This window comes from Myiozetetes cayanensis, unplaced genomic scaffold (assembly GCF_022539395.1).
Source record: "Myiozetetes cayanensis isolate MyiCay16 unplaced genomic scaffold, myiCay2020 scf4, whole genome shotgun sequence".
Lineage (NCBI taxonomy): Eukaryota > Metazoa > Chordata > Aves > Passeriformes > Tyrannidae > Myiozetetes > Myiozetetes cayanensis.
In genome coordinates, this window is record NW_026087631.1 from 9,936,528 (window position 1) to 11,089,960 (window position 1,153,433).

At 38.1% G+C, this 1,153,433-nt stretch overlaps 9 protein-coding genes across 19 annotated transcripts; 6 read left to right on the top strand and 3 right to left on the bottom strand.

Moving 5' to 3' along the window:
* The first annotated feature begins 184,416 nt into the window (after positions 1 to 184,416).
* Positions 184,417 to 674,887, top strand: LINGO2 (leucine rich repeat and Ig domain containing 2). 6 transcript variants are annotated; one of them, XR_007630550.1, is made up of 7 exons: positions 184,417 to 184,870; positions 359,605 to 359,682; positions 442,531 to 442,614; positions 499,797 to 499,839; positions 506,303 to 506,460; positions 665,016 to 671,829; positions 672,105 to 674,887. XR_007630550.1 is itself a non-coding variant. In XM_050329379.1 (7 exons), the coding sequence occupies exon 7, from the start codon at positions 665,052 to 665,054 to the stop codon at positions 666,870 to 666,872; it is 1,821 nt and encodes a 606-aa protein (XP_050185336.1). In that variant the 5' UTR covers positions 184,417 to 184,870; positions 229,425 to 229,481; positions 359,605 to 359,682; positions 442,531 to 442,614; positions 499,797 to 499,839; positions 506,303 to 506,460; positions 665,016 to 665,051; the 3' UTR covers positions 666,873 to 674,887. The 6 variants fall into 6 exon arrangements, 5 of the variants coding, with proteins under 5 accessions (XP_050185336.1, XP_050185334.1, XP_050185337.1 ...); XM_050329379.1 differs by adding an exon at positions 229,425 to 229,481 and having other exon boundaries at positions 665,016 to 674,887; XM_050329377.1 differs by having other exon boundaries at positions 665,016 to 674,887.
* A 108,849-nt stretch (positions 674,888 to 783,736) lies between these two features.
* C9orf72 (C9orf72-SMCR8 complex subunit) lies at positions 783,737 to 800,092 on the top strand. Of its 2 annotated transcripts, none has more exons than XM_050329386.1 (11): positions 783,737 to 783,784; positions 785,261 to 785,746; positions 788,588 to 788,647; positions 789,538 to 789,633; positions 790,271 to 790,335; positions 791,093 to 791,165; positions 793,507 to 793,623; positions 794,322 to 794,557; positions 795,047 to 795,104; positions 795,651 to 795,760; positions 795,843 to 800,092. In XM_050329386.1, exons 2-11 carry the CDS (start codon positions 785,303 to 785,305, stop codon positions 796,027 to 796,029), a joined length of 1,446 nt encoding a protein of 481 aa, XP_050185343.1. In that variant the 5' UTR covers positions 783,737 to 783,784; positions 785,261 to 785,302; the 3' UTR covers positions 796,030 to 800,092. The 2 variants fall into 2 exon arrangements, with proteins under 2 accessions (XP_050185343.1, XP_050185342.1); XM_050329385.1 differs by lacking the exon at positions 783,737 to 783,784 and adding an exon at positions 784,335 to 784,683.
* Positions 800,093 to 823,550: 23,458 nt separating this feature from the next.
* On the bottom strand, positions 823,551 to 832,687 carry LOC126647054 (interferon omega-1-like). The gene is made up of 2 exons (XM_050328912.1): positions 832,308 to 832,687; positions 823,551 to 823,773 (listed from the first exon to the last, which is right to left on the bottom strand). The coding sequence occupies exons 1-2, from the start codon at positions 832,685 to 832,687 to the stop codon at positions 823,551 to 823,553; spliced, it is 603 nt and encodes a 200-aa protein (XP_050184869.1).
* Positions 825,297 to 911,275, top strand: MOB3B (MOB kinase activator 3B). 4 transcript variants are annotated; one of them, XR_007630552.1, is made up of 7 exons: positions 825,297 to 825,430; positions 842,537 to 842,633; positions 853,306 to 853,404; positions 861,319 to 861,925; positions 888,738 to 888,940; positions 906,636 to 907,878; positions 908,377 to 911,275. XR_007630552.1 is itself a non-coding variant. In XM_050329415.1 (6 exons), exons 4-6 carry the CDS (start codon positions 861,508 to 861,510, stop codon positions 906,663 to 906,665), a joined length of 651 nt encoding a protein of 216 aa, XP_050185372.1. In that variant the 5' UTR covers positions 825,297 to 825,430; positions 842,537 to 842,633; positions 853,306 to 853,404; positions 861,319 to 861,507; the 3' UTR covers positions 906,666 to 911,275. The 4 variants fall into 4 exon arrangements, 2 of the variants coding, with proteins under 2 accessions (XP_050185372.1, XP_050185373.1); XR_007630551.1 differs by having other exon boundaries at positions 906,636 to 907,559; positions 907,676 to 911,275; XM_050329415.1 differs by having other exon boundaries at positions 906,636 to 911,275.
* A 13,026-nt stretch (positions 911,276 to 924,301) lies between these two features.
* On the bottom strand, positions 924,302 to 965,546 carry TEK (TEK receptor tyrosine kinase). 2 transcript variants are annotated; one of them, XM_050329363.1, is made up of 24 exons: positions 964,975 to 965,546; positions 961,639 to 962,231; positions 950,915 to 951,226; positions 945,609 to 945,719; positions 942,239 to 942,384; positions 941,276 to 941,407; positions 939,988 to 940,128; positions 939,648 to 939,786; positions 938,507 to 938,661; positions 938,085 to 938,226; positions 937,526 to 937,687; positions 936,600 to 936,734; positions 935,574 to 935,867; positions 933,994 to 934,293; positions 933,346 to 933,503; positions 931,714 to 931,924; positions 930,695 to 930,805; positions 930,188 to 930,378; positions 929,704 to 929,817; positions 928,720 to 928,790; positions 928,110 to 928,150; positions 926,924 to 927,020; positions 926,565 to 926,664; positions 924,302 to 926,454 (listed from the first exon to the last, which is right to left on the bottom strand). In XM_050329363.1, the coding sequence occupies exons 2-24, from the start codon at positions 961,688 to 961,690 to the stop codon at positions 926,380 to 926,382; spliced, it is 3,390 nt and encodes a 1,129-aa protein (XP_050185320.1). In that variant the 5' UTR covers positions 961,691 to 962,231; positions 964,975 to 965,546; the 3' UTR covers positions 924,302 to 926,379. The 2 variants fall into 2 exon arrangements, with proteins under 2 accessions (XP_050185320.1, XP_050185321.1); XM_050329364.1 differs by having other exon boundaries at positions 924,304 to 926,454; positions 939,658 to 939,786; positions 942,232 to 942,384; positions 961,639 to 965,539.
* Positions 965,547 to 968,781: 3,235 nt separating this feature from the next.
* Positions 968,782 to 1,003,857, bottom strand: IFT74 (intraflagellar transport 74). Its single transcript, XM_050329420.1, has 20 exons — positions 1,003,312 to 1,003,857; positions 1,002,748 to 1,002,883; positions 1,002,210 to 1,002,258; positions 1,001,275 to 1,001,373; positions 1,001,028 to 1,001,088; positions 1,000,518 to 1,000,577; positions 999,483 to 999,544; positions 991,658 to 991,796; positions 990,617 to 990,679; positions 989,530 to 989,673; positions 988,412 to 988,452; positions 987,085 to 987,164; positions 985,990 to 985,992; positions 984,016 to 984,069; positions 980,622 to 980,719; positions 979,607 to 979,733; positions 975,763 to 975,926; positions 975,064 to 975,189; positions 972,621 to 972,681; positions 968,782 to 970,877 (listed from the first exon to the last, which is right to left on the bottom strand). The coding sequence occupies exons 1-20, from the start codon at positions 1,003,426 to 1,003,428 to the stop codon at positions 970,762 to 970,764; spliced, it is 1,800 nt and encodes a 599-aa protein (XP_050185377.1). The 5' UTR covers positions 1,003,429 to 1,003,857; the 3' UTR covers positions 968,782 to 970,761.
* Positions 1,003,858 to 1,004,133: 276 nt separating this feature from the next.
* On the top strand, positions 1,004,134 to 1,021,630 carry PLAA (phospholipase A2 activating protein). Its single transcript, XM_050329376.1, has 14 exons — positions 1,004,134 to 1,004,318; positions 1,006,542 to 1,006,735; positions 1,007,692 to 1,007,792; positions 1,007,890 to 1,008,010; positions 1,008,333 to 1,008,500; positions 1,010,010 to 1,010,145; positions 1,010,656 to 1,010,825; positions 1,012,131 to 1,012,288; positions 1,013,344 to 1,013,563; positions 1,014,505 to 1,014,573; positions 1,016,093 to 1,016,164; positions 1,016,746 to 1,016,847; positions 1,019,283 to 1,019,447; positions 1,020,936 to 1,021,630. Exons 1-14 carry the CDS (start codon positions 1,004,170 to 1,004,172, stop codon positions 1,021,499 to 1,021,501), a joined length of 2,391 nt encoding a protein of 796 aa, XP_050185333.1. The 5' UTR covers positions 1,004,134 to 1,004,169; the 3' UTR covers positions 1,021,502 to 1,021,630.
* A 5,300-nt stretch (positions 1,021,631 to 1,026,930) lies between these two features.
* CAAP1 (caspase activity and apoptosis inhibitor 1) lies at positions 1,026,931 to 1,042,555 on the top strand. Its single transcript, XM_050329410.1, has 6 exons — positions 1,026,931 to 1,027,098; positions 1,028,061 to 1,028,261; positions 1,029,750 to 1,029,834; positions 1,030,007 to 1,030,082; positions 1,037,941 to 1,038,014; positions 1,041,610 to 1,042,555. Exons 1-6 carry the CDS (start codon positions 1,026,967 to 1,026,969, stop codon positions 1,041,951 to 1,041,953), a joined length of 912 nt encoding a protein of 303 aa, XP_050185367.1. The 5' UTR covers positions 1,026,931 to 1,026,966; the 3' UTR covers positions 1,041,954 to 1,042,555.
* A 66,122-nt stretch (positions 1,042,556 to 1,108,677) lies between these two features.
* On the top strand, positions 1,108,678 to 1,116,930 carry LOC126647294 (uncharacterized). Its single transcript, XM_050329414.1, has 2 exons — positions 1,108,678 to 1,109,323; positions 1,116,394 to 1,116,930. The coding sequence occupies exons 1-2, from the start codon at positions 1,109,162 to 1,109,164 to the stop codon at positions 1,116,928 to 1,116,930; spliced, it is 699 nt and encodes a 232-aa protein (XP_050185371.1). The 5' UTR covers positions 1,108,678 to 1,109,161.
* The last annotated feature ends 36,503 nt before the right edge of the window (positions 1,116,931 to 1,153,433 follow it).

Genomic DNA, 1,153,433 nt, shown 5'->3' on the forward strand with positions numbered 1-1,153,433 from the left:
GGGGGTCCAAATCAATTAGAACTTCAGAAATTCCACCTCGTGACACAGGAGAAATCCAGATCTAGATTGAGGATCCTAAAATGAGGGAGACCAGGTGCCGTGCAGAGCAAACTCACGGTAGTCTCTGGATTTCTTTTAGGGTTCAGGTTAACGAACACACTTGCCATCCAGCAGATACCAGGTTTGGTAGTCCACAACATCAAAACCCAAAACGTTTTTGTTGTGGTCCTTAATTGCAAAGCAAGTAGATGACATCCATTTCCCACTCAGGAGCTATAAATTAGCCTTAGTGGATTTGCAGATAACACTTGTTCTGTTTACTCCAGTGGTTTTAACTTTTTGCAAATTGGGTTGTACACCCAGCTTCTAGGGGTGTAATGATACTCATAGCTGTCTTCCCATATCTATTAGAAATGTTATTAATTATTGATGAGAACCAACAGAAATCCAAATGTATGGGTCATTGTTATTTCTGCATTCCTAGGATTCTATTTGCTGGATTTCAGTATCACCCAGTTTATGGCCATAATGCTCTTGCAAATCAGTCACCTGAATTGGAATCTGTACAATGCTGGGTGAATTGGCAGCTGACTTAAGCATCACTCTACCTTTTCTTCATTTTTTGTTTTTAATCCTTGTCCTCTGTAACTGTTTCTACATCTGCTCAGTTTTCAGTTACAGTAATAATTCAACTGCTTTTTTTGTCCTCACCCTTTACTCCCTGAGAAAACAAGGCCTGTGTTAACATAAATCATAGTCTTTGACATTCAGTTTCCTGTCAGATGTTGCAGCAGAGAAAAATCCTTCAACTTACAAAGACCTCCCCATATTATGGTCCATATTTTGGCAACACAATCACATTGGTAGTCCAGTATTCACTCTACATCCTCCATAACCTAGAGTGTATTTTTCAGATAAATGGTTTAGTTGAGCATTTTGCATTTGGTTTTTCCTTTATTTATGTATCATTTTTTACTTTTCTTTGCTCTTTCATATTAGTAATTTCAAATAGTTTTGGCAATTTCTCAACAGTTTCAACTGAAATATTTCTTTCAAAATCCTTGCAACTATTTCCAATGCAAATTAACTATATATATATTATAGGCACACAGTCTTTTACATCATCCAAATCAATGACCAAAGCTACACAACCATCTATTACAACTGCCATTGTCTACTCAGGCTTAGCTAAGACTTGGGACACTGTCTCCCGTACGAACATCACAGAGCAGCTGCTGCTGTACAGGATGATTAAGCCGATGGTGGAAACTGACTGAATGACCAGGCCCAGAGGGTGGTGATCCATGGCTAAGAGTCTATAGCAGTGTACCTTAGTGGATCAGTACTGAGTCCAGTCTCATTTAATATCTTTACTAACAAACTAGATGACAGGGTACAGTGACCCCTCGTATTGTCTGCAAACAGCACCAAGCTGGGAGGAGTAGCTGATTGATAGACCCAAGAGTTGTATCCCTGCAATCCAAAGGGACATTCACAGGCTGGAGAAATATACTGACATAAAGGGACCCCATGAAGTTGGAAATTCAACAAATGGAAATGCAGAGTCCAGAACTTGGGGAGAAACAACCCCATGAACCATTACATGCTGGAGGCTAGCCGGCTGGAAAGCAGATGCAAATAAAAGCACCTGGGATTCTGGAGGATACCAGTTTGAACATGAACCAGTCATGCGCCCTTACCACAAAAACAAAACAGATGTTATCCTCAGCTACAGTAGATAAAGTATTGTCAGCAGGTCTGAGGGACATGATGTTTTCCCTTTATTCAGCACCTGAAGTGCTGGGTCTAGTTCTGGGCTCTTTTATTGAACATACTTAAAAGAGTCCACTGAAGAACCACAAGGATAATTAAGGTTCTGGAACATCTTTCCCATGAGGAAGAACTGAAAGAGCTAGTACCCTTTAGCCTAGAGAACAGAAACCTCAGGAGAATATCACTGATGTATATAAATACCTGAAAGGGGGGTGTGCAAAGAGAACTGAGCCAGGGTCCGTCCAGAGGTACCCAGTGACAGGACAAGAGACAATGGGAACACAGTGAAACACATGAGGTTCTGCCTGAACATCAGGAAAGTCTTTTTTGCTCTGAGGGTGGCTAAACACTGGGATAAGTTGCTCGTGGAGGTTACAGAGTCTCTGTCTTCAGCTCTACTAAGAAATTGCCTCTACACAGTTGAGGGCAACTGGTTCTAGGTGTCCCTGTTTGACAAGGTGAAGGGACCTCCAGAGGTTCCCTCCAAATTTAACCTCACTGTGATCCTGGGACACAGTTGAAGGGAAACAACTTTTGTGGAAGTAGAAAAACAGATCTTGCCAGGAAATTTCAAAATTATCTGTAATGGGTAAGTGTGTGGATGTAAGCATTTTAGGAGACCAATTCCCTAAAACCTGGAATGACACCTGTTTTCTGATTTCTGCATATAGGTGAAATACATGAATTCTCAAGCTCCCACTGCCACAGCAAGACTGCATACTGGCTTTGAAGACTTTTGATGGAACTGATTGATTTCCCTGCAGAAAAAAATAACATGTCCAAAACCCCAATAACAAAACCAGAAGCCCCAAACTCCTCTCCAGCAAAACCAAAAAACAACCAAACCAAACCAAACCAGATCAGCCAAACCCACAAGCATAGCAATACCGAATGTGTATCGGATTATCATAAATTGTGTTTATAAGTGGTAGGGAAGGTGCTACTTGATATCATCCCTTTTGTGCATATATATGTCTATTTTTTTTCTCTGATTCTTCTCGTATCTTGGAATAAGATTTAATATAAAGTTATAGACCTACAGCTATATTCATGCAACAATTGCATTCCTAACTGTGGTTGACTACTATATATATTTATTTAAAGTATTCTTTTGAGTTCTTCTCAGCTCTTTCACCTGGCCTTTTCTAGTCAGACCTAGCCTACGATTTTGGAAGTACATCAAATTTAGCTAACTGACCAGATATTCTAAGTTATTATAGAAAACCAAACTTCTAGATAAAATGTATGTATATACAAATATAATGTGCATATATACCAAATTTCCCCTCTTTTTTTCTCTTCTACATTCTGCCTTCCTGAACCTTTGTAATGCTGTAAAATTTCTTATATTCTAGATGTGAAATATTCCCAAAAGTAGATTACAGTGCTAAACTGTGTCAGTTTAGTAAGATGAAGTTCAACTCAAGTGAGAGAAGACAGATAAAATTTTTTCACTTGTTTGAAAACCAAGATCAAAGTATATGTCATGTTGATGTATTTTTAAATAGCAGATTAATGGAAAATGTATATATAGTACATAAATTTTCTTCCTGCTTTACACTAAGTAAAAATAGGGATTTACTGTCCTCAACAACTTGTCCTGTCAGACCTGTATTTGAGGTACAACTAAGGATCACAAGTATCTTAAGAGAGGGATGCAAATACTTGGCAATATATATGAATGTGCCGGTGGACCTAACTCTGTTTCTGATGGGACAAATGTTATTTGTTCACTGATTTCTGTTAATATATTCCTTGATTATTTTTCAGGATGTAGCACTTCTAAAATCAAGGCTGCAGAGTCTCAGACTAGCCACAAAGCAAAAATACCAGACACAGCATCAAGTAAGTGAAAGAGGATGTTATACAAACAAGACAATTCCTGTAGTACAATATGGCAGACAAATATGAAAAAAATTCTTTTACGCTTGAAGTGAAGATGTATCAGTGACTCTTAAAAAACTGAGTAACACAAGATTTTGGGGGAACTTCCAAACTCTGCTGGAGATCTACTATACTTGACTGATACTGTTTTCTGACATAAACTGGTGTGAAGAAAAGTAATGGAGACACAGTCTACTTTCAAGTATTCTTAACTGTGTCCTCTTTTTTTTCCTCAATTTAGCACGTTTCATCACATGTGAAGCTACCATGACACCTTATTATTAGACACTGACAGGAAGAAATGCAACTAACAGAGTATATAAGCTGTCTTCTATTTGGAGCTTCTTTATTGACCACAGCACACGGGAGATGTACAGAGCTTGTAATGCAATCAATAACTGCCTTAAGAGTCTGAGAACAGTAAAAGGTCACTATTGGGCTTGCCTAACAGGGAAAGTTTTAAGACTATGCTGCAGTAGCATAGCTGTGCCTTGCCCTACACACCTCAAGGCTCCAGACGGTACTGAACATGCATTGGCTTCCTGTTCCTACAGGGTGCTCTTCACCAGCTCGGGTACAGGCGTGTAGCACAGTCTGCCACAGGAAGGCTGAATAGAAAAAGAAACAAAATGCTGTTTAAAAATCTTTGTACTTAATTCAAGGATTATAAATTCCTATGGAAAGTGATGGTGAACAAACAGTGGTAGGAAAAGTAAGGAACTGACTATTATGATAATACAAAGAAAGGAATGCAATGGTCTTTTAAGACGGTTGTTTTCATCTTTTCATCTAACTGAGCTGCAGTATTTAACTATCATTCTCATACTGATTGTACCCTTACAGCTAAATAGAAATATACCTATGACTGTCAGAAACACTCTTTTTAAGTCCAATCAGTAGAGAAATGGTTCTCTCATGTTTACTGCACAGTATCCTTTTTTGAAGTTTTTGAAGGTCTACTCAGTCACTGTACATCTATGATCACTGACATCCTGCTCAGAAATACCAATGAGTACCATTTTAAAGTATGTGAATATTTTACTGTGAATTCTGGACAATAAAAACCAAACATAGAATTGAAAACTGAGAAGTTATATCAACAAATGTGTCTTACATTTAGTACTTTGAATCAGATTCATGAATGACCTAAATGTATTAAATTTGTGTTTTTCTACAACATGATGTTCCACAGATTTCACTTTTAACTCACAGCAGGTTGACAAGGACATTTTTAAGCTATCTTCAATATGTGTTTTATTGTAGCAATACTTTGGTACATTTGCTTAAGGCTAAAATTTTCCCATGGATCTCCCCAGATGTGTTCTGCTAACAGCACAGAGGGGCACTGAAGGAAGCAGACTTTCATTTAACCTTCAGAGTGCCTGTGTTTATAACTTCATGCAAAATCCCTATGCTTTTTTCATTAGACTTCAAATCCCAGAATGACTGTGTAGCTTCTTCTGGACTAGCTGTGATTTAAAGGCAGAAGAAGATGGCATATTTCTCTGTGCTACGGGACTACAGCAGACATATGTAACAACAAATTCATTTTTTTTCTATTATTTAGCTACCAGATCCAGTGCTCATGGACAATTAATTCTAAGCCGAGTCAAGTGAACTTGGCGACAAATCCTGCAATTTTTTCAGTCTGCCTTTTCTCTCAGTTTCACTGACCTTGAATATGGGACAAAGTAAAGAAAGCAAGAACTCAAAATACATCTAAGTTATTTGCTTAATCAACACTTCCTAATTTCTCTGTTTCAGTAGCTAATTCATTGCAGTATTGAGACTGTGTTTTTGTTCCAAAACACTATGAATCTAGGGGACACAGTATATATTAGACTATATAATACTAAATCACCTTCTTCACAGTGAATAGAAAAAACAATATTATCTACCAGGAATATAGTTCAGGAGTCTTATGCAACTCCTTGTGTTGGTTCTGTTAAGCCAAAAGTACAAGAAATGGATAAAAACTGGCCTAAAGACACAAAACCTGTTTTTAAAAGTGGACTGAGTACTACCTTTAAGTTTTTCTAAAATGCTTTTAAAACTCTGTTTGGATACACTGAAAATAAACATTGGTCAAAGTAACAATGTTATAACTCTTTCTTGGGCACTGAAAAATTAGATTTAGATTTCTCATATAGGTAGAAAAATTTTCAAAATCATTCCACGGTTTCTAAGTGCCTCCAGTCATATAATGGTTACATTAGTATCTATGTCTGTAGTGAGCAGGAGTTATTAGAAAAGCTACATGACTTAGGAGCATCTTGTAGAAAAATACACCTTTCTCTGTCACAGAGAATCTAAAGGCCTGTGTGGTAAATCCTGCAAACATGCTGGTGTTGCATGTAAATTACATTACCAGCTCTATTTGAGATAATGGTAGGTACAAGCTGTAATGTGCATGCGGTTTCTTTGCTGAAAGCTCATTCATCAGTTTTCACACACAGTTTACAAGAAGAAAGCCGTCAAAGCTAGTCCAATATTGTTTAAGAAACAAATTATTCAATTCATAGATTTTTTTTATCTTCTATTGCTGCAAGCCACAGTTCAGTTTGATTTTAAGATGAAAGGTTATGCTAACAACTATTAGGCTGCTATGAATTTTTGTCTTTGTCAGAAAGGCAAACAGGAGCTTAATAGCACTGACTTTTTGACTCAAACAGCTAAATTCAGATGAAAAGTCATTAATGTGACACAAGTACATTCTTGCTGCATTTATCCTCTTCCTCTTCCCAAAACTTCCTAAGGTGTCACATTTCCCAAACACTCCAAAAGTGAACAAAGATGATGCAAATCTCTTTTCCAGAAATCCTGAAGTTATCTTTCCAGGATTCTTCAAGCCCAGGAAGAGCTTGCTTCTTGTTCCTTTGTAAACAAACTTTTCTTTTGTATAGTTTGGAGAAAACAAGGGGCAACCACATTGCTCTCTATAGGTTCCTGAGGAAGGGACATGGAGAGGGAGCTGCCAAGCTGTTCTCCCCGAGATCCAGTGACAGGACTCATGGGAATGGGTCAAAGCTGCGTCTGGGAAGGTTCTTCAGATTAGGCAACATTTTTAGTGGCAGAAAGGTCAAGCACTGGAACAGACCTCCTAGAGAGGTGTTTGATGCCCAGAATCTGTCAGTATTTAGGAGGCATTTGGGCAACATTATGAAAAACATGCATTATATTTTGGTCAGCCCTGAAATGCTCAGGCAGTTGGACTGGATGATCATTGAGATGTCCCTTCCAACTGAAATTTCTATTCTATTCTATTCTATTCTATTCTATTCTATTCTATTCTATTCTATTCTATTCTATTCTATTCTATTCTATTCTATTCTATTCTATTCTATTCTATTCTATTCTATTCTATTCCTGTAGTGGTTTTGAGTCTAGTCCTTCCTTGGTGACCAGGTTGTAACCAAGGAACCAAGGACATGTTCCCAGTATTCCATACGATTTTTACATAAGCAGGAGCATAAATAAAAAGAGAGAGGAAGCTCTCACTCTTTTTCTTCCGGCTGACCGAAGGCAAAGGTTCTTTGCTGTCACTCTGCCCGGGCAAAGGAGAGAGGTCTAGTACTCCTACTTGGCCTTGAGAGGCAGAGAGTGCCGTCGGTTGTTTGGTGCGGTTTGATGCTCTCTTGAGGGAAGTATTTGCTTTTTATCTCTTTTTGCCGTTTTCCCTTTCCCTTCCTTTTTTCCCTTTTGAGAGGTTCCCTGTAACTCTATTTATACATATATATATATATATATATATATAAATGTCTTTCACTTGAAATTCAGTTTGGTTTGGGTTCTTTTGGTTTTTTTCGTGATCTTTTCAGTCTGTCTGAGAGAGGAAGAGGGAGGGGGAAGGTTCTGACCCTGTGGTCCGGGCACTTGGCTGGGAGGCAAGTCCAACCTAGGACTATTCTATTCTATTCTATTCTATTCTATTCTATTCTATTCTATTCTATTCTATTCTATTCTATTCTATTCTATTCTATTCTATTCTATTCTATTCTACTCTATCCTATTCTGCTATTTTAAAAATTATACTGAAAATTCATTTTCCCACCTTTGTGCCATAAACAAATGTGTAGAGTAATTCCAAGCTCTTAAAACCCACAAGGCTTTTCCCGAGCATAAAACCCACCTTCTGGCAACCTGTAGCACAAGCATTTAAGTCTAGCCAAGCCATACAGATTTTGCAGTAAAATTTATTTAATTAGATTACTTGTTACAACAACAATACAATTCTATCTGATTTCAGATGGAAAAGGAACCCTTTTTAAACTCTTTATCAAGGTCTTCTATGTTTGTTAATTTAGATGCTGATGTCAAGTTCAGGCAGTTTAATGTGAAAATTAGCTTTTTCAATTATACATTCAGTAAAACATCCTTGCAATTACAAGCTTGATTAATTTTAGGTGAATAAGAGCGTCTGCCTGTACATACACACCTATAAAAATCTATACATTTGTGTGTATTTGCATGAAAAGATGAAACAATGTATGCAAATAAATACATGGTGTCACAGAATCACAGTATATGTTGAATTGGAAGGGACCCACACCATTGACTGTGTTTATGTTCCTTTTTTCAACTTTAATAAAATAAAATTTAGTTTGAAGCAATAAAAGGTAATGACAAGCTTTGGCAATATTTTAAAGGACAGACACCAAGATTGTGCAGTTATTTCATTATTCATTACATCTGAAAATATTAGGTGCTTTTTGTAGTTCTGTAGGAAGGTTTAGAATCAACAGCCAGGACCAGATCAAGGATTTCTCTGCCACGAATTATATTTTTTGATCATATTCTATGGCGTTTAAATCATTATCAGACACTGCACAGCTCAGATATGGCTGATCAAGGCGAAATTATCCTCGTTAAAAGAAGATCTAGTTCTGGTGGCCACGCTTGGCTCTTTAAATACTTGCAGAAATTGCTGGCTAATGTGACTGTCCATAACCTTGCCTCAGAGATAAAGTAAGGCAGAAAGGCTGTCTAGGGTAGCGTTGTGATATCGCATTAGGACTGGAGGACTTTGTCCCGCAAAAGGTGTGATGGTACTGCCACTGCTATTGTCTTTTTGGATTCTGGTCAGTCCTGGAGCTCAGGAGGGATTCTGCATTCCAGTACAGTTGCATGAAGCAGCATCCTTTCATGTTAAATACCTGTCTTGTAAGTTACCAGGCATACCTGTTCTGCTGGTATTCACAGTCAGCATGAAATAAGAAAGATCTGAAATATGAAAGACAAAAAAGTCCTATATTTTCCGGAATACAGTCAAACCTCTAGAGGTGAGACCTATATCACCACCAGATCAGATGCAGATGACACACATCTGCAAGTAGAACAGACTATTACAGTGCAGGTATACTGATAAATCATCACAGGTCTGAAATTCAATGTTTCAATTCAAATTTAGGCCAGTATGTGTTGTTCCAATATGGTACTGCTTAATGCAATATATAGTATTGAAGACCAAAAAGGTAGTAATCGTACCAAGCTCTTCACACGGAAACCACAGTGAAAAATATCCTCAAAATTTGCTTTATAATTTCCAGTACTTCAACTAGTCAGACAAGAACTTGACAATGGTGACAAGAAGTAAACATGTTTTTAACATCATCTCTCTCTGAACCATGTGGTCACGAAAGAACATAAATAGTCAGAAATCCTAAAGCATGTTTAGAGACCTCAGGGTTTACATACACATATTTAATTACTAATATTCTGAATAAAGTAGAACGTTTTCAAACAAGGACTTTTTGTTGTCTGAGGTATAGTAAAATGTGTAAATTCCTAGGTTGGAAATGAGAGTAAAGAATATCAAGTCTGGTTCTCAAATCTTAATTGGAAAAAAAAAAAAAGAAACAAAACACAAAAAACAGGAAAGAAAACCTGCATTTACGTGTAAAGATAACAATTTTTTAAAAGCAAACAGATAATCAGATTAAGTGCTTTGGATATGTCTAAGTACAATACCTTTCAGGTTCAGTCTAAGACAATTTAGAAACTAGAAAATTGGTAGCAGCTATCCATCACGCAAGGACATTATCATTATTTTTCTACTCCAACACTGTTACCTGTGTAGTCATTTCCTTCCTATTAATGTGTCTGCCCCCTCTCTTGGTTGTAGAACACCACAGATAGTTACCAGATACTTGTGGGATATCCTGTTTTAACTCATGCTTTTGTGCTAGGTGTACTGTCGCAGAATTATTTAAAAAAAAAAAAATTCATTTTTACAGATTTTTCTAACTAGAGCAGACATACTACAGAGTGCTTTAACTTCCTCTATGTGATACAGAAAATGTAATTCTGTCCCTGATGTTTTAAATGGTAGATCAGAAGGCAATTAAAGGCATTTCTCTTCCACATCTCTGAGAATTTCAACAGTGATGAAAGAGATTATAGCTGTGACATGATGTGGGTATGGCAATCAGATCTTAATAGAACTGGGTTTGTGCGAAGTATGATCACTCTGGGGTATTTTGTCATGTTGGAGAGAGACTGGATCTTGTTGAAACAACATTATTTCAGAAGAGAATATTCAGTCATCACATGGTCTGTATAGACACTTGTATTTTCTCAATGTATTGAAGCTATTATGTTATTCTGAAGCCTCTGTAAATTAGAGATGCATTTGAGGCCAAAATGCAATACAATAACCCTTTTGAAACTGTCAGTTGTCTTATGTTGAATTTGGTATTTTAAGCAATACAAGAAGAGGAGGGGCAGGGGTGTTCAAGTAGAGGAGGGAGAAACAGAATTTATTTGTAAAGCAGTGGTTGGAATTCAGTGTCAGGACCAGATTTTCCAAGTACCTGGAAGAGGTCATAGTGGATAAAATTAGAAGATACATCGAAAATCCTGGGTAGCCTTCACATTATTAAGATTATATAGCAATTAAAATTTTGCTTTCCCCATTCAAATTTAAAAATCAGTTTTTGCACCTGATGAATAGTATTGGCTTACACTCATATCACTAAAAGAGGATGTTTTAAAATAAATGTGAAGGGTCATGAACATTTACTTTGTAGATTCTTAGACATTAATTTTTCACTGACAAGTATTAACAAGCGCTTTAAATATCAATTTAAATATTTTAACAATATTGAATTCAGTTGCTTTCTTTGGCTCATCTCTGAAAAAAAATAATTTCTTTAAATAATTCCTAAATCTTGTTAGCAAAGAAGAGCAGTTGCCCTTTAAAGCGCAGTGAACAAAATTAAATGAACAAAATTAATTTTTATTCAAAAGATAAACCTGATATCTCATTTCAAATTGAGTGTGGATTATATTCATGTGGTCATATTTGGTGTTCACTGGTTCTCTCAGTTTACCCATCAGATTCAATCACTTTTTAAAACTTGTGCTCCTTCCCTTTTCTCACTGCTGTTGCTACTGTCAATTTTAGTTCTTTAATAGAAGAGTTCCCTCATATTTTTGAGTGTTGACATTTGTACGTTTGCTCTCTGAGAGTGTTGTGAATGAGTGGTTTGACCACTTAAAGAAACACTGTCAAAGATCTTGGCAAAAGCAGGGTTTAATATAATTTGTGAAAAGGTGACTTTACAGAGTTTGATGGCAAGGTTCACTCTATTACTTACTGTACAGGTTAAAACATACAAAGGAAGATCAAATTAGAAGCAATTTAGAATGATATACACAGAAGCTGTGAATAACAAAGGGGGAAGGGTGCAAAGGATATGAATGCAAAGAAAAGGGTGTAAAAGGCTTTAGCAGCACTTAATCATTGAGTACTTTAATATTTACAAAGCAATTCGACAGGGTTTATTACAATTATAACAATCTCTTAACTATAGATTTGAGATAGTAACATTCATTCCACAATCAGTTCACACATACAGAGGTAAAATGATGTGTACTTCGATTTTTAGTGCATTCTCTTTACATGAATTCAAGTTATTAAAGAACTAAAGGCTCTGCAAAAGTTCAGTGGGTAAACTCATGGAATGAAATATAAAACTCCTTGGGCAGTGTGTGGCTTAGACCCAGGGCCTTACAGGGCAGGCAAGGATATTAGCCTTATTATCAGTGATGATTCTTTGAGTATCAGAGACTTGAGGGTTTGAAAACTCTGAGAGGCACCCCACTCAGATGGAGGTGCTGGCCCAGTCTGCTGCAGCCAACAAGAACTCAAAGAGCCTCCCTTAGGACTTTGGCTCATAGGGTTGCAAAGTGATTGTATTGTTCATCAGTAAGTATCCATTCTGTCCATAACCCAAGTCAGTAATTACTGGCTTTTTTCCCAAAGTGCAGTAACAGTGTTGAGTGCTTTTGCAGGTGTTACAGAATCACTGAATGTCTGAGGTTGGAAGGGACCTCCGAAAATCATCTTGCCCAAGCCCCCCTGCTCAAGCAGGATCACCTAGAACAGGTTGCCCAGGACCATGTATAGTATGATTTTATTATCTTCAAGGATAGTGACTCCACAAAACCTCTAGAAAATTTGTTGCTGTGCTCAGTCAACTTCAGAGTAAAAAGATTCTTTTAGGATGGCATGCTAAACATCAAGGTATAAAATACTCAGTTCTCCCCTCAGCTGCCAAGACAACCATACCATCATAAGAGGCTATCAGGCTGGTTGATATGAATTCTTGTTGGTAAGGCCATGTTGACTACTCCTGAACACCTTCTTCTCCTTCATGTGCTTAGGAATGTTTTCAAGGATTAGTTGAATACTAACTTTCCCACAGATGGAGGTTAAGCTGACTGGGCTGTAGTTCCCTGGGACATACCACCTGCCCTTCTGAAAGACATGAGTGACATGTGCTTTCCTTTAATTCCCCAAATCTCCATGATCATTCAAAGTTTATTTAGAGTGGCCTTGAAATTATTTCATCCAAATCTGTCATGTGTTCATCATATCAGGATTTACATATGTCTAGTTTGCTCCAGTATCCCCTAATCTGATCCTATTCCAGCAAGCATAACCTTTCCAAAACTTTTGTGCTGGTCCAGCTTGGCCTTGAACCCTTCCAGCTATGGGGCAACCACAACTTCCCTGGGCAACCTGTCTCACTATTCTCATGGTAAAAAATAATTATTCCTTATGTCCAATTTAAATTGACCCTCCTTCTGTTTAAAACTTCTGCTTATTGCAACAGACTCTGCTAAAACATTTGTTCCCATCTTGCTTTTAAGCTGCCTTCAAGTACCAAAAGGCCACAATACACAACAAGGTCTCCCCTGAGCCTTCTCCTCTTCAGGCTGAACAACGCCTACTATCTCAGACTTTCCTCATGGGAGGGGTGGAGTAGAGTGACAAAACCACCTCCCTGGACTTTCTGGCCATATTTCTTTTGATGCAACCTAGGGTACTATTGCCTTTCTAAGCATATTGATAGTTCATGTCCAGCCTCATCCACCAGCACCCCCAAGTCCTTCTCAGTAGGGTTGCTCCCAATCTACTCATCCCTCAGCCTGTACTGATTTCAGGTGTTGCTCCAACTGAGAAGCGGCACCTTGGACTTGGCCATGTTGAACCTCATAAGGTTCCCATGGACCCACTTCTCAAGCTTGTCCAAGTGTCTCTGGATGGCATCCCATGCTTCAGGTGTGTAAACTGTGTCACACAACTTGGTATTCTCTGTAAACTTGATGAGGGTGCACTTAATCCTATTGTCCATGTCATCGACGAAGTCAGTAAACAGGACTTGTCCCAGTGAGTACCCCTGAGGGACAGCACTCATCACTCACCATCACTCACATCCATCAGGATACATTCAGCCTACTTAAAAATTAAACCCTCAAAAGACAGAATTTTCGCAGAGATATTTCTACTCCTTGGATAGAAAACTAATATTGAAAAATATTATAATTAAACCTTGCAAAACCTTGGCCTTGTTTTTCTTCCATCAGACCTACTTCATATGTTCCTTCTTAAACTCTTTATTTGTTCTGTTCTTTACAATAAAAAGCTAAGAGAAGAAAAGGATAGTTTGGGCTCCTTTATCAGAAGCTTCCTATAAAAAGACTAGTGGTTCTTCTAGAAACATAATATAGTGTTTATTTTGATTTTAGAACCTGCTCCAGAAGTAGAATAAACAGATCCACTGGGAGGTGGATGATACGGAAGGTTGGATCTTCACTGACAACCTGTGGAAGATTTTTGCTATGAAAATGTAACAAATAAATAATGAGAAATGTGACACTGCATTGCTGTGGTTTGTTGCAGTACATTATTCATGCAACTAAAGAAAGACACCCTATAGTATAAGTATATATTCATTCCAGAGGATGTCTCTTGTTCCAGAGGTCCTGACCTTATCCTCAAAAGCAGATGAATAGTATCATCAAGAAAGATTTATTTTTCAAGTTATTTTTAACAGCCTTAATTGTTAAGGAAGGGAGCGAAAAAAAGGGCTTGAAAAATGAGAAATGGAATTCTGAGATGATACAACAGCTGCAGCAATTGCATATGGCCACTATCTAGGACCTTCCAGGTGAGCGCAGGGACAGAGAAACTTGCCAACTGATTCTCACAGAAAGGTGAATTGAACTGTTTGCTGTTTCTTGATTTAAATGTCTTCATTCAGTTTCTCTGATTCCTTTTTAGTGACCCTCTTGTTGTCAAGTTTCCATGCGAACAGCTACAGTGGTGGGGTTTACCCTATTGGCCAGATGTCTTCTCTTAAAGAGTTTGGGCTTGTTTTCTTAGTGCCAGAAGCTGAAATTTCTTTTACTGTCTCCCACTTTCCTTGCTAAATTTTTCCTTTGAAAATTATTTGTTAATCCTGATTCCTTACTTCATCACTAACTCCATTTATCTTCCTCACAGCTGAAATTTTTGCTGTATACCACTGAATGTCCCCTGTCCGTGAAGCCCAATGAAACAATCAATCTATTCTATATATCTTCCCTGTTGAAGCCCTTTAGGAATCTGTTCATTTTTGTCTGGGAAGTGATAATGACCAAAGAAGAGAGGAAATAACTCAATAACTGTGCCTCTCACACAGCAAAAGCCAACATATAGTGCAATTTTTTATTGGTAGAGTGTACCTAGAACTCTCAATGTTTTCTAAAGCCTTTTTAACTTCCCATAGGTATCTTCATTGGTAATAGGCAGCATTAAAATAGTAGTGACTTTTCCTAGCTACCATTACTGGGAAAAAAGAAATGAGACCACTATTATGAAACAATAAAAAGTAATCTAATATTTTATATTTACATATTTAGGTGTTTATTATTATCTTTATCAATCAAGTTTCTGACCATTTTTTGTTAGTGTAAGCAAGCACAGTGAGAATACAGTGAGAATTAAAATTTTCTGACAAACACAAAGTCTGTTAATGTAGAAAAACAGAAAGGGCAATCAAGTCGTACTTAATATGGATATCTAAGAAAGTCAGAGTATGATCTCAGTGTATATGGCACATCAATAGAATGATTTGTTTAATGCATTATGTTCAAAGATTTCATGAGCTGAGTAAGAAAAAGCATCTGCCCCTCCTATTTTGTAAATCTGATAGGATATTTAACCCTGCAGAACTACTCTTCTGTTTTTGAGATCTCTTTCTCATTTTGCACTCCACAGTATCATCAGAGCATAAAATCTTGATTATTTTTTTGATGTCACAAATTAAACAGTAAGATGAGGGTTTTTTTCTCCTTTCAGTCACAATAAATTCCACTTCTATGAGTAGAAAACAGAATAAAAATTAATAACATGTAACAATCTGAAGTGTGAGAGGAAGGCAACTAGGGTCATCTGGCAATTTTTTGTTGCAGAGTAAAAAAATTTCATTTAAAACAATTTTTATGGGTTTGAGCATTCAGATTTCAGAGTAATTTTTCATTGTAATTATTTTCTTTATTTGTTTTAGTGAGTTACAAATTTTTAAGCAGCACTTCAATATTCTTTATTTTAGAGTATTTTTTTTTTCCAAATATCGTTTTTTCTATAAGTGGTTTTTCACAACTGGACAGTTCTCTGCAGAAAAAATTCTGCTCCATGTAATGTACCTCTGCTCTTAATACTCCACTTGTCTCTATGGGAAAATATTGTTACCTCTCAGTGAGGTCTGTTCTCTGAATGCACATGGGTGACTTGCCCACTGGCAACTAGATTGGCATTCATCCTTGAAGGATTTCCTGTTGTGGTTGCTCTTCCTTTCAACTCCAGTGCCCATGCTGCTGGGGCAGAGGCAGGTTTTCCAACCCACTTCCTCATGTCCTGTCTGTGGTCATGCAGGTAAAACCACAGGTTACCTCATGGTATGTACCCTCTCTCTTGAGCAGGGCAGGCATCTTGCTCCCAATAGCAGTGATTTGGTCCATACAGGTGGGGTATGGGACATTTCCTCTCTAATTTGCTCAAGCCTTTCAATTCTGTTCACAGTCTTGGACAGTCTCTCCACAGCCGAGGCACAGGTTGGTAGGGAGGAAAAAAGGTGACCTTCATAGTACCAGAGTCACCTGAAGCACTGTTTGTTCTCCTTCTTTCACTGGCATCAATGCTAATGAGCTGGTGTACAATGATGGAGTGCTCCATACAGATTTCTGCCACATGGATTGTGTACACTGGCCCTCATCTGGATCTGCATGGGGTTGCTCTGAGGGCCCTGCTTCCTCTTCCTCCCTCGCTGTAAACAGATTTGGTCTTATATTTCTCCTTCTCTTTAGGGATAACTGCTACCAACATGGTTTATTCTTCTGGTTCAGCTACTGTCTGAGTACCCATGGTGCCTGTTGGCCTGCTTTCCTCCTCCTCCTCCGCTGAGAGTGCTGTCTAGTAATGAACAGTCTGATAAATAATAACCAGCTCTCAGCACACTGCAATAAATTACTCCACAGCATTCTCCTTGCAAATATTCTGCCACTTTAGTAGGGTTGTGTAGTTGTTCAGGGGTGAACTTCTAAATGACTGGAGCAGAGAACTTCTCCAAAAATTGCCGTATTTTCTCCACAGTCTATACCACCCCTGACCATCCACCCTCGTGGCAGATCTCTGAATAACCTTCATAGAAAACTCTTTTGTAACATCCCTTTTCCTGCCACAGGCTGGATATAATTCTTACTGAGTTCCCAGAGGTAGCACCCAAGACAGAGCCAGGAGAGTAACACTGAATTCAGATCCCAAATGACTCTCACTGTCCTTGACATCATCATGTCATAAACTGATATCACACAGTACATCAACAAAGCAGTCCTGATCTCTCTCCCTGCTATGAAAAAGAATCCCACAAGGAATACATCATACCTACTCCCATATGAAAAGACCAAGCAACATTGAGATCAGTGGCTCCATTCCTAATACAAAATGCTTAGATCAAAATTTTTTCCAACCCACACTGGGCAGATCTATTGTTATCCCAACCCTTCATGCCCCACACTGGGCACCAATTAAGGCTGTCATGTTTTAGGAATGGTATTCCCCAATCTATTACTCCCAATAATAAGACTCCTTTCTGCCACTGAATTAGAGGCACAAAAGGCAGAGATCACAGATTGCAATTAACTGGAATAATTTAGAGCAATTTTCTGGAAACAGTAATGAGATAAGAAAATGAACAATAACATTAACAATATTAATAACAGAAGTATACAAAAGAGAGGGTGATTCATATGTAAAAGTGCTCACCAGGGACCCCATGCCACAATGATCAGTGGCGGTTGGGTTCCCTACCCTGACATGCTTTGTTCAATCAGAAAATCACCCCCTTCTTCTCAGAGGCCAGAGAGTCCCTTACCACTATCTCCAGCAGTTACATGAGGTGATGTCGAATAATGACCTAGACATGTCAACACAGCTCCAGACTCTGCCTGCTCATGGACACTGTAAAAATTAAATCTGTCGTAGATGGAATCAGGACTGGGACTATTTCTGGTCTGTGACCTGACCTGTTCTGTAATACTTTTGTAAATTATTTGCATGTGGGAGATGAACACACCGTTAAAGTTTATGCTGATGACACAAAACTGGGAGATGCTTTTGACTCTTTTGTGAGGTATAAGAGGTCTTGCAGAGGGATCTATGTACATTGGAGCATTGGGCAATCACCAGTGGGATGAAATTTAACAAGACCAAATGCTGGACTTTGCACGTGGGAAAGAGGCGGCACAAGTATGGACTAGGAGGGGAGAGGCTGGAGATCAGCCCTGCAGTAGCGGACTTGGGGGTCCTGGTCATCAGCCAACTCACTATGAGTCAGCAGTGTGCCCGGGCAGCCAAGAGTGCAAGCTGCATCCTGGGGTGCAGTAGAAGCAGGCAGCCAAAAATGATGATTACCGTTCAAGAAATTGTTCTTCCAAGAAAATAATAGGGAATCTGATCCAAGAAATCAAATACTGTCTGTTATTTAACAGATGTAGATACTGGTGGTGAGTGCTGGTGATCCATTTGTTTAAAAGGACATAGAAATAATTTAGCATTAAACAGAAATGGTGTCAGAAATTATGATCTGTGTTCAGGAGAAAAATACTTAATTCTTGTACAGACTGTCTATAAGGTTATTAGATTTCCTGGCAATAATCTTATGGAAGGCAAATACCTTCCAACCACAAGACTGTGTTCCTACTATTCTTCCATTGCTGCTTACTTATTACCTATCTGTTAGCAGTCACTAGAAAGACACTGTGACATCTTGGTGTTAATTGGTGACATCTTTCAAAGACCATTGAGCAAGATTTTTTCTTTTATGACCAGATATTCTGGCCTGACTTAGTAGAAATTGACTTCTACTGAAAGCAATAATGACCACTGAGAAGAAAATCCTGAAGGTGATACAGTGAAAGTGAAATTATTATTTTGTAATCTATAAAGTGGATCATTGATTTCTATTGGAATTTATTTCTAACGAGGAAGTTTCAAACAGACGGAATACTGGTATAGGAGAGAATGACTTGCTTATAGAAGAAATTGGTGCTAAAATTCATGAGTCTGTTAATTGACAGGGGATTGTGAGAGGGGTTTTTGTCCATTTAGGTTTTTCCAACTATGTTTTGGCAGGCATATGGAATGCTGACCCTGAATTGTAGTAGCACTAACAAGATAACAGTATGAAAAATTACAAGTTGTAACAGATAGCAAAGAAGGGGTACAAGATATACAACTTTAAACAATGTTCATTAGTGGTTAGACTAACAACAGAACAACATAGAAAAAGGCAGAAATAAGAAACAGTGAAATAGAAGAAATTACATGAATTTCTGGTCAAGACAGAAAGTACAAGGACAACTTTATTGCAGGTAGTAATTAGGGATATAATTCACGAAAATTAGGACCTAGAGTGAAAGAATAAACAGATCAGAGCTGTTTTAAAGAAATTACAGTGGTGATTGTGAAGAACTTGGAACGTGCAAAAAAAGGGGAATAAAGAAATAACAAGGTTTAGGTTTCCAGTTCCTAATCAGTGCTTCTGAAGAGGAAAATAATCCTGTTCTTGTGCCTCAGTCTGAATCACTTTTGCAGTCAAGGGACTCCTGGAGGGTGTGGAGTGCTTGGAAATGCTTTGATGGCAGTGATGGAGCATCCTGACTATTTTAACACCACATGCAGTCTATAAGCATTACTGTACCCTATTGCTACTACCTACACTTTTAAGAAACCTGAAGATTTTCAGCCTCCATCTTCTTCCTCTTGTATGTATGTCCTTGACAATGAGAATATAGGGTTTCATCTCCCTTGTTCATTTATGGGAATATCAGCAAGACTGAAAAGTACCTAAAAAGTAGAAATATCAATGCTTTATTGTTATCATTTAGGTGTGTTGCAGAAGAATAGCTATACCTACAGAATGTGAACTAAAGCTTAAAATTGTCTGAGATAGCAATAATTCCTGTAAGGAATATATGATTCATGGAAAGAAAATGCCAACAAAAAACCCTATCAACCCACAGTTTTTCTGCAAAATATACTCATAACACTGACTTTGGCAGCTATTTACACCAGACTAGACTAGTAAGTCTTTTCCCTTGATGTATCTTAGATATTGTCTCTGTATCAAAGCACCACAGAAGCATGACGATTTAAGGTCTTATAAAGTTTAGATACAAACACTATTTGCAATAAAACTTTGAATTATGGTCTTACTTTAATTTGTCTTCTGGACAATTTAATCCAGAATAGAAATAATTCAGTTATCTTTGAAAATTGCTCAGCTAAAAAGCTCTTTAGACAAGATTCTGAACTATTGAATTCAGATGTCATTTCTCCTCTGAAGGTCATTAGTCCAGTATGCATAAATATGTGTCAGTTTGTTTTTCACAGTAATGGTTGATATGTTAGAAAGGACATATCTATCATATTTTTAAGAAAAGGGAATGTGTAGAACATAGTGCTACATTCTGTATTTTCATTTTTTCCTTATTCCCTGCAAGGTCCAGTGAAAAAGACAATGGTGGAAAAATCACGCCAAGCCTATTCTGCTGAGAACAGTCCTACAGTGAAGAAGAAAAAAATGAAAATATTTAATTTAAGGATCTATGGTTTTGGGTCTATTCCTTTGTTCTTACTGTTCGGCCATCTCTTTATTAGTCTATGATTTGAGGGTATGCATGCAGACTTCCAGTGTTGTCAGATAAAACAGTTTCTGCTCTAAAAGCAAGGAAGTCATGGTAAATGTTACTTCTCCTAAATCCATAACAACAACACTGTTCACTGTTGACTACAATTTAATAGTGAAATAATGATCTTATGGAAAAAGAGGATACATTTTTGTATTTGAGGTAATAAAAAAATGTTAGCATGAAAAAGAAAGACAAGAAAAAAGTTGTCGTAAGCTGTTTTAAAATAAGGTGGTACTTTCACTTAAAAAAAAAAAAAAAAAAAAAAAGAGAGAGAATTGTGAGAATATTGACAGTCCAGGAGCTATTTATTTTCTTTCATAGACATTATATTTATGCTCCAAAGACTGAAGAAAGTATAGAAGAATAGGGGGAAAAAATAGTTAATTTAAGGTGAAGGTTGGGGCATATTTTCACCATTAGTTTGACTGAGGAATATAAAAGATGGAGACATTTTCCCTTGTCATTTCATCTCTAAACAACTCCTGGCATAAACCTCCAATGCAAAATCCCTGAATTTAAGGGTTAATGTTTTCATAAGATGTCTAAACTGTTGGGTTCTTTTGGATTGCTTCCTAATTAAGAGCATAGAAAACAGAATTGATTTTTCAATTGCTACCTAATTCAAATGAGAAATAAACATCAACTTCTGTTTTTCAGTAGAGCAACTGTTTAATGGTTCCTGCTCACAGAACAAGGGTACCACAATCTTTCTTCAATATTATAGGTTGCTATGTGCATTACAACACAGAAAGAGTTATTACTTATCTATTTTGTCTCAAGATAGAAGTAATATTGGTTTAGAAATGTATCATAAACACTTCCCTTCTCCAGCTAATCTCTCATCTTTACATTAATAGTCACTTTTTACTTATAAATATAACAACAAAAAAATGTAAACTCTTTCCTTTGTTTTTGTATTTTCCCCCTTCCTCTCTAGACCTTACCACTCTATGCAGCACTGACAAGCCTTAATGCTGGGCATTTAATTGGTGTCTTGCATGTAATCAATAGCTGAAATCCATTTATATTTTACATTAGGGAATGTTTTCAAACACATTTGGGCATATTCTACATATGAACCTGACATGAAAAGTTTATCTCTAAATTATCACTGGGTGTTAAATTTCATATTTGAGAAACATGATGTGTGAAAAAACTAGATTTTTAATAAAAGAATAGCTAACTAGTAAACATTAATCAAATTATTCATTCAGTGACTAACCTAAGTGTGAAGAAATTAGCTCTTCCAGAGAATATTCCAGCTATAGAAGTCATGAATACTATTTCTTCCCAATTTACCTGAAAAAGACTAGTATTTTCCAAATGAATTAATTAATTTGTGAAGCAATTTGAGCAGCTATGATTAGAAGTGGATAAGGAAGTTTGGTTTTTTCTGCTTGCAGTCAGAAAAGTAGGTTGTAGTGCTCTGCATATATACATAAGAGGTGACAACAGGTGATGGGTTGTTTTATTAAGCAGAACAACATTATTTCCCCTACTATATAGATAAAATGTATCCTTATTTCTCTAACTGATCTTTCATTTCAGAGAAGTGTTACTTTTTTTTTTTTTCTTTTTAATGAAAGTAGAAAGTTATTTCCAGGTAATCACCTTTGTGTTTCTAAGAATATATTTGGATCATTAAAAGTTTGTGTGGCTGAAGTTTCCATTTTTATTTGTATAAAAATTGGAAGCATAGGCAGCAGAGTGAGCCGGCAGAAGCAGGATTTTGTACAGTAGCTTCTGAGCTGTTTGTTGGGATCTTTTAGATGAGCTGGTAATGGGAGAGAAGACAGCTGAAGGCATATGGGTCAGGGCTAAGAAGGCAGACAGACGTGAGTGGTGTTGTGAATGTCTACCATGACCTCCTAATCAAGAAGTAGGTAAGGTTCTCTTCAGATAACCAGAAAACACATTCACTTCTCAGGACCTAGTTTCCATTGTAGTGGTGTAAGGGTTTAAAGAGCACAGTTGCCTGTCTCAAACACTGTTAAGACCACAGAGGGACTTTACCATGTGAGAAGTATGGAATCAAGAGACAGGATATCACTAACTCCAGGCCTGGCAGAGGTGAGATCTGGTTAGCACATCCTGCTTAGTGCATCCAGACAAAAATTCCCACTGTGCCAAACAGTGTAAAGAAGAAACTGCTCATGCACATGTAACAGGTCAAACAAAAGTCACTCCAAGTGACAGACAACATCTGTGTCCCTCGGAATAAGCCTCAGTGGATACCTGGGACTAGGACTTTGGCACCATAACAGGACCTTGAAATAAGATACAGTGGTACAATTGTCCACGTGCCATCTCAGACCTAGGGGAAGTTTAAAAAAGCTTAAGGACAAGCTAATGGACACAAAGAATGGAGAATTTATGGGCTACAAAGAAAGACAACTCATCAACTGTGCTGAAATCAGCTCTGACTGGGTAGAAGGTAATTCTGGTAGGGAGAGATCACAGCAACCAGTTCACAGCCCAGCAACCCAGGCAACCCACCAACTCAAAAGAAGATAAAGACTGAGCATGCAGAATAATTAGCATCAGAAGTGAGGGAATCATTAGACCTGTGTAGCTAATGAGCATGAATTCCTTTGTTTTCTAAAATGCATAAATAGTGAAAAGTTTTGAATGACATTGGGATTCCCCAACATGGAGAAGACTAGGGTGAAGAAGGACTAATGAGATGCTGCTGGATCCACAGATGGTGACTATCTTCTGCTTGATCTCTCCCTCTCTCTTTCTCTCTCCTCTCTTTTCTATTTCCTTCTCTCTACCTCACGTTTATTATTGTATAAAATCCATATCATTGACTTCAGCATGTGGTCTCACTTGAACCTTAATTTGTGTAGAGGCATCTCTCACTAATCAGAACTTAACAGGTGGTTCTAGTCCGCCATGTCTCTGGAGGGAGATTACAACAGGGTACAAGGAGTCTTCAGGAGTGCCTTCATGATATCAAACACAGCAGCTGTGAGTGAGATGCTCTTCAGGGTGTGGGTCTTATAAACCAGAAAGAAATGAACAGAGAGGGCTGGTAGTAACCAGCTGTAGTGACCATGAAATGGTGTAATACAGGTTCCTGAGAGGAAGTATCAGGGCAAAAGGCAGGACCACAATCCCAGACTGCAGAGGAGGAGCTTGAGGCAGGGAACCACTTAGAAATATCCAAGGGGAAACATTCCTGGAGTGGAGTGGTCCAGGAGAAGTTGTTTGGTTTTCAATGCTCATATCCTCCAAGTTTAAGAATGGTCTACTCTATCCTTGAGCTTAAATGGAGAAATTCAGGTAATCAAACAAAGGCAGAAGGAGGCCTCCTGACAAAACTCAGGCACAAAAAGGAGTTATGTGAGAATGAGAAGTAGGGTAAGATGTCCTAGGAGAAATATAGACATTGCTGGAAGATGCGGAGAGGGAGATAAGACAGACAAACTTAATCAGATTTAGATTGAACGAGGAACATAAAAGGCAACGAGAAAGGTTTCTTTAGGAACATCAGCAACAAAAGAAAGACCAATGCACAAGAAAATGTTGAAGGCTAACTGTGTGGAAAGGAGCTCTGCAGCAAAGGACCTGGGTTTTCTTGTGGACAGGGAGATGAACATTTGCAAGTAAGGTGCCCTTGCAGCCAAGACTTCCAACAGCCTCATGAGCTGCATTAGGAGGACTGCTGCCGACAGGTGGAGGTGATCCTTCACCTCTGCCCAGCAGAGGTGGCCTCTAGTGAGACCACATCTGGAGTTCTGAACTCAGTTCCAGGCTTCGCAGTATAAGAGATATAAACATACTGAAATCAGTCCAGCAGTCACAAAGATGATGAAGGGACAGGGACATCTCTATTATGAAGACAGGCTGAGAGGTTTACAGCTGTTCAGCCTGGAGAAGGCTCAGAGGGAGAACTTATCCATGTGTATAAGTACCTGAGGGGCAGGCCAGGCTTTTCACAGGGGTTAGGGATTAACAGTATTGGACAAATATTGAAATAGAAGTAATTGCATTTAAATGTCTGAGTACTGGTGCAGGTTGCCAAGAGAGGTTGTGGAGTCTCCTTGAGCATATTTAAAACCTGAACACTGCTGAAGAGAATTTACTGTAGGTGATCTTTCTTTGAACAGGGTTTGATTAGATGATCTCCAGATGATATGCCATTCTCAGCTGTTCTGCAGCCCTGTGCAGCCCATATACCTGAATTCTGTGAGAATCAAAGACTTTCTAAAAGACAGCATACAGTGTTGAGGCAGTGCATGCCTTGTAACTTCTTTACTATAAGAATGTCTTAAATTGGTCTTTTTTGTCTCCCCAGAAGTGTACACGTACATAGTTGTTTATTTTTAACATGTTTGTGTATACTTGAAATATAGAAAAGTCATTTGAATTCTTGAAGCAAGAATCACATCATGGCAAGGTAAGGCCCAAAAGATAACTGTGGGCTTGGTTACTTTCCAATGTAACTTAGATTTTCACATAGTTTATTTAACTGTGAATGAAGATTATCTAAAGAAATACCTGCATAGTGGTAATAGACAGTCATGACAGGGGAATAGAGGAGCTGATAACATTGGAGGGGTATGAGGAGAGGGGAGGGTTCGCTTTAAAAACTGTTTCATTATAGATAAAATGAATTCAGTGAACCTTCACTGAATTACTCCTGGAAGGATTTGGTCCTAAACATTGAAGTATTTGGGACTTCTGAAACTGTATCCCCAACTAGACCTTCTGCAAAATGTCATTATTTCTTTTATCTCCTCTTGAACATTCTCTTCTTCTTTGCTACTTGATTTGTGCAGCTTGCTTAAACTCTCAGCTTTTCTGAAGTTCGTATAACTTTGTCAATTGTTACTGAGATTTTTAAAAAGGGAAGATTCCTAGTGTCTGCTTAAGACACACTATATGTGCCTGCTTCTCTGTCTAACTTTTTCAACAGCAATATGCATTATTTTACAGGACATTGTGATGTCATCACATTAACCATTTTGAATTAACAATTCAAGTAAATTATACACTTTTAACTAAATGTGCAAATATTTGCAGGGCCCAATGTTTCAGGAATATTTTAAGTAATATACACCTCTTAAATGTTCTTATAAGATACTCTCTCATGTATGATGTTGTTTTATAGCAGGCAAGATTAAATTTAAAAATTATATAGAAAATAATTCTAAATACTGACCTAAATTCTATATAAAAATAATGACTGAAACCCTAAAACCTTAAAAAAGGATATGAATGAACCCTCACCCAGTTAAGAAAATAACTGAAAGATAAAAAACAGGAATCTGAGACATAGTGAACGTTTTCCATACTCTGTTAGCAACATAACAGGAACATAACATTTTTCAAGCTTTTTTAATAAAGTCCAAAGTGATTAAAATTTTCTAATCTATTAAATATCAAGGGTTCATTTTCATTTTATTATAAGAATGATAGAACTGCCTCTTTTAAAAACAGATAAATTAACTGAGAAAATAGGATTTGTTGATTCTGGAACTGATTATTAAAGTGCATGAACTAATGGTGACTGACTAGTGCTAGAATTAATTAATACAGCTTTTGATAAAGTTTCTGCATCATATGATCAGATTGCTGTGACTGTAAAACATTTTGTTTGTTTGTTTGTTTTCAAAAGTAATATTGCAGGGAAGATTCTTTACACATAAATTGCTATATCCTTTGTGGAGTGAGTTTGTAAATAACAGCTGAACAACACTCTCTTTTTTCTATTAACTGTGTGTAGACTAGCTGTAAATGGCCTAAATGGGTAGGTATTGTCTTTACCTCTACAAAATACAAACTAAAACTATCATTCTCTAAACAATTGAAAAATATTTCTAGTTGTACCACATGGTAAGAATTAGCTATATGATTTGTTTGCTGGGCTGAAATGTCACAAGGATATGTATTTCTTACCCATTCCAGTATGGACGTGATCATTTCTGACAGTATTAATTCACAAATCCACACCTTAGAGAAGACTGAATCATATTTTTTAAAATACCTAAATAAATAAAATTCAGACACTAATGTTTATGTCAGATTCCTGATGTGTATTACCCCATCAGAGATCCATAGACTATGAATATGTTAGATGTCTGTTAGCATGGGTGATTTGAAGCAACTTAGAATGAGAAACTTTGAAACTGCAACCTCTTAGAACTCTAATGAGTAGCATATCCTTTGGATTAATTCTTATAATTTTGTAAACTGCTTCCTTTCCAAATGAGCCTACTCTGGATTTTTAAGTCTCAAACCTCTATTCTCAGGTGCCATGAACCGCATTTGAGAACAACCTTGTAAATAGAGTAAATTATTTGTGCACTTCATATGACTATTTGTTTTTCAAGCAAAGGGTAAAGTTACAGGTTCTGGTGGATAGCATAGAATAGTAATTGTTCCAATATTTATTTATTTATTTATTTATTTATTTATTTATTTATTTATTTAATCTATGTTTTTAAAGCAGCGTGAGATGATACCTAATTTATAAAAACATAGAGGAGGTATCTGTGAGCTATGATGGTATCTCACTGTGCAGCATAACTTCTCCAAGAAAACATGTAGGAGACTAAAACTTATATGAAATTTAATAACAGATTTTAGCTGGCTGCTGTGATTGTTTTTATGATATTGTTCCTATGTGACCAGACACTTTTGCATATTGAGCAATTACAAGGGAAAAGCAATGAAAGGAGAACATGTCTCAGGGTATTTCTTAGGCACTCAGGATTTAGAAGTAATTAAATCCCCAAATATGTAATTTTATTCTTTTTTTTTTTTACTACTAAATGCAAGGGAATGAATTGATTGAAATTATAACTATACCAAGAAAAAAATACCAGCTCAGATAAGAGTTAGTCAGATTTACTGGTCCAAGAAAGAAGGTAATGTTAATGCAACCATTTTTTAGTGATAGTCTTGCATTCTACCTAAACTAGTTACAACACGTCCTCACTCTGTCAGACAAATAACATGCATTTATCAAGCCTTTCAGGATTAACATTATATTTGGCTTTGATAGCATGCAGCACTAACATATGTTATAGTGGCTTATTATGTTCATGGTAGGTCAGCATTTCGGTTTTCAGTGGACAAAGAGAGAAGTCCCTTCCCAAGGAGGGTTAGCCCTAGCACATTCATCTGTTAGAAAGCAGCAGCAATGCCTTCCCATCCCTCATCTCCACAGACATATTTTTTTTCTGTTTAGTTTGTTGATGTCAAGAAAAGTGCCTCTTCATATCTGCGGCAGAGTTCTGATCAGTTTAGTTGGTATGATTTTTGTTGTCATAATTTTCCTTTCTACATTCCATCGGTGATCTCTGAGAATTATAATTTCCAAGTTTAAGATGGAGGAAAGAACAGCAGTGAGATGAGATTAATAACTGCTCAAGCATGGCAGGCAAGAATTTCTGGATGCTTTATGGCAATGAAAACATTTTAATAGTTGTCTGTTTAAAGTTTTTGAAATTTTAATAGCTGTCTTCAAAACCATGTTTTCATTGTAATGGAAAGATATAGGCATATCTTTTATGAAAGAAGCCACAGATTTTATAAGTAATGAGAGACTAGAAGCCTAATATATCCTCCAATTTTCAGTGACTTTATCAAATCTACTTAACAGATGTTTTGCTAATCATCAAAGAGAGAGAAATCCTTTAAAATGTGTATGTGCTTTTTAATCTGTTGAAGACCATTATAAGGATTTACCCAGATTACCAAAACCCACCTCTCTCCCACATAAATTCAACCAAAGAACAACTTTATTATCATACAAATTTCTCTAAAGCCTAATGCGTATTGCTGTTGTTATTCTGTTTACAGATTCTGCTGCTCAAAAAGGACTGCACAAACATAAGAGAGACAGAAGACTCAAAGGCTGCATTTTCACTGAAAGCTTTGTCTCCCCTTAGGCAGGCTATCCCTTCTAACCATGAGCCATTTCTATTGTTCTGCACACTCACCACCCTTCCCACAGCCACTGTTTCTTTTACAGGACCAGGAGATTCCAGTATCACCGAGACCAACCCCATTTCTCTGAAGTAATACCAGTTTCACCAGCCTGATATTTCTGTCAAAGCTTCTTGACAGAGTACATCTCCGCAGAGCCATCTTCCAGTGGTTTACTAAACTCTGTAGCCTTTAGATGCATTCTTCATCATACACTTTTGTAGATGAAATTATTTTAAAATAAAAAAAAATATTATCTAAAAACCTGCATCTAACAATATTTTCATCTGCATAACTTTCTCTGAAAATACACACTGATGAAACAAAATGGTAAGAATTTTATCTAGTGGTACCACAGGGTCATGAGAGTCAGAGATCAAAATAATTTGACAAGTGACACAGAGGCTACTGGTGTCTCATTTATAGATTTATATAATGTTAGTGATGAGAGACATAACCTCTCTACTATTGTTACACTGATACTTCATTGTAGACCTCCTGTTTTACCAGGAGAATTGTCTAATTATGCTTTGATGGGAAAGTAGAAGTACCCAGGGTGATCTGGAGGGCATGATAACACTGGCATTTGATTTGTTTGGCCTTCAACTCCACTTGCTTGAAGGTGAGTGAATATAAAATAACTCTTAATTTAATATGACCTGAATATTGTATCTTGTCTTTTACTCCACTTTGAAATCCTGCAAGATGTCTTTTCGGGTTAGCTGTGCTGTTTTCACTCTGGTCAGTTCAAACGCTTTACCTTTATTTCCTATCACAATCTATAAAAAATTAAAAAAAAAATCAAAACCCTTAAATTAAGTTTACGTGTCAAAGTTCTGGTAGTGAGGGTGCTACAGGGGTGAATTCTCTGAGAAAATTCTAGAAACTTCCCACATCTGATAGAACCAATGCCATATATCTCCAAGAAGGACCCAACACTGGCCAGGGTTGAGCCCATCAGTGATGGTGTAGCACCTCTGTGATAACATACTGTAGAACAGGGAAAACATTACTGCACATCAGCAACAGCAGCCAGAGAAAAGAGGAGTGAGAATATGTGAGGGAAACAGCCCTGCTGACACTCAGGCCAGTAAAGGAGGAGGAGTAGGAGGTTCTCCAGGTACCAAAGCAGAGATTCCCCTGCAACCTGTGGTGAAGACCACGGTGAGGCTGGCTGTCTTCCTTCAGCCTCTGGAGTCCACTGTGAAGCAGAGATCCAGCTGCAGACTGTGGAGGACTCCATGTCAGGGTGGGTGAGTGCCTGAAGGAAATTGTAACTCCCTGGGAAGACTACCCTGGAGCAGGCTCCTGACAGGGCCTGTGGACCCATGAAGAAAGAAGCCCATGCTGGAGCAGCCTTTTCATTAGGACTGTAAACATTATGTCAGCTGATAATTATGTCAGCAGTGAAAAGGTTTAGGCTCAAAGGTTTAGACTCAAACCAGAGAATGAAAACAAAGATAAACATGAATTGATGCATAAAAGAGCCATGAGCTTCTGATATCCACTTCTACATTTTCCAGATTTTCCCTTAGCTATAAAACAGAGACATGAATACAGCAGTGCATTCATTCTTTGTGAGATGGAAGGAGATTTAGGGGGTTTTTTGTAAAGTAAATACAGATGTCATGGCCAGAGAAAAAAAACAAATGACAGTGTGAAACAACCAATATAACAAGTTTTTACTAATTTGTAATTGAACTTAAGCTTGTTAAACCAGTTTCTGTATTACACATGAAGTTTTTCTGTAGTCACTACCACTTTATGAATATATAAAGATATTTTTAAAAGAGCATAAAATTATCAGAAGAAAAATGTTATTTTCTTAAGCAATACAATAGCTTGAAGCAGAATAGTTTAATGTGTTAATAGTATATTACTGTTCAAATATAAATTTGATTTGATTTTTTTTACTGTTCTCATTTTCAACTTTATTCTCTTTTATTGTTCCTTTATTCTTCCAAGAAGAACAGTTTTGGGGTTTACAGAATTGTTTTGAGTTTTGTTTGTTTGTTTGGGGAGGGGGTGTTCTGATTTTTAAAATTGGGTTCTATGAGAAATACAGTAGAACTTTATTGTAAAAACATTATTTTATAGTCGTCTTTGATTTTTTGCATACTTGTAGATCTATGAAAACCAGAAAATCCATGTTATTAGAAAAACCTATACTATTAGATAACCTGTAGTATTAGAAAATCTACGGTATTAATTCTCTAGATTATTAGAATCATAGAATCATAAAATCAGCTGAGTTGGAAAGGACCTCTGAGATCATCAAGTTCAACCCTTGATCCACTACTACCATGATTTCTAGACCATGGTACTAAGTTCCACATCCAATCTCATCTTAAAAACCTCCAGGGATGGTGAATCCACCACCTCCCACCACTTCCCAGAGCAGCCAGGTCCAATTCCTGACCACCCTTTCTGGGAAGAATTTTTCCTAATATCCAATCTAAATCTCCTCTAGTTCAATTTGAGGATGTTTCCTCTGGTTCTGTCACTTGTTACTTCATAAAAGAAACTAACCTCCACCTCTCTACAACCTCCTTTCAGGTAGCTAAAGAAAGAGAGAAAGTCCACCCTGAGCCTTCCCTTCTCCAGGAAGAGAATTCCTTCACCATAATTCCCTCAGCCCCTCTTTGTAAGAGTTGTGCCCTTCACCAGCTTTGTTGCTCTTCTTTGGACACACATCAGCACCCCAATGTCTTTTGAATGCAGCACTTCATTACCTCTTCTATGTTCCTAGATGAAATTTTGGTCTAAAAAATTAATTAAACTAAGATGTTTATTCCAATCTAGCAGGAGGAAATGAAAACTACTCCAAACACTGCTCTAAGGATTAATTATGTATCTCACTAGTATAAAAATATTTAAGTAGAGTATATCTAGGTCTTTTAAGTATCCCATAAGAGTGCTATCAACATTGAGTAACATTTATTGTGTTTGCAAGTGCTTTACTCAGTGATACACTATTTCCAGTGAAAAGTGTTAATGTCCTGCTTTTGCCTGGTACGTGGTGAACCAATGTTCCTGAACAACTCTTAGACTTATATGAAGGCATTAAATTGGAATATGAACAACAGAATCAGGCGTGACATGCATTTTATTTCCCTGTTCTTTGGGAGGGAGAGAGAGAAAGCATTTTAAAATAAGAAAAATCCTTTTTTACCAAAGAGGTAATGGGGAAATACAGTCAATCTTCGTTAGTGTTGCTCTAGTTTCAGCCTTTTCTTTCTGGTTAACTTACAAAGAGAAGCCATTAGCTCTGCTTTAAAGCATGTCAATAATGAAGATTTGTAATGGGCAGAAAAGATATAAAGAGTAATATAAAAGTGTTGAAGTTTAGCAATTTCCTGAATTTCTCATGGAATTGGTCATATCCCTTAATATTCACTGAAGGGGTAAATCCTACTTCAAATCCTTCTTCAAAGTGCATTTTCACTTGTAGAATGCTGGAATTCTGGGAAATTCCAAAATTCAAAAAAGTATGAATGTTGAACATGAATTTAAAAAGAAAAGTGACCTTAATATTTCCAGCATACAGTCAGTCTAATGAAAAGGAAAATCATGCAATGCTGATGATTTAGTGTAGAAGGAAACCTATATTCAATTAGAAGAGTTAGTTTAACACATTTCATACCCTCTTGCACTTAAAAAATCTAGAGAGTTTGGATTATATCTTCAGATGTATCGACATAACCTTGTAAGAGGCTACATTCTGAGATTTTAACACCATATCTTATCAAGATAGACATAAAATAAAAGAAGTACAAAATCACAGAAAACAGAAAAGAAAAAACATCTTGATCTTAATGCAACAGTGCAACTGTTCTTTGCTGTGCATTTTATTGGATAAAATATGCATACAGCATAAATGAAGATCACTAGTTCCTCTGCCCTAAAAATCTGAGTTATGAAATTTTGCGGTGGTGAATTGGGAAAGGGAGGGGGCTCCAGGACCTGGAGTTTTTAGCCCATTACCTGGAAGGGAAAATGCTCCCCCCTGTCCCCGCACCACGTAGTCCCCATGGAGCCCACAGAGACCACAGCACAGCAGAGGACGAGCGAGAGAATGATTTATTGTATAGGTAGGGATATATAGGGGGTTTGAGGGGATTGCAGAATAACCAATTAAAAGTTCAGAGGGTCTTACAGAATTACCAATGGTAAGAAAGGGTTAACAACCAATAGACAAGGAGCTAACAAAGCCAATGAGAAAACTTTCAGTTATCTCCCAGAGTAGAGATAATGCTGGGAACTTTGGGAAGAAGAAGGTGAGTTAGCAAAAAGACTACAAAAAACCATCTTGAAAACACGTTCATTTACACAACATTTAAAACTTCTGTTTTCTCTTATATACTGCAGATCCATTGCAACAAAATTTCACCTAGAGTTCCATCATGTAGATAACTAGCATTTAATCTTGAATTTTGAAACTAAACACCAAAGCACGTTCTTCTTTTCTTTCATTTGAATCTTTAAATAAAATGTGGATCTTGCTGGAGCACAGACAGAAAAAAATTATTGTGTTACTGCAAGACTTGGTTTATGTTTTACAGAAGTTTAGCCTAGATCACTGTTAATTCTTCCTTTTGAATCTAATAGTCTTGAAGTTTTTCCCTGAAGTACACAAGTCACTGGCACAAGTCACTATAGATTGCTAGTATTTTACTTTTGATAACAGAAAAAAGTAACTGAGAAAAACTATAAAAAACTGAAAAACTTTACCTTTGCTTCCGAGTGGGATTTTCAGGTGATTCAGAAAAGATTACACTATTTTGATAATAAGATTGAAGACCTGGAAAACAGGTCACGATGTTCACATCCAAAGAATTACAGCTATTACAGAAGCAAGCAAAGATGAAGAATGATTGGATTAATAAGCATAAGCAGAGTAATCAGGGGATGTGTTTTCCCACGCAAATGGGAAATGACATCACCACATGGAGTCATTAATCTGAAATGCAGATAACAGGATAAACCATGTGTTACTTTTATAAAAATGATGTCACTTGTACAAAATGTTTAAAAAGTTTCTAATGCATCAAGGGAAATGTAGACTTAAGCCCAATATTTTTATTACTTTTTCATGGACAAAAATTTGAAGAACAGTGAAAAGTAATCTCCTGGAGAGAATGCATACTGTTTCTTTAATTACATAAAAAAAAAGTTGAAAGGACAGTGAATTACAGAAAAACTGTGCCAAATATATTCACCAAACTACGTGGAGCTACATCAGATATCATCAATACTGATAGTAATATTAATTGAGTACAGGTACTGATCTAAATTATAAGATTACAAAATTTTACCAATTTATGGTTTTGTCACTCAATTTTTAAAAGTAGCTTAGACGTTAAAAGAAAGTTACTGTTTAACTGTTACCCAAGCACTGTCAGGTCTTGTATCTCAGAAAACAACAGTCAACTTGGTCTCAACTAAATCCACACATAACTGCCCCACACTCCCAGTCAGGAGGATGTTTTATGGAAATAAAACAAGATTCTGCCCTCTTTATCTGCATCTGTATGTGCAAATATATTTGAAGACTAAGAAACTGCTCCAACATGTTTTTGAGGTTTTTCCCCTAGTCTTGTCTGTGTATTTTATAGTATATGTCCTTTAACTGCCCATAACAGTTCAAGACAGAGGAGATGAACAGAATACCTAGTCTCACAAACATTTCTGTTTAGCATCTTCTTTTTTTTATGAAAAAGTAGGAGGTGAATAAAAGGTAACTCCTTTTATAAAAGGATTCCAGTGGAACAATGTCACTTTATATCAGTAACGTATCACAAAATCATGCTACCTCTTACTTGCTATCACAGTTTCAAGTTTATCGGTACCCAGAACTCTTATGAATTTTGCAAATCATAAAAAAAAGACCTCAATGAAAACTTCTGATTCAGAAATACTTAGGAAAACAAAATGGTGGGAGGGGAGAGTCAAGTGGATTACAAGTCTACAAAGTAAAGGACATAAAATATTTTTTTGTTACATAGAAAAACTACTGTTGACTGAATGAATATCAGCCTATAAATATTTGGGATTTTCCCTGACACAGAGATAAATGTAACACTCCTGAAAGAGTCAATCTTTTGAGAGTTTGGAACTGGGTGGGATGCACCTGAGAGTACTGAAGGAGGTGACGGAAGAGCTTGTCAAGCTACTTTCAATCATTTAACAGTGGTCCTGACATACTGGTGTGGTCCCAGTTGAAGATCCAGGGAATTGTAGCCCTGCTAGCCTGACCTTGGTGCCAGAGAAAGTCATGAAGCAGATCATCTTGAGTGCCATCATAAGGTATGTGCAGGACAGTCAGGGGATTAGGCCCAGGCAGCAGTGGTTAATGGAAGGCAGGTGCTGTTTGATCAACCCAATCTCCTATGACCAGGCCACCTGCTTATTCACTGAGGGAAAGGTCATGGATGTTGTTTACCTGTACTTTAGTGAAGCCTTTGATGCAGTTTCCGTCAGTATTCTCCTGGAGAAACTGGCAGCTCATGGCTTGGACAGGTGCATTCTTTTCTAGGTTAAAAGCTGACTATATGGCCAGGCCCAGAGGGTGATGAAGGGAATTCAGTCCAGCTGGTGGCCAGTCACTAGTGGGATTGCCCAAGGCTCAGTATGGGGGCCAGTTCTGTTAAATATTTTTATCAATGATCCAGACGAAGGACTTGAGTGCACTCTCAGCCATTTTGCAGACATCATCAAGCTGGGCAGGAGTGAAGTTTCTTTCCATTACTCCTTGGTCACTTCATTTAGCCCATTTCCAACCTAAAAAATGGGGAAAATTGGTATAATATTTCATTATCTTTTGTCTATTTAAACTGGAAGTCTTTGAAATGAAAATTGGGTTGTGTTCTCGCAGTTTCCACAGGACTTTTGTTTCATCTGAAATGTTCAGATTGTGACTTCTCCCCAAACAGCATCTATAATAAAAACAACATAAAATTGTTATTTTCTGCACGTGTCCCCAGGAATTAAATCAGTGACTGCAATTGTTTTGTTATTTCTAAAATGAAAATATATTCCTAAACATTCTTTCTTCATTTATTAAAAGAATTTTTAAAACAAAAAAAATATTTTTGTCTTTCTTTTTTATCAGTACCTCAAACTCAAACATACTTGATACATTATTGTCCTATAAATTTATACTAATAAAATTATATCCTCAGTTGATAATATATTAGTTTAGTAGCCAGAAACATCAGATGTTGAAAATAAAAATTAAAAAGTCAGGGAACCCACATTGTACCCTTAAATTTTCATAACACTACAGTGCTGAAGGAATGACTCCTGCAGTCCATTCAGGCTAAAATCAAGGAACAAACGGTGAGCTTAAAAAAATTTACAGTGTTCCGAATCAACCATGACCTTCTCATTTATAAAGAATAAATCATCTTTAACAGGTCATCTGTCTGCATATATAGGGAGGAAAAGTTGTATGTTGAGTAGGTATGTCCCAACCTACAGCTTTTAAGATCCGAAAGGTGTCCTATTCCTACCGTCAACTATGCTCAAAAGTTTTAAAACTCATAGCATAGATATACTGTTAGTTGCACAAGCACAGGTATTTTACACTTGGTGTGATGACACAAGCATGTATTTCCCCTTGCAACAGTAAACAGGTATACATTCACCTGCGTAGAAATTGTCCCAGTGAATCCAAATGCAGGGCTGAAATTCAGAGGTTTAACTTCATATCATAATACCATTTAACTGAGATTTCAAGAAAAATATACTTGCTATTTACATTGTTGAGTCAGTGATTTGTTCCAGTTTTTGATTTAGTAAAATATATTTTAAGGCTATTCTCAGAATAGTGGAAAAAAACACAATAAACATTACTGTCAATTTTGATGAAGCCTTGTGCATGTGGCAAAAAATGACAGACTGACATTAGTAACCAGGTATTTCATAGCTGTAGTCTAAAATGTACAACAGCTGTAATTCATTTCCCAAGATAATGAGGTAACTTCAGATTCCAAAATCTGTTTTGTTTTTTGGTTTTTGTTTTTGCATAATATATCAAATCTTTAAAAAAGAACCTGCAGTTTGACAGTGTTACAATTTTGCCTGAAATGAAGATAGGTTAGTCCTAAATTACTCCTTGCATGAAACGTCCTATTATTTTCTCTCTAATGTCTAAGACAATAACATAAGTGATTAATCAGTGCTTTCTAGCATGAGTGTGAAATGTTGAAAAGCAGTTTGTTTCATATGCAAAACAACATACATTAGGATTGCCATATTCAATAGTCTTAGCAGTCTTACAAAAACAGGATAAGGAAGAGCTTTGCTTAGTATAGAGTTGGAAAAGACAAAGCTTCCGAGTGGTGCCTCAGTTTTCTGAATCCAAAGGAATTTAGATATAATTGAAAGTCCCTTCTTCAATAAAACAAAAATACCATGAGAAAATTCCGCCCATTCAATCTGCTAATACTGTGCTTATCTCTTTCCTGAGTATAAAGGGAATTGACGGACATTTTCTTCATTTGGCAAATGTTTATTCTTATCCTAATTTTGTGCATATTAATGCATACATGTGGTGGTGTGTGCCTTCCCCATGTTTAAGTCATTACCACCAGTGGGGGTTGTGAGGACCACGTCCAGCTTACTCTGGACTTTGGGAAATGGATGGCAATATAATAATCAAGCACTGTCTGGTGCTGCTAAGAAAATATGGATGTAAGTCATATTACTTCATAAGTAATATGTAAGTCATGTAACATGTAAGTCATAAGTCACATGTGAGTCATCTTACTTCATAAATAGGGGACAGCCAAGACCATGTTTCCCTTATGGAAGTGGGCTACACACCCCAGAGGATGTCCACTTGAGTAAAGGCTCCCTCTCAAGATTACACCTCAAGGCTGAGATATACCTTGCCACAACATATTCTTGGTAAGTGATTACTTGCGTGCTAAACCTTGAAATCTTAGCTGAGTGATATAAAGGATTGATTACACATATATAATTCTTTTGACATAAACCATTGACCAAGTCTGGGGTTAGGCTTGGAATCAACCACCACTAGACCCTTCTGTGAGAAGGAGTTTAGAAAGTGTTGGGGTCCTTTCTGAATACTCAATGGGACAGTCAACCTGACACTTTGTCTGACCCTGACTTCTCTGCAGTAACTGAATAAGGTACACTTTGATATCAAATCTTGTTAAACCACTATTAAAAAATTCACTATATTAATAAAAGTATGTTATTGCTTGTCTCTTATGAGTGCATAATGCTATCCACGCCAAATATTACCATTCCTTTTTTACAATCCACGGAAATTGCGTACTTTTCCAATAGCTGACAAAACTGACAGTAAATAGGTCTTTTAAACAGGGAGGAAGGTCCTCTCCTGGTCAAGTGCCTGTTGGGAAAGCATCCCTCATGAATACCTTGGACCATCCTTGAGAGGCAGTCAAGACAGACTCTAAGTTTCAGGTTTACTACTGTGATACCAGGGGACAAACATGGAATTTCATCTCTGCCAACTTTGTTTCATTGCACATATTGCCCATTTTGCAGGATTTGACATGTGAGAGTATATTTAGAAAGCCAGTGAAAGCACTGTCAGTGTTAGCAGCCAAGATAGCACTGGTGACCATTCCCATTGACAGGGCAAAGTTCTCCAACATGGGACATCCCTGCAGTAGCAAACATGAGGAAACATCTGTACAACCCATCAGAGAGCAGACGAAAATCAGCATGAGGACATCCTATTTTCTCTTGCATTTCTGTGCAATTGGATTTGATATCTTTCAGAACTAATTTTTGTCTCCAGTGGACAGAATTCCCATTTGCTTTTTTATGTCAAAATATGACTCCATAGGTAATTTTTTCCCCTAAGCCTTTTGGTCCTAGGAATATCACCTTATCTTAGCTCAGAAGAGTGTGAGCCTATCAAAGACTTTGGTGCCATTGTTTCCCCTGATCACAACCACAGAACTAGACCTCTTAATTGCTTTGAAGGAAGATGAAAGTGGGTATAGAGGATTTTATTCCTCACTGCTTTCTGTTCACTCTATAAAATCTGTGTCCTAAGCTTTCAATTAACTGATATTTTCAGAGTAAAATAAAGCAAAATAAAATACAATAGCAAATAAAAAAGTACAAAACTAATATTTTTAAACTCTATCACTAGCGCAACAAAAAAATTACCTGCTCTACTTTGCTTTTGAGCAAAGAAGAAAATGCTTGCCACCTTGCCTGGTATGTTGGGAAGGTAGAGAGGTTCCTAAGGCATAATTAGGCCTCCTGACCTTCAACACTTACCTTAGAGTGAGGCAAGTAGCTTTCTGTAATGTGCTGAATTACATTGATTATATAGGCAGAGCTAACTGCACTGGTTAGGGTATACAAATAACCGTCAGGTGCTCCTGGAGAAGAAAAAGGAATAGGGTATCACACAGTAGTCTTGTTTGGTTTTGTTCTTCCAGGAGAATTGTTCCAGAAAATGCCAGACAATCCAACCCCAGATGGCTTTCGAGTACCCTCTAGCTTTTGAAATCTTACCAATTTACCAAAAAACAGCACTAGGAGAGTTGGTTTAAAAGATCAGTTTAGGTCTCTGAACTGTCCTATTCTGTTCTGTGACCTACACAAACTCTCAGTCACCAAGGCTCTAGTGTCTGTGAGTGAAAGCAAGTCCAGTGGGTGAGATCCAGCTTTACAGGGCAGTTCCTGGCTTCACGAACACCTGCAGCAATCCCACAACCCAAAAGCTGTCAGCAGCCAGCCAGGTGAGGAGGATGCAGTGCCAGGAACAACTGAAGGACATTTAAACAGCTCCAGGGAGCACAAGCGACCCAGAGCATGGCAAACAGGAGTGGCCAAAAAGGGTTGGGGCACAGCAGTGAGGGAATGGCAAGGTAGTTTGTATGGCAGTTCAAGCAGGAAGGGCTAGCAGGAAGGTCCTCTCTCACCATCTGGGAGTAGCCAATAGAGTCAGACTCTGTAGATGTGAGGAAGAGCAAAGAGATCCTTTCAGCCCCAGTATTTTTAGCCTATGAGTTTAAACTTTCTCAGTTATGATGTTGATGTACTGTAAAGCTCAGTCAGTCCCCTGCAGGAGTCACTGTACCAGTGGTGTCAGAGACCACCAGCCAGCCAGACCTGCTGATGGCAAATGCAGCTTTCCAGTTCCAGCACTTACCAGGAGTGCCTGATGCTTTTGTGAGGCTGAGGCCAACAAACAGAAGGCGTGCTCTGGTTGAAGAGCCATGCCACCAGGCGAAGGGAGCTACAGGATGAAGTAAACAGGCTTCATAGTATTCAGGCAAATAAGCAAGACAGACACCAATTATTTTCAGAGATTCTACAGTTTCAAGACTCTTGGGAATCTCAAACCTCATTGTGGTGGAGAAGCAAGTGGATTTGGAACCCTACAGTGTAATTAGCCAAAGGACTGTTGGTCAAGGGTCTGCTAAAGACGAAGGATGGAAGCTGGTCACTGCACATACCAGGAGGAAGGTTCCTCCCCTTTCTCAGAATTTGACAAGTAGGACTGGTACCTTCTACAACAGGTATGAGACTCTGGACCTGGAGGACCATAAAACTGAGAGGTGGGCAAACGTCCTTTTGGAGTAGTGGAGACTCCTAAATCACCACCTACATCAAGACCTCGCTGTTAAGAGGAAAAGAAGGGTAGTTATAATAGGACACTTCCTTCTAAGGGTAACTCATTCCCTTCTAAGGGTAACAGAAGCCTGATATGCAGACCAGACCCAACTCACAGGGAAGCCTTCCGTCTCCCAAGAACTCAGATAAGAGACATTACTGGAAAACTCTCCAGTCTAGTACCACCCTCTGACTACTATCCACTATTGGGTGTTCAAACTGGCAGTGACAAAATAACAAATAGATGTCCAAGGGCAATCAAAAGAGACATCAATGCCCTGGGATGACTGGGTGGAGGGATCAGGAGCACAGGTAGTGATTTCCTCAATCCTTCCGATAGCAAGGGATAATACTGGTGGGAATAGGCAGATCCATCAGGTCAATGAGTGGCTCTGAGGCTGGTGAAATCAGAAAAATTTGGGGTTTTTTGACCATGAGATGACCTAATCAACACCTTGTCTACTGATTCCTGATGAGATGCATCAATCTCCGAGGGGAAAAAGAGGTTTAGTGCAGCAGCTGGTGGGGTTTGTTGACAGAGCTTTAAAATAGATTGCAAGGTGGAAAGGGACAAAACCAGGCTAGCCAGTGATGAGTAAATTACCCTATTTTCAGGAAGGTTGACCTGAAGTTAGACCCAGTGCTCTTCAACATGTTCATAAATTACTTGATCACAGGACTAGAAGGAATACGAAGTGAGTTTGCAGATGACACAAAACTGGGAGGAGCTGTTGACTCCCTCAAAGTCAGGGAGGCCCTGCAGAGAGACTGACAAGTTAGAGGACTGGGCAATCACCAAACATATGAAGTTCAACAAGGGAAAGTAACAGATTCTGCATCTGGGATGGAGCAACCCTGAATGTACATACAGACAGGGGAATGAGATGTTGGAAAGCAGTGCCAAGTAAGGGACCTGGGGGTCCTGGTGGATGGCAGGTTGAATGTGAGCCAGCAGTGCCCTGGCAGCCAGGAGGGCCAACCCTGTCCTGGGGGGCATCAGGCACAGCATCTCCAGCTGGTCGAGGGAGTGGATTGTCCTGCTCTGCTCTGCGCTGCAGTGGCCTCACCTTGAATATTGTGTGCAGTTTGGGCACCCCAATGTAAGAAAGACATTAGGCTACTAGAGGTTGTCTAAAGGAGGAGAAAAAAGATGATGAAGGGTCTTGAGGGGAAGCGGTATGAGGAGGGGGCTGAGATAACTTGGTCTGTTCAGCCTGGAGAAGAGGGGACTGAGTAAAGACCTCACTGCAGTTATAACTTCCTCTTGAGGGGAAGAGGACCAACAGGCACTGATCTCTTCTCTATGGTGACCAGTGACAGGACCTGAGTGAATGACCTGAAGTTGTGTCCGGGAAGGTTTAGGTTGGTATTAAAATGAGGTTCTTCACCCAGAGGGAGGTTGGGAACTGGAACTGGCTTCCCAGAGAACTGGTCACAACACCAAGCCTGACAGAATTCAAGAACCATTTGGAAAATACTTTCAGGCACATGGTGTGACTCTTGGGGCCTCCTGTGTAAGGCCAGGAGTTGGACTTGAATGTCCTTGTGGGTCACTTCCAACACAGCATGCATGTTCCATGATTCTGATTCTGGGAGAAAGGGCAGTGTCACTTGCCGGGGGCAAACTGGGAATGTTCCCTGGAAATATATCCGTTACACTGGTAAAAACTTGTGAAAAAAAGTGATGACACTGACAACTCTTTGACAAAAGAGATCTGTAATGTACAGAGAACTGAATAACCACCAAACTGGACTAATACTGTTTCTCAAAGCCTCTGGACCCTTTTTCTGTTTGACAAAATACTGAAGTTTCATCTTGTATATATCTATAATGCTCTTTTGAAAGACTACTTTGAAGTCATACTTTGGGGTCCAAAGAATTGCATGCAGTCTGTAATTCCCTGGTGTCTAGCACAGTGTCACTGAAATTCCCCACCCCCGTGCCTCAGCATTTGTGCTGACTTCAGAGCCATCAGACGGAAGTTCAGCCACCAACAATACACACGTAAACGCTAGAATATTACTGCCCAGTCTTAAGTCCATGTTGCTTTGATCTTTGCTGCTATTGTTGTTTCAAAAGTCTCCTAGAAAGTATTCGACTGCAGTAGTATGTCTTTCTGGGCAGTTTTCATCACAGCTAGGCTTTACGAATGAAGATTTAAGAAGGGCTCTACCCATGCTTACTACAAGTGTGCTGATGGCTAAAAAGGCCAATGTGAGATAGACAAGGCCAGTTGCATGATATTTCATCAATCTCTTATTTTTCATGTTGTAGTGTATTTACTCAGACATTAAGATCTTATTAATGCATAACTGTATTGCTTGCACTAAGTAATATGCCTTCCCATGGTCTACATTATCTTCTGAGAATACCCTGCATTATTTTGTTTCAGGAATCGATGTATTTTTAAATAGCTATTTACCAAATGTATTGGTCCTTATTTACATAGAGTCACTGATTTTTCCATGAGATTTACACAAAGTACAGTGTAAAGATTTGTTTTAAAAATCAAAAAGCTCTGCCAAACCTGCAAAATAATATCATCAGTAACACAGGTAAATCCACTTTATTAGTTTGAAATCAGATGCCTTACCCACATATCTTTTATATTTCATTGATTTTCACCATTGCTGTATCATACCAAAAGAAACTACAACGTGTCAAAAGCCTAGCTTCCACCACTTCCCCTTGTCAAATTACAGCTAATGCAGCAGGCCTAAATATGTAATTCTGAATCAAGACTAGGTACATGAAATGCCTGTAGGCAGACCAATCTTCAGAATGCCAAATCACTGTCTCAGACTTAAAGTTCAAAAATGCTGTGACAGTCAGAGAAGATTGAAATAGAAGGAGCTTAAACTCCACAGAAAACCACAGGATGAAATCAAGTAAATGATGCTGGGATCTGACTTTCAAATATTTCAAAAGAAATGTTTCATAAGAACTATTTTAGTGACATTGAAAATATTTTATGGTTTATTCTTAAGGAAATATTGCTCACAAAAAAAAAAAAGGAAAGGAGCTGGGGCTCTCTACAAACTCTTAAAGACCAGCCAATAATTTGCATTAAATATCTAAAAGTCTAAAGTGTCATGGGTATGTGACGTGGTTTTAGAATGCTGAGCTCTTTTTAAATTGTTTTCAAGATTTAACATTTGTTAATGCCTTTGAAGTACTCTTATGATGAATGTACTTCAGGTTATATAATACTTCTTATGTAGATGGGATAGCAGAAAGTGTTTAGCACACAGACAGGGTACTCTGAAAAATTTCCAGATTCTTAGTACATTGCCTATGTTGGACAATGTCTATGAGACTGTAACTACACAGAAAGGGAGTCCATCACCTGGACTCAGAAAAAAGGTAGTCAAGGTATCAAAGTCTTACAGTGTATACTTGCCACAGGTATTTTTCTTTTAAAGACCCTTCTTCAAGGACCTCTGCAAAACCAGGTTTATATCATATTTGACAACTGTTTTCTCCTTTCTAACTAAGGTTTTCTCAACACAGAATAAATTTCTCCTCTCTTCCTCAAGTAAGATCCACCAAAGATCTGCTTACTCATATCCTTCTTTGTATAAGCTCCCCAAGAAACAGACACAGGCACAGACAAAATGAGACTAAGGCAGCAGTATGTAACCATGTGTCAATCATAGCTCATGAGAAATCCACAGCCTGAATTCATGACAGGGAAATATCTTCAGCACTGAAGCTTTCTGACTGAAGCTGCCTGTTGCACTGCAGTAGCTTGCATCACGCAGTGAGTGAAACAGCCCAGTAGCTTTTACTTGCTTTATGTGTCTTAAGGCTGCCTGGGACACAAATAACTCTCTGCTGCCTGAATGGCAAGGACCATTACAAAGGAGTAAATAAAAATGCAAATGTCAGTTTCAGTATACAGAAGGATCCACAGCAAGTGGAAAGTGGACGACCTGTATCTGCCAGCTGCAGTGATTGTGAAATCACAGACCTAAAACAAAACAAAACAATAAAAATGAAAAAACAAAACCCACCAAAACAAACAGAAACAAACGAAAACCAAAATACCTGAATGCAGCAAGTTGTCTTTGGCCAAGGAAGGGCAACAGGTTCCTGTTACAGCTGTGATGGGATGGGGCAAAAGGGATTTGTACAAAGATGAATGAGATTCTGGTGTCTGAGTGCAGAACTTGGGCTTTGGGCTTCCTTCTGCTTCCTTTGTAGTGTGTGAGGTACATATAACCTCTCTGAAAATCTGGACTCTCTCCTGCATATATCTTCACCCCAGAGTCCATTTTCCCCAGATAAGAGTTAATGAAGACTTCAAAGAAAAATGGTCTCACATTCTAATCACATTGTATTATCTAGAATCAGACACTGCCAACAAGCAGTGAGAACCTTGTAATGATTAGGGCTGTATTAACATAATTTCCGCCATTTCAGTGATAAACATACTACCGTAACCCTTGATCCATTTAGAACTGTGTGAAACAACAGAAAAGGTGTGGAAAGTAATTTCTGGAGATTTTGTGTTTCTGAAACTGAGCCACTGTCATTTGTAAGTAGCCTGGAACAACTCCATAGCTGTGCTGATGGACAGTGATATCTGAACTGGATTTTAAACCATCTCCACAATATAGAATCATGCTCTATTTCAGCTGAGCATAGATACTGTGCACAACTGAGAAGAAAAAGGTGGGGTAAATCCTCATAATGGAAATTAATAAGAAATTTTAACAGAGTAATTTGAAGTGAATTGGTAATATTCACACTTCTGGTTTGGGTTTTTTTTTTAGATCAAAGAGGGATGTATTTTATTTGTCTGAAAATTTATTTGACTCAAAATTAATGTTGTTCTTGAAAGTGATTTGTTTAGGAAATTTCGTAGAAGATCTGTTGGAAACTAGTCAGCTACTATATTACAATGCAACAGAAAGTAAAATTGTAACATGAGATGAGAGCTTAAAGTAGTTATTTGCTAATATCTGTCAAAGACACTCACTGCTCTTATTGCCAAGTAAATCTGTAATGTATTTGTCATCACTACGTGCCAGGTAATCATTCAGAAACCATTGTATATAAAAAAGCTTTCTCTTTTCTATTAATCACTTACAGAATCATGCACAAGATTGACAGTTTACTTTGAATCCCCACCACAACGTTTTCTCTTTACTTTCTGGTCTCAGAAAGTCTCTGCTTGATATACTGTCAAACCAAAAGTAAAACCAAAAAAGTACCAAACTAAAAATAAACACCTCTGGAATACTCAGTTATTTAAAAAAGCTTACAAGTAAGTTAAGTCCTGTTCTTCACCTCCAGAACATTATATTGTTGTTGACTGTTATTGGCTATACATATTATTGACTGAATATCCAGAGTCATGTAATTTATTGTACCACAAACCCAGCAGTTGCTATAGGCACAAGGAAAAGTAGTGCAGAACTGGTAACAACACTCTAGAGATGACTGTGTGCAAATCAGAGTAAGTGTACTGAGCTGTGTGGACAAAGGTAAACTCCTTGCTTTGAAAAGCAGCTTTTATCTTCAATAACATACTAGGACCTCCTCCTTTCACTGTCAGAAGTGACTGACATGTTTTACTAGAATTTGCAAATATAATTGTTCTTGTAAGACTTCCCAACACGATTTAAGCTCAAGATAAATGTCATTACTTTGCCCACCTTATTCACCTGAAGTACCCAAAAGAAGCAATTGTGAATGTGGTGTGATTTTGTTTTGTGCCATGAACCAAAGAACCTGTGTTGTAGAAGCTTTATATGTAGAACCTGAAGCACTTCTGCTAGGATTCCCAAGCTAAGTATTTATTAAGCATCACTTGTACTTGAAGTTTCTCCATACTATCTCACAGGTTTAAGCCTGCACTTAAACCTGAAGTAATATTTGGAAGACATCTTTAAGACTTTTGTCCAATGTTTGGAAAACCTAAATAAAGTTTTTTGCTCTGCCACAGACTTCCTGTGAGTGATTTGGTGTTTCTTTAACACAGGTAGAATAAGATCAAAGAACAACTTTATTCACTAGTCTTCTAATTCTCCTTATAATTTTAAACAAGGTTCTTGGCAAGGTTTGGCCAGCTGCATGTTCACAGATACATTCCAGGGACTATTAATCATAAGCAGAATGGATGAGTTAAAATTCACTATAGTCTTTACCACCTTGCATAGTCCTGCAATATTAATCAAAAAGGTTTTGTGTGCCTCTTCATGCCTTCATGAATATAATACATACTCATTTTATACTACTCTGAAGGACTACTGTGCTGACTCACGCTGTCTCAGACACTTTGAAAAAAAAAGCAAAATCAATCATTAAATCTTATGCTCATAAGGTCACTAAGGTCTATAAGACACAAAAGACTAGATTCACTGTAGTGCAGACATGGCCTTCCCACCATTCAGCTTCACAAAAAGAAAAGTGCTACATACTGTTCTACTTAGAGATGTAGATTTAACTGTGTTCCACTTCCCTATGTGTAATACGAGTATAAAACTTCTTAACCTCAGAGACTTTATGTGCAGCTATGTCGGTTTCAGACTATCAAATGTTTCAATACTATTCTAGTGTCCTTCTTTATCTAAGAAGGTAGAATTCTGAAATTTCTTGTTTGACTTCTGTAAAATCACTGATTCAGAAAATGTTCCTTTGCTAATTTATTTAACAAGAATACTTGTGCATCATAATTACAAGCACAACATTGACTAGTTTATGCAAATTCTTTCAAGTGTTCAGGTAAAGATTGACAATATTTGACAAATACTATTCTGAAGCATTGATTGTACTTACACCAACATAATCAGAGCTTTTTCCAGAATAAGTGGGTTTCTGTAAATGTTCAAAGAAATGAGAAGAAGAACAATGAAGACTAACTGACACGATGTTTTAAACATGGACTATGAGAAAATCTGAAATTAAGAGAATCCTTGTGTAGACAGGAGACTAAAGCATAAACATCAAAATCAAGGTAGCATGTTGCTATGGAGAGCTTTGAAAATGACAGAGAAGCTTGGGTTTGAAGCAAGAAAAAAATTAAGTAATATAGAGATTTAAGAATAAAGAGGAAGGGGAAAAACTAATGGTCTGAATAAACTAAAAAGGGATGTTTCATTAAAAGTATTATTTGTGCATAATTCTGTAAAAGAAATTACCAGAATGAAAGCAGTTTTTTTTCATTCACAATTATGAAGATTAAAGCAGTTTTCTAGGAGAGGAAAATCAGGGGGAATCTACAAATATTAAAGCATTTTATCTAGGGGAGGGAAATATTAAAATCTGGAATATGATCTCTGTGAGTCTTGTTACTTTTACAGTTTAATTTTCCTTAATGTGACCAATTTTTTTAATTCAATACCTACATGCAGAATACAATTTATGTATAAAAGTGAATCAATCTTTTAAGACCAGTTCTTAGAAAATATTTAAGGAAAAAAAATATATCAGCTGAGGAGACTGTGAGTTCTCCGTCCTTGGAGACATTCAACAGCCTATTGGACACAGCTCTAATCAGACTGCCATAAGAGACCTTTCTTGAGCACTGAAGTTGGTCTAGAGATCTCAAGGGCTTCCTGCCAATCTTGTTGATTTTGTGATTCTACCAAGAGTAGAAACAGGATAAAAACATTTTCCAGACAGTCACAACTGATACATTTCTTATGTATCTTTTTTAATAAGTTTAATGTAAATAGAGGAGGGCCATTATAAGACTAAAATAAATCATAAGGATCTGAACAATTTGATGTTTCAAAGATACAGGTTCTTCTCAAAATAAGGGTAATTTTTCATGCTTCACTTCTGAGAATTACTTATTCCTACAGTGCTACACACCAGAGCATTTAAAAAATACATGTCAAAAAACAACCCAAAGAAGAAAAAATCCTCACCCTGAAAAGTTATGATATTTTGAGCAGAGAGCAGTGGAATTTTTTTTATACAACTGGGGCATGAATTTACCAACATAGTTTGCAGCTTATTAAATTTCTTTGCATGTGAATATTAATTTAACCATTTAAAATAATGAAATAAGAACAAAATCAGATCAATTTTTATTTGCAGTGAAAATTAAACAGCATATTTACATTCGTATCAGGAAGGTCTCCCAAAACAGAAATCTCTCTGTTTTGGCAGTCCTAAAAATGAATGAAAAATGACTGAATCCACAGGTGTTAAGATTCTTCAGTAATAGAAAGATGTTAATTCCAAGTGGCATAGGTTGATATTTTTTTATTTTGAGATGATGGTCATCTGGCAAAGGTCAGCACAGATGTGAGCCACTGTGTATATCACAGATAGTAAAATTCACTGTAAATGAGTTTTTAGTCTGCTTTATAATTCTAAAACCACAGTTTGATTTAATTCTTAGAAATGATATTGTGTAACTCAATATGAGAAGCCCTCTCATTATTTTGAAGTAATTGTTGTTTTTAAGAGTGCTGGAATAAAACTTTCTCCTACATTTGGATATCTGTATAATTAAGAAGACTGTAATGTCCTAACTCAGACCTTTCCCAAGGTGGTCATCTCTAAAATTCTTATGGAATAAACAGATGATGCTTGAAATATAATTTATTGTATGTAAAAAAATTGAGAAAGAAGTCAAGTTTTAATGCAATGCTTTTATTTCCCTTTAGATTACCCTGTTTTTCTTTCAAATGAATTCACTTTTTCAGAAAGATGCTTTCTTTTAAAACTTAATCCTAATTTACAAGATTGAAACCCAGGATTTACTTTAAATGTCTTCAGTGAGGGTACTTTGGGATCTGGGTTCTTCACAGAAAATAACTAGTTGTTTCAACATCACAGCTGCAAAATAGGAGTTCAGAAGTTTCCAGAAGTCCAAGAATAGGGTAAAACAAAGGTTGATCCAAGTACTCGTCACAAAGAGCTTTATTTTGAAAATGAATTTTCGATTGATGCATTTTGCCTTCCACAAATGCTGCAATTAAGTCAGAAATACTCATATCTACATTTTGGCAAGTATAACCCCCAATCTTAAAAATACTATTATCTAAAAAGAATGTTTAAACAAACCCATGCAAGATTGGATGTAGACAACATTTGAAGTCAGATGTAGGGTATTACTTCAGACAGAGGGAAGGCTCAAGGGATGCTCAAGGAATTATAGAGAAGGGCAGAAAATGACACTTATTTGTGATCTTTAATGTCTTCATTGTGTAGCCTGAACTACTGAATACCCATTTTTTACACTACTGATAAAAAAGCAGTAACTTGCTGTTACACATGTTAAAGTCAGAGACCACTTGCTTCTTTTAAAATCAGAGGGCACTGTTTTTCCTTTAGCAGCACTCCTGCAGTAGCGAGATCATACAGATTTTATTATATATTTAGAGATACTAGTTTTAAGCATCTGCACTGACACATCTGAATAAGCACCACATTATGTTGACCCCTTCTTGGAATGGTTTTGAAGACCAAATTGCTCCTGTATAAATTTGTGCAGGAAACAAAAACTGTGAAGATGAAAGAAAACCCATAGTTTTTATTTTAACAAGCATTTTGAAAAACCTTCTTTTCAGGTTAAATTAGATTAGATTAGATTATGTTAAAGGGAATTAAAGATTAAAGCTAGAGTTGTAGGATGTAGATAAAAAGAAATTGTTTGTACCTATGTTTGTCTAAGTACAAAACAAGCACATTCCTTATAGAAAAGAGAACAAAACTGTTGCTTACAAAGATTGGTTTTCAAGACCACACTTGAGAAACTATTTCCTCTGTAAAACTGAAAACTGCCATTGACAACTTCTTAATACACTCTTGTTTTGTTTGAACTCTGACTTTCATGACGAAAATTAGAGATTTGATGGCAAGAAACACTAAACCAGAACTTTAAGAAAAATATGATGTGTAGCCATGAATTCAATGCATTTCTATGAATGAATATGAACAAAAGTGAAAGAAAATGACAATGGCTAAAGCACAGATGGAGCAGGATAGTTCGTAGATGAAACCCTGTCAAGGGAGCAATGACAGATTAAGAAACAAGGCAGAAGGAACAACAACTATTCAAAGTAAACTGGCATCAAATTGCAAGCTTTGGATTAGCTAATAAAAAGAAGTATTGAACTAGAGCAGTTTAGTTCAGAGAAAGAGTCATCATGCAGAATAGCAAAAGATTTCTTGTTTTGTCTGTATTTCAAAAGACAAGGATAAATAAGAAGAGATTGCAAGGATGAATTGCAGTAAAACATTACTGCTAAGAGGAAAATACAGTTAGGAAAAGTCTGTCATTCCTAGAAAGTCTTAACAACACTAAGCTTCAGGAAAACTTACCAACAGGAGTAGCAGAACCCTCTTTTCTTTTTTAACAAGATCTGAAGTAAGGTAAGTTAAACTATAGTTTTGGAATTTATCACAGTAGTTTTGCACTGCTTTATCTCAAATGTCCTTCAGCAGATAAAGAACAGTGATAAAATTAATGGCACTGTCATTTCACATCCAGACTTGACAGTATGATAACAGAATTTCAGCTTAAAAAGGATCTCACCATCTTAGACTGTAACATTTTCTATAAAGATTCAGATATATTAATTCTACCTTTAATATTTGCAGCTCAGTATAACTACAAACAGAAAGTGAGGTTTGAGGAAGTTCTAATTTTCATTATCAGATTTTTCATTCCCAGGTACCATAAATCAAACCTAGTAGATGGAAAGAAAAAAGATTTACAAGTTTTGTCAATGGTGTAATCACAGACCATTTGTAGGACCTTAGCAAATAAGCCATTTTTTTCCTCCTTAAATTGCTGTTTGCCATGTTGTGTTTGGCCTGCCACTTGTATGATATCATGCAGTGTTATATTATAATCTTGTCTTTATACAGAAGTAAGAGTGAACTGTGTTTTCATCTGTTTGTTAGGACAGCTTTGGAGGTTGCCTCCAACCAGTGCAATTTTTTAGTAGCTTTTAGATTTCTCTGAAGCAACTGACATACAGCTGAAAAAACCTACTATTTTCAATTACTTATGACTGTATATCTGCAGAGACTCTTCATGCTGACTTCTACCACTTCTAAATTCCTGGAGGTACTGTGCAATACTGAACTACACTGGAGAGATAAACAGTGTGATTTTAAAAAAGTAGGTGAAGGTAACTTCTCTTGAGGCAGACTAGGAATCACTCATCAGCCCTGAGATTTGGGTGTTTTCCATACAGTGAAAAAAAACACACGCTTGTTAAGGTGGTATTGCTGTCAGATAATATAGACAGATCAGGAAAATTACATCTGCTGTAATGGTTGTAAAATGTGCTCTAAACCAATGATTCAGATAGATCTATTGTGACTTCAAAATGTGTGGAATTATTGATCATTTTTAATAATAAAAGGATTAATTTAAAAATTAACAACAAATTTAATAAAATTTTACATTAACAGCTAAAAAAATAGATTCATTTTAGCTTATGAAATAGTATTCTTTTGCTAACGTTAACACTCACTTTTTAATTGAAGACAAGGTGTTGATTAGAGCAATCATTCAGTTTTTCTGAAAATACATTATATCAGTTGAGAAAAAAAATAATTTTTGATACTATATCATCCTTCCCATACCCCTCTACCCCCACTCTCACCAGAAATATTTGTGATTTGTTCAAACTAATAAGGCTATCCTCTAGACAGTCAGTGATAACATCTTATGTTCAGGTACGATTGCCAATCATGATATCCATCATTTTCACCCAGAAGAAACAATTGTTTGCAAAATTAAAATTTAGAAAAGGAAAAAGCCTTTCAATGAACTGTACAAAATTCCACTCACCTTCCTTTTTGAAATGTCAATAAGATAAATAAGTAAATGAGATGAATCACTGCTTTGAGGGAGTGGGCAGTGGATTTAAAACAAATGTCTCACTTATGGAGCTGTGTGCCGTTTTGAAAGCTGGGCTGTGCTCACTAATTAAGGAATGGAAGTAAAGTTTCAGGCATTAAAAGACCTTTCCAAAGACTTATTTGATTACTAGTTTCACATACAAGTTACTCCTTGAAACTTCAGCTAACTTTCCTATGGTTTTTTTTAGATTTGTTAAGGAGAAGGCACACCTGTTTTCTTTGCCTTCTTGGTTTTCCTTCCCTTTGTAGCCTTTCTAAGAGGTCAAAGCAATCAGATTGAATGGTCCCACCCCTTGAAAACGGTTTAGTTGTGAAAGTACTAAGTCTATTGAATAGACTTATTCAATTTTGTAGGCACCCGAGATTACTTGTACCTGTGCTCAACAAAAGTGGATGTTTCTGGCAGAGAATGGAACTGGGACTTAAAAAAAGTAATCTCCATAAATCATTCCTTTGGGTTTATTATTACATGAAGAAGAGAAGACAAAGCTTTTCCACACGTAAGATCATTTAGTGGAAATCACAAGGGAAGGGAATCATTTTCTTCCTTAGACTCTGATTACCTAAAGGCTCAGATAGTTAGGATAACTTTGTATGTTTATGCAAATTAAACCTTCTTTAGAAGTTCATTCGCAATTAATTTTTCATTTGAAAACCTTCTCAACACTCTGCTAGTAATTGATAGCAGCAAAATCTCATGACATAAGCCCAATCTTTTCATTATTTCTCAGTGCTGGACTTGGTGGATATGTGGATTTGTGAGGTTTCATGTGTCTAACTTTCTTTGAGTTTCATCTCTGTGGTGGCTTGTGTAAATCCTTTACATTAGTGCAAGTCCTGTTAAAACTTCCTATTAAAGAAAAAAAAATGGATGAGATCTTCTAAACCTATTAGATTTTCCCTTATCTTAATTATGTAATGTTCCATTTCATATATGGAAATGTCATGATAGTGTTATGAAATTAAATTTTTATATATATGACCCTTTGAAGATAGACAATTTTGGTAGTAAGGCTGGTTAAAATTATTGTGAGTGGGGTACAGGTTTTTTTATTATTTTACTTTATATAAATTCAGATTTTCAGAGGAATAATTAAATAATAAATCTCTGAATCAGCTTCTAAGAACTGTTGTCAGCATCTCACAATTGTTATTGTGTCAACCCAACAGAACTAATTGTATACCTAGAGATTTAAGTGACACCCACATACACACACACACACAAAGAAATAAAATTCAGGAATCACAGACACTAGTATTGCTTTTCTGTAAAATCAACCTTCCCAGCAATTGCTTGTTTCTTGTGGACAGAACAAAGGGAGTGGGAAACAAAATTATAAAATCATAGAAAAGACTGAGTTGAAACAGACCCATCAGGATCATCAAGTCCAGCTCCTGATACGGAACACCCAAAAAATCAAACCATGTGCTTAAGAAGTCTAGAGTATCCTAAACTCACATAGGCTTGGTACTGTAACTACTAGTCCCCAGGGAACCTGTTCCAGTGCCCGTCCACTCCGTAGGTGAAGAACCTTTTCCTGATATCCAGCCTAAAACTTCTCTCAGTTTCATGCTGTTTCCTCAAGTTCCTGTCACTGGCTGCAAAAGTGAAGAGATCAGTGTCTGCTGCTCCACTTCTCCTTGGGAAGATGTTGAAGACCACAGTGAGGTCACCTCTCAGTCCCCTCTTGTCCAGGCTGAACAGACCCAATGACCTCAACCACTCCTTGTACAGCTTTCCCTCAAACCCATTCACCATCTTTGTTGACCTCTTTTGAATACCCTCTAACAGCTTAGTGTTTCTTTTATATTGTGGTGCCCAAAACTGCATGCAGGACTCAAGGTGAGAGTGCATCAGCACAGAGCAGAGTGGGACAATCGCCCCCCTCAATGAGCCGGTGATGCTGTAACCTCATAAAGGGCTTTCATAGAAGGAAACCAGGTTCAACAAGAAAGATTTTCACTACATTGTCCTTCAGGTGTTTTTCATTACCCCTAATAACAATCTTTTCCATGATTTTATCAGGCACTGAAGTGAGACTGAAAGGCCTATAGTTTCCAGGGTCCTCCTTCTTGCCCTTCCTGAAAACAATGTTCACCAGCTCCCAGTCAGCTGGGAGCTCTCTGGATTCTCAAGACCTCTCAAAAATTATCAAGGGAGGTTGTGCAAAGACATCAGCCAGCCCTCTGAGGATTCTTGGATGAATCCCATCAGATCCCCATTCTAGGGATCCACCTGGAAGAGCAGATCCCTCAAAAGTTCAGGGTCAACTGGGAATTTATCATTATCCTCATGGTCCTCCAGCTCAGGGCACTGCCTTCCTCAGTATTGCCCTATGCTTTTACTGATAAACCAAACAAATCCAGTACTGTGTGTGGATTGGACACAAAAAAGTGTTTTGACTGCGTTTTATGATTTGCTTTTCCATCTCTGTATACAAGTATATGTCGCCCCCAAAAAATGGGCCACTACTATATGTATTACAGACAGCTGATCTGTGAAAAAAAAGAAACATTCTCAATGGTGAGAACTTTGCTGCCTTTCATTTTTCACTACAGAAGATTTGCTTAAAGTGTAAAATTAATGTCTTATTGAGTACTTTAATAAAGGATGCATATTTCTTTAACAGATATTTTCAACATAGGAAGGGAAAAGTAAATTTCATAAAAGTTGTACAAAGGTGGGAACAAAGATAACTTTGTAAGCAGCCCTGAGCTATTTATCTTCTCCCATAAAAGGTTACATTCTAATCCCAAGGTAAGTGGTCTGACTTTACTGTAGTTCGGACAGATTTACAGGAGTCTGCCTGAGATAAGATCTCTTCATATGTGTTTATCACAGAAAAAGAAAAAAGTCCTTTTTTTTGTATTCATCCATCAAAAGATCAATCAATTGTTCTATAAAGTGAAGCTAACAGATCTGAACTTCTCTATCAGTCTTACTGCATATTATACCAATTACTCTTGCTGTCATGAGAAATAAAATCTGATACCCGTTGAGTTTACATGTGTCAAATGTATCCCTCAAGAATATAATACAGGTTGCAGTTTTAAAAACAGAATGCAGGCTGCAATTTCCAACCACTGCTGGGATGTGCAGTCATCCGAGTCTCAACTTTCACAGTAAGCAGAGAAATGGCATAAATATGCCATGCAGAAAGGTGGATCACAAGTTGGGAGTGAGAGACAGTGTATTGTCTTGCACACCTTGGCCACATGCACAAAACAAGGAGGTATGACTACCTGTTTGATATTTTCTACTGACAGGGTTCAGATAGCTCATTGTTGAAGATGTCTTCTCCCTACAGTTAACTCCTTCACTAGTTTAGTTGCCTCCACCAATTTTTTCAGTCTTTATTTTGCCAGAAAGATTTTAAGAGTCTGAGTTGAAGGGCTTATAATACTGGAAAACTACTAAATATTTCTGCATCTTATCTCTATTACCTTGGGTCTGTCCTTTTCCTCAAAGAGGGACAATGTAAATCATAACATAGGTCAGTTGGAGCAGTAGAAATGCACCTCAGAATTTACTTACATTTCCATTTATTTTCATTTTTTCTTATTTTTTGAGTTTCAACATAAGAAAAGTGCTAAATATTAAACTGGTACTCAAAACACAGTGAAAGAAAAAGTGTGCATCTCTTGCTAGATACAAGAAATCTTGGTCTTTCCATTTCCTTCTCTTCAAGTGGGGATTCATCAAAGCTCTGTTTTCCAGCTCTTAAGTCAGGGGCCTGGTCTAGTGAAGATAAACAGTTCAAACAAAGGGACTCTGTCACACTTTGGGTGGTGTGTGGCAGCACTATTCTCCTTCCCAATTCTACTGAGAGCAAAGCAGAATGAAAGACAGTCTCCAAATAAAAACAACAGATTCAATCAGCTATGCTTAAATTCCATAGAATAAACAATAGAATATCTAAAAAGAAAAGGAAAACCAACAAATTAACAGGCAAATCAAAAATATTATCTGTCTCCATTTTGATGAAATAATAATAATAATAAAATAAATAATAATAAAAAATAATAATGTTTAAGTTTTGAAGAAAAGGACCTTTTATTTTTAAACCATAATGTTAGCTCCACTACAGTAAAAAAATTACCTTTCATATCTTACTTATTTAATGCAAATTAAAACAACATTTTAAGCATTTAGCAGCAAAGAACTTTTAGAGAGATACATTTAATATTAAGTTAATATTTCTGCTTTCCCAAAGTGTTTTGCAAGCATGATCACTGAAGTATTCATCAAGTTTATAAAAGCTTGTGATGACTTATTACTGTTAAGGTATTAGGAATTTTTTTCTAAGAAGAAACATTTCTGGAATGGTACAGAAACATCAAAAAAATACTTAATGAGCTATTTAGTGGAAATTAAGAGAGGGAGTAAACTATTTTTGTTATCTTCTAGTCTTCTACATGCTTTTTTATTGTCTTATTATTGTCTGACTAATAATTAAATTGGCTCAAATCTGTTGTAAATATATGCTCAGCATCTTGGTAAGCATGGGGATTAAGATTCTTCATTAAGTATATATTACATATATAAATATATATATATAGGTACATACTTGGAACAAAGAGACCAAACTGGTGTGAAAACCTCTCAATTAACATTTTGTATGAGCTGAATGTCCTTTTTCTCTTGATAATCTTACTTTATTTGCAGCTATATACTCATAATTGTCTTCAGGAACAAACTGGAGAAGATAAGTGGGAGGGCAGAGCAGAGTATATATCTGTACAACAGGGACAGCAGACAGCAACAAGCAGAACAGGAATTTCAGCTCCCAAGATCAAGACTTAGATAATGCGTGAAAAATCAGTTTACCTTCATGAAGAAATAAACCTTTTATACTGTTGTGCTGGTTTTGGCTGGGATGGAGTTTATTTTCTTCATGGTAGCTCATACTGTGCTGTACTTTAGATTTCTGACTCCCCACAGGGATTGAGCAAGTGACTGCCTGGGGTTTGGCCACCTACTAAAGTTAAACCACAACAATTTTCAGAATAACACAGCAAACTGTTAAATATTTCTTTTTCTTTTTTTTTTTCCCCTTCTATTTTATCCTTTTCTTTTTTTTCCAGTAAAGCAGAGGATAACCAGTTCAAAGGGGAAACCCTTGCTGCAGTTAGCTGTTGCTGTCTGAAATCTCAAACACCAAAAATATAATTAGCCTCTAGTCTAGTAAAGGGGTGGTCTTCTTGCTTGTTAGGCATGCAGAATTTAAGACAATTCCTAGAGTCTTTTTCAGTCAACACAACCAATCCATGCAGTAAATCCAGGGCACTGGGGTTTTGGGTTCACATGCCATTGCTTATCTCCACATTCAGACTGCTTGAGCAGTATTTAGATTAGTGAATAAGTGAATACTGATCATATGTACATCTAAGCTTCAAATCTGGAAGGAAACTGGGACATGGAGACCTAACAACATGCGTAGCAGGCTCACACTGATATTTTTCGATCTTTCTGATCTAGAGAGTAGGAACACCACACCAAGAAAGAAGGTTGGTGGTTTGGGTGCTGGTTAGAAATTGTTTCATTCCCTCTGAAGACATGAAAAAAAAAAATCCAGAGGCTGGAGGAGACAGATGCATGGCATAGTTTGCCTTCTGTCCATTTTTTCATATGACGAAATGAACATTTTGCTGTCACAAGTACTAGGAGACTTGTTCTTTAATTTCAGAAGGTAAAGAGAACAGAGCTGAGCTATATTCCCCTAAAAAGTTTGGTCCTCCATACACATATTCCACTTCTCTGTGAATATCCATACTAGCTTCTACTGGTAGATATGACTACACTCAAATAGTGGTGTCTGAGCTTGACATATCATACCTTCCTTCTTGATAAGACATACTGCCCTGGGCACAGTCCCGTCTTAAACATATGTTTCAACCACATTCTGAGTCAAGAATATGTGTCTCCTCCTTGATGTAAGCAAAGAAAACACTGTTCTGCTTGAAAAAGGCTCACCTGGCATTGATGGACAAGGCTAACCTCTGGAAGGGGGTCATATCTGCTGCAGCAGTTTCAGCACAGCCTGGTATCTGGAAAAGCAGAAATAATTAAATCTGTTTGGATCTCTTAATTTCACTTAATCTGCTGAAATATTTTGAATTTTCACAAAGTGAATATGCAAAGATTCATTATAAAAGTCTACAATGTGCAGCACCCATGTTGCTAAGCAGGAGGTAGCAATGTTTGAATCATAACTTAGAAAACACCCCTTTTTCCTGTAATAAAATGGGACTTTTAAGTTAAGGTAGGGCCTAGAAACTTTATGGGTTCCTTATAAACACAAAATAAAACCTAACTCTACCTCTGAATGTATCCTGATGAAATCATGCTTGACTCTACCAACTACAGAATTAAATATAACACAAAAAGGAGCTGCTGATTAAGCAACTGTAAAGAGTTTTGAGGAAGTGTGTTCACCGTAAAACTCAAGTATTGGGAAAGAGCTTTTGCCATGAGAACAACCAGGAAGGACCAGGTCAAGGGATGTGGTGCCAAGGTTTCCAACCTCCATGGGATGAAGCCCTGAGCAACTTGATCTGACCACGCAGCTGAGCCTCCACTGGGAACTGAGTTAGTCTAGAGACCCCCTGAGTCCTTACCACCCTAAACTGTCTTATGATGCTACGGTCACACATGATTCTGTGAAGACCCATTTTCCTTTTTATATTGAACAAAAATCCATCCCACGTTTTATTGGACAGTTCCCAACAGCATTAAAACGCAATCTCTATGAAAACCTGTTTGAAAAGACTGATGTAGTCCTTGTGTTTGCCTTGTTTGTCTCTGTATAAGTAAGAACCTGGCATGAGGCATAGGTTTTGTAAATAATTGTATGGCACTCCTCCTGTGACTGTCTGAGATTATGAGTTTAAATTCTGTTGTCTGTAGATCTTTATGCAACTGTTGCCCAAATACTTAAATTTTTACTATTGTGATAGTAAACCTGAAAAGGAGACTTGAGTGGGAGTGCTCATCACTAGATGTACACATTTTTGCGTTACTGTGTTCCACTGTTAAAACACAGTGACACATGTTTTATGATGAGAGACATTTATCTGCTAACTTTGACTGTCTAGAATGTTTGATTCATTGTAAAGTAAATTCCCCTAGTCTTTCCAAAGAACTTTCCTCCTTTGAATTTGAAATAGAAGAGAAATTTTATTGGCTTTAAGCCCCTCCAAAAATATTTTTCTCATAAAAGTGTTTTAGACAATTTTAAATATAATTTTAAGTATAAAATTTATATTCCCAAATAACAAAAAGTGTCTCAAGTAAATAATCCCAAATTATAATGTGAGTTTTCATTACAGTGTCTTTTACAACTGAGTTATTCAAATGACCCATACTGATCATCTTATTTTAAAATATAGTGTCATTATGGAAAGCATAGTTTATGGAATTATACTATTATACTTCTTAGAACATTCTCAGTATATTTTTCTACAGGAAATTCTTAGAAATTTTCTGCTAATAATATTTGATGGAAAGGTGATTTTACAGATTTGAAATATAAATTCTTTTTTCATTTAACAAAAAATCTTAGCAGAACTAAAACATGTTGTTTTATTCCAATGTGACTCTTGTGTTGCTAGGATATCACAGTTTGAATGATCCGACTAATTTAATTCAATGGAATTACAAATCACTGAATCACTTTGACTATAAACTTCATGAATATCTATAATAGTTTTCTGCATTTATTCCCAAATACTAATGGACGTGATAGACTTTAAACACAACCAGAAAAATGCTGTTCTATTTATCTGCATATTTTCTCTATGTGCTAAATCAATAAAGCTGCCTTACAGAAGTTTTTGAAGGATGTAGCTCTTAGTTAGCTGTTAATGTAGGAGTCAATAGATTAGTAATGATTTTTGTAGGTCTGGCTCTAGCTGTTTTGCATATTTTGCTTTTTTGTAGTATTCTAAATCATTGACAGACACCTAGACTATATAATACCGTAATTTAAATCAAGATCTGAGAATGTCTTAATAATTTCCTTTGTTAAAGTACACAGTGTGGTGCTTCTTAATATTTATATTCTCTGTATAGGAATAATGAGTAAATGAGTTTTATTTTTATCATTCCTCTCCTTCCTGTTTAAATTACAGTATCTGTTCTGCTGCTTTATCCTCAGAGAAGGAGCAATCCCTTTCATTTCATGTGCCTCTCTTCCCCTTTATACCACTTCATTTGTGATCAGCCACAACTTCCTCAACACATAGCAGAAGCCTGCGTTGTTGGAGGAGAGTTCAATGCCTTAAGAAGGAAAATGGAGGGAGTCAAGAGTTTCAAGGAAACTGACAGCACAAGATCAGCTTGCCCTGTTGCTTTCCTGACTGGAAATATTTTCATGGCCATTTTCTGGCCATCTTCTGTTACTATTGCATATTTCTGACAGGAAGCAAGCATTTGGATAACAAACAAAAGTAATCTCTGTCACATGAAAGCATACCCCTCTTGATGAAAACTTGGACCTTTAAAAAACACAATCCTCCCTTTGATGTGAGAAAACTGCAAGGAAAATAAATACACTCCTGAGAATGAATTAAACAAAGTCTGTGTGACCTAAGAAAATACGGGTTTTAAATGGTCAGTGTGCCCTTGTCACTTCCATCTGTTGCTGCTCCTTGAATGCTCAAAAACATCACTATCATTTGAACCCTTCAGCCCCTGAATAAAGAGTAACAACAAGAAAGACTTTGGAATGTAACTACAGAGGCAGAGGACGTTTTTGTGTACAGAAACAAATAGCTGAAACCATCAATTAAATAATTATCTGTGAATTATTTTCTCATCTGCAACACAAAACAATCTGTTCCTGCTGATAGTCCTGATGCCACCACATCTGTTAATCTAAGAACTGCTTCTTTGACATCTATATATCAGTGTCATTTATTAGTGTTATGTTTCCCATAAAGACCCTTATTTATCATTTATTTCTGACATCAAGGACATAATTGGAACAGAAGCTGGACTGATTTGGTACAATACTGTGGATTAGATGTGTAACCAGTGAAAATCTTTTGGTACCAGCAAAGTGAAATATTATGCAGGTATTTGGTAGGCACCAGTAAAGCCTAGAAGCACTACAATTTCTATTTTAAGTTAGATGTCTCATTTTCAAAGTATTTTTTATATACATAATTTCATGCATGTCATTTGTGTTAAACATATCCAGTAAAACCCTAAAATTTTTAGGGCAAGATTGGTACAGATTTAGTCAAAAAGAAACTTCCCAGAGAAAACATTGACTCTAAGCCTTTACTCAAAAACTTCCTTCAAGAATTCATTTCATTAAGGGCAAATGCTCTGAGCATAAAATATGTTGATTCATGAAATTTTTTTTGTTGTTGTTTTAAAGGTACCCAGAAGTTATAATCTCATGTTTTACTTGTCTTAATTTCAGGATTTTTAGTTAAGCTACACCTTTTAGGTTTCAGCTGCAGTGAAATTCATTTTACCCATGGAAATATCTAGAGAATTATAAGGAAAACTTGAGGCCAAAATTTTCCTGATGTATGGCTATATTTTTACACAACACACTTATAATTCATCATGCTTACTCATTAAGGTCACAAAATTTAATGAAACTGTACAGGTTTGAAAAAATCAAACATGGCTTCTATTAAGTTGAAAGGTTTGCTATAACTAATATCATATAATCAACCAAGATACACTTGGTTAATAAGGAACTGAAAATTCCACTGTAAAGATACGGTCATACAAAAGGAAGGTGCCATGAAAGGGATATCTTTAGCCAGTCGGAATCTTATACTATTGTATTTCTCCAATATGACAACACAACAGGATATAAAAGGTATGCTTTAAAAGAGTGATTTTTTTTTTTTTTTTACTTTTCTTCAGAGCTGTGCATGTGCTAAATACATCACTTTGCTTCTTCCATATTTTCTTATAATAAATAGTGAACAACTACTTTCTTCTGCATTTTAGCAAAGATATCACTTTTGATTAAGGAAGTCTGAACTTCCATATATTTTATCAAGACCAACTGAAATTTAAAAAAACCCCAGCCATCAGAAATCTTACTCTAATGCTCACTGAAACAGGTAACTGTAGTGATGAAGGACTTCCCATTGGCTTTAACCATTAATCAACTGAACAAATACATCAATTTCTATCAAATAATAAAATTTTTAATTTTTTTAAGCTATGCTAACCAAATTAGGTTTTATTTTGCCTTTTCGATTCTTGGTTTTCAAAGCATCCATTTTATTGCACCATAAAAACGAAAACAGAGTTCTGCTGTGTGTAATGTTCACAAAGCAGCATCAGAGGTTAAAAAAAGGCTTCCAAAGTTCTGATTAGGACTATATTAATTAATTTTTTTCAGGAAAAAAAGCTTAATGCATTTCTTAAAAATGAGAAACACTGCTACAAAAACCAAAACAAAAAGTACTTCTACCATTCCCAGGTTTTTGGTTTTTTTGTACCAATTAGTTTAATATTCCTTAGACTTTTCAAGTATATACCGTGCAGAAGTAGTAGCAGTGTCTTTTGACTGCATGAGGAAGAGTGATCAGCAGCAAGTGTAAAACGATCCTACCCCACAGCTTGGCATTGTTAAGACCATTCCTGATGTTCTGTTCCATAACTTGGGCTTCTGGTGCAGGAGAGACCCTGATGTACAGCAGTGAGTTCAGCAGAGGGTCCACTTGACAGTCACTATTGAAACACAGGAGGCATAGGGGGAAACAGATGGTACTGAGCTTGTTTAGGCTGGGGAAGACTATGGGAAGGAGAAACCTCACTTCTGTCTGTAAGTATAGGGTTGGAGTGTGTAGGTAAGTTTGGGAGTGTGTGGAGTGCCTGCACCCACTCAGAAGTCCATGGCTGAGGGCTGGAAAGCCATAGCCAGGAGGTAGAGCATGGGAAAAAATATGTCACAAAATGCCTCACAAGTCTTCACCGCAGTGACAGTGATCAAACAGGGTCCAAGAAAGACTGAGACTTCCATTCTTGAAGGTGATCAAGATTCAGCCGGTTATGACACTGAGAAACCTGGTCCAACTAGCCTTGCTTTGAGCGGCACCTTGGACCCTAGAGGTCATGTCCAACCTACCTAATGATGTGATTCAATGATTAATGGTCAAGTCGCATGTGCATTTTGCAGCTATCCAAGCAAGTGGAATGAATTATCGTTTTTTTTAAGGTGTTTTTTTCTTTTTTTTCTCTATGCAGTTGTGAATGAAGCATAACTCAATGTTTTTCTTCTAAATGGTTCAAAATATTAGACCAACAACAAAAGCTTTCTTCTCTTACCTACCTATGCAGCTTGACTATTTATACCAGAAATGCAATTCGATTTTAAAGCATCCATCTGAGGAGTGAGCATTGTAATTCTCTCTCCATTGTGACACGGTCCTTAACGTAGAGCTTCGCAATGGTGCTAAGAACTTATTTGGAAGATTAAGACTATGTCTTAGTAATTCAATACTCTTCTGTACTAGGTCAGATAGTCGGATATCAGAGGTTAAACTTACCATGTTGCCAAGGCTATAGGTTACACTAATTTAAACAAGTAAGAAGCTTCTTCTGTTCTCCATTTTACAGTGGAAACTGCTTTGACTTTAGTCAAGGTTGTCTTTTCTTTCATTATTAAAGGATAAGAGTTTACCAAATTATATGCCAAAGTCGATTTCAAGATTTTTCTCCACTGGAGTGGTATTAACTGAAACTACACTTGTTAGAAACAAAAAAGAGTTTGCTTGAACACTAAACACACATTGAATCTACCTATCTGAGAGATTTGTGTTTTCAACTATTTTCCCTAAAACAAATTCTCATTTTAAGCTAATTTTCTTGCCTGCACTGTAGTAAATATCTTTGCCCTCATATTTTAAGTCTCTGAGTTTTTCCTGTGGTGTTTTTCGAGCATAACATCTTACAAAGACATGCCTTTGATTTTTTAAAGGACTTCCTTTGTTGTTTCCCTAGGTACAGTTTTACCTCTGATGAAGCCAAGGTGAAAAAAGATACTCCAAAATGACTGTAGTATATAGCTCCTTTGAAAGTAGGTGTGTGTCAAATCCCAAATCCAGAAACAGAATTTTGTATGATGAAGTTCAAAACATTGCCTTTCAGATCTTTTATTCTTCTTGCTGAAAACAAGGAGTGAAGAGGCAAATCCTAAAACCTGCAAAACCTCTGCCTCCTGACTTTAAGAAATATGGCTTTAATTTAACCATTACTTTTTTTCTCTTTTATCAATCTAAACTTAGATCAAATGTCAGCCCAAGAAAAGGTGCTGAAGTCCTCTTATCCATATGAATGTAAACATGGAGATCCACTTAGCTGCAAGAGTGCACAGCTCTTCTGGGAGTTGAACTACTGTATGTGTGCCTGCAATACTTTCTGTGCTGATGCAGATGCATATATATGCTTTTGATAAATGTTAGGAATTGGAGGGTTGTAAATCAGCCAATGTTTATAACCACTTGTATTTGACTGACTTAAGTATTTCTGAGCTTTCTCTCAAATGATATTTCTTGAAAAAAACATTTTTCAACCTCTAAGATGTCTGTAACAGAAACTGTGGTTATAATAAAAAAGCTGGGTTTTTTAAGACCCTTGTATAGCAGGTGGCTATGGTCAGAGGGGCTGTCAAAAACAAGGTCTCTGAATGCAAATTGTCTTCATGTATGTCAAACCCTAAGCAATGAGTCTCATTTCTATTTAGAACTGTCCTTTGACAGTAAGCTTTGTACTGTACCTGTGTAATGGCTTAATTGAAAACATAGGATCATAGAATAATTTGGGTTGGAATGGACCTCAGCTAGTTGAGATTGGACTTAACTAGTCCAATCTCCAAAACCTTATGTTCCCATGAAAAAATTATTCAATAAGTTATTTAAAAATAATTTCTTTTAACAAAAAAAAACCAGTCTATAATAGACCCAGTGGTAATTTCATTACCTCTTGGTAATGAGGTAAAATTTAGTGGATGAATATGTTCACTATGGAAGATGTTACTGCTAGAAAGAGTTCCTTCATAAGAAACTATTCACTTTGAAGTAATGAGAAAAAGGTCATACACTGTCATAGACAGTCAAGAGGTTCTTGGACTTTATATGAATTAAGCTCAGTAAAGCCTTTTCGAAGGCAAGCTGAAATAAACCATGAGGAGCAGGTGGGAATATACCTGATGGTTTGACATATTTTTGCAGATATTCTATATTTTGCTGATTGCATATGATTCTTAAGAAGAAAATCTGCATGCCCAAATAATAGCTAGAATTACTGAAAATTTTCATCAATTGTTAGCACCAATCCTTGCATCTCACTTCAGTGAACACACATACAGATACATTCTTACTTTCTTTTTGCTAAAATAAGAGTTAGCTGGTAGGAAATTGCCTAAAGCAAGAAACAAAATCAGTGCCAGGCTTTGGAGGTGATGGAATGGAGGTGCTCCTAGGCATGCAGAGAAGACTGTAGAATAAGTTGAACTAAAAAAAATGCTTAGAATCAATAGATTAAAAAGCATCTGCAAGTTGCCCTTTTGCAAGGATACAGAGGCTTTTCATGTTTTTGTCTGTGATAGGTAATGTCAAAAATATATTTTTGAACCCTCTTTCCATGCTACAAACCTGAAACACTAGTGCCTTGGTTATCTAAGCCTTTCTGGAGGAGGGGAAAGACACTTCTCACTTTAGGATCCTATGAATGGAAAGAAAGTTTTAAAGGATTTGTAAGAAAAAGAGGTTGACACAATTACAGCACCAAGCAAGAGAACTGTTCTTCAAGGTAAACAGAGAAACTGTTGAGATGAGCAGACTGCTAAATCTCAGCAGCTGCAGACTTCATGGTGAACAGAGGACACCAGCCAGAGATTATAATAAGCCAGATGCAAAAATATAATCAAACCATGCACAAGTGGAAGAACACAATAGATGAAGCATTAAAAGTCTTAAAATAAAAAATAAAAATGCCATAAAAGAGTTTTATCTTTTTTGAGGACATACCTATGAGAAGAAAATCACATCTACCTTTGAAGTCTTGTTCATAACATGTCCAATCACAGTGTCTAGTGTGTTTTTTTTTTCTCAGAGTTTTCTTGTTCATTCAAGTTTATTTCCCCTATTATTTTTTTCTCTCAAAAACTGAGAGATTGGAAGCATTGATGAAAGAGAGACAACTAACACTCTACAAAGGCATAGGGAAACTCTGCTTCAGGGCTGGTTTACATATCAGATATACATATAACTTCACTTAGAGAATAGATGAGCAAACTAATAATATAATGGCCAGTCTTCGCGAGCGAAGATCCGGGGAAGGTCTTTCCACCTTCCAGCCTGCGCATTGGATTTTTTAGGTGAGACACAGTGTGCGCGGAACTGAGCCCACCCTTTAATCCTAAGGTTCATCTGCCGGGGCCAAGCGAGCTTGGACAGTGGCAGCGAGGTCCTCAGGACGTAGGTGGGTTGCCTTTAAGGGCTAACGAGCCCCACCTGCCCGGGAGTGGCCCTGACCGGGAATCGAACCCGGGTCTCCGCGGTGATAGCGCCGCGCCTTTACCCCTAGACCACCAGGGGCTCCTGGGTTAGATGAGCAAACTACTAATAAAAAGATGAAACGAATGGTGTTTTGCAATGGTTACACCCTTAAGAACATCATAGATCTGGATGACTGGAAAGTCATCCAGTTCTTACAGTGTTAATCTTGCTATAGTGAATTATTTCCCTATTCATCATTTCTTCCATTCCCCCTATTCCCAAGTACTGCAGAATAAACAGGGCATTTTTTCTGATGCCCAAGGAGGGCATTTTTTCTAGATGAGTGAGGTGTCTTTCTAGTTCTTCATGAACATGAACTCAGCAAAGCTTCCTAATCAACAGTATAAATCAGAAACATCTAAATTAATTGTAAAAATCAACAGACTAAATTATTATTTTTATAGAAATGACAAAAATAAGAACATCTAGGAGAACCATATGAAACAGCAGTCTGGTTTCATATTAAGTTCACTACATGGAGGAAGAGTTCATTCTTTCCCCTTAAAGAAAACTTCAAAGGAAACTTAGGTCAGTTCCAGATAAAAACAGAGCTCTACTGAATAAATAGTACTTGATTGAAGAGGAGGTTAGAAGAGCACGTTCTACTGTGTACTGAAAAATGTTATGCTTAATTCCTTTATGACTGAAAGGTAAATAGTGCTTGTGAGTATACTGTCTGCCAGTAGCTGAATTAGTATTGTTCAACAATTTTATTGTGATACAGGTTGTGGAAGAAATCATTCAGTGCAAGCTGAGGCCACAGATAACATTTGCATCCTATAGATCTAATAAATACTTATTTCTGTAAACTTTGCCTTCTATGCCATGAATAAACATTTTCAAATATGTTCAATATCCCTCATGGGGGAAAAAATAGACAATTGTAAAAGCCATAAACTTGCTGAGAAAAATCTGAAATTACTTAATGTTTATGATAAGAACAACCCTGTAGTGGAGCCTAAGAGAGTCTGGTCAGCCATAGCACTGTCCCAAAAGTCACTACAGTCCTTCACAGCTATTCCACTCTTTTTTCAAACCATCTTTGACTTAACTTTAAAATATACCTTTCATTTTTCCCAAAAAGTAATTAGCAACTGCTGGATGATCAATGTTTTTAACTATTTACCATCAAACAGTAAGCTTTTAAGGAAAATATTTAACTGTCTTAAAGATAGAAACACTTTACATATATATCGACTTATGGATCACAGCTAAGCTCTTTATGCTGTGATAAAACACTTTTTTTTTTAACACGGAAAGAATAATGGGCCACATTGTGTCATCTACCTTTTAAGGGTACTTCCCCCTAATCTCATGGTCTGCTTTCAAAACAGATAACACATCTTTTTTACATGATGGTGTCTTATTAAGATTGAATTAACAGGTGGGGGTGGGCTGGGAAGTTTTTTGAGTTTTTGTTTTTGTATTTGGGGTGTTTTTTTTAAGTTTAAAGCATTTTCAGTATTGTAAGTTATGTACCAGGTAATTATTTTTCCACATAGGAACTGAGTTGTTTCTGATTTTTCTTAGAGTAATTTTTAAATTGTCTTTTGCAAAAGTCAGTACCCCACCAACTAGAAGTTTCAGCTCCTCTTAGCAAAACTCAGAGAGAAAAGTGGTTTATTTTTTTGCTTTTCTATATGTATATATATAGTCATCTTCATCCAGCCTGCTAAGTAGCCCTGAGGCTAGGCCATTTAAAATATACAGAGAATATGTTCATTGAGTTAAGGAGGCTCTGTAGTAATCCACTTCATGTATTTATTCATTCTCAGCATTGCATTATTTTTATCACTAAATATTTTTTTGATTGTCAGAGTGATGAAGCACTAATTTAGGATAAATGTACTTTCCCCACTTTTGCACAGTTTTGGCAGGAGAATAAAGAACTTAAGCCCCCTTCTCATTATAATCTCCATGTTAAATATACGATATTCTTTGAAAAAATTATGAATGGAAGGGATCTGAATGAAGGTTAGCCATTCATGTTTAACACTAATTAATACAGAGCAGAGGCAATATATGCACAGAGGAACATATATACTCACCACCTAAATACTGTTTTTCCTATGTTATGTACAACTAGCAATAGAGTATATTGGTAGCAGATGTGTGTTTGTAAGATCTCTGAGACCAAAAGGATTTTTCTTTTCTAAATGGGGGGTTAAAATATTCACAACCCTGGCTTCAGTCCACCACATGCATTGATTTCATTACTTTCCCTCCTTGGATTCTACTGCAGTGGCTGGGGAGTCAGGCCAACTGCTTTGGGAGCTGAAGTGCAAGACCAAATCAAACTCATTGCTCAAACCAAGGCTTTCCAAAAGCCAAGTAAAAGTTTACCAAAAGCCAGATTCCCAGGGTACAGAAAAGCAGTTTTGTACCAGCTACACTTTCAACTATAGGTAGCAGAAATAATTTCCTTGTGCAAAATGCTCACAGTGGTAGCAATAAAGTAACATTTTTATGGAAAGTAATGTAGGCTTTTACAGCAGACTGAGCAATTTGCCAGCTAAGAACCAAAAGGCTTAATAATACTATATTCTAAATGGTATTTGTAGCATCTGTGATTATTTTCATAAAAGTTCCAAAGTAATTTAAAACATAAAGTTTAAAGATTCTTCCATCTGTGAGGAAGAAAAGACTGGGGAAAAAAGGAGCTATTTCTCCTCTATTTCAGTAGCAGTAGAAGTACTAAGATTCTAATTGTTAGCTCACAGTCATTTATTTCACAGTCAACTTTCCAAAGTGTCTTTTATCTTCCTACAGTTTCATTAAGTTAATTCCACACACTGGTAGGAGATTAGTTTAGTCTTCAGCTGGAAGCAGGACTTTTCTGAGAAGGGTCACCAGATGTAGTGTCAAAGAGAGAATGATAAAGACTATTCTAAAATAACATTTGGTCAGAAATCTTGTCATCAGTTTTGATTGACATTTCTACCAGAAACACTGCAAATCACACTGACTCCTTCACTGAGCATCCTATCGACTTAGTTTGTTGCAGTCTGTTCAGGCTGGTGTGCACTGAAGCATATTTGAAAGGCCCTTCATCTCAGCTACAATATATTATTTAAAAATGTCAAGCCTGTTTTGCTGTTGCTGGAAAATAAATGATTCTGTCTGAGTTCCTAACATGTATTCAGAATCTTCTCTCGCTAATTTTCTTAAATTATGAATTACATTGCTGTCTGCTGCAGATATAGGGTTACTGTATCATTTTCTTCTAGCCCAGTATTTCCATATTCACATTCTTCATTTGACTGTAGCTTTGAAATGCATTTATCCTTTGGTATAATTTTGTTAGGGATATATTTGTATTATATTTGACTATATATATATATATATATATATCAGACAGAGTTTATTGACCCTTCTATTTCTTCTTTTTTAGCAAATAGCTTCAGTCTTTTAAAGGATGTCTTCTTGCTTCAAATTAGCACTCTTTGCTAGGAGACCTTATTATATTTCTTTTGTCTTTCCTCAAACCTTTGATGATAGACATTAAGCATTAGACCAATATGTGCTATGTGGGGCTAGTATAAGGTGGTTTTGAAAATCACCCACACTTTCTTAAAGATTTTGAGGTATTAACTCCTTTTTAATGAGATTCCTTCTTCTTATTATTTTTTTTCCCCCTTCTTTTTTTAATATCAGAACTGTGGTGGCTTTTAAACTGTACATCAGTATTACCATTCTTATCAGTGGAACAGTATGAAAGGTAAGTACTCATCTCTCCTCCCAGGTTCTTTACTCTCCAGGAATTTCCTAATATTCACCGAAGTGGTCAGTTTCTTTGAACGATAGGGATATTCCACAGACACAGAAAAATATTCAACATCAGAAGGATCTATTTTGAAGATATATTTATTTTTTTTAGGTCAGCATTGGAATAGCTGAATGATTATACATTCCTTCCACCACTTTTATAGTATGCGTAGTGTTTTTTATTCAGGACCAAATAGTTAGTTCTCCTGTGAAGTATTTTAAGATATTGCAGTACATGTGTATACAGAAGTATACGTATCACTCTTTTGGTTTCTATGCTAAACCACGACAAAAACCAACCAAACAAAACCAAACCCAAGACCCCAAAGAAACAAACAAACAAAATCCCCACTAGTATTTTTACCCATAGTAGAAGTATTATCCCAAACTGAGCAGCATTCTTCAAAGCTAAAGATCCCCTACTTCTGCATTTGTAATTGAATCAATGATCAAATTTTTTTCTTGGAAAATACATGAAAGGAGAGAAAGGGCGTTCTTTATACTGCTTTAGTAAAGACTTTTGTGATCTGTTTGAAAATGCAGAGAGGAGGCAGTGGAAGTATCAAGTTGTGTTGGAACACACTACATTGAAATGTAATTTCAGAATAGCAGAATTTCTAAACTATATGAAACGTTTTAGAAAAGAATATGACAAAATGAAGAAATAATCAGACCACTAGAGATCTGGTATCTCAAATCCAGCCAAAAGGAGTTGGAGAAGAAAGCAGTAATACAAAAGGAAGGGGAATACCCTGTGTAGAGTGAAGGAGAGGTTAGAGTGTCATCCAAACATTTTCTGCAGCTGCAGATATCATTCTCTCCTTCAGACTAAGAGGTTCCTTTTGCCATAGAGACTTTGAAGTATTTTTTCTATTTTCAGACCTGTCAGAGATTTGCTATATTACCTGACAAAAGGAGAACAAAATATGCAATTCTACATATATAAAAGTTACATTTCTAAACTTTTCTTACCCTATTTGTTTAAAATAACTTCAAATTGAAAAATTTAGCTTACAGGTATGTGAAGAAATACCTGTAGTTCTTCTGGAGAGGTCACTTATCCTCTAGTCACCCTCAGAAGGTCCACATGCTATGCATTTTGCATTTCCTAATATACTGTCTTGAATCTTTCCTGCTTCTTCACTTCTTGTAGTCTTATGCTTTAAAATTCAAAACATGGAAGAACTTATCCAATGCATCAAATTTCTCATTATCTTGTAAATAAAGACATATGGTAGCAGAAAAGATTTTTACCTGTCAGTGTTCTTAAACTGTCAAATATGATACAATCAAAGTAGCACACTTTAAATGTTAGTACAATATTATTACAATTTCTGAAGACCTAAATACGTTATTTTTACAGGAAAAGATCTTTAAAAAATAGTTCTTTGGTCTTAGTACACACATCTAATAAGTGGGGGAGGGGGTGTTTACGATTAAAAGATTTATTAAATAAATAAAAGCTGTCACTTTTTATTTTATTTTCCCATATATCTGCTCCTTTGAAGCACTCTGTGGAGAAGTGAAAAATTGGGTGAACCTGACTCTCTGTTAGCCATCTTATTGTCATGATCATGTCTTCTACAACTAACTAAAATGTTACCAATTCTCAGAAAGATGTGACGTTTCACTTGTTTACACTGCAGTTTAAAGACTGAATGACTTAAATTTCAGTAGACTTCCTGAGTCATAATCAGGTATGGATTTTTCAGTGGGCTCAGAAAGCCTCAGTCAGTAATTTCCCCATCCTCACAACTCTTCCTCTTGGTGAGTTTTCCTCCTTTTACCCTTTACAGGGAGTATGATTAGAGCCAAAGGAACTCACTGTCAAAAAATTGCTGATACAAAGCTGTTTTTGGAGGCTTGTTTATTAAATATTGTTAATAAACTTCTGTATGATAGTCACAAAGATACTGCGGGTAAAACTGTGTTCATACAAATGATTTGAAATTCATTTATACATTTGAAGAGTGTAAGGGACCCAACTGTAAGCACCAAATTTGATTTACTTTATGACATAAAACAGCAATTTCCATAACAGCTCCATAATTTCTCATTGAAATTGAAATCTAGTTTAGAAAAAGCCCTCTGCAGGTCACCTTTGTGAAAAGACAAACTTATCCTGATCAATCGATGAATCATGGATATGAAATATTTGATTCTTTAACTTATGTTGTGAATATATGTATTAATATTGCTTGGTATACAGATGAAATTAAGTAAATACTATAACAGCATTCTAGCATCTTTTATGCATGTGGTCTTCACAAAGTTCAAGCCAAAATTGTTTACCTTAAGCTGTCCTGAATTATTAGCTTGGATTGTTTTTTAATTTATTTACATGAAACTGCCCAACTACTTAAATGAAATTTTCAACTAATTTCAAGTAATTTATTGCTCTAGGTGTTTTCTCTGCAATCTCTGAATTAAATTCTGAATAAATATATCTACTCAAAGGGTTTTTTTACTATTTAGACTTTAAATATTAGTATCACAATTTTAAAACTTGAGAAATGGGAAAATAACTTCAACATCTCAAGACCTGTCTATTCTCCAGACGGAGTTGCTCATTATCTGTATCCTCTCGTATGAATATTGGAAGTAAGTTCTCTGATAAACAGCAATATTGTCTTGTCCCACATATAATTTCAAGAAGTGGAATTACAGATGTTATTCTTTATAAATTCCTCTAAATGCTCAATGGTAAAGGCTGGAAATTTTCTCTTGTTAATTTTTTTCAGTATCAATTGCCATATCTCAGTTGAACAGATATATTTCATCGTTAAAAGCTTTATTCATACCACCACTGAAGATAATTAAAAAGTTATTTTTCATAGAAGATAAAGTATTATTTCTGGATGTAGATATTTTATAGTATATATTAGATAATACATTTTCCCTTTATACAAAGTGCAATATTGTTTTTTGTTCAGGAGAGTACTTCAGAACTTTTATCTTCATATAAGCTTTTTTATGTGGCTTTTTTAATTATCTGAAAAGATTTTCAGTTCTGATAAATAAAATAAGAATGAACATAGCATGTTTTCTAGCCACTCAAGATTTAAAAGATTCTTTAGAAGTATAACTAAACCATTTTCAGAGAAAGTATTTAGACTTACAAGTATAGCTTTTTAAGGCAGATTTTCTTATGACTTTTTGCAAAATCCATCCCAGTATTTGTTGTATTTTCCTGAGTTGATGTTGACTTGGATTTTTGGAAAAAAAAAATAAATTTTTCATCTTTAATTTAACTGACAAAGCTTCTTAAGGAGGTAGTTGTTCTAGAAAAGTGATTTGATAAGATCTGATCATATTTCTCATGTATGCCATGCATTTTGTTCCAGGAATAAAATTACCAGGAAAGTTTTAAGAATACAAGTAATTTCCATTATGTTGATTGATCTGTTTGTCTCCGAAGATGTGAAACCCTATAGTTGCAAGCCTGAAATTCAAAATGTATGACAATGCCATCTTATAAAGGGGAGAAGTTAATTTCACCGAGTATTATGTTTCTATAGTGCAGTATGGCCTTTGTATAAAGGTTCTTTACTCAGTTTTTGCTAAGAAGGCCATCAGGCAGCAGCAAATAGTTAGGACAAATTTACTAAGCACTGCCATTTTACGCAGTATCTCCACAAGTGCTGCCATGTGAAGAGCTCAGCTCTGACACAATTTCTTTAGTCTACCTACTAGAGGTGTTACTGGCTCTCAGGTACCTATTTTTCAATGGTTGATACTGACCCAGACTCTCAGTCTTTAACCCATTTAACTTACATTGCACGTCTTGGCTGCTGTTTTGGGATACCCTTCACATACGTATCATCTCCTGGTTTTTTTTCGTGTACATACGTTATCTATATAGCACTTTTTGTATTCTCTCTCATACCTTCGATTACCTAAAGTGTAGTGTTAAAATATCCATCTGTGTAGATTTTAACTCGTGAAAAGCTAGTTCTGTTTTCCATTGATTTTATAGTATTTTTAAAGCACAAAATTGTTATTTAGATATTCTGCAGAAAGTGTGATCCTTCCTCTCCAGCTCACTACATTTTTTTCTGCATATTTGTTGGCTGCAGCCTCCTAAACTTGTCAAATGAAGGAAATCATGGTGACTTTTCTAAAAAGGCTATAAAATGTCATTAGAACTAGGTTCTAAATGCAGTCTATATTTATTTGAAGGTTTGATTTTTCTTTTTCTTTTTTTTTTTCCCCATAGTTTTTTCTGTTTTAACTAGTTCTTTCTAAAGGTTACTCTGGTTTTAGTGACCTTTTGAAAATTGGCTTTGCAAGTGTGGAAATACAGTGCTTAAAAGAAAAAATAAGAAAAATTAAACTGTTCTCAATTATGGCTAGATGTAAAGATCTGATTTAGATGAGGATTAGTAAGAAAAATAAAACAGATTCTTTACTGGTTTTCCTAACTATTACAAACTTGTAACCTATTTATGATCTACTTCAGTGAGAAACATTCTCAGAATAAATTTATTGAGTTCTAGCTAAGAGTAAGCAAAAAATGCCCATTGCAATCATTCAAAACAAACACACAAAATAAAAACCACTTCAATTTGGTGAGTTCCATTTTTCAGTGCTGTGGGAGATGCCTACATGCCACAACCATTTACTGCAGTCCTTGCTTATGTGCTCATGCGCCATTTGGCAGATATAACCTCTGTCTCCGTAGGCATTCCTCGGTTTTATGACAGCCTGTTGTTGCTGCTAACTTTAGGGCAGAAACTGAGTGATTATCAACCTTTGGTAAATCTCCTCCCACAGGCAGTTGGAGTTTTCGGCTTGCAAGTGTTCACTGTTAACTGAGTGGGCACAGCACTTATGGAAACAAGTCTCATGTAATGAGAAGTTAATTGGAAACAAGAACCTGAAGAAATTAAGTCAATATAAGTTGATTACCCAAATACTGTCTTCAGATAAAGAAAGATACAAAATAAAGGTGAAGGAAGTGACTCCACATGTATTTTCCATGTCATCCTGAAGAACAGGCTCGAAGCCACACCTTGCAAGTTTTTTTGCCTGTATTATATGAATTAAAAATTTAAAAACAAACTGCACAGATCTGCTGCTGCAACTGAAGTTTTCATGCTGTCTTCTAGTCAACATTTAATGAGTTATTTCATTCCATCAGCTTTTAGATTTTGTGTGATAGCAACCCAGGTTTTAAGAGTAGACAACGCAAGGAACAATACTAACAAAAAAAAAAAATCCAATAACTAACTCAGGCTTATCTTTTAATTTTTCTCTAGCTATTTCTCCAAGAAAACAGGTAATCAAACAGCAGTACTTAGTAAATTAAAACTGATGTTATACTGAGGAAGAATGCAGAGCATATTTAACAAAGTTGTATGTACAACATGTTTATTATTGTAACTGAAAAACATCAGTAGAGCAATACAACAGATACATAAAAGTCTGTCATGAAATAGTAAATCCACGTAAAAATGAGTAGCGTAGAGAAAACTCTTTTAAATCATTTCTCTGAGGAGATGATGAAAGTTAAGTTTGGACATCAAAAGAAGGGATAGGGATGAAAAATGGACATTCTTTGGCAAGATGAAATGAAAGATATTGATTTAGAAAGAGGAAAGTAGCAATGCTCTAAAAGCCTGGAGCACTTCAGTACTGTGTGTGTTTTAGCCAAAGGAGAACTAGAGCATAACAAACCAACTTTTGAGGCCTGTTCCAAGGACTGCAACACATGTGACCTTGTATAGACAAAAGTTCTGAGCCATTTCTCACTGTTCTATGCTTCAACAGGCTCAGCCATATTACCTACACATTCTCGGAGTATTCCCTGAGTGCTTGAGCAAGGACACCAATTCTAAAGTCCCTCTCACCCATAGTCTTTGGTGACATTGATTGACTTTGGCAATGGTATCAGCAAGCATCAGAATAGTGATTCATAGACGGGAGAGCTAAAAAGGTGAGCAATTCTCATCATACCTAACTTGCAGATGAATTACTGTGAAATTATATTTTAGTAATTCTGACAAGACTTTGTTTGCGGCCTCTATCCTGTAGATTTGAGAATCCCATATTTTCCTGTCAATCACATTTATTTAAAAAAAAAAAAAAAAAAGGAAAAAGCAAAGACAGACTGTTTACTGGATAAGTGCTAGTGTTGGTAACATTTTTGACTTAGCTTGCTGGGTAAGTACCTTTTTTTTTCCTCCAACATCTTTCTTCTGTTTGACCCCAGTTGGGCTAAGGGTTTCCACTTGGAGTACCTGACACCACAAAAGGTGTTCAGTTTATCTATTTAAAGGTTTTTTTCACTTTTATTAGGTGCATATGTTTCAAGGTAAGATCCAGGTAAAAACTATGATTTAGGAAATTTTTTTTTCCTTCATGATACACAGAACTTTTCCTGCAAGCAAAAAAAAGCTTGCTGAGTTTTGCTTCATTTAAATTTATTAACAAAGTACAATTTGTAATTAAAGTATTAAGTAAAAAGTTCAAACAATTGAATTAGAGAGGACGTATTACACAACTTGAACCTAAATTCATTGGTGACAGTAGGAGACTTTTTGTTCATTATCAGGGAAGTAAGATTAGACTTGTGAGGATGAGGTTTCTGAGGTGCTTTTTATAATTTTTTCCTCTTTTTTTCTTCTAAGTGGATGCCATCAGTTAAACTGTTTCCAAAATTCCTGTTGTGTTTTATATTCATTCCTTGAAATAACCGTTTTCTTTTGCAAACCAACTAGTCAACACAAAGTAAATAAAAAGAAATAGAGAAAAAATCTGAAGTTGAACATCTTTATTGATTCTTTCTGTCCCAGAATTCATAGACAATGTCAAATTAAATGCAGGATGTCCAACTCTATTTCCAGTTCTGCTCTAGGTATCTGTCCTGGACTCCTTAAATATCTGTGAAAAGTTCTAAACCATGGACAAGCTAGAAACAAATATCTGCTCAAAATTTTGTAGCTAGATCACAATTATATAGTGAATCTAGAAAGTTTCTTTCATTAATCAACTCTGAATTTTGAAGTGGTTACTTGAAATGTGAAAGGGAGGTTCAGTTGTCAAAGTGCCCTTGGTCTCTGACTGTCAGGAGTTATTGTGATTTAAATGACAAAGCAGTGCTGGAGTTCTAAAGAGCAAAAGCCTTACAAGAGTTATATTTTGATTGACGAGTAACATTATGACTGTTATTTTAGCAGAGGTCTGGAAAACTGTAATAATTAGCCTGTCAGCTCAATTGTTACTCTTCATTAAAAATGAGTATGGGAGAGCAATTAATCTCACATCTTTAGCGTCATTAGGCTGTTCTGTTACTGCAGTTGTGTGCAGTTCAATATGTCAATTAATCTTCAGAACAGTATTATTTTCTAATTTAAGGCTTCACTTTCCTTATTTTGATGATGTACTTGAAGGACAACATTTCGATTTTAACATACACCAGACAAAACAAAATTATTGAAATGGAACCACAGTTGAAAATTCTGTCTTAGGGTGTAAAATCTAACATGGACCACATGATTATCTCTCAAATCAGGCTTCATACTTGCCTGAAGGACTAAAACCGCCAAAATGTTTTTGGTAATACAGAAACAGCTCAGAGTTACATAAATGAGGGAACAACTGTTTATCTTTCTCTGCCTTTCTTATTGTTTGACTTTGCAGTTGTACCAAGTGGTGGTGGAGGAAACTTTGCAATGCCAGAAAGCTTAAACATGAAGTTGGATGCATTAAGTCCTGTCAAGTTATGGCCATGAGATGGTGGGACTCAGGATCCTGCATGGAGGAAGCTAAGCAGTACAAGTGGGACTAGAAGCCTGAACCTCCAAAGAGCTAATTTTGACCTCTTCAAAGACCTACTTAGACGAAACTCAATGGGATAAGGCTCTAGAAGAAGGGAGTCTAAGAGAGCTGGGCAATATTCAAGCATCATATCCTCCAAGTTCAACACCAGAGTATCCCTGTGATGAAGAAATGAGGCAAAGGCAGGGAGCAGACCTGCATGGATGGGCAGAGAGCTTCTAGCAAATCCCAAATGGAAGAAAGATACTTATGAGATGTGGAAAAAGCAACAAGCCATGTGGGAGGACTATAAGAATATCATCACTGTATGCAGAGATGCAACAAGGGAGGCCACTTGGAACTAAGCCTGACGAGATATCAAGGGCTTCTATAAGTACATCAGTAGGAAAAGTAAGACTAGGGAAAATGTGGGGCCACTGTTGAATCAGATGGACGTGCTTGTGACAGAAGACACAGGGAGGGTAGAACTACTGAAAACTTTCTTTGCCACAATCTTTATTAGTGAGGTTGGCCCTCAGGAGTCACAGACCTTGAAGGTAAGAGAAGAAAGATGGAGTAAGGAAGACTTCCCTTGGTAGTAGAGACTTGGGTTAGAGATTGGCTAGAGAGAAGACTTAAAAGCCACAAATCCATTGGCCCTGATGGGATACACCCACAGATGCTGAGGGAGCTGGCAGATCTTATTGCTAAGGCACTCTCCATCACTGAAAAATCACGAAAAACAAGAGGTACGCCTGATGCCTGATTTGACCAGATGATCTCTGGAGGTCCCTTCCAACCCTAACTATTCCCTGATTCTGTGAATTTCCAAATGAAAATGAACACAGTTCAAACAGCAAACTTGTGTTTGTTCTGCAATGACTACAGAATATTTTTTATTAAATGTATTAATCAAATCATTCACTGGTTTTAATTAATAATTTATACATATTTTTTTCATGTCTTCCTGAACTACAAACCTTTTTTCTGATTCCAGAAACAGGTGGTCTGTTAAGATCTTATTTGAGGAAATTACTCCTGTCACTGTTAGTTACAAGACCTGGGGTTAGCTGAACTGCCTACAATTACCAAATGCCATTTTTTCCAAGAAATTAAGACATACGTTAAACAATTTATCCTAAATACCTGCATAAATAATGTCCAAGTCTTCAAGTTATTTTGAACTCCTAAAGACTCTACAATGATCTACTAACTAGTTCAGTAACAGAGAATCTCTTCTCATGTCATTGTCATTTTATGCTATTGAAATAAATATTCAATATTCCTGTTTGTATGTAGCACACACTCAGCAAAGTACAATTCAGAAGTATATCTGAATTAACACAAAAATAAATTCTGAACTAGAAACCCCACAAAGTTTTGATAAAAAAGCATTTTGAACAAATTAAAAAGAAATAACGATCAATTACCCTTTAAGATATTTTGAATTTTAATATTCATTCAATTTAGGTGTCCATTCTTACTTTAGCTCTGCAGGAAGCCAAGAAATCAATTCACCTTTTCTGTCAGCTAAAGAAATATCTATGGAATTGTTTTCTGTGTTCAACAGATGTTACCTTCCATGTGGGTCATGTCTCAATTATCTGAGGAGCTGCTGAAGAACAGAGAAGATTTGTCTATGACTGTATACATTAGTATTTTGTTCCTGGTGTCTACTTCTAAAGTGAACTGATTAAAACAGAAACAAACAAAGCTTTCTTTGGCAGAATTGCAAAACACCTCAAGTTCACTGTCATCCAGGTGACACACCAAAAAGGGGAAAAAATAAAACTAATTTCAGATGTTTATGCATGCTATTTTTCAGGGAAAAACCAAACTAAACCAAACCAAAAGTTTATCTATACAGTAGAAATATCAGTATTCTTCCCCCAGAAATTTTCTAAGTATTCTATTTCCATTAACAGATAGGGAAGCTCCAAGTTAGATCTCTTGAATAAAGAATGTGAAGTTGTCTTTTCACTAAAAGAGAAGCAGAGCAAACTTAATTTTCCAATTAAGATGAGGTGGAAGGGGTTTGATCAGTTTGTGAAATGGGCAACATATTCAACATTTTTCTCTACTGTGAATTAGTGGAATCACAGTTTCTGGAGATAAAGGGCAGGTACATACAAATACCATAGACAATACAGTGGCACGAGAGTGCAGGTAACAATGGCTAGCACAGAAATGCTGATATCTTCCCCTCTGCATGTAGGGCCTGGATAGTCAATACAGTAATATAAGACAGTAAGTAATTCATTATGTCTCAGTCAAGACTGCTGAATCAAAAGCTAAAAAAGAGAATCTGTGCTCTTGGTATAATTGCCAGAGACTGAAAAAATATTCATAACGACAAAAGTAATAATGAACTGAATATTCTTCTTTTTTTTTTTTTTTCTTTCTCTAATGATGAAGTAAACAATTCCATGAAGCTGAATTTGAAATGGCCTTTTATCTGGGTAAAACCCAAACACTGTTCTAGTATCAGATAACTGATTTTGAAAACAGAGTAATCAAAATGGAAAGATACAAATGAATACTTTTTACTTACATAAAAATAGAAATGTAAATTGCAATCTCCACCTCATAGCTAATGAGTAGGCAAGATTATACATGTTGTGCGGCTTATTTAGGATCAAAGTAGTAGGAGGCTGATTTTTCAGAAAGGAATTACAGGTTATTTTCTTTGACAAGTATTTTTAGACTGAATAATATACATACTTATTAAATGTGCATCGTTTGTGAATCAGAGCTTAATTAAATACTGACTTCATAAAAGATACTCACTTTGAAGTTTGGTGTGTTTTTTTTTTAATAGTAAGTAAACATTTCCTGTTAAGAATGAAATGTTGAAAGGGAGATAGGTAAAGATTATGATAAACTGTATTTTCTTGAGAGTTACAACACTCAGGTCTTGCTGTTTTGCCCATTCCTTTGTTAAATCATAGGCATATGAATTCATATAATTAAAAATAATCCTTACTGAGCATGTAAATTCAGCATTCAATTAATTTTTTGTAAGTTATATTCAACATAGCTGAAATTTGAATAAATGGAGAAATGGATTATGTCTTTGTACTTGTAGAATTTTGGAGTGTTTGTCTTGTTTCAGGTGGGTTTAGACTTTCTCTCAGTTGTCTTCCTTGGGTCTGGGTTGGGCAGAGGATATTTTAAGAAGCACAGAAACTGAGAATCTTATTTCTAAGAGCCAGTAAAGAAAAAAGTCATTAATATACTCACCTGTTATTCCTGGGTTTTTACAGATCTGTTGGGAGAGGTGTGAGGACTTTGTGGGGATAAAAAAAGTAATTATTTCTTTTGTCTTAGTTTACCTTCCATCAGCCTTCTGTCTTTTGATGGGAGTGCACTACAGAGGATTCTTGACAGGCCTGTGAAATTACAAGGAATTCCACATGAAAGGCTTGGCAGCCAGTGAATTGATTTGCATGCATTGTCAAGTGACTACAAAAAATCCAAGCTGATAATGAAGGTGGTTATATAGTAGCAACAAGTTAACAGAAAGTTAAATCCTTCAAAATGCTACAGTGGGGCAGACAGATTAGAGTATAAGAGTTAACACTAACAGCAGACACCTCACTGCTCTCACATTTATTTGTAATTCCCAGCACAGTATTAAATACAGTATTGAGATTAAGATTTACTTTCTTAAGTTTAATTTTAAATAATGTTCACAGTACTACTTTGTAATTTAGTGACGCTCCCCTCTGTTGAACTTTCTGTCTGTTTTCTCATTGTTAAGCTGCTGAGATAAACATAATAATAAAATTATTCTATGTACTTGTCTGGTTATTAAAACAGAGACACAAATGAATAAATGTTGGTTTCTCCAGTACTGCAATGCTGTTTGCAGACTATCACAGTGTTTACCTTATTAGAATAGGACCATTCAAGCTTTGAAATACATAGTTATGGGATTTGTCAGTTTAATATCAAATACACAGTCTGAGTCAACAGTGCATGGCAATGGAGATTTTAAAATAAGGCAGGAATTAGGAATACAGACATACCCTTCTATAAACTTGTCTTTGTAACCATACGTAGTGCTTCATTTAAAAGGAAGCAGATGTGGGTTACTCCAGTTTTCCTCTCAATTTAGTAATTCAAATGTACATTCATTGATTCTGAAACAGAGTCTGTGATGCAGAGTAATGTTGAAAGAGTCATTGCTGAAGTAAATCCTTTAAAGTAAAATAAAATCAGGTTTACTCCTCAGGAAATCTGGAGAACACAAAGGTTGTTTTTTAGTCTGTGTATTTGGGGGTTTTTGGTAGTTCATTTTGTGATTTGTTTGTCAGATTTTTTTATTAATATTACCAAACAAAGTATCAGGACATCAATATATTTGTCCAGAGTGATTAGGCAGTTTTCTAATTTTCTCTTTTGTTCAATCACAAACAAGGGTTTGCACATCCTCTGAGGCAACTGAGGCAACTTAGGCAGTTGCACAGGAAAGAAGTATAGAAAGATAGAAAAAAAAATATTGTAAAAGTGGGAAAAAAGACTTTGTACATAATAGGTAAAGGAACACGGGCAGAGCAATAAGAAAAATAATGGGAACTAAAATGGTGATAAATTAAATTAAAGGAACAAAAAGTTCTTTGCTTCTACAAAGAATAAAATATCCATTTTGGATGTTTTTTGTTTGTTTCTTTTTTAAATGACATAAAAACCCCAAAAAACAACACACAGAGAGTACTATATTAAACTACTAGTGAAAGGTTATTGAGGTGTACAGTCTTATCCAGGTTCCCTGGGGGAAGGGCAGAATGATGAGCCATAAAAGATTTCCTTTCGAAATTTCTTTTATTGCCTGAATAGCTCAACATGCAGCAAGATTCAGGAGGTGGAAGGATAATCCAAATGCATTAGTACAACACTAAGAAATAAAACTCAGTTACATAAAGATAGGTCCTTATGGGCACACTTTATGAATACCATCATTCTAGTACAGTGAAAGTGGACTTGAATCATTAAAAGTCATTTTCACCTCCTGATTTGTTTTGCTGAAATGTAAGATCTTGTTCTCAACAATCGCTTGCTGAGCAGTGTTCAAGATCATAAAAAATGAACTTTTGACAATTGCATTTACAAGCAATCTTCATTTTCGTAGTAAAATGCTGCCCTTAAAACCAAAATCTACATATTAATTGATTTCTGTTCACTTACCAAGATGTTTAGGCTAGATTCCTGTTGACAAAATGTTACACGTGTTTATCAAAGAGACAACAAAACCTAATGAAACAAATACTAATTGCTAGATTTCTTTGTGTCACTTCTCACTACAATGTGCCAGAACTCTTGGGTGGTGTGTTATAACATAGATCTTTCCTCGGTGATGTCCAGGGTGAGATATATTCCCTGTGCTGTTAATTTGGGTGCATAGTAGTTTCCTGTCTAGGTTTTTTCTGACAAAAACCCTCATTTATTTCTGAACAGGGGGAGAGAAGTATGACAAGCATATATAAACTTCATTGCTGAGATCTGAATACTGAGTGTATGTGACAATTTAAAACAGAAGATATGCAGTAGACTCTAAGTAGACTCTAAGTTACCCAAAATTGAGAAACAAGATTCTTAACTGCCATTTACCTTCTTTTTACCTTTTGCTTATTTTTCTTATCATTTTCTGTTTTGTTTGAAAACAAGGCCACCTGATCCATCTTCTCTGACAATTTGCTAGTCATGACTGTGTCCAGCTTTATGGAACTTTTCATCTATTAAGCTCTGTTGTATTGTAAAGAGCTTACACTCCTGATTTGAATACAGAATAAAACACTAGCAACAAAACCAGTCTGAGAAGTTAAAAAAAAAAAAAACAAAACAAACAAAAAAACAAACACAAAAAAAACAAAACCAAAACCAAAAACAAAAACAAACCACACCACAACAACAACAACCAACAAACAAAGAGTGAAGGATTTAAACCTCAAAATTAAACAATTAATTTGGTGTCATGTTACAACTGTAGGTATTTAATGTAACAATGACATCTTTTAACTCAAGAATTCTTTTACTCCAAGACTCCTTTTATCCCTTCAAATCATCAGTGTAGAAAGCAATGCGTAACTAAAATATAGTCTGAAAATGTCACAGGATATATTGCAGACGAAAGATTCACGGAAGCCTGCTGGTACAAAAGTTATGTATTTTCAGTGAGTTTCCTTGCAATGCAAAATTTTGGAGAGCATGTGTGCTTATTTTTTTAAACATATATACCAATTGCCCAAAACAAAATTAAAGAGTTCTTACCTGGTTCATTATCTGACTTTGCTGTCTGGCTCCCTGAAACTTGGAGCATGGAGCAGCCTCCCAGTGAGAAATATCAAACAGTAAAGTATAATACACTTCAATACTTTCATTCAACTACAATGAAAGATCCCTTGGGGCTACCATTAAGTTAGTTCATATTCACTTCACCACAATCCCTTTTGATAAGTGCATTTTTCTTGATGTTATTTTATCTGTGATATCATTCCAGAGTGAAGGATTTCATCTGTTTCACACATTTCTTAGAGTAGCTGACTTCTGACTTTGATGCAGGCAATTATTAAATTGCCATTTAGGACTGTATCTGAAGATGCCTCTTGCATTTTTTTCTTTTGAGGAAATTGCATTTCCATTCCATTTTTACTTTTCTTCTTCTTCTTCAGTAATAACTGATCTGCATTCAATTGGAACTACCAAAACTCTCCGAAAATGCACTTGTAATTTTTGGAGTCCTGGGCTGGTGCATCCTGAAGCACTCAAACAATTCCATTTTCATTTATTGGAATTCTCTTAATATTTTTAGTTCAATTAAACTAACAATTTTCATTTTCCTCCTCTATGTGCATGCACTTCTACTGTACAAAATGCATGTGGTATGGCTTGCCTGAAACTTTACTATCCTCACAGTGTATTTTTGCATCTAGATATTGAAAATGAGACTTATTTCTATGCATCTGTGCTTGCTAAAGAGGTCCTGTGCAGTGAATAGTATTCTGAGAAAATATGAAGGTGATTGATCATATCTGCTTTCAAACCTTTAGCATTTATTGTTTCACAACCCTTTCATAAATCTAGTACTAAATCTCTTTGAACTATGGAAGTAGTGCTGTGGACTTGAGTATTCTGTGCACATCTTCATGCTGGTATAATGTGAAAACAAAGGGGAAAGATCTGGATTTTATTTAGAGTTTTTGTAACTTGCTAGATTTGGGGTAGGGAGTGGGGGATCATCGTACCTTTGGAGAGCAAACCATGGGTGCAGAAAGTATGTTCTTTGAACTTACAGTTCCACTTTGCTCATTTCAGTTTTACTATTGTTCTGTTTTGCTCATTTGACATTTAATAACTGTAGGTATAAATCAAAGCATCCTTGTGTCCATCTTTTTAATCAGAAAGTTCTTGTGATAGCTATAAAACAGTACAATACAGTTTAAAGAATAGCCATCCCTAAAGGAATTTTATGTGGAATAAAATAGTGGTAACTTCCTAGAGATAAATGTGTAGAAATATTAGACAGTAGAGCAAATTCATTTTTTTCTTACGTATCTGTATCTCAGAGCAACCATACTGGAGAGTGCTGTGTTGATGATCCAGGCTGCCATTATTCTTGAGCAGGTGTGTAGCAGAACTAAATACTTGTGAATGAGTACTCACCTCGAAGGTGTCTCTGCCTAGGATATTCTTCTGGAAGCTTGTCTTGCTGTAACAGGTCTATGGTTTTCCTCCACCATCTGCAAAATAGATGAATTCCCAGAGCGATGTTTACACATGAGAATAAAGTGTTAGTTAATATCTTTAAAAAGTGTGAAATGGAAATAAATTAGTATAAAAATGTGCAAAGACTGTTGCTTCCTTAACAGGATCTATTAATTACAATGCAATTATGAGAATGGAATTTTACATTTAAGTACTTTGTCTTTTTATGTTTAAGTACCATTTGTCTTTTCTGACATTCATTCACCCACAGTACTAATTCAGCATATCAGCTTGTTTACATCTTTCTTTTTAGCTTGCAGTGTTCTCCATCTAACCTTCATAAATAAATATAGTTATGTGGAAAAAAAATACTTGGGCCAAAATTAAGGAAAATTGGAACCTATCATTTCAGCAGACAGAAATTGTGGTCAGCCTGTCTGACTCCCCACACACAATACACACTAAGGGGTATGAAAAGGAGGATGGAGCAGAATGGAAAGATACAGTTCAGTTATAGCAGTATGGAAATTACAGGGGAAAATATGGTTGCTTCTCCCTGGATGAAATGTGATCAGCATGCCTGACTTCCCACACACAACATATGTTAAGATGGAATGAAAGAGAGAGTGGAGTGGATTGGAAACACTGTGGCCAGGCTCTGCTGAAATCCTTGCAGAAGGGGGAATTGGTGGTTCCTTGTAGCTCATAAGCTGCATAGGACCTGTCAACCAAGGGATATAAAAGATGATGTCTCTCTGTTGAATCAGCAGCCATGGCAAAATCACTCTCTTCAGATGCATATGTCCATCCTGAAGTTACCTGCCTCCAAGGTGCGATCACCCCACACTGAGTATGTGCACTATATTTTATCGACTAATGAACTGGGAAAATTTTACATTAATCAGTAACAAAGGTACATACAACTAGCGTCACTCAAGCTTCACCTAAACAGGATGAAGTAGTATAAAAGTATAAAGTAAAACATATAAGAATATTGATATGTTAGGAAAAAGAAAGAGAGAAAGAGAGAGAGAGAGAAAGAGAGAGAGAAGAGAGAGAGAAAGAAAGAGAGAAAGAAAGAAAGAAAGAAAGAAAGAAAGAAAGAAAGAAAGAAAGAAAGAAAGAAAGAAAGAAAGAAAGAAAGAAAGAAAGAAAGAAAGAAAGAAAGAAAGAAAGAAAGATGATAAATTACATAGCATTTTGATGACTGCCATGATCAGTATTCATGTTGTTAATGAGTGATAAAGTTTTCAAGATATGTCAGTTTGTCTGCAGCTGTTACTGTATGTAATATATAAACGTTTTACTTTTGCCTTCAATGTAGTATGCATAATGTATTCACCTAAGAGTATATTTTCCTGAAGATAATCTCTTCATGTCTAAATTTTATTTCACAATATTAAATTCAGTTTGGAGACATATGTCTGAAGATGACATTACCATTTTTAAGCATTTTGGAAAGACATGCATGCTTTTTTTTTTTTCTCAGTGATGTATTTAGCATAATAATAAGGATACTCAGATTTTCACACTGAAATTTGTCCTTCTTCACTGGTTTTGTTTTTACTTTTGGCAATGTTTGTGGTGTGACCCCCTGCATGCTTCTACAAAATTAAAATTTCCATGTTAAATGTTTAAATTTACAATTTTCTTTATAATATTTTAAAAACCCTGACACTTTAAAATGTTAGAGTTTCTTCTGAATACATCTTAATGATGTCAGTTGTTGCCTTTTAAAACCTGAGGAATTGAAACAGTAAGAAAGGCAGTGGTTTACAAAACTGTATTTTACATTTTTTGAAAGATTCGCAAAAATGAAAATTCAAGAAAAAGCAAGTTTAAAAGAGAAGAATATAGATCTTCAGACTAGTAACTACAGTCAAAAGATTGTGAAAATTAAGTAGTTTAATTATTTATTTATTCATTTTTTTGGTTTTAGCTTGATTTACAGTTTTGAAATGCACATTATTACTCATCTAATTTTAATACCAAATGTTTCATCACACACCTTAACTAAGAAGAACCTTCAAAAAATATGAAAATCTATCATTATGTAAAGTTTAAAAATTTAGTCTGCTCTTGACTGGTGCTCATTTCAGTATAGAAGAGATCTTAGTAAACATACTCGGATGCTTGCAGTTAGCAAATTAATATAATTTTTAAATGCACAGTAATGGAAGGAAATGACAGTGATGGAAACTATTCAAACTGTTATTACATTCTTATTGAGGACAGTGTCCTGTCACAATACACCCAGAAAAAGTGCTTGCTGCAGGTATGTTAATTTCTTTTCAAAAAAAAGAAAAGAGTTAAAAACACTGAAGAAAAAGCATAAATTGAACCATTAATAGACCATAGATCTTCTAAGTCCCAACCAAATGCCTCATTTTTTCTGTCAAAAAAGCTGTGACTTCCATACTAGTCAATAATACTCTTAACTGTAAATAAGCCAAGTGAAAAAATTGTGAAATTTAGTCTAGAAGAACATACACAGGAAACAAAATCTTATCTTTTGGCTTATGATGAAGCCTGTCATAATAATGACTGCAGAAAACATTACATAGCTTTTTCTAGATAAAATCTGTGTTTAGCATCCCCAACTTCAATAAAGATCACGTATCATGACAAATGTACTAACAAAAACTTAAGAAAAAACCCTAAACTTTCTCACCTTTCAAGGTCTTTCTGTAGATTTTATAACAAATGAAAAAGGAGATAGAGTCAGAAAACTGCTGCAGCAGATAGGAAATTCACAAATGTTCGTGGCCTTTTTTAAACTCATTTTAACCGTGAGATACATGATTTATTTCAGAGTAACAAGATTAGTAAATATCTTTTGGTTGGCAGATGCAAAAAAACCCCTTCCATAAACCCATTTGTCACTCCTATTTGGCAACTCTAAAATTATCTGAAAAACAGCCTATGGAGTAATGGATGAACATGATACAGAAATATATTTAGCCAGGTATTATATCTACATCAATGCTCTTCTGACAATGAGAACACTGAACACAGAGAATTTGATCTTAGATCAGCTTAGATACCTGGCCTGTGATTTCTTTAGCCTATGGCTCAGTATGTCAGACCCTCTGATACCATTCCACTATGGGAATCTTTTAAACCCAAACAGTTGAAGATAAATAACTAATGGAAAAGCCTACTTTCTTCAACGTTTATACTTTCATCCCACACAATATTTTTCTACCTGCATTCAAGCGCATATGCCCCTGGGCAAGGGGCATATAAAGGTAGCTCAGGACCTGGAGACAGCCTAGCTAGACCAGCATTGTTCTCCAGAGGATCTGTGCCATGCCAGATTTCTGGATTTCTCCTTTGGCAAGCAGGAAATAAGCCCAGATTAAACATTTCTAACTTAAGCACGGACATATTCAAATGAGAGAGCAGAGTATGCTAAAATATACTGGGTCCTCCTCCACAGTCTCGTTGCGTCAGTGTCTGCAGGAGGTGACAGCGCTGTGTAGCTGCATTGAGGTCAGCAAGGCAGTTCCACCTCCTCAGCAGAAGAGAGGAAGAGGTCTGCAGCCTCTGGATGTCACACAGGGGCACAGCCACATTACCCAGTATTAAAGCTGACAGTAATGCAATCAGTCGTGCAAGGAAGGAGAAATGTTTGTTCACTTAACCTCTGAGTAACGTGCTTTATTGAATTTGGATATACATATATAAACACATGCATACATCTTTAAAACCAAGTAGCTATAAACTTGTTTTGAGAAAATTAAAAATTGCCATTGTTTTGGTTTTTGTTTGGTTTTGTTTGTTTGTTTATTTGGTTTTTAATGGTTAGTATTTTCTCTGCTTGCACATCTGCGCAATGTTTTGCTAGTCAAACTTTGTGTAAGGCAGGTACCTTTTTCTGAAAAAGGCATGCTTTAAATTACCCTAAACATGAGACCAGTCACAGATCTTTACAATTTCTTTACTTGTGTCATTTCAGAAAAAATACTCCTTTCCACTCCATTAGACTACCCATGATGAGAGGCATTTTAAGGGGTTAGTCAACCATTTAAGAGAATATGGCTCCTTTTCTCTACAGCCTCTTTACACCAAGAAAAGATTTGATTTTTAATTGGATTTCTAGAAACAAAACGATAATTTTAATCTCAAAACTCTTTTAATATCATTTGGTACAAAAAAAAGAAAAAAATTCATTCAAAGTGTGTTGAATTTTCCAAAGTTCTTTGTTGTATTCAAATAAAGATATTGAAATACGATTGCATTTACCGCAATTTTCAGTTAAATTTTTTATGTCTGTGATAATTTGGCCTGGTCTTTTTTTTTTCTAGAACTGTTGTTATTAAAACATTTTTCTGTTAAGTGTGTAAATTAAAAAATCCAACTGGACACCTCTTTATTTAAATATATAACCCAAACATATTAAAATGTATATCTTTCTATTTTCAGAACTCCGTCCCCAAAAAGTAAGCTAAAAATTTCAGGGGGATATACTTCATATAGTGGTTTAGCTAAGGTGAATTTATATGAGTAATTTAATTATTATATATTCATTTAGGTGCATTTCCCCTTGCATGTATTCAATTTTATCCAATATAATTGAATATAATGTATTTCAGGGATTATAAATCTTTGTGAAAGAAGTTTGTGACATTTTGTAGTAGTGTAATCTCTCACAATTCATGTGTAACTAAATTTTTGGTTGAAGCATCAGATTTAGATTTTAGAACTACTGGTTACTACAGAAGAATACTGGAAGTTGATGGTTATTCTTTCTTGACAAACAAATAGAACTGATTTTTAACTTTTAAGATACGAAATATTCTTAATTATTGATCAGTCACAAAGAGACTCTTTCAGTCACAGTTTGGCGTCACATTATTCTGTTGTGGAAATGCTTCATTGTTATATTCTTCCATGTTTGCTTATTGCAGGAATGCTCATTTTGACAATTAAGAGATGCTATTTTCCCATTCCATGTTTTCCATTTTCTCTCTTTCTTTGTTAATGAGTAAGAGAGAGTTATAAGGGATCACATACTTAATATTTGTCTAGATGGATCATACACTACAAAATCTCTGTGAAAATTAGTGCATTTGTTACAGAAAAAGTCACTTTCCCTGGCAGGCTTGGTGACATGTACATGCCTTCTGTCCATTTCAGCACTGAAAAAGAAACACAGTTGCATAGTAAAAGATTCTTCAATGACCAGATTATTTGGAAAAGTGGAGAGGCAGGTTCTTGATAATTATATGAACAGGAGAAAAGACTGAATTAAGGTGTCACTTTTCCTCTGGCACTGAAAGTGACGTGCATGTCTCTCTGATTAAAGTGGTAGAGGGAACAAACAGCCTTTCACTTCAAGGTGCTGAAATTAAGGGTCTTCAACTTTCTTTTGGAACTGTTGAGACACTTCTCATCAAGTTGTAAAATACAGCAAAATAGTATGCAGAAACCAAAAGAGAAATATAAGAGGTCATGCCTGTGGGGAAAAGAAAAAAAGAAAGAAAAACCCCAATCTTTTCTTATATATATGTGATAATTTATTTGGTGTGCAACTACCTTTACTGTATAACAGTGCATAAAAATTAACATGAGGAGAGAGAGGCCAAAGCAGACGACACAGACTTTTGATTGGATACACTGGCTTGAAGTTCTAGCACCATTTATGTAGCAAAAGTCAATAGTGCCTGTCCTAGAAATCACTCCATGTTATTCCTGAATATGAAAAATTTGGTTTTCTTATTTAGAAAAATTCTTACTAATTTTCTTTTTATTTTTTTAATAATAATACTACAGGGTAAGTAAATACCTATAAATATGCTGCTCCTAATTCACCAGGTTGCTGCTTCTGTTAATCAGCAGAATGGGTAAAATAAAATCCACAGCAAAAATGTATGAAATCACTGCTGCCACTTCCCTATGCCTTGTCTCAGTAGAAAAGGTGAAATAAGATGATACTAATGCACAACTGGCATTAGAATGAATTGGTGAACAAATCTCTTGCTTATACAATTAAAATTAGATGGGAACAGCTCCCTTATTATATCTGCAGTCTCCTAAGAAGTATGCCCTGCTCTGTGTTGCTTAACATTTTGAACATAGTCTTACCACCCCTGGGCATTACTGAAACTGTGATTCACAGGCTGATATGTTAAAAACTGAGCTGATGATACATTTATTGATCTGCCTCAATTCCATAAGGAAATAGAAAGCCACATCCTTGTTTATTGTACAATACAATAATTTCATTGGTCTAGGAGGAAAAAAAAAAATAGAAAGACTAAAGACTAATATTTCACTATTCATAGTGTTTAGTTCTATGTTTCATGTCTTCTATTTCAGAAAAAGTTCTATCAACAAAGACAAAGAAACAAATGGAAAGGACATATGACCTGAACTAAGTCTTGAGAAATAAAAGTAATTCATAGTAATGACTAGAAGTGTGCTGTTTTCAAGAACAGTGGTGAAAGTTTCATAAAACAGTAGAATAGTTGCACTGGTTAGTCTAACGGGTTGAGTAGCTCGGAGTCTTTGTTTCTAGCAATGTTCAAGATAAGGTGTCTATAAAGAATAGCAAGAAGATAGCAAGCACTACAGCAAATTTCTCTTGATCTTTCTCCCAACCCCTAACAATGTGTGACAGAAACTGCGTGTGAGGTGAATTCCATGTGTCCTTATTCTATGTAGGTCCTTTCTGCCTCAAAAAATTTTCTAGCATTTTAATGATGAATAGCAGAGCTTGTCAAAACTGATGATTAATTTTCCATGCCAACGTCTGTTCTAGATTTAAGATATTTTACTTGAATCAGACAAATGGAAGGGGTAAGTTCCCTGTTACTGATGTCCCAAGTTGTAATGATTCTTAAAATTTAATAATAATCATTAAAAAAATAAAGATTATATGTGTTTTATCACAGTATTTTCAGAGCAAATATTTGAAACAATAGTATTGAAATAATTGAAGATATATCTAGAACACTTGAATAACACAATTACAGAATTGAGGGATTACATCATTACTGCTACTATTTCTATTACTATTACTAACAAACACAAACACCACAACATTAACAATAGCAACAATAACAACAGCAACAAGTGATGATGATGATGATGACGATGACATGAGAAATAGCTCTGTTCCCATAGAAGGTTTCCTTTGTAAATGCTGGCAATTTCCAGTAAAAAATGTAACAGAAATTCCCAGACACTGAAGTGAAAAGCTTTTATCCTTGATGGGGCATTCTGTAATCCCTTAGAACTACCTTATTTTTCCTTATTTTATTTAAGTGGTAGCTACTGCTTTGTTCTTTTCTGTTTAATGCAAAAACATTTTGATGAAACCAATTGTTTGGTTTGTTGTGGGGCTTTTTTTGTTTGTTTTTTTGTTTTGGTTTGGTTTTTTAACATTTTGGTATAACACAATCAAAAGAAATGTTCTTGCTTTCCAGCATCACGGCACAATTACCTCGGCTTTAAGAACAAGGATACTTTTGTACTCATTGATTCTGCCTTTAGGTAAGCGCTATTTCCGATGAGTACAATTTGGTTGAAGTTTGAATGAGGGTTAGAGATCTCAAAAGTGATTCCTTCACAATGAGTGACTTAAAGTGGAAAACAGAAACAAAGTATTGCCAAATGAAGAAATGAGTGACACATGAGCTCAGTCATATCATGAGACAACAGAAACTCCTCCCAAGGCAGCAGTAAAGGGAAACCAAGATTTTACAGTTGCCAGTAACAGCACAAGATGCTGTTCTGTTCAAACTGACATTTAAACAGTCTGTCTTCATTTTCTTGTTAAGGCAGTTTGCATTTTATGTCTCAGCAATATCTGGCTAAACCAGTTTTTTCTCTACCAACAGTAAACCAAATACCCTTGCATTTCACAGCTCTTTTAAACCTTTCATAAGTTTGAGGCAACAATAAGAAAAATATTTTTTTTTCCTCTGCTCTTTTTTTTTAGATGTTTCTCCTTAATTGCTAAGGCATCAGCTGCCTGATAGATCAATCCCAAATATGATTTTTTTTTTCCTCCTGGTTAAGTAATATATAAAGATTTTCATGAAAAATCTAGCACCAAGTCTACTCTGAGTGATTTTAAAATTCCAGATTTCTGCTGTCAGATTTGGCTTCTCATGACATATATTCCCAAAGTCAGTTTTTTGTGGTCTTCAGATGGATAGTGTGTCTAACTTAAGTGGTCATGTTCTGTAAAACAGTTTTTAGCCTCACCAGGGTCTTCTTCCATACCTACATTATCATTTGGGAAAGGAAACCCCACTAATTTCAGTTTTAGTTTATCAGAAGGCTCTATAAACAGTGTAAGGATCTTCTGTATGCATGTAAAATTCTTTCTACACATAAAATCTCTTAGACTTACTTCTGACACACTCATGACTTTTACAGTAGTCAGTGACTGGTTTAGGAGAGTTCTAGGACAGAATCTGTCACTTCTTGCAAAGAGTGTTGAGATTATGTTTGCAAAGCTCAAGAAACACAGCTTTCAAAAATGTATGGATGACAGTGATAAAATTTCTCAAACATACAAAAAAAACCTGTTAGGGATTAGATTTTTGTACCACAAATCAACAGTGTTGATGAAGTTTCTTTCTTTTTTTTTTTTTTTAAGTCTTCATTTATTTAATAAGTAACATTGCTTGAATAGATCTCTTATTCTACCCATAGCTTTAAAGAAAGCAGGGAGAATTTTCTGATCATAAATTGTCCCTGTTCTGAATGACTCCTGAATGCCATCAGAACTTGGCCCATGGTACACAATGGAGATATAACAAAATTTGTCATTGTTGTTACATTCTTGTGACAGGAAAAACAAAAAGGTAACTGACTGTCTACTGCAGTGTATGCTCAGATTTCAGTGGTTGTCCAGTCACTAATGTTAGTCTCATAAGGTAATTACATTATCTTTAAAATCAAGTTAAAATAATACACCATAAACAGGACTAGTTGGAATCTAACAGACCAAATAATTTCCTAAATAAGAGAGGGGACAAAAGATAGGCTGGTTTTTTAACCTTTCTCACTTCAGCTACAAAAAGGAAACAAACCACACAGCCAAGACTGCCACTGAGAGACTAAAAGTACTTCTCTACCAACCTCTAGCCAGTGCAGAAATACTTTCCACACTAAGAAACTCAGTGGATGAGATAGACAGTCAGTATGAGCATGTCCTCACGGCACCCAGCAGTAACGCTGTGTCATACATGTGAGTTTATTACATGGTTACTAGTGGTACTTGCATATTGAAGGATCATGTCAGTGAAAGGCTAAAGCCTGCATTGCCCTCTGTTCTATCAGTATAGCCCATGAAGTCAGTGTGATTACTGTAGTGTAACGTTCTCTGTCTCAGAACCTTGCAGATTGGTTCTTGGAAATTTTAGAGTATGCACTAAACCATACTCTGCAGCAGGGAATTCCCAATCTTTTTGTACAGGTGGGAGAATAAACCTGCACATAGATTGTCTTTCTCACATTCACATGCAAGTGAGTGATGGTGTCACAAATAAGACAGGATTTCCCAGGCACGGTGAAAGCCTGGGGTGCAGAGTCTCAGGCTGCAGTGAACTGACACGTTAACTCCAACACAGGCACACACATGTTAGGATGTTAAGAACAGCATCAGATCACCAAGGATGGACTTTCAGAGACTTCTTTATTGCAACAAAGTGGTGCAAAAATTAATGCTACTCTGGGCAAATTTTTTGAATTCATTAATAGGGACTGTTGTCCAGCCTGACCTCTACTTAACTCTGATTCTCAACCAATTCATTTGGAAAAGCAACTCTGGCTCCAGGAGGAAAGTGAGTCAAATTATAACCTTATGTCTTCCTTCCTAAGGTATAAAAAAATCACAGGTTTCAATCTCAGGCAGATAGAATGGTTTTGAAACTTCCTTAATTAATACAGTATATTTATAACTGTCACCTATTCCTCCCATTTTTCTCAAAATTTCCTAGCAAAATTTGTAGAGGGACTCTTTTTAGACTGTTGCAGAGAGAGCTGATAACCTTTCACAGCTACAAATAACCTGCATAGACCTCCTTTTTCCACAACTCTAAAGCAGTGTTAAAGTTGAGAAAAAGGTATAATCATAATTGCTTTGTAATAAGATGCTAATAAACAATGGTCTGGAGCAAAATACGTGATTCTAGACATTGTGAGAAACATGATAAATAAACCCTGTAGAGTGAAAACACGTAGAGATGAATTGAGTCATCAGTCAGTGGTAGCAGAAAAGGGAGATGGGAGGAATTAGTAGAGAAGGGACAGTGAAATGAGTACACTTAAACTGCCAGTGTCTCACCTGAAAGATACCACATTTAGTGACTGAAGACAGGCAGTAATAGATCAGCAAAAAGAATGCAGTATGTTAGAGTAGCGCAGCGAGAAATGAGAACACAGACACTCATTTCATCACAGTTCAGGAAGCATCACTCAGACCAGTCGTTCCCTACTGCAGTGTCATGAAGGTGGCAGATGGTAGAGCACTAACTGCACCAGAAGGCTTTAAGAAATACTGTGGAGAAAGGAAAATAAGCATTTGGAGACAACCCAAGATTAAAGCTAATGAGTTATTACTGGGAGAAGAGAGGCCTTCAACTCTTGCAGCGAAGAAATTAAAACTACAGTAGGGAGGGGGGAAAAACTTTTAAGCTACAAGAGGCCCTTGGTGGTGGTAGTACTGTGACTGATTTCATAAATGAGACTGACAACTGTGCAGTTAGCATGTTTTCAAAAAAACTAATCCATGCAAATGAAAGAGTGGGGTGCACCCTGAAGACTGTAACAAATCAGTCCACACAGAAAGGAAGCCTTAGGTCAGACTGTGAGACCTGCAGAACCAACGCGTTTGCCTCACCAGTTCTTTTGCTTCTGTTGTTACTGTACATCACTCTAAACTGTGCCTTATGCTAGATGAAGTCATGCTAAATGAAGTTGTGGTAATGTTACAAAATAAAGAGAAGAAATTAGGATTGGGGAAACAGCACTCCACCCCCCAGTCTCCAGCAGAATATTCCTGATAGAAAGGCCAAGAAATGATTCACCCATCCTCTATGTGCATCACCTATTGCAGATGCATTTCACATTTCCTTAGATAAAGATTGCAGGTGATATAGCGATAGTATTTCTGGGATGTTTCCTTACCCCCTTTCTCCACTCAGGTTTAATGAACCACCACCATCTAACTTTTCAACCTGAATTCCTTCCTCATGTCTTTCAGAAACTTGGGACTGCAGCCCCAAACTATCTGGGTAACACTATCTGCCTATGCAGATGCTTGAATCAGAAAACTGTATCCCCTGCCGCTCAGCATTGTACCTCAGTCTGTGGAATCTCCTTCCATTACTTCTTCATATGTTGGTCCTTTCAACCTGTGTCAATATGTTCTCTTATGCATCCATGGTAAAGAGCCCTAATTTAATATCTATTAGCTTAATAACAAACAGTTTAATTATGGAAGTATGAGCTGTTACACAAGAGAATCAGCATAGCTTACCAGTTAAGTGCTGGCTAACTTCAACCTTGTGATGGCACAACATGTTTGGGGAATATTAGCTAAAAGCACTAGGAGTGGCGGGTCTGCTTTATGGATATATGTTGTTTCCAAACAGTTCTGCCCATCTGGCCTATGTGCTGTTTGCTACACACATAACTGGTTAGTGATGCAGGGTACATCCCCTCAGTAGTCTAAAGAAATGCCTGCAGTTCTGGCAGATGCACTCAGCATTGTGCAGGAGCTACCTATGGTCTTGACAGCAGCAGAGCCACCACAGAATGGACCGTAGGACAGACTACACCGCCACAAAGTCTCAGATTAATTTTGCAGTCAATTTCATCACAGACTGCAGAGCTATCATCAGAGGTAGAACAAGCTAATGCAAAGTTGGATGAAGTAGATTTCCATAAATCATAGAGATTCTTCTAGACTGCAGGAAATAAGTATTTTGGACAGCTACCAAAACTGACTTGTAATAACTTTTGTCAAATTCTATGTTTTTTAGCAGGAACGTTTAGAGCCACCATAATTATTGCTGCAAGGGTCAGAACAATGTGCCTGGAGAGATGGACAATGAAGAATAGTGATTTGTATCAGGCAGGCACTGTGAAAAAAATCTTTATTTCTGGTCCTGCTCCTGCTGGCAAACACTATTAGCGTATGCTGACAACTTCTACTGGTGAAGAATTAATCCTTTTGCCAGTTATGTTTCTTCACACGCTTCCCCTCAGTGCTTGATTAGCAAGGAAAAAAAGAAAAGATCAGAAATTACAGGGAGATTTAGTCAAGACTTTGACCACAGCTTCCTGGGCAGTATTGACTGGAAATAAAAATATTTTCTTTATTTGAAAGAGAAAATTTTAAAGGGAACTGAACAAATTGATTGACTTGCTATGACAGAGGCAGGATGAGATGGAGGAAGAATGGGAATGACTATATAATAAATCTTTCCTTTAGAAAGAAGCTAGGTCAGGTTTAAAAGCATAACAACACAAGGCTACTTAAAACAGTTATGTAAGTAGTTAAAAAATAGAATTTTGCCAAAATATACTGTTGGATTCAATGGGTAAATATTTTCAATAGTGACATTCACTAAAAAATCTTGTCTTTACAAATATATGTTTACAAACATATAATATTTTTATTTATATCTCCTATGGTAATTTATTGTATCTGAAACATTCTTCTCCTTTTTTTCTGTCTATTCCCTTTTGTCTTCCACAAACAAATAAATTCTGTATGTTTTATTAATTTCCTTATATTTTCTGATTTGTTAAATCTTACACTAAATGAAAAGACATTATCTGATTTGATTATGTCAATAATATAATTGTTCTATGCAGATTTTCATCAATAGAGGCCGCTTTAGTTGACTTGGATAATCCAGGAACTTCTGTATCTTCAAATACTTTGTGTCTGGAGAGTTCCAAACCCTGACATTTGCATAGAAATTCATTCTGATATTAAGACTTAACTGGAAGCTCTGTCAGCTTCAGGATCAGGACCTGTTATGAATTTCCTTTTGTCCATTGGTTGACTTATAAAATATGATGGAGAATGTAAGAATTAATTTGCCAAAAAGGGATGGATATATTAAATAATTGTTGTCTTTAATTGCATCATTGGTTTTGGAAATGAAATCTCTTTTCAAAAATTTATATGAGTCATAAACAAAATAACTATAGAGTAACAAAAGAGGTGTTACTCTTGGGAATGGTCCTGGGCAGAGCTAAGAGCTGGACTTGATGATCCTTGTGGGTCCCTTCCAACTCAGCACATTCTGTGATTTTGTGATTCTGTGACTCTGTGAAAAACTGGTGAAGAAATTCAGATATATAAACAAATACATGACCTGAATTCACACTATGCTGGGTGGTGTAAAGCATGATTAAGTTACAACACTCAATGCCTTCCTTTTGAGGTATGTGTTTAGTTTGACATTTATACTGCCTATGATCATCAAGAACAAATTTTGCACAAATTTTATTATAGTAGTATTTTGAATACTTTGGGGTAAAGTACAACTTTACCCCAACAATACTTTACAACATTTACCAACAATATGCTTCAAGAAATATGGGACTTGTGTGCCTTTTAATAAGACTAGGAATTTCTTTGGATGCAATATAACACTTGAGTTTCAGTGTTTGCAAGCAGTATTTTAACCTCTGCAGATTTTGAGTGACTATCAAACTACTTTTCTGTCAGTGGTCAAAAACTGGTGTACTCTTTTACTAAAAAAGCTGAGAACTTCTTAAGCCTCAGACTTCCGAATATTTTGTTTTATTTTTATTCTACTTTTAAAGATAAAATGGTGATGGAAATCTAGAAATGCTACTAGTATGTTAGAAAAAATGAAATCTCTTCCAAAACTGTTTTAGTATTATTAAGATCAAACATTTTAAGTACAACCAACATACATTAGCTGTCATTTACAGTGAATCTTAGAATCAGATGTAAAACCTTTGCTGGATAATGGAAATACTCCCCAGAGACTCCTACGTATTTTGTGTCAGGTCACTGCAGAACAATTTGTCATGCTGTTCATTTGCAGGAGTGAATCAGAAGTAAAGACAGTATTTTAAAGTGTGACATTTTTAATTATCACATTTTAATGACTTGTCAATTTAAAAATATTTTGTGATTAGTAACTTTAATACAAGAAAATCTTTGTAAAACTGAGAGGCTGAAAGGTTATCATGAAAATCCACAGCATTCCTACACAGCTGACTATGACGACACTTCCTGAAGTTTACCAGAATTATAAGAGAGCCTCAGAGTTATAGAAGCACTGTGTATTAGATGGTTGTTCATATTTCTTTCCTGTATGCTACAACAAACTTTCTCAGTATATTAAAAAAAAAAAAGTTTTGGTGGTTACTCCACATTTATGGAAACTTTTGCGTATGTAGTGCACATCAAAAACAGATGTGCTGACCTCTGGTTTGCTTGTAGCTGTGGGAACTGAAACTGTACCTGGTACCAAAGGTATTACTTGCTTGCAAATTTATATTAGATATGGTCAAAGAGAATGGCAAGCCTTGCAGTGATTTCACTCTGTATATTTATCTTCATTAAATTAGTGGGAAGAGTAGAACAACAAAGATTTTTTCATCTTAGGACACAGTTGCAAAAGCTGATGCCAGGCTACCTTTACTGCTGCTAAACACAGGATACTAATATGGTGCTGAATCTGAGTTTATAACTCTAATGAGATGAATTAGGAAGAAATATCAGAAGAAAATTGTTGTGAGAGAGGGAGAAGGATCTGTGTCATTATTAAGGTGTTGGCCAGCTAGACCATGATCTTAATCAATGGGTTCCAAGACTTGTATTTCAACCCAATCCTCTTGAAGAAAAACTTCTTAAACAAATATAGATATGTGTTTTATAATATTAATAAATTCTTCAGGTACTGTGTTTATAGAAAAGGTTTCACTAAAACCAACAGCAATGGCCAAAAAGAATTCAATTATTGATTGTTAAATATGAATCAGTAACAAGATATCTTGATTGAACATGAACATTTATTTTTCCTTTTTGGCATTTGAAAACATCAGAATATTCATTTTTTACTCTTATTAGCGCTTTTTTTTTTTCTGAAAAATAATTTACCACAACTTATTGACTCCAGTGTTATGCAATTAATTAAAAGGAAGGAAGGAGGGAATACAATTTCCCAAAGTGGGAGCTTTTTTGTCTGGTCTTCACAATGCATGATTGCTGGAAAATATGATAGTCTTCAAGATATGCATTGTTGTTTGTAACTTCTGTTGAATAATTCAGTCAGAAGTTTTTTAACAGTTATTATGTAAAACTATTTTCACTATGGATACTGCATCATCAAAAGTTGCCCCTATAACTTAGGGTTTCATTTCTCAAATTGCTACAAAAAGAAACAAAACGCAAATCGTTATAGAACCCTATTTTTGAAGTGTTCCTGAAGTTGCAGCAGCAAACAGAACAATAATTTTCATATTGTCTTGCACTAAAAACAGTATCAATTGAAGTGCTTCCTGCATGTGTGTGTGGTCCCCTGCCAATATATACACGTTATCTCCTAATACCCTGGGGGGGAAAAAAAAAAAAAAAAAGGTGAGCAAACAAACATGAACCTGTCGAGATTATGAAATAATTCTTGCCAGTTTCATTCACTGGTTTCTTGCGCTTGTTTTTGTGTGGAGAAGCAGCTCGTGAAACAGTTGGGATCTAGAACACTGCACGTTTTAACTACTTCTACAAACCATTAGCTCTGACCCTCAGGAGACCTCTAGGACAAGGGTAGCTAAACTTGCTTTAGGAGAGACACTAATGTTTGTGATCCTGTTTCCAGTCAAAGGAACTGTGTGAGAAAATATCTTGATTTGTCTGGTCCAGTATTTGCCACCACCTAATTTATTGAAATAGAAACATACAATAGCATCTGCTCCCCAGGCTCTTTACCATGAGGGAAGTGAAGCAAGCCTTAGCAGTTAAGTACCTGCACATCATGTAGAGGTACATGGTCTAATTAAAGTGCTAATCTTCCAGTAGGATGTTCCCCTGATTTCCCCCTTAACATCTATATTTCTGCCTCAGCAGTTGAGTTCCCCCATTAACAATGAGTGGTTTTCAACTGTAGTTATTATAGGAGACTGGAATACACATCAAATAAAAATACAACAACTGATAATTCCACACTAAAATGTGGCATAAAAATTTCAGATTACAAAATCCTCAAATTCAATGAGGTATTAATCTTATTCTGTTGTCTGATTATCACTCAAAGAGTCCTGGAGGCCTTCTGACAGATCAAATTGTTGCTCCTGCTACAAATAATCTTCTTTCTCTTGTAGTGGGAAGAGCTTGGGAAAGATCTGTAACACAGAGTACGAAAGATCCCAAAGTTTCTGAAACCATTTTGGAGTGGAAACAATGAAAGAGCCTTTAAATTATCCTTTGTCAAATACTAGGACTATTTACAGTTCAAGGCCTACAGATTTAAAGCCTGAAAGGTAAAATAAAATGTAATTAGATATTTTCTCTCTTATTTAACTCACTAAATCTACAAACAAAGTAACATTTGCAAGATTACTAAAAATATCTTTACTTCCACACTTTTTTATGCCATACTTTTGCCTACTTTTACACTGTATAGTGTAAATTTTTTTAAGTCACACTATCAATATTCATCCTTGTGTAAAGATCTTGACATATGTTATTGTTTGACAACATATGAACTAAAATTCCATGGAAAGGATATTATTAAACTTAATATTTATTAAACTCATTGAATCTCTCTCAAAACTTTGTTTCATAAGTTTATTTTATATAATGTTTTTTCTTAAGTAGAGTGGGAAAATTAGTTAACTGCTTTTTTTTTTTTTTTCAAATAAGGCTATTTCTGTGGGTCTTTCTTCTTGTTTACTAAAAGATTATTAAAATAATAAAACCTTATATATGGGAATCAGAGGGTTGGACCCTATTTCCTAGAAAGAAATAGAGAGCTGTTCAGGGGCGGCTGTTCAGCCTGGAGAGAAGACCCAGGAAGGCCTTATATCACCCTCCAGTACCTAAAGAGTCCATCAAGAGAGCTGGAGAGGGACTTTTGACCAGGTCATGCAATTATAGAACATTGGGGAATGGCTCTAAATTGAAGGAGGGTAGAATAAGATCAGATATAATGATGAAATTCTTTACTGTCAAGGTGGTAAGGCAGTGGCACAGGTTACTCAGAGAAGCTGTGAATGTCCCATCCCTGAAAGTGTTCAAGCCCGGGTTGGATGGGGCTCAGAGCAACCTGGTCTAGTGGAATGTGTCCCATTGGAAACAGACAATTTTTAAGGTCCCTTCCAGCCCAAACCACTCTATGATTCCATGAAAATGAGGAAAATAAAATATAACAATAATATCTATATTCTAGAGGAAAAAATCTAACCCTTAATCCTGAAAAGAGTTGAAATTGATCTTGGTAAGGCCTGAGCTAGAGTTATTTGGTCCATGTTTGCCATCATTGTTAGAATGAGTAATATTTAGGTCCACAGTTAGAATATAATTTTATATATGTGTGAGGTAATTGCCTGTCCTCAAAAACATTTATATATATCACAGCAGTCTGATAAGAGGAAAAGCTGATGGTCCACAGTGTTCATGACTTCTATTGAAAAAATAGATCTCTTTTGTGATCCAAAATAATGTAGCTATTGTTCTTTCTGTCCATGGCTTTTTCTGTCCATGGGTTTGTCCATATTTATCCCTACCTTTTCAAGACTTTCCACAGAACATTATTTCTTACTTAAAATGTGTCCCTTTGCATGTGTAGAGAAAGGGATATTTTCAACAAATAATTGTAAGAAAAGCACAGATGTTATAACTACTATTATCTGTTGTACGCGTATCATATGACACATCTTATCCAACTGTGATGATGATATATCTATGTAAAAATTCAGCATAAAACTCATTGTTGAAATGCTATTGTTCAACTTTGGCTTTGTAGGAGTGTGTAGGCTCCACCTCTCTCTTCTGATGTTAGAAAACACTTATTTATCACGCTTTTCTTTAATACAGTATCACAATAAGAAAGTATTTTATATCCTATTTTCTTTCTTTTGAAAGAATGTTTGCTTAAGCAATAAGCACTTGTTTATTGTTGATGAGTATGATTTGATAACTGATGAATTTAATTGTATTCAAATTTACATTGTGTCAAACCAGGTGAAACACAGTCGTGGTTTAAGGAAGTACGAGTGGGAATTCACCAGAGACATAAAAAAAAATACAAAATTATTTACACTTCCAATTTCGTGATGTCTGTCTCTGACAATAACTTATGTAAAATTTGCTTTACAACTTGTATTAATTATGTTTTTAATTCACAAACTGGTCAAGTGATGACAACAGAAAAAATATTTTCTCTTTGATAAAATGAAGGAAAAATCATTAATCGACAATTTCTTATAGTTTTGAAAATTAATATAAAATTATTTCGAGGAAATACACAAAGGTGGAAGTATACCTATCTGGCTATTTTTGATTTTTGAATCCATCAATCTATCATGGAGCTGTCTATAATAAGTAATTTAGGGTGATTACTTATAAGCAAGTAAATAAAGGACTCTGGAGGATAACTTTTGCAGTTACACTTCTACAGCATAAACTGCAAACAAAAAAAGAACTGAAGGTTTAATTGTCATCCTTCATTAAATGCAATTCACAGAATACACAGCTTATATGTGCATTTTCAACATCAGGAGATGATTCTGAGTAGGTACCACCTTGAGGTCACTGCCTCCATCAGTTCAAATAACTTTGCAGTATTGGTGTCGTCACCTCCTTAATGATATACCTGACCTGAGAAAATTTACCATTGAAACTAATGTAATTATTAAGTAATTCACATGACTGTCTGGGACCTGAGCAAGCTTATTTACCTCAAGTCTTCCCACGCTGCTATAATTTTCAAAACAAACCAACAATCTTATTCAATTGCTCACTGTTTTTTTGGTGATAATGGTTTCTTAGAAAATACCCATTAAAATGTATATGACTCAGTTGGTTCTCTCAGAATTTCTGACAAGATAAACTGACCAGTTAGGCTCCTAATAGACTGTAGTTTCTATTCATGGAAATTTTTAGAGGGGCTTTCAGTTGGATGACCGCATTTGAGAGACTTTACTGACACAGCTAATCTGTGATTCCTTAGTGACTATGAAAGTCTAGTTAAGTATCAAAGTTCTTTGAGTTTGAAAGTATTTTCTATTTTTTTTTCGTTAAATGATTACAAAATCACTCCCAGTAACCATATAATTTTTGTATCCCATTTCAGCTGACACAATTTTATTGTTCCATTTTGTTTATGTATTAGTAAAGTAAATATTTGTTTGCTTTGAATTACTTTCTTAAACACTTTCCAAAATATATCCCTAGTCTGTGTCTGATATAAGTTGTAGGAATTAACATTACATTTCACAGCAATTTGAATTTATTGAATTTGTTTATGAACATAATTCTGAGTATTGATGTCTCAGAGCTTTTTGGATTTTTAAACTTTTGTTAATTTGAGTTTTCAAGGCAGATAATAAGCAGATAATATCTATTTATACAAAGAAATAAGATGCATGCACATTTTCTGGAATGCTTTGAAGAGCTCAGCAGCAATCATGTTTTTATTAGACCAATACCTGTGGGAAAATAGCTGTCTTTTTTCATGGGTCACAGTCAATACAGTGCCCATTTTGGAATACAAAAGCTAGTTTTCATCCATAAGGTGATCATTTTGAGAAAGTTGGCTTCAAATGCCATTTCCAAAAGGTGTGAGTGGATATTTCATTGTAGATTCTGTATTTGTATCTGCGGTAGAAGAATCTGATGCTCTGAGATGGATCAAAGGGGTAAAGAGTGCCCTTGCCAATCTGAACTTGTTTAGTATTTCTTTGAAGTAGGAGTAATATCGGGTCCTGTTGCTGAATTAGAACTGTTATTTTCTTTTTAGTTTGCTTGCAAAAGAAAAATGGCAGCAATTGTATTTTTCTCTGAAGGCAAATATTACAAGGTTTTTACGGTAATGCAGGCAGACTGAGTGTTTTCAAAGGACTGTGAAGGAAGAAAGGGATTTTGCTATTCAATTAGCAGTTTAGAATTTTTTTTAAGCCTAATTACCTGAAGAACCACAAAACTAGCACAGGTTTGGAGACCGACTAATGACTATCAGTTCGCATAAAGAATGACCTCAACACACAGACCTTTTTTAAGTGCGTTAAAGAAATAATAAAAGAGAAGTTGAGCCTCTGCTCCATCAGTATGCAGAGCTCACTGAGATCTGGATAATTGCAACTGACCAGTGGGATGTAACCTTCCAGTGACAGCAAAAGAGGATGGCATTTCCAGACATCATCGACATACCGGTTCCACAAGATGAGCATTCTAGTTATTTCAGCCACCAGTTTTCAGTGGTATGTTGGTTTTAGCTGGAATAAAGCTCATTTTCTTCATAGTGGCTTCTATTTGTGTTTTGGATTTGTGCTAAAATGATGATGATAATATAGAGATGCTTTTGTTACAGCTGAACAGAATTTGCACAGCATCAAGGCATCCAATCCACCAGTGAGAAGGATGGGTGTGCACAAGGAGTTGGGAAGGAACACAGCTGGGAAAGCTGATTCCAACTGACTCAAGGGATATCCTATGTCATATGACATCATGCTCAGCATATAAAATGCTGAGAAGGGGGGAAAAGGAGGAAGGGCTGAACATTGAGAGTGTTGGGGTTTGTCTGCCCAAGCCATTGTTATACATGATGGGACCCTTTTTTCCTGGAGATGGGTGAACACGTGCCTGCCCATGGGAAGAGGTGATTGAATTCCTTGATTTGCTTTGCTTGAGGGCATGGTTTTTGCTTTGCCTATTAAAATGTCTTTATCTCAATCCATGAGGTTTTTTTTGTTTTAACTCTTCCAGTTCTCTCTCCAGTCCCACTGCGACTGTGTGGTATTTAGCTGTCGGCTGGGGATAAGCCACAACAATTCTTGTTGGTGCCCAAGATGGGGCACAGAGGTAATGACAGGTTCAGTTGAGATGTGTTAGACTGCATTTATAGCTGTTACTGCAGTTTAGCAGTAGGGTAAACAGGAAGCTCCTGTCCTTGCAACAGGGATCTCTTACCTGGCTGTACGTTGGAGTCTAGTGCTTGTCAGTGGCTACTTTTTGCTTTTGCCACTGGCTGCAGTGCTGTGCTGGTGACAACCTCACTCTGCTGAGCCTGGGAACATTTTGATAACAGCCTGGCAATGCTCCTGGGCTGGCAGGTGGCCAGGGCACTGCTGCTGTGCCTGTGCTCCTGTCCTGGACAGGCTGGAACTCCAATGTGAACCTGAGTCAAAGGGACTGTGACCTGTGGGTGAGTTCACAGTGGAGCACCTGTTTACCTGCAGTGCATGGAGGACCCCACACTGTGGATGTGGGGGTGGATGCAACCAAAGGGGGATGTGATCCCCTGGGTGCAGGAGCAAGTTTGCTGGCATGACTTGTGACCCCATGAGGGACCTATGCTGGAGCAGTCTGCTGGAGTAGTCTGTTCCTGAGTGATTTCACCTCACGGAAGGGATGCACATGGAGCACTTTATGAAGAATTGCAGCCCATGGGAAGGAATCATATTCAAGAAATTCAAGGAGGACTGTCTCCTGTGGGAGGGACCCCACACTGGAGCAGGGGAAGAAGAGGTTCTCCCGCAGCCCTTGGTGGATACCATGGTGAGGCAGGCTGTCCCCTGCAATCCATGGATGTTAGTGGTGAACTACAGCAGAAACCCCTTATTGGTAGCCAAGCTGGGAGCAAGGACAAGAGTTTGCTGCAATGTTAAACCAAATGGTTTAACCCAAAGGGGCAAGTGGTGGAGTGAATATATCTTTTTAAGGCACTGCTCAAGGCCTGATGGGATAAGGCCTTGGGCAGCCTGGCCTAGTGGGAGGTGTCCTTGTCCATGGCAGGAGGGATTGGGACTAGATAATCTTTAAGACCTGTCCAACCCCTTAACATTCTGCTGTTCTATGATTCTAAGTTGTTGTAACCTACAACTTGAGTTGTAAGTTATAGGAAAAACTTTAACTGGAACCCTCTGACTCAGTGGAGAAGACTTAAAAGAAGCATTTCAAGCGCAACAGTGAAGCAACCGGGTTTGTTCCGGTATCTACACAAAAAATGTGAAAGTGTTGCAAGTGATCACCATGCCTGATCACCCACAGGCGACTTAATGAACTAATGTAGCACAAAGTTAAATATTAAACTGTCCACAACATCTTTGTAACACTACTGATACCTGAGGTGAGATACACTTATCTATTCTGAAAACACAACAAAACAATCCTAGCAGTACAGCAACTTAGACATACAAAGCCTAATTATAGAAATCCACTGGTGGATATGTTCTGTAAGTCAGAGTGAATTTCTGTCCTACTGGAATTAAAACATTTTCAGGATTTTAAGCAATGTGAAAACTGAAATGCTATGTCTTTCTAAATGAGTAATGTCTGATCTTTTCTTCTTTGCTAATAAGGCTGAGTTACAGCTTATATAACTCAAATCAAATGTTACAAACCAAAGGTGACGGCACCTTTGAGTCTTCTGGAATATATAGTAAGCACTGAAATACACAGGAAAATGTGACATCTGGAAAAAATATTGCTGTGTATGCAGTTAAGTAGAAGAACAACTTATGTTAAACCATTCTTTCTTTGGAAATTCCCTGAAAAGGACAGGTACTGCTATGCTCACTGATGATACATTCTTCTGTACTGCCATCCCACACTGGCACCATTCAGGTTTCCCACTGAAACAGTACAGTATCACAAATCCATTTTCTTTATAATTAAGATAATAGTCAGGATGACACTCATACAACGTTGTTACCTCCTCCAGGCTAAAAGACAAGGCTTATAATCCTCTGTTCAGAAATGTCAGAATCAAGTTATTAACCATAAAAATTAACTACAGCAGCTTGCCTTAATCTTTGCACGCAGATGTACGCACTTTTATCACAGCTAGGTAGTGGTAGAGGCAACATACAGAAGAAAAGCAAAGCTTTGTTCTTCCCTCTCAAAGCATATAGAAAACCTTGCAAAATTAACTGATGCAGATCTGTGCAGGAGGCAGGATTTTTTAACTGCCACAGTAATGGATACTGCTACTAGAGTCAATAGAAGCAGAGTCCTTAAAGATATATTATGCTATTACATCACAAAGTTGAGGAGATATGGCAATGTGGTGGGAATGTAGATTTTCCATCCCTTTCCTCCTTGACCATCCAATCTCCAACAGCCTAATTCTGCTCTACAATCTTACTCAGTACAGGATAATAAGAGAATGGTAGTAGGGATAATTGTATAAATCCAAATCTGTCTCCAGATTTATAAATCCAATTGCTTGTCTGGAAGACAAAAGTAGCTTTCTATTCTATACACAGTAATTTTTTAGAAGACAAACCCCAGAGAGAACCAGCTTGACAAAAACTACCAAAGGTAGGGGATGCAGTCATTTCTCATGGTTATTACGGCAACTAGCAAAAGTTACAGAAAAAATATTACCAATCTTGACTGTCAGTATTTGTTGTGGACTGCATTTGCTCCAACAGTTTCAACTTAAAACGACTCATGGCTCCAATACTTACCTGATAGTATACTGAAAAATTCAGAACATATTTTGTCTCAAGAATTTCTTCAGAGGGTATTCCTGGAACAATAGCTTGACTTTACATCTTCTTCCAGAAAAAAAATATGCTCTTAAACCACTTTTTGCATCTCTATTAATTTGCCAACCTTCACATCTTTTTACACACTTTAACATGACAGGTAATAATACCCTGACCAAATATGTTTTAATGAAGTTTGGCTGTCTCCTTATAAGAATATGAGAAGAATTATTGATATGGATTAAGTGTTTCTTGTGACACTCATTTTCTTTCAGTTTTAAATTCTATCATTAGATCACCTAATTAACACTACCAGATTTAAAAAAAAAAAAAAAAAAAAAAAAAAAATTCCTTTTCACTCATTCTCTCTTCTTTTATCTTTAATCAGGTATGAACAATAGTACTAATTTTCTGCATGTTCTATTCTATTTCTTCATCTGAGAGTGTTAAGTCACATTGTTTAGGAAAGACAAGAAATTTCAAGTTTGCTACTCAGATTGTTATGAATCCCATAACCTGTCAAACATTCACTGGAAATGAACTGTGTGATCTTACAAATGTGGGCTGATTGCACCATCATCTACACATCTTCTAGACAGTTGATCTTGATTCTCCATCCCTTTGTTCCTTGAGTCATCACCCCTAGAGACATAGAAACCAAAGTGTTTATTAGTGTACAGACATGGACACCCCACTCATCATTTCCATCACTCTGATTTCTGAGGTATAAACAGACATCAGAAGAAAGTGGTCTACCAATCATATTAATCAAGGACAGGGGAGAGGGTATAAAAAGAGAAAGCAAAGGAGTTTCCAACAGAAAACTTTCACAGAAGGTGTCTGCATAGTCTGTTTATTATACTAACCACAAAGATATGAAGATGTTGGTTAGGAATGAGGGGCAGATATTCACTCACCATGAATATCCATACACTTCTGAAGAGACTTCCATGTTTTTAATGGAAATATCAGAGGTCTTCCATCCCTTACCATCACATATGATAGCATAAATTAAGTTTCTTTGTATTAGAAACAAGGAGAGTGAAGACCAGAAAGATCAAATGAATGAATGTATATATAGTGACTAAGGTAAAAGATTTGCAGGCAATTATATGTCTGCATGATTTAACTTCATATTTCTGTATATATAAACTACAATGAAAATATTCAGTAAACAAGATTATTTGTTCCTTTAAGCCCATGCGTTTCAATTCAGTATACATAGGTTTTTGTGTTTATGTGTCTAAATAGAGTTTGATTTATTTGATTTGATTAAGTTTACATAATACATATAGTTCATATTATTTGTGTTCACACATAATAATAATAATAATAATGGCCAGTCTTCGCGAGCGAAGATCCGGGGAAGGTCTTTCCACCTTCCAGCCTGCGCATTGGATTTTTTAGGTGAGACACAGTGTGCGTGGAACTGAGCCCACCCTTTAATCCTAAGGTTCATCTGCCGGGGCCAAGCGAGCTTGGACGGTGGCAGCGAGGTCCTTAGGACGTAGGTGGGTTGCCTTTAAGGGCTAACGAGCCCCACCTGCCCGGGAGTGGCCCTGACCGGGAATCGAACCCGGGTCTCGGCAGTGATAGCGCCGCGCCCTTAACCACTAGACCACCAGGGGCTCCCATCACATTATTATTTATTATTTATTATTATTTTTTATTATTATTATTTTTTTCACACATAGATACATAATATATAAATATATATTAACGATGAGGTAGTAAAAATTAGTGCAAATATTGTTTGTGTCTATAGTTTCTCATAAAATTAATAAATGTTTTTTCTCTGTCTCATTCCTTTTTAAATTTTTGCTTTGCTTTTTAACCAGAGGATCTAGAAATATTATTGCTCACAGAATTCCTCACTAGGTCTACAAGAAGAACAGAATGTATAGATTAGTTTCACTCTTGTCATGACTCTGTGAACTGAGGTTCCACTCTGACAAAAAGGAAAAAGAGACCAAAAAGAATCATTGCAGAGTGCTGCCCCTTTTCCAAGACACTCTCACACTGGAATTAAGTTTACACTGGAAGCTGATTCACCTTTACATCTTCAGTGTCCTTATGGCAAACCAATTCTACTTCAAGGCTCTTCTTGTATCTGTAGACCTGCAGACAGACCAAGAGGATAATACACTAATTTCTGAGTGGTAGAAATTTTATCTTGACATTTTAGCCCTGTGGTTTTCTGAGAACAAGTTTAATTGTCCCTAGCATTAATGACCAGAAAATTATTGTCTCTAGTTTTCCAACAAGTTATAGCAAGCCTGTTGTTAACAAGAGGGAGAAATTAATTATTTTATACCATTAATAGGATGCCTTATTTAGTCCATTAAATATTCCTAGTTTTGTTCTGGTACATTGTAACAAAAAAACAAACAAACCAACCACGAAAAAAACCCACAAAAAAAAAAAGACAACAAAAAAAAAACAAACAAAAAAACAACAACCAAACCAAAACCAAACCAAACAAACAAAAACCCCACACATTTTCTTTTATCACTCCTAGTTTTCTGGACTGCTTTGTGTCAAGAAAGCATTTAACACTGTAACAACTGAACACTGAAATATTACATGTCAAGGAAATATTGTCACTGCTTTAAGCTCACAGAATTGAGGGAAAGACTGATTTAGGAGAATATCTTCAGTCAGGTACATTTTTACAAGCCCCTATTTTAACAATCTTTGCTTTAATTGTAACTAAATGTGTTTACATATAGAGTATGTGCTTGTGTACTATAGTATGAAGATACTATACTGTGGGGTATGTGTATTTTTCTATATGAATAAAATACAAATACACTTGAAATGTAGTAAACTTTGAAACAAAAGTTGTTGATCTAATGTCTGTTAACTTCATCAGTAGAGAAGGATAACTTTATTTTTTTACATACCAAACATATATTAAAGGCTTTACTATTAAATGAGGAGGGGGAGTGGGGGCTGGGAAAGATAACAAATACTACAGCAGAATTTATAAAACAACCTGGAGCAAAGATAAGTGTATAAGTGTGGTGGAGACCTCAAATTGTGTCAAATTTTGATCATATTTTGTGGAGTTTGATGCATATACATGTTTATCTTGCTTGGTTATTGTAAGGTCTTAATGGAACATTGTAGAAGCAGAGACTGGAATGTTTTTTGTCTTTTTTTTTTCTTGTTTGTGGACTTAATATCTTTAACCATTATGCTGCTAGGAAGTACATTACCTTAATAATTCATAGTTAATAACAACTTACTCAGATGTTTTGATGACAAACATGCCTGCCTGTAATTTTCACTTTTTTTAAATAAGTAAACATTTGCAGCAAGTATATTGCTCAAGTAAAACAAGGAAGGTAAATCTGATTTCAGCTGTTTTAAAATTTTAGCCTTCTCAAGAGAGTAGGCCTATATCTCATACCAGTGACACATCTCTACTGTGACCTTTTATCATATTTAGATGTAAGTTTGAAATGCTAAGGTCAGTCCTTTTGATGTCAATTTAAATTATATCAGCATGGTTTTTCCTTAATATGAGTATAAACAGCCATATTTTTGATGCAGCTTGGATCAGAAACTTGTGGCTGTTTCTTCCTGATTCAAGATGCCTTAGTATTTTGCCATTGGCCTCCAACAGAATCCCATTTCATGCAGAGGCAAACAAATTACTTGTCTCATATGACTGGAAGGTACTCTTAAATGTCTATTCTAAACCACCACTGTTTACATTTCCTTGGTACCTGCAAAGCCACTCATGGTGTTCAGACTGAAGTGAAAGTCTGTTTCATCAGTGTCGTAATACAATTTTCTAAAGCCTTGAAAAACATGAATTCTAGAGACTGTATCTTGGCAGCTGTCATTCTGACAGCTGGAAAATTAAACTTCCAGATATATTGCTGGTTAAGCACTTGCAGACTAGGGTTTCTACTGAAATAAGATTTTTACAGGTGAAAATATGAAAATTCAAGACCACTTGAGGCAAGACTTGTGGTACACTGGCACAGGATCACTGGAGTTTACTGAACAATGTCATATATTGAGCATCTGACTGGTGGGAAATCTATTGTACTGGAATTTGTTGATAGGCAGACACTTATTTACTTCCATCGTGTCACATCCCAGTGGTATTTATTATAAAGGAAACTTATAATTTTTTACAATCTGAGTCATTCCTTATTTGTATCCCAAATGGATTTCAAAAGAAGTCCCGAGGGTTGTATTCCTTCATTCACATTTGTAGTATAAGCTCATACAGGTACACTATGGAAAGGTCACAGAAATATGCATTCAGAAGTTGTTTTCTTTTGCATCCTATGCTACAGGCAAATTGCTTCCTCTTAATTAATAGCTGTAACACACTATTAGCTAACGCACCATCGTCATATGAGCAACTCATTATCTCCCCCAAGTGGATCACTACATCTTATTACCAATAGAATGTTCTAGGTCTATTTTAATATTTTTTTTCTATGTGCTGATTTAATATGAAACTTGCTTGATGAAACTGTTTCATGTCAAAACCAAGTTACTGAGAAATGTAAATGAACTTATCACTGAAGAGAAGTGGTTTATTTGCAGGTTTTTTTCCACACAGCAAATTTAACCTGTATTCATGGAGGTGCAACAATATATATAATAGAAATTAAAAGGTGGACAAGGAAACAAGCACAAGAAGAGGCACAATGCTCCCAAAACACAGGAAGTTCTTTGAGAATACCAAGTAGTACTTCATATTGTAAGGGTGAGTAAGCACTGGCACAGTTTTCTCAGAGAGGCTGTGCAGTTTCCACTCCTGGAAATATTCAAAAGCTGTCTGGACTTGGTTCTCAATACTGGTTCAAAGTGACCCTGCTTGAGCAGTTGCACTGGACCAGACAGCCTCCAATGTCCCTTTCCTTTCGCAGCCATAAAGATCACTGTGATTCTCACTCTGTGATTCTTTGATTCTATGAATACCCATCCCAGGTCTTTTAGCACATAATAATACATGTAATTGATTCTAGAAGGGCATGTCACTGTAAGTAAAAACTGACACAGACTTAACTGCATCACATTAATACATCACTCCTCTGTTACCTATGCCTTTCTCTAAGAGCTACAAAAAAGTTTGTGTCAGCATACCCTTCTGATATTCCACTCAGATATTCCCCTCTTTACATCTGTCAGTGCACTTTGCCTTGGAAAGTGTTAGTTGGAGCTGCTGCGGTTTATCTATCGCCATTACTCTTCAAAATAATTTTCTGAGTGCTCTCAGAGGAAACAAGTACATGTACCTTTTTCATTGCATGACACAGGATACTAGGAAGGTAGAAGAAGAATACAGGTAAGATAGTCACTGAGACATAAGAAAGTCATCAGCCATATTGAACTCTTCTTTGATTAGCTGCCATATGGATAAAACCGTCAAGTGTAAGGATTAAACAGTTTATAACACCAGACATTATCTTCAAGATATTGCAGTGATTAAGAATCTTTTGAAGTGATCTTAGATGTGTGGAGAAACATGTTCTCCCTGTATGTCTAGAACTGTATTTAACAATGAACGGTCAGTGTTATTGTCAGGTGAAAATAACACATGAAAACATTAGCTTTAGATTTAGTTGAAATTTTAAAATGTTAACCCTTTAAAATGATTCAGAAATTCAAATGGCAAAGAGTAAGCAAAATGTTGGAGTACATGTTTGTTATTTTGGAAATAGACAAAGATAAATAAGTGGTGTACGAAAAGTATGACAGTGTTGGAGCCAAAGCCTGATGAAGTATATGAGGAAAAAAGAATGACTCTTAATCAATTTCAGTTTAGACTGCTGTTGGATCAGTATGTCCTTGGTAAAAAATTTAATGTCCCTTACTAGTCCTGAAATTGAAATACCCCTCACACACTTAAAAGGGGACTTTAAAGGCAGAACCTGTAAGTGACCCTTAAAGACTGCACATAATCTTGTATTACCTCACTCTGTATACTACATTTTTTCCAAAGTGGCAATCTAGCACTTTTTCTGTGGTTTCACATTCATCTGTAATTTGCACTTGAAGAGAGGACTTGGAATAGCAAAGAGCAAATTGGAGCAGCAGAACTCAGATGTGCTTTGCTTGGCTCTAAATGATCATGTAAGGCAGTAAAGACTCAAAAGATTGAATACTGCTGGGGAAAGGCAACGAATATAGTCTGATTTTTGTCTATGACAAATTTAAATGAAGTATGATGAAAATAAAACCTTGCTTCTCTAACCTGTAAAAGGTAAGCAGATTACATTTGTTTCTTGAAGTTACTAAAAGCTCTTTTCATCTCTGGCAGATGAGGAATTCCCATTCCAATTCTAGAGATTTTTGCTTAAAAGCTTTTCCTTTCACTGCAGTTACAGATGTGAGTGGTCAGGTGAAACTGTTCCTTTTGGTTTCTCTTGAGGTAAAGAAATTTTTGTCTCAAAGGATATTTGATGATACAGAGAGAAAAGAGAGATGGTTTAGTGTTTTTATTTCTCTGGTGGAAGCTACTATATTCATCTCTTAGTACTAAGCATTACCATCAGTTTTGCAAGGATAATAGATATAACAGACTGAGAGGCAGAATAAATAAATCTGTGCCAGTGTTTAGACTGCTGGATCTGCTTTAATTAATTATCTCATAGAAATTGATAAAAAGGAGAAAAATGTTGACTAAAACCTATGGACACCTGCAGCACTGTTTTGAAGTAAATTTTGAAGTAATATTTAGGTTGGGACTTTAGTTATTCAGTTGTATACTAGAAACTGTTCATACAAAATAGATATATTGCAGAAACAGCCTACAGTCTGTTATTTAAAAAGTAATTTTTCATCAAAACACTGTTGATTTAAAAAAAAAAAAAGACAACATAACCTAGTATTACAGATTGTTCAAGCATTGCTTTTCAACCATTTTGGAAATAAATATCTACTCTAGTATAATGTGGATAAAGTCTGTATCCACAACCAACTGAATATAGAAATAAAACTCAATTTTTTTTTTCTTTTTTATTCATCATGCCATCTGTCAGACATATAAAATGGAATATTCACATGAACTGTTTTCTTCTATAAAGGATATTTTTCATAGCATTCAGAATTTTTCAGAGGACAGAATGATACGGTTGCTGTGGTCAGAAAAGTAACAATGACAATTTTGTGTAGAACAGAGTGGTTTTCTGGGTTAGATATTCCTTCAGGAAAAATGTATGTAGTTGATTATATTGGGTTATATTGATTTATGTCATTATTAGGCTTTCTGGGTATTCAACCTATATAATTTTCTTTTACTGATAAAACCAAATGTACTTTGAACACTTTGAAAATAAAACTGGGCACAAAATCATGTGAGAGTGATGCTGGAAATCATTACATATTTTGTAATTAACCTATGCTTCTTAAGCAAGATAAGATTGAAAGATCTTGAATTTATGTTCCGAGGAAAGAAAAAGGAGAAAAAGGCCAGACTTTTCTACAGCTGAAACAGTAGGTGTTGCATTAACAGGCTAGCACATGGATTTCTGAATGGAGTTTAAACTACCTTGTTTATTGAACAATGTTGCGGGGTTTTTTTAAACTGTGAAAATTAGAGTAATCCTTCTACAGAAGAGAGTTCTTGACTGATTTGGGTATGTGCATATACACAGAGAAATATACAGAGTGAGTATGCTACATTATCACCTGTATTGCATTAAACACAGAGGAGAAATGTACAACTAGGAGTAATCACTTAGAATGCCGAGAGATTTATTTGGCATCAATATTTGCCGTATTTTTTTTCAAATTCTGTATGTATAAAATATTTGTGTATGACAAGTAGAAATGAAGTATAATGTAAATGCTTAAAAAAGTAGATTTTTTCTCTAATCAATAAGCAATCACAGAATAAGTTTATACTAGCTTTATCATGGAAACGTACATTAGTATATTCCTAACTTCATCTATATTCAAGTTGTCTTCTCCTTGTTTTTGTATTAGAAAACTTTCTTCAATCATGTAGAAGAAAAAACTCCTTTGGATAAAAAAGACAACTTTTTACTGTCAAAATCAAATTAATGTTCTATTCCTTTAATTTAAACCCTATAACAACAATCAAGTAGACTGGAATTGTGTCATGGTAAAGCAAATGTTGTTGTACAGACCATCTCACAACCACTTTCTAATGAATATTTAAATGTCTATGTGCAAGCAGTTTTACTGCAATACAACTTAATGCAAGTAGAGGCTTGTACTTTTCTCTCACATTATGCATGATTTTACTTGGGAAGAAATACAGTTTTATGTCTTTAGAAGATCCTAAAAGTGTTTAGGAATTTCTACCAAAGTGATATTGAACTCTTCATGATCTGAGCCCTTCAAGATGTGAATTGAACTCTGCAATATTTTTTTTTTCATTTGTTAATCAGTAGTTGTAGCTGGACAGTTATGATTAAGCAATTGCACTGTGGATGTGGTATTCTTGGTTATCCTTTTTCTTTAAGGGAAAGGGAAGACAATCCCAAGAAAAAATGGGCTGTCTGGACGAGAGCTACCAGGAGTGATGTCAGCAGGACTGAACAGTAACTGGGGAGAAGTAATTCCAACAGTGGGAGATTGTGACCACTGACTCATTGATCATTTATTCAAAATGGAACCCAGATAGATCAAATGGAGGGAAGAACTGTTCCTGAAGACCAATTGGCATGAGAAGTGAGAGATATAATCAGCAAATAGGAGGTGAGTAAAAATGAATGGAAAAGTTACATAATTTGTAACCAATGAGTGCTGATGTCTTTGTTTGTTAAAATGCATAAATACTGTGTAATTTTGATGATCAGGGAGCCAGACTTTTATGGGCTACCACCCAGCTCCCTACTTTGTGCAGTCTAGGATAAAACACAGCAACACTTTGACTCAGTGTGTGAACTGGCACGGGACAATGAGCCTGCTTTCAGGACAGCAGCAAAGAGTTCCTTTGAATTATGGTGAAATACATGTTTGCATTCCCAATGAGATTTAATCAGTATAAATTTTGAAACCAAGAACATTCTAGGTGGAAAAAAATCTCTGAAAGATTTTCGTGCTCAAATCATCCGCCTCTGAGAGAACTTATTTTGCTAAGCAGCTCAAATGTAGCTTTGGAGACAACATTCCAACACTTCCCTGTTCCAGCCCTGTCTTTCTTCTTGGAATAATTTTAGTTAATTTCTTCATTCGCCATCAAACTCCTTTTATACAAGATGGGCATAAAAATGTGCTTTTTCAGTTACTCATTTTGTAGAGATGGAAATGTGTTATGCATGGGAAATATGTATTGATAAGGCTGTTTTTAAAGAACACATAATATGATTAGGTATTTGTAATAGATTCTGGTGGTCTGAAAGCTGTATGACCTGAGTATCCAAAACAACAGTCTCCTGAAGTGTCTTATTCAGTTACAGTCAGGAAAGTAAAGACTAGAAGCATAGCAGATTCCAGGAAGAGAAGAAAAATCTCGAATTTTGGAAAAGCAGGTACCTTTGTCCCTCCTTTTGTTTGCTTTCAGTATTGAAAACTTTACTACCGTTCTTTATTTTGGATTAACTTGATGCAGTGCTGCTTTCAGATTTATAGTGTTTTTTTGGTTCCATATATAAGAAAGTACTATTTTTATGACATCACATTTGTCAATACCCCATAATTATAGAATATTGAAAATGTCATAATACTCATAATACACTGTGCAGCATATCCTCTTGGTTATCAGTTAAAATTACAACTAATATTAGCCAAATTTATTCATAAATAATGATCCATACCTGTACACTTAATGCTTGTCAAATTAAACATGCATTTCTGCCCGTTAGAGCATGATTTTATTTCCACCAGGTTTGGTGTTTTATTTTTCATTTAGTTTTTTTGTTAGTTTTGTATAAAAATAATAGTTGTTTAATAAAAGTATTTAAAGGGCTACTTGCATTATATTACATTTTTATTTCAACAAGCGGTATTAAATGTAAAAAATTTCTATTAAAAATCCATATGCACGTTGAAGAAAAGTTTTTCTTTTTCCTGACTACAAATTTTTAGGTCAGTGGAAGACAAATTCAGTCATTTGTTCAACTCTTAATATGTAACAATTGCAATCAATTTTTACGCGTCATGGAAACGAACCACAAAGCATAGTTCTTTAAGAATTCTTTAAGGTGTGATGTGGTATCTGCTATTATAAACGTGTTTTATTGACTATTGAAACTAATATAATATAATAATGGCCAGTCTTCGTGAGCGAAGATCCGGGGAAGGTCTTTCCACCTTCCAGCCTGCGCATTGGATTTTTTAGGTGAGACACAGTGTGCGCGGAACTGAGCCCACCCTTTAATCCTAAGGTTCATCTGCCGGGGCCAAGCGAGCTTGGACGGTGGCAGCGAGGTCCTTAGGACGTAGATGGATTACCTTTACAGGGTTAACGAGCTCCATCTGCCCGGGAGTGGCCCTGACCAGGAATCGAACCCGGGCCTCGGTGGTGAGCCCCTGGTGGTCTAGTGAAACTAATACAGTTGATACATAAAATGCTCATAAAATGACTGTATCTGTACTCCCAGTGATGTCCATGGGCTGCAAATGTACCTCATTCCATCCATTTTTTTTCAGATAAACAGTTTACTATCACATTTGTATTTGTTTTATTTAAAGATGTGTATCTTCATGAACTGGTTTACACAACACAATATTGGTAATTTTTAAGCTTATCAGCTGTGAAATTCTATGTATCCTATTTTTCCTAATCTCTCACAAGTTTTCATAGTATTATTCTGGGATGATCTTAGAAGATCCTATTCTCTTGCTGGTTTTATTTTTAATCTAGCACCTGAAGTCTTACCTCCAGATATCAAAGCTCTTTTAGGAATTAAGAAATTAAACAACTCTGTTTTGTGAGTTCGATAGCAATTGGGAGTTTTGAGGCCAAAAGTAAAAGACTGAACTACTAACTCAGGCAATGCTGATAAATTTGAAATTGCCTAGTTGGAGATTTCAAGAACTGAACAAGAGCATTTTTCTTCGATCACATGTGGTGGAAGGACAGAAGGTATAAACATCATTGCTATGTCAACTCCTTCCATCCCTAGGATGGCCTTTAGCACTTCATGAATTCCCTCTGGACACTGAACAGGTCTAGTGATTAGAAAAGGGATGCCAAAGGAAGGTTAGACATCAAGTAAAAGTTTCAGAGGAAGTTTCAGATTGAGGTACTTTATTGCATGCTATGATAAGCTAGGGGTAAGTATGAAAAGTTGGTGCCCATTTCATTAAAACAGTGCAAAAAGATTAAATAAAAGTATAATCTTACTATATAAATAGAAGGCTATCTTTAATCAGGGCAGAAAACAAACACACATTAAGAAAATCAAGACAATTACAAGATATGACTAGAAGACAGGAAAAGATGAGCTACCAAGAAAGACTGACTTATGAATTATGTTGTTTTTAAATTTTCACTGTAAAATCACATAGTGTTGATAAATCCCATCTCAAAAAGTTATATTTAATTTTGATTAGTGAAAATTTAAAAACTTTCTAGTGTACTGTAGCAGCTCAGGGAAATTTTTGCCAGATGATGCTTGATTTAACAACAAACATGAACTTTAAAAATAAACAAGATATAAAATATGTATATTTTCAAAACTGTTTGATGGAACTGTTTTTGAAAAATTATTTCATTGTCATCTACACAACTTTTAAATATCTCCTTCATCTTCTAGAAGTAAGGTAGAACTATCTAGAAAAAGGTTGTGGCAGAAATGCAACAGTTAGCAAAGGATTTTTTTATGTCAACAAACTGTTTTTTCTGGGGAAAAAAATTAATCTCACGTTGTGTGCTTAAGCATACCACAATCCATGGAGTGGGAAGAAGCTATCACAGTACCAAAGCTAGCTTCCAAGGTCCTAGTGCCTTAGAAGTACCCGCCTTGGTTCACTTTTTTTTCAGTTCTCAGCAAGTAGTGCCTGAGTGGACGCCAGAGGACCTCCAGTGCCTTCTCCTTTCCAGCTTGTGGCAGTGACAAAGACAGTGCTCTCATGAGTCCTCCACACAAAGACACACTCCCTCTCTCTGATGAGCAGCATGACTTGTCCTACGCTGAGAACACCAAGTGGGAATTGTCCAAAGATAAGATAACTCATACTCTAATCATTACAATTAGATGTATTGACAATGCAGCATCTAAATATTGCCAATGCAGTATGTAATACAGGCGGGTATAAAGGGTTATGACATTAAGCAGGTTCACTGAAATTCTGGTTTACATCCTTTGGCCATTCAGAGTGCACAATTACAAAGCAGCAAAGGACATATGGAACTACTTCAGGATTCTGTCTGTGCATGTTATCAGATCTTAGTCAGCGTGGTGCTGCAGGGAGGACAGACCGCCCAGAAGCTGCCTGCAGTTTGCCCAGCTGGTCTAGTCTCCAGCAGTGTTTTGTGCCCTTTTGAAGTCCAATATGACAAAGTCAATCACAACCATTAAAGCTCACCCACCTCCAGAATGCAAGCCTCTGGACAGTTCCTCCTGCAATTCCCACTTGGTGTTCTTCTCTTAGGAAAAATCATACTGACCATCAATGACAACAAGGACAAAGCGTCAGTGTAGGGGAAGGACAAATATGAAGACCTGACTCTCTGGTTTTGCCATCACACATCTCTGTGCTCCAATTCTATTTAGCAGTGTATAATAAAAATTTGTAGTCTGTAGCTGCCTTCAAGATCTTTGATAAACCATTGATAGCTCAGTGATTGATTGAAATTAGCAGCTCGAAAAGATGAGCAAATATGGCACTTCAGAAACATGGAACATTAAATGCATCAGGGCAGCACTTAGGACAGTGATATTTACATGCTTCTGATCCTGTTGTGGATTATTCTAATTGAAATTACCTGGCTTGTGACCAAGGAGGAAAAGCCATACTCCAGAGGTTATATACTATGGATGCTTGCTAAAAAGCTAGCTAAAATGCTAGCTTTTTACTACCTAATTTTATTAAAATTTTTCTTGCAAGATATACTTATTTCTTAATGCATGAACCTTTACCCAGAAGTGGATAAAAGTGTATTAGTGAGTACCAGGTATGTGAAAGAGAGGATAGTTTCATTTGATTGATAACTTGTTTGTTCATTTTTGTAATGGGAGATCTACTTTGAATGACAAAAAAATTGAGGGAGAATATGAAATGTGTATACAAGGTGGAATTATTAGGGTGACCTTTTCTCTGTTAAATACACATTTTTCTTTTTCACATATGAGAATACATTGTTTGACTGATACTAGATATGTATGCGCACATGCAGGGGACTAGAAGGCAATTGTTGAAAAACTTATGATTCTTGTTTTTCTTGCTATAATTTATAATTATGGCATGCTTTCCTAAATAATTCAGTCATGACGTTAGGGCTTACCTCTCACTGGTCAACCAAGTAAATTAGAAAATATTTAATTTCATCATTCTATAGACTATTCACTCATGCATTACCGATTTCTACTCAGTCTTCATTGATTTAATTACAATATTACAGTGACATAGAGAAAAACAGAAAACTATCTCAAAGGGAAATTTGTATGAACTAAATAGGGAAGGTAGGCTAGTAAACCAAACTCAGCACATAATAACCAAAATTATTTTGATTGTAGTTGACAACACCAGATATCACAACACCGATTTCTTACAAAAATCTTCTTAGACTCTGGATTCCTGATTAAGTAATATTTATGGCCTTTGTGTCAAAGACCTGGAAGGGTAGTAGAAATAACATCAAAGGTAATATTTATGAAGCAAATATTAGTAAAATTCCCTAGGTGTTAACTTTATATTTTAAAATAAGAATTTTTGAGTAGGTGAGTTTGTGAATTTCATCTTTGTATCAAAACCAAGAACTGAGCTCAAAGTAGCTCATTTGCGCACCCGGCATGGCAACAACTTCTCATCTCCTTTGCAGGTAAAATGTATGAGTGAATCTTCAACCCTATCTGTGTTATGTGGCCCCCATTATTTATAATCTTCAATAAGGGATATTAGACATACATTCCTGTCTATTCCTTTCAGTAACTGATTTCAAATCCTACCAATTTGTCTATTTTTTTTCAAAAGTTTTTGACACTGTCTCACTTCATACTGTCCAGTCTAAAAATTTGCCAGTTCACTATTCACTGACAAAAAAAAAAAAAAAAATTTCTTTTTAACATGGTTCCATGTGTCAATAAATGCTGTATTATTCTAGAATAACAATTACGCATTCATCTGTATCACTACTATCATGACTTTTTAAAATGATTTTTAGTTTTTTGCTTGTTTCCTCAAGGGGATTGCATTCGTTTCCAGGTAGACCCTTGAGAAACCTGTTAGAGGCCAGCTGAAAAACATTATTGGCAACTAATCCATTTTCCTCTGCTTATGCCAGTGAAGTTGTTACAGGTGATAGATATTTTCTCCACAACACTAGTCGAAGGGGAAATTGGAAGTTGTTATTACTGAAAATGACAAATAATCAGGAATTTTAGAATATCCTGAGGTGGAAGGGACCCATACGGATCACAGAAATTCAACTCCTGTCCCTGCACAGACAACCCCAAGAATCAACCCCTGTGCCTGAGAGCACTGTCCAAACAAACAAAGATGTTCATTGAGACTCTCTCTTACAGTAAAGCAAGAGACTGAAGAGAGGTTAGGCCCTGTCTGCTTTACTGTTGTGGCTGGTTTCAAACATTAAGCTAGACGTGAAAGAGAATTTTCACATTTAGCATGAAACAGGTTGCCGCTTTTCCATGTTTTACAGAACCAGTATGGTTACTAGCAAATCTTCTGTCTTTAGCTACATGACTTTTTTACATGTTTATCATACTGTGGTACTGAGTACAAATTCAGTCCTGAGAAAATTTGGTGTGCATACCTGTTTATATTGCTGTAGGCATCACTCATTTCATCATTTCTGTTCTGTGGTATGAGTAGAATTTCTGCTGGAAATGTCCCTTGAATTTTTTTAAATAATGTCACCACGATAGCATGGGGAATATATCTTTGATATTGTTACTCTCCACTACAAAACAGTGGAGCTATCATTGAAAGGGATTTCTCTACAGTTGCTTCTCTTAAGAAATTGTCATGCAGGTAGTATGGTGAAGGTGGTGATAGAGAAGACAAAGATGTAAAATCTGTGCAGTATACAGGTGTCTTCCCTCTTTGCTATGAACCAGCAGACATTTGGTTCAGAATCTGGCCACTGGCCACTGACTGCAGATTTACTGTAAGTGCCAATACCTAAAGAAATAAAAAAGGCTGCAAGTCTTCTTTCCAACAAAAGGCAATGAATGTCTGAGAAGCACCATGTCTTACAAATATACGTCTTCCAGTCTTTTAATAAAATCTTTATTATTATGTTACAGCATTCACTTCCTTTCATGAACTAGTTTCCTATATCTGCCCCAACAGTTAGTTTGGTTGTGAAAATAAGTTTGTCTTTGCATTCATGTGGTTGTTAATAGACAAAAGATGGAGGAGATAAACGGTACCATGATTATAGGAATGATATTCAAAACACATATATATGAAGTTTTATCTCAACCTGTATCAAATGCATGGGTACCCATACTGGGAACTTACATTAAATGTTACCAACAGCTTGGAGAAACCCAGACAGGGAAGTAAGTTTTACAATTCTTGCCATAAGTCACCCCAGGCTGGGGTATATAAGTATGTAGATGATGAGGTAAAAGAACATCATAGTCACCAGCATTTTCGTGTACAATAATTTGCTTGGGTTCTTCATAAAAGCACACCTCACAGAATAAGAGACATCATGTTCTGTTACTCCTGAGGTTCGTGGGTTATATGTTGCTCACAGACTACGTGCTCTGTGCCCTCTGTATGTGAGGTCAACACCACTGATGAATAGGAAAAAACACATACACTTTAAAAACTCCAGTGATTAAACTGTAATATAAGTGGCAAAAAAACATAGTTTCAAATGGAGTCATCTTGCTTTTTGGTTGCTGAGAACCAACTACAGCAGGACATCTGATAGGATGATTTTCTCCCCTATTTAGATCATATAGAATGTCTTTTTACTGCCTGAAATTGGAAAATATATTTTGTCATTTTACCTAGAGAAATTTTGTTTTCTCAGATGACCAAAAATTCTTACCTGTTAGAGTGTCCAGATAGTATTGTACATACTGTTTTGTAAGAAGAAGCTTAAAAAGTTAGATGTTTGTTTATGTTTGGGGGACTCCAAAACTACAGTGTTACTAAATCATTATTTCTCACTGAATATTCTTGTTCAGCAGGTCCTTCTATTTTATAGGAACTTTCATCAAATTGAATTGTATCCCCAGTGTAAAGTGTATAATAATAATGGCCAGTCTTTGCAAGCGAAGATCCGGTCAGTGTAAAGTGTACGTGCATAACTAAAGCGCTAGACAACTAACTTGAAAAAATGTTTTACTTACTTTTCTTAATTTATAACATTTGTACTTTATCATTTCCTAAGCACAGCTAAGCATTATTCTGTTGATACCATATTTGTTCTACCAGTAAGCTTACTGTCAAACATTTGTAAAGAGACACTCGCAAGTAATGAGATTTCATTATTAAAGCTCTATATTTTTTTTGTGCTGAAAGGTATTGTCTATGATATGTAGAAACCTGAAAATACTTGTTTATGTATGAGGTAATTATTTTCATGTCAGCAGTCCCATTGAGTTAATGAGATTATTAACAAGAGAAAGTTGTTCCTATTTTGGTGTTTTCAGAATTAGACTATGTACTCTGTTTCTATGTTTTCAAAATCTTAGAAGCTGTTTAAGCAGCTCTTTCCTCCCTAGATTTGCTCAACCCTAATTCTTAGACCTATATGTTACTGAGAAGTGATATCCAAGTCCTTTAAGCAGCTTTAAGGATCTAAGCCTAATATACTTGATAGATGCCTATGCTAATATCATCACTTTCCCTGTCTCTGCACTGATTTCTGTAAGCATTGCTAATCAGTATGACAGAACAATATGATTTCTTTTTTTAATCTCAGGAGTTCTTACCCTGTTTTATATGTGGTCCCACATTGTGAAACATAAAAACCCCACACGATTATCTCCCTCCTTTCACAAAGAGTATTTCTTATATGTGAATCATTTTTTTCCTTTGGCATCTGCTGCTGGAAGAAGTGGGATTGTGTGGCTCCTGCTGTGACCTAATATAGGTTTTTTCTTCCTTTATTTTTTAAGGAGGTCTTCAATTTCCAAAATGTTCTGAAACTCTGTGTTCATTTTGTTGCCTGGATACCCATTCAACATAATATACCCTAATTATGAATTCAAGGTGAAATTACTTCATGGCAAATTTGCAAATCGAAAATAATATCCAATATTCTGCAATTACTGCATTGAGGAAAATTTATGCTTCAAATACCCACAGATACCCTGAAAATTAGACTTTTATTATCGGTGATAAAATAGTGGACTTTTTCCCCACAGAGAAATTTTGCACATGATTGCTTGCTTACACAACAGATAAGAGAAAAATGTCTCACTATCATACATTAGCTTGCATCTCTCAATGCTTTAAAGATCAGTGTTGGCTGCTCTCTTGTTATGCTTACAGATAGACACTTTGGTATAACTTATTTTCTCTTGCCCTCAGAAAGAACTCCTTTCACCATTTTCCCTTCACTAGCAAGGTCTGCCAGACCTTTCTCCTAGAGGCAAGTTTCAAAGATAAGAACAGTTAGTAATGGACAAGAACTTGGTTGTGAGTCACTTGAATAAATTCAAACTCTGAAGTTTCATGGGACCTCATGGACTATATCTCAGACTGCACAGACAACTGGCAAATGTCCTCGAAAGACTGCACTCTCCATCATCTTTGAAGGTCGTGGAGAGTGTAGGCAATCTTTAACAACTGCAGAAAGGGAAATGTCACATCCATATTCAAAAAGTCCTAGAGAACCGTGCTGGAAACTGCAGACCACTCAGCTTCACTTGGATGCCTGGGGGAAAAAAAAAAAAAAAAAAAAAAAGCAAGTCCTCTTGGAGCACATTTCTGGGCACATGAAGAACAAAACATTGATGAGAGACACTCAGTGTGGGACACTCAGTATGAATCATACTGCAGCTTGTGATAAAATGGCTGGATTTTTAGATAAACAGGTGAATATAATCGATCTCTATTGGTTCAGGATGTGATGTTGTTGGTGTGCAAACAAAAAGAAGAGACAAAATTAACTGGATCATTGCAGTGGTTACTGGTTCATATGTCACCTAGGGGTAGTTACAGGTGAGGTTCCCCAAGAGTCTGTCCTGAAAAATATGCTGTTTAAAAACCTTATACTAACATGAATGAGCTGAAAGGGTGCACACTCACCAAGTTCTTTTAAGACTTAAATCTTAGAGCATCAGTCAACACACTAGAGAGTTGGACTGCCATTCAGAGGGATGTGACAGGCAAGGAGGAAGAGACCAACAGGAAGCCCATGAAATTCATCCAAGACAATTGCAAAATCATGCACTTGAGATGAAATAATCATTCCTTCTGGTATGATATAGACTAAGGACTCACCAACCAAGACCAGCTCTGCAGCTTTAGGGTAAGAAAATATCAGCCAGCAGTGTCTCTAGACAGCAATTAAGACTACAGTTGTCTTGGATTGCACGAACAGCACAAAGAGACTTGGGGAAGTGATTATGCCCAATTGCTAGTCTCTATGTGGTTACCAAATTCAGTTTTCAGTCTCCCAGCAAGGGAATGATGATTACAGTCTAGAGGAGGTCAGGGATGGTCACTGGACAGAGGGGTTGGAACACTCACCCTGTGAAAAGATGCAGTGAGGCCAGGACTTGTTTAGTCTGAAGAAGAGACAGTTTCAGAGCACCTAACAGCAACACCTAACAGCCTATAGGGAATGGATCAAGGGGATGGGATCTTCACTGAATTGCCTGCAAGGAGGTAGACAGTAGACATAAATAAAAATGGGGAATGTTCCAAGTGGACATACAGAAAAAATTAACTTTAAGTATAATTCAATTCAAAGCAGGTTTCCAAGAGGGGTTGTAGACTGCCTGTTCTTAAAGGGTTTCAGGACTGGGTGTATACTGGTACCCCAAGTACCTTCATCTGAAATTTCAGTGCTGATCTTTCTTTTAAGTAAGAGACTTTACTAAAGACAGACTCTAATTCTCTGATTAAATACAATTATGAGGTAAAGAGGGGAGGGAGTTGATCATTCTTAGTGGAAAAATCACGTGACAGGCTGTAGTATTCTAGATTAGTGTGGGCTGATTCATTGATGTATAACAAGAATACCATAAAATAGAATAGTGCACATTAGAAGCAATTTCTGGAGTTCCCGCAGTTCAATCCTCAACTCAAAACAGGTCCAGCTAGATCACACTGTACAGGACATTTTTGAGACAAAAATTGACTGAAAAAAGATGCTAAATATGTATTTTAGGCTAAGAAAAATGTATCCCTGCCTACTTATGCTAAATAATAAATACGAGTTCTGACTACTGATGATGACAGTGAGTCATCATGGCCCAGTTTTTATTTTGAGAGTAAGCATTTGTGGTCATAGTGAGTCTGCGTAGACCCCACCAAAACCAATTCATCTGACAAAATTTCTTGGCAAGTTGGAAATAAAATATCAGGAAAGGGCCTTTAGTTCACAGATAAAGTCAAATAAACAGTACTTGTCTCTGAAACACAAGTGCTCTATTACTAAAATGCAGCAGCAATCCCAATGCTTTATAGCTTCTTCTCAGGCTTTGCTTTCAAAATGTAACCAGTTCAAATTTGGGTTATACTTTGTGTATGTTTTTCTTTCTAAGCAGGTCCTCTGGCAGTTGGCTCAGCTTATTCTACTAATAGTAGTAAATTTAGTCTACATTTCTCTGGGATGTTTTAGAGTCAACAAAAGAAATTACAGACAAGATCTTTATAGGCCTTCCCAATTTATCAGACATTCCCTTAAAATAACTGAACAGATACAGGGCTGGAGTAAAATCCAACTTCAAAGGATATCTTTCCTTTCTTCTCAGGAAAGAAATGGCCTTTAAGAGACAGCAGGGAAAGATCTGCTCTAGATCTCACAGAAAAGCTGGGTAAAGGATCTTCTTTGAACAGCTACAGCAAGAAAGCCACTACCTCCAAGAGAAGTGAAGAAGAAGTCATATCATCACGGTTATGCAAGAAAATGTTTTCAAAGATCAGTATTGTTTCTGTGGAGTTCAATACATGTTTACACTGCAGAGTAAGAAATTTGTACTTCTTCTTCAATGTAAACTGGTATGTTTATGGTGTTTACCATGCCTTCTGAGCTAACTTCCATATCTTTAAAACAATACTGCATCAAATATTTTAATTTTTCTTCACTTAGAATTGATCCACTGAGATCAGACTAGTTTGCCTGGCTACCTCCCATGTCTGCTGTTTGTTTTACACAGTTATCCTGAAATGTCTGCAAGGGGTTAATCAAGACAACACTGTGAGGCACTACAGGAACTGACTGCTTGGGGTGTTTTAGAAACAATATAGAGAGATTTCCCCAAGGGCTCTGGTTTTTCAGTTTGAAGACTGAAAGAATAGAGCTACTGCTGTGAAGAGATGAGGACCGAGTGAAAAGACACTCTAGAAGTGCTGGTCCCACTTGAAATAGCTTCAGCAATTAAATTTTTCAGCCTGCATGTGTCTGGAAATTACAGTGTTATCCTACTGTCCGATTTACCAGTTATGTGGGGAATAGAGGAATTAGGACCATGATAAAAATTTTGAAAAAAAATTTTTTTTTAAGTTGGAGGCCTGAATCTCACCAATACCATTTAAATACACTTCTGCTATTATGCTACATGTTTTTTTAATGTAGTTTGAGGAAAGCAAACAAAAGAACAAAAAATGAGAAAAAAACTCACAAAAAAACCCCACAAGACAAAACAAAGCAAAATGGGTCTTTTGATAAATTACCTTGAACAGTAAAAGTCCTAAGTGCTCTACGTCATTCACTAGCCAAAAACCAAGCACTCCAGCAATTTATTTCTTTAGCTTTATGCCCACTTCACCTCAAGGTCCTATCTTGTCTAAATATTGCAGACCTTTAATGCATACCAAGTAGATTTTTCCCCATAGCAGCATCAATTTTTAAGTTTCCATTTGCATCTGTGTTAAATATTACTAACTATATGCTAAAAATATGGTAGATTTCTTCAGTCTAGAATTTCCTAGTGAAAGGAATTTTTTTTAATTTTCACAGAATAAAAAACATTCTAACTTGCAATTGAAAAAAAAATCATTTCAGTGTAAAAATCTGTTCTTAAACATCAAGGTACAGTCCAAATTAATTATTTTGAATTTCCTTAGCATCTCTTCAAGCTCAGTTCAAACTAGGGAGTTAAAGTCCTAGCTTAAGGTAAATACCGTCTTTTCCTGCACTACTCTATAGTGAATAAGCAACACTGCCAGTGATTTATGCCAAATTTATGGATGGGGTATGTTGATTACCACCCTGCTTTACACCAGTGACAGCATGAAGGATGAAGAGAACCATAAGGCCACAGGAAAGGTAAGAAAAGAAGAGAAAAAATAGTAGTAGAGGGCTGGAAGTAAAGATTTAGGAACAAAAGTTCAAATAGCAGCCCAATAAAGCAGTAATCCATTTAAGAGAACTTCAAAATGTATTTGAAGAAGTTTTGGTATTTATTTTCACTGCATGACTTGCAAGGTTAATGCCCTTTTCGTAGTTATGGCTAGCTGTAGGTCAGGTAGTAGATTATGAGATCTTAAAATCTCTGCTACAAATGATACAATGATCAGTAAAACTTCAAGATCTGCATGTGTCATGATTTTGCCCTCTTTATCCAGGATGACAAAAGAGTCATGTCTCACATCAGTTTCATGTCAGAGGATTCTATACAATTTCAAAAATGTGTCTTAAATACTATAGTCAAAAGGAGGTGTTACAGTGAGCATATTTAGTTTCATCAGGCCTTTCTAAAATAAATAGATAATAAAAAAAAATCATGTAAAATTCTAACATCATGTTCCTAATTGTTGTGGATCACCACAAAAATCTGACATCTACCCTACACAGTTTCACTGGCGAGAAATTTGTAGCAAATTATGTCTTAAGTTCTCTTAAGAATATATTTTTGGAGGTTATTTTGTGCACTCAAGGAAAGTAAAGAGCTAAGAAGCTACTTCAGAAAACCCCAAAAATTAGGATCTCTATGGTTACTAGCAGTAAGGCAGGACGTCCCTATTAATAAAAAACAAGGGACAGCAAAGAAACTGCATCTTCTCCATGATCTGGTAAGGGATGGTCACTGAGATGAAGGAAAAAATACAAATGGCCTAATTAATTTCACAGTGTGTGTTTGGCAAGATTTTTCTTCTTTTCCTTTCGCTGTGCCACTAGCACAGGTAGACACAGCATACACTCAGTACAGGAGGGAAACCACCATATTTATTTAGCAGCCATGTGGTACGAATAGCAGGGTTTTGTTTCTTCAGCCTTCCCTTCATATTCACTAATAATGGCTGGCTCTGATGAGCTGTGTACTTTGCTCTCCTGCTGCCTCTTATTTACAGCACTCTGCTCGCCACTGCAACGGCAAGTTCAAGCCTGTGATGTTTCTGCTGTGGTTTTGTTTGCTTCCTGAACAGGACAGAGAAAAAAGCTCATTAAGATCCCCATGCAACACATCAGAAGGCAAAAGCACTTAGTAGTGTCTCTTTGGACTTTTGTAAGAGATGATAACTCCCAGGGATGATGAATACAAATAAAGTCAATATTGCTGCAAAAATGCAGTCTAGCTTTCTTTTCTTTTTTCTTCCCCCACAGTCACATCAGGTGAACTTCTCCACTTTCATGCATGCAATACATTGAACTTAGAAAGAAAAATGTCCTATTTAGAAGAATTTAGAACTGGAATGAAAATAAGTCTGCCATCATTGTATCATCAATCATTTATGTGCCCTTGGCAATTTTGTTTAGTCATACGTCAAAACTAAGTGAACCAGAAGCAAACTGAGCTGAACGAATAATAAAGTCGAATGAGAACAACAAAACAAAAGCAGATGAAAAGAGCTGAAAAGCTTAGAAAAACTTGCACGTGTCTTATTTCTCCACAATAAATTGTTCCAGTGTCACTCTATTGTTTTCCTATTCAATTCTTTTAATTGTTTCCTGTTGAAATACTCTGGCAATGTCTAGATCACAGCACCATCCCTAGTCTCACTTAAGTAGTTAATACAGGAGACTGTAGATACAAGGAATTTATCCACTACAAGACTCAATAATGAAGCTGAGCTTTCAGGATATTATCATGTGTTATTAAAAGTTAGATCAACTAAAATGTTTCTTCTCCCTCACTCTGAATGAGTAAATGGTTAAGGTTTGAGAGTACAAAAGACACATTTTCCCTAGGTACATTTTTTTATTTCCAACATCACTAAACTTCTCCTGGAGAAGAAACTGGAAAGGGAAATTTTCTGAATTACTGACCATTTTGTCTAACAGTCCTTAACTTCTAGATTTCCAGAGCATCTGTTTTCTTCCTACTCTGATCTTGAAAGCTGGCCTTGGGAACCAGAGCACCACAGCTGTCTAGTGATGCGTGATCTTAAGAATGATCACTCATTCCTCCCTGGAAAGTTTCATTGACTCTACTTGCTACCACCTCTTTGCTGCTGTCTCCAGGTGTCAGTTCTGTTTTGTTGGAGTATCCCATATGATGTTCAGGTAAAACTTTCTCTGTTGTGTCTTACTCCAGATTGGTCCTTGTTTAGGAGTTAGGGCCTGAAGGCCCTCTCAGATTGGAAAAGAAAATCCTCCTTGGGAGCAAAAAAATACCTGCCTGGTTGAGAGAGGCCTATTTGCCTTACTCTCATCCACTGAACATGGAAAGCAGGTAGGGCTGCCATCCTGCTTTTCAGTGACGTGAAATGAGGAACAGTCTTCCTACTCTGGAGCCTTTATTGTTCTTGGTCAGAATTACGTGTGGTTCCTGCACTGCCCTCTCTCAGTGATCCTTTAATAATAAGTGGGATATCTTGACAATTAAGGATCTTCTGAGGAGGTTTAAGTTTGGAAAATTAAGTCATTTCACTCTTGCCCTTTTCTGTGACAAATTCCATTGGCATTTCTTGTGGAAATGCTGCAGATGACATGGAGATTTAGACCATGGGTGATGGGAGGAAACTGTTATTCAGTGAGCAGGATGAGAGGCCATCATGTTGAAATCTCTCACTAAATCCTCACAATTTTCTTTTAACATCTAATTTCATGTATGTGTGTAAAAGTGTATGTGCATTGCAGAAATATGTTGCTGACCTGAAGATTTTAGATGGCTAATTAGAGCCCTTTTTTGTTATTGGTATTCCACTGCACTGATGTATCCTTTTCTTAATGAACCACAGCAAATAAATATCTGTGTTAAGAACAGTCCTTAAAAGTAGTGACTGAGGAATTCAATAGCTGGCATGAAAAGTGCTAGAAGTGCAACAGGTAAGAAATCTCTTCCAGTCAAAGCAATGGAGAATTGGGAAGCTAGTTTTAGCCCCTAACTCTGGCAGAGGACCCATAGTAATCTGCATTCACTATGGATTTTCTTAGGCTAAATGGAAAAAGGTGTTTCTTTATCTTTCCACTTGTTTTGTTCCTATTTTAAATTCTTTTGAGCAAAGGTTCTCATTTATCACGTCTGTATGCTGCTTAGAACAGATACTGGTCTAGATTTACCCTGTAGACATTCACAGCATTTGAACAATTTAAGTATTGTTACTTTTTAATTATTATTTTAGTGCAATGCATTCCCTTGTACTGTTCTTGCATTTCTTCTTCCTATTATGGCTAATTCTTAATCCACTTGAGTTTCACTCCATTAAGCTGCATATTCGAAGTCACAAATGATTACACCTAGCAGTGACATCCTCTTTTACCTACTGTTTTCCTGTTTATTTATTTATTAATATTAAGACTGTGTGATTGTGTCAAAAAATTAATAGCTAGAAGTCAGTGGCTGTTACCAGGGGATATGTACCTACCCTTCTCTGCAATGGAGGAAAACAATTTATCTGTGCTAACTGTTGCTTGGTGACTTTTATGTTTGTAGCAGAGAAAAACGCAGCACTCTGGAACCACAAGTAAATAGATTTACACATTGTGTCAGGTTACAGGGTTTTCAGTTGTTCTCTGCCTGAAGCTGGATACAGTTACCAAATAGGAAATAATAATTTGGCCAATAAGTATTTAAATATATGTGGTCCTTGCACAGCAAATACCTTTTTCTCCAAATATAGATAAAGGTATTCTCTATAACGAGGACACATTCTGAATGATCTATGGTTTGCGTGGAGACCTTTACACAACACCAAACCTGTTTTACCTCTGGAGCACCAGATGGGACTGAACTCAGTATCACTAGCTGATTTGAGAGTTTCTGTTGTAGTACTTTCACCTGTTAGGTTAACACAGACCTAGAGGAAGGGGATAGTCATTTGCTGAAATCTCAGCCCTTTGCAACACGTCATAGAATTAAGTCATCCACACGTGGCCTGGCATGTTTTTAAGGCCCCTGGGTTTGCATTGCTTAGAGAGTGAATGTGTAAACTTCTGGGCAGCCTAGCAGAAAAAGAAGAGAGGATAATACTTGAAAACCAACAGATGAAATATCCTTCTGAGGTGTTGGGAGCATTTCTTTACCCTACAGATGTTGTGTTTCAGATGAATAAGCACAAATGGTATCAGCTAGGCCTTAGGGATGGTGCTTGCATTTCCAGTTGGTCTGGTTTTAACCAAGTACCTAACGTGATACAACTTGTTGCAAGCAGAGGACGTGGTTTCTCATGTGGGTCAGCTTGCACTGGTGATGCAGGGCTACTTTTTGGATCCAGCAGGATGTAAAGGTAAGAACATGGGGTCAGACTAATTTTTTCAGATCCTTCCTTAGCTGCCAAAACTAACTCCAAAAATTCACAAACAGGACACATTCCGTAAGTCTATCTTGCTTAGCAAGTGCAGCAATTTTCTCGTGGTTTTGCTAAGGGAATAGTTATTATGATGAAGGTAACAGATCCCAGAATTTGTTTTGTGAAAACAGAAGCTGGTAGTGATGAGGGAGATCATGTTCTGTCATGTTTGATTTCTTTGCTACATTATAGGTGGTAGATGTACTTGAACTCCTGTAAAGAGAAAAAATTTACATATTACACAAGTTCCAAATTCCAAAACAGGTATTAAAAGGAAAAAAGGAATGCAGGAGGTTTCCTTTTAGTATATGATGTAATATTTCACCTGAATATTCTGCTATCTTTTTTACCAATAATATACAATCAATTTCTGTCTATTCTGCAGAAGTTATGTAATGTTGTATGTTTTTCTTCATTTCATAAACTATTATTTTTCAGTGATTCAGAATGATCTCTGTACACAATTTTAACTTTGCCACATACAGATGGAAGCTCTTGTTTAAAACTATTAAAAGAACGAATTTAATATTATTTCCCACCCTGCTTATCTGTAATATTCATATGTTATCACAAGTCACCAGGTAATTCAAACTCCATGATACATACGAGGAAATTAATATCCTACTTCCATGAAACTCATGAAATTACTTGTTCGGCAGGTTTGTGCATTATTTTTTTTCCCTTGATACTTCCTACTAACATGCTTACTCCAAATGAAAAGCAGTCAGTTACCAGTCTAATAATGTTGGCACTGAAGTAGAATTTGTAATACATTGATGATTATTTTATTTGGGGAGGTAGGACAAATTAGCCAAAGTCGTGAAACAATATGCATAAGTTACAGCATATTAAGGCTTCATGTGGATTCTCTGTTTCACAAGGAAAGCAACCATCACTAGTCTAATCCCTAAGAGATTTCATTCAGCACTACTGGACTGAAGCCGTGTGACTTCCAAATTAAAGCATCTACACAGGGATTCAATAAATGCCTGCAGTGGGATTAACCTCTGGTGAAATAAAGCATTAACTTCACTTTTTTCCAGAGGATCTCCGTGTAGAAATACTGTCTTACAACTGTAGATGAAACCAAAAACACAGAAGCAGAATTACTCTTTCAAATGACTGCTGACATAAATGTGGTCAGACCCTGTCAGTCAGCAAATAACAAGGAACCCTGGTTCTCAATTTCTAATTTTTCTAATTTTGAAGTTTCTATAGAAAACATAACTCAGAAAAGAGGGGTTTGTATTGCTTAAAATGATTAAATTATATTAGGCTGAAAATACTTTTTGTATGTCCATGTGGAATGAAGCTGTGAGTTATATCAGAGGCCTGATCTCTTGAACAGATAAGAGGAATAATATAAAAATCTCAAAATTATAGGAATAGAGACAAAAAAGTACAAACTGTGTGACTTGTGAAAACTATCTGGAATAAGTGCAATACTGTGAGTGTTTACATCATAATTTAAAATATAAACTAGAAGCAATGTATGTAGAAAAATAATTTTAAAATTTTAGGTTATTGCAGTTGCTGAAGTTGTTGAGTCCCCATACAGGCAGTACAGTATTTCAGCTTTGTTTAGGTAAACAAGAGATATGTTTTGGGTAGCTCATCTCCTAAATATGTAAGATACATATTTTTGGTTTTGGCTTTTTTTTCTCTTTTTTCTTTTCTCTCTTTTTTTTTTTTTCCCCCTCTTAATTTAGGCATATTAAATGTGGAGCTACTTTGTGAAGCTGTGAACTTACCAGTCTTGCTGACACCATTCAGAGCAGCTGGAACTCAAGATATGGATTTTGTGATTATTCTAGCAAAAATACGTCAATTTTTTCAAAAGTCATTTACAATGGACCATACAGGAACAACTAGCTCTGCGAGTTCAAGCAGGAATCTGCAATGATTTGCATACAGTTCAGAAAGCCAGGGAAAATAATGAGCCATTGGCAGACCATTAGACCCGGTGGTCTGTGACAGAGATGCCAGTACATCCATTTCACACACCTGTGTGTTGAAACAGCAGCATGCCAGGAGCAGAGAGCAGCTCCACGTATGAAATCACTCACCACGCTTCCCTACAGATGTTACAAGAAGCCTGCAGCTCATTTTCATAGAAACAAATTTGCACCTTCAGTTGTCCATACCGAATTTGAGTTCAGTCAGCTATTTTTGCAGTACCCAGCACTGCTCCATGAAAAGATTCTCTGCCCAGCTGGGGCCAATCTGGTGGTAGAAGAGGAGGCTAGGACCTTGAAGCATCATTCCCACAATAACCAGTTCTCAGGTGCCACACAGACCTGGGGCAAGCTTTCCATATGGCATGGAAGTCACTTTACCAGCCATGTGTGACATCATCTTGCCTACAATTAGCTGGATTAGCACTAAATCCCATCTTTCAGGTGCCAGCTGAAACCAGTTCTCAGAGCTTTATAATTCATGCAGTCATATATGACACCAGACAAGCTGATAGCCCAAAGTCTGCTTCCAGTTATTGCTGTAGCAAGGCTCAGCAAGGAGTTTAGTGCACCAGCAAAATCATCAACTGACCTCTGCATTATTAAGAGGAAAAAGTGTCATGCACTTCCTGGCATATCTGTGATGCTCTTTGTCCTGACAGATTGCAATTTTTGAAGTAAAGAACTTTAGGACCATTCACTCTTTCACAAAGCAAGCTCTACCTAACCTCTAACAATGTCTTTTTCTGACAGTAATGTTTTCCTGCACAGTTAATAGGAAAAGATAACATAAATTACATGCTGAAAATTCAATTTAAAGTAGTTAAGAGGAAGAGCTGAATGTGGCCTGATTCAAATGCATATGTAGACTAGTTTTTAAACCAATTTACTTGGCTGTACAGAAATTGGCAAATAGAAAATTTAAATATAACCCAACAGGTCAGATTATATGGCCTTCATTGTTGAGTTTATGTTACCAATACTTAAATACTTCCTTTAACTATAGGAATATTTACATATCAAAACTATTGAATATTTTAGTGACTGTTCTGCTAACTGAAGTCTGCATCATGCTTAAAATTCATATATCTGAATGATTATTAGACAGAAGTATGAAAGAACAAACATTCAGGTCAATCTTACATGAAAAGCTTGCAATTTTAAAAACACATTTATAGGCCCTACTTACTTTATTTATCTAATAAGAAAACCAATCATGGTCACATAACAAAATAAGAGCTATCAGTATTTTTAAAAGTCTACCTAATGTTGTAAACCTCCTAACACTGTAACACTGTTAGAAGTTAATATTGAAATTTTGATAATGTGTTGAGTCCACTGAAATTGGGACATTTATGCTGCTGATCCTATTGAAACTAATATTTATTTTAGTAAGGGTTGGATTTTTTTCCCATAAAATATGATAAATAAAAAAATCTAAAACAATGTTGTAAATTTTCCTCTTGTTGCAAAGTATTTGCAAATTCTTGTGTGTGTGTGTGTGTGTGTGTGTGTGTGTGTGAAAATTTGAGTTGAACTGAAAATGAGAAAGTTATAATTTTTCTTTGTCTCAGTCAGTAATCTTTTCCCTCCCTTGAAATACCTTGAAATTAACAAAAGCAAAGCAAAAACAAAAACAAACAAAAGCTTTTGTACTTTTCAAGCAAATGTCAGAATCAATAGAATCAAGTTGTATGTGTAATTGTACTGCTGTGTGCTCATTATTAAAATAAGTTGAAGAATAAACTATGATTTAGGTAATCCATGAAAGAAAATCATGTTCTTCAGAAATTAAGGAATCTGTACCAGCATTTTGGCCATCAGCAACTTAGTCTAGTAAAAAAGAATCTAAGAAATATCATCTTTTTATGTTCAAAGAGTATTAAACCTGAAAATCACTGAAGTTTGTATCCAATATATTCAGTTGCCTTCAAATATTGAAGATCTCACCAGGAAGAGCCATATCATGCAAATGTGTATTTAATAACTTCTACAAAGCCTAGTATCAAAAAAGTCTTCATCATCAGAGCTGATTGTCTGTCCACTTGAACACAGAATTATGTGGCTTAGCATTGCATTCAATAAATACAATGAGCCTTGAAATTTGTGGACAGTACCAGAAATAAACTGCCTTAGATGCAGTTTCACTGAAAAATTGAGGCTAAACTGGGTCTGTTGGAGGAGCAACCAAGCTACAAGGAGATGAATTATCTATTAACATGCTTACAAGAAAAATTGCTTGGGGCAGAAGATTAAATACAGTATAATATATGATATGACAACTATTCTTAACAGAAAATAAAAGGCTGATAAGTACTGTTGCATTGGCATTTAGCACTCTCCATTAGATAAATACTATTAATTGATTTGGATTTCATATGGTCATTAACATGTAGCCTGCTTCTACTTTTACATCCTTATTAACTAGGATTAGATCTAGCCAAGTCAGTAGCATATGCAGCGTTTTCAGTCTCCCAAACATCAAATTACACAAGGTGAGTTATTAATGGAAAAAAAGGCAAATAATTCATTTTTACTACTGAAGCCTCTGTCCTGAAGAGCATGAAGTGTGTGAAAAACCTTTTGCATATGGGTTCTTCAAGAAAAAAGTTAGACACTTGTTATTGAAAACTAAAGAAATGAAATCTTCTGCTGCAGAATCTGCCATGGACTTGACTATAGTTCTCCAGCCAAGATTTTGATTTTTGTAGCACATGTTTCATTAGCAGGATGGAGTACCTCTTCTATTAGAAAAGGCTAAGAGAATTGGGATTGTTTATCCTGGAGAAGATAAGGCTCTAGGGTGATCTAATTCAGGCTTTTCAATACCTGAAGTCTACAAGAAAGATGGAGAGAGACTATTTACAAGGGCATGTAGTGAAAGAACAAGAGGATATGGCTTCAAACTGAAAAGAAGGTAGGCTTAGGTTAGATATTAAAAAAAAATTCTTTACTGTGAGCATGGTGAGGCACTGGAACAGGTTACCTAGAGAAGTTGTGGCTGCTCCATCCCTGGAAGTGTTCAAGGCCAGGCTGGATAGGACTTTGAGTAACCTGATCTAGTGGAAATGGCAGGGAGATTGGAACTGGTTGATCTTTAAGATCTCTTCCAATCCAAATCATTCTATGACTCTGTGATTCTATACGTCACTAGAGAAAAATTATGGGAAAATGCATGGATTTAATACTGTATGTTTTTAAGGGCAGTCATTATCAAATTAGTATGAAATTGTCTTAAAGTCTTCTGATTTGGGATTACTAGATTTTGGGTATCAAAATGTATGATTGTTTCCCAAAACTAGCAGAGTCGGGAATACATATGAAGGGTGAGATTTGATTACCATGTGGCTAATGGAGCTGGCTGTTATTTTAAGCAGAAATCTGTTATATTGGTATTAAGGGGTATGGAAATTAGAATAAATATTAGAAATCAGTATCATTAGGTATCAGAGTTAACAAATCATTTGAATGGATAAAATAGCTAAATTTCTTGAGCCTTCAGGTTGTGTACAGATATTGGAACACTGCTCCTACACCTAAGTTGTGAAGAAACACTTGTAAAACTAGAAGCCAGTTTTTACTAGAAGATTTGGCTACAAAACAAATGCCTCTCAAGGAGGGAATAATGGAATAGATGTATCACTAAGAGTATAGAAGTCTGCTTCCCATTGTTTTGGTACAGCTGGTCATTGTTCTACAGGCAATTACATGGTTATTGTCAGAACCTGTTACAATCACTCAGTATGTAGAGTTTTCAAGAGGAATGCTGTTGATACTCATTGCTGTTGAGGATCAGTAGTAGAATCTGTATGTAATTAACGTGAGACAAAATCCTGACTGAGTGGAGGGTACAGGGTGGGAAAAGTCAGGAAATGCAAAAAGTCTGTAATTTAAAAGTAAATGCAATTTAAGGACTAGTAGAAATATTTATTTCACCAACATGTTAAAGACTACTGAATACTCCAATTTATATATCCTTTGCTTCATAAAGCAAATATATTAGACAAAATTATGAACGATATTACAAAAATCCCTTATGATAACGTAAAGCAACTGGGTTTAAACTTTCTGCTCCCCATTTTTCCCCCACTAAGTTTCAACTTTTTCAGCAGCAAGAAGTCTACAATTGGACATATCAACTCAGTAGATCTGTGTTTTCTATACAATGTAATTTCAAAACAGAAAATAACTGTACTTAAGGAAAATGCCTGTGTTTTTTTTAGTTTGGTTGGTTTGGGGTTTTTTTGGTGGGGTTTTGTGGGGTTTTTTTCTTATTTTATGTCTTCCAACAAGTTTTTACTATATTTGACATACTGTTGCAAGTATCGCTTTGTTTTTCTACTTCTAATAATTAACTGGAGTTTTTATCACTTTTAAAAATATTGTTTATATTTCAACAGCTGCCTCATAGGAAGACAGCCTGAGAGATATTTTGGCTCTAGTGATATAAGAGCTTTTTACTACCATTTTGTAGAGAGCACTGGATATTTGTATATTTCCCACAGGCAGCTTGCTTGCATAGTCTGGGGTTTTATTAACATTCAGCTTTCCTGGCCTGCTTGCAGCTTGTCAGCTTGTGTGTCGTTACACCTTGAGTTCCTGTAGGACTGTTTGGTTATGGTGAAACAAGGTAGTGGTGGGTGATGCCTACCGTCAGCTTTGAAAATATCTGAATGAGTCTGGTGAATGTGCTGAGGTGACTTGATATGGTAGGGTAATTTGTGTAAAGTAACAGTGTGGAAGCATGCCCAACTTCCCTCCCTCCTTCCCAAGTTTATTTGTATTGCAGAGCTAAGAAACACTTTGATTGTGTGCAGTTTATTTCCACTGGTGCTTGTGAGGTGGTTGTCATGTTGCTCTGGGGTAGCTGTGAAGCGTTGTTTCGTGACCACCCACACTGCCTCCTTCTTTACTCCTGGACACACTGTGAAAGTCTTGGCAAGAGACTGGGGAATGAAGAGAGAGCTTCAGCTGGTGTTTTCAGGATCCTCCAATACCTGGGCATGGTTAGCTCTGGGCTCCCCACATGGGTTCATGGCACTTTTCCAGCACACAATTGCTGTCACAAACAGACACCTGCGAGTAACACTTCTGCCTTGTACTCTTCAGCCTAGGCACCCTTCCCATACCTCAGGGGCTGGTGAGTTACCTGGACTACTGCTGAGGCACAGTGTTCTGTTTCCAAATAGGTGGCCTCTAGTGCTGCAGAGTGATTTTCTGCAGAAGTCCATAATTAATTCTTGGACTACCTCATATCCATTTAGCCTTCAGCTTGGATAAGCACCTCTTTCGTGGTTTTCTCAACTACCAGATCCAAATAGCTCTTCTCTCCCCTTACACTGCTATTGACTTGTAGGGATAAATCTGTAAGTAATAAACAGAAAAGCTGTTGATGTAAGTGTCTGGCTGGCCATAGCTCTGCAGAGTGCTTAGATGCCCTATGTCACATACAAAAGTGATTAATCTTCCCCCTCATCGGCAGGCACCATCTGATGCCGTGTACTTCACTCTTCTGCAGCCAGCAGCCTGTCACCTGTGCAGTCATTGTTTTTCCTAACAAGCAATGGAGCCTCCACCAGAATGTGCAGATACAAAGGTGTTTGTAGAAGGAAGGAAACCTAAACAGAAAGGTTTTAATTTAAGTGCATTGCATAGTCTGCAATGCAGGGTAATGTGTTACCATATGCAGTCCTTAAAGGTTTCTTCAAGCAGTACCTTATTACAGGACTCAGCAGTGTCTAAATATTTACAGGGTAACCTGGCTGATTGCTGGAAGGAATAAAACCCAAGAAACAGTGATCAGGTTTTGTCCCATGAATGCAGATGACTCATATTCTTCATCTATTTCATTGGTCTTTTACTGTTATAAACGTCATGTTACCTATCTTCTTGTTCAGTTTGGCTTTTGTACTTTAAGCACAACTACAGCTTCTTGGAACAGGGGATCTGTTTAGGAAGTGAACTTGGAAAAGCAATTTGCAAAAGTGAACCAAGGAGAGTTTAGAAAAGTGGATAGGGTTGGTCCTCATCACACCCTCTGAGGGGCTTGGTCACTCTGCTGCAAGAAGATCAGTGTCACTTTGACTGGTAGTGCTCTCGGTGTTGGCTCTTCACAGAGTAGTTCTGCTACAAAAGATGTTTCCTTCCATTGTGAGAGTTGCCTGTTTGAGTCCTCAGGTACCCAAGCCTCCTCAGCCCAACCCTGGCAATCTGGAGGAACAGAGGGTGTCATAGACACTTTGCTGCACATAAGAAATCACCTGACACTTCGTTTCTTGGAGACATTAAAAAACCGTGTCTTACAGCTGAAGGGAAGAACAACAAACCTCTTCTGGTGCCAGCTTTCTGAGCCTCTCTGTCCCAATGAAATACTTTCTCTTAACCAAATAACAAAGTTTTGCCTTGGAGATTGAAATGGAGGAACACTATAGTAAAATGTCTTGTCAAAGACTCTTGACCTTTCGTGTTTTTCAAAGAACTGATGCCTTAGGTTTGGCCCAACTGACTGTTGTTAGGTGCCCAGCTTCAAAATGGAGGAGGAAAGTATCCTCTTAGCCCAGAGTCTGAATGGCTTTCAGAGCTGCTGGAGTTGCAGGACTGGAGTGTCACTCATAGCAGGTGAAAGCATTTTTGCTTGGTTAGCTCAAAGGACAATCAGCTCTTAATAGGGGCATAATGGTTTTCTTATGATGACATATTTTACAGGAAAACTCTCTGATGTCTAGTTTATTATTTTTATTTCCATTACAGAAGAATCTGCTAATGTTGGTATGGAACATGCAAGAAAAATCTAAAAATGAACAAACATATGTTGAGTGAATAAGAACTAGAAAAGCATAAACTTACAAACAGTACAAGTTGAGTAAAGTACTCCATTACACCTCTCTCTCTGAAATTTACATGAATTGCTTGAAGTTAAGGCTGTCATGCTCTGTTTACGAATTTCTTTTCTTGAGCATTTAAAAAAATATATTTGGAGAGAGTTCCATTTTCAGTGTTGAGCTCTTTAGATTTCTGCTTGGATTACACAGTACAGTTTAAACTACTTTGAAACTAAAATTTTGATGCATGAAAATGGGAAAATGTAAAAAGAGCTTCAGCTTTTGTTTTTCTCCCAGAATAAAAACAACATGTAATCCTATCATTGTATAACAGTAAAGCAAATAATTGGACATCTGCCAGTAAACAAAAGGGAACAACCCCAGTATTGCTATTTTACAATGGTCAGAAGTAATCTTGCAGTGATAACAACTATGCTGTATTTTACATTTGAATTAAACTGAATTGACCTATTGACCAGAATTAGGAAATGTTTTTGTGATTATGTCTTTTGCAATACCTAAGTAAACTCATGATTTGTCATTCACTTTCCTGCAAAATATGTACATGTTCTACTCCTAAAAAACAAAATAATAAAAAAAAAATTTTAAACTTGAGGGTACAAGGGTTTAACCAGCAAAAGTCACTGCAGGTCTTCTTCTTCTTCTTCTTCTTCCAAGGAAGTAACACTTATTGCTCCAGACAACAAAACCATTTCAAAAAATGTGTGCTTTAAACACAAAAGAAATATCTCTTCTCTTTAGTACATAAAAGGTATTCTTATTTAAGGTAAGTGCTGAACACATTTGTTGGACTGGGACTCTAAATCCAAGTTTCTGTGAATGATTTAAGTTTCATCCTGCCACCACAACTGTTCTGCTTTCATTTGTTAATGGCTATGACACAACTGCCGGCTTGACGATGACAGGTACTTCTGTTATGTCTTTCCATGGTTTGAGATGTCCCAAGAGAAGCAGAGTTACCTAATCTGTCAGTTCTGTGAATTACTTCTTCTAAACAAAAGCTTTTGCTCTTTGTTCTGCAGAAAGCAACTCTCAGAAGTTCAAAAGTACGTATGTCTGATATATGCATTTTAATAGTAACAAGCCTTGAGCCTGAGTAGTTATAATACATTTAAAATGGAAGGATGAGCTGTTTAACATTGCTGTGCTAATCCATGATTGGGTGTACAGTTTTCTTCTCTTCAAACATGCTTGTGTGAACTTCAAACTTCAGGGTGAAAAACTACAACATGCAAAAAGTATGTATATCTAAATTTAGATTAGGAATGTAGAAGCTAAAAATATTCTCTTAGAAAAATACCCTGAAAATGTTTTAAACCACCATTTAAATATGTCTACACTACTTTCAAGTCTGTGTGCGTACAACGGTATCATGATGGATGTTTTGTTTTTAAAGAGTTGTCTCAGGTGCAATACCATTGATAAATGATTATATTTGAATTACTGTATTGTTTAATGATGTCTTTTTTTGCTGCTGTTGTACAGAGCGAAAATATTTTCTGTACAATGTTTGCTACAGAACTGACAGTCGTGACAACCATCTTTTAAGACCCTAGCATTGTGCCTGGCAAGTGTAGGTGTTGGGCTATTATGTTTCTTTCACCTCGTAATCAGTGACAAATCTCTACTGATTTAGTAATTAGAGTGAGTCTCTCCAGAAGGAACACAGAACAACTAATTCCTCTGCCCTGAATCTCATATTGAGTCCTATTCCCTGAGCAGTTCTACCATGATGGTAACTTTCTGCATTGCTACATGGCTCTTAAATGTATCACTTACAATGCTCCCCTACATTAACTGGAGACTTGAAAGCATCTGTTAAAAATTTTGCTACAAAATATCTGATTGTGATCACAGTAGCACGCGTTCAGTGATGGGCTTGTTCAGGGCATTTGCCTTGAGAAAACTCTAAAAGCTCGGTATCTTTGAAAGTTCTAATTTAATTACACTTCACATCAAGAAATCCTTTCTGAAGTGTTTATATTATAATTACTTCTTCAATGGCAATAGAACTATTATTTTTTTAATTATCTATTTTATGTAAAAATGCTCATTTGCAAGTCTATGTTTTTAGATTCCTCTGTATTGGATAAGCAGGTCATGTTTTGTTGCTTGGTGTTGCTAGTGTTTTTTGTTTGTTTGTTTTGGTTTTGGTTTGTTTTTTTTTTTTTTTTTAAGTAAACTGTGCACTTTTAAGCTTTATTTTCCTCCTATGATATGAAATCACCAAAGCACAGAAAGAATATATGTAGTGTGTATTCTATTTGCTGAAAGTTTAAATTCTTGCTTAAATCTAGACTATTACTGAAACATTAAAGGACAAAAATCCACTGTGAACATATAGTCTAATTAAAATATACCTCAGCTATGTTACCAGCTCAAACACAGGCAACCCAATTCATCAAATGAAGAGATTCTCATCTGTGGATGAGAACACTGGCAAAACCAATCTTGTATGGGTGTCTTTGTGAACCGTTGTGTAGCTGTCATCCTTTATCTAAGAATAGCAGTCTAACACAGCTGATAAGATCATATGTGAATATATTTATCATTTCACTGAATGTTTGAGTTGAAGCAAAACTGTTTATGGAAAAGCAAAAGGACAAAGAGTTTCAGGATGATGTAAGTACTGGAAGGAAAGGTTTATCTACTGGAGTTGTCAAATAGAAAAAGATTACATGCTCGATAAGCTTATATATTTACATAGCCTATTTAATTTTATTTTTTTTTAACATCTCTTCTCTCAGTCAAGTAATATTGCCCTTTATGAGAATTTTGCATTTGTCTATCTCACTCACTGTTCCTGAAAAAAAAAAGAAGTACAGTCAGGCCACACAAGCTAACTGGTATTGATCTCAAAATATACCCTCTGGCAATCAGAATGGATCAAAAGTACAATTATCCCAGGGACTCTGATGTATGCACTACCATAATTTGCAGCTTGTCGAGAAAAGTAGAAATTAACATCTCCACTTTCTCTTCTGCAAAAGAAAGATAGCACTTTTATATGCCTACTTCTCTAGGGATATTGCTGACGGATTATGATAGTCTAATTAATTTGCATCCCTGTACATTGTGTGGTATAGTTTTTTTCAAAGGTTTCTATATAATATCCGTCTGCCTCTTCATACAAAAAGCAGTAGCTAGTAACATCACATTATGTGACTTCTCATATGAACAGTCAACTGAAGCTGCAGGCTTGTAAAGAAACTACTATTGCAAGATTCAAGTCTATTGTCATAACCTTGAGAGTCATGAGTCTCTTCTATGCTTTAAAGTCGAAAAGAGCAGAAAAAACTTTTAACATATGTTAACTATCACGTGATCATCTTAGAAAGTGGTGTACAAGTATTCTTCCATTAGAGGTTGTTTTCTTCTTTAGAGAATCTCTTGTATTACACTTAATCATTATTAATTAATTAATTATTAATGACTAGATGAAAGTGCTGTTTACTGCATTTAAAAACCTAATTCAGTAAACATTTTCCAGAGATGTTCTATGTCTGTACTTCTTAAACCCTTTTTTATAGTTAAAGGTGTATTGAAGCATTAAAGTTGGAATCTTAACATGAACCACAGTTAAGAACACTGACTGACTTACTCAGTGGGGAGGTCCCAGATGATTGGAAGTTGCCAAATGTCATGCCAGTCCACAAAAAAGGGCTGGAAGGAGGACCTGGAAAACTCCAGGCTCATCAACCTGACCTCAGTGCCTGGCAAGGTTATGGAGCAGATCATCCTGAGTGCAATCACACGGCACCTACAGGATGGACAAGGGATCAGACCCAGCCAACGTGGGTTTAGGAGGGACAGAAAAGCTGTGCATGTGTCTATCTGGATTTCAGCAAAGCCTTGGACACTGTCTCCCACAGCATACTCCTGGAAAAGCTGGCATCCCGTGCCTTGGACAGGGGCACTCTCTGCTGGATTAGGAACTGGTTGGAGTGCTGGGCCCAGAGAGTGCTGGTGAACGGGGCTGCCTCCAGCTGGCGGCCGGTCACCAGTGGTGTCCCCCAGGGGTCAGTGCTGGGTCCAGTTCTGTTTAATATCTTTACTGATGATCTGGATGAGGGGATTGAGTCCACCATTAGCAATTTGCAGATTACAACAAGTTGGGAGGGAGTATCAACCTGTTGGAAGGCAGGAGGACTCTGCAGAGGGATCTGGATAGGCTGGAGAGTTGGGCTGATTCCAGTGGGATGAGGTTCAACAAGGCCAAGTGCCGGGTCCTGCACTTTGGCCACAACAACCCCTGCAGCGCTACAGGCTGGGCACAGAGTGGCTGGAGAGCAGCCAGGCAGAAAGGGACCTGGGAGTTTGGATTGACAAGAATCTGAACATGAGCCAGAGTGTTCCCAAGTGGCCAAGAAGGCCAATGGCATCCTGGCCTGCATCAAGAACAGTGTGGCCAGCAGGAGCAGGGAAGTGATCCTTCCCCTGTACTCAGCACTGGTGAGGCCACACCTGGAGTGCTGTGTCCAGTTCTGGGCCCCTCAGTTCAGGAAGGATATTGAGGGTCTGGAGCAGGTCCAGAGAAGAGCAACCAGGCTGGTGAAGGGACTTGAACACAAATCCTATAAGGAGAGGCTGAGAGAGCTGGGGTTGTTTAGTCTGGAGAAGAGGAGGCTCAGGGTTGACCTCATCACTCTCTACAACTCCCTGAGAGGAGGTTGTAGTCAGGCGGGCATCAGTCCCTTCTCTCAGGTAACCAGGAGTAGGACAAGAGGGCACCATCTTAAGATCTTCCAGGGGAAGTTTAGGTTGGATATTAGGAAGAAATTTTTTCCAGAGAGAGTAATCAAGACACTGAAATGGGTTACCCAGAGAGGTGGTGGATTCATCGTCCCTGGAGGTTGTGGGTGTGGCACTGAGTGCCATGGTCTGGTAACCACAGTGGTGTTGGATCAACAGTTAGACATGTTGATCTCAGAGGTCTTTTCCAACCCAGCTGATTCTATGATTCTATCAAGTAATCTTGTCAAGAGGCAGAAGTAAGAATTAAATATCTGTGCTTGGCAGAAATATCAAATGACAAAACTGTCATATGAAGGGTGGTGGGGGGGGTTAGCATCCTTAGGCATAGACATTAGACTTTGTAAAGGCATGGTTCTAAAAAAAAGTCTTGCATTAAAGGAGATGCATACTGAATCAATTAGAATGATGTAGAACCATGACATTGATGCTACAAGGGTTGAGGAGGTAACGATTACTGAATTTTTTCCCTAATACTTTTCTATAATTTTCTGTAGGGTTTCTATCCTTGCTTTGATTGAGTCTATTATTTCTGAGAAGTTGAAAATTTTTATGGTGATCAGATCCTTTAAGAAATTTTTAATGGGATATAAGCATGTGAGAATGGCAAAACGCCTGTCTCACACTACTCTCCCGAGGCTGTTACAGAATGCTTACTCTGAATTTCTACCACTGTGTTATTCAGCTGGGTCACTTCTTATCCTACATCTGGCAGTAAAACCTCACCATCTACAGAATGCTGATATATCTGCATCTACGAATGCTTCCAAATTAGCAGTACTTTATAGAAATTCAGTCTTTAATTATTTTAGGTAAGGAAGAAGGCAAGGAATCTTAGGACAAGACTGCTAGAAGATAGTCTCTGGGGTCAAGTTTTACTGAAGTCAAGACTGGCCTTGTGTACATGCTTATTTGTTACTTAAGCTTCAGAAAATCTTCTTGCATTGACTTAAAGATGTCTGTCTGGTTGTATTTGCTTATTAATGTCTTGTGAAAATTTAATATTTTTGTAAACTTGTGAATATTTTTCTTCAGAGTATGCAAATGGAGCACTCAGATAGGAAAATGGACAGTTTTAGAGTTAACAAGCCTGAATTTGAGAAAAATTTAGGTAACAATATTTAAACACAGTGCACCAATATGCAACCCAGAGACAAGTGTTTTCCTATATTTGAAACTCTTACACATAACTTATATCACTCTGTGTGTTCTACAAATCAGTCTTTCACTCACAGGTATGTTTGCCAGAGCACAGAAGGAAGTTATGAACTAGTGCATTTAAATCCCAGTGCATGATACAGAGGAACAAAGAAAATTTTTTAAAAATTTTCTACCATAATTAATTCATTGATTAATTAATAAAATTGTCTACCATGATTAATTCATTGATGTATAAAGTACTCCATGTATAAAATAATTCTACCATATATAAAATACCCATGTATAAAATAATTCTATTCCTTTTCAGAGGAATGCTAGACTAAATTTATTACATGATGTATTTAGCTAGAATACTGCTAAATGTATCCTTTAGTGAAATGGAAACTGGGTAAAATCTACTTAGAGTTATTCAGAGGGTTGAGAAATGCCCTCTGCCCCCTAGGGTCCTTATATTAAGTTGAAAGTAAAATTTTGCAAACATTCTTGAGAATTCATTCAAAACTCCATCCTACATTTTCATATAACATTAAAACATTGCAGCTGAATTGAAATTTAGGTTGAGCCAGCTAGACATCCTTCTCTTTACAGGTATATGAAAATGTCTTATGCACCTTCCTCTGGAAAGCATGAATTACATTCTGCAGTTCTATAGTGGTCGGACTTATGGATGGGAATCGAGCCATACCTTGGCCTGTCCCTTGGTCACTCAGAGTCACACTAGACCTCAATACTGTACTGGTGTAAAGATGCCAGTGTTCATTTACATCCTGAAACAATCATTTAGAACCACAAGAAACAGGGAAACTCTGTGATTTCTACATTTTAAACAGCTTCTTTTTGCATTTGTGTTTGTTCAATGGATAGGTAAATGATCTTTTCCAATTGCTGAAATGCAGAATCTAAAATACAATTTACTGAAGAATGACATGTGGGCTCACATTCACTGTGCTTTGCAATACAAGTGCTAGGCACTGAAAATTTTCAGACTAGTAGTAAAATTATTATTTCTTTAGCTACCAACATTGCAAAGTCAGGAGAATTAATTCTGTTTCAAACTTCACCATCCACAGTATGCATTTTTGTGGCTGTAACTAAGGTAATATAATGGTTGATGTGTATCCACAATGGAGTCCAATATGTCTCCCAAGCCTCCACTCTTAAAATCTTGCACAGAATTAGTTTGAATTTGCTTGTGTCAGGGAAATAAGCATGACTAAATGCTCAGCTACTGCTGAGCTGCTTTGCTTCTTAACCATCTACAGCCTCTTGTGTATAATGCTGGGTGTAACAGACTCAAAATGAAGGCCATATGGAAAACTTCAACATCTTCAAGATTTGTCCCTTTTGTAGATAACTTGTTTTATAATGTGCTTCTATGTTCTGCAGTTCTGACATAAAGCCCAGTAAGGCTTCTGTTGTTTTCATTATTATTAACTCTTTTCGTTTACAGGTTTTACTCTCTCATATGAGGAAAAGACCCGTAAAAAAATATAAAAATATTTAAATTATTTAAAAATGCAAGTAACTTTTGTTATTTCTGTCACCAAATTCTATTTTTAACTTAGCCTTTCTTTTAAAATTATTTTTTTGTAATAACACAGCTTTTTTATGCATTTCATTAACTTGTCACTTCACTGGAAAAAAGTAGCAAAGTAAAACTGTGAAATGTATGGGATTCTCTCCTATGCTGTGCTGCTGTAAGATATAAGCTGCACAGCACCAGAGATCTGAGAGTCAATATAAAGGATTGCTCTAGAGGAACTCCTATAAACCTCTTCTCAAAGTCGCAGAATTGAAGTAAAAGAAGTGTTTGAGTGATTTCTCTGCTTTTGCTGTGACAGATACCTTTTCAGACAGTGCTAACCAGTCATGCTAGATATTAGGTTCTCCAGTGTTCCTCAAAAAGTTTTTTTGATAATATGGAGCTTGTGATTTTGGTGTTTTTGTTCAGTGGCTTGGGTGCTTTTTTGAATGAATAAATAACGTTTAATTTATTTGAAACATTTTCAGATGAAGAATTTGGACTCACAACCATTCCTTCTCATCTTGTGCAGTCTCATTTAAGCCAGTGCAGTCTGATATTAGTTTATTCAGTCTGCTAGTTAGGTATAAAGAATGGAGATTTCTGTCAAAAGCTGTCAGAGGTTAACTTGCCAAGTATTATTACTCACTACCTTGATTATGATTTCAATGGTATTTACCACGCAGTTTACTTAATGGAATTTCCTTGTTCTCATTTCTTAAAAAGTAATCCTATAGTCAGCTGAGCTACTGTCACACTAGCAGAGGACTCACGATGTGACAGCTTCTTGGTCAATTGCTCATCCAGATGCTCAGTGCACAGTGTTCCTGTTCATGCTGTGAAAGTGTGTGTGTTAAAAATATACTGCTGCCTGATTGTTTTGAAGTGAATGGGAACAATAAGATAGTATGCTAATTTAAACTCGTGGTTATAAATTACTGGTCTCTTGACAAATGACCAAGAACACCTAGCAACTATGTAAAGGAAAGTATGCATAGTAATGAGAGCATAGCTATTTAAGTTGCTTGGTTATCCCTTGGCTGAGGAAAATCATTTCAGTTAAAGTAGAAAACAATCAGGAGAAGAGAATTGTTTTGATAAAATATAGAAAAAAAGCCCCTTTCATATTTGCAGAAAAAAACCTAAGTATTGGTCACCACAATGTAAGAAAGACACTAAGCTACTAGAGAACATCCAAAGGAGGGTTACAAAAATGTCAAAGGACCCTGAGGGGAAGCTGTATGAGGAGTGCCTGAGCTCACTTGGTCTGTTTAGCTGGAGAAGAGGAGGCTGAGTGGAGACCTCATTGCAGTTACATCTTCCTTGTGAGGAGAAGAGGAGGGGCAGGCACTGATCTCTTCTCTGTGGTGACCAGTGACAGGACCTGGGGGAATGTCCTGAACTTAGATCAGCAAGGGTTTAGATCGGATACTAGAAGGAGGTCCTTCCCCCAGAGAGTGGTTGAACACTGAACAGGCACCCCAGGAAAGTCATCCAGAACCCCAGAATCAAGCCTGACAGAGTTCTAGAAGAGTTTGGACAGTACCCTCTGGTACATGGTGTGACTCTTGGGGATGGTCCTGTGCAGGACTAGGAATTGGACTTGATGAACCTCGTGAATCCCTTCCAACTCAGCGTATTTTGTGATTCTGTGAAATTTCACATTATGACTCTTCTCATGTTAAAATTGTTAGTTGATAACAAAATAACACCAGTTAATCAAAAAGATTTAGAATTGGAAACCTTGGAGAAGAAGAAATTCTTTTCTTGGGGCAAATGACCCAGCTATTAACATCTCCTAGAAGCCCTACATCCTTCTAAAGAAAACATGACAACATCCTATAATACCCAGTTTTTGAAAGTTTGATATTACTGTCTTAAGAGTACTGTGTTGGCAATATAGTTTGGTTTTACATTTTTATGATCATTGCAGCAAGTTCCACATTAAAAAAACTACATTAATTTTAAATTCCTAAGTTAATAATATCGCTGTAATGTAGGTCAGGTATTTTCTCAAAAACTCGAAGTCTACCTATACACAAATGTCATAACTTGTCAAGTGTTCTTTGAATGTTTAGAAAAAAGCAGTTTCTGCAATATTGAAAATCTCTTGTGGCCAGAGAGCATATTGTCTAGTCCCTACCTTTTCCTCTCTGTTCGGTATTTTTGCTATGATGAAAATGATAAAAAGCAATGTTTCTTGCTGTATTTAAGAAATATGCAAGTGTACAGTCTAACTGTTGTTTCCATAGCCAAGGGCTGTGGTATGACCATCAGTGTACTGCTGTGCAGGGAGAGGACCGCAAGCATCTGATGAGTACATTTGTCAGTACAAATCTGTTCAGTTCTGCTGTTTCCAGAACTTCCTAGATGTGTGTTGAAGGAAAGATGATGTCCTGAACTAATATTTAGTCTTTGTTAAGCTGCATGCAGCTATGAGAAAACAAACCTCTCCTCTCTACTACTCAACACAGCAGAACTACTCAACTACAGTACAGCACTTGAAATGCTCCCAAGTCAGGTTTACAAGGACTGGGCTTCCACTATGCAATTGTATTAGTATAATATAAAATAAAATGGGATTTTGAATACAAATATCCTACCAAAAGGTTAACAGCAAGCAGAAATGTCTTCTTCTGTGTTATTATTCTATATGTGTTTATTGAGAGAGATTAATACAAGTCCCAGTGTACAAACTTTCAGTCTAAAAGGAAAGAGCATACACAGTAGTTACTGTGTTCACTGACAGAAAAATGCACATACAAAATGAAGCCTCAGTATGTGCTGTGTAACATAGCATAGACATCTTTTGAGTGTCTGCCACTGAGCAGAAGCTCTAAAATGTAGTTAGAAAATACTGGGAAAGCCCAATTTTTTTTCCCATTAGCCTTCCCTTTGGCCTGACAGTGTTGAAGTGATGTAGAGAATTTTAACTGTAGTCTTTCTTTCTTTTCAAGCTCTTTAGAAATGCAGTCTTGCTACAAGGAACTGTCACCCTAGTTTTGATATTAAATTCACTAGACAAAGAGAAAATCTACTTTTGTACCAGACTCTCTCTAGTCCCACCTTTTTTATGAGCTCTCATGCAATAACTATTTCTCAGTGAACAAAAAACTATATTGATTTCCTGATGTCTCCTAGAATGAACCTACTTGCAAACCTATGAAGTGTTTGTAAATAGCTCATTGATACAGACTGTGGTAAGAGGTTAAATGCACTCATACTACTTACCCGGGAACTTCTTCCAAAGTTTGTGCTCTACTGAGTGTCCCTACTACATATGTGGTCCCTCTGTGCATTAAGCAAATCTGTTACTACATAAAATTAAGAAACATTCAGGTAATGTCAACACAGAACTCACAAAAGTAGCAGCAAATGAGAATTAACACTATTACCTGATAGAAAATACTAGATAATATTGGTTTCTAAAATGCCCATACTTGAAGAAAACAATTATTTCATCCCATTCCCCCCAAAATTTAAGAAAACAGAAAAAGAAATGGAAAATTAACAGATAATGCAGCAGACAGTGTCTTTATGGCTCTTCAGAGCTTATGATGTCAAGTGATTTCCTGCAACCTCATACTTTTTTACTATAAAACACTTAAAAATAACTAGTCTAAGTCTGTTAAGACATAGAAGCTCACACTCAAACCCAGAGTCCCAAAGTCCCTAACTTCTGCCTAACTTACAGCATTAGATAAAATTTTCTGTACTTAATATTGTGTACAGATGCAAATACACACATTAGTTTCTTTCCTAGATTTTAGCTTTGATTCTAGCTTCTAAATAATTTGTATCTTTCTTTCCTTTCTCTATCTGTATTCTCAAATTCTTTTAGAAATGAAGTCTTGGACCACAAAACAAAGGAAATGTTCTACCACTCATACTATTTGACCTGTTACTACTATCACAAAAACAACAAACAAACAAAACCAAAATAAATCAAAAACAACAAAACCAAAACAACAACAACAAAAATCAACAAAAACAACAGAACAAAACAAAAATACAAACAAAAACCGGAAAACCAAACCAAACCAAAACCAAAACAAACCACACAAAACAAACAAAAAAACCCCAAACCAAAACCAAACAAAAAACCCCAACAAAACAAAGCAAAAAACACCAACTCTGAGTTCTTCCCAGCAATTCAGGTATTGCTTTTGACAAGAATACAAAAGTCTAGAAGCTGCTGCTAACAAGAGTCTTGGGTTTAGATGCTTATTATTAACCCCCTATTTCTATTACTATAGTATAATCAGAAACTGAAACTAGTTGATCCTAAATGCTGGGATTTTATTAGTGATCTGTACAATTTTGCCCTAAAACTCCAATATTGTGGGTCTTACTGTTTTAATGCTGCTGTAGGAGTTACTGACACAGGAATAATCCCTCTTCAGGGGAATATATACTGGCACAGGTACAGATGCGAAAATATAGAAAAAAAATGCTTCTAAACCATATTGAGATCAAGAATCCATATGGTAAAACATGTTAGACATTGCATTTTTGAAGGATTATGCCACTAGTAAACCAAAGACCTTTTCCAAAATCCTCTGTTGGACAGATCAGACGTTTAATCTTCCTGACTTAAGAATCACTATATTTTCTCTTTATACAGCTCACCTTGCTTTTTACTCCAGTTATATTCTGACATGGAAGTTTCAGAATTTTCCATGACACAGTAGTTACAGGTACAATGAAACTAAGGAAAGGAGATTTTGTAGAGCATACACTTGTGTCATTCGGACAATGAATGCTTGACTTATCAGGTTATTTGTTTGGGTTAAACTCTTCTAGGAGGAGGAGGACGAGGAAGAAGTCACATACACCTTCTGGCCAGGCTGTGCTCTTTGCCATGAGTCTGCCCCAGGAGAGAAATTTTCTGGAGCAGAGCACATAAATCTGAATCTAATGTAGAAAAGAGCCTCTTCTTTTTCAGAAAATCTGAGAAACCCTGGGGAGAAGCCATTCAGGCCTTTGAAAAGGATGAAAAATCCTTTCTGATGACCTGACATGACTGGATGAAGGTTGCTGCCACTTAGGAAGGTGGATCATCTTGAGTCAAGCCTGCAAGAATGAACCTTCAAGGGAGGACTAAGGGAAAGAATTGTGAATAACACTTTTCCATTTCATTTAGTCAACATATCTGTTGTCTCTGTGAGGTTTGTGTCAAAAATGGCCTTCAGATTTTCAAAACTTTTCAGTCTTCTCTGGAAAATTCACTACAGAAAATGTAAGAAAGTTCACCTCTGGGTTTGGAATGATTCGAAAACCTGTGAATATTATTTCTTTCAGAATATTTTCATAACCTATTTGTAAAAACACTCCCAAATCTGTATCAACTTCATGTCCAGTGTGTATACTCCTGCACTCAAAAGCAGGAAGGTCTTGAGCCAAAGGACATTGTTCTCTGCTCTCATAATTTATTCTTCACTGACAGAAAGTCTCTGAGAATGCGTGGCACTGCATAAGTAATAATAAAATTTTCATACCTTTCCATAAATTTGTCTGACCTCTTGTTCAAACATGTTCTCAGTGGCCGTGTTGAATGAGAATGTAGGTCTGTAAGAAACAATACAACAACAGCCTCACATGAGTGGAATGTCTGAATTTTCATTTGTTTGCAGAGCATCATGAATAACCTGCTATTATAAATTAATGACTAACACTGACTCCAATATAGCTGCGACATTGTTCCTCAGTGGAAAGTCTTGTTCCTAAACCTAAGAGAAAGTAAATACTGTTCTTAAGTGTTCTTGGAGGATTTTCTTAAACAATTTTTCCTTTCTTTGCAAAATCCAGCAAAATTCAATCTTTAACACCAGCTGTTCACTGAATAATACTAGAATGTTGTGGTGGTTTGACCCTGGCTAAATGCCAGGATACCCACCAAACCTCTCTCTTACCCTCCCTGTGCAAAGTAGCAGAGGAGAGAAAAAAACAGCAAGGAATTCATGAGGATAGATAAGGGTTAAACATACTCAACCTAGGGAATAAAACTTAAATCTACTACTAACAAGATAAAACTAAAAGAGTGAGAAATAAAACAGTTTTAAACAAACACCTTCCCTCACCCACCCACCCCTGCTTTCTTCCAAGTTTTCCCTTCTCCCCCCAGCAGTGCAGGGGCATGGGAAGAGGGTTTGCAATCAGTTTGAGTCCACTCCTCAGACAGCAGTTCTTGCCAATCTGCTGCCCTGTGGGTTACTCCTCCATCAAGTGCAGGGGGGGTTGATCTTTGCACCCCAATGGTCCTCTATGGGCTGCAGGGGGACAACCAGCTCCACCATAGTCTTCACCACAGATTACAGGGGGATGGATCATGGCTCTGGGTCCTTCCCCTGGTCCTGTGGGCTCCCTTCCCACAGTCTTTGGTGGACCTCTCCCCGTGGGTCCATCCATGCCTCAGGCAACAGTTCTCTTCAATCTGTTGCCCCATTGGTCATTCCATACAAGTCCTACCCAGGAGAACTTGTTTCAGCGTGGGTTTCCCTCTCCACAGGCCACAGGTCTCCTGAAGGACTTTGCTCCATTCTTAGGCCTCCCACAGGATCAGTTTCCTTCATGTCTCCACTTACTTCAGCATGGGTTCTTTCATGAGTTGCAGGGGGATCTCTGCACCCCAGTGGTTTTCCACACGTGGCAGGGTCCTCAGCTTTCAATCTTTCCCCTGCTGCAGGGGGAGAGGAAGGCCTCTCTCTGGCCTCTCCTCCCCCTTCCTTCTACGCTGATCTTGGAGTCTGTTTTTATCCCATGTCCTTCGCTCTTTTCCAGGATGGAATTTCTTCTGCAGGTTCATCTTCCTCCATTTTTAAATATGTTATCACAGAAGCGCATTTCATTGGCTTAGCTTTGGCCATCACCAAGGAAGTCCCTCCTGGAGCTGGTTGTCATTGGTTTCTTTCATAGGACAGTGAAACTTCTAGCAGCTACTAACTGAAACCACCTTATAGCCCTCCCCCTGCTACTAAACCCATGACAAATGTAAACTTACGTTGCTTTGATTCTTTTCTGCTTCTCCATATACCAAGAGTTTACAGTCATTCTACAGAATATAATAGGTTGTTATCTCCTGCTAAGTACACTGCCAAGATAATTCCTGTTTGGAGTATTCCCATCCTCACTGGCTAGTCAACATACAAGGAAGCTGTATCTCTTTTTCTTGTAATCTCATAATCTGAAAGTTAATTATGATATACACTTATTTTTCTTACATAGCACAAATACTTTTAACCTTCCCTTCCCTTAGGGTAATACCACTTGTGAAATTTTAGTCAATAAAGCTCTATGAAGTTGATCTTAACAAAAAAAGGGAATATAAAAACATAATCATATAACTATATTGTAATATTATTTGTGTGAAAAATATAATACAAATTATGAGTAATTATTATAATCATATAATCATAATTTTAATTATTTTACCAAAGCAACTGCTGTGTTAATTTAAAATTACAACTTTACATTATAACTTTAAAGTTACAACTTTGTACATATGTTCTTACCATTCTGAAGTAGAAATGGTTGTAAGTCAAGGTGGAGTCCATTTACTTTTTAGGAAAATATGAAGCCATCATCCATGCTATTTTCAACAACAAAGTATTTATTTTCATTGTTAGAATTTTAGAAAAGTAATGTAACTCTTACTATTATGTAGTTTACATACTCTTTCCCAGTGAGATGAAAGCACCTGTGTTCATGCTCAGTATGGTCCCTTTAATGAGCAGTGGGCAGGGGGTGAAGGAGTAGAACATTTCACAGTTGTTGGCAGCAAAACATTTGCATAATTTAAGCTATATTGTGTAAGTTGTCATACACCATTGACCCTTAGGTTGATATTATAAGTGAATTGAAATACTGCATACTTTCAGTTCCTTGATAAAGTTATTTGTATGCAAAACCAATCACACATGTGTCCAGGAGAGGATTTATACACATAATTTATACAGATAATATATTCAGAAGTTCCAAAATTGTGGAACATTTATTCTAAAGAAAACAGTAACTGAAATTCCACATTAATTCTGAAGAAAGCAACTCAAATGGTATGAATCAGGCAGATTATTGTCCATAAGCAGTAGTGGTTTTCTGCTTCCTCAAGGATGGAGAGCCAAGGATGCAGGACATTCCCAGTGGCAGCTGTGTCTGCCTCAACATGCAGTTTGAAGGTGTTCAGAAATGGGACTGCTGGGCCAAGGGCCATGGTGAGATCCACTAAGGTTTGTGAGCTTTCACAAGGCCCTGACAGGATGAATTTCTTCTGCTACCCCTAAAAAAATGGAACAACCCTAACAATTAGGTAATGTTGCTGATTCTGCTCCAAGGAAAATTTTGAGTTAATAGCAAGATTTTACCATGCTCATTCTTCTTATCAAGTTAATGGAGAAATAGTAGCGTGTGTACTCACAGTGAAGGGAAAACTGTAGAAAAGAGACAACTCCAGCTGGAAGTAATATTTTTTTTATATATATTACACGCACACACACAAACCCCACAATTGAATTTTTGTTCAGATGGAAAGGGCCAGGATTTAGAGTAGTGGATTTAAGTTTTGGAGCTATTATATGACACTGTTGCCCAAAGAAAATCTTTCAACAAGCTACGAATAGAGTGCATGTTTTCAGCCACACGTTGAGCACTAGCGCATATGACCAAAGAAGAAGTCGTCAGGTCCACAGATCTGTAATCTGGCAGATATCTGAAGTCTTGCTTTGGGTCAGGATACACAGTTCTGATAATAATGCTGATATTGGTTCTTCCAGATATGAAGGTTCATGGCTGAGTTTACAGTAGCTTTAGCTTTTGAATTTCCTGTGATGTGTCATTACAAAATAATAACTTTTGCACCAACAGAAGCAAAGATGTACCAGGGCTACTGTGGCACAAGAATAGAGCTGTTCAGGTATTTTGGAAGAGCTGTGTATCTGGTGTTTAGCTACTGTACGCACTATTGAAAAAAAAAAAAAAAAACCAGTTCATGATTTCAAAAAAAATAAAATCACTTCTAGCTCTAACAGTACATTTTTCCTCTTCTGTCATTATTGCAGAATACAACCCAGCTATTTTTATCTGGAAAATTGTTTGCCTCAGACTCTGGGTTCAGTTGTCTACATTTTGTTTAGCTTTTTTGACATTTCTGAGAGAGACCCATCTCCAAAGGGTGAATTCAGCAGACCACAGAAGCAAACACTGATAATGGATACGACATGGAAATGATTTAAAATGAAAGGTACACTTGAATCTGTAGAAATAACTTAAGAATGAGAATTTGCTCATACTGTACAGTTATAAAAGCTCATGGTTACCACTGAAAACAAGATTTTCCAGACACTGAAAAGTTTTGATGCGGGTTTTTTTTTCAGATGTTCAGTTGTTTATTTTTTACTTCTTTATTAGTCCCTTTAAAAACAAACAAATAAACAAAAAATCAACTTCAATCTCTCATTTGGATAAAACATATATAGTTGCATTTTCAAAATATGCAGACTGTAGCATGCTGCACAATTTTATGAATGTGGGGGCCATTATTTTAATGTCTAAAATGGGAAACCAACTGCTTTGGAAGCCTGTCTGCCATTGTGTCTACTGAGTTTTTTTTGACGTGTGTTTCAAGGGATCTGGGAGTTCTTCAGATTCCAGTAAGCTAAATATTTCCCAGCACTTTTGTGTATTAGCATAGTTCTGGGGAAAAAAAAAGGATCTCTTAATATTTCCTATGACAAATACACAAATAATCCAAGGCCAACAGAGGAAAAGCCGAGGTTCAAGACATCTGTTAAAGCCTGGGCTGCTTCAGGTATGACAGTACACTCTCATTGGATCAATTAACTGGAGTAGCCATGTGAAAATAGTTGGTAGAATGTACACAGATGAATAAGTTCTTTAATTTGTCATTCAGCTGCAAGCAGAAAGATATTTATAAGAGACAGAGAATACAGTCAAGCTTGGCTACATAGCAGATTTGAAGAAGAACGAAGGTTTCTGCCAATCCAAGCAGAGACACCACAGGAATGGGAAAATCTGGGAAACTACTTAAGGTTTTGTTCCAATTCACTTCATCACCAAAATGGCTCGTTCTTTAATATTACTCCTTCCTTTGCACAAGGTCCCATACACCAGAAACACATTGACTCACCAATCTTGGATGGGCAAAGACTGATTTCTTTTGAAAATGACTGAGATCCTTTTCCTTAAAGTCAGCATTGCCAGATGAGCTGCCAGAAGGCTTGCTTATGTCATCAGAAATTTATTTGAGCAGTAGTTTTAATAAACCTGTGCTTGTATAGAATGCTCTGCATTGTTTGGGTTTGTTTCTTGGCTTTTGCTTATTTCCTTTGCTGGTGTAAGAGACAAAACACTGTTGTTACTATCTCACACATAAGACCTTCCAAATGTGGTTACAGATCTCTGATGCTTCAAGTGCTAGCTAAATGATCCACAGACATCAAAAGTTTGGTTTTAAAGACTTTTTCCTGAAGGTTTCTTTTTCTTTCTTTCTTTTCTTTCTTTTCTTTCTTTCTTTCTTTCTTTCTTTCTTTCTTTCTTTCTTTCTTTCTTTCTTTCTTTCTTTCTTTCTTTCTTTCTTTCTTTCTTTCTTTCTTTCTTTCTTTCTTTCTATCTTTCTTTCTCTTTCTTTCTTTCTTCTTTCTTTCTTTCTTTCCTTCTTTCTTTCTTTCTTTCTTTCTTTCTTTCTTTCTTTCTTTCTTTCTTTCTTTCTTTCTTTCTTTCTTTCTTTCTTTCTTTCTTTCTTTCTTTCTTTCTTTCTTTCTTTCTTTCTTCCTTCCTTCCTTCCTTCCTTCCTTCCTTCCTTCCTTCCTTCCTTCCTTCCTTCCTTTCTTTCTTTCTTTCTTCCTTCCTTCCTTCCTTTCTTTCTTCCTTTCTTTTTTTTCTTTCTTTCTTCCTTTCTTTCTTACTTTCTTCCTTCCTTCCTTCCTTTCTTTCTTCCTTTCTTTCTTTTTCTTTCTTTTTCTTTCTTTTTCTTTCTTTCTTCCTTTCTTTCTTTTTCTTTCTTTCTTTCTTCCTTTCTTCCTTTTTCTTTCTTTCTTTCTTCCTTCCTTCCTTCCTTCCTTCCTTCCTTCCTTCCTTCCTTCCTTCCTTCCTTCCTTCCTTCCTTCCTTCCTTTCTCTCTTTTTCTAATGTCCATCCTCATATTGTAAATGCTCAGTACCTCCATAAGTCAGGCCCCAGGTAATTCAATATAAAATCCCAAACACCAAGAGTTAACTGACATTCTCAAAGTCTACATGTGAGGGCTAGTGTAGGCCTGTATGGTTTTTAAGAAACCAGGAGAGCCTTTAGAGTTTTCTATGGAGGAGTTAATTGGACCTATTGCTGCTTTGCCCAAGGGAAGAGAACAAATACATAGAAAGGCATGTTTAATGACACGGACTATAAATACCTGAGGACAAAGCAACAATAGCTTTTCCCCTCATATTACACAGTAGAGGTAAAAAAATGGTATTACTGGCTTTCAGTGATTTGCAACACTCATATTTGAAAGATGGTATAACCCATACTTGCCATTCCCATTCATCTTCTGAATATACGATATTCATCAACAGTAATTAGTCCAAAGATGAGTTCTGAGCAACAACTAGATATACAGTTAATATATGTAAGAACACCATGATAGAATTATTTTGAGGGTAACTTTTAAGTGTCTTCAGGTACTATACAATTGCATTATCAACACATGAAATCTAATTCTGTGATTCTGTGTTGTGGAGATACAAAAGCACTGTTATAGTGAGAATTTCAGAATTCCAAGTGTGGCATAGCGCTGGGTATTTGTTCACTCTTATCTAGTGACATAGTTTGCTGCACATTTGAATACTCAACATTCTGTTTGCACGTTATATATATAGATATAAATATTTAAAAACTAGAATAATTTTAATTATTAAAGAAAAAAAAACACTACATAAGCTAAATTTACCTCAAAGAAAAATGAGATTGAAGTTCAAAATAAGTGTACGATTTATGTGTTACACAAAACAGTGGTTTGCCAATTAAATGTTTGGTCGTATATTTGCAGCTGTATTATCGTGAGGGAATGTATCATACTTTGTGTTAAGCTTACAGGAATGCCTGTAAGTTGCAGAATTTTGTAATAAGAGAGATCCTTATGTGCTACAAATTAAAAATACCATCTACTTCTTTGGAAGACCACTATGGCTCAGACCTCACCCAAAGTGCAGTGAAATGAGATGGTTGTTCACCCTCCCTTTTCTCCTCCTTTAAACGATGAATCAAAAGGGTATTTGAGTGGGTCTGATATAACAAGGATGGATAAAAAGCACTGAGTCTGTAGGTCTTCCTAGGGGTCACCACTTGGACCAGTATGATTCTGTCACCAATCTCTAGGGATCATCAGAGCTAATTCTGGTGTAACGTTCCACAACAGCAAATAACTTGAGCCTGTGGAAAGTAGAGGATGCAAGTCCTGTGAAGTGACAGCCCAAGAACAAGAGTTAAACAGTCCTGTTTGTTGTCCTGAGAAAAATGATTATCTGGGATGAATAACAGAGAGAGAGCAGGGTAGAAAGAACAGGGACATTTAGAAATGCTGAACTCATGCCAACGGTAGTGGCATGCCACACAGTGTGTGTTCAGTTGCCATTGCAAGTGCTTTCCAGTCATTTCTGGCACAAACTATATTTTTTCTGAATTTTTTAATAAATCAGTAATATTGTATACAAGTTAGGCAGTATTTTCTGTTAGAAATCCTGCAGTGGTACAAATATTCTATTGAGGACCTTTTCATGCACTCAGCAACACTATGGCATCACTATTTGCAAACTCATTATAATTTTGTGAAGATCAGTATTATGTTATGACAGGTAACTGGAGGTGGATACTTTGGATTAGCCTTTTGAACAGTCACACACCCAAACTGTATTCCTGGAGAAAAACTGAACTCCTGAGAAAAATATTAACTAAGATGTTATATTATTTGACACTCTCCATCTGTTAACTTTATACTACTGTGATATTCCACAAGTGGTATTTACACAAGACATTTGAGGATTTTAAGCCAAGTCAAGTCTTCATAAGCCTTATTGAATATGATGCTCTAAATGAAACAGATTGTCCATGTAGAGGCAGTAAGTAGTTTGGACACATTTGGCCAGATGGAGTTTGATTGAGTGTGGGGTGTGATGGTTTGAGTGGTGTGGGGGGAGGGGCTCATTCATCCCCAGCTACTAATTGCTGATGGCAAACCACACAACTTATCTGAGCAGTGATCATATTGTGGTTCAGATCTTGAAACATAACATTATGTACACTAAATTGCTGGATATATGTGAGGTTTTCACTCTTTTAAAGCAAGTGTTCACAATTTTTTAAATGGAAATCTTTTACATGGAAATCTTTCAGTTCTATAGAAAGAATACATTCTTGAATGTTTTGTGGTTCATATTTTTATTTAAATTTTTTTAGCCTATATTTAGTGAAAACTCTGAGTCTTGTGAACAGTTAGTCACACAAGTCTGATACTTACTCACAATACTCTTTTATGTGCATTTAGCATGCAATTTACCCCTACAGACAAAGTCAGTGAGAGTTTTATATCATCCTTCAGTGATGAATGAACCTTGTGCATTTCTTTGAAAAGTTTCCATTTCAAAGATGCAAAATAGAAAATGAGATATGTAGATACTTGGAATTATTTTCTGGAACAAAATAAAATCATCTTGCACTGAAAAGTATAGAAATTGTTTTGCAAACTGTGTTGCTTGTTTAAGTCTATAATTACCCTGGTAACATGATGTGTTTATAAGTCAGTTGCAGCACAAGCACATTATTCTGTATGTGTGGAAACCTGCCAACCGAAATACAGTCTACTGTTGGCAGCAAAACTACTGTACGCTAAAGACAGAAATTTGTCAGTTTAAACAGGTGCTGGAGCCTGTGACCTTGACATCTAATTTATATTCTTTGTCAGGTGTATCAGAATTCACAGGCAAAGTGTGTATGTAGACCAGCTGGCTTCATATGGCACTTTTAATGAACTCCATCTCTTAAAAGGCAGGCATTTTGCACTTAAACACCAACAAACAAAATCCTATCCATAGTCTATATTACCTTTCTGTGTGTATTGGAGAGGGAGGGATCCCCTTTTTATTTCTGAGCAGACTGAAGGAAGGACATTTCTGAAAGGCACTGATTGTTCGGGCACTTTCCACATAAGGATACACTATTGTTGCCATAAGAAGAGTGTAACAGAAACCTACATGTTGCTCTGTGCTTCAGACTGAAATCATATGTGATTATGGCTATTAATTTCATCTCTCCAGGACTCCTGAGAAGAGACTAAATTAATTCAGCTCTATTCTGTTTTGGGGGACTACAGACTGCTGCTAATCATAGACCGAAAAGGTGCCAAACCGCCTAACTACTTTCAGGATGCTGGATTCCTAATTGACTTCATTGAACTTGTAAATCTAGTCAATCTTCCTCAGTGGTGAGTTAGAAATAAATCTGACTTGGATGCTGCCATGACTAGAAATGAGAGGCTGGACAGAACAGACTTCACAAGCCAGCTTTTTTTCCTTCAAGCTGTTCATCAGCTAACAAGTGAGATATTGAGAAAATAAAAGCAGTAATCAATCCAGGCAATTTTAATTTAATAGTTAGAATATAGCAAAGGTTCAAGCAAACAAAATAAGAACCTCAAGATCTTCTGACTCTAACTAGAAGTAGAGTCTAGATGTAGAGAAGCAATGGAAAAGGAACATTTTTTCGCTGATAAAGATGATCAAACACTCTTTCAGTTCTTTCCTTTCCTTGCATATTCTTAATCATCCAAGGAATCATAAAACATAAATGAAGGAATATTTTATTCCAAATGTATGTAATAAGCTTATACCAAATACATATAGGACAGTTTTCTGGATGTTTTCTGTACTCATACTACACACTGATTCCAGGACTACTGCAAAGACCACCTACTACCAGTTTTGCATAAGTAACCTCCTTATACACAAAAAAAAAAAAAAAAAAAAAAAGTATGGAAAATGCAGTAACAAGAAAACTACAGTTTGTGATAAAAGAAGAAATTCAGCAGAGAGATGCCAATGGTTTGTCATTTGATCTAACCTTCACACTACAGTTACTTTGTTTTTCATGACTCAGTTACTGTTTAAGTCATAATGGCTGGCTAAAAGCTATTTAAGTGGGAGAGAAGAATCAACCGTCAAAATAGCATTTTGAGGAATAGACTGGGAGAGTGGCTGATGACCTGTGTCAGAATCTGCTGTGTGGAAGGAATCCTTCATGACAAAAAAAGTGTGGATATTTACTGAATATTAATTTGCTCTGTGCCCAACCAGATAAGCAAAGCTAACTGGAATTTTTATTGTTCCTTTCATTAAAAAAAAAATGAAGATTAGTTATGCCTTTTACTGAAAGGTCTCTCAATTTATTTGCCATATTACCTATTCCTATTCACCATACAAATGTGGGCTTCAATATTTCAGCATTTTCATATTATGTGAAGGATAAAGGTGAGGATGTTGAGATTGTTTATGCTGAGAGATGGATTTACACAACAGATTTTCAGTCGTTCCCTCATTTAGGATCTGTCACTCAGGCACGAAATTGATAAAATGGTTTATATTCATACCTTACAGTCCAGTTTGCCAAATTACATGGTATCTGTGCACCAGCAGGTGACTTCCCTAGGCATATGTTTATCCCATGCCTACACACATTTTGCATAAGATTAATGACCTGGGTCTTTTTTAACACATAAGTAGTTCTTTCAAAGTGCTTTACATTACTGTAGAGATGTCCAGGAAAAATCCTTCCACATCTGCCTTAACTGATGTCAAGCATTTTTCACCATAGCTGAAAAAATTTTCACGTGTAAACAGTCTCTGGGATCTTCTTCCGTACAGCACCCCAGCAGAATGAGTCTTCAGTACAAAATTTGATGAAAGTCAGCCTTTAAAACAGAAATATTTACTCTCAGTTTTAGTGTGAATTTCACAGAGGCTTTAAATCCTTTGCAGACCTCACCAGTTAAGAAACACAAATCAGCATGAAATGACAGATTCAGTACAAATTAACAAAGCAGTGAGTTATTTGTAAAAAATGTTTCTGCCGAGAGGTTATTTCCTACTTCCTTCTGCTTACTTCCTTATCTGACTGCCTACTCTTATTCTGGAGCCTACCTGTATGAACTAACCCACATGCTACTGCTTTTTATTGCAATGTACTAAAGTCCTACTTATTGACAGGGTATGGTAAAGAATGGACTATACATCCTACCAGTATATAAACCCTGTAACTCTGCAACAGTTATTGTAATAAACTGCTCTGCTCTGACCTCAGCTAAATTGAATTTCTGCTATTTCTGTGTCCATAAGATGATCGCAAATTCTCTCTTTGAAACTTAAAATCATTCCATATTTTATAAAGGCCAGGTTTTATTGCTTTCCTTAGGCAAAACTCCTGACAAAGTTTAATGACTGTTTAACCTGAAGACTATGAACCAAACAGTTTATTATAAATGATAGTTTTGTAAGAATAAATTAATGTCAATCTACGAATCGGAATGAAAAATGTAAAATAATAATTTATCTGTCTTCAGTTTTCAAAGATACCATGATTCAAAACAATTCCATCTTAAGAAAATCTGAGTTTCTGAGAGCAAATATGGATACAGTTTTACTTGTCTCTTACAGGTATTGTGTGACGAAAAGCTGTGACCACTCAATTCTGTATTATTTTATTTTTTGTGTCCAGCTGTGTATAAGTAGTCATTTATTTAAAAGAAAAGGAAGAAATTTTTCTGCTGTTACAGTCTCATTAATCTTCTCCGTTTACTGACTGTTAAGTTTTGGATAGTTAAGGATAGTTAAAGGTTGCATCTCTGCTGCTTTGTCTTTCCTCTAACTTTTCTATTTTTAGTTAAAGAGAAGGAGGCTAAATCTAACCCAGTGTTTACGAAACCCTCATACAGCCCAATGGGAATTACATACCTCCAGAAAGGCATCTGTGGCACAGTAATAACTGGGATTGTCTTCTAACATGCAGCATGTTTCCTTCCTGAGTGAATCCTTAAGCCAAAGTTGTCAGTCAAAATATTTCAGGCCCTGTGGGAAAACCTGATTTCCCACCACTAATGCAGTGCTATCCAGCAGCTCTAAAAATTTCCATTCACTAAACAGTAGCAAAGCTCCATTATTTTCCTCTTTGTTCTCATTATAAAAATGTAGCTCACATATGGTGTGGGAGGGAAATGCAACAGAGTGCTCTTAGAGGACAAATATTGTTGAATTAGCACTGCCACTAAAAGTACATTTTAAAAGTCACTGAAAACAGAGTAAACCTCTATCAGCTAATGTGTTAGATAGTGATCTGGTCTGATTCCCACACAGACATCATAATAGTCACAAATGCAGATAAAATATTCTTTGTTTATCTTTTTTTTTTTTTTTCACTGTAACCACAGTTATCAAGGTGTGTTTTCTGATCTTCTACAACAGCACCAGCATCCAGCCTCTATCCTTGACTATGCAGATTTTTCAAGTGCTATAAACCAGCTGTAGATTTCTAAGGTTTATTTGTCATCTTTATCTTCCTATATGGAATGCCAGTTGGTGCACACAACCAACTTGACTTTCGAGAAGATACAGTTCTAGTTCCTGGTCTTGCCGGACATTCATGAAGTCACAACTGGATCACTACTATTGAAAAGACTGGTATCTGAACTCTATCTTTTTAATTTTATGCAGAACTTTAGGCAAGATTTTTAAAAATTTATTTGTATATAAAATTAATTGATCATACTTTCTAGGATGCTTCATAGGGTTGTTATTTCTGCAGATGATAAATTCATAGGGTGAGCAGCAAAGCAGAATAATGAAAATGCACTGCTATAAATTCGAAGTCCTTTAACTACCCAAACAAACCAACTGCATTTCTAGACACTCTGTTCTGAAAATTTTAAATACAAAACAAAGCTTTCTTTGGATAAGGGGTTACCCTTGGATATGAAAGAGATGTAGTTTTGCTTTTGACATTGACCTGCTGTAGCTGAAAAACATGTTGTATTCATCATAAAAAATTGTTTGACTTGGGTCAGATATTACAGATAGAAAATTTCTTTTTGCAGACTTTTATTTCATGTATTGCTCTTTGATTTTTTTTTTTTTAATTTTTTATCTCTTGATGATCCTTAGAATGATAGAAGCCTTCATTTCATATGAGCAAATGCTTAAACTATCTCTTTTTCTCTCTTCTCCTCATGTAGCTTCTGAGGACTGACAGGTACCTAACAAGTCTCTGTGTGAAGACCAAACACTTCTACGTCCCTTAATGCTCATTCTTCTGCTGTGTGGTGTATTGCTCCCAGTTATTCTGAACACTGAATTCAGGCCTCAGAAAAGATCATACTGCCCTGTTGAGTGCTGCTTGAAGTGACTCTTTAAGGGTATCCATTAACCCTCCAAATCAACTGAGGAGTCAGAAACTATCCCTAGTGATGGGCCCTTTGCTATTCTGAAAGGTAAGCTTTATATGTTCAGAAAGGCATTTCAGGAAATGTGTGGTGTGTTCCTCTTACTGTGTATGCTTCCACACTTGTTCCTGTCATGACCAACTTATAAGGCTAAGTCCTCTCCAGAGTACCTTTTGTTGAGTTCAGGAAACAGAGGATGGAAGAAAAATCTGTGACCACTCCAGAGTCCTGTAAAAGGCAGAGTCTGACACTGGGAAGATGAACTGATTAGGTAAAAGAAGCCACAGCAGATGAAAACCAGCATAACGGTTGGGTCCAAGAACACTATGGTGCTGCTTCCAAAAACATTTGTTATGCATTCATTATTAATTTAAAAAGACCACTGAGAGCCTCTGTGCCATACATGGGCAGCCTTGAAATACTTTAACTCCCTGGGAAAGAGGAGAAAAAGCAACACCCAATCACCTGACAGGTGCACAGAGCAAGAATAGGGTGAAGAAAGAATGGCCTCTCTTCATTTTCCTGACCACTTTGTTACAATCAGTACAAAGAAGTGGGAAATGGGAGGATGTCAGCCTTCAACAGAGTAACTGTGGATAATATCAAGTAGTTAAATGCACTACAAAAAACCATCAGTCTAAAGGAGAAGACAACTGCTGCCTGACAGCAGTGATTGTCACCATCTCAAATGACTTTACCTGTGTTCTCACCTAGACTGAGAATCATTTGTTAAAGAAAATGGAGAAAATTAGGTGTTCTGGTGGAAATGACTGAACTTTGAGAAAGACCATGCATCAGATATTAAATATGCATGTGACTCTCTTATTCCCGGGCTTCTTCCGGTAAAGATAAGAATTTAAAAGACAAAAAAGTCTGCAAAATCTAGTATACCAATACAATTCACATAAGAATTCATGGATTATAATAATTCACAAAACATAAAATCCTTGTTCGGGTATCAGTTTGAAAATATTCCTGGATTCCACAATTACATTTTTCCCTGTAGATGTACCAGAAATTAACTTTTTGCTGGGTGAAGTATCACATCTGGCTCATTTTTTGTTTTGATTTGTTTTGTTTTGTTTTGTTTTTTGTTTTGTTTTTTTTTTTAGTATTCTTCCACCATATCGAGGGTTCAAGCAACTGCTGCTGGAGAGATGACTGATTGACAATGGGCATGCACTAAAAACAATGGGAATTCCAGGCTGCACAGGATGTCTTTGATGAGAGTTGAAGCAGGTGTGCAGGGTGTCTACTGGGCTTGATCTTGGCAGACTAGGATTATCTGGGGACAGTCTTTTTTTAAAGAGTCCGGAGTAGAGGGAACCTGGAAAGCTGAGGTGCTGGTCATGGATAGTAAGAACAGAGTGCACATGCTGTGCTGTGCCATGAGTATAACGGATGGAGAAAGTAGATGTGAGGTTGCACATATTGGTGTTGCTCAAGATTAAAAGATTAAAACAGAATCTTTATTTGTTCAGGTTTTGTACTAGTAAGTAAGAATAACACGTCTAGGGGAATTTTCAGTTACCTATACTAGCTTTAAGTTCCTTTTCAACAGTATTTTAAATGGCTGAAATATTTTCTTCATGGACAAATAATAAAATTTATTACAAAAAACCCTGTTCTACATAAGCAGTCATGCATTAAATTAAAGACTTAATAAATCTTCTGTAGTTCACATCTAAAATGTACAGAAGGAGAGATGCCTTAGCTCTTAACCCTTGAGATGAAATTATAACAAATATACATGGCAAGGTAGAGAAGAAAATTTTATGATGGATTTGGTCTTGCATTTTTCTCCAGCTAATCATCCATGAATGCAGCCTTACCTACTTGGCCATTTCCTCAAAAATTAGTCTCAATTTCCAGATGCCTTTGTAGTATCTAACAGGTACTGTTCTGAATACCACACTCTTAGAACAGATGTGTCTTTCACTTTGAAAAAAAGGAAATCCCGACTTCTTGCTGGGAACTATGTCACTTACTGTAAGCTGTAGAAGAGCCATATCACCCTTCCTCATACTATGGCATAGAAAACAAATTTTAGGTCATTATTTTTAAATATTGCACATCTTTCTTTCTATATATTCTTCTTTCTGCCTATAGGGGTTTATGCTGAAAACACTGTTTCAAGACAGAATACAAGATATATTTAAACTAGTTACATGACAGGTTTGTTGTTGTTTTGTTTTTTTTTTTCCCCCAGTTGTATTTGGTTTCTGAAAAATGGTTACTGGTTGTGATGAGGACTAAGTTTCTGTCAGCATTTGATAGAGGCAAATGTAGTAAGGGTGGTTAGCACTTGAGTGACTTAAAGTCATGAAACTGTGGTGTTGGATTTTTTTGAGTGTAATTATTTGGGCAAGTAAAGTTATGAAGTTTTAGAGTTTGGGGGAAGATGGGTGTGTCTCCGCTTACTAACTACCTGGATAATAGCAGTTCACACAACAGAGCTGAGACTTGTTTCTGGCAGGCTGAATTCCTCCATCACCCCATGGGCCACTACCAATTATAACCCAGTGTATGGGTTCACCTCCATCACTGCTCCATTTGTACCACCTAAAATGCACTGACTGCCTGTATGGCTCTGCTATTCTGTCTTGCATCCATGTTTTGGTAATTAGAGGAAAAGACACAAAATGAAGGTTATAGATTACACAAAAAAAACTTCTCTGCACGTCCTGATAAAAGTTGTTGGGGTTGTGATTCCAAATAATACCATGCCCTTACTGCTCTTAAGCTCCTTGCAGGAGTCAGCAGCCCATTGCAGGTGTATCTGCATGAGAACAGGACTGGGGGGCCCATGTGCAGTGATTTAGAGTTGAGCAGTACAGGGGTGCGAGTGAGTGTGTGATCACTAGCAAGGATCAAGATGGACATGGCAGTGAGTAGGTGAGATGACCTGGGAGTGAGGGGGTAAGAGGTTCCCCACAGGCCAGCTATGGGTGTTAGAGTGTCAGCATGTCCCTAGGGGCAAGAGCACACTGGAGTTGGTTGTTGGACCAAGGGAGTCCTGGTCAGCTCTGGGGGTCTGTGTATGTACACAACAGTCTGAAAAAGCCAATGGAGTGGGGCTGTGGCTTTGGAGTTCATGTGTCCGGGTGCCAGCAACTGGAGACACTGGGATCCAAGTGTAGCTACTGGGTAGACTGAGAGTTTAAGCACCAGTGTTGGGGAGATCCACTTTGTGTGTACATATCCATGTACAAATATATACACATATATACACATACATACCACTTTGTGTGTATGTGTGTTGTACACATACATGTATAATAAATACACACACATACACACACACATGCATGTACACACACATATATTCTCCCTAGTGAACCTCCATCCTACTCAGCCAGAGAGGGGACAGGAGAGGCAATGTCTCTCTGTGATCTGTGCCTGTTCATGTGTAAGTATGTATATACTGTGCTCTCTGTGTGTGCCTACTGTAAACACATCTTGGACCTTCCTACTGGTTGGACCAGGACACATGAATCTGCAGAAGCCTCATCTTCTTCACACTGTCAAATCTGGCATGATAAATTTTCCCTCAACAGTTGGCACTGTTGTGGGATCCGTATCCACCTCTACGTTGCTGGTAGCATTATCACTCATGACCAGTACGATGTTTTAATAAAGAAATCTGGGTGCATTCTAAGTTATGGATACACAGTGAGTATGCAAACATTTAACCTTTCAGTACCAGCTAACAGTGTTGAATGTTTCTTGCTTTAAATATTTGATTATATTTAAATATATTGATTTGGGTTTTAAATAGTAACTATATATTGAAAGACTACTCCTTAGTAGTTAGTTAAAACACAGGACCGTAAATACATATCTTTTCCTGAAAATACAAGACTTTTACAAATAATACTGATACCTTGGAGTTTTGATGTTTTGATTTTTTTAATTTTTGTAGATCTTAGAAGTAGTTATGTAGTAAATGTAGATTTTAGAGTAGCAGTATATTATCCCTTTACCCTTAACACACCAGCTCAAACCCCTGTTACCCATTCCCATATCAATTCCCCTAAATTCCACTGGCCTGTTTTGTCTCTTTTTCAAGGTAGAATTACAGGGAACATCTTAACCCTACGGAAGAAGATACAGCCATAGACGCAACAACCTTCAGGCCTAGAATTAGGGAAGGCCTCCAAGGACATTACGTGCTCTGAGGAAGATGAAGATGAAAAAGAGGGGGTCCCAAAACACCCCCAGACCCAATTCCCAAGAGGCGTGGCAGGGGCAGAACCTGGGTGATGGCTGGACAGGGATTGGGTGAAAATCATTATAAAAACTGTGAACATCTGTATTCTGGAGCGCATTGGGGTATTCCAGAAAGCCTGGGGGCTCATTAAAGCCTTTGTATCCTTACCTTATCTCCTATCTAATTTGGCTTGGAGTCTTTTTTTCCCCACAGCCATGCAGGCAACAATAAAAACAATAAGGCAGACACAAAAACCAAAAGAATACAAATAACCTCATTGTTTGATTGACTCATATGCTTTCATGACTCACATGACCACATTGCCTCTGAGAACAGAGAAGTTACCTGAATGCAATTCCAATGTCTTTTTCCTGATTACTCTGCAATTTCCCCAATAAATCCAGTCACGAATGAACTTGTCAACATATGAGAATAATAGTTATTTGCTAAAGAATTTTTGAAGTAATGTGCATTTAGAAAATGTTGTGCATAGCTGCAAGGTTCAACTGAAATTGCTTTGACGATTATTGTAAGAAATTCTTCTTTGAAATTATATGTTGCTATGTGTCACCATATCCCTTTTGCCCTTAAACTATGGCCATTTAAGGAGTTCTTTCAGGTTTGTTTGTGCATTTGCATGGGTATGGAGATAATAAAGGCCAGTTCAGTAGACCAAACATAGTTTATCTTCACACATTCATAAGTGGTTTCTCTAATAAAGTGCTACAGGTTAGCTCTTACCTATAGCACAAGAAATTCTATGGAAAACAAAACCAGTGCTTAGGTGTGGCATTTCAGTACTAATTACTGCTAAAGAGTTTGTCACCATTCCAGTTCCTTCCAGCCAGCAAACCTGGCTTTTCAGGGAAAAAATAATAAAACACACTTAAAAAAAAAAAAAAAAGGTTTTACCTTACTGATGAACTTGTTACCACATGTGTATTTCAACTAGACAAGCTGCATCTGGAAGACACCAAAGGACTAGCTGATCAGGATCAGTCTTTGTATGTGCAGATCCACGGACAGTTTAGGCAAGCTTGAGTTTTGAGCCTGACCTATTCTCTTCAAAAGTTACTCAGAGGTGAGCTGGGAATGAAGGGGAATTCACACAGATAAGATGTCTCTCTTTTCTGCAATTAGCAGCTGAATCAGAAGACTTCTGTTATGCCTTGGGAAAGACTTGTAGGGGAACACTATGCCTTTTCACTGAATTTAGTTTTGTGTGTGACTTCTCTTCAGTGGTCTGTGCTAGCCAAGGTCTGTGTCTCCAAGTCAAGGATGCTTTGATACCTTCCTAAATTTTGAGCAAGGTATCCTTCTACTGCTAAGGGTAAATCTATTCACCTTATTTAGGAATTACACAGCTTTCTCTTTCAAATTTGGACCATGAACCCAAATATCTGTATATTCAAATATTGCACAAACTTTAGTTCAATTTAAAGTGGATGTAAGTATACAGAGAAAGCATTTCTTATCCTCATCAAGCAGTTTGTTTTTGAGAAGTTCTCGTTTTTTTAATTAAAAATCATTTGCATGATGGACACACCATGTAACTTCAGTAATTTGATTAAAATTATTCAAACTACTGAAGGAGCTCTTTTCAGGCAAGTATTTGCTTTGTGTCTTCGCTTAGAGTACTGCAAGACACTACCTAGCACATCCCCCTGCAAAGGAGGCACAACAAGGTTCAATTTTTACCTCACACACAGTGTGTGCCTAAAACATTCTACTCATCTCAGTGAGGGCGAATTTCATCCTAGGTCCTGGAATGCACAGGACTGCAAAAAGTCAGAGAACAGTTCTCCCTTTTTTACAGAATCAAATAAAATGAAATATAAAATTACCAGGTGCAGCTTTTAGTGCATCAATAATATTTTTTTAATAGCTAGATTTGTAGATAAATATATGTAATGTTGGTACCCTTTTTATGAATAAGAACAACACTGATCATTTAATGAAAGCAGTTAGTTAATTATTTCTCTGTCCTTGAGTTACAAATTTATTTATGGAAATTAATGTAATTTTAAATAATCAGCAAAACATTTTCTGGGCTTTTTTCTTTTGTCTCACTGTCTGCTTGCCAACTTCAGCTTTTGTTTAATGTCTACAATCATTGTTTTACTTTGGTGGTGCAACCGGTGCAACCACTGATGACTGGTGAAAACTTTCTCATGCAAAGTAAATCAAAACAGTAAACTCAGATAAATTTTCCTAGAAGAGTTTCTTATAATAATTGTCAAAGTAATTTCAGTTGACTCTCACAGCTATGCACATTTTCTAAGCCAACATTGCTTCCACAGTTCTTTAGCGAATAACTATTATTCACATATGTTGACCTGTTTACAGATATTTAGAGATAAAAGTTCAGCTTTCATTTCATTAAATGTGAAATCATAGATGACAAGACATCTAGTAGATCATTTCCATTTTATTCTGTTAATACTGAGGATTTGTCTGCCCCTATGAAACATAAGACTGCTGTTAGTTGCAGAAATTCAGATATTTTCATTTTCTGACAAAAAATGGATTTAAAATTGCATCTTATTTATTACTCTAATATACTTTGAAACTTAGAAAGTTTGCTAGTGTTTGCACCTGTTGCAGTTTCAGAAGTTTGTGTTCAAAAAAGCTGCACGATAAAATATGAGTAATGTTTGAACAGATGGATTTTCAGTTCCATAGCAATATCTGGAAATCTGAGGCAGAGTAGGGCAGGGATGTATTATTGTTTTCCCTCTATCAGCCTTAGTATCACCATCTGGCTTTCAATTATGGAACTGCAACAAAGCCTATTTTCTCTTTATCACCATCTGGTACCTCACAGTCAAGTGACAGAGTCACAGGACAAATTTAACTGAAGGTTTTAAGATTTTCAGCTATTCAACTTGTAAGGTAAACAGAAGCTGAAGTGCTGCATATGAAGTACTAAAAGAAGCAGTCTAAGGATGCAGGCACTGGAACTTGATCAGCTGCACCTTCAGAGAGGAGAGAGTGGCAATGGCCTGGTTTTGGTCTGGTTCAACCAACATTCCAGATGATTTCTGGGATCACTCAGAGTTTGGATGTGGCCACCCTTGAGACGCCACCTTTGGATGAGGCAGTGAGATTTTGATAGGAGTGTGGATAGGCCATTTAGTTGCCATCTAGGCCACAGAATAACACTCAGGACGATTTATGACAATAGCACAAGAATCCTGCTGTTTGAGAAAAGTAGTGCTACTGTTCCTACGCATCCAAAATGTGAGAAAACACCAATGTGCCTTTGTTTACCAAGTGACCAAAGTATTTGGTTATCTGCTGTTTCTAGTTGCTACCATGGGAGTATTATGTAATGCACTGATGTTTCTGGAATCTTTCCATCTATGTGTGAAAAATCTCTGTGGTGGCAGGAATGGTTGTGTGTTAGGAAACTGTTCTGGATGCATGACAATTTTTTTAATAGCTTCAATACTATGCAGTGAAATACTGAAAAAAAGATGGATGCTTAATTAAACCTAAGTTATTTTCAGATAAAACTATGTGATATTTTGGCTGGGATAGTGTTAATTTTCTCCACAGTAGCTACCATAGGGTTATGTTTTGTATTTGTGATTGAAACAGGGTTGACTGCACAGGAATGTTTTCATTTCTGCTGAGTAGGGCTTAAACAGAGTCAAGGTTTTTGCAGCTCCTTGCCCCACCTCACCAGTGAGGAGGCTGGAGATGCACAAGGATTAGGGAGGGGACACAGCCAAGACAGCTGATCCCAACTGACCCAAGGAATATCCCACAGCAACAACATCATGCTCAGCATATGAAGATGGAGGAAGAAGGAGGAAGGGGTGGACTTTCTTAGTGATGGCATTTGTCTTCCCAAGTCACCATTATATGTGACGGAGCCCGGCTTTTCTTGAGATGACTAAACACTTGCCTGAGGATGGGAAGCAGTGAATTAATGCCGTGTTCTTCTTTGCTTATGCTCACAGCTTTTGCTTTACCTATTAAACTGTCCTTACCTCAACCCATGAGTTTTCTCCATTCTGCTGTTCCAATTCTCTCCCCCAAACTGACTCTGGGGGAGTGAGCAAGTGGGTGTGTGGTACTTAGTTGCTGCCTTGGGTTAAATCAAAACACAGTGAAAAGAAACCACATTTATTCATTACAGCATTTGAAAATTCATGCCATAAGCCCTTGTTTCTACCATACTAGAAACGTAGACTCAGCTATTTATCCACTGACATCATGCATGGGACTTTCATGCAATTACAAAGCATTTTCTGTTAGCTTTTGTTCACAATGTGTTTTCTTGCATGTATTTCATGTTCTTCAAATTGTATATGTGTACTTTAATTAAAAGTACTGATAGGTCAACTAACTAATATATCAGGGTTTAAAAAGAAGCCAACAGAAGATGTTTAATAATGGTTGGAAGTAATGGTACATACTACTGGCCTTAAGCTGCCCACTTAAACTGCCCTCTTTTAAGAAAAAACAAATCATGTCACAAATTTTTTTATTCTTTGTCCGTCAACAAAATTATTATTCTTCCTGCTTTATGTGTATGACAAGTACTAGACCTTTGGTAAAATTACCCCTAAATCACATTTTATGATTTAGTAGCTTTTGGACAGCAGCAATAGTTACATCCTGTTCTTTAAAGAATATGAATGTTCTGTAGCTGAGAGAAATCACTGAGAGAAAATGTTAATTTTGAAAATTCAGGTTGCCTTCACCTGTGAGATGCTCCTATTTTACACTGGTAAATTGCACCCTCTTAATGCTATTGACATCATACTTTTCATAGAAATTGGAGTAAAGTACCAGTGAATAAGATCTAGAAAACATTAAGAAAATGATAAGATAGTTTTCTTTCGGCTAGATTTCATATGATTGTTTCTCAAATTTATGACTTTTCTGAAAGTCTTTCTACCTCCAACATTCATGTAATCCTCAAATAAAATGAAAGTATATAATGCCCCTTTAGGTTGATACCTTGGAGTTTTGATGTTTTGATTTTTTTAATTTTTGTAGATCTTAGAAGTAGTTATGTAGTAAATGTAGATTTTAGAGTAGCAGCATATTATCCCTTAACCCTTTAACACACCAGCTCAAACCCCTGTTACCCATTCCCATATCAATTCCCCTAAATTCCACTGGCCTGTTTTGTCTCTTTTTCAAGGTAGAATTACAGGGAACATCTTAACCCTACGGAAGAAGATACAGCCATAGAAGCAACAACCTTCAGGCCTAGAATTCTGGAAGGCCTCCAAGGACATTACGTGCTCTGAGGAAGATGAAGATGAAGAAGAGGGGGTCCCAAAACACCCCCAGACCCAATTCCCAAGAGGTGTGGCAGGGGCAGAACCTGGTGGTGGCTGGACGGGGATTGGGTGAAAATCATCATAAAAACTGTGGACATCTGTATTCCAGGAGTGCACGTTGGGGTATTCCAGAAAGCCTGGGGGCTCATTAAAGCCTTTGTATCCTTATCTTATCTCCTACCTAATTTGGCTTGGAGTCTTTTTTCCCCACAGCCATTTAGGCAACAAGGTCCATCTTCTAAAACCTAGAGCAGGTAAAAAGGAATACATCATAACTTTACTTTTGTGAGTTTATGTTCATTATGGTCCTGCTTCTGGAGAAATAAAGTGGATAATTAAGCACAGAAGACAATGTGTTGTTTCCATATGTGTAATTCTGGTCTTTATAGCTTTTAAGAAAAAAAATAATGTTTATCTGCCATCTTTTGGGAACTGAATGTGTAGTAAATGTCCATTACAGTTATTTTGCTAGATTTCCTACTGGTATTTAAGAGAACTGCTTCTCATCCAGAATTGTTTGGTGTCCTCTAAAAACTTTTTAAAAAATTCTGATTTGTAGTTTCTACAGACATGACACACTTGGTGAATATTGTTTAATATAACAGGAACACCCTATAGGTGATTAGAAAGTATAAGATAGTGAAATATTTGCCTCTGTGATGAAATAAGCAGAACAGACTATTTATTGGGTTTGACTTTATTAACAGTAAGTAGTGATATATACACATATACCACTCCTTTCCCAGCGAGTGATGCTTGGGGCATGTGAAAACTTGCATGGTTAGGAAGTACTCATTGATTCCCACAGGGGAGTTACTGCAGCATGTACAAAAGCTAAGCAGAACTGCAGAATGGCATTATTTTGGTAAACATCATGATTTGAATTCACAGATATGTGACTGTGATGGTTCTCACACAGCACACCTCATGCCACTAAGCTCTAAATTGCACCTATCTTGGCACAAATATGCAGGTCCTATTCATGCAGCAAATGTACTTTCAGAACAGGTCCTTTTCTCATTCAGAAAACTGAGAGCATCACCTTTAGCATGCACCGGCAACAGTCGCATCTCTACCACCTGCTGGGCAATGCACCCCTTCACAATCGAAAAGCTACACAACTTCGAGGTGCCTGCCCTTCAACTTCGGAGATGTAATCACTCTTTGCAGGTTTCACCTTACATGCAGAGACACTGCAAGTAGGGGTTTTAAATGAACGAAGCAAAGTCATCTTATAATCCACTGGCCAACTTTTAACTCAACAGAACATATTTTAATTCCATTCAAACCATTTCTCAAACAACCAAATGGAGGAGTATGTTTGTAAAAGAAGTTGAACTAAGAAGATATTAGATCTTGAGTAAAATTAGTGGCAATGTAAAAAGTCTGTAATGAAAAAACTATTGGTGATTTCCAATTTATTTTTGATTTCTCTTTCAGGGTTAGGAATAATTTTATATTGTAAAAGGAATATTAATATTTTTCAAAATATAATTTTTCACAAGAAATTGTCAATTATTATATGAACAGAATTTTTTAAAAACATATTTTGAAAATGTTTACAATCTGAAGTTTTGATTTCAGTTAGCATTGAAAGTACTTTTTTGGAAACTTTAAATTGTATACATGAGATGTGACTATACATCATATAAATGATATATGTATGTGGGTGCTAAACCACGTTTTATTTTTAAATTTTTAAAATATGTTTATTTCTGTTTCTAGATAGAGACACACTTAATGATAAGGTCCAAATCATAATTCAGCCATTGATTTCATCCTACCTGGATGCCAAATAATATGCTAAATACTGGGGCAAAGAAAACACAAGAACACCAGTGTGAACCCAACTCCTCAGAAGTTCATAAGGTTAAGCATTTTCATATATCTGAAAAAACTTATTGTACATGTTAAACCCAGTAGGAACAGCACTGTTTGAATTCTTGTGACAGAAGCCTTTAAGTCCTAGTACAGTAACTAAAGGAAATGTTTTCAAGACAATTAGAAATGGCTGAAGCATTTTTGATATATTTAATATTTCTTGTTAAATGATCAGTGATTCAAAGATTATTTAATTTCACTTGAAGAGGCACTGTAATCTTCACTTACAATAGAGTTAAAGGTAAATGCATAACCCTTCTTGTTTCTATAGGAACTGCATTTTCAGAGCTAATTACTAAGTATAGTTGTGATCTTCTTATTCCTTCCTTTTCCAGACCTTATGGCAAAATAGAAGTACAACACCCTTTCAAAGGGCCTTTACAATTAAAGAGTTAATAGGCTCTTTTAAAAGTGCTTTTAGATTGTGATATGCACATAATTCCCCAGAGCAAAGATGAGAAAAAAGTCTCATCAGCTTTAATGTTTATATGGAGACCTGCCTGAATGGTCAGCAGTACAGAAACATTTGATTTCTTGTTTTGCATTGTTGTTTTACCTCTTCCGAAAGCCAAATGCCTACAACTGAAAGAAAATGGTAAGCTCCTCAAGCTGCACTAAGTTCTGCACCTTACTTTAGAAGTACCTTTTGAGATTCACAAAATATGTATAATTGCTCAGCACAACTGATAGTTGAAGAGATGCAGGAGAGTTCTTAAAATTTTCTATTGCTTCATTGTTTGAAGAAGTTCCCTTTGGTGATCCATCCTCCTTGAGTTTCAATCTCTAATTTTTTTCAGATTACCTTGTAGCATCTTCTTACTTTAGAAACAACTCTGAAGATACCTTAGTGATAACCTTAGTATTTTCCTATTTTCAGTCCATAGTAATTCAGTCTTTATGTATAGCTATCCTGCTTTATCTTCCACCTAGATTAACACTCATAAGGCAGCACTATTCAGAAGAGATTCCCATTTCTTCTTGTCAGGACATTTCTTGGAGTAGTTCTTTATCATGCTGTTTATAAACCTTCAGTGAAAGCACACTTAACTGGCAAATTCTAGATATTGCTGTATGCAATTTCCAATGGTGATGAAAATATCGGTTCAATTTTCTCAGAACAGCAATCTGTTTGTGTTACTAGCAGTCTACAGAAATCCCAGTAATGTTTGGGGGCTTTTGGTTTTTTTTCAATTAACTACAGTTCAAGACCTGGGACCCAGTGTTAACTTATTTGGATACTCAGTTTGAGACCAGCTGGAGGAAACTTGTATTATGTGTCAGTACTTTCTAAAAATTGGTTGACTTGAAAAAGTCAGTGAGAGAACTGCTTTTTAATCCACATAATAGGGAGTTTATTTTATGAAAATAGTTTTACCAGGTATTGTTTATTTCTGTTTCTTCTCCAAATTTTGCAGGAACTCTCAATCCTTTTATTATAGATTATCCCTTCCTACTGTTTCTTTTCAATCCTAAGATATTCCATATAATGTAGTATAAGCCATAGTTCTCCTGTGCGGATGTTTGGCACATGATTCTGGATTAGCAGTGCTTCCCTTTATTGATAAGTGCATTATGTGTATTACAGCATCATCAGAGGTAGGGCCAAGGTCAAGATGCTGTTCTTCATATTTATCAGTGGCTAAAAGCAGCTAGCTGCTCTTCTTTGGTTTCAGCCTCCCTATGTGGGTGCCTTATGCCAGAGAAGGAGCCAATAGAAAACAGGAAGTCTTGATAACCACCGAAACTGACCACTGAAGCTGAAGGGAAAAGCTTCTGTTGTGAAGACAAGTTTTCGTAGCTCTGAAGTATGGCTACCAGGGCTATCACTTGAAAGAAGAAGGAGAAACACATAACCTTGGACAAAACATTGCTGGTAAAAGAATAAAGAACTATGCTTCATTTGGGCTAGCTTCCCTTATTCTAAATTATCCACTCCAACACATCTGGGTTTTGAAGAATGTGTTATGTGTGTTTTCCTCCCACCCTGCTATGTTGGCAAAAAGCAACTCACCATTATCATTCAATTATTTGTGACTTTCAAATTACTGCTCCTATTGGTACGAGAAATTCCTTAAATGTACCAATATTTCATTGGTTTTGTAACATAGATTTCTGAGGATTGCAGCCTCCAGCCAGTTTTCCACAGAAAGAGATATGATTTGCTGCCAGTAAAAAAATTAAAAAGAAATAAAAGATCATTCTAAGACTCATCTTAGGCACTTGACATCGCTGCTCCTGAGTTGCTCAGTACGAACCTGACACTCCATGTACTCAGTTAAAAAATGTGTTAAACGCAACTAATTCAAAGAGTACAAAGAACACAGACGGGGGTACTGATCTCCAAAACCCATGCAGCACTGACTTCTGCGAGCGCAAGGAGGAACAGGGGCAGCAACAGCCATCCCAGCAGCAAGTGCAAGCCAAGCAAGTAGCGAAGAGGCTGGAGACACCCTCACACCGCCAAAGGTCACCGTCCCCTCCGCAGCACGGCCTCGAGGACGCCGAGGACGCGGCCACCTGCAGAACACAAGGCCGACGGTCACCGCTCGGTAGCCGTCCCACCCGCCCTGTCGGGCCCCTGCCCGCCGCCGAGCCGCGCCAGACTCCAGCGCTCGCCCGCCGGGGCCTCCCCGAGGAGCCGGCGCCCCCTCGACCCGCCGGACAGCGCTCTCCGTTCTCCCGGAGGGTTCCCGGTGCTGCCCCGAGCGGCGCCGTCGGGCGGGCACCGGGACGGTCCCACAGCAAGCGGCGGTTCCACGGTCCGCGCCCTCCCCCCGCACCGCCCCTGAAATGGCCGCCCCGCCGCGCGGGTTTCTACCTCCTCCGCGCCCCCCCGGCTCCCGGGGGAGACACACCCCCAAACCGCGGCACCCCGCGGAGGCGGTGACGCTGCGACCTCTGAGCTGCGGCGCTGCCCCGGCCTTCCCGGGAAGCGGCGAGGCGGGAGGACGGGTGGAAACAGAGGGCGATCGGCCGCGCCACCGCCCGCGCCGGGGCGGCGGGGGAGCCGCGACTCGCGGGGCTGCGGGGGCGCTGCGCGCGCCCCCTCCTCACGGCGCGGGAGGGCAAATAAGGGCCGGCCGGTGCCGGCCCGCGGCGCGGCCGCTTCTCCGCAGCCCACCGGAGACTGGGGCCCCGGGTGGCACGGCCGCCGCTCCGCGAACCGCTCTGCCTCCCCGAGGTACAGCCGCTGCCTCGGCGGGACTCGCCGGCGTGTGAGCCGCCGCGCGGAAGGAGCCGCTCCGCCTCTGACAGAGACGCTCCCCTCCTCCCCACCTCCCGCCCCCTCACCTCGAGCTGGCGCTGCCTCCCGCGCTGCCGGAGCCACCGCCTCGCCTGCCCGCCCGCCCGCCACCGCGCCCCGCTGCTGTCCCCCTGGTGCCTGGCCCCACCGAGGGGCAGGCGGCCAGCCCAGCCCTCGCCCCCGCCGCCCGGCTGCGGCTGCCGCGTCTCTCGCCCCCCGCTGCAGAGAAGGGGCAGCGGCGACTGCCAGGCGGGAGGAGAAGAGAGGGGCCGCCAGCGGCTCGGGCAGCGCGCTGCGTCTTGGTCTCCGGGGATGGACTGGGCTTCGCCCTGCGCCTCAGCCTGCTCGCGGAGAGGAGGGCGGTGATCGACCGCCCAGCCCGCCAGGAAGGACAGGTACCCCCGCCTGCGCCGCGGGGCCGGCACGACCCTGCTGACGCCCGGTTAAATGTCACGGCTCGCCGTCCGCTCCCCGCCGCCGCCCCGCGCATTGTTCACCTCGGGAGGGGGCTGTGAAGGTGGCGGCAGAGGCAGCCTCGGCTGCGGCGCGCCCCGCCGCCGCTCGCCGTGAGGGAGCGTCCAGGCAGCCGCCAGGTAAGCGGTGGGGGAACCCCCGGTGCCGTCGGGGGTGGCGGCCGCGGCGAGCCCGCCCGTGAGGGTAGAGTAACTTTCGGGGAGCCTCCGGGGGAAGAAGAGGAGACCGCGGCGCGGGTCTGCGCCCCCCTGCCCCGGCGTGCGCCCCCGGTGAGTGGGGTTGAGGGGGCGACAGCCGTCGGGACGCGGCGCAGCGGACCCTCCACCACCGCCCGCCCGACCGCCCGGCCTCGTCCCTGGCCCCCCCAGGGCTGTGGGTGCGCGGCGGACGGCGCTGCCCTCCCGGCAGCGGGCGGTGTGGGGAGAGAGGGTGTCGGGGTGCCCTAGTCGCGGGCTGAGAGGACGGGACGCCGTGCCCAGCGTCACACCTCCCCTGGGGAAGAGCTTTCCCTGTCGGGCTGCAAACCGTACGATGGGAGCAGGAGTCCTCCAGGGGCTCCGAGCGACGTGACACAAACACAATAGACCTTTGTCGCCAGTGCAGGGATGCTTCCACACCTGTGTCCACTGCCATGGTGGATGTGCTCGCTGGAGTACGTGCATCAGTAAAGTGGGGCTTTGGGGGCGAGGGGCGTGGGGGCTGGTATCGGTGGTGTGCGGTGAGGGCACTGTTTTACCTTTGCACGGCATATTCAAAATAGCTCCCGTTTTAAGGAAGCAAAGAGAAGTACATGCAGGTGCTCTTGAACATACCTGGGGAACAAATAACGGCAAGAAAAACATCTACTGTTATATCATTTCTCCAGTCTCTTGTCTCTAAATTATAAGGTTTTTTAAGTTCTGTTCCGTGGTTGCTGGAGTAAAAAGCAAATGTTCTTAAGCATTTCGCCCCTATAGCTTTCCTTGCCAAGCAAAGAGCTGCAGTGGTTTTTTAGTACGTGCTGCTGTCTCAAAATACTGTTCTTTCAAAAGACTTTCTCATTTAAAAAGAGAAACGTCTCATATAGAAAGGAAAACGTCTGAACGCTGAACGTTTCAAAAATAAATCATATCTGAACTTGCATTGCTTTTCAAGTGCTGAGGGAAGGGGGGAGGCAGAAAGGAGCACACAGCTTTTTTGTGCCTTTGTCATGAAAATGAGCCATGCAGTCTTTATTTCAGTCGAAACTATAGCACGAAGGGAATGGAAGTGAAAATTAGTTTTGTAGTGTTCAGAGAGGTAAGCCATAACCTGTAAAGCGTGGACACATTAGTTCTGAAGCCTTACCCCACTTTTTACAGTGACGCATCTGGAATTGACAGATCTACAATGTAAAGTATAGGTAAGAAGATTTCATCTCAAACTGATGTATATGCCCTAAACTAATTATATACCATTTAACTCATTGTTCAGGAACTACAACAGCTGTTTCCACATGGAAAAAAAAATGATAGGAGATGGAATAAAAGGATATACTTTCTTGAGCTTCTGCCTTCCAATGGAAAGGACAAAATTAAAAGAGATGGTCAGTCTTCCTGCCATATGCAATCAAAGCACCAGCAGTTCCATTAGAGGCTACACCCTTTCCAGGAAGTGCTTCCTTGTAGAGGTGAAGCTGTTTTGTGGTCTACTTTGCTGTATAATGGACCACACAGAGGAGTGCACTAACATCAGTATATTCCTACTCCCACTACGTATATACGTGTAAACACCCCAGTCAAAAATGTACTTTGAGGGTTTTTTTTTCAGATCAGCACTTTAAAATGATTGACCCCCCCAACTACTGTGCCACCTTATTTTTCTTACTTGAAAAGTAGTGATTTTGATAGTAGCTAATATATGTGCATCAGAACAGTGATACTGTTCCTTTTAGTTAAACAGAATATCTCTGAAAACTGTTCTTAGTGCTCTGAATTCCCTCTTGAGAGAGTAGGAATAACACCTACGTAGACTGAACAACAAAGGTGTGATCGGATACATATGAACAGTGTGGTTTGGTAGTATAACAATATCAGATTTTTTTGTTACTGTTCTAGAATCCAGGCATTCACTGAAAGGGCTCTAGGAGGAAATGTTACCCTGAGTAGTAGCAGCAAGAGGTGAAGAAATACAAAGTATTAGAGAAGCTCGTTAGTTTAAGCGGCTGTCCACAAATACTGTGATTACTACTGCTGTGTCGGTATGCCACTGTGAAGTAATATCAGAATTTGAGTATCCTGCCGTTGGGAAAAAAAAAAAAAAAAAAAAAGACCAAAGTATCTTACCCTTTATAGTTCTGAAGCTGTATCATTATCCTTCAATACAGACAGTTAAGGAAGTCTGGAATCTGGAATATTAGTGACTCTGTGTTGAGTTTAGCAATGTAAATCTATGTTTGTGCCTTTTTCATATCTTTTATTAAGACCATTCAAATCACACAAACACAGGGTGGGTGTGGTTTTTGGAGAGGATGTTGATGAGGATTCTAGGAGGATTCCTGTGGTGGTTTTTATAAGTCATGCTAGTATGATTGTTTGTTTTTAGGGGCTTTGTTTGTTTATATACATTTTGACTATCTAAACCTCAGTGAATAAAGCAGGGAAAAAAAGGTTAAGGAGTTCTGAAGGCTCTGTATGTAGCTGTCTGTTGTTTCATTGGCTCGTCCTTTGTGGGAAGGTGGATTTTCTTCTAGCTGTTGCTGATAATTAAAAATCCAGATGAGGGATGAGTGGATCAGAGTCAGTAAATTTATATAATACTGGGTATGTGTATTGCCGCATTCTCCTATTGCGAAGGAGCTTACTTGGCTACTGTTGCTTATATTAAATACATTCTGATTTTCTGTGCTTGCTCTTCCCATTTTGTACAGATATTCAGGACATTTAAGAAAATTCTAATTCTAATTAGTTACTGATTGACATCCCTGTGTCATAAGGCTGATTTGGTTAAGCTGTCTCTAATTATGAATCTTTACAAATTATTGCTTATTTCTAATTAGTGCAGTGACTAGATTAACTGTTCATTTTCCAGAATGTTTTCACCTCATGAATTTTCAGCCAGAAACTTTTTTTCCCACCTAATTTTGAAAGCATAAAATTAAGATTTTTTTTTTCCTTTCTTTTCTGGAGACAGTAGCTTCTCTGTTGCATTAGAAAAATACTCAAATAAATGAGATAACTCTATAAAGAATGGAATGGAAATATTTTAAATTTATAGACATTACTCCTCAAGACATGCAGTATATCAATCAGTGTTTTCTGTGCTGAGATATCAATATTATTCCCATGAGATATGCTGAGTGGAGTTCATGTTTGAATTGCTTGCTGTCTCATAAGCCTTTTTATTCCTGGGGACAATTCCATTCCATAGTGATGAGAATCTGTGACGGGAGGAAGCACAGAAGATAAACTGTCATCAGTGTTGTATAATGACATTTTGGTGGTCCGTTTTCTGGTTTTTGGTTGGTTGGTTGGGTTTGGTTTTGGTGTTTTGTTTTGGTTTGTTTTTTTTTTCCTCTCTTTCTCAGCAAGTATCCTGTGAAACAGGAGTTCGTGACATTATTTCTAATCATACTGATGAGAGTTGTTATTTGATTAAAATCTAATGTCTCACTCCCTTTGAAACTGGAAGTAGATAGTTGTATCAGCAGATTGTAGGCAAGTCTTATTATATATTGATATACCTTTTGTGTTTCCATCTTGGTTATTATTATGTAAGTCCTATTAGGTCAGTGTGGATATTTAGTGAACATCTCTTTTATGAACTGGAATTAGTGAACTGTTTAACTCATTTTCCAGAAATACTCCCAATTACATACAAATAGAATTAAGGGTGCATTGAAAGTAATACTTAAGGTAGAAGTATTTTAAACTGCTTCTTACTATTGAGCAGCACTTCAGCTAATATTTTTGTTATTCCCTTCCTAGTAGGCAAGAAATTTCTTCTAGTTTTGCATTACAAGGAAAGGCCAAATTATACATGACTTGGTGGGTTTTAAGTGGTATAGTCACAGTAGGGGATGTTTTAAAAAAAATATTTCAGAAGACTAAATGTGTCTGAAGGAAATGGGCATGTGAATTTTCGTCTTGACGGACCAATTACATTTTCTAAAAAGAAATAAAACTGAGAAAATTGAGTTTTAGTTATATGACAGTAACTGTGATTAATATTTTATAACTTTTAATAAATGTATGTTCCATTTTTACCTTTTTTTTTTTTAATAAAAATTACATGCCTTCTTAAAGCCATTATTCTTCAGGTCAAGACAGGTTCTTTTCAATGGTAAAAAATCAGATGTATCCTGTAAGACTAGAGGTAAGATATCTTAGCTCTTACTTTTTATATATCAAGTTATAATGTAAAAAATTACATTTTTTTCTGATATTTAGGTTTAATGCTTAGGAGCAACCAGTGGTCACTAGTTCAGTTTATAGAAACTTAGTAGGACACCACACTGCTCACTTCTTCTCCCCTCCAGGCCCCAATAATTTTAAGTATATCTTCAGTGTTGAAAACTTATAAGAGCCATGGGGTGGCATTTACTGAAGCAAGGCAAAGACCATCCTTGAGCTGTACAAATGCAGAGCCTCATCTCTAGCAAAGAGTGAGGTTTCACTGGAGTCCCTTCTCTTGACAGTTTTCTTGTAACTGAGAGTGTGATGTGGGGAATCACAACACTAGAGAAACCAAATAGACTGTCTTTAGAACAGGACAGCTACATAGACCATCATCCTGTCCACTTTCCAACTTTCAGGTTACTCTTTCCTTCTATTATTTCCTTCACTTTATCTTGTTTCTGCAAAAAACACAAAATTTTTGTCAAATGGTATTTAACTCTTGATTGGTATAATTCATAACTGCATTTCAACTTGTGTTTTGGTGAAGTCTTTGTAGAATAGCAGTAGGTACTGGCTGTGAAGACCTTTGTAAGACAGATTCTTTTGAGTAAAACCTCAGTTCGACATTTTATGTTACTCTATGACAAGTCATGAGTAAGTTCCCATTCACATCATACTCAGCCTCAGCACTGATATTTTCCCATGACCGCCTTTTGCAGACCAATGTGTATCAAAGTCAATCAAAATCATAACAGCTCCCCCATCTCTGGAATGAATCAGTTATGCAAGCATCCAGAGAGTTCATCCTGCAATTCCCACCTCCTGTTCTTGTCTTAGGACGAATCATATTGCCCACAAGAGACAATTTGCAAGGGAGAGGAGATGTGTGTATATGTGTAGGACACATGCGAAGACCTAACTATCTTTTGTTGCAGTCATAATGACTGCTGATAACATCAGGAGAGACACAAAAAGAGAAACAAGCTCCTTGGGAAGAAGAAATTCTGCTTCCCTGTAGGTCTTGGAGGGAAAAGGAAGAAAAAGATTTCAAGATTATGACTTTGCAACTTTCAAGTCCCTTATTTGGGTCTGGAACAACTGTAAGCCCCAGTTATACAGGAGGTAGACCTTGTCCCTGCTTGTGACAAAAATCCCGTATTTCTGAAGGGGAAAGAAATAGAGGGGGCTGAATCTCGAACAATGGTGGTGAGTGATTGGGAATGAGAGAGGCAGACAGGCCCCTGGCCTCTCAGCATCAACGTGTCTGGCTGTTCTCAGAAGTAACTGAGTGCACTTATGCTTAAACATTGTGATTCAGTTCTCCAGGCATAGCAGTAATTCTCCTGAAAGGAGAGACTATGTTGCTATTCCTGACAAGGGTGTTAGAAAGCGCTAAGAGATTCAGAAACTAACCACTCATCTTCAATGGTCACATTTGAGTACAAGACTTGCTGTAGATGTTGCTTTAAATGCCTCCAATGCTATATGTAACTATCCAAACGGGGCAATTTTATACAACATAACATGACATTTATAATTTTATTTAAAAAAAATTATATTCACTAGTGGTAACAGGAATAGATTTTTTTATTAGAAAGCCATGAAAAATTTAGTGTTATTAAGGTATGTGGGGAGGAATGAATGAGAAATGCATTGTGTTTATATCAGCACATGAGGTAGTCTGGAAGAATATGCAGAATTTTACATCAGCATATGGCTTTATATAATTGCTTTCGTGCTTTTTTTTTTTTTTTTAATATTTTGGACTACTGAGTGGGACCAACCAAATCTGTTGAAAAAATTTCTGTGTCATGCCAGCTTTTGACTGTTTCCCAGTGTAAACTGGCACACCTTGCCATGAGAAAGAAGCAATTTGTGCTATAGGCAAATATGAAAACAAAATATGTTCATTTATTGCAGTCTGAGTAGTGAAAGCCTTTAAAAAATGAGTGGATCAGTTTAATTTAAGATAAAAGTTTCTCTGCACTCACTGCATAAACAGACCCTTGTGCAAACAAGAATTAGTTCCAATTGGGAATGGACTGAGTTTTCTAGACTAAGTATAAAGTAGATAAGTAGATTCACAAAAGCTTAAAACTCAAGACATTTTTGTTTCCATTGCCTCCATAGATGATGATGAGGAAGTAATTACCTTAGAGATACTGCAAAGGTAGTGAAGAGAGGTATCAGGATAAAAAGCAGTGGAACAATTGTAAGAATTAAACTGCAGTAAATCATAAGCTTGCAATCACTTGCTTCCAGGATTCCTGAAGGAAATACATAACTGAACATCTGAGTGACTTCTGAATTTGTAATTTATTTTTAAATATTATGTCTTACCTGGAGGATAGCCAACTATTAGGAATAAAATTATGTTAGGAATTAATAAGCAGAAGTCAGACCACAAAGAAGTAATTGAGAAAAATAAGTGAAGTCAACGTTGCAAAACATCTAGATAAACATATGAGGAGGATATAAGGCTGCTGCTTACTTTAGGGGCACAAGTGTACAGATCTGCTGGTGGAAAGAATCTGGTCCAACCTCCTTCTCACTGTCAGCATAACTTAAAGTGAGTATACAGTTGCAGACATTATCAAACACGTCTCTTACTGATAATATATTTCCTCAAGCTGTTCATTTATTTTTATTAAAAGCTTGATTAAAGGAACAAAGTTGCATGTGTGTTCTTAAAAAAAAAAGTAAATAATTTGACATTGTTATACTTTACAACAAACTTTTCTGTGGTTTTCTCAGACCATGTTCTGAAAATGGAAGTTGTGTTGAGCCACTGCGTCTTTCCTATTCCTTGATGGATGGAGTTTTCTGGAGATAAGTCATTTGGGACTTTGAAAAAACTAGTTCTTATAAGAGATAGATATAATTTCTACTTTGATATAGAAGTAATTAAGTATTGGGCAGTGTTATGCCTTGGGGATGGCAAAATAAGTCATCAAGTTACTCCTGTCAAACAATGACAAGACAAGTTAAGAAGTTTTGTGCATTAGAATAATAAATAAAAAATAAGGACACAGAAATTTTACTTAGATCTACTTCAGTTATTATTTTGGACTTTCCCTATATGAACAGTGTTGTAGTTTTGAAAAAAAGGGGGAAAATCCTTATGATATGTAGATAATTAAAATCCTACATATACATTTAGCCATCAGCGCGCTTGTAGCAAGCGTGGGTAGAGCCCTTTCAAATCTTCGTTCGCGAAGCCTAGCCATGATGATGACATATACATTAACATGTAAAAACTTTGAAATGAAAAGGTAGAGATACAATGAGGGTATTTAATAACTCACATCCTAGTTTCTATGATTTTTTTCCCATTAGACAAACAAAAAGCCAAATAGGTAAAGAAATTTGAATCACTAAATGTTTATTAATTAATAATCTTTTTACCAAACAATGGGGAAATGAGAATTTAAAGAGTGTTTTTCCCCAAAATACAGAGGTATTATATCCAGGCCTTATTTATTTATTTATTTATTTGTTTGTTTGGGTTTTTAAATTTTTTTTTTATTTTAACCACAATAGAAGAGCAAGAAAAGAGTAAAATATATATTTATATATTTTATATATAATATATATATATACTCAATATGGTTAAAAAAATCTTTTTAATTGTGTCATGTTACACAATTACTTGTTTTTGTTTGAGGACTTTAGCTTTTCTGCTGAAGCAATTTACATTGCTCTAAAGGAGGGATACTAGACAGTAAGAACCATCAATTTAATTTTTGCTCCATTGGTTACTGCACCACTAACCAGCTTGACTTAAGTGTCTGTTTGACCAGTACATGCTACTCTTCATAATCTCACTTAAAAACTGGTGAGATATTACTTTGCAATGTGGGTAAACAGTAGCCTCCAAATGATTACGTTAGCACCTGGTTATAATAATTTAGTATGTCTTAGCAATACACTATCTTGATATTAGATTATAAAATAACCCAATTTGAATTCTTTACTTCTGCTTAGTATTGCTTGGTTTTACTTTAAAGCAGCTTGTTATGAGTATATGAGATATTCTGTCTCATTTGTATATATGTCAGGTGAGAGCTGCAGAAAACAGATCATGGTTAGATTGAACAGCTACCAGACTTCAACAGTTCATTGCTCATTCATTAGGGTAACAGTACTGAATATTTGGTGTACCTAAAAATAATAGCTTTTTGTCATTGTTGCCTTTTATAAAGTAATAAAGCTATCGCTTAGTTTGCAGTTGAAAGACACTGTAGTTTAGTTGGAAAATTGAGTTTTTCTGGAAGTAAGGAGATATTTCATACAGAAGAATCAATCTTCATCATTGTAGGTGTTCTGTAAAAATATAAGGAATCTGTATCATGTCCATGGCTGCTGGAATTTATATGTTTAATCAAGATCACAGTTTTATGCTAGCTAGGTATTAACAATATAAGGAAGGACACTAAATAAGTGCCTGTGATATCTCAGGAGCTTACATTTCTGCTTTAATTATATTCATCTTAACTGTATGGTGTTTCTCTTGGTACTAGTAATATTTCTTATGCTTTCTGGACATGTGAAAAAAACACTGTACCAGTATGATAGAGAATAGGACATACAGATAACCGGTATATTTTTTAAATTTTCTGCTTTTGATTAAAAGAGATTTCATTATTATTTTCTTCGAGTACATTCACTCTGGACATGCCCTTGGATCAGCATGGAGGTAGAAAAGGAGAACAAAGAGATATTGAAGTAAGACATACCTAGAAATTTCTAAAGCCTCTTCAAAGATGGTGTCAGACACGCAAAGTCAGTTTGCAGTATATGCTCTCTTTAGCAGCTGCCAAAATAGAACCTGTTCTGCTGTAAGGCAATATGATCATATCTCTTATTTGAAATTGTGAATAACTCTGAAAATTAAGTAATGGCTTTGGCCTGTGACAAGTTACCAGTACATTCTGTTCCATATAGGCTATTCAGCTAACAAAACTATAATTTACTGTTTGTTGTGTCTTTCTGAAGCAAACAGAAAACTGCAGAAAATATTCCTGTAACATATACATAATAGTATGGTCCTTTTTGTTGATTTAAGTTAGAGCAATTACATTTTGAACTCACCAGTAGGATTTACGGCTCACTGAAATTTACAGTAAAGAGATAGGTACATAGTTTGAAGTTCTTTTGAAACTTCTCCTATATGATTCTATGGTCACACTTGCAGAAATGACCTATTACTCATTTCTTAATACAAACTGATGTCCATTTGAAAGGAGTTGTGCCCAATTTTGCATGCATTTTTGTGCAATTTTGGAATCTGAGTTCCAAAATAATATTTCAGAGATTTGGGGCTGTTACTTAGCTACTCTAGAAGAAACCACACCAAAAATATTTGAAGAACAGGTGCTGATCATTAAATATTTAATAAACTGAAAAATAACCATTATTTCTGATTTTTGCATTATCTCCTGTGCTTGGATAAGAATTTTTATATAAGCATTCCAATATTTAAAAATGTTTACGGTCAGGGTTCACTCTGAGTTCAATAGGCCATTTTCTGCAGCTGTCAGGAAAATAATTTATACCTATATATGAACTATATACCTTCCTCTTTCACTTGTAGTTTAGTTCCAGTTAAAAATTATCAGCACATCCTTCAATGGTAATAACAGAGATACTGCTCACTGATACTTCTCTGTTACTCATAGAGTATTGAAAATATTAGCTCCTCCTTAACACTGCATAGTTAGGAGTGATGGTAGATTCTTCCTGTGAATCTACTACCACTACAATTTAAATGCAAATGCTGAGATCTCTTAAAATGGTAGGTACATGATCTCTGATATAACTCATAATTTCCTTTGTAGCCGGTTTCACAAATGTTTTGCCTCAGAAAATAAGACAGGAATGAAGCTCAGTTACTGATAATACTTACTTTGTTTGCATTACATGTTAATGCAAACTTTTTTATTTATGGTGGCAATCACTAGATGGCAGTGCTCTATGGTCTTTTTAAGTTGCATTTTGATTTTCTTAAAATACTAATTCTCTTCTCTGATACATGGTTTAATGAATTGTTACTGGGTTTGTGGTATTATTTGTCTGGTATTTGTGGCAAATGGCAAAAAAAAAATTGATGAATTTAATTTTTGAGGATGGTTAAATCCCTGAACATGTTGGTGTTTTGGGTAAGTGTTTGACATGAGGAGAAACATACTGTTTGATAGTCTCTGTTCCAGAAGTAGTAAATAGAAAATGTCAGACAAAAAAGCTATAATAAGAACGCTCTTCAATTTCTGTGTTCCTGGTATCTTTGCCAGTTGTAAGTCAGCATGTTAAGTCTATCTTTTATTTCTTGGCAGGAAAGTGATCATGTAATCCTGAACTTGCTAGCTGGCAATTCTAGCTTTTCTAATCTTAAATTACTCCATTGTCAATACAGTCAATGCAGTCTTTAGCCAAGTGCATGAGGAAAAAGAAGATGGGAGACATCTTAATCCCTTCTGTCACTGAAGTGGTAGCAAGTTGTGTGGCTGATGCTGTTTATGCAACAAACTTCTGTGAATAGACTGCTCTAACAACTCTACCCCCATGTCTAAAGCGTACTTAGGACATCATCACTGCAACAACACAGTTACTAGACAGGAACTACAAAGCTCAAGAGCCTGAAACCATCAGCAGCAATACCCTGACACAACAAGGAAGCAGGAGCTGTTCTTTGTGTGTGGCATCTTTTCTGAGTTTAGGATACCATGACTGAGTTTATTACTAAAATTGAATGTGCTCTGGTAGCAAAGTTTTGTAGGACTTCTGCAAAGAATTGTGTCTTAAAAGTCCTTGTGCATTGCTCTGTTTTACTCCTGGATTTTGTGTGTTATTTTGCTATTATGGCACTGTGGCACAATGGGGCTCCTTCTTTATTAGAAGAACAGTATGAAGAGTATGTGTGTCTAATGACTCCATAAATGGAACTCCTTTTGATCTCCAGTAAAGTTGTCTCAGGAGTGTCTTCAGTTCTTCTGTCTTGTACTGTAAGGCATTTTTTAACTAAAAGTTGACTGAGATTCTCTTAATATCAAACTCACTGTGGAATTCCTTCAAGAGTAGGTGCCAATACTGTCAGCAATGGCCAGCCAGTAGGCATTTTCTGTTGTCAATTTTTGAATGATTAAAGAATTAGACCCTAATTTTTGAGTTTATCATTTGCAAAGGATTCTAACCTTTGGAATTATAATGGTAGTTGGAACTGTGTTCACACTGTGTAGCATAAAGACTGTGAAGTTTTAAATGAAAGCCTTTTCTCCAGCTTGGCAATTTTAATGCTCTTCTTTTAAAATTTCATTTACATAAAGGCAACAGTAGTTAGACCTAGATTTTCAGAAACTGTTTTTAGGAGACAAAACTATAAATTCTTTGACAGAAAAATGTTGATGTTATTACATTAACTGCTTTTCAAGAATTTGCATGTGTTTGTTTTTTTTAAATAGCAAAAATGAGATGAAATTACTTCAAAAATGAGGATTATACATGTTATTATGCATTTAGTTAGTGTGGTTACTCTTTGAAATTATAATTATAAATAATCTGCAAATTTGATTTTGGTGATGGTAACTTGCTTTAGAGAGAGCTAAAAGAAAATTAATTTTGCAGGACTTATCCATTAATAATTTTGGAACTTTTTGAAGGGTTACCAGAAAAACCCATAAAGTCTAGTTTATTTCATAGTCCACCATTTTTGTTGTGAAGATTCATGAGGCCTGAGTTTGGTGTTGGAATGGTAATAGTCTGCTCAAGGGGCTGTTAGTTTATATATGATTTTAATTGTCAGTTTCAAATTCAAGTAGAATGCAGGATGAGGTAATAGTGATGCTAGCTTTAAACTGGAAGATCTAGGTTAAAGAATTATTTGCCCTATATAATGAGACTGTTGTAGATGTCTTCATCCTGCAATCAATTGTTTGATATAGGCACATCAGTACAGGAATTTTTATCACCTGCTGTTTTTTATAACAATATGTTTGAGGCTGATTTCCAAGTTTGCTGCTATGTTTAAATAATTAAATTTGTGGACTTTGACTATGTTGTGGTGGGGAATAAGGAGTCCTGTTTACAAGTGTGTTTCACCAGTCATTGGAATCTGAAACTGATTCTTTAATAATTTCTGAGTACAATTCAATGAATTGGTGAATATCTCAGGAGGGGCTGAACAAACTGCGACTGAACTATACAAGAATTCTGTCGTACAGACTGTTCTGTAACAACAGAAATGTCTTAAAATTAGTTGCTTTCTTATAGTGCTAGGAAAGTGATTTTAGTAACACAGAATAATAGTGCTATGCCTGAGGCTGTTCTTGACTTGAGTCAAACTAAGTTTACTAAGTTTCCTTCCCTGACTCCCCTCACTGCCTTGCTTCCAGTTATAGCTATAAAAGAACAGGCAACCATTTTATACGCTCTGTGGAAGGAGAATGAGGCTGCCACATTTATGCCACATTTATTTCCTTGTGAAAAGCTTCTTGACAATAAGGACCCTCTTTTAATAAAAATCTGGGGGAAAAAAACGTACACAATTTTTTGAAAATAACCTCTTGATTTGTTCTTTGGTGAAGTAGTAATCGAGTTACTTAGAAAACATGCAGTAGTGGTTATCTACAAAGTCCTAGAAGATTGTGGAAGTTTCACGTATTTCGTGGTTTTTATTTCAAAATTACTGAAAACTGGCTACTTTGTTTCACAATTGATATTAGGATTTAAAAATGAAAAATAGAAAATGGCAAAGTTCACTTCTGAACATGTACACAGTTATGAAACCACTACTTTGCAGTGTAAATAGTGTTACAGTCACAATAGTAATGTTGGGCTATTCTTTCTATGAGGATAGAATATATTTATATATAAATATACATCAATATTTATATATAAAATAGATTTAACTTTGAATATTATAGATAGATAGATAGATAGATAGATAGATAGATAGATAGATAGATAGATAGATAAATAGATAGACAGACAGACAGACAGCTCCTTTATAGGAGTGGGCAGAAGGAAAGATTTGAACAAGGTTTATTGTAGAGATCCTACCACTGAGTCATGAGGCTCAGAAAGGACCCCCTTACTTAACTCTTTCTCAGAGAAGAGTCTAGATGCAGCTGAATACAATCCTAGTCACAGACTTGGTCAACGGTTTAGGTTTAAAGGATAACGTAGGTGTAAGCAAGTCTTTATATGATTTTGTCCCACAGGAATGACTAAACAAATGTATTTACAAGGATAAAAGAAATGATTTATTTAAATTGATAATCATGTTAATTATTAGACCAAAGACTATTCAGAATTATTATCTACAGAGTATAGACAGTTATAACTACGAGTATAGTGAACTATTTTTGAAGTAATATTGAAGCAATTGTATTAAAGCTAGCAAAATAATTCCTAAGTAGAGATTGAGGTAACTCACTCATACCAATGACTGTGGGCATATCTCTTACACTCCACCTGGAGGAGCAACCTTGAGCCATGTCCCCATTCAAGGGAGGAATCTCCATGGACACTCTCAAAGAAGGGGTGTGTTAGAAGACTCTGCCATTAAAAAGTGGAACTGGCTTTCCGTAGTATAAAGTGATTAATGGTCAGTCAGATGCCTCCAGACCAGCTGTGTCAGTTCAGCAGCTCTAGATAAGTCATCCCTGCTATCACTTTTGGTTCTGTTATCAGGAATTTTGTCTGCCACACCTCACCCATGCAGGTTTCCTTCAGGAAGCACATTGTTCTTCATGTCCTCAGAGTGTTTGGCTTTGTGACTGATGAGTCAGGGTGGTCTCCCTCTTCAGTACTGTGGTGGTTTTAATCTAGGCCTTCCTTGGTTACCAGTTTGTAGCCAAGGAAGAGGCAGTGTTCCCAGTATTCCATACGTTTTTTACGTAAATCGGGGTATAAATAAGAAGGGAAGAGAGGCCTTCACTCTCTTCTCTTCCAGCGGGTTACGGGAACAGTGGGTCCCTGCGTTGGTCTCGCTTATCTAAGGCTGAGGCCTGCAGCGACCGCTGGCCTGCCACGTGGAGGATAGCAGAGTGCTGGCCATGTGTGCCAATCTTACTTCTTTCTAAGGGACGTGGTGAGATTTGTTTTACTAGTTATTTTACTAGTTCTCAAGTTTGATTACGTATATCTGCTCGGTGTCCCTTCGTCTCCTTTTGTTCCTTTTCCCCTTTCCCTATCCCTTCGGGGGGTGTTTGGATTCCTTTTTGCTGTGTACTTAGCATCTCAACTGTAATATACATCAAATATATATATTTTTTATATAACTAGTTGGATTTTCGGGTTCTTCAATTAACATAGTTTTTTATCTTTGCTCTGGGAGAAGAAGGAAGGGGGAAGGGAGGGGAGGCTGCTACTGGGATTTGGGCATTTGGCAGGGAGCCAAGTTTGAACCATCACAAGTACCAAAAGTGGTGTGACCTTCCTTCCTTGGTTGACCACTGACAGGTTGTGCAAAATAGGGTTAAGTTTGAACTGTTTTACCCCTGTTGAGGCAGAGCATCCTTCTACTCTGCACCCTGTGACTGCAGTCAATCTAACAATATTTTGCAGTTTTGTACGTACAAAATTGCAGCTAGAACTTCACAAATGCACTTGTCAAATCTTTTAAGTTACCATGGGCAGTTATTGCTTTATAGCATATAACATTACAAAGCTGTAGAAAACCTTGCAGTTTTGTTATATAAGCTAAATACAAATGCTTCTATTGGTGAACCACATGAAATGGTATATAGCTTGGTACATTACAAGAACATCTAAAGATGTCTTAGAGGCATTTGATGAGCTTTCCAAGAGTTTGTACTCAGTACATTGCACAGTAACCTGGAATTTCAAACATGATTAATTTATGCTTACTATATCACATGAATTATTCCATCTAACAAAGCTGTGCTTTATATAAGTCTCGGGGGCTTAACTGAATTGTCTCAAATGAGTAGGATAAGTTGTACTGAATAAGCATGTTGTTTTTGTGTTATACATGTTTTTTTGTTGTTGTAGTAGTAATTTAGTGAATGTATCTCTACAGAGGCTTTATCAATGCCGAATCCTTGACAATCAGTAAAAGTCAGACCAAGATGTCACTTTACAGATATTTTAGAAAAAGGAGACTCTTCCAAAGGAACAGTGGGTCTTTTTCTATGAATTAACATGTATAAACCAACTATGAATATTGGGTATGTAAGCTCAACACTTATAGATTGTATTACAAGGAAAACAATTAAAAAGAGCTCTAAGATGGGTGAAAATAAGACCACATTATCTTAATTACAAGCAAATAATCTATCCCCTCTTTAAGCACTACTTTCTTGGATACGGCAAAACAGAAATTAGAGTTTTTAACAACCACATGTATACATATTCATACAGAACATTCTCTTATTTTTGTTAAGAAATTTAAGATTTCTTGGAGAACTTTTATTTTTATTTTAGGAACATGATTTTTTTACTGCTGTCATAGCAAGTTCTTCAAAGCTTCTGTCACTAAGAGAGGAAATTGGTTATTCCCTATATGGAAATAAAAGGTTTATTGAATAATAATTATAACAATGGATATATTTTAATTATTTTTTTTTTTAGCAATTAACTTCGCAATAACATTGGACTGAAAAACATTTTTGCAGGTCTTCTATATAGGTACAATATGAAGAATTCCAGAAATTACTCTTATCTGAAAGATACCTGTTGTCTAATGAGGCAAGGAAGGAATTCTTGAAGGGAGCCCTTGGAAGAAGTAGACCAGCATGTCAGATTGGTAGATTAATACTTGAATAGAAGTGTAAATAAGTAGTACTGAAGATTGCAAGTAGTGGTTGAGTTCTTCCTTCTTTTTTTTTTTTTTTTTCTTAAATTATTTAAAGGAAAATAACCAAGAAGGACTTTGTAAGTAATGCTACCATGTTTTTATTTTACTTCAGTTAAACAGGCTGTGTACTGAAATACTGTTGTAATTCAGTTGGACTGGAGCAGTCACTCAAGTGGTACAAACTATTGTATTAAAACGATCATGTAAACCAGCTCAAGATACACTCAATAATTTAATAGCATTCCTGCTTTGATTTGACATGAGAGCTTGCTTGTATTGTTAGTGGAAAATCCATGAAGCTTTTAACTTTAGAAAATGTTCAGTCATTACAAAAAGGCATTACACGTGCTTTTCAGCTCTTTCCCAAACTTTACGTCACTGATGATCTTTTGGTTTTGTCTTTTGTTTCCATTTAAGCCCACTCTGTAGGCCTTGGGATACTCCTTTTTGTCTTGATGTCACCCAAATTGTGTAATGATTACAAAATTTGGGTGTGTTTTGATAGAACTTGCTATTTTTTCCCAGGAGGAGTGTAGGTATTCACACAAGAAGCAAGGCTACTGCAAAATAAAATTTAAAAAATGGATCTTAAGGTCAGTAAATTTAACAAAAGTATGTTTACTCAGCCTCTTGTTTCACAGCACTTTTTTTTCAACATGGTGTTTGAACTATTTTTATTTTTTGATACTGTTACTTAACAGGAGGTTTAGTAACTTTTTGTTACCACAAGATGCTGCTTTTGGAAGACAGATCTCTTCTTTCTATAGATCTCTACAAGAGGGACTGGTTTGAAAACTGTCATGCCAATAAAATTATATTCTTTCTTCAGAGCAGTTTTCAATTCAGTATGAAGCATGCCATCTGCTGAAAGTGACTGAATCACTCTTACTTCTGCCCAAAGGAGCAAAATGTGTTTCAGGTTAAAAAAAAAAAAAAAAAAAAAAAGAAGGGAAGTAGGGCTAGAACCCACAGATTCCTAGGGGAATTTTTTTTTTTAGAACTTTTGCTGTAAGTGATGAGGTTGTGTTTTTTATGAAGCAAAAACCTGGCTTACTAGTGTAAAATTTTGTATGGTATTATGAACATTTAATCAATGTTCACTTGCTCTGTTAGCATGATGTTAGAACTAATAGACAAAACCAAATAGGATATATGAAATCTGTATTTTACAGCTAACAGTAGATTTGAAATCACTTTTTGGTGTTGCATCCAAAGACTCTTTATGTAAGGATCATATAAAAATGTGTTTCCTTGACACATCATGTGCCACTGCCTTTTGTTTTCCATATGGACAAAATTTCTTAGAAAAATAAGTTATTTACCCCAAATGCAGTTTTAACTGAGTTCAGCTGATGGTTTTGACTTTGTGTCCAAAGCAGCCACAGCATTTCACTTAAATGTTCTTCAAATAAAAGAAACCTCTTTTGTCTTCAAAAAGAGACTTTGAAATTATATTTGTTTCATTTGCTTTTTAAGTAGATTAAAAAAAAAAATCAGGAAATGTATGAATTCACTCTGAGATTTTTGCAAAGGGAAGTCATCAACAGTTAGAGTTACTCACAAAGTCATTCAAGGCTGTTCCAGAACTGACCAGTATTTTCTCTTGGAAATGAAAGGAACTTAAAAAAAAAAAAAATTAAGAAAAAAAAAAAGTTTCAGCATGACATTCAGGTGAAGGGTTAAGTCTTTATCTCTTATCCTTTCCATTAAGGCAGCATTTCTGTGACACTGCTGGATTACTTAAGTGTCTTAAGGGAGACTGAGTATTGGTGTTGTCATTAGATTCTGGATACTGAGGAACAGGTGTGGCTGCCAGATGAGTACAGTTGAAATCGATAACTGATATACTTGAATTTGTGAAAAGGCAAGTAAACATGGATATGTTTGACAAATCAGTCTCTTCAGGTTCACAATCAAAGATTGTCAGTGACACTGTATGTTGGTCATTTTGTTCCTAAGCTCTTACTTTGCATGACAGATCCAACATGTCCCACTGAAAGATGTTTGAAGATAAATTCATGGGGGTTTCCTTTCACATGGTACAGCCTGAATAGTGTTCCTAATAGAAAAGCTTACTTCTATCAGTCTTTCTCTTCCAGTTACCTTCTTTGCCCTTCATTATCTATAGTCTACTGTTCCTATTGTTTCCAACTTCCCTGCATGGCTGCGTTAGGCACCAGTCAAAAAGACTGTCAGTATTTGAGGGTTTTAAGTCTCAAATCATGAGTCTGAATTATACGAGAGGCAGATAATTACCTGGTTTAAGGTATTTGGATCGTAAAGACTACCATAAACTATCTAAAGAAGAAATTAAGTAATCCCATTCTTAATCCAGAGATTGACACCAGAATTTTTCATTGTTGGATGTTGAAGCTAAGAACAGCATGTTACTTTGACATATCACTGTAGTAGAGTCAGAGAATCTTTTAGGTTCTAAAAAACCTCTAAGATCATCAAGGCCATCCATTTAATGGGTACTGCCAAGTCCATGGCTAAACCATGTCCCTAAGTGGCACATCTACACATTTTTTAAGTACCTCTATGAATGGTGACTCAACCACTTTCCTGAGCAGCCTGTTGCACAAAACCCTTTCAGTGAAGAAATTTTTCCTAATATCCCACCTAAACCTTCCCTGGTGTATCTTCAGGCCATTTCCAAGAGACATAATTGACCGTTTGATTGAAAAATGGAGCAAAAGAAGTTTTCCTTCTTTTAAGTTGAGGCTTTTGAAGTACTTTGGTTCTTAAACATCTGACCTGTTACTCCATCTGGTACCTACCTTGTCCTTGTTCCTTCCTTTGTGTAATGTGCAGTGGCAGAAATACAGACTTCTTGTTCCAGAGACCATAAAGAAAACTAAGATTTTAACACATCTCTTGGAAGAGGATTTTCTTGAGAGATTTAGTACCAGTCCCCTATCTAAAAAATTTTACTTAACTGTAAATATGCACAGATTTTAGATGTTTAGACATTTAGTAATCATCCATTTCCTTAGGGTTACCATGTTACTTCCTGCTACTGAAAGAGTTTGTTCAGTTTGTTCTTCAACACTGAAGAGCAAACTTCTTTCTCCTCTAACTCAGAGAAGTTTAAAACTAACAGATAAATAAATGCACTCTGATCACATTCACCTAGGATGGATTGACCCAGTGTTAAGCAAACGTTCTAATTGACTTCCCCTGTAAATAGTCCCCAGGGCATAGTTCTCTGATCAACCCAAACTGGGTTGATCTAAATGAAAAAGGAAAATGTTTTTATTTAACTCAGTTTGGTTTGCAAATAGGCCAAGTGTTTGGTCTTGTTGACCGTGAGGCTGTGTGAGCATTATTCTAGGTGAAAATGAGCTGCCATATCATTCATGTAGCCTTAAAACCAAACTGGGTCAGATGATCTTGGAACCATGAAAGTGGTGAACAAGGACTTAACATTCTGAACTGATATTTGTTTGCTAATAGTGTCCTGTGTACCTAGAGCTACATGATTTTCCTTTGTAAACTTTTAGTGATGTTTGGTTTTAGTTTGGGGTTGGTTTTTTTGTTGTTGTTTTTTTTTGTTTTATTTTTTTTTCATTGTCTGTTTTTGCTTTCCAGAATTCAAGCCCTGTGAGGTAGTAAGTGACATTGACGATATTTGTGTGCTGCGGCATGCAGTATGGACAAAAAATCTGGTAGACATGAAGGTACATCTTCAACATGAAAACACCTCTGAGCTGGCTCTGTCTTATGTGAACTGTTTGTCCTGTGGTAGTGATGCTTCCTCACTTTGATATGATGATACTATCGTCCTGCAGCAGCAGCATATACCAAATATATTATATACCTGCACATTAAATGCATTCAGTACTGTGGCTTTGTAAGGTCACTTTCTGAGTATCATTGTTCTAATGTCAATAAATATGAATATACTTGGAATATAATGAAAAGCAGATCAAATCAATTACTTTATTATGGACATATTCCTTTTTTTTTTTTTTTAAAGTGAGTCCAGAGCACTTATTGATTAGTTTTCCAGGTGTGTTTGCTTCATCTGAGTTAAAAAAACCCACCAAATAACAACAAACCAAACAAAACAACAACAATAAAAATCCAACAGCAAACAACAACCAACCAACCAACCAATCAACCCATCAAGTCCCCCAAAAGACAAAACCCAAAGCACCAATAACTTCAAAATAGTTTAGGTATTTTCCACCATTTAGAACTTCAATAGCTGTAGATCAGCTGTGATGAAGCTGTCACACTTGGAAAGTCTAAAAGATTTAGCAGACAATGTCAAGGTTAAAAAAAGACTGGGGGGCATGGGAATAATCAATAGAGGTTGAAAGGTCTGACCATAAATTTTGCCTAGATTTGTAGCAGATGTTACCAAGATAGTACTAAGATTTAGTTGCGCAATTAAAGATGAACAAATGATCATAAAACTATACCTCGAGCTTCTTTACAGGGGAAACAAGTGAGAATGGTATGATTATTCCAGTCTACACAAGTTTGAGAGTTAATGGTAAGTGTATATCACCTGCTCAGAGAGGAGACAATCTCAAATTCTTGAAGAAGAACGAACTCTAGGTATGCTTGTAACTGGCTGCAAGAAGACACTGTCTCCTAGCACAGCATGTAGTTTACAGGTACTAGATGACCTTTTATTTCTGAAAGCTTTTAAAGCTTCCCTCTTAAACTCTTTAGTTTTTACAAATTCTGAAAGATTTTGCATCTTACTATGCCTCTAAGTGTTTAGGATTTCAGTTTAAATTTCTTCTGAAGATTTCAACTGCATTATTTAAATGGAACCCCAAAATCCATGATGAATGAACATAACATGTACGTTTTATCCAGATGATTTTTTAGGAAAAAAAGAAACCTAAAAGCAGAGGGAACATGACTTAGAAAATAAGGAAAGTAGAAAATAATCTGTAAGTATTTAAAACCAGATGTACAAGACTTTGTCTTGAGAGTTAAATTACCATCTCTGCCAATACGACATTGTTATCTGTTACACAGACTCTAAGGAAATAATAAATTAAGGAGATGTACTATACTGTGTTGTCTTCTGGAATAGACTGATACATCTTTGTTGTCTGACAGTGGAAAACAGACATTCATTTTTGCAATTCAAGTCACTTGGGTTATTTTGTAATTCATGTTGGGAACAGTAAACTGAAGACCAGATTCTGAAATGTGGTCTGCAGTAAGGTGCATGCAGTGCAAGAGGAAGGCACTGGGATTTATTTTTCAGATTTCTATAAAAAATGTTTTATGGCTTCTTTCCTTAAGGAAAGGACATCAAAACAAACTCAAATATTAAAATCCTAGTTTACATAGATATTTAGAAAGTGAAATCTGTTACTGCTTCATCCTAGGCATGAGTTTGTTTGCTTAAATGAAAGAGTGTGTTCTTGGAGACTTAATGCTCACTCTTTATTTGTGGATTCAGCTGTACCATCCAGTAATGCTCCAGAATAATGCATTCTGTCTGACAACTTCAAACTGACATATTTGATTTCCTTCCAAATAAACCCATTTTTCCTCGACTTGTTATTTTCCAGGGGACAACTAAAAAAGAATCAATAGCAGTTGATCCAAAATGTTTTGTGTTGTCTTTGGTTTCTATTTCATCTTCATGTTTTCATGTGTCATAATACAAATTAGTATAAGCAAAATTTGAAAGGAGAAGTAATTTGGAAGCAGAATAACTTTGACATTGTCAGAACATATTTTCCTTTTGTCTCCAAAGTGAACCTCCCACCTGAAAACAACTGGATTCTAACAAATGCATCTTGTGATGGAATATAGTTGTGGCACAGTATTTTTTTCTAGTTTACTGTATTTTCTGCTTCAAGTCTGTCATATTTGATGTCAGGGGTGTGTAAAAATGTCCAGAGCATTTGAAAACAAGATCAATAAAATAGAGTTGTGTGGGGATTTGTGGAAAAAAAATGATGTAGTATTAAAGAGGGAAAAAGAAAAAGCTCCTTGAGATTTAGTGTGCAACAAACATGTTGTAATGTACATCATTGTCCACAGCATAAATGAGACTTCAGAGATCAGTTAATCTGAAAACTCAGTGTTTGTGTAATGTAATTTGAACTAGGACATTTTGGATTGCCTAATTAATGTGTAGTGGAAATGATATCATTCAAGAAAAGTGTTTTGTGAGCACTTTTTCTTTTTAAAATATTAATTTTGAGTTGATTGTTTTTTGTAGTTTTTTTTTTTTTACTTTATGTGTGTGTCAAGGAATATCTGTGTGTATATGTTGTTCCTAAAGAATGGTGATTTTCTTTCTTTGTGTTGAAGACATTGTAACACAGTATTCCTGTGGGTATATAGATAATAAAATTCCTAATTTAAACATTTTTTCATTACTTAGTTGTGAATTTTCTATGTGAGCAGTCTTGGGCCTCAGGTATTAAGAGTAAGAATAGCTTCTATGAATTCTTTAGCAAGTTGAAGATTTCAGCAACACTGAGACCTGTTTTATGTTTCTTTATCAATTCCTCTTCTTTCCTTTTCCTGTTGTATCATGGAGAACTGTCTGCTGCTGCTGCTGTTCAGTTTAATGTAAGCCACTTGCCTTGTTTGAGTGACAGACGAGACTAACCACTCTGACAAACCTTAGCATGGCATTTGCATAGTTTACTTAACCTGGGCAACTGTCCAGAATAGATTCACAGAGAAAATCAATGTTCTAACCCTTTTAATTGAGATGAGACAAATATAACAAGAAGAAATAGTTATTTTTAATGGCATTAACTTTGCACAGTCATGTAGCTCCTTTAATGCCTGCTCAAATATAGGCAAAGAGGTCAGTGCTGCATGTTATGACCATAAAATCTTATCAGTATATCTGTTCTTGGGTCACTGAATCTCACGGGAATAGTCTGAGCCACTTAAAAAGTAGGTAGAAGGTATATGCTGCATGACTAATTTTGCACACATACTGATTTGGAAAGTTAAATTTGGACATACTCAGACGCTCTTCATCAAAAGATAAGTTACTGTTCTTGAGGTTTCTGGACATAAACATGGTACTGGGTAATATATGGGGAAAATACACAACTTGGGCAGTGGACAAAGGACATCTCAAAATGAATATCCATTTTTTTGATAATTTTAAATTCCCACTCGAAGTCTGATGAAAAATGTTGTTGACTGTGATAAATATAAAGACATTAGTAAAGGGAGTTTTGTGTTAGCTACTCTACTATTTCCATATTGCCTTAAATTATAAGTGAGATTGACCTTTGAGTGCAGTATGCAGCTCCAATTTCTGCTCACAATGGGATGACATATTCTTTCTTTAATACTGTGCTATTAGCAGTAGTTTTAGTAGAATCTTTAAATTGCCAGTTGAGGCTTTTTTAGGGACCTCACTTTGTAGTAGTTGTTTTAATTTGTAAAGAATAATTTCTTTAGCAGGGAAATAAAATGCTTTGTATTTTCAGTTAGAAGTACTTGCCTTAGAGGTATCAAGAACACAAAATTGAGAAGTTGGTCATCCTACTTCTTCCTAGTGTTAGTATAAAATCGTTACTCTGGTAGTAGACCATCAGCTCCCTACTTGTCTTTACCCACTGTTAAAATTATCCACTCATTTTCAGGCAGAGACTTTTCACAAATATTTTGAAGAATATTCTTCTGTACCTGACTGTACTTTCTTCTGTGAAAGCTATATGGAAGGTGATATTCTGAAATGTTACGTATTCATTGTTTGAAGTGAAGCTGAGCTTATTGCTACTGATATTAGTGGACACAATTCCACAAATTTTCCCATCCAGTTCTAGCTACAATAGATGAATTATTCTATGCACCTTTAGTTTCTGTGCTATTTCTGGATCACAGTACCTTCTTGCAGAAAAGGTCTGCTGCTTTGCCAGTTCTTAAACAGTTATTGTTGTAAAACAATTTCATGCCTCTGTTTTGTGTAAGGCCATTGATTGATTTTGTATGATTTTAAAATCTACATAAGTAGATTTTACATAAGTCTGAACATACTAGCCTGGTTGTAGCCAGGTGGGGGTCGGTCTCTTTTCCCAGGCAATCAGCAGCAGGACAAGAGGGCATGGGCTCAAGTTCTGTCAGGGGAGGTTTCGGCTGGATGTTAGAAAGAAGTTCTTTCCAAAGAGAGTGATCAGGCACTGAAATGACCTGCCCTGAGAGGTGGTGGATTCACCGTCCCTGGAGGTTTTTAAGATGAGGCTGGATGTGGCACTGAGTGCCATGATCTGGTATTCACAGTGGGATTGGATCAAGGGTTGGACTTGATGATCTTGGAGGTCTCTTCCAATCCAGTTAATTCCATGATTCTATGATTCTATATACAATCAGTCCAAATTGATTCCCCTCCATAAGTCTATGATCCCAGAGGATTATTTTTTCTTTCAAAGACTAGTGCATACATAATTTTGTCCTTGTTATCATTACTTAAATATTTATGTTCTTGATGCAGGATGTATGAATGGTTGGTTCTATCACAAAGTAACTTGAGTTAGAGGAAGCCTATGCCTCTTTAATCCACTGCTTGCCCTGTCTTTAGTCCAAGGTTTCCTTAGAAAAAAGTAATAACTACTTGAAATATGCTAGTGTGCTTCTGCTGTATGCTTCCATTTCTCCAGTTTCTTTACAATGTTCTTTACAATGTTTTCTAAGAGCAGTACACTACAAAATACAGTAGGTTGATTTTTTAAATCTTCTATATTAATAATATCACTCCATTTTGTATATAGTTACAGCAGAATTAATTACCTTTTTTTTTATTTATTTCAAATTTCATAGAATATTCCTAGTTGGAAGGGACCCATGAGGATCATCGAGTCCAGCTCTTTGGTGAATGGCCCATATGTAGATCAAACCCACAATCTTGGGGTTATTTACAACAGGCTTTAACCAACTGAGCTAATCTCAGATTATTTATTTCCATTTTGTCACTAGGAGAACCACTATCCCTCTCTAGTCTATAGAAATCACTCATTAGAGAACAAAATCCATTTTTGTTGACAATGAAATGTTTTTTCTTTTGAAAACAAAAGGCCTGTTCTCTGATTCAGTTAAGATAAATTGTTTCTAGTTACATCTTTTTATCATGAGTTCCTGTAATTAAATCTTAATCTAAAAGTATCTTCTTTCATATTGTTGTGGGTTAACTCTGGTTAGCCGCTAAACCCCACAGAGCTTCTAAATAATTTCCCCCTAGTGGGATGGAGTACAGAATTGGGAGAGTAAAAGTGGAAAACTTTGTGTTTTAACATCAAGACAATTAATAAGTAAAGCAAAGACATGCCCACGAGCAAAGCAAATCAAAAAATTCATTCACTGCTTCCCATGGACAGGCAGGTGTTCAGCCACCTCTGGGAAAGAAGGGCTCCATCATGTGTCATGTTTACTTGTGAATACAAATGCTATAACTCCAAATGCTCCTTCCTTCTTCCTAGCTTTTACTGAACACAACGTCATATGGCATGGGATATCCTGTGGGCCAGCTGTAGTCAGCTGTGTGTCCTCCTGGCTTTTGCCTCCCCAGCCCTACTTGCTGTCATGACAGTGTGAGAAAAAAAGGGCTTTGATGTTGTGCAAACATTTACGTTGTTCAGTAATAGCTATAACATGAGTGTGTTATCAACACATACAAAACATGGCACCCTGTGATCTACAATGAGAAAATTATCTCTATCCTAGCCAAAACCAGTGCACCTATCTTGACAAAGGATAACTGATCATTCCCTTTTCAAATTTCTCCTTTTGCTTTTTAATGTCTATAGTTTTATTTCTTTCATGAAGAGCTTTTTTCTTTGGGTTTTGGGACTCTACTCTTTCTGAACTTTACCTATTTTCTATGAATTGATTAATTGGCTTGTGTGTCACTTGGTCAGCATTACCTCTGGCTCACTGAGGTCTTCTCCTTCAGACACTGCAGCTGAATCATTATAAAGGACAGGGAAGCATTGCTAAAATAAATGAGTTTCACTATCTGCTCCTCTCTTCAAGAAAAAAAAGTAAATTAACCTTTTGATACAAAGGTTTTATTTCGCAAGATCCATAAGATCTCACAACAAACCTAAGAAAAACATTAATTCCTAAAATTTGTTTCTATGCCTCCTATTCTGAGCATTGGAATATTTGTGTTATTTATTAAAACCAAAAGAGATGTTCCAGCATGATTAACAACTAGATTGTAAACATCTTGTATCTAATGTGAAACAATGAATTAACACGTCTAGGAATTTTCTGGATCATGCACTGCAAAAAACATCTATATTTCTAGATTCCATTTATTTAGCAGCTTGAAAAAATTACACGAAGTTTAGTAAAAGGGAAAGTGGGGAGCGACTTTCTCTTCCAAGATCTTTGAATAACTCTCTGTGTTAATGCTATTAGAGTTCTCAACAGAAAAATGGCATATCAGTATCTCACAAAATTAACTGCAGCAGTTATAGGTCTTTGACCTGGCCAGAAAGAGGTCAAAAGGAAGATGAACACAGAAGAGAAGAGTCTAAAAAAAAAAAAAAAACACAACTTGTTGAGTTTTAGGTTTTCTTTTCATATCATTAGCTAGTAGAAAATTTTCATACTCTAAGTTGAAGATTCATAATGTTTAAACATATTAAATTCTTAGAATATTTCTACTATTCTGACCAAATGCTTTACTGACCATTATAGTCAGTAATTTTGCAAATAATAACATGCAGTATCAATTCTCCTTTACAGTCCTTCAGTCTCTTCTTTATACCAAATATCTGTACAGAAAAGTGATTTACGAGGGAGAAAATTTATTCCGGATTCTAGTGAGGCTGTATATAAGATAACCACATAAGAACTATTCAGTGCTTTCCTGTTAGTTTATAGTTACTTGTTTCTTAAATCACTTTTTCATATCTTATCAGGTGAATTATTAGTGTCAACATCTTGCATCACATTTCCTGCTCTTACTGTTACCTTTGTAATAATTCTCTCTCTCGGTGACACGGTCTGGAAGGCGCAGCAAGAAATGAAGGTGGTAGAAAATGGCACAGCGTAAAAAGAACAAAGGTTTCAGCAGTTGTTGTCCCTATATTTGGATCACTGCTTGGCAGAGCTCAGAGGTGTTAGTTCACTGTCTTTGCTGATTGAAACATCAAGCATTCTGCTTCCCTGAAAGCAATGCTGCCAACTGAATAGCTCAGAATTCATTTGTCAACATGTATTAGCATGACTAAAATGATATATAGTGTAGTCTTAGAACTGTTGCTCTGCACAGCAAAGTAGTCACCCTTGTGGGAACGGGTTACTTAAATTGTCCTCTTCCATAAGTGCCCAGTAATGAGTAGCCTGCTGGTTAAGTATATGCCAAGTCTTTCATTAAGTACTCAGTTTAACAGTTCTCCTAATTTCAGTGTTTTCTCCAATAATAATAATAATTTGAACATATACATTAGGTAGCTCTGAAAGAAAGAGACCAAGTTAAATGGCAATAATTAAAAATGAAATTATGGCTCAAAGTGAAAGGTTAAGACCTATTTGGCACAAGATCACAGATAACGTGAGACTTCCAAATCACATAACCTCAGATATTTCATCACCATGGCTAGGCTTCGTGAACGAAGATTTGAGAAGGGCTCTACCCACGCTTGCTACAAGCGCTCTGATGGCTAAAAAGGCCAATGCGAGATAGACAAGTCCGGTTGCAGAAGGCACAGCCGAAAGGCTCCCCAGGTGATACCGAAAAGACGCGGTTCTTTCTGTGTTGTCTTTTCTCCTCGAGAGTGATCCTGCGTGTGTTCTCAAAAGCAGCAGCAGCGTTATAGATGGTGTGTCTCCAGGCCTCCCGATTGGAGGCCAGAGTAGACCAATGGTGGTGATCAATATGGCCAAGGATGAGGGATTGTTTCAGGGACTCCTTGTATCTCCTCTTCAGGGCTCCTCTCTTGCAGCAGCCAGTGTTTTGAAATTTTCTTCATTTTCTAACCTGACAGTAGATGAAATCAGTTTTACACTCCCTTTAAAAAAATGCTTGTGCTAAACGCAGGTGTTTAGTGAGAAAGAGGGGAGTAACAAATATTTGGGCTAGAATTATGGCTTTTGAGAGTTTTGCAAACTTAAAAAAATTAATAAAAAAATATTTTTCTATTATATTATCTACTGAAGATTTTAATTTCCAAGAGTAATGTCTCAGATACACAAAGGATTTCAGGACCTTTCTTTGAATCCCTTTTTCCCAAATAAATTAGTTAAACCTTCATTTTGTTAGCCATACAAGTAGTCTGGATAGTTAGTGTGTTTATTAAGGACATTATGTTTTAGCAGACATTTTTTATGGAAACTCACAGATGACCCTTCTAATTTATGAAGGTATAGCTTTAATTGCAGAGTCATTTTAGACAATATACATTTAGTATATGCCTTGTTTCATTGGCATTTACCAAATGGTATGTCTCTTCTCTTGAAAAATAGAGTAGGCACATCCCCTTTTGTATCATGAATTATAACTGCTTACTCTCTTCTTTGCACTATTGGTTAACCTCTACAGGCTGCTTTAATTCAAGAGTTGCCTGATCAGAAACTACATTTTGCTTGGAGACCTTGTAAAGTAAGTTGTGGTTTCTCAGCATCATCAGAATAATTTCTACAGAGAAGCTTGTAAGTTCTTTGGGCAGAACTTTCAAAGCACTAGAAGAATAAACCCCCTCAAAATGCATTATTTGCTTGTACAGTTAGGACATTCTTAGAATATCTTTATGAAGGCAATTTCTAATCAAAATACTAATGAAAGCAATACTCAGTTTTGCTTCTCTTATATTCTTTGTCACAAAATGATTTCCACTGGCTTTTTGCTACCTTTTAGAGACAAAACACCAATTTCACCTTCCTTTCTCTCCCAAACCAAACTAAACCCACCCACACCTCTCCCTCTCTAAACTTATATACAGTAGGTTCCAGCTCTGAGTTTTAAAACTGAGCAACTGGCCAAAAACACTGTTTAAAATATTAAGTATAACGAGAAGCCATAAAGATCATTATTTCCTTTTAGACTGATTCTCTATTAATTACTAATATATGTAGTCCTAATAGTGCAAATTTTTAAGCCATTTTTAACTTCCAAAACTGATAGAGAAATGTGATCTTAAAATTTAAGTATCATATGATGTTCAATAGACATAAAACATTGTACACACCATAGTAATTGCCTTTTTTCCTTTCAAATAGGTAAATGAGGTTGGGGAATATATAAAGTTAAAACTGCAACACTTTTGTGAATTAATTTCTGTACCTTCTGTGCTGTGTTCCCATAAAAGGTACATAGGCCTAGTCAGAATCTGACTGTAAAGACTTGGTATAAATGAACACAAAAACACATTTGAAATTAGGAGTGTACTCCTAGGCTTAAATTTACCAGTTTAGAATATGTAAACAAGGATTAACTCCAAAAAAAATCAAACCTCTAACATTTTAAGAATAATTAGAAGTATCTTAGCACAACATAATATATTGTTCAGCCTGCAATGGCTGAATTGAAACACATTTCTTAATTTTGTGTATTGATGATTTTTTACAAGGATAAACCTTCTCTGCAATGAAGACATCAATGAAAAAAATAAATATATGTGGTGTAGGGAATCCTGCTTTTGTGATTCCCTATGCACAACAGGGAGAAAACTCCAGAATATTTACTACTTTATTTGCAAGCTCTTTGGAAACAAATTATGTGTGTCAAAATGAGATGACTTGAGAATTGCAGGATTGTTACCCCAATGCTGGACTTTGTGCTGTGGCACAACTTTCCAAAGTCTATAAACCTGCACAGTTTTCATTCAGATGTGTGATAATAATCCTTAATGTTTTTAAGATGAGACATATTTGGATTCAGCATACATACAGTACACAAAAATTCGTCAGAATTAGATTACCCTCCCGTAAGGCTAGTTTAAAAACTTGGCTAACTGTGGCTGTATATTTAAGTGTACCTGAGTCATTAAAACTTGAACGGTGAAAAAAGGTGATGAAAATCTGGATACTTATTATATCACATGGTTTAACCTTTCTCTAGAAAATTCCACTTTGGTGCAGAAATTTATAGTCTGGTTTGCATTATTATAAGGATTCTTCTGCTTCACATACATTTCCTTTTGATAACATGAAATTTACCACAATAAACCAACAGAATGAAGCAAGTAGGTTGTCCAGTTAATATTTAATTCTTGTATTTGTTTGTTTGTTTGTTTGTTTGTTTCCTATGTGTGGAATTCCATTGTTTGGGAAAAATGTATCAGCAACAAGCTAGAATATTTTTCTTCTCATTGGTTTGAGACTTGGTAACTGTGGATAATATTCTGCACAGAGGTAATGCTTTTCTGTAGTAATTTTCTTTTCCACAGAAAAATATATTTCCTGACTGCTCTAATGTTGTCCTCTGTATAAATGAATAGTATTTTAAAATGTTTTAAGGACAATTTGTATTCAATAGCAGAACTTAAAGGAGTATTATGGAAGCAATGCCAAACCCTGCTGAGCAATTTCTCCTAGATGTAGGTAGAAATACTCCATTTCTTACTGATAATTTTAGACACAGCACATAAAAGTGCTAGTTTTTTCTCTCTGTTACTGGAATGACATCCTGATGAAAGATTTTTGTAACAAAACATTAACTTTTAAAGTAATTGTATTGATCTGAACCGTCCTCAGTTAATAAATGGTTAGAAAATAACCATACTACATGTCAAAGAGAGGGCATAATAAACCAACTGAAGGAGTACCTTTCAGTGACTGAAGTGATCTTTAAGAAGAGCTTTTATGATTTTTTCCTGATCTATCTTTTAACTTTATCCTAGGGAAACATGGTGTCTTGGGATGATACAGGCATCATCAGTCATTAAAACATGATTTTAGTAGTTTTGACTGAAAACTAACTTAGAAATATTTCAATTTGTGCACTTACCTACTGTATTATATGTAAATAGTCAGCATCATTGTATTTTGTACTGAATATGATATGAGAGATAAATCAGATTAAAGTAAAATATATGGTTTCTGGCAGTCTTACTGTGATAATTTATGCTTTTTCTTTCATTTTCTGCAATGAGAAAATAATCCTTCTACTGCATTCATTGTACAAGATAAAAATTTTGTTTCTGACATATAAGGTGATCTAGTGATTTTACCTGGAACCTTCAAATGCCGAAGATGAGATTTGGTTCTAGCACACTTTTAACCTTAGTCAAGGCCTTTATGTGCCAATTTTCAGTCATCTCTTAATAGTCATCTCTTGCTCCTAATTGCAAGCACTGGGAGCGTGGAGAATAAGAATATTAGTACACTTTCTTTCATCATTGAAATAGATTTACTCATTTTGCCTTTATCATACAACACTTTCTTAGTTTGATTTGTATGACATTGTGCTGCATTTGGTTATTGCCAGTTTCTGTGATTTTCTCTTGTTTCCATTATAATAAAATTACAGAAAATGGAAGCAATTTTTATAAAGTTAGTTTTAAAGTTAGGGTAACGAACGTGCCTTGAAAACTTTCAGTATTCTATTTGCTTTCTAAGTAGAATCAAGATAAAAATATACCAGGTACTGCTGGCATATTAAATAAACAGAAATATTTCTCTGCATGTATATACTGCATCAAAATCAATTTTAAAAAAGAATACTCTGGTTTTGCTGTCAAGTCCATGTGAGTTCTTAGACAACCCTAGATTTATCATCCACTTTGAGAATGTTAGTCTCTTTTTATTGTTCTGAATCTCCAGTATTGTAAATTTATCTATAAAATACTCAAATAGAGAAATAAGATTAAGTAAAATTTAAAAATGCCGTTCACAATTAAGTGCATCTAACCTACCTCAGAGTAACAATTTTCTAACATATTTATTGTAGAATTCTTTCTCAAAAAGGTCTAGTTAAACAAGATATCTGTTATGGATGGTATTGTATCTATCTCATTTTTACCTTGACACTAATATATTATGGGAAACTAATACATTCTGTTTAGATCCTGCATGGCAGAAGGCATGTAAAGGAACTTTGCCTGCTAGTAATTTATATGGAAACACAGTGCCTAGTTTTCTTAAAACAGTGAATAATGTTTCTTCTACAAATCATTCAAAAACAACCAGAACAGAATCTAAATTTCATGAATGTTGTATTTTTACCTGCCATTGATTCTGAGCAAATGGAGCACCCTAACTAATGCAAATGATACACAGAAACCATGTGATACTTTTGGCAGCCTTCTCCTCCTCTTGAGGAATTTGATCTATAAATGACTTCCCAATTTGAGAGAAGCTGTAATAGGTAGTTAATATCATGCTTCTGTATTTCATAAGCTACGGATAAATTTGGTCTACATAATAGGTTGTCTTGAAGCACAAAATAGTATATTTTTCAGTAATGTGTTTACTACCAGTCTTTTAAAAATCATGGAACAGTTCATAAACACAGATGTGTTGGATACTAGTTTCTGTGCATAGTGTATCTTAGTGTTCTTGCCCGTGCTGGGAAGGCTGAAACTAGATGGTCCCTTCCAACACAACCCATTCTATCAATATTGCCTAGTGTTTGACCCTGAAATATTTTAAATTTATTTGATTTATATTGGAACTTCTCTTTGGACTAGAATCACTAAGTTTTACTTTCTGCCATCTTGGGATGTGTGTGCCCTGATCTGATTGTTTGGATTTGGAGTGTGACTTTTTTTGGAAGCAAAGCTCATAGCTTCGTCCAGTTGTCATTCTTTATTTCAGCCCATCTGGGCACAGCAGTCTCAGGACATATGACCTGATTAAGATTTTTGGGCAATCACACTCATGGCCAGGTAAGACCAAGGCTGAAGTGTAGTTTCCTGAAATATAAGACGTGGATTATTTTCCTGTACAGATTCACTACAGTACTAGTTAAAGTAGTATAGGCAGTGTGTACAACTCAAAACTGATGGTTTTGAAGTCACAAAAAAGCTTTTTAATGTCCTTGCCATTGACGGTCTTGGGAGATTAATTTTTATAGGAATATTTCATTCCAAAGATAAACTTATCAGTCCTACTAAATATGATTGTGTTTGGTTTCATGTACATACCCAGTGTAACTGTTGTGTTACAGTTCAGCGCTTCTGCCTTCAAAGAATTGACTAATTCATCTTCAACTGACTCATTTTCAAGATTACCTGTGAATTTTTCTGGGTTTTTTCTCTTTGTAAACCCTGCGAAATCACGTTTAGTTTTTGTTTTGTTTTGTTTTCAATTATAGCACGTTGAATGTAGTAACACTGATGTCAACAGATGCCTTTTTGGACTGAGAATAAATCAGAATTACTTTTCTTACCACCTCCTTTATCCTGTGATAGCACCTAATCTTAGTGCCTAATGGATAAGTGTTAAAAGTATTTGTGTTAAGGAAACAAGAAAGATATGTAGCTGAAATAACACTTCCTCTCATAGAGACTGCTTTCTCTAAGTTAGACAGATGGGTTTTGCCCACTTTCAACTGAAAGTCATGATTCATCTATGAACAGCAAAGCTCATCCTACACAGAAACTCATAAATATATAAAACAACAGTTTAAAACTGCATGATTCAGCGCTCCTTTAGATGAAAAATAGTCATGGACAATATAAACCTGTAGAAGGTGAATTATCTACTGTGTTCATTTTAGAGGACACATCAAAATCTGTAAATTCAATAGAACTTTCCAGGAATTCTGCTTGGCTAATCAAGCAAGAAAAATAAGATTATTTTGATGATTCGTATTTACCCTGGAGTCTTGGGCTATATAGCTAATGAATGGTGACAGGGAAATTATTAGTAGTAAAAGAGATATTTAATTTATATAATCTTATAAGCTAACAGCTGTAATATTTTCTCTTTAAAAAATGCTATTGATAACTTGACAATAAGCAGAAGAATTAGGATAGTTCTTAATTAGCTGTCAATTTGCTGTAGATATACTACTTAACCAAGGATACAAATAAGTGTAGGAAGATCTTCATACTTAAGCATTATCAAGGATAGATTTGGTGTTCAAGCTACATTCTACCTCTTGCTTCAAACTGAGAAAGCTGTAAGCTTAAGTGAAAGCCATTTGCTTTATCTTCTTTTGCCTAAAGCTCTTTTAGAGTGTCAACTATATAATGAAACACAGGAAATGCAAAAAAAAAAAAGTTTCTCCTGTGGAATATCTGTTGTGACTCATTAAAATGAAATTGAAACACTGCTTTTTAATTAGTATATTCTGAAGTGTACAAAACCTATTTTGTTTTTCCAGTCCACCAAGGACAACTGGCTAATTCTTTATCTCCTAGAATGCTTTGTAATTAACCTGTCATGGTGAGGAGTAGCACTGTGGAGCTGTATCTCAAGATAGGTTCGTGGCATAATATGTCATTATAGTGTATGTTTACAAAAACAATTTACAGAGATATTAGACTATTGAAACTGCACTTACATATGTGGTTTCTAAACCGTGACATTCAATCAATTTTTTTAAAAGAAACACTGAGATAAGTACCAGATAAATTAGTCCTGAAGTTTATATTCGTACTTCACTGCTCACTTACTATGTTTTTAATTAGACACTGGTTGCATATTTGTTGAGACAGTAACTGAAATAAATAATGCAAAAGTTATTTATTCTACTTTACATTCTTGAGATGGCAGTGCAAACAATATGAGATTCCTTCTCAAATGGAATAAGGTTCAACTATATGAGGTAATTGTGGCAGTGCTGTGAAAATGGGTCTTTTGAGATTTAGACATTACATGAAACAATTAGGTTTTAATTATTTCTTATAATAGTGGTAGAAGTATGTGAATACAGCAATGAAAAGGGAAAACATTTTTCCTTCTATCTTTTTTTTTATTTATTTTTCTATGAATATAAAGAATTATTATTCCAGTCAAAACTAAAACCTTCAGTTTCCATTGGATTCTCCTATTTACGTTATTGTTTATCCTTTCTGCTATACTTTCCCTTCATTTTGGGGAAGTATTTAATTTTAGTCCTGAAGCATATTACTGCAAAATTGAAAGACTCATCTGTATCCTTTATTTTTTTTTTTTGTATCCTGTTAAACCAAACTACTATCAAAAAAATATCAGCTTAGAATAGAAACAACCCCCTAAAATAATGTATTACACTAATTTATGTTGTAAAATTATAAAGCTGTCATATAGCCTTGTTTGTTTTGAAACACTTCTGATGTAAATTTAGATAAAAGTTGAAATAAGCAAATCTACCACGGAGAAAAAGTGGCCAGATGGACTTCCAGTTTTACAACAGGGTCATGAGGTAGAGATGGAGCTGTTAGAATACAAGAATGAGAGATGGATAAAGTTGGAAAAATCCGAAGTTAAAATTACACATAAGAGCTTCTTAGAATAATTTACTACCATGAGTTACAGCTGCTAGACCCTCAGGTTTTCCTCTTGGAAGTTATATAAAAGCATAACTGAGTTTATAAACGCTTACAAATGCACCAGTTTGGCAAAAAGAAAAATGAAGAAATGCAATCGTATATTTTTTATTACCTTCTGAATCTCTTATTTGCTACTGATTACCTTCTTTCTTTGGATGTGTACTGAACAACATGAGCTTTTCCCCCCAGATTATTCATGTGTTTCCTTACGGATATTTGCATGGATTTTCTGATATTGTCTATCTCCCTTACTCATTGCCATCTTCTAATAGGCTCTGAGAATTGATGGAGTTAAAGAGGCACAAATCAAATCTAAATGCATAATTTAGTTAATAAGTGTGGTGAGTGAAACCATGTGTTCTAAATCAGCACCAGGTTCAGAATTTCCTGATAAAAGTCTTGCATTGGGAAATATCTGGGTTATAAATTTAAAAATTTTGCTGGAAGACTGGTACAAATTACTTGAAGAAGATTGAAGTGGTAGTCTCGGATTCTCTTTACATTTCCACTGGTGGCATAAATAGCTACACAGGAACTGTAGTGGCTTAACATAAAAATTGAATCTGAACGTTTAAATAAGAAAAATCTTTTGAATGTTAGCATTTAGTTCCAGTCTATTTCTTAAAACCTAATTTATAGATAAGAGATTAGGGTACATTTTACAAACATTAGCCTGTGTTTTTTTTGTTGTTGTTTTTTTCTTTTTCTTTTTCTTTTTTTTTTTTTTTTTGTTGTTGGTTGGTTGGTTGGTTTTTTTTGGTGTGTTTTTTGTTTGTTTGGTTGGTTGGTTTTGGTTTTGGTTTTAAATTTTTATGTATTATAAATAACTGAGTCTTCATTAGAACTTTTGGACTGTTCTAGGAATAATTTGATTTAATTAATTAATTAATTAAAGAATCCAGAAGGGAATAATCTGTACAATATATAAAGCGATGAGATATGAGATTAAATTTGAATTGTCCTTTTTGGACTTTTTATTCCCAAATGAATTCTCATGGAAATAGAAATACTTCAAGCATATTTAAGTGAATAGTAGAAATCAGAGTTGTTTGGGTTGGAAGGAATCTTAAAGATCATAAGTACCAAACCCCCTTCTTAGAATTTAGTTCAGGAGTAATGTACAGGATTACCATGGTCCTGTTTTCTAGCACAAGATTGCCATCCTATGCTGGTTGGTTTTTTTTGTGGTTTTTTTTTTTTTTTTTGGGAGAGTGTCCCTTTTAGTGCTGGAACCACAGATAGTGATGTGATATACTTACCCCATACCTTTGGTCCCTATCCCAAAGAACTTACATCCTTGAAGTCTGCTAGACAGCTCTAATGGATGTATTGTCTCATTAACCTAAACACTTTCAAATGGAGATGACACTTAAAGAAAAGTTTAAACAGGATGGAAAAATATAGTTAGCAGAATTAAAAAATATAGAACAGTCTTCATTTCACAGTGATTGCAGAGGTCTGTAAGAGGACACTTGAGCTGCAGTTGTTTGGAGCTTCCAACCCCAATTCCAGCCCTTACTAAAACCCCCAAGTATAACTTATAGCAGATACAGAAGTTCAAGACTTCAAAACTTTCCTTATCCTAATCAGTCAGTTTTACAGTGAATGAGACACAATCCCTTCATTTTGCAACATAGCTTGTGGTGGCTTTTATAGCATCTTTTTAGTATTTCTGGCTTCTAATGCATCTTACTAAAGGTTAGGAGCAATTTTTTAAAGGTTCAAGATTTCTCATGACCAACAAACAAAACTAACAATCTTTCATCTTACCCTGGCTTTCTGTTGTACTGTTTCAGAATACATTTTTCATTTTATCTTTTAAATGTTGGACAATTGCACTGCATTACATTCTAGTACTAACTAGTAGAAAAGGATTTAATTTCCTCTAACTTTGCTTATTTCAAAGATGTGATATAAATTCCATTCCTTCCTAAAGGAAAAGATTTAAAATCATCTTTCATTTTTATTTTCTATGTATGTCTCTTGTTCCTGCTTAAAGAAGTAGAAGTACAAGGCAGACAGGGAATTTTTATGTGTCTGAAGGCACAGCTTTAAAACATTGATGGTATTGCAGTATATCCAAACCATTTATAAAATCTTGCAGGATTTTGAGCCTTTCATGATATTTTTTCACCTGAAGGTGTAACATTCGAAATATTGATCCAAATTTTGAGAAAAGAAGAACATCATAGTTTCATTCTTCTTTGCAATACCAAGTAGATGCCAAGATTAATATATACTTGTTTGTCAGTATATATTCACCACAGAGAATTGAAGAAAAGTTACCTCATTCTTTTCTGCTAAAATTCCCTGTTGAACCTAGTTGAAATACTGTAAGACTATGCTGTTGAAAATACCAGTGATACATTAAAAATAAGTAAGAATTTGAAAAAAAATATATTACAGCTTGTGGTCATAGTAATCAACTCCATCACAAAAAACTTAAAAAAACCCTGTTGAACCCCAGAGGAAAAAAAAAAGTAAAATTGTCCTTAAACATGCATTTATGAATAAATATTGCAAGTAATACTATATCTGTCAATGTTCTTTTTATATAGGTTCTACTTTTGAAATCTTGTTTTTTAATGATAGTCACAGTATGGACATAGACGAGAAACTCATGAAGCTGTCACATATGTAGAGTTGCATGATATGAAAATACTGATTTACAGATGCATACTATGCTTTGCAAGAATCTTTGAAATTCTTCTCTTTTTATTGGAATAGTTATTCTTAATTTTATTGAGATAGTTAGTCTTAATTTCTGTCACTTTAAGTGGTTTACGAATTTTTAAGACGTCATTTCAGGAAACTAGTGAAAGAAAATATGGATTTTCTGATCTAAAAATGCCTTCCTTTTGGGAAGATCTACTCCCTTGGATCTCAAGGACATTCACCTGAATCAGGTTCTCCACAGGGATATGAAGAAGTTTCTCTTTAGGTCTCTGCATAATTTAGTCTCTCGATAGAATTAAAGAGACAGAACAAAATTCATGATTGCAGCTAAAGCTTTTTATCAGGGCTGGGACTCAACATAAGGAGTTTACAAAAGAATTATGAGCTCTTTCCTTGTGTTTTATGACCTATATGAATAATTGTAGAGACCAAAATTATAATGTAGTTAATCTTACATCATTAATTTCACTGCTAATGAATTTGCTTTGTCCATTTTCCTGCAGTACTAACTAATAGAAAAGGATTTAATTTCCTCTAACTTTGCTTATTTCAAAGATGTGATATAAATTGAATATCACAATGAGTAAAATTATCCTTGGTATGAACTCATGCAAAGTAGGACTTATGTCATAATTTTGAGGAATATGTTTGAATAGGGCACTGTGAGTCTTTTAACAGTATTTTAACATGGCATGTTCGGCAGAGATGAGATAATCAAAATCTGTCACAGTTTTATCTGTAAAAATGCATTTGATTTTAGAGGCAGGAGAAAGAAGCACACAAATGATTAATTTTCCATTTTCTCTTCTTTGAGTTCCTGTCTCCAGTATTCAAATTTAAAAAAAAAAAAAAAAAGAAAGAAAGAAAGAAAAAAAAAGTTGTGAGTTAGTTTTTATGTTGCTAGTTTTCATTCCCGTAAGACAAGAGTGAAACATACTTTTTTTTTTTGGTTTGCCTTTTCACTCACTTATTCCTTAAAAATATTTTACTATATTCTCTGTACTTAGGTGGTCCAGTTTTCTGTATAAAGTATGCTTTTTCATTTCTTACACGAAGTAGTATACAACATTACTGGAGTTAATATTGCATTTTAGTAGATTTGCCCAACACAGCAGTGAAGGAGTTAGGTATGGTGGAGAAGGAGGGATGTCTGTAACCAAGGGAACAATGGGGATTTAACAATTTTTTTTTTCCCAATAAATAATACTACATACAAGATATCATACATATATCAAATATCATTAAAGGATCAATATGGAATTTGAGTATTTGACCTAAATACAGGAGTGACCTTGGTACTATTGTATGTTAAATGTACATGGCTATTTCCATCTAAATTTAAGGCAACAGCATTGTAGCCTTCCTCAAGTGTAGTTTTTTAACATTTTCACAATTTGAAATTTCTGAATCTATAGATGGCAAGAAGCTGAGAAATACTGCAAGTGTGCTGGGACTAGATTTCCAGCTGTTCTTAAAGAAAATAAATTACTTGAAAGAAGTACAGGGGAATTTCATAGACATGACTGCAGTGTACTGCAGTTAGTCATGAACAGCCAGCTATATAAACACAAATAATGACCAGTTCTTTAGAGAAGGGCCATGGTGAATCATAAGCTTGAACAAGGTTAATGAATAAAATACCCTTTTTGATACATGAGTAGAAAAATTATCAGCTAGTAATGACACGGTTCGGTGTGTCAAGGAAGGGAGCAGTCCAGCTCCAGGGTTCGTTGCTCTTCAGTGAGGTGATTAAATGAAGAAGCAACCAGCTAGCCTAAGCACACACACTCTCACTCACTCACACAGCTCAGTAATGAGAGGCAAGGAGACACGATATGTGTGGAGCAAAGAACAGCACAAGGCTGAACTGATTTATTAGACAAAATGGAGGGTTTTTATAGGGTTTTGAGAGGAAGGTTCTGGAAAGTGGGTGGCACATGGGAGGAGCATGCAAATCTTCAAGCTTGAATTGGGTATGGGGAAATACATAAACATAGGGAAGTTGGAACTGGGTGGTAACGAGGGAGTGGCTTAGGCCAGAGCCTGCCAAACAACTGGATTTGTTGGTACCACACGGTAGCTCAACCTATCAGGGAATTGTTGCTGCCTAGGGGCAGACAAGTCCATAAAGAAGTGTAACACAAAATGGAGGACAAATCTACTTATAGATTCATCTCCCAAACATAAGCTTGGTGGTATACAGTCTTAAGTGGTGAAATTCTTTTCCTCCAAGTTTTCTTCTCTGAGCTCCTCGATATATTTCGCTCTCCACTCCTGATACGATGCCTCGTCTCTGCTCAAAGTTGATCTCTTATTTACAACATTAACCCCAACATAGTAACACTACTTTCATCAACATATATAGTGTTTTGGGGATGTGATGTGTCCAGTTTCCCAAAATACCTTAGGGAACAAAGCTTTAAGCAAACACTACAGCAGTTTGCCAAGGGAGGCTGTAGTATTCTTGACACTGGATATGAGCATGGCTGATCTTGGCTACAGGGAGGAGAAAAGGAAATACCACCCTGAAAGGTTTTTTTCCAGTCTGACGTTTTCAAGTGTCAGTAATATCATCCTTAGAAACATGTTTCCTGTAATTTTGAAACCCATTCTCTTTAGATCCTTTCTCTCAGTTCTTTTTCCCTCCATTCATCTCTTTATAATGTTAAAAAAAAAGGTCCTTCCTTTTTGCTAATGTTATGTTTTTGCTGAAGTTGTTTCAAAGACTCCATTCCCACTGGAGGTGTTAAGTGCATTTGGGTGTATGATTGAGATGCAAGTTCCACACATAATGATATAAAAGTTCATAAAGGAAGATAAGAGAATAATATTGAAAGGTCTTTTGTTTAATGTCATTTGAATGTAGTTTAAATGGCCTTATCCTATTTCAGTAGGGGATATCCTGACATATAGAACAGTGTGACATGAGAAGAATAAGATTATGAGCCTTGCAGATGATGGAAGATCTGCTCTGTGTGTGGGAATGTTCTCTCCTGTTGATGAGAAAAAAACAAACCAAATTTTCCTTACGTGAAAATAGATTTTAAGATTAAAAAAGCATAAATTTGCAGAGTTTCAGATAATTTTATTTTCCTAATGACTTCCAATTTTTTTTTTGAAAATGCAAAATGCTGGTCTAGGTTTTTTTAAAAGGAAGATCCATCAATAAATAAAGGCCTGTGTGCTCTCAGAGATAAGGAAAAAAGAATGCCTGGAAGTCAGATTGTTTTTCATGGTAGTTATGATGCTCAGGGTCCTTGATCTAAAGGTGAAAGCCTAGAGTAAGGTAAGGGATTTCATAGTTTAAAAAGGAGGTTTTTGATCTTACTAAGATTAGGGTAACACTGTAAATGCATAACAACGTCAGCTGGTCCATTACTGTGTGACCTTTAAGGTATGCATGTATTTAGATGAACTACCTATGCTTTTATATGAGTGGCAGTGGTAATTTGTCATCTTTCTAAGGACTGACATGGACAAAGTGCTAGACCAGAAGTCAATTTTTATTACTGTAATCATACCTTCCTCGGGGCATTTAATTTACACAACTGATAAAAAACTTTCAGAAGCAGTTTTAGGTGTGCAAAAATATTTACACTGCTACCAGCTTCTATCCCTGCCTGTTCTCTGTTGAGGCAAAGGCCTCTACACTTTCTGTCACTTCTTTTGTTTGGAAACTCTTGAGTGCATGCACTCAAAAACATACTGTGATGGTTTTGGTCTAGGCCTTCCTGGTAACCAGTTTGTAACCAAGGAAGTAGCCAAGTACCCAATATTCCATACGATTTTTACATAAACCAGAGTATAAAAAAGTTGGAGATTAGAGACCTCTCTCTCTTCTCTTCCAGCGAGGGTCGGGAACTGTAGGTCCTTGCGTTGGTCTCGCTTATCTAAAGCTGAGGCCTGCAGCGACCGCTGGCCTGCCACATGGGGGGTTCGGAGAGTGCTGGCTGTGTCTGCCAATCCTGCTTTTCTAAGGGAAGTGGTGAGATCTGTTTTGTTAGTTACTAGTATAGTTGTTGAGTTTGATCGGGTATACCTGTTCAGTGCCCCTTTTGTCCCTTTTTTCCCCTTTCCCTATCCCTTCGGGGGGTGGATCCCCTTTTACTGTGTATATAGCATCTTAACTGTATATAACTATAATTTACGTAAATATATATATATATTTTTATATAAGTGGCTTGACTTTGGGTTCTTTAATTTTTTATAGTTTTTTTTCTTTGCCCTAAGAGGAGAAGGGAGGGGGGAAGGGGGCTGCTGTCATGACTTTCGGGCATTTGGCAGGAAGCCAGGTCCAAACTATCACACATACGCTATTGTATTCTTTTAAATCCTTGCCTAAAACTCTCCTTTTCTTCAACACATTTTTGTGAGAAAAAGTAATCTGACAGAACCCAAAGCTGAGGGAAAATCTTGGCTGCCACTATTTTTCACTGCAATTGTCAGAATCCATCATTGTGAATTGTCTTAACCTTTGCGTATTTCACAAGGGATATATATATAGACAGGGATATTTTTCATTCTTTTGCTAAGGGTCTATCTAGCATGTGACTTCTTCATGTCTAAGTAATGGTTCAAAGCTGTAAATATTGTAATCATTACCTTTGTCATAGAGAAAGGTGTATCCAAAGAGTAAGGGAAAGAACAGATATTTTAAAAATCCTTACAGATACCTTCAGACTCCTATTTCCTTGTCAAACTGCAATAGGTAATACTGATCCCTTTCTACCCCTTTCATATATGAATTTATAGTTCAAGCCTCAGCCTTGTACTATTGCTTTCAGTAATATTGCTTTAGTCACACAGGGACTTACTTTGTTTTACCTCATGGATTATTATTTACTTTATCCCAATATTTTTTTTCTAACTTTTTCTTGCTCTGGGCCGCTGTATGATGAGTTGTTGCCTCTTCTGTTGCTACCTTTTTCTCCCTTGTCTCTACTGTAATAAAGAAAATAATTGCATAGAGGCTGTCTATATAATGTTTTTGTATTAGGGAGCTCTTTGTTTTCATTTGTTTTGAAGAGTGCTTTATTTCTAAATAAGTTGCTGATTCACTTCAGTTGTTGGAGCCTGTTCAATCAAGGCTCAAAACAGTTTAAAAAGTAAATCTATAAATGGGATGTAACTGTCATAAGTTAACTGGCCAGCAGAAAAGTGTTACAGTATGTGGTTTGGCAAAATGAGTTTTTCTTGGGAATTAGATCTACTTTTATTTAGGCATCAAGAATGCCTTTTCATCATATTACATTTTTGTAATGAAAATGTAAAAGCTGTCTCTTGCCAGTTTTACCTAGAAGCAAATGGTATGTCTCCTATTATTATATAGGAAAAAAAAAAAGAAAATAAAAGGAAAAAAAAAAGAAAAGGAAAAAACCATTTCTGCTGCAATGAAAGAGGCTTTTAACATGACATTCTTTTTAATGACTGGATATCTTCATACCTAAAATTAGTTTGGGCATTGTGTATGAACAATGAAATCAAATTCTGGTCTGTCACTTTGAAAGTCTCCTATCCATTGTCCTGTGCATTTGTAAGTCGCTCAGGCTTTGTAAAAGAACTTTATAGTCTGAAAATTTCCTACTCTGCTTTTTTAAAAGATCTAAATCCAGTTCCCATTTTTACAGATTAGTAAAAATCAAACTCTGAATGTCCACTTTGTAAATTTGTTCTGCTTTGTATATGTGTGCTACAATTCATCACAAATAGAGCTTGGTAGTAAGAAAAATCATCAGAAAGATCTGCTCTCCGAGGCAGCATGTTTTTATTTCCAGTATTTTAGATTTGCATTGAGGTGCTTTGTATTAACTTTATTTCTGAGGAAGTTAAAAATCTGCCCCCTTCTCCATGAAGCTGATAGGAATCAACTGGATGCCCTTTGAGGTACACTGAGAACATGCTAGCATGCAGCCAGCAGAGTGCTGATATTAACAGAAAAAGTTATGGAGAAAAAGCAAAAATGCTATAGATACTTGAGGCTATTGATTCTGCCTCATGAAGAGGTATAGAAAAACTGATTAATTTAAAATGTGTAAATACCCAGAAATATGATAATTAAAATCATAGATTAAGATCTTTAGAAAATTATTTAAAAAGGGGACCTAAGCAAGTTATGTTCTCTGCTGTCTCAATCTTATTCTTTCTTGGGAAGTAATTAGTGTCCAGGAATGGAAACAACAGTGATCTATATAAGTAACCTATGTAAGTAATCTACTCCAGTACCTGTCTACAAGGGGATAAGTTTCTTATTACCTTGAACATATGTCGCTGCTGGTGTAAAGGAGGTGATACTTTTACTATTTCCTATCTTGCTTGTAGCAGGAATACAAAGCAGGTTTTTCATCTCCTTTTGTATCTGCTATTTACTTTTTTGAAGACGATTATCATGTAGTGGTCCTGGATATTTTTTCCTTGAGACTAAACCATCTTTTTATTCTGTTAATTTCCCTAGACAGTGATTTGGTTTCACAATTCTCTCCTCTTTGGTCTGCATCTTTCTCCAGTATAGGTAAGTTTATGGGGGGTTTATTTGTTTGGTTGGTTTTTTGGCCTGTTTTAGTTTTATTTTTAAGGTTTTTTTGGTCTTGTTTTTAGCTGAGGACCATACTAAAGTTCAAAAGATCTTCATGGGTTATATTCAGTTAAGCACTGGGGTTTTTTTATAAAAAAAGATTCAGTTTTTGAAATTAAGAGCACAGAAATGGAAAAGATACAACTATCCTTGGAAAACCTCCACTTAAAAATTGAAACGTCACCCCAGGATCTAAGATAATATAAAGCAACACCTGACCAGTTTAGCTGCCTATCTAAGGCTAAAAGCCTCAATTTTTCTAAGAAAAAGAGAAAGCAGGCAGAAATTACTTAAAATCATTTATATGGGCTTCAAAATGTTTATATTCAATAACAATTATTTACCTCTGGAAATGTGAATGAAAACTTCTTGAGATTGGCACATCAATTTTGCTGGAACTGTGAAAGGAAATTGCTTGTTAATATAATTTCAAATAATATTGAAATTGCTAAGCGTAACAAGGAAAACAGTTTTATTCTGTGTATTAGATGTACATCAAAAAAATACTAGTAGAAAGGTATAATGAATTGCAAGCCACAACTGCAAAACTGCGGTGTTTTTTGTTTGATAGGCACCATGTTGTCTCTTTTAAAGGCATCAGAGGTCACAGTGCAGTTTCCCTGTGGACTTCAGTTGGTACAACTTCCATGGGAATAATTTGAAGTGTAAAGTCTGCATTCCGTCTCTCCTCCTTATGGTATTCAGGGGGAATTCTCATCAACATCTTCATGAGAAACTGCACCAAAAAAGAGTTTCTTTTTTGTTTCTTCTGATTACTCGTGCCCCTGCTACAGTGTAACATGTAATCATCAGGTAGGTAGTTTCATGAGAAATAGTTATGACGGTGCTAATAACACCAAGGTGATGGGTTTGATCCCTGCAGAGGCGTCTCACTCAAGAGTTGGACTTGATGATCCTTGTGGATCCCTTCCAACTCAGAATATTCTGTGACTCTGTGACTCCTCAATTAATCACCTTGTAAGGGTATTTGGGAGAGGAAACATTGCTCCGCACATGACTGAATTTCTGACACCTACAGAGAGAAGGAAAATTAGTTTTAGTGAAAGTGATATCCTGGTAGGTCTGGATATGGAAATCTTTTACTTATTCGCAGAAGAGGCAGAATTCTGCTTTGAGTGTGCCTTCAGTGAGATCCTGGAGCCATATCACAGCAAAAGTAAAGAGTTCAGACATTATCTGTGACAATTGTTTCCACATTTTTTTTCTTCTAGTTTATTTGGAATTCAGGCTGATGATACTGTGGATTTTCTTTCACTTATTTTAATCCCTGATAAATATTTTATTCTTATGTCAGGTTTTACTTTATTTTTTTTGTAAATACGTGAACTTTGAAGGCCTCTTTATGACTGCCATGTATCTTTGTCTCCTGACCTAATGTGTGTAAGCCCATATTTTAATTAAAATCAGTCTTTAAGAATTCATTGTTATTAGCATTTTCTTTTTTTTTTTCCTACCTTATTTCTTTTTATATATATATAGATATATTTTGTCATTTGTTAAGATTTTTCAAATTTGACTTATAGGGGTATATTCTTTAATAGGAATACAGATGTTATAGTCAGACAATGGTATGTCCCCTGCATTTAAAAGACAACTAATTACTTTTGTATAGCAAAGCATAATTTTTTTTTCTTTACTGTAGCTGACCAAACCACCTGCTCTAAGAAGCAGCTGCATATCAACAAATTGCTTCTGCAGTGTACATAAGAATGCATTATTAGAATAATAATAACTGCATTAAAACACTGGAACTAGGTACAATCATACGATCAAATAGCTAAATATAGTCATCACTTTTAAGAGTCTCTTAACCGTGATTCAAGTTTATATGCCTTTATACGGATTATCCATCCCAGACACCTTAGGGACCATATGAATTCTGTTATGTACCACTCTTGTCTTTCAGATGCAAGAAGAATCCATACCTCTTCTAAACGCTGGAAGGGACTTTGTTCTTCTCTGACCTTCCTGGTATGGGTTCTTCTGGTCCTCATGGCCCTGCCAATGTCTGGGCATGTTCTGCTGTCCTATGCTTTATTGTCCTGCAGAGTTTAAGAATACCTCGTTATTAGCTAGGTACCTTGGGATTGTACTTCATTTCAGCCAAGGAGATTAAATTTTACAGTTTATTGTCAGCCTTTGAAATAGACAGTACATCTAGAAATATTTCTGAAAAATTTCACCAAACAACCAAATAAAAAGCCAAGTTTTTTGTGTTTAATATGGAGTTTGAACTTGAAAATCTCTTCTGCCTGTTCAGCTGATGTGCTGTAGTTGCTGTTTGGGAGCATATCTGTACATGCATGCTCCAGGGTGTCAGAGATTACCCATTCTCACTGGGCCATTTTTAGCTTTTATCTCCAGTCATCCTTTGCTCTGGATGATGTCTTTTTCCCTGAAGCAAATTTACTTTTCTGATCTTGGAGACACTGTGGCCATTCATCATATAAGTATTATTGCACTTTCTTGGAAGTGCAAAATTCCCTTTATTTGACTGGGTGTCATTTCCTGTGCTTTTCTGTTCACTCATTTATTACATTTCCGGCAAGGTGTACAACCTTCTTCCTGCATCTCAGTGATTGCAGATGTGGTTGGATAACATACATCAGCAATTTACCAGGTACCTGCCCTGAAAATCTTTGGCTGTCATGGTGAGCTAAGTAAGGGCAGTGAATTAGACAAAGATTGACTCTGTCTGCAGTCAAGATGAGCAGTGTTCTGTCAGATATGCTTTGGAAAATTGTTTCCCCTGGATACTAATGTTGGCATAGGTGGCATAGGAGAATACTGCCAGAATGTAAAGGATAGAAAGGGGAAAACTGGAAAGAAACCAATGGTAGCAAGTGTACCTGGTGTCTGTTTCTCTGTTACCATTTAAGGCAAATGCTAAACATGGTTGTTGCAGTCTATCTCTTAAGACCAATCTCATATTTTGTTTTAACAGTCTCACTGAAATCTAAATGAGACAAGCATACACAGTATGTTACCTGTTCTAAAGGTGAAACTCAGCACTTGATGTTTTTAGGGTTAGCAATAAGGACTACTGTTCTGTTTGTTTAAAGAGAATGTGCTGCTATGCTCCTCCGTGTGCATTTTACACAGCAACATTATTTTGCTCCTGATTATCTGTAAATTTGAAAATTACTAAAGAAAATGTGCAAAGAATTTCCTGTTTGGTCAAACTTCCTTGTTAATTTTGTACTGTACAGGCTACATTTTGCCTAAGGTGTATATTACTCTTAACTTTCTGTTACCAAGGGAATGGTAAAATGTGTGTAGGTGTTAGACATCTTCTGCAGTGAAGCACAGTGTTACAGTAGTAACTTATATCCTCCCTAGAATTATAATCAGTGCCATTATGAGTGTAGAAAACCTGAGATTTATGTAGCTATATTGTACATCACGGATGTCAGTGTTGAAATGATGCCTGTCCTGGGCTTTCTAAGCAGTCATTTAAACTTGTGACATATTAAATTTAATGTAGTCATTTCAAAACATTATCGCTTTGTTGTATTAATTAAGAGGAACATTATCCACAGGACTTAAATTTCTTTTTACAATAGTTTTTAATTTCCCTTACTAATCAATACATCACACAGCCACATTATGTGTATAACAGACTCCTGATTCTCATATTTAAAAAAAAAAAAAAAAAAAAAGTGGGGGGTGATGCTGAGAGAGCGTCAACATTAGATGAGCACTGTTGGTTGTTTTTTTAAAAAGTTGTGTGTTCCCCATCTCTGTGCACTTTTTACAGCTTAAAGGAGTATTTGAAGGAGGTGAACATCATTCTTCAGCAAAATCCTGAAGACAGGGAACCCTTGAATCCTCTTTTGTGTTCAGAGTGTGTAAGGGTAGTTTGCTTTTCAGAAGAATTTATAACTAAAAGCTAGAACTAGTCTCCCTTAGGAAGATGGTGAAATGCCTTCTCAAATGGGTTAGATGTTTATTTTTTTCGTTTCTTCTGCATTTCAGAGAAAGTCTCAGGGAGAAGCTGTGAGCAAGCTGTTTCTGTCCCTGGTATACACAGAGATAACATGTTTGCAGACAAGAACAAGGCCTCTCAGGGCCAGTAAGGGTGGGGGAGGAGAGAGAAGATTCAAAGAGCCTTAGAGGAGGTGGGGCATTGCCTTTTTCCCCGGACCATCGTTAAGAAAAGGTCTTTGCACCTGAAATAAACCCTATTTTTAATCCTTCCACTGCCTTGGCATTCTTGGGAAGAATACCTATGTATTTTTTACCTTACAAGACCTAACATTTAATGCATGAGGGAGTTGGGCTTCCTTCCTGATGGGATACTTTCAAAAGTCTGCAGCTCATCCTGAGTTGTGCTTCCCTTTCAAGCAGGAGAATACTCTCCCCTCTTTCCTCTCAGAGGGATTTCCTGCACCCGAAGAGAACAAGTGATTAATTTCTGATGACTGCACTACAAGAGCTGAAATTGCCATTTTCATCAGATTCAGCTGACTCGACTTTGCTCATAGCACAGGTTAAGACCACATACACTGTATTTCAGCTTTAAGAAATCTTATCCCCATGGCTATGGCAGGGCAGAATCTATTATCCAAGACTCTTCCACCACACCACCAGGCAGCAGGACAGCCTTTGGGCAGCTCCAACCCTGGGCAGTGGGCACTTTCCTGGGGGTGGGGAGTGGTTGCCCTAACACTGGTAGCCAAATCCTGACAGCAGGTAATAGTCTCAGAGTCCTTACACTAGTTTCCTTATCACTCCTGAAAGGAAATAAAGATATATATCTAAATATGTATCCAAAATAAGATATACCTCTAAAATGCATAAAATATTTTGAATCTCAGTAAAATATTTTAGACCCTGGGTAACAAAGGTAGTGCCTCCTCTGCGCTGTCATATTCATGTTTTGATATGATAAAACACTTGAATAAGAAAGTAATGAATTCCTAATATCTTCAAAGCTTGCTATTCTAATTTACATGCTGACATGTCAATAAGCCAGTGATTGCTGAATCACATTTCTAATGAGTGACATGGTGTCAGGGAATGTTACTAACAAGGTCCCATGGTACAAGAGAAAATGTATATTTGTGTGTGTGTGTGTGTGTAAGATAAGTGATGTTCACATGCACAGTGATTCCTAGCCTGGCATAACTTACTATTTGTGAAATGGTGATATTCAATTGACTTTATACAGGTAGAAAAGCAGTCTTAGAATTTGTCAATCCTCCTGTATTTTTTACCAACTTTACATGTTAGCCTGCAGCTAAGGTAACTTTTTTTTCCCGGTTTTTGTTTCCCATTGTGAAATATCTGGTGTTTTGAAAGGGGGAAGTTTGGTCTCCAACTCTTAGTGAGGTCTCCTACCTAGTGGCTATTGATTTTCATCTAAGCTTTAGGAACTTAGTATCTTTGAAATATCTGTTCTTCTGTCCTCAGAGAGAGCAGTTATTGGTAGCATGTCCTGGTGCAGACATCTAATTTAGACATGATCACAAGTCCTTTATTTGCTTTGGGAATCCAGCTAATAATTGGAATATAGGTTTGTAGTTTAATAGAGTTTTTTTGTGATTATCTGAATATAGGTAGTGACTTTTTAAAGTACCACACAGAATTGATTTCTTTCTAAATTATGTACACACACAAACTAGGAACATAGGTACATTGTAATGACAAGATTTTTTATTTCCTCATAAAAAAGACTATTATTAGGATAATATAATGGCAATGTTTATATGGCTATCAGGAAATAGATTGTATCATGCAGAAGTGTGAAACAAAGACCCCCACTAAGCTTTTACAGTCTGCACAGCATAATTTTGTTGACTTGTGTTAAGGTCTGTTACTTGAATATACCAAGGAATACAGTTTCAAGAGTAAAAAGTCTCATACGATTATTTGGCATATTGAAACTGTTATCAGACAAACAAAGTGGAGATGGATCTGCCACCATGTAACGTCCCTTGTTTTCTAATTCATCAGAGTAATTAAAATTCTGATTAAATATCAGCATTACAACTTCTTCATGAGACTAGCAATTCAGAAATGCTATAAAAATTACTATTTTAAAAATTATTTTTATTTAAAGGAACCCTTTTTTGGGGTTCTTCAGCAGCCTGTATACAAAAAAGTATAGTCTTTTAATTAAATTGTATTTTTCTATTTCTGGTACTGTTATGAAATCATTCATATATGTGCTACTTAATGAATAATGTTTCAGTTTTTTTCTCCTTGAATTGAGTCCCTGGCCAGGAAATCCTTGCATTTATACTTACTATTTAGAATTCATTTAAAATGTATATGGTTTCTCTTTTTATCTGTCTTTCTTACTTCCCCTGCTGGGTGAAGCTGGGGAAAATAAAATCTAGATGAAAATAAATCCTGAAGAACAACAGGAATCTAACAGTTAAAGAGAGTTCAAGTAGTCTGACATTAACAATCCTGAACTTGAGTCATAGACATAAACTTTCCAGTGATCATATCATCTTGTTCTTCCATAGGTGTGATCTCCTGTCAAAAAGAGCTTTAACAAAAAACTATGCTGTGTTACAACTACAATATTTGATCAATGAAGTGTAGATTGTAAGACCTGTGATACTGCAGTCACCTGTCCGAATGATTAAATTCTGACTATGCCAGTACATGGTACTATTCATTGATTCTGATCATACTAACTTCATACTGTTTCCCATTGGATGAACTTCCATTAGCAAATGTTATAGTCTTCAATTTGTATCTTAATGCTAAGCAAGAAATTTGTAGAGGCTGTAAAAGCATATAAAGGCTCTGCAGATGTAAATCTAGGGGAGAACACAACAATGAGTTGCTTATTTATGTTCCTGCATCTCAATGCTTTTCTGACAACTTCCACTTTTGCATCAAGTTCAAATACATAATAAGTATTAGGAACAATTTAAATACATGACTTCCCAGAATGTAGCTGGGAATAACAATTTACATTCAAAGGAAAAGGTGAGCAGAAAAACTGAATTGATTTACTGTAGTTAAATGAAAACATTTTTATTACAGCTCATGTCAGGTATTATTTCAAATTGGTGGAACACTAGCTGAACTGGAGGAGGTGAACCTTGCCATTGACCTTGATATTGAACCAAAGTTTAAGAGGTTAAACCTGCAACCATATGGCATTAAAATCTCAACCAGTAATGTCAGAAATAAGGAAACACATAGTTTAAAGTCATTATCTACTGACCTTGAAACCAGTAGGACTGAAGATAATATTATTGGATAGTATTCTACATTTGAAAGCATCATGCTATTGTATTGTAAAGACTAATTCTACAGTTGCTCATTAGCAATACATGACACTCACTCAGATCCTGTGAAGAGCTACTAGCCAAACTAACCTTTATTGAGGGCACCCTCACCCTTATTTAACGGGAAAAATAAAAATGTTGTGGTGGGGAGCAGGGTATGTGTGAATTTGTTAACATGGCTGGTCTCACTTCAGATACTGGTGGACTTGGGCTGACTGCAGAACCAAAGCAGTGGTTATTTTGTCCTCATGTGAGAGCTGACATGTATAAAAGAAGCAGTGTACACATGTAGCCAAGAGCTTTTTGGAATGGTTTCTTCAGCAAGGCCTCTAAAACAGCTGATTCCTGAACTGCAGCATCTCTCTCAGCTCCACCTACCCTGTCTCTTCCATGTACGTGAATATGCATGTACACAACACATTGCTACTTGAAATATACTTGCTGTCTATCTGCATACAGATGGACTCAAAATCAAAGTTTTAGCTGATGGTCAGGACTTTCATAAGAGAACTACCATTTATTTCATGGTTTATTTAGGAAATAATAACAGTGTCAGGTGAAAGCATGATGGCTTTCACCTTTACTGTTTGAAGCACAAAGCTCACTTCTGCAAAATTTATAAATACAATTCTGCTCCTTAAAAGGGGAGAGCTGTTTTGACCTCAGGGAAAATAGCTCATATATGACTGACTGGCTTTTTCAGTGCTTAAGTGAAAATCCTTTCTCAGTACAGTAGGTCAGTGTTAAATTCACCTGGAATTCCTATGAATATGGGTTCCTATGTGTAGTGGTGTAGTGGGCTGACCTATGCTGGCCACCAGACCCCCACCCAGCAGGGGAGACGTGGGAAAATAAATTAAAAAGCTTATTGGTTGAAATAAGAAGAGGGAGATCCCTAGCTGATTATTATCATAGACAAAAGAGACTCAACTTGGAGAAAATGAATGTAATGTATTACCAGTTAAAATATATTTGGATCATGAGAAACAAAGACAGAATTTAAAAACCACCTTCCTCCCGCCTCTCCACTCCTTTTTTCCCAGGATGCATGTCACTTCCTCATTCCCAAATCGTCTACCTACTCCCCATCCTATGTCCCAAACAGCAGAGCAGAATAGGTAATAGGTGTTGGGGTCAGTCCATAACAGATATTCTCTGCCAGTTCTTCCTTCTCACCCTGTTTCCCAGCTCCAGTGTGGAGTTCCTACTACTGGCTAAAATCCTTCAGGAAATACTCACCTGTCCACAGTGTTTGTCACCAGGCTCTTTTATGGGCCACAGGTAGTCTCCACTCTCCTTTCCTAGAGGAACACCTCCTTTACTTTCTCTCTGCCTGGGGTTGTTTCTCACAATTGTTTACTCACTCTTCTCTGCCTGTACCGTGTTCTGCCCTTTCTAAAATGTGTTCTCTCGGAGGCAGCCCTAGCACCACTGACAGGCTTGTCTGTGGCCAGTGGGATTGTTGCAAAGTCCCCTACACTACCAATGTCTTACCATTTACACCCACTGTACATGGAAACATCAGTGTTTCACAGTTAGTTTGAAGCTAAGTCAGTGTTTGGAGTTTGATAATGGTAGGTTCCAACTTAATTCTTTTTGGCAGTCACTTTGCAGTGTTAACCTTTGTAATTCCTGATAGGTCTTTCTATGTATAATAGTTGTGCTCTCTTCTCACACAGTCCTTTTTTTTTTTTTGCACTTTGCTTTGTTGATTTTTTTGTTTGTTTGCTTGCTTGGGGGTTTTGTTTACATTTTTTTGTTTTGTTTTTTCGGGGTTTTTTTTTTTTGGTTATTGTTTTGAAGTTAAAAAATGGTGAGGAAAGGCATCAGAGGGGCAGAGGAGGAAGGATAGTGGTAGCTGGGACCGTACAAAAGGGGAAAAATAAAGTTTTTGTAAACTGCTAAAGATACCAGTGATATTTAAACATTGAACTCAAATATATTTTAATGAGCACTTAGTCTTGATAACTGAAGAAATGGAGGTTAACTAATATTTATTTTGCTAATCTAGATGGCAATGTTTCAAAATATTTTGCTTTTATTGTGCAGTACTGCTGAGATAAAAGAAATAGAATTACTTGATGTTGAAAAAAGTCAGTGATTACATTTTGAGCTTGAAATGTTGAATTACAGTTTCAGATGTGGTTAATTCACATTAATCTGCTGAGAAAATAACTTTTATAGTTGACCTCTACTCTTGAACTGATTCTTTTACATCCAGAGTGACACTTTGGAATTAACTGGAGTAGTATCACTAAAAAAGAAAAAAATATTTTCTGAAGTTCTACAAAGTAAATCTCCTTCTTGTCTTCTGCAGTGAATTGATAAATTCATTACCTTCTGTGAGTTCTCAGTTCACTAGTCCTTCTCCTCTCTGGCAATTTCTTACTCTTGAGGTCTCTTTTTTGAGAGCCCTGAACATTCCTTCTTGTTCCTTTCAAGGATCATGTTGAATCATGATCATATTTAACTTTATGCTCCTATAAAACGCTTAGTTTTCTTCAACTTAAAGAGGCAATGATGTATGCTACGTTAGAAAATTTTACTTGATTAGCCCTGACACTTGTGCAGTTGAGAGAAATTATTTTAGAAGAAACAGATGTAAAAGATAGTAGAATTTGCATTTTTATCTGCTTTCCCTGGTACTTCCTGGTATTTTTTTCCTCCTGTACAAAAAGCAGATAAGTTGCAATAATCAGGGAGATCAATCAGTTGATTCTTAGCAAATATTACTGACTTTATGCTACCAAAAATTCCCCTAGCTCACTCAAAAGTTTTTCTAATGATCACTTGGAATGATTGTAGCTTTAGTTTTAACAGGATGCTATCTGCCAAAATGTCCTTCACATTGGTACATTTCTGTATCTTTTTTGTTTGTTTGTTGTTTGTTTTTTTGTTGTTTTTTTTTTTACTTTGTTGAGGAAATGTAATCTTTAATTTGATTTTGAATTTGGTATCAGTGCTGCCTCCAAAAGCTGCTAATGACCAGGCTTTTCAGAGGGAAGAACTGGGCAGGCTTTGTTAGAACATATGTTTTATCTTTTTAGAATCATAGAATCATTGTCTCTTCAGACGTATAAAATGGATTTTTATACTTGTGCAAATAGGACGTCACATTAGCAGTAATACCATGTCCATTAGTAACTGCAGAGGCTTGAAAAGTTCTGATTAATTTTTTGTTTATGGTGGCAATATTAACCCTTCATTTATTGTTAAAATCATCCTCAAAGTCATGCTAAAATGACACTGAAAACCATATTCCGTTGAAAAAGTCAACTTGGGATGAAAGTGGAACATCTGGAGACTGGGACTTAAAACATTAGGAACATAGGAAATACTTCAGGAAAAAGTGAAAATTAAAATTTGGAAATATCATTAATATTTCTCTGTTTATTGTAGTTCAGGTATTCATTTCCCTAAATGGGTGAGGATCTGCACACCAATAAATTTGGGAGAGTCGTTGCAAGGGTAACATATTTCTGGGATATATACACTGATGACAGAAATAATTAAAGAAATTGAATTGTCTAGTATTCAGAAAAAAGAGATTGCATGAAAACTTCTTCATTTTTACCACTTTATTCAAGGAAAAGATGTGATTTATAATTTGAAGTGTCCACTTGTATTGGAGTGCTTTTCTTGAGCAGTTTCTGAAACCTGTATGTTAGGCATTAAATCCTTAGCATTCATCTGCTAAGGATGACTGAATATTGCTCACAGATTTGTGGTTGGTCCATTGTTGCATTGTTTTTAAAAACTGGCTGAACACGTATCTTTCTGATGCTGTATGACATACATAGCTGATTCTGCCCTCAGGTAGAGAAAAAGGTGAGGTCTCTTGCTGAGGTCCTTTCCAAGCTTCCATGGTTACAGTATGTTCGTGAGGTACTTAAAAAATGAAATGACAACAACAGTAAAAAAAGGCAGGGTGTGGGGAAATAGGGAGAATGAAGTACCTGAATTAGTGTACTGTGAAACAGCAAATGTGGCATATCTCTCTTCCAAGGCAAAGGAAACAGAACCTGGGCATATGTTTTGGGTTTGTGTGGTATGGGTTTTGTTTGTTTGTTTTTGTGTGGGGCTTGTTTTTGTTTGCTTGTTTGTTTCTTATAATTGTATTATTAAAGTATATATGTACCTGTATTACCTCATTCAATACAGTAATTAAAAAGCAAAACCAAATAGAATTTTCCTGTGTTTTTAAAGAATTACTTCCGAAGTTAAAAATTCTGTGTAAGGTGTTGCTATAAGTCAAAGGACACTATGTGTGAATTGTCTCCCTTTGCTGCCCCCGGGGTTGACTTATCATAGCTGAGTCATTTGTGTAAGGACAAAGAAACATTATCCTACCTTGCAGGATCTGCCTTTTTCTTATCTTACCCAGCATGTAGCCTGAGGTGGCGGGTGTGTGTGCCCTCAGCACCTGGGTGGTTACTTCGCATATCATCAGCTTGCACCTTGATTGTCTGAGCAATCATCATTCCAGTCATTCGCAGCTATGGATACATTCTTCTGGGATAATGGGACAATAGTACCACCGTTATCTTAAGTTCTCATCACAGTCCTTTTTAGTATGTGTATTTGGGAAGGTACAGAACCATTGTACTGTCTGTACTGTCTACTCTTTTATATGGATCCAAATCATGGGTCGTTTACCACCACCACTTGTGTCTCTCTAGAAGGCTTCCATCAGCGCTGCCTCCATTCAATTCTAAACATCCACTGGACGGATTATGTGACCAACAAGTCTGTCCTTGAACAGGCAGCAGTCACAAGCATTGAGGCCGTGCTGCTGAGAACACAGCTGCGCTGGGCAGGGCACGTCTCCAGGATGCAGGACTGCCGCCTCCCTAAGATCGTGCTCTATGGGGAACTTGCCACTGACTGACACAAGAGAGGAGCCCCAAAGAGGAGATACAAGGACTTCCTGAAACAATCCCTCACCCTTGGCCATATTGATCACCACCACTGGTCTACCCTGGCCTCCAATCGTGAGGCCTGGAGACACACCATCTATAACGCTGCTGCTGCTTTTGAGAACACACCCAGGATCACTCTCGAGGAGAAAAGACAACGCAGAAAGAATCGCGTCTTGTCGATATCACCTGGGGAGTCTTTCTGCTGTGCCTTCTGCAACCGGACTTGTCTATCTCGCATTGGCCTTTTTAGCCATCAGCGCGCTTGTAGCAAGCGTGGGTAGAGCCCTTCTCAAATCTTCGTTCGCGAAGCCTAGCCATGATTTGGGAAGGGGTGGGTTTCCTTGAGGAGCTGCTTCTTTGCACAGTTTGATACAATGGACAAAAGTCCTTCAGTGATTTTAACAATGTCCAAGCCATAAACCATTCCAGTGTCTCATATCTTGTCTACAAGTAGGTGGTGGGAGAAAGGAAATAAAATGATACATTTTTGTACATCCTAAAGTGGATGTTCTAAACTATATCAAAAATATACACAGAATAATTGTTCAGTTCTTCAGAGTTCTTGATGTCAAACTGATTTCCTTGCTGGAGTTTGTCTGTTAATTTTTACACAGAAGAAAGGCAAAAAAAAAAAATTATGGAAAAAAAATTTGTTTAAATGAAAGCTTAAAACTTTTTTTGTTCACTTTCAAATTTCAATATCAGTAATTCATTATTTCATTTTTGCTGCAGAATTTTCACCCTAAGCCTTAAAATATCCCCAGGTCTTTTATACTCTCATTATGTCTTTTGCTGTATTTTTCTCCAGGGCTAAAATATGGTTTATTTGTCACTGAAGTAGAATCAGGGTAGCCTTCTTATCTATATGATGCTGCTATGAATTTGCAGTCATACCAGCACACACAGACTCCCTGGTTCATTCCAGGAAACAGTGCTAACTAGTGGTCTTGATTCTGTAAAGTGTTGAATACTTGACAAACTTGCCTTCAAGAATAGTTCCATTTACCATTTCTTCTTTCACTTCCAGTTACTCCTTCTCCCACCCACAAAATGGTCTAAAAATAAGACTGCTATGAAATTAACCAAGTGAGCATTTTTGGTCTGGTCAATGCTGCCCAAATCTTATGGTATTTGAGCCTTGTGTCTAGAAGTAACAGCATGCCACTTGCTGACCATCAGTTGTTCTGTGTAGTCAAGTCTGCTGTTATCAGCTCCAGATATCAGCTCCAGAAAAACCTCAAAAAGGGTGAAAGAAGGTTATTGCTGATAACAGTTTTTGTGCTGTGAAGATTATATTCCACTGCTGAGAAATTTAGTATAAGACTAGATCATGGCCTTGCATGCAATTCAGCTCTTAAAAAAAATAAAGTTTCTTTTTTAGAGAGATAGAAATTGATCCTTGAATATTAGTTTTGGAAGCAGATGTGGGAATAAATCATTTTAGCTAAAAGGTTGTTAGTTAAGGTTTAAATTATGGTTTTTTGAGATAGAGTCATAGCAAAGAATCATAGAATCATTAAGGTTAGAAAAGATCTCTAAGATCATCAAGTCCCACCCTTGACCAAACATCACCATGTCAACTAAACCACAGCACTAACTGCCATGTCCAGTTGTTTCTTTAACATTTCCAGGGACGGTGACTACACTACTTCCATGAGCATCCCATTCCAATGCTCAATTTCTTCAGTGAAGAAATTCTTCCAGATAACCAACTAGAACTTTCCCTGGTTCAGCTTGAGGCCATTTCCTCTCGTCCTGACTGTGAGAAGAGGCCATCCTGCACCTGGATACAACCTCCTTTCAGGCAGTCATAGACAGCAATAATGTCACCCCTGGGCCTTCCGTTCTCCAGGCTAAAGAACCACAGATCCCTCAGCTGACTCAATTCCTCTTATGGCTCACTCTCCAGACCTTTTACCAGCTTCACTGTTCTTCTCTGGAGACACTCCAGCACCTCAATGTCCCTGAACTGAGGGGCCCAGAACTGGACACAGAATTTGAGGTGTGGCCTCATCAGTGCCAAGTACAGGGGGACAATCACTGCCCTAGTTTTGCTGGCCACGCTATTTCTGATACAATCCAGGATGCCATTGGCCGTCTTGCCCACCTGAGCACACTGCTGGCTCATATTCAGCCAGCTGCCGACGAGCACCTCAGGTCCTTTTCCACTGTTTTGCTTCCCAACCACTCTTTCCCAAGCCTTTAGTGATGTACGGCATTGAAAACACTGAATCCTGGTATAATTAGAATCAACTTCGGTAAAGCCCTCGGAAAACTTAATTATATATTTATGAGTATGAGGAATGCAGAGAATTTCGTTGTCTTGTTTTCAGTGTGAATGCCAAAATATCTCTGAATGATCCATTTGAGCATTGTGAACATGAAATATAGCCAAACCCATTGAGTTTGCTCAGACACACACAAAGATTACTGTTTTTTGAGTCGGGCACAGGTGTATTCTCATATTTATTGAATGATGAATCATACTTTTATTCATTTTTGGTTTTGACCAACCATTTTAGGTTCTCTGTAGACTGATTATGGGTTGTTCTGTACACCTGCTACTCCTTCAGAAATGCATTTTAGTTTAAGTGGATAAGAACTGGTGGTAGTTGACATGGTTTGTGTTAAGGCTGAAAGGTACATTTGCTTTCTCTCCCCCTTGAAAAAGCAAAAGCTTAATATGAATTTTCTATTCATATGATTAGACTGCTTAATCTGTTAATATTTTAAAGGGTAACAGTTGTTTCTATGATGTTACAAGATCTATTTTTTAGTTAAATTAACGACGTTAAGGTATGTTTTGCGCAGAAGTGAAATAAGATGAAAGTTCTGATTAGAACATTCAAACGTTCTTCAGCACAGTCTAGGCCACCAGCATTGGCAGATAATTTTTTCCCTTCCATGCTTTGATTTTAATTACAAAAGAAATTCAGAAGAGCACATAAACTCTAGGTAAAACCTTTGCTGCACAGCAGAGCACATTTCCATTCTTCTCTTTCAAAGAACCAGCCAGTCCTTATGATTGTATTTTCAGGAAGACACATACTAGAAGATAAAGGTTCTCTTGCAGTCTCTACTGATTACCTTCTTTGAGAATCTCTTTCTTCATTTATATTATTTACCATATTTTTTTAAAAGTCCGTTATGATGTATGATTTCTTCTTTTTGTTTGTTTGTTTAGTTTTTTTTTTCCATTGGTTATAAGAGGATACAGAAGTACCCAGATTAAATACAATGACACTTTAATGGTACGGGGCAGTGTAGCAATTGTCATTTCCTCATAAAATAATCTTTGGCATCCATTTCTAAGTTATTGTAAAATATTTTTTTAAACTGACTTACTGACAGAGCATTGAATTCAGATGTTAAAGATGAGGAAATGCAAAAATGAGCTTTACTACATTGTCCTATATCATTAAAGTCCAAGAGATATATGGCACATAGATGATCATGTTATTAGAAAAATGTATTAATGAAAGCAACACAGTAGTGCATTGGGGCAAATTCCTCTCCAGCTTCAGACTGGATCTAAGGCATTTTGTTCCTCCATTTATTTGGTTATGAATGTCTTCTTTTTGAATATTAAAATTGACCTTTTGAATATTGGTTGTACCTAATTCAGGCTTTGTTATTTTCAATGTTAAGTAATTTTGTTTCAGTGGCTTACTCTCATTTTAAAAATTCACCTTCCCACTTCTCAGCCTATATTTCGATAATACAGGTGTCAAATGCTGCCAGGTCTTTTATTTATACTAAATACCTCTATCCCTTTAGGAACCCTTTGAAATCTGATTCGGTGCTTATAGCCTGATCTGGTTACATATTTAAGGTATTTTGAGGTTAATGTAGAGGTTTTCATAAGTCAGTCAGGAGTATACTAATTATTAGAAGTGAATCACTCTTGTCTGGATCTGAGTAGGTGGTAAAAAAATCATACCTGTAGATTTAATTTAGTTATTTTTTAGATTTCACTTCTGTTAGTTTTAATTTCCTTTATTTCATGGAATAGGCAAAATAGGCAAAAGTTTGAGGATTTGGACTGCTTTTCAATTTGATATAATTTTTTAATTATAAAATTCCATGGAATATTTTTTGTTCTGAATCCATGTTTCAAAAAATAAAAAAAAAGAAAAGAAAATATAATGCTGTAAAAACCAATAGTTGTGTTAACATAAGGGATTTAATTTAATGTATTTTTACTGAGACAATGATTTAATCTTACATATTTTCAATTACACACTTATTTAAGTAGTTAATTATAATGAGGATGTTTCTTTCCTTCAGTCATAAAGAACTAACTTACAGAGTAGGCCCCTGTCCTGTAAACTACAATGGTATTTGTAGGAAGTGTTTGAGATTGGGCTGAATTCTCTTTCACATTACAATTTGAGAGAAAGAATGCAATTCTTAATTTATTATTTCATTATTTCTCACAAGAATTCCTAGTAAATAGGTGGTGTCAACTGAATCTTGTGGATTATGACTGAGGGGAATGACATATGTTTTATCAATTTAGGTTTGAATTGCATACACTTTTAGGAAGCCTTCAAAACATTGTGACATTTGGATACAGAATATCTTAGTATCTTTCTGTTGAATGAAATCCTTGCTTCTGCCATAGTGTGGTCCTAAGAAACTGTGTTGACAGGTGGGTAAAAAATAATTGTATTTCTGAAAGTTAGTGTTTACATTTTTTTTGCCATCTGTTAAACATGATGTATAGATTGTCAGGAACATCATCAAGAACATAATGCATTTGTGTTTTTTGTTCCCTGTCACTTAATTGCCTAATGACAATTGTTAATTAGTGTCTTCACCAGCTTTTGTTTGTACAATTACAAGCATGATGATTTTTGTCCAGTGGCAGTCATCATATCTGTTGCAGCAGCTTGTTTCTGTTCTTCTAAGAATATTCGGTAGCAGAAATGTAAAAATGTAAAAATCCTATGGGAGAGGTTGATATGGGCCATAGAATTCAGATTTAAATTCCAGTTCTGTACATTTGTAACAGTTGTTTGCATGTGCAGCTGCATGAGCAACTGTGTTCATTTAGAAAAAGTCATCTCTATTCTGTGAAAGGAAGGCTAAGTGAAAATCAGTTCCTCTGTGTGTATGCAAAAGGTCACCCTCTGAAATTCATGCCTTCTCATAAACATATTTAACCAGACAAACTGAAGACAAATTAAATCACACCCATGTCCTTTCTTTTATAGTTTTGTTCTGTGTGACTAACAAAGTAAAATACATTGAACTTAGCATGATCCTTTATAATTTTAATATTTAATATAATTTTCTTATATTAATGTGCTTCCCTACATGTGTGGAAATACTTGTGGTGTTTTCACTGAATCTTCTATCTTTCTTACCGTGAATAATTTGGACGTATGAATGTGATTATGCTTATTGCCTGTGGACCAGAATTAAATCACTGTTGCTTTAGATCTAAAACCATCAGTCTTCCCGTTCTGGAGAGTAAATGGGCATAACAAACTAGGTTAGCTCTGTGCTTAAAATATGTTGGGAGAGTATGGAAAACTTTAACCTTTTGTGCTCATAAGTATTTTACCATTCTGTTTTCTCTTTGGATAACTTTGTAATGAAAAAAAAAATTAACAGGTATTTGTCTGGCATAGCGTGTGTCTTGTGCAACAGAAATCTCTAATGTTTCTTTGTGTTCTTTTTCTTAATGAAAAGATTTTTCTGAAGCAATTAACTAGGAAAAAGATGTATGAGCTAATGAACTTTCACCCTATATTTATTTCTCCCTCTGATTTCAAGCAGGAGCAACGACATAGACTTAGCGGCCTTCAAAATGCGCAGGGAGTATCTTCTGGAAGAAACTTTAGAACCTTTATTGAATCCTACACAGCAAAACCATCTGGAATTCAGATGAGAATTTAAAGGGAGAGAGAAAACTGTATTTTTTTTTACTGTAGTAGTTAGAACTTCAGTGTTCAGCCTGAGGTTTGACTGTATAACAATAAGGCAAATTGTATGAACAAAAGATAGGACTCCTATGTAAAAGCAACTTGCCATAGTTGCTGCTACAAACTGGTGATTTCAGTTCTCCGCTTAACATTTCTGAGGTACAAGTTGTTATTGCTGTAAGCTAATTTGAATGCACATGATGTCTTAACCTAGTCGTGCAAAAATTGAGCTGGGAAACCCTTTGTTCCTCAATCCACTTAGCTTTCCAGGTGCAAATTTTGAAGCTTAATTGGGATACTTTAAATACAAGAACATTTAAAGGTGCCATTAAGGTCAAAAGAAAAGTGTTTATTCTGAGGAATCAGGTCTATATAGTGTTGAGCATCAAAATGAACACACCCAAATTAACCTAAAATAACACTTAAATGAACATAAATATCAAAGTGAAAAACACTGCATTAAAAGAAAAAATATATCAAAATTTGTGTCACCACATCAATGAGAAGTGGCATAATGTTATAGTGTTAAAATAATTGTCTTTGCTGATCTAATTTTAATTAGGAATAGGAAAATTCACACCTCCCCCTAAAAGGAAAATATAAAGATTTTTTTTTTCTTCCCAAAAATGTGCTTATTAGTAGAAGAATTATTGGTGAATTTATTACACATAAAAAATTTAATATGTTTAATATCCATTAAATGACTGGTCTTTGATATTGCTTGTATGGGGCATATATCCCTTACCTGTAGGTTTTGATTTATGTATTTGTGAATATCTGTGCTCGGGGTATATTTTGTTGGCTGCAATGAAAGTAATGCTTTTCGAATCACCGCAGATTCTTAGAACTTAATCTGTAGGTATGAACTCCTGTTCTTCTGAGGAAAATAACAGACATTACTGTAGCTGTACATCAAACTGCAGGTCAGCCCACATGGATCAGAACAGTCTTGGATCAATACCTAATGGCTGTGGTTTACATCAGCTGCTAATCCTCCACCCTCCAATCAAAGTGGATTCTTTTCAACAAAGTTCAGTACAGAGCCTGCTGGAAGCAGATGTGAAATTCCTAGCAATTTTATTTAATCACTTTTAAGTCTGACTTTGTTACTAAATTTATATTGAAAATCCTGAATATCTCTGGTAGTTGTTGTCACTGCTCAACTCTAAACCAGAAAGAACTATACTGTAATTACACTGGTGACTCAAACATTGAATTGCCATTATCTTTGATAACAAATACCCCCTTATCTTAAACAAAAAGACCCTTATACTAGTCCAAATATGTGTATTCATGTAACATGCACATATTTAGCTGTTTTTTTTAGTTCTAAGCTCACATAGCTATCTCAGCTTGACATTGCAAATGAAAGCTTATAAGGTGAAAAGTTACATTTAAGTGTATTAAAACGGGGGAAGAAATAATTGTACCTTTTAGCAGCATATATGGAATCTTACTTGAAAGTATATATGGAATAAGAGAAAGGTAAAGGGAGAAAATATATTTATTGCAGTGGTTATCTGAGTATCTCTACCATTGGCTGAAGATAATATGTCATAAAAGAAGGCAGTTTCCACTGAGTTTTGCTGATACTTGTAGTTGATTTAGAAGAAATAAATGTTTAATTAACATAATGGATGCAGGTGCCATGTTGACAGAGAGTGCTATTTTTGGTGTGGAAAGAAGTAAAATATTTCTAACAGAAGAGTTCATTTGGGCAGTTCAGTCTGAAGTTTTTTTGACACTGCAACACTAGCGTTGGCAATTTAAGATGAGAGTTTATTTGTGTATTTTAAAATGTAAATTTGCAGATATAATCAGAATGTTTGATACGTCAGTGAGATTTCAAGGAATGTTCCATCAGTCTTATTCTGTTTGCAGTATACAGTAGAAACAAAATACTCCGTGCAGATATTGTTTGAGAAATACTGTCATCAAGGCTCTGATTTTAAAAGTTGCCATAAATGTAGAGGTGTCTATGCTTTATAAATATTCTAGTCTGATACTAATATATCCAGACAGAGAATCACAAAAATCTGATTTGCATAATGTAGATCAGTGTTGTCTCTTTTCTTTAGTTGAACTTGTAGGCCTCTCTATGTTTTATTAATGTTTATCTGAGAACTAAGCTTTATCAATCTGTTATTAATGATCTGACATTTCAAACCAGTTTCTGTGACAGCTAAAGTGATAAATTGGCAACTCAGTTATCCAGAGACAAAGCTCAGAAATGTGGGAAATGTTATGTTGGTGGTGTTTTGTTTTTTTTTTTTTCCCTAGCAGTGGCATCTGGGTTCTCATCTGGCTTTTTGGCCCATCTCCTGTTGCTTCTGCTGGTCTAACTGCATTGCTGGCTGATAAACTCACTGTAAACCTGCCCTGGAGGCTGGCATGTATTGACCCTATTCCTAGCCATTCTTGCATCTTTGGATGCCATTTTTTTTGGTTCCTCTGCAGTGGAAAGAAGTCTGCCAAGCTGCAATGCATAGTGTAATACTAAGGGAGCATTCCAGGTAAAGCATCCCAAGCAGATAGGAAGAATACAGGCTCCTCAGTACACTTTGTGTCATTTGCCCTACTAAAGAATGCCAGATACTGCTAAAAGCATGGCAGCACCAAGATAACAGAGCAGAGAAGCTTCCAGTATAGTTAAGAAAAAATCCACAGTAGAAAGTAATAGTGATCCTGGGGCATAAGTGACAATTGAAGTGGGTGCAATCTGGAGCTATTAGCCCACACTTGTCAATATTCCCTTGAAATATCTTTGAAGTAAACTGTGATTTTATTCAGTGTGAAGGAAGAAGTAATGTCCTGATAGGTATAAAATAAAATAGATGTGAGGTTTGATCTGTTTAGGTTAGTTGGATGCTTATTTTTGTGGGTTTGTTTGTTTGTTTGTTTGTTTAAGTTGGTTGGTTTGTTTTGGTTGGATGTTTGGTGTGGTTAGGGGGTTTGTTTGCAAGGCCTTTATGAAAAACAATCCATTATATCAGTATATTAGCTAATGAGGTTGCTCAAAGCAACTGTCAGCATTCCATATATCCTACAATACCATGTGTGCCTGCTCTGTTGTAGTCTTCTAGTAAAATGAGCTGTCAGTACCATACATTCTGTCAAGAACAATTCACTTTTATGTGAACTTGTGAGTATTACACCTTTGTACTTTTCTCAGGTAAAAAGCAATTTGGCTATAAATAAATCTTTACAAAAATGTTTTTCATTTTCTTTAGCTGGTAGCTTCCCACTCATCTTGCAAAATATCTTCATCTCTCACTGTATAAGAATTTCACAGAATTTACAAATATACCTTATAATAATTTTTTTTTCAGTTACTAGAAACAAAGTGTTGGAATAAATAATTCACACATTTACAATATAAATACCAGCAAAATCCCCAAAGTAACACTTAACTTAATACAATAAAATATGTGCTAACAAATTGTGCTAGCAGCTGCTGATAATGCAGGAAAATCAAATTTAGTCTGGTAATTTTTGGTTTCAGGTGATACTTTGTCATCCTTGTGAGTGGTAAAAGCAGGTCTTTAGAATAAATATTAGGTGAGAGCAGGAACAGCACTCTGGAAGGAATACTGCAAAAAAATTTTCCCTCTTTCTTGAAAATTCCTTCTCAGAATCATTCTAAATCTTGTAATACCGATCAGTTCTGAACTAGTTCTCTCATACTACCTTTAATACTTGCTGACACAAAGAGCCAAATCTAACAAGATGACACACTTGTCTAGCCACCTGTGGGCAGTGAGGATAGGAAAAAAAAAATGTCCTTCTTCATTTGCATTTTAGAACCATATTAAGATTTTTTTAATTATTTTTTTTGGCAGTATAACCAAGTGTTGACAATGAAGTACTAATTGTATAATATTTAGCATGTTAATCACAGAATCATAGGATAGTCTGGGTTGGAACAGACCTTACAGATCATTTAGTTCCAAGCTCCCTGTGGTGGACAGGAACACCAGGTTGCTCAGAGCCCCAGCCAACCCGACCTTGAACCCTTCCAGGGACTGGTCATCCACCACTTTGGGCAACTTGTTGCAGTGCCTCACCACCCTCACAGTAAAGAATTTCTTAATATCTAATCTAAACCTACTTTCAGTTTGAAGTCATTTTTCTTTGTCCTATCACTCCAGACTCTTCTAAATAGTGTCACTCCATCTGTCTTGCAGGCTCCCTACAGGTACTGCAAGGCCACAGTTAGGTCACCCCAAAAGCATCTGTTTTCCAGGATGAACAATCCCAATTCTCTTCTCTTTTTTTCATAGAAGAGATGCTCCATCCTTCTAATCCTATTTTGTCCATTTGGAGCACTCTCTCCTCATGTTCACTTTTGTCATGAATTAAAATTCCCTCATTTGTATCAGACATTTAGTTCATGTTCCTGATTGTTACTTTTCTCATACGACCTTTATATTTTACCGAAACCTTCTTTTGAGCACACTGTGTGTAGAAAATGTAATATTAGTCCTTGCAGATATCTAGTCTTAAGGAACAGAAAAACACTTTTTACTAGCTGACTGATACCTTATGTTTTTAGCTGGTAACAGCAACAGAAACCCTCCTGTCTGAAAGTTGACAACAGCCAAGGAAGAAAAAGTTTGTGTGAATTCATTTCTGTTCACAGCCATCCCTCTTAAGATCCAGACTCAACCATACAAAAATAGAATTGGACAGTGTCAGCTTTAGTATTGGAGAAGAAACTGAGCATGAATTTTTCACCTCAGTCTCCAATGGCAACCTTTCTTCCCACACCTCTCCAGTGGATGGACTGGGGGAGCAAAATGCCTCCCACTGTATGAGAAGATCAGTTTCATGACCACCTGAGGAATCTGAACAAACACATCTATGGGACTCGAACAGGTGCATTTCAAGGTCCTGCAGGAAGTAGCTGATGTACTTGCTAATTGCTCTTCATGACATTTAAAAAGTCGTGACAACCAAGTGAAGTCCCAGGTGACTGGAAAGTGGGCAACATTGCACCCAGCTTTAAAAAGTATAGAAAGGAGGACCCTGGTAGCTACTGACCTGTCAGCCTCACCTCTGTGCCTGGAAAGATCATAGAACAGATCCTTTTGGAAGCTGTGCTGAGGCACAAGAAGGATAAGGCGGTAATTGGAGACAGTCAGCATGGTTTCACCAAGGGCAAATGCTGCCTGACCAACCAGGTGGCCTTCTGTGATGGAGTGACTGCATCAGTGGACAAGGGAAGGGCTACAGATGTCATTTTTCTGGGCTTCTCTAAGGTGAAGTCCCCCACATTCTTCCCTATACATTTTAGAGAGATGGACTGGATGGGGGGGACTATTAGATGGATAAGAAAGTAATTGGATGGTTGCATTCAGGGGTAGCGGTTAACAGCTCAGAGTCCCAGTGAACATCAGTGACAAGTGCTCTCCCTCAGGGGTCTGTACTGGGACCAGTGTTATTTAATATCTTCATCAATGACATAGACAAAGAGATCAAGTGTGTTCTCACCAAATTTGCAGATGACGCCAAACTGAGTGGTGCAACTGCCACACCTGAAGGATGTGATGGCATCCAGAGGGACCTGAACAACCATGACAAGTGGGCCCATGTGAATCTCATGTGGTTTAACAAGACCACATGCAAGGTGCTGCACCTGAGTCAGGACAATTCCTGGTATCAGTACAGGCTGGGGGATGAACAGATGGCGAGCAGCCCTGCTGAGAAGGACCTGGGGGTGCTGATGGATGAGAGGCTGGACATGTCCCAACAATGTGCACTTGCAGCCCAGAAAGCCAATTGTATCCTGGGCAGCAGGAGGAGGGAGGGTATTCTGTTCAGCTCTGGTGAGACCCACCTGGAATACTGCATCCAGGACTGGAGACCCCTGCACAGGAAGGACACTGACTTGTTAGAATCCAGAGAAGGGCCACCAAGAGTATTAGCTTATTAGACAAGATGCTATTCAGGAAATTTGATAATTAGTGAGAAAATAACTTGCATAGGGTTCAGTGAGAAATGTAGTTCAATATATATAACTGTGTAGATGCCACAATTTACTCAGAAACACTGGAAAAATGTCCAGTAAAGAAAAATGGTATTTTGTCCATGTGCCTGAGGCAGGTGTTACATGAATTCTCATAACCAAAGACTGGTAAAAGAAAACAAGGGAAAAGGGCCTTGAGGGAAGCTGTATGAGGAGCAGCTGAGGTCACTTGTTCTGATAAGCCTGGAGAAGAGGACACTGAGGGAAGGCCTCACTGCAGTCTACAGTTTCCCCATGAGGGGAAAAGAGTAAGGGCAGACACTGATCTCTTCTCTGTGGTGACCAGTGACAGAATCCACGGCATGAAGTTGTGCCAGGGGAGGTTTAATTTGGATATTAGAAAAATGTTCTTCACCCAGAGGGTGGTTGGGCACTCTAACAGTGTGCCCAGGGAAGTGGTCACAGCACCAAGTCTGACAGAGTTCAAGAAATATTTGGACAATGCTCTCAGGTACTTGGCGTGACTCTTGGGGATGGTCCTGTGCAGGGCTATGGGTTGGACTCGATGATCCTTGTGGGTCCCTTCCAATAAGCATATTCTGTGATTTTGTGACTTTATTGTAACTCATGACTGAATTTGCCAGTGCCCCTCTGAGTTCCAAGACACCTGAAATCAGATGATGCACAGTTGGTTGGTTTGGAAATGTTAAACCTCTAGTATTTCAGATTGCTGTTAAAGGTACAAGTAGTATTCAAAGCATCCAAGGTTTGCTAGTCATCTAAATGTGGTTAAAGTAATTTTTTTGTGGACTTAATTTCATACACCACTTCTCCATCAGGTTTCATCTTATATTTTTACTCAAAATTATTATCAGAATTATAATGCATATTTCCATCATGCAAATAACTTAGTAGCATTTAATGCAGTATTTTTTATAGTTTTTGACATTACATGCTCTTGGCTTAGTATGGGATTATTAATTTGATAAAGCTTACTTTGCAAAGGGGTAACTCATGTGTTAAGCAATAACTGAAAATTGAGTGCTTGCTTTTTAAAGATGAAATTGAGCTGGGTTTAGCACCACCAGGTTGTAAAGTGCATAACTGAATTCTGTGTATATTTAAATGGATTCCTTTGAAAGAGGCATAATGAATGCTGCATTTGACACTGTCTGGGGAATCTGTCTTACACTCGGGGCTATGTCTGTGGGTAAGGTGTTTAAACTTGCCAAATAGATTTAATATTTGGAGGGACAAATTGAAGTGAATAGCGCTACTTTCTTGCAGAATGATTTAATGACAAGTGTTGATCCCTGGCAAATTGGACTAAATTCTGGTCTTAAGTGTGATAAAACAACAAAATAATTCCTGTCAAAATAATGCTGCTACATTTGTACCTTAACAGTGACAGAGACCAGATGTCATTCTTCTCTACTTACGTGGATTTTTCTGCCCGTTTTGACACCATGAGAATTCACAGTGTTTACTGTAAGTCCCCACTGTTATGAAATCCACAATCAGGGAACTAATGTCATTGAGTAGAAAGAAAATTCAGATCTGTGTTCAGTCTGGGGAGATCCCTTTTTTGCATATCAAGCCCAGTATGAAATATTTTCCTTTAATAAATAAAGGTAATAATCTAGAAAAAAAAATTATAGTATTCCTTGTTTGCATGTTATCTCATTAAAACAGCAATATTATTAGAGTGAGAAAGAGAAAAGAAATAACCTCTGATGTTTGTATCCCTGTGGTGTTGGAACTGCTTTGTTGAACATAATTTCAATGTACCAGAGCCTGGTGGGGAGGCTGCTGATAATTTCAGAAAAATATTATTAATTTTTTAATTTTTTATTACTTTTTTGACACAAATAAATTCTTATTGATATATTAGAATTTCTGGCATAAAGACAATAAAAATATACAAGTGGAATTTTAAAATTTAAACAAAAATTAACAAAAATATTTCTAAGCTATCAAAATTTTTGGAAGAAGTTATGGATATGTATGGACACAACTGTGTTAAAATACTTTTTATAAGTATGGCACTTAACGTGCTTGGCTTGTAAGTAAAACTATTGACAGCCTTACTTTTTGCAAGTTTGGGGTTTTTTTTATATATATATGTCAAAGTTTGAGACTTAGGATAAGCCACGGATCCAAATATTTCAAGAGGAAAGTATCTTCTTATGGATGACATTTTCCATGTTTCTTTTACATTTTTTTTAAATCCAAAATATGAGTTTTTAATTTACTTTTCTAGAACAACAACTGATAAATTCAGTATCTGATTCATGCCTGCAGTATATTCTGGGCATTCATTATACAGCAATAAATTGCCACCAGATTGCTGCTATCACACCTAGCATGAGCTGTTGCGTTATTTAGTTCTTTTTCTCTTCATAGCAGTTCTTCCTTAATCTTCTTGGTGGACTGCTAGTGCAGTCGTGCAGCTTGCACATTAATGTTCTTTTCAGAGGGATTACTGTGTTTTCTTCAGTTGGTAGCTGGGGCTTGGATTAAAAAAGATTTAGAAGTTCATGTTACACTAACCACTGTCGTGAAGTTTTGGTCCAAAAAGCACTGACATTATAATGGTGGCACTAAGGATGCTAGAAGCTTCCTATGTCAAATTAAAAGGAATTTTGTCTAATCTGCATGAAATTAATGTCAGGCTCAGGTCTGGCTTTTGGAAGTTGAAAGGAAATCTTTTGGGCACTATACACGTTGTATACCTGTATAGGAGTAGCTGTGCCTGTGTAAAGCTAGCAGTGTCATCCTTTCTATAACTTCATTCCTCCTTTCTGTCTTCATCTTTCATTATTTAGCCCCTCTTTGCTTATAACTTTCTGAATATTGTATTGACTTGTAGCATCAAATTCAGTTTTCTGTGTCCACAGTGTTTCTTTAGGAAAAATTGCACCATAGTTTGTAAAATATTATAAAATTTCTCTAAAAATTCAGGAAAACAACATTTCAATATTATTTATTATCTGAAGACTTGTTATTTCCCTTGTCATAATAGTCAAAGGAGCATTGCTGACACCCCATCATACAAAACACAGCAAACATTATGTTTCATCTAAGTTCACTCATAATTATTTATGTTAAATTGTCAATAGGAATGGGTTGCAAGACAGGTTCTTCATGTCACTGTCCTCTGGGAACTTTAATGCAATACTGTTAACGTGTTGTGGTCCAAATATGGCAAGCTTCTTATACCACCCTTTTGAAGACGACATGGATTTTACAGTGATTTTTTGTTTGTTCATTTTTGTTTGGTTTGGGGGATTTTGTTTGTTTGTTTTGCTTGTTGATTTGGTTTGCTTTTACTTACTACAGATTATGGGCAGCTCCTTGGGAGTGCAGTGCTTGCCCAAGTGTAACATAGTAACTGCTCTTCAAGCTATTACACCAACTTGCAGCACATTGTCTCTCAGTTAATAACTCAAATCGACTTAAAGTTTAAAACAACTTCATTTTGTGGGTTACTTCACATTCTTCATGCTCTTTTACAGTTATCTCCATTTCTCCACCTGAAATGAATTTGTCTGAAACACAAAGCAGCAGAAGTCTCTAGCTGCTTGCTTTTACATGGTTATCTAAGCCCTCTGCAATGTGATGGGACTAGAAACTTGTATTGGTTTAAGGTTTTGAAGCCTTTGACCAATTTAATCATTCTAGTAGATACAGTATTTGGCCTTGTTTTGTTTGTTTTTGAAAACCCGGTCAGAGTTTCAAAACTATCTATTGGAAGAAAGAGTAGAAAGAGGAGAGGCAACGGTGGGGTATCACATGAGATGAAGTGATCGATGTATGGGAACACTGGGACCCACTTTCTTGAGAAATGCATAGTGTCTGTACAAGAAGAGAAACAGGGGACCAAATAAGCTTCCTCCTGTCTATAGTTTTGTACAGTCCAATAGTATCATACATTATGTACAGAAGTCCTACATTTAATGAAGTCACTCTTTACTAACCATTTTAATTTCAGTTTTCTGGATCATTATAATACATTTTATATAATAATTTTGTATAATCAAGTTTTCTGTGATGTAATCTTCATGTCTTAGTATCTGTTAAACTGACCGATGCTGGAACTTGTCCCAACACTACCAGGTGCTTACAGCTCTTCAGTGGTCATTGTCAGGGCTAGTGAACTGTTTTCCATAAGTTATTTGCATATCATAAGCTTGGAGTTCTTAGGGTAGGCATTTGTTATTAAACAAAAAAAAGCGCTCTTTCATCACACAGGAACATCTTCAATGAGGGAGGCTCCACAACCTCTCTGGGCAATCTGTTTCAGGGCACAGTCACTCGCACAGAAAGGATGTTCTTCCTCATATTCAGGTGGAACTTCCCATGCATCAGTTTTTGCCATTGCCTGTTGTCCTGTTGCTTAGCAGCACTGAGAAGAGCCTGGAGCCATAGTGAAGATATTCCATTCTGCTTTCATCTGTTGGTCTCTGATTCTAGAGTACACCAACTCCCACTCCCCTTTTTTCATGTAAAATATGAATGAAATAGAGATGCTTCCTAGCATTGTTATTAAGTAGGGTCTGAAAAAAATTAAGACTTATGAGATGCTCTCTTTAATTTATTTTGAGTTCCATCAGTGTGTGTGTAATGTTGTAGTAGCATGTCTCTACTGTAAATCAGCAGTCATCCCCATTTGTGTTCCTTTATTGAGGAGAGGGAGGTTTAGTTTTTGTTCTAATTTAGAATTTAATCAATTGTTTGGTGTTTTTTTCTGAGATCAGATGAGGATTTTTTCTCAACTTAGATTTGTCCTCAGTTTTCTTTGTAAGTAAAGATTTCTAACTGTGTTGATTGCTAAAGTACTGGACATTTTATATTCAAAATTGAGCTACATTAATTAATCCTAACTGGTCATAGAAATCACTGTTTCAAGTCATTAATAGTCAGGCTCTGTACTCAGACTCTATCTCATTGTTCTAAATAGCAAATCCCTCCAATGGTGCTTTTATACTTAATATGATATATTATTATATATATAATGATACTTTTATACTTAATATGATGAATAAAGTAAAACTGTGGTTGCCATTGGTACAGTCTTATGTGGTAAGGAACAACATAAGCCTCCTGCTCTGCTATTGCCACATGAATTTGGAAAGCTTTTGTCCCACCTGTGAGGACCTAGTACAACAAATGCAGAAACTAGTAGATGGATACCAATGAAACTGAAGGATGAGATTTCAACTTTCGTATAATTAGGACACCAAAGAATCCATTGTGGCTGTGAATCTTTGAAGAGAAATGGCAGTTTGAGGGAAGATGGCAGATTGTGATTTTTTAAAGCTGTTTCTTGCATGTGCAACATATATTATGCTCCAGCCACTTGCCATCCTCTGAGGGTAAGGCTGAGATTTCCAATGCACTGAAAGTCAAAAATCTGGCAGTTGTTACAGCTTCAAGGTAAGCTGAAGGTCTGAAATAAATGTATTTATTAATTTATTTATTTTCAAGGGCTACACAATATCTGGGTAAAAAGTTGAAATTGAAAATTCATCCTGACCCACTGTGTGCATTTGTCTCTCTAGCCCTGTAGTCTCTGTGATCTAATCCTTGTCAGGCACATGGAGTTCCCTGTATGCAGTGTTTCTTAAGACTACTCTTATTCATTGCACAGGGTAACACTGTTAGTATAATTATACAAACCACTGTCTCTGTTCATCAATGAAAGTTTTACCTGCTGGAAAGCTATATGAGAGAGATCAGTTTCTTAAATCAGTCCACTAACATGAATATTTGCGATCTCTTTTTTTTTTTTTTTATTAAAGTAGAATTATAGTTATACCTTACTGTTTTTTTTAAATCTGGTTGTTTTTGGTTTTGGTTTTTTTCACAGGATAAAGGGAGGGTGTTTGATACATATAGGAGGAAGTTATTTAGCTGTTCTTATATTTGTACGTTTGAAAACATTTACAGAGGCTGTTGTAATAAATAGTTTTATTGTGATTGTGAAATGAAAGCCTCACCACTGCAGGTTTATTTTGCATTCCTCTCTTCAGATTTCATTATTTCAGTTTCATTGTTGTTTGGTGTTTATTTTTTCATGTAAAGTGGGGTAAAGCAAAAAAGAAGTGAAACAGCTTGTAATGTCTAATTTAACTTAATTTTAAATTCTCCTTTTAAATTCAGTTTGCTTTATAGCATAGTGCTATAGTAGTAGTGGACAGGAACCCTGAAAGATGTTTTGTCTTTTGTACACTGATCCTCACATCACATGATTTCCTCATGGGCAACTGCACCACCTTCCTGACACCTGCACATTTGTGCTTGTCCAAAGACAGGGCAGATGCCCTGTAACAAGCAGGACCCAAAAACAAATGAAAGAGCCCAAACCCTCAAACTGACTCTTGGGATAGAAAGTATTGGCACATGCATAAAAGAAGTACCTTTTAGCAAAAAATCACAGAGGGCAGAATGATCAGTGGGAGACTGAATTGTACCACCTGAGGCACCACTGTTAGTCAAGTACTCTTGTTATCACAAATGTGGAAGGATGTGATTTTGGAGGTCATTCCAGACCAACCATGGATCAGCTAAACAGTATAGTTCCTTCTGAACTTTTTCAGACAGAAGAAGGTATGTGTTGTGGGTTTACTTTGGGTCAATTTTTTTCATCCTCCCCACAGAATTGCTATAAGTTGAGAGAAGGTTTATGCAGACAAAAGGGATCTGATGTGGGGAGAATAATATTAGGATTTATTACTAGCAAGATTAAAAAAAAAAAAAAAGAACTATATATACAATAATTCTAACTAGGTAAAAGTGCTATGTATTTACAGAAGTACCCCTCCCCCCTTGTATCAGTTGAGGAGAAGAAGTAGGGATAATCACTTTTGAGTCCACCCCTGTTTCCTGTGGGGTCCCTTCTCACGAGAGACAGTCCTTGATGGACCTTTCTAACATGAGTCACCTTCGGGCAACAGTTCTTCCTTCTCTGCTGTCCCTTAGGGTCACAAATTCAGCTGCACCAGCATGGATCCCTCACTGGGCTCACAAATCCTATCCTGGCCAACTTGCTCCAGTGTAGATCTCTCTCTCCATGGGCCTCAGGTCTCCAGAAGGACTCTGTTTTATCTTAGGCCTCCCATGAAGTAACGTCTTCTTCATGCACTCCTCTGCTCCAGCGTGGACTCTTTCATGAGCTGCAGAGGGTCTTCTCACTCAGTAATCTTCCACAGATGACAGAGGTTTTTAGTTTTCGGTCTCTTCCCTGCTGAAGGGAGAGAAGGAGAGAGAGGGGAGAGAGAAGGAGCCCCCCCCCTTCAGGCTTCTCTACTCTCTCCTCTGGCTGTGAGCTTTGACCTTGGAGGTTCCATTATCTCTCTCTGCCTGGAATTCCTTCTGCAGTATTTCTCGTCCAGGTAGTCTTCCTTTAGAGTTTTTCCTCCACTCTGTTACATGTTTCAGCCAGGGGGGCTTCAGTGCCACACCTGTCTCTGCCCCGGGGCCGGGAGAGAATGGAGGCCTGGCCCACACTTGGGGCCTGCCTCTCTCCCTACATACTTCCTAATTTCTTGGGCGCAACAACTTCTCTTCTGTTTTCTTAAATATGTAATTGGCAGAGGCTTTAGTAAAACTTTTGATTGGCTTTGCTCCGGAAATCCACCTGGAAAAAACTATTTTCAGCCCCAGGGGGGCTGGTCAGAAAACCCACGACAGTATGTTAAGAGAATCTTCTGGGAAATGCAAGAATATGTCTTTTTTTGGTGTGGTTGGCAGATGATGCTTTAATACTACACGCTACAGGCTTTTGTTTTGGTTTTAGTTTTGTTTGTTTTTTGTTTGTTTTTTTGGTTGTTTTTTGTTTTGTATTTTTTGTTTGTTTTTTTTATATGTGACAATTCTCATATCTAAATTGTGCCAGGCATTGCATCTGCGTGCCATGGCACAGTAACTTGCTACTCATGCTGGTCATGAAGCCAGAGAAGTTGTATTCACCTGAGTATCACTGCATCCAGCATTTTTTGAGGTGTGAAGCACTCTGACAAATATTAAAAGAAAACAGTAAAACACTCTCAAAATATTGGTGGGGTTTAATTTGGGGGGGTTAAATTTGGGGGGGGTTTATTTGTCCTGTAGTATTTGACACTGTGATGTGTAAGTTGAGGACTTTCAAGCTGTATAGCAGGGCTGAAAGCCTGGTATTTATTAGAGATTGTCAAATAATGCCTATAGTTTATTGGAGCCAAGACTTGAAAGAAATATGACTTTCTATAAGATCTTCATGACAATAAAATATGTTAAAGATAGAAGAAGCAGTTCTCTTGCTTTGCCTTCTCAGGAAAGCTAAAATCATTGAGTCAGCAAATGTGCCCAAAACCTGTAGAACCTAGGGAATATTTAACTGTTACAATTACAACAGTGGCAGAGATGTTGTGTCATTCTTTCAATTTTACCTGGAGTTTTTAAATTATGTGGGGTAATGTGGCTGTACTGATTATTGCAGTGGTTTAATATATTCATGTAAAGTTCATTACTTTGGTAATATCTGTAAATAGCTTGGACTGATAGGAATAGTTCCACAAGGGGTAATTTAATGTGAATGTTTGTGATTGAAAATGTAACGATCAGTCTTTGTTGTACTAAAAAGGTACTAATTTTCCCAATATTTCTGGACAGACTCTGAGCAAATTTCAGAAAGTGTCAGGATTTTTTGTTTCATAAGATATCTTCATTTCAATTATGTACCCAGGGATATTGAAAAAGAAGGATGACAACCTAGCCCCACTGAAGTCTATAGTAGGATTCAATATTGCGAGTTGAATACTCAGTAGGGCATAGTCAGTAAGGCTCCATGATGAAAAAAGTATAACTGCTGTTGAAGAAGCATCCTGGGGGAACTCATGGCTTTATTGCTGGAAAAGAACATGAGTTCCAAAATGAATATGGGGACAGATTTTTCCAATATAAATAGTTGAAACAAAAATAAAATCCCATTATATCATTAGCACTTTGCATAAAATCTTTGACTATAACCTCTGTTAACCATAAGTATACTATTGTATATATGGATTTTTTTTTCTCTTAGAGACACATGTACATACACATACATACAAATATCCTATATATAGGTCTGTATGTATGTATTTCCATGTGAAAAAAATTATGAGTTTACTTTTAGACTATTGACTCAAAAGCAACTCTATTTAAAGCACATTAAGCTATTCTAGTTCTGTTCAGTGTTGGAATAGACACATATGCATTTATTTCCTTACTTTGTGGAATTATTATTATATGTCCATTTAATTTTTAATTGTGCAACCACATGGTAATGGCTTTGAAATTACTTTTAAGTTTTGAAGCTCAAAGTAAAGAAAAAAACAGAAGAGAACTCTCCATTTCCTAGGAAAGATTGTAGCTTAGTAAGTTTCTATGGAAGTATTTTTTCTCAGTTTTCCACAGTGACAGCCTAGGTCCTAGGCTAAGGCTTACTATGGTGAGATACAAAGCAAAGCAACAATGTTGTTCTATCTGATAAAAAAATTTACTCAAACAGAAGAGTGGTCTCTCCTAGAAACAGTCATTTGACTAAAATAAACTCCAAATGCTCCTTTATCACCCTACTTGCCATAAAAACGTCTCCAAAATACTATAACGTTTTTTCAATTTAATAAGCAAACATACTGTTGTGTATCTGTATATCAGTTTTATGTCACATTATTCCTGAGCCTGATGAAATTGTCTTTTGTCTGCTTCATAAAAAAGGAAGAGAAAAATTTTATTAATAAATAATAGTGTATCTGTAGTTTTGAAGAAGCGCAGACTCTAATATTTTTCAGATTCTCAAACCTTTGACATTTTTTTTTACTAGAAATGATAGAGAGAGATGCCATGTAGGAATTTAGGTACAGTACCTACAAGAACAGAACCATACCATTCAGTGACTGAAAAAGTTAAATTTATTTAGTAAATGGAAAGAGTTGTGAAATTTGTGAGATTTCTATCCAGAAGGTGTCCACTGCATACCTTCCTAAAGAGGAACCCCAGCCCCTCCACAGAGGAGGATGTCCATTCTGAGCACCTCTATATTATCACTTGAACATTATCTGTTGGAAAGCAAGTCACACAATTGCAGTTGTTGTGATGTTAGTTCAGCAGAAGCAGTACATAGAATCACACAGAATGGCTGTGGTTGAAAGGGTCTTCTGTAGAACATCTCGTCCATGCCCCTGCTAAAGCAGTTTCACCTAGAGCAGGTGGCACAGGACTGCATCCAGGCAGGTTTTGAATATTTACAGAGAAGAAGTTTCTACAACTTCTCTGTGTACCCTGTTCCAGTGCTCTGCCACCCTCAAAGTAAAGAAGTCTTTCCTCATATTCAGACAGAACTTCCTGTATTTCACTTTGTGCCCGTTGACCCTTATATTGTTGTTGGCACCACCAAAAAGAGTATGGCCCCATCCTATTGACAACCACCCTTAGGATATTTCTAGACACTGGTAAGACCCCTCTCAGTAGTCCCTTCTCCAGGCTAAACAGGCCCATCTCCCTCTGCTTTTCCTCATAAGAGAGGTACTACAGTCCTCTTACCTTCGTAGTCCTCCTCTTGACCCTCTTCAGTAAGTTCTTTTTCTTTCATGAACTGTGGAGCCCAGAACTGGATGGACTACTCCAGTACTACTACAACCTCACTAGGGCTGAGCAGATACCTCCTGTGACCTCCTGGCGGTGGTTTTCCTGATGCAGCCCAGGAGATCGTTGACCTTCTTGGCCACAAGGATGAAGTGCTGGCTCATGGACAGCATATTGTCCCTCACGACGCTCCTGTCCTTCTCCACAGAGCTCTTTCCCAGCAGGTTGACCCTCAGCCTGTGTTGGTGCCCGGGATTAGGTTGAGGACCCTTCATTTGCCTTTGTTGAACTTCATTAGTTTCTTCTCTGCCCAGCTTTAAAAGTGTCTATCCATATGTCATGGTTTTGCCCACCAGCCCATCCCTGGGGCTGAGGATGGTTTTGTCCAGGTGATTTCTGGACAAAAAAAAACGATCAAAACTTTCAGTGATGCCTTTGCTAATTACATATTTAAGAAAACGGAAGAGAAGGGTTGTGTCGCAGTTGAAGTTAAGCAGCCATGTAGGAAAGGCGGCGGTGGACTCTGAAGTGGGCCAAGGCCTCCTCCTCCCCTGGCCCTGAGCCGGGGGGGGGCAGGTGCGGCACTGAAACTCCCCTTCTCTGTTGTAAGAGAGTGAAGGAAAAAAAAAACTTTAGAGGACTGCTTGCTTGGACGAGAAACTGCTGCAAAGAAATTCCAGCGAAGAGACAAGGGACTTCCAACATCAAAGCTAGCAGCCGGAGGAGAAAGAAATGCAAAGGGGGGCCTGCTTTTTCCCCCCTTTCGCTTTCTCCCTTTAGCAGGGAAAAGACTAAAAAATAAAATCCCTGCTACCTGTAAAAGTTTGTTGGAGTGAAAAGACTACCCATGCAGCTCATAGAGGAGCTTGTAAATGATGTACCAGGAAGCCAAGACTTCATGAAAAGGACTGAAAATAAAGCAGAGACTTGTCAAAGATTTGTGACTCTAAATATGACCCTGAAGAGGATAAGACTGATGCTGAAGCGAGACGACTCAGGTGAAATACTGGGATCTGTGTGTGGGATCCATATTGCTACTGAAGATTTGTGACTTTGAAAGAGAGAGAAAGCCTTACACTGGAGCAGAAATGGCTCAGCTAAGAATGTTGGAATCCATACTAGACTCATGCTGAAAAAGACTGTTCTCCCGTGGAGAAGAACCTCCATAGGGAAACAAAGGTGGACTCAAAAACCATTATCCCCTGTAACCCTGTGAAAGAAGATCCATAGTAACAAGTGTCCCCTTGCAAACCTATGGAAAAAAAGACCTTCAGGGCTTAAGTAACCCCCAACCTCCGATCTTAACTAGGAAGGGGCTAGGCCCAATCCTAGAGGCCAACACAAAGCGAGAAAAAGAGATGAAAGAGTTTCAACTGCAACGAGAGTACTGCGAAATTGCTAAGGAAACCTGGAACTCTGAGAATAAAGAAAAGGACTACTTCTCCTCCTTGAAGTAATATAAAAAAAGAAGAAGAAGTATTTTTCTATAAATACATAACACCTTTTACTTAAATAGAATTGTTGTAAATATAATTCTTTAATTTTAACTTATTAATAATAAATACTCATACCTTTTTTCCCAATCCAATTTCTTTTGTCTACATAAACTTTCTCTCAACTAATTAATAATTTTATGAGGGGTGTAAAAGCAAATCAACCCAAAACAAAACCACAACACCATACCATAGTGTAAAGCAATCAGCAGGTTTTTTAAGACTTACAGTAGAAATCAGCAAAACATGCAGTTTCCTTTTAAAAGGTATACATTACATTGCAGAGAGCTATTATCTCAGCCATTCTTTTTGGGAGGAGAATCATAAAATCAGTAAAGTTGGAAAAAACTTCCATGATCACTGAGTCCAGCCATTAACTTAACACTCCCATGTTCACCACCAATCCATGTCCCTAAGCATCACATCTACATGTTTTTTTGAACACTTTCAGGAATGGTGATTCTACCAGTTCTATGCACAGCCTGTTCAAAGAGGGTATTTATGGTTTTGAATTGGATTTTTTTTGAAAGCATTTGGTTATTCAACACCCAGACAACAGCTCATACTTTTTCATAAAACCTTATTTGTCATATACTAAGTTCAAACTAGCTGCATTAGGTTATGATTTCATAACTTTATGAAGTACTTCATACATCTGCCTCTGTTTCAGTGTACTAGGTTGAAAAAATTTAAAAGACTTGTTTATTCTTCACAGTCAAGATGCAGGCCTGAAAGTTTCTCATGGAAAATGGCATATGCTTCTGGTGAACAGGTAGTTCCCATGCCAACCACTTCAAGATGCTGAATTCTACTATGTAACACATATGCATATCTGCAAGCTGAGAACACATTTTTTAATTTCAATTTCTGCCATATGGAAGTCACACAGTCAAATAATTCATCTCCATTCCAGTTTTTCTAGCAATGAACAGTCTAAACACCTCAAAGCAAAGAAAGAATTAGGCTAACACATAGAGAAGATAAATGAACGCCTTGCATAATGTTGTAAGAGGGGATTAAAAGAGAACAGTGGTTTCAATTAGAATTTTTTTAAGTCTCAGTCAATTGTCATAATCAGAAGCCCACATTTCCTCCTGAATGTTGGATCTCTTAAGTAGTCAATATAATTTTCTTCATGGTATTATGCTGTAGTGTACTGGATCTGGTATATTTTCCTTTTCCTCTTTTTCCTTTTTCCTTTCCAAGTTTCACTGACATATTACTTTAGTGGATGGAATATATAAAACAAATATACAGTAAATATGTTTTTAAAAATAGTTATTAAATCCTGCAATATAGAATCTTTTCAAAGCAGTAAAATATGAAGAAATCACAATTATTTTAGCAGAATTTAACATAGTGCCTGCAAGTTAAAGTAACAGTGAAACACTTCAGATGCATTTAAATTTAAAAATGTGAGCATACTCTTTCTTTCTTCGCAGTTCTATATGGGTTGATGTTATTTTGCTTTCACAGCTGTAGAGCTCAAAAATTTTGTTAAGTTCAAGGCAGTCATTCCAGCTGCAGTGAGATGATGTCCCTCATCTCTCAGGACATTTAAACATTCTTTTAGATCTACTTTCTTAAAATACTCCTTATTTAAGGATGATGTAAAAGAATCTGGTGGATTTTGTGAACATAAATAGCACTAAATCTTTATTTTCTCATGTCAATGCTTTCTTTTGCTTCATAAGTTCTTGGAAAATCACCTGTGCAAAACATGGGTCTTTTCAGATGTGGTATCATTGCTTATTCAGTAGAAAATGCCTTTGTTTTAGTAGTTTTGGACATTCTTACTCTCTTTACCCCTTTGCTAAGGGTTTTTTCAAGATAAAACAAAAGATAAGATAAAAATATTGTAAAATAAAGATGCTGTTGAGATAATTATATTCAGTTTCACAGTGTTACATAAATATTAAATAATTCCAAATTTAGAATCAATAAAACAGTGAACCAAGAGAAAATAAAAACCTGTTTCTTACTTATGCCAAGCTCTGAACATATTTTCTAACATTCTGTCTGAATAATCTGTGTTTAAAATTAAATCCTCAGATATTATGCAGCTGCTGAAGTGCACTTTTGCAGATGGGTAGTTGGCCAGTGTCAGAGCTGAGATTGCATATGTACTCCTTAAATGCTGTCTGGCACTTTCCTGTTTTATGAAATAGTCATCAGCTACAGTACATGTTGATCAGTAGGACTTCCTTAACTGTGAAGACATTTTGACTATCCAACCCCAGTTTTTTCTGTTCTCAAGACAAATGCATACTAATGCCCTTTTCATGCCACTCTGGTAATCAGAAAAAAAAAAAAAAATTGAATGGCATATGACTGTGTCACTTGAAGACAAGGGGACTGTAACCTGAAGTTAAGTTCTTCATCCCCATCTGTTCAATGACAAGGTACCAAGTGAATTTAAAGATATAAGATCATCTTTTTGTGTAATGAGCAGCTGAATAACTATCTAACTGATTTGGAAAATGAAGCAACTTTCCTTCCTCTTACAGGCAGGAAAGTACAGATAGAATGAACCCCTAAAATCTAGGAAAGGATAAGGAACACTGTATCTGTGTGTTGAATAGATAAATTGTGTCCATCACAAATATGAATCTGTGCTCACAGGAAGACTTCTTTAAATAAAATAGAAAGGACAAATAGTGGAAGGGTTTTTTTGAGTCTTGTTCCTGCATTTTCCTGAGCTGTATTTTATTAGACATGCTCATAAGAGCTGTCTTACTCGTGTGAGTAACGTTTTTCATGATCAGAAACCTACTCAGTTAATACCATGGTAAAGGTAGATCACACAAGGGTTTCTTTTACACTGAATGTCAGTTTGTTCAGATTAAAATTGCAAATCCTGTTATTTAGTAACTGCATGATGTGTACACAGTAAAATTTCAAGGGAATGCATTTAGACACAGTTCACAAATATCACTGATTATTAATTTTCGCTTAACAAACACAAATGTCATGTTTTATAAAGTTCTGCTTAAATTAGTGTGGATATTGATGGATTGAACAATCTATGGCTCTTGCCATTGAGAAAGACAAGGGTGGCTGGATGGTTTTTCCCCCTTCCATCTGATAGTCAATGAGCCTGATTATTGCTTTTATTAATTTTTACTATAGTATACCTCTTGGTTAAACCTTCTGTCCACACTTCTCTCTACTTCCTCACTGTCTCTACTGCATCTCAAGGCAGTCAATTAGCAGGATATTTTCTTCTCTCTGCTCCAATACCCCTTGGCTGCATTGTTGTGCTGTGGTCAGAACATTATTGAAAAATGTGTCTGTTTTGTGCTGGATGACAGTTTTGGTGTGGGGCTGTGGCTATGGTAAGGGATTGTTAGCTTTCAAGGTAGTAGACTTGCTACTGATTAATTCTAAACATTGGCTATTATTTCCTAATTGTACAAAATAAGAAAGAGGTACTGTCAATTTTTTTATCTCCTTTTCACAGTTTGCTGTTCCCAATTGTGGTTTATAGAGAGATTTGATATTTTTCCTTGGTTCCATAATCTGAATCATGTGATTAGTCATGACCTTCTATTGGAAAGGGAAAGGAAGGGAGGAATACTTCAGTTGGAAGGGACCTGACAGTGATCATCCAGCTCAAATGCCTGATCACTTCCAGGCCGAGCAAAAGGGAAAGCCTCATAATAAGGTCTTTGTCCAAACACCTCTTAAAAACTGACAGACATGGGATATTGACCATCTAGGAAGCCTGTTCCTTTGCACATGCTCTCCATAAAAATGTCAAGTCTGAACCTCCCCCGATGCAGCTTTGAGCCATTCCTATGCATCCTACATCTGGATCCCAGGGAGAAGGGGTCAACACCTCCCTCTTCACTTGCCCTCCCCGGAAAGCTGTAGAGAGCAATGAGTGACCCCTCAGCTTCCTTTTCCTCAAACAAGACACACCCAGAGTTCTCAAGCACTCCTCATAGAAGCAATAGCTTTGTTGCTCTTGTCTGGACAATTTGAGTACATTCAGTTTCTTTATAGATTGTCAGGCTCAGCACTATATAAAACACTCATGGTGAGGTGACACCAACGTCAATACATCAGGATTATTTCCTCTTTTGACCACCTGGTTATACAGTGTTTGATGTACCTCAGGATGCAGTTTGCCTTCTTGTCTGCCTGGGAACACTGCTGCCTCATAGTGAACCTGCTACCAACCAGCATCCCCAGATCCTGTTCTGCAGGCCTGGTCCTCAGCCTCTCCTCTCTCAGTTCCTACTTGTGTCCAGAGTTAGTCCATTCTAGGTGCAGAACACAGTGTTAAATTTCATGCCACGGATGATTGCCCAATGCCCCAACCTATCTAGATCCTTCTGCAAGGCCTCTTTTCCCATGAGAGAGTCAACAGCAAATCTCAGATTGTTATCAGCAGCATAATTGTAAATGGGGCATTAAACTCCTGAATCTTGATAATTGATAAAAATCTTGAGCAGAACTGGCCCTAGAATTGACCCTGAAGAAAACTGCTGGTGTCCAATCGCCAGCCACATGTAGGCCCTTTCAGTACAACCCTTTGAGCCCTTTTCTTCACCCAGTTCTTCAGAATCATGAACCTGCTCATGCCACACCTGGATAACTTGTCCAGAGGGATGATTTGGGAGATCGTGTCAAAAGCCTTGCTAAAATCCAGAAGAAACACCCTTCCCTTCATCCATTATGCCAATGTCAAAAGCAAGGTAAAGAAGGGTATTATTTAGTTAAATTTTCCCTTTATGACACTGTGCAGAGAGTGCCTGATGATTACAGTCATTTAGATGCCTTTCAATAGCATTCAGTGTCATCTTCTCCGTAATTTTTCCAGGTGCTGAGATTAGATTCACAGGTCTATAGTTTCCTGGGTTTTCTTCGTACTCTTCATTGGAATGTAATTAGAATAACATTGGCTAGCTTCCAGTTAGCAGGGACCTCCCAGACTCTTACTCTTCTTGCAAAGAAACCAAAAAGAGTAACTGAAAAGCATATATACAGGAATAAATTTAAAAAGTATTTTGTGCCTTTTTATAAAACTTAGTAGCTAGAAAGCAAAGAAGCTATACTTGTTTGTAAATTAATCTCAGGGGGAAAGGTAACTGAACCATGATTTTTAATTATTAGAAACTTAAGATACTGTAAATAGCAGCAACAGGAGGAGGGCAGGGAAAAACCCAGTTTTGATTGTTTGTTTTTGTGCTTGCTTTGTTTGGTTTCCATTTTAATGAAACATGCTAAGTCTATGCATAAATTAGTTCCATATTCATTTTAGATTAAAAAATAATAGAAATGGCTGCATAAGAAACATGAAGATAGTGATTTCAGCAATGTAATGAAGATTAAGAAACCTTTCATCAAGTCTGAGATGAGAAGTGTTTGAGTAATCAGCAGTTTCAGATGTTATTTCCACAGTTAGTAGGAGTTTGGTGGGAGGAAACAAAGGAGTAGATTGAAACAGAGAAGTGGAAGGAAAAGCAGCTTCTGGACAGTGTGTAAAATACCTAGCAGTTGCACTGGAGTTTGTGTCTTTCATGCCATTGATTCTTGGGTCTCTTTTAATTGTGATGGTTCTTGTGCTTTGAGTTCTCTCGCTTTCCGACACCTTTCCTCATCTCAAAGGGTTTCTGATGCAGTGTTAAGTTCTAATTCTTGTCTCATGACATACTACCGCATGTTCATCTAATAAGGAAGTATGCTTGTTTTGGTAATGATCTCGTAAGGTTGGGACACATACAGGCATCTTTCAGATAAGAAACACACAGGGAAACATATCAAGTAGCTTTGCAGGCATCAGGAGTCTCAAAGAAAACATGCAACATTTCCACTTAGATTTGTATGTAACTATGAAGGGGTTAGTATGAGTTAATGCGAGTTGTGGAAGTTATACCATGACCATGGCCATGTATTAATTACTTTTCTTATAGGAAAGATCTCAAGGCACTGTAGAATAAGCAGGATCCTAAATCCAATCTTCACCGTCCTCAGAACTGTTACACTATTACCCTCAGTTTTTGCTAAGTTAGCTGAGCTGCCATCCTTGATTTTATTTTACAATTTATTCTGTAAAAAGGTCACATAGTGGGATTTGGAATTGCAGTGTTTTCCAGCTCTGTATCTCTCTTCAAGACTATCCTTTGAAGTTGTCCCCACTGAATATTACTTCTCTTAGATTCTGTGATTAAATGGGCTATTCAGAATTAGTTCAGCTTTTATTTTTTTCATAGAAATAGGTAAAGCTTTGCCAAGCAGTAGGCTTTCTCTTAAACAGAAAAAGTGCACAGAGCTTTAAAATTGAATATGTAGTATCAAACGACTGTTGATGTTTTTTCAAGCACAGTGGAAGGAACAGCTAATAATTAGTGCTTGATTTCTTATTCTTCTGTCTCTTGGTGAATGTAAACTGCTCCAGGCTTACTGAGATATTAATGATTGACAAAAGACTGCACAGCAAGCATGCAGGGAGGGGACATGCAGAGAAGGCCATGTGAGATGATTTTAGTACTATTACATTAGGTAGGCAGCAAGAACAGAAATACCCCGTTGCATCCCAAGACCAGCAGAAGGTAACATGTTTGCTCTGATATCCATGAAAGATATGTGCAGAAGACTCTGGAATACATGTGCATTTGAGTTTTATGACTCTGGCATGTTGTGTGTGGCAACGGGATTGTACAGCATGTCCCTGTGATTCTAATAGAACTTTCTTTAGGATAAAAACCCTGACTACCATTAAGGATAAACTCAGTCCTCGTGAACAGAAATACATTAGATGTAAGTGTGCCTCAGCAAAGGACTAGACATTGGGTCATACGATCCTCTAGAGTCCTGTTTCTTAATATAAAGTGAAGATGGGATTGAGCTGTCTTCCTCTTTGCTGCAGTTGTTCTGGTACATGGAATCCTTGGAGCAGGCTTTGCCAGAGGCATTGCCTTAGCTGAACTTTAACTGGTTGTAAAGGACTTTCTTTAATATGCTTTTGGTCCTCTGCATCCTCCTGTGCAATTTTACTTTTTATAACATTTTTAATGAAACTTTTTTTTTTGCCCTTATCTTTATAGAGTCTCTGAAATGCCAGAGAAAAAAAAGTAATTAAGTAGAGTAATGGCCTTAAATGCAGTTCACAGTTCTTTGTCGATACATTTTAAAGAATGCTTTCTGCAGAGCAAAATTCCACAGGAGAATTAATGTGCTCCAAAGGATATTACCTATACTATTTTATTATTTTATAAGAAAACAAAAAGAAGGAAATGTTGGGGTTTTGGTCATATAGCAAGGCTGAAAGAAGTATTAGCTTTGTCTTTGCCATCTCTTTCACAGTAGTACTTTCTTAAAAGCTAAAAGATTTAGCTCAAATCTAAAGAGAAGTTCATGTGAAGAAAAGACCTGTGTGCAATTCAGTCACCTCAGTCTCAAACTGCAATCCTCAGAACTTGCCCAATGGCCACCTGATTATTGGCATGTCTTACCTTTGTGGTCACATCACTTTCTCAGAGCAAAGTTTCCTTATGGCCTCAGACTTTATGGATGCCCCCAAGTGCTTCAGGTTCTGATTTCACCTTAGAGTCTACAGAAAGTGCAAAACAACACATACCAATTTTCTGAAGTCATTACAGCTGAAACTATCCACCTTCTCTCCTTTTATTTAGAACATACTCTTGGATTTGTATCCTTGTTCTGAATGTTTCTATTTCCCAGGCTAGGTCTTCACCCATCCTCCTTTCTGTGTACCAGAGTGAGGGGATGAAAAATTAATTCAAAGAGGTTCAAAGGAATGTGAGAAGGGTCACAACCCTGAAGATTATTGGATATTTTACAGAAAGGACGAACACATTTCCTGGGACACAAATGGGAAGTCCTTCTTCATTTCTGATCTTGGACATCGTTTTACCTCCTTAGACTGTCCATTTTGTGTTTCCTTTTTTTTTTTTTTGCAGAACAAAACAACCTGAGCAGGAAATGTCATCTGCTTTACTGCTAAGAGGCAGAGAGCAGGAATGACACCCCTAAGGATGCTGAACTAAGATATGTGTTTCCTTTTCATGCGTTTGAGAACTGGGAAGGTGGTAATGAAGGCCCCTAAAAATACAGGATACCTCTTTGTAATTACACAGACAGAAGGATATCTGCATCTAATTATAATAACAGATTGTCCAACCTTTTTTTGTGATACTGTGATTCCCAAATGCAGGCGAGTATCTATGGTTTAATATTGCACTTTTTGCAAGAAGTAATCCATACACAGAAGTTTTCTACATGAAAATATACACTTTTTCTGTCCTTATAGACATTTAGAAAACATACAGAGATTCAAAAGCTTTGTGTTTTTCATCTCACTATTAAAAATTATAAAAAATACTGTGCCTGCTTTGCATGAACACACAAGATTTTTGTAAATATGTGACTAAATATCTAAGCAAACACAGGATTGTTCTCTGCTGTTAAATTTTTTCTCTGTTTCCTTATGCAGAAGGCAACAATCTGCTACTCTGTCTTCTAACTCAGCAGCTAACTGTTATCTAACTAGCTGTGGAGGTAGCTGGTTATAACCAAGACAGTGAGTAGTACATGCATAATGAGTCCTGCAGAAATCTCAGTGAATTTCCCATGGCATCAAAAATCTGAAAATACTGATTTACGTTACTGACCATGATTTTTTCTAGGTCTGTTCATATATTGTTAATTTTCAATTGAAAAAAGGAAACATAAGTTTAAGAAATATGATTAGAAATGAAAAGTACTGGAAGAAATGCTCAATTATGTCACAAGAAATATGTCATAAGAGGTTACCAAACCAAAAAGAAGTCATGAATACACTGAGAATGCCTTCTGCAGCCTAGTTACTCTTAGCTACACTTTTCATTAATTATTGTATTTCTTTCCAGAAATGAAACAAAAATTAACTCCTTGCTTTTATTGGCTTATCTTATTTGATGCTTTTTGCTGCCATATCCTTTAGTTCTATGTGATGTAAAAAAAAAAAAATGATGACTTTGTTGCTTATCAAAGATCTGTTATTGTATTGGTAAAACTGCGTTACTACAACTCACTAAATTACAAATTAGTGACAAAATTCTTCCAGGTATACTTTTCTGTATTAGAGTATAATGTGTTAGTTTTAGTCAGTCTTTTTTGTGGTCTGTGGCTTGTGAGTTTTCCTTCTGTCCCAGATCCTTTTATTACAAAAAGTACTAAAATGAATTTTACTGAAGAGAAACTATATTGATAGACTGTGTAATTGGTTAGCAGATGCTCTGGGTTAGAATATAATATCTGTTTATGTAACAGTTACAAAAGACTTGGCTAATCTTTCACATGGTTGCTTGTGAAGCAAATTAGCTTTCAGAGTGAAGATTTGTGCATTCCTACAAACTAACCCATGTATTTGCCACTTGGGCTATTTTATTAACAGATGTGTCCTTCTTATGACTATCGGGTTGCAAGTTCATTTCCTAGGGGGATGTAGTAAAGGCTTTTTTTCTTTCCTAGCACATATTTTTTGTTAGCTAATATGGTCAGCTACAGCCTGTCTACTGAATTTTTTTATATTTTATTTCATTATAGAAAATACATTATAAAAATTGATTTTTGGCCAATGTTCCTGACTAGCTACAACCATACTAATTGAGCCTCCTCTTATTTTCAAAGTTTAAAATAAATATCAATTTAATAATTGAATAAAAAAATTATCTTCTTTTAAAATATAACATTTCAGCTTTTATTTTTTAAATTATTTGAATTTCTATTAATTTACAACTCCACTGCACAATTCTCATCTCATTTGGTGTTAATGACAAAGGTGTGCAGTCATACCTTTTTGTACAAGTTTCATGCATCATGGCAGTGTAGACATAACTTGAGAATCCCAGGGTTGAAAATATTCACCCTACTTAGTCTCCTGGTTCACTGCATGCAAGTGCAGGATTTCTGGGACATTGCAGAGTATTCTGTATAAAAGGCATTCCAGCCTCTGCCTAAAAGAGAAAGAGAACATTTTGTGTTGTCCATCCCCCAAGTTCCTGTAAGAATTTCAAATGGAAGAGGTTTGTTCAGAAGCTGATGCTTGACAAGTCTTGACAGCTGGCTTGGTGATAGATCTTGTTTGTCAAAAATTTTGAGCTCTTGCATCCTAAATCACAGCTCTTGTGTTATACCTACTTTAGCACAAGTTTTGGATCTTCTTTCAGTAAGAAATGCGAGTCCAAGCTCCTACCTCCAACAAAGGCAAGATTTATTTCCAGCTAGATCAGTTGTTTCTGATCTCCATCTCTCACTGAGCTGGGAAGACACAGGAAGTACACTTGTCCTTCACAGTCAGGGCCAGATTTTTAATATCTTGCTCCTGATGTGTGTTAAAGTAGACTTTACTCCCTTGAGGGTGATCATGATCTCTGTTTTGGTGAACCACAAGGATCAACTTTTTTTTTTCTCAGAATGTTCCTTTAAGAGTCAATTGCTCTTAGTGAAAACTTATTTTAATAAAAGCTTCAATTCTGAGCAAGCCCATACCATGTTTTCTACTTTGTTCTCTCCATTTTCTAAGTGGTATGGCATAGAAAATGACAGGAAAGCTAGGCAAGTATATTTTACACATTTTGCTTTTTAAAAAGATAACTTTATGTGCAATGGTTTCACAGATAAAAGGTTTGAAGGGGTATAGTTGCTTTGTTGTTCACGTTTCTACTCATAGGAAATTTCCAAAAATTCCCACAAAACCATAAAACCATTAGAACATTGTCCAATAAGAACAAAATTTTATGATTATTCTGTTTGGAACAAAGCTTCAAAGTGATTGTCCACACTTGGGTGAAGCTGTCATAGAGGATAGATGACCAAGAGCAGGAGGGAACTCTGGATCTGATCTGTACAGCAGGGCTGACTGAGGACCACACCAAGTCTGGCAAGTGAAAGGCAGCCTTGGTGCATTTGATCTCACCTCGAAAAATATTGATTTAAAAATTATTACTTATGTAGTGATGAGTGCAAACAAAGTCATTTGATAACACTGTCCTCAAAGTCTCTGTGGGGCCAGGGATGCCTTTGCTGATGTTTTAAGGAGTTAGGAAGGGTGTCAGCATCTTCCTTAAAGTGCAGCAGCACAGCCTCAGTGGTGATGCTGGACCTGTGCATCCATCCATTCCCGGCCTCTCTTCAGATGTAATCATGAGCAAAAAGGGATAAAGGTTTTTGTCTTGCAGAACCACTCATTGATGTCAGTTTGGTGACAATTCATGATTTATTGAAAGATGTTGAGTGCTAAGAATACTCTTATTTATAAAGAAGAAAAGTTGCTAAAAAGCAACAGTAAGGAGAGAAGTTTTCCCCCATGAAGTTATATAAGAAAATAGAAAAGTCAAATTGTACTGGGAAGTCAAATTGTACAGCCGCCTCTGTGATAAATGGTTGTGCCAGGAAGCACAGTGAGCACTTATCTTGTATTTTTTATTTCTCTTAAAAATTATTCCTATAACTTAGTATGCATATTATTGGTTTATTTTTAGTTAGTGATGAAAAATTTGTTCCACATCATATATTATTTCATAAGCAAATTTTTTTTTGCATCATTCCTTTGTCCTTAATGTAACTGCAGTATCTTTCTTATAACAGGACACTCAGTTCCAGTAATAACATCACATCCTAAATATGTGGAGAAAGGAAAAAAGTGTGCATTTGTTTTGGAGCAATTTTCTTTTTTCTTTTTTTTTTTTTTTCTCACTGTTCATATCATAAGTTCAACAAAAGATTACTAAGATTTACTTAAGATTACAAAATATTTACTTCCATAAAATTGATTTGTTAACTATCAGCATGTTTATTTCAACACATTGTATGGAAATACTCTGAGAAAAAGTGGAAATAAAGTTGATACTTTGGAAATAGACTCAGCATGCAAAGCAGAATATCTGGGGAAACTGTCTTTGAAATTGTTTTATGTTGTATTAGTTCTGTTCATTTAAGAAATACTTAATATACAGGTAATTACTTTTTTTGTAACCTCAAAGAAGAATATGTTATAGTTGTATAAAATATCAAAGGGAATACTTTGTGTGTCATATAATTTTGAACAAATGTTTTTTGTGCAATTTCCTTTCCTCTGTGTTAAAATGAGAATGCGACATTTGGCTTCCTTTTTCTAGAAGCATTTAATCTTGCAATTAAAACCAGTATTTTTTTCCCTAGAAATTTACTGTGACATTTTTGCATACATGTTAGAATTTTTTGCATCGCAATACTTGCATTTACACTATTTGTTTTTTAAAGTGAAAAGCATAAGCACAGCTTCCAAGTTGCTAGTTCCAAAATCAGTCTCTTTTCATGTGCTTCAAACCAGCTCCACAATTTTCTGAGCTGCATATCAAAGTCTTACACTTCTTACTTCAATTAAGATTTTTCACCTATCTCCTTTGCTTATAAGAAAGAAATAGAAGATGTTTTTTAAAGTGTTAATGAGTAATGATGCCATCGTTTCAGTAAGCACTAGATGACACCACAGACCTTCTGGACATAATTATCTTTTGAGTTGCTTATAATTTTTCTGTTCAAAAATCTAATTAGAGTTACAATATTTTTTCATCACTATTTACACAGTGGACAACTAGGCCCTGTTTCAGCAAACCATCTCAGAATAAGTTTTCAAACAGGTGGGTGTTTGCTTTATGGCCTTGTTGCCTTATTGCTTGTCTCTTTCTTTCTTTCTTTCTTTCTTTCCTTTCTCAGCATTTTAACCTTTTTCACTTCCCTCATGAGTCACTCTTATGACTTATCAATCCCAACCTTTCTGGTGCCTCCCTCTCTTCTCTTCATTGATTTGGTCATAAAATACTTCCCCTGGTTCTTGTTGCACACTTGTATCTGCTCTAACCTGTTCCAGTGTTGCAGTTCTTTTTGTGGCCTTCAAGAGAGTCATCATTACCAGGCAGACTTTCTCCATTCATACTCTCACTGCTATTGTACTACCTCTTCTAGAAATTTAGGCCAGCAACTACCACTTAGTATTTTGCAGAGCTATTTTAACCAAGCTGTCTCAGACACATTTGAAATGCCATGTCTCACACAAGAACTTAGAAATGAGAACTTAATGACTTGTTTCATGTCAGAATGACGAGTCTGCAGTTCTTATCTTCATAGCAACCATAGCGCCTTTATAACATCTTTTTTTTTTGGCCATGTTGACTGCTCTGTCCTCAGGGCTTCCACAGTCTCTCTTTACTTCTTCCCAGCTCTACATTTCTGTGTTTTCTACCAACATTTTATCTGGTTACTGCATTTGCTATATGAAAATGTTTCCTCCTTCTCCAGTTGTTGTTTCTGTCAGAAATTTCACTCAGACTTCTTGCAATTCCTCTACACTCCTCTCAAATTCAGATTTTACCCTGTCTCATCACTGAAAGCTTCCACTCTCTTAGGCTTCAGGTAACCTCTTCACAGTCAATGTGCAGGATATCTGCATCTCCTTGGCTGTTTTCTTCCATCTCAAAATCTTGTTTCAAGAGTGTTCTATCTCCTCCTCAGTAGTTACTGCTATGGCTTACTTAAGTATTGTTTTTTTGGGGATTTGTAAACTGGATTCAGGCAAGTGCTGTAGATAAGTATCAGAGAACTCTGACTCAAGTCTTAGATGGAAAGTTGTGCATCTGCTTTGGTTGATGACAGTCTAAGATTTTGGAAATAAAATGAAAGCTGAGGATGAGTATCTGTAACTCTGAATGCTCATCTTTTGGTAAGTGAGTTGATAATGTGAAGAGCAAAAATATAAAAATGGACATTCTTATTTGACTGAAAGTAATTACCAAAAATATTTAATCCTTAGTTACCCTGATGTCTAAGTCATTTACCAAAGAACCTAGCAGCTACCTTCATTCTAGATTAAGTAGGATTTACTGCTTTTTATATTCTTTTTCCTAATAAGTTATGTTTAGAAATAAATATAGTTTAACTAAAGAATTTTAAAAATATTTGTCACTTCTGCTCCACAATTTAAAGTCGAAGTGTAAAATGTTATATATATAAATACTGAAACTTTCTAGTTTCAATAGTGTTTCTAATATTTCTTATATATCAAGGAAGCAAAGATTCATGGAATGATTTGATTTGGAAGGGACCTTTAAAGATTATCTAGTTCAACCCTCCCTGAAATAAGCAGATACATCATAAACTAGATCAGGTTGCTCAAAGCCTCATCCACCCTGACCCTGAATGGCTGAGGTCAACCACCTCTCTGGGCAACCTGTGTCAATGTTTCACCACCCTCATTCTAAAATAGTTCTTCATTGTAGCTAGTCTAAATCTACCTTCTTTAAGATTAAAATAATTTCAGATTAAAATCCTTTGTACTACAGGCCTTGTAAAAAGTTTTGCTTCATCTATCTTGTACGCTCCCTTCAGGTGCTGGAAGGACATAATTAGGTCACATGGGATCCGTCTCTTCTCCAGGCTAAACAATTCCAGCTCTCTCGGCCTTTCCTCAAAGGAGAGATGTTTCAGACCTCTGATGATTTTTATGTCCCTCCTCTGGAACCACTCCAACAGGCCCATGTCTTTCCTGTGCTGGGGACTCCAGAGCTGGATGCAGCACTCCATGTGGGGTCTCACCAGAGCAGAGTAGTGGTGCGGAATCACCTCCCTCTCCGTGCTGGCCACGCTGCTGTTGATGCAGCCCAGGATACACTTGGCTGTCTGGGCTGCAAGTGCACATTGCTGGGTCCTGTCCAGCCTGTCATCCACCAGCACCCCCAAGTCCTTGGCAGGGCTGCTTTCCGTCAGTTCGTCCCCCAGGCTGTGCTGGTGCCGGCGGGTTTTCCCTGACCCAGGTACAGCACCTTGCATTTGACCTTGTGAACCTCATGAGCTTCTCGAGCTTGTCCTGGTCCCTCTGGATGACATCCCAGCTCTTGAGCCTGTCAATTGCATCAAGTAGCTTGGTGTTATCTAAAAATTTGCTGAAAGTGCACCCTGTGACAGAATGTTTTCTGTCTACTCTTTTTCTTTCCAGTACTCAGAAACACATCCATTTGCATATAACTGACATCACTATTTCTCTTCTGCTCTTCTACCCTTCTGTTTACTTCACATGTACACAGAGGAGGATAAAGTAAAATTTATACTGGTTTCAGCAAAACTAGGTATTTTTTAGCTCAGTTGAATGTTTTGTGACATCAAGCCTACATGGAACTAATTTTTCTTCATTATAAATGAATATTTTGAATTCAAATTTTATGGTAAAACTGAAAGACATTCACACTAGTATTTGCAGCAGTGCACATTGTGAATCATTGTGCATGTGTATTAATTATACATACTAGAATTATTTTGTACATCATGTGGTTAGATGAAAACCTCATATGTTTTTTAATCTTGAAGAACAGGCTGGTAATTGCAACTTCAGTAGGTGCCCACTATATCTGTGATTTGCAGACAGATTTATCACTAAGAACTGTAATATTTTACAGAGAAAACAACCAAAACAAAACAAATTCTTCTTTCTCCCTATTATGACTTCTAACAGATCATTCAGTTTTTTTCTTTTAGAGGGAAGAAGAATGAAATTAATCTTACAGCCCACAAAGAAGGAAAAAATGCCTTCACTGCTGGCCAGTGGCATGGGATGTGATCCTGGCATGTTTTTATCTCATGGCATTATGCTATTCTAAAAGGAGGAGTATGTAATTTTTGTCCTAAATTACATATCTTTTGAAGTCAGCAAAGTAGATCTTGTTACCTAATGTGAAGACTAATAGTTTACTCAATGAAAAGTGAGCACTTCACATACCTGCATCTTACACACTTCATGGCAAAATGATTCAAGGAAGTCTCAAGGCTCTGGAAAAGAGAAGTGCTTAGTTGAGGTGCCATTTCACAGGAAATTATTTGAGATAGGAATTGAAAAAAAGAGGAAGGTGTGAGCATACAGTGGCAAATGGCATCACAGAAGCTAAACTTCTCTTTCTCAGTGTGCTCATTCATCAGTGACATTACAGTTTAGTGGAATGTCTTAATTAGGTGTAATCAGCTGCCTGTTGATGAGCATAATACTCGGTTTGCATTTATTGGAGCACTAATGAATGATCCTTATCATGCTTACACTGACCATAAGATTGTAAAAATTATAGGTTATTTCACATTTCGCCTTTATTATGTTCATAAGGCTCCTGCATGACGTTTTAAATAAATGCTGTCTTCACAAGCCTGGGAATGCCAACCTTGGGCTGTGGTCAACATAGACCAAATGTGCAACACTTATTGCTAGTTTGAAAAACAAGCACACAAAAGTCAAGTTAAGCTAATTATTCTTCCTTTAATTTTGGTAAAAACTGTCGAAAAGTCTACTATCCAAATTCAGAATTTCCACAAAAAAGTTACCTGGTACTTGAGGGGTTTCATTCTCACATTTCTTAATCTCTGGTTACAATTCTGCCATTTCTTCATAACTGAATCCCTGAAAATGGAGAATAGGAGGAAGAAGAAACTGTGTTCTTTTATACGAGCATTTTTATGTTGCCTGATTACGCGTTGACACTCTAAGGAAAAGTGATAATATAGATTCCTTGTAGCAGACTTATGTTATCTGCAGTGAAAAGGTAAAGCATCAAAGGTAAACAAGATGGAAGTGAAGAAAGTTGTTACAGAAAGTGGTAGTGAACAACTGTCATACCGCCTTTGCCTTGAGGGTTTTAGTTCTTTTGGAAATGCTCTGTGGTATTGTTGGCATCAGTTAGCATCATTTATCTCAGTGGGAGATGCTTCTGAGGTAAGCCAAAGCTGCAGTGCAGCTAGTATGTCAGAACTGGCAGCTGTGTCCTGAGATCATCTCTGCAGCTCAGCTGTTCAGAAAAATATTTTAATATCCCTGAAGGTTTGAGTCTTCCTGTTTGTATCAGGTAAAGATGTTTTGTTTATGAGTGAGGCAAGAATACAGGACTTCATCTGTGATGCTGTTGTTTTCTGCACAGACAACATTGCCTTTTGGTTTGTTTTTTTGGTTTTTTTTTGTGGTTTTTTTTTGGTGTTTTTTGGTTTTTTTTTTTTTTTTTGTTTGTTTGTTTTTTTGGTTTTTTTTGTGGTTGTTTTTTTTTTTTTTTTTTTTAACTTAGACAACTGTCCAGAGCATCATCAGAGCCCTGGTGATTATTCATGTGAATAAAGGATTTATTAGCACATCATTTTGGAAGGGCAGTGAGTGTTTTTGAGATGTGTATATGACATCTTTCCAACTACCATACATCTCTAAGGAGCCATGCAGTTGGCAATGTTCCCACAGGCCATATTTAGACAATGGCAGTAGCACCGTATTACATAACTGCATCCCAAGATGGGATGTCTTTGAAGCAGGAGAATATATGTATATACACATACGCATACACATATATATTTATATGTAGTCTGTGTAGGGTTCATATCTTTATATCACATCTCACAAGCTAGTTTCCTGAGAGCACTCTTAGTATATCAGATAAGAGTTACTGGCTTAACAGTCTGGATTACCATTCTGGATTCTGGCATCTTTAATGTCTCCAGGAAGTGAATGATCCTAGTACTTTCTGAAAAATCACCACAGATCTTCTTTCCAAACTCTTCTCTACAAGTTCTTATGAAGAAAGTGGGTTTAGATATAGAAGAGGATGTAAAAAATTGCAGGCCAGATCACAGCTGGTTCTGTGACTTCAGAAGAGCTTCAGAGTCTTCCCTGAACTCTGTTAGGACTGCTTCTATTTCTGGAATAGTTCAGAATAGGGTCACGCTTCGTCTTTGGCCTCCTATCATGGGAATTTGGTATTGCACATTGAGACTAAGCTGCATAAAAAGTCATACTGTCTTTCACAGGTTAGAGACCCATGTTTCATGAGCTTCATATTCTTCCAGAAGAAGACTCAAAATCTGTGTGTTGGACTGTCATCTGTTACCTTCTGTCATTCCAGATGCCACTAAAGAAAAAAAGAAGGAAATGTGATGTGCAATATTTTTCAGCTGTCACAAATAGCTGTCTAACCACTAGCAAGGTAACAAGTAATATCCTTATTCTGGTATTGTGTCATCTTTTAGAGATTTTGATCTTAAAAATCTCAGGTGGTCTTGTCCTCTTTTTCTTTATTTTCAAGACATAATTTGTTAGCATAGAGAGAAGAAGACGAGACTAAAATGTCTAGGAGAAGGATAGTAAAGAAGTTGGCCATTTCAAGATAGTTTATCAACTGTGTACATGATGTTCTTTATTAATATTTACTCAAAACATGTTTTTTTGAAAAGTCACTTCATTTTCCAGGAAGCAAATTATTGTGACTTCCTTGTTTTTGTTTAAAAAGATCACTTTTCCTGGTGCCTTCTCTGTTTTTTACTGATACAACCTGATACAAAGATTAATCCCTAAAGCAGTACAAGAAAATTGAAATTGATTTTCATCACAGCAGTGAATAGTATTCCTAGTATAGGTTTGCAAGATGACTTTCTGACATGCTAAGTGAACAGCATAAACCTCATGAAGCATAGTCTTTGTCTCTTGAAGTTTTTAATTGGGGGGGTTCCATTTTATTTAACTAATGGTAGGACTAAATAATTTTACAGGAATGTCTAACAAATAAGCTAACTACTGGGTCCTACACAGGCACTGAGCAGCTGTAGTTTCCTAGTTGAATGGTACCATTTTGAAGACTTGCCAGAAATATTCAGTCTATTTTCTTGGGGAAATATCAGCAGGATCACAAGTCAGTTTGCATATTAAAGAGTAAATTGGGGAGCATTATTGCTAGAGAGGATTAAACATTAATAATCCCTTTGAGAAATCAAAATTTCAAGATGCATACTGTGGAGAAAAATTTAGCTTTGACATTTGATTTCAAGCTTCACATATTTTATTGGACTGAGGGCATAAAGTATTTTCAAACTTGTCAATGATTATTTTGGCTTCTTTGGAAAGTTAGGTATATTGTGATTATCATGAATAAATGTTAAATATAATTTGATTTCTTTTAAAGAAATGTCATGGTAGCTAACTTTTAATTACATTACCTGGTAATTAGGAGAATAGAAAATGAAATTGTGGAAGCCAACATGAGACATACCTAGGATCAGTATTTTAATATTGATTAGATTATAGCATGTCTGATGAAGCTATATGTTCAAATAACATTTATAGATGGAAATATTACCATATGATATTCAAAGTTCTCCTGTCTAGAGTAACACTTGGCACATACTATTCAGAGACTGTTGTTAGAAATAAAAAATAACATGGTTTTATACTTTGTATTCTCTCATGGAGAAGGCTGAGGTACTCAGCAACACATTTTTGCCTCAGTCTTCAGGGGCAACCTCTCTTCTGGAGTGTGGGATGGGGACAGGAGGAGCAAAGTCCCTCCCACTGTTCAAGTTCATGACCATTTGAGCAACCTGAGAGTACATATGTCTGTGGGACCTAATGAGATGCATCCCAGAGTTATGAGGATACTAGCTCATATATTTACCAAGCCACTCTCCATGACAGTCTTGGCAGCCAGGTGAAGTCTCAGGGGACTGGAAAAGAGAAACAGTGCCCATCTTTAAAAATGGTAGAAAGGATATTGCTTGCTTGTGGGCAGTAGGGAATTACATCTCTTTTTTTTTTTAACCTTTGTGCATACACAGCCTTTCTCTTTTGCTTTAATAAACTACCTTATCTCAACCTACGAGTTTTCCACTATTCTCTTCCCTATCCAGCTGAGGAGAGGGAGTGATGGAGTGTCTTGGTGGGCACATGCCATCCAGCTATTGTCAACACACCACACAATATTTGTGTTATGCTACATACTACATTATGTTTTGTTAAATTATATTATTTTTACCAATTTCTTTCATCCAGACACTTAAAATTTACATATACATAGTGCTACAATTTAATACCAGCCAGGAGCTAAGCACACCACAGCCAGTCACTCAAACTACTCTGGTGGAGTGGCAGAAAAAATCAGAATGGTAAAAGGAAGAAAACTCATAGGTTGAGATAAAGACAGTTTAATAGGTAGAGTAAAAGCTGCACCAAACGAGTAATTCAGTCACCACTTCCAGTCTGCAGGCCATCTCCAGCAAAGTAGGGCTCTATCAGGCATAACAGTTATTTGGGAAGACAAACACCATTGCTTGGAATGTCCCCTCCTTTCCTCTCCTCCCAGCTTTATATGTGGAGCATAATGCCCTATGATGTGGGATATCTCTTGGGGTCAGTTGCCCCAACTGTGTCCCCTCCCAGCTCCTTGTGCAAGCCCAACCTCCTCGCTGGTGCTCTGGGCTGAGCAGCAGCAAAGGCCTTGGCTCTGTGGAAACCCTGCTCAGCAATAGTAGTGAAAACATCCCTGTGTTATCAGTCCTTTTTCCAGCAGGAATACAGTGCACAGCCCCATAGTAGACTGAAGAAAATCAACTCTATCTCTGCCAAAACCAGCACAAGTAACTATTGATTTCCTGTCACTATGGGAGTGGGACAGAATTATTGAAATTCTGCTGGGATCGCAATGTGGCTGGTGCACAACATGGTGCACAACATGCACAACTGTACCCACTTAGTGGTTTCTCCCAATGCAGCAAACCCAGGGGAGCTGTGCTGCTCCTCTCATCTCCTTCATAGCACTTAGTGCCTCCTACTTCTAGTGCAGTCCAGCCCAGGGATCCCAAAAGTGTTTTGTCAGACCATTGACTTGAAACATGAAAATTTCCAGGCAGGTCTCTATGTGTCATCTCACACACCAGATGACAAAGAAAGCTCTGCATGCCTTAGCTCAGGTGGCACGTGGGTTTTGGCACACCAGAGGCCATGCTCACCATCAGCTACTGGGTTTTTTTTCATTGCCTAACAAGAACATGATTAATTCAGGCAATGCATTTATTACTGCCAAGTTGAGGAGGAGTAAAATCCTTCTGTATTCACTGGTGTATGTTTTGTTGGGAGTCTGAAAATGACTGCGTATGATTGATAATGATTAGAGACAGTGATGGTTATTATATACTGCCCCGCCACAGGTGTCATTCCCTTGTCATGCTGGATTCAAACTCATAAATTCAGTCTTTAGAAACTGGAATAAGAGATTTCTAAGAGTATGTTTGATCGTGTGAGGGTGTCTTTAACTGGTGGATAGTACAGGAAGGGCACATTTTATTTATTTTTTTAACTAGTTTTTCAATAATTGTTATATTTTTGGAGGACAAAAACAAAAAAAAAAGAATGACCATACAGGAAAACTTAAATGAGTACTTGCCCTTCCTTCTGAAGGTGGTTAAGAGCGAGTTGCCCATTGTTTTGCTGGTACTTAAATTGCTGTTGTCAGTCTCTGGCTTTTAATTAGGGCATCAACACATTGGATTTTTGCTGCCTTAGCTGTCAGAATGAGAGGAGGGAGGGTGGCTGTCAAAGTGTGCATGTGAGTGCTGCTCAGCCACTGTACTGGCAACATCTCTCACCTCCCGAGAGACTGAGTGGGCAGAGTAAAGCAGAGGTAACTGGCTGTGGAGAAAGTCAGTCCTCTGTAAAAACAGCCAGTGACACAGTGGCATATATAGGCACTATCAGCAAGGTCCATCTTGGACCCCTAGGAATGAACCATTTTTGGTGGTGTTTGTCTTGAGTTTTTCATCCTAAATAAATTGGTTCCAGTTAGCTGGAAAGGGTTACTTAGCAAAGTTTTGTACCTTTTTGATTTACCATTTTTGCATGGTATAATGCAGAGTCTGAGAGAAGAAGTAAAAGAAGTGACAAATCCATGTTATTTTTAAAGTCTTTCAAACATATAGTTTCCTCCTTGAAACTCATAATGAAATTTTTCAGTTTGCCCATTCCCTTTTCTGTGCCTTGCTTCTGCTCACCTCACCTCTCATCTGACAAAGCATGAAGAAAAGTCACTACACTTTTAGTTCAGGTTCTTGTGTATTTCACGGAAAATTTCAGGTTCTGTTGGAGGGAGTAAATCTTCTTGCTACAAATATACTACCCATTAGAAGTAAACAAGGTTTCTAATGAGATTAGTAGGAAGCAGACATGCTATCGAGAAGAGAAAACAATTTCCTGTGTGTCATACCTAGTGAGCTAGAGTTTTACAAAATGGGTCTTAACTTATACCTTCAGGATAACAAAAAACTGTTATGTCTTCTTCAAATTTAAACACCCTCTCAATTGCTGAAATTTTAGACATAAAAAGCAGTGGGAAAGTTCTTTTGCAAATTGATGTTTAGGATACAAACAACAGTTGAATAAGCTCCATCAAAATACTTAGATTCAATTTTGATCCTTAAAGTGATTTTAAACTGTTCTGAAGTATTAACTAACATTAGATAAATAAGGAACAAAGAACACATATAAACCCTAAGTTTTCCTCTAGAAAGTAGCATAACAGCCTTCTTCCAGAAAGAAAAACTTCCTTCTTCTCACTCCCCAATCAAGCTACTGAAACAAAAACAACTCCCATCAGCCTTGTGGTGTCTTTTTAAGGACATAGGTTTGTATTACTCACTTTGCATGTTATGGAGCCCCAGTAAAGGACAAAATCACTTGGCAGAGTAGAATGGCAGTGGCCACGGGGAAGAAATGGGGAGCATTCATCAGCTGCATTTGAGTGTGCATTCATGCTTCAAAGTGGAATAAGAAGCAGTGGATCCATGCTAGAATTCAGTTAATTAGTATTGTTTTGGCTAATAGATTGATTGATTGATTGATTAATTGCATGGGGCAAGTTTATATTACTAAAGCTAAACTTCATAAGGAATTGTACTGTTAATCACAAAATAAAAAAAAGCTTTGTGTTAATCAGAAAAGAAAAAACAAAGCTTTGTCTTTTGCAGTACTTAACCATAGCCTAGAATAGAGGCAACTATTGTGTATGTATTTATTATGTAGAATGAAAAGGAAGATGAAAAAGTTTTTAAAATTAAGAAATATGCTGAATTCTATCAAAGAAATCTTTAAATACCAGGACAAGATGGAGGGGACAAGCAAAAGGACAATTGAAAATACAATCCTACTATACAGAAACAATCTTCTTCAATGTGAAAACTGTGTCTTTAAAAAGCAATTTGTATAAATTGTATTTCTACAAAGCTACATCTGTGGATCACTGGTTATTTACAGAGCAGTTCACTTTTACCACTCTGTAGAGCCTTTGAACATCAAGCAGATGGATGCTCCTGCCCAACTTGGTGTCATCTGCAAACTGGCTGAAGCTGCACTCAGTCTCCACATACAGATGGTTGATAAAGACATTAAACTGCAGTGATCCATTAGCGTACATTGCAGCAGGGAAACTTACTACATTTATGTTACTAATAATTAAAAAAACAATCAGTCATTTAATATTGCTATCACTGATTTATAAAAGATCTTTCTGTGTGTTTGAGCACACAAATGCCAAGGTTTTTCTCAAAAATAAAGACCATTACTTTAGGTATTCACTAACATAAACTCTAAAATAGTAGCAAGGAAGTGTTGGGAGTGGTTTTTGGTCTTGCTTTTTCCACCTTAATTCCAACAAGGAAGCAATAACTTTGGACAAAATCTGTGTTCTTCTAAGATCTACCTCTTTATCATGTCTACCGTGGTTCAGAATTACACTAAACTCTGTATCAAACATGCAGCCTCAAGAGCAGAACCATGGTTTGTATAGCTAGACAATGGCCCATATCTGGTGTGCTGCACAGAGAATGGCACAGGTTATGTGATGATTTTTACGCAGATGAGGATGTTCCCTCAGTAAACTCGCAACCCTTCCTCAGGCTCTTCTTTATCTGACATACTGAATAGTATATGCTGTTATTCACGTCTCTAAAATAGCGGGGCAATACCTACCAGGGAGGGAGGTCCGTGTAGTGGCAATTCTATTAAAAATGTTCAGAAACAGGGAAGCCTCAGTATGTGCACACATTTGTACACAAAATGAGCAAATTCATTTTACTTCAGTTGTCAACGTGAGACCTAAAGCAAGAGTTTTTGTGACAGCCTGTGAAGTGCAAGTTATAACTAGCTGATAACAAGATATTTCACTGAAAATATTTATGCAACTTCAATTGAGTAGTCATGCCTAATGTTTTGTACACTCTATGTTGAATTATGCATCAAATATCTATCTGCCAAAGATAGTAAATTCAGAATAACAAAGGCTAGTGAATCATCTGGAACTATCAGTGTGTGCATACCCCAGTATGGAGAGACAAGGGAGATCCCAGGTGGTGAGGATGGGTAAGAAGTTAGAGAGCTAGTACTTACCTTCAATTCTCAATGAAAAAAAAGTGTATCTGAGTAGGAAATTTCTGGAGATAATTTTGAGAGTGAAACCCTTTAACAGAACAATATCTGCACGTATACTTGAAGGATCATAATGAAAACTTACTTTGCATTATGGTAAGGCCAAGAAGATTTTCCTGGATTTCTAGATAAATGTTAAATATCCATCAAATACATAAAAATATTTTCATTTATTTGTAACGCTACTGTTGTACAAGGTTAGTTGAGTCACACAGCAAATTTATAGCCACTTGATCTTCCACCATTTGTACTTGCAATCATTTGTTGGTAAGTGCACTACTTGGCATTTGAATAATGAAAATGGTTAAGACTCTTCACAGAAGTTCTGAGAAATAATGTCTCTTTCTAATATGGTGGCGCTGAAGGCAGCATTTAAGCCTTTTGTAGCTCTAAGCATCTTTTCACTCTTGGAGTGTAGTTTGCCTTGACATCACACCAAATGGTGACTATCCTGTTTTATCATTTAGAAATGAAAATGGAATACTTCAGTAAGATAAAGAAGTGAAATTTAGGGATATTTTTTCCTGTTCTGTGCACCAGTTAGGTACAGCACCTTCATTCTGCATTTAGAATACTTCCCTCCAATGGTCAGATAAGAAGTCCCTCTGTTCAGGTGGCAGGGAGGAAGAATTTGGATTCTTACTGCATTGCTTACTGAGCTTTATGGTGTAAATATTTTTGTATATGCAGAGACATGTACATGTAAGGTAGGTATAGTTTTTCTTTTTCCTCCAACCTAAGGTTTAAATGTAGCTGGGCAAAAATATCAGCCAAATTATTGCTTATCCTGTATGAATAATATTTTGATAAAAAACAACTTTTGGTTAAAACTTGGCTTGAATATTCACTTGATATAGAGAAAGCATTTGCAGCCACACAGATTACAGTGCAACTGACTGAGAGCTCTGTTGTGTTGGATAGGGTTTTTTTTCTGTAGGTGTTGTATGACCAGTGACTATTTGAGGGTGAGAAGCTGAGCTCCTGCACGGATGAGTTTCTGAGCAGCCTTTCTGCATCAAGCCATGCATACACACATGTGCACACTCACACAGTCCGAGTCAATAGTCTCAGCAAAAGGTTGCAAACCCCTTGTATGCCTTTTAGTGAAAAACATTGATGCTACAGAGAAACCTACCCAAAACCAGACTGCAATAATGTAAAAATAGCTGGAAGAAGCTAGTGAACTGGATCATCTGTAACGGGACCATGTGCAGGTTACATTGCATAAAGACACAAGGGATGATTTTATTTTCTGTTAGAGAGGATGGCTGACGTTTGTCTGTCTGTTTTTGTTTCTTTTTAAAACCTCAGTTCCAGAATTAATTGATACGATTTTCCTTCTGTAATTGTTGGGTTCCCTAGCTTAGTGGCTTGGAAGATCATGCTGCTGATTTAGAAGCTTAATTCAAAACATTTAAATATAAATTGTGATGTCATGAATTTTAACTTGAAGAAGGTCCCACCTTTCTCATCTTTCCCTTCTGATCCCCAAATACCTTAAAGATTTGTAAAGAAATAACTTCACAAAAACTGAATAGCCAAGAGATTTTTGGCATCCTGTAGAAAATGTGGGCACTGTGTTGTTCCTTCATCTGTGGTTTTTCTGCAACTTAATGATGATTAGAGTATTTCTAAGCCTGATGTGAAATATTACTGAAGAATAATTACATTTTCTTGCTCAAATGCACAGCCATTTAAAATAGTTATTATAATTTGGGAATCTGTTTATTACAGAGAAGTTGCTGAGGAAAAAAAATTACTTGGCTCTGTGGTGTTTTCAATTCAAGAAAAACAGTAACAACCTACTGTTGGGTTTATTGTACTTTTCATTAAAGCAGCTGGTATTGGCCATTCTCAGAGTAAGGATATGAACCATTGTTCTGATGCAATAATTACTGCCTTCATATGGAACCATCTGGTTTTACCTCTGTTCTCAGTATTTTTAACATGGTGAGAAAAAAATCAGTATTCATAAAAGCTCTGAGTTTTTATGTAAGTTTCAAATAATGAGGTTTATGTGTTTTGGCTCAGTTAATTTAATACAGGAGATTAAAATTAATTTCTAACATTGTCTCCAACACAAAATTAAGATTTTTTAAGGACAGTTTCTGAATATAATTGGATGGTCTAGCAGAAACTCACTCTAATTGGTGCCATTCTGTTAGAGCGAGGGTTTTTTTTTGTCAGTTTGTTTCTTTAATTTTGGTGAGGTTTGGGATTTTTTTGTGTGTGCTTTGGTGTTTGGGTTTTTTTTGTTGTTGTTGTTTGGGTTTTTTTTGTGTTTTTGGTTTTTTTAACTTAAATTGAAGCATTGTGTTTTGACATTAGAAGTGCACCTCATAGTGTGCCCAGCACTTTACGTCAAATAGTCATGTAGTACTTTTTTCACAGTTTCACCAGAAATAAGCACACAGGTGAGTCAGATTAATAAGTGTCTTCTTTAAAATGGATTTAGAATCTGTCTTAGATCAAAAGATGTAAAAATGTAACTTCTCCATTCACAAGTTTATAGAGTGGTACCAAAATTTTGATTTCAAGATTCTGATAATAATTGATTTCCTCACTCAGAATGTAAATGCAGTCCCTAATCTCTCAGGCTTGGTTGGATGAATGAGGAATATGTCAAGGCTTTTTGCTTTTTCCAGCACTAGTCACAAATATCTGAAATTGCTGTAGTTAAAATACCACTAATGACTAATTACCTTCAAAAGGATTTTGCTGCTTCACAGTTTAACATTTTAAGATAGCCCTGGTTATCAAATGAGCTCCTCTTCCTGGTCTTTTAGTGTTTATCCTTCCCAGATACAGTAGGGAATATTTCATAGTTTCAAGGGCATTCCTGGCAGAAAGTACATAATAATATTAATTGAAAAACTCTCCAGGCACTTGTCAAAGTCCTGAAGAGATCAGCCTGCAGTGGCATTGTGTATTCAGATAAAGCTCTGCAAGCAACAGGATGCTTGGATTTACTCCTGCTGCCAGAAAGCAGAGACCATCTAGTGCTAATGGTTTGTCAACAGTGCTGTTTTGGAAGCTGCTGATAATTTTATTTTATATTTTACCTAAGGTTTTTGGGCATTAAGATGACAAAAATAAATCAACCTTGATAGATCCACATACTTGGGAGTTTTATGCTGAAAGTTATGTTCCAACATGAAAGTTAAAGTTTTGCATATGTCCAAAATGTATGGATCTGTTCTGCAATTGAGATAACTAAATAGTCTTCTCCTAATGGTAATTTAGACACAGCATTTTACTGAAGAAGATAGAGGATCTCAAGTTAATAAATTTACCCAAATTTTCAAATTAGGAAAGATGAGTCATACTGATACCTAGAGGTTTACTGTTCTAAAAATATTCACCCTGGAAATTCAGTTTACCACATCGTCTTGGTGTGTTAAAGTGCATCTGAAGAAAAACTGTGGTGAAAGACTCCCAAAGGTGCTTCTCCACGGTGGTACTTGAAGCTTCGTCTCTTGAGCTTGTCCAGGAGCCTGGACAGATGGGTCTAGCCAACTAGAGCTGAATGGCTCTAGTGCTGTTCAGTTTTTGGCTTCTGGAAGTCTGAAAATCTTGCAAGGAACACTGACGATGTAGTTATCTTTCGAATCTGAAAATATGATGTAACATTGTTTTGTGCAATATTAACTATGTTTCGTTTTAACTACTAAATCTGGTTTATCTTGGTATACCCTTGAGAAAAAGAGAATCAGTCTACAAATACTTTCCCAATTTGTGTGAGAATTTTCAGAGTTCACAGTAAAGTTTAGTGGTATATTAGTCACTTCAAACCCAAGATCATTTGTTACTGCTTTCTGATTTTTCTGGATGGCTCCAGATGATTAGGAATTGATACTTTTATTACCACTGCTCAACTTATTTCCTAACACTTGCTATAATAGAAATTTTACTCTCCTAAAACTAGTTTTTAAAGGTGTTAAACCCTATTCTGTCACCTGTCATTTGCATGTTTCTTAAAGGAGTTTTAGTCTCTGTGAAAAAAAGTCACATAAAAGTCCTAATTTATTTTCTTCCCTGTCCAACATATTTCTTTTTTAGTGTTGATAAACTAAACTTCACTTTGTTTCACACTGGCTTCAGCAATCATAAGGAAAATTTTTTCGATTTAAGGAAAAATTCCACTAAGTTTCTTCTAATCAAATCTTTAACAATAATGAAATTAAGAAAATATGAAAAAGCAAATCTGGTTTTATGGACAGAAGGTGACTTAGGAAGGAGTTTATTTGGAAATCAAAAACATACAAGAGGTTTCTTTAAGAAATAAAGGGAAAACCAGGGATCATTCAAGGCATTGTTTAAATTTATCTTGTGCTCTTTTTGATCAACATGCAGCAATTAAAACATAGATAAAATAATAATTAAAAAATCTTTAATATTTTAAAATAAGTAATGCAAATTGCATGTATTCTTCAAAGCAAAACTCTGTATTTTATGTGATGGTGTGGTATGGGTGTCTTAGCCTAGTTATTTGGATAGTAGTTATGAGGAAACACCATATCATTCTCTATGTAAACGTTGCAATTAATTGACAGTGTCATTTTTATCTCAGGATATAACTGTTGCTGGTCTTTTGGAAAATGATAGTAATATGATAATTGGTGCTGATATTTACTTATAGCATGTACGCAGATTTAGTGGCTGTACTGAATTGCTTTGTGACGGGGAGACTTAAGACACCATTAGGCACATTTGAATTTGTTTTATGCAAATACTTGGGAGGCAGTCCATCCAAAAAAAAAAAAAAAAAAAAAAAAATTGAATTGTTACAGCAATTCTTGTGCAGATTTTTAATTTCAGTTAGAAATCTTTGAAAACATATGTAGTCTTAGATCCTTTCATACCTGGCACTGAGGAAGCAGAATTTCCTTTCCAAGACTCATGAATGGAGATTGTTACAGAAGTGACACTTTTGCCATTCAACCCTAGAGAAGTTCCAACCTTCACAGTTGTTAGCCAGGTTAGAGGACTCTGATCTGTCAATTGAATGAAGCATCTGTGAAAGCAGTACTATAAAGCTACCTAGAAAGCCCCTCTTGTAAAACATGTCATCATTATGGTCGGATCTCCAGGCAGCAATGCTTTATGTGCAGTAGTGGAGTTTCTTCTTAGTGACATCTTCAGTTAATACAGAACACAAACATTGCACTCCTTGGTTTGCATAAGAAGCAGATAATGAAATACTAATTTATAGGCAGAATCCAACACACTGTCAGTAGGGGGTAAATTGCTTTTTGTTGTCGTGTGAAGCTGAAAATTGTGTGTATCCTTCTGTAAGAAAACCTGTGTTTAATGACCACACTGGTTTTTTACTCTTTCTGTGAGTAGGTACATTCAGATTTATTTCTTTTCATTACCAATACAATTCAAAAGTGACCTTAATACAAGTAGGTCTATAAGTGAAAACAACAGTCAAGTGGGAGTAGCCTACAATGTTATTTACAAAAATACTTTATGACTAAAGTAAATTGTTTTACAAGATAAGATATTAGTGAGTTTCACTGAGTTTCAACACAAATTTGGTGGACTGGATAAATGCTTAAATTTAAAATACTAGAAAGCATAAATAGAGATTTTCTTATAGGAATCATGCTTAGGTGCTTCTTTGGAACACTGGATAAATCTAATCCATCATTTGAAAGCACATCTCTGAAAACAGCATTCAAGTAGATACAGAAATACTTGGTGATGAGTTTTTGGATCATCATGCCCTATAGACTTGACCAAATTATTTGAAGTGGTATAGAAAAATGTCCTGAATGAGACTGTTAAATGTCATTGAAACTGACTTCCAAGGAAAATAGAGTGGAATACATTTAATTTACTGCTATTTCCTTAAATTAAGACATTAAAAAATTGTAAATATATTAATTATTCTTTTCAAATATGGGAGGGTGGGAGTGAAACCATAATGCTGTGTTACAGGACAGAGTAGTCCAGTTGGAGAACATTCCAGGTCAATGAACAAGAAGAACTGAGAGTTGTAGGAAGCATTTCTTCTTAGAGCAATTTGTTCCCTTTAGCCTAAATGAAATGGCCATAAAAGAAGACATCTTTTGTAAAAGCTACTGAAGGGAACAGAATAATTTGTTGACTGTGTTTGTGTTAAATAAGAAAAGTACAAATAGGTTCAAAATTCACTGAAGAGATCAGAAAGGGACAGATATGTTTTCATGACAGACTTTTACCTTGATAAAAACGTTCTTTCTTCAGGTATAAGTAAATTTATATGATTATGAGAAGTGGTAACAAAGAGCTAACAAGGAAAACCTTTTTGTGCACTTGTCGCTGGAGATGGGTGTACATACATTTCTATACAATGTTCTTCTTCCTCCTCTTCCTGGAAAATACAACACCACTTGTGGCGGTCAGAAGTGCTCAGGACTTGGAAAACGGTATTTGGGTTGATGTCTGTTTTTGAAGAGGGAAGGCAGTTTTACTTCAGCTTTTGCAAAGAATAATTCTTTTGTTACTTTTTTTTTTTTTTTCTGTTTTATGCAAGGAGGGAGTTGTTCTTGCAGCTTGATCAATGGTGCTGAAATAGAACCAGGAAAATAGTATACTCCTTGGCCACCAAAGCTACAATTGTTCTGGGTCATGGCTGTTCTCAGCTAAGTAATTTTGCTCCTCAGACCCTGTGTAGAGAAACCTTGTGCAGGCAATCCGTCTGGTGACGAAGAACACAGTAATAAAATCCCTCACAGAAACTATTCAAAAAGTCAAAATGTGAGAATATTTTTTATACTGTTATTTCTTCATTATTTAGCTCTGTAACTGTTCTCTTTGATTTTCTGATTAAAGCCTTGCAACTGGCAGTAGACTTCACAAAGACAGAACTGTAACCCCACTTTTTGGAGGAGAAGAGCTTCTTTATGCATTTGTAGACTTTCATACTGACCTGAATATACATTGTCAAAAAAACTCGTTTTTGAGGACCTTTGCTAGAAAACTTAATTTCTAGTAGTTACTGGAGAAAGTGGGACATAAACCCAGGTGTATGTAGTGTCATACAATAGTTTTTGAATATGGGCAACATGAAGGTGCTTCGTTTTCTTCTCTATTTTGTGATTAGAAAGAAGAGCTGATTGGATTGTCTTGTAGTTACAGGATGTGCCTAAGATTTATTAGATCTATTCCTCCCTAGCCTTTGTCAAGCTATATAAACTTCCAATCCTTTATTTCTGTGTTTCAAGACTGGGAAGTTTCAAAACTTGTCTGTTTATATAAGCTTTCCCAAATAATGTTGTTTTTGGGTTGTTGAACTTGAGTTCAAGGACTAAATAGAATGATTAAAATAATATAGAAATATATGGATGAAAAAGAAAAAATATGTTTTACTATTTTGAAAATGTTATATTGGAAAACTGTTTGAGTAAATTATTTATAATCAAATATACCAAGAGTACAACATAAGTTTCAATGAAAATTTGCATTATAATTGGTAGAGGAAGAAGGGAGAAGAATAAGGTTTTTTGTAGTATTTTATTCTTGGGTAACAAAACAAGACATAGTTGAATTCAGTGCTATTTGTTTATCATAAACAGAAATGTCAGCACCTGGGCAAAATTTTTACCATAATTTGGATCTCTCACTCTCATAAAGACTGGAGAAGTAGAACAGATATTAAACCTGGAGGTAAAGAGTCTCTCTAATTGTCAGAAGCCTAAATAAAATAAGTACCTCTTTTTATTCAAATAACTGCTTGAGAAGCTACATTTTGTGTTTTGTGAAATTTACACCATTTTCATCACATAATTTATCAGAATTTAGCAGAAAAACTGTACCAGAAATGTCAGTGGAATACATACCTTTTCTCAGAGTTTATGAGAAATATGAGAAATGCCTGAATTTTTCTCACCTTCTGTACCTAGATCCAAACTTTTTTTCCTTAATAAATGTGACTTTTAAAAAATCCTTCATATTTTTTCAGTCTTCATCACTGACCATGTGGATTGACTATGGATATGTCTATGTACTTCTATTGCAGGATACAGATGTTTAAAAATAATGACTGAATTTGAAACCCTTCTAATACATCAGCCTTACTAATGAGACTAATTATTTTTTCAGATATACTCTCTGCATAATTTTCTTGGTCAGCAGTAGCTCTATGATTGGCATAAGTAAAAATACAAGCTATCCACTTTTGCTGTTTCTTGCTCCTGTCATTGCTTCAGATGATGAAGTAACTAGAAGAGAAATGACCAAGCTTGCAGAAAATGTTGAACTGTTCACTTGCATTGAAACAAGTCCCAGGAGATGTCAGTAACCTTTGCAGAAAAGATAGTAAAGGGCAAGATGTTGACTGTAGCTCTTAGGTTGGCAGTTATCAAGAGCTGCAGTAATGTCTAGGTTTATGTGCTCCATTTGCTCTCATTGAAAATGCAGTCCAGGCATATCACATACTTAGCATTCAGCAAGAGTGGAATCACTGCGTCTTACAAGAAGTTACTCTGTCTTACAAGGAAATGCCTGTTAACAATGTGTTAAGCTGAACTTGGGAGGAGAAAAGGACATCTGAATTATGAAAATCTAGTCTTTCCATAATATTACAGCAGTAATACCCCTAAGTGAGTCAGTCTTTTTTCCAACAAGGCCAAGTCCTTGTCTTTACACATGCCAATGACTTCGATATCTGGCTTATATTGACAGCTATATTAATTTTTAAATTTTTTAATACACACTCCATTTTCATCTTGTCCTCTGAGAAGATGGTACAGCTTTTTATAGCAGTTAAGGAATGAGAGCAGCAGTCCCCATCTCTCTTCAGTGTTATGTTTTTCAACTTCAAATTCCTTCTAGGCCTAATATCAAAGAATGCAAGCTCGCTAACAAGACCAATCTGGCTGTGATGAGGGAAAACCTTGATTAATAATTGAACGTATATTTTAGGCAGTGTTGTGGCCTAATGTTGTTGTAGATTGTGAGACTTTTTTCTTAATACAAAATACTGTGATATGAGATAGAACTGTGCTGATTGGAAATTACAATTACATGGGGTACTGAATTCATAAACTGAACACTAACATTAATCTCTTCTTTATGATGGAGATGATTCACAATTGAAACAAAACCTGTTTCTGAGTTACTAAGATACAGGACAGACTGTTTGAAATTTTTTCCCGTCATCTTCTTGGAGCCTCCAAAACAATGTTAAATATTACAGCTCACCATTCTTATAAATTCTAGTACATTTAGAGGAAGCCTGCATTTCCATCTCGATTTTTTTAAATTATATTTTTTATTATTATTTTTCTCTCTGATAATGAAATTTCAGTAATCAGTTATGTGTTTTCCAGAGGCTAATTTTAAAAACTAACTTTTTACCTTTTTACAGTGATAAAAATCTCCTTGCCAGAGTCAAACCCTGACTTTTTAGTACCTTGTAAGCATTTTTGCAGGAAGGTAATGACGTGATGAGTATACTGAAGAAGGTGCAGATAGTATTTCTTAAATTTTCTGTTTCATCTGCATTTCCATATGCATTTCCTGCATAAGCTAATTTGATGGAATAAAAGATGTAAAACAGTAACAATGAATGTGCATGCCACAGACAGAATAAATTATGGGTTATTAGACTATAAGAAACATACTTCTTTTAGTTACCTCATATACACTATAAAAACCTGAGACAAAGTGGGGATTTCTTGAGATTTAATATAACTACAATTTTTAAACAGCTCAGAAACCTTTTTTACCCCCAAATGAAGATGGTTTTAATCTATTCTCCTAGAGTACCCACAATAAATTAGGAATATGAAGATTTTCCCTTCCAGATCACACCTGAGTTTTCTCAGGACACCAACTTTCAAGCCTGGAAAATTAGTATTCCTGTCAGACCAGTTGCACTTAGTTTAATCAGAAATACTGAATTATCAAAAGTAGAAGTCATCTATCTAATTTATTTTACCTTATAATTGCTTCTGTATTGAAGTGTTCATATTTGCATAAAATGCTGAAAGTTTATTATAATGCTACTTTTTCATATTTTCCCTCTTGTGCAAGGAAATGGCAATCACTTCAGTAAGCATTTGTGTCAGTTATATGAAGACATTTCAGATTGTGTTATAATATGTTCTAGCTTTACACTGATTTAGATAAGCAGAATTTCACATTCTCCATTTTCTGTTCACTATAAATCAGTTATTTAAATAAATTAGGAGACTGTTGTTGTAATAGAGAACACCAGGGACTCGAAACACTGCTGGTTAAGTAATTGGTGATGAATTGGTGATGAGTGTGTTTTAGTCTTCACCAGTATGGACAGTGCCTGACATCATGACCATCTGTACTGAATAATGTTTCAAGAAGAGAAATTAAGTAAAACAACACCTCTACATGACAAAAATAATGCACTTCTGAATGTAGAACAAGAGCAAGTCCTCTAATTTGTAATGCCTATAGGAAAAAATTGAACAAAATGCAGGGGAAGGTAAACACATTTTAATTTAACTTGAGGAATCCAGAATGATAGGATTAATCCTGCTTAATGGATGTGTGTATTCCTGAAAATATTAAAATATGTGTCAGCCTTTATACTTTGTGAAATGCTATTAGATTGTACAAATTGTATCAGTAGTTCCTTTCTTATGATATACTGGTGGAAATGTTTCCAACTCCTCTTTAGAACATTTCTCTGTATAAAAAACAAATAAACAAATTCTTTTGAAGAGAAAGTTTCCGACACCTTTTGGGAAGACCATATATGACTAAACAGTCAGAAAAATATTTTTTAACATTTAATTTTCCACAACTAGTTTAGAAAGCCAAAATTTTTCTGTGCTAAACCATTTAGATTAGGAAAAAGTACAGAATTTCTTGGCAGATTTGAAGACTGGAACTTTACAGAGGCACAGGCAGTTATTCAGTTCTGGGAGGAACTGGGAAATAACAGATGCAACATACTAAAATATAGTTTTTGAGTTCCTCAGACTATCTCAATTTTTTTGGTGCTGAGAAGTGAAAAGTGAATTTTTTTTTTAAACTAGAATTTCATTAATAAATGATTCAGTGCAGAATTGACACTCTCGAATCAGCAGGTATACTTTAGAATGTAGAGGAACTGCAGCTGGAGTAGACATCAGGAAAAAAATGTTAGCAGGTTCATTTAATCAGACTGCAGATGTTCCACAAATAAATGATCTGTAATTCCTTACCACCCCCCCACCAAAAAAAAAAAAAAATTAGATCTTTCTGTGTAAATTAGGGAGTATGGATTCTCCTGACTTGAGCACTACTCCAGATCAAAATGCTTGTTATCAAATTGCAAATTATTCCTTCCTGCCTCCCTAATAAATTCTGGATTTTATTTCAAGTCAGAATTTTATTTTAATCCTGAAACTTTTTATGTTTCTCTAGTTAAGACTACACTAAAAGTCACTTTAAATGCATTTGTCATCGCTATTTGCTTATGTATAAAAAAACTAAAATATCTTCTAAGAAGTCAAAACCTCTGTTACTAGAACAGAGCAGTCAGATATTTGCTATATGAAAAGTCATAGACAAGTGTTTTTCCTGTCACTCTTGAGGTGCCATATCCTTACATTTATATGAGGAATACCATAGTGTCTCTCTTCACACAGTCTACAGTTATATGAAAAAGAAATACTTCCTTTAGGTAATCATGTTGAAGATTACTCTTTTTATATATATATATAATGGCCAGTCTTCGCGAGCGAAGATCCGGGGAAGGTCTTTCCACCTTCCAGCCTGCGCATTGGATTTTTTAGGTGAGACACAGTGTGCGCGGAACTGAGCCCACCCTTTAATCCTAAGGTTCATCTGCCGGGGCCAAGCGAGCTTGGACGGTGGCAGCGAGGTCCTTAGCCAAAAGTTAAAGCATGTTGTTAAGGTTACTGTCCAAATGCCTCTTGAACACTAACAGACATGGGGCATTGGGCACCTCTCTATAAGCCTGTTTCAGTGTTTGACCACCTTTTTGGTAAAGAAATGCTTCCTAATGTCAAGTCCAAACCTCCCCTGGCATATCTTTGAGCCTCTCCCATGCCTCCTGCTGCTGGGTATCAGTAGGTTCAGCAGTTTCTCAGGCATTTGTTCTTTACTTGTATTTAGGTTCTTTCAAGTGCTATGTCTTTCTATCAAAATTGCTGGGTTTACCATCATACTTTCCACAGTTTTTTCTCTACACTAATAATTTCTTTTTTTTTTCGGTATGTTCATGTGTGTTCTCATTTAGAGCCACTTCCAGCAATACCACCTGTCTGTAGATCACAAATGGGAGACAAGTACCATATAATGAATATTCTTTTTCTCTTGTTTCTTATGCAACCCAAACAGCACTCTATAATTGACCCTTGTCTTTCTTCTCTGTTCTATCACTTTTGATTCAGAAAATAATGGAGTCACTTAAGTAATTTCTAATCTTTCATTGGATCTCCCTTCTATGAAACAAGTAACAGCAGTAGACTTCTCCTAGATACTACTGCTTTGGTTATAACAAACTTATGTATAAGCCAAGCCAAGGCTTTAGAATGGAGAGACCTACAAATTCCTCAGGAGCCAGTGAGAATTACAGATACTTTTTTCTGGGGACAGACTATTACTGGTATCAAATTGATAATATTGTGGTGTAAACTCTAAAATTAATCACATACTTCTTCCCTTTCCTTCTGTCAAATGATTATGTCCTTATTTTTAAGATAGGGTGAAAGAGTAAGTTCTATGATTTTCAAATAAGAAAACACTTACTACAAAAAGAAAAGGGAGGATAGACCAGTGGCTCCTTCATATATATCAGTTCTGCCTATTTGCTCTCTGAGATACAAGTTGAGCAATCTGTAGCCCTGTAACAACTCTCACCAAGACTATAGACATCTTCAGCTGGAAATCAGAATACCTTTATCTAGATATCTGGAAGGTTGTGATACGTGACATTTTAAATAAAGATTCACGCATAAGCAAGTTGATGTTTAACAGAATAAAGAGGATAGTAGGGGAATTAACAATGGAATGATGAACTGTTATGGATCTTTAGGTCATGATTCCCTGCCACATGTACACATATGGTCCTGGAAGATTGTTTAATTTCATTTTGTTTAATTTTTAATTTACAAAAACTAAGCTAAGTTCAGGGAGTATGCCTGACAGAATGGGAATCTTCTTTCTGTTGTGTCAACACCTAATGCAAATGGCTATGTTTCCTACTCACTTCCTGTTCTACTACAGTAGTGATTTCGAAAACTGAATTGACTTCCAAGCAGCTTTGAAAAACGATAGATAGTGGCATAGGAATTGTAATAATCTGAGTAAGAAAAAAATTACTATTCATATATCAGGCTACATTTTTATATTTGCTTTTATGAGAAAAATGAAAAGCAATGTGACTTCATAAATTGATTTATTCCCATTTAGGCATTTTATGAAAGTGCTATATAAATATGCTTCAAATTAAATATTGGTTGTATGGAATTAACTTAGTAAAATGCTTACACTGCTTAAGTACTAAAGAGAGGAAGATTAAAACACGGCACTTGCCAGTTCCTTCGTAGTACAAGGCAGCATGAGTTTTGCTGCTTTGTTCAAAATCAATAGCACTTTTTTGGGAGGATACATCACGTTTCATTAAATTGAGCTCTGATTTCCTAGAGTCATTTATTTTTCCACACTGAAAAATTGAGAAATATAAGCAGATTTCAAACACTTTTTGTTTCCTTTAGTGTTCGGCCTCAGAAAGTCTTAAAAATACATGATATATTTAAAATATTTATAAATAGCTGAGAAACTAATTAGTTTTATCAGAGGATATAGCAATACATAAAACTGAAGAGGTCTATAGTTTAAGAGTTCAGTCCTACTACAACAGCTACAATCATTTGAAATTCCTATCTTTATTTCAGCAGCACCAAGGTTAAATCTTAAAAATTATTCAGTGCATGCTGTTCAGAAACTAGAAAATCTCTGAGGGATTTATGTCTGAGGATTTTCTGAAGACTTCAGATCTCTTTTTACTTTGGAGTTCTGTTGAGTCTTCAGAGAAGATGACAGATCTCAGCTGAGATCTGAGAAGAAATTAACTCCATGGAACTTTTGGAGTGTCAGTCTACCCTATTTCTTCACAGATACCTTGACCAGTGTTTCTGATGTTTTGGTTTAGTAATGTTTATTCAGGTGTTTAAAAGTGAAGTGCTTTATGGACTCTAAGTATCAACTTAAATCCAGACCAGACATATAATTAATCTAAATCATGAGAATGCAATAATACTGCTCAATCAAGAACATAATATGTAAACTCATGGTCAGATACCAATTCTTTTTACTATTAGAAGAGAATTAACTACTCTTAAAATAAGTATGGAGAACCAGATAGCATGGATTAAGTAGTTAGATTTCCCATACTGCTTTTGTAGAATTTTAGATATACAGTCTTAAATGTCCAGATGTACCTACATATATCTAGGTACCAAACATATTGCTACAATCACTTCTAAAGATTTAGCAAAAACCATAATAAATTTTATCCAATATTTCTAATATTTTCTTCAGTTCAATCTGTGAAAATCAACTAGAAAATGTTCCTGCCTTTTAAGTCTGACTTGGATCTACTACTCCAAAAATAATACCCCTCTGAAAATACACCATCATAATCTTCAAAATCAGGAAATGCTGAATACCAGATTTTATTTATTAGAGTTTTGGAAAAATATCCATTATTTTTGAAGAAATAATTTCTTGTAAAAGTAGTCCTTTCAGCCAGTTTGAGTGTCTAAAAACTCTACAACCTGAAGTCCTTGAGTGTTGATACTTAACCCTGTACCTAGGAATGTTTTCTATAAAACCAAGGGAATTGTTTTTCGTTTTGTTTGTTTGTTTGTTTTGTGGCTAAAATATCGGGAAACAATGATCAAGGTCTCTAGGACAAGCTGGAATTCTGTATCCATACAACATATTGAGAATTTCATTTTACATGCATTTTGGGGAAACTGTCTAAATGTATTGAAGGTGGTGTATGAAGGAGAAATACACCCATACATCTGTAACACCTCGAGATTAGAGATTTAGTTAAGTTTAAACTGAAACAAAAACCCTGGATCATTTTGGTTCTTAAGCTTATCTCTCATGACATATTAAAGATGGTACCAACTAGCAAAATGCTGAGTAATTTCTTGTTTAGGTAAAAAAAGGTCTTAAAAGTTGTTACATGCCTCTTGTCACCACTTAACACCAAAACATAAAACTTTTTTTGCAGAAAGTATCTATTAAGCATACTGTTGTTCAGTATGATGTTTAGAGGTGTGAATTAATAGGAGCTAAATGATTCTACTGAGTCTCTTCAGACACAACATTCCTATGTGGTGACTTGGCAGTGCTGGGCAAGGATCAGGTGTTCTCAAACATTTTTTTTTAATTCTAAATTTTATATCATAAAGAGTCTTTGTATTTTACAAATGGATTTGGAGTGTATGCTGCATTATTTTAGCATTATTTTAGCTAAGGTTTCCTTCCATAAGGCTTGTAATTTTCTGCTCTGTTCATGTCATCTGCAGTTGTTCAAATGGACTGCTCATGAGGCAATCAACCTGCTATTCAAAATGCCTGCAGTATCTGTACTGATAAGGCAGACTGCTCACTGAAAGAAACCTGCCAGTATCTGAAGAGAAGAATAAGTTATTGAATCTTCTGCATGCTCACTAATTAACTGACTGACTAGGTTTACATCCTTAACACTGGCAGAAACCCTTATTTTCTATGCATTTAAAACCTAGTGTTAGCAGCACTTTGCTGAACATTCAGCTGGCTCTTTCATATAATGTTATAATGATTATTAGGTTATTAGAGAGTGATTAAACTTTTTTTTGTATGTATACAAACTCTATCACTTTGGTTAATTTACTTGATTACAGAAAGTGAGGTACAGTCTGCAAATATTAGCACCCAATGATATGAAATCATACTAAATCTGCTTCATTTGGATTTTTAAAATGCCCGTTTTGTTGGGTTGTTCAGTTCTAAGAAAAAATGCACCAAACTTGAATTTCAAAAGCAGCAGATACTATTTTCTTTTATTTGTGATCTTTTTCTCTCGGCTTTGCTGAGAAAATTGTGCACTCCTTTTGCATCATCTCATGTCAACAGATCTGACCTGACCCTTGGCAGCAGTGATTGTATGGAAAAAAGGACAATTCTTTAGCTAAGAAATATTTTGGGTCCTCATTTTGAAAAGGCAACTTGACTGTTCCAGACCCATAAATAAATTTAGACTTTATTTGTCCATGTTAAAAAAATACAGGCAAAAACCCCTCATTGAAACAATGACATTGGGATTTGCACAGAAAACTTACAGGAAAACATTTTACACAAAATATCTGAGTATAATTTCAGTCAAATGAAATCTGCTTTAAAAATCAGGGCAATCAGGATCTCTTTTCCATTTCATTGATGCCACAGTACCTGCGTAGCTCCCAGATATAATGAATTTTCTCATTTCACTTGGAGTATCAGGAAAATGTGTGAGTCAGGTTGGTGGTTGGAATCCTAGATAACTTGAGCTTGTGACTTTTCCTGCCCATGCAGAACCAAGCTTTCAACATCCAGAATGGAATTTATGCCTGAAAATCTGAGTCAGGATCAGACTTTTTGCACTGTAGCTAAAAGCAGAGCAAAAATGTTTTACCTAGCATTCTAATAAACACAAACTACGGCCACTTTCCCAAGTCCAGAAATTTTAGTTTAAAATCCTTCACTAAAATAAACACATTGAGATGCTGGTGCTTACCCAGGGAAGGAAAACAAGGCTGATGAAGGCTCTGGAGCTCAGGTCTTGTAAAGAATGGCTGAGGGAGCTGGGGGTGTTTAGTCTGGAGAAGAGGAGGCTCAGAGGGGACCTTATTGCTCTCTACAACTACCTGAAAGGAGGCTGTAGTGAGGTGCATGTCAGTCTCCTCTGCCAGGTAACAGGCAACAGGATGAAAGCAAATGGCTTTAGATGCTCCGGGGGAGGTTTAGATTGGATACTAGGAAAATTTCTTTGCAGAAAGGGTTTTCAAGCGCTGAAGAGGTTGCCCAGGGAAGTGGTTGAGTCACCATCCCTGTTAGATGTGGTGCTTAGGGACGTGGTTTAGTGGTGGACTTAGGCAGTGGTGGGAACTGAATTTGATGAGCTTATAGAATGCAGTACTTTTTTTTTTTGACACTACTAAAGTGTATCTATTTTTGTTCAGAAAGGAACAAAAAAGAGAAAAAAAATTGAGCTAATACGAGTGGATATGATGATATTCATTATTCTTTCAAAGTGTTTTCATCTGATCATGACTGAACTTGTTTAGCTACTGCCAGTCTGTGTTCTTTGAAGAAAACTGCCTACTAGCAAAGAAGGGAGTTGTGTCAGAAAATCGTTGTGGAATTAGGGTGACAGGAATAGAAATATGACCCTGAAACAGAAACAGACAACAGCACTGGTATTTATTGCATTCTCTATCTCCTGCATATTCCAATATAAATATTTATAACTTTCCTGTTGACTGAGTTTTGTTTAGTACAGATTTATGCCAGGACTAAGGGGCTGGTGGTTCCTGGTTTTTTGTTTTTTTTTTTCCCCTTGGTACCTACTGCTAAATCTAAAAGTCTGTCCATCTTTAACTGAGGGGAAGTTTCAAAGATATCACTGTTAATCACACTTGTGTTTTCAGCAGGAACAGCAGTACCGTGAGTTAAACATAAAACATTGCCTTCATTACCTTCTTAAGTACTTTATGAAATAGGACTGTCTGCCAGTACTAATGTAGGCTTAGAAAAGGCTACAATGTGAAGACATAAAGAATGGGTATAATCTCTGGATCTTGTGTTTTGTCATTACATGGCAAAAATGATTCTGTTCTAAGGATACAAGTAATAAATGGATAAATTCATTGTCAGCTATGTCTTTGCTTTGCAAATTACAGAAGTATACCTGATAATTGCATTATTTACTTAGAATCTCAGACTACTGGAGGTTTCAAATACATGATCAGTAAAATTTTGGATTTGTTCGCTTCACGAAGTTCAACATCAGTGGTTTATTTTTTGTTTCCATATATTTCTAAGATATTGCTAACAGACCTGATTTGCAGGTAAAAGTGGGAGACAGAGAACTATCGAGAAAGTACCAAATGTGACTTACTCATGATCCTTCAAAGAAGTCACAACTTGCCTTCTGTGGATTAAAATCAGACACTATTCAACATACATACTTAAAATACATACTCAAAACATATTGCTGTGGGCGTTTTCTTCTGTTTGCTGTTAAGTTCAAAAGCATCTTTATATTTCAACAGTCACACCAGTTTTTTATAGTCAATGCTGGAGGCATTATCTTGTTTTAAGAGTGTTGGCCTATCTCTTCTAGGTAGGTTTATCCTCAGGTCATAAGTGCACAGTATTTGTCTGTTTGTGAAAACATTGCAAACAGAGGGCAAATGTTTAGCATAAATTTAATTCCTTATAAAATAAAATGGCTGGTTTTAAAAAATATTTTTTTAAATAAAACATTAGGAATAATCTTGAGTTACTCAAATGATTTTTTGTTTCTTGGAGTAGAAACAGTGTTTGTCGTGGCTGCAATAATTTTCTTTATTTCTCATGCTAGACAATTAATTTTTTATGAAATACCACAGACAATTGTTCTGGAATAAAATTAAAAATAAAAGTAAAAATAAAAATAAAATTTTGGGCATTTCATTGAGCTTAAAAAACAATGCAGAGTCAAACCTGGACTCAGTAACAAAGACCAGGTTTTAGGAAGTTATTTTATTGAGCTCTTTCACAAAACACCACTGAGTCACCCTAGGGAAATAAACCACAAAATTTCAATTCTTTCTATCAAGTCGTGTGGCCTAGAAAATCTCAGAAATAAAAAAACCTGTGCAAAGCCACTATGACTTTTTGGAAGGCCCTGAAATGTAAGTATATCTCTTTTAAGATGATGTAGAATTTTGACACACAAAATACAGAAGACCTATAATACACTGACATCAACTTCACCCTTATTTATTAATCTGAAGAAAAAGAAGAAGAAGAAAAAAAAGAAGGGGAAGAAGAAGCAGTAGAAGAAGAAGAGGAAGAAAATGACCCATACTTTTGCCTTCTGTAGAAAATAAATCTACTGGGCAGGTGAACAAATGAATTTCAGTTAATAGTATGGATATTTCTCTTTATTTATTTATCTTTATTTATGGTTCCTAAAACCTTTAAGATATCATTTATCTGTTCATTAATTTTAAAACTTCAATTTTACATAGAATTCTGAACTTTTGACTTTACTTCTAACACGTTAGTTCAGAAACTAAAAAAAAAGTAAGAAGTAAACCCTGACAAATGCTACTGAAATAAACTTAAATTTATAATTCATCTAAGAGGATGTGTCTGAATAGAAAATTCTAGCATTTAGGGAAATAAGATTTTTAGATGAATACTGGTAACAGCAGAATTAACTTATGTTGAAGTGCTTGTTGTACTGATGAGCTATAATTATGCAGTAACCAATCATTAATTTTTTAGTTCTAAATGCTAATATTCTATCAAGATAATTAAGCTGACCTGTGATGATATCAGTCTCAAACTCCAATTTTAAATAATGACAGCAATTTTAAAGAATAAAACCTAATAAGTGTGGTTTAAAATGTCATCAGTGTCATAAAAACACTAACACAAAATAGAGCAGGATTTAGATTTTGGTTTAGCCCAAAAAAGAAAATTCTTTCTATATGTAAATGTAATCTCTTCCCCCAAATTATGTATTTTATGGTACATGAGGTGGGACCTTCAAACCTTCAAGCAGATCAACGTTCCCACACAACACGGTGTCCCCTGCAAGCTGACTGAGGGTGCACTTAATCCCTTTTTCCTAATCCTTGTTAGAGATATTAAACAGAACTGGCCCTGGCACTGAGCCCTGGAGAGCAGCACTATTTCCAACTGGATTTGACTCCATTCATAACCACTCTTCAGTCTGGGCCAACCCGCCATTTTTTTTACCCAGTGAAGATTACAAACATCCAAAGACAACTTATTAACTTCCCCTCTCTCCTCCCCCCTACCCTCCCTCGTAGAAAAAACCCTTTTTCTGCTACGTTAAAGTAATACTGTATCTGGTCCTCTGTAAATAAGAATTTGGTATAGAATATATGGTGGTTGTCAAAAATTCTACTGTAATATTCATGTCCAAAAAAGTCATTCAAAATGTTTAATTAATATTAGACTAAAATCATGAATATTTTGACAAGTTACATTACACTACTTAATGAAAAAAAACACACAATACATGGCAGATATCAACTACTAAATTGATGCAGAAGTGTTGTCAATTCCAAATCAAACATTTTTAATTAGTTTCTTTCTAAGTGTTAATTTAGCAGATATTTTCAGTTGATTTGTAGTTTTGAAATATTAGTGTGGCTGAAAGCAGTAAAGATTTTATTTACTCTCTATATGTGTTCTTTTGGAGGTTATGGTTTTGTGAGTTCATAATGGTTTCTAGTCTGGATGGAACATTTATCTGTTTCATTTAAATGTGTATCCACAATTGATGCATTTGCATTAAATAATTCAAATGTACAAAATATTATCTGCTTCTGGAAGCTCTCAGATATCCCTTTTATAGGTACCCTAGAGATGAGATTCAGAGCTATACTTAACTAGCACAATATTTAGTTTTTTAGGGAGCACAGCTTCTGAGGCCACAATGGTCTTACTGACAAGTATATGTGGTCACAGATATATACAGTGTTGGATTTAGTTCAAGTAAAAACAGACTTCAGACTTTAGGAAAATAATTGCAGGTCAAAAGACTGGTCTAGTAGGTGCTGTAGTTTTTATTCAACTTTTTGCTACTCTTAATCTCCTAAGTAAAGGATGTAGGTTGTTTCCTGCAGCTTTGAAATTTTACTTTCTACCACAAATCAATTCTGAGCAAAACAAATCATGGAATCATAGAATCAACCAGGTTGGAAAAGACCTCTGAGATCATCAAGTCCAACTCTTGATCCACTACCGCCACGGTTACCAGACCATGGCACTGAGTGCCACATCCAGTCTCATCTTAAAAACCTACAGGGATGGAGAAAACCTCCAGGGACACAAAGATGTGTTGACAATGCTGGCATTTGCAATAAACTTCAATTTCTCTTTTCTTTTTCCCCTGATTATGAATTTAAGTAAATTTGTAAAAGTGAAGAACTCTGAAAATGTTTATGTTTAAAAGCTACAAAATCTTAATCATTTTTTCATAGCTTGAATATATTAGCTTCATAACCAATTTTAATAGATTTAATTAAGCTCAAAGAATAGGATAGTGAATCTTTAAATGCTCCAGTTAACTAGAAAATGGCATCATCTTCCTTTCACTCTCCCACACCACTTTTAATTATTCCCCTTGAATTACTATTTGCTGTAATTAATTTTTTTCTTGCAGAGGTGCCACTGTATAAAGTAGGGGAAAATGCATGACTATTACACATGAATACAGTTCATCTCATAACTAATTTCTGAAGACATATGACTGAATGTAATATAAAAGTGTTGCTTATAATAGACCTATTTTAACCCCAGAGGAAGTGGAGAGTACTGAAGTTTATGGCATATTCATTTCAAGAGGCAATTAAGGATTTAAATCTTCCTTCCCTTTCTTACCCTCCCGTCTCCAAATCCCAAAATATTCTGTGAATTCTTACCTTAAAGGAGGGAAGTGACAAAGCTGAACTCAGTACATCAGGTTTGTCTGGGCATTTCTTAGTATAGCTCTTAGTTTTTCCGTACAAATTAATTATTTTTCACAACATTTATTCTGTGCTTAAATTTAGCATCTAAACTTAGATTTTAGCCACTCACACACAATGGGTAAAGACAAAGATACCCAAAGAGTAACTGTGTGAGTTGAACAAATTCTATACTTTTAATAATTTTCAAATGAGAGACTTACAGATAAATCAGCTCATTTTGCTTATTAGTTAGGTTTTTTGGCTACTAGGGCACTCTGTATTTACCAGAATTTCCACTTCAATAAATACAGTTGCAAAGAGCTTTAGTTATAGGATTTTGTTTTAAAACTCATATCATGTCAGTTACCATCATGTACCTTCTATGATTCAGCATATGATTGTATATGGTCTTTTTTATCCCCAGCTGTTCACCTGATAGGCCTCTAGGATACCAGATCATCTTAACTGCCTTACTTGAAAATAAGCACCAAAGTATCCAGCATTTGAATCCTGTAAATGGCTGTTTGGTATCCTAAGAGTAAGATTAGAAATGGTACAAAGCAAGTTCTTACTTTCTGAGAAGACATATTTGTAAGATTAGTGTAAAGGACAATATAATCCTAACTCTACTGCCCAATAATAAGGGAATTTTTGTAATCACCAGTAGTGGTGGTGGGATTCTCCCAGGAAGCGTGGGGAAATTAAAATAAATATTTAGTTATTAATAGTTATTAACAGGAAATTACTGCCCTATGAGATCTAGTTGAGTTGTTTCACTACTGCTGATAGCAATGACTAGTCTTGATCATGAAATTGGGTTTTTTATCTATTTTGTGTATATGTTGCCTCACAGAGTCAACCATAATGGAATACCACTAAGCTTAAAAAAATGCATAGAGTATATACAACACTAGAAGCATTAGTAGCACAGGTTAGTTCACATGTTGGATTTTGTTTTTCTAATGACATGTCTGTGAAATCTCATTAAAATGAAATGACATGTCAAAAATCTCTTGATTATTGGTAAATTTCAAGTGTGTTTGGCTGCAAGGGGAGATTTTCTGCAGTGAAATTATATGATGTAGCTGATCATTTTGGCTGTGGTAGTATAAGGAAGATGAATTTGATTTGAAGGCATAAGGCACAGATTCTGCTTTGGAACAGTAGCAGCAGACAGGAAAAAAAGACATCTTGAGAATTTAGCAAATGGAGTAATAAAAATTACAGGGGGAGGTGTGTTTAATGATACCATACAATTAGTGTTGTTTTATTTTATAACAGACCAATAGGAATTATACCAGAGCAGAGGGGGAAAAAACACCAAAAAAACCCAAATAAGCCAAAACAGAGGGTTGGTTGCTTTTCAAACAATGTTTATAATTAAAGCTGTGCAGGGACATGCCTTATGGCTATTCAGATCTTCTGGGAGGTGACAGAGACAAGATTCTTGCTGGTAACTTCATTAATCTAAATTTCTAGATGGCAGAAAGTAGTCCTGTTACAGAGTTCAAGTTGTTAGCTTTGCATGTTATAACTGAATGTCTTTATTTTCTCATTTTAATTACTATCTTTCTTGTGTATACATTTTGGGAGTTCATAAAAATTATTATCATTATGTTGCAGAATTTTTGAATGTAAGCGACTTTTTACAGTTCCCACAAATGTGATTTTTTTATGTTTTGTTTTGTTCTTTTTTTCCCCTACAGATTATAATCATCTTATTATATTAAAAATCTGATTAGAAGTCTAGTGTACACAGCATCAAAGTTTTACATATTTTAGTACTTGTATTTACATTTTTTAGCTGATTTACATCAAGGAATCCTTATCAAATAGGGAGGTAATTTCAACTTGCAAGAAAAAAGCCATTGGCAAATGATTTCAAAGTAGTTTAACAAAGTCTTTTAGACATCTTAGATATTCGTTAATACTCTTACTGGGTTTAATGTACATTACTTGAGAGCCATGACATTTGTTAATGGTTTGGGTAAAATTACTTATTTTCTTTAAACAATCGTAAAATAATGAATGCTAAATTAGTTAACGATCATAAGCTACTGCACTAATGTGATTCCTAATTATTTAAAAGTTTTCCTTAGTTACTTGAAGAAACCATTATTTCCGGTAATTTATTAATACTTGTCATTCAAATAGTAATTTGAAACTTTTTATACAGATGTACATTTCAGGTGTAGAGTGGGTCTGCTCGATTATTACTAAAGATCAAGCATATTTTATGTTGAGTTTAATTTTTTTGAAGTGTTTCTTTAAACCATAGACTCAAATGGTTTGAGACTATAGACAAACATGGTTTGTTTTCAATATTCACTTGGATAATTCAAACTTCTGTACATTAACATAGGAATTCAAGAGTTCTATTTCTGACTGACAGGAAGTGAACAGCTTTAGGTGTAGAAAACTTTTAATTTCCCAGAAAGAAGCTCTGAGTAATTTCAGCTTCACCTAGATGTCTGGATTCCCAACTAAGCTCCACTCTGACAATTTAAGCTCCAGCTGTTGGTACTACAGGTGACATCAGGAGAAACAACAAGTACCAGAGTGCAGCATTAGGAGTAAGTCTGCTTTTGTACCTTGGCCCATCATTCCCTGACCAACTCTCTGGTCCTGTTTTATCTCACAGTGAGCTCTGTAAATGCTGTCTGTGCTTTTATGGACAGCTTCTTTTAGCCCTGGGTCAGTTACTGATGGTCCTGCTCCTCAGACTGGTAAAAGTCTTTGTGTAGAGGATGAGTCCCAGTAATCTTCTACTGAGTTAATAGTAGTAGTAGTAGTAAACTACAAGAGTGATCTTTAAATTTGAGCTTTAGACAACACTTTTTCTTTAGCTTTGATCTTTGTGGTAAGTGCTGGGGAAATTGCTTCTAAATCCTTTTTTTAAAAGGTTGATCAACTGTAACCCATTTTGAATTCATGGAGACTTAACTTTAAAGGAAAACCATTTTGATAAATCCAGATTAAAATATTTCAAAATTGCTCTGATTGCAGTTATTTGAACCTTTTAATTGCTTGTATGCTCCCTGTTAGCTAATTATATTGCATTAGACAATTTGTGATTTCCTTATTTTACCTAAACACATCAAAAGATGAATTATTGGAGAATATTGCCTATGAGGATAATGAATTAATGAGAACTGTGAGTGGTTAATAGCTTTACAAATCACACACACAAAACCAGAATTTATTTCAACACCTCATTGGCTACCCTTGCTAAGCCAACAGTTCCCATATCTTTTTTTTTTCCTTCTGTCAGCTTAGCTAGTGAAAAATGTACTTGCCTTCTTTATATACCAAAATATTATTTTTGCATTGGCTTATTTATTATTAAAATAGAAATCATAGAATAATTGTGGAATGGTTTGGGTTGGAAGGAATCTTAAAGATCATTTATTTCCAGCCCCCCTGCCATGGGCAGGAACACCTTTCACTAGACCAAGTTACTCAGAGCCCCATCCAACTTGGCCTTTAACACCTTCAGAGATGGGCCACCCACACCTTCTCTGGGCAACCTGTTCTAGTGCATCACCATCTTCACAGAAAAAAACTTCCTCCTAAATAGACGCTTGTTGCATACATGGTTCTTGCATCCTTTATGCTCTTATATTGTATCGTCCTTTCTTATTTGAAAAATTGCTGGGGATCTTACAGAAACTTGGAAACGCATTTTCAGTGAAATGAGGCACAGAAAAATGCAGATAGACTTGCGTCCTGAAAAGAAAACATTGTGATGGATAAGACAATGATTTAATAGATCAAATGAATGAGAAGATGGTAATCAAAGGGACTTTCTGACAAGCCTTAGTGCATAGAATTTGTTGATCTGACTCATGTAAGCCCATCATCTGGCTGCTGTTTAGCAGTAATCCACTTCCACAGCAAGAGAACATGGGTCAATAGAGAAGGAGCCATGGTTTGGCTGTACAACCAAACCTTGAGTTACAACACTTTTTTAACAAACGGAGCAACTTAGTAGAAGTCGTATCACTGACCCTGACTTGTCACTGTCTTAATGATACCCATGAGTGTATTGGGGTATATTTTACCTGTTCTGCTGTCACGTGGACTTCACAGCCCTATGCACCAAATTAAAAATAAGTGTGTAAAACCAAAATTAGGTTGTTGTTATATTGTATGGGAGTAGATGTAGAGGGTTTTCTGCTTTATTATGAAGTTCCTCCTGGCCTTCATGCACGCCAGCTGCAGTGCAGAATTGTAGGTGACCCACACTGCTTTACCTATGGGGAGGGCAATGACTTTTGTGTCATCCTCAGCAGTGCTTTGTTCTTACCCAGGTATAGTGTGAGGCATGCTCTGCTGTTGACAGTTCAGGAAAACTCAGTGGGAATAGACACACAGAAAGGGGTGCTGGGAAGAGGAAAAGACTTCAAACCTATCTGTCTGAAAATTTTATGAATATGACTGAGTTGAAGATCCACTTAAAACAGTTCACTGGTCAGACAGATATTGTGATTTCTAGTCATTGCTCATTTCAAAACCTTATTCTGGGTGTTATAAAGCAAAATACAATACTAATTATAGAAACAACTTTTTAATTAAAAACCGTAACTTTTATGTGTTGATTAACTATCCAAAGAGGATGCATATTTGGAGAAATATAGTGGTTTTGTCTTGATGCTTCTCTCAGTTTTTAAAAAAAAAAAAAAGTTAATGGATCATTTCTTGGTAATAAGCAAGAATTTGTTGGAAAAGTTATTATTTTAGCAAATAAAAAACTCCAAACAGCAAATAAACAAACAGCAATTTTCTCTGTAAGGAAAAAAATATTAACACATATTTAAGTGGTATCATTTTCAGGGATCTTCACAGAAATTTCTCTGACTCTGCAGTTACTGGGAGGAGAATTAATAAAGTGGCTATTCTCTCTGTATACATCTTATTTAGTCTAGGCAGAGCTTTTCTTTAAATTAATAATTTGAAGAGACATACATATTTACATTTGGGAGGGTAAATACTTCATAGGTAGCATATTAATAAACACAGGGCACAGAGAATGAATTTTAATAGACAGAGGGACAGTCGCTGTTCTGAGGATACATTTGGCTTTTAAGGAACAGTAGTCACTAGGAAAGTGACTAGGAATGTGACTGTTCATTCCAGCTTCCCATTCATTTTGATGGATGTTCTTGTGACATCAATATTCTTGTCAAATGGAGATGTTAAATCCAGTCCCAGAGCACAATCAATTTGAATGACTGAAAAATGGAGGGCTACAAATATATTCTGTCATTAAGCAGTTGTCAAATCTCCACCATAATCTGTTTTCATCCATGATTTCGAATAGACTGGAATACTGTTCTCACCCTTTGACTGTTTAATTAGAATTGGGGGGAGTTTATTTATTTGATTTGGTTTCTTGTCAGTTCTTTCACAGTAAAAGTTAACTTTCTTCTATGTAAGTTCTAAATTAGATTCTGTATTCATAGACCACATGAGCAAATGCTTAATATTTTTTAAGCATATAATTTAAATGCAAATGATTCCTAGGCTTTAAATGAGTCATGTGCTTTACTAAATACGAACCAAAACAGTGAGCAGGGGCATGAGAGGTGGGAGGAAGCTGTTCTGTTAGAAGCATGTGTTAACTCTTGTCTTCTTTCTGTGGTCTTAGGGCTGACTAACGTGGTGTACTACACTATGAAATAATAAATTTTAATTGTTTTGTTTACAGCACAGTGGCTTTGTGAATTAAGCATAATTTATGTGAAACTATTGGGTGAGGCATGAGGATGTGGACAGTAGGTAGACTAAATAGATTGTATTACTGAATCTAGAAAACAGCATTCAATTAAATGAAAATTAAATTTTCAAGAAACACGATGATTGGTTATAGAAATGTGATTAACTCATTGCTTGTAATACTATCATTGGGAAAAAACACTTGTAATACAATTATAGTAAATGAAGCTAAATTATTGTGTACTTAAAGGTTTAGAAACATTGTGTGTCTTCTTAACTGACCAGATTTTTTTTAAATAAATTCATCCCTAAGATGTAAAAAATAGAAAGCTGTACTTTTCAAAATGAGAAAAAGTTTCTGATTTTAAGTATATTTAGAAAAGAAAAATATTACTAAAATTTTAGGAGAATTTATTTTGCAGAAGGTAAATAATTATTATATTTTTTAATATTCCTATTAAAAAGTACAGTTTCAGCTCAAGATTAAAAATATGCCAAATATAACACATTCAAAATAAATCAGTATTAAAATATATTTCATGATTTAACTGGGTGAATGTATTTTCACAGGCCAGAAAACTGACTGTACCAGTTTGCTTTACACCTTGAAGACAGCAATGCATGACTGCAGTCAGTTTAAATTTATAAAGATCTGCATTCAGATCTTGTAGATGAATAGTTCCCATTCATGCAAATGACAGGAGTTGGCATAAATATTTTAAAATGTGTCTCTTAGTTAGTAGTCCATTAAAACAATTGCATACCCAGCCAGTCCAAGAAATTACCCTTCCTAATCTTCTACCTAAAGAGCACTGTTATGAATTCACCAGAAGTGCAGGAGGTCATGATGGCCTCTAGCAACTCTGGGGTACTGTCTAGTAACAACATGAAAAATCAACTTTGCAGTTCTTTGAGAAGGATAAGGTTTGAGAAGTCCTTTGAGAAGGATTGAGAAGGTTCATCTTGGAGATGAACCAGAAGGTACACAAGATAGGTAAGAAATTTAGGCATACAGAGATCTCGTAGGCCACTGAGTTTTGGGACAAATGAAGGCACCAATGTATGAAAGGGAGTGGTAGCCAGTGAAAGTCCTAAATATAAAGGATTTGAAGAACACAAGATACCACAGCATGAAAAATATGTATGGCAAGAAGGTCATATTTGGGTCCCTACTGGTAAGTGTAGATGACAAAGAATGCAAAGGAGTAGTCAAGTTTAGGATTATCTGCCACTTACAGGAAAGCAAACAAAATACTAGAAAGGGAGCAATACAAGTGTCAAAGTCTTTTCATAGCGGAAAAAAAATGCCTACAAGAGGAAGAGATTACCTTTCCAGGAGCTGTTGGAAGCTCAATTTCTTTTCAGCTTCCACTGAGAACAGAAGAAAGTCTCTTGCAATAGTTAGGGACAAAATGGTTAAAACACACTGCTTAACTGCCAGGCTCAAGACTAACTGCAGCGTTGTGTCAAAGGAGGCCTCACCAGAGCCAGCTGCTAATGAGAACTATTTTTGTTTCAAATAAACCTTCTCTGGATTTCCAAGCTACTACAAGGGCGGGAGCTAATATCCCTCTCCTCCCTTCATACCCTTATGCCAACTCTTATGCTCATCTGATAGTATAGCAAGCAAATTGTAAACCCTAACCCAGAATAAGGTTTCTTTCATCTTTCAACCCCCCCACCCCCAAACTGTGGCAGAAGAAAACAGGTTACTGTAGTCCTGTTATAGTGATAGGGATGAACATTCTGTTTGGCAAAAATGCTCCAAATGCTTTTAAAGGAAAGGGAGAAGACAAAGTAAAAGAAGCTACCTGGACTTTCCTCATTTTGGTTGGCAATGACCTATTAATCCTTCTGAAGCCTTCTCATGACACTCTTCAGGAAAGCCTGTCCTCAAGCAAATGAAAAAGGGTGATCTGTATCAGCCAGCTACCTCTGAATGCTATTAGCAGCTCTCTCTACTTGCTAATAGCTGCAGAGAAGGTGTGTTTTAGCTGTTAGCTGCATGGGTCATTTACTTTTGACCTTGATAATAGTAATTTTTAGCAGTTTCCATGTATATTTATAAAACAAATTCATTTGCTTCATTGCTTCTGAATCCTTTATAATACAAACATCTCAAAGGAGTGATGAATATCTTCAATTTTTCCAGCACTGTTGGAAAGAAGATTTCCTTCTGTTTCAGTATAATAAAGATATTTTTTATTTTGTAAATAAAAATCCATTTGAATTCTGAAAGTGTTTTTCCTGTGTGCCTTAATATCTGTCTGATAATATCCCCTTGATGGTCAAAAAGACCACTTAGCCCATGTAATATGGTCAATTTACAACTGCTGTAGGCGTTCACTCACAGCTGTAAGATTTTTTTTTTTTAATAGATGTGATTGATCAACCATTTTACTGCTTACCATTTTTTTGGTGACAAATAGCATGAAGATGTGCTGAATTTAATTTTCAATAGAGAAACACTGTCAAGGCTGCACAGTCGCACTCTGAGAGTTGTCCTTTACTGCATCTATGCATTAGCATTTTTTTCCACAAGCAATCCCTGAAAGACTGCTTCCATCTAATGTCTTTTTTCTACCTTTATTATAGGTACTGCCAAAAGTCTCTGAGATTATAGTTATTCTGAATGCATTCTTTTTCAGTTGAAATGGCAACTCTTCTAAGTGTACAAAACATCTTACATGTATCCATATTGAAAACATCTTACATATATCCATACTGGAATACAATATAAGCACTTTCTCAGTTTGGTGTTTTGTGCTTTTTTTGTGGTTTTTTTTTTGTTTGTTTGTTTGTTTGTTTGTTTTTAATTGCTTGGGTTTTTGTTTGTTTGGTTTTGTTTGGGGATTTGTTTGTTTTTGTTATTTTAGTTTAGTTTAGGTTAGGTTTTGTTTCCTTGGTTTTTTTTTTTTAGTTTTCCTCCCTTATGTGATTTCTTTTATGTGTCTCTTCATAGCTAAAGGGAATACTTTCACATTCATGCCGTTTCTTTTTCACTACTTAAAATTGACTGAAAGATACAAACTTGCAACAGTGTGTTTATGGCTGGAGACAGATAATAGGCCAAAAATGACTCCTGCTACAATGTACAGTTTGCAATGATAGTTCAGCTTCTGGGAATGATGCAGGTATGGGAAGTACTGTCATCAGGACGGTGTTTCTGGGTGTATACCTTCAGTGTAAAAAGCCCAGATGTAGAACTCTCCAGGCTAAGCTCTCTAGAGGTGACAGTGATAGAAATCTCCACAAGCAGAGCCTTAAGAGTCTTTATAAGTAAGAATGAGCATCACAACCAGCTTTGCATTTTTCTGGAACACATGGCTCAGGACACTTGAACTGCTCTGAAAAGGATCTGTAGAGGACCACGGCTCTAGCCAAGTGAAAGTGGAAAGGAATAATTTAATACCATGTTAAGAAACTCAGATTTGTGAGGAATTTCTAGTATACTCAAAAAGTGGTGGAGTTTGTACAAGAAAACCTGTTCTCCAGAGGGGATTCAGAACTTGGAATGCATCTTACGTATTGGTCTCAAATGTATACTGAGTGGGTAACATGGGACAAAAAAAGCACTGTTTAACTTTCCAGAAGGTCAAGAAATTAGATGTATGTTATGTGTGGTGGAATGCCAGATGATCCTCATGATGGAAGCCAAGCTTTCTGCATTATGTAAAATGCTGTTGCTATGGGTTTAAATTTCTTTTTGACCTAAAATCTTCTTCAGCCTTGGCAGAAGAAGGAACTCATTCCTTAGTGCCTTTTTTTTTTTTTTTTTTTTTTTTTTTTTTTTAGCCTTGATGATATGGGCTTTGAAATAAAAATAGAAAGTAATATAAGGGTTTCTTTAAAAAAAGGAACATAATAATAAAGTGACAGGAAAAAAGCAAAAAAAAATATGAATGAGGGAAGCTGCAGTTATGCAAGGAGATAGAGTTTTGTTAACATACAATAGAACCTGGGAGTTTTCAGCAGAATTCAGATTGATTTAAGATCAGGAATTTTGTTTCTCTTTGTCTCCAAAATATTAATTTTTTACACAGAAATTTTCAATAATTTAAATAACTGTGTTCCATTAAACCTATTACAGGTTTATGCAGACCTTGAAACCAACTAGAAATGGTGAAGTCTGAATGTATTTAACCAGGACAAGTGTCAGATTTTGCACCTGGGGTGGGGCAAGTCCCTTGATGGGGACTTGCCATCAAGTAACCTGATAGTCCAGGTTAATGGCAAGTTAAATCTAAGTCAGGAGTGCCCTGGCAGTCAGGAGGGCCAGCTGTGTCCTGGGGGGCATCAGGCAAAGCATCACCAGCCGGTAATGGGAGGGGAGGGGATTGTCCTGCTCTGCTCTGACCTGGGGCAGCCTCACCTTGAATATTGTGGCAGTTTGGGCACCACAATATAAAAAAGGATATTAAGCCAATAGAGAGTGTCCAAAGGAGGGCAACAAAGATGGTGAAGGGTCTGAAGACCATACAAAAAGCAGCTGAGGTCACTTGGTCTTTTCAGCCTGGAGAAGAGGAGACTGAGGGGAGACCTCATTGCAGTTACAACTTCCTCACGAGAGGAAAGTGGAGGTGCAGGCACTGATTTCTTCACTGTGTTGGCCAGTGACAGTACCCAAAAATATATCATAAAGCTGTGTCAGGGTTTAGATTAGATATTAGGAAAAGGTTCTTCACCCACGTGGTGGTTGGGCGCTGGAACAGGCTCTCCAGGGAAATGGTCACAGCACCAAGCAGTGGCAGATTTCAAGAAACATTTGGACAATGTTCTCAGGCACATGGTGTGATTCTGGGGTCTGTCCTGTGCAGCGACAGGAATTTGATGATCCTTGTGGGTCTCTTCCAACTCAGAATATCCACTGATTATATGACATAGTAATAGCTATAAAAATTTGTCTTATGTAAATGAAAATTTGAATTGTGAAGTTTTCAACAATTCCTGCATAAAACACATCAGGAATTCTATTTGCAACTAAAACATGATCATGGTTTTCTAGTTTCATGATCTGTCCTGTTTAGTTTAATGCAGTGCTGGCTAAGACTTATCTGACCTGCAAAGATGTTACTGGTTTAGTCTAGATTAATATTTAGTGCTCATGTATGTTGGGAATGCCATAATTAAAAAAGCAGTCATATCACCACTGCAGATACAGAGGCCATAAACAGACAAACAAGCAAACAAATGCTTTTGTTTCATGAACCCCACAAAAACGCAGCTGAAGAAACTGTATGAGTTTCATTGGGAGTACTATTCTTGCAGGATCTTCATTTCCTGGCACTGCTCAGAACTGAGATCAGTAAGGGAGATTTCTTACTGTCCTCTGACCCACATCATTTTCAATCACTGCAGTCAACCAGGCAGCAGATGCAGACAAACCTGGGAAGGAGGCATTCATGAAAACAAACAAAAAAGAGGGCTGCTAACATTTTTTCCAACCATGATTTCTGGTGGTTTGTTTTTTTATTTATATGTTTCAAACTTTATTGTCTCATTAACTTCAGAAATACCTTTTGTTTTTACATTTGGAATCAACTTTTAATTCTCTTTGAAGAACTAAACACACTAGGAAACATTTGTCTTCCAGGAATGCAATACTTTCTCTATGAGGATGACACATAACTTGAAATCATAAGATGACCTGTGGAAAGATGAAAGGATTTGCCTCTCTATCTCATGCAATTTTTCTTGGTCTAATTAATGGTGAGGCTTCACAAGATGGCAGAGATGATCTAACAAATCACAGTTGTCAAAGGCCTCCCCTTTCTCTTTCATGTAGTCTGCCAGCTGCCTTCTGATGCCAAGCTCCATGCTGGTTTTTTTTTTCCCATGCAGTAATTTCAGTGCTCATTTGACTACTCAGTGTATTGATTCATCTTGCTAAACTGTCAGGATGTTAACCTGACAAGAAAGGCAAATTGCTTTATTTGAGGTGCGTGAGTCTTATTTGGTTTACCTGAGATCTGAGAGAAGTATCAGAGCTGGTCCATGTGGCATCACAAGGGTCTAGGGATGTACCTGTGTAAGTGAGCAATTAGACCAATGCAGTTGTAACAGGAAAAGCTTCACTTGGTTTTCTTTTGTTTTTCTTTCTCTCCAATACAATACTCCTAACTACCTCTTTTGGCTGTTTTCTTGAACAAAGCTGGTGAGAATGTACTGTGGAAATAGCAAAACACATTTAATTATTTGTGAGGAACAAATTTAATCATTAAAGCATGCAAATCATACATTTAGTAAGAATGTCACAAAATCAAAAAGCATAAATATCAGCTTGCATAGAAATAGAAGAAAAATGACAGGTTTTTCCAACTGTTAATATAATACAGAAAAGGTTTATTTATCTTACCAGTGTATTAATTGCTTATCAGTGTTTTGTATGGGATAGCTTTTTTTCCACCATAAAACAATTTTACTACAATGACCCTTTGCTTGTCCTTACTTCTTTACTATACGTCTCTACTATACCGTGCTATTGTATCATCAGATTTCCAGGACAAAGACTTTTTGTTTAGACACCTTTCTCCTATTATTTAATGCTGTGTATGCTAGGATTGTTCTGACTGTATAAATAGCAGTTGACTCTGTGTGTGCATGTGTGTGTGAGAGATGGAGAAAGAGGGAGAGAGATGGAGAAAGATAGGGAGAGGGAGGGTGCAGAGGGGAAGGAGGAAGAGAAAGGTTACACTCAGACTGTAGCTAAAAATCAATAGGGTTCCCCAAAACAGTGTGGTAATAGTTTTGCTACCTGGCTTGACCATATGGAAATTGGACACAATATTTACCATAATCTGCTAGTGCTTAATTTTTCATTTGGAAAGGAGACGGCAGCTTTGGATCTACCTAAGAGCTGAATGTTTTTTAATGCTGTGTGCTGAGAAGGAATGAGAAGAGATTTAAATATCAAAAATGAAGAAACAACCCAGCCTTTACCTGCCAAAGCTGACATGCTGTTAGTTCTGTGGAGAAAGAATATTCAAATCTACCTACTGCTTCTAATGAATCCTGAGATGTTTGCTACAGACATGGGTATCAGATCAAGTGCTGACTAAATGAATACTGACCATCACAGAGCTGCTGATTAAACACCTGTTTACTAGGTTGGTCTAATTTAGCACACTGCATTTTGGTGACACTTTGATACTCCTTTTCTGTAGCAGCAGTATGGTAAATGTAAATAGTTAATTCCAGCTTTGTGACTGGACTGTAAAAAAGTTGCCCTGCTCTGTCAGCCATGTAAATAATACATGAATGCTAGCATAAGACCAAGAAAACCTTGATATCTTTCTTTATTATCAGCTTTCACAGGAAGGATGTTCTCACCTGGTTACTCTCACCTTCAGTTACTCAGATTTCTTGTTTTGATGCTGAAGATTTTGGAACTAAATAAAGAATTTTTGACTCTCATTTTCTATGTTACTGTGGAATAGAGTATGATAATGCAATAAGACGTAGTAAGAGACAGAGGTGATACCTGTTAGGAAGAAGCCATTATATGAGTTAATAAAATTATAAGGCAATTTTTTTTTTAATTCCTGTAATATTTACATTCATACTACATAATCTTGTACTTTAGACCACTGACATATATGAACTGCTTGTATATAGACATAGTTTTGGTTTAGTAGTGTAAATCACAGATTCTATAAGGAAATTAGTATTGCATCAAATGAAAACTACTCATCAGTATTCCAGTAATAATATATCTCGGGGGAACTTTAAGAAAACAGTAAAAGGCAGAATAAAAATTAAAAAGAATCAAAATATTTTTGTACATGGAAGTAACTGCTGCTGGTGGATATCTCTGTTTACTGTGTGGTTACTGGGTTTATGTAGTTGTTTGGTTTTTTCTTTCTTTTCTACTTTTCTAGCTACAAGAGTGAATTTTGCCCACCAAGATTCAAACATTGCTTTAGGGTTTGTTACAACCCAGATGTTGTCCTAGAGCTGTGGGGTGTCATACATAACCATGACAACTTCATGCAGTGATTGGCAAATAGCATGGATAGGTTTGTACATCTAATTGTTTCTCCAGTTTCAGACCACCTATAATGAACACAGTAGTAAGCATATATAAGCGAAAAAGAAAAGAGCTGAGGGAAGCATATGGGATTAGGTAGAAATGTCACCCCTTATTCACACCCTGACGCACAGGCTCAGAGATGAAGTTAACAACAGGGCCAGGATGAACAAACTGTCCATTTTGCAGCTGACAGAGCTGATGTTCTTGTCCTTGAAAGAAATGCCACAGAGCACTAGCAGCTGTCTTTCTTCTGCTAATCAGTTTCCAAACTCTCCTCTGACTTGCAGCCCTCAGAGAATTTTTTATTGTCATTTCATTTTTTCTTTTTTTCTTGCTGGTTTCCCCTTTTCTACTCCTTCATGGATTTTTGCCATTTACCTCAACTCTGTCCCATGGAAAGCACTGAGGATACTTTAATGTGACAATGATTCATCACATTAAAATATCTGTCATGCTGTTAGATTGCTGTACAGAAAATAAAAAATTAACAACATCTTTTCAGTGTTGTTCATTTCCAGTAAAGTGGTTCTACCTTGAGAATTGTTTTTTTAGTGATAGGTTGGCAAAATTTACAGGAATTTTTATGGACAAATAGTTTTACTTGTTATAACAACATGATGGCTTTTATTTGAATGGATTTTATTAAAAAAAATGAAAATAGTCTGTACAGCTAAAGCAGATCTCAACTAGAAATTGTTGAACTATAAATAAGAAGAGTACTAAGTATTTTTTCAATTGATGCCTTCAGAACAACCATCACATTGGACACAGAGAATGAAGCAGCCTTAAGGTTGCATTACACATTGATACATCAATAACATAAGCTCTGCCCTCCTTTCTTTTTCCCTCTCCTCTCCCTTTTTGGCTCATAGGAGACCTGACATGAAACAGAAGGGTTACTGACTTTGCTGCAGTAATAAAAGTCAGACAGAGAACCTTCTGATACTGTGTTTTTTAACCTGAGTGTGGATGAGTTATCTCATCCCCCACTCTCATTCTGTTCAGTCTCAGCTTATGCAGGAAGAACTGAAATGCATAAATTTCTATTATAGATTTCCCCAATGCAAGGGGACCATTTAAAGGAAATTCTTATTTCACAGCCTTCTACATGAAGTCTTTGCTAACTTCTTTGTGTGCATATATAGCTGTTAGGCTTACTGTTAGATCAGCAGTAATACAAGGAAAAGTGCTTCTTAGCCTTCTGCACTTATTTCACTTTTCATCATGCTAGATCTTACATATTCACCAAACAAAAGACATGCTCTTGCCTTGGTAGTTGTGCAGTCCTTAGCCACCAGAACCTGATAAAATTTGCTAAAAACTACCTTTGTCCCTCTCTCTCACTGTGGATTTGTAATAGTTCTGTTAAAACTACTAAAAGTTCAGTATAATAACAACATCCAAACTCAAGAATAATATAGATTATTTTTTATCAGGAAAACAGAAACAAGGTTAAATGTTTAATTCTTACACACTGAAACCCAGAAAAAAGTGGCCTTTATATTTCTATCTTTCTCATTTTAACTCCTTTTTTTTTTTTACTCTGTAGTGCCTATAACTGATATCCAGTAAAATCTCCACTGAGATTTTTGTAGATAAATGACAATGTAAGAACTTTATGATGTGTTTCAACATTGTTAAAAATATATGTATCTATGGAAACTTGTTAAAGCAGCAGACAAGATGTTGTTACAAGATGGGAGGTGAGATATAGTCCCTTCAGGCAAAAGCCCACAGTTGCTTGGGTGTACATCAGACTGCACCAAAAGCAGTACCTGTTTGTGTTTTTTTAATGGATAACCATAATAGAGGTGTTTGTCTAGTAAAGTAAGAACTTTGCTTCTGTCCTGTGCAACAATAACCAGTATTTCTTACTTGATTTAATTTTTCTCTGTTGAATTAGTTCTGTGAATGGGTGTCACAAATTAGTGCCATGAAAGTTGTAGGGTAGTAAGTCTAGTGTTTGAAAGAATGGAGTTAAGGGAATCATTGCACCCTGGCTTTGGCTTCCTATTTGACTCCCATTTTTAACTTTTTTCACAACACCAAAAAAAAAAAAAAAAAAAAAAAAGATATTTCACTATGGCTAACCCTAAGTGATATTCCCATGTTCCAACTTACACTAAGTTCATTACTTTACCCAGTTGTCACATAATCTAGTGATGTGACTTTTTTATCAATTACATATCTATAGAGGGTAAAAAGCAGGTAAAAGGCCAATGATATTTGCATTATATTTCCTCATCAACATTGGAAATTTTTTATATATTTCATATAATCTCCCATGTTCAGTCACTGTGTTTCATCCATTTTTATTATGGTCGGTATTGTAAATGGAACCTATGGAAACACAGTGTCATAAAATTAGAGCAACAACTGGAGTAACTGCTATATAACAAGGTCTACTTCCTTTTAATGGCCATTTGGGATAATTTTCATCCCACATTAAAGGGAATTGCTAGTCCGTAATAATATCTGTAGCTAGTTACGCTGCGATAGCTTTACTGAGGCTGTAACACCTCCTTGTAGCAAACCATTGTCTGTGACAATAGCTAACCTTGCTGGGCTAGGAACTGGCTGGAGGGCCGGGCCCAGAGAGTGCTGGTGAACGGGGCTGCATCCAGCTGGTGACCAGTCTCTAGTGCTGGGCCCAGTCCTGTTTAACATCTTTACTGATGATCTGGATGAGGGGATTGAGTCTACCATTAACAAGTTTTCAGATGACACCAAGCTGAGGGGAAGTGTCAGTCTTCAGGAGGGTAGGAGGCCTCTGCAGAGGAACATGGACAGGCTGGGTGTTTAACAAGACCAGGTACCAGGTCCTGCACTTTGGCCATAACTCCCTGCAGTGCTATAGGCTGGGCACAGAGTGACACAGAGTGGCCTGGAGAGCAACCAGGCAGAAAGGGACCTGGGAGTTTGGGTTGACAGGAGGCTGAAGATGAGCCAGCAGTGTGCCCAGGTGGCCAAGAAGGCCAATGGATCCTGGCCTGGATCAGGAACAGTGTGGCCAGCAGGAGCAGGGAAGTGATCCTTCCCCTGAACTCAGCACTGATGAGGCCACACCTTGAGCATTGTGTTCAGCTCTGGGCCCCTCAGTTCAGGAAGGATATTGAGGTTCTGGAGCAGGTCCAGAGAAGAGCAACCAGGCTGGTGAAGGGACTTGAGCACAAGTCCTATAAGGAGAGGCTGAGGGAGCTGGGGTTGTTTAGCCTGGAGAAGAGGAGGCTCAGGGGTGACCTCATCACTCTCTACAACTCCCTGAGAGGAGGTTGTAGCCAGGTGGAGATTGTTCTCTTCTCCCAGACAATCAGCAGCAGGACAAGAGGGCACAGTCTTAATCTGTGCCAAGGGAGGTCTAGGTTAGATATTAGAAAGAAGTTCTTTACAGAGTGATCAGGCATTGGAATGGGCTGCCTGGGAAGGTGATGGAGTCACTGTCTCTGGTGGTATTTAAGAAGAGGCTGGATGTGGCACTGAGTGCCATGGCCGAGTTGACAGGGTAGTATTTGGTCATGAGTTGGACTCGATGATCTCAGAGGTCTTTTCCAACCTGGTTGATTCTATGATTCTGTGATTGTTATGGCCTAAGCTAGACAAGGAACAGTATATTCAAGAATACATACTGCAATGCTAGGGCTTATTTTTTCAAATAAGGTAATCCTTTACCTGACAAGAAGATCAGGAATGAATTCTGTTGTCCTCAGAACAAATTCAGATGTACTACTTTTTTTTGTCAGGGTACTGAAGGATCAGTATGAAGCCATGTCTGGCCTGATAAACTTTGCAATCTTGCAGCAAGATTTATTAGTTGTCTACCTGTCTGTACATATGATATTTGTTTGTCCAGGTATTTTTAAGTCTTCAGTCTTTTAGTGCATTCAGAATCCTAGTTCTAGCCTGAATATTACTGTCAGCAGTCTTGCCCTCTATTGCTATTTGTAGTTAATTAGGATAGACTTAACAGACTATTCACCCAGAATTTAAGAATCAGGAGTTGTCTTAGTGTTGGCTTATTCTTCTCCTTCATTTGATAAATGTCTGCTGTCATGGCTCAATTAGGTATGAGCTGCAGTCTGTTAATTTTGGCAGTTTGTATTTGCTGAGGAGGCTTGGCTTGGCCTCCCAAATATTCACCTAATTCCACTTAATTTATTTACTTTCATTAATTTCTTGCATAATTCTGTGATCAACCATGTGGCCATTATTAACACTAATTAGACACATAGCTGAATGCAAATTTTTTTTTTAAGTTAAAGAGAGGAAAATTCTGATTTAGGCTTTTTTCAATTAACCTGACAAATGCATAGATAACACTAGAAGGGTAGATTCAAAGAACAAAAAATGCTGGCCTAGACATAGTGTCATTACTTTTTCAAATTTACATCTGATGAGGTATTTTCGTATAAAAGACCTAATCACTCTCAATTTGATGCAGGGACACTTGTGTCTGAGATTTTAGTTTTAAAAAAGTACATGAAACAAACTGAAGAAGCATGAAGGGGCTCATTAACAGAGATACACAATTTCGATCAAGCCCCTTGCTAATAATATTTTCCAGTAAAATGGGAGACTTGGGGCCTAGCTGTTTTCCTTTGTCACTTTGAAACGTAAATATAAATATTTTGATAATACTCTGGAATACTAAGTATGTTCCTTTGAAGAGCTGTGCATCATACTTGGATGAAAGACATGTTTAGGTACTCACTACTGTCCTGATGACCGAGGCATTGTGCCATGTGATAAAATACCATTGGCAGGGTGGGGAAAAAGGACCCTCTCTCTTGCTTCTGGGAAGGAGAGACATCCCTTTCCAGTAGAATAAAAGCACAGCTGTCTGTCGAAGCCATTGACTGATGTTCATTATCTTGGAGGTCTTTGGTGAGCATTTTTACATGTGAATGTAAATGCTCCCTATGCATACTTTTGTTATTAATATTGTTGCTGTTACTGTTCATTTTCTTATCTCATTGCTGTTTCTGGTAAATTTTTCTTATCTCAAACTGTGGTCTTAGCCTTTTGTGCCTCCAGTTATGCTCTCCAGCTATCTGAAGCAGGGGAGGCAGAAGACAGGGGAGAGGGGGATCAAACAGGCAGCAGTTTGGAAAGTCTCAGTGAGAGAACTAGATTGGTAAGCACCATTCCTAAAGCATGACAACTACTCAGTTGTTTTACTCCTGTTATATGAAGAATAATGTGTCTCCTTATGCTCTTTCCAGGCCACTTAGAATTTGTTTTCAATTCAAAAAACCCCCAAGCCTTCTCCACCTTTTTTGCTAATATACATTCTTTGGGCCTGGCATAAAATCCTATTGTTTTGTTCAGAATCCTTGTCATTAATAAAATCTTTTTTTATGAGAGAGGGAAATATATCAGTAAGCAACTTTATCTCTTCTACCTTGTGTATTGAATTTGTGTTTATGCAATCCAATGAGTCCAATATCTTGTTATTTTCGCAGCAGGTATGCACATAAGCACATGCTTTCTGTGGTCTTTGAGCAGTAACCAGTATTATCCACTTATAGTTAAATTACTTAATTGTTTCGTTCAGTTCATCATTCTTAAGTTGACTTTTTTGTTCATATGCTATGTGATAAAAGGTAAATGGAAGACTGATCATAGAAATTTAAGCTTCATGGTTGATAACCATAGTTTAATTTCTAAAATGCCATGCAACATGAAGCTTTTGAAATTAACTGCAGTTTCTTCTGGTAAAGGGGTCATATAGCTAAAATCTGGGTTGAAAAAGACAGGGCTATATCCAAAGGTAGGTGTGAAACAAAGATAATTAAAGATCTGAATCCTTTAAAGAAAGCCCAGTGATGGGTTAGTTACTTGTTTCATTATTACAAATTTTTTTTTACTAGGTATAATTGTATGGGATAGACAGCAGAAAGTGATTGTCTGTCAGTATGTTACTCTGGTGGCCTTCCTGAATTTCTTGGCCCAACCACCAATAAACTTTTAGCATTTGACACACAGCTTAATACATGCAGCTGCATGCCAAGTTTCTGCAACCAAAACAGAGCATCATGTACAGTAAAAGGAAATAAATGTCTAAAAGCATGACAAAAATATCCTCTGCAGCTGTATGACAATGATAAGCTCATTCTCTTCAGAAAGGAAAGATTTCTTATTTCAAGTTCAATATTCTTTAATGTTTTGGACAAAAGACCCAAAAGGACATCAGCCAAGTAATGAGAGGAGTTCTGTTTGGACAGACTACTAAAAATTATTTTGAAGACTGTCAGTTTTAATGTACTGAAATACATATAATGTTGGAAGTGGAGCTCTGTCTTTCTGACATTGTATTACTGATCATAAACCAGACAGAAAAAAAGGACATATGGAGAGATGAACCATATCTTGATGAACATCAAAAGTTCTAATTCTTCAGCTACATTTTAAGACAAAACAGGAAAGAAATACTGTTTTTTCATGCCTTGAAAGTTCAGCAAGGTACTTTGTTTTAGAAGATTCCTAAGAGTTTCCTTTACAAATGAAAGACAATAAGAAAGACAACAAAAGAGGAACCCATATTACTGATTCCGTATGGGAAGATGAATTGAGACTATCAAAAATTATCAAGTTTTGCTAATAAAAAGAGATCTCCATCTCACTCCTCTGCATCGAGCTTTTGATTCATGTGGAGTTTTGCCTTCTACTTTTGATGATGTTGATCTTATTCTTACAGGATAACACATTAGCATGAAGAACCTGGTCTTTGTGCTTCATTGTAGAGATACAGTAATACAAATATTATCTTCCCAGTACCTGAGTTAAAACAGGATGAAAGTAGTCTTTGTTTGTTTAAGTCACACTATGTACTCTGTCTACACAAATCTGTATAGCAGTCTTTGGGAACAAGAAAAACCTTTCTCACGGCGGTTTGCCATGTGCCCACAGTCAATGAGAACAAACACAATGAAATCACTCTGCAATGTAATTTTTAAAATATATTAAAAAATAAATTGCAACTGTACAAATAAGGAAGTACTTGATTAGAACACCTGTGTGAAGTACCTTAGTCAGTCAAGTAAGTTGTAAGTGCAGCTAATTTCCATTAAGGTAATGGGATTAATGAATGACTCTGAGGTCTCTTTGGATCATACTTTTCACTGAGTCACCCCCATTTAAAAAAAATTCTCCTCTTCAGGAGGAAATTTTCAACTGGGGAAATGTAGAACCACTCAGAAAATAGAAGAAAATATTTTAATTGGAGAATTTGTTCTGCCATATTTATCTTTTAAAGATGATGGTGAGAATTACAGTAATCCTTAGGTTTTATATACACTAAAATTGTGATTCTACATTACTGTACTTATACATAGGTATAACAAGTATAGTAATGTAAATTGAGAAACCTTTCAAATGTAGTCAGTGGAGTTTGGATTGCCTCAGTTTTTTCTGTTACTTGAAGTTCATGTGCAAATAAAGCTTTTGCTTTAAGAAACCCCTGTGGTATTAGCTGTAAGTTCAGAAAACCTGTAGACATGAGGATTGAAGGCATGACAGAAATAAATACAAAATAATAATTCTCTGATTCAATACTGATAATAATAGCATAATAATAGCAAGAGAGCAAGTCACTTTCTTAATTTATTTAACATTCATCTTTTTTTGTGTGTGTGTGTTTGTGCAATGCACTAGAGAATATTTTACATAGGGAAGATGTTAAGACAGTATATATACAGGCTTAGAATTCTTCATTGTAGTATTTTCTACAATTCAATGCAGATTGAATTTTCTAGTAGTTCTTCATTGTGTGCAATATACACCAATCTAATCAAGACCAGATAACATCTGCCCTTCTGTCAAGCATTCTGGTGCTTTCTCGGACTTCATTAGACCAGTGTGAGTGGTAAAAACAGTTGGGTTTTATGGGTTTCATGGCGGCTTCTGAGCCACATACAACTGTAATACTTTCCTGTTAAAAAAGTACCACATAAATATAAAGGGAAGCCTAGTAATGCTCTGATGAGGCAAATTAGAAGTATTTTCTACACAATTTATGTGGAAGAAGAGAGAAGTTCTATACCTGGAGGTACAGAAAACCAGATTAACTTAGCTTTGGTTGGGTTTGTCATTAGACATTTCTGTTTCCAGTGACAACTCAGCCATTTGGGCATTTTTCACTTAAGAAAGAACTGACAATAATAAAATTCTTCTGACCCTATGTAATAGTATGAGTATGACCCTGTTCCCTTCAGAACTGGGAATTCAGTGCATGAAGGCATTCAGAGCCAGCTGTACATGTTGTATCTGGCCTTCTACCCAAGGTGGGATCTCTTGGAGCCATCATCCATTTACTTGTTCCCAAGCATCCCAGATTTTAATATCTTATTGTGCAAACAAGCAACAGATGAAAATGTCACCATAGTTGGAGCTGTCTCTGCACCTCACCTTAAAAATATTCCCTCTGGAGCCCATAGGAAGCTGCACCAAGCTGGTCTGTAGGCCAGTCCAAATTCTACATGGTTTGCATGAACTGGAACAACTAGGTCAGGCTGGATCTTAGCTTGTCCAAGTAACCAAGGTTTAACTGGTTGAACATAAGCTGATTCAGCCTTGTCTGGATTTTTCTAGAGACACTGAATGTGGTTGCACCAAAAATTACAGTTTGTTCTCTAGGATCCTGGATAGCCTGGATTTTCAGTTACCTCCTTATTATCTGAGTTAATAGGGTTGGCCATTAACACTGACACCATAGAATCATAGGATCTGTTGGGCAAGATCCTATGGAATCTTTCCATAGGAAAGTGGAACAAACCAGGATTTTCATCCTTTGAGTACTAAGTATCTCCTATATTCTTCTTCTCAAGCAGTGGGATGGAGGCATAAAGAGTACAGGGAAGGTCAATAGTGTAGAACATCTTTTGTATGAAAAAAAAAAAGTGAATAGGTTATGATCTAGACATACTGTAAAACTGAATAGTGTGAAGGCAAGGAGAGCATAATTTTTCTCTTTTTCCCAGAACACAAAACCAAAAAAGCATCAGATGGTATTGTTGGATAAGCTTTTTAGAATGATTGAAAGGTACTTATTCCTACAGTATTCCCATGTAGATACGGGCTTTATGTTGCAAAAATAATCATTGCAATCATGTCCAGTGCAGACAAACAAAACTGTTGCTGTTTCAAAGCTCACCAGTTTTCCCAAAGTTCACATTTTTTAGTCTTTACATCGATACTATCTTCATTTGGAAGTGATAGAAATACTGAATATCTGTGTCTGAGTTTCTTTTTGCCACATTATAAGTTTTTTAAAGGATTTTTTTAAAGGATTTTTTTTAAGTTTCCAGTTAAGGACAAAGTGCAAATCTGAAATAGCAACACTATGAAGCAAAGCTCTTACAGTGAGGTTCCATTTATAATTTTAAAGCAACTGCTGAACTGCTTCATTGCTGCATGATTGGATATGACAAGTGCTGGGTGGCTGACAGTCTTATCAGAAAACACATCCCACTTCAGCCAACAACTCTTGGGTGTGTGGTAGCAATTTCTTTGTGTATCTACCCACCTCTGGTAGATAAGAATTAGATTGAAATACATTAAATTTATTTAGGTGATCACAATGTGAGTCAGTTTGCTGGACTGTGCTACCAGAATATCATAAAATGCAATGGGTATTTCAGAGGTGTAGTGTTTTCACCTGGATTTAACACCTTCCTTAGCCATGATCCATCATCAAATGGCATCTATCCCTTTAACAGATTTCCATTTTTTAGGTTAAGAAATTCCTTAAAATTCATTCTGCTGTGTCTTGCCAGTTTTCTCTTTTCAGTGAGGCAGCTTGTATAAAACCATCAGTTGCTACAAAAAAAATAAGTTATTTGTATGGCTGTGATAAATTCTTTAAATTGCCACTAACCCCAAAAACAGCAGGGTCCCTGCTGTTTTAATCTGGTCTGTCCTTGCCACTCAACACAGTCCCATCCTTTCAATAAATTTTAATCTAGTTTTTCATATCTATGAAATGCATGTTTAGAAAGTTCCCTTTGTTGGATCATATCTGTGTATTGACATATATGTATTTGTCTATGTAGAGATATATATACACACAGATACATATGTATGTTTGTCATGTATGCATTTAGGTGTATATGTATTTAGGCCAAGCCTAGTCTACACAGCTTTGTAAAAGTTTACACATAGCTGATATAAGATAGAATAGCAATTACAAATAGCAAGAGTCCTCATTTGTGTTCATGCAATGATAATTATGGTGAAGACCTTTTTTTTTTTTTTTGTGTGGTCTGCACAGACTTTTTCTTGAATTTGTTGTTCAAAGTTAAACATTTTTATAAATAAAGAGGAAAATGTTCCCTTTTTAAAGGAATACAGTTATGGAATTATTTTTGGTCACTAGTTTTCTGGATTTGGAACATGGACTCTCCATGTACTCTAGCAGTACAATACTTGCCGTGGATCAATTCATAGGTTACTCATGTGTTGGTTAACCTTCTGTATATATTCATGGATCTTCATTGATACAGGTTTCATAACATAGATCACTTGTTTTAGTATCCTAAGGACTCCACAAGCACTGGTGAAAGCTCATTGTTCGCAACACCCTTGTAGATGGGGATGTCAAAAAGGAAATACAGAAATGTATTCACTGTGGTTACATAAAAGATCTGAATTGTGTTACACACTTCTGAAAGAAATAAAGCTCCCAGCAGAAGCTTTGTGAACATGTATGTTTCTGTTCTAAATATATTAATTCTAAAATCAGGTTATCCTTGACCATTATGATTTGGAACTTCTATCTTTCTTTAGGGCTATTGTGAATAAAGGCCAAAGTGCAGTAGTAAGTGCTAATATTTATAAAACAGAACATTAAACTTATTTCCATTACTTTCCTACTGCGAAGAAAGAAAGTGCAACCTGAGTACTATCAAGAATTACACTCATTTTGTCCTATGTCTCGGTCTTGTTTAGAAATTCCATTTAATTTTCAGGTATTGATTACTCTTCACATGTCTCTGCAAGTTAAACAAATACAGCATTAATGTCACATTTAAGTAGCTTAGAATGGAAACCACAAAGATATATGTTTAAAGAATTTTTTATTTTTTTAATTTTTTTTCTATAATGAACCAGATACGGGACCAAGAATAGAATTAAAATTTTGATTCAGTTTTCTATGAGATATTATACTGTTTCATAGTATTTTATGGTTTTTTTTTTCTTGGGAGCGTAGGGGCAGGGGTTTTTTTGTTTAGATAGGTTTTGGTTTTGTTTAGATAGGTTTGGGTTTTTTTCCTTTTGCAAATTGGAAAAACAGGAAGTGTCAGGAATGTTACACAAACTCATGTGTTTATTCTAAAAATGTTTGCACTTTGTTACAAACTAGCAGTAATTGATGAAAATTGGTGGCGCTCCCTCATTCTTTCACCTCTGTTGGGATGCCCTGTAGTTCTTTCAATCTTGTGCCCAGTCTGTCAGCCCAAACCAGAGTCAACTGTGTAGAGACTGTTGGTCAGCAGTGGGGGGTTATTTCTTCAGGTACAAACAAATGCTGGCAAAACTTCTTGGTTACTTTTTAGTACATAGTTAAGCATGTTCAACACACTTGTTTACAGAAGTTTAGTCTCTCAATATGTTCATGCATTTCCACAGCATACAAAAGACTTCATAGGTCTTATTCATTACATTCAGGACATGTCAATGCTGTAATGCTAGCTGGAATAAGAAGAAATTTCTTAGGATTTAATTAGAGATTGTTGGAAAGAGTAAAATGCCTGACTGCTGTGTTGCAACCGACAAGTGTCCTTAATCTAGTGTGAAAATATTTATGCAAGGTTATCCTTGAGCTTTGTATTTGAATTTGGGTTTTGGCTTAGGGTCTTCCTAGTCATGGGCTTCCTCTGCTTCTATATAATATTTTTGCTTAAACACCTTCAAATCACAGTATTTCTGAGCCTACTTTTTTTTTTTTTTTTTTTTTTTTAGAAATGAGCAGTTTTTTCAAAAGCTGTTATTAGTCATTAATAGATTTACTACCGCAATTCAGGTTTTAAAACTCATATGTTGCCATTGCAATTTTCTTAGTCTTCAGGTATACCCTTTAACTTTCTTTAATCCAGCTGTTCTTTGCTTCTGTGTATGAAAGATACGTCATTCTTTTCATTGTACACTCATTCCTTATATTTCTCTTACATAGAACTACAAGTTGCTGCCTTCTAGTTGTCACAAAGCCTCAGTTTCCTGGTGCCTTAATTGGCAGGCTCATGCAAGTTCGTGAACACCTTCTCTGTATTGGAATTAAGTTATTTTAATGCTTTCAAGTGCTTATATTATTTTTCCTCCTGGGTTCATTTCCTTTTTCCCATGTCATTTTTTAGAGGAGCAGGATTTGTTGTTGGTTTTCTGTATAATTCATCCTGTGTTCCAATAAAACACAGGCTTTTAGCTGGCTTGTAGGTATGGGGACATGCTTATAACTAAGCACATATTTACTAAGCTTGCTACATTTGGAAGATTGGGATCATTATGTTGGGTAGTTTCCAAAGTGTTCTATATGCCTAAAATTTAATGGCCCAGAACTGAAATTGCCACTCTTCTTTGTAGACAGCAAATTAACTGCAAACTCAGTGTACTATAGAACATGAAAGATAAAACTAAAAAATAGTAGTAGTAAGTGAGATAAGTAATATGCTGGATTATATTTTTTATGGAGAATGGCGCTAGGTTACTGTAAAAGGTGTGTGGTTGCACCTCGTTAACTTTCTGAATGTTACCTTTTCTGTAGCTATGGCTCTTTTCCTTCAGATTGTGTTCCTACTGGTAAGTTAGAACTGTCTTCTGTTTAAGAAATTTTTATGAGTATTACAATTATTATGAAGGTTTTAAATAATTATTTATAAGACACAGAATTGTACTCTTCTTAGAATCTGAATCAATGTCGTCTTGTCTCTCTAAACTGAACCTGTGGATTTTGGACAACAGCTACATTTACCTCTCCTAAGAAGGCCTTGATAATCTGTGAGACAGGGCTTGGTAATGTAATGAATTTTGGCTACCATTATTTCTCTTTCTTCTCCTTGTTAGATTTTCACTGGAGTGAAAGGAGCATCGTTGGTATTGTGATAACTATGTGGGGTTTGATAGCTTTTAGGCAGAACAACACATATGCTACAGCAGCCTGAAGTCCCAAGCCAACTCACTCTCAACTTCTCAGTCCCTAGCATCAGCACCAAAAAGGAGTTCTCTGGGTGTCAGTATGTTAATTTATTTCTTTTGAACTCCTATTTGTTTGAGTAACTTAAAAATCATTCACAAGTAAGAAATAAAGGCAGTAGTTTGAAATTCTCCTTTAAAAAAGTTTGACATATAGGAGAGGCCCTATTCATGGGGAAAACACAGTTACTGCACTTAGTCCTCTTGTTATCATAAAATATTACACTACAGCATCTGTTGGAAATGAATATACAAATTTTGAGGGGCTGATATTAAAAGCAAAATCTACATTCACACAGACAGTTTTTCTAATGGCTTTATATTGAAAATCACAGAATCACAGAACCAGTTAGGCTGGAAGGGACCACAGTGGGTCATCTACTTCAACCTCCCTGATAAAGCATGGTCGTCTCAGACTGAGTAGAGGGCCAGGATCACCTTCCTCAACCTACTGACCGTGCATTTTCTACTGCATCCCAGGCTTCCATTACCTTTCTTGGCCAGAAGGGCAAGCTGCTGGCTCATGGACAGTTTGTTGTCCACCAGGACTCCCCGGCCTTTCTCCACAGAGCTACTTTACAGCAAGCCATGTTTTCTATTCTCTTAGTCTTTGAATAGTAATAATTGGACTGCCAATATTGTAATTCATAAGAGTACTTAGCTGGGATTCAATTCACACCATGTACAGAAGACATTAATCAGCTCATGATCAGTTATAAGGCAGACAATAAAAGAATTTATCATGAAAAAGCCCTAAAAATGAGAATTGTCTTCCAGCTGCACATTGAAGAACACAATGAGTCCATTTAAGCAAACACAGAAATTAGCAAAACACACACACTCTATGCTGTTAGACCTGGAGTTTTCATCTGGAAACAGAGTATAAACAAAGTGCAAAACTAACTACTTTATATTTGTCCCAATAATTCCTGGCCTGGTTTGATAGGTAAGTGTTTTAGATATGGTAAGCACAATGACAGACTTTTTTGACAAATTACAACAGGTTGCACTGAGAAAGGGTGTAATTAATACTTTTGTAGTTTGATTTCTGTAACACTAAATGCATTATTTTGACTTTATGTCAGTTGCATAGTGTGCTGCAAGAATTTGGGGGTTTACCTGAAGTTGTTCAATTTCTGCCTTCCCCCCAAAAAAAAACAAATCATGAAAAAGCCAATGTACCCTGCTATTCTGCCAAAAAAATTACTAATCTCCTCAGAAGTGATCCTATTGAGGGGTCATGCAGAGGTACAGTTTGATTCATGATCTCCCACATGCCTCCTAAGCTGCAGGTAGGCTGCTCTTCATCTAACTAATTGCCTTTGAAGAAAGTGTGTTGCAATACTTCCAGCTTTATTGTCTGTTTGAATAACAGACAAGCTGCAATCTAGAAAGAATTTTAGTTTATGCTTGTGAAATCAAAACATTAAAGTTCTTGAATTGTAAAGTTCCAGAAGAGAAACATGAGGTGAGAAAATGAACATAACTCTTCTTTCTCAGTTTCTTTCACATCCTTGAAATGCATTTTGACTGGATTACTCAAAGGCAATAACTCACCAAGCAGCATCCTGCCTTCTGATTTCTGTCCCTTAGAGAAAAACCTGAGTTAGTATAGTGTTGGATTAGAGCTAGCAAATTTTGCTGCTCTCATCCTCCCATTTGGTCTTGAACAGCTGCTCATGACAGTACAGAGTTGCTCCTCTAGTTCCAATTACATTCAATTAGTCTTTTTTAAAATAAATTAGTTTCATGATTTTTTCATCAAGCTGATTTGCTATCCTCCATCTTTTATGCCATGTTGCTACAGACAGTTTGATTTTTGGCCCAAGACTGATGCAGGGTAAATCAGCAGGCCTGAACAGAATGTATTCAAAATGCTTGGCATACTTTATGGATTGTAGCACTGCAGAGCAATTCAGGATGATGGGGATCTCCAAAGGTCTCTAGTCCAACACTGCCCAGGACAGGCTCAGCTGTGGGTCAGACAAATTGCTGGGGGCTTTATTCTCTGGCAGCTGGAAACCTTCTGCCTACCTAGGAAAGGGCTGCCCTTTGTTCCTGCCCTGGTTACCTGAGGGGCTCACTGACCTCTCCATCCCACGGTCTGTACAGAAGGCCTGCCCACACACATATGGACTTATGTGCTGCCCCAGTTTGGTGTCACCTGCAAACCTGAAGGTGCATTTCGCTGGTCATGGATACAGATGTTAAACAGAACAAACCCCAGGGCAGACCCTGTGAGACCCCACAGGACACCAGCATCCAGGCAGACGCAGCCCAGTGACCATCACCTCAGAGACCAACCACCCACCCCATAGTTCCCCTGGCATGGGGCATCCACCCACAGCTTGCCTACAGGGACACTGTGGGAAAGTGCTGGAAGCCTTGCTGAAGTTAACCTAAATAGCCCCTGTTTTCCCCATGTCCACAAATTCAGTCAATTTATCCCAGAAGGTAACCAGCGGATTTAGGCATGAGTCACTTTTGGTCAAACCACCACAACAGTTCCCCATCACCTTCTTCTCCCTCATGTTCAGAAACGTGCTCCAAGAGGATCCCTTCCATAATTTTCCCAGGTACAAAAGTAAAGCTTTTAGGGTGATCTATCATTAGCTTTCTCTCTGTGGATAGAGTTCTCCCACAGTCTCCAGGACTTTTCTTGTTGAAGAATGGCCTTGCAAGCACATCAGCCAGCTTTCTTGGCACAGCTGGGTGCAGCACATGAGCTCACAAATAATTCTGGACTCATCCTTCTCTAGTTATCCTCCTGTGGTCATCCTCCTTGCTCTTGAATCTCATCCTTAAGTACAGAGAGATACCTTGGTAATGAATACCAAGACAAAAGACATTCCCTTGTTAAACTGGGCTCGTGTTCCACTTTGTGGGAGCCCTATGTGTTTGGGCTGTTCCATCACAATGAGAATGAACTACATGTCATCTTCTTCTCTGCCTACCTGTACTGCAGGGTTTTTACTCATCCACTGGTTGCTTCAGTTTGAGCTTTCCCTCCAGAACTTAGTCACTGTAGTTTTGTTTCCCCATCCATGTGAATCCCCTGGGGTGGGAGCCCTGACACCCTTCAGTACTGTTCTTTGGGTCTCTTTTGCTCCCATTTCACAGCACCCTTTCCTTTCCACTCTATCCATCATCTCTTTACTAGTCTCTGGGTTGTCATCTGTCTTCCTTATTATTTCTATTTAAAAGATTTCTAAGTGTGATTTAATCTTTCCACAGAAATCATACGTTCCACATTATTAACACCAAGGAGAGATTTGGTTTCTGTACAGTTTCCTCCCTCCTACTGGGAGACTGCTGGAGATGTTGTTCCCCACCTGAAATCTTGTTTATGGCTTCTGAAGTCATGATGCCACCCTGTGTACAGCAGCAATATTTAGAATTTTAGAAGAGATGTAAACTCAGGAGAGGAGGAAAGACTGTGAGTAATTGTTTATAGCTGATAAAACCTGACAATCATTTCTTGAAAACCTTCTGATTCTGTCATATTTTTGTGATTATAGTCTTGAAACTCTAAACCTTTCATTGCTGTGTGAATTTTTAATAGGTTATGTAGAGGTTTGTCTTTATAATTTCCTGTCTAGAAGTTTGTTTTCATAGTTTAAACTTTTTTAATTTCTTTACTTCTTTTTTTCCTGCTGAAATGGAATATTTATAAGTTCTTATTAAGAAGTAACATGGAAAATTTAAGCAATACGCATAATTTTAAGGTCTTTGTAATTTGAAGTATGGTCACTGCCATGATATTCTCATTTTTTTCCATATATAGATCTATGCACAGGATTTCCTTCTTTGTACTGAAAATCTCATGGACAGGGTTAATGAGTTAATTCTCAGTTGACTACCAAGCTGAGCACTAAAGTTTTAGTTTTGAAATTACATTTACAGAAATCCTGTGCCAAGTATTACCATTAAAAATTTCCTATTTCTTGAAACATCAGACAATGTTTTAGCTAAATCCCCTGCCTTACTCAAAGAATGTCAATAGAAAGTGTTCTAGTGGCCCAGCTGCCCCTACAAAATCAGCTGGTTCTGCATACTTATGTCTTAGATCAGCAACTCTGGAAAATCTTGAACATTTCGGACTTCAGTTAGGTGGCCATTCTCAACTAGAAGTCAGAAAACTACTATATCAAAACTCCTGTTTCATAACTTGTGGAACCTCGGTGGGTTCTGGCATTAAAAATGTTTTGAATGAAAATTTGAGTTGTTTTACAGCTAGTTCCATTTTTTTATTTATTTTTTATTTTTCTTTCTCATTTTGACATTACAGTTGCAGTAGAAGTTCGGGAGGAAAGACTTCTAGCTTCCATTTTATATTTTACCTGTAATGTCTTCAGCTAAGTCAGGAAGTTCTCTTAGTTTTAAATCACTTACAGCGTAGATTATACTCAAAATGTTGGAATCAACTTCCAGCTGAAGTAACCACACCAAGTGATTTCAGCAAAGAGAGTGCTTTTGTGAGTTCATGGGTTTGAGCTCAGCCTCCATGCTGTCTTACTGACTACAGAAATTTTCACCTGCATTCATGCACACTCACAGCTACAGGAAAGCCCTGTTTAAAAGGCATTTGTGACCTTAAAAGTTTAGCAGTCCTAATGTGAAATTAGAGTGACTGTGTTCCTGCCCGTAAGAAGAGGATAAAGACTCGACATTGGAAGACCGAGATTAATATGTCTGAACTTTGTGGAAGGTTGTTGATTCTTCCACTTTAATAAGCTGAATAAGGTCTGCAGAGTGGTTCAAATATAAAATAGCAAGAATTATTTCCAGTTCTAATAGTATGCTGTTGTTGTCAATTGTTTCATGAATGGAGTAGCTTATTTCAGGCAATAAATTGCTCCCACACTCTTTGTTATACTCCAGGTGTCCTGTACTCAAGCATGTTTTTATGGCCCCTAAGGAATTATGATATATTTCTGTTACTTAACTGAATGAATAGAGCAGCTCTTTCAATCATGTTCCCTATGTGAATTATGAATTGAGAACTTCCCTTCTGCTGCATTTGCAGGAAATCATTCCTGTGAGCAAACAGAAATCTGCAGAAAGTGATTACAACTAATATGAAAACAATGGGACTTGTTTGAATAGTAATTTAAATAATTGAAAATTTTTGGTCTTTGCTCCCTGTGCCTTCCTGTGGAATGTGAGATTTATGTATTTAATCTCAGAAGAACTGGGAGGATTTATTTGTGTAATGTCTGCTGATGCTGTAACCACTAGTGCTAATAGTTATTGTTATTGTGTTAGATGGGTTGGTTGAGTTCTCCCTTTATACAAGCTATTGTAAGCTGTGGCACAGTCATCTTCTGTCTCTTCCATTTTATCCTTTTGACCTTTTAATAATTAGATGGTCTAGAGTACTTACATGAAATATTACACCCATGCTGGGTGTATAGAGCGATGGTGTGTTCGATCATGACACTGCAGTTATGTGAAATAGAGCAAGGCAGTTTAGTGACCCAGAGCTGCAGAAGGGGGCAACTCCTTTACAGGCTTTCCTACACTAATCCTGCCTTTCCAAAGTTACCTGTTCTGAGAGCTTACCTCCTGCAACTTCCAATTGCCATTGATTTTCTGGCTCTGCTCCTCATCAGATCCCTCCACAGGCTGGTACAGTTTACTAATCTATTAGAAAACTAACCCAGCTGACCTTCTCAGCAGAGTTTATTCACCAGACTTGTTAACAGGGATCTTCAGCTGAAGGAAGGTTGGTGCCATGGATGCACAGCTGTGAACGCTGGGAAGCAGGAAAGGAAGAAAGGGGAGGAAGTGGAAACGGACCCTTTCCCATGCAAGTAGCTGTGAGCTGGTAACCAGCTTCTGATGAGCAATGTGGATCTGTACATGTTTGGGGACAACCTGCTGCACGAGGGCCATATCTCCTCCAGTGGAGAGGTCATTACAAAGTAAATTTACATGGTAACATGCAAATCAGTATTTAAATTTTGTGTCTTGCAAGGACCCAGTACCTTTGTTTTGACCTAATATTTTATCAGCCAGATTTGAATAATATAATACCTTCTTAACACCTGTGTTCTTTCTGTACATCAAGTGTCAGACAAGATTTCCAGTGCTCCTCTGGTGTGTGCTTATTTCAATCCCAGGAAGAACTGAGTTATACATCCTACTGCAACATAATCAAGAAGTGAGGACTGAAGCAAAAAAATTACATTGTGATTTATATCTCTGTCAGCCCAGTCTTGGTGTATCAGGTTGATACAGTGATCACAAAAGGCACATTTTTCAGATGCTGCAATAAATATTTAGGACTGACATCATGTTGCTTTTATTTTCCTTGTAGATAATTCTTTCTGAGGGGATAACTGTAATCTGAGTGCATCTCTTTTCTTGTGTTTCGCTGGTCATTCTTCTGTGCACTGTTTCTTCTTTCTCTCTATGACTTTCTTGTTTGTGATTATTTGCAAAGTGAAAAAACACCTTTATTCTCCACAGCAAATATGCATAAATTTTCTTTTTCTTGTAAAAACCCATTCTTACTCAAACTAACTATATTTCGTTATTTATAATCTGTGGTACATGTATAAAGCACTCCACAAAACAAATAAGGCAAAATCTTTGCACTTAAAAGAGAACTATTTTATGATCTCCAACAAGTTACAAAAAAGAAACAAGGTGTTGTTAGGAGCCTACAGCTGTAATCCTACAGCAGTAAGGTTATTATGAACTTTGTCATTAATTTAAATGAATCAAAAATTAGCTCCTAAAGACTTAGGATGGAACTCAGAGGAGACGAAGTAAAGTAAGTTTCGTTTCTTGTGGTTTTCTTAGGAACTGTGTAACAAGATTTCTTGTGAACTAAAATAAATTAGGGATGTTAGCATTTTGGCAGACTAGGCTAGTTTTACCAAAAGTAATCTGTATAACTTCAGGTGAATTCAAGTTGCAGTCAGTCCTTTAAAGTTAACTTGATACCATGTTTCTGCTAGGCATAAGTTCTCAGTACTTTCATCAACCAGTCCTAAAAGCTGACTTTTTTTCCATTCCATTTTCCATCTTAATCTCACTAAAACACCTTGTAGCTAGTTTCTGAGAATTCAAACAAAGATTTAGGAGGATTTTAATTAATACTACAAATGTGTAATATATGGGTAGATATATATGGAAACTAGAGATGGTTTTGTACCAGTGTATCTGCACTGAAAATAGATTTGTCTCAGATACAGAAATGGAGGTGACTGAAGAGACCTTGAAGGGTTTCAAGCCCTGGCTTGAATAAAGGTTTGTGCAACCTGGTCTGACCCCACAGTTGACCCTTGTCTGGACAGTGGGTTATACTGGATACTTCCTGTGAGCCCATATACCAAAATAACCCCAGAGGGTGGTTGGGAACTGGAACAGGCTCCCCAGGGAAGTGGTCACAGCACCAAACCTGATAGATTTCAAGAAGCATTTGGACAAAGCTCTCAGGCACATGGTGTGACTCTTGGGGATGGTCCTGTGCAGGGCTAAGAGCTGGACTTGATGATCCTTGTGGGTCCCTTCTAACTTGGCATATTCTGTGATTCTGTGATAACGTTTTCTTTAAGCTGTGTTGTGGTCAACATATTGGAGTGAAGGGATGCCATCCAGAAGGACCCTGACAAGCTTGAGGAGTGACCCCATACAAACCTCTTGATGTTCAACAAGGTCAAGTGCAAAGTTCTACACCTGGGTCAGGGCAACCCCCAGCATCAGTACAGGCTGAGTGATGAAAAGACTGAGCAACGCGGCCAAGAACGGATACTTGTGGATGCAAAATTGGACATGACTCACCAAAGTGTACTCCCAGTCCAGAAAACCAACCGTATCTTGGACTGCATCAAAAACAGCATGACCAGCAGGTTGAAGGAGATCATTTCACTCTGGTGAGACCCCATCTGGAGTACTGCATCCACCTCTGGTGTCCCCAACACAAGAAAGATGTGAACCTGTTGGAGCAGGTCCAGTGGAGGGTCATGAAAATGATCGGAGGGATGGAGCACCTCTTCTGTGAGAACAGTTTGAGAGAGTTGAGCCTGCAGAAGAGAAGGTTCTGGGAAAATCTCATTTCAGTCTCTCAGTACTTAAAGGCAGTCTGTAGGAAAGGGACTTTTTAGTAAGGCCCGTGGTGACAGGACAAGGGACAATGGCTTTAAACAGAAAGAGGGTAGATTTAGATTGAAAGCAAGAAATAATTTATTTTTTTTTTTTTATGAGGGAGGTGAAACACTGGAATAGGCTACTTTGAGAACTTGTTGATGTCCCGTTCCTGGAAGTCTTCAAAGTCAGGCTGGATGGGACTTTGAGCAACTTGACCTAGAAAAAGATCCACCATGACAGGTGGGTTGGACTACATGATTTTGGAAGTTGAATCCCTTCTGATCCCCACCATTCTATGATTCTATGGTGCTTTCCTATAGAGAGAAAAATGCTAATTAATTTCCTGTCTTGCAGTAATCTTTACTTACTTTGAGAATTTTCAAATCTGGCTGCACATTAAGACCTGATTTTGGTGTAGCCAAGCTGGCAGTATGAATATGCTCTGTTGTCTTCTCCTTTCACTCACTCACAAGCTTCTTCCTCACTGCTCCTCATATGCATATTTTTCATTTTTCCAATGCCACAATTGCTTGGAGTTTTGTCCCTAATCCTCTGCTCTTCTCACACTGCTCTTTTCTTTTTAAGAGCCATCACACAGGTCTTCTTTTCCTCATATTTTTTGAAATAATATATATGCTACTGAAAAATAAAACATGGTCTCTGAACTCACATCACACCATTAAATAAGTTTTCTGATTTCACGTTTGACAGAAAACCTTAAAAAGTTTACCACAGTCCATTTCAGAGTTTGTACCCAAATGGTCAGGGATGTCGACTTCGGTGCTAGGCACAGTTAGAGTAAGTTTACTTACTTCAGGTTTTACATATTATTTGTTATAAATATCTTTCTAGGTGAGATTGCTCTCTAAAAGAATAGCACAAAACAGCCATGCATCAGGGCTGCCTGTTGGTCTTCATTTTTCTCTTTGTTCTGTGGGACATCAACAGAGATACCACACTTCTTTGTATTTCTCTCTTCTTAAGGGTAGATGGAAAAAACTTCGAAGAAAACTGGAGGGGGGAAGGGAGTGTGTGGTTGTATGGGGGTGTGTCCATTCTCCCTTTTGGCCTCAGTAACTTCTTAAGTCTTCTGAAACAAAAGAGACCCTAGAAGGTGCAAATGGCACTGATGGGAAAGGAACTATGAATGAAAAGTTGATCACAGTAAATCTCATTGGTTTTTGTACACAAAGTAATATCTTACATTCTTCGTGCATTTTTTGAACACAAAAAGACAAGTAAATCCTCTCTATAGCTTAACTCCAGCATGTTTTGAGTATATTTGTTTGTTCTCTGCAATAAATACTGCAGTTATGATACAAAATCTGTTAAGTAGCTAGCAATCATTTTATGTAAACCCACATTTTGTAGAGAATATCAGACTCTGTTGTTTATTATGATGACAAATAAGCTTATTTGAAAAATTTTAGAAAGAAACATTCTTAGTTCTTTTTGCAAGCACACTGAATTTGAACTGGTTTTAATTTTTTTTTTTTTCTTTTTTTGCTTCACATAAAAATGTTTTCAGAAAGGTTTCTTTATTTTGGCATATTATAGGCTTTCAAGCATGATTGGAATTCTGCGCAGCATCATAGTTCTGATTTGCATGTCCTCTTAGAGACACTATTCAACTGTAAATTAATTATGGAAAATAATGGGACTCTATAATTAAGATTTGGCAAAAGTCAGTAAGACTATTTTCTATTGTATTTTAAAACATTTTCTATATTAACTGAATATACTTGAAAAAGGGGGTTGTATTTTTCTGTGCCTGCATTTCTGAGTCATTCCTATGCTGCTAAACAAGCTTCTGAAGTGTCTAGTTACATTGTGACTCTGGAAAATATGACCTTGTCTGAAAAGGAGTCATTCCTTACCTAAGTGTTCTGCTTCCTATCACAGCTGATACAAATCAGCAATAGAACAGCAACAGTGCTTCTTGTTAGGCTTTATTAGCTATGGAAAGATAGTCTTAACTGTGGAGTGTCAATCACTGAGTCTCAGCTCATTTCTGGTTCTTCTAGGCAATGTGGAGAAGCCAATCACAGTTGTTATCCTTGCAAACAATTAAAAAATATATCACAAAGAGAGTGCCTGTTTTTTACCCAAATCATTACAACCTAATAAATCCATGTTTGTTTGTCATAGGGAAAATAATGCACAATGATATTTTGTGAAATTAATTGTTATTTTGTTTTAAACACAGATGTCTGAGACATACTGACAGTATTATTAGCTTTTCAGGCATAGTGGTAGAAAATACAGCAGCAGCATAAAACCACTTATTTTTACTTATGCAAATGTTAAGCAGATGGCTTAGCTTCTTCTCTGTGATGGTTATGTGCTTTCTGGTTTTGACATTGTACAGTGATAAAGACTACAGCACAGACAGGACATAGATGTATCACCCTGCATTTTCACTCTATGCATGATAAGCAATGGGTGCATAAATAATATTAATGAAATACCGTTCTTAGTAAAATAGTTGCTTATTAGTATTTAGCCATAAAACTTAAATGCATTGTTGAAAGTCTCTTGTACTCATTTTTTTACGGGAGACTAGACAAACAAACCCAATGTTTTTAGAAAAATATAAAGCCTACTAATTTATTTGCATTAAAAAAATGCCAGTTAGCAGTTCTTTACCTAAAATTTTGCCTGTGATTCAAGTTCATCATGAATGCTAAATGTGGTCTGTCTTCTGTATGGTCTTTGCATGGTGTCTCTTTCAATTGCTGTCCCCAAGTATTCAGATATTAAAAATGTGGAGAATACCTGTTTCTCCCAAAATATTCCAAGTGTGTAAAAACCCTAAGGACAGGGTCCCTAAGGACCCTTTTGCAGGCAAAGGAGGTAAAAAATAGTTTTGCAATGTTTCTTGAAATAGCTGTAACAGGTTATTTCTTCCAGGGTTACACCTGCGTTCCATGTTTCTTTCTGCCCTCCAAATGCCACAATATCCAGATGCTCTTAAAGTGAAAATCCTGTTTACACCCCAGTTGCTGCTTCCAGTTGTTATTTTTCTAAGATATGAACCCTCTTTAATATCACCTGGTTCATCTACCTGGCCAAGTAAAAGTGGAATATTAACTTGGAATACTGTCTGCTGTATCTCATATTAAAATGCCTTATTCTCTGCCTAGTGTTGCAAACACTTTTTTTAGACTGTTGACTTCATTCTAGAAAAAAATGAAATGTACTAGTGGTTTAAATCATTGCAAGCAAATATTCACATGATTTGAAGAAAGTTTAACAAAGCCAAATGGTGTGAAGAAATTGATATGTGCAGATCAAGGAAATCATATTACTTAGAGAGTTATAATTCTTAATTTTATTAACCTAATATTGTTAACCTTTTTTTACACTTGAAAATTTCAGTTCTGATTACCAAATCTTTTTCTAATAAATATCATTGCACATAACATATTCTTTTCTGAATTCAGTCTTTGAAGTTATATACTGTAAAATATGAACTTCTGTTTGTGAACGTTTGGAAATGTTAATCCTATTTCAAAGACATGGTTGTAGATTTTTTAATAGAGAATAATTTTTTGTCAAATCAGAGCAATTCTTTCTTGAAAAAATTAAAATTTGTCAATCCATTATTATTCTGAGCTTTCCATGCTAAAATTTAAATTAAATATGTATTAACTAATTTTAATTGGAATCCAAATGCTTTAGTTCACTGAATTAAAATGAACATTTCTTTTTACTTAACCTAAGTGTTAGTTTGTATTTCCCACCATGAAGGCAATTCAATTCTGATTTGGTTACATTCCAGAAGTGAACAGATTACTTTTTGGATTACACTTGCCTTTGGACAAATTTGTTTCATTATAGGAGTTAAATAGCCCTTAGTACCTAATGGAGGACAGTTAAATGTTTTGCTCACTGAAAATAGCAGGAAACAAGATCAATACAGCACTAAGAACATAGTACAGTTTTTAAAGAAGAAAGATTTAATTTTAATTTAACACTGGCAGCTGATGTTGATGACCTGAAAAGAAACATATATTTTTGGTAAAAATTTCATCTTTTTGTAAAAAAAAAAAAAAAAAAAAAAGAGTAATTAAACTTCCAAATAGATTTTTTTTGGCACTGTTTATTTTTTTTATTATTATTATTCCGAGACACCATTTGCAGTTAAAGAATAAATTCTTCAGTTCTACTGTAAGATGCCATAGAGTTCATTCTGTTTCTTTTAGTTGCTGATAAATTTGGAAGACTGTCATCTGCTTACTTACATTTTTTCAATAGGTCATGCCTATCCTTTGCATTTTTCTTTTCTCTCATAATTTTAGAAGAAAGCAGACACTGTAGCTATAGAGTCACAGCCCATCAAGCTTCATATTGCAACAACCAGCTTAAAAATTATAGTGGGAGTCAATCTCTGTGGTATCACAGGGTCTATTACATGAACCTTTTTCTGTGCCAGTTGGTGTCATTAAATGTCTACAGCTCTGTCTCAGATTGTAATCTCAATTTCATAGCCTTCTCTCTAAAGTCAGGGAATGTGATTGTGGATTTGGTGTAGTGATCCTGTCTCCACAAGGCTTGAAAGCTATAGACTTTTCCAGACCTGTTCTGGTAGTCCATTTAATTTGTAAGTTCAAAGGGACTTTGAACAATCATAGAAAAGACTATAATTGCTGAGAACTTGCTGAAAATAAGGGGAAAAAAAGTTCACAAGTAGATAATCTCTAGTAGAAATTATGTTAGTATTTAAAAAAAAAAAAATGGAAGGGGTCTTAGATTAGCATAGAATAGAAACTCCAGCATTTCATTTTAGTATCTGAGTCCAGCAGAATTAAACTCATGTTCATGCTGTGTTATGCTAAAGGTAATGAACGTAAACTGAAAACTCAAGAAACCCACAGTGTGCACTGCAGAGATGATCAAAACTCTGCCAGTTTTGAACCGTGCTAGCCTCTTACAGGAATGTGAGGAGTGTTCACATCATGAACACCAGAGAATTTGCAGGAACTGTATTACTGTGAACATAGAGATCTCATATGAATGGAATCTCTGCATACCCCAAACAGAAAGTACCTTCCCTAAGACAGCACCTGGAACACTGGTAAGTGGTAGAGATTCCAGTGGAATTAGCTCGAACCCAGTGTACTTGCAGTAACAAATCTGTCAACTGGTTAAGTGACTCTGCCTCAAGCCTTTCCATCCTTGTGTCAGGATTCCCTTGTCTTCTTTATCTGGCAAGACAGTGGAAAATATCTGCATCCAAAGTGACTGCTGTGAGTTTTTGTGTGGAGGAAAAATGCAGCTATCTTGTTTCCTGAACAGAGTTCACTCCTCAGACAGTATTTGCTACTGATTTTGCCCTGTGTTGCAGACAACAAGCACATCCCTGGTATAAAAGTACATGAAAGCTTTCAGTCTACATGATTCCTGACATTTCAGATTCTTGTCTGCAATTAAATATCTTTCTGTGGAAAAAAAAAATATTAAAAGCTAGAACCTGTGGAAGTTTTTCTGTATGGTCTTTTTAGGTCCAAAATTTCATAATACATTTTAGAAACCTTATGAAAAACCTTCAGTTTGCCAAGAAGAGTGATGTGCATACATGTAGAAGTCATTGAGAAAGATTTTATGATCTTTCTATGATATGGAAGTATTTATAGTGAGAGCTTTTAACCTCTATAAAGATAAGAAGAGGGTTTGTAAAAGCCACTCAGGGAAATGAGTTCAATTTGTTTGGGCAGTTACAGTTAATTCTTTTAAGTAATGTGTTTTAAATAACCTCAATATGTTTTCCAAATATCTGAAATTGTGAATAATAATTGGAAAAATAAATCACTAGTCTGGATACTATCAGTAGCATTGGGTCATTTTCTTTATTTCCTTGGAGTACTTATCAGCTGACTTAAAGCATTTTATATTTTATCCAAAATATCAGCTCAGCATGATACTAGTATCTCAAATACCATTTAGGTGGAATACATTTCTAATTCCTAGTATGTTGGCTCAAACTACACACACTGTATTCACAAGCACAGGCTACTTTAAGTGTATATTTTATCTTTTTGCTTCGTATGCCCAGATGGTATTCTGTTTGCTTTGGGGTAAATTCATGAAATGAAGCATCTGGAGTTTAGGGTGTTTTGATTTGCTTCACTAGCTTCACCAAGCTCTGACTACGTTACAGAATATTTGCTGCTAAAGCTCTTATCCTGAAAGTAATGTTGCCAAAGGGTAAGGAAATCATAAATGTGTTGGTACTGTTTTCCAGATTACAATTCTGCCAAGATTACTGAAAACCTTAAGTGCAAGAGAGCAGTTTACCAATCTGAAGATGAATGTCATGTGTTTTATAAACACAGTCCTCTAAAATGAAGCAGGTCTGCACTTCAATCACCCATCAAGTTACAACTGCAAGGTCAAACAGCGCTTTGCTTAGTGTAAGAACTTTCATAAAAAATTGATTTAGTTATAGTGACAGTCCCATGTTTTCTTTTATATTGCAAAAAGATATGAATTACGTTGCAGGTAAATTACAGCTCTAAAAGGTAGTAACTCTTATGTATGCATGCTGGAGATTTATTTTATAGGTGTAACATTTTAAATTCAGGTTCCTGTTTCTGTATATGACTATGAATAGGGATAAATCCAGGGTATGGAAGAGAAAGAGAAAATCTCAGAGGCAACTTGATTTCGTTTCAGAGTAAGCCAGAGAAACAGTAAGCTAAGTAATTCCTTCATTAGTTCTTCCTCCTTTGGTAATCCCCATGAATTTTAGCAGCACTTGTCAAGCCGTACCACTGGCACTGAAACTGCTCTGTGTATCCATAGCTGAAGAAAACAGCATATTTCTTATCTTTTCCAGGCATAGAAATGATGCAGTGCAGCTTCGAGTAACAAAAGATTAAACATGCTTAACCACCAAATCTAACACCGTACCTTTACTCTAGGATTTGTTGTCTCATGCTGAGTGTTGTGACTAGGTACTACATCTGTTTTTTGGTGGTGTTGAAATTAAACTTTTCTTTTTCCTTTTTTTTTCATCATGAACTTATCCTTAAGTTCTGGCAGTAGGTTATCCTTGCTTTTGAATTACCAAAAGCAAAATACTCATTTTTCCGCAAGAAACTAGCATTATGTCTTGGAAAGCAATGTTGCTATTGTAAATAATAGAGGCAAAAAAAGAGGGGTGGGTGGCACCTGAAAAACAAAGATTATGCTCACCTGCAGAAAATACAAGAGTACTATTGGATTTATTCTCAAACAAGTTCATACTGTTCTTGTAATTTCTCATCTCTTCCTGTCCCAGCAAGTACCTGATTGAAATGGGAAACATTCCTGAAAATAAAGGGCTTATTCCTTCACTTTGTCAGAACGCAAGGAAAAATTACGAAATGAGCTGTTGCAACAGTCCATTATTACACCATGCAATTTCATTAACTCTCTTTTTTCTGTTAAAAAGTGGTTTCTTTGAATTAACTATCATGCAACAAAATAAAGCAGTCCGCTAAACGTCGTTTATTCAACTTCACAATTGAAACTTACAGTTAAGAGTGATAGCTGAATGTTAAATGGTGCAAGTGGGTATTGAGCATTCTAGATGTTTGGGTTGTATTTTTCCCATTCAGTGTGACGTGTTTGGTCTGTATCTCTAGCTCTGGTGATTTTGAGTTGTTATTTAATGTAGTTTTATCAAGTCTTGGTTCATAAAAGACTGTATGTCTACCCACTATCCATGATAAAATGAGATGATTTCTGATAAGAGATTAATGTAGTAATTTCAGCTATTGTAACCACTTATTCCTAAATGTGTCCAAAATTTTAAACAAAATTAAGGGTGATTCTGAGAACATTGGTCACCGTGGAGTATTCAACAACTGTAAGAGGACACATCTGATATGTTTTGATGTTACAGATTATTGGAAGTGAGTTGATCATTTCATTGTAAAGAAATAATCAGAATATTTGTCTGTCCTTAGGGAATTCTTAATAGCTGATGTGTAACACACCAAACAGTGTTTCATCCACCATGCAAGGAGGTGGGATGGGATGCATGAGAGATTTGAGTAGGAGGCATATGTCTATATTAGTTACCTTTATGTTTGGAATAGTACAGATTAAAATAAAAAGCTAGAGATCACATATATACATATATATATATATATATATATATATATATATATGTATATATAGTCAAGACATAACAAAACTGCCTTCTGGTTTTCCAGATATGTGTAACAAGATTTTGGTAGATGGCTGTAAACCTGGGGAGCACTTGAGGGGTATGAAGAGGAATCAAACCAACAATTGTGTAGTCTTTATGGAGGAGTGCTGTTGGTTGCAGAGAACAAACACTGAGAGAGTCAGGTGATTATCTGATTAGTTTTAATCAGGTCACACTTTGATATTTATCCTGAAGTGAAGGGTTTGTGCTTTCATGTGTTTATAATTTTAATTTTGCATGTTATTTTTGACATTTTGATAGTGACAAATTACTTTGATTTCCAGTGGAAAAATGAATAATTTTCTAAAGTCATAAAACATAAATGTTTGGGAGTACGGATTTTAAAAAGACCATAAGTTAATTCACATCACTTTTTCTCGTAATGGTTCTTAAACATTAAACTTAGTCAAAATTCATTTTAATTGAAGGTTCTGTGATTATGAAAAATGAAGAGAATGACAGAATTTAATTATTTTATTGCAGAATGCCTCCATATTTTGACTTTGAACAAAAGCATCAATAAATTTGTATGAGCTCTGTGGAAAGGAAAAGAGATAATATATCATTTGAATTAAAAAGTCTGAAATTGTTTAGTTTTCAAAAATCTCATGCATAATCATTCAAATAGAAAATGGAGTAATGAATGATGATAAAACTCGAGTATAGCTGAACAGGGAAGTTTTACCATCTTTTTTTTCCATTTTTCTCATGAATTTAAACCTGAAAATATTGCCTTTATTCATATTTGATCACTAGTGATAACAGAAATAAAGTGATGAGGGATATATATCTTAGATCAGATGATAAAGTGTAAACCCAAGACTATATCCAGTTTCTACTGGTTTAATATTGGAAATTATTGAAAAGATTATGGGAGAAAAGTTTTATAGGTCCTCAAGAGCATATAACCCCAGTGCTGCCTCTGGTTGTATATGTGAATTCTCACAGATGTTTACCCATGCTTCATCATGGCAGAAACACTGAATGTTCCACAGCTGCAATAGTGCTAAATTCAGTGCTAAAGTATCCCTAGGATTTTTCCATAGGAAGTTTAACCTCTTCTGCAACCTAAACTCAGTACTTTCAGCTGTGTCAGTTTTAACATCTGATTTTTCTATTTCTATTTCCAGTATTTTCTTGTGTAGTAATCTGAAATGCTAATACGCAATTACATATCTAGAGAATACAGTATGCCCTTTAACTCCACATAGGAAGCAGTGAGTATTTCAGAAAAATGTCTACCCTCACAAAGCTACATTTCCACTGTCTTGATCTGGAACTCCTCTTACCTGGGAAGAGTGGAATGAAGTCAGGAGAAGAGGTGCCTATAGGTTGCAGTGGTCTGGTACAACTTACCAACTGTACTAAAAGCAGCAAAGTTTTGGAAAGTTTTATTACCTATTGCTAAAGCTGACTCTCAAAGGTCTTGTTTGAAGATTTCAGCATGCAGCAGACATTTTTGAATTAACTTCTTCAATACCAATTTCTTTCTGTCAGGGAGAGTGTGATATCTGTGACCAACATGGTTTAGTTTTTTCTTAGCTAGTTCATATAAGTTTTTAAAAAACTGACTCTAAGCTAGCTCAACATGATCCAGCAGTGTGCCCAGGTGGCCAAGAAGGCCAATGGCATCCTGGCTTGTATCAGAAAGTGTGGCCAGCAGGACCAGAGCAGGGGTTGTCCCCCTACACTCACCACTGGTGAGGCCCCACCTCAAAACCTCTGTTTAGTTCTGGGCCCCTCACTAAAAGAAAAACATTGAGGTTCTGGGGTGTGTCCAGAGAAGGGCAATGAAGCTGATGAAGAGTGGCTGAGGGAGCTGGGTTTGTTAAACCTGGAGATAAGGAGGCTCAGAGGGGTTTTTATCACTTTCTGCAACTACCTGAAAGGAGACTGTAGTGAGGTGGGGCCTCTTCTCCCAGATAACAAGACAGGATGACAAGATATGGCCTCAAGTTGCACCAGGGCAGGTTCAGATTAGATATTAGGAAGTTAATTTCTTCATGGAAAGGATGATCAAGTAGTAGAACGAGTTGCCCAAGGAAGTGATGGAGTCACCATCCCTGGAAGTGTTCAGAACATGTGTGGGTTTGGTATTTTGGTGTATGGTTTAGTGGTGAACATAGTGGCACTCAGTTAATGGTTGGATTTGATGATTTTAGAGGTCTTTTCCCCTTCCTTAAGAGGACAGGGGGAGAAAATTAGGTAAGATAGTTTAAAGGTCAAGCTAAGGTCCAGGAGACCATTTATCGAGTATTGCCATGGGCAAAACAAATTCAATTTACAGAAAATGAATTTAATTTATTGCCAGTTAATAATAGAGTAGATTGATAAGAAACAAAAACAAAGTAGAAAACACCTTCCCCTCATCCCACACCCCACCCCTCCACCTTTCTAGTCATAACTTCACTTTCTTTGATGCCCAACTTATCTATATTCAGGGTTATATCTATCAGTTGCTGGGTGTTTTCTTATGATTTCTCATTATTTCATTTCTTATAATTTCATCATAAAGATAAATAAACTGTCTAGGAATGTTCTGCCTGTTAACAGAACATTTCTTTTGTCAGTCTTATACATTCAGAAAATGCAGTCCTAGTGGTTCTTTCTTCCTGTTTTCTTGTATCATTAGTTATTTTCATTTCTTCAAAAAATAATTTGACATCTTTATTAATAGAAGATAGTATTGGAATTTCAAAATATTTCACTGTCTCTGGGAGATGCAAAAATAAAAGCAGTACAATTGGATTTATGCATGAATCTGAGTTTCCATCAAGAAGAAAATGTTTAAGCTTTTCCAGATTCAGAGTCTGGAGTGTTCTTGTTTCAGCAAAATAATGGAATCTAAAGTTTTTATTCCATAACAATTGCTTCAAAAAAATTCCATGGCAAATTTTCTGCCTGCACGTTTTAATCTTCTCACTTAAGCAATGGGGTGAGGGTGGAGGATACTTGGTGGGTTTTTTTTTGTGATACAAACATACAGGTCCTACAGAACAATAGAAGGCCAAGAAAATTGCATAAAGCAGGTCCAGAAGCCCAAGACCTGAATTTCTAGAAAATTTGCCTAATCTGTCCCTTCTCTCAAACTAATTATTTCAAAGGTAGAATATTTTCAGTTACATCCCATTGTGACCTGCATTACTAGAAAAAAAAAAAAAAACAAACCACCAAAAAACCAAAAGTCCAACCAAACAAGAAACTGCTATATAAAAGTGAGGATTTGGTCTTGTTTCCTTTTTCTTTTTTGGGTTTGTTTGGGGTTTGTTCCCCACAAAAGAAGCTGACTGAAAATTATCTGCTGCTGGGGAGATAACAGAGAACTGTAGCAAATCTCATGTCAAAATTACTGCTTTGGCAAATGGGCCACCCAACTTCTTCTCTAGGGAAGCAACTGTGTTTATTGGAGACAGTACTCTCTGGAGTGCTGGCACCTCATCACTGCCTTCCAAGACCCCTTCAGCAAATTGCATAAATTCCTTATGTTGTAGTTTCATTCTGCAGTTCAGCTATTGGTCCTTCTAATTTGTTCATGACAAACATGTATAATATCATATAAATTATATAAATATAAAAAATATAAAATCATTTAATTAACTCATATATTTGTAAACCACATAGCAAGTTAGTTGAATAAGTTGGATAAAACATTATATTTCTTCATGAAGTTTGTATTTGCTTGTAATATCTGATCTTTCCTATAACTACAGTGTTATTCATGGTGGTAGTGGGTCAAGGGTTGGACTTGATCTCACAGGTCCTTTCCAACCCAGTTGATTCTATGATTCCATGATTATTATATCCTAAGAATATTTTAACTAATATTTTTCATTCTTTTTATTTTATTTGGTTGGTTTTGTTGATGGAATAATCTCTATCAGATCAAGATGTGGTTTTTGTAGACACGTAGGGCCGTCTTTTTTCAACCATTGTGGAAGATCTTGGAAAAGTCATTTCCATGAGGCAAGAAGATGAATAATTTTGTTCTTTTGGTTTGTTTTTCTGAGAAGCTTATAAGGACATGTTGATTCGAAGAGTCTAGTATTTTTTTTCAGATTAATTTTGAAATAGCACAGTTCTGGATTATCGTATAATCTGTAGTTCTTTTAGGCATATTCTAGTCCTGAAACACACACAGTTCCAAACTTTTGTTAACTTCTCAACCATCACTGTGTAAGACGTGTTTTTTCATGTGTCCAGTGAAAATAAATGGAAAGTTCAGATTTTAATTCAATATGGTAAAACAATATGTTTCTAAAAATCTCCTTTCTTACTGCAGAGTTGGAGACATGGACAGAGAAATCTGTGGAGGTGCTGAATTCCACCACCAGCAGAGAGTATTTAATCCTGCTGTTGAAGAGAATTTTTTTCTTTGTCTCCATTCTAGTTTTAATGCTTTGTTGGCTTCATCTTAAGATCCTTTAGTAAATGTCTCTCTAATCTAATGTAGGCAACAACTTCTTGCTCCCCTTGAGTGCCAGCGAGTGCACACTATTTTTTGGTGTTATTAGGAGGTTTCAGTAGCCTCTAACCATATTTATCTCAGCAGACACACTTATGGCTCTGACAATCTTTTCCATTCCTTTTTTATAAGAGCTAAATATCATTCTAAAACATCTCAAGGCATTTCACTGAAAACATCACCATTTCAAAAAGCTTAGTAAAACTGACAAGACTAAATATATTTTCTTCTTTTTGTTTTCTAGTAAGTGAGCAGTGGAACTGGAAAACTTGGCAGAACTCTTTGTCTTTCCTGCTTGTATCTGTGGAAACTGGTTTGCAAGGTAAATATTCCATTTTAATTGACTGTAATTGTATGCTATTATAGTTTCAGATGTCTAAAATGACCTCATAATACCTCTAGGTTTTAAAGAAAATACCCATGCTTAGGCTTTCATCTACCCTTTTAGTAGTGAATTGTATTAGAATAGTCTTGCAACTTAAAATAAATGCAATTAGTTCCTTTGGATTCATTAACAAATACACCTCCCCCTCAAGAAGAAAGTAAAAGTATGCCAAGATCTAGGTTATTTGTGAGTTTCTGGGCTATTGCTCCTGAATTGCTATCAATCTGAGTGAAAGAACAATTAAGATGATGTGAATGCATTTATTGTCTCAAGATGTAGTCTCTGTATTGAGTCTTTATTGGTGATGTTATGTATATTGATGGTTTTGTTAGAAGAAGACTGAAGGTGATTCTTGAGATCCCTGGCTATGTTTACAGTCTTGCTTTACATTTTTTAAAATAAGAGATTCTTATGATTGCTCCTAAACATAGGTTTCAAATAATGATATTGGAAAGGTAGTCATGTTATATATTTGGACCATTTAATTTTCTAGGGTTTAAAAATACCTCAGAAAAACTGGCTTGTTTTGAGAATTAATCACATTATCATGGAAGGCTACTGTTTCTATAGAGAGAAATAAGTCCCTGAATACCTTCCTTGGCTTTGGTTAAGGGTCTAAGCTCAATATTACTCTTTCCTTTGACACTTTCTTTGTCCCATTCCTGAATTTTGTCTTTGAAGTTGTCTTAGTTGCCTGGGGGAAAGAATATTCCTCTCTAGTCACTCTGCCATTGAAACTGGATCTTTTAGTTATACTGAAAAAAAGAGTTTTCAAAAACTCTCCTCTTATATGTCATAAAGAATTGAACCAGAAGCTATGCAAAAGCTGCTCCAAATTCATGCTTTTAAATGGAGTGCTGAGCAGAAGAATTACCCCCTCTTGACAGAAGTGCCACTATTAGCTGTATGTTCAAAGTGGAAAATTGGCCCCTTTGAAAAATAAAATCAGCAGCCTTCTTGGCACCTGAAATGGGGGAGTGAATGTTCTGCTCTTCAGCATTTGTTTAACAAGCTGAACGCCGAAGCTGTGCATTTAAATATATTGTATTTCTTAAGCAGAGTGAGGAAAAAAAAATGAATCAGCCTTTGCTGTGAGTGAAACCACGCTATGAGATGGTTATTGGTGATTGTGGAAAAAAAAAGTAGCAGTATTTCTTTCAGGGCTCCTTCTGAGGATGGAAGCCATTTGTAAATACAGAACAAGGGTGGCTGGTGTTACGATCTGCCCTTGAAGGTGAGTGGTTAATAGATCCTTTGGGACAGATTAGAGTGAAACAACATTGAATGATCAGTGTTTATAGGTATATATGTGTGTGTGTATATATATATAAAATATACATAGATGTAGATAATATATACATACATGTATATGTAGGTTTTATTTTAGAACAATTTGGCTGCAATGGAAAAGAGGTATGTAGCTGTTTTTGTTATCTATAGAAATATAGCAATATAAAAGCATAAAAATAACCCTTAAGAAACTGTATAAGGGAAAGAAAGAAAGAGAGGATAAGAATACAAAGATCTGACCTCCCGTGGATCCAGTATCAAGACTTAGTAGCAGTAATTTCCACTTCCAGTGGTCGCCATTGGGAACCCCATAGAACACAAAGTTCTATGGGTGATAATATAACACCCAGTACCTGACCCAGGGAAGGAGAGAGGAGTTTCCACTCTCTGTTACCACACTGTGAATCAGGAGTAGGCCTCTCGTGGAAGGCCCCAGAAATGAGTCTCGGGGTGCTTTGGGGGTCTTTGGTGGTTTATGACACCTTCTAAGATAATGGCCAGTCTTCGCGAGCGAAGATCCGGGGAAGGTCTTTCCACCTTCCAGCCTGCGCATTGGATTTTTTAGGTGAGACACAGTGTGCGCGGAACTGAGCCCACCCTTTAATCCTAAGGTTCATCTGCCGGGGCCAAGCGAGCTTGGACGGTGGCAGCGAGGTCCTTAGGACGTAGGTGGGTTGCCTTTAAGGGCTAACGAGCCCCACCTGCCCGGGAGTGGCCCTGACCGGGAATCGAACCCGGGTCTCCGCGGTGATAGCGCGGCGCCTTTACCCCCTAGACCACCAGGGGCTCCACCTTCTAAGAACTGACAGCTGATTCTCATGGCAGTGTAGTTGAGCCAGTTATACTCCATCAGAAGGGATGGATAAATTCAGGCCTACCTATGAATGTCCTGATACCTCCCCGGGGAGAGGTGTTTCAACTGAGCCAGTTGTGTAAAGGAGGACATTCCCATGATAAGAAACACTATCCCACCTCCACAGGGTCTGCTTCTTATCAGCCTTCTCCCTTATCTGGCTCAAAACCCAGCTTGTAAACTCCTGTGGTGATTGCTCAACCCTTCTCTCTTATGCAGATCAGAGGTTTTGTCACCACACACCCAAACCCTCCTCCTCCTCCCCTCTGGCTAAGGGATGCAAACCTGGCCCCAGCAAAGCACCCTGCTGCCTCTGCAAATGACCCATTGTTTGAGTCGTTTACCAGTCTCCCGTAGCTGGCCTGTCTTGCCAAGTCTCTTTTAACTACTAGAAATGGCAGAAAATTTGCAGCTGTGATGAAGAGCCCAAACACAATGATTTCCACACAATGCAGATGCTAAGTCATTGAACAATCAGACTTACCAGAAAAGTGTGGGTAGTGTTGCATTTCAAAGTGGTGCTGGTGCAACTCCCCACACTTCATGTTGTGTTACATAGGTCTCTTCTATCTTGAGTTTGCAAACCCAGCAGAAATGGGAAAGCACTAGCAATCAGAAGTCTGATGGCTAAAGCCATAATTTTACAAGAACTTAATAGTAATTTTCATGATTATGTTTTGCATTGTGTTTAATGAAAAGTTAGTCACGTACTTAAACACTTGTGGAACAGGGATACATTTGGCTCAATGGCAGCTAAAGAAGTGAGGGTGAAAATGATAAGTAAAATTTCCAAATCATCTATGTGACATAGCAGCAGGCATGAGCTGGTTTTTCTGCGTCATGTATGATAATTTGGTATCTTAAGCAAGATAGAAAGGACAAAAAAAAATAAATGTGATGTTTTAAAATACCATTGAAAAAAGATATTTAATTTTATTCCAAAATACTCTTATTATGATTTTTTATCCACAATAACCACCTCTGACCTAGTGGGCTTCCTTTGGCTGTATGTGTAATTAAATCTGAAGATGCCAGTGATTCTAATGAGTTATGTGCAATTTTTGACATTGACATTTCAATAGCAAAACACCAATCTTCAGTTTGGAGTTAGCAATACATTACTGACAGTGAGAATAGATTAATCTGTCTTTATGATGATGATGTTGTATGGGGTAATGAGATGTTTTTCATCAGCCAAAAGGTTTAGAGTTGTAATTTGAACATTCGCTTTTTAAAAAGGTTTGGAGAATTATTGTGAAGTAAATTTCTTCCCTTGTGTCTTTTGTTTTCCTCCTTCTGAAAAGATTAATTACTGCCTATTAAACTTGTTTTCCTAGTGTTGACCATCACTGCTATAAGAACTGATTTTTACTGGTGCATCAACCCCTCAGTTTCAGCCTACCAGGGTGTTGGGTAATTTATGTATTACCAGATATTGGCAAACATTGTATCAATGCAGTACTTGTCTAGAAATTATTAACTATTATTCAAAAATCTTCTGTATTCACTCATATTTCTGTGCTTAAGGATCTATTTCTTGAGTAACTTCCCTGAATCTTATATTGAAGAAAAAATAAATCTCTTTAGTGTAATAGAAGGGTTAACTTTGTTTGTAAAATCTTATGTGTATGAGGGAGTCAGAAACTTTTTGTTGTAATTAAACAAGAGGAGTTTCACAGACAGCTTGCTAATCAAGCAAGTGTCAATAAACAACTGATAAGAACTGCACCTTTTCATCTCTGACAAATACCAGACTACCACTTACCCAGCCACCGAACTCAAGCAACAAACAAATTTACATCCGAAAAGCCAATGCCAGACACCACTTAACATGTACTTAAGAACCACGAACATGTATAAAAAGAGACACTGACTTCATTTCGGTGTGTGCCTCGGCAGGGCACTGCCCTCCAGGCCACCCAGCGCTGTTTTGCTTTATTATCGCTTACTTAATAAATTTATCAATGTTTAATTGGAATTGAGTTGTCTAAATTCTTATACTAACTTATAACATTTAGCACTCTTAGAGGAAAAAAAAAAAAAATTCTGCATGATTTTATGTTTTCCTGCTCTTTATTCCATGAATCTAGATTTTTAAAAGTACTTATCCAGGGGTGTGATAATATAAGTAGTTAAGGTTTCTCATATCTCTGATGGTTACCAGGCCTGCTTACCTAAAAATAAGTAAAGACTATCATAACTCCTATGCTTTTGAGATAGGAAGCTGCTGTTCTCCAGTCTAAAAAGGAAAATTTTAATAGTTCTGTTAAAATTACTATAAGTACATACAATACGATGTGTAAATAAAAAGAGCAAATCCCCTCAGGTTTAAAGCATCTACATTATAATACACATGCATGAATAATCTCTGACAATTCAATCTAGTACCTTTAAAAGTAACAGGTGACTTCAAATAGTCAAATTAAACAACCTTAAGGGATCTAATTTTCACTAAATTCTGACCACTCCTTTTATGAAATTCAGTATTTTTCTAAACTCAAAATGCACACCCATAAAGTCACTTAGAGAGATCTTTTCTTACAGTGGATCTACAAGACTTGTTGATTCTTGAAACTGCAGGAATAAATTAAAACAATATGTTTCATCCTTTTGGAGTGTTATCTTGATCTGTTATGTTTGCAGTCATCTGCATATTTTTCTCTGAGTTGTAATTGGAGTTTTATTCTAATTACAATTGGACTTTAAATATGTGTCAGGATTTATTTGGGAGTCCTTACGTTTACTGAATATGAGTCTTGATTTTCCAGATGAAATTCAGAAATAAGTTTTGGAGTATGAACTTGTGTGATCTACACTCCAGTAGAATCAAAAACTGTTTAAAATTGATGTACAAGCAAACCAGACCTTTCTCTGGAGACGTGGTTCACTCAGTGAAGACACTCCAGTTTCTTTCCTGGTCTCTACAAACATTAAGTCATGTCTACATTCACAGGGGACTAGAATTGTTGTTTGGAAAATAGAAACTTCACCTCAGAATTCTTTGTTTTAGAAAAGTAAGAATGTCAAGCAGAGCTGAACCAAAATCTTAGAGAAAAAATCTGCTGGAAAAAGTAAAGCCACAATCCACAAGCAAAAAGCTGTTTTCTTATGGGTTGAAATGTTGCAAGGCTTTGTCATACAACCACCCTGAAGGCACTTCCTACGTTTTGCAGAGGATAAAGAAGCCATAAGAAAAGCTAAATCTGTTGTCTTCTTTTAATATCAACCCTTCCATTTTCTGTCTTAAGCAATACAGCATTTTAAATTGTGTAATTTCCTTGAAACAATGAATTCAGTCCTTCCTTGAGTTTCCTTCATGCCTCACTCATAGTTCTCCTGTGCAGCTTTAAATCTTTCCGGTTTGCATTTTCATCATTGCAGCCCAATCTTGGGCATGGAATTTTAAAATGAGAGCTCATCATAGTAGAGTACTGTGCTGCATTTCATTAATCAGAAAGTATATGAACAGGAAAAAAAGCAATAACTTTGTATACGATTACTGTCAAGGGGGACACTTGAGCTACAGCAATAATAAGAGGTGAAAGGAGACTTTAGCAAGATAATATACGTAACTGTTGAAAACTGAACTGAATGAGTTGGTTTATTTGAATTTGGAAGAAGAATTTTCATGCCTAAAACTAGTTTTCTGTTTCTGACTGGGAAATATCAAACCAAAACAGATCAAATCATAAATGATGATCCTTAAGGTCCCTTCCAGCCCAAGCTGTTCTACGATTCTATGATTAAAAAATATGTTGTATAACAGCAGCCTGCTGATATACAGATTTTTAATAACTATATAACTAATCACATTTTTATGCTTTGAATTCTTTTACATTTATTTTTAATGTAGCTGTGATTTCTGGTGTATTTTTTCAGTACCAGTAGAAATTGTATAGAAGCTTTTGACACGAACATTAAGTCTCATTCTTGAAAAACAAGTTTCAGAGCTTTATTTCATCCTTGTTTACTGCATCAGTATGAATTAAATCATCCCTAGACTAGAAGATCATTCCCAGACTAACTGTATATTTAGGTCTAATCATGAAGGCGACATTTTAACCTCATTTTAACCATATGCACAAGATTTTTTGCCAACCAGGGGATGTTTTAGCAGGTGAAGCCTCAGGCTGGAAGGTCCAAGCTGAAAAACTGCAGTCAAGTGATAGATGTTGAGGAGCTCTGCCAGCTCTCTGTTGAGACTTGCTTCAAATCTGTTAAAAAGCCTTTGAGTGTGCAAGGAAGAACAGGTCACCCAGTCAGGTGAATGAGAATAATTATAGGTCAATAGAGCTTTAAAATAATACAATTTGACATATGTTGAGAAAACACTTAAGGGGAGAGGCCATGTAGCACAGTGTGTGTGCTGTCCTAGAACCTGGAAAAGGAGTTAAGGGTACACCAAAGGTAGGAAAAGGTATTTTTTGCAAGTGATTCTTCAAAAGTGGTTTCTGTCACGGTAAATATTACTGGAAATATCACAGGAGGAAATTCAACTGTCATCACATTAGTAAAAGCTTAAAAGCATGAAGGAGTGAATGTAGAAAAATAACAAATATATCACCTCAGTAAAATATGAATATTTTTATGATAAATCTGGGGTAGAGAATCATTGTGTTCCTTTCTTTATATATAAATAGCAGACTAAGAAAAAGAGTATCTTCAGAGTTTCCAGAGTGTCGTCAAGGTGTTGTCAAGATTACTCTTTCATTTATTAATTTGCTTAGGTAGAGTCCCTGTGGTGACTCTGGTGTTCTGTCTCTGAAGCATACTGATACTTCTTCAAAGGCCATTATTTGAACTCACTGTAGTCAGTATGCAGAATAAGTGTGTGCAAAATTCATTTTTTTTCACACTTAACGCTGTTTCTACCTTTGCAAATGGGAGCATAGATTTGAAATATTTCTGGAATAATTTCTCTATAAATTTAACATTCTAATGGGGAAAAATATTTGGAAACAATTGCACAAAATCAGAACAGCAATAATTGAAAGATTTAAAGTAACTACTATTCACCTTCATCCACTACAAGAAAAGAAGAACTCTCTCATACCATTTATGTATTCACTCTACAAATAATCACATACATTAAGAAAGCAGCCACCATTTCAGTTTCTCTATGTCTTGTGACTCAGTCAGACACAAAGGTCCATTCAGAAGATGGAGTGAATGGAGAGAAGGGAGTGAGCTGAGAACTGTATTATTGTAGTTTTAGTTTGGACATTAGGGGGTTTGGAATGGGATGATCTTTATGACCTGTCCAACCAAAGTCTTTCTGCGATTCTGTGATTACAAAAGCAGTGATGCTTTTCCAAATCAAAGATCCAGCATTATGGGACAAAGTAGGCTGTTTCTGCAGGATTCGTGCATATATAAAAATGGGTCATTTCTAATGCAGTTCCTATACCTCTGATTTTTATTAAGGTCAAATCCATATCATCTGGCAAGAAAATAAAGGTCGTATGCTAAGCTAATGTAAATCACGTTATCTCTGAAGTTATATTAATTTACAAGAAATTATGATAATTCTTAGGCCTGTTTTGGAAATTCTGCCCATTCTATATTGGAGCTTATGGAAGAAATATTTTGAAAATTTTTTGATGGAAGTTGCTGCTTTTTTTCATTTGAACATTTTCCAAGTGAAGATGTTTATGATTTTTTTTCATATAACATATTCTTTACTTTTGATATGCCTAAAAAAAATAAAGATATTGAAATTCAGGAGAAGCTTGTTTCATGCAGTAAGAGCCTTCACATGGTATTCAGGAACCAAAAATACATCTATTTTAATTTCAGTTATGAAATATTAGGATCGCCTACACTACGCTAGCAAATCAGTTATTATTTAACAAATGTTATGAAGAGAGAAGAAAAAAACCTGACAGCTATGTTGTTCATGCTTTAAAAAGTAGATGTTTACAGGATCCATAGAAAGCTAACAGCTACTTAAATCTTATAAAAAGTAAAAAAATAAAACAAAACCAAAATCAAACTTAAACCAAATGCACAAAACTCATTCATTTTCATACAAAAAAACCCTGGTGTACTTACAATTGTATATATGGAAGAAAGTTGAGGACCCACAGTTTAAAAGTAGGTAAACATTTTATATCTGTGTATTTGTTTACAACTCACAGAATAGTTTTCATATATTTTTATTAATTATGGTGTTTGCACTGAATGTTTTCTTTCAGAATAATAAAGTAAGTCAGGTGGCTTGATCTTGTCATCACCAGACTGCTTGGGTGGTCCTAACATAATTGCAATACCTGGGCCACTAAAGTTACCCATATGGTCAGCTAGTTCTAAAAACACACTTATCTTATGCACTGCCTGATTGTTGTTGTCATACTTTTCCAAACAAATAAATAGAGTGAATCTAGGATGACTTTTTTTAACTTCCTTTTTCCCCTTTTATTTGAAAAGTACTCTCTTTTTAAAGAGCGTTTACTATTAGTGATGAGCTTTTCTCATTTCCTCTCAAAATGTCACAATCGATCACATCCATATTTATCTGCCAAGCTACTTAGTGCTATTTACAGTGTCTCACTTTCCCACTTTTTCATGAGCCATACTATAACATCAGGTAGCTCTTCACAATTAGAAAATTTCACACTTGTGAAACACGACTGCTTGTTGCAAGAACAGAACTGTGGCACTTGTAGCTTTATTCAGAATTTTCAAAGAACCTGTGGTGTCTGAAGCAGCAGACACCAATAATATAAACCTTTCTGCTAATATAAACCTTTCTTCTTTCAAATTAAGGCCATTATGCCTTGTCCTATCACTGTATGCCCTTGTACAAAATCATGCTTATTTGCAATGCAGTGTTCACATGATGCAAAACATTAAAAAAAAAATCAATAAGTAAAACTTCAGAAGGGAGTGAGATCATACCTTTTAAGCTTGGATAACTCTGGTGAAAAAAATAGTTTTAGCAGAGCTGTGTGCAGGAGCTAAAGAAGCTACATAGCATCCCAAAAAGCAAAAATCATGTCAGTGAAGGTGAAAGCGATCAGAAGTTTGAAAGTGGGGGTAATAGACAGAAGACAGGATATAGAGGAAATGTGGAATTAAGTTGTAGTATGAAAGAAGTGCCCGGGGTTTCAAGTGAGAGTCAATTTTGGCAAAACTGACCAAGATGACAGGTAGATAAACCTGAAGAGTAAATCTATCAGGGGAAAAAAAAATTACTTTTGAATTTTGAGTGGAAACTATGCACTTCATCCATTTGCATTAAGATTCTGATCCTAACTACTCAAAAGTTCCTTCACATTTTTTGAACTGTACAGCTATGAAGGCTACTCCATAGAAGGATGTGAGGAGCTTACATGTTTTAAGCTGTAAATTATGTAATGTGAGAATATTTCAGCTTCATTTAATCATATTATAGAGCTTCTCGGCTCTGCTGAGCATGTTAATTACAGGAATTCATTTTACCAAAGTGGTATACAATGTGCAGAAAAAGAATAAAATAAAACACTTACTGTTGCTGTTGTTAGCAAAATGTGTGTTTTGTGAGTAGCAGCAGGTAGATGGATAGCAGAACTGCATCCTGTGGAGAAAGACACATTTTCTGGGTCACTAAATAGTCAGCTTGCTCAGTTTAAGTATAATAGTAATTGAAGGGTAGAAGATTTACGGTGGCAGTGGATTGGTGATTCTAGTTCACTAAATAAAACACAGTTTTTGGTAGTCAGAAGAGATTTTTTTTTTTTTTCCTTTCAGGACTGACCAGGTCCTGCTGTTTGAATTCCATTTTTACCTGAAGTTCATTTATTCCTCAGGGAGCACAATCTCAGGTAACAGTCCATACGTCTGTCAGGTGGAGGGATGCTGTGAGGGCTGTCATGTTCTGTCTTTCATTTCTTTCCCTTCAGTTACATAAATAACAAGAATTTCAAACCTGTTGCTCCAGGATTATGTGAACCCGTGAACGTAGCCAACAGTGATTGGGGGCAGCATTGGGTACTACAAGCTCTGAGGCATTTGTTTTTTCCATCTTCAGCCAAGAATGGGTCAGCCTTATTTCAAAGAAGTTGTGAGTAAAGCTGAAGTCCTCTGAAGCACTCTCTCACAGATATGTGTTTGCCCCATTGGGGTCTGACTGCAGGAATGGTATTGCCTTTGCACTTGTGCTCCTGTCCAACTCACCTCAGAGCTAGACATGGAAAGTTGGTTTTGTACTTGTGTCATGGGTTTGCTCTGGGTCAATTTTTCTCACCCCCCACACAATTGCTATAAATTGAGAGAAGTTTTATGCAGACAAAAGAGACCTGATTGGGGAGAATAATGTTAAGATTTATTATTAGCAAGATAAAAACTAAAGAACTATATCTACAACAATTATAATTAGGCAAAAATGCTATGTATTTACAGAAATACTCTTCCTCCCTTTGTATCAGTTCAGGAGGAGAAGCAGTCTCTTTCCCTCTTTCCGGAGCTCCAGATCTTTTAAATAACTTTGCAGCACTCTAAAATTTTTCTTATATTATCTCTAGGACGACAACTCTGATTCGTTGCAGTTGGAACTGTTTCTTTTTCTCTCTCTCTTCTATGTCGGCCCCAGGGCTGGGCCTACCCCCCTCCTGGGCTAAAGCCGGAGACTGGGGGGTTACCCAAGTCCTGTAGGGTCTTCCATGGACTGCAAGGGGACACTTGCCTACCATGGATCTTCACCACAGGGTCACAGGGGATAATGGCTTTTGAGTCCACCCCTGTTTCCTGTTCTTGATAGACCTCTCCAACGTGGGTCCATCTCTTGGGCAAGAGTTCTTCTGTTCTCTGCTGTCCCTCAGGGTCACAAATTCAGCTGCACCAGCATGGATCCCTCACTCGGATCCCAGCATCTTACCCGAGCCGTTCTGCTCCAGCGTAAGTCTTTCTTCATGGGCTACAAGTCTCCAGCAGGACTCTGTTTCTTTTCAGGCCTTTCACGAAGTCTCAGCTTCCTCGTGCATCCACTTACTTCAGTGTAATCTCCTCTATGAGCTTCATGGGGGTCTCCTAACCCCAATAATCTTCCACAGGTAGCAGAGATTTTTGGTTTTTGGTCTTTTCCCTCCTGAAGGGAGAGAGAGCGAGAGAGTGAGAGAGGGGGAAGAAGCAGCCCGTGCCTTCGAACTTCTCTCTCCTGCTGCCGCCAGCTTTGACCATGGAGGTCCCTTATCTGTCTGCTGGAATTCCTTCTGCAGCATTTCTCGTTCAATCAGTCTTTCTTTAGAGATTTTTTTTTTTCTCTTCTCTGTTACGTGAGAGAAGGGGGGCTTCAGTGCCACACCTGCCCCAGGGCCCAGGGGAGGAGGGGGCCCTGGCCCGCTTGGGGCCTGCCACCTCTCCTGCATGGCTACTAATTTCATCTGCACAAGCAACTTTCTCTTCTGTTTTCTTAAATACGTAATTGGCAGAGGTGTTACTAAAACTTTTGATTGGATTTTTCACTGGTTATCTACCTGGAAAAAAACATTTTCAGCCCCAGCGGCGTGGGGGGGGTGTGGTTTGGCAAAGCCACGGCAACTTGTAAGCAAATGAATGCCAGCCAAACGTGAGTGCCAGTTTCAAAACCAACTCCCCAGAGAGATTAGCACAAGCCTTGCCTAAGGACTGAAGAGGAAAATTGTTAAGTTCACTGACCAGAGGAAAGATTTTTCCTTTTCAACCAGACCAGGGTTTGTTTTCAAAATACTGCCTTATTCTTGAAGATGCTGCATAAAGGAAAAGGCTAGATACTTCAAAGAAAAACCCAGGTGGACAGTTATCCTGGCATTACAGTAGGTTCTTTCTTTACTACAATGCCTAGTGTTCTAATTCAATTAAAGTTCCATGCTTGCCTTACACACTCTTCTAATTATATATTTCAGGTTAAAATGCTGGGATTTTTATCTCCACTCAGAAATTAGCATTATGATTTAAAACCAATATTTTTATTATACACAAAAAGGAAAAAGATTACTGGAATCAGATGGAAAATTATTTCTCAAATAAGTATTTAGCAGAGCAATGAACTTTGAATTAATATCTGACAGAAAATAACATTTAGATCATTTTTCCTTTGAAGGCAGTCTTACTGAGGTGTTTAAATTAGGCACATTGTACTTTTAATATAGTTTATGTTTTTAAACAATTTATCCTGCTTTTTGACATAATTCTCAGATCTCAATTACATACAGAAATAGTGTTAAAAAAATGCAAAACCAAACAACCAAAACCAAACCCCACAAAATTTCCTTGGCTAGTTTTGTTTACTAAGCTGCATGATTACATTCCAGGAATATAACTGTATTTTCAGTTGAAATTGAGACTATGAGACAGAAAGGCTTCACACTGTTGTAGCCATAGTTTAAAGGTCAGGAAGGACTAGGCAAGTGCGGGGCTTTTATGAGTCTTCTGGCTGTGTCCTATGTGGTGACAGGAAACACCACTGTGAGGATATTGTGTCTTTTGGAGTTTTAGTCCATATAATCCTGAATAAACTGTGATTGTTGCATATATTAAAAGTGAAACAAATTAAATTTATTATGTCTTTAAGTGACAGTCCTCAGGGGGAAAAAAATAATTATTATACTTATTTTTATATTTTCCGGCTACTCCTCCCCTTTCTCCACCCTTGTCACACACTTTTTAAAGAGTATTTATTGCAATAGCATCTTCTGGCATTTATTTATTTAAATGGTAAACAAAAGAATTAGAAAGAGTTTCAAAAATTCAAGAAAATTTGAAACTATTTTGAGGTAAGCCTTTAAGTTAAGCATCACTGACATTTCTGGCTAACTAGAGAGTCTGTGCTGAACTGCAGAAGACAGATCTGCAGAGTTCTGGAATGGTACAAAGAACAGCCTGTTCTCTTTGCAGTGATTTTGCTTCCCTTCTTCTCCCAGGTAATAGTAGAAGGTGTTTCTTCTTTGGTCTTCATCCCTCATTAGTGCATAACTTTGTTTAAATCTTCAGGAGCAGTTCTTGGACATTTTGATGCTCTGCATCTCACCAGCCGTGTTATAGAATGACAGTATATTATAAGCATGAACAATTTGAACTTAGTGTGAAGGACAAAATAAAAGTCTTTGTTGGTGCCAAATTGCAAAAGTTTAGTTGTTTGCTAGGTCTTTTCAAAAACCTGTCACTCACACTTATCATCTAGATTTTCTTGTGATTGTTAGTAGCAGAGACAAGTCAGTGCTGCTCTGAATTTCATTCAAATTATGGCAATGCCTCCTCTTAAAGAGATTCTACATTGACCTTCACCATAAAAATAATACAGAAATGTGGCTTTATACTTTTTGGTCATATATGGACACTTGTTTCTTTCAGTTCTTTAAGGAAATCAATAACAATGTTGGTAGATGGTAAAGTTAACTATGGAATCACAAACTACTTTTCCTGGTTTTCCTTCTCTTTTGATACACAGCTAGGACAGACTTAGTTAACAAGACAACTTGAACAGTAGTTGCCATGCCTTTTTTACTTGTTTCAGTTTGCAACCTAATTGCACTGTCTTCCAATGAATGTAAGGGCATAGGGAAAGGATATGGTTTTGGGTGTTTGTACATTCATTATTTCATAAACTAGAATCATTAATATTCCTGAAGTTCAAAATAGAATCATAAATCATTGCCTTTAGGAAGTGAGATACTGTGCTTCTAATAATGTTCATTTGAAGATTAATTTGCAAATCAGGAGCCAATGCGTATGTTTTAGAGGTCAGAGACGGATAACCAAGTCTGAAGGCTTTGTGAAAATATTTGAATATGTGTCAAACCATAATCAGAAAATCCAATTTACCATTGGATAAATAATTAAAAAAAAAAACGAAGACTTTTTTATTTATTACAACTTTTTTTTTTTTAATGTCTCTTTTGCTGCTTCAATAATACCATAACACAATTGCCAGACCTGTAGTTTGGATTGTGTTACTGCTGTAGGTTATGTGATGCCTTTCTTTATGTTAGGAAAGTGTCACAAAATATTGAGCTTCAAATAGGACTGATTCTGTAGATAGACCTTGAATCTTGTTATTTTTTACTTTTTTTTTTTCTCAAGTGCTGTGCATACAAACAGAGCATGAGTAAAAGTAGGGATTGATGGAGAGCTTTAAATTACTGATTTTGGAGAGAGATTCTCTAACAAAAAGCATTCATTCTTCTCTGACTAGTATTAACTAAATTATGCAGTAACTGTCCCCGATAAAACCACCTTGGAGGTGTCACATTAATTTTTTTATGGGGGCACAAAAATGAAATAAGGTCAGCAATAAAACTGTCCAAATTAAATCGTTTAAATTTTTCTGACAATGTCAGAGAAGGATTGTTCAACAAGTAATTGGTTTAAAGCAAACTAAATAGGTCATGGTGGAAAAATTAATCTAAAAAAAATGCTTCTATTTAATTTTGAGGTTTTTTTCTCCTAAAAATAAAACTGCAAGAGGCTATAAACACAAATCAAAACATATAGTGGAAAAGAACACTCAAATTACAATTTCTTTCACATTATTTAATTTAATTTTTTTTTTTTAAATTATTTAATTACCAAAGCATCTGCCAGGATCAAAAATTAGTTCATAAAATATCTGTTTAACTGAAATTGTTTTAAATTACAAGTAGGGCCAAAAATTCCCAAGTGCTTCCCTCTGTATGAGAAAATTTTTGTCACACTCAGAGGAAATGAACTTTGTTTGTTTGTTTGTTTTTTTCTGTTTAATTAACAGGTATCAACCTAGATAAAAATATGTCTTGCCTGCACTCAGCATCTTGCAAAGGCAAAATTATTATGCTATTTTTCTCAGGTTTTATTCATTAGTATGTATTAAAACCAGTAAGAAATAATAGACTGATCAGATATATTGAAGACTGCATCTGTTTCACTTGACAAAAAGATATTTGAGGGAATGTGGGAGACTTCAATACATTATCAGTGGGAATAAATAAGCACTTCCTCTCAGAAGAATAGGGACAACCAAAGAAATACTCTGGAAGAAAGCTGAGAGCTCCGAAGGGAATATTTTCACAGAATGGAAAATGTATGGAAATTTATTTCCTGGAATTTGTAAAGGACAATTTATATCCAGGTTGAGGAACGTATCAGGAAAGTGAAACAGAGCAGAAGTTTTTTGATGTCATCAAAATGATGCAACGCCTGACCTGGAAAACCCATCAATCTCTTGCTCTGGCTAAAAGTGCTTGTAGGGAATAATAGCAAGTACTCACTTGTGAACATCTTTCTAGTGCTTCCCAACAGAGACATAATGTCTCAGTAGTCACTTGGTTTTACCAAACAGTGGACTACCATTATAGGAAGCATTTTAGTTCGAGTTTTTCTGGTTTTGTTTTTGGTTGTTTGGGTTTTTTTGGGGGGTTTTTTTTTGGTCTTTGTTTTGGTTTGTGGGTTTTTGTTTTGTTTTAGGGGGGTTTTGTTTGTTTGTTTTTTGTTATGTTTTGTTGGTTTTTGGTGGTGTTTGTTGTTGTGGTTTTGTTTTTTTTTTTTTTTTTTTTTGAGAAATGCTTATAGTAATCTCTTCTGTAAGCTAAAGGCCCAACTGTTTTTCAGAAATAAATTCTACCAAGAGTCATATTCATGGAAAAAGTGGTCTTGAGAGGTCAATAAGATATAGAGGTTAGAAATAAAATAAATAAAAATTGGGTTTAAATTATGAAATTACTGTTTAAACACTTTATTGTTGATAGTTTCATATTTTTAATAAAATTATTATTTACATATATGTTTGCTATGCAAGAAATTACTTCTCTAACTCCACTAAGATAATGTAAAGGTCTTACTTACAGATGCAGTAAAATTTTAAAAATAAGAACTAATTAGTAACTTGTCAGTTTACAGTCAGTGTTGAAATAAGAATACGAAGCAATTTTACATCAATTTTTTTTTATTCACCTTTCCTTTACCAGTCAAAATTAAGCCAAATAGTACTCTGAAGTGTTACTTTTAGAATAGCCCATACTTCTAGGGCATAATTTCCCAAAGGTCTAAAATTTATGTGAATACTTTTAATTGACCAATCATGTTATCCTAAAAAATATTCTCTCCTAACTAGTTTGTACTCTCAGTTTGCAAAATTCTGCTCTTATTTATTTGTGTTTAAAAATCTTACAGGCTGGGTGTGGGGTTTGGTCTTTGTAGTTTTGTTTTATTTTTGGGGGTAGAAGTTTTTTTGCTTGTTAGGGATTTTTTTTTTTTTTTTAATTACTAAATCCTACTTCAACTTACCACTTTAAGACAGAATGCAGAACTGGATTTTGCAATTATACATATTTAAAGGTGCATGAAAGACCATAAATTAATGATGAAAGTTAAATGATTATACATGATTTATCTTCCTCTGGGCTGCAAGTAACTAATCAGTGATGAGGAATACCTGGAATAAAATTGCTAGGGTTCACAATGTATTATTGCAGATTTATTCTATACTGATTCCATACATAATTTGGGCCCAGATCTGCATGTCTTGTCTATCTTCACATCAGCCAAAATGAATTTCAACTTTGGGATGATGGAAAACAGCTACTCAGGAAGCCCAAGTCCTCTTCTGTCTGGCAGAGAGCTGACAGGGTGACCCACTGCAAAGAGGCATTCAGGAGAGAGTAACTGCACAGCACATTCCCTCAGAACAGTCTTTATGGACTTTTTTGTTTATTTTCTTTGTTCTTCTGCATCACATCCAAAAAGTGTGAGTACAGTTTTCTGCTGAGGGTAGGAACTGACTAGGGATTGCATCCCAAATCTGAGACCTGTTTCCCACAGCTGCAGAGCTGGTACATATTGCACATTTTGCACTCCAGATTATTCAATAAGAATAAAAGGTCATTTTTTTCTTAATTAAACCTTAAGTATAGATTTTCATCATGTTTCCAAACTGTGAGATATCAAGAAATGGCAGAGGAAAATAAATTTTTCTTCAAAATTGAGAATGCCCTGATGGAAAATCAATCAACACAGAAATAAATGTCACCATCTTTTGGGGTAATTTTTTTTTGTTCATCTTTGGTTACACCACCCATGTACATTCTCTCATGCAGGGAGAACTGAATATGTGGCTTGGAGATATCTACTTTTTTAGCTGTTGTAGCAGGCTTATTGGATCCAGAGTACCTCTGTTCAAAAACTGAGCATCTCAAGAAGCAGGAGCACCTTACCAGAGCCAGGGCAGAGGTGCAGAAGGGTGTTATGGCCTGGGGGTCTCATGTCTGTGCATGCAAGCACAAGTGATTGCTTTGCAGCACTGCTGTGCAGTTCCAGTAACACTGTATGGCAGCCAAGGTGGCTGCTTGCCTAAGGGAGTCAGAGGAGGGAGGATTTCAGCCATTTCTTGTCGCTTTGCAAAGCATCATTTTAGACTGTCTTGCTAATAAATGAAGTGTAGCTTAGGGCAGAGAGACTTACCCTTCAGATATAATTTAAGTCTGAAAACTTTGGGGATTCCCATATCTATTACTTGTGTATTTGAGTTTGGAATGCGATTTGGAATGTTTATTTAGTGATGTTCAACCATGAAATGGTTCTGGTTGTTACTAAGACATTAGTAGAATTGACTTTTGCATTCAGGACTTTTTTCTTTTCCTTTCTAATAATAAGAAATTTTCTAGACCATTATGCTTAAGATAGAAAGACTTTTCAATTTCTTTTTTTATATTGAGATAAAAGGCAACAAGTTTTCTGAGATTATGTATCAGGCTGCTAAAAGCTACTGCCAAGTCCTAATCTAACTATTTATATATTTATAGATATTATATATTTATTTATATAACTGAACAACATAATTGTCTTTTGGGAAGACACATTGTCCACAGAAAGCTGAATCATAGAATGGCCTTGGTTGGAAACAACCCAGCTTCCAAGATCATCCAGTCCAACCCACCTGCCATGGTCAGGGACATTTCTCACCAGATCAGGTTGCTCAGAGGCCCATCCAACATGAAGCGATCCAGGGGTGGGGTATCCAGGGTAACCTGTGCCACTGTTTTGCCACCCTCATTGTAAAAAATATTCTCCTTATGCTCAGTCTATCCTCTTTCAGCTCAAAACTCTTGTTCCTTGTCCTATCTCTGAAGACCTTAGAAAAAATTTCTGGTTTTTTGTATAAGCTCACTTTTAAGTATTATAAGGCCGTGTTTCATATGCTTCAACATAACTTCCAGCAGAATCTGCACTTTACAAAGCACTGAGGTGAGGCTGACTGATTGGTAGTTCCCAGGGTCCTTCTTATTACCCTCCTATTACTTACTTATTATTATGTCAGAACTACTTTTATTTTTTAATTCTCTTGTGAGAGAATTGGGGTATTTATTCCTTGCTCAGGAATGTAAAGATGATTTGCATAGTGAGAGAATAGAAAAGAGTATAACATGTCTTAATTTATTCTGAAATTACTTTGGCCTAAGGTAATAGCTTGCTTTTCATGATTTTGTGCAGCTAGGTCCAAGAAAAGCTAAGGAAAGCCCCCTGACTGAGGTCAGAATTTTCAAACATTATAGTTACAAAAATATATATCCAGTAAACTTCTATAAAGCAGTAACAATTGCAAAACATACAAGTTGCTAATGATTTATGGCAACATCTCATTGAAGGTAACAGAAGCAGCTTATGAAGCTGCTTCATGGATCTTGATTTTCTTCTCATGTTCTTCAATTACAGAAGAAAACACTTTCAGTTATTAGCTCCCCTATAATAAAGCCACTCCATAATGTAGTGTGTCTTCACATGTGGAGAACAGCTGCCCCAAGTTGCTAATGTCATATACCATAACACTTGCTCTAGGGCCAGTGAGTATTTCCTTGGAAAATGTGTTCTGTAGGGACAGAATATTAGTTGCCGATAGCTACTTTGTCATTTGAAAAGACAGTGATTTTAGGGTTACCAGTTAGTGGTTTATTAACAAGCTGGTGCAAGACCTCTAATTAAAGGAAGACTCACATCTGCTTTTGTGTACAGCAAGGATCATTAATAATGACAAAAATATTGCTGCCTTACAAGCATTGCCTGTTTTTCTGTTGTGTGGAAAATTACATAGTTTATTTCTTAGGAAGCCCCTTTCCCCTGAACCAGATGTCAAGACATTTGAGAAAATAGACACTTTCTGTATTGAATGGATATTTTGTGAAAACATTTGGTTATGAAATGTCTTGCTGGCTGGCAGTTGTACAGATTCATGACACTATATTAGACATAGATCCTGTAAAACACACATGCCCTTGTTTAATAAGAGTATAAACAAAAAAAACAAATGTAAAATCAAAAATATTGTGCTTTTTTTTTTCTTCCATGCACATGATTCTTACTGTTACAAGTTCTTGGCAATTTTTGGCAAATTATGTATGTGAAAACTGAACACAAATAATCCACTTGGTTCTAATTGTTGTAAACAGTTACTAGTAGAAACTGCTTTTTGTAGAAGCAGCATTCAAATTATTAAAAAAAAAAAAAAAAAGACAAAATTAACCAGTAATATATTCAAAAGTTTTTCATTCTCTTATTTTTAAGTTAATCTCTTGAGGTTAAATCTGGCAAAGTAAAATCAATTACATACTTCAGCCTAAAGAATTTTTTATAGAATATTTTTATTTAATAAGCTACCAATTTCCCACAAGACAGTAAAAGTCATTGATATTTATATATAAGTGACATAAAATTGGTTCTCTGGCTCTTCTGTTTAAATATCTTTAATAGGACTTTGCACACTAAAAATAAATTTTAGTGTTAAACAAAGTCAATTTTGCTATCTGTCTATGGCTTCCTAAGGGGAAGTAGATGTATGAATAATACAACCCATTATTAGTAGTCACAGTGTGAATAAAACACACACTATTTATACATATGGCCGGAGAAAGGGTACTCAGCTGGATAACTTTTGGAAGGCCATTTAATGCTTTGAACTAAACTTACTGACAGGGTAAACTGGGGTCATCAGTCCATTTGATGCTCTACTGAGCCTAAGTAAAAAATTTGTGGGAAAGTTCATAGGTGAAAAATAGCAGATAAAGACTATAATTTTCACAAACCATAGAAAACAACTCAGTGTTAGACCTTGCACTTCCAAGTAAATAGGAATGCAAAAGGAAACCAGATAGTCTATTGACATCTGATTTTAATCCTTGTTAGAGAGATCATTTCACAACTGTTTTGTGCTAAATCAAGCTACTTTGAGAAATAGGATTTTTTTCCTTTTTTTTTTTTTTTTTCCTCCAAACATATTAAGGAGAAATTGCTGAAAATCTTTGCTGAAAAACTGATGTTTCTCATATAAAAGTATTTCAAAGGTTTGGTATATTTTCTTGTTTCACCATTCCTTTACAACATTTTTGTGTGCAAAATTAAAAATTAAGATTTATATCACTTTCCTAAAAGATCATAAAGGTAAGCAGAAGAAGTAGAATTTCAGTTGTAGCAGACATTCAGAAGAAACTTTGAAAGAGAGGTCATAGTTTAACTCTAACCAGCAACTAAAGACCTCACAGCCACTCACTCATTTCCCTCTGGTAGGATGGGGGAGAGAATCAAAAGGGTACAAGAAAAATTCTGGGCTGAAATAAAACCAGGTTATTAAATAAAATATAATAATAAAAAATGTAATAACGAAGGAAACAAACAAAACAAAAGTAACAAAGAGAGAAATAAACCCCAAGAAAAACAAGCAGTGCAAATGAAAAACAACACCAACCATCAATGACCAGCCAGTTCCCAAGCAGCAGCCCCTGGCCAGCTTTCCCTGTAGTTTACGTGTTGAGCACGATGCCATATGGCCAGCTGGGTCAGCTGTCCTGCCTGTGTTCTCTCCCAGCTATTCATGCACCACCAACCCTTTTTGGCAATGTGAGCAACTGAAAAGTCCTTGACTTACTGTAAACACTGCTTGGCAACAACTAAACCATCAGTGTGTTATCAACACAGCATTGTACCTGCTACTAGGAAGAAAATAATTCTATCCCAAACGAAACAGGACAGAAGGAACATTGACTTGTTTCATTTATTTGTTTTCCCCTTTTTTCTGCTTCACTCTCTAAGGCAGACATCTCCTCCCTATTTCACAGCCTGACTGTGAAACTTTATGATGAACTTATAAATGGAAAGCAAAAATTCGTGCCACTTGTTCAGATTACAATAGGATGTTCACTCATTAAAACAGACTCATTGGTCTGAATGCTGTATATTACTGAGTTTACTGTTTAGAAAAATACATAAAATACTTCAATACAATGAAGAAGAACAGTAAGGGCTATTAGACTTGGAGAAGGTATGAGTCCTTCATTATCATCTCCTCTATAGTTGTGTTTAGCTGTCCCCAAATATGAACCAAATAACTTCCTAGTCTTGTTACAGTTAAAAAAAAATAATCTCTCGGTACTAATAGAACTTTCTGCTCTATCCAGTGGAGTAGAATGAGATACTAAACTAATATAAAATAATAGAATACGATCTAATAGAATTAGTATCCTGATACTAATTATTCATCTTCTGAGAACAAAAGATAATTGTGCTGATGCTTCCCTAAAAGCTTACTTTTTCCTTTTGACAGGATGAGTTCAGAGGTGGAAATTATGTAGTAGGAGAAAACAGTTAGGATTAAAAGGAAAAAAGATTGGATTAATTAATTGACAGACTGGGAAATATTCAAGGTTCATGTCAAAAAGGGTAACTACTCCTGAGCAGAGATTTTATAACAGTATTGCTAACTTCTAATGGACTGTGATGTTCCTTCTTGTTTTTGTGTGGTTTTAATTGAACATGGTTTAGATATTGTTAAAGGAATTTTCTCATTCTATTTTTTTTATTTTCCTCATTATATAGTCTGGGTTAATTAATTGGTTCAAAATAAATGAAAAGACAAACAAAATTAAGTGCGCTGCTGAGCTAAACCAAAATTTTGCATGGTAGCTCTACAAAATGGTGTCAGGTATCATAGTCCCAAATTCAGCGGACAGAAATCTCTTGGCTGGTAGGGAGCTCACATAATTCAATAGTGAGATTAATTCCCAAACTAGCTGTTTTAGCAATGTTTGAAGAAAAGCAACAGTTAGTGACTAGGGGAGGGGACCATTACCTTTTCTTATTTTGTTTTGAATGTTTTAAGGCCAGCACACAAGTCATTCAGAGGAATGAGAAGAAAAAACCAAAAAAACCGAAAGCAAAAACAGCAACAAAATTTTCATTTCCATGTAAATAAAATCTTTATAGCCTCTACTATTGTAAAGGAATCTGTGGACTCTTAATTTGAAATAATGCATTCATTAAAGCAGTTGCATGTGTAGACATTTGTTACTATATGTATTGGACATTGCTTTTATTACAGGATTAGTTCACCAATGGTAAAACAAATATGTTGTTATAAGTTTCACAAGTTATTCATACTTTCTACACAAGTTCTGATAGTCAGATTTTTACAGATTTGTTTCACACAGTTTAATCACATCTTTCATCTTAATATTATTGAGGTATCCAGTGTTTTAGCCTGTCTCTCTCTCAGATAGACTTTGGTCCAGACAAAGTGAGATGTGCTTATATTCCCAGTGATTCTGATTGCATCCATCATCTCTAATTCTCAAATTTTCCTTTTCTCAATAAATTTTAGATTCTATTCAAAATTATTGATACATTACAAATTATGCAAGTTATGGAGTCAGGTTAAAGAAGTTGTGGTATGAGTCCCTTCACAAACACCTCAGGTTTTTTACACCTCAGCCCGTAAATTTATTGTGAGGCTAACTTACCATTTGGGACCTTTTCCCCTTTCTACTTTCCTTTCTTCCCCTGAGGAGATCCGTGGTTTTAACAAAACAAGAATGTACTGCTATTTCATTGTAACTAACTCTCAGTAATTTTCTGAATTGCAGTGTTCAAAAAGCATTGTGAAAACTTTTTATTTTCCTTCCTAATATAGCTCTTAGGAGAACAATTCAAAAGTCCCAGAAAGACAGAGATATAAATGAAATGGCTGGAGAGCTACCCCTTTGAGAATTACAGTGTGAAGTATGCAAGAATACCCACTAACATCAAAATCATGCCTTCTTAAATGTATGTCTTTTGATTAAAAAAAAAAAAAGAAAAAAAAAGAAAATTAAACACTGAAGATTTCAAGTATTTTCTTTCACCTGGCAACATCCTAGGTTAAAGACAAAAAGGACAAGGCAGGAATCAAAGCATTTTAATAAATTTCTAATTCATTTGTGTGACAGTGGAAAGGATTTTATCTGAAGCAAATGGTTGAAATCTAGAAGTGCAGGGCTGTCGTTTTCTGTGATATTCCTCCCTATCAATTCACTCTTCTTTGGGAACCTGTGAGCAGACATTAGTCAGGCAGTTTAGAAAACGACAGTGTGCTTCATTGTTGAGTAGGCTACTTAATGAACTCACACAGCTTCTTCCCAGACATAAATGGAGCACTGTCTACTGTCACTGCGGCACACGCTGAATATAAGTAAAGAACTATGCAGACCCTTCATAGCCTCTGTGTTGCATGTTCTCTATAGCAGAATACTAAAAATCCCAGGAAAACTGGTTTTTTTTAGTCCTATGACCACTTTTTTTATCTTGCCATCGTAGATAAAGGGACTCTCTAATCTACTACTGACAGAAGAGTATCATTTTTCTGTGCTTTTGGATTATGCAGACAGTCCTTGATAATCACCATATGCAGTAACAATTTCATTTATGAGTTTGAAACAGAATAGTAAGTGTGCTAGATATGCATATATTTGCAGTTAATATATGATTTTATAAATGATAGTTGGGTTTATTCATCAAATTGCACCACACACACGGGTACTATGCTCAATTATATTAGTTGTATGCAATAGTTACTTGCAAGATCTGTAAATACCACTGTCAAAATCTGTATATGCAAATACTAGCAGGTTCTCTTGCACAATGTAAATAGACTTGAACTATGTATGTAACCTGAATATCCTCGGTGGGAATGGGCAATTCACAATTTTTTCTGAGGTTGGTAGCTTGGACATGCTTTATTCATATTCTGTGTCTTTGGCTGCAAAGATCTGTGAAGTTCTTCTGCAGTTCCCAAAGGGGTTAATTAAAATATTTGGTCTATTTAGCTTCATGTAAGTTTCATCATCTCGAGTTTTAGATTTAAATGAACTCAGAAACAGCTCTGTTTGTCCATGACTTTGATCTGAGGCCATCAGGGCCTGTATGAGTTTCTCCAGATTTGGCTGAGGGTCAGCTCCAAGCTGACTCAGTCAAGTTTATGAACTCAAGTCAAGTTTCCAGACTGCCATAGTGCTGTTTGTACACAAGTGATATTTTCAAGAAGAGTTTTCAAAGTTGATACTTAACAAAGGGAAATAATTTCTTCTACCATTCTGACACATATGTAAATATAGACCTGAAATATATCTGAAAGGCAAAAGGAAAAAAAGTAAAATGAAAGTAGCATCAGTTTATCTTCGAGCTCAGAAAAAAACAAATATACAATATATTCACAATAAAAATATCTGGATATTTATTGGTGTTTGTCTAATAAGTTTATTAAGCTCCTGGTGGAAAATTGCTGTATTAAAAGGTACACTAAAAGTAGACATTACATAAATAATTTAACACAAGAAGAATAATGAAATTAATATTTAATAATTAATTAACTTTTAATATTCTAATTTATATATTCTATATATAATTGATATATTTATATTCTAATTTTTGTATTCTAATTTATTGTAAGCAATGCTACAAAACACGACATCATTGAAAAGAGAGAAAAAAAAAAAGACACTTCATAATAAGTGTATGCATCCTTTCCGTGTCACCTTATGCTGATCTAGAGGACAATACAGTCTAAAACATATATTTGTGAGTTTTGGTTTACAAGAAACTCCTGAGATCAATGTATGTGGGATTGAATCATGGCAAGACTGTTTTTTTCCTCTGTATACATAAAATTAGGTGTCTGCTTCATAGGTTGGTCAATACAGAAGGTCTGGAACACATATGTGAAGTGCACTTAGCTAAAAAAGATAAATTAAAACTGCATGCCAATAGAAGGTAGATACATTTTTCTTGGTTTTTTACCTTTATTTTGGATTTTGTCTTGCTTTTTTTTCTTATTCTTTTGGGTTTTGGTCACTGGCATCTTTTCTTTCTGTGTAATCTTCCCTAAGTAGTGAAACACTATCTAGCTTCCAATCTCCTAGGAGCAGCAGAGCCAATCCCCTTGGCTCAGTTTCTCCCTGCACCCTGGGCTAGAAGTGCTCACCTGTGTTGCAGCACAGCACTGTCTGGGGAAAATGCAGAAAAATGAGCCCCAGGGGATTTGTGACAGCCATGTTTCCTCGTTTGAATGGGAGTACATCCTGATAAAAGTGTGTCTTACCCACTCTGTGTATGTGGTTGGTCCAGAAACATCCAGAGATGCCTTCCGGAGCAGTCCTCTCTTTCTGTAACTCTAATTGGAGAAAAGTATCACAGGAAACTGATTAAGGAGGAAGAATGGAATTATCAGTTCAATAGGAAATACCATCACTACCAGTATGAAGCTCTAGGCAACATCATTATTCATCCCTACACTGAGGGATGATTCTGGGAACCCAAGTCTGTCAGTAGTTAACAACACAACAAACAAACAAATGATACATGCTGGTTATTAAAACCACTTCAAGAACAATAATTTAAAAAAAAATCCTAAGCTGTATATTATTTCCCAGTGAATCTCTCTGTGACTTTGAGGGAGGTGCACATTGATTGTTTTCTGATTATGACCTTCAAAATTAACTTAGTGTGAAAGGGAATCAGAGAATTATCTTTTCTCTCTCTTGTACATCCAGGAATGTGGTTGAGTTACAGGAGAGATGACAGACACTGTGGCAGCTGGAGTTAAATGTGCCAGTAGAGTTTTGTCATTTTAAATGGAAGGTCCCAGAGTCAACGACTGTCAGTGGTATCCAGTCCAGGAAACAAACTTTGTCCTCAGCAAATTGCTGTTCATCTTGCAGAGAAGAGCACACTGTATCTGAGTGCACAATCTTTAGAAGTTAGATGATAACATATATTGGACTGTGCAGCAAAAAAATGTGTAAAGTATTCTAAAGAAGATGCTGTTATCTGACACTCAAGATGATGTTATTACTAAGACTCACAGGATTGGAGCCCTTACACTATTGACTTTGATTATGCCTTGCTAATGGCTTCTTCCTTTTCCATCTCACTGACAATAGCTTCATTTTCTTACCTATACCTTTTTATTGAGTCATTTAGAAAAAGTCAAAGTCATATTCCACTGCTGAAAAATGGGAATTATTCTCCCTCTCTGAAGAACTGATAAGTATCATGTCTTCAAAAGAGATGTTCAAAAAATCAAGACTTATTTCATTCTTCTTTTGCGATTGCTGAGAGGAGCCATGCAATGCTGTTCTCCCAGACCACTGGGAGGCTCAGGAGCTCTGCTGTCTCACAGCAGAATGAAGTGTTGCTGAAATTGGTAAGACACTGTCAGAAAGGCCACAGCTACTCAGGACTATTTTTTTCATTCCTACTCTTCTGCAAACAAAGATTGGGATTCCTTATTTTCTGTGAAAGAGCATTATTGCATCATAGAATCAGAATGGTTTGAGTTGGAAGAGACCTTAAAGATAATCTGTTCTAATCACCTTTCCATGGGCAGGGACAACTTCCACTAGACCCAATTCCTCAGAGCCCGATCTAACCTGATCTTGAACACTTCCAGGGATGGAACCCCTTCCAGTGCCTCATGACTATCACAGTAAATTTCTTCCTAATATCTAATATAAACATACCCTGCTTCAGCTTAAGGTCATTCTGCCCCATCATATCACTACATGCCTGTGTTTCAAGTCCCTCTCTAGTTTTCTTGTAGCCCTCTTCAGGTAGTGAAAGGCCTGAAATAAGAAATAAGGTCTCTCCGGAGCCTTCAGTTTTCCAGGCTGAACATTCCTAATTCTATCAGTATTTGCTCATAGGAGAGGTGCTCCCTCCCTCTAATCATCTTATGGCTCTCCTCTGGACTCACTCCAACTGGTCTATGTCCCTCCTGTGCTGAGAATGCTGGATCCCAGAGCTGGATGCAGTTATGAAATCATTGTCTGTCATTATTTTGATTTCTCAGTAAACTGATAGTGGCTCAAGCCTGGACAGTATTTAATGTTGTTTTTTTTCTAGGATTCCTTCTGCTGCAGGACACTGCAAAAAGGTTGCCCTAAACACAAGCATCAGGAAAGTGCTTTATATCAAAAACTTCAAAGAATATTTGGCACTATTTATGAAGAAAATCTTATAGTCCTTTTATGCAGGATAGGAAAAGTGGTATTTTCTTGAATGAGTTCATCTTATCTGTTATTTTGATGTCAATCTTATAGGCTGTGTTAGTAGGATTTTTACGTGTGGTATATTAGAACAGAATAGAATGGAATAGTTCAATTGGAAGAACCTACAAACAATCACGCAGTCCAATTGGCTGGCCTGTTCAGGGCTGACCTTTTGGCCAGGTAAAGCATGCTTTTAAAGACATTGTCCAAATGCCTCTTGAACACAGGGAGGTATAAGAAATTGACCACTTCTCTAGGAAGCTGATTCCAGTGTATGACCACCCTCTCAGTAAAGAAATGTTTCATGCTAGTCTTAACCTCCCCTGATACAGCTTTGACCCATTCCTATGCATCCTGTCACTGCATCCCAGGGGGACGACCTCAGCATCTCCCTCTCCACATCCCCCACTCAAGAAGATGTAGAGGAATGAGGTCACCACTCAACTCCTCCTCAGAAGACATCCCTTTCAGTCCTTTCTCCAGATTTTTTAGATCTCCCATAGATGTACTCGAGTACCTTCATACCCTTATTAAACTATGGGGCCCAGAACTGCCACAAGCCACTGAAGGTGAGACAGCACCAATGCTATTCACTTAATAGGTGAAAAATCTGCTACACCTGAGATTACTATCCCATCCCCTTTTTTGGTAACGTAACCTTTCCATCTGCACACTTAAATGGACCTTTTCTGTCTTTTTTTCAATGTTAGCCATTTTTTCAGATATAGAAAATGCCAGTTTTGCTAAGAAATGGAAAATTATTTGATGATTTGATGTCAAAGTCATTTTATTATAGGATCATAGAATATACTGAGTTGAAAGGGATCCATCAGGATAATTTAGTCCTTCTCCTGACTGCACAGGACTGTCCTCAAGAATCATACCATGAACCTAAAAGTGTTATCAAACACTTCTTTAACTCAGACAGGCTTGATGCTGTGACCACTTCCCTGGGCAGCCTGTTCCTACTACCAACTCCTCTGTGTGAAAACTCTTTTCCTGATATCCAGTCTAGCCCTCCCTTGACTCAACTTCATACTGTCTCCTTGAGTCCTGCCACTGGTCACAAGAGTGAAGAAGTCTGTACTTCCCCTTCACTTCCCTTCATGAAAGACCAAAATGAGGTTTTCCTTCAGTGTCCTCTTCTCCAGGATGAACAGACCAAGTGATCTCAGCTGCTTCTCATATGGCTTCCCCTCCAGACCCTTCACCATCCTCCTCATGGCTCTCCTTTGAATGATCTCTAATAGCTATATTTTTTTTTATATTATGGTGCCCAAAACTGCACACAATATTCAAGTAGAAGGCATCTGTAATGCAGTACTGGCAGTGTTGAGGTGCAGAAATGAACTGAAAATATCTGACTTTGTGCTGGTTATGTGAAGACCTGTTCATAGGAAATCTTAACCAACAAAAGGTGATATCACTTACACTTTATGAAAGCTGAAATACAGGTCTATCTTATAAGCTTTGCAAGACAATAGACCCTTTTGAAACAGCCCACTACTATGTGAGGATATAATCATTAAGTGAAAGAATAGTTATTATTGAACTTGGTCAACAATACAAGGAACGATGTTAGTGAACTGGAGACATAAATAGCAGCTGCAAATTTGTTCTTACATACAGTGTGGATTCAGCTCAGCCTTGCTGCAGTTATTAAGAAAAATTTTAACAAGAATGTGAAAAAAATTCAATATTTTCGCCCACCACTATTTTCAGTAGCTGTCTGTAGTGAGTAAACAATGGGAGAAATTGAATCATATAGAAGAGTCTCACACTTTCTTAATAGAAATACACCTATTAGATTAAAATGTACTCTATCAGGAAATAAAGCAAAAGAGAAAGTAAATTCTTCAGGCAATAGACTAGTCTCCAAGAAGTGTATCAGAATTTAATTCTCCAGATTCCTCAACCCTTAGTCCTGGTTATTTGGCTGTAAAATGAACACTTTCCTGGAGAAGTGGCTGTTAAATTACATTCTTGAAATGGAAGAATGCTAACAGGAAAAACTGAAAAGTTATGCCTGTAATGTGGTTGTACTAACATATTGGGATCAAACTAAGATCCTAATCCTGGTCATGTTGGCTATTCTCAGACTACCATATCACCTTAATCTTTTCATGAATGAAAATCCTAGCAGCTTTGTTGTCTTTCTGTGATGAGGAAAGTGTTTCAAATTCAGAACTTTATAGGAAACCATATTTTTGAGAAATAGCTGTTCTTTCTGAGTCTTTAGATTGATTCAAAGCCGCAGAATAGCACCTGCAAAAGAAGTTGGTACCTATTACTAGCAATTGAGAACATACTGCTTGATTTATCCGGGCAGCTTTTGTAACAGAAAAGTGGTAATCTGTTGCATTTGATAAAAGGTTCATTAAAGACGTAGTAAGGGCATGTGAATATACTGAAAAGGAATATTCTCTGTGCTTTGGAATGAAATCATCACATCAGGTAGGTTTGATCATGAGCTTCAGAGAGCATCAAGAAAAAGCCACTACTGAAAGCATCCCGACGACCAAAACGCATATAATTCAGCTTCCAGAGCTGTCAATTGAAAATGAGTCCTTACACCTCAAATCACCAGAAAAGTCACAATATAGTGGCCAAGATCATGTTCTAGCTCACAACAGAGATGCCACTCCCTACCAAGAACATGAGATAGACTTTTAAAATGCAGTGATGTAATGGGAGACTGTACCTGATCCAAAAACATCATTGAGATGACAGATAAATACAAAGTAGATGGAGGAGGTATCCTATATGTCACATACTATTTCAGTTGTTCTAGTGCTCTGACAGTATCTTAGAAAACAGAATAGACAGTAAAAACCAGGTTCTATCCTATTTTATCTCTTCCTGTCCTACAGAAGGGATAAAATGAGAGTAAAATAGGGAAATAATAAAATTAGGAACAGCAAAGCAATGTATCAACCCAGTACAAAAAAGATGAAAAAGGTCTGAATCCATGATAACAAATTGTTTTGGCTTGCCTTTGAAAAATACATAATGATGCAGGAAAATATCTAAAGTGTTCTAAAACATAGAATACATTCTGCAGCCATCTGGAACAGAGAAACAAAGTTAGAAAAGTGAACATATGGTAGTGTAGCCAGACAGCTTTAGCTTCTCTGAAAACCTTCATTGTCTGTTGGACTCAGTTAAAAGAATTGGAAGAAAACTAAAGAGTATAGAAAATATAGCAATGAAAAGAACGTATCATAAAGAAAAGAAATTTAAATTTCTTAGAAACCACAGTGACACAAATAAGAAACGTAAATTTTTTAAAGGTCATGTACTGGAGGATGACCAGACCTTACAAGATACAGCAAAAAGACGTAACTTTTATGTTCCTGAGATGAGTGTGAAAATAAATTAAAAAAAAAAACAAACAAGAAGGCAGCAACACAAAAAAGGAAAATAAAACATTCTGCAATCCATCAGAAATTTAGAGATGGCATCCAGCAGTCAGTTATGCAAACCATAGTACGTGGAGCTTCTCTCCACAGATCACAGCACTGCACCTGGGCAAAGACCTCTGTAATTTCTTTGTACATGGTATAAGAAACAAAGCAATTATCAAACATATAGAGGCCATGTACTAAACTGATGTTTCTAATCATGTGTGTTTGTCCTCTAAAAATTAATTCTGGTGTATCCATAGCTGGATTTTAACCTACAATATGGGGCACAGGAAGGAGTTTACTGAATATTTCCTAGTGAAGTTTTTTTATCTCTATTGAAAATTTTGTAATTTTCCTTTTCAGTAAATTGTCAGAATATAATATCTGATTGACAATATTATATTGCCCAAGTTGTATTTGGAGACCAAATTCTCCAACTTTGTCCACAAGGTGAATAGGGTAATATGAAAATTAAACAATCCTCAGAAAATGATTTGGGGCTTTAGGAAATACAGAACTTCTGCTAAAGAGTCTACAAGTAGTCTTCTTCCCACTGTACATCTTGGACTGTCCAAGGACTACTCTTAACTGATCATTTTTATAAATAATTGATTGCATATGTAAAAGGAGGTGGGAAGGAATTTGCTCAGAGACATTGTAAGCATAAGGCAACTGAAGGTGGCCTTAATTAAAAATGTGTGTTTTATCTAGTCAATATTGCTTTACTGTCACTTCACTGTACAAAAAACAAGCCACTTTGCATTAACTTCTGTCAAATGTCCACGTGAAGAGTAAATAGTTTCGTTTTTAGTCCTGGGAGCAACTGAACTCCACCACCCCTGTCAGGGAGCAGCAAGTGTGGAGCAGCTTTGCAACCAGCTGGTAGCTGGGGAGGTCATGTCAGCAGAAGCTGGAGGCAAGAGTGGAAACAGTCAGGGAGGGGAAGACAACAGTCTTGCTGTTGTACTTCAACAGTACAACTGTTCAGGCGTCTGGATGCAGGCAAGACTGAGAAATGGCAATTCTTGGTGTGGGCACAGAACAGTCAGACACCATCTCTTATGTTAACAGCCTGAAAATGTGGTTACCAGTCTCCACAGAGAGTTGTAGCAGCTGCTTTGTTCTTTTACAGGGACTCTGCAGTATCCTTCAGAAGACTCTAGCACACTGTACACTAAGAGAAAGACCTTGAGATGGCTAGTACGATACTGCAGGCAGTTCACCTCTTTTTTTGGAGTTGGAGTATATTGTTTCTATAGGCCCTGCTGGAAACGGAGCATTATCTCGAGTTGTACTCCTCTTACCTAAAGCCTTGTGAAGGTCCATAAGTGCAACAAGAACTAGAAAAGGCGGATTCTGCATTTTTTCTCCTGTCTTCAAAGGGCCTCTCTAGAAAGGCATCTTTGCAGAAAATTCATATGAGCATGTGAAAGTACCTAGCAGTGAAAAAACTGTACAACAGTCTCTGAAAGTTTCTCTGTGGGGGAGTAGGGACAAGTTGAACCGCTGTCATGAAAAAGTTTCCGAGTGCTTCACCTGACAGGAGCAGTCAAGCCATTTGATAATAGAAGAATTCGTGCACAATAAAATTCAACTGGAAACTTTGGCTCTGAAGAGTCAGCTGATATTCATTACTACATCAGAGCTTTTTTATTGAAAGGTAACTTGGAGATGTCATGCTGTGAGCAGAAAATGTTTTAAAACTGTAATGTCTATGTCAGCTTAAAATATTTTAACCAAATGGCTCTCAGTAACAAAATGGATCTGAATATTCTGTATTACTTTATGGAATACTTATTGGCATTTTTTGCAAACATTAGGAATATTAAAAGTAACTTTTCTAATTGAGCTTATCAGAGCTCTATATGAAGACTCAGACATTCATATACTCAATGGCTTTGAGCCATATATAAAAAATTATAGTAACATGTTTTTATACATCTAAATGTATGTTAGGAATAGAATAATTACTTAGACATATTGTATGCTCCAAAACACAGGTAATAAGAATCATCAAGAAAATTATTTTAATGTAGTTCTAACTATTTTGATATGTGACCAGAAAGAATAAACTAATAGAATTATAACAGTAGTATGTTCATAAGTTGTCATGCTTTGTTTAATCATAGCTAAAACATAAAGGAGAAAATACAAACAGGCATAGATGAGAGAGGTACTCAGGATGTGTTCAGTTGTAAATAGCAGCAATAAAATATAAATCTTGTAATGAAAAACAGTAATTCCTGTTAATTTTAATTTAAATTGTTAATTTAATATTATTGTTAAATTCAAACCTTAGAGTTTCAACAGATGAAAAATGGGAACATGCTGAAGTCTTTATTGCATTACCTGAGAACCTGAAAGGTTTGAATTTTATTTTTTTTTCTTTCTCTGCAAGAAAGTAAAAACTACTTGAAAATGGATTTCCCAATACTCTAAATTCCTAGTCAGCCTTCAATTATTTGGTGATAAATTGCAATTCAAGAAAATAACAAAATTATAAACTTGTTCAGAACTAGTATAAGTCGAGCATCTTTCTATTATGTTTTCACAATAATAAACACTGTGAGCCAGTATATCACTGTAAAAAAATTCATGTAAGTGTAAGCACTATTTGAAATACTAGTGTTAAAAATTCAGAGAAAGGTTAAGAAAAGGTAGACAATGGACAGATACAGAAATTCTAAGAGTGATGTTCATTTTCCTAAAAGGTTGTATTGTTATGTAGTCTATAAAGATATTATACTGTTCTACCATACCTGATCATCTAGGAAGAATAAATGAGAATAAATAAGACTATTCTCTAATGTCATAGGACTCTACTCATAACTTTTTGGATAAGCATGAATGAAAAATTAAACACAGATGTTTATATGCATGTGTGTCTGATGATGTTGTTGAATAGAGAAACAATATTTCCAGTGTAACTCTAACTTAGAACAGTTTCTTAACTGTGCAAAAAATCCTAATTTTCCCTTTTGCAAGCAGCCTTTTTGCCCGGGTAAAAGCTATTGTGTTTTGTATGTTCATGGTGTTCCTCACACAACAAAACCATCCTGTATTGGTAAACAATTTAAATCAAAACTGATCTGATAAAGGCTCTGTAAATTAGTAGTTCATTTCCTTAAAAAAAGAAAATCATCATTATTTTATGTTTGTTTCAATCTTTTAATTTATTCCAAATTTACCCTTGAACTGAGAGTTCTGACTTCTGCTTCTTTTACAGCATCCTCTGCGGTATTCTCAATCTTACCTAGATTACATTTCAGAGACAAAAAAATTTGTGAATCAGGCTCTACCAGCCTCCGTTACATCACTGAAGGATATTTCAACTTAACATGCTGCAGTATGGTTATATGTAGCATACATAATATTGAGTGGCTTAATGTTTTCATTAGATTCTGCAGTTTATTTCGGTCCTTCTTCCCAACTACACATCATTGTGCATGTCAGTCGGGAAGTTTTTTATTTTTTTATGTTTCTTCTCTTTCAGAAATCAACATGGTCTTAGTAAAATAAGAAATGACTCGTGGAGTTAACTGTTTGTTATCAGAGTGTTCACTGAAAGATGAAGCCAAAAGACAAGAATTCAGATACACTGTTTTCCACCTGTAACATTTGGATCCTATTCCCACTGAAATGTCTTGAAGTTTTGGAATTAGGACAAGTTGGACAAAGATTTTCTAATATTCAAGAAAGTACTTGATTTGTTAGAAGCCTTGTTTTTCTATAGGCAGAGATTTTGAATTGTTTCCCCTTCTGAAATGTAACCATTGTAATTATGGGGGATATTACTCACGTGTATGTTACCTTTCTAACTAAGCTAAAACCTTACCTAACCCTGTTTAGGTTAGTCTGCAGATTGAATATTTTTCCTTGTTGTTAAAGTAGTTATGGAGGTGAAATCAAAGGGGGAATGTGAAGTTATATCTAACTAAAGTTCTTTGAAATTGACATCTTTCATTAAAGTTCCTGGAAACTGTCATTTGAGGTTCACTCAGATAAGGCAGAGAAAACTCAGTAAATTTAAACTTTCTGATTTTTCATTTCATAATAATTTTTTTTTGTTTCAAAATGAAAATAAAATGAAAAAGTTAGGCAACACTATAGAGAGGCAAAATGTGTTTCTAGGGTTAGAATGTTTGCTGGTCCAGAAATACATTTATTTGCCATCTTTCTGCCTAAGAAGTTACCCAGCATGACATTGATTCAAATTTTAACTTGTTTGTTAGTTGTTTTTTTTTAGTCTGAAGTGCATTTGGAAATCCATTATTCAAGTAACTCCATCTGAAATTGCTCCTTCTTGATTTCTTTGTAGATGGCCATACACTAATAGAAGTTATGTTTGTTTATAATAGATAATTTTAAAACACAAATCAGTTCTCTAGTCTGTTTTGTAAGCAGTGTTAGTGTGTTTATTCAGAGACACGAAGAGTAGATTTTTGTTGTTCTTTTAAGAATTTGTCAGACTATCAAGAGAACTGTGTTGTATACAGGAACCTGTGTTATGGTCATCTTTGTCATGGCTACCAAGGATAGATCTTTCCTCTTTTTTCCAAAAATGAGTGGCAACCTGAATTATACATTCATTATATTAGCTGAGAGATTGACTTTTTTGTACTGCTCAGAGTTCCAGCATTTCAAAACATGATGGTCAAGAACAAGGACAAACTAAAATATTGAGAAATTTTCTAATGAAAAATTTATCTGAGTAGAACCAAAAATGTTCAAGTACTGTAGTTACCGCTTTTGTTAATATAAAAACTTAGGAGCAAATTGTACAGAATGAAGAGAGAACATTTCCACTGAATTTCACTGCATTTGCTGGGATAGCACTTTTTCTATCAGCTCTGGGTTATTAAATGCAAATTACAAGCCCATTTGTTGCAATGATATTTTTCTATCTTCTCTGCAGGGGTTATTAGTGCTTCCATGTCAGTGGTAATTGTTGCATAGAACAGCACTAAGCACGTTCTGGTGAAATGAACGATGGAGGAACTGTGCGCATCCACAAAGAGCAGACAAGTACTAAGGGGAACACCAGAGATGGTTAATGTTCCTTTAAGCTTAACTACCAGAACTGCTCAGGCAGCAGAGTTTGACAAGAAAGGTTTTTGATCAGTTTTTACTCCTGATAGGCTCCCTTGCCATTTACAGACAGGCTACTTTAAAGATAGTACTGCTGCTTTCAAAGTGTCAGGAGATGCTGCAACTGAGAAGAGGAACAACAGCATTTTCTGAACAAGTGACTGAGCTGTGGGAGGAAAAGACAGAACAGGCAAATATTGTGTGAAATGTATCATATACAAACATTGAAATATGTGAAAGTATTTTTGAGAATAAAGAGTAAATTAGAAAGGTCAGAAATAGGGGTAAAGATGCTTTCTTAGCCATGCTTTTTTTTGTTCCTTCTCTAAATAACCAATTCTTCTGCTCATAATCCTTTCATAATGAAACTCTGAAATATACCTCTGCAGAAGTAATCTATTGAAAATATGCTTTAAAGGTACAACTTGTTACATAGTTTGACATCCAAATTACTGTATTTTCTCTGCTCATGTATTTTAAGCCTGTAGAAGGATTGTGACAGAGATAAAAGATGAATAAATGAACTGAAGGTAGTTCTTCTGGAAGATATTTAATGTCATCAGCTCTCACATCTGTAAACAGCTGTGGCTTATTTGCTGTATTTTACCATGGTGTCAGGAAAGTGTTCTACATACACTATCTTGTCAGATATGAGTGAGCTTGTGAGAGCTGACAAGGCGTTAATGTACCTCTTATAATTTGCTTACCTTGTTTTTGTACAAGCTTTGGGAAGTCACTAGCTTCTGAAGATCCTGGTAGTAAGGTCCTCAGACACACTGAGGATGGAAACAAACAAAATTAATACAGAAGAGAAAAACTGATCTAGAGAAAAGTTTGGAGTCTGACAGTTCATCCAGATTTGCTGAACAAATCTGGAGTTGTTTTGATATGTTTGCTTTCCTTGTCATTTTTAAAATATTCAAGATGGCAGGTGAGGTCATTAAGCAAGAGGAAAATCTCTGGCTTTCTGTTTTATTACAGGGTAAGTTTAGATCACAGTTCAGAGTGATATTGCTTCAGGTCAATGGATCTACTGTTTTGTTTTACTGATTTGGTTTTGTTTTCTTCTTATTCATTGATACTCCATGTTTAACTCTGGTCTAATAAGCACACTGACATTTTTCAAACAAGACTGGAGAATTTTCAAACAAGGAAAGGAGAATTTCCCCCTCCATAAGACTTTCCTTTCAGGCTAAGTGTAGGGATAGTACTACAGATTCTTCACTGTGTCAGTCTCCCTGAGTCTCATTCAATAAGGAAGTTGCTGCTATCTGAATGTCCAATTTCTTTGGAGTTGTTTCTCTCACTCCATGCTAAGGCCTATCCAGCTAAGGACAAGGGTGCTAATACAATGAAGAGGTCTATGTAGCCACCCCTTCTACTTCAGCGTTGCAGCAGAGTTCAAGTTGCTCTAAGCAACCTGATCCAGTTGAAGATGTCCCTGCCCGTGGGGGGAATGTCAAAGTCCCTTCCAACACAAACCCTTCTGTGATTCTCTCCCCTGCATTTGGGCACTGGTCAGCCTCACCTTTTTCTCAAAGCTGGAATGAGTAACATGTTACCTCCTTTTTGACATAAGATGAAGGTTGTAACAGCGTTGCACTCACTTTCAGCTGTAGTCAAGAGAGAAGGCAAGACTTGCCTGGTGAGAAACAGACTAAGTCTGGCTACTCCCTTTCGGAGGGGAATTTAAACTCAAATAGTGGATAATGTAGAATTTGATTGAATGAAAGGGGAGGATGGGTAAAGGGATATTTTGTCATCCCTGAGGACATGTATAGGATTTAGGAGATCTTTTCTTAGCAACCCATATATAGATAAAAGCCTTAATCCCTTCTGCAGTCCTGAAAGGTAAATCTTTTAACTTTACCCAGATTCCTACCTGCTTTCATGCAGGGGGCCAAGCCTCAGCTCATCCATTGACTCTTAGAGAAATAAAGATTTTAAATGTTTATACAAACATGTACCATGCCAGAGAAGCAATTAGCCTTCAGCAATAGCATTATTTACTTTAATATTTGAGTGGATAGTCTTCTAATACAGCTATACCCATTTACTCTCAGGCACTCAGCTTCAGACCCATTAATTTTAGTGTACTCTGACACTATAATTTATTCTTCCAAAGATTTACATGCATCTGCACTACCATTAGTTGTTTTTGTTGTGCTGTTAGCTTTAAACATTTATAAATACCACAGAGATGGCAAATAAAGTGTCAAGGAAAGTGGCTGATGTATGAAAGAGTGTTCGTATCTGTCAGGAAAGATGCACAAAATTTCTTCAGGGAATATTTCAGCTCCCATAATATAACTGTTAAGGTTATCTCGGGATTTGAGGCTTATTCCTGAACTGTATTGATTCTTCATAGTGTTTATAGTCCTTTAGGCACAAAAATTGATGTTACCAGGAGAGTTGTAACTCACATCCCTCTCTGCTGATGCTGCTGTCTACGTTCTGTATAAATTAAAGACACTAGGAGAGGAGACCTACTTATCACCCTCTGAGACTTTCACTGAAGCTTGTCTGTGAGGAAGAAATGTTCTTTCTTCCCTAGGAGTGACAGCATCTTTTATTTTGTGATGCACAAAATACAAAAACTGGTATCTCAGTTGTCATGCATGAAAGTGCTAAATAACACAGAAGTTGATATCTCCCAAGTCTATGTAATTTTTTCAATTCTGTTTTGATTTTTTGGGGGAAATGGGAGGCAGGTAGCACCGCAAAGGTGAAAGCAAATGACAGTCTTAGTAACTTAGTAACTTAGGAATAACTCTACTAAGTTACCAATGCAGATGGAACAGTGAGAACAGTGGCTTTCTAATTCAAATCTTAAAATAGTATTTAAAGAGCATTGATCCTCCTAACCTTATCTTTCTTTTTTTTTTTTTTTTTTAAATAAATACAAAAGTGGATAAAAAGGGGAAAAATAAAATGAGATCAATAAATCCTTAATATGAATAATAATGTGAATGCTTAGGAAATTATATAACTCTTGGTTTGTATTCTTGCACAGACTAGAAATTTAATTAGAATCTATGTACCTCATTCTTGTAAAACACCTACAAACCTAAAATTTTGATTCTTCTGCCCCCAGAAAAAGTTTTCATCTCTTTCCTTTTTTTTTTTTTTTTTTTGTTATTTATCTGTGTACACCTGAATTTGTTCTTTTGACATTTGATTGGCTCCATACTGAAATCTCAATGATGTAAATAAAGCAGAGGAAAATTAAGCACAAGTAATAATAATAATAATGGCCAGTCTTCATGAGCGAAGATCCGGGGAAGGTCTTTCCACCTTCCAGCCTGCACATTGGATTTTTTAGGTGAGACACAGTGTGCGCGGAACTGAGCCCACCCTTTAATCCTAAGGTTCATCTGCCGGGGCCAAGCGAGCTTGGACGGTGGCAGCGAGGTCCTCAGGATGTAGATGGATTACCTTACATGGCTAACGAGCTCCATCTGCCCGGGGAGTGTCCCTGACCGGGAATCGAACCTGGGCCTCGGCTGCGCCCTTAACCACTAGACCACCAGGGGCTCCCTAAGCACAAGTGATGTAGCATAAACACACTTTCAAATTTATTTGACAAATAAATGAGCTTTCAAGCTGTCTGCATAGGTACACCATTATATTTCATACAAAAGCACTCTTGATAAGTGTTTCAGATCTCAGGTTCTGGTTCACACTCAGTTGTGTCTCCAGGTAAATTTTAAAATGCAGTCAGTTCTATGCATTATTAAAATGATGAAAAATATGACCATTTTTTCATGTCTTAAAAAAACCCATACACTTAGCTGCCTTCCTGTGCCATTTAACACAAACTGGTGAAGGGGATTTCTTTTAGCATCACAACATCAGGGATTGGCACCTGTGACCCCACAGCACAAACCTTAAGTGCATAACAAAGTTTTGCAGAAACATGGGCAACTGCAAATTAAGGCTTATTCTGTATGGCAAACAGTGACAGTGTAATTGATGGATAGCATAACATCAGGAATTGTTGTTCAGGCTTGATCCTACTTCCTAGCAGACTGGTATCCATGGGATTCTTGCAATTGAGGAGAGGAATCTCAAGATCTAGCCCTGTTTCTGCCACAGAGCAACAATAACAGACTTACTTTTGGTACTTAAAGGTGGGTAACCCAATGCTTGTAGGTTCTGATAATTTTCTGATTTACTAACTGATAAAATTTTCTGATTATAGTAACTAGTTATCCTGTTAAAAAGAAGGTAAGCTCCATTCCTCAAACATGACTGTGAAATATTGTCTTACACATTATAATAGTCCAAGGAAAGGGTTCTGTTCTGTGCTTTGAACTTGCACTTGCAGACATGTTTAATCATAATTTTTGAGAAACAATTTTTTGAAATAAATACAGCATTATGCACAGTCAAGTAGTGCCAATGCAGATAGTTCATGCTTTGAGAATTCAGGAAAACAAGGGTAAATTGATCTTGCAGGTCATCATCCCACTTGATCTCTTCATCTGGTGATGTAAAGAAACCTTAAGGTTAACAAATTGTTATTTAAAACAACTCAGTTTTGGCAGATTATGTGTCTAAGCTTTCACCTGAGTGCAGATATATTAAACTTTATGAAGCTCAGAGATGTGGTTGGAGAGGGTCACAGAATAAGGATCAGACACTGTTTTACATCTGAGAGACTGTGATGTCTTTGGTCCTTTTTTTGCACAGTCCTACAGATATTCATACAGTCTAAGAATCCTTTTTTTGGACAGAAACTGAAAGGAAATGTGACTTTAGTTCACATTTTTTTATCTTTGCTTAATTTTCTTAGTATTTAACCATCCTAGATATAAAAACACACACATACGAAGTCTCACAAAACAAGAAGAAGAAAATGAAAAAAAAAAGAAAATATTTTCACTCTCAACAGATTTCTAACAAACAGTTTGATCTAGCAGCCATTTTCATTACTGTGACTTGAGGAACTACCCTAATGCAGATGTGTCCTTAAAGTGGTTTTTCTAAGTGTTCACAAAGATGAAGACCCAGAACTTTGAGAAAACAATAATCAGTGTCAACAAATTTATGCTATTGTCATAGCATAAAGCTGAACGGGTCATTTGCCTACATCAAGATAGATGTTGCCAAAATATAACTGGCAACAAGAATAGAAGGAAAAAAGTGAAGAGATACTTCAAAGGTTTCTTGTTTTTTGTTTTCTTTTGATTTTAATTGTTTGTTGAAGGGTTCTATTCCATGCTGAGAGATGGTGGATGAAAAAATAGCTACACTACTTCCAGTAACATCATGAAACAGACCCTAAGACATTCTATCAATTTATCTTTTTAAAAAAAAAAGGCAAAAAGATGGAAAGAGACGGGTTGTGGATCCTGCATAGTATTCCTTTTTAGTTTTCAAAATGCACTTAAGTCTTGCAGCTTGCAGGACTTATTTTAGGAGTTTTTAGCTCTTCATAGAGGTTGTAAGAAAACTCAGGGATTTTTTTTTCCATTTTAATTCATAATTAATATATTAGATGCTAAATTTGCTTCGTGGAATACCTGTGATACAAACAGGAATATCACTACAAAAATAAGCACTGATGTACATAATCTCTACTACTTATTACTTTGTATTCTATTCTTGTCAGTTGGATGATTCTCTTCAAATCAAATTTACCTGTCTCAGAAATCATGTGGTTATTATAATTAGGGTTCAAAAGTGAGTTCCCTAACAGAGAAAATCAGCACTGAGAAAAATCAGGCCAACCCATTTGAATGACACCGTCTTATGCTTTAATTTTATGTCTCTGTTAATAGTTACATAATAATGAAAAGAGAAGGATCACTGTTTGTAGTCAATTCTCTACAGCTATCACTTCTTTTGGCAAGGAGGAAGATTTGAGGCTTCATGTAATGTCCAAAAAATTTCCTTCAGTGAAATAGCACTAGCAACACACAATGTCAGTTTATACTTTCTCCTTCCTTGGCTTCCTTCCAGTCAAGCTCACCTAAAATACCCTGACAAATGCATCATGTAATCCTCTAATATGCATTTCCTCCTGAAAGATGCAGTGGTACATCCGCTCTTATATTACTTAAAAATATGTTGATAGAAGTTAAACAAGGTTTATGTTGTTCTGAAATATTGTGGGATTAAAAATAGTGAGAGAATGAAATTCTCATGTGCTGTGGGTTGATGTAGATGCACTGGGTATGAAACCAAGAAAATATTTAAGTTGCTCAAAAACAAAAAAGAGAGCTGCCATTCTCTGAAATTTGGAACTAATGTAGAGCAGACTGTCTTCATCACAGTAAAACTGATGTATCCCAGAGAGATAACCTTGACCTGAACATATTTAATGACATTGTTTATCACTTTGCTGTTTTTAAATTCAAAGACACTCGGCTACATGAGGGAGAACGCCCTCGAAAGAAAACACAGGACACGGGACTAGACAGTGATATTTCTTAGTCTTTACAACTAGATATTGATCTCCATAAGGTAGGCACCTTTTATAGATGAAGGAAATCTTAGTTATTATCCATGTATTTTTATGCATTTTTCTGAGCCTATTTGTCCCGCAATGCAATCTTCTAACAAAGGAAACGGTGTGGGATACTGGCCTAGCCCAGGTAGAAAGGGCACAGTCAGGGGCTCTCCTTTGTTAAATGGGGTCAAACCACGAAGAGCTTTGCTGGTCTTGAAAACGATAAAAATTCCATTCCAGGGAACTATTATCACCCTCCTCAGCCTGGAGCAAGGTAGAATCATGAGTGGTGACTCTTTTTGCAATACCTGCTCTGAGATCATCTCTCTACCTTGGCACTTCTCTGAGTCTGAGCTTGCAGAGCCCTGTAAATAGTCTTTCTACCTAGAATTTTCCTAGATTGAGTTTGCTGATGATAGAAAATCTAACCTCCTTGTTTCCTCTAGCTGGGAGCACAGGTCAGGGGATGTTCTCTCTCGGAAGTTGCCTTGTGGCCATGATTGTGGCTGGAGTACTGAAGTGTCTTGACCTCTGTCAAAAAGACTTGAGGCTGGACCTACACTTATGCCTGCAAGCTTCATGGATGACTTGAAGGAATCTGAGAGGAGCTGGACTGCAGGCAACCAGGTCCTTTAGGCGAGTGAATCTTTTCATCCAGGAGATGAAGCTATATAATAATAATAATGGCCAGTCTTCGCGAGCGAAGATCCGGGGAAGGTCTTTCCACCTTCCAGCCTGCGCATTGGATTTTTTAGGTGAGACACAGTGTGCGCGGAACTGAGCCCACCCTTTAATCCTAAAGTTCATCTGCCGGGGCCAAACGAGCTTGGACGGTGGCAGTGAGGTCCTTAGGACGTAGGTGGGTTGCCTTTAAGGGCTAACGAGCCCCACCTGCCCGGGAGTGGCCCTGACCGGGAATCGAACCCGGGTCTCCGCGGTGATAGCGCGGCGCCTTTACCACTAGACCACCAGGGGCTCTAAATAAGGCACTTCCTGTAATGCAGTTCATAAGACACTGTCAGTCCCAGACAAAGCTGATAATAAAAATATCCTGGTTTTCATTCCTCCAAGCAAAAAGGTTGGTATTTTTTTGTCGTAAACCATTTTGCATTGTTTAATGAAAGCAAGGCATTTTTCACAGCTGAAGAGCAGTCATCTTAATGCACATTTGATAGATGCGTCAAACAAAAATTAGTCATTATTCTAGTCAATATTCTTATTTTACTACCCACTGAACATAATATAATTTAGCTTAACAGCATGTCCAACTACTGAATCCACATGGGTTTTTCCAAGTAGCAGAAATTATCAGAGGGCTGGAGAAAGCTTTTCTCATTCATTCATTCATTCATGTTTATTTTTTATTTGGTGTTACCTTTCCTCTATGTGAGTGGTTAAGCATTGTAGTAATTCAGCTTCAAAATGCATCACTGTAATGTTTCTTGCCTTCTTGCCATGGGGAGCCAGCATAAAAGAGTATTTCTGCCCTACTTATTACTTAAGAGCTGCAAAACTTGGGCTGATTGGGTAAAAAATTATGACTTTTGGCCTCTTCAATACTTTAGTAGATATCAGACTCATTTACTGTTGTAGTTAGGCCTCATTAGGGTCACATACACACTCTACCATCATACAAATAAAAATCTCAGTTCTTCTTTATTTACAGACATTAAAATTCTCAAGCAAGACAAAATTACCACAGTTGGGAGTTTCAAAATATACCAAACTTGTGAGAGCTGACAAAGCTGTAGCTACCTACAGCAGGAAAGCAAGATCCTGTATTTAAAATGACTGTAACATCACACCTGAAAAATGGGGTACAGGCATCCTTTCACAAAGCCTCTTGTATAAGCTCCCTCTGCATACTGCTTTAGATTCAGTGGGAGCACTGCTGACTGTAAAAGTTCAAGAATATGTTGTGTTCTTCATCTGATCCATATTGTTTCATACACAAATTACATGTTTAATTATTTCATATATGTCCATCCCCTACTCACAGACACTTTGGTAGTGATAATGTAGCAACATAAAAGCCTGGCTGCTGTAATAATTTGATGTTAGCTATCCACCACATCCAGTCTTCCCTTTCACATGCATCAGACAGATGGGTTTTCATATGCAAAAAGATGCCTGTATGTATAAAAAATGCAAGCCAGTTTTTAGAGGAGGTACATTATTTTTGGCATTGTCTTCGAAGTAGTTTATGGGAAAGACACTGGCAAGAAAAAATGCTCAGTAGTAAATGTCAAATAAATGTTAGTATGTAGTATAGGTGGCAGTGTCCTGACACCTTGACATAATGAAGGTGCTTCTCTCCTTAATCCGACTCTGACCTGTGCAAACACAGCAAAGTGGGCAAAAGCAGTTTACTTTCTGAGCTAGTCCACACTCTTCTCATCTTACCAGGAGCAGCAGCTGCTGCACATGGTTGTGATTTGAATGCTTAATGAGTGATCACTGGGATTGAACTCACAGGAACAACTAGAATGGACAACAATTACAACCGTAGGTTTTTTGTGGGAATAGCACACCATTTCATTATCCTATGAGAAAACTTTGAAGCAGAACATTACACAGGTGTGAGTTACAGGATGTGAAGGTGTAATCACAGGTTTCCTAGGAAAAGATTATCTCCCTTCAGAGAGAGTTTTAGAGTAATGTTTGGGCAAACTTATAGCAATCTCCCTTTAGCAAAATGCAAATAAACAGTCAAAAACAGACACTCCCTAATGTCTGCTTCCACTCTTGCTGCCCTTACTTCCCTGTGTGATGATGACAGCAGACATCTCCCTTGCTAGAGACAAATATTCCAGCTCTTGTGCATCTGGCTTGAAACTGCTGTGTTACCTTCACTACCCTGGGCAAGCAGCGGCCAAAGTCAGAGATGAGCATCTGAATCAACACCTTTTGCTTATCCTCCCAGAGCTGCCAGGTGCCCAAATGCCAGGCAGTGGCATGGAAGTCAGCAAATATGCCAAATGTGCTGATCTTTACTGGGTCCCAGGCTGAGTCCTGTGAGTCCTGAGCTCTGGCAAACTCGCATTTCTTTAAGCAAGACACTTGCATTAAGTATGCAGAGAAGATGTTTTATTTGCATAAAAGACCAGGTTTTAATTTTTTGTTTTGACCTGCACAATCACTATGTTTACTTCCTCTTTGAAACCTGGAAGGAAAATTGGTGTCTCAAATACTGTTCTGGTAATTTGCTAGTTACTGATTTTTTATGGTGATATCTTCTGTGACACCAGAAAATGCCCTTTGTGATCATTCACTTTATGTTTGTTGTCAGCAAGTCAAAGTTCAGTTTTTACATCAAGTTGTTTTATAGAAGGGTATCTAATGTCTGAATCCTGCACGTAGCTTCAGACATACTGCTTTTCCCACACAGCTGATTGAAATAAATGGTAAAGGTTATCAAGTTATCCTGCTGTAATGATTGCGAAGTTTTTTCTAATGTGATTGTGGCCAGGTTTAATTAAAGGTTTGGGATGAGTCTGCACATGCACCAGAAGCTTTTTTCCTGATCCCACTAAGTGTGTTACAAAATCCTATGTCATAGACCTGAATGTCTCCTATTATTAGGAAAAGTAGGAAGACCCCCCAGAAAAAAGTTATTTTAGGAGAAAGATCGTAATCTATTTCATTTTTGCCATTCCTTCAGATGAGTTTCAATTGCATATGTCATTTAAATATATAAACCAGAGTCTTTAGTGGAAGTGGGGGCTCTTCTCAGTAAAGGATAATTATTTATCATGCAATTCAGCCAGCCAATGGCCCAGTGACTCCACGTGGCTTCCTTTTGTACCTTGTCTAGCCAACATGCCTCTGAACTATGTACCTAAAAAATGCTTGTGAATAGCCGTTTCCTTTGTAGCTGTCATTCCTACAAAAAGACAGTACAGTCACTTATCCTTTTGAGACTGGACTGAGAAAGCAATGACCTGCTCAGTCCTCTGGCAGTTTCAGTGGGGCATCAATGTTCAAGGATGAGAGCACTTGAAGGAGAATCTTTCTTGGCTCTTGCTAAGGCTGGTGCCTGGGTGATTTGAAACTGAGTCTGTATTTACCCACCTCATGAGAGTTACCTTTAGTTTAACAACTTTTTATTTCCATCTACAGCTCTTATGTCTTTACCATCATTATAGAAGACCAGTAAAATATTTGGATATATTCATTCTCATAGCAGAGAGCAATAAACAGAGATTTTAAAGTACATTTTTATACATTTTCATTCTAAACACCAGTTCTTTATTCCAGTTACAGTTTTCTCATTTCTTGCTAGTTCATAACATACTGGTCATCGCATCCTTCCAACAGTTTTATATAAGGAAAGAAAAATATTATTTATAAAAAAAAGAGTCCTGGGTATGATAGTCTTGATAATGGCTGTATTAAAGTGAAATAGGGGAACATAAAACTCTGTAATAAGTATAAAGAGGAGAAATCACTGGAAAAAAAACCCGACACGTTGCTTGTAAATGACCATTGAATACCACACAATTGTACTCAGTTTTGATTATAATAAGTATGTATATTATGCTTGCTGGAGGGTAACCCGCAGGTGTTCCTGAAGCAGAAGCAATAGGAAGCAACTGCAGCATTTAGCAAACTGAATATTATTTAACTTAATTACAGCAGATACTAAAATTGAACCATATATAAAGCAGGTAACTGGATTTTTCAAATATAAGTAATTTGCTTTAACAATGTTAAAGCTATTAATCAGAAGTCACGGACAGTTTTCAATTTATATATTTATAAAATAATTTCTCATTGGAGTCTTATTACTAATAATGATATGTCTGTAATGAATGCCACTTTTTATCTGATGATAAAAAGGTGGAGAGGTGGGATATTACAATGAATTACAAGAAGCTTGCTGAAAAAAAACCTGGCCATTTTCTTTATATATGCTAGGTCTATGCAGGCAGTAAATCAATGTTCCCTGCCCATTTACTTTTACAAGCATAATGTGGCATGCTTTCTGAAGTTAACTTTTTGACAACAAACATCACTAGGTTATACAATGCAAAAAATAAATTTAGTGCAAAAAACTGGAAGATTCCCATTCTTGATCCACCAATAGGAAAGAGAGAGGGGGAAAAAAAAAAAAAAAAAAAGTTCTTATTTTGGAAAAAGAGGATATTCCAGAAACTGTAGTCTGAATAGTACAGACATTTGTGCAATAATAAGGGATAGAGAAAGGAAAATGTCCATGTTACTGATAGATCTGCAAGAATCCCTATCCGAAAAGAGAGTCTTTCGTTTTCCTTGGACATTCCCTAGACTGGCTATCCTGTGTATACTCAATGATGTGTAAAAAAGTTACTCTCATTTTCTCATTCTCTGCTGTTTATCCTACCTATAATATTAGTGAAAATGAAGTAACTTTTTGGCTATGTCTACTTTCTTGTATCTGTTCTTTGTTGTGGATGATTTTCCCTGTCTTAATTTCTGTTTCTTGGAGCTGTATGGTAAACTCTGTCATTGAGAAGGATCTAGCAAACAAATACATGGGGTTTGAAACATCCAAAGCTGAATGAAAAAGGGAAGGACACAGAGACTGGATAGCTTGTTCAAATCACACAGTATTATGACTTTTTAACTATATTTTTTGAGAAAAATGCCTTTGAATGTTTAAGTAAAGTGTAATTTGATAACATTTAAACCCACAATGACTGAAGAGAAATTAAAGGATCAGTGCACGGTATCTTTTAAAACTACTTTTTTAGAAACAGTCATCTTAAAAGATAGCTGACAGGTTAAGTTTCTGTAACAGAAGAATAAGATAAATAAGACACACTGAGAAACAAAATATTGAATCTTCCTCCAAGTTTTTTTTCATTTCATCTTTCTTAAGGAAAACAAAGGTATTGTACTTCTTTATGCAGTTACACACCATATGACTAAACACCTAGGATATTTTTTGGACATTCTATTATTGTAGAAAGGAGAAAGATAGCAAAAACTCAGTATAAAATTAGGAAGACTGACAGAAGACTAAGGAAGAAGATTTATCTCTATTTAAACGAAACTGTGTTAGTATTTCTGTGCTAATTTAATCAGTACATTTATGCTATGAAATAGAGCAGATATGGATATCTCTTAACTAGGTACTACTGAGCTAGTTTGAAAGTGTGAAGCAGGTACATAAGTGTCAAAGGTTACACTGGGCACTGACTGTCAATGTTTCTGCTTGACTCAGGGAAATGTATATCATGCTGTGTGGGGTGCTGACAATAAATCTGTTAGCTTCTTGAAAACCTGACATACATACAAATATATAAACAGATTACACATGTATATATGAATGTGTATAAAGGTGTGTGCAAGTGAAGTATGTCCTGCAGAGAAACTTTGTTTTGCTAAAATACAGGTATCCTAGATGTTCCATGTAGGTTTTCTCCTGCATGCTGTCTTTTTGCTGTCTCTGGCACAGTGAGATAAATTATCTAGCAAATGCCAGTCGGACTTGGAGAATCAAAGAAGCATTTTCAGCTGTTTTGTCAATTCTCTGAATTGGACAGCAGAAGCTGCAATGCTCACTGAGAGCCAAGTGTCTGATTCCTTCTCATACCACTGCCTCAGCAAGGCCTAGGGATATTGCAGTAAATTGTTTTGTTAAAACCAGCTACCTGATACTCAGAAATGCTTATATTAACATTAAAGCATGCTTGAATGTGTTTGTATCTAAATGTATATGTGGAATGAAGCTTATAATTCATGGAAGCTCTAAGCAGAAATTGCTCAGGAACATATTAATGTTTCATATATGCTAGCATGCAATTATAGTGATATAAACAGCTTTAATTATGATCCTACCAAAACATAAATGTTAAAAATATTTCTAATTAAAAAGGTCGTGAAATACATGTTTTGGAACAATAAAGAAAGAATAAGAACAAATTGATCATCAACTATAAGGCATTTTTATTTTAAACTTCAAAGGGTGATGTTTCTACAAAGGTCTGAAGGCAGGACAACATGAAGAATTTTTTTATGTAATGTTGTGATAAATGCATATTATTTTCAACTAATCTTTTTTACTTTTCCCCTTTCTATGTAGGACATAAGCTAAAACGTACATTTATAATACCTGGAAAATATTATTTGTTACCCTATTGTCCTCCTTCTGAGAGACAAACTATGAAAAAGCTGCTCAATCATGTTCTTTGATGTCTGACTTGTTAACAAGAGTAAGGGTCACTTAGTCTTTTAGATAATGTCACATTTTCTGAATTACTTTCTTATTAACATTATTTTCAAATGAAAAAACATATTTTACTTTGTTGTTTTGACATAAAACAGTGAATAGTGTTGTTGAGTACCGTGAAAAAAACTTCTACATTTCTCCCCTGCAGTTCTTTTCTTCTGAATTATTTTCCCTCAAATGAAAATTTTGTTAAATAAATTTATTTCTGTGAGATCTACTGAACATATATTGGGACTATACTCAAAACCTGTCACTCCTTCTGAAAGTACTGCTGATAATGTGTTTATGCGATATTTCTGACACTTTCAAAATGCATTACACTGACCCACTTTGCCAACATATATCAGGATATTATGTATGCAGTGATAGTGATGTCTCAGAAGCATTGATTTTATGCATATGCTATCTATAGACAACTGATACCTGAATAGCAAATCCAAAGCATTCTTCAATTTCATATATGTGTAATTCCTACATGTATGTTACTGATACACTACACGGTACATGCCCATCTCTTTCTGGTACAAATGAGGGCAACTCTATAGCCCTTAAATCAATGATGCTCTTAATATGGGACCTGTATCTTTGGGTCATTTTCAACTGACATTAATATGACAAACCTTTAAAGTTTGTGGAGCTTTGCATAGTATAGGGTTGAAGAATTTATCTCCTAGATAGTTAAGTAAACTAATCTTTAAACTTTGTTCACTTCTTATTGTAGGGGAGCATGATATAAATGCAAATTATGGCCATCAGAAACTCTGAAAGATTAATATACCCTAGAAAAGAAGTTAGAAATGGCTTAATTTACCTGAAGATTTAAGTAGATAATCTTTTTTAATAGGCCTTTACACCATTCCTAACTCCAGTATTCAGAAGTCAGGTTATGTTAGAATTACCCTCAGATGGGATTGGAGACCATTGCAAATTTGAGGGTTGTCAGTTTTTGAGGCAAGACTGGTATTGACTGATGTGAAACAGAAAATAGGAACAAGTACATCTCACAGTTTTCTTTCCCATACATTTAGCTCATTAACTGAAAAGAACTTTATGAAAACCACACATAAGTAGTTTTCACATATCATTGTGCTATGAATATAAATTGCAATTTCAAATCATTCTGGCAGCCTGCTGATTTTTTTAAGATCCCTCCAGGACTGTATAATGTTAATCCATCTGGGTAGAGGGAAAAAAAAGTCAATAAAGATGGTGCAGAAAGGTGGAAATTACACCTTCCTATGTTAGCAACAACTTACCCCCTAAGAAGAGCTTATTTTCAGCAGTTTTTGCTGGGAACTTTGACAAGGGTGGAAGGGACCCAATTACAATTACCAGAGGACATCTGCTAGTTAGTTTTGCAGCAGACAGATGCAGAATTTCTGCATGCTTCAGGTGCCTTCAGTTGCCCTTTTACACTTCTTACCTATTTCATAAATAGAATTACAGCTGTTGAATATACTCACAATCTGTCGGCCGATCTAGGGTAGGTGAGGAGCAGAGAATGAGAAACTCCACTTGGCTTTCTGCTAGCACATCCTGGTGTGGTCTGAGGCAAAATCTATTACATGCTCATCATACAGAGCTCATGGAGAAATCCTGAACTAATCCTGAATAGAGTTTTGTATCCTGAGTACTTTATGGGACAAACTGAGTGGCCCAAATATTCTCCAGTAAAAATTAATTTTAAAAAAATTCGCATTGAAGAAGGAAATGAAAGCATCTGATTATGCTCCCTGGCTGTAAAGAGGGTCTTCTAAGGAATCCTTTCCTGCCTTCTCCTTTATTAGGAACTCAGGTTAGCCACAAGTTTTGTGTCAGAATTTGCACATGACAATGCTAACCAGATAACTGGTCTTTGATCTTGTTGGGACATTAGTTGCAGTCATTGGGAACCTCCCAGTGACTTTCAGAGGAGAAAACTGACTTGTGTTCTGATGTAAAAAGTTGCAAACCAGAAAATGAACAAGTATGTCTTCAAAGTTTATTTCCTCTATCTTTACCTCATTAACTGGGAAGGTGAAGAACACAGATGCGTTGGGCACTGCTAGAATACGAGGAGAGAGGAGATCTCTGGGTTCAATTTTGGAGCTATGTGGGATTTTTTGGGATACTCATGCTACTGAGACCCACCCTTAGCACTGAGGCCATTTCACTCTAGGAAACTGTCTGTGACTCCTGTTCCCACTGCTCAGGGATCCCCACACAGACAGTCAGCTGGTCACAGCTCTGACTGAGTGGTCTCCTGCATCTCAGCTCAGCTGGGTGACCTCGGTTAGTGAGGCAGCCTGGAAACAAATGCCTTCCCTCCCCTGCAAACTGTTTTTCAGAGCACTATAATGTTTAACTGTTAACAAGGTGTCAGGATGACTGCCCCTTCGCACATCCCCAACACAGTCTTCCAAGTGAGATTTTTTCAGAACAACTGCCTGGGCACTGCAGAGGGCTGAGAGCTACTGCAGGAAAAACTAGCAGCCCTAGCCCCACATCTCTGGGAATGGGGACAGGCAAGACCAGGACAGGACATCTGCCTGTGGGTGGTGGGCAGGATTGGGCCTGGAGTGGTTGATCAGGTAGGACTCCAGCACCACAGACTCAGGGAAAGTAGATCCAGGAGTCAGGGTCAACCCATAACATTTACACAGCGGTTAGTCACTTTGGTAAGCAAGAGACAAAAGTAATTAGGGGAATAACTTAAAAAGAAAAGGGAACAGAAAAACAGGTGAAACTGAAGCATTAAAAAAAAAGCGCTAAATACAGTGTTTATTTATTTTGCTGTCTATATGTGAATGAGTTGAATACAGATTTGGCAAAATAGCTTTCTTGATGCCTCAAGGAAAGATTTCTTCTCTTGATGGAACTTGACTGCAGATTTTAAAGAAATTATTTTTCAGAACAACATGTTTTTGTGATCTTCTCAAAAGGGGATTTTCTTTTCCTATCACAAAGTTGCCAGAGACATATTTTCCTTTTTAAATATGATTAAGAACTCTTTTCCAAAAATTAATCCCTTTAAAGATAAAATACTTTACCCTGCAATATGAGGCAGGTGGGGATTTCCACTGAACACGGATTGCTGGTGAATGTGGGTAACCCCCATGGTCACCCTTGATTACTCTCCTGTACAAATGAGTGGAAAGGGTCAGTGATGGTGCTTTGAGCCACCCACGTTCACTGAGCTGGAAGAGAGGGGTCAATAAGTAAGAGAAATCTTGAGAGTATGTTTTAGGTGTTTGGCCTTGAGAGGTACAGCATGAACTCTGCCACTCAGATTGTGGTTCTTTCCCTGAGCTGATCCCAGAGTAAGAGATAAATCTAGATATGACAGTGCAGTGTACTATTTAATTAGTAATTAATTAGTTTTTAATATAATGCTTTTCATGTAGCTTTGTCTTTGGATACTGTGATATTGTCACAATGATCACTAAAAATGGTGAAATGGTTGAGGTGTGGCAAGCACTCCTGTACTGATAGTTCCATTACACCTGAACATGGCAACTTAAACCATTAATTCATAAGTCACCATAAACCTAAAAGTTGGGGTTTTTTGTAAGTAGCACCAGGCACAAGTTGATAAATAGCACACTCCTTTCCTGAAAAGCTTTGGATCGTTTCTGTCAGGTACTGAAAACCAGAAAATTGCTATTAGATAACTAGAGAGAAGTTTCAATCTTTGTCAAGAACAGAAATTATGATAATCATGATATCTCTGTTGTTATATTTTTGCTTAGACTGAACTCCTGTGTAGTCTCTCTATGGTCTTAAGTGCCTCAGGAGCAACCATTTCATTACTTTTTGTAAGTGACATCTGTCATAGGCCAGTTTTCCTCTAGAAGATTCATTGTTCGTCTTATATCAGTGGTTTTACTCAAGATGCATCTAGCTAAGCTGATTAAAACTGTTATATTTAAAGATGTTTAGGCCAAATATTTAACCACTAAATACCCAAAATTATCATGGATGGGTTTTCCAAGATTTTTTGGGTGTAAAAAAAGGGACCTGAAATATGTTGTCCTTGGGAGCCATAAAGAAAATAATAGCCAGATACCTCTCAAATATGGGAGGAATTTTGCACAGTCTTTTTGATTTTACCTTGCCACACAGAACGAGTGTGATGATTAGGATTTCCTGAAGGGTGGGTAAATCTTTTCTTCTTTTCTTTCTCCATGTGAAACTACAGAAGCAAATATCACAAAGGTGTAGTCTGCTTGAGGTGAATAGCAATGCCCATACATAATTTTATCCATATTCTCATGCTGTCAATTACATAATATTTTCATCAAAATATAAATTTCATGGAGGAATCCATAGTATCACTTGGGTTTTGAATTTCTTTTTTTTCTCTTTTTGTTTTGTTATTGTTGTTTGTTTGTTTTTGGTTTGAGGTGTTTTGTTTGTTTAACAGATCCCTACTTGTTTGAAAGTACTATCTTTGCTGGTACATTAAAAAAGGGTAAACTGTTCCTGGTAGTCCTGGTATTAGGAAACAGTGTTTAAAATGTGGTAAGATACAAGTATACAGAATATTTTTGCCTTAGTAGAAGAATAACAGCCTGAGCTTTTTAATTTTCTGAGTAACATGAAATGAAAGAATAACATTTAAAAATTAGAGTTTTAAAACACTTTCTTAAATGTTAAGCCAAATTTATCCAAGCCCCACGTAATATTCAAACAAGTCTTTGTAGTCCCAGACAATTTTTGCAAAGAAAAAATTGAAAGCAAGTTTTACTATTGGTATTGTTAAGCAAGGAACTTTTGTTCTGCCTGTGTCCAGAGTTTATATTTTCACTTACACCATTCATAAATCATCCTGGTCCATTACCTGTTGTGTTCTTGCCCAGTGCTTGGATGGGGCTGTTACCAGTGTACACAAAGAGTTGCCGAGTGTCTTTCAGTAAATGGAGTTAACAACATTTTACAGTGACCCGAGTGTCATGCATTGATGTGGAAGCTGACAAGCACATGGCATTGGATAACTGCTGCATCTGTGGAGAAAAATGTTTGGTTGTTGTTTTTTTTTTTTTTTTTCATGGTGTATAGTGTATTGTTAAGTTAAGGAAGTCACTCTCTTGAAGATATGTGGTCTCCAGAGGGTCCTTCATAAAAGAGGATAGATCATTTCATGGAGAATATGCCTAGAAGTGACTCTTAAATGCAGTAAAAAGATTTAGTGTTTAGCTTTTTCTAGTTGTCAGAAACTGAGAGTATAGGATATAATGCAAAGGATAAGCTTTACTCTGTCACATTCATAAAATCTTTTACTCAGTACAACCTGTCACTGGTAGTAGGTAATAGAGCAGGAGGTCTGATTTAGGCAAACCTTATGTTCCTCTGATAGTATGGCCTGGGTTACATGGGTTAGAAGTATCAATAATAATCTGTAGAACTTTTTTCCTGTGTATGAATTTAATTTAAACTTAGGTCTAAATTACTGTTTTTTGTTTTTACGTATTTTGGCTGTTGTTTGTTATGCTGGTGAAAGGTATTTCAGTTCCTAATTTCAGAGAAGTTCTTTCAGACTTAGCCTTGAAATAGTAGTAGTAAAAAGAACAAGGGTTTTCTGAGAAATACCCCCAAAGTATATTCAGTGGATCAGACTAGTCAAATTCACTGCTTTACCAACTGGTCTCATGCTCTTTCCGGAATGTGGACTAATTTTAGAGCTTAAAGATGAATTAGGAAGTCACAGTGCATGCTTACCAGATGCTGTTGACACGTGAATAAAACAGCAACACAGTCTGTTTGAAAACAATTTTTGAAGATCACCTTGTGCCTAATGACAGTCACCTAATGACAAATTAGCCAAGCTGAGGCAGTGGACATAATAACACTACAGAAGTCTTTTATTAGTATGAGTCTCAGTACCCATAATTTAGCAAAAAAATTGTGTAATTCTGGCAGATGATTCCATCTGGATGCTCAAAGTGAAAGTTTCCCAATGCTGGACTTGGTTATTTGCAAATTATGCATCTTATTTCCATACATTTTGTGAGTCCATCAAATGACTGTTCTAAAGAAGATAAAGACATATTTTTTGTGAAAAAATGATGCATGCCTTTTTGCAAGACAGCAAGTCTGTTTTAAAGTAAGCTACTGTCCCAGGCACTCCATATTGGCTTTTTTTCAGTCCCTGTCTTTTTTAAGATGGAGGGCAACGATGGATTTCCCAAAGGGTCCATCCCATATTGTTAAAGCTCAGAATCTGAATATGGTCATGTTCAGTTTTGGTATTTTATTTTGCTTCTGCCAGAATACACTGTGTAGGTTTTTTTAGGCCATACACAGAAACAACTGAAACCGAAGGGGGGGTAGAGTGTTACCCAAGTTTCTGATTCTTCTTGTGTGCCTTATTGTGTGCCTATTTATCTTATTGTGTGCCATCCCTCTCTTGAGAAAGGGAATCTGAAACAAAGGTGTTAGTCTCACTGGGATGAAAAGCTGAGTGTTTTAGGGGTTTTTTTGTGGAAACTATAGAAAAGCTACTAAATAGATAGCTGCTATGTCTAACATTTTATTCTCACTCAAATTGCCCATGGTTGTTTATTGTGTAGGATCCATGGTTACATGTAAGAGTGATTAGCAATGAAAACTGAACTGTAATTTAGCAGATATGTACAGTATGTTACTTGGATCTTGTGTTCTCTTGCTACTAGAATGGCCATAGGAGTGGTTGTCATAAGTAGAGAAGAAAGGGATAGAATCCAGCCCCCCAGAATTTAGTCAAATAGCAAAACTGAAATAAACTACTATAAACCTTACTAGAAAATTTGTTCAGATATTAAGATACTGAGATTTCAGCTATTGTAATTTTCAGTATTATTTTGATTCAACTTCCATCATCGTTTTCTGATTCTCTTTCTATCCTGCAAAACTCTCCCCCTTCTGTGTATTTTTATAGTGGATGATTTCCCCCGGCATTAGATCATGCCTATTCCTAAAATATTTGCCTGAGAGCTTTTGCTTTTCCATTGGGAAGAGACATCAAAGAGTTATCATCTAATTGATTTTGTGTTTTGTCTTTTTCTTCCATGAAAAATTAGGTCATTGCAACATAGCACAAGAAAAAAAAAAATTTAAATCAAGACACAGCCTATAGCTTCACCAAGACCTATTCATAAATACTGTAAACATTTCATTATTTTTTTTCTTAAAAGATATTTACTTAATAGGAATCTTAGGGGGGTTTTTTTGTTGTTGTTTTGTTTTACTTTTTAACCTAAAGTGTCAAGAGGTTTGAACATTGAAATACAGTGGCATAGATCACTAGAACACAGAGATTAAATAAATTGTCCAGCTGAAATGGAAGCTTTGAAACTCCCTCAAGATTTATGGTTCGGTAGACTCCATTCTTTCTGAGTTAAGGCTGAAAAACTAACAACTTAACTGCAAACATATGGACTCCCTGTGCTGCCATTTCAAATGATGTTTAACTCAAATTAGCCAAACTCTGAAAACTGAGAGAGGAAGATCTTCAGCTATCTTAATTCTTTTGTTGAATGTGGATCTATTTGATTTTATATTGCTATGTGAATAAAAGAGAGTTCAGTGTTCTGATAATTTTATATATCTGTCAGTTACATTTCCCAGTGAAACCAAGTGGATTTCCACATAGAAAGGTGAATACATTGTTACATGTAAGCAACAAGTTCAAAATCCATAATCTTATAATGATTTTTTTATTGTTAGTTATCAAAATGTGCTTGTGTTCACAGTAAAACTACTGAGAACAGATACAGGACTGTAAAGTGAAAAGAGAAGAGGGGGAAAAACAGCTGTGTGCAATGAAAAATGATACTTCAAGGGCAAGACAGTACCATTAAAATAGTATTTCTAGTGGAACAATCACCATGAATTTGATAAGCTTGTGATATAATTTCTTTCTGAATTATTCTAGAAGAAAATTTTGAAACCTTTTTTATGTTTTTGTAGTAAAACCTGAGCCCTTTTATCTTCAGTTAGTGGCCCTGCTTTGTGTTTCTGATGATGTCCCCTCCCTGGAAATGTTCAAGCCAGCTTGGATGAGGTTTTGAGCAACCCAGGCTAGTGAAAAGAGTCCCTACCCATGAAATGTCATCTGGTTGGAACAGATGATCTTTAAGCTCCCTTTCACTTCATGAAACTTCATAGAGTCTATGAAGAGAGAAATTTGACCAATTAATGCATTATCTGAAGTTTCACTCAGCTCCTTAAGCAAGCTTTAATGAATTGGTTGACAAACTAAAAACCAAATGAATATTTCCAAATCTGTATCTTCAGCTGATATATTTACACTGTGCAGACTAAAAATGCTAGAATTCAGAATATAAAATAACTAATTCCTGAGTTAGAGTGGATGTTTATTTAAATGCTGAGACTGGCACAGCTCTGTGTCAGCTCTTTCTCAGTAGCCAAGTAATTCAGTAATATTTTCAAGGTGAATTAATTGTCCTGCTAGGAATTTTTAATCCCAACCTACCCAGTCTCTCGTATCATTGCTGCTATGTAGTCAGGATGTACACTGAAATTCATTCCAATGTCTGGACTTCTCCCATGCTGGCGACTCACTTCATCCAGATTTCAGAGCCCGAAAGATAGATCCAGGTTTTGCATTAGACCTCATGATGTTTCTGCAACTTCAGTTTTATAAATAGATTTATCGAGTCTAGCTCCTTCTGAGCTGATATTGCAGTGCAAATGGATATAAATGGAACATATGTAATCCACTACTAGTTTGTGTTTGCTTTTAAGTAGCAACTGATTTCTTCTAGAATATGGCAATAGAGAACCAATTGTAGAGAAAAGTTGTTTACTTAATTCATGCAATAAAGCTTAAGGGTTTTTTGTGAATTCAGGATGCCTTTATTGTATATTATGTGGTAGCAGACAGCCGATGGGCTGAATTTGCCTCACAAGATGTTTCTATTTGACTTACCAATTTTTCAGGTGAAAGAAAGCAAACAGTTATACTATTACTCAGACTAAAAAAAGCTAAAGGAATTCTCACTCACCATAAAGTGGTTGGGGAGGGTTAGCAAGATCACTTTTAGATGGGAAGAGAAAACATCCCCACATTGTTGCTGCCTTTGCATTGGCTACACCATGAACTCAGAGTGGAACAGTCATCCCTCATCATTCTACCTGCTTTCTTCCTCATCTCTTCAGATGGAAGTGCTCCTATAAATGTTGAGATAGGGACATCAGTGAAAAAGATATATGGCTGCCTGCATAGGAATCATCCAGTGCTGCCACCAGAGGAAACATAGCAAAGTCTTCTAGGAAAACCACTGCTCTTTGGCTACGGAAAGAGCAAGGATAGGTCTGAGTTTAACACCTCCAGAAAAAGGGGGAAAAGGTCTGGCAAAGCGGGATCTCCTTTCCACACAGTCAAAGGCAACCTCCGCTGCCTGCATGCTAAGGATCTGTGTGCAGGTTCTACAAATGAACCAAACATTTACTCTTTTCTCTGAGTTCTAGGTGAAACAGTTAGTGACATCTGCAGAATTTTGTCTCACTTTGTCATACTTGACCATATTATGGTGTGCTTAACCAACTTATAAAGCTTCTACAATGAGATGTCTGGTGTGATAGACAAAGGGAGAACAGATGGCTTCAGTAAGGCCTTTGATACTGCTCCCATAACATCCTCACAGAGAAGACAATGATACATAGGTTGGATGATCAGATTGAAAAATGGCTGAATGGCCAGGCTCAGATGTGATCAACTGCACAAACTCTAACTGGAGGCCAGTAACTAGTGGTGTACTCCAGTGGTCAGTGCTGTGCCTAATCCTGTTTCTAATCCTCTTCATTAATGATCTGGATGATGGGACAGAGCATACCCTCAGCAGTTTTCCTGATGACACAAAGCTGGGCAAAGTAGCTGATATGTCAGAGAAACATGCTGCCATCCAGTGGAATCTCAACAGGCTGGAGAAATGGTCTGACAGGAACCTCTTGAAGTTCAGTGAGGGAAAGTGCAACATCCTGCATATGGGGAGGAACAACCCTGAGCACCAGCACAGACAAGGCGCCACCCAGATGGGAAGCAGCTAAGTGAAGAAGGGCTGAGGTGCTCTGGTGGACACTAAGTTGAACATGAGCCAGCAGAATGCTGCTGTGGAGAAGGCGGCTGATGGTATCCTGGGCTGCATTAGGAGAGCTGTTGCCAGCTAGCCCAAGGGAGGTGATCCTACCCCTCTACTCAGCCCTGGGGAGGCCCCAGCCAGAGTATTGTGTTCAGTCCTGAGCTATATAAAGTCTAGTGAAGGGCTGAAAGGGTGAAGAAAGAACTAGAGCGTTTCTCATCAGAGGGAAGGCTGAGTGAGCTGTGACTGTTTAGGCTGGAGAACAGGCTCAGGATGATTTTATCAATGCATAGAATGATTATAATGGAGTCAGGTTGATTTCAGGGGTACCCTGTGACAGAACAAGAGGCAATGGGCTCAAAGTGAAACACAGAAGATTCCTTGTGGACATGAGGTATATCAGGTTATGTGTGAGAGTGACAGAGCCATGACACAGGTTGCCAGTGAGGTGCTGGGGCCATCCTTAAAGATATTCAAAAGCCATCTGGACATGGTCCTGGGCAACTGTCTTTAGGCAGTACTATTTAAACAAAAGATTTGGACTAGTTTTCTCTCAGATTTACCTTCCAACCCCAGCCATTCATTAATTCTGTGAAAGCAGAAAGATTAGTTGCCAGTCTAGTTTCTAAGCTCTGCTTCCTGTTTTCATATATCTCAATTGACTATAATAGGAGCTTAGATATCTGCATGTAAAAAGGCAAATACAGGTATAGTCTTAAATTATCTGAAACCCAGGTTATCTTGTTTTAACATAAAGTGTAACACAAGTATCTAATTTATTTGTTAAGGGGTGTGATTTGAACCACTTAACTTTTCTTAGCTCTTACAAAATTTTCTCTAGTCCATTGAAATTCTTCCAGTTCTTTCTAAGAAACGCAGTAGAAATTTAAATTTGCATTTATAATCTCCATATAATCTCAGAAAATTATCCCAGAGAAAGACCTCCCAACTAATACTTCTCTGTCTCTAGAAAATACACCTACTTCTTTAAAATCTGTGCAAAGGTAATGATTTCTAGCCAATTTCTGTACTGCACTGCTCAGGACTGTGTAAGACAAGGTTATTACTCTTTTGTATATGGTGCATTAGTTTGAATATTGCCCTTATTTTATTTTTGGTTTGGTTTGGATTTTAGTTTTCTACTTGTATGCTAAACATTTATTTCAAAATCATACCCTTCATTAAAGAAAAGGTTTGAGTCCAAATGATTCAGAAATAAGTTGAATTCCTTAAAGATTTAATATTGAAGAATCAATAGCAAGAATAAAAAATTGTTAAAAAGTCAGTATTAAAACATTGTTATTACATGACTTTCACTGTGCCCTGATTGCTGCCTTTGAATGCTTGGGATTGACCATTTTAGCTCTGTAGATTTACAGGCGTTTAATCACATAAAAATGTGTCTAAAATAATGTCTGAGCAAAAATATTAATTGTTAGAGGGCAAGAGGCAGTGGTACTTCTCAAGGCACTTAGGTTAAGTAGAAGATCTTCAAGCAGAAATTTTGCATGAAAAAGGCAAATGTTTGGGAGTCCTCACAGTTTGTTAGTGTTGTGCAATTGTTAACCATCATCAACAATACATGAGATATTTTGTGCATAAGTGGATGTACTCCAGAGGTACTGAAAAGGTAGATTATAACTTTTCTTGACATTTCTTTTCTTTTTTTCTTTTTTTTTGCAGTCTCACTTTTTCCTACATAGCTGATGTCCTGATGACTTTGAAACAAGTAGTATGGTGGCTTTAATTCCTCCTTACCTGGTTATTTACTATGTATTAGTGTATAAAATTTCAGATAAAGAAAACCCCTCATGTTTTATTCTGGTATGATGACTTTCCAATTTGGTAGATTCTTCATCAGCTCATTCTGCACACATCCTTTTCTTTAGTGGAGGGAGTGGAAATTACCTGATTTGTATTGCAGTGTAAAATATGACACTGCTGCCAATATTTTCATGAAGAAATAATAGTTGTCATGTCTTTAGTACTACATATATACATCTTTTCAAAGTGGAGAACTCCGGCAGAAACTGACTCAGTTCCCCAAAACTGTGACCCAGAAAATGTGTCTGCCTCTGTTTAGCTCTGATTGTAGAAAGCTAAAAACATGTGTAGTTCTGTCATGAACCACTTAGCTGCAAAATAATGGCCCAAAATGTGGGAGAATAATAGCCATAAGGAAACATTTATGTCATCAGAGCAACGTGTGCATAAGGAGAGTAATTCTTGATTTGTTTGTTTTCCGACTGTATTGGTTACTTTACAGCAAGTACCTATTTCTTGAAATGACCTTACTTAACTAATACCTGTGGTCTGTAACAAAGTACAGTATTAACAACTAAAGGTATGGCTTTCTTTTTTGATTTTAACCTGTTAAGAAAGTAGTTCAGTGTCCCCTTCAGGTCTGACAGGTTTGTCAGGCTTGGTTCAAACTGAAAGGCTTGTCATATTAGAAATATTTAAGTAAACCTGGCCAAACCTGAGTAACTGTCAAATTTACAAGCAGTCCTGTGAAAAACATAAAGTTTATAAGCTGGAGAAGAGGCAAAAAAACCCTTCTCAGCTGCATAATCTTAATTGTTATTTAAGATATTAGAAAATAATTCTTGAATTAACAGGCATTATTTTAACTCACACTGTCTCTTTAATAATGAACTCCAACAGACAGAAAAAGGCATTCCAAAGCTGGAGCTCTTCTTTCTTGTAGTCAAGTCTGCTTTCATCACTTTTCCCTTGATGTTGGATTATAGAGCGAAGTTAAAAAAAGAAAAGTGAACCTCAAGCCAGATTTTTAAATCCAGAGATAGGCAACAAATTTAAGTGCCCTGATTCTGAAATGCTGAGCCTCTGCAAACTTGCATCTACTTTAAAGGGAGCTGCCAGGGGCTCAGCACCTGAAAATAAGGTCAGTTATTGAGGCACTTCACTGAAGATTGATAATTCAGACAAGAGATACATAACCACAGCATAGAATGATTGTTCCCTTTTGCAAGGAAAGAAAATTCTGAACTAAAAACCAGTCATATTCCTACTGTTACTAAGCAGTAAGTGCAGTATCCACAGGATAAATCAAAGTATATCTATTTTACAACATTGACACCTTTGACACACAAAAAAAAAAAAAAATCCAAACCAAATCAAACCAAACCAACAAACGAAATAAAGAACAAAACACTGGAACAAAGGAGTAGGGTGGGAATTTTAGGGAACAGCATGATTTGAAAAATCCCAAAATCAAACCCAGTGTGCAAGAAGCCAATCAACATGCAGAGTTGAGGTACTTGATTTATTTACTGTTCTGCAAATCCACAGAGGCTAACAAAAGCAGGCATACTTATATGGTTACCTATATATATATATATATACACATTCTTATATGGTTACAGTCTTATGCTGTTAGCATATCTCATTGAAGTCATTACTTGGCAAAGCTGCTATTGCTTCATTCTTTCCTGCTTTGATTTAAAGGAAGATGTGTCACAAGAAGTAATGTCACGTGCTCGGTCCTTTTGTGGTCAGAGGCTAAGGGTGTGGTTTCTACTATTATAATGAACAAAGGTTATTTTTTGGGCAAATCTTCACCCTAAAGCTGGTTAGAACTGGAGCTCTTGTTGCATCATGCAACATTCTGATTGAAAAGGGTGTTGTCTTTCAGTTCTCTCCCTTCAAGGATATATGTCATCAGCTTTCTGTTTTGTACATTCCTGTGGTTATTTCTTTCGTTGCTTATCCACTTTTTTCTTTAACTTGTTATTTAGAACTTGGATCCCATTATTCAACAATACAACCCCATTGTTTTTCTCTCTTACCACCCCCTCCACCCCCCCGCCCCCTTCCATTCAGATAGAAATTCTGTAGGTAGTTTTGATCCTGTCAAAAGCATGAATGTGGGATCAGGAGATTCCATTAAAACTAATTTTCTCTCTACCTTAGTTGTGTCCTCAAGCTGATTATATTAGTACCATGATGTGTTTTGTCTGGGAAATTAAAAATGTTGAAAAGAGGGAAATAAAAAAGAATTTCCAGGAGTTCTGTCAAGTTACATTGCTCTGACACTTTATTTTCTTTTAGCTCCAGCATGTATTTTTTATCAGATTTTTCCTCTTAATTTTTAGTCTTCTGCATCTCCACAGTACAAAGCTATCTTGTGGTAGGAGCTGTGCTAACACTCACATTAAAAACAGTAATTTTCAAGGATTCGTTACTGAGCCATGAAAATTTGCTCTAGGCAGACACATGCCTCGAGGCAAGAAGAAGGATGCAGAAGGAGAATTGTGCAGTTTCCAAGGCCATTTTGTAGCACTGTTTGTTTCCCCCTAAAATTCCAACCTGAAAATTCCAGGAGCTTCTTTATTTTTGTGTCCTGATCTGCTGAAACTCTGCAGAGTTCTGCCTAGTTACTCCAGGAATTCAGAGGAGTTTTATGTCAAGGAGCACCAGCCAGCTCAGAGAATCCCAGCTGGGCCTTTCTCACTGCAAGACATGCTGGTGTGCATTAAAACCACGCATCAAATCAGCCTGCTTCTTCAGCCTCACACAGCTTGAAGTAGCCCAGATGTCCATAGTGACCTGCCTCAAAGGCCCTCATTTACATAAGTTAGCATGTCAGCAAATCCGCTTTTCCCCTCAGAAACTTGTTTATAAACTTGCTGGAATCTGCTGCTTGAGATAGTCATTAGATTTGTGTATGTGTGAAAAGTTAACAGTCTGGGAAGTGTAAAACATCCAGACGTAAAAAAAACCGGACACTGCTAGAAAAATGAACATGATGAAATTAAGTGATGTAAAATTCTTGATTTAATATCTTCCTGCTTTGTTATGATAGTTTAAGGCTGTGTTGTAATGCTCTTGGATCGAGCACTCTCAAATGTAGGGCAGTACTGAGCTAGAGCTTCTAGACAATCCTATGGGAATTTTACAGGAGCTGAAGAGCAGGTGGCTGTAGCAGTCATTACTTTACAAAAATTAGACTTTTCCTAGGGTTAACTGTAGTGGGAGCTTTGTAAAAAGGTTGTATGTGTCCTGCTGGGATAGAGTTAATTTTTCACTTGTAGCTAATATAGTGGTGTGTTTTGGATTGAATATGACAATGATATTTGTATCAGTCCTAGATATTTGTATAGCATGATGTATAGTGAGACTATAATAATAATGGCCAGTCTTTGTGAGCGAAGATCCAGGGAAGGTCTTTCCACCTTCCAGCCTGCGCATTGGATTTTTTAGGTGAGACACAGTGTGCGCGGAACTGAGCCCACCCTTTAATCCTAAGGTTCATCTGCCGGGGCCAAGCGAGCTTGGACGGTGGCAGCGAGGTCCTTAGGACGTAGGTGGGTTGCCTTTAAGGGCTAACGAGCCCCACCTGCCCGGGAATCGAACCCGGGTCTCGGGGGTGACAGCGCCGCGCCCTTACCACTAGACCACCAGGGGCTCCAGTGAGATTATATGTGGTCTGTTAATTCACACTTGTATTGTTATTCACTCCACTGAGACTAGCAAGACTGGGTTTTTAAAAGAAAGAAAGAAAGAAGGAAAGGAAGAATCTCTAGTGGTGTTTCCTGTAGAAGTGACATGGTGGGACAAGATTTCTGTTTGAAGTCAAGTGAGCCAACACAGAAATTAAGGCAGTGGTTGTGACTGTTCTGGTTTTTTTCAGAGCAGAGTAAAATACCCGAGTTATGACTCTAGGCAGATAAAAACAAGAGAGAGTAGGCGAATCTGTGCGTTTCATTTACGTAGTATCCAAACACAAGGACAGAAGGTACTAAGGGTACACACAAACACTAGAAATTTAAGAACTAAAGAAGCTGGTGAAAATGCTTGTTTACCTGACCTACTTAAGGTCAGACAGTGGCCTCCCAATGCTCCCCAGGTGCTAAATAAGGCAACATTATCACTGAAAGTGCTGGTTAACACACCATCCTTATGGCCTGTAGGGAGAACAGTCTTCTTCCTCACAAATTACATCATAGAATCATACGCAACTAAGCTTGTTCTTATATTCTGCCAGATTAGCTTTGCCAAGCACAGCACTGATGTATAGAGCTTTTATAGAAAGCATAAAAAATTGTGTTGTAAAGCATAGCTTGCAGGTATGTAGTCCAACCTTTTTCTCAAAGCAGGGCTAACTTCAAAGTTAGGACCAAATTCCTAATGGCTTTTCTTCGGTAGCTTTGGAAATTTCAAAGGATGTTAATTCTTCAGCTTTTCTGTACCTACTGCACTTCTGAACAACTCTTACTATGAACCACTCTTATGTTTCATTATGCCCATTTAAAATTCCTTTGCTTCTTCCCCAAAGCAAGAACTACCTCAGAAATGGATTATTCCAAGTCCCAAACAATATCTCTGATCTTTTTCTTGTATTTAACTGGAATATATATTTTCTGGCACAATTTTTTGCAGCTTACGAAATTCAGTCTTAACAAAAATTTTCTATGCAATATAAATTCTATCAATCATTTTATAAGCTGGCCATATTTTCTTTATTGTTGAAATCTAAATATTAACCTATTAAATCTGATTCTTTTTTTGTTTGGTTTATTGTGTTTGTTTTTAAAACAGTTTTAAAACTATTGTCATTGAAAACTACAAGCTTAGTAAAACAGTCTTCTGTTCTTTTTATTCGTATTAAAGTGCTTTGATAGCAATTTTTTATAACCACTGTTTTTTGGAAGGCATGCAAGGAGTACTGGTACTGATATTCTGTTACACTGTTAGACAATCAACTCCTAAAACATAGCTATGAAAAATTTTTTACTTTCAAAATTGCTTCAAATATTAGTTGCTAAATCTGACACCAGAAAATATAGATAGTAATATATGTTTATAGTAATATATGTTTATACCACCTCTAGCACTTCAGTTTTTACTGACCTTGTACTATGTGTGAAAAATTAGCTTTTATTAAGAGTTTAGATAGATAAAAAGAGGCACAAAAGAATTTGCAGTATAAAAAACACCTTTTTGTTGTGATAATTTGAAATATGTTGTTAATGATCTCCTTAAAGGCACATTTGTGTTAATTGTGGCAATGTGAAGTCAAGTACACAGAAATTAGATAACTATTACATACTAATTCAGCAAAATAAATGTGTTATAGGCTGCTAAAGTCTTGTAGCACAGGTGACTAAGTCTTGATATAATAATATACTGTACAGGAAAAATCACTAGAAAAATAGGCAATATCTTTCCTGTTGGTAACCTTGTATAAAGTTAAATAAATTTAATTAGTAATGAGTTTAACTGTGACAATTTAGTTAAAATTTTCTAAAATTCCACTGAAAACTACTGTAATATCTTTTGAAAACTTTGGGCTAAAATTCTTCATCTTAAGAATGAGGATGGTAGTTAATTGGTAATGGCTGAAAGAACATACCATTGGAGGTCTGTGTATTCCTTGGAGGTTTGCATAAATAACCAGTAAAGGAGAGTCTTTGGGTTTACATTTTGAGTATGGTGTCATTCTGTCAAGTTTTCCAGGCAGAAGCATGGCCACATTTACTAAAGCAAACTAATGCCAGAGTATATTTGTTTTAAAAAATATTTCCAAAAGTAACTTTACAAGCAATGAAAGAGTATGTCCCTTTTACAAAACATATATTTTAAGTGGGAATATGTTGTTTTAGGATAGCAGGACTATTGGACCTACATATGCTCAGGAGGTGCTTAGAAGAAAAATCCATATAAGACTGTCTTGGTTTAAGACAAATGCTGGTGTGTGCATGTCTGACCAAAAACATGGTCAAAAAATGGAGAGAGTTCCGCTTCCATTGTGATGGTGTCTTCCTCTTTTCCCCCCACTCCCTGGCTCTGACAAAGCAGGGGGTTCATTCTAAAAGAAACAGTTATTCCAAAAGAATGTCAGAAAAAGGAAATTAAATACAAAACCTTCTTTAATCACAACAGACTGATAAATCGGAGGATTGTACTTTTATTTAGGATGTCTATGAACAATACATTTCTAGAAACTTGGAGAGAATATAAGCCTACTGTATAGACACAGATATGTTTGCATCATCCTTATAATCTTCCCTAATTGCCTGTCTTTGCCCCCAGTCAGAGGGATTTTTGCTCTGGTTGGGTTTAGCCACTCTCATATCCTTTGGTACAAAAGCAGTTAACTATTATCTCCGTTCTTGACAAAAGTGAATATTGCAAATCTGATCCCCAAACTATTGTGGTGAAAAAAAATGGACATACAGTTTTTGCTATATATAATCAAACCTTGGTATTTACTAGAAGCAATCACAAGAATTCAATAACAACTTCAACTTTATTTACAGCACAAGGACAAACAAGCAGAATCTCTTTTGATGCAAAAATATTTCTTTACTAAGAAGAATTATTTGGTTTTGTTTGCTTTTTTTACTTTCAGCTACATAAAATACAGAGCACTAGTGCTCAGTTTCTGAAGATGTCAGACTGAAAACATAAAAGTTTATGTTTAAATGAACCTGAATCTGTGTTCTAGACCTCAGCTGGAAATGGATTTCAAATTGACAAACATAATAGCTGAACGTTATGTGCACTTCTTTGAAATGGCCAACTTCAGATGGTCTCAACATCCTCTACACCCTTAAAGATAATAGACCAGATAAAAACAGAGATTCTAAATTGTGCAGAGCTTTAGACTGTAGGTTGTCATATAGCAATTTTAAAATCAATTTGGTGTTGAACAGTAAGCCTATGCAATTCTCTTTGAATACAAGTTTCCTACTGAGACCTCCTTGTGCATGCTAAATCACAGCATCTGTATTTTGTATGCTTAGGAAAAAATTGCATTTAGGGGAAATAGTCAGAAACTCATGAAGCAACCTAATTCTGTATGGGAAGATATTTAAACAACATATGGTAGTATACACAGTAATGGCATTTTGTGAGCTGTAGCTCAGTAAACTAAATTTGGACTTGGAGTTCCAAGGTCATATTCTTGACTATGTTTCTTATACAGTGTGTCCCTTTAAAGTAGCATTTCCTACTTAAACAGTCTAAAGCCCATGCTGTGGGTAACTCCCAGCATTCTTATGTCTGCTTACTAATGTCTTATTTTTCAAAAAGTCTTCCCAGTGTTTGATTCAGACCAACTTGTGATGAAATTCCCTGTGTTTTAAATGCTAGATGAAGAAAAGATGTGGGAAACTAGGTATGCACATTTTCTTCTAAAAGAGTTTTGTGTCACTCTATTTAAAGCAGTATTTATTATTTGAAGAGAGGAACTCTTATTTTATTGGTTTCCTTGTATATTGTTCCCTCTATCTGTAAGAGAGAAGTGTTTATCTATAATAAAGAGCTTACATTTTATTAAAATTAAATGCAAAGCTCCAAAACCCATTTATAGATACTATTACAGATGCTGGCTGTTGTGCTTTTTTAGAAGCTTTACATTTTAAGCAATGTAGATGATAACGTTATAACTTAGATCCAAATTTTAAAGTAAATGAAGAGAATTTAGGAAAATATTGGTTAATGCTTGCCTACTGACCCAAAAAAAAACAAAACAAAAACAAACAAACAAAAAACCAACCAAACAAAAACAAACAAACAAACAAAACCACAAAAAAAAACCAAAAAACCCCAACAACAACAACAAAAAAAACTAAGAAAAAATATGTAAAATTTCTTTATGAATTGTGTTACTCAACTGAGACAATTTCTGTCATTTACCATCATTTTTGTGCAATTCATTGTGTCTTTATTTTGACATTTTTATTTGACTATTCAGGATGCACAGCTTCAACCAACTGAATGTGAGATATAAGGATCTGTCTTCTTTAAATGAGACTTTATGATAAGGACACATCATACTAGTGAATAAGAAATAATAAAATAAAATAGAAAAAGGGTTTTTTTAAAGCAAAAGCAGTACTTGAAACTATGTTGTTTGGAAGATTGAATACCACTTCTTAATCAAATTTCTTTGTGCTTGAATCTTAGTGTATTTTTTACCGTCTTCTTAAGTGCTACAGAATTACACTAGAAAAGTTGAAGTATCTGTCCTTCTAAAGTTCTTTAAGAACATCCAGTGTGTTTCTCTTTTTTCAAGTTGTTAATAGTAAATTGAGAACTTATGCATCACGATTCAGAATCACTACAGCAATTCTCCTGATATGTTTCAGAAGACATGCATGTTTTCAGATGACATATAGTGCAACAAAGACACAGTTCTTTGTTCTTTCTATTTTTAGACTAAATAGTTCAAGTAGTAATCAAAAGTAACAAACATGCTTAAACTTTTAAGGTCACAATTAATTCCTTTTATAATTAAACAATACTGGTGAATTGTTTAGATTTCTCCCTTCAGTTTTGCTCATTTTTCACTGAAAAACTGATTGATAGTTTTGCTTATATCTACTCTGAGGACAAGGTGAAGTTTTTAGTTTATTTCTTTAAACAATTCACATAATATTAGATTATATTCCTTTGGCATAAAGGAACACTGAAGTGTTCTAATCATATTAAAGCTTTTGTGGCATTACCACCTGTTTATTTTAGCCATTTCCTTAAATGCTGGCTTTTAAAGAAATCCAGCGTTGAACAGAAGGAATTGAAATGATCAAAAATGTATCAGTTGAGGATGGTAAAATATTTGATAGAAGGACATAAAAACCTGTTTGACTAAGTGTTACAGCTATTTACGAGATATTAAAACTTTTCATGCCTATATTCATGATACATTATATCCCTATCTGCAGCTCTTAAAAATAATTCCCAGTACATCAAAGGCCTATTAGGAGTTCTTGTGATGGCCAGTAAAATAATTATTTTTTCATTCTACCTTACCTACACTTCAGGCTGAAATTATGCATTTGTGCATTAATCAACACGAAAACTCAAGAGTAGAAAATTTAAAGAGAATTGAAAAAGTAGTATAAGACATTTAACTGACACTTAGTATAAAAATTCTTTCCATTTTTGTTTTCAAAGGCAGGTATTAAAAGTCTGCTCCAGGATTTGCATATATTTAATACTCACAGTTCAGTCTGTGGTAAGGAGCTACCTGCATAACGGAAGCGAAATGCTGGGACAACATTTGAGATCCTGTTTCAACACTCAGTGTGAAGGTATTATAAAAGACTGGGTTGGAGCCAAGTGAATACCCCAGAGCTGTAGACAGGAACTCATCTACCAAGAAGGTTTTTGCATTATAACTTAAATATTTTCCAATTTCTTTGAAATTTGCATCAAGCCTAGGAAGCATTATTTAGTTTAAAATGCTAGGAAAGATTTCATTAGCACAACTGATAAGGATTTAAAAAAAAAAAAATTTTATTGTGATCATCACTGTTATTTAAGTATTTTTAAATGCTTCCTGATAGCTTTTGTTCCTGCATCTTTTACCTCCTGTTTACCTCTTGGTTTCTGCCAGTTCAGGGTTAATTTTTGCAGTACCCAAGAGGTGCATGACCAGGACCTGTGGGTTATTCTACACCACCTCCATCCTTTTGCAGGGGGCACTGTGAAAGAGGTCCCTTCCAGTCAGGGTAGCGTGGTGTTCTGCATGATCAGCACTCATGGGGGACTCACTTATCTCTCTTGCACACTCTGTTATTAAAATTGGTGTAATTCTGTTCATTTCTTATTTTACTGCCATTTCCATTAAATTGTTCTTACCACAACCTGTGATCTTTACCTTTTGTGACTCCAGTTCTCCTCTCCATCCCTCTTCATGGGGGAAGTGAGTGGGCGAGTAGCATGTGGTTTGGAGTGTTTCATTGGGAACACTAAACTGTGGAATACCATTCCAAACCATAACAGTATAGTAGCTGTAAATTCTTTTCCTATGCATAAGAAGGAACATATTAGATTTAAAGTAGATGGTCATTATTTTCTGGTTTTCTTTCATTACTTTTATCCCATGATACCCTGCAGAGTAGCTATACTACTAAATATTATCTGGCAATACAAAAGGGGTTTCCAGGGAAATTATTTATGTCCTTTGGTTGTAGCACTATCAGAGAGGTAACAGGTACTGCTGATATATTCTCTCTCATTCTTTCTTGCTTCTCTCTTTTTATAAGCGTCTTGTCCTGTCATGGGAAAGATATTGTCCACAGAATTTCTTTCAGATCCATAATTTAGGAATACACAAGCAGCAATACATAAAATATTGCAAAGGAAGTGGATTTTGTGTATCTTTAAAGATTTTTAATGGAAACTATATCAGATTCTTTTGTCTGTCTGGCAGTTTGTAAGACAGCATCCTTCTTCCATTTCAACTTCAGATTACGATTGTCATTGGATGCAAGTCCAAAATCTTCTTTCAACCTTAACTCTCAGTCTTGACTTATATATTTTCTTTCAACCTAAGCATACAAATTCTCTAGCAATTTATATGAAACAGAAAAATATATTTTAGAACATCCATTTCTCTCTGTTGAAGCCCTGACAGTCAAGAAATCTCCAGGGAGATATAAACTAAAAGTCCTCATTGCTGTAGAAAAAGCTGCAGTTCTGAGATACTGTATTTAAAAAGTAGCTCTGTTCTTTGTAAACCTGTGAGCCACAGGACTCCACTAATGGCAAGTTCTATGAGGCTTTCCACGGAGATATATAAAATATTTCAGTTTATTATAATTACAAAGGTTTTGCTAGGTTAACACTGAAGTGCTTATTTTTTGCCTCTCAAAATATTTTTAATCTATAAGCTTTAAATTAAAATATTTGTGGAAACAACTCCATGAATGACTTATCCTCATCATTCATTACCACCAAATTTTGGTGTGACTGGATTCAGTGAGAGCACATTCAAGATGTACTTTATGTTTGGGTGTCTAGTGTGCCAAAGTGGAAGAGTCAAATTCACTTTCTCTGTAATTTTAAATGAGGAAAAATTGTAAAAGTGAATACATTTACTTTGAGTAGGAAGAAATATTAGGCAATAAGTCTGAAAAGTTGGTGTTTTCTTCAAGATTTGAATCTACTTTAGGAGGTAGATGACAGAAACTTCCACTATAAATTCTGATCAGCAGAATTTTAATGGTCCTAGAACAATATACACCCAAAGTTCTTATGATCCCCTAGTTGCAGTGTTCAGTGTTACCTTGTGCACATGCTTGGAGGAGTTTATCAGTTATAGGTGGCCTCTAGTGACTTCTGTCTGTGCTGCACTTTGTACAAACTCTGTACTCTGTAAGGATCATTTACCTTGCTGTGAAATAGCAGCTTTCCTTTGTTGATTTAACTCTGATCATAAAAAAGGTAAAGCACAAGTAAAAGACAATATAATTTTAACTTGTGATACTAATTTCCTTCATGAACCTAAAAAAATCACTATTCTATAATACTATATGGGTTAGCAAATATATTAGTAATGCAGTTTGACTTTTGAGCAGTAGTGAAACCTGTCATAAAGAGGAGGTCAAATCTTATCCTTATACTTGATTACTGGACTGTGTACCTGTAGTGACTATTTTCCTTGGAGAATGATAAAAACAGTGGCACTACCAAGTATGTTAAAAGAGTGAAGCCAGTCTGTTAAAGACATTAATGTAAAGGCTTACAGGATCAGACTGTTTCCTGTTACCCATACTTCTAAATATACAGGAGAACTGCAGAGAGAACACTGTGAAAGTCCAAACCATTTCTTACTTCTCTTAAATTTAGGATAAGCTTTACTGTTTCATTTAAGCTATTGTTGTTAGCTAAAACTGTTACATAGGTGACTTAACCAGTTTCTATCTTGCTATCTTGAATATGATAAAATGGCTCCATTGTGTGTTTTTAGAAGAACAGGATGAAATGCTCTATTTTTTCCAGTACACTTTTTTCTTAAATTTTCTTTCATGTATTGGCTCTCCCTGTTCTGTTTGTAGTACAGCATGTGTGTTTCTAAGCACTGTATCTGACTGAGGTAGTAAGGAATTTAAACATGGTGGTAAGACTGTCACACAAAATCACATTTAAACAACTTTAAATAATTGTTAAAACACCCTGAAAGAGACATTGAAAAACTTACCTATTTTAATCTTATTTTATGGTTAGGAGTAGCTGCACAGACTGTAAAGGTTAGTCTTATTTATTAAAGTTTTTAATGTGATATTTAAATTATTGACATATTTTATGTAATTTTATATTATGTTTATGATCCTTTGGATTGATTGCTTGGGTCATTTCGATGACTAACCAAATTAGTAGGCCAATGGGATTTTTAATAGACTAATGAAGTAGGTGTTACCTTTCTTATTAGGAAAAAATAAGCACATACCATTTTAATATAAATTCATATGAATTGCATCTTAATATGCAAATATGTGTTGTCATTACTGATGCAGGTCTGTGAAGTCAAACAGAATAGAAAATACTAAGATTTTGTCTTTAAGTGTTCAAGGCCATAAAATAAATGAGGCATGGGTATTGATTGTCTTCACCCTACATTATCTGCACAGGAACCATTAAGAAGATTTTTCTATCTTCCTTTTATGCCTTATTTTCTCATACTATCTGATGAAGAGCTTTTCTTAAACTAGAATGCGTTACTGTCTTGGAAGTACATCACTATGGTACTAAAATGCTAACATTATGTATTATAGTCTTTTTAGTGCTGCTTTTTAGTGGTGTGTTGCATTGTACAGAATAAAATTTTGTAGTGTGGGAGTTACTTGTTTAATTAATTTTTACTTTTAAATTGTGTATTGTCCACTTTTAAAACTACCCAGAATCCTGATCTCAAAAAGCAGATAGCTCTGGATTTCAGCTTGTCACACTGTTAGACTGTTATCAGTAATTTAGAACTGTGGAACAGTCCACATTATTTTTTCCTTTGGAAGTGTTACTAAAGTTTCAATACATACCTTTTTGGACTACAAATTAAAATGTTCCTCCTATACTGGAGAAACTATATTTTGATGTTACTTTGTTGAAATTCAAGTAACCTTGTAGATGAAAACTGATTTAGTGGCAAAAGCCTTGTGTCAAGGAGAAGAAACAAAATTAAAGTATTTTAATGAAAAGCAAATAAACAAACAAAAACCAGCAACAAAACCCCCTGAAATTTAGTTTTGTCTATTTAGAACCTATTTGCATGCACTAAAATATTTAATCAAACTTACATGTTTTAATGTTCTGACTGCAGGAGGTGATAGAACTTAATCTTTGCAAACTACTTTGAGGTAGTCTACAGACTCTTGCTATGGGCTCTGTAATGTGCTGTGCTCTCTAAGTACTTATCTAAAATGCCCTTCAGTGCTGGATTCTAAAATCTGCTACTGGTCACCTCTAGGTTATCACTAGAATTTTCAGAATGTAGTCTGAAGGACTCAAGATTTTGAAGCAACATAAGGCCTTCATCTAGAAGAAAATTCTATAAACTGATCAAAAGAAGAAAGATGAGAGAGGCATTTGTATTTATAAATGAAATCCCTTTTCTCTGTTGCTTTTTTTTCTTTCCTTTTTCAAAGTACAGATATTTTGTTTTCATGTAATGTATCATTAGATCTTCTATGTAAGTTAAAAAAATAAAATCTGCACAGTTTGATTACAGAGAAAAATCTCTAGGTACCCCAGCAAAGTTTGAATTTTGAACCTGAGCTGTTGGATTTTCTGACACTTACCTCTTGTGGACATTATAAAATCCCTGTCTATGCACCTTCCTGAGAGTGCAATGAGTGACATGTCCATATTTCTCAGCCTTACTTGGAGCAAAGCTATTTCACTTGGAAAAAGGTAGTTTTTGAGCATGCACATTTTAGGTTGCTTAAGGCAGAGTGCAAAACACGGTCTCAGAATTTGTTTTCAAGGCTCAAAAAAAAAAAAAAAGACGTATGAGTTGCTAATTCAATTATACCAACAAAATTTTGTCTTGCATAAGCTTTCTAAGTTAAACCAATGCAAGGCTGGCATGCATTTGTTTTGTTAGATTTTCTTTCTAATAATTACATGTTTTACTTGCAAGGTCATTGCTGAATTTTGCTAGGTCTATCTAATACATGTGCATGTGCATCACAGCTAAATTTTTGGAGAATAAACTCAAATTTTTGTTACCACAGACACAGCTTCAAAAAGGGGTTTGTAAAAAGCCATTTGTTTTTATGCATGTTCAGGCACAATATAATAATAAACTTCAGTTTTATTCTCACAAATTCTGCTGTTGCTGAATCTATATTTAATTTCTTGGGTAGATTTTTATTACTAAGAAACATAAAATGGGTAGATACAGGTGTCCAAAATCTCGAGGTAGACTTTGTTAAAGCCAGGTTATTCCTATGTCCAAGTTGCTAAATTTATTCAAGACAGAAGTCCTCTACATCCCAGGTATAATTTTTATTTAACTACCCAAGGAGTTTGTTTTTGCTAGGTGTTCAACATTTCCTGCCTGGCTTGCAGTGGAACTTGAAAACAGTTAGTCATTAATCTTGATGTCTTAATGTCATCTCTGTTGTTGACCAAAATAATTTACTTATCATAGCCCATATCTGTAGATCATGTTTTCTAAACCTTTCAGGATTCTTGTTTCTCTCCTGGATCCTCCCTTTCTTTTATAAATTGAGAGTTTATAATATCTTAATTAATATCAGTAATGTATAAAATATTTGAAAAATATTGCATGTCGGGGGTGGACCAGAAGAGGCCTACTGAGAGTGGAGAGAGATGCAAAAGAGCTACAAGGAAGGCTCAGAAGAAGAGATCTCTATCAAAGTCTCCTAGTAACTGTAGCTGCGCAGAACTGCTTGGGACCCAGCTACAAGGCCGTAGCCTTGCAGCTTCTGCAGATTCCCATGTCTCTGCCCCCAGGACAGTCCTTCCATTCTTCCCTAAGCTCTCCCTTCCCCCTGCGTGACCAGACATACTCTATGCAGCCTATCCCTCCAAGTTCACTTATCACTAGCTCACAGGATTCGAGGTTCCCTAGTAAGAAACCCACCTCTGTTCCTGAACCTTCTGTGTCCCCCTGTATATAAACTGTCTTCTTGTTTTAATAAACGCCATTTTGTGGGTCACAACTCATCTGTGTCCCATCTCCCGTACAAGATGTGCCACTGGGTCTATCGCGGGATGAAACCCCACCCACGATAATTGCACATATAAATAATAATAATTACATATATAATAATTATATAATTATATATATATATTATATATATAATTATATAATTATATATATTACATATATATACATATATACATATATATTACATATATACATATATATACATATATATACACATATATATATACACATATATACATATATATTACATATATACATATATATACATATATTACATATTATATATTACATATATAATAATTATATAATAATTACATTTCTATTATAACATAATATTTCTAGTATAATATAAGTATAGTAAAATGTAATATACAGAAATATTTGTAGCTCTTTTTATTAAAGAAATTTAGGCAGAGGGAGAACAGAACAGAATGGAACTGATCTAGACATGAAAACTTGCAAAATATAAGAAAGTTTCCTGGTCTAGTGGGAGGTGCCCCTTCCCATGGCAGGGGGATTGGAGCTAGCTGATCTTTAGGGTCCCTTCCATCCTAAACCATTTGATGGTGTTACAATTCTATACTGCTAAATCTGATTAGTTTTTAAATTTTGAGTGAAAATGTTCCTAAAGTCATGCATTACCAAGGTACTAATGGTACTAATGGTTTGTTCTGCCTATTACTAAATACTATCATTACAGACAAAACTATTATGTTAGAGTAGCTGTGCCTACAGTGTCGCTGTGATGCAACTGTGTTTAGGGCTGGTGGCTGGGCCCTCCTTCATTGTGGAGGGTGAATTATTCAGAAGCACTAGCCCAACTGAACCTGTAAGATCCCCTATGCTGCTTCCTTTATTCAAAGAATTGGTAGCAGGTTTTATTTATTTTTTTAGTAACTGTGTTGATGTACCATCAGCAAGTTGCTAATAGGTTAGAAACAAGCACAACACATCCTGCAGAGGCATGAGAAGTTTAAATTGCCAGAAGGATCAACTTTTCATTGAGGGAATTTGAAGACTGGTGTGCATTTGATGGTGAAATTCTCCCTTTTGATGCTTGGGTTTAAGTTACCTTGTCATTAATGGGAAATATGCATCTCAAAAATTAAGATGACTTTTTACTAACCAATTATGCTTTTACTTATGTTTTGATAGTGGAGACCAAAAAAATCTCAAAATTTTATCTTCCCTACTTAGAATTCTCAAGCAGTTTAAATCATAATTGTCTTCAGGATAAAATTCTGACTTTCCTTCCATTTATGTTATTGTTGAGTTGATGGGAGAAAGCCAACACTGGAAGAAAGGTAAAGGTATCCAGTGAAAAGAAGAAAAATCATTATGTTCAGCTAGTATCATTGATATAGTCCTGAAGACAAAATCTGTCAAGTTAAGAAGATAAAGGTGATTCAAAAGGTTAAAGAAGCATAAAATCCTAAGCACTCTAAGTAGATGAAGACTGGATTTTGAACTTGACTTAAAGGCAAATATATAGTTGGATATTGAGATAGACTTGAGCACCATTTAGATTACTAGACTAGAAGAGGATAAAATAATCCATGCTTTAAAGACACTTTTTAGTCATTGTAGTACCTGATGTAACAGATCAATGTGTATTCTTAATACTCTAGTTACTATAATTAAAATAATTGGGAATCTAAGATGACAGCTCTGTCTGAAATAACTGTAACTTTTCTAGTTGAATGTAACTTATTGTGTTTCTCTGTACATGAAATGTAGGAACAACTGCTATCATCACTGCGGGAACCAGTATAAACTAAGTAGTCTGCTTAGAAAATCATTGTTGCACAGCTTAAACTGGTTGAAGGCTAAGACACCCCTGAGGAAGGGATTTTTCAAAAATGCTCTGGTATCTTTTAGAGTTGTCGTTGTGGGAAATATCAGAAAAGGAAACATGAAAAATCCAAACTCTAAATGTGGGGGAAGCTTATTTTGTGCAGTGAAGTATTTGGCAGTATGAGCTGTGAATGAGTAGAAATTTCTGCATCTGCCCCATCTACCATTTCCCCAGGGACAGAACAGTCACTACTCATGACTGCCTCCAGTGAGACCCCACACTTCTCCATGTCAGAGAATTTTACAGTATTTGCACTTTCCCTATATTTCTAAGGAAAGACGATATCTCTTGGGATAAAAATAATGCACTTGTTTAGTAAATGGGGACTGTAACTAGGAGACAATGATGAGCAGGAATAAAAGGCTCTGAAATTTTAAAAGGGCTGAAATAAGGCCTGATATAATATTCTGTGTAATCATAATACAAGTAAAATACCAGTAATCAAAACACAAGTAAAATACCAGTATATTTTTTTCCTCTTCCACTGGACAAACTAGAAAGGGTAGATTTAACATGATTTCTTGTAATTTCAGCATTACTAAGAACGATGTTTGATGTAGGATTTTTCTTCCTCCAGTCTCCCCAATACAGTACCACCAGCAGTAAAAGCTTATAGTTGAGGTTTAATACCAGTTTTTTGAGTATAAGCTCCATAATGTAACAAATTTTCTTAGATTTTTTACTTGCATTACAGTGATTCATTGTTCTATGTCTGGTTACCCCAGCCTGCTTAATACAGGTTCTTTATTTCTTTATTTACATTGAAACTCATTTAGTTTTATCCCAAAGCTCTTTTCAAAATTCCTGCAGTACACAAAAAAGCATTTTATCAACTGATAGTCTATTGACTTGCAAATAGGTACACCGTCCTTATGGTGTGAGGATGTAATCTATTAGAGCAATAAAAGTTTCAATGTGAAACAATCCCAAGAAAAACATTTTTTATTAAATGTATCCATCTATTTATAGATACACTAACATATGTCCCTTTCAAACACTGTCAGTAAAGGCTCTATTTTTTCACAGATAATTTATTGCTCTTGCTTTCTGCTCTCCAGAAACAGAAATCCCAGGAACTGGTGCATTAATCCCAAGGACAAATTTCTTGAAATTTTCTTGTTTCTAACAAGATTATTGTCATGTCAAATGGCAACTGGCTTTTTAGAATATAAAATCACAGGTAAGAAGGCCCTGTATTTCTGAATTGAGGAACATTTTGTTGACAATAATAGAAAAACTAATTTAGTACTTATAGAAAATCTTGTTTCACTGTTTTCTAACATTAGGTTGAATCCTTCACTTGTGGTCAAAGAAACCATGCAAACCATGTGATGCTTCTAGTAAAAAATGTTCTTACATGAGATCAATTTAATAAAATACTCAGTTTTCAAGTTCACTGCCCACAGGATCTTTATTGTGTCTTGTTCAAGTCATAAATTGAGGCTGCATTTCAGTTGTGGGTAGAGTCAGCATCTCATCCTTACGGCTGAAATGTATATCTGTGCACAGCATCCTTTCTGAAAATATGCCATTTAATTTTAATGTAATGAGTGGGATCTTTTCTGTGGTGTGGAATACCACTCCATTTAATGTATGCATTTTGACATATGAATTTTGACACTTTTTTTGGTAGTGATGGGGATTTCAGACCACAGACACATGCCAGTCTGTTAATCGGTTAATAGCTTAATAGTAGATTTACTGCTGAGAGCTGCTGTTTCTGCAGGTGCCATCTCAATTTTTTCTGTGTCACACAATTAAAATCAAGCCTCAACGTTCTTTGATTACACTGGAAAAGTGGTTTTGTTTATAAATAGTCCCTTTGAAATCAATAGGTACTGTTTAGTGAGTAAGATAACAGATTACTACTCAACACTCCTAGTTGTGATAAGGTAAAAAATAAAATGACAGCATAGCAAATAAAAAACTCAAAAATTAAAATTATGGCTCCTGATTCAAATGTTTATCATGCCATCAGTAATTTTTTTCACATTGCTTTATGGTAAGATATTTCTGATTTCTCAGCTGGGAAGACACTTAAATGGTTTAGCAAAAAATGTGATTTTTTTCACTCTGAGAATTTATTTGTTCAGACCAGATGTTAAGCTCAACAGTAGTCTGTTTCCAGTATTGCTAAGGGAAAGTGAGGATTCTTGTATAAACTGAGCAAGCTCTTGGTAAATGCTCCTTGATTCCGAAGCTGGTAGTTTAAAGGTCTGAGCTGAATGTCACCTGTACATTTAGTAAACTTTTAAAAGTCATAAGCAATTATCTTATTTCTCAACCAGTCATGTCTTTACATCTTTATGGAAAAATCTGAAGTATGGTTTGGTATCGAGGTTTTCTGCTGCTGGTTTTTTGTTTGATTTTGTGTGGTTTTTTTCTTTATCTCCATAAAGAAAAGAAAAGAAAGAAAAAGTTCTTGTAGTGCCAGTATATACTCTCATTCACCTAAGATGCTAAAAATTCTGCTTTATGTCATGAATGAATTCTGAACTATACTATAACACATATTTCTGAAACGACTGATTACAAACCTTTTTAAGGGCTTGCAGTCTATACTAATGCTGCTTCTTGACTCTGCTACCTTTCTGGGCTCTGAGGAGTTTGTGCTTTTTTGCTTTTATTTCATTACTTTCTGATTATTCTGATCTCTTCTTTTAATCTGCTCAATTCCAGTCACATATTAGGAAGAGATTTGGATCTTTTTCTATTTGCAAGAGTTATACTAAGTATATTCAGGAACAAATGAGTATTAATTGGCCTCAGACACATGTAAACTTTAAAATAGATATCTAATATGATAAAAGCGTGGATCTGGAACAGTGCTTCCATTATTGCTATTTGTCTGGAGACTTTATTATTTATATAGACCATATAACATGGTTACTCAGACTTGAGGATTGGAGGAAATTCCCTCTATTGCTGTATCTGTTAGGTCACTAGGAAAGTATCATGGAAGTTATCTTGTGTCTTTGGATAGGTGGTTCTAGTGAAAGAGCTGGGGGAGGTTTCTACACTGAAACTTCGCTCTAGAGGAAATAGATTTTGAGAAAATACCTCAAATGCCAGTGTTTGTGAAAGAGAACTAAATAAAGCTAAATAACATAGAATATGTAAGATTTACAGAGTTGCAAAGTTACTGAAATTACGCTACTGAACTACACGCCACAGTAGTAAACCAGTGGTGTAATAATAAGTCAAACTCAGCAGGAAAATATCAGATCTATTTTCAAATAGTCATAAACTGTACCAAAAAAGAAGATGCCCTTCCACAGCGTAAGTTTGAACCCACATTGAGTACTGCATCCAGCTCTGAGGACCCCATCATAAGTACTTGGACCTGTTAAAGTGAGTGCAGACTAGGGTAGTGAAAATGATCCAAGGGCTGGAAGACCTCTTCTGGGAAGACAGGCTGAGAGAGTTGACGTTGTTCAGCCTGGAGAAGATGAGGAGGCCTTAGAGCATCTTTGACTACCTAAAAGAGGCAACTTATGCTGAAGAGGGACTTCTTACACTGCCATGTAGTGATAGAAAGAGAGGTAATTGCTGGAAACCAAAGGAGGGTCACCCTAAATTAAATATAGGAAAGAACTGTTATACTATGAGGGTGCTAAAACACTGGAACAGGTTTTGCAGAGAGGTGGTAGATGCCCCATGCTGGGAAGGGGAGGGGGTTTGATGTTGAAGTTTGACAGGTCTCTGATCAGCCTGATCTAGTTGAAGATGTCCCTCCACATTGAAGAGGGATTGGACTAGATGACCTTCAAAGGTCCCTTCCAGTTTCTCTCTTCCTTCTGCCCCAAACTATTCCATGATTCTGTGATATAGCATAAGCTAGTGTTAAAATTGTCAAGTAAAATGTATTTGAAGAAAAATCTCTCTTTCTATGAAAGCAGTCGTGGTTTCTATACTAGACTTTAACAAAAGGATAGAACTCTCACAGGTTTGCTCTGAATATTGGCAATCAATGATTCTTCTTTTCATTTTTTTCCCCCATTGTTTCTCCTACAGTTTGACAGCCTCATTTCTGTGGGTTCACTGTACATTGTATTATTAGTAGTAAATGCTTTTAGTAAGAATATGCCTTTTTGGAAATCCTGGCAATCTTTAGGACAGGATGTGATAGGAGAGGAGAGAAGGAGTTTCTGTTTTCTTTTTAGTGAAAAGTACACACCGAAAGCATGGCATACAGTTCATAAAAATTGAACTACCATTTCTTGTGTATCCATATGATAATCTTGCTTCCAGGGTATATCTTCTTTTTTTTGAACTATTTTTAATTTGTTAATAGTTTTGTTTTATTTTATATTGTTTTATTTGTTGAGGGTTATGTTTTTTATTTTCTTATCAGATTGATATGAAGATAAATTGTCTGAATGAGGGAAGTAGTGGAGGACTTTAACCACAAGTGTGAAAAATGAGCAGTGCCGACCTCGTAAGTTTTGGGTTTTTTTCCATTGGTGATGGTTTTCCCACTGGTGTTCACATTATGTTTGTAGTAAGATCTCTGTTGGTTTTGTTCTTGAAGTAATATTTCTGTGTTTTAACATCTTAAACTTTGTCTTCTGTGTTAACAAGACAAAAGTGCTCAATATCTCAGTAACATTTTGAGATGTAGTTTTGTCATGAATTCCATGATTCAGTCTCCAGCCAAAGTAGTTAGCACATAAAATTATTTTATAACCCTTTAAGAGTGTATGCAATGCTCACATATTTTGCCCTGTCTTGTCAAGGCTAGATTTTGCAATTTAAAAAATTTTATCAACTGAGGAGTCTGTTTTTAAAATGTTATTTTTCGGCTTTATTTATTCTATCAATGGCTGTGGAATGGCACTCTAAACCACAACCATTCCTCCACCATCCCTCAGGTGGAACACAAAAGTCAAAGATTATGGTTTGAGATAATAACAATTGCTGGAAGTAGTAATGAGATATGAAAAACAGTAACAGCAAAAATATTAATAACAAAAGTGCACAAAAGAGGGTGATTTACATGCAAAATGCTCACCAAGCCTGAGAATGAAAAACAATGGTGGATGGACCTCTGCCCACCACGCTTTTCCCTGACCACAAGCCATGCCCACCTTCTTCTCAGAAGCCTTTGCTACCACCCTGCAGCAGTGAAATGGTGCAGAATAACCTCGGGGTCCTGACCATGCCTCTTCTGCCCTTCTGGTGCCTGCAAAAATTAACCTTGTCCTGGCTGGAACTAAGACACTTCCTCAAAAAATGAAGGTCATGACTTTCTTGTGATCACTGGGAGGTGGCAGAGACATAAAAATATTAATAGTGAAACACAACAAACACTGCTTTATCACTTATGAAGTATATTTCCTTTCCTATTGTATCAACTTGGACTGTTTGAGCTCTCCAAACTGAATTGTAAGTCCATTAATATTATAATACTGCTGTCTCAAAACCACCTCCTGTCCTATAAACACAGTCACTGTCACTTTCATTTCTGACTCACTGTGTGATTCACTTTTTCTTTTACTGGATCCCCCGAAATCTCACTTGGACTACATAGTGGTATTTGCAATTTTTCTCCTTGTATATTCATGACAAAGTTACTGATTCTGGAAACTGCACATAAATGCACATAATGGAGGATGGTCTACTATAGGCTCCTGCAAGAGCAACTTTTCCTTGGGTGCATTTGTCTTGTTTCTGCAGGTCTGAGAGTGCTTTCTGATCGAAGTTTAGACTTGCCCTAGAACTTGGGGTTTTCTTACCTTAACATCACCACCTCTTAGTCATGCTTCAGGTACAACAGGAATAGAGTGTTTTTCCTTCAGTGTGTTTGAATGCCAGCTGTTAAGTCCTTCTTGAAATTTTCTACCCTCCAGAAAGTGAAAATACATCTAGAGGATACCTTTAGAGGAGGAAAAACTTGTAATTCTTTTATACAGAACAGATAATTTTGTGTAAACTTGCCTGCATGCCTCACTTTAGGCATACTTTAGGGTATGTCTAGAATGTACCTTTTAGAATTTTTTGAATATATAACATTTTTTTAATCTTCTGAAGACTTTGTGTCTTCTACAGTTAGGTGAAATTACTGCAATGGTGAATAATAATAATAGTAAAGCAATCTTCCTATAGCTGGCTTTCTGCTTTGATTCCCATCAGAAATAAGATTTTTGGTAGTTCAGTTGTTGGTTGTCTGTTTTTTATCCATGAGGGTAATTAGATACTGAAGCAGACTTTCTCAGAGAACTTATGAAATATCTGTCCTTGGAGGTGTTAAAGAATAAATTGGACTTGATCCTGAGCTGCTTGATTTAAGTAGACTTTAGAAGTCTATATTTTTAGAGGAAGGTTGGAGTAGATGACCTCCAAAGGGTGTTTCTTTTCAAAATCATTCTGTAGATTTGTGATTCTATGTTTAACATTATCCCCAAGAAGAAGGAGCAAAGTCTTATCAACTGTTTGTCTTAATTTCACTAACCATTTCAAGGAATTTTGATGAAACTCACATGAAATATCAGTAGATTTAGTTTGGGGAATTTATCAAGGGAGTTAAACTCTGAAGAAAAGTAGTTCAGCTTTGAGAAGACCACATGCACTTAGGTATCAAGATTTTGCACAACTGTACACAAACTTTGTATATAGATATTTGAAAATCTGTTTATGCATTGGCAGAAATCCTTTGGGAAGTCTGAAGCTGAGATAAAAACTGAACTGCAAACATCTGAGATTCCCTCTTATTTCTGTTTTACTCTGGTTCTTACTGTCGTCTTTTCCAAAGACAGCTTATAGTAACTGATACATAACTGTAAAAGTTAGTAGTATGGTTAGTTTAGTTTACTGCTGTACTTGCTGGTTGTTTTACATAGAGGAAACTAAGAAAGACTTTATGAGTGTAATTTCTTCATTTTCCAGGAGCAGAATAGTAGAGTACTGTCTTAATGTTATAGGTACAATGACCAAGGCAATAATCCAACCGTGGTGTAGTTTATTAGAAGTCAAAGGAATTGCATCAGAGATGAATCTGGCCAATTTATATTTAAAGGAAACAGAGAAATTTGATTGAAAAACTATCCCACACTGTAAAAGTGATTCATTACTTAAAAAACACTGGTCTTAAAAGCAGTGCTAACAATAAGTCATGAAATAGGTTGAAAGTATTACTATTGACTTTTTAAGCCCTTTTTTTTAACTGCTTCAAAATACCATAAAGTTTCTGTCACTGTTTTCTCTTACTGCCTGTATTATTAACTGGTAACTCTTTTCCTGACCTTGATCTTCTTTTAGCATTTCTAAAACACCTTAATTTAATAAGGATTCACTTGCAGCTGTAACAGTTATTTATAGTCATTAGCTTTTTTGCTATCAATGGGTTTTTCGGCATGCTAATTGGAATGGGAAAGAAAAGATGATTTGGGGAAACTGCATCAGTATACTGCATATTTATAATTAAATATAGTATATTATTTATTTTTGTAGTGTAAAAAATTACTATCAGTTTTGTGAACAATATTTCAAACATACTCTAACATTAAACATTTCTGGGAGAAATTAGAAATTTTCATCCTAATATATCTATAGTCTTCTGACATACAAAAATTTGTACATTACTTTAGCAACCAGTATCATCAAGATGAAATCTTGTCTGTTAATTCCTCATTCTACTCTGATAAAATAGAAATAGTAAAGTTAGGTGCCTTTCCATAGGTATAGGCACAGTTTTATAAATAGCTTTTACACTGGGAAGGAACCTATCTCAGAAAGTGCTGTCCTGAGCTGGGTTTTATGTATACCTTGCCTCCCTTGTGTTGTTCTGGCAGGAAAAGGTTCCATTTAGTGTGAAGGTTTTCCCCAAACCAAATGTTACTGTGATTCTTTTGGGTATTCTAGAATTGTATCCTGTCATTAGTTGAAATGTAGAAGAGTAAATATTACTGGAGCTATTATATCACATCCCTTAGCTGAAAAGAGTTGGATGAGCCTACTTGACTATGTATCAACTATACGATTATATGTCTTCAAATCAGTTTCACGGGATTAGAATCATAATACCTACCTTCATGTTGAAGATCTCCTTTTATTCCTGTATTAGTAAACTGAGTGTTGTTTGATCTAATTCTGGAATAAAGATGCATGTCCTGTTCATGTCACTGTGTTATTTCAATATAGCAGTTATCGGACACTTCTTTTAGGTTGTTATGCTTCTTCATATTAACTTTCAGAAGATACTTCTAGATGTGTCCAGTTTCTCAGTTAGTATGTGTTATCAGATTCAATTTGATCAGATAAGCTAAACAACTTCAGGATGGCAGTTCTCTGTTCCCTTATTTTAATGAAAATTTCTAGGGCTTTTCTTGTATGTTCAGATGTTTTAGGAGTAGAGCTGAGGAATCTCCTGATTTTTCAGATTCTTTGTTGCTTCAGGTTTGTTTCTTCAAATCAGTTTTCTCTAGTTATCTGCGAGATATCTCTGGCAGTGAAAGTGTTATAAAATCAGTGGGGGACAGATTGCTCTTTGATCTGCTAATTTAGTAGAGGGATGAAAAGATGTTTTTTGGGATGTTTCAAAAACAGTAGATATGGGTGGGTGGAAGGGTAATGAAAGACAGCGAGAGTACAGGAGCTAAGAAAGTAGGGCAGGCGTTGTAGCAAGAGGAAGTGAAATGGAATACAGCTGGAAAGACAATGAAAATGACTATCAAAATATTACAAAGGTGGTGAGAAAGGAAGAGAGAAACTCTGACGTTAGTGCGTAGTGTATCTTTGGTATTACTTTGTGATTACTTTGTGATTACTTCTGCAAATTCACAGACATTTAGCTGTGTATTAGTCCTATCATAAACATCTTAAATCAAAACATCTTATAAACAAGCAAATGAAAAATTCTGTTTAAGTTACGTAGTGACATTTATCCATTCCCCTCTCTTTAAAAAAGATCCATGACCCCTGTCCAACTTGTGCTGAAGCTGTAACTCACCAAAAAAGCTATATCAGCATTCCGTTCCCTGACGTCATAAGAAATGTATGATTCTCTTCCCTTCATAATATTTTGTTTTAGTTTTGGGATATCATAAAGATTTCTTTGTCTGTAAGTATTACCCATATTAATTTATCATGGGGAGGGGGTTTGTCCCCCAAGGATTAGACCCTCGTGGCACACCTTGTAAGGAGACAGTCACACGGGAGTGACCCACAAAATGGTGTTTATTAAAACAAGATGTCAGTTTATATACAGGGGAATATGGAAGAATCGGGAACAAAGGAGGGATTCTTACCAGGAACATCAAATCCTGAGGGTCAGTGATAAGAGAAATGGAGGGATTGGCCACAGAGGATATGTCTGGCCATATAGGGAGAAGGGAAGAGTTGGGGAGGAAAGGAAGGAGTGGTCTGGGGTACAAACAGGGGAGTTCTACAGAGGTTTTTGAGGCTGCATCCTGTAGCTGGGTCTCACAGCTGCAGCTGTTAGAGAATTTCCAGATAAACTTCTTCCTCTGAGGCTTCCTCGCAGCCTTTTCACATCTTTCTCCATTCTCTGTAGGCTCCTGTTGGCCCACCTATGACATTAATTCTTGGTCTCTTTGTTCAGCTGATACCCCTTTCTCGAGGGAGATTTTGTGATATTCATGAGATAGGACAATAAGCTAATTCTGGACTTTTAATCAGACCACAGGACAGTGGAGGAGGTCCAGTGTCCTCCAGTGGAGGATGACTGGAGGACAGGATGCAGGTCTCTGAGAGAGCTATTCTCAGCAAATGCCAAATTTGTGAAGTCCCTTATAGAATCATGATTTGCTTAAAACCATTATCCTTTGTCCTATCACCAGAGATCGTCCTAAAAGGTTTGTCCCAGTCTTTCTTACTAGTCTCCTTTAAATATTAAAAGGCCGCTATTAAATCTTCTTGGAGTCTCCTCTTCTCCAGGCTAAACAACTTCAAATGTCTCAGCCTTTCTTCACTGGGGAGGTATTCCATCTCTATGCCATTTTTAAGCATTCCAGTTAACTGTATTAAGACTTCAAACTGTCAGTTCTTCTCTTTTTTGTTGTTTCACTTTTTCTTATCCTCTAATCTTCCCTCCCTACTTCTGTGGGTCTTGGTCGAAGTCATCAAGCATTATTCCTGCTATTTCTTTTCATACTTAGGGGCATTCCAAGACATTACAAATAAAGTTCATTTTTCTATTAACATAACTTTTTTTTCCTTGATCTAGTACAGCCTCTTGCTGGAATCTCTTTCCTTTCTAATGGCCATATCATAATCAAAATTACAAATCTACCTCAACTAAAAGTAAAATAATTAATTTAGTTAATGCAGGACTGGATTGATAATGTGTAATAATTATGGCTAATGTGTCACAAGAGGCAATAAATATGGATAGGAAGACATACAACAGCCATTTTCAGTAATGTGAAACCCACAGAATATATTGCCCCTATCACTTCTAGTTTTTTCATTATGTAAATTTATCCATTTAAGGCTATGCAGCTGTTGTCAGATTAAAAATTTATCTGCAGCCTACCAAGATACAGCAGAATTTTCCAGCAGGAAACTTCACCGAGAGGAAACAAATAAAATTAATAAAATCAGAATATTCATTGGAAATAACACATCAATCCTTATGAAACTACAGACATCTAAAGCATATACAAACATACCTACATTCATGAATGCATGCATTTTTACTTTTGTAAAGAACCAGCTGCTCTCCAGGGTGGGGATGTGCCTTTAGGAAGCTGATCAGAGTCCATTTCTTCTCTGCCCATTGATTGTGGGAAAAGTATCAAATAAAACAAAAGAAGTCTCTCCTCATTATGCATTATTATGAATTTCAAACCCAAAGTTAGAATTGTATCTGAAGTATATGGGTGAAATCCTTTGAGACTTTTTCACCAGCATGTAATTTCATTAGAATTCATTAAATCACTGGATAGAAAAAGAGAAGAAGAAAAAAAAAAAGCAACCCCAGGGAGAGTTGTTCATTTTAGCTTTCTTTTTTCTTCCTTTGAATTACACACTTGCAAGATTTTTTTAAATATTTCTGTCTTGTTTTTCATCATGGTTTGCATTACCATTTCCAATGTACTGATAGTAAGGCAGCATGATTGGGTCTAAAATTTCAATCAATATATTCTCAAGTTCTGAAGAAGTACAAGTATAGCTTTGTATCTTATCTCTACACTGTACTGAATGTGTTTTATTTCTGTTAAAAATTGTGGCTGCTAAACACTGAAGGATTCTCACATATTAAATATTTACTCCACTATCAAAAAATTAAATCCTTCTCTGGATCTTGGCATGCCAAAGCATTAACATTTGACTGCAAAAGTTCAATAGCTTCTCAGAGTTTTGGGATGTTTTGTTCATTTTTTTTTTCTTATTATTACACTGCTGTTATGCTCAGACAATGTTGAAATTTGAGGAAACTCTATGTAATCTCAATATTAATATTCTGTGCATTCTATTTTTTGTTTTTTATATTGAATTTTAATTCTTCTAGAACCTAAGACAGGTGACTGAGTCACAATGCTAATAGTGATTAAGATTTGGACTGTGTGACGTGTAAGTAATGCAATTCTTACGTAATACTTCATCTTCTAGAAAGAGAAAAGTTTGGAAATAAGTAGTCAGTATGTCTTTTGAGAAAGTCCTTTTCAGCTTCAGATTTAAGGAAGTTTTTCCTGTGCTACAGTAGAGAAAAAATGGCTTATATTTTTTGAATAGTGTGTCTATAGAAATTCAGGATGTTGAGGGGCAAGGGACTTGATTTCACAAAACTGACTTTGTAGTAACTCCTCTGCATTTCTGTTAAACTTTCTTTATTATCTTCAGAATACAGCAAATTACCTGACAGGTTTGATAGGGTTACCAAGGAAAAAGAGGGGATTTGATTGTTGTTTCTTTTTTTTAGGGAGACATTTGAGTTTGACAAATACTTAGCTCTTGTACACCTCAGCATGCTCCTTCCTTAAATTGAAGTCAGGTTGTTTTATTGTAGAGAATAAGAGCTCCAGAGAGAGTTGCTTCGTTTCTGGACTTGAGCAATGAAATTGTGCAAATTTCTGCAATGGGACATCTTGGAGACAGACATGAATTTTGTTTTATAATTCTGCGAGTACTGGTCTATCCATACCCAGTATGTTTTTTAGTATAAGCTGGAGAAGATGAAAAAAAGGGGGGTGGGGGTTTAGAGAAAGAAAAAAACCCAACTATGAATCTTTAAGAAATATATATTTGGAAACTGCCTGATTCTGTTATTCCTTCTGGAAGTATAGAGGTTCTGTTGTGCATCTAGGATGAACTATCATGATGTTTGAATTCATTAGTAGTCTAGAACTGATTAAAAAGTACTAGAGACAGACAAAAGATAACAGAATGACACAGGAAGTTTAAATCAGGTAGAAGAGATTACAGGTTTTGTCGTACTCCTCCCTAAAGAAAAATGTGATATTTTTGCAAAAATATTTTAAAGCTTTTTTTTTTTTTTTTAATCAGAAAGCCATTTCATCAGCCACTTTCTGATTAACATTATCTATAACATCAATTTAGGTGAGAAGGCAGCAGTTAGATGCACTTGTCTTTTATTTCTGTATGGTCAATATCTATAAATTCTTGAGTCTATGACCTCTTCTGAAACTGCATGAATTATTTTTTTAAGTTTCACTTTCCAAACCATACAAAACCAATAGTGAGGCCCAGGCAGAATGTCTACCACGTCTGTAGAAATGTAATACAAGATCTGGCAAAAATATTTCGACAAAAACCCTTACTGCCTGTAAGTGCTGATTTTACATCTTCATAGTGCACCTTACAGAATTTTGTCACCATAGTAAATAGAGAAATATTTTTTCATCTCCGTGTATGATTTGAAGTGATAGACTACAGAGTATGATATTTGTCCTTAATCACAGGTATAACTCTCCTTTGGCATTCTTGCCAGCTTATTTTTCAGGCTTTATGAAGGGTCAACAAATCACAATTAACTTCTCAAATAGGGCCACTCAGGAGAATCCCAGGGACTAAAATTAGACCATACGTTAAAAAATCTTGCCTCAAAACCTGACTTTCCTTTGCTGCTAGTAATGTTAATAATAAACCTCAGGGCCTTAAGGTCTCTTCTCATTTACAGTTTCTCTTCTTCTCCTCTCTGAATAGTGTGTTCCAGATGAATCCTCTCGCTTTATCAGGAATATACCCACTGCATTCCTTTATTATAACAGACTGCAGTGCAACTTCACTAATTGCTAGAGGCAGCTAGGCTGTTTAAAATGCTAGGTGTGGAAGCAAAGCCTCCTGACAATACTCTGCTTATTCTCTCATCACATTTTTATGGCTGCAGTTCTTTTAGAATTAGGGCCGTGTTTTTTGGTGAGGTTCTTTCTTAATGTTTGTTTTTTGTGTTTGGTCTTCTTTTTTGTTCTTGTGGTAGTTTTTAGTGTTTGAGTAATACTGTTATCATATGCTGCCCTAATGACATTTCTGTAGTCAACTAGTATTTGAGTTAGGTCAGAAGTAAGAAGTCTATTTGCAAGCATTGTTTTGGTTGGTTAGTTGGTTTTCTTTTTGGAGATTTTTTCTGATTAGGAGTCTTTTTTTGTATGCCTATGTCATTCACCCTTCAGAGGTATTGTTTTAAATTACAAAAAAAAAAAAAAGACCCCCTTGTTAAATGTGGAGGATATGTAGTTAAGCTGTGATCTCACGAGCAGCCTTTGTGCCCCTGAACTAATTAGCTTTTTCAAGTTCAACCTGGGGAAGGTGTGGTTCTATTTTCTGTGGTTCTATTTTAAACAGAGCAGAAATTATAGCTTGGAATTGCAGTTAATCTACGAAAATGGGAATGACCTGAAAGGCATTCATCTTATTGATAGTAAAAGTAGTTAGGCTAAAGTAAGCTTCAGTTATCTATTGTATTGAGTTATGAAAATGAAAATAATCTGAAATAAATTCAAACACCAGAATCCCCTTTTGTTAAAAATGCAAATATCTGGCTTCAAATGTATTTCATACAGAATTTTCCCATTTTATATCTATGAATTATATGACTATAAATGTAGTAAAAATAAGGAGAGACACCAGTTCTGAAAGCACTTAAACTCTTCTGCATTACCTCCAAAGATATAATTCCATTAGTATATGTGCACTCATTTATTGTGTATGGATTTGAGCTGTCATGAAATCATTCACAATTAATCTGAGCTGGAAAAGCTGAGAGGTGTCACTCTTGAGCAATAACAGCATAAATTGCAGTACAGAGACTTCTAAATTGACAGGTTCCTCTTTCTAAATGCAAAAAACCCGTGACATTAAGACACAATTAGGCATATGAAAAGTATAGAATACACTGAAAACTTCTGAATATTTTTCTAAGAATGTACATTTTCTACTTACCTTTTTGTTTTTAAAAAATTTAAAAAATTTTAAAAAGGAACAAGCATAGTCATGGGATCATGGAGTCCATCCTAGGGTGATGAGGGAGCTGGCGGAAGAGCTTGCCAAGCTGCTCTCCATCATTTACCGACAGTCCTGGCTCTCTGGGGAAGTCCCAGACTATTGGAAGTTGGCGAATGTCACACCCATCTACAAAAAGGGCTGCAAGGAGGACCCAGGAAAGTCCAGGCCTGTCAGCCTGACCTCAGTGCCTGGCAAGGTTATGGAGCAGATCATCCTGTGTGCAATCACACAGCACCTACAGGATGGACAAGGGATCAGACCCAGCCAACACGGGTTTAGGAGGGGCAGATCCTGTCTGACCAACCTGATCTCCTTTTACGATCAGGTGACCCTCCTGGTGGATGAGGGAAAGGCTGTGGATGTGGTCTATCTGGACTTCAGCAAAGCCTTTGACACTGTCTCCCATAACATACTCCTGGAAAAGCTGGCAGCCCACAGCTTGGACAGGGGCACTCTGTGCTGGGTCAGGAACCGGCTGGAGGGCCGGGCCCGGAGAGTGCTGGTGAACGGGGCTGCCTCCAGCTGGCGGCCGGTCACCAGTGGTGTCCCCCCGGGGTCAGTGCTGGGTCCAGTCCTTTTTAACATCTTTATCGATGATTTAGATGAGGGGATTGAGTCCACCATTAGCAAATTTGCAGATGACACCAAGCTGGGAGGGAGTGTCAATCTGCTGGAAGGTAGGAAGGCTCTGCAGAGGGATCTGGATAGACTGGAGAGATGGGCTGACTTCGATGGAATGAAGATCAACAAGGCCAAGTGCCGGGTCCTGCACTTTGGCCACAACAACCCCCTGCAGCACTACAGGCTGGGCACAGAGTGGCTGGAGAGCAGCCAGGCAGAAAGGGACCTGGGGGTGCTGATCGACAGGAGGCTGAACACGAACCAGCAGTTTGCCCAGGTGGCCAAGAAGGCCAATGGCATCCTGGCCTGCATCAAGAACAGTGTGGCCAGCAGGAACAGGGAAGTGATCCTTCCCCTGGACTCAGTGCTGGTGAGGCCACACCTTGAGCATTGTGTTCAGCTCTGGGCCCCTCAGTTCAGGAAGGATATTGAGGTGCTGGAGCGGGTCCAGAGAAGAGCAACTGGTGGAGGCTGGTGAAGGGACTTGAGCACAAGTCCTGTGAGGAGAGGCTGAGGGAGCTGGGGTTGTTTAGTCTGGAGAAGAGGAGGCTCAGGAGACCTCATCACTCTCTACAACTCCCTGAGAGGAGGTTGTAGCCAGGTGGGGGTTGGTCTCTTCTCCCAGACAACCAACGGTAGGACAAGGGGACATGGGCTCAAGCTCTGCCAGAAGAGGTTTAGGTTGGATATTAGAAAGAAGTTCTTTCCAGAGAGAGTGATCAGGCATTGGAATGGCCTGCCCAGAGAGGTGGTGGATTCACCGTCCCTGGAGGTTTTTAAGACCAGTCTGGATGTGGCACTGAGTGCCATGATCTGGTAATCACAGTGGGGTTGGATCAAGGGTTGGACTTGATGATCTTGGAGGTCTCTTCCAACCCAGTAAATTCTATGATTCTATGATTCTATGGCACCAAATTAGTTTGAATTATTTGTAAATATATTTGTCTCTTAATTTTCAGAGACTATTCATGAACTACTTATTTTTCACCAAGCGAAAGTTCTTTAACTTGATTCTTCTATATTTAGACAACACCATAACAAAGAATGTGGGTGAACAGGCTTTATTTGAGGGAGAATCAGTGTTAAGGCTTTTTTAAAGGAAAAGCTTCTGAAGCTGGTTTTTGAAGACTCCACTGACTTTGGAAGGCTCTTTTTTTTTTCCAGGCTTGAAGTAGGTGTATTTAGCTGGGTATAGTGTAGAGGTAAAGGTGGATTGTAAGGCAGCCCCTTACAGTCTGGTCACACACTGCTCCACAACTCCTCTTTCAGTGGGCCCTGCTTAAGGTACCCTGGTAATTTTCCTCATATTGAATTTTTCTGCCTCTGAAGTGACAGTTTACCTAAGGAAAAAAAAAAATCCTTGAGAATTACCTTGTCTGGGTTGTGTTCTGCCCTTAAAAAAGAAGAAGAGCTTTTGCTTGTGCATCTTCATCGAAAGTTTGAAATCAATATTTATTGTGTTAAATTCTAATAGATATCAAGTACCCTGATCTCGAACCATTAAAGTCCATTTACCCAAGTAATCACTAAGGTCAAATGAATTATGTGCTGAACCTCAAAATTTTTAAGGACTCCCTGTATTTGTCTCTAGATATGAACACTCTGAAGTATCATTTTTGTCAGTGAACATCTATATAGGAATTCAACCTTCACATATAGTCATTTTATTACCATATCATCATAAGAATTTTCAAAGGTTTAACTAAAACATAGTGTTGAAAGTCTCAGTTTTCTTAACAAAGGGGAATATAGTAATTTTGACTGTTGTTTAAAATACTACATATAATAATGTTCATGCTTACTGAAGAAAAAATTACCACAAAAATGTGGGTTTAAATTTTGAGATTAATTCTTTGGGGGGGGGCGGTGTTTGTTTGGGGTTTTGTTTTTTTTTTTTGGTTTGGTTTGGCTTGGTTTTGGGGGTTGGTTTTGTTTGAGGTTTTTTTTGTTTTGTTTCCATTGTTTGTTGTTTTATCCTTTCTTTTGCTACTGTTTTATTAATATGAATAAAAATTAGAATTATGATTCATAAAAATGTATTACATAAGCATTTCATAAATTTGAGTTATTTCTAATAATAACTGCCTAACAGCAGGTCTGTGATTTCCCCATCTTTTGAAATCACCATGGTATTTTGTATTTTGAAGCATGCTTTAGTCTAAGCATTGTCATATTCCTGTATTGGTTCATAAAAGATGGAATTTATGGTAAATATGTAAAACTATTCAGCTGTTTCTGCTACCATAGCATGTTTGGTGGGCCACCAAATAGATTTATAATACAGTATAATTATTTTGGGGTTATAGACAAATAAAATGAATGATGTGCAAATTAAGTCAGATTTGCACAGTCAGATGAATTGCTGAAATTGTATATTTCAGTATACCTTCTGCCTTTCTCCTCTGTGAAAGACTGAATAAAAACTATGATTTTCCCGTGGGGTTTGCATGCTTGTTGGCTGGTACCTTTAAACTTGATGAGCTTTTTTTTGATTTTGTGATAGTGGAGCCTAAAAATGATACATGATCAGTATAATTCTATGGACAGAAGAAATCCAGGTCTTTCTGGAGAGTGTAAATCCAGTGTTTTGCAGAACTGGGATTTTTTTTCTTGGAGAAGTAATACGAACAGATTAGTTTTTAATTCCAAACACACATGAACAAAGATTTTGAGTTTACACCATTATTCTGTGTTACTGCCACGTATCCTCATTCACTGCAAGAAGAAGGACTTGCCTTTGTGAATTTGATTTTGTCAAGAGTTGGGCCTGCTGAAGTTGCATATTGGTATTAGAGCTGGTTGTGATTTATGTGCAAATATATAAGTAGATTATTTTTTCTGGTGTACTACTTTTCATTTCAGCTTTTCTATTTCATGCATAATTTTTGTGCAAATGGTTTCATTTAATTATTGTTGGAAATGGATGAATTGCCTTAGGAACCATTAAGCAAAAGTTTAATTTAATTCAATTGAATTTATATAATATTACCTGTCTGAGATGAAATTTCAAATACCATTGAGAACAAAGAAATGAGACAATGGGACAAAAAGACGCTCTTAAACTGAGCAAAACCAGGAAAAATAGTTCTTATTAATTTAGAGGGAAAATAATTGAAGCAATAAGTGTTTTTCCAGCAGCAGATCTGGATTTTGGTGAAATGGTAAGACTGGCATAAACCTAAGATAATGAACAAACACAAACCAAGACAAGAAATATCAGCTAAAGTGGTAATAAAGAGAACAATGCAAAATTATATTGGTATGAAACAACCAGGTGATAATTGTGTGTCTCAGTTTTAACTGCACTTCTCTCTATATCATCCTGTTTTCTCTTGCTTTTTGCCTTCTGACCACTATCTGAAAAGCTATAACTGCTTCCTAAATGTTCACTTCCATTACTGCTGTTTCAGGCAATGCTAATACAGCAAGGGGTATCAGCCAAGTTCAGTGCTCAGCCTGGTAAACAGTTCAGGGACCAAAGGGGTTTAGTCCACTAGAAGACAGTAAAGTGATAAGTATGTCCCACCTGTCCAATGGTTTGAGAGTGAAGATAAAAGACAAAGATGAAAGCAGATTGTCTGAGTTTAATGAGGCTTACAGTAGAAGGAGAAACCAGTTAAGTAACCTCACCTTTCAATACCTAAAAATTATGTTAAAAAATAGTGATAAGGGCATCACTTCACCAAGGCAAACAGGTCAATGTCCCAGGGTAGTCAGGGTAAAATGAAGTGAAATAAAAGAATTAGATTCACTTTTTGATGTTCTCTTGATGAGACTTAATGATAGCACTAATTTCTTTTACTGGTAATTTAAATGATGAACTATTTAAACCTAGCTTGTGAGACAGTCCACTTCTTTGTCTTCTATGATGAAACGCAATGAGAGAGAGGTGAGGAGAGGTATTAGGCTTTCTCATTTTAGCCCTTAAATGGTTATGGGCCATGATTGCAACAAGGTTTTGGAAAAGACATCTTTAACTGGAAAACTTAGTTCAGGTTTCTTAATTTCATGCAAACTTGTGTTTAAGTTCCAATTGTGAAACAGTTAGTATTCAGTTAGTATATTTATTATATGTATGTTTTCATGTGGAAAATAAAAAAACTACAACATCTTGCCCCAAATTTTAGAAGAGTTTAGTAGTGTTCTTTACTGTCATCCGCTCTTTTAATTACATCACATCAACATTGCTTCAAGGAGATGAATGAAGACATAGTAATATATACCTCATGAGAGTCATACATGCACACATATCTTTATTTTCTGTTTGTTGTCTCTTCACATTTTTAGTTTGTGATTTAAACTTTGATACATAACTCGATAAATAATACAACACATAAAATGTATATTTTATAAAAATATATATATTTATGAAAACATTTTATTTAAGCATGTGGTATGAAATACTATGGGTATGAAACATTGCCACTCAATGTATAAACATTTCAGGATTCCTTATTTTGTGCCAGCAAACTCCTGATATTGAATCTAAGAAAACTGTAAATCTCTCTTCAATCATTTGCTCTTTTGCTTCATGCAGCCTACATTTAAGTTTTGCATATAACTTAATCTGGTCTTCTATCCAGTGGAATTGCTTCTTTGTGTCTCACAGTTATTACTAGGTGTTTTTGCTTTGTGTAACTTTGTGTATGTAGCCAACAGGATTGTATTATAGGACATAGTTGTTTCAATTATCTTTTTTCGATGTGCTACTGTAGTAAAGGGGTTTTGTTATAGTTAACTAACACAGTCACCACATTAATGCCCTCACAAACTCTTCATTTTGGTGATTATTCCTAAGCAACTCAAGACTTACAGAAAACAAGATGGAAACAAACAATAGTAATACTGTTCCAATTTTTTTTATAATTACTATAAATTAAGTAAAAATCTATGATAAACAGGTTTATTGTCAAGTCTTGAATTCCAGAAAATTGAGTGTTCTAAAGCACAAGTCGTATGATGAGTAGCTGAGGGAGCTGGGGTTGTTTAGCCTGGAGAAAAGGAGACTCAGGGGAGATCTTGTCACTTTCTACATCTGAAAGGAGGTTGTAAGCAAGGTGGGGTTTGGTCTCTTCTCCCAGGTAACAAGAAGTAGGACAAGAGGCAATATTCTCAAGTTGCACCAGGGCAGGTTTAACTGGGTATTAGGAAAAATGTTTTCATCAAACTTTGCCAAGCACTGTAAGTTCCCAAGCAGTGACCCAGGAAGTGGTTGAATCACCATCCCTACAGGTATTTAAAAGATGCATAGATGTGGCACCAAGGGAGATACTTTAGTGGTAGACTTAGCAACACAGGTTAATGATTGGACTTGATAGTCTTAGAAGTATTTTCCAATCTAAATGATGCTATGGTATTATGTTTGTCTGTGTGAAACAGTTTATTTCACTGACTTTTGTATTGATTTTTGGCTCTTCTTTCTAGTACTATAATATTAGTACGTTTTCAAGCTTTAATCTAATCCAGAAACTTGTGGTCCTTCAAAGCAGGCCAGAATTTCAGGAGTAAACTGTATCAGGATCTTACAAAAATGAATAAAATCTACCTTAAACTAGAGAAAGGATTTTTAAGGCATTCTTGCCCAAGAAAATCATAGTGCAAGGTTTCCCAAACTTTTTTCTCTTTAAATCTGGTTGTATGCATACTGATTATATGGTAATTCTATAGGGACTTGTTTGGTTTTGAATGTAAGCTTCTGGTTCTCCTGCATTTCAGAATTCTCCTACTGCATCAGAATTACAGACTCAAAACTGTCTGTGATGTGTTTGGCAACTCTGTTATACTCATTTCCCCTGAATCATGGAATGTCTTAAAGAAGAGTTGAAAAAAATGTGTACTTTTGTTCATTACTTAGGAATTGTTATATTAAGAAGATGTCTGATTAACCTAAAAATAACAAGAAGTCAAAAAGTGCTGTCAACACTAGCATTTATTTGCAATTGATACATACTAGCTTAAGGAAATTGTGGGTTGTGGCAGGTCAGTCTTGTTTTTTGTGTCTGTTAAAAATTTTAGCTTGCTAGATTTAAAAATTCAAGTCTTATGTTCTGATTTTTTTGTTTCATTTTTTGCGGGGAAGAGGTAAAAAAATAGGTGAAGATCAACATTAGACCTCCAATATATATGTTTAGAATAAGTCAATGTAATATTTTTTCTGCTTTTATTTACAATGAAGAAATAATTCTTTTATATTTCTATTATGTCCTTGATTGATGTGTTTTCCCAAGGTATATATTATAATATCTGTATTGTAGAATATAATATATGTAGTGTGCATGACTTATATCCCACGACACAGGGACTTCAAACTATATCAGTAATCCATCTAATCACAGCTATTGAACAATAACAACTTCCAAGCATTAGAGACTAATCACAATTACAAAGGAGTGACAAAAATTTAGACACCATATGATTCAAAGGTAGAATCATATTTCCTTGGACATTTATGCAGTATTCCTTTCAGTATGGATACAGTTTCACTTTTTGCTGCAAAACATAAAAAAAGAAAAAAATAAAAAGATAATTAAGATTTTACCTAATTTAAAATTTAAAATGGTGAAATTGTAGATTGATGGACTTATCAAAGAGGAATAAAGGAAATATCAGAATTTTTTCAGGACACTGTTATGTTATATCAGGTTTGAGTTAAGTAATTTTATTTCTGGACTTTTTTAATACATCTCTAATTTGAAGCTTTGAATTTCATAGTAACTTGGAAACTTGCATATTTGAAGTTGCTTTTTAAATTTTTCTCAGAACCAGTAAACTTCTTGGTAGGTAGAAGGATTCTTTTGCAAACAGCTGCAACATAACCAAAGACTTGACTTTTGTTTTTATTTCTTTTGTTTCCTTTTCTTCTTCATATCCTGTAATATTTCATACAGTGAAAAAATAGGAACAGTGAGCAATGAAAACATAGTCTGGAAAGTGTGTCTATAGGACAAAACCCCTGGATTTTAGTATTTGACATTTCTCTTGGTCTACATCTTTTCAAAGTATTTGCTGTCTCCCAGGTTTTTATAGACTAGACTAATTTCAGAAGTGCAGACCAACCTGTGAGAGTATTCCTTGGAAAAGCAAAGGTGATTTTTATGTGATAGATTGAAGAAAGATATGTGTTTCTGAATGTGAACTGAATTGAGGAGAAAATAGAATTAACTTTGTTGACAAAAATTGATTTGCAACATTAAAGTACATAGCTATATTAAGAATAAACCTTGGAAGAATGTTTTTTTGATAAATCATTTAGAATTTCTAAGAACTTGTAAGAAACTACATTGGTGATCAGATTTAGCCTAAGGCAGGATAATATAATCCTACCATAAAAATTTTGGACATTTTTTTCGTTTATATTTGATTCGATGTCATTGTCAGCATTGAATCAATGTTTCCATTTGTGAAAATGGTGTATCTCTAAACCATTGTGAAATACAGATGCATCTTTAACAAATTTTTTTAATCCATCAGGATTTAAAGCATTTTTTTAATCTAAAAATCTGTTGTATTCTAAGCTTGAACAGAGATTTCTTGTTGGGATCAGTTACTTACTGGACTAAACATCTGACGTGTTCATGCATAAGATACAGAAGGATAAACTTGGTGAAAGTCTCATAAAGCTTTTCTTTTCCACTTCTGAACCTTTAAATGCAGCAGAGAGTGTATTTATTAAAACATTGATAAAGACTACTGTATTCAAAATTAAAATTTTACATAAATAGGAAAAAACTGCAAACTAACAGAAAAAAATCACACAGATTTTTGGTACATGTGGTAATTAATGAAAATCAATTGCATTTTCTTTAGCTTGAAATTAAGTCTTCCTAAAATAGAAATGTTTTCATACCCCTTATTTCCATCCTACACTAGCAACAATTTCATTCTGTGAAATGCTCAGTGCTGTGGGATAGAAATTAATAGGCAATTTTCAGTAAATTGGTAGGTGCTGGCAACAGGTTACCACTCTCCTACTCATATTAGGAGAAGGCAAATTCTCATCTGAAGTCTGCAGAAACAATTTCTGTCTTTTTTCAACACACAATGTTGTGAATACATGCAACAGACAAAAAGGTTCCTTATATAATATGTGACTTCTCATAATTCAACAGTAAAGCTTGCCTCCCATGTAGTATTCATTTCTAGTGGGGCAAGAGAAAGAGCATTTTTATTTCCAAGCAAAAATGATACCTTTCTTTGAATTTTAAATAACTTTAAAATTAATGCTGCTAATTTTGGTTTTCTTTGTCTCAGAATCATAGAAAGAAGCGTGAGATCTCTTTGGCTTTGAAAGGCACTTTTACAGGGGAGATTCAGATTAGACATTAGGAAAAAAGTTCGCTATCAGGGTGATGAGGCATTGGAATAGGTTTCCCAGGGAGGTGGTGGAGTCACCATCCCTGGAGGTGTATAGGAGGCATCTCGATCTGGAGCTGGCTGATGTGATTTAGTGGTTTAGGGGTTACCATGGCAGTGCTGGGCTGATGGTTGTGTTTGATGTTGGGGTTCTCTTCCAACCTTGATTATTCTATGATTCTCTGATGTTATGGTTTGCTTGGCAATGCGTTCTACCAAAAGTGCATCCAAATGAGCTAGAGGGAATAGTAATGAGGGATAGAAACGTAAGCAATCCAAATAAGGTGTTAATACTTTATCTCTGACGGGAGTAAATGAAAGTCCACAACACTGACAGGACATTTGGTACCCCATCCATAAAGTTTTAAAACTAAAGAAAACTGTCAACAGTATTCAGCATCAGTTTCGGTATTTCCTGCCCCCTATAGTGGCAGACAAGCTGGGAAGTTGTAAGGATGCAGGATTTGTGTTTCCTGGTTCTTGCAGAAAGCTATGGTGGATCAGCACTGGAAATCTGGAAATATCCCTGGCCATACAATACCTGAAAATTATTACATTATATGAAATAACCCTGATAATATAAGAACTTGTCTTTTAATGATCTGAAAGAAATATGTCTTATGCCAACTTTTCTCAGGACAGTTAACTTTGCCCTCTCTAATAGATTTAGGGCTTTAAAGAAAAGGCGTAGAGCTCTGCCTCATGTTTTAAAATTCAAAGAGAGCTTAACTTTGTAGAAAAAGGGGGCAACCTAAATAGTAGAAGAAAGAATGAGAAACCATTATCACAGGCAAGTTATCATGATGAAAAAAGTGAAGTACTAAGGAAAGGGTCAGTATCAGGAACGAGATCTCACTGACTCTTGATTTGTGAACTAGAGAATAAAAGAATTGCTGGAAAAAAAATATTTCTCTGTTGGATGTAGCTCTGTTGAATGTAACTCATTGCAGAACAGTTAGACAAATTATAATCAACTCCCAGTCAACCCTGAAATGGTGTGGGATCTGCTGCTGAAGACGGATACCTATAAATCTATGGGGCCTGAAAGAATTCATCCAAGAATCCTCAAAGAGCTGGCTGATGTCATAGCAAAACCTCTGTCAATGATTTTTGAATGGTCTTGGGAATCTGGAGAGGTCCCAGCTAGCTGAAAGCAGGCAAATGTTGTCTTGATTTGCAAGAAGGACAAGAAGGAGGACCCTGGACAATACAGGCCCATCAGTGTGTATACTGCAACTTTCAGTGCCTGGTAAATTTATGGAGAAGATTGTTCTGGGAGATATTGAAAAACACTGAAATACAATGCACTCATCAGTCATAGCCAGCACGGCTTCATGAGAGGAAAGTCCTACTTATCCAATCTGATTTCCTTTTACGACCAGGTAACCCACATAGCTGATCAAGGGAAGCCAGTTGATGTAATCTTTTTGGATTTCAATAAAATGTGAAGGTTCAGACTTGGCTCCCTGCCAAATGCCCAAAGACTCAGTAGCAGCCCCACCTTTCCCCTCCCTTCTTCTCCCAGAGCAAAGGAAAAAAAAAAACTATGTAGCTTGAAGAACCCGAAAATACAGCTAGTTATATAAAACAATATATATTTGATGTATATTACAGTTAAGATGCTATGTACACAGCAAAAAGGAATTCAAACACCCCCCAAAGGGATAGGAAAAGGGGAAAGGGGAACAAAAGGGGACAAACAAGGGACACTGAGCAGATATACGCAATCAAACCCGAGAATTAGTAAAATAACTAGTAAAACAAATCTCACCACATCCCTTAGAAAAAAGTAGGATTGGCACACATGGCCAGCACTCTGCTATCCTCCACGTGGCAGGCCAGCGGTCGCTGCAGGCCTCAGCCTTAGATAAGCGAGACCAATGCAAGGAGCCACTGTTCCCATACCCCACCGGAGGAGAAGAGAGTGAAGGTCTCTCTTCCCTTCTTATTTATACCCCAATTTACGTAAAAATCGTATGGAATGCTGGGAAAAAATCGTATAAATAAATAAATATAAAATCGTATGGAATACTGGGAACACTGCCTCTTCCTTGGTTACAAACTGGTAACCAAGGAAGGCCTAGATTAAAACCACCACATAAGGCTTTTGGCATTGTCTCTCCTGGAATACTTCTGGACAAACTGTCCAGCTTGGATAAACACAGCTGGATAAACACATCATGTGGTGGGTGAGCAATTGGCTCACGCACTGGGCACAGAGGGTAACAATGAGTGGGGTGTCATGAGACTGGTGACCTGTCACTGGTGGGGTTCCACAGGGCTCCATCTTAAGCTCTGTGCTCTTCAACAGTGCTGGGTTTCTGTGGCTGGGTTTTTGTAGCAGAGGGGCTACAGGGGTAGAAGCTGTTAGAAGCTGCCAGAAGCTTCCCCTGTCCTGTGGAGCCATGGCCAGCCAAGGCCGAGCCATCAGGAGTGACAGTAACACCTCTGTGATAACATATTTAAGAACAGTGGATTGTTGCACAGAAAGAATTCCAGCCAGGGAAGAGTGGAGGAGCAGAGTGAGAACATGGGAACAACAAGGTAGACCCCAAGGTCAGTGCAGAAGGAGGTGCAGGAGGTGCTCCAGGAGCTGAGGCCCTGCAGCCCGTGGTGCAGACCATGGTGGGGCAGCTGTGCCCCTGCAGCCCATGGGGGACCATTGGGGTGCAGAGACCCCCCTGCAGCCCAGGGAGGAGTCCATGTTGGAGCAGGGGGATGCAGGAAGGAGGCTGTGACCCCGTGGGAGGTCCAGGATGGAGAGAAGCCCTACCAGAGACCTGCAACCCATGGAGAGGGAAGCCCAGGCTGGAGCAGGTTTTTCCCAGGTAGGACTTGTGGCCCCTGTGGGGGACCCACATCGGTACAGCTCATTGGTGAAGGACTGCACCCCATGGAGGAGTGACCCGTGGGACAGCAGTTTAGGAAGAGCTGCTGCCCGAGGGATGGACTCACACTGGAGAGGTCAATCAAGGACTGTCTCCCGTGGGAGGGACCCCAGAGGAGCAGGGGAAGGACTCCTCTCTCTGAGCAGTGGCAGAAACAACAACTGACCATAAACCCCATTCCCGTCCCCCTGTACTGCTGGAGGGGAGGAAGGAGAACATGGAAGGAAGGAGGCGAGGGTGGGGGAGTGTTTTTAAGACTGTTTTATTTCTCACTCTTTGGCTTTTATCCTGTTAGTAATAAATTTAAGTACTGTCCCCACTTTGAGTCTGTTTTGCCCATGAAGGTAATCAGCAAGTGACCTATCCCAACTCTTATCTCTACTCATAAATGCTTAGCTTTTTTTTTTTTTTTCCTCTCTCTCTCCTCTGTCCAGGTGCAGAAGGAGGGTGATAGAGCGGCCTTAGTGGGTATCTGGTATTTATTCAAGGTCAGCCCTGTGCTCTTCAACATCTTTGTGAATTACTTGGAGGACTGGGCAATCACCAACCATAAGAAGTTCAACAAAGGAAAGGGTCGGATTCTGTACCCGGAATGGGGCAACCCTGGATGTTTGTACAGGTTGGGGAATGAGATGCTGGAAAGCAGTGCCAGGAAAGGGACCTGGGGGTCCTGGTTGATGACCAGTTGAACATGAGTCAGCAGTCCCCTGGTAGCCAGGAGGGCCAACCATGTCCTGGGGGACATCAGGCAAAAGGATCCTCAGTCGGTTAAGGGAAGGGGTTGTCTCACCCTGCTCTGCACTGGGGTTGCCTCACCTTAAATGTTGTGTGCAGTTTGGGACACCACAATATACAAAAGACATTAAGCTATTAGAGGGTGTCCAAAGGAGGGCAGTGAAGATGGTGAAGGACTTTGAGGGGAAGCTGTATGAGGGCACTTGATCTGTTCAGCTGGAGAAGAGGAGACTGAGGGAAGACCTCATTGCAGTTACAACTTCCTCGTGAGGGGAAGAGGAGGGGCAGACACTGATCTCTTCTCTGTGGTGACCAGTGACAGAACCCAAAGGGATGGCCAGAAGTTGTGTCAGGGGAGGTTTTGGTTAGATATTAGAAAGATATTCTTCCCCTAGAAGGTGGTTGGGCACTGGAACAGGCTCCCCAGGGAAGTAGTCACAGCACCAAGCCTGACCGAGTTCAAGAAGCGTTTAGATTATACTCTGAGGCACATGGTGTGACTCGTGGACACGGTCCTGTTCAAGACCAGGAGCCGGACTCGACGATCCTGATGGGTCCCTTCCAACTCAGCATATTCTGAGATTCTGTGATATTTAAAATTATGTGTGCAGATGACCAAGATTTTTTCCTAATTTCCCCCTTAAATTCAGTGGTTTGACTTTTAAATATTCACTATTCAGTTGTCACCTACACATAAATTTGGTAGAATACATGGTTCCAAACAATTTTCTGCTGCAGCATTCTGTGTTGATAATTTCATCATTCAAGTAGGTTGAGGATTGAAAACAATAAAGCCAGCTTGAATCCACAAAGAAAGCTCACAGCAGCCAGTACAAACTGTTTTGATGTTTTAAGGGGTGCTTCTGGTTTTGGACAAAGACCTTTCTTTTTGTCCTTTGTCTAAATGACAGAAGAAAACAAATTTTGTGTGGTGTTATCACTGTCCATAGAAATTTCTGTATTCCTTGCAGAGCATACATGGTATGTTCTGCAGATGGATTATAATACACTGATTATGCAGGTTTTCTTGCAGGTGTGGAGTAGGCAGAATATTCCAAGGTGCTGATAAATGCTCAGAAAACAGATGTTTCTCCACACACCATCTGTGTTGACATCTTTCAGTCACCTTGAATACTGGTGTTTTTTTAAGTGTCAGTTACTATACCTACCAGTAGATACTTGATCCAGTCTGATCACTTTCTGAGGAAACTACGTGAAAAAAGCGTACATGATTTATTCTGAATATATGTGATAAGCCTTGTAATTTTTTTTAGGCTGAGAATCCCAGTGGTATTTTAGCACTAAATGCTGACTCAAGTAGCTAATTTAACAGCAGATTAGCTTTATGCATGCAAATGTTCCCATTAACATCTGCAGGCTTGATTGCAGGTTTACATTTAAACAAATAGGAGCACTTTTATGCATCAGAGACCAATAGATGTTATTTATGTCTTCAACTTTGTAATTACTAGTAGCTATTATTTCCATGTATTCTTGTTTGCCCCCCAGGTATAGTCTGGAAAGATATATTTGAAATTTGATGTATTTCTGCAATATTCGATAAATTTCTAGTTATGACACACTGTTCTCCTCTCTGTACACTGAATTTTATAGCCTTTTGCAAATTGCAACATAAAAAGAGACTCAATTTTGATGCTTACCGATAATTTATCATTTCAAAGTAAGACAAAGAGAGGGAAAGAATGAGTCAGGATAATATCTGAAATATCAAATTTTGTGTGTATCATTTTTACCAACATAAGAGTCATGGCATATCCTTCTTCCAGTGCAGCCTCTAGATATGTAGGCTCCGTGAGCAGATGCACATAAGTCTCTTTATCCTGGATTCTCTTTACCTCACTCTGAAACAGCTGAGATTGATAAACTGGCTTGGAAGTTGTACTCTGCTTCTGTGCCAGTATTGAAAATGCATGTATAGTGTTCCCATATACTTATAGTAAGGGCTGATATAACAAGAGGTTTGTAACTACAAAGTAATGATGATGAACTATTCTTATGTAATCAGTCACACTTAGGTTACTAAATGATACCTTAGGCTTTTCCATAACTCTTTAATTCTATATATGACCTTTTCAATCTCATGTCACATTATGCTCTGAAAAATGAAGACACAAATTTCTTGACCGTAAATAACACTGAATTACATTCTAGCTATGCAGAATACTCCAACATAAAAGCAATCCAGTAAAAATATTTTAATTTTGCACTTTTTCTGTCAAACACAGTGTATAAATATTATTTGTTAAATTCTGATAACAAACACTAAGTTCTTTTATTCATTGGAGAGAATAGAAATGTGTAGCATAGTTTTTCAAGGTGTCTTTAAGCTACCAGGATTAAAAAAATTGCTAGACTTGAGGTTTGGTCCAGAATCTAATTCACTGTTAAAACATACGAAATGCATTTTTCTATAAGTAGTGCAGATCAAATAACTTTAACCAGTGAAGAGATACATCCACATTTCCAACTATTTTAAAAAATTGATGTAGTGGTAAAGTTCTTAGCTTTGATCTTTCAGCTGTACTACAGCCACAGATCTAAAATTCAGAAGTAGCTAATTGAAAAATATAGGCATGTCTATTTCATTTTCAAGGTAGTATTATGCTGACTTTCTGTATACGTCAAACCAACAAACTTCTAAAGTTCTTTTGTGATATAGACAGTAGAGTGTGGGTATACCAAGAATAATATATGTTTGTGTCATTTTAATCATAAGGTGAGGTAGAAAACTACTCAGTAATGTTTCTCCACGCTGTGAAATGATCTAATTAAATATTTTTCATTTCTTTTCTCTATGGCATTTTTGTGTTTGAAGAAGATAGCCTTGCCTAGATGAGCACATTTGTGATACCTCAGTGTTTCCACAATGCAACGAAAAAATAATTTGCAGATCCTTCAAAAAGAAATTATAGTCTGTGGCTAAAAAGGAAAATTATTGCCATTTTTTTTGTCCAAATAAAATTCATGATGGAGTTCAGAACTTGTTAGTAGAGATGAATGTTATGCTTCATGTCTCTAGATGTATTAACGTCGCCTTCAAAAATATAATGGAATAAAAATAATCTTACCTACCCTGTTGACATATCCCACAAAGGTATAAGAGCATGCATTCACAAAATCACAGAAGTACTGAATTTGGCAGCACCTCTTGACATTATCTGATCCCTCTGCTCAAATTAGTCAGCTGGAGCAAGTTGCTCAGTAGTGTGTTCTGTCAAGTTTTGCATACCTCCAGAGTTGGAGACACAACAACTTCTCTGGGAAATTGGTTCCTGTTTTCAGTAGAAAGCAATTTTTTTTTGTTCAGAGGTGAAACCTCATGTGTTTTAATTTGCACTTATCACCTGTTGTCCCATCAGTGCACACCACCATGGGAATCTTATTTCTTTTTCAGTCCCTCTCATCAGTTGTTCATAATCAGAGAAGATGCCCCTCATCCTTCTCTTCTACAGGATGAATAATTGCAGGTCTCAGTCTCTTCTTATATGAGAGATACTCCAGCACTTTTATCCTCTCCGTGGGTTTCTGCTGGATTCACTCCAGCAAATCCATATTTTTTTTTTACTGGAAAGCCCAGAGCTGGATTCAGGGTTTAGCAGAGAGGAAGAATCACCTCTGTCAACCTGCTGGCAAACTTCTTCCTGATGCAATCTTTGTATCTTCTTCACGTCTCTGCTGCAAATGTGGCTCATGATCAACTTACCCAGCTGGACCCCTTTTATACTGGTGTATGGAGTTATTTCTCCCTAGGTGCAGAACTTTTCATTTCCTTTTATTGGGCTTGTTTCCCTTTTCTGAACTTATAATTTAATTTTTAAAAATAATTTCCTTTTCCTTTATATTACTTTGTAGTGTCATCTTCATTTGAAGAATGAAGATATTTAATTTTGTGTATGAATGACTTCTGAAAATGCCGTGTTTGGGTATACTCTTCTGTGAAGTCTTTTAAAATCATTTCTTAGATATGGGAAATCATGCATTTACAAAATAGTGAGAATTTATAAATTGTAAACCCTGTAATTTAAAATATATCATTTAGTCTGAGTTCTACACATCACAATTTTAATACTTAGTGAAAGCGTTGTTTATTCTCTAAACTATTTTGCTTAGAAGTGAGTGCTTAGGAATATCACCAAAGCTAGTGAAACGGTAGAAACTTTGATCTGTAAGTGTAACAAAGAGTCATTAAAGTCGATGAAACATAATGCTTCTACCCAAAGAAGTTCTGGCTGATGGCTGTGGTGTTTCTTTACTGTTTTGCTTTGTGGTTGGGTTTTGTTTTGTTTTGTTTTGTTTTGTTTTTCCCTCGGTTAAGATGAACAAAAATAAAATACCCTATAGGTTATATTTACGGGATTTTCTAAGAGAATATTTTATAGTTTAGAGAAGAAAGTTTGGCTTTTAAGACTTTCTAGAGTAAGTTTTGTGACTTCTGGGTGTTTTTCCCTTGTTTTTATTTTATAATTGAGTTTTTAACATACATTCCTCTTTTTAACATCCAGTCCAGAGACAAATTTTTATAGGCTCTGTTACTTTATCAGGCCATAGGAAATATGAAGGGGCTTGGTTTTCAAAGGAAAGAAAAGAAAAAAATGAGAACTTTTTCTCATCTAAAACCACTGTTTAATGGAACTTCAATCTACTTCTCCTGGGAAAGATTCGAGTATAGATAATGTTACTTTCTTTCTTAATATTTAAGGGAGTTATCCACAATGCTGGCACTGCCTACCATGTTAAGAAGTCTAATCTTGGGATTTGGACAAAAATTGCAGTTTACCAATGCAATTACAAATTCACGGAGACTTAAAAATATATGGGGTGTGTATGTAGTGGCACGGAGAGCAGAATTCTTGCCAAAAATGTTCTGAACAGAAATGTTCTGTACTGAATTCCTTGTAGCAATGACTATGCTGTTGGACGTCAGGCCAGTGTGGTTCTGTGGGTGTCTTTTTTTCTCATTCCCTATAGTGTCTTCACTGAAGTAGTTACAATAGCAGTTCTTTCTCTTGGATCTTAGTGTGTTAATCCACAAAACAGAAGGAAACACACGAAGATCTCTTCTTGTATTACTGCTGTCTTTTCCAGGAAGACTGCAAGAAGAGTTTTGGTGGATGGCTGAGTTTCTTTCTCTCTCAAGAGATCATTAAAAATGTTTATGTAAATCTTTTCAGATGTCTGATAGACTAAGTCAGCAAAAGTGAGAGGGTATAATACAGTCATGAGGGGAGGGAAAGGTTAATCTTATTTGTGAAATACCAAGTTGTAAGCAGTATGCTATTGCTCAACAGATACAATGTGCAGTCTTGCGTTTGGCTTGTGTGGAGTACAGAACAGAAGAACAGAAGACTTTGGATATATATTTGTGCTAATCATCAAGGGATTATCCTTCCTTGCTCTACAAAGTCTTCAAGATGTAACAGATGTAAGCAAGTAAATTGCAGAATTTCTGTTCCTAATGTGTTCTGCTTGTCATTTTCCCCATGTCCTTTTTTTTTTTTTTTTAAGGAAATACATATTTGAGTAATGAAACTGTCTAGTTCATTAATGATAGTATAACCTATCTTAGCTGAAACCTTTAGGAAAAAGTGTAGTCAGAAACCCATTAAAGACAATATATGGTGTTAGAATAAAGCAAAGGATTTAGTTGAGGAATGGCTATTCTGATGATTATGTCAATTTGCATTTTGACTCTTCATTCAACTAATATCAACTGGTTTATTACTTTGGAACTACTAGAATGAGAAGTCACATTTTTTACCCATTTATTAAAGCCTTTGGCTGACTCCTTTCCTCCCTTCCTTCATGTTAGATGGCACATTCTGCTGAGGCACAAAGGAAAATATCTGCAGTGCTATGCAGTTGGCCGTGAGCTGATAGGAGAAACACCTGGTCTTTTCCCTGTTGTAGCTAAGTGACATTGGTGAAGGAGGTCTCATAGTGGTATCTTCCAATAACACCTGCTGAAGTAGAAAGGTATATACTGATGAAATAAGTCAGAGTCATCTTTGCAAGGAACTTGTAACAGCCCCTTGTCTTTAGGTTTTGGTTTGGTTTTGTTTGTTACTTTTTCCCCTTTGAAAAGACACTCAATAGAGTGATTCTACCAAATGGGTTTAATGAAGTATATTGTGTACTGTGCTTGCCATACAAACATGCAATATCCAAACCATTTACTCTCAGAAAACTGACTTACCAGTTAGAATGAAAAAAAGTATTATAATAATTGCTATTGAGGTAAAAAATAAAGACAAATGTAGACAGCTGAAAATTTTCACCTTTTTTAATGTCTGTCCTACCCATGATGCACCACAGTTTAAATGCATAGTACTCTGATAAGGACAGCAAATTCATTTACTGGGTTGAATCATGCAAAGGGCAGTTACAACAGTCACAAAATATACTAAAGAACATCAATCAAAACTAAGAAGTGAGTAAGGTTGCAAGAATCTTAGATATTTTTATCAGTTTGACTGTGTTGCTCAGGGCCTCGTTTCATTAAGGTTTAAGCATCTCCAAGGATGGAGGTTCCACAACTTCCACAGATATCTTGTTCCACTCCTTGACAACCCTCATAGGAGTCAAAGAAACTTTCTTTATTTTGAGTTTGAATTTCTCATATTCCAAACTGTGCTTTTTGCCTCCCATACTGAGAAGAGACCGGCTTCATCTTCCTTATGCCTCCTCATCCCTCAGCAACAGAAGAATCTCTCTTCAGTGTCTTTCTAAGGATTAAAGAAACCCAGATCGCTCATCCACATGCTCCAGCCCTGGCCATCAGGGTAAACTCCACTGACTCTCTCATCTACATTAGTGTCAGTCCTGTGCCAGAAATCCAGGACTGGACTCCCTGTGTAGTGTCACCAGTGCTGAGCAGTGGGGCAGGATCAGTGCCTGACCCTGCTGCTGTGCCTGTGCAGGTTCATCATGACATGCAGGGGCTGCTTTGCTGGGAAGGATTTGCTGCCTTCCAGGAGCTTGCTCCTTGCAGATCTGTTTCTGTTCAGTGATCCCTAGACAGTCCTACTGCAGGGGTGAGTTCTTTCCAAGACTTTGAAGAACTCTGTGAGGAGTTCATTGCTATGAACTTCAGCCCATTTCTTCATCTTGTCTAAATTCCTCTAAATAACAGTATTAACCTTCAGCATGCTGTCCATTTCCCTCAATATTGTGCCCCCCAAATTAATTGCTGGCATTGTCTTCAGATCAAGCAGCTGATGAGAGCACTAAGGTGCTTTGGACCCCGTATCAGTCTGGGAGGGATGTCACTCTTAACCAACCACTATTTGAGCATTGCAAAACTGACCCCCACCATTTAAACGCATTTTTCCACAGCATCTTCTTCTCAGTGTTTTCATGCCCATACACAGCCTAGACATCCCCTAGGCTACAAGGAGTCTACATGTGATCATGCTAAGGGTCTTGCTAAAGTCAAGGCATGAAAGATCCACTGCTGTCCCCTACACACTGTGCCAGTCATCTGTTACTGAACATGGTCAGGGTGGCTCATGGCAGATTTCCGTGAGCACAAGGCCACTGAGGCTAACTTGTCTGTCTTCCAGAATGAAGGTCTGATTGTACCATGTGTGATCAAAGCAATAGCAGGTTAGCATTGGTAGAAGAGTTAACTAGCTAATTCTTAGGCAGTAGCACGTGACAGCAATCAGAGCAAGAATTTTTCTCATGATCAGTTTTCTACTTAAATGGGATATCTCTTTTATGTTTTGTTTTGCCTTGTATAAATGAAAAACTATTTTTATAAGGCACAGATACTTTTCTTAGGTAAAAAATTATGAAACAAGTTAAACTGGAAGAAATTCTGCTCCCTCGACTTAAGTTTCTGGAAATAAGATTTCAAATTTCTTGAAAAGTTCATATATCTTACAAGGTGCTATTAGGTCAGATGAGACTGACTGGCCTCAACTGATTTGTCCTAAAGCCTATTAAATTGTCTCCTGCTTGGCTTTAGAAATAATGTCAGCCTGAGAGTGGGATTTTCTTTCCTTTCTGCAAATGGGTTATGTATGACGTGAAAGAGTCATTGTATTATATTCTATGTTAAAGTGCATCTTTTTATTACTTTATCCATAAAGAACATTAAGTTTCCCCCCACTTCAGGTTTCATTATTAGGATTTTATACTTCCCTATCCATAAGCATATCAATACACAGACTTTCAGCATGGTAAGTATTGTTAGTCATGACTTTTATCTTTGAATTCTGTTTCTGTCATAAGTATATAGACAATGGTCAGATAAGAATACATGATAATATTGTTGGTGAAGTGTGACTGATGAGGTGGTCAGTGATAAACACCTGTGTTTTCTTCTGTCATTACTCTGTTACAGCCTAATGCATTTGGAGAAAATAATTCTCTAGTCTCTCTAAGCTGCTTGTGTTTCTTCTGAAGACAATTAACTACTACTGTCAATTTGAGTTCTCAGAAGGGCTGGTGCAGTGCTATTTTATTAATGATACTCTGCAGTAAAATGTGTGATGAATTGCGCTGTTTCATTAAACAGATAATCCTTCTGCTTGCTAAAGGTGTTTCTCTAGTAAACTTATACTGAGGGTAGCTACTTCACTAAATGTCCCTTAATTTTTTATATTATTAGTGTGAATATATAAATATATATTTACATATATACATTACAGATTATATACATATTTATAAATGTACATACTTAATATATAGATTATATACATATTTATAAATGTACAGACATAACATTTTTAACTGCTTGTAAATCTTAGGTTAGTGAAAAATTTTGTCATTCGTCTTCTCTATAGCATAATCAGGAGGTCTCCAACACTGAACTTTTTGTAAATGTATGTGTATTGTCTGTTTTTTATATTAAGTTGGTCCTTTGTTCAGTTGTTTACTATTTCTCTCCAAAACGAAATTCATTTTGCTGGACCTCTTTCATCTTCCTTACTACATCAAAACAGACCATACCTGGCCATTCCTCTGTAGACCTCACTATCCTAGAAATGAGTGGTAACTTTTACTTCTCTCCATTACTTGCATTCAGTAGAAACTATGAAATGAAGAGGAAAGAGTGTTTCACACTTTATTAAGAAATCTGAAGGCTAAGGTTACCAACTGGTTTGCTATTTTCTGCTTCAATACCCAATTAATATTTGAGGAGTTTGGACTTAAATATACCAAAATCATCCCTTCTTTGGGGCAAACCCTGTGCATGATATCTCTTTCTTGGTTGTGAAAAGAATATAAAGCATTTCTGAATCAGAAAGCTTTATATGATCTGGACACTGAACAGTAAATTCCTGTGTCCTGCTCTACTGTGTCCAGGTGCTGTGACACTGTTGGAGTGCTACTTTTCAGAACTAGAGAAGTCAAGATTTGGGTAAATAGTGAGGTTTAAATCTCTGAATGTATTAAACTACCCAGTTGCATTGGACTTTTTCAATATGCAATTTGAAATGTTGCTGGACAATCTCATCCAGGCTGCCTTTCCCATGAGAGCTAGACCAGATAATTTTTTGAGATTCCTTTGAACCTGGGCTAGTCTTTGAATTTATGATCCTGTGACTTGTTTCCAGGTACTGAGTATGTGGATTGGTGTACAAGGAAGCAAGAATAAGTCAGACATTTGAGAAATATGCAAAATATATAAACAAAAGCAGATGCAAACAATCTCAGATTCACCCAAAAGGTCCATCCATCTCTAAAACTTGGTAGGTGAATTATAATGAAGTCCAGTGTATGTCTCATAGACTACTCTAAAAAATTACACTGGAGTAGCACAGTAAGGCATGACCTTATAGTGTGTAAATTCTGATTTACCAATATGAAAGAGTTTGTTGTCATAAAATTTGTCATTTTGCTTGTTTTATGAAGAGTTATGGCTTCTAATGATTTTCCCTAACACATTCATATCGTATATAAAAAGCCATAAGATGATAATTATATACCTATAATTTAAGCTACGCCTGTTAGTGATTAATTTTTTGTGGGTTTTTTTTTTTCAAAAAATAGTAGAAACTCCATGGGGTTTGTTTGTTTGTTTGTTTATTTGTTTGGTTTTATTATTTTAATTGCTTTTTGTTCCAAGAAAGCAATTGAGTAGTCACACTGAATTTATAAATGTTTGGGGTTTTCCCTTACCAGCTTTGTTTTAGCAGAATGAGAAAGTTTTAATAATGTAGGATCAAGTCTGTCATTTTGATGCATGGCTTCCAGGAACAAGCTGCACTGAAAGTGTTCCACAGCAAGTTCTGAGTGCAGTCAGTGAAGACGAATGCCACACCATGTAAAATTCAGTGATGTTATCTAATTTATATTTCCAAAGTATATATGCAAATGGTCAAATATATGTAGATATTTTTGATGAATATTCCAGTGCCAAATTGGAATGGTTTTGTATGATAAAGCATAGACTGCAACTCTGGCTTTATAATAGTGTTTTAAAACTTCTTCCACTAGTGTTTTCTACTGCAACAGTTTTCAGTATTGTTCTGTGTATGTAGTGGAATTAGTATAAATGATAAACATTGCTGAAGTTTCTTTGCAATTTTTAAAACCTTAGACTTCTTTTTTTTCCTTATTATTAAGCATGACCAAAGGCTACATATCCATCTGTGTTTTACAACCAGCAATCTTATGAATGTCTTTGGACCAATAGATTGCAGAGGGATAGTGGAATGCACTTTATTAAAAACTCCAGAAGGAAAATGCAAGAACAATATGAGAAATGCACTGAGAATGCAGCACATCTGGGAACAAACTAATTATCAAATTCAACATGTAATGCTAACTGTATGCTCAGCCAGTCCTTTTTACAGCAGGGACATTACATGAGCAGTGCAATAACAGAAGGAAAAGTCCCTTGAGGACTATTTTGGTCATCTGCAAATTTTGGGATGAGAAATTCTTTTTCTTTCTTTCTTTCTTTCTTTCTTTCTTTCTTTCTTTCTTTCTTTCTTTCTTTCTTTCTTTCTTTCTTTCTTTCTTTCTTTCTTTCTTTCTTTCTTTCTTTCTTTCTTTCTTTTTTTTTGCTTGCTTGCTTGCTTGCTTGCTTGCTTACTTTCTTGCTTTCTTGCTTTCTTGCTTTCTTTCTTGCTTTCTTGCTTTCTTTCTCTTTCTTTCTTTCTTTCTTTCTTTCTTTCTTTCTTTCTTTCTTTCTTTTGCTTTCTTGCTTTCTTGCTTTCTTACTTTCTTTCTTGCTTTCTTGCTTGCTTTCTTGCTTTCTTTGTTTCCTTCCTTCCTTCTTTCCTTCATTCCTTCTTTCCTTTCTTTTCTTCCTTCCTTCCTTCCTTCCTTGTCTTTCTTTCTGATCTCATACATACTGATCTGAATGGCTCGGTCCTGTATGATGCAGGACTGTATCTCCTGCATTACTGAGAAACTGTACTACTTTTCTGTCAACTGTTATAGTTGTATTGGGTTTATTAAACCTTTTCTGGTTTCTTTAAAGATCTGAAAAGATAGGATGCCATCACATTTCAATAATATGATATATACAGAATGTCATGTGATAAATTCTTTCTTGTCAGTTGTAATATATACCTTGTCAGGTTGAATTATTACTGGGATGAATTTGATTCAAATATGGTTCCATAATTTTATGACAGAATCTACTTAGCACTTTCAAGGTAAACACTATAATAATGAGGCTTTCCACTAGAAAAATGAATTTATATTACGCTACTGATCATCATGATTATAACCTTGGTAACAAAGTGTTGATATTATGGTCAGCTGCATAGTTTGCCATTGAGGACCTTGAGGACTGCTATCTCTAGTGTATTATTGACACCTAGATGCCACACTTTTGTGTACATCTGGCAAACTAAAGTAGACTTTGCTATAAAAGACTTGAAATAAAAATGATTTTCCAGTGCATTTTTTATTTACCTTCTAACCAAGTTTGCTTTCAAATATATACCCACTTCTGAAACACATTGAAAATATGCAACTTAAGCAAACGTTCTTCTCCTGGAACTAGAAGTGTTTCTGCAGGTAGATTAGAACCTTGAGTCCACTAGGCTGTGTAAAGGTGGTATTTCATCTGCTGAAAATATACCTCTCCTGGAAAAGTGTATTATATCTCTTTACTTCCTTTTACTACAGAAAAAAATTGTAGGAAATTTAACTTCCAATAAATCTACAGAAGGAACATTACATCCACATAAAGATGTAAAGTCAGTCAATAGTGAATGTGACCTGAGAACCACACACTGGTCAGTCATATCCAAAACTATAAAGTCTGAAGAAAATGTGAATGGGAGTAACAGTACACAGCAAGGGTGAGTGGCCAGGGATAAACTATTGTATTATACACGGCTCATTTCAGTGCTGAAGAGATAGAACTGATATCTGAAATTATAATTCAAAGAAAGTAGATGGAGGTAAAGTGTAATGGATGTTCTACTACTATCCTCTGATACAGATCTTTCTGAATAATGTATTTGAAATGACAGACCAGAGGAGACAGTTCTCCTTTCTAGTGAAAACTCAACTAGATAATAACAGTACAACTAGGTGAATATAAATTAGTTAATCTAAAACTCATATCAATTGCAAAAATAAAGGTCTCCTGTCAATTTTTATTTCTTGAGCAAACAATACTCTTGGGAATAATTTTTAAAAGTGCAGGCAGTGAATTCAGTGAAAAGAGTAATAGAAGTTCAGAGACTAGATATCAGATCATAAAAACAGTAAAAAAAAAAAATCCTTTTAAATCCCAGCACTAAAGAATCGTAAATTAATGATTAATCTGATTATATCAAGTCATTGATTGTCTTGCTACGACGTTTGCTGTGGTTTTAGTTGTTATAAATAATTTGAATAGCTCCAAAGAGTAGTGTTTGCTTAAAGAGACGTGAAAATGAAAAACTGAAAATTGTTACAACTAAATCACATAATGACAAATCTATTCTTTTGTTATTTAGTAATATATGTTTATTCAGAATTACATCTGTCTAGCAACAAAATATTAATTAACAAATAATACTTACCTTTTGAACATTGAATTTTGAGTGTAGTAGAAAACCTCCCTATATTAAATTCTATTGCTATTTACATATTTGAGATATGTTATGCCACATGAACTTCTAAAAATTAAAAATTAACTTATAGCACTTACAATATTTTAAATAATTTTTTTAGAGAAAATGTAGAATTTTTTTGTTTCCATTACAAGGGGTAATCTTGAGATAAGAGCATTTTGTGAAATCTTGCAGAAAAAAAAAAAAGTCATGAAAGCACAGAACAGAAATGGTACAGGCAACGTCAATATTTATTTTTTCACTCGTGTCATTATAAGATGTGAAGGTAGTGGCAGGGACAGAAGCCTCAAGACAGTTGCATGAAGGTTTTGCCTGGTAACAGATTATCTGCTCACACTCAAAGATACTGATATATATGGATAAAATTCTCTCCTTTATTTAATCTATTTCTACTGTTTGAAGCAGGTACGTGATGCTGTTATTTTTCAGACTGTCCTTGTGGTTTATTGGTACTTATTTTAATACAGTTGGAGAAAGTAATACCCTATAAATTTTCTTCAGAGGTTACAAACCCCACAAAGGTGATGTATACTGTTGTTTTGGTTTCTTTCAATTTTCGGAACAACAGTAGTTTGGTGATGGACTGAATCTATTTTAACAGAAAATGTTGTAGGCTTTGTGGGCTAATATTTGTCTGATTGTCACGTTTTGGAGAGGGTTCACAGCCTGCTATGTAATACCTGCTTTCCTATCCTTGTATGGTCTGTGTTGCTAGCTGGACAATTATCTCAAGTCATTGTGTAGATTTAAATACTTCTCTAACTCTACTTGTCTCACTCTGCAGGGTGTACCTTAAGACAAATTACCCATGCTTCAACCTTCCTAATTATGACCCTATTCATCTTCTGGTTGGCATAATCACAGTTGGGCATGGAAAAAATTAGTGTGTTAGATGTTAGCAGGTTATAAACTTTCTGTTAGCTTCTGCAATTGGTTTTCACTTTCTGGGGAAGAAAATAACACTCAGGATGCTCATACTTTAATTTTTTTCTCCTCCCATTTGTTATGTTTTTCTGTGCTCAGGGTTCCTTCTAATCTAATCCATCACAAGTGCCCAGATGTTTGTACCTTTCACACACGTTAGCCTTTCTTGATGCCCTTTTCTCCAAAGGCATTGCCTATCCATCATTTTTTCTCGCTGATTTCTTCAATTTGTGTGTGTGTTTCTTTTGCAATACTATGTCTCTTCTTTCTAATATCTATTCCTGTTTTTTCATAGTAGTTTGTGACAAGCTGCTACCTTGTGCCTTATGTGATTGACTGACAGCAGGGACTATGCTTTGCTTTCTGCAGCCACTTGTTTCTGGCTCTCTATTTCATTCATGGCAAATTAGTTGTCCTGGAGGATGTAGCTAAGATGGCTCCTTTCACTGTTTTTTTTTAATGTACTCTACTTTTCCTAGACTTCTATAAAACTCTTTTTTTTTAATAGAAAATCATCATCTTTCTGTGCACCGTTCACTATTTAAGAATTGATTCTAAGTTCCTGCAACATATCATTATCACTGACTGGAGATTTGATTTCAGTTTTAAAGGGTAGTTAGCAAGAGCTCCACAACTTTAACTGTAAATAATTGTATTTCCAGTACATCACAAAGTTAAGTAACTATAAATTAATGGATTAATGGTGATCTACACCAGACAGGATTCTGGGCCCTACAAGATGACTTTAAATCAAACATGCTTGGAAAAGGGTATCTCTAGCAGTGTCCTTTTGCTGAGGTTATTTCTCAATTCTCACAATCTGTTTTGATTCCAAGTGTAAAACATCCCACTGTGAGTCAAATTGTCTAGTAGATTCCGTGTTCTGAGTGGATTTAGAGAGAAGGACTTTTGCTGATAAGAATTTTAGAGAGTGTTTGAACTGTTAGAGTTTATGTGAATCCTGCTAATGTTATCAGTAATTCCCTAATCTATTGCAGAATCAACATCTTTTACCAAGTTCTGCAAGTGACTAAATGCCTAACTAAAGGTTATAAATGGCATTGTAACTTCATTGGACCTTGATCATTATTCACTCAGTAATCACCCAGTTCCTTTTTATCATTTTCAGTGAACCCTAATTTTCAAGGCTCCGTAGAGTCTTTGTTACTAGTATGTACAACTTACAAGTCCCAGCATGTTCTTTAATAAAAAACTTGATAATGGAATTCCTCACTCAATGCAATACTTTGTTAATGGGAATGAAATCTCTATGGGTACATATCCTTTGAATAGTACCATCTTCAAGTACCTCTTTCCAAAACTGATATTCCTGGCATTCTTCAGTCTGTAGCCACATCCAATGAAAGACGGGGGACATTCTCTACTGTGTTTCTCTAGTCTAAATTGTAATTTTGTGATAGCCTTCTTTGGGACTTTGCTGTTACAGAACTTGAAGTAAATCATGGAATCTCTAGTTATGCAACTTCTTTCAAAAAATGAACTGCAAAAGCCTTTCTTAAATCATTGGGAAGTTCATTGAGGAAGTTTGCATTTGGAAATCAGTATGCATCTTGTGATTAAATGTTCATCAAGATGATGAACAGGACTGACGAACTAGCTCAAGAAAAATCATCTAAAGCACTGGGAGCTCTCTGTTTGTCAGAAAACTGTATACTTGATTTCTATTCTTCCATCTTTACCTCTTCTTTTGAAGAAATTTGAAAGTCTTCAATATTTTATATGCAGAAATACTACAACCTCTGTAGACCTGCTGGATAGGAAAATATGAATTACCATACAGTTGTTCAAAAGATTTTGAAGGAGATTTATGTCCAAAAAGGACTTTTCAAGGAAGTCAGTATAGTTGAAGCACTGTAATGTCAACTGGAAACTGATATCTTCTGGAGAAAAATTTATTACTAATTCCATTTATGTTAAGTCTGTTTCTATTTACCTTTCCTGGTTTAGGTTCATTTTTGTAACATATACACTGTTACCCACTATTTCCTCTCTGGTTCTGTCTAGAGAGTCCTTTGAATTTCCTGTTCTAGAAAATATTTTTTTCTAGTTACTTCAAGAAAGAATTTTTTCTTTTCTTCCATATTGTGTAGCATAGAATAAAAGATTTCATGTAGCATTTTGAATTGGTTTTGATTGAAATCTTTGGTGGTTTGTTTGGTTTTGGTTTTGTTTTTTTTTTTTTTAGTTTGGCTTAAATTGTTTTTTTTTTTTTAATGAGTAATAAATCATCTCAGTCCTCCAAATCCTAATTTTATTTATGTTTACTGTATTCTGTTTAAATTTCTGTCAGAGGGAATTTTGTGAATTATACCTAAATTTGTATTTAAGCATCTATCCTGAACATAAATGGGATGTTTCCTCCAGGAAGAAAAGCATTGAAAATTTAATACAAATAAGGAAAAAAATTTTAAACAAAGAAGTGTTGGTGTGATTAAACAGAGTCTTTTGATTTCTTTGAATCAAGTTTAAATCAATTTAACTTACAGTCTTATAGGGTAGATAACATCATATGTACCTTGCTGCATTTTTCCAATAAAGGTCACATTTTCCTGCAATTCATTGCTGGTGTTGAAGACACATTCAGGAGACTGCAGATGCATCCTCCTTGTAATGTGCCTTACGATGTTTCAACCCTTGAAATTTCAGGAAATTTGCAGATGCAGAAAATTTAGATAAGGATAAATAAACTTAAGATAAGCATCCAGATCTTTGATACTGGTTCTAATTAAATATTTCATCCTTTAATATTTTGACTAATTATGATTTCAATATTTAATAGTCTTTCTTTCATTAACAGTTTAAAAATTCCCTACTTTGTTTTGGAAGTTTGAATCTTTGGAAGAAAATTTTTTTACAATTGGCAGCTGTCTCTATTTCTATGTATCTTACTAAATTGGTCTCCGATCTGAGAATGAAGGAGATTTCTAACTACTACTTTGTTAAGAAATTAAGTTTGAAATTGAGTCATGGGTAACCATGAAACAAAATTATTAATCAGAAAATATTTTATGCAGTGGAGGAGAAGTGTCCAATTATGTCTAGTTTTCTACTGTAAAACAAATTGACACATCATACAGCTTTCTTCATAGCTTTGCTGATCCCCTTTATCTCTTTAGATGATAGAGGGGATTGAGGGAGCTGCCCCTGCCCAGAGCAGGGGTTTGAATCTAGATGATCTTTAAGGTCCCTTCCAACCCAAATAATTCTATGATTCTGTGATAATCTGCAAATAGTTTTAGTCTTTTCTTACACAGTGTTGTTAGCCCATGCTTAGTAACGTCTTCCCATAGTTCTGATTGGTGATATATTACTCTTTTCTTCACAATATTCTTTGAAAATAAATAAAAATTTATATACTTTCCCATATCCTTAGGCAGCTGAAGCTGGCATATACCAGTTACTGTTGACATGAGTTACTGCTGAAGAGTGCCAAAGATACAAACTAAGTGCTAAAATCCAGTTTTTTAAATGTTTTATTGACATAATGAAAATAGTTGGCCCTCCTGAGGCTATGACAGAGCCAGCAATATACATTCACAGCCCAGAAAGCCAACTGTATCCGGGGCTGCACAAAAAGATGTGTGGCCAGCTGGTGAAGGGAGTTGATTCTCCCTCTTTACTCTGCTTTCGTGAGACCCCACCTGAATCCAGTTCTGAGGCCCCAGCACAAGAAAGACAGAGACATGTTAGAGTGGATCCAGAGAAGGGGCGCAACAATGATCAGAGGTCTGGAGCACCTCTTCTATGAAGAAAGTCTGAGAGGTTTGAGTTTATTCAGCCTGGAAAAGAAAAGGCTTCACAGAGAATTTATTACAGTTTTTAAACGTATGAAGGAGACATAAAAAAAACCACCAACCAACAAAAAACCACAAAAAAAAACCAACCTGAGAAAGACTTTTTACCACAGCCACTAGTGACAGAACAAGGGGCAATGGTTTTAAACTGAAAAAGGGTAAATTCAGATGGGATATAAAGAAGAATTTTTTTATCACAGACATTGTGGTTGCCACATCATTGCAAGCATCAAGGCCACACTGGATGGGACACTGAGCAATGTGATCTAGTGAAAGATACTCCTTCCCATGGTGTGAGGCTTGAACTAGATGATCTTCAAAAGTCCCTGTCAACCCAAAGAATTCTATGATTCTTCAAAAAGAATTCTTCCCAAGAAAGTATTTCTCATATTTTAGACTGAAATATCTGGGTTTAGTTACCTCACCTACCATGATCTGAAAAGTGACCAAAATGTTTGCTTATCAATTCAGCTATATTTTGGAAAAGCTATTATCTTCAAAACAAAACAAAAAATTGCTCTAGAAACCTTTAATTAGGACACTGATTGGTCTAGGAAATATCTCCTTTACTCTTGAGCTGAAAATTCATGAAATGAAGAGGGACTCAGACTAATTTACACTTTGTTGCATGTCTTTCATGTAGTTGTAGTGAATAGTTGTCAATTCCTTTTATCTTCCAGTGAAACATTAACTGTGTTAATGTTAATTGAAATAGAGCTTGTTTTCCATGAACTGCAATAACTCAATGCCTTTATATCACTGAGAACTATTAGCTTAAAATACTTGACATTCCATAATCCATGTGTGCAATACTGGCAAGTTTACTCTAGCTTGTCCCTCCAGAGTCAGGTCTGATGGTAGTTAACATAGATATGCAGAGCAGGAAGACAAGCGTATCACCCATAATTGCAATGATATTGTAAGTCATTTCTCCAGGGACTGCTTTCTATGTTCCTCATGCAACTATGGAAGTAGTTTGGAAAATAGTCTTCTACTGTAAAGTTTGCCAAGAAGAATTACAGTACCTGGCTCAAAACAGGCTTAGCTATACTTCTTACCTTCCTTTTGTGTAAGACACACAGTTAGGTCAAAATGTAGGCAAAGATCCTTCTTCAGATATAATAAAAAGTGTTACATTTCCTTTCAGGGAGCATAGCAACATAAATCCTCTGCTGTGAATGATGAGAGATACAGGAAGTGCACTGATTAATTCTGTTTACTGTGCTGATCACAAGGCACAACACAGTTCAGTAAGCCAAGTTTCTGCCAGCCTCTTCCTCCAATGGTGATGGAAGTTGTATGGACCACATTTCTAAGTGCTGACTTCGTGAGAGCGAGAGAGGAAAGTCTTAAAGGACAGGCTGGAGAGAGAGTGTTTATTTTCAAAACCAGTTAGGTGCATCTTTTGAAATAAAAAGAAGGCAGATTCTTAAGGGAGCTTGGGGATTTCTTTGGTTTGCTTTTTTTTGTTTGTTTGTTTGTTTGTTTTTAAATTTGTGTGTCTTTCTGAACCTCTAATTTTCCAAAGGCTTTGATATCACAGTAACATAGAGTCACCGAATGACTTGGGTTTGAATGAACCTTAAACATCATCTAATGTAAACAGGCTTCTAAGTGCCATACTGGCGTGTAAATGTCATTGGCTTGTAAGTGCCACTACCTTGGACTTTTTATGACTTTTTCTTTCCTTTTGAAATTTTCCCCATTTCAGATGTTCAGAAGTCCGTAGATTCCCTTGCACTTTATTATGCAGATAGAATCAAAGCCCATATTTATAACCATAATCCACCACTTCTATCCAACTGAGAATTATTATTGCAATCACCACTCCATTCCCCATGTACAGATATCATAACCTTAATCCAGGTTAATAAAACTTCTCATCTGTAGAATGAGGCTAGTAGACTGCTTTCCCGTATTATTAGAGGATTTAAAACAAATGAGAAAATATGCACAACTGAATCCTCGTGGCACTTTAAGCCACCAGAAAGCGCTTACCTGAGGTGTTTTGATGTTCTTCTCAAAACCTGCATTTACCTATAAATATCACTTTACAGTTTAATAAGACTTCAAAAGCAAATGATGAACGACCTAGTCCAAGAAGGGATTCAGGATCTGAGTATTTACTGGATCTTTCTTTTTCTTCTTTGTTAAAGAATTATATAAGAGATTTTTTAAAATCAAATACTACTTCATTGCCATGTGTGTGACATGCTAATAGTTAAACAGTTTCTTTTTCTGTGCTGCTCTGCATAATTTCTGTGGGCCTTCTGTTATTTTGTCAGGCCAAGGATTTTTTTTTTCCTTGAGAAAAATAAAGTTATTGTAGTTTGAATGGAAACACACTGGGAAAAAAAAAAAAAAAAAAAACCAAAAAAAACAAACCACAATTGACTAAACCAGTGCATAGTATTGAATATTTTTATTCTACCTAGAGAGTGGGAAAAGATTTTAATTTATTCAAGAAACATAAGTGTGGTGCTTCTGGAATAAGAGTAATATATTGGTAGCAAATAATCTCTTCCTTACAGATTATAGTTCTTGCCTGAACAAACAAATCGGGTGAAATGAGGCTGTAGTATTTCTAAGGGAGAGACTACAGGCTGGCATTTGTTCCTCAGCTGTGCTGATTGTCACAGGCTGAATGCTGTTCCCCTCCTTTTCCTTGTTTCCTTCACAGTCATCTGTTGTGTCCATTCCAAATGTTTAGTTTCCCCATGCTTGACACAATATTATCTTGGGTTTTGTGTCCCTCTGGAACAAATAGTGAATAAGAATGAAAGAGTAAGAGTGGTAGGCAAGAGCAAGTTTTTGAAATATATGTAGATGCAAAGGGTAATATTAAGGTAATTACCTAGGTAGTGCCCGTGAAATCTGATACTAGGTCATCTTGGACTTTTTTTTTTTTGATTGCACTAGATTGTATCTCCTTGCTGTTTTCTTCCAGCCAGTATTTCTGTATTGTTTTCCTATCTTAGATAGCTGTCTTTTAGTATATTTCTTTAGTATATTTCTCCTCCTCACTGCAGTCGTCATGCTATTATTTGTACTATTTCAACTGAGACAAAATTGACAACCATTGAGGGTGGATAGGGAGGGGAACTCCAGGCTAGAGGCTTTTCCTTTAACCCCTAGTCCTGGAGAGGAGTGGTGCTCCCTCCTCCTCTCCCCAGCATGAGGCATCCCATGGCTCTCACAGAGACCACAGGACAGCAGTAGAAGGGACAGAAGGCAGAGAGAGTTTATTGTTCTGGGAAGTGACTTAAATACCTCCTGGGGCAATTACAAGGTGACCAGTGGGTCTTCAGGAGGTCTTACAACCAACCAATGACAATAAGGGGGTAACAACCAATAGGTAAGCTCTCAGTTATTTCTCAGACATTCCAAAGGTATAGGTAACACTAAGGAACCTTGGGAAGAAGAAGGGTTTACACAAAGAGTTACAAAACCATTTTGAAAGCATGTTCACTTTAACAACATTAAGAATTCTGCCTCCTTTTATATACAGCAACACAAAATAAGACACTAACTTAACTCCATAAGTTCGCAAATAGGGTTGATGTTGGAATGGGAACTGAAGGTTATATTCCCACATTCTTTGTTGTGCATTTTTAAATTCATAACTTCTATATAGATGAGCTACTACTGCTTATCTGTTACTCTTTGGGGATGTTGGGGGAAGTCATCTGCCTGTCCCTTCTTGGAGAAGAAATTACTCTGTTAACAATTCAGTCTAAATAAGAGATGTTTCTTCTTCGTGCCTGGACTCCCCTTGGGAAGTCGAATATGCTGATATTTCCTACAAAAAAATATAATATAAAGAAATATTCATATTAGTTTTTCTGCAGCATAAAATCTTCCCTAATTATTTTGTGTCTGAAATATGTACTGGAGATTCAAGAAAGTTTAGTTTTGTCATAAGTTACCTAACAAATTTTTTTCTTGCTTTTTCATTCATTAGCATTGTCAACACTGTGTTTCTTCTGAGCTTCAGTTCAATTCATCACTCTTGCTTAAGGAAATTTATGAATGTATGTAATAGCAACCAGAGTCAATTGAAACCAAGCAAGTATTTAACTGTTTATTCAAAAATAAGACTTTCATTTATTCTTACAGTTGATGTACTCTTCCTTTGTGAGTTGAAGAAAAGGATTACAGTGCTTCAGTTTCACCCTCTATGATTATTGGTGTTTCCAGATCCAGTTTAAGTGGCTTCAGCTTTGAGAACACACAGCCAAGGTGTTTCAAAGATAGCATTTGGTGGCAAGTTCCAGGAAAATTAACAGAACGTTTTAAGAGAAAGAAAATATTCTCTTTGAACCATCACAGTTTATTTAAAAAATAATTCTGTCCTTGCCTAGTGTCTTAGTAGCCTTATTAATATGTAATATTCTTTGCTTACAGAAGTCAGTGTTGCACAAATTCTAAAAATAGCATGATGATGTAAAGAAGAGTTATAAGGGTGCAAAATTGCAGGAGTTGAAGGAAAAAGCTGAGGACTCTAGGAATGAAAGAGGAACAGTGATTACTAGAGGAGTTAGTTTAAGTAGGGTAAAAAGGACAAAATTCAAGTTCTGTTTTTCTTCCCACTCTATTTTCTCTAATAAATATTTATAATTTTTTTTCTTAATTTCCATGGAGATCATATACAAGTATCCAGATGCAATAAGTGCCATTTAGAAGAGTAGCTGTTAGTAGACCTCTATTTCTTAAGTCATCCAAAATTATTGTTCCTAAGATATTCCACTATACAGAAATCAGGATACATGATAACTTTGAATTCTGTTTATGTGTTTTATAAATTATTACAAAAAAAAAATAGTGGTGATCTGTAAAGTTACTTCATTGCATCGTTTCTGAGTTGTATATTTGAAGCAAATATTAAATAGTGTCCTTTTGTTATGAATTTCTTTTTTTCCTTTAAATAGGAATTAATTAGTATAACCTTAATTGAATTTTCTCCAGCATGATCCATGATGGCAAATAAACCCAATGTCATATTTTAATATGATTACTTAGTTAGCTCCCTGTATAAAAAATTGTGTCTTCAGAGCTCTTGGAGAGCACATCAGTCTAGTTAAGACCATGAACCACCTAGTGTAGACTCATTTACTAGTCTAGCGTGGACTTATTTACTAGTCTACAGTAGTGCTTATGCTGTTATAACTTATATGAGCTAATTCTATTAAAATAAACTGTCTCCAAATCAGATAAGCCTTCTGTACCACAGATGACACTGATTTAACTTTGTTTTGATTTTTAATACAATATGTCTATGTTGAGAAATCCTATGTAATCCCAATATATCACAAACCTTAAGTGGCCATTCAATATATCTAACAAAGGAGGTAGGCTCTGAATATTTGTAGACTTCAGAGTGACATTTCTTTGCATGTGCACTTAAAATAAAAATTAAGCCATATGAGTAAATAAGAAATAAAATAATTCAGTGGTATTTCCCCCTTTAGCTGTTACAAGAGCATTCCATAAGCTTTTTTTGGTTTTAAGAAACAAGAACAATTTTCTCTTCATAAAGAAAAGCAGCTGATTTTTTGGCCAAAAAATTCTCTGAGAGATTCATCTCCAACATAAACCAATTTTTTTTATATCTAACCAGTCCCCCAAAAAACCCTCAAAGTACAGCCTCTTTGCTTTATACAGCATGTAACCTCTTTGGTAACATCCTAGCAATGGAAATGGACATCCTGTACTCGTCTTTTTTTCTTTTTTTGTGTTCATCTGTATTATTGTACAACATTATTCTACTTAATATTATTCTCCAACATGTCTTCTTCTTTTCTGTTTTCCACTTAAATGAGTTTCTAAAATCCCCTTGTCTTCATCTGGTTTTCAGAGAAATGCTTTCTGCTGTATGTATATCAACCCTTCTCTTGTACTTCCTTTAAAAGACTGACTTGTGACTGAATTTCTTACACCTTTGCTGGTGCCACCTTCTTACTGTAGTCTTTTCCAATAGATGGGAAACCCAGATGATTTTCTTTCCACTCCTGGTTAGCAGATTGTAGTCATTCCTTATTTCTACTTTAGTGCTTCCAAGTAAATAGTAATAACAAAGGCAAATGGTAGTCAGAATCAATCCATTAAAAAGCATATTAGAGTATAAAAACATCATAGACAGAGTATATAACAACTATAAATTTTTCTCTTGCTAAGCAGAATTTCTAGTTTAAGCTGTTGGTTTGAAAGAGATGTCATTTATGTATGCCATGTACCATTAAAAAAAAAACAAACCAAAAACAAAAACAGAAGAGAGGAAAATCTCTCTCTGTAACTACACAGAATATTTTGTTTAAAAGCATTAAAGGAATTATTTTTGTATTAGCAATTTTAATTATTCATCTACAGTCTTTGTTTTATGTATTAGAATGAGAAAGTTTATATTTTAGTGAGTATGTATAGACAGACACCACACATTAACGTATGCAGGATCTGAAAAGAATGACAGAAAGCCTATTTAGCTGTATTATTCTTTCAAAAGCTTTTATCAGTGTAGCAGTTGCATACCATTTCATCACTGATAGAATGTATACTTGACCTTCAATCATGTGGAACATTATCATTACACTTGGTTTCACAAAGCATAAAGCGGCTGCATCTGAAATTACACAGCAATTGTATCTGGTTACAGAGCAAACTATATGTTCATTTCTTGTACTGGAGGTGTTAAGACAGTGTGTGTATTTGTACTGTGGACTTTTTGTTTCAAGTTGAGTCATTCTGATCTGACAAAAGAAAGGCATTAGACGATCTGAGAGAAAAATTGTTCTGTTGAAGTGGTTTAAATCAAATCAGTATCAAAATTGTTTGTTAACAGCACAGAATTAAGTGGTAGTCAGTGAATTATACAGTTGGGACCAATAGCAACAACAAAAACATATAGCCCACAACACTAAACACTTACAAAAGCTTAGTAAACACCTGCAAATTTCTGGGCACCTTTTGTAGCAAATCCCAAGACAATACATTTCCCACCTACACATACTTGCACACACAGCTGCACTCACACCACCTCCTCTTACAGGCTCTGAGTGTTGCAAACCTCTTTTCTGGCTCTCTGGGCCCCCACCACACACTTACCCCTCCTGCTACAGAGTGTTGCAAACCTCTTTTCTGGCTCTCTGGGCCCCCACCACACACTTACCCCTCCTGCTACAGAGCAGGCACTGCAGCTTTACCTGCCCCTGTGCTGCCCTGCAGCCCACAAACCCACACACCAGTGGGGAATCCCTTTGCACAGGTCACACAGGCACACCTAGGGGTGTGGTCCTTCCTCTGTGTCCTCCACTGAAATGGTCCACAATGGGGTGCATGTGCCCTGCAGCAAGACTGTCCTGCTCAGGGTTGTTCTTCTACATACAGCAGTTCCGCGTTACTTTCATGAGGGGCCTGCAGTTATCACAGACACTATCGAAAAAAAGGAATGGTTTCCTTCCAGATATTAAAAAAACAAACAAACAAACAAAAAAAAAACCAAAAACAAAAACAACAAAAAAACCAAAAAACAAAAACAAAAAACAACACCAAAACAACAAATAAACAAACATAAAGTCATTTATCTCAAATATTTTTTAGATCAGAGAAGATGAGAAATAATGGCTGCACAAAATAAAATGTGCAACAGGAATGTTTCTTTTTTCAAAGCATTCTGACAGGATTTTAGTTTGGTATGCTAAAAATCAACATATACAAAACAGTAAGAGATTATTTTACACACTACCAGTATTTGGGAGCCCATGTGATCTTGGGTTTAGGGCATAAATATGGATTTAGTAACATTCCTTTCTTTGTCTTTATAGTGGAAGAGATACCACATGTAAGATTGATGCAATGTAGTGTGGTGGGACAATACGTGTATCTTCCTCTAAAAAGGCAATGAAATTTAATTGTACTGTTATACATTGATCTTTGTCTACCAAAAAATATATATGCCTTCCCTGGAAATCCTGATACATGCAGTTACTTTCTAAATAACATAATTATTTATACAGAAATATCACCCTTTAAAAGGATATTGAGCATTCCAGGGAGACAATGAACAACAATAGCAAGTGTAATCCTGTTCAGCAATTTTAATTAGAAGGCTATCTTTTAATTAGTTATTATTGTTTTCAAATAATGCCTGTTAATAATAGAAACTCTCATTCACTGATATGGTCTTCCTCAGTTCATCTTGTTAATGTTTAGAAGTTATTCACACTGTTTTTTCAGGTACAGACAGCAATGAACTTTGATTAATTATTGCTTCTAACATGTTACCATCCCCATTGTTCTCTGATAACTCATTTGCTTAAAATTGAAATCTTGAGTTGTTTGCAATGTTGTTGTTTCTGTTTTAAGAATGATTTTCTTTTATTCAGCATTTTTTTTCTTTCTTCTTTTTGTCCACTATTTCCTCTCTTCATTAAAGTAAAATATATTTAACTGGGCTGCTTCCATAAACAGCTTTAGTTTTAATGCCATTGCCATTCAATCTCACCCATGTGTTGATTTGTGTTAAGAATTCATTTCTAATAAGCAAACAATTCATTTTACAGGTCCAAATAAAAGTGTATTCAGGAGGACTGAATGTTTTTGCATGTTCAGCTTTTCATTTCAAATCTTTCAAATTCAATATGTATCTGTGTGGGCAAGTTTGAACATGGCATTCTATGTTTTCTAGTTGTCCTATATGGTAAACTGTCAGAAGCCAGACAACTTCATTCAGCTTGAGTTTTTTTGTTTGGTTGGTTTTTGTTTGGTTTTTTTTGTTTGGTTGGTTGGGGTTTTTTTTTTGGGGGGGTGGGTATTTTTAAAATTTTTTTTTTTTTTTTTATTCCAGGTGTTACTTTCAGAAATACAGGGATGAAAGACTCTTTAGTTCTGTAAGTTCTTCTGAAAGTGGGGATGGCTTATTATTCAAAATGGGCAAATTTCATTCAAATAGCACTTTTCACTTGGATAACATCATATAAATTTGAAGCACTATCTTTCCAATTCTGAGACCCTCACATATTTTACTTGGTTAAGAGTAGGGTAGGGAGGGTACATATATCTAGATTAAAATTTCTGGGAAGTCAAATTAATGTCTTGACTGCCTCTTAAGAGCCTCATATACTAAGAAGCAAAGAGTAAGTGGATTATCAGACCAGACCCTTTTTCTAAACTAGCTAATGTTATTTACATTACTACAATTATTACATTATGTTACAAGACCTCTTCTCTACCTGAAGTTGTCCTCAATAGGAGAACATCTTAGAATTAAATGGGATTTCTTCTCCCCATGGGCACTAGCACCTAATTCTCTATCACAGAGGAGGCTCTCAAAAGCTTGATAAAGCAACCTACCTTGTTAATATAATATTACAGGAGAAAAAATTGTCTTTTGTTTGAAGTCATGTGAAAAGAAACAGAGTTGAGATTCAGCAATTCTCAGTTCTCCATTCTGTGCTTAATAAAACACATCAACTATGAAATAGCTTGTTTCCTGAAAGAATACTGTAACATTAAGCATCAAATAAGGACAGTAAGTAAAAATACACTACTTCTTAATTTGGTGCCTGATTTCAGCTCAATTTGCCTGTTTCAGACTTTCCTATCATCATATAATTTCATATCATTCTAGTCCCAGGAAAAAATCTTGCGTGTTTGTTTCTCATAAACTAATGGAACATTTGCAGATATAAGAAAAAAATAAAATTAAAAAAAAAATCAAACCAGGGAATAGATATGCATTTATAATTTTGTATGAAACTGACAAGATTTCAGGTGAGGAAATATTTATTCCTTCTTCTGCACTCTCAGTATAGACCACATTAAAAACCTTGGCTGCGTTTTCAGCTATGCTGAAGTATCTACAGTAGGGTTATTCTTATTTATATCTTCCTATGCACAATGCTATTAGGACTGTTATTTCTGCTTCTTCATCGGCTAAATTAGAATGAATCCAACTGTACTGAGCTGGTCAAAAAAGGAACAGAATTAAAATTGCTGAGGTGTGTGTAACCCATGTTCATATTCCTCTTCTGCTGATTTGGAGAGATAAGAGGTGGAGAGACTGATCTAAATGAGTCAGCGAAACTATTTATAGTCAGACTGCTTTAAACTACTTATACTGAAGCTGTTGGCTAGCCATCAGTCTGTTGACTGACACATTGAAGAAATTACAGCTAAGCAAAATTTTAACTTCACTTAATACAGACTTCATCTCTGTTTTGAAAAAAAGAACATTCAGACAGCTTTAGTTTTCATTCTAAAGCAGAATGAAAAGCAAACTGTGGAACCTCAAAAATGATTGTTGAATGGGATCATTGTTCCCTGGTACTCTTTGCTAATGACATTACTAATTATACCTTCTTGAAACCAGTTTAAAGGAACACAGGTAGGATGTTGATAATACTTCCATCCATTAGTTGAACTCTGCTGTGAAAAGAATTTGAAGCTTAGCTCTTTCTAAACTGTCTTTAGAAACCAAGCTTACCAGAAAACCTGTGAAAGGCAGTTATTGTTAGCATAATTACTGCATGTGTAGTTTGGAAGGGACGATTGCAATATTAGTCCTGCTGGCACACACTACTGAAACAGTTGTTCTCATAACCAGCTGCTGGAGGGCATTGTCTTTAACCTGCTTTAATAACTCTCAAGCCAAGCACACCTCATTCCATCAAGTTCTTTGTTCTGGTTTTCAACATAGCATAAGATTCATATTGACAACAAAGAAAGTATTGAGTAGCTCTAAGTTTCAGCAGTTTCTTGCAGCCTCAAAATATGTGTTGATGCCTGTCAAACTCTGGTGTAACTGAGCAGGATGTGTTTCTGACAGCACTTGTAGAGGAAGAATTATGAAGGTATCCTAGAAACAAAAAGCTTTACTGATTTCTTAAAGTACACTGGTAAGTAATAGGAAGATCTACATTTGAAAGCATTGGGATGGCTATGGCAGTCTTTTGATTTCCACCATAAATAGCAGATTATACTTCTCCCAGTCACAACGGCCAACAAGTAATCCAAATGGATTACTTGAATTCTGGAATGCTAATAAAGGAGGCAAGAGAGGTGCAGTGGATTCTTTTTAAATAGTTTGAACTGGCCTAGTATGAGGTGTAAATGTGTAAATTAAAGGTCAATAGGGAATTGTTACAACTTGCCAACTCAAATAACCTTTTGTTAACTGAATTTTTGGCCACACCTTTATTTTTCTGGTTCCTCATCTTTGCTTGCTACAATTTAGGATATGTAGGATGCTTATGGAAATTTATTTGTTGCCTTCCTCCAAATTTCTGGCTCAGTTACAGTTAAATTACTCTGATAAAAATGTTCTCAAAAATAGGTTAGCTGAAGAATAACGTGAAAAAGCTTTATAGCAGTTTTCATTCATTGTCCTCTTGGGTCATCTGCAATACTGCTTGAGGAAAAGGTTCTAGAAATTTGTTTGGACTTTCTTTTATTGAAAATCCATATAAGAAAAAAACAGATGCCATAAGAAACAGTTTCCACTGCAGAACATTATGCAAGCTTGGCTGTGACACTGTGAGCCTCTCATACTTTGCTGCAAGACCCTGGGGTCATTTTATGAAGAGCTAAAACTTGTAGTCTGTAAGGGAAACCTGCATGCACAAAAGGCCTTTATCCTCCCTGAGTGCATTTCTTTCCAGCTGCTGAAAAGCACTGCTGTGCAGGCACTGGTGAGCAGGGGAGGTACCTGATCTTATCAGGCAGTCACATTAACGCTGTGCAGAACAAGTAGCACAAGTGAAAGTTGTCTGCTCCTCTTTTGGTATTCAGGTATTCTTTCGTGGCTGTGACCCAGACAAAATTTTGGATAAATTAAGTACAATTTCAGTCTTTCCTCTCAAAAAATTCCATAGAAACATAATTGCTCGCAGTGGCATACCACATTCTGATAAAGGTATGAATTTTGAAATACTCACTGTTATTCTCATGGACTCTACTTTTCTTCATTTTCTGCTACTATTATTGATGCTTTTTCAGTGTCCCATAAGGTTCACTGCTATCATTTTCCATAACCTTGGCCTAAACACAAAGTTACCTGCACGAAGGTAAGTCTTGGCTTTTCAGTATTAATGCTATAATTAACTCAGTGCAAATCCATCTGTAGCATACTGCAGACTAAGCAGGTGCAGTTTTCTTGGTAAAAGATGGAATTTTTTAGGTGTAGTGAAGATAGATGAACATACAATTTTTTTGTTCAATCTAATAGTGACATGTCAGTGACATTTTGTCAACCTCATGTCAAGAAACATAGATGTTCAAATAACAACCGAAATATCACTTCAGAGATCTTTTAAAATATGAGAAGCAGCTGTCAGTGAAGAATGTGACTATACCACTAAGAATGAAGAAGTGATGGAGATTATTGTATGAGTCAAGAAAAATAAAGAACTTATACTACTTAAGACAGGACATCATGAAAAGGGACGTAATGAGACTAGCATGAGGATCTGCTGGTTATATACCTTCCTACAGCACATTCTTCCAGGACTGTATTCTACCAGGAATGTATTCATGCTTAATTTCATGCAAAATTTTTCTGTGGATATAGGTGAGTTCATTGGGGCTGATTAATTTTCGTCTTCCTATAACTGCAAGACTGTATCTGTCTTTGTGTGCTAAAAGTGAATCCCCATTGTTAGTCCTTGAAATAAACATGCAAGATTCTGTTTTTTCTTGCTTTTGCAATTAGTGTGCTAGACATGATTGTATATAAAATGCAGATAAAAATTCATTCATCTGTAATTATATGATCTCATTTGGCATCTAAATTTAGGACAAGAAATCAGTGATTAAATTTTCTTTCAAAGTCTTTGTTTATCAGCTACAGAACAAGCTTAGTAATTACCTCTTAGTTATTGTGAGAACTGTGACTTCAATATTACATTCCTAATTGGTTTTAGTTAAGGAAATTTATTTTTATAGATCACTTAGCCGACTCTTTCAGGCTGAGTGATTCTCCATTGTTTTCAATGTATAAAAGGAGGGCCTATAGATTACGTTAAAAGAAATTCATATTGTCCTACTGGTACATACAATAGTATACATACAATGAGCATACCTGAGTACACATTATCTTTTATTCTTATACGAGAAAATTCAATCCAAAATGTTGTATAAATATTCACAGATCATCCCAGCAGAGATCTGCAGTGTGCTGGAAACTGCAAAGAGCTTCATTGTCAAATTAAAATTAATTTAACATTATAACTGTGGTGGGATAAATCCACAGTTGTGGGAATGTCATGTTTATCTTCCAGTCTATTGTGCAGTCAGAATCTGAATATTTTTAACCACTACCTCACAAGTCTCTTGTAAGGGGAATTGTATGCCTGGAGCTGAATTAAACACAAGTTTGTGCTTAAATATAAAAGATTTAATATACGATGCACTGAACAGTCTTACCACCATAAGCCATTCGACAGGGAGTCTGCAAAGGTGAGGCAAAAGCTGATTCCTTTTGCACACTTGCAGCAGCACCAATCCTGTGATTGTCAGCATGGAACGCTCAGCCCAGCGTTGGATTCATTCCCCAGCCCAGCTCCGCTGCCTGAAGTGGCCTCTGAGCATTCATGTCAGTGTCCGATGGATTGCTACAAGATAACGCTGTGATACGCCTCACGCCCAAGGGAAACTTCACTCCCTATAGGAAGTCCTTCTGTCCTGTCATTCCTGTGTCCAGTCAGTTAAACCCTTTCCTGTCCTCCACATCAGGTCATTCCTTGATCACAAATTACCAATGCTGAACAGCTACAATTTGATTTTCCCCTTCACTCTGTTGGGTATGCAAATAACTCTTGTAACCTGACCACATTTACCAGATTTTCAGATGATCATCAAAATGGCAACTTTGTGGCAGAAGATTGTTCTTTCATCTTTGAAGCATAGGAACACAAGAACCTGACAACACTTGACAGAAACTTTCGACCAACTACTTAATAACATAAGCTTTTTTTTTTCCTCCCCCACTGTGTCTCAGTTATCTGAAGCAGTTTCATTATTTGCATAGAAATTTTTAAAACCCTGTGATTTTAAGCCAGGCTTTCTTCTGCTGTCCTCCTTTCAGACTGGTGAGATCTGAAAAACCTTTACCAGCTGAACAGTCTTACTTTGGATAGTTCTTGATTCATCAAAGTTCCTCTTATTTTGCAACTGATACTGATTTGTCTCTACTCCATCATTGGTATAATTTTTTTCAAAGAGTTATTTGGTCTTTATTGGCAGACAGAAGAAAATCCAGTGACAGTCCATGAACACTGCTCCTTGGAATAAACTAATCCCACCACCTGATGTGTTGATATATGTAACTGCTGCCCTTACTTTACAAATTTGTTTTACAAATCAGGATTTCTATTTTTGCATTTGAACAAACTGTACCAAAAATGAATTAATTAGTTCTTGAGATGAAATAAATTGACTAGGTGCATGAAGTATGTTGGTCTCTTGCGAGATCATTCTAAGTGCATGAAAGTTGTGAGGTTTATTTTTATCAAATAAATATTTCAAAATATATGCAAATTTTAACAAATGATGTACCTCAGTGAAGTGTAGTGGAGTCATCACTGAAGGGTTTCAGTTACTTTCACATCAGTGATTAATGGAATGGATAGTCCTGAATTCAATGTGGTTGTGTCAACAATCCAACAAATCCATAATTGTCAAAAATAAGGGAATTGGAGATTAAGGACCAGGAGTGGTGAGGTCACTGGTAATCTTTATCTCCATTGACTTCAACTAGAAACAAACAAAGTTGGCATTTTTTTAATCATTAGATGTTATATCAGCTGGAGTCTAAACCACCATTATGGTGCTAGTTCTGAATGATTGAAGAGCATTTTATAGGTAATATATGAAATGGGAGTTGTGGGTTTTTTAAAAGGACATCAGCAAAAGACCTGCTTGGGAATATGGACTTAAAATAAGAGGTCTGTAACGTATTGCAGAAAGAAACCTTAAAAGGAAGAAGCTTGACAATACAATGAATTCTCTGTTTATGGGGTTGGAGAGAATATGTATTCTATTAAGTATGAATTACAACTTAAAAATTATATTCTGCAAATGTTTCCTATATTTTGTAGTGGAAGTAATTTTTCATACTATTGCAAAAACTATTAGTATGCTTACTCAAATGATTCCACTTGGAAGGATGATATGCTTCTTTGAAATTTATACACTTGTTTCAGATTTATTTTCAAGGTGACTAATTCAAATAAGCAAATTTTAGTGGGTTTTTTTTATTTTTATTTTTTATTTTTCTGAAACAATACTTATCTAAATTTGCTTTCTTATGTGCAGGTTAATGCAGTTGAAAATATTTGTCAGTGTCTTTAAAATTAAATAAATGCTGGCATGTTGATCTGTACACACAGAAAATTATAATTTCAGCACACCAAAAAACCCCACAGAACTTAACTCTAGTAAGCCACAAGTCAAGTTGTTAAAGGTAGGAAAACACACTTTTCTTTGTACTAGCCAATAAAACAACAGGTGTAGAAATAAGGTTACTTTGATGTTTACATCATGTGTAAGAAGTGATGGCTTCTACAGAGACCATTTAATGACATGAACCTAAATAAAATATCTTGGTTGATCCCTGTAAACTTTGTGTTTTGCTATAAAGCAGATAAACTTGTGAAAATAAGGTGAATAGGATGGTTGTACTGCCTATATTGTAATAAAGCAATCTCTGTAGTAGAATAACAGAAGAATAGTTGGACTAGAGCTTTATCATATTTCAAGGGCAACAGGTAAATTCACACTTCCAGAAAAATGGATGTAGTAAGTCCAAAGTGTTACGAATTAAGACATTTCCAAAGGGATGGGGAATAAACAAATATTTTCAGGCAGTAATAAAAAATAAATATATGCCAATGCTATATACATACATACATAGGTCTGTATAGATATACAAAGATATAATTAGATGTTTATAAATATATATCTAGAGAAAAGCAAGGGATGGCAAGGACAGGATACCATAAGAATAAGTCTCTAATCACTCAGAAAAAAATATGCTGGCATTGTCTGTTTGTCAACGGGGCTTTGATATCTTGAACTCAAGGGGTAAGATAATTAAATACTATAAATTGCTATTACTTTTCTGAAATCATTGTAGGCATAGAGGAGAAAAGGATCTGCTTCGGTGATTCTTCCACAATCAAGTATGAAAGAGTGTGATATCTTTCACATACGTGCAAAACAGGAGTTAGAAGAAGAAAAGGCTTATCAATGTGTTCCCCTGCAAAACAAACTGTTCCCAGTGCTCTGTGTATAATGCTTTGTCTAATGTGCTGACACCAGTATTGTTAAAACGAAAGTCCAACTGTTATATTCCCCTTCATTCCAAAAAAGCTGAGTAAGAGGTTGGTGCTAGGTATTTATTTTCTGTCATCTGTAAGATTAGTATTTATTTTTTAACAGTTTTTTGGTTAACTGTCACAGTTCCCAGAATCAGTGCTACAGAGAGACTACAAAATACAGTTGATACCTGCTTCATAAAGTAGTTGCTTAAGAAAGATTTCTTGCTAGGCTCTTTAATACAAAAAGAGGTGAAATCCAGACAGGAAAGCTGGAGTGGGGAGGAACGTATATTACAGTGAACCTGCTTCTTGGAAACCTCAAAAAAGGAATTGAGGGACTGAAAAAATTGCACTCATCTCTTGAACATATCTGGAAATCAGAAAGGAACATGCTGCTTGGCACTAAGGAAGCTTGAAAAGTGTACTAAGTAAAATATTTCAAATGACAGGAATTTTTAGCCTAAACTAAATTAATAATTCTAACAGGTGGCTTTTATTCCCAAAGGTGCAGTGATCATCTCTAGGACTTGAACCCACAAAGTCTTAAGGTATGTTATTTATAATTTCCATAGTAGAACAAATAGAATATGTCTTCCATTACAGTTTGTAGTTATGTTGCAAGAAAGTTAAAAATTAAATAGTTTAAGTCTTATGTTTACAAATGTTAGGATTTTTTTTTCTTCATGGAAAAGGTGGGATGTATGTATATTTTATTCTTTTGGTTAGCAAGTGGGTCACAGATCATATATGTCACCATTCTTAAGTGGATGGAATAGCTTTAACTAATTCATGGACTGATAAGTCTTGTCCTATTTGTCACTTCTACTCTTAAATCATGAAATCTGAAAAAGAATAATGCAATCTCTGCATAATTATATGAAACCTTTTTTTACTGAACCATCATTTTGACACATTGTGTAGCAAAGTTCACGTTCCTGTAACTCATTATTTTAGAACTTCATCTTTCCATTTTTTTAAAAAATCAGGCTTCAGATCCAACACTGTGGAGGGAAAAATTTAAAAAAATAAGAAAAGCAGAGAGGAGGGGAGGGAAGGGATTCATCCATTGGAAACAATAATTACACCTTTTACCTTCTCTCCTTGGAGAACCAACATATGGAGGGAAGACATCTTCCTGCATTTTCCTTCCTTCCTTTCTTCCGTCCCTCCTTCTTTCCTTCCTACCTTTCCTGCCTTCCTGCCTTCCTGCCTTCCTGCCTTCCTTCCTCCCTCCCTCCACAGGGATTACACTAGTTTTAGACAATATTGAAGATTTCTAATATCCTCTGAATACCCTTGAAAATAAACTGGTCATTGTGCTAGAATCCATTATGTTGCTGAATAAGGATCAGGTCTTTGCTTCACCTTCCTTACACTATGGCTTCAAAAAGTCTACCAAACTGTAAGGAAAGATCATGATGGTACCATCACAGTACTTTCTATGCTTAAAGTTCCCAGTCTCTGTTCTAGCACATTTTAACTTTCTTTGTTTTGTTGCTATGCTACCTCTGTAATCACCTCTGTCACAAACCTGCTGAAAGAACTGAAAATTCAGTACCAACATTTAAAACAAGTCATCAGAACTGATGTTCATTGCATCATCTGTGTTCCTTTCTCTCCACTAGCTCTTTTTCTTCACCTTTTTTTTTTTTTTTTTTTTTGCCTGTGCTCTTGATTTAAGTGGTAAACCCTTGGGTCAGTTAATGGTCCATACCATTTATGCAGTATGATACAGCTCGAAACTCCTGTTATGCTGTCCTCTTTTTCCATTAGCACTACTAAAAAAAATATGATAAATAATAGAGGGATATCTCCCCACAGATTATACAGAATGAACCAAAGAGCAGTTCTCCACCTCTCTCATTTCTTTCTTCTATGAGACCTAGGCATAGTCATGACATCAAAAAGCAAGACTGGCAAAATGCTAATACTGCAATTAGCAGTGTAGTTCTCAAACCTTAGTGGGATTTCAGACCATCAGAGAGTCTAGGCTCCCAAAGCATACAGAAATGGCAGAGTGCTGTCACCAGGAATATCACAAAACCTTATATATAGAAATTAGATTCTGCTTCAATCAAACATATCTGAACAAAGAAAGTGCAAAACATAGCCACTTCATTTACTGATTTTGTTTTCACAATGGTAGAAATGCAAAAGAATGTGTAGCCTTGTTGTGGCTTTACTTTTTTTGATTCTACTAGCCTCTATTAAGAAGCAAACTATTAGGTATTTGTTCTGGGGTTATGCTTTTAAAACTATCCTCCAGACTTTAGCTTTACTGTTTCTCCAGTGTTATTATCTCAATTCACTTTCAAAAATTGGACTGCAGTAATGGTAAAAATGATCAAGTAGAGAACATAATTGATGTTAAATATTAAACCTGTCTACTTAAATAGGGTTCTGGGGGGTTTAGATATAGTGGCATGTTCTTCTTGTGCAGATTCTTTATTTAAATGCCAGTTTTGATGAATGTCTGTGACTTCAAAAGTCACTGCTAATATTATTGCACTAAAACCATTGCCTTCGCAGAGTAGAAAAAAAGTAAGCTTTCATTTTTTTACTATCATAAAACAGTATACTGTTATAATACAGTTCAAGCTGATATGTCTCAAGGTACTGTGAAGCAAGTAGAAGTTGTTGACTATTTCTTTCATTCTTTCAACTGTTTTATAGGACTTCATGGAATTACAGAATGGATGAGGATGGTAGGAGTCTCTGGAGACAGTCTAGTTCAGTGCCCCTACTCTAAGTAGGATCAGCTAAAGTAGGTTGCTTAGGAATTTGCACAGGCAGATTTTGAATGTCTTCAAAGATGACAACTCCACAGTCTCCTGGGCAACATACTCCAGTGTTCAAACAATCTCACAGTAAAAATTGTTTTCTTGTGTTCAGATAGAATTTCATTTATTCCAGTTTGTGGATGTGTCTTGTCTTGCCATTTGGCACTACTGCAGAGAGTTTAACTTCACCTTCTTCATTCCCTTCCAATGTGTGTTTATACACATGGATATAAGATCCCATTGAACTTTTTTTCCCCAAGATAAACAGTCCCAGCCACTGTTAGTCATTCCTCATATGAGAGATACTCCAATCCATCACCTTTCTGACCCTGTACTGAAGTTACTGTAGTATGTCCATGTCACTTGTATTAGAGAGAGCAGAGCTGTGCACAACCCTCCAGATCTGTCTCACCAGGGAGGAGGGACCAGTTGCCTCAAACTGCAAGCAACACCCCTCCTAATGCAGACCCTCCTCTTTCCTCCAATGGCAGTGTGCTGGAATATGGTCAGCTTATCTCCCAGGAACTCCAGGTTCTTCTCTGCAGATCTGGGTGCTAGCCAGTCAATTCCTGCCATACACTGGCTCTGGAAGTGTCATTCCTCCCCCAGTTTGCATTTCCCTTTGTTGAACTTTGTAAAGTTCCTGTTGACCATTGCTGCAGCTTGTTGACACTCCTCTAAATGTCAGTACATCCATCGGATGTATTAACCCCTCCTTCCTGTTTTGAGTCATCAAATTACTGAAGGTGAACTCTTTCCTGTTTTCCAGGTCTTCAAAAATGAATTAAAGGGTTTTGGCCCCAGTATCTACCCCTGAAGTGAACCAATAGTGATTTCTCATGGATCTTGGGCTACTAACTGAAATATTTCCAGCAGTTTAAACAATTTTCAGTTCACTGTAGTATGCGCTTATCTAACCCATTATACATCAGTTTTTACATGGGGATATCATGGGAAACAATGATTAAAATTTTAATAAAGTTGGGGTAAACTACATCCGCTGCTCACCCTTCATCCACCAAGGTCATCATCTCATCATATAAAAAATACAAGTTTTGCTGAATGTCTCTGACCCTCAAAATAATATTATTTCATATCATGTCCCCTCCATAAATCTATGATGACTACTCCCAATGAACTTCTTATCATTTAGGTTTGGAAAAGATTTCCAGGATTTCTTTTTATAATTTGCTTGTAGTATCCCTAGATACTTCTCTTGAAGATAGGGATGATCTTTACATTCTCCCATTCTTTAGGGACCTCTCCTGTGAGCACCCTGCCAGGCCTCTTGCACTGCTATTGTCCTTCACCAAAGGTAACTCTTCATTCTCTTCATTGCTCCAGGCATTTCCTCTGGTCTCGTGGGTTTGAGACTCCTGAGGACTCCTCTTGCCAGTAAAAAATGAGGGTGAAGGAGACACCAAGTCAGACTTGACTGTGTTCTTTGTCATGAGAGCCCCTTACCCATTTGAATGTAGGCCCACATTTTCCCTAGTTTTCTATTTACTATTAATCTACTTGTTGTAGCTTGTCTTGTTACCTTTCAAATCCCTTGAGAGGTATAAGTTCAGATGGGCTTTTGCTGTTCTAACCCTACACCAGCACCCCCTGAGAGTGTCCCTGCTTCTACTCTCGGCATGCTTCCTGCTTATGTTTGCTTTTATTAAGGAGTTAATCTATCAAGGCTTCTCACCCACCTGTATTTAACTTCTGCATGTGGTGATGGACCACCCCTGTGCTGGGGGGCAGATGGTCCTTGCAAAAATCAATCAGCTTTTTCCCCCGAAAAGTAAGGAAAAGAGTGAACATGAGTGGATCTACGACAAGAACTCTTCAGAAAATGAGAAAAAAAGTAATTCCTAAATAATAAATGATTTTATTTTTACTCTTCACAATAATCTAGATTTCATTTATGAGCCTTGTGTACAATCTACTCCATATTCTTTGTCACTTTCTGTAGGTGTGTGTGTAAACTGTCTTTAAAGAACTGGCCTATGTTTTACCCTCAACTCTAGCTTTTACTCAGGTAAAGATGAAATGTACTTACTCAGGTAGGATGAAAGGAGGCTTTGGAACATCTTGAAGGAGGAATCTTCCTCTGTGTTGTCCTGACCCAGTAGGTGATCTCCATTTGTCAGCACAGATATATGGATTTGGGTTAGCATGTTTGCAGGAATTTTGCCTTTTCCTCCATCACTGGCATTAAGAGACAAGTGTACACTGGGTTAGGTACTGTTCCTGGCTACTTTTTTACTCCAAATTATTCTAGTTTTGAGGAGTTTTTTCTTTCTCCAGAGAAATGATTGGTCAACACCAGGCATCAGTGTTTGTCTTGATAGTAATTTCAGCCCAGTTTTCCTTATTCTGACTCAGAAATGCCACTAGAATATTAACAAATTTTAGTTTCTGGAGATCTTGACCTTTATCCAGCTGATTTATCCCTTCATCATATCACCTTCTGTCTTTCTCACTTACATTAAAGATCAAAGTTGTTTCAATTTGGTCTTACAATCCTCATGCATCAAAATCTAAAATCTTTGTTAATCTTCTTCTTTACACTGTAAGATGCAAAAATACCACTCAATTTTATGTAATTATCCTGAGTATTTAACTTTGGTCATACACAATCTAGCAGATGCTGAGAATTTTAAGGCAATAATTGAATAAAAATTTTCCATTGTTTTTTCTAGGAGATAGTCATAAAACCTTTATTTTTTGTTTAGACTCCTTCATGATCTATGATGTTACATTTCTGGGGAAAACTTTCTTATTACTATGGAAATCACAAACAAAGAAAATCACTCTTTCTCATATATTTTGAGTTCTGTAGTAGGTATTCTGGATATATTAGTGTCTTCCTCTGTCTTGCTAAAATTCAGTTCTGCATCTGATCGTGAAAACCCATGCATCAGTCAGTGACTGATCTGTCTGCACTGGATTAGATAAAAAATCCATCAATATCTCAAAGCGACCTATTCAGTGGATTTTCAAAATACGTTCCACTAATCTATCACATATCCTGCATTCATCTGACCTGGTGTATAAGTACATTCGTAAAATCCTGGATATCCTTTATCTTCCATTTGAAGTCATTGTTGATAAATTTTGTACACTTGGAAACTGTTTTTAATGGTTATGCATCATGCTTCAGATGCACTGAACTCTGAACTGGGCTAAGTGCAATCTTGTCTCTTTTTTAGAAATACCTTCTGTTTGTGTAACTTTTGGAAAACCTGCTAATGTGGAGGAAGACTGAGCAACAGCTGATCCACTTGTTGCAGTCTAACAAATTTTAAGGTTCCATACTATATGCTAACTATTGAAGCACCTTGAAAAATTAGACAAGAAATTTACTGGTATTTTACTTCAGATATTTCTCAGTGTGGATGCTTTTTATCTTACATACATAGATGTTCCACTAGCATTCACCCCTGTGCCCATATTTTCCTGTTCCATATTAAAAATCATATGCAGCACTTTTGAAAAATGGCCATTCATAATTTTGGGGATGTTAAGGACTAGTGCTCTGTCACTGTGTAAATTTCAACAGGGACTGAAATAACAAAATTATTAAGGAAAGCCCTGTTCAGTGTATCTTCTGGATGGACTGACCATTATCTGGTTGCCACCTGGTACTCTCTTTAAAAATCTTTAAAAATTCTAAATTTCCATGGCTTCAGTATAAACATCGTGTAATACGCCACCTGAGTTCTTTATCTGTTTATGTGCCTTTTTGCACTAAAGAGAAGAGCATGCTATTGGTGTGAGTTAGCACTGCATCTGGTTACGTTACATTTTTCCATTAAAGAAAGATACTGTAAAGAATGGTACTCAGAAAAGTTCTTATGGAACAGCTAACTATAATTTTAGTGAGATCTTGCCATGACCTTTCTCAGATAAGATTCTCTTTGGTTCAGAAGAAGATATTCATTTTTGTACAAAAAAGGACTTACAGGTCTATGTATGAAAAGATGCAGTTTAAAAAAAATATAAATACTATTTATTAATGCTGACAGTTTTATTGGGTCAATAAGTACAACAGAGCTGCATACTCAGCAAAAACACATTGCCTGGATCGTGAGCTTCTCAGTCTCTGTCTTGTTTACCAGGTGATATTTATGGCTTTATACTCCTTTATAATGTAGTCACTGATTCAGTGCTCATGTTTCCTTATCCTAAGACACAGTTGAGTATATTTCAATAAAAATGAAAGAAAATCTGTGTTTTCCAGGTTCACTGCAAGCATTCTGAGTGTGGTGTCGTGAGAGATGCTGTTGTCCATGAGAGGCTGGGATTATCATGATCAAGTGCTGTATTTTGATTTCATCCAGTGGCTGAGAGATTTGTGGGGTAAAGAGGAAGTACTGAACTTTTAAAACTATTAAACAGGTAAGTCTATTAAAATAAGTTGGGGGGGGGGGTTTGACAGTTTTCAGGCTTATTTCAATTGCAGGTCCTATTTAACTGCTTCTTCCCCCCCCCCCCCCCCCCCCCCCCAAAAAAAAAATCTGCATTTCACAACCTCAAATGACCATTGCAATTTCTGTTCTACACAGCTCTTTATTTCATGTAGAAAGCTGTTTTCTTTACAGAAAACATGATTTTTACAAAAGGAAACTGCTATTTCCTTATGCTGTGATAGCAAGAAGAACCTATGTTATAGACAGTAGCATGTCACTACTATGAAAGCAAAAATGTAAGTAACTAGGCTAACAGAGGAGTTTAGTAGCTTCTATTGCAAGCTATTATATTCAAATACTGTTACATGTTACCTGTATGAATTTTGGGGCTGATTTCCTGTTTATGTCAAGGGGTTTTTTACCATAATATTTTGTTTTATTATTAGATATTGAGAATTCTCTCTCCCCTAAGTAAGATACCTGTTTAAACAATACATCTCATTCCTTAGAGCAATTTGTAGAACTTAACTGACCTAACATAAAGCAATTTGCTATGGGTAGATTTAAACAAAGTACAAAGATCAAAAGCCTATCTTGTCTGACTTTGATGGATGGTTCACAAAAAAAGTGAGGAGAGCATGAACAGTTTATGGGTTTTTTGGTTGGGTTTTTTTTGTGTTGTTGTTTTTTTTTTCCTGTATGTTGCTGTAGTTTTAATCTTTTCAAGTCAAGATCTTAGAAACTATACAGGAACATGGTGCTCTGGCAGAAAATAAACTGCTCTATCAAGATTATTTCATGAACTCAGACTCAATCAACTTATGTCTGATTAAGGTGGATCATACTCATGTTTTCATCTTTTGTTTGGTAAAGAGTAAGGAATGATATTTAATAAAAGTATTCAGGTCTGTCTTGGAGTGTGTCTAGGGCAGCAGTAGATACTGGTGCACAAATTCCAGCCTTATGCCAGCGTGAATTGCACATTACAAATATACAGTTTGGCTGAGGAAACAACAGAGCAATGTTCAGGTGACACTGTACCTTGTTATCCTGACTGTGCAACTTACAGATGTTGTCTTCACATGCATTTCTCCAGACTTCTGGGTTAAGAGTACACTCAGGTAGATGCAGGTCACCTATAGCTGTATCTATATCACAGCTGCACTCCCATTGTTTCTGGGAGTGTTTCTTCCCGTTGCTCTGCCTGTTTTCAAAACAAATATTTCCGACCAAATTATTTTTGTAACAGTCAGAAAAAGTATATTTTCTTGACCATGTAGCTCTGCAACTGAATTGTCCTCTGAATTCAAAACTAGTGATTTGAGACATAGATTATTTAAAAAAATATTTTCACTAAATTATGTTCTTCAAAAAAAAAAAAGGGGTGGGAACCAATGACTGAAAAAAAGATGACTAACAAATTAATAAACCAAATACAGTGTTCCATGTTATCTCTGAGATAAAAAATTCAGTAATTTTAATGATAATATAGAGTGATAAAATAGAAATGTGTTTAAAAATAGTATTTTATGTTTCTAATTTCCCATTATTTTCCTACAGAAACTTTAAGTCTGGTAAAATATTTTCTTCATATGTCTATGGTAGCTTTATTCTGATGACATTAATGTAGTGTTGAAGTCAACTGTTGAATCAGGATTGTTTATGCTTTGCTAATATTTATCTCCTTTTGACTTAGTTTTTTATCCATTTTTAAAAGAAATTGTTTGTAGTATTTAATTGAAGGGTTAGCTATTAAGTAGAAGTCGACAATGATAACACTGTCAATCATAGTTCAAAGCTCTGGGACTGTGTTTTATGTGGAACACAAGAAGCAAAATGAAAATTAATTCCTTATTTTGCCTTTCAGAAAGTATTGCTTTTTCTTTCTGCTGTCCCTCATTTGTAGAAGTCTTTTGTAATCTGTATTGTAAAAACTAAGTATACTTAAAACCTTGTTACATTTGTTATCTCAATAAGGGTTCAAATTTTTCACTGTTTGCTTCAGAGGTAACCTGTGTTTCCAGCTGCATAGCTTTCCATGATACTATGCTGACCAAATAAATGGGCAGAAAATTAGGAGCTGTACAAACAGGTTGTGGGAGGAAACATTTCTCAAAAGACTTAAAACTGAATTATTGAACACTGAAAAATTTTTGCTAAATTAAGAGCTGTCATGGCTTCCAAAAAATTGTTTTCTACGCTCTACAAAACCTTTCCCTTCAAACTTCATCCTTAGAGTTTTGTGTCTGGGGTTTTTTTGTTTGGGATTTTTGTTGTTGCTGCATTGTTTGGGTTTTTTTGTTTGGTTGATTTGGTTTGGTTTTTTGTTTGGGGGAGGAGGTTGTTTCTTTTGTGGGTTTTTTTTTGTTTCAGGATTTTGTTTGGTTTGGGCTGGGGGTTTTTTGGGGGGTGGTTTTGTTTGCTTGTTTTTATTTTGTTATGAACTCACAAAAAAACTTCAAAATGAAGTGAGAAAATTACCTACCAAATCAAGATCTTCCTATTTCCACCTCTAATTTTGTTTGGTGGCACTATGCACTCAGTATCCTATCAAGGCCCAGTGCTCTTTTAGGTACTGGAGAGAGAACAAGAGCAACCTTAGTCACTTAGTGAACAACTCAGATGATTTTGTAAGACACTCTTTTCAGTTCATGGAAGCTTAAAGCAGCTCCTCGAACAGTAAAAATAAGACACTATTTGTATGAGAGGTAAAATCTTTTTCAGGAAATTTCAATTCTCTTTCTAGGTTCTTATGATATGGTTATAATCTGATTCCATGAAGCCAAGCCTAGCTCAGATTGTCTTATGCTGTTTTAAACAAACGCTGTGTACCTTTATAAGTTTCTGCATAACAGAACTCTAAATATAATACTCATATATGTGTCAAACTCATAATATTTCCATGACTATTAACAAAAAATGAAAACGTTCCAAAAGGTGTGAGTTCACATCATGAAAACTTTGCATTTACCATTCACAACAAAGCTGAATGTGATATGCAAACTGGGTGACTGTGCTGTGTTTTCTGCAAAAACCTGGGGGCAATTATAAGTTTTAGTTCTGGAGACTTTATGTGACTGACAATACTACCACGTCCTTTCTTCAGGGTCATTGTGGATGTGCAAAGATTTGAAACCTTTAAATTTTTATTTTTAATTCTCATTATATCGTTATTCTCACCTTTTGATTTTTGAGTCCTAAATTATATAATACTTTCTGAAAGAAAATAAATTTATATAAATCTTTTTTTCCTTTCCATTTGAGGTCAGGTAATTAATTTTATTAGATTTTTTTTTTTCATAAATCTTATAGGGAAAATCTGTTTACACAGTTAAGTGAGGGAAAGAATATTCAATAAACTTCTGAGAAAAAAAAATCACTTTTCCTGTGTAAACACTGAGGGAACAGGACCCACACTTTACTGATCTTTTAGTTAATATACTTAAAATGGAGGATTATTTCTTCCTCTTATTTTTTTCTCTTCTACTCCTCTTTCCCTCTGCAGTTCTTTAACAGATTTTTCTGCATCTCATAGCTCATGATGTAAGTAAATGGATTGTGTTGGCAGTGATGCTTTCTGGCACCCCAAGTGGGAAATAAGTGAGTATGCTGTCATGGAAGGGTGTGAAAAGGGCCAGGAGGAGGAACAACAGGAAAAGAAAGCTAATTTGATGCCTTCCATTAAGTCATTAAATGAAAATGGAAAAGTGAAAGGCTGAGGAAAGATTCCACAATAGGAGGAAAGAAAGTTTTGACCGAGTAAGAAAACAGTCCAAACCTATCCTCTTGAACAGAGGACATGGACAGTGTGGACAAAAAAAGTCACAAGTCATCTCCAAACACGGCCCATTAAGACTGTCACTTTACACTGGTTGATCCTACTATTGTGCAGCATGGGCACTGAGGATGTACAGGAGGCAAATTAAGAGGTGCAGCTCCAACCCAGCCTTCCCGAGAGCTAGAGAGAGAGATTAGACCTGCTCTTATCTACTCTTCCGGGAGACCCTTCTCCCTGAAGTCAAATAAACATAAATTTCATCCAGCTTGGTCAGCTTCATCTGCTAATATGAAGAAGAATGGATTAGGTAGTGCTTGCTTTAAATAGAATAGTGCATAATGGAACTGCTCATTTCTCTTCTTTGTACTCTAGATTGTCAACCCCATCGGTCTTTACTGCCCGTAGATTACTTAAACACAACTTTGCACAATGGGCAATATCAGCCCAGAATGGGTTAAAATACAGAGATTTTATATCTCAAAACTCACTCCCATATGCATTTGTAAAAATGAAATCTCATAATCCTTTCTCAAATTTATGTTTCAATTAGAAACAAAATCTCTTCTTCTAAACTTTATTTCTGTTATTCAGTTTCTATCCATCAGGTTTTATCCTTCTATTCATAATTTTATCACCTCATCAATAAATAAATTTCAATTGTCTAGCAAGTACAGCAGGCAGACAACAGAAATCAAATGTACCAAATGTCACCATGCTTGCTTATAAAAAAAATTACCTCCTAGGGAAAGTTACAAAAATTGTTTCATTACAGATGATCTTACAAAAATATGAGACAAAGAAATCACAAATACAGAGAAAGGCTCGGGGAGATCATGAGTGTGCCAATACAAGTATCCTGTTGCTGATAAGAGGAGCCAAAGTCCCATAAGACTGACTTCTTCAATAAAACCTTACGTCTCACAAATCAAGGTGCAACTGAAAACTGGAAATTATACAATCTTGAGCAGATTAACAAACAAGGCCCTGAATCTTAGCCTTCTTGTAATATTTTTCACATGTTTTTAAAACCTGTAAATCCTCTTGAATGTTTATGACTTCACAGAAATAGATAAATGGAAAAGAAGTGAAAAAAAAAAACCAAAACAACAAACCAACAACTAAAAAGCGGATCTCGGTGTCAAAAGAAGTACCAGGTTATTTGAGTAATTCCTTCTAGTTTCCAACCCTTTGCTACACAGTGTGTGGATAGATGAAAATTTATATAAAGGCCTCATCTTATTTCTCCTTTTTCTCAGAGTATCCTACTCTGGTTAGAGTGCTATCTTACTGCAGGCACATTTCAAAAAAGGTCCAGTCTTTTTCAAGGACATTTCTACATAACAGTAGTTCAGGCTATACTCTGATTGTCTGGGGATTTTGTCAAATTCAAATGGCACTTTGAACTTTCTGTCTTTACAATTCTGTGATTTTATAGTTCAAGTTTTATGAAAGTTTTCTTTTCTCCTCTTATTGGCTGATCTGTTGTGGCATTGTAAAGAAACATGTGCTTGCACATATCTAAGATTGCAAGAGCGTCATCCTGTGATGAGATGTGAATGAACAAGGGACTTAGTGTGATGCAGTTTGATGATGCTATTCGAGTTGGAGACAGTTCAATGCAGATCAGAAAAGCAAACATACTTAGCAGACAGTCTACATCGAGATATAAAGCTCCTAAACTAGATGTGCACAGCATCTCACTGTCTGTCAAATAATTAGTATGTATTTTAAGAAATCTCTAAATGAGCATTGGAAATGATACATTTTAGCAGCTTCAGATGAGCTGTCCAAGTCTGTTGAACAATATCCATCTTTTCTTCCCACGAAAGGCAGGAGGTAGAAGGGAAATCTTTTAATACACAGTCATACAATAAAATGACTTTTAAAATGTCCTCTTCAACCTCTCTAGCTTGACAAGTGAAATTTCACATCTCTTTTATCAAATTCAGTATTCAGGAGGTTTTCTGAGTGAAAATAACTTCCTGTGAAAAGCTGAAACAATACTAATAATGTAATTTTTAATATTGAAATGTAACTTTTTTTTCTTTAAACCTATGAATTCAGGGAAATATATTTGTTATTAACATTATTAACCATCCGTATTATTTTTGAAAGTTAAGATCAAGGTTATAAGATACTGTAAGACATTAGTGCATAAGACATTTTGTATGATGTACATTGGACAGCTATATTTTTTTTCTACTAGTTATATTTCAGTCATTCAAATAAGATTTAAGTGATGTTTCTAGAAACCTCAGGCTAGGATCCAACACTTGAAAATTGCTTTGCCACATGGATTGCCGCAATTAAATTGGAATCAGCAGACTACAATGATAATGCCAGTCATCATATCAAATAACCATTCATCATGAACAGTGACATATGTTTAGTATTAATGAAGTTCAGTATTATGGGTTCCTCTTTTTAATGAGATATGTTCAAGGAATGACAGGTCAAAGAAGTATTTTGAGAACGTTACACACCTCTATTGCTGTAGAATCAACTTAAGACATTACTGAAACTAGATGTGCCTTTTATTTGGTATATGTATGTTTTATATACTTATATGGACATCTTTCTACATTGTTTCTATATGGACATTGCATTCAAATGCATGCATGACAGTGTTAGAAATTTTGCCTACAGACTATATATGTATACATATACAGAAGATAAGTTTAATTAAGTGATGATGTGAACTTTGACTTCCTCTGTCAACTTTTTGTGTTACAGTAATAACCATGTTTACAACTGAAAGACAAAGTAATGATTCCTTGTAACTGATTCCATCAAAATAGAACATTAATCTTACTCTGACTTTCCTGTAGTATTTTTTTCTCTAGCAAAGTAGATGAGCATGTTGAATTTTATTTTGTATTTGGGAATGTATTCTGCTCTCTGATTCTGTTAGTTGTACTACTGCTTCACATATTGGGGAGGAGCACCTCTGGAGTTTCTCCAAAGGTGAAAGTTGCTCCAAAGCTAATCTACAGTGTTCTGTGAGCTGGTCTTGTCTGGATAACAGACACTCACCCAGGCACTCTCCAACTCTTCCTCCTCAACTGGACAGGGTGGGAAAATAAAATAAAAAACTCATAGGTTGATACAAACACAGGGAGATCACTTGCCAGTTACAGTCACGGGTAAAACAGATTCAACTTAAAACAGATTGTTTTAATTTATTGATAATTTCAAATAGAGTAGAATAGTCAGAAACAATGACAAATTTAAAACCCCTATCCCCTCTCTCCAACCCCCCCCAACACACCCACTGTCTTCCCAGGCTCATCCATCCCCAAATCTTCTACCTCCTCTCCAAGTGGGACACTCTTTACATTGTTTCCCTGCTTCAACAGGATACATTCCTTTAAGAACTGCTCCACTCCACAGAATATAGTCCTCCAGAAATGGACTGCTCCAGCAAGAATCCCCCACCAACCACAGTTTCTTCCCTAAACCCTGCTTCTCCTGCAGCTCCTACCAGGAACCTGGTCCAGCACAAGCTTTCTACAGGGTCACAGCCTCCTTCAGGCTTCATACCCCTGCTATGGCATGGGGACCCCACAGACTGAAAGTGAATAACTAACTGAACAACCTACATCACCATAGTCTTCTGCAGGGGCTGTCAGGGAATTTCTTCTCCAGCATCTGGGGCATCTCCTACTCTCCCCCTTTTTCTGACCTTGGTTTCTAAAGGGCTGTTTCACATTTTTTCGCTCCTCTCTGTCACAACATGTGCACAGGATTTTTTTTCTTACCCTTTCTTAGAAAGTTATCACAGAGGCAACACCACCGTTATGAACAATGGGCTCAGCAATGACCAGACACAGGTCCACTTTTCAGTCTGCTGGAACAGGCAGTTTTTGGCATGGACAGCCCTGCTTTCTACTCACAGAGGCTACCCCAGCAGCTCCCCGGCCACCAAAATGTTGAAACTTAAATAGAATGAAAAATTTACTGAGTTGTAATGTAACACAGATCATAGGCACCCTTGAATATTGAAAGCTTTAGGAAGAAGTAAACAGTAGAGGTGACAACTTTTTATTTCACTAAGAACACAAGAGAATAAGAAATTCCTTTTCTGAATCTCTTACCACCTGCCCCTGAAAGTGAGGGTAACTCAGGCTCCTGTTAATAGATCTCCTGTGGCAGAGTAGAGTGAAATTACACTGAATGATCAGTGTTTACAAATATATATGTGTATATATGTAGGGTTTATTTTTGAAATAATTTTGACTGCAATGAAAAGGAGATATGTAAACATTTTCATTGATATCTATAGAAATATAGCAATATAAAAACATAAAAATAACACTTAAGGTAGTGTATAAGGAAAAGAAAGAGAAAGGAAGAATAAAAGTAGAAAGGTCTCACCACTCATGGATCCAGCACAAACACTTGATTGTTGCAATTTCAGTGTCCATTTGTCAAAGCAATGTTCCCAGTCTTGATCCATCAGGGGTGGGAGAAGCCCAAAAAACACAGAATTCACTGGGTTAATATACATTCAGGCTTATGTGGGTACCTCGCCTTTGTTGGGGGAGGAGCTTTACACTCTCAGGTGTAACGCTGTGGATCATGAGCAATCCGCTGTAATGAGTCTCAGGGTGCTTTGGGGGTCTTTGATGGTTTATGACATCTACTAAGACCTGACAGCTGCCTCTCATGGCAGCATAACTGAGCCAGTTATGCCCCATCAGAAGGCATGAATATCTTTATGCTTACGTGAGAGTGTCCCAGTATCTCACCTTGGAGGAGATTTTTACAACTGAGCCAGTGGTGTGAGAGAGGACATCAGCAGGATGAAAAGCACTATCCTGCCTCCACAGGGTCTGCTTCTTATCAGCCTTCTCCCTTATCCGGCTCAAAATCCCATTTGTAGCCTCTGGTGGTGGGTGCTCACCCTTTCTCTCCTATGTAGTTTAGATGTTTTGTCACCACGCACCCAAAAACCTCCTCCTTTCCTTCAGTTGAGGAGGGTTGTGCAAACCTGGCCCCAGCAAAGCACCCTACTGCCTCTGCAAATGGCTGATCATTTGGGTCATTAACCATTAACATTTCAGTTTCTCATGGAAACATAGGTAGGATATATATATAATTTTTATAATTTCATGTAGAATATCAGTTGATCTGCATTTTGAAAGAGTATGATAAATTCTTTCAAACTGGAGATAATACATTTGAAAGCTTTCAGATATCTGAGTAATGCAGGGTACAGAAATCACTAACTCCTTAAATAAAAATAAATATATAAATAATAATAATTAATAGTAAAAAATATTCACTCCAAGAAAGGAAAAACACTGAATTCCTTAGTTATAAAGGTTCAAAAGAAATGAACCCTGGGTTCTCAGCATTGCTGGATTAACAGCTAGAGCCAATCTTAATATGTCATCTACTTAGATTTCCATAAGACCTTTACATAGTTCCATACAACATCCTTATCTCCAATTGGAGATAAATGAATTTGAAGGATGTGTGTCCCAGGTTGGACTTGGCTCCCAGTCAAGTGCCCGGACCACAGGGAATGCCCCAAAAGGGAAAAGGGAAGGGAAAGGGAAAAAGGATTAAAAGGGATAAAAAGCAAATACTTCCCTCGAGAGAACACCAAAGAACCGCTGGCACTCTCTGCCTCTCAAGGCCAAGTAGGTGCACCTGGCCTCACTCCCTCGCCTGGGCAGAGTGACAGCAAAGAACCTTTGCCTGCGGTCCACCGGAAGAAAGAGAGAGAGAGAGAGCTTCCTCTCTCTTCTTATTTATACTCTTGCTTACGTAAAAATCGTTTGGAATACTGGGAACATGATCTTGGTTCCTTGGTTACAACCTGGTCACCAAGGAAGGCCTAGACTCAAAACCAGTACAATGTGGTATTCAAAGAATCAGAGATTGGATTGATGGACACAGACAGAGAGTTGTGGTTAATGGCTCTAATCCAGGTGGAAGGCAGGTGACAAGTGCTGTCTCTCAGGGCTCAGTCTTGGGACCAGTGCTCTTCAGTATTTTCATCAGTGACATAGGCAGTGGGATTTTGTGCATGCTCAGCAAGTTAGCAGATGACATAAATCTGAGTGGTACAGCTGACACAGCAGAAGGAAGGGATATCATACAGGGGAAGCTGGACAAGCTTGAGAAGTAGGTCCATGGGAACCTTGAGAAGCTAATCAAATCCAGTTGCAAGATGCTGTTAGAAGGTTGTGGCAAGCCCAAGCATGAAGAGACCGTGAGGTGAACTTACTGAGGGCAGCCCTACAGAGAAGGACTTGGGGGTTCTTGTGAATGAAAAGCTGGACATGGGCCGCCAATGTGCACTTGCTGCTCAGAAACCCAGTTGTATCCTGGACTGCATCAAAAGGACCTGGACTAGCAGATGAAGGGAGGGAATCCTTGCCCTCCAATCTGCCCTCCTAAGACCCACCTAGAGTACTGTTTTCAGCTCTGGGGTCCTCAGCACAGAACATACCTAGAGTTGTTAGAGTTGTCCGGGAGGAGGGCCACAAAGATGATCAAGGGGCTGGAGCACCTCTCCTGCAGAAACAGGCTGAGAGAGTTGTGAGGGTGGCAAGGCACTGGAACAGGTTGCCCAATGAAATTGTGGATGGCCCATTTCTGGAAGTATTCAAGGCCAGTTTAGGTGGGGCACTGAGGAACATGATCTAGTGGGTGGCAACCTGCTCATGGTGGAGTGGCTGGAATTATACAGTCTTTAAAGTCCCTTCCAAGCAAAACCATTCTATGATTCTAAATGATTCTATGATTCTATAAATCTTTTCCTTTTGCAAAGTGAGACAACTGATAAAGAAATACATTGTTTTTAACCTCATGAAATGTAAGACTAGTAAAACACATTTCTTGTCTTTAGAGGAAAAGGCAGAGGGATTGTATAAGTTCCAGTTTGAGGTTGCTTATTATGCTTCATCTGAGCATTTGCATAATTTCCTCAAGGTTTCTTTGATCTTTCTTTGTTTACCTCAGGTCATTTCAAGAGTAATGCTTGAAATGCTTCAGTCCACTGGAAAAGCAGTGTTGTGAATTTTTGCTGCTGCACAGATTTTCTTAGAGTTGAAGCTGTACTGCAATGTCTAAGACAAGCAGACATAGCCCATGCTCTATAAATGGGGACAAAAGAGGGTGAGAAGGCTAATTCTGTCCAGTCAAGAATAGCTACCAGCATGAACATCTACTCTGTTCTGTCTCAATCCTCACTAGCTCAGAAGAAGCACTTTTAACGGTGCATTGTGTAGCATCAGTCTCTTTTTTTTTGTTGTTATTTTTAATAGTCTGACATTTTTAAATGCTAATCAATGTATGTGTTTACCACTACCCATATTTTACATAGTCAGTGCAAACTGACCTTTCTGCTGTGAAATAAACAGCTGGGAACAGGAGTTTTGGGTTGTCTCCCAGCACATGAAATCTCTCATAAGATTCAAGAACAGCTGCTTAAGTAAAATCTTCTGATATGGTTTTGTCTGGGATACCATTTAGCCAATCACAGATACTTTAAGCAAGGGCAAGAAGTGATTTTTTTTTCCTTACCTCCAAATGTCTCAAAACCTTCCTCATTTCCATTGAACAACAGTAATGCTAGAATGACGTCAAACACATGGACACTCATGAACAGTTTCACTGAGGTGGTACCACAATCAAAAGGTGTAAAGTATCTGTGTGACCCAGAACGAGGTGGCTTTAACTCACTTTTATAGCCATGACCCGGGCTTCTGTTTTGACTCCATTCTCTGCCACACATTAGCTGTGTGATCTTAGATTTATTACATTGTCTCACTGAGCCTCATGTCGTGTCTGTCAAACACTGGTAATGGTGCTTCTTGGCTCCCACATCTGTCACGTTTGTTTTCATGGCAGGCAATTTGGAGAGTGGACTGTTGAGCACAGCACCTACACAGCATTTAGCATGACAGTACCACACTATCTGAAATCTTGCATGCTTCTGGAGTGCAATCGGTAAAGAATGATATGTAATAAATCTTCCTAAACCTTCCCAGAGGACTTGCCTTTTCTATTTCATCTTAAGTAGAGGCAGTGAAGGTACTGACATTTAGTAGGAAAGACAAAGTTTCTATCTGTAGAGTGAGCAAAAAGAGGTGCATATTTCTCAGTCTAGTGTGCATCTCACCTCTGGCTCAGAGGATTGACTTTTCTGGGTTGAAGGGCAGTTTATTTTCAAGGCTCATTCAGCCTTGGCCTCTCAGCCATGGTTGCAATCAAAGATGTCTATCAGCATTAGCTGTAATTGTTTTATGATAGAGAACTGGAATGAGGCCACCAATTCATTTCCTATAGGCCACAAAGCAGCCATCTAATTGTCACAATTTTCAGTCATTGCTGACCTCAGGCAATTTCATGCTGTTATCTGGAGGTTAAAAGCTCCCCATATCATTACCTGGCAATAAAGCCATCTATGCCTTCAAATTCTCATTTCCGAGAAGATCTTTGGTCTGCCTACACTTCCTGCCGTGTTTACAGAAGCCACTGGTCCCAGAACAGAGAAGTCACTGGCAATGTCCAGGTTTAACCAGTCCAGCTGCCACCTGTACCTGTGCACAGCTGATTTTCACTGTGTGGCCCGAGGAACCACAATGGTTTCAAACCAGCTGAATCTCACCCAAAAAGAGAGTCAATATTTACAAAAACATACCAAAAAGTAAATGCATTGGTTTTTATTGCCACTGGGTACTTTATTCCAGAAGCATAGAGAGCATTAGATGGCCTCTTTCCATTAACTCAATATTAACTTGATAGTAACTTGATATTGGCTTGATGTTGCATTTAGAAGCATGTACTATTTTGGGAGTGAGGGTCAGGCCATGGGTTTTGTATAGGTGTTGGTTTTGTTGTTTGTTTGTTTTTTCTCATAGTGAAATGTTTGCTGAATGTTTGCATTTACATTGTTTTCCATTTTACTTAGAAAGACTCATAGAAAATTTCACTCTGAGAGACAGTCTTGCAGTAACCCATGATACTGTCTTCTTCTTCTACTGCATTTATATGATGCAGCTATCAAAATTTCCTCAACCAAATTTATCTGGTTTTAAAGGTAGAAATGCCAGTATCTCTGGCTTTATTTACTAGTATTTTGTTGCAAAAAGAGATCCAAGAAAATGGAAAAGTTTGAGAAGGAACTTATGTTATTATGGAAATAAACATAGCTGGATTTGAGCTTCAAATTATTTTGGATAAAAATCAGACTGAAGTTGACATTATATTTTCAGTTTTTCTGTAACAGGGAAAAAGAAATTCAGCTTAATCATAGAATATAATATGGCTTGGGTTGGAAGGGACCTAAAGATCATCTCACTCCAAGCCCCCTGTCATGGGCAGGGACATCTTTCACCAGACCGGATTTCTCAGAACATGGCCTTGAACATCTCCAGGAACGGGGCATCCATGACTTCTATGGGCAACCTGTTCCAGTACCTCACCACCCTCACAGTACAGAACTTTCTCCTAATGTGAAATCTCAACCTACTCCCTTTCATTTTTGTTTTTAATAAACTCTTAGAACATGATTTCATGTGTATGTGTGCATGTCTGTGTGTGTGTGTGTGTATTTATACATGTATTTCAGCCTATCATTATTTTAGGTCAGTGTTTTGTCTCCCTTATGAGTAATTAAAATAAGAGTGGAATAGCTTGTAGGAACTCTTGCAAAAAACCTGAAAAAACAAACCAGAATGTCATAATAATTTTCTCTGGTTTGTTAAATAAGCATATACTTAATATCAGACATAGCACCATGTTTTTCCTTTATCTGCTTTTTTCTGGTTTGCATAATTCATTAAACTAAGTGAATAAGATGACACTAAGAAATTATTAACATCAAATTAAGAACAAATCACACTCCTGTCCCCCAGAAAACACTTTTAAGTCAAAGTCTCTGTTTTGCAACACCAAACATTCATTGCTAAAATATTATTTGAAAGAATTAAGCTACATTGGTCTCAGCAAATGTTTAAATAGCTGGAAGGGGGTAGAAAGGGAGGTACTAATCCACTGCCTATGGATGTGAGGAGAACACAGCTGCATAGTATCCATTCACTTATTCTTCTTACAGCCACTTCCAGAGGGAGAATTGTGGACCTAGATGTACTATTGGGCTGACCTAACAGGACACTTTCAGAGTATAAGTAACAGAAACTTTTTAAGACTTCACAGCACTAATTTCTAAAATTAAAGTGCACATTTACTTGATTTACTTTCATGCATTTTATTAGGTAAAAATATTCCTAATTCTCCAGTCCACACAGATTCCATCTCTTTATTTATTGTCTAGAATTTCTTTCTAGATTTTTTTTGCCTTTAATCATGAGTTACTTCTTTTTTAAAAAAAGAAAAAAAGCAGATTCAAAACAGGAAACAAACCTTATACCTTTTTAGAATATAATATAGCTTCATATCTAATAACTCAACCCACTGAAACTGAACTTCTACAGGAAAGCAAATATGTCACAATACAGCATTCAGACCATTAGAAGCAGTTATAATTGGATCACTAAGTTATGTATTTATTTTGAAAATATTTACTATCTCATCCCAGAATAAATTCTTTATAACTTTTGATGGAAAAATAGAAACTCCAACTAATTTCTCCTAAACCTGTAAGGCGCAGAGTGATTACTGGTTGACAGGGATGAATGAGGAGTCAGAAATCAGATTAAACAGTGTTTTTAATGTCTCAAGTCACCCTTAGTCTAGTCCTTTTTTTCTTGTGCTTCCTCTCCACTGTGTTCTCTGTCAGATGTGTAGAAATTGAAGCCTGAGTGGCTTTTCTTGAATCAAATTTTTAAAAGGTATAAGCAGCTTTAAGTGTCACTGTATTGAGAGGCTGAAGAGTGAGAAAAGGGAAGAGTGTGAATTCAGCTTTTCAGTCCTTTTTAAGAAAGTGAAAGGGATTCCTACTGATTTCATCAACAAGGTGTTCATAAGTCTGATATAGTAGCACTGTACAACAGTGGGAATGAGAAATGCTCATTTTCCTACCTGAAGCCTTGTCTTTTGAATGTTTTTCTTGCTTGAAATTTGAAACCTTTGAGACTAAATCTCTGAGCTTTCTCTAGCTCAGAAAACTCATCCTGATTTAGGATCTGTTAAAATGTATCAATTAACAATCATAAAATGAGAAAGATGAGAAGGAATGATAGGGACATCTAAAGGGACTATCTTTACTGCATCACCTGGATCTCAGGAACACAAGTGTAGTCTTGGCAGTGATCTGAGAAAAAATAGCAATGTGCTTTATAATGCTAGCCTAAGTTGTGCTCACTCAAACTTTCTACCCCATCTATTTTGTGACCTTCTAACCCAGACTGTTGCATCATTTATTATTAAAGATGCTCTGGGGCTGCAAGTATCTAAGATTTTGCACCTGTGAATTGTAGTTTACATTCCTAATTTCCGCTCACATAGGCAAAACCTGTCACTCCCAAGTTGAAAGTCTCTTTCCATGACTTCAGCATTTCTTTGGTTAAGCTCAGTAGCAACACAGTATCTGTAAAAAAAAAAAAAAAAAAAAAAAAAAAAAAAAGTGACTGAATGAGGAAATATGTTTTACATTAGGAAGATCATCGATTTCTTTGTCAGGACTGAAAGGATATGTATTTGTAGTTTTCTTTGTCTTTATTTTACTTTCTACAAACACAAAAATTCCCCCAATGATCAGTGAAAAATGAGATCTTCTTCTCTCAGTGTAGTGATTATTGGACTTCCCATTTATGCAGTCCTTTATACCCAGATAAAAGCAGGTATGAAATGCAATCAGTCCAGTCTTGTTCTCTTACATCTGTTATATACAGACATAAATCATGCATAAGTTGCTTAGTAGGGAAGAATCAAGTCCAAAATATCCATGTTTTATGAACTTCTGTAGTTTCCTGTGAGTCAAAACTAGGCTGGGAGGAAAAGAAAACCAATACTTCAAGGAACCTCAAGCAGGTAATTGTTCCAATCTGTAGTTTAATGTATCATATGGGCTTTATCAGCAGCGATCTGAAACTTTACCTGCCCAAGTTCTCAGTCCTTTGGCATTAATTCTCTCTGTGGTGGGGCAATGTTAACCACCACCTTCCTTGGCCTCCCCAAGGACAGAACAGATTACGAGTGCATGAGCACTTTTTTATGTAGCACAAGACAAATGTAGCTGACATAGTACGAGTTACTGCCATACAAGTCACTTCTCATACATATGAAAGGTAATTTTGAAGAGTGGGAGGTGAACCAGGAGAGAAGAAATGGGAGGGCAGAGACTTAGCCTTCCTTTGGAGTCTCTTTCATGGAAGTGACTAAGCATCATACCCTATAAAATATTCATCACGTTGTTTGAAGAATAAAACAACATGTATGTGTCTTCTCCAAGCCTTTAGGAAAGAGAGGAATTCCTCATGGATATGATTTATATTCATTGTGTAAGCTTTTGTGTGGTTGGCAAGTCAGTGAAAATAAAGATCATGTGAAAAAAATGGTTTGAAAAAGATGTTCTGTGTTGTAGCTCACAGCTCTCATTGTGATGCAGAAATCTGATTTATTTTCATACTTCACTAATAAGACTCTCTGGTGAGAGGGATGTTAATCTCCACAGACTGCTCTTCCCCTGGAAAAAAAATATTCCTAGAAGACATTTTTTAATGAGCTATAGGAACAGCATATCCTTATCTATGCCACATATTAAAATAAAGGCAACAACTTCTGAAGACTGTTTTACTGAATGTTAAAAAGGAACAGGCATTCAAAAATAAGGAGTACTTGTAGAAATATTCGAACATATTACTACCTTTAAATTCAAAAAGTTTCCTTCTGACTTCCTTTCTGCTTCCTTCTGCTAGGTGGGAGGAGGAAGAATAAGAAGGCCTCAGAAACAGTAGTGACTGAAACATTGGCACAATGTCCCTGCCTGTTGTTCAGTCCTCCCTAGACACTAGACTTCAGTAGCTCCAGATCTTTCATAACTTCTTTAACAAAATAGTCTTTTGTGTGCTGTCCTCTTAAATTTTCTTCATGAGAAAATAAAGACATTTTTGAATTTTTAACATCAGACACTTTCACAAGATAAGGTCCAATAGTTTGTAAGTTTTTTCTTTGTTGATTTTATATCCTATACTGTATTCAGTCATTTTTACGGAATTTAATGAAAAAATCTTGGTGACCATATTTTTGTTCCTGCCTTTAATCTTCTCTTCCAAGCAGTGCCTTATGCTGTCCTTAATCCTGAGATAACTAAACTAACTTTTGTCACATCATTTAGCTCCTGTCATCCTTCAAACTTCTCTTGCCAAAATCTGTTTTACTCTCAAGGCTAAACCTTTTTTTTTTTTTTTTAGGATATAACTAGGTCTTCTCTCCTAGCTAAAAAGCATTTTCAAATGATAAAGATGATGTGGATCTCCTAAAGATCAGTATTACCTCACAGATATATATTTGGGGATATATAAGCACATGGTTCTTGAGTTGGTACCATTCATCATAATGACACATACCATAAGCTGACCTATGTCACAGTTAGCATCAATGACATGGACTTGGGAATGTGATTTCTGGTGCTGACTGTTTTCTTCTAGCAGTTTCTCATGGCCACCATGACTACCTAAATACTATTTTGAATTCGGGGTGGTGATACGTTCCTAATCTATGGTTGTCCTCAAGTAGAGGAAACATGAAATCCTTCTGTAATTATTTCCACCGTTAGACAGCTGCAATTCCAGTTTTATTCTTCCATTGTAATTGGAATGATAGAGCAGCTTGCTTTGGGAAAACTAATTCTGTGCAGATATAAATACTCAGTAATAACTATTGGGAGATATTTCTAACAGAAAATGTCATGTTGGGAAGAAGGGATATTGCTTGTATAATCTGAAAGAATCAGGGTCTAACTAGATTGTGGTCTTTAGGAATACAATCAAAATAATTACCTGCTTCAGAAATATTCTGCTTTGTGACACTTTTTAATGGCTTTTTCATGTAATATATTGCTATTTGCACTGTCATTAGACCTTGGCCATGGTTCAACACTCTCTTACACTAGGTGGTATATGAAAAAAGAGTAAGAACTCTCTTTCCTGGAGTGTTTACAACGTATGTTAAAGATGAGACAGCAGCTGGAACCAGACATACCAGGGGAGTGCAAGACTGAGGCAGTACTGATCAATATGCTGGGCTATGATCTCAGCAGTACCTAATTGATGTTTGTTTTGTGCAAGCAGCACAACAAGAGAGTGTTTTGAGGAGACTTTGAAAGAATTTATAGGCAGTTCTGAAGTAGTGAGAGGAAGCATAGAAACAGATATGCATCTGTTATAAAGTGTCAAATCTGTAAGTGGGGAGATAATTATGTTGCATTTGAAAAATTTTCTGTAGTGCTAGAGCAATGCAACAAGCAATCTGAACTGCAATGTTCTCCATCTAACCATAGAAGGTCTTGGCATAAATAATTTTTAAACTTTCAGAGTTTTATAGGACATAGAAGTTTACAAAGGAGGTTCATTTCAACTGTCCTTTTCTGTAGAAATCCGTCAGCTATAGAATACCTGAAAAGCTCTGCAAGATATTCTGCCTGAAGACAGGATGGCATTATGCTCTTTATTCTAGAATTTCACTGAAGTGATATGCCCATGAGTAAATTTTATTATGTATAATCAAAAAATTGGAGAATTGTGCTTCCATTTTCAGTCCAGGGAGCAGATCTCTAGTTTCAGAATAATAGTTTTATTGACAGTTAATTGATTTAAAAAAAAAAAAAAGTCAAACCTTTATGCAAAAGAAAAATACAGAAGAAATAACTGTGCACGCCCACAGGTTCACTAGGCAATCTGTTCCAGTCTTGTCACCCTCATAACTAAAAATGTCTTCCCTATATCCAAACTAAATCTACCCTGCTTCAGCTTAAAACCACTGCCAGTTGTCTTGTCAATACAGGCCATGGTGAAAAGTTCTTCTCCATCATTGATATAAACCTCCTTTAACTATTGGAAGGCCATGGGATTATATCTTCTTTTTTCTCAACAAAATACTAAATGCTACAATTTTATGGAAAATGTGTGTGCTAATTTTTTTTTAGTACTTCTCTGGTTTACAGCTGTGTCAGAGTGACAGCCTTTGGGAACCTTCAATTTTTAGACAAAAAAAAAATTCACCACAGAAGAAGATATCTTGAGCTCTTTGTATGTATGCAAACTATAGCACAGCTACAGAAGAAAAAAAGAGGCTCCCATTGCTACAGGGATTGAAATGCAGATTTAAAGGCATCGAGTTCAACAAAATAGGACATATTAGTCACTTAATGCCAAAATTCATATACTTGTTCACTAGTATTTACTCCACACTGAGATTTAACTTATTCAATGTCAGTGCAACGTGTTCACCTTAAAAATTGTTAAAAAGTGTACTGAGACTTCTGAACTTCCACACTAAATTTTGGACTTGCTGACAATATAACTGTTACCACAGAAAAACTGAAATCGTTTCCCAGATGAGGTCTGAAAAAAATCAATTACACTTCCAAGAATGGTGAGGTTTTTCTGATTTGTTTGTTTGTTTGTTTGTTTGTTTGTTTTTCCACCATAACCATTATACACTTTAAAAAGAACTAAAATTGTTATACAGAGAAGAGAGGGAAAACCATTAATTTCATTACAGATATTTATTCTTCCTGTTTGAAGCTCAATTTAAATGTACTAGTTAGTTTCTTTGAATAAAAATAAAAAGCTAATTTAATGTTACTGATCAAGGGAGAATTTTTATTTCTGACTGAAAGAATTATAGCTCATCTTTAATAGAAACAGTAAGTAAAAATAATTATTCATGCATGCTTACCGTCTCATTAGCCATTTGATGTAAAAAAGTATCCAATAAAAATGCTAAGTAGGTTGTGGGATTTTTTTATTTTATTTTATTTTATTTTTGAAAGGTTAGACTGAATAAGGTTTATTATTTCCATTAGGCTTTAGAATTTGATTATTCAATCAACCTACTTCAATCCAGGAAGTCACTTATTGTCCATCAATTTAGTGATGCTCTTTGGTTTCTGACATGATTGTTTAATGAGAAAAAAGGTTCTAAATAAATAAATAAATAAATACACAAATAAAGATTGTTAGTTTCTTTTGGCTTCTTTCACTCTTGCAGCAAGCCTCATATGCAGTGGAGGTGCAGAATACTAAAAAATATGAGCAAGTTAGAGAGCCAAGGCATACTTGGAATTTTTCCTTTAGTAACTATGTTAGGATCTATCTAACTATCTTGTTAGGATAAATTAGGAATTTTTTTTCTTTCGCATTTAAAGGCAACTTTTTATAATTTCTGCAGTCTTGAAGAATTATTCTGGAAATGGACTTATTTTTTTCTCCTAGTCTTGAGAAGAGTGCACACTGGGACTGTAAGCACATTAGGAGACTTCTCACCTACCAGTTCCCAAAATCTTTGTGATTGGTTCATATGAGCCTGAAGTCTTTGTAAGGGAATGCTTATAAGATTTACTTTACATAGCTGAGATGCTAGCTGCTTATGGTTTGTTTTCTGAAATGTCCTTGAAGGGACTAAGTTATGCTAAAACTAACAAAACTTTAAAGTGTCTAAATAATCTTGTAGAACTGTTCCAATGAGGCTCTGAAATAACCACGGACTATACGGCCTGACCTCAACAGGCAATTGCGTATTAATAACAACACTTGCAATGTCCATTTTCAGGTAGCATTTATGGTTTCTTAACGTAGATTTATTCTGAGGAAAATTGATAGCACAGTACAGAAATTTCATGAGTCCACCCTGTGGTTACAACAGGATTCCTGAGAGGGAATCCTAATCTGCTTTTGTTTCTTGAGCTAAGCTCTTCTACCATGGGAAGTAAATCTATTGAATCTGCTAGTCACTTTTGTTGATTCTGAAGTCTGGAATAGCGATGAGATGAAGAAATGGGGTAAAAGAACTCCTGTGGTCCCTCTCCACTTACCTGTTGTATAGCTCTGGGGGCCTTCTATATAATTTAATTCAACTTGCCCTGAGTACCAGAGCTGACTAAATACAGTGATCTAAAATCAAAGTGCTGAAGAGTATGAGGATCTCATGTAAATCATAAGAACCATATAAGATGCTGAGAATGGAAGGAGTTCACCTCTTATATTTGTCATGCTGCATTTCTAAGTAAACTAACTAGTAGAACTAAATCTGAGTAACCAAATTAGTATTTTGTTCCTTAGTCTGTAATTAAGAACATATTCAAATTTAGGCTCATAGATTTTAGAAAGGGAGTAAAACAAAATCTTTTCCTTTTAAGAGGTTGAGATGAACAAATTTTCCAAACTTCTTGTTGAGTGTGGCTTGGGATTTTTTAGACTAGTCTTGTCCCAGCTACAACCTCACTTTATTTTGACTGTTTTGGAAGATGTATTTAAATACAAGAGGAAACCTGATGTTTTGAAAACCTGATGTTTTAAGTACCGACATTTCATTTAGTTCCTTCTTAGATCAGCTTTCTGGTCCCTTTTTTTTTTATGAAGTCTCTGTCAGTTGATCCTTTTACCTTTAGAATCTGCTTTGCTTATTCTAGAGGATTGCAGTTAAAACAGAGATACTGTTTTCAGTACAGGCTTTGATGTTCAGGTGGTAGAAATTTCCAACAGGGTTGATCTAAATCAAATTTCCACTTCTACCATGTCATTGAAAAGGTATCAGAATTCATCAGTAGTCTTTGGATCTGATTTGTATTAATATGAATCTTAAAATCTTCCTGGAACTCTGTAAAGGAATTTGAAGCTATACTGACAAACTGTTACAAATTATCTTAGTTGAAAAAAAAATCTATTTTGATTTCTTTGATTTTTAATCCTATCTGGCTTCCTTTTTTTTAACTGATATACTACTAAATTTGAAAATTAAATTTTATTGCATGCATTTTAGCAATGATTAAGTGAAATATTTGTTCATTAGCAAATAGCTTACCATCCATGCAAATGAATACCTATGTCAAAATTATAGTTATCATTAGCCTTAAGAAAACTCTATGAATAAAATGAAACTTGTCACGGACTCTCTATGAACATTTTCAATCCTTATACAGTTGTTGACAATGAAACATGTCTTTCATTGTGAATTAATAGGATTAAAATAATAATAATTTTAAAAACCCAAACTTGCTTGTGCTTTCCTAATGTTGGTGTCTTCCTGCTGTTACAGCTGAAGAGTTTTCTGTTTCAGTGGATCACATCTGACATAAACATGAAGATTTTTCTTATTCAATGCATCTCAGCCGTGGTTTGTTAGGAATGGTAAAGACTTTCTCACAATTGAATCTAAAACACCAGGTGGAAGTTTGTCTTCTTTCTATGCATTGAGGGATGTTTTTGGAGTAGGGAAGTCAAACTTTCTTAATGCCTGATATATATTATAAAAAGCATTGTACTCCATCAACACTTGTGCCAGCCTTAGTCATTTTTCATGTATTTGATTTATGATCAGTGCACAGGCAGCTGCGTAGCACATGAGCTGGGCTGGTACTAACACACCATAGAAAAATTTTTGCCAGAGCTACACAAATCATAGGTTCCCATTCAGATCTAATGAAAACGCATTTTGCAGACTTCACCACGCTCCTGGATGCCCTGTTTCCTCTGTTCATTTTTAGGAGTCAGCTGCACATGGCTTGATGCTGCACTGACATGGACAGATTCTGTGCAATGTTTGGGCTTCATATCAGAGTAAAAGGTGGTGTACTGCTTCTTACAGGGCATCCTGTCTGACTATAAATAGGCATAATCCAGCATTCATTTGTTCTTCCCGCTATAATCTTTTTAAATAGAAAAATACTGTGCCTCACTTGGTTCAGGTTTCACCACTAACTATCTTGATGTTATAGTACTGCTTATTAATTCATCATTATCCTACGAGGCCAGGCAAGGAAGCTGTTCTTTGAAGTTACTCCTCCAAGCACAGTTTGAAGCTGCTATTAGGTTATCAGAGAAGACAAACAAAACAAAACAAAACAAAACCACACAAAAAACCTCAACAACAACAAACAAACAAACAAAACAAAACAAAAACCGCTTTCATTTCAGTTTCTTTGCAAAACTATTTAAAAAACAGTAGAATTTGTGAAACCACGGAGGTGACTGACTGCAGATGTGATTTCTAAGGTGCTGTGGGGAACATGATTGTACTACTCGAAAGTGAGAGTTTAATAAACTGCTGTGGGTTGACCCTGATGGGATGTCAGATGCCCACCAAAGCTACTCTATCACTACCCTTCTCAGCTGGACAGGGGAAAGTGTAACAAAAGTGAAATAAGGACTGGAAGAGATCACTCACCGGTTACCAACATGGGCAAAACAGGCCTGACTTGGAGAAATTAGTTTAATCATTGCCAATCAAATCAAAGTAGGGTAATGAGAAATAAACCGAAATCTTAGACACCTTTTCACCCCATTCTCCCTTCTTCCTGAGCATAGTTTCACTCCTGAACTCTCTCCCCCCTCTCTCCACAGCAGCATGGGGGGGACAGGGAACAGAGACTGTGATCAGTTCATCACGTATTGTCACTGCCACTCTTTCCACTTCAGGGGGGGACTCCTCACGCTCTCCCTGGCTCCAGTGTGGCATCTCTTCCATGGGAGACAGTCTTTCATGAATTTCTTCAATGAATTCATTCCCAGAGGGTGCAGTTCTGCAGCCAGATGAACTGCTCCAGCATGGATCCCTTCCATGGGGTGAAGTCCTAACCCTGTAGGAACTTCCAAAGTGGGTTCCCCACAAGGTCAGAAGCCCTACCAATAAACCTACTCCATTATGAGCTCCTATCTCCTCGGGGACACAGGTCCTGCTGGGAGCCTGTTCCTGCACAGGTTTCCCGCAAGTTTACAACCTCCCTCAGAGACACTCTTCTGTTCCAGCACGGGATCCCTCATGGGCTGCAGGTGGATATCTGCTTCACCATGAGCCTCTGTGAGCTGCAGGATGACAGCCTGCTTCACCACAGTCTTCATCAGGGGCTACCAGGTAATCTCTTCCTGGAGCATCTCCTCTCGCTTCTTCACTGCCCTTGGTGGCTGCAGGGCTGTTTCTCTCACATATTCTCACTCTTCTTTTCTCTGGCTGCAGTTGTTGTGCAGTAATTTTTTTCTCTTTCTATAATTTGTTATCCCAGAGGTGCTACCTCTGTTGCTGATGGGCTTGGCCTCAGCCAAGAACTGGTCCATCTTGGAGCTGACTTGCATTAGCTCCACTGGTCATGGGCAAAGCTTCTAGGAGATTCTCACAGCAGCCACCTTTGTAGCCCCTCTGCAACTAAAACCTTGTCATGCAAACACAATACACAAACCAAAGTGATGGGACTGCAAGAGACCATTCCTGCTGTAATCATCTCTGCTAGGTGGAAAAAAAGTGATGTTATTCTCACTTTCTGATTAGGTGTTCTATTTAGCTAATGCTCTAAGAAATTTCAATTCAGGCCAGCAGTTTGGCCACTGTGCAGCAATTGTATTTCTATTACATGAACCAGTTTGTTTGTTGTCCTGAACTGCTGGACAACAAGGATTTTCTTGCTTCTACACAACTTAGTACATGTGAGCACACAGCTACTGCTGAGGAGAATGACTGAGGACATACTGTTGTAACAGCAATGATTGGAGACGGATCTCTCTGTGAAGCGGTGCATGAGGACAGCGTACATTTCTTGAAGCTTTTAAATTAAATCATGTGTAGTGCATTCTTCATGAGAACAGTGCTCATTGCAAAAACATTCACTCCCCAGAACAGCATAAGCAATTCATCTACAGGCTAGCAATGTTTTACCTATTGCTTTTTAGACAGAAGATCAATAAATATGAGTAACTTGAAAAACTAACAACCTTTTGATGTCCACTGTTGAGGAGAGTTGGGGAATTGACTTTGCACTGAGATTATCACAGGAGAAAGTTGGTATCTGCCTTAATTAATTACTGGTATCAGTGGGCAGCCAGTGGGAAATAATGGTGCTTTATATAACCATTCCCATCTTCAGTGTCAAGTCTCTAGACTTCATGTAGCTCATTTATGTCTGATAAGCTAGATAAGTTGTCCCAAATTGCTTCTCTGTTATGAGTAAACAACCAGAATGCCTCTTGGCAATCAATACCTTTCTTCAGCACCAGATGAGAGACAAAATAGTACTTATTAAGGATGCATGGAAATAAATTGGTAGCACACCTCTATACTTGTAAGGCTGGCCTTTCCAATTGCACATCATTCCAGGGAAGGATCCATTTGTGTCACAGTACCATAAATTGATCTGCCTCTGGCCTATTTGATTTTTTATGAAGGATTTTGATCTATTAAAAAAAATAATTATTTCGGAGTACTATTACTGTGTTCATTGGGAGCTGCTAAATGTTAAACAGTTTTGAAAATATTGGTCTACAAAGTCAGTACTCAAGTTTTATTCTGACCTAGAGTGTTTTTTACAACCACCTTTATAAGATCCCGTGCATATAATCATAGAAAACAATTTTTTAAAAGTCCATTGTTTTACTATTTGTATTCTCTATTCTGTTATAATACTCATTAATATGTTATAGTAGGGGTTTAGTCATATAAAATACAGTCAATTAGTATATGATATAAAACCCCCCATTTTGTTCTTTTTAAGGAACATTTGGGATATTATACAGTGCTATGATTCTTTTTAAATATGCAGTGAAATACTAGTTTTTAATTGGAGTGAGGGATACACTGAAGAAAACAGCAAAATAACTGTTGTGCTAAACCAAAACTTTAATAAAAACTAAAAAAATTACAGATATCAATTGTTTTTCAGTCTCACTGGCAACTCTTCTAACTCAGAAAGACTTCTAACAAGAGACTAAAGCTGCTCGTTCAATTACATGCCTTGGAAAAGAAAAATACACTCATTTATGATTGTGCAGTTAATTATTGTTTCTTCGTTGCATATTTCCTCAATGTGCTCCCAGGTGCAGTTTAGAAGTGAATAAGGAATCCTTGCTTCACTGCATTACCCTGTAATTTTGCCACTGGTTTCACTGAGGAAGTGTGTCACAGGTTTTCCCAGAAAAGCACAACTGTCAAGTCTGATTAGTGAGATTTCACTTTCATTTTTGCTTGGTTGCACAAATCCCAAAGATTGTGAAAACTGGGCCTGGATTTTTACCTTGAATACAGTAATAGTGGTAATCTGCCTAACAGAAATGTGTGATATCAAAGTGAAAAAATTGCTGAAATTACTGTAAAGTGACATTGATAAATGAAATTTACAATCCCAAAACCAACAAGTGCAGGTAAAATTATTCATCCCTCTGAATATAATTCAAATTAAGTTATTATTAATAGGTATGGTTAAAAAAAGTTGCTAGAAACAATGAAAAATATTTAGAAAAATGCTACATGAATAAGTGACAGAATTAAGAATTTGCCTTATTATTTTTTATTCCAGATGCAGTATTAGAAATAGAATTACATATGCCTACATAAATGTATTTAATAAAACTATTTTTAATAGATAATTCTTAATAGACAAAATGGTAGAAAACAACTTCCAGTAAATTTAGAACAGAAATACTTTTAATGAGAAACGTAGTTAGGGATAATTAATATAAATTACAACCTAATGACTTAATAGGGAATGACTCTGCACTCACTTACTCAAATTTTATTTTTTTCTTTAACTGTGCTTATATAAAAAGCAGGATGTAGTTTAAAACAAATAAGTAGAATGAAGTTTAAAACAAATAAGGAATCTAATATGCAAATTGCTACGAAGCCTTTTGGTATACTGTGAGCAAGTAATACATGCAGCCTGTTAAACTAACTACTAAATGACCTGCTTAGGGTTGGGTTTGTAGTTTTTGGTGTTTTTTTTTGATTCGGGTAACACTTGATACTTTGAAAATACAGTATTTCTCAAATGATTTCTCACAAAAACATTGTACTGTAAACTTTTTCAAAGTGAGTTCTTCCATCTTCCAAATTCTCTATACCTGTTGCATGTGGTTTCATAACTAATATCAAATACTGAAATAACTATTTGGAAAAAACTAGTACATTTGAGTCTTCCATTGATAATCCAAAATTATTTTAATATTCCCAAAAGGAAAGGAAAACAACTCCAATTTTTAAATAGTGTGAAACAATATACAAAACTTCATAGAAAAATGTTTCTGAAGAACTGTATAGCTTGCCTATTAAACTAACTTTAGAAAATAAAGGTAGACACCAGAATACTGCTTGGTTACATTTGTGTATTCTTGGTTACATTTGAATGAAAAGGAGGCATTTTGTTGACTTGAAGGACACCCAGGTTTTTATCTGACAGAGGGAAACAATTTTAGCTTTTCAACACATTTGTCACATCCCTCTTTTAGGAAAGGAAAAAACACAAACAAAAAACAATCAACACAATCCAGAAATCTAATTCAGATTTAACATTAGAATGCGATCTATTGCTTATCAACTATTGTTGAAGTAAATCGATACATTTTTCTGGAGTTGTGCATATCAGAAAGAGATATTAATAATTGTGTCACAGTTTCAGATAGTACAAAGTCCATCTAAATGTCATATGAGCATAGGGTTTTTTGGTGGTTTTTTTTTAATCTTTTACAAATAATTATAACATTTTTGTAACTTTTCTTCTAGGAAAATAATAAAATAACATCCTAAATCCTCAGAAGAGAAGAGACCATAAAATTGTGGGGGGTGCTGGCTATTTTAGAATAGTTGTATTTGATACACTGCAAAATTATATTTATTTAGTAGTATTATAATTTTAGATAAGCTCATTATTATATTGTAGTCTTTTGGCAGAATTGCTTTCAAAGATATCTGTAGTACAAGAAAGTAGTATTACATATTCATTTTTGCATATAAACATATTGAAGTATAGCTAGAAGTAGGTAAATGAAAATAAAAATATTAAATAGTCCAACAGTTCCTACTCTTAATTTATACTATAGATATTCTGGATCACTGATCTCTGGAAAACAAAAATCACCAAGAAATTATTATCTCATCTCACATGTATGATATTAGTGAATTTTGCTAAGCCTCTGAGAATCAACAGCTAAAGAAGGCATAAGGCTTAATAACGAAACCAGACAGATTGGCTATGGTAATGCTAACCATGGCAAAAGAGTGGATTCTGTAATAGAAAAACAGAGATAATAGCAGTAAATTCTTGGGAGTACATGATATTCATCTAAGAAATCACAAGAAAATGAGTAATAAGCCTTATCTTCCAAAGGATATGACTTTCTCTTAAAATTATCTCCTTTCATACAACTTTCCCCAATGGGCTTTGTTAACCTCCACTGACTTTTTAATAACGTTATTAGATAGTGTACTAGTATCCAGTATGCTCGTACAGCACTGAGAAAACTGCATTTATTTTTCCTGAAAATTTTGCACCCTGAAAGAGTAACATGTGTTTAACCTGCTGAGGGGAAGCCAAATCTTTTCGTTTTTTTGCCTAGGAGAAAGACATTTCTTCCTGCATATATATTTACAAGGCAATTTACAACAGCAGCCGAAAGAACATCAGAAAATCTGATGCAAGAGGAAAAGAAAAAGTAATCAATAAGGGCACAGATGAAGTTGATAAATGTACTGCTCAGCAAACCATTATTCCAAATAGTCTGCAGAGCTCAGCAGAATCTTGAAGTCCTTGTATTAGCCTGTTCATATTAAATGTGAAATGTTATTTGTCGAAGTCACGTTCAAACAATGCACTCTACATATAATTACTGTGACCTTACTTATCTATTTATTTTGCTTGAGTTTTGTAGGTAGCATGAAAATTTTTAAAGCACATTTTTATTTGTTGCATATGAAGTGTTTCCCCCGTGAAACACCCATGTAGAGAGATAAAAAAAAAAAATCCTTTATTAGTATGGGACCCCACACAGGGTCTCAGCACAACTCTGTCCAGAGGAGGACACCATAAAAAAAAAAAATCCTTTATTAGTATGGGACCCCACACAGGGTCTCAGCACAACTCTGTCCAGAGGAGGACACCCTGCAATGAGTTCTTTCAGATGTTGCCTGAACATCTAGTGTATGTTTATGTGTGGTCCTTCTCAAAATAAAATGAGAAGTCCAAACTCATGTTGATGTCACAAAGAGTTTCTCAGTTTGATTCACCTCGCTGTTTCCAGAAATGGCTTTATTTATAAATTAATTATGCATTTTGTATGTCTCCTCCTCTACCCAAGGGGTTTTTTATTTCTCTCCCTGAAAAGTTAATTTTTCCAATTTCTTCCCTGATGCAAGCTGCCTGTCTCCTTCCTCCAGACTAAAAGCTTTTCAATCTGCTTTGGACAGTTCACTTTGCAAAATGTATTATGTGACAATTTCATTGAGTATGAACATTGCCTCCCACTTAGAGTGAAAATACTTTCTATGTCACTGCCACAGCTGTTTCTCAGGTTTGTCTGAGCTGTGATCATTCACTGTAATCTCTGAAGAATTGTTTTAACCAAATTAAACTGGCCTATTTGTTTGTTTATTTGTCTTTTTCTGACAATTTTTAAATAAAATCTTGTGGAGATCTTGGTGAACAAAACCAAAAACAAAAACCAAAACAAAGTAAAAAAACCAAACAAAACCCCCACAAAACAACAAAACCCACAAAACAAACAAAAAGAAAACAAACAAAAAACCAAACCAAAACAAAGAAAACCCCAAAACTTTAAAGTGTAAGTCAGTATGAAATTTCTGTGGTTTTCCTGCTGATGATCGAACAAATGTGTTTGGATGGGTTGACATGGAAGACTGGGCCTGAGGAAATGAACCCATGACTCAGAATAAAAACAGTCTATTTTCTAGCCTTCATCTTTGAATTGGCAATAGGTTAAAAGGACAAATACAAATATGTCCAACATTGCTTTTGCACAAAAAATTAACATTCATTAAAGATCCATCAATTGACTGAGATGCAGGATTTAATAAATTTTTGAGATGAAACTTTCAGACACACTTTGAGCTAGACCTTCAGTCTTCCATTTGCATCATAGCCATGTGGTTATTTTTTTGAATGTGCACAATTTCCTATGCCAGTATGGCAGATATTTCACACATGACATCACTGCAGTAAGAGTCCTTACAATGCAATTATGAGTTAATATTGATTTTTTCTATTTAAATTTTCAAAGAGATGCATGTGTTCTATTAAATAGAAATACTTCATGATAGCTTTAGAAGTTTTTCCACATTTTCCTGTTCCTCCCAGCCTACAGCCATGTAGTTTATACAAAGTTTACTTTATTATTAGCTGCATCACTAGAATATCTTTCTTTCACTTGCATCAGTGCACCCTAAGAAGAAAATGTGGCCCAAAGCATAAACTTTAAAAGTCATGAAATTGAGAATCCAACATCTCCAAAATTTGCGCTCAGATTTTGTTTCCACTTATTATTAGAGCAGCATGAAAAAAAAAGCAAAATACAAACAAACAAACAAACAAACAAAAAACCCAACAGGAACAACAAAATCCCAAACAACCAAAAAACCCCAACCAGTAAAACAAAACAAAGCAAAAAAAGGATTAGATCAGCCTCTCTGATTCTATTTTCTGTTTTAAAGTGTGGGAGTAAAAAGTAACACTAGGTACCGAAACACTACCAGATCTCACAAAATTTTAATTTTCTCAATAATTTTTTTTTGAGATCCAGGACTGAAAAAAATTGAAAACATTTTTACCAACTAGAATTTTTGCAGGATAAGTTCCTTTATGTGAACTGAAATGTTTAGGTTAATCATGTAAAAAGATATAGATAGAATGGAAACGGATTATCTGACTTAGAAGATATCCTGACATATCAGAAACAACAACAACAAAAAAAAAAAAACAAACAAAAAAAAAACAAACTTACATTCATTTGAATAAGAAATGCCTACACAGTGATTGTGTAAGAAATTCTGATATTGAAATTCTGTAGATTTCTTACCTGAAGCAATCCATGTAGTATGGTCCTCTTCTGCAAAACAAAATTATAATAGCTTCTTTTGGAGATGTATGTTTAAGGATAAACATTGTCTACAATATCAGACACTCAAATATTATACTTATGTTAAATGACTAAAACATAAACCGTCAAAGAGACAGTTGCTGTAAAATTCTGAACTGAAGCATATAGTGCAAGAAAGTCTTCGTATACATCATGTTTCAGCAGTTTTCTGTCAGTTCCATCCCTTTTCTGCTCTAATCATGAAAAACTTTTCTTCCTTCTCTCTGATAATGTTTTGAAGCCTACCCAAATAGTTGTTACATATTCACTAGAAGGAAATCAGGCTCTCTGTTGCCACAATGTAGTTTACTTTATCTGTTGAAAGTCCTATAATATTACCACTGATATAGGTAATGGTGTAGTACCTTAGAAATAAACTGGGCCAAGGATCTAAAACAAGAGGGCTAGGCATGGCATCTCATTTTAGATTCAGTCTTACTGGATTTTATAATGTTACTGTTTATCCACGGTATTTAAGGTGTTGTGTGTAGGACTTTTGCATGTGACTGAGAGTCACATGTACACTCAGAAACAGTCAGAACTGGAACAGGAACATGAATGTACAAGCATACATATTTTGTTAATGATTTACTTAAAGCCAGTTGTTGTTAAAACAGATTTTCTATTACAAATGAAGAATCCCGTTTTTGATCAGTCATTTGCTAACTTAGAAACTCTCCTTTTCATCAAATGGGGCTGTATTCCCACAAATTAGTCTGACAAAATGCATACACATAAGAATGACCAAGGATAGATGTCCCTGATAATATTAGAAAAAGAGAAAGTGTGAGACAATGTGTATGTGTGTGTGAGAGACCATTTCACTTCTCATATAAGTGAACTGAGAGGGTTGTGACTGTCCTTAAGCTTAATGGTGAGCAGAGGCAAGGTATAGGTGTTGGATTTGGACCTGCTTGCTCTCCTTCTTTTCTTCTTTTCCTCTACTTCTCTCTGCTTTTGTGGCAGACCCCATATTTACATCAAAAGTTTGCACTGATTTTCGTGGAACCTTTTGTTTCTACCCTCTGCTGGTACTGCCCTCAGTCTCCTCCTGGCTGAATAGACCAAATGACCTCAGCCACTCTTCGTATGGCATCTAGACTCTTCACTATCTTCATAGCCCTCCTTTGGATACTTTTGATGTTTTTTATTGTTTTTAAACTTTGGCAGCCAAAACTGCCACAATATTCAAGGTCAGGCCACCCCAGGTCAGAGCAGAGCAGGACAATCCCCTCCCTCCACCAGCTGATGATACTTTGGCTGATGCCCCCCAGGACATGATTGGCCCTCCTGGTTGCCAGGGCACTGCTGATTCACATTCAACTTGCTCTTCACCAGGACGCCCAGGTCTTTTTCTACAGGGCTGTCCTCCACTGCCACATTCTCCTGTCTACAAACACATCCAGGGTTGCTCCATTCCAGGTGCAGAATCCAGCACTTTTTTTTGTTAAATGTCATACACTTGGTGATTGCCCAGTCCTTTAATTTGTCAAGGTCTCTCTACAAGGACTCTTTGCCTTTGAGGGAGCCAACAGCTCCTCCAAATTTAGTGTCACTGGCAAATTACTAAGTATCCGTTTGAGTTCTGCATCCAAGTCAGCCCACAGGGCCTAAGATGGAGGAGCCCTGTGGAACCCCACTAGTGACAGGTCACCAGTCTGATGTTACCCCATTCACTGTAAATCTCTGTGCCTGATCCACGGGCTGATTGCTCATCCATCGCATGATGTGTTTATGCAGCTGCCCAACGGTGTGCCTGACATTTTTTTCTGGAAGGCTACTGGAAGAGATGGTATCAAAATCTTGACTGCAATCCAAAAAGATTGCATCAGCTGGCTTCACTTCACCATCTGAATGTGTTAACCATGTCATGAAAGAAAATTGAGTTGAACAAACAAGACTTTCCCATTGTGACCAATTGCTGTCAGCAATCTTTACTGCTAACAATTCCTACCCAACTCACCTGTAGGAATGGCTGGACAAACCTCCCTGTTTAGTTCTTGGATCCTTGGATGTACTTCAGCCAGCATGGCTGTGAGTCGCTGTATTACCTGGGAACAAGCAGAGAGCTCTTGCTCCTGCCAAGAAGGTTAAGGCTTTTTCTGAATTATCTTTTCTTGACTAAAATTTAATGTCTTTAAAATAATGAACAGTAAGGATTTCTTGTTTAGGTATTGCTATTAGCCTATTGTGCTTTTTTACCAGTTTGAATAATGATGTATTCAATATTTTAAACAGAGCTCAATATAACTATTACAAAGGGGTAACTTTGAGAATTCAAAAGGTCAGAGTTCAAAACAAGTATTGTGGTTTTGCCATTGCATTACATTTTTACTTTCATGCTTGTAAACTGTATGGTGCAGCATCTTACAGATGTGTAGATGTTTTGGGAAACTCAAGGGAGAAGGGACATAATAATAATAATCAGTAAAAGGTCTTCTTCTCACAGGACATAATTAAAAGCAAATTGAACTTTCCAGACTCCAAAACTTGGTATCCCTCATACTAAAGCTGTAACAAAACATTGTCTGTATATTCCTGCAACACAAGAATGTTATTGCTTTGTGTGAATGACTGTAAAATGCTTAACCTGACCTCTTTTGATCTTTACAACTCCAGTAAAATGGAACCGTAGTCATTTAAACAATTTGATGGCAATTCTCTACAGTTGTACATCCAGTAATAAGCTGAGGAAAAGAAGGTGGCTGAGTCCCTTGTTCCTGTACTTTTGAAGAGCAACTTTGTAAGAAAAGACCAAATTACAGAGGTCCAGATTAGGATTGAGTGTAGTATAAGAAAATCATCATAAATATCTCAGTACATACTATCATAATTCACATAACTAAAAGACAGCTGTAAAATAAGTTACATATATTCTCATGTAAGCACACGTATGAGTGTATATGCTTCTTTGAATAGATATAGACAGAATACTCAGCCTCCAAAAACCATTAGATTGTATAATGTTTTCTACAAGGTAGTAATAAGAGGTCAGCTTTCTCTTATAGGCCAGACAAGTTCAACTACTCCTGTGTTTTGATATTCATTATACATGCATCACTGGAAGGAAATATTAGTCATGAACACTGAAAAAAAAAGGTTCCTTTTGCCATTTTCCCCATTTTCAGAAGTTATTCCGTTAGGCAACTGAATTTTCAAAATGAGCCATCATTTTTGCTGTGGGATGTTCACTGAGTATTTCTGCTGTCATTCAGAATCACATCCATGCAGGGTGAAGTAAACCTAGAAATTATATTTTGACCCCACAGAGTGCTTTTCAGTCAGCATCACATAAGACGTGAATGTTACACTAAAGGAGTTAAAAGAGTAGCTTCCGTAAAGCTCAGTGAAGTGATGAATGCCACATGCTTGAGAAGAGTTCAATGTCATTTAGTGTTCTGTCACACACAACTGAAATAAGAAAGAGAAGGACCAGTTATTTAAACAGTCTCAAAGTATATATATATCTGTTTCACAGAACCTCCAGGCTTCTGATGCACTGCATTCAGATGATATGTAATAAAAAACATTAAAGCTAACTTCATAGCTTCAGTCTCAGAGTATTTATGCCTTCAAGTGTTTGTTTTCACCAGCTTATCGTCTTCTCTTTGTTCACAATGATTTTTCAAATAGCAGAATAGCTGTCTTCAATGTGCTTTACATGTATTTCTTCAGCATCTGTTTACCTACATACCTGATAATACATACACTTTAGTTGAATAAAATTCTAGCTGAAAACACTCAGGGATTTATGATGCTAATAAAGAGAAGGGTATAAAATATTTACTGTCTGGAAAGGGTGTACATTACCTTTTTATTTATGTCCATCTAATTTTTTAGTTCTTCTTAGTTTTCTTTTCTAACTTTACTTTCTCATGTTCTGTGTGGCCCAAATTAAAAGAATTTTTATGTTGATATGGTAAAATGAAAGAGAAAGAAATGAAGATATTGAAATGCCATCCATGTCTGAGTGTTTCACTTTTTCAACACACTCACAATACTCTTACAAGATAAAGAAATTATATTATACTCATTTAATACATAGGAGGCTGAAAATGAATAGATAGAAGACCAAATACAGAATGCTAATTAAGGTGTAATGATCTCCAGTGATTTTATTTACAATTAAAAAACCTCAGTCTTTGATCATCCAGTGTATGGGGTTTACCAGGAAAAACTATATATCTACAGCAGAGCAAGCAACTTAACCCTGGCCTGCTCACTTAACAAATAGGACATATTTATCTTCTGAAAGTAAACCAACTGTTTTTTTATTACTACTGTACTGAATGTAAAGAATAAATTAGAACTGAAAACCAAAAAAAAGCTTTCTAGGAAGATTTATATCTTGAAAAAATTTCTGTAATATAGAAAAATATCTAAGGACAGAATGTTTTGTAATTATGGAAAATTAATTTCTTTAAATTGAAGAAGGAAAAGTTTTAGAAGAGTTAAGTAAGTAAAGGTCATGAGGAAGCACTTACAAGAGTTCTGCACCTGCATTTTAATACAAGGCAAACTAAAATTGTAAAATTGCTGAAGAATCTAACCTTCCTGTTGAAAGATACTTCTTCGAACTAACTTGATTTTGTGTGCTGGCTAACAAATACGCTTTTATGTCTCCGTGCTGTAATTCAAATGACTGCAATTTAAATTAGGTAGTCGTATACAACATTTTTTGTGAAGGGAAAATAAACAGATGGACTCTTACCAAGGTTTGTATCTGAAATCAATACTCTCATTTAACTAATATTGAAAGAAGAATTGATTTTGCTAATTTCTCCGTGAAGCATAATCGTGTCCTTCCTGTTTGCTCTACTAGTAGAATTGTGACTGGGTTCAGAAGCAAAGTATGTTCTTTCAGACATAATATCTTTACTAAAGTGGGTCTTACTGGGCTCAAATTAATGAAAATTCTGATTGCAAGACTTGAAATTTAAAATTCCGAGAGATGCCTGCAGGTGTTTTGCTGGAGAGATGTTGATCCCCATCTGCATTTGCTCAGTTTTCTACTTAAGTATTGATTTAGCAAATTCTGGCAATTTGGCTACTCATACTTGTTGTGGTACGATGGTGTGCAATACTCTGAGAAATTTTCCTGTCCCACATGGAAAGAAGCACAAGTGTGAGGGAAATGTATTGATTAACAATAAGCACTGGATTGACTGCAACTAGGCAGCTCGAGTGGCAAATCTGGAAGATAGTGACAGAGATGGGAGCGACATGGTTGGCCTGGCTTCATAGCCAACAAGCCAAAAGATAGTGGTGCTGAGAGATGTCAGCTCAGAGCACATTGAGATGGCATTGTGGATGTCCTCAGAGGAGTCTGACCAAGCCTTTGGAGCAAATAGCACCTTGCCACTGCGGCAGGCTGAGCCTACTTTCTTCATGTACAGAGCTTAGGGGCTCTTCTAGCCACTTAGTGTTGTCACCAGGCAGACAGCTAGGCTACTGGCTTAGCTGGCCTTTTGTAACAGGTGTTAATAGGAAGATGAATTTGTCACAGAAAACTTAGAGACTGGGGGAGTAAGAAAAAAATAGACAGGATTTGTGCAGGGCATAAGAAGGCGACCTTGTCATATCAAGCACAGGATATGTGCTAAGCTGCTGATAGTATTTTTTCACCATGGGACTGGAAAAGGTCCTCACAACAAGATGTTGCTTTATTGAGCGAGAGATAAAGGATTCCCTTTCTCAGGAAGAGGAAAGGTGAGTTTGTACCTGAGCTGAGCAATGTTTGTCAGGGTATGCAATCTGAGAATGCCTCTGTGGTCCTGCATGAGACCTTTATGGGTGTCTAGACTTTTCAGAGTGGAAGTCCTGCAGGTCATCATCTTGACAAGGAGTGAAGTCTTGACCTTCTCAAGTATCTTATAGTACCTAAGAGTGTGTAGAATACCCACTTTCCTTCCCTGATTTCCCCAGATAATGAACAGCTGACGTACAGAAAAGCTGAGAGTGTACAGACCTTTGCTTTTGGATCTTCCCTTAACCTAGCACCTTCCACAAAACCTCACTGAATTTCTAAAGCTCTTCTACTGACCTCATTTTATTATCACTTGATCCACTTCACTTGACACTCAACTCAAGACTTGTCAAAGGATCTGAGACCTTGTGACAGTCTCCATCAAAATAGAAGTGCTTTAAAATTCTAATCAAAGCTCAGACATATTGATCCTTCTCTCTGCTATCACTCATAAGGAAAAGGGATTAGAAGCATTTAATCTCCAGGGAGACTGAACCATCATGTTTTCGTAAGCAATAAATTCTAAAAGGAGAAGAAAAAGTATTTTGGGTGCAATAAGTAACTTGAAAAATGGGAATGAAAAGCAAAGTTAATAATTTCTAATTGTAAATTAATACGTATTCAACACCTGTAATAAGAAAAAGAATCTGCTAAAAGTCTTAGTCGATTATTTTCAAATAAGAAAACAGTTGAGATGGACTGACTGTGTAGGGTTTAGAAGTTTTTTCTACCTATAGGAACAATTGATATGATAAGTTCTGAACCTATGCAAATTGATATGATAAGTTCTGAACCTGTTACATTATATATGACCTACTAGATCATATCTAAGATAATTGGAGATTTTGGAAGTGTTTTCAGCAAATTTCAGGTAATGTTTTCAAACTAACATTTTGAAAAGTTTTCCATACAGCTGGAGAAAAAATATGTATGAGGTGAATTCCTGAGTTTGATTTAGATTTCATTCACATCATTCCTCAGTTATTTCAAGAGTGATTTATTGATTTAACTACATTCATTGAAGTGTGGAGGCTCACTCTGTGTTTGTACTTATTTCAGAGTGATAGAGATCTGTCCTAGTAAGTGAATTGCAAGTTGATAGCACTCTTTTCCAACTTCCACATTTCTGCTATAGGAAACCTGTCCTTCAAAAAGGACATTGATGTGCTGGAGTGTGTCCAGTGAAGGCCAACAAGGCTTGTGAAAGTTCTAGAAAACATATCTTATGAGGAATAGCTGAGGGAGCTGGGTTTGTTTAGTCCCAAGAAAGGAGGCTCAGGGGGCACCTCATCATTCTCTACACGCACCTGAAAGGAGGCTGTAGCCAGGTGGGGACTGGTCTCTTCTGCCATGGCTTCAGGGAGAGGACAAGAGGAAATGGCCTTAAGCTGAGACTTGGTCAGGCATTGGAATGGATTACCTGGGGAGGTGGTAGACTTGGTGGACTCACCATTCCTGGAGGTGTTTAAGAGACATCTGGATCTGGCACTGGGTGATGTGGTTTAATGGTTTAGGTGACAGTGGGTTCATGGTCAGACTGGATGATCTTAAAGGTCTCTTCTAACCTTGATGGTTCTGTGAGTCTATGTAGCAAAGTGTATACTGTCAATGAATACACACCTTCCAGTGTCTCCAGTGACCAGCTTCTTTTTTCTTAGCTCTTCTTTTGTCGATTTTAAGATTTGAGCTGTATGAACTTAGACAGTAAATAATACCAAGCAGATACATAGAGAAGGAAATATAAATTACACTGTGGTGGGTTGACCCTGGCTGCAAAACAGTAAATTATAGGCATTGAGGCTAAGATACTTAACAAGGAATAGTCTGTGTTTTTTCAAATGTAGACTCATTTAAATTGAAAAATATGAATTTATTTCTTAGCTCCTTAATCACTTTTAAAATGCCTAGAGTAAAAACAATAAAAATGTTTAGTTGCGTTCAGAATTAAAACCTGATCATAAACACAGTTTATGAATTAAAAATGTAATTAATAAATTGTCAGCCATAAACTGACACTCCCTATTTAACTCCCAGGGAGATTATAAATCATTCTGAAATAATGTTGACACACCTGTGCTCAACTTGTATGTCAGCTTAACATCCTGCTGTATACAATGCCTTCCAAACTGGGTATTTATTTTAGTATGTACAGAACTTCCTATGGCAGTTTGTGCTGGACTGCATACTTGGAGGAAGTCAGGAACTTTGCTGTGAAGTACTTTTTCCTTTCTTTTGCCCTTAGGAATGACAAGGATTTCTGAAGAGCATGTAGCCAGACCAAGCCTACACAAAAAAGCAAAATGCTAAACCAAATAAAAGTTTCTCTTCAATGGTATAAAATAACATTTGTGGCAGTAAGGAGACCCACAGAGCTCAGGTTTGTTACTGCCTTACATAACAACCTAAGGGAGTTGTCAGCCTGTTGGCATAATTAATTTATTTTTCCACTAATTTTCTGTGTTCTTTACCTTTATCCATGCATCATCCTTCAAGATAATGATTGTTATTCAGGCCTATTTTTTATTAGTATAGCATAAATCAAATTCAGATAAAGATGAGCATTCTGGATGGCCTCTTTAGAAGCTTTTTCGAGGATAGTATCCGACATACTCCAGGTTTCCTAGGATTTTCAAAGTTCCTGAAAATCCTAATTATGTAACAGATATACACATACCCCCTCCATACTCACTATATTTCTAAGTACTTGTTATAACAATTATAACTGTGTAACAATTGTATATGCTTGAATTTTCTTATTTTCAGGTTACAAAACTTAGCAGGCTTCATTAAGATAGAACATTATGTAATAATGTTGTTCAATTGTTGTTCTTATTGGTCCACAAGGGAAAGAATTATATTCTTCCAAGATTATTTTTTAGCTAGCATTTAGAAAATGTAGCACAAGGGAACCAAAGTAAGTGAACCATTTTATAAAAACCCTATAACAGGTGGCAACACAACACACGAGTAGCTGCTTCTATATTCAGAAAGCTGTGTTCTTGTGTAACTTTTTTTGCATGCAAATATGTCATTATATGGTAGGTATGACACCTGTCAGGGTCAAAGTTATATCATATGCATGTGGGGTGGCAGTAGCACATACCTCTCTCTTAAAACTTGGAATTTACATAAGTATCTATGAGATTTTTCATTTTCAGAAAGCCAAACTATGAGCTTAACCTAGTTCCTGAGTGAGATGTACCAATCACTAGGCTGACTGGTATAACTTTTAGGTAGAAGTTTTACAGAAATTTGCAGCATTTAGAGGGGAAACTCTGGAAAAGTGAAGTTTGTTTGATGGAAACCACTGAGAGGTACCCTTTAGCCACTGAGAGGAAGCTTTAGCCATTTAAAAAGTTATTCAGCTTTCTGTTCTGGAGGGGAACTGAATGAAGACAAAGGAGTACAATCTATGTTTACTTTTCAAGCAAAACCTGGAATTCTAGGTGTTGTCTGTCAGGTATAGATCTCATGATACATTGGTTATAGTTTTCTGGAAACAAATGGGAGGTAAGAGTGGAGACCTGTGCACAGCTGAAGACATTTCTTTTCACTCTTTCACTTGAATTCTTTATATTTAGGTATTGTTTCCTTTATGAATATCTTATGAAAGATACAAAGCTATATGGATATCTTATGCTGTTATTGTATATCGTGTTCCAAAATATAATAGCAATAGTTATAGTGAAGCCTTGCAATTTGTCATGAATAATACTTGACATGATTTCAGAAGTCTTGTAGTGTCTTTGTTTTATAGCCTGATTTTAATCCCTGATTACAACACACCTTATCTATATTTACTCTATGCCCTCTAGCTAATGCTTCCCTGTAAGTACAGCATTTGGCATAGAACTAGAAATGTGATGAGGGAGAATATCTTATATGGCAGAGGTATGTAAAGTTATTAGACTCTTTTCAGGACATGGTGCATACTCACACTGGTATGTACTGGTTTTGGGGTTTTTTTCCCCGATAGTTTGTCTTTATGTACAATTACCTACTTTGACTTTTTCTCATTACTGCTAAAGTTAGTCACTAATTTTCTTACTTCAACTTCAATTCCATGGACTGAAAACTTGGTTTATATTTCATCTTTTTCCTTTCTTCCAAGACCCCAAACTGTCTCAGAGAATAACACCATCAGTCTAAGTGGGCATTTTGATATACTTCCCAATCACATCTTCTTAGCAGTCCAAATGCATGTGAAAGCATTAGATTATAGTTTTGTTGTCATACAGCTCTTGATAACCTTTAAAAATGCATTGTGATGGACACCTTTCCCATGGATATGCAGACACGGACTACTCTGTCACTTAATGCCATCATTTCTCCAGTTACTCATTCCTGAACTGCAGCTCCTTGATTCATATGAAACCCTGTATCTTTTGCATAGCCTTCTTGACTTTTTGCTGCCAGGTATTGCATAACTAAATACTGATAGAGAGAAAGATGAATGAGTTCAACAAGAATTGTGTCATTCTTCTTCCTCAGGCATGTTCAGGAAAATCTCCCACTGATTTCAGTTGCTGGAAAATAGAAAATTATATTCTTTATGAAAGATTCTTCATGAAAAATTGTAGTGAAAGTGATATTGTGTGGATTTTATTGTTCCTTAATGTGCTTTTATTTCAGCAACCAACTCTAGAAACTTTGATAGGCTTGGTAGTAGAATCTAGCTGAACAGGTCTTATGATTGACATATTTGTCTATATGGACTTCAAAGTATATTTCTACATTCTGTTCTCTACACAGAAAGCTTTCTAGAGGTGGCCAACAAATTAACAGGCCCACAGGAACAGGAATATTGCACTGACAGGAATGAGGCTCAGGCAGCAGATTTTAATACTTTAGGAGCCCAGAAGTTTACTTGATTCTTGACTCTCACATAGAGTTGTTCCAAAATAGATGAGTGGTACTCTTAGTGGAGTAGGCCAAGTTGCGGCTGCAAAAAAAGAGATGTTAGAGGATGTGAGGTTTTGGGACATTTCATTTCTGTTTGTTATTCTTGTTGCTAAAGCCACACTGGTTTGTTTTTTATATTTGATAGGGGAAAAAATGTGTGTGTAGAGTCTGTAACATTCATTTTCCAAGCTAGTAGCAGGCACAGGAAGTCACAAACACCTTAGCTTTTAGACTATCCTTATGCAATTCAGAATTATGGAAACTATAGCTGCATTTATTAGGTCTTTTAAGCCAAAAAGATCTATTTATCTGTCTGTGGGGCAAATACAGCCCAGGAGAAGCATCAGCTGGATTTTCCCCCTATTCTAGAAAGTACATTGTGGCATGTAAATGCCATAATTTTCACTTGGACAAAAACTTTAACACCTTGTGAAAGGATGGGTTGGTGGTGAGAAGGTAGGTAGCTTTTTTGCAGCAATTTCCTGAACTGTCTTCTGGCTTGTGTGTGGCTTTTTTCCTTACTTTCCAGAATTATATCTGTCATTTGCTCACTTAGCTCAGTCCTCATCCTGTGTTGTCTTCCAGCTGACTTTGGAACAGGCATCTTTGTCTCTCTGCATTGACAAAAAATGTCCTCAAATGAGGACATGTTACATCCTCAAATGAGGACCCACTTACATGCTTTCAAAGAGAAACTAAATACATCACCTAATTTGAAATGTGAAAGCCATGTTAAGTCTGTTCTTCACTGTTGTTATGTAAAGATGCAGCATCTGGGGCATAAGAAAAAGTCAAGAGAGATGAAAGTGTCAGAACAACTCAATGCTTATTCTCTTGTTCTGCCTGGCAAATTTGTATAAAGTAGAGATTTAAATAGGAAAAACTTTAAATTGCAGAACTCTTGAAGTGATACTCTGTATTTCTCTTGAAAGATTTTACATGTACAGGCAATTGGAAATGACTCCCTCAAACATGGGAACAGCTTTAATAACTGTCAAGTGTCAGTGAAGTAGACACATAAACAGAAGAAATGTCACAGTCCATCAGCTTTTCCTTACTTCTCCAAATCGCTTTCCATTGCTTAGTGACCTAGGCATATATAAAGACTCTGTGTGTCAGTTCTGCACTTTATCTAAGCTGCAGAAAAATGTCGGTACATCTCTTTGCACCTTTCCTGTCTGCACAGCTCCCTCCTAGCATTCAAATTGGATTTTCGGTTTAAAACTTAAGAATAATCTGTCCTTGAGATATGATTATGGTAAAAAAAAAAACTGATGCCTTGATATTTCAGATGTGTTCTCCTTCAGTGATTTCTATAGTGAATCTGCTCAATGCACATCCAAACCCAAAAGCTTTTTAGCTGTTGTGCAGGCAAACCCAATTTGGTACATGAAAGTAATGCCAGAGGCTTGATTACCAGTCTCCACCAATTTCATCAGTGGAAAACATGATCTTTAGTGACAGTTTAAAACTGTAAAAGTAGAGAGGGATCAGAGACACACATTTCAAACATCTGAGAAAAAGAGGAAAGTAAGTCACACCAGAAACAGAGGCCATACATACCCAGTGCAGTTTCACAGACACAGGGTACTCACTTGCTTCATACAAGAGCAAGGACTACAGAACTGCACTTTTAGTGTAGGGAAACTGCTGGAGGCGGGGGTTGAGTCAAAGATGTTTGTCATGAATAGAGATCAACTTTAAAAGAAAAAAAAAACAATAGAAGTATACTACTGCATTATTCTGATCAATAAGTAAACTGAGAAAGTTTGTTTTGGGGTACTTAGCATTCTGCTATACCATTCTGATTTGGTTTCATTAAATGCTTTACTCCACCCTTTGACAAGCACTCAATATCAGGCTCAAGCACTCAATATCAACATCCCTAAGGATGTGCTCTGGGAGAGAAAAAGAGTTAATCCCATAATTCTGAAGAGTAAAAGAGCATATTTCTACTGTATGTTTAGTGCTTATTCCCATCAAAGGAATAGAAAAGTATTTCAGCTCTTCTGCAGAAGGTACTGGTAGTCTGCTACTACTATTCCAGAGTCTGAACTGCTGGCTCAGCCTTTTAGGCTCCTGGAGAGCCCATTTGTTTCAATTCCAACTTCTGACAGCCTATTAGAGACAGTGAGGTCACATTTATTTCTGTTCTTCTAAGGGTGAAGAAAAGGAAAAGTTACATCAGCTGAGTAGGCAAAAATAAATTATCTTATTACATATAGAATATAGATACCAAATATATATAAATCATGAAGGAGCTAGCTTGTTAGGGACTCAGGGGACAATCACCATTAAAAATAAAAGAGAACACAGTCCTAAGAGAAATGTAATACTTTTTCTTAAAACATGACAGGCTTTTGTCTGCTTCAGAGTTGTAGGAAAACCTGAAAATAAGCTGCAAATAGTTTTCATACAATTCCTATTGCAGGACTGTGGATTTTTTATATTTATTATCTATGTAAATACTACGCAATAGCCCAGTCTAGACAACATGGAAGACAGACTCTCTCAAAATTCAGAGGTTTAATCCTTAGAGACTAAGATAATCACATTTTAATTTTCTTGCACTATTCATGGAGCAGATATTGTAAGGTGTAATAGAAATGTCTCATAACAGTGCAACTCAATTTAAATAGTCTTACCTTTGGGGCAAGAGGAAGAAGGGGGAAGGGGTGGGAGAAAAAGAGATTTTTTCAATTATTTGAAGCTGGGTATAAGGACTCAAAGAAACATGAGGAAAGATAACACTGTATTAAATAAAAACTCAGATCTGAAGTATGAGATAGACCAATGTTATGCAATCCTTTTCAAAAGTAAAATAAATTCAGTTTTTCTGGTGAAATAAATGTTACATATATTTGTATGCTTATCTTTATGCCCCCTATTTTTTCCACCCACACAAGTGACTCTTACCTTAAGAAGGAGCGTGAGTGTGTCCAGGTTTGCTTAGAATTTCTCCTAATCAAAATTCAATTTATTTTGGGTAGAAATTAATTTCCCCCAAAAAATAATAGTAAAGAAAATACTGTGTTGGGCAATGCAATTTGTGTAGAACTTAAGAAAGAACTGCTGAGGCTTACTGATGCCAAACACTCTAGAGCAGGAAAGGCCTTTAAATCAAAGAAAAATCTGTTTCATTACAGTGTCAACAAGGTAAGTATTAGATAAGTTTTGACTTAAAGAAAGCTTAAAAATACTACTTCAGACAGATAGATGCATATAAGTAATGCTTCTACATTAGCTGTTTCCCTGCTTACTGTGTATTTCTAAAGGTTGATCCATGCTTTTTGTTAACTCATGATTTTCCAAATGGCTGAGAATTTCTTGTCCTTAGAGACAATACTTTCTAAACTGTTATAGGCTTTTTTATTTGCTCCTCACTTTAGTTTGTCTGTCTCTTTACAAGTTGTAGTTTTCCAGCTTCAGGCTGGGATTCTTCTGTTTGCTGAACTCCAAAGTTTCAACTGCATTCTCTCAAGGCAGTGTCCAAAGGTTTGGTTTGGATTACTTTCTTCTGAAAGAAACATGACAGAGACCACACAAATAAAACACACTGTATTGCGTAATGTTGCATCACTTATTTTAAAGTGGACTAATTAACCACTGTTTTAAAAACTCTTCTTTGTCTTGGAAGTCTGAGAAGCTATGTAAATAACGCCATAGGAAATCTTGTGGAGTAGCCATTTTTCTGGTTTTTTTACAGAATTTGGAAAACTATTTAATTTACTGAGTTCTGGTTTTTGTGTTTGGAAGACAGAAAGACCACAATTCCTTCAAAATGACACTTGAAAAATTAGGAATTAAATTAATTCCTTGTAAAGCTTTTTCAGACCTCAAATGAATATCCCATTCTGTTTGGTATGTTTAGGTATATTAAAAACCCAGGAAGTCTGTAATATGCTTAGATGTATTTTTAACATGTCTGTTTATTTCCTAGTAATTGTTTAACTGTTACGGCTTATTGATTTGATTTAATTTCATAGTAGAAATATCTCTTGTGGATATGCATCTGAACATTCTCACATCTTAATAATTTCAACTAGAACATTATGTATAGGTGCTAAATTATTTTCTTCCCTCTCTTTCCCACGTTGTACTTTCCCTGGAGAAATCAACTCTACAGGGCATTTAAACAATGAGGAAGACTGATACAGTGGTAGCCCCAGGAGTGTTATGTAGCAGATTGTCTGAGTATGATTAGATTGGGATGAACTCTGAGCATGACAAAACATGCTGATACTGTAAGTATGACAACCAGATGCTTTGAAAACTGCTTAAACCTCGAGTTGCCTTACTATTATACAATTGTCTCTGTGTAACAATCCAAAAGTGAACTGGGCCAGGTTTTGAATTTTGTTCAGCTTGAATGATTTCCTGGGCTGGTCTCATACCATTTCAAATTACTTTTAGGAAGAAATGTATGTTATTGCTCTTCTTTAAACAGGTACTTGAACTCAAATACAGCTTGCTTAGCTGCTCTTGGAAGGACAAGTCCTCCTTGCACTGCTCAAACTCTGTGCTCTTCAGAGGTTTTTAATTACAATATTTTACTTACCTTACAAGATAAAAACAAAATTTCACTCATCTACTCTCTAAATCCCATAGTCAATGCATAGTCCCCATAACAGCAAAATTTTACATAATGTGGCATCAAAAACTAAATGTCAGTGTATGCCACTTCCTAATTTTGAAGAAATAAAATAACACTTGTCACAATTATTCTTCTGTACTGATAAGAAAGAGAAGAAATCAAGTTTGATTGTACTAGATCAATCTATTCCCATTATGAAGATCATCTTGCCAAGTAGGTCATGTATCAGCAGGAATTGTATCCCCAGAATATGTTTAATAGATTACTTGAATGATCCTACATCACAAAATCTGCTGTTGTCGGAAGAGAGCAACAGGTCCCTGGAAGATCTCCAAAACGGGGACTTTCCTGTGCTTACACTAACCCCAGATCAACAAATATAGATATTAATGCCAATCTGGGTTATTGAAAAGTCAAATTTTAATACATTCTTAAATATATGGGTCCCCTAAAAGAAAGAAGAAGTGGTAGGCAGTTCTGATGACCAGCACTGGAGAAATGAAACAGCAAGTGCTCTGATTTTTTTCTCTACAATAGTTAAGTGTTTGTGGTGAAAATGTCATAAAATATAATTTTGTGGGCATTTTCAGAAAAAGTATTAAGTTTGTTCAGTCTCTACATTGCTTCATCTCTGTGCAAAACAGTAATAGACAATTAAGAAGTGCCTGAAAACATTTAAATAGTTCATGAACTGCTATCTTATGACCTTGTGCTGTGCATCATTATCCCTGGCATTGTGTGTGTCTGAGGAAACAATTGTACAGAATTAGTTGCTTTTCCTCATCCTTATTTCTCCAGTAACATGGAGCTGACCAGTTTGAATCAAATACAACAGGGCAGATGCCTCAAAGATTCAAATTTCTACAGTTTTTTTTTAAGTCAGTGGTGGGTAGAGGGAAGAGTCCCAGAACGATGCCCCGACAGAGACAAAGGCTGTCGTCTGAGCATAGTGGACATCTGCTTTGGTTGTTACAGTGCATATTCAGGTATGGTGAGCTGCAAGGCTTCAGCTTTTTTCGGTTGAAATCTTCAGACTGATGGGAATAAATATGGGACAGGTATGTAGGACAGGGAAGGATCAAAAAGTGGACAAATACTGGAAAGAGTATTGTAGTGGCAGCAGGCTTTAGGTGAGAGATAGAGTTTCTAAAGTAAAAGAAGTGAATAAGGCATCAAATAGAAATCATGTTTCACTGACTAAATAGCTTTTATTTTGTTTTATCTCTGTTCAGTGAATTTCACTTTTATTTTGTATTTTACAGAGTGTGAAAGTGATAATAATAAAAATTTGCATTGAACTTTTTAAAAAAGGATTTGAAACATTTGCACAGAAGACAGAAGAATTACTTTAATTGCTTTTATAATGGTTTTGTTTTATCTGTATACATTCAAGTTTCCCTTCACTCATCCAGCCTCCAAGGTGCAGAAAATATTGTTTGATATTTTGTTTTTAGCCATGCATCTTCAGTCATAGTCTGTCTTGTGAGAACTAGCTCAAAGCTATCTGAAAACCTGAAACCAGTTAGAAGACATAGTGTGACAAATAGATAATTCACTTCTGGGATTGGTATGGCATCATATTAAGTATATTGCTGATGTTTTGACTGAAAGTCTGCTCTTATGGGAAGAGAAAACCCACTAGGTTCCTTTCTACCACAGTAAGACTTCACTGATGCCAAGCTATCACTACCCATTTCCTGAATTACCCACCCATTGAGATTTATCTCTGGACCTACACAGAACATACTGGAGGGGAAGTAGAAGTAATCTTCCATGTATGAACTGTACATTTAGCCTGTCCCTTTAAACCTTCTCAGAAATATAAGATAGATTCACATAAAATTGTTCTTCATTCAGTTATTCATCACCCGGGTTTGACTTGCACACCTAGAGATGGTCTTCTGCAAACCCATAAAAGCATGCAGTTGTCTTGTGTTTTACACAAATATGCAGGTGACTTCTCTCAGATAAGACATTTTTTGTAGGCTAATGAGAGGAGGATTAGTACCTCTTGACACATAAATTGACAGGCACAAGGTTGCTCTGTACATCTCCTCCATAAGAAAACTCTTAATGTTTAGTTCCCTGTGGTGTAAAACAAACTTTATCTCTTAGGCTACCTGGGCATCTTTCCTGCCTCTTAGAACATCAGCATGCCATCATGGTGAATCCACTGCTGACAACAGGATCTACAAGACTGTTCCTAAGCCAGGATCTGAAGCAGACCCCTCACTGCCAAAATAGCTCTGCTGATCACCCGTTCACTTTTAGGTGTGCTATTCATAGCTGTGCCTCACTTGCATAATTAATAATATCAAACCAGAGTTACCTTTTTATGAGAAGGTTGAAAGTTCTATACAAAGAACATATGTAAAGAACTAAACTGGTACAGGCTTAACCTACTCTAACCTTCTATTCAGATATATGCAGGTGTGAAGCATGCCACGGATAAAATCCCCTTAGAGATGGGGAAATTTTGTATCTCTTTCCACTGTACAATAAAGCCGGACAATGCACAGAAATGCCCTTCTTGAGTGGATGAGAAGCAAAAGATCTATGTGCAAGGAATAGAGTAGTAGACAATGATTTGTCTTAGCAAAACCTACAACACCTTAAGCCACATAAATATTGAAATAATTTTTACATTCCTCTGAAGCTCACCAGTCATCAATGTATGCCCTTAATTTTCATTTGATGCCTACTACATTAAAAACTGAAAAACACAAATTCCACTTAAATATAGCCATTTTTCAAGAGAAAATTATTCTGACAGCAGTTAGGAATTAGTGACACATGCATACATTGTTAAAAATGCTTTTTGAGTAGCTGTTCTTCAAGCAATTATTTCTTTTATCTCTTCATGTAGAGTTTCACTGTTTGAAAATTTGAAGGGGAAAGTTATTTCCTATTGTCTCTTTTATGAATAGCTTATGTGCTTGGCAATTTCCCTATCAATTCAAGAACAATCTGACTTTTAAAATTTTTATTAAATTTGTGGGAAAAATAAAACCCCAAACCCACAAACAAACAAACAAATAAACAAAAAACCCCAAACTCCAAAATAATAGAACAAAATTGTGATTTGACCCAAAATTTAGACTCAACTCTTTCGCAGAGAAAGATGGGGAGAAAATTTTTTAAAAGTACAAAATTCAATTATAATCTATAAATATAGTATTTTATTAATATCTGTGGCTGTGTTTTGTGAAAATTATGTTAGAGGACCAAGTAGAAACATCCTCTCTCCTGTATAATACTGTTCTCACTGTAATGAGAAAATCTCCTGTTATTTCCTGGTTTTATGCTTACCCCATGGTGAAAAATGTAATGAAATTAGTATTACCCATCATTCCGTAGAACATATTAAGAATTGAAGAAGTTCTCTACAAATCAAAATACATAAATAGGTTACTGTATGTGTAAATATTTGGACTTGCAGATAAAATTGTTAATTTACAAATTTATTTTCTTGATGAGAGCAGAGAATTCTGCATGTGGGCCTGCATGTGCAGACTGATTGAATTATTTCAAACTTGTCTAAGGATTTGTAGTGAGGTATTGCATGGAAAGGAAATTCGGTATATATAGTACATTATCTTGAGAAATAAAACAGTATGTGCAATACACTTCCACAATGTGGAAAAAAAAAAAAATTGCCTGAGATGAGCCTGATTTCCAATGAAACACATAGGTTGTAAAAGTAACTATTGTATTCCAGTAACAAGGTATGAATACCTTGTCAACTTCGTGGCAACAATGAGATCACTTAGGGTAGTAGGAAGATTCCTCTGCATAACATGTCGTGCAGAACAGGGAATGTCCTCAAGTCATATGAATAAACTTTTATGAGCCCTGTAGATTTCATATTGAATAAAGGACAATGGCAGTGACATATGATGAGACTCTGATAAACAAATTAATCTTGTGAACAATCTAATAAAAGAAGAATAGAATTACAATGTATAAAAAGTCAGAAAAACTGAAACAAATGTGAGACTGTAAGAATAGATAAACAAGGTCATATTGAAGAATGCCCTCTCCCAAAATTCCATTCCTAGTGATGACCAAAAAATAATTTCTCAGGAAGAATATAGACTCTGAAGAACAACATACAATGCTTCCCTGAGTATTTGCCCAGCCTCCAAACAGATGCAATTTAGGAATAGCATGAGGTGAAGATATCCTGTATTTGTTTAGCAACCCATAGTGGACTTGAAGCAGTGTAAACCTTTGATCACCCATAACATCTGGTGGGAAAGCTGTCATAACTTAGGTAGTTTTCATATTCTCAAAACAATCACTTCTTTTTTTTTGCTTGGCACCTGTTAAGTACAAACTGTGTAGGTTGCCTCCTACAAGTGTGAAGTTACACCAACATTTTTGCAAGATGAGTATACAGAGCTTTCAGAAAACCAGACATATTTATTTTTATCATATGTTTTGCATTAAAATAATTCAGATATTGAAAATCATGTATGATGGGGAAATCTTTGCCATTATTAACACTATCTTCCAAATCCCTCCTATCCCATCTTCTGCAGGCTTTCTTTCTATCAGAAGTCAGATAAAGGACTTGCAACATTCTTGTTTGTTTGAAGCATGTTGCTCTAGACATGACTATAGTTTGGTATTTGTAAGAGACGTAATACTCTTTTTTCTCTACAGAATATTTACAAAAACTACAAAGGTAGGTTGATAAGTCCACCTGATCACAGTAATTAAAATCCTAAACAGCTACATACCCTGAGTTATCTTTGATACCAAATAACTTAAATTGGTTTATTTCCTAGCTGCTGCAGATTAAATAAAATATTCCAAATGCTAAGACGTTGCTCCAGAACATGTAGCCCTTAATGAGACGAGTTTGCTGTCTTTCTATGGAGCCAATAGGGTAGATGTAGAGAGATGAAATGCATGTAAAGCTAAGCTCTGGGTAAGAAACAAGATGTTGCCATACTCCAGCAAGAAACTTTAATTGCTTTTCTCCTTTTTACTGTTTTCTCATTCATTCTTGATAGATTGTGTTTGCCAGACTTCTTGATGACTCTTGTTGATTTGTCCTCTTCAGTTGCTTGCCTCAGCTTTCTCTTAATCCTGCATCAGTGAATGAGCACTGGTTGCAAAAAGGGGCATGGCCAAGCTATTTCTTAACTCATCATTTAGAAAGGTTAAATATATTTCCCAAACTGAGTAAGTGGAAGGATGAATGACCTCCTATCAGTCACGTAAAACACATCATACTGTAACTAACTTAAGTGAGTAAACTTCCAGACCCTACCTCTGTGCTGTCCCCAGCTTTATCTGAGATTGAACACCCAGTTTCTCACTGCTTATCTTTTGTCTTTCACAGTACTGTTATTCCTATGGTGAAAAAAAACAAGTGTGGGATTTTTTTTCACAATGTAGAACTATTCAGCTGTTTTGTGTTTCTAATCACACTGTGTCAAATTTTAATGAAATAACAGTGTCTTATCAAATTAATTATTTTACACATTTAGTATTTTAATAAAATGTATACATGCAGTAGTAAATAACACAGTAAACTACAAGTTATAACACAAGGACATTAGAAACAAAAAAAATGCTTTGAATTTGTAGGACCATACCACAGAGTTATATGTCACAGTCAGAGCTGAAGTCATGTTCATTTTTTCAAAGTACAGTGGAGACCCAGTCAGACAGTTTATTGCAGCATGAGCCCCACACAAAATGCCAGTTCATTACAGGAACTGCATGGATTCTCTGGTCTTTGAGGGGTCATTCAAAGAGAGGGGGGAAAAAAAAAAAAAGAGAGATGATATCTATGTTGAAGTCATGCTTATATGAAATGACATGATAAGCTTCCTTTGGAAATGTTTATATAACATGAATATATTCCATTTTGAATCTTCACTGGTTAAAAAATGAACCTCAGCAATATCACCCTTTTTCTATAAACCTCAGAGTCTACTTAATTAAAAGCTCCTCATTAAATTCACTGTCCAAATCTATTTGTCAGTTAACTGGTTTTGCTTGTTTGTCAAAATTCAGGTCCCACAAATCTGTATCATTTTCTGCCAAGTAAGGACTTATTCAGGTTAGTGACTTTAATGATGGCTATTTTAAGATAACTTCCTGTGAAGTCCTCCAAATGTCAGAATTAATTTCTCTTATCAGTCTGTAAAATAAAAATCCAAAAGTAATTAGGATATACTGAAGATTTCTTTTTCACCACTCTAAGAAAACTCCTGTAGAAAATAACTACTTTTCCTGATCTATTGCTTCCTAGCAGAGAATAATGGGATATATATAGGATAGCCAGCAGTGAGCTCATTTATCAGAGAAGAAAAGTCTTAGTTTAGTTAGCACTGCTGAGCTTTGTCTACAATGAAAAGCTTAACCAGTGCTGACAATGTTTGTGAGAAGTGTATGTAATAGGAATGGTGCTAAAAATAGTTGAGCTGCAAGAATAGATGCGGTAAAATGCATTGCACACATATCTAAGACTCCCTCTAAATTTCCAAAGCAAGTAAATTTTCATTCACACACTGAAGATAGTGAGGTGAGGATCACATCATGAAGACTTTTTGAAGACTTCCCACCATTTTAGAAATACTGTATAAAGTTTTGCAAAGAAACCGTTCTTACAGCTTTCTCAAACACTAAATGAGGTTTAACAACAAATTGTATTATGACTCTTGGTTTGAAAAAGAATGGGGGAAACCCCTTCCTTTTACATGCTTTATTATATAAATTCACTGAATTTTCTTCCAAAATTATTCTCATTGCAACAGTTTTCCAAAACAGTAAAAAAACTTTGCCATCACACTTGCTCTTCTACTGGTCTTATACAGTTATAAAGTCTCTGAAAAAAAGAACTCTATCCCACACAATTGGGTTTTACTCTCTTGTTGATGAAAATGAAAAACATTTGAGACACTGCAGAAGTAATACTACAACATTTGTCCTAATATCCATTGAAGAAAGAATCTGAGGTTTTTTCTCTCTTGCCAGGTATGTAAGTGCAACTGGTTTGATCCATTTACTTCTCACTTGGAGTCACCCTTAGAAAAAACAAAACAAATCAAATCAACCAAACAGCCAAACAAAAACCACTAAAACAAAACAAAACAAAACAAAACACAAAAAACCAAACCAAACAAAAACAAACAAACAAACAAACAACACAAAACAAAACAAAAAGAGAAGAGAAGACACGTTTTACAGAATCACAGAATATGCTGAGTGGGAAAGGACCCACAAAGATCACTGAGTCCAACCCTTGGCTCTGCACAGGACAGTCCCCAAGAGTCCTACCATGTGCCTGAGAGTATCATCCAAGTGCTTCTTGAAGCCTTAACCTCTTATTGTGCAGATTGTAAAGTCAAATTTCCCCTTAAGTGCTGTTTCTGTGTTATCTTTTACAAAATAAAGGGACAGAGCTGACACTTTGTCACTCCTGACATTAAGAGTTAAATCCATTAAACAAGTATTTTTACTCAAATCTCTATTTCTAAAAAAAAGTGTTTCCTGTCCTGTCAGAAACCTTTTTTTTTTTTTTTTTCCCCACCAGTCCTGCATTTTCAGTCATTTTTATCTGTGAAATACTTGTCCAACTGAGTATTCACAATTTTTTTTCTAAACCTGGGTCTCAATCTACTAGTTAGTTTTGGAGCTTATTCACTGAAATCAGTTTGATAAACCAATGATTCATGTATTATTTAGAATTCAAAGGGTAAAAATAAGGACTTGGATCTAATGTATGATACTATTAAAGTGTTTCTAAAAAACTTTCAAAGTTTTCCTTCTAAGGAAAACTCTTCTTACTTGTTTTTGGCACTTCAACCTGTTTGTTAAGCTTCCTGTAGGTTCACTTATTTCAGTAATGCTGCTAACATATTAGCCAGTTCTGGGGGTTCATTTTCTGCATTTTTTGTTGTACTATTGCAGTCCTAGGAAAATAACTTCTGTTCTTTATGGTTTGAAACAAAGTACTTTATCCATCAGTACTACAAAGGACTGTTTCTTTTCCTACAAAAGGAGGCTTTCCGTTCTTCTCCCCTGGCATTTCGAAGTCATTAGATTTAAGTGTCCTTTGAGAATTAGTGGTGCTGGCTGAAGAGAGAAAAGGAGTTGCCGAGTAGGGGGAAAACACTCTGCCTTTTGCAGAAGGGTGAGACCATGGCAATTGGCTAGGCTAGTGCTAAGAGCTTATTGATGTAGGAGTGATGTTGGAGGCGTGAGATGCCAATCACAAGGTGAGTGGACTTCAGAAGAATACAAAACAGATAACAGGTAAAAATGGCTTTTCAAGAGGGTGACTGCACAGTGATCAGAATCTCAGCTGGGAATACAGGGAGAGTTTCCCAAATGAGAGGATGATGTTTTGACTGCTTAGCAAAGGCCTGAGGCAGCCAGCCCCAGGTGCTTAGTGGAAACATTTTCATTATGTACAGTTGTGCCTTTCACAGAGTGTCTTCAGTAGAAGTCTACTGTGCCTTTCAATCCTAGAAAGAAGTTTTTCATTTATAGATGATTTTCCTTTTCTTTTTATCCTTGCAATAGTGCATGTAACAGAGTAAAGTATATGTCTTGATTGTAAGAAGAAAGGAAAAATGTCCTGTGGGTTTGGAATTCACTATTCAGTCAATAATTGATCAATTCACTGATCAATATTCTCATCATATAAAAGGAAGATGCGCAGTTAAAAAAGCAGCAAGCTAGAGGAGGAAATCAATTTCAATCAGTGCAGTCCAGTCAGGTAGCTGAAAGGGGCTTTTCCTCTACCTTAACAAAATAAGGAAGATGTCTCCTAGTTTTTCAGAGGAAAAGAAAAGGAAGTAAATATTTTCTAGTAGGAATACACTCTCTAGAATGGAGAAAAACAGTATGGTGGCTGAAAGTTGAAATTAAAAGTCTTACTTTTGTTCCCAAACTGAAGTTAGGAGGAAGACGAATTGTACTTAATTGTTTTTCATAGCTGAATTTTAAGAAATAAAGATGTGGAAGTTGGAAAAAACCAGTAATCAAAATGCTAAGAAATTGGGGTAAATTACAGATACAGTCTATCTCCATTCATAACCACTTTGTTGCTGCATGTAATGTCTTTTTCATTTAAAATTCATTGCTAGATAATGTTCAGAAGTATTTCAGGTTTTATTCTCTAATTGTATATAGCAGTGAGTAATAAGGTAGACTTTCCATCATCAAAACACGGTTGCATGTTTATGACATACATTCATGGTTGTTGGAAAGGGATGAGAAGTTAATCTGATAAGAAGTGCACATTTACTTGGGTTCCTCACTTTTTCATCTTATTTGCCATAAACACTATGGCAGTCTGGAGACATTAAATGCAAATTTCACTTTTCACTTCATCTTACCTGGATATAATTTATTTTTAGGACGACATACTTATATTAAGGGAGTGCTGAATCATTAAATAGAAAAGGAAAAACAGTATATTGATTTACCTTCTTTTTGTGTGGAATTCATAAACTAAATTGAAGTTCTTCACTTTGGAGGTTTGAAGGTTTTTGACTTATTTCTAGTATACTGACCAAACAGTTTATTTATTTATTTTATTCTACTTGTAAAAGAAACAGCACTGCCTTTCATCCTTGTCCATTTTCTGCTTTTCCCTGTTGGTCCAAGTGCCTAAATAGATTGGAGATGCAATTCTGGGAAAGCTTGAGACTGTGACAGCAGGTACTTATCTGCTCATGACCAACATGCAATGTGTCTGAATTTTTATCCCTTGCACTCTTATACATGTGACTCATGCTTAATTTATGTAGTGTTTTTAATTTGAATGAGGAAGAGATACAAAGTGTTTATGTATTTCCTGTCATGTTTCAGGTTGACACATGATTAAAACCTCATAATCAAGAAATAATTTTTCACATTTATAGGGTGCTTGTGCTGCTGCTCAGGACCTATTTTTAATTAAAAATCTGAGCTCTGGTATATATGAAAATATCATTACGTTATAATTATAACCATGAAAACATGAAAGACTCATCAACTGTCTCAGTAGAGCAGAAGGGAAAAGCAGTGGGATATCTTACACCTTCCTTAACTTCACAAAATGAATTGTATTGGACACAGTATAAGATGAGCTTTTCACAAGGTTAGCCCTCCCTTGGTGATTTGCTGTCTGAACGTGTAAGGCAGAACTGGAAAACTTTAACACTTTCTTGCTTTTCCATGGGAAAACTTTAACATTTTAATTGCAGATCTAAACTAAAAAACACTGAATGTTTTACTTTTTGAAACAGCGTAGAAATGTGGTAAAATAGCACAAAATGCAAAATGAGAGTCTAACCAATTTATCCATAAACTGCTTTGTGTCATACTGGAGTCCCTTGTTTCAGTGGTGGAGAGTGGATGAGAAGTTCTTTTTAGCTTTTATCCTTAGGAAGGATTAATATACAAAAGTCAAGCTTATAATGCAAGAGTGCTGAACTTCTTCTGAAGAATCACAGAGAAGCTATCCACAGCATGGATTTTTCTGATGATCAGCACTCACTGCACCCACACTCTGTTTCTACAGATCTTACTAAGCCACGTGGTAAAGCAAAATCCCATCAGAGTCTTGACAAACCACTAGTCATTAGGAGCCCCTGGTGGTCTAGTGGTAAAGGCGCGGCGCTATCACCGCGGAGACCCGGGTTCGATTCCCGGTCAGGGCCACTCCCGGGCAGGTGGGGCTCGTTAGCCCTTAAAGGCAACCCACCTACGTCCTAAGGACCTCACTGCCACCGTCCAAGCTCGCTTGGCCCCGGCAGATGAACCTTAGGATTAAAGGGTGGGCTCAGTTCCGCGCACACTGTGTCTCACCTAAAAAATCCAATGCGCAGGCTGGAAGGTGTAAAGACCTTCCCCGGATCTTCGCTCGCGAAGACTGGCCATTCTTATTAGATAAGTGTGGTTTTGTGTCAGTCCATACACGAGTTTGTTGGACATTCTTCCTTTATAATTATATATATGGTTATTTATTTATATTCCTTTGGTTACACCTTGTTATTGTTCATTCTGCAGAACTTGATTTTACAAAATCTACTGTCATATGGCCAGCCATTGCATATAGGGAAGTATACTTGATTTGCATGGGTTGCTTGTTACTGTATGACTATTTGCCTTAGAAGGGAAGTTAAGTGGAGGTGAAGTTGTCACAACTGTATTATATGCAAATACTCTCACTCCAAAGTAAATGCCAGACTGAATCTCGTAGGATCCATTGCAGTCACACTACACAGAGATGCAGAACATTTGGCTGAAAGCATTGTCTTTGCCTCTCTCCAAATGCCTTTTTCAGAATGATGAAATAATTGTACAGTTGAACAAACAAGTAGGTATGGATTACCTAAGAGGTAGGTATTGAATTGGAGATTAACACAGCACAGGAAAAACACTTTAGTTTTTATTCTGTATATTCTAATGGCTGGTGAATATTCCCATTTATGAATATATGGGTTGGTCCAGTCAGCTCAGAAACATGCTGTTTTGCGTATTTTTCTTGCACAAGATCATGTTAGCAGATATTGGTACTTAACTTCTCTGTCTTCCTCCTTCTTTTCTTTTCCTGTTCAAAGATGAGGTCTCTTGCTCATTCTCATTTCAAAATGCTCTCCATTTAACAAAACAGATGTTCTCTGCAAATAGGCTTCAGGTAATTTGGGCATCTCTGCCTTTCCTTAATGAATCCGTAGGAACCAAATTACATATGCATAAATGCAGCCCAAGTCCTTCAAGGACATACTCATTAGCTGTGTCATTTTGGATTCACTCTTTGGAATAAATATGCCCCTGTGGCTCTTAGAAGCATTTAGATTCACGAATTCTATTTGAAAATAGCCATTTGATATATATTAACTATGTATTGCTATGTACACAGAGATAAAAAGAGACAAGATAGTTATTCACAAAGGTGTGAAAAAGTCGATTTATTGCACAATCCTGTATCCTTTCATACACATAAAAGATGAGAATCTGATCAATCATCTATAATACTCCTAATTTATTCACAGTAATATATCTTGGCTAACTGGATTTTCCTTATTTAAAATGAAGTGAGAGAAAATATTTCTAGATACAGTAATTCACAAATACAGGGGGTTTTGATTTCTGTCATTGCAGGTAGATATTTCTAATATATGGCACACAGTAACATAGCTCAAGGTAAAGCATGTTCAGAGGAATGTCTGATATACAGAAAACCTATAGTGATATCCATCAACATCAGAAAAGCTATCAAGGGCTAAAGTATTTTTCCTAAGAGATCTTAAACCAAGTTTAGAGTGAAGTAGTCAAAATACGCAGTATGAGTTTGGATGACCAGATACAGTAAAGAGATAATAGGTTATTCTCAGCTGTTCAAACTTCATGACACAAGTCTATCTAATTAATCAGTTGTGCCACTTTAAGTTACAGTTTTTACACTGGTTTTTAAAAGTGTACAAATCTGGTGTGACAAATGAGAAACCATAGTTACAAAAATGTCCCCCAGAGTTGATATTAACCATTGTACTGTTGAAATCAATGAGAAACTGTCTTTCCTTTTCTCTTTTTTCTACTGGCAACGTTCAAACTTATCTGGTTATTAAGGTTTTGTTCATCTTTGTTGTAATATAAGGAACTTGGGAAACAAACACCTGCACTTTTGTCAGTCTCTAGAGAACATGAAACGGACAACTGCATGTACCTTGGCTGTACGAAATCTCCAGCAGGCTGGAGTGACAGATCCACCAGAAATAAAGTTATGCTTTGTGTTGCAAACTGTTGTGTGGGCATAGGGAATGTAGCAATTGCAGATTCATAATGTTGGATTATAAATTATGCCTGAGTGCTCATTAAGGCACAAGAGCATGCATTTCATTGGAAAAACACACAGATTTAATACAGGTAAAAAGTCATTATGGCACTCAAGGGCATAATAAACTGTAAGCAATGCAGCATTCCTTCATAACAGTAAACTAATATGTATTCTGTTTCAAACTTTACCCTAATAAATAGGCCCTAATGCCAGACAGTGATCCAAATAACTGAGAAATAGAAACACAGTGTTTACAGGTTGGCATTTCTCCCCTCCTTTGCTTGGCCTGTTCTCAAATTTTAACTAAAGATCCTTTTTTATTGAAAGTTGGTCCGAGGAGAGTTTGACACCTTTAATACTGATTTGATAGAAGTCACATAAGGTACCAATAATGTGACCAAAGCACAATTCTGCTTCCCCTGCCCCCCCCTCCAAAAAAATTGGAGGTTCTTCATACCATTGTTATAAAACAGATTATACAGTCAGACTGAAAGCACATATTAAAGCAGTATTTTGGGCCTTTGCTCCTGTTGTAGAGTGTGTTAAAAATGCATCTTTCCACTTTCAGTAAAGTTCCTCTCATGTTCTCTGGGAAATCATTACACTGATGACTCCATTGTGCAGATTTTTTTAAGTCAGTCTGAAAACCTACATAACTGTAGCCCTGCAGAGCTCTGTGGTACTTTTCCAAAAGGCTAATTATCTGGTGTCAAGTGTGCTGCTAGTGGAGTGGTCCTAATTACCTTTTTTTCTCTATTTGTTCAACTAATGAACTTAATTAGTTTCAACTTAGGCCCATTGTTTTTCACATGTTCTTAGCTTGAAACTTGCTGCTGCTTTGTCAGTTCTAATGAAGAAACTTACCTATTTTTTCCAAACATATTAATTGTGTCATTTAAACATGTTAGCTCTCTGAGAGCTGGCAGGGGTGCAAAAGACTAAGTGGATAGTACAGCCTCACTAGAGCTGCTAGAATATTCACAGACCAAGGCCTTTTGGAGCACATCTCTGGGCACATGAGACAAAAGGATGTGATGGGGAACTTTCAGCAGGCTTAGCTAAGGGTGAATCATCAGTCTAGGTTCAGGCATCAGGAGAAACATCAGCAAACTGGAGGATCTCACTGGAACAGCAGGGTTGGAACACACCCTGAAAAGGGACACTGTGAGGCTGGTTCAGGGAAAGCAGAGATGGCTTCACAACACCTGACTGTACCCCAGTACATAGAGAAGTGGTTCACAGAATGAAGCTGTGATGGATGGTGGGAGAATCACAGAAGCATAGAATTAACTGGGTTAGAAGAGACCTCTGAGATCATCAAGTCCAACCCTTGATCCAACCCCACTGTGATTACCAGATCATGGCACTCAGTGCCACATCCACCCTCATCTTAAAAACCTCCAGGGACAGTGAATCCACCACCTCCCTGGGCAGGCCATTGCAATGCCTGATCACTCTCTCTAGAAAGAACTTCTTTCTAATATCCAGCCTAAACCTCCCCTGGGCACAGTTTAAGCCCGTGCCCTCTTGTCCTACTGCTGATTGCCTGGGAGAAGAGACCGACCCCCACCTGGCTACAACCTCCTCTCAGGGAGTTGTAGAGAGTGATGAGGTCACCCCTGAGCCTCTTCTAAAGCCTCCTCTTCTCCAGACTAAACAACCCCAGCTCCCTCAGCCTCTCCTCATGAAACTTGTGCTCAAGTCCCTTCACCAGCCTCGTTGCTCTCCTCTAGACCTGCTCCAGACCCTCAATGTCTTTCCTGAACTGAGGGGCCCAGAACTGAACACAATGCTCAAGGTGTGGCCTCACCAGCACTGAGTCCAGGGGAAGGATCACTTCCCTGCTCCTGCTGGTCACACTGTTCTTCATGCAGGCCAGGATGCCATTGGCCTTCTTGGCCACCTGGGCAAACTGCTGGTTCGTGTTCAGCCTCCTGTCGATCAACACCCCCAGGTCCCTTTCTGCCTGCCTGCTCTCCAGCCACTCTGTGCCCAGCCTGTAGCGCTGCAGGGGTTGTTGTGGCCAAAGTGCAGGACCCGGCACTTGGCCTTGTTGAACTTCATTCCATCGAAGTCAGCCCATCTCTCCAGTCTATCCAGATCCCTCTGCAGAGCCCTCCTGCCTTCCGGCAGGTCGACACTCCCTCCCAACTTGGTGTCATCTGCAAATTTGCTGATGATGGTCTCAATCCCCTCACCTAAATCATCGATAAAGATGTTAAAAAGGACTGGGCCCAGCACTGACCCCTGGGGGACACCACTGGTGACCGGCCGCCAGCTGGAGGCAGCCCCGTTCACCAGCACTCTCCGGGCCCGGCCCTCCAGCCGGTTCCTGACCCAGCACAGAGTGCCCCTGTCCAAGCCGTGGGTTGCCAGCTTTTCCGGGAGTATGTTATGGGAGACAGTGTCAAAGGCTTTGCTGAAGTCCAGATAGACACATCCACAGCCTTCCCCTCATCCACCAGCTGGGTCACCTGATCGTAAAAGGAGATCAGGTTGGTCAAACAGGATCTGCCCCTCCTAAACCCGTGCTGGCTGGCTCTGATCCCTTGTCCGTCCTGGAGCTGCTGTGTGATTGCACACAGGATGATCTGCTCCATAACCTTGCCAGGCACTGAGGTGAGGCTGTCATATCTGGAGTTTCCCGGGTCTCCTTGTAGCCCTTTTTGTAGATCGTTGTGACATTCACCAACTTCCAAGCATCTGGGACCTCCCCAGAGAGCCAGGACTGATGAGAGACCCTGGACAAAACAAGAGGAGTTTTAAGGTTTAAGACAAGCATTTTTTCCACAAGGACAACCAGGGAGCAGGGCTAGGGCGCAGGGTGGTATGTTGCTGCCTTTCTGCTTAGAGGGTTTCCAAACTCCGTGCAATAAAGCTCTGAGCAACCTGGTCAAACACCGCGCCTGAGCCTGTTCTGAATTAGGACCTCCTGAGGTCCCTGCTGGCCTGATATATTGTGCTGTTCTTTGATCCCCTCCGCAGCATTTCATCACTGTGTTCCTCTGGCTTATTCGTTATTACCCAAAGATCAACCTGGAGCACTGTAAATCACATACAATTTGAAGACCTGCCTTCAGCAAAAGAAAGCAACAGAAATAATACCAGTAGAAATAATACTACTAAGATATTAATCCTAGCAGTGGATTTCCCCTACTTTCCACAAACATTCATTTTACTTAAAATAAAAATGGTTCAGAAAGAGAAATCCTATTCAAATACAAAATAACTTTTGTTTTTATTATAATATGGAAAAATAGTAGGGGTTCCAAGCTTTGTGCTTTAAATTTTTACATTTAGGTTTGATTTTTGACTCTTCCAGTATCATGAGATATATCTTTCATCACAACATTTTCAGTAACATCCACAAAAACTCTGAAAGTCAAGACCTCTACAAAGGATTAAGGACTACTCTACAGGAAAAGCATCAGTTCTACTATATTTCAACTATGAAATATGATACTTGCAAGCAAATGCAATCCTTGAATCTATTGTAATATAAAAACTGAGTAATATATCACCTTGGGCACAGAAATAGTTCTAGAAATATAATGAATGTGATCACTTCCTGATATTAGGAAATGAAGATTCCCTCCCATGTAAAGAAGAAAAAGGTTACATTCCTTAGTGAAGGGTATGTGTCCACATCAGCTACTGACAGATAATTTTTTGCAACTGCAGATAAAGTGGGTGAACCAGGGTAAATGTGTCCTCACTTCTACCTTTGAAATTTTGCCAGTTTTAAGGGTTCTGCTTGGTTCTACATAACAGAAATTTCCAAGGAGAGTAATCATAGAAGAGAGTCTATTTTTGAGTTTTTGCACCACCTATTCATGGGCATTTGAAAAAAATAAAATTATTGATTGAATAAGTAAATCAAAGGTGGTGAAATCTACAGCATGGAGTTATACTGCATTGCAGATATACTATTTCCAGTCAAACCCACATGCTCAGCACATTTATTATATGAGGTGGAACAGTGTGTGAGAGAAAAAAAGAAGGAATATGAAATATTATCTGTAATATTCAGTAACCTTTTAAGCAATGGAATAGTGTACTGTAGATTTTCTGTTTAAGATCCTGGTATGAGTTAATAGGTAGATAGAATTCAGCCCATAAGTTGTTTTACTTCAGTATTTCCAGAATTTCAAATAGGGGTTCTTCTCCAGCTGCATGATGCAGTTTTAGATAAGCCAGTCAAGATACACTTCTCTACTTGTCCTGGAATTAATAAAGTTCTATTTTTTTTAAGATTTGTACATTTAGGCTCAGTGGTATTCAGAGTCTGAAGTGGAAAATATTGGGTTCTTCAAACTAAGCTTTCCATATGTTGCCATTATTGTCGATTGAGCTACATTTGCCCTGCTGTCTTCTTTACCTATTGTCATAAATTGACATAATTTTCTCTTTTTTAAATGTAGTTTTGGTACAGATTTTTACTATATCTGTAATCTCACTAGTATGCACTAAAAATGCATAAGGATGTTGTTAAAATTAATCTCCTTAAAATATAGTATCATAGCTTTCATTCTTGAACACAAATATCCCTTAATTTCTCAGCTTTCAAGAGCAAATGAATCTGAACTACAGATATCTGAAGTCAAGGACTTCATGATGCCTAAATGAGCCTTGGATAATAGTTTCTTGCTATGAAAGGAATTTAACAGTAGCACAAATAGACATATGAATTTTATGTTGAGTGCGAATTAGAGCATGGGATGCAACAGTAAGAAGTAGACAAAAGAACTGAGACTGGTTTTGAGAAATGGAAGATTATAATAGGCTGAATGTTTGATTGCATGAGATCTGTTGCTTTCTTTACATCATCCCTTTAGTTCTCACATCTACCTTTTCTGTTAAATTGTTCTACCTGCCTTTCCTTCCCTTGGCATACAAAATTTTTGCACACTAGATGCCTGAGTAGGTCATGTTACATTTTTTCACATACTTCAGGCAGTACACTTTCTGATATCCCATTATGTTGGGATTCTCTTTTTCAATTTTGGTTATTTTTCCTGTCTTTCTGTTGGTGATTTGGTTGCTTGGGTCTTTTTCTTTTGAGTGGAGCACGTGGGGGTGTTGTTGCTTTTTCTTTTCTTTTTTTTTTTTCAATTTTCATTGTCACAGTCCTTCCTACCAAGTTAGAATAATTTTTGAGCCACTCAATTTATACTAACTCAGAATAAGCCTTTACTATATTCTGGTTAGGTATTTACCTGCAGTAAGAAATAATTTCTGTCTAGCAAATAATTTGTAGGTCTGACTGTCATTATATATGTCAATCACTTCTGTGCACATAGTTCTATAGGTACAGAGTAGATTATAGATACACTAGAGATTTCCCTCTGAAACACATTGTTCTCAGGTACCTCTTCATATAGGTTGGACTTTTCCTTCTAGCCTAAAAGTATTTCAAAACAGTGATCTTTAGTGTATTGGTTTTCTTTAGTTCGTTCATTGCCAGACTAATTCTAATTTAAACTCTACATCATGCCCCAAATTCCACTATGCTGGTCTCTAGGCAAAACAAAGAAATCAGACAAAAATCTTATTTATTCAGCATTTAGAGACAAATTCTACCACATTTATTCAGTGTGAGTTGTAACCAAGAGAATGAGTAGCTTAATGGGTCTCCTTTAAAAGGCATTGTGCAGCCTATGAAAGGAAAGTGTATTTGGACCATAAATTAGAACTCTTTGTTTGGAAATGTGGCTACAAGAGCCATCACTTGATCAGTAGTTCTCCTTATATCTTCATATCTGCTCCATTGTCTTGTCTTTTACTGTTGAACAGAAACAGTGCAGTTTCCTAGAACTGACCTGTAGAAAACTGTCACAACACAAATCAGATGATCACTGACACGACAACCTGAGTCATGTCAGAAAGTCACTGCCCTGCCAAATCTGTTTTAGAAATCCCTGAGGAGCTGACATAATGAATCAGTTTTCCTTGATGAGGTTCGCTGTGGGGTGTTTTTTTTTTACTTTTATTGTGGTTTGTTGCTGTTGTTGTTGGGGGTTTGCTTGTTGGTTGGTTGGGTTGGGGTTTTTTGGGTTTTTTTTTGGTAGGGCATGGAAGTAGGTTTTACCTAAATGCTAAGCATCTGTCTGGTTTTTTTCTTTGTTAAAAAAAGACTGGGATATGTGCATGAAGAGTGCATAGCACTGTTAGTTCACTTCAGGAACTCCAAAGTTGCCACTTGACCAACAGAAATGTCAGCATGAATGAACATAATGTCATACAATGGTTACAGTTAGCTCCTCTGCACTTACTGTGCATCGCTTATTCCATTTCTTTTTGCCTGCTTCACATGGAATATTTTTTAACATCTCAGCAGAAGAGAAGTTTCAAATAATTAGATTTAAAAAAGTTTATCAAAAAATTAGCAAAAGATTTGGCTAGAGAAAATAGAGGGAAGACTATTTTTTTTGTTTATATATTAATATTGTTTTACATTATTACATCCTTACAGATGCAGACAAATATTAATAATTTATCATGTCATCAGCATTCTCTGTCTCCAGCTTTTGTATGCTTTTGCTTTTCCAGGAGTGAATTGACTCAGCAGACTCAATATGATGACTTAGATGTCTTTGGTCTTGTGTAGGAAATACAGAAAGGATCATCAATTATGGAAGTCTGTAAGAGAAGATTAAACCTTTGGAATTTGAACCTAAAAGACAGCTACACAGATACAGAGAAGAGTTTTTTATTAGGTTTTCTGTTTAGGAGAATACCAGAGCAAGCTGCAGAAGGAATTTGCTTCCTGAAATTGGGGTGAAACCAATCTCCCAAACTTCTCATTAAAAAATAAATTAAAGGAACTAATCTAGCATAGTCTGTCTTTATTAGTCAGTTGGTTCAATCATACAAAGGCCCTATTCCAAATCACTGCTTGTGATACTTTTGCAAACCAGCAAAGTACCATTATTTTGTAAGAAAGTCTTCTGTCCTTCATTGAATTTTCCCACCTCTGTATTAATAATTAAAAAGTACTAGACAGGAATTTATAAGGCAAAGCTGATGAACCATGTTAATAACTTTCTCAGTGTTGGACTCCTTGCCTGCTAAACAAGTCCTGTACTTGAACAACTGTTTTTTAAAAGTTTTATCTGAAATTCCATGTTCCTTTCAACAGGTTCTAGTTTCAAGAGTATATTTGGTTTTGATATAAACTTTTGGGTTAAAAAATTACTTGACATCCCCTATGCAGAATCATGTCTGCATCTCTAATATGCCTAGAAACATGATGGGTATATTTAAAAAAATTAATAATACAACTAAACACATTTGTTCCTGAAACATCTTTGCTCTGCATCCGAGTTTGATTAAACTTGCCTTAAGAATCTAGACTATAATAATTTATTACCTCCTTTGAAGTTTTTTTTTTTTAGTTTGAGGGGTGGAGGGAGCCATTGATCACTATATTTTTCGGTTTAGGAAAAATTAAGTTTTAGTGGTACTTCCGCTGAAAATTATGTGGTTTTAGTTGCATCTTGCCATCTGCAATTAGAATAATCTTCTGCAAAATAATGAAGTGTAATTTGTAAATGAACTGTTTGTTTCTCTGTAAGGATTACTCCAGTCATCTAACTGTCAAGTCTCCTCCAAATGGATGCTTTGTTAATCACAGATGTCAGAGTCTATCCTTTTTGAATTAGATTGGCTTTCTGGAGTTGTCACTTGGCTTGGCTCTTTGACAAAGGCTAGGGAGAGCAGGAAAGGCTTACGTTTCTGTTTTTCCTCAAAACCACAACAGTGCAGAGGTGCAGGCTACTATATGTCTTCTATCTATCATTTGAGAGTGTTAAAAGAGTCTTTGTGATTAGATCGCTTTACACATATTTTCCTGTTACACATTCATGATGTTGTGGCATGACAGCTAAGATTTGCTAAGAAAAATTGCTTTATGATTATAAGAAAATATCCAATATGAAAATTATATGCTTTACTTACACTTTGCACAGTAATTACAACATGATATAGAGCCCTGGGATTGGTTCACCCTGAAGAGCTTTAAATTACCCCTTTTTTTGTAATTTCTTTCTTATGTTTCCCCTAGTAGTGGCTTCTGGTTGTAGAAATATCAGGTTTTAACGATTCTTTAAACATTTAGGTAGGTAAACTTTCCTCATTCTTCTCAAGATATATTCTTCTCGCAGACTCTGATATGCTTCTGTGTGTATGTGTTTTGGGTTTTGGGTTTGCAGAAGGGAGGGGGCTGTTGGGGTCTTTTCCACTTCTCAACAGCAGCAGCTAATCTTGTTCTGAGCACATGTGTGCTCCTGACAATAAAGCTGAGCTGTTTTGTACAATTCCAGTAGCATATATCTAAAGGGTTGAACTGAGCTAACAGTTGTGGTTTGTGAAACTGCAGATGCATGCAGAATGCACAGTTCAGGATGGCAAAGCTAATATTCAGATCACACCTCTTATGTAAGTTCCATATTTCTTATTTTCCTCATGCTTCTAAACTTTGAGAATGAAATGCCTTACTGCAAGCTCTGTTGTTTGCATCCTGATTTGTGCCAGTGTGTACAAGCTCCAGAGCATCATTGCATACTCTTCTGGGTTTGAGTGAACAAACAAGTTCATCAAATGAGGTTCAAATTTTGCAAGGTTTTTTTAAGACTCTCAAGTAGTTTATTCCTATTTTTGATTAGAGTCATTGTGGCTGACCATTTTACTCACAGAGAAGGATAGATTTGAAAGCAGACATAGCAAGTTAGTAAGGACAAATAATACAGCAAGAGCTGAAATACCAGTACTTGAAATTTCGGCCACGTATATCTTTAAATTTTTTGTGATACTGCTAGTCAAAATCAGAAAAGAGACCAGGAAGCGATGTGTCAGAAAACATAGAACCTATTAATATATTTTATATTAATTAATAATATAATTAATATGTTCTCATTTGATCATATTAAATTAATAGAATAATTAATATAACATAATATCAAATAATAATTATTACAATAATTAATGCTAATATAAAATCTCCTTTAATAATAAATTACACTTGTTTTATTTTGTAATAATTAAAAACATTCTAATGAATTTTTTATATTTCCTTTCTATTAGCTTCTTAATTGCTATAAGTTATAGTATGCTCATCTCTACCCTTCAAATCTGTATTTTTCCCATGCATGTTTTTGTTTATGTGCTGGTAGCTTTAATGTCATTTTGGAAGAGTTAATTTTTAGCTATCCAGCTCACAAGTCACTTATTCCCCCCACCCCAATACTCCTGACCATGATTATATTATTTTGGCAATATGCAACAAGGAATGAACAGTAAATCTTAAAATCAAATATGTATTTCAAACATATGAGGAATGAAGTTTACATTTTACTTGTGTTTTTCTCATGTTAAAATGCTTTGAGAGCTAAGAACTCTGCAGAAAGCAAACAAAAGGCACTGCAAACATGACAAAGTGAAAATTAGTTTTGCATTCGAACAGACATTAGTGAAAAATGTTCCAATACCACTCACTTTGCTCTGCATCCTTTGGCAGTTTCACCACATTCCTCTGCAATGCTGAATATAATCTTTATGTTCCAGGAAAGCCAACCCAACTTTCCTGATGGTCATCCCACTTCAGAGCTTGTATCTGTCGTACCAGTCTCACATCTCTCACCTGAAGTTCTGCTGGTGTCAAGATATCTTAAGAATCACATTTGTGATAAGCATATAATAACTTCTTCAGGAGCAGATGTTCTGATTAGATAAAGGCAATGTGTGAATTGGTGACAATTTTTTTCCTTCTCTTCATCTCCATTTTACTCTGGTGTGCAAGGGGACAGAACAAGTTATCTTCCTTGTCTTCCTTTATCTTACCATGACATAGCTTATTTCCTTCCTGTGTTCAAAGGCAGCTACTCATAAGAAAGAAGGCTCCACCTTTTCCCACTTCCCAGCCACCTTCTTCTGCAAAAGGACCTTAAACAGGCATTCCCTGTTTTCCCCATCAGATTCAACCCCTAAATAGCATTTGTAAACAAAGCTAAATAACGTTTCTAATGGGGATGGGCAAAAAGTATGAAAAAAGAGCTGTTATATAAGTCTGAATGGCTAAGATTTATGAAAATCTCAATTCAGCTCTATTTTGCTAGAATGAGATCACATCCAGGGGCCAGCTGATGAGTGCAGGGATTTTCACAAGAGAACATTTACTGCAAATGAAGGACTAAGTGTGTTGGCAATTAGAGACTTCGGGGGAATATAAAAGATCGGCCCCTGGAATTGGATTTAGATGTGACTGTTCTGTTTTCTGTGATTGATCGGGCTTCATTAATGTCAATGGATAAATTCATGGATCTGCCACTTCAGAGGAGGGAAGGCTACTCAAATTCCTCTTTCATTCTCCTTTTTCTTATTTACCTGGAGTACAAGGGTCAGCAACCAAAATTACATCAATAAGCTGAAACTTTTTCTGTGTCACTGAGCAGACTCAGAAAAAACCCTGTTTATATGGACTATTTTTACTACTCTTTGCCATTGCTACTTATCTTAGAAAACAACGCCGAAATCCATCATCTGCATTAGTCCTAGCATCCTGTATGATATTATTTCTCATGTCTCAGGAGGTACGTACCTGTATCATATGTTTATCCTATTAAAAGTTATGATTTCTGTAGTGCATGTGTCATTCCAATACATGTAAATACTCTTCAGCTAGAGTGAAAGAGCTGTCTGAGGTCAAGGGTGATCTTCATTTACAGAAGAGACTGTGAGTCATTTTTTTCCCCATAAGCAAAAGGATTGTCATGCTTATTGGACCATTGAAGGCCTCTCAGAATTTATTGCTAGAACTTCCCTTGGGTTTTATGAAAACTTTAATCATGACAACATCTTAAAAACAAAACAAACAAAAAAACCCAAACAAACAAAAGGAAAAACAGACCAACAGTAACAAAAACAACAACAAAAGTAGCATTTGACTGATAAGTCAGGAAATATCCTTCTCAAAGTTTCTGGAAGTCAGTTGGCTAAAACTGGAGGAAAATGGAACTCTGGCTTTTTTTTGCCATCTACCCCATTCTTTTTTTACTTACGGTTAGTATGAATATATATAGATCTCATATGGATATACAGGACATTTTCTTATCTATTGCACTTGAATTAGAAATAATACATGGCTAACTTTAAGGTCCCTTCCAACCCCAACCATTCTATGATTCTATGATTCTCTGATCTTTTCTGACACAACATGACATCATCTTCTAAAGAAATTTCACAATACCACTGTTAAGAAAAGTACAACTTATTTAGGCACCACATGATACTTGGTTGAATGAAGCTGAGCAATGGGAAATGACATGTTACGAGCACCAGAAATGGCTTGTAAAGTGATACATCCACTTATTCTTTTTTTTCTGTTTTTCTCTAGACCAGCTGCCTCCAGCAACTGCCCCTTGCTTTGTGTTATTTCTCCAGTTTGGACACTGTTGATGAAAGCAGCAGATTTTAAGAGGCATGCATTTTCACCTTCATGGTGTGGTTGAGCTCTGCCTGCCAACAATCTGTAAAAAGGAATCCACAACTCAAATTACCGGCCTAATGTTTTATTTTATTTAGGCAAATACACACACAGGCATACAAGCTTGTCAGACCTTTTCCACCCCACCCCCCCTTAGTAAAAAAAGAGAGTACACAGTTCAATATGCATTTATATAAAAGCTGTAATTTCTAGAAGGGATTAGATATATTGCAAGGGAGAAGGCAGGCAAACTGTCTGTGCATGGAGTAATTTCTGTTTACTCTCGCTTCTGTGGTTGATGTTTTATTTAGATGATCTCCAAAGACATTTAATTACTACAAGGAAACTATAAGAAGTTTAAGTTAAGTCAGGTAATGAGGTCTGCAGTTTCAGTTGGCTTCCCTGGGTGGTTTAGCAGAACAGCATTATGTTTTCTCTTGGCCTTGGAATTCCTCAGGCTTGACTCCCAGACTTTCACTTGAGAACTCACAAAATCTGCTATCTAACTGATAAATTAAAAATGACAGAAGATGAAAAATGGAGAGTGAGTTGGCTATTCTGAGTTCAGCACTAAAGGACAGTAACTCAGATAATTCACCTTCAAGGACCAAAGGCAGAAAAAGCCTTTCAAAGTTGAGTGCTCTCCCTGGAGGTATCTACAACCCAGAGTGAATTTAAGGGATATACCATCGAAGGCTTGATTTCCACTGAAGCATGAGGGTCAGTGCCAAGCAGTTGGGAAGAGACTCCTGCCAGCAGGAGTCCATCAGGCAGCTGGCAGAGGCTGAGCAGTGCAGGCAAAAACGCTGCTTGGGTCATCACGGACACACAGTGTTTGCACACGGGCCCGTGCTGCCAATTACACCATTGTTGCGACACTGTACGAAAACAGAAATTAATCTTATTTTCAGCAATACAGCAGCAAACAGTTCCTTTGCTTCTTTTTTTTTTTTTTTTTTTCCAGTGAATGTTATTTACAAAAATGCAGACTATGGAAACATGATTAGCCTGTGTTCATACCATTAGCCCAATTTGTGTTTTAAATCCCTAAGGAATTCTACCTATTTTCTCCTTTTGTTGATCAGTAGAATATACCATATCCACTACTGCTACAGTTTCTTCTGCTGCTTTTTCCATTTTTTATTTTCTTTTTAATTTTCTTTTTTTTTCTGTACTGCAGGACTTGTCTCTTTTGTCAGGTGTTGCAAATTATTTAATATTTTAGCTTAAATATGGCATAATTTGCCTTTTCTCTAGAGAGAGTGGAAGCAAAAATATGAAACAAAGCAATGTTTTCACCAATTTGTTAGGGAGAATACAGGATAAAATAGTTTATTTTTCATGTAAGAATGAATCAAGAAAGGTTATGACCAAATAAAGGAATATTCAGAAACAGAATATATTTGCAGAACATAACTTTTACATTGTTCTCCAGTCAGGACTTGCGTTATGTATTTAGTCACATAAAATTTACCTCAGAAAAAAAAATAAATTGGAAATTGGATTTCCCAGACAAGAAACAATATCATTATCATAACTTATATTAATTTCACTGTGGTCATTTCAATTTTTTTTTTTTTTTTTAATGAAAAAGAAGATAAATGCATTTTCTATGTGGGGATGTGTAAGTGATGCCTATCAGTGCAGTATTAGTGGTTATAAATCATTGCAGTTCCCAACACCATGCTTGCCTAGTACTCCTTTCCAGGCTTCAGAGTTCTTTCCTACTCTGGCGTTGAAATCACCAAGGATAATGATCTTATCATCTGCAGGAACCTTTTGGATAAGGTGGCGTAGGTCGTTGTAGAATTTATCTTTTTCAGCAGGGTCAGCTTGGAGGGTTGGGGCATATATACTAAAGAGAACAGCATGCTGCTTGTTGTGTAGTGGGAGGCGTAGGGAGATGATACGATCAGAATGACCAGTTGGCAGATTTTCGAGTTTAGAGGCAATAGAGCTTTTAATCATGAAGCCAACTCCTGAGAGATGCCTTTCAGAACTGGGTTTACCTGACCAGTAGAGTGTATAACCGGCACCATGTTCTCTAAGGCTGCCTTCCTCTGAAGACGAACTTCACTGAGAGCAGCGATGTCGATGTTGAGTCGTGACAGTTCATGGGCAATTAGAGCGGAGCGACGCTCAGGACGGCCACTGTTTGCAGTATCGAGCATGGTTCTGATGTTCCAGCATGCGAGTGATAATTTGAGTACACCTTTGGAGGCAGGTGTGTGCCTTTTGCTCTTAATCTTTATTTGACCGCATCAGAAGGTGCCTGTTGGCCGCGGCTAGCCAACCAGGTGAAGGATGGAGATGAGCTTTGGTTAGGTCACCTTTTCTAGGCCCCTCTCCGTGTGGAGCAAGCAGTGCTCTCCTTGGAAAAGGCTGCTTGGTCATTCAGGATGCTGCCGAGTGAGTCTGTCATCTCCAGGGTCAGACTCAGGCGACCAATGTCCTGAACCGCCTGCATGCAGGGTTAGGACTGCAGCTTCCAGTGCACCTTATCACCTGCCGTTTCGTCCCTCACCTGTCGCTGCAGGACTTTACAAGTGTGGGTATAACCCTAGAGCCTGCGCAGTGGATTTTTTAGGTGAGGCTCAGCTTGCGCAGAACTGATCCCACCCTTTACTCCTGAGGTTCATCTGCCAGGGCCTAGCAAGCTTGGACGGTGACAGTGAGGTCCTCAGGGCGTAGGTTTGATTAGAGTATCCTTCTCTTGGATGGATGACCTTACAGGGCTAAGCGAGCTCCATCTGCCCGGGTTTGAAATTAGAGTTGTCCTTCTCCTAGGATGACTGCCGGAAGGCTAGTGAGCTCATCCTGCCCACGGATACATTTGACCTTTCAGTTTTGACCTGTCTGGCATGGGAGACCCTACCGGAGGCAAGCATGGTGTTGGGAACTGCAATGATAATGGTCGCCTTCTGCTAGAGTTTTGTGCTGAGCAGCAGCTTACCATCACCAACACTATCTTTCAGCAGAAAGATAGTCTGAAGACAACCTGGATGCATCCCAGGTCCAAGCACTGGCACCTCATTGATTATATCCTGGTCAGACAGAGAGATATCCGCGATGTTCGTCACACCCGCGTGATGCCTAGTGCAGAATGTCAAACGGATCATCGTCTTGTGCGCTGTAAACTTAACCTCCACCTTAAATTCAAACCTAAAAAGGGCAGCATTCCTAGAAGGAGACTTCAAGTTAACAGTCTTCAATCAGCTACAGTGAGGACAGATTCCAGGCAAATCTTCAATCCAGGCTCAAAGTTCATTCCACAGACTCCTCTCCCGAAGCACTTTGGCAACTTATTAAAAGTAGCATTCTGCAGTCCTCTGAAGAATCCTTAGGGTTCTCCTTCAAGAAAAACAAGGACTGGTTTGATGAAAACAATCTTGAGATCCAGGAATTGTTGAGGAAGAAGAGAACTGCTCACCAAGCACACCTTGCTCAGCCATCTTGTCATATAAGAAAAGCAGCCTTTCGACTCGCATGCAGCAAGCTGCAACAGAAACCGTGACATCCAGAACAAGTGGTGGACCAATCTAGCGGAAAAAATCCAATTATGCGCAGATACAGGTGACTACAGGGGATTCTATGAGGCTCTGAAAACAGCCTACGGTCCTACACGCCAGGTTCAAAGCCCATTACTCAGTGCAGATGGCCAAATGCTTCTCACAGATAAAGCTTCCATCTTGAACCGATGGTCTGAACACTTTCAGACCCTCTTCAGTACTAACCGTGTAGTTCAAGACTCAGCATTGCAGTTCATCTCACAACAACCCGTGAAAACTGAACTGGATACCGCCCCCACCATGGGAGAAACTCTTAAAGCAATACAGCAGGTGAAAATTGGCAAGGCAGCTGGGGTTGACGGAATCCCACCTGAAATCTGGAAGTACGGTGGCCAAGCACTCTGTGCTAAGTTTCATGAATTTGTGGTGCGCTGCTGGGTACGAGGTGAGCTACCTTCAGACCTTCGTGACGCTGTCATCGTCACCTTGTACAAGAGGAAAGGAGATAAATCAGACTGCTCAAATTACCGAGGTATTACTCTGCTCTCCATTGCTGGTAAAATCCTTGCAAGAATTCTGTTGAACAGATTAATACCCACCATAGCAGAAGATCTTCTACCTGAAAGCCAGTGTGGTTTCCGAGCCAACAGAGGTACCACAGACATGGTATTTGTTCTCAGACAACTGCAAGAGAAGTGCAGGGAACAGAACAAAGGACTCTATGTTACCTTTGTTGATCTCACCAAGGCTTTCGACACTGTGAGCAGAAAAGGTCTGTGGCAGATTTTGGAACGTTTAGGATGTCCTCCCAAGTTCCTCAAAATGATCATCTTGCTTCATGAGGACCAGCGCGGCCAAGTGAGACATGGTGACGCACTTTCTGAGCCGTTTCCAATAGCCAATGGTGTGAAGCAAGGCTGCGTCCTCGCACCAACTTTATTCACAGTCTTCTTCAGCATGATGCTCCAAAGGGCCACGGCAGACCTCGATGATGAAAACGGTGTCTACATTCGATATCGTACGGACGGGAGCCTGTTCAACCTAAGGCGACTGAAGGCCCACACTAAGACCTTAAATTGTCTTATCCGTGAGCTGCTTTACGCTGATGATGCCGCCCTTGTTGCTCACACAGAAGTAGCTCTGCAGCGTCTAACATCCTGCTTTGCAGAGGCTGCTGAGCTGTTTGGACTGGAAGTCAGCTTGAAGAAGACAGAAGTTTTATACCAGCCTGCACCTCAGGAAGTCTCCCATCATCCCCATATCACCATTGGTGAAACAGAACTCAAATCAGTCCAGCAGTTTAGCTACCTGGGTAGCATCATCTCCTCAGACGGTAAGATTGATGCAGAAATAGACAACAGGTTAGCAAAGGCATACAGAGCTTTCGGTAAACTCCATAAAAGAGTCTGGCAAAACAAACACCTGAAGAAAAGTACAAAGATCAGTGTGTACAGAGCCATTGTACTGTCTACTCTTTTGTATGGGTCCGAATCATGGGTCATTTACCGGCACCACTTGCGTCTCTTAGAACGCTTCCATCAGCGCTGCCTCCGCACAATTCTAAACATCCACTGGACTGACTATGTGACCAACACGTCTGTCCTTGAACAGGCAGCAGTCACGAGCATTGAGGCCATGCTGCTGAGAACACAGCTGCGCTGGGCAGGGCACATCTCCAGGATGCAGGACTACCACCTCCCTAAGATCGTACTCTATGGGGAACTTGCCACTGGTTGCCGTAAGAGAGGAGCCCCGAAGAGGAGGTTCAAGGACTCCCTGAAACAATCCCTCATCCTTGGCCATATTGATCATCACCATTGGTCTACCCTGGCCTCCAATCGGGAGGCCTGGAGACACACCATCTATAACGCTGCTGCTGCTTTTGAGAACACACGCAGGATCACTCTCGAGGAGAAAAGACAACGCAGAAAGAATCGCGTCTCGTCTGTATCACCTGGGGAGTCTTTCTGCTGTGCCTTCTGCAACCGGACTTGTCTATCTCGCATTGGCCTTTTTAGCCATCAGCGCGCTTGTAGCAAGCGTGGGTAGAGCCCTTTCAAATCTTCGTTCGCGAAGCCTAGCCATGATGATGATGAGTGGTTATAAATATTCTCAAGAGTGTCAGACTACTGAGTCAGCTAAAAGCTATGTTGATTAGATGCTTGATGCAGTCTAGCAATATAGGAATGATGCTGAGCAAAGATTCACTCATTCTCATCTAGGTGTATTTCCAGTGTACAACTGTACTCTGCAATGCAACATAATTTCCAGTGCTAAAGGTATTTTAGTTATGTGAGACAACACTATACAACATCAAAAAGGTAATACTTCAGATCTCTGCTGGATTTCTTAAAATCAGAATATCTCTGGCCTTTTGCAGAGTCAGCAGTACCCTGGCAGCCCACGTCCTGGGGGGCGTCAGGCAAAAGTTTGCCAGCCAGATGAGGTGGGGGATTGTCCTGCTCTGTTCTGCAATGGGGCAGCCTCACCTTTAGGTCTGAGTGCAGTTTTGTGTGCCTCAGTATAAGGACTATGTTAAATTATTACAGAGTGTGCAAAATGGGGCTACAAATATGATGAATTATCGAGAGGAGAAGCCCTGTGATGAGCAGTGGAAGTCGACTGGCCTGTTCAGCCTGGAGAAGAGGAGACTGAGGGGAGACTTCACCGCAGGCTACAATTTCCTCGTGAGGGGAACAGGAGGGGAAGTCACTGATCTCTACTCCGTGGTGACCAGTGATGGGACCCAAGGGAACAGCCTGAAGCTGTGTCAGGGGAGGTTTAGGTTGGATATTAGGAAAAGCATCTTCACCTAGAGGGTTGATGGACACTAGAACAGGTTCCCCAGGGAAGTGGTCACAGCATCGAGCCTGACAGAATTCCAGACATGTTTGGAAAATACTCTCAGGCGCATGGTGTGATTCTTGAGGTTGTCCTGTGCAGGTCCAGGAGTGGGGCCTGGCAATCCTTTTGGGTCTATGATTCCATGAAATGTATCATGGAAGTGTATGTGTGTGAAAAGTCATAGGTAGGACTGACACTGATGAATGATTATTCTACCTGTGACACTTTCTTCCACTTACAAAATACACATTAGTATAGAATCATAGAATCACTAAGGTTGAAAAAGACTTCTAAGATCTTCAATTCTAACTATGGGTCAGAAATATATGTGTGACTAGATACATAAATATATTTAGGGTATGAGTATTTATATGCATGGCTATAGGTATGAAGTTAGCAACAGCCATCCTGCTACCACCTTTTAACCAAGGTTTTGTATAAAACCTCTGTATTTGGATCATCAAGGCTTGGAAGGAGAGGATTGGGTTTTTTTCACTTCTGCCTCAGGTGCTGTCTAAAGATTTGTTGCAAATGGCATTCCATCAAATTTAATAATAACCGAAGTATTGTAGAATGCCCCATTTGAGTAATAAGTATAGAAGAAGACCTACTTACGTGTGCATAAAATGTTTTGTCAAATACTTCAGAACATTGTGCTGGGTTTGGGTGCTCAGGTGTTGGTGCCAGGGGGGCTACAGAGGTGGCTTCTGTGAGCAAGAAACCAGAAGCTTCCCCCATGTGCAACAGAGACAGTGCCAGCTGGCTCCAGGACAGAACCACCACTGTCCAAGGCCAAGCCAACCAGAGATGGTGTAATGCCTCTGTCAGAACATATTTAAGAAAGCAAATAAAGTTATTGTGAGGATGTAATCGGGGCTGGAGAAAAGCAGAGGGATAATATGTGATAGGAACAACTCTGCAGACACCAAAGTCACTGGAGAAGGAGGGGAAGGAGGTGCTCCAGGCACTAGAACTGAGATTCCCCTGCAGCCCATGTAGAGACCATGGTGAGGCAGCTGTGCCACTGCAGCCTATGGAGGTCAGCAGGGATGCAGGGATCCACCTGCAGTCCACGGAGGAGATCCATGCTGGGCCAGGTGAATGCCTGAAAGGAGGCTGTGAATCCACAGGAAGCCCATGCTGTAACAGAATTTTGGCAGGAACCTGCAGACCTGTGGAGAGAGCAGCCCATTCTGGAGCAGATTTCCTGGTAGAATTTGTGACTCCATGGGACACCCAGGCTGGAGCAGGCTGTGCCTGAAGGACTGTACCCCATGGAAAAGTGACCCATATTGGAGCAGTTAACTGAGAACTGTTTCCCACTGGGTGAACTCACACTGGAGAAATTTGGGGAGGACTGTGTCCCATGGGAGGGACCACACACTGGAGAAGGACTTTTCTCCCTGAACAGTGGTAGGAACAACATGTGATGAACAGATCATAAAACCACCATTCCCCATCTCCCTGCACTACTGTTAGAGGAGAAAGTAGAGTCCAGGAAGAAGAGATAGGTAGGAGGAAGGACTTTTTAAGATTTTTTTTTACTGCTCGTTGTCCTGCTCTGATTTTGTTGGTAATAACTTTAGTTAATATCCTCAAGTTCAGTCTGTTTTGCCTATGACAGTTATAAATGAGTGATGTCTCCCAGTCCTTAAATCAACTCATGAACCTTTTTCTTTATTTTCTATCCTCTGTGCAATTGCAGAGGGGAGCACTAGAGAGGCTTTGGTGGATACCTGGCATCCAGCCATATTAAAACCACCACAAGCAACAATAGTCATGCAAACTGGAATGGAGTGGAATTTGTCACATTAGAGACACATCTCTATACTTTTAGTACCAACTTTGAGAACCAGTCACAGGAGGTGTATTGAAAAAGAGAGTGTGGACCCAATTCCTCCAAAGTAATTTTTTTCATCTGAACAGTCAAGTAACATGTTCCTTTAGAAATTATTTATAATTATTTCCAAGATAATTAGCACCTTCTGCTTTTAAAAATATACCATACAGAAATAAAATGGAGTGTATGGGATCTGCAGACTTGAACTTGGCTATGTTGCCTTTCTTGGCTTGACTTCTCCAACAATGTTTAGTACCCAAAATATACACTTATTTCCCGTTTGGGCAGTGTTCCTTCTCCCTGTACTTTGGAGGATATGCAAAATGAGGGACAAGGCAGTTTAATCTTTTGGGTAGAAACTACCTATCTTTTTGATTTCTTGTAGAGCAAAAATTAGTGCTGCTAATCAAAGAGGTAAAAATAATTAATAATAAGTAATAAATATTTATAGATATAATTAATTACATGTTGTATAATTGATTGTGTACTGTATCATAAATAATAAAACTCTGCATTGTAGCTCTCTACAATACATAATTTATATTATACAATTATAATTAGACTTAATTATAGTCATTCTGGTAAAAACTCCTCTCAATCTATGTACTTTGACTGCTCTAATTTATAATTCGGCTATTTTATCATGGCTGTATATTCAATATCATTTCAATACATTTTGAAGGCAGTCAAAAGTTATGATTTTGCACTTAAGAGTCACTTCTCAAGGGCCAGATGTTAAACCTCTCTTATTTTCTGTGGAACTTTTCTGAAGGAAAGAAGTGTCCATGGAGTTGAAGGCTGCTGAAAACTGATACTTTAACTCCCTTTGCTATGGCTGGAATGCCAGCCATTCCCTCCTAATACAAATAGCTCAGATGGCTATAATACATCTGTCTGAGAGAGAAGTCCAAGGACCTTTGGAGACTTTCCAAATATGGGAAATTCTCAAGAGAGAGAAGGTGTCATTTAAGTTTCCAGATATAAATATTGTTAAAATAATTTAACAAATTTAAACTGAGATTAAGGTATGCACTATCCAAGTTCCAAAAAGCCGTGAGAAGCTGCACACTGTTTTGCTTGATTTTCTTCAAATGTTCTCAATGACTAAGGTGTTCTGCTTTCAAACCTACAAAGAATTTTTTTTTTTTTTAAAGATGGTGGAGGTGTCTGACCTTAAACAGTTGCCATATAGTGTTACTTGTCTACAAACAGCAACTCAGGGTTTGTCAGACATTTGTGTTTAGTATGGAAAGGACAAAATACTGAGGCAAAACTAGCAAGCTCAGGAAAGAAGTCATAGTAGTCTGAGCACTGATAATTTAAAGCTTTCTTGGCACCAAGCGCAAACATGGTCAATGCTGAAGTCAAATACAGCTTTTATAAGTAAAATTTCAGCTCCCTTGGATCAAGACAGATGACTTTTGGCAGTGCTCTCCAATTTTAGCAGATAAGCACATTTCTGATTGACAGAACTTCTTTGACTGGAGGACTTAATAGGGCCTCTGCTTGGCTAGTGATAAATTAAGTGGTTATTGATAAATTCTTTTGTGTCATGTCTTATAGAGTGCAGAAGGAAATCAGTATATATAAAGGCTAGTTATATCCCTTTCCATCAATTATGTTACTTTTCAGTACATTCTATTACCCCTAGTGCTCTTTTGAAATAGTCTTCTCTCTGATAAAAACCACTCTAAAAATGGAAACATAAAAACAGGGACTGAAGTATTGCAATCATTAGGATTTCTCTATACATCTTTGAAAGAATGTCCACCCTTATTCTTTAAGAGGGCCTGATTTTTTATACAAGAATCAACTTTTTCATCAAATCTGTGTAATTCTGAGAAGGGTTGAATTCCCTTCAAATCTTACTCCTTTCTGACATTTTATTTACAATTATATCAATATAAGGATCTTCAGCACATTTAAGAAATTAGTTACTTCATCCCTGTGACGAAGGGATCCTCTGCTGACTTCATCTTCTATGCTGCATGCTGTTTCTGCAGAAAACAGTGAAAATTGCAAGTGAATTTTTTGTGGGATTTCCTTACAGCACTCTGAGTCTGGTGCTTATGGGTTTCTTTCTGTCTTCCTGCTCTCAGTTTTCTAAAGTATTGGGGTGGTGAGGCAGAAATGAAGTATCAGTTTCCCTGGAAACAGCAACCATATGAGACGTTACATAACTTCTGGAGGAGAGGATTGTAGAAGAGGTGGCTTCTATCCTTTCTAAACTGCTAAATGAAAGCTGGGGATAGAGTTACCATGGTAGGAGTGTGACTTCAGGACATACAGACTGGCATAACAGACACTGTGACTTGGTCACATGAACCAATTCCAGCTTAATGAACTTCCAGTCCCATCATAAGCCTACCAGTGCTTTGGTTTCAGCTAACGGAGTGGCTACTGCCACATCCCCTCTCTTTACAAGGAAATGTGGAAAGGCGAACATATCCTGGTTTTTTTTTTTTTCTATAAACAATAGAAATGTTTGTTCTGACACGGCAGTAGAACTGGAACTTTAGGTTTTTTTCCTTTTTTGAATTCTTGTATGTTCCTTCCTTCTCTTCAAACCTCTTAGAAACCAAGTATTTCTGCACTTCTGCTATAAAGAAGATCCTAAGCACATAAAAGTAGTCAATATTTTCCTGTCTATGGTATTATACAAATCTATTTTGTCCCGTTGGATAGAGTGTGCAATACCAAAAATAAATGGTGAGGAGGAAAGGACTCTACTCTGCTGGTAATCAAACATTTGGAGACTTTCTGAGGCACTCTGCAAGCAATATGCAGCCAAGAAATTACGTTATACCTCATTACCCCAAGGAAGGCGAATAGACTCCATAAGTCTGCACTCATTAAACTAAACTATCAAGAAGACTGTAACAGGAGTGCAGAAATTTCTTTATATTTTTCACAGCATGGGGAAGTGCAGGTTGTCAAAAGGCAGTATTGACAATGATTTTGAACAAGGCTGCATGACATCAGGGCTGGAGAGGTTCTCTCAGGCACTCCTAACCCCACTCTTTTTATCTGAACACAGGGAAATATTGGAGCCCAATCTACCAAATCAGCTGCCACTTTGAAAACAAATTTTTTCCATTATGCTTTCTTGAAGGTGTATGATATACCAGAAAACTAGGTTTTGTGTGAACTACACACTGCTCCAGTAATTGTACATTTCAGGCTTTCTAAGCTCTCTTCAATTTATTAGATGTTCTTAACTAACCTGAGAGTCATTTTGATCACCTTACAGTTTCTGCCTACAAATCTGTCAAATCATTACCTAACTCCCATTTTTGTTACACTGCCAAAGTTGGTTTTGCCCACTTGGACAGCTTTATGTTACCTTGTATTATGTAAGTATGCACATCACTCTTATGATTCAGTGCATGTACAGCAAATTACAATATGACTCAGATGTGAATTATCTAGGTCCATCTCAAATAGACTCTGAATGTGCCCCTGGCTTTTTAGTTGTCTCTCTGTAAGCAGTGACAGTGAAATCTTGTCTCCATTAATCTCATAGCAGCAAGCCCTGCAGTAAGATTTAAGGGAGAGTCCAACAGAACCAGATTCCTAGTTAAGACTTCAGTGCCTGAAATAGTAATTGGGTACCCATAATTGTTTGTTTCCTGTTACATAAGAAGAATTGAAAAAAATATAATTTCTTGAGAAAGCACGTAAAGATGTAGGGACTGGGAAAAAGTATTTTTTCCCATAAAATAAATGAAACCTGAAGTTACGAGAGGAATTTATCCTGCATATGTATGTACAAATTTATGCAACCCATTAAAATTTACCATAGAAATATACACTCAGATTTCTTTGATCTTTCATTAATATCATTCCTTGGAAAGGAATTTGCTGTGAAACTTACTGATGCTGTTACAGAATTGCACCTTTCCTCTGAGTTGTTGTGTAGGATGTGCAAATCAGTCTCAGTTTTGGTGATAGCTAAATTTTAATTCCGACACCCTACTCTTCAAATGTATGTTTGAAGTACCTTGGGCTTAGATTTTTTACAGGGGTCATTAAAACGCTCTCTGTCTCAAACTGAAACACATGAACAAAAGGGAAAGCCAGTGAACAGAAGGGTAAAATGTCATGAAAGAAATTAAAACCAGGAGATGACATGAAGTAAAAAATTTAACAGGACATATGAGTGGTGACTTGATTTGTTCTGCTAGAAATAATTATGTTTTACTCCTTTGTCTTGGAAGGATTGTGCTACCTTTTCTGGTTTTGATGGTGTGTCTGAGTAGGAAGTATTGACAACTCTCAGCATCCTTCCAGCTCTACTGGCAAGTACGGAAGGTCTTCTATGGCGTATCAAATACTCGGAGCTCTCTTTAGGCAAGGGCATTTGCAAGATTGGTCATGACATTCTTTATCAGCTTTTGAAGATCTTTCAGGCAGAAGAAAGAAAAGGATTTTTTTTTTTTTTTAGACAAATATAATGTATAAATATTAGGCCTTAGGTAGATAAATGTATTCTTGAACTTTTTTCATGTCTATATATCAAAATAACATAAAATACGTATGTTTTCCTTTAAAAGTTTCATTTTTGGTAGTTTTACTAGAGAGTGAGTGATTTGAGTGCCATTCTCTGATCAATTTTTACCATTACTCTCAGCAAACGTTTTGGAGTTTTTTAATATTTTGCTTCCTTTCGCCAAGGTGATTTCCTCTTTCTTTAACAATAGCTGAAGTGGAAGGGCTATTCATAGAAATTACTTAGGACTTATGAGCATAATTTAGAATGGTGGCATAAATGTGGCAATTGCAAGACATTTCAATGAAGGCTACAAATCTTCTCTTCACAACCTTTTTGATATTTTTATGGTTGAATTTAAGTGAGATGGAGAATGTAGACAGATGTATATAGTTCCTTGTTTTTCTTATTGCTTCACCACAGTGAAAAGAAGAAAATTTTTTTAAAAAGTTAACCAAAATTTCTGCTTTTAACTTCATTAGGAATGATGGAAATTAATTAGTGTTTTTTAATTCACTAGTTCATACATTTTGTTGGTGTCAATAACTGAAGTGCTGTGCAAGGAGCTTTTTATTCACTGTGAAATGATACATTCCTATTTCTTCCTGGTTTATGTTGTGTGCTTGGAGGTTCAGGTACAAAGTCAAAAGCAATTATGTGAAAAAAAATTAACATCAAACCTGCACTCGCATATTCCTCATACCTGTTCCTTCTCATGGCAATTAGTTAATTGCTTAGTTAGATAACCATGAATAGGTTGATCACATGTATATCTACTGTTCTAGTTTCTCCAGCTCACCAATTATATCTGTGTCAAAAGCAACTAGATGAACGAAATTAATTCTTTCAGGGGCTGAATTAAGGTTGATTTGATTCTTTTTTTTTTAGCTGCTTTTACAAATGTAAGAATAACAGTAAGAATGGCTTTTTTTTCCTATCCACGAAAGTAAAAAGGAAATGCACCTGTCAGCAGTTCCACTGGGACAGGTTTCTACCTGTGACTGAAATGGGCAGCTTTTACTTCTCAGCCTTATTTTAGGTTATCATAAGCAGATTCTTCAAGGTCTTTACATGAGTTAAAAACACATTATCTCTTTTCAAGATTCTTGAGCAATTCGAGTCTGGAACATGGCTTTGTAATTTTTTCTATCTGGTGTCTCTTAATCATGAGAGATATGTAATTTAGCTTTGGAAAATAAAAATAAATTGAACTATGATCAGGTCTTCTCTGAAAGACCTCGGTATTATTGCTGCTCAAGTCTTAAAACAAATGTTCTTTCCTAGCTCCTTCAGATGCCCTATCTGAACAGACAGAGAACCTCATCTACAGAGTAGTTGTTTTCTGAAGGTAGGAGTTAATCATTTCTATTTGTTTCTCTTTTTAACTTTTACAATTAGAGAACAGCCAAACTAAGACTAGACCATCCCACAAAACCTGGTCTTCTTAAAATGCAACATGTGGCACAAAACCAAGATCCTAGTCATCTTTTTTAGGAGCAATATGAGGAGGAAACATTGATGTTTCCTTTTCTCCATCACATCATCAGAGATGTTGAGTGCTTGAAAAGGCCCTTGGGTGAACACAAAGCACCTCCGTGATGAAGTTCAGCACATTAGCCAGAGAAATGTATAACTGAATACCTCTGCCTCGTGGCAATTTATACTGAGACTCCTGCCCTTGGCAGTACCTGAAGACAAATGGATATTTTTAACTAAGTTCATTGAGGGCTCTGTACAGAGAATTACACAACAATGTGGGTAGTTTGCTAAATCTGGGGCATGTCTTCCTCTCTCTTGCTGTAGGCATAATCTGTTTTGTAATGAAGATATTCTGAACACTCAAAGGAAGAGGTCACTTCCCCTCTAGCCTCTTATTTATTTAATTTTTCTTTTTGGCTGTGATTGACCATGGAACAGACTGCTGTGTCTGTCCCAGTGAGAGGTTACTGTCTCCAGGAGGCAGAGTACTAAGTGACTCAGCAGGCAATACTTTCTGTTCTGCTTACATTTTATCTCTGTGGTGAGTACAGTGTATTGTTCTCTCCAAGCAAGAAAAGCAATCATTTATATTTTTAATCAATCTCCCGAAGAGCCTTAACTATGAAACTATCACAGCAATACCCTGGGCAGTATATCCATAATGAGTCTGGCATCTCTTTAATAATAAAAATGTGTCTGTCTCTAGCTCTGACCTTCATTTCACACATAAAAGTCGCTTTTTGGCAGCACCAATTATACATGTCTGTCTATCTATCTGTATCTATGCAAATTTGATTCTAATGACTCAGACTTCATTAAATAAGGATTAATTTATATTAAATACATGATTAATTGGTAGGGATAAGGACTGTTTCACCTTTAGTCATGACCAATCCGTCTTCAGCATGTTTCAACATGGTGGCAAGAGAGTTTTAAATTGAGTTCTGAACTTTTTTTTCTTTTATCTTCTATGACTTTTTAAATGAAATGGCAATAGAGAACACAGTTTTTTCAAAAGCAGTGAAATTACCTCTTTCAAGTTCACTGTCTATACAGCAGACTAACATAGCCACAGTAAAAATGGCTGGAATAATGAAAGAATCTTACAGTATTTAACAATTTTCTCTTCTTCATAAACAGGGATATTTTAATTATTTCTTCCCAGCATTGCATTTTGCAATGGAGGTTTTGAAACAAACCTCTAAGAATTCAAGTAGAAAATCTACCAGTCCAAGGTAAATACATAATGATCATGGTGGACATTAGGACTTTGGTTCCTAAACTAAATTATCATTAAGGAAACTGATGCTCCCTTTTTGAAAACACATGAAAGTTTAAGGAGGTACTTGGAACTCTTTTTACTCTACAAGTTTTGAAACAGCACCAAGACAGTGAGCAACAGAGAGGTTTTTCCTTTGTTCTTTAATGTTTGTAAAAATCCTTACTCAGCTATGTCCTGAGGAATGGTAGGAGCACTAAAAATGCTTCCTTTTTTCTCTTAAGCACACCATAATTATTAAGAAGACACAGTTTTGTGCTAACTTTTGGTGTGTTAGACCTCACTAACCTTTTCAGGTGGGAATGTCTAGTTACTTTAAAAAAATGTTTGTGTCTGCTTTGATGTTCTTTTGAGAGACTTCTACTCTGACACTGGAGTGAAGGTAGTTTGTTTGGGAAAAACACAATAAAAAGAAATTATCTTATACATTTGACTCTTAAGCTACAAGATTTAATTTCTGCTTTCTACTTGCACTCAAATATGTACATATATTTTAGTTAAAGTAATAAAGATTTTTCTTTTAGCTTACCTGTTTTATTTTGTTTGAAAGCTTTATTTCTGTTTTAAAGAGAAATGTTGTTTCTTAACATGGCCTATTTTTTAAATTTAGTTAACTTTGATCCTGATATGATGACAAAATTCTTCTATACCTGAATTTTTACCTTCTATATCCTAATTTTTATCTTCCTACTGGCTGTAGAATCTTAGTCAACAATTTTCAGAAATAATGGCAGCAACAATTAGAACTAAATAATTTTTTACCATTACTTGAATACCATTTAATTCAGAGTCTTACTAGGGACTTATTTTGCCCGGGCTGTATAAAAGTGTTATTTCCAAAATCGAATTAACTTAGAGAGTATAAATAGGAATGAATGAGTTTGAGTTCATTGTATGGACAACGTACTTGTTAGCAAACAAGGTAAATCTGTGGGAGGAAAATGGGGTCAAATTCCTTTCCATGGGCAATAGAATAGAATAGAACCATTTTGGTTGGATGCTACCTACAGTGATCTTCTAGTCCAACTGACTGAACAATTCAGGGCTGACAAAGTATTAAAACTGACAGGCTTGGTTGTTGTGGTTTAACCCCGTCAGCTACTAAGCACCCCACAATCACTCAATCACTCTGCCCCAGTGCGATGGGGGAGAGAATCAAAAAACTAAAACTGAGAAGACTCGTGGGTTGAGATAAAGACAGTTCAATAGGTAAAGCAAAAGCTGCACAGATAAGCAAAACAAAACAATTCATCACATCCCATGTGCAGGTAGGTGTTCAGCCACATCCAGGAGAGCAGGGCCTCATCACATAACCACAACAGTTACTGGAAGACAAAAGTCAGAATTTCTCCCCCCTCCTCCTTCTTCTCCACAGTTTATGTGCTGAGCATGATGCCATATGGTACAGGATATCCCTTGGTCATCTGGGGTCAGCTGTGCTGGCTGTGTCCCCTCCCAGCACCTTGTGCACCCCCAATCTACTTGTTGGTGGAGTGAGGAACAGCAAAAGCACTGGCTCCATGTAAGCGCTGCTCAGCAGTAACAAAAATATCCCTTTGTTATCAACCCCGTTTCCAGCACAAATCCAAACCAGCTCCATAATAGTTTCTATGGAGAAAATTAACTCTATCCAAGACAAAATAAGCACAATGGAGCATCAACCATCACTCCAGGAAGCCTGCTCCACCGTTTGATCACCCTTTTAGTAAAAAAATGTTTCCTAACGTCAGATCTGAACTTCCCTTGACGCAGCTTTGAGCCTTTCACACAGGTCCAGTCGTTGGATCCCAGGGAGAAGAGCTCAGCACCTCTTTCTCCACTTCCTCTCCTCAGGAAGCTGAAGAGAGCAATGAGGTTGCCCATCAGTCTGCTTTTCTCCAAACAAGACAAACTCAGAGTGTTCAGATGCTCCTTACAAGACGTAAGACCTTCACATCCTTCTTAAATTGTGGGGCCCAGCACTGCACACAGCATTCAGTCGAGGCCACACCAACACTGAATACAATGGGATCATCACCACTTTTGGCTGTCTGGTTGTGCTGTGTTTGAGGCGCCACAAGATGTAGTTTGCCTTCTTGGTTGCCCTAGCACACTGCTAACTCACAGTGAGCCTGCTGCCAGCCAGCAGCTCTAGATACTTTGCTGTAGAGATGAGCCCCAACCACTCCTCTCCCAATTTGTACTTGTGTACAGAAGCACTTGGCGTTAGCCATCCCACCTTCCTTCATTCCAGTCCACTCAACATGTTACTCATTCCACCCTCTCATTTGTTTTTCTCTACAGTGTCCTTTTTTTTTTTTTTTTTAATTTTCTTTTTACATACACAGCTCTACTACACAGTGCTTCTCTGTCTTCACAGGAAGCTTTTACCCTCACACTTCTATTCATTATTCATTATTCAGACTCTTTAGCCATTCAATCAAAAAGCTATTCCTCTACTCTCTAAAATCCTTCTCACAAATCTCATTTTTTATCAGCAACAATCTGTCATGGCTGTTAATTTATGCCACATTCCTTTAATTTACTTCCCACTATATAATAATAATAGTAGTAATAATAATAATAATAGTATTTTAGCATCTTGGAAAAACCTCTGCCCTCAAAATTTTTTTTGTGTTTGTGTCAACCACCTTGTTCCTTCTCTGTATACCTTCTATACCTTAACAAGGCAGATGTGATGTACAAGGTGCTATTTAGCCCATAAATCTTTATAAACAGTATCAAAGAATAGTAAATCTGCAGTACAAGCAAATAAAATTAAATTTAGTCCATCCCAAAGTTATTTACTTTAGCTGCCTCATTAGCTTTCAGCCTTTGCCTATCTTCCGTTTCATTTTCTTAATCCTGACATTTTTACCCCACTGTTCCTCGTTCAGCTCCTTTTCTCGTCTTCTGTTTCTCTGTCATTTCCCTTCATTTTGACATCTAATTGTCTTATGCTGCCACATCTATCTGCCCCGTTTTTTCATTTGCCTATCTCTCTTCTGTGCTCCATATTCTTTCCCACATACTTTTTCTTTCCAATCTGGCATCTCAGCACCAGTCAATTTTGTTTTCTTCTCAGTTTGAAATTCTCTTCCACCCCACCCAGTTAAAAAGTCTCCCTTTACATTTCTCCTTTTATGAAAACAGTCTTCCTTCCGTGTAAAATTACATTTTTTTTCCCCTTTCTTGCAACCTACCCCATGTTTGGAGGAGTTGGAAGGTTTTTTTTGCAAAACCATTCTAATAATAATGGCCAGACTTCGCGAGTGAAGATCCGGGGAAGGTCTTTACACCTTCCAGCCTGCGCATTGGATTTTTTAGGTGAGACACAGTGTGCGCGGAACTGAGCCCACCCTTTAATCCTAAGGTTCATCTGCCGGGGCCAAGCGAGCTTGGACGGTGGCAGCGAGGTCCTCAGGATGTAGATGCGTTGCCTTTAAGGGCTAACGAGCTCCATCAGCCTGGGAGTGTCCCTGACCGGGAATCGAACCTGGGACTTGGCGGTGAAAGTGCCGCGCCCTTACACTAGACCACCAGGGGCTCCCTTTCCCACTCTGTTTCTCTGACATCACATAAATGTGGGACCAGTGCAAAAGGCTGATGGTGGGATTTCCAAAACAAGAGGACAAATGTGGGCACCCAGTCAAACCTGAGTAGAGGATGCCATATGGATTGCAGGTATTTGTATAAACCCAAGTTGCAGTTTTCCCTTTCACCTTTGTATGTACCCCTCTCCAAAAGGGTTGGCCAGATAATATTAATTCAGGACTGGCAGGTGAGTTGAAGGCATGGGTGTGTCCGACATTCCAGTGCTGAAGCACTGGACACAGGCAGCAAGGAGTAGGAGAGAAGGAAGACAGACTGTGACTGGCTCTAGCCACTGTTTGGCAGGACCAGAACATTCTGAAAAGCCCTTCAGGGGTAGAAAAACCCATGCACATTCTGGTTGTGCTTTTTTTTTTCCATCTTCACACCCACAGAAGGAACTGGAGGATGGTCTGACAGGGTAATTGACAGGTTAAGATGCTGGTATGAATTCTTGCCAGCCTAAAGTGACTTGCTCACTAGAGTTTGAATTGCCTGTGAACAGCTCTCAGCTACTCTCATTTAAACCACAGAAATGTCAAAATATTTTATTCTGTGAAAAACATAAGTGAGTTACCAGGGCTGACTGTTTCTGAGTTCATGTCTTTTAGCAAACAACTTTTAAAATGAGTTCTCCCTCCTCCCCACAAGTAGCAGTAAACGATTCATATGTTTTAAGGTTGTGAAGGGGCTTTTTTAATTTCTTTCTTAAAACTCAACTTCAAAATAAGCGGTTCTCAGATAGAGGGATTGATTCTTTTCCTAGTACAGTGAATGATAAAACTACTGTGGACTATGAAAAGGCAGCATAGCAGTCTCTATCTTCAGCTGTGTAACATGTCTGGAATCCATCCATTCTACTAGTGGAAACAGAAAGATTTGAAGACATTAAGGTATGAAAGAAAAATTGCAAGCAGGAATGAAGAGAAATTGCTGTGATTAGAACTAAATCACTTATTGCCACATGCCTTCCCTACAGAGAAAACTGTTTAGACACCCATTACATAAAAGGGCCCAGATAAGCCTTTCCCTGGAAATCTACTTACATAGAAGCTAGACAAAATAATGTTTATAATTTATCAGCAGTTCTTCTGCCCATTAATTTCACTGGACTGATCAAAGACTCTTCAGAACTTGAAATATAAATACTGACTTCTGATTAATTCTCAGCTACAAGAGGTGAAAAATGGTGGAAAAAGATGTTGCTTTATTTCTTTTTCTTATGCTTATTCTTGCTCTTAATTTTATTCTTATGCACATTCTTAATTTTTGTTCCCAGTCTCATTCTTATTGAACTCTGTTTCTCCCTGTCTCTGAAGCTTTGATCATTCACTGGAGTATTTAGGAATTCTAGGAACCATAAATGCTGAAATTTATTTCAGAATCATGTCATCAAGGCATCTTGTATTTTAAGGTTAGGTGTTAAACAATGCAGAAAATTCTGTCCATGCTTTAAGTTATCTGTGCTTGTTTTGAAGTATATTGTAATGTAAATGTAAAAGAAGTTTTGAGTATGCTCTATTTTGCTCTAGATATGTGAGGCTGAAAACAAAGGATTTGTTCAGAAAAGCTTACATATTTTTATGTTTCTCATTGGAATAATCCAAATTTTTCCTTTTTAATAAGAGCTTTTGAAAGATCAATTGATTCACCTAAGAATAGTAACCATTATCAATTTAAACGCCGCAACAAAAAAATTTGTAGCATCAGTACTTGTTTTGCATATTATATTCAGTGTGAATTAAAACACATACCAAAAATAGCCCAAATACAATCATCCTACAAACACCTGTGAACCTCATTATCCTCCTTCAAATGCATCCATAATTGTCATGACAACTTTCTAGCAGAGGGAATACTCACATAGTTGTAAAAACCTTCCTATTCCCCGACCAGTTCTTCAGAGCTGTCTTTTTGAGCACCCTCACTTGCCAAAGACCTTTGCTGTTTTTCAAAAAGTACACTCCTTGCAAGAGGCAGGTATGATAACCTCAGTTCCTAAATGAAGGAGGCCGTAGTAGCCAACAAACTTTGAACAACCTCCTCAGTTTCAGCCAGATCAAATTTGTCAGAGAGTTGTATCTCAAAAGCTGGTAGTGTCATATTAATTTTGTGCAAACAAGCCTATAAGAAGAGAAGGATCCTAATAAAGCCTTCAGTAAAATGGTCTTCAGACAGTATCAATTTTTCTAGTCCTTGAAGGATGCACATGGGAACTCAAACACTGAAAGAAAACACTGCTTGTTAGACACTTCACTCATTCTCAAGGTCAGGGAATTGCTTGTTCCATGTTTCAATAGACCACAACACAGTAAGATCCTGATTTGTCTCTATAATGTGTAGGTAGTACACTACCAAAAACCAGTAACATGGGAGAATATGTCAATATGTTCTGCAAAACATAATTCATTGAAAGTGAAAACAGTATGAAGTAAAAAAACTCCTTTGATTTTATGGGAATCTCCCAACACCATATGTAGGCAAACCATGACAGCATGCTGAAATGTAGGGAAACACATTGATCCGTTCTAATATACTGTTGCAAAGTTGATAATAGATGACATTTCCTTTTCATGTTGGTATAGAAATTTCTATCATCACACTGTGGAACAGCAGGCCCTGTTCATGTCCCTGTCCAATAAGCTTCTGTATCAAATATCTTCTCTTACCCACATTTCCTGTATTGAAGTCCCTTAGGCACAGCAATCCACCACATTTGAAAGGTCTCATGCAGTATCTCAACCAAGTCTGGATATTGTTAAAATTTCACAGTATCATTGTGTCACTCATATTTTGGTAAAATGAAGATTCTAATTTTTCATCACACTTCAGTCAATATAAAATTTCTGTTTACTTACTTCAGCAGAAAAATGCTGCAAGTCAGGGAAAGCCTACCAGACTCACAGCATAAAAAGTTCAAATTTATTCTTAGTGCCATAAACTTGAGCATTACTCTTCTTTCTTTCCTTAGCATGCCTACTAATTATGTTAAACTGAATTCTTTCTAATCCTGTGACAGAATAAAGATAGCTAGTACCACCTTTCCAAACGATATTACTTTTGTGAAAAGGAGAAAAACATCCTTAATTTTTAAGAAGCAATGCTTATCCTACCACTTATATCTCATTGAATTTGAAAGGGCTTTTATTATTATAATTGTGTTCTTATTGATTTTTTCAGATGACTATGATTACAGTAACACAGCTTTTATTTTCTTTCAAACCATAAATTTTACAAAGACATACACAATGGCTGGGACAAAAAAAAAAAAAAAGCTAGAAAAAAAAGGTTTGTTTTTGTTTTACTTTCTCTATTTGCAAAGAAAACATTTTTGTTAATAAGAAAACAGGAAATGATAGTACACTGTCTTGAAATCTTACATTGTGCTTTGAAAACTACAGCCCATTTGGGAAAATGGATTTAATAATGGAATTATCACTGTACTTTGGACACTTTGTGTCCCCTCTCTGCCAAACCAGTCAAAGGTCTTCTAAGTTATGTTTCATGTTTTGGTGTACAGTTAGTTAATAGTATCCATTTCCAGATTAAAGAAAAAAAAAAATCACTGTCCTCTAGTTTTGGGTAACTGTGCTTCCCAGCAGAGTAAGTCACTCAGCAAAGTTTTTCAGATGGAAAGCCATGGGACATGCAGCAGAGATGCAAGCAGTGGGACCTCTGGCTGTGGCTGCAAGGAAAGAGACAACAGTGACCCCAAGGCAGTTTGCAACACTTGCAGACAGAAAACAACCTGATGCATATCTCATGCACCTGCATTTCAAAGACATCTGGTTGACTTGTTTGTCCACAACACAAGCGTTCAATCTATTTAGAAACTTTGACTCTTACAAAGCCACACTGCCAATACACTTCAATACAGAAGTGTACTTAATTCTGCATCATCTTGAACATCTAGTTAAATTTCAGTTCATGTAGTAAGTGAAATGCAATACCACCCAATGCTGTTTATCTTTTGCTTTGCTTTTAAATCTCTCTTTCCTTTTCCAATAACCTCTTGGCATCAGAGTTTATATTTGTAATTTTTTTTTTTAAATCTTTGTGAGGAATCAAAGTGATCTTAGAAATTAACTCACGTAAAAATATGTGAAAGGAGAAACTATGTCATTGACAATCAAAATATAAAATTGAGGACAATAGAAAGTCTACTCTATGTAGAGCAGACTAGACTATACTAGATTAGATTAGACTAGACTAGAATAGTTTAGTTGGAAGGACCTACAATGATCACCCAGTCCAACTGCCTGTCCTCTTCATGGCTGACTGAAAGTTAAAGAGTGTTATTTAGGGCATTGTTCAAATGCCTCTTAAACACTGATGGTCTTGAGGCATTGTCCACTTATTTAGGAAGCCTGTTGCAGCATTTGACCACCTTCTCAGTAAGGGAGAGCTTCCAAATGTCAAGTCCAAAGGTACAAACCTACCCTGATGAAACTTTGATCCATTCCCACACTTGCTATCACTGGATCTCAGGGAGAAGGGCTCAGCATCTACTATCCCACTTCCCCTCCTCAGGAAGCTATAGAGAACAGTGAGGTTGCCTGTCAGCCTCTTTGTCTCTTAACTAGGCAAACCCAGAGTCCTCTGCTGCATCTCATAGGACATGACTTCCAGCACTGACATCAGCTTTGTTGCCTTCCTCATGGCATAACCAACAGGGTAATATTTTGTTGAAACTTATATATCTTCCTTTGTTCATTATGTGATTCTGACTGACCTTCATCAAAAAGGGGGGGGGGGGAATTAATAACAGATTTTTCTTTCTTTGTTTTAATGACTCATCAAAGTCTATAGATATCTTTCTGCAAGAAACATCTCTGCAGTATTTTACTCAGTCCACAGAAGATCTGTTCCATTTCTATGAAATACTGCATATGTTGACATAATAGAATGACATAAGAAAATCCTGTGGCAGGTCCAGATGCAAATTCTTCAAGGTGCTGAGTGAATTATAGAAGCCATGAACTTCTGAATTTTATATGTGGATTCTTTTTTACATCCACAGTCTATTTTTTTGTGAAAATCTATGTTTACAACTCTGTCTATTTATTAAATCTTACAAGTTTGCCTTCCTTTTGTGCTTGGTATTGAAATATTGATGTTCTCTTTTTCAGAGTAACTTTTGGAGGTAAATTCTATAGGGCATCACAATAACAGCAGCACCATGTTATTTATATTATCATTCCTATGGCATTTGAAGATTCACAGACATCTTTCTAGGCACCAGGTTTCAGAATAAAAACATTCCTGAGCTTGGGTGTACCTGGAGAATGTCCTTCAGAAATTCTCTGCTGTTTGCGGTGTAAACATCTTGACTACAGAGATTCACAACAGAATTATACATGGAGCTAAGCTGTCAGACCCTGAAAACAAGAGGGAGTGGTAGGAACAGAGATAACAGATCTTGGCAGTGTATTGCTCTTTTCTGTGGAATTTCATCCTCAAATAAGATGTCAGAGAGGACTTGTGCAGTTTTCACACTAAACATACTCTATCTGCCACACCACTAAGAAACTAGTTGACAGAGCAAAGATTATCACACCCTCAAAAATCCCAAGGTAACCATTTCTCATGGCTGGACTGGAAGAACTAAAACCTGATTTTATTCCTCTGGTTTACTTTCAAACATTAACTCTTCACTCCTGGAGCATTAAATGTCCTTCTTATCTGCATATTTTAAACGCAGGTTAAGGTCAGCACTTGCACGGTTGTTTTTGACATGGTGCAGCTGACTTGCAAGTGCAAACCTGAGAAAACTTCTCTGGACTCATGAAGCACAGCAACATCATGAGAAATTGTGGGTATAACTTTTATAACATGCTTCCCATTAGGCCACGTAAACAATGGAGTTGTAGCATGGCAAACCTAAAAAGATGCACAGTTGTTAACCAAGACCCTAAAAATCAAACCTGCCCATGTTCATCAGATAAATTACCTATTTAGCAGATGGCGTAGAGATGACAAACTGTAATGTTTCCTTGGACTGTGAACTGTGTCAGGGAACAGTAACTGAGAAGCTGATGCAGAACCTATGTACCATAAGCAGTTCCTCTCTGCTGCTATTCTGTGTGTAACTTACGAAAATTTGTCCCAAATTAACACATAAATCCAGTGCACTCTTTATACAAAAGCAATATAAATAGAGAAAAGATTGCATTTACTATGAAATAAAGCAAGGATAGCTAGTCATTTTGTTAGTCAGTTTTATTCTAAAACCTTTGAATGGAAGAGTTAACTTAAATAGATCTCTTTTTTACTTCTGAATCCAATGTATTTCAGTCTCTAAGTTCTGAAATTAAAATAAGAAAAATTCTTTTTATATTTTCATGAAGCATAGTTGGAGAACCTGCAACATTTATGTATCATGGATAATGCAGACATAAGCCTGTCAATTATGGTTTTTTAAATATTTGTTTCCTGTTACATAAAATATAAAAATGAAAATATCTCTAAATAATATCTTTTGATGTACATTTTTTGGTACCTAAGATGCTATCCAGCAAAAGATGAAGGTTGAAGAACTTGTAATATACAATTTTTTAGTCTGTTCTTGCCTCAGGATACTTGATCTCATGTATGCATGAGAGGATGAATGCAGGTCTGCACACTGTGCTGAACAGACAACACAGTAGGAAAAAATTCCATTCCTCCTGTACAGTGAAATCAGACAAAACTGGAGCATTTGATTTGGGTTTTGCTAGGGCAGCCTGCCCTGGAAAATACTTTATTATAATCCTTTAGCACTTTAAATTAACTTTCTTGTCTATGAAAAATCAGTCCTGTGTCAGTCCTTATTTCTATAGTTCTCTATGTCAGTGTACAAGCAGATATCACTATGACATCATCAAGGTTTAGATAAAAGCAGTTTTACACACTACAAAAGAGGGGCTTGTCTCCCTGCTTTCTTATTCCACTGTTGACATTAGATTCGTAATTCCATATTTACACTGGTGAGACGTGATCACAAATGAATCTCTATCAGGAGTTAAAGCCAGACCATGGAAGGAAAACTGTTCCTTTGAAGGGAGCATCTGAGCAATTCTGCATTAGAAAGTATTATTTAAAAAACAGCTAAGTGAGTACAGAGTGTTATTGTGCTTTAAATCCCTGGAGGAAAGGTGATTAGAGGTAGTTGCTATTTTTTTCTGTAATATATTTGAATAGAATATGTTACTTGCATACGCTGCAAAAGCTGAGCACAAATTGCCTCACTAAGGTCTATTATTCTGGGGAAGAGTGAGAATAACAAGCTGAGATACTGATGAACTCAGAGAAATATGAATAACACATTAACGCCCAGGATGTATCAATAGCATGCTGCCTGACACTGGGGACAAGCATCTCGAGGATACAAGGAAGCGCAAGAATGGGTCATCAAAAGCATGCCTGGAGATGGGAGATTTTCAAGATCACTTCTCTAGGGAGGAGAGATTCAGCTGCAGGGGGTAAGAAATCTTGTCAATAAAGGAAAAAAAAGGGTGGATTTGTTTCTCAGGTATCATTAGCCTTCATGTGAAAACTGGGGGGAGGCTAAGCAGGAGCAGGGACTTTTATTTTCACACACAAAGAACACAGTATGGGGATGTTTATGATACTCAGATGATTATATCTCAGCCTTACTGCTCTTCCAACCTAATTTCCGGCTTAAAGCTCGGGAGAATGCGATGCATGAGAGCTTCAGGGGAGGGAGGGCGAAATACTGTTGAGAAACGCTCCCCAGTTGGCCTCGTTCTAAGATATCACAGCACAATATAGTCAATGCTGCTGCAAAGACTTGCAGACATGGAAAAAAAAAAAAGAAAAAGCATTCTTTATTGAGTGCACAAAGAGGATTTTTTTTTTCTTTTGAGAGATTTTTTTCGTCTGCATTTGGTGCAGTCTGTTGGATTAACAACACTTACACCAAAAAAGCAGCCTGCTCCTTTTTTAGAGTGATGGGCTCTTTAGCCATCGGGGATTAGCTCTATCTGTCAAGTTTCAGTTGGTCCTTCTGAAATTGCCCAGCAGGATTCAGCAGTAGCTGGACTAAGCACACCAGCTTAAATCATGTACCTTACAAAATAGCTGCAGTAATGACAGCTTTGTTACTTTCAGCCCATCAGTAATTTGCTCTGATTAAGGAGGAATTTGCAAAATTAAAGAACTGAATATGTATGTAATGAGAATTTAAGATGTTGCATGCTATAATTTGCCACTGATTATAATCAATCAGAGAAAATTCAGTTTCCACCCTTGATCGCTGTTGAAAGCTGGGCTATACGGGGCAATTGAAGATACTACTGAAGGAGAGCAGCAGGAAATTGTACTGTACTTCACTGGTACAACCAATTCATTTAAGGAATCCAGTAGGAGCCAATAAACTCATAGCTCTGATGTAATTATTAGCCTGAATGCAGTCTGAGAATTTCTGGGATTATAAAAAGCCTATTAAACTTAATGTTAGTCTACTATTATAGACTAAAAAGTGGTATGACATTGCACATTCTACTTCTCAACTCTGCTCTTGTAAGACCCCACCCTGGGTACTGCATTGATGTCTGGGATGTTTTGCACAATAAGGGTATGGACCTGTTGGAGCAGGTTCAGAGAAGAGTCATAAAGATAAACAGAGCGATGGAATGTCACTTCTGTGAAGACAGCCTAAGAAAACACTGTCCAGTGTGGAGAAGAGAAGGCTTCAAGAGACTTCATTGCAGCCTTTCAGTATTTTAAGGGAACTTATGAAAAAGAGGAAGAGTGACTTTTTACAAGGGCATGGAGTGATAGGACAAAGGATGAATGGTTTTAAACTAATAGAGGAGAGAGAAATTTAGATTAGATGGCAGGAAAAAAATTCTTTTTGCAGAGAGTAGTGAGGCACTGGCATAGATTTCCCACAGAAGCTGTGGATACCCCAACCCTGGCAGTGTTAAGGACCAGGTTGGATGGGGCCCTAAACAACCTGACCTTGTGGGTGACATTCCATGGCAGCAGGATTGGAAATAGACGACCTTTAAGGTCCCTTTCAATCCAAGCCATTTTGTTAACTCTATCATTCTGTTCTACTTAGAAAATAATTGTTTCTGTATCCTAAATTATTATATCTGAGGCACAAAGAATATTGTATAGCTTCAGAAACTTCTTCAGAACTCAGAAAATTCTTCATTCAGAGTGTCATTGAGCACTAGAACAGACTCCCCAGGGGAGTGCTCATAGCACCAAGCCTACCAGGGTTCAAGAAGAATTTGGACAATGTTCTCAGGCACATGGTGGAATTCTTGGGTTGTCCTGTGCAAGGCCAGGAGTTGGATTTGTGGGTGCCTTCCAACTCAAGATATTCTATGATTCTATGAAACCAAAAGCCCTGTGTCTGTACAAGGAGAAGTATGTGAGATGTGGTGGCATCCTATGAATGGGGTCCAACCTTGACAAGCAAGAAGTGTAGGTTTTGCTGGTTTTACCACTGAGGTGGCAGTCCACTTATGTTTTGTGCCCAAACTGTGCTGACCAAAAGAGAGAGAGCTGTGTTTTCATCTTTACCAACACAGAATTATGCTTTTGTAAGTGTAAAAGAGGGCTCTGCACTGGCTTGAGAAAATCTTGGCCTGTTGGGATGTCTATGACCTTCAAAGAAATCAAGTACCATCTGGAGCTTTTATTCCTTGGTAGATGAGACCGTCTATATATTCCAGGAAAGCCTTTGATCACTCCTAATGCTACTAAAGCTGGAAAAGTTTTAACAGGGGTGTAAAATACCAAGTCAAAATAAAACAAAAATAAACACCCATATATAACCCTAGTCACAGTCTTTGGAAACATGACAATGAAACAGTGAGTTGGTAGGCTTTGGTTTTCCTTAAGATTGTGGAAAGCATTATGTGGCTTCAGTTACAAGTTAGAAATATAAAAATCAGTTTTGTCCATTAGTTATAAGTGTGGAGTTCTAGGGTGGTTCCTGTGCAAACACACATTGCAGTAGATTCATTCATGTGGGGGAAGTGAGTGCAGGAGCAGCCAGCTGTCAGGAGACATGGCACAATGGCCTGCCTGGACATGATAGACACAGTTACAACCGGGTTACTGGCTAAACTTTCTCAGTGAAGTCTTTGGCTGATTGGTACAGGGGCCCTACAGGTGGGAATTTCAGGCAAGTATCCAGATTTTCCCCAAGGAAGCTCTTGCTGTGTCTGCTCTTACTTGTATGATTAAACATGTTCAATTAACTTCCTAGGTGGTATGAATCAAAGATTTGCCTGGGCTGTTCCTTCTGTAGAAGTGATCAACTCAGTCATTTATAAATGGTCAATAGAAACTCTCTCTTCAGAAGTGGTCATGTAAAATACTATTTCATATGTAACTGTGATAATATGTGCCAGCAGAGATCAACAAAAAGAGAAAATGCTTCTGCTGGGATGGTTTTATAGGATAGTTAGCTGGATTTCAAGAACTGTGAAAGACAAAATTTGGGGGAGGAACTCTTCATCCAGTTGAAGACATCTCTGTGAGGACACTTGCCATGGAGACTCCTGTTGCCACCAGGCAGAAAAGATAGCCCTCTTACTCAGGACGTTACATTTCCATGTGAACATTATTGCATGTCAGGATCTTAATACATTAGGGTGTGGTTTTTTCCTTTTTAGGAAACTTTCTTGAATTTGCAACAACATATTCCCTTATCACCTATCAGACTGCAAAATCAGTCTAACAACAAGGGTAACTCACAAAGCTACAGCCGTCCTTAGGTGTCAAGCTCTTCTGCATCACCCCAGAAATTAAACCTCAGTACTAGAAAACACCTTTAGAGAAACATTCACTTTGTTGATTTGTGAGTGAGGAGGGAGGCACCATTTGTGTCTACTTCTTGCTGAAAGGAGCCATGACTTGCTTTTCTATTTTTCCGGAACTGACCTCATATGGGAGTTTGAATAGGCATGTCTCTGCTGCATCAGCTTGCACATGTGGAAAATGGGAGTTAAAAGTTGCTCAGTTTTGAATAAATGTTTAGATTAACGTGATTAATATGTTCAGTGAAAACTGGAGAGAATGAGAATAGAAACAGAGGGCTCCTACCATCAATGGCTAGACTTGGTGATCTTAGAGGTATTTTCCAACCTGAACAATTCTATGACTCTATGAGTTTTGTACTCTTGTAAAAGCACCTGTGCGATAATGGATTATTGAATTAACTATTGTCTTGGACCAACTCACCTGTGTATGTACTGGGGGCAAGGAACAGGTCGAATTTCAGTAAGGTGAGGTGATGCCCTAAGCCACACCTAGCACGTCAGTGCTTTGTGGAATGCTATATTTTGAATGTTACACTTTAAACTTTTGCCAAGATGTCTTATTTTCCAAAGTTTAGCAGTAAAAGTACCTCCTGAGAAAATGCGTGCGGCTTTTCTCCTTTGCACTCTCTCTTAAGGCATTACAAAATCTGAGGAGTCTTCCAATAATTCAGTGGGCAAATTTTTGTAGCCTTGTATATTTTTAAGTAAATCCCTTAGGTAACACATAGTTTGAGACTTGGGGTCTTACAGGACCAAGACTTTCTAATTTTTGTAGCCTTGTATATTTTTAAGTAAATCCCTTAGGTAACACATAGTTTGAGACTTGGGGTCTTACAGGACCAAGACTTTCTTCTTCCAGTGAGGCTGATCTGGTTGTGTGTTGTGTATGTAGAATATACATATTTTATAGGACTCTGGAGCCCCTGGTGGTCCAGTGGTAAAGGCGCCGCGCTATCACCGCGGAGACCCGGGTTCGATTCCCGGTCAGGGCCACTCCCGGGCAGGTGGGGCTCGTTAGCCCTTAAAGGCAACCCACCTACGTCCTAAGGACCTCGCTGCCACCGTCCAAGCTCGCTTGGCCCCGGCAGATGAACCTTAGGATTAAAGGGTGGGCTCAGTTCCGCGCACACTGTGTCTCACCTAAAAAATCCAATGCGCAGGCTGGAAGGTGGAAAGACCTTCCCCGGATCTTCGCTCGCGAAGACTGGCCATTAAATATAGGACTCTATTCAAGTGTGCTTTCCACCACCACTGAGTTAAATGCCATTAACAGAACTAGTTAGCTCTTTTTTATGCTCAAAAGTTGAGATCAAACATTTAAATACTGATATTAAATTAAAGGTATTTATGCATCTACAAGCAAAACCAAATTTCCAAACAAATAGACATTCTTCTACTTTTAGGTACATGCTAATACCCAAAAATCACATAAATAGAATGTAATTTGCTGTCACCAAACTCCATCCTCCTTCAGTGAAGTAGCTTGGTAACCTTTCTCATAAATTCTCTTGTCACCAAAGACATGCTTTATGGAAGATCATGTCACTGTGAGCATTTTTTTCTCCCTGATGCCATTACATCATGTCACATGTGGTACCTTTGGGAATGATGTCATGTCACAGCAGCTTGGCATATAGGGAGAAGCATTTATTTCTAGGAGGGTACTATGGTGATGAAATGGATACCCATGTGAAAACCTTTCATTACCAGCAAGCCTTGAAGCACAAGTAAAACACTTTTGCACATTAGGAAAAGCCTTGTTGAGGAAAAGCTAATACTTCAGTTCTCTGTGGACTAATTAGAAAAGGAGCCCCATCCAGGACCCACAATTGTTTACTTGAATGGTTTTCAAGGAAACTACAGTGTTTCAGCTGGGCTCTAATTGTGCCTGATGGACCCATTACTTCGTAATTTGAGCAGTGTTGTAGAATTTTCCCCAGTGGTTAATTAAGCTGATGAGATAGTGCCAGATCTTGATAGAAAGCAAGACCACTTACATTTTTCACATCATCTCTACCAGAGGTGATGCACATATATTATTCAAAGCCAGTGGGGTCTTCTACCCCTCACTTGGTTTACAAAGCCAAGACAATCCAGACTGGTGCTTGTCTTTGTTCCTCATCATGGCTCTGCCCTGCAGTTGGCCACAGGGGATCTCATAAGTCTCTGGAAATCTCAACTGCTTTTCACTTAGGCTTATTTCCTACAAAGGAAGTTTTCTGAATAAGGTTAAATGTGCAGCACTTGTGAAAAACCCTGTGCCTGTAGCCAAAGGCACTTAGAAGACAGGAAAGCTGTCACTTAACTGCTGTCCACTTCAGAAACCACTGAGGGCAGCAGGAAGCAAAAATGAATAGTATGATTGCATCTTCTACAATTTCTTTTCATTGCTGCTACTGCTAGTGTCCTCTCAGTGATCTGACCTTTTATTATTCGATCTTTTTTTCCCTTCTTTTAATGCTGAGTGTTTTTCTGAGAAAGGATCACCCCAGCAAATTTGCCTTGTATGAGTGCAGCAAAGGTAGGGAAGGAAGGGAGGGATGGGGAAAAGAGAGCTTCTTAAAACTTTGCATGAGGCTCACATATAGCTCAGGAAAAATAGAGAAAAGTCACAATTTAAAGCCTGCTCTGTGGGGTTTAATACTTTTCTGAGATGAAAGGGTGAATATTTGGACTTTGTAGGTTCTGAGTGAGAAGTTAATATCCCTGCAGTCTCTAACTGACATTGTTTCAATATTTGAATTGAATCTATGTGTTTCCACATTTAATGTGTATAGAACTGTCTTTCTACAATACCCCTTTCCATGCCTGAAGTAGCTTGAGTATTTACTTTTGAGGAGTGTCGGAGCTATTTTTACTGTAGATCTATTAGTAACTTCATATGAGGTCCAGTGTGCTTAGGCACATTATTGTTTGTAAACACAGCCACTGCTAATCAGTAAAGCATTAAATGAAGTCTTCACTCACAGAGAAGCTGATGAAGACAAAAAGTCTCTCTTGACAATTGATCAATGCTAAGTGCAGCTGAGCCAAGGCTGGTGGTGTTACGATTTGTACCAATTATGGAATTGGTATTCTTGTCCCCACTCCATTTGTCTTTCTGTGTGATTTTTCTACAAAACACCATACAGAATCCAAAATTACAGACACACTGCATCCTAAAATGCATTACAGGCTACCCCAAAGTTACTAAGTCTACACTGAGCTATATACTCATCTGCCTGCATTACTTGCAGGACTGAAACTACATACAGGTTCATTATCATGCAGTTTCATTCCAATATGGAATATTATGGTGTTGATCTACTCAAATTTCAGAGGGCACCTGTAAGATCAAAAAAAGAGAAAAAACATCTGGGAAATGTTTTTTGTCTTGTTTGCATTGCATAATGGAGTAATAGAAACACAAGGTAGGAAAAAGCCCCATGAATGATTAGGGCTTTTCCTATCACCCAAAAAAAATGGTGGAAACATTTTAAATTGCTCTGAAAATTTTGACAGAAGGTTTGGTTAATGAAAAAGGTTTTCACAGAAGTGACTACATTTTATGCAGAACTCTGATACCAAAGATAAAATTTGCAAGGAATATCAATGTTTTATCTGAAGATCCAGGCTGAAGGTACTCTACGTTGGTAAATACATATAAAAGAAAAACAGCCCATTGTGAAAAGTTTCAGAGAGAGGCCATTAGAGAAAGCTGCAAATGATGGTACACTCTTTTGGGACAGACTCACAGAAGCCCTCACAGTGCTGTGCTTTGTACTTGTAGCTGTAGAAAGGTGTTGATAGCACACCAGTGTTTTTGGCTACTACTGAGCAGTGCTCGCACACCAGCATCAAGGATGTTCCTCCAACATTCCACCCCCCACCAGTAGGCTGGGGGTGGGCAAGATCTTGGGAAGGGACATAACTAGACCAGCTGACCCAAACTGATCAGAGGGATATTCCATACTATATGGTGTCAGCTCAGGTACAAAAGCTAAGAAAAGGAGGAATGAGGGAGGACATTCATTATTTAAAGGGTTTGACTTCCAGAGTAACACTTATGAGTGCTTGTCAATGGAAAATAGAGAATAAAATCCTTTTATTTACCTCTTTGCTTGCACATGCATAACCTTTCACTTTTGCTTTATTAAACTGCCTTATCTCAACCTACAAGTCGTTTTCCATCCTATTCTCTCTCCCCTGTGCAGCTGAGGAGGAGGAGTGATAGGGAGGCTTGGTGGGCACCTGGTGTTCTGCTAAAGTCAACCCACCATTCATACAAACTAAAAAACAAAATATATCTTACAATCCTATTTTATTCTTCAAAAACACTGCTTTTGTCCAGTGTTTAATTATGGCACTCATACGAATAATTATTTATTTGTAACAGAAAGCTTAGAAGTAATACCCATGGATGAGGTTTTCTTTACAAGGTTAAATGAATCCTCTTGACAACCTAAATTTCCTTAGGAAGCTCAGTTTCAGTGACTCCCTTTACTCAATAAAGATGAATTGATCTGCAAAGAGTTAGAACAAGAAATAAAATTGTAATCTGAATTCAGAATCTGAAGTTTGATTTGGTTTACTTAGGCTTTTCAGATTCTGAAATTAAAATCAATATGCATATTCTTTCTGTCCATAGAAAACTATGAAATTACTATGAAAGCCTGGTCATTGTAGAAATTTGCTAATGTAGTAAAAAGAAGAACATGAGAAACCACTCAAAATTACAAATATAAAATATTAATAAATATTTTATAAGTAGTACAATCAACTTTTGCCAGACTGAACTTCTTAAGCATGGGGGTTTTTTGTGTGCTCTCTTTTACCTGGGGTGAAAAAAAGTAGATTCAAAAAAGACCATAATGTTTGAATAGTACCCCACAGGTGTGGGAAAAAAACGTGCTTTGAAATCACTAATATTTGTGAAACCTCAAAAACCATAAAAACTTTCCCTCTATAATAATAAATTAATCAGTGAGACAGGCTGGGAATTCCACAGTACATTTTTCCACATGGGGCACAGTGTTAATCTTTCAATCATTAAAAATAATTTATTTATTAAAATATTATTATTCATAATCTGTCACCACGTAAAGTTCCCAGTCCAAACCAACTGGTTTCAGTATTGCACAGTACACATAACAACCGGCAATCCCTCCAAAGAACTTGCTCTTGAAATGTACAGTGAACACATTAAGGGTTATAGGCAAAAACTGTGGGAGTGTTGAAGATAGAAATGTGAATTCCATTGAGGCCTAGTAGAAACTGCTGAATTAAAATGTGTGCTCTTACTTTAACCTCTGTCCATACCTTGAACCACAAGTCTATCTGGCCTGGATATTTGCAATACTTTAGAAGCCATTTCCATTTATATTTCCATTTATACCACTTCTCTACTGCAGAACCAGCAGCTTCTGCTTTGCTGTCTTGCTCACCACAAGGCTGGTCAGCTACATCAGTGGGAATGGGAAGTAGATGCAGGCAAGCCCAACTAGTGATTTTGCTTGTAACTGTCCTCCTTCACGAACAGATTGATTTTTGCAGGTTTTTGGTGTGGTTTTGGTTTCTTGTTTTTCAAATTTGTGAATGGATGCTACCTCTCCACCTATAAGTCAAATATGGCAACATTGTCTAGGCAGTATTGTCAGGCTCAGTAGGACTGACTTAGATCTGCTGGTGAGTGCAGTTATCTCATTTCAAGGTTAGATTGGCACAGTTTCTCTTTGTCCCAATTTGTTATCTCAAGGATACAGATCCATCTGAGTGTTCAACTATCCATGTTTGCAGTCATTTGAGGTAGTCCTGCCATTTCATAGCCAGATTTTACTGACTTCTTTCATGCAAGAGTCTGATGTGCATTGTTATGATAGTTTGCATCCTTAGAGAGAGGGAATGTGAGAAGTGACAGCCCAGGTAACCCTAGAGTACTTTTTTACCAAAACCAAGAATTTGTGAGAGCTGTGCCCCCTCCCACAGCATGATTCAAATTGAGTCTCTTTTGCAACAGGACTCTGATGAGGAGGAAAATGGGAAACAGCATCCTGGGTGGGTTTGGGGAAGGGATTTCCCAGGCTTGTGGAAGTGAGCCTTACAAACCTTGCCAGAAAGCAAGGCTTAGCTAGTGAACTAGCAACTGCCCAGTCCTATGCATAGCAAGGGAGAAGCAGTTTGAGTGATCTCATACAATCGATTTGCTGCTGTTTCCTGACAAATGAGCCTGCTCTTTATTAGCCCTGCTCATAGTCTCAAAAGGCAAAGTACTGCTCGTGTAATTCTTCCCTGCACTTGCAAAGTGCACTTGTTATCATTCAAAGTGTTCTGTTCTTTTACAGCTTTTAAAAATTAATGATTTAATTTGTTCTCTTCCCTCACAATTTTTTTTTATCTTTTTATTTCCCTTTTACAATTAAGATGTCCACAGACATAGTGGAAATGTGCACAGAACCTGAAAAATTTCAGATTGTATCACACGGTCTCTAAATTTATTGTGATTTTGCTGCAGTTTAAGAAATACATTCTCCATGTTACAGAAAATTGGAGGAACCATCTTGGTGGAGTCTCATTTTACCCCTAGTATCACTGCACTCCTTATCCACCTGTTAGGTAGATGGAGAAGAAGCTTGGAGAGACAAAATGCTCCCATTTTCCCATTTTCATGGCTACTTGTATCTTTAGATTTCCTCCTCTGATTTTAGTTTAACTTCTCTGGAAAGACTGTAATACTGCTAAAGGACTGGACATAATTCTCCTATTTTTACTTAATCCCCTAGGCAGGCCCACCTGCATCCTTAAAAAATTTTCCACCTTTTGCTTTGATACCTGCCTATGTCAATAAAGATGACAAGATCTGAATTTCAGCTGCTGAGAAATAAGCATCCCACTGAAAGCCATAGCAGGATTCCTTGTTTCTTGAAAAACATAATTGCAAAAAGACTGTTTTTTGAGAACAGTGAGTGTAGACCACATACTGTCCTTGGCTGTGCTGTAACCCCTGTCCTCCCTCAAATAAGGACCAAAATGTAAACAAAATTTTAACTCCAAAACTTTATCCTATTACTGTTATATCAGGTTTGGGGGTTAAAAAAACATAAACAACAAGCCAACGTGAATGACTTTCTAGTGTCTTCAGAATCTATTATTAGAGTTCAATAGAACAAAGTGTTGTAGAAAGATTACAATCCACAATAAGAGCTAAAGCCCAACAGCCAAGTGCCCCTGAGAAAAGGAAGTACACTCTTCTATTTTTTTGAGCTATCTTAGAGCAGAGTAACACCAGATCACTTCAAATTAGTCACAGGAATGGCAAGAAAAATAAGTGGTACAATCTTAACATGAGAAGATGCAGAGAATGAACTTCCTAGAAGCTGTTTGCTGGATTAAAAAATTATGATAAAAAGTTCTGACATCTTAAAATTACTGGAAATTATGAATGAATCATGTTAACTGCCTGCATTTGATAACAGTAATTAATCTTGAGAAACATGAATTAAGACTCTCATATAAGTTTTTCAAGGATACTTGAGCCTTGATTTGGCATTCAGTGCTTTCAGATTAGTCTCGTACCTGGCACAGAATTGGGAAGCAGTTCTGCTTTAAAGCTCTGCTTTAAAGTCTGTGGGTATATAACAAATATTTTTACATTTACTCTGGGATGAAGACTCTCAGTTCTTTCACATTTTCACTGGCACCCTAATCATTGAATGAAATCTGGGGGAGCATAAAGGAACAAATAGAAACTGGGAACAAAAAAACTGATGAAGAAGTGCAGCAAAGTCTTAAATCAGGGATTTGTGACAGCAGTCCGTAATGTAAATAACAATTAAAAATTTTAGCCCTGTTTTAAAGAGACTCATTAAAAAATATTTAGTGGAAAAAGAAATGCTTGTGTTGTGAGTAAATCTTGTGTATGTTGAAACCCAAGGTCCGTGGGGATTCACATTATCTAAAAAGTTGAAGTCAAAACAAAACATAGAATAGGTGGTCTTAAAGGAAGAATTTATTTCTTGTTTCCTGAGTGGTCAATATTCTTTTTGGGGAAAAGCATCATGTATTTAAAGGCTGTCATAACACATATACCTAAAATGGAGGAGGTATTCTATTCTGACAACCTTGATTCTGGTATTTTCCAGCTTTTTACTTTATTTCTTTGCGATGTTAATTTCTTCTTTAAATGAAGTGAGTGTTAAAATTAATCTAACTCTTTCCTCTTCAAAATGCCACAGGTTGGGTTTGATTTTGATCAAAATTGAATGTAAAGTATACTTGTACAAGTAGAAGTCTGTATGTGTGTTAGGGGTATTCATATATTAACTTCGGAATCAAAGTTTAGAGTAAGTAATTTGCCCTACCAAAAAATATCTCTTACATATAGTAATGGCATCTTGGAGCTTGAAACAAACTATTTGAGAAGCAATCTGACATCACAAAAGCATGAATGGGAAAAGTATTATTAGATGAAACATGACAGCAAGCTCAGAACAAGGGGTTTTTTGTTTTTGTCCTGGTGTTTTTAAGGAATAATGTATTCACAGCAAGGTGAATTTTTCTGAACTTGTAGCACATGAGACATAAGGGACTACATGTCAGAGAGAATCAATTAAGCAAAACATTAGTGCTCAGAGATATTTGATTTTAAAGACCATATTCTTGAAATTTTAAAGTGGGTAAAATGTATTTCACTGTTTCCAGTATGTAAGCCACAATGCCTTGGAGAGAAGGATGACATAAGGAATTGCGGTTTAAGAACATGGTTGATTTTTCATGAGGCATAAAGAAGTAGCAATTAGTCTAAATGCCTAAAAGTTTGCACAGCTACACTAGCTTCTGAAGATAGTTTGATTCTTCTCTTATTCAGAATGTATGCTTTCAGTATTAAGTTGAAGACCTTCTGCCATCTCAGCTCAGTCAGAGTGGGGCTGAAGAGTCAAAGTTTATCGGATTCTGCCCAATTTTCAAAGACTTAAAAAGTTTAGACCTGTCAAAGTAAAACAGCAGTGTCCAACTGATCCTGTGGCTCCAGAGGGGCCCATGTGAAAAACAGACTTCCAAAGCAGCTGACACAGCCTCCCCTAGGACAACCTTGCGGAGTACCTATATAAGGACTGAAAAAGAAAGAAAACTGGAGAGACAAACACAGGGATGAATTAGGAAAGACATTTTGGCTGTCTACTAGGCATCTGCATCTAGTAAATAGAGTTGAAGTTGTGGTATAATTACAGGACACGCAATCCCTTCCCCCGGGCTCTTTTATAAGTGGCCTGGGCTCCTTTCATCCGTTTTCAGCTTAATCATATAGAACTTGGGCCTGGCATGACAAGAAACTGAAAGCAAAATCACCTTTATTTGGTCACCAGCACTCATTATTTTTGATGCATATGACCAGGTTTTGTGAACAGATGCAGAGCATGGCTGTGAAGAGGTGGATATGACCTAAATTGTCCTCAGGTTACTAAACAACCAGTAGCATCTGTTAGCACTACTATGATCTGCACTACCCAAGCTCTTTAGTGGGGATATGTCTTCATATTTTCCATCACTCTATCCATAATCTTTGCATTAGTCAAAAATGAATCCTGCTTATAGTCATCATGGGCATAACCAGCCCCAGTTATTCATTATTGTTGATTTATACTAAATTTGACTCAGCTGTAGTAGTAATCTTGTCTTGGCATTTATGCTCAGAAAAAGAGAACAATGATGGAAAATAATAGATGAAGTGGGTTAATAGGGTCAATAAGCTTGTAATAATAAAAATAATAACAATCCTGATAGGCATGCAATTTTACCTTTAAGAGAAGGCTGAGTAATAGTTGCCTAGTAATTAAGAGAGGCCAGGTTAGGAGCTCCATTCTGTAGCACGAACAGCTATGTGAATGGAGTCTGGTACATAGAGGTTAAGCCTCTGACCAAGAGTTGCTTTCATACGCTGGAAATAACCTGCTGGACGAGCAGCAGCAGCATGTGGTTCCTCAAAGGGATTTTTCAGACTGCAAAGTGGGATGGTGGTTTGTTTTTGATGAGATTAGGTATCATGTGGTGGAGCTTTATTAGCACAGTGAAACCAACTCTTTAGCTCAAAGTTCAACACTGATATACTATGCTGCCCTTTGGATTTCCAGTGTTATTATTTGATCTTTATGAAGATCTTTCCTAATGAGCAGCAAATTGCTCCTGGACTCCTCCAGCATCATTTCATCTAGGCTTTCTCTTTGATCTGGTTTTTGGATTTTTTTTTTCCTTTCCACATTTTAGACCTAAATTAAAAATAATCAGAAGGTGGAAAAGCATGAAAACAAAGAAAAAAATTGTATATCCTCCCTGTTTCTTAGTAGAGAGGTCCACGGATAATAAGCTCTAAAATCTGCAATCCCAAAGGTGTGTGTCATTAGAAATTACTGCTTGTCTATTTCATTATTTAAAAATGAGATTTTTTTTTTTTTAAGGGAGTTCTTACTGGTCATCCAGGTCTCTCAAGCTCAGAAGAATAACATGACTTCAAAAGGAAATGAAATAATAACCAAAACTGATTTCCCAGTGCACTTTTTCTATCATATCTTTTTGAGTCTTTTTTTCTGGCCAACACTACTGATTATAAAGCTAAGCTTATACCCCTTTCTTTTTAGGTTCTCTGGTGTGTTTCACAAGCTCCCCTTAGATTATACTTTTAATATTAATTTTCTTACCAGATACTTGGAAGCCATGACTTTTACTGTCATGTTATTCTCAGGACTTCAGTAACTGTTTCCATCAAGCAAAAAAGTATTTACGCATGTGTCCTGTTTTGAAGACAAATATTGGAACAGCCACCTCCCTCGGCACTGGTGCTGCCCACTTGTCTCTGCTGGGCTTGGGCTCTGCATGTCCACGCAGAGACGGCTTCTGGCGGCAGCCGAGCCCCAGGAACAACTTCTACCTGCAGCAAACCCCTGCCCTTCAGATGACATAATGGTATGAATTTTCATCACTATAGCTCCCTCCCTTGCCACCATAATAGCATGTGTGTACCACTGTAGTATTTAACATCGCCAGCTGGCACCTGATTTCACTCATGGTCATTACTAGGTGTGGCTGGAAGTCAGCAGTCCATTATCCTGTAGGCCAAAACCAAAATCCCAAAAGTTTTAGAAACCCCCCATATGTGTTACACATCAAATATTTGCCCAGTGGAGAAGATACAACACCATGGGACAGCCTGCTCACTCTACAAATGTCATGGGAGTCTGTAAAGAAGAAGTTTATGTAGTGGTCTGGTAGTTTCAGAGCTGCCCAGGCAACCTCTGAAATCTCATCAGGAAGGGACAAAAATCACATGATTTTGTAGTGTTTTCCTGGCCAGGCACACACATATGCCTGAAGACACACACAAATGCACATCCTTTGTTTTTTTTTGGTTTTTTTGGTTGTTTTTTTTTTTTTTTTGGTTGGTTGGTTTGGTTTTTTTTGTTTTGTGGGGGGTTTTTTGTTTGTTTTTGTTTTTGTGGGTTTTTTGTTGCTGTTTTTGTTTTTTTCTGGGTTTTTTGTTTGTTTATTTGTTTTGTTGTTGTTGTTGTTTTGTTGTTTTTTAAAGTCTGTGCTACTGAGCCATGTAATTAGTTATCCTGTACTTACTGGAATGATGGGCAATGATATTTCTTTAATTGTATCTTCACAATGGTATTCCAAGTAGTTCACGATCTAATTGCTGATACATCTTAGGAGAAGGAGAGACTGAATGGATGAGAGGTGTTCTTTGTGTTACAAGACACTGTCACAGTGGCAGTGGAGACTGTGAGAGGGGTTTTAAGTAGATCACAGGAGGAGGATAGAACAAACATAATAATAGCTCTTGAGCAATAGCTCTTTCTCGTAATGGTAGAAGGCACAATATATGTGTTCCATTTCCAGGCCTTACCTTTCATGTGTGCCTTGTTTAGAAGAGAGGTGGGTCAGTTGAGACAGCATTCCATTCATTCCCTGGCAAATATATTTATGGACATTTCAGAGTCAATCTCTCCCTCTGGGTGACTGGCTCATCTGTTCAGTTTACCAAGCACTATGGGTGACAGTTTTCTTAGAGATGAAAACGCAGTTATATGCATGTTATGAGAGAGAAGGAGGCACAGTAAGAGAAGATAAATTGTAGGTTTTTAGTAAAACTTATTTCACTGTCTTCAAGCAAATGCTGAGAGTCTGTTCAGTCTTGTACCTTCTAAGCACAGGCATGCAAACCAGCATTACAGCAATGTCAAACACTTATATCTGGCATTGTCCAAATTTTGATGTATTTCACAGCAATAAGTAGTCATTGCCTGGTTTGGTTAAAGGAGACACACATATGGCCTTAGGTTTCTGACTTTCCACAATTCTTTCTAGCAAGTAATACTTCTCATCGTGTAATTAAATGACATGCTGTAAAATGGCCAAAGAAATTGAGAAATTAAGAAATAAGTTTAAAAAATTACAATAAAGAATAATCTAACAAAGTATAATCTAATAAAGCAAAATCTGGAACTTTTTCCACATTTAATTTGTCATTGTATGTCTTAGCCATTATCCATTCATCCTTATAGTGAAATGTATCTTCACACACTCTCAATAATATTTTTCATCTTGGTTCTGCAATTATTTGGTAGAAATATTTTAATTATTGTAAAATTCAAGGTTGAATTTTAAAACATATAGCTGCAAAAATATAAAAGAATATAGAGGAGATATTTTTAACACCTCAAATATGACATTTGCAGATTTTAGGAAATTTAGATCTTTCACAGAATCATAGAATTAACTGGGTTGGAAGAGACCTCCGAGATCATAAAGTCCAACCCTTGATCCAACCCCACTGTGATTACCAGATCATGGCACTCAGTGCCACATCCAGTCTCATCTTAAAAACCTCCAGGGATGGTGAATTCACCACCTCTCTGGGCAGGCCGTTCCAATGCCTGATCACTCTCTCTGGAAAGAACTTCTTTCTAATATCCAACCTAAACCTCCTCTGGCAGAGCTTAAGCCTGTGCCCTCTTGTCCAGCTGCTGATTGTCTGGGAGAAGAGACCGACCCCCATCTGGCTACAACCTCCTCTCAGGGAGTTGAAGAGAGTGATGAGGTCACCTCTAAGCCTTCTCTTCTCCAGGCTAAACAACCCCAGCTCCCTCAGCCTCTCCTCATGAAACTTGTGCTCAAGTCCCTTCACCAGCGTTGTTGCTCTTCTCTGGACCCGCTCCAGCACCTCAATATCCTTCCTGAACTGAGGGGCCCAGAGCTGAACACAATGCTCAAGGTGTGGCCTCACCAGCACTGAGTCCAGGGGAAGGATCACTTCCCTGCTCCTGCTGGCCACACTGTTCTTGATGCAGGCCAGGATGCCATTGGCCTTCTTGGCCACCTGGGCAAACTGCTGGTTCGTGTTCAGCCTCCTGTCGATCAGCACCCCCAGGTCCCTTTCTGCCTGCCTGCTCTCCAGCCACTCTGTGCCCAGCCTGTAGCGCTGCAGGGGGTTGTTGTGGCCAAAGTGCAGGACCCGGCACTTGGTCTTGTTGATCTTCATTCCATCGAAGTCAGCCCATCTCTCCAGTCTATCCAGATCCCTCTGCAGAGCCCTCCTGCCTTCCGGCAGGTTGACACTCCCTTCCAACTTGGTGTCATCTGCAAATTTGCTGATGATGGACTCAATCCCCTCATCTAAATCATCGATAAAGATGTTAAACAGGACTGGGCCCAGCACTGACCCCTTGGGGGACACCACTGGTGACCGGCCGCCAGCTGGAGGCAGCCCCGTTCACCAGCACTCTCCGGGCCCAGCCCTCCAGCCGGTTCCTGACCCAACACAGAGTGCCCCTGTCCAAGCCGTGGGTTGCCAGCTTTTCCAGGAGTATGTTATGGGAGACAGTATCAAAGGCTTTGCTGAAGTCCAGATAGACCACATCCACAACCTTTCCCTCATCCACCAGGTGAGCCAGTAGATCAGGTTGGGCAGACAGGACTTGCCCTTCCTAAACCCGTTCTGGCTGGCTCTGGTTCCTTGTCCATCCTGTAGCTGCTGTGTGATTGCACTCAGGATGATCTGCTCCATAACTCTGCCAGGCACCCAGGTCAGGCTGACAGGCTTGGAGTTTCCGGGTCCTCCTTGCAGCCCTTTTTGTAGATGGGTGTGACATTCACCAACTTCCAATCGTCTGGGACCTCCCCAGTGAGCCAGGACTGTTGGCAAATGATGGAGAGCAGCTTGGTAAGCTCTTCTGCCAGCTCTCTCATCACTCTAGGATGGATCCCATCTGGTCCCATGGACTTGTGTGGATCCAGGTGGCTCAGTAAGTCACTGACTATTTCCTCCTGGAATACAGGGGGGCTATTTGGCTTCCTGTCCCTGTCTACCAACTCCAGAGGACAATTGCCCCAAGGGCTACCTGTCCTACTGGTGAATACTGAGGCAAAGTAGGTGTTAAGTACCTCAGCCTTCTCCTCATCCATGTTAACTCTGTTCCTCCCCAAGTCCAAATAGGAATGGAGGTTTTCCTTGCCCTCCTTTTGTTATTAATGTAGTTATAGAAGCGTTTTTTGTTATCTTTAACAGAAGTAGCCAAATTGACTTCAAATTGCACTTTTGTCTCTCTAATTTTCTTTCTGCATGACCTAGTTATATTCCTAAACTCATCCTGAGTAGCCAGCCCTATTTTCCATAGTCTGTAAACTCTCTTTTTATCCCTGATTTCCTTCAGAATCTCCCTGTTCAACCAAGCTGGTCGTCTACCTCGCCGGCTTGCCTTTTGGCACACTGGTACAACCTGTTCCTGTGCACTCAAAATTTCCTACTTGAAGCACGTCCATTCCTCCTGTAGCCCCTTGTTTTCAAGGGTTTTTTCCCAGGGTATGCTCTGGACCAGTGTTCTGAACAGGCCAAAATCTGCCCTCCAGAAGTCCAGTGTGGAGGTTTTATTGATGGCCTTCCTTGTATCCCTGAGTATTGCAAACTCTATTATTTCATGGTCACTGTGGCCCAGACAACCACTACATCTCCCACCAGCCCCTCTCTGTTTGTAAACACCGGGTCTAGTGGGGCCCCACCCCTGGTAGGTTCATTTACTAGCTGGAGCAGGAAATTATCCTCTATACACTCCACGAATCTCTTAGACTGCCTCTTCTCCACCATGTTGAGCTCCCAGCAGATATCTGGCAGGTTGAAGTCGTCCACAAGAACAAGGGCTGGTGATTTTGAGACATCTGACAGCTGCTTGTAGAAAACTTCATCCCCTTCATCATCCTGGTTGGATGGTCTATAACAGACTCCCATTAGGATGTCAGCCTTGTTGGCTTTCCCCCTGATTCTGATCCACAGGCACTCAACCTTATCATTGGTGACCTCAAGTTCTACAGAGTCAGTTCACCTCATACTAAGCTATCACATACACAGTGCTTTTCTTTTAAAGGAAGAGTGAATAAGAAACAACTGTATACACATGCAAGTTCGACATGTATGCAAACCCTATAAAAACAATGTTTTTAAAACTGGATATGAGCTGGAACACATTGTAATAGAAAGAAAATAAGTACCTTGTACAGCACGGAAATACACTTTCAAAAACCTTTATATGATTAAAAAATTATGAACAGTTTTTACTATTCCATATGAAATTACAAAATCTTGTCTGTGTTTTTTTATAAAAGCATATACATGTCTTCCCTGGATATGTCCTTTGCCTATCATAGCTGCTAGGCAATTTCCAGATAAACACTATAATCTTTCAGATAGTATCAAAAAGCAAAAATTGGGCAATTACTTAAGAAATAACTTGAGAGATTTCTTGAGGATATTTTTTTAAATTATCTATTGTTATCTGCTAGCTTTTCCTAGCTTCTGCCTTTTTGAGCACTTTAGCAGTTTGCTTGTGGAACTTACAGCTCCAAGCCCAAACCTGGAAGCAGCTAGCTTTTAGTGGGGGTGTAGGGAATGGCAGCTGGATGTTTAGCTTGTAGACCAGTTGCAGTTGTGCTTCTCCTTAGTCTCTGCAGGTAGTGTTGATATATATACAGATCTGAATATATATTATTGCACATATCATTACTTTCAAACTGAAGAAAAAAAGTGATTTTCAAATATATAATCAGGACAGATGTCAGAGTTTATTTTAAAATTTTCCCTATGTTTCAGGCTAACTTGAAGGAATTTTTTAAGTGCAGAAATAACCACTAAATGGTCTAAGTTTTATTTAGTATTGGCCAAATGAAGCAATGTTACTTAATAAAGCACTATCCTATGATAATAAGCACAATTTGGACATATAAGTAGATGTTTATTTGACTACAGGCTCAAGCTGATGCACAGAAAGACCCACTTAAACATGAGGCAGAACTTCTTTACTGTGTAGGTGACTGGGACCAGATTGCCCAGAGAAGTTGTGGAGTCTCCATCTTTGGAGATATCCAAAAAGCATCTGGACACCATACCAAGTAGCATGCTCTAGGGACCCTGCTTGGGCAGGAAGGTTGGACAGGATGACCCACTGTGATCCCTTCCAATTTTACCCAATCCCTGATTCTGCAAAGAATTCATTTTTTTCCTAGGAAGTCTTTTCTATCTCCTATCTCTCAAGTCCACAGCTATGGAACACAGCCTCCCATTTTATATACAAAATCATTGAAAGTAGTTGAAGGTACAAACTAGCTAAGGATTTGCAGACATTCAGCTAACTTTTGAAGAATTAATCTGCCTTGACAGATAAAAAACCCCAACATAATTGAGAAAACAGTGTTATGAACTTTGGAGGAGGTAAAAGTTGCCTTAAAAAAAAATATCAAAACCTGATCAAATCTGAATCCACTGTGTCCACAGTCACACTGCATTGTTGGATAGAAGCTTAGTGTAGACTCCTTTGCTTTGCCTGAGATACTTGAATACCAGCTGCATGCAGCCCCGTTCACCAGCACTCTCTTGGCCCTCCAGCCAGTTCTTAACCCAGCAGAGAGTGAACCTGTCCAAGGCATGGGCTGCCAGCTTTTCCAGGAGAAAAGACATGTTGAACAGTCTTAATGTTTTGAAAGCTTTGACATCTGTAAACTTAGAACTCACCCTTTACTTTGCTCCATTTGAAAAAAGAGAAACACCAAAAACAAGATGTCAGTGAACTATGACCACTGAGTTTTCCTGAGCAACTTCATACTTCTGATTTGTTCTTCAGAGAGATTTATGGAACTGGACTGAAAGAACTTTATGAGAGCTGGCAGGACTTCTTCCTATCACGGGCTTTGAACTGGTGAATTTTACGGCAAAAATCTGAGAGTTCAAATTTGGTCCAATAAATACTCTAAAAGGACATAAACTCAATTAATTGTAAGTTTTCTAAGCTCCTAGGAGAGCCAAGTGGGAAAACACGAAGTGCTTCTCCATTTATTTATTTATTTATTTATTTATTTATTTACTTACTTACTTACTTACTTACTTACTTGGGTAATCCTTCAAAAGCTTTTAAGCCACTTTAAACTCAGTATTGAGACTTACAATTTTCATTCATGAGAAGACTGAAGTGCAAGTAGAACAAGACTTCTGACAGAGAGCACCTATATGTTTTCCTCTGATTGCAGAGTATTGTCCTTTCCTGTTGGTCAGTGCTGAGAACAGCAATGTCTGTTGTTCAGAGCACACACAATAGTGTGCTCACTCTTTACAATAGCATACAGCTAAGAAGTAAGTGTACCTTGAGTATTGTGTTCAGTTCTGGGCCCCTCAGTTCAGGAAAGATATTGAGGTGCTGGAGCAGGTCCAGAGAAGAGCAACGAGGCTGGTGAAGGGACTTGAGCACAAGTTTCATGAGGAGAGGCTGAGGGAGCTGGGGTTGTTTAGTCTGGAGAACAGAAATCTCAGGGGTGACCTCATCACTCTCTGCAACTGCCAGGTTGTAGCCAGGTGGGGGTCGATCTCTCCTCCCAGGCAGTCAGCAGTAGGCCAAGAGGACGTGGGCTTAAGCTCTGTCAGGGAGGTTTAGGTTGGATATTAGAAAGTTCTTTCCAGAGAGAGTGATCAGGCACTGGAATGGCCTGCCCAGAGAGGTGGTGGATTCACTGTCCCTGGAGGTTTTTAAGATGAGGCTGGGTGTGGCACTGAGTGCCATGGTCTGGTAATCACAGTGGGGTTGGATCAAGGGTTGGACTTGATGATCTCGGAGGTCTCTTCCAACCCAGTTAATTCTATGATTCTGTGATTCTATGATTCTCAAGAAAACCAAATAAGTAATAATGGTAAAAGCAGAGCATTACTTGACCGATGATAAAAACGAACTCATAGTTATTATTGCACTGTAAGGAAACTAAAAAATGTAGATTTCTTGGCTCAAAGGTAGGCTTCATTCAGAAAATTGAAACAACCATTTGTTTTACCTTGGTGTCTGTTCTAAGACCTGTAAAGTGAAGATAAGAGAATTATGTTTCACACATCACTTGTTTTAGTTTTGTGAAAGGAGGGTGTGTAGCCTGAGTAGCATAAAACATAAATACTGATGGAGCAACAAGAATTTTGATGAAGAGGTTCATGCTAAAAACTTTTGGTGCAGTCTCCCCAAATCTGTGTATTACCTGTTCATTATCAAACTGTAAATAAACTAAAACTTGAGAGGATTTTAAAATGACCTGCACTAAAGTTTAAGATTAACCCAGATATGACAGTTGTTTGAGAGAACCTGAACCTGAAAAGAGGTTCAGATAATTCAGTAAATGCTCTGCTGCTAATTGTCATCCCAGCTCTAACTCTCGCCTGACCTACATCAGCCATATATCAAGGTAATGCAGAACAAGGGGTGACAAAGCCTAACTTACTTTCTTAGGATATGAAACCTGTTAAGAAATTTGTTTCGCTGGAATTTATAGGATATAACAGAAGTGATTTAAAGGTCATAATGGTCTTTACCTTTCTTTAAAATTTAAGTTCCACCTGACACATTAAAAACAAGGTAGCAGGGGCTTTACATGCAAGTAATTAGCTAAGAAAGATCCAAATACAAATTCAAAGGCTTCAAATAATAAGGGATTTCCTGTACACTGCTTAATGAAGGTAGAGGTTGATCCTCATTAATGTTCCAATGTATGACTTAGTATGGTAACTTTAAGCTTCCTATTTCAAGGTTGATGTTTTTTTAACAAGCTGACCACATCATAATATATAACTTATTGAAAATTGATACTGACATTGTTTGGAAAAAATTCAGAGGTTAATAGTGTCAATTGTCTGTTTTCAGAAGTGCTGTATTTTGTTTGTTTTGTTGTTGTTGTTCTTTTTGTTGGGGTTTTTGGTTACTCATAAAAAGACACAATTTCCTTATAAAATCATTTCAAATCCCATTATTAGATGAGATAAAGGCTTTTCTTTTAAAGAGATTGTTTTGTTTTGTCTTGTTTTCAATTAAAATGGTGAACACTGATGTATTAGTACATACCATTAGTTTACAAAAGAAACCTCCTCTGTAATTTCTATGATGTCCTTCTTACATTTTACATCACTTTTCTTTATTAAATCATGACAATATAATTAAAGAAATAACATAGCAGTGTTGCTAGAGAATTTCATTACTTCACAGCACTCCTTCAATGCTGGCACTTGAGGTTTTAGTTAATATCAGCTGAGAAAGTGCAGAGAAGAGAAAAAAACCACCGTGCCTCATTTAATCAGTATACTGTCAAAGAAATCTTCAGCTAGACTCACCCTAAAGTGTAATGTTTTCAGAAGGTTCTGGTTTAGGTTTGAGGGTTTTCCTGCCATATCTAAGGTGTTGATTGGAATTTATGCTAATTCTGTGTTTTAGTGAAAGCACAGTTCAAATATTCTTCTGTCTTTGCAGCACCTCTGTGCTTTCTTCTTTCTAAAGTTAACACTCTGGATTTACTCTGCTCATAGTCAGTATTCTCTTGATCTCTGGCCCTTGGTCACTAGCAGAGACTTAGTAGCTTCTCTCTTCCCTCTCTGTGATTGACTATCTTTGTAGGAAGTGGAGACTGGTGGGAGTAGGTGGATTACAATAAGATATGACCTTGCCAAATCTTATTACCAGGTCACTTTAGAACCCCTAATATCAACTTTAAATGGATTTTCTGTGATGGATGGTTATCATTCTTATGCCATGGTAGTACCCTAGCATTGCAGAAGACTGGATTTATTCCTCTCACTCAAGAGTACTAATCAGGTGTGGCAGAAAAGGGTATAAAAACCCCTGAATGTCTCTACATAGTAACTGAGCTACCTGAAATCTGAAAAAATATCATGTCATCAAACAGGTGCCATGAATGCAGTCACTGTTAGGGTCAGACTCACTGGGAAATGTATAATTTCATACTTGTACAGATAATAAGTCCACTGCTCTTCAATCTTAATAAGGTTGCTGGATTTTCTCTTTGTACCTTTCCTGCAATTATAGGTTTCTCTCTCTTTCAATCTCACTTTGCCCTATCAAATGCTGTCCACTCAGCGCTGTCCACTCAGCACTGTCCTTGAAGTTCAAAATATGATTCTCTGAACTGCAGAGCATTTCTTCTCTCTGAATAGGTAATAAAACTAGAAAGATTTGACTTGGCCTATTTATCTTCGAGACTATAGAAAAAGTGGACCCATGCATGAAGGAGTTGCAAAAAAAACAGGTTTTCAATGCTTCATGGTATCTTTCATTTGTAATTAACTACCACAGGAATTCACACATGTCTTAGCTGTGATAGCTGTGGCAAACACAAGATTAGGAGGTAAGAGAAGTAGAGACCAGCTTGAGCAGCAGTGGCCTAATGTGTATATCTAAAAGGATTTTATGTACAAAATAGCCATTTGTTCACCATAGCATAAAGAGATTGTTCATATATGCAACCTTATAAAAACAAATTTTCACTACAGCAGTTTAGGAAAGTAATTTATATTGCACTTCTATCACTTTGTTATAGTATCCTGTGGTTATGTGTGTCTTTGTGGTAAGCAAGTTCTCCTGGTCATTAATGTCTTAACTTCATCACTACAGAAAGGACATGATTTGATACCTGCCATTTATGTGCCTAGCTGGTTCCATACAATTAAACCACCCTGGATCTTTCTTCCCTCTCTACCCCTTAAATACCATAATTTTCTTATCCTTCTTCCCCGTCTAAGTAGCTTTTCTCTCACCACAGTGATCTCCACACCAATCTTCTGCTGAATTTCTCAGATGTTCTTTCAGGTGCTCAAAATACTGCCACTATAGAAAGTAGGTCCCATATTACACTCATATACTTTTTTGATTTTTCAAAGCTCTTGATCATACTTTCAAGTCTGTATATTGTACCTGTGTTTCCTGTTTTATTTTCTTTCATCTGCTCCTACTTAACAACAAACACTTAATTTTTTTGTATTATTTCTGTATCTCCTTCCATGATGTCCCACTACCTAGAAATAATAATTCCTGAATCTCTTTGCCTTGCAGTCATATGTGCTTTGTCAAAATCTACAGATGATAATGTCTCCTCTTTCTTTGCATCCACATGAAGGAGATTAGGAGAAGGAGCAAACCCAACAAAATATACTTAATTTTTGAGTAGCTGTGAAATTCTTTGCTGTCTTATCCCATACATTTGCCTTCCAGGGTCTCACCTGCCTTGTAACTTCAAATTCTTAGAGTGAATTGAATCAATGGATCTGTGCAGAGAACCTAACCAAAATTCTCTTCTCCAGGATGAAAATGTTTCTGTGTAAATTTGCCTCTTTTAAATTTGCCTATGAGGATAAATTGTGATAAATTTGACCCCCCACTCTCAAATAATCATTGTTTCAGTTAAATACTTCTCAGCTTCATGAATGTTTTTCCTCCTCTGGTTAAGCAAAAAATTCCTTGCACTATCAATTACGAGCTCATGCAGCATTATTTTTTATGCAGAATTGGACATAAGGTGCAAACCTTTTGGGAGGTAGTCTGTATTTATGGTCAGCTACTGCTAGCAGACCAAAAGGAAATTGCATGGAATAATATAAGGTTTAACATACCTATTTACTGAAAAGATTGCTGGAGTATTTTCAGCTACCTATAATTAAAATGAGTAGAGCTTGAATTATCATAAGTAAATCCTCAAACCAAGTCAGGGCCCAGTGGATTTAGCTATTTCATTTCTGAACATTTCCATAGGTCACAGTGGCTTACCTAATCCTTTACCTCATCTTTACCTTCTGAATTCTTTCAGTTAGAACTTACTGGACACTATTAAGACTTTTGGTTTTAGTAAGGTTTCTCAACCCAGGGGAAAATAAAGCAATTATCCAGAATACCTTTAAGGTATTCTCATCCCTTAAAAGGAGCAAAAGGAAAACATGTACCCCAATAAAAATGTATATACAGTATATTCAGCGACTTGAACTTTTGAGCATCATCTGTAGAGGTGCAAGTAATTGTTGCATGATGATTATTCTCATCAGCCTAAAGCATGAAAGCAATTGAGTGAAAAAAATCCTCATGTTACATAAAATGATTACTGCCTGTGAGCCATAATAAACAATGTTGTTCTCACAGTGATGATGTTAAGCAGCAGAACAAATGAATACAGCCTGCTGATTGTGCAATGTCTTGATCATTACCAATACCTGTAAATCCCAGTAAGTAAATGATTCAATTATTGGGGTGTCTTCATGATCTGTGTCTAAAAGGAACAAAGACTAAAGCTGAGAATACACCACAGTCACCTTTGACTGCAAGAGACTTAGACATCTACAGCTAGGTGTTTCTCCTTGTTGAGTTTTGCTTCTGCTCTGCAGGATGTCCAGGAGCTGTGTTAAAATGCAACCACAAAGGAATTTGAAGCCAATTTATATTCAGGAGATAAGAAATAAGGATCCAAAGAATAGTGGAATAAAAAAACTTCAGGAGAGTAGAAGGGAAGAGATAGGAGGAAAGTCTAGGGTTTATGCATACAATGCACAGCAGTAGCATCACCGTAACTTCACAGATTTTATTGCTTTACCATTCCTACAGACCTGGGCTTCATCCAGAAATTCATAGATTTAACAGTGTGATCACTATATTTATAAATTTAACTAAATGCTAGTCAGAGAGCTGTAAAATGTTGAGTCCATGCAGAAAACAGACTTCCCCTGTATTCCATGAGAATCTTCCTGTATGCGAAGTGGGTGGGTGAGTATGATTTACAAGTTGAATAACAAGATATCAGTTTACATCTATGGTGATACAAATTGTCAGCTTCGTTGAAGAATGAGTTCTGAGTATGAATTAAAAAAAAAAATCATTATATGACTAAGGGAAATTTGCACTAGGAGCTGCAATATAGCGCTTAGAAGCCTGCCCTTAATTTTAGCTGCTTCTACCCATATGAGAGTCAGATCAACTGTCTCAGTACTGTATTGTAGCTGGTAGTGTGCACACATACCACATAGCTTACAAACAGTAGTCCTATTTTCAGAAGGCCATTCAGCACTTATGAACTGAAGACTCCCTGGAAGTCAGACAACCCTCTTCATTTCACTTTTTCTCTTCTGGTCAATGTGAGATCACCTCCTAAGTGCAGAATACATCCTTGCAAATATAGGTCCTGAAATCACAAGGTTTTGAAAACACCTTTGAAAATCTTATTGGTCTGCCTACTGTGTGGATTTAAATAATATAAAAAGGAAAACGCACTAAAGTTTCAGTTTTCAGGACAGCTCTTTGAGGCAGGAACTGTCTCCCTGTGCATGGAAAATGTTTAGCACCAGCTGATGGTTTAGCTGCCAACACATTGGATATTTTGTTGTCTTTCCAGGTTGGTAACATGCATATAAGATGGCTTTATCAGTCCCAAGGAATACTACTTTCTCTCTCTTACTCATTTTGAGTATATTGCACCATTCTTCCTCATTAGACTGTAATTGCTCTGTAATTATTTTAACTACAGCTGGGACAATAAGTCTTGATGGAACACTACCTTAAAAGGAGCACTGAGGATTCAAAAAATCATCCTCTCACTTGATTTTTATTACTTCTCACCTCCTCCTGCTGTAAGTACCACAAAAGGTCACAATAGCAAAAAGGAAAAGGAAAGATTAAATAATTTGAGCCAGGATGATCTCCCACGTACCCGTCAAGCAACATATCCCCTTCAGAAAAGGTACATTTGCTGGACACATTCTGAAAAATAAACAAACAACAACAACAACAAAGGCAGATTCTGAGATTTAGGACTTAGATATGCACCCATAGGCACCTCACTCAAGCAACTGTCCAAGGACAAAGAATATAAAATAAGAAAAAAAGATTATATTGCAAAGCCACTTTCTGTTTTCTCTATTAGTATTTTCTGCTTTCTTCTATAAGCTTTTGCAGGAGTTTCCTGACTGCTTTTTTTCTTGTTTGTTAGAAGAAAGAAATCTCTTTAGCCTTACTCCTTTTTGCACACAGCATGTACAGTGTTTCAGGATATGGCCCAGACAGACCATTAAACTTCACATTATATTTCTTTTCACTCAGAAAAAAAAAAGATTTTTCTTTCTTTGACCTTGTTCAGAATCTGTGCCTATTGGATCAGTTCTCAAAGAATCAGTTACCTGTAGCCATCTATTTCACAAGAAACACTTTCCTGAAGTAGAAATCTGCCCAATAAAGGTTGCAAGATAGTTTTGTAAACACTGACAATTTAAAAAATGAAGTAAATGTACATTATCAGGATTATTATATTTTGTAAAGTTCAGTTCTACATGTCTTTGAAGAGAAATTGTAGATTTTGAAGGAAATTGTAGATTATTCTAATTTTGTCCATTTTTATGTGGCCTAATCTAGTACTCTTCAATTCACCATTCATTCTTTTTTCTTATCTGTTGTATTCAATCCTGCCTGCATCCACTGTGCTGTTTCAGTTTGTACATATGATTTGAAAAAATCATATTGCAGAAATCAGCAATGTTTCTTCCAAAGTCCTCATGATAAAATTAATACAAAACTGACAACCTATCCCTTTGTGTCAGATGTTTTCCACTTCTGAGTAAAAATCCAGGAATTTCTTATCACAATTTTTCTTTTATCTATTTTATTATCACATTTCAGCTTTCCTTGGAGAACTACCTGTAATGGGTTGGCTTTGCAAGGTTTTGGTTGCACAGGGGTTACAGGGGTGTCTTCTGTGAGAAGCTACCAGAAGCCCCAAGACAGGCTTCAAGACCAAGACCATATCATTAAATAGGATAACATATTGAAGGGTGCAGAGGGGGGGAAATTACTGTGCAACAACTGCAGCCAGAGAGGAAAGGAGTGAGAATATGTGAGAGGAACAGCCCTGCAGACAGTAAGGCCACTGAAGAAGAAATGAGAAGAGGTGCTTCCAGAGCCAGAGTAGAAATTCCCTTGTAACCTGTGGTGAAGACCATGGTGAGGCAGTTGTCCCCCTGCAGCACATACAGGTTCGTTGTGGAGAAGAGGTCCACTTGCAGCCCGTGGAGGAGCCCAGTATGGGGTAGGAGGATGTCTGAAGGAGGTTGTGACCCTATGGGAAGCCTGGACTGGAGCTGGATTTCTGACAGAATTTGTGACCCCCACTTGTGCAGTTTGTTCCTGAAGGCCTGCACCATGGAAGGGACCCATGCTAGAACAGATCATAAGGTTCTTCCATGGGCAAGACCCTCAGTGGAGCAGTTTGGGAAGGACTACTGAGGGAGAGACCCTACGCTGGAGCAAGGAAGGAGTACAATGGGTCTTTCCACTGAGAGGGTAGGGGCATCGTGCTAAACTGGTCACAGACCCCATTCCTTGTCCCCCTGTACCATCATGGAGAGAACAAACAAAAAGCTGGGAATAAAGCTGAGCCCAAGAAGAAGGGAGGGTGAGGGATGACATTTTTAAGATTTGGGTTTATTTCTCATTACCCTACTCTGATTTGATTGTGGACAAATTAAACTAATTTCCCCCAGTCGAGTCTGTTGTGCCTAAGACAGTAACTGGTGAGTGGTCTCTTCATATCCTTATGTCAATCCACAAGCCTTTTGCTATATTTTCTCTCCTCTGTTCAGCTGGGGAGGGCAGTGTCAGAGCAGCTTGCATGCAGCCAGGGTCAGCCCATCACAACAACCTCACATGCACCCAGGACAGACAGTCACAAGCTTTTTAACTGTGTACAGCAGTCAAGAGGAACTCATTCTTGTGCTCCTTTTCTTATTTCCATAAAGTAATAATTTGCACTCATGTAATATGGATTTTATTTTCTTTATAACAAGCACAAACAAGCCCTCTAAAGTGAATCTTGCAATGTGTTCTGTCTTCTACCCACCTGCCATGTTTTAAAATTCTGTTTGTGCAGAATAGTTGTCTTCTGAGTGCCCCAATTTCTCCCCTTTTATTCCCATCTCATTCATTAAATGCAGTACAATACCTGTGCTTGAACTCAATTCCTAATTTAATGAGCCTTCTTTAGAAAACCTGCACATCAGGAACACACATTTGTACAAAGCTGTCAGGTAACTTTGCAATCTGAATCTCTTAGTAGCAGATTTCTTCTAAGTGATTTGCTTCTGAAAGTAGTGTGTTTACAATACATTATTTAATTACTTGAATAAGTCTTTCATTTACAACTTATTTCAGGCACCAGATTCATTTCTGGGATAACTCCACAGGTATTAGTGATGAATTGGCCTAGATAGCTTGTAATAATTATATTCAGCTCTACTTCTCCAGTAAAATGGAAGATCATGTTCAGAAAGCTATGGTGAAACGAGCTTTAAAATGATAATGCAATTGCAATTACTTCAGACATCTTGTTTTTCTTCTGTGGTACTATCACAAAAAGAACTATGCAGAAGTAATATCAGTAGAAAAGGTCCTTCTAATTACTGTTTCTTTGTTGTGATGCAGACATGCCTTTAAATGGCTACTGAGATGAGCCTGCTGTGGCATACCACCTGTTAATTCACCAGATATTCTGCCTGGGAAAACAATTAAATTTACCAACTTTCTGCTTATGTGGCTTTATTGGTTTTGCATGGCAATTTCTGGGTAATAGGGTGGGCTACAGGGGTGACAGCTTCTTTGGAAAGCTACTAGAAGTTTCCCCTGTGTCCAGTGGAGCCAATGCCACATAGCTCCAAGCCAGAGAGCTCCAAGCCAGACCTGCTGCTGAGCCCATCAGTGATGGTGGTATTGCTGCTGGGATATCCTATTATAGAAGAGGAAAACAAAAACCCAACAACTTCCTCCAGAAGAAGAGTAAGAATGTGTGAGAGGAAAAGCTGTGCAGACACCAAGGCCAGTGAAGAAGAAGGGATAGGAGGTTCTCCAGCTGCTGGAGCAGAGGCTTCCCTGCAGACCAGGATGAAGACCATGGTGAGGCAGGCTGTCCCCCTGCAGCCCATGGAGCTCCATGGTAGAGCAGAGATCCTCCTGTGGCCTGTGGAGACCTCCCGTGCTGCAGCAAGCACACATGTGAAGGAGGCAGTTACCCTTTGGAAAGCCTACCCTGGAGCAGGCTCCTGGCAGGATCAGTGGCCCCAGGCAGAGAGGAGTCCATGTGGGAGTAGGTTTTCTGGTAGGAATTGTGTTCCTACGGGGGAGCCACACTTGTGCAGTCAGCTCCTGGAGGACTGCTCCCCAAGGGACTCTTTTTTTTCCTGCTAATAAATTAATTCCTGTAGTTAAGTCCACTTTTCAGTTTCTCCTTTCTTCCACTTGATTCTTATTTGTGTGTGCTGTGCAATCAGTGCATGTTCACCAGTCCATGCTATATTAAGTTTCATGGAGGATGTGTCCTTCCTGTTGCACAAAAAGGTGGTTTCAGACCTTCCTTGACCATGTTTCACGGGCACTTGGTATATCCAAATTAGCAGAGTACACAGGGCCCCAGAAGCTGTCTTTAACCTACCCACCTACCCACCTAACTAAAAAGTAGTAACTGCTAAGCCATTGTGCACTCAAAGGGGAACATATTTGAAAAGTATTTTGACTAACACTGGCACACTTAGTACAAGGGAACTCACGGTGGAAGAATGACGTTTTTGAAGAGCAGGTGTGTGCCCCAGATGTCATGTGTGCCTAGTCACTGTATCAAGTACCAGGGAAGAGAAGCCAGCCACTAACTGTGCCATAGTAGAAACAGACTTGTAGTGTGGTAAGAAAGATGCCTCAAAACAACCTACAAAGCTTTAGTCAATGCTACGGGAAAAGAAGTTGTTTGCTTCCTTCCTCACATTGTTTTCTTGAAAAACTGCTGCAAAACACACAGTCTGAGAAGCCAGCAGTGAGATCCTCTTGAAAACCCTCTCTAGGCTGGGTGCTGGATGCAAACCAGCAAGACAAAATCATAGCTGATGCAGATGCTTTTTGTGTTGGATGTGCTGTTCTACTTTATGCATCACATTTCAGTCAACATGTAAATGTGTAGTGTTGCTCTTTTAGTAAGAATGACAATGATAAAACCTTGTCTTTATCAGTATGTGCCAGGTGTCACAGAGAATCCCTATTGTCTGATAAATGTCCTTCCCATAGCGGAGATGCTGCCAGCTGAGAAAATAAGTATCCATAGAGACTCTTCTTACTCAAATGGTTTGATGAAGATTCGCAAGTAACAGACATAGCAGTTCTTTGACAGTGTCAGTTATTAGGGAGGAGTTTTTATGGGTGGCAGAAAACAGGATAGAAAGACATGGATAATTAAAAGCATGAGTTTTCTGCTGATTCTTGCCTTGTGAGATTAGGGGAAGAGAAAAGGTTGCTCACTACCTGCAGTTATCACTGGACAGTGATAAGTCCTTTTAAATGTATATGATTATGCCTCACAGACAGAATGTGGTCTACAAACACTGGACGTGATAAGGCTTACAGTAGTCCTTGATCCAAAGCCAATTAAAGTCATCATGGGTCTCTAGTAAAATCAAAGTACTGAATCTTGCTTACAGTTTATGACTGAAACTAAGCTCTGCTATGACTGAATTATTCCTACCCCTTTCTCTTTGTGATGAAGTACTGGTAAATTCTGAGAGCATTAATGAACTAATTCTCTTTCCAATTATTCAGTCCTCTAGAGCCTACATAGGACCTGAGCATTTACACCCAATTACCTTGCATTAAATTGTGAGGAAAAAATAGCTGTATTAGCCAAACTGCTTGATGTTTTTCTAGGCTAAGAAACAGTTTTATTTCCATACAGCTAAGTTTTAGCTTTGCTAAAACAGTTGATTTTTTTTTTAATTAAATTGTGTTCACAAAAGATGAATCAAAAAAATGTGGCCTCCCATAGCTGCATTACAGATTGATGTGAAATTCCTACTTGAGAGAAAACCTCTGGCTTTGTAGAGTAAAGAAACAGGCTGGTTTGTGCTGATGAAATCCCTCCAGGATTCTGAAGGGCACCACCTCATTTTTTTGCATACATATTATGTTCTCCTACTGATTCCATTAGTGATTCATGGAAATTATACCTATTAAACACAAAAATATTCATGGATCTGATTGCTGACATGAATATATTGGTTACAAAGACACTAAGATACAAGCTGTAAATTGAATGAGACTTTATTTTGTGAAGTTAAAACATGATAATAGGATGGTGTTTTCTTTAGACTTTTGAATCCCTGCAAGGTAAAACTATTTCTGCTATAAACCAGAATATATTGATTTAATGTGCTTTTGTTGTGATAGTAGGTGATAGAGAAGCAGATTTCTTAGCTAGGATAAACAACACGGATCTGTAGGATTCAGTGGGTTTCCATCTTTTCACATAAGCTGGAGATGCGTTCATTTGTATCCACAATCAGTGTATGTAGATTTTTACAGCCTAGAATCTGCAGCCTGAGCTCTTAGCACAGTACCAGCAGCATCTCTTATTTTCAGAGTAGCACAAACGGCATGTGAGAGTGTAAAAGAAGGGATGGGAAGAAAGAATTGAAGTATTAATACAGTAAGCTCTTGTCAGGTCGAAGGTAGAAGGTCAGTAAGATTATAATAGACAGACTGAGTAAGCGGCATTGCATTTAATATGCTAAGGGACAACTGCCTAGTAGGAAACTCTGGCTGATATTTCCTTATCCCATCTTCTGGGAAGATCTTCTGTTTGTTTGGCTCTCTTATCTTGGTTCAATATGGAGATGCTATCAGGGTTAGCAAGATGACCTTGGCTTCCAGGCTGACTCGGTGTCTACATCTGAAATTTCAAACATTGCAACAAAGTACACTCCTCATTTTTCATTTTGGGAGTTTGAGTCCATTGCAGAAGTAGAGATTCACAGTGAAAGCCATCTTCATAGTATCTCAGTTACCTGCTAGGTAATTGCAGCTCCACCACCTTTTCTAACCTGAAGATCTTGTGGAATAGATTCTGCTAGCACGAATGATTTGTGTTCAAAAATCAGATTAGACTAAAGATAATTAACCAAATTTAAAATGACAGATTTTGCAAAGCTCAAGACAGAAATTCAGAGAATTATTAAACTAATGATAGCCTCAAGTTGATAAACTAGGTGTTCCTTTAGATAGATAGGGAGAAAGAGAGAGAGCTCTAAAAATCACTGTCTCTGGACTTATTTGTATTGATAAGCACACTACTGAAGCTAAGTCCATCATATGTGACTGCCCCAGTGACACTGAATGCTGGGATCCTGGTTTACCTTGCTCAGATGTCCTTACATATGCCTGTGGTTGTTCAGTTCTGCTGACCTTGCGTATAAAAAACTGCTGCCTGAGCAGCAGATTTTCTGGCAGTACATCTTGAGAAGAAACATTTAGATAATGATACCAAATCATTAACTGCAATCAAAGGTATAATCAGTTTTCTGAACTAAGCATAATATTCTTACTGAAAGTGCTCTCTAGGAAGTAGATGGCTGAAGTTCTGCACCATTTCTGTAAATGCAAATAATCATATGTGGATTTTTCATGTGTTGACCCCTCTTATTAATAGGACATTGGGCCCAACTATCACAGCAGATAGCTAGAGATGACTGGTGGTGCACAGACTGCGGTGATGTTTAATGGTTTTACTCAGGAGAAAGTGTGATATTGTAGGAGAAAAACTTTCTAGATCTTACTCAGCTCTGAAGCTACCTACAGGAAAACAGTTTCTGAGTTCGTTTTTTGTTTTGTTTTGTTTTCTTTTTTTGCCTCATTTCTTTGGTGTCAGAGGCTGGTGTTAATAATTAGGCATAGGTATTTTCATTTTGAAAGGAACAGAGGTTTGAGATAGAATGTGGCCATTATCACGTGTAGCCATACTGTGACGTCTCATTGGAGGAATCACAGGGACACACAGATGAAAGCAAAGTAATTTAAACAGAAAGAAAGGAATATGCACTAATACCTGTGCAACAAATTGTCTTACATTAACTGTACATTTAAATTTTGTCTTGAAAACCTTGCTGAGCTTTCCAAGTTAAGCATTATGTTATTTGCTTGACATGACTTTGATAAAAGCCAAATCTCTGAGTGCACTTCCATAAACCTTCTAACTTGCTGTCCTTTTCTAAGTATTAGCTGTATAAAATACTTAAATTTTTATGAGTTCTTTTTCTCATGACATGAATTTCTTTTCACATCCTTTTTCCTCTCTCCATCCTTTTTATTAGCCATCTGTCCCATGTGCTCAGACTGTTGCTAGAGATTGACACTGTTTTTATAAAGTCCAGAGGAATTTTGTTATTAAAGCTCATGAAAATGTGCTAATGGATTCCTTTCTTTGTGGATGTATTTAATTTGCATTCAGGCTCCTTATTATATTAGATAAATATGTTCAAGCAATTTAACTTCCAATGTGTTTGCTCCTCAGAAATAACTACTCTGACATACTTGATAACACTGAGGTGAATGGCACTGTCTTTCTGTCTTATCTTCCCTCCTTTCATCCCAGTGATAATTGCTTATCAAGAGAAGTAGGTTTCTTGGTGTGAATCTGAGGCCACCACACTCATAGTCCCCAACAAAGACATAGTAAGAGCTGGTTTCAGTATATAAGTTATAGTGGTTTTAATAGTGAATTTTGATGGCATACTGTACATGGATGATTGTGGTCTCTGAGGTTGATAAGCCCTTTCCATGGGCTTGTTTGCTGAAGCCAACATGAGATGAAAAAATGAAAAATATTCTCAAACTAAACAAAAATTAATATTGCATTCTTCATTTTTCCTTCAAGAGTGCTTCCAAGTGGAGCACAACTTTTACCCCCTCACAGGATCAAAGGCACAAAGGTAAGAAACATCAGAGTATATGTGATTCATATTAATAAATACGGTCTCCTAGCACTGCATGCCACAAAAGCAAGAGCAACACTAGCTTTGGTGGAACTAAACAATAAACTACAGAAATAATCTAACTGTCCCACTCTACTCTGCACTGGTGTGGCCCCACCTTGAGTACTGTGTGCAGTTTTGGGCACCATAATATAAAAAAGATGTTAAGCTATTAGGGTGAGTCCAAAGAGGGCCATGAGGATGGTGAAGGGTCTGCAGGGGAAGCTGTATGAGGAGTGGCTGAAGTCACTTGGTCTATTCAGCCTGGAAGAGACTGAGGGGAGACTTCACTCAGGTCTTCAATGTCCTCACAATGGGAAGTGGAGGGGCAGACACTGATCTCTTCACTCTCGTGAGCAGTGACAGGACTCAAGGAAATGGCATGAAGCTGAGTCAGGTAGCTTAGGTTGGATATGAGGAAAAGGTTTTCCACCCAGAGGGTGGTTGAGCACCAGAACAGACTCCCCAGGGAAGTAGTCACAGCATCAAGCCTGACAGAGTTCAAGAAACTTGGAAATTAAAATGTCTGGAATTTTTCCTTCCACATTCATTAGTTAGCCAGGAGACATGACCCCATGACACAGGAGCTCAGTCATGGGGAAACTTGCTACACAGGAGGGAACTGTGCCTTCCCCTTGTGCCACACCCTTGTGCAGTCAGACATCCCTTCCCTAACTCTCAGCTGGCTGCAGCAGCTCTGGTTGGCCCTCACTATACAAGGGAGGGGAAGAGCCAGGACCCACAGCACCATTCAGAGAGAAGACGCTGAATGTAGCTGGTCAGCACACAGGAGACAGGCTGGAAACATAGTACCATCTGCACATAAGTGGTTGGAGACAGCAGAGCACTCAGTACTGCACATACACACACACTGAACCATGGTACCAGTCCACAGGCCATTGCCATATGTGTGGCACAACATGCTGAGCAGAGAGAAAATCAAAAGTAATTTTTATGTGAGTTACGAGTTTGTGAAGAGGCAGCAGCTAACACTTGACTGAGAGCTAAAAAGCTGTCAGCAGTTCATGCTCTTATGGCAAGAGCCTGTCGGTTCCCAAGGGTCTTACAGATCAATTACACAAATGAGGAAAGTGGTGAAAGGAAGTCAGTATTGAACTGAGAATTACATGAGACCAGGAACTGAGAATGACTCTGACCCAAGCTGAGCATTGGACACAGAGGCCAGGTATGTTCTTGTATTTCCTGAATCTCAGTCTGAGCATTAAAACCTTTCTGCACATACCAGTGGCCTTGCTATGAGACTCCACCTCTTTTTCCATGTAAAGATTTGCTGTTTAATGAAAAGGATTAGCATGATTTTTCTCCTGTTTGAATACAGATTTTACCACAAACAATTTGCTGTTAAGCTATATGTTCCTTTTTTTTCTTGTTTAATTTAGCTAAGGTGGCAAGTCCTACTTTATTCATGGATTAATAAGTTACTAAAACAGAAATAGATTGTTCAGCAGAGTAATAAATGAAGAACTGAACCTGGAAAAATAAAGTATCTTCCATCTTTCATCTCTATCCTTCTCTTCTGATTTTTTTTTTTTTGTATTTTAGGAGTACAGACATTATTTTCTTTCTGGCTTTCCTTTTCCCCTAAGTCCTCTATTTTTTTGTCATCATCCTGTGGTACTGTATTTTTGCTTCCACCCCCTCCATCTCTTCCTTTTGCTATTTTGTTCTCCTGTTGCATCCTGTTGTTTGTTATTATACAGATTCATTCTTGCAGAAAGATTGCCTCCTGCAGACACTGGCCTGTCCTTCCCTATATCTCAGTCTCTCCCCACAGAGCTGGTCCAGTGAAGGCCCAAGACATCCTCCTGATCTTTGAAACACAGCATCACTGGGAAGTTGTCAATCATGTCTTACTGTGTGCATGTTAACTGGAACAGCAAAGCAAAAGAAAGGAAGAGGAAAGAGAAAAGAAAAATAAAAAAGGCTTCTGAGCCTGATGTTTGTAGAACAATTCCTCTGTGTCAAGGCTAACAGTTTTCTTTACAGTGATAAAGCTGAGTCTCAGAGAGAATTGTGTTGATTTCAGGCTACATGCTACACTAATAACACGTGAGGCCTTGTGCTATGCCTTGTGGTCACCCATCTGCTGAGACTTCATTCTATTCTTTATTGGTTTATATTATTCTGACCTGAACGTTATTTGCATTTGAAAGTATTACAGTTAAAATATTCTTCCTAAATGTCTAGGATTAGCAATGCTGGCATTGAACTGAGTTGGCAATGAACTGAGAGGACAGCTTTGGCCAGTGGTAGGGGAGGCTGTACCAGGTTGTTTGCTTGTACCATAATACATTGTATGCAGCACTTTAAACAAAGGAGGGTCACAACAGCATGCTGTGCTATAAATATCCATCAGGAGCAGAACAATCCTACTGGCCTTGGCTGTAAATTAAGCATCATCAACCAAAGTAGGTAATGGTAAAAATTTTTCATAAATAATAGTGATTTCTTAAAAATTTCAGTATTCCTGTTTTGCCTAAGAACTATATGTTGCATTAAGTCGGTATTGAAAACCTGACAGCCCTCATTAAGAACTTACCTCCATCACTTCTCAGTCTTGTACATGCATTAAAGAAGGCCAAGAGGGGAACTAACAGTAGTGAGTAAAAATCTAATGTGTTTTTTGCTTTTATAGCCATGGTATCAGGCTGTACTGCCTTGGAGATTTAAAGGGCTCAAATGTTTTAGAAGGAGTCGGTCATTGAATCTTGAAAAATTCACACTGAATTTCTTCAGAATATCCACAGCAAACCAAGTGTGAAAAAACTTTGGTAGTGAAAATGGGGAGATTTTTCTATTGGATTAAGTGCAGTATAAAACTAAGAATCATCACCAGTGAGGAAAAAATGAACAGATTATCTTCTGAGGCCTGGTATCAAAGATCTGAAAGTTTAAAACCAAATGACTACATAAAAGTGGCAAGGAAAAAAACAAAACAAACAAACAAACAAACAAAAACATGAAAAAGCCTACCATTTAAGTATTTTTGTGGAAAAAAAAAATCCAGAATATAATATGCATTCTAAATAGCATGTGTGTATTTTTAGGTGCCCTATATAAGAACACTTTCAGCAAACTACTGAATATTATCTTTTGAGGGGGAGGGGGCAAATGAGTTGTAGCATTCTGTTGTGCTATACTGCAATGATTTTTTTGTATCTTCATCTTTCTGGCAGAACTATTCCTATTGCCGTATAACATCATTTATTATACTTATAAAATAAATCCCCCCTTTTCAGGAAGGGATAGTGATGCTTCATAGAAGGAAGCACTCCAGCTTGTAAAAATCCCACCTCTCTGAATAGAATATAGTCAGGTGATAATTCCAGTGAGCCACCATCGCACTCAGGCATTTGGGACATCTGTAAAGGTGCCACAAACTTGAGAGAGAGAAGTTCTTTGGGTTTTATTCTGTTTGCTAGTTTTTTTCAATTCTTTGCTGAAGAAGAGTTCTTTCCTAGGGCGAAAAAAAGACCAAGTGCAACCTGTGAATAAAATATTTGGGTCTGCGAAGCTCTGCTTTGTAAAAATCAAGTTAGAGAGAGTTATTTGTCACCATATGAAACTGGAAACACTACATTCATAGAGTAAACCTTTTTTTCTTTCAATACCAAAAGAAGCATAAAATCACTGAATCATTAAGGTTGGAGAAGACCTCTAAGATCATCAAGTCCAACCACATACCTAATACTTCACAGGCCACTCAGTGGTGGTGGCTGCATAGAGAAGCCCCTAGAATGGGGACTAAGTGGAACATTGGGTGAGAACTGTTCCCAGTAATGCTGATAATAAACATCTTATTTATCTGAATGTGAAAGAATCTCTTTAAAAACAAGATGCTGTAATTTCTTACAGCTGCTTGAAGAGTTCCTAAACCTGAATCTGATATTCTGCAAAAACTGTCCCTTCCTAAAAATGAACTTTTAAATAAAGTTCACAGACTTTCAAATAAGAGAATGGAAAAAAATGGACCAGGAAAACAAACAAACAAACAAACAAAAACCAAGCAAACAAAAAAGAAAAACCACAAAACAACAACAACAACAAAAACCACCAAGTATGGCCTTTTAATATATTTGTCTTAGTCAGTACCAAAAATCCAGCATCTGTGCCCTTTTCAATAAATGATGCATTATTCACTTCGATGCACCTGCTGATACGGACACCACAGAAAGCTTCCTGGCTTTTGATTGAGAACTGTGTGGTCTCAGGAAGCTTCCAGTCTCAAAACACATTTGCCAGGGAGATACCTGTATTATTTAATGAACAGGAAACAGTACAACTGACTAGTAGTGACCTTGTCTGCACGTATCACATCCCTGAAAGCCTGCAAGGTAAATGGAATGGACAATACAAAGAAGTGATGCACAGCTGGGCAGGTGATGCTACAAAGAGCAGTTGCCTGATTTGGTAGTGCTGTGTTTTCTTTGAGCAGGTTTATGAAGTGTGCTTGTATCTTCCAATAGGGCTAGAGCATGCTGCTGCTGCCATAGGTTAGCAGGGACACCTAGTGGCTCTGGTAAATGAAACTGGGGTTGCTTCTCCCTCTTGCTGATAACTTGCAAGATTTTACAGGATAGGCTTTCAGTGCCTCCCGGCTTCAGTGTTATGTCTCAAAGCATTTTGCACCACAGCCCCTCTCTGTACTTTTTTCTCTATTCAATGAAGCAGGGGGGAAAAAAGACCCACGTGTGTGTTTTAAGTACTGTGACAGGCTTTCAGAAGAAACAGGGTTGTTGCTTATTGCATGAATACTATAGTCAAGGTTTTCATAAACAAAGCAGGAGGTCACTTAAATCATGATTTCCATATAACTTTATCATTTTATCACCATTAAAGCAGGGAAATTCTGTTTATGACTGTTGTTCTGTTTTTTTCAAGTTAACCATTTTAAAACGCAATGCAAATAAGGTTTTCTTTTGTCATTTAAGTATTATATATTACCACATTTTTATTTCTTCTGGGACTAAATAATTCCCATTAAATCAATAATTCTTATGAAAGTGAGACATTTAAATGACATTGGAGCAATCCATACATGTAAAACTCTTTTTCTCTAAAGCCACAGATCAACTTCTATGTGAAATTTAAACCAGTACATACCCAGTGTACAAGGTCACCTTGTACTGCAGCATATAAAAGCAGCGATAGACAGGGATCTATCTCACCCAGTATTGTGTCTCATTTGTTGGTGGCATTAACATCAGAAGTGTACCTGTGATTAATGTCAAGGATCTGCAGTTTGTCAGAGTCCTGGACACCTCCTGAAGAAACCAGAAAAAAAATCTAAAAGTGTCAGAAGGTTAGAAAAGTTCACCAAGGTCAAAACAAGGCTCTCCATGTTGAGCTGCTGCTCTGCACTGGAGCTTCATCCTGTGCTTATCACTGTCACAGACACCAGCAGCCACTGCAGCTGCCAGCACAGAACAGCATTACACAGACATTTGGCAAAGACTCCTGAAGATTTACCAGGAGACCATCAAGACAGTAAAGCAAAAACAGAATAGGTAGCCCATACCTGCTAGTGAAGAACTTAGTATCCAACTGCAGGGGGGTCAGTCCCTTCAGTCAAGTACTGTGATATGCAATCCATAGCAGAGCAAAATATAGCTCATAGGCTTTTAAATCAAAAAAGAGAAACAGGGGCTGACCCCATACAGCTGGGACAGGATTTAGTAAAGGGTTGTTGAGATGCTATGTGGATGAATTTCAAATGATCTTTCTCAACAGGTAGTGTTCTCTGCACCAATGTTTCAGGGATTAGCAGTTATGTCACAGTGATTAATAAATTACTAGAGAACTTTGAGGCCATTCCCTTCCCACACAAAATACATTTATCGAAATAGAAATAGCCAATATAAATTATTCTCCCACAATTTCAGCTAGATATGACATAGTCCATAGTTGATGCAAGCCTTGTTACAAAAGCTCTTTTCAGAGGTAACAAACCAGTTAGCTATGATTTTCTCTTCTCTGGCTTCATTAGATGACATAACACAGACCCTCTGAATCCTATTCTTTCAACATATGCATATTAATGCTAGATTGAATAAATTATGATCACTCTCTTTTTTCGAACAGCTGACACTGAACAGACATGCCTTTGATGGGTTCCAAGACTGTTGATTTCCACTGGTTCTCATAAGCCCATTTTTCTCTTTTAAAGTACTTCAGTATCTTGTTATCTTGTTATACAGCTTCATAAAGATCTGTCGGTTCCATTTAAGGGAGAGAGGCTTTTTTCCTAGTTCTGTTCCAAAACTTTCCCATGTCCCTTGAATATTTGTGATTAATGATCAAAGAATCATAGAATCACTGGGCTTGGAAAAGACATCCAAGATCATTGAGTGCAATCTTTGACCAAACGACGCCATGACAACTAAACCATGTACCATGTCCAGTCATATCTTGAACACCTCCAGGGACGGTGACTCCACCACCTCCCTGAGCAGCCCATTTCAATGCCTTACCACCCTTTCAGTGAAAAAAATTCTTCCTGATGTCCAAACTGAACATCCCTTGGCACAGTACAGTTGAAGATATGTCCTCTTGTCCTGTCAGTAGCTGCCTAGGAGAAGAGACGATCCCCGACCTGGCTACAACCTCCTTTCAGGTAGTTGTAGAGAATGATGAGGTCTCCCCACAAGCTTCCTCTTCTCTAGGCTAAACAAGCCCAGCTCCCTCAGCCAATCCTCATAGGAATTACCCTCCAGACACTTCATAAGTTTTGGTACTCTTCTCTGGACATACTCCAGCACCTCAATGTCTTTCCTGTAGTGAGGAGCCCAAAACTGAACAAAGGACTCAAGGTGCAGCCTCACCAGTGCTGAGTACAGGGGAACAGTCCTGCTGGCCACACTGTTGCTGATACAGGACAGGATGCCATTTTCCTTCTTGTCCACCTGGGCACACTGCTGGCTCATGTTCAGTCCATGCCGCCCTTTCCAGCCACCCTTCCCCCAGCCTGTGATGCTACCTGGAGTTACTGTGATCCAAGAGCAGGACCTGGCACTTGTTCTTGTTGAACTTCAAACCACTGGCCTTGGGCCATCGATCCAGCCTGTCCATATCCCTCTGCAGAGCCTTCCTACCTTCCAGCAGATCAACACTCCCACGCAACTTAGTGTCATTGGGTTTTGCACCTTTAAACCTCAGCCTTTGCTGCTTTTCATGGTTGTACTCTCAAATCAGTTTTACTGTGTATAGGATGATGAAGGGTTCCACATATCATCACTTAACCAATTATCAGAGTTTAAGAAGCACAACTTCAAAGTGCTAGTATCATAATATTGTACAAAGACGCTATCTTGTGCCCTGAATTATGGCTCTTTTTTCCTTGTGTCTCCCAGAATGTGCTCTGAAAGGAGTCCTGTGAGTAAACATTTGGGAAAGAGATTGTGAAAAGTTTTTTACTCTGATTTCTTACTTTGCCTATATCCAGAACTGTTTTAAAACTCCTCCTTTTTTTTCAAATTGCAGTAAATATGCTTCTTTCATTATCTATTCGGTTAGCAACATTTTGCTCCAATATTAATTTTTATTTTTAATATGAAGAAGGTTCCATGTGCTACTGCACCATTGCTATCCAATAATACATAATTCATAAAATTATGGATATTTGTGTCTGAGTTGTACTTTAGAGATTTTTATATTCATTATTAAATGGTATTAGCAAATGAAATATATTCAGTTATTGGCAGTAGTCCTTGTTCATACACGAGCAATTCCTACTTTTTGCTGAAGTTGTCATTAGTAACGTGACTTGATTCTGGTTTTACTGTACTGTGTGAGAGTCAAAAACTTTTCTAGATGTCATTGCCAAATAATGAATGGCTTCTTTGCATTAAATATTTAATTTCCTAGACTTGAACTCGAGAAAACAACTTCCAATAGCATGGGGGTTTTGAGACTTCTTTATTCTTCTTACTCTGAAGGACTCATTTACTTGTTTGCTTCTCTCTCATTTTTTTTTCCATTTACCTTAAAACTTTCTGGCTTCACCAGTGGTGTAAAGAGATTTTGAAGTCTCATAAGAACAAGGCTGAATGGAAACACTTATTCATCAGTGTCTTGCTAAGTTAATGATCAAGATATTTCAAGTAGTATAGCAGCTGCTTTGAGAAATAGGGTCTAAATCAGAACTGAGAATGATATATTCAGTATTTGCCCAAATGGCACATATAATTTCATGCAGATAAAGGTGTATATTTCCAGGTAATTTTTCATGTAACAGTTACTTAAATATATAGCAGATTTTTTATTTTTTTGCATCATTTCCGGAATTTATGGTAGGGGACAGATTCTGTTGGTATATTAATAGTATGGTTCAAACAGAATATGATACAAGGAAAAGTTTATAATGTACCAATATTACCCTACAGGGTTGTGCAGCGATGAAAAGGACAATGGAATGGAAATGTGACATGCTGTCCTCCAGTGCTATCTGAATTAAAATTGTCTCTGTTAAAATCCTTGTACTTCCAGGAACTGACTTCATACACACTTCATACTTCATATTGTTCAAGTGTAATTCAAAATTTGAGACAAGGGAGCAAATTTCTCAGTTCCTCTGGAAAAACTATGAATCATATGAACACATAAGTACAAAAATCAAATCAAATTAAGGTGGTAGATTGGCTTCTTGGGTCTCTATTACAGTTGATTAGTCAATTTTATTCATCATACCTGAAACTAGCAGGTGCAGTACATACTTATACCCATCTACAACAGTTCCTGAATGCCTGGCAAATGCTTTGACTAAACAACCAGCTAGCACCAGATGGTGGTGAACTAAACTGCAAAGACTTGTGTTTCTGCAAAGAAGGACATACCTAAAACTCCTCAAGTAAATTCAAATAAATACTTAATTATAAGGTGCTCCTTAGAAGTCTTTTTTGAACTATAACTTGCTAATGTTTGCCCCTTTCATCTTAGGTCTGTGCATTATTGAAATTGCAACCTCAGTGTTAACCCACTTACCCAGTTTTGAGACTCTATGAATTTGAAATATATATGTCAAAGAGGTTGGGCTTGTTTTTTTCTAGAGCAATTACATATGCTTGACTTATTTGTGTTACAGGATTTGTACAAGGCTTGATATTTCAGAAAGAACACATTTCATGTTTATATTAGTTTCAATATTTTAATTTTTAGAGGGTTTTCCTGGGAAGGACAAGGAAGAATAAAGACAACTTTTCTCTCTCAGGATATTAGGCAAGTTTCACAACTCATTTTGGGTCATCCTTCTGAGAAACGATAGAGGTAGAATTTACGAGTCAGATACCGTTGTGTACCTACCACACATACCATGCTTGGTCCTTAAAATGGCATCATCAGGACATTTTACAGTGTTGTGAGTGCTGAAAGCCACTCCATCAGAGAGAGTTTGAACATGCCTGAAATGTCACTGAGCGCAACTTTTCTGTCTAGGTTTGTTTCATGAAGTGACATTGTGATTTATTTCCATAACTAAATAAAACATTTACATTGTTAAAAAAATTAATAATACAGGCACTGTATTATTCCTTGAAATGGTGACTCAGTGAAGCAGACAGATTTGGGAAAGCTGCTCATACAGCAGCAGTTCCCAACCAGAAGTTCCTCCCACCAGCACCACAGATTGTGTGAAGGGATACAGAGAACATGCTTGCTAGCTGGCATTGGGAAGTGGATCAGAGACTGACGTGCTTAACCTACTCTGCATCCACCTCCCTCGTGTTTTTTTAAGGATACACAACCTTTCCAAATCACAGCCTTTAGCCAAAATGCTGTTTGGAACTGTTTGAAAGATTACTGGTCTGGATTTAGAATGCCATTCCTCTCCCCTCTGTGCATTTTTTCCATTCATCCTACCCTGTGTGAAGTCAGTGATTCACTGTCTTTTTTTACTCTATATGGCAGGATGTTAAAGAAGGAGAAATGATCAATCAGGACATACTCTTTCAGTCTCAGAAGAGGCAGAGGTTAAAAAACAGCATTTGCACTTTATTTTCTTCTCTCTGTATTTGTGAATAAGTTGGAAGGTTTGGGTAGTTTCTTTTCCCTTCCAGTGACAAGTCTTGGTCAGTGAGTCCCAATGGTACACTTGTTTTGTGTGCTAAGCAGATAGCAGCACTCTTTGCAACTACCTACAATATTTTTCTGTGCAGCTGATAGTGCAGAATTCAGTAAAATGTTGCTCAAACTCCAACTCTCTAAACATCTGTCTGATGTGAACTTCATCTTATAAATTTTTGTTCAGGAGATTTTTACAGTCAGCAGTTACAGTGTTTGGATGTAGTTGCCATACAGAAAATAAGACAAATTAGTATGCTGAATATATCTTAAATGAAAGCATATCAATGTTCATAAAGTATCAATATAAGTCAATTCAAGCAAAGTTAGACAGAGCAATGTTGTAAAAGAAAGAACACACTTTTTTTACTGACAGTTAATATATATCAATCAAGAGCAACAATGAAAATTTACCAGCATAATTCCCTTTCACTAAAACAGCAAGGCAGATATTGACCAACTGTCTCAGTTCATTCAGGCATTATGTTTCCTGATTGTGAACAAAACTGGCAGCCAAGTGGCACTTGTTTAAAAGGTTTAAAAAGAAAATGGAGGTGCTGGTATGGAAGAACCAACTATGCCCACAGATTTGTAGATAGACATAGCACATTTTCTTCATTAATGATAATTAAATGAAAATCCACAAGAATTTGAGTCAAAACTCCATAAAATAAAAGAAGCAATCATACTGTTGCTCATTTTTACGTGGTGTTCTCATGGTTCTGTCTCAGATGTCACAGTAGTAATCTAAAAATTCTCATTTCATTAAGGATCAAAATGATCTTCCCACTGGCAGATTTTAAGTAGAACATCTTTGAAATAAAATAATATCCCAGAATCTTGTAGGCTTCATAAATTTATGTGTTGCATTTAAAAGGTGATGCACAGTAAGAACCTACAAGTAGTCTGTTGCAGAAGCTCAACTGTAAAGGTGTCACCTTTTCAGCCACAAAACTGAACTTCAGTTGATAATGCAACTGCATGTGTAGATTTTTCCAAGCCTTTGTTGCATTTGGGTGGAAGGCTGGATTTCAAATTCACTTAAGCATGATGATCTCTAATTGTACATAATTAATCTACCCTTCCTTAAATGTAAACTGAAAATATGTTTAACAGGTGAGTTATTTTAATTTCCAAATTATCTGTGAGTTACTTCAAAGTTATAAATGCATACACACTAAAATAATTCATAGGAAAATGGGTCAGCTTCAAATTACTTTGGTTTTAATTAAGACTCAGTAAGAGCTATTCACCACATGAACCCCGAAAGGGGAAAAAACCAATCTACACAAACGTGTTACCTGGTATTTAGCTCTCTCAGCCATTTAACTGTATGTTTCTTTCGTTTCTTCACAAAACTAAGAGACATTCTAAAGACCAGACACATGTACTGTAGCTGGTCCCATGCCAAGTCCCAGGTCAAAGTGCAAGGATCTGCCTGGATAATGTCAATGGGATGTTAACCTAGTCTGGGAACCAGTAAGAAACCTGGACAGCAGCAGTGGCAGTACCAAACACTCTTTCCTATCAAGGATTTTTCAAGGATACTGTGGTTCTTTCAATTACCAACTTCAATGCTTAGCTCTTACGAATTTTCTCTCACTTCTAGCAGCTAAGCTATCCATAAAAATTGACACTTATCTTCACAGTGAGGAATCTTAGCCTGGGACACTGCTGAAAAGTACTTGCTGAAAATAATCTACTCAGCCCTAGTGAGGCTGCACCAGGAGTGCTGTCTCCAGTTCTGGGCTCCTCAGTACAAAAGAGACATGAAGTTCCTGGAGCAGGTCCAGTGGAGAGCAATAAAGATGATGAAGGGATTGGAGCATCTCTTTTATGAGCAAAGGCTGAGGGAACTGGACCTGTTCAGCCTGGAGAAGAGAGCAGTGAGAGAGAACATCATCCATGCATACAAATGTCTGAAGGGAGGGTGTCAGGACGATGGAGCCAGGCTCTCCTCAGTGGTACCAAGCAATAGGACAAAAGACAACAGGCAGAACTTGGTACACTGAAAGTTCCACCCGAACATGAGCAAGAACTTCATTACTGTGCAGGTGACCAAGCACTGGAACAGGTTACCCATAGAGGTTGTGGAGTCTCCCTCACTGGAGATATCCAAGAACAATATGGATGTAATCCTGTGCCACACATTCTAGGACAACCTTCCTTGAGCAGGGAGATTGGACCAGATGACCCACTGTGACCCCTTCCAACCCTAGCCATTCTGTGGTTTTGTGATTCTGTGCAAATCTGTTCCCACGTTAGTAGCCAAGAACTCTTTTCCCTAATGTATGGCTTAAATATGCTTGTTAATGAAATTAAAGTGGAGCTTTAAATTAAAGTAGAGTTCTCCAAATTCAAGCAACAGTAACTGGTAAAGTTCTTCTGCATCACTCAAAATCCCAATTCATGACTTTTATAGAGAAGTTATTAAAGAAAATGTCCTAATTCACATATGAATTTCCCAGATATTGAGATCCAAGCATGGCTGGGGCACAGCAGGAAGTTACTTGCTCAACTACAACAGGCAGAGGCTTCATAGCTCACATACAGTTGTGAAGATTTGTTTTTCATGTGTAATGCTGTATAATTTGTGTAATAATTTATCCCGTCCTAATAAGAGTACTGTATTTATTTTTGTGTCATTTTATTTTAATTAAACATCACACAGGGTGGCTAACTGCCTACCGGCTCTTGGTTTTATACACTACTTTTCTTAAGTTTTTTTGGGAACACTCAGTTCATGAAGACCTGCAAGCAGAATAAGGCACTCTGAATCACTGGCTCAAAAAAATAGATAAAATACCCATTATTGACTCTGTGTTCTTCTCTGTCAGACACTGGAAGATAATTGAAGTGTGCAGTGTTCCTTACCCAAGTGATTGTCAGAGCTCCCAAACACTGAAAATGAAGCTTGGGCAGAAAGTTCTGAGTCATAGCACTGAGACTTAGCCTGTGTCATTCTCATCTATCAGGTTTCTACAGAAGAAGCTTTTATTTTATACACATACAGACAGCACAGTAATTCTCTGCTATTTACTCTCTACCAAATACACCATTACCAGTTACCAACGTGTCCCAGACTGCCACTGCTTAAGCAACAGCAGACACTCAGACTTCAGTAATCAGACCTTCCCTGCAAATCACAAATTTAGTGTGAAGTAATCTTAAAACTTTACAAAAATAATATTGTATTTTTTTTTCCTTTTCATATTTTAAAACTTTATGTGTCTTTGCTTCTGTATTTTAGAGCTCACAGTTCCTCAAACACAACATTTTGAACTTATGTCTGTAAAAGAGGGCTTGGTTTCTCTGACTGGGATACAGAAGCCTAGGTAAAAAACCAGAGGCTTGAAGTTTATCAGAATTGAATTATCACTGTGCTAAGTGCATCTATGCACTTAGAGAAGTGTGCCATTTTTTTTCTGTTTCTACCTCCTAATTGTATGCTTTGTGTGATAGTGACCAATTGATGACGGAATGTCACAACCATTTCCTTTTTTTTTTTTTTCCCCATAAGAAAGGTTTATGTGATGGAGGGAAGAATAAAAACACCAGACACTTCTAGGAAGATTAGAGAGACAGAAATGAAAAAGAAAGATAATCTATTGAGCAGTTATCCTTAACCTTAAACTGACTTCATGTATATGAGTCATCCTGTCGCATTAAATACTTAATGTGCTTTATTTATTATGTGATATTGCTGCCTTTTAGAGTGCAGGACCCTGAGTCGAAACAAAAACTCTTTTTATTTGAACTCAGTTTATGTAATATAGAAGGAAGGAAAATCCAGTTTTCTGATCTGAGATACCCACTACTGGTAATGATAAAAAAAAATAAGGTTTCTGTACCTTTCTAAATTGCCTGAGGAAGTCCCATCCAACCGCAAGAGATGATGCCAGATGCATCAAAGCTGCTGGAAAGCTTATAAGCTTAGGGAAAGCCTGACAGTGAGTAAAGTCTTACTATTATTTAGTATGAGTCTGATCATAAGTACACAAGTGCATAGACACTGGCAAAATTCTTTGCTTGAGGAAATTAATTGGAGTTTTATTCAGAGCATTTCTGCTTACAGCAACACCACTGGCAAGCTGCTTTGATTTCAGTAGAACAAGGTCTTTTTCACCCTCTTACCTAGTAAATGACTTAGCTGGAAGTGAAATTAGTCTGTGAGACCCCTCAACTGCCTTCAAAATCTGCAACATCATTTTAGGAAGTTGTGGCTGTACTGAGCAGTGGGAATGCCACCCAACAACGTGCCCACACAGACCTGAGCACAACACAAAGCGGGTCCCATATGCACAGTTGTGAGAGAAGCACACGCAGGGTTCGGGTGTCCCGGGGCACAGGTATCTCAGGGGTTGTGACCACAAGCCACAGGTTCATGTTTTGCAGCACTGCAGTCATACACAACTTCATGCATTTCAACCCAAACTCATGCACTCTGAACACTCTCCCAGCAAGAGCAGATGCAAAATGATGCACATTTATACCAAGGAGGTAGAAGATTCTTAGTGTTGAAACATCTTTTGAAACATTTTGACTTTTTGAAACTTCACCTCTTTGGCCAGGCACTTTTTCAAGTAACAAAAAATACTAGAGATATATCCTTAACATCCTAAGAGAGGGTAGTTTAGTAAATAGACATTTACTGATGCAGTCCACGGAAATTTGACAGTGCTGTAAATCTGGGCTCAGCAATTCAAAGTAATCAAAGTAAAATCATGATGAAACAATCTTTTTTTTCTTCATTCATTACAGAGATTTTGCATTTCTAGTAGTGTCTGGTCAAAAATTACACAGATATACAAGACATCTTCCACTGGAGGACTTACTGTAAGATCTCTTATATACAGCTCTGATAACATCCTTCCTGTTCATGAATCCTCCTTGTTTGCATACCCCTTCCTACTCCCATGACCAGTAATGCTGAAAATGTGCAATGCTTTTGAAAAGGAACCAAATTTGCCTTCTTTTAATTCTCCTCTTCTTTATTTTTTCCAGCTCCTTTTTGGCTTAAGTTACTTTTCAGAGCTGGAAACTAACTGAAAGGATGAAAAATTACATGCAGCTTTCATTAAGAGGCATATCAATGCTTGCTGTATACATAACTTTATTTCACACAGAAGATACAGTAGTTTTTGAATAAGTGAATTTTAGCTGATAGCATAGGTGGCTTCAGTCTTAAGATCCCAAATGATATGGTCTCATCTGGGTTTCTTACAATTGTCTTTGATGTTAATGAGCTTTTAATTAGGAATAAAATGGAGACCATTATAGATAGGTGTATTTAGACTCAAGCACTCATTTTTTATTTTGTTTTTTAACTAGACCATCTGAAAGTGCTCTGGCAACAGAAAACTATTCTAGCATTAATTTTCTTTAAGACAAGGACAACTATGTTAATCTTGTGCAGTATTATTATAGATGATATAAGCAGTGTTCTTCTTTAACGATATCTAAGTATATATGCATTTTTGTGAATCCTAGTATTCATGAACATAGAACTGGTTGAAAATTGGCACTGTTTCTTGGTAGAACATTATGGTTTTAAATAAATATAGCTGTGTAGAAAATGTCTTAAGGGAAAATAGAATTTATTGGAAAACTGTTTTCAATAAAAAAGATTATTTCAGGAGAAAAACTTTTTTTTTCTTTTCTTCTTCTTCTTTTTTTTTTTTTTTTTTTTTTGTAGATTTACTCTGTACATGTATAGGGTCAGGTAAAAATTATAAGGTAAATCTATATCTTTGAACTGAAGTCTGTAAGTCTAAACCAGGAAGAAAACTACTGCAAATATGATATGAGTATGGTTTAGGTTTACTCCTCAACTTGTAGAGGGAAAGAACTGTTGCAGGTCTTCCAAGACACAATAAGTCAATAGATGAGCTTGTAATGGGTGCAAAAGAAACTGGACAACACAGCAGTTACCCTAGCAAATATGAGTACAGATTTTAAGCAAATGGGTGACAGTAAATTCTCAGAAGAATAGGTTTCAAGTAGAATGAGTAGTCTGTAAAGCATACAAGTGTTAGCACATTTCTGACTGCATCACTTGGAAGCTACCTACAGCGCTGCTGTGACACCAAGAGCTCTGCAGTGGGCCAGGCTCAAATCAATGCCTTAATTATGAATGATCAGGCTGGAAAAAAAAACCAAACTGACCACCAAATTTCATCTACCCGGTGTTTCATATTCTGTCTCTTTCTCTTCATCTCTCTCCTAAAATAGTGACTTAGTTCAGCTCATGCTGACAGATATCTGGCGTAACATTCATGAAGTATGGTTATGAATAAAGCAGAGATTAATGGTTTGTGTCTTATCCACCTGTCAACATGTCAGATCTTATATCCAAATGCCCTACCTTGACCCTTCTGCAGGCTGATTTTGAGTCTAAAAATATTTTAAGAATGCCTTTAGAAAGCATGAAATCTCCAGGGTAGTTCAGTATTTTCTTTTTCTCTCAAATGTATGCCTTATGATCAACTCTATTTTAATTCAAAATGCAGTAGTTTTATGCAGCTGCCCCTAAGGTACCTTCCTTATCTGAGCCATTAAGTGACTACAGTAAGGTCTATCATGCAATTTCTTCACTCATAAATAGTGTTGACCAATGAATTGAAATATATCTCTTCTTTCCTTTGTGATACCTTCAAGTGCTGGCCACAATTTTCTGCTAGTGTAGCCACTCTGAATTCAAAGGCATTGTATCAACAGAGGGTCTTCTGACAAGGACTAAGAATTGTGCTTATTTCCTTTTGCTTAATTTTAGTGTTGCAAATATAATGCTGTAGCTCCTGTCCTGCTCCATCTCTCCAGATTCTGGCCACTCTCCAAAAAGAGAAGTAGCAGATAGGTCAGCAGCTTGCTGCCAGGTCATGCTTTGAAGGCCTTGTGTATGAGAGTCCCCAGAGAATATACTCCTTGTTTTGCCTGATAGGGTTTTGGTGAAACATATAAGTAGAACTGCTGCAAACATGCCTATCAAGGTGTGAAAAAACCACACCGTTGATGGGTTTAATTTTCCTTTGTATTTGCCCAACAATAGTACTGAAATTATTTGTTGCACCTTTGCAAAGTGTCTTGTTTCCCCACTACCACATGTGCTGTACCCACATACTTTCAAGATTCTTAACACAAAAGAAAATATATTAGTTTCAATTTCTTCAGATTTCACATTTAGTTTAATTTCTAGCTATTTTCAAATAGGTGGAGTTATAAGCTTTAAATTATATTTACCTCCAGCTAGGACAAATTATTATTACGCTAGTAAAATGTATTTGGGTTTGTTTCTCAGAGGTGCTTAGCTAAAATGTTTCCTAATAGTACAGTCTTAAGTATTCAGGACTTTTGGCTAAATAGCCTTTGAATTGTGTTTTGAAGCAACAACAACATTTGTAGTACTAATTAAATTATCTCTTATCTTTCCTGGGCACATTCTCTGTATACACACTTTAGCATCTGCATACCATGATTTGTCACCAGGCTCTGTAATGCTGCCATGAAAAAAACTGCAGGGACCCAAGTCAGTAATCTAAATTGTTTGAAATCTTCCTTGGTGACAGGAATCATAGGACTGTGGTCAACATTAAATTTAGCTCTACCATGCCCATACTTGCTTTTGGTTTCACTTTTGTCCTGTTCAGCATGTACACAGAGCTATTGTTTGAAGGAAACATCCCTATATAAGAGATAATATCAAGAATGTTACTTATGATGACCTAGATCCAACACAGATTTCATGTGGTGCCCTAAATGGATTATTGAAGTGGGTTTCAGGCAGGCCCTCAAAAGTCTGCTACCAGTCCAGATTTAAAGCAGCTTCCTTTTTTTCCAATAGTTTTCCATCACCGAGATCTTCACTCATTGAAGATGAGGAGTAGCTGGATGTCAGAATTAAAACTTCAGAGGGAATTCCATCCCTGTTTTTTCAATATAAGAGATACTGTCCAGGCCACAGGTGTATCATCTTTACTGCTATGCCCAGACAGTTTTAGACAAAAGACTGTTTCTTCCAAGAGGAAGAAAGATGAACTTTTAAAGTAGACTTGCTGTTGACAATAGTTTGCCTTCCTCTCTTTAGTCAATGCAGTTAGCCTTCCTACTGATTTAGTTTTCAGTTAATTTATTCAGACTTCATTATTTACAACAGATATGAAAAGCAAATACAGTATTTAACACTTTCACATTCTCTTGTCAGTGTCCTGTTCATGGTAGCAGAGCATTTTAAGATTCACCTGCCTAGACACACTCTGGAGCACAAGGTCTGCTTTGAAGTAATGAATTCTGACTTGCAAAAGACTTTTTAGTCTTTTTTTTAAATACTTTGGGTTTTTAGTCTGCTGCATTCCCCAAGAGCAACAACTTTAGCTCATTCTTTGTTGTCACATGGTTTTCCCTCCTGTTTCTTCTCCTGTGATATGTTGTTCTCAGTATGTGAAACATTAAAATCTTGCAAGAATCCTCAGTGAAACAAAACTTAATGGGAATTTGCTTTGTAACAGGATTAAAACAACATAAAAAAATATGGATATTTTTAATATGCATTGTCTTTGAAGTCACACATCACTCGGTGGACTACCATTCGTAGATACTTTACACCAGGTCTAGGTATGGAATTTATCTACAAGTTGGGTGGTCTTCTAATACTAAGCAGCCCCAACAAAATGCAGTACAAATGACCTAGGAGCTGCACTGTTTTCAGGGACAGAAATCTGTGTCTTTCTCCATTATTGCCTTATCAAATTTAGGTAAATCAACACACCTATTGTCACAGCAATTGGGCTACTCTGGTCTTTACCACCTCTTAGTGACATCATTTTTGACCAGTAAAAGAGGAATAATTTTTACTAGAGCTGAGTGAAGTTTGAAAAAGAAATTTTGTATAGCTCTGCCTTTCAAAAATCTGCTTCTGCATTCGGAAGGAATAGATGGCAGAAAAAATATGTTATTCACAGTAGTTCATTAATCTATTCAACTAAGAATTTTTTGTCAAAAAATGCAAATATTTGCAGTTTTTATGAGGTAGTTAATGATATGGGTATGATAATAGTGTTACCTTCCCTGAATGGTTGATTTATATTGTTAACCTACACAAAAGAAATCTGAATTTTATTTTACCTTCAAGCCTCTTTTACAACCTGTCACATAATTGTTCATATAAGCTTTCCATAAACCTCTTCCCCTTCAACTTACCAGCAAGGTCAGTGGAAATATAATTTTGTCTATAATTCTTGCAAACGTTTCCACTTTCTTTTCCTACTGGTTATGCATGAAATGTCTCCTGTAAGATAATCCTTAAGATTTATTATCTTTTCCTTCAAATATCTTCCCGAGGTTCACTTTCTCTGTGAGAAATGCAAGAAATTGGTAAATTCATCTTAAAAACATTGGGTTAGAAAGAAAAGGTGTACTGGTGACTTCATTTCTTTGCTTACTTTGGGCAATCTGGGTTTCTAAACCTCGTATAGATAATTTGTATAATCACACAAATTTGTCATTGTGATTTTCTTAGCTTCTGTTGTACAACACACATACTTCTTTCACTTTTATTCAAACAATAATCTATGTATTTGGGGTAAAAACTATACCCACTTGTCTATTTTCATTACACTCGGACAAAGATTTTAACCAGTCTTACAATACTACTATTGGAAAAGCAGTTAAAAAATGTTCCTCTGGTTGATATTTTTGCTTTTGTTTCCTATTTCTGTTTAATGTCTTTTGTATAGGGATACTGATCTGAGTCTCAGTCTCTTCCTCTGAAAACAAATGGAACTAGAAAGTAGTTTCTGAGTTGATGTTAGCCCATGAATCTTTTACTGAGAATGATCCTAGGACTGCAGAATAATTGAATCAAAACTTTGTACCCAATTCAATGATTTATCAGAATAGTGGTTGTTTTTGCTGCTGATCTTATTCAATGTTTCTTAAAAATCTATTAATCATTGAAATGTAGATAGGCAGCTGCTTAATGTTTAGCAGTTTATTTAAATGCTGAGATATTTAAGAGATCAATAAAGGGAGGGAGAACAAAATCTCTGCATAAGCGAAAAAAGGCTTGATCAAAGAGACAGGGGAGGTGAAATACCTAAGTTCATTTGAATCATTTGTGAGATGCTCTGATTTAAAGAAAAAATCATCCCTTTGACAGTGTGCAAGCAGGCTTGACTCAGTCTATGATAGCGCTCAGGAACAGTACAGTAAGCTTAGATGATTTGCAGGCACAAGACCTGGTGAAGCAAAGCCTTCACTGCAAATTGGCTCTTACATTGAAAGAATATATGGTGGGAACGTTCAAATTGTATAGTCTAGTCCTCCTTGTTACATTGTGTCTCACTCTAACAACATTCCTAAATGTCTAATATTTTCATGTGTCATTTGGCTACCCCTAAAACCATTTCAGTTTGTCATCTTCCCTTCACATGCATTTCCTGAGCAAAACTTCCCAATGTTTCCACGTTTGTGCAGTCCAGAAGCAAGGCTCCTCACCCTAGCTGCCCTTACCTGGCCTGGTCGGGCACCACAGGTCAACTGGTCTTCCAAAGTAATTGCAATAGGTACTTGAGAGGTCAAGCTGTGCATAAAAACCTTTCCAAACCACACTGACCTGAGCAAAAGTTTGCACCACACAGGTAAAACTTTCAGTAGTTTTAACTGCTCATATTCAGTATCTGTCTATTCAGCGCAAGAGCAAATGAGTTTTTGCTGCAAAGATTTGAACAATGGTTTTGTCTTACTGCTTGCTGAAGTGTGACGGATGATGACAGCAATGCAAAGACAGGAACATTTATACTCCTCAGTATCAGCTCCCTTCTTTAAAACATAGCAATGTTAAAATTCAGCATTCAGAGGAAAAAGAAACAGTCTTATACACAGGCAGAAAAATTTACTATCCCTAAGCACAAGCCCATAAAAATATCCCTCTCCAAGGACTGCACATCACAAAAAAGGAACTACATTGTAGCAGTTCATTAAGAAATGCAGCCCATGGGAGAAACCTAGGCTGGGGAAATTCATCTATGATGAATATCCTTCCCACAGGAGATAGTCATCTCCTGTGGGAAGGACCCCACACTACAGCAGCGCAAGAGTGTGAGTAGTCTTCGCCCTGTGGAAAGAAGTGGCAGAGACAATGTGATGAACTGACTGCAGATCCCACTTCCCAAAACCTTGCACTGCTGTACAGCGAAGGGAGAGAAGCCCAGGAAAAAGAGAGGGGAGAGGGTGTTTTCAGATTTGGGTTTGTTTCTTGTTATCTCACTCTGATTTGATTGGTAATAAAGTGAATTAATTTTTCTCAGTTGACTCTGTTTTACCTGTTATGGTAACCAGTGGGTAATCTCTTCCTTTCTTTATCTCGACCTGTGAGCCTTTTATTATATTTTCCCTACCCTGTCCAGTTGAGGAGGGTGGTGGTGGAAGCTTTGGTGGCACCTGGTGTCCAGCCAGGGTCAGTGCAGCACACACCTTTAAAACATGGACTTCACCTGGTTCTCAGGATTAGCTGGTAGCATTTAAGTGAATAATTAGTACAAGTCTGTATTGTCATGCAATGTTTAATCCTAGAACATGTGTTTAATACAGTATGGTTTTCTAAAGGGAATCTTAGAAGGTAAATTATTAAATGATCTCAACGTCAGGCAAAATTGTCACATCTGATATGATCCACTGGACATTTTTGCTTTCTCAAAGGTAGGAAAAGGGGTGGAAAAGGTGAGATCAAAACTGCCAAGTCAGAGCATCATTTGATACAAATTCAGGTGGCAACTGAAACGGATCTTTCCTTTTCTGGCTAAAGCCATGTCTATTATAGTACCAAAGAATCATATTAGACATGGAAAGGAGTGTGGTCAAGTGCACTCCAGTTTTAGCTATAAAGGCTTAAAAATTAGTCTGAGAGGGAGAAGTGAAACAATATATAACATATTTGGTTTTACACATTCCTACCTATGATATTCAGAATTGCATGGCATTCTAAGGGAGCATCAGGTTGCTTTTGTTTGTTTTTTTTTAATTTATTTTTAGTTACAGTCTTTCAGTTTAAAAGCTACAGGGCGCTGTACATTCTTGTAAAGCATTTATGGGAAGATTCAAAGCTGCAGAACTTTGTACAAACTGATTTGCATTTCAAAGCAGTAGAAATGGGTGTTTTGGGTGAGATCACATAGAACTATTAACTAATAACTTTAATGAGCTTTCATAATTGCATACTTGAACTTTGACTAGGGTCCTGTTTTAAAAAAGAGTATCAGCCAACAGTAACTTGGCTCTTGATGCTTTGGACTTATGAAACAGAGAAAGAGAAAGACAAAAATAAGGCAATTAGTTTATTTTTATTTTTTAATGAGGAATTCCTTTATATATGTAATTTCCTAGAGTTTATCAAAGCATTAAGAATACCCCAGAAAGGCTGTAGAAAGAATTTTACAGGTTCTCATTCACATTCAAGCATAGAGAAACTGTTACTTAATAATTTATTTTTTTTTTTTTTAATTTTGGCCTAACAAGCTATAATTTTAGAGAAGTACTCTCTAGTTCAAACTCACAATACAGTCACAGAGCACTAAGATTATACTTTTAGGTTACATCTATGTATATATACATATATATGTACATATTTGTATCCATGGACTTTAATTTCTTGCATGTATCATAGTGAAGAGAGCAATGCAAGGAAGGACAATGAGGTAATCCTGCAGATGTTTAGAAGGAATTTCTATACTAACAAAGGATAAAGTATGTTGTCCTGGTTGTTTAAGAAGGAATGGAAAGTATCAGGTTGAAAAATGACACTGATAATTAGCACTGTGCCAGTGAAGAAGCCAATAATTAGCATCACACAAGTTTAAAGAAATGCAGGAAATAATTTTTCACTGCAAGAAATCTATCTTTTAATGACATAATTTAACTCTGATTTTTAAGCAGTAGCATTTTTGATTAGTGGACGCATAATCACATATTATGATGGTCTCATTGTCATGAAATATACTTTAGGGATGAAGATGTATCCTGTCGAAATGTTTTCAGACTGAAGACACAAGAGAGGCGCTGCTAGTGATGTTACTGGATGCGTCCTGAAAGTACCACTTTGCGTACATTAATTTCAAATCAGATCACGTGCAATAGATGGTCACTCTAGGCTTCTCACAAAATTCACCTTGTCCTGCAGAGTCAGAAATCTTTAAGTTGCACATACTTCATTTGCTAGGCCTTTATATTTTTTGTTCATTCATTGTACAGTGATATAAAGTTAGATTTTTTCCATTTTTTAAATGAAGATAGTAATTTTTAATGAAAATAGTAATTTTTCTACAGAGCAGTCACACATTTGTTTAGCAGGAAATGTGGTAGTATCATCTGGGTCAATGTAAGTTGAAATAATAATTTATGTTTCCTTCTGACCTGTACTTATTGATCCAAGTAATCTTTACTTTTCTGACTTGCTATTTAATATAACTGATTGGTTCTCCTTATTGAAATGTAATTCACTCCAGCTTATGTCTCAGTCCTGAATCTTTCTTGCCTGCGTGTACACACACATGCACACACTATTGTAAATTAATACATATCCATCTCCAGATCTGTACATACCTTTGCTGAAGACTACTGTTAATGTCTGAAGTGCCTCATTAACACTACTTTTCTATATCCCAGACAAAGAAAAAAAAATGTTATCACCTTCTATATTGTCTGTTTTCTACTTTACAGTCCTCAGAAGTTTTAGTTACCAGGTGGACTGGATAGCTGCAAAAAGTGTTTCATATTTTTGCTATCTAAACTGACCACTCCAGGGATGCTTACCTTCCACTGAACCTGTTTGCTTTGTGCTTCATACATTAGATGGCTAAGGAAGGAAATGAAATCCCTGTGTGCTAGAAGTGTCAGTATGAAAGTACTAATTTAACAGACTGATTTCTGAAAGCAGTGATCAGAACATCCAAAAGCCTCTCTGGTCTGAATTCATTGCAAACATCTAATTCACAGACTCCTATAGATTTCCAGTTTTACCTTAGTGCCTAATGAAGTGAAGTTTACCTCTCAAAATCTTTGTCACAGCTGGACTTAACTAACAATAGTTACTTTCAAGACTACAACTTAAGGGGGAAACTAAATCTCAGAAGGTTGTCCTTCTAGAACAAAGTCAAAATGTGCTTTGTAGGTAATATCATACAGAGTAATCTTCATCCAGGTCTCCAATCCACATGTCAAAATCAGCATGCAATTTGCCTCTTTTTGTTAGTCTCTGCATTGAAGTGTCAGAATGGAAATACAAAGCCACATCAGTCAAGAGTGAGATTCTTCCATGGAGTTATGAGAGGAGTAATATATGCACCATTATGTTCAGTTGAAGAACACAATTTTTAAGTAGCTCCAAATAAATTCTTGCTCACTACATTTAGTTTTTAACAGTCAAAACACAACAGCTGTTGATTTCTCAGTACAGTTACAATAATGTTAATGCTTACAATCCAAACCACACAGTTCCTGTTGAAAATCATTAAAGTTACAATAAGATCAATGGATCCAAATATCTGCTCTTTTTCTCACATCTTGAATCTCCACTGTTCTGATCATCCACAGTCTGAGAGGGCAACCCTTCTCTGTCAGGATGATTATCATACTCCAAGTTGTGTACCAGGGGAGTGAGGTGTTACTGCAGCATAGTTATTGGTGAAATTTATTTTTCATAAGTCTGTGATTTACTCGGTATTATTTTTATGTGCTTCAAACAGCTTATTTGCTAAAATAACTTGCCTCATCAATTTGGTTATGCAATAATTCATTTAAATGTAGGTATCGTCTGTCTACAGGAGGATTTCTTTTACGTTATGATCCATATGACAGCACATAGACAAATTACTCAAATAGAAGTTGAAAACTTCTTAGGCAGTAGTCAGATGATTCTCAAAGCCCAAACACACAGATAAGGTGGTGGATGCTTGGTCATTGGGTAATTTTGTCATTATGGGTAGGACAGATGGGTGATATTCATCTGTTATTATCTGAGAGGTAGTTAAAGGCAGAAGGTACATAAACAGTTTTTCAGTAAAAATGAACACAAATTAACCAATCCAGAAAAGGCTGATGCACACCATAAGGCTTATTAATATCACGAAGCCAAAATCCCAACACTGTCACTCATCAGGTTGGCTGTACCATAGGAGTTAAGGCACTTCCATTGTCCTTCCTTGCAGTTTGCCTTAGTCTGAAAGTCTCTGAGACACACCTTCCTTTGATGAACACCCATATTGTTCTCTTCTTCTTTTGAAATGAGTTACTGTGTCTTTATTTAGTAGCTACTGGCAAAAAAGTCTCTGGCCTTCAGTGACTAAACCTGGAAAGTACAGCCTTTGGAGAAGGGGAGTTAATTTAACAGATGTTATCTTGTCTTCTATCCCCGTTTTTAACCTGAAGGCAGGAAATTAATAAATTGCTTACCAATTCTGATTTCCATTGAACCTGTGGTTTGTCTTTGGTCATTGCACTGCTTAAACACAGACAGATCGTCTTGTCTTGGTTTTTGTCCTCCTAAAACCTAGTTTACATGTCTTGCAAGTACAAAGATGTATTCTGCAAAATCTTCTCAAGTCTTGGGTTCTAAAAGTCAGATGAAATATCTCTGTGCAGTAAAAGCAAAGAATTAATTTGTCCTTATTAAAAATTCTAAACAGAGATGCACCAGTTCTTCCTTCCTCGTCTGAGCCACTGTGTACGTGTATGTGTGAACAAGCTCCATCTATTTATAGCTTTAATATATGCAGTAAATGTTAAAAGGAATCTTTTCATTGTTAAGGACCTCCTTTTCTTGATTATAATACATTATTGAGATTTGCCTTAAAACACTAATGGGAATAAGAAAGGCAAAAGCTTAGTTTCGTATCACCTCGCAGAGGTCCTCGCAGAGGTCCTGATAACCCTTTTTGCAGAGTGTGTGGTGTTTATCTCTGGGTTAATTATAACACTGTCTTGAGGAAACCCACTGAGAGTGAGAAAAGACTGAAACCTAACCTTCTTTCCTGTTTGCAGTAGGAAAAGCTGTTTTGTCTCCTCTGACATCTGGAGAAAAATGCTGGATAAACAGATCCTTTGGTTAGCCCACTGATATTGAAGGAAAAGCTGCTTTTGTGTTGGTCTTGCCATTCACAATAGACTTTACTGGTTTGCTTCAAATGAAATCTTTGAAATGGTACTGTAAAATTGGCTGAGTTCTCCTTTTTCTGCAGACTTAACTTCTCCCCTTTCCCATCCTCATCCCCACAGGCCCGTGACGGAGGGTTAGCCCAGATCAGTGGAGTCATGCGTCACACAGCTCTATCATACTGGCAGCCGTTCCTGGGTCTGGCTGTGCTGCTAATCTTCACAGGCCCCACCATGGGCTGCCCAGCCCGCTGTGAGTGCTCGGCACAGAACAAGTCTGTCAGCTGTCACCGAAGACGTCTGATGTCCATCCCAGAGGGCATTCCCATTGAGACCAAAATCTTGGACCTCAGCAAGAACCGATTGAAGAGCGTAAACCCTGAGGAATTCACTTCATACCCTTTGCTGGAGGAGATTGACCTCAGTGACAATATTGTCTCCAATGTGGAGCCTGGAGCCTTTAACAACCTTTTCAACTTGCGCTCCCTGAGGCTGAAAGGAAACCGTCTGAAACTGGTCCCCCTTGGGGTGTTCACTGGGTTATCCAACTTAACAAAGCTTGATATAAGTGAAAACAAGATTGTCATTTTGCTGGACTACATGTTCCAAGATCTGCATAACCTAAAAACGTTGGAGGTTGGGGACAATGATTTGGTGTATATATCACACAGGGCCTTCAGTGGGCTGCTTAGCTTGGAGCAGCTCACCCTGGAGAGATGCAACCTCACAGCGGTACCAACAGAAGCTCTTTCTCACCTCCACAACCTCATCAGTCTGCATCTGAAACAGCTCAACATTAACGCTTTGCCGGCGTATGCCTTTAAAAGACTGTTTCGCCTGAAAGACCTACAGATAGAGGCCTGGCCCCTCCTGGACATGCTACCTGCCAACAGTTTGTACGGTCTCAATCTTACTTCCCTCTCCATCACCAACACCAACCTGTCTGCTGTACCTTACTCTGCTTTTAAACACCTGGTTTACCTGACACATCTCAACCTGTCTTACAACCCCATCAGCACCATCGAAACAGGCATGCTGTCAGATTTAGTGCGCCTGCAGGAGCTCCACATGGTGGGGGCCCAGCTGCGCACCATTGAACCACATGCTTTCCAAGGGCTCCGATTCTTACGTGTGCTTAACGTGTCCCAAAACCTGCTAGAAACCCTAGAAGAGAATGTATTCCATTCCTCCAAAAGCCTTGAGGTCCTCTGTATTAACAACAACCCTCTGGCCTGTGACTGCCGTCTCCTTTGGATTTTGCAGCGGCAGCCTACCTTGCAGTTTGGGGGTGAGCCACCGATGTGTGCTGGCCCAGATAGTGTCAGAGAGAGGTCATTCAGAGACTTTCACAGCACAGCTCTTTCATTTTACTTCACCTGTAAGAAACCCAAGATACAAGACAAGAAGTTGCAGTACCTGGTAGTGGAGGAAGGGCAGACAGTGCAGTTGATGTGCAATGCTGACGGGGACCCACAGCCTACCATCTCCTGGGTTACCCCACGCCGGAGGCTGATCACAGCGAAATCAAATGGTAGAGCCACAGTGCTGGGAGACGGCACCCTGGAGATCCGATTTGCTCAAGACCAGGACACTGGGATCTACGTATGTATTGCAAGTAACGCAGCTGGGAATGACACCTATTCGGCCTCCCTTACGGTAAAGGGGTTTACTTCAGACCGCTTCCTTTATGCCAACAGGACCCCTATGTATATGACAGACTCCAACGACACAAGTTCCAATGGAACTAATGCGAACAGCTACTCTCTGGACCTTAAGACAATATTGGTGTCCACAGCTATGGGTTGTTTCACATTCCTTGGAGTGGTTTTATTTTGTTTCCTTCTTCTTTTTGTGTGGAGCCGAGGGAAAGGCAAACACAAAACCAGCATTGACCTTGAATATGTCCCTCGCAAAAACAATGGTGCTGTGGTTGAAGGGGAGGTTTCTGGACCACGACGGTTCAATATGAAAATGATTTGATGGTATTCTGCTAGCAGTGCTTTTTCTGTGGCATTAAAACCAATTAAAACAGCCTGGCATGTGGAACTGCTAGGCAAAAGCAGCTTAATGCAGCTGTCAGTGTATCAAAAGGTTGTAGGAAAATGGAAAGACTATTTGTGGTTATACAACAGAGCCTCCAGACCTTGAGGCAGATGTGTCAGGGCCTTTCATAGAACTGGGAAATTGTACTAACTGTTTGCATTGCAAATATTGGCATTCTGGGGATATCAGCAATGAACCACTGGCTCATGCTCATGGACAATTGTTCAACATTTTCTACTGCTACAAAAGAAAAAAGAAAAAAAACAAACAAAAACCTACAGTGTAGGATTTACATACTTAAAGAAAAAGACACATTTGTCTAAAACATACTCTACAGTGACATTTGTATCTATATATCTCATTTGGTAAAACTTTGCATCCTCCCTTCTAGTTGGTTCAACGCCATAAAAAAAATTAGTAGTTTTTTTCTTTTTAATCTACATCTATACTGTGTACATTTTAAAGCAATACAAATGAGAGGTTGTGCTTTTAGATATCCACCAATACTGACCCAAGTGTGATGTCACCCTTCTTTTAACTACCATCAAACTCAAATTAGATTCTTGTAGTTACTAATTAGAAATAACATAAGATATTTTTCTCCTCATGTAGAAGGCCAGAGCTGAACAATTGAGACTAAAACCACTCAACTCTGTTGATCTTCTCTTCGTATAAATATAAGGCATGTGCCTAGTTTTGATACAGAATGGAATATTTTTTATATCTGTGATATCACACTGGACCAGTTTACTGTAACTTAGCCCTGGTTCTCACCCAGGGAAGGCAACCCACTAGTCAATGCTGGCATAGAGGAGTTGAGTTCTACCTTGAAGAGAGAGAATCGGTTTTGTTAGCCCTGATTTTAATTTCAAAGCTACTGTTAAAATGTTAATGTGTACTGGGCAAAATAAAGAGCATAATACATTCTACAGACTCCTTGGGAAATATGGTCATCTTACTATTTATACAAATGAATTGAAACATACAAACACTCTGCTATTAGGAATGAACTCTTCTCCAATGCCAAGTAAACTACAGTTGTTCATGCATAATATGGGGATTATACTACTAAAATAATTATTAAAACATGATAGCCTCAAAAAGGCTAACATACTGCCAGATATAATGAACCTCTAGCCACTGTCATTCTCATCTTGTATATTTGTAGATAACACACAGACACAAAGCTAATTTCCAAGAACAGATTACTTAGCTATTCTTGATGCCATTTTAACAACAATGTGGTTATGTTTCTTTCAGGGGCAGTATCTTAGAGCAAGAGGGGTGAGTTATTTCAGATTTTTTAAATTATTTTTAATGGAGAGAAGTCAGAAGTGGAATATTAGTTCAGTGCGAGTAACTTATGGTTTATTTCTTTTACGTCTCTAAAAAAATTTGCAAAAGACTGAGAAATTAAACTTTATTCTTAATCATTAATATCACTATTTTTATTTGAAATTCTCAGCAATTGCAAGATATGAAATTGTTCATCCACTTCTCCCTTTTCCAACAATTAGGAGCCATAAGTTTGTCCTACATAGCTGATAGCAAATACAATTTTTAAATGATTGGCATAATCTGGAGTAAGGACAACAATGCCTATATCTATGTTTAACAAAAAAGAATAAGAAAATATTATAAGACAGAAAATTCGGATTAATGTGATTTAAGAACCCGTGTTCAATCTTAATATTAGATTTCATCACTTTGAAACCAAAGTCAGGCTGACCTATAATGGAATGCAGGTGGTTCTAAAATTAGTATCCACATTCTTTGGCAGAGATTTTCAAAGCAGGATAACAGTCTCCCACTCTTATCAAAGAAAATGTGCCAAAAATTGTAAAATCCAGCTGTGCTCCCCAGAGGTACCCATAACAAAGCTGCAGGACCCAAGGCTAGGCAGTTTTGAGAATCTCTTTTGTTAGTGGTTGATCTTTGGTTGCATTGTGCTCCATTTTATGTTGCCAAACTGAGGAGGTTGCAAGGGTTATTAGAATTTTGTTCATTTAATTTGATTTTAAGTTTAGAGATGGGTTTTCTTGCTTCCTTTTTTTTAATGCTCTGAACTAGATAGGTGGAGATTTATAGAGATGCTTGATGAGAATGCTCTTTGTTCTATGACAGTTTGTAGAACATTAGTATAATGGAATAACCCCTGACTAAATTCTAACACCAGGGAAATTATTTTTGTTGATGTAATAACCACTGCACTGATGTCCAAAACTCTACTGTACCTTAATGTGGACAGTTAAAGAAACAAATGGGGATAAAAAAAAATGTTTCTGAACTGTCCATTGAAGACATTTGCATGTGCCTTTCCCTTGTAATTGTAATTTTTTTCAACTAGTAATCCATTGCCCCTGCAGTCATTTCATGTTAAATGTTGAAATCAATGTTAGAAGCAAAAACTCTCTTAAGTTCTAGACATTTGCAGCTGATTTCTTCATATTAAATGACACAATGAAAAAAATCCTGAAAAAAAACCACCCTAGAAAAAATGTACTTTTAGGATTAATTATGAATTGCTGTATTCCCTTATTCCCTTAGAATGACTCTGATTGCATTGTTAGTGCACTGCAAGGATTTGTGAGCAGAAATATGCTTAGTTACCTTTGTGAAATGTGTGCTGGTGATGAAAATCACCGCTTGCTGTTGCTGAGCACCACCTTGCAGATCTGTCAACGTTCTGTGTATCGCCTTGAGTTCAGTCAGTATTCAGTTTTTCAGAATCAGTGTTTGCTCCCTGCCTCTAGCAGTGTTCTTCTTTTTGCAGCCTACTTTTTTCAGCATGGACTTGACAAGGCATATGGCATCTCTTAACAGAAGTGAGGACAGCAAGACTCAGAGACACACTTTTTATCCTCCTCCATGTAGTCTCCTTTTTTATGTATCTGTGGGACACACACTCATTGTGGCTCTTTTGGATGAATATGGAATACAGTGCCAAGTTCACACCTAGATAAGCACCTTTTTGGCAATTCTTTTAAGAACAGGATGGGTGAGTGCCTACGTGCTTCTGGAAGGAGTCACTTCTATTTCTCTGCTAGAGATCAAGGGGACACCACAGTTTATTTTATTGCAGGGGAGAAAAAGGACTGGGCTATGAGGAGGCCACATGGTTCCCCTATCATATATTCAGAAACAGGTGGATAGTGCATACCTGGTACTAAAAGTGGGAACAAAGGTTTTAAGCTACCTCTGACTTTTATACAGGCTGGCCCCCATGATGGCACAAGCCTGAACTTACCTGGGAGTCAGTACAAGAAAATTCTGAGGAGCAGCCACAGTTCTGCAGAAATGGAGAAAACAGAAAATGTCAAAACCGGCAAAGCAACTTGAGGAAGGTACCAAAATATCCTTGTCACAAGTCCTTTAAGAGAATGCTTGAGCCTCCCGCAAATATGTTTTGAAGTCCACTTCCACAGATCAGTACTCTTCTTTCAGAATAGATGAATGCACAGGTGTTTACAGAATCACACTGAATCATGGAATTATTTGGAAAACACGTCCAAGGTCATCGAGTTCAACCTTTGACCTTGTCAACTAGACCATGGCACTAAGTGTCTCACCCAGTCATTTACTGAACACCTCTAGGGATGCTGGCTCCACCACTTCCCTGGGCAGTGCATTCCAGTGTTTAACAACCATTTCTGTGAAGAAATTCTTGTTAATGTTCAACCTGAACCTCGCCTGGCACAGTCTGAAGTTGTGCTCTCTCATGCTGTAATTTAGTTGCCAGGGAGAAGAGACCGACCCCCATCTTGCTACAATCTCCTTTCAGGTAGTTGTAGAGAGTGATAAGGACCCCCCATGAGCCTCCTTTTCTAGCAATTTAACAATTCCTCACAGGACTTGCTCTATACATCCTCCAGGAGTTCCTTTGCCCTTCTTTGGACATGCTCCAGGACCCCAATGTCTTTCCTGTAGTGAGGGGCCCAAAACTGAACACAGCATTCAAGATGTGGCCTCACCAGTGCCAAGTACAGAGGGACAATTCCTCCCCTAGTCCTGCTGACCACACTATTGTTGATGCAGGCCAGGATGCCATTGGCCTTCTTGGCCACCTTGGAACACTGCTGGCTCACGTTCAGCCACTGTTGACCAGCACTCCCAGGTTTTATTCTTCTGAGCAGCTTTCCAGCCACTCTTCTCCTGGCCTGTTGCACTGCCTGGGGTTATTGTGACCCAAGGGCTGGACCTGGCACTTGACCTTGTTGAACCTCATATCACTGGCCTTGGCTTCTCAATCCAGCCAGTCCATAACACTCTGCAGAGCCTCCCTACCCTCCAGCAGATCCACACTGCCACCCAAATTAGTGTTGCTTGCAAACTTACTGAGGGTGCACTCAATCCCCTCATCCAGGTCATTGGCAAAGATGTGAAACAGGACTGGCTCCAATATTGAGCCTTGGGAACCCCACTAGTGACTGGACACCAGCTGGATATGGCACCATTCCCCACCACTCTCTGTGCCCAGCCATCAAACCAGGTTTTAACCTGGGCATTTTTTAACCCAGTTAAACTTTCAATAAGTGAGTTAAAAAAAAGACTGAAGCAATGTATTAACAAAAGAGTTGGAAATTATTTAAGGATGGTTAAGGCTAACCAGTACTCCATCTCTCCTTATTTTCATATTTTGAGCTGATTCTCTTTTATTTTTTTTCCCCTTCTTCTTCCTTACTAATTTTGCAACATCATTTTCAGAAAGAATTTGTTCACAAAAATCTAACTCCAGATAGATTCAGACTGGGAGGCTGCTTTTACCCTCTGTTCCTACCTCACCATTCAGACATTCCACCAGAGCTAACAGGGTCGACAGCTCCACATACAACTGAACTCAAACAGGAGACTTCGAGGTCCCTAGAGAATTATCGACACAAGCTGATGTCACTAGGTGGGTTTTTTTAAATTAATTTTTTTTTTTACTTATTGTCACACTGCCATTCAAGGTTTTCCTTATTTAGTGAATGGTAGCTATCTTTTTTTCCTAATTTCTTTTATCTTGGTATTGAATCACCTATGACAGTAACAATTAAAACACTGTAAATAAAATTAAGAAACATTACACACTACAGCCTCAGCACCACAAACTGTAATTTAGGCATATGAGATGCAGTAAGAAGTCAACATTAATATTTATTGGAATGTCTTATCTAAACCTTGTGACAGGAGAAACTGGTGAGAAGAAACTGAGGGATGTAGGCCATGTTGTGACTGAATCACATCAAAGATAAGTAGAAACAGACTTTGCTACACCATGCCTGGATATCAGTTATAGACATTGGACTTTTCCTGAAAAATTTTCAGGACGTGTGAATGCCAGAAGCCCACAGTTAACCCATAAAAAGGTGAAGTGTTGGCTGAAAATCTGGTAGAGCAAGCGGCTACTGGCTGACCAAGTACCACAGCAGCTTCCAACAAAGACAGACAAGAAACTGTAGTCAGGCAGTTATTTTGCCTCATCACTACTGCATTGTGTGAAAATATAGTCCATTATACAATAATAAAATGGACAATCCTTACCTATTTTTCTTCAAAGAAGGCAACGTTTGTATAATAAACTATAGTCTGTTACACCTCCATCCTCAGCAGTGAAACATCCAGCAAGAAGTGAGGAAGAGAAAGCCTGTTCTGACCAGTTTGCTAATTATTCTTTTCTCCTGAATAGTCCTAGTCTACCTGGGGCTAGCATGATGACTACCGTGTCCATTTCCATCGTCTCAGCTCATCAGGTGGCTTGACATGGAGTAGCAGGGAAAGAAACACATGATCAAATTGTCCATCTTCACTGAATTGTACCTCTGATCTCAAATAAAAGAAAGAGCACAACAGCAGAGTCTTAGAAAGGCCAGTCTGCTGCACCTGATTCATAGTTTTGCCATAAGACAACATGTGGGAAAACACTGTATACATGGTTTCTGACCTTTTTTCAGTATCCTCTGAGACTGATTGCTTTTTATGCTAAAAAGAACCAGGGGAAAAAAAAATGAAAAAGCTCTCATCCAGAAACTTAAAACTTAATTGTGCCTGGAGAAGTTAAAGGAACACTTTGGAAAAAGCAGAGGGCCTCATTGTTGGAGAATCTCTCAAGAAATGAATGAGATTTTTCAAGTTATCTAAGCAATTTGGATGCCCTGTTCTTATCTCCTGTAATAAGAATTAAAAACTCAGCTTCCCTTAGCAGCTTAGAAGAATCTCAGTTAGTTCAGTGACACATGCTCCTTTTGTCTGTCTCCTAGTTCTGCCCTCTTCCCTTCTCAGTTTCAAATGACTGTGATGCCAAATGAAGATCTCTGGATTTGGTTAGGTTTCACTGAATGTTCACATGGTTTTTGGAATCTGATCTCAAAGAAGAATCTTAAACCTTCTTCAAGCCAAAAATAAAAATAAGAAATCTGAGTAAACCTCCTCCTCCAAGTGAAATAAACCAGCTTCTATAAAAGCCTTGCTACTGAGATAGCTACATGCCAAAACCAATCTGCAGGGGATTTTGTTGGGGTTGGGTTTTTTTTTATTTGGTGGGTTTTTTTTTTTTTTTTTTTTTTTACTAGGAGCAGGTGGTTGGATATAAGGCCAGCTGGAAATAAAAATCTGTATTTATAGCATCAGCAGAATGAGGGAAGAGCTGTCATAGTCAAGATAAACAGTCCTTGTTATTTCAACTTAAATTGAAGAATACTTTATCTTTCATATTCAAATAGGTTATAGAAAAGTACAAAAGAACAGACTTTCACCTCATAATTTGATTATTTGTATTTATTCAGCAGATACCAAAATTGTCATGAAGCAGAAGAGTTGAAGAGACTGAAAAGAGATTTTCTACTGTAGTCAGGCAACATAAATCAGGAACACCATTCTGTTGCTCCTGGTTACACTAGAAATTTGATAAATGAGTCTAGGTTTTTTTGCTTTCTACTAAGCAGGCTGTAGTGGAAAATAAGTGTAACTTATGTTTTAATTATTTCTCACTTTGTGGCATATCTTTTTTCTGGATTGCTTTAATATTTACCACTGCTAACTGAGCTGGAGAACATGAAAATGCACATTGTAGAAGAAGAGGAAAAAAGGTAAATGGAACTCTGTAACCTTAAAGAAGTCTGCCTATTTCCAAGCATGGCATTTGCAAGTCAGCAACATTATCTCCTCATACATAAGCCAAGAACAATGGTTTAAAAGTATTGTGCATAAGCTGCTGCATATGCAGCTATGGAGATGGTTGTCAGCTTGTACACACCTTAGCAATTCTGATCTTTCAGAAAAAAAAAATATTATTGCTTCTTAAAGAATTCGTTTATGACATTTTAATACCTAAAATCAAACAGCACTTTGACTTCATTACATTGGGCACTGTATAAGTAGGAAGTAAATTATAACACTGATCTCTTGAGCTTGCAGCCATAAAGTAGGAATTTGGCTTTTGAGCAAGTACACTTGATAACAAGTCTCTCATTGTTTGTGGAGGGAATGCCATAGTGCAGGTATATTAAAATATCATCACACTTAACTAAAATCTGTTTGCAAGCACATGTAGTTCATATGTACATGTTTGTGTGTGGAAAAAAAAAAAAGTTATATTTGTTTTGTTCTTTCCTTAATTCAAGTATTAAATGTATATTGTTTTTAAAAGGTGACAAGGTTAACAAGAAAAAATTGTGCTGTAATTTATTTTAATATATATGATCATGAATATAGATGGGAAATGAAACAGCCTTGCTGTCATGATCCATGAAGCACATGAGAATTCAGATTTGTCCATAAGTTCACTTCATGTTTGAGCAAAATATACTAATATAATGGGGGGGGGGAAAAAAAAAAAAAAAAAAAAAAAGCTTTGTTTGTCAAGACAGTTGTCCTGAATGTTATTTTAAAAGTTACTTTAGGGCTTATGTCATGATGTGTATCATGCTTATCCACAATGAAACCCAAATAAATAATTCCATGGAGTGGCAAAATTTACTTGAAAAGTGAAGAGAATTTACATTGTTTCAGCTCTTGTAGTTAATCACTTTTTTTCCAAGGGTAGTTTAGGAAACGAAGATAAGAACAATACAGTTTTCTTAACATTAGACCCAAGGTCTTAGTGCAAAGTCCTCACAACAAGCTCTGTCATCTCAGACCTACCACTCTTGAACTGAGAATATAAACCATTACAGTGAGAAAAAAAAGACTCTAGCAGGTATTTTTCCTCTGCTCACTCTCCTCTTCATTGCATAGACCCCTCAAACACAGAGGAAAAACTAGGTCTCATTCAAATGTGGTTTGGGGTTTATTCTCTATACCAAGTATCAGTCAGCCTGTTCCCTCAGTTTTACTCATGCAGTGTGTTCAGGTAATTGATGGGGATACCAATTAGGATAATGCTGGAAGAAAGAAAGCCTGCCACTTATCAGCACTATGGAGAGAACAGCAGAAAGATAGATTTCACCAGCTGTGTCACTTGGAAAGCAACCAATACTGAAAATCTGCATCTGAAACATGGTTTCTGAGGAAATCACCAGTATTCAAACTCCTCTATAACTGCACTAGAAAAATTAAGTGGTGGAAAGTATATTTTGCTGAGATTGAAAGCTATTTCAACCCCCTGAGGCTTGCCACAATCCACCAAATCTACAGCAGAGATGAGCTCTGAAGAAGGACACAGGCTGTAATCTAAACTATTGCTACTGCCATTTTTCCACAACTAGGTACTTTTATCAACAGGGAATTTTGTTTATGCTTTCTGGGAGAATCTGAAATAAGATTTATCACCCATGAACCCATTATACTCTAAACCAGGGTTCTACTCACTAGAAAGGAAAACAGTTGTTTAGTGCTACCTTAGGAATTGAAGCAGCAGCTTGAAATCCTGATAGATTGCTGGGAACATAGACAGATAGGGGCTGAATCTGAGCTCTCTTGTGCCTCCAGAAATCTGTCTTATCCTTATATATTTGCTTTAAACATCCCCAAAAGATTTTGGCTGACTTGCACCACTGTAGCCTCCTCTGCAGAAGAATGTCAAATGCAAGGAATTTTTTGGCTAAATTTAACTATTTATTATTTTAATAATCCACTTTATTAATAATATTTTCATTTCCTTTAATTTTTTAATCTGATTGACAGTCCAATATACTGCAATACTGCCTTTTGTATGACATGAAAAAAGAGCCATTGCACCTACCACTGCATTGAGAACATTGCCTTTTTTTCCTCAAAAGGTTCCTCCAATTTAAGATTAGAATTTCTTTTATGCAATTGTTGTTCATTTTTTGGGCTACCTGACAGTATCTCAAAGGGTGGAACCCTTTCCTATATCATTAGATCTACTGAGTAAATTCCAGTTCTTATAGTATAAGAAGCTACTAGTTTTCTCCATGATAACCAGGTAGAGAAAACACCATCACTGGCAAACTCATTAAAACTCAAAAAAAAAAAAAATTAGAATGGTAATATTTATGGAAAACTCTTAAATGAAAAACACCACTTTAGATTTTTAAAAGCATCCAAAATTTTCTACAGCACAGTCACTTTCAAAAATTTTTAATAATATTTATACTTCTACAGATCCACTATAAAGGATTTGTCACACAGTTAGTAGCCCTGTATTGGATACCACAGGTACCTTTAAATAAATAAATCTTGGTACCCAGAGTTTATTTTAAGAAATACCTAGGTTTAATATTTTTGTATTTTAAAAAGTTAATGGGAAATGGGAAATCACACTACTTACCAAGTAATAAACACAAGTCACAAATACTAAGTTATTCTCACATGGGGGAATGCTCATAGTGAATTTTCTACATCATAAAACTTTCCAATATACAGTTGTAGATGGCATGCTACAAAAAAGGGCTTTGTTCATCTCCTGTGCTATCTGGACTGGGGGAGAGTCTGGTAATTCAGGCACAAATAAATCTGAAAATACCAGATTAAGAAGCACAGAGTTATTGTAAAGGAACTGATCTTGTCTACTGACTCAGTAGCAGTCTGGGAGATTTGGCCTAAATTCCTTCTTTCTTAGATATAGGGGCTTCCCTGTAGAAAGCCTTATTTTGCCTCTGTTCTTGGAAAGGTAAGTTTCAACCTTAGTAATCAACGGGTAATGAAATACAATAAATTAGTAAAATACAGGATTGGATAGTAGAGAATAGGAACAAATACGTGTAAAAAATTATATTACACTGGTACTTAGGACATTTTCTAAGTAACTCTGAAATTATTTGGATTTGCAGGATCTCATTTATTAATTAATAGCTAGGGGATACATTCAGCTGGTTAAAGCTGTAATCACCAGCTAGAATATCATATTTACCTCATCAGTCCCTAAGTGAAAGTTATATTTTTCTGAGCTATTTTCCAATAACTTTCCTATTTATATAACTCAAAAGCACAAGTGATGGAGAGCACACTTATTTTATTATAGGAAGACAATGATAGTAAATTTAATCTATTACTTTTGCTAAGAGAGCTCCTTGCTGTATGTACAAAGATTAATAGATTACATCCATTATCTAAGTTATTGCTATTACTGAAACCAAACAACATCTCACTATAAAAACCTATCAACCTTTTATACATCTGTGCAGTGCATCAGTTCTAATGCACTGCAAATAATACTTTGCTTTCACATAGAACAGTCATGCCATGCAAAAGGGTTAGAGACAATGCAGCCATCTGACTTATACAAACATTTGCATTTTAATGGGCCTTATTGAATTTTTTGTTGGCTTTTATGAGTTTGGCAGGCTGTCACATTTTGCTAAAGGATATCAGATCATCTTTGCCTGGCTTGAGGAAGAGCTGTCAGAAGGCTGGAACTCAGGATTTCTTGGTTGTAATAAAAACCCCTGAGCCTCTAACTCTCTGGAGAATACAATAATAATATTTACCTTTCAAAATGAAGATTCTACCATTTCCCTAAGGATTATAAAGCCCAAGAGCTATGGTTCACCCATGCCTGTGTGAGGAATGTTAATTCTGATGGAGGTTGGTATGCAGCAGTAGGCAGTGTTATAAGGTAAAAAAGCCCTTTTCTAAGAAATGCAACCCAAATGCTGCCCAAAGTGCTCCAGATGAGCACTCCACTTGGCAATGTAGTGACAGCAGTGGTCTGCCCTGTAGTCAGCATTTCCAACCATTCTAAATTAAAGGCTCTTGCAGAGCAGTGGTAGTATATAAAAGAAAATTGTCATGAGAGATGCACACCAACTAGACTCCGTCTTTTATGCAGTTCAGTGGTATATTGCATGAAAAGACCTCTTAATGCCTCACTTAATTAGTGGTTTTGCAATGCTTGAAAAATATGATTATTTCCTAAAGTATCTATGAAGATTTGTCTCTTTGCCTTTGATTATAGATGAGAAATGCTGAAATGAACGCAAACCACACATCAATTGTCAAATGTTACTCCAATTATTCAGACTCCTACTACTACTACAAAAACTTTTCTGTTTGGTCCTTATACAAGACTACCAAAACTAGGTCCTATAGTTTCTCTACTCTCTCGTCAAAATTTCTTGAAAGAAAGCTTACATTTCCACAAGTTCTCCGACTTTTTAATGGATAAAGTAATAAGCATACACTTTTCAAATTACTACTGCCAATGTTTATCATAGGGAATTTGTCCTGACACTACTCTGTTTGCCACAACACTGAGTCGTGGCCAACCTCATCTTCATCTTTTAATCAAGATTGTTTTCCTTATAAATGAGCCAAACACTTGGAACTTTCCCATTCCCAGCTTCTGCTTTAGAACTGCAGCCAGAAGACTTTGCTGTGAATGTCAGTGAAGCACATTTGATAATTAATGACTGGTTACTGCCTTGCATCCAGCAGTCACTGGGAACTATTTCTGAGGTATGGGCCTATCTGTCATGACTAAAAATAGCAACTAGTCCTTGGGAACGAGATTAACCAGTATATCCATTCTGTCATTCAAGACCATCAACTTAAGACACTGGAAGGTGTGTTCAAGTCATTGAAAACAGAAAGAAGTACTTGCTGGATGTGCATGCCATCTCAGAGAACTGTTAACAAAAAGGCATGAAAGAGGTCAAGTTCTCCTTTAAGTGTTAAATTACTGAAGCAGAAACCCAAACCATTACAAATGGGCGGAGGTAAGCATTTTTAAAAAATAAGGAAAAAAAGAAAACACATGAGAATTTTGCTCTGGTGGGGTTTATGGTGTAACAACGAAAAGTCAGAAAGATGAGTAAGAGGTATACTCATCCCTTACTCTTAATTCTATAGGGCAATTATTTTCTCAATGTGATAAAATGCTCCCTCCAGACCCTGCATTAACACAAGGATTCTCCTCTCTTCTTGTTCAAAAAGGAGAGCTACAAACCACCTCGTTTCAGTACAAATACTTCTTAACATGCATTCTCTTCTGTTCAAAACATCAACCCTTCCTGGATTTTCAACAGCTGTTGTAATTGTTTTTCATAGAAATCTATTTTAATTGTAACACTGTTCTGCTACAGCCCTATTGTCTGTGTCCTTTGAATTGTCAGTTACTTAAATGAAGAAATAAAGGCTTGAAAGCACATTGTTGTATTTGATTTCTATGTTTCAATTGTCTTATCAGAAAGAAAGTTAAGAATTTCATCTGTTGAGACACAAAAAAAAATTTCCTTAAAAAAATAATAAAATAAAGATTAAAATCCATTAGTGTTTCACTTGTGGTTTTTAAGACAAAAGTTTTAGGTTGTCATTCTAGTCCTCTGCTATAGTTTTGGAAATAAGCATAGTATTTTGGTGATTATATTGATTATAAATTAAAAAAATGTTTTCTTAAATATTCCTGCATACATAATCTAGTGTCTCCCACTAGGATAGTACTTGTCAGGTCAGTGTCATCCCTCAGCCTGCCCTTTCCTCACACTTTCCAACCAGTGTGTGACTGGTAAGTTCCACACGTGGTGTTCCCATTCAGTCCCAGGGCCATCAAATGTAAGGATTTGTCCAGTGCCTTCTTCCCTTGCAAGTATGGGCAGATGAGATCTGCGTGCTGAGGGGCTGCTGATCCAGGGGCTTTTAAGTTGGTCCTGCCACACTGCCAACTCTTTCCCTGCTGTCCTCTCTTCCTTTGTTGGTCGTCACCGACTTAGAGGAGGCACATCTGTCTCCAGAGATGAAAACCATTTTTCTTTACTTTGGAGAAGGATGAGCTCTCAGCCACCAGCTAGTCCTGTTCTGTCCAGGTACTTACACATCTGGGCTCTGGTTTTATGCTGATGTCTGGCTTCCAACCAACAGCTGGAACACTTCCAATGACAAGCAACCTATGGGGAAGGCTTCTAGTGTGGCATGGATACTGGGCAGGAGTACCTGAGGGAGAAACAAGCCTTAGGACAACTGTATTTTTGAACTATAGAGTGATTTGTAATGACAAAATCCCTTACCAAGAGATGTCAGAAGGACTTAATAGGGCTCAAGACAACTCAACCAAGTCCTTGATGATAAGTGTAAAACATGAATACTGAGCAGAAGACAAAAAAATTAGGGGAAAGAGTGGAAAGGTACCTTGCAGGAAGCCCCAGCAGGGTGTGCAGAGGTACAAGTGGTGGTGGGGTCAGAAGGCTGCCAGGGTACATGCTGTTGCCATGGTTCACTGCAATGCACTGAAACAATGAACTGAGCCACACTCGGTTCATCCCCAGGCACTAGAAGAGTGTGCCTTACCTGGTTCATGCCTGAACTCCACTGTGTCAAGGGCAACTCCCTGCAGAGTCAAGGGCAACTTTGGTTGGTGCTCGTTCCTGCTCTGGGGGTTGCAGGTGGCAGATCTTGGTGCCCATCCCCAGAGCTGTCCCCTGTGTTTCCCTGGCCCTGTATGGTGCAGGAAACCATGCTCTGCAGGGCACTTGCAGCAAGGCAATACCTTGAGCCAGCAGGAAGCCAGACTACCCTCTCTGTGAAAGTCTGTCTAGCCCATCAAGTTCTCAGCAGAAGTAGAAGCTGCCACAGAAGTCACCTGCCACAGAGCTATCAACTATTGGCACCCAGCAACGAAAAGCTCCCAGACACCCAGAAACCCCGATCTTTCATCACCCCGTGGCCTCCTGCCATCCTTTCTACAGTGCACACCATTCCCAGATGAGCAGGGACAATGTCCAGAGTTGCAGTCAGTGATCCCCAGAGTGACATCTGGGGGTCCTTCTCCACAGCCATCATGATATGCTCAATCCAGTGGTGCAGTTCAAGCTCCAGGAAGTCTATGAAGCCAAATAATTTTTGTTTCTTTCACCTTTTGTATCTGAGATCTTCCAGATGGTTAAGGCTAATGCTCTTTAAGAAGCTTTTGTGAAGTGTCTGCCATCACTGAAGAGAGAAATACTGGCTTAATAATCCCTACTACTGAGAAGTCATACCTTTGGACCAAGAGAAAGGAGTTGTAGCTTTGCAGTAGTAGCATGAAGGTAAAGGACAAAGATGTTCTCAAACAGGACTGTGAAAGAAATAATTTTACAGCACAGGGGTCCAGAGCAAGTTGGAACACAAAGGTCAACTGGAGTGAGAACAATCAAAGCCAAGAGTTCTGTACACCAGAACAAGGGACTGTAAAAAGTATATCCCAATGCTGCTATGAGAGTGCTGGAGGTTGTCAAGTAACTGCATGCTTCTTTGGTCTATGTGTATCACAAAACTTTTGAACTTGGTGTGGGTTTTATGCCAGTTAGACGAAAAGAATTATTTGATTTCTTAGAGACAAAAAAAGTCATCACAGCCCCCGCATCTGGCACACAGCAAACACAGCTAAAGCTGTTATCACCTGCAAATATTCATCATGCACCTCTGCTTGAGATTATGCAAAATTTTCTTCCAGAAAAGAAAATGTGTTCTTTAGAAGATCAAGAGGTTATGGATACATTTTTAATGTCAGAAACAATATTGTGTGCTACTGCAGTACTGCAACAGTTTTTTCTCACAACTTAAATCCAGGTTAGGAAAGCAGTATATTGCATTTCTTAACTGTCGCTTTCACTGACAGCTGGTATCTTTGTGGGAACATCTCAGAAATAAGTCAACTCTTTCTTATTCACAACTAAAACACAGTGGTGCAGAAGGTTCTTCTTTGTTGGCATTTTATTTTATAATTCATATATTTTCCTGTGTTTGGTATGCTTCATTGTTACTGTGTCCACCCTGAATGAACTTTACAAGAAAATTATGAGGAAATATTCCTCTTGTTTGTACATTTTTAGGTATATATTTCATTTGTCTACATCAAATGAAGACAGTAACAGTTTTTATCTGTATAGTCTCTTTGAGCTCTTAAAAGATTTGTCTTCTCCCCTAAAAGTGTGTCTGGCTTACGTCATGACAGACCATGTAAAGCTCCCCTCCTGGAAATGGCCTATGAAAACCACTTAAGGTCATCCATATTGCTTTTCTACATGGCTTAATTTAATTTTCATACTTGTTTAACTTTCAATGGCCAGAATCAGAAAATCAACCTCTCTTCTGAAAGATCACTAGCCTTCTCCCTTTTTTTTCCTTTTTTTAAGTAAGAAGGTACTCATTTTTGATGAGAAGAGCACCCCACTGCACCCTGAACGCACCATCTTATCTGGTGCATAGAGAAAAGAAATGGTGGCACTTTTAAGGATGCTCTAACACATGGAAAGGCAATTCACAATGCCTGTAGCCCAGTCACTTCTTCTGTATGATTTAGGAGAGAAGCAGCTATGCACCACTTCTCAGCACTATGTGAGTTTCATCTCCAGTGTTAATCCGTTTCATTGCCATGGCTCACACCACTGTCCTTCCTCCATCCCATAAACTCCTTTCTATAGTACTCATTTGTCCAAGCCAAACTCTCATTTTTTGTTTCCTACTGCTACTTTGGTAGGCTCACATCACTGAGTGCAAATTATCCTTTGCTAATACCAGTTTCATTTCCTGTCATGCCGATTCCTGTCCGCAACTTTTTGCAGTTTTATCCTTGGCATTATTGTGTCTGCATGTTGTGTTCCAAAAGAATGTGATTCTTATATTTAGAAATTCATTAATATTCAGAACCTGTGCACTGTACAATGTACTTATTAAATAATGAGCACATAGCAGGCAGAACTCCCACTCTCTCTCTTGCATTAGTAAGAGATGGTTGTGCAAGCATTAGTAAATTAAATAAAATTGTTATTACATATTCACCACATATGCCTTTGAAGCCTGTATGTGTTGTGCCATGAATGCATAACTAGCACAGGGAACACAGACCAGAACTCCACAAGTTTCTCTTTGGTAGTTTATGACACCTTTGACTACAAGAAAAAGTTCAATCGTCTCCAGTCGGTAAGAAATTCAATCAAATGAATGTCAAACGTAAGTACTTGCAGCATGCAAAGTTTGAATATAATTGTAACTGTGAGATTTAGTGTCTGTCTATAACAAATATTTGTATACAGTGATTTAAATTGTAATAGACAATACCAAATTTTGAAATTGAATTCAACTACTTATGAAAACTGTGAGTGGTATAAATCGAAACTGGGAACATTTGCATGTATGGGTCCCACTTATAAAAAGGGAGAGACAAAAATTTCAGCTCAACACCCTGCTAAAAGATTTGACTGTTTGTAACAACCAGTCTACAATTGTTGATCCCATTCTTAGCACAAGAATAATTAAGTTCCTGTTATTTGGAACAAATTCCAGGTACATTTTAGACTGGATTGGATATGGAGAAGGTTTGCAGGGCAAGGTTTTGGTAGCAAGGTGGTCTACAGAGATGGTGACTTCTTTTAGAAGCTGCTAGAAACTTCGTCTGTATCCAAGGTAGCCAATGTTATCTGGCTCCAAGAAGGACCCACCGCTGGCCAAGGCTGAGCCCATCACTGGTAGCACCTCTGGAGTAATATATTATAAAAGGAGAAAAAAGCTCTGTCAACTTCAGCCAGAGGAGGAGTGAGAACATGTGAGAGGAACAGCTCTGCAGTCACCAAAGCCAGTGAAGGAGCATGGGGAGACAGTGCTCCAGGTGATGGAGCAGAGATTCCCCTGCAGCCCATGGAGGTCCATGTTCGAGCAGATATCCGTCTGCGGCCTGTGAAGGACCCCACACTGGAGCAGATGGATGCCTGAAGGAGGCCATGACTGTGTGGGAAACGCTTGTTGGAGCGGGGTCTTGGCAGGACCTGTGGCGTCATGGAGAGAGGATTCCACACTAGGGCAGCCTTGCTGACAGGATTTGTGACCCCACAAGGGACCCTACAAGGACTGTTGGAACAGTCCATGAAAGACTGTATTCTGTGGAAAGGACTCACTTTGCAAAACCTTGTGGAAGACTGTGTCCCATGGGAGGAACTCCAAGTTGGAGCAGGGGAAGAGTGTGAGGAGTCCTCCCAGTGAGGAGGAAGGAGCATCAGAGACGTGCGATGAACTGAACACAGCCCCCATTCCCCATTGCACCACTGGGAGGGAGGAGGTAGACAAAATCAGGAGCAAAGTTAAGCCCAGGATGAAGGGAAGGGTGGAGGGAAGGTGTTTTTAAGATTCCATTCTCATTATCTCACTCTGATTTGATTGGTAATAAATTCAATTAATTTCCCCTGATCAAGTCTGTTTTGCCTGTGATGGTAATTGCTGGGTGATCTCTGCCTCTTCTCATCTCAATCCATGAGCCCTTCATTATATTTTCTCTCCCTGGTCCAGATGATGAGAGAAATGACCAGAGTGTCCTTGGTGGGCACTTGGCATTCAGCCAGGGTCAAACCAGAGAGAGAATCCACCAAATTATCTTGTAATGTGTTATGATGGAATCAATGCAGGATCATTTTGGTTTACCTAAGCAACCCTGACCAGATTCACTTGTTACTGTTTTCTCTTCTCATTGCCCAGAATTCTCCTACTTCATTACACGGAACTGTAGCCACGGCTGGCATTTTACCTCTCTATCATTTTGGAATAACTCTTTGGTCTTTAATGCTGTGAATGAACATACCTTAAGGTTCAGTGCTAACATTTTTCTGGCTGAAAGCACATCACTTTCTCTGCTTTCTCCACCAGACAGTTACCTGTATTTCATGAATAAAACAGCACTGCTTGGTTGTATATGTACCATTAAACCTGTTTTTAAATATGGGTAGTTTTAAACAAACTGTATTTGCACTGTTTCAGCTACTGAAATATCTACTGAACACAGCCCCCACTCCCCATCTCCTTGAACCACTGGAGGGAGGAGGTAGAGAAAATCAGGAGTAAGGTTAAGCCTGCGAGGAAGGGAAGGGTGGAGGGAAGGTGTTTCCCCTGAAAACAAGGAGATGATGGTCACTGTGCTGCAGGCAGGTTGGCATGTCTGTTCCTCATCCAATGAGTCTGGCTTCTTCCAATTTCCAGGGCACTTTTTAGATTCCCTCACTTGTGAAATGGTAAGGACCTCCAAAGCAAGGTCACAGGCCTCAGTGACAGCAGATCTTCATCTGTCTGCATATATTCACCATCCACCAGCCCCCAGGGCTCTGTTTTCACTGGTCTGTCGTGCACAGCCTTGCAAACACTTCATGGGATCACTGCTTTTGGCAGAAGTCTGTCATGGCTTTGTGAACACTGAGATCATATATGTATCTAAATGTTAAATGGACCATGCGTCTGATTTTTTAGAGTATTGGGGGGGGATGCCTTGTTTAGTTTGATTTCTGGAGGTCGTGTTGATGGCAGAAGAAATTGAGAAGATGTTGGTTTTGACAGCCAGCATTCCTTTGGAATAAATTTGTAGCAGAGGTTAAGGGAGAACAAATCACAGAATCACAGAAACATCAAGGTTGGAAGAGACCTTCAAGATCATCTCATCCAACCATCAGCCTAGCACCATCAAAATCTCCCCTAACCACATCCCCAAGTGTCACATCCAGACGCCTTTTGAACACGTTCAGAGATTCTGATCCCTCGACCTCCCTGGCAATTTATCCCAATGTCTAACAACTCTTCCAGTGAAAAAAAAAGTTTCAACATGTAGTCTGAATCTCCCATGGTACAGTTTTCAGAGATTTCCTCTCATCCTTTCACTTGAGACACAGCAGAAGAGACCGACACCGCCCTCACTGCAACCTCCTTTCAGATAGTTGTAGGGAACAATGAGATTCCCCCCATGAGCCTCCTTTCTTCCAGACTGAACAGTTTCCTCAGCCACTCCTCATAAGACTTATGCTCCAGACCCTTCATCAGCTTTGTTCCTTTCTTTGGATGTGCTCCAGTACCTCAGTGTCCTGCTTGTGGTGAGGTGCCCACAACTGGACACAGGACTCGAGGTGCAGTCTCACCACTGCCAATCCCTACCCTGGTCCTGCTTGACACACAATTTATGCTACAGTCTAGGATGCACTGGTGATCTTGGCCACCTGGGCACACAGAATGGTCAAGGAATTTGCATGTTAAGCCATATCACTGAAAATATGAAAATGTCAGCTTGCCTATCATCCTGTCCTTCTTTCTGTGTTGTTTATAGTGAGTGTGGGGCACTCTTATTGTATTTGAGAGGCTACATCATGTGGTCTTGGCCCAAGCTTTTAGGTATGGAAGTAACTGGTTGAGCTGTTGTTTCTATCTTCTCTGTGCAAGGGCTTTGAGACCTTTTACTGGTTTTCTTCCCTTTGTCAAGCAAACAGAAGACAGAGAGGCAGAAAATTATTAGACAGATATATCCTGCACAAACATGGTAATTTATGAACTATTCAATCAGATTTTTCCAGAGCAGCCTAAAAAATAATATTAATTCTAATGGCCAGTCTTCACGAGCGAAGATCCGGGGAAGGTCTTTACACCTTCCAGCCTGCGCATTGGATTTTTTAGGTGAGACACAGTGTGCGTGGAACTGAGCCCACCCTTTAATCCTAAGGTTCATCTGCCGGGGCCAAGCGAGCTTGGACGGTGGCAGCGAGGTCCTCAGGACGTAGGTGGGTTGCCTTTAAGGGCTAACGAGCCCCACCTGCCCGGGAGTGGCCCTGACCGGGAATCGAACCCGGGTCTCCGCGGTGATAGCGCGGCGCCTTTACCACTAGACCACCAGGGGCTCCGTTAATATTAATTCTAGAAGGGAAATAAACCCACAGCAACAAAACCCTCTCCCACACGCCCATAACCTCAGCAGATTACACTATAGGGTAGTGTGTTATCTGTTTATTGAAGTACTCAGATTAACAGAGCAAGTGGGTTAGACACAAGAGAGGAAAAAAGGGCTTTAGAAGAATTATGAGTTTATCTCAGAGGCTTAATTCTAATCATCTGTCTGTCTTTAGCTGTGTAATGCTTAACAAGAATTCAACTGATTGGGTAATTCTTAATTGCAATACTCATAGGAAGGAGTCCCAAAAATCTAAACATGTATCCAAGGCATTTCTTCTACTTAATTTTCATAACAGCTACGTTATTTTGACTATCTGGCAAACGTGTCCTTTCCTAGGTAAGGAGGCTGATCTTGTTCAAAATTCACTGGTGTTAGCACTGGAAGCACCCACTCAGCTTCTGACACGGCAACTGTCCGGTTCATTCCCTGGTTTGATCTTTGGTATGGAACAGACACAGACATGAGCCATGGCCCTGAAGTTCCCTGGCACCCAATAGCTCTTGCTCCAGTACTGTAAACCTGAAGTTTCAAGACTGGGGTTGAGTTATTGCCCACCAAGTGATGAATGTCTGGACCCCATGTGAGCACTCAGAGGGCACTTGCTAAAAGACTTATAGTACTCTCATAAGAAAGTGGACTCCTAAGAGCTGAAGGAATGCTTCTGTGATATAGCTTTACTTTAAATAGATTGAATCATCTTCCTTTCTCAGTCTGTGAATTTTATAAATGACTGTAACTGTTGTTTGTTTTGGATGTCATGAATCAATGCTTGGATTTTTATTTTTAGCTTAATCCATTTTTTTGCTAGATGTGATTTAAGTTTTCTGGATAGCAGCCCATCTACTTGGCACACAATATTGTGAACATGCCATCTGTAACCCTGGGGTTTCCCAAAACAGCACTCATCAGAGGACAGGAGAGATGAGCTGCACAGCAGGTAAAGACCTGCATGCAGGATCAGCAGTCGTGACTACTGTGACTAGTGCTGTTGCTGAAGGCTGGCTATCATGCAGTAAGATACCAAGATACTGTGCTGGATTACTGCAAATTTATCAAAATCCTCTCCTTGCTATGTGTTTATGGCTACTCATCTATCTTATCACAGCTGTGTAGGTCCAAAGAGAAGAGAAAAATAGATATTTTCTATAGAAACTTCACTGAAGGGAGGTATTGTGCTACCACAGGTCATCATCTGAACATACAGCATAGGAACTAAATTTGAACTAGATGGGGGTACACATCAATTACATTAATCCTGAATGGGGCAGACTGTGTTCACCTGTCTAGCCCACATCACACACATGCCTCACAGCAACTGATAACCTCATCTGGTTTTCTTCTTCTACCATGACTGTAATGACAAGCAAGGAGCAGGATCGGGTCCCCTGAAAATGCTTTCCAGGGGCATGCTGAATTTTTTCATCTCATGCAGCTGAACAGTAGTTTGAGAAGTGTTGCTCCTTTGAGAGAGCCCAATCCAAGAAGCAGAGGTTGGAGGCAAATCACTGCAAATTTTTTAAAACCTCAGACATGCTTTCTTTAAGCAGCAGCTGAAGGCCTCAGTGTGGTTGCAAGTAAGAATGTTTGGTTGGTGGGTCTTCTTCCAGCGTAACAGAGTGTAAGCCTGAGAAAGAATGAAGTGCACACCTGTTCAGAGAAGTGCTAGGACTTTGTGGAGCATCTGAGTAGAGACTACTCCACATGGCCTCAGAGTGACAAAAAATAGAATACTGATTTATCCCAAATTCTGACTTACAAATTGTAAGTCAAAAAAGGAATTTCAGTAAAAGAATAAGTAAAACACATTCCATGAGTTCCATGCTGCTGTCCAACTTTCTCACAGAATATCATAGAAGAGGTGTGAAATTGTTGGCTGATACAAATTCACAGAACTTCATCAAAAACAGTAAGGTTCCTCTAATTTAAACCAGATGAGGATCATGTCTCAAATCTTAGTCATAACAGCATTTTATAAGGCAAGAGAAAATTTGTAGAGGAACAAACATAAAAAAACTGGTGCTGTGATGATTTTCTGTGATAAACAACTTATCACAAATATTTAAAATCCATTATAACTTTTTATTTATTCTTAAATACAGTATGCTAATTTTGTAATGTTAAAATTGTTCAGTCAACTTAATTTCATAATTGCTGCACTGCAGTTTGGTAAAAGTTTTGATTCAAGATACTCACAAATGATAACTTTATTGTACGTTCAGTTGAATTAAGAGAAAAAAACACAAAAAAAGTAACTTTTCAATGCAAAATGCATTACAATAACTAAAATAGATAAGAGGAAAGAAAAATTGCAATTTGGTTGAGGGTAGAAAAAAGCTTCCCATAAATTAAAAGTGTCTGCTGAGTGCTAAGACATCATAATAGTCTGAGCAAACATTGAGTGAGATGCTCCTGGTACAATGAATAGTGTTGCAGTGACTAAAATATTAACTGATGGTTAACTGTAACTGGCAGCATTTTATTAAATTGATTTGTCCTGGAAATGGGAATACTGGCACCAATAAAGAAGGAAGAAAGGAAAAAAAAGAAAAGAAAAAAAAAAAAAAAAAAAAAAAAGGAAGGAAGAAGGAAATAAGGAAGGAAGAAAGAAATAAAAATGTTTTATCTGCTCTCCTCCCTATGTCCCTGTGTGTGCTCTTCACCTCTAGTAGGTGAAGTATGTCAGAGGTGAGCCCTCTGACCCACTGGCTGCTCTGGGGTCCCAGGCCACAGTGAGGGGCAGTGTTCTCACTGTGCCTGCCAGTCTGAGCTGGTTTAGGGGCTCCAGGAGGTGTGGTGTGTTATAGTTTTCCTGGGCCGTCTGTGACTAACAGCTAATCCAGGGCTTTCCCAGGTTGGCTCCAGGGACCTGCCATGAGGGATATGACACCACTCCACACACATGCTCCCCACAAGGTGGTTCTGACCCAATAATTATTGATCTGCTGTCTAACAAATGCTTTATCAGAGCTTTGTCGTTCCCCGATCTCACACATAAAAAAGAACTGTAAACCCAAGGAGACAACTGAGTCCACAAATGGGTCTAACTCTGATGACAAGTCTTGAGTCACACCTTTCCAGTGGCTGGAGGAAGCTCAAACCTGGAGCAGAACAGGCACCAATTCTTCTGTGTCACTGGAAACACACCATGTGCAAGACTAGCAGGAGCCAGCATTTCAGGGTGCCCATTTCAACCATGCTTAGAACATTTTACTGTATAATCCAGTAGTTCAGCATGGTACAGAATATGGCTGAGGAGGAGTAGGAACAATTCTTTCAAATGTTTATTCAAAAATGTTTATTTTAGAAATCTCCCTGAATACCCTTCCACCTACACTATATATCAGATAACAGTAATGTGACACATGAAGAAACAGTTCTGAGTCGAAATGCTGGTGCTCATCACACTAAAAGGGGAGTAGAATATGAAATAGAATATGAAAACAGTACTACACAACAAAAACCTTCAGAGAAATTTCATGAAAAATTCCTATGAAAAAGAGAAGGTTGCTAGACTGAAAGTCCCCCGCTGAAGCATGAGTTGCTGAATAAATATCTAAAAATCTAAACATTTTGGGGAAAAGAACTCTTTCTGCAGAAAACTGGAAGAAACAAACATCTTTTTGTATAATATCACAAAATTTATCAGAATAAGATTGCTTTACCATTTCTCTATATTTAAGGTAATGACAGATGGAAGACACCAAACTGAAAAACAAAAGCTCCCAGTATTTAATCGGGGGCACTCCTTAAACATTTAGTTAAGTGTTGCAGAAGACAATGAGAGGTGAAGAAGGAGACATGGGAAATTGAAGCCTTAGTGGTGAATGCCTTCAAGGGAGGAAGAACACCTCTTCGCTGAACGTGAAGGATGTTCAAGCTGAACTTAAAATAATTTCAGAGATTTTTACAAGCAGAAATGACGCATAGCTATGGTACCCGGCAACACCTAATGCAAACTGCAGCATCTAAGTCACAGGAAGTGGGTTCTGAGATGACCTGTAATGGTCAGCCATATAATTACATGACATGTATTGGATAGCCATGATGGGTTTTGGACATGTACAGGCATTTCTGCTCAGTCCAAAGCCTGGTTGTCAAGTCCATGTTGTGTCTAGCACCGGCAGGAATGATCATAGTTTTACAGATTTATAGCACAGAGATAGCTGGAGAACTGTAAGAGATAAAGTTCTCCAGTCTGGTGTTCTCCAGTACAGTGCTTAAGAGCATGCCTAATTCCAAAAACAAAATAAATACGTGCTTTCAAGGGTGTGTAGCTTAGGCTTCAGTTTGAAATATGACCAAAAAAATCAAAGGTGCCTCTCTGTTGGGGTGCACCTCACCCTTGAGAGGTAAAAATGGACTTTATGCGCACTCTCTCATTTAGCTGCATTATTACCTTACAGTTCACTCTATACATGTTTGTACAGCACCTGCTGCAGATAAACCTTGAACCTTGACAAATCCAGCACAAGTAAACAGATATGATGACAAATCTGGTTATACCTTGCAAAGACTGTGTTTACAGATTGTGAAGGGGCAACAACACAAAACAAAACAAAGCAAATAACCAGTGATTCTGTGGGTTCTATTTCATAATTAAGTAAAGAAAATGCCATTTCAAAGTAGTATTTAATCACACTAAAATCAACTGTGAAGGGAAGAGGATAAGAGCTGTGTAATCTGAGCTTTCTCTTCCTCACAGGTACCAGCAAGTGCAATACCCTGCTATAAGGAGCAGGGAAAGGCTGCTTTTTAGTTACTTTAATTAGTGTGTGCCTGACCCAATTCTAGTACTGAAAATTAATTACTTTTTTTTTAATGTGTTTATTTTTAAGCTACAGCCCATAGCAGCTGGGATTCAATACCTAACTGAGGCACTAAAACCTCATACCTAGAGTGCCATGCATCAAATCTGGCTTCCCAGCACAAGAGCAGTCACATAATAACTCTCCAATTCAATTGACCTTTGCAGTATAGGAAAGGAGAGCTCTAAAACACAGGTGCATGACCTGAGTACCCTGTCAGCTGATGCAGTGAAGGACTGGTCCAGTTCAGGACTGGTTGGACCCTCTCATTTTCAGACTCTACTTCATATTACAAAAGACTTGATGGCAGCTACAAGTCCAGCAGCCACCAATGTTCTGTTATCTCATAAGACTATCAAGAAAGCCTTCCATTTCCAAGTCTGTCAGGTGAGTGCTTTTCCTCAGCCCTTACTCTCTCCTATCTTTTAAAAGGTACTCAGAGAGTTTACCTAGAAACTGATAGCAATACAGGGCTTAGAAAGAAAACCAAATGTTATAGGGCTTTTTTTTTTTTTTTTTTTTTTTTACAAAAATTGGGTTCCTGTGTGCCAAAACTACCAATTCTAATTTTAATATTCTTGCTTTTCTATCAGCAGACACATTGCTTTTGGCATAAGACTCACTCAAAGCAGTATTTATCTGTTGTCTGGTGTAGTTATTGGAAGCTGCTGTTGCCTTACTTTGCACAGTGCTACCTGGTAGATGTCTCCATTTCTCAGTGAAAAGAAAATTCCTGGCTCTTCACAGCTGTCTTCTCAATGATCTTAACTCAATTATCCTCATTTGTTTTGAACATGAACAGCATTGTTCCTTGTCAAAATGCATCGCTCCTGAATTTCAGTCCGAATTTATTTCTTGGAATGGTTATCAGTGGGGTGTGTAGTCAATTCTTGTTGTAGGTAAGTAAAAACAACTTATTCCAAATTTTTAAGTGTTTTGGTTGAGTGAAGAACCATAATCCTACATCAAGGAAAACATATTCTAGATCCAAGCAACTGGTGTTTTGTGGATGTTTCACACAGTAGTTATGGTGCAGAGTCTCAGAGCTGAGAATACCTCCTGCTTCTCCAGAAAAATAATGAATCTCAAACAAACAGTAAACATTGCATGAGCTGATCATTCAGTTTAACAGGGATCTGTACATTATGGTTAGACAGAGTAGAACATAATTGCCCCCCTCTACTCTGTTCCTGTGAGACCCCAACTGGAATACTGCTTACAGTTCTGGTGGTCCTCACATAAGAAGGTCGTGGAGTTTTTGGAGCAAGTCCAGAGGAGGGCTGCAAAGTTGACAAGGGGACTAGAGCACCTCCACTGTGAAAACAGGCTGAGAAAGTTGAGGCTGTTCAGCCTGGAGAACAAAAGGTTGTGTAGAGACCTCACTGAAGCCTTCCAGTGTTTGAAGAGGGCCTACAGGGAAGCCAGAGAGGGACTCTTCATCGGGAACTGTAGTGGTAGGACAAGAAGTAATGGGTACAAACTGAAAGGGGGAATTTTGGGTTAGATTTATGGAGAAATTCTTTACTGTGAAGGGTGAGGAAGTGGAACAGGTTGCCCAGTGAAACTGTGGGTGCCCTATCCATGGAAGTGTTCAATGCCAGGAGCAATCTAGGCTAGTGGGAGGTGCCCCTGCCCATGGAAGGGGGGGTTGAAACTAAATGATTTTTGAGATCTCTTCCAATCCAAACCATTCCCTGATTCTATTCAATGATTCTATTATAATGTGGCAGATGTAAAATCCAGCTGGAATGTCCCTGCATGACAGTGCAGAGACTTGTTTACCACCTGTGAATTCCATTTGACAGAGGTATTGTTAAAGAAAACACAGTATTCTTGAATGCCTGCATAAAAGTATATTTCTAACATTTCAAATGAAGTTAGAACAAATTCCTCTTCACCATTCAACCAGGAAAGTGCATTATTAAAGCTAATAGACCACCTATAGAAACACTTTCTTGGATAAGGGATTAAATGGAGTAAGTAGAGCTGATTTTCTTTTACTCTGACTGAAGATGGAGGACTGGAGAAACAATAGAATAGTGACTGGTTTTAAAAGGAAAAAAGGAAAAAGGGAAAAAATGAATGAAGTTACATCTGAACTTTCAACAGTGAGTAAGGATACGACATAAAGAATGAGGGGTTTGGTTGTGGTTTTTTTCTGATGCTTCATTCTCCCTCATTGCCTCCACACAGCATGGGAGTACCCTGAAGAGGAAAGAAATCTACTTGTGAGAAAGAACCATGAAACGAGACAAAATGGAGAAGAGCTGCTGCATGCTGTTGAGGGGTTGTGGTATATGCAAAGGAACTGCTGAGAGCAGAATGAAGTAAGCAGGTCTCAGAGGAGAAGGGAAAGGTAGTTTCTAGTTCATGGAACTGGCTAAACAGTTTACTGCGAACCAGAAAACCTGTTAGGAACCATACTCAAATACAAAATATTTCTTCTGAAGGAAACAGCAAATTAAAAAGAACCCTTCTAGTCCTAGTCTGCCACAGCATATTATCTAGGCTTTCATACACTTATGAAGTATAATATGAGAATCCTAGCTTACATTCTAATAATATTGCTTCTACACAATAGTACTTTCATTTAAAAGCCTTTTGGTCTCCACAGGGTTGCTCCACACAAGAGATAGTTTGGGCATAGTTGTGAGAGTCACAGCAGACTTGAACAGCTTTGACAAAAAGGTATAGGGGTAGACAGGACTGAACATAAATGTGAGGATCCGGTTCCTGTAAGGGCATATGTTGGCTGAAAATGGGCCATAACTGCAAGAGAAAGGGCTGAAACTGCTCCAATAGGTGTGTCTGCAGTCACTAAGATGGAGTCTAGTCCAATTCCATGATGATTACCCAACTTGGGGAACCTCATAAGAGGTTTATGAGCAGTAGTGAGGTCTGATGGAGAATGAGGGCATGGCTGGTGGGATTCTCCATGGAAGTCCATTCCATCCCAGCTCTCATCTTCCTTTATGGCACGGCTGGCGGTATTCCTATAAATATGTTGTAGTAGGAGACACTAGTCATTTCATGGTTTCACATGTGGGAGTACAAAGTAAATCGTAGCTTATCCACTTGCAGCAAAATGCAAGCTAAAGGATGAGGGTTAGTCATAGAATCATAGAATTGTTGATTCATAGAATCACAGAATGGCTTGGCTTAGAAGGGACCTCAAATATCATTGAGTTCCACCCCTCTGCCATGGGCAAGGACACCTTCCACTAGACCAGGTTGCTCAAAGGCCCATCCAACCTGATGATCCATCTAACATTCCAGCCATAGAATCCATCTCCCTCCTATCAGAGTACTCCCAACGCTGAACCAGTTATTTATTTTTTCTCATTTTCAGACACATCCTTCAAGGTCCTGTGTAGTAAGCACAGTTGTGCATCATGACTGATTATAATTGTTTTCACTGGAGCTGAAGTAACTTCTATTCTGATAAGAGAGCCTGTTGAGGCTCCTGGTAAAGCCGGTATATAAGCAAGCTTCTATCTGTTGTGAGTGGTAAAAGTCACACAAAATTACTGTGCCTGAGAAATCTGCTTCTTGGGCTTTATAAATGAATTCTTACATTTTTATGCTTTGAGAATATGGAAAACACTTTAAACAATGTTTGTAAAGGCCTTATACAGTTTCTGTGTAAATACAAATATGTAAACCTGTATTCCTTTGAGGGCCAGGTTGTGGGGTCTGGTTATACCAGGTGCTGCAAAGCATCCTGGGAGTTGTAGTTCTAAGTACTCTGTCACACATGCTCTGTTGAATGCTTGTATGGGATTGGCTTAAGTTACCTGTGTGACGTGGCAACATTTGAAACTGCTATATAAGCTGGGACTCCTTGAATAAACTCTCTCTCTTGTTACCCACCACGTTGGTGTCGCTATAGTCCCCATGGGACTTATTATTTATTATATTAATAACTGCTACATATGGCGCCCGGAACAGGGACCTAAGCCTTATCCTGAATCAGGAAGAAATACAGACCAGACGTCAGGTACCAGCCTATATTTAACGCTGAGGGACGTCCGCCGTGAAAAAGAAAGAAACGCCAGGTACCAGAGGAAAGGAAACTCTGATGGGCGTAGGCGGGAGAAACCGCGATTGAGCTCGAAAAAAGGCCTGAATTCGGTAGGAAATTGCCTACGTTTTGAGAGGACGCTCTCGAGAAGAAAAATCTACGTCCCAGGTGAGAGGGCGGGAGAAAAAAGAAAAAGAGAAAAAATGAAAACTTTTAATTCACGTGAACCGCAGAATATTGCAAAAGCCTTAAGCTTAATATTAAAAAGACTTTGGAGACAAGTTAACAAACATAAAATAACTGGACTTTTAAAATTGATGAAAATAACTGTTTTAGGACTGCTGTTATTTACAATTCTTAGTGAAATTGCTTGGAAAGAGGGGTGGAGAAGCAGAGAGAAAACAAAAGTAAAAAAGGTGGACACTTTAAAACCCTCGCAAGAGAACTCGTCCACAGAGAGAAACTTTAAATCTTCCCCTCCCCCAAACACTGTAAAGCATGGAACTCCACGTGCTACTGCAGTGTGGAAAGGGGGAGGGGGTCCGAGAGCTAGAAAGAAAAGCCTTAGAATATACCTTTTTGTACTGAATTTTCGTGGATGCGTGAATTCCGGGAAGAAGGCGCGTGTCGCGGGTTATGTGACTGGTAAAAGGGAACAAACTTTGAATCCCCAAGCCATTAAAAACCTGCAGACACGTGGAGACCACGCCGGAGTATGGGCGGCGCCATCTTGCCCATGCCGGGAGCAGGAGGTAGTACCTTCTCTTCCTGTCTCGTGGCCATGTTGTGGACTGCCTCTGCTGGAGGCATGCATGGAACATGGTCTGTGCTGGGAGCCGGTAGCTAAGCAACAGCTGCTGTGCCTACCAGCTGCAGCGGCACGATGTTTAAAAAAGATACGTGATAGCCGCTCGACGTTGCGAGCGGCGAGGCCGGCGGCGGGCACAGAGCGCGGGGCTGTCGAGGCGCTCGGCAGCCGCAGCGAGTCAGGCCGGGGACAGAGCTGTACACGGCTCCGCAGGACTGCTGGCGGCGGGCGGCGACTCCGGCCCCCCGGGGCGGGCGGCTCCGGGACGGGGCTCGGCGGCGACGGCGACTTCCTCTCGCGGTGCCGGCTGGTGTCGACCAGGCTGCGGCGGCGGTTCCTGCGCAAACCCAGATGGCAGCGGCGGCGGCACCACCGGGAGCGGCGGGCCCGGCGCACAGCGTGGAAAGGGCCGGGCGGCCGGAGCGGCGCCGCCGCGGGGCGCCTCTGCCCGGAGCCCGCAGGCGGGCCAAGGTCCGGCCGAGGCGCGGCCGAACGGGAGGCGGCGACCCGAGCGCAGAAGCCCCGCCGCAGCTGGCGGCGACTCCGCCGACTCCCGCCGCGCCCCGACCCGCGTAGAGCTCCCGGCGGAGCTCCGCGTGGAGACCCCGGGCGGGGAGCGGCCGCCGTGCCTGAGGAGAAGCCGCTGGGGCGGCCCGCGGCCATCCCGGGCGGCCGACCAGGATTGCGCGTCGGGACTGTGGCACAAGTTTGTAAATGCAGCTGGGCGGGGGCAGGCGGGCGGGCTCGGCGAGCACGTGTCAGCGGCGCAGAACTGCGAGGCCTTCGCCGCCCACCTGCACCTGGAACGCGGGCTACCCGTGCCGGCGGCCGGGCCGGGCCGTACCTAGAGCTGACGGCCGCGTCCCACTACACGAGCCAGCCCGCCCGTGCCGCCGCTCCCCTGAAGCGGACCACGCGGCCGCAGCAGCGCGGCCCGGGACAGCCGCACATGCAGCACAACGCGGCGCTGAGCCGAGGCCCGGCGGCGATGACCAGCGACATGGCCCCCACTGTAAGCATGCCGGGCCATGGCCGCAGCGACTCCGGCTCCTCCGGGAGCGTCAACAATAACAACGCCGCCTCCCCACTCCCATGAGAGAGGCGACGACGGCGGCCCGGGCAAAGACCCGGGCCGGGTCCAAAACTATACAGACACTATATTACTAACTGTTTTTACATGTTTTACGTATAAGCCTTTAAAAATTATTACAAATGTTTTTGTCTAAAATAGTTTAGTTAACTGTCTTTAGTTTTCTATTTACACTAATAAGAGAGAAAAATTCAACATTCCCTTATTAATACATTTTTAAGTTTCTAATTTTCCTGTAGCTTTGTTTAAATTACTAATAGTCACATTTACTGAATGTTGTTTAAAATTGTTAAGTTCTTAGATATATCTAAATAAGTTTAAGTTTGTAACTATCTCGTTTAAGTAGTAATTAGCATCTTTAAGAATTTCTATTATTATTAGTTAACCCATTATAATACTTACCTACCTATTCATTTCTCTAACTACACACTCAAGTGTGTGCACACTACTTACCAGTATTATACCTTTAAATTCATTAACTTTCCATATTCACAACAAAAGAAGGGGAGTAGAGGGTAAGAATATGCATGTAATTAAGTAAGTAAATCCTGAGTCAAACAATTTTCATTCTGACCAAACACTACATAAAAGTTTAAGTTGTATAACTAGAATATGAAAACAAAATAAAGATTACATGTATGCATAAATGAAGAATGATTGGGGTGGCCACCCAAATGAGTGAAAGAGAGATTGTGTGAATGTATGAATCTATGTGAACCATTTACACCCTATACAAAATACCTGAAACGAACACACAACAAACACTACCTCTAATACATCGCCTTAATAAAAGACAACTCAAAACATGATGTTCCTCCTTTAAACTTTTCCTTGTGTTTTAATAAAGTAAGTTTTCCCCAGTTATATGTAAACCCTCAGATTGATAAAAGTTTTTATTCTACCCAATTACAAAAAACCCTTAGGTAAATAAGGTTTAATCAAGAAATAAGTTTACTATGTCAAGTGAAAAACGTTTTGTTAAGAATTCCACTGTTTTTTGAATTTACACTGTTTGTATCTTCTTATTAATAAAAATGGGGGAATTGTGGGGTCTGGTTATACCAGGTGCTGCAAAGCATCCTGGGAGTTGTAGTTCTAAGTACTCTGTCACACATGCTCTGTTGAATGCTTGTATGGGATTGGCTTAAGTTACCTGTGTGACGTGGCAGCATTTGAAACTGCTATATAAGCTGGGACTCCTTGAATAAACTCTCTCTCTTGTTACCCACCACGTTGGTGTCGCTATAGTCCCCATGGGACTTATTATTTATTATATTAATAACTGCTACACCAGGTCTTTTGAATCTGTGCAGATAAAAATTTTGTGGATGTTCTATGACTGGTACTTCTTAATGCTGGTCGGAGAAAGAGCTGTACTAGCTAAAGTGCTCCTAAGAAATTTACTAATAAACCTGGCCCCATTGTTGACATTCAGGAAGATAACAGTGAAGGTGTGACATAGGAATGTCCTTAGAAACCCTGACCTGGAAGCACTGAATCAAAACTGAAGTACTCATCCAGCTCTGGAGTCCTGAGTACATGAAAGTCATGAATCTGTTGGGAGGGGGTGAAAGGGTCTGTATGAGTGCCACGAAGAAGAGCAGAGGGGCAGAGCGCCTCTCCTTTGAAGACAGACTAAGAGAGTTTGGATTGTTCAGCCTGGAGAAGAGAAGGCTCCCAGGCAACCTCACTGAAATGTTCTAGCACCTAAAGGAGAACTAACTATAAGAAAAATGGGGAGAAAATCTTTTACTAAGGCCAATAGTGATAGGACAAGGGATAATAGTTTTAAGCTGAAAGAGATGAAATTTAGACTAGATATAAGGAAAAAATTTTATACAGCAAGGGTTGTGAAACCCTGGAACAGGTTGCCCAGGGAGGGCACCATTCCTGGAAACGTTCAAGGTCAGGTAAATGGGATTGTGAGTACCTATTCTGATTGAAGATGTCCCTGTTCTTTGTAGGGCAGTTGGATTAGTTAACCTTTAAAGATCATTTCCAATCCAAACCATTCTATGATTCTCACACAAATTTGTCAATAGTCAAAGGGTACAATTTCCCTGCAGAGTCAGTCTTGAAGTATTGTAAAGGCACATATCTCTAAATTTTCTACTATTATGAGGAACCTATGTAATGATTTCTTAATTTTCATATCACAGCCCTACATTTCTTCCTCCTAATCCAAGGAACGTCAGGTTATGCAAACTTCAAGACTGTGTTTTAATCATTCTTGGATACTTCCTTTTCACTAAAAAGGTTATTCATCAATATTTGAGTACAAATCAAGAATTCAGTGAAGCTGCACAAAAAAATCATAGGACAATTCCAATCAGATATGCTGTACAGCAGACTGACTCACAGTTCTAAGGACTTTTGATTTGGGATTTTTTTTCCTTTATTTTACTTTTGGTTTTGGCTGGTTGATTGGCTTTGGTGGGAGGTGGGGTTGTCCTTTGAAAGAACTTCTACTTTCTTCCTATGCTGAACAAGACACTTGTACTGGTAAAAAAAGGACTGGTTCCAGGAACTTCTCCTGCTTTCACTTAGTTCTATGCTATCTTTAGTTTGAAGATACAAACAATGTTTCTTGTGGAAGAAGTTGCCCGAATTAGGTCCAGTGGCTAGATAAGGCTGTTGTTCATTCTCGGATGATTTCTGTAAGATCCCTGCATTCTTAAAGCAGATCCGGGGTGTGTATGAAGCAAAAAACTCTCAGCAGCCTTTCCTAGGAGTCACCATGATTGCTTTGGAAGAGAGGATCATCACCCTTTCTTGTAACCATTCTAAAATCAGTAACTGCAGGTTTACATTGTTAAAGAGGTCTAAAAAACATAACTCGGTCACCCGCTTTGCCCTGGTCTCCCTGAGCACCCTGCTGAGCTGGACTAATATGTGGCATGTCTACTGACGCTGCCTACAGTGTTGCAGTGAGGAGGTTAGGAGCAAGACCCAGAGAGTGGAGAGCAACACCTCACGGTAACGTTAGAAGGCTTCTTGGGAAGCATTTCTGTTACAATCTTGCAAGGGGAACTCAGAAGACATCGGATGTTTCCTTTACACCCTCAGCAATTCTTTGTGAAATGAATCTGAAAACCTGTTTACCAAATAAAACTATCAACCCTCCTTGCATTGTAAACACCATTCCACACTCCCATGCAGGACTAAGCTTGTTCATGGCATGTTTCTCCAAGTTAGGGGAATCTCTGAGTTGAAAAATAACATTTAGTTTTAAAAAAATCAAAATAATTTCTTGAAAGCTTTCGGTGAGAGAACTTTCTAGGTTGAGTTCTTCTCTGCATTTGAAATGATCACTGGCTTAGCAGGCGCTTCTGGAATGCTGAAAAGCACCACAGATGTTCATGCCTTAAGATTCTTAAGATTTTTGGTATGGCTGTATGATTTCTAACACTTTAGAAAGTGTTGACAGTTACCAAACCCTGTGCTTCATATCAAATTTTCTAAATTATTCAGGTTTTGTTTTAATGTTCTTTTTGAGGGACAAGGCTCTAGCAAGCACATCTTATTCAGGACACACACCTAGAAGAGCGTAATAACATATCATTGCAGCCAAAGCAACCTTGGAAGCCCAAGAACCTTGGAGAGCTCTGAAGACAGTGCGGGCTGTGAGGAGGAGGAGGAGGAAGAAAGGGGTCTTGAGACCTCCAACTCGATTTTGGGGAGGCATGCTGAGGGGGGAGCAGATCTGGGGAGGTCCTGGGGGGAAATAATTCTTGGTTTGGGTGGATTAGTGCTATAAAATTGTAGAACCCCTGTACGCTCACATGCACTTTTATGTGTTTGCTGCATCCCAAAGTGCTTTATTAAAAGAACTGTTTTCTACCTTATCTATACTAATATTGTACAGAAAGGTTTTTTCTGTTTTAGGTAACAATGTTAAACTGCTCATTAATGAGACTGCATTTTCTATCCGCTGTGTTACATGAGTATGTTTTTCTTGAAAAATACCGTGCATTCTACTTCTGTAGAGTGCCATGCCAGTCATGCCACACCATTGTGCTCTCCCTAAGATAGTCAATAATCCCTCCATCTCGGATCTTTTCCCTTAATGGCTTGTTTACATATTAAATCATCCTCCTAACATATACTTACAGGGTGGAATGATCATCTGGTGTAAGTTAGCACCATGGTTTCTTTACATGGTATATGATGAACTAATACATGAATCTGAAGGTCAGAGGAAACTTTTTAATCAGTTTTTCTGACCTTATGAGTGGCACAGGCCGTAAGGTTTTCAAAGGCTCTTGTATTAGAAGAGAAAAAAATATGCCAAGTAGCTTGCTTAATTTCTAACTCCTTTAATTAAAAAATCTAATAAGCAAGATCTTACTAGATGTAGTGTTGATATTAATATAGTAATTAGCAGTCTGACCAGTGCATCCCTTCTAAGAAAAATAAATATTTTCTAAATTGTTACATGTGCCTAAGCACATGATAAAGTTTCTGTTTATATACCAGGAAACATTTGCATGCCAAAACTATTTTAGTCAGGGTCCAAACTAAGTATACCATTTTAATACGGTGTCACTACATTCACACAAAGCACACTCCACTTTTGTCTTCAGATATTCCATTTCTGCCTTCTGACTAGAAACAAATCACTTTGGGTTACATGGAAATATGTCATAGAGAAAAAAAATGAACATAAATTAAATATTTATCTCTCTAGGGACATTCTCCTTCGGTATGTTTATTGAAGAGACAAGAAAATAAAATTTGAGAACAGCTCCCTGTGACATGCTTTTCCTTCATCGAATTCGGATCTACAGAGAAGTCAATAAACAGATGCTAGCACAGCAGGAACATCAGATTTATGTTCTTGGTCCTTTTTTAAAAATACTGCTTCTTTTTCTGACATGAATGCACCTGGGAAATCTAGAAATAAGATTTTGAGTGTACAGAGAGTCCACTTCTACGCACTAGTCTTTAAACGATGTAGATGGCAAAGGAGTGCCAACATCCAAGAGTTTCTGTCTCAAAATACAACTCAAAAAACACAGTTCAAAGGAACTAAAACAATTTTCTTCTTCAAGTCTCCCTTCTCCCCAGCACTGCTTCCACATGCTTCAGGTTTGCTATAGGTCCAAGCTGCATGTCTCCCCAAGAGCTTGCCTGTGTGCCGAGATAAAAAAATTAAAAAGACAGGTAGAACTACTGTAACAGTCAAACCTGCAGGGCAACTCCTGATTCACACCTGTATGAGCATTACACTCATCATATATTATCTACAACAGGTAAATGCAAATCCTGAAAGCATTCCGTTTTGAAGATACAGTAAATAACATAAAATATTAATCAGACTCCCCAAAATGTATCCTGATAAGTAGCATTTAGGCTCTTCAAAGTTATACCTCTTAAATTATTCTTTTTTACTGGAAATTGAAACTACACATAAAAAACCCAATGTTTAAGTATCTCAGTAAACTTCATTGCCAAGTAATCCAAGTTGTATGCTGCTACTGGAGATGAGAATCACTGTGAAGAGAACATAAGTCTCAACATGTATCTGCATGTTAGTCCAATCTGTGTGTAGGAGGTAGCCACAGAAATTTATTCAGGCTCCTATTTTAGTTCCAAACACCAGTGTAAATTACACCACAAAGCAAAATTCAGCCTGGATAGAGAATCTTGGCAACTGTCTCAGATAATAATAAAAATAGATTTAAGCATTTTGAAAAGATACTTCTGGATGACAGGTATACAGATGTCATTTCCACATTTCTTTCTTTCTTTTTTTTTTCTTTTTTTTTTTTTTAATTTAGGTACACCTGTTTATTTCCTTTTTGTAAGCAAAGGTATACTTTTCTTAAAATAACTCTTTCAGGAGTATGCTGAGAAAAATTGTAATATGATGATATATCATGGTCAAATCCTCAACTTCTTTGCCTTTTGCTCATCACATAGTGACTGGGTATTTCAGTTATATTTCCCTTGGCCCCAGAGACACAGTATTGTCATATTACAGGAAACAGAGAATACTGAGTTTCAAAGGACTATAAAAAAAGTTTCAGGAAGGAACTACAAGCACTTAAAGATGAGGTATAGTTACACAGGAAAGAATAAAGCCAGTCAAGGTTATAAACTGAGTGAATTACTAAATCAACCACATTTGCTGAAGAATGATATTCAAGACGTCACTTTGCAAAGTGGTGAGTGGTGATGTTGCAATATAATATCCCTTCACAGGGTCTCATACAATGTTCTCTAGGGTTTTTTTCCCTATGGCAATGGATCAATAATGAAGACAGTAATGAAGAATTCTCCATTTAAACGCATAGGAAATTTACAGTCGAGTCAAAATCAATATCAGTATGTAAACTACGTAACTACTGAAATAGCTTAAGGCTTAAAGTTAAGGGTAGGAGGAGGCTACAGCTATCAAAATATTAAATGCATCATTTCACCTGTAAATTAAGAATTTTTTCTTTGGCAGATATCTTACACAAATGTTTGAGAGAAAAAATGCATTTTTTCTAGGAATTCATAAAATAACTATAATCAGTGGTCACAATTTGAAGGAGTTGCTTTAGAAATAATATAACATTATCTTCCAGATACTTATAGAAATACATAAGCCCTGTTGAAGAACTAATCCCTCCCGCATTAGCACTTAAAACCTATGTGCTAGTCTACTTAACTTGGATATGGAAGTAATTAAGCATTTAAAAGGACTAATTCTTTAGTCCTAGGTAGCATAAAGTCAAAATCTTGAATGAACAATTATTTAGAAATTGAGTATTCAAATCAATACAAAGCATTAACATTATCACACATGCAAATAGCTGGCACTTCTGTAGTGTCTTTCTGGTACTCAGGATATTTTAAAATTTCACAGCTCAGCTCTTTAAAACAATTTAGGCATGTCATTTCCTTCTCACTGGATAGAAAGGCATGATTCAATTTTGACTGAAAAGGAAAATGAGATGGACTGTTTATTGAGGTCTCATCACATGGCAGAGTTTCCATCCTGCATTTCCCCTAAAATTTGGAGTTCAGGTAATATGTCATAATATAAAGTGTCCATAACACAGTAAAAAAAGAAGTTTATACCAGAAACACTGCTTTTTCTAGTGCATGAGGCAGATCTTATAACCTGAAGTACATCACTGCTAGAATACCAGCTCAACTTTATCATTGGTTGAACATCAATTGAAATCTGATAGACATGCATAATTTTCATTTACTGGCCTTGAATATTAACCTACATTAATCCATTCTTCCGAGTTTAACAAATTCCAAGCTTAAAGTCTTTACTAACAGAAAACCAGCAATAAAATGCATCAAGAATTGTTTGATTAACTTTACCTGCTTCTCCTAATTAGAGCTGTATTATCAATTTTTAACAATTCAGGTAAACATTCAATATGTTGTTCCCTGGTACAAAAAGAGGATGATCAGGAACTCATAAGTGACTTCACCTCAGAGTGGTAAAATGGTTGTGTTTACAAAGGACAAAAGAGGGAGGAGTCAGGGCACACTAAACTCGAAGGGTCTCTTTAATACATCAATGTAGCTGAATATGCTTGTAAACAAAGGAGCTATATAAATGTAACATTTTAACAGGAGAATGAAAAGACAGTTGGTCTTTAAAAACACAGTCATACATAATAGACATTTGGGAAAGTATCTCCAGCCTGATTCCCTTGTCCATTGAAGACCTCTCTGGCTTACAGTGCTGAAAATGGGGTCCTCAGCTTCAGTAACAGAACATTGTTTGTATCTCTTCGGGAAAACCAACAATCCCCACAATGTAGTGCTTGGTTCTAGCAAACATGTATGCAGCAAAGTTTGAAAATTACATAGTTGTTAGTGTCCCATGCTTTTTGTCCACGAAATCCATTGAAATCTTTCTTAAATAAATGCATGCCTACTCTAAAAATGTCAGAAGCATTTCTGGAACCCTCTTTGCAAAACTGAAGCTTAGTTTGATGTGGCCTACATTATTTCCTTTAAGTGCATTGCTGTGTTTCAGTTTACTCTAATTACATAAGTGATTTCTGATTCTCTGTGAGGAGGTTTCCCATGGAAAATAAAATCTTTTATTTGAGCAACTGGTATCACTAGAAACAAAGGCAAGCTTTCAGATATGTAAGTTCTTTAAGTTAGTAATTTGGTAATGTTCACATCACTATCAGCTGTGAATTGCATTCCAAAACCAAATGAATATATTTTCCCAAGAAAACTGGTAAATTGAATCTTCAGGGTTTTTTTTACTAGGCTAATATATGCACAGAAACTTCAACTTAAAATCTGATTCTGCAAACACTAACAATTCTGGTGGTTTAAGTTGGGAAGCTTGGACATTTTTCATCACAAGGTGCCTTCATTTCCTATTCTGCAGTCAGATCTAAATGGCAACAGCTGAGCCTACAGAAATAGACCCTGTGAAGATCAGGATGAATTCATGTTCACCTTGCACATCACACTGGAACTTTTATTATATGAACCATTAATATCCATAACTTTATCTATTAGCATAATGGTTGTTCCAGAGATAAAACAATTCATTCAGCCATAAGATGGGTGTGTAGAACTTTTAACCTTATATTAAATACATAATATCTATTAAAGAATTACACTATTAAAAGTAGTAAATTTCATTGCTTTTATCAGCACTTGGGATTTTATTTCACTGGATTGCAAGAAGATGCTGCAAAGCAGATGGCTCACCTAGTCAGAGCACCTGGAGAAATCCAAGTGTAGTGTCTTTTTCATCATCTTTCTATATTTCAGGTCTGTTTGTGAGTAATCAAACAATTCTGTCAGAAGCACAAACTAAATTTCTGGTATGTCTTCTTTTCCTCCAGTTCCCCTTTATCCCATTCCTGTTATTACCAGATTGTTTGTTCTTTCCTCCTTGCTACAAGGGACTTAGGTTGTCCTGTAAAGAGAAATTGTCAGTGAGGATTCTGCTGGCTTGTGGACTGAAGGATTTGGTTCAGTACTTGTTTGTCTGTGGTCATCCCACTGAACTACAGTGTTCAGTAGAAACAGTGACCATAAGACTTTGCACGTGATGATTTGGCTCTGTATTGGAAAAATATAATTAACATGCTGCTAGACATGCTCTTTTTACTTACGTTGATCTGCTTTTTTGGTACAAGAGTACACAGAACACTTATGCCAGAAGTCTGGATTAAGGATGAACACAAATCAGATAATCCTAAAGATGTTGCTGGTGCTACAGGTATAGCACTACAGCTGGTGGTGTAACCCTTTCACAGGTCAGGCCAAGCCAAAGATTTCATTGTCAAATTAACATGCAGTGCTACTGACAGTTTTCATTATAGGGTACAATAAACAGAGAATTCATGAGCTTATACAGCCAGCTGAGAGAGTTACCTTTTCTCACACTGCTCCCATCACCCCTCAAAAAGAAAGCAGATTTTTGTAATATATCTGAACTCAAATTATTAATTTGTTCATATTCAACATTTTACATCCTATAGGCAAGCATTTTCACTCTAATATTAGGCTTCTAATCCTAGACATATTAGAAAATAAAATGAGGGTCCTGGAGAAGGACTGGAATGACAGCAATCTGTGGAGAAATTCATGTTTCTTTTGGGCTGGAAGAGAACTCCCTACACAAATGCTTTGTGTAAAACCCACTATATCTTTGTTTAGGAAAATTCAGCTTTTTACAGAATTGGAAGAAGACATTGAAAGAGCACAAAATTCAGCATACAAAGGTAGACAAAGAAGATGCAGCAATATTATTCTGTCTTTGGAAGCACAGTATCTGCAGGAATGGGAGTTTCTATTAAGTGTTTCTCAATTCCAGATAAATTCAGCTGCTTGGTGTCATCTCTTTTGTCTTTTTTTTTTTTTCCTAGATTAAAATGTTTTTTACAGTTGGGAATAGAGCATCAACCACTTAAATGCTGAAAAACAGAATGGATTACTGGCTACCAAAAAATTTCCGTTAGCAGCAGGCATGACAGCTGCCTGCAAAGGATACCAGTTTTTGTCAGTTTAGAAAGTGTTACTAGCCAATGAAAAATGATGAAACCAAAGCGATAAAATCCAACAAGATAAATACTAACCAGAGCAAGGGAAATTTAACATGCAGACCTAAAGTTCAGAGGTAGAAGTAAGAATTAGACAAGTGGGAGTCAGTGAAATGAGTAATGGGATTTTTCACTGTTTTAATCATGCTATAATTTCTCAAGTATTTGAGATAATGATCAAGGCTATGCTATGAGTGATTGCCCGTTAACTGCAAGGCACTTATAAGTTGTCCAGGGGCAGCTGTCTGACAGATTTGAAGGTCTTCCTTTCGCACAGTTGGGCTGATTAATAATGTTCTGAAGCTACATGGGCCGATAGCATTCTTTCTCCAGTTTATATAATTCACAATTCAATTAGTTCCTTCCCTTTTTCTGTGAGATGTATCTAACATTATCCTTTAGAATGAACATCAAGTAGTAGTTCTGAATCCATATCTCTCCTCCAGACACTGTCTTTCTTTTCTGATGTGATGAAATAAAGAAACCAGCAACCCACAACATAAAGTCAGATTTTGGATTTGCCATTTGGAACCTGCAGAATGTTTGAACAGGGTTGAATCTTTGCAAGAATCTTTGTTCTTTAGAACTGTAATGGTGAGGATAGTAAACAATGCAACAAATACAACAACAGATTTACACTCTGTGAATCTGTGTTTGGCCAAGTTTATCTGGGCTCAGGGAATGTTATACAATTATGCAAAGAATTATGCAGGGGATTAGAGAATATGACATGCATCTTTGCATGGGTCCTAGGTTACTGTGCTTCACTAGGCTGCAGTGCTCTAATTCAGTCCTGCTAATTTTGAAAAAACATCATTTTCATCTAGGCAGAGTACTTCTGGCATAAAGGTGGCCTTATCAATGATCGTGCTACAAAATGAGAACTTCATCAGCTGAATTTAAGAGAAATCCAGGAAGCATAAACTGTGTTCCTAGGCTACATGCTCTGAAATTGCCCTGAAACACTGAAAGAGAGAAGAAGGGTTACTATGCAGTAAGAACAATGAACAAGGGAACACTTTTCCTTTTAGGGATCTCAAATCTTTTGAGAAGGATGTGACAAATAGTAGTATTTATTTTATTTTCTCAAATGTAAGGAATGCAATTGTTTCTGTGCTTTCTGGAGTGTGCATTAAGAACTGCTTTTTGCACCACTACAGAAGAGGAACAGCAACAATTTTCGGTGAAAGTAATGAATACTTAACTGGGCTGGCCAATTCTGAACAACGAGTATATTAAAACCCCAGACACTCACTAATGTAATAAAACACAATAGTCTGAGCACTAAAGGGAGTAAAAAGTCCTCAGGAAATTTCTGAAGAAGAAGAGAGTCATGTTATGTCCTATCAAAAATATAAAGATAGGATTTTTTCTGGCCCAGAGTTATCTTTTAAAATTATTTAGAAAAGAGCATCTAGTACTAAACTCTGTTTTATGCACATTTGCTCTGGTCTTCATTTGGCCAGCTAGGAGTGTTGTTGGCCCAAGTCTGGACTACATGAACTTTGTTGACTTCTTCAGCAGTCATACTTGTGGAGGTGGATTTCCTTCCTTTCTGCCATAACTTTTTTAAACTAAGAGAAGAGAGTCTTTGCTACCCATGATAGTGGTAGGTTTTTCTCCTTCTACTCTTCTGAATATAAACACCCCACTTCAGCTAAATTAACTCATGAGTTATACATATGGCTTTTGTGTGGAATTAAGAGCCACATGTACACTCAGAAAATGGGTAAAACTGAAATTGATTTGGGGAAACAAGATCAAAAGGTGCCTATACATTGGGATCTGTAGGATTGAGGGTAGTAAACACATAGGCCAAATTCCCAGTGAGACACATGTAGGGGTCACAATATTCCTAAATTCATAGCCTAATTTGACAGAAAAAACCCCCATGGGAACATGAATGGACAAGCATTCATTTTATTATAGAGTTGCTTAAAGCCAGTAGCTGGTAAAAGAGAATATCTATTGTAAATAAAGAACCCTATCTTTGCTCAGTCCCTTGGTGATTTAGTAACTCTCCATTTCATCAAATGGGGCTGTATCCCCAGGGATTAGTCTGACAAAGTGCACACATATACACCATACCCATATATGGAAAATTATCATATTTAAATTTAAAGAATTTAAAACAAGAATGACTAAGGATAGATGTCTCTGATAGCATTAGAAAAAGAGAAAGAATGTGAGAGAATGTGCATGTGTGTGTGAGAGACCATTTCACTTTCTCGTATGAGTGACATGAGAGGGTTGTGATTGTCCTTAAGATTAATGGTGAGCAGGGGCAAAGTCCAGGTGATGGGTTTGGACCTGCTTGCTTTCCTTCCTTTCTTCTTTTCCTCTACTTCTCTCTCTGCTCCTGTGACAGACCCCATTCTTACATAAAAAGTTTATACTGATTCTTGTGGAACCTTTTAATATTTACATGTGTTAACAAAAAGAGGATCTTAACCAAAAGCCCTTTTTGGAGTGGTACCAGCAGACACTAAAAGGTTAGTGTTAGTACTGGGCTGTCAGGGGAGAGGTGGGCAACTTCTTCTACTGGGAATAAAAAGAGATCCCAGAAAGCCTTCAGCTTGGAAACATCCCTCCAGAGCAGGATCATCCAGGACTGAGAGTTGTCCAGAGGAGGAAGTAATTCTTATGTCTGGAAGGAGAATTGTGGCATCACGCATTGTCACCCCACAGTCATCAAAGTATTGTGCTCCCTGATCTGTCATGGGAGCATCCATTTCACACAGAAGCATTTGAAAATCATGCCCACCTGGTCTTTATTGCTAACAGCTCCTGCCCAGGTCACCCTTAGGTATGGCTGGGCAAACCCTCCTATTTAGTCTTTGTCTCTTGGCTCCACTGCAGCCTGCACAGCTGTGAGTGGGTGCCTTGTTGGGCACAACTGGGAAACTCTGCCTTTCGGGCATAGAGACTCAATCCCATTCTCAAGTGCAGCTGACATCCTTTACAAGGCTTTGGTCATCCCTGCAACTTTTTAGTTGCAAGTTCAGTCATGGATGTGTAAAAAAAGACTTCTGGTTCACACTTTGGTGACTGACTACTGCTTCAAGTTCTACTAATAACCACTACAGGAAGAAAACTAAATCTTTTAGGAAAACTGGTTTCTTTCTGCCCTGGACTGTTCCAATACAGTGTACCATATAGGGCTGAGAGAGGATGATGGCTCTAAGGTCGAAAAATTGTGGCTGGAAAAGCTTTAGGAAGTCGTTCTTTGATTTCCACTAGATGCAGAAATAAAAGCAGAAATAACACTAATGCTGGGTTGTTTCTGTATTGTTAGCAGCTTGTTTGTAGTAGTTCTACTTTGTAATCTTTGATCAACCCATCACTGTGTCCCAATAAAAACAATGACTGCTACATGCGCAGTAGTTCTGAACAGGTGTCATAGTTCCGATTTTAGCAAGGAAATTTTCTTTCCTTTCCCTCTGCTGTGTGTGTGTGTGTGTGTGTGTGTGTGCTCTGTATATGGGCCATTAGTTGAACAAGAGAATTGGCCCGAGCCCACTAATGGCTGAGATTAGTTTCCTTGACAACGAAGTGGGGGAGTTGGCTGGTGTGTGACTGGAAGGGGGTGGAGGCTGTGGGGAGAGGGGAGTCTCTCTCTCTGTCCTGAGGAGAGCCGGCTGCAGGCTGCAGACACTGCCGGGTTCCTTTGTCTCTTTCCTGTCGGAGGGGAGTTCTGGCTGCTGCTCTTGGCTCAGCTGTGGCTGGCTGCAGGTCCTGCTTACAACGGACCCTAATCAGCTGAAGTTTGTGAGTTTTCTTCCATTGGGAGAACTTTCTGTTTTATTGCTGGTTTTTTTTCCTTCCCCTTCTCCCCCCGACCTGGTGGCAGCCAAGGATCTCACAGCGCCGCCTGGTGACTACAATAGGACACTACAAGTTTTTACACCTTCAGTGACCCAACAGCGCCACCTGGTGAATGGTACAGGACATTACAAATTTTATATCTCCAGTGACCCGACGGCGCCCCCTGCTGACTGTGGTTGGAACTGCACCAAAGGGTGCAAGAAATTGAACTATTTTCCTTTTGCCGGTTTATCGGTTTTGTTCTTGAAGGGGATTATTGGTGGGTATAGGAGTATTACTTAGTGATTTTACTTGGTTTTTTTCGTGTTCCTGTTAATACACACATACCTTTTAATAAAGGGCCGTTATTTTCCCTTTTCCATAATTTGTTTTCCTTCAATCGAAGCCTCTTAATTTTGGGTTTATAATTGCTTGGAAAGAGAAGTTTGGGTCTTTTCCTCTTAATCCATCCTCAGAATACTGGAATAAAGCTTACAACATTCTGAGGGGAAAATAATCTTATAACTGGGTTTTATAACTATTAACCACATATTAAAATATTTATGAAACGAGTAAGACAAAATACACCACTGTAAATTGTCCAATAGAAGAACAGTAAGCAGTCCAAAGGAGAAAGTTCCTCAGTAACACAGGGGAACATGTCTGCACATGTCCCCAAACAAAGGCATCAACCTCACCATAGGTTTAGCCAAACAGTCTCTGTGATAAAGTCCGTAACCTGGGTCCTGCTGTATTTTCTCGGTCTTAGTTGTTCTTGGGGTTACACTCCTTCTTCCATTTCTCAAAGTCCTCCCACTGCATTTTGCCACCTCTGACACCGTCCAGATCCTTCTGCAGAGCCCTCCTGCTCTCCAGCAGATCAATGCTCCAAACCAACTTGACGTCATCCATGAATTTGCTAATGGTACACTCAATCCCCTCATCCAGATCAATAAAGATATTAAGCAGAACTGAACACCACTGGTGACCGGATCCCAGCTGGAGGCAGCCCCGTTCACCAGCACTCTCCAGGTCTGGCCCTCCAGCCGGTTCCTGACCCAGCACAGAGTGCCCCTGTCCAAGCCATGGGCTGCCAGCTTTTCCAGGAGTATGCTGTGGGAGGTGGCTTCAAAGGCTTTGCTGAAATCCAAGTAGACTACATCCACAGTCTTCCCCTCATCCACTAGGTGGGTCACCTGATCATAAAAAGAGTTGGATTCCATGATCCTTGTGGATAAATAAAAGGAGATCTGGTTAGCCAGGGAGGACCTGCCCCTCCTAACCCCATGCTGGCTGGGCCTGATCCCGTGGTTGTCCTGTATGTTCCATGTGATCACACACAAGATTATTTGTTCCATAACCTGGCCAGGCACCGAGGTCAGGCTGACAGGCTATGGTACCCCAGAACCCCCTTCCAGCCTTTCTTGTGGAAGGCCAACCTCCAGTCACCAAGAACCTCCCCAGGCAGCCAGGACTGATGATAAATGACAGAGAGTGGCTTAGTGAGCCACTAGTCCTGCATTGTATTGCACCTTAGAGATAATCCTACCAGGTAAGCATTGTTTCCATTATTTCTCTTTGATTCCACAACTAACTCCTTTTCATATAGTCATGTGATTTTGTTTTTATTCTAAATTATGAGTTAAAGCAGACACAATACAGAAGAAAGTTACATTTGGTCTCCTTACTCACTGAGAGCAAAGTATGTGTGAAAATGCTACTGGGACCTATAAACAGCAGATTAAAATGTACTATTTCACATTTAAACCCCAACAGTATAGACATCATGTGTGCAGATGGAGCCCATGCACTCATCAGAATGGTTTATTTTTCATCAATATAGCTTATTTTTTGGTGCCATGGAAAAACAGAGTTCTGTAGCAAATGGTACATTCACAGGGAATTTGCAAAGTCAGAATGAATCTCCTAGGGAGTAAATTGCAAAATATGTATGAAGAACCTTCTCCCTTGCATTTCTGTTGCTGCTTAAATATTCTTTTACTTTGTACTTCCATGATGGATGTTTTCCAAATTCAAAAAAATGGCTATGGGACTTGTATATAATCCCTCTAATCTGAACAGCAGTCTGCATGATTTTTGATGCTCAGAGACAGTAAAGATGGAAAGGCTAAGTGGGGGGGAGCGGGGGGGAGGGAGAAAAAGAAGGTAGTACAGGTTTGGAAATTGCAAACTGGAGCTTTAAGCTGAAGAAGAGTCTTGCCCAGTCCTAGTCCCTAGGCCAAGTGTCACGGCCATCAGCCAAATCTCATAATTTATTTCCCATCCTTTACTAGTCCTTTTCTGGCCACTTGACATCACAGCCATGCTCTGGGAAGAGATGAGAGGTGCAAAATCCAAGTTCTTCAAGCATAACACCACGGTTTTGCTGGAGCTACAGCAACCAACTTCCCCAACATAGTAGCAGCACCAAGATACTTCTCTGTCTTATTCCTGGTCATATGCACAGGGACTTCCCTTCACAAAAAAAACCCAAACAAACAAAACAAAAAACAAACAAAACAACAACAACAACAAAACAAAAAAACAACCAAACAAACAAAAAAAAAAAAAAAACACCACAAAACAAAAAGAAAAAAACCACCAAAGCTGTCCTTGGCAGGTTTCTGCCCCTGTGCTGCAGGAGGCTGAGTGCACTTTCACACTGTCCCCCTGGCATGCTGTATACGCTCTTACACCTCTTGCATAACACCTACAGAGAATTGTATCTCAGCCACATCCAAGACATACAACATGTGATTGGTGAAGATGTACCAGAAACTGCTCAGGGGTCATTCACCTCTGATTTTCAGAGGTTCTCTCATAAAGTGCATTGACCAAAAGGAAAGAAAGTAGAGTCACCTTCATGGCAAAAACACAACCCACCTGGAAACTGTTTACTCTGTGGTAAATAATGCCAACTGTTTTTCTGTTGCTTTTGATATTCATTCTTAGATTAGATGCTTGAAATTTTAAGGAAGTTCAGCTTATGCTAAGCTTTCTTCACTGTCAACACAGTGTGAAACTGTACACTCTGCTGCAATACACGGAGTGTCACAAGGCCAGGTTTCTGCACTGTGGAGTTCAGTCAAGTCCCTTGCTTCCATCAATCCAAATTAAGCAGTAAAGAGCAGGCATCTGTCCCTCCCCTGAAATATAATTTTGTGTTTATCAATTTATTTACATTTAATTTTAGAGCTTTATCAGCAAGCCTAGGTTCTCTCTACAGTAGTGCCCAGGTCTACCTTTTTGCCTTCATTGTAAAAATATTTTTCAGTACACTCAGATTTGCTCACAATGTATGATGGATTTGTTGATGTGAATAATACCTAAATGTATACAGCATTCATTTGAAAACTTAGATCTGAACTCTTGGACTACTGTATGTATTTTCATAGTTTAGAATGCCCTGGTAAACTTTCTATTACCGGATAAGTTTTTGAGCATTTATCCTCATTGCATGGCATTTGACTAGTCTTTTTCTTTTTTTTTTTTTTTAATCTTAAAAATTGGTGCACACAATATTATTGGCTGCTATCTGAAATTAGAGGACTAGTGTACCCAGTCACCAGTGCTTACTTGTGCTCTCTGTGATACTTCATAGGGATCTAATGCAGACATATCACAGACCCCTGAAGAGCTTTGCCTGTGCTCTCCATGCACAAGCTTTGCCAGCGCAGCCAGCTGGGTGCATGGGAAGTTGTGGAAGGTTATGTTACAGTTTCATTTTACATCTGTCCTATTCAGAAATGCTCTTTTCTTTCACTACTTGATCTTGCCTTGCTTGGAAGGAAAATCCCAGTTTTTCATGAAGCTGGCTGACTCTTCATTATTACTATTTTAGTGCATGCACCATTTGCAACAGAACTATAAACTTAGTTGTGTGGCTGTATTCCAACAAACCTAATTTCTCAACGGCTTCAAATGAATGCCACATTTTTCTGAGCTTCTTGGCCCACTCTGGACTTCAGTGGTTTGAGAACTATCTGCTCCTTTCCCCAGCCCAAAACAGCTGCAGCTTACATGATGCTATTCCAGTGCTGAGTAATGAAAAAAAAAATCGAGATCAAAAATTATATTCAAACTTCTGTTATTCATGTCATCACTGGTGCTGCTGCTAAGAGTAGTTAGCAGCTATACAGATTTGCTTTCACAGAAGCAGATGCTTTGGTTTCTTTCGTCCTTGCATGGGTATGGAGGCCTCTTTATTCTCTTTCTGGTGTGATCAAGGGCTCTGAATGGGTCTACACAGAGTTGTTATAAGGCACTGAGAGAGAGTTATTAGGCTGATAGCCGAGACTGGCTGGCAAGCACAAACAAAAACCCATCCCTCTGTGTGGCAGTCAGCTGCCAGTTCTTCAAGGGCCTTTCATGGTGTTCTTTCAACTACGTGTAAATTATCTGTTCTGCAAAACGGACTGTTCTCCTGAAGGATTAGGCAGCTTATCATTACCACATAATTTCCTCAAAGAAGAGCTGGCTCTCTGTTCCTTTTCACATCATTAATGAGTTACTTGAGCCAAAAAGCACAGCTTGTAACTATGATTGCATTAAAAAGGCTTTGTGAAGATTCCCCTGATCTTCTCTAATAAGAAAACAGACTGGACTCAAAATAAACTTTGACCTGGAAGGACATCTTCAACAGTTGTCTAGGAAGTCTGCCTAATGCAGTGAAATCTGCCACAGCTGCATTTCAGACAGATTTCTGTTGCATGCTGTTAAGTTAGGCATGAGGTGTTCAATCATGTCTCCTGATGTCCCCAAAGCCTTACATACTGATTACTGCTGAAGGGTCAGCTGTGCCTATTGCTTGTTTCTCAGCATGTTACTATTTACCTTCCTGAGGTTATAGTATACAGTCTGTTTTGATTGTCAGAGTTTAACTCAGAAAAACAAAGATACACTGGAGCCATTGGAGAATTATCCCAGGTGAATACTACCAAAATAACATAGCAGAATTTTTAACACTTGTGAAAGAATTGTGACTGATTTATACTCCTTTTCTGGGAACACATTTGTGTAACAACATCTAGTTATTATGAAGACTTGGATAAATTTGTAGGTCATCCATTTCCATAAAAGCTATGTGGCTACATATATTAAGGAAGAAAAACTTGGAATATGATTTTAGACAATGACCTTCACCTGGAAAATCTTAAATTAATTTAAAAACAAAGCACAACAACATTTTAACAACAGTATTAGAGCAACAATGTGAGTCATCACTTGCAATGGATGCATTTTCTAGACACTTGATGAAATTCAGTCCTGGTAGAACCCTAAGTCTCAGACACTGATGATATAAACTGTGTAGAGTTTCTAAATCTTTGTGAAACAACTTTGATGGTATGTTCATTATATCTGATCCACATCCATAACCTGTTCCTGCAGCTTTGGTACAGTAGCTATTTCTCTGGCTGACAGACTATTTAACCAGAGATGGAGTGCATAATAACTCTGTTCTTTCCTTCTTTATCAAAGCACAAGAATCCAAAGCAAAAACAGGTGCAGTTTTGCTGGCATCAGGCAGGATTGAGCTATTTTTTTAACTAAGCTTCTGATTCTGAAAGGACAGTTAAAAAAAATCAGTACAAATGGATGACTATTCCATAGAACGCATGAGAAAAGCCTTCCATGTTTAGGCACCCTTCAGTTGCTGAAACATCTAAATAGAGTGGCAATGAGAAGTGGCCACAGAGATCAATATATTCAAAACTACTTAAGCATTTTGGAAATGTGATACAGACAAAGTAAGAGCAATAGAAGTCCTTTGGTATTTAAAAGGTGATCAAAAGTCTAAAAGTACTCATTGTATAAATACAGATTGACTCATCTGTTATTACTGAAAAGTTTTTCTAATCCGTGTTGTCACTTGTCTCTCAAGAATATGCACAGGACAGCGAAATACAGTGTGATCACTACTCTTACCTTCTCCCTGAATGCATTTCCATGAAAACTATTTCATTTTTGGCCCAGAACTTATCTGCTTATGCCATTTGATACCTGTTCTAAAGCCAGAATCTCTATAACATCATAGGTGCTTTGAGTGAATGAGCATATATCTGGAGTTAAAGGAATGAAAGGTGGTCATAGCGACAACCTTAGGCTTGTGCAGCTGTGTTGTAACAAGAAATTATGGTTTATTGACAAATGGCTGATCTTGAACTTGGAAATAAAAACAAGTGGAAGAGGTGATGGGCTCTGTTAGACTCATTGATATTTTGAGTTTAATCATCCAGTTGAAATTGCATTACTTTGTCCTTTTATACTTAACAGTCCTCCATATTTCCCTTTTCTTTCCCCTTCTCTCCCCTCAATTACCACACAGTAGGAGCAGCCTGTCTCCTCTGAACAAGACAGGGGTCAAGCCCACGATGGATGAAATATGAATGTCATCCTGGCAGTTTCATTCAGTTGCACAGAAATCAAGATACTGAACGCAAGCTTTGGAATTTGGACAAAATCTGACATTCCTACCTGTGACATAGAGTTGCCTTTGGAGTTTCTAGATTCTTTGATATTATATTTATGTAAGCTTTAGAGAGGGAAAAGAGAAAAATAGGGCAAATCAAGACCAAATGGTTCAGCAAAACTTCTATTGCTGCATTCATTAAACTTTCTAAAGTTCAAAAATCACCCCTTGTGACAAGTCCTCCATCATAGACAAAAAGAATCTACAACAAACCTATGCTCTTTGATGCTAGACTCATAGTCTTACTGAAGTAGACAAGGACAAACAGAGGCTTACTATCAATGGCCTATTGAAGATCATGTCATACCAAAAGCAAAAACACAGAAAAGAACCACCTGGTAACTGTTTGCAATGTCTCAAAAGGACTTCAGTATTGTCAGCTAAAATTATTTCTATAGTACTTGTGATGTTTAGAGCTACAATTCGTTTTGGTTTGTTAATTGCTTTTAACTTTTTGCTGGACTCAGCACTGCAAGAGATGTTCTGCTTTTATGATTTTCAGGTTTTTCAGTTGCCCCAGCTCAGAACACAGTTTTGTCCTGCAGACTCAAAGCCCTCTCAAGTCAAAGACAAGGAGTCCCTGCTGAAGTTTCAGAAGAACTTTGGATCCGTCTTTCAATAATTTACATGTTGATTCTTGATTTTGAACTCTTCAAGATTCTCCTTTTACATACACTGTAGAGCTTCCTAACCATTTCCAATAGTAAGTTTATTATTTTTATATAATTCATTGTTAAACTTCCATCCAGAAAGTGTCAGCAAAATATTGGAAGGCCATAAAAGGCTCTGCTGCAGGGAACTGAGGGATGTCATTCACTGTCCACTGAAGCCTCCTGGATTATAGAGAACTAGGCGTTGTCTTTAGCCACCTCAGCAGTTCTTCCTATGCTGACATGGTTTTTTAGGTTGCATTTTCAGCACTTTAATATCCCCCTGCTAATGTCTTTGAACCTGGAAGAAATCTTAACTATTGTTTCAGAGAACCAGAACTAAAATGATGCAGAGGACATTTAATAACAGCCTCTTAATTCCTCTTCAAAGCCAGAATTTTTGCAGAACTTCAGTGAAACAGAAGTGTCTTGCACACATTTTCACATTCTTGGTTTAAATGTAATATTGTTGCATGAAGGATATTCTTTACACTATGATGTTGTGCATCTTTGATATACACTTGTGCTTGGTGCTCCTGTGCTTTCTGGAAAGCAATTTACAACTGTACAACAAAGATGTAAAGCAAACTGTCTGACAAGATATTTTGACTGGGTTATGTGGATACATAATATGCTAAACTCAGCAAATGAAGGACTTACTATTTTGCATCAGTAAAAAAGCTAATATCAGATAAATTGAGTGACAGAAAGTGCTGTCAGCCAGGCTGCAGTGAAAAGCAAATGTCTAATTTCCTAGCCAGAAAAGCATAAATCATTAAGTAAAGAGAGAAATAATAAGGTGTGATTCTTGCCATGGTACCCCGAAATGTTTTATTCTCTATGCTCGTAAATTTTGACTGAAATTGTACTGTAGATTAAAATTCTTTAGCCCAGGGAGGGAGGAACAGTCAGCTGTAGGCAAACACAGTGAGAATATGTATTTATCTCCTTAGGAACTTGGGCTAAGAACATTTTAGTACAGAAGTATGGGCTGTTCAAGCACAGCAACCATTTTTTTAACTCAAGGCCTTCTGAAACCTTTCTCTTGATTTATTATTTTGCTTAGTATTGAAATCTGTCACTTTTCACTAAGGCACAAAACAGAGTATCTTCCTATCTATTAATGTATAAGAACTTGTAAAGGCAGAACTGACCTAGTATAAGTTTGATTTTTTTCCCTACAGATATCTTCTATTCCCTGCCACATTATGTTTTTGTAAGAGAATTTTTTATGTTTTTTTAAATTAATATTACATATCTACTTTTTTTTTCTCTTTTCTTGTGAATAAAAAAAAATTTGGAAATTTATATATTTGCATTAGAATAATTTGATAATATTTTTTTAAAGCAATGTTTATAAGTATCTAAGACTTGCTAAAGGGTGTGATAATACCAAACACTGAAACTGACTCGTGAAAATTTGCATTCAACCATCTCAATTTTCCTTTGAATATTTGAGGTAGTCAGAGATTATATTTTATGCTTACTAGGGGAAGGAGTAACAGGAGGAGGAGTGACATGATGCTTTGGAAAATGTAATTGGTCCAATTATGTCCACTTTATCCTACTATTAGTCAACACAAGTATAAAAAGAACATAAGAAAAGTACCTAGATGCAATTGTTGGAATTGCCTTTCATTATAGAAATAAAAAAAACCCAGACCTGTTTGAAAATTCTTATAATGTTTTGGTGGTTCTGTCAGAAATGAAGTTGTTACTGTCACGTATGATAAAATATTTCAGAGACAAAATTGACAGAATTGGAGAAATTAATCCATATATTTACAAATTACATTGCATGTCACAGAAGGAAATGTCTTATAGCAAGGTCTTCAAAATGCTGTCCCATGGAGGCTTTCTCCAAACTTATAGCACCTTTTTCTGTCCAGAAAAAACTGGAATTACAGACTTGCTATCCTTTTTCATGTTTCCAGACACTGAGTATACTTCCAATCCTGTTTCTGATTTTCAGAGGTGGCTGTGCCTCTGCTCTGGGAGAGGTATGTCCATCCCAGCTTGGACCCAAGCTGGGCAAAGGGCTTCAATTCCAGTTTTAGCAAGGTTTTACTATGTCATTCATAGAGGAGTCATTTAAGTGGCTCCTCAACTTTTTGCTTTCATTTAGTCCTCTGTCATCTAAGAGGACGTTTTCAAAGCTACCTCCAGTTGAGTTGAAAGTTACTGTTCACTGAAGTGCCAGGTTCTCAACTCAGTTGAGGCACTCATTACAAAATCTTCACTCACCAGTTCTGTAAGATGATGCTTTTCTACTGCATTTAAATTATAGATCAGCATGTGATCAATTGTCTGTTGATAAATGAATGCAGCAGGAAAGAAAACTCTGCTATAAATCATACTAAGGAATACACACAAATACTACACATAGAGAAGGTATGTTTTGATCAGGAAGACAATGCTTACTAAATGAGGCCATTTGCTTATGTTTACTTTGCAACCAGGATATGAAAAACATCATTTTGCTCTGCAATGTCCTTCCTCAGACAACCCTCTTTCTCTGTCCTCATCCTTCCTCCAAAGTAAAATATATTTTACTGTCATATTTCAGTTCCTTTGACTACATCCAGGCAACTGAGTGGACAGATGATGAACGAGGGTCCATTGTGATAAAATTTTTAAATGACAGGCATCTATAACACAGCTACATTTTAGATATATCTTCATATCTATATGTACCTGAACTTTAACAGTAGAAAAAAAATGATCACTTTTACTTTCTGAGCAACTACATTTGTAAAATATAAGCACTGTGTAATGTAAGCACAGAATACCCCTACAGCATTCATCATTACTTGAACTGGAAAAGCTTTTTTTTTTTGAGAAATATACAGAAAACCAAAATCATACCAAGACTAAGCCACTGTTGTAAACATGATATGTTTTACAGTCACTTTAAATATTTTAGAGTAATTTTAAACAATCTCATGGAGTTTACATGGATTTTAGTATAAACTAAGATAACTGGCTTCTCAGGGAAGTGGCAAACTTACCAAGATGGTACTCCAGGCACTGGGTGAGATAGTAAAGGCTGGATAAAAGAATCAATAATTTCCACTGGCAGATCTGACTTTATGGCAAGTAAGGTATCTAAGTGAATTTATACCACATTCATGAACTTAAACCTATCATTGTATTGTCCATGAGTTTCGTTCATACTATGCTTACCTCTTTCCTTCTTTTTTTAAAAAGGGATAAGTTATTTTTCTATCTAGAAAGCGACACCTCATAGATGGACGGTTTTTCAAGGCATTAAAAAGTCTTTGCACCTGTATCCCTAAATAAGGTCAAATATTTGGAGTTTTCTAACTTGAGTACAGTCCTGCAGCAGAATTTCAATATCTCTGACGTGTGAAGGAAAACAGACAGGGATTCTTAAAAAGTAAGTAAGGAAATACAGCCCACTGCCAGCCAGCCTGTTCATTGTACAGGGATGTACATCATCACCAAAGGGCTGAAAAAGATTTTGAAAAATACTAATCTAAGTTAATTAAATTTCATTTTTGCAAATAAAATGTCACTGGTTTTCTTTAAGCATGATTAATGCTCCACAAAATGAACCCTCACATTCTTCACTTAGTTACACTGTGATAGGTAAGTCTCAGTGAGTTCATTACTGAAATTCTGATAACACCTGGAAAAAGCAAACATATTTTACTGAAGATTGGACTGTGCTGGTCTCACCAGCAAGAGGCTGAGGAACTTTGAACAGATAGGATTTTTGAGGAGATGTAATTAAGAAACCAATTATGTATAATGAATGATAGAACAGGATGAACAACTTAAATGTATAACGTGGCGTTTTATGACTGGCAAAGTACCTATCCTCCTTAATTTCCGAAAGATGGACTTGGTTTAGACAGAATATGGATACAAGTACTCATTACAATTTTTGATGGATTTGAAGAGCATCAGCTGAAGGTCGTCCACTGTCACACAGCAGTATTAATTGGATTCAACTGAAAGCTTCAGAACAGATAATATTAAACTATTTGACAAGTGTTCCTTCTAGGAGACTTTCTATTGCATTTGTCTTAATTACTAGTATAAAACCCCTACAGAAGTAGAATATATCTTTTAGTAAGACAAACTATAAGGAACCTGAGAATTCCTAGTAGTTTCATATTAACTTCTGAAAAGAAATAATGAAATGAAAATAGTTTCAAAGAAAAGTCTACATGTCCTTTGTCACCAGAACTGATCTTGTCTTTTCTGTGTAATAAAAAGACAGATGTACAAGGGTTGTAAATTGAAAATAAGCTATACCCAACCCAGTACTGAGTATAAGCATTCTTGAAAATAAAAGTTCAGTGTATCCTATAAACAGTCAACTGCATTTTCCGGCTAGATATTTGGGGTGAGAAAACAGTTTTAACACAATGGAAAGTATTGTGCTAAGGAAATACAAAATATTTTCCAGCAGAACTGTTCACAAGACTCCATTGTGACTCCTGTATTTTTCAATTTCTTACCCTTTAGAGTTTCAACACTACAGAACAGGAGAACTTTGAAGTTACTTTAATCCTTAAGTGTCATTAGTGTTAAGAGAGGCAGTTCAGGTTCCCACTGTGCAGGTAGAAAATTGGAATCTTAAGAAATCAGCTGCTAGAAAGAATGGTTTAAGTGGACCAGGAGCAAAAGTCCATGTAAACCAACCATAAGATGAGACAGGACTCATCCCCACATAGTGAAATATTACTATTTGTGACAGCAACTAGTTCCTCAGAAGGGGCTTTTCAGATTCATATGCTGAAATCTTTCATAAGTTGCAATACCAAAAGAATCATGGAGAAACTGAAGGTTATCCAATCACAGCATAACACAAGTTTAAACTAGCTAAAAATGTTAACTGTTCTTCTAGAAGGCAAGCCTTAAGAAGTCTGAATTAAGCAAATAATATAATAATAATTGGCTTTTCTTAAAAATATCTCTTAGCAGCTATGTGGGCTAGTGCCTCTTTGAGGTTTTAAGTGAGAGGGGAGTAAGTCTTTAGAAAGTGTGCCTAGGTAGTTTGGAATTCTGCAGGAAAACCTGGTTAATGTTTTTCTTGATTACTTAAATTTTTTCTTGTATAAGCTTACTTTCTTGCAAAAGTTTTTGTAGTGAATGACTGCCATATACCAATTTGTGTATCTGTTGCCAAAACAATAAGAAGTCTTAAGATGCTAAAGAAACAGAGAAAACAGCAAAGTTCACACAGATCCACTGGATTCTGTAAATGTGTCCTTTCAGCCTTCCAAGGAGAAACTGCTCATCTTGCTCTTCTAATCTAAGGCCAAAATTTGTAGACCTAGTTACATAAGGTTAAGCTATTAATCTCCTACACAAATGAAATTTCATGTTCACCTTTTCCTTCCAACTTTAATAAGTAATTTTCTGCTTTCTTTAGCTCTGACTTTTTTAGTGTGGATTCACAGTTTATGTTACTTACCGTATCATCAGTAATGTAAGTGAGGCTAAGCTAAATTTTAGTCCTTAGAACAAGCTGTTGAATATACATCTAAGGTTAAATTCAGCCAATCAAAACATATTTTAACCTTAACAGAAACTGATGTTTCCATTTGTAAGCTTTTTATGTATTCGTTTTTGATGTAATGCATCTTCCACTCAGATTCAGTTTTTCTTTCAGCAATCATACATTAGTTCAAATGAACAGTAGACAGTTTGCAAACTGTTCATGAAACTCCAGTTGTAGAAAACCAGTCACTTTATGACTATGTGGGAGGCATGCACACCAGAAAAGAAAGATAAGGATGTACCTTTGTTCTACAGTTCTACCACATATGCTACACATAGTACTGATAAAAATAAAAAACATTTTCATCCTTTAAAAAAAAAAAAAAAAAAGATAGAAAGTCAAATATGTAGTCAAGAGTCACAATGGTAAAAATTGCTTGAGGATTAATAAAAAGGATCTGTTTTCAGGCCTGGCACAAAGTGACTGAAAAATCTCACAGAGAGCTGAAATTATATTTTCATTAGTCTAGTGTAAGTTTTTTGTGGATAAACACAGGCAGATAGATCCCCTTAATCTTGTATGCCTGTAGAAGTGTTCCCCCTCATTAACCTTCCCTGACAATTTTTTCACTATAATTTCCACTACAGTTTTACAGTAAGAATTATTTTTTCTGGATCAGTTTGAAAATCTGGAATTCACATCTGAAAATAATCCATGCTATATAAAATGTAGAGAAATTGATCGCTGTTACATGTCAAAGGGCATTGCTTGTTGGTGCTGAATTAACACAGCTTCATCACACTAAACTCTTACCCTATAGTTGTTTTGTGACTACAGATAGGTTGCTCAGGTTAATTTTCAAACATACAAGTCACATTTCAGAAACGGACCATTCCTGATATGAACAGATTTCAGTAAAACCTCATTTAGCATCCTGACTCTCCTGTATATAAGTCACTTAAAGCAGCTTTGAAGGTCTCTGGAGACAGGCATTACACATCAGCAGTACACAAGGGTGTTTGGCCTCTGCATTGCTCCAAGAATAGCAGTGGTTATGGGATGAGTTATTCGTTTCCTGAGGTCTCTGGGAGTGAAAGTGCTTATTTACTTGGATGGTATCTTGATTGCTTCAGAGTTGTAAGTGTATCCAAAGCTGCCTATTTCTGTCTCTGTCCAACTGTTTAGGACCCTAAAGACTTTACTGAGTACAGAAAAATCTATATGACCCCTTCTTCGAGCTCTGGCCTGCTGGGATTCACAGCAGATGTGTGAATGTTCACTTTCCAAAGAGGGAAGCTATTAGCAGCACAAGCTGTTCTGCTGCTTCTCTCACCAAGGTTGTTTCTATATTTAGGAGAGTTTGTGGAGCTGTAGAAGGCCTGCTCCCTTCTGCTGTTATGACCCTACTTGTTTTAACAGTTGAAAGACAAGAGGAGAACAGTGAGAAAGCAACTCTGCTCTCTTCTCGCAGGCATCTTTAGCAGAAGACCAGGAAATCCATCACTGTCCTGCATGGCCCAGTGATCCTGAGGCAAAGGCTCAGGTGCCAAAATTGACCCAACTCTTGGGAAAGGTGGTGGTTTCCCAGGAATGATCAGTGTACACTGCCAATAAATAAGTATGAAGTGGTACGCATGTTAGTTATGGTAACTAAAGGTTTAGCCAACCCCTGTTTAAGCACTGTTCTTTTCAAACAGTAGGACTAGGACCATATCTTTGTCTTTGCAGATTAAAGGCTAATCCCTTCCTGCAGCTAAAGCTGAAATTGGCACTGTGCTCATTTTCTCTCTCTATCTTCAGTTCATTGGGAAAATTATGATGAAGTTGCAGCTAAGCCTGGACATATTCTAGTGTGCAAACAAGTTAATGGGCAGCATAGCCCTTGTAATTACATTTGCCTTATTTCCAAGTATTATTAAACCACAGGCATGTATTAGCTTCTATATAACAAAGGCTATTCATTTGCAATAAGAAACAAAATTGTGAATCTTGCATAATAGAGAGGCAATGTTATGTGTAAGTAACACTGTTCATTTCAATGCACAATAATTGTGATATTAAACCATAATAGAACTCTTATCTAAAATGGTAAGAAAAATGGGAGGGCAGGGGGGAGGGGGGCTGGGGAGGAAAAACACCCAACACAACTTATGGCTTTATTAGAGGCAGAAGTTGCTGTAAAGTTAAATACACCGTGTTAAGCATGATACCATTGAATGCAACTGAAGAAATTAAAGTTGTTGAAAGTTCAATGTGTCTGTATAATTCACATTTCTGGTAGCCTTATTTCTGGCCTCACATAAGAGCAGTGAAGGCACAGTGATGCAGGAAAGCAACCCACTCATGCTGGGTCACTGGAGAGTTTGCTAGCCAGTATCTGACTCATGCCAGTCTTTCATGCTGTATCATTGCCACTACTGTCAGCTACCTGGCCAGGCTAACTCCAGCTCTAATATGCCCACATGCTTATTTCCCAGATCCAGCCTGTTTATGAGCAGTTAGCCCAATGGCACAGTATACAGCCACTTATCACACCTCTCAAAATGCTTCCTCAGAGTGAAGTACTTGATCATCTCTTTGCTTTCAGTCTGTGGCAAACCTGAGATTAAAAAATGCAAGAAGTACCTCAAGTGGCTTTTATTACACAAGATGTTTATTTCTTGGTATTTTAACAGTTGTTAATATTCGATACTGCTATACTACTGTATTCCAGTACTGCATGCTGAAATATTGCTGTGCTAAAAGTGTCCCATCGGTGTTGGCATTTTTTTAAGACTGAACGAGTCTTAACTAAACGAGGGTGTGAAGCTCTAGTAAAAAGCATGCTTGTTATGGAAAATAAACTGACTAATTTTCTAGTGATGATCAACTGTTATAAAATGGTAGAAACACAATGCATGAGCAAGTTAAGAAATTAAATAAATTGGGCTTATTTCCAGAGCAAAAAAATCTCTATACAGTCCCACCTGAATATAACATTTTAGGTCACTAACTTAAATGTCAGAGGGAGAGTAAGCTTCATAAATCAGTATAATAACAATCCTTCCACAAGTAATGTTCCCCATTCATAGGTAAGTGCATGTAGCATACAAAGGGAGGATCCTGACCTGTTCAACAGAAGCTGGCAACAGAGAAGTTAATCTGCAGATGGCCTTGTGAACCACTGTGACTTTTCTTTTGTTCCTATTAAACTGTAGAGTCATATCTGTGACAGATCTGTGAGAAGATCTGGGACATGCTTCTATTTTTCTAAGTAACATGATATATTGTAACTCCAAACAGTATGGAGTTTTTCACTATGGAGGGTATTTCTCTCTCTCTTTTCTATCATGAGGTTATTACACCTATCATCTGGTGTAATAACCATATGAGGAGAAGTGGAACTTATTAGTATTTGCCAAAATCTTTTCCTCTTGCATCACCTCTTCAGGCTTATTATCATCACAATGGCTTCAGTTGGAGAATTGCTCTGTTTAGTTAAACTACAGAGTTACAGATTTTTTTTTTTTTGAGATGTTGTCTTAAGCAAGACTTTTTCATACTTGCCTGAACTATGTGAAAGAGAGAAATATCTGTCTTCCAGAATTGAATTTCTTGTGCCACTAATTGCCTTGGACCTCAATAGGAATGATTTCACACATTAGTCACAATATAAACACCTCAGTGCTTTCAAAAGATACCAGTGCCAGGAAACAAGGTCTCCTTTTCTGTCTTTCTTAATTGTCCCAATTTAAGGGGAACACATCAGCAATTAAGTGCCAGATCTGTTTTATCATACAGCAAACCACATGTGCATGAAACACACACCCAGGGCACAATAAAAGCTACCTGTATACTCTATTAGTCCAACAGTTTTGTAGTATCATTAAACCAAGGCACTCCAAAGCTTTATGACCTGTTAATTTTGAAGGAGTTACTGAACATGTGTTAAGGTCATGAATCTTTTAAAACATTAGTATCTTGCTCATTTTTCTGAAAAATGGGGACACAGGACTTATATTTCTATTTCTTTCTATGGCTTTTATAAAAATGAACCAAAAAAGCTTTCAGTAATAACTGAGAGGAGATAACAAAGAAAAGTGACCTCTTGGTCTCAGGGCATGGTCCTGTAGGTCACGTTACAGTGAATTTTTATGGCTGTGTCAGCCTCGTGAACCCTATATAAATAGAAATGTATATAAGAGATTATACCATCTTTAATGGCAGTAACATGGGGGTATAATTTTCTCTGCTAGTTAATCTCCTGGTACAGTAACCTATGCTGCCCTGGGAAATGTTAAATCTCTTAGCGACAGGGTGGTGAAGAGGAGGGGAGGATGTTTTCTCTTGTATATATAAAAGGAGCACCATAAACTGAATTAATGTTGGGAGTGATTTCCCAAGCTCTTTAGAGCATATTAAACCAATTATTTTCAGGTGCTAAAATACGTGGCTGTAGCATGCCTTACTCTGTGCTTCAACCCCTGCATTTTATCCAGTTATTTCACTACACAGGCAGCTGCAAACACAGCTCTTTCACCCCCCTCCTTCTAAATTGTGCTCTTGTCATGTATGTCTTGGATGTCAAGGTCATCCAAGCTAAGCTTTTACCATGTAGTGTGGGTTTCTGACTGACACAGTGCCTTGTTCTTTCTTACAAGTTATCAACATGCATCCTTAATTCTTTTTATTGTGTGTTTGAAATGAAGGTTTCTCCTCCTGTGCTGCTACACAAAGGATTTTTGGCTCACAGCAGAGTAGCAGCATTGCTGGCCAAGATGCACTAGGGCAGTGCCTTCTGCAACTATCATGCCTTGGCCTGGAAGTAGCATGTCTTTGACCCATAAAATAAGGGTTTCTGCCTAGGTTTTGATCCTCCTACCCGCTTGAGGTTTCAGGCATACCCACACACTGGTAAATGCATTGTGGCCATTGTGCAGCAGGCTGAGATTTGAACAGCTGAAGGAAAAGATAAGCATTTAGGGGTAGGCATGACTTAGTTTCCTGCATAAAACGGTTAAAAGAGTTTTTGGAGAAATGGTGAATGCTTGTTTCCTCTATTTTTTCATGTGTTTTCCTACCTACAGCATCTCTTTAGAACAGTCAGGTCTCTTTCTCTTACTGTTTCCTATCTTTACATGTTTTCCATTTCCCATTCTTCCTTTTTGCATTCTTGGGTGGTTACTTTCATTTGTATGATATGGAGCCATTTATTTCATACTGTCTCCCACCACACTGTTCTCATGTTTCCTCTTCCACTCTTCAGAGCTCTCGTCTTGAGAGCTTCAAACACAAATTGTAGAGTCAGATCTACACCTTCACTCCAGGCTTCTGTATTTTGGTTCCATGGCCTTCACGGTGAGCCAGTGAGCTATTGCACTGTGCAAGTACAAAGCCAGAGAGGAGGACAAGTCAAGTGTGAAGGTGTTTACTTCTTCTGAGTCTTAGAGACAAGGATGTATAGAGACAGGATTGTACTTTATAAAGTCAAAATGGTTTTGCAGTCTTAGTCACTGTCCTTATAGACTGTTGTGTGACTTGTGGCCTGGAAGTGGCTTTATTTGCATTCTGGGGGATCATCCACGGGAACATGGCTGTGACTGGCTTTTGTGTACACTGTGTGGCATGCAAAATTCATCCAGCATGTGGAGACTTGTCCAGCAGGTGGATGAGAGATTCATTTCTGCACCACACTGGAGGAAAACAGTATAATGGGCACATGCTCATCTGCCAAAAGGTCAAGAAGTTGAAAGGTACACTTGGTGTTCAGCTGGCCTATGAACCAATCCTTATTAATGAGGGATCACTGAGGAAAACAATTCATATAGAGAGTCCCTGTAGAATACTTATGTGGAGGAAGCAGAATGTGTTAAACAATATTGGCATTCTGCTTCAGCAGAGAAGTTCAGGATTTGGGGTTTTGAATTATTATGGTTGTTATTTTCTGCATTGTTCTACAAAGCATAAATTTATTCAACTTCCTTTTTTCTTCTTTATGACAAAGCCTCAGGCCTTCTTGAGCAACAGGTCAGTGAGTCTTGGTATTGCTTCTCATAAAAGCAGGAAGAATCTCAAGGCTTTCTTGTACCTCCTTAAGGTAAATATCTCCACAATGGCTTCTAGTGAGGGGGCTAGTCATGGTTGCTGTTTTCGTGTATTATGCTCCCTTCTTCCAAGTAATGATTCACTTCAAAAAAGAATCATTCTTTTGCAGAATAAAATCTATACCATGTTCACACACAAAGACAGGCTTGTTCTTCCCAATATAAATTCCTATAATCTGATGCAAAGTGGCAGAATTACACTCAATCTTATAGTAGTTCTCTCTCTTCCTAGTCCCAGATGAATTAAGGAAGTGGGAGTGAAGAGAAAGGTTTGCATTCACCTTGGAATTCTGCATCTTCAGCATTTACATGAGTGTCAGTCCAGTCAAACTGACCACTCATCCTGCATGTTGCAATTGTAACAGTTCTGCAATATGAAGTGCATGTCACCAAAGCACCACATGAAAAGATGCTCTACCCTGTGACTCCTTCCAAGACACTCCCATTAGTATACTCTGCTCACTCAGGAATTTCATTGTGATCCTCCCACTGCTCTTGAGCAGTTCCCAAATTTTGTTCTGTAGCTGCTAGAGGGAGAGCTTTGAGGTGAAGGATACTTTGCTATTACCAAAAACCCTTGTCTGCTAAAAGAACCAGATCAGGAATAAAGTGTACTCCCACACTATATAAAAATGTATATATATACATATATATATATTCTTTTTAATCTCTTAAGTGAATCCTGGGGTTAATTGCTGATTTAAAAAGTGCAGCCTAAGACTAAAAATATTGTTTGCACTCCCAAAAATTTTGCATGAAAACCTTGCTCTTTAAGACTCAGATGTCAACCTCAGTTAAAGAATTTTATTGGTAATAAGTACAATTCCCCCTCATCAAAATGCAGTTGGTTCTTGTTAAGTTTTGGAAGGAAGAGAATATACTCCCATTTATCACTAGAAATAATCTAGGTCATTGGTTTCCCCCAATAAATGTCTGTCTTCCCTTTCCCTAGTTACTGTTCCTAAGGTACAGAGACAGCTAGTCTCCTTTCTCAAATGTGTATTTTCGCTTGCTGGCTTCCCAAGTGAGAAAGATAAATCATGTTTATTTACAGTACTTAAAATCAGAGGCTCGATCCCTGCTACAAACTATTTTTCTTCTTGCAATTCAGGTGCAGGGAGACAATGCCTTATAAGACACAACCTTTTTCATTAAATGCAGAAGGAGGGGAATGTATGTTGTTTTAGTGGTTGCAGGGAGTTGAAACATAGTGAATAAAATGACAAAATAGTTTTAAAGGGGACACTGTACTGAGCTGTATTTCACATGGAAATCCCTTCCCTACTGTTGTGGAATCACATGTCTGCAGCAGAAGATGAGATGGGGAGTCAGCTGTTGCACTGGCTGTTCTCCTCTGGAGCAGAGGGACAGCAGGGGATACAGGAAGGACAACAGAGCCTCAGAAAAGCAGCAGAGGTGGCCATAGTAATAAGATTTATGGGAAAGGTGTGTATGCTGTCCTGTTCTTTATCACTCATCACAAGGTGCCTCTGCCCCAACTGGCAGGCAGTAGGTACGACTTCAGAGGGCAAATCAAGGTAGTGTTTTGTTACCTTTGCTTGCCCCAGCTCTGGGAATGGTTAACATAGTTTAGGCATAGGCTCAAACAGAATTTAGCCATGAACCTTCTTGTGTCTTGTGGATGCTGAACCATAGACAGCTGAACAGGATGAGGACAGAGGACTTTTTCATGTCATGGAGGCATTTGTACAATTAACCCTCAGAACCAATATATTCATTCATCCTACTGCTAAGGCTAGCTTTTCTTATCCACCCAGTACACCCCTTGGTATGTTTCCAGTTGAGGAAAATAGAAAACAGCCTCTACAGTAAACATGGCAATTCTATGGGAAATCACAGAGCTGGAGCAAACTGAAATAAATCTATTAGAAATTGGAAGATGGTGATGGGGAGGGTTGGGAATCATTTTGGCAGCTCTGTTTATTTGCCAGATGCTTAGTTGCAGTGGCCAGATTCATATGTAGAAAATTTCCTATAATGTTTTATTGTCTCATGTTTTTTTGAGAAAAGTGGTGAAAATTTATGTGACAGGGAGTATCTCAAAAGGGCATATTACAGGTTGAAAAGCCCTACTCACACATGCACTCTCAGAAGAAAATACTTTTTCTCTTTTGGTTGCAGAATAAGAAAATAATGGCCTTGGAATCTGCCCTTTCTGTATTATTTTGGCTGAAAAATTTTCTACAACGTAATAAGAGTGCAGCATTTTTTATCTCCTGTGACTCAGGAGTTTATCATGTATTGAATTAGTCCTTTATTGAGGTGGGTGAAGGATCAGGGCCTTAATTTTTGATTTCTCCATCTGGATTTTGATGTCTTGTGGACTGAAAGAAGACTTACTTGGACACCTTTTCCATTACTTCCAGAGAGCCCTGTCATTCCTTCCACTTGGGCTTCCTCAGCCCCTGAAGTACTGAAAGCCACAGACAATCATTACACTGTAAAATGTATATGTTAAAAAAAAAAAAAAGCCAGCATTTTCCTGAAAAGGTACTTTTACTTCCATCCATACATGTGTATTATTCACAAATATATTTTGCAATATCAGGTGGAAATATGGATATAAACATATCTAGTCTGGGTTTTCTTGTAGCTGGACTGGAATACAAGCTTCGGCATTGCCACAAATTCCTGCCTGCTACTCAGAATTAAAAATACCTGGTAGGATTAAATCCTAGAGGAATATCACAGTTCACTAATGACAAGTGCCTTATTTAGGTGGGTGATAAGGCCTCCTATGCTGGTATCTGCCTGTCACAGTCTCTCTGATGAAAACTTTTGTGTTTAATGTTGCGTGTTGTGTTGACTAGACTGTTAACACAATGTGACCAGCCAAATAAAGCAAATAAAAGCTGGGGAAGAGGACTAGGAGAATAAAAGAAAAGACAGAATTTTGCACCTTACAAAGTGGATGTTCTAATGACCGAGTCCCACTGTTGGTGTTAATCTGTAGTCTGGACAAATATCTCTTCAGAAACAGACAGGGGAAAAAAAAAAAAAATGCCTACATGAAATCTGTGACACTGGAAACCTCTAAGCAAAGTAAAAAGCATGAACAGATAAAACAACACTGGAAGGTAAAGGTGAGAAGGGAACCTAGCGTATTCAAGTCATAGTCTGAAATAACTCCAAAATAGAAGTGGAAGCACTACTTTCTTGTCTGCTGTCTGAAAAATGCCCTGCTTGTTCACGTCTTGAAGACTAGATGCTGGCACAATAAATTTTGTGCTACTCCTCTGACGTCTCTGAAAGTAAAAAACTTTGACTTTTATTTATTTGCCTAAAATGAATATCTATTATGAAAATATTGTTGTGCACTTGACATTTTAACATATTATCCAATTAAAAAATCGACAGCATCTGTACCCTGCAATAAACTTCCTGTAACTAAAGATGTGCAAGCCCTGGAGATTCAGCATTACGTGAAATAGATTTATTTAATATAATTGAACATAATTGTGCATGTAATGCTTTAACGTAATATTACTCAGCAGATGTGCAAATAATAGCTAGTTTATTTGCCACCAGCCATATGGTGGTGATGTGACGGCAGAAGCACTCTAATACTTAGCAAGAGGAGTTCATTAGTATGAGTGAGTAGACGAATGCACTGAACCTGAGATGCAGTGGTGACATGGGGACAGTAAGGTGTGCCCTGAGGAAATGCCAGTGTCTTAATCTGGCAAGGAATGTGCAATAACCTTTATTGCCCTCTGTTGGTAAGAGATCCTGAACACTATTTTCAAATAGCTGGTAATTCCACTGAAACAGATGTTTAAGATGAGCCTGTTATGAAACCCACAACAAGTTTATTACATAAAACAGGAACAGACAAGTCACTACTTGTCTGAATACTTTGGATTATCTCATGAAACTCATCAGAAAAGGGACAGAAAACTCAGTTTTCATTTATAAAAATTCTAGTCTGAAACATATTTCAAACAAACTTCTGTTTTAAAGAAAATTCTTATATTTGGGATTTTGAAGAAAACAGCCTTTCTACTTACAAGAGTAATTACTGTGAAGCTTGGAAAGTATACCAGTGTAAAAGAGATAGCCAAACATGAGAATATCTCTCTTAGTAGTCAAAAAAAAAAGAAAAGAAATTATACAGCTACACTACCAACATTTGACCTGCCTGCTTCTAGTCCTCTTTGCTAAACATAAAGGAATTAAAGTATTCCAGCATCTTCATGGACTAATTAAATAAGGCCCACGGACTCTTAGCCAAAATTGGGGGTGTCTCTGTATATCTTACGTGTTTAAAGACCCTGAAATATGACTTCCTAATGATCTAGTGTTTAAACTCTGATCCTGCAATACTATACTCAATAAGGTATTTTCTCTGTCAGAGCACACCTTCCAGAAGGATTAGACATCCTTCTTTTTTCCTGTTTTGGGTACATCCTGGATTTAATAGCAACTGACCGAAGAATATGAAATAAAGACGTGTATTGGTATGCTGGAGAGTCTTAAATATTTTACACCTTAAAAGAGAATATTGGCTGCTGTAAGCCTGGAGTTACCCATGATGTGTGTTTGATCTTCTACATGCCATGGGCAGCAGTTCCCATGGCCACATATCCATGGCTGCTAAGCCTCCCATCTCTGGGTTTAAAAGTGGTGTGTGAAACTGACAATACAAGAATGCAACAACTGTACTATCATATTTTTTCTTTCCTTCTTTCATGTTATTATTCTACTAAGAATAATTTAAATTAAAAAAAAAAAAAACACAACACACAGGCTTTTGGAGCAGGGAATCTTTTGAACCTTATGTTAACTGATTGGGCTCAAATGCTGACTAGATTGAAGTAAAGAATTTGTGCATGTGCATTGAATACTTCAGCACTGAGTGCTACAGTCAGAGGAATTCTTCATGCTTTAAAATTGACTAATACAGCTCAAGACCAGAAAGATTCATTATGGTTATCTAGTTTAATCTCTTGACTATCATCAGCCATGAATTTATGCCTAGAGACTTTTAGCATCAAAGAGGGAAGTTAGGCTATAGATGGACAGCAATTCTGTCTCCTGAGTCTTCTTTCATGATTTTAATAATGAAAAGTAAGACATTATTGATTTTCTTTCAGTGGTAATTTTTTTTAGGTTTTTTTTTTTTCATTTTTCTATCATCCCGTTTGCTTTTCCATAATATGTCATTTCAGGTGAGTCCAAGCATTTTAAATCTGAATCTGTATATTTCTCATTGTGGGGGGCAGTACTCAGGAACAAGATATCTGCTGCAAGGATCCTGTATAGGTGGGATGTCCACCTGGATCCCAAAGGTGTGCTATTTGGATGAAATGCTCCCTATGGCAGCTTGGACAGAGTCTGCCACTTCAGTAGACAGAAGTTCAGGCAGCTCCTGATTTCCCAGAAAAAATGTTCATGGATAGTGGGAATTTGAAACTAAAAGCTTTAAGGTCCCTTCCAACCCAAGCCACTCTCGGGGTCTATGATTTTGTGGCCTTATGAGGTTGTGTCTTCATCGCAGGTTGCAATTCATTATTCAGCTTCAGTGGCAGTGCAGTGTATGATGTCCAAACTCCTTCTGCATTATTCAGGCACTGTAAAAACAGGACACTATTGAACATGTACTAGAAAAATACAGCCTACACTTCTCACATTTTCTTTTGCAATAGGCTGAAGTGAACTTTTCCTAATGTTACAAGGTTTAATAGGCTCACCTTTGCAAGAACTGAAATTATAGTTGCTCCCTGCAGACTGAAACATAGTGTGACCCTTCATTGCTAAAGCCCTGCTTTCTGGGCAAGAAAGGAGAGTCCTATCCTTTTTATATCTGCTCCAGGATCACTGCAGGAGAATGAACTGCTGTGGTCATTCGGTTGACTGTAAATCTTTACTGTAGATCCCAGGTAGACTGTCATGCCTGGAGAAACAGTATTGTTCAGGGAGAAGTCCTGCAACAACATACTGCAATAATCTTCCTTGTCAAAATCTTCTTTGCTGGCAATCTTGTCTTCTCAGATCAGTGGTGGGTTTATGAATGCCAAACATTCCCCCTTGCATTCAGTGGATCACATCTATTTTTAGCAAACAGCCTTTAATGTGAGATTTTCAGTCCTTTGGGCTTTGGTAGGAATTGCTTAATTTATCATAATGAAATTAGGACAAATAATATATAGAGAAAGTGTTTTATGCATCAGGGCTATCTGACTCGGCTCCTTAAAGAATTCACAGCTGAAGTATATTGATTCTTTGATTCTCAGTTCTTCTACTGTTCTAGACAGACTTATTTAAGCCCACCTTACAAGTCTCCTATATATCCACTCAGTTTCTCACCTGACCATCCATTTTGTCTGGCAAATGAGTATTTCTTGTTTAATTTCACCTATCCATAAGATGGTAATTTTTGTGAATACAAGTTTTATTTAGCATATACACTGTAATGCATTAAATAATAATAAAAGCATTAATACAAAAGTTGAAATTAAGAAGAATTCATGATAGGGAACTCATATGCAGTCTTGGTCTCACTGCATATTTAGAGGGGATGGCCATTCAGATAAAAGCACTTGACTTCTTGCTCATAAGAAAATGTTAAACACATCTCCTTCCACATGAAAAAAATCTGAGATTAGTTCAGATTGTCTGCTTTATTTTATCCAGAAAAGTACCTATGCTGAGGGATTAGTAAAGTTATGATACTTTCTGTTCATCCCTGGAAGTACCTGGGGATTCTTGTGCTGAAAGGCAAAATACAAATTTAAGATATTATTAGTATTATTTCTGCTAATGATAATAATTCAACACCAGAAAAATGTTTATGGCTAAGTTATTATAATCCCCTAAACAAATGGGTTTATGCAGAAGCAGAACTGCTGACACAAGCCTCCTGTAACAAGACAGTGCCAGCAGGCATTACTATAACTCAAGCAAGGGCCAGTCAAAATGATACAGCCATTGTGTTGATGTGTTGTATATGACTGTGAGTATTGGTGCCAGCTATGTCATAAACCACTCCCTAGAAATAATAACCCTGACAGATAATAGAAATGAATCAGCATTTTCTCCTTCATAAGAATGTTTTGTGAGGCTAGCCATGCGGTCTCAAGATTCAGTGGGGAATATTTTCAGCTCCTTCCTCCTGAAAAAAAAAAAAAAAAGTCTTTATGAGGTTATGTCTTCTATTTAATAAACTTAGTGAGCTTTATTTTCTCACACCTTCTGAAGCTCTGCATGAGATACCACTCTAGGGGAGAGTGACAATTATACAGGGAATAGCAAGCTGCTTCCTCTTACTAGCCCTGATTGTTCCATGACAGTAATTCTGGAAAGAGTGTTCTGGAGCTGAAGCCTCAAGATGTAAGTCCAGCAGGGACTCAAAGTCGAATCACTTTGTTAGATCATTTGATGGGGGTAGGGAGCAGGGGGTGATTTTATAGGCATAAGTGTTATGCACTCCCTTTGGCTCATGGGAGAAGAAAGGTGAAGGAAGTTTAAGGAAGATTAAAGGTCTAACTGAGAAAATGTGTGATCACAAATTGTCTTGTCTTCACTTTTTCTGCAAGCCTCCTTCTGACTCTGCTATCTAATATACCAAAGCAAAGAGGATGTTTGTTTGAATAATACAACATGTAGTTTCTTCTCTCTTAAATTTTCCACACAAAAAAACCTACCTGCCCTTACTTTCCAAACAGAACCTGGACTGGTTTTTTGTGCCTACGCTTCAAATTTCTCCTCCTACAATCTTTTTTTTTTAATGAAAGTGAACGTAGAAAATCTGCCAGATAAGCTGTCTTGTCCTCCCTTTAGTTTACTGTAAATGGAAAGCCATTATAGTTTTCCTGTTACCTCAGCAATATGTTGTCTTTCTATTCCTTGTAAAAGCTGCATTTTTGACTTACACTGTGGGAGAGAAGAGGGAAAAAAGGTGCCTTTACAAGGTATATTTTCTGTATGGGTAGGCCAAACTGCTGTGATAGTAGATGAGCTAGCCAAGTGTTCCCTCAGTCTTTGCCCCTTGCAAAGTGAAACTCCAAATTGCAATTCTCTCCTGATTCCCTCTGGAAGGTGATATCCATCTGGAAGATTTGGCTTTGAACAGCAGGAGAGTTCATACAGTTCATATTAAATAAAGCTCTGACTTGCCGTTCAAATTGACTTGATGGTATGACCTGCTCCATTTTTCAGCTTGAGTTTTTGCTTCAGGGACACTAATTATTTTCTGAATAATTTCTAAAAGTATCAAATATCAATACAGGTGGTTATTTAATCTTTATTCATCTTTTAATTATCACTGCATTTTAGCCTGGGGTACCAAAAAGTAGTGGCTAAAGGCTAGCGTGGACTACTCAAAGAGGTACAGTTAGAATTCAGACTGTTTGTGTCACAACTCATTTTGTAAAATTAATGGAAGCATTGCTAGAGTCATCATGCCAATAGCCTAACAAAAAGTTTTCAGTTAGCCTGTTAGTACTGACAATGCCTAAGATCCACCACAGGGCCAGGGAGCTGTAATATTGATGCAGCATTTGATAATTGACTTACCTATTTATAAAATCCCCCCGCACTGATGGTAGTGACATTTCAAGTTGAGAAATGAAGGCACGTAGTTGAAGACCGAGTGAGCTGCTCCAAGGGACATATAGGGCAAGATTCTTGGCCACAGAGCACCCTAATAGCGTCAGCTTCACAACCACGGTATCCTTTCCCTTTCTCTCACACTCCAGAATGCAGAAGAGACCCTCCCTTGTCATTAGGTATAGGAGATGTCACTAGTGCTGTCCGTGCCCCTCCAACACTGGTTCTTGTTACAGATCTGATGCCCACACCATGACACAACAGATTCAATCCTATTGTATCCAAGTTTGTGGATCAGCTGCAGAATCCTAATTTCCTGCCTTTTTCCTCTGCATAAAGTCCTATATCAGGTAGATTTAGATCAGATATTAGGAAGAAATTCTTCTCTTTTTGTGAGGGTGGTGAGATGCTGGAACAGGTTGTTCAGTGAACTTGTGGAAGTCCCATTCCTGGTAGTGTTCAAGAGCACTCTGGCTAAAGCTTTGATCAGCCTGGTCTGGTAGAAGCTGTCCCTCCCCATTGCAGGGGATTTGGAACTAGATGACCTTTAAGGTCCTGTCCAATCCAAATCAGTCTATGATTCTATGCTCTTTCAAGAGTTTGTATTCTGTCCTGCCAGTTGAGTGGACTTATGGATCTGATCTTTTTACTCTCTAACTTGCCCAACCATCTGCTAAAGGCTAATTCTCCTTTGGTTTGAAGGAGAAGGGGGAAAAGGGAGAAATGCAGATGGCTGTGGTCAATTAAATTGATTCGTGGCAGTGACAGCAAATCTCCTTGTGCGCTTTCTGTCCATTTGGGAGAGGGTCATTCCGTGGTTGAAACAGGACTGACACAGGCTAGAAGTTTTTTGCAAGAGAAGCTCTGCCTTTATAAATGATCACCCCTTTAGCAGTTTCCTGTGCTTAAACAGTACAACTTTTAGCCAGTGTAAGATTTATAACATACTCTAGGCCAAACAGTGACCCATGAAGGATGCTGTCTTGCTTTAATTTGGCATCCAACCAAGATGTGTCTGCACTGTTACAGAGAAATCTGCAACCCAGTCTTTATGTGCACACTTGAAGGTGTGTGAGCACGAGCTGAGCTAATTGCTAATGCTAAGCATCACTTAAGGCTGAAATATCTGTGTCTGTATGATGATACATGAGCACCTGAAAGACTGTCAGATCCCTAATCAAAAGTCATTTGCCTTGGGGGCTGCCAGTATCCTCTCTGCAGTATTACTCATTCTGGCAGGTAGTATTCCAGTAGCTCACAAATACTGGATGTCCTGAAAAATTAGGAGGCAAAGAAACACCTTTTTATCCAAAGAAGCAGTATCAGGACTATCATTGCTCTGGCAAGCTTTGGACAGGCTTTTAGCAAGTATACCCACAAGAAGGCTTGAGTCTAAGCTGCTGAAAATCAGTACGGATCATTTTTTTCCATCATGGCATGATGAAAAGCAATGTTTCTTTATGTAGAGGGAGTTCTCAGGCATAAAATGTGTCTTAACACTGCAGACAGTGTTTAGAAGGGGAAAAAAAAAAGAAATAAAACCAAAGGTTTTATATATATGCCCTTGAAGAATATTTTTTTTTAGCCTGTGTTATCAAGCTTTTTTGCTGCAACTTAATATACACAAGAGAAATTTCAGGACTGTTGAGCATGCAGATTTTCCTAGGGGATGAGTGCAAGGTTATTTAGCACAGGTGTTTCTGTAATTGTACAACACTCCTTATTCATATGCCCACAAGCTCTTATTCCCTTGTGAATGATGCTGTTGTCTAGTATTAGAGCACCAGGTTCTAATGAAAAGCTCAAATAATATTGCTTTACAGTGACCCCTTCTGTGAGTCATCTTTCATTTCATGAATGCATGCAACTCAAGGAATAGGCACTTTTGCTGTAATTATTATTTATTAAAACAAGTGTGTGTGCACATTTCCCTCAGCATAGCATAGTTCACACACCAGGTTGTATGTACTGTGTAGAACATGACACAAAAAAAAAAAAAAAAAAAAAAAAAAAGGAAAAAAAAAAGACAGAGAGAATCCCCTTGATTTTTATTACTGAAATGGTCAGGTTGCCCCCCATGTTTGGCTACCACAACCTACATCTGGCATGTCTCCACTGAAATGAATAATATTATACTCAGGGTACTTAAGGAAGCTGGTGACCACTGTTGCGTGATTATGCTGTTGCCATGCAGATTCCATTCCAGAAAAGCTGCATGCCCTGCTACTCACCACATTCAGCACACACATCTGCCATGCCTGCAGATCTGAAACTTGTATGTGGGAATGAGCAAACAGTCAGCCTGATTCCTGATGCCCCTCCAAAACTCTAAGATACCTTTCTATGTTCTGCTAAATCTCTTGACTACTCTAGCCCAGAGACTGTAGCAAAAGACACAAAAATTACTGGTTTATGTTTGTCTGGCTTTTATTTGATTTTACAAAACCACATGTTTGTAGAGATCATTGTTTAAGGGCTATGATTTAAAAAGACAATATGATTTTTTTCCTTTTCAACTTATGCCAAGCACATGGAAATCTGTGAAGCATTAACAGGAGCTGGCTGTGCTCAGTATCTCTGATAATTATCCCATGAAGCTGGAGCTACAGTTACTGAGTTGGTCAGTGTTCTGGTATTTGCTGCTGCTCAGTACATATTTTTACAGAATGTTACCATATATTATTCATTTCAGATTTAAAAATACACAGAAATGCAGCAGAGAGCTGCCTTCATTGCTTTTCAATTCTTTTATATTGTTCCTATGTAGCTTGGATTCAGTAGTCTGAGTGAACATCAGGCTCTCTAATGAAAGATTGTTTCTCCCCTGCTCTGCTACAGAGGGTTCCCCCTGATTTTAGGTTCAAGCATCCCTAATTAATTACTAATTAGCGTTCTTACCATTTCTTCCCATGTCAATTGTGTCTGATAGTGAAAATTGCTTAGCAAGTTGACTTAGCATCCCTGTTAATTGCTTAATAATGCTGTGCTTTGATATATATTTTTTCAGAGCTTTTGAAACACATTATTTTCAGTAACCTTTTCAGGTGCACTGTTTCTATTATTGATAATTTTGTTGGTTGCAGGAGAAAGGAGTTTGTGGTCTTTGTTTTGTGTTATAAAGTGAAGCATATTATTTAAACAAATCTACTGAAGAAGAGTGAGATACCCGCTGAAGTTGCAATCTGTAAAGAGAAAGCTGAAGGTGCAAAGCTACTCAAGATGGCAGAGATTGACAGTGGAGGGCAAGAAACAGTCCAGAGTGTAATTTGGGAAACCAGAACTGAAGGTGACCTTCTTTTAAGAAAGAGCTTGCAGTTTGATTCCCTAAATGTACTGGAAAGTTTCCTAATCAAACTGCAGTTGTATGGCAGCAGCATTTTAAAAACATACGGTCTGGGTCACAATTCCCCAAGGCTCTCCTGGTGTATGTCTGAGATCTTGCATGTACAGAGGTAAGTCAGGTTTAATACCGACTGGCTTGTTAATCTTCACATTTCTTATTGCCCATTCAACTTCAAACACCAATGGGGAAAAAAACACACCAAAAACTGTGTTAGTAAATATTGGAAAGACTAAAAATCTGAAAGCAAACTTAAAAATCTAGATCTGGAATCATATAGAAAGGGAATGGGGAAGACACAGTAGAACAATAGGAATTGTTCATCTTGGTAACCTGCTGTTGCTGTGATTACATTACATCATATGCATATGCCTTTCAAGATGCTGGATGCTGCTCTTCTGGGATCCACACGCTTCCAACTGCTGCCACAGCTGTAAGCCTTCATTTGTATCCTACATGTTTTTGTTTTGTTTTGTTTTAAATTGGCAAGAAGAGCTCAGAGGAGCAGGAAATCTGTAACCATGAATCTTGATAATGGAAGAGTAACAATAGAAGAAAAACTTTGCACAATTTTTCATTAAAAACAAAAATCCTGCTCTTCAGTTCTTTTCCTCTGCACAAGAAGCAATCACTGCTTACTCACTTCACTTCTCACTCCTAAAGCCATCACTGGCCTCCAGGTCCCATCTTTTCACAGGCAGAGGACCAAAGGGAAGAGAGCAGCAGAGGCAGACAGCCTCTTTTGGCAGCAGCCTGCTGACAGCTCTGTTTGCAGGAAGAGCCCTCACTGCTGCCTGAACAGGTAGGAGGAGTCATGCAGACACCGAGCAGAGCAAAACCCCCACCAGGGTGCAGCTGAGAGGGCTAACAGTTCTGGTCAGGGATCTCTGCTCTTCTACAGGGATGGTGAGTGGCCAGCAGCCAAGGTGGACTGAGAACCAGCTGATTTTTGTCACAGCTTTGGGTGAAAGGTAGAGCCTTCCTCTGTGGAAAGCACTGCAGAAGAGGAATTACAAAAGACCATATCACTACACAGGGTTGAACTGGGGAGGAAGGCAGAAAGGTGGGCTTATAATGATCTGAAATTTAGTGGAGCAGTTTGAAAGATGAAGAAGGGTGAAAAATTAGGCAGTTGAAAGTTGTTGCTTGAACTCAAAGAAAAGAAATCTCTACTCAGAAACAAAATGATAGTCTGGAAAATGGAAAAAGTTTTAACAGAAGGTTCTATAATGTCAGGGTAAGTTACATTTGAAAGCAATTTTTCTGAACTGATCAGAATCCTTTGAATTTGTAGAGCTGTCACCTTCAGGAGGGCTCAATTCACTGCAATTAAATGACCTGAAGAATGGAGTAGTGCTTAAAGTCAATTGCATTTCTGAAAAGCAGTGGTGAAATGAGGAGCCCAGACAGTGTCAGCAAGTATAGAATAAAAGGAATGAGACCTGAAGAAATTGTATGACAAGAAGGTGAATTTGTGAAAGTATCTAAAACAGAAAGCCTCAGCTGAACTGGCCTGTGTAAGAAAATACTCTGCTTCCTAATCAGAAGAAGAGTCTTTGATATGGTTATTAAAATCAAAGAGCTCTTCTGTTAAGTATGCCTTTATCAAAATATCCATCAGAAAAATTGTCCTGTAATATTTAAGCTCTGGGCAAGTGCTGAAATGGTAAGCATAAAAGTACTTCAAGGGAACAAAGCTGAGTGCTCCTAGATGCAGGATGACAGCCACACATGCATTTCATGAGCAGTGGGAAGCCCTCCCGCAGTCTGTAGCCCTGTTTTTCACAGCCTCCAAGTACAGTCAGTATAGACAGATACCATGTGTGGCTGGCTACCCTGCATGTTTGAATATGGGTACTCTCTACACACAGGCAGCCTCCTCATGAATTGTTCTCTTCTTCAGCCTATGCTTAGGACTCTGTGGTCCTACGGATTTTACAAATCAGACGTTCAAAGCAAATCAGTTTTAAAAGTGGTCCCAAGAGATCAGATCAGGCCATTTATCTATTGCCGTAAATATCCAATTGGTGTGCCTTTTTTAAAATGCCGTTTCAGCAGGTTCACTTCAGATCCATGAGTTTCAGGTACATGTAGGTTGGACTGGCTCATCTCTCCTACCTTGTTACTGCTTTTTTTTTTTTTTTTTCCTGGGGGTGGACAGAAAAGGGATTAAAGTTTCTTAGGCCAGAAACTAAGTGTGCAGGAGAAGTCTCAAGTCATCATCTATCTGTCCCTTCTGCTGAGAAAGTATCCTGATGCCCAGCTCTGCTTACCTGCTGTCCCAGGACTTGCCCTTGGTATGCTTCTAAGCAACACAGACACAGTTTTGGGGTGGGGGCATCCCCAAGCAGGTTATCAGGCACATATCCTAACAGCAAGGAGCCCACGTCACCCAGCAGTGTGCAAAGGGGAATGCAGAACCACAGCACCGTGGTCTCTGTCTTTTCATTTTTCTAATCTAAAACCATACCTTGTGTCTCCACCATAGGAACTTCACTTTGAAGCTGAGATGCTGCAGGGGAATAAGCTTTACTAATCTGTCAGTGTATTGTTTCCTTGTAGTGAGCATGAACATGAAGAGACATTACAGTACTGCTGGCTGGATGCCGTGTGACTGAGAGTTAACAGGGAGAGCCTTTTCTGCTTGGAGAAGACTTTTTGACTGGGTTGTGAAAATTTATATTTATGCAAACTGATATAAATAGTGAAAGAAAAAACAGAGGGGATATTTTGGAACTGCAGCCTCATAATGGAGTCATAATACCCTTATGTTAAATAATCCTGTGGATTTTTTTTTTTTACTTTTCCATCACCAAAATAGATTTGACACATAGTTTTTCACAATTACTGTGCCACATGAAAATTCTTTCTCTTGCCCAAACATCAGCCATTTGTTTCCAATTACTTGGGTAATAAGCAGAATGGTGTTTTCTGAGAAAGAATAATAACTTTTGAGCCTTCTGAAACCAAGCAGGTTTGACCTTGGAACTGTTTGAACAATATTTTATGACTTTAGTGAATTGGCATTGAGTTGTTTCTCTGATAGCCTGTGTCAGCCACTTTTATGAGAAATACTTCTGCAACCACTTCCTCAACTTATTGCTCAGGAAGGAGATGGTCAAGTGACAGTGCTATTTTCAAATACATGTCATGCTGCTTCTTACGTTTGGCACAGATATGTTCAAATATGCACTTAAAAGAATGTTAATGTGCATAAAAATTGTGAGAGTAGATTCTTAATCCTTAGCATTCCCCAAAAACACAACCCATCTCTTTTGGGTTTTTTTGCAGGTTTTGTCACATTTGATCATCAAGTTTAGATGTGCAGAAGGGATGTGGAGTGACACCAGCCTGAGGTCAAGCAGTGCAACACCACATTTTATGTGTGTTAGTTGCTAAATTTTTTAACAATCAGGCACTATGATTCCACAAATCTCATACCTGCTAAAAATGAGCTGTCTCTCCTGTCTTCCGGTATCAGCTTCAAAACCTTCAGTAACATCAAATTCCATGCCTGCCTCAGTAGGGCACCATCTGCTTAACTGCCTGTCACATCACTTTAATCATTAGTTTAATTTCTGATGTTATCAGCCTTATTATATGTATCTTTGACTTCTAAAGGTGGTCACCTGAGACTTGTTCTCTTTAAACTGATACAAAACCACTTGGAACAGAACCTCTGAGTGCAAGATAGGTAAACAAGTTTCATGTAATTGTTTCATTGTAGTGGCTAAAAAAAAAATGTCTGTTTATGTTGGAAAGCTTTTATGATTGTTTCTGAATAGAACAGAGCTTGAGTAGACTGCAAACGTAGAACAATATTTTACAGGATACTTCTATCCCCCTTTCACTTTTTCATTGTTTGTACATGCTGAGGGGTCTCAGATCATCTAAAAAATCAAATGCAGTTTCACACATGCAGCTATGTAATAGAGAGATCTGACATACCTGTGCAGGTACACTGACTCCACTTACTCTAATTTAGGGGCCAAAATCAAAATATCTTTGAAGTGCAGGCAGCAGCTCTGCTGTATTATGCTAAATAAGCAAACTTTTGATCCTGGCGGGTATGTAAGAGTCTCACTCTCCTGGAAATAATTTGGGGTTGTGTTTTACACCTTCTTTCCTGGTTTTATCTTCCTTTTTCTTTTTTGTATGACTAAGATGAACATTGGAGGTAACAAAGAGAACTGATCTTGCCTAACTTACTGTTCCCAGGACTTTCTTAGAGCAAATGATGCTTTCTCAGTGCAACCATGAAAAAACCTTTGGCACTTTAGCACCCTATTGGTTTTTTTCATAGTGTTGCTATCAACATCTGCAGAGCAGGAACAGGAGTGGCCAAGGTATTGTAAGTCAGTCTTTCCCCATAGCTGCTTTTTCCATTTCCTTTGTCCTGAGACCACGATTCTCTCTCTAAAGAATGACAACCAGTTTTCTTGGCCTTGGTAGCTATTGCTTCTCGATAGTAGCTTGCCTATTTTTTTACTCTTAAAAGTTCAACTCATTTCATATAGTCATATTTTGTATTACATTCCCAATTGACTTTATCATAACTAGTTGCATATTAGCAATTTTTTTAGCTCATACCTCAAAATTTTGGGGTGTTTTTCATAAGTCAGATATTTTCTCAGTTTTTTCTGAGAACTTTCCCCTAGCCAATTACATACCAACTCTAAGACATTCTGATCTTAGCCCTACACCAGACCACTATATTGCTTCATATTTAACTTGTTATCCCTGTAATTTTGTGTGCACATTATCCTAAAATATTACCACAATATTCATGGCCTAACTCTGAAGCTAGTCTTGCTTTGAGTAGGAGGCTGGACTACATAGATCTCAGGTCCTTTCCAACCTACCTATCTTTCACATTGCAGGGCCCATAACTGAACAGAACATGTGTCTAAAGCAGAAAATTACTTTCAAACTAGTCAAATAATGTATTTATTCATTGCTTCAGGAATTCCTTTGAGCCGGGGGAGGGAGAAGCATTTAAGATATGAAGCTGTGTGGAGCTATTTACAACACAACAAGCATAGACAATTTACTAAATAAAGAAACAGTCATCATGCATGTTTGGGTTTTGAAGGAGTGCTGTGCCTGTGAGATAGATGAAATACAATGTTGGGAACTCCTGAAACCAATTATGGTAGATGACTGTGACACTGTATCCTCAGATATGCCTAATTTGCTCTTACTGCTGTAACTAATGAGGTAGATAAGAAAATAATGCCCGTATGCACATGTGAACATAGGTCTTTGTTTAGTAGCAATAGCAAAAATCATGACACTGGCTAAAAATAAAAGGCATCTCTGATAACAGAATGCCATGAAGAAAACAAAACTCTTTACTAGGTAGTAGGAAGAGTCCAGGAAAAGGCAGTGCAAAACTCTAAGCAACAAGAAGTTGCGTGTAGGAAAAAGATCCCTGATAAATGTTGGTCTGCTGGAACTGAACATACGGCAATGCGTTTTCTGGACCAAATGCAACAATGGTAGTACGACTGTATGGAGAGCTAGACCTGAACATTGGACAAGACGCAGTTTCCTATCACAATGTGAAGTAGGACAGTTGGTGCAAAAGGGGTTACCACACAGCTGTGAATCAAAAAAGCAATACTTCATGTTGATGTGTGTTTGGACTCTATCCCACGTGGGATATTTTTCAAACTTTAATTTAAAAGTAGGATTTTTGCTCTTTTGCTGTCATCCAGCCCCTTCCAGCTCATCTTGTTCTGCTGGTGCAGTATTTGAGGCTTGAAGACAGGCTCAGAGAGCTGAGGCTGCTCAGCCTGGAGAACAGAAGTCTCTGGGAAGACCTTGTTAAAGGCTCTCAGTACTTAGAGATGACTATAAAAGAGATGGAGAGTAACTTTTAACACAGGCAGATAGTGATAGGACAAGGGGGGACTGTTTTAAACCAAAGGAGGAAAGATTTAAATTAGATACCAGGAGGAATTTCTTTACTGAGATGGTGGTAAGACACTTGAACACGCTGCCTAGATTAGCTGTGGATGCCTCATCCCTGGAACCATTCAAGGCCAGGTTGGATGGTACTTTGAGCAACATGGTTGAGTGGCAGGTATCCCTGCTTAGGGCAGCAGGCATGGAACTAGATGACCTTTAAGGTCCCTTCCAACCCAAACTATTCTATGATTCTATAATGCTAAGAAATTGGGATACTTCTACTATTCGGAGCATGATAGTTCTCTAAACACCTCTGAGAATTGTCACAAGCATTGAAACCCTGCTGGGCAACTATTTTATTGCATATCTTCTTCTGGTCTTTCCTTGGAAATTTTCTTATGTCTTATTTTTTCCATACATGTTTTGTCAGGCACGTGAACAGTTAGGATTTGCCCTTAACTTTCACCCCCAAATAGATTGTGTTTTTTTGTCCTTTCTAAAAGGGCCTGTTCAGACTTTATCTACAAACAAAGCAATTTAATCATCAATTTCATTTGTTATGTCCTCAAACCTCTACTTTCCTGCCTTCTATCAACTGGCACGTGAAGCATGTAAAACCACTGTTGCAGAATGCGGGGCTGGTACCTTCAGTCACCTGCCCTAACCCCTTATTTTACATTTGGTGGAAGGAGAACACACCAGAATTTATGTCCATTCTTATGTTCTTCCACGGTTTCTCCTCAGTTCTTTCTGCCCACTCTTGCAAAACCACTGTGCACCATACGGATGTCAGCTGAATTGTCACTGAACATAACACATCACAGGTTTTATGGGCTGTGCTCCATTTCAAAGTGGTGAAGAACACAGAAAACCAGGTTTATTTATATTTCCTTATAAAAAGAGCCAACAGACTTACTTTACAAGCAGGTGGGCTTGCTGGGAGGGATAAACTAGGTTTTGGTATCTTTTTGCATGATAAAATCCCTTATCTACTCCAAACTCCATCCTCTTGGTAGGCATAGGTCCAGGTCAAGAGTGTGGATGGTCACTTAAGTGCCTCATAAACCTGCCTAGAACTTTTCATTTTGAGTTTTATATAGGATGTATTAAAAAGAGTTCTGCATGACTGAGGCCCATATACACAAGTCTTCCATGCTTTATTAAAGTGTTTCTTTCTTGAAACAGTAGAGCACCGTGGAAGAGGGGGAAAAAAGGCAAACTTACGAAGAAAAACTTACAAAAACTCTTATTTTAACCACAAAACCACAGATATTAGGGCATTGCCCAAACTACCCATGTACATCTGATGGCTTACATAGATAATTACAAGGTATTCTAGAAGAGCAAGTACTAATTCTTTACCACTTAATTCCTTAAGCAGGAATTAACCAAAACAAAAATTATTTCTCTGTGTAACTTGGGTAAGCAGATGTTTGGCTATTCTTTCACAAGGAGATCTTGACAGTTTTATGTATAGCACTGGCTGACACATAGCTGTCTATTTACCTCTTAAATGGGTTTATCTTTTCTGAATTTCAGAATAACGTAGCATAATCACAGATTATTCAGATATGATAACATAGAAATTGCAAACCATGAGTAAAAAGACATATTTTCTTCTCTTGGGAACATCCTGCATTGTCACCTTTGTATTAAGCCTAAAGATCCAGCCAGAAGCACTTCGCTAACTGGGAGAAAAAACGTTAGCACTCAAGTTTTTATCCATTTTGAATGAGATCCACTCTGCAGCTGTCCTTGGAAATCTCAAAGACAGTGTTCTGTTTGCAGTGAAGGATACAGCTATGACACATTGCCACTGAAAACGGTGACTCCTGGTATTCTCTTATTCAGTAATATGCACATATGTATGTTAAAACAGTGACTCACTTTTGAGAATTGATAGAAAGCATAAACATGACAAAAGAATGATTTCAGAGAGCAAGTCTGTATGTTTCCTTTAAAGGTACTCTTTTTGGAGAAGAAAGATATTGCTTGCCTTCACTGACATAAAATCTGCTGTGAAAACGAAAAATAAATCTTTTTCTACCCACAGGCAGGAATCCACTTGGTGGGTGTTTCTTTCAGTGATGTTTAGTACTTTCTGATGGGATGAATTTTTTTCTACAACAAAGAAAACATCAAAGCTTCATCTTAAATACTGGTGAAATTCTGCCTCAGTAAGAAGACACAGGGTGTAATAAAGCAGATGTATTCATAACCTAATGTAATCCACAGATAAACTGGTAAATCTTTCACTGATTGCAGTTGGACCTGGAGAAATGGCAGGAGTGCTTTCCGGCACGCAGTTTGTCCCATTGGATGCCTGCCCAAGGAAGAAGAAGTACTGAGTGCCTTACATCTGCACCGGGAGAGAGCTGCAGCTTTATTTGGGTTGGCGTAGGAAGACGTGTTGGGCCGTCGTCCTCTTGCTCTGTTAAGACGTGATATTGATGCAGAATGAATGCATAGAAAGACACTTTCCCTCACCATAATCATCATAGAGGCTTTGCAGCAAAGTAAAACATTCCTCCAAAATACCTGTTTGCTTCAGAGCAGTCCTGCAACGAGAAGGAGTCCTAGCACATGCTGTATCCCCAGGAAAGTAGTTTTGCCTTGTATGGCCACATGTCTCCCTGTGACACCAAGCAAGCCCACAGCATGCTGCTGTCACAGCACATACTCCATTTGTGTGTCCTAGAAGAGGGGAGATGGTGTGTTCCTGTGGGTGCCTGTTTCACGACAGGTCCTAGAGTGCCACCACAGAGAGGACCAACAGGCTGCTTGCCAAGTTGACTTGAGGCCAAATCAACTTAACGTGCTGAAAAAGGGCACTAACATGCAAAAACGTTTCTTGTGCTCCTAACAACTCCCAGGAAGAGACCAGAAGCTAACACCCAGAAATTCAGTGGAATGTTTCAATTTTTTTTTGAAAAACAGTGGCAAAAAATTCCAAATCCAAAATTCCAAACAAGAACCGCAGGGATCTGCAAACAAATCTCCCATTATTATTCAGATAATCAAGCATTTATTTAAGTATCACACACATAAACACATGTACACATGGAAGTATGATATGTACAAAAAATATATGCTGAATTATAGCTCAGCACTAGTAAAGAGTTGAGAATGTATCATAATGAAAGCATGCTTCTAAAAATACAGACATTTAGTTGCATTTAACGATATTTTATGTTAACATAAAAAAACTGAGAGGGTAGAAAAATGCAATGACAGGTTAAGTTTCAAAATTGAACAGCTTTGCAAAAGACAGTAATGCAAGCACAGATAATTAAAAAGTATATACACATTAATTATGTGGCAGCCATAGTATAGCAGCTATGGTGTAATGCATATTTTGGAATAAGTAAGCTATTTTCCATTAAGAAGACACATAGAATGTTACTTGTGCTTCTGTATGTCCACTCTACAAGCTTCATCTTGACCTCAGGTTGTCAGGTCAGGTCATGATGGTCTGAAGAAGAAAGAAGTTTGTACACCACAACTGCAATATCTTAAAGGGCTAATAGGGAATCATAGAATTTTAGTGCTCTACAGGTAGGGATATGGTTTGCTGTTAGTTTCCCTCTAAAATTCAATCAGTTTCTCTTTTGTTGAGCTTTCAGGGCCTCCTACAGATAATTTTTTACTTAAATTTTAAGGCAAGTAAGGATCTATATAGTGTGCTTTTCTGCCTAACAGAGATCACAGATCTCTATCTAACAATTTTTGTACCAGATTCAGAACCTTTGTGCTGCAGCATCTCTCTGGGAGAGAAGAACTTGATTTCAAAATGTCAAATGATACACAAATTATTTGCTGAGCACTATCATGAGTATGATATAAAATGTGAAATGAACCCTGATCTTTTATGTAGAGAACTTAGCATATCTTTGGATCAGCTGAACATATTGTAGCAGTCCATTTCTGTACCTGAAAGTCCAAGGGAAACAATTGGATTGATCAAGCTAGCGCACGAAAATTGGAGAAACAGACTGTGCACAAGATGCTATTTTTTGCTGTCAGTTCCAAGGCCCTAGAAATGGTTGCATGTATAAACACGTCTGCTTGTCATAGATCACTCCTGTGTAATGAGGCAAGCAGCACATGGTGCTGTAGAAATTTAAAATGTGCCAAGATGAAGGAACTGGCACCAACACACAAGCACAAAACAAGTCATGCAGAAGATTACCAAACAATGCTAACTGGAAGCTTAAATTTGAATCCTTTTATTAAATATATATATATAATCTGTTTTCTGTTTACTCCATTGTAGTCATATTTTACTTTATGTACACAAATTTTTCTCAACTACAGTGAATCCTGATGACAGAAGTAATTCCTAAGGGCAGGCTCTTTATATAAGGACTAGACTTTCATGGTGTCATATGCAGAACAGGGCAATTCCTATCAGAGGCAGAATTAGAAAGACAGGTAGTAATGAAAACAGACAAGTATGGTAAACTCTCTTGCTCTGTATTTGAAATAAACTACTGGCAACGTCTCCATGTCAAAAAATGTGACTAGTGGCTTTCCTATCCCACAAACAGTTCATGGGGGTGTTAGACAAGCAACCAATGCCACCAACTCTAGATTTAGAGGAACAGGCAGCTTGCCCCATAAAATTAGGGCCCATCTTCTCGAAAGATGAAGGAAGAAAACCCCACTACCACCCTTTCTCCCTTCAAACACTCATGTTCAAGTTCCTCTTCTATTCCAAATTCACTGGTCCTTCTAAAACCTCATTTTTCTTGCTTTTGCAACGCTATTTTCAAACTTGAACTCCTTCTGTTCCAACATCCCATTTCCCTACCTCTAGTCAACAAAGAGTTCCTACTGAGTGTGCTCCTCCTTCAACCAGAGCCCAACACAGACTTCCCTTACCATGTTCTCAAGCAGCTTGGCAAGCCCAGCAAAGGCATCACATTGTCCCAGGCCTCTGCTGGCCTTGGGCTGCTTGTGCTCACTCTGTAAGACCAAAAATGTCATAAAACTGCCCACATTTTCTAATCTGTTCCTAAAGAAATTACCTACTTGACTGTGTTGGACTTCCAATCACTGAAATTTAAATCATGTCTTAGGGGTTTTTTTCCCTTTCCAGTATGTTATATTCAGTGAAGACATAATTCAGGGGTCTGAATACATAATCTCTGGGGAAATTCTTGAAGGTTTTTATACCATTTTATTTGACCGCTTATTTTTAAAGAGCTGGTCATCCTCAACAGATTGTTGCCAAAGTCAAAGATGAGGTCACTTGGTTTGTTCAGGCTGGAGGAGAGGAGACTGAGAGGGGACTTCATTGCAGTTACAACTTCCTCATGAGGGGAAGCGGAGGGGCAGGCACTGATCTCTTCCCTCTGGTGACCAGTGACAGGACCTGAGGGAATGGCATGAACCCATGGCATGCCAGGGAAAGTTCAGACTGGATAAAAGGAAAAGGTTTTTCACTCAGAGTGTGGTTTGGTATTGGAACAGGTGCCTCAGGGAAGTGGTCACAGCACCAAGTCTGACAGAGCTCAAGAAGCATTTGGACAATGTTCTCAGGCATATGGTGTGATTCTTGGGGCTGTCCTGTGCAGGGCCACAAGCTGGACTTGATGAACTTTGTGGGTTTCTTCCAACTCAGGATATTCTATGATTCTATGCCAAGTAGCTATGGTGACATAAAGGAAACTAAAATATGCAAAGCAAAGTGTTTCCAAAGAAACTCCATTTAATAAGGTACATCACTTTAAGGTTCTTTTTCTTCACTCCCTCCCCAAGTCTTGTGGAAATATATGTTGTGTAGAGTCAAAAGGTGTTTCCCAGAGAAAACATTTTACATTCACCTCTGTTCTGGGGAAGATAAATAATCTACCAAAATTGCCCAACTACTTTGCAGCAAAGAATCAGACACATATGCACGTAAAACAGGCTGCAAGATTGCTGCATGTGTTTGATGTGTTAGCACTTAGTATTTCTCTAGCTTCATAACTTATAAGCTTTGTGCAAATATTTTCTAGCCATTAAACAATAATCCCAGATCTGTGCAAGGCTGGGGTGTTTTGTTCATCTACAGTCTTGAAACACACACTTATTGCCCTTCAGGTCAGCTGGGTACGTTTTAGTCAAGACTGTACATTTTAGAGCTCTTTCATGACAGGGTGTTATGCATTAGGAAAATGGAGAAAATTGAGAAAAGTAGTTACACAGATTTTTATTGCTCTGGAGGTACAGGCTCAGGCACCTGTGCTTTGCTGATGCAGATTTGGTGATGATGATTTAGCTTTCAACAGTGACCCCTTCTGGTGAGCGCAGGGAGAGTCTCCATGCTGCACACACCGGCCTGAAACTGTCGTTTCTAATATGAAATACTTTGAGTATAAAAAAATATTACTTTTCAGTCATCATTTGAGTAGTGTAAGTGGAAAAAAGCAGTCTGCCATAAAGGCCTCACTTCCTTCCTGACCTTGCATTATTAAGTCATCTCCGTATATTCTTGAATTTTTTTAACACAAAATGTCATTTAACCAAGATCAATGCCTCTTAGCAGAGCTGCATTACTTAGAGAACAGGAATCAATGTTCAAACCGATGCTAAACATAGAAAAGACTATAAGTAGGGGTGTCAGGCAATAATACCTGCCAAACAACTAATTTTCTTTCTGAGGGTGAAATACTGAAATTTCCATTCTTGCAAATCCACTCGTTCCATCCTCACTTTTTCTCCTTTCTGTCTGAATTAAGAGCCCTAATGCCTTTTAAGAATTTAATGGCTCCTTTCGAGACCATTTGACTGTAATGATCTGTGTTGTAGAGTTTTTAGTCTCTGCTCTGGCTCTGAAATAGTCTTCATTAATTTATCAGGCAGGGCCCTGTACTTTTTAAGGAGAGGGGTTATAATCCCAGTACTGCAATGAAGTTTCAAATACATGCAATGCACAACATAGTGAGAAATTAAAATCTTGAGCACACTCATTCTTGCTGAGGTCTTCATTTTTGCAGACTTTTAGCTTGCCTACTGGGCATGCTACCACTTCATTCCACTTGATAAACCTCTAAAACGTGTGCCTTTTTAGATGAAAAAGTTGTTGTTTCTTCTGGACTGGCATGAGAAATTCTGTCACATGCCTCTGCAAAGTGACAATGTTTCCTCACCAGTACAGCTTTGCTTCCTCATGCTGTTCCAGCATTTGGTTCCATTTTTTGCTAGTTTGAGTGGGGATTTTTTGGCAAGGGGTAGAGGGGCTGATCTAGTCAGATGCAGTTCCACTGGGAACACTTTACACCTTGTGATATTGAAGAGCTTCTTTTTTCTTCTACACACAATACACTTGTAAAATCATAAAACCTACCAGGAGTTGTAATCAATATAATTATTGCCCTGCTCTGAAGCTGAAGTAGCACAATCACAGTCACTCCAGCCAGGTATACAACCCACAACCTCCCAGGACAGTTTCTTCCAGGGCTTGAATAATGCCACAAGCTACTCCTGATTTCCAAGCAGATTCTCCCTTACTATTATTTAGCACTGCCGTGCTGTCAGGCTGCCCTTCATGGATGCAGAGAACAGGTATCTCCACAGTAATACCTACTTCTCAGTGACTTGGGCTCATGACTGTATTTGTCTTATAGTCGTCACTTCATCTCAGGTTTGATCAGTGGGAGCAACTATTACAACACCTCTGGCTGGGAGACAAAGAGCCACACAACAAAGCACATATGGAATACAACAAGAAACCCAGTGAGGTGGGTGGCTGGAACCTCCTGTCAGCTGAGGTGAGTTGGTCATTAGAGAAAGCACTGAGACAGTCTTTCCCACATAAAGGATGAATGTTTGTCACTGTCCTTGAACTGTGTTTCTTTCATATTTCTGTCTCTGTCTCTCCTGAGTTGCATGTTTTCCTGCTTACTTATTTTCCCCCTTTCCTGTTGTGGGTGTCAGACCCTGTCTCTGAGGTCCAAAAGGTTGTTCTTCTGTGACGGCTACAAGCAAAAGCTACAAGCTCAGACAAATGTTTTCAGTGGGAGCTGAAAGGTATCACAGTTTTTTGGAGGCCAGGACAGGCCAAAAACAGAGAGCACAACTCAGGCAGACAGATCTTTTAACTGAGGATAGGGAGAAAAATGCTAACAGGGAACACTGTGTAAGGCCTTTAACAGAAGATTTTGCCATGGCTGAGCCTAAGATGGGACAGGAGAACTGGGAAAGCTGTGATGGGGCCAGAGTAACCTGAAATGATGCTCCTGGTGACAGATTATGGGACTAGATGGGACAAATAAGAAAGGAAGAGCTCTTTATATTCCTCAAGAAAAACCCATCAGACAACAGACTTGTTGTAAACTGTTGTAAACTGACTCTTCATTGTTTATTGATTACATTCACTGTGGAAAGTATGAATATGGGGATTACTTATTCGCTGTTTCTCAGCTACTGCAGGATTACCTTTTCCCCAGACTCTTTAAGGACCTAATTCCTCTGCCAGAAAAAAAAGGAAAAGCAGCATCTCCTGAGGATCCTGTTAAGAACATCCAGTTCCTGCCAAAGGCTGTCACATGGCTTACTCATGCATGATAGACCTTCACAGCCTCTTTGCCATTCACTGAAGTTTATTTCATGACAAAAATCATTGGGAAATCCTTCTGATATGTATTCTTTTTCATATCATTAGGCCATGTAACTATACCACAACTTTCCCAAATGGAAGTATGATGAGGTTTGAAAAGGATGACAGTGCTCCTTGTAACATTACTGATGATGTTCATAGTATCACCAGAGCACCAAGAATTCTCTTTCAAAGTGTCCTTTCTTGGTTTTAAGGTTCACCAGCTTCTAGGGTTAGGATCTCATTACTTTTCATTGCTTTCCTTCAAAAGGGGAGCAGAATGGTTTCTTGAAAACAAAAAAAAAACCAACAAAAAAAAAACCCAACAAAAAAAAGCAGAAAAACATTTGAATACAGTCAAAAATTAAAAAATTAATATGACTTGTAATATTTTTCTCGTGTTTTATTTCTACCTATGTGATGATTTCCTTGTTCTGTTTGCTTCTCAAAGTCACTGCATTAGACTGTGGAACACAAAAGCTTTTAATGGAAAACCTCTTGAGAACCATGGCCAGAGAATTTTTTTAGCCCAGTATCCTCACAAGAGAAAACACAAAAAGGGGTGACCCCATACCCAACAATTTGGCTTCAGAGTTAGCTTTCCAAATTTTTTTCTTCAGGTTCCTTGACAGTACATAGTTTTTAAACAAAAATAAACAAAAATTATATAAATTATTTTAAAACCAAACAGCATTAATACTGAGGAGTTTTTTCCCATTGTTACATTTCAGGGCCCCTGATCTTGCAGTGAGACATAGGTACCCAGATACCTACAACATTTGGCAGCTTAAGGTGATCTGTACACATGAAAAAAATACTCTCTAAAAGTACAGATTGCAAAACTACTGGTGCCCACTTCCATGAGCACTGAGCCAAATGAGGAGAGAAACACAGGTGGCATAACAAAAAATGTAGTTTACCAGCACACTGACACTCTTCCCTGTACAAAGTAAGCAGTTACACAGTGAATAAGTTCATAGGTGTTTCCACTTACAAGAACCTCCCCAAGGAAGATTCAAGTTTAAGACACTACCAGCTAAGATCTTTTGTTCTCTTTTTTGAGTTTTTGCTCTGACTGTTATCAGACGTATTATAGTTCTTTCTCTTTGGTTCCTTATTCTGCATCAATCTGCAGCAGAATACAATGAACCTGTCAAGAATACTTCTAGTTGACTGACCAGTCAATGGCAACCAGCAATTTCACAAATGAACCTGTTAATCAAGGTACCTAAGGTGAAGAAGATACTTGCAGAGCTTTGCAGGAGAGGGAGACTGACTTGTCACAGCTTCTTATGTTATTCTTAAATTCAAAAGAGCAGACTAATTTAGGTCAAGGAGGAAAATCACTGAACAAGAAATAAGTCACTGAAGTGCTTTGCTGAATCAGGGTTTAAGTGTGTACTCAGGCACAGTGAAAATTGTCCATCAACTGAAGTTTGTTCAGAATGGAGCCTTTTTTAAGTTTTTCACATTCTTAACTGATATCCTGAAGCTAAATCAGTTAATTCAGTGCTTAAGACCTGGCCTTCAAGCTGCCATGTTCCCTCCACTCCTGCATAAATATCATTATGGATGTTTAAAGGGTTCGGGCTTAGAATTTTTTCCCCCAACAAAAGGTACCTGGCAAACTACTAATCTTTTTTTCCTCCCTTAATAATATAGTTGTCAGTGCTGTTGCAAGATTGCATGTTTCCTCCTTATAACTGATCTGCAGGCACTCTTGTGAATGTTCTGCAGGCAAAAAGCCCTTTCTCCCCACAGCTGCCTGACACTGTGCACTCTAGAGTGCACAAAGCCACTGAACCTTGTCAGCTCCACTTCCACCACCTTGTACAGCTTGGCAAGGGTCACAATACAAACCGATAGCATAAGAACCATGCCATGGAGGTGATTTTGAATTTAATCAGATACATATGTAAGACTGTGCCCTCCTACTTCCCTGTATAAAACCAAAAGCATTCAAATAGGACCATGCCAAAACTTGTAAAGGGAAACCTTTTTTTGCCCTTTGGAGAAAGGGCTGTTCCTTCCAAAAAGCCTGAAACACTGTTATCAAGTTCAGCATTTCCAGAGCCACAACTTTCTTGCACTATTTGTTCATGTATTTTCATCTTCATAGCTCTCCCTTGCACTTTTATAATTTGTATTAACCCCTTCTAAGCCTGGCAATGGAGAACTAATTTTATGCTAGAGAACTGAATAAGCTTGGCTTGTTTTAACCAGCAAAAAATGCCTTTAAAAAGCATGTGATTTTCTCTGAAAAGAACACAGTAAACACTAGGGAAAGATAATAACTATTTAACTATGGATGATGATGATGCAAGTTACTGTGACAGTCTATTTACAGACTTATGGGAAAACATCCCTATAGATCTTCATAATTCCTTTCCTTTTGGAAAGTTTTCTTTGTCAGCATGGCACTAGAAATTATTCCCTCTCCTTTTATTACTCTCTCTCAAAAGGGAGATTTCAGTACTCTGTGCAGGTTTGTGGCAGGTGGCCAATGCAGCAAAAGGAACAACTGTGGAATTAAGAGAATGATTAATCCAAGTCATTCTGCAAATAAGATGAGAGGATCTTTTTAACCCATGAAATTTTATAACACACTTATGTTGGCAGTGCTTATGATCCTGGTTGTTGTTATGCCTCTGGGAAGCCATATTGGCCTTATGCTTCATAACAAAATCTTTGTATGACAGAGAGCTACAGGCCTTTCAGTCCAGAGGGAAATGAACTCCAGAATAACTCACAGGTAGAAGACAACAGCTGTTTGTGATGGATCCCATCACCTGCTGCAGTATAGGATGGAGCTGGATGTGCAGAGAGACTGAAGCAAGCTGGATTCTGTCTGCAGCAGCTCTGATAGTCCACCTTTCTGCGGTGGTCAGTGATGAAGGGTGCTCATCTGCCCTTCTGCCACCACAGTTCCCCTTTCTCATGTGATATTCCAGGATGGGCATCACATTTTTCCCCCCAGCTTCATAGCAAAGACTGTGTTATTCATATAACTGCCCATTACCACTACTGTGTCAGACAATCAAAGACCTACAAGTGCTTTTTAAAGCACTCAATTGCAGAATTGAAGAGAGAAAGCACTTCATTTATAGCTGAACTGAGAAGCTACTCTTACAGAAACGATGTTGTCCATAGTAACTACAGTTCTGGCTGTCATCTGGTGCCATCAATGTCCTTTGGTCCCTTTTGGTCCTTTGGTCAACAGAGTGGCTTGGCCAGGACCATACTAGAGCAGAACCAAGGGCAGACCAGTTCCTAGCTCTCTGCAGGGCTGGTAGCACCATGACGTGTTCACCTTTTCTGTGGCCATGGTGGGGGTGGTTCCTGGGTTCACCACCCAGGATATTACACACAACGGACCACATTAGGAACACAAACACAGATCTACCCACAGGTGTACCATATGCATCTCAGAGGAGATAAATGGTACCCTTCTGCTCAGCAACAACAGGAAGTGCTGAAAAAATAAACCACCTCACTGCTAACTAACTCCGGACAGTCCTTTAAAAACAAATCTCCTACCATCTCCTTTAATGTCTAGTTGTCAGACAAGCATTTGTCTTCCTTTTGTATTGTTTCTCTGCAAATGTCCCCTGCCCTTACTTGTTTGATGATTCTTGCTACAGATGATACACTAATACCTAATTTACATACAGATCAAAAGTTACCTTGAAGCTTATTTACCCCTTGATGAGGAAAGGCAGTGGAACACCGTAAGGATATAGAGGTTCCATTAATCCCACTTGGTTCAGTTTTCTGGATCAGCACCACAAACTGGACTTTGGAAAAGGGTTGCTTGCCTATCTGTTCAGGTATAAAGCATTACTTCAACAGCCACTTCTCAACAGTTGCTATTACTTTAGAGTTAAAAAATTATTAGGTTTGCTCCGGTTATCAAAAATAACTCAGCTTGTTCTTGTACCTTGTTGCATTAACTTTAGCACATTTTATGAAACTTTCCTCTTCCGGTCTCAGATATTGTGAGCCCAATGTGCTTTCAGATCTGGCATGGTGAAAAGATCCCACCCGCCCTCCCCACTTCTCTCCCTCAGCTTTATCTCCCAGCACTGTTTCTTGTATCAGGATATTCCATGTTGATCTCCAGAGAACATTGGTCATGGCAGAGAACTGCAAAAGCCTGCCACAGCCAGTCTTACAGTGTAATTCAGTAACAATAGTGAAAGTTTTTTTCCAAAAACACACATATGGTTGAACCCCCAGCTATCACCACGTGTTCAGTAATACATTTTCTGCATAGTAAACAAGAAGTAGAGATGGAAAAAATAATATGTATCCACGTAAATCAATGAAAATTTCCCTTTTCCATTAGTTTCCTAAAGAAATTATTCAACTTTTCTGTATTAATTTACAAAGTTCTTTATATCTTCTGCCATACATTAGGCTTCATTCTCATAGAATAGTACATATCTTTTATCAACTCTGACTGCTTGTTTTTAGTTTATCAAGAATAATAATTGCTGAGAATGAGATGGGAATATATAGCATTCCTAAGATTACTAATTTTCTTTATGCCCAAAGCATTATTGAAACTTCCTAATTTCACAGCTGAAATACATCTTCTGTGAGTTGTTTTTTTTGATCCTTTTTCAGTAGAGAATGATGGATATTTTCCCTTTCGAAGAACATTGCAAGCAGAGCATGAAGCTAGTCTTTATAAATGCATCGAAAAGGCTTCCTGCATGTTGTCATAGAGCAGCTCTGGTGGAAAGGTGAGCCTGAGGCCTGACAGGGGCACTTGACAGCAACCTACTGTTGACAAGGGCCACCCCTGCCATACCCAAGCACCAGCATCTTCATCACTCGCTGGTTGATATTAGTGACATTAAGACATTAATAACAATGGTTATGCTCAGTTTTAGCATACAGTGCATGCCAGTAGACTTCTAGCTATTTTTATTCCTCTGTAACTTTAGGTCTAGCCTGCAATGGCTAGTGAAAGGAGAGTACTCACAGACTCCACAAAGAACAATAACTAAGGTTGAAGACTGTGTGATTGCACAGACTTAAAGCCATAGCTGAGTAGGAGTTAAACACTTAATCCAATATTCATTTTTTAAATTAAGTGATACTTCCTTCACAGCTAGAGGAACAGGACGCCGTGTTAAAAAAACTTGGATGAATAAAACACATTCTGTCGACTTAAGTGTTTTTTATTGAGTTTAAAATGAGACCTTAATGAAAAAGCATCTTTAATGATTTGTACATATTCCTTCAAAGAGGGTCGTATAATCAATCCTCTAGCATGTGCCAAAATGTAGGTTTAGAGCATCCTTAAACCTCGGGCATTGACTGAGTCTGTAGGCTGGAAGCCCTTGTACCTTCTCTCACTGAGAATAGTTCACCTACAACAGCATCATTTGAAACCATTGGACTAGATCAAATAAGGAGGAAGACAACATAAAAAGGCACATCAGTATCATGAAATGACTCTGTAGAGGACTCTCCAAACTCCCAGAATGGCTGCACTTAGAGCTTACTTGGTACTAATGGGGTGACTGAAGTAGGATCACTCTTCTGGGAACCAGAAGTGGGAGTGTAGTCACATCCCTTCCCAGCTCTGAAGATGCAGGTGAGAGAAGAAGCTCTCATTCCTATTCTCTCCCTCACTTCTCAATCAGCAATAAGCTCCTTTCCTGGCTTGTTTTCTGCCCCATTGCAGCCTACTTAGGTCCCTGAAATACACTACCATGCTTGCCACCACAGAACAGTAGGCATCACAGTAGAGAGGACAGGAAAGATATGAAACAGCTTTTGTTTTTAAAAAAAATTTGCTGCTATTTTTTGTTTGTCACAAACATTGCTGAAAAAATGGCCAATATCTACTGCAGAAGACAGGGTGCACAAAGAGCAGAGTTGCCTATACTGCATATATTTTTTTTCCTTCACTGTAAAATAGAAGGTATAATAAAAAGTTGCACCTTGCCTCTTCAACACAATATTGAAACTGTAAGTTGTGTCAAAAGACATGTGAAAGGCCAAATTACTGGTTTCATTAAAATCCTGCCAAAGAATATGTTTTGGGGTTTTTTTAAATTCATATATCCTCTTCATGCTATCCTTTCGCTTTGTTTATTTTGACATAAAAACATGATATAATTTTTTAACACCATTCACTATGGATCCATTGTGAGAGCAAAAAGGGAAAAGCTACTGCAGAAACTGTAGAAATCACAACTTTTTGCAGCAGTATTTTTTCTCAGTTCTCTGATCTCTTTGATTTCAAAAGAAAGGCAACGAGCTTTCTTTTTAAAAGATTGCTGCCATTTACAGCTGTTCATATACTCACCAAATCAAAGAAAAAGGTCAATTGGGTCAGCAAGAAAATAACTGAGGAAGGTCCTAACTCATAGCCTGTACATGAAGCAGTTAAAGAACAAGGATTATAAATGAGGAAGCTGCAATTTCATTTGAACTGCTGCTCAGTAGGGATAAAGGAAGAAGCACTCCCAACGCTGACCACTTGAGGACAGATGGATTGGCTGACATGGGTGTCTATAGATGGAGTGAGGTAATCCCCTGGGCAATGACATGCAGCTCTCCAGACACCACACTCGCTCCCCAAAATCTTCTGCTTTCCACATAGGTCCTTGCTGCCTGCTCCATCCTGAAGCCTCCAGCTGACAGTATCGTGATGACTGTACATGTCTCACTACTTGTGGAGCACATCTCTTAGATCAGACAATACTGTGATTTTTTTATGTTAGTGTCTCTGTAGCTTTTCCTTAAATAGCAAAATGATCTTTTACCCATGGGTAAATTAGGTATTAGTTTATAACATAAAAACTCAGCTTTTTAAAAGTTATGGCTTAGAAACACTCTGTTTTATTCCCATTTATTTGTCTCTGCAACTATTAGGGACTTGTCCTAAAGACCATTTTTCCCCTTTGAATGAGGTGACAAAAGTTACTGCAACAGCTGCAAGAGCCTCTAAAAGGGTGACTTTCAGTGTAACTTGGGCACTGAACTACTGTTGTCTTGGAAAATGTCTCCCTTAATGACATGCTTTGGCATCTGTTTTAATTTTAGTTGTGCTGACATAGCAGAGAGGAATTTGTTTCCCCTCATTATTGTGTTCTCCAGGGATTTCCACAGAATATATATCACACTCATATCCTTCTCTTACAATGCCTGTGAGATGGATAACACTAGGAGCTCCTGCATTCTTTCTATACCTCTAGTCAGATCTATTAAGAATACCTTTATTTAGTCTACGAGAAAACAAAATATTTCTTTTTTTACGGCCATCCTGAGGAACTGGTTATTTCTCTGTACCATGCTGTGCAACAGCCTTCAGTCATATCACTCTGGAAAGTACCCATGTGTTTTTTCTCTATTACGCTAAGTATAAGAAGATTAGAGTTATATATTTCATTTAAGGTGAAATTTAGTTTCACATGTTGCTAATCCAGAGTGTTTATGCTCAATTAGATACTCAGGAGGTCTTATCACTTAAAGTTCTTTCAACTAGTTTCAGAAGAGTGACATATTTTTTAGACCTAGCTAAAATTAAGACCTAAGTCGTTGCAAGTCGTTTGAATCGTGAATCACCATTTCCATGACTGGAAGTTTCCAGATGTACAGGTGCTGTGTTCTCCTTCAGAGATTTCTGAAGGGAAAGGATGCATCTCATAGATATATACCGCTCTGCATTAAAAATAGCCTGCAGTACAGGAATGGTACTGAATACTACTAGTATTCAGTGCCATGCCTTCGATCTAAATACATAAAAATAAATAAGCCATGCATCCAAATCATGGCTGAATTAGGCACACAACCAATGCAACTGCATAAGGACAGTGTGATCTCAGATGCTATTTTTTACACATGAAACAGGATTTTAAAACAATATCTAAGGATGATTAAGTTTCATTAAGTCCTAATACCTTTTGATAAACACAAAATTTCATCCACATTTTGGATTTTATTGTCTTTTCATTTTCTTAACTGATCTCAACTTGGATGAGACTTACCTAGCTCCAATTTGCATGTGTTTGTAGGTTTTTTCATTCTCTTTCAGACATATGTCTTCTTTAGGCATTTCAGTCATACTAAGGGTGGAACATATGAGAACTGTGTCATACTTTATCTGCCCTCCCCACACTGTTTCATCAAAACTCAATACAAACAAAACCAGGATCTGGTCTCAGGGCAGTCAAGGAGCACCCCTGGATTCCAGAGTGCCATTTCAAAAGCACTGCCTTTAAAGCCTATTTCCTCCTGTGTGGACTGACAAGCATGAAGTTAAAGCAGCTTTCCTTATGCCAAAATAGATGGGCATGTTGCACTAATCCTGTCTCAGAGAAACACTAAGCTCATTGTAGCCAAAGCAGAGATTTGTGACACCTAGAAAGTGAGTGCAGACACACTACCTAAGGTATAACTTTCATTAGCTTCCCTTGAAACCAATGTAAGTGTAATGAAAAATGTAACCAGAAGCAGCTCATAAGTATTTTGTGCCATTGTGATAGCATGGACATACACAGTGCATATGCATTTTACATGTGTATCTGAGTAATGTGACCACCAACAGGGAAAACAAATACACATAGAGTCACACATGGGAAACATTCAACCAAGAAAAATTTGCTGAAGGACAAGGTAAATACAAAAGGCTGCAGGAGGCAGGACATCCTGCTGCATACAAATGAAGAATGACTGACAAAACCAGGATCAAGTAGTAAGAGAAGCAGATGAGAACCCTCTTTCAGGACGCAGGCAAAGACAGGCTGTGAGAGAAAGGACATCAGGTAGTCAGAGAAAGGACAGAGAAAGAGGACAGTTTCACATATGACCAGATTTCGCTTATTGGAGAGCTGTCAACTCTGATTGCCTCCACCTCCATAAACAAGGCAGCCAAGGACTCACCCACCAGCCCTGACTTCATGGCACCAGCATCATGGTATTACGCATACAGCAGTGATTTGAGATATCCATGTTAAGGACAAACACTTCTACATATGTAGTGAAGATGATTAATATTGTTTAAGTACTAAACATTAGCACAAAATTAGTTGTTAATGAATGAATTTAATAAAGGCTTTTGAGTTTAAAATTGGCCTGCTTTATCAGTGTGCTAAAAACTCCTATCATAATGATCTCTAATTCCCTACATGTAAATATATATTTAGTTGTAAGATTACACCCTTTTTAGTTTTAATGATCACAAAGTAAGAATATGAAAAATTATCTTTTCTGGGTGCTAGGGTACTTGATCATGAAATTTAACTCATCATTGCTGTGAGGGTACTGTGCCTGAATCCTACCAGGACATGTGCCTCTTTCTTGGTGAAAATTGTTAAACAGAGGTCATTCATACAGCAATGATCAGAAAGTGGCAAACTGGCTCTTACCACTGCAGTAACCAAATGTATAAATTTTCAGTGTAATCTGACTGCTGAAATGTTGTTTGCAAGACATGTCTTTATATGGGGGAGCGGTGTGGACCACTGGTGTAAGTGGCCAGATCCATCAGACACAGCTGGTCCCACCCATGAAAGTTAATGCTTTGCAGTTTGAGCACTTTTCAAATACTTGCTAGAAAAACATACTTGTCGTTGTTTGCGAGGATGACCAAAATAATAAAACTGGGCACTAGATGATGATGGCCTAAATTCAGCTTTTATTCTTCATCCAGAATATTACATCTTGTCTTCACACAGCTGCACTCACACTCTCCGTCTGTAGAATCTTACATATTAACACTATTCTTAGCTCTGTTATCTATAATTTACCACTAGCCTTCACATATGATTGGATGTTCAACTCTTATTTACATTCTTTCCTTGCTTGCTAGGCTCCACAGCCTTGCTGCATCCTCCGACACATACTCTCTGAAAATTCTAGCAACTAATCTTCTGTCTGTCTGTGTGTCACTTTTAAGGTGTCACTACTTATGTATGTAGTATGGAATCTCCTGCTGCTGTGAACATATGCCCTACGTCATTTTTAATTAGCTTCTATTTTGCAAAAGCACACTCTTTGGCAACCCTATAGTTTTGCAGGAGATATGTGCATCTCACCGCGCTTCAATAACTGGAATTTCACCTCCTCTTGCCATTCCACTGTGATTTGTCTGAAGACTTTTTTCTTTTAACTTCTGTTCACAAACTTCAAGTGGAAATAGCAGCAACTGATTACAGCAGCCCTGTGTTTATTCAGCAGTGCTGCCTATGTGCCCAAAGCATTTGATTTGCATATTCTTTAGTTAGATGTCACATCTTCTTCAGTGTGATGCAAGAAGGATATAACCCTACTAGTCTGCACCAGATGCCATTGTTATTACATTTGTGGGCTGATGCTGGAACTGAAAAAGTTGTCTGCCTGAATGATGGGCATACAGTTTTTGTGTGTTTACTTCAAAAATTGCTCAAGTATGCCTCTAACACTGCATACAGTTCATGTTTTTTGTAATTTTCATTTTAAAAAATATAAAAATTGAAATTATACTCCACTAGGTATTAGGAAGTTGATGATATCTTAAAATACGTAATAATGTGCTCAAAGTTCAATTGAAAGTACACCTGTGACTTTGTAGGCTGAAATAGAATGACATTATACAAGATCCCCAAATAAGGTCTTTTTGAAGTAAAGGTTAGAACCAGTTATGCAATACTAGGTAGAAAAGAGTTTGTTTGAGTTTATAAGGTGATTATGCCACTCCCTTGCTCAGATTAAAGTGCTGTGGTTGTCCCATTTGAGACTCCACTGATAGTGTAGTCATTTTTCAATTCCTAGAATATACATTTGTATATGTAATGCCACTAGGCACACGCCTAACATCTCTGATCATGCATTAATCATAATTTCTGTGAGACTTCGTAGGTGTTTGTGGATCTAAAACTTATGACCTTGTGAGACACATGACATTTTGTCTGGTGCCTGCTCCCAGTGGGAGTCAGGGTCTGACTAGGATTCCTCCCTACGGGCTTGTTAAAGCTTCCTCTGCTCTTTCCTACCATCCTGTGTAATGTAATGTACAAGAGAAAGTCTAGGCAGTAACAGTTCATGATTTAAATCCCTGAGGATTCACATATGTTCTTCCATATCTCATTGCATGCCAGAGTAGTCAACCGAGACTCTGAGAGGTTGTTTCACTGATCCTAGGGATAGCAGGTCTCAGACCAGCCTGTGCTACCTACTACATTTTCTGCAGCTTATACACATTGCTAAAATGGCTCATTTTTTCAGTTTACAGATTTAACACACTGCTCCCTCATATAAGGATGCTCTTGTTATATAGTTCATTTAAAATCTTCCTTAAAATAAGCCAGCTTGCAGTGAAACAAAAAACAGCATCATAACTTATAGCATCATTACAAATGTTCTTAATAAAGTAAGCAAGTGGTTGGGGCAGAGGGGTGTTAGAGTGGATATTGAACACACTTTTATGACAATCTTCCTTATATTCCTTGTGTTTCAGGCTGCAGGCATTAGAGAAAACCTCCTAATGGAAGAGCTTTCTGCTCAAACCCAGGTCTATTAGTTGTTTTGGGCAGGAAATTGTTCTGTGATTGGACCACAAGACCTCCATTCTGTCTGCCTATGCAACTTACTCCTTGATGTCAAATAAAACTTCTTCCTCCCACCTGGGTGACGAAGGGTGCTGGTTTTGCAGAGTGAAGTACCTCCATCCTGTTGAGCAAAATATTTAAAATAATTTCCACACTGACAAAATGCTCAACAGAAATATCTGAATGGGAAAATGCAAGTGGTTTATTACCAGCTCTTGACTGAGATCAGACATGACCATAATTAATCTCTGCAAGGTGACATTCCACTTCATGTGGCTGACCTCCTCCACAATCTTTGAGAGAGCATAACAATTACCAAATGTAGGTAACAGCACGGTGTGCCTTCTTGTCTCACTCGCCTTCTGCACCGTTAGCACTGTTTACAATGTTATATTGTTTCTTCTATCACCAAAATAGCTTAAGTGGCTTTTACACGTGTCCTCTTCGCACAGGGCAATTTTCTCAGATGTTCTTATGAAGATTAGATTCATGTTTTACACAAAAACTCCTGGAGAACTGCTCATTAATATGGCTACAGAACTTACGGAGCAAGGGCTGTCAGAGTAATCTTGTATAAAAGGTCTATAGCACACAAAACTCATTCGATACAGAGCCCTTCTAGATTTGAGACCTCAAGATTTGAATCAAGCTATGTGATTTCTTTTTTTTTTTAATCGTTAATCAGTAGCTACAACTAGATAGTTATGATTAAGCAATTGCATTGTGAATATTGTATTCTTAGCTAATCCTCTAAACAAAAGGGAGGACAATCCCAAAATGATCCAGCTGCCTGGACAAAAGCCACCAGGAGTGATGTCAGCATGACTGAGCAGTAACTGCGGAAAGGTAATTTTGGCAGTGGGAGATTATGACCACAGACTCATTGACCCCTTACTCAAAATGGACCCAGATGGATCAAATAGAAGGAAGAACTGTGCCTGCAGACTAATTGGCATGAGAAGTGAGAGAGAGATATAACAAGCAAACAGGGGTTTGAATAGCAATAATGAAAAAGTTATGGAAACCGTAACCAATGAATGCTTATGCCTTTGTTTGTTAAAATATAAACACTATTTGTATAAATAGTGTACAGTTTTGATGATCAGAGAGACAGCCTTTTGTGGGTTACCACCCAGCTGCTTTGCAGAAACTAGAATAAAAAATTAGAAATACCTCTCTTCAGTATGTGAGTTGGTGCTGCACGCCAGGTAATGAGCCCCTGTTCAGGACAACAATTTACATTTTAAGTTTCAAGTGGCAATCAAAGAATTGGTGAGTTCATACCATCCCCAAAAACATGTTAACAGATTTAGCTGTAACACAATGGGAAATGGGCCAAGAAGGACTTACCTCACTTATTCAACAACTTTGTAAATAGTATTATGTCACAGATATTCTTGGATTTTTTGAATTAACTATAATAATTGTTTGTCTATTGCCTGATAGAATAGTGTGAGTCAGGTGGGGAATATTTTTTTGTCTTTATTTTCAATACACATCCTGAAAGACACTCTGGAAACTGAACTTTTATCTTCAGGAGGGGTTTAGCAATAAGCATGTCTCAACATTGTTTGAAATGTCATCTCAGAGTGAAAGCACATAACTTGGTCACAGTCATACTTAGATATGACATCTTTAGGTTGTCAGCAGCATTACCCCAGAGGCCATGGATGCTGGTGCTTGACACCTAGACATTGGAAAATCCTGCTGGGTCACACGCCAGGCCACCAAAACAACTCCCCAGACAGGACAAAAGGAGTAGATAAGAGGAAATGGAACACTCACTGCCTTTTTGCAGATAGCCCTTAAGGTCAGCAGTACTGCACCTACTCCACCAGACAGTAGAAACCTCTGCACATCAAATTGAGGTGATCTTTCTGTAAGGGAGATATCAAATGAAACCACAGTGTTTCTTCTAAATGACCTTCTTGCAATAGATGTTTCAAGCATATGAGAGCTGCTAAAGTGCAAGTGCACTTCATATAATGACATCGGTGCGTGCCAAGTGTTTGGCTCCCATATGAACTACTGTGGCAGAGATGCTAGTTCTCTGAAGTAATTTCTTCTGCTGTGTATAAGTTCCCATGGTATCTGATTGCTAATTACACAGAGAGAGTTAAACAACTGACAATGGCAATGTTACTGAATGTACCTTTGACCAGATGAGTACCTTCACTTCCATGTTTTCAAAAAAGGCACTAAAATTAAAAAATGCCTTCTTATTGTAAGGGAATTCGAGCAGAAAGGAAAGATGTGAGTCTTGAAAGTGCTCTGGGGCTTGCTAGACAAAAATAAAAGGATCCAAAGGGATGGTTTTCTGTTCTTCTTTGAGTGAAAAGCACACTCCAACCAACAGGTCACAACATACCCTGCCCTGTTTCATTAGATGTGCTGCAGCACAAGAGAGAGTGCATTCTACTTTAAAATTTTCAAAAAATAAAACTTGAAACACGACCCTGAGTATCAGAGAGTAACTGTGCAGCAGGTCGACTGTGGCTGGACACCAAGTGCCCACCAAAGGTGCTCTATCACTGCCCTCCTCAGCTGGACAGAGGACAAAATAATCAAAAGGCTCGTTGGTTGAACAGGGAGAGATCACTCACCAGTTACCAGCAAAGGCAAAGCAAACTTGCCTTGGGGCATAAATTGAATTTATTACTAATCAAATTAGAGTAGAGTAATGACAAGTAAAACCTAAACTTAAAACCCCTTGCTCCCACCCCTGGCTTCTTTCCTGGCTCTACTTTACTTCTCTTTTTCTCTGCTTCCTCCTCACCAGAGGTACAGGGACACTGGGAACGGGGGCTGTGGTCTGTTCATCACATGTTGTTTCTGCCACTCCTTCGTCCTCAGGGAGAGCACTCCTCACACTGTTCCCCTGCTCCAGCATGGGATCCCTCCCCATGGGCTACAGGTGGATATCTCCTCCACCATGGCCTTTATGGACTGTAGGGGGACAGTCTGACGCCAGTGCCTCCACCACAGGCTGCAAGCGAATCTTCTCAGAGAAACCACCACCCCTGCCGCCACCCAGCTTCCAAAACCTTGCCATCAGAATGCAGAAGAAACTGTCATAAAGAGCTGTCATTTACCCATCTACCTTACATCCTCTTAGCAGCCCAGCTGCTTTGAACTTTTGAAAGGTGTGTTATTTGCAAAGACTATTAACTCCTGCTACAGGTTCTGGTCTCAAATACTTATTTTAGTAAGAGGTGAGCATGTTCCTTGCTGCTTTTGTTACGTTTCCTGATAGAACACACTAAACATATGAGAAGGTGTCTTTCACAAGTATTAGCCTAGCACAAGGATTGCAGATTCAGCATTTCAGTGTGTCAAGTTTCTTGTAAAGTGTGCTATTAGAACAGGATAAAAACACAGGGCAATTTTCCTGTCTTGTTTCAGTAACCATGATGACTGATAGATTACTTACATCTGCCTGTGAACAGGGAAATAACTCTCAAGGTCTTTAAGTTCTTTTTTAAGCAAAATTTCAGATCTTACATGCTTATATCATTTTCAATAAACAATATAAACTATAGCCTTTCAATCCTTTTTTCCAACATCTGAGTTTATTACCTCTGACATTAATAAATCTTGAAAGAAAAAAGAACCAGTAGTGAGGAAAATGTGTCACCTTTTCCTTCAATAAATTCAGTGCTTCTCTTAGTATTTTTAGGTGTTATATTAGCGAATAAAAATTACTCTGTTTTCACTCACTACTTCTCTGGAAAGAGTTTATTTTTCAGCACCTGAACTTTAGTTCTAATACATCATCTTTCTATTACCCATTTCTGCCCAGGATACCAGCTACTTTGCCCTGCATTTTGGAAAGAAAACAATTATTAACCTCATCAGTGAGAATGTACAAATCTTACATTAAAGGTGAAAATTTAAGACATATGGGACAAATTCCTATGGAGTTAAGTGTTCCAGAAATGACAAATTCTTGTCAAAAAGTGGTAAAAAAGAGTGCTCTTAGAGCTGTAATTCTAACCTACCAGTTTTATTGCTCCCTTGATGCACTACTATTTTTAGTTCTTAATCCAAGATGCTTTCTCAGGCAAAACTGCCTCCTGAAGTTTCATCATTCTGCCAAAACAGAAAGACTGGAGACCTGATTTTGGAGTTGTGTTTCTCTTTGTTTTTTAAGAGAAAGCAATACTGTATGTTCTTTGTTGTTTCTATATGAGTATTTTCTTATATTTCTTAAATATAAACATCTGTTACACATTATGTGGTACCTAATTGCCATAATCAGTCCTTAAATTTCAGATATAGTTGATTATTTTCAGCATCATCTAAAAGTAAAGCTGCTTTTTGCAATGAGGCAATTACACTGAGGCAATAACAGTAAGGCCTCATTAGGCCCCTTCCAACAAGCCACATAGCAGAGTAGCTTTAAAATGCCTGATAAGAACTTAATCCCAAGCGGAAAATTATTGGCATGTTTCTTAAAAAAAAAAAAAAAAAAAAGGTAAGAAAGTAAGGATAAGATTCTTCAGTGATAAGACAAGAAAAAATTGAAAGCAGACCATAGAATAACTAAGGGATTGGACCTTTTAAGTGCTGGTATTTTTAACTGTCATGGACAACACCTTAGATTATTAACATCAGCAGGCAGGAGATAGCCATAGGTGTGAGGGGTGCATGTCCAAAACTAAGCACCTGCGTTCTTGAGCACAGGTCTGCTATTTTGCTAGCTACAACCTGTATGGGCTTGTTGTAAAATGTAATTAACGCCTGGACAAAATAGAATTGATGTGACCAAATCCTTCAATGAGGAAAAACACACATCACGAGGCAAACCCCTCCATTTTAAGGCACATCACATGTGTTTCTACATACATAATATTTAGATGGAGAAAAGCAAGTTTGTAAAAGTCCCTGGAAATGGGGGAAATTCCTCGGAAATGCACCCAATGGGGACTTGGCCACTGCCACCTGAGAGCAGTAACTGTAAACACCAGAAAAGCACAAAATCAACACTTTCCCCTCAACTCTCCAGGACGACAAGCAATCTCCCCAGTGAGAAGGAAGTTAAGACTGAGTGAATGTGACTTTGGGAATGAGGATGTGTGTGAAATTATCAAGGAGAATAACAGTGCCAACACCACCTGTTTTTAAAACCTCAGTATCTAAACATACTATATTTTCTTCACCATGCTCATGACAGTGATACATGAAAATAAAGTAGAAATAAAACATCTAGTAAAAGTGTATTACTAGGTTATGTAGACAGAAGCCTCTGTAAGATAATAACCTACCATAAATGACTGCAAGTTTAGCCAGTCAACCAAGCACTAAAACAAGTATTTGATGAATCACAACACATTTTTTTCCATATCGCTTGGAATATTTAAACATACCAAACAAGATCATCAAGCCTGAAAGATAAGGACAGAGAAATAAACATTGAAGTCAAGAAAGAATGGCACAGATGTGAAGTGTGAGTCTGTTATCGAGCTTTCCTTGCAATGCTTCAGAATAGGATCAATTAAAGAAGGTGCAGAAAGTTACCAAATCTTTTCTCCAGTGAAAATAATCATACACATTATGAGGCAGTGTTGTATTGTACCGACATTGTTGTTCTAAGATAAAGCTGTCATTGACAGCTGCAGTCAGCATCCTGCACTGCCTCAAGGCAAGGCTCTCCTCTCCTGCAAATCTAAAGAAATTTTGCCACTGATCCCAGTGGAAGTAAAAGCAAATGCAGAGAATGAAACAAAACACAGCAAAATAAAAACATCTCCAACACAGATTTACCTCTGCAGCCTTCATTAATACCCGAGGTTCGCCTGCATATTGTGTCACTATTTTGTTTAATTGTAAGAGATGAATGAGTATCTGTAATCATTTTAGGTATCATAAAATGCTATTTGTATTTCTAAACTGACACCACACACTGATCAGAATTCTTTACATGTAGCTCAGAGGGCTTGCTAAACGCATTTGATGTGATTGTTAGCCAGCTATGTGGGCGCTTGAAAAAACCTAGTCACCTTCAGCAGTCTTAAGATCTGTGCAGCCTGGGGTTGCTTCATCCTGTGGTTACATACTTGGCTTGCACCCACCCATAAAGAAAGACAGACTCATATGTTGCTCCTTCCAGCTGATTATAACAAAGTGCTGAGGTGTATCTGGATTTTAAGTACTTTCCCTTGCTGAAAGGCTACGTGACTCGGCAACCACCATGATCCCAAGAAACCATCATGTTTCTTCACTGCTCAGTTCAGTGCAGGAGTGGCTCCTGGGTCACATACAGTTCTGGAAAATTCAAATGCGGTATCTGTGCTGGAGTTGCAGCCAATGATGGCAGCAAGGAGACAGGAGGACGGGTTGCTGGATAATCAAGTGTCTAACTATGACAGCAAGTGCACCAGCAGGGAGTGCCAAAGTCAGCAGTCCTTCACTGCTTTGCTGTCTAGCTGAATACCCAGCTATCCCTCAATGAGCAACTACTGCCATTTTCTGATTGCAAATTACTCTCAGGGCTTCTGCTTGGAGGTAGGTGCTATGTGTCTTGTGGATCTAGGAAGACTTGGATATGCACTTTTAGTCTCGCTAAGTGGAGTGGAATATATTTCTTTGGCCTTGGAGCTGTAGGAAAACAGCTGTAGTAATTTTGTTTAGCTCAAGAGGAGGTACAAAGAAGTTTACGTACCTAAGAATTCATGAGAATGCTCTGCATGAAATCCAGCTGAAGAATCTTCTATCGCAAATGGATGGAAAAGCAGCAGAGAGGTAAACATACTGCTCTAACAACACATAAGTTTTGGATACCATACTATTTTTGTAGGAATCAAAAATCAGATTCTTCCATGCCCACAAATGTCTCAATAATGGCAAAAGAATGTAACGTGGAGATTTAAATGAGCTGGCAGTGAGACAATAAAGCCAAATAAACAGCCTGGTAGACTAGCTCAACATTTACAGCTTCATAAACTTGTGATCACCCTTCAGCTGGTGCCATTTCAGGCACAGAACACACCAGTATCACTGAGACTCTGTTGAAGTATTTTAAACAAAGGACTACATGTCAAAACACTGTCAGAGCAACAAAGACATTACCTAGCTTCTAGGAATTGCCCCCTAATCCTCTGAACAGGAAATTCCAGTAACAGTTTGCTTTTTTCTAGAAGTAGGAGCTTTGAAATCAGTGCCAGAGAGATACAGAGGGTAGCAGTAAAGCCATCCCATTAGTTGTTGGAGTTTTAATACAGAATGTTATGTCATGCATCTAAAAGGGAGAAGTTACCAGCACTCTTATGTATGGAAATGTTTTCCACCTGGAAATCAAAGTGACGGTGTGTTTTATCCAAAGTGTAAACCTGTCCTAGTTTTAAGGTGCCATGCTTTGGTTTTTACTCTGATAATGTCTTGTGCATTATAAATATACATTTAAATGTATGGACAAGTTACAAATATGCAGTCAGACAGGACAGAATTTGACTCTTCCAGATCCTCATCCTTTGAGTTACAAAAATGTCTTTCAATGGTTACTTCCCTGCTCAGATTTCAGAGACCTAGAGTATGAGAGTGATTGCTGGGATGCCTGCAATGCCCCTCTTCTGGTTCAAACAGCCAGATAACAAGAAGGGATCAGATAGGGACATCAGCATAATGGTGAATGTGAATGGGACTGTCTCGGGGTGTCCAAGACCGATAATGCTAAAGATAACTATCAGAGAGTAAAACACTAATCAGGCAATTAACAGAGACTTTGGGGAAAAAAAAAAAAAAAAAAAAAAGAGTTACCCTGAAAAGCAATATAAAAGCATCAGAAACATCTGCAGTGGGAAAGACAGCAGAGCCAGGGCAGCCCTGGGACACTCTGACAGCTTCTGGTGCAGACAGACTAGCCTTGCTGCAGGTCACCACCGGGCACTTCTCTGAGAAGGGCAAAGCTGAGGGAACCCTCCTTGGCATGTTCCCATGGGACCTTGCAGGGGGCTCCTTCTGTGGTATGTGGCTCTGGGCTGCAGGATTGGAACTGGTGTCCACACAGTTTGAATACTATGTCACACATAGTGATACTCAGCTTGTGACCTTCATATAACATCATCCACTTAACTGGGGGGAGGCAGCATACCTGGATGTCTTTGTAACTTTGCAGCAATATAGATGGGCCTATAAAAATTAGTAAGTGGCTATCAGTGTTTCAAAAGCATTTAGTATCAGTTTATCTGTGATACTGCCGACACTGATCCTGAATGCATAGTTCACTGCTAATTAATTTCAGGTTAGTAAATATAACAGAACACTTAAAATCCTGTTTGGCAAGAGAGATTTGAATATTTCTACAGCTTTAGAGCAGTGGATGAGTACAAAGTCCAGCAAGCTTTGCTTAAAAGAGCACTGTGAAACACAAGAAACATCCAAATATTCTTGTAGTGAGGATGAGGCTCATCTGCATTAGCAGGTTTTCACAACTTTCATGCAGACACCTGACTTCTGCCACATCCCCAAGCCCTCCAAATCCCCTGTAGTTCCTCACTGTAATCCTCCTTTGTAGCGATGAACAAGAAACCTAAGCCATATTTTCATGTCTGATCAGGCTGGTGAAAAATGTGTCAAAAGCAGTTGTGATACAGCTGATCCCATCTCCTTATTTGCAGCCTTGTTTGCTATGTTTTGAATCAAGCTGCACCCTAGGGTTCATTACTCCATGAGTGTGGTCATCTTGTGTGAAGCACGTATCACACTACCAAAGGTTACCACGTCAGCTTTGTACGTTGCTTTAAAGCCTTGTGATATTAAGAATATATAGATGTAGCCAAGGTAACAAGTGAAAAGCAAATGGATTCTTATTGCAAAAATACTGAAAAGCAGATGTGTAACAGTTGGTGATTTAATCAAGTTGACTGACTACAGAAAACTGCAATTACGGAGAATTCAGAGAATAGGCCTGCTTTTGTTGACAGTTGAGACCTGCTTTCAGGTGTGGAACAGACCTTGAATGACCTCCGAGGAAACCTGCTTGTCCTTTGACCAAAACCTTTAGTTTGCATGAAGTCTTATGGAAGCTGCTTCTGATTACGGAGCAATACACCAAGTATACTTGGTAGGGCTGGACAAAGAAGCAGTGATATCAGAACTACACTGCTGCTTTCCCTCAGCATAGAGTTTGACTTTAGAAAGCCCTTACCTTTTCCTCTGGAAATGATTTCACCAAACCTCTGAGTATTGGCTACAGGTACTATATGAGAAAACTTTTTACCCATGTTGGGCTTGTTAACCAGCTACTTACTAACCAGCTCCTCCTGATTCTGCAGTAAGTCTCTGACCCATTCCAAAGATAATATAGAACCAGGATCTTGCTATGCTTTTTAAGAGTGTACATTAATATTTCTTGAGAGCATATGATAGTAATTTTGTAATACATTACAGACTTCCTTCAGAAACAATAAGCATTCCTTACACCTAGCATGGTATACTAACATCTCGGACAGCAAGTAGACACCTGCCTTTGAAATCATTGTCCTCTTTTCAACTGGAAATGACATTGGAAATAATGAAGTAGAAAATCAGTGTTCTAAAAAAAATGTGTAGTTTAATATTATGTTGAAAGTGGAAGAATAAAGACTTTCAAGTATAGAAATTTCACGTCTCAAAAGTTTTTATGCTGGTGCTTGTAAAGATGCTGTGGATCCACTAAAATAGCTGGGAAAGATATTGCAAAATACCTGATTTTAAATCCAAAACATGAACAAACTACAGTCTCCATTTTCAGTTCTAGCATGAAAACCTTTGGACTTAAAAAAAAAAATAAATTATTTTTTTATGGCTTTCAGATTTCCCTTCTTCAATTTATAAAAGTACTTGTATATGAACAAACAGTAGAGTATAGAAGTGTCCCTCAAACATAACACTTGCTGACTAACCCTCTTCAGCCATACCTGATTGTGAAGGTAATGCAATTCTTTAGCACAGTCTGTTTGGTGATGGCAATTACCTGGGCTGTTTTGCTACCCAAAGTTCAAGAGTGCCTTTTATGCTAGATGGAAGGTCCATTAGAGTACTTTACACTCCACTGCTAATTGGCAGATAAAGGTTAATGCACTCATAGAGAAGATTTTAAAACATTTCCCAAATCTGACTGTCCTAATCGAGTAGATTAGGGCCATTTTCTTAAGCCTGTGAGAAAAGGACAAGACTTCCTCTGCTTAAAACTCCTAGCTGCTGGCTAGTGCTTGCTAATTGCCAGCAGCAAGCACTTCCATGGCAAACTGCAGGGGCTGTCTATCACTTTTAAAAACAGCATGTTTCCACAGATTTTCATCAATACATCTCAGAGCCTTCCCCAATAAGAGAAGCAAAACTCAAAAAAAGAAGTGAAAATGAGGAAGAAGTGGTTTACGTAATGGTCCTAACAAGTAAGGCTGCTACGGTTTCTACTGCCTTTTTCATTTGTAACATGTATTGAAGAAGCCTTCTGTTGACAGAAGTAGTTTTTTCAGCATCTTTCAGACTTGAAAATTTCCCAAAATATACATCTCCCATTTTAAAATATGGTTTTGGGTTATGACCAATTTTATTTCATTGTTAGAAGATCAATATGACATAATGATATACGCTTGCTTCTGTATAACACTATTCCCAAAGTAAGGTTTGCCTGCCTACTTGCCCAAACAAAACAGAAATTGGTTTTCAGACAGATAAGACTGATCTGTGATGCAGCTCAATTGTATCATCACACAAACATTAATACAAGCAGAAAAAGGAAAGTGGGAACACTCACCTGGGGTTGGGAAGAGGTCAAACCAGAGGAGAACAGGTGTTTTCAACAGCACAGGAAATTGGTTAATGGATACTTATATTAGCTAAGCTCTCACTGCTACCAGAAATTTGGTCTTACAAAACATATCTCATATATACTATATGTGTATATAGACAGATATATATATATCACAGGATATTACCTGCTATTTATTGAAACTGACATGTCTATTTCCACTTGCCAGCTAAACTCTGCGTGGGTAATTGTATGTTTTCTTTAACATCATTTATTATATTGTTGAGACAGTACACTTCATCAGTGGTGTTCAAATAAAACAACACAGCCTGGGTGTATCTCGAAGATGGATTCTCCTTTAGTTTTGTAATTTTTTTATTTCTAACTGATGATGCAGCAACATAGGGTGGACTCCACATTTCTAACACTTTGCAAAGTCAAAACTACCCTGGTGCTTATTATAGCAGATCCTGTCTTGCTGTGTTTTTGAAAACAGCTCTGGAATCAAGTAAACACTTAGAGCTGGTATGACCACTGCTCCATCATAAATAAAACAGCACCACGTTTGGACTTTTCTTAAGTGTTTCTAATCAATACTAGGCATCTTTTAAGACACTGAATTCGGTTTTACATTTTTCAAATTGTGACAGTTGAAGAGGAACTCTCAGGGTGATTTCAGCAGCCAAACAAGAGTTAATTATCTTTACTGCCTAAATCCACAATCTGTCTATTCAACCTGTACAGAGCTGAACTGCTGTTGTGTAAGATTTAGGGGCATTTATCCAGACAGAGGAAGCCTAGTGTTCCCCAAGCATAGCCATTTGCTGAAAGCTCTTTTGTCACACATATTCTTTGTCCCACCATCCATCTACATAGATCTTACGTAGTAATTTTACCAATCATGTGGGTTTGAAGAGATATAACACTTTTCTTCAGGGGATCGAATTACCCTTTCCGTGTGCAAAAGGTTTTTTTGGGGGGGGGGTGGAAAGGATAAAATACCTCAGCACTTCAACATTCTGGATCCCTATCTTTTCATTTTCAAAATTGTTAACTTCCACCGACTGAGTCTAGAATTGCAAGCTGCTTTCTGTCACGGTAATTAATGGGTCCCTGCGTTGTCATGTGCTGAAATGTTGTTAATGTCTTAACCATTGTCAAAATCACAGAAACACTTTTTGTCAAACTGCAAGGAAGCATCCTGCCCCCCAATATACCTCCTGACTGCAATTTGGACTGTGATGGGAACTTGAGATAGGACTATTGTCTAGTTATCTCAGGTCTAAGGAGAAGTAAACAAAGCTCAGCGAGTGGAGGAAGGCAAGGATTTTGGGGGTGTGATGGAGAAATCTCTCCACACAAAACAGGAGTAAAACCCCGCCTCCAGAAAGAACACATATATACAGGGGACATTCATATGAGAGGCAGCTGAGAAGGGGACATAAACCATGAAGGGTTCCCCCTCCTGCCCCCTTTGAGGCATTCCTGAGGCTTTCCACTACCAGAGGACTGCACTGTGATCCAAGTGATGCAACAAATCCAGAACTTGTCACAACAGACTGCAAAGTTTCCCCCCTCAGAGGAGCTGCCTGGGTATCTCTTGAACGTGTATTAATCCATTGGACTCTTATGTTTTGTGGGACCCTCACCACCAAGTAGACTAGAAGAAGAGGGCCCATGGGATGCCACTGAGTTCTACGGAGTCATGACACATATTCTATTTAATATCTGTCACTTTCTTTCTTCCCCGCTCCTCCTTTTTCCTATTTCTTTCTTTCTCTCTGCCTCGCATTTACTATTAAATAAAATCCATACTGTTGACTTTGGCATATGATCTGATTTGTACCTTAATTTGGGCAGAGACATTTCTAATAATTTTAGCAACACAGCATTCTGTGATTTAATATCATAGCATTCTGTCACTGGAGATACTCAAGATATGCCTGGACACAATCTTGTGCAATGTGCTCTGGGACGATCCTGCTTGGCCAGGGAAGTTGGACCACATGACCCACTGTGGTCCCTTCCAACCTGACTGGTTCTGTGGCTCTGTGGTCTGTGAAGTATCAACATTATGACAGCATTCAGGGATAGCACCACTCAGACACAAACATCTGGTGGGATACAGCTAGAATCAATACCACAAGTTGTGTGAAATCAATTTATGTTCACAGGTCGACCTCAAATTTGCATGGGCTACAGCACTTCATGAAGCCAGTGTTTCTAAAACCAAGTTAAAACTAGTAACAAGAGACTCGATAAACATGCAGTGACAGTGCAAGCAAGCACACTTCACTGGTTTTAATGTGGATGTGAAACTACAGCCTTAAACCTCCAACCAGAATTACTGATGAAAGTCCCATCATTCATTCTTATAGTACTGAATAGCTAGGGATAAGGGAGGGCAAGCTTTGTTTCCTCTAAACCTGCCTTCATGTTGTTTGTATGTGCAATAAACCACAATCTCAGCACCGATTTCCACACTACCACTGAGTGTTACTGCTTCTTGCAACCTCAACCAACCCTCCCCATTTGCTCTCCTTTATCTTGGGTATTAATTTTGTGACAATCTGAGCTGGCTGAAAAATATTCATTTTATTACTGTGAAATTAGCTTTATTCAAGGTCAGTTTTAGGCAGCGATGTAGACTTGTGTTAGCCTGAGTGCATGCATGATTTCACTGCAGCAAGGCAGCTAGGCAATACCTCATGCTTCCATGGCCTTTCTCCACCAGGCTGGGTACTTGAATTCCATTATATTTTGGTTTATTTCTTTCCCTTTTTGCCTACGTACTCCCTTATTTTAAAGCATGACATCAGTCACAATAATGCTTCAGGATGCCATACTAAAATCATAAATATATAAAAAAAAATTGTGATGTGTTTTTCCTTGAGCTCAGTGCCTGAGCTCATTTTCATCTTCTCTGTGTTGCATGGTCTAATTTCTTTGCAGATGTGCAGCATTAGGTTTCATAGTCAGATGTATTCTCTGTCAGGGAAAAATATCTGCTGCACTGCAGCATGTACCTTCTCTGGCATGTCCACAAAAGGCACCTGCAGAAATACTGTTAGTCTCTTCAGATTATATGCAATGGGATTGTTACTCTCTCCTTTGTGAAAAGAAAGTACGAAAAAGCTAAGGAAAAGACAATTAACATATTGCTATGACAGGCAGAAATTCCACGGTGCCAACACTAGCACTGCAGCACTTACAGAGACTGACTTATTCTACATCATCACTGACCTGATATCAACTGCACTCTCCTTACTCTAGAGCTTGGTGTCTACAACTACATGATAATCAGTTTATATCATCTTACTAAAGACACAAAACCTGTTTTTATAAACTGCACAGATTAACATTTAGACAAAACCTAAGTAGTAAAATTTCACAGTTTGATGCCTTGTCTTTGAATTCAACAAATTAAATCGCAACAACTTTTAAAACTAGAGTTTAATTCTGCTATTCCTCCAAGTTTTTGTGTAATGGGTGCATAAATTTTGTCTGGTCATTTACTTTTACTGGAGCTCTGCTTCTCGGAAGCTAAAATTACAATCCAACACGTAAGTCACTTTATGTTTAGTGTTTATTTTTAAAATAATTAATTCAAGTAACATAAAAGGCAAACTTGAGTTGGCTGAAGGTTACATTTTTCAATGTGATGCTATCCAATTGCCTATTATTAAAGTAATTTTTACAGGCTGGCCAGGAAGGCTCCTTCTCTGGAGACATTTAAAATCCACCTGGACACACCTCTGTGTAACCAGCTCTATGTGACCCTGCCTTGGTGGGGGTTGGACTAGATGATCTCCAGAGGTCCCTTCCAACCCTAACAATTCTGTGATTCTGAGAATTTTGAGGAGGGTGATTTTTGTGGATAAACTGGAGGGCATGACTCAAAAAAAGCACTCTTCAGGCCTCTTGCATGGTATTAAGACTTCCTGTATGGACATGTTCAAGCTGCTCAAGACACAACTCCTCAGGATACCTCATGGTACTACTTCTCAGGTTTCCTTTCTAGGCTGTAAATAAACACATGCCTCTTACATATGACTATGGTGACTTTAATCATAGAATCATAGCACGTGAAATGAATGAACATTTAGTCTCGATCCCCCTGCCATGGACAGGGACACCTCCCGTTAGATCAGGTTGCTCAAGGCCTTCTCCAACCTGGCCTTGAGCACTGCCAGGGATGGGGTATCCACAACCTCTCTGGGCAACTTGTTCCAGTACTTCACCACCATCACAGCAAAAAAATTCTACTTAATACGTAACCTAAATTTCCTCTTTTTTTAGTTTGTAACCATTACTCCCTGACCTATAATTCCTAACACACAGCCCTCTACTGTGTCTGCTACTACATTCCTAGTCCTCTTTGGCTTCCCTGCAGGCCTTCAGCCAGGACTGTGCAAGGAAGAGGATGGGAAGCTATTCACCCTACACCTGCAACACCAAACGAAGCTCACCCACGAGCACCGTCACTGCTCCGCATGCAGAACGTCTGGAACAGTAACCCAACGCCGACACTGCCGACTTCCTCTTTCAAAGCTTAACAGCCCCTCCAAAAATGGATGCGCCTGGCACAAAGCTTCGCCTTCCGGCGTCCTCCACGGGCCGCACTGAGCTGGGGCTCTTCTCTCCCGCAGCGACCCACGACGACGCCCTCTGGGAAGGCACCGCCCCGCACCCCGGTCTGGAGGGTACCGCCCGCCCCACCCAGGCACACCGGCCCCGCTCCCCGGTCACGGAGGGTACACCGCCCCGCTCCCCCCACCCAGGGCACACCGCCCCGCTCCCCCCACCCAGGACACACCGTCCGGGGCGGGGCCGCGCCTGCGGAGCCCGCGGGCAGCGGGCGGGGCGGCGCAGGCGCGGCGCGGCGGCCGGAGCGGAGGTGAGGCGAGGCGGGAGCGGGCGCCGGTCTCGGGCGGGCAGGGGGTGTTGGCGCTGGGGCCGGGCCAGCGGCCCCTCCGTTGTGCGGGGTGGAGAGCGGGGTCTCCTCGCAGCGGCGTCTCCGCAGCCGTTCCCGCATCCGCCTCCCCGGGAGGTTCAGACCAGACGCGGGAGGTGCGACACGGGCCTCATTCGGGCCGGGAGCGCGGAGGTGCCGCGACCATAGAGGCGGTGGGGCGAGCGAGCCTCTGGTCAGCCCCTGAGTGCGGGGAGGCAGGGGCGGCTGGCGCCCTGTCTCCCCTGAAAACCCTGAAGTCACGGTGTCAGATGGCCAAGTCAGGTGGCCTCGGCTTCCCCGGGCGGGGCACCGGCGGCTCCTGAGGAGCAGCCGGAGAGAAAGGGGCTTTACGCCCCTGCTGTGAGGAAATGCACCCGGACGATCCTGTGTGGGGCTCTCACGAGGAGAAGGAAGTTCAGATACAGAGGTCTGCTGAGTTAGAGCTGCGGTAGCTACGTGGGTGTTCCCTCTGCTGTCCTCAGGAGTGCTGCAGGCGGACGGGAAAGGAAAGCTGAGTTCTGGTCATGGGAGGGCTCCTCGAGATGACTGGGTTTGGGCTTTCCGTCCTGGGTTGCGTTTGTTTGTAAAACTTATATTTAGCGTCTTCCTGTGGCTGTAGCATGACTTCTTGGGCAGATGGAGCTTCCTGTTACCTTCTGCAGCCCCATCAGAATGGGGAACCATAGAGTTGTTGGAAGCTGCTAGAGAAAATGTTTAAAGACTGTGTGTGCACAAGATAAAGACCATCAATACATTCAAATACCATCAATACAAGTGCTGAGCATTTACCTTGTATCCAAACACCCTGCGCATCACCGTGATGAAAAGGATATATTTATCGTGTGAGTTTCCTTACAGAAGTTGTGTGTTGTGCAGGCTCCTCATACTTCTGTAGTGAGTAAAAGCTGTTTGGCGTCTGACTAACATTTGTAAAGCATACCTCTTCATTATGTGGAACATATATATACATATACACATATACACACACTTCCTGAATTAATGAAGTCTACAGTGAAATCTCAGGTGTAGAAGTCAGGTATTATTTGGTAATAAAAGAATTGTAGAAAGGCTTGGGTTGGAAGGGATGTTAAAGATCATTTAGTTCCAACCCACCCTGTCCTGGCCAAGGATGCCACCCAACAGGTCAGGTTGCACAGGGCCCAATTCAACCTGGCCTTGAACACTTTCAGGGATTGAGCATCCACTTCTCTGGGCAACTTGTGGGTGCCTCACCACCCTCACAGTAAATAATTTCTTCCTATTATCTAATCTAAATATCTCCTCTCTTGATTTAAAACATTTCCCCCTTGTCCTATCACTATCTAGTCATGTAAAAATAAGATGAGATGATAATGAGGTCTGCTCTAATTTATTGGTTTTCTCCTGCGAAAACTTTTTTTTTTTTTTTTTTTTTTTTAGGTAATGTAAGCATTTCAGTTACACACGAGAGAGGAAACAGGCATGTCAGCTCTTTGTCCACCACCGTCCCCTGCAGTTGCTAAAACAGAGATCTCTTTGAATGGCGAGTCACCTTTATTAGCTGCCACTTTTGCTTACTGGGACAATATTCTTGGCCCCCGAGTGCGGCATATCTGGGCTCCAAAGACAGAACAGGTGCTTCTCAGTGATGGTGAAATAACTTTTCTTGCCAACCACACGCTGAATGGAGAAATACTCCGGAATGCAGAAAGTGGTGCAATAGATGTGAAGTTCTTTGTTTTGGCAGAAAAAAGGGTAATCATTGTGTCATTAATCTTTGATGGAAACTGGAATGGAGACAGAAGCACATATGGACTATCAATTATACTTCCACAAAGTGAACTTGGCTTCTACCTGCCACTTCACAGAGTGTGCGTGGATAGATTAACACACATTATAAGGAAAGGAAGAATATGGATGCATAAGGTAGGTTAATTGTTCATTACTAAAATCAGTTGTTAGATTGTCACGTGCAAAAGCAAGAATTGAGATTCTGTGACACCTGTAATGTAGCAATTCAAAACTTACAAAAATTCCAAGGAGGCTAACCTCTACAAGTTCAGTTTTGAAGGTTAAAAGTTATCAAATTACTATATCAGGAAATACAAGGTTGGGATTTTTAGCCATGTGATTTATCCTTGTCATATTATATAACCTCTACGAGGCTATCTCAGGTGTCCTGTATAGTTTTTCATGTCTCTGAATTTCATATAAATAGTTGCTTTTAATTATGTCAATTTGTGTATTTAAACTAGGTGGAATTGTAAAATTCTCTGTTTCAAATCTTTGTTTTCACTGCTGAGGTCCAGAAAAGGGAACTGATGCAATTAAGTTTGTCATTGCTGTTACAGTTTTATTTTTCAAAAGGACAGTATTAACAAACAGTTTGGCAGGAGTTGAACTGTGTAGAACTCAAGGGAGAACCACAAAAATACATCTACTTGAGAAACTCAAAAAGGGAAACATGCTAAATTTTTATGAAGAATTGGAACTCTGACCTTTGGGTACACTATGGATATTTCCTTATTTTATGTATTTTTCTTTAAAATGAATAGCAGTCTAATAATAAAAATTAAAGTCTCTGTCACCTTCATGGTGTGCAAGTTGCCTTAGAACAGTAGATTGCATGTCAGCTGTAATGTGTATGGCATTGCTCATTTGTCTCATAAAGTTTTTGTACCTCTTTTGTTCTGCCACCTGCAGTCAACATACTAAAAAATTCCTTTTTGAGTGCTCTTATCAGAACTAATTAAGATTACAGAAATAACAAGCCGATGTTAATTTTTGTGGTGGTGTTTCATTTTTGCTGTATCACCTGAGGATGACTGGGAGTGCTTTCCATCATAGGCTTTTCATGCTTCTAGGGCTTACTTTTTAGTGGAAGGATAATACATAAAGTTCATTTTCAATCCAGGAGAAACACAAATATTTCATTCCTAATACAGTCTTCTAAAAGCCTGCTGGATGTTAGTGCTTTTGATGTAAGTGAATGCTGTCTCACGTTCCTGATTACATTGCTTCTGTCATTTAGTGTCCTCTGTACTGACTTCCAACATGGGTGGTCAAATAAGAATTATCCATCATTCTCAGTTTTTGGGCACTGATCCATTTCAGTATGTTTTCACAGTAGAAGTAGCCATCAAGTGGCAAAACTATGTTTTCAACCAGTTTCTTCAGAAATCAGTCATTAAGTTTTTTGTTCTTTTTCAGGTGTTCTTGAAGCAGATACATTCTGAAATAGATATTTAGTGTCTTTTTTTTTCTTTCTGGCCAAAGATCCCTGGATATATCTGCAGTTCTTAATTTTTAACTAGAGAAGAGAAAACTGCTTTGAACATGTAGATTAAAATTTAGGCATGAGTTATAGAATAATAACGAATTAAAACAGGTTCATTCTGTAGTTTGTGTTTTGAGGCAGTTCAACAACTATGGTTATATACAACAGAACAAAAAATGTTGAAATCCTGTCTGAAAGGAGCTGTCTGTCTGTTCTGGAAGTTCTTACAGTTGTAATTATCAGCTCTCACTGGTCCTGTAGAGGCAGACAGCAGTTCCAGCTAGACTTGAGATGAGAAGAAGCCTTAACTCTAGGATTAGGAGAAACATGGAGCAGTGTTCAGAGTGTCACAGAAACTCTAAAGCAAGTCGTCAGTATGGGGTTAGAAACCCCTTTCATCTACTTCAATTTATATTCTATACGTTTGTCTAATAATTTTGAAGGGTTATATTTCCAGAAAGAAGTGGTTTACACCATATGTTCAGCCTTATCTTCATGAAGACTGACTTCTTTTAAAATCACTGTCAAGGATGTCTTACTTCTGTGACACTGAACTGAAGGGTGGAGGTGATGTGAAGGATCTGGCTTGTTCCAGTATTGTTTTCCAAAGATGCATTTTTTACGTGGTTAGGGCAAGTTGCTCTAGCTTATTCCCTGTTCATCTGCTCAAAAAAAAAATCTTGAAAACTCTTTTCCTACTTGAAGTTGGTTAACTTTGAGTGGATCGGTCACAGAAAACTAATGAGTAATAAAAATGCAATAACCTGTCAACTTCTAGCAAAATATATCATTAGTTCACTCAGCATCTGCTATTTTCTATATATTGTATTGATTGCTCCAGTGATTAATGCTGAATTTTCTTTGTGAATAGTAACTTGATTCCATTGTAAGTTCATTTTTAATACAGTTTGCTACTCAGCTGCTGATGAGTCTGTTTTCAGAGCTTTATTCAGTCTGTTGTATGTTGTGGTTTGTGCATTTTGAGTTTCACGTCTCCTGTACTTGGTTATAAGACAACGTTTTGAAGACTTGTCAGTGTCTCAAGAGGTGGGGGAAAAAAGTCCTTTTTTTTCCTACCCTCCCCAGTGAAACAATTTTTCTCATTCTGAAGATCTTATTTTTCTCTTGCTGCATCAGGAACCCTCATACACAAAGTGGAATTCCTCACCATAATCCAATCATTTGGCATTTTCTTGATCTGTAATGAAGAAACTTCATGTTTTGTCATTGTCATCACACCCTCCCTATCCTGCTACTCCTGCCCAAACTTCAGAGAGGCTTGATGAGGGGCAGAGCAGGGAATGTTGATCTGTGTAGCATGACATCACTTGTTGCTAAAGTCAGCTCTGTAAAAGAAAAGAGACTTGAACATCAAAATTTGAATCTAAGAAGCATGACTCCACAGGAAAGAAGCTGTGCCCTTTGACTTGTGTGCATACATACATAAACAAATAACAGAGCGTTTATATTTAACTGCTTCTCTTGCTCAGGAGAGGCAAGAACATTTCCAGAAGATTGTCTTGGAAGGGACAGAAAGAATGGAGGATCAGGTAAGGACCACCTGGTTCATGCATATGGCACACCATCGCAAAACTGTGTGACTGCATCTGATGACTGTAGAACTGCTGCTTATTTTGGGGATCCAGGAGGATACTGTGGACTAGCTGATGATGTGCCATGCACAGGATTCAAAGTTTTTGAAGACAGGATGATGGAAGCTGTGACCAAGTAGAAGGAAAATATATTTCATCACTTTAGGGAAATCTGTGAAGAATATTACCTTTCAGAAAAGGAAAATCACGTACTTGAACGTGAAGCTCTATAAAGGCAGGAGCTTCCATAGAGTCATACCGGCTTCCTGTCAAGGTTAGTTTTTCACTAGGTTAGGTCACCTTTTTAGTTACAGAGATATACAGAGTGTCATATTGGAATGTGGTTGGAGACCTAATGGATGAGATTGAAAATAATTTGATTTCTGAAACTCTAAATGTGAAATTGTGGCTTCAGTTTCTTGTCATAGATAAAATTGGAGAAGTATTTTTGTATGTTAATAACTCCTATGCCTGCTTTTGGTTTCCTGTTACTGTTAAAACATAAGACTTAGATGTAAAATGCTTAAGAGTGGTTGCATGTAATATAGGATGATCAGATCAGCTCACTCCAAATACTTCTTGTCTAGGCCCATCAAAAGCAATTGTGAAAATTAGCATAAGACCCTGGAAATATATTTTAGACATGATGTTGAGAAGTCAAATGTGTTTCCAGTTCATATCTGTTGATGAGCAAAGCCCAAGAAGTCTGTGCATCAATTTCTGCTCATACCACCCTTCCAAATAATAGGAAGTTAAGGATATTTTGCATGTAATATGGCAAGTTCATATTAGTAACTTCTAAGACTACCCAATGTGCTTTTACTTCAAGCATTTTATTTATTGTGCAGGGTCAGAGCATCATTCCAATGCTGACAGGAGAAGTCATTCCTGTAATGGAACTCCTTTCATCTATGAAATCACACAGTGTTCCGGAAGAAATAGATGTAAGTCCTGGTTTTATTTGTATTCTGAATAAAAAAAGGTGTCTTTGGCCCTCTGGATAAAAAAGTTAATTTGGCCCTTTGGTTTGACACTCACTTTGGCAGAGAAAAAGCTGCTGTTTGCCTAAGTTCTTGTAACTTTTTTCACGTCAAGTTCTCCTAAGTGGTGTAGGGAATGGCAGTGTTTTTCATGGTCAGCACTTGGCAAAATTAACTGCTTAGGATGATACCATTTTAAGAGCGCAAAGACTATTTTATGCAAACCAAAATGAATGGACAGAGAAATAGATTTGATCTTGATACCTTTCTCAGCGCATTATAGTGTTCTCACAGAAGAAATAGAAGTGATCTCACATTCACTGATGTAAAGTGCTCTGGACAAGGTCATAGAAACAAAAAAACGCTAGGAGGAGCCTGACTTGTGACTGGTGAAGAACACGTAATAATCAAGTGACTTTCTCATTTTGAAAATTCTTTATCTGAAGTCAGAAGGTCTTTTTAAGACTGTGTTTTTTGGGGAAGTCTTGCAACTTAAAGAGTTTCCCAGAAGTTCCTGGCTATCAATGAAAGTGAAAATCAGTTAACTGGATGATGTTTCATATCCTTGTCTAACTTTTTTTTATAACTACTTGTATTTCAGATAAGTGACACAGTGCTAAATGATGATGACATTGGGGACAGTTGCCATGAAGGCTTTCTTCTCAAGTATGAAATTCAGTTTTGATTTATGCTGTAGTAAAATGGTTTAAACTTGTGTGTGCATCTAAATGTCTGTCTGTCTGTGCATGTAAACTTGTACTGGAATAGTTTAAGAGGGGGGACAATGACATGTATTTGGCTTTTTGAGATTTTTGTCTATAAAATGCTGTAAAGGCTTCTGTGGTTTTAGAATAATGGCTCTGGGCTAATAGCTGCATCTCTGTAGATGGTTGTCGAAGATACAAATATAATTTTTCTTTGATACTTTAATTTTATGAGATTGTAAGTCAAAGTCTTACATTTTTTATTAAAAAGTAAAAAAAACATGTAGAAACATGGTATGATGTACAGAGTGCTTATTGTTGAATTGTGTATTTCTCTTTTTCCCCCATTTTTAATGTTTAAGTGGAACTAGTTGAACTTGAGAGCAACTTGGTCTCTTCCTGTGGGAAAGCCTATTTCATTAGTTTTAATTGATGTTCTTTTACCTTTCATCACATCTTCTGTGTGTAACTGCATTAATTTATGTAGTGCTTAGTGCCTTCTATATATACAGCATCACAGATGCTTTCAATACTGCAGAAACTGTTGAACTTTTGGATTTCAGCAGTTATCTACACAGCTGTTGAAAGTGCCATGGTTATGGGCCTATAGGCCATATTTATTTATTTGTGGAGCACTTTATTCTTCTTGTCAAGGTGCTGATTGTTTCATTTGAAAAGTCTGATTAAATGTATTAAGTTATGTTTGTTTTTACTTGCAGTGCAATTAGTTCACACCTGCAGACCTGTGGTTGTTCGGTAGTCGTAGGAAGCAGTGCAGAAAAAGTAAATAAGGTAACGTACTTTCCAAAAACTGAACTTAAATGCTGTTAGGAGTGTTAGTGTGTTACTTGGAACAAAGTTTATTTATAAATATACTTGAGGTTGAAGGAGGAAGGAATACTGTTATCTGGCTATCTTTAGCTGACTGATCTTGCAGATGATAATTCTACCTGAAAATTGCCTTATCAACTGTATTCTGACAACCATAAGAAAACAAATTCATTTAATTGATACAGTATATGAGTAGTAAATGAGCCTGAGCTTTTAAAATTAGGTTTGTTAGCTAAAATAAACAGATTGAAGATATGTGACTGGCTTGTCCATTTCAGCTGTGTCAGAGAATCATAAAATCATCAAGGGGGGAGGAGACCTTTAAGATTGTGAAGTCGAACTGTCCACCCAGCACTGCCACTGTAACCCCTAAGCCACATCACTCAGCATTAGATCCAGACACTCTTGAACATCTCCAAGAATGGTGACTCCTCCCTAGGAAACCTATTCCAATGCCTGACCACCCTAACAGGGAAAATTTTTTTTCTAATATTAAACTTGAATCTTCCCTGCTTCAGCTTAAGCTGCAGCTTCAGCCATTTCCTCTTGTCCTCTCACTGCAGGCACAGCAGAAAAGACCAGTCCCCACCTTGCCACAACCTCCTTTCAGGTGGTTTTAGAGAGAAATGAAGTGCCCCCTGAGCCTTCTCTTCTTGAGACTAAACAAACCCAGTTCCCTCAGCCATTCCTCATAAGATGTTTCCTAAGCCCTTCACAGGCCTTGTTGCCCTTCACTGGACACGCTCCAGCTCCACAGTGTCCTTTTTAAAGTGAGTGGTCCAGAACTGGACACAGTTCTCAAGGTGTGGCCTCACCGGTGCCGAGTACAGGGGGATGATCACTTCCCTAGTCCTGCTGGCCACACTGTTCTTGATACAGGCCAAGATGCCATTGGCCTTCTTGGCCACGTGGCACACTGTTGGCTCACACTGAGCCGGCTGTTGACCAGCACCCCCAGGTCCCTTTCTGCAGAACAGCCCTCGAGCCGTTCCTCCCCCAGCCTGTAGCGCTGCAGGGGCTTGTAACCGGAGTGCAAGACCTGGCACTTCACCTTATTGAACCTCATGCAGTTGTCCTTAGTCCACTGATTGAATCTGGCCAGGCCCCTCTGCAGAGCCTTCCTACACTCAAGCAGATCAATGCTCCCACCCAGCTTATGTCAAATCAGCAGTGACTGCTGATACTCAAAGGGAAACCGGAGAAAATAAAATTCTCAGATCTTAGATGAAGTCAGCTAACCACAGTTAATATATAGGTTTTCAGAGATGTCGGATTTACACACAATTAGGTTATTGGAGATGTTATGTTACATACATACACACACACATATATATAATATAAGGAAATGTTAAAGGCTTAGGTAGTTATAAAAAGCTTACAGATCATGAAATAATTAAGGAAGAGGATTTAAGGTCTAAATGGTTATGAATATGTAAAATAATGTATCAATAAGCTAAAGACTATAGGAAAAAACAGTGTAAAAGAGTATGAGTCTCAAGATACATCCAGGGTAGATTTCACACATTAATTCTACACGTGTTCTTATCAGCAGCATGCTCCTTGTGTCACGGTACAACTGTTCTGAAGTAATTGCTTCCTTAATGGCATACTTTAGCTTGCCTTGAAATAAAAAACACCTGTGGCATCTTGTGGTGAAAAGCATCAGTCAAAAAACTCTGTTGTCGTTGTTTTAGATACTGCAGAAAGACATTGTGCAAGATGTCTTTTCAAATACCTCAGACACAGATAGGACACCGCAGGTTAAGACTTAAAGATTAGCAGAATGGAATACATGTTGTATTTGAAGTGATTACTGGTAGCTGTTTCAGGAGTTTGAAAAAGGATAATGAAGTACCTGTATTCATTTTAATTGAGAGTTTAAGGAAATTACTGAGGAAATAAGCATGGGTACTTATTTAGGAAATTGACTTGCCTGATTTGAGACAATAACTGCTATTTCAATACAGAATGAATAAGAGACTTAAAAGGCTAGGAAAGTAATCACGTTAGCTCATGTTTATGTAACAGAGGTAGAAGAAGGCAAAAGTGATTTGTTCTACATAATTGGATAAAAAACAAACTTTGCAAAAGAGTGTTGGATTTTTTCATTATTTGACTAGTTAGAGTAGCATGGCTTACACCTTAGTAATGTAAGCTTGTCATTGTTCTGTGGCCTTGGTAAAGTTTCAGCTTTTTTAATAAGGTCAACTTTTTTGTTCATCATTTGACGTGCCTAATGCAGTCTAGTTAGACTTACTTCCTTACATTTTAGTGTTTTTCAAAATTGTCCTTTTTAATGCAGATTGTGAGAACACTGTGTCTATTTCTTACACCATCTGAACGGAAGTGTTCCAGGCTCTGTAGAAATGAGTCTTCTTTCAAGTACGAGTCGGGACTTTTTGTTCAAGGCTTACTTAAAGTAAGTATACTTAGAAAGTTCTGTTCTTCTGTAGTTCAAGAGCATCCTCCAGTGTGTTTGTGCATATGATATGCATACACACATTCACATTCAAAGTAATGCGTCATCTGCCCTTGATTCTTTTCTGGTCCTGTGGCTTTCCCTGTAACTATTTGCATGCTAAAATTCCCGGCCAGTCTTTTCCCTGATACATCTGTTTCTTGAGGATTGTTCAGAAGTGTTCCTGTACTTTGAGGTACAATAATAATACTCTTTTGTCTTCTTGGGGCTGGAATCCCAAAAGGTGTTGAGTTTTCGTGTTCTACCAAAACCGAAGAAGGAAGAGTTGCATCAGTCTTGCAGTTTCCAAGTATTTTAAATAGGGTGTAACAATAGGTGAAGATTGATAAAAAAATAATGCTTCTTGCTCTGGTGAGCAGTCAGAACTTACCAGGTAAATATAGTACTGTAATGCTAATAGCCTTACAAGCCAGGTGATGCTATACACAGGTCACCTCACTGCCTGTTTTCACTGTTATGTTAAGGGAATCACCCAGTATTAAGGACTTAGTACTAGGATACAACCACCAGTTCTATTAAATAAAATGTGTTTAAACAAATGGAGTATAAAATGTAGGCATGGTGCATTAATATTGTTTTGTTCCGGTACACCTTTGCACTTTTAACTGGAAAAATGTTTTTTTTTTTCACTAAACCAGGATGCTACAGGAAGCTTCGTGCTGCCCTTCCGTCAAGTCATGTATGCCCCATACCCTACCACACATATAGACGTGGATGTCAACACAGTGAAGCAGATGCCCCCCTGTCACGAGCACATCTATAACCAACGACGATACATGAGATCGGAGCTGACAGCATTTTGGAGAGCTAATTCAGATGAAGAAATGTCTCAAGATCATATTATCCACACTGATGAGAGTTTCACACCTGATTTGTACGTACTCCTCTCACATCTCACAAAGTGACTTGATTTGGGACAGGAGAGTGACCGAGTAAAAAGCTACTTCTAATAAAGTACATGAAGGTTTTTGCTTTTGAGAAACTTTCAGCTCTGGTAGTTACATTTGACTTGGAGGAATTTACCAAGTCCTGCAGTAGTTTTGTTGCATTAAATATTATTGAAATTCATTTTTTGTGATAATTCTGACCATTTTATGTTAATTTTATTGCCTGTTTAATTAGGGTTATAACAGAGCTAAATGCAGGGCCCAATGGCTTTCCTGGGTTTATTTAATTTCATCTGAAAGTTTTGCTTTAAAATTCTGCATTAGCTTTAAAAATATCAGAAACCATTAAAGTTTTAAATTCACTTCTAATTTCAACCAGATTATAAACAGTAATGCTATTGCTGTGCTCAGATGCTGGAAGGTTATGGTCCCTTGAAGACATTACTTCACATGTTTGTTTCCTTTCTTTTCTGTAGAAATGTCTTTCAAGATATCCTGCATCGAGATACTTTAGTAAAAGCTTTTCTGGATCAGGTAATTAACTGTTGCCTTTTCAGAAAGAACAAGAGCTAGAGTTCACTAGTTTGAGCTCTAGTGACAGGTAATATAATGTAAATAGATCATTTGTTGGTTTGGTAGCTCTTCATCATACTACTGCTATGATTCTTCTCTATGTAAGTAGAAAGAAAAATATTAGTATAATACTGAAAATCCTGCTTAGGTATGAAAAACAATGCACATTTTCTATTGTTGTGCAACACTGTCAACAATTACAGTAAAAAAAGCTACCTGGCTGAGAATAATTTCAGATAATTTTAATTTAAAAGAAAAATAATACTGTATCCAAACAGTACTGTAAAACAGCTTAATGTATTTCATCTGAACAGATAAAAAACTAAGAAAGACTGTATCTAAAAATCTGCTGTTATTTGCTATAATTAAGAATTATATATATATATATAGCTTTGCTATAATTAAGAATATATTACATGTGTTTGCAATGTTTCATTATTTTACACATTCTTAACATGGTTCTCAAATTTCCATATCTACCTAATATTTTGATATAATTTTTAACAGATCTTTCACCTGAAGCCTGGCTTGTCTCTAAGGAGTACTTTCCTTGCACAATTTCTGCTGGTCTTGCACAGAAAAGCCTTAACTTTAATAAAATACATAGAGGATGACACGTAAGTGAACAGATAATAGAAATCAGGGTCTGAGAAGCTTCTTATGCTTTTTTTTACAACACACATTTTCATTTTCTTGCAGGCAAAAAGGAAAAAAACCTTTTAAGTCTCTTCGAAGCTTAAAGGTAGATCTTGACTTAACAGCAGAGGGCGATCTTAACATAATAATGGCACTGGCTGAGAAGATTAAACCAGGTCTACATTCCTTCATCTTTGGGAGGCCGTTCTATACCAGTGTACAAGAACGTGATATGCTCATGACATTTTAAAGTTCTCCATGTGTCTGATATTGCACGGAATTTGTCAGTGTGACACCACACTGGTGACAATCATTGACGACTGAGGATGTGGCCTCAGGAGCTCAGTAACACTAAGGTGTGTCCGAAGCTGGAGGGGTCTTGTTAGAGGGGATATCAGCTTAGCTAGACAAGCATGATTATTTTAATGAATTTGTGTCTTCTGTGTACTTTTTTAAATTGTAAAAGTAAATGTTACCAGAGGATCCTCAGCCATATTGGCTTAGTAGATAAATTTGAACGTGTTTTGGTGTACGATAAAGGGAAGCATTTTAATTTTTGTTCCCCAGAGACTTCCTTCAGGTATATGTCAGTTATTCCCTGTTCTGCTGTGTCCGTGTTTTCAGTGTTTCCGCACAAAACAATATGTATGTCCTCTCCAATCATGGAAGTTGCACAATAGGCACTTTCTGAGAGTTTTAAAGAGTTCTTAAAAGTGTTTGTACGTATGTGGTACAAATCTGAAATATGACTTCCCTTATCTCCCTTTTTAACACCACTGGCTCCTTCTTTTAGAGCATTTAAACATTTGGAATTTTTAACGTACTACAAGGTACTATTCTTGTGTGAAAGCTGTTAATTATTAGCAGCCTAAACAGCAGCACGCCACACATGGGAACTAGGTCATTATTGAAGCAGCTTTGTGTGTGTATATGCCAACCAGGATACTCTGTCACATGTTGTTGGGCCATCCTGCAGTGGAGTGTGCAGTGATCCAGCATTACGGAGCTCTTCCAAAACACAAAACTGAAAACTTGGTGTCATTCCACGGCACTTGTCAGTCTTTCTGTCTGTAAACTGCTACTGGTAGTTCCATTGTCAGTTTCAGTAAGATGCATAGAATCATTTGGACTGGAAAAGACCTCCCAGATCATTGAGTCCAACCATTAACCCAGCACTGCCAGGTCCACAATTAAAAGATGTTCCTAAGTGCCACATCTACACACTTTTTGTACCCTTCCAGGGACGATGATGCCACCACTTCCTTGGGGAGCCTGTTCCGGTGCTTGACAAAACATTCAAATTAAAGTATTAGACCTTCCCTGGAGCTGGTAGACAGGGACAGGAAGCCAAACAGCCCCCCTGTATTCCAGGAGGAAATAGTCAGTGACTTACTGAGCCACCTGGATCCACACTGGTCCATGGGACCAGATGGGATCCATCGTAGGGTGATGAGGGAGCTGGCGGAAGAGCTTACCAAGCTGCTCTCCATCATTTACCAACAGTCCTGGCTCACTGGGGAGGTCCCAGATGATTGGAAGTTGGCAAATGTCACACCCATCTACAAAAAGGGCTGCAAGGAGGACCTGGGAAACTCCAGGCCTGTCAGCCTGACCTCAGTGCCTGGCAGAGTTATGGAGCAGATCATCCTATGTGCAATCACACAGCAGCTCCAGGATGGACAAGGGATCAGAGCCAGCCAGCATGGGTTTAGGAGGGGCAGGTCCTCTTTGACTAACCTGATCTCCTTTTACGATCAGGTGACCCACCTGGTGGATGAGGGAAAGGCTGTGGATGTGTCTGTCTGGACTTCAGCAAAGCCTTTGATACTGTCTCCCATAACATACTCCTGGAAAAGCTGGCAACCCACGGCTTGGACAGGGGCACTCTGTGCTGGGTCAGGAACCGGCTGGAGGGCCGGACCCGGAGAGTGCTGGTGAACGGGGCTGCCTCCAGCTGGCGGCCGGTCACCAGTGGTGCCCCCCAGGGGTCAGTGCTGGGCCCAGTCCTTTTTAACATCTTTATCGATGATTTAGGTGAGGGGATTGAGACCATCATCAGCAAATTTGCAGATGACACCAAGTTGGGAGGGAGTGTCGACCTGCTGGAAGGCAAGAGGGCTCTGCAGAGGGACCTGGATAGGCTGGAGAGTCGGGCTGATTCCAGCGGTATGAGGTTCAACAAGGCCAAGTGCCGGGTCCTGCACTTTGGCCACAACAACCCCCTGCAGCGCTACAGGCTGGGCACAGAGTGGCTGGAGAGCAGCCAGGCAGAAAGGGACCTGGGGGTGCTGATCGACAGGAGGCTGAACACGAGCCAGCAGTTTGCCCAAGTGGCCAAGAAGGCCAATGGCATCCTGGCCTGCATCAAGAACAGTGTGGCCAGCAGGAGCAGGGAAGTGATCCTTCCCCTGGACTCAGCGCTGGTGAGGCCACACCTTGAGCATTGTGTTCAGCTCTGGGCCCCTCAGTTCAGGAAGGATATTGAGGTGCTGGAGCGGGTCTAGAGAAGAGCAACTGGTGGAGACTGGTGAAGGGACTTGAGCACAAGTCCTGTGAGGATAGGCTGAGGGAGCTGGGGTTGTTTAGTCTGGAGAAGAGGAGGCTCAGGGGTGACCTCATCATTCTCTACAACTGTCTGAGAGGAGGTTGTAGCCAGGTGGGGGTCGATCTCTCCTCCCAGGCAATCAGCAGCAGGACAAGAGGGCACAGGCTTGAGCTCTGTCAGGGAGGTTTAGGTTGGATATTAGAAAGTTCTTTACAGAGAGGGTGATCAGGCATTGGAATGGCCTGCCCAGAGAGGTGGTGGATTCACCATCCCTGGAGGTCTTTAAGACGAGTCTGGATGTGGCACTGAGTGCCATGATCTGGTAATCACAGTGGGGTTAGATCAATGGTTGGCCTTGATGATCTCGGAGGTCTCTTCCAACCCAGTTAATTAATTCTGTGATTCTATGATTCCCAAAGAACACACAGGTGATGGACAAACTAAAAGATAAACCAGTTTTTTTTTTTTTAATTTTACATCACAAATAATATATTTAGCAATTCTTAATTCAGAGACAAGCACAGCTATGAACTAATGTGATTAGTATTTTACAAAGTTAATTCTAGTCATTAAGCTTGACTACCTTATTAGTTCAGCTTAGCACACCTCCCAGCTTTTCTTGAAAATAAAAACACATTTTCTATTTGCATGTCTCAACCTTTTTTTCTTAATAGAAAGTAGAGTGATGTGGTGTCAGGTGAATCCAGATTTTTTTGGTGGTGTGTTCAACTGAAATCAGAGAAATCTGTCCTGCATGTTGTTGTATCTTTCTCTTTTTGGACAAACATAGGAATTTGTGTCATGCTTCAGTATAAAGCCATAACTCAATATTCATTGTGAAGGAGCTGCACTTGTAATTGGAGAAGCCACAGTTGCTTTATTGCTTACATTGTTTATAACACTCCATGGTGAACAGGTTTCTGTTTTCAAGGTATCTTTTTAGTGTTATTTTCATGCAGTGAGACATAAAAGTTAACAGAAGTTAGTTCACAACTTTTCCTGAAATGTCTAATGCTTGGATTTTAAAAAGAATACTGTCCCTTATTTAGATGCCAAAATTCCGTTACACTTCCTGAAAGACAAGGATTCTCAATTAAATGTTTAGAGCTGAAAGATGTGGAATTCAGCCCCAGCTGCACACCATTTTTGTGAATGAGCATCAGCAGCATTACCTGGTTGCAAAAGTAATTACATTTTATGGAGCCATCTTTTTGCTGCACATGCATGTAGGACTCCTGCAGTGAACTTGGCGATTCATCAAAAGAACTTGTCAGAATTATACTGACATAAGTAACTTGTGCTGAAATTCTGTTAGTCTTCCTACCATTACCATTCCCTTCTGTGTTTTCAATTAATTGAGGCATTAGAAAAGAGCCTGATTTTGCTTAAGTTTGTACTGTCATGTCTAAGACAGTGAAAGAAATTTCGTAAACACTGCCAAAACTTCTAATGTAGAAGTTGTGCCAAAATATAAGGAGCTTTAAATCTGCTGCTGAAAATTTAACCTTTTGGCTTGATAAGTATTGGAAACTTAACACTGACACTACTAACACTCAAGATACTTGTTTACTGAAGATCCCGTCACTTTGAAATTACTAAAAGCTACAAACTGTCTCAATGGCTACTTTTGTTGCACAGCTGTCACAAGTGCACTGTCACAAGTGCAGAATGTATAGCGAAGTACATTGTTAAATGCATCTGCATGTTGTGTTGTAAATCTTGCTCAGGAAACAAACTAATAAAATTCATGCACAAGTTTTGACTTTAACTGTTGCTGATTTTTTTCACAGAATTTCTGGTCTGTATCTGATAGCATCATTATCTTTTATCTTTTTAATTAAAGGAGAAATCTTTGTTCCTTCTTGTTAAATTAAAAATTTTACTGGAATGTTATCATTGATGAAACTCATGTATTGGTTAGCTTTCTCCTTTTCTGTTAAGGAATTACTTATTTCAGTCTGAAATTGATGGCACTTGCTGTACCTCTGATGTGCTCAAATATGAATTTAGCATCTACTTTTAAAAAGCTTTAATCCCATATATTTTATCTGGCATTCAGTGAATACCTTTCTTCAAGATTTTGCTTCCTTACATTTAAAAGAAAATGGCAAATTTATTTCCTCCAGTTGTTTTTGAAAGGGAAGTAGTGTTTTAGAACATTTTTAGTAGCACTTTATTCTTGGTCTTTGCATACCTATAAAGGTAGCACAGAAAGATATCCACTGGAATGTCTGGTTTCTGAGTACCACAGAGGATATTTCAAGGCTACATACCAGTGTGCTGTAATGTCAGTTTTATTCCAAAGCAGAATAGGCATTTTGGTGATGTTCTAATCCCTAAGGCAGCAGTATGATACGCCAGTATAGAATGCCAGGACTTTGGCCCTGCATTCTTTCCAGGGAAAAGGTGTTAGGGTTTTTCTATTCTCAGATCTGTGAAGATAAAGGAATGTGGTCCAAAGCATAAGGACTGTGTTACACAGGCATGTTGTTCACCTCTATTGTCTCATCAGAACTTACAAAGCATGTGCTTTGTCCTCTTGAACTGTGAGGAGCCACAAACCTTATGTGTTAGAATGCAGAGAAGGTTTTTGCACATGAATAGAACGTGGTTGTGTCCTTTATCTCTGTCCTGAGATAGAGCTCCTGTTACACCTCCTGCTTGGACAAAACACCAAGGACACTCCATAGCAGGTTGTCCTTATGTACAAAGTTCTTCACATAATATTTTGACTAAAGGAAGTAATTATCTTGCTTCTCAAAGTCATACTGTTCATGTGTATGTCTAGAGACTTCAAACACAGAAAATTTTCAGTTAAAGCTCAAAAGTATGAAAAAAAGGACACAGTCCTGGCAATGACCATCAAGTAAGTGTGACTTCAGTTCTAAGTGAAATAATAAAGCCACTCTGCAAGAACTTCTGTCTCTCAATTAACATAGGGCAAAATATCAGAGGAAAGAAATTTCTACTTCAGCAACACAGAACTGGCAACTGATAATTGTTTTCTTCTCTTAGATATTTCTCTCTTGTCATGTAGATATACGAGGCCCTAGACAACTGGAGAAGGGCCAAAAGACAGTCTGGGGAACTGTAGCTTGACCAGTTTTGGTCAGGTGCCTGAAAAAATCATGGTATGTGTCCTCTTAGAGCTCATGTCTTACCACATGAGGAAGGACAAGGTGATTGGGAACTGAGAGCACAGCTTGACAAAGGGAAAAATGCTTCACCCATCTCATTACTTTTTGTGGTGAAATGACTGGATTTGTGCACATGTGAAAAACAGGATACAATTTAGGCTGACTTCAGCAAGGCTTCCAGCATCCTAACATAATGTCCCAGTAACCAAGCTGCATGTTGGGGTGTGGGTGGGTGGCCCCCCAGGTTGGGCTCAGAGGTGATGGTCACCTGTCTGTATCTGCCAGGAGGCTGATGTCCTGTGAGATCTCACAAGGGAGAGATCTCCCTGGGGTTTGTCGTGTTTAAAAATCTCTATCTGTGACCTGGGAAGGTGACCAAGTGCATCTTTTAAGTTTGCAAGTGATGTCAAGTCATGGACCACCATTCAATGTACATGCGGGCAGGGCAGCTGTCCAAAGGGACCAGGATCAGTGGGAGGAAAGGACAAGTTTTGTGGGAGAGCCCAGCTGGTTCTGGGCTCTCTGTAAACTGAGATACCGAAGATGGAACTTCTTACACCTGGCAGAGGGTTAACCATGGACAGTAGGACTGTGACACAGAGTGGGTTTCCTGTTAGGAATGTTAACCTATTGTGTTAAGACATGTGGCTGTGTGTCCAATCATGAGTTGTTATGTTAGTGGTAAACCAATGCTGTGTATACATGTGTCACCCAGAACTGTATAAAGGTAGCTGTACTGTTGCAATAAAGCAATCTGGTATCCTGAACCAGGATAAAGCAACCAGGTATCCTGTCGCCATCCCGCTTCGACCGCGACAAAGTTTCCCATGTACTTGGGGCAGCAGGAAAGGGCAGCTCTGCCCTGGGCAGGCAGAGTTCTGGCAGCCATGCCTGTGAGACCAGGGGCAGCTCTGGGGAAAAGGCCCTGGGTCCTGGTGGGCAGAGAGCTGAGCAGAACCAGAGGGACTGGAGATAAGGAAATCTTATTCCACATGAGGACAGCTGGACAGTGGGCATGAGCCAAGGGAGGTGTGCCATCTCTGTGCTTGGATAGTTTCTAGCCCCCACAGGATAACACCCTGAGACCTGGTCTGACCCCAGGGCTGAGCCTGCTCTGGGAAGGGGTAGGAATGGAGGCCTCCTGAGGTCTCTGCCAGTCCAAGCTGTCCTGTGGTGCTGTGGTCTGGCAGACAGGCTGCAGCCATTGTTCCTTAGAAGCAGAGAAAACTGAGGTGGGCAGTGACCTCTGGAGGGTTGTGGGTCCAACCACCTGCTCAGCCTGGGCCACCTCCTGTCAACGTTGCTCATGGAATTGTCTAGTCTTTCCTGACCAGAACTTCACTGCAAAAGCTTAAAGGTGGCCCTGGATTCACGAGTGAAACTGTAGGTCTGCTAGTATATGAATCCCAAAATGAAAAGTGTAAGTATCAGGAATTCTACTATCAGTATTCCTATACAATTCCTATACAATCTACAGGGTAGAACATCTATAGGGTGTGCCATGATAAAATTAACAGCAGTTTGTCCTTTAATTGAAAGATGGAGGCTAATCAGGACATTTTGTAGAATCATCTTGATGCCCAAAAAGGCGGATAAAAAGAAAACTGCTTAAAGGCAGAATTTTGAGCCCATAAACAGCAGGTATTTATTGCGACATCAGGGTAGCTTCCAGCTCAAAGCTTTGGACAAAAAGCTCCGAAGTGGTTCAGTAAAAACAAGCAATTTATACAGTTTCCAATCATGATTACAACATAATCACATGCATATTCATATTATTGCATCATTAGATTACAATATTCATAGCAGGTGGAGTCGGGGTGGAGAATGAGGCATGGTGTCTATTTTGAGGAATAAATTAGGGCAGTTCCAGTCTTGCCTTCATCCTGGGGTCACAAATCTAATCCTCATCATCGGGTGACCTTGGGGACCTTCTGTTCTTTCCATTGTTCTATCTTCTGATCATCCAGGCTTGAAGAAACCCTTGGCTCTAGGCCTACTTTACCTATTCAAATGTCTACCTTGGCTCCTCTGGATGAGATTTATGTGTGTTGAGTTCTTTGTCTAGTCTTTGTTGTGGTTCCTTTAAGGTCTAATGCCCTTAGTACAGTACATAGCCTTCCTGTAAATACAGCTTACAGTAAACGAAGTACAGGGGGTAAGGGGGGGCTCTTATGGGTTTACAGTAAAAGTGTTTCAATTAACCCTTCCTGTTTCAATCTCTCTACAGCAAGGAAGCAAAGACTTTAAACAGAGTAATGTAGACATATGTCTCAGTTTAAATGAGACAAGGGTCTTTTGCTGAGGATGGGTTAGGAGAAAAGACCCAAACTTCTCTTTCTAAGCAATTATAAATTCAAAATTAAGAGGCTCCAATTGAAGGAAAACAAATTATGGAAAAGGGAAAATAACAGCCCTTTATTAAAAGGTATGTGTGTGTTAACAGAAACATGGAAAAAACCAAGTAAAACAACCAAACAATACTCCTATACCCACCAATAATCCCCTTCAAGAACAAAACCGATAAACCGGTAAAATGAAAATTCAATTTTTTGCACCCTTTGATGCAGTTCCAACCACAGTCAGCAGGGGGCGCCGTCGGGTCACTGGAGATGCAAAACTTGTAGTGTCCTATAGTAGCCACTAGGTAGCGCTGTTGGATCACTGGAGGAGCAGAACTTGTAATGTCCGGTGCCTGTCACCAGGCGGCGCTGTGAGATCCCTGGTTGCCACCACTTGGGTTGGGGGAAGGGGAAAAATCAACACCCCCCAGGGTATATCAGAGAAAAAAAAACAAAACAAAAAAACCCCTTGATTCCCCTTCCCTCCCCACACTGGGAAAGGAGGGGGGGGGAAGGGAAAGGAAATAAAATAAAAAAAAAACAGCAATAAAACAGAAAGTTCTCCCAATGGAAGAAAACTCACGATCTTCAAGTAGTTAGAATCCACCTCAGGCAAAAACTGCAACTGGCAATGGTTCAGGGCAAAAAGAGACAGCAGCGAGCTTCTCTGATGATACGACATGTCCTGCCGTCCCCAGCCCCAGCCACACACTGGCACACACACCCCCCAGTCCCAGCCACACCGTAGCCCCCCCCCCAAACTCCTCCCACTTTGTTGCCCAGCAGATGAGAGAAAAAAGTAAAGTGCAAGTCCTTATCTGCCTTGTCTCCTAGGAGACTAATGTCTGGCCATCAGCCATGGGGGCTAGGTCTTTTGTACTTTGAAGTGCTTATCTTGATAACCAGGGGGGAAGGGAGAAAATTCTTCACTTGGCTTATGAGAGCTAGCTAAAACTATGACAACATATAAGCAAGGGTAAGTAAGTAAAATCAAGATACTTTTGGATATTTTGGAGTTTCAAAGGAAAAGTATGATGCTCAAAGGTAAACATCTGAAGCTTCATCCCTAATCTTTATCTAATAAAAAGCCAAAATTTTTGAAATTGTACAACAGCCAAAAGCTAATGGTTGAAACTTTGAGTTCAACACCAATTTCTCTTTGATTTAGGAAATGGTCTCATAGTACCAGAGGGTGTCTTTTCCACTGTCAGTTAAACAGACTTATGGCCAGACCTTTTGTTTTCAGTAGAAGCAGCAATGTAAGAAATGTCAGGAATACTGACATTTACTACTGCTGTCTGTACATACAGGAGCCCCTGGTGGTCTAGTGGTAAGGGCGCAGCGCTGTCACCGCCGAGAACCCGGGTTCGATTCCCGGTCAGGGCCACTCCCGGGCAAGTGGAGCTCGTTAGCCTTTAAGAAGGCAACCCATCTACGTCCTAAGGACCTCACTGTCCAAGCTCGCTTGGCCCCGGCAGATGAACCTTAGGATTAAAGGGTGGGCTCAGTTCCGCGCACACTGTGTCTCACCTAAAAAATCCAATGCGCAGGCTGGAAGGTGGAAAGACCTTCCCCGGATCTTCGCTCGCGAAGACTGGCCATTATATTTATATTATCTGTACATACAATAATTCTTTATTTCTGCCAAAATGTTCAGGAGTGTAGCTGACTTATGAAACTGCAGGTCTGGCCTTCTGCATTCATCCATAGGAATGCAAAACAGTTTGTCCTTGCTGAGATTTCTGTCTGTCTCAGACTACCTCTTCACTGGAGCCTCTTCCTGCATCACTTTCATCTCCTGCTGGCATTCTCTTCCCTGTCTCTATGAAAGCAGTATTTGAAAACAATTTCTGATAACCTAGAATCTGGAGGAAGGACCTTCTGTCCTTTTGGGTTTTTTTTCTAGCCAAGGACAGCTGCACAGACAAAACAGAGAGCACAAAGGACCTGGGAGTAAGTAATTACTAATTAACTTCATGCCAATTTTTGGCAGAGAACTGGGCACTGGTAGGCTGAAAAGTATTTTGGGTTCAGTCTGCTTTTCGCATCATTACTGCCAAGGTCTGACATTTTCTCTTCAGGTTGGAGACTCGAGAGATAGCTGATGCAAACTGATTAACATATTTTTGATTAATGATCAACCTAGAAGGAAATGTGCCAATGGTCTGGGGCATGCAGGTCAGCATCACTGCTGTCTGCAGACATTCATACTCCTGTTGCTAGAGGATTCACCTTTTTTCTCTACCTGACTTCATACTTCACTCCTCATTTTTTTCTTATATTAGCTGACATTTTTGACATTTTTACATCTTCCTTACCCCACCAAGCTCCTTTCAGCACCCCACACCTGATTGTTTTTTGCCACTGATCCTCGTTTTGATACATCTACATCCAAATTTGATATTTCTGATACTGTCACTTGGGCAATACTGGGCATATGTAACTTTACCATCAGTAGAGCTCAGTTTGAGTGGTTTTGCACTCAAAGCTCCTCTACCATTATTCACCTCATGCTCGTAGTTGCTTTACTTTAGCCTCCATTCCTCTGAGTCTTTCATACTAAGCAGGAGCAGGTTGTCACTATATGCACCAACAGTTTACATACCAGATCATCAGAGTACTGTGTTTTTCACACTTCTATTTCAGTCCGTCACAGGTCCCCTGTAGGATCTTGACTGCTGTGGGACCGTGCACCCCACCTTTTTTTCAGGCAAAATTTTCACATGCATATAAAAAAATAAACAAATAAAATGTAAACTATGAAGATGCGAAAAAATACAATAAAGCCTTCAAGTCACCTTTCTGATAATGCATTTAGGAAAAAAATTAATATAAAAAAAATTTGTGGCTAACAGACTCCATTAACTTTCAGTATGTCTCTTTTCAAACTAATCACACCTTTTCGTTTCAGTCAATTTCTTTGCCCATTTTTGAGCAAACCTATCACTCTGTCACATGTGAAAAGTAATGTCTGTCTGTTGGACTGGTCTCATGGATATGGTGACAACATGATGTCTTTAATTAGTTCCAGTGATGTGTCAGCTTATAAATATGTTTATTACCAAAAAAAGGTAATGAAATCTATAGCTTTACACAGTAGTGTCAGCGTACATCTAGTTTTCTAGTTATGGAATTTTTTAAATTGAGATTATGTACGCATAAAAGAAAATTACACAGTGCTTTAGTGGATGGTTATGTTGGTGAAAGCTGCATTAAATGTTATGTGACTTTATGTGGCTTTTTTGTCTGGTAATTTTATCTGAGACTGCAAATTCACAAACTGAATACCAGAGGTGCCTTTCATTTTGCTAAAAACTTTTTTTTGTTTTGTCCCTTGGTTTTGTTAATTTCTGATGCCTGGTAATGTCACATACTACAAAACCAATGCATCGGGATAAAAGCCAAAAGGTGTGTGTTTTAGATTAAGCACAACCCTTCTACAAAGCATAATGTTTGGAAATGGCAGGAATTTTGAGGCAAGCCTGGGACTTGCTACCAGGGTGATGCTGAAGCCACAGGCTGCAATCATGGAGAAACCTGCAAGCAGCAGTTTTGGAAAGGAGCTTTAGATCCACTTCTGAGAGCTTCAGGCCAGATCCCGTCTGTGCAGGCAGGCAGAGCAGGTGCTCCCGGTGGTCTCAGCTGTTTGCTGAAGTTCCCACACCTGCCTTGTCGTCAGGCACTATGAAACACTGTGAAATGAGCTTAAAGAGGAGAAAAAAGAAGATGCTGGAGTCTGGCTTAGAAAAAGATAAGTTGTTTTGCAGAAGACTGAAAAAGAATCCAAGAGGCAACAGCTTGGAGCTCTGAGTCCCAGACTAATTGTGGCTTACCCGAGAAAGAGGAACAGGATGGGAACCCAGATCATCACCCACGAGGCCTTGTTATTCCAATTCTGCCTTTTGCCTTTACAGCTCAGAGACAGAGAGGTTTTCACTATGGAGAAATCTCCCCATGGCCTTAAAACAGTTTAAATGGGAAAGAATTAAAAATTTTTCACTTGAGACCAACTCCAAAGAGCCTGATTGTGCAGAGATTGAAAACATTTTTGCTTTTAAACCCAAACAGGGCTACTACTTTTCTTCAAAACAAGCCAGTGTTATTCTGCTGTGCAATGAAAGATCAGTTCTTTGGGTTGTGAAAGGGAGGCTTTTAGATAACTTGGGTGACAGAGGTCACAAGGCCATCCTCTGCCCTGCTCAGTGCACAGAGACCTCCTGTCTATCTGCAGGCAGCTGCTGGAAACAGCTTTGCTGCAGTTGGTCGAGCCTGTGACAACCAATCAAGGAGCAGCCAGTGGGATTTCAAATGCTCTCTGTTTGCAAAGAGATTTCTCAGAATATTTTGAGGAAGAAGCTGAGACGAACAGTACAATGACACAGCAATAACAAACTGTGTGGTTATGACTGTGCTGAAAGGGTAACATTTACTTCAGTGCCAACAAAGGATTTGGGTGGAAGGAGGAGGATTGGACTGGTTAGGCATGCAATTCTTCTCAAGTGAGGAGAGGAAAAAAAAAAAGAATCCATTTATGGAGGTCAGGGAAACTGAGTCCAAGCCTTCTTGGAAGGTAAGAAAGGGAAACTGAAGGATGCTGGAGAGGGCATAGCAGCAAGAGACCATCAGTGGTGTGCTGGGGAGCCCAGTGGTCAAGGGATACAAAAGGAAACAGAATGTCAAAGCTGTGTGTGACAACCACAGCACTGAGACAAAAACCAGCATATGAATTCACAGGACACAGAAAAACCTGTGAATTACTGTGTGCCTGTAGGATTACTCAAACACATGTGTTTTGGTTTGCTACATCATGTTAGCACTTGTGGGAGTGGTTACCTAAAGCAAAATAATTGGTGCTCAGGACCTGAAGTTCCCACTGTGCAGATTTCAGCAGTACAGTGTTTCAGACAAGCTTTAGTTCCATTCCATACCCTGACTGCTCACTAGCTGGAGTATCTCTTCCCATTCTGTTTAATGGGATGCAATCTATTTTATACAGGCCATTAGGTGAGGCAAACCACACTGAGGAAAGATAATGATCACATGAATGATTTTAGGAAAGTATTCCTGGTACAAAGTGAAACACTGCTACACATCTACCCTCTGACAAGATCACTGGTCACCAATAATGGGTGTGAGTGCACAAAAGGGGGAAATTAAAGGGTTAATTATCCAGGAAGTTCAAAAGAAGAGGAGAAAGGACTACTTACCAATTTTTATCTTCAAAGGAAGCATGGCATGGGGCAGGAAGTAATCTGCTTTGTCTCGGTTAGAAAAATGGCCTGGTTTTATCATAAATGAATTTGAATTTTCGGCACTAAAAAAATTAAATCTGAATGGTGAAAAACAGATATTAAAATGATTGCATTGATGTGCTTCTGGTTTTTTCTCCATATCTGATCTTGGTTACTATACTTTTCTTTCTTGTTGTAGAAGACTGTTGAAACGCATTTATCCAATTCCTTCCTTCTCTCTCCTCTCTTCCAGCTAATGTTGAATGTAGGCAACATTTTTATTCTTAGCAGAAAATTCAAGCAGCATACATCAAAAGAAGGAGGCAGAGACATGCCTCAGCAAATATTTCAGTATTTCTTTATTAAAAGATGAATTTTTAAAAGTATTCTGCTATATCTAAAAGCTTATAAAGACATATGACTTGTTCAGAAACAATTGAGGTAGACTGAAATATATCTATTGATATCAGCTATAGGATAAGGTTGTGGAAAAACCTAGAGTTTAAGTTTTTCACTATTTGTTTGAAAGAGTAAACAGAAAGAAAATTATTACTGTGTTAATTGCTGTAGATTCCTGTGTTTCCAATGTAGATTTAATTTCACTTCTATTTAGTTTCACAAGATTCCTCTCTAAGGGCTTTTTGTGCTGCAGCATCTTCACTTATTAGAAGTTTGGCTTCTCATTAAAAAACTCCTACAGTACAGAGAAGCCAGGCATCTTGGAGCCATCTCACACTTGCTTGTGGGCAGAAATTGTGGAATGCTGACTATTCTGCATGTCAAATCTTGCCAATGGCTGGAGAAAAATAAAGCCATTATTTAAAACAGCATTGTTATTTTTTTCCAACAAAAGCAAGACCCATCTGGTTCTTATACTCTATGAGACCATGTTAAGCAGTGCAGATTTTGCTGACTTGAGTTTAGACTTCAGAACCAGAATATTTTTAGTGTTTTATGTTTGAAATCTGCTTGGCTCCAGGCAGGGGGAGGCTGTAGGTGCGGGGAAGAAAGGAAACTAAGGGCAAGATCCCTGTGTTTCCATGACTTCTGAGGCAGGAGAAAGCTAAATGCCATCCACTACAAGCTGGAAGGATGTTGCTTACATCATGACAGCATCCCAGGGTTTCAGCTTGATGTGCTGAATGTATCCAGAAAAAACAGCTCCAGTGACTGCAAAATCATTTAGGTAGTGTGGGGTTTAGACAGCTTTTTGATGCTCTGGATTGTTAGCCTTACTTTTCTTGTTAAGAGATTGCTCTGATGAGTACAAATGATTCTACGGGCAGGCAGCTGTAGAGATAAAAGGTGATGAGGTTTATACCTCATTAATCAGTACTAAGTGATTGTGGTGAGCCACTTGAAACCAGCTAAAATGGCTCAGAACAGGAATTATTCAAGGTCTATTAGATTTTAGAACTGGTTTTCTTTATTAAGTGATTTCTCTGAATGAGACATTTGATTTGCTGTTTTCTTGGGACTATATGATAACTGTTCTGGGTTAAAGAGCGGCAGAAAACACTCATGAAAGTAGAAAATTTTACTTAACAAAACAACTGTTTTTTGCCCCGAGCATAAACGTGTCCCAAAGTTAATTTGAAGCAAATGATTTCTTGACAGTAAGAAAGCTGGTCTTTCTCTATAATGTGTATCTGCAGCACAGTATCTCACAGCCTTGATAATGCAGACACGTCATCAGCGTCTGACAGGATTGCTCATTTGGACACCCAAAACCAGCAATGAAACCTGATGGTGTTTCCATAACACTGATCTTCACGCACTAAGTGAAGGCAAAAAAGACAAGCCTAAGTCTTCCCTATCCTTATCCCTTGCAGTTAAGTCTCTCTGTTAAGCACAAAGACTTCTCTGACGGCTGTGTAGCAAAAATGCTAACGCAGTCACTCTTGAATCTTCCTGATGCAAGGTGACATGTAACTCTGATGACTAGCTTCTCTGCTCTCTTTTCTGGACATAGTGGTTTTCAGGAGAAAGGGAAGGGGAAATGGAAGTAGAAGAAGACGGTAAAGGAGAAAGTAAACAAGGTTCTTAGTAATTATCTTCCTGGAAATCTGCCATATGACTAATATTCATTAAGGCACTTAGAAACAGTGAGATGAGAACTGTAAATCATTGTAACAGTTTTTGTATAACAATTACAAGAAAAAATCCTCATGTGAACAAACAAAAAAAACCCAACAAAACAACTCAAATATGACAGAATCCTGATTTTTTTTTTTTTTTTTTTTTGTGATTCGGTTGCATAAATGCTGGTTTAGTTGGGATTATCCTGTTTGCCCTTCATTGTCTATACAGTAAGTGCTGAACTGTGAAAGTGGTAACAGAATTAACTTCTCTTAGGCTTTTTGCTCTTTCACTTCAAGGAAAGTGCAAGGACATTTTTGCACACTCTTAATTATTTCATACGATAAATGCTACGTACCATAGAAGCGGCAGTCTCACTTGCTAAAGAGCCAAACTGACAAACTAAAATTTCTCTGTTCTTTAATCTCAGGTATTCTGAATACTTCATGTTTCTGTATGCAGTTTACTACACCCTTGGTTCCCATTAAGAAAAAATGATCACAGAACTAGCTGGACTGTAGCACTCCTGATGGAATCATTTCCCACTTCAAGTAATTCATAAAAATCATTTAGTGACTAAAAAATCAGAAATACCCCTCAATTACATAGACCTGGAAAAATATACCAGGAAAACTTTCTCTCTCATGTAATACAAGAGTAATTCAAATACTTTCAGACAAGAATTGAGCTCTTCCTTTGGGTCCTCCTTCTCTGTAGGAGTTGGAGTTTGGATTTTACAGTATTAATCCTGGTTTGTGAATGGAAATCACTTTCAGAATGATTCAGATACCTCTTCTCTCTCTTTACTTTGGAGATACCTGTAAAGAATGTTTTGCCATGAGCTGTCAAGATCTTCTCTGGACAATGAAGACCTAGGTGAGTGCATTGTTTGATTGGATTAAAAAGACACATCTCTTTGGACCCAGCAGATTCAGAAAGGCTCAGATGACCATGCATAAATCTGAAAATTATGGTGGAACTTGGGGACCAAAACCAGTGGTCCCACACTGAGTTCTTAGGATCTGACACTGTGATATTGTAATCCATAATGATAGGACATTTTGGGGCTGACACTGATCTTTTTTCTCTTCAGTTACAAATCTTTTTCTAGAGTAAAAAGTCTCTGACTTAGCAGCCACTGAGAGCTTCCAGGGCCAGAAAGAACTGTCTTTTTTGTCATCTACCTATGGATAGAAGAAATTAAAGCATTACCACATTCTCTACCTTCCTGTATATCTATTGCACAGTCAGCAAGGGCAGAAAAGTGTGGACTGAACTTTCTTGGTTAAGGTGCAAAAAGGGACTAGGAACTGAAACTTTAGTTTTTTTCTTCACTTTCCTTTTATATTCAGTGTGATTTGAAGTCCTTCCCATTACACTGTTGTAAATGGGGTTTTGGCCATCTGGATATCAAACCGTGATTAGTTTATGTAGTCTGGGAATGCATTTACATAAATATTCATAACATAGCCACCCCGAAAACAAATTAAAGTGTCTGTACAGAGCTTCATGCTCAGGTCTGTAGAATCCCACTGGAGTTATACCAAGAAGATTTCTTCATGCAGGCAGGACCCACTTATGCACATTTTATTTCATTTATTTGAACCCTCTGCTTTTCATTAGAGAATAATATTTTCTAGGCAAATTGTACCACTGCAGATAATCCACAGGGATGTTTAGACTAGCTCTGTATTTTGAAATGCACTCCCCACTACCTTCCATTAGTCTTTTTTACCAGCTGTAATGCACAGTGTTATCTTGTGATGAATTAGTTCACATTTCCATAGCTCAGGGAGATGAGAAGATATGCTGCTACCTGCTCTTTAATGAATAAGCACATCATATTTTACCTATGGTCATGAAATTGGTGCTCTGAGAGATGGGACTATTATTAAAGCTAGTGTATTAATTAAAAAAAAAAAAAAAAAAAAAGCCATGTGCTTTAACATGAGATATTAGACTACAAATGTGCCTCTATTATCAAGTGAGTTCTTTGAAGGTGATAGTCACCGTGAAAAACATAAGCCTTGAGGCTTAATTGTTTTGAAGTTGTATTTTCCCTGATTCCTTTAGTTTATGAAGACTATCTTGTGTACTTTTAAAGGCAGTTCAGGACCCTTGCTGTTCCTTCAACTTCTGTGGTGGGAATAATGCTGCAAAACTTGTAGGACCGAGGTGATACTGCTGTACGTGATAATGAAGAGTGATTGTGTTCCAAAGGTGTTCCCACAGATCCACTCAGTGAAGCAGAGTGCAGAGAGAAAAAAAGTACTCTGCCCTGCTAGCCAGTGCATGTAAGGTTAGTCAACAGATCCCTGCTGAAAACTGAAATGCACTGAACCTGCAGCCTTCTGGATGAAAGAAAGAACCACCGGCAGGTAAAGAAATTACTTTAATATTTTATGCTCCCACTGCAAAATGTATTAGTCTGAGCCCTTCTTGGGGGCATCAGTTCACTCATCTTGGTGTCTGCACCCCAAGTGCAAGCATGTATATCTCTTTCTCTAAACTGACATTTTGTCCATGCTTTGGCCTGTAAGGGAACTTTCCTTGTATGGAAAACAGCAGGGTTATCTTTAGATAAGAGAGTGAATTAAGGGTATAGTAACTTTTTTTTTTTTAAGTGAAACACATGACATTGTGCTTCATGGCCTGTCTTGTCATGATAGTCTGATTTCAAATTTAAGTTATTTAGCATTCTGGATTTGTGGAGTCTTCAAAGAACTATTTCCAAGAGTATATTTTATTTAGGTATGTTTTACAGAAGTAAACAGCAGAAGTGCCTTTTCAAGGACTGTATAGTCTTACTAATTAATAATAATGTTCAAAATTACAGAATTTCATCATTCACCAGCTGATGCTATTGCACTGAGCTCCTTAACTAATTATATGCTGCAAAAAGCTTCTCCAAGCCTTCCCTCTCCCAATTGTCAGACTGGAAAATAGGCTTTAATTACACATGTGGGAGTTCAATCCGGGTATGAACAGACCTGAATATCTAAGTGCCCTTGCCATCCACTTCTCTTTTATATCAAGGCTTCTCAATGTTGAGTGCCTCTTCTGATGATAAAATAACCAGATCCAAAACAATTAAGGCCTTGAAAGCTTTGAATTTTCCCTCAGGACTTCTAGGCAGCCAGTGCAGCTGTCTGAGCAGCAGTGTAACGCTCTCCTGTCGTAAAGTCCTACTTAAGTGAGCTGCCAGGATACAAATTAGTTTTGGTGTCCAAATGGTATCATTAAATAGAAGGAGAGATTAGGGCTAGGTAGAGAATAGCCCAGCATGAATCTGAAACATTAATCCACAGCTTTTCCAGTTACATATATATCTTTCTGATAAGTGTCAAAATGCTATGTCAACACTCATCAGGTAAGACTAAGTGCTAAGCAAAAATATTTATCACTGTGTGTACGGGGACCTTTAAAAGTGTATGTTCGTACCCATATTGTTCTGATGAGTCTTTTGTAACACATGGTATCTGAAAGACATAGTGAACTTTTCTGTACTCCATATATATCGTCAAGTATTTAGGGACAAAGCATGGCAGAAGTTGGTTCATGGCTCATCTCTCTTCAAAATGTGGTTGTAATATTTTAAGAGTAGTGATATTCTGCACCACTCCCATATTTGCCCAGTAAATGGCAGGCCAAGCTAACACAGCATGGACTAAATGTTTTTTCATGAAAAATAATTCAGAATGTGTTCAAAACCAGATATAGACTCTAATAAATACTGAGATCACCAGGAACTTGGGCAAAGGGGGCAGTTTGCAGGTCTTTGCATATGATCCTTTGATGACCTGCTGTAAGCACAGATGGAGGAGGGGTCATGGCAGTTTTAAGCAGGAGCTGAGAAGTTCCTTGGGGGCTTCTAAGAGTGTAGGGAAAATAGATTAGGAAAAAACCTGGAAACAGATCTACTAGTAGCTCTGTTTAGCAGAGTATTTTAAGTAGCTCTTGTACATCAGGAAGGAGTCAGGCTGGATTCTGAGTATGAAATTTCCTCTTTCCATAGCACTGTAGCTATATCTTTCTCTCATCTCTGTGTTAAACAGAACATCTCTCTTTCTCAGTTTCCACTGTAGTAAATACTGGTGGGTAGGTCGGGCCTAAGTGAGAATGTAAGCTTGTCTGATGGTTGATAAGACCTGGAGATCTCTTTGCTTCCTCTCCTGACGAGGCTGTTTTCTGCATTGTGTCCTCTTGCAAAACCCTGGCAGCAAGGGCTGAGGGAGAGGGTTCCGCCGTTCAGGGCTTATTAGTTCATTTGATGTCCTCAGGTTAAGCAAGCACCCAGGCTGCCCTGTCTGGTGCTCTAAAGGATTTTCACCTGTTGGAGAGATATCCTTCAAGTATATGGGGCCATTGGGGTAAGCTGGTTTTGGCCATGCCTTTTCTGTTATGTGACTTGAGTTGCTGAAAACAAAATCATCCATCAAATAGCTCTTAATGGAGTCAGAAACTGAACCAATGTGTGCTTTGTGGACCTGACAGAGTCCTGTCTCTTCATGTTACTCTAACGTTACAGCCATCCCAGGAAGAGATGATTTTGCCACCAGTTCCAGAAAAGCAAAGGAGTAATTCAGTAAGATTTTAGCCCTTTCTAATCCACATATTTCTGGCAAAAAAAAAAAAAAAAAAAATCCTAAAGAGATGTTGCCACTATAAGAGCAGAAGTAAGTTCAAAGAGTATCTTGAATATAACCATTGTCCTGCGAGAAGCCTTGAGCAGTGTCTGAGTCAGAGGAAACAGAGTAATATGATTTTGCTGTTTACTTTTTGCTGCATAGGAATGGCAAACAATACTCTAATCTCAGAGGGACAAAGGGCACCAAGTTCCACTCTTGGTCACCTTCACATAAACATATAATCTTTTCATTGCTAGAAGTGGAAGATTTTCTTGGCTTATGCTGCTAAAATTGGGGAAAACTTGTTTCCATGTACTTCAAGACAAAATCTGGAAGGCAATACCTATTACCAACAGATGAGTTATATTTTGCATTGGAGAATTCTAGGGAGGTTTAGGTTGGATATTAGAAAAAGGTTCTTCACTGAAAGGATGGTTTGGTGCTGGAACAGGTTCCTCAGGGAAGTGGTCACAGCACCAAGCCTGACAGAGTTCAAAAAGCATTTGGGTGATACTCTCAGGCACATGATGTGACTCTTAAGGATGGTCCTGTGCAGGGTCAGGAGCTGGACTTGACGATCCTTGTGGGTCCCTTCCAACTCAGCATATTCTGTGATTCTGTGAAATGTTTGCTTAATGTAAAAGCAAGGCTAATAATTTGGTCACGTGTTGTCTTTTCCCTCTACGTATTGTGTTTTCCTCCTTGATTTTAGCATCACTCACGCTGCTTAGCCAACATCAAAGAGATTGTGTTACCGTAGAAATACACAAGTGTCTGCCTCTCTCCATCAACTGTCAGCCACAGAAAACCATGAGAATATCCCACAGATGAGCAGAAGCAGACAAGCAGCAAGGTAAACAAGATGATTCATGCAGGTCTCTTGACCTCAGCAGTGTTTCTTTTTCGACAGGATTGAGAGGGAAATGCTCTCTGCTATTCACCTCCCCGAGATGGAATTGCAGTGCTGTGAGCCCAGGTGCAGGACGCAGCAGTGAACACAGAGCACGCAGACAGGCAGGCAAAGAGAGCTTTATTGATCTGACAACAGCTTAAGTACCTTTTGGAGGGATCACAGGGTGACCAGTGAGAGCATAGGACGTCTTACAAACAACCAATGATGACGAGGGGTTAACAACTAATAGAGGACCTTTCAGTTATCTCTTAGACATTCCAAGGATACACTGCAGTATTTTGGGAAGAAGAAAGGTTACACAAAGGTTTAGAATCTTGGACACGTGGTCAATTTAACAATATTACAAGCTCCTGCATTCTTTTATATGTAGCAGAGTTACCCCAACACTCTTTCACTCGTGAAACCACTATCAAATGTAATTCACAGGTGTTCAGCTGCTCTCCCAACAAAACAGGACTCCTGTGAGACAGTGCCATGGGTTTTGACAGCAATAACCATATCTGAGCACCCCATCCACAGGTTAGCGCCAGAGTCAGACCTCAGATAAATATGGATTGTTTTCTTTCCCCCCCTCACAAAATTGTCAGCCCAGACACGCAATTAACTCTCAAGGCACTTGTAACAGAGTTGGAGTAAAGGCAGGCATCCAATGGCACACGTGCAGCAAAACATACTTAGGCCTCTGGCACCAAGACGAGGCCACCAAATGTTCTTGCTGATGACATTCAGCTGCTGGAAATGAATTTTTCTATGGGCAACTACAATTATTAGGACAATCAGCAGAGGGAATAGCTGTCTTTCTGAATCATTGAACCAAAAAATAGGCTTTTGACAGGATCATCATAATCTCTGGCCAACATCAACACAAAAAAACCTCCAACCCTAATAAAGCTGTCACGGGACCACCCAATGGCTTTATTCAGAATTCTTGTGCCTTCCCTGCTCATGGTCTGCCTCTTGGTAGGTCTAAGAATGATAAGATCGGATTGTGAGGAGTAGCCATTATATGGGAGCTGCTTGTGGATGCTCTGTGAGCCACCTGAAAGGATGGTAAAGCCATTATAGTGCTTTTTATAACACAATAGTTACAGCTGCTGCTTGCCACCATATTGTGTATACTGGAACATTGCAGAGAGCCATATTAAATTAAAAAAAAAAAGTAAATATATGAAAAAGCTGATTCTGTGTTCACTCATGATAGCAGGGACACTGTTTGAAATCTCACGTAACAAACCATCTTCTTTTGCCAGGTATGTCAGTGGGAGATTTGCAGGGTGATTCTTTGGAACAGTGATAAGTCAGGACTGGTGGCACAGTTCCTAAATATAACAGAGAGAAGATTTACTGCTATAATATTTCTGCTTAACACCAACAATTTAAATATATGTTCCCTATATTTAAAAAAAAAGGCAAACCAAAATAGAGTAATGTGAGTAATGTGACTCTAGGGACTTTGAAGTAGACTTTCTATTACAAATTTACACCATTTGGAAGCATATTAAATGTATTGCTATACTAAAAAAGAGAGAAGGAAGACAGGAAGAAGGAGGAAGAGAGAGAAATAAAGAAGGAAAAAAAAGAGAAAGAAAAAGAAAGAAAAAGGAAAAAAAGAAAAAAGAAAGAAAAAGAAGAAGGAAGAAGAAAGAAAGAAAGAAAAGAAAAAAAGGAAAAAGAATTCTGCATCTTCTTTTTATAGGAGAGAAACAATCTCTTTGTAATCACAGGAGCACATGCGTATGGTAGGGAAGGTAAACTGTCTATCTGTCCCACATGGTGGGAGGTGGAGACCACACTTTTGCACCTGAATTCTTCTGGCCATCTAAAGCAGGTGGCTAGAAAGAAGGCTAGTAGTGAATATGTGGAACATTTGCTTGCAGCAGCAGGTGCATCACGGTGGTACCAGATCCCAGGAAAACAGTTTTGGCCTCACTGTACTTCAGACACTCCTTCGGCAACACCAGCATCAGCTTACCTTCAGCACAGGTGCAAATATCTCTGCAAAAGCACAGCTGTTTGCAGTCCAAGCCTCTGCAGCCCAACTAACTGCCTGTTGTGGTCATGCCTACGCTGGTGAATACTCCGTATGTTGTCAGAATTATTTGAGAAGCAACTATACTAGATCTGTGCCATACATAGGAATTTCAAGGATACAGTACGGTGTGAAAGAGTGTTACTGTGTTGAACATGACCTTATCACAACAGGCCTTTACTGGGGAGTAATGTGGAGTTAGGTCAGAACTTAGTGTTCAGTACTGTGTAGAATGTAGTTATGCTGTGAACAACGAAGAACTGTTAAAAGCACAATTTTGTACCCGGAATATTGGTTTTAATAGCTTTGAAAAAGTTACTTCTTTAAAAAAAGTTATTTTATTTAACTTAAAAAACAACTTTATAACACAGTACTTCTGATAACAGCATACCTATAAGCCACTGGTTACGTACTCAGAAGCCATAGCATGGCATAGTCCCGTGGTTTCAGTAAAGCTCTGTAATTTATAGTCACATTAATACCAGCCCTAATGTACACACAACTGACTGTTGGTAAACACAAAGACTTCAATTCTTACTTCAAAACAATATGGAGTTGTTTAAGTTACATTGTAAGGCTTTTTTCAGTCACACTCATTTGAAGATTCATGTGCCTACAGGTCCTGAGATGACAGCCTGCTATAACCTTCTTCAGCACAAAAACATCTGATCTGAGCTGCCACTGATGGTGGCTGAACTAAACGAAGATGCTTTATTTTTCAGGAAAGCAAACTCAGCTTTGTGGGTGCTAGTCATCAGCAAATGGGAGGCAATAAGCTGCTGTGGACAGTAGCTTGTTAAATGCCTCAGCTGATTCTGCCAGCTGTTGTTTAGCAATGGCCTCATTTGGCTTGCTTTTAGCTGATGTACAGTTAAGTGTAGGAGAATGGTGAGGAGATAGGCAATGGGTGCCAGCATAGCAATGACCCAGATATTGCTTATAATGAAACCCTTTGTGCTTTGTCAAGATCACTATTCCACATTTTAATACATTTTTTTTCCTTATGTTGCCTTTGCCTGTTTTTCCCCAAAATGTGTTGTGTATCATGCACTTTTTGTGTGATAGCTTGCAAGATTATCCATGTAGTCATGAAACTTAGTGCTCATGTGCTACCTCACATAAAAAGCTTCATAAACTCACTTCCACTGTTCTCCACCATGGGCCATCACTTCATGGTGCCAGGGACTTCCCTTCTTGCTGCTTTCCTCTGATGCCTAAAAAATTGGAAGGAAAAAAACTCTGCAGACAATATTAGTATGGATAAGACAGAGAGCAGGTCTTTAATGAAGGCCTTTTGGTGCAAGGAGTACAAAGACGTGTCCCCATGTCCGGGGGTTCCACAGTTTATGGTCTGATCTGAGAACTATCTGCCCCCAGATCCTCCCCAAATCTGCCCCCATGGCACACCTCCCGGGAAATTGAATTGGGGGTCCCAAGACCCCTTTCTTCTTCATCTTCCTCTTCTTCACAGCACGTGCTGTCTTTGGAGCTTCTCCAGGTTTCTGGGCCTGAAGGTTGCTTTGACTAGTTGCTTTACTTTGCAACTATCTTGTTGCTCTGGCCTGGGGTGCAAATGTTCTTAAACAAGAACTATTTACAATAGTCCTACCTTGAAAGAAGACTAAACAAGCCTAACAAATTTAGAAAATTTGATACAAGGCGGGGAATAGAGTTTGGTAAGTGTTAACTACCATTCTGAAGTGTGGGGAACTATACAATTATACTAAAAATCTGTATTTATTACACAGCTACTTTAAAAATCAACAAAAAGCTAAAAATCCTAAAAATCCTGAGGCATCACCTCACTCAGGAAACTACACAAGAACTTCTGCTGGGATGCTGAGGTAATAAATTGTGATGGTTCGGACTTGGCTCCCTGCCAAATGCCCAAAGACTGAGTAGCAGCCTCTCCCCCTTCCCCCTCCTTTCTTCCCCCAGAGCAAAGGAAAAAAAAAACTATGCAAATTGAAGAACCAAAAATCCAAGTAGTTATATAAAAAAATATATATTTGATGTATATTACAGTTAAGATGCTATGTACATAGCAAAAAGGAATCCAAACACCCCCCGAAGGGATAGGGAAAGGGGAAAGGGGAACAAAAGGGAACAAAAAGGGACATCGAGCGGATATATGCAGTCAAACCCGAGAATTACCAAAGTAACTAGTAAAATTAATCTCACCACGTCCCTTAGAAAAATACTGGACTGGCACACACGGCCAGCACTCTGTTATCCTCCACGTGTCAGGCCAGCGGTCGCTGCAGGCCTCAGCCTTAGATAAGCGAGACCAACGCAAGGACCCACTGTTCCCGTACCCCGCTGGAAGAGAAGAGAGTGAAGGCCTCTCTTCCCTTCTTATTTATACCCCGATTTACGTAAAAATCGTATGGAATACTGGGAACACTGCCTCTTCCTTGGTTACAAACTGGTAACCAAGGAAGGCCTAGATTAAAACCACCACATAAATGCCTTCTGACCATTGCTGTGTGCAGTGTGCTTGTGTATCCAGCCCTGCTCAAGTCCGTGCTGACATCACAACTGGCAGAGGCCAGTCTCGTACCTCCATTTGGATAGAGCAGCTGATTCAGGGCTGAAATCAGTTAAGTCTGATGTAGAATGGAGCAAAAATTATCTCCAAGTTTAACAAAGCCACAGCAATCTCCTTTAGACTCAAATCAAAACCATAAGCTGGCCACTTGAAAAAGGAAAGAGGATGAGGCAGGCTTTAATTTTATCCTGCTTTCCCCCCAAAAAACAGAGTTTATGGTAGCATCTTGGTTTCATACATGCTTGTGTTCTCACCATTGTCCCCAGTTCAACTTTGATTTTGCTAGCCATTTTTGTAAAATCAATGAAGGGATACAAATCTCAAAAATCATATGTTCCAGCAGCTCCTATGCAAATTTCTGTCAGAGTAGACAAACAGGTGTATATAAACTTTGTGATCTATGGAGAAAATGTGAATTTAGTCTTATCAGGCACAAACCCCAAAACAAAACAAAAAAACAAGAAGACAAGGGCCACAGGGAAATAACCCTTGTAAGTTTCACTTCATAGATTCTTTTGGAATATCCATGAACATCTAGCACCGAACAGAGGAACATCACAACAGGTTGTTCCTGCTCATTTAAATTGTTTGTACCAATGTAATCAGTCCCATCTGTATTGTTCTCCATTCTGGGTTCACAACAGTGGAAGTTATTGAGCAGTCCTCATCCATTTGATGCTAAATTAAATTGCGTTTCACTTTGCTCGTAGTGACAAAAATTAATCTGAAGATAAACTTTTCCTCTTCTTTTTCTTTTTTTTCCTTGAGCTGTGTATTTTGTGCAGTGGGAAGAGGGAAGACCCTTGACTTTAGTATCTTTGCTGCATGTTCTTAGAATAATAGGCCACAGATGACTGAATTGATTCCTTGTTAAATTCCGCTGAAGTAAATTGACTGATTGGGTTCACAGTCCTGGTCTCTGGCTTCTCTCCCAGCAGCAAAGGAGCAACCTCCATCGAGTGCACTGGTGAATGTGGCCATGGCAGTGATCCAGAGTACACCATGACTACAGAGAAGGAGAGACAGGCATCTTCCTGTACAGAGAGTCAGCTGTCCTTGATGTGCTTTTAAGTACTCTAGTAATTCGTGGTGCTTAGAAAATAAAGGGTTTGTGGATTGAAGTTCAGGAAAAGAACTGTGTCTGTAGTTTGTCCTTTTTGGATTCTAGTTTGACACTGAAAAATAAATGCTTCCTAAGCAAAGCAGTCAGGTTACTGATATGCTTTAATTATTATAAATCACAGAAACAAAAATGCTGTCCTCAAAGGCACTGTCTCTCCCTGTTTCAGGTTATATAACCAAATGCATCTTGTCAACTACATCTACTGCATTTTGGAAACATAATTCCATGCTGTATTTAGAGGGATTTAAACCTTTGGGGATAATGGGAAGACTGTAGCTTGTTTTAGTTGTCCAGTTGTTCTAACAGGGAACTTGACTGAAAATTGGTTTATTGTGTCACTGGGTTTTGACCTAGCATTGTCCTAATACTATGTTTAAGTCTTTCCAAATACTTCAGGAAATTTAGGGTATGGCACTTTCTCTTTTTTTACCTACTCCTTCTTAGGGGTGTGATCCTACAAACTCTCCGTATGTATATTTTATCATCCTCAGTTTTTTACATAGGAATATGGGATACAGTAATGTCAGTGTCAAACCAGGCTGCAGCTCAGGATAAAGAAAGAACTGACTCACTGCCTGGAAGCAGGGATTGGTGAAGATTATAATAAAGCAGTTCTACCAGTGACTTAAACTAGCTCATTCAGCTATCAGAAAGAAGACTATTTCTACTGCTATTTGTTCAGACAGCTTTGTGAGAAACACCTATTGGCTGACACACTAAAACTAAAAAGTTTTGTCAAAAAGGGTGGCTTTTCAGATAGTTCTTGCTGTGTTTGCGAAGGTGCAAGGGTTACTTGCATTATCTTTATTTGCACATGTTTAGAAATAAAAGTTAATCAGTCACAATAGGGTATTTCCTTCCAAGCAACTCAGTTTCTCACCCCAGTCACAACCTGCTTGTAGCTTCTTAGTTACCCGTTCACCTTTTCTTCTCTGGTGTGGCAGACAATAGTTCCTAAACCAAGCTCCCACCCGAGAGACCACAGATTCACCTTCACTCAGGCCAGCTGAGGTTCTGCTTTTCCTCTGCGTCATGGGAACTGCTACTTCACTTCATCTCCCATGTGAAAGGAAAAAGAAGTTGGGCCCTTCCATGATGGGACAGTTGGGTCCACAGCAGGGAAGAAAGGCCACCTTCCTTTGCCTTTCACAGAGGGAAAGGAGGCATGCCGGTCTTCAACAAACCTTGTTGACTTGCTGCTATCTTCTCCAAACCTTTACAGTGGGCAGTTCTCTCCCTCGTACCTTCTGCAATATGATTCCTGCAGAGGTCAGACTGACCATCCACAGGGATGATTGTCCCTGCTTGCCATGGTGCTCTTGTTCACAGAAGAACACTTTCAATTTTGCATGATTCTGTCTTGCATCTTCATTAGGGTGTATGGTTCCTTGTAGGTTTCTGCTGCTTGAAAACAGGAGGATTTGGATTTTGTTCACTCAGTGGAAACAGGACTTACCAAACTCAGTCAGCATTGCTGTTGGGTTTGAAATTTCTCCACTTAAGAACAGAGAGTTTGGCATATAACCACTTTATTTTTAGTTGGGTGGCAGTGAACTGGGTCTCTGCTGTTACTCCCTTTCTTCCCTCCCACCTCCTGCCTTTTTTTGTTTGTCAGTGAAAAGATGGGTCAGATGGGAAGGTGTAAATCTTTGTAGGCATGAAAAAGAAAGGACTTTTTGTCAAAGCTGTATATATATATAGTCAGCTGGCAGAATGTGTGTTATTGTTGGGTTTTCTTCCCTACAGAGATAATCAAATCAATGTAACTGTGAAGGTAGATATCGCTACACAAATGGTTGTATATCAACCTACTCCCTTAAATGCCATGGGTTAGATAAACCAAAAATCCCATTAGCTGATAAAACAGCAACATGGATACTATTACTTATTTTATCCTCCAACCCTGAGGTAAGGGACTGTGGTCCATGGTGTATGCTGATGACCACCACATGAGCAGGGATACTGCTGCAGAGGGCACACTCCTACAGAACACTGTGTCTGTGAGGAGCCCTGTGAAAGGGGATCATGGGGGCTGAGTTTTTCCTGCTATTGTTACAGAGGCTCCATGTTGGGTCAAAGTTCCATATTCATTGCCTAAACTGGAGTTAAGTTTTTCCCCAAACTCTGCACAGTATAGTGTGGAATTAGACCTCTTCTGGTAGCTGTGGGAAGTAATTGTCCTGCTCTGCTATGCACTGGTGAGGCCTCACTCCTTTGTGCAGTTTTGGCTATCACAACATAAAAAAAATATTAAGGTATTAGAGAGGGTCCAAAGGAGGGCAATGAATGGTGAATTGTCTGCAGGGGAAGCTGTATAAGGAGTGGCTGAGGTCACTTGGTCTGTTCAGCATGGAGGAGACTGAAGGGAGACCTCACTGTGGTCTTCAACATCCTTACAAGAGGAAGCAGAGGGCCAGGTACAGATCTCCACTCTTGTGACCAAGTGACTCCGCTTAAGTGGCAGTACGTGAGGAAACAGCATGCAGCTCAGTCACGGGAGGTTTAGGTTGGGAGTCAGGAAAAGGTTCTTTACCCAGAGGGTGGCTGGGCACTGGAAAAGGCTCCCCAGGGAAGTGGTCACAGCACCAAGCCTGTCTGAGCTAAAGAAGTGTTTGAACAACGCTCTCAGGCACATGGTGTGATTCTTGGGGTGTTCTGGGCAGGGCCAGAAGTTGGACTCAATGATCCTTCTGGGTTCCTTCCAACCCAGGGCATTCTGCAGTTCCGTAGGGACGGGGCCAGCCCCTCGGCCGCAGGGCAGTGTGGCGGGCCCGCCTTGGTGCCCCGGCAGCTGCAGGTGCTCTGCGCCGCCATGTCCGCGCCGCCGCGGGGGCCGCCAGGGGCCGCCCTGCGCCGCGGGAGCGCGGGCCGGGCGGGCGGGGGCGGCGCCCGGGGCGGGGCAGGGGCGGCGCCCGGGGCGGGGCGGGGGCGGACAGTGCCGGGCCGGGCACAGCCGGGCAGCGCTGCGCCGGGGCCGGTGGTACGCGGGAGAGCCGTGCCGGACTGTGGCGTCCCTTCCCCGGCTGTCCTGCGGGCGAGGCACCTGGAGGGGCATCGGCGGCGCCCGGAGCGGTGCGAGGTACGGCGGCGGCGGCGGGTCGGGGCGGCGCACGCGGGGGAGTGGGGAGGGGTCGGTCCCGCCGCCTGCAAACTTCCCGCCGGCAGCGGGACGGGCTCACCCGTTCCCCGTTCCGCGCAGCCCAAGGAGAGGTGTCCCCCCGGCTCCGCTCCCCAGCTCCTCCCGACCCCGCGGGGAGGCGGCCCGGCCCGCCGCGCTGGGGGGCACGGCCGGTGCCCGCTCCCTCCGGGAAGGAGCTCCCGCTGCCCCGCCGGCCTCAGGAGGTGGCGGGGCAGGGGACGCGCTGCGGTCCCGGCCGGAGCAGCAGGTGGGCATCGTGAGAGCGGGTGGGACGGTGCCTGCGAGCGCTCGGGGCTCCGCGCAGCCCCCGGCTGGCCCGCAGCCCGCACGAAGGTGCGCTCTCCTCAGTGCTCCCCTTTTTCCCTTGCCCAGCCCGTCTTCCAGAGGTGGGTTTGCTGCGTGCTTACCTGCAGAGCCTCAGGAGCCGGCTCAGTCTCGCCGGTGAGCGGCGGGCTCTGCGGACCTGTTGCCACACGGGGGGAGCCGGGAGCGAGCGGGACGAGCTCCTGCCGCCCTGCCGCACCGTGCCCTGGCACAGGGAGGGGAGGTCCGAGCCCTGCGTGCTGCTCCTGTTGTACCCGTGCTGAGCAGAGGGATAGGAGGCTCGGCACCGCAGGAGCTTGTATTCTGGCGTGGCAAACGCTGAGACTCAGCCTGTTAAAAATGTCAATTTTCCTGCAGTTCCTTTAATCTTGGGGTCGAAGTTAGTCTGTCAGGAAACCTGCCATGCACCTGATCTGCCTGTTCTGTTAGTTGTGGCGAGTTTGCAAGGTTGCTTAAGGAAAAATGGTTTGTGTTTAACTCCTTGTTCACTATTGGAACTGAATATTTGAAATCTTTGCGAGTCTTTGCAGCATCACAATGTGATAAGCTGACAGCTGGTTTCTCAGAGGCTGACCCAGGGCTCGTTATGGACAAATGAGTAATGGCTGGTGCAAGGAGTAGCAAACCCTAGAGGTGCATGCTGTTGGCTTAAAAAAAGAAAAGCTGCAATGCAAACATAGAGCGAACCTGGTTGGCAGAGATTCCTGGAGAGTCCTACTTGAAACTGACCCTGCAGGTCATCTGTCTTTCTTCTGGCAAGACCACTGCCAACTGGCATTTAAAGATGTACAGGCCTTCCTGCTCCCATTTTGGTGGGCATATCAACATCTTCTGGGGCTGCTTGTGGGCAGCTCTCATAAGCAAAATATTCTGATTGATACAGGTGTTTGTCCTAAACCAGGTTGGAACAAGAACAAGTTAGCTGGATGATTATCAGGTGGATAAACTGTATTTGAAGATCCTTGCCACCTGTGCTTATATTGCAGTGATTTCTTACGTAAACAACAACAGGATGGTGTTTCTGTTCTCCAAGTCATTTAGTTGTACTTTAAACGCAGATATAATCTGTATATAACAAAGGATATTTGTGAGAAAATCCTCTGGACATCTCAGACTGGAGATGTGTTGCAGTAAGTAGAGGAGAACCTGTTTCTTCCCTTTCCACAGCAAAGGATGTTACTCAAGATTTGCAGACTCCTCTGAGTGGACCAACATTTGCAACAGTTGTACTTCTGCATGTCATGGGGCACAGAAAGGAGCATTCCTGGCACAAAAAATAAAAAAGGAGGCAACTGTTCTTTTTTAACAGAGAGCCTGCACATCTGAAAGAAGGGTATGGGGTAGAAAGAAGACGAATTCGAGGTAGACCAGGTACAGTAAAGCAATATTGAGTTCCAGAAAGTGCTGAAGAGAAAATGAGGTGGGTGAAGAATAGCGCGATGTTGCTTGTCATCAAGTATCTTGGAATTATGATTTTATTCAGTCTGCTGGTGTGTTGGGGTAGTAGCTGGTGCTGCTTAGAGCACATTAGTGAGTGATGTGGAACTTGGGACTGGACCAAATCACTTCAGCTCCTTTGCTGGTATTTCTCTGCTGATAAGTGGGTTTTTATCAACTGCCAGCAAAGTACTTGGCATTGTTGGGTCCCTGAGGAAGGCACTTGTGTTCTGGAACAGAAACTAGGAGAAGCAGAGAGGTCCAAGTGCGCTGAGAACAAGGATCACAGAGTGCTTTGGAACAGCAATTGTTTAAAAATGTTACAGGGAAAAATGTGGTACTTTGTTTAATATTCGGTCTTTATCACTAATTAGGTAAACAGATCTCAGATGGAATATTTTATAAATGAAACACAATGTTACTTTCATTCTTCTGCTTTAGGGTATTATCTCAGGATTGATTAGATGCTTCAGTAGTACCTTTGACAGATAAGTGTCTTGTGAGCCTCTTCTGAGCCAGAGACTTAAACAGGCCTGTGCAGATAATGTGAAGAGAGAAAGCTGAAATGAGTAACATATAACTGAAATTTTAATGCTAAGTAGTGTAGAATTTTAATTTACTTCTGAGAAATTACCACCTTACTGGTCCACTAAGCTGCTTTGGTGATGGGTAATTAGCATATTAATATATTAAAGGGAAAATGCTTACAAATGAACTGCAGGTATGCCTGAAGATGACTCAGTCATCTACAGAGTAACTCAGAGGCTCTTTTAAAAGAGTTTGGACCAGACAAGAAGAGTAGAAGAGGTTTTGCTCACTGTTATTCTGTGTTGTTACCCAGTCTTGCTGCCATGCTCCTCTTTGGTTTTTGTTCTGGTTCTTATATGCAGTGGGCATTTTTCTCTGATTTTAGATCTTTGCCTTCTCAAATCTTTGTTTGCAAAGCCTAGCAATGATGAGATCTTTGCCTTAGAACAAAAGTATGGATTTTCTTGTTTGAATTTTTTTTTCTATAAGTTCCTGTTGTTTTGAGGAGCTCAGGAAAAGGTGCAACAAGTGTTAAAGCAGCACAAGAATGTGAGATTGAAAAGCGGGGAAGGGAGGAAGAGAGGATATAAAACTGGGTCATCGTGTCTTGTGAACCATCACTGTAGTAGTTTAATTTACCCCATAAGCATAAAAGGGGACTTAGGCTAATCAAATAGCTTAATGGGAACAAAACTTTTTAAAAGCAGGGGGCTCTCTGGCTAAGATGTTCTAAGATATGTTTGATCTAGGAAATCTGTGTTCAGTTTTATTTCAAGATATGTGGTGCTTCTGCTGTTGAGGGCATTTCATTGCCACACCAATACAATCAGATGAAAAAAGATTTTCTGTTTTTATTTTGAAGATCCAATATGCCCTTATGCTATCAAAAGATGCAGGTTTTGTATCCGGAAAGAATTTAGTAAATTCTGTGGCTATAGCATGCAGTATATGTTCAGGTGCTTGGTTGTAGAGGTCCACTCTGGTCTTAAAACCAGGAGTTTTCTTTCCCTACCGGAAACTGGATTTTTGTGGCCTTTTTTTTTTTTTTTTTTTTTTTTTTGTGTGTGTGTGTAATTTGACACTCATTACTATTTGGATATAAACAAACAAACAGAAAAATCCCCAAAACAACCCGAAAAACAAACAAACAAAAACCAAAACAAAACCTCTCAAAATATATCTATCATAATTATACAGCTCTAACGTTTTAAAGCAAATTCTGTCAGCTAGATGAGTGCAGTCTCTAAATCAGAGACTGAGTAGAGTGCTGAACAAGCATTTAAAACAGTTTTTGGGAGGCTTGACACGAGGTCCTGGCTGGGTGGTACTCTCATTGTGCTGAAACTGAAGAAATGTGGGTGAGGGCTGTAAGAAAGTTCCATTTTATTTCTGACCCTCTGGTCATTAATGCCTTATTGCAGCTCTACATCGTGGAAGAATTGCATTTTATCTTTTCCAGTCTCCCAACTGTCTGTATTTCAAGTTTTCATTGACCAATACAGTATGGTACAAAGGCCAGCAGTGACCATATCAGATGGCACTTTCCAGCAAAATACGGACTTTCTTTTTTTTTACCCAGGAAAAAAGTCAAAAGCTGTCCACTTAGAGGATGTTGAAATGTAGTCACTTTTTCTTTAAAGAAATGTTAAGTGGGTTTGAATTGCTGTGCAAATTCTAAGAGTTTCGAATACCATTTTTATTTTCTCATTTTAGTGTCTTTTATTTCTGCCTTTGTTGTTGTATCTGCTAGCATGATATTAGAGTGCCTCATTAAGGTAGACATTGAAGTGGTGTTTATCCACAGGAGTATCGAAACTAACAAACTAAAACACTTAAAAGAAGACATGTTCTTGTACAATCGTGATTTTGTTTCTTTGGGTCACCAGTTACAGTAAGGACAGAAAGTTACGAAAGTTACAAAAGTTACAAAAAGTTTAATTGTAATAGTTACATGTAACAACAGCAGTCTAATTTTTTTTTATAGAAAAGTGCAGTACTTCATTTCTAAGTACTCATGTAAGGAAAAACAGTAAAGATTTAAAGTTGTTTGACTTGAAATAATAGAAGACCTTATTCAGTCTCAGAAAGTGCAACTCTTTCCACAGGAAGAGAAAGTTGCATATGTACCCTCATTGAGGGTTAACACTGAATTCCAGGTGAGAAATATGAAAATAGTGTTTATTACAGTTACTTCTTTTTTCTTCTGTAAGATGCAATTAATTTCAACTTGTAAAAGAGATTTTTTGCAGAGAGCTAGAATAAACAGTTCTTAAACACTTGTTCCCTATAAATGCTTAGTTGATATCAGTGGGTTAAGCTTACCTGGATACTCCCAATTATCACCTAATGAGGTCTCTATTTCCCCCCTTCAAAAAAACTCTGTGCATTTTGAAATGTAAGTCACAATTGACAATAAAAAATGCAAGTTAATAGGCATATCTGCTTTAGATTGATGGAATACCTCCCCAGAAGTGCAGAGGAAGGAAGTGACTGTTTCCACGCTGTCCAAGGAGGGGTTTTTTTCTGCTCATAGTGCTGTCATTACCTAATTGAAACATGCTGTGATCTCATGAAGAACTGATAGAATCTAGTAGGATGTAGAAAGTTGTGACCATCATATCTGCTGAAGTCTGTGCTAACTCTTAGCCTTTCAGAGACTGGAATTTAAGTGCAGATTTGAGCAAAGAGAAGGATGTCCAACACAGATATACGTACATACAACCTGACATCATCTTGTGTGCTGCATTGCACATAGGGAGACCTCAAGTTCATGAGCTTTGGTTCATCTGTTTCCTTAAGCTTAATATCCAAAATTGGGCCATGTTAATTCCCACAGTAACCAAACACTAAAAGCAGCAAGTTAAAAAAAAAAAATAAATAAATTCAGATTTATGTGTAGTTGAACATATTTTGCTACCATCAAAAATCACTGTGGTGTCAACATAGTTGCAAAGTGTTTAAATTAATAAAACAGATTCCAGAGATTGATTAACAAGGTTGTTGGGAATGTAACATTACCTATGTGCCAAACTGATCATATGTTCCCTAAAAAAACCAGTTAAGAACAGAGATATAATGTTGGTGATTGGAAGAAGGATTATATTCAGGAGTCTGAAACCCATTCCCTCATCCCCCGTTTCTGTAAAACAGGAGCATGTGAGAGGAGAGTTGCTGGACCTGATCTCTCTAGCCCAATGTCTAAATTAGTGCCTAAAATTAGGCAGTTGTAGGTATCCTGTTGTTACATTCCTGGAACCAGAAATAATAATTCCATTCCATTATAATAGCTAAATGGGAAGGGATTTAAAGATATATATTTCATTTGAATGAAGGAAAGGCATGGCACCAAAGTTGCTGTCCAGCCCTGAAACTTCTCAGGCAAAATATTGAGGTTCTGTCCTCAGATAATGGTAACAGCTGAATTTTTTCTCCTCAGAGTAGTTCCTTTTTCTTCCCCAGTCCGAGAAGTCACAGAAATACTTTAACTCTTTTTCTCTTACATTCAAATTTGACACAGTTCATTTATGATAAAAATATCCGTGTCAGAACTCATTCAGTCAGTCTTCTAATGTCTAGAGAGTGGTACTGAGACCCAGGATATTCAGAGTGTCTTCAGTAATAGTTAAACTGATGAAGATGATAACCTGAAGTACTGCTTTGCTTCATCCTGAGTGAAGGAAATAAAGGTGAGAGAGGAATGAAAGAAATTTGGTAGCATCTGTGTCCATATAGTAATTCTATTCAGATTAAGCTTGTCTGCTTATGAACTTAAAGTACATAGAACGGATAAATATTTTACATAGGATTGTGAATCAACATATCCTGAAAATCTGTGCTGTAGCTATTGAATATGCTGTAAACCTGTATATAAATTTATGTGCATATATATCACACATATATATATATCCATAGGATATAGAGATAAGTATACTTGCAAAATAAGGATCAAAGCATCAAAGCTGGGAATTGACTTTTCTTACTTGCAAGGACTACCTGTCATTATTTTTGAGTTTGAAAAGGTCTGTGTTAAATTCTCACCTGCTTTGTAAGTCAAGACCTCTGTAGCAAACAAGGCTGCAGAAAGATCTGTCTTCCTTATGCATGTCTACATCTTGTACTTTTTTTTCTGAATTAGTGAAGTAGTGCAAAAATAAAATCTATGAGGTGTCCACCTGCAAATTTTTCTGTTTGTAAAACTGTTGTCATATTCTGTGGACAGACTGCAAAACCTTTTTTTATAGCGCAAAGGGAGAATACAGCAATATTCACTTACGTTTTTAAAGATCTTATCTTCTACAGAAGTGGTGATACCAAGTGCCCCTTCAATTGAGTACTCTACTTGTTTAACTGAATATTTTTTGAAAACAAACCCCAGTTATCAATTTGAAAATTATTAAAATTTGGAAATTAAAAACCTATCAATAAGGGGAAAATTATTATATTCTTAAAAAGAAACAAAACGTAGATTTTACCTCTTCGTGTAGGGTTTTTTTTTATAAGACTGTCGAAAATTATATGGCACATTCTCAGTTCCATTTGGACTGCTTCCCAGGAACAGTGGCTGTATTGCTTATCTTGTAGGAAACTGGTGATTCTTTGAAAGTACTTTTTTATGCTGTATGTAGAGCTTTTAAGGATCCATGTTTGAAAGTTGTTTCTTACTTTTGATTGCTCTTCTGACAGACATGTCTCCAACTCTTCAATTTGATGATGAATTCCATTTTGGAATTTCTCAATCTTGCTTGTATTCCAAGCATCAATAGGAAGATTCTTGCTAAATAGTTGGAAGATATGTTGGAGGAACTCGTAGATGATCACTCTGCTGTTCTGTGTGATCTTGGTAATCTCCGTGGGAAATCTGAAGTCAGTTGTTTCATTGAGACATTGTTGAGATAAATAACCACCCATTTTCCATAGTAAGTTCATGTTGTGGTAGTTCATTTTGATTCCTTGGAAAACGCAAACTGGATGCGAGCTTTTGATGTACAATGCCAATATAATGCAAATTTGCAGTAGGCTTCTCTGAACCAAGATGGTCATGCTGATGAAGCAGTCAGCACTATTTTCCTTTCCTTTATGCAGAGTTGTAAGCTCTCAGTTTCATGGTTGTCTTGTCTTGCTTACATGCTTCTCTCTCACATCTCTGAATTTATTTCCTCTGTGTGACATGCTGGGTATTACTCATTTTCTAGGAATTGTGCTTTGTATCAACTGTGGTCCTGCCAGGGTTTACTGTTTATTTCAGTTCTACACAAGTGCAAAGGTTTACTCATTTCTACTTTGACTATTTAATTGAAAATAGGATAAGTCAGTCAATCTGGTGAATCAGAGGACATGGGCAGATTAGCCAGTTAGAATCTGGTAAGGGCATTTCATCTTCTTGTATTCTTATTAGAACAGGCAGTCATGTTTTGTGCTGAGAAATTTTACTTTTATGCTGAAGTTGGCAAAAACAGTAAAAATCACATCCCTGGCTAACAGATAGGCGATCAAAGCAAGATGTAATTTTATTGTTTTAAGAACAAATGTCTTTTTTGTTAGGATAAATTGTTTTGTTTGGGAAGTGGATTAAATTTTGTTAGAAGATAACCCTGTTATTGACACAAGCATTGGCTCACTAGGGGCTTATGTTGCTGTCACTATGTTGGTAAAAAGAAAACAAATGTACAACTCTTAAAACAGAAGCCTTTCTCTCCAAAATCTCTGATAGTTTACTACTCAGAGAAGCTTTGTTCTACTTTATGCCTTGATGAATCAGCCATCTAATCTAATGTTCAGAACCATTAAAAAAAGCATACTTTTATGTAAGAAAATTCCTTAAATTTCAGAGTAAGAAAATTCTTGTTCTGAAGCCTCCTCCGGTTGTCCCAAAATCAATCTTTTCACCTGGTGTGCAAGAGTCTGGCTCTGTTCATCCTCTGAAATGGAAAAGAAAGCATCTTTTAAATCTAAACCAATCAAATAAGTATTTTTCCACCATTATTTGGTTTATTGCTTTTAAATCTTTTTCCCTCTGACCCTTGTGTTCCTCTGAGGTCTGGGTCATTAGTAAACAGATTCAAGCCTCCCATGCCCTTTCTTGTGAGATGCAGAGCTTTCTGATTTGATCATTTAACTTACATAATAAATCTCATCCTACAATGGATGGGGGCATTCTGGCATATAGAAACTTGTGAGTTCAGTTTAGTATCTCCAACTGTCCACTTCATGAATTGTAAGAATGACTATAAAGCTCTTTTTTCCATTGCTGCAACAATTGGTCCTATAACTTTACTTAGCAGACCCTTGCGGATAGGTTTTACTGAATGTATGGCTCTGCTATCAATCCAAAACCTATTGTTTCATTCCCTGATTTTATTGGAACTAGAGGGTGTGATGGGGATTCCCTGATATTTTCCCCCAGCCCCCCTCATTTGTTGTAAAAAATTCTCCAGCATCATAATTCTTTACATCTTCTAAACCATCCTTCCTGCCTACAAATAAGCACATTGATTCAGACCAAAAGTAGAGGGGGGGGGGGGCAGAGGGTGAGCAGGGGCCTTTGACAACCCAAACCCCCCAGCCTGTTCTGTTTCTTTCACCTTTGTAATACCATTCTCTTTTTTCCCCACAGTAAAAAGGTATTCAGTATAGCCTACATATCTCCTCAGTTAGCATGACTGTTTCTGAAAGCTGATATGTTTCTTCAAGATTCTGTCAGTACAAACCACAGATCGCTTCAAATTCAACAAATCCAAAGTAATAAAAAGGGCATGTACAAAAACTGGCAGACTCTTTGCCCCCATTGCTTGTTCTAAAGACACCTGTGTTACTGGCTGATTATGTCCCCGAGTCTAGCTTGCAACAGGACTAAAATCCTTTCTTCCCATATGCTCTTTATTTTGATCCGTATTCTCTTTATCCATCCTCACCCCAATGTTATATGGGGAGAAAAGGAGGGAAGTAACATTCACGTCTTCCAACTCATCCCCTTCGCAACATACAATCTTCTTTTTTCTCCTTCTTAGTACATGGCATCGACATATCTCCTCCCAACATACACTTTTTTCTGAATACCTGGATCTCTATACAGTGTCATAAAAGCATCAACATAAACCAAACCTCACCCCATTTACCAAGTCAGCAACAAAATAATACTGATCCTAAGAAAATATAAAACTCTAACAATCTGTTTTCTTCATTTTCCAATTTAAAAGGTGTCCACCACTGATTACAATGTTTATTCCTTTTATCTTTAGTCTTAGGATCTTCCACAACTTATTCCAGCTGTTCAAAATACAACCCAAAGGGCTACAGGGTGGAACTGTGGACTAGTTTGCTAGTACAGAATTACTCAACTCCTTTATTCTTAGGTCCAGACCTCCAGTACTAATGTTTTATTACACTCTACTCTGACTCCTTGTCAGCAGTGAGAGGAGAGGCACTCTCTCTCATACACAGTTTTGCTTGAACAGTTCCAAAGCATAGGCATTTATTTATTTCCCAGTTCTGACCCCCATCATTACTTACACATCGCTCCGACCCTGTGCTGGCAAAGATAGGACTACCCCTCCCCCCTTCATATATTGTTACTGTTGTGTACAATCACAGCCTCTGTTACGGATTCTTCTGACTTGATTTACACAGAGCTTGCAGTTTTCCTGTACAGATTCCACTGATCAGTTACAACAAAATGAAATTTGATACTTACCAGTCCAGGAATTCACCCCACTTTTGCTCCAGTTCCTCTGGAGTGTTGCACCTTGAAGTTGCTTACTGCCCCAAAGCTGAAGAAGATTCCATGGAGTCCCCGATCAAACTGGTCAGAGTCCTATCTGAACCAATCCTCCTTTGCCGGGGGTGGGCAGCAAGATGATCCAGGCAAGGCTTTATGGCTTTTTCACCTAAGTCGCTAAGACTGCTGTCCCAAAATTTCACCTAGTGTGCAAGAGGCTGGTCTGTGCACAGAGTTAAGGTACTTACAGTTCTGTGCAGAAAGGGGTGCTGGGTGGCAAATCCACAAAGTGAGTATATAAAATTTCTGTAAAGTCTATAAAAACTTTTTACTATTTTTACATTTTAGCAAATAGAGACATTTTACTACATAGTTCTCTTATTAATTAGTATTCTTTCTTCTGTTGGTTAAATGATTCTCTCACTTCTAATTAGGCTGCGTGCTGAGTCTTTCTCTTCTTTTGAGTTGATGGGTTTCTTGAGTAAGTGGTTCATGAACTGGTGATCGTGATCTCCCCTTACCAGAACTGCCCTTTGCCCAGAGCTGAACTCAGGACCGTTGCCGAGTTGGCTTTGTTAGCTACTTCCTTATCTTGGGAGTATTGCCATTAAATGTCCTTGTGGCCCATAAATTTTACATTCTTTGTATCCACTATCAGGGGTACATCCTACTGGCCAAGCTTTGCTAACCTCCCCCTAGGTCTGAGATCATTAAAGCATGGCAAGCCCTAAACCTTAACAAGACCATTCTGCTCACAAGTAATTAATCTTTCTAGCACCTGGACATCACTCCCATAAAAACAAGCTGTCAAGGAGACTGAGTTCACTTGGGTTGGTAGTAAAATATCCCACCATCAGGACCGGACGTCTGACCAGAGTACTCCTGTGGCTGCCGTGTCTTTGGGACACATTGTAGTAGGACTGGCGGTGGCCACCAGCAGGTTAATTGCAAGTACCTGAAGCAGTCTCAGCCTTTTGTAATTACAGTTCTGAGAAAGTGCCGTACAAGCACTGTGGCTTGAAATGAAAGTGCTTGATTGGTCCCTGAATATGCCATGTTTCTAGGTACTGCTGGCTTCCTCTAGTGCTGTACCAACCTTTTTACCTGGTTCCTGTAATCACAGCATGAGAGAGAAGTCACTAATGGTTGAAAAAGAAAATTGGGTTGAACATTAAGATAAGCAGAAGTTATAAGGTGGATTTACTTTTCTTCTTGTGGGTATCTTTAAGGATTGATAAATCTAAAAGTGAACCAAAGTGATTTACTGTTATGTTGTTCAGCCTACATAATTACAGGAATATTTGAAAAATATTTGAAGATGTTGAAGCTCTGGAATATTTGATATTGTCCTGATTTTGGCTGAGGTAGAGTTAATTTTCTTCCTAGTAGCAGGTATAGTGTTGTGGTTTAGAATCAGTAGGAGTATAATGTTGATAACACACTGATGTTTTGGAAGGACTGTTGTTTCCTGTATGCTACCAGCAAGCAGGTGCAAAAAAAGCCAGGAGGGAGCAGGACAACTGACCTAAACTGGCCTGAGGGATATTCCACACCACAGAACATCATGCCCAGTATATAAACTGAGGGGAGTTGGACAAGAGCTGGAAATCTGTCACTGCTCCAGGACAGGCTGATCAGTGGGTGGTGAACAATTGTACTGTGCATCACTTGTCTGTCTTGGTTTTTTTCCTCTCATTATTATTGTTTATTATTATTATTATTTAAAATTTTTTCACTTATTAAACTGCTCTTATCTAAACCCACATGTTTTACTTTTCTTTCTGATTTTGCTTCCCACTGGGGAACGGGGTAAAGTGAGCATGTGGCTGTGTGGTACTTAGTTGCCAGCTGGGGTTAAACTAGATGGAAGCCATAAAGGAATTCCAAGATGAGATTAGAATGTATTTTGTTAAAAGAAAAATAAATCCTGTTGAATTGGGAGGACCTGCTATAATCTGACAGAGTGAAAGATTGCTATGGATAAGCAGTTTCTTTAGCAAGCTGTAGGATGACTTCAGCAGTTACACACCAGGATCCTACTAATGTAGTAATTCTCCCCTGGATATTCTTGTTTTGCTCCTACTGATGCTAATGTTGTAGTAATATTATGGTATTGTCAAAAATTATCTGTACCCAGAGGTCTTCAGAGAAGTTAATTTATGAATTAAATTGTAGGAAGGATACCTTTGTGTTTGAAAGACTGGATAGAGAAACAAGAAGGCTATGGCAGAATTAGTGCATGGATTTGTGACAGATGTCTTTTTAATTTGGTGTACGTATGCATGGCTCTTTTGCATTAAATGGAACATTGATTTAAATTGAGTGAGGACCACTACTTTCATCCACTAAAGTAACATGAGAAACAGCTTAGTACCCCATGGCAAAAATTGATCTAATTTGCTGTTCAACAGTGTTATTCTGCTTTCCTCCCACTGTCATTTCATAGGTGGTCCATGAGCTATTTGGTTGTTGTGAAGAAAAATTAAAATTTCAAGAGAAGATTAAGCAGTATGAGACAATTGTAGATGATGAATGAATATATTCATTGTGTAAGAACCTTCAGGTCAGTGGTAGGGATCAGAGACCTGTTGGCTTTGTGCTCCTTATCTAGGGACAAGTGAAGACAATTGCTTCCCAGGGTAGCTGAGTTGTCTCTGCAGAATACTGTGTTTAACCCCCCTACTTTGGGGATATTTGAGGACCCATATGAAGATTACAATGTTCTAAATTAAAACAATTCTTCCCTGAAAACAGAGAAAGGAGATACATTCTATCTTGTAGAGCAAACCACTGCCCTTGAGACCAAGCACCCCACATTGGACCTTTCTTAATCGCTCCCTGCAAGTATGGAAATACGTTGCCTGTGAGAATGAGAAGAGTGGTTTGAACAAGTGAGTCAGAAGCAATACATCTGTGCATTTGTTTCAGTGCTTCAGGCTCTTCTTTTATATTACATTCTTGCCTCCAAAACGCCTCTCTGGAGTTTGGTCAAGGGGGACCCAGAGTTGCTGAAATAACCATTTTTTTCTTCTAGTGAGATAGAATGATTGTTGAGTTGTGTTGGTTTTGGTTGGTTGTTTTGGTTTGGTTTTTTGTGGTTTTTGAGGGTTTTTTTGGGGTTAGTTGGGTCTTGTGTTTGGGCTTTTTTTAATAATAATAGTGATTTTTAAAATCACTCCATTAAAGAGTTTGTATGTCTGCAACAAGTGTGAGCATCAGAATCTCTTCTTGTGCTCTCATAGGCTGTCATGCTTCAGTGAAGGCTAAAGAACACTTGGACTGTGGATCCCATTTTGTGCCAAAGAGGATGAGGACATAAACATTTTGTGGCTCACATGGGAGCTGAAAAAAAGTTCAGAAGTTAAAGGTGAAGCAACAGGTCTAGGACAAAAGACTAGGAGTCAACTGAATGGAACTGAGATTCCAGATCTCAATTCACCTAAGTGATGCCTAAGTTCAAAGTGTCTTAGTTTTCCTGTATTTTAACTGCATCTTTACAAGGTTAATACACCTACTTACTACATGACTTGGGAGTTATTCAGCTTTACCCAGACTCTTTGTCAGGGTTGTCTAGTGAAAGCATTGTGAGGAAATGCTGAAAAAAAAGGAGAAAAAAAATGGCTGAGGCCCGATAAATGCAAATCAGTTCTGCTTCCGGATAACCCTAGATTCTGAGAAAGAGGCTACAGTAATTTCTGGATTGTCTTTGTTTCTCTCAGTATTGCCCTCTTTTCTTGCTTAAGAAGTAATGGTGGGAAACTGCATTAGTTTGTGTGATAAAAACTTGGCTGTGCTCCACAAGGTAGAGCAGAGAAACACTGGCAGGTGGAGGAGCCTCAGTAACACTTTGCCCAGCTGCCCCCAACCCTATCACAGGAGCCATCACCTTATCTCTACAAACCTGAAGGAGCACAGGGACACAGTGTCAGGCAGAAAAGCAAATGAAGGATACTGAGGAAAGGCCCCTTGCAGCATTGTCCTGGGGGAGCTTCACCTCCATGACTTGGGAGACAAATGCATTAAGATGAGTCAATGCTGAAGCACCTCACAGACTTCCTGAATTTGCTACCTGGAGGTAGGCAACACATTAGCAGATGCAGAGGAAGAGCATTTAGGGATTACAAAGGACCTATTATGGGATGTTTATGAGAGAAACCAAAGGCAGGGAAAGGAATGGATCTGGGTCGTTTGGGAAGCAAAAAGCATGTGAAAATTAAGGGATACAAAGGACTGGTCATGTTTAAAAAGCAGCTGGTCAATACACTTCTCTGTTGTGACCTGTACTTGAAGAGCAGTATGCCCTCTCAATAAACTCCATTTCTAAGTATTTTCCTGCATGAAGGACTGTTTGACTTTCCAAAGGAATTTCCATCTGGCTGCACTGTCAGACTCTGTGTTAGATTTTTGTGACTCTAGTGTTCTCATCTGCTTGCAATCAATTGTAATAAACAGTTAGACTACCATTATTGTTCATCCGTCTGTAAAAAGGTCATCTTGGCAGCTAGTGAAATAGCAGTCATGAAAACACTATGACAGTGATAGGAGATACAAAGTTCCTAATTCTTTCTTACTTGTACTAGTTAGTGCTGGTCCAGTTAAAATTGAATTTTTGTGTTGTGAAGTAAGAAACTAAAATGCCATACTAGATTTGCTTAGTTTTCCTGGTTCTTCTTTCTGGGAAGAGCACATGCATCACTATATTTCTTCTCCAGCATGTGAAAAACCCTTAGATCTAAATCACAGAATCCAGTAAAATGATAGGGAAGGCTCCACTGATTTGTTTACCCCCAACTACAGAGGAAATGTTTCATGCTGAAAGTGTTTTTAGAGATCTTTGTCAGTCAAAGTACTCCTGGGAGCAAACCTCTAATAGAGCACAGATGATATCAAACTTAAGGTGAAGTTTTACCATGCACAACCAAATTGATCTAATGGTTAGCTCCCACCAAAAGAGCCAAAGAACCAGTCCTTTTTCTCTCTTCTTTGGCCTTAGGAATATGTCAGCTTGGGAAACTAATCTGACTGAAAAACCAATCCTCTTCCCTTTCTCCAAGTTTTGATGATGGTGGTGATGATGACAATTTTTTGCCGTCATCAAATCTTGATGGCAAATCAGGATAGAGCTGGTGCTGGCACACAGGGATGACTGGAAGAACATGTCTGTAAGTATGGGAGGAGGACCTGCTTTTAAAAGGAGACATGACACTAAGAGGCTGGAAACTGGTATTCTGAGTTTAGAGCCTGTGCTGTGTAGAAGACAACCTGAAGCAGCCATGTGATCTTGTCCCATTGCGACATCCACAGAGGGAAGCATTAGTGTGGCAAAGTGTCTCAACTCCTCATTTCTGGTATCTGGATGTGAGAATGGTTACAGAATGTAGAGAAAATCAAAACCATTTCAAACCAAACCAACGAAAAGCTAAAAAACCTGATATTTCTGGCCACTGTATGTGTGCTGCAGACCTCTTTCTTACAGGGTTGATGCTAGATACAAATCAGTCTGTGTTATATATTAGGCTGTATGAGTATTAGAGGCTACAAATGTGCATTAATATTATTCCACATTAACATTATTAACATCACCTTAGCTCAGTTAGTTATAGCATGATGCTAATAACACCAAGGTTGCAGGTTCAATCCCTGTGGGCCATTCAGTTAAGAGTTGGACTGGAAGATCTTTGTGGGTCCCTTCTAACTCAGAATATCTTGTGATTTGATGGATGAACCACTCATTGGATAAAAAAATTGTCTGGATGAGTTATTCTCAAAGAATTGTGATCAACAACTCAATGGCCAAGTGGATAGCAGTGATGACCCCTCAGGGGTCAGTATTGGGCCCATCACACTTCAAAATGTTTGTCAGTGGGACAAACACAGCGGGATCAGGTGCAACCTCAGCAAGTTTGCTGATGTGGTGGGTTGACCTTGGCTGGATGCCAGGTGCCCACCCAGCCACTGTATCACTCCCCTTCCCTGCTGGACAGGGGAGAAAACAACCTATGGGTTGGGATAAGGCAGTTTATCTAATTCCCATCAGCAGCGATGTCCAACCACTCCCGCAAAACAGGACTTCAGCACACATGACGATTCCTCAGGAGGCAGCCATTGGAGACAACGAATGTCCCCCTTCCTGCTCCTTACCTTGGCTTTTGTATCTGGTTAGCTTGGGTCAGCTGGCCTACTTGTATCTTCTCCTAGGGTCTTACCTACTATGTAACAACATACTGATGAGGTTAAAACTTCGTTATAATTAGTACAGCCCGGAGCTGCTGTTCGTGCAGCAGGATTTATCTGCTATGCAACACCTCTGTATTGAAGGGTGAAGCAACTTAAATTTCTCTTGCAGGTTCTAAACCACAAGGTGTTACAAGGTGAACCTATGAAGTACACCATTGTTTTAGCAGATGTGTCAGTTTTGATTACCTGCAGCTGGTAAAAAAATCCTTGACTTGTCATCCAGGTCCTTCACAGTCTACATCATAGGAAAACAAATACTTGCACAATTCCGGTACTAACAACACATTTTCTGTCAACAAACTCTTGTGTTCATGACAAGGTGATGAAGAGAAGTAGCTTCCAGATAACCTGCATCAAATTTTTGTGGTGCTAAAAGAGTAAAGTTTCTCTTGCTTATTTCCCATTTTTTTACATTTAAAGTGTATCTTGAGAAGTAAAGGGAAAGTGCTCTTCTGGCTTTGTGGGTTTTTCTACTCTCTTGTCTCCTTGCTGTGGGCTACTTTGCTTTTTAGAGGTCTTACTTCATCCACAGAGAGATGATTGAGGATCAAAGAGATGATTGGTTAACTTGGTGTGTGATTTCTGGTTTGTTTTGTTTGTGTGTGTTTTTGGTTTTTTTTTCTCCTGTCTCTTATACAGCAACTTAATTCAAAGTTCTCCACAGGGAGGGTGTTGACAACTGTTGCTGCCTACTGAGCAATTAATAATTATGTGACGCACCTATTCAAACTCCAGCATGGGGTAAGAAGGAAGGGAAACTCCCAACACTCAGTGCTTGGCACTGATACACTTTTTTTTTCTTTTAGACAGATTTTGACCTGAAGGATTAATTCTTTGCATCTCTGTAAAGAGATTTGGGAAGAGATACATACACCTCTGGATCTTGAGCAAAGAAGATAAATGGTAAGCTGTTTCTAAGGAGTTTATTTTAAGGAATATCCTTATAAGTAATATGTACACTTATAGGGTACACTTATGTGCCCTATATGTACACTTATAGGTAATATTTTTATAAATATAATGCATGTTATTTATAACAGGGTCTTGAACATAGTAATTTCCTGGATTAAATTATTTTTTTCCTTGGTTTGTTGTTGTCAGCACCAGCAGTGTTAATGGTAAATGGATGACTGATTTATGCCTTCAACAGGATAGTGATAATTTAGATTGAGGATGCATTTTGTTTCCCTGTTCCAAAGGACTTAGTTCCAGAAAAACATTCACTGTGGTAGAGGCCAAACCTACATACAGGATGTACAGAAATCACCTGAATATGTTCAAACATTCAGAGAACTTTACTCTAGATGTCCCAAGGTAGATCAGTAACTTCCCTGTTAATCACTCATTGATGGACAGATGTGCTATGTTGAAAAGAGTCTGGCTCTTGGAATCTCAGGAGGTTTTGCATTTTCTCTCATCAACTAAATTTGCCCCTTGATACCATTTTTCTTTTTCCTTCTCAGAACTCACTGTTTTCAGATAATTATCCTAGGCAATACCATAGAAATCTCTTCAGTCTGAAATATTGCTTCTCCTTTGGAAAGTGGTGGAGTTTCCACAGCTAAGAAACAAGACAGTGAAGAAAAGGTAACTGTTGTGCAGTTAGATGAAGGACTAGAGTACTTGCAAGAGGCAAAGATGAACTCATAAAGTAAATCAAATTCATTATTTTTCATCTATCCCAAAAAATCTGAGTCATGTTTATATACTTTCCAGTAACTTGAGTTGGCATCTTCCACTTCTACTGTTTTCTGCTATGCTTGTAAGTTGAGTGTGCTAATTATGACATGCCTATTCTAGTTTAATGACATTGAGACTCTAAGAACAGTACAGTTTCTTAGCAGGCCAGAGAAAAAAACTTTGTGAGAGATTAGAAGACGTTAGGTTTGTGCTATCCGTTTTTCTGGCATCCAAATGTCCAGACATTTCGTTTCCAGTGTGAATCTATTAGATCCAAAGGAACACCATTATTCAGTGGAAATTGGGACATATGTTGTTTTGTTGAGCAGGTTCAAGCTGAGTTAAATAAAGGTGCCAAAGTCTGCATATAGAATGTGTTTGGAGTCTAGATTTATGAACAGATGGCAACTTCAAATGAGGCAACTGTGGTTTTCTTTCTTGGTCTGCTATTGGCCTGGTGTGTGACCTTGGACAAATAACTTGCTCTCATATTTCTTGCTTTCATTTGCTGTTCCCACAGCACTTGAGGAGACATTTTTTACACAAGAGACAGGGTGATTTCTTTTAATAAGGTTTTTGTGTTTATATCTTACAGCAAAGAGAGCAGTCATTTGAAAACCTCGTCTTTCACTATTACAATAAAGTAACTTCTATAATCTGGTTTGTTTTTGGTTTATTGTATCGATAAAAACACCAAACACAACTTAATGACATTAATGACCTTTATAGAATTATAAAGAAGGAAAATCCCTCTTGGATTGTACAGCTCATTATACTTGCAGGTGTAATTTCTTACCTCCTAGATTTTTCTGGTGTGTTGTGTTAGTGATGTACTGGTTTCTGCAGTGTCACCAAATGTGACAGATTGTAGGGGCAGTGTGCTTCCGTTGGGCTTGTAGGGGATGAGAGAATCCTAAAATGTAACATATAGTCTGTAAGATATTGATGGCGTTCCACTTTAAGCCCTGAACAAAATCTTAATTCAACACTACCTTTAAGAGACCTCATCTTGCAACAAAATTGCTTAGGCTGAAAAGCCTTCTGCTGAAGCATCTTGTCTGCTGACAGAGGAAAAAATAGGATGAGCTGCAAAAAGTGGAATCAGAGTATTCTGAGTTGGAAGGGGCCCACAAGGATTGTTGAAGTCTGACTCCTGGCTGATGTCTGTAGTGCACAGCACAGCGGGTACATGATTTAGTGTTCTGAGAGCAGAGGAGCAAGTAAAAAAAATTTTTGCTTGCAAAATCGTTTGCAAGTGAAGTGACTTTCCATTCCTTCCTGACAACCTATCCAGGCAGCTTTTCTCCTTCTTTTATGAGGGGTGTGGAGGATGCAGAACTGTCCTTCTGCTTTTTGCTTTAGAAAATCCTGACTTCTGGTGTGTGCTGCCTTACAAAATGCAAGCACCCAAATGAAAGTCCCAGGCCACTTTTTTTAGACATAATTACAAATTATAATGATCCATCTCTTAGCAGTACAACTGGAGTAGGAGCTGTGAGATGCTTGTGTAACCCAGCTCTCCTCCTCAAACAGATAGGTTTGCTGCAGAGCCATTCTCCAAAATTCTCAAGGCTTTTCCATTGAAACAGGCTGCAGAACCCACATGACACAAAAAAGGATCCATCTACTGTGATAATCTCAGTAACTGATATCCTCTTTTCCAAGTGCTGTGTTCTGTATCATATTGTAAACTAACATGTTAACAAAACATAACTTACTAAATAAATAATCACCTGGAGAGAGTGCTATACATCACCAATGCAGTTTTGTTTTCCAAAATCTGTCCTACCTTCCTTATCTAGGAACTAGTTAGGATTAAAAGATTGTCATAGCTTGAGGTCTCCTGAGAGAAAGTAAAGTAGATACAAGAAGTTAATTTACACTGCAATAGAAAGCTTCACACAGTAATAGGGAGTGAATGTGATTTATTAGGTAAAGGATTTAGCCTTGAGAGTCTGAATTCAACTGGTTAGACCCTTTTAATATAATACCCAGTGCCTTATGGCAACCTATTCAATACAACAAAAATAAAATAAGGTGCCTGGTAGGAGCCTGTGTTTGTAAGGGCGTGAGGGGAGGCTGTGTAAGATAACATTTCAAGCTGTCATTTGTCTTGATTCTAACTGTAATCCCTCTGTATTTTACCATTACCCAATGCCTCATCTAAGAAGAAATAAATGCCCCAGACTTATGTATTTTGCTGTGAAAATAACCACAGAGAATCACAGAATCACAAAATCAGCTAGGTTGGAAAAGACCTCTGTGATCATCAAGTCCAACCTTTGACCTAACACCACCTTGTCTATTGGACTATGGCACTAAGTGCCAAATCCAGTCTCTTCTTAAACACCTCCAGGGACAGTGACTCCATAACCTCCCTGGGCAGCCCATTCCAATGCCCAATCACTCTCTCTGTAAAGAACTTCTCCCTAATATGTAACCTAAACCTCCTCTGGTGCAGCTTAAAAGTGTGCCCTCTTATTCTACTGCTGGTTGCCTGGGTGAAGAGACCAATACCCATACAGCTTACTCAAAAGCTTTAGCTTTTGCCATTTTTTTACTCACGGCTATGGCAGCTGCACTTTTTCCTGCTAGATATTGTTTTTATCTGTGTCAGGGGCACCAGTGTTCTGTATTATGGGAGCACTGATAGCTTGAACATTATGCTAGACCAGTGTGCTCCAAGGGGCCAGAAGGCCTCTCTGGCTTTGATACTGTGGGGAGTGTAGTGCAGTGACATTTCCAGGACTGGACTGGGCTTGTAACCACAAAATCAATACATTTTTGTCCTTGTTGTGTGGTGATGAAGAATCAGTGCTGGCCAGGTCAGTTGGTGTAAGTGATAAGGCTGTGCTCAGTATGGAATTGTCTCACTGGCAGGTGATGTATTGTCCCTGTAAATCATACGGTCAAAATTTGTTCAGTCCTGTGCTGTTTCTGAATTTGGTCCATTTTCGACCATGTCAGTCCAGAAGCATAGTTGTCCTATTTTCTGTTCTTCATGAATGGCTTCCTACTGAATTAAGCTACTGATAAATAACTGAGAGTTTCTGGAGTCGCTTTTTAGGAGCTTTGTTCATGTAGTATTTTGGTTTAGTATGTGTGGTTGTTTGTTATGCCAATTTGACATATTGTCCAGAAAAGTGGAGTTGCTGAGTTACTATTGTAATCATTATGTTTCTAAGGCAGAGCCATTAGCTGTTCTTAGTATGGGCTTGTGCTCAGTAATACAGTAATAAAGCTGATGAATAGTACGTTGTTGTGTTGTTCCTATTGCCCTGTCACTTGTAAATTGTGGGATTTAATTATGTCCTAATTATTGTTTTTATATTACTGCAGTAATACTATCAGGCATTCATATTAAATTCGGCACAAACTGTACTGCTTTTAGTTATCAAAGCTAATCTTCTCTTTAGACAGGTCAGACTTGTTTTATTAGTCAAACTAAAGGAAGGGATGTACAATGATCTAGTATATTTCATCAGATGAGAAAGATTTTTTTTTTTTTCCAAATGTGTCTTAGACTCTTAAATTCCAAGATTTGTTTTCAAAAGCACCTGATGGGAAGTCCACAAAAAATCAGGTCCATTAAAAATATATTTTTGACATGACTTTTCATGTTGGAAAGCCAAATCTTTGTTTACCCTGCAGACTACTCTCTTATCTCTTACATTAGGTAGAAAGAAGACAGAATTACCATTAGTGAGCTGGTTTAGTACATTATAGAAAGGAGCAATTGCGAGCAATTCTGAAATATTAAATCATCTTTAAGAACCGTTTCTTAAAACTTCATTGTTAGGAGGTCCTTCACATCCCATTGCATCTCATGGTTGACAGATAAAGAGTTTTTTTCCTTCAACAAAAATAGGTAAAAGGGACTGTTACTATTTATGTTCCACAGAGTCATTGTCACAGTTTTCCTCCTTAACTAAGGTACGACACTGCTAGCAGATACTTTTCTCAGATCTGTAAACGTGGGAGAATGTGTATAGGTATGATAGCAGAGAAGACTGATACTCAGTTTGCAAAAACTGACATAGAAAATTAACTTGAAATTCTAAGTGAGAACATGTTTACCCACAAAAAGACATTGCATTACTTAAAGAAGGTATTAAATTGATGGTAAATTTGTCTTCTTGGGACAGTTTCATGCTATTCTGTGCTTCTTTTTACCTCCATCTTGGGAAAACAAAACATGCTTCAGTTCTTACTCTCTGCTTAGGGCAACTGCAGCTAAAATGACAATTTTTCTTTACATTCGAAGTTTATTCCTGAAGATCTTTTCTGTGTTTATGCTAGTGTTTCAACTCAAAGTAGACAGTAGAATAACAGTAGGGGTTGTTTTAGGTTTCCAGGATACTGAGGCCTGGATCAGTGAGCTGATTCCTTGTATTCCTCATAGATGTCCCCTTTCCTCTGTTGATTTCATTATACGTTCACACAAAAAAACAAGTGTAGTTGAACCAATTCACTTCTTTGGGTTGCTGCCTGCACTTTGGAATCTGTTCCAACAAAGTCTCATCTTTTAATGCTCCTGTGAACAGTAGTACAGCAGCACACCATCTGCACTCTAGCCTAATTCATCTGATAATGTCTTAGAAACCAAAATATTATGAGGTCTTAAGCAGACAAGAAGCATAAAGCTTGACGTTATGTTTCCTGCATTTTTTCAGTGAAGCTGTTCTGTAACATCTGCCTGATAGTGGAATAAATCATGCAATTAATCTAACAGTCCTAATGGTAAAGGGACAGGGCAGAAGCGAGCATATAAGGTTACCCCTTACTCCTTAGCAGCCGTATGTTGAAATCTCTTTTGTGCAAGGCACATTTCAGGTGTGGAGTATGCAGTTTCACAGCCTAGATAGAATATCTCTACCATGGAGGTGAAATATGAGTCAGTGTATTGAAAGACTACTGTCAACAATTAAGTTTTATGTCTCCAACCTGCCACAGGTAGCATCTGTTCTGTGGAGTTTTGCAGGGTATTAGGTCATTAGGCTCAAGGAATTTTGAATGGGTACCTGTGTATTAGAAATTAAGGGTTATATTCTGCCTCCACGGGTGTGTCTCCTGAAAAATTGGTGATTACGTCAAAGACACAAGCTTTGAATGAAATCTGTAAGATGTGAAGGGAACCTGTTGTATATCTGTAGGCCAGAACAGCTACATACTGCATCTACATAACTCTCTGTAGATGTAATGTGCATCATGAAATTACACTGGAATAGTGCAGTTTGCATGGGGCCTACACCGTTTTGGAAGCACCCTTACGTTTTTATTGTATTCACAAGATTTAGCATTATGTTTATAGTAAAGTGAATCTCAGTTAACCCGTTCAGAAATTTAGATGGATTTCTGAAAGTCATCTGTTTGTTGAAATGTATTGACATGACCCTTTTACTGTTGCAAGCTTAATTTAACTGGTTTTGTTCGATACAGTGATTGAACAGATATATTTGAATCTGAATGTATGCTTGCATTGCAAGTTAGATCTTTATTTTTACATATTTAGGGCATTACAAACTTTATCTGTTGGTTTGACTTTTGTTTTTTTCTTTTAGCAATTAGCGGAAAATATCGTACCAGTGTCCATATTCATTTTACAACAAAGAAGCTGGAGCTGAAAGAAACAGAGAAACGATGATGCTTAGCAGAATTTGGAAAATCCTGATTTTCTGACAGTAGTAGATTATTCCATTGTAATTATAACTGCTGTATTCAGAATTTGAAGTTTCTCCTATATTTTATCATGTTCCTATATAGTGACCATGTTCTCTAAATTTGTATATCACTTAAATTTATATAAATTTATATATCACTTATCACACTTTTCATGCCAGTTTAATCAGGTGTATTAAATAATGAATCACAGAGTAAGTAGTGGGGTTTATCTTAAAGTCCCCTGTGTGCCACATCAATCTGGCTCTGACCTAAATGGAGCTAATGTCCTTTTATTTTAGAGTAAGCAGCTGAAGAATTGCATGATAGGTTCCAGTCTTACAGGCTTTATAACTTGTAATATGTTGTCCTGTTCTTAAAACAGGAAGTCCGCAAAATAATCCTCTAATTGCATGTACTCCCACACACATGCAGTAATTTAATAACTGTACCCATCTGAACATGGTGATATAAAGGACAGCAAATGTAGGTGGTTTACACTCTCTTTGTATGTTTGCCTGATTGTTTTCCATGGTTGAAACTATGAGAATCAATAGAGACAAAATGGGGTGTAGCCAGCAGCCTTTGCTTTAGTGCCTACTGTCAGCCTTCTGAACTGGTGTTTAGCTGACAGTTAAACCAAAGCCTGATGCAGTTTCTGGATGAGTGAAGAAAAGGAGAAAAGAAAAAAAGTGCAAGGTAAATGAAGAGGGTGTTTTGAAAGGAAGACAGGAATAGAAGGGATATAAATTACTCATAGAGAAAGAACAAAAGAGGGAAGAGTTTTGGAATCTTTGTCTGATCTTACAGCATCACTGAGATGTAAGTCTGTAGCATATGAAGGGAGAAATGTCTATTAATTACCATCCCATTGACTGTAATCATGACATCTGCAGATACACCTCCAATGTTTTTCACCTTGGTACTCCCTAGATATTGCTGGTCACTCCTAAAGAAATATCTCTAGATGAAGTTTCAAGTCTTCAGAGTACTGAATTTCAAGTTAGTGGCTTCCTCAAATAGCTGCTTGCTTAGAAGCTTGGATGTTTGGCTTGCTGTCTTGGGTTCTCATTTATTTTTCTAGAGCAAATTTGGACTTCAGTCCCTGCTGTGTTAGGATAGGGATTCAGTCTTTTCAGTCTGTCACCTGGTTGTTCAGAGAACAGATGTTTTATTTGGGAGTGCTCTTCAATTCTGTGGTGATTGCTGCCTCAAATATTCTGATGGCATCTGCCTCTCTGATAGCAGGTACAGTATGTGAAACAGCTGGGTATACTTAAATAATTTGGGACTGGATCAAAAACATAAAAATATGGAAAGCATTGAGTGGCAAAAGATGTAATTGAAATGGGATAAAGAATAGCAAGGTAGCAATGCAATTTCCTAACCACTTATATATGAAGCAATCAAAACGATGAAAGCATCGTAAAGGGCAGTAGGTCTAAAGCTGTTTTAGCTTACTACCAAATTAGGAATAAATTATAAGTGCTAAAATTTTGTGAGTTTAATCACCATTCTTAGTATTGTTAAATTCTATCAAATTCTAATGGATAAAATGGAATGTTAGAATAAATATAATAAAGCTATGTTATAGAACTGCTAAATATGTAGTGGAAAAAATATCTCAACATCATTATTTTTTGTGTGTTTCTGGCAGGAAGTAGGAGAGGGAAAGAGATACAGAACCTGGGCATGGAGACATTCAACAATATAACATATACTCTTGTTTCTGTTATGATGTGAGACCTGGCATGGCATCTAGGCCATGGTCTGGATGAATGGGTGAAAAACCTGGTGCTGATCCAAGTGCTTCCCATTTGGAAGACTGTACAGAAGCGAGGGGAAGGTTGTGGTAGGGTATAAACCTCAGGTACTCTAACCTCATCTTCTAAGAATAAGCAATAACAGATGTTTTGGGAGGATATTTTTTGTTGTTGCATACAATTAACTTGAATGTATGAGTTATGATTTGGACAAGGTTCTCCAATTGTATCTTAAAGCCTTCCTGGATTTTCTTTTAAGACAGTGTTTCAGCAGCAGAATATTAATGCATAGTAAAGTGCCAAGTATTCAGATTCTCAAATTGGGGGGTGACCTATTAAAAAATAAGATAGAAGACTCAGATTAAGTGCAGGTAGGGCAGATAATACAGGGCTGTTTTATCCCAATGATTTCTCCACTATTTTGCTGGCTTTCCTACTTGCTTGTTTTCTCTCTTCAGTGATCTGTTTTTGTGTGTTTCTTTTTTCTTGTTGTTGTTGTTTTTTTTTTTGGTTTTGGTTTTTTGTTGTTGTTGGTTTTGATTGTTGTTGTTGGGTTTTTTTGTTTTGGTTTTTTGTTGTTTTTGATTTTTGTTGTTTGTTTTTGATTTTGTTTGGGGGTTTTTTTCTTTCTTGGGGGTGAGTCTTGTGCTGGGTTTTTTGTGGTTATTGGGGGTTTTTTTCCTGTTTTTTTTTCATTGCTTTGTGGTTTGTTGTTGTTGGGTTTGGTGGTGTGTTTTTTGATTTTTTTGTTTGTTTGTTTGCTACAATTACTCTGAACCAACCTCTGCTTCCGATGCCTTAAGTGTCATATAAGTACGTGAGTCTTGTGCAATATTACTTTGAGGGAATAGGAATCTTTCTGGTATACAGGTGATATGTATGTGTTTAGTGGTATACTGGCGGTTCTGTGAATCCCTCCACTGCTGTAATCATTGTAACCACCTGTTACTTTATATGTGTCTTTGATAAGACAGTCTGTCCTGCAAGGTATGCTCCCCAGCATCTACGCTTAGTTAAAAAGTGTCAAGATTTGGGACTGCCTTTTAGCAGTTTCCAAGCCATGGGATGAGGAACGGTGTAAAATGACCTTAAGGTTTCAAGGATTCATGAGGAAACATCATCACAGAACCTCCCTACTAACATTTTAATTATTCCACCAAATAAAAGTTTTTAATGGTGTTGCTCTGTTTGGGGCCTGAGATAGATGAAGACCTTCCTGTTGAGTCACAACATGTGATACACACAAAAAATGTAAGAGTAGAAACAAGAAGCTATTAGGTTTTCTTTCTTCTTAGTCAGAAATTGTTGGGGATGTGGTGTGGAAAACATGCTGCATAAAGTAGTTCTGTAGGAGGAAACTTAGCCACCTGACAACTCCCACATTCAAACTGTGCCAGCTACACAGTCGATTTTTGATAAAAATCAGCAATTGGCTCTTGGTTAAAGCTAAACTGAGCAGTGCCAGGCTGTGGGAACCCTGTAGTACAAAGCAGAGTCCTTCAAATGGACCTTCAAGAGATTGCCAGCTGTGCTTTCCCTGTGTGCTGGCAGCTGTGGCTGCACAAGTACAAGAAGTGCTCATTCATTTTGCTTCAGGGTAAACTGCTTGCTGTAGTTGTAAGGGAGAGAACCCATCTTAACCCTCCCTGCTGGTTACTTAAGTATGTTGTATGGATAATGATTTTTGTTCCTTTTTTTTTTTTTCCTGTAGTCTTGGGTATGTACTAGCCACAGCTGTGGGCAACCTGGTTTGAGAAGTGAGATTCTTAACTTACACTGAAGGAAGTTTTCCTCTTTTCATACCTTTTAAGTGCTTAGTCCTATAGTTCTGTCATAGTAAATCTTTTGTGTGCATAGTTAGAAGCTTAGTTAGTGCTGTATGAGAGTTGCTCTGACCACAAACTGTAAAGAGTGATCAAACACTACACTGTTCTTCTGCCTGTAAAGTGCTTACCACATGGACAATTTTTCAAGAAAAAACACACCCAAACCCTACTTCCAGATCAGTTTGTAATGAGTTTTATTTTCTGTGTTAAATGCTTTCTGAAGTACAATACAGGTCAAGCAGTATGCAGAGGCTTTAAAAGTAGTTTAGTACTTTAGAAAAGCAGAGTCCTAAACTGGTTACTTTCCAGTGCATAGAGGGAAGAAGGCAGTTCCACAGTTTTTGCCTAGAACATACTGCTACTGCATTTGTCCTCTAGTGCTGGTACTTTGTGGTCTGTGCAGAGCTATCCAGTCAATACGGTTCTGGTCAGTTACTGTCTGCTAAACTGCATTAAAGGGCAGCACATTTTTTTTCTGTCCTAAACTCTCTCCAGGTGAACAATCCTTACAGCAACAGTTGTATAGTGAATTGGAGAGGAGGCTGGCAGTCCTAGGAGGAGGTAGTTACTACTCTCAAGTGACCTTTCCAATATTAATTGTTTGATATATCATGTTTCTGACTTCCTTTACTTGCTTTCATATTTCAGGTATCACAGTTGGCAAAGAAAACAATTTTTTTCCTCCAAGTGAGTCCTGCAAGACTGCTGATTTAGAGCTCTGGAGAGTGGATGACTGTCCTGTCCCAGGTACTCTATTTCTATTTGGCAGATTCTGTGGTTTTCCCCCTGTGTATAGGAGTGGGTCTTCTTGGCCAAATGGTAAGGTTGAACAAGTTGCAGGGTGGTGATCAGAATTGTTCTCCACAGAAAAATCTCTTCAGCAATCAAGTCAGTTTAGACCTGTGAGTTAAGACGAACATACAAATCAACACTGTGGATGATTTATTTCTTTGAGTTTTGCAAGCACAGATCCCACAACTAGACACGTATGATCCCACCATCACTTACAGAGACTATACCATGTGATTGCATGCTGCTGAAGCATCATATCACTTGCCAAGTTGCAGGCTACAACCAGGCCCTTGAGCTACAAAACCATCATCTCTCAGACCTGTGAAATATTTTGCATTCTTCAAAAGACATGTACAAATACCTTGACTTTGTCTCCTTGGTATGTTTGAAAATGTCAGTAATCAACTGTAGTTGCTGCCATTCTTCCTACCTGCTATACTGAGTACTTTGCTCCAAACCATGGGAAACAGATTTCTTCTGTTATTTCATTCACTTAGCTTTTCTGATACTCATGCAGAGCTGTGTTTTAAGGTTAGTGGATTGGGTGCTATATCTGCTGGAGCTCTATTTCAGGGCAGGGTTTTAGATTTCAGGACAAGGTTTTAGATTTATGGTATAAATAATTGGAAGATATTCACAATTATATTATCACTTCTGAGTTCCTCGCAGGAATCCTGCACTGATTCCCACATGATTTTAGGCAAATTTTGTTTCTCAGAAACAGGGAGCTAAGGGTAATTCTTTGCATCTGAAAATCATCATGCGCATGTTATGAGTTATCAGTTTGCCAGAAAGGGTGCAGGACACCAAAGTTGTCATAGTTTCCTTGCAGATCTGTGCTTTGGAAAACACCTCTGATACCGTGAACTTCTTGGGACTGAGGCTGTGTCACCAACCTGCCTCTCTGCTGTCCCTTCTGCCCACATTAACTTGAGCTTTCATGGCAGAAACCAGACTAAGGCTTAGGAGGTCTGAATGGGTGTCAGCTGACCTTTTTGCATCATGTTTTCCATGTCTATACTTGCAGGAAGTTCTGTTTTCTTCATGGAGTGTTGGTTATTTGTTTCTGCCAGCATAGTGTTTGTAACTTGACTCTGACACTGTATCTCTGGTTTTTTGCATGCTTTCATTGGACAAGAAAATGAGTGCTTTTATCTGAAATGTCACTGAGATGGAACATATTATTTAAACTTCTTTTCTTAAAGCAGAACACATATGTGGTTTCCTAAAGCAAAGATTTAGACCAAAAATAAAACTGAGTTTGGCCACTGCATGCAGAATAGGGCACTTGAAGTTCTAGGGCATAAACTACTGGCTTCTAGCAGATAAGCCAGTTTTATTGTCTTCTACAGGAGGCCCTACATGAGGTCTAAGAGCACATTTTTGTGTGTGTATATTTTGCTGTTCCTTACCATTCACATGAACTGACTGCCATTTTCCTACAGATGTGAGTGAACTTAGTTTTAGGTTTTTATATGGGAATTGTGTGGATGATGGTGTAGGTTTGATAGTGTAGGAGTGAGCAAGAAATCCTATTTTAATGCTCTCAGTGTCTACTCAATTGTGCCAGTGCTTTTAAAAGCCAGGATGTACATTTAGGAATTAAGCTGCACAGAACAAAGAGATTTTTGAAGAGTAACCACAGTTTAATTTCACCTGTCCTTTATATACCGTTTTTAAAGGAATGAAGGATAACTGTTCTCTGTTGCAACAAATGCTGCAATGTTCATACTGCAAAAGCCTATCAACCATCCACTGTTGTGGTGAGGTCTCCATCCATAAAGACTGAGAGATTTGGGCAATGGCAGGGTTAGTGAGGTGGTTCTGTTGCTATTCATGCTGCATTAAGCTGACCCACCCAATCCACCAGTATGGTCAGCTGCGTGTATACAAGAGCTATGACTGTAACAGCATCTGAGGAGACAAGGCACATGCAAGTCACCACACTGCTTTGGTGTTGGTGGAAGGATGTAGCATGTCTCAGGGGTTTGATAATTGAAGGCAGAGGCTGTTTGTGTACTTACAGAGAATGTGGTTTAGTGACTGTGCTTGCACATGTGCTAGCCACAGCTCAGAGTAGTAAAAGCCTGTGAACCAGGGAGAGAACTGGAAAAACCTGGGTGTGTAATAAAGGATTGAAAGGGACTGTCAGAACTCCATGCTTTGCTGTGACCTGTCACTCTGTCAGACTTCAGCTTCTGTAGTTGCTTGAGCTAAAGGGAGTTTCCCATCTGCTTTAAAGGTTGGGGAGGTCTGAAATTATCATGGCAAACACTGTAATTTACTTAAGTAGCCATGGCTGAATAACCACTCCCATGGTTTTTTATTCCATCTGTCTCACCCTCTGCCTTCCACACAGACCTTTCCTTGTGTTGTCCTTTTCCCTGATCTATGTGGCCAAACATGGAATCAAAGAAGTTGATTGGGATGAAAAAATGGGAGTTTGTTTAATTATTGTGGTTTATGTCTGAGTCTCATACAGCTCCCTGCAAGGGGATATATAGGTGCCTGGGCTAGGTATCATAGGGGAAATCGCAAGAAGGTGGGAACATGAAAGGGGAGAAGGGAAAGTTGGACTGTTTTCAGGGAAAAAAATGTGATCTTCTGTACCCCTACGTGACTATCAGCTATCAGGCTATAAGAATCAAGACTTTAAATGGATGACAGGGGAGCAGAGACTGAACTACAGTGTACTCTAAGTCATGTATTTCCTGCAGCTTCTTTACTATAGTTCCAAGAGATACCTATTTCAGTTCACCTTAAACTATATGCTACAGTAAGTCCATGTTCCTGACTAGATTGCCTTGAATGCTGTAACAATATAAACTTCTAGTGAAGAAGTGCCAGGGTACTTTCAGTGTTATCATGGTGATCAGTGTACTTTTACAGAACTTCTGATGGATTTAATACTTGTAGAAGGCACTTGAATGATACTGGTTGAGAGGTCACTTCTCTGTTAAAACACAGTTATTCCCTGTTTTAAAAAACGTGCTTAAATTGCATTAAAAACCTGCACTTATCATCTAAGATTTGAGTAGTTATACCTCGTTCTGCTGCTGTCAAACAACTTCATCATAGAAGTTACCTCTTTTTAAGTCACTTCTAATTGTTTTGTACAACGAGTTTTCGTAAAAGGAAAGAGTGGCTTCTTTTTGTCTGTATAGAAGGGAACCAGGAACTTTGTCAAAAGAAGTGAAATTAAACTGTTGTAAATAAAGCACCAGGACACAAAAATGCAATCGTTCTACCTAACGTTGCCTAACGTGTTCATGGAAAATATGATGATATGTTGTTATTGTGGTTATTAGTTAAAGTAATTCCAGTAGCTTTAGAGAAAAGGAAATTGCCTCTCAACCAGCATCACTCCTGAAAGAATAAGGAATGGCGACTTAGATTTTGGAAAGAAAAATGTGAACATCAGCTGATGCAGAGTGAGTTTTCATAGTGTCCTGAGGGATAGACAATTCACTTTATTTGGTGCTGGACAAGTCAAGTTTCCTCACTTTCTGGGTTAATAAAACAGGAATTATATCAGCTACCTTCCCAGCAGATATCTAAAGCTTGTGTATTCCTCACTAGACTGCTGTGATGAAAGGTATGTGTCTGTAAACAGTGTGTCATTTAGCAGTCTTGTTACCCATTATCTAATAGAAAATATATGAAGAAATTTTATTGTATGCCTTTAACTCATCAGTGACTCCGATATGATGGTGATCACAGTGTGTGGTTTGTTGTGGATACTTTTTTTCAGTGGAATCTGCATGGGCAGGACTGGTTTATTATTTCAAGATGTTGGTATACCTGATATTTAGACTGAAGTGCTCTTTCTGTATGTGCATAAGGCTGGGGACAGTATTGATCACTGTGGTGCTGATGCCATGAATGGAGCTTGTGAGGTCTGATTCTCTGTTCTGAGCATCTCCTAATCTGTAGTTACAACTCTCATTCATGGCTCTACCAGCAGGGAAATTCACCCAATTGTATTATTTTTGGTATGTAATAGTCTGTCAGGAAAAGATGTTGATGACTGTCACAAACTTTCAGAAGCATATTACTCTGGAAAGAAAGAAAAGAAACTGAATGATTAGAAGGAGTTAACCTCTGTGGGCTACCCTTATCAGGGCAGTCATGTATTAAGCATCTAGTTCAGAAGAGCATGCAGAGCACTGTATACCGTTAAGCCAAATATCATGAGTGACAGTGTCATTCTTTATGCCCCATTGTATAGTTAGGACCTGTCATAAAAGATCAGAAGCCAGTTTCTGTCACTTTTGACACAAGTATTCAGGGGCAGTTCTGCTGATATTATGACAGTAATATCAGCAATATCTGCTGATATTATATAACAATAAACTGCAAAGTATCTGTTAGCAATAGTCAAATTTAATTTTATGTGGAATGAGGGTGGCTGTTACTGTGCCACAGATTTCAAGGAGTTGTGATCCAGCCTAACCAATACCACAATATTGTTCACTGTGTTTCAACTCTGAAGTAAGTCTCCAGACACCAAATGAGATAATGAAACTGGAACCATTTCTCATTCATGTGTTTGTCCTCCAGTACAAAGTTTTAATTGACAGTATATGATTTAGGATGGAATAACAAACCTCTCATCATTGATTGTTGATTCAAATAGTACAGCAACATGTCGGAAGTCTAATGGTGAATGAGTTCCTGCCATGGATTAGTGATTCAGTCCTAAGCAGGGGAGTGGCCGTCCTACCATTAACTCTCTCCACTTTATTACCTAAGCAGTAAAGATGCTCTTAAGAGCCCACAGACTTTGGCTAGAGCTTTTCTCTTAGCATCAGCCTCTGAAGGATCCAAAACTAAAGTCTCTGTGTTTAATCTCTTCTGAAAATTAGGTGGGCCTGTTCATTTGTCTCCTTCTTTATTCTAGGGAAGTAAAGGTGATGCTGTTTGTTCAGAAAAGCCTAAATTCTAGCTTATTTCTTCATTCATTTCTGTTAGCTTTTGTGTGAAGAGAAGGGTTAATTAGACAGCAAATACCATCAAGAAACAGGATACAAAAAGATATTTCAGAGGGCTAATTCATTGCAGTATTTTTATGAAATTCAGGTCATACACTTTTCCTATTTTGCATTCCTGCATGTGAAAATGCATGAGAGAGCAAATCTATCCATCCCCTGGCATTCCAGAGCCTTCAGCCTCATTTTGAGAGAGCTATATCTCTAAGAGAAGCTAAACAGTGACTTTGACTTCTACAAGCAAGCTTAGTAAAGATAGAATGTATTTTTGTGTTGTGTAAAGTTATAGAAAGATGAAAAAAGAAGGAACGAGGTAGAAAGATGACAGAGGAAACCCCTTAGCTTTTATTGCAAATGCTGGACAGAAAACTCTCCAGACAGGAAATGTATAGGAAATTCTTTGTCCTGATTCTGCCTTGATGAGTTAAAGAACAGTTTCACCTGGCTACACAGTAATCTTTTGGATGAGTGTTTGAGATGAATTTGACTGAGGCGTATGTGTGCTTCCACAAACAATTTCAACATGTAACTCCTGGTACACAGAAGACTTGAGATAATGAGTTATTTGCTTGATGTTTTGGTTGCATTTTTTTTTCTGTAATTAGTCTTCTGCAGACTTACTGAATGTATGGAGAGTAGTGGGAAACAATATGTATTTAATATGATTAATTATGTTTGCATATTCAGTAGAAAATGGTTTAGAAAATATAATGTTTTCTGTTTTTTTCTGGAAAAGGTTTAACAGCAGTGAGTACTATGCTTTAAAATGTCTCTTTTGAAGATGAGTTTTATTTGGTGCTCAGCCTGTTGTTGTAAATAAAAACTCCTTGCATGTTCTGGTGAATATTTGCAGTTGAGGAAGGCGGTCGAAATAGCCACACAAGAACACCGGGTATATTTAAATGAGAAAACAAGTAGTTACCTGAGCTGTAAAACTCTGGAGTTAACCTCCTTATTATTGCAAACTGGGACAATGGCTCCATGGCATCTCCAAGTGTGTCAGTCACAAGCTCAGTCTATGCAGCAGTACTCGCCTATTCTTTGAAAGGCTTTTAAGTAAACAACTGTCTGCAGCAGAGTATTTGAGAGCTGGAGGTTGTGGATCTTAGCAACAAACAACAAACTGCAGGGCAAAGTTGACTGCTGACTGTTTAAAATACCTGCATTTCCTGCCAACACTTAACTGTTCCAAGGCTAGTTTTCTTAAAAGTCTTCTTTCCATGACCTTTGTCGGGTTTCAGAATTTCTGGATTTGATAATTCAGGATCTCTGTCTTTGAACATTACTTAATGGGTGTGTCAGATATGACAGTAATCTCCCTGGAGTTCATTCCCCAACTGCTTTTATTTTGCTGGCTCAGAAAGAATGACTGTTTATAAAATCACTGTTGGAGTATCCCTTCATCATGCCATTAGCAGAAGTTAAAACAAGCGCTTCACTGCTGGTTTTCTGTAACTGCTACTTGCTGACAAAGTGGCTGAAAGCTAATCTTTCAGCTGTTCAGGAGAGGATTTTTTATGGCATTTACACCCTATTATGAGGGCACAGGGTATAGCATGCCAAATTTCTTCTTGCTTGGGAAGGTGTTGATTTCTCGTGGTGATTAAGAAAAAAGAATCACCTTTTTCTCTTCCTTTCTTCTCCCCTCGGCAAAGCTTTGGGCAACTGTCTTCAGAAGAATTAGTGCTAGGCACACACAGACTTGTAAAATTTTCATGGATATGATTTCTCTTAAATGAAACAGTGGCGCGTACAAAATCTCGTAAGAATTCATCAGCCTCTGATAGGGTGGGACTTTTGTATTTCTGTGCAAATTTAACAAATATTATGTTATTTAATTTAAATAATGCACAGAATAAAATGTTTGTTCCCTGTCTTTATTCATAAAACCTTCATTACTAAAACAAAGTCTGAGACAGCACCTATCTACCCTATCACCTACTAACTGCCTACATTTAGTGATGATATACTCTTTTTTCAAGTATAAGAGCAAACAAAGCTCTAATGCAGTAATTTATTTTTTCCACCTGGCTTGCTATTAAACCATTCTTTATTGCTAGAGTAGGTTAGATGGAACAACACAGAGTCTATGTTCTTGTTTTTGTAAGAACAACTGTGCCAAGTATTCTCCTGTAAAGAAGATGAATAGAGCTATTAAAAAAAAGTGTCAGCTTTACAATTGCTTTCTAATAATTCTATACAATACAATAGAAAACTGAGTCCACTACTGACTTTTTGAAGGTGGATCAAGAAAAGTAAAAATCTCCATGCATCTGTGGGAAATAGGAGTTACTTCTGTGCATTACTGCAGTTTTCGCTCTAACTAGGTTCTATGACATTTGCAAAAGCAAATAGCTCAGTAATTTAAAATGGAGAACAAATAAGGAGAAGTTTTGCCTGGGGATTTTGTTTCCCTACAGAGAAGAGAACCACAGATATGGCAAATTTTTGAGGCACCATTGGTCACTTTAGGAGCAGTTAGATAAACCTTCTAAATTGTCACATAGTGTTTTGTCTACTAAACTTATACACACATTTTGTATGCTATATGATCTCTGTAAAAATGCAGCAAAATGAAAAGGTTGGTTTTAAAATCAGGAGATTATACAATGTTTATTGAAATCCCAACTTTATAACTTGAGAGCCTCTATTTGGGAAGATATTTAAAAAGAACAGAGAAGTTAATTCTGTAATACTTTGAAAAATTAGACACTTTTTTTTGCTTTTAATTTGTCATCAAGTTAGTGTTTGGCCAGTTTTTAAGGCTAGCTTGTTACATACTTTCAGCTTATAATTACTAGAAAATTATGGTAAAACAGTAACAAACTGACAGGACCAGACTCGAACTTACCACTGATGTGTATTGTTTCTATATCCTTAGGGACTTCAAGCCTTTTGAGGAGGCTTTCAAGAGGAAGAGCTACTAGATTGCTCCAATTAACGCGAGCTTCACTGGGAAAAAGAGCAGAGCCTGGAGGAACTGTGATAGGGAGCAACTCTTTTCAGATACCTGCATTAAATCTCAGATGTGGTTTTCTGCCAACTGCTGCAGAGGAGAAGATTAGCAGATATGTCCATTGCACTGAAGCAAGTCTTTAATAAAGATAAGACCTTCCGTCCAAAACGCAAGTTTGAGCCTGGAACCCAGAGGTTTGAGCTTCACAAACGAGCTCAGGCATCTCTCTACTCAGGCCTGGACTTGAAAGCAGCTGTGCAGTTGCCCAGTGGAGAAGACCAAAATGACTGGGTGGCTGTTCATGTGGTTGACTTCTTCAATAGGATCAACCTAATTTATGGAACCATCTGCGAGTTCTGCACAGAGAGGACCTGCCCAGTGATGTCGGGAGGCCCTAAGTACGAGTACCGCTGGCAGGATGACCTGAAGTACAAGAAGCCCACAGCATTGCCAGCACCCCAATATATGAATCTTCTCATGGACTGGATCGAGGTGCAAATCAACAATGAGGACATATTTCCTACGAGAGTAGGTAAGTGCGAGGGAGATGTCCTAAAGCATAAACTGCCTTTCATTCTGTGTACTAAGCATGTTCTCTTCCCACCTTCATTTTTAGGGACTTAAAGTCGTTAAACAGTGGAGGGGGAAGGAGAAGGGTTCAGAAATAATGTGAAATGTATGAAGTGTTAACTGTGGCTGCTAGATAGGGTGGAGTTTGTTAGTCTTGAATATTTGTCTCTAGTGAGCCTCTGGCTTTAATCGGTGAGGGTGGTCAGCATTGCATTAATACCTTTCTGTAAACTAATCAGATTTGCATGGCTTTGCACTTTGCCTGTCCACTTAGACAGATCCAGAATGCATACAATATTTACAATGGATCAAAAGCAAAACTAAATCTTCAGCTGTGGCTACATGGAATAACAAAATACAAAAAAAAAGACAGATACCTGCCGCAGCCCACCTTAGAGATGTCAATGCACTTACATGATTTTTAGCAGTTTAAATTAGTGGGTACTAATTAACTTCTTTCAAGTGGAAAAGCTGGGAGCTTACTGTAAGATGTGAGATGTTGTATATTAGTACTTGGCCCAGCTGATACCAAAAAAGAAGATAATATGTTTGAATTGGTTCAGCCCAATATTTTGCATCGTATGTACAGATAGGGCCTGCGGCTAGTTGGTAGATGATGTGTCTATCAGTAATTCCTGACCTTTAGAATACATTATTCTCAGGCTTGACAGCTATTTGTCTAGACAAAGTTGTGGTTTGTTTCCCAGTTCCTACCAATTCTACACTGACAGGTAGAAGAATGCGGTAACTATATTTTTTAATCTGGACTTTGGCAACACAGGAAGAAGAAGGAGAATTTCAGAAGAAGCAATGTCATGTATTTTGTGTAGTGAAAAGTGAGTTTGATTTCTCAAGCATTTGTTATGTTTCGTCAAAGTGAATGATTTTTTTTTGAAATTGAATGTTGGTTGAAGATGCAGAGAAATATGTGATTTTGCTTCCACTGATATTTCTGCAGGTTTTTGTTATACCAAATTTCCACCTTGGAGTATTTCAATATTGCTCTGTTTTCTTGTGGTTTGCATATGCAGGCAGTGTGGTATGTCAGCAGATATGGGGAGCAGGTAGCACACAGGCATACTGATGGGTTTTACTGAACAAACAATCTGTAACACACAGGCTTTCAGCTCTAGATGCTCCTCCATTATATTTGTAGTAAGATACTTCCAGAGCAACTTTTATCCTGAAGGCTTACCTACTGTAAGCCTAAGAATGGAATCAGTAAATACTCTCAATCTACAGGTTTTTTCCTCCCAGCAGCTTCTGCTGTTGCCAATTAAATCAAAACTGAAGAAACTGAAGAAGGGTAGAGACCTGTGGTCTCTAGAATTGGGCTTGACTCTGATACAAGTCAAAACAGGAAAGCTTAATGTCCATAAAAATCTTTTTCTCACTCTGAACTGACCCAAAGGAAGGGGAGAACTCTGCTTAAGCCTTCTTGGAGTGTTGGACTGTTCATATTGCAGATCGAGATGACTGGAGAAGTCCCATAGAGAGATTTTCTAGATACTTTTGGAGCATTATTCCATAGAGCAGCACTTGTATGTGTATTCCCCCTCCCCTCCTCTTGAGCCTTTGTTGCAGATACCACACTGGCCCACTGCACACTTTTCATTATCTTTTCAATTCACTGGTTTTCATATGAAACTGTTGGTAAAATTGTTGAGAAGCCTTAGATCTTGCAATTTAGAGGCATATATGCTGCGTTGAATTTGTTCTTCTGGGTACCTCTTCTGTCAGCAAGTCCCTAGTTAGGCATTCAAAACAGTCGATGGACTGCCTGCCTATCTGAGTACTGTTTATAACACTATTAAAGGCAATAAGTCACTCAGCATGTATGTTGTTACACGCTTTGTATTTCACAGTTGATTAGAGAGAGAACTTTTGTTGTTGTGTTGGGTACTGTTTGTTCCTACATGTTCTGCGGCAGCCTCTGGTTAGATACACCATAGAGTTCAGAGGCACAGTACTAATGCAAACCTCTCTTGTCATTGAAAATTGTGGTTGTCCATTCCTTAAAGCAGCTGAAGGAGATCCTGAAAGCTGATATACTCAGAAAACAAAATAGGCTTATATATGTCCTTACTAATAGTGCAACAGTTTTAAAACATTGAGTGGCTTTGACTTAAAGAGATGAATTTGAATCTTTCTAGTCTGCAGATAATTGTTCTGGAAAAAATGTGTGTCTAGTGAATGGTATTTGGGCTGACTTCTCCACTGGCAAATGAGTTTGGTGAAGAGATTCAGACTGATTAATAAGAGCTAATTAGAGAAACCCTGAACACACCTTTCTCTGCTTAATCCTATTAAATTTTTCCTCTCTCATTTGACATATCCCATGCAAACTATCTAAAAAGAGATTTCAAGAACTGTGATTAAGAACAGTTCTCGCTGAGAAGCTCGTTTCAATGAAAATAATTTCGGAATAGGGATGGCCAGGTATGGTGGGAGCTTCTTTTTTGTTGTGGTGTTGTTCCACTGTGTTATAAAAAAATGACGATAGGTGCAGTTGAGTTATAAATTGTTATAGATGTTGTGTTAACCCAGTCAGTGCCTACACTGGCACAATAGCCTCTGGCCTCTTCCCAATCTCTGTACGTCCTGTTGTCTGGTGTTATTTCCTCTCTTCCTCCAGTCATTCTGGTCTATTCGTTTTCTGGTAAAGAGCCTCCTCTCACAGCCACTCTCCTACTAATACTGAACTGGCTGGCAGGAAATAAGGAGCCCACATATGGCAACAGAAGAACTGTCAAGAATTGTGTGCAGGTGACAAAAACAGGTGCTGAGTATCAGGATTCTTTGTTTATCAATTTGTGTTTGATTCTTTGTGTAGCAAATATATTCTTTGCTGTTCTTTGTATAGCAAAACTTTAAAGACTGTCCTTCTGAAATGGCCCAACAGTCTGTAGAAGATTGCAGACATTTCCGTTATCCTCAGTTTCTGTTGTCCATTTTACATGGATTTAAGGCACATAAGGGACTGACAACTCTGGAAACAGGTTCTGCCTGTAATAACCCCATACAGACCTGTCTCAGCCCTCAGTGTGTGGGAACAGAACAGAGGAGAGTCTGTATGCCTGCTCAGGTCACTCTGGTGAAGCTATCCGTATTAGTCCAGAACATGCATTTTTGTAGTGTGCTTGAGGTTAATTTGGCTTTAGGGTAAACTCTTTCTTCAGTAAATACTAATTGCTCTTCCAGGCACCTAGTAGTCTCATAATTCAAGGCATATATTTCTCAGGCTCATATAGACAACCTAAATATTCTATAGCCTCCAAAGTACCTTTTCTTATCACCCTCTACTTTTTTCCTCTGTGCTTTTTGGTAAACAGTCTGAAGAAATATTTTGGAGTTGAAAGCAGTAGATCCTTAGGACACATGCAGGTTCTTTTGAACTGTGATTGTCAACTTTCATTGTATGACTTTGGACAGTGTAAAAATGGAGTTAAGAAAGCAAGCAGCTTTCTTAACTAATTCTGTCTTGTTTGGATTTTCTACCAAGTGAAATGTTTTTTTTTTTCTGTTGTAAGAGTCACTGGGAAAAATACACAGATATTTAAGGCCACAGGGGATTATATCATTATTCTCATCTGACCTCCAGTATAACACAGTTTGGAGAACATCACGACATGTACCTGCAGGTCTAGGCCCAGTCCTTCCTCCCCAAGCCCTTCCCCCCCTACACTCACAGTGAGTTGGTTCTGATCCATATCAATAATTCAGTGAGATTTGGATCCAGGATCTCACAGTGTCATCTCCATGCTTCAGGGTTTTCAAGAGAAGGCAGAATAAAGCCCTGAGCAATCTGATTATGGCTGTATAAAGTAACATACTGGGCTGCAAACCTCCCAAAATCTGTGCCAGCCTTAATTATCCTATGACTCTCAATTCTAATTTCAGCACGGCCAGGCTACCTGAGGAACAAGAACTCAATTGATTAATAACTGGTTAGGCAGTTTAAGAAGCTGAAATCTGACATTAAAGGAAATACAAAACCACTTTTAAGTTATGAGAGTTTTTGTAGAGGAGGATCTAAAGTTATTAAGCTACTGTAGTCAAATAGCCTAATTATGGCTTATCAAAATGAAAACATACTTTTAAAATGTTTAAGCTAGAATTTCAGCTGAAAAGTTACTGTATCTTTAGAAATACACTGGCCGGTCCATGTTTGACTAGTAAACTTTGGTAACTATCAGCCTTCAGAGCTTTTACACAGAGCATATGTGTGATGCCGCTTCCAAAAGAGGAGCCTTTTAGCTTAATCCTTAAACCTGTCACATCATTGCTGGATTTGGGCTATAGAACAATTTTGGTTTGTAATGCCTATCATATTTTCCCTTTTGCTGCCCTTTCTTGATCGCTCCTTCAGCATGGATGTGCATGCTAAGAGCTTTGAATTAACCACTTTTGCCAATGAAATAAAATTCTTCAAGACATAGACTGTCCTATGACTGTAGCTTTGCTCTATTCATTAAACTTTGTGAATTCTATGCATGTATGTATGTAACAGAAAAGTTACAGCACCAGCACAGCTACCTCTTAGCCAGTTTGGTGTCTAGAAATATATGTGCCTGGAAAATATCAGATACATACTTTACTCCTAGATTATATGTCAGACCTTCCTCCTCCTCTCCAATTTTTCCAGTTCCTGTGGTTCAGGATCTAACTGATGCTTCTAAGTAAACTAAGCTGGCAGATGAACCAGCCCACAAACTTTGCATGCTTCAAGAGTACCATCACAGAAGATTGATGAAAATTGCCTTGACCCCATCTGGATGGTGAGTGATGCAGTTTACTAGAAGTTGTCTATCTGGTCTTTGTAGCATTTCATTACTTTCTTGCAGACAGATTATACTTTGGAGCAATTTGATTCCCTGTTTTTGTCTGATGTCTAAAATCCTTGAGTAGTTTAGGTATTCTACTTATACAAGAATAGGGACTGAAGGTCAGGAGTAGTCTAGACAATCCTCAAGCCCAATCATTGTTGACAGACAGGTCATTGCTTCCAAAGCTATCTTTTCCAGATGCCTTCCTTAGTGTATCCTCTTGACCTGTCGCTAGATGTGCCATTTGATGTATGTGTATCTCCACTTCCAGCTCAGACATATTAATTAACCCTTCATTAATTCCTCAGTCTAGCTCTGGTAATAATAGAAAGTATTTGCAGTAGAAAGTAAGTACAAATTCTTCAGCACATTCTTTGCTTTTCCATGAGAAGAATTTGGCACTACTGGTATGAAGGAATGCTGCCTCACCTGGACAATGTATATTAGAAGCCTGATGCCTGATATGCCATGCTTTCTGTATTATGGTAATCGTTAAGGGCTAGAAAACACTTTCTCTAATTCTTAGAAAAGCAGGTCTCAGTAGCTTTCTTCTTCCATTCTCCATGCTCCAGAAACTTGAAAAAAAAAAAAAAAAAGCTGCTATGTCCCTTGTTCTTGAGGAATTTACTTCTCCAGCACATTGTGATTGCATACGCTGTGGGACAGTACTTAAATTAGTCTCTTAGAGAATCAGCAAGTCTGCAACCACAGCTTCTACCCTAACTGAGCTTGTGACCACTTCTCTTTAGTTACCTTCACAACAGGGCTGATGTCTGCAGTGTCTTAATTCCATGGCACACTGGGGCTGAGCTTGTGCCCAACTCAGGAGTGTGAGAAATGTGGGGCCTTGGAAAGTGGGTTTGTGTGAACTGAGTACTTTGCATTCTGCAGTTGTGTGCATTTCTTTCCCTGATGAAAAAGGAGAATAGCTCCTTATTTGAAACCTTACAAAACAGACTTAATGTCATAGGCTGCAAAGCAGAATATGTGTAGGAGTAGAATTTACATACCATAATGACTTTGCTGGTTCCTTGTTTGGAACCCCAACAAAATAAGACTCACAAGTATAAGTTTTACCGGTGACTACTTTTTGGGGTTGTGGTTTTTTGTGTGGTTTTTCGTTTGTTTGTTTTTGTTTGTTTTGGTTTTTGTTTTGTTTGTGGTTTTGTTTTGGTTTTTGTTTGTGTTTTTGTTTTTGGTTTTTGGTTGTTTTGTTTTTTGGTGTTTTTTTTCCAAATTAAAATTGTTATTTAACCTCAGAAATATGGTAGAAAATACTCCCATAAAGTATTTTCATCCTTAAAGTCAGTCTTTTGAGGACAACGCTGGTACTTTGGGGGCATGTTTTAGGCAGAATCTAGACAAGGGAAGAGATGTGTGTCAGGAGGGTCTTCAGCTCCCCAGACGAATGGTAACAATCATCAGAATGAAGTATAGTCATAGAGATATAAAGTTAAAATAATTTTGTCCTGTTTAAAATACAATCTCAATTTGACTTCACTATGGAATGGCTGGAGTACCACTTAGTGTGTTTCTAAGGGAAGTTCTGGAAAGTCACAGTCAAGGACAGCATCTTTCCTTCAGCCAGAAGCACCAATATTACCGTTAAGTCTGACCATCTTTCAAACAGAATTTTGGCCTTCCAGATTCACATGGAGTATGTACGTAGAGCAAAATCAGAAGGGATTGGGAGAGTCAAAACTCATTATTTGCTTTTAAATGAGGTTCTCCTATCTTTTATAGGTATTTTTTGGAGGAAAGTCAAATACGTATGTAAAAAGTACATGGTTAAAAACCCATTGTGTGGATAAAAGCCCTGTGGGAGCCTTTTCATCATAATGGTGTGGGCAACAGGGCCAGGGCAGTGATCTTCCACCTGTACTTGGCAATGGTGAGGCCCTACCTCAAATGCTGTGTTCAGTTCCAGGCCCCTCACTACAAGAAGCACGTTGAGATGCTGGAGCATGTCCAGAGAAGGGCAATGGAGCTGGTGAAGGGTCTGGAGCACAAACCTTATGGACAGGACTGCATAAGCCATCTTGAAGCAACGAACTTCACTTTTGCATTGATGGTTAATGTACCTTCTCTGTGCCTAAGCAGTGTACTGAGGGATGCCAGATCCCCAGGTAAGGGCTCTGCAACCTGAGAGTCATTCACAGGCTCTGTGTCACAGGGATAAACAACACTTACAGTAAAAATTCTTCAGTTACAGTGCTCAAAACTTAGCTGTGCAGCATAAAGGCTGTGGAAATATCAAATAATTTTCTGTGTTTGGCATTGTTTGTATGAGACCCCAACTCTTGCAATTACACATTTAAACTTAGAGAATTGTTTTTGAGTAGAGAAAAGCCACAAAAGCCAAGGTCTAAATTGTTCAGTTTTCCCGTAAGACTAATACAAGGCACTCTCCAGGACTTGATTTACGAACTGGTAATTTGTTCCTCTGTGTGCAAATGGATTTTTGTGGTGTTTCACATGTGTCCCTCTTTAGAAGTTTTGATTCACTTGGAAAATCTTCTGAGTCATACTTAGAATCCTTGGAATATGATACCTGTTCAGTGACTGTTTTGTATGACCGAGCTGAAAAACCCCCTTGCAGGAAAGTCAGAGATTAGAAAAGACCTGATAAATGCTCAGAGCATCTCAGTAACACAGTGGAACAGGAGTGAAACAGGCTTTACAGACAATGCTGACACATGATTTTTTTTTTCTTTCCATCTTACATTGAGTAACATGTCTGAGGAACTCCAGGGAGGCTGTACCCTTTCATATGCTTGAAAATACACAGTGGAAACTTGTATTTCATTCTCATAATGTGAATCAGTGGCACTTTGGCTCATTAGAAACAAAAGGAAGGTTGCCGAGACATCTGGAATCAGATCATCAAGAAGGGAATAATCAAAGACAGTTAATAGTTGGAAGGGAAAAGGGAGGACAATGAACAGATTGCCTTTGAAAAACAAATCACTCATCTGAATGGAAAGAAACCCCTTTTCTTGTCAGAAGCTGGTGTTCAGCTGACCTGAGAAACATGATAGTTAAACAATAAATTTATACTGTCAAAATTAGCATGGTGAAATAATGGTGATTGTTGTTTGTACAGCATTGGCTCCAGTCAGCCTTAACAGAAAGAACTCAGTCCTCTAAGCATGAAGCTGTAGCCCTCAGCAGCAAATACATTTCCAAACCACGTGCTGGGTGACATCAAATCTTTTAGAAAAGTGCAAGTGAACTTTTGGGCATTAAAACAATACATCTGTTTAGAATTTATGTGCTTTAAAATTAGTTGCATACCACGACTGCCTTTCTTTTCACATCCAGACCCAAAATTTTTAAGCAAAAAACAGTGCTTAATTTAGTGTTTAGATTGTGTTGTAACTTGAGTTGGTTGAGTAGCAGTTAACTAACAGTATATATTTTTGCTGCAGAGATCACAAACATTTGTAAATGTCCCACGGTATGGCAAAAGGTGTCAAAAAACTAAAAAAACAAAAGAAGATACAGTAATTTAATTGTCTTCTGAAAAACCAACAGTAGAAAAGGAGAAAAAAAAACAAACAAGAACTTCTTGACTCAAAGAAACTGGGGTTATTCACTCATGTGAATATTTGCCACCAGGGTTGTGATAAAGTCTTAGTTCAGCACAGCTCATGCCTCCTGCAGGACATTGAGGATTTCCTTCTAAACATTCAGATGGTTGCATATGAACTGAGAGGTTTTACAGTAAAGCAAGCAATGATATGTATATTCCAGATGAAAAAATCATCGCATAGAATGTAGCCTTCAGCTAAAATAAGGGGTTTCCTTGTTAATCTCTCATGTCATCTACCCCAGCTTATCCTAGCATGTCTCCTATTATAAGACCTCAACTGTTAATGCACACAAAACTTCATTTTATTTAAAATATGTCTTTAAGAGTTCCTCTTTAAATAAAATTCAAAAATATTTTCATTCTCTACATGAATGCTGGTGACAATGCAATTTGGGTTTTTTTAAGCAGGCTTTTCTTTATTGGAGATTTTTATAGGGCTGATTTACAAAAGCTCTGTTTGTTGTATCAGGATCATCAGGTTGGGTTTCATAAATATGAGGGAAACAGAATCAGACTCTAACTGTCATTGATTTCCAGTGAGATTTCTGAATCTAAAATATGGAACAACTGGGAGCATTAAACTATTGATTTCTGTCACTGGAAGGATTTCAGAGTGCGTAGGCCAAAACAGAGAAACAGAGGAAAAAAAAAGCCCGGTTCTTTTTACCAGTTGCAGTTTGTATTCACTGCTTAGTCGAAACTGTCTTAAAGGTTTGGGAAAATGTCTCGAATAGGTGGGATCCTTAGACATACACCAGTACCACTATAGTGCACCAAACCCACTTAATGAGGCTTGTAACATGGGACAACAAAACTGGATTTCTGCTTTGACAAAGAGTCTTCTGTCAGGCAGCTGCAGAAAAAAAAAAAAAACAGAGCCACCTTTGAAAGCTATTCTGACTATTGCTTTATCCTGCAGATAATCTTTGTGGCCCTGCATGGACACAGTTCAGTTAAATCCATGTCTTTGTTCTACTGAGGAGCCCAGAACTAGACCTAAGACTCCCAAGGGCAGCCTCACCAGAGCTGAGTAGGAAGGATCACCTCCTTTGACCAGCTGCTAGTGTTCTTCCTAATACTAACACTATATACAGGAAAAAGGCCAATACTAATACTGTTGGCCTTTTTCACCCTGAGGGCATATTGATCAACTGTGGTCAGCCTGATCTGCCAGAACCCAAAGGTCCTCCTCAACAAAGCTTCTCTCCAACCGTGCAGCTGCCAGAAAGTACTAGTGCCTTGGTTTTTCTTCCTCAGAAGCAGGACTGTGCATTTACCTTTGTTGAGAGTTTTCTCTCTGGGATTTCTCTCTGCCTGTTTTTCCAACCTCTATAGGTTCCTCTGAACAGCAGCACACCCATCTGGTGTATCAGCCTCTCCTCCCAGCTTTGTGCCATTTGCAAACTTCCTTCAGAGGGTGTTCTCTGACCTATCATCCAGGTCATCAATGGAAGGGTTATACTGTGTTGGCCCCACTATTGAGCCTTGAGGTACACAGCTCCTGACTTGCATCCAACTGGACTTCATGCTGCTGGTAGAAACCCTTTGGGCCCAGCAACTCAGCCCATTTTCAATCCATATCATTGTCCACTTTTCTAACCTGTACTTTGTCAGCTTTCTGTGATGGCAGGGATACAGTGGCTTCACTAGAGGCAAGGTAAAGAACATCAACTGCTCCCTCCATTACCTGCCCAAACAGTGACCTGTTTGTAAAAGCCATCAGGTCAGACAAGTGTGTTTTTTCCCTTGTAAATCCATGTTGACTACTCCCAAAAATCTTCTTGTCTGTCATGAATTTAAAAATGTGTTCCAGTAAGACTTTCTCCCAACACCTTCCCAGAGACTGAGGTAAGGTTCAGTGTCCTGGAGTTGCCCACACTTCCTACTTAACACTTCTTGAAGATAGAAGTGATCTTTGCTTTCTCCCAGGTAGTCAAGAGTGGCCTTGCCATGACTGACAGTTCCCTCAGCACTTTTGGGTGCATCTCTTCAGGCTCCATGGACTTATGCATTTCAAGGATGCTTAACTTTTTCCTAAGCTAGTTCTCCTCCACAGAGGGTAGATACTGTTTTTTCCATAGTTTTTCTCTGTTCTCAGAGGCCTTGGATTTCTGAAGGCCAAACTTATTAGTAAAGACTGAGCTATAGGAAGGCACTGACATTTCTGTATCGTTCATCACCAGTTACTGTGCTCCATGCAGCAGCAGACACATATTTTCCTTTGCTTTCTTTTTACTGTTTACATACTTGTAAAATCCTGTTTTGTTGCTGTTCACATACCTTCCCAGATTCAACTCTTGTTAGCAGCAACTTGCTCATCCATGCAGACCTTCTGTAAGATTTTTCTGCTTGATTTCTTGTCAGAGCAGACCTTTCTTGAACTACAGAACGTCATCCTTGCTGGCTCAGCCAGCCCTACTGGAACCTTCTTCTTCACAGGATTTTCTCCTGGGATTCTTCCAAGCACATTTCTGAAGAGGTGGAAATGTGTTTTTATGCGGTCTCGAGGCTGTGGTCTTGATTTTTGCCCTCCTATTTCCTCTTAGGACCCTGACCTCCACCACTTTATAGTCACTGCAGCCAAGCCAGCCTCCAACTTTCACATTTCCCAATTGTCTTCTTCTGTTTTCTTTAAGTATCAGACCTGGCTGAACACCTTCCCTTCTTGGCTCCTCCACTATGTGTTCAAGGAGGCTTCAATGCACTTGAGAATTATCCCAATTACATGAGCCCCACTGGACAGCCCTTCCAGTAGATCTTAAGGGAGGGTTAAAGTTCCCCTAGAGGACCAGAGACTGTGATGTTAAAGTTCCATTTGTTTGCTGAATGTGTTGATCTGCTTTCTTCTGACCAGGCAGGTGATAGCAGGTACTCACTATGACAGTGCCCCTGTTGGTCTGCCACTAATCTTGACACAGAAGCTCTTGGCTGCCCCAAGGCATTTCTGTTTGCATTTCTAATGCTTTTACACATCAAGTCACTCCCCACCTCATCATCCCTGCCCTTTCATCCTTAAAAACCCTCATCTGTCCATTGCAGTCCTCTAATCATTCCACCAACGTTTATAATGCGGTTTCTTAGAACAAATGTTACAATTTCTGATGTGCTTGTAACTACATTTTAAGTGGAATTTTGTGGTATAATCATAGATGGCAAACTAGTCTGAAACTGACCCTGCCAAAAGGTTCCATGCTGTAACGAGTGGATGACAGCCCCCTTCTTTCAAAACCCCTTGAGATAGTGCAGCTGACAGCTGCTGGGAGACACAGGCAGGTGACTCTCTGGGGAGGAATAATAGAAGGTGTGGCAAGCAAAATCTGTTTCTATAAAACTGCTCAGAGTGTAGGTACTTGCACACACTCGTTCATAAACTATATCTTGGGTAATAGGCCAGTGTCTTGTAGGCAAAGAGAAAAAGATAGGATGGAAACATAGACTATGAATCAAATCACAGATAAACTTTGAATTATTTGAAACTGAAAATTGCCTTCACAGTATTGTGGCTGACTACCAAAAGTATCAGATACTGAGGATCAGGCTTCCCTTGTTACAGATTATTTTTAATTTTTTTTTTTTACCTTTAGTGATTATGATGAAAATTCCTCATAATATTTCTCCTTGAATAAAACAAATTATCTCTTTCTCTTTTTTATACTTTGTCTCTTCCTGGCTGCTACATGTCCCTGGCATTCTCCTCTATAATGTCTGTATTCATCTGGTCTAGATTTAATTACCCAGATGGAAATTCAAAGTTGTCATCTTCCAGTACCAATTCTATTACCCAGTGACTGAAGTTTTGACTAATAACCTATTTGTCAGAACGTGATCTCAAAAAGACAAGTAGTTTGTCTTCCTGTGTGAACTTCCAATACCCTTTGCGGAGCAAAATGGACACTGATTTCTCTTTTGAAGTTTCTATTGTTAATTCCTGTTGACTGAGACAGACAAAGAAATGAGTGTGAGGTCTCTCAGCTACAGACTCCAACCACCCATTCAGCCAAGCCTCTGGTTGCTTTGGGAGATAGTTCTTTCTTAAGACTGCATCTTTAATGGCCCACTTCCCCTTGCTGGCCAGGGACAAGCTGTAAAATTATCTAAAGGTATTTGAAGACACTTATCGTCTGTGTATGACATCTGAACTCCTCATGGTGCCTTTTTTCTTACATGATTATTCCAAGAGAGGCAACCACAAACCCTTCAATTTATATTTCAGTTGTTGTTTAACACTATCTGCATTTTTGATTCATTTTTTCCTATTTTTAAATTATTTTATTTATATATTTTATTTATATGTTTTATTATTTTATTTATTTTATTTTTAGCAGAAGTGCAAAACTCTCTTGATGTTTACTTTTAACTTTAACTTCTTCTCCCTCTCCTCACACCCTCTTTTTATCTCATGTGAGCATCTCCCAGGTGTGTAACTGCATTATGACAGTCTATATAACTAGTCATGATAGCATGGTTATGGTGATAGCCAACAAAAAAGGTTTCAAAAACCTGTGTCTTTTTTCAACAGACCTATCATCATAGAGTAATTTTCTTGTGTACATTAATTACCCTTTTTCTGGAAAATTTGTCTCAGGATGACTTGGTTTTCTTTGAATAACTCACTTGTCACATAAACTATCTCAGTTTACCTCCTAATATGTAGATGGTTTTTCTATGGATTTCTTTTTTCTAAGAGCCAACACAATTGGAGGACACTATATGAAGGTTTTTCCATGTCTATTCCTTGTTATTTGTCTATTCTTTATGAATTCCCTTGAAAAAAAGTGATCTCTTGATCATGCCACAACTATGATACATATAGTAAAAGCTGTTGGACAGTGTTGAGACTACAGGTCATAAATACATAAATACATAAAATACTGCCTAGAAAAAGAGGCAAGGGGTAGAGTAAATAGTTCCACTGTGGAACTGAAGAAGATTAACAGTGAATTTCTGCAACTTGACATGCTTGGACTTTAATTGCTTTACGTATTCACAGGTAAGCAGGGAAAAAGGATGAACAACATTTGCTGATGTTATGAAGTTATTCAGGATAGCAGGACAGGGTCTGACTTTGAGAGACAGCAGAAAGTAATACTATGAGATGGTAACTGAGCAATAAAAAAAAGCAGATATAATTCGGTGTAGAAAACTAAGAAAATAGTCTTGGTTTCTGTGTAAAACAATCATCTCTGAGGTGACCCTTACCATGGAGATTCAGAAAGACAGTTAGTGCCAACAAATGTTAAGAATAACTAGAAAACAAATTCGGAACAAACCAAAAAGCATAATTATACAATTGTGTAAATACCTGTTTCTCCTACACCTTTTCTTCGTATCACAAAGAAAGTAGTGTTGAAACTAGAGAAGTTTCAGAAAAGGCAATAAAATAAGGAAAATTTTAGAAATGCCTCTGAAATAGGACTAGATGAGTTGGCTTAGAGATGTCTTAGAGAGGTAGGCTGATGAGCAGGTGTCTTGATTTTGCCCCGGCTCAATTTACTTTTATACCCCCCATACAATTACTATCAGTTGAGAGAAGGTTTATGTAGACAAAAAGAGACTGAATTGAAAAAAAGTATGAGTATTTATTATTAACAAGCTAACACTAAAGAATTATATTTACAACAATTCTACTTAAGTAAAAGGTATTACATATTTACAGAAGATGCTTCTCCCCCCACCTCCCTTTATATTAGTCCAAGGAGGAGAAACAGTCCTTTTCTGTTCTCAGAATTCCAGCTCTCTCTCTCTCCAGTAACTCTGCAGCACTTTCATCGCAGCTGGAACTCCTTTATCTCTCTCTCATTCTCTGTAGGCCTCCAGGGCTGGGCCTACCCCCCTCCTGGGTTAAAACCGAAGGTTGAGGGTTACCCAGGTCTTGAAAAGTTTCTTTCCATAGGCTTGCAAGGGGACACTTGCTTACTATGGATCTTCTTCCACAGGGTTACAGGGGATAATGGTTTAAGAGTTCACCCCTGTTTCCCTATGGGGGTCCCTCCCCATGGGAGAACAGTTCTTGATTGACTTCTCAGCATGGGTCTAGTCTGGATCTCTTACTCGGATCCCAATATCCCACCTGAGCCGTTTTTTGCTCCAGCGTAGGTTCTCTCATTCCCCTCAGGGTCATAAATCTTCAACATCCCTACCCGAGCCGTTTTTCTGCTCCAGCGTAGGTTTTCTCAGGATCACAAATTTCCAGCACCAGCAGCACGGATCTCTCACTGAGATCCCAAGCTTATCTGAGCCGTCTCGCTCCAGCATAAGCATCATCCCCTTCGAGGGTCACAAAGTCTTTAACAGGACTCTGCCTCATCTGAGTTGCTTCTGCTCCAGCATAAGGCTTTCTCCCTGTTAAAGTCACAAATCTCTGGTGCATCCACAAGCTCCTCTGTGAGCCGCATGGGGGGTCTCTTCAACCCAACAAACTTTCACAAGTGGCAGGGTTTTATTTTTCAGTCTTTACCCTGCTGAAGGGAGGGAGAGCGAAAAGGAGAAAAAGCAGCTCTGCCCCCTTCGAACTTTTCTTCTCTCTCCTGCGACTGCAGCTTTGACCTTGAAAATCTTGTTATCTCATGACTGGAATTCTTCTGCAGCGGTTTCTCGTCTAAACAGTTCGTCTTTTAAACTTTTTTTTTCTTCACTCTCTTACAAGAGAGAAGAGAGGCTTCAGTGCTGCACCTGGCCCCCCTCCCCAGCCCAAGCTGGGGAGGAGGGGGCTTTGGCCCTCCTCGGGCCCGCTACCCTTCTACATGGTTGCTGTTCCTAATTTCAACTGCTCCACAACCTTCTCTTCCGTTTTCTTAAAGATGTAATTAGCAAAGGTGTCACTGAACTTTTTGATTGGTTTTTTGTCCAGAAATCACCTGGACAAAACCATCCTCAGCCCCAGGGATGGGCTGGTGGGCAAAACCACGACAGCAGGGTATAGCATGAGCACTCCAGGCAGGGTTTGCCTGTTTACTGCCTCTTCTAACCCAAGAACTCACCAGGGAGAGTGAGGCATACAAGATATACAGCCCTGGGCAGACTGTGGAGCACCTTGCTATAGGAAGCTGTTAGTGAAAGAACTACAGACAGATTTAAGGAGCAGCTGGAGAGTCAGTTTGAAGAGCAATCCATACTACTACTGAACAGACAAGCTACAGGAGGCTCAGCAAATCACTTGACCTGAAAGAGATCAAAGGCAAGAAGGGTATGAGGAGAAAGCATCTTACATAGAATACTGACCTGAACCAGAACAATTGTTTTCATGTTGCTTATGAATTAAATTTCATATCTGTGTTTAAGTCCTTTGGATGTATTCACCTCTACATCTAGTTCAGCTTGGACAAACAAATGGAAGCAACATAACCCAAGCTTCTGCTGTTCTGTGTTGTCTGTTGCACCTTTCTGACAGACAGTGCTTCCTTTGTAGCCCGCTTGTGAACCAGTGCCCAGAATGCGGCACTTTTCCTCACATTCCAGTAAACCAGCACTGATTTAACTTTTCAAGGTAGATCAGTAATATCATAATAATAGCAAACTGTGTGAAGGGAGTGGGGTGACAAGTTGAAGCGGTAATAGGCCATTGATCTGTGCATCTGAGGAGTGCAATGGGAGGTGTATGCTATTTTTCATTAAAAACTATTTTACTCATTTGTGTGGGAAACAGGAACCCTGAAGAAACATTATACAATTCTGTATTTGAATTTCTTTAAGCTTTCCATTTATGAAAATTAAGGCCCAATGACTTTTCTTTTTCTTCTTGTGAATGAAGTAATAGTTAATTCCTAAGAACTAACTTCTAGAAAAAGATTTTAAACTAAAATAATCTTTGTCCTAACTTTCCTTTCACTTCTGTGATATTCAGCAGACATGAAATAGAATAACAGTAGGTGTTTACAGACAGTTTTCAAGACCCAAAGCAGAGTTCATGAAACTGAAGGTATTGCCATATAGAAATGTTCTTTATATAGTAGCTAAAAGGTCTGCTGATAAGATGGTGTTGCCTATGACTAGTGGGGCCTGAGGTGTTTCTTCTAAAGGTAGTGTTTGAGACTGTCAAAAGTCTTTTATGTTCAAAGCTGTGGTAAATGAGAATTGGATGGTGGAAACTGAGTTAGGGAAGGGCTCAGATTGTATTAACCCTTTAATAAATCTGAGAGATATTATTACTCCGGTGAAATCAAGATACCTCCTCCCTTTCTCAGCTGAATTTGATAATAAAGCAAATCAACTTATTTTTCGCTATCTATGTCTTAAAATAGCCCTTTTATTTGTTTTCTTCAAAAACATTTGATCCAGTAGGGCATTTGATGTTTATTAACTTTTTTTTTTTTTTCAAAATTTTTCTTAGCACATGAATCTTGCAAAAGTCATTGGTTAAGGTCAAGTTAATTCAACTTTTCAAATTGTTTCTATAATTGTTCTTTGGTAATGACATTAAAAATTATTATTCTGCTTATCTTGTCTCTTTAAAAGAAGTAGGATACTCTTTCTTATTGCATTTTCAGACTAATTTTCAGTGAAATTAGTGGCAAAGCTTCCTTTGATTTCCAGGTACCAGATGGAGCCCTAGGCATCTGAAGAGCAGATCTTATCTATTCATGACATACTGGAATAATCTGTTTAAATGATAGTGGCTCCTTTTGCATGGGCAATAGTAGGTTTTGTGTGCCTTGTAAATCCAAGCATCATTTGCCTATACTTTAATAGTAGTCTTATAGAGGCATATGCATTCAAAATTTTCAAATCCCCTTTATATGACTTTAGTTCCTCTTTTGGAATTATGCTGGATCCAAAACCTGTCAGTTAATGATAGCTTTTACGTAGCCTTCACTGTAGGAGTGTGTGGGGGTGTTTCCCATGTGTGGATTTGTAAGTGTGTGCATGTGCTTGCTGACATAACCTGAAATTTCTTGGAAAGTGCTATCATCTGTGAATGTAAAGTTCTATGTACTCTGGCTCCTATTCCAGAATTATTTGAAATGGCTTTCCTTTTATGAGATGAATATTTACTTCAGATGAATGTTTACTACAAAATGCAGGAGCACTTCAGAAGCAGGACTTGACCCACTGGACTACAGAGTCATGCTATGTCTTCTTCTGCCTTCAGCCACTGCAAGTCTTCTCTTCCTTTCAGCACAGTGGCTTCAAGATGGCATGAAGAGTGCTGCCCAGATTCATCAGTTTTCTGTTGATAAGTATGCTTCCCTTCAAAATGGTAGAAAGCGATTTTGAGTGTCCTTAGCTCAGAAAATACTGCCAAAAAAAGAGTGATATGTAGAAGGCAGACAACACTACTTTGTCTGGCCCTGGTCTGGAATGAAAACAGTCACCAAAAGCCTTTGGAACTGAACGTGATGCAAGCGATACATACTGGGCATGTGCTGATCATTCCTCAGAGGAAAACTGGTTATCCTGCATAGTGTTTGGACATCCATTAGTGTTTGTATGGAAGGGAGAAACTGACTTCTTCCAGTAAGGCAATTCTGAGAAAACAAGGGAAGCAAAACTTTGGGTGGCTGGGGAGATCCTCAGTTGAACAAGAACATGGATTGGCAGTAACTGAAGACAGAGTAGCTCAGGCTGCAGTTACTCCTTCTGAGGGGTGAATCTGGCTTAGCATTCTGATGTTTGGGAGCACTTGAGTATGCTGGGAGTGGGTTGCTTGGCTCTATTTTCTTCACTGATAGGTTCATTTGGTTTTACCCCCTTTAACAATATCATAAAAGCAATATCATGCAAGCAAAAATAGTTATACATGTAAAAGCAGATTTAAAAACCCCAAGTGGTTCTTGCTCATCAACCTGCAGCATTTTCTCCGGGGACACTGGATTTTATTCTAGGCTGTGCTATTGTAAATCAGCATGGACTCAGCACCCAGTGTGGAAAGCCAAAACCACATCATTACCCAGAAATTGTCGGTCCATGGCAAGTACTGTAGGAGCAAAGCTATTAACAAGTCTCTGCCAGGTAGGGAGGAACATTTTTCTGTTAATAACTTGGCCTAGCTCCAATGTTATATGAACTTACTTTTTCCTGGTATTCTTTTATTGGGTTAATAAACTCTGTTTTCCCATCCTAAGCTGTTACACTGCCAAATGGCTGCTATATCTTCTGTCCCAGAAGAGGCTACATTTTGTTCACCTGTACTATAGTTTCTGTTCTCTAAATTATCCCAATGGATCTCTAAACTAATTTAGAATATATATATATATATGTGTGTTTATATATATGAAGGTATGTAGCCATACAAAGTTACTCCAACAGACCTCATTTTGTTACTGTGGTGAAGATGGATCTTCCAGGGCGGTTGAGTTACACTGACACATAATCGTGACTCTGCAGCTTTTTATGACAATGTTCTTATTGCCTTGAAGAGTTACAGGTCTATTCTAATGGCTTTATCAGCCTAATTATTATCTGGGTTAAAACTAGCCTTGCTTGGAACAGGCAGCAAGAGTGTTCTGCACTCTGGCATTGCAGTGCTTCTCTTCTGTTCTGCTGCAGAAGCAGAAGTAATCAGTTATGAGGAGGAGGTAAGATTGCATTCAAGTAACAACCATTGTAAATTTGCATAAAATCCAAGGGATCTGGCTTATGCAGGGCAGGAATTTAGGTCTCTGTCCTCTCATTTCAGGGAGAATCAATTCTGATGCTTTGCATACTTAGCTGTTTCACAGTATTTGCATTATAAGACTTGTCTTCTGGTGAAATTAGCAATTAAATTGAAAGTTTTAGTGCCATCACCCATTTCTTGAAATACAGCAGCAGAGAGAGCTCTTATGCATGTTCAAATACTGCAAAGCTTCCAACAGTTTTCTGATTTGTAACCTGCTCCATTTAGAGTTCTCTCCACGACAGCACATGAATATTTTTGTTGAACAACTGGCAGTGGACTTGCCTGCTGATCTATTCTCCCAAGAGTAACACTGTTAGAAGTAGTCCCACTTAAAAAGAAAGTACACCATTTTGCTTAAAAAACCATGTCATCTCAAGAGTGTTTTCCTTTCTTCTGCTCTCTCTGAATTGACAGCAGAAGGGAGGGCAGTATCATAAGGATGTAGGTGCATAGTAGTCTAGTTTATTTGTAATATTTTGCAACTTATCTATGTGAGGAACAAAGTCCAGCAAAACTGACATTGTTTTCGTTGTCCTTGAGACAGACAGTTCCTTGACTAGCACACTGCGATAACATTAAACATCGGCTTAGATCATCAGGATAGATGTTTTGCAGCAAAGGACATATTTTTCAAATTCTTGTGCTTTGGGTACATGGGATGATGAGCAGAAGGGTTTTGTGCAGCTACCTTTCCGCATTGTTAGATTCTGGTAATGCTGTTTTCTTGCTACTTATTACAAAATTAGAAATTATTCTTACTTTACCAGGTTGTTACATTTTTGAACTGTGTTTGCAATAGTATAGTGTCAATGCTTTTGCCAGTGGAGAACTCAAGTCTCTTTTTTCCCACGTGTATTTTTAAAAAAGAATGAATTATGATTGTGGCCTGAAAAAGGATTTTCAAATGTGCAGCAAAATTTCTGTGCACAGTTGCAAAAGGACTTACCAGCTTCCCTTGAGTAATGCAAAACTTCAGACCACACAAATACTGAAGATCAAAACTACTCATGCATCTGGCATCACCAAAGATTTAACTAGGGAGTCATTTTCCTTGCATGTTACAGGTAGAAGTGTGAGCCAGTTGAGAACCACATGTAACATTACAGGCAAAAGACTGAGTTGTTCTCTCTGGTTCCTCAGTATTGTCCTTCTGTGACCTTATAGGTTCTGACTCTTGTCTAGAGAAAATCAGGCAATAAAGACCAGCTGTATAATGACTTTTCTTCTGTTTCGTCTCTAACCCGTGAAATTGACCATCTTCAGGGAAATTGTGATACATACTGGAGCAAGGAGATTCAAGACTGTGGTATGTCAGATGAGAGAAACATTTGCCTGTTACATTCATGCCAGACCTTTAGTTACCCTCCTTTAGCCCCACTTAATTTAGTTGCTTTCGCTCCAGGTGTTTCTTTCTAATCCCACCATTTGTGGTTTGGGTTTTTTTGCATCTTAGAATGGTTTTTGTATCAACAGGATTTAAATTAAGACCTTCATCATGGCATTAAAACGTCTGTGTTTTAAACCAACAGACCATTAACTTACTGATAATCACTGCGTAAGATGGTCAGCACACTTTCCCATGTCATTGTGACCAGCTTTGTGAGCTGATATCAGTCATAATTGTGCCTTCAAGGAGTGAATGTCACGTGGGAAAGGCCATGACACTCTCTGCAGCTATGTACATGGAATATGCAAAGAAGTAAGAAAACAGATCAGTGTCATGATTTATTTTGGTACCACTATGCTTTATGGCTGTTTGATGATGGATAGATTAGATCTGGATGCTCACTACAGAACAGGAGAAGATCACCTGATAGCAAATTAAGAACACGTAAGAAATTAAGTCGATAGCCTCAGAGAACCATGGGTTAAATCTGACTGATTTAAGAAAGAAAAAGAAAATCTCTCTATTTTCTGATGGTTAAGAACTTCATAAGTGGATTGGGCAAGTTGAGTTTTGGAAGTTGTAACCCTGCTCATTGTGGGGAGTAGCCTTTTCCAGCAAGCCAACAAAAGCAAAAAGATTAAAGGAATATGGGGCATCAGGGGAAACAATGTGGTTTTTTCACTGTGCTGCTGTGGTGCAAAAACGCATATGATACTTTAAAGGCTTTAGATGTCCATGAACAAGGCCAAAAGGGAGAACCTGCACCAGTAGTGCATGGTGGTTACTGAAAAAGAAATGCTGAGTGGTCATCATGGTTGACTGTCTGTTAAACGTGCACTGGGATGCCCATCTGCCAGCCTGATAGAATCACAAAAAGTTTATTACCTCCTGGCAGCTGAGATTCATGATGTTGTCAAAAGGGCACCCCAAACTGTCAAAAACACGGGCTACTACCCACTAGTACTTTTTCACATGCATACAAATGACACCATAAGCCAAAAAATAGGTAGGATCAAGGAAAACCATAAAGGCCTGGCAAGGCAGATGAGAAATATCCCTGCCCTAGTCATCTTCTCATTTGTCCTCCTGTTTAGAGGAATCAAGACAGCCAGAAGCAGATGCATAGTGCAGATCAATGTCCTTGTGTCTGGTGCCACTGAGAAGGCTTTGGTTTTCGTAACAGTGGGATCCACCAGTCTGAAAACAGCAAGAGAATCTTTGGCAGCGGGCTGACCAGTTTGGTGAGATAGGCTTTCAACTGAAGGACTCAGGGTTGGGGTCCAAAGTGGAAATGCTTTTGCCGTTGCTTCCTCCTGGGGAGTAGGTCATGCCAACCAGTTCAGTGGCAGATATTCTTCCAAACTCAAGACCAGAGTATCCCCATGATGAAGAAATCAGGCAAAGGGGGCAGGAGACTTGCATGGATGAGTAGGGAGCTCCCAGTAAATCTTAAATGCGAGAAAGCAATTTACAGGAAATGGAAAATGGACAGGCCAAATGTGGTTGGTGGCTATCTTGGGCATAGTGACCACAAAATGGTTTTCAGTATGGGGTGAAATAAAGGAGTAGGACCAGCAGAACTTTCACCTTAGACTTCCAGCGGCCTGTTTAGGAGATTGATTGGCAGAGTCCCTTGGGAGTCAATCCTGAAGGGCAGAGGAGTCCAGGAAGGCTGGATGTGCTTTAAAAAGAAATCAGTAAATATTCAGGATCGGGCTGTCCCTGTGTGTAGAAAAATGAGTCATCAGGGAGTAAGACTGACCTGGTTTACCAGAGAACTTATGGGAAAAAAAAAAAAGAATCTCTTGTCTCTGGAAGGAGGATCAGATAACTCAGGAGGACTATAAGGATATTGTAAGGTCATGCAGGGAGAAGATTAGAAGGGCCAAAGCCCAGCTAGAACTTGATCTGACTGCTGCAGTTAAAAACAATAAAAAAAGTTTCTATAACTACATTGACAGCAAAAGGAAGCATGATCTGGGGAACTACAGGCCTGTCAGACTTACCTCGGCTCTAAGCAAGGTTATGGAAGAGATCATCCTGAGTGCCATTACATGGAATATGCAGGACAGTAGGACAATCAAGACCAGTCAGCATGGATTTAGGAAAGGAAGGTCCTGCTTGACCAACCTGATCTCCTTCTATGACAAAGTGACCCACTTAGTAGATGAGAGCAAGGCTGTGAATAGTTTCTATCTAGATTTCAGTAAAGCATCTGATACCATTTCCCACATTCTCCTGGAAAACCTGGCTGCTCGTGGCTTGGACAGGTGAACTCTTTGATGGCTAAATAGTTGGACCCAGTTGCCAGCCAGTCACTAGCAGTGTTCCCCAGGACTCAGGTTTAGGGCTGGTCCTGCTGAGGATCTGGACATGGGCATTGAGTGCACCCTCACTAAATTTGCAGATGACATAAGCTGGGTGGGAGTGTTGATCTGCTTGAGTGTAGGAAGGCTCTGCAGAGGGGCCTGGCCAGATTCAATCAGTGGACTAAGGACAACTGCATGAGGTTCAAAAAGGTGAAGTGCCAGGTCTTGCACTCCAGTTACAAGCCCCTGCAGCGCTACAGGCTGGGGGAGGAACGGCTCGAGGGCTGTTCTGCAGAAAGGGACCTGGGGGTGCTGGACGACAGCCGGCTCAGTGTGAGCCAACAGTGTGCCACGTGGCCAAGAAGGCCAATGGCATCTTGGCCTGTATCAAGAACAGTGTGGCCAGCAGGACTAGGGAAGTGATCATCCCCCTGTACTCGGCACTGGTGAGGCCACATCTTGAGAACTGTGTCCAGTTCTGGGCCACTCACTTCAAAGAGGACATTTTGGTGCTGGAACATGTCCAGCAGAGGGCACCAAGGCTTGTGGAGAGTCTAGAAAACATCTTATGGGGAATGGCTGAGGGAACTGGGTTTGTTTAGTCTCAAGAAAAGGAGGCTCAGGGGGCACTTCATCTCTCTCTACAACCCTCTGAAAGGAGGTTGTAGCCAGGTGGGGACTGGTCTTTTCTGCTGTGCCTGCAGAGAGAGGACAAGAGGAAATGGCCTTAAGCTGAGGTAGGGGACATTCAGATTAGATATTAGAAAAAAAATGTTGACTGTTAGGGTAGTCAGGCATTGGAATAAGTTGCCCAAGGAGGTGGTGGAGTCACCATCCTTGGAGGTGTTTAAGAGGCATCTGGGAGGTGTGGTTTAGGGATTATAGTGGCAGTGCTGGGTAGACAGTTGGACTGGTTGATCTTGAAGGTCTCTTTCAACTTCAGTGATTCTATGATTCTAAGGCAAAGGCTACTGTGGCTGAAGTGAAGGACAGAGAACAGGCTCCTTAACAAGTCAAAGATCTAAATTTAAGCTAGTCCGTTCCCAAGAGCCACTTGTAATAACTATGTTCTGTAGTTGATTTATTTATAACTATAGCAGTTGCAGTGGGAACAAAACATTAGGCCAAATTCTGACCTCAGAATATAAATCTAGAATCATTTTGCTCTGAAATTTTCAACTTTGATGACGTTACTTTGGATTCATTCTATTGTAATTGAGGTCAGAATAACATCTAGTTTTGAATGCAAAGAGCAGCAGAGTGTATGTTCAGTACAGGGCTGCAGCCACCTCCGTATGCTTGTTTGTACCTAGAGGCTGACCAGACAGTGTACCTCCTCTGTATGCCAGGGACAGAGACAGCCTGACAGGCTCTCTGAGGCTGAGGTATCTAGGAGAAAGTTTTTGACTTTTTACGACACTGTATCAGTGTCGTAAAAAGTTTTAGGGGAAGGAAGGAGATGTCAGAGAGCCATTACTGATTCTGCTATACCAAAGCAATACATCTGTGATAGTAGCAATGTTTCACTTTTTCTGAGAGTAAATGAAATAGTTTTGCAAAATTGGAGAAATTCCACTGCAGCAAACGAAGCTACACGACATCTGAAAACTTGATGCATGTGAGGAGCAGTGGGAACAGAGTTTATTAGGCATCCTAGGCTGTTCTATACAACCTTTTATTTTTTCTATGTGTTATTTACATGTCCTCAAATTTACTGCCTAGCACATCTAAAAAGCTGTCAGGTAAAAGCCCTCGCTTGCAGCAGAAGCAGTGCTCTGTGGCCTGTCCTGTAACTGTAGAGTGGGACCATAGGCTGCAGGGAAGTTAAAGAATTTGTCAGCTTCATTTATTCAGCTTGTTTCAGTCAGTTAATACAGAAGTATGTATGTCTTCATTCATGTATGCATGTATGTCTTCATTACAGGAACATTCTTCAGTAACAATCGTATGTCAACCCATAGAAGATAAAACTAATTATTCTCCATATTTGGGTCATACATGTTCTGGATCAGAAAATATAGTGCTTTCAAGAATTTTTCTCTCGGTTCAGTGAACCAGCTTGCAGTGAAAAGTGCCAACTTCCCCTTTTTTTAAGATTTAACATTTTCTTGGGTATATTTTTAAATTTCTAGTTTGGGTGGATTTTACAGAAACATAAAGCAGGCTGCCGTTGTAATCATTCCTGAATTTAACCATGCTCTGATGGCTGGTAAGTGATCCTCCTGAGTTAATAAGCAACTAACTGGAGGTTCTGTTATGCTTTTGATAAATTGTGTTTATTTTACCCTTGGAAATAACAACAGTTGTTTGTTACAATCCAGGTGCTTGGCTAATTGTGTGGAGTTGTGATTCAAATACTGCCAAAACATCTGTACATACAGTCATTTCTGTAGTTTAACCATGTTTCAGTTCATGTCTTGAGCTTTCAGGCCTTCTCCTCTATGACCTTCAATAATACTTTAGCATTTAAACGAATGAATGTGATAAGAAAAGCAAACATTTCTTAAGAAGATAAAGTAGTTGTGCTTTAATAAATGTAGCTCTTCTTCTGATCCCTACCTTGTATATTAGGAATAAGAAGGGCTGCATTGCATTTCTAAAGCTACTTGAAATTATTTCAGAAGGATTTCCCCTGGTGAACCGAGTAGAAGCCAAAATTGCCAAGACATTTCCCAACATTATCTGCACCTCAGCAATGGCAAATCAGGGATACACTGAACAGGACACTTCTGCAGGCTGATGTACTTCTCTGCTCACGTGCTAACAGACACACCAGTGCTCAAATCCACAGTATATATATACTGGTACCTCCCTGGCTAGGGATCCAAAATCAGCCATGCGTTTATGTCGAGGGGACCCAGATGGGTTACAGCCACAGTTCATAATATATGTCATCTGTGGTCAAAAATTTGTTTTCAATATGGAAATTCTCACTGTATGTTTCCATGTCACCCTCAGTGGAACTGTGCAATTTGTCTATTAATTCACCATTCTTATGAGTGCTGAGCAATATTTAGCAGGAGACTAAAATGTGAAAACTAGAAAGCTTGCAACTTGTTAGTTTAGTATCTCCACCTTCTTTCCGCAAATAATAAATGTTTTTCTTGTTCAGAGCATGAGCTGGGCTTTTAGGGAGCAAAACCAACCGGTTGGTTTCAAGGTTTATTTTTATTTTTTAAGAAGCAATAACTATATTTGTGTGGTTCAAATCCAACTAAAACATGAACTATAACTAGAAAATCAGGAGACTGCAACAAACCAAAACAGCAGTAGAGTTCTGAGCATGGCACTGAGGTCATCAAGTCTGAGGGACAGTCATGGAAGGAGATGAACCTTTAAGCTTTTTTGGGGACAGCTCAAGGGCACACAATGGCATGCAAGATCAGTCTTTTATGAAGGACAATTTTGAAGGAATTATTGGTACTATTGCGGGTACCTGGCTTTTTATTATTGTAACTGCTTTGGGTCTCCAGCTACAAAGCAGTGTAACTTCTAAGGTGTTTTTGAACTGTTCTTGTATCTCCTCAAAGAGTTTTTTTATTAAAGGAACAAGCAGATTGGTACATATAACTGGGAGGAAATTGAAAGCAAAGGGGTCTGTCCTTCAGTCAGTTATTTCAAATTTGTTATTAAATTTGATGCTGTGAGATTACACTACTGAGTAAGGTGAGCAGTGTCCATTACTTCTAGGGAGAGCTCTGTATGTATCAGCTTGGGGAACAGCCACCTCATGATGTAAAGCCATTGATGTTAATGGCTTGGTGTGCACTGCAGTGAAGATCACATTTCTGAGTTACAATACTGGATGTTCCTCCATTAAATTGTGCAAGGAAATAAAGGAGCAGTTCCTGTTAGTCTTGATCCATTAAAGTTGCTTAAACATTTGGTTATCTTTGGTGCTAACCATCAGATAAATGTGTGCATTAGGTGACCTTCTGGATTGGAAAGGAGGCCTAGGAAGCCATATCCTAGTTTGCAGTTAAAATCTCCCGCTTTGCTCCAAAGCTCTTGTCCTGCGACAATGACAGGATTTTTATGACAACCCTGCCTTCTTTATTCACAGGTGTTCCCTTTCCAAAGAACTTTCTTCAGATCTGCAAGAAGATACTCTGTCGGCTTTTTCGTGTGTTTGTTCATGTCTACATCCATCACTTTGACCGCATCATCCTCATGGGGGCTGAGGCCCACATCAATACCTGTTACAAGCACTTTTATTACTTTGTGACAGAGCTCAACCTCATAGACCGCAAAGAACTAGAGCCTTTGGTAAGTGTGGGTTTGGGGAAAAGCTCTGGGAAATACTCCTCCCTTCACTGAGTTTTTTTCACACTTGTTGCAGTGAGTTTCCTCTAGGAATAAGGTCTGTGGTTCAACACTGGAAATTTAAAGGGATGAACTCTGCCTCTGTGCACAGACCCATTTTATCTGCTGCATTATTTGTGAGATGCTCACTAGGCTTAGTAAAAAGAGAAAAGTGTAATACATTTTTTGTGGAAAAATATAAAATTGCAAATCCTACCATTTGAAAACAGGAGTTCGTTTGTCTTCTGCTTCTTCCTGTGCTATATGTTTAATATATAATTTTATTCTGTCTTTTTTCATTGGTTGGTAGTAGCATGGCACTCATAGCAGTCGCTTGAATGCATGTGAAGGGAATAGTTATGTATGTAAAAGTGAATTGTGAGGGTTTTTTAAGCTTAAGTAGGTGTTTTTGAAGGCATTGTGTTATCTCCAGAGCACACTCTGAGTCTTAAGTCAGACAGATGGAGTCAGACAAAGGTTCAGATAATTAGCAATGTAACAAAACCAGACACTTCTTTGTGGACTGATATAGATTAAAATTAAATTGATTGCTTCCAAAAGTAAGACTCCAGAAATGGAACTGCTTATGCTGTTGCTTGCAAATGCAAGCTAAATAAAATGAAATAAAAGCAGAGAAGGAAAAGTGAGGCATAATTTAGAAAGGAGTTTATGTTCAAATCCTCACTGTGGGCATTTAGCCAATTTTAAAAGGGATCAGGGAACCTTTTCTCCATAGGTCAGAGTTTGGAAAATACTGTGTTATACGGTTTATTATGAAGTGCTGGAAACAATGGGATTTTTTTAATTTTTTTTTTTTTTTCACTCAGAATCATAGAACAGCTTTGGTGTTGGCTGGCATTGTAGTCCAAATCCCTGCTCAAAGATGTGCCACCTAGAAAGGGCTGCCCAGGCCCACATCACATTTTCAGTTGTTCCACAGAAAGGCACACTAAAAGGACATGTATAGCATAGTTGATATGAAACAATTCTGAAAGTGTGGAAAAGTGATGTTTGCCTGTGTTTCTGCAGGAGTTGGAGCTGTTGTAGTAGTGGTTCTTGTATGTGCTTTTGCTGACTAGAGGAGGGCCTGTGAAGTGGGAGAGAATGGATCATCTTGGTTTCAACAGTTCACAAGACCCACTGAAAGGCACTTCAATGTGGCTTGTATTGATAAGTTGAAATGTATCTATGGTTTCTTTCTACATAGGAGAATTTAGTATGCCATTTAAGGGATAGGAGAAGGCCCTGAAAAAGAAAATTTCTCTACCAGATTAGTGAGCCTGAATTAGCTGTAGTTGTTAAATGCTGAGGGTGAATCACAAGCAAGATACAAAAGCAGGATATCTCAGAGATAGGAATAGAGATGATCTTAAGGCTGTTACAAGAACTTTTGCTTGCTTTGGAATACAGAGAGCACAAAAATTATTTAATGTTGCAGTTGGTGGATAGGAATAGTCTTACACTAAGCTGATAGGTGAAGGTTTGGGGCCATAGTGGTCCAGGAGGTGGGCCAAGTCCAGCTGCAGAGCAAGCTACGAATGTGCTCCACCCATGCTTTCCCTTTGCATTTCAGCGTTCCGTCCCTTCACGGAATTATTCATGGGATCATCATAGGATGTAGTATTATTGCCTTTGCTGGGATGCACCATCTCCCAGAAAACTATTTCACCCTCTTCCCTCTTCCTGTCCTTGACTTGGGTGGGTGTCAGCAGTGCGGAAATGCAGAAAAAAACAAGTCTGTATTTTTCTCTTCAGCTGAGCAGGGAGAAGGGAAGGAGTTGTCAGACAAGGCAGACATTACAAATAATCTTGAATTTTAATGTGGTAGTTGAGGACAACCTGTGGTCTGCCAGGTTCACTGTGACAGGAAATGAGCCCACATTATCTCCCTTAATTAGAAAATGGGCCAAGAGATGATTAAATAAACAGACTGCCACATGCTTTAATAAATGGGAAGACAACTGATTTATCAACATAACTTTAAGAAGGGAGAATAATCGGGGAAGTTGGTGGTAGATGAATCATAATATTAGACTTATGCTCCTATGTTTTAAATAGATTTTATCAGCCTTTTGCAACTGAGTGCAGTAGCTATAAAATGAAATGAAGCAAATAAGTCAAACAGGGTTCTCCCTACCATCTGAGAGTTGCATAACTTGCCCTTTCTGCAGTGAAAGAGAAGGGTATTGTTGAAAATGCTGCATGTCATTTTCCCATCCCCACCAGTATGTTAATTTGACAAAGTCCTGACTTTTTCATAGAGTTGTTTTATGAGGGCACAAAAAAGGAAACTGACGCGGTCACTGACCCCAGAGGGGGTCCTGAGGGAAAAACACATGTCTGATTTGTTAATTTAGGGAAGAAGAAGAAGTCTGAAAGCGTATCTGTCCTTTCCTGCAACTAACAGACAGAGCAGGACCATGAGAGCTCTCAGAAGACCTTTAAGGCATACCTTCATGGGAAGGCTATCAGGAAACAAACTGTTTGAGCTTTAAGATGTGGCATCTGCTTTGTGCTGGCTCTCTGTGTAACCAGCTTTATTTTACACTGGCGGTAGTTCACCTTAATTCACTTTTGAGTCTCTTCCCATGGCCAAAACTGCCTGGCATGGTGGTGCCTATTACCTCCCTCCACCTCACCCTGTGTAGGTGACTACTTGTCAACTTCAAACACGGCATCTAAACATGTATTTTGATGAGAAATTTTATGCAGCCACCTCAGCACATAAATTTGCTGTTCAAAGAGTAGTGCAGCTACGGCGAGTAATGGCCCTTACTTCTTTTCTGTGATCTCTTTATCTATCAGCATATTTCATAGTATGTTGGACTTAAAGAGATATACCTTTAAAAGCACATCATGAGCACAACAGTCTTGGTTTGTGGCATTTTACTTAATTTATTACCAGTTAAGAAAACTTTTTATTACAGATCTGGATATTGAGGGAAAAAACCTCCAATTAAACAAGCACACTTAGTGAAGAAACACTTTTCTTCCCCCGGCTTTAATTCAGTAAAAAACTGCTCCCTGCTTTTGGATCTCAGCTCACCTTGGTTTTGCTACACATTACATTCAACTACTTCTAGTCCCTTTGGTGACATGAGGGGCCATGCAGGAGACTGGGCATGTGTATGTTGCTTCTTTCTTCTTACTTGTTTTCCACCACTCTAACTTGGGTTTACTGTGGGATGGTGTCTGCTCTGGTGTGGGTTGCCCGTGACCCACAGTACTTTCAGGGATATACCTGCTCTGGCACATGACTCTTCCTTCCAAGAATGTTTCCAACCACGTCCCAACAGTGCCACCATTTGTCCTCTTCTTTTAACAGCTGCTGCTTTCTTAAATATCTGTGTGCAGAGGCACCATACACTTCTCTAGTTGAAATTTTGGCACTTGCTGCATTCATTTGCAGTGGTTTCAGGAGCAGCTGGAAGTAGCTGGATGGCACAGAACAGTTCATAACCTCCTGCCACAAGAAGTCACCCCTATAACCCCCTGCTACCAAAGCCCTGCCAGTTAAGCCTAGTACAAAGCACCCTTTTCTAAGTAATGTAATCTGTTGTTTAGAGCCTTACTTTCTGTTTCCAATTTTGTTGTAGGTTTTTTTGTCTATCTCTGTGTAATAGCTCTCTTCATGACTCTTCTTATGTGGAATATAAAAGTATTTAGCACGTGACAGAAGTCTTGTGAACCTGAATTAAACAATGTTTGCAAAGTACCCTGGTGCCACAAAATAAGAGTTGTACTGAGAGTACAGCTTGCACCTAGTTCTACTTCCTATCTTCAGCAGCAAACTGGATCCTTGCCACAAAAGAAATTAGAAGACCAAAATTTCCTATGTTCCTTAACTTGGTGTTCACTGATTTGCTTTGCTGTTGCTTTAGGAATTATAGTGGTAAAAACAGGAAGTGAGCAAGCTTTGAGAAACCTGGTCTACCAGGGGCTGATGAGGTACATCAGTCAGAGAAGGGGAAGAGCATCTTTGTCCATGAACTTGCCAAGCTGGTGGGCTTTAATATAAAGGTGCCAGTGGAGGGGAACCTCAGTCCATCCCTCTCCTACCAATTTGATGCCAGTCCCAGCAACAGATGCCCAGAGCCTGAAGAGGGGTCACAGGTCAGGAGGAGAGCGCCTAGAGAGCAGCACAAGGGAATTCCTGACACTCCAGTGGGGGCCAACTTAAATGCCTCTGTGCAAATGACTGCAGCATGGGGAATAAACAAGAGGAGCTGGAGACATGCACACACTTGCAGGACTGGCATCAAGGAGAGGTGGTGGGATTGCTGCGGCTGGAGTGTTGGAATGGAAGTACAGGCAGGGAAGATGAGAAGAGAGTGTCACCCTCTATGTCAGCGATGAGTTTCAGTGCTTGGAGCATCACCTGGGGATGGATGAGGAGCTGAGTGAGACCTTACAGGTCAGGATTAAAGGGAGGACAGGGATTACCGAGAGGGCAGGGGCAGAGTCTGCTACAGGCTGCCTGACCAGGAAGACCGAGAAGATGAGACCCTTTACAGACAGATCAGAGTGGCCTCGCCTTCACAAACCCTGGTCCTCAGGGGGGACTTCAACCACCCCAGTACTTGTTGGAGAGGCAACACAGCAGGGTACAGGCAACCAAGGAGGTTCCTGGAATGAGTTGAAAGCGTCCTTCTTCAGGTGATAGAGAAAACAACAAGGAGAGGTGCTGTGCTGAACCTTGTTCTCACCCAAAAAAGCCAGGATGTGAAGCTCAAGAGCATCCTGGGCTTCCATGGCCATGAAATGGTAGAGATTGAGACCTTTTGGGCATGGAGGAGGGTGCACAGCAAGCTCACTACCATGAGCTTCAGGAGAGCAGACTTTGGCCCCTCCGAGGTCTTCTTGGTAGAGTACCATAGGATAAGGCCCTGGAGTAAGGAGAGGCATAAGAAATATTGTTAACATTCAGAGATCACCTCCTCTGAGCCCTGGAGCAATGCATCCTGATGAAGAGAAAGTTGGGCAAAAATGCCAGGAGGCCTGCTTGGATGAACAAGGAGCACCTGAACAAACTCAAACACAAGAAACCTGAAGAAGGTGGAAATAAGGACAGGGTGGCCCCCCTAGAGGGGGGGGGGTGGGTTCCAAGCAGACAAGAATCACTTTTCAAGTGAGGAAAGCTAAAGTCCTAATAGAATTAAATCTGGCCAGGGACATCAAGAGCAGCAAAAAAAGCTTCTGTAAGTATATTGGTGATAAAAAGAAGATGAGGGGAAAATGTGGACCCTCTCTGGAAGGAAATGGGAGGCTTGATTATCCACAGCATGGTTAATCATGGTACCAGGAGAAGGCTGAGCTGCTCAATGACTTTTTTTCTCAGTCTTCGCCAAAAAGTGCTTCAGCCACACTACCCAAGTCACAGAAGCCAAAGGCAGGGATTGGAAGAATGAAGAACCATGCGCTGTAGGAAAGCATCAGGTTTGAGGCCATTTAAGGCACCTGAAGGTGCACAAATCCATGGAACCTGATGAGATGCATCCATGGGTCCTAAGGGAACTGGCAAAGCAAGTGGCTAAGACACTTTCCATCATGTTTAAGAAGTTGTGGCAGTCTGATAAAGTTTCTACTGACAGGGGGAGGGGAATCATAACCCCTGTTTTTAAAAAGTGAAACAAAAAAAGACCTGAGGAATTACAGGCCTGTCAGTCTCACCTCTGTGCCTGGTAAGATCATGGAGCAGATCCTCCTGGAAACTATGCTAATGTACATGGAAAACAGGGAGGTGATTGATGACAACCAACATGGCTTCATTAAGGGGAAATCATGCTTGACAAATTTAGTGACTTTCTACAACAGATGGATGAGGGAAGAGCAACTGGCATCATCTACCTGGAGTTGTGCAAAGCATTTCACACCATCCCACACAACATTCTTCTCTCTAAGCTGGAGAGACACGGATTTGATGGGTGGACAAGTAAATAAGGAATTGACTAGATGGTCGCACTCAAAGTGTCGTTGTCAGCGACTCAGTGTCCAAGTGGGGACCAGTGGTGAGTGCTGTTCCTCAGGGCTCAGTTTTGTGACTGGCGCTGTTTGACATCTTTGTCAGCATCACAGAGGGATCCAGGGCACCCTCAGCAAGTTTGCTGATGACACCAAGCGGTCATGTGTGTGTGGTGCAGTCAACATGCTGGAGAAAAGGGATGGCATTCCTTGACAGGATTGAGAGGTGGGTCTGTGCAAACCCTGTGGAGTTCACAAGGCCGAGTGCAAGATCCTGCACCTGGTCAGGCCAGTCTTTTTTCTGTTTAACCAGTATAGTGCCCTCTTACAGAGCAAAGACTTCCTTTTGTGCACTTTCAGAAATATCCAAAAACATGTTTCAAATCAGTTTGTTCCCCGCAGATTCATACGTAACTGGAAACTATTGATGGTAGTGAAATTTTCCTCTGAGGACAGAGGTAATAGACAATGGAATATGGCAATCTGATTTGCTTATTCTTCAGAAGTTGGTTTTTTTATATGTCACATCCTGTGAAAACACTGACATTTTTCTCAGAAGTAATCTTTATAAACAGTTTTCAATGAGAACGGAAAACAATAATTACCCTTGAATGAGAAAAAATAGAAAAGGATGTTAATTTTGTGTGCTGTTCTGCTAACTGTTGAGATGTTGACTTCATTTGGATGCAGAGACTATCAACCATGGTAGCAACTGAATAGTACTGGGGATGGAAGTGATGACCATCAGTGGAGTGGAGTGTCTAAAAATGGTGAAGATTGTAATTGCCTCCATGAGGATGCAAGGAGGATAAATAGGATTTTCTTGTCTTATTTTCCATTATTCTCAGTGTAAAACCCTCTGTTCATTTCTGATAACATTTTCATGTCATATTTGGAGTTACTTGAAAGTAACGATCACGCAGAAGTCAGGATACCAAATCAAGAAGTCTCTGTTTTCACGTGAGTTTTTGTAAGTCCCCTGCCTGTTTCAGGGTGGCTAGTCAGCAGTAGGCATGTAGTGTTCAGGTGAACACTTGAGAACTTCTCTTTTATGCTTTTTGCTTTACCTGGGCTACAGAAAGGCGTAAATATCAGTCCCCCAGCTCTGTCACTTTGTCATTCTGCCTCTGTGCATGAGGCCCAATTAGCTGCTACTACACATCTAATTTACATCTTTTCACAAAATAATTAGCAGATTTGCTGTGTCTTTGTCTATACCACAAAAAAAAAAAGTTTACTTGTCAGGAAATTCTTTTCCAGAAATGCCGAAGACATAGTAGAAATACTGTAAACCTAGCATGTCTGGTACTAGCCCCATCCAGTGCTCACAGTGGAAAACTCAGCAGTACCAGATCATAGAATTAGAGAATCATAGAATTAACTGGGTTGGAAGAGACCTCCGAGATCATCAAGTCCAACCCTTGATCCAACCCCACTGTGATTACCAGATCATCGCACTCAGTGCCACATCCAGCCTCATCTTAAAAACCTCCAGGGACGGTGAATCCACCACCTCTCTGGGCAGGCCATTCCAATACCTGATCACTCTCTCTGTAAAGAACTTCTTTCTAAAATCCAACCTAAACCTCCTCTGGCAGAGCTTAAGCCCATGCCCTCTTGTCCTATTGCTGATTGCCTGGGAGAGGAGACTGACCCCCACCTGGCTATAACCTCCTGTCAGGTAGAGAGTGATGAGGTCACCCCTGAGCCTCCTCTTCTCCAGGCTAAACAATCCCGGCTCTCTCAGCCTCTCCTCACAGGACTTGTGCTCAAGTCCCTTCACCAGTCTCCACCAGTTGCTCTTCTCTGGACCCGCTCCAGCACCTCAATATCCTTCCTGAACTGAGGGGCCCAGAGCTGAACACAATGCTCAAGGTGTGGCCTCACCAGCACTGAGTTCAGGGGAAGGATCACTTCCCTGCTCCTGCTGGCCACACTGTTCTTCATGCAGGCCAGGATGCCATTGGCCTTCTTGGCCACCTGGGCAAACTGCTGGCTCGTGTTCAGCCTCCTGTCGATCAGCACCCCCAGGTCCCTTTCTGCCTGGCTGCTCTCCAGCCACTCTGTGCCCAGCCTGTAGCGCTGCAGGGGGTTGTTGTGGCCAAAGTGCAGGACCCGGCACTTGGTCTTGTTGAACTTCATCCCACTGGAGTCAGCCCATCTCTTCAGTCTATCCAGATCCCTCTGCAGAGCCCTCCTGCCTTCCAGCAGGTCGACACTCCCCCCCAGCCTGCTGTCATCTGCAAATTTGCTTATGATGGACTCAATCCCCTCATCTAAATCATCGATAAAGATGTTAAACAGAACTGGGCCTAGCACTGATCCCTGGGGGACACCACTGGTGACCAGACACCAACTGGATGCAGCCCCGTTCACCAGCACTCTCTGGGCCCTCCAGCCAGTTCTTAACCCAGCAGAGAGTGCCCCTGTCCATGTAACAAAACACAACAAAATACTGGCATTTTGACAGAGGTGCACTCAGATGAAACACGACTGAGTGAAACAGGATGTTTAGAGACTTCATATGCAGACAAATTTTTCAAGCACGTATTTTAAAATAAAAGTATATCTTTTTAAGTTCACTTGGTTTGTTTTTTTTTCCAAATCACTGGGGGTTTTTTAATGTTGAAAATTAGAATTTGCACTTTTCCAATCCATTTTCTTCACATGTCTACTTACAATCTTCATTTGTGGAGGTATCCACAAATCAGTAGAGTCTGAAATATAAATTATTTGTTAGGCAGCAGATGATAGTTTTAGCTCAAAAGTATACAGGAGAACTAGTTTCTTTATAATCATTGTGTTCTTATTTGTACTATCCTTTATAGCTATCCAGTTCTACATTTATACTACTGCTCATTGCTGTCAAAGTACAGCCCTTCAGGTCCTTCTGAAGTGTATTGTGTTACAGCACTTAAAAAAAGCAGAAAAACAATAATCTTAACATATTGTTTAAAAGATAACTCTGGCTTTTTATCCTTCTAGGTGTCCCAGTGTGTTGTGTCTCTGGCTGGCTGGCTTAAGCTTTAGGCAGGGAATATGTAAAGTTTAGTCTTGTTCGGAGTCATAGATGCTGCTCGTGCTCCAGAAGGATAACTGTTCATTGCCCAAATAATCTGTTGTTTACACATTCTGACCAAAAATTTTTCAGTGAAGCTTCTGTATGAAAATCTTCTCCTTTTCTCATGCCTTGACATTGGGGCATTCAAAGGGAGAGCTGACAACTCCCTCTGTCATTCTGTTAAAAATAAATAAGCACAATCCAAACAGCACCTTCTGGAGAAACTGGCACCTGACTTTGCCAGACTTTCTCTGTTGTGGCTTTGTCTATGCTCCCACAAAATTGCACACCATGCCCTCTACTAGATGGAACTGACTAGCAGTGTACATACAGATAACTGAGTCAAAGGTTGTTTACCAGAGAGAGTGTCTGTGTGCTTTCAGTGGTTCTCTTTAGCCAAATAATGTAGGCATACAAGTGTTCTAAGACTGTTCAAAATTCAGGTACTTCTTTGTTCACAACATTAATTTATCTAATAATTTAGTTTTCCCGCAAGGTTGCTGCTTATAGTTGCTCTATCATCACAAAGTGGTAGAATGACTGAGTAGTTCTTCAGGTATTATCCAAAAATAGATACAAACTCACTAAACAAGCTTGAAGTATAATTTCTCTTTCTTCCCATCTCTTCGTTGTTTGCTTTAGTAAAAGCATTCCTATTCAGGCAAGGCTTGTCACTGCTGTTAACTAGAAAGCAGTATTTTTTTAATTCTTAAAAAACAAAAACAAAAAAAACCAAGCAGAAACCAATAACAGCAACAAAGAAACAAAGCATTCCCTGCCCCCAGTCCAAATGTGGTGATAATTTCTAACAGGATTTCTTTTACATTGAACAAGTGATGAGAATTTTTCAAGAAATGGATCTGATCACTAACTAAACAAGAAACCAGTCAGAGCTAAATGCCATCTTTCCCATTTCCTACAAGTAATTAGAGGGGAAATTAAAACTCTAGGACTTAACATTGCTAAAAAGTAGAATTATCAACTTTGATGCTCAAAGAAAGTAGAGTCATAAGATGCACTGCTATGCCAGATTTTCTAGTATATAATTTCTGGCATGCATGTTTTTATCACATCAGCTGCCTTGCCTGCACTGAACTCAAAACAGAGGGACTTTCCTAGTGACAATTTTCCATATGTCATCTGCTCTTCAGAGGGATTGGAGTGGTTCTTTTTGATGTTCTGGATTAACCAACCTCTCTGCTGTCTTGTGCTTTGACACAGTTCTCTCTTTTGTGGGTACATAAGTACAGGTGTCTGTTGCTGGTAAGGAGGACACCACATAAGTCCTCTTTTAAAGTTTAGCTAATGACTGTAAATTATGGCCTTTTGAATAAAAACAGCTTCTCCAAATTAATCTACATTTCACAGTTGGCAATAAATAGCACCACATTTGTACTTCAAAGAAAGTATTAATAAAAGAAAAAAGTATTGTAGTTAACAGTACAGAATAAAGCAAGAACAGGAAACTTTTCAAGAAACTTCTCCCTACAAATGTCTTCAATGTTGCAAAACATTGAATAAGCAGAAACTAACTGTGAAACAGCAACCATCTGATGCTTTGCTCTTTTCTCATGTCCTCTTTTCTCTTTTCTTTTTTCTTTTTTTCTTTCTTTTCTTTTCTCCTTTTGTTTTACTTTCCTTCCTTCTTTCCTTCCTTCTTTCTTTCCTTCCTTCTTTCTTTCTTCCTTTCTTTCTTGCTTGCTTTCTTGCTTTCTTTTTTGCTTTCTTTCTTGCTTTCCTCCCCTCCCCTCCTCCTCTTTTCTTAGCTGTCATCAGAAGGCAATTGTAAAGACATAATTAAGAAGATGTTTCAGAAATGTATTTTCTTTATTTGATCAGTACTATTGAGTGACTCTGTTAGTTTTGTTCATTGTTGTATTGGGCTGTTATTATTCTTTCTAGACCCAAACGAACCATAAAACTAAGAAACAGCAAGTTTAATTTTTTTAACTGTTAAAAGAAAAAAAATCTAGTGTCACATAACTTGGCAGTTCTGTAAAAGAAAAAAAAAAGAAAAAGGAAAGGTGCATTTATTGCTGCATTTAAATAGATCTGTTAGTGTATAAAATCATTTATGCGAAATACCTACTGTATGCAACAAAACTGTAGTTCATAGTAGAGAACTAAAATGTCTTCTGATAAATCTTCTGTAAACTTCCATGATACCATTTTACTGTTTGCTTATTCACTCTCAGTGCATTACCTCACATTACCTCAGTGCAAAAAGCAATACATTTAAAGTCCATTTAATAGGGTAAGATACACTAAAACCAGCTTTTATTTTATTGTTACAGAAGACAAAAGCGTGCAGAAGGTGAAAATACCTCCTTGGAATATGTTACCTTTAAGCAAGTCAGTCATCCAAATACATGGTTTTTGTATCTACCTGGATCTAACCCTACTCAGAGGTGTATTTGGCACTGTGATTTCCTGATCCTGTTCCTGCTTGCAGTCAACTGATAAAATGCCTTACACATCAGTGATTATGAGTTACATTTGCAGACAGGAGTATTATCTATGTCCTGCAAACATCACCATACACATTCAGGAGAAATCAAATAGGATTTTTATCAAGTTGTCCTTAGCTTCAAAATAACTGTCCTGAAGCCAAAGAGATTGTCTGAGAGATTAATTTAATCCTGTACGTCATAATAATTGAGACTCATTCAAATGGAAGTCATCCTGAAGCCTAAAAAAAAAGTACTCAAATGATCAATATACCCACTGGATAGCAAATACCAGTGTGTTGGGTTTTTTTTCAGTCAGGAGCAACAAAAGAAGCATAGGAGTGTTTTTTAGTAACTTTGAAGATTCCAATTTCTAAATGAATACTCAGGGCATGGTTCTAACTAAAAATTCCAGGGGAAAAAAAGAAGTCTTGTAGATGACTTTACTGCCACAGTTCTGGTTTCAGCCTTCCTAGCCTGGTCAATTAGCTGTCTAAATATAGATCAATTCTGCAGCATGGGATCATAGGCCTCATGATCTCTGCTATTCCATAGAAAACAGCCTCTTTTGTCATCAGGATACAAAGAGCTTTGTTCACATTATAATTACTTGTCAATTGTTGAAATCTTTGTGAAGAAAACAGCAAGAAAAAGCTACAGAATTCATAGCCATTTGTGCTTTGAAGAACAAACCTTTTTATTCTTCATCTGCTTATTCTGCAGTTCTGATTTGAACTACAAAAAAACTGTGAACTGGCTCCACTGGTACATCACTGGACCTCTCTGTGTATATATATGGGATTCCTGTAGCTGTGTCTTCCTTTGTATTGATGAGGGTAGAAGGGAGAAACGAAAGTCCCAGTGATGCTTGTATCGCTCAGCAGAGCCTTCTAATCTTAAACCTGAGATCAGGAGGGCTGTTTGTGTATTGCCTTCCTGCCCAGCATTGTGTATTTATTCACAGGATTGTTGCACATATTATATATAAGTTCCTTAACCATAAGAGTGTGGTTAAGGCTGGGCACTTTTTCTTTAGTTGCAGTGTTTGAAGACATGAGTGGCTACCCGTGGAGAGTTGTTTTCTCTAAGTCAGTAAGCTGGGCAAGTGAATTTGGCATGGTCTCCACTGCTGGCATCTCCTTGCTGTTGGCCACTTGGTCAGATATTCCAAGCTGATGGGTGCTTGGAAAAAAACCCTACTTGGGCTGGGTATCCCTGCCTGTCAGGAGCTAATACTTTAACCACTTGTCTGCTGACACACTGGTGTATACATCTTGAAACCTCACTGTTTAAAACAGTTGTAAAAGGGTTAAAATAAGCTGTTTCCCCATCACCCTTAGGCTTGCTTACTGGCACCAGAAGGAGCTGAGGAGGGAGAATGTCAGGCTATGCTTTGCTTCAGTTTGGGGTACTGGAGGTGAGGGTGGGACACAGATGAAGGAGTATTCGAGTGTTTAAAGCAGCCCTGGTTTTAGTGAAGGTCATTATTGCATTTATTATTATTTCTGGTGTTCTTATAGAATACTATTATTTATACTATTTACTCATGACCCTTCACCCACTTTCCCATCAGCTTTTGCACAGGACAGACCCCTGGCTGCTATTAAATACTGGTACAAAGGCAATGTCTGTTTGGAGGTTTTTTTGCCTTGTGTTTTGCCAGTTTTATATTTGACTCACATAAGCACAGAAACACAGTTTTCTTAAAAGAATGTCATTGCCTACTGGGAGCTCATTCTTCTTGTAACCCATTCAGATTCAATCATCTCCTTACAAGCAGGTATGTCATGGTGTGATGGTTTTGATCTAGGCCTTCCTGGTGACCAGTTTGTAACCAAGGAAGTGGCCAAGTACCCAGATTCCATACGATTTTTACATTACCCAGGGTATAAATAAGTTAGAGGTTAGAGACCTCGCTCTCTTCTCTTCCAGCGAGGTTTGGGAACAGGGAGTCCTTGTGTTGGTCTCACTTATCTAAGGCTGAGGCCTGCAGTGTCCACTGTCCTGCCACATGGGGGTTCGGAGAGTGCTGGCTGTGTCTGCCAGTCCTGTGTTTTCTAAGGGAAGCGGTGAGATCTGTTTTGTTAGTTATTAGTATAGTTCTTGAGTTTGATCACGTATACCTGTTCGGTGTCCCTTTTTGTTCCCTTTTGTCCCCTTTTTTCCCCTTTCCCTATCCCTTCGAGGGGGTGTTTGGATTCCCTTTTACTGTGTACGTAGCATCTTAACTGTGTATAACTGTAATATACGTAAATATATATATTTTTATATAAGTAGCTTGACTTTGGGTTCTTTAATTTTTATAGTTTTTTCCTTTGCCCTAAGGGAAGAAGGGAGGGGGGAAGGGGGCTGCTGCCGTGATTTTCGGGCATTTGGCAGGAAGCCAGGTCCAAACCATCACACACTGGAAAAAGATTTCTTCAGCTTCTTGTTCATGCTGTAAGATGTTGGATTTTTTCCATTCTTTTCCTGCTGCATTTAAAGGTGAACTGAGGAACAGAAATTAAAATAGTTAGATATAGATTTATATGCTGAAAGTATCTGAGATGCATGTTGGAGCATTATGGAGCGGAGAGGAGTAGAAATCCTTCAGAGATAGAGATTGATCACCCTTTTAGGACTGTGTTGCTTTTTTCCCTTCATCTCTGAGATCACCTTGGTACTCCCTGAAAAATACTCAGGAAGGCATCCTTCCAGGAAATCATAAATACTAACAAAAGAGATAAATTTCTGGTGCTTACAAAGTGGCTTGTTAACATTAACTTCAGCGAGTAAGTAAATACTTCAAGGACTTGACAAAGAATAGCACAAGTTTCTCTTTGCCTTTCTTAGAAGTTAGTTCTGTGTTAAATTCTCCTCAGTTGCTGGTCTTGGGCATATTCAGCACATAGAATGGGTCCAGATTTCTCTTTGGATTTTGGATTTGAAAAACAGCATTTACTTCTGCCTGTATTTTTTAAGGTAAGTGTGTAATCTAAAATTTAGAGCAGGAAAAGTCTTAGTGAAGCAACTGTTGCCTAAAACCTGAGAAATAATTCTCTGGACAATTTTGAGATAGAAAAGCAAAAAACAGTTCTTTAATTGAGGCACTGTAGGTGCACAAAATATATTGCACCCCCCGACAGTATAGGCCTTTACAATTTTATAGTACCATCTAATTACAATACCTGGACATTACCTCATTGGTTACACCTGTCCCCAAAACTGTCCCACCCATCGGACCACCCTTGCCACACCTCCCGAATTTCAGTCAGTGGTCTGAAAACAACCACCTCTTCCTCCCAACCCTCGTCCTCTTCGCTGTGTATGTCCTCCTTGGAACAGCTGCAAGGCCTCTGAGTAGTTTTGTCTGGTTATGTCAAGTGGTGTGGCCCTATTATGCCTTATTCTGTGTACATTTCTACATAAAAGGTGTTTTTCACCTTGCTGAAATCTTGACAAGAAATGTTAAACAGCATTTGAGGAATCTAATACAAAGCAAACTAAAAGTAATAGCGAGTTACACTTCAATTTTATATAATGTAGATTTTAAGGCATAACAATACGTAAGTATACTCTGTAGTGTCTGGTAATTCATCAGACCAGAATAACTAAGGAGCTAGATCTCTGTGGAGGTTTGAGGGGCACTTTTCCACTGAGTGGAACTGTGTGTGAAGTCCCTGGTGCCTGTCAGAATCAGTGAGAGGTATTCCAGCAGGCTCTGTGAAGATTGGGGGATTAATTTTGAAGGTAAGTGTCTCAGAGGGGGCAGAGTTTGGCAAGTAGGAGTGGTTTGCTCTGTAACAGGCTCAGCAGTAGGCTCTGCAGCACACAGCATGCCTTGTGCTGCTGCCCAGACGAAGTTGGGCATGGGGATATGACCCTTCCTCTCATTCTCACCAGCATTTTGAGTGAAGCTTTTTCTTCACCAGTGTCATAATTATATCAGTCTCTTTGAGAAACCATTTCCTGTTTGTTTTTCTTCTCTGTTTTAAATTCCCCTAAGAAAAATAACAAGTGGAAGTAGGTCACTCTCACAAAGCTTGTACTGATTTACTATCACAAGTATCATGGGCTTTTTTTTTTTCTTTAAATCTCATGTAGTTCACGGTCATGAAATCACTGAAAGCTAAAGCACATATATATGCAGGAATACCATGCCATTGTACTTCTGTGTCCTTCATTAACCAGTAACAGTATAGGTCAATACAGAAAATCTTTCTGTGTGTCAGAGATGTCGATATTTTGTAAGTTTTAACATATTTCTGGTTTTACAGCTTTGGTGAGCATTTCCAAAACAGTAGCCAAGCAGCTGTTGGGACAGAAGGCCTGTTAGGTAGAAGCAGGGACATGCAGAAACTGAGTATGTGTAAATTTAGGGGCCTGTAAAGATAAAAAATACATCAAAAAGCATTAATATCTAATTAATCTTCAGGTAAGGGGGAAAAAAAGAAAAACGAATAACTTAAATCAGTGAAGAAAGCACAGACTGTGGCAATGAATACTTTGTGAGTGTATTTCAACTCCTCTCTAATTTCAGGAGGAAGGTGCTGCACAGTCCCTGAAATGTGTGTGCCACCTCAGCCTGTAACAAAAACCCTGCCACCGCCCTGCAGAGGCAGCTCTGAGTGCAGACCACTGGGCAGCACCTGGCATCCTCCACTGGGGAAACCAGCTTTGAAAATGGTGTCAGGCCCTGTCAGCAGAGCTTCGGCACGGTGTCAAACCACATCAGAGCTTGTAGTCACTGCCCTGGCCTGCCCTGCCCTGCCCTTCCCAGGAAGAGCTTCATGATGATTTCACATCAAACTGAGTCCTGATGGATTTTAGCTTCTAGAAGCCTACTTTGGTTGGTAGTGGTTGGCATAGTGTTGGTGCAATAATGTATTACATGTTGGCTGTCACTGTTTCCTAGCATAGTTGCCTTTTCTGATCTCCCAAAGAAGATAGGGAGGCATTTTGTATCTGCTTATGTATAAAACAATAGGAAGCTGTCCAGCACTGTGCTGAGTTATATTAAGTTCTGCATTTGGTGTTTGTTGTTCTGAAGAAGTAAGCCTAAGTGCAGCTGTTTGAAAGAAAAACAAAACAACCCAGCCTCCCTCCCCCAAACATTTAAGGACAAAAGGAGACAGATTACCTCTGTGACCTTTGACAAATTACAGGAGAATCAACTACTGATTCAGCTTACTGTGGGGATCACACATTACTGTATAAATTACTGTACTAATTACCATTGTCTTTATAACAAATGACAACATTCCATTCTGTTATATGTAAATAGCAAGTAATGAAAGATGAATCTACAAGAAAGAAAAATTAGTTAGAGGCCTGGAAGCATGTGGAGGGGTGGGAATCCTACAATTCTGTGTAGGAATTTTAGATGGAGAAATAATCTGCTAAACACAGGGTAAAATACAGTTACAACACTGTCACAAAGCTGTTTGTGTTAGATCTTAATTATCTTTTACATGATAACAAATTATTCAAGCAATCTAACAAATTTTCAGACACTTCCAATAACTTTGTAACTCTAAATAGGTTTTCCAAGGGAAATGCTGTGTGGTGTGGTTTATGTGGATGGCTGTTGGTCAGATATCTCATAATGTCTTTCCAGAAAATCTGCTGACAAATATGAAGTTTTATAGAATGGAGCCAGACAGGTATCAGAGAGTTTGAGTGCCTGTAAATCAGATCAAATAAAATCCTATGTGGATCCTAAACCCCAGTTCCCAGTGGAATCAGTGAATGATTCAAGACCCCGTCCTAGAGATGAAAGTCACAGTTCTGATCAAGTCCTCAAGAAGATTTGTGCCCATATGCCCTTTTTGTCCATGTGTAGGCAGAAATAACTAGGCAAAGAAGGTATATCTAGGATTTGTGTTGGCAACAGGTTCAATGAGAATGATTGGAATCCTTTTTCTTTTATTAAATTAAAAGGTTTCTGACATTTGCAGATGATTTATTTCTTTTGTGGGGGGATGCAGCACCTTTTACCTGACATGGCTAGGGATTTATTAGGTTATTAAGGCTATATGCTAATTACCGGTTATGTTCATTGTCCTTGAAAGTGACAGAGAGGGGCAGAACCATGGTGGCATATGAAACCACTTGGGTTTTCAGAGATGCAGAAATACAGACAGGGAAGAGGCCTGTGCACAGTTTATCACAAATGCCATTTCCTTTTTTATTTCTCCTTCTTGTTTTACAGAAAGAGATGACAGCCAGTATGTGTCACTAAAAACTGCCCACTGAAGAAAAGTCCATTTTCCTTCCTACTGCAGAGTTCAAGAATGTGACAGCCCTCATGCACTGAGCCTGCTTGTTAATCCCTGGAAGTTGGGAACCACAGTTACTTGCTTCCTTCCACTGTCAGTGTTCTTAACCCTGAAGATGCTGCTAAGAACCTCATCTGAACAACATGGATTATTGAGAAAAAGAAAAATAATATTAGTTCTAGCTCCTGTATTAGGGATAAGAACCTCTTCAGCCACAAACAATGGCAGTGCTCCTGCTGCTAAAGCTTTATTGAAATTCAGGTCCCTGGGCTGACCTCCAGATTAGTTGTTTTGAAATGAAATTGTATTGTTAGCTGCAATCTTACTTTCTTTTTCTATTACTTCTTGGTATATGCTTTCTTTCCTAGCTGTAGCAGACTATTAAGATGCTCTGGAATGGAAAAAGACTTAGCCTTTAATGCCCCCCACCCTGCACCAGGCCACCCAGGGCTTGGCCCCCATTCCCAAATGCCAATGAGCCTTGTGTTTCCAGGAAGACAGCCATGTCCCTCAGCTGATCAGTCAGTTTGTGTTTCATTGTGACTTGTAATTGAATGACAATGGGAGGGTTTTTGATCTCAATTATATGAGCAGGAATCCAGATGTAGCTATGCAGTGCTGAGGTATTTTCCTCCAATTCATGCTGTGACTGACAGCAAATATGCCTAGTATCTCTACATTAAAAAGAGCTGTAGTCAGCATTTTCCTGAAGTACTCTATGAAGACACCAATCTGTCATGTAATTTCATAGCCTTCTGTTCCCTTAGAAACAGGATCCTTCTCAATCACCCTAAAGTTTCATCTTTTCAGAGAAAAAGAAATTTAATTTTTGTAACTTGGCAGAAGATACAGCAAAGGTGAGTAGTATAAAGGGTAGAGCAGGGGGGAATAATTGACAGTCTCTGTTGCACTAAGCAGTGTCCACCAGTGTGACTTGCTTTTCATTCTGGACTAACATAATTTTTTTTTCCAGAACTCAATCAACTTAATCAATACATGTATGGACAGCCTGGAAGGATCTGTTGCAGTAAATCAAGTCTTCTATACCAAATAGAAGAGGCTTTCTTCTGAAAAAAAAAAAAAAAAAAAAAGGTGATACTTAACAAAGGGATCACAAGAGAGATACTACTGAATAAATGTGAATCCGGTGGAACACACCTATGTATTTTGTGCCTTGTAAGGAATTTTGCACACTTGTGTTATTGTGAAAGATTACTTTTCCTGAGTAAGCGCTGAACCCTGTTGCTGCCTTCTCAACTGAGTTAGGTATATTTACATCCTCTGAAACAGCATGAGAAGAAAATCTCATGGAATATCTAGTGATTGGAACATTTGACACAGAGGGGTAGCAGACACTAAAGAATAACAGCAAACCTTTTCTAGCTCATGTTGTAGCACATTCTGATTTACTTGCCTGCTTGCTTGAGTCTGGGCTTGTAACTATAAGTGATCACATCTGTGTGGGGGAAAAGTGCTTTTGTCTGTGAACATTTAGTGTAGCCATGGTGGAGGCTTTTCTGCGTCTTTAGAATTATGCAAAAGACTTTATCCTTTGGTTTCAAGGGGATGGACCTAAGTGTTCCTACCTCCTTTGGTGGTCTTTGCAATCAGGTTAATTTTTTGGGGATTGGAATGTGCACACTGATAACTTTTGGCCTGCTGGCACTTTTACAGGTTGTAACTAGTTTGTGGAATTTGTTGCCACAGCTACTGCTGAGCTCAGTTGCCTCATTTTAAAGAAGATGAAAAATGTTCTATCTTTGGAAGACAGCCCACTGGTTCATGTAGATGACAACTGCCTGGAATTACAACTTCAGTTGCATATGAAAGGGTTTCCTGAACTCCTCCAAAGTGCCTGGGCTGCGGTACTGCTTGAGATGGAGCTGTAGCTGATACAGTGCTCCTGAATTTTGCTGCAGACAGTTGCCATGTGGTGTTCTTATGGCTGGACAGCATGATATTTGAAAGATTAACATGAAGAGGCAAATATGTGGAATTGAAAAACATGGTATTTTATGCATAATTTATGCACAATTTATTCTTCATTTATTACACTACTTAGTATATGCTGGTTTGAGTCTGTTCACTGTAGCTCACTCTAGAAGAAGATTAAGCAGAATTACATTCACAGTGAATGCAAAAAGACTGTTGGAGTCTTTTTTTTTTTAAACTGTTTTTCATAAACTCATATGTTTTCTTTTCTTGTACAGCACACTGTATGAGTCAAAGGAGGGAAATGCAGAATTGAACCTTAGAGGATTTGTGTTTGACATGATCAAAATTCCTGTATTGGGAAAATGCCATTATAACGCAGAAACTGAACCAGCTGCAAAGGAGTGCAAAATTTACTTGTTTTGCTTGGTTATTCTACTGGGAAGAACATAGAGTTTGATTCCTCTGAATGGCAGGGTTTGGCCTTAGGAGCATCTCCCAGCAGGTATCTTCCACAGCAGAGGTGTTCAACCACCACCTTGCCATCTCGTGCCATGAACCATTTCTCCTAGGAGCTGATAACCCAATAAGAATAATGTCTGGACTGTGACATGACTACATAAAAGTGTCATATTACCCCTTCCCATAGAAGAGAGAGGGGCAGCATCCTCTTGGATCTTGTAATCCCAGTTTCATCAGTAATTTGCTCAGGACCACAAACAGACAGAATTCTGTTTTGGTTGTTATTTGTCTTTCTACGAGATCTTATCATTTTTGTATGTCCCTAATGATTCCAGCGTTCCTTATGATTCTGGGATTGGAGAAGGTGGGAGAGAGAAGGGATAAAGAGGTTATTATTTAGATTCATTATTTGTTGTAGTTTTGTAATCACCTTTCTTTTCCTTCAACTGGATTTTGTTCTTCTTGCTTAAAAAGTTTGGGGTTTTTTTGGTACTTACCTTTGGAGTTGTGTTAGTGTTAAGCTTTAAGGCACTATAAGAAGGATCATTTCAGGTGACTGGGACCACACTCATCATTACTTCAGTGTGAAACGTTCCTATGATATCAAAATTGCCTTCAGTGGTTAAAGACTTTTAAACTTTCTTTGATTGTCTCTGTAATAAGAGATTTTGTAATGAACTTCTGCTTTGTGTGAACATACATTAGTGTCACTGTAGTGGCAAATGTAACATGAAAAAAATCTAAACGTAACCTCCCTTAGGTTTTATGAAGGATGGAGTCCCAGGATCTATCAAATAGTGGGGTGAAACTAATGTTTCCTATCTAATTTTATAGAAGTTGGGGACTTACAAAACTTAAGAGTTTTCTCCAAGAACTCAAGCTCTGAGCAGCAAAACTTACACCTGACAAGATATTTGATTCTCTTGACCAATGGATTCAATAAGAACAAGGCAGGGAAAGAGGAGAAAACAGTTAAAATGTAACTCTGTAGGGGCCTACAGACAACAGCTGAAGATGTGCAGAAACCTAATGAGGAAACATTGTCCTCAGCAATCACAAATTCCAGATCTGTGCAAAGGATACAGAGAAAGGTACCCTTTGTAACTGAGAAGCCATTATTACCAAGTCTCTATTAAGCAGACTTAAAGGATCTTTTAGCACTTTTGTACTTCATGCTGAATAAATTACACATTTTGGAGCCCTCTCACAAAAATCAATTCCTTCCTGTTGCTTTTTACCTTTTCTGCGTGTTTTTGAGGTCTCAGGGCCGGCCTTCTGCCTTTCAGTGTTCCTTTTGCTTCCCCAAGGACAATGCTGTTACAAAACGTACCTTTCTCACCTCTCTCTGTGCCTCCAGAAGGGCTACCTCTCACTTGTGCCCTCTGAAGAGAGAGGATTAGCAGTGCATTGTCTCTCCAGGAAACCAGAGGCAAAAGAGCGGGAGGTATCTACAAGAGCAGCAAAACAGAAGGTACTATAGAAATATATAAAAAGATACGCTTGCTGTTATATGCTCTATGGGCTTTTGAAAGGGGATAACACTGAGGAACCCAATATAGACAAGTGGTCAGTATTCAGACATTTTTTCGTATATATTGTAAGAAATTTTTAATAGAAGACGTTTTAAATAATTATGGAGACTATTCAAGGGCAAAACAAGCCAAATCAGCACTAAGAACCTGGTAGTGGTATACATTTAAATCTAAAATGATCAAAAGTTAATTTTTCATGTATTTTATGCTAAATAGACAGTGATTTCCAAGGTTTAGCCAAATAAGTTAGAGCTCTTACAGTTTCTTTTCTGTGTTTAATAAGTTTTCCTGTTTTAAATGCAGATGTAATTAATATAATTAAAAGTTATAATAATATTCTCCCAGGGAAAAGAAAAAATTACTTGTCCAGTCTAATCTTTGTGTCTGTGTATGTACCTGCGTGCATAGATAGATAGACAGATATGTACCTAAATGTGTATGTGTGTGTTTGAGTGGGGATATGGATGTGGAAGTATCAGCATATGCATAGGTACCCTCCCTGCTCTTCCCCAGACAATAGATTTCTTAATTTTGTTAGTATTTAAGGGAGATGCACTTTTCTAAGAAATAAGTGGTTGATTCCTTTTTCTCCTCCATGCATCAACGCTGATGTGTTTAATTTTTAAATTAAATTTTAATGAATTTAATTAATTTGTTTTAATGATGTCATGTGTGTCTTAGGCTCTTTTAGTTCTGTTTGTTGCTAAACAATGATTGAATTGTGTGGGAAGAGAGACTAACTCTTATGGTCATTGAAAGAAAAGTTTACTTTTCAACCCAGTCATAGCGGATGAAGTGACAGAATACAAATATGAGTAAAATAAACATATTCTTGCAGAAGTGTTGTGAAGTTATTTGGGATCTAGCTCTTCAGGAAGAAAAATGTGTTTGGTTTTCATACTGCAAGGTAGAATTCTGTGGCAGGCTTACAGAAGAGTAAGGAGTTGAGCAAGATCCATCATTACCAACTCACCAACTTCCTCACAGCCCTCGTGTCACCAGTGTGACACCAAGAAAAGCTGACCAAATGTTATGCTAATGAAAACTGGCCACCCTCTTACCAACACCAGTGGGATCAAACTAGGCATGTGGGTGGCCTCTCTTCAGCTAAGCTGGTCTGCTCATGCTTATCTGTCAGATTTTTGAGCTTGGACAACTCATGGGTTTCATCATGTTCTTCAGCTGATTCCTAGTGGGAGTTTGGGTGTCTCTGATGTAGGGAGGATCTGAAGATTAGAGATCCTGGGACTAATGGAGTAACTGGAAAACAGCTGCTGAGGAAAGCTGAGGAATTTGACAAGCTGAAAGAAGCCCCATGGCAGGAGTAGCAGGAAGCTCCACAGAGTAGCATGGCCATGTCTGTACACCAGAGGGCTGTGCCACCATTCAGAGGGTCCTCGATAGTTTGGAGAAGAATGCCAAGAGGAACCTCATGAAGTTGAATAGAGGGAATTGCAAAGTCCTGCAATTGAGGGGAGCAGACCATTCTGTATATGCAGAGGAGTGCATTTTCCCAGCTGGAAAGCAGTTTGGCAGGGAAGGATCCTGGGGGGCCACTGAACACTAAACCGACCAAGACCCAGTAATCTGCCCTCATGACATATATGGTAAGTAGCCTCTTGGACTGCATTAGGAGGAGTGGCCAGCAGGTCAAGGGCTGGTCTTTCCTCTGTGTCCAGCCCTGGTAGGACATGCCTGGAGTGCTGGGTCCAGTCCGGGGCTCATCAGTGCAAGAGACTGTACAGACTGGAGGAAGTGCTGAAAAGGGCCACGAGGGTGATGAATGGACTAGGGCATCTCTCACATGAGGAGAAACTGAAAGAGATGAGACTATTTAGCTTGGAGAAGGCCCATGGGGAGCGTTATCCCTGTGTATAAACATTTGATGAGGTGAGTGAAGAAGACAGACTCCTCTTGGTGGTGTACAATGAGAGAAGCAATGGACACAAAGTACAGGAAATCCCTATTAACCATAAGAAAAACCTGTTCAAAGTGACCCTGTTCTCAGTGTGGCATCGGGCTAGCAACTGCCAGCAGTGCCTGCAGTCCAGTGGTGTGCTGAGCCTGTGATCACTGCAGCATGTGTAGGCTCTTCAGCAGTGATAAGGCCCTTTAGTCTGCCTTTGTCAATTTTCCTGTCTAGGCCAGCAGAGACCTATTCTGTCAAGGGGAAAGAGCTGCAGGGAAAGAGGCACATCCAACTTTGTTGCATGCCTCCCTCTTTTTCCCTAGCCTGATTCCATACAGCAGTGAAAGTTGAACAGCAAGTGGAAGGCACTTCTCTGTGTCAGCTGAGAAGCAAAGGAGCAGGGTGGGGATGAGACTGGATGTTGCATCCCAAACACCTTGCTGCTCTGGAGAGGTTATCTCAGCTGTGTCATTACCCACTGTAAGAGGGATGATTTTTTTTTCCTGCTGCTGAACAATATGATGGCAAAGCACAGTTCAGCCTCTGGTTATATTCCAAACTGCTCCTCACAGTCCTCAGAGATGGCACAAAGTAAAAGTGAGGCAAACCCAGCCCCCTTTTCATGGGGTGAAAAACAAACAGATCTTACTGATTAAAAAAAAAACCAAACAGATCTGACATAAAACAGATGGCCCTCATGGTTTGAGACCTTGGGTTATATTTAATATGTCACAGCAATTAGAGCATTTCAAGTGAACTGACAGGTCATCTGCAGGTGTCACCCGCCTGGTGCATACATTTTGGTTAAGTTGAGGCATCCTGACACAGTAAAAGCCACACATTACTCACACCTCTAAAAGCCATAGTGTGGGTAATTAGTAACCTTTCACTAATAAATATGGCACAGAAAGTAGCAGTAGTTAGGAGATATTTGCACAAACAGTAATGCTGTCTTGATGGAAGCCAAATTGTATCACTTTCTACCAGTCAAGTGATAAAAAACCCCACAACAACACAAAACCAAAAATAGACCATTCTGATATTTATAACGTGTCAGCAGGAATTGTGTCACAGAGTACTCCTAGAGCACCACAAAATCTTGTAGGCCAGTCAGCTCTGTAAATCAGGACACTTTTTTTTAGTTCAGGGTTAAGCACTTATGTTACTTTCTGACTTAAAATGAGCAAATGTCACCAGCTGGCAGCACTCATAGGTGTCATTGCTGTTCATAGCAAGGGGCTGACTTCTAAAAAATCATCCCTTTCACCAAGTGAAGGAAGGAGTTTGCTGAGCACACCTGCCTTTATGTGGATGGAGCAGCAAAACAGCAAAGTGGCTGGGAACGCACTGAGCTAAGCTGTATCTTTTATGGCTTGTAGCTTGTGCTGTCATTTTAGATGAATCGTCAAACAATTTTTTTTCTACACAGTGGCATCAATGTTCAGGAGGGAAAAAGGAGGAAAAAGGCAGCCAGCAGATGCAGTGATACAGTAACAGAATTCTGGCCCAGGTTTGGAAGACCTTGGTCTGGAGATAGATCATCTGTGAGTAATTATCCAAGTTTTGTGCCACCGTGTTGCTCTGGAGTGCATTCCACTCACAGTCCTTACAGGCTCTTCTGGTTCAAGGTGTAAAAATCAGATGTTTCCACAAACTGTTCTGTTCTGCTCCTGCCAGACGAGTGCTTAGTGAACTAAATGCATGTGCACTTTATACTGTGTTAACAGAATACAGAAAACTAATCCACCACCTGTTTTGACTTTCTGACACTTTATCTTAGCAAATGGTCAGAGAAATAAGCTAACAGCGCAACCTAAAAATTCTCACTATTACCCAGGTAAGACCTGCTCAGCTAAGCCCAAGAATTGTCACCTGACCTCCCAGTTGCCATCAGAACAGCAATACCAAGACTATGGCAAATTAATCTGCCTACTTGCTTAGCTAATTTTTAAGGAACTATGACACGATCAAGTGTGAGGAGAGAAATAGTGTATACCAGTTGAAAAACACTTCAAAGGTACCCCTCCCAATTCCTAATAATCTGATATGTTGCTTTTATCCTTCTCAAAGAGTGTGCTATGTGGTACCTAAATGGGACCTACAAGATAGAGAGGGACTTTTGACAAGGCCATGTAGCGATAGGACAAGGGATAATGTCTGTTGGGGTTCCCATCCCAAACAACCTGAATTCTCCTGGCAGAAAAGCAGGAACTGTGATAAAAGTGCTTCCTTTATTTGACACAGAATTTTGTTGCTATTAGCCAGCATTCCACAAGTTGATTTCATTCAATGGGCATCAGGAACCATACTTCATGAAAGCCCACCAGCAAAAAACAATTCCAAAATGTAAAATACAGCGGAGAAAAATTAGCAAAACAATTAAACAACCTGAGGGGTTTACTCTGCAGACCTGGAGTGCAATGTAAAAGGTCAGCCTGTTCTGCTTCTCATGACACTGCCACTTCAAGTGCTGGGAAACACGGTGTTTTAAGTTTGTTACTTCTGATTTGTGTGCTCTTGCATTTCCACAAGTTGTCATGATTCAACCTGGTCTCTGAAAAGTAATCAAATACTGGAATAGGAACATAAGTGTCATAGTTCTGATTTTAACAAGGAATTTTTCTTTCCCTTCCCCCTGCCGTGTGTGTCTGTGTGTGTGTGTGTGTGTGTGTGTGTGTGTGTGTGTGTGTGTGCTCTGTATATGGGCCATCAGGTGAACAAAGGAATCGGCTTAGTCCACTAATGGCCGAGATTGGTCTCCTTGACAACGAAGGGGGAGGAATTGTGGGGGGCTGGTGTGTGGCTGGTGTGTGTGCTGGTGAGGGGAGGACCTGCTGCAAGCTGCAGAGCTGTCTGGTTTCTTCTTTCTTCTTGTCGGAGGGGAGTTTGCTGCTGTTCTCTTCTCAGCTGTTGCTGGCTGCAGGCCTTGCTTAAAGCTAATCATAATCTGCTGAAGTTCGTGAGTTTTCTTCCATTGGGAGAACTTTCTGGTTTATTGCTGGTTTCTTTTTCCTTCCCCCTTTCCCTCACATTCCCTCTCTCCTTTCCCAGTGTGGGAAGGGAAGGGGAACCGAGTTTTTTTTTTGATTTTTGGTCTGGTTTTTCTCCTTCCCTCTGACATACCGAGAGAGTATTGGGCTTTTTTCCCCCATCCCACGGGGTGCGACTAGGGATCCCACAGCGCCGCCTGGTGACGGGCACTGGACATTACAAATTCTGCTCCTCCAGTGACCCAACAGCGCCCCCTGCTAACAGTGGTTGGAACTGCATCAAAGGGTGCAAAAATTGAACTGTTTAATTTTCCTTTTGCCGGTTTATCGGTTTTGTTCTTGAAGGGGATTATTGGTGGGTATAGGAGTATTGTTTGGTTGTTTTACTTGGTTTTTTCCGTGTTTCTGTTAACACACACATACCTTTTAATAAAGGACTGTTATTTTCCCTTTTCCATAATTTGTTTTCCTTCAATCGGAGCCTCTTAATATTGGATTTATAATTACTTAGAGAAGTTTGGGTCTTTTCCTCCTAATCCATCCTCAGCAAAAGACCCTTGTCTCATTTAAACTGGGACAATAAGAAACCTCAAAACTCACACCAAAGATCAAACTAATGTCTGAAAATTTGACCTCTGTAAAACAAGTGATATAAAGCCTTACTGAAGCAACTCATTCACAGACTGGAATAACAAGTGGGAATGAACTCTATTGCCATTTCCTGTTCTTAGTCTGGAGGTGCTTTTGCAGGATTCAAAGTAGGCCTAATACATTCATTCAAAACAATTGCTCTAACATGTTGGGCTATTCCCTGGGTCTGTGGCCCAGCCAGAGTGTCATTATTAGGTCCAGCTAGGATGGGTCATATTCAGAAGGATGAAAAAAGCTTCTCCTTTTCTCAAAACAAAAGAGAGACATATAGAGCAGAGAAACATTCATCTCGAGTGAAAGAGAAAACTATTTCTTTGAATCAAGAAAAGAATAAAAAACCATAAACAAAGATACGGTATTTAACTTTTCCTAGTGAAACAGCTGGAAACCATTAGCAGTTATTTTTTCTTTTTTTTCCAAGTACAAACTCTGAAATATTTTTTTTTTTAACTCTTCTAATTCCTATATAGAAGTTAGAATATCAGCTGTTGCCCATGTACTTTTATATTTAAAAGAAATTAAATCAGAATGTCTCTTCTATAGTTGTTTCTACTGTCCAGACTTCAAGCAATTCAGATTGGGGTTTGTGGTTTTTTTGGTTGATCAGGGTTTTTTTTGGTTGGTTTGCTTTTCTTTTGTTTTTTTTTTTTTTTTTTAAGTGTCTGTGCTGTACTACCTCTAACCTTCTATTCTGAGCCTAGGGTGATGTGAAAAACATGAGGAAATGTCCAAATCCTTTTGTCTGTTTCTTTCTGTAGGCTAAAGCTACTAGGCCTTTTTCTTGGTTGTAAAACTCAATTCTATACAAGTGAGTTTTTGAAATTCTGCTCAGAGTAAAGCTATGGCAAGGAATCATCATGCTAGAAATGGCAATGGAGCTGCCAGTGCTTAAGGTTACTGCGCAATCACTACATATCTTTTTAGTTCTGAGATAGAAACAGCTGTATTTTCTTTCAAAGTGAAATGCAACATGCTCCGTTTGTAGGCTTTAGCTAAAAATCTAATTCTGTAATTGATGGGCAGAATGAAATTTCTGATCAGAAATTATTTCATAGATTTGTAGTAAGTGCCTCACATTTTATTCTCTTCTGGGTTTTGATTCATTCTTTGGTTTTGGGGGGGTTTTGGTTGGGGGTTTTTTTGTGTGTTTTGGGGGGGATTTTTCGTTAGTGCCTCCTCTAGTACTTGTTTTGTGAAAAATCATAGAAAATTATGTCATTTGGCCCAAGGAGATCCTCCACAGGCAGAAGGTACTATCAGCTCATGTGAACACTCAGCTGGCCCTGTTCTGGAGCACTTAATGAGGATAGAGAGAGGGAGATGTAATCCTAAACAGAATATTTATTTATATGTGGAACATAATGCATTTTCAAAGACCATGACAGGAAATTAACAAGATAGATCTCATTAACTTTGTTCCTGTAGCAATGCTTATTCATTAAGATGTCAAGCAGTATAATTAATTCTTGAAAAATGAAAATGGAAGAGAATGGGTGATCTATGGTAAAAGGAGAAAAACAACTAATAAGGCAAGTAGGTTCTTGTAGATCAGTTACAGGACAGCATTTCAGGTATCCTGAAATTAAACCTTTTATAGATTATCTGTATAATGCAGATGTACATATATCTCTTAATTTTCTCTGTATGGAAGCAAAATACATGCATAAGCAATCTAGATAATTTCAGTGTCGTGTTGTGGTTTGTCTGGGTTTTTTCCACAGCCTCTCATTTACCATGTGTCCAGTTCTGCTAATTCAACCTGTCAGCTCAAAATCACATTTACTCATGTCTTATAGTACAATCTTCCTGGTAGCTCTTAACATTGCTTTATATTCCTGTTCATGAATTAGTCAATCAGTCACTTCTAGTATGCTTTAGATAAGTACCACCACACTATGCTTCATCTTCCCTTGAATTCTCTGTGGACAGGTCTGTGCACTGCCTGGAATGTGTAGGGAATAACTGCATGCCAGTTATTTCTGTGTTATTCCTCTCCCCTGAAGTGAGGGATTTATCACTTGAATATGGTCTACCTCAGTCAGAGGTTGAACCTTTCTTTGTCTCCAGAAAGAGATGCACTCACCTCTGATGGTTAAAAAGACTTGTTACGTTTTACAACAAAAAGGGTTCAAGTGCTCGGGTCCTAGTGTAAATTTGGAAAAGTAGTGACTGTTACAAGCAAAAGGAAATGGCTCTGGGAAGGACAAGGGCTGTAAGATCTGTCAATTTCATTGAGCCAAAAGCCAGTTTACTGAACTGCCAAGGGCTGCAGACTGGATCAGTATGTGCCACACCAGAAATGCTCTCCCTTCTCACCTTTGGATTATTCTGTCAGCTTCAAAGTCCCTGCTCATGAATGTAATGTGTATCAACAGTAATTCAGCTAATGAAAGTGCCGATTAAATAAATATTTACAATCTATGGATTTCTATTGTCCTAATATAATTATATTTTTCTCAGTCTCTGAGGTTTATTCCTATTTTTGTTCTGCAACACTCCTTTCTCTCAGTGTGCATTTTTTTAATTCACCTTTTAAAAACCTGAGATCATTCTGTAGACAGCAGAGGGAGCTATACCATTTACTTATGTGAGCCTTTGGCTCTTTGAATCTTCTCTGATTACTCTTTTTTCACTTCATCTAAGCTAGAAAGATTCTTATGCCTTAAAATTTCTTCAGAGGGTTCTGGCACAGTGGCAGTCACATAGTTAGTTTGAGAAACTATTGCAGATTAGGAATAGGTTACCTTTCCCAGGTTTTTCATTTAAACCATATCAAATATTACTACGAGTTCTACACTCTGCATTACCTTAACAAGAAATACTGCATTTTGAAATTATGTCTTTAGAGTCTACACAAAAACCTTGCAATCGGAAGCATGTATCTTACAGTCAAGCAAGAATAAAGGTGAAGTCTGAAAGTTGTGTGGATCCCTATGCTTGTAGATCGAATCTCAGGACGTGTGTTACAATAAGACTCTTCAGTAGGAGAGGTCTTTTTTCCAATTTTTTTTAATAGGATCTATTACAAATTACAGCACTCTATCCCCTGGGCTACACTCAGCAGATTTTAAGGGCAAGAAATTGCATGGGAGCAGAGCTGTTTAGTCCTTCTGCAGCTTCATTTGGAACGCTAAAAAATAATGGTATTAAGTCAGTGTCCTCTTTCCTCCAGTGTAATTTGTGTGGTCTTCTCAGAGAGGCTGCCTTCTGATTGCCTCTGACCACCTGAAGACAGCTCTCAGTGTGATGGTGTCACCAAATCCCACCTTTGAAAGCATATCCCACTTCTCACAACTAAGAAGAGCAGCCATAAAGACCAGGATAATCTCTGGTACAAATAATCATAGAGGTTACATTTTGCTAGATATTAACAAATAAAAAAAAAAAAAAAAAAAAGGAAGGAGATACTTCTTCCTCTCATTATTTTTTAGTCAAATGAAGTTTTTCCTCAGAGAGCAGAGTAAGACCATTCTCTTCCACAACTATAGCACTACAGTTTGGCTTGTTCTGCTTGTGTCAGGTGCAAAAGCACATGGGAGGCAAAAGTATGTAGAATTTGTCCAGAATCTCCTGCAACCCCACAGCATAAAGTCAGAATATAACCATCCAACACTCTCAGCTGTTTATCTGCCTGGCTCTGACTTAGTTTCACTCTTTCACAAGGGGAAGGGGAAAAAAAAAATATTGTTTCCCAAGGTAAACCACCAAAAAACCTGTTGGTTTCCTAACCATTGCAACCATTATCTTACACTCCAGACTCAAGAGTAGAACCTTGTTTTCAAAGCATATATAAATTTTTGTGCTTACTGAGGGATATTCTGCTTTGTATGCTGTACCATGAAGGCTGCAGGTCAGAGTGATGTGGAAGCTCGATGCAGGAGAAGACTCCTGAATGTCAGTGCATGTACACAACTGTTGGAAATACAATGTATTTAGAAACAGAGTGTCATAGGATGGTTGAATTCTTAATTAAATGATGGTAACATTCTAAAAAAAGGGAATAGTGTTGCTTTATAATTTAATAAGCTGGGTTTAGTCACTTGTTGCAGGAAAGATTTTGCAGTCTGTCAAATCATCAGCACATACAGGTTTTTTTAAGAAACACGTATTTGACTCAAAAGTTATTAACTACTCATTTTTTGGGTTTTTTCAAAGTAGCACTACCTGGAGATTATATGGAAGAGGAGACTCAGTTATCACAGTGCTCAGCGTAAGAGGACTTATGCTGACTCATTCCACCCAAAATGGTCTTTGCTTCTGAAACATGACTAATGTGCTACTTCCAAGTCTGCTGCCAAGGACAGCAATAAAATCTTTGTCATGCAACCTCCTGCCTGAGAGTGATCCACTTCATATCAAAGGGAGGGATTTTTTCTATTTTGACAAACCCTCATTTGTCATCTGGATGGAGAGAGCACATCCACTGCAGCAGCAGGTATTCTGTCTGTGCTTTCAGGGGATAATCTATAACAGCAATTGACATTTTGCTTTTGAAAGCCTATATGCCTTCGTTTAGAAAGATACTGCTCCAACAGCGCTGAAGAAGCAAGCTCTGTCTCTTGATAACACCATTTTCTGCTGTTACTCACAATTACACTAGAAAGTGAATCTTTTAGAGCCGTTTCCTTTCTTGTGTGATGAAATTGGTCATTAATTTTCATCCTCATGTTTCTTTTTTGTCCCTCAGTGCCTGCAAGCCCTGGATTTCCCTCATTCAAACCAGGTGATGCACAGAGACTTCGAAAGCACTAACATTCTTCTTGGAATGGATGGATCTGTCAAAATGGGTGGTTATTATTGGTCTGGCACAGCATTCAGGGAATGCAATGGGGGGCTGCATAAGACTGACTGCCAGTTAGCCAAAAATAGTGATTGTGTGAGTGCAGGGACCCCTGCTGCAAGCTGAGAGCAGAGCTGCAGTGTGCGGAAGGGTATCATGAGGAACAAGGTATCAAGAGTGGCCTTGGTTTGTGTGTGTCCCTTCCAGAGGCATGGAGTTACAATCTATTCAGGTGAATAGAAATGACCAGTTCCATATTTCCTTGGCTACAGCTCTGAGGAAACAGAGCATGGCCGTTTCTCCAGTGAGATCCAACACCATGCTCTCAGACTGAGGGGAGAATGCTTTTGCTTGGTTTCCTAATTCTAGCTGGCTTTAACGGTGTTTGTTTTTCTCTTCAGATGATTTTGTTCTCTCTGCTCACGTCACTCCTGAGCAGAGTAAACAGAGCTTGGTGGTTGGGGCTCTTTACTGGATAACGCCGGAATATGCAACAGAAGAAGTATATGGCCCCCAAGTGGACATCTGGTCACTTGGCACTGCGGGAATAGAGATGGTGGAAGGAGAACCTCCTTATTTAAGGAAACCCATTTCATGGTAAGGTGCAAATACCCTCAGACACCAGTGTCTTTCTAATCTGTCCCATGTTCTGTCTCCCATTATACAAAATCCAAATCATGTCATCTTGAACTAGTTCCACCAAGGTCCACTTCTAAAAATGTCCCTGGAGCACATCATCTTTTGCTGTAGCTTTGGTTCCATCAGTAGGAGAACCTCAGAAGAGAAGTGGCATGCTGCTAGCTGAGAAATGTGCCATTTTGGCCTTAAGCAATGCTTGAAATTTCTCATGTGCTTTATGAACTCCCTTTGAGCTCTGTCTCTGAATGACAAGTAGCAAATAGCACCCATTTTTGATGGGACTTGCCCATTTTGGCCCAATGGTTTCCCCCACCACCACCTACCAGGTTGTCTCACATTCTGTTTAAACTGTTTTTTCTTGCTTTCTTTACATCCATTACACCCAGTTGTCTGCAGCTCACAGATGTGTCCAGAGAAGCTCCCACAGATGCATCGGAGACCCAGAATGCTTGTTTGAGATATCACAGCACTGCAGCAGCAGGATGTTGTGTGTACAGTACCTTTGTTGCTTGGCTTTTCCCACTTCTTTTTTTCCCTTATTCAACCTAAAGTTTCATTGCAGAAAGGAGGGAATTAACTACTATACCTTTCATATGGTGGTAACAAACATGAAGGTTATTTCACATACTTCACTCCATAGGGATCAGGATCTAAATCACTAGAAATGCTTCAAGTAGCAACTATTCACCCCTGATGGAGATCCCGGTGGTATGTGCAGTATACTGTGGTTATTGAATGTCATGAGTAACTCTGTTGGTGGCTGTGTGAAGTAGGGCTATAATATGTGGGGCTTTAAAAGTATCTAAACCTTTTTTGAACTCTGTTCCTTGTGCAATTCACAGAGCATTTCTGGACACAGGAGGAGCACATGCAGCATGAGCTACCCCTCAGAAAACACACATCCTTCTCACACACCCAGGCTTCTGTGGCCATACATACCACACACCAGAAAGGGAACTTGATACTCACCTTTATTTTGGTGCTTCTTATAAAATCCATCACTGGCATGATCTTTTTCCCAGAGTTTTCCCAAAATGCTTCTGATTCTTCTTCCATGGTAGGACCGAAATGTGCTTTCTGGTCTAGGAAGTGAAATCACAAAAGCATAGACTGTGCTTATTCACATCCATTTTACACAGAGGATTTATCAGGGTGATGGATAAACTGGAGGAGGAGGGAACAGTATGTATGGCGAGAGATTTGTGGGTAGTCAGTGCTGCTGGCACAAAAAAATGGATCCTGAGAAACCACCCTCCCCTCTTCATTTAACAAAGGTCATGGAGATCACTCCTGAGCTATCTGAGCTGTTAAACAAGTTGTGTGTACCTGGAAAGATTGGAAGTTCTTAAATTAAAGACCTTTCCATGACTTTTCCAATACATTTATTTCTGAGGCCCAGAGCCAGTAAATACTGCTGGTCAGGCAGAGATTCAGCCCTCTCTGGCAGCAGGTGAATTCCATGAGGATCTAGAATAGGGAAAGGAAAATAATTTCCACTGTCACATTTCAGTTGTAAGAGAAGTTACTTTTTTGGAGAGGTTAAAAAAAAAAGAAGAAGGAATGAAATGTACTCCACAAAGCTTGCCAAAACAAAGCTGATCAAACCAAACCATGCAGCTCCAACCAGGAACTGAACTTCCAGTCCTCTATGGTGTCCAGTCGGGTTTTGAGTATCTCTAAGACCAGAGACTCTAAAATTTCTGGGAAGTGTCTTCAATATCTTGACCACACGTTTTCCTAGATTTCTGTTTATTCCCACTGCTTCTCATCCTGCCACTGGATTCTACTGAGAAGACTCTGCTTCCATCTGCCTTACTTCCTTCCATCAGTTATTTATACACTTTGATGAAACATTATGTAATAGTCAACATTTTGTGTTTTAGTTTCAGCAAATGCCTTGGTTAGCAGAGAGGGGCACAGTTTGACTTTGAAGTTGTGTCAGGTACAGGGTGCCCACAGAGAAGTAAGAATTAAATATCCCTGCCATTTAAGGCCAGATGTGTGCTTCCTTTTGGGTAACTGAGGGCTGGAAGAAGTGCAGCAATTGAGTGGATTAGCTAAATTCAGAGTAGTTATATCTCACTTTTCCAGCATAAATTGGGCTTTCCAGCACTAGATAACAGATGGCAAGGTGTGGCTCTTTAACCAGGGGTACCCAGTGAATGCTACAAGTGTAGAAGCAATTTGTTTATTTGAGACTCCAACTACTGTCAAATGGATGTGTCTGATAGAACTAATGGATGTCTCTAATAGTTTCTATTACTTCTAATGTACTTCTGTGATGTATAGACTGAATAGAGACATCTGAAGCTGTGCATTTGATTTTTTGCGTGCGTTTTTTAAAATAGTAATTAAAAAATATTACAACAGATTAGAAAGTTAATGCATGCCACAGTGTTAAATGAAGAATGCTTGTAAGGGCACTTCAATGCCCTTCAGGTAAATTACAGTGAGACCTGAGCACTTGAAATGCAGACAGTATTAAAACCTGTTGAGTTGATGAATGACTCTCTGACTCTTTACTTATGTGACATCTTGGTCCATATAAAAATTTGCCAAGCGGCAGAACAGTCAGTTGTGTCTTCTTATTGTGCAAGACAACAAGCTGTTTGGACCTGTGAAAAATTCTGTACATAAAGTGGAGCAGTTCCAGCAGAAGTTGATAGCAACTTTGCCTGGAAATACAGAAAACACCCTTTGGAAATCCATTCTTATTCACCTCACCGATCCGTAAGAACCCAGTTGGACTGCAAAATGCAATGCCCATGCTTCAAAAAATATGAAAAAAATCTGGCCAAGGAGTCTGTTATGAAAAATATATATTTGAATTTGTTTCTCTTTTTTGTTTTGGAGTTGTCCCTCAATCCAGTGAATCTGTGCACTCCATAAATGTGAAAGAAGAGTTCAGACTAGGTTCTAAGGCAGAGTTGGTTTATTTCAGCTTGGGCTGGGTGCTCCTGGAGTGGGACCCTGAACAGAGAAATCCCTGGGCCTTTACACCCTTACAGTCTGTGCACATGATTTTCACACACTCTTCACGTGCCCTGCACGTGCCTCTTGGTCCAGTGATGATTTATGGTCCAGCGTCTTCTTATACCTCACTGGATTCTTTCTCCATGTCCATGTGCCAGTAACTGCTCTTATCTTCCATCTTGGGGCAACCTTGGGGCCCTCCAGGGTCTCAACCCTTATCTGAAGATAACCAGTCTTTCTCCGTTTTCCTCCCCTGCTTAGCAATTCCTGCTAACGAACAGAGTTCATTTAAAGTTCACCTACACTAAGTTTTGAGCAGGGCCCACTCATGCTGAACTGTAAGCAAGTTACAATTAAACCTACACAATTAATATCTAATATTCTATAAGTAAACTTATTTTAATCCCCAACAATATACTCCTAGTTTACGCCTAGCACCAGTGCAAGTTCTGCCAGTCTCGTGGCCACACAAGTCATCTCTGCACCCTTGTTTGTTGTCCTGTTCACTTCTAATAAGGCTCTTGGTGCTTCCATTTGAGTCAGCCTGGTGTATGGTAGTAATGTTACTCTATACTCTGCTGTGATAAACCTGTATCATAACCAGTCAAACATCCATCTGCGAAGTAAGTATCTGAAGGGGAAGTCTTTTACTCTTTCAAGCATCTTTCTTCAAGTCTTAGGGAGGACCTGATCCACCCAGCTGAGAAGTCACTGTGGTCTGATGGTCAGTTATAAGCTGGTGAGTCACAAGGGGATGAGGGGATGATATGTGCAAAACATGAGGTTAGCTGATATGTGAAATTTGGATAGGATAAGTCCACTGAATCCCTCTTGGTTGACTTGACACCAGAAGTTCAGGACAATCAAGCCTCTGTCTTACCTAAGGATGAGAGACCTTTCTGGCAGGTCAAATATCACTGTTTTGAAGCATTTTTTTATGATATTTTCAAGAGGCCATGCCTTACTACAGACTGCATAAGGGGGTAAAATAAGCAAAAATAAGTAAGCCTTGCTTGTATACAGTAGGTAGTAATTTATAATTATTCAGTGAAATTATTACATGAAATACAAATTGAATGTCTCAGATATATCCAGGCCAGTTGTAAAAATGGGGTTGACAACATGTAGTATTCTCCTCAGTCCTGTGCTTCATAATAGTTGCTGCATGGCATTAAACAATTCAAAATACATATATATTTTGCATATGGGCAAATACTGACCATCAAACTGGACAATGAAAGAGCAATAGCATGCCTTGTATCGTACAGGTGTGAATAGAATTTTTGAAGTAGACTATTTCTACTAGTCGACTTTTGCATTCAAACAGGAGTCTGTCTTAATTATCCTTGGTGAGCACACTGGATTGCAACTTTCATTGTCGCACTGAGCTTAGCAGTTTTGTTTGAAACAAAGTGAAATGAAATGGAGTACTGCAATAAGTTACCGCTTTGCTATCAGTAGCTCTTGGAAAATATAAAAAAATCTAAGACGGCAATACCTAATGCATTACAATATGTATGTAGACACTATATCTACATAACTAGAAAAAAAGAAAACCCTGCATATGAAATGAAAGATTTCATTATTTCAGTCTATTCCTGCTCTGAACAGTATATACACTTCTACAGCCTGTGAAGGCAGAGGTTACTGTGTGATATACACATACATAACTGTAGTAAAACAGTATTGATGTATTATATACAGTTAGAGCTATACACAGTTCTACACAGCATATCACATTTTGGGCTCCAGCAGATTGAAGTTTGGTTTTCTTCAATGCATCACTGATGAATGAAGATTTGTCCCCTCTTAAGCAGCTTCTTCAGCGGAGCAATCAATGCCTGCATAAGTAAACTTCTCATATAGTGTAGTATTCACATATGTCTGGGAAGGAAATAAAGAGAAAAAGCGTGATGCAAGGTGCATTACCTCAAGAAACCTCAATAATATTGAAACTATTCATGGCTAATTATTTTCTATGGATTCATTCTTACTTTCCTTTCTTCTAGCATCCTGTTCAGTGACACCAATATCTGAGCAAATGATGGTCTTTCGTATGGTTTCTCTCTCCAGCACTGTCTCATTAGGTCATACCTTTAAAAATCAAACATTTGATAGTTTAGACATGTGGGTTAAAGCTACAAATTTGTGCTTATTGAAAGATTGTGCACATTCCATTATTCAGAGAAAAATACATATTATACATAGTTGAAATTGCATTTTCCCTGGCTGGTTGCTATCTGAAAAGAATTTTCTTATATTCGGAAATAATAAAAAAGCTCTCTTTGAGTTAAAGCCTAGTCATGTTATGTAAAGAACAGAGTATCTGCTAGGAGCTGAGGCAGTAACTTACACTTCATCGTCACAGTTGAGGGGCTTTTCCAGTCTGTACCCTTGAGGCAGCTTTTCATAGAGTTCTGCACATGTCATTCCACAGTATGGTGTTCCACCTAAGGCAAAATTTAACCATTGTCATGAACAGAAGGGGGTTTTAACAAAAAAAAAGTTAAATTTCAGAGTAGAAGCAGAAAAGTATGGCTGACATAGCAAAAGGTAAATTCATCCAATGTTAGGGAATATTTTGCAGCTAGATTTTTGTTGTGAGTGCTTCCATACTGCTTGATACACAGTATTGAAGAGAAAAATTAAACTAAGTATCAGATTTTATGACCTGTGGGGCTAGCCTAAATTTCTCTACAAGTCTGAGAGCCTGCATCTGATTGTATTTTAACTGTTTTTTCAATAGCTTTCATGTCAATAGGCAAGTCATTCCTTCATTAGCATTGCACTAACAGGATCAGGTAGGGACTCATGGAGCTATTACTGTCAAGCTGGTTTTGCTCCTTTCTGCAGGTGTTTGGTTGTTTAGACTTGATTTTCCACACTGCAGTTTGTTAGTTCCCATCCATATCTAGCGCAAACCCATTTAGTAAGGAAAGCTGGAAACAAATTAGGAATCCAGAGTTCATGATTAGTCCAGTATTCAATGTGTACCTTTTGGACAGCAGACCGTGGGGCACGTGTCCAGAGTAAATCATAGAGGAGGTGTAAAATAATGATATTGAATGTTTTGAGGCTGTGTCACAATTGTTATGAATAGAGGTGTGTGCAGAAACCTACTCTAAATTTTATTTGAATTTTCTTCAATAATATTTGGAGTAGGAGATGATTACTCCCCCACCCCTCAACGTCATTAAAATATAAGTCTTGACTTAAAACTCAGAAAGGCTGAGGAAAAGCCACACATCAAACTCAAAACATATTGGATTAAGGCTATATATAATGTGATATGCTCAAGTTTATATTTAGGTATGGCCTGGGTTTTATAGTGCAATGAAAATATGAACATTATGGCTCTTTCTCATTTAAAATGGAAAATTGCATTTCCAAGCATACTGAAGCTAAATAAAATTTAATAGAATGAAACAAACAAAAAAAAATGAAACATGTTGTGAAGCAATATTATTTAAAAGACTGAATGAATAGAATTGGCTTGGCTCAGATTGCTTATTTGTGCAGTACAAAACTCAAATACTTACCTAAACTAACAATTTCCCATAACAGGACACCATATGACCATCTGCAACAGAGGGATATTATAAAGTGCAACACGAATTCAACAAGATTTAATATTTTTAAATGGTAGATAGTTTTGCTAGTATTCAAGTAACACAGAGAAGTGTGATACATTCTTCCACATTTTTCATAAAAATTTGTATAATGATAGGGCACACAGAATCAGAAAGCAGCAAAATTAATCCACTCTGAGTCAACCAGAGAACTTCATTAGATTGGGAGCTCTCAGCAAATATTGTATTTACAGGTTTTCCCAAATATAATTTTCAGTTTTACTAACTAAAATACCAAGTTCCTCTGGGTCTCACAAAGATTCATAAGGTTTCTGATTTCAAATGAGAGATGTAGCTCAAGTATTGGTCCAAATCCAAGTAGCTTGGGAATACACAACTTGGTCAGACACTGATGAAGAAATTAAAGGAAATTTTTTGTTGTGACTTTTAATATTTTTGCTTTCTTTTGCTCACTCAAGCTGACATGACCACTGAGTGTTTTGACTTAACAGTGACTATCAAATTTTCCTTGCTATTGAAAAATATTTCTTTTAAAAATGCCACTTGAACATATACTTACACATCACTATTTGTGGTGTAAACACTGTAATTCAAAGACTCAATCGCCATCCATCGCACAGGAAGCCGTCCCTGGAAATTATTTCATGAAAGTTTATTTGTTGGTGGTTGAAACAGCAGTACTGCAATTTGTATGCCATCAATTGTTCTGTATTACATTAATGAAAACTGACTTTATGCAAGGAAATTTTATCAAGTAAATAAATTATTCAAGTCACGCATTTTTACGGAAGAAATTCTTTACTGTGGGGGTGGTGAGGCACTGGCACAGGTTGCCTGGATGAGCTGTTGATGCCCATCCCTGGAAGTGTTCAAAGCCAGGTTGGATGGGGCTCTGAGTAACCTGTCCTTGCTCACAGCAAGGAGGGTGGAACTACATGAACTTTAAGGTCCCTTCCAAACACAAGCCATTCCATTATTTTATTATTTCCTTCCCAAAGGGACAGTTCACACTAAGGCTAGCAAAAAAATTATGCAACCAGCATCAAGACAAAATGTAAATAATACCTAAGTGATGTCTTATGATACATGCCTCTGACTAACCCTGTTGACTTGCCAACACAGTCCTATTTCTGGTCTATAACTACATGATATTTATTACACATCTCCCTCTTTCAGATATTACAAAGCATTAGCTTTGTTTTTTTCAGTTCACAGATCTTGACACACCTACTGTCTTGCTGGTTACTCTCTTGCTGACTTTGTCCTTGCTCAATAGAATTAGACCAGCTTGCCTCAGCTATCTTACTGTCACCCATATTCACATAAATAATTTTAAATTGCATTTTATATTATAAACATGGTAAAGAATTTATTTGCAAGTAACGTGTGTATATTAATAAACATGATATATATATTTTACATGTTCATGAATAACATTTAAATAATCAGTTCTGTAATAACCATAAGTTTGCATTTTTGTTTATATGAAAACACAAAGAAGGAAACAAGAAAACAGCCTGTATCAGTTGGTTTTGATCCTTACCATGGTCTTCTTCACATAAACTTCTTGACCTCTTGATAAACCAAAGTCAGCTATTTTTGCAACATAATTTTCCCCCACCAAGATGTTTCTTGCTGCCAAATCTCGATGAATAAACTAAAATAAATACACCTCAATATCAGTGAGCTTTTACATGTTTTACTTTACTGCTATATTAAAAGTGGCAAACATTCAGAGTAAGAACACAAAACAATGAATTACCATGGTATGTCACTACTAAGAACATTTAAAATTTTATCTGAAGATGAAAGCAGTTAACCACCATGTTGTTTGTAAGTGTTAGTGCTGCTTTCATGATTCCCCATGACATGGGATCTGACAGGATTAAGTGAAGACAGGAAAATAAAGCTCATCCAGTGAGTGCTATAGAAGCTAAAATTAAAACCTTATTTTGATTTCATTAAAAGGCGTAGTCTCAAAAAAATTATTTACTTTGCTTTCAGTGGGTAGAGCATTGAAGACTGACCTGTTTCTGGCTCAAGTAATCCATCCCTCTGGCAACATCTGCTGCAAAATGCAGAAGTTGCTGAGAGGAAAGTGTAGATGCAGTACTGTTGGCAATAGCAAATGCTGGGTCTGTCTCTAGTACTCTGCTTTTCCGAAGGAAGTCCAGTAAATTTCCATGGGGGGCGTATTCAATAGCAAGGTAAAGATATCCTAATGAAACATCAGATAGTGAGCATATCACAAACTTAAAGGTCGTCAGTAATAGTCTGCCTTGAGTGAAAAAAAGGTGATAATGTAAAACACACTGGAGGGGAAACACCAAACAGGCTAATTTTTAGAAGTAGAGGAGAATTTAGATCTATTGATGAACATAAGTTCTGTAAGATAGTTTGTGTTTCGAAACACAAGTTTCTTTGTCTTTTGAACAAATGTTGCAGGTAGACCTGCTTATGAGCTACAGATTCTATGGCCTATATGGCCTGTACTATGGGGGATTTTAAAGTTCACGTATTCAAGAGTATCTTACCTCTATGTTCACATGCTCCCAAAAGATTTATGATGTTGGGATGATGACCAAGTTTACAAAGAACTTCAAGTTCTCCAGCAAAATCTCTGTGATCATCTTTTGATGCATACTCTGAAAATCAAATAAGCATACAATTATGTTTTCCTTTGAACTGAATTTATAACCATGTTGTTTTTAATTATGAGTACTCTGAGTTGCCTGGGACATTACTGCTTCAGCCCCAATAAAAGGAGAAAAAGTTTAAGGTACACTAGTATTTACTGAAAAAAGTGAAAATTTTCAATCAAAGGAAAAATGTCAGAACCTAATGTCTCTAACAGCAATCTGCATCTTAATAGACCATGTCACTTCTCTTCTACTTGACAATGTAAAATGTTGTAGCAAATAATGTGAAAACTAGATGTTTAAAAATCTTTCCATATGTGTGCTGTTGATTTATTTCTGCCTGCATGCAGACCTTGGCTCTTCTTAAATTAATCGTTTTACTTAAGAGTGTCTCTCAATTTGTTTAGATAATGATCTAGTGAATTGCAATAAAATGTGTACATTCTTGCAGCATTGCTGTAGTTCTGTCTGGAACGTAGTGGTCATGCCAGTGAATAAGAAGGAAATGAATGACCCTCATGGTGTGTGTACGTATAGATATGGTTGTCTCTGAATGGCTACGGTAAAGCAGGATGAGCAAATGCTGTGCCCCAAGACTAGCTCTGTGCTTTACTCTACTAAATGCATCCCACTATGCAGATGAACTCACATGAGGTTCATTCTGACCAATGAATTGAAAAATACGTGATACCTAATGATATTAACCATTAAGGAGAAATGGAAATCAACCTGACCGTTCAGAAATAAAGTCTGACAGCTCTTGGCCAGGTAACAGCTAATACAACTTAAATAGCAACTTTGAATATTTATTTTAGCTTTAGAAGAGGGCTACTAAGCATTTGTTATGACAGAGAAACTCTTGAAATAAACAGCTAAGAAAATTCTTAAGTCACAGAATCTGTGGTCTTTACTACCTTTCATCCTTTTTATTGCAGCATCCATGCGTAAGCCATCCTTCTTAATGCGTGCTTTCAGGACTTGCCCAAAGTTGCCTTCCCCAATAACATCTTGAAATTTTATGTCATTCCACTCAAGAACTGGATATATAGTGGGGTCTGGACTGTTTTTGGCTTTCCTGCTCAGGGTGAGAGTACCTGAGTTGAACTGTACAGCTGGTTCTTCCCTCTGCAACAGAGTTAAGCAAATGACATTAACTGTGATTTCTACCTCACTGAGCAATGCTCTCATTACATTTACCAAAAACCTGTGTGTTCACTCATCTACACACACAAACAGAGCCCAATCCATCCCTTACTTACACATAAGTGAGTACATTAGGCATTTACACCTACTTTAGACACAAACTACAACAAGCAGTTCTGCTCAGATGCACAACATTATTCAGACTCATAATTTATGTGTAAGTACCTTTTTAGACCTGGGCCACCTGAGCAGATTTATAATCATCTTGGAGATGAAGGACATGGGCAAAAATAAAATGAAAAACTAATCTAAAAAGTCTCTAAAAACCTGATTTAAAAACCTGATTTAAAAACCTGATTTAAGTCTCAGGTTTGAGATTTATCTCATATTAGGCTTAATTAAATTCTGTTGGTTAGGTCCAGTAGGAAGAGTGATGCAAGAAGTAGAAAGGAAATAAAAAGGGAGAGGAAATTATCTTTTCCATAAGGAGACATCTCTATCTCCAGGAGACATCTCCTCAGTTACACATTCTCACTAAATACTTCTGTGAGAAAAGTTTCAGGACAAGCAGCCAAAGCTGTTCTGTGTGGGCTGGGGACTGATCATCTGTTTAGATGAATCCCCGTCTCCCTGTTTATGAAACAACCTATTCAGGTACGTATGAAGGAACTCTTTGGCCCAGCTTCATTTTGCTTCACAGATTCCCTTCTGAAGTAAGAGAAAAGCATCGGAAAGCAGAGTGATAAAGGGACTACAGCAGGATACAAATACGTGCATGTGCGTAAAGAGAGAGAGATCTCCATGTAATGTTACAGCCCTAAGCAATTTCCTCACAGCCAGAACTATGATGCCACCATTGACTGGTCCCTGGTGTGCTGTCCCCAGACTGAAAATGGACGAGCATTCACCAGCAGGTGCTGATGCTCGAAAGCAGCTTTAAATATACAGTAGCTTTTAAAATCAGTGTGACTTCACATAGGAAGAACAGGCTCCTCCCTTCTGTCTGGCTTGGTACTTGTCACACACAGGGGTGACAAAGCAGAAAAGGGAGCAAGGGAAATGATGTGCAACTTTTTTCAAGCCAACCTTTCTACCTCATAGCCTATATCTGTGATTCCTTTAGCTCCGGGCTCACTAGGAGAAAAGTTTTACAACAACAGTAGTACTTACACACATGAATAGAAGACAGTAATTGGGAAGGCCAGGAAAAAAAAAATTGGGGAAAAAAAAAAAAAAAAAAAAAAAAAAAAAAAAAAAAAAAAAAAAAAAAAAAAAAAAAACAAAAACAAAAACAAAAAAAAAACAAAAAAAAAAAAAAAAAAAAAAAAAAACAAAAAAAAAAAAACAGGAAAAGGTGAGCTAAAGTTAATAATCATATTGACACAGGAAAGCTGGAAACCCACCACCACATTTTGGAAAGCCTGAGCCATTCGACGCTGGAAGTTGGCTCTCTTTAACTGCAACATGATGAGAAAGGCCAGGAGAATTGTTACACAGGTCATCCCTGCAGAGCCAAGGATAGCAATAAGCAGCATTTTGCCTCCTTTTGATTCATAGGGAGCTGTTGAGGAAGCACATAAGGAGTTCATCATTATTCCCAGGTTATTCTGAATTTAGCTATACATTAGCAATGTATAGCTAAATAGTCCTATCTCATAAACTGTTTAAAGACACAAGGATACATCTCTTTGCTTTCCAAAAATGTCACATACTATGGATGCTTACTGAATTTTGGGTGTATAAGCACCTACAGATTTTGCTGCATTCTGTCAGAGCAGAGTTGAGGTAACTTTCAGTGATCTAATAGACCTGTTATATGAAGATCCTTTAATTTATAAGCTTCTGGGCCCTTTCTAGTGGATACACACAAATTGTGAATGTTGTCACTTCACCAGTGGCATGCAGTGAACTAAGAACTGAATTTCAGTGGTGCTGTGTTGTATGTCAAAGCTAAGAGCAGAGGAAAACTAAAGTTAAAAAGTTAATATTATGACCCCATCTTAGCTAACTAGACCTGGTTTGTGCAGGTTTAGCATGGTGGATTAACCAACCTTTAGTTTCTGGAAGAGTCTTCAGTTCAAACGATGTGTTTGGGTTGCTCAAGCCAATGTTGTTTTGAGCATTAATCTGAACCTGGTACACAGTGTTTGGCTCAAGGCCCTTGAGGTGATATTGAGTAATGCTGGTGTTCTTTATGATAATATCGATGTGGTTGTACTCAGCCTTGCCATAAATTTTGTAGCTGATGATGATGGAGGAGATGGAGTGACCCTCAGCAGCTGTCCAAGAGATGACTGAGGATGTGTCTGTGGTGTTAGAAAATCTGATGTTGTATGGTGCAGGAGGGATTCCTGAGAACAAACACAAACACACAGAGCATTGGAGTATACATCCATGTCTTTCTCCTTCCCACAGAGAGCAAAACACTTTCCTCGCCTCTTTTGCTGTGCTAAACAGAAGCAGGATTTTGTTGATGAGTTATGGTAACTGAATGCAAGTTTTATGAACTTGATGTGCTACCACCCTTGTTGTAGTACTCAGTAGTAGTAGTAGTAGTAGTAGTAGTAGTAGTACTCCAGAGGTTGGAGTGCCATTTGGTATACTGTCTTTGGATGAAGACATGCATTCTCTGGTCTGTATGCTAGCACACCAAAATTGCTTTCAGATTAATGCAGAAAGGGTTCATTTCTTTCTATACTGAATCAACATTCCCTTGTAATTCCCATGTCCCATACTTTCATTGCTTTAAGGAACAATTACCTGTCAGGACACAGCCTGTTAGAAAGAAGGGAAATCAGTTCCAACATTTCCAAACATTTAATGAGAAAACCACTAGGAGGGGTGAGTACTACACTTGTGGACGCAACCATGACTGCTAAGTTAAGTACCTTCTCCTGGAAAACAGTACCCTTATACTTTTCTTACTGCGGTTTGGCATCAGAGCTCAGGAAACTGGAGTGTCCCATGACAGCCATTGATACTTCTGTTAATACATGTAGGATCTCAGTGAGGGCATCCTCACATGACTTGTAAGGAGGAAGAAGAACATCTTTCCAGCGTGTGGTATGGGCAGTGGCACCCATCAGCCATTCAGATGGAGAGCTGTTTAGATGGTACTTCATGCAGATGGGGCATTTGTTGTGGTGTTATGAAAGCACATTGCTCATACTCAGGGAATTCAAGGGTAGTCTTCAGTGTAGACCACTTAACTACTCTTTGCTCACAAGGGTTTTACCTTGCATTGCATCTTTTCTTCTTTAAGTGCTGACTATTTCTGTATTGTCATAGCTGAATTGAGTAATAAAAGAGCTTGGAGTAGTGAACTCTGATGGCCCATCATTCTGAGGAGGAAAAATTGCTATGTGTGTCAGAAGCGTGAATTGCACTGAAGTGAAGATGTGGATTCTTAAGCCTTTTTTTTTCCGTTAAAAAAAAGTCATTATTAGTTCCTGATAATTTCCAACAAAAGAATTTCTTTCAAAACAATAGCAGTAACAACCAAAACTGATCATCAGGAACTAAGTGTTATAAAAACAAAGGATTATATTCAATGTAGTCATCAAGTGACAATTAGTCTGATCACTGGGGGAAAGATGAAGAATTAAACAGAAGGATGTGAATCAGCACTTACTGTCACTGAAAGTCCATGCATACAGATAGTTGCTCCATTCTCCTTGGGACCTGGTGTTCACCCGTACCCTGCACATGTATTGCTGTCTAGGCTCAAGATCTTTAATGATCAAGGTGGACATATTTCCTGGCACTTGAGTAATAACACTGCTCTCGTCACCGTTGTCATTCACGCTCTTCCTTTCCACTTCAACACGAATGTCATCCTCTGTCCTCAGTGTTAAAGGATGCCATGACAAATTCAGGGATGTCATACTTTTTGGAAAGAGAGTGAGACCTTCTGGTGGAGGAAGACCTTGGAAAAGCCACAGTGAAACAGGGAACAACATTTCATGTCTGGTATGTAAGCTGAAATAGGGGTACCAGTTAATCCCAAATGCTTGCCCTAGCTTGGGGTGACAGAGTAATTCAGCCACCCCACACAACTCAGTAGAAGTTACATCTAAGAGATATTGATAGTGCCACAGTATCTTATTAACAGCTGTTGTGTCAACAAAAGGTTGTCTTCAATGAGCTGGTGTTGCAGATGTATTTTTTAGATGTGAGAAGCCAACTGTGTTGTTGTCTTGTCAGATAGCTGCTGGAGCAATCCTTATTTATTTTGTATATCTGTATTCAGATTGGGATCTATCCTCAGTGAACTAAAAACTTTCCTGCTTTTTCAAACTTCTTCATTTCTAAAGCAAATTGATCTAATATTAAGAGGGAAAACTGCAGAAGAAGTGATTTGTACCTCCAACCCTGCTGCCTAGCCAGACAAAATATATAAATTTTCCATTCCCAGATCTCTCATCTCCAAATCAAGGAAAATAAATAATAGCTGTCTTTTTTGTGTTTTTTTTCCCTTCCTTTTTTTTTTTTTTTTTTTTTTTTTTTTAATCCCTGTACCTGAGATTATTTTGAAGGACTCTACTTCAGGACCAGCCTTCTTTGCTCAAACAAAAGTGCTCTGGCAGAGATCAGGGAACAGACCACTGAGAAAAACAGCTGGAACACCCCATTTGTGAAAAGCCAAAATGTGACTTACCAAGTGCAGCTGTTGTGAAGCTAGCCTGTGGTCCAGGATGGCCTTCCCCACCTTCCCCTTGTCGACTCAGCTGAACACAGAACTGATATTCCGTTTTGGGTTCCAGATTGTCCAGTCTTTTAGTAGCACCTTTTACTGACAACAAAAGTCAAAACAAAGTAAAGCCATGGCGCATGCTGAGATATGTTAAGAAAGAGTAAGTTCAGAAAATATAAGGTAAAAGACTCCTTTTTTTGTTGTTCTTCCTGATTTACTAAGATAAACTATTTAGAATTATAAAATAATTATTTTTAAGTTGAGCTGCAACCCAGCCCCTGTTCATCTGCCCTTCTTTCAGGATAAAACAGGACTGGTTGCTTAGCAGTGTGCACTGTGTATGCAGATCCTGTGTTTTACTGAATTAGTAACAGTCACTCTTTACTTGTTAACATTCCTGTAATGTTTCCTATAGTATTTTAAGTCACGCATAAAATGTTTAAGCATAGCTGGAAGAGCTCTTCTTACTCATAAGCAGATTTCATTTTGCCCATACAGTTCCTGACAAATATTTTGGTAAGTTATCTCACCAGGGGCACAATTGACATGAAGCAAGATGGTAGATGCTCCAGGACATCTCCACTCTGCTCACTACTTTTGAAAACCTGCTGCTTACATAGTTTTCAACAGCTGGGCCCAGCAGTAAGTGCATAAGGAAGGAGGGGAAAACCTTTGGTTCCTGTAAACTGAATACATTTTTGACTAATGTTGGTGTGCCACATACACATGAACATTATGTTTACTATTAACAGTGTCACACATCTAGTCATAAAGGATTTAACTTCTGTGCACTGTAGCGTCTTTTTGGTCTAATAAAGAACGGACACCAGGTGGTGTTTCAGTTTGCAGCTGCAATTTCTGTTTAAAGAAATTAAAGAACGTCCTCTTACCTTCCACAGACATCCAGGACTGATAACGTTTTGCTGGCTTGTACAGAAGTTTTGTTGACACAACAGGTCCATCTCCAAGATGTAACTCAGCATTGATATTAATGATGAGAAAATTATGTCCACTGTCTGTCAGTCTTGGGGGGTACTGTGGCACAGGAGGAACTGAACAAGAATGCAAATATTAAACCAGCCTTTTAGCTCCCTATACCAGTAAGACTCTGGTATATCCTTAATCTTAATCTCTAGGGAAATGGGAGGTGTTCTTCAAAAGTCTCACAAAATGGATAGGGCTCTACACCCTAAAACTGACAGTTTAGATATTTAAAAAACAAAACAAAACAAAACAACTTGGTTGTTCTTCTAAACCTTACCTCACACTTATTTTTTCAATATACATAATTAATATGTTGCTTATGTAGGGTTTCTGTTCATATTCTGACTGTAGATATTTATTCAGACACTATCCTACAGTGAAGAGAACAGAAGGCCCTGCCATGTTAGATGGTAAAGCTGTGCTTAAAATTAGAGAGAGAAAGAGACTTGAGATTCTTGCTTTTACCTTTGACTGTAACTTGAAATGGTTTCTCTGCCATTCCTGCCACTGTCTGCACACTGCAAACCCAGGTTCCTGTGTCACGGGGCTGGACTCGATTGATTGTAAACATGGCTTCAGAGCGATTACTGGTGGAAATTCGGGCAGGCTGAAATGACAAAACATGTACAGGGCACAAAAAATGTAGGCATTTTGGAATATTCCATTGATACTTTCTAACAATTTAGAAACTCATCTTCAGTTTAGTGATATCAATAAAAAGCATCTAAAATGCCAGTTCCATAATTTTCATATGTGTTTGGGCATTCTTGGGGTACCTCAGAATATCAAAATTTCACATTATGCTTGAAAACATCAGTGTGTATTAACTACAGAAAAAGTCAATATAAACATCAGAAATGAGACAAAGCAATTAATCAGGAGCCTACCCTTAGGACAGTTCCATCTTGCTTCAAAAGTTTGAATTCTTCAGATTTAGGAAGTGGCTTCCCAGTTGCTATACAAAATGGCTTGAACTCAGCACCAGAATTGAGTTCTATGGGATCTAGCAGGTTTTCTATCTGAGGCGAAAGATCTGCTGAACCTACGGAAGATACATGGTACTATGTCACCCTTCAGAGAGAGAACTTCAAAGAAACAGCCAAAACAGGTTTAGGTGTACAGCAAGCACAGGCAGTTGTGGGTGATTGGCTCTACCTTCCCTCGTGTGGGCATATGCAAGAATCTCACTTACCGTCATCAGCATTTTTACGTCATGTAAACATGAGAAGGAACAAGCCCTCTTCTTTCTTTCCCCCACCCCTCTTTTCTCTTTCTCACTGACATTCAAAGCACAGACGTGCAAAATCTTGCTCACATTTTGTTCTGAATGTACAGTATCTCAGCATCTACTTGCTTTCTATGTTATCTACTTATAAGAGCAGTCAGATCACAACAGTACAGTTTGGCTGGTTGGATCACAGTCCTATTTCTCTGTTTGGTTTAGTTCTTGAAAGGTTTTACAAATTAGTAGTGGATTTGTCAGTTTATTTATCCAGCAGAAATAGTAGATTCTGAGTGTGTCTTACAGAATATCATGTACAAACCTTGCCTGAGTCCAAAGAGACGAGTTATGTTCAACTTTATAAGCTTAACTTTCTCTCAGAGAAACTGAATTTTTTAACTCAGGGGTTGTCTTGGTATCTCACTTGTCAATTTCAGCTTCTGAAGCACAAGGTATAGGAATGTATGCAGACAAATAAGGTGTAGGTAATGGTAGAATACCATTAGACAATCCAAAAGCTGGATGTGCAACTTCTGTCAGCGATTGATGTTAAGGTCAGTGTCAAATCCTACAGAGTAAAGCTTGAAAATCTACCTCTAATGAAAGCAAAATCAGAATAATTGATAGCATATCACCCTGATAAATGCATCATATAGATCAGAGATTTAAAAACACTGTATTGCAATGAAGTTGTACAGAAGTGTCTGAGCCCCTGGAATGTAATGGGCAGAGCAAGGATATCAGCCTGGAGTGGTAATGTTGTACCAGCATTAGGATCTGGGAAAAGCCATTTACTACCGTGTTACCTTGCTTTACCTTCTTTTTCACATTGCAGACCATGCCATCCGAAGGAGCAGATGCAGCCCTTAAATCTGTCGCATGTCCCTCGATTGTGGCAATTACATTTAAGTTTGCAATCCGACCCATAGAAACCAGGTTTGCATTCTGCAAGTACAGATGTTCCAATTAGTGCAAAGGTACTGGAAAACATCTTCTATTAGATTCCAATCTTGTGATGGAAACTTGACTCGTAAAAAAATCCATGACTTTAAAAAATCCTGCCTATTACCTAAAATCCTGTTAGTTCCCTTCTGTATTTCCTGTGTGCAGATCACCACTTTTTTTTGTTTTGTTTTTTCACTATACCTTTGTCACACTCCAGTCCCATCCATCCTGTGGCACAAGAACAACCATATGGATCCGGTAGACAGAACATATAGTTTCTGCAGCCATAATTTTCTTTACAGCTCTCTTCACATGTTTTGCCAAACATGTTGGCTCCACAAGCTGTTGGAGGGAGGAGAGGGAAAGAATAACCCAACAGCACTGTCCATAAAAGAGCTAGTGCTCCTAACAATGCAGCTTTAAACAAGAGAAATCTTGAATTTAAATTTAAAATATCACTTTGACCATTCAGATACCAGATATATATTAACAACCATAGCAACTTAAGCCACAGCTGTTCTAATGTTAAGTACAAACAGCAGAAACAAACATAACTCGCTCACTGTGAGGATCTGTCAGCCAAGTACCCCTTGCTTTGGATAGGAGGGGACACAGCTGCAGCAATAAAGCCTCTTTATAAGCCCTTTAAATGTAAAATGGACAAATGCTGATCTCAAGGTTTTGCTTTTATGATAAGAGCAGTGCTACCCTAGAGTGGTTTGGGTGTCAGCTATTTCAGTAGCTTAGCTCTAGTATTTGCAGCACTGCAGTTCAGTCAAACATAAGGACACATATTTAGTAATAAATGTAAAAAGTTGCTTGGAGAGGTCAAAGCAATGTGAAGCCTGCTCTAAATTCTTCCAGAATCCAAACTAATTGTCACAGACACAGATGTGCACAGACAAATACTGTCGATATGCACCTACAGAGACCAAACACCCTGTGAGCACATGAGCAGCTTCTTCAAAAGTATCCAGGGAATCTCTAACAAAATTCCTAGGGCCAGCATACCCTTTAGATCTCTTATTCTGCCATGCATTTAGCAGTCAGTCAATAGCATTGAGCATACTCATTTCAAGGGAATCATAGGACAGGCCGTGTTGGAAGTGACCTCGAAAAATCATGTGCTCCAGCCTGTTGTGAGAAAAGGAGCCTAGAGCCTAGAAGGTATTGTCTAGCATGCTCTCACATTGGTCCAGAAGTGCTGGAAATATTAATCTTCTCTGGCAAAATAATCTCTACTAAAAGAAGAGAGGGAGAAATTAAATCACAACCACAAGGGAGAGATTAAATCACAACTACAAGAGCAGCCCTACTAATTCATGGTTCATCTCACCCAGTGCTGTCCTGTCTCCAGCACGAGCTGTAAATGCTATAGCTTTAAAGAGTAAAACAAGGCTACTCCATATGATGCTTCCCTCAATAATATGCCAACTCCTATTACTCAGAACAAATCAATAAGCAACCTCTGAAAGTATTATTTACTTACCTTTCTCACATGTTTTTCCCATAAAACCTGGAGGACAGATGCATTCCCCGGTATCTTCATGACAAATGCCATTGTTCGTGCAGGAAGGACAATGGGAGCTACAGGAAGGGCCCCATTTCTGAGCTTCACATCCTTTTTTGGAAAGATATGACATATTTGTTGTCTTCTTATTCATTAATCCATCAAGTTGTAAAATTATTTTTAAGATAAACAGTAAAATACATAAAATTACAATCTGTATGGAACCCCCACCCCTCAGCCAACTGGATCACTTTAATTAGTAAATTGGGAGTAGCTCCAAAATTCAAATTTATGGTGCTACATTAATTCATTTACAGCTCCTGGAAGTATCCTGCGGATGTTGTGTTACCATCATAAATGTTTCTCTGTACTGTGACATATTTGAACAGCTCTTTATTTTTTCATGTAAATTTTATATTTCTATCCAAGTTAATAGAATATACTTTTCTTTATATCTGATGAAAATGGACACAGCAGCATGAGCTACAAGACATTGAGAATACTTAGTGGAAAATATGCAAACTCACCTTTTCATCCACTAGGAAGTGAACCTTAAGAGTTAACTAAGGCTAGGATAGTCTATGAAGAAGATGAATAAATCGTAAAATAAATCAGATTGGGATATAGCCCACCACAGAGAACAGGGAGACACAGTGGACAATGACATCCTTCATTCACACTTGATGTTTAAAAAGCTGAGATGCTGAAAAAAGAGCTAGCTCTCCTGGAAATAGCTAAGATGAATTGAACATAAACCTGTTGTTTAAATCAATATCAGCTTGTACCAAGGATCCATGGGAAGAAATTTCTTCTGACATAATCTGGTGGCAGTGTATACTAGGAAAGATTTTAGCCTTTATTTGGACACAGTATTTCATTTCAGGTTCATTATGACTTTAAAAAATTAATCATCAGCACACATTAATGGAACTTACGTCTTACAATAAGCCTTGTGTAAGCAGTAGTAAAGAGGTTTCCTCCTATATATCTGGCAGAATAAACCCCTGCATCATGTGGTTGAACTTGAGGATAGGAGACTTCCAGCTCCCCTGGCACTTCATGCCTGGGCACAGAGTGGATGAAGGAACCTGGTAAAGGAGCACATAAATACCACAGGCAGACGTCATTCACCCTCTACCTACAGAAGTCAGTTTGCATTGGTGCTTGAAGAGGTATAGCTGGCATGGGCTTAGCAGCAGAATCAATTTATTAGCTATGAGTTTTCTGGCAGCTCTTTAGCTATCTTAGTTTTTCATAGTTGAGAAGTGAGAGTAAAAAAGAAGCTAGATCTTGAGGAGGTTTACTATATGAATGGGACAAACAACTTCACATTCAGCATTGATAAGAGTCTAGTGGTCAAAAATGTTCATTTTGTTTCTTGTTCTTTTCTGAAGTGGGGGGTAATGATCCATAAGGAGTTCAGGGTGGCTGGAGTTGAATAGCAAGTACCAGGCAGGTCCAATTTAGTCTGAGCAGCACAAAGATTTACTGAGGAGACCAAAACAGAAAGAGTAGAGCACAACTTTGTCTTTTCTTCCCAGATTTAACATGTTTCTCTCTCTTCTATGTTGGTTTGTTGGTTTTTTTTTTCACCAATGGGCTTATCTATGTTATTCTAGATTTGCTGCAGTTAGTCATAAATGTTTGCTAAGGTAAGGCAATAGCATGTGGCCTCCCCCATCCTTCTGGATGGAAGTAATAACATTTGAACTTTGGTTGCTGTCAAAGAGAAGCTGCATCCGTTGAACTTCAGGACCCTTGAGAGTCCTTCCACTCCTGTCTGTTATAGCAAAGCTGCTGCTGTGAGCTAATGCCAGGTCCAGCCAGGCTTCCACTAAAATATATGTGCACGTACTCATACACACTCTATGAATAGATCCAACCATCAGCAAACCCACAGAGCAGAACTGTGGCTCTGTGGGTACTGCACGTCCATATGGGGCTCACTAAAATGGCTTGGGTTGGGAGGAACCATAAAGATAATCTAGTTTTGAACCACCTGCCATGGGCAGGGATACCTTTCCCCAGATCACATTGCTCAAAGCCCCATCCAGCTTGACCTTGAACACTTCCAGGTGTGAGGCAAACAACTCCACTATGGGCAACCCATTCCAGTGACTTACTACACTCACATACAAGAATTTCTTTTTAGTATCTGATATAAACCCACCCTCTTTCCGATTAAAGCCATTCCCCCTTGTCCTGCCACTACGTGCCCTTGTCAGAAGTCCCTCTCCAGCTTTCCTTCAACCCCTTTTAGGTACTGGAAAGCCACAATAAACTCTCCCTGGGGACTTCTCGAGGTTGCATAACCTCAACTTTCTCACATGAACAACCCTCACAGACAGCCTGATCCTATTCTCACTTGCCAGCTAGAATGGCTGAGTGACCATTAAACAGATGATACTCTCACAAATGTCCTTACCTTCTACATCCCCTTACAGTTACACTGGTAATGCAACTTTTTTTTTCATTTTTTCACCCTTTTGAAATAATTTAAAGGGTAAACAGCATCAAGCAGGACCTTTACTGTCTGTTATCATGCATACTATCATACTAGCAATCTGACTATAGTCAAATTTCAGGCAGCCAAAACCATAAAACTTTGCTGGGGATCATAACCAAAACAGCCAAGATTGTCATTTCAGTCCATGACAACACGTGGCAACAGTTTCCCAAGAAAACAGGGCCAAATTAAAAGAACAAATAATGGAATGGATTTGTTTTGAAACCGTGAGGCTTTTTCTAGATAGCTTTTGATTTACAAGCTGCATAACAAACTTGACAACAAAGCATTAAGAAAGGTGGGGGCTCAGAGTCTGTTAACAAGGCTCAATTTTTTATGGCTTGTTTTCTATGACCTGTTAGGTTGATGTCTCAAAGAAACTCTATTTAGCAGAACCATTTCATTCTCTAGACAGCCATCATGAGGTCCTGTAGGGGGGAAGTGGTACTTTACATTTCCTAAATGAAAAACTGCAACAGTTACATATGGCAGGAGACGTATTTTGTCTTCTTTGCCAGCTACTGTATCAGGAATTCTCAGGCATGCTGTTTCAGCAGTGTCTCAGGTGAAAAACTTGACCTACTCTCCAGAGTCAGTTTGGGACTTTTTGCCATTTTTCCAGATGGAATCCCAGCTAGGGGAGCACCATGAATGTAAGCACTCCTGTTCCAACATCTCATCTGGCCCTTGTATGAGAAAATGCTGACAGGAAACAACAAAATTTCCTGGAGACCCGAAAGTGATGGCAAACTTTCTCCACTGTGCCCTGATATAGCTGAATCTCTGAAGAGCAATGAAGCAGGTATTTATGAAACTCTACTTTGCATATTGCCTTTTTAAAAGACATTTTTTATTTATTTTTGTCTTCCAGCCTGTAGAAAATTGCTCTAGGTAATCAGTAACTGGGGTTGAGGATAACTCACTGCACCATTCTTCTACTGTGTGTCAACACTTCCTTACCTCATCCTATTCTATTTTATCCCTGTTTCCTGGTGGCTCACTGTATACCATCAGTCAAAGATGCTGTACTTTCCACAACTATAATTTGTTGGGGTCTAACATTCTGATTAAATATAAAGGCATGGTGAGTTTTAGTGACCTGTATTTTCCTACATTTCTATAGATAGCAAACAGCACATATTTCCAAGTGTCAAGCAGGAGCAACATACAGTTGAAGAGTGAGTTATATGTGAGTTAGATCCCATGTAAGACAGAAAAGTTGGTGTTATAAAAGTTGCAACCTGACTAATTCTTGTATTTGAATGAAATAAGGACAAAATTTTATTTGCAGTTTTTTCTTTCTAATAGCAGACTACTAGGGATTAATTTCTTAGGCTGAAGAGTATCATAGAAGAAAAATGGCCTCAAAAAGCCATTTGAAGAATGCAAAGTATGACCTGAAAAGCAGTAAAAGTGCAAAGAAAGAAAGACAGCCTTCACAGTGGCACAGAAAAACAAAACAAAACAAACAAACAAACAAACAAAAAGCAACAAAAACACAAAACCAAAACAAAAACTAAACTCAGGCAAATATATGAGGAGATGTAGAAGGACATCAAACAGGAAAATAAGAAACAAAGCAAAGGTATAAACTGAGGATTTGGTATTTTGGGGGAAGAGAAACAAGTTAGATCGAATATGGGATATGGCAAATGGCTCCCTTAGGGAACATTAAATGTATGAGGAATTATGTCTGATACAGTTGCACAACATGGGCAGAATCAGCAATAACTTTAAAACAGTTACTTGGCACTTAGTCTAAGACAATGATAGCAGGAAAGAGAAAGGACAAGAAAGATTGATTACCATTCTTGTAGATCACTGCATCTTCCTCTTTTGATGCCATTCTGATGAAGGAAATATTCACATGCTCTCCTTTATTTGCTGTAACAGTTAATGCCACTGGGTAGAATGAGGCTGAAAAAAGAACAGAAATACGTGATAAATAGCAGTTATTGTCTCTTTCTGTCTCTGGCCTGAAAGCTGAGAATGGTTTACAGCATGACCCTGACTCAGATTTTGACACCTAAATTGCTTTAGAACATAAACTGATTCTTTACCACCAGCAGCCTCTATCTATGTTTGGCAAAGACAGAGGAACTGCCTATACCCTGAAACAACATAGTGCCACTAGAATCTGGGGCATGAAAAAAATAATTGGTTTTTGGCTGAGTAACTGGAAACACTTCATAACTCGGAGCTCCAACTGGCCATAGAACACTTTCCCAAGTTTCTTGATCCCTTGAGACATTTTCAAAGCAGACTGGACAAAGTACTGGAAATTGTATTGTAGGGAACATGCTGTCATTGGCAAAAAAATACCTAGAGTGACTCAGTTCTTTTCTATTTCAGTTTTATGATGTAGAACTGTCAAAATAGTTCAGTAGACAACAATCATGCAGGGTCTCGAGGAGATGTGGTAAGATAGAGGGAATTTGTGCTTGTTCATCATGGTCTCTGGAAATACAGAGAGTGTTGGTTTGCACTAAGAACCAAAGGAAAAAAAAAATAATATACAGGCAGTGGTTCTTTTACCAAAATAGTCTCAGCTGAAAATGTGGCTCAATTAAAATGTGAGGGACTGTCTAGATCGTTGACATTTTTCAAATTTCCAGTGGAAAATTGAAATTAATTTTCCTGCTTAAACAGAAAGGTACTTCTATACATTTTTTTATAGCTCTGGATTAAACAAAATAAGAAGGCAATAGACAGAAGGATTCTCACAACATTTCTGCATTTTCCTTTTCATTACTAGTGGAAAAATATTCTCAGAAGATATTTGGAAAAGGGACAGAAAAATATCAAGAAACAACCTTTTTGAAAACAGTGAAATGGTAATTTTAATAACCATGTTACTCTGAAGTTAGAAGTTAAGGATGCTTCCTTTAATTTACTTGGAAAATTCCAAAGTAAAACTATGAAGTGTTTTGAGGACAAATGTTTAGCTCTGTTTATGCCATACCGGTGTTGATACATTATATGGGGAAAAAACTCTTCTTCAGCGAAGCTGACTTCCAAGTTATTCAGCTCTTTACTTGTGTGAGAACTGTGGCAACTTTGTGTTTCCCCTCTTAGAGCACTCAGGAAAGTGAGGCACTGATTTGCACCAGTCCCTTTGCTCTTTCTGTTTCTGAAGCTGTTTAGCCATAGGAGTTCATCCTGTGTAAGTTCCTCTCAGATAAATTAATCCACCCTTGTTTTTCCTTCTGCTGCCACCTGCTTTCCCAACAAGGTGAGTGGCACCTTTCTGACAGGAAAACCCACCTGAGCTTCAGCTGGAAGAGGAGCATTCATATTCCTAGTCAGCTCTGCACTTGCACAGGTTCCATTTCTATTAAAGTTGCATTTATTTCACAACAAATATTTTGTTTAAGGAACACATATACAAGTCAGTATGAACTGTTAGACAACTTATTAATCAAAAATTGCCTTTTATCTCTAATCATGCCTCCTTTTTTTGGTTCATTTTCACCAGGCTGTTGATAAAGTATTCTTTGATTCACAGCAATGGAAATGCAGAAAACAAATTTAGAGTCTGTGGCCAAAATTTGGTGGCAAAGAAATACACAGAGGTAGGACCAGAAAGCAGAGAAAAAAAATTATGAACTAACTTTCTGTCATATATTATATACAATAGAGCTGTAAAAAATGAGCAGGTAGATATTAAATCAAGGTTTGTATGAAGCTGAATTTGTGTTAGTACCTCCATGATATTATTTTACAAAATCTGAGGGATTAAAAAAGGATAATATTCTTGAAATGTTTGAGGAAAGAACAATTTATTATTTCCATTTCAGAATGGAATTTTAATTAAAAATCTAAATGTTTGTGTTATGTGATGTAAAACTAAAGAAAGAAAATCTGAGCAAGAATGAAAACATTTTTATCAGTCCAAGCCAGCTTCTCTCCTAGAATATTATTTCCTTGAAATTTCTGACATTTTAATGTTTTATTTATGATTAGAAATAAGACAACTATTGAAAACTCACAATTCTTTGCAGAATGGAATTTCCATCCCCTGTGCAGTTCTAGAGTTTATGCTCTGAGCCTCTGCCACATGTTTTCATTCCTTTGTATATGATACACAATTGATTTCACCAGGACTCTTCCTGCTTAAGCACATTCATGGGAATCTATTGAGCATTTGTCATTTTACCTAGACACTGGTATCTGCACTTATATCTTAAAGAAATAGAGAATTCTAATACAGAATAATGAAGTAAGATCTCATTAGAAACAGGCAAACAAAAACTTCAAGCAATCCCAACTTACTGCCAGCTTCCAAGTTAGAAGTTATTTATTAATAACAAATGCATAGTGAAAATTTTAGCTACACAGGAAAAAAAGAATTCAACAGCTTTCACAGAAATAAATTGCTAGTTACAAATAACCCTAAGGGATTTAGTTGTAGTGGTTTTTTTGGACCAAATTTAGTGAGGCAATACTAATTGTTTTAACAAGATATTACACTTTTGTATTCCTATTTTCTTTTCCTTGCATTTGGTTAGGCTTAACAAGAGGACTTTTTCTTCAGGGTATTGTTGCAATGGAAAGGAACGCACACTCCCTGTTGGGCTGAGCTCCAACATATTTTTAGATTGTGATTTGTATTACACAATTTCACATCTCGAGTGTGCCAATGCCTTATAGAGACATAACGAACTGAGCTGCAGGACAAGTGCCATAATGCTCTGCTGCTAGCATTTCCATTATTGTCTCTTCTCCCACTCTGTGACTGAGTTTCTGGGGGGAAAATACAATCACACACATGAAAATGCACATTTATTGTGTATGAAAATTGCATAAATTATATTTGACTAGAGGGACAACAGGCTATTGTCCTGTAGTGCTCTATTCTAGATATGTGCACTGTATACAGTTTGAGCACCACTCCCCATGAAAAGATAAAGCACAAACTTTTCTCTCTCATTGTGTATATGAATATTATAGGTAACCATAATGACTCAGTATAAAGAATTCAGGAGAATAGACTTGTTACTTTCAGAATAGCAGATGTGTAGAATAAATTAAGAAAATGAACCACTTACTTTTACATATAAAAATCCTCACTCTGTTTTCATATCTTATAATAGGTATATAATCAGGGAGATGGCAGTTCCCACTAACTGAGTGGGGCTACCCAAAGGATTAATGCTTAGTGAGTGTTTCAGCAACTTCTTGACCTGAGGATGCAAAACAGTGGCTGGATTTTCAGAAGTGCTTCTTCTTCCCATGACTTTTTGTGTCCCTAATGGGAAACTGCAAATTTCAACTCCTGATCAATTTTTGTTGTTGAAAAACACATTCTGCCTTTAAAAATTATACAGACAACAACAGTAAAGTGGAAAAATATCTGTTTTCCAGTTGCCCATGCTTTGCCAAATTTCACAATCCCTCCTTGACTACTTCTTCCTCTTTCTATGGACTTTAATAGCCTTGAGAGTTTCTGATGCACCTCATTCTATTTATCTGATTAGATTATACACCTTCACTGAGGATTTGCTAGTTCAAATTCTGTTAGTGAAGGCTTTTGCAGAGAAAATCTGAGAAACAGATTCAAACCCAGAAATGAATCAAAGAAATCTACCAACTGCTGGTGTGAATGTCATTTCTGGTTAGAAAAACTTCCGCCATATAAGAAGCTCTCAAAGCTTGATTAATTAAAATTTTCTGCTCCTAAGTCCACAGATACCAAGTGCAAAGAACTGATTGATTGAGAAGACATTCAGACCCATGCATGTTGTTCTACAACAGAACAGCCAGAAATGTGCTTAGCTCACTGGCAGTCTGCCACAGGCAGGGTCACATATCGACTTTCCATGGACTGTTATCTTATCTCCTCCTCACTGCAGCCCCCTTTGAAACAATGGAGTTGTCAGTCTGCATCTGCACAGCTTTCTTGGTGACCAGTCCAACCCTTCAAAGACCACATTTGGTCAGAGAAAACATAAGCCAAAGAAAAATGTACCTTTTTTTTTTCCAACATATCCATGTTCAAAGAAATAAATAGACACTAGCTGCAGCTCTGACAAATCAAAGTACCTCCTTTTATAAATTTACTATCTAATTCCAGGAGATATCAACAAAAAAAATTGGTCTTACTAAAACCTTACAAAGAAAGATTAAAAGTGTAAAGTTACCTGACTAACCAGCTGTCATGGCACAAAACATCAGCAGTACAGTAAAATCTATTAAAAATCAGCCACAGTCTTGAGAACTTGATTTGCTGCAGAAAATTACCCAACATTTCTTGTATTTTTCTGTAGTTTATTGTTATCCCTGCTTTGGAACTTGTACCAGATGTTTTATTAGGTCCAGAAACAAGAGAAATTTGAAACATAAAAAAATGTTATTTACAGGTAGTGTGCTGGACCTTGGAAATCCCACCTTCTTATCCGGCTATCTCCCTTGTCATATTTGCTTTTTCTACTGTGCATAGCCTTAAAACTGAAATCAAGTGAACATGAAACCTGTAGTGGATTTTTGTGAATAACCCTCTTAGATTTTGTAAAACTTCTCTGGAGTTTCTTTCCAGTGTTGAGATGCATCCTTTTTTTTTTTGTTTCACAGTGACACAGAATGTACAGATCCAGTGTTGCTGACCTGCAGATTTACTGAACCTTAGGCAAGGCAATTATTTTCTAAGTTCAGGTAACCTATTTATTTAGAAAAATAGAATAGTGATGTTTAGCTATCTTCATCTCAGACCTTTGAAGATTTTAAAATGGAAGCTTGTTTAGGAATCAAGTGTCAGGGATGTGAAAAACCCACTACAGGAGTTGTTATATGTTATTCCACGGGGTCAGTGAGGCCAATACTTACCTTATTTGCTGACTGACTTTGTGTTCCTGGCAGTAGCCAGATACAGGCAGAATACCTGTCATGTCTGACTAACCTCCTCAAGGAAATGACCAGCACCTAGTATCAACCAGTTATCTCTGCAATTTTGAAAAAAAAAACCAGCAAAAAGCTCGAACCAAGTCTATTTTTATTGACTCAGGACTGCCTTGCCTGCTCTGGAACCATGTCTGTGCCCACTCATGTCAACCAAGAATAGCTGCTAGTCTGCAGGCAGTGCCATGATAAACTCAGATCTGACCACCACACAGTACCTTGCAGGGGCATCTTCATGGTGTGTATCCTTGTCACCTCATCCTTGAGTTTCCCTTCACAGTAATACGCTCCAATAGTTTCCCTGGCCTGTTCCCTCTTCCACACCACTGTTTTGGCTGCTGCTCTCTTTGAATCTTCATTAACTTCCAGCGGTTCCCGGTGCTGGTTTGTCACATCCTCCTGGTCTCGGTCGATTGTGATAGACTCACGGGAACGCCATTTGGAGTTGATACATATCAGTGATGTCTCGGAGTTGCCCACCAGAGGGAAGGAATTGATCAGTATGAGGTCCAGTGCCGCTTCCACTTTACCTAAAGATAAAAAAGCATCAAATAAAAAAAAAAAAAAAAAGCTGCAGAATTGGAGTATGTGGACAATCAAATCACAGGGTAAACTGTTTCACCCTGTACTCAGGGTTTCTCTGTCTGATGTCCTGCACAGCTTTTAAGCAAAACAGGAAGAACATAGATTAACCATCCTGCCACACTGATGTTAGCATTTACTTTTTATGAACTGAACAAATGAAGTTTGTTCTTCTCAGAAAAGGCAGTAAGTCTCACAAACATCTTTTTCAAGAGCTGCTGCAGAAGCCCAAAGAAAACCAGGGGTTGCAGAAACAGATAGATCTGTGTTTAGTTAGACATGCACACAAATGCCTCAACGCTTTGCTGGTGACAGGGTCGGTAGGTCATAAGGTTGTCATTTTAACAGTGTTTCTGTCTTTTACATGGATTTAATGTCTATGAATTGATGTAAAGCAGTTATAGGAGCTAATAATATTTTGAACGCTTTTAGTATTTTTTTTTTCAGCTGTTTTAGGAACTTCAACTAATGATTTCATGGTCAATCACATGGTAACCATTTCAAGCCCTAACAGACAGTGGCAAGAACCATGGCACAAAGCAGCTTTCTCAGAAACAAGGAGCAAGTCAGAAACACCAGTTAAGTGAGGTTAGCTTTAACTTGCCCCCTTGGATTGATAGAACTGCCAGAATATATGGAGATCTTTGAAAATAGATACAAGTCTAATCAAAACAGGGTCTGGCAGACTGCTACAGTTTTAGTTGTTTAAATGCAAATAGCTAGAGGGAAATACAGTTCTCCTATAATGAACAAGTGGCAAATAATAGGCGTTTCCCTTTATTTTTGAAATTCAGGGTAAGGAGGAGGGAAACAGTAACATTTTTTCCAGCTGAAACAGGAAGAATAATTGATTTCTTTTATTCATCACATCTATTTTCCTGCTTTGGATACAAATGTATTTTGTATTTACACAGGGAGACCTAATATTTAATGCCACTCAGCTTCCAAATGTTTCTCTGATGGGAAGGAAAGGGTATAGTCTTAGATAAGAAAGGTCAAAAGGTCTTAGTGCTGACTGCAGTCTTTGCGTGTGTCTCTGCAGTGCTCCGGGCCAAGGGAGGAGGTCCTACTCTGCTTTCAATGCAAGCAACCACTCTGGGGACTGAAGTATCTTGACAGCACATTGACGCTCACCACACCCAACCAGTCTTCCACAGCCACCACCCTTTCATGGGCCAGCCCAGATAGCTTGCAGTTACATAATGGAGAAATGAAACCTCCTGGAAAGGATGCAATGGCCATTAAAGTAAATACTACATAAAGGTCCAGGTCAGCAAAGTCAGTTCGCCCTGCTGCGCATTGCAAACCTAAATCCTTTGAACAAAGTTCAAGAGATATGTGGCAGAAATTAGGCCAGACTCATCCATTTTATAGGGCATTTATCTCAAGGCTCTGAGTTGTACACGAGGAACATTTGTGCCCTTACTATGGCTCTGATGCATCAGCTGAAGGTAGATATAGTTCATCAATCACCAGCACTGAGAGCAGCTTCACTTTATATCAGCAAGGATCACATGCCCTGTAGAGATATTCTTAAAGTCGTAAATTGCGAGATTCTGATTTCTGCAAACTTCTGTGAAACTCAGAACCAAATTTGCATCCAAATTCCATGACTTGATGTAATTATCTGCGTGAAGGTCAGGCAGAGTGTTAGAGATCAGAATTGGAATATTTTGATGTTTCTGTCCAGAATCCACAGGGTGCCTTTCCAATTTGTCTTTCCCATACAGAGGTATGGACCCAAGGGACTGGGGTCCTTCAGAGGATGTCTGCTCATCCAGGGTTCCAGTTCCATTTTCTCTAGCATTTCTCTGTTCCTCTGGCTTCCAACAAAAATTGAAAGATAAAAATAACACCTTTTTTCTCCCCTGCATCTCCACCTTTTAAAACACTGAGAAAAAGCAGCAGGAGAAGTCTGAATTTTGAGGACTAGATTTCGTGTTGCCTTTCATCCATATGCAAGGCAAGGCAAAGCAATATCCAATCAGATTCAGACATACCTCTTTCCTTGTAGTAATACAAATCATGTAATACAGGTATAGAATAACCAAAACTTAGACTACTGCTTATCTGTACTTGTGAGTATTCTGGATGAATCAAAATCTAGACACTTGATGAATGGCTAGTGTTCTGATTCCCTGTCTAAATATGGGTGGTTTTTTGTCATGTTAAACATTCTAGGTTAACCCAGCCACCTGAGTGAGGTAGAAGGAGCACAAACAGAGTTTCACGTCTTCCCAGAGAAGCACTAGGAGACTTTTCTGCCTCCAAAGTGAATTTGTATCTATGCACAAGTATGGAATCATATGCCATGCATGGTTTTGCAGCTAAACCTTCACAGCTGCAATACATTAAAATAAAAACTAAAATATATCCAAATGAAAATTTTGCACTAAGAAAAACTATGCTTTAGGTGTAATTTGGAAAAACAAAACAAACAAAAACCCAACAGCAACTTAGCAGACTAAGGCCTTGGAGCTGACAGGAAGGCTTTATGGTAATGCAACTTAAACTAACCCAACAGTCCCTGCTAAAAAGGAATTTACCTAGTCTGGTAAAAGTTAGGCAAATTATGTCCTTGATGTTAATGAAGAGTCTGAGTATATAAGGACCAAATAAGGACAACAGGATTTAGCTCTCTGAGCAAAGCATGAAAAATACAGACAGGAAACAGCCTGCCTCTGTAGCAGGGACAATCCTCTGTGCTGCCTTGAAAAACTTCTTTGACTCCTGCCCTGGTCCTTGAAGAACTGACCTTATCAGGAAGTCAATTTGCTGTGTGTGCAAATAGATTTTGAGAAGAGAAAGCACTTGCAAAAGGCTAAAGCTGTAAATGGGAGATACCATGCAAGGAAGACTCACTGCCCTGTATTTATGACACTCACTCATAGTGGGGCAGTGCTTTGAGCTTTTCCAGCATGGAGAAAACGGCATCCTCTAAAACAGTAAGTTTAAATAATGGCACACCCACTATAGCCCAGACAGCAAAATCAATGGAGGGAGACAAGTTCCTCTTGGCCCATTCTTGACTACAATATCGTCTTCTCTCTCTTGCTGTGTGATACTCCTCTGTGTCTTTCATAACTTCTCTAGTAGAGGTTTCTGCACTCACTGCTCAGAAAGCCAATCCTATCCTGGACTTCATCAAAAGCAGCATAGCCAGCAAGTCAAGGGTGATGATTCTGCCCCTCTGCTTTTGTGAGACTCCACCTGGAGTGCTGCATCCAGCTCTGGGGTCACCGGCATAAAAAGGACATGGACCTGTAGAAGCATGTCCAGAGCAGGGCCACCAAGATGATGGAGGGCTGGAGCACTTCTCTCATAAGGAAAGGCTGAGAGGGTTGGTATTGTTCACCCTGGAGAAAAGAAGACTCCAGGGAGACCTTGTAGCAGCCTTCCAGTTCCTAAAGGGGGCTACAAATAGCTAGAGAGGGCCTTTTGTCAAAGGCATGTCCAGAACAGTTCTACTCAAAGAGCAAGAAAGTTTCTGACAAATACTAAAATATTGCTTCTCTATCAGAATTGGTGCTAGACACTAGAGTCTGTGAGAAAATGGGGCAATTTTGAGTTGACATAGTTTAATGCCAGAGATGAGTACCCACAGCAGCTCTTGGAAGAAAAGCGTTATGATTTGTTCTTTCATCTCAGAGTCCCTGCCCATATACTTCCAGATTTACACTGTTAACCCTTGGCTTGTCCCCATGAAAACAGGGGAATATTCTGGGTGTTTTCTACCTAATGTGATGGCTTTGCAAAGTTGCCTGCTATTTGGAAAAATGTTCAACGCTGGAATGCTTAACACTTCTCTACCACAGCAAGCAGCCAGAGTGGTTGGCTCCATGACAGGATAACCCATACTCCACTGCCCTTCAAAACACATATAAGATGGACATGCATCATATTTGCAAGGTGTCTTGAGAATGCAAAGTTCTGAGTAAAAGTTTAGGTATTAGTATTAAGTAGTAGTGGAAACAATGAAATTGGTTAGACATTACACATCAATTATGTATTTATTTTCCTTATATTTGCAGAGCTTTATTATTAATTTCTTGAAGTGACTCTAAGATGGCAGCCTTTCACTTGACATTAGGAGCATATCAGATGAAAAAGACCTGCTGTAAGAGGCAAGCAGAGAGATTAATACTTTTAAAGTACTAATTACTTAAGAGGAGTGGGCAGAAAATTCTAGTAAATTCCACCCTATTTTTCATCAGGTGAAGCGAAGAAAATAAAAGATGATATAATAGGTAATGTTTTGGTGGGGTGGGTTTTTTTTTAACATTCTTGCTTGCAACACAAATGGTTTCTGCTATTAAATATCTGGGAATATCCATGTAAAATATATAGATACTGTACCAGTAGGGAAAAAATGGAATCTAAATTTAGTTTTGGTGTTATGCTGAAAGGGAAACAGTCGGTTGCAAATGACACTCACTGCAAGATTTAAAACTCATTTGAAGACTGGTGAAAACACGTCACAAATTGTCATGACATCAACCCCTTTTCCTTCAAGTTTCCTAAACAACATCAAGCACTCCCTTTACTTGAAAGAATAATGTTCTGATCTAGAACAAACATAACTTGCTAAATAGCCTATATCTCAGTATTTCCAATAAATCTAATTTTTTGTCCATATAAAGAATCTTATTGTTTGTATCTTACATGATGCTACTGAGCAGCTGTGGGATGGCTCACAGGTCAAATACAAAGACCTTGTGCCTTTAGAAATAGGGCGCTATTTGTGGAGGGAAGGTATTGTGAAACTAATAAGAGATGAAAAATTAGTGACAGAACATCACTTTTCCACTTAGTAGCAGTGGGAAGACCAGACCACAAGTGTGAAAAATAAAATAGTTTGTCAAAGCTACTAGGGCTGCCTATCTGGGTATCTGCTTATCTGCCTTTCCATATATGTGGAACAGCTGGAGGAAATGCAACTGCCTTTCTGTTCTCTCTACATGTCAGTTGTTTCATAACCAATCGAAGCAATCTTTTAAGATGAAAAAGCTAGAAAACAAACACTGCTGCAGCTTGGCTTTCCCAGGGAAGATGCCTAGAGGTGTGTGAGTAATAACCATATAACCAAAATGTAGAAGGATGCTTTCTCATGATTTGTGTTTAGGCTTGGTTGACCACAAGCAAGTAAAGTAGAAAACAACATATCAGCAGAAATGGCTTGTTGAACAACCAGCCTGCAATATGGTAGGTAATGCTGGAAAAAAATGAGGAATGTGGAAAATCTTGAGCAGGACAGGTCTGTAGTTCAGGTGCATCTGGTTGGATTTGCAGCCAGCCAAACATGGGTACTACCATCAAGAAAGTATTTGCACACCAAAATACATATGCCCATAGCAAGGCTGGTCCTTGCAAGCTGCATTATGAAGCTACTATTTATACTGCGGTTGTGTGCTATTTATTGTACGTGGGCATGTGCCAAGCTGGAGAAAGCAAAATAACAAAGGTAAACAATTAGTCTTCATAGGATATATCAGTGCTTACAACATGCACAAGGTTAGCTGTCTGGAAGTGTCTGTGGGTGTGGACTTCTGGAAGGACATACACAGGACATGCACTCTTGCCTGTACCGTGGTGTACCCTCCCTTTGCCACTTAGCGATTTTTCTGAGTGAAGCAGAGGCAGACGTTTCTGGTGCTGAGCACACTTTGTGACTAAGGACTGACCAGTGGCAGGTCTTCAGTGCACAGCCAGGAAATAACACAGAGGAAAATCATCAGCACAATCAAAAGTGCGTTTGGAACTGCACTGTCAAGGGAGACTTGTTGCACCCCGAAGGAGAAACCAACCGAGCCACTTCAGGCTGACAGTGCAAAAAATAAACAAATACCAGACAAACAAAATACCAGCCTTGAAGAAAGAAGTTTACATTTCTGAATACAGACATGCCATTTCTGACTCTGTCTTTTGAAAATCCTTTCAGAACTTAGTAAATGCCTAATATCTTTATACCCTAAAGGGTTTAGCATTTCCTAGTGATGAATTACAAAATTAATTTTAATTTTTTCTTTTTTTTACTTCTCTATGATATGAGCCTTGTTTAAGAGTTAGAGAACAGTTATCAAAATTGTACCCTAAAAAACAATCAGCATTTTAAACTCTTTGTAGGAAAGTCTCTAATTCAGACGTGGTGGATCTTTGCTCTGTGCCTTCACTGAAACTACAGTAGAACAGCATCTTAAATATGATCTATAGCACAGGGCAGAGACTGTCTTTGGAGGACAGGTCCTCATTGTAGTTTCTGTAAGATGTTCAAGATTTTTCAGATAGATCTTGCACCTGACAATGGAAATACATCTGTCTCACACAAGTAGTAGGTACATCCATTTTTGGATCAATTCTCCTGTGCCTACCCAACACTCTCTATAACACAATGACTTCTTGGTCTTCCCTGGAAAGATGAACAGGGGTTTTTTGTGTTTAAGAGATGGGTCTAGGCCAAGCAGGCTCAAGTCTGTGTGACTGACATAGATCAGGTTCCAGCCTAGGTAGTTCTCATTGTGAGCACATGAAGGCCCACCAGTATCTCTCTCCTATGCCCAAAAGCAGCTGCTCAGTGGCAATCAGTCTCTCTGACGTGTATGTTCCCTCTTGTACACTAAAGCCTTCCAAAAAAAAAATCTTGTGGGTATCAGGCAACCTCTGCAAAACACTATAACTTCATTTTTCCTCTGAAATGAATATTCAGCAAAAAAATTAATCCATCCAACCATCTTAATTATGACTATACACCAAACCAATATATGTGTATGTATATAGAGAGAAAGAGAGATGAAAATTTTATCTAAAACAATAGCACATGTTAACACTTATGAAAGTAGTGTGATTTCATTTCACCCTTTTGGATTTGATTCCTCTGGGTCTGATGTAATGCCTTTCACTGCTGACTATTCCCAGCTGTTGAAATGACCTTTGGGAACAGCAGCTTTCTGAGAGCTACTCTACCTCTCACTAGGTCTGAACCAGGCACAGTATGGCAGGCAGAGGCTATTGCTGGGTCTCACATATCAAATACACTTCAGGAACAAAGAATTAAATTAGGTTTAAATTTCTCTTGTAATTCACATTAGTAGTTTGATAATTTAGATGTCAGAAAGGTTGTGCATCAGTATAATGTCTAATCATGTAATGAATACTGGATATTAAAATCTCCTAGTCATACTTATGAAATACCTGAGATTAAAAGGTCAAAAGCAGTTTGCCTCCATTGCTTTGGCTGTGGGAAGCTCAAAACCCCAGTCCTGCAGCTGTAGGACACACTGTTTGAAGTTCAGGTGCCACTTTGATCTGACAACCGCCTATTTGAAGATGCTCACAAGGCCTAATGCCTTTACTATGGGAAGAATGACATTCATGTTCACTGTCACAGGCATGCATTAGATAGAGGTTAATGCAGGTTTTCTTTTGGTCAAGCTTCACAAGAGAGAAGCAAGTCTTGAATCAGAATTGTCAGAACTTTCCAGTTCAACTGAAAATTTTGACTTGTCATTTTGAAAAGCCTACAACATTATAAAGGTTCTTGTGTGTTTGGTAATGTCTATTAAAAGCTGTTCAATTTTCTAAATGTGAAAACGAGTCACATAATATTGGTAACAATTTAGGATTTTTTTCACAACACCCACTGACCCCAAAGAAAATGCAACCATCATCAGGGTGATGGAGATCTACCACTGAATGCCACTGCACTGGCTTACTCTACTGTTACCCTTTCTTAAAAGGCTAATATAATCTTTTGAGTCTTTTACCATATATGGTTCCAAACCTAAATCAGAAAAAAAAATATTAAAAAATCCTACCAGACCTAAGATTATTGTCTGTCTTGGAGAATGGAGACAGTTGGCAATATATCTGTTTCCTGCCAGAAGTAGTCAAAGAAATGTTCTTGAAACTGATAGCAATTATTGCCAGTTTTCACAAATCCTTTACTGCTGGTGGTCATCTTGCTAAAATAAAGCTCATACATGAACACTTCTGAGAGTTAGCTCACTGGGAGAAGCTGCAAACAGGTTTCCAGATGATCTGAGGATGTTTGAGGCATTTCTGAGGCGAAAGGCAAGTAAGTTGTTACACTCCTTCCTTGCTCCCAGGGGAGTAAGTGAATCTGCAACTCTTCTTGGGTCAGAACTTAGCCATGACCTTGGTGTTTGAACCCATACTTCAGGAGAGATGTTAGGATCATTTTGCTACTCCAAAGTGTCGACAGGAAAAACATGTGGTGATACTAAGTCTAGTATCCCAACAGGATTAAATTTCAGCCCTTGTCAGTTTAATTGAAGACTGGCCATGCCATATAAGTGCAAAAATGAGCATTTATTTTGACACCATCTTCCAAATTGGATCATTAGCACTAGCTGCAAATGGAGTACTGCTATTGAAAATAAGAAGACATTAAATCAATGGCCATTTCTCATAATGAGAACCAAGGCAGTGCTTTTCACCTTGTGAAAAGGGTGGAGTGGATTTTGTGCCTACCCAGCAACACACCCAAAGAAGCCCACAGACATCAGGGACAAGGTTAAGCCAGTTCACTGTCTGTGCTGAGTGTAAAGCCTCCCTTGCTCAGGGAATGTCATTCCCGCTTTCCTGAACTCCGCCTGCAGTATCTAGAGGAAAACGGGCTTGCATTGTCTTCCACTGCTCGCCCCAGGAAACATGATATCATTCTCAAACAAAAGCGGGAAAGCTGACAGATCTATTGAGATGGGTGTGACTACAGCACACACCTCGCTGGTCAGCCCCTGTGGAAAATGCAGTGACTGGCAACTCTTCGGTGCTGAGCTGTCTGTGCTCTCCACGTTTTTGTATCTAATCCCTTCAGATGGCTTTTGTTTCTCCTGTACTTGTGACTTAAAGAACGATGTTTGCTTTCTGTGTCAATTAGGTATGTGTCACCACGCAGAGAAACAGCAGAAACAAGGAGAAAGGGTTGGAGTAACTGGACTTTGTTTTCTTCTCTATCCATAATGCTTACAGCACCAGATATCTCCTAAAAGTGTAAATCTGGAAGTGATCTGAGGGCTAAACAGGTTGAATCAATGTGCAGCTAAACAATCAAGGAAGCGAAGCCACAAAAGAGGGATTGGTAAACAATATGCAGCCTATTACAGCAATTGCTAGATAAGAATGTTTCCAAACATGATTTCAGTAGATTATAAACGCTTTTTTTTTTTTTTGTCTTCATTAATTCCTAGCCCTTTATAGATGACAAAAGTAACATTTCACACTTATAATTTTACTGTTAACAGCTGTTAATATGCTGCCAATCAAGATCTGGGAAATGTAAAGAAAATTAAAAGCAAGTTGCATGACAATGAGGAATTCTCAGAAAACCCAGAATTTTGTTGGTACTTTCTTGTTTTCATTGCAGCACAGTTTGAAGTTTTAGAGCACATTACATTTTTCCTGTGAGGTGGAATGGAACAATCTATGCATATCTCAATTAAATGGTTGGGAGTGAGTTAAGAGTCTAAGGTTGCCATGAGTTGTATTCTGCTTTTTGGCAGAAATATTGTTACAGAAGAAACTGTCTAGATAATCAAAATAAGGATTGTAAAAGCGATACTCAAGTGCTGAGCAGCTACAAGTCTGATGGCAAGAGTGCAGTCTTCCTGAGGACTCTGCATGTGATAGGTACAGCAAAGTATCTCTAACAGTAATGCTACAAATACTTTAAACTAAATTTGCATTATTATAATCTTCCTGTATACCTTTCTGCAGATATCTCTTATGACTGACTTCTGACTTGCTGAAATAATGACATTTGCTGATAATATTGAATCACTGTTTAATTGTGTTTGAAGTGTTTTCAATTGATCTTGTATAATGTGCATTTTTTTCCTCTTTCATCCACTTACTTTCATTTAAATTCCAGTTGTGGAATCTCGTCTAAAATCAGATACTGGAATACCTAGACACATCAACTGCACAGCTAGTTCATAAAGTCAGTCACAGAAAAAGTTGACAGTTAATCTGTACTTAGAGCAGATTTCTTAGGGAAAGACACCGGTGGTTTCAAAGCTATGAGATGAATGAAACAGTTAATACCATTAGACAGAAAAGAAACCTTATTGCAACATAAGTATGTGTCAACAAATTCAACAGTTAAAAGCATAGCAGTGTGTTCTACATGTAGCTAAATCATCCCTAATAACTTGGCACAGTCCTGCCCTCGCTCACAGTGAAGGCTGTGCACAGAGAGAAGTGGACTCACTGAAACAAACATGAGTGCTTAAATCGGTGAAGTACTGGAGTAAAGGATAGAGAGTCATGCGTTTCATCTGCACATTGTGTAAGAAATAAGAAAGCAGTGACAGATCCACTACAGTTGTTAAAAGCCAAGGCTTACCTGAAATCAACAGGCTGAATCCATAGAGAACTAGGTGTGCTAGAGGGTCCATGCTTTCCAAAATATATCCATCCAGTTCTTACAGTCGCTCATGGAGTATCCTTTCCTCGGGGTAGACCTTTACCAGTTCCTCCTGTGCTGCATGGTACACTGTTTACAAGTCACAGGCAAGAAATCAGAGCACTGGCGCAGGCTGGAACAGTCTCATTCCCTGCCGTCTGAGTACAGGGAGTTTAAGTTCCTTTTTCCTGTTTCCTTTGTAGATTAGGATGGGAAAGGCAGGATCTTAAAGGCATTTTTGTATCAGCAGGACTGCAGGGCAGTGCAAATCCCATCCATCCAGCAATACATCAAAACAATTATCTGGAGCTGCTGGAGAAGCTGGGGACTGCTGTTGGTCACAGTCAGCAGAATAGGAACAATGATGGAATCCTCCAGTAGGCGGGAGAGTACAAGTAGAAGGTCGTCCACCTAGGTCCAGTGGGTGGAAAGTGTTATTATCCCCTTCTCAAAGTCTGCTAACTTCTCAGGATGCTATCATCTTCTCCCCTATTTATTTAATCCATATGTAAGCTGCTGGCTGCAATGCATTTCTGCACACAATAAGAAAATATGAAGTAAACAACAGTAACAAAACAGCCAGCTGAATCCAGTATATACCAAAGCCATCCAATCCAGCAAATTGTTAGTTCATGTGTTTTACTGGAAACAATTTTTCTTTACATTTGACAATTGGAAACAGACTGAAAACTTGATGCAATAATAAATCACACACAGAGCTATTATTACTACAGTGGGATTAAAATGCCTACATTACTTAGGGAGGTCTCAAAACTCAGAAGCTAAAACAAAACATAAGGAAAAAATACAAAGGAAGACACACACATACAAAATAATTAAATAAGTGGAAAGGCAGCACTCAGATGTATAATCAGAATTGGAAATAAAGAATAACCTTATTTAGTACTTGACTAACAATGATCCATGACAATACAGCATTTGAAAGCCCTGTAGTTCTGCCAAGATGCTAACACACAGAATTACTTACATGGAAGTATAAACAGCATAACCTTGGAAAAGGGGTATGGCTTGATCCTACTTTGATTTAATATATTTTTAGCCTTTGATTGTAGTGTAGATTTCACAAAAGGAAGTCCTTTACACCTGAGATTATTGCCATGTGAACAGAATGGTGTCACACACCTACCACAGGAGATGTCAAGGCAGTAACCCAGAGTTGTTCCTTATGTGTTCCCTATGTGTTCCTTATGTGTGCCATCCCCCTTCTCAATGTAATCAAAAACCAAACCAAGTAGAAACTTACACTGAAAATACCCTCTGTTTGCAAAAAACGCAGTGTGAGGTCCAAACTCTAATAAAATTCCTTTATCGTGCTTAAAGGAGGTAGAGTATAAGATATTTCCCTGGTCTGATTTCAGACTAAAATACGTATATATATTTTGTCCATCTTAGATTTTGGAGAACAACAACTCCTCCTCTACTCTTTAATGTCTTTTGATTTGCTGAGGGAGGGAGAGCAGGAGACCGTAGGGCGAGAAGGTGTTAAGCAACTTCAGTCAAGGCTATGGTTCTCCAGACTGCTTTTGTAGGATTAGGAGGGTTTTAAACTTTCCTCTTAAATTTCACTTCCCTGGGTATAAAGAGGTTACTGCATCATGTCTCCATTTGAAATGCATCTAAATGCAAAGCAATGCATACAGGCTGCTGCTGATACTGATTTTACAGTTTTCATAATGGACCAGGTCAGCTGTTCATTCTTTTTTGAAGAAGCAACTTGTTGTGCCTACTGATCACTTCATCCACCATGATGAGAAGATAGCTGTTTATCTCAAGGATAGAGTGGACAGCATAAATATGCAACACTCCAAAAATACAACAAGGTTTCAAAGATCTGCTAAAGCCAAAGGAGAGGAAATATATGGTTGCTCAAGTTAGAATTTGCTTGGGGTATCAATATCAGCATCAGCCTTATGCAATTTTTTTGTGTGTTTCATTACAAACTTTCATTTTTTAAGAAATAAAGAATAGCATCTATAATTCAGCAAACATTGAAGTATTTATGTGTAATATGTGTTTAAACTTAGATCTGATTCTATTTAGAAGGCTTTTAAGGGCCACAGTTTGATTATTACTCCCACTGATGTCAAAATTTATCCCAATAAACTTCTGCTAGATTGTAGAATTTGAAGTGTTTCAGTATTCTGATTTATTCTCTCTCAAAATTAAGTGTCTGATAGCCCTACCTTCCATACTTTCATCCCTATGTTTAATGACATTAGAATGTAAGCCTTCCTTAAAATAGGCCATATCAATTTTCCATCCTGTGAACTAAAAACTATATGATCTGATCACTTCTCTGATTAGTGACCAACACAGAAGTGCAATAGAATTGTCTGTTCCTTCCTCCCAGCAGCAGTGATATCATAGCAGTATCCCATGCATGAGCCCATCTCTTGCTATCTCGTCCTCAGCTTACATTAGCAGATCTACAAACAAGAGGATCCTGATTCTCAGCCTGCATTCACTATTAATGAGCTGAAGAACTTCAAACAGCCTTTGGCAAAACCAGATTGCCAGTAAAAGAAACTGGGCTAAAAGTGAGGATGGCACGTGGAGTAAAATATGGTACTGAGTTACTCCAGCTTTTGTTGCACCAGGGGCTGTTGACTACCAGGCTGACCAGTGAGGATGCCCATGGCACGTGCTTGGAGATAAGGGGGGGTGTGTAGCTGTATTTAGGCTGCATGGATCCCAGCTTTGTCTTTCTAGAGGTACTTGGACAGACTCCGAAACATGATTTCTAAAGAGTTGCCCTCGGGATCATCAGTTTTGGTGGGTGTTATCTGCTGATTTAAACATACCAACATTCACATCTAACTTAACACCCATCACAAGGGCATGGATGAATTTTTAAATTAGTTGCAGCAGGGAAACAAATTGCCTTTCAACATGTAAATATAACCCTAGCATTAAACATGGCTTTTCATAACTCTGTTTGCCGAAGGCTAATTTTATGATATGTCAAGTGCCCTGAACTCCTGACACCACGAGTTCCTCTTTAGATAAGCAGCACACTTGTCTCAAGGACAATCCATTCATCCATGCTGTACTGCATGGAAATATGTGAGGAGGAAAAAGAAACAATGCCACTCTGCACTTCTTTAATCAGGTAGATGTGTTAGCAGAAATCACATATCCTCTTGCAGTGTCTGGCTGTATTATGTTTTTTGGAACCAAGCCATTGCTTTGGCCTTGACATGATGTTAGTATGTGTTATTAGCAGGCAGTGAAGGAACTTCAGGAATTATTACTCACCACAATCAGCTAATGTGAAACAGAGGCTCCCAAATGGTGGAGTTTAAGCTTCTTAAGAACAGATCCTGTTCTCCTCTGCAACACAGTCTATGCCTCTGAGGACAGTCACAGCCCCTAAGCCATCTATTTTGGACCATCTCGAAGAAAGAGGCAGCAGCCAGGTGGCCAGTGAGAGAATATTGGCAGTTGCTGGTCTAAGCAGTGAGGATGAGGACTGCTCCTACCAATTACAGTATGGCAGTGTAGTAAATGGAGGGAGGTAAAGGTTTCTGGGGTCCCTGTCATGCAAATGGGGAAGGAACAGTGGTGATACTGTGATATTGCAGCGGGTGGTTCTGAGAAACTATGAGTTAGAATAGTAACAGTCTGGTTTTTGCTGCAGCTTGTTCTAAGGAGGTGCAGTCGCTCTATGCCTTTTCTACTGCCTCTCACGCATATGCATACTCAAAAGGCAACTCAGGATTGCCATGATCAGCTTTATTTCCTCAGTATTTTTCTTTTCTTTCTTTTCTTTTCTTCTTTTCTTTCTTTTCTTTTCTTTTCTTTTCTTTTCTTTTCTTTTCTTTTCTTTTCTTTTCTTTTCTTTTCTTTTCTTTTCTTTTCTTTTCTTTTCTTTTCTTTTCTTTTCTTTTCTTTCTTTTTTCTTTTCTTTTCTTTTCTTTTCTTTTCTTTTCTTTTTTCTTTTCTTTTTTCTTTTTTCTTTTTTCTTTTTTTTCTTTTCAGAAAAGAGTTTCTCTTGGATTTCAAAAGAATACAGCCCAAAAAATGGCTGAGTATTGAGCAGTCTACAGAACAGCTTCAGCCAAAGACAGATGCTGCCTTCCTGTCTTCCTCGATAGTGAAATGAAAGGGAATGTATTGCAATGGATTTAAGCAAAGGATCTGATCAGAATGTCAGGTTTCTATAAAAGGGTAAAGTTCATCTGGTGAAAAAAAACAGGAGTACGTTAGTGCCTCTATATCAGTAAAGTCATTGTGAAGGACATCAGGCTGTTTGTGCTCTGAAAACTTCCACTTTGGGAGTCAGTTGTCTTTTTTTGTAAAAAGTTTCATATAAATTTTAGAGTGGCCTGCCTGTTGTCAGCAGGACAAAAAGAATTGTTTCTCTATTCTACTAATATTTTCTACCTAATTTTTTTACAATATATTTTGAAGGACAAATGAATCTGTGTATTTATGTTTAATGGCAACAATTGTGAATCCAAATATTTTTAGGATATTGATATTGAATCACCCCAAATGATGCACAGTAATAAAAATATGACTGCCTAAAATAAAATGGCATTAAGAAGGCAAATTTTGTGCTTGTGAGATTTGGAGAAATAAAGAGACATTTCCTAAGCCTCTTAACACATGTGGAGTTTGAAGTTCTGATTATTGCTTCCAAGGACCAGGAAATGGGTCATGCTAATTAACACTCAGGGGTAGTACTTTCAACCATCAAGGTTACAAAAATTCATTCTTAATACTCTGTTTCTGGGACCCACTGTCTTCTGCTGAATTAATCTCACACAGTATGATTTAATGGTAACTTTTATTTGATGACTGCATCATTTAACTTTAAACTGGATTCAACAAGTACAACTTAGTGATAAATTTGCTGTCTACCTTTTTCTGCTTCCAAATTGGTATTGGAAATCTTGAAGAAGACTTAGAAATATCAAAATCTGAAGGCTTCATGTGGAATTTTGTCTCGTGTAACTGTTTAGGTGACTGATGCTACTGATAATTTCTACTATAATCATTATTTTCTTCCTAATTTTCAGAGGTGCTCAGTCCACCTCACACCACTTGAAGCAGTATTTGTGGGCAAATTTGTGTTGTATGTTGGAGGCAAGAGGTCTTGCACCTTACTCACTCTTTGCTGAACAGCAGAAATCTTGGCCCTGATACCAGTGCTCAGTGAATCAAACTCACTCACTTTAAATGAATGTAGCTTTCAAGGAATAAGGTTTACAAGAGGAAACGAGAGCAGATAATTTTACATTTCTGACTCTATTTTGTTTAAATGTGGGATGTTTCCTCCATTTCACACATTTGGCATATTGTCCAGATATTTCTCCTTCCTGAAAGGGGAACCAGCAAGTACATAGAGAGCAAGTCGGGCCAATGAACATTTCTTCCTCTGCTCCAAAATTGTCAATTCCAACAAATGATTGATTAAAGCTGGGATTCAGATCATCTCTGAACATATGAATGCTTAAAGGCTTCCTTCCTCTTTACTGAAGAGGAAAAAGATGACAACTACCTTGGGAATAATCCAGTTCCCCTTCTGAGTGACTGACCTGCATCTCCACAGCCGTGGTCTGGCTGGAGTTATCACCTACAATATATATGTATTATTCGGTGTACAGCTGGTATTCACCATTGTGCATGTGTTCAAGTGCAATTTTATGAACACTTCCACAATCTGAGGGTTTTTCACTCCAGGCAATTGCTACATCCTGCCCACCCAGAAGACTTACTGCCATGTTGCCAAGGAGTTCACTCAGAGCGGATACTTTGAGGAGAAACAGATTAAATGCTTACTTTATAACTATTCTTAGAACTAAGATTTTCTTATGGCTAGTGCCCCCTCATAAGGTCTGCATTATGCCCTGTATTTTTTTTTTTACACTTGCAGCAGAAAAATAGAAGTGTAAGACATTACAACCACTTCACCTTGGAAGTATGTCCCTCTGATTGTGAAACAGCACACATCAGCACTAAGAGCCATTAACTGTTTTAGGGTGGAAGGAAACAAAAAAGAATCTCAGTGTTCTGCCTGTCTAGAACACAGAAATATTGCATGTTGTCTTCTAAGCTAAGAGAAATTAAAAAATAAACTAATTTTGAAAGAAAAATAAGCTTTTTTGATCACCATGAAAATTAATGAAGGCAAGATGAAGCAGGAAGGCCAAGAAGACAGGGAATAACAGAGTTGTGAGCTCAACCTCAATCCCTGAGAAAGTGGTGGAACAACCTACACTGGATATCATTTCCAGACACATGAATGATGGGAAGGTGACCATGAGAAAAGAGCATGGATTTATGAGGCAGAAATTAAGCTTAACCAACCTGGTAGACTTCCAGGCTGAGCAGGATTAAATCAGTGAGCAAGGATAGAGGTGTGGATGTTGTCTACCTCAACATTATCAAGTTGCTTGACACTGTTTTCCATAAATTCTCACAGATAAGCTGACAAAGTCAGGGTTAGGTAGGCAGGCTCGGGGCTCATTGTGTGATCAGTGACCCAAAGTCCTGTTGGAGGCCACTCCATTGTGGAATACCCCAGGCATGGACACTGGTGCCAGTACTGTTTAACCTTTTCACTAATGACCTGGATTATAGGTCAAAGTGCATGCTCAGGGAGTTTGCAGATGACACAAAGCTGAGAGGAGTGGCTCACACACCAGATGGGCGCCCTGCTGCTCAGAGGGACCTCAACAGGTGAAGAAATGGGCAGCCAGAAATGTAATGAAGTTCCACAAAATACATGCACAGTCCTGCCTCTGTGGAGGAATAATCCAGGCACCCCCACACACCGTGGGCTGAAGAAGGTTTTGCTGAGAGGGACCCTGACGGCCTTCCATGTGTACACCAAGCTGACCAAGGGCCAACAACACTCAGCAAGAAAGGCCAGCAGCATGCTGGGGTGGGTTAGCAACGGCACTGCCAGGCAGGCTGGGGAATCCTTACCCCTACTTAGCCTTGGTGAGAGAGGTGAGCAGAAAAGGTATTTAATATCTCCACCCCACAGATGCTGCCAGTTAATTAACATCCTCTCAGTCTGAAGTCATAGTAAAAAATGGATAAAAGACTGCCCGTGCAGGGAGACCTATGTTACCGAATTAGTGTCTTGATGTACACACAGGAGCTTTGATGAAAAAGCATCGTGTGTCTCGTACTTAAACTGCATTTAAAATAAAAAAGATACAAAGAGTTAAAGAAAAGGTTATTTTCCCTGAGACTTTAGTCTGGGTTACATGGATACAATTTACTCAGCTCACAATGGGGAAGGAGTTATTAATCTCCCAGAGAGAGATAAACACTCGCCGCGTAGTTCACCACTTAGAATCTATACAGCTCTTTCCAGCCATGCATACTGTGTCCACAATTTAGGACCACAAGTATGAACTGTTAAAAGAAGTTTTAAGAGTGATGAGATTCTCAAAAAGCAAAAGGATCTTCTGTTGAAGATTCTTCATAGAATACAGGAAAGGACAGCATGGTGGAGAAAAGGTTTTTATGACAGGCATCTCCTGTGGAACAGAACTAAACCCTGTAAACTTTACCATGCTGCCATACGGAATCACTACCAAGGAATAAAACCTTCCCCTGCCCTGAGTGAAAGCAAATTCAAAGCAGTCTGTTTATTCAGTCTGCAGCTTTTTTCCATTGTTCATTACAATATGTTATTCTAGCACAAGTGGAATTCAGGAGGTGATCTCTCTGGCTGATGGTTGGATTGGTAAGAATATTAGACTTCAACTTTATCTCAGCAAATAATGGGCTCTCTCTGGAATAGCTGAAACTCTGACAGGAAGGAAGAGACATTAGTGGGAATTTCCCCTAGATAACAGTCCTTGGTTTATAGAAATCCTGTTCCATTATCTCTAGATGTTATACAGACATAAATATATAGAGCAACAGCATTTACTATGTTGGATTTGCAAACACACTTGTTCTCTGCAAGAATCTTCAATATTTTTATTTTACATATTTCTTTATACTCAAAATGACAATCAAAGATTTGGAGAAATTTAGTGACAAAAACACAGAACTATTTTAATGGACTCAGCACACTGGATAATTATTTCAGAACTTCAGTTTTATGAAGTGAAGCACATAGTCTACCCCTTTTCCAGAAAACTTTTTTAAGAGAGTACAACAACTGTAAATCCAGATCCCACTGCTTTTTAGTACTTTTTCTTTGTTCCTGTCTATCTAAGATTCCTATCTGTAGTCAACTGTGCATTTTTCTCTTTGACCAGGACTAGCTTACAGCATACCAGGTAAAGGAAATTATCAATACGCAGTTTAGAAATACAGACATGTAGAATGTGAGGGAAATATATAAATGGAAATTTTGTTTTCTGAAATTTCCGTATCAGTCCTGGTTTTGCTCTATGTTGAAACTCTTTCTGTGTATTTTTGTCAGAGGTTGCATAGGGCACTGAAGCATGAAAAAGGAGGAAAAAATCATTGCAGAAAATGCAAGTAATTTTCCCTTTTATTTCCTTTACTGGTGAATATTACAGAGTGAAATGCTCCACAAAATAAGTATTAGCTACATTTCACTACGTTTTATCATAGTTCTTTTTTTATAATTACATTTTATAAAAAAAGGAAGTTCATTAGGAAATGAAAATTTGCTGGCATTCACTCCCTGGCAATTCTGACTTGAAAAGATGCTTGTTATCCTTAGATGTTTGCCTTACTTGATATAAATTGCTATCTAAATAGAGATGGAATAATGACATAACAATTAGAAATTTAACATGTAAAGCAGACTGAAATTTCACATTTGAGGTGCAATTTAGCAATGGGCTTCCGTAACTCATAGGGCAGTATTTCCTTTTTGTTTATACAAGTTTCTAAAATTCAGAAGTTTATTTCTAAAAATTTTAAACAGCACAAAAGGAAGCTTACTATTAAAACCTGTAACTTCTAAAAACCTTGAAAAATACTTTTAAGAATATCTGTCACCATAATGGTGAGTGAGTGAGCTCAGGAGTCCAGCTTTCCATGCTGGCTGTGCACATCTCTCATTGTTGACCCATTGGGGCAGGAAGGAAATGCCTGGGTTCAGTTCTTGGTGTTCTGTAAAGCTTCTATGAGAGCCTTGTTGTATTCTTTGACCAGCTTTCTCACGTTCTTCATTATTGGCTGGTAGTCACTCTCCTGACTTTTTGTTGCTATGACTGATTAAAAGAACTAAGGAAACAAACTGCCAGTATAAATATGAGCATAATTGGAGATCACAGGGGAACCACACTACAGTACATTTGCTTCTCTGAAAACCGTCAAGTGTTGCAAATAATGGAAAAAACTTCAGTTGGGTCTAAAAGGTTTACACTAATTTACTAGGGCTAGCTGCCATCTCATGCCAAGCACAGTAGGAAAAAAAAAAGATTACATGCCTGAGTCAGTTTTGTTTTCATATATACAGGCAATAGGTCCCTTGTGAAAGACTCTGCCCATTGTTACACTGCAAGCAAAACCATTTCAAAGCACTCAGCTGTTTACAGCCATTCAGTCTGGCTACAAAAGTCCCAGTCCAGGAAAGCAGCCCCCCTCTTACCAGTAGCCCAAGCAGACACAGTACTCTGTACAGGGATCTGCATGTGGATAGGCAATATTGCATAGCAGGTTAGGAGATGCTTTAAGATCCTGATGAACTCAGGAAAAATTTTGTTTAAGAGTATTGCCTTAATAAACATTCCTGTAGAGACTCCTTCATAGAGGAGGTAGCTCCAATTAGATTACATTGTCCAAGACTTTCTTCAGATGCATTTTCTAAGAATTAGAACACCTACCAGACATGAGAAATGGGTTATTTGGTATTTGAAAAAGGCAACATTATATGTATTATTATATATGTTATTATTTCTCTAATGGCCAGGCTATCACGTAATTGCCTGAAATATATTCCTGTGCCATCTTCTGGCCATTTCATTTCCATATAGCAATGGCCATTGTCAAACATACTACACTGGATGGTGCAGTCTAGTTTTGACATTACCTTTACCAATTACATTTGTACTGTAATCATAAAACAGTGAATTTGTGCATATTAGAAATTTCAGATTTTTTGTTTCTAAATAATTTTGAAGAAATAAGCTTATTGTAGTGAACTCACTGTCCCAAAATAAAAGTGCAGCTTGGTCCTACTCAGATCCCTGCCATAACTGTGGAGAATAAAATAGTACAAGACGAGAAGAACCATCGATTCTAACTAAAATAAACATCAGTGCTTTTGCTTATTTCAAAAACTATCTCATGAAAGCCATTTGCAAATAAGCAAATAACGATTTTGCTCAAGTTTTGTAAGGTCATATATGATTAGTGAAATATAACCCTTAAATTTGAATCACATAATGAGAAAGCTACAGTGCAGTTTCCCCAGGCCAGCCCATTTTGCAGCTCAAGCATTTCCTTGTCATATCTTAACACACTCACCTGTTTTTTCACTCTAGTAGGCAATTCCCCTTTTACTTCACAAGCAAAACATTAAATGTATACAATTTATTTTTTACTTTTTCATTATTGGTATTTTCAGGGGGTTAAACAATACACGGTGAAAAGTCACCATGCTCTAAGATTTTCAAACAAGAATACACTTGCAGATTAATTCCATGTAAGACTGGACAGATATGAACTTTGTATGAAACCTAATGGCAAAACTGTGCCAGAAGGAACAACTCCAGATCGCAAGGCAAAGCTTATGCTTTAGGACCCCGTAAAATTGTTTCAGACAACACATGCAAGTTGTGCTATATATAATATCTATCAGCTAACCAGACGTTTGCAGAGGATTGCCTTTCCCCTCCTCCCCTGTCTCCTGCTGACCATTCCGTCCTGTCTTACTCTGCTGGAGGAAACAGACTTCTTCCTCAATTAATACAGTGCATGAATTTGACTCTCTTTCTTAAAGAAAAGGATACATTCCTTCATCATAAAGTTATTTTGCTCATGGTGCTGCCACTTCCTCTCCAAATTTGTAAGCTGAAAACACAAAAAGTGCCAAAAATTAAAATGCTAATTATTAAACACATATTTTATACAAACAAACTCCCAAAAATGTTGTATCAGTACCTTGTACTCTATCACCTGATAAGATCAAAGTTATTTCACATTAAAAACTCCGAAATGAGATACAATGGCAAAATGTTTTTAAAGCTGCCAAAAATTAACCTGCATAAAATTTAGGACTTCATAATCCATCAGTACAAAAGCACTGCATGCAATTGCAGTGATAGATGAAAAAATCAGATGAGAATTCAAGACTTTTCATATAAGGAAGTATGTAGGCAAGTCAGAAGTAAAAAGATGAACCCTGTAGGGAGATATGAATTCTCATTATGCTTCTTATCACTTAAATGATCTCTTCTTAGAATCAGTGAGATCTAAAATCACCAAAGATACAATATTTCCTGACACTGTCTTGGACTTTAAGCTACACAGAAGAAACTTCCTTACTTCCATAGTTAAGTTTCCTGTCTGATGCCAGAAGCTGTGATAAGAACAGAGCTGCAGCAAGAAGATTGTAGGAGTGTGGGTTAAGTGTTGGCACTTCTTCAATACTTTCAGCATCAACAGGAAACTAATGTGGACATTATATCGATGGCTGCTTCCTTACAATACAATTTTATACTTGTTTTTCTGATGCTACTGTTCAAGGTTTTGCATTTCAAGATATGAAGATGTTATTTTTAAATGCAAAAACTGAAAATCATTCTGAGACTAAACTTTCTGTAGAAACTAAAAATTTTCCTACTAATTAGGAAAACACTGCAGTATTTTACTTAAAAGCTTATTCTTAAGTTAGAAAACAAGAAAATAGTTGCTATATTACTCAAATCTTAACAGTGAAGAATCAATTATCTAGTGTACTGGTTCACAGTAAGCATGACAATAATTTACTTCCAAGTACAAATACTTCTGACCAATTAAAATTCTTATTGCCCCCTTTGTAGATGTTGCAACACACAAGATAGCCAGTAAGAGAGCCTAGGTTTGAAATACTTACTGTCTGATACATATAAAAGGAAACATTCAATGTATTTTTATAGTACCTCCTTGGAGGCCACTTCACAGCTTGCAAAATTGCCCAAGCCCTCAAGACATATGAACAATATTTGTACTTCACAATTCTTGATGCGTATCAACCAATCAGCTGTTATAAGATATACTTTTAATTCACTCTCATGGTATTTACACTCATGACATAAAAAGTAAGGAAAAAATCCTTTTTGCAGACACTGAAATAGAACTGCCACAGCTTAATGAATTGAAGAAATTATGTACAACTATTATTTTATATAAAATTTTAAGCCTCATCATGCCAGTATCCTAACTGCTTTTCCATTTCCCTAAGCTCTAGGAATAAGAACCTGATCTTGGAATAAAAATATTCAGTAACTGAAATCTTGCAGACTTTGGCATGTAGCTTTGTGGATTTATATCATCACCCTAGAGTGATTATAATAATCTCCTGTTCTATACTTGTATATATATACCTCAGTCAGAGTTACATCTTCTCATCTGCTCCATGAAGCCCACTCCAGAGGAAAGTCAACTTAAACATGTACCAATATGACCTTTAAGTTTTAACTGAATTAAAATAAAATAAATATCTCAACAACCTCAAGCAATAAAAACCAGTGAAATGCACAGAAAATAATCAATTTCCATTTCCACCTTATTTTAAGGTTATCCGTTTTCCTTCTGTGCCTTCAAACCTCCGTGCCAGTAAAGTTCTGCTGCCAAAATGACAGTAATATATGGGTGTTTAAAATGGAAGAATCAAAGCTGCTCAAGAGGTTACAAACACATTCTTTCCTGATTCACTTTTTAAATGTAAATGTACATATACTCATACATCAAAGTTTAAGTCTGAACAAACCCCAGAAGTTCAGTGATCTGCAAGAAGCAGAAGAATTAGAAAAATGGAAAATGAAATTAATAGCACAGGTTGCAAGAGAAAACTTATCACCATAACTTTAAAAGCAAAAGGGATCTTAGCTAATTAGTAGCAACTGTTTTTTTTCCCCTGTATGTTCTTCTAAGTTGGTCCTCAAAACTACTCAAGCAAAGGAAGGGCAGAAGGTGAAGAGTTCTGAGCAAGATTAATACAAACACTTAAACATAGGAGTCGCATAATTTTTAAGCTCAGAAAGATCTCTAGTAATCTAAAGCTTACAATTTATTGCTACAATATTAAGTTTTGTTTGAAAACTGAAAATATGGCAACACACTTAAAACACATGACTTAGAAAACTCTCTGAGAAGGAATAAACAGATTCCATCCACACAATGCTTCATGTGTATGAGAAAACCAAAACTGAGAAAGAAACAGAAGGAGATAATAAGTAATCTGAGCTATACCTGAGAATGTGTCTCGTTTTCTTGCAGCTCCCTCTTTAGCATCTCATACTCTGCATTCAAGAGCTCCATTATTTTCTTGAAAGAACGGCTACGCTTTGTTAATTTTTCTTTGTCATCCTGGAGTCTCTAGTTAGAAAAAAAACCAACACAAACTGATTAATGGCTGAGTTCATCTGCTGTGAGCTTCAGGAAAATTACTTCAATTCACCTTTTAAAGTGCTACTTTTTTTTCCTTTCAGAACAAGACCACGTGTACAGAGAACTCATAGGCTTTTCTCTAGCAATGCATGCTTTATCCTAAAATTGATAATCAATGATTATGACAAGTTCTAGGCTTAGACCACATTCTATGAGCGCAAGTGGGAATGCTGATGTTAAAAATTTGTAGGAAATTCTTTTTTGTTTGAGTTCTGTGTTAGATTGCTAAATTCAAAGTTATGGGTAGTCATAAATTACACCTGAAGATTCTAGCTCACTCATTAAAATAAAATGAGGAAATTTTGTGGAAGGAAGTGATCAAAAGGCATTCAGCTCATAGCCTGCAACATGTACCCATTTGGTAAATCATGTATATACGCAGAGAAGCATTTGGATTAATTTGCAGCTATCAGATATAAGGAAGGACTCTCAATCACAGAACTGGATTACCTCCCCTGGTTGCTCAAAAGCACACAAATTCTGTCTTATTCCTTTTGTTACCTTTTCCTTCTCTTCTCCTGATGCTTTCAGAGCTGGCAAATTACTGTAGACCTCCAACTCCGCTTTTGTCTGTTCAATTTTGTCTTTAAGAGAAGCCAGTTCACCAACCATCTTGCCCTCCAACAGTTCCATCTTCTGTAAGTCCATCTGCAGTTTTTGACTCTCTAGATCACCAGACACACAATCTCTAATTAACAGTACTTTTTGTTTCATAATACATGGCCCAGTACAAATAAAGGTTCATACTATATTTAAGCTACATAAACAGCTCCTGTATATCTTTCTTGATATTCATGGGACTGTTTATGTGAAGGAAAGAAAAAAACGTGATTTTCACAATCATCCTACAAGACTCTCACATTACAATAACTGTATTATACTCCATAAGTGAAGAGTAATGAAAATGTGAAATTTTTTGTATTACAGTGCTTCTATTGTTAAATTTATAGCATCAGATAACTTCAAGTCTTAAAGCAGTGGTGATAACTTACAAGAAGTTGCAATAATGCAGACAATTTAAAAAAATAATTTTATTAGTTTTTTTAGCAATGTGTTGTTTTTATTTATGCTGCTTGTAAAGGTTTAGTTTTTGGAGAACAAATAGCCAAATTTTCTTTAAACATTCACTCTCTACAGAAAAACACTTCCATACATCCACGCAATAAGAAATGTCATAGCTTACAAGATCAGCGTGTGTTACAACATACAGAATTTACTTCTGACACTCCATTAAAAATAAGTAAGAGAGATACAGGTAATTAAGGGAATTAGAAATATGGGTGGATTCTTATATGAAGAGAACTGCAAAGACTGAAACAGTTCAGACATGAGATGCATAAGAGAAGAAACAATAAAAAAACCCAAAATAATAAATATACTTTGAACAGTTTTGGGGGTAAGTTCCCCCTGAGTGGGGAAGGACTAGATGTGGCTAGACTTGTTTTTTGACCTGCCTTGTCATTGTATTCTATTCATGTTCCTGAACATTAAACACATGGCTACATCTTCTTATGTTTCAGATCTGTACTGAACTCAGAAGAATGATACAAATGATGCAGGGTTTTTTTCCTACAATCTAAAATATCAGGCAACATGGCTTTTGGGAGGGATGAGACGGCACAAAGAAACTTTTCTTGGCATAGACTGTGTATTTTGCTCACAGTCAGATTTGTGCTGATCAGCTGGAAAAAGGTAAAAAATTATCCCCCCTACTTAACCAAGGCAGTATAAATCTTCATGGCAGAAGGGTAGATGTGCTTATGTGACAGAGGGAGAGTTCACCTTTTCAAAAACTGTGGGTATGGTTTCCTCAGTGGATTTATTTAGGAAAATCTCACTCTCATAGCAAGATTTTGGTCTTCATTTCTCTACTTATGCATTTATGCCATATGTTTCTTTTCTTAGAGTTAAGTATTTCCTTTAATCAATATTTTTTGCTTATTACAGAGCTTTGGTGATTTGTTTAGGCACATCAAAATAAAAAAAAAAAAGACAAGCCAAAATTTTTGTGTACTATTTGAAATTATCCTCAAGAATGCTGATCCATAAGGTAAGATTGAAAGGGTCCTATATGTGCAAAGAGCATGTACATAAATACAAAAAATTTCCATATTACTAAAAGAAGGGTTTAAAAGTAAAATATTTAGACTGCACTGCATGTCTGCACTTCAATGTCTGCCTTCCACTGTAAAGCACTTAAGAAAACACCTCCTCTGTGCCTACAATATTTTGTAACTGCCCACAGTTCCAATTACAAAGTTCCCAATAGTGGTCAATGACAGATTGTAAACCACAACTGAACAGACCGCAGTTTTACTTCTCTTATTCCTACAGCACTGTGGTTTAAAGACAGACAAATGTTTAATGACCTCAATAAATGAGGATTTTAAGATCGAACAGTAAAAAACAGAATTATAAAATAAACTCAGATTGGAGAGAAATAGCAGAAAACAACTGATGTTCTTAAGGATTTATTTAGGCCTAATCACAGCATTTTCACTTTTTATATAGTAGTTAATTATCTTTATTTTATTTTTAAATAGTACATAGTTGAGTAGTTGGAATTTATCTTACATAGTAAAATAAAGGAGTAGTAAGAAAACGAGTGCCAAAAAGAAAGAGTTCTTAGGTCGTTCTATCTCTACACTGATAGAAACTATGATGAGACAGCAGTGAACATTCCTATCCATTCACTGGAGGAAAGGGAAGAAATTGGAAGCGGTGAATTTTTTCCTTTTCCAGTAGCAGCCTCAATGAAAAAACCTCAGAACTCCTCCAGGGGAAGAGGCAGGAAGAGGATGCAGCCCAGTTCCTTTTGATACACTGTGAAGTTGCAGTGTCTAGCCTGCAGTGTGTACATAGTAGCAAATTCTCAGAACAAACCACAGTGACCCAGGGAAATAGTTTTGGGAAACTAAGCCATCAGCACTTTTGTTTACTCCTCATGGTTTCCTTCTCTTTTTTATTTTTTTAAGGATTCTGCTGGTGGACATTCTATATTTTTGTTATGACAAGAAAATATAGGAATCCAGATTTTAATCACAACAGAAGAATTCTGAAGACTACTGTGCTATTATTGGAGGGTTAGGAAGAAGTTCAATTGTGAAAAATGAAAATTCACTGCATTTCTGAAAGAATCTTAAGTTGTTTATTACAGTAGCTGTGACTCCTTGCTGTCAGACATTTACTTCTGAATCATTTAAATGATCTGCTGAAAATTATATACTGTTCCTTCTCTCCCCTAGCAGAGAAAGAAATATCTCTTTCAATAATGCCTCAGGTGCTTTCAAAACATCCTTATGTTGTAAAGCAGACAGAATTGATGCTTACATGAAAGAACAAAAAGCCATAATTGAACTTGTAATGTTAAACTACACTAGAACTGCAAAACGAGTATTTGCAGACAAGCGAACACTAAGTGTTCAAAGACAAAACACTCAAATTCTGTAACATTTTGTGCATAACAACTTCATATTTGCTCCTAATTACTTTGAAGTTACAACAGGGGCTCCTATTTTGAAAATTACTAAAAAGTACAGCACATAATAGTCTTCTAACAAAATGATTTATGGTTCTTAATTCCTGCCCCTTCCTTTCAGCCAAACAAACAAGGAAAGGTTTGCTGAACCAATAATGATATTGGCAAAGACTTAGAACTGTGAGAACAATTCTACTATAAACAGTGCAAATAAAGAACTAAATAGATACTTGTTATGGGAATGAAAGAAAAACACTGTCTGCTTTTTGAAATTACAGACAGGATTCTTCAGATGCTTACATTTAATTTTCGGTATTTGAGTATTCAGAAAATAAAGTGAAAAGGAATTTTCACTTTGCAGAATCCAATCCTCAGAATCTGAGAGCTATTCACTGCTGTTGTCAGTTATTCTCCCATAGTACATACCCTTTGCAAAAGCACAAACCACAGGTAAGTGATACTAAGAACTACATTTACAAATAATACATGGTTAGACAACTGTGGAAGACTTCAATTTATTAAACACAGTTTAAAAATCATGGAAGGTATTTATTTTGAGGTAAGTATCAGTAAAAATCAAACTTCTAGCTACAAAACTTCATACCCCTGTATTAAAATACATTTGTTGATCTTACATCTGTTCAGGAAAGATGATCTTTAGTGGTAATAGTAAATGAAATACTCCTGAGGAATATAAATAGCTTGTTACTCGAAAGAGTTTCAGTTTCTCTGTTGCCACTGTATTTTAATATTTAGTTATAATCTGTTATCCAATATTTTCAGATCTCCTACTTCTTATTAGTGTAACATTGTGGGTAACCTTAACACTTTTAAGAAATAAATTTAAAAATTCATTGCTGATCTCACCTGTAACCAGATTCTTAGCAGTGCTTTGTGACTTCTGCATTTCACTTGATTTGAAAGAGAGGTCTTCCTGCATAATCTTCAGCTCTTGATTTGTAACAGATGAAATTTGTTTCATATGATTCAGATTCTGTGTGTTACCAATAACAATAATGAGAACATGTTCTATTTTTGAAAAAACAAATGGTAACTGGACTGTTCTGCTAGGACATTGTCTGTTATTTAGCTTTTGGACTACAAAGACTTAAAATACTGGAAATATTCTGAAGTGATTTAAATGTGAATGACTTTCATTCTGTCAATTTTTGATAAAAGATGTACTGACAGACCAGGACAGATGAAACAAAATAAGAATAAAGCAAGAATAAACTGTGCTGCCATACAGATTGGTTCTAAAATGACGGTGCCTAAAATATAAGGTACTCAGTTAGAAGACAATTAAAGTAATCATAGAATCAAAATATTACTCAGATGAAACTTTTCCATAGCATAAAAAAATCCATGGAAACAAAAAATATTAAAAGGAAAGGAGAACTGAAAGTGAAAAAAATGGCAGACTATAAATTGGAACAATTTCTAGAGTGTTACATTATTCATTTATATTGTTTATATAAAATATTACATAGCGGGGTATTCCAGACCTAATTTTAGTAAATCACAGGGACAAGTGGAATATTTTCAGCTATGCAACAGTATGACAGGATACCCCTGAACTGAGATGTGCAAACTTTGGGTAAACAACATATTGAGGTAGTTTTATTTGCAGTATTTGGAAATGTTTATCATGAATGGAATAATGTTCATTATAACAATGATGACAACTCTTTCCCCCGAAAGAAATTTAACAAATCCTTTTTTTTTAACTCCAGGTGTACATGGTTTAATGTTTAATCATCCTAAGAGATTACTATGCAGATAAATTTAAATACATAAAACGCAACATCCCTCTTCATCCAGTCGCTCTCTTGCTTTGTGCTTCTAAATTCCTAGTTTGCCATGGGAGGAGGGAAATGCTTACCCTGCTCGAGTGCTCCAGAAGTGCAACAATGTTGGCTTCTATTTGGGACTTTCTTTCAAGTTCCTGATTCTTAACGTCTTCAAAAGTCTCAAGAAAATCTAGAGATTAGCAAACACGAAAAATAAGGCTCTTACTTGCATGGGTACAGCAAATGCCTGTGTTATTTCCAGTCAAAACTTTGTACTATTATTGATAAATTGTACAATTGAACTTTGTTTATTTAAGAGCCAGGTGGTAGAGACCTTGAAACTTGTCAACTTTTTGGTTGGAATGAAGGAGAATTCTTCCAGAGACACATATTGGGCATGAGGTCACCACCTTCTTGTATAGTGTTTAGGTGAGGCTTTTTACCCAATAGGAAAGGAGTTTCACCCCCATAATTTCTGACACCTTTCTAAATGCTTGTCCCAGCAGCTCTTGCTCTTTATTTTTCTGAAAGTTAACAAAATAGGCTGCTAAATAAAGGAAACAGGTGACTTCATTATCTCTAATAGCCTGGACTAAATGCAAAACACTGCTAAGGACTTGAGACTAATATTCGCCTGGGATCACCTCTTTCCTTCTGTATGTGTCCCTTAGCTATATCTGTAATTTAAGTTCATTCTAGTAAGTGTCCAACTGAATCTGACCACACAGTTGTAATGGTGGTCGGCCCTCTGTATTTGTGTTCTAGGCATACTACACTGTATTTATGGTCACAGACATAATGAAAAGAAAAAGGTGCTGGACACATCACATCAAAGTTAAAAGTCCAGCAAGACGCCACCTAGAGCTGTAAGTTATGATAACTTCTCTTCTACTGGGTCTCCTACTGAAACACGGCTTATACACAGGAGCACTCAGTAAAATTAGGAGTTTCTGTGTGGATGAAAAAGGGAAGAAGTCCTTGTTTGAGCAAGAAGGATTAGACAATGGTAGGAACACATTTCACACATTTATTAATATGAAACAGTAACACTAACATACACAACATCCACAGGTATATATGTAATTCTATAAAACTGAGCCAGCAACAATAAAATTAGGATCTTAGAACAGTATCTATATTATTTGACTACTGTTTGTCTCCTTTGGCATTCTGGACTTTTTAGCTGTTTTCTTTCAAACCTTTGAGTTTATTTAAAATCATTAAGCAAGGTCCATATTTACATCTCATCTCATTGTTTTGCTATAGGCAACTCTCCTTTTCATCACGCTTGTCTGACTGATCTTGTTTCATTTGAGCACTGTGTGTTTCACAGATTCATAAAGAATTGAATGCAAGAGACTGTAAGAGCTCATCTGATTAATTCAGTAGCTCGAGGATAAAACTAACTGTATGTCAGTAATTCAGATGTTTGTCTATACTCATCTCACACTCAGTTCCCAATGGATACTCTACAATTCTCCAGGACAACCTATTTCAATGCTTGGTAAATGTTAATGTTAGGAAGTTTTCCCTAATATCCAACCTGAAATCTTTCTGCAACCACTGATGTTGCTCCTTTTATCTCCTCCATGTATATATAGAGATAAATTATTCACTTGTTATTTGAAACAGCCTTTTTAGATATTTGACAGCTTTCATAAATCTTCTAAAACAAAAGACTTTTTGTTTTATATTTCTTTGCAGGTCACGTTTTCTGCATCCCCCATAAGTTTCTCAACAGGACTGTCACCCCTTCCTTTATGTGCAGAACTAGAGACAGTACTCCACCTGAAGTATTCAATGCACAGGGAAAAAGATTACATGTCTGACAAATTACACTCCTGTGTATACCAACTGTTGTGGTATTTTCTCTTCCATGTTAGTGTGATACTGTAGAGCCACATTCACTTTGTTTTCACTCTAACTCTGAGCCATGCCACAGAGCTGTTCCTAATGAACTGCTCCCTATTCTACATTTTTGCTGTTGATTACACTACTCAACTATAGAAACTTACATTTCATCATTTTTGAATATTTTTAACTCATTTCTAATATGCCAAAAGTATAAAAAATTCCAGCCCTGTCCTCCAACACGACTTCAGCTTTTCCAATGGAGTATTTTCTGTGAACTCTTCTGTGAAACTCTCTCACCTGCCATCCATCTGCTGGATATAAGTATTGATCAACCTGAACGCCCAACACACTGCAAAACTCTCCTCAATACATCCTTTCATTCTGGCATTGAATCCTTCATAATTAGTAATTTTTTAATTGAATGCACAGTCTAGGTTAATGACAATATTTTCCTAGCTTGCTTCTCAGAACACCATGAGACAGCAGAAGATGTACTGAAGTTATACATCATCCACTGCTCCTCCCTTATTCTGCAATATTTTTCTGCCAAAAAAGGAAAACAGATCTTTGTACTTGGCAAATCAATACTACTACTATTCATACTTCTGTTTCTGTAACATTTACAAAGCGTCTGCTTGCTTTGTTTTTCCACATTCTTTCTAATATACTAAAGCTGACTGGTGTGTATTTCCCTGTCTCCTCTTCTTTTACACATCTTTTCCCGTCTTTTTAGACTCCTGCATGTTCCTCCAAATCTCTCAGGTTTCAGGTTCTCCAAATCTCAAACAGGCCTGGAACTGCATCCATATCCTCTGATGAAGGGTAGAAGCAGAACCAAAACCCAAAGACTCAGAAAGACTGTGAGTCCCCACTTGCACAGTCTCTACTCATACTGAATATCCAGATTAAGTGAGCTTTTGCCTTTTTGCTTCTCAGGAAATTTGGTAATTTGAAAACACAGAAACTCTCTAAGTATGGTCTTACCCATCTTCCCTTACTGTGGGCTGAGACCTTTCTTTCCGTATGATGCTAACCATAAGTCATACAGAGAATACTTAAAAAAAGATATTATATTCTCTGGCTTTCATGGCGTATTTATTGATCATTTTCCCCTTTTCCTGAGTAAAGGACCAACTTTTTTGGTAAGCTGTCTACTACAGTACACTAGCAATAAGGTATATTTAAAACCAATTGTTTTCATCCTCTGTTAGTTGCTGCTAGGTTCTCTACAAAATTAGACCCTTCTAATATGCAGCAAAGCTTTAGCAGCATTCATCTTGAATAAATATATATGAGAAGCCTTAATTTTGAGGAATTACATAATTTCTACACTTATCCATTTTCAAGTTCTGCTTTTAATAATTTAATCAATTAATTTCAGCCTTGTTTTCATAAATTAAAGCCGTGTTCCTAGGACCTTTAATGACTCATGAAAAGCCTTTCAGATGCTCGAAAAATTTATGACTGTCCTGTAAGTCCTAAGATATTAATTACCTTGCCCTGAGGCAGAAACTTTATGTAAAGATCAGGACATCAGTTCTTTGCAGTTCTAAATTATCTGTGTTTTGACAATACAAGAAAACCTGTATTTTAGAGGAATTATGCCTAATTGAATTATATTAGATGACTTACTGTCCATACTTTCTTCACTCTTCTTGAGCTCCTTGTATTTCCAATTTTCTTCTCCTGCAACAGATGTAACATTGATTTAACTTTACATTGCCTTAGTCCTGAATTCCTTTATGTATGCAAAATGTTAGTCTTAAAATTTCTGCATGCCTAGAAACTACAGGACTAATCCTATGTCACTGAATGTAGTCACTTGAACAGACTATGTTAAAGACTTTTACATTAAAAAAAAAAATTATGTAAATAAATCAGACTCAATGCATTTTTTTAAACCTTTTAGAGGTTAAAATTTCTGATAAATAGGAGTGACATAAATATTTGGTTTGAACAAAGGAAGTTCATATGATTTTTCTGAAGTCTCTATTTCAATAGTAGAGGACAAATACTTCTGTGTATTTGGGCACTATGGTTAGTTAGAACTTTCTGCAACTCAATATATGAGTCATTTCAACAGCACTTTCACATATTAGAGTGGAATTTCATAAGGAAATGCAGCTTGCAAGTAACAATGTGACAATCTCAGGGAAATAAACAGGAAAACTGTACAAGTAATGGTGTAGGAAAATTAAACGCACAGAAAGCTTTCTACAATTAAGTTTAAAAAAACATTTCCATACAAATTCTTTATAGTGATATTAGAAGTAGGGATAACATACCCTACTTAATTCACTCTATTGTTGAACTCCACTATGACTATAAACAGATCGAAATTTAAATGTACTAGTAAAGTGGAACACCTATTTGTTACAAGGAGACAATTCTTTTACTTAATTTTAAATTTCAAGTATTAAAAACATTAATTATTTGAGTCTTTTATATTTTTAACATAATCTTTTAATTTTAAAGAATACATTGCAAAAGAAACAAATAGATACAGATATAACTGAGCAAGCAAATTTCTCCAGGTCTTTTTATTTGTACATCCCCCCCATGCCTTCCTCTTTATCTAGTATATACAAACAATAAGAACACTCGTGGGACCCTATGGGACTGTGATTATGCTTCAGCTTCCTTGCAGCTGTGGCTTTGTTCCTTGCCAGACTCTCTCTTTCATTTGCAAGGCAAAGTCTTCAATATTTAATAACTCAGCCTTTTCTTAAAAAATCTAGTAATAGTGAGTCATGAATCAGTTACATGATTTGCCAACTGTTTAAAGAAAAAAAAATTTTGAAATAAAGTTTGCAACTTTGAAACACCTTTACAGGTAGTTTTTCTTTAAAACATGCCACTATTACATCAATACCTTAGCCTCTCCTGCAATTATTGAATGGTTGAGTCTATTCCATTAGGAGTTAATGCTGACTTTGACTAATCAGTTAAAGTTAACTTCTAGTATATGGAACATGTAAAAAGTGGGTGAAATTTCTGCTTACTTAGATTTTCTCAAGTGAAAACTAAAAATAGTTATTTCTATATATTCTGTTTTTTCCTACTCAAAAATGTTTTTAACACTGAAATATTAATCCTGAAACATTAAAAAAAAAAATTCTCAGTTATATTTTTTTTACTGTCTATTCCACCTTATATTTACCTAAAAAACTTAAGGAGCTGAGTAATAACATTTAAATACCAATCCAGAAGTGACTGGGGAGGGAGGGACGACAGGAATTTCAAGGGCACACCAAGATGCTGACTTAGAAGTATGAATGGCCCTCTGTGATTCTCTCTCCATTCACTAGGAAAGATAGCATTGGGAGTTTACATTTCTGTGTCTTAAGCTATTCTTTATTAATATCTTCTTTATTCCATCTGTTATACCAACATATGAGTTCCCTCTACATTATACTGCAAGGCAATTTGATTCTGAATATCCTGACTGCTCCTGATATGCTGACAAAGAGTATGTACTTTATCCTATATATGCTTTAAACTCTCTTCTTCAATAGACTTCCTTTTCTGAAACAGTGAAAGACACAGAGTCCAGCAATGTATGATTGTGTGTGTAAACTGAACTATAAAAAGCAACTCACTTCTTACCTTCTGCATTTCTCCGAAGTTAAAATGAGAAAGGGTTGCAAGACAGACAAAAAGGAAAGATTAAAGAACAATAAAGTTGGCAATGGTATTACCTGGAAACACAAAAGCTAACAAAATAGTCTTAACAAGTTATTTGTGCAAAAATAATGAAACATCTGTAGAAATATGAAATATTTTGTAATGAAAAAGATGAGAAACAGATGTATCAAACATTTGTTTAGAGGTAAATTTAGAAATATTTGTTCAGCTTGAAGAAACTTACAGCTAGATTTTACACCCAAGAAAGGGCATAAAGTAAAAAGGACACACATCAACTCATTAGTCCTCTAGAATTTAAGTAAGTTGTTACAAAGTCTTCCAAAATGTACGCACATATTTGTGTAATTCCTATCTGGACAAGATTTCTTATAATGAAAAGAAGGTTTTCCATTGCATGAATCTCCATTTTATGGAGAACCTTTCACAACTATTAAGGGCCTATGCTCAAACTAAAGTTACTTCCTCCGGAATCATAATCCAGTGGTAGGAAAAATCCCAGCCTAACCTAGCCTAAGTACTACAGCACATGTTTGTTGGAAGTAAGTATAAATTAAAGCCATTTTAAGGCAGCTCTCAAACTCTTCTTGCAAAGATCAAAAAAAGAAGTTTCAATGACTGATAACAATAATACTGAACTAGTATTAAAAAAATATTGTCTGCTTTACACGTTATTATTAAACATTCTCAATTCCAAATTTATTGACAGCGTAACAGATCATGTAAAAGGTAAAACTAATGAAAGCATTTCTAAGTATGAGCTGGTTCCACAGTGCTGCCTGAAACATAAACTTCTATTCCTCATCCAGTCCTAAAAATAAAATTGGGACAGAAAACCAGACAGCTGTACTATTATTTTGTATGGTAATTTTCAATATGAACTTGATGAATGCACCACTAAAAGTCTGAAAAGAAAAAGTTGTACCTCTAGATGTGATGATGTTGATGAGTAATGGACATTTGCATCAGCCTAAAAGTTTCAAGCAGCTAATGGGTAGAACATATACCACACAAACAGATGCAGCTCTGCACAGTCTGCTACAACTCTAGTCATATTACCTCGATAATTCTCCAGATCCATATCAAGTTGTTGAATGATGTTTTTAAAATGTTTTGTTTTTTCTTTTACTTCTGTCAGCCTGAAAAATAGATAATGAAATTCAGAGTTAAAAATATTTTTTAAAATACTTACTTTATTTGAGACAAAAATGAAGAGAGAAATCAAGAATAAAAATTGCAAACCTAAATTTATCAAAAGCAAAAGAATATCAGGATTATTGCTATTATAAAAGGTAGATGTATTGTTATTATAAAAGGCAGATGTAAGTAACCTGTCACTTTAGTCTCAATAGCTATTAAATATAGGTACTGTTGCTCCTTTTTATTAAAAAACAATTTTTGTTGAGTCATCAGTAATTCTTAACTTACTCAACTAGTCCCTCTGCTGGTTGCTATTCAGCTTTGCAGAGGTACAACATAATTGGTAAAGTGCACCAAATAACTGTACTCCTTAAAAATTACTTATGTGTTCACTAAAATCCCTTAAGAAATTGCCATGTAAAACACTATGCTATATAATCAATCAAAGTGTGAAAGAAATTACCTTAAACACATTTCTATGTAAAGTCTCAAATATAATGTTTTGTTATTGCATCTTTTAAAAAATTCTGTTAAGCAACTTTTTCTCTAAATAATGTATCAACACATTAAAAATTAACCAATAATTATAGCTGGGAATACTGTTTAAAAGAACTTAAATTTGTTTCTAGGATATTTCATGAATTATCTCAAATTTTCTTTAAATCAAAAGCAAAATCAAAACCTCAAAATCTCAAAATATTATACCGTTTTAACTACTCCCCCAACTTTACTTTTTATTATAAAATTTACTTGACTTTCTTGCTAATCTTCAGAAAGGTTCAGTACCCAAGAATCAAGAAGCAATGCTCTTTTACTCTTTAGAATGGAATTTTCTATAAGCAACTTTGTAACTTTTAGACTTTATGAACACATAACAAACTTAAAAATGTGACTGCAGTACAATGTGGCTCAACTTCATCAATGTCCCAGAGGAGTAGCCTTTTAGAGATGAATGTCTTAAGCCTTAAACAAGTTTAGGTCAGGGCAATTCCAATTTATATTTTCAAGATGTATTCTCAATATTCATATGGGATGGAAGTATCTTATTATGCAGATCTAAATGTTCTATCACTATAAAAGTTGTTTCCCTGAAATAGAATATATTCTATTCTCTGTGGAATGTTAACAGTAGAACAGGTTTGAAAATGTGGTGATGTTCTGTAAGTCTATAGAAATATATAATGGAACTCAACTGTCTTTAGGGTGTACAAGTAATTTATAGCAATAGTATAATGGAGTTACTCACTGTCTTTCCATGCTTGCTATTTTCTGACTATCATCTTTAACCTATAAAAAAAGGTATGACAACATTAACACACGAAATAAAATCTACAAATGAAAAAAGGAAAGGAAAAAAAAGATTTCTAAATTCAAAGTACATGGAATAGAAACTCCGCATATGAAATCACAAACTTGCTGTTACATCGTCCAACAAGAAGTGATATGATTTAAGTGTTGTCTTTTCCAAATGTTTAAAATCACACACTTAAAAATCAGATACACTTACCATTGGTCATTCAGACCAATAATCCACATGGTACAGACAGATAGTTACATAACACAGCATAGGCTGTTGTAAACTGATTGTTCCTGGATTAGTTTACATGTTCAGTACCCACAAGGATATTGTCTGGAGTTATGTTACAGAGTAGTTCAATTGGGTCAGTTTTCCCAAACTACATGACATGTGAATTGGAACAAGTCAATTAGCTGAAAAGCTGCCAGTGCCAATTTTGGTTTCATAAAATCATTGAATGGTTTGTTCTGGAAGGGACCTAAAAGATCATCTATTTCCAACCCATGCTTCACCTCCCCTCCAGCCCCACCACGGATGCCACCACTTGATCAGGTTGCTCAGGGCCCCATCCAACCTGGCCTCAAACACTTCCAGCCATGGGGTACCCACATGCTCCAGTGCCTCACCACACTCACAATAAAGAATTTATTCCTAATGTCTAATTTAAATCTCTCATCTTTTACTTTAAAACAGTTTCCCTCTTGTCCCATCACTATCTGCCCATGTAAATCTCCCTCTTTTTATAAGCCCCCTTTAGGTACTGGAGGGCTGCAATGAGGTCTCCCAGAAGCTTTCTCTTCTCCAGGCTGAACAGCCCCAACTCTCTCAGTCTGTCTTCACAGGAGAGGTGTTCCAGCTCTTCAGTCATCTTCATGGTCCTCCTCTGAACCCACTCCAACAGGTCTACAGCTTTTGGATGAACCTGAAATATCCCAACCTCCCAATTTCAGGTTATTTGTGCTGCTTAAAAAGCAAGTAAAGGCAAACTCAAGTACTTTAAAACTATTATCACCCCTAAAAATCCTGACTCAGAGAGTCTTTTACGTAGCAATATTTTATGTTCTTGCCTGCTTTAGTAATCTCTCTCTTTCCTCCTGTGGAGATTCCATGTTCTTATCCTCAGCAATAATTTGATCTCGACGTTCCTTGAGCTCATGAAGCTTTTCATATAGATGCACAGCTTCCTGTTTCACTCCAGACTGTGCTATTTCCTGTTGGGAAAAGCAAACACCTACCAGCTATTTTCAGATGGCAAGAGAGCACTGTAGAAATTATGCTTTAGTTAGGCAACACTTATCTATACAGTGCAAGTAAAGTTTATTTCTTACAAAAAAGCTCAGAGATGGTATAAAAATAAAATTTAAAATCTGTATAGTCAATATTGCATTTTCTACAACAGAATATCCCAATTAGTTACTTCTTGCTTTATGAATTCATCTTCAGGCCAATTTTCTGAGTAGATTTACTACTTTACCATTTCTAGGGGATTTCAAACCATATACAATATTCAAAAGGACTGAAAAATGTCTAATGGTACCTGTAAATTATACTTTTTGACAGTATTTTTCTGCTCAGAGATCCTTTAATCCATGAAAGACACAATATGAGAACATTCTCCTTAATCTAGCAATATGACAGTGTATAAGAAGTGAACATTTATGTATATATATGGCATAAAAATATATATCATCTGGTACCACTTTGTGCTTCAAATGCCAATTGCTTTTGAACTGAAATGTGGAACAAGAAAATAATTCTCAGACATTCTGAAAATTGAAAACATATCAAAAAAATTTTTTTAATTAAGTCACAAGAATCCTTAAGAAGGATGTTAATGATAATTTAGAGGGTTGCTCTAAATCAATGAAACGCCACAGAAAACATCTGAAACTGTATGAGTTACTAAATCTAGGAAAGGTCACTACTGCTATCAAAATTTTGTACTTGGCATCTAGCAAAAAGAATTTTTACCCAAAACTGATTAGAAATTATTGGTGGAAAACAGAGAGGTAGCTTTGCCTTCCCATTCTAAAGCATGATCCGGCAATATCTGAAAATTTAGGGAAAAAAATTATAGGCATTTTTGTACTGTATTATTTTTTACACTAAAGTTCAGGGAAGATTGGTACAGAGACAACTTGTTATGATACATACAGCTCTTAGATTTTCTTCCTTTACATTTAATACATCCAGTTCCTGCTGTTGAACAAGCAATTCCTGAAGAGGCAACAAAATGCAAAATTCAGATAAAAATTATTACTTGATTACTTTTCAGTTCTTAACCTTAGTATTTATAAAATGCTGTAAATCATCCTATTGCTGCTCTCAAAAATTTTAAAGACAAGATTGTGTCCAGTTCCTTCAAGTAACTCAAATGTAATAACCACTTACTTTCAGCATCAAACTTTTCTATTACTCTTATCATTGTTATTTACAGTTGGGCTATGACTAAAAAATTGTTTGCCCTTTTTCTACCATCTTTTTCTTAAAATCAACAATGAGGGTGGAACTTATTATTTCTACTTCAGAAGTTTAGAGTCAGATTTTAAAACCTGAACTTGCCACCACCATTTCCTTAGGGTCCAGAAAGAGACAGGTAAGCCCTGACTACTGATTCAACTCATCCTAAAACAGCTGGGAAGCACCAGTATCATCTCTGCCTAGACTACACAGAGACATTTTAAGCCTGTATAGATCATGTCAGAGAGCCTAGAAATCTTACTCCTGTTGTTACCATTAGGATTAATGAAGTCACAAGAATTTTATAAAGCCCATTTAGTTTTTTCTGATACATTCAGACATACAATAATAACAACAGAAAAAAACCTAGTCAGATTCATTTCTGTACACAGGAAGAAAACTTTTTACTCAGGTGATCTACTTCCCTTTTGCTTGCTTTTTACACAAGATGAAACATAGAAGTATTGTAATGGCTTTTAAAATCTGCATGTGAGTTCCCAAATTTAAAAGGAAAATTAGGAACAGCATTTATTCTTAAACAAAGGATTATAAAAAGAAAGTACTTGGTCTTAGTCAATTGCTCTATTTATTTTCAGGTACTTTTACAATTGATTAAGACACCAGCAAGTTTTTTTTTATTGTATTAGTCTGTTGTCAACCTCTTTAGTACTTAAATCTAGAACCATTAAAGCCTTTTAAGAAATATTTTAGGTAAGTACAAGGAAACAAACCAACCTGGGAGAGTTTTTCATTAGCAGCCTTCATCTCCATATATTTAGCTTGATCTTCCTGCGACATATCTTTTATTATGTCATCTGCCACAACCTTTTCATGTTCAATGTCTTCTTCTACAGTTTGAATTAACTTTTCTGTGCTGTAAAAATTTATTTGACACAGTGTTTGTGTATCAGTATAATTCCTTTTTCCCTGAATATATATATATATGCTACCAATCATAGCAAATAAAATTTGTTTTTAGAACTTCTTCCTGAAACATAGCCCTTACAATAAATGTCTTATGGCACTTGCAATTCTTTGTAAATAAGGAGCTTTATGTATCACACCCTGCAGCTCCTCTGATGATGCTTCCAAAACACAAGAATTAACACAGATTTAACTAACTACTAGAGAACTTTACTTCAGTATGCAAATACCTTCACATTTTCCTCATCTGATGAATGATCACATAAAAAACGCACGTCTTTTTCTGTCTCCAGCATTTCTTTAGTTGACTATAACTCAACTTGCTTGTAAATTACCTATGGCACTTTGACTCAGTGCTTCCTCTACGATCTGGAACTTGACACTTCAGCATACTACTATTAGACATTCCTATTGGCTGCAGATCCAATTAAATCCAAGACAATTATAAGAAGTTGCTCAACTTAGTCAATCTTTTGCTAAGGATTTTCTAGGTTTATTATTTTTTTACACTGCCTGGTTATTCATCAAGTACAAAGGTTGAAGCAAAACAAAGTGCTGTTTCACCATGTTATTTCTTGTCAGTGCATTGAAAAACCCACACATGCGTACATATGCTGCCTTTAAGAAGCAACAGAAAGGTAAGACACTTGGCACATCTAATTAAAAATGCAGGAAAGGATTTATTAGTGTAACTTGGATGCAGTCTGGAATAAAATATTTCTCAAAGCTTTAGGAATTACTATGAACCTTGGACATGCCAAGTTGTTAAGTACATTGTACTTCATTAGAAAGCTGGGGAACAGTCTCTGGACCGACTATCCAATCACATAAACACTCTTACTTTATCTATTAAATAATAAAATCTTCAAAGTTCTCAGAGGAAATTTTTTTAAGAAAGCACTTCTTATTACAAGAAAATGTCAAAGTATTACCAATGTATTTCCAGTTTCTTTCCATAGCAATTAGTTTAAATAGCAATCCTCAAAGTCTGGTTCTAGTAAAAAGCTAAACTGTAACTAAAATTACAGATGCTTTCCTGTTCTTCTACTGATTATATAGATTCACACACACAAAATGCAGGAAATCACATTTGTAAAAAAACCTTTAAGCTTTCAGTAGAAACTAAAGTAAAAACTAGGAACTGTTTTTCACTAAGACATATGTACAACTTAAATTTTCAACTTGATTGTTATTAACTTATGGGTTAACTTTAAAAATAATGTTCAATATATTTTCCCTGCTCTATTAAAACAGTTCTTTTCTTAAAATCTCTGAACTGCAACATTACCATTAGTCTGTATTTCTACATTACCAGGTTAAGACCTGCTCTGTTTCTGAACAGAAGCAGTGCCTTTAAGGACCAAATACCCCCTAATATCCAACTATTAAAATAGTCAGTTCAGGAGTTCTCAAACTGCATCATGTTTTCCACTAGCAATACACAAACTGGCTTCAAAAATATACAGGCCACCAGTACCATCACTGACAAGAGCAATACCTATGGCAGGACATAATTCCATAGCGGCTGCTGCTTATCCCTTGTCCCTGATAATGGATAAAAGGCAAAAAGGTTCATGAAGTCTTTTTGTATTTAATGTAAGTTTCCAACAGAAGTAGAAATACACAATGGATCAGAGCAGAGTAAGTGGCATTTATCTTCCTCTTCTTTCCTAGAAGTTATATCAGGTCTTCGGGCTGATTCAGTTAGGTGAATGAGGTCAATCCTCGGCAGTGCAAATATATAGAAGCTATTAAGTGACTTGATCAATTTGTTCTGTGACCTCATCTATTCCATTCTGATCAGCAAAGGCCTCCTGGAACTTTCCTTATGGACGGTGGAGTTTTTTAAAATCTGACTGGCCACCTATATTTAGCACTGTTCATGCAACTAAGCTTCTTTATGCAATTTCCCCCACTCTTTTCTGTTAAATTCAGTGAAAACTCTATACAACTCAAGACACAATAAGCATTTTAAGCAAGTACCTTACACTCTAACTTTCAGGTCTTTTTTACTCTGGAAGATATAAGTCTTGGAAGGAGATACTGAGATTCACTTAATCCACTGTCTTTTCAGATGTTTAAGAAAAAATGCAAAAATTAAACATTAATCTACCTTTTACGTAACATTTCCATTCTAGCATGGCATAAACAGGGACTGATTTTACATCTGTCAGACATGGTTCAAAACAAATAGATCCTACAAATAACACCTAATTCAAAAGGAATAATGACTGCCACTTTCTCTGGGAGATGTTTATGTTGCAGTGAAACTGTGTAGGAAATTTGTAGGAACTTTGCTGAATTTCAAAAAGTAAAGCTCAAATCTCTACAAAACCTCCATCACAAGAGATTGAACCGTGTTTACTTAGTGCAGTACACAGGTCCAGGTTTATGTCATATATGCTACGTTGGGGACAAAAGAGAGATTAAAATACCAATCTACTAATTAAAAATTCACAAAAAATGCTTAATAACTTATTTAAGAATATAAAAGAAATCTGACTGGACAAACCAACCATCTACCTACTACAGTATTCTGCCTCTGTCAGTGGCAACAAGAGAAATTGTTTAGGGAGAGCACGCCAATCTGAATACTTTCTGCAGTTTATGTCTGTCACAGTCTTCCAGTACCCACAATGGCTTTATCAGGGATATTAATAAGTACAGCCCTGCCTATTCATTTTACAGATTTATGAAACTTTTACCTATTAACTTGTCTAACCAATCCCTTTTTTATTACTGATACAGTTTGCTTACTAGATTTTAAGTTTGGCCCAACTAAGGGAAAGCTGAATTCATTAATTCTGATAGCCTCTGTTTTTCTGCTTAATTTTGCATTTTAAAGTATTCATGTAGAAAAAAAAGTATTAAATTATCATTGCAAAAACTATACTTATTAATTTATTAAACTACCACTACAGTAGACACTGGTATTCTGGTCTTGGTACACAAAAGTGTTGTTTTTTACTAGGCCTTAAACATGAAACATTCTTGGCTTGTGGTCTGGGTTGGAATACTGTTTTTGAATCCAGTGACTGCTGACTGCAACATTACTTCCCAAACTGTAAGTTTTATGTGGATGTGAACTACCCTTATTTTTGAAAGACACTCTTGAAATAGAAGGTGTTTTAAAAACTATTGCATAAACATAAAATTCCTGAGGAAAGAAGTATAAAACGACAAATAAGAAGTGGTTTTTTGAGAAACGGACAATTAACTGATGGCAGTCATTGTAAGTGGGTGAATTATAAACATCTGAGATAATTTTATAGCTCAGACAAATTCCTCCACAGACAACAGGAATGCCTCCTGTACACACGTAAATAAATCTACTCTTTTCAGAAAACATAAGTATTTCAAGGTATTGGGAGTAAACATTCCAATCTGAAAAGACTGCAGCTATGCTAAACTTCAACACAGAAAACTAAGATGAATTTAGGTGATATAACAAAAACTTATAATAATGTTTTGTTGAGGGTCTGCTCTACAGATGTTTTAAAGACTAGAGTTTTTTAAACAATACATTTTAAAAGGTGTATTTGAATTAATTTTCAGAACAAAATTCCTCTATGACACCCTTCCAGATTATGTGGGAAAGAAATCCTTTTTCTACCCAATTAAGCTTCACTTCAAATTTTAAAACAGACACCCCTATTAATTCCAAAATAGCATGTCATACTGGTTATATTTTGGATGACCATCATAGAAAGAGCCTTGCAGCTCAGAGTTAAAGCACTAAGTTGTTAGGAACTTCAGGTCTCTATCCAGTATGATTAATTCTCCTGTATCACCAGACCATGAATTAATTGAGAAAGACATAAATAAAACTGCATGAGGAACAGTAGAACTTTTCTTTTAAAGTGGCAGCATTAAAAAATACAAGACTGTATTTGCCTTTAATGGTCATCAATGAGACACCTTCATTATCAGACTTTTCTACAGTATTTAATTGTCATCATTCTCTTTTTTTCAACAGGTCATTTGTGAGGAGTCTGGAAAGAACCTCTCTAATATCTCCACCAACCTTTCTCAAAACGTTACTAAACTAAGCCTCAAAAACAACAAAATCACTTTAAACGATCGTGACAAAGAGATTCTTGGACATTTTATTAACCTCACTGAACTTCATCTGAATGAAAACAGGATTACTCAACTGCATAAGAACAGCTTTTGCAATCTGAAAAAACTTATATATCTGGACATCAGCAACAATCATATTAGCACAGTTCATAAAGCAGCATTTGCAGGATTAAATCAACTCTCAGTGTTGAATCTATCCTATAACATGATTGCTCAACTAGATTCAGATGCCTTTACTTCTCTAGAAAGCCTGACGGTTTTAAATCTACAGTATAACTTACTGAACTATTTTCATATAAAATCATCTTTTAAATTGATTAAAATTGTTTTAGCTGGAAACCCATGGATCTGCTCCTGTGACCTCCTTGACTTACAGATATGGCTAACTGCCTCCAATGTTACGTTGGGTAAGTTTTGGTAAGAGAAGCACTTCACACTTGTTTACACCAAACAGTTTTACCTTTCCTTTTTTCTGCTGTGGGTAATATCCACCACCAACTTATCCTCATTTTGCAGTAATACAATAGCTATCTGTGAGATTTTTTTTAGATGAGAATGCCAAAATGTTAACAATATCTCACAGCCTTTTCACTGCTCATGTTCACAGAAAATGAAAGCAACACTACATGTACATTACCAACCAAGGAAAAAATCTCCATCAAGATGGCTATCCCTATCCAACCAGCTGACTGCAAAATTGAAAAAACTGCTTTAGAAAACACTGTAACTTCCACTCCTGTCATTAACCTTAGAAGCAGTGCCTTAATAACAGCTCTGACTCCAAACATCACTGGAAACAATGGAACACGTGCAGGTAATAGACAGATGCTTCACTTTACTGCTTTTAAGATGTTTGATTTTGCTGTTCCATGACTTCATACCATTTTCTATTCCTAGCACACTCTCATTTTCCATAAAAATCCAGAGCCAGAGAACAAGCATATTTCCAGGTTCTGCTAGACAGTCCCACACATTACGGTAAATGTTAAGCTCTACTCGTTAAGTGTTCAAAACGGGTAAACCACACAATTTCCCAAATGATATTGAAAAATGATGATGAGATTTCAAAGCCCTGAAATTCAAATAATTGTCTAGATCTCTGCCTAACAGAAGTAGGAAGCAACTTAAAAAAATATAATTTTTCAAAAAATTTTACTCCTGCCCTCAGCTGTGTCCCTTTTAAAGGACATGGATATGCCCATCACACATTCTTTGGAAATTTCAGTAATAGTCTCCTCACCTTTCTATGTTAAGTCCATCATTATTCTCCAATACTCTAGTTTGGCTTTTGGCAAAGCATCTGTATCAATATACAGATAAGCCACCACTGCCACATATTTCTTTAACTGTACCAGGCTATAATCTATTTTAGAACTGTGGCAGGCACACAGAGCCAGCTTCTAAATAAAGACTAATGGCAAGTACAGTTTACTGACATTTTGCAATAGAAGAAACACAATTGAAGGGATATGCCAAACAAAAGACATAATATTTTAGGGTGCAGACATCATCCCCATACAGAAAATTAAGCCTGGAAAATAGAATTTGAAGTCAATTACTGATCATTTTTTTCCAAAGCCTAATTTTTGTACTTACATTTTGGAAAAAAATTATTATGTTATCTTAAATATGTTCCTGGAACTTTATCTGGCTTTGAAACTATTATTTTTTATAAATATGCATAGGAGATTTATATCACTAGGAAATGAGATGCACATATATTTTTGGTCTCTGTGATGTTACTGACTCCTTAATAGCATAGCAATAACATTATATCAAAGCTCTGCAGACACTCTGTAATTCTCTATCATTGTTTATTTTATGAGTTCTCAATTTGACTATGAAAAAAAAAAAACATACTAAAGCCCTCACTAGAATTCCTCATGAAAATTACTCTCCCTTTTTCCTGTTTGTTTTAAAGAGTTACCACTTCTTGGCAAAAGTTGGACCTTCCTGGCGGGTGTCCTAGGGTTTGTCCTAGGCACTACACTCCTGATTTTTACTGCTGTAAAATGCCCAGCATGGTATCATTACGTGATCAGCTACCGACACCGTCGTCTGGAAGAGAATGACCCAGAGAGGTTTGAACAGGAGTTCTCAGCTGACATGAGTCCTTCTCCTTCAGTACTGCGTACAAACAGTGAAGAACCCATTGTGATCTTTGAGAAAATTCCGGCATTTGGGGATGGAGAAGATGGATTTATTGAGGATAAATACATTGATTCTTATGTAAATGAGGAGAGTTAATGCCTTAAACAATGGATAATGGCACTGACTTTTCAAAAATGCAGAACACTTGTACTTCCATTTTACACTGCTCATATGCAATACAAAATGAAGTTATGCAGTCTATCTCCTTTCATCTCGTCAAATCTATAACAAGGTTTTGCTGCATCAATCATGAAGTTAAAAAATGTGGTGATGTGCACGCATTACCAGCATAACAAATACTTCAAAACACATAAAAAATACAATCCATGTTTTATGAAAATCTATTTGGCAGGGCATGGGGAATGCTTACTGTATATTGCTTAACAGGAACAAGTCTTTAAAAAGTAGCAAGTGAAGCCGGCATAATCACTAACGGTTTAGTTGTGAAGAGGTCCAGAAAAGAGAAATAATTTCTCTAAAATTTTGAAGCAGACCACAGTCAGACTGGGTGGGGATTGAATCCAAATCAATGTTGTCACAGCTCAGTACTCTATTAGCCAAAACCAACACAGTCATACAATACAGCATTAGGGTATTGCTGTATCTAAATTAGCAGAGTAAGAAAGACCAACTGCTGTGTTCCCTTCAATGTGTACATACAGTACAATGACAAATTAACATTATAGCATATCTAATGCCTGTATACCTCAGTGTGCTACTGAACCAAGTACTTTCTCTTCAGATTTCCTTGACACTTTAAAAATGTATTCATCGGCAGAACAGACCCACTTGAGAGCCGTTGGAAGTAGTAGTATAGTTGAAATGTGACTTGTTATAAACTGGTAAACTGTTTTTTCCAAGTGCTTATTGATATATAAAAACCTCATTCTTGAGATTGCTTTCAGTGGCAACAAGCAGAATCATGTATCTACCTTCTGCACATTTCCTGTCCCTAAATCAAATATCTCAAAAAGTCACTATCTTAAGTTTTTCACTACACAAGACATTCTCCTGGCTCACATATTCCTATTGGAAAGATCTCACCATCCTCATCTTTCCCCCTACACAACCCTACCTTACCAGATATGTAAAGATCTAATTCCCACTTCTGCTTGCTTTTCCCTGTTACTCCACAACAAAACTCCAAAACTGAGGACTTTGACAGCAGCTTGCAAAAGACAGGAGTCTCCACTGCCACCTAACTCTTCCTGTATCTCCAGGGTAGTTACTGGAGTTTAAAGCTAGGAACTCTAGCTGTAACCTGGCACTGATGCATCACATTGAAATTGTTCAGGTATCACATGGGATATGCATCCCATTCTTGAGGTAAGAGGTAACACCTCCATTTTCTGGAATTCAGATATGATTTCAACAGCTTTAGAGAAGCATGTCTTAATGTACTTACTTTTGTCTTTCTGTGAAAATTTTATCCATACTCTGAGCGTCTTGGTCATTCTGTACCTTTAACTTAAAAAATATAATATAGAAATACAATCAAGGTTGTAATAAATCATATAACCATTTAGGCTGGAAAAGACCTCCAAGTCAAGTCCAATCCTTAATCCAGCACTGCCAAGTTCACCATTAAACCACATACCTAAGTACCATATCTATGCATCTTTTAAATACCCCCAGAGAAACTGATTCACTTACTACTACTGTGGGACCTATTCCTGGAGCACTTAGTAAAGTACTGCTTCAGCGTCCAGACAGAATGAAAATTTAATACTTGCAAAGCATTTTTCTCTTCCTGACACAGACATTGTGGTGTTTTTTTTTTTTTTTTTAATCAGGGAACAAAGAAGTTGTTTTGACAAAGAAATATTCAGATAATTTTTCAAGAGACCAAAACAACTTGTTCTGAAACTAGATTCTTTTCTTTATGGACAAAGGGATCATAAGAAACGAAACATGCTTAATGCCATTCATGTCTTAACACTAAGAGAAACACTATACCTGCTCTAGAAAATAAAGAATGGACATAAAGGAAGAACAAAGCTCATTGGTTTTGTGGTTGGCCATGTCAGAGACCTATTTAATACTCATTACACGGGAGACATTTAAAAGGCTGAAGACAAAAGAGAATTAAATGGTCAGAAGACCAGTCAGTTTTAAAAGGCAGTGCAGTCTACCTGAATGACTATCACTAGTGCTCTGTGCTCCCAGGAACAGAAACACGTTTTAACAATCATAATTTGGGTTAGAATGACACCCTTCTTAAATCTAAACTACAGGCAACTATTATGGGTCAGTAATGCAATACTTCAGACAATTGCCTAATTACAAACATGTTGCCAACATTATGAATAATTTAACTGGAAAAACCAGGTAAGTTTTAAATGAGTGCTGTGCTTTTTCAGATATGTCATGCATCCAAAGCACCAAGAATGCAACACACACCATTTCATTGTTAAAATATAGCAAATACCATAATTCTTACCATATTGGAATTGCGAATCACTTCTGTCATATCTGTACTCGTGTTAAGTATATCGATAACCTGAAATGAGATAGAATTCCAGCCTACTATTGCTCCAAATAAACAAGCAAAACCCAGGCATACTGTTCATGAAAACAAAGAAATTTTCAGTTATTGCAAATGGAAGAACTGTGATTTGGGAATCTGAACAGATTACGTGTCTTTTTAAAAAAATAATCATCATTATATGTAGCTGTTCTAAACCCTGAAATACTTCACATCAATTTCTGAAATCCACAGGCAGTGGTTTCTCCTAATGTACAGTACACTTCCCTTTTTTTTTTAATGTTTTCCTTAGCTTCCATCTCTTTTCTCTCCAATAACTGAAGAAAGGCAGTATTAACCAGTACATTTTTATTGAGAAATGTCGATAAAAAGGGTGCTGAAGTAAAGCAAAAGCAGTACAAAGTAAATGAGAGAATAAATGAGAGAAGGGAGAGCATTCAGTATCAAAATTTGACATCAGCATACCATGTTGAAGTCTGCTAGTTGACCTTGAAACTCCTTGATTTCACCAGCTAATGCCTCTGCCCTAAATACAAAACAAAAAGTTAAGGTGAAAGGTTTGTATATGTAAAAATAAAAAAATAAAAAAATGAAAAAAATAAAATGAAAAAATGAAAAATATTATTTATTAGTTTCTTGAAGCCTGCCCAATACTCAAGAATAGTCTTGTGACTGAGCAAGTCAGCATTGCATTAGCTGCAATACATCTTACCGTTTCTCATATGACAAATAGACAGATTTCTCTTGCTTGTACATTTCTACTTCTTCCTGAAGCTTGTTAATTTCTGTTGTGAGTTCATTTGTTTTGCTTCTGAAAAGAATAAACAAAAAATCATTAACAATTGGATGTACAACTAAAACACACCTAGAATAGATAACATATTTTACTATAGGAGATTTACAATTAGTATCTCACTGCACTGTACTGTTTCTAATCAGCATTTCAAAGAAGAGCTGAATAAGTGAGGAAAAAGGTAAAGTGGGTGTATTAGATGAAGTTATAAGAAGTTACAAGTTGCTAGAAAACCTTGATGTCAAACAGAATATTTTAATAAGCTTTTTGTCCCTGTTGGTGAAACAGGTGTGAATTATTCTCAAATGGACTGAAAGATCCCCACAGGATACCTTCACAGAATGTGGATATCATTCATATTTAAAATGACATCTTTTAGGACTAATTATTCAAACCTGCATTATGATCAACTGAAAAAGACCCATAGGCAACAGTTTCCACAAGGTCTTGCCATCGTCATTGTTAGCTCAATGTATAATCCAAGTGATGTACAGTTAAAAGTGTTTTGTTTGCAATGCTACTTACAAATGGAGCTATTGGACCTACCAAGCACTACAGGTGGAAGCTCAAAATCACTGACTCTCTTCTTGCTAATGCTGTGGGAGTGCATTTAACTTAGCAAGCCTAACAACAAACCGTTAAAGGAATCTGCTTGTACTTGGACATAAGCATGAAGTTCCTTTATTCCTACAAACTATATGCAGAACAACCTTAACTGTTATAGCAGGACTCCTGTAACAGTTCAGCGTAAGCGAACACCACTTGTCCCACTTTATTGTTAAGCTTAAACTCTGTGTCTGAAAGAGAACAGGGCACTAAATCTGCTGTAGTTGGAATGTATTGTAAGCACGTACCTCAGCACCCCGAGGTAATATGTTTTATCCATTATCTGTCTCTGAGGACCTGATAAAGGAGAGTAATATGATGGCTTGTTAGAAAAAAACTAATTCTGATGAACTGTAAATTATGAAAACAATTTGAAAAATGCACAGGCAGAAAACTGTTATATTTTAATGTCCTTAAATAGATATCAAAAGAAAGACGGTATTTTTAGACAGTTCTGAAGATAAACATTACTGTTACAATATAACAGAATATTTTAATTAGTCTGCAGTTGAAGAAGATGCAATTAATCTTGTTTTATTATTTTGAATTATTTTAAATCCGCTTAAATGATTTTTAAGCTCAGAAAAGCCTTTGTCCTCTCTGAGGAGAATCAAGAGCAATGACAATAAAAGGGATGCTTTAACCTTCATTTTCTTTCTTGTGCTCCTTTTAATCACAAGTATTCATTCTGTAATTTACACAGCAATGAAAAGTTTCCTTTAAACACCTGGATATTCCTTTAAAACACCTGCAGATATCTCGAGAACTATTTTCTATACAAAATACCTTTCATTGGAGTTTTTATTCCACTTAATCCTTGTTGAGTCACTGGACGGTCTGCAACTTTAATCTGAGACGATAAAACTCCTCCAGCAGTCAAAGAACCACCACGAGAACCAGGTCTTGCTGTACTAGGAGGTATCTACAAAAAAAACAAAGCCAAACGACAAACCTCCCAAGACTGAATTATGAATTTATTACCTTGTGCAATTGCCAAAGCAATCAAAAAGATCAGTCAGTCTCTGCACTCATTCTATATGAATCTTTTCGCATTTACAAGGAAACAAAGCTGTATAAGGGTAAGGGATTACCTGTGAGCAGCTGTTCATTGTTCCATCTGTTTGCAACATTAATGCTATTAAGGTCTCCCACGTGAACTTTCGATGCTGGACCTCCTTAACCCCTTTCAGTCAAGAGTAGAAACCAAAAACTTCTACAAAATTAAAATCTAAAAGTTCTTACTAAAAAAACCCTCCATGACTCCAGTCATGGTACCAAAAAGAAAGAAAGAAACAAAAAAGGATAAAAATCTAAATATATCGAAGTCAATAATAAATGTTTTTAACATACCGCTGTTCCTATTCTGGCTGCTGCTGGAGTCCGTGATGAAGAGGGAGGCCTTGAGGTCAGCCCTGTTCCTGCTCTTGAGGAAGACCGAGCCACTGGAGGTCTGTGACCGCTGGACATTGTTGGTTGGTTTTCAGCTTCTCTCCGGAAAGAAGAGAAACGGTCCTTTGATTTGCACGAGGTCCTTACAACTCTTGCTTAACTCTTTTCCTTATTACAGTAAGTTTAGGGGTTTTTTTTGGTGGTTTTGGTTTGGTTTGGTTTGGTTTTTTTGACTCTGCAGAGCACTTGTTGAGTGGTCGGTACAGGGCAGCGACAGGGCTCAGGAAGGACCGTGGGTGAGGTGAGGCACCAGTCACTTCTCAGTGCTCAGCCAGCTCTCGGCTTATCCGTGTGGCGTTTAGTGCCGCAGTATCTGCCCACAGAACGCAAGTTTTTTTCACGAAACAAACTGGAAGCGAGCGGCTGTCGCAAATGCCGCCAGTCACCGAGGCAACCGCGCTACCCCCGATGGATTAAGTACATTATATCCGCTACACAATCCCGGTTCCTTACCCACCCCCCCTCAGCCGCCTCCCGCCGCCCCTCAGAGCCGCTCCCGCCCCGCCGGCCCCGGTCCCGGCCCCTCACGTCGCCGCCGTATCGCAGCAACGGCGCGCGCCGCTATCGCGAGGGGCGCGAACCCCGCCGCGGCCGCGACTACAACTCCCAGGGAGCATCGCGAGGCAGGCGCGCCGTCGGCGCACGCTGCGTGGCGCGGTGCCTGCCGGGACATGGAGTCCCAGGGCGCCATAGAGGCGCGCCCGGTGACGGCGCTTCCGGCGCGGTGCGGCCGTGCTGTGTCAGGCGGGCGCTGCCGCCATGGCGGGCGAGGGAGGCGCGTTCCGGCTGCGCTGCTCCCTGCTGGGGCACGGCCAGGACGTGCGGGGCCTCGCCCGCGGCCTCTTCCCGGAGGGCGGCTTCGTGTCCGTGTCGCGGGACCGAACGGCGCGGCTCTGGGCCCCGGACGGGTGAGTGCGGGGCTGCTGCGCGGGGCGGGCCCGCTCCGGCCGGCGCCCCGCGGGAGGAGGGCGCGGAGGTGGCGCCACCGGGGACCCGCCCGAGCCCCACCGGGGAGGTCTCCGCGGCCGTGTCCCCCCCAGGGGCTGAACCGGCGGGTCCGGGGCAGGCGGCGGGCGAGGGGAGTCTGTTCTGGAGGCGCCCGTGTGTGGCATTGTCGCTTGCACGGAATAGCGGGATGAGAAAGGGTTGGAAGGGGCTTTAGAGTTCATCTGGTCCCATCCCCCCTGCCATGCACAGGGACACCTTTCACTAGACCAGGCTGCCCAAAGCCCCATCCAACCTGGCCTTGAACGCTTCCAGTGATGGGACATCCGCAACTTCCATGGGCACCCGGTTCCAGTGCCTCACCAGTCTCAGAATAAACAATTCCTTCTAGCTTAAGTTTCCCCTCTTTCAACCTGTACCAATTACTCCTTGTCCTACCACTACAGTTCGTGATGAACAGCCTCTCTCTGGCTTCCTGAAGGCCCCTTCAGACACTGGAAGGTTGCTGTCAGGTCTCCACACAACCTTCTCTTCTCCAGGCTGAACAGCCCCAGCTTTGACATGCCTGCTCTTGGGGAGGTTTTATACAGCAGTTAGCTGCGGATCAATATTCCAGCCTACTTTGCAGATGATAACAATGCCAGTAAATCTGGGCGTCTTTTTCCGGGTGGTGTCAGTAATGTTGTTTCCACCTCACAGTATTCAGTGCCAAAGTATTCCTGCTAAGTTTTGCCAGTAAGGCAGTATGCTTTGAGTGTTTTAAAAAACCCATCTTTTCTTGTCCTTGCTGAGCAAACTCCTTTTTGAACATAAAAAGGAATATGAACTAAAAACTGCACAGGAAGTTTAAATACACAAAGGCATTTAAAAATGAAAAACACATTCGGTTTTTTGATATTCATGTTGCACGGGGCTGTCTCCTACTGAATTTGCCGTGTTGAATTCACTAAGTGAATTTTTCAGAATATTGTAGTGACCAGAAGCAGCACTGCTCAGCAATGTGCTTAGCAGAAGACACAGGATGTACCTCCTCTTCTGACTGTGGTTTCAAATTGTGAACTGCATTCTGAGGCTGCTAGGCAGCTTCACTGCCCTCCAGTAAAACAGTTGGTAAATTTGCTGAAAGCTTACATGTGTCTTTATGCTGATCTCTGCAAGTGAGGTGAAGGAAGACTAATCTCATTAAGTGTGTCTTGTTAAGTCTCCATCACAAAGGAAAGAAGTTGTCAAATTGCACAGAAATTTGCAGCAGAAAAGGAAGTCTTAATTCTAACCCATAATTTTTGGCGACTCTGTGAGGAAGACATGAGTAGCTTATGTGGAGTCATAGCGTTGGTAATGATTATCTTTCTCTGCCCTGAAGACTTGGGGATTACAGTAGCCAGGGCTGAGTGAGTAAGCACACTGCTGTATGCTGGTTTTGTTGTTTAGATTTGCCAGGAAGATGTGTTGCCTTCACTGGTTCTCTGTAGCTTCAGTGGATATTTTAGAATTTAGAAGAATGTAGTGATTTTCTTACATATTTCAAGCATCAGACTATGAAGGATGACAGTATGATATGTTATGTTTTTTGAAGGTGGGGCAACAATCACAGAAGAGAAAAAAGAATAACCAAAACAAACCAAACACACAACCTGTATGTTTATTCTGTGGGAACAAGTAGGTTCTTTCAGTTAGTCTATAACTATTGAGTTTCACTCAGGGTGAAGAAATGAGGGTGCTGCTTGAATCAGTTATGGTCTATTTAACTTTTAAACCTCTACAGTGCTTCTCATGAAGAGGCAGTTTAAAGATTTGGCAGGCAGTAAACTTTCTTCATTTATGTGCTCTGTTATTTTAGCTTGTATTGGGGTACATATTTGAGTCTTAAGACAGCAAAAGGTTTTGTAAAGCAAACTGTAACTGTTTTTAATCACATTTGGCATAATGTTTGCCAATGAGCAAAGGAAAACAAAAACTTAAGTCTTTCCAGGCCTACCACTACTGAAAAAGAAGTGTAGAGCTTTAAGTGTTGGCTACTGGGCAGGAATGCTGGTATCGTATTTCTCTTGGCTTTTTGATTCTTTCTAGGCCATCTGTAGTATTTATTTAGCACAATGCAAGCATATTTATTAATTCAAAAGTTGTATTTACTTAAATAAAGTACTGTTTCTGTCATGACTTAACTGATTGTCTCGTGTGTTTAGTCTTAACAGGGGGTTTACTGAAATGCACTGTATGAGTGGCCACTCAAATTTTGTATCTTGCGTGTGCATCATACCTCCAAGTGACCTCTATCCTCGTGGACTGATTGCAACTGGTGGCAATGATCATAATATTTGCATTTTTACAGTTGATAGCACAGCTCCTCTTTACATCCTTAAGGGTCATAAAAACACAGGTATGTAGTAATTTTATTTTGGAGTTTTTTGCATAAAAGTTAACATGATTTATTAGAGAGGAAATTAAGTTGAATTTATAAAACTCAATTTTGATTTATTTAGTACATAATGTAGCAAACAATGATGACCTCTGCAAACAGGATTTTATAATCTTCATTCATGCAGTGACCATTCATGGCAAGGACTTCCAAGTTTATCCTGATGAATGCTTGGACTTTTACTGCACATGTGAACTCATGGCAGTTTACAGAATGATTACCCTTTTGCCAAGGGCTACATTTTTAAAAAGCAGTTGATTCTTCATGTATTAAGCTTAATTTTTATGTCAAAGCTGATAGAAGCAGAGAAAGTCAGCTTCCTAAATAAACTTTCTCTGCCCATTTTGTTACTTAGACAGGGATCTAATATTAATTGGTAGTTTAAATGCGTAGTTTTATACTGTTGCTGGAGCATTTGCAGATTATCTTTTTACTGAATCTCTAAATGTCACCAGTTTCTTGGTAGTGGTAGTGGTGGTAGTAGTTTGCCTTTCAAGCAAACTAATTTTTTTTTTTTAATGAAATCTTGCTTCTTGAGGACACAAATTAACACCTGTTGCTAAAAACTTCGCTTTCTCTGACATCTTAAAAACTAAACCTTTGCGTTAATTCTGTGTTTTGACTAGTTATCTAACTTGTTTGTCATCATATTCTGATCTGAGGAGAAGAGGTCTGGTACTAAAAGAAATTTAAAAATATGAATGGCAAAAATATTTCAGATTTTGTAACCTAAAGTTAAGAGATTTTGAAGTAGCTTCTTTCTAGTTTGCAGTGCAATACAGTTCGCCAAACTTCTCAACACTAAATCAGCTATTGATACCAAGTAAATCTCCTTAAGTAAATCTCTTTAAATTGCTGGCATGAGATTTGTGGCAATGCAGGACACTTGTCAGTTCTGACTTGAATGTTCATTCCAGTTTGCAGCCTTTCATCGGGGAAATTTGGCACATTATTAAGTGGATCATGGGATACAACAGCCAAGGTGTGGTTGAATGACAGATGTATGATGACATTACAGGTATGAAGTTCCTCTACATGAATATAGTTGTATACTCTGAATTTGAATTTGATTCTGACAATCTGACAAGTCTAACAAATGTTGGGTTTTTTTGCAGGGTCACACAGCTGCAATATGGGCAGTGAAAATACTTCCTGAACAGGGATTAATGTTGACTGGTTCAGCTGACAAAACTATAAAACTGTGGAAGGCAGGCAGATGTGAAAGAACATTCACTGGTAAATGTTGCTGTTGTTCGTAGCTTCATTAGGGTAGTGTGTTCTTTTAAAAAGAGAAAAAACCAAAATATTAAAACCTTACAAATCGTGGATAAATTAAACAGTACTTGGGCAGGATTTTTAAAGTCTTTGAAGTTGTATGCCCAGAAGTCACATGATTTCTGAAGGAATAAGATTTTTTATGAGAATGTTGAGCAATTTTTTTAAACTCCTCCCATAATGAAGATTGGTTGCCTGGATTTAGATATTACATAAATAGAAATGGTGTACTGCTGCTAACAGAGAGAAAAACTGCATTAAATTTTTCCTTTCTTTTATAAAGGACATGAAGATTGTGTGAGAGGTTTAGCTATTCTCAGTGAGACAGAATTCCTTTCCTGTGCTAATGATGCTAGTGTTCGAAGATGGCAGATCTCTGGAGAATGTCTGCAGGTGTACTATGGACATACAAATTACATATACAGCATCTCTGTATTCCCTCAGTGTGAAGGTAGGGTTACTTTTGTGACTGTTGCCCAACATGAAATGCAATGACAGGGTGGGTGTTCTGTAGTTGAACTCAGGTAGCATTTAATTTACTTCCTACATCTAGTGTAAATGGATTAAAAAAAGAAAGCTGTGCTTGACTCCAAATCACATCTGTGTCAGAGTTGCTCTGGCAGTATGTGGGATAAAAGGTCCTGGGTTATGGCTAATTGAAACCTTAAGTGAAACTTGGATGAAGCAATAGGCAAGACTGTTGTCTAATTTGCCACCTGTGTTTCATAACTATTGCAGAGGAGTAAAATAGTAATGTGTGGCTTACCAGTTTGAGATAATGAAAATGTAGATACTTTCACAATGTGCATTATAAATAGTTTAGGTTAAGAATTTTGTGTATGAGGCTAAATTACATTTGTTTTCAGAATTAGAGGTTTAGAGGTTCAGAACTAACTGTTGCAGACAGTTGCAGAAGAAATTCCAAGTCAGTGACCTTTGTGTGGTGTATGGGACACTTGTGCATTTGTTCAACAGGTAAAGTCCATGTATATAAGTGTATGTGTATATTGTAAACTTCCTATGCTTTAGAATTCCTCTTTGAGGAGTTGCAGACTTTTAACAGTGCTTTATGCATGTTTTTTTTTTAAAAAGCAGGCTTACCATCCAAAACTCAATTTAAAACTAATGTGAAACTGCAAGTTTAGTGCAAGATGGAACAGTGATGATGACAAAATTGTTTAACTCTTGAAAGGAGGAAGGGATCTTTCTTTGTCTTGGGCATAATTTCATTCCCCGCCTAGCTGTGTAGTGTGTAATTTATGCACTTGACAAGACAAATTAGAAGTGGCTTTCTTTTTGCTCTCTTGCAATTGAGAGAAGTATTAAATTGTAGAAAGGTTCTTTTACTGCTCTAATTTTTAGATACTGTTGCCTAAGAGACTAAGGAGGAAAAAGACTGCAGGCCAAATTAGGTAGGAGATAAGGGAGCAGAAGATTTAATGAGCTCGAGGCTCCAGGAATACAATCCCACATGCCTGTGCTTGGACTCAGGTGTTACAATTCAGCTCCCCGACACGCCCCTTCGGAAATTGAGTATGGGGGAGTTTGAGACCCCCTCTTCCTCATCTTCATCTTTGCAGCATGTGCAGTCTTTGGAGCCCCTCCAAAGTTCTGGGCTTGAAGGTTGTTTTGTCTACATTTATATCTTCTGGTGCAGATTTTAAGGTGTTTTTCTGCAATTCTACCTTGAAAAGGAGACTAAACGCACTAATGGAATTTAGGGGGATTGATATGGAATGAAGTAATAGAGTTGGGTATGTGTAAACATTATGCTACAGGGTAAGGGATGTAATACAGCTAGGTTAAAATCTACATTCACTGTGCGACTACTTCTAAAATCTACAAAAAAATTAAAAAATCAAAAACTCTAAGGCATCAATACCCAGTTGCAGAATGGCATCTAGTATAGCAGGATGCTAAAAATATACTTTAAAAGCTTTTTTATATTTTTTATTTTCAGATTTTGTGACTACTGGAGAGGATAGATCTCTTAGAATCTGGAAACAAGGGGAATGTGCTCAAACAATCAGACTCCCAGCTCAGTCTGTATGGTGCTGCTGTGTGTTAGACAATGGTGACATTGTGGTTGGTGCAAGGTATCCAGATTTTATTCTCAATATATTTGTAGATCTAAATCTGCAAGTCCTTGATTAAATTGAAAACATCACTTTGAGTATCAGTTTCATTTCTGTTTAAAATGGCAGCCATCAAAATGTGTGAAATGCGTGTATACATGTTAAATTTAAATATGAGCTATACTTCATCCAAGAAGTAATTTTTTAATGTGACTCAGATAGGTAGAGCAAATTCTTTGAAGATGTTGTAAAAGCACGAATAGAGTGAGAATAAACGTATAAATACTGTATGAAGAATATTTTTGATAGGCATATCATATCTTGATTTTAAAATTATATTGAAGACAGGGTTAGCTGCTTGATTCCGTCTCTGGGTGGTTTTAGCATGAGAGTGAATTCCTTCCATAAGAATAATTGAGAGAGGTAATTAAAAACAGTGATGGTTTCTGATGTAGAAGTCACCATTAGAATTTATGTAATCATTGTGATATTTAAAATCCTATTTCTCTTGAATGTTTTCTCTCCATTCAGTGATGGAATTATAAGAGTGTTTACAGAGTCTTTGGAACGTACAGCAAGCGCTGAGGAGATTCAAGCCTTTGAAAATGAGCTTTCCCAAGCATCCATTGATCCTAAAACTGGCGATTTAGGAGATATTAATGCTGATGACCTTCCTGGAAGAGAACATCTTAAGGATCCTGGTAAGTTGTTGTATTTATGTGATTTTAGAGATGCCTCCAAATCTTGGTTCTGAGGTATTGAAACTTTTAATAGTTTCCAAAATTAAGGCTTTAATCACTGTCAATAGGGTTGCGGAAGGAAAGAGCGTAATTTTGCTCTACTACCCTTTCACTGATTCTTTCGGTGGCAGGACTATAGGGTTTTTCTGTTTCTTTGTTGGGGTTTTTTTTTGATAGACTAGAATTATAAAAAAATATGTCTCTTATGGGATAACTTACAAAAAGATGGAATTCAGGATGCTGCACTGTGTTCAAGATGTTTTGGATCTGTTCTGCCAGCTGTAACAACAGTATATGAGTCAGGTATTTTGCAAAGGGACTACTGAACGTGGAATTTTTTTTTCCTAAAATAAGCATTAGGTGCAAATTTTCTGCTTTAGCTTTTGGCTTGAAAGATAGTTTTGATTGACTCAGTTCACACTTTCTAGGTATTCAAAAGATTCATGAGAATGCAGTAGAAGCAGTAGTAAACATTACTCTTAAATAGACAAATACTTTTTCCCAAGGTGAAGTAACCAGTGATTTCAACCCTTGGCTCTGATAAGCAAGTGGAAATCTTAAAACCACATGGAACTTTCCATCTAGTTAAGACCATGGGAGAGTATCACTTTTCTTGGTTGTTGTCTCACTGGGGAGATGATAAACGTTTGAAATACTTGACCTAAAGATTGTTTTTGCAAGTTAGTCTGGTGGCAGATACCGTTACCGTAATTGTAATTGTTAATTGTCTCCAATAGTAGCTAGTATGGGGTTGTGTTTTGGATTTGTGCTGGAAATGGTGTAGATAACACAGGGATGTTTTCATTCCTGCTGAGCAGGGCTTACACAAAGCCAAGGCCTTTGCTGCTCCTCACCCTACCCCTCCAGCAAGGGAGTGCACAAGGGAGCCCTCCTTTCCTGGAGGCAGCTGAACACCTGCCTGCCCATGGGAAGTTGTGAATGAATTCCTTGCTTTGCCTTGCTTGTGCATGTGGCTTTTGCGTTACCTATTAAACTGTATCTCAACCCACATTTTTTTTCACTTCTACTCCTCCAATTCTCCTCTGCATCCCAGCCAGGAGGGGAGTGAGCGAGGGGCTGTGAGTGGTGCTTAGTTGCTGTCTGGGTTTAAACCATGACATGTATGCACTTATTTCCTGCGCTGTGACTCTACATGTTGTTGAACTATTTTTTTTTTTCATTTTTAATGCTGAGCACTATTCAAAGACTTTCCTAAAGTACATTGTATTCTTGAAATTGTTCAAACTCTTATACTGCTGTTTACAGGAACAAGAGATGGACAGACACGGCTGATTAAAGATCATGGTAAAGTGGAAGCATATCAATGGAGTGTTAGTGAAGGAAGATGGATAAAGATTGGCGATGTTGTTGGTTCTTCCGGAGCCACACAACAGACATCTGGAAAAGTTTTATTTGAAGGAAAGGTATATGCAAACTTTAGTTTTATTCCTTCCTAAGTAAAATACTGGATTTCCCATTAAAGTCTATTCCAGTATTTGTTCAGATAGAATATAACGTAGAAAATAGGTGTTTGTTTCTATTTTCTTATCATATTTGATCTCAGAGGTAGAAGTATAAGTACTATTTGCTTCATCACTTCTGAAATGCATTTTGTAAAACAAGCAAGCCAATGGAGACAAATTATTTTTGAGAAACTATTAGTAGAGAAATGATCAAGTTCTATTGTATTTATTGTTAATAACTTGAGAAATTAATTTCCTTTCCAAAGGAAGTGAACCATACAACTTAAAATGCAAGGCTTACCTAAAATATTAGGTACTGTACCCCTTCTCTATAGTAACTAAAGAACCTAAAGATAGCTGAAAAATGTTTCCTTTACTGACATATACATAGAAAAATCTGCCAGGGGCAGAAAAAATGCTTCAGAGATACAAATTTTCTCACTCACATGTTTTGAAATTTAGAATGTTAGAAAATTACAGTTTTCTAGTATTAGAAGCGTACTTTTAAGACTGAAGTTTTCTGAGGCATCTGACTTCCCTTTACCTTTTCAGGCAGTGAGAGCTGTCCATGAGAGTCATGTGGTGCATCTTTACTTTTTAACATATCTACACAAACATTATTGTGATACATTGTTTTACTCTGGTCTTCTTGAGACAGAGAATTCTGGAAACTACAGGTTTAACTTTTTCGTGATTTTGGCTGAGACAGAGTTCATATTCCTCTTAGCATGTGGTACAGTGCTCGGTGTTTTGGATTTAGGGTAGCAACATTCTTGATAACACAGTGATGTTTTGGCTAGTGCTAAGTAGTGTTTACCCTGAGTCAGGAGATATTTACTTGCAGTCTGCGTAGGGAAAGTATTGATACATTCTGCAGTATCACTGCTATTGATACATCGCACTGTTACAGTTTTTAGGCTTATCCCTGGGCCCCTTTTAGTCTACATTTGGTACATCTTTTTGTAAAGAATTCTGTCAAAATTGTAATTTTGCTTTTATTTTTATTCTGCTTGAAGGAGTATGACTATGTTTTCACTATTGATGTAAATGAAAGTGGGCCTTCCTACAAACTGCCGTATAACATCACAGATGATCCTTGGCTGAGTGCCTACAACTTCCTGCAAAAGAACGATCTAAATCCTATGTTTCTGGATCAGGTGGCAAAGTTTATTATGGACAACACTAAAGGGCAAACACTGTTAAGTTCAAGTGCTCAATTTTCAGATCCGTTTACAGGTAAAAATTTTAAATGTAAATAATGGCATCAGTCACTCCTCCAGTTTTGTGTCCTCAGCAAACTTACTGAGAGTGTACTCTGATCTTCCAGATCATTAATGAAGATGTGGAACAGGAGTAGACACAGTACTGACCCCGGGGTAGTGGCTGGCTTCCAACTAGATGTTGTGCCACTGATCACCACCCTCTGGGCCTGATTGTTGAGTCAGTTTTAAATCACCTCACTGTCACAAAATCAGAGAGTCATTAAGGTTGGAAAAGACCTCTAAGAATATTGAGTCCAACCATTAACTTAGCACTTCTGTGTTCACCACTACGGTGTGTCCCCAAGTGCCTTATCCACATGTTTTTTGGATGCTTCCAGGATGATGATTGCACCACTTTCCTGGACAGTCTATTCTAGTGCCTGACAACCCTTGCAGTATTAAATTTTTACTCATATCTAATTCAAATCTCCCCTGGTACAACTTGAGGTCACTTCCTGTCATCCTATCACTTGTTAGCTGGGAAAAGAGACCAGCCTCCACCTTTCTACAACCTCCTTTCAGGTAGCTGTAGAGAGCAACATGGTCCACTCTGAGCCTCCTTGTCTCCAGGCTAAACACCGTCAGCTCCCTTAAGTCACTTCTTATAGGACATGCGCTCCAGACCCTTCACCAGCTTCATTGCCTTTCTCTGGACTCACTCCAGTCTGGCTTTTGATTTGGCTGTGTCCAAGTATATAGCATGTATGCCCCAGAAAACAAATTTCTGACTCAATTAATAAGGAAGAATTTGTTTACATCAGGGGATAGGATCTGTTTCTTATAATGCCACAATAAACAATAAGATATATATGATGTTTGGCTTTATTTTTGAGCTGCTTCTGGCTGAAAAGTACTGACACTTGAATAACATCAAGCTGTGTTTGATAGTCACTGGTTTTCTTGCTGTTTCACTAGGTGCTGGACGTTATGTTCCAGGCTCTTCATCTGGATCGAATACAATACCGGGGGCAGATCCATTTACAGGTAATGTAAAATTCATAACTTGCCTGGCTAGCATGTAGGATGCATATTTTAATCGTGTTCAGTTGCATTCCATCTTCTGCTCCAGACGGCTGTTTCTTGCAGCTCTCTGGGGCAGTAGGGTGGGACAGCCTGGTAAAGTGGGCTCTGCTACTGTCAAAGCATAAGGAGATCTGTTCAGTAGCACAGAGCCCTCTGCTGTCTGTTCTGCCTCATGTCACTCTGCCCTCTACAGCAAAAGGGTAAGAACATAAACCTTTTGCTTTGCAAAAATCTGTATGCACGGACAACACAGGAATGGATATATCCATAAAGATAGTTTTCTATTTTTATTGTCACTCATTTTTTCTTATTACATGATCTTTATTAGTACCATGCACTCTAGATCCTTACTGGGATAGCTGTTGTAAAGTTCTTCTTGCTAGTTTGGCAAGCTTGTTTGCAAAGACATTCCCAGTTCCAGCCCTGCTTTTTCAGGCTTACTCTATCTGCGATAAGTAGCTCTTGCTCCTTGAAAGTCCTGTAGTCAATAAATGCCACAGTTCTGCCAGCATAACCAGCCATGCAGTGAGCTGCTGACCTACTTGATGAGTCCGCTTCTATTCAATTTTGCTTTGTTGAGAGCATCAAAGAAACGTCACCTGGGCCCTTCACACTTCCTCCCAGAGCTCTCTAATCACCCTTGATACTCTCCAGGACTTCCTTGGCTATACCATTCATGGCTGTATGGAAAAGTAGCAGGGTAACAGCGTTGGCAGTGTCTCTCTGGCATCCTGGATCCTAGCCTCTCAAGATATCTGGAGATACACTCCTGTGTCAGTAGTGGGTGCCTCCATACCCTACAGAGGATACTCTGCCTCCTGTCACTGTCACTTGCCTTTCTCCTGGGGAAACATGTGCTGGATAATTTTACTCAACAGTACCAGGGCACTGCCTGTTCTGCAGTTGCAGATCTACAGGCAGACATGAAGTCTTTGTGCTGTTCCCAAAACCCACAGCCTTCAGCCTTCCACATCTTGTCAGTCTTTCTCTGTTCCTATTGTACTGTGTTGTCCAGTGGTCTCTCCTCCCGTGATTTGTGTGGCTCTGTCTATGTTCTCTGCAGGTGGAGGCCTCAGTACCAGAAAGGAGATTCCACCTCCCAGAGGAGAGGCCACTTTGGGCCTCATGCACACAGAGAGCATGTCTCAGCAGTGCCCTCCTGATGGAGCTTGTCATGGATTGTACCTGTCACGACTGTACCTGCAAGCTGTACAAAGCTTGTACCTGGTGCCAGAGACCATGCCAGTGTCTCCCATTTGTTTCTCACTTAGCTGGTGAATGCCATCTTCACCAGCACCCTCACACATAGGCATAGATTTAATCCTTTAGAAGTGTTGAAGATTTCTTTATAATTCCTTTAATGCAAAATAACCCCTTTAATAGTGATGTTTGAAATCTAGTAACAAAATACAGGTGTACATTACCTCTTTACATAACCTCTTTACCAGTCGTGTTTAAAAAACTTAACATCCTTGTTTAGGTGCTGGTCGCTACGTTCCTGGTTCAGCATCGAATGCAGGAGCTCCAGTGGGTGGAGTTGATCCATTTACAGGTAAGAGAGGATGTCTGCCAATGAAAAACATTCCTGATCTTTTGATTTGTTTTTTTCCTCTGACATGAATTCTGCATTCATGCAACTCTATACTTTTTTAAAAATAACAAGCAGATTGAAGCTGTTTATACTCTGGAAATTACTCAGAAAATATGGATAACAGAGCCTTCCTTTACATGCAGTAATCAGGGACACAAGCTTTTTATCAAAACATGGTCAAGGCCGAAATACTCCTTTTTGATTCTAACTTAACTGAATGCAGGTGCATCTGACTCAGCTTGTTCCCACACCCATTCCTATGAATGACTGTGTATTTAGTTTGCATAATGAAGAAATCACTGTTAATAGTTTATGTGAATTTTTACATAAGGGGAGGACAGTTTGTGAAGGTATTGCTTTAAGTTTTAACCCTTGAATTTAAAAATAATGTAAGGAAAGACAGCTGTTTGCATAACATTCATTTTTTTCCCAGAAGATATTTTTCTGAGTGACATTCAGCAGTAGAGAATTACTTCTAGGATATTGGTCTCTGTTAAGACACTTTGGTATGTTGCTGAATATTCTGTATTGCCTTTCTGTAGGAATGGGTGCCTACCAATCAGCTGCTGCTAAGGCTGAAAATATTTATTTTCCGAAGAAGGATGCTGTTACCTTTGACCAGGCCAATCCTACGCAGATACTGGGTCAGTATTTTATTATCAAGGATGATTTTTTTCATTTGTTTGAAGTAACTTGACTTTTGAGCTTTTAACAAACCTAAGCAATTTCCCATAGGTTTCCAAATGTTTCTTGGTTTTGACCTTTTAAAATTGCATTCATCACTTTATTGGTGCATGTATTTGTAGGCTTAGAAGTATGAGTACTTCACAGATAAGAACTCTGATCTAATAGAGGATGTCCTTTTTTCCTTTCCATTGCCTTGTATTCTTGCTTCCATAGAATCTCTACCTTTTTTTGTCATCAGTTTGTTTCTGTATATTTCTGTAAGGGTTTTGTAAAATTAGTTTGTATTCACAGTGTCTCTACCTTGAAGATACTAAAACTCAATTATTTCTCTCCTGTTTTTTTACACAGACCTTGAAAATGTAGCTGTCTAGCTAGTCTGATGAGGAAACATAGAAACAAGGGACTGATTTTTAGAAAACCTTTATCCAGCATCTTCAAGAGGGCAAGCTCCTGGCTTTACAGCCATGGAATCATAGAATGGTTTGGTTTGGAAGCGACCTGGAAAGATCATGTAGGCCAATCCCCCTGCCACAGGCAGGGATGGACACCTTTGACTAGACCAGGTTGCTCAAAGCTCCACCCAGCCTGATGTTAAGCACTTCTGAGAAGGGGAAATTCGAGTTTTCTCTGGGCAAATTGTTACAATGTCTCTTTCAGTTCAAAAGCTTTAACTCTTATCCTGTCACTGCAGGCCTGACTCCTTCTATCTCATAAGCCCCCTTTAAGAATTGAAAGGCTACAGTCGGATTTCCTCAGAGCCTTCTCTTCTCCAGGCTGAAGAACCCCAGCTCTCAGCCTTTCCTCATAGTAGAGCTCTTCCATCCCTGTGATCATTTTTTTGGTCCATGCTCTGGACCCACTCCACGAGATCAACGTCTTTCTTGTGCTGAGGACTCCAGAGGTGGATGCAGCATTACAGATGGAGTCTCACAGATGGCAGAGTAGGGGGACAGAGTCACCTCTGTTGCTGTGCTCACTGTGCTGCTTTTTATGCAGCTGTCTTTCTGAGCTATGAGCACATATTGCTGGGTTGTGTCCAATTTCTAATAAGCCACTACCCCCAAGTCTTTCTTTTCAGTCCCTTTTCAATCCTTTTTTAGCCCAGTCTGTACTCATGTCTGGGATTACCCTGAAACAGGTGCAGGACCTTGTCTTTGACCTTGTTGAACTTCATGAGGCTCACATGGGTCCACTGCTCAAGCCTGTCAGATCTCTCTGGAGCCTTCTGTTTGTGGTATTGCTCATTTACATATTGTTCAATGTTATTATGTGATTAAAAAAATGTCAGAATCTTCAGTTAGCCTTGTCTTGTTGCCCTCAATTTTGTTGCACTTACTTATTTGTTCAGGGAGAAGGGATTCACAAAGAAGGTATTTTTCCTGGAGGTTTTGGCTAGTAAATAGGTTTAGCCTTTTCTTGGTTTTCCACAGATTTACAGTAAAATTTTGTTCAGAACTTTGTAAGAGGGAGAACAGCAAGGCTGGCTGACATTCATGTTATAGCAAAGCAAAGATTTTCACTAAGTCTTTAAAACATACTGCATCAGTTTATTTTTATCCTGTATTCTTGAAGGATAACAATACTCACAGGCTTAGTGGGCTGTTTGGTTTTTTTGAAGTCTATAATCTGAAAACTAGGTTTACTATGTTTTCCCCACAGTTTTGTAACAGTGCATGGTTAAATACACTTGTAAATATTATGGCTGTATTTTTTTTTTTCATGAGGCCCCAATAGTTATTTTTTTTTTTTGTACATACTATAAAACTCCTAAGGATGTACTAATGTAATGTTGTCTGCTTGTGCATTTATTGACATGGCCCTCCTTATGTCTGGAAGAACCATGATTGGCAGGTCCTTAATGCTTGATCCATTACATTAAAATGATTTTTCCAATACTTGGATTTTTAAATCACATTAAAGTTTGAATATAGGACATGCCATAAGCAAAATATGATCACAAAACTTAAATAAGAAAAAATACAAAACCTGTGATCACACTAAGGACATATGGTTTCTTCATTGTTTCTATGACCTAATAATAGGAAAGAACAAAAAAGAAATCATATTTGTTACGAAAGCTCTAATGGTCTTGTAATTTTTTTTCTGCATTTTTCTCTTTATGTAGATGTTTTCTGAATTTTTCTGCAAATTCTGAATCTTTGTGTTGCACTGGTAGAGGGGTTTTAATAGTAGTCATAATTGTGGTAATTGAAAACTTAAAATTAGAAAATTACAAAATTGGTAAAAGTGTTCAAAAATCCATCACCCCCCAAAGAACCCCAATTACAATAGTTGTTACTTGTTTGTAAAATCCTTTTTAGCATTTCATTAAAGATCTTGATCTGTGAAGTTCCCTTGTCAGAAAGCCATGCTTCTTCCATTGGTCTTACAGGCAAATTAAAGGAACTTAATGGCACGGCAGCTGAAGAACATAAGCTTACAGAAGATGACCTGATAGTCCTAGAAAAGTTATTGTCTGCAACATGCAACACCTCTGCAGAAACACCTACAGCACAGCAACTTCAGACTTTATGGAGAGCAGTTAACTGGCCAGAAGGTAGACAGCTATTTCTTGTACTGTCATCTTATTTCTCAGAGTTATTTGTTGTACTGTCATCTCCTCAACACGTGAACAAAAAGTCTTTTTATGTTGTTTATTACACAGAGTCTGTCTCAAACACTTGATAGCCCGAGTAGAAAACAGAAGATGATAAACAGTTGCTAATAACACTGATCAGCAGCAGAGGCAAAACTAACAGTTGGTTGTCAGGTTTTGTTGTTGGCACAATAGTAAACATAAAGGAGAAACTTGATATAAACATCAGTTGTGGTTATTTCATTAGCAGAGGCATTTTCAAAAAAGTGTGAGACTTGTTTGGAAGTATAGCAAGGAAGTGTGATCTTGGGATTATAAATTGTTACCAAATGAGAGGTGAAATTATGGAGATAAATTCTGTAAAAAAAAAAATCAAAAGTATCTCTTATGTTAATGTGGTAGAAAGGAAGAAGTTACAGAAGCTCTAGGCTATGTGTTCAAAACTGTATTGGTGAAGTGACATTCTGAATGAATGCAAGTGGAGGTGATATAATTCCATGTAGTAATGTATCATCAGCAGTGATAGATTGGAAAGGCTATTTTGATTATGAAGGCACATTCTGGAAAGAATGCATAAATTGCATATACAAGTATCTAAAATGTGGTTAAAATTAACTGCTTTCTTGAAGATGCAGTTAAAGATTTATTACCTGGAAGAACATTTTAGTGTTGAAAATTTGTGGTCATTATATAACATCACTTAATCAAAGTATGTTTTGCATAGCTGGCAGTTGGTGATGGCTAATGTTGTCATACTTTCCAGATTCTTTCTATTTCTAATTAATGCTATTGTACAAAGCATTAATTCTGAAGATTCTGCATATATGAAGGAAAATCCTCAGTAAGGTTAGGCAGGTTCAGCTTTGATTTAATTGTAAGCATGAGATAGCAATAGTATTAAAAAAAATAGCAAAGGAGACATATATTTAAAAATCAGAGAAGGGAGGATACAACTGAACAAACTTTCAGTTCAGATTCTTTAAAATGATTTCCATCTGATCAGGTGAGGACCTGTTTTCTATTTTCTTTGCAAGTTATGTCTCAGAAATGAAGGTAATCTAAAATATTTTTTCTGTCTTTTTTTTTCTCCTGAAAGCAGTTTTGTAGTGATGCTATCTATGTAGGGATGCTTAGTCAGAAGCTTTTAGAGACATTTGCCTTCAGTGTTATCAATTGAAGTTTTTCGAAAGATTTAAGATTTTCTGTGAAGCACTGTATTTATCCTAAATTAAGAGTTATGGGTTTTGTTTATGCTATAATAGAATGGATTTGTCAATATTTAACTTCATGAATTTCAAACCACTTGTGCTTTACCTGAGTCTCTTTCTGCATGAGACTGTTACTGTCTGTTCCCCAAGCTAGAGGGCTAAGGGCTGTATCTGAAAGAAAACTCACATTTGCACATAATGCAATATTAATAGTAAAATTCTGTTTTGTTTTGTTTCTTAGATATTGTCTTTCCAGCCCTAGACATTCTTAGATTGTCTGTCAGGCATCCCACTGTGAATGAAAACTTCTGCGGTGAAAAGGAGCATGTACAATTTATCGTCCTTCTCCTTAAATTTCTGAACCCTAAAGGAAAGCAAGCAAACCAGCTGTTGGCACTTAGAGCTCTTTGCAATTGTTTTGCCAGCCATGCAGGCGAGAAGCTCATGATGGAACAGAGGGATGAAATAATGACACAAGCAATAGAAACTAAATCGGGCAATAATAAGAACATCCACATTGCGCTGGCCACGCTGACATTGAACTATGCTGTATGTTTACATAAAGTCAGCAATGTTGAGGGCAAAGCTCAATGTTTATCAGTCATCAGCACAGTTATGGAAGTTGTTCAAGATCTTGAAGCCATTTTTAGACTGCTTGTGGCTCTTGGGACGCTTATCAGTGATGATACAAATGCTGTGCAATTAGCTAAGTCTCTTGGAGTTGACTCTCAAATAAAAAAGTATGCCTCTGTATCAGAACCAGCTAAAGTAAAAGAATGCTGTAGGTTTGTTCTTAATCTGCTATAATAATGTTTAGCACAGTGTATGCAGAAAAAAGTGCTTTTCATATGACAGATTATACTTGAGAAAATACTGGGGATTAATTACACTTGATTTGTTGCAAGATACAGAGTAAATAAAAATGTTTACACTGTTTGTCATTTGACTGCTTTTCTGAAGAGTATGATGCACAGGATCTTTTCAACAAGTCCTGACATTGCTCAGATCAAAACAGATCACCAAGACCAAGCCATCTCAGTACTTACAGGTCATCTAGATGGAAAGGTAGGAAATGGCTGTTATTTAGTGACTGTCAACTCTGACACCCACTCCAACCACATTTCTTTGTTTCAGCATGATGAGTCTGTTTCTTGACTTGCTTTTTGTCAGCAGAGAAGGGGTCCTGAGAATGGTTAAGTTCAACAGTGCATTTCACAAGCTTATTAGTTAACATTGGTTAATATTAACCTGTGTCAAATAGCCTTGTAATTAATTTTTTCATCAGCTTTTCTCCACTTCCTTTTGAAAGCTAGCTGTTTGTGGCTCTTATTGTTTTTTAACCCAGAACTAGGGGAGTTTTAGAGGGGTAGAATCTCTAATTGCACATGGATGTTGTGCTTCACTCACAAGTTTGTATTTTGCAGCTTGTAAAATAGCATGAACTTCTACAGAAGCTTTTACCTGACTTTTTAACTTTTAAGGACAGGAATACCCCACCAATTCATAGCAAGTGTCTTACTCTAGAAGGTATGTTGTAAAATACTAGATGAATAAAAAGAAGAAAAGCCATCTTGAAGAGTGGGAGAAAAATTTAGGTGCAGAGAACAGACTGAGCAGCAGAATCTTGAAGAGGCTTCCTAGAGGTGGCCAGTGCCCCTTACCTGTCAGTCTTTAAGAGGCATTTGGACAATGTCCTTTACAAGATAACTAACTTTTGGTCAGCCCAAAAGTGGTCAGACAGTTGGACTAGATAATTACAGGCTCTTTACAACTGAAACTATATGAATATAAACTATAAACTATATGAATTCAAGTTTTATGAAATAGCTTTAACTTCATAACTGTGGTGACTGTGAAAAGGGAAAATAATATTTTACAGCTTATTCCAGCAGATCTAAGACGTTCAGCTCCAAAGGGGAATGCTATCTTCTACTACTCCTGCAAGTGTTACATTTGGATTTAGAAGTAAGATGAACAGAAGATGGTCAATGTTCCAGTTACATTTTTCATTAGACTAAAAGAATGGAAAACATGAAAAAAAAAAAATGGGCAAGCTTTTCTGGCACATGAGTTTTGGTACATACCTGCCTGCATTGTCTGTGCCAGATATGAAGGATTATGTGACCAAGAGCTCTGACTTTTCTTTTTTTTTTTTTTTTTGTCCGTATCTACCTGAACTGTCTGAATTACTACACTACTTCCACCAAACCTTACTCCTCAGATTCTTAGTTGCACGCTTGTACTATGTCCACTTTTGATGGATTTCTAGATACCCTCACAAACAGTCTTGATCATGGTCTTAGTCACAGGTTTTCTCATTTGATCCATTGCAGGTTCATGTATTAGGCAGTCCAAGAGATTATTTGAGATTTACAGTGCTCAATAGATGAACCTCTTGCTGGGAAAGCATCTAAGAAGCTACCATTAGGAAACATGTCTGTGAAATAATGTGCCTGTCTGTTGAATTTGGTTGCCTACTATACAATTGTTCTTGAAACTTTAGCTTTTAAATGTTGTGCTCTATAACTGTGTTTGTACATGTGCTATTTAAAAAAACACTATACTTGTCTTAACATTTTGATTTCATTATTGTGGGATTGCTCTGTTACAGGTTATCTCTTCACGTGAAAACTGTCATGAATTTCCCAGACCAAAAATTAATGTTTATATTAATAAACATACTCTGGCAACTCCAAGAAATGGTATATTTAGAGATATTACAAAATTTGATTAAATCTGTGGAGAAATGGTGAGGCACAGAAAAAAATCCTTATAGGGACTGCAGCAGTGCATGTTAGGCAAGATAAACAAAGCAGGCCAGGATTCTTTGCAGAGAAAGACACCTGCTGCTAAAAGTGTACTGTGATACCCAACCATTCTGTAATCTAGCATTGTCTGGGGAAACAGAGAGAGTGGGAAATCGTTTGCTTGTGTTTTAAATAACACTGTTTAAAACTCCATTGTGGTTCATGTCAGCTTGCATGTACCTAAGCACACAAATACATGTAAGTGTACTACACAATCTGCTGCTGAGGTCACAAACAAGTAGAACACCTTAAGGGATGTCACCAGGATGAAGTTTCTGTTCCAGTGAATGCTCATTAAACCTATACTGAGGAAACATGCCAGGCACGAGGTCCACGGTGTTCAATCTTTTGAGAGCAGAGGACACTGAAAACAAAGACATGCCTATCACAGAGCTCAGAGCTGGGTTGCTATGTACAGCACTACAGATGAGTTGATCTGTGTGCTACATGTTCCTGATTTGATTCATCAGGGGATAGTGAAAATATGCTTGAGAGGTTTCAAGAGCCCCTGAAAGAGATGTGTCTTCTGCTAAGAATTCAAAGCCTCTCAGTAGATGACAAAATTCTTTTGGCATCTTTTTCTAAGCTAGAATGGAAGATCTGAGATCAGGAAACAGCACATAATAGCACCTTATTTTAAAGCTTTGTTATTAGGCGTGCCTTGGGTTTTATAAAGTGGAAATACCTGGGATCCACTTAGACCAGAACTCAGGACACTGTATAAAATGTCTTCTTGGGGAACTAAAAGAGGAATCAAAACTGGCTGAGGTCAGCACTAACTGCTATAGTTGCCAAAACAAGTGGGCACTACAGTCACATAAATTGGGATACTTGTATCACAAGGGTTTTGTAAGTCTAAATCATTATTGTGATGCCCCTTTCTCTCATCAGGACCTAATTAAGCAGACTTCTAGCTACTCAGTTGTGTTCAGGCTACAGACAAATAGGCTAACTTCACTCTGCAAACCTATTTCATTAAAAGCACTGTACATTGAAATACTCATGAATCATTGGATGCAGTCACTTCTTTATAAAGTAATACACTCAAATAATCTATAGATTAGTACTACAGAGGTAACTGTAAATGCTTTAGGAAATGTTACAACCTTCTGGTTCCAATGGCGTGAAATTTTTTTGTTTAAAAATAGTTAAGCTGTCATAGCTGAATGTGATCCATTACTATATACTGTGATTGCTTTTTTTGTCTTTCTCTTTAAACTACCAACAAATCCAAAGTCTAGGAACACCAGGTATTTCCCAGCTTTTCAAAATGTATACTGAGTAGACAGTGAAATAAAATGTTCAGCAACAAGTTGCAGCTGTTGACAGCCTGAAGAGTATCTGGGTGTTTTGAGATATCCTATTCTTCTAATGGATTTTTGACATTTATGCACTGTAGAGATTGAGCTTTCAGTTTTGGTGGGAAGTTTCATTTCTAGACTTTCCAATTGCAAAGATAAATTTGCAAATGTGGACCACACCACTGTTGATCTGTATCAAACACAGAAAAAAAATGCGTTCGATATGAACTACCCCTTTTGACAGTAGAGTTTGAAGCCTGAGATCACATAAATTCCAGTATTGTTAGAAATCTTTTTATCAGCATGCCCCGTTAGCTTCTGTATTCTGAGTAGATGGTGCATTAATTGAAAACACAGTTTGTGTGCCTAGGCATACACTACTTAACCTGTTATTTTCCTCATAGTTGCTCAAGTGATCCCATTTTCATCTCAAACTCACAGACCCCACATCTGTGTTTCCTAATTACATTACCTCTGCCATCTTCAGAGTACACTAAGGCAGTCATTTTCTGATGATAAATGTGATGATGTATTCCCACCTGTCAGGTAATCTAACAACACAGACAGATCAGGGTCAATTCTAACACTATCCACTTCTGCAGGGACTCAAACTTGCTGAAAAAAGAACAGATGGTATTTAATAAATTCTTCTAACCCTTTTGGAAAACAATGTCAGCCCAAGCGTTATATATCATCTGAAGACAGCACTTTTGATCACCGCTAGCTTTCTTCAACTTGCATTCAGCAGGTCTCTAACTAAACGGGCCAATTACCCCCCAACTGATGAAGATCCAAAACAATATGGACAGTAACAAACTAAAAGGCAACATGTTTGAAACTGGGAAATAAAACAGGCATAGAAAAACAGACACTCCAGTGCATTTAATAAAGAAGAAAATCATTGCATATCTCTGCACAAAAAAGGAGGTTCTTAATACAATTCTTTCTGTGTAATGATGGACATTTTTCTCTCCTGGTCTTCATTTTCAACTGACTGTCCTCCTTAGGATAACAGACCAAATTCCCTCTATAGCTAATCTTGGTGGTTGGTGACAGAAGGCTGATCAGTGTCTTACTGAATTGCACAAGGTGATCACTTGCCTTTAACAGGCTTCTCTGCTGTGATTCCTAATTGTTTGCATCCCCTGATAAATACTAGTGTCTCACTTCTCCAACACGCATGAAGTATCACAGTAAAACTAAAATTACTGTTTTTCCAAAGTTATTGGCAATGCCAAAGAGCTGGCAGGGGAAAAGTATGCAAGTCCTTGCACTGCTGAAACAGGTTGAAAGACTGGGAAAAGGTCAGGATTAAACAGTAGTTACAGAGAACAGAATCATCACAGAATTATCAAAGTTGGGAGAGAACTTGAAGATCACCCGGTCTGACTGTCCACCTGGCAGTACCATTGTAAAACCTAAACCACTAAACCCAATCACCCGGCATTGGATCTAGACGCCTCTTGAATACCTCCAGGAAGGGTGACTTCACTGCCTGCCCGGAAAACTATTCCAAGTGCCTGGCCACACTAGGAATTATTTATTTTTATTTTTTCTTTTTATCTCTAACCTGAATGTCCTCTGTCCCAGCTTTAGGCCGTTTCCTCCAGTCTTCTCACTGCAGGCACGGCAGAAGAGACCGGCCCCCAAATGGCTACAACCTCCTTTCAGGGGGTTGACAAGAGCGACGAGAGCCTCCCCGAGACGAGGTTCCCTCAGCCCCTCCCCGTACGACATGTTTTCTAGACCCTAGATCAAAGATACCTGTGTGAACGGGCGGGCTGCCCACGGCTGGAAACGGTTTTAGCGTCACCCCGCCAACCCCAAGAAATCGCGCAATCAAGCAAACAAACAAAAGCATCCCCGGGCCGCTCCGAAGGCCGGCGGTGCAGCAGCGCTGCCCGGGGGGCACGCCGGGGCCAGGGCCGGGGCCGGGGCCGGGGCCAGGGCCAGGGCCGGGGCCGGGGCCAGGGCCAGGGCCAGGGCCAGGGCCGGGGCCGGGGCCGGGGCCGGGGCCGGGGCCGGGGCTGAGGCGGCTCCCGCGGGCCGGTGCCGCCGCCCGCCCGCCGCCAGGGGCGCTGCGCGCTCCCGCTGCCGGAAGCGCCGCCTCGTCCCGCCCGTCCCCGGCGGGGCGCGGCCCGGGGCGCGCCGAGACAGCGCGGCGATGCCGGGCAGGAAATCTTCCAAGGAGAAGAAGCGGCGCCGCTCGCGCTCCTGCTGCCCGGAGGGAGCCCCGGGGACGGACGGCAGCGACAGGAAGCGGCGGAGCACCGAGTCCAGCCACGCTGTCCCGGAGGTATCGCGGGCGCGCCGGGGGTGCGGGCGGTGCTGTCCCTCCTGTGCCGTCCCGGGCGCGTCCCGACCCGCCCCGAGCCTGCCCGACCCCGCTCCGGCGGCAGAGGCCTGCGTGTGTTCCGTGCCGTGGGATGGCTGCAGGAAGGGCGGCACAAGCCACGGCGGCTGCGAAGAGAGCGGCACAGGCACCCATGGCAGGCACGGTCCGGACCGCCCCGGGAAACCAGTCTGTGTTTTCCCGGGTGAAAAGGGTGTTAAGGGATGTGGGGCACAAGCCCAGGGGTGTCCCTGGTCGTGGTTCTCACGCTTGTGGCGTTGTGAATCTGCTCAAGGAGGTGTTCGAGGGCGAATACAAAACTGCGAGTACCTGCACGTCTGAGTGAATTCTGAGGCAGTCAAAGTATATATCTAGCTGGTTGCTTATTATTATTATCATTATAATAATAATAATTATTATTATTATAGAAGTAATGCATTGATGTACAGAAGATGTATTTTTTAATATTCTCATATTAAGTCCATCTTTCTTTATTCCCTGTGTCACGCAGGGAATTATGTACCAATGTCTGTCTTAGCAGGGTAGCTTTAAATGATGAACTCTTGTGATTTAATTCCACAGCAAATCAGAGGGATGGATTGCTTCTGCTTTGAAGTATGCTTTCACGTGTTAGCAGCAGTTAGGCATTTGCAGATAATATTTCCCAGTTAATGTTTACAAGTACTCTTTGCCTCTTGAAGATTTTAAAAAATTTCCCTAGCATAAGGATGGTTTCAGTAATCAAAAATGTAGATTCTGTAATGCGGTTACCTTGCAGTGTGAAACGCTGGAACCTGAGAAGTCCATGGTAAGATGTACCTGGCTATTATTGAAGGGAAAACTATTGCAAGCGTAAGTGAAGCTGCGAGTTTCTTTTCTGATTCACTAAAAAATGTGAAAACTATACTTGCCCTTCTTGATTTTAGGAAGCAAAATGCAATGTACCATCTGGAGAAAAAGTGGAAGAAACTGAACAACCCAGTGATGTAGAAGAAGGAGGATTAGATCTCACAGTGTCGCTCAAACCTGTCAGTTTCTACATTGCGGACAAAAAGGAAATGCTTCAACAGTGTTTCTGTGTCATAGGGGAGAAGAAACTACAGAAGATGCTGCCTGATACTTTAAAGGTACTGAAATAAACTTAAAATTGATATACCTGTAATGAACTTGAATGCTTGTGTAAGAAAGCATATTTATCTCTCAAGTCTAGTGGATTTAAAATTTAAAAGCTGCCTGTATATTTCTTCAGTAGTCTCTGTCAAGTCAAGTACTTTTCTTAAGTAGTTTTCCTAATCTGGAAGTGAGAGTGTTTAAATATTTATTGAAGTTATTCTAGATTACTCTTTTTTTCTACTGATCAGCGATTGCCGAACTGTAGACTTATTTTTATACTGTCTCTCTGTACTGTTTAGTTAAATGCAAAAGGAGTTTCATAAGTGCAAAGAGTAAATTCAGTAATTTTGTTTGCTAATTAATATGATGATTTGTTAATGTTGATTTCTGTTTATGTCAGCTGGTTTTCTTTGTATGATATTAAAGTACTGTCTGAGATAAGAAAATAAAGTGCATTATTGATAAACAGCTTCTGAAGCTGTAACTTCTGTGAACTAAAGCTAGTGTTTTACTGGCTTTGAGATATGCCTTTGGAATCTTGTGAACAGCAGCACATATGAAAAATGTTAGGCTGACAGTCTGTGCAGAAGAAGATACTGCAGGTGAAGTGCCATTTGTGTGATGTTTATAGTTTTAAAATTTTTGTCTCTAGTTTTTATCTGAATGAGTAGTGTTATTAATATAAGTGAGGCAGGATTTTTTCGTTTTAAATACGTACTGAATTGCATACAGTCTCATCCATTTCTCATCTCTGGGAGAAGAAAAGACATTGAGCAGCTGAAAGCAAAGACATCACTGAGTTTGTAAGGCAATTGCCTGATGGTGTAGAACCAAACCTACTGCAGGATTTTGAGTGTTACAACATGTTCAGCACTTCCTAGTTTTGTAACTTGTATGTGGTGTCATAGCTCATTTGAAAGTGTGAAATTACCACGTTATGTCATCAAAAGGTGTGATAGATGTATTGAGCATGAGAAATGGATCACAGTTTACATATTTCTTTTATTTTCAGTGTTGTGACACGCAACTGTTTGTGTGTTGTCAGTAGCATTATTTTCTTCAGTTTGTGAACTTATATCCAAAAGTTGGCTCTGGTCTTTGCACACTTAATTACGTCATCCATTTCCTTCCAAGTGATGGACAATTAGGAGTAACCAGGTCTGCAGTTGTTTGCTATTCCATGCTTCACACATATGGTCTGGTATTTATAATGCTCAGTGTTGCAGCTGCAGTGGAAACTCCCAGCCACACATCAATGAACTGATACTGTGTATTGCTTAATTTTTCAGAGAAAAACTACACATATGCTGTTTCTGGGAGTTGTCAAAATTGGAACATCTAGTTTTCTACAGTAATTGCATCAATGCAGATCAGAACATGCGAGGGGCATGCAATCCTAGTTAACTCTTAATTCATTACAATTGCAGCACTACTTATGTTTATAATTACTCTTTTTTCAGAATTTTTTAGTAGTTTGTGATCTGTCTTATCTGTTTTCTCAGAACTGTTCCATGGATGAAATCAAAAGACTTTGCATGGAGCAGTTGGAGCTGTTATCTGAAAAAAACCTGTTGAAAATACTTGAAGGTATGTATGAAACTTTTAGGCTTCACCATACACCAGAAAATAGTCTGCCTCAACAGGATTTACACTCTTTCTAGCTACTTTATATACATATATATCTTTACACACACTGTTAAGTATATATTAATGTAATTAATTTTAATTAATTTTCATGTTTGAAACTGTGTATATCTAGGCAGGATGGGAGCTGATTCTGATACTGACGAGGAGGGAAATGGAGGAGACAAGACTGGAGACGATTCAGTCAGTCAGTGAGTAAAAGACAAAACACTTAAACTTACTTTAGGAAGACTGAACAATGCAGAGATTTTTCATGAGAATTATAAAATATACAATTAAAAAACCCTAATGCTATATCCTTAATGAAGTAATTACTTCAGTTGAATGACTGTTAGCTGTGACCATTAGCAAGCACTAAACTTAGAAACATGAACTTGTCACTTTATAATATTAAATGTGTTTTTAAGCACGTAACTGAGTTCCTAGTGGCATACCACCCATCAGCTGAGTTGTGGTAATTAGATGTTCACACTTGTAGCCTGCAACAGAAGGCTATGGTTTAGGTTAACTCTCTTTGTGTGAGCTAAAGCAGGTCAGTGAATTTTGTAAGTATGTTTTCATTTCAGCTTTGGTTTATCCTTTGCATTTTCTTTCTGGTCCTTCATCCTGCCGCAGTTGAAGCAGCACTGACAGTCAATGTCCTCTGTTAGGGATGATACAGAATGTATCTCAAGAGCAGAAACTTCTGGTTTTTTATTTTTGACATCTGTCAGTTTTGTAAAGGCCAGCATTTTTTAACTTTTTCTTAAAATGCTTGTCTGTTTATTGAAGACCATTTCTTTGTCAGAAAGAGTTTACCTGTTTGATAGTTTCTATGGAAGTAGTGAAAGGGAAAAGAAAGTTACTAGTTATCACTCACAACAAATCAAATCTTATGAGGCTAACTTGCTTCTAGAAGATGAATTAGCTTTTGTGTTTTCAGTACTGACCTGGTTTCAGCTGGTCCACAGATTCAACGCACACTTAATAAACCTCTGAGTACAAGACAGTGCACCAGTGCTGGGCAGATTCAGGTACCTCTTAGCTACTGGTTTTGTTGGTTTATCTAAACCTACTGAATAGGAGTAGTTACCAGTAGTACCAGTAATCCAAATTACTGTTGGTAGTAATCCAAATTTCACACTCTGGTCAGTATTTTTATTTAATGGAGACCTGGCTTCTGATTCTGTCTTTGATTCAGAGCAGGCTGTGCAGTTGTTGAATGAAGTAATTTTCTTTGATCGCATCTCATCATATAAATATACCAGAAAACAGAGCGATACTAAATTATATTTAATTTTTTTTTTCTCATGATACAATTTGTATACTTCTGACACTATTTCTTTTAATGTTCCATTTGGAGCCCATTTTGTTACTGTATCCCTCTTTGCTATTTGTTGTTTACATGATCTGTGAATAGAGTCTGTATTAGGGCACATGAGCATTAATTTTCTTATTTTGGACATTTCTCTCTGCTGGCTGTTTAAAAAAGCAAATAGAAAAAATAAAATATTACAAAATATGCTAAATATATGGTCTATGTGTAAAGGAGTCTCTGTTAAGCGATTGATGTCTTGTCAGCGAACTTCTAAATAGAATGAGAAGAAAGACTTTTTGGCTAAGTAAACCACGAAAAATGCCTCAGGATTTTGATTTCTGGAGAAATTATGTGTTGGGTTTGTTGTTTGTTTTTTTTTTTAAAGCCTAATTCACAAGCTCTTTACTATTGCAAAATACATTAAATGTTCTTTATCTTCAAGAGTTATGGCAGAATTTGTGCTGCTAGGTTTCATTGAGGTGGTTCTGTATGTGCTAGATGTTTGCTACTATTGAGACATGTATTTATGACCCTTAGTTACAATAGATTGGGTAAATTCTTGCTTATATGGAAATTATTTGAGCTGGTAAAAATCTAAAAAGAGGAAATTAATGGATGAAACACCAAAATAAGAAAAACAAGAGGGCTTTACCATTTTTAACTAGTGGATATCTGAAGACACCACTTAACCTATTTGCCCATGTCAAGTAGGAAGGTTTCAGTAATTGACAGCAAAATCAAGAAAAAATTGTGTTTTAAAAAAGTAAAAGAAACTGAGGCTTGTTCGTCATAGTTATGGAGCAGATTGCTTCCTTTTGCAAACAATGGTTGAGGTGCCCCCTGCTCTTGTATCTCTGTCTTTATCCTGATAGTTTAAGATTTCAGACCCCTTCAGACTGGGCAGGCGAGATGTGTTGGTTTAGGAATTGTGGCTTTTCTTTTCCCTTTAAAAAATAGTGTGCTACACACACGGGTGCTATCTGAGAACTGTGGCTCATGGGTTCAGCTGTGTGCCAGCAGTAAAAAAAAAAAGTGGGAAAGCTGTTTGGATGATAGAAAAAAAAAGGGATAGGAGGAAATGAGGAAAATTAAGGTTTTATGTTAAAGTCCAGCACTCAGTAAGCAGACCAGTATTATGGTTTTACAACTGTAAATGTTAACCAGGCTTTTTTACTAATTAGGGCTAATCTTTGGGTGTTAGGGTAGCTTCTTTGCAACCTGTGTGTAAATAATTATAAATGCAAGTTTGCAAAACTTCAGAAAATGTGTTTCATCAACAAGTCAACAAGCAGAGAAGCTAAACATGCAACCATGAAAAAATAGTGAAAATTGCATTGCTAACAATTTTGGTTGTTTGTAATCATTAGTATATTTATAACCGTAGTCTGAGTTTAAGTGGGTGAATTTGTCATCTCTTGGAAGAGAAAAGACTTTTCATAACATGAAGGGCAGTTTCTCTTTATAATCTCACTGTTGGTTCTTCCTAGATTGTCTTTCTTCCTTGTGATTTTTGGGTGATTGACTTCTTTTTCCTGCATTCTATTAAGGTTGTAAAACCAAAGCATAGGGTTTTTTTGTTTTAAATCTGACTTGTATTAGTTGTTTCTATGGTAGTGTAAACGTGGAAAGGGAAAGAGTGAATAGAAAGTCTTACTCTAATTCCAAGCATCTTAACTGATGTAAACATCAGTTTGCTTCTTTCATTTTTGTCCTTTAAAAAAACCCAGACATACCTCAGCAATATGCATATATCAACAGAAATCCAGAAAGTTTTAATCAATACATCTCAAGAAATTACAAGTATATAAAAATTTATAGGCTTCCTTAGAAGGGTATAGTTTGAGCTGTGTCTTCCCCCCCGCCCCCTAAAATAGGTAAATGACTCTCTGTCTTTAAAGACCTGCTTCTTGTCTGCAACAGCTTAAAGTAGCAGGGCTTTAGAAAAGTTTCTCCAGGTCCACGGAAAATTGCACAATCCAGGTCTTTATCTGAAGCTTTTGGGTGGTATCACATCTAATTGTAAATTGAATCTTCCTTTGTAATTTTTTTTTTGCTCATGTCCTCGTTCTACAGCCAAAGTGGGGCTTTTCCCTAAATGTCAGCTCTATCAAAGCTTCACATACTTCCATTAATATGTGAAACATTTGCTCTTTTGTCACTGGCTTCTTCTATGTTAAGCACTAGAAATCTTGCAATAACTGTGCAGAAGAACTGAAGAGGCAGGGCCTATGTTTGACATTAACTGCAAATTGCTGTTGCAATAATTTATTTCATTACTTGTGAGCTCTCTAGAGATTTTTGTCTATGCAATTCTCAGATTTTTGTTACTGTTTCTGTGTTACTATCTTCACTGGAGTACCGTTAAACCAGGAGAATTACTGTATACCAACTTTCCAATTAAATATCAGATATTTAATTGAAAGAGCCAAATAATGCCTTGCAAAACCAAAAAGTAATTCTTCCCACCGCATTCAAGAGCTATGTTCTTGAGCTATTTCTTTCCTGTTACCTGAATTGGCTTTTTAAATACCCTCCAGCAGAAGGAATGAAAGTAAGTTAAATGCCATAACAGCAAAACATTATTGAAAGAACAAGTATGCTAGTATTATTATAGTGATCATATGTTCACGTGTGTGTGAATAAAGGACCTTTTGCTTTCAACGTTTTAATGGGTTTATTTTTTTCACTGAATGAAAATTTAAATTATAATATTTGCTCTTTAAAGAATTTATAGGTTTTTTTCTACTTTGCAATCATAAGTGCAGTTTCTGCTTGTTTTCTTTTAGAAAGGTTGGCGGTTTAAAGTTTTGCCTTGTTCTGACATGTTGTACTCCTGAGTACTGGGCAGTTCACAAGAATGGAATTGCCATCTGGTATTTGCCCCTGTGGGACAATTGGGTTATCTTCACCATTTGGAATCACTGGAACAACAGGCTACATGAGTCACTGAGTGACTAATGGCTAATTTGGTTCACTGTCTTCTGTTCTTGTGATGTCCTCAAACTACACCTGTAACAGGACTGATGGAATTTTCATGGCTCATTAAACTTTTTGATTAGCATCTTTGAGATACCTTTCTTAAGGAACACTACTTTATGAGAGCTTTATTTCCTTTACTTTTTTAATTGCTTCCTGAAAATTATTTTAGTTCTCATTTGTCATTGAAAACTATCCTCAGAACAAAAGTCCTGACAAGGACTTGGGATTGCAGAAATGTTTTTTAGACTTTGAAATAAGTGCAGAAGCATATTTTAATTCATGACAGTACATTATCTTTATGTCAAGAATAGCAGAGGTACTGAACTCAACCCTCACATAGGAGATTTAGGTGAATGTTTCTTAGTGATAATTGAAAGCCCAGTAAGAAAGTATCAGCATGACTGTCTCTCATGTTTTCAGACTTTCTTCTCCACTTCATTAAGTTATGTTTTTCCCTCACAGAACTTTCCCTCCTGGTTTCCAACCCCAGTTACCACTGAAACTTGGTATCCTAACCCCCATTATTGCAGTGCTACTGTCTTAATCCTTAGCCATCCACTCCTGTGACCAGTAGCCCTTTTCCTAACCTGTTCTGCTGTCTTACCTCACTTTGCATAATCTACTGGAGTTGTGTTACCAATTGACCCTCAAACCCAAATGCCTTTGACAGCTATGCAAATTTCTGTAACAAACTGTGTACAGAATCCACATGTGTGAACCCAGGTAAACACTGCACTAGTGTGGAGCATGCCAATATGAAATTGGCTCTACATAAAACAAGGTAAATTTAAATTTACAGCATTTGTCATCAACAAACTGTAACTGTAGTTAGCTTCCTTCTGCTGAAAAGATCATACTGTGAAATTGTTGGTCTGTTTAAAAAAATAAATTAAAAATGCTAAGTTTATTGCTTGGAAGAGGGACTTTGAACATAATTGTCATCTCTGAGGGAGAAGTGTCTTTAAGGACTTATAAAAAGAGGGAACTGCAAATAACTGTTGTCACTAGAAAGAAGAGGGTATTAAATTGGTATACTGTCCCTTAATTTTAGATTAGCATATCTTCTGCTCCCATTATTTGAAGACATGATATTGTACTGTGTTTTTTTAAATCTAAACCACAGTATAGGTGATTAGGAAAAAAGTATTTTTCACTAGCAAACAACACAAGGTTAATGGATTGAAAGTAAAACTGAACTGAAGTGCATCTGGTGGGCCAGTAGATGGTGCAAAATGACTGCCTGTAAAAGGAAGTCGTGGAGATTCACCAGCAATACAGTCCAATCCCATCAATTCTGAGAGAGTAAAACATGCTGTTAAAGTACTTTTGGGTTCTAAAAATTCTTTTGCTTACAGTAGGAAGTCTTTAAAGGCATATGGTTTTGCTATAATCATTAATAGAGTGAAGGCAACAGGAGGAAACCTTACATCAAGTTTCAGTGTGTGAATTTTTTCAGTATTTCTTTTTAAGTGGCTGTTGAAATGGGTGTAGATAATTTCACAACCATTGTTTGAACTGTAGAGGTCACTGAGCTTTCTGTCAAAGAGATTATTATAATTCCTCATCAGACCTCAAGGTGGTACCAGAGATGTGAAATTTGTTGCCTGATACTACTGGTGCAAGATCAGGCTTTTTCAAGTGACACATTGCTGTCCAGTGCAGAGCTGACTACTCCGTTCAAAATGATGAACCGTGTATGTGAAGGAGGATGGGGTAGGAGTGGGGGCAGCCTAAGCAGCTTCTGCTTAGGGGTATATCACAACCCTATTTTGGTCAAGAGTTAGGTGACTAAGTATAAGAAATTGCTAAGAGTTTTTTACAAAAAAAAAAAAAAAAAAAGAAAAACAAAACAAAACAAACAAACGAACAAACAAAAAAAAACAACAAAAAAACCCCCCACAAAACAAAACAAACAAAACAAAAAAAACCAAACAAAACAAAACACTAAAAATCAGATGGTTCATTCCAGATCTGCCGACCAGTAGCTGAGTAGCTGGACCAGATCCACAGCTCTCCCCAGTTTCTGGCACACTAGCCCACAAGGTTTGTATCCCCACTGCAGTTGCTGCTCAGATGTCCTTGTGCATGTGGGCCTGTCCGATGGCAGGAGCGGGCCTGTGATTGTCCCCAGGGGCTGACACTCAGACTGTTGATCTCTGGGGTGTCTGGTGTTCCATTAAAGTCCCTGAATTTGCCTACTTGCAGGGCCTGGTCTATTTCAGGAATTCACCTTCTGATTTTACAGTCTATTTGATACCTTACTCCCAGACCTTCCATTGTACTTGCTGGCTAGACTAGCCTCAGGTTTGAGGGTGAATTATGAGTGTCTGCATACTGATGCTTGACATTGAAAATCTTGGGAGAAGCGCACATTTTTCATTCTTTGTCGTTTCCAGTTGAGTTGACCAAGTAGGAAAACAAGCTGAAAGGATTTCACTGAGTTCTGAAAAAAATTCGTCACAGTAAATACTCTGTTCTCCGTTTATTGTAATGGCGTTGGGCAGTACATTTCTCTTTCTTTTATTAAGGTGTGTAACATTAAAAAATCTATTTTTGTGGATTAAAATCTATTTTGTATGCATTATGAAAACAGCTCACATTCTCCATAATCAATTATTGCATGCTACTTTTACACACTTATTTTCCAATCACTAAAAGAAGTGGGAGAAAAATAAGAATCTGTTGATTTGTAGCCTTTGCCTCTTCAGAAAAGGAAATAGAAATGAAAATAACTGCCACTCAGACCAAGATGTCCAGGAATATTACAGTATTTTCCTCTCTGACATAAGTGTTGGACACCTAGGAAAAAAAAAGCAACTTGGAGAGCGTGGGGAAAGTAGATCAATATTCAATTTTAGGAAAACCCTTAAGGCCATTACTGAAAAACAAGTTGTTAGTCATCGTATTTACATCTATGATGTCAGAATACTGCATCTTTTTTATAACGTTAAGCTCCCACAGGCAGGGTAGTTGCATTGGTTCCATATTACTATACATGAAACCAGTGCTACACAAGCAGTGCCCCTTCAGGAAACGGGCAATTCTACTGGTAAAATGCTCACTAAACGTGGCGTTTGAACTCTTCCTGTGATTCTGGGTCCTTCCACCTGTGTCCTTCTTGCACGTTTCAGTGTATTTTGGAGTTTGTATAACTAGTTGATGTGAAGTGTATAAATCCTTAAATAGAAGGAATAGAGGCGTGCAGGTACTGGATACAATGTAACAGCTGAGTTGACGTTTAATTTTAAAAATTAAAATTTAAATTAAATTAAATTAAAATTAAAAATTAAAGTATCCCTTTGTGAAACTGTGAGATTGTGGTATTGGAGAGTTAGGTAGTGGTGGGTAGTCATAACTTTGTGGAAATACCTTTTTGCTTTCCAGGTAAAATGGTAAATAGTATTTGAATGCAGCAGAAACTATAGTTTTTCCAAGTCATTTAACTGTGTGACAATTTATGGTGAGTTTTAGAGAAAAGCTCTTAAACGAGAAGCTGTAGTTCCTCAGCTATAACTGCTGAGGATGCTTACTCTGACAGACTAGGTTATAGTGGAAATAATTGCTTTATCCTTGTGTATTACTAGGCAAAGCAGAAAAGGTTTGTTTTCAGGTTTGTTTTGTTTGCTCAGATTAGCAGTCTGTATGTTCCTACTGCCTTGATTCCTACTGCAGTGGGCTTATTGGGCCTACCTCATAATTTCATTAGTTTCTTTAAAAAGTTTATGTTAAATTGTAAATTATACTGATTAAAATGTTTTCTTAATTTTTTCCAGACAGGACAACAGTATAGACTCAACTTCTTCTCTGAGAGAAGACAGCAAGCTGGAAGGTCAGGAATCAAAACAAGGTATTCAGTAGAGAAAGCTGAAATTTTGTTTTCTCAGTGTTGCTCAGTGACTGATTCCAGGTTATGCACTGCTCTCTTGTGAATAGTAGCTGCAATCACAGAGAAGTATTCTCTTAGAAATCAGGTGGTGTAAGGTTACAACTTCTCCCCTGGGCCCAATTCCAGAAAATGTGATGGGAACATTGAAGAAGACATTGTAGGAACTTTGGCTTCTTAAATCTGTAGGAATGGAGAGTTTTTTGTGTCTCGAAGCAAATTACAGCTTTTCAAAGTTTTCTAGTCCAACTTCTTGCAAGGGTCATTTTCCTCTTCATTTCTTGTTTTTCAACTGAAGAGGAACTTCAGTCATTTAAGTTTCTTGATGTGTAGGTTTTTCTATTTTGTATGTAATTCAGCTATTACTATTTGCTGAATTCTTTGAGTGTCAGTTTTACTCTACATTGAGGTGATCATGTGAGTCTACAGTACTGTTTTTGCCTTCATAGAAATCCATTATAATAATTGTTTGCCAAAGGGCTGCTTATAATTTAGTCACTTCATTCAGTCTTGATATATGATACCTCGCCTTGTTTGATTGTGTAGAGCTGAGGTCCAACAAAATGGTGCTTGACACCCACCACTCCTGTTCACTGGCATATTTTACTTGAAATCAGTGCCAATAGAAGTACGCACTCAAATCTTTGAATCACTGAGGATGAACATTTTGTCTTCCACACTTTCTCTTTTTAAATGCAAAAATATAGTGGGTGAGACATTCAGTGATTGGCAGAATAGAAGATGCAAAGGCAAGAAAGTTATTGGTGCACATTTGAGTACTTCCTACACAGGGAAATAGTATTTTTAACCTGCAACAGTATTTGTTTTATTTTAGTCATTAAATCAGCACTGTATTATAACTGCTGGTAGTAGTTTGTGCACGGAGCACTAGAACTGTAGGTGTTTCTGTCTCAGTGTGTTTATTTTCATTTGGACTAGCTATATGCAAAAACATCAGAAATAGCTTTTCCACTCAAAGAATGTTGCAACTTCGTCTAAGCTTGAGTTCTCTTTTCTAAAGATGTAACATTATTTGTATCTTGCAACTTCTTTTTCACTATTCAGAATGCTTTTCTAAAAGATGTCTTTTGTAATTACTTTGTGAAATGTGTTCTTTTCTGAAGTAGTTAGTGACAGGAGTTAAACGGAGAAGGAAAGTCGTAACAAAAGCATCAAAACTTCTAGGAGTGAGTTGCTATGACTTTGTGAGGAATCCTTTAAATGTTGCTTGCTGTACTAAATGGAGGGATCTTAGGACTGACAGATTTCCTGCAGATTTCTTCCAATTTTGTGTTATCAAAGGGAACTGATGACAGTTGCAGGTGATTGCATAGTTGTTTTTTATGACTTAACCAACTAGAGGATCATGATGGCTTTAGACAATAACAGTGGCTCCACTCAAGATGTTATCTTTAAAAAGCTATTAAGAATATCAATATAAGTTAAAAAGTATAGCTCCAATCGTTCTGTGATGCAGCCTGAGATGCTATAGGAAGAAAAGGACAGAATGAGAGGATAAGCAGAAGTGAATAAAATAAAATTTAAAAATGAAATTAGGTGTTCTAAAGTGAATTTTGCAACTGTAGATGAAGGAAAAAGTAGAAGTTATCAAATGAAAAAGATAATGAGGGAAAAAAAAAGATAAAGAGGGAAATAAAGCCCGTTAGCTCCTTAAACATCTGTAGGCCAATAAGCTTGTAGGAACACTGTATTATACAATACTAGAGGTTCCAAATTCTGAATAGAACACAAAACTGTTCTGCCTACCTTCCTCATCCTTATGAAGTCTGGAACAATCATGAATGACTTAGTATTTCATTTCTTCTTAATGTGGCCATTTAATTCCAAAAAGAATCCTATGGTGGGCTGAGCCCACCCAGCAGTAGGCACATGCCAATCCCTCACTTAATTGTTCCTCAATAGGGTAGAGGAGATGACTGGAAAAGTAAAATGAGAAAAACTCAAGAAGACAGGTTAACAAGTGAAGCAAGAGCTGTGCACTGAAACAAAGCAAAATTAGATATTTTTTCACAACCTCCCACTGGCAGACAGATTTTTAACCACTTCCTGGAAAGCAGAGCCTCAGCATAACAGTTACTTGAGAAGACAACATAGGAGGTGCCTCATACATTAGCTGTGTATTTTCCCAAATATACTCTACCAATATTATGGCCAGTTTTTGCAATCCAGTAAACATGTGTTATGAGGTACTAGATTAATGACTATTTAAGATCCTAAATCAGGAGTATATTCTCAGGGTAAACGTGCAGTATTCTTGAATCTGAACTTCTATGCTGTGACGAATGATAGCCTGATATGGAGTGATCAGGAGGGGTGTCTGAATATCTTTTTTAAAGTATCTGTAGTAAAAAAATAAAAATCTTTAATCCTGAATCAGTAAAAGCCTTGGACTAATGCTTTAAAATGTATTATTTATAAAACCATTCTGAGATATTTTGGTCCTTCTTTCCTCCCTTCCCTTGTTTTTTAAGCAGAGAAATTGCATTTATAGCTTTTCAAGTTGTCAGTATTGATTTTTTTTTCTCATATCTACAGGATGGCAGGAATGTTGTAAACCCTGAGAAAAATAGATATTTCCTAAGGTTTTTTGGGCACTTTTCATGAATTAAACCCAAATTCATGTGGGTACATAAAGGCATATTAAAATGTTTAAAAAAAGAGTAACGTTTTTTGTAAAGCCTTATTTGTTCCTCTTGTGCAAGTGGTAAAAATGGTATTAACAAAAGAATTATAGTCTTTAGAATCAGTAACTTTATTCTAAGAAGGAACCAATCCTACTGTAAGTTTCCACGGATACAAAGGTTGGTGAAGAATTAATAACTTCTGAGGCCAATATGTCAAAAGCAATAGTCTCTCTGTATCTAGATTGTGAGAACGTTTACTCAGGTTCTTTTATTTTATTGCACTGCCTCTTCTAAGTACATTTTTAAAAACAGACTCCAACTTTCAGTCACTATTAAAAGCCAAAGCCATAAATTCCTCCATGGTTTTATCAAGTTAAATACATCTGGAATACTTTTGATAAATTCTGAATAGTTACACCTTTCAGTGTAGATGGAGTTTCTATTAATTTTTAGTGCTTTGCCTGACTACACTGACCCACTCCTCTTAAAATACATAAAATAGTTGAGAATTATTTTTGAAAGTTACATTTTGAAAATTAAGTTTACTTAAGAAATAAAAAACAATAATCAATTTTGCCCTGCAGAAGTTTTCTTGTGATATAAAATCTTATGACATTTTAATCAGGAAAATAGGTCATATAATTTCATAGGATAGAATAAATTTTCCTGGTACTGCTGCTTTGCTGTACAGCATGTTCTTTTAAATTGGCATAAAAATACATTAATAATTGTGTAAATTAGATCAATCTTAAAAGTTGAAGGAGGAAAAAATAGGAATTGGTTGTCGTATAATCATAGATCTTTTTGCCCCTCTCTTAATCTGTAGAGTAATACTTTAAGCAGAAATGATTTTGTAAGTTGAAATAAAAGCAGTTGTATTAGGCAACTGTGTGATTACTGTGTTTGTGTTACAGGCAAGGGAGAAGATAGTGATGTCCTCAGCATAAATGCAGATGCATATGATAGTGACATAGAAGGCCCATGCAATGAAGAGGATGGCCCAGATGTACAAGAAAACACTGTCAGGAGTGGAGCTGGTCAGATAGATGACCTTCAGAAGGACATTGAGAAAAGTGTGAATGAGATACTGGGGTTGGCAGAGTCCAGCCCAAAGGAGCCCAAATCATCGACCTTACCTGTTCCTCCGTCAGAAGATGTTCAGCCATCAGCACAACAGCTGGAGCTTCTGGAGCTTGAGATGAGGGCCAGAGCTATTAAGGCTCTGATGAAAGCTGGTGATGTAAGAAAACAGCCCTGAGATTGCTTAGGATTAATTTTCAGTATTTGTTTCAAAGAAGGTGACATCTGTTCTCTTCAGTGCTAATGTGTATTTGGGTTGGGTATGACATTCCTCGTTCAGACTGTGCTGTGTATCCTGACCTGTGATTCATTGGTTTTGTTGCCTTTAGTGTGCTGTTTCCATGCCATACACGAGCAGAGGTTGGGGCTTCCCTGAGATGAGGTGTCCTTTTGCTGCGTCATTTCCTCAAGGAGTCCCTCAACATATGCCAGGAACCTGGTGCCTTCCAGAAAGGTTGTTGAGTCAACTTGGAGTCATAGAATGGTTAGGTTTGGAAGGGATATGAAACTTCTTGTTTCTCCTTGGGGCCCATCTCATCATAATGTTGGTATTCTACTTAAAATGAGTGATAATTCATTTAAAAGAATACTTAATTTCTTGAAATTTGACTTCCTAAAGGGAAGGATTTTTACCTTTCAAATAAATCGTTTAACATGTTATTTTCAGAGTTATGAAAGTGCCTGAAAGAGACAGAACCTGTCATACAGTGTTGTCACTGTTGTCCACTGTTTATCTTCTGTGTTATAACTTAAAATAAAGAAATAATTTTTTTTCTCTGACTGTAAAGCTTTTCCTTTGAATATCTGGCATAATATTTAGCAATCAAACAATTGAGGGGATCTTGATCTTTTAACATTCAGGTAATGTAGTCGTTTCATGTACCCTGTAAGTAGGAAAATCCACCTAATTTCAGTATAAATGTTTGTTGTTTTTTTTTTTTTTAAGACATTTAATTTATTTATGAGGTTTTAAAATAAAAATTGTATTTTTATCCATTTCAAGGGTATTTCTTTATAAGTAAATTGAATTTTAGGATTAATTTTCATGGTGTAATATCTTACAACAATTAAAATTATTTTGATTTTTTTCAGAATTAGTGCTGGTCTTGTGTCTGGCAACTAATCAATTGGATATTAAAATATTTGTGTGGTAGTTTGCATATGCACACGCCAATTTTTCTTAAAGGTATGAAGTTTACAAATGTAGTCTTTGTTAAGTAAAATGATATATTGTATATTTTTACTTCTGAGCGTTCCTTGGTTGATACTTAGAAAGCAAATTACATACTTTGCAACAGTGGCATAGGTAATTTCTACATGCTATTTTGTAATATTACTACAAACCTTGTTCTATTCAAATACTATGTCTTGTATATATACCTCTTTTAAGGTTTGCAACGTTCTTTTTCTCCCTCCTTTTTATCCCTTTGCTTCTTTCCCTTTATTCTCTATTTTCCCCTTTTTCCTGTTTCTTTTTAAACCCTTTTCCTTTTCTCTATTGGTAATGAGGTGAATTTTCTTTAGTAGCAAGCTTCTTGTACATTTCTTACAGTATGATTGATTTCCTCTAGAATCAACAGTATTATAAAATGTTAGTACAGTGAAAATTTGATTATAAACTAAATGCTTCATTAAATACACCTGAGAAACTTTGTGTCCATTCACTAAGTGATGGCAGAGACCTGAGTAAATTATAACTGACTGTAAAGTTATCCACAGCAGCGTTTTTCTATTGTTTTTAGCAAATTGAGAGTGAAAGTAAGAATATATATATGTATACACAATTCAAAAAGTAGTTTTACTGTATCAGAATCTGTGTGTGTTGTCTTCAGTTAATTTAATTTCATTTCATTTTGTTTGAGTCCAGAGAGACAAAAAAAAAGTAATCAAAACACAACTGGCAGAACCTGGATGTGCTGTGTTCTTGTTTGTCAAGGAAGGCTTGTGGAGCTATGTTAGACTTCAAAAATACGTTTTACTGCTGCTATACTTAAATCCTTAAGGCACTGAATACCTCACTTTACCTGCTCTGGAAATGAAAAAGCTTGCCTGCAAGGGCATTTGTTTTGTCACCAGAAGAGGGCATGCAGGCACATGTATGAAGTCCCTTCAGTGATGCCACAGAATGACACGTTTGCAGTTGTTTGGCAACTAGCATACTGCTAGCAGTAAAGATAAACCAGAATGTAGTTGCCTTCTACTGCCTGCTCTCTGGAGGTATATGACATTTAGTTCTGAACTGACATTCAGTTTCCTATTGGTTTCCCAGGTCACCTCTAAAAGTTTGTTTTGTAGTGTGTTGAACTGTCAAAGGTTATTATTTCAAGGTCTGTATCAAGAAGTTGCATATGCTAATTTTAATATGTAGTATGACAGAGAGGAAACAGGTTTACTATGCATGTGACAGAAGATTTGTAATTACAGCCTAATTAAATTTGAAATTAAAAGATGAGAAGGATTCCAAGAAAATTAAATTAAGCTGTTTTAAAAAATAATATAAAGTGAAAAACATATGAGATACTTAAGTGATTGATTACACAAGTGCTAATTCACTTTTAGAATATTGTACTATTGCTGCTTAGCAATAGTACAAAAGATCAGCTAAATTATGTGGTTCTTGCATTGAGTAATATCACTGAACAGTTAAAAGAATCTAGTGTATTTAAGATAGTTATTATACAGCTGTTTTGTTTTTTACTTTTAAATATGTCTGTAATTTTTTCTCCCCAGAATAAATTTATTATTTCACTTGGAAGAAGAGGCAATTTGTATGTAAAATGAAGTAATGAATTATTTATGAAACCTTGAAATAATGTTACTGGGTTTTGGTCAACTGTTTTGATGGGAAAAATGTTATGTGCTGGGTATTGGTCAGCCTGAAAAAGATCTTGATTATATTCTAGGCTGCAACAATAGTTTCTAATGAATTTTGGCTGTCCTCACAGATGTAGCACAGTACTTTTTTGAGGAGAAAGAGGGTTGGTTTTGTTTGCATTGGGTAAATAATAAGATATGACTCCCTAGAAGGCCAAAAGTATTTATTTTTGTTTAGAGGCTTTGCTGTTATGGTGATTTCATAGAAAAAAATAATTAGATTTCAAGATGAGAGTTTTGAGAGACAAATCACAAGCATTACCTCAGTAAATAATTAGTTCCATTTGTAACACTCTTTTCATTACAGTGTTTGCTCTCAAATATATTTTGCCTAAGAGAGTTGGTGCTGTAAATTCTTTTTCAGCTGTGTTATAAAATATGTTCTTTGCTGTTTAAAATTACTGTAATTATGAACTGTAGTAAATAGAAGTTTTGATCAGTGATCAACTTCAGGTTGCTCCTAAGTGGTAGAAGGTAAACATAATGGAATCAAACAGTCTGTGTAGGTGATGTAGGATGGTGCTGCTCTAAGTGGATGCTGCCAAATGCCACACTAAACATGAGCAGTTTGCCTTGTGAATCACCAAATGCATCAGCGGGGTAGCGCTTTCCCACAGCCCTGTCTATTGGAGAATGGTTTCAAAAACAGCAGCCGCTTTGGGGGAATCTTGTAATGGGACAAAGTGTTTTCTCACCAGCTGATTCCTTACAAGGTCATAGCATTAAAGATTGTAAATGGTTGCTTGGTTATTACTGCTAATTTTACATATTAGTTTACAAAAGCAGTTACCCCTAATTAAAGTAACTTTTTTTTTTTTTTCATTCGTGGATAAGGCTTGCTAATGATTTTCCAAAAACAGCAACTGAAAAAAGATTTTGTGTGCGTGAGTGCATAGTAAGCTGTTGTATTTTACATGCCCATATTAAAATTATAAGCACTGATTTAGCTTTATGAGATCACCAGTGCTGGTAAATATGCCCTTTTCACAGAAGATAATTGAAGATTAATTGTGAAATAAGCCCTTTAGTCAGGAAGGGAGATGAGATGGTTAATTGATGCAGAAACATAAAGAAGAACAGCATAACTTTAGGAGCATAGACACCAAATTAAAAACTGATTATGCAGTCCTACAATTTAGACCCAGTCATAAAAACCTTCGTTTTTTGCTAAGTCAATCTCCAAAATACACACACACACACACACACACACACACATATATAAAATGTTTGTTCCCCTTGTTTGTGGTCAAATATAAATGCTAAAATATCAGATTTCTTTTTGGTTTTGGAGGGGTCAAGTCTCAGGGTACATGAGCCTTTCTTAGCATTAATATTAAAATATGTAAACAGAATGCATAGAAAAGTGAAGAAAAATCTGAGGCTTTTAAGAAGGTTTAGCCACATACCACTTAATAAATCTAACTCTATAGTGAAACAGGGGAAAGTTTAAATCTAAGTATTGTATGTTTATTACATTATACAGCACAAGCCATAATCTAAAAAAACCTCCAAATGCTGCCCCCCCCCAATAAAAACAAAAAACAAACCAAAACAACCCCAAAATCAAATGTTTATGTGTTCATTTGGTGCCTCATTGTTTTCTTAAACATTTGGGAAAATGTAATTTTTTCCCCTGTGGGATCTGTTGATTATTGTCAGTCTCAAAATTGAATTTTTGTCTTTTGTATCTAATGGTTTTGCAAAGTTGTTCTAGATGAATATATGACACCATGAATTGTCTAAACTATGATTTTGCATCCCATCTTCCATTTTCAGATTCCAGTCAATCTTTGCTTAAAAATTCTCAGCTTCACTTTGGTGGAATACTGGATACAGTTCTGCATGATTGTAGTGAAGGCATATTTGTTGGGAGTGGAACAGATACAGGCAAAGTCTTCTAAGATCACCAGAGGAAAGTAGGACATGAAACATGACTAGAAAGGCTTGTTTAATCTAAGCTTGTTGAAACTAGCCTTAAAGGCAGGCAGAAATAAAATACTGGAAAAGACATTTAAGCTGAATATGAATGCTGATGAGGAGCTATGCACACATTTTGGTTAGGTTGCTTGTTCCCAGGCTACCTCTTTGTCTCCTCCCTCCTGTACCACTGTTGTACAGTTAGTGTTTATATGGATGTGTGGAGAACCACGTCAGGAAGCTCATTCTAGCAGGGAATCCTGCCCATTTGCTTTTCCTAACCCAGAGCAGCATCATGGTTGAAGTGCTGTGTTGGCACAACAGAATGAGTAGGGGAAATCCAACTGCGGAAAGTGGTGTAGGACTATTTTACATAAGTGATACCCCAAGGTAGTTCCAGTCCTTAAGATATGAGGCATCAGAATTAAGGTCCATGATTTAATTCCCTCTTTTTGAAATTATATAGACCTTCACTCATAAATGGTAGCTGAACTGCTCCAAATGTAAACTATTTTAGGTATTAAATTTTCCAATCTCCATATGTTATTATTGGCATGGTTTTGTTTTGGTTTTGGGGGTTTTTTGGTTGTTGTTTTTGGTGGTGTTTGTTTCTGTTTTTTTTGTTGTTGTTGTGGGGTTTTTTTGTCTTTTTTTTGTCTTTGTTTGTTTGTTTCTTTGTTTTGTTGGTTGGTTGGTTTGGTTATCTTTAAGTGAAGTTAGTGTAATTGTTACCATGTCTGGTTAAAGTTAATTCTATGTGAATTAAACTCCTGGATTGCATCCACACTAGGGGGCTGTGTTGCATTAACAATGCCTGTTTCAAAGAATGATGTACTAAGAGCAGAGCCCGAACTGTAAAAACAACTTGTAAGCAGTACTTTTCCCTACATAAAAAAGTGGATGGGAGCAGAAAGTAAAGGGGAATGACTTGCAAGTTAGAAAGATATAAGGTAGGAGCAAGGAAATTTTATTACCTGTGTACTTAGATGAGAAGCTGAAAAGGTGAAGTTTAAGGATGAAGCAATGCTGTCATTGTCATGAGATCAGTGGAAAGGCTGAAACTGGAACCCTGGCTACTTCAGTGCTAATGATGTGGTGCTTCAGACACAGGACGCATAACCCAGTTTGATGGAACTGGGCACAGGTAGGTTGCTCTTCATCTAGATTTAGCAATTCTTCTCCATAAAGGGGTTTTTGTATACACTGCATATCCCAGTGCTTATGCTTTAGTCTCCTGTTTCTTTGATTCACCGGTTCCCATATCACTACAGCTTGTTACAAGTACAGCTACTTCTAAAGCTATCTTTTTTAGGAACCCACCTCCACTATATCCCAAGAAAAATTAAGATTAATTATTTGATATCTTCTCCAACTTGCTTTCCAGGCCTCGTCAGGACACTGAGATAAAGGTATACTGGAATGTGAGTAGATGCAGTACTGGAAAATTAACTGAAGGGATATCCTGCTGTTGTAATGGCAGGTAATGTCTTTTCTGTCCTCAGTTTCTACTAACCTTTTTAAATACTTTGTGCATCTAAACAATTTTATTAATTCATTGCCTTAACTGTCTAAAAAAAGAGTATTTTAAAGAAACAGGTTTCTTATAGAATTTATCTTTGTACTGAAATCTATGGAGCTATTAATACTGTTCCAAAGAAGTTAAAATAGGAAGCATCTACCATAGTAGAGCCCTATTTTGGCAATATAAATTCCCTTTGATATACTGAGCCTACTCTTTTGTATGTTTGGATACCTCTGAAGAGCTAGAACCCCTATTAGAAAGAGTTAGGTATCAGGATTTAAATAGAATTTAGGCCATGTTTCTTCTTACCAAATATTAGTGTTAGGTCATGTAACTACATTAGTTGTTTCACTAACTAATCTACATGTTCTTTTCAACATACAAAAGTTCTATCTGTTTGCAGAAGAGCCCATTGTGAAAATTTCTCTGTTTTAATTGTTCTTAAAATGTACCTCCATCCATGTCTTGATATGATTATGTTTATTATAAGTAAATTACTCTCATTTGGTGAAACAAGCTGGTACAGGAAATGGTAGATCATGTTTTTACTAAATCTCCCATTGGTGAATCTTGGTCCTCTAGCATGAATAACAAGGCTCTGCAGGCATCTGTGCCTGTTTGCAGGTTAGGGACATTCCAGTCTTTTGAACCCTGTTCCTTGTGCTTTTGCTGCATTGAGATGTTTTACTGACAACATTGGCTATCTGAGAACTGAGAAATGAAGTTAACTACGATCTCTGTTGTCTCATGAAAGTATGTTGAGTCAAAAATCTGAATACCTGAAACCATTTAGTGGACCATTTTTTAAAAAAATACATTGCTTCACTGCTACAGGTCTAAATTAGCACCGAAATTTGTAATGGGAAGCCAAACCACAAACAATAGAGAGGAGAGAACAGGGAACCCCTGGGCCCCTAATTTACCTTCACTTGCTGCAGAAAAAAGGTAGTGTTGCTAGTATTTTTCTCTAAATATCAGCTCCCCAAATGGAATTAACTTACCCAAAGCGAGAGCTGTGGCCAGTGAAAAATGGCAGCTCCTAAAGCTGTTGGGGTATAATAAATAGTTATCACTGAAAACTTGACTCAAGAATCAGCACACAGTGTTTGACACAGTTGACATGTAACTCTAGTTAGAATTGCAATTCACAGTATCTCTTTAATCTTGGGAAAACATCTTTGGTAGAGTAAATTTAATGTATTGTTACTTTACCAATGATACCTATTATATAGCAGGTCTCCAAATGCCAAATTTTCTACAGACCAGTAGATTTTATATTTATATTATTTATTTTGTGTTTTATATTTATGAGATTTATAAGAAGTTAATTATATCATTAAGCAAAGAACAGAGAAAATTCTCAAGAAAATTCTGTTATCTGCCCTCATCATGTATTAAACAAAGGGCACGTTTGCAGGAGAGGCTGTGCTGAACTGAATGGGATTGTTTTGTCCATCTGTGATTAAATTGTGAAATGGCAGATACATTTACTCTTAACATTCTCAATGACATACATGTCCATATATAAAAATTAGGAATCTTCCTATCTTATTCCTTGGTATGCAAAGAAGAGAAAATATTTACTCTTTGCAGCTCTGTATTTTCATCGGTAGAATGTTGCAATCAACACTTTGTATTACTACTTAATTTCTTTTTTTTTGTCCTCTCTCTACTTTTATCTTTAGCTACTGAATAAGATTAATAATCCCCATACCTTAGCAGCAGTGGTTTAAGAAACAAAGCTTAATTAAAACAAGGCGACCACAATAAAGCCAAAGTGTTCAGCTTTAGCACTGCAGATTCATGTAATTTTTTTATTGTTTGTTCTGTGTTTTAAAAATTGAGGTGGGGAGAGGGCTGAAACAGGACTTCAGGTTTTTGCATTTAATTCAGCTAAGAACATATGCTGAAAAGTAATAAATAAGAGTGACAGAGTAACTAAATAAATTGGTTTCCTCAAGCAGTGATTCATTCAGTGTCTTTCATTGCCATCAGGTTAAGTGACAGATTCTTTTTGTCAGCCTAAAGGAGAAATGTTCAGTAGTGTAACAACCTTCTTTTAATTCCATCCACAGCATTTTAAATGCATTGAACTAATATAAACAAAAGTCCAGCAATTAAACAAAATTTGGCTCCTTATTGATTTACAAATAAAATCACTGCAGAATCAGTTATCAAGAAAGCATCTTGCAGTAATTCAGTGCAGTTTCCTGGAGAAACAGTGCTGACAATAGGCAAGGTTCTTGTACCTTTACAGAAAAAGGATTGTTGATATTGAATCTGAGCATCAGGACATCAGAAGGAATTCTGGACCTCAGGAGAAATTTCTTCCTGGAAAGGGTTGTTAAACATTGAAATGAACTTCCCAGGGTGGAGTCACCATCCCTGGAGGTGCTCAAGAAACGACTGGATGTTGCACTTAGTGCTATGGTCTAGTTGACAAGGGGGTGGTCAGTCAAAGGTTGGACTCCATGATCTCAGAGGTCATTTCCAACTGATAGGATTCTGTGATGCTACGATTCTGTGAACTGTGGATAGAGTCCCTTATCTTAGTAGGCTTCTGCTAAGCACTTATCACTCAAGGACAGGATAAATAAAGACCATGTTCTTGCAAAGATTCTTTGCTGTCAGACCTGTATGCACTTAGAGAACAGATTGGTAAGCTCTGTAAGTGTGCACCATTTGGAGTATTTTCTAGTATATTAATGTACTGTGTGCTTTTACAAACCAGCCATGGTGACTGGAAAACAAGATGCTAAACAGAAGAACTAAAAATCATCTTTTCTGACCTTCTCATTGGATTTTCAACAGCAGGGTGATAGAGTAGCCTTGGAGTGGTACTGCTAGAGTGAAATTTATGGGCTATTATAGCTTAATTAAAATCAATTTCAGTTCCTGGAGGGCATCCTCAAAATTTTTCAGACTAGAAACCACACCTATTCTAAATTTTCTTTTTTTTAATCAGCTCTACGCTTTCATTTGTCAGAGCTCTTTTCTCCACTCACCATACTAACACCCCTTAGGGTAACTAAAGCAACATCCAACATTGGCTGTAATACAAGGAGGAACGTTTGCTAGTTATTTTCTATGTCTTTTATAAAAGAGTGAATTTAATTTGATAGCTCTCCTGATCACACTGAAAACTCACTTTTTGTAATATATTCTTAATGTCACTGGTGCTGACTGAAGCTTCTGCTTTTAGCTCAGCACCAGACCTGCAAACAATATTGAAATTCCTCATTATTTATGACATTTCTCCCAAACACCTGTGATTTATGCCTCCAAGTGTTCTTAGTGCATTTTCTGCTAATTATTGCCCTTATTAACCATGTAAAGGCTGTTATTTGTCTCTGACATTTCTCTAACTGTCTGATTCGCCTTTTCATCCAGTTCTTATGGAACTGTAAGGCACAGTTCTGCCCTGCACAGCATTGATTCAAGCCCAGAATGCAATAAAGAATTGCTCTTCATATGCATCAGCATTGGTCATGCTGCTGTTATGCCTTGACAACAACCATAAATTGTACTTGTCCAGTGGTACTGGCCAGCTGCAATACAAGGGGCACAACACCCTCTCAACACAGAAAGATGGTTCCCACCCCACATCATTCTCCTTCTTGGTATGTGCTGCAAAGTTATGGACATAAGGCCTGATTTGCTGATCGTCTCAGTTTTTGGTAACTCTACAGAGCTGTCGCAAGAAAACCAGAATGAACTGAGTTAATGTAAGTATCTCTTTTTTTTTTTTTTCAATCTCCCATATAATGTCAACTTACAATTGTCACCTGTGCAATTTCCTTTTCACCTGTAGAAATTTCCTTTTCCACCTGTTTCCTTTGGACTTAGGTTTCTTTCTCTCCATAAGTTCTCTTCCTAGACTTTATTTTTGCATATTCTCCAACAATGACAGATAGTCATATTTTCTTTTTTTTTTGTCAGAAAAAAAAATATGTTGATACTTTTGGGAAAAAAACCCCACTATTCCATGCTCAAGGTTCTCAGAATAAAAGGCCCAAATACCTACTCTGACTGAGCTTATTTACATTCTGTTGAGACCAAAGGATTTCCACAAATTAAATGCTTAATTATGTTTATTTTTATAAATGTCCATGTTTTCCCTTTCTGAGGTTTTTCTTTTGTCTCAGTCATTGGATCCTGTTACAGCTCCTGGCAGACTGAAGAGCCCTCTGTTATACAGTTTGTGCTTCCTAAGTCGTGCTTAAGGACATTGATCAATGCATCCACTAACCTACTTCTAATGATGTAAAAAGATTGAGATCCTTAAAATCTTTCTCTGCACTGCATCTTTTTCAGGTACTTAATTCATTCTTAATTAGGTCTTCCAGGATTCCTCTCCAGCATTCTGATGTCCTCCTTGGATTGAGAACACTGGATCATTATAAGATACTTAAGGCCAAGAGAGACCTCTTGGGGTCTCCATTCCAACCTCCTGGCCCTTGGCTCAACCTTGGAGTCAGACCACGTCTCAGGGCATTATCCCACTGGGGCTGGAAACCCTCCAAAGAGGGAGACAGCACCACCTCCCTGGGCCAAGCCACACAGCCCAGCTGTCCTTATGGAGAAAAATCTTTCTCCTATCTCCAGATTCTCTGTCCTTGCTCAGCTTGGTTTTCTGGGACACAGTACCTTATCCCCAGGCCTGCCCCCAGCCCCACCAGCATTGGTGCTGGGGCTCTGCCTGCCTGGAACACAGCTGCTCAGTGCTTCTGCCCCAAGTGTACTCTTCCTTCTGCTTATCCTGGTCTCTGTGACAGATATGAGGACTAGAATGATTATTTTATTATCATTAGCACTCATCCCAACTAGAGAGTATATCTCCATTTTCCACTCCTGGATAATTTCTTGGTTTTACCACTCAGGCACCTCCTCCTGTAGCAGTGTCCCACCTTCTAAATTACAGCTGTCCTGGATGTGGGATCCACAGCATTTTTAATCAGCTCTTTGGTCTTACTTTTGGTTGCCCATGGTGAAAAAAACTCACTCTATCTGATTTCAAGCTCTACATTTAGAATGATTGTGAAGCTGAACTAACTGCACTGTGGAGCAGAGCAATCCTGTGATCTCCTTTACTAAGGTGGTCAGCTAAGACATTGAAATTTGAGGTTCAGTCCACAAAGCTACTTGAGCATTGCCATGCTGACTATTGGTGTGACTGTCCTTTTTTAGCTGCAGTTCTGTGTTAGGCTTAAGGTTCCCATTTTACCCTTTATTTTCCTGACAAAATGGGAATCAGGCATCTTCTTCACTGTGCCTTGCGTGATGTCTTGCTCTGCTCTCTGTCTTGTTTGGTGGTGGTAGAAGTACCTCTTTCATACCTATGGGAGAAAACTGACACTCTCTTTTGGGCAAACTCTGATGATCTATAAAGCTTGTTGGTTTGGCGCATTAATTTTGGTCCTGCAGACTTATTTCCAAGGCTAGAGGTGTTGTGCAGTTACAGTAAATACTGATGAGGTTTTCATAGCAACAGAGCTCATGCACTTTCACAAGGTGGTTGCCTCTGCATCTGTGTTCAGACTAGTTATTGCTTTTTCACTTTTCCTGCACCTGTTTATCATGCCTCCTTACTCCTTTCTCTCTGGTTTTAGGTTGTGTTTCCGTGAAGATTTATGCTAGCAGGGCTTCTCTCTCTTGGACCACCCTTTCTAGATAACTGGAAATTTTTCTTATATCTCTAAAGTACAGCCAGTTCTTGAGGTAATCCCGAGGCTTATATGTAGGAAAACAGCTACAAATAGCATCCTTATCTGCCAGACACTTCCTGACCCTGTGCCTTTCATATCTTTTTTCTCTTCCTTCTCTGCTTGAGAAGCACAGTCTAGTTTTAATGAGCCCAATCTTTCCCTCAGCTAATGAGAAGAGAAAGGATTTTTGTTGTTCATAACCAACAACTGTTTTATTGGCAGCAACCAGAGGTCGTTAACATACTATTTGGTCTGTGGGGAAAAAGGCATTGAACAGATGCTTTATATAAATTACAAAAGAAAAGAGGGAGGATATGAATTTTTTTTTTCTAGAGAATTGGTTGGGTTTGTGACCTAGGTTATAAATTCCAAAGAAATTGGTAATATGATTTCTTGGTTTTTTGATATAATATTGTCCTTAATACAAAACTGACAAAATCCAATATGTATTTACCTTTGGAAAAATATACTTTCATAAATTCTTAGGGCAAGAGAGTTTTTCTCAAAATTGAGTATAGAAAGTTTTTCTGCAATAGGTATCTGACTTGACAATGTTCAAAACATGGTTCAGTACCTACATGGGGCAAAGTTTCAGGCTAAGGGAAAAGCTGATCATGAAGGGCATAAGTAATGAATAACATTAAAAATCTCTTTATTATTAAAGGGTCTACATTACTACTAGTTAGGAATGAAAAACGGTGGGAAAGCATTTACAGCAGTTTGGCACCCTCTTTTTTGATGAACTTTATGCTCCACATTAGAGCCTTTGTATTATATCACCCACTGTAGCATTTTGTCTTCTGCATAAAGCCAGGTATTTCCAAATTACTGTCCTACCATTCTCCATACTGTATGTATAGTGTGAATTTTTAGATTGTTACATAAAAATAAAAGAATTGCCTGAACAGTGTTGTGGTTGTTTATACAGTATGGTGCCCTGACTCAATATTTCCTTTTCATTTGACATATTTTTGTTACTGAAAATATTTATTTTGCTAACACTCCTAATGAATGCACTGCTGTCATATCTAGATACAGTTTTCAGGGGCCATCTGCAAAGAATCAGGAACAGATTTCTAAATAGTTTATTAGGCTGCCTAAATTTGTATGCTAGTCATACTGCAAAATTCAATTGAGGGGTGATTTCTTCTGTCAAATTTTAGGCCTTCTGTTATTGCAAGTCTCTGCAAGATTTTTCTGACTCAAAAATGCAGCAACACTGCTGCCTTGTGAAGGTTTTAGCATGTATAATAGGCTATTTATATGTGTCTAAGGAGAAATGAAAGCACACCACTACTATTTGCCATCTGTTGATATATGCTCAGCATGTGTGTATGTATATAGATAAACAAGAAGCCTCTCTCTTTACCAGCATATTAAAGTAACAAAGGCCATCCTTGGGAGAGGAATAACTGGAAACAAGGAAAAAAATATGGAAGACTAGATGGATGAGTTCACTGCACAGAAATTCTTGGAAGAAAAATCAGAGACAACCCATGGGAAGTATTGATGAATTCAGTGCCTGTCAATGTTTTCCTCAACTAAATATTTTCCTTCCATGAAAACCCGCTGTCATTTTACATGAAAGCTGAATGGCCTCATGGTTCTCTTCCAAATCCTTGCCTTTTGCTCAGAGAGTTGGGGAGCACTGTAGATTCCCCAGCAAATTCTCCTTTTTTGTAGCTGCTCAATATGAGTCTCTCTATAGCTGAAGTAGTGGGTTTGGAGGGAAGATAGACAAGGCATTACAAGGAATTTGGGGACATTTTAATTTCTCTATTTGTAAATAGGAACGTTCCAAGTCAGGAATGAGGTTTGCTCATGTATTTTGATGGGAAGGTGTGGGCAAAGCAGAATGTATCTCTTTAATAATAAAATTATTTTATGCCACACAAATTCATGTCTAAATTTTCCAGATCTAATGACAGATTAAAATATGATTTAAACACCTTTCCTGTGAAGACAGGCTGAGAAAGTTGAGTCTGTTCAGCCTGTAGAAAAGAAGGTTGCTTGTAGACCTCATAGCAACTTTCCATGCATTTCCTGCATGTGTTATTTCTGCAAGCCCCTGGTGGTCCAGTGGTAAAGGCGCCGCGCTATCACCGCCGAGACCCGGGTTCGATTCCCGGTCAGGGCCACTCCCGGGCAGGTGGGGCTCGTTAGCCCTTAAAGGCAACCCACCTACGTCCTAAGGACCTCGCTGCCACTGTCCAAGCTCGCTTGGCCCCGGCAGATGAACCTTAGGATTAAAGGGTGGGCTCAGTTCCGCGCACACTGTGTCTCACCTAAAAAATCCAATGCGCAGGCTGGAAGGTGTAAAGACCTTCCCCGGATCTTCGCTCGCGAAGACTGGCCATTATTTATTATGTTATTTCTGCAACGTATCAAGTTGCTAAATTATGGATAAAGTTCCATAAGTAATTCCTTGCTAGGATGGCCTGAGTGATAAAAGCCACATAGTCACTTTCATGACTACTCTGAGGTCCTTCAGGTCTTTGGAAAATGATAGTCCTGGCTGTGCAATTTACAAAGATCAAGGCTTTGTAAAATTTGCCTGGCAGTCTGAAGGGGTCTCTTGAAGGAACTGACTGAACTTTCTCATCAACCAAAAATGGAGTCTTGCATATTACACAGCCCAGAGTCATTCCTGGCCAAGGCAGTTGAATGCAGAACTTAGAGAACTGACAAATTCTGGAAATCTGTAGCTGGAAAATGTGTGTACTTTGGTGGAGAGCCCATCCAGGCCTTGCAACACTAGCCCTGAGGAGCTTTGCTGTACCATGGCAGGGTGCACTAAACAACTTTGCAGGCTCGGTTTGTAGTGATGTTCCTTCTGCATTTACAATCAAAACAAAGTTGTATTTTTAGCAGAGGTATTACAGGGATTATCATATAAACAAATGCAGGAGAAAGACAATAAAATGTGCAGGTTGTTTTGATTCTGACATTATTTTCTCAAGTGAATTGACCTTGGACTCCAATCCTGGAGTGGTGTCTGATTACATATCCCCTCACTGGGCCTGAGCATGACCCCTACCCAGAGGCAGACCCATGACCCCTACCATGTCCTGGTCCAGCCTCTCCCATCCTTGTCCCCGTGGAAGTACTGGCTGTCTTGGCTGCCCACCAGCTGCCCTGCTCCCTGGGGGGGCAGTGGGACAGTCCTGGCTGCCATGTCCTCCCTGCTGTCCCAGGGAGCCCCCTGATACTTCTAGTCCCCAGTACCCTGCAGTGCCCTGGTAAATGTGATTTTTTGACTTTTGCTTTCATTTCCTTCTTCACTGACTTCTTTCTAGACTGTGTGTTCATGTGCCATTTGTTCATGCCCACACTTCAGAAGCATATTTTCTCTAGTGGAAGGCAAATTATTGTGAATTAACATAAAGAATAGACAAACTCTTCTGTGCCTTTCACAGTCATTTGAGCAATGTCCAGCTTCCTCTTCTCATCTCTTTTATACCAAGGGGAGGAATTGCTGAGAGTGGGATCTGAAACCCAGAGATTCTAAATGTCTTCTTCTCCCCAGTAAGTCTGATATCAGTCTACCCAGGACTAGATTAACTGATGTGGCTTCTTAGGTCTTTGTGGTGTCACATCTGCACCCCTGGAAAGCCCATAACCTTGAGTGCACCGCCCAGTGGAAATACAGCATATAAGGAGCTTTGCAGTAAATGGGTCCCTTCATTTTGTTATTTTTATCAATCTGTCTTTCTAATCTCCTAGAAGAGATTTTACTTTATTCTGGCTTAACTGGTGCTTACCGTTCCTCTATATTTAGTATAATTTGCAGCTTTCACAAATGGAATATTTATTCACTCTAAAAAGCTATACGAGAAAGGCTTTAAATAGAACCAAGCCTGACAGAGTTCCTTTCCCATAAATATGCATGTGCCTTTGACAATTTACACCACCGTCTTTCACTTCTAACTCTGCCATTCAGACTCCATCAGAGTTTGTCTTTTATCCAAACAAATTTGAAGGAGTTTTGAGGTAAGTTTTTTTAAAAATGATGAAAGCTGAAAACATAAAAATCCTGTACCAGCATCCAAATACATTTCATCTAATCCCATGGTCCCTTTATTCTCTAATCTTAGAAGTCAAATATCAGGAAAAAGTTGTTCAGTTTGGTCATATTGTATCTTGGAATCCCCCATCTGGTGCTGCAACCAAGCCGATGTGGAAATGAACCTCTGTGCCAGTGCGAGCAGGTGCTTTCTGAAAGGAGAACAAAACCATATTTCGAAAGAAGTGGGTATCCACACTACCCTGTTACCCTGATCTGCTCTTCATATATGTGCACAGGGTATCTTGAAATCTTGTACCCACAGTAAGTCATGTTTTCTGGAGAGGAAGGGCCCACTGAACTTTTTCAGAAATGTGTGGGCCACTTCTGTATTCTTTTGAAAGCTGCTAAAATGCCTGGTTGGTTGATGATCTTGTTTTTTTATTCAGTCCCATTATTAATAACGTTCCATGTGGCAATAACTTCACCAAGAGATACTCAATGAACTTAAAAAAAGTTTTGAATATAAAGGTTATATTATCAAATGGTGGTTTGAGGGAACTAAATAGGATTATGAAGATTATCCTTCTTTAACAATGCCTTAAATTTTTATCTCCTTATCCCTTTCTCATTGCTTTCTCTCTCAAGACATTACGGTTTATTGTGCCTCCACTAGGTACCTTGCATATGATTTACTCACTGAATGACTCTGCTTTCAGAGCAAGGTAATGATATAATATCCCCATTTATATTCAGAGCAGTCAACACTTTCTAGCTCTCTGAATAATAAAACCACCTGCATTTAATATACATGGAAAAATGGGAAGGCAAATAGCAGATATAGCACAATCACATAAGTGTAATCAGATAAAATATCACAATATTAGAGCAGATCAGCATCTGGTAATGACTTGAATTTTAAAAGACTGACAAACAGCATGGCCTAAAGCAATCAGGCATACCTCATTCAGAGCTACTTATCCCAGATTTGATTGCTCTTCTCATATGTTTCTGGCAGATTAAACATTCAGGCTTTCTTATTTTAACTCTTCCCATACTGTGTCTCTTTAAGTGGAGAACCCTAGCTTTTTGCCTTTTTCTTGCAGAGTGAGAAAGCAACAACAAATCAAAGTGGTGGAGGAAGGAGCCCAGCTCCCCTGGGTGGTTGCAGTAAATGGAGCCAAGCAGTCCTGCAGTGTGCATGCAGTTGCACATCAGTTGTGTCCTCTGTCTCTGCAGCTGCTACCGAGGCCTCGGGATCCATCTACTTAGTGGAGAACTACTGGAAACTGAAAGGTTTGGGGTTTTTTTTGTATCTGGAGAGCTCTGGATGAGTGGCCTGTGGAGGACATCCCACTGCACTCAGTGGGACCCTGGTCCCCTGTAGGATATCCTGCATATACAGTAACATAAACAATACTAGTCAAGCAACATCACAGTGGAGCTGGTGCTCTATAGAGCTGGGATGTCACCTGTCCTCTACTTATTTCTATGCCTCTGTCAATTGCAAGTCTTAACTGTTAATGCAGCACCCAAAAACATATTCTTTTTCTTCCCCCCCACCCCACTTCTTCCCCTGCCTCCCCCTCCCAGTCCCTACCCCTTTCTCTCTCTTTTACAGTTTGTTTTAAAGCAAACATAACTGATGAGGAGCTGCTTTAATTTGTTCTTTCTGATTTGGTGTCCCAGGCGGTGGTACTCCCAGAAAGCGTATCCTTTGCCTCACATCTTAGGTATGGGGAGCTCATTTGCTTCTGATTAATGAGCTTGTGATTGGACTTTACATGCTGCAAATTGATACACTGCATATCCAGTATACTGGGAGTTACATGCTTGCACCTAAACTAAATATTATGCAAGTCTTTTTTTTTTTTTTTTTTTTTTTTTCCATCACAGGACAATGTGCTTGCTGTAGCAGCAGAAATCTTTTTACTACAGCTAAAACCAAGACCATTTGAGAAAGAAAGGGAATATCCCACAGCCATAGTTTTTCCTCATTTGATCACATCTGAGATTAAAGAATATCTCAGATATTTTGCATGTAGCTCTGAGATATTGGCATGCTTTCTAAATGTAAAATCAGAAAGCAAATGGTACCATTGGGACCCATGTACGTGGTTAATTGCAAGCTGCACCAATCCTAGAACAAATCAGGTCCAAAGAGAGGTGTGCACCTTGCAGAGGGACATATGGAAGGTATTATTCATGACAAGGCCCTTTTTTAACACAGATTAAATGGGCATTTTAACTTACCAGTCTCCAATAATAATGAGCCTTCTTTTCATGAGGAACAGTCTGAACATCATTTTGGCTCTCATGAGGTGGCTCATACAGAGAAGAACACATGACTCTCACCAATTACTGTGGAACTAAAAAATTACTGTTTCTTGTCGTTGTTTCCTTTTCTTCTTTCTGGGTGTTAAGGGTGGAAAAAAAAGCAAATTTTAGAATTGTATGTTGCAATTGTAAATTGCAGCTTACACCCAGCATAGCTCTTCCTATAAGAGTCTGCCCCATGGTTACCTCACCATTTTGGAGGCAGCATTTTATTCTGTGTTGCCTCCTGAAGAGTGAACAGCTGGGGACTGAGGATGAGGCTCTGTCCTCTTCCTTCCTTTTTGGTGCACACATGTAGTGTCAGCTAGAGAGGAAGGAATAAAAGAACTGAACCAGTGATCATAAAGCTTGGTGTATTTTATGCAAACTCATTTCATCTGTATGTAAAAAAATAAAAAATGCATGGAAGGTGTGACCAAAATGTCACTGCAAATCAGGAGCAGAGCAAAGAAAAAAGTTAAAATTTATATATTGTTTCCTGTCATATGTTTGAACTTTGTGAAACACAAATATAGATTTTTTTTTTTCTTTCTGTTTATATACCACAGATTTCTTAAGTTTAGAGAAGACTCAAAGTGTTCCTGTCTGTGGAGGAATATACACTGTTAGAGTGTATATTCTTGTAGTGCTTCATTACTGCAAGGGATCAAATGTATTAGGCCAAAATATATTAGGCATCCATTGTGTACAAGGAAAATAAATGAAGGATGATTTGTCATGAGTTTTTTCTTTGTATCAATAAGACATGTGGCACAGAGATGAGTTTTAATCTGTGTTTTCTTCTGCTTTCCACCCCTTAATGCTTCTGATTCATATTTCGTTGTACTCACATCTTTATTAGGTTCTTTTGGTTTGCAGTGTTCTGTTGTAATGACTTTGTCTTTCACAGGTCAGGGCTGTTGGTTGCATTACATCTGGCCTGGACTGTAGCTGAATTAGTTTTGGGGGACCCAACAGAAAGTTACTGCTGTTACTGGCCACAGCTTATTCTGTGGTACAAGAATATGTTACTACTGCTTAAAAACTGACTAAAGCCCATACCAAACAGAACACTACATGTCCTTGCCAGGGGTTACCAAAATTAAGAGTGTGAAGCTCTGTCTGAAGTGAAATAACAGACAAATCTTTCACTTTTTCAGTGGAAACAAATTCTAACAAGTGCAACATTGTGAATTCAGAACATTCAATCTATTTTTCTGTTTAAAGGGTGGAAAGGGAGTGAAATAAAATTAAACTCCAGCAACATTTTTTCTATTTCTAAGGCATACCTGGGTAATTTCTCCCCTTTCACAAGACTTCCTCTTTTGCTTGTCCTTAAAAGTTGAGAAAATGAAGTATGTGTTTGGTTTGACCCTCAGCTTGGGGCTTGCTTTAGGTTTTGATTTAAGGTTGATTCACAGGTCCAGCAGGACCACTCTTGGAGGAAAGTTCCCCAGTAGTCAAGGAATCTGTGCATAGGCTTTCCAAAGGCATGGGACATGGGAGACCTTCTTGCATCATCTGACACAAGCCCCATCCTTCACCCGGTGTTCGATTGCTCACTGTCACCAGACAGGCAAAAATCCTGTTTGAATTCCACATGGAGCATGAATGGTTCAGCCCTTCTCAGCAGCACTCAACAAGCAATTTACACTCAATTAAATGCTGTCTTGAAAAAAAAAACTCCAACACATTTTCTTTTCCAAGCTGAGGCATAACAACTAGTAATCAACAGAAAGATACTGTAAGCTTTTGAAGTGTAAGTTATCAGCATTGTCTGGTTCGGCTTGGACATGGCCCTGAATGCTTTGCTGTCCAGCAGCTGTAAATTCATTAGCTCTAACTTTCACGGCCTCAGACTGAACTGTCTCAGTCTGCTGGGATTGCTGCTAGTCTAAGACCACAGGTAAAATGGTCAATTCTCCTGCTGTTTAGGATTTTTTTTCTTCCTTCATAGCAGTGCCATATAATTCTGTGAAGATACATACCTCTGCATGGAATGCAGTATTTATACAGGTGTATTTCCTGCCTAATGTTAAACTGTAGGCTTATTTTAGCAGATGTATCTTACATGTAACTTGTAGGATTTGAATGGCAGATCATGCAAAGGGTTTTTGAGTATCTGAGCTTAAATGCTTAAGTCACGGAGGATTTCTAGGTTTTGGGTACTGATTTCCTTTGGGAACAATTTGCAGAATCAAAATTCTCCCCTCTTGTAATTCTGAAGCCATATCCTCCTCTTCCATCTATTCCTCAGATGATTCTTCCCTCTTCTTTCTTCTTCAGCTTGTGATTTGGAGTTTTATGTACAAGAATATACGCAAAATGAGAGTGGTTTGGTGTGCTAAGAAGTGCTATTTTTCTGCACCTCTTGGATCAGTAATTTCCTCCAGTATCAGTGAGATACAGTAATGTGGCATGGAGTAGAGACAAAAGAGTTGTAACCCATAAGATGATTGTCACTCATTTTAAGGAAAGCACAAGTAGCGAAAATTGCCAGCTTTTGCACAAAGTCAGCATTCCCCCCTGCCAGTCCCCCCCAACACACATACCCCTTTGCCCTTCTGTTCCTTGCATTCACTGTCAGGGAGACATTGCCTGATTTATTGCCATCTCTCTTCATCACTAGAAAGGGAAGGGTGTTTTTTAACGAGTGTAGATAAGACCTTAGGCAGCCTGAAAGATATTGCAGCCCATGAACGAAATACTAAAATAGGAAACTTGACATCTAAATGTTAAAAGGGATGTAACTCCACACACATCCAAAAAACCCCTACTCAGTGTCCTCCCAAAAGCTAAAAGGGAGTAGGACCCTCCAAGATTCCAGGTTCTCAAAGAAAATGAAAAATTATGCACTAAATGACCATTAATATTCATTAGGCTTCCTTTTACACACTGATGTACTGTAAGACTCTCCGTTTGCAGTCTGAGGGGAATATAGAGTCAGTATTGCACAAGCATGCCTGTATTAGCATTAGTAGGAGTCACTCATGTCTGCTAGGGAGAAAAATATACTCCCTTGGTTGCTTCCTGTTTTAAAACTACTACAAACATTTTGCCACAGTAGTGTGAGTGAACTGTTGGCAGCTATTATAAACCCAGGTTGAGAACTGTTGGTACTGAAAGCTAGTTAGCACTTCTGCTGAGTTAAGATAGCTAATTTTCATTAGAAATTGAGGTTGAAAAGCATTTGATAGTGTGTAGCAAATGTACATTACCTTCTATCTCTGATTGGTGATCTCTCTACAAGACTCCTCATGAAACCTATTTTTCAATTAGTAGGAAAAGTCTGACATTTCAAAGCAATTTAGATATAATTTTTAAAATATTGAAATATCTCTCATTATTTGTATTTAGAAAACTAGTATTGGCAAGTAGCTAAGTAGGCTAAATAATGAGAAAGACAATTAACATATTTTCAAATGCATCAATGTTATGGCTTGGCATGTCCTTGTTCCTGGTTAAAATTAGCAATGACAGATACTGAGCCCTTATTAATTTCTTAATAGGCTGATAGGCACAGCCAGGCATGCAGCAAAGAATGCTATAAATTAGCACTTGGGTTTATAAACCTGCAAACCCTACTGGGGATGATAAAGTGTGGAGCAAGATGCAGAAAGAGAAAACACAAAGGTCAAAGTCAAAGCCCTACATCTCAAATTTCTGTTCTCCTTCTTCCAAACCCCAGGGAAATTGGAATAAAATTATAAAATAATTCCCTAGTTTTTCTTAATAAAATACTGTTAAGCCAAATCCAAACGTCATGTTGCAGGGCTATAAATGTAAATTTCTTTATTTTTCTGTCATAAATTGAGCTTCAAGAGATGTTCAAAATTTAGAAGTTCCTGAGTATTTTTGTATCCCTAATTCAAAATACACATATTGTGATATCATAGTAGGAAAGTATGTTCATACTTTATAGAAATTGTGAACCTATTTCCTTTGGCTTTCATACTGCCTTTGTTTCTCTCAACAGCTAACAAGAATGTTTAGAAAGGTGAAGGCATTTTAGTTAATCTTGAAAACCTGCAGTAACAGTTGAAGAAAATAAAGTTTGAAGTCTTGTAATTTCTTAATGGAAAAAAAGTAGTTCTAAAAAGGAACAAATATATTTATTCCTGAAATTTCCATGATAAATAGAGATTAAACACATATGCAAATAATTAGCTTTAATGAACATGTTCAAAGCAGCATCTATTTTTAACTAGCTACAAGAAGCTTGTATTTATTTCATCTGGAGATTCCAGGCAGAATCTGAAGTTAAAGCTAATTTAATCTTTCACTCTGAGCAGTGTAAGGAAACATCAGTGATGTGATGTAGCTGTCATTTCACTCGGTTATTTAAATAAAAACTCAAGTTTTGACTGTTTAGCACATATATGCTATTTTTTTGTTGTAGACTTGTGGATATATTTCAGTCTTTTGAAAGCCAATTCAACCCTAAGGTTTGTTTTCAACACATTTTGTCTGCAGGGACACAAAAGTTCCTTCTGTCATTTTCTTATATTTTGATTTAATTTATTCTAATTTTCTCTAGTACTGAACTTATATCAGGTATGAGAGACAGAATGTGTATTTGAAAAGTGATTCTTCAATTTATCTTAGTCCTGAATCTGTCAGGCAGGCACAACACAGACCACTGTGTTTCATGCTCAGGGATATTGCCCCTTTTCAAACGACCAGTGTAACACCTTTCTCTCTGCAGTAAAACCTTACTTCAGGTATTTTTTGGTTATTTTGTTGTTGTTGTTCTGTTTTGTTGTTTGGGGTTTTTTTACAGCATGCAGCTGCAAAGGTTACCAGGACCACTATGCAGAATGTGAAATACAGACATTGAATAAGCAATGGATTAACCGTGCCATCACTGTGAATTAGCTGAAGTATAAGATAATTCTGTTAGTTTCTGGTAGTCTTCTCCCTTCTTTCAGGGCTTTCTATCATGCTCTGCATGGAGAAAGCCTCTGATGTTGGATGAATATCATATATATTCAACTACATATTTATCTTAACTTTTAATTCACCCTTTTTTTCCTTTTTCCTTTGACATTGCAAGACCCAAATAAGCTGGAAGCCACATCCCTACTCCTCATATTGCCAAGTGACTAATTCCAAGAAGAATTGTTGCTGGTCCAAACAAAGTGCCAGAGAAAAATATGTGGCCCAAGAATAAATTCCATAATAGACTTGTGATACAGTCTTAGGAAGTAGCACGATCCATTTGTGCTTCTCCTTTCCTGACCCCTTTGAGAGATTTGGGTTCATAGTGATTTGTGGTTTTCTCTCAAGAGCTGTGCCCTGTAATTCAGCAAGGTGCAGACTCCTTATTTCATGCAGATTTTCTGATTTAAAGTTGTTACTAATTAAGGAGAGGGCCAGCATTCACATGTGAGTCAGTGTTTTATTTTAGCTGTGGTGAAATAAGAGTGTGCTGGTAATGCCTGCTGTAAAGCTTTTTGGGAGTTTAGTCATGAAACACAGTCACTCTCATCCTGCTCTGTTCATTATTTGTATCCTCTCATTCCAGGTGACAGAATCATTTTTTAAAAGTCCATGCCATGTGAACTGGCTGAGTGGAGAACTGTGAAAGACTTTAATAAATCATAGGTGGATTTATTAATGCTGCTCAGGGTCATGCTAACAGGGCTCAATTGAAGGGAAATTGAACTTGTGCTTTTAGGTGGGAGAGTACCACTGTTAAAAAAAAAAAAAAAAAAAGAGGCAAAAAAACAGAGTGAGAGAAAAAAGAGAAAATGTAAAAATCAGGTCCATTTCAAGGTTAGAAAACTTCTTTTTCTCATCTAGTGAACACTACGGTTACCCGCCCTCTCAGTAGGGCAGCTTTTCAGCAAACAAGTAGCCAAGAAAGGAAAGATGTGATGAGCCTGACTGCAAGCTAATAGAAAATGATGTCTTGAATATTACAAAGTAGCAAGCAGTTCTTCTTGTGCTTTCTTCTGTAACCCTCTAAGGTAATGATGTTCTAATAAAAACATATTCAGAGGACAGAGGTTGTGAGGAAGTAAAGTGAAAATCTCATATCGCCTCACCAAGTGTCTGTCAGATTTGAACATTAATGTTGCACTTTGCTTGGAGTGGTGAATTAGACGAGATATATAAATTTAGGAGCTTTTTCTACTGGGCATAATAAACTATTCATTTTCATTTACACTTTCTCTACATAAGTAACTACAAGATGCATTAAACTGTTAAATGTAGGAAAGTCTCAGCTGATGTTTTGACAAAGAGAAATACTGGTGAATATATTTATTTATCTATATTTCTACCTATCTACCTGCTTTCCTACATAAATGCATATAAACAAAATATTCCACTTAATGTAGATAATATTGCTATGTGAAATATATTGATATATATGATATTGGATTTTTTGCAGAAGTCTGCAAATGTTAGAAGGCTTTTTCCAACCAAAGAGTGACACAATGTCTGAAGTATTAGGAACTTCAGTTCTGGGGTAATCACACTGGAGGACTGGGAAGGTAGTCAGAAAAGTTGCTTACATTTGATTCTGAAATGTATTTTACCAAAGCCAGCAAAATGTAATGCCCTCTTTTATTTGTGCGTCTCACTGGAATATCAGTTATATCTGTTTATGTTTAAGCTGAATATTACTGCAGGAGGCAGCTAGGGAGCAAGGTCCTGTCGTACAATAGAGAAAATGGGTGGTAAACAGATTTAGTAATGAATCTATTGTCCACTGAAAAACGTTCTGTAGAGTTCTTTTTATTAGTTTGTGGATTTCTTTTTTTAAGTTGATTACATTTTGAGGTGGATATGTGAAAGAAATGATTTCCTGTTCTAGATGACTTCAAGGGGGTTGTTTGGAGTTTGGTTCAGCTCACACTGCACTTAATTACATGCACTCTTCTTGAGCCCTGCAGTAGGGTGGAACCTGTAGTGACCAGTCCTTTCATCTACTGAGTACCTCAAATTAGAACTAGCTGGCCTTATCCTTCATTACAGTCAGTCAGAGTTAGAGATGCGTATTTTCTCAATGTAATAGTGTCGTGTGAAGAATTTCTGTGATGATTTAAAAGATACACGTAACTTTTTTTGCTCCCCCACATCACAGTGAATATCCTCTCAGCTGTATTGTAACACGAGAGTTAGAGCTGACAGACATGTGGCAGGGGAAAAAAAGTTTCAGATGTAACCACAACAGAGATATGGGAGTAAAAATCTTACACAACACACTGAACTACCAAGTCAGACGTTGTCTTAAACCTTATTTCCTGAGGTGATATAAATGGGTCCAGTGTTTGCAAGCTGACTCTGTGCTTCTATAAATCAGTGAAGAACTGGAATAACAGTGATGTAATAGGGAGTAACAGGGATGTAATGGGGTTGTTTAGTCTGGAAAAGAGGAGGCTCAGGGGAGACCTCATCACTCTCTACAACTACCTGAAGGGAGTTTGTAGCCAGGTGGGGGTTGGTCTCTTTTCCCAGTCAGCTATCAGTAAGACAAGAGGGCACAGTCTTAAGCTCTGCCAGGGGAGGTTTGGGTTGGATATTAGGAAGAAATTCTTTACAGAGAGGGTAATCAGGCATTGGAGGGGGCTGCCCAGAGAGGTGGTGGATTCTCCATCCCTGGAGGTTTCTAAGAGGAAAGATCTCAGAGGTCTTTTCCAACCTAGATGATTCTGTGATTCTAAGAGGGATGCACTTTGTTTTGAGACTCAGCTTGTATTAGACTTAACAACAAATTGTCAGTGTTAAATAATGTCTTGCCAGCTTAGTGAATATCTACTCATTGCAGGTGTTATGGTGACTCAGAACAAAGAGTAAAAATTCTGTGGTGAAAGGTTTGCAGGCCAAAGAAAGATAAGATAGTGGCAGAAAGGATGTAATACAAAATTGCTCACTGGATTATAAAACTGGGTTTGGCAGAACTTGGAAGTGCTGTACTATATACTTTCACAAGCAGTTGTTCTCACAAACAGTTCTCCCACAAAGTTCTTTTTCTTGTTATGCCAGATTTTTTTATACTACTTTTGGCAGTTTTTGTGGTTTTAGATTTTGACCTCATTAGAGTTTTGTTCACACAGTGTAAGGAACCAGTCCCAGCTCTCTGGTCTGAAAACAATAGGCTCCATATAGTCCCATCACTGGACCTACTGGATGTATATATGACTGATAGACTGGTATCAGTGCACACAGGTGAATCTCTTTAAGAGTCCAATGAACCCAGAGCACCCTGGACTTCTGTGGGTGTATCATACTGCATGTGGAGCAGCAGTAAATGGGGGCGGAATATCACACGTACAGAAGAGCTTTTATACGTGGAGTGAACACACGTGTGTAGCCTGAGTGCATGTGAATTTTGAATTCTTGAGACCAACCTGCAGTTCTTGTGAGGCTGTGAAGTACTTCTGAAATATTCAGGGAAATTTACGGGAGTGCACGCAGTGTGGAAGGCTGGTGCCTGTCCTCCTGGCTTGTCTAAGGTCTGTTTCAAATATGAAGATGCCTCTATTAGTTATGGAACCTGTGAGAGAGCCTGGAACTCGCAGTCTCTCTTGCTCTCTCTGTAGTAATTTTCAAAGCCAACTAATGCAAACAAACTGTGTCTAAACCATGCCGCTACATTAACCTGACATGGTGTTCTTGGCAGGGTTCTCTTCATTACCTTAAACATGATGTTTTCAGAACCTAACGATATTGGAGCCTAATGAGTGCATATATGTCTGTGAAAAAAAATGAGTGCAGGTTTGTCTGCCAGGGTTGTGTAAATATATTAGATGTACAATGTCTGCGGGGAAGTCTGGCTGTTTTCTATGCGCTGATATGTTCAATTTTTCTACTTCAAGTGCAGGGAAAAATCAGTGTTATAACCCTTATGTGAAGGTAGTTGGATCAAATGCAATATTTACAGCTTTCTGTATTATTACTTGTTTTACAGTACCAGTTGTCAACCTGATCAGAGTGACCTTCTGTTCAAGGCTGGCACTGAAAAAAACCTGTCTCATCAACAGGGAGGAAAAGGTCATTCTCTGAAAAGTGATCTCTCCTCTGCTCAGCTGCACCTGAATGGCTGTGAATATGGGAAATTCCAGAATCAAATATAATCTCAAAATACCTGAACTCAACTGAGAAATTCATTTCTTACTGAAGTCTTCACAGTTTCATATTATTTTAGTAAGGCCAGGATTCAGTGCATCTGGCCATGGTGTACTTACTCTGTTGTTGAGACTTATAGCTGGCTAGCTTGGGAGGTACAAGGTTCTTGGCTAGCAGGACTGGAAATGTCATATCTTAATTAACGTTGTCACTGCACTTAATTTTAGTGCCAACAATCAGCCAAGAGTGTTGTCTAAACAATCCTTGACCACTTTTTTTCCATATTCTGAGTCATAAAATCTAGTTATGTCTTCTGGAGTCAGCTCAGCTGAACTGAAAAGAAGGTACAATGGTTTCATTTGGTTAATATGTACAGAAATGTTGGGAAAAGAGCCTGTATTTGACTTGCTTCTCCTGACTGAAATTGGATAAAATTTTCCACAAACAAGAAAGAAAAAGGTACTTTGCTTTTTCAAGACTATCCATCCCAGCTTAAATACTTGTGGGGAAGCCATCTTTTACTTGGGGACCATAAAGATTAGGATGTTCAGCTACTGGGATATCACTGGGTGTAAATTTTGCTTTTAACTTCTTATGGTACATTTACTTGCTCATGACCTCTTGGCCACCCTTGCCAGCATCTGTCTGAATGGCACATTGCACTCTTTCAACTAGGCCAAGGTCATGCCAAGTGTGCTTTAACACACCAAGAAAACATGGTTTATGTGCACACTTTGGACAATACTGTAGGAAACTGGAAAATAACCTTTGTAGTGCTAACATCAACTCTCTCTCTTATGTTAGAGTTCATCTCTTGACATTTGAAGTGATGCCTCTACAGCCAAAACGGGCCCATACAGAAGTTATGCCAAAGGGGCTTGCTATGGTTGGGAACTTGGAAAGTTACGTGGACCAGGGGTGGTATTAAAGTATGTTAGAAGGTGTATCTGCCTGTAGGCAACTAACAGTACATGCAAAGTTAACTCCCCAGCCAGGTACAACAGCAGAGCTGCTTTCAGAGGGTCTGGACCGCTCTATACTTTAAAAGACATACATCTATATAATAAACACTATATCAGAATGCCATTGAAAATGCCAAGTAGAAGGAAGCAGAAAAGAAGCAGTAAGAACTTGAAGAGCACATCTGTGTTAAAGAAAAATGAGATTTGTAATTCATTAAATCTGCCTGTTGTAGCTATACTGGAAACTGTTGAACAAAGAAAGGAAAAATATAATTCTCCACCTTACCCAGAGGCAAGTTTATATTGGCATTTCTTTGGCACAGTTAGTGTGCACTGAAGGTGAATTAAATCCTGACTTTTACTAGCATAAAAGGACTGGTAAATCTATTAGTTCTGACAACAGAATGAGAGAGACTCAACCTTAATCAGAGTTAATCTACAAAATATGTTCCAGGCATTTTTACCTCCTCCCTGTCACACCCCACTCCAAACTTGCTCTGGTCAAAACCTGAGACTTAAAAATCTTTCAAATATATGGAATTTTATGAAATTGTCTGTTTTTCAGCACTCAGAACTCTCAGTTGTGGCCTAAGACACTGCTTTGGAGATCTGGTTCAAATCTTTTTCTACGTACTTTGGGACTAAGATTATTTTTCCCTCTTTCTCTTTCCCTTTTTCCTTTTCCCTTCCCTTTTCTTTCCCTTCCTCTGCTCTTTCCCCTGCCCTTGCCCTTACCCTCACCCTTCTCCTCCACTATGCTGTCCTACAGAAATATTCAACTTCCTTTCACTCTGCCAGATTTCTTCCTGTGTGTAAGGAAAACCTGGTCCAAATTACTATGTCCCCACAAATTATTTGGCTTTCCAGGAAATGCTGTGTAGTCACAGTCACCTTGGAGAATTCAATGCAACCCCCACAGATGGATCCAGTTTCCCTTAAGGAATCAACAAGACCATAATCAGAGTTGTAGAGATGGAAGAGCTGCACCTGTTGCAACCACCTTGCTCATGAAACTTCAAGGATCTTCAGCTCAGGATGTTGATAAACCCTACTATACTCACACCTACCCATGTGCACAGGGATGTGTAAATTCACACAAAACCTGAAATTATGATGGGTGGTACACAATCTGCTCTTATTCTGCTCTTATTCTGCATATTTCATTCTGTGGACAATTAAAATATTTTACTAGATTGATATTTTTTAAAAATATCTTTAATCTGGTGTAATGTCTTTGATATTAATTTACCTGCCTGTATGATAATTAAAACAAATTAATTTTATTTCTTAATATGATTACCTTTGTAATGATGTATTTACTCTCTTTTACTGTCAGGACAAGCCTGTTACCTCTTTCATAACTAAGTTCAAACAGTGCTATCAAAGTCACATTGTAAGGTAATAATTAACTGTTAAGTATTACAGTATTCTACTGATACTATTTTGTAAACCTTTGCCAGCTCTGGCTTACTCCTTCCCCTTGCTTCTTACTGCATTACTGACTTTTAAATGAATGCCTTCTGTATCTTCTTTGATTATTCACAAGTCAGGAAAACTTTTCAGCTTTCAGAGAGGGCAGTTGGACCAAAACTTGATGATATCCTTTAAAACCAGCACAGTGTCACCTGTTCCTTGGAAGCAAGGTGCCTTTACCTCTCTCAGACTGTAACCCAGTAAACACACTGATGTCGCCCAAAATAAATACATAGGAGTAAGAGTTTGCAATAGAAACATCTGTTTTATATGATGGAAGGAGGAAGATGGTGCAGTGCAGAGGTCTAGCAGTGGGTCATTTCCCAGCTCTGTGCTCTCCCATTGTAACTCTATGCTTTGGTTTCCCCTGTTGTAAGTCAAGGAGAGGTTCTAGGAATTTCTACAGAAATCGCAAGTCTCATGTAGTACTTTCACTGATTGGAGTAAGGCATTAGTTAAGGATTACTTTCTAGAACATAGTGACTATATGATTTGTTGTTCTTTTTCCATGTAGCAAAGTTTTAAGGAGCCCAAAGTGTCCACCCATACAAGTGTGTTACAGAGCATCATCTTTAAGTCCAGAGGCCATGCAAAGAATATGATTATTTAGTGGAATGAGTTCACTCTTTAATGTAAAGTAATCCATATCAGGGAAACTATCACACATAATTCAGTGCAATTGAACTTCATCTTTAACCTTTTACTATGATTTATGTGATTAGGTCACCAGAGGAAGTGGTTTTGGAAAGCATGATTAAACACTTTAAGGAAATAATTTCTATCTTCAAGCACCTTGTGTAACTGCACTTTTGAAGTGTTTTTCCTTTCTCATCAGCCTGACTGCATTGAAACGTAGAAAACTGACCTTTGAAATGCTATTTTATTTCTTTAATATAAAAACATGTGAGAACAACTGAAGCTGCAAATGAATTGTTATTATTCCGATACAGGGTTTCTTCAGTTTTACTCCATCAAGTTGCAATATCTGTTTAACAACTTGCTACTGATTCTAAACATAGCATAATAAATATAATTTTTGTGCCATTGATCTACTGCAACTTACCATTTTAAAACTAGTATAAGAAATTATATCCAGTAGATATAATGCATAAAAAACCACAATCACCAAGGCACAGTTCTGAAAGAAGCAGTTTTTCAGCCAGTTAAAATTCTTCACTTAATACCATTACCTCTGTAATGAACTTACGTTTCTGAAGAGGGTGTTGTGCTGTCCAAATATGCCCTACCCTGTTTGGCTTCTGGCATCAATACCAGCAGGCAGTGAGAGCTACAAAGTATTCCAGTGGTGAGCAGGTTGTAACCCATCAAAATTCACCAGCTTGCTGAACAGTGATGAAAATTTAAAATGTATGCAAACTAATCTCCTAATTAAAGTTCAATAATGCAAGGCTTTGAACCTGTTCATTGCCTTTGGAAAGAATCAAAGAAGAGAAGCAGGGTGCTTATTAGCAGAGGTTTTTATCATAAAAGGCCAAATTCAGCACACTGCCATTCCACACCTTCACCATGCTGGCAAGTCATGGACAGGCAGACACAGTCACAAAATATGGGTGTGAACAGAAAATATAGAAAATTCTCCTGGGTCACTGAAGCTTGTTTCCATCTGGTAATGGGATTTTGTTCCATGCAACTGAGGGATCTGGTTGTAGCTGTGTTGTTAAGGTTCATGTTTAAACATCAAAGCAAAGTTAATTTTCCTCTACAGTTTGCACAGCCTGTCACTGTTGAACTTCAGTGGGCTTAGCTATAAATTTTCATGTATTAGACCTATAAAGAGGGCTTCACTCTCAGCTCTAACCTGGGATATCTTGCCTGCTTATCTATACTTGTTTACAAGTACAAGTACAAGACACTCCTATCCAGCTAAGCTCTCCTCTTGCAGTATCTTCCTACATGCAGCCAACATCACATAAGCTTTCCCTGGTATTGGGAAAGATGTATTAGTCTGGTAGAGAAAAATGGGGGAAGGTGGGCATAGTGCCCATTCAGCAAAATTTATATCATTAGTGCCCCTTAATTTTCTTAATCTCTGGAAGATTGCCAAGAACCCTTCTTTTGTGCCTTTGCATGTATACAAAGATAAAGATTAGGTCCAAAATTACAACCTGATGTTGAATTGTTCACATTACCATTACAACATGGCAGAAATTGATGCATTAAGTTCCATGAAGGGTCATGTTTTGTCTGATTTATGCTTAGTCTGTTTGTGGAATTTTTAATGTTATGGTCACAAACCCTCATATGCCCATGTTTATTATGATAATTGCATTAAAAGAGAAATGACGGAAAGGGCAAGGTGCAAAAGTTTACTCTGCAATCCACATGACACTACACAGAAACAAGGACAATGAATGTCTCCTCAGACGCCCTTTTGTAAGATCAGTGTTTAAAAGCCCAATTTCTTCATTATGATGACGGGTTTGAATTTACTCCCTATCTTTTTTTCAGTGCTCATTTTGAGAAAGATGGAATGGTTGGAGATAAGAAACAACTGTCTGACAGTAAGTCCCCTTGGAAGTGTAACCAGTTCAGGAATCTAGAAATTTAAGAACTTGTTTTCAAAACTATGTTCTGTTTCCCCACTAACAGTTATACTGAACTTAAAATTGTCCTCTCGAAAAATTAGTTTAAAGCAGCAAGTCCATCTCCTATTCATTCTTTGCAAAGAAGATTGTCCATCAAAAAATCCTTTTTATTGCATTATTCTCAAGGTTAATCATTAATTGGCCATAGTGTAGGAATACCAGTCAGTCGGTGAAGAATAGGACTACAGAAATGATCATCAGTGGCACTTTATGTTTTTATTTACAAAAAAAAAATCTGAAAGCTTATGTTTCAATTCTGCTTATGCAGGTCTCAAGCAAGAAACCTCTGATGCTCTGATGTGAACTGTGTCACCAAGGGGGGCAGGAGGGAGACCGTCCCCTCCTCAGTCCCTGCTCAGGATTTTGTCTGTTGGACTTTGCTGACTTTCAGAGATGGTAGGCTTTGGACTTCTTGAAATCAAGTATAAGAAAGCCTTTTTTCCCAGCACATTCATATTGCTGCTATTAAGGGCACAAACCTCGTCATCTTATCTAGTGAGATTGACAGGAAGTGCCAAATAAAGGACATGACTCTAATGAGACTGGCCACCAACTCGTTTTTACAAGCAATTTCTTGTCTACATAACCCATCCCCATGGCAACTTACTACTGTGCAGAGGCTCACATATATCTACTGGTAGCTAAATTCTGATTGTCTCTTAACCAAGCTCGATGTGAAAGGGAGGTAATCTTTCATTTGGTGTTCATTTACAAAAAAAGGGAGAGTAATTCTTCCACTCTATGCATGGAGTAGCCATAGGATTTGCTAAACTGTTTAAGATCACTACTTCATTACAGATGGCTACAGCTTCTATTTAAATAACAATCTTTGTAAACAATTCCTAATTTGGGTGTGTTTCCCAATCAGCAGTTGTTTTGTATTTTCAGCAAATGTTAATTGTGTACCGAGGAACTAAGCTGAATCTGTCACTGAGCATAACACTAATGATCTCCTAAAGATCAAGTCCACTTAATCATAAAGAGTCAAGTGTTTAGTCTTCCGTTTGCTTTCTTCAAACTCCTTGCATCATAGATCAGTTGGCTCCTGTGACCACAGCAGTGTTCACAGTTGGAGACAGAAAAAGACCTGTCCCTCTGCTATTAATCACAGGCAATGTTAGCAACTGCTTTTATGAGCTTGAAGGTTCCTCTACCTCAAACTGATCCTCTGGGATCATTTCCTTGCATGGTAGCTGGTCTGAACAGGACTGCTGCTCAGTGAGGCACACGTGCCTTCCTCACCCAGGCTCCAGAGTGTGGTAGTAAAAAGGGCAAGCAGTCTGTTCACCTCCCCCATTTCCCCTCTAACAATGCTTTCCTCCTAAAGTCTACCTATCTGTCCCAGTTGTTGCAGTATTTGAGCAGTTGACAAGGAGGTTTCATGTTTTATAAAGGCTGTGAAGTCCTTCTAGTTGGCACAAACAGGTGAGGAGGACTGCACATGTCCAAAAGAACAGGAGGCTTTCAAATGAATAGCAGTTCTCCAAATTACCTGTCACTCCTGTTGGTCCCAGGAGCACCTGAGCAGTCCTCATGGCAGAGAACTCTTGCCAGTTTAGACCAAATTTAGACTGTTTAGACAAAATTTGATAGAAGAAAGAAATTACATTTTTTCAAGCATTTTCAATTAGTTGCTAGGGAAAAATAAAGAAAAAGTTTAATATATTTTTTGTGGATTTTTCACAGGGATCACAGTCATTAGATAACCAAAGCAGGTAAATATGTGTAGTATAAACCAGTGTTATATTATTATTAAATTCGAAGGATATTTTCAGCACAGCATAAGAAACAAATGCAGAGACCATTGCTGTTCAGTTATCAAAAGAGTTTTTGTTTTGTGGTTTTGTTTATTTGTTTGTTTTTTACACAGAACATCGTAGGCATTGCAGTTCAGATCTAAGAGTCTAAAATTAATACTATGCCAATGGTTCCCATTCCCCACCATCAGCTGTTTACTGAAAAATAAAGCAAGATACATTGTTTTTAACTCACGAATACACTTACACAATGCTCTACAGACCCAGTTTGGTACAAGCTTCTTCCCTCATGCTTGAGCCCTCAAACTTGGCAACATCTGTCATAAGAGAAAAAGAATGAGGACTAACCCATTTTGCTAAAGTTTGTGTTTTCAAAGAGGGAAATACAAAACAGGAGGGAGGAGAAAGAAAGTTCCTGAAATGACAATTATTTTTTAACTATAAAAAAAATGGGGAAAATAGTGGAGACAGATATAGTGAAAAAACCCTAACCAGTAAAAACTAATTAAAAATTTGCATTTCAGAGGTAAGTTTTTTTGCAGAACTTTGGGGAACAGCAGGTTGACAGTGAAGATTATTGATTGTAATTTGCTGAAGATTCTAAATAAGTTATACGAAATATGTGGAGGATTTAGTCAGCTCTGCACAGCTGCTTTATTATTCTTTTAAAGCAAGCAATTTATAACTGTTCTCAGAGATATTTTATCAGCCACCTATCTCCTTCAGCTGGACTGGTGATATGGAGGGATATAATGAACTGCTGTTTAATATTATAAGAATTAATCGTACCAAAGCAGCAGGAGAATAATGAAGGGGAAGCTTCCAGACAAATGTTGCAACTAGCAAAGAAGCTGGGGAAGGTGTAACAAATAACACCTGAATTGGAAATAAACAGATTAACACAGGAGATGGTAGGTGCTGCCAATGTTGTCATGCAAAGTGTCCTAGAATAGGTCTGTTCACAAGATCGATTAAGGTTATTGTGAAGTGTATATACAATATAATTACTAAATTCTTATTAGTCATGAGAACTAATGAGTAAATGAGTAAATGTGATGTCCAGCCTGGAGAGTTTTTGTAAAGTTAGTGCAAAAGAGGCTTCAAAGGTACTCTCACTGTCGCAAACCTAGGAAAAAAGTTCATTGTAATGAGTGCCAAAAACTTTGCAATGTCTTTGATAGGGTCAAAATTTGATTGAAATCTCAGTAAAAAACCCAGAAAAGTATCTCTGAAATCCTTTGGTAGGAACAAGGTTGTTTGAATGGTAGAATTATATTAGAGCCATTACTAAACCCACTCTGATTCTGTCACAGATCTCTCTTAATAATCATCCTTACTGGGTTCATGAATTGCTCTTCAAATATAGACAAACTTGGTGTAGTAAAGAACAGAGCAGGGTCTTAAAGCAAGCATAAGGGGTCCCAGAAGTGTAAGTCCAAACGTTGAACTGTGTACAGAACATGGTAAAGCAATAGTTGCAAGGATCCTATCTGAAACCTATTGAACACGTGCAGATTGATTGTACTTCATATGTGCTCTAGAAATGTGTTTAGCTATACACTGTGTAGTTATAGCTTTTTTCCAAATAAAATATTTTTCAAACTTGTAAAGCAGTAGATTACATGGCTGACAGGTGATTGTGAGTTTCTTTCAGTTCAGATGAGTCACAATAAATGAACAATATGGGACACAACTGCCTAAGACCTTTCTTAAACTACACTACCATTGCAAGGTTCTGTAGGGCATCATTATTCTGCTAAGTTATCTAGGGTTTTATGAAAATTTTGATGAAAAGCTCATCTTTCTGAAATCAGAAGATAATGAGATATTGCTTTTCTGTCTCCTTCAGGAGAATCCTAACCCAAAGAGAAAACTGTCACTATAGAAATCATGGGGTGCATGCCCTTTTCTTTAGGTGAAGGTGTAAGAGAGTCTTTATGAAATGTTGAAACAAAACTGTGTATAAGGCCACTTCGATGTTGTGGGTTATTTATAAAAAAGTCTTTAATTTCTTCAGCATAAATCTCCCTGTAACCAGTGCAAGATTAACAATGTGATAGTTCATATCTTGAAGAGCAAGAAAAGCTCTGAAATTCACATCATATTGGTAGTTTCAAACCCTTTTTTTTCCTGGAGATGTATTGAGTGCTCTTTTGAGCACTTCCAAAAGTATATTTTAAAAAGTTATTAGTTTGGCCTTCTGTGTTTCAGAGCTTTGGTTGTGTTGGGAAGGAGGTAACAGAAATCTTCTCACTCTCTTGTGCTAATGTCAGCTGTGATGTGAGGACTGGGGCAGCTAAGACTGAATCCCCACTTTTTGCAGCCTCAGAAGGTATCATAGTTACTCAGTCATGACAGGATGAACACTGCATTTTCTTCTATGATGTGTCACTTCTCATTAATTCTGAGAAACCTGCTTAGTTAGAAAGCAAGGTAAACAGAATCGTATATTGGATTAGGTCTCTGTTGTGAATAAATTTATTTCCCAGCAAGTGTAAAACCAAGCAAGGCCAAAATCCCTCAGAGCAGAAAATGTCACAGTGATTGCTAATATATTACTGTGCAGAGAAATGCCTAATAAAACCTCTATTAGGATGTCATACCTGCTTACTACTGAATTCTCCAGAAAGTTTATTTGATATGTCTAAGCTAATTATCAAAATGCTTTTGATAAGAAGCAGCTCACTGGGCCTGAATGTGTCAGAACAGAATGACTAAATTGTGAGAATTCATGGGCCTCTGCTTTGAATAATTGACTTGACTCTTTGTAGAAAGAACACACTTTGAAAACTAATTTTCTCTTTGCACAAAGCAATTTGTCCTTGTGTTGCCTTTGGAAAGTAAACTGTTCAACTGTGAGGCTATTCTCATCTCCATTCTATTTGTCTCTGAGCTTTCTTCCTTATTTTCCTCTCAGTTCTTAGTGTATTTCTGCTCTTGCTCTGTGCTTGATAAAATGCAAAATGTGAGATTGTATCATTTCCCTCCAAACAGAACAGGTGTATCCTTTCAGCATTGGCATTGCGGCACAGAGATTTCTTTTTTCCATTGTACTGATTATATTCAAAGAACAACAACTTTGCACTGGACTGTTAGCAGAAATAAAGCCTAATTGCTATGCACAGGGAGTAAGACTGACTTGGCAGGACAGAACATCCCTTGGGTGAAATCCTGACTGTATTCAAGTTAACATCAAACCCCCACTGATTGCTGTGAGACTGGGATTGCATTGTTTGGATCACAGGTATGATTCTGTCCCTGGTGTGTTCCTGTTGCCAAGATTATTACTCTGTTTGCTATGTGATAGTTTGACAGAAGGGAACAGTTCCCAGTCTGCTCCCTGGTGAACTCTCACGTCCAAATGCCTGAAGTCACCATTTGCATTTGGCACTGTCAGAATAAGAATTAAAGTATGGAGCCAAGCAATTTTTTCATTTTCTGTCTTCCCTTTTACAATTGAAGAATAATAACCCTGTCAATGACAAACTGTGGTACCCTACCTCTGCATTAACGGGTCATTTATGTCATTCTTTGGAGAAAGGAAGAGACCTGCACGATGTCTTGGCCTGTTGCAACCCCATTATCAGGGACTGTGAGATATGACCTCAAGGTACAGAGCACTGGACAGGGCCTGTGGGCTCTGACCTCTTGGTGACCTTAGACAAGAAAAAATCTGTGTTTTAAATAGAGCTGACTGGTTCAAAAGATGGAAAACAACAATAGTGTTTGCAGGTGAGGGTTCACCTCTTCCAGTCAAACAGTCATGCATCCCCTTCAGGAAGAAATGCTGATGTGTTACGCCCTTCTGCTCAGACTGTTTTCTGAAATGGTAGAGTACTTCAGTATATTTTGAGGTGTGTCTAGAGGTTAATTACCATAATACTATTCCTCTGCTGTATTATATTGGAAAACACACTTTCCCTTAAGTCCTGATGGAATACACTATGAATAGAAGCTAATCAGTCTCTGATGCTAACACCATGCCTCTAGGAAATGCTGGACATGCTTGTCATTCCAAACACTTCCTCACATCCCTGATCCCCTTGTATTCTGTGAAATTTAACAAGTATCTGTCTTTGTCATCCTAGTAATGTTACTCTCAAGATAAGGAGCATAGACCCCCAAAGCCTTTCTTAAATCAAACAATGCATATTTTCTGCTTTAACTTTGATTAAAAAGAGGCAAAAGACACATAAAACTACCTTTACATGGTCTATTCTAGTCTGTACCCATAATTATCATGGTTTAAAATTTATGCAATTTACATTAAACTATATGAAAAGACAGGATTTACTACAGTGAAGGGTAGGATGCAATGTATATCGCCTAGACCAGAAATCCTACAGTAGATATAGTTGGGTCCCTCAAATTTGGAAGCAGCCAGGGTGTACAAAAATCCCCTTCTTTGTAAGAAGAGGCATGCAGCTAAAGGAGCCTGCCAGTGCTACACAAGCATCAGTCACCACCCTCAGTGTGAGCCGGGAATTCGTCCACTGCTCAAAATGTGTCCCCCCCAGCTACATATTCCTACAGGGTGTAAGGACTGAAGCCTGTCTCCTTTTCTTATGTTGCATTTAGAACTGTTGTTCCTTGTTGATGTTGTTGCCTAAATGGCTGTGGGGAAAAAAAGACTCCAAGCCAAATTAGGTAGGAGATAAGATAAGGATACAAAAGTTTTAATGAGACCCCAGGCTTTTTGGAATACCCCGTCGCGCTCTCGAAATACAGATGTCCACAGTTTTTATAATGATTTTCACCCAATCCCATCCAGCTACTACCCAGGTTCTGCCCCCGCCACACCTCTTGGGAATTGGGTCTGGGGGCGTTTTGGGACCCCCTCTTCTTCATCTTCATCTTCCTCAGAGCATGTACTGTCCTTGGAGGCCTTCCAGAATTCTAGGCCTGAAGGTTGTTGGGTCTACAGCTGTATCTTGTTCCATAGGGTTAGGGTGTTCTTCTACCATTCTGCCTTGAAAAAGAGACTAAACAGGCTGTGGAATTTAGGGAATTGATATGGGAATGGGTAACAGGGGTTTGAGCTGGTGTGTTAAGGGTAAAGGAAAAATATGCTGCTACTCTAAAATCTACATTTGCTACATAACTACTTCTAAGGTCTACAAAAATAAAAAAAAATCAAAACATCAAAACTCCAAGGTATCAATGTGGACAATGAAACTTAATAAATCATCTTCCTTTCACATATCTAGGTTGTTTCTTTGAAATATGTTGTGGGCTGGGCTGGGTCTGACAATTTATCAGCTTAGATCTGGATCACTGTTTAGTAGGGTTTAAAAAAAAATAAAAATATTTCTTTCTAGGGGGAGAATGGTGAAATTTGCAAAGTGTTTAGAGGTCATGATGCAAGTTATTTGTGAAAAATGCTGCATGACCTTTGGGGACCATTACTAGAACAAGCAGAACCAGGGTCTTTCGACTTTTTTGTGTTGATTTGGATGTCAGATGAAGATCTGTAACTCTTGTTATGGAAATCTCTTTTCTCATAATCAAGCTGTAGAAAATTATTGTATTGAGGGAAACTTTTTCTTGAAGAGCTCTTTTTCAATTCCAGTGTTCTCCGTAGTCACAGATCAGTGGTGATGGGAGGATATACTAGAAGGAGATCCCTGCTGTATTTGACCTGATATAAGTTTCGTACTTTATCTTCAGCTGATGGTCAAAGTCCCAGCAAAAACACTGCACTGAACTGACTGCTGGTGTGTTGTGCTATGGGATAATGCCATACCCCATGTCTGCTGTACAAAACAAAAACTTTTGAGAACAGTGTTCTGAATCAGAACAGAGCAATCACACGTAAAAACGTCGCAGCACTGAAGTAGCTAGGCATTAGTTTTGTGGTGGCGATTTTATTAATTTCAATTAATCAAAAGCTTCCTTTTTTGTGCAATGAACACATTTATGCATCATATTGTGAATATGAAATAAACATGAAAAATAAACATGAAAAGAATAATAAGCCGAGGTTTTTCAACTCCACCATACAAAACCCCTTTATTCTAGAATTTTTCAAAGTTCATATTTTCTACATCGAATAATAGTTGCTGAATATTTGTTGGAGGTTTCTTTTCCCATTTAAGAAATATTTCACTGGAAATTTTTTATGCTGTTTTAATGGTGAATTTCTGAAAAATGATTTTACAGCAGAAGTAGTTCAAAAACCAAACCAAAACAAACTGAAATAAATTTTGATTCTAACATTAGCTTTATTGTGGCCATCACATGGGGAAGCCGTGTTTTTGTGGGACTAGAGAAGTTCAAATGGGATAAAATGGTCATGTTAGGTATTATTTAGTCAGAAATAAGTTATCATAAAAATTAGTTTGTTTGTATTGAAGATATTTTTGTGCTTGCTAGGAGCACTTCTTTAGTGTTTTTTAGAGGTAAATAAATTTAGATAAATAAGTTTTCAGGAAGCTTGCTTAATTAGTTCCTTATTTTCATTACAATCATTAATATGGGCTTTTCAACATAGTGTGGTAAGTAGGGACACTTTTAGAACTTTATGAATTTTACTCATTTCAGGGAGAAAAAGTTATGTCTTTTTTGTTTAGTTTTGGTTTTTTGTTTGTTTGTTTGTTTGTTTGGGGTTTTTGTTTGTTTGTTTGGTTGGTTTGTTGTGTTTTTTTTAACTCTTGATCTAACCCCAGTGCATCGTTTCTCTCCTTTTCTTCTGGATAGGCCAAAAAGACTAATCTGAATAAAGTGTCAGAGAGAGACAGAGAATATTTTTATTCATTAAATGACTACTGACAAATATAAAGAGGAAATGCAGCAACTGTATTCTTTGGGCTCTTAATGGAGCAAAGTCATGCATTTTTTCTACAGAACTTGTGCCCTCACCAGGCTTGTCCTGGCCAGCAGGTACTGGATGTCTCTGAGTCCCCTCCCCACCCCACAAGTACTAGGGTTTAAGGGAACACAGTGGCCATTGAATTATATTTGCAAGAATAAACCAGTCTAAAGCTGCTCTTGACAGAGCTTACTGAGATCAATCCTTCCTTTCCTCCCATGTCGCACGTGAATTAAAGATGTTATGGGTGTTGTGGTTCTCCATCAGTGAACCACGATGTGCTGAGTTAATTGTCAGTCACCACTTGGCTGGCATCTGCTGATATATTGGTCTGGGCAGAAGATGTCTCTGGCTTCACCTGTTTGAGGCACGGGAATAGCTTCTGCTCAGAGGCAATAGGTGGAGAGACCCTACAGCCTTTGATAAGGCTGTCAAACTTACCTGCAAGCCACTGGAGGACAGAATTGAATTTAGCCCTGCAACCTCAGCTAAGCAAATTAGTTAGTAAACATTCAAAGAACAGAGCCTCAGCTTGCCTGCCATCTACTTGTATTTGGGTGGATGACATGAAATAGAAGACTGTGCTGCAAAGGAGCTTTATGTGCTCGAAAGGATACTGTAGAGTTTAAATGTTTATTTCCTGAGGACTGCCTCGCTATGGTAAGGTGGTAGTGGACAAACTTTTGTGAAAAGTTTTAACCTGAATGCATGCCTAAGTGTTCAAGAGACAACAAGATTGTTAATATACTTTTGTATTCCTGTGAAAATAATTTCTTTATCTAAAACTCACAAATTTCTATACTTACAGACTTGCCAGTCAATGATTTAGAGGAGATAAAAAAATAATAAAAGTAAAGGAGAAAAGATGTAATTGTGGGAGATGATTGATTACAATGCCATTCTTCCCTTCAGGCTTTTACAGCAGGAGTATAAATTATGAGGCAGAAGAGCAGGGCAGGGGCAGTCTGTGGGCACTGTTGGTGGAATGACTCCAGATGGGACATCATAACAATGTTCTATCTAATTCTCTTCCTTTTATATGAAAACATATTCAGAAGTGAAAAGGGAAGATAAATTACATGACGCAAGTTTGGGTGGTGCTTTTCCATTTTTCTGCTTTGTGCTAGTGGGCTATTTTGCATTTTCGTACTATTCTCCCATTCAGGGATAACACATAAAAATAATTTGTGCGTGTGACAACAGAGAAGTTTGTTTCTATTGCAAATGTGATAGCTATTGCCAAAATTTGGGTTACTGTCATGGGCTTCAGTGAAGCAGATAAAATATAAAAAATTTTAGGAAATATGCATAGTCTAGTTTAGTTAAGCATATGTGATTGGAAGATGAATTACTGAAATTCCCCTGTAATAAGCAAGGAAAAGAAGAATTATGAGAGAAAATTTTGAATATTATTTGCAAAAGTATAAAGAATAAAGAAATTACTTGAGAGATAGAATGCCTTTGTTACCAACTGGGAATTACACCTTTGCTATATATGAAAAAATAAAGGTGTTTTGAGTGATTACTTATGTCACTAAAGTCTGTAAATAAAGCTTGATTTTGCCTGTTTTACAACATCAACTGTAGCAATATACACCAGTACAACTTCAGAATTCTACTATGGTATCTTGTTTTGGGTGTATTTTTGAATTTATTTTTGTGCAGTCAGGAGCTAATAATTGAGTGATTATTCAAATGAGAAGATCAAGGTGAATAGAAGTTTACACAACTTGAACATAGAAAAAGACATAGAAATTACCAACTGAAATTTCCTGGCAAATTATGAAGAAGAAAAAAATGTCATGAAACTGAGGTTGTTGCATGTTTTGTCAAAGTTTTTACTGGTTCCAGTGGAAAAAAATTATCCTGGCTTTTGTTTGTTTCCTTGCTTTTATTTATTATTTTGGGTTTTTTCCTCCTTCTCCTTCCCCCTACCTACAAAGGTTGTTTTTCATTGTGTGTTTTGTGGGTTTATTTGTTTATTTAAAACATAAAATATATTTCTTAAATTGAACTTTTCTAGAACAGACTACTGATTCACAAAAAGCGGTTCCGTGGCGGTATAAGAAAAACCCAGCCTTTAATGTATTTTGTCCAGCTGCAGTGGCAGAACGGCTCTGGGACTTTTCCACTGAGACAATGCCCTATTAAGTACTTTGCTTCCAAGTAGATACTGTGAGTTTCCACTGTATCTCCATCTACCTGAATTATTTCTAAAATGTTGGCTTTGTACTCCAAGCATAAAAGCAGTGACAGTTACTGTTTCTGCCGTGTAAGTTAATTTCTGCCAGTTCCAACAAGCTGTGAGTTGTTCTACCAAGACAAATACAGAGGTAGCTCAGAAGGTGTTTCTACCTTTTGAAGGATCAGGGCTTTGCAGGATCTCAGTGTTTGTGACAAAATCCAGAGTCCCATGAGCTTTACACAGTTACTGGTTTTGCTGCAAATACCTTTAAATGCCTCCAGATTGCACGCACTTTCAGACTTTTTAGCATTCTGCCCCTATACCACCAGAATATGTACATGTAATCTAGTGTGCCGTATGCATCCTAGGCTGTCTCATCAGAGGAAAGATGGATTTGTGTTCAGGAAAGTGTGAAGGAAGCTTATAGATGTGCTTCTAGGTTGTAAGGGCTTTTGCTCTGAAGAGGAATTATAAAGAGGATATTTCTTTTTTCTGACTTAAAAGGGCAGCACTCTCCAGTGGTCTCAGCAGTGCTTGAATATTGCTGTGGTCTGGAAAAAGTTGATAAAAGGAGGCTACAAAATAGCAAGTGACATAATTTAAGAAGCTGGAAATGGATACAGATTCAGCAAGAGATGGTTCATGTACTGCAGCCATTGAATAATAAGTGAGCCATCCAAACAAATCAGGTTAGGTGAACTCCTGAAAGTCTTCAGTTCCATTATAGCAGTGTGTCTCTCTGTGGAGAGTCAGAGAAGGGAGGAGTGAGAATACGTGAGAGGAACCACTCTGCAGACACTAAGGCTGGTGGAGAAGGAGGGATAGGAGGTACTTCAAGCACTGGAGCAGAGATTCCCCTGCAGCCTGTGGTGAACATTGTGGTGAAGCAGACTGTTCTCTGCAACCCATGGAGATTCATGGTACAGGTGATACTCACCTGCAGCCCCTGGAGGACCTCATGCTGGAGCAGGTGGGTGTCTAAAGGAGACTGTGACACCATGGGAAGCCCTCACTGCATTTGTGACCCCCACGGGGGACCCAGGCTGGAACAGAACTGCACTCTGTGGGTGGGACCCCACTCTGGAGCAAGGGAAGAACGTGAGGAGGAATGAAACTCAGTCCGTGAAAAAAGAGAGGGGTGGTGGGGAAGGTGTTTTCAAGATTTGGTTTTATTTCTCATTACCCTGCTCTGATTTGACTGGGAACAAATTCAATTCATTTCCCTGAGTCTAGCCTGTTTTACCTATGATGGTAACTGGTGAGTGACCTTCCTATCCTTATTTTGACCCACAAAGTTTTCATAATTTCCCTCACCTGTCTGACTGAGGAGGGCAGTGATAGAATGGCTTTGGTGGGCACCTGGTGTCCAGCCAGGGCCAACCCAGTACAATCTTAAATCTTTTCAGAAGCTGCAACTTCCACAGGATTTATTGGCCACTTGATAGATAAACAGGGCTTCTTTCCTAGGCACCATAAATCTGTGATCTGCAACAGACATGGGTCCTCCATATTCCAGAGAATGCCTTTTCCCTGCAATGCTTGGCCTTGGTTGCCACCAGTGTGGGCAGCTGCCCCATCACACATGGGATTGGGAAAGGGGAGTGTGCACGTTCACAAGTCCTGTAGACTTTGACTGGCTCATGACCATAACTAACAAGACACTTTAGAATTAATATCAGATTTATAGATGTAACTCCAGTCAGACATGGTATCCTTCTATTGAAACCTTAATACATGTTCTCTTTTCTGCACTAAACTCCTTACAGGAATTTTGGGAAAATCTTTTTGTGAGGGCTGATATTTTTTCTTAAGATGAATCTTGTTTTCAAAGCAGTATAGAAATTACCATTAATATGGAAAGGTTGATATGTTTTACATTTTTTTTACATAAATAAAATATTCCTGGATAGGGAGGCTGTTTTATAATCCCAGCTACTATGCTGGGTTTTTTTTAATCTCTCCCTAACAAAAAGTTAAATTCTCATCTCTTTCCCTGCCTGACCTTTATGTATTGAACCAGTTGCAGTCTAATGACACAAAATACTATAAATTTCAGGATTGTGGTTGGCCTAAATACACATCCTTACATCCTGCCCTCTTTTTTTTCTTATAGGAAGTTCCATCTTCTGTGAGGTGAATGAATTTCTCCTTTAGAAACAATGTTAATTTTATATTCAGTAGATAACTCTTCTGTGTGCGTGCCAGTGTTTGTGTATGCACAGGAATGCTGAATTCAAGAGTCACCTTTCCTTTGCTTATGATTACTTTCCAATCATATTGGAAAGGGTATAGCAAAGATTTCTAGATTAAAATACAGTTATTACCTTTTGATGTAACAGCACAGATTAAAACCACTTGAATAAAGCTGAGTTGCAATAGTCACAATTGGAAAAACTTCATCACTCTTGTGCTGTCTTTAAAGGTAATGATTAATGTCCCATTGCAGTATGATATATATGCCCATAGATTACTGTTTGAATTACTGTGCTCTCTTTATGACTTATTATTTGCCAGAGATCTCTGAACACTTTTTTTTTTTAAGGATCAGAAAAGAATTAAAGCCTTTTCTCTTTCTTCCCAGAAAGGTTTAAAACTAAAAAGGAATAGAATGTGGGGAGATAGATGACTCATTCTGGCCTGAAATTAAGCACCTTGAATCAAATCAATCGCTTGTCACTGAAGCTTACAAAGATTTGAACACATGATTACTGGAAAACAGATTCAAGGAAGAGCTACAAGATGAAAAGTTATTATGTTTACTGGATGTAGTTCTAAGTGTGGACATAGGACTATATGTTCACTAGTTTTGCTAGTGATTTCAAATACATCTTCTCATACTACAGAGTTCTATAGGGACACAAAAAGGAGGGGAAAAAAAATGTGTGCTGTAGGTTTTTTTTAATATTGTGGCAGTGAAGTAGAGAAATACAGAAACAGTCCATGATGGCTGGAACCCATTTCCTTGGGGATGTAGGGCTCTCTTTCTCAGGAGCTGCTGTAGAATAAACCAGCTAGGGTAACAGCTCTTCTGAAGAAGAGGGAATTTTAGGAATTTTGAACCTTGGTTTTGTAGTCTGCTTTAGTAAAACTGCTAGAAATTCTGTCCTGTCAGGGACAGGAAGAGTGACGGATGTGTACTCCTGCTTTGTCCTGTGGTGTTTTGCTCTTGTGAGTTCTATTCTTTTATTGCATGATATGTGAAGAATAGGGACAACCTGTGAAGCTGATGGCTTTAAGAAAAAAAGTTTAAAATCCTGGAAATACTCTGGCTTGCAAAATGTACCTCTCTTTTAATGGATATTTTACTGAAAGTATTTCTGATATTTGCTGGGAGAACTGAACAGTAAGTCACTGGCCCTGTATTTCAGAGGGTTTTCAGGTTTTGGAGCTTCAGAAAGCTGAAGTCACTGCTCAAATTGTAATGAGTGTTACTGCAATATTTACTGCAGGGTAACATGTTCTAGTCTGTCCTAGGCAAATATTCAGATTTAAACAATTATCTTTCCTGAGTGTGAAGACTTAGTTTGTCCCTTGAATCATGTCAGGAAAACCAGAGAGAGAGCAGAACTCTCTTTGAGTTCTGTGCTGATTATCTTGAATTAGATAACTCAATTCAGGTGGGTGTAATTTATATTAAATTCACAAGGTAGACTAGTGATTGGAATAAGAGATGTCCAGAGCCTGGAGAGGGTACACAGGTCAGCAGGAGGGCACCTGAATCACAGAATGATAGATAAGGTTTGAAGAGATAAAAGTGAGTCATCTGATCCAACCTCCTTGCTTAAGCAGGGTCATCCTAGAGCACATGGCACAGGATTGTGTCCAAGTGGTACTTGAATATCTCCAGCGACAGAGACTCCACAACCTCTCTGGGCAATCTCTCCTACTGTGTGGTCACCCACACAACAAAGAAGGTCTTTCTCATACCCAGGAGGAACTGCCTGTGCCCCAGTTTTTGTCTGTGAAAGGCAATGCAAAGGAATTTTAGCAACTCCAGCACTAAATCAGCTTCATCAGGGCCCCAACTTAAATGCCCCTATGCAACCAACCTGGTTATTGAGGACAAGGGGAAGAGTCAAGCACTCAAAGACTTTATTGTCTCAGTCTTCACCAGCAAATGCTCCAGCCACACCCAAGTCACAGTAGGTGAAAGCAGGGACTGGGAGAATGAACTGCCCGTTGTAGGAGGAGACTGGGTTTGAGAACATCTAAGAGAAAATCTGAAATGTGCACAAGTCCATGGGACCTGATGACATACATCCATGGGCCCTGTGGGAACTGACTGAGAAAGCAGCTGAGCCATTCTCCATCATATTTGAGAAGTCATAGCAGTACAGTAAAATTCTCATTGACTGGAAAAGGGGAAATATAACCCACATTTTTAAAAAGGGAAATAAGGAAGATTCAGGGAGCTACAGGCCTTTCAGTCTCACCTCAGTGCCTGGTAAGATCATGGAGAAGATTCTCCTGGAAGCTTTGTTAAGGCATATGGAAAAAAGGAAGGTAATTGGTGACAACCAACATGATTTCACTAAAGTCAAATTGTGCCTGACAAATTTGGTGGCTTTCCATGATGGAGTTATGGGAAAAGTGACCAATATGCGCTACCTGGAATTGTGCAAATCATAGGACAGTGTCCCATGTGACATCCTTGTTTCCCAGCTGGAGAGACATGGATTTGATGGACGGACCACTCAGTGGATAAGGAATTGGCAGAACAGTCACACTCAGAGAGTTTCAGTCAGTGGCTCAATGACCAAATAGAAACCAGTGGTGAATGCTGTTCCTGAGGGCTCAGTTTTGTGACCAGTGCTGTTTAACATGTTTGTCAGTGGCATAGGCAATGGGATCAAGTGCACCCTCAGCAAATTTGCCAACGATACCACACTGTGTGATGAGGGAAGGGATGCCATCCAGAGGGACCTTGACAGGCTTGAGAGGAGGGCCTGTGTAAACCTTGTGAAATTCAACATGGTCAATTCAACCTTGGTTGGAGCAATCTCAAGCATCAATACAGGATGGGTGGAGAATCAATCAAGTGCAGCCCTGGGGAGAAAGACTTGGGGGTGTTTGTAGACGAGTAGCATTACATGTTTTGGCCGTGTGCTTTTGTAGCCCAGAAAGGCAAGAATGCCCTGGGCTGCATAAAAATAAGCATTAGCCAGCAGATTAAGGCAGAGGATTCTACTCCCCTACCCTGCTCTTGTGAAACCCCAGCTAGACTGCTGCATCTGGGGCCTGCAGGGAGTCCAGGCAGGAGCCACTGACCTGATCAGGGGGCTGGAGCACTCTCCTGTGAAAACAGGCTGAGAGAACCCCAAGGTTATTTGCAGCAGCCTTCTGATACCTGAAAGGGGCTTACAGGAAAACTGGAGAGGGATTTTTTGCATAGGTAAGCAGGGATAGACCGAAGGGGAATGGCCTTAAACTAAAAGAGAGTAGATGTAGATTTAGATCAGATATTAGGAAGAAATTCTTAACTGTGAGGGTGGTGAGGTACTGGAAAAAGTTGCATAGAGAGGTTGTTGACATCCCACCCTTGGAAGTGTTCCAGGCCAGGCTGGATGGGGGCCTGAGCAACCTGGTCTAGTGGAAGTTGTCCCTACCAATGTCTGGAGGGTTGGAACTGGATGATCTTAATGGTTTGTTCCAATACAAACTATTCTGTGATTCTGCGATAAATTGCTGTGGCTGGACTAACTTCAAACAGTCTAGTAGAGCTGGCAAAGGTGGCTTCCATTCCTAGGGGATGTAGAGATTACATGAAGGATTAAACCCACTCTCTCCCTCTAAGATTATTTAAAAATTGTTGTGAAGAAGAACAGAAAAAATATTGAAGAATTTTATATTTAATTTTAAGAAGTTACTTCTCATGAAGCAGAACACCTAATTTTTTTGTTCTAATTAACAATTTTTAATAACAGAAAAAATTATTTATAATAAATATTGCTTTGACATAAATAAGAATAAAACCTGTGAAAAAATCTACAATATTTCACAAAAAATATTTCATGTTTTTATTTGAGGATATTACAATTGTCATGGATATTTATTTTAGAAAAAATGTAAGATTTACTATGAAAATAATGATGAAATTTTAGAAGTAATTGCAGGCATGCATTTTTCTATCTGTGGACATAATTGTAAGATATATATTCATGATAATAAGTGAGCAAAGAGCCCACTGTAATATCTCTGATGAATACAAATAAGCTTTGAATTCTGAGCAGAGACCTGTGTTGAAAATATTAATTATTTAAAAAGAATTATGGAGGTATTAAGTGTATAATTTTCCAAAACTTTTCTTCACTAGAACTATTATTAAAATGAAGTTTCACCCCTGTAGTAAATTCTGGCATTTAAAAGATCATTATGACTATGGATGTAAAAACCAAGAAAAATAAGGGAATAGAACAGAATTTACAAAAACTGTGGAATAGCTGTGATTTGATAAAATATATAATTTCATATATTTCTGTTTTCCTTATATTGTCATTTTAGTATAAAACATTAGTTATGCTGATTAATAAGGTAAATTAGAACACTGGAATAAAATATAAAATGTAAATTTCAAAAGAGATAAGCTGTGATATGCTCTGTCTTGAATTACTTTGAATGTTTTTCTTTCATACTGATGCAATTAACATATTTCCATGACAAAATAACAGCTATAGAACACACTGTCTTCTTTTGAGAAAATGTTTTGAAAATTCTCCAGTGTATTTGACTTTTCTCCTGACAAAGTAGGTAATCAGCTGTCGTATTGCCAGTGCTCAGCATTACATATGACTCCATGCAGTGGAGGTTCACTAGTGTGGTTCATTAGTCAGTCTTGTCTCAGATCCGGCCATTTGTAGGATCACTGTGTTCAATATAACAGCAACAACCAAGAATCACCCCAAAAGAGTTTCCTCAGTTTCCCATTTAGTGACTAAAAACCTCTGCAGAGCTTTTATGATGAAAAAGGAAATTGTCTAGATGAACTCCTTTTCTGCTGGTTGCATCGTTTGCTATCAATTCTAATCTGCTAGTTTCCAGCATGACTTATACAGAAAAGAAGGAGTGGATGTACCAATAACTTTCTCTTCCCCTTTTCTTTTATAACTTTGTTCTAAACTTTTTCCTGAAATTTCAAATGGTTGTTCTAGCATGAGAGGGGGCACACAGATGGGCACAGGCACACATACAAACAGGCTTTCCAGAATGGGAGGCAAAAACTAGTTTAACTTTGCCAATGTAAATCTGTAAATCATTGGATATGCAGACCACAAAAGAAAGCCATTCTGCTTAGCTCTAATTCCATCAAGATCATTTACTTTTTGAAGGATAGGAAAGAATGAATTGAAGATCAAAATCATCAGCTTTATTTGGCTTCATCCAAGATTTATGGTAGCTTTTTCAAGGGCAACTAAAACCAGCCACAGAATTTATATCCATATTATTTTCTTCTCTTTCAATATTTTATAAATGTTACAGGCAAAGTCAACCTCAGGAGACAATAAAATTAAATGTTCTTTTCCCTCCTCGTATCCTGGAAACTTCATTGAGATCTGTGTTTTGCAGCTTCCTTGACATCATTCTTCTATACTGTGGTTTTTGTGGGGTTTTTTACTTTTTTTTTTTAAATTTTATATACATTTACTGGTCTGTTTACCAAACATGATTGCATTTTTTCCATTGTTTCATATTGGAAAATATTATGTTTTGGTTTAGATTGTCAGGCTTCTTTATCCATTCCTGTTGGCTTTTGACTTAAAGTCATTTTTAAAACAAACATTTCAGTCGGTCTGTTAAATGAGGAGACATAGCAAGTCTAAACACAGACATGCAACACTGAAATATCACAGTTATAAGAAAGAATATGCTTTTTCTTTGTAAGTAAATAAGGTTCTTTGCTTTCTTTTAGATTCTTTGATTAAGTTTGACCTCTAGGAATGTGTTTCCCATTCATATGATAAAGAAGTACAATATATGTGAGGCTGATATAATGACTCACAAATTATGTTGAAGATCAGGAACAGTGGGTAAGAACTGATAAAACAAAATAGTTTTCTGCTAGCAAGTTGCTTCAAAGACCTCTGTTTATTGTCATTTTTCTGAAATTCCAAGTTTAGTCATATTTGTGGAATAAGGTTTATTAAACTGTTTGGCTCTGGGTCTTTCTGAGATGGAGTTCATTTCCCCCACAGCAGCCCTCACAGTGCTGTGCTTTGCACTGGTAGCTAGAAAGGTGTTGATAACACACCAGTGCTTTGGATACTGCTAAGCACAACATCAGCACTGTCTCCCAACATTCTCCCACCCCATCAAGGGGCTGGGGCTGGGCAATATCCTGGGAGGGGACACAAGTAGGCCAGCTGGCCCAAATTAACCAAAGTCATATTCCAGACCATATGACATCAGCTCAGATATAAAAACTAAGCAAAGGAGGAGGAAGAGGGAGAATTTGTTATTTGCGGTGTTTGGTTTCTGAAACAACCATCACACATGCTGAAGTCCTGCTTCCCAGGAAGTGGACAGGCATCACTTGCTGAAGGGAAGCAGACAATAAACTTTTTTTCTTCGTTTTACTTGTGCACACACAAACCTTTGCTTTTGCCCTAGTAAACTGCCTTATCTCAACCTATGAGTCGTTTTCCACCTTATTTTCTCTCCCCTGCCCAGCTGGGAAGCAGAGCGATAGACTGGCTTGGTGGGCACTGGGGTCCAGCCAAGGTCAACCTTCCACAGCACCACACTCAGAGTGGTAAGAAGTTTATATACTTAGTAATACTTGGGAGACCTTGGAATTAGTGGAAAAATGTATAGTCTGCTTGAGCAAAATATGCTACATAAAATCAAAGAAGAATTAAAGTGTGGGGTAAATCAGCCTTCATTCTCCCATTTATAGGCTTAGATCCTAATGCCCGACTGTTGTCATCCAAGTTTAGAAATGTTTTTCAGTGCCTTGCTCAAGCCAGAAGCTTTCTCAGCCACCATAAACAAATAGGAGGGGCTACTTTCTCCCAAGTCTTGTGTCCCCAAGTGTCAAGGAGCTCATAAGTGACAGAAGACAAGTTACTTTTGAATCCCTGGAAGGGTTTGGAACTACAGTTATGTTGACAGTGTTGTACCCTGACAGATCTGTTGTACCCTAACAACCATCACCATTAATGTAGGAATGGAAAGTATGTGGTGTTTTTGAGTTAATTGTGTTTTCAGACAAGGTATTAAAAAAAATGTAATTAAGTCCAAGATAAAATAAAAAGATAAAATACAAATGCAATATGTAATTCATATATAGCTAAGGAAAATCCGTATCAGTAAGGTGTTATGGCAGTCAATTAAATGACCTAATAATATCTACAGTTTATTCCTAATAAGTACTGCAAAAATAACTAATTTTAACATTGTCAATTATGGTCTTTACTGTACTGGGAATAAGCATTCGTCAAGATGTATGTCTTTCAAACCCCACTGAAGTAGGCCTTTTCAGAACTGTTAGTGTTTGTTATGTGTCGGGGGTGGAGCAATGGAGGCCTACAGAGAATGGAGACAGATATAGAAAGGCTACGAAGAAACCTCAGAGGAAGAAATCGATCTAGAGGTGCTTTGACAGCTGCGACTGCAGGAAGCGCCTGAGATCCAGCGATAAGACGCCGCTTCCACAGACCCCTGCAGGACTCCCCTATCTGTGCCCCTCATCATTCCTTCCCTTCCTTCCCTAACTCCCAAATCTCCCTATATGGCTGGACATATCCCTGCAGCCAATCCCTCCATTTTCCCTTATCTCTGACCCTTAGGATTCGTGCCCCTGGCAAGAATCCCACCCTTGTTCGAGACCCTTCGATGTACCTCTCTATATAAACTGACACCTTGTTTTAATAAAGAGCCATTTTGTGAGTCACCTATCTGGGGGCTCGTCTCCTATACAAGATGTGCGCGAGGGTCTTTCGCGGGGACAAACCCCACCCGCGATAGTTATGTTCCCCACAGATTCACTAGATCTCAAAATATTAATGGGTCATCATGGGGAAACTTTTTTCATTTTTTCTTCAGAGAATTGTATTGTAACTCTTTGAGACAGACACTAAAACAGTTTTCTACATAATTAATTAAATTGATTAATTAATACATTCATTAAAATAACTTGACATACAACTTCAACAATTAATTCAACTGATATAATCAGTGGGATATAGTCAGAAGGGTCAGTCCTTTCAAGCGGTACTGCTAGCCTTATTTTGAATTATTTTACTTATTTTTGCCATGTCAAAGGAATAGAATTACTTAGGATTCAGAGGCTTATTCTGAAATTTCTCTTTAAACAAACCATATGAAGCAGAAAAAAATTAAAATTTTGTAGTTTTAAATAGGTTGCTTATCTTAGATTTTGTGAAATCCACAAACATAGGAGAAGGGAAATGATCTGAAAAATTTCAGTCATGATCATATTTAGTTTGCTACTTAAAATGCTCTGTGACTACTTGCAGTTGCACTAACAAAGCAGCAGAAGTTTCGCATCATTTATAGATCATTATTATGTTTCTTTTATCTTTAAGGATGTACCTGTGAGATCTCTACACTTTTTGTAGTTCAAACCCATTTAGAGGCGAATCAGATTCTTCTCTTTTCCACTCAATGTTGATGGATACTGAGTGTTTTGGGCTGTTGGAGATTCGAAGGGAGACTGAAGAATCCAAGGACTTAGCTGGACAATGTTCTAACATTAGAACTCACTTCAGAGTCATCCCTACTTTAAGTCCAGAGCTGAATTAAATTGCTTTCCAGAGGCGTTTTCTAAAATATTCTATTACACTTTAAGCAGAGTCCTGGTGATTCTCAGCTGCTCACACACACAGCTAATGACTTCTTGCATTCTTTGTTAAGCCCATAAGATTGTTGACATATTATGAAGCACCATAGCTCATTTCAATTAAAACTATGACATTGCACAAAATCCCAGTGAGATTTTTTTCCTAAATACATAGGCTGCTCATTCCAATCATACACTTACCACACTGTCCAGTCAAGTGAACAACCAGTATGACTGCAATGAAACAATTACAGGTTCTCACATCAAAGCTGATTTTCTCTCTGTGACTGTCACTTTTACTGTACACTGTCACAAAGTTTGATACACGTGAAAATTGGAGCTGGCAAGGTCAAAGTTCTCCACATGGTGGCAAAATATGTGTATAGTGGACTTTAAATATTAGTTGGGCAAGTGTTCTTTATCTGATATTATGGATTTTAATGTGCAGAATGGATTTGAAACTTTGGGTACTTGTTCTCAACCACTATCTGAATGTGTAAGGCTTTCCAGGAAAATGCAGAAATTATTTGTATTTTAATGTCTCAGCCACTTCAGTTTTCACAGTACAGTCTCACCTGGACAAGTAGAGTCCAGAGTAGATCTTTGTGCAATTCTAGCAAATTCCAGTGCAGATGGAGCAAATTTGCCTTGAGGCATCATGTGTAGATATGCTATAGCAAGCTTTTGGAAGGGCATATTTATGAGTGACAAAATTATTAATACTGGAAGACATTTGGAGGCAAAAGGATAACCAGGTTCTTAGGACTAAAAATATATTTTCATGACTTTATGAAATGTGTGAAAAAATTGGGTCAAAAACTAAGGGGTTGGTAAGAAATTAAATATGTTGTAGAGGGATTTAGATAAATAGCAAGAGCATGTTTATGAAGAAGCTGAAATGTACTGTTGACTTTTTAGGAAAGGCAATGAAGGGGAATGCTCTGTCTTCCATATTTTTCTCAGTTCCTATGTCAAAGCCACGAACTTTCTTAAAATAGCTGACAGAGATATTCCTGTGTTAGTCAGTCTATCAGATGCACATAAATCTGCAATATTAGCAGAATTCAGATATGCCATTAGTAAAGCTAATGAGAATGGTAGAATGAGACCAAATTACCTGAGAAGCTGAGTCATACAGACACTAGAAGTGCATCTGGTGTGTGGGTGATACAGAAACCAGAAGGAAAGACATGGAAAAGCTGAAAAAAGGTGGCTGAGTTTTGTGATCTGGCTGGAATAACATATTTTTAAAAATTGCAGATAGTGGAAAGCACTAAATATCCAAGACTTTCAAGTTCTAAACCCATGTAAAACATTTACTTGCATTTTTTTGTTTTCTACTGATATGATTCTACACAATATTCTGCATGTTTTGAAGCTTTACAACAGCCAGTAAGAATTTACAATTTATCTCAAATAAATTGTCCAGTCTTACAGTGCAGAGAACATTGTTCCAGACAACTTTCTTTAACAAGCAACTCATACACATCAGGTTTTTCCTTTTCCTGGGAAAAGGAAGATAAAAAGGTAGCGATATATAGGTGACGTTATAGGTAGAATACACAATCAGAGTATAATAACAGAAAAGAGGTAAGAAAAACTAGAAGAGAAATGGAAGTACAGGACAAAAGTTAATTCACAGTTATTGTACCAGAATCACATCTCAGCAGAACCTTTAATGAGCAACATGTGGTTACAAAGATCCTGCTCTTTGCTCTCAACTTTGCCTTGTTTTGATAAGAAAGAACTACCTGACAAAACACGCTTAAGCTTTCAATTCCTTTACTACAAGGTGTTCACAGAAACCTTGTTTTGTGCTTGTTGAAAACTGAACATGTTCATTATTGGCAACTGCAGAAATTATGAAGAAATGACAAAGTACAAAAGGTAAAGTAAAATAACCAAGTCGCATCCAAATTGTTCTGCTTTTGAATCTGATGATTATGGTGATGCAACTTGCTTCTCAGGTCTTTCTTCTGAAGAAAGTGATGAGATGGCTAAACTTCATCTTTGAGCCTGAAGTAGTAGTGGCTAAAGGAGGAGGTCCACAAATTGGAGAACAGTCTAGTTTCAATATCTAGTTTCTGATGTTTGTCTGATAACATAAACATGATTCCCCTACTATCCTGGTTTAATCCCTGCCAGCAATCAAACCCCACACAGCCACTTGCTCACCCCTCCACCAGCGGCATGGGGGAGTGAATCAGAAGGGTAAAAGCCAGAAAACTCATAGATTGAAATAAAGACTTTTTAACAGTGAAAGCAAAAGCTGTATACCTAAGCAAATTGAAACAAAGAATCAATTCACTGCTTCCCACGGGCAGGTGTTCAGCCATCTACAGGAAAGCTGGGCCCCATCACACATAAGGGTTACTTGGGAGGTCAAATACCCACAGTTCCAAATGCCACCCTCTTCCTCCTTCCCTTTATATACTGAACATGATGTCATATGGTATGGTACATCCGTTTGGTCAGTTTGGGTTTGACTGTATCTCCTCCCAACCTCCCACACACCCCCAACTTCCCTGGCAGTGTGGTAGACAAAAAGTGGAAATGGCCTTGTCTCTGTGGCAGCACTGCTTGGCAGTAATCAAAACATTACTATTATCAACACTGTGTTCACCATAAATCAAAAATACATCCCCTACTAGCATGTTTGAAGCAAATTAGCCCTAACCCAGACAAAACCAGCAGACCCACATAAACACTTCCTTACCATTTTCAACCGATGGTACCTGTGAGTTCTAGTTTTGCTGATCTGTAACTCAGACAATGATTCATGGTATGTTGCTGTAAGCATAAATAGTCAGATGAGAATTTTGAACATGCGTAAGAGAAACATATTCTCTGAATGACGACTGTATCTCAGTCGAAGTAAAAAACAGATTGTATCTTTTGGCTTTGGTAAACTCAGAATAAGAAGGGATAAATAAATTGATATCACACTAAGAAGTAAATTCTGGATGATCTATGCAGAAAGCATTAATCATCTGTTATCACCTAAACCCTCAAAAAATAGGAAACCTTTAATTTAATACAGTTTCCTTCAGTGTAGTTGAACAGAATCTCATTACAGTTTGTTCTCTTGCCTCTTAGAATTAGACTTTAGCTAAAGACACAATTTCCTTTGCTCTAAGAAACATGTTTTATGCAGAAGTTGGGGATCCCTTGCAAGGATGAAAAGTTTACTTCCTTAGAAATTTTCTCCTGGTCCTTGCAGAAATGGTCCATATTCTCTGAAAGCCTATTCAGGCTCTTTCCTTTAAAAAATGTCTCAAGTAGATTTTGTTATAGTCTTTTGATTACATTAGGTGGTCAGAAAACAATGTGATGAGTACAGTGTGAGATAGGCAGACAACAGAATAAATGAGATTGCCTGATAGTGGCATATTCTATATCTAAGAGTCTGTCAGTGTTTCCACAAATGCTCTGTGGTGTATCCACTGACATGCTGATGTCTTGCTGAAATAAACGTCTCTTCAGTGCATTGAAATTGCCCTAGAATATTCAATGTGTAGAGTGTACAGCCCAAGAAATGTAGACAAAATGTTCACTGAACAACATTATTGTGGTGTAAAGTGCCACAGCTCATGGTGGAATGTATTTTGCAGAGACATGATCTGTGGTCATACTTGAAAAAATATTGAAGTGATATATGCTCATGGTGCTGAACTGGGATATGTTGTGAAAAGATATGACTTTTTAAACATGGATTACTTTACTTTCACCTAACAATGGTTTTATTAAGTTGATTTAAAGAGAGACTTTCCAGGTCTTTTTCAAACTCATAGAAATAATGCAGAATAACTTAATACACACAGCTTTGTTAGTTCTTGACTGTATTGTGGCATTTAAATTCACTGAAGTCTAGAACAAATAGGTTAAGCATCTCATGTTTTGTATCAAATGGAACAATCAAAATCTAGTAAAACTGAACTAGAACACAAAAAATCATATTTTGATAATTATTTCTTTATAACTTTATATAAATATATTACTTTCTCCTTGTTGTAAATGTGAAATCAAATATAATCAGAATTGCTTAGCACTGATAGCAGAAACTGAAGCAAAATTAGGGTCTCCTTCAGGCTGGTCCAAAAGGCTTAGCAAAAAGGAAAATCTGTATATCTTCTACCCAATTCTTAATTCTTATCTCATCCATAACTTTACTATTTGTATTACCACAGGGATCTGTCTGGAGAGTGTCAGAAAAGAAAAAATAATGTCCTGTTGTGTTTTTTTTTACCCAAAGTCCCCATGCTTTTTACATGACTGTAAATAAAAGGACACCGTGGTTGGCTTTTGATCTTTGCCTGAGTTCAACAGTGACAATCTGGGTCTATGAGAATCAAAATGCCTCCTTCACAAGCCTGAAGCTACATCTTTCAAACATAACTTCCCTGAACTCAGCATAATGTCTTTTGTGACTTCTTTCTTTTTTAAAAATAACCTGTTGAAAGGTGCAACCATATCACACATACAATACAGAAGCACTGAAGGGCGCACAGGTAATGAGCTCTGCAGGATAATTCACTGGACAAAATAACACTGAGGACAGAACCCTGAGAAATGGTGTAAAGGTTTTTCCCACTGTTTTCTCATGGCAGCAAAGAAGAAAGAACGAGAGAGGTTCGAGAAATGGAGAGCAATTTATACACGATATTGATGGACTTTTCACAGACTCTGAATATACCACAAGCTGAGAAAGCTTAGATAACAGGAATATATTATAATTGTACCAAATGAGTGGTATTGGACTTTACTAATAGAAAGTTTAAAAGATGGTTAATGCACGATTGTGTTAAATCTTGTACCTCAGTTTTATTTATTTTAATGTGTTAAAACATGTTGAGACATGTTCTCTCCCTCACAGTTCTTCCTCATCCCTGATTGGTCGGGATTTGCTGCAGTGTGAGTAGTCCTGCAATGGCCCTTTGTTCCTGTAATTGGTCCCCAGTTATGTCATACCCTTCCTAAACTCCCTATTTGTTGAACTTTCCTGTCAACCCTGTACTCCTCCCTCGTTTCCAGCACCCTATATAAGTGAGTGTCTCCCCTCAATAAAAGGACAGCACTGATGACCTTCTACTGGCCAAGAACCCCTGTGTTGCTGTCTCCATTCCTTAACTCGGGCTGCGACAGAGTAGGACATGGCTCAAGGCATAGATGCAACCATGGTGGCAACAGCCCCAGCAGCAGGGGCGGAGAGCCAGGCAGCTGCCCTGCACAGCCCCTGCGGCCCCCCCAGCCCCTCATCCAGCTGGCTGGAAGCTCTCAGGGGGCAGTGGGCAGGGGCAGCGGCGCAGACGGTCCTGCCCCCACCACAGAGCCAGGAGGGGGCCTGGTCTGAGGACGAGAGTCTCTGGGATGTCTCCAGCCTCTTAGAGCGCTGCCAGGGGCAAGAAAACAGGCAGCAAAGCGGCAGTACTGGGGCAGCCAGTAGCTCTGGGTCCCTCCCGTGTGAGTCATGGCCAGAGCCCTGCGACACGTCAACGTCAGCAGACACATCCACCGACTGAGCTGCTGGGGGCAGTCTGCAGCGTTGGCGAGTCGAGCCCAAGTCAGCTCCGGCTGTCTCAGCACAGCGGCCCTCTCTCTTCAGGGAGGCACTGCGGGCTCTGCGTAGGGCATTCCGCCCGCCCTGCCTGGCGGGACAGCATGGCGGCTCCCAGGCTGCGGCGCTGCCCGCACTGACATCCGCCCGATGGCCGGTCACCATCAAAAAGGCTGCAAGGCTGACCCTGGTAACTCCAGGCCTGTCAGCCTGACCTGGGTGCCTGGCAGAGTTATGGAGAAGATCATCCTGTGTGCAATCACACAGCAGCTCCAGGAATGGACAAGGGATCAGAGCCAACCAGCACAGGTTTAGGAGGGGCAGATCCTGTTTGACCAACTGGATCTGCTTTTACGATCAAGTGACCCACCTGGTGGATGAGGGAAAGGCTGTGGGTGTGGTCTTTCTGCACTTCAGCAAAGCCTTTGATACTATCTCCCATAACATACTCCTGGAAAAGCTGGCAGCCCACGGCTTGGACAGGGGCACTCTGTGCTGGGTCAGGAACCGGCTGGAGGGCCGGGCCCGGAGAGTGCTGGTGAACGGGGCTGCCTCCAGCTAGTGGCCGGTCACCAGTGGTGTCCCCCAGGGGTCAGTGCTGGGCCCAGTCCTTTTTAACATCTTTATCGATGATTTAGATGAGGGGATTGAGACCATCATCAGCAAATTTGCAGATGACACCAAGTTGGGAGGGAGTGTCGACCTGCCGGAAGGCAGGAGGGCTCTGCAGAGGGATCTGGATAGACTGAAGAGATGGGCTGACTCCAGTGGAATGAAGTTCAACAAGGCCAAGTGCCGGGTCCTGCACTTTGGCCACAACAACCCCCTGCAGCGCTACAGGCTGGGCACAGAGTGGCTGGAGAGCAGGCAGGCAGAAAGGGACCTGGGGGTGCTGATCGACAGGAGGCTGAACATGAGCCAGCAGTTTGCCCAGGTGGCCAAGAAGGCCAATGGCATCCTGGCCTGCATGAAGAACAGTGTGGCCAGCAGGAACAGGGAAGTGATCCTTCCCCTGGACTCAGTGCTGGTGAGGCCACACCTTGAGCATTGTGTTCAGCTCTGGGCCCCTCAGTTCAGGAAGAATATTGAGGTGCTGGAGCGGGTCCAGAGAAGAGCAACTGGTGGAGGCTGGTGAAGGGACTTGAGCACAAGTCCTGTGAGGAGAGGCTGAGAGAGCCGGGGTTGTTTAGTCTGGAGAAGAGAAGGCTTAGAGGTGACCTCATCACTCTCTTCAAGTACCTGAAGGGAGGTTATAGCCAGGTGGGGGTTGACCTCTTCTCCCAGGCAACCAACAATAGGACAAGGGGACATGGGCTCAAGCTCTGCCAGGGGAGGTTTAGGTTAGATGTTAGGAAGAAATTCTTTACAGAGAAGGTAATCAGGCAATGGAACGGCCTGCCCAGAGAGGTGGTGGATTCACCATCCCTGGAGGTTTTTAAACAGAGATTGGACCTGGCCCTTAGTGCCATGATATATAATTGGAGTTGGATCAGGGGTTGGACTCGCTGATCTTGGAGGTCTTTTCCAACCCAATCTATTCTATGATTCTATGATTCTATGATCCACACACACGGTCGAGGGATTGCATTTATTGACAGTTGTCAAAACCTTAGCAAGGCAATTCTCCTGACAAGGAACTTATCTGTCTGAGCCCGGGCCGTGCCGCAGCCACAGCTGGCTGCCCCGGGGGGGTGGCACCGCCAGCTGCCGGATGCAGACAGGGCTGAGCTCTGGGGAGGCCGCGGGCAGTGGGGCCCTGCGGGAGCTGTTGGCTGGGGCCGGCTGGAGCGTCTGGGATGGGAAAGCGGGGCAGCCTTGTGCCGGGCACAGCCGCTTCCAACCAGTTGCAGCCAGCTGCCGTCAGCTGTGCGCCCCCAGGCCTGCTGCCCTAGGGGTGCCGGGCAATGGCCCATTGTGACAGCATTGCCGGGCCCTTTGTGATGCGGGGCCTCCTTGGGCCCAGAGGCCATTGTGACACCGCGGGGCCCCGCCCCGACCGGGAGGCTAACGAGGGCGGGCGGAACCCCGGAGTGCACACTCCTAGGAGAGCCTCTGTGTCAGGAGGCAGCATCTCTCTCGGGGACCTCAGCGGCGGAGGAAGAAACCGACGTGGAAAATGAAGAAGTTCAGCGACTTGCAGACGCGCAAGTGGCTGCCGAGCTGGCAGAGGAAGCACAAGGTGAGGGATAGGGTAGTAGAAAGCTGCCTTGGCGCCAGGGCGGGCTGTGCTTGCGGGCACCCAGAGGCCGGATGTGCCGTGGCAACCGCCTCCATCCCACACCACCATCTCTCCTCCTCCTCCTCCTCCTTGCCGCAGGTGGACAACCGGCAGACGCAGGCAGCAGCGCAGCAAGAGGAGAAGAGCGCCTCTTGTGCTGCCGTGGCTGAGCAGCGGAGAGCAGCAGGGGCAGAGAGCCAGGCAGCTTCCCCACGCGGCCCCAGAGGCCACGGCCGCGCTGTGCTGGACGCACTGCAGCGCGTGGCACGCGCCACCCGCAGCAGGGTTGCGGCTGTGATCCGGCGCCGTGGCCGGAAGCCGGAGCCACAGAGGGAGGCGGAAGAAGGTAGGGAGGCGCAACAAGGTAGGGAGGCAGCCATAGCGGGAACATCCACAGCAGCAGGGCCACAGAGCCAGGACTCTGCCCTGCAAAGCCCCTGCTGCCCCCCCAGCCCCTTCCCAAGCCATCGGGAAGCTCTCAGTGGGCAGAGGGCCGGGGCAGCAGCGCGGGCAGTCGTGCCGGTGGCAGAAAGCGAGGACGGGGCCTGCTCTGAGGATGAGAGTCTCTGGGATATCTCCAGCCTCCCCTTGCCGTCAACAGAAGATGAAAACACAGAGGAGAGCTGGAGTAGTGGGGAAGAATGTAGCTCAGTGTCCCTCCCGTGCCAGGCATGGGCACGGATGCCCCAGGACTCTCAAGCAGGCACAGCCTCAGTCCCTGGCCCAGGTGTCAGTAGCACAAGCTCTTACACCAGGCCAAAGGCCCCCAGCCCGCATGGCTTTCCAGACCACTGCACCCTCAACCCCCGGCCAAGCGACCTGGAAGCTCGCAGGGGGCAGTGGGCAGGGACAGCAGCCAAGGCCGTCCTCTCAGTGGCACCGAGCCAGGACGGCCCCTGGTCCGAGGAGCTCTCAGACAGCTGCAGCCTCCTCGAGCTGCCCCCAGAGCAAGACAGCAGAGACCGAAGCTGGGCGAGTGGAGAAAAGGGGTTCCCCGTGCCCGTCCCACGGGAGGCGTGGGCAGAGCCCCGGGGCCTTCAAGCGGCCACAGCCAGAGCCCGTGCCCCAGCTGGCCGCATCAGCAGCCCCTACATCAGGCCAAAGGCCCTGACCCCGGACGCCCGCCCCCCCAGCCCCTCCCCAAGCCAGCTGGAGGCTCTCAGTGGGCCGTGGACAGGGCTCTGGACCATCTGCGGGGAGTGGCGAGGGGAAGAAAACAGAGAGCGACCGCTGTCCCCCGAGGAAGACAGCAGCGACAGCGAGCTGTCAGAGGAGGACGGGGAAGGCGTCCAGATCTACAGCATCTGGGTCAAGCCCTCCCTCGCGCCACTCCTGCTGCAGCCTCAGACCGCTTGCCGGGAAGGGCCCCAATGCGCCTGCCTCGTGTGCGCAGAGGCGGCCCAAGAGGCAGGCGGGGACCCGCACAGCGCATCTCCTGCCCCGGCGGGTGGCAGGCACAGCCAGCCAACAGCAGCTGCCCCGCAGCGCCCCAGAGGCCGCTGCCCCGCCGTGCTGGACGCGCTGCGGCGCGTGGCACGTGCCACCCTGAGCAGGATTGCAGCTGTGATCCGGCACCGTGGCCAGCAGCCAGGGGCAGAGCGGGACCTGGCTCGAGGCGTGGATGCGGCCGTGGTGGCAACAGCCCCAGCAGCAGGGGCGGAGAGCCAGGCAGCTGCCCTGCACAGCCCCTGCGGCCCCCCCAGCCCCTCATCCAGCCGGCTGGAAGCTCTCAGGGGGCAGTGGGCAGGGGCAGCGGCGCAGACGGTCCTGCCCCCACCACAGAGCCAGGAGGGGGCCTGGTCTGAGGACGAGAGTCTCTGGGACGTCTCCAGCCTCTTAGAGCGCTGCCAGGGCCAAGAAAACAGGCAGCAAAGCGGCAGTACTGGGGCAGCCAGTAGCTCTGGGTCCCTCCCGTGTGAGTCATGGCCAGAGCCCTGCGACACGTCAACGTCAGCAGACACATCCACCGACTGAGTTGCTGGGGGCAGTCTGCAGCGTTGGCGAGTCGAGCCCAAGTCAACTCTGGCTGTCTCAGCGCAGCGGCCCTCTCTCTTCAGGGAGGCACTGCGGGCTCTGCGCAGGGCATTCCGCCCGCCCTGCCTGGCGGGACAGCATGGCGGTTCCCAGGCTGCGGCGCTGCCCGCACTGACATCCGCCTGATGGCCGGTCACCACGGGTGTCTCCCAGGGCTCGCTCTTGGGGCCAGTGCCCTTGCTCCCTTGGCTGGAATTGCCCTTTCCCCACTCATCGAGGACTTTGCCTGACTGCCACGGCTTTTCCAAAACGATGCCTAGTGGCCTAGCCACTTTGTCTGCCGGCTCCCTCAGGACCTGTGGGTGATCCTCAGCGGGTCCCTCGTGCACCTTCCGGTGCCTTCCGTGCTCTCCAACGTGATCCTCTGCTGCAGGGGACTTAGGCTCTTCTTCTGCCAGTCCCTGCATTTGCCTTTCTCCACTTGGGCGGTGTGGCTGGAGCACTTGCCGTTGAAGACTGAAGCACAGAAGCCATCGAGAGCCTCAGCCTTCTCTTGGTGCACGAGAGCCACGGCTGCCAGTTCCTTCCGGAGAGGGCCCACCTTATCCCTAGTCTCCCTTTAGCAAGATAGCTGTAGAAGCCCTTCCTGTCCTCCTTAAGAGCTCTGGCCAGACTCAATTCGAGCTGGGCCTTGGCTTGCCTACCCTCGTCCCCATCCTCCCAGACCACCTGTCCTTGTTCCCGTTCCCTGAAAGAGGAGAATTAGTCCCCTTAGGTTCTGTAGGTTAAAGTAGGGGTAGGGAAGAATTAGTCGAGTAAGTTCTGTAGCTTAAAGTAGGTGTAGGGAAGAATTAGTCGAGTAAGTTCTGTAGCTTAAAGTAGGGTTAGGTGTTCCTGGTGCTCTCCACTCCAATTTAAAAGCACAAGGACAAGGCCGTCTCACGCTTTCCCTTCCCGTTTAATGACAAACATGACAACGGGTGCTTTAGCGAGGGCGGTGACATAGGAGAGCCGAGTCTTTAAGGTGGACTTCTGAAAGTTTCAAATAAAGATTGGTTTTGAAAGAGAACTGTCAGGAAGTTCTTGTTTGGAAAGGGAAGAATATTTAGCGGTTGGGCTAGGACTTGTTCCTTAGGCAGCTGAGCTGTGTCCCTTGGCAAGTGTGCGTGCAAGAGAGCTGTCCTGGAGGCTGAAGGCAGCAGAGGGACGTCCGTAAGCACAGCTGGGCAACAGCCACCAAGTCGGCCTTTCCTTCTTGGAAGTAGAAATTTGGTTTTCGGTGTCTCCCGCCGTTCCTGTGTTCCTGCCCTCCCCTTTCGAAGGAGGAGTTCTTGGAAGATGTGCCTTGCAGGGCTGGGCCGCTGCTAAATGACAACAGAATAACCAGACGCCTTTCTTGAAAGAAAGCTCCCGGTTCGCTCAAGAAGCAGGACTGGTTCTTTTCCTCACACTGGAGTCCTCGATTTGGGGGGAAAAAAGCATCCAGAAGACCCAAGCCTTTTAGTTGCTGGGGTCAGCCTGTGTCGTGTGGGGCGAAGGAGAAAGGTGCTGCCTGGGGCGGGGCGGGACGGGGTGGGAGGGCTGCAGGCATGAGAGGGTGAAGTCCGACTGCGGGCAGAGCCCCGGGACCTTCAAGCGTGCAGCCCCCCAGTCCACGGCCCAGCTCTCCCCATCAGAAGCCCTCAAAGCAGGGCAAAGGCTCCGCCCCTGCCCTACTTCTCCTGCTGCACCTCCGGTCCATCGCCAAGCGCACCCGAAGCTGGCAGTGGGCAGTGGGCAGTGGGCAGGGGCGGCGGTGGAGGCCGTCCTGCCAGTGGCACAGACCGAGGCTCTGGGACGTCTCCTGCCTCCTAGAGCTGTGCCAAGGGCAAGAAATCACAAAACAAGTGGTGTCCCGTGGGGAAGAAGCGAGGAGAAAGAGCTGTGTCAGGAAAGCAGGAAAGAGAGCAAAACGCACGCTTGCCTGGGTTGGGCCCTTGCAGCCGGCACTCTTGCTGAAGGCCCACACCGGTTGCCGGGAGGGGCCCGGTTACCCCGCCAGTGTGGGCAGAGGCGCTGAGCTGCTCAGCACACGGCCTGCCCCAGCAAGTGGCCAGGTCCCCCGCGTTGTTCCAGACCGGCTTCTTTGCCTCTGTTATGCCAGAGGCCGATGCAAGAGATGTAGGGCTTGAAGGCCGCCTGGGAAATAGTGGCCATGAAATAATAGATTTTTCAATACTCCGAGATTCAAGGAGAGCCACCAATAAGACCTCTACGCTGGACTTCTGGAGGGCAGATTTTGACCTATTCAGAAGTCTAGTCCAGAGCATACCCTGGGAAACAAGCCTTGAAAACAAGGGGGTCCAGGAGGCATGGATGTGCTTCAAGCAGGAAGTTTTGAGTGCACAGGAACAGGCCGTACCGGTGTGCCGAAAGGCAAGCCGGCGGGGAAGGCAACCAGCTTGGTTAAACCGGGAGATCGTGTAGGAAAAGAGGGATAAAAAAAGAGAGTTTACCGACTATAGAAGAAAGGACTGGCTACTTACGAAGACTTTAGGAAGACAGCTAGATCATGCAGAAGGAAAATCAGGGATACAAAAGTGCAATTTGAAGTTAATTTGGCCACTTCTGTTAGGGATAACAAAAAGTCCTTCTATAAATAGATTAATAACAAAAGGAGGGGCAAAGAAAACCTCCATTCTTTGATGGACTTGGAGGGAAACATAGTTAATAGAGATGAAGAGAAGGCTGAGGTACTTAACACCTACTTTGCCTCAGTTTTTACCAGTAAGACAGGTGGCCCTCAAGGCAACTGGCCTCTGGAGCTGGTAGACAGAGATAGGAAGCCTAACAGCCCCCTTGTATTGCAGGAGGAAATAGTTAGGGACTTACTGAGTCATCTGGATCCTCGTAAGTCTATGGGAGCAGACGGGATCCATCCTAGGGTGATGAGGGAGCTGGCAGAAGAGCTTGCCAAGTCACTCTCCATCATTTTCCAACAGTCTTGGCTCACTGGGGAGGACCCATATGATTGGAAGTTGGCAAATATCACCCCAATCCGTAAAAAAGGCTGCAAGGCTGACCTTGGTAACTACAGGCCTGTCAGCCTGACCTGGGTGCCTGGAAGAGTTATGGAGAAGATCATCCTGTGTGCAATCACAGCTCCAGGATGGACAAGGGATCAGAGCCAACCAGCACAGGTTTAGGAGGGGCAGATCCTGTTTGACCAACCGGATCTCCTTTTACGATCAGGTGACCCAGCTGGTGGATGAGGGGAAGGCTGTGGATGTGGTCTATCTGGACTTCAGCAAAGCCTTTGATACTGTCTCCCATAACATACTCCTGGAAAAGCTGGCAGCCCACGGCTTGGACAGGGGCACTCTGTGCTGGGTCAGGAACCGGCTGGAGGGCCGGGCCCGGAGAGTGCTGGTGAACGGGGCTGCCTCCAGCTGGTGGCCGGTCACCAGTGGTGTCCCCCAGGGGTCAGTGCTGGGCCCAGTCCTTTTTAACATCTTTATTGATGATTTAGGTGAGGGGATTGAGACCATCATCAGCAAATTTGCAGATGACACCAAGTTGGGAGGGAGTGTCGACCTGCCGGAAGGCAGGAGGGCTCTGCAGAGGGATCTGGATAGACTGGAGAGATGGGCTGACTTCGATGGAATGAAGATCAACAAGACCAAGTGCCGGGTCCTGCACTTTGGCCACAACAACCCCCTGCAGCGCTACAGGCTGGGCACAGAGTGGCTGGAGAGCAGCCAGGCAGAAAGGGACCTGGGGGTGCTGATCGACAGGAGGCTGAACACGAACCAGCAGTTTGCCCAGGTGGCCAAGAAGGCCAATGGCATCCTGGTCTGCATGAAGAACAGTGTGACCAGCAGGAGCAGGGAAGTGATCCTTCCCCTGGACTCAGTGCTGGTGAGGCCACACCTTGAGCATTGTGTTCAGCTCTGGGCCCCTCAGTTCAGGAAGGATATTGAGGTGCTGGAGCGGGTCCAGAGAAGAGCAACTGGTGGAGACTGGTGAAGGGACTCAAGCACAAGTTTCACGAGGAGATGTTGAGGGAGCTGAGGTTGTTTAGTCTGGAGAAGAGAAGGCTTAGAGGTGACCTCATCACTCTCTTCAAGTACCTGAAGGGAGGTTATAGCCAGGTGGGGGTTGGTCTCTTCTCTCAGGCAACCAACAATAGGACAAGGGGACATGGGCTCAAGCTCTGCCAGGGGAGGTTTAGGTTAGAGGTTAGGAAGAAATTCTTTACAGAGAGGGTAATCAGGCATTGGAACGGCCTGCCCAGAGACGTGGTGGATTCACCATCCCTGGAGGTTTTTAAACAGAGATTGGACCTGGCCCTTAGTGCCATAATATAGTAATTGGAGTTGGATCAGGGGTTGGACTCGCTGATCTTGGAGGTCTTTTCCAACCCAATCTATTCTATGATTCTATGATTCTATGATCCACACACACACGGTCGAGGGATTGCATTTATTGACAGTTGTCAAAACCTTAGCAAGGCAATTCTCCTGACAAGGAACTTATCTGTCTGAGCCCGGGCCGTGCCGCAGCCACGGCTGGCTGCCCCGGGGGGGTGGCACCGCCAGCTGCCGGATGCAGACAGGGCTGAGCTCTGGGGAGGCCACGGGCAGTGGGGTCCTGCGGGAGCTGTTGGCTGGGGCCGGCTGGAGCGTCTGGGATGGGAAAGCGGGGCAGCCTTGTGCCGGGCACAGCCGCTTCCAACCAGTTGCAGCCGTCAGCTGCCCTCAGCTGTGCGCCCCCAGGCCTGCTGCCCTAGGGGTGCCGGGCAATGGCCCATTGTGACAGCATTGCCGGGCCCTTTGTGATGCAGGGCCTCCTTGGGCCCAGAGGCCATTGTGACACCGCGGGGCCCCGCCCCTGACCGGGAGGCTAACAAGGGCGGGCGGAACCCCGGAGTGCACACTCCTAGGAGAGCCTCTGTGTCAGGAGGCAGCATCTCTCTCGGGGACCTCAGCGGCGGAGGAAGAAGCCGACGTGGAAGATGGAGAAGTTCAGCGACTTGCAGACGCGCAAGTGGCTGCCGAGCTGGCAGAGGAAGCACAAGGTGAGGGATAGGGTAGTAGAGAGCTGCCTTGGCGCCAGGGCGGGCTGTGCTTGCGGGCACCCAGAGGCTGGATGTGCCGTGGCAACCGCCTCCATCCCACACCACCATCTCTCCTCCTCCTCCTCCTCCTTGCCACAGGTGGACAACCGGCAGACGCAGGCAGCAGCGCAGCAAGAGGAGAAGAGCGCCTCTTGTGCTGCCGTGGCTGAGCAGCGGAGAGCAGCAGGGGCAGAGAGCCAGGCAGCTGCCCCACGCAGCCCCAGAGGCCACGGCCGCGCTGTGCTGGACGCACTGCAGCGCGTGGCACGCGCCACCCGCAGCAGGGTTGCGGCTGTGATCCGGCGCCGTGGCCGGAAGCCGGAGCCACAGAGGGAGGCGGAAGAAGGTAGGGAGGCGCAACAAGGTAGGGAGGCAGCCATAGCGGGAACATCCACAGCAGCAGGGCCACAGAGCCAGGACTCTGCCCTGCAAAGCCCCTGCTGCTCCCCAGCCCCTTCCCAAGCCATCGGGAAGCTCTCAGTGGGCAGCGGGCCGGGGCAGCAGCGCGGGCAGTCGTGCCGGTGGCAGAGAGCGAGGACGGGGCCTGCTCTGAGGATGAGAGTCTCTGGGATATCTCCAGCCTCCCCTTGCCGTCAACAGAAGATGAAAACACAGAGGAGAGCTGGAGTAGTGGGGAAGAATGTAGCTCAGTGTCCCTCCCGTGCCCGGCATGGGCACGGATGCCCCGGGACTCTCAAGCAGGCACAGCCTCAGTCCCTGGCCCAGGTGTCAGTAGCACAAGCTCTTACACCGGGCCAAAGGCCCCCAGCCCGCACGGCTTTCCAGACTGCTGCACCCTCAGCCCCTGGCCAAGCGACCTGGAAGCTCGCAGGGGGCAGTGGGCAGGGACAGCAGCCAAGGCCGTCCTCTCAGTGGCACCGAGCCAGGACGGCCCCTGGTCCGAGGAGCTCTCAGACAGCTGCAGCCTCCTCGAGCTGCCCCCAGAGCAAGACAGCAGAGACCGAAGCTGGGCGAGTGGAGACAAGGGGTTCCCCGTGCCCGTCCCACGGGAGGCGTGGGCAGAGCCCCGGGGCCTTCAAGCGGCCACAGCCAGAGCCCGTGCCCCAGCTGGCCGCATCAGCAGCCCCTACATCAGGCCAAAGGCCCTGACCCCGGACGCCCGCCCCCCAGCCCCTCCCCAAGCCAGCTGGAGGCTCTCAGTGGGCCGTGGACAGGGCTCTGGACCATCTGCGGGGAGTGGCGAGGGGAAGAAAACAGAGAGCGACCGCTGTCCCCCGAGGAAGACGGCAGCGACAGCGAGCTGTCAGAGGAGGACGGGGAAGGCGTCCAGATCTACAGCATCTGGGTCAAGCCCTCCCTCGCGCCACTCCTGCTGCAGCCTCAGACCGCTTGCCGGGAAGGGCCCCAATGCGCCTGCCTCGTGTGCGCAGAGGCGGCCCAAGAGGCAGGCGGGGACCCGCACAGCGCATCTCCTGCCCCGGCGGGTGGCAGGCACAGCCAGCCAACAGCAGCTGCCCCGCAGCGCCCCAGAGGCCGCTGCCCTGCCGTGCTGGACGCGCTGCGGCGCGTGGCACGTGCCACCCTGAGCAGGATTGCAGCTGTGATCCGGCACCGTGGCCAGCAGCCGGGGGCAGAGCGGGACCTGGCTCGAGCCGTGGATGCGGCCGTGGTGGCAACAGCCCCAGCAGCAGGGGCGGAGAGCCAGGCAGCTGCCCTGCACAGCCCCTGCGGCCCCCCCAGCCCCTCATCCAGCCGGCTGGAAGCTCTCAGGGGGCAGTGGGCAGGGGCAGCGGCGCAGACGGTCCTGCCCCCTCCACAGAGCCAGGAGGGGGCCTGGTCTGAGGACGAGAGTCTCTGGGACGTCTCCAGCCTCTTAGAGCGCTGCCAGGGCCAAGAAAACAGGCAGCAAAGCGGCAGTACTGGGGCAGCCAGTAGCTCTGGGTCCCTCCCGTGTGAGTCATGGCCAGAGCCCTGCGACACGTCAACGTCAGCAGACACATCCACCGACTGAGCTGCTGGGGGCAGTCTGCAGCGTTGGCGAGTCGAGCCCAAGTCAGCTCCGGCTGTCTCAGCGCAGCGGCCCTCTCTCTTCAGGGAGGCACTGCGGGCTCTGCGCAGGGCATTCCGCCCGCCCTGCCTGGCGGGACAGCATGGCGGCTCCCAGGCTGCGGCGCTGCCCGCACTGACATCCGCCTGATGGCCGGTCACCACGGGGGTCTCCCAGGGCTCGCTCTTGGGGCCAGTGCCGTTGCTCCCTTGGCTGGTATTGCCCTTTCTCCACTCACCGAGGACTTTGCCTGACTGCCACGGCTTTTCCAAAACGATGCCTAGTGGCCTAGCCACTTTGTCTGCCGGCTCCCTCAGGACCTGTGGGTGACTCTCAGCGGGTCCCTCGTGCACCTTCAGGTGCCTTCCGTGCTCTCCAACGTGATCCTCTGCTGCAGGGGACTTAGGCTCTTCTTCTGCCAATCCCTGCATTTGCCTTTCTCCACTTGGGCGGTGTGGCTGGAGCACTTGCTGTTGAAGACTGAAGCACAGAAGCCATCGAGAGCCTCAGCCTTCTCTTGGTGCATGAGAGCCACGGCTGCCAGTTCCTTCCGGAGAGGGCCCACCTTATCCCTAGTCTCCCTTTAGCAAGATAGCTGTAGAAGCCCTTCCTGTCCTCCTTAAGAGCTCTGGCCAGACTCAATTCGAGCTGGGCCTTGGCTTGCCTACCCTTGTCCCCATCCTCCCAGACCACCTGTCCTTGTTCCCGTTCCCTGAAAGAGGAGAATTAGTCCCCTTAGGTTCTGTAGGTTAAAGTAGGGGTAGGGAAGAATTAGTCGAGTAAGTTCTGTAGCTTAAAGTAGGGGTAGGGAAGAATTAGTCGAGTAAGTTCTGTAGCTTAAAGTAGGGTTAGGTGTTCCTGGTGCTCTCCACTCCAATTTAAAAGCACAAGGACAAGGCCGTCTCACGCTTTCCCTTCCCGTTTAATGACAAACATGACAACGGGTGCTTTAGCGAGGGCGGTGACATAGGAGAGCCGAGTCTTTAAGGTGGACTTCTGAAAGTTTCAAATAAAGATTGGTTTTGAAAGAGAACTGTCAGGAAGTTCTTGTTTGGAAAGGGAAGAATATTTAGCGGTTGGGCTAGGACTTGTTCCTTAGGCAGCTGAGCTGTGTCCCTTGGCAAGTGTGCGTGCAAGAGAGCTGTCCTGGAGGCTGAAGGCGGCAGAGGGACGTCCGTAAGCACAGCTGGGCAACAGCCACCAAGTCGGCCTTTCCTTCTTGGAAGTAGAAATTTGGTTTTCGGTGTCTCCCGCCGTTCCTGTGTTCCTGCCCTCCCCTTTCGAAGGAGGAGTTCTTGGAAGACGTGCCTCGCGGGGCTGGGCCGCTGCTAAATGACAACAGAATAACCAGACGCCTTTCTTGAAAGAAAGCTCCTGGTTCGCTCAAGAAGCAGGACTGGTTCTTTTCCTCACACTGGAGTCCTCGATTTGGGGGGAAAAAAGCATCCAGAAGACCCAAGCCTTTTAGTTGCTGGGGTCAGCCTGTGTCGTGTGGGGCGAAGGAGAAAGGCGCTGCCTGGGGCGGGGCGGGACGGGGTGGGAGGGCTGCAGGCATGAGAGGGTGAAGTCCGGCTGCGGGCAGAGCCCCGGGACCTTCAAGCGTGCAGCCCCCCAGTCCACGGCCCAGCTCTCCCCATCAGAAGCCCTCAAAGCAGGGCAAAGGCTCCGCCCCTGCCCTACTTCTCCTGCTGCACCTCCGGTCCATCGCCAAGCGCACCCGAAGCTGGCAGTGGGCAGTGGGCAGTGGGCAGGGGCGGCGGTGGAGGCCGTCCTGCCAGTGGCACAGACCGAGGCTCTGGGACGTCTCCTGCCTCCTAGAGCTGTGCCAAGGGCAAGAAATCGCAGAGTGAGCTGTGTCCCGTGGGGAAGAAGCGAGGAGAAAGAGCTGTGTCAGGAAAGCAGGAAAGAGAGCAAAACGCACGCTTGCCTGGGTTGGGCCCTTGCAGCCGGCACTCTTGCTGAAGGCCCACACCGGTTGCCGGGAGGGGCCCGGTTACCCCGCCAGTGTGGGCAGAGGCGCTGAGCTGCACAGCACACGGCCTGCCCCAGCAAGTGGCCAGGTCCCCCCCGTTGTCCCAGACCGGCTTCTTTGCCTCTGTTATGCCAGAGGCCGATGCAAGAGATGTAGGGCTTGAAGGCCGCCTGGGAAATAGTGGCCATGAAATAATAGAATTTTCAATACTCCGAGATTCAAGGAGAGCCACCAATAAGACCTCTACGCTGGTCTTCCGGAGGGCAGGTTTTGACCTATTCAGAAGTCTAGTCCAGAGCATACCCTGGGAAACAAGCCTTGAAAACAAGGGGGTCCAGGAGGCATGGATGTGCTTCAAGCAGGAAGTTTTGAGTGAACAGGAACAGGCCGTACCGGTGTGCCGAAAGGCAAGCCGGCGGGGAAGACAACCAGCCTGGTTAAACTGGGAGATTGTGAAGGAAATCAGGGATAAAAAGAGAGTTTACCGACTGTGGAAGAAAGGGCTGGCTACTTACGAAGACTTTAGGAAGACAGCTAGATCATGCAGAAGGAAAATCAGGGATACAAAAGTGCAATTTGAAGTTAATTTGGCCACTTCTGTTAGGGATAACAAAAAGTCCTTCTATAAAGAGGTTAATAACAAAAGGAGGGGCAAAGAAAACCTCCATTCTTTGATGGACTTGGAGGGAAACATAGTTAATAGAGATGAAGAGAAGGCTGAGGTACTTAACACCTACTTTGCCTCAGTTTTTACCAGTAAGACAGGTGGCCCTCAAGGCAACTGGCCTCTGGAGCTGGTAGACAGAGATAGGAAGCCTAACAGCCCCCTTGTATTGCAGGAGGAAATAGTTAGGGACTTACTGAGTCATCTGGATCCTCGTAAGTCTATGGGAGCAGACGGGATCCATCCTAGGGTGATGAGGGAGCTGGCAGAAGAGCTTGCCAAGCCACTCTCCATCATCTTCCAACAGTCTTGGCTCACTGGGGAGGTCCCATATGATTGGAAGTTGGCAAATATCACCCCAATCCGTAAAAAAGGCTGCAAGGCTGACCCTGGTAACTCCAGGCCTGTCAGCCTGACCTGGGTGCCTGGCAGAGTTATGGAGCAGATCATCCTGTGTGCAATCACACAGCAGCTCCAGGACGGACAAGGGATCAGAGCCAGCCAGCACGGGTTTAGGAGGGGCAGATCCTGTTTGACCAACCAGATCTCCTTTTACGATCAGGTGACCCAGCTGGTGGATGAGGGGAAGGCTGTGGATGTGGTCTATCTGGACTTCAGCAAAGCCTTTGACACTGTCTCCCATAACATACTCCTGGAAAAGCTGGCAACCCACGGCTTGGACAGGGGCACTCTGTGCTGGGTCAGGAACCGGCTGGAGGGCCGGGCCCGGAGAGTGCTGGTGAACGGGGCTGCCTCCAGCTGGTGGCCGGTCACCAGTGGTGTCCCCCAGGGGTCAGTGCTGGGCCCAGTCCTTTTTAACATCTTTATTGATGATTTAGGTGAGGGGATTGAGACCATCATCAGCAAATTTGCAGATGACACCAAGTTGGGAGGGAGTGTCAACCTACCAGAAGGCAGGAGGGCTCTGCAGAGGGATCTGGATAGACTGGAGAGATGGGCTGACTCCAATGGGATGAAGTTCAACAAGGCCAAGTGCCGGGTCCTGCACTTTGGCCACAACAACCCCTGCAGCGCTACAGGCTGGGGACAGAGTGGTTGGAGAGCAGCCAGGCAGAAAGGGACCGGGGGGGTGCTGATTGACAGGAAGCTGAACATGAGCCAGCAGTGTGCCCAGGTGGCCAAGAAGGCCAATGGCATCCTGGCCTGCATCAAGAACAGTGTGGCCAGCAGGAGCAGGGAAGTGATCCTTCCCCTGTACTCTGCGTTGGTGAGGCCACACCTTGAGTATTGTGTTCAGCTCTGGGCCCCTCAGTTCAGGAAGGATATTGAGGTGCTGGAGCGGGTCCAGAGAAGAGCAACCAGGCTGGTGAAGGGACTTGAGCACAAGTCCTATGAGGAGAGGCTGAGGGAGCTGGGATTGTTTAGTCTGGAGAAGAGAAGGCTTAGAGGTGACCTCATCACTCTCTTCAACTACCTGAAGGGAAGTTATAGCCAGGTGGGGGTTGGTCTCTTCTCCCAGGCAACCAACAACAGGACAAGGGGACATGGGCTCAAGCTCTGCCAGGGGAAGTTTAGGTTAGATGTTAGGAAGAAATTCTTTACAGAGAGGGTGATCAGGCATTGGAACGGCCTGCCCAGAGAGGTGGTGGATTCACCATCCCTGGAAGTTTTTAAAAAGAGATTGGACATGGCCCTTAGTGCCATGATATAGTAATTAGAGTTGGATCAGGGGTTGGACTTGATGATCTTGGAGGTCTTTTCCAACCCAATCTATTCTATGATTCTATGACTTGCTTTTTATATTTTTACCCACATAGACTGGATGAATTATTTAGGAACCTTAAATATATAATGCTTTCAAAGCAGGGAAATGGGCCAGGTTTCTAAAGATATCGACTTCCAAAGTACTATGTGGAGAGGAAAAGTATTAGATTATTAAATATTCTCATCTTAATCTTTGCATTACAGACTATCACTGTATTGACTAGAGCAGTGTGCTTTCTTCCTTCTAGAGAAGGGCATTTTAAGAGATTACTAGCTGTCATTCTAGGAAATGCATTACTGTGTCTTATCTTTCCACATAATCAGAAACTCATAGGGTTTGTTGTGTCAAGGTTGGTGTTTTTTCGGCTCTTTTTAAAAGCATGATATGTTGTTTTAATTTTCATGGAGAATAACCTCTTTGTTCAATTGTTAAAGGAGTATAGAGATGTCTATTTACTGCAGGTTTGGATTTTACAAAGTCAGAGCTCCTATTCCAGCATTTCTCTACACAACCTAGAGACTGGGTTCATATGTTCATTAACTAAAGGGAACATAGAAACTGAGTTCAAATAGTAAGAGATCCGAGAATAATAGAATCATAGAATACCCTGAGTTTGATGCTGTGATCGTTTCCCTGGGGAGCTTGATCCAGTGCCCAACCACCTCTCAGTGAAGGACATGTTCCTAATATCCAACCTAAGTGTACCCTATAAATACATATAAATATATGAATAAATGAAACAAATAGTAAATGAGGGAGAAGAAATTATTTCATTTAAGCAGCTATTAAGAATATGAGATTTTATAGACAGTGTAAAAAAGTAAAAGGTTTTACTGATTTCTGATAGAAACACTATATTACTATAGTCCTGAAATTACACTCTACATCCCCATATCAAAGTGCATAAAAACAAGAATTCTAAAGTTTCATTTCTTTCATTTCATAGTGGTAAGGTATTATTTATAAAGAAGGTATTTAATACCTTTTACTCTGATATAAATACAATCACATTCATGTAGAACTTTACTGTAACTTCTGTACTACTGTAATTTTTTTTTTTTTTCTCCTGCATTTTAAAAAAGGGTTAATTCATTAAAAGCTGTAGATTCTGGTTAAAAAATGAGAAAAAATTTCTCAGATTGAAGCAGTGTAACAGACTTACTAGGGCCTCCAGCACTGGAGGTCTTTACGAACAGCCTAAACCGTCTCTGTCAGGAGCAATAAAACCATGGTTGTTTCTGCTCTGGGCTAAGCACGATGATCTCCTGAGTGTCTTCTATCCCTATCAGGCTATTCTGGGACAGTGTCTCAATAAGACATATTCTTCAGTGCTTTTTTAAAAGTTTAATGTACCACAGAATTAATGGTATAGGTTTCACTAGGAAAGGAAAAAAAAATATATATTTTTGAAATATTTCACATGTAGAAGTTTAGCGGTCTTTCTTTCCTAGTGATATAATTCTCCCTGGCTTAGAATAAAAAGAAAATAGGTTATAGGATTACACATTTCAATTTTCCTCAAACAACTCTGAGCTGGAAAACTCTAGAAATCTTTTTCAGTGTAGGTGAGAGGAGAAGAAATGACGTGAGAAGGATTTTTTGATCTTAGAACTTTTTTACAACCACTGCTGTAGTTTAGCTATATGCAGTAAGAAAAGATTTAGAAATCAGAAAAGGAAAGGCATAATGAGAAATTTACCAGTAGCAATATACTCCACAAGTGCAGGAAGCACCACTGTTCTGATGCTTTTGTCTCTGTGCCTTGAACTTCTTGAATTCAACTTCAGTTCTAAAGTATTTGACAGCTGATTGCCCTCAGTATGCAGGGTTACGCATTTCCATACAAAGAAGATTAGGGAAAGTCTTGGAACAGAAGCAGTAAACAACATAAGAATTCCTTCTATCTGAAGTTTGATCATGCATCAAAAATAAGAATTACAAAGGACATTCCATTCCACCTAATTAAAAACATAGATAAAATACTGTGATTAGCCAGGTACAGATCTGGGTATATTGGTGCAGTCTTGATCCTACTGAAATCAGTAACAAAATTCTCACTGCCTGCATTAGAGCTAGGGTATAATTTCTTCTTAAAAGATCTGTATTACAGGGATAATTGAATGAAAGAGTGCAGTGGGTTGACATTGGCTGGACATCAGATACCCACCAAGCCTCTCTATCACTTCCCTTCCCAGCTGGAAAAGGGGAGAGAGAACAAGATGAAAAATGACTGGTAGGCTGATATAAGGCAGTTTACTAAACCAAAAGTGAAAGTTTGTGCACACGCAAATGAAGAGGAAAATAACAAAGTTTATTCCCTACTTCCCATTGGCAAGGGATGTCTGGCTACATCCTGGAAAGCAGGGCTTCAGCACCACACAGTATTTGCTCAGAAGGCAAACATAAAATAACGAATGCCCACACTTCCTCCTCCTTTCCGTAACTTTTTCATCTGAGCTGATGTCATATTGTATGGAATATCCCTTTGGTTAGTTTGGGTCAGCCGGTCCACTTGTGTCCCTCCAAGGATCTTGTCCTTGGCTGGTGAGAGAATGTTACAGTGCTGATGCTGTGCTTAGCAGTACCCAAAAACTCTGGTGTTTTATCAACACCCTTCAAGTTACCAATGCAAAGCACAGCACCATGAACTCCATCTCAGCCAAAAAGAGACAAACTTTCTGAGATTTCTGTCTAAAGAAAAACTTAAAAAAAATTGAATGGGAAGGAAGGAAAGGAGGGAGGGAGGGAGGACTGTTTAAACAAAACTGAAGAAGTTAATCAAAATATTGTAATTTAGAGTTTGTGGGCTTTTCAATATAAATGAAAATCACGAACATTTTAATAAATGTGGAAGTGGAGCAAAAGAAAGAAAAACAGGGAAAACCCACAAAACAAATTAAATTGGTAAGCTAAAAGCTTCTTGAATATATCAAATATTAGATATAGTAAAACCCTACTTATGGACCTCATGCAGGAATCCCAGTAAGTGTTCAGTTTGGACATCTGCTTGTGAACAACATGGAATATATCCCTGCATGCAGTGGATCTTTGAAAGCAGTGGTGCATAAGAACATCCCAATGCCTTGTTTTCTTACTTGAGTCTGATGTTTTCTTATTTACACAGTGTTTCTCAGCTATCTCAGGGCATTGACTAGGTCTCTGTATCCATTTGCTCTCACTAATTAATGCACAGATAAGGGTGAAATACAGAATATGCTGCCCCTGTTTTTATTCCATTGTGAAGGCTATACCTAAAAATATTCTTGTGTGTTTTGGTCGTGCAACACTGGAACACGTGTACATAAGTATGTAAGATCTGACGAGATGCATCTCAGGGTCCTGGAGAAGGGTCTGGGGAAACTCTGATTGCAACCTTTCCATACATACAGGAGAAGGGTGGAGAGAGATTTTTTTTTTTTTATCAGGACCTGTAGAGATAGGAGAAAGCGTAAGAGTTTTTAAATTAAAACAGGGTAGAAATTCTTTACTAGGAAATTGTTGTTTTAAAGTTAATTATTTATGACTTGTGGTTCATAGCAGCATTATTTTCAATTAGTAAACTCAGTAGATCAGAAACTTTTAAAATTATCGTTCTTTTGACTCTCATAGGTAAAAAGGGGGGATATTCCAGAACTGCAAATAAAAACTCATTCATTTAATATTTAATGTGTTACTTATTACCAAATATATGAAACTAAAATCACTTGAGAACAATTTGTTGTACATTTTCTCTTTCCAAGAACACAGTATTTTTTATGATACTGGATTTATCCCTTACAGCAGTTTTCATGGTATTTTCAAAGTAATTGTGACTTAAAAAATCTAAGTTTTTAATGTATAGAAAATTAAAAGTTCCCTGTAGGAAAGGGTTTGACAGTTCTGAGAACAAATACTCATAATACACGTGATACAAATATACAAAAATAGCAAAGGATTATAGCAATAAAAAAAGTAAAGGCTGATGACTGTATGTCAGAAGGAGAAGAAACCAAAGCCTCTAAAAAAAAAAAAAAAAGCAAATACCTAAAAGAGTAATGGAAGCACTGATCTTAGGGACCAGCACTGTTGTTTATGTTGTGCCCCATTTACTTGCCTTCACTTCTTTTGTCACCTGTAACTCAGGTGTAAATAAAATTATCAATGTAATAAGCGGCTGATTCTAATCTTGTTCAATAAACTTAAGAGAAAAGATATCAATATACTTGTTTAATTTCTGGGAAGACTGTGTACACAGTCACTGGGGGAAAGAAGAGTCATTACAAATCACTGAAAGCTGACAGTAATAATTGTGACTAAATAGGTAAGTGAAATACCAGGGCACAGTTTAATATCTGAAGACTTCTATTAGTCATGCCTTAGACATATGCTTCCTAATTACTTTTCTCCTTAACTAACTTATTTAACCTTGGATGCTGTATGAAGGATTATCAATAGGCATGCCTTTTGCGATAGTACCAAAGATTTAAACATAAACAAGACCATTCCAAAGAAATCTTTGGGCCAGCAATTACAAGTAGTCTATCAGAATTCGCAGCATGAGTATTATTTGTATTATTATATTTTGTTGTTTTGAAATGTAATAAACATCATAATTTTCATTTTTCTATGTATGTCAATGGTAGTTTGAAAGATAGTTTGTATAGTAAAATGTGATTAGTGCTTTAAAAAGAGACCTGGCAATTAAACATTCAAACAACAAATGGAAGGTCATGGTGGATGAAGTTCTAACTCTCTGAAGTGTCTCAAACTGTGATACATTTCTCAAAATTATTCTGCAGTCATATTATATGAGATTGCCATGATACGTAAAGTGTGAGACAATTGTATAACCCTTATTAAACACCAATTGAAGCAAAACACTCAAAATAGTACATTCTGATCTTAAAACATTTGAATTATGTAAAATTATACATCATGCATTTATGTCCATTAATGAGATAAAGATGCAGCTCATTCTGCAGGACAAAATGGAAGCATTGATTCACCCAGCTTTATAGCTTCAAAAATTTATTCTCAAATCAATTCCATTATGTTCCTGAAACTGCTTTATTAGTACCACACAAAGTCATATTTCTGTTCTGATCTCTATTTTTGTTTTTTTTTTAACTGGAGGTTTTTTGGCATGAAAAAACCATAAGATTGTGTAGAAGTCATTTTCATCAGCATAAACCATATCCATATTGAGCTAAATATTCTGAAATACTTGCAAGTATATTCTGAAAAGTCTTTAAAACTTGAGCATGTTGTGCCTAACTAAAAAAAAGCCAGGCTTGACTGATAAATGAAACAGTGTCTGAAAGGAGAAGATGGATAGCACTTGAGGTACCTATCTTCTTTCCAGCTTTGTACTTGGAATTGAAAAATTGTTTCTTTTTTTCACAATAGACGTGAAGCAGTACAGATGAAACATGAACCAATCACAAATAATAATTTATAAATATTAGTTATAAGTACAACATAACTATATATGAGACGTAAACCAAAGACAAAATCTATGGTTACCTCAACTAAAAATAAAATTTCACTGTACTAACAGAATACTGTAGAAGTGCTGAGAATGGTAGTGCCATAATTAATGAAAAAACATGATAATTTTGTTGGGTTTTTTCCTTTTCCGAAAACAGTAAATAAATATAATAAAAAGGGATAGAAAGAATTTTCTTCTACTTCATATACTGTATTCAGAATTGTTAAGTAACAAATATATAGGTTGCATATGCACATATTAACACAAATTGTGCTGAAGTCCACAAAATTTTTTTCTGAATAGGAGACACAAATCCTAAAAATACCAATTACAAGTCTCAAAATATGAAGATAGGACAATGAAATGGCTACATTTATAAAAAAAACTTCTTCCTTTACACCATTCTGTCAGGTGAATCACACAAAAATACTTTGAATGTTGTGCCCATAAATTGAATAGAAGTATTTTAGTTTTCTGAAAAAATCAGAAATCTTCAATTATATATTTTATTGACCTAAAACTATCAGCTGAACAGCTAATAAGCCTAATGAGCTTTTCGGTGTGACAGCCTCAGACTCATACTCTCCTTTGCAATTAGGGTTCTCTGGAAAGACATCTGTGTGGAGAAAATGATCCTGAGACTTCTTCTCCATAAGCTCCTCAGGACTACGTTCTCTGTTGGCAGATGCATTTCAAGTACAAGGGAAAGTGAATATGGCCCAAGAGGAATTACAGATTATGTATAGAAACCATAGCTCAAATAACACATAGAAGTACAGTAGAGAAAAACACCTCTCTAGGAGGAAAGGAAGTTTGTGTGGATATCACCAAATGAAACACATTAAAATCTTTTGTCCCATGGAAAAGAAAAATAATTTCAACTTGCACTGAAAAGGGACAAAAATAAATATAGAAAAGTCTGATTTTTCACCAAAGAGACACTCCAAGATTCTGCTAGATATAACCAAAGCATTGCAATGCTCTGTCTCCCTCTCAGTGCAAAACACCCTGTAAGACCCATCTGTAAACCCCTCTGAACCTTTAGCATACTTGCACAGCTGCGTGTTTTGTTAGCCTGAGTTTAAAATTACTACATTAGGAAACATCCTGATAATATAGTTAAAATTTGCATTCCATAACTGGTTCTCCTTTACACAACATTTTCAACGTAATGCGCATTTTTTTCGAATAAAGTTTCTGGAGACTGTGGGACAAATAACATTTTGTGAGACCTCTATAAATATCAGAAGCAGAAAAAAAAATTAATAATAGACTCTGTGATGGTTTAATGTTAAAACTGATCTGGGAGAATATATTAATAAAATGTGCTAATAAACCACATCCAAATTTTAGGAACTTTCAGTCAAAATATATTTTGAAAGAAAAAAAATTCTAAATTTGACAGATCAGTTTATGGTATTACAATTTACTACAATTTTTTTAAAAAAGAAAATGGGAGTTCTACCTGAAACTTCTATGTTCTTGTGTGATGTATTAAAACAACTACCTAGTCACTTAATTTCATAGAGTCTGCTGTATCTTTTGGTTTCATGAGATTCAGGAAGTGACATAAAATTAAGGGACTGATAAAAAGAGCATTGCACTTTTTTTCCTTTTTTTTTTTTATGTCTTTACAATGCTTTTTTATACCTTTAACAGAATTTATTTATGCCCTGAACTTTTCTGATAATATTTTCATATAGTATTCAAAAGCAAATACAATTTAATGTGATACAATTTTTTTGAGTGATTGAAGGGCAACTGAAAGAAGAAAACACCTGGCAGCTATTGAGTGAATTACCTGTAAATAATGCTAGTTCGAGAGCTCTGTTATGTCATGTGTCCCTTTGTTCTCTTCCAGACAAAGTCAGAGGAGTTAGCAAGCTGCTCATGTTAGCTCAAATAATATTCATAACCTGCTAATTTGCTCCTACGTATTAAAGAAACCAAATAAAAATTGTCTTAGAGAAAAGGAAACTGGAGAAGAAAAGAAAAAGCCCAACAAAATGAGGTGCATACTTACAATCAGACAACACATCATATCATGGCTAGGCTTTGCAAACGAAGATTTGAGAATAGACAGTAAGGTGTATAATATAATGTGTTACAGTTTCACAAACAATCAGTAATAATTATTGAATATAAAATTACTTTTTGATTACCACTGTGAAAAAAAAAAGCTTCTCTCGTCATTCCCCACACTACTATTGATTTTGCTCGACTTTTTCTATTGCATTTTTAAAGCATTTTATGTCAATTCTTAAGACTCCATTCTGCTGCTAGATGCTAAGCAGATACTCAAAGGAGAATCCTGGAAGTTTAAATGGTGGAGACCTATAAATATTATTTTTCATTGTTTAATCTCTCTTCTTTTTCTAAAGCAGCTTGTTGTCATAGTCACACTACACAGAGGAACCACCAGAATATTCCTAACCTTTTAACTCCTTCATTCATTTCATGCTATTAGCCTTTACCACTCTGTAGCAGCTTTCTATCATGTGGCACTTTGTTTCCTGCTGGTTCCCATGGCAATGGTCAGGTCATCTGTCAAATGACAGAGGAATATACTATAGTCATCTCTCAAAGCTGGTAAGTGGGTTCTTTTATTTTTCATTTGTCAATTTGTCAAATGTGCTGCAACAAGCACAGTATTTCTACCTCTCTTATTTTCCTGAGAGGTGAAGCAGGAAACTTAAGGACAAAGACAAAGACCTAGGAATATTCTTTCCTGTTATATTCACTTCTTACCTCAATAAATTGAGCTTAGTAAGGTATAGTTAAGTCCAATTTAGGGTTAGACCTGGAATTAGCTGTTTTGAACAGAATGTGGCACAAATATTTCCCAGTGTTAAGCAGTGACACCAGAGAGTGCATCTTGTTATTTTCTCTATTATCATCAGTGTGGCATTATTTCTAGGCTGCTACAGTTCTGCTGCTCACTTTCATGAACATCTGTATTTACAAAGCATATCTGACGGGATACTGCTGATAAAATAGGCATGGATATTTGTACAAGGGAAGTGTCAGTACAGTATTGGAAACCTTTCTTGGAATGAAAGAGAATTACTATTTAACAAGCATCAGAACAATGCCCGGGCTAATGGTGAGAAGAACTACTATGCACAGTTAAAAACTCAAGGGAATTATTCTGGCTAGCAAAGTGTAGATATCTTAAAAGTACCTAGGCCATGACTCAAAGATAGTGGTCCTCTTCCTTCAAGAAAAGTTATTACATGATGATGACAATGAGAAAAAAAGAATTAATGTCAGGAGTGATTAGAAACAGAGTGATGTATAAGAAAGCCATCTGAAATATATGTTCTAAACAACATTTTCAAGGAAAACTTCATCAAAAGAGCAATGTCTGCAAAAACTCTGGTGAGGATGTGAATTACTACTTTTTTTCCTACACAGAGATTAAATGCACAAAGAGCACTGAACATTGAGTTATCCTACATTGGACACGAATGTAAAAATGGCATAGCTAAGACAATCTCAAATAATATCCAACCATAAAACAAGACAACAAAAAGCCGTATTGCTTTTTACTGCAAAGTATGGCAACGATATTAACATGCTGGGTGCTTGAATAAGAATATAATAATCCAAGTTTGGGTGTTGACATTCAAATAGGAGTCTACAGAATAAAAATAAGAATACTAATCTGACCGTTGTTTTGCAAGATTTTGATTAATAGAAATTTCTCATAATTAAAAAACACACAGTATCAGCTTAGAAATATGAAACAGTATTTTCCATCTATAATGAATACTGAAAGCTGATGCAGGTTTAAAGGCATTGTAGTCAGGCTTCCTATATTTAAAGAATAAATACGATGAACACAAGAATAATTTACTTAAAAGGAGTTTTCTTACAGGGTAAATAAATAATTTGATATTTTACTTCATTGTTCATAGAAAAAATAACTTTAAAACAATGTCTGATTGATTTTCTGTACTGTAGCCATACACTTTATTAAAACTAATTAACTTTCTTACTTGAATAGCATACTTAAAGTAACTGCGGCAGAGTTCACCACATCTGGATTATATTAGTACATTAGCCCTTTCTAAGAAGGGTATATTGTGCCTGCCAAGGACTTGCCATATTATCTTTGCTCTTTATATTAAATTACACATTTTTCAAAGGTTATTCAAGAACTAGCTCATGAAATGAACCATTTTTAACTATACAGTGACTAGCTGTATAACATGTAAAACCCTCAGCACCTCACCACTGACACCATTACCTTAACAACAATAACAAAACCAACAAGAAAAAAAAAAAAACCAACACAAACACAAAACTCCACATTATTTTGATATGATAGAAAACATCTATGGAGTGAATCTAATTGTTGTCTTCTAGGGGCTTTGTTTATTCATTTTTTATCTCAGAACACAATTGTTTTTCTTCACCATTTCTCAGAGTGTATTCCTGTCTTTATAAAACATGTTAATTATAAATTATCCTAATAATACAGTTAGTGCATTCAGCTATATATATGACGCCTTTTATCATGGGATTTGGAAAATTCCATTTGTTAAAACATTCTGAATTTATTCCACTGTCAAAAGTTTTATACAACGTTATCTTCTTGACTCCTCATAAAAATCTGATGCTTGGTGGGATTTTTGATGAAATAACCTTCTTAGTCATAACACTGCATACTTAATTCACTTGTTTGCTTCTCATTTTTGAGTAATGATTTACTCAACAATGTCTTTAAAGAGAAAGAAATTAACTCAGCTCATGCACTGATGGTTTTTTCAAAGCTGTAGTTTCATACAGGTATTTACAATGCATATGTATTGCACCAAATAAAAGTCAAAGACACAATCAGAGATGTATATGAATAAAAATTACTATAAACTTTATTTCAGCATTTAGAATCTTGAATTTCTGATCGGAAAGGATAAACAATATGTTTCCATCTTTTCTGGAAATGAAAAAATACTCCATTTTTTAATTCAAGATTTTATTCTTAATGCTTTTTTTTTTTTTTTTTTTTTTTTAATCACTTCTACAAGCTTACCATTAAGTTTTGGTCAAAGGTGCAATCTTTTTTGGTGCTGACTTGTCTTGGACTTTTCAGTCATTTCATCTCTGTCCTGCACCAATAATCCACTAGTAATTTTTAGGGTAAGTTAAAGTGAATGTTTATAGATGTGAAAGAAACACACATATTACTTAAAATAATTTTCATTTCAGCTTAATTTTTCTAACAAGTACTAATTAAATATGGACTATGCAAGAAAATATTTTTTTCAGAAGGAAATTATATTTCACGTGGATTTTTTTTAAGTGCCTTTTTAAACTATGTCCTGTGGCCCTCAACTACACTTTTGCTCTGAAAAACATTCCATTCTGATTGAAAAATGTTAGTGTTGTATTTGACAGCGATGAGAAATATAATTTCTAAAATATTAAAAGATTCTCAGACAGTAGAACTGCATCACCAGAACAGATGACATATCTAGTTTTTATTAAAGTGAGTAGATGTTTTCATCTATCAGATTTTCTGTCCTAGCCTTGTCATATCTGATGTTTGAGAGGTATGGACAAATGGAGACATGACATAAGAGATGACTAAGATAATGTGATGAAAAGGTTTATGGTAAGAGACTGAAATTGTCTACATTGTCTAATCTCATACCATCGAAGACTGAGGGGAAGTGCAATTACAATCCTCATCTCAAAAGGTAAGTTGCCTCAAAACCGAGAAGAATTACCTGTCCCCTATTATTGCAGAGTGTGCAATAAAAAAAGACAATAGGCTTAACTTGCACCAGATGAGGTTAGAGTGGATATACAAACAAAATTTTGGTGGCAGGAGATACAGATGGATAAGCAAGCAGCTTCTGGCTAAAACATAGTTAGGTAGTTTAAGGAATATAGAAAAAGGGAGAGGATGTTTAGAAGGAATAAAGGAACATTGCCAGAATATGCAGGGATGTGACAAGAAAGGCTAAGGTACTTTTGGAATCAAATATGGCAAAGGATGTCAAGAATAATAAGAAAAGTCTTCCTCAAATGCATTAGTAGCAAGACTAGGCAAAATATGGGCCCACTGCTGAATTGGATGGGTGTCCTGTTGATGAAGTAGAGGTGCCTTCTTGGTGCCTTCTTGGTTTCAGTCTTTACTGAGACTCTGCTCAGTGGTGCTCAGTGAGAGCTCAAGTGGCAAAGAGCACAAACTGAAAGACGTAAATTCCATATAACAAGAGGAAGAACTTCTTTACTTTGAGGGTAACAAAAACCTGGAGCAGAATGCCCAGAGAGGTTGTGGAGTCTTCTTATCTGAAGATATTCAAAACCCACCTGGGGTGTGATCCTGTGTAACCTGCTTTGTTCTAGCAAGGCTGGGGTGGACTAGGTGATCTCCAGAGGTCCCTACCAACCCCAACCACTCTGTAGTTCTCTGATTCTGTGATCTTTCAGATTCATTTGGACAAGTATTAGAATAGTAGTGCACAATCCCTCTTCCAATCCTGTTCAAACAGTAACACAGTAAATGAAAGCCCCAATAGAAAGTCTACATTACAAACCTGTGGCCTTGAATGAGACTGTAAAGCCTACAGAGTTATGCTAATCATGTACTGGTTTCAATGTAAATGTTTATTTAGGCTGCTAAACAAGAAAACTAGAATGCTGTTGCTGTGTTAAACTGCAGGTTTCACTGCAGCTTACCTTCCAAAGAAAGTCTACAAACACATTAGAGGGCATAGATGCAAAAACCTCATGCAACCTAAATGTGGATATGATCCAAAGTTAAAGATCCCACTCAATGTTTTTCACATTCTGGATTCTTTGCTAGGAAGAGGGTGACCATGTTTCCACTCACTATTTAACATATAGTGTTAGATTTACTGCATATCCTGAAGCCCATCAGGACATGTTCATCGTAACTGCTGCTGGTACTACCACAGTCAAAGTACTTACTACACGTCCAAGAGTCCCCGACAGCACAGATGTTCTTCTCATTTCAGAAACACAGAATTTACAGCCAGAAAAAGAACACATGATATACCTGGCTAAGGGAAGAGTGAGTTAAAAAACTACAATGCTAGTAAGCAGGCCTTAGGCCTTCTCACTTCCCTCTGCAGCTCTTACTGGAAAGATTTAGATCAGCCAGCACTTGGAAATTTTTCCACCTCATGCTCCTGGATTCCTTAGTGCAGTCTTTCCCCAATTACTGCAAACTTAGTCCTTATCAGCAAACTAAAAATATTAGAAATAACACTAAATTTTGTACTCAGTTTACAAAAATGTTTTCCCATTACACACTGTAGGCAGGGAAAACGTTTTTGTTACTGGATTCAGTCAAACAGATAGCTACTGGGAGTTTTTGTCATTTTAGGTCTCGTTTTCTCTTTAATTAAAAAAAGATCTAATGCACTAAAAAAAGCTTAAAGATCTTATCAGTTGGAACTTAAATGTGCAATGAATCTGTGATGTATCTCTTTATTTTAGTTTAGTCCTCTATTCTTCTATTTTATTCCTATCTGAAAAAGAACTGCAAATAGTCTGCTAGACTAGTTAAGGAACTAGTTTGTTTTTTAAAACAGACTAGCTTTCAAATGTATATACTACTTGAAATTTTAATCCTCATCAAATCTTCCTAAAGTTGTAAATCCAGTTACAAAACAATCTTGCATTTCTGTTATTGCTATGGACCTTATTATATCCAATATTTCAACAATTTCTTTTCAGTATTATGTAACCTATTATTCACAATTGGTGTTAAGATTAATTCATAATTGGGAATTAACACCTATCTGAGTTAAAATGCAATTTTACAGCAAACCTTTATAATAACAAACTTCTGCATATTCACGGTTAGTTTGTGACCTTTCTCTTTTGCCCTCTGCCTTATAATTCTTTGTGGTATTATTCTAGTGCCATTAGCATTTTAGCCTGTACTGAAAGTCCTTACTCAATTTTTCAAATTCTTCTGTTTCATTATTCATTTTCAAAGTAAAATTCCACTCTTTTTTTTGACTTGTTGATAAATATATTCGTTACTTCACACCTTACTTGAAATAAGCTGCTGTGTTCATCTGAAATCTACCTGAATACCCAATCAACCTTTCCAAGTGAACACGTTTTCTGTGGTATTTTATAAAACAGACAAAGCTAGTATTCCTTTAAAGCACTTTTTTTTCTAACAGAATTTGTTAAGATCTTGTACAACTAGGGGATATCAAAAGAGCTGCTGATTTGAAGTCTTTTGTGATCCCTCATTTTTTTCTAAAAGGCAAAAGTTCTTCCATCCGTGCAGAAGGAAGGCGAAAATAAGCTTTTTACTCCTTTAAAAAAGATGTAAAAATTCTGCTTCACTGTGCAATGTTTCTCCAGGGAACTCTCTTTTTTGTCCATATGCTTTGCCATGATGCTAGATTTTAAAATCTTTTCAGTTGGAGAAATATATGATCAACAGCAAGTTTATTTTAGACAACCAAATAGTGCAAATAAAAATAATTCTAACAGCCATCACTCACAGAATGGAACTCTAAGGGAGGAAAACTCACAGCATGGCTGTAAGATCTGTAGAGTGCTTTATGCCATGATCCTGAATACCATCATCTGCTCTCTGCAGCCATTTTGTAATTCTAAATCCTCCTTACTGATTCTCCACAGTTGAAAACTTCATTTCCTTAGGCCTTTTCATTGGTTTCTACCCCTGTTTCTGGGCACATCCTGTATAACTTCTTCAAATATCGACTCCCTTTCCATCTGACACCTTATGGTTCTCGCCCTGCGGCATTTAGGATTGCAGGACTGTACTTGTACACATCCCACTTTTCACTTTTCTCTATAAGCATATAGAGACACACACAAAATGGGTAAATTTCAAAGAGATCACTGAAGGCCATGTGGACCAACACTGCTCCTCAAGCAGGGTCCTGTAGAGCACATTACTCAGGATTGTGTCTCGATAATTCTTGAATATTTCCAGGCAAGGAAACTCCACAATCTGGTGGGGCAGCTTGTTCCAGTGCTCAGTCACCCTTGCAGTAAAATTCTTCCTCATGTTCGCATATTTCTGTGTGTGTTCTCACATCCTACCAGGTCTTGAATTCTTCTTGGCAGTGACCTGTTCCACAAAAGAAAAAGAATCCTTAAGAAAGATAGCATTGCAGACACCAGTAGCCTCCTGACCCCAGAAAGCAGAGGCTCAGAGTGAAAAATTAACATTTAATTATAATAAATAACCATTTAAGCCACAAAGTTGAAAGTGCACCACTAATTGCTGTCATGGTTAAAATGCATTTCTTTAACTAGTAGGAAGGAATTAAAAAGGAAGATACAGAAAAACATTGACATTTGAAAAAGCTGGTAAAAGCTGTATGCAGAATTGCAGAGGAGTGTTGGAGTGCCATAGACGCTTAACATACTCTGGTTCATTACTCAGCTCTAAATCAGGCAACTTGACCAGATCTCCACTCTTCCCTTAGCCCCATTACAGTTTTTACCTCACACTCTTTTTGCAATGGATTTCCAGTGGGTTTGGGGAGAGAATAGGAAGGGTAAAAACTAGAAAAGTCATGGGGTTTAAAGACAGTTTAATAGAGAAAGCAAAAGTCACACATGCAAGCAAAGCCAAACAAAGAATTAATTCACTGCTTCCCCATGGGCAGGCAGGAGTTCAGGCATCTCCACATGAGCAGGACTCTGACACATACGGGTTAGTGGGGAAGAAAAATACCACCAATTCAAAGGATATAGAAATTAATTATTTCCTCCATGGCAGAATAGCACAGAACTGCTTCAGGCAGAAGTCCCAGGAGCCCAGGGCTTGCAGAGATAGACAAAAACTTTCAGGCTAATATGGAGCACTTAACCTGGTGTGCAGAGTTGCATTCTCACCCCTGGCCACTGTTCTCCTTCCCATCAGAACAAAGGTATGAGGATGGTGGGGCTGGAAAGAGACCCAGCCCAAGTCCTGGTCTTATTCTCAACACAGAAATCGAGTACAGCCGAAGGACACACCTGAAGGATGAGTTGGGAACTACTGGTGCTCGCTGCAGATTGTACTCCAATCACAGTGCATTGGAAATTTTAGCTTCCTCAGTAGTTTCAAAAGGAATATCTGCTAAGATCAAGGAACAGGAGAGTAGGGGAAATAAGGATTTGCAAGTGGTGATAAAAGTGAAAGGAAAAGGTAAGGGAATAATTAATAAGCAGAGAAAAAAACCAATAAAAATAATAAACTACTGTTTATGTTGAGGGGAATAATACACAAAATTCTTCCAGCTTCCCCGAGAAAGAAAATATTCCAGAGAAACCAGCACAGTCATGGATATTTTGAGAAAAAAAAACAACAGAGGCTGTGATGTTCAATTTGGCATTTTCTTTCTTGAAACTTTTGTGGTTTGCATTTACAATACAGTACAAGTGCTTGCATTTTCTAAACTACCACGTGACGACCGCTGAGGGTGGATAGGGAGGGGAACTCCAGGCTAGAAGCTTTTTCCTTTTACCTCTAGTCCTGGAGGGGGAGGTGCTCCCTTCCTCTCCCCCTCACCACGTGTCCCCCATGGGCCCCGCAGAGACCACAGGAGATGAGCAGCAGCAGGGAGCGAAGCAGAGAGAGAGTTTATTGATCTGGGTAGTGACTTAAATACCTCCTGGGGGGGGATTACAAGGTGACCACTGGGAGTTCAGGAGGTTCAGGAGGTCTTACAGCTAGCCAATGACAGTAAGGGGTTAACAACCAATAGATGAGCTCTCAGTTATCTCTTAGACATTCCAAAGGTAAAGGTAAGACTAAGGAACCTTGGGAAGAAGAAGGGTGGGTTTACACAAAGAGTTACAAAGCCATTTTGGAAACATGTTCATTTAAACAACCTTAAAACTTCTGCATCCTTTTATATATTGCAAAACTACCCCAACAACCATGGAGAGAATTTTGTTTGGGCATTCTTGGAAAATTGGACATTATATATATATATATATATATACGCATTTTACAAGATTGATGATGAGTTAATTCTTTAACCATTTTACCATTATTTGAATACACTGAACAGTGGGTTTTTAGATTCTGTACCTAGGATGGTGTTATTACTGCAACTTGCACTAAACAAGCTACATATGCATGACATAGTGAAATGAACTGAATTTCAAATAGTACCACTCTTCGGTACAGAAACAGTAGATGTGTGGGGAAAGAGAAGGAAGACATGTAAAGCATGTATGTAAGTAATTTAGCTGTCAAAATATGGGACATATTATGGATAAGGGACAATGTGTCAATATCAGTCTTCAACTCATAAATTCATTTATGGTAAAATAGTCTTATAGCACTCTGCAAGTACAAAAAAAATGGGTATTTTGTTAATTTATTCACTCAATAAGGGGCATGTACAGTTGTTAGGGCAATATAGAAGAAGGGCTTACTGAAAATATTAAATTTGAAACTGACATCTGATTAAATAAACACACTTCTGGAATCACACCTTCTCTCCTAAAACATCTTCCCCTATGCTGTAAATTTAACTCATAGACATCTAAAGGTTAATGGCTTGCCCAGTGCCCACAATGGCAGTTCTAAAGGAAAACACATGAGGGGTTTTTTTTTCTGTCATTTCCCAGGGTAACAGTTCATAGCTTGGTCATAGCCCATGAGCTTAAATTATTTATCCAGTAAACTCACCATAAAGTTTCTTTGTCCACTTCTGAAAGCAAATGATTTCCCATGGAGTTCATAATGCAAAACATGTTACCTTCCTAAGGTTTTAATGGAGTTTGTTTTCTGTATATCTAAATATTCAAAATCTGTTCACTGTTTCATCACCAGTAGGCCTATCATGCTTTAACCAGAGCAGAAAAGATTATTTAAATGTGCTATTCTTTACATCTTAGGTGCTGTAAATATAGATTTGGGATCAAAATTAGGAGCCTAATTTTAGCCTGACATAACAGTTCTGTACAGCTGTGTGCAACTATCTGTACAGACATTTAAGTTTGTGATAGTTTAAAATGTCTAGCAGGGGGCACCTTACCACACCTTATGTGTTCATCCTTCTGTCAAATATTAATAGGGTGATAGCACATACTTAAAAAGAGATTTTCAGCAAGAAAAATGCACTCTGTAAGACTGCAGAGTAGTTCACAATGTTTAGATCTATTTCTTTTATATTTGCAAAAGAAAACACCTAAAGATATCTCATCACTGATGGGACTTAGGTAATACTAACAGAGAAATAACAAAATTATCATCTAAAAAGAAAATAATTGGGACTGTTTTTTCACCAAAAAAACCCAGCCTATTTAAATTCCTTTTTCTTTCTTTCTTTTTTTTTTTTTTTAATAGCCAAATATCTGAACTGCATGTAGCATTTTGGCCTATTATTGTTACACAAGGTCTGATGTACTTGACAAGTGGCATACTGGCTAGGTTTACAGAATGTGAAGGATATAAGAAGGCTAGTCTATAAGTAATATTAAGCAGGAATCTGTTTTTCCCCACCTCCCTTTCTGTGAAATATATTGTCTGAATTCAAATAATAAATCAGGACAGCTCCTGTTGGTATTTGAATACCCTCTGATACACTTTTAAGGCTATAGACAATATATTTCCTGAACTAGAAAGATATTCCCTCTTTTAAACTGAAAAGCTGTATAAGAAAACTATATGATTCAAGTGACATGAAATAAATCTCATTAGCACGGTTTCCACAGTAACTTAACCAAACCAGTTTGTTTTAACATAGGAAGACTGGTGAAATGAAAACTGAGCTGAAATCACAGGAAAATATGTGCTAGTTTATCTGCAAAGTAAACACAATTGCAAATGATAAAGTATATGAACTAAAGAAACCTTAAATTCCCAGGTACGGCCTTATACAACATCCATGTGGTATTTTATTCCTAAAGTATTTGATTCTGAACCTTTTGTTTCCTACCTATGTCCAATTTGTCAATAGAAATAAAACTAAATATGGGCGGTTTTTTGGTATAATTGGCTGAATTCAGTCAATTAAATGTAAAGAGTCTAAACTGTAACTCTACGTTATGTGGTTTTCATCAAAGCAGGTCTATATTCTGGAAGCATTTACCCTAAATTCTCATTTGTACCACAGATTCCATGCAATCTCTATTGTAAAGAAACTTCAATTTTAAAGCAAATCCCAGAATCATAAATGAATATATCCCAGAACATAAATGCATAAAAATAGTTGTAGAGTTGTTACATACCTCTGCTTTTAATAAGAACTGCTGGAATAATTTCTTTCCTCCAAAGTTGATGTTTGAGACAACATTTTCCAGTTAATTGAGAAACTGTCTTCAGCTGTACTTGCTAAAAAAAACCAGTCACTCATAATATGGGAAGGAAAGAAGGAAATACATAGGGAAGACTGGAAATTATAAATGGAAGCTATTGGAATGCTACTGGAAAAAGGAGCAGGAAGGGGGAGGAAATACGTTTGGTGAAAATGTGAATCTCAGTGCTCCATCAGTGTGGAGGTTTATTGGGCCTAAAGAGTTTTTTTTATGAGTTATCAAAGGGCTGGATTTACAGAATGGAGACTCCCAGTGGTCCACAGGGCAGCTGTAGCTCGTTTACCCCACTACATACCTCCATTCTGTTATGAGGACTGAGGCCTCAGTCCTCACCAGTTCAGAACTGTGGCTGCCTTGTCCACTTCAGGCTTTGTTTTCTACATCTATCAATAAGTTTAACAGGTATGAAGTCTTCACTTGCCCATTTGGAGCTATTGACAACAACTGCACCACACCATAAATGTGCTTAATTACTAGTGGCAATGATAGTACTATCCCTCGTAGTGGAATTTTTTTCGGACAAACACAAATTCCTCAGAGAGGCATCTGGACAAAAAATTTGCTAAAGATGACTAACATTTTCTAAAGGCCTATTCATGACTTCCAAATATTTTCTGTGCTCATGAGTTCCCCTGAAAGTTGTAAAAGGAATGTACTTTTAATAACACAAATATATTCTACTAGCCTAGATGAAGGTCTTCAACCCAAAACTGAACTGTGCGACACTATGAAAGAATTTGAGCCTGAAGTAGCATGAAATATGAACAATGTAGTTACTGTCAGAATTAATAGTGGTCTATTCAGTTAGTTCAGGGTCCTTTGGATTATGGCCCAGAAGGGTATTTAATTATGACACTGCTTCAAGAAAATGTGCACATTAGTAAAATGCATCTCCTGAATAAGGCTTTCGAAATCATAATTTGAGCAGGTTTAAGTATACTTAGGATGTTTATATACTCTGATCAAATAAAACCTTTTCTTGACTATACGTAGGTTTATCAAATGACTTTATTTGTATACAGTTCACAGAATCACAGAATATTCTGAGTTGGAAGGGACCCACAAGGATCATCAAGTCCAACTCGTATGTGAATGGCCCATGAGCTTTTTTTAATTTTTTGTCATTGCACTCTTTTTTGTGCAATGATGGCATAGTGAGATTAAAGATTTTGTGTACTCAGAGGCTATGAAGCTAGCCCAGCCACTCCTGTACTGACATCGCTGACATTCACAATGACGTGTTTCCCAGTCAAAGAGGAGAGAGGAAGAAGTCTTAGGTTGTTTTGGGTCTGTTCGGTTGTGATATTTTCCTTAAAAAGATTTCATTTAATGTGCTATTTAGCTTCAACCGTTATTAAATGACAGAGAACAGCTGATGGACTAGTACTGATGCTAACACTGGAAAAACAGACAAGTATAGGAAGACAGAGAAAAAAAAAAGTAAGCATATTAATATTAGTAAAACATTTGGAGAACCTTTCTTGAAAGAGTCAAGATGTGGGAGACAACGTGGAATACGTGCAGTGGAAACATCAATCCTAGAGGAGAGACAGTTGCAGCCCGGGAGAGCTCCTGGAGTCAGCTCAGCGAAGCCTCGTATTGCGAAATCATTGTTCCGCGTTATCTTATATTGTGTAATCTCTCTCCCCTGTTATCCCATGCTGCATACACTGGAATGCAGTCCCTGTTCTGCCCCCAGAGCGGGGTCCTGCCTCTATCCTAACCCCGTTGGCTGTTTCCCCTGCCTTTCCCCGGTTCCTGGGTTCTTACTGGGTATTACCTCTCCGCCTTTGTCATTGGCTGGTAAGGCAGCCAAGCCCCTCCCTTCCTCCCAGAATCCATATATGCTGCGGGAAACTTGAATACAGCCTCTTTGCCTGCCTGCCTGCCTGCGTGCCGTGTGGTCCTTGCTGCGTTTTGCGCCTGGGCTCACAGTGCTGCAACTCCATCCCGGTTGGGTGGATAGCAGAGAGCATTTCCTTCTCAATCCTGTCAAATGGCGCCCAACGTGATCTCGAGCTCTGCCTGCATTTCTACCGTGTAGAAATTCTTTCGGACGCCTCTGGGCTCAAGCGACGAAGTGGAATTTTGGCTTCCCGCTCGGACGGATTCTACAACTCAGCTTCGGATTTCGACCTGCCTAGATTTTGAGGTAGGCCAGCAGTTGTATAGTTCCTTCAACCCTACTACCTCGCTTTTATATCATGGGTTTACTACCATCAAAAAGACAGCAGGATACCTATAAGCGTTTGAAGAACTTTATCTACCTTCATGGACATACATTAGATAAACAGTCATTAAAAGCTCTAATTAAGTGGATTTCCAAGAATAATCATGCTGTTCCCTGTACACTCACCTATGAACAATGGGACAAGTTGGGACTTAAATTATGGAAAGCTACACAGGCTAATGACACTCTTGCGTCCCAAGCCTCTATCGCCTGGCGTTTGATTTTAACTTTGTTGGAAAAAAAACGAAAATATAAACTCTGGGGTGGGAGAGCGGGAGGTAGAACAGGGTTGCGGTCGATGCGCGCGTATGGCGTCGGGAACAGCTGTAGGGGGGAAAACTCTACCCTCTGCGCCGCCATCTAACCCAGGGCATGCCGTGGCATGTTCGCCCCCCCAGCTCTGCAATGGCCCCAGCCGCATGGCCACCCCGCCCCCTCCCCCTTCCCCACACACGAACAGCAGCCAGCACCAGCCCATGCCCCAGGGCTGGGTGGCTCCCCCTGACCCCACAAGGGTGACCTCAGCTTTCTTAGCTGCATCTCAGACTGCTGGCGATTACTCTGCCATGCAGCCGGGTGGCGCTGTCCTGCCCTCAATACCATCGAGTTCTTCCGGTCCTTGGGGGGACAGACCACCACCTCAAGCCCCGCCCACGTCCGGTCTTCCGGAAGTGAGGGCCTCTCAAAATGGCCACGCCCAGGTACCCATTCTACCCGAGCCATGTGCTCTAGCCATTCAAGGTTGCTACCCCTTAAATCAGGAAGCAGACGCAAATGATTGCTATTTCAATGAGGCATACCCTGTTTATCGCCGCAATAACCGTCCTCCCCACTGGAGCCCATTGCCTCTGCCACTCCTTAAAGATACAAAAAAGGCAATAAGCGATTACGGCCTCAGTTCACCCTATACTCTAGAAATTCTGAGGTCATTATTTGCAGCTTACAACCTGACTCCGAATGATATAAGAACATTATCAGACGCATTTTTTACGAAAATGCAAAACACTCTTTTTCTACAAGAGTGGAAAACATTAATACGCAAACATGCAGAACAAATATTCCCCACCACTGGTACCCCAATTGATAATACCATTGACAGGATGTTTGGCACTGGGCCATTTTCGTCTAATGACGCCCAAGCCACAATCCCTTTAAATGATTTGCAGAAATCTAAGTCCCTAGCTTTTGAGGCAATTCGCAGTATTGCAGAAGCCTCTGAGGTCACTGAATCCTATACACAGATCCGTCAAAAACCGACGGAGCCTTTTATGGACTTTGCCGAGAGACTGAAGGATGCTCTCACAAAACAATTTAAAATCCCAGAGGCTCAGGATTCCCTGTTTCAAAAATTGGCCATAGAACAAGCAAATGAGGATTGTCAACGTATTTTAAGGACACTAAAAGACCCTACCCCCATGGATATGGTTAAAGCTTGCCGAGATGTGATACCCACCACCCCCGATAATCCACCACAAGCCGAAGCAATGGCTGCACAACACCACCGAACTGTTAACACTTGCAACCACTGCAAAAAGCCGGGTCACTTTAAAAGGGACTGCCCTCACCTGAACAGAGCCCCTACAATGCCACCCAGCTTATGTCCCCGGTGCAGAAAGGGGTTACACTGGGCAGTTAATTGTAGATCGCATTATGACAGAGAGGGGAAACCACTCTCACCCAGGCTCCCACAAAAGCTGACCCCAGTTCCGGGAAACGAGGAACTGAGCGCTTAGGGGAGCGCTATGACATAAATTGCCCCTCACCCCAGCCAAAACCATCGGCTCCCCCCATTCTGGCACACTCACACTCGGCAAGTGTCTCCAGGGTGGAACTAGCACCTCCCCACCCAATCACCATACACAGTGATGATTACCAACAAATTCTTGTAAAACCAACTGGTAATTCACCAGTGCCTCCTGGACAATACATCCTAACTGGAACTACTACCTCAACTGAAACAGGTATAACGGTATTACCTCAATCAGTAACAACAGACAATCCCAAGGTAATAGAGGTGACTGTGAAAGCTTTGTTTCCACCTGTGGACCTTGACACAGACACACCTATTGCAAATCTAACCCCCATCGAGACAGGGGAAAACAACTTAGACTCTATGCCTATGGTTCAATGGACACAAGCTATTTTGCTTGATCGGCCAATGCTAACCTGTTCTGTGTTTCTTCCCAACTCTAACCAGTGTATTCAAGTTAAAGGTCTCATAGATACAGGAGCAGATGTCACCATCTTCGCAGAAAAAGACTGGCCAGAGGAATGGAGGACCACCAAGCCCTATATTGACATCAAAGGGGTAGGAGGAGCTCAAACACCACTTCAAAGTACCTTCACTTTACTAATTGAAGGGCCAGAAGGTAAAACTGCTTCAACAAGGCCCTATGTCCTTCATATTCCAATGACCCTTTGGGGGAGGGATATAATAGGACAATGGAACATCCATCTCACCACCTCAAATTTAGTCTTGAGGCCACTGGAGAGCCGCAGTCCCCTGCCCTTACATGGCTCTCAGATGAGCCTATCTGGGTATCCCAGTGGCCTCTAAAAGGGGAAAATCGAGGACTTTTTTTTTTTTTTTTTTTTTTAACATCAGGTTAAACCCTAAAGACTCTCGCAGGTTTGCATTTACAGTGCCTTCAACTAATGTAGAAGAACCTTCTCATCGCTACTGCTGGGCGGTCTTACCTCAGGTCAAATGTCTTCAGGGTTTGGTGATGCACAATGTTTCTCAAGTCTATGTTTCTTTACTAAATAAAAACGGAGGAACTGTGGGAGACAACGTGGAATACGTGCAGTGGAAACATCAATCCTAGAGGAGAGACAGTTGCAGCCCAGGAGAGCTCCTGGAGTCAGCTCAGCGAAGCCTCGTATTGCGAAATCATTGTTCCGCGTTATCTTATATTGTGTAATCTCTCTCCCCTGTTCCTACACTGGAATGCAGTCCCTGTTCTGCCCCCAGAGCGGGGTCCCGCCTCTATCCTAACCCCGTTGGCTGTTTCCCCTGCCTTTCCCCGGTTCCTGGGTTCTTACTGGGTATTACCTCTCCGCCTTTGTCATTGGCTGGTAAGGCAGCCAAGTCCCTCCCTTCCTCCCGGAATCCTTATATGCTGCGGGAAACTTGAATACAGCCTCTTTGCCTGCCTGCCTGCCTGCGTGCCGTGTGGTCCTTGCTGCGTTTTGCGCCTGGGCTCACAGTGCTGCAACTCCATCCCAGTTGGGTGGATAGCAGAGAGCATTTCCCTCTCAATCCTGTCATCAAGAGACATGTAAGGCAGGGAATCTGATGGGGAGGATCAACAATTAAGAACATAACATATATATTATATATATATATAAAGAAAGGTTACAGAAGAAAGCAAAGTAAAAAGGTTACACATTTGGGGATTTGTAGTTACAATTGTATTTATTGACCAGTATAAGCAACCATCCCTTCTAAAGTTTTTCATATTATAGATTGCTTTATCACCTTTTTTTTTTTTTTTTTGGTTCTTAGACCATTTATATAAATATAAAACAAGGTGCTTTCCCTTTTATTTCATTTAGATCTCACCAAGTGCCTAAGTTTGAAAAGCTGTCTCTGAGTCTCTTTCTAGGCAGAGTGTGTCTAAGATGTAAAAGGCTGACACATCATAAATTCATTGGCCTCAGCAAAAAAGACATATATGAACAAGGAGACAGATGGCATAATGTAATGGTTCACTCAGTAACTGCTGCATCTGACTCAGCTGTCAGCAGGGCTTTTCTGACCTGAGACCTCAGTTTGGAAAGCACCACCAGTGCTGGTAGGATCACAGGACTCTCCCTACACTGCAAAAGATGCAGAAATAGCTCCTCTCCAGAAGAGACCACAGTATTACGAAGCAAATTCTACATCAGTGACAGCAAGAGACACAACAGGAACAGTAAAAACATTTTTTAAAAATCCTATGTAAAAGAAAACTTTGAAATCTTTGGTGATCACTTTCTGCGAGACATTTATTTTCAGATTTCCATAAAAGATAACTATGGTGTCATGTAGCTGAACACCACTATCACATCCAAAAAAAAAAAAAAAGTAATACAAATGCTTTTCAAAAAGGTAGAATGGAAATTTGAGGATAGTAGAATTAGTGCCTAAACTGAGTTTTAATGATAGTGACACGTATTTATCCCCAGGTAGGGGCAATATATCATGGCATGCATGAAAGGGCTGCAATCAAAGACAGAAGACAAATCAGAGATAACAAAGTGGTTTTTTTTTTTCTTTAAATCATTCAGAAACATATGGGATACAATTTCAACAATATTGGCCAAGTCATTTGAGAGTTAATAACACAGACTCAGACCATGTTTCCAGACAGCTTTTTCCTAAGTCAATACACCCATCTTCCTTTTTGATCTGGAATTCAGATCTAAGGTTTCCTTGGGAAGGAGGGTCCTCTCCCATTGCCAGCTTGGTATGCGGCATATGGGCAGGGTAAGGACAGTAAAAGGAGGATTTTAGAAAGTTTGCATAAGATTTGAGCAGCACAGACATGAGAAATTTCCTTTATCTTTCCTTCTGCAAGTAGAATATTTCTGTGATAGTTTGATTCCTATAGATACAAATTTAAACAGTTGTATGTGAAAAACAGTTACAAATTATAATATATTTGTATCTCTATAGTGGGCATGTCAGACCACATGGGCAAATATTCTCTTATATGCACAATACAAGTAGTGAAAATGAATAATTTTTAATATAGTAAACATGGAAGAGACTGTAAAGTTTGAAATAAAATGGGAAGGCTTTTCTTATTGAGCTTTGATGCAGTTCATTCATGGTAATTCATTGTGTTCTCCCTAGTCACTTTTTTATTTTAAAGGAACTCTGGTAGTCTGAATTTTCCCACTAGTATAGTGTATCTTGGAATTTTTGTTTAGAAATTTTCTGTTGATAATCTATGTATGGTTCCAGCAGATACCTGCTCAATGCACAGAGGACAAATAACTCTTGTGTATCTGAAGAACTGGTTCCTCAGACTTCTATCCTCAAGATTTCAACATGCTGACGGCTTATAGACAGTTATGGAAATCTACTGGGTAACATCATAATGCCATAGCAACAGAGATGAGATCATATCTGGCAAAAAAAATTGTCAATTAGATGAGACCCACCATCAGTGGTCATGCCACTCTTAAAAATTGTTTTGAAAAACATAATGAGATGGCACCATGATAAGCAGCACAGATGAAAGCCACTACAAATTCACTAGCTGGTACTCAAGAAGAATTAATTTGAACTTTTTTATCACAGTGATGGGAAAAAAATCCTTTTTCCTCAATAGGAGGAACACAATTTTATCTTTTTCCTTCTCTCTCTTTTTTTTTTTTTTTTTCCTGAATGTTGGATTTTGTGGTTTCAGGTTTTTCATGAGTTTATTTTAACAATCTCATCAGTAATTTAATTTATTTCAAATCTAATAAAATAAATTACTGTCTTATTAATTAGTGCTATATACTATATAATAAAATAAACAAAAATCAGGAAAATGTATATCTGAATTATTTGTTGAGATTTCATACATCCATCAGCATTCTAATGAAATCTTTTAGGAAATATTGCTACTGCACATAAAAATGCATGTTTTCACTCTCACTCTATCATGCTATTACTTGCACTACTTATAACTACACAGCTGTGTTTCGACTCTGATACTATTTCCCAGACAGATGTAGAATGCTACAGGATAAAATGCATTTATTACTTGTTGTTGAATTGATTAGTATTGAAAATTAGCTTCAAAAAACCCTTCCTTCAAATATGTATATAAAAAATCCTGAATTAATCCATATCTTTAAACAGTTCTATAACAACAGTAATAACTGTGAGGACTTCCAGAAAAGAAGAGTTATCTGGATATAATAGCAGAAATCTAGTACAAGGGAATGAAGTCAAAAAAACCAAAAACCCGTTGTAGCTGTGAATGTGTCCAGGACTCCTACAGCACATTATTTTCACCCCTTTATCAAAAATAGGTTAACAGTACAATTAAGAAAGAAACAATGTGTGCCCTGTCCTACCATGCCAGAAAAATATGCAGTGCATATTAAATTCTCAACAATGTACACACTGCTCTGTCAGAATACAGTGTAAGCTCTAAGCTCTTCCATTTCATGCAAAATATCCATATCCACTGTTGTCATAAAACTTGACTATACTGTACCTAGTATACCTATTCCCATCATCATGCATATGTGACACTTGCTGAGTATCATTTGGTTTTGTCAAATGCAATAATACACTCACTACACATCAATACATGTTTGCTTTCTCTGCTCTTTATTTTTACTTTCTTTTTTTACTGTTTCTTATTTATAGAGCTTTTCAGAATTATCCTTTATTTTTATGGTTAAAGCTTCTTTCAGACTTGATGTTATTTTGTTTAAATTTGATGTTAATTTGTTTAAACATGCTGTTAAATATGTTATTTGGAAAAGGTTGTCAGTTATTGGCATAGAGAGAAATAATGTGCATGATGTAGGGAAACAGACAGGATGATATCAAAATTGGATCTTGGACGTTAACTTACTAACAAAGAAGAAAAACAACGGAAAATAAAATAAGAGGTAATTCCCTAAATGATTTCCCTCTTTTACAATGATGCATAGTATTAAGCTGGATACTCAGTGATCCTTGTTACTGAAATCTTAGCTCCAATCACATTTTCTTTTGTGGATAGGTAAACAGATTGCTAAGTTACTAAGACACACACACAAGGTTATAAAGCAATTAGATATGGGAAAAGTTCTGTTCTCCTACTTTTGAAAATCAAACTTTTTATTAATATAGTTGTCCGTTTTTGTTGATGAAATATTCTTAACCTTTAACTACAGTAAATGTGCACTTAAACACCCACTTACATGAGTAAGCTGTTCAGAAATAGCAAATTGCAAAGAAAGGTAAAAGGGGATAGGAACAAAGGAACAAAGAGCTTTTATTCCTTTGTTATTTAGTAGATAACATTCTGGGACAAGAGCACAGGTGATGTTCACCTCAATTACTGCAGTAGCAGAGATGAGTTAGGAGAGGGGTAGGAAAACCCATCATATCTGTAGGTGGCTAAAGAATTGGTGCCACCAGCAGAATTTTGGGTTTTTTTGACCATGGGGAAAATTCTATGGTACCTAGCCTGCTAGAGTCAGATGGGCTTCATTTATCAAGCAAGGGCAAAAGGACTCTAGGCTGTAAGTTGTCAGGGCTGATCAGGAGGGCTTTAAACTAGGTCTGAAAGGTAAAGGTGTTTAAACCAGGCTCTCTGAAGATAAGCCTAAAGTGGAAAGCCAGAGATAGAGAAGTGATAGCAGCAGCCCAGCCGAAGTGCATGTACACAGTGCACTCACTGTGGGTAACAAACAGGAGGAGCTGGAAGCCATCGTGCAGCAGGAAAGCTATGATGTAGTTGCCATCACAGAAATGTGGTGGGATGACTCGCATGACTGGAGTGCTGCCATGGATGGCTATAAGCTCTTCAGAAGGGAAAGTAGGAGAGGTGGAGGGGTGGCTTATCTGTTAGAGAGTCTCTTGATTCTGTAGAACTTAAAGTCAGTAACAATAAGGTTGAGTGCCTGTGGATCAGAATCAGGGGGAAGTCCAACAAGGCTGATGTCCTGGTGGGAGTCTGTTCCAGACCATTCAGTCAGGATTATGAGGGTGATGAATTATTCTACAAACAGCAGGCAGATGTCTCAAAATCACCAGCCCTTGTTCTTGTGGCTGACTTTAACCTGCTGGAAACTCAACACAGCAAAGAAGAGGCAGTCTAGGAGATTCCTAGAGTGCAGAGAGATTAATTTCCTGCACCATAAATGAGCCTACCAGGGGTGGGGCCCTGCTAGACCTTCTGTTCACAAACAGAGAGGGACTGGCGTGAGATGTGGTGGTTGGAGGCTGCCTTGGGCACAGTGAGCATGAAATAATAGAGTTTTCAATACTCAGGGGTGCAAGGAGGGCCATCAATAAAGCTTCTACCCCGAACTTCCAGAGGGCAGATTTCAGCCTACTCAGAAGGGTGGTTCGGAAGGTACCTTGGGGAACAGCCCTTGAAAACAAAGAGGTCCAGGAGAGATGGACATGCTTCAAGAAGCAAGTCTTGAATGCATAGGAGCAGGCTGTCCCAAGGTACTGCAAAAGCGAGCTGGCAGGGAAGACAGCCAACCTGGATGAACAGGGAGATTTTGAAGGAAATTAGGGTAAAAAAAGAGAGTTTACTGAGTATGGAAAAAAGGGCTGGGTACTCACAAAGAGTTTAGGAATACAGTTAGGTCATACAGAAAGAAAATTAGAGAGTCAAAGGCACAACTTGAACTCAGTCTAGCCACTTGTATAAGGGATAACAAGAAGTGCTCCTAATTATACATCAAGAGTAAAAGGAGGGGCAAGGAAAACCTCCATTCTTTGTAGAACAGGGGGGGAACACAATCACCAAATATGGGGAGAAGGTTGAGGTACTTAACACCTTCTTTGCCTCATTTTTCAACAGCAAGACAGGTTGTCCTCAGGACTCATCTAACCACTCTTCTAACTGCAGTGAGAAAGTGTTGTATGAACTTGCCAAAACATCCCCCAAATGGAAGATATTTTGGGGGACACTTCAAGGTGCTGTGCACAGAGAACCAAAATCATAAGGATAACTTTTAGCTCAGATTTCAGAGTCTTTCAAGAATACCTTTTGTAATTCTATTGTTTTCCTAAAACAATCTTGACACTGACACATGGTTTTTATACTCCTTGCCAAGGTAGCTCTTTATGCCACTAATATTACTATACAGTCCAATATCACTGAAGAGTCCTCAGGATATGCACCATTCACAAGATTACAGTTTAAAATACAGCAGAATAGGGAACAAGAACAAAACCATAGAGTAAATTGCCTATAATAATTCAGAAAGTCAGTAGCAGTAGTAGGATTTAGATTTGGAAGTTCTTGTTCCCAGTCTAGTGCATATCTTCCTCTGTGGCTTGCATTGATGTGCTATGCCTTACTCTTATCCAGGGAAGACCTCCTTTCTCCAGGTGGCTCCACAGCATACAATATGGAACAAGAAACACCCAAAGGGCATGATAGTCTCTCGGGGAATGGATTACAAGGCACCTTTACACCTCGGATGCCGGACCAAGTGGAGTTTGAATAATCACTTGAAATTTTTGTACCATCTTAACCAAATATTTCACAAGGACTAATTCTCTGTCAAATTACCTTCTCCACAGATACACTAGGAAAGCTACAGTGATATCTTAAAGTCAACTAAACACTGATGGGGCACTGGAAACTGCAGATGATATTCACTGTGGGCATCTGTAGAATCATTCTGTGCCTTAAGTAGCACGTACTTCAAGCAAATGTATATACGTGTTACTCTTCAACTACCTGTTATTTTGTCCTGGGCCAATGCAAGGACTGAAATTATCGATGTAAGCAGAAATTAAATAAAAAAAAATCTAGCAGAACTTTTACAAAAAGCAATCTCCCCATTCCCCACTGCCTACGGAGGCAAACTCTGCCAAAACAGTGCTCTTTCATTCCCACAAAATGACAAGGCACAATGGTTTGAGACTTCACCAATTTTTTCTTAGTTTTTTCCACAACAAAAATTCCTCATTTATTGTTGTGAGAAACAAAAATTATTGGGCATCAGGACTATGCTTTTTAGCATGTTATTATGTTCAGATATAGAATAGGGTATATCTGTTGATCAGTCTGAAGCTCAATCCGTCTCATAATTAATGAGAAATCTCTTCTAGGTTTCTGTTAAACTCCTTCACCATTTAGTTGTGTTCTGATATCAAGTAAAGTGCTTTAAAGCTCTCTAAAAATTACAATTTACCAATAATTCTGCAGAACAGACCCAACAAAATTCTGTCCAAGACAGCAAATATAGATCCTTTACTTACAGCCCTAAAGCAGGTAGACTAACAAAAGAGAATTGCTTTTACAGACCCAGGGAACTAAAAAAGAGAGGGAGAGTAAGGAAGGAGAGAGGGGAAGAAAAGAAAAAAGGCAATTAAGCTAATGCAAGTTGGGTATCACAAGGTTATAGATATTTCAAGAGCTGAGCAATTTACCGTCTGGAAAGGGAGAAGAGCTCTTGCATAAAATGTCCCCCAGTTCAGATTTATTATGCTTTTACTTGCATTATATGTGATACAATTAGCAGGAGGTGCCAATAAGGCATCCTCTCAAGGACATGGTCATTTCATGCCATCTGTTATTAATTGCATTGTCCTTTCCACAGCGAGATAGAGGGGAAAAAGTTCTCTGAGAACCACCTGCAAATTCTGACTGTATGATGAGTGGAATTCAAAATATCTAACCAGAGAATGTGGGTGGATGAAGAGTACCAGAGAAAAGATGTTTCTGAAAAATCCAAGTGAAGAAAATCATCAATATATGACCTCAGTGTAATGTATATTGAAGTTGTATTGATTTTTTTTTTCAATTTTCAATTACAGCGAGATCTTCTCTGTAAAAAAAAAATGCAGAAATTAAAAAGGAGCAATTAAAGCTCACCACTGAAAATGTAGCTGCACTGTCTATGGTTGGTTGAAGACATTTTTGGGTTTTTTATATTTTTATTCATATGTCCCCTAAGTTGCTCATAAAATCAGAAATAGAAGATAATAAAGACTGTCTGCTCTTTTTTTTCACCTTTTTTTTTTTTTTTTTTTTGGAGAGAGGATGGAAATAAAGGAAGGAGATAAATTATATGATGTAGTCTCATAAGCGAGACTATACCTCAATAACATAATTTTATCAGGCTGTTAGTGAAAATATGTTGTGGAATTGTCTCAACAATATGTATTTTGTACCATTTTGGTTACCTGAGAGTGCCTAGATTTTTTAAAAAGGAATGCAGACTTAGTTCTCAATTGAAAAAAAAAAATTCCTTCCCATATGCTGTGGTTTACCTGCAGCAGTCAACTGAATACCCCACAGCCACTCATTCACTCCCCCTGGTGGGATGGGGGAGAGAATCGAAAGGATAAAAGTGAGAAAACTCTTAGGCTAAGATAAAGACAGTTTGAAAGGGAAAGCACAAGCTGCTTACAGCAAAACAAAGAATTCATTCAGCGCTTCCCACGGTCAGGCAGGTGTTCAGCCATCTCCAGGAAAGCAGGCCTCCATCACACACAGCCATTACTAGGGAAGACAAATGCCATCCCTTCAAATGTCCCCTGCTTCCTCCTTCTTCCCCTTAATTTGTATGCTGAGCATGATGCCTTATGGCATGGAATATGCCTTCAGTCAGCTGGAGTCAGCTTTCTCAGTTGTGTCCCTTCCCAGTTTCTTCTTCTTCCAATCCCCCTCAATAGTGGGGTGGTGCAAGAAGCAGAAAAGGCCTTGAAACTGTGTAAGAACTGCTCAGTGATAAATGAAAACATCCCTGTGTTACCAACACTATTTCCAGCACAAATCCAAAACACAGCCCCACACTAGATACTATGAAGAAAATTAACTCCACCTCCACCAAAACAGTACAGTATATTACTGTAAAGATCAGTTAAAGAAAAAAAATTCGCGATAAGAAGTTTTCACTGTTGTGCTGGGCTAAATTACTGCTTGTACTGACATGCACCCATGTACTAAATGAAAGAAAACAACGTTACCTTTACTTACCAATTGGAACTAGATAGAAGAAAAACTAACCATGTCATCCTGGTCAGTGAAGCAGGAAACAAGAGTCTTGAATCTAGTGCACAGCTAAATAGTCATGCCATGCAAAAGCATATTCTAAGAAATAGAGAAGTAGTGAAGTATTGAAGACAAGAAAAACCAGGAAACTAGAAGGCACAAGGTGAAATCTGAGTCACAGTAGGCTGTGTGACAGGTTCCACAGGGAACAAAAATACAAGCTCCATACAAAGCTTATGTACCCCACAGTTTCAATACAGTAACTTAATTGTAAAATATATGATTAAAAAAAATGTAAACATTTCAGATAAAATCAATACAATTTGGATTATGCAGTGAATTTTTTCAGGATTCTAATTCTTAAAAGTGCTGAAACCTTTTAAAAGTCACAGGTTTCCATGGAAATTGAGGAAGGCTGTCATCAGAATTAGGAGCACAAAGCAGACCATCACAACAAGGCCAAGCAAAAGGATTATAAAAAGGAGGAAAAGAAAGAGGTGAGACCTTGTTTGAGTTTAAATAGTCTAAATTTCTTTTTGACATCATATATCAAACAAGCAGGCATAAAATAGGAATTTTAATTACACTGCAGATGAAAAAATGTGAGACGTGAGGATTGACCTAGGGGAAAAAAAAAATCTCACAATGTTTTTCATATCTAGAAATCCATATAGAGAAGACATAATTGTAAAATATTACAGTCAAGGAGCTTAATTATAAGGTCTCTATCATTTAAGCATGAACACAAAAAACGGAACATGAAACAAAGAAGTGTGATACTTTCAGAATACAATATTAGAATCAGACTAGTCTGGCTTATGATTTGCATTTTAAGTATTAGGGTGTCCTGCTTCCCAACTGTGTAGAAGTTTCCATTATATATTAAATGTGCAAAGTCACAAAATCTTCTCCCCAGTATGTTCCTGAAATTAATATACATGTTACCTGATGATTCACTTTCTCAAATACTTTACCTCTTATTTAAGCATTGAACTTAAGTGCTGGCATAGCTTACCTTTTGCTTAGAAAATTTTTATATTCTATGTTCTTAAAGTAATGATTCAAAAGACTAATTTAGGATGTTAAGCTTAGATATCAAATGTTCCAATGTTTAAACTAAGTGTATTATGTGTCTATACATACATTAAAGTAATGTTTACATCCAAAACCATACAAGTCTGTGAGATCTTTCGACAATTTTTTTTCATTAAAAACTGTTTGTGCTTACTTCTTATGAGGACTTGATAGGCCGCAGAGAATCAGAAGTGAAATCTTATATCATCTTTGTATTTTCTATAAAACAAAGGAAATTTCTATATTTTTCTTACATTTTTAAAAGAGTAACAAAAGAAAACAACTCCATCCTCCTTCAAATAAGGCAGAAGTGGCTTTCAGTCCTTCTCAGGGGTGCACCCTCTTCCACTTTAGAGCTGTTCCCAGTCTTATTGTCTTGTTCCACATTCAGTGGGAAGCCTTTTATATCTAAGTAGATTCCTATTTTCATTAATTATTTATCCTACCAGACAGTGCTAGCTGCCCTTTGCATCCTTATAAATGCCATCCGGAATTAGCCTTTCAGATACTGTTAAAGCATGCTGTGTACTAGAGGCGTACACCAACTGCTCTGTAACTAGCTTAAAGTTGAGTGCTATAATGACTGAATTATGAGGTTCTACCACTTGAGTTCCGTGTGAACACTAAAAATCCATAGACATTTGCACTGCTTTTGTTAAAAACTGAGATGCACACGTGAAGAGTGCACAACCTAATGCTGCTCTTATTAGATAACCTAGCAGAGCTCTTATTACAAAGATTGTTAGTTACGTCATGACCTTGGTATTGCTAAGAAGCTTATTTGAAGCTGAAGCCGTGATTTCACCATCCCATGTAGAAACCAAATGAGAAGCAGAACATTTGACCCAGGTATTGTCAAAAATTGTTCTACAGATCTATTAAAATCTACCTCTTTTCCACATGTGTGTTGACAACCATGGCAAAAAGACTAATGAACTGGTAGAGGCAAAAGGAGGAGCAGAGCAAACTGTGCTGTACAGTTGCAGGGGGCAGTTTCAAATTGAGCCATAATTTTTCTTTTGGAAACCTGAAATCATGTTTTATCTTTCAAATTATAAAATAACAGAATCAACCATAGAATCGTGGAACTAGAGAATGGTTTGTGTTGGGAGAGACCTTTAAAGACCTACAAGATACCAGACCTGTTAACTCCCCCTTTCATGAAAGATCTCTGTGCAAGAGTTTCCAGGGTTCATAGAAATAAGTTTAAGCTAGATTTGAAGAGAAGAAGGTATAAAACCAGGATAGCTAGAGATAAGACTGGGAGTGGCATGCCAGTGTTTGAGGGGGGTAGTATATTAGCCAGGTCCTGCTGTCTGCTCCATGAGATGCCAAGTACAGTGGAGCACATCTGAAATGTTTTTATACTAATGCACGCAGCAGAAGGAATAAACAAGAGAAAATAGAAGCTTTGGCCCAGTCCCAGAGCTACGACATCACTGACATGAGCAAAACCTAGTGGGAGGAGTCCTATGACTGGTGTGCCATGGTGGACAATTACTGGCTTTTTAGGCAGATTAGGCAGAGCAGGAGGGGTTAGGGGGTGTCACTGTATAAAAGGGAGGGGTTGGACTGTGAGGCATTTACACTGGGTGATGATACAGTTGGCAACCTCTGAGTAAGGATGAGGGGGAAAGCAAATACAGCAAATGTGGTCGTGGGAGTGTAATATCTACTACCCAGCAGGGATAACGAAACTGACGAATTCACGAGGAATGAAAGGATATCTCTATGCCAGCTGCTGTTGTCCTTATGGGTGCTTTTAACTTCCCAGCCATCAACTGAGAGTATCATATAAGTGTAACATTGCAGGTACTAAGGGAGCCAGCTAAGAAAGGTGCCCTCCTAGATTACTGCTTGTAAACAGAGAAGGAACTTGAGGGCAAAATTGATTGGTGGCTGTCGTGGTCACAGTGACCGTGAAAAAGTTGAATTTCAAGTTGTTGGTGGTAGCAGCAAAACTTCAGCCCTGCATACAGGGAGAGCAGACTTTAGGCTGATGAAAGAGTTACTTAGTAAGGTCCCCTGAGAATCTACTTTTGAATCTATTGTTGTTTCTTAATCTACTGTTGTCCATGAATTCTGGTCACTTTTTCAAAAGCATCTCTTAAGAACACAGGAACAGGCAATTCCAAAATGTTGAAAGTCAGCAAGTCAACCGATAAACACATACTATTAAATCACACATTGTTAAACCTCATCACATAATACAGACCTTCAAAATGCCTAATAAATACATATTTCTTACAATTTGACCTACGTATTGCATTTGAATGAAACAAAATAGGGTAAAATAACCCCAGGTGTCTGTAGTGGGACACTTAGATATTAAGACATGCCTAGACTATTCCTCGCACACTATTCTTGAGTGCAACTCCCTACCATCTCTTGAGAAGCCAGCACCTCTGGTGAGATTTTTCATAAAAAGTAGATCTTGTAGGCATGTCCAGAGATCGATAGCTGCCTCTATCCAATAGGCTAGAACATATTACTGGAGTATTTAACTCTAAGGCAGCTCCCTAAGTTCCAACAGAAGTTAAAAACAAACAAACAGACAGAACTATCTTGCTAGTTTTGTGTTTGCCCAGATATTTGTAGCTATATTTTCTGCACTCACTGCAAAGCATCCCAAGTTGTGTATGCTTTGTTGAAATACACATGCTATGGAAAGGAGAACTCTTTGGGGAATGCTGTAATCTTCTCTGCATACATCACATGTGGTTCT

Bases quoted from the DNA above. Each gene is read 5' to 3' on its own strand.
- LINGO2 (XM_050329379.1), top strand. From the start codon at position 665,052: ATGCGTCACACAGCTCTATCATACTGGCAGCCGTTCCTGGGTCTGGCT.
- C9orf72 (XM_050329386.1), top strand. From the start codon at position 785,303: ATGTCAGCTCTTTGTCCACCACCGTCCCCTGCAGTTGCTAAAACAGAG. The intron at 791,166-793,506 runs GTAACGTACTTT...TTTTTAATGCAG, and splicing joins GTGCAGAAAAAGTAAATAAG to ATTGTGAGAACACTGTGTCT. The intron at 793,624-794,321 runs GTAAGTATACTT...TCACTAAACCAG, and splicing joins TTGTTCAAGGCTTACTTAAA to GATGCTACAGGAAGCTTCGT.
- LOC126647054 (XM_050328912.1), bottom strand. From the start codon at position 832,687: ATGGGTGGTTATTTATCTCAACAATGTCTCAATGAAACAACTGACTTC. The intron at 823,774-832,307 runs GAGAATGTGCCA...GAACAAAATCCA, and splicing joins GAAGCAGTCCAAATGGAACT to AATCCTCCTGTTTTCAAGCA.
- MOB3B (XM_050329415.1), top strand. From the start codon at position 861,508: ATGTCCATTGCACTGAAGCAAGTCTTTAATAAAGATAAGACCTTCCGT. The intron at 861,926-888,737 runs GTAAGTGCGAGG...CTTTATTCACAG, and splicing joins CATATTTCCTACGAGAGTAG to GTGTTCCCTTTCCAAAGAAC. The intron at 888,941-906,635 runs GTAAGTGTGGGT...CTTGTTTTACAG, and splicing joins GCAAAGAACTAGAGCCTTTG to AAAGAGATGACAGCCAGTAT.
- TEK (XM_050329363.1), bottom strand. From the start codon at position 961,690: ATGGACCCTCTAGCACACCTAGTTCTCTATGGATTCAGCCTGTTGATT. The intron at 929,818-930,187 runs GTCAGTCTTCAA...TATTTATTTTAG, and splicing joins ATTACTTGAGCCAGAAACAG to TTTATTCATCGAGATTTGGC. The intron at 926,665-926,923 runs GTAAGTTACTGC...TGATTTTTAAAG, and splicing joins CTCAACTGTGACGATGAAGT to GTATGACCTAATGAGACAGT.
- IFT74 (XM_050329420.1), bottom strand. From the start codon at position 1,003,428: ATGTCCAGCGGTCACAGACCTCCAGTGGCTCGGTCTTCCTCAAGAGCA. The intron at 1,000,578-1,001,027 runs GTATGCTGATGT...ATCTCATTTCAG, and splicing joins AACTAGCAGACTTCAACATG to GTTATCGATATACTTAACAC. The intron at 979,734-980,621 runs GTAAGCATTTCC...GGTAACACACAG, and splicing joins TTCTGGAGCACTCGAGCAGG to AATCTGAATCATATGAAACA.
- PLAA (XM_050329376.1), top strand. From the start codon at position 1,004,170: ATGGCGGGCGAGGGAGGCGCGTTCCGGCTGCGCTGCTCCCTGCTGGGG. The intron at 1,008,501-1,010,009 runs GTAGGGTTACTT...TTTTATTTTCAG, and splicing joins TGTATTCCCTCAGTGTGAAG to ATTTTGTGACTACTGGAGAG. The intron at 1,016,848-1,019,282 runs GTCAGTATTTTA...TTGGTCTTACAG, and splicing joins CAATCCTACGCAGATACTGG to GCAAATTAAAGGAACTTAAT.
- CAAP1 (XM_050329410.1), top strand. From the start codon at position 1,026,967: ATGCCGGGCAGGAAATCTTCCAAGGAGAAGAAGCGGCGCCGCTCGCGC. The intron at 1,027,099-1,028,060 runs GTATCGCGGGCG...TCTTGATTTTAG, and splicing joins CCAGCCACGCTGTCCCGGAG to GAAGCAAAATGCAATGTACC. The intron at 1,030,083-1,037,940 runs GTGAGTAAAAGA...AATTTTTTCCAG, and splicing joins GGAGACGATTCAGTCAGTCA to ACAGGACAACAGTATAGACT.
- LOC126647294 (XM_050329414.1), top strand. From the start codon at position 1,109,162: ATGAAGATCAACAAGACCAAGTGCCGGGTCCTGCACTTTGGCCACAAC. The intron at 1,109,324-1,116,393 runs GTGGCCAAGAAG...CAGTGTGCCCAG, and splicing joins CGAACCAGCAGTTTGCCCAG to GTGGCCAAGAAGGCCAATGG.